The sequence below is a fragment of the Myxocyprinus asiaticus genome, chromosome 42 (genome assembly GCF_019703515.2).
Source record: "Myxocyprinus asiaticus isolate MX2 ecotype Aquarium Trade chromosome 42, UBuf_Myxa_2, whole genome shotgun sequence".
NCBI lineage: Eukaryota > Metazoa > Chordata > Actinopteri > Cypriniformes > Catostomidae > Myxocyprinus > Myxocyprinus asiaticus.
Genome location: NC_059385.1, coordinates 14603996 through 15625000, shown reverse-complemented (window position 1 = coordinate 15625000; position 1021005 = coordinate 14603996). Strand labels below are relative to the sequence as shown.

At 38.4% G+C, this 1021005-nt stretch overlaps 5 protein-coding genes and 1 pseudogene across 12 annotated transcripts in view; 2 read left to right on the top strand and 4 right to left on the bottom strand.

Moving 5' to 3' along the window:
* The window catches only part of LOC127432520 (coxsackievirus and adenovirus receptor homolog), a 77511-nt gene extending 35900 nt beyond the window's left edge, over positions 1-41611 (top strand). Inside the window, exons 2-7 of the mRNA XM_051683718.1 lie at positions 17019-17188; positions 30040-30244; positions 34371-34526; positions 34625-34747; positions 34942-35080; positions 38783-41611. Of these exons, the coding sequence (XP_051539678.1) occupies positions 17019-17188; positions 30040-30244; positions 34371-34526; positions 34625-34747; positions 34942-35080; positions 38783-39056 (1067 nt within the window). The 3' untranslated portion in view covers positions 39057-41611. The remainder of the gene's footprint in view (positions 1-17018; positions 17189-30039; positions 30245-34370; positions 34527-34624; positions 34748-34941; positions 35081-38782) is intronic.
* A 12281-nt stretch (positions 41612-53892) lies between these two features.
* On the bottom strand, positions 53893-525994 carry LOC127432504 (autism susceptibility gene 2 protein homolog). 5 transcript variants are annotated; one of them, XM_051683651.1, is made up of 19 exons: positions 525633-525994; positions 522572-523289; positions 418409-418630; positions 329309-329410; positions 202612-202641; positions 92617-92665; positions 66974-67511; positions 65872-66128; positions 64740-64978; positions 63078-63122; positions 60668-60763; positions 60095-60166; positions 59709-59738; positions 59184-59255; positions 58619-58757; positions 58147-58227; positions 57734-57817; positions 57168-57423; positions 53893-56562 (listed from the first exon to the last, which is right to left on the bottom strand). In XM_051683651.1, the coding sequence occupies exons 2-19, from the start codon at positions 522839-522841 to the stop codon at positions 55347-55349; spliced, it is 3798 nt and encodes a 1265-aa protein (XP_051539611.1). In that variant the 5' UTR covers positions 522842-523289; positions 525633-525994; the 3' UTR covers positions 53893-55346. The 5 variants fall into 5 exon arrangements, with proteins under 5 accessions (XP_051539611.1, XP_051539610.1, XP_051539612.1 ...); XM_051683650.1 differs by having other exon boundaries at positions 58619-58760; positions 65872-66125; XM_051683652.1 differs by having other exon boundaries at positions 65872-66125.
* Positions 525995-708530: 182536 nt separating this feature from the next.
* LOC127432505 (integrator complex subunit 2-like) lies at positions 708531-744501 on the bottom strand. 2 transcript variants are annotated; one of them, XM_051683655.1, is made up of 25 exons: positions 744140-744501; positions 741525-741818; positions 740883-741021; positions 740560-740662; positions 740165-740278; positions 734563-734693; positions 731549-731719; positions 731240-731460; positions 730440-730565; positions 729745-729816; positions 728774-728888; positions 727561-727629; positions 727078-727212; positions 724671-724847; positions 724081-724189; positions 721813-721917; positions 720976-721140; positions 716456-716657; positions 716235-716360; positions 713500-713701; positions 712918-713211; positions 712142-712249; positions 711831-711936; positions 711161-711337; positions 708531-710559 (listed from the first exon to the last, which is right to left on the bottom strand). In XM_051683655.1, the coding sequence occupies exons 2-25, from the start codon at positions 741815-741817 to the stop codon at positions 710387-710389; spliced, it is 3633 nt and encodes a 1210-aa protein (XP_051539615.1). In that variant the 5' UTR covers position 741818; positions 744140-744501; the 3' UTR covers positions 708531-710386. The 2 variants fall into 2 exon arrangements, with proteins under 2 accessions (XP_051539615.1, XP_051539614.1); XM_051683654.1 differs by lacking the exon at positions 744140-744501 and adding an exon at positions 742125-742443.
* Positions 744502-745617: 1116 nt separating this feature from the next.
* On the bottom strand, positions 745618-884468 carry LOC127432502 (mediator of RNA polymerase II transcription subunit 13-like). 3 transcript variants are annotated; one of them, XM_051683644.1, is made up of 30 exons: positions 883883-884468; positions 876126-876360; positions 831863-832031; positions 813291-813436; positions 803148-803345; positions 800781-800975; positions 799580-799742; positions 797873-797986; positions 791381-792106; positions 783913-784129; positions 776459-776489; positions 776065-776186; positions 775670-775760; positions 774641-774852; positions 773943-774142; positions 767745-768658; positions 764148-764315; positions 763811-764034; positions 763448-763637; positions 762926-763331; positions 762383-762602; positions 761454-761645; positions 760073-760296; positions 754767-754909; positions 753285-753443; positions 752491-752676; positions 752080-752234; positions 751646-751810; positions 749563-749663; positions 745618-749418 (listed from the first exon to the last, which is right to left on the bottom strand). In XM_051683644.1, exons 1-30 carry the CDS (start codon positions 883946-883948, stop codon positions 749286-749288), a joined length of 6465 nt encoding a protein of 2154 aa, XP_051539604.1. In that variant the 5' UTR covers positions 883949-884468; the 3' UTR covers positions 745618-749285. The 3 variants fall into 3 exon arrangements, with proteins under 3 accessions (XP_051539604.1, XP_051539605.1, XP_051539606.1); XM_051683645.1 differs by lacking the exon at positions 883883-884468 and adding an exon at positions 880133-880177; XM_051683646.1 differs by lacking the exon at positions 883883-884468 and adding an exon at positions 832375-832408 and having other exon boundaries at positions 876126-876213.
* A 29972-nt stretch (positions 884469-914440) lies between these two features.
* On the top strand, positions 914441-924246 carry LOC127432518 (E3 ubiquitin-protein ligase RNFT1-like). Its single transcript, XM_051683716.1, has 9 exons — positions 914441-914616; positions 915294-915730; positions 915822-915898; positions 918821-918921; positions 919265-919418; positions 919510-919668; positions 921278-921343; positions 921526-921627; positions 922592-924246. The coding sequence occupies exons 1-9, from the start codon at positions 914591-914593 to the stop codon at positions 922724-922726; spliced, it is 1257 nt and encodes a 418-aa protein (XP_051539676.1). The 5' UTR covers positions 914441-914590; the 3' UTR covers positions 922727-924246.
* Positions 924247-925195: 949 nt separating this feature from the next.
* On the bottom strand, positions 925196-937858 carry LOC127432284 (ribosomal protein S6 kinase beta-1-like; annotated as a pseudogene).
* Between the last annotated feature and the right edge of the window lie 83147 nt (positions 937859-1021005).

The following is a 1021005-nucleotide window of genomic DNA, read 5'->3' as shown; positions in this document are numbered from 1 at the left end:
GCCATTTAAAACTGATTGTAAACCCCATAGCAGTTATTCTTTTGTTTACAGGCCCACTTTCTTTTCTCCACACCAAACCATTACTCTCCACTCACTCCACCTCCCCCACTTTTTTTGTTTTCATCGCTCTCTCCTTTCTCTCTTGTTCTGCATTACCTTCCCCCTTTTCTCTCATTCCCTCAAGCATTCTCAGTAGGTTGTGTTGCCAGGAGACAGGATACTCCACCTATTGTGAGCACACAAAGGGGGTCTACAATCACCAGCACTGGGGCTCACAGGACCAACATGAGAGGCAGAGTTTGGTGAGGAAGGGATGGGAGAGCAGGAGATAAAAATGGGGGACAGAGTAGAGAGTGGTGTTGTGGTCTTGTGGCCTCATTCTTGTGGGTCAAACTGCTTTCTCTTAAACCCTGTAGGATTTGGTTGTCATGCTCGGCTGGTGGAGGTCAAGAGCAGCCAGACAGAGAGAGATATTCTTAGAAGTTAAGGCCTCCTTACCACAGACCCACGTGCTGTGCTATCTCTCCTTTTTTCGTTTATTGTGAGGTCCATTACGTTTGAGATACTGTGCAATATCTGGTTGTGACACCTGCATAGGAAGTGATTTTGAATTTCAAACTTCAGTATGACACTTCACATTCCATGATATCCCACATCAGTAACATGATGAAACAGAAAAATCATTAAAAAAGAAACATTAACCTTTTTGTATATTGTTGCTGTCCGATGAAGAGCACGTATCTCCACTTTTGGCAATTTTGACCTTTTACCATAGACGGAATGCGCCGAATGACCTCTTTCTACTGTTTGAATTGTGCATCGATATGACCAATGAAAAGATGTATAATCAGGTTATCTGTTTACCAAGTATCTCCATTGGCCTTGAGAAGTGTCCATCAAAACCGTTCATGTCCCGCCCTTATGTTTTGAAGAGCATCAACTAATTTACCTCACATGTCCGGCTGAAGTGTGGTGAAGAGATTGTCTATATCGCACTGGCTCTGTGAATTCCCTGACAACCAAAGCCATTCATGCACGCACAATGTCAGGTGGCTTTAAAAAGTAGACTATACCAGCCATATACGGTTGCCAGATTTCCATTTTCATGAAACCACGAGTGAAAGTTAATTCTGACATTGGAATTAAATGAATTTATGCATTGGACATGGAAAACGCGTCTCGAGACAGAACTGTCCACTCAACAACCGGATTAGAAACCCTAGTAATAAAACTGAGTTCGATCTTAAATAGTAAGTGAAAGTTCAGATTATATCCAAAAATAAATTCTCAAGCAATCGATAACCTACCAACTAACTCTAGGAACACAAACAGACTCGAGTCTGTAACTGAACATGCGCCATTGGAACCCATGATAAGAAAACCGTGTTTGTCCACGTTCGCTAACAAAAAGTCAAATTAAATTATTGCACAGTTCACTAACAGATGTGTAATGATAACGTTTTATTTATGGTGCTAAAGGTGACTAAATGTTATTTTGGATTCATTTTGTAAGATTGTTTATGAGAGTTTTTCCATGCTCTTGAAAATATATATATATTTTTTGAGATAATAGCTTTTCTTCAAACAGCAGCAGTATGTTTATGTCGAGTAGTATTGCGTACGTTTCTGTGCAGGCAACAGATCCTAGGTTGGGTCTAGATTAACATCCCTTCTCTTTCCATTAATCTTTTTTACATGCTGTGCTGTAATATGAATTTTTGATTTTTACTGTGATTACATATACTCCAGTGTGTACCAATTCTGTTTCGAATTTGGTCTCTTAAAAGGTTTCGAAAATGGAATTTTACCAGCACACTTGTGTTTAAAGTGAGGCCAAATGATTCCATGCTATCTCATTTTCCTTGCTTATAATTCAATGGAGCATTTGTGAAATTTCACTGCTGATGCTGTAATAAGGGGCACTTGCAGGATTTCATCTCAGGGTATGCACAGAAACCTGACCAAGTAATGCGTTCTTGCGGCAAAAAAGCAAGTTATGGCACAACGGTACACTTGAGCAGAACACAGATGTCTTGAGACGCGTTCATAACAATTTAAGTTCTTTTTAACTTGACAATGTTTTAAAAAAAACTACATGCATGTTTTTATAGGAAACAATTGAAAAAGAGTGTGGGTGGTTTAGGGGTGTAACCGTATGAAATGGTACGATAACCTTCACAAAAATACAGCGGTATTACGGTATCATGGTATTAAGGTGCCTTACTAAAATTATTGGCTGTTTAATATTTATTTATGATATACTGTTGATATACTATTTTCTGGAAATAAAGTCACACCTGAATATAAGTCACACCTGGTCAAAATCACGTTGTTCAGAGAAAAAAATCTGATAAGTTGCATCTCTGTATAAGTCGCACTGACAGAGATTGTATACGGCAGGCACTAGGACCCGGGAGCAGCCGCCCGAGTCCCGACGGCCGTGCAGTTCATGCGTGTGGCTTTTAAAATAAAGTGACGGTTGAGTGAAACAGGAGGATGTCGCAAGTTAGAGATTTATTTGATCAAGTTTACATGATGTGTAAATGTAGCCGATTTTGCTTTAATTTAACTGATATTTACAATGGAAACCGTGGTATACCGTGAAACCATGACACCGTTACATCCCTAGGGTGGGCGCAAAAACCCGTTCGATGTGAATGGCTTCTTATTCACATGACACAGCACTAGTTGAAGTTTCCCAAAGTTACCTCTCAAAAGTAGCCTTTTGTTTTAATTGATTGTAGGTAAATATCCACTTCATCCAGCACTCTGTTTTGTCTCTGTGCTCTTAAGTATCCCAATACAGTTTTACTGTGTGAGAAACCACTCCAAATGATTGTCAGTGTGTGCTCCGATCATATCACTAATACGCCATACAGCTGCAGGCACAACTGGCTAAAATGTACGATTATTAAAAACCATCACCTGGTCATTGTTGCCTCTGTTTGATATGCATGAATTCTATTTTGCAAGTGTGCCGTTTGGTGATTACAAATCAGGTGCTGAAATAATGATTATGATACTAATACTATTACACATCTGTCAACTCTATTGAACGTTTGTTGTAATAATGCACATATTTGTTTTGTTAATATTGCAATGAAATTGGGGCCTGGGTAGCTCAGCTCAGTAAAGACGCTGACTACCACCCCTGGAGTCGCGAGTTTGAATCCAGGGCGTGCTGAGTGACTCCAGCCAGGTCTCCTAAGCAACCAAATTTGCCTGGTTGCTAGGGAGGGTAGAGTCACTTGGGGTAACCTCTTCGTGGTCACTATAATGTGGTTCGCTCTCGGTGGGGCGTGTAGTGAGTTGTGCGTGGATGCTGCGGAGAATAGCGTGAAGCCACCACACACACTATGTCTCCGTGGTAACGCACTCAACAAGCCACGTGATAAGATGCTTGGATTGATGGTCTCAGTCACGGAGGCAACTGAGATTTGTCCTCCGCCACCCGGATTGAGGTGAGTTACTGCGCCACCGAGGACCTAGAGCGCACTGGGAATTGGACATTTCAAATTGGGGAGAAAAAAGGGATAAAATCCCCCAAAAAAATATTGCAATGAAATTCACATTGTCCGATATAGCCATGCTTGGTTTGTATTCAGTTCAGCATGCTTGTTCTGGTGCAGAGGACAGCATGGCGTAGAGGGTATTGATTACTGAATTCCATCACACATGCAATCTGCTATGTACCATTTCATTTACATATAGTTGAGAGAAAATGGTGGGTTGAGTCCAGCAAAGCTGTTCCCACATGAACACACAAACTCCACTACTCCTTTGCTCTCTTTCCCAGTAAAAGATGATGTATGTAATTTCTGCGCCACCAAACGGAATTGCAAAAAAATAAAAATACAATTTCAAACAGCTTTCTGAATGATCAAACAGACAGTTAGTCCTGTCCCCCAACTCACAGCATTTTAGAGGAATTTTTATAGCACCACAGAGACACTGTTTTTGAAAAAATTTACCTTACTTATAGTTGTCTCTGCATATTAAGCTGGGATAGGAGAAAGTATGTTAAAGGAGACCTATATTGCCCTTTTTACAAGATAAGTCTCAGTTGTCCCCAGAATGTGTCTGTGAAGTTTCAGCTCAAAATACCCCACGGATCATTTATTATACCATGTTGTAAATGCCTCTTTTTGGGTGGAATCAAAAACACGCTGTTTTCGTGTGTCTCTTTAAATGCAAATGAGCTGCTGCTCCCCGCCCCCTTTCTAGAAGAGGGCTGTGCCTTTAAAGCTCGTGCTTCGGATACTACAGCAACAACAAATCAGAACCACTCATTCCACTTTTAGTACAACTCTTATGTTCACAGAAAACGTACATAGTTTTCAAAAAGACAATCACCTTACTGTATTGTGCAAAATAAAGGTGCGGTTATGAATTATACAGACAGTAAGCATAAAAATAACTAAGCTCTGGTCTCTGTGAATACAATCAGAGACAATGTTAACTTTAGCTGCATTAGCCATAGAATCAGCTAACAAGCACATTCGGAAAGGCGATTTGCAAACATTCACAAAATATAAAGTGCGATACTTACTACTTCAGGATATAAAGCTGGAACACGAACAGTTGGTACTGATCCATGTTTGAGAGTCAAAGTTTTTGAAGATCCTGCTTTATATTGACCCTCATTCACAAAGCAGTCCGGTGTAAAATGATTTGCACAAACATACATGAATTTTGGTATGTTTTGGGGCACATTTCAAAAACAAAACTACGTCTTCAGTGGCTCTGATGCCGAGAGTACATGAAGACTTTTATGTTCACTTTTACAGCCAACAACAGAACACTTATGACGCTTACGAAGCTGAGACATTATTCTTCTCACTGTAGCTGTTCCAGCGCAAAAAATAAATAAGTGGCGGACTGTGTGTAGGTCACTCAGGGGAGGATCTATGATAATAGGGTGGAGTCCGTCACCAGTCGTGGGCGTGGCCTGCTCTAAAGTGACGTCACTTTAGGGCGGATACGAAAACCAATCACTTTGAGACACTGTTTTAGATTAATAGAAATATAAGAAAGAGGAGTGGGTGGACTTTTAACATTGTAGGGTGGTTGTGTATACACACTGCCAACTCACATTTATGTTCAAACACCATGTAAAAGTGAATTTTGCATAATAGGTCCCCTTTAACACCAAAAAACTCTGGAATTGATTCAGAATTTGTTTTGGTAAGAAGTAGAGCAGCACGATTTGGACAAAGTCATATTTAATTTATTTTGAAAAATTTTGCGATTTGAACTGTGATATGAAAAAATAGTAAGTGATTCCTTTTGAACAAAATTTGGTAACGTTTTGCGCATGTTCTACTGCCTGTAAAAGACTTCAATCTGCTGACCTCACACACTCGTTCTTGACGAACACATCAGCTATTGTTGTTTCTACCGTCATCTCCTGAAGTTTAGTGGTGATTACATCTCATATTAGAACTTCTTTGTGACAGCAACTGCTCAACTGTGAGTGTTTCCACCTTGTGGACCCAATATTTAGTGCAAATAATTCCAGATGCTTGTGCATTCTGCACGTTCAGATACACCTGGTTAGAAAAATAGGGCTGCACGTTCAGTGCTCGAGCACTGCTGGTGTGTCTGTGTGTGTGTGTCTGTGTATATAATTTTTTTTTTTTTTTTTTTTTTAGCCACAAAATACAAACAAGTAAATAAAACAGTAAAACAAAGAAAAAACTAGGCTTTCTGCTCAGTGTCATTGTTAACTGAATTTCCCTGTTCGTACTACAATAGCTGTTGCCTAGTTTTTGCAGACAAAAATGCTGTAGGTAAGTTAAATATTAATGAAATAAATGCAAAATAAATTTTTACTATGATTTTTTTTAAATAGACCTAGGCCTTAAAAACAAGGCTTACACAAACAATTTTGTTCTGTATATCAGGATAGATAGCCCTATAAAGGAGGCTTAGTGTCAAACTGAAGTGATTAACTTAACGTGAAAGTTTAATGCGTCACCATTTTATTTAATTATTTGTATTCATTATTTTATTATTTTATTTAAAAATGCATTATAGTATCTAAATATTGAATATTGATTTATTTATCTACGTTCCTTTTAATTTTGTGGATTTTGGTAATACTTTCACTTTGTGGATGTTGGTAATATTTTCACTTGTTCCCGCTGGAGCTTTAATGAGGGGAACATGCTCTTGCGTGAGACAAGGTGCTACTGTTAATGCAGTTTGTTCGGGAGTCATTAAATAAAAATGCTTGAATAATATCTGGTCTTGTATCCTGCGTTATTATTATGATACCTGTGCCCGGTGATCGCTGAGATGCTGCCACTGCAGATGATAATAAAGACCGCTTGTTTCACCTGGGACACGCTGGTTTTCCTTTGTGCAAATAATGCGCTTAGCACAAATAAGAGAACGGAACCGATCTCTGAGAATATCTGTTACTCTGAGCACGAGATGGAGTTGTGGAGCACAGAACCTCTAACACTGTTATAATGCACTAACATAACATCGACAGGACAGAGGAGCACACTTAAACACACTTAAAGCGAGCAGACTGTTTATTTAATTAAATCACAGCCCTTTGCAGTTTAATTATCGCACAAGGTTATATCTCGGTTTTAGTTTTATTTTGATTAATCATGTAGCCCTAGTAAAAAAGTTGAGGTGGGTATTGCTATTTCAGGATATCACGATATTTGACTTCGATACTTTATAAAATTTTTAGTCATTTCACATTCATATTTTTTTGAAAACCCCTCAAAGCATTTGTTTGAGACAGCGGCGTAGCTAGACCCTGGCATATAGGGCTGAAGCCTCGGATCTTTTGTTAATAGCCCCGAATGTTTTTTGTGATGGAAAAAGAAAAGTAGTAAGGCTTAATATTCATTACATCAGGGTACAAGCAACAAGGCAGGCTGCAATTCTGGCTTAAAATGTAAATTAATTCTGATCAGTGAGCCAAACTTGCATTAAGTTACAGTTTGCACTTTGACTTTTACCTGCTGTTCGTGCTCAAGTTCATCAGACACGTAATGTTTTCTCTCATGTGCGTGCAGCTTTTCTGTATCAGAGGCACTGAGGTTTTATTATGCAAGCCTAATTTCTAAATATATAATCTATAAGCCTCATTTCTAATCTAAATTTGTATTTAACAATCCACACAAGTAGATTTTAATGGCGGTTATTCGGGTTTTGTCGGGATTAAAGAGTGTTTATTGTAGTGGAATTTCCTCAAATGCAACTCAAAATAGCAGCACAAAGTTATTAGTGTAAATAGCACAATACATAGGTCTTAAAATTATCAAACTGTCACTGTATATGCACTCTGCCCATGCTGGCTCACATTTCCATGTCATGTGCGTGGAGTTAAACTGCTGCGTTTAAATAACCTCTTTGGGGTGCCTTGTTTTTAATTGGTTTAAAATCAAATGACATTGAACTTATCTAATTATTGTACTTAAGTCTGCACACCAGCGCAAAAGGGAAAAAAACACTGTCTCACCGTTTATCAAGCTTTGAAACTTTGCTTTGTTAAAAACAACCTGGAATCATGTTTAATAGCAGTCATGAAACCCAACGCAGGTGTTTCCAGATGCGTTTATAAAATGAAAGTTTATTCTGTGATCCGACGATGGCATTTTTTTGCCACATTAAATATATTGCAAAAAATTAAGATTTCGATAATAAAGTCTTAATATTTTGCAAATAAAGTAAAACTTGCAAGAATAAAGTTTTAGCATTAAGAGATTAAAGTCGTACTAGTTTGAGAATAAAGTCGTAGTATTATGATATTAAATTTTGTATGAGAATAAAGTCATAGCATTTTGAGATTATAGTCATAATATTTTGAGAATAAAGTAAAAATTATTACAAATAAAGTCGTGAGAATAAAGCAGTAGCCTACATTGTGTGAATAAAATAGAAATAATAGAGAAAAAAATCTCGATATTAGGCTAAACAGAGCATCATTATCACAACAATAGAATGGACGCTGAGCCAGCAGCTTCATTAATGCAAGAGAAGGATGTGGATGATGTAGTTAAATCATACTTTAGGATAAGATTTAGCAATAAAGAAATCCTTGGTCTTTTGGCTCATTAGCGCAGAGTTATTAGTGTCCAGACTCTGCAGCAGTTATGTAAATGTAATTTACTCAGGAGAAAGAACCAGACAGATTTGTGCAGTTCCGATCAGCGTTAGGTTTTCATCTCTAAACAATACTGTAACTGAGGGGATATTACCACATCTTGATATGGACTATACAGAGACTATTTAGCAGAGACGGGCCACTTCTATTTAAATGAATGGAAGAAATTGGAACGGCCAACCAAGAAGCTCTAGCGCCCAACAGTCAGCTGATGTAGAAAGGAAGTCTCACCTTACAAGTAAAAGAGCCAGTCACTGTTTAGAGACAGACATCACATGTCAGTCAACTCGAGAACGTGCATGCGCATTAGCTATACAAGCCTGGAAAATTGCATTTTAGCGCAATGAGGTAAAGAAGCACAATTTATTATTCCAGTATTATAAAATGTTATTGCTGATTTGAAATATGTTCTTTGATCATAATCTTGACCACCTGTTTTTGAGATTCCCGTGTTCCCCCATTCAAGTAGATAGGAGCTGCATTGTCATGACTGGAAATAGCCTCCCGAGAGTGTTCCAAAGATGGCCGGCAGTGGACTGACTTGCTAGAAAGACTTTGGCCAATATCAAATGCCTTTCTTGACAGGGGCCCACATGTTAAACTCCTGTACTAATGCACACCTCATTCATGAACAGCGAGCTCACGAAAACTTCCCACAAATTCAGCTCAGTTGTATAGCCAAGTTATTTCCCTGGTTAGTGGTGTTTTATGTAAAGACCCAGATGCTGCACTTTGCTGTTGTCCACTACATCACTGTGTTACTTTCCTTTTGATTTATTATCAGAATATTACAACTTAATCTCATAATCCTTTGACTCATAATGACTCGTAATTTTTTCTTCATTCTAAAAATATTATGATAAATGACAGCTGCAAATTTAAATTGCCTGACTTTTGCTTTATATAAAGTTCTGAAGTGTTGCGTTTAATGACCACCCTACCTGTCAAATAATAATTATATTATGTAATGGAAGGAATTATTCTTTTTATATTACAGTATGGCCTGTGGGCTAAGCCCCAGATGATACTGAAGTCCAGCGACGCCCCTGGCGTGAGAACTAAAAGTCCTGCGGCATTAGTTGAACCACTTGCACAGCATTTCATTCCAGCTAGTTGGATAAATTCTAGATCCATTAAGTTGCATCTAGTTGTTGGAGCTCAGTGCGCAGGCTTTAGGACCAGATTTATGGATCCAGATGAAGAGTTTGCCTAGGTGATTGAATGAAGTCATGTCCTCCACCCAGCCCTGATCTGTGCTTTAGAGCTGGCTATATTAATTAAAATTAAATGAAATGCAGCCTTCAACCAGGGTCACCAAACGATCCATTTGTTTAAAGAATTACTTTGATCACAGGAAAAAGAACATATATTATTGCTAATGGGGGATTTTTTTTTTTTTTTTGTTTCTTGCCAGCAATATTCATTTGTTGACTGCAGTGCTGCTTTCATTTGAATCAGCATGCCTTGCGCAACGTAGCCTGCATCGTAATATCTTTCATTCCCGCTAATCAAAGTGGCAGTGATGCCCATAAGTAAAACCACACACTCTAAGGTGTGTGACATTTGAAAAAATTATTTCTTATGTAATGCAATGTACTGTACATTAACACACCCCATGGTTTCCCCATGGAAATGCTCTCTAGATGCTGATCTGCAACCATTCCTCTGTTCTTAACTAAGGCATTACTTCTAATCTCACAGGATTGATCTTTTGATTAATATCCAGAGGCATCCTCCACAATATTCTGATCTCTCTGGGAATTGAGCTCCCACCTGCTTGTTTTTTAAAAACTGGACATTGTGGGGCCTGGGTAGCTCGGCGAGTATTGACGCTGACTGCCACCCCTCGAGTCACGAGTTCGAATCCAGGGTGTGCTGAGTGACTCCAGCCAGGTCTCCTGAGCAACCAAATTGGGCCGGTTGCTAGGGAGGGTAGAGTCACATGGGGTAACCTCCTTGTGGTCGCAATTAGGGGTTCTCGCTTTCAATGGGGCGTGTGGTAAATTGTGCATGGATTGTGGAGAGTAGCATGAGTCTCCACATGCTGGGAGTCTCCGCGGTGTCATGCACAATGAGTTACATGATAAGATGTGCGGATTGTTTGTCTCCGAAGCGGAGGCAACTGAAACTTGTGAGTAACCGTGCCACCATGAGGACCTACTAAGTAGTGGGAATTGGGCATTACAAATTGGGAGAAAAGGGGGATAAAAAAACTGGACATTGTGGTTCTGAAGTTTGTTATGCATCATATGAATGTCTGAGGGCTGTCAACTCTCTGAAACTTGCCCACAAAATTTGCACATTTACTGAATACTTGGTTATGAAAACATTTGATTATCTGTGTTAGCAGGCATAGGAATTAGTTTTTTTTTTTTTTTTTTAAGAACTGTTTGTGTATACACACAATGTGTACTGTGCTTTGAGTAACAAGGTAGTGGAGTATTGTATGTCTGATAACCTGTGGACTGTGTTGTACTACACTAGTAATTAAGGGCAGTGGCATAAATAATGTCTGTGTACTCTGGCACCTACACAAACTACAAGTCACAAATTTAACTATGTGTGTGTGGTGTTTGTTTCTTATTTGTATCACTTGTTCAGTAATGGCATAATCAGCCCATCATGCTACTATGGAGCTTTTTTAAGTTATGTTTAAACATTTTTCAGTGTAAAATTCTAATGCTGTCCCTATACTCTATTCCCTTTGAAGAATTTACCATCCACTGTGATTGCTTTGGTGGGCTGAAAGGTGTGGGCTCAAAAATAACGTTTATTTGGAACTCACCTTTTTAGTCATTTTTATTGGAAATTCTCACAGCATTACTATTATGATTGTTCTTCCTTTGACGTGCCCTATGGAGGCTGATTTATCCCTTTTAGAACACAGCTCAAGAAGCGCATTTGGCTGTTCATGCACGCAGCTGCGTTCACCAAGAGACACAAGCGCTCCGACATCCACATGTGAGCATTTGAAAACAGCCGGCTGTTGTCAAACAGCACACGGGAACGGAATCGAGGTAGTACTGTGTACTGCCGGTACTTTTAACATTGAGTATTAAAATTTTGACCTGAGCAGAGATTCCGCAGTACCCCTTAACTAGGGCTGGGCGATATATCGAATATTAACGATAAAATCGAGATAATTTTGCTGACGATTTCAAATTGACCAATATCGTGATGATTTTAATGTGCTTTAATTAGGCCATTAAGTTTCATAAAGACTGCATCAGCAAACTAATTTCACGATCCTTCCAGGCTGCACAATCAAAATAACGTAAAAATGGTGAGTTGGTCGTATGTGATTAATCCACAAAAGGCTGTGATTTAAAGAAAGATAAACATGGTCTGTGTGTGATTCAGAAAAAAAACGGTGACGCGCTGATCTGTGCGCACGCGCATAGCGGTGCTCTCAGATCAGTTCACGTGCATTGTGAAATCAAAGTAAAGCAGATTCAAGCATTCGCGCAGTTCCAAACATTAGTAATCGCAACAAGATATTATACAAATCTACTAACGCAACATTGTATAACAGAAAAGGAGGAGATTATAGCATTTCAGGAAATGCGGAACATTGTAAACTGTCAAATACACGTTGCCTTTTCTGTGTTGAAGTAAATACGACAGCACTTTCGGTATCAAAATAAAAGCCCCAGATGAAGCTGAAGTAAACAGGACAGAAATATATTACTTTTGTATAACGCAAATCTAATAATCATGATGATGATAATTCAGCATTATGTTATAATAATAAAACCTGACGTGTTCCAAAGTAATAATTTAATATTATGCAATGTTCAACTAGGGTTTCAAAAAATAAGTCAGTGAAGTAACTTTGCACTCCTTGTTCATTCACAAAAATGTATTACTAAAAACATTTGAAGGATATTTTAAATAATATTTTAAATATCTAATCAAAATCAAATCCCTTTATTGTCACTCAACCATATACACAAGGGCAACAGTGGGTGAAAGTCTTGGGTGCAGTTCCGAGTAACATAGCATGATGACAATTATAATAAACATCTGATTTACACACAACACAGTTTACACATCTGTTACACAACTACATAACACAATAATGCTTTTTTATTAAGCTACTATGTATAATTTTAAATGAAATATAAATATAAAGTGCATATCAATGAAAATGATTGAATTTCATTCTCCCTTGTGTTTATTTAATGAAAAATGAATTATTTTTAAATAGAATTTAATTTAATTTCTTTAAAATATCGAATCTACTTGGCTACAAAGGGTGTTTGGATGAAATGATGTTTCCTCTAACAACATTAAAAACAACATTTGAGGGGGCCTGGGTAGCTCGGCGAGTATTGATGCTGACTACCACCCCTGGAGTTGCGAGTTCAAATCCAGGGTGTGCTGAGTGACTCTAGCCAGGTCTCCTAAGCAACAAAATTGGCCTGGTTGCTAGGGAGGGTAAAGTCACATGGGGTAACCTCCTCGTGGTCACGATTAGTGGTTCTCACTCACAATGGGGTGCATGGTAAGTTGTGCGTGGATTGCAGAGAGTAGCATGAGCCTCCGCATGCTGTGAGTCTCCGTGGCGTCATGCACAGTGAGCCGCGTGATAAGATGCGTGGATTGACTGTCTCAGAAGCAGAGGCAACTGAGACTTGTCCTCCTCCACCTGGATTGAGGTGAGTAACCGCGCCACCACGAGGACCTAGTAAGCAGTGGGAATTGGGCATGCCAAATTGGGGAAAAAAAAGGGGATATAAAAAAAAATAAACAACAACATTTGAGCCATTTAGAAGTACATAATTATCGAGATATATATCGGATGTCATAAATAGGCTGAAAAATATCGAGATATACATTAAGACATATTGCCCAGCCCTACCCATAACTCTCGTGGCTTCACCGTTTTGGGAACCACTGCTCTAGACCATGAAGCATTAAATTAGCTTTTACAATTAATCATAAATCAGAGTAGCTTAAACTGCTATGGCCTCTATTAAGACATAATGAGGTTTCTGCTAACAGATGTTTTTAAATATTCGTCTTGGTGTCTGTACTTCCTCTTGAGCTCACTGTTGTCTATTGGGCTGTTGTAGATGTCATTTCTAAATTATGTTCATTCCAAGAATAGAAGATCCTAGATGTTTTTATCTTAAGCCCTAATAAGGTCATGCACCATGCATATCTTATCAGACCACTAAAATCAGTCATTGTCTCAGGGATGCTGCATTTCACAGGATAATTCCATCAGTGAAATGAAATTGTAAAAACTGTAAAAGGATCTGAGAATGGCGTGAGTCCACAAAAAACAAAACAAAAAATGCAAATGTGATAAAGCAGATTGTGCCAAGGGAAGGATATGGACTTGTATGCTTGCTCAGATGTGCCCACACATACTAGGGTCCACATTATATACTAGTGTATAATGATATCTAAGCTCATTTGAATTCTCTATGCACCCATTTAAGCCGTCTGCGAGCAACAAGAACTGTTTGAGTCTCAGGCAAAGATTTTAGATTTGCGCTACAAATGCATTTATTAATAGTGAGATTTTCTGCAACAGATGGGTTTAATGCAAAATGTGGTCTTATCAATATGCTGTTATGCTTTGTTTTTCTAAAACCTGTGTTAATGTTAACTAATATTGATTTAAAAATGTATACTACACGAGGCATCTTTATTACTATAGTATTGCAAATAGGGCTGCAACTAATGATTATTTTGTTAATCGATTAATCTAACGATTATTAGAACGATTATTTGACTATTTGGCGGTTATTGCAACGATTAATCATCAGCTCTTAACCGATTATTCAGCTTGTGCCCAACTTAAAAGGTTGTATTAAACATGCTTGCTTACAATAAAGAGGACAAAATCATCTTTTAAAAATACCTCTAAATGACATTCACTGAATTAAAGGGATAAAAAACACTTTAATTCAGTAAAGAAACTCACTGCAAACAATCCTATTTTTATCAAATAATTTAATGGTATAAAAATCATTAAAACAAGATACATTTACTTGAGAAGCAAAATATAAGATATGTAGACTTGCTTTAAGAGAATGTATCTTAAATATAAGTTTTGTCACTTGGTTATACTTCTGCAAGTGCAGTTAAGACAAAATATACTTATATTCAAGATCTATTCTCTAAAAGCAAGTCTAAATATCTTATATGCTGCTTCTCAGGTGAATGCATATTTTTTTTTTAAAGGATTTTTATATATTTTTAAATATTTGTATTATTAATATTATATTCAACATTCTCAGTTAACAATTTTTTCTTCTGCTGTATAGCTGCTAAAGAAAATGTACGTTATTTTAAAGGAGTTTTAGATATTTATATTGGAAAACAAGCCAAAACAAAAACAAATAAAAAACGTAATTTTTGCAGTGTATAATGGGGCGAAGACTACCCCCTCTCACCTTTGTTCACTTCAATCCATCTTTAACTCACGAAAAAAAAAAACTCTTTCTTATTAATAAAGCTGCATATTGCCAATTTTCTGCATGATAAGAAATGCACAGTGACATATTCTGATTCAATAAGTTGCGAGCCATCACGTTATAGTCTAGCTGCATTAAGCGTGCGCGCTCGAGGGATGAGCGTCCCCGCAACAGAGTGTGCCTCAGCCGGGTGCAGTTTCAATCTCTCCACCTTAGCTCGGGATATTCATAGAAGAGGCACTGACCACACAGAGAAATGCCAGTTTTGGAGTTTGAAGTTAACTTGAAGTCAGAAGTTTACATACACCTTAGCCAAATACATTTAAACTCAGTTTTTCACAATTCCTGGCATTTAATCGTAGAAAACATTCCCTGTCTTAGGTCAGTTAGGATCACTACTTTATTTTAAATATATGAAATGTCAGAATAATTGTAGAGAGAACGATTTATTTCAGCTTTTATTTCTTTCATCACATTCCCAGTGGGTCAGAAGTTTACACTTTGTTAGTATTTGGTAGCATTGCCTTTAAATTGTTTAACTTGGGTCAAACATTTTGGGTAGCCTTCCACAAGCTTCTCACAATAAGTTGCTGGAATTTTGGCCCATTCCTCTAGACAGAACTGGTGTAACTGAGTCAGGTTTGTAGGCCTCCTTGTTCACACATGCTTTTTCAGTTCTGCCCACAAATTTTCTATCGGATTGAGGTCAGGGCTTTGTGATGGCCACTCCAAAACCCTGACTATGTTGTCCTTAAGCCATTTTGCCACAACTCTGGAGGTATGCTTGGGGTCATTGTCCATTTGGAAGACCCATTTGCGACCGAGCTTTAACTTCCTGGCTGATGTCTTGAGATATTGCTTCAATATATCCACATAATTTTCCTTCCTCATGATGCCATCTATTTTGTGAAGTGCACCAGTCCCTCCTGCAGCAAAGCACCCCCACAACATGATGCTGCCACCCCCATGCTTCATGGTTGGGATGGTGTTCTTCGGCTTGCAAGCCTCACCCTTTTTCCTCCAAACATAATGATGGTCATTATAGCCAAACGGTTACATTTTTTTTCATTAGACTAGAGGACATTTCTCCAAAAAGTAAGATCTTTGTCCCCATGTGCACTTGCAAACTGTAGTCTGACTTTTTATGGCGGTTTTGGAGCAGTGGCTTCTTTCTTGCGAGCACCCTTTCAGGTTATGTCGATATAGGACCCGTTTTACTGTAGATATAGATACTTGTCTACCTGTTTCCTCCAGCATCTTCACAAGGTCCTTTGCTGTTGTTCTGGGATTGATTTGCACTTTTTGCTCCAAACTACGTTCAACTCTAGGAGACAGAATGCATCTCCTTCCTGAGCGGTACGATGGCTGTGTGGTCCCATGGTGTTTATACTTGCGTACTATTGTTTGTACAGATGAACGTGGTACCTTCAGGTGTTTGGAAATTGCTCCCATGGATGATCCAGACTAGTGGAGGTCCACAATTTTTTCTGAGGTCTTGGCTGATTTCTTTTGATTTTCCCATGATGTCAAGCAAAGAGGCACTGAGTTTGAAGGTAGGCTTTAAAATACATCCATAGGTACACCTCCAACTCCAGAAGCTAATTGGCTAATTGTCTAAAGGCTTGACATCATTTTCTGGATTTTTCCAAGCTGCTTAAAGGCACAGTTAACTTAGTGTATGTAAGCTTCTGACCCACTGGAATTGTGATATAGTCAATTAAAAGTGAAACAATCTGTCTGTAAACAATTGTTGGAAAGATTACTTGTGTCATGCACAAGTAGATGTCCTAAACGACTTGCCAAAACTATAGTTTGCTAATATTAAATCTGTGGAGTGGTTAAAAAATGAGTTTTAATGACTTCAACCTAAGTGTAAGTAAACTTCTGACTTCAACTGTAATTACACGATCTGCTTCCATATTATTTGAACTTTAAAAAGCTATAACGCATTAAATGTACCTGCATTTAAGATGTAACCTAAAGGTGTTTCCTTTAAGATGCTCGACACGCGGAGTGGCAGCTTCAGCTCCACATATTCCACAACGAGAGTGCTTCTGTATTTATGTATTTTGTATTTTTGCATTATAATTCCCTCATACTTTGCGATCTACGACACCTGAAGCTGTATGGAAAGTTTAGAGTGCATCTGGACTGTGAGCTGTGTAATTCTTCCTTTCCTCAGTCAGGCGTGAACTGCAGTGCTGCTCTCGCGCGTCATCATTAGAGTTTAATGTGATCTCATGTTATGTTAAATGAGATCAAACAACTATTCGACAACGAAAATTTTTGTAGACAATTTTTTTACATTTTATTGTCGACGTTGTCGATAACGACGACTAATCGTTTCAGCCCTAATTGCGAACAGTGTTGCGCCTAATAATTTTCACCATGGGTCTGTTAGGAGCATTGTTGTTTGTAGCTTTTGTTTTCTTCAGTCTAAAAGTATCATCTCTGTTTCTCAGGTTCATCCTGTGGGCTCCAGATCACCTCCACTGGTTCTACATCGATTGAGAAAGCCAGCGGGGAGAGTGTGAAGTTGGACTGTGAGTTTACTCTCGCTGCTGTTGATTCGGGCCCTCTGGACATTGAGTGGAGCCTGCAGCCCTCTGACAACCAGAAAGAAGAGCAAGTGGTGAGTATAGACAATGTGTTTGTATATGAAAGAAAATGTCTTTCTATTTGCTTGGGGGGGGGGAAGCATATTTGATATGTCCCTTACTCTAAAGCCTCTGAGAGTTTTAGTTTTGACTTTGGCCCTGTCCTGTGTTGCTCCTCTTCCTGTCACAAATTATTGTTTTCAACAAAAACAAACTCGCAAAGCTAGTTTGACTGCCTCTATAATGTGATGAAAAACAGTTGCATTCCAACTGCACAGTCATCAAGAATGTCACACAGGTTAAAGTGACACCCAAAAATGAAAATTATGTCATGGTTTAGTGTTTACTCAACCTCATGTTGTTCCAAACCCTTATGAATTTGCTCTGTGGAACACAAGAGTAGATATTAGGCAGAATGTTAAAAACATAGCTACAGTCACCATTGACTCGTACTGTATGGAAAAAAAAAAATCATGAACGTTGACCTGCTCCTCTGACAGTTCCTCTGACATTTTTTTTTTTTTTTTTTTTTCCTGCTTTGATCTGCTCTGAGCAGGTGCTAGTTTGTGGATACCACATCTGTCAGCAATGGGGGAGTGGGGGCTTTGTTTCAGTGTTCGGTAAAATTGTTCCCTGGATGGATATTTGTATGGCTCAATGGAAAGGTCTTTATTATGTGATATTAATTTCTGTGTCTTGTGTGTGCAGTCATGGTTTTATTCACATGGATGTGAGCTTGAGTTTTATTGGCTTGCAGCTCTTAGTTAATGCTATGTATTGATGTATGTGTATATGTCCAAATGCTTACACATTCACTTCACCATGAATAAAGGTGAAGATGTGTGATCTGCAAGCACACTGCCAAAAAAAAAAAAAAAAAAATTCTCTGCATCTACACAAACCATAACTTTGTCATATGGACAATCATTAAACCTTTCCCTCACTTCTCTGCAAACAGTTTTGGCTGTTTTTGCACAGAAACAAAGGGCTTGTAGGAATATTGTACACTCATATAGGCCTATATGTGGGCTGTGCTTGTCTGCTATAGCACCTTCATGCAGAGATTACCTCATACTCTTCCTCTCCAGAGATTATGCATTTAGCTGGGGACAGAATTGGGTCAGGAGCCCCTGATGGTCGATCTCTCTTTGGTATCTTTGCACCTTTCTTCTTCTCTCTCTCGCTCGCTCTCTCTCTTTATACTCAATCTTTTTTCTTCTCAAAGCTCTTCTGTTGTTCCACACAATTTTTCATTCTATTTTTATTGTTCTCTCTTTCTCCTTTCATTCCTCCCCTGCTCAGATGCTCAGTTTGCTGCTTGCAGGGTTGTCCTCAAGGGTATAGACCCTGCACTATTCCCCCTGTGTGCTGCCAGGCTTTGCCCCAGCACTTGTGATTTGTCATTGACCCACTTCATTGTTTTTAATGGTTATATGAAGTTGAAGTTTGGACACTTCCATCTTTTTTGTGTTTTGGGAGAAACTCTGATCTAACGTTACTGTGCCCCACTTACTCCAGTGCTTCCTCCAGTACTTTGCAATAAGTTTCAGTTGTTTCATGGTTTTGTACCTAAGCCACAAGGCACGAAAGTCTGCTACATTATAAATATAGTCACGGCTAAAGACTGTTTATAGGTATGATGCGCAGAAGAATGTCTACAACCCCTTCAGCTGCCACTATATTCACAATATAAAATGGCGTCGATTGCCTCATTTCTGTATTTTCTGGAATAGGCCTATAAATTGTATTTTCTGGAATATCATCTGTAAGGTCCTGCTCCTTGTAGTCTGAAGCTATTTATTTACATTGGCTGTAATTTATATATAATTGATGTCAACTGGTCAAACACATTGCACACCAAAACTCATATGCTTACTCACAAACTTAAGAAAACAAAATATTATTAAGTGACTTAAACACAGATGTGACCTATCTGTGTTTTTTTTCTCAACATGATTTTGACCACTTATAGTACAGTACTACATAAAGTTTTAACAACAGTTTTTTACTAAAAATGTGTACTAAGCAATTTTATTCAGTGCCATTTTTCTGCTAGGAGATATAATCAATGACATAACAGAAAATTCCTGTGCAACAGAAAACAAGCCATTGTGGGTGTTGCACAGTGATAAGGTGAAAATGTGTTTCATGTCATTGCTGTAACTATATGTTGTGGATTTTTAGCATGGCTAGAACACTGTATTGTTTAGTCGGCATCCAGGACTAGAACTATAAACTGGCCTTGGCAACTGCTATTACAGTACCTACGGAGTCATTCTTTTTCTGTTTGATTTAAGCAATATGGCTCTTGTATTGGCAATTAAGCCAAGAATATGGTTGTAATTGAGGGAGACTTTCTTGTGTAATTCCCTCATTGTTCTTGAAGGGCACTCCGGTGTCAGCATGTTATTACACCTCTTGATTGCACAGTGGAAGTAATCAGCTGGGGGGTTTGCATTCATTACAACTTTTATAACAAACTATTGTGTTTTTGCAGGGTAACTTTAGTTTTACTCATAAAACTTTTTCAATATTGTTTTTGTTTTTTTTACTGTAGCCCAAACTGGGAACCATTCAATGTATTTTATCAGTAATTCTTTGAAGTAGACCTAAATGTTAATTGTTGCTCTAGGTATCTTGTCAGTGTCAGATTGAATCAGATGTGGTTTGTGGTTTTTCAGTGATTTGTCCATGAAAAAAAAAAAAATCTGCTATTAAATAAGTCAATAAAAAGGGGAGTTATAAACAAAGGCAGCTTACTGCCCAGTGTTTGGTCTACCAGAGTATGCCTTCTATTCATCTCTCATTTTTGATCCAAGATAAAAGAAGATGGCTTGACACTATACAAAAACATGCAACATTTTACAAACATGCCACCTTTTGAAGAAAAATAGCATTTTCTCTGATATCCAACAACAGTCCCTGAACTGAAACAATGAATCAGACTTTGAATGTGGAACTCAATTTTTAAACGATTGCATTCATTGTGAATGTGTGAGTCTTTAGGGAACAGTGAAGCGTGGATGATTCTCTTGTTTGCGGGATGCTGCTGACGAGTTGAAGAATTTCATACAAAACTGCATTGGTCATTAGTATTTGCATTATAATGAAGAATGGATGGGAACTGGGGGTGACATTGTACTTACACTGGCTCCATGATCTCTTATATACAGCACCTGGATTTACACAGTAGCCCTGCTGAGATTGAGCCTGAGTGACAATAAGAAATGCAGAACAAAAGGATCGTTTAGACGTGTAAACTAGGGATGGGCATTTTTGAGTAATTTTGTAGGCGAGTACACTAACCCACAAAAAACAAGTACCTGATTACTTGTAAATTAAAATGCATTTTAAAAAAACCTACGTTAATCTTATATTTTGTTTTATTCACAAACGTTACCAAGAACGGTTTCAAAGCAAGATAGCGTCAACAAACTTTGCATTTCTTTTGGAAAAAAATTAAATGAACAATATGCATTAATTAAAATGAAAAAAAAAATAAAATATTAAACATAACAGTAAAAAACATTTGCACTCACCCAGAGTTTACATAGAAACCAGTACTGACAGCATGAGGGTAATGCACATATATAAATTCTGAGTCTACATAAATACTGTCACATTTTTATTATTTTGCATGTTAATATTCAGAAAAACAAGTGGTGAAAGTTAGCTTTTTATAAAATGCCTTCTGCTACTGTTAAGAGATTTTACACGCACATACTGGTCTGATAAGCTTCAGGGTTCGATTCGCATTTTTTCAACCATAAAAGCAGATCCTCATCTGTTGGTTTTCATGACTCGAACAAGAACCGAATACAAATAGAGTAGAATTCAATAAGGATTAAAATATTAAAAGTATTGCCTTATTATATAACTTGGATTTGCTTTTGAAGCACAGACCCAATGATATCTTCTTCTCTCATCCAACACCTCAACAACACGTACCCACAACGCCTCAAAGTGGACTCAATTGTAACTGCGACATGTTGTAAGGGATTCAGAGGGAAAACAGTGTAATTCAGCACTACTTAACTCAGTGAAATGCGGAAAGGAATTTTAATTTACGATATTCGAGTAGGGTTTTTAATACCGGAGTAGTTGGTGCAGAACATGTACTCCCTTACTCAATTAGTCATGCACAAGTCTAATGTAAATGATTGTGTCATTGTTTAGAGCGTTTTGTTTTACATTCATGGAAACTTTGAATAATGCATATTAATTAAAATCGTATTGGTGAGACAATATGGACATGGAATAAATGCACATGTGTTTGTTATATAATATTGCTATATATTATTACTCTTTGATTAACTAGAAGCCATAGTATGGATGTCAGTCTGTGTTTCCCATTGATATATATAAAGGCCTTGTTGAAGTGGGTGGAGGCATTCCCAGCAGCACGTACTATGAGTCAGGGCTTCATCTAGTGTTGTGTTGTGATTGTAGACGATGATGTAGACCGGCAGGGTTGCAAAAGCTGCCTGGGCAATAGAGCAGACTGATCTCTCAGCACAGGTGACTCAGTCCTGCTTTGCATTTCAAACAGCCTGATGTGGCCCTTGAGGAAAATACATATACCTACAGGCATACAGACCTACACAAACAAGCACAAACAAGACACATGAGTGAACACATGGACACTTTGATTTTAACAAGCCACATGGTGTCCTTAAAGACTTGACTCGAAAACAGTGGTGAAATTGCACACCGCTGCCCACATATTATGGATCGGCTTCTCTTAAAGGCCAAGTTAAAGTTCCACCTCAGTTCTGCTTCATGTCATAAATTTATTTTCATTCCATGAGGGATGTTATCCTAAAGTATGTAAAATAGTAGGCTATTAAACTGTTACTATGAAAACAGTGTTTTTTTTTTTTTTATTTGTTTTTTTTATAGGTATATGATGAGAAAAAAAATTCTATGCTTAGGATTGCAATTTTGGATCCTTTGTTCTCTGCTTTGAGCAGACATTGTTTTGACTCAGGCCATTGTCTGGTGTATGAAATTGAAGTCTGTTAGAGTGCCTGTATGTTTGTTTCAGGCAGTTTACATTTCCTTATCCCTTTTTTATTACAATTTAGTTAAGTTTAGATATGGACTATTTTGCAGATGTTGTTGGATGTTTGGTGAAATCCTGTGGGCAGACTCCAGGTGGCATAGATTAGGTCTGATTACTAAGTGGTAATTTGGACAAGATGCTCTCAGACCCTACAGATGCTGGTTTTTGCAAACACATAGATTGAAAGAGACTGGGAGAGATTCTGCAACTGTACAATCTGTAGAACAGTAGACTAAAGCATGTATTGACATTTGGCTCACTTAAAGGTATAGTTAACCCAAAAATTACAATTCTGTCATCAGAACACGTAGAAAAAGTAGTTTTTACAAATAAACATATTAATATAAACATATTATAACATGACATAAACATGATGTACTCTTATAAAAACACTATTTGTGGAGTCACGTGACACCATGTGAGGATCGGACGTGAATGCGAGCTCCGCGCACTTTGTTAGTTTTAATACTTTTTATGACATAAACTGGTGAGATTCGATACACTCTGTTCCATAACTGTTCTAGGAGGACAATATGTGAAAGAATTCAAAATCCTCAGGCTCTGGAGACATTAAAAGACACTTATTTGCTCAAGCTGACACCCCCGAGCAGGCCGCAGGCCCGGGAGTCGATTTGGTCGGAGAGATGTGGGAAATGCGACGAGAGATGCTGAACATGTCAGCGTTGCTGACTTGGAGGATCTTGCTGTTATACGTCGATCGATCACTGCTTTGGAGGCGAAATTCACTGATATGTTTACAAGAGTGGGGGATGTCGAGAAACGGATAAATTATCTGGAGTCATCGGAGAGGGAATTATCTGCTAATCTGTTATCAACCAAGGTGGATTTGGAGCGTGTCTGGGAGAAGTTGGAGGACATGGAAAACTGTAGCCTGTGGAATAACTTCCGTACCGTGGGAGTTCCGGAGGGAGCAGAGGGACAAGATATGGTGGAATTCCTGGATGGGCTCATACCGAGTCTGCTCGGCATAGCAGGCCATATGCTGGAAATTGAGCAAGCTCACAGGGTTCCGGTTCGGCGATCCGCGGAAGGAGACAGGCACCTATCAATTTTGGCCAAATTGCTGAGATCATCCGATAAAGATCTCGTGTTAGGCGAGGAGTAAAGGAAGGCTTTCTTGGAAGAACCACAGCATTTTCTTGTTCCCAGACTTTGCGAATTTGACGAGAGAAACGTGATCGTTTCAAGGAATGCAAGAAACTTTTAAATCAACGGAAGGTCGCTTTTGCACTGATATTCCCAGCCAAATTGTGAATAGATGCTATGGATGGCTGTAAAACATTCAAATGCCCACAGTAAGTCAATAGAGTAAGTCATCTTGCGGTACTCACGTTGCAGCCGAGTGGACTGGCTCACTGAACATTTGTTTGACTGTTTGAAGATTCTGCGCACTCTTTTTGTGCTGGTTCCGCCTAGCGGCTGGAGTTTATTTTGTAGAGCAACACACTTTCAGGATGGTTTTGTGGATGAATCTACATACTCTTTGTGCTTATTCCGCCTATCGGCTGGAGTTTTAGTGGAGTATTTCTGGCTAAGTCATTGGAGTAAGTCATTTGCTTGCACTCATGTTGCAGCCAAGTGGACCGGCACACTAAACATTCATTTGACTGTCTGAATATCTGCATGCTCTTTTTGTGGAATAACACACCTTCAGGACAGTTTTATGGATGAATCTACACGCTCTGTGTTTATTGGCTGGAGTTTGTTTTATAGATGATCTTTTGCTGTGCATTTTTGGCATGCATGGACTGTTTGAGTTTGGAGGGATGGATGCTAGTTGGCATTGTCAAGCGTGGGGTTAATGCACACGTTTTTCTTCTGTTTTTTCTGTTCTAGGGGATGTTCGGGGTTTGATTGTTGCACTTATGTTGGAATGTGGTCTTTATAATCCTGTTTTTGAGACACAATCTATTTTTTCTTACATGTCAAAATATCAAATGTTAATATGAGTGGATTGTCTCTTCACGTGGAATGTGAATGGGTTGGGGCAAGGAAGGTTATTTCTCTTAAGTGTAAGAAATATTATATTCTTCAAGAAACGCACCTTTCCCCGCCAGAAGCTGAAAAATTTGGAAAGATATGGGGTGGCCATTTTTTTTTTTTGCTGGCTCGAGTAAGAGCGGGGAGTCATTAAGTAAACATATGCAATTCAATTGTCTCAAACAGAGTAAAGACAAATTAGGAAGAGTCATTATTTTAGCTGAAATTCAGGGGCATAGTCTTATTTTGGCTAATATTTATGCACCTAATGTTGATGATCAGGGCTTTTTTATAGATATGGAAGGGATGTTGCAAGTCACTGGCACCCCTCATGACATAATATTGGGAGGAGACTTTAATCTTTTGATGGACTCAGTCCTTGATCATAGTGAAGCAAAAGTGTGCAAGCCCCCTAGAGCAACAGTGATGCTTCACAGGATGTGTAAAATCTTGGTCTTACAGATATTTGGAGACTTTTGAACCCATCTGGTAGGGACTATATATTTTTTTTTTTTATATATCTAAGTCCCTCATTTCATCTGTTGTCGATTGCTCAGTTGGAAACATCTTAGACTCAGATCACGCCCTGATGAGTTTAGAGTTGTTGCCACATACAGAGAAAAAGAAATAATATAGTTGCCGCTTTAATGTATTCCTTTTGCAAAATCCTGATTTCCAACAAATGTTAAAGGCTGAAATCAATGTTTATATGGAGACCAACTGGTCCTCAGTATCCTCTGTGGGCATGGCTTGGGAGGCACTTAAAGCGGTTCTTAGGGACCAGATCATACAGTATGCCTCATTCACCAAAAAATCCAAAGCACAAGAACTGGAAGGGAATATTAAGAGTGCCGAGGCAGAGCTGAAGCACCGAATGTCATCTAATGGCCTCAGAGAATTGACCCGATTGAGATACAGATATAATAGTATTTTGTCGCGGAAAGTGGAGTTTTGGCTATTCAGGGCAAGACAGTCATACTTTGAGTCGGGGGACAAGCAGGGAAGCTTTGGCTAGATATATAAAGAAGAGAGAGTCTTTTCTACATTCCCTCAGTGAAATCTGCTGGTGCCGAAATTTTTACCTCGGCCAATGATATTAATAATGCTTAAAATGAATTCTATCTTGATCTTTATAGTTTCCCGTCTTTGTCTACTGATGAAGATATTAGAAATTTTGTGGAACCTTTTAGAACTCCCTAAATTGACAACTGAGCAAAAAAATTCTCTTGATTCTGAGATAACCTTGGAGGAGCTTGGCGAGGTAATTAAGGCCCTGCCTACAGGCAAGGCTCCGGGGCCAGATGGCTTTGCCGCTTAATTTTTTTAGATCTATGCTACAGAACTGGCTCCAATTTTATTAGAAGTTTATATGGAATCCTTAAAGAATGGAAACTTCCAACCATGACACAAGCCCAGATCAGTCTGATTCTTAAAAAGGACAAAGATCCAAGCGAGTGTAAGAGTTACCGTCCAATTTCCCTGATCCAGCTAGAAGTTCAAATATTGTCAAATTTGGGCTAATTGATTGTTATGATATCTCTTTTATAGATCAGGTGGAGTTTATTCGGGGCCACAGCTCTTCTGATAACATTAGGCGTTTCATCAATGTCATGTGGTCAGTGGCGAATGATCAGACTCTGGTCGCTGCCATCTCACTTGACGCCGAAAAGGCGTTTGATTATGGTAGAATGGGTTTATCTTTTTAAGATTTTGAAAATGAATGGGTTTGGGAGTACGTTTATTGAATGGATTAAGTTGCTTTATAGACACCTGGTAGTGGCGGTACAAACAAATTGATTAATTTCAGATAATTTTACTGTGGATAGGGGCACCTGGCAGGGTTGCCCTCTTTCCCCATTATTGTTCTGTCTTGCCCTGGAACCATTAGCAGCTGTGATAAGGAAGGAGGAGGATTTTCCAGGGGTGATGGCGGGAGGTATGGCGTATAAGCTTCTGCTTTACACATATGATATTTTATTATTCATCTCTGACCCTACTAGATCTATGCCTTGCCTCCACAGAATTATTAATTCCTTTTCTGAGTTCTCAGGATACAGAATCAGTTGGTCTAAATCCAAAGCTTTGGCTCTGACAGCGTACTGCCCAGTAACTGCTTTTCAGCCGGGCACCTTCCAGTGGCCCAAACAGGGCATTTTATTCCCAGCAAATTTGTTTGATTTAGTTAATTAATTTGGACCCTTCAATAAAAGGTTTTCGAGCGATGTGGACAGATGGGCTTCATTACTTTTATCTATGATTGGGAATGTTAATATTATTAAAATGAATTGTATTCCAAAATTCAACTACCTGCTACAATCTCTCCCTATAGATGTCCCCCTCTTTTATTTCAAGCAATTTGATAGCATAGCGAAGTCCTTCATTTGGAATGGTAAATGTCCCAGAGTACATCTCAGTAAGTTGCATAGGCCAATTGACAAAGTTGGGCTAGGCCAACCCAAGATTTCGTTTTATTGTTATGCATTCGGTCACAGACATTTGGCTCATTGGTCACTTCCACCTGAGAGAGCCCCTCCCTGGTTTTGTAGTGAACAGGAAGTTCTTGCCCCTATTTCGCCATTGCAAAGCCTTTCTATCAAACTAACCGGAGAAGTTAAGTCACACCCCGTTATCTCGCATTTGCATGCGGTATGGGCAAAAATGTCCAGAATGTTTAATTCGGACATTTATTTAAATGTTTCGAGCATGTGGCTGAACCCAAAGTTAATAAGTCCCCTTTCTGCTGGTCAGAGTGGATTGTGAGGGAGATTAATACGCTCGGTGACCTACATGAGAGTGGAGTGTTGAGATCCTTTAAAAATTTGGTTCAACATTTTGGGATTCCCAGGTCTCAATTCTTTAGGTATTTACAGCTGCGCCACCTGCTTTGTACTATTTTTGGGAGTAGAGCATACACCCCCCTAAAGCGGCAGATACTCTGGAAGTGGTGATTACTGCTTTTGGAAAAGGCCATGAGGCATCAGTGTGTTATTCCCTGCTAATTCAGAGTCTGGGGGATGGAGCTTTAACTTTCAAGAAATTATGGGAGAAAGATTTATACTTGGTATTGGAGGAGGGAGCGTGGGCTAGGATTCTAAAAACGTCAAGTCTGCATCTAGAGGTGCAAGGGTGCGCCTTATGCAATTCCAGATTTTACATCAATTCTATTGGACCCCCTCTAGATTGTATAAGCTTGGTCTTAAAGACACACCCACCTGCTGGCGATGCCAATCAGAAGATGGGGACACAACCCACGTTTTTTGGTGGTGTGTTAAGATCCAAGAATTCTGGTTGAGGGTTCAGAGTTTTATGTGTGACGTATTGGGCGCTCAAATTTCATTTTGCCCCAGACTCTGTATTTTAGGCGATGGGGCGGTCATTAGTACAGGGGATAAATACATAAGAAATTGGGTCCTAGCTAGTGTCATTATCGGTAGAGAGATAATTCTGGGGGGATGGAAGTCGGCTGGTGCGCCCTCATTTCGGGAGTGGTGCACGGATATGGGCAGGGTGGCGGCATTTGAGATATCAGATAGAAGGCTAGGCAACCTTTGGGTGGGGCAGCTATCTGACCTTTTTGGAAGGCTCTCGGGGAGGGGCAGTGGAGAGGGATTTATAGTTTAAATGTGTTATTTTATTTATATATATATATATATATATATATAATTTAGTTTTTTTTTTTTTTCTTCATCTACAAATGTATAATGCATAAATTGGCCTACGGCACTAAAATAAATTTAGATGGCAATTGATCAAAGTCAAACGATGCAATATTATCATATTGATTAGTTCGGTTGGTGTTTTAGGTAGTTAAAAGTTCAGTTCTATTTAATGCGGGACATAATAGCCTACAGTTAAGATTGTGATGCATTAGATTAGAATGATTATATGATTATTCAAAATATTTAACAGGGGAGAGAGATATAGGCCTATATATGTATTACTGACATTTAAATTTTCTCTCCACGTGTGAACAGATTATCATCTTGTTTTCTGGACACTTCTTTTAGGATTTCACAACGAACTTTTGATCGTGGCAATTACCTCCCCACTCATGTTCTCCTTCGCAGTCCCGTCAATAATTTTCAATATACGTCAGCTGATGTAGGAATAAAGAGACGAGACACGAGCATGTAGTTAACTCCAGCTTTACCCCAAGCTTACCTCAATAATAGGGAGCGTGAATGGATTACAGAGAGTGAAAGCAACCTTCACGCAGGAGGTCGAATATTACCAAGTGCCGCTAGATTTTAAATTTGTGTTTTTTGTTTTTTTTTATCAAATTCTTCATGGTTATATCAGAAATTCCATCTTTCCTTCATGCCAAAAGTGTTTAACACTGCTTAACAAGTGAATTATTGCATTAAAGGCTGTTAACAGGTGTTGTGCTCGTGATGGAGCATTAGTGGAGCTCTCTTGAAGCGAGAGAAAACAATGATGCCCCGATAAAAATATATATATATATATATATATATATATATATATATATATATATATATATATATATATATATATATAAATTTATATTTATCTATTTATTTATTTATTTTTTTAAACCCGTTCCTCGCTCCAGGCAAAATCATGCCGCTCCATTCCTCACTCCGCGCTGCACACATAATCTGGTCTGGACCAATGTTTGAAATGTTTGACTGCAGTCATTAAATTATATAATAATTATTTTGTTTTATCTGAAAAGTTTCATATATGGTTTCTACAATTTAGCTCTAATTATTAAAGTTATATCATAAAAATGCTGATGTTTTTTAAAAGTTCAGTTGATATGCTTTCAAATGATATCATGTATTCATAAAAACATAAAACATTTTCTAAATTATCAAAAATTCTTTAAAACTGTCATATTGTGTAGAGGCTGATGAGAACACCCTGTCTACACCAGGCGCGTCCATTGACACGACACAACGCAATGTCTTGAGGCTGTCTACACTGGACGAGACGACACGAACGTTCTAAACCATTTATTTGTGTTGTTGGCAGTAGTAGCGTTTTGTCCGCACGATGCGCCACAACCGACGCTTCCAGTGTAGACAGCACCATTGATTATAATGGATTCTATTGCTTACGACCGGTGTAGACAGGGTGTTAATATGTGTCGTCCTCCCCACCCCACCCCCCCACCCCAGTTTTCAGATCATTCCTACTCTACTACCTATTGATGTGGTGTTTTGGAGACATCACAACGTGGACTAAGTAGAGAATGAGTTGTTTTGGCAGCTTGGTTTCAACAAATGCTTTTTTTATTTTATTTTTTTTGGCAATAAGGAGGAAGTTTTGAGATCTGAAACACAATGTTTTTAAAGTACAATGACCTCTTATGTCAAAAGATCGAGGAAAATTTGATTCCTCGTGTCATGACCCCCTTTAAAAATGGCCTTTCAATATGCCCCTTTGATCAGTAGAGTTAAATGGGTGGTTATCAATTAACTTTTGTTTTGAAAATAATGTTTCTGTACCTCTGTACCTGTGCTTTGTGATGTGGACTAACAAGAGCATTGTTCAGTTTGCAACTTTGAAAGGGCAAATGTTTCACTTGTGCTGAAGGATGTTTTTGAGATAAGAGGGAGCACTGAGTTTGTCTTTGTCTAACTGACTATCTGAAGCAGAAAAATTAGGTTTTAGTCTATATCTGAACATTAGTCTGACCTTTCACAGATAAGTGTGCATTGCGGTGTTTCACACCCACAGTGTTTAAACAGAAGTGTTGGGTAACATTTCACCAACATATGAGCTTCATTCACTAAAACTTAATTTTCTTTCTGTTTTCAATTCTCCTCCTTGACTCCTTTCATATCTCCTTCTTTCCCTCAGGTAATCGTGTACTCAGGTGACAGGGCCTTTGAACACTACTATGACCCTCTTAAAGGGAGAGTCCACTTCAACTCTCCTGACCCTAAAAATGGTGATGCCTCTATGAACATAATGGGACTGAAGGCCACAGACACGGGCACCTATCAGTGTAAGGTGAAGAAGGTTCCTGGCATCGCCAGCAGGAAGTTCCTTCTTACTGTCATGGGTGAGTGTAATAACAAGCTTTTAAGTTCCTTATAAAGAAAATTCCACTTACAACAAATGCTGTTAATACATACAGTAAATGCCTGACCTGTTTGGTGCGGTAAAAAAAGCACTCTCCCTTTTTTCTCAAGGCCTGAATGGCACTGTATTGATCTCCACTATGAAAGCACAATAAACACGCAGTAAAATTTGATTTCATGGGCCCCACTGGCATGCCTTGTTTCAGGGTTGTCATTGATTGCTGTTAACAGCAAGTGTGACATCAGTGGTGTTTTGTGTGTGGAAAAAGCACCTGTTCTTCTTAGTGTGTCGACACAGAAACACCCAAGGCAAACACACCACTCGCCAAACAAGGCCATCTGAGACAACTCATCAAATACTGTGACAACAGCAGCATCACTTCCCAAAACTCTGTAGTCACATGACCGAGACATTATTAATGTATACAAATATACAAAAAATATACAAATGTATTTGCATTACGGGTGCATGAAGATAAAAACAAAAAAAAAACAAACAGGATTTCATAGTGAGCTGAAACACCTTCCTCAAAATGATCATCTTCCTGGTGAATTGTATGGTGTAATAATGTTATTGACTGTAGTCTGAATGCCCATTTATTTCTTGTTATTAATTTTTTACTCCAAGAGCTTCACAGACACTGGTGCTTTTATGAAAAAGCTTGAAGCTCTCTGAAGACCAAGGCTACATTTAAACATCTTTAGAAATAAAAATAATAAAAGTTATAAATTAAAAATTTTTTTTTTTAGAACTGCTCTGTTAATAAACATTTGATGGATAAACTTGCACCTTATGTGAATTGAGAAGACTTCTTGGTGTTTTGGAAAGCTCCATTTGATATTTAATATTGGCTCCGTCACTGTGGATACAGGCATTATTCACCGCTATTGAGAAAATAGAAAAGTGCTTTTAAGTTAATTAGTTAATGCAGACAGTATTCAAGCCGTTCCTGTAAGCTGTATTATGAATTTACACCTGTTAGTAAATACAGTTGTCAATCCCGAACACTGACTGTGTGAACCAAAGCAATTAGATAATTGTTTGAAGTTTGTTCAAAAGACAAGTGAAAAGGTAGAAATTGTTTAAATTGAGTGTCAGTTTGTGGGTCAGTGATTGGTTAGGCAAAAGACTTGAGTGGATTTTAAGCCCTCTAATTTAAGGTGAAGGACAGTTTGGCGCACACAGTGATTGGAGGTGGACCACAATAAGACAGATGGAAGGACACAGATTGGTACTGCTCTCAGCAGTTGATGAATACAGCTGTTCTCTCTTCGCCTGATACCTTCATTGTCCAACCTCATCCTCTCGCTGGTGACCGTGGGGACCCTACCTGCATTCAGAGCAGATGCTGACTGGCTGTGTGCGTGTGTTCCTTACTAAACATGTCTCCATCACACAGCCGTCCAAGGACATTCACTTGAAGGGCTGTGTATGTGCTACCTGCCTCCTTAAAGAGACACAGCTCTGCTGTAGGTATGCAGAAGCTGAGAAACGCAGTGCTTTTAGTCAGCACAAGCAAGCAATCTGAATGAATTAAAACAAATTTGAAGTTCTTTGTGTTTCACATGAGTGTTTATTTTTATTTTTTTTATTTTTTTTTGTAATCATAAGATCTACAGAAAAGGGTGACTATATCATGCAGATATGTATCATAAAGAGATGTACACAGAATTTCTAAAATTTAAATTAAGATGCATTGTATACACTGTGCAAAAAAGTTTTTGCTGTCCAAAAGGCTGACTTAATATGATCTGTTCTTGTAGATGTATATTTGTTGTTTGGTGTTGTGCTTGTAGTTTAAAAGGTTTGCTGTTTGCAGTCATCTGCACACATCACATATACTGTTTGTTTAATGAAAGCCCCACTGTACTGGAATTCTTTCACTTTTTTTCTGAAGTTCTGGATCCATGTGATGATGATAATTAAATTATGAGGGAGGTGTGTGTTTGTTGCTTTTTTGCTTATGGTGAGGGTTGTGCAGACAAGTGGTTCTCATTTAACATTAAGTGGCGACCCAACACTGAACCAGAAATAATTTATTGTACAACAGAAATGTCATTAAAATCTAATTTTTATTATCATTGAATTTGTTTTTTTTATTAGGTTAACATTGTTTTTGTAGTTGCAAATTTCAATGTTTACATGCTCTTGGCAGTCAATAATTGCTGCACAAAACACATTGTGGTGGGCACAAACCATGTTTTTTCCTTGTCGCAAGTAAACCCTTATTTTCTGCAGTCTTTAGTCTTGCATAGTTTGGTCATATTTGGTTAGCTTCTACCAAGTGACTGATTAAAATATGCTAACTGAGCTGCTCATTACAACATTAATAATGGATAATTTCAACACTTAAAATGAGACGCTTCTTTGCAAGATTGTTAACTTCCAAGGGTGAACTATCAAGGTGAACCCTTGCCAGACAGCAGAAAATAGAAATGTTTGACCTTTTCCTTTTCACGCTGTAATGCATCTGGAAATGTTTGGGGGCAGTTTGACTTTTTCATTTCTGAACGGTGTTTTTTTTTTTTTTTTTTTTACTTTTGTGACAAGACGTGTGATCTCCTTAGGTCACCGAAACTCTTGCCTTGTTCTCACTGCTGAGATATAAAGTATAATGTCTATAAAAATTCTTTGTTAAATGAATTGTCTTCCTAAAAAAGACAGATATAGACAGTTTGTGTGTGTGGATTTGTCTGTCTGTTGGTTTGAACAAATGCATTAGATTGTCAGCCTCCACCTTGATCTCTCCGCCCACCTGTCCATCACCACATTTAATTTCTCTGCTAGAGGAAGCTGCTGTGCCCTGACCTATCATCCTATTAAATTGCTGTTCAGTTCTGCCTGCTGTTAATCCTCAGGTCTCTGTAGCTCTAAGCCTCTGCCCCAGCAGCCCCAGGGATCTGTTTTTACAGCCTCTATTATCAAACAATGATGTCGACAGAGACTCAAACTCTAACACCCTGCCCAAGACTGGGAGTAATCAGAGAGCAGCAATTGACTTTTTTTTTATTTTTATTTTTTTTATTTAACTCACTCTTGCCCTCCATTTCCTTTAGCCCCTCTCATCGTATGGGATCTGTCTTTCATTCTCTCTTTGCCCTTGTTACATGTGGCTCTGCATCTCTCTCCTCCTGGTTTTAATTTGAAGATTTGTTTGTCTTTGAGTTCTCATGTCATCTCCTGCCAAGTAAGGAGAGGGGGTCTGTCTGTTTCTAGGCTTTGAAACTCTTGTGTATATATAGATTTCACCCATTTTTTTTTTCTCTCACACCCACCCACCCTGTTTTTATGGATGTCATGCTCTCTTACTTTTACAATACCAAGACACCAAGGAGGCTCTTCTCATGCTTTTTTATCTTTGAAAGAATGTTGACACCCACTGAGCTCTGATTTTAGTTGATTGTTTTTTAGTTGAAGTTGATTGACTACCTGTAATATGTATCCATTAACCTGATCATGGCTTCCTATGCTGTGATTAGTTATATTTATGGGTGGAGTGTGATAGAAGGGGCTCAGAGAATCGTCCTTTCCATCCATGATGACAGCCTTCAGTCAGTCTGAGCTGGTGGTGGAATGATTATATTTTTCTTTTTCTAGAGATAATTGCCTCCACCTGGGGTCTCGTCATGCATAAAGCTTTGCAGAGTTTACATACTAATAGATTTCATGCATAATCTATTTGCATACACAGAAACACTATGCTCTTTGCTGAGTTCCCTTTATAAATCAATGTATTCAGCTTAAGACCTTGTAAGAGTAAATGATTCGGTAAATGCCTTTTGATCATTCATTATCTTGTATGCATATAAAATGTAGTCCTTTTCAATTTGTCAAAGCTAAAATTAATAGACAATGAATTGGTTTCCCCATGTGCTTGGAGTCATTGTCCATAATATATAAGCTTCGGAATTTACACTGAACTGACCACAATGTGGGGAGAGCCAGTCACCGCAATTAAGTTAACTAAATAGGGCTGTACTCCCTTATGAGTCCAGATATTGTTTATTTTTTCCATTTGATGATGAAGCTTTTATACAAAATATTCCTGGTCCATTAATAGTTTTGTTTGTCTGACCTTCTCCCCTTACTGTTTTCTTGCCTTGTAGTGCGCCCCTCTAAACCCAGATGTTATGTGGAGGGTCCAACTCAGGTGGGAAAGGATATGGTGTTGAGATGTAGCTCTGTAGAGGGCACACAACCTCTAAAGTACATCTGGGAGAAAACCACTGGCAACAAACTACTGCCAGCCATGGCAGTGCTTGGTAAGTTCTTAAACTCACATACACTGAAAGAAGTTTTTGCAGTCATAACTGTCACACGCCACAGTTTGAATGTAGAATCTGTCTCCTGTTGTGCACAGATCCAGTTGGGGGCACAATGAGTCTAAGGAACGCCACCGAGGCTACTTCTGGAACATATCGTTGCATGGCTCAAAACAGAGTTGGAACAGAGGAGTGTATGGTGGAGGTCAATGTCACACCACGTGAGTCTAATTTTATCATATATACTACCAGTGTCCGTCCTAGAGCGCTTTAAACATACTTAAAATAATCTTGAGTTTTGTCAGCCTACCTTTTAAGGTGCTTAATGTCTTTCGCTAATAGTAATTATCTAATAACTATACTGTACTAAACCTGTGCACCTCAATAAATGGTCACACTTTCTGTTCCTCTGCAGCCCCAAACACTGCAGGTATCATTGCTGCCGCAGTGATCTGTGTTCTGCTGGCTCTCATACTCATCGCCCTCATCCTCTTCTGCTGCTGCCGTGCCCGCCACAAGAAGAAGTACGAGAAGGAGATCGCCTATGAGATCAGGTACTACTACTACACACTATTGGTCGTAATGCTATGTAGTAGAATAGGGTTCAAACTGTCATAGGGAACCAATGAAAAAAGATGGAAATATCAGATAAGGCCTGAAAAAGACATGAAAATAAAGTCTTAGTGAATATAAATTTGTCTTATGCTCTGCTCTGCACTAAAATATTTTATTGGCTACATGTTGGTCTTTGAGCAATTCACAATTTTGGTCTCAGTATGTTTATTTTTTGTTTGTTTGTTTTTTGTTTTGTAACTGACATACAAATGGAAAGCTGTCTTGGCAATCACTATAAAATTATTTTTGAAAATCCTCAACCAGTAATGAAGAATGACTGGAGAAGTTATTGGACAAAAGGGGTAGGAAGGTAGTAGCATCCTTAGACAATTACCTTTTGTCTTTTTGGTTTCGGAACCAACAAGCAAGTAACACTCCGATCAATCATAATAATTATTAAGCCTTGAGACCAGAATCAGTTTTAGAGTTTTATTAAAAATGGATAAATAGGTTTTTAGTTGTTCTACCTGTTTTTATGTTTTAACCTGGATTTCACAATGAAAATAGTCATATAAACACTAGCATGGCACTAAAAACAAACAATTAAGCAAACTTGAGAGTAACATCTGTTAGTTTTCGAGGTTTTCAATTTACTCACACTCATGCTACACAAACATTGACTACGTTACATGGACACCAGAAAGCGGGTTATTGCTAGAAAACAGCATTCCCGTTTTCATGCACCGTTTAAGCAGCGTTCTCTTTACTCCAGTATACATGTGGCTCGTTCAGTAAGCAGCTTTCTCCACAGCAACATAATTTCCCCGTGATGCTTGTGTAAATGACAAACATGGGATCTGAGGGAGACTTCATTATTTTATTTTCTGTTGATTTGCTTTAATTCCAGATATTCCAGAGTTGTTGCTGTGTTTTTTTCCTTACTATCGCAACCTGCAGCTGAATTGCGATGCAGTAGTGGGGTTTAACCCAATGTACGAGTGCATATATGCGGACGTTAAGAACAGTCGATGTTTTTCATTCGTGTGTATAAATGGGTATACTTTATAGTGTATTTGATTGTCCCACTGGACTCCCAGAAATGTTGAATTCTTTCCTCTGTGTTGACTTGTTGGGCTCCATCCGATGAGGTTTGTTATCCCGGTCTGTTCCGCACACTCTAAACACCCATCAGAGAGAAACCTAGGTGTGTTAAACTGCTTTCTCTTAGTCCCTTAAACGGTGTAAGGAAATCAGCATTCTTGTTTACATGAAGTTTCAGAATGCCACTTTCTGCTAAAACCCTGGAATAAACCATTTTCTTAAGTGCATTTAAACTTGGTCACTGAATTTTCACTTGCTGGAACACCTGCTTCTCCCAACTGACACACTGACTCAAGCCAAATGTGTCTGTTACTGTGGCCTGATAAAGAGAGGAACAAGACTGAAAGAAAAAGGGAGAGTGTTCTTGACCCAGATGCCATTTCGTACGTGTCACTGTCCCTATGTCTGTATGATTCACTCCGCTTTTCCTCTATTCATCCAATCACAGGCCTCCACCACATTCACTGATGCAAAGCTGGCTAGTGGTGCCATCACCCTTCCCCTCTCACCCCCTCTCTCCAAACGAAAGGCTGGTGTAATCAGTTCTTTGCATTTGTTTGTTCAGTCGATTTCCTGCTCTGTCAATGCCTCCCGCTCTGTCCCTCTCTTACCCCCTGCCTCGTCTCCACCCAGTCTATTGAAATGGCATTCCTCTCTGTGAAGGGGCAGGCTGTGGGTCAGCCCATGTCAGACCCTCATTGGCCCTATTTTAGGCCCCCCTTGGACCCCTGTCCTGGACACTCTGTCTGGAAGCCTTGCGCTTCATGACTCAGGCCATGACAAAGAGGATTATCTAAATAAGCCTGCTTCTCTGAGAGGAGACCCCGCTGTCTTTCTCTCTCTCCCTGTGTTCTGCATTATAATGGATTATTGTTGCTGATTACTTGTTAATTTGGAGGATGGGGGAAGAGCACGGCTTTGGGTAAGATTGGGTGCTTTGGAATTCCCTGCTTAGTCTTAGTCAGCCAATCTGAGATCTCTGCTCTGAGTGCGAAAAACAAGCCAAACAAATCTTGACTCATGCTTGGCCATATTGTTCCCAGTTTCTGCATCTTCTAAGTTTGATTGCAGCCAAGAGGTGCAAAGGAAATCGCTCCGTTTAGCTAAATCTCTACAAATTTGTTACTAGCATTGCCGTGGTGTTTTTGATGCTGCAAGTTTTTGGTGGTTGGACTACCATCTGAGAGTTATTTTTTACTATTATTAGCTAATTTCTTATGCAACTGAGGCAAAAAAGTCATGTCATATCACAATTGAACTTGTTACACATGGACGTGTGTGTTAGAAGTATAAGGACTCTAAAAGCAGCCATATGATATAAAAACTGATAAATACACAAATAAACAGGAGGTATATAAATAAGAGACGCTCCAAAATTAGGCACAACACCACTTATTCTGCATCCCAGGTGGATGCGAATGATGTGCTTCAATGTAACCAGTCACAGTGCGATCCTCGCTGAGCTTTCAAAAGTGCAAAACTGTGAGATTATTGTGGGTGCACAACATGTAGTTCACGGTATCTAATGTTTTTTTTTCTTCTGCAGCAGTTTATTCATGCAATTCATTGTCTGTCAGACACCCCACTATAAAGAATCGGCAACAGACTCCATAAAAATACTGTCTTTTAATCTGTCCATAACACCTCACATATAAACCTGTGGACTATGGATATTATTAACAGAAACATTGCTTACAGGCAATTTACTGTAAAGTCTGATAATGACTACCACGCTCATAGTAACTATACACAAATGCACCGCATGCTGTCAGCATGCTTAAACATTTCAAAAAGTTGCATCTCTCAATTCATCCCGTTAAAAGCACCACAGCTAAAAATATTAAACTCACTAGTTTGTTGTTGGATTAGTGGAACAACCTGTCCCATTGTAGGTTGTGTACCTTTATATGATTTCTGTCTGCATATTTTACATCCGTCATGTTCAGTAACCCTAAGTCATTCAAATGCTCCTAAACAGCCAATTTAAGTCACTTTTTCGGGGGATGTGTGTCTGGTAGATCAAATGCCTCTTATATTTTGGAGTTTGTGTATAGTAGCTCCAGTTTCACGTGAATTGAAAGTTCGTGTTGAGTCCGCGACACATGGCCAAGCAACATATGGACACCGTCTGTAACCACAGTTACAGCTGCACAAACCAGCCAGGCACAAGCACAAGAGATTTTCAGCTTTAAGCTTACACTGAAAAACTTTTATATTATACTATGTTTATGTATTATATATGTACAGTAATTAAGACATGTCCTTGTTTTTAATTATAGATTCTAAATTTTCATGGTTAAATTAACAGTGACATATTTAATCACAGTTATTAGTGAAACCATATAATTGCCACATCCCTATTGGTTCACCATGAACAGGGCAGATCAGTTGTTCTTCTGTGCTTTCAAAACCAACAAGATTTTATATCAGAGATTTTTAGTTCAGATTTTAAATTTGGAAATCCACTTGTATCAGTGTTATGTACTCCTATGAAAAATGTTAACTTTTTAAAGCTTTTTAAAATGAAAAGACTTTCAACACAATCTCTTTAACTCCATCACAAGTTTTGATTGAACACTGTTTTCCTCTCCCTCCTTCAGAGAGGATGTCCCCCCTCCAAAGAGCCGTGTGTCTACTGCACGCAGCTTCACCAGTGTGGGTAGCCAACGCTCTTCTCTGGGCTCCATGTCTCCCTCCAACCTGCACGAGTACGTCAAGCCTCAGTACGACAAGATACCCTCTGACGAATACGAGAGGCCCCCTAGCCACGCCCCTGTTCCCCTGCCCAGCAGAATGGCAGGCCCCAACCTTAGTCGCATGGGTGCCATCCCTGTCATGATCCCTGCCCAGAACAGGGATGGGTCAATTGTGTAGAGCTGAACTGGGATCAGTCTCCGCACTGCCATTTTGACTCACTATTCTATTAATTGTTCTTCGGGAATTTGTGAAGAAGCAAATGAAGGGTCTCTACAGGCTTTGAGATATCTGTGGCATCTGTGATATAATACGATTTGACTTTCAGAACTTTGCCAAACATTTTTCAACAGGATGTGGGAAAATGAATGTTTTATCTGCTCCTGTTTTGTAAATAATGCAATGCATGTTTTATTTTTTGTTTTTTTAAGACCGGAGGCCCAATCTAAAATGAGGTGGCTGTAATGTACTAAGGCAGTTGAATTGTTTGCCTATGAAAAATTCTCCAGAAATTAAATGAAACTAATAGCAATCAAAATCACACTAAATGAAATGTACAGTATGTACAGTAGTACAACCCATAGTTCACTATTTTAGATGACAACTCCCATGCTTTTATGTAATATCTTTTTTTTTTTTTTTTTTTTTATCAGTTTGAAACCTTTTTGGGGTGACAAATCCATTTATTTATGACTATTATCTCTTTGTTATGCTGCAAAAGTCTGGCAAAGATTTGCTCAAAGTTCTGCAAAAAGGATGTGGGTTGGCTTAGATTATGCATGAGATTTTAAAATAACAGGATCTGGATTTTAAGATTATTTACATGTGATGTGTATATATATGAATGTGTACTTTCTGGAAATTGATTTATCTGAAAAAGAGCTAATACTGTGATTATTAACCTGCTTTTCTTTTTATTGACCGTTTGGCCATTTTAAACCTCCTCCGGTGTGCGTCAGAGTGATTAGTGTACAAATAACTGATTGGCTGTTTATTTGCGCTTAGATTGTTTTATGACCCCAAACTACCCTTTGTTTGGTTAGGTGGTAAAATAAGGTTCACTGAGCAATCAGACTTGGGCAAATTTGAAGGCCAACTGAACCATAGCCCCCCATGCCAGAAAGCCGAAAAGCACAGATGTGTCTCATTAAGGAGAGGCGCAGAATTTAACAAAAGATCATAATCCTAAACCTGTATTTGGTTTGGCCATCAACTCAAAAGATGGCCGTCTTAAAAGATGAAGCTTTGTAATCTAATTGTCGGTTTGAAGTGTTGGTTTGCAGTTTATCTGTTAGATGAAGGACATGCAACATACTGAAGGGTTGGTTAATATCTTACTAATTTAAACAACTAGGAGGTCAATTTAAACTGAAGCTCATCCATAAATGTATAATAGACTGTTTTGAATATGATCAATAGTGTATTAATTAGGTTTAGTTTGAGTTGAATTTGATAATTTCTGACGTAATTAACCACAGTCAGTCACCATATTCACCACAGTGACCATTATACGACCCACCTGTCAAGAAGAAACATTACTGATCTTTTTTGTTAATGTTCTCATGGTGTGGATTATATTTTGCCATGTGCAGAGCCACCCCAATATTCAATATATGTGCCTTTTTTAACTTTGGGTGAAATGAATTGGTAGTACACAATGAGTGGGTCCACATCAGTAGTGCAAGTTTAATAGATGACCAGGTAAAAATTACAATTGACAAATGCATTACTAATTACATTACAATTACAAAGTTATCATCAGTTAAAGCATATTTGATTAGTGACAAGTTGTAATAATTGGATATGAACAATTGGACATTTTTTGTTTGCAAAACCTGGCAACAAATATTCCTCAAAAATGTTATTAATAGATATATAATGAATAATTTTAACCTCAAAGATGCAGGTTCTGTCCCGTTTTTAATACTTGTGGGAGAGTGTGTGTATGCTCACATCTGTTCACTGTCTCTATAAATACTGTTCATTCATTCTGTTGTACACAAATAGCAGCCTGATATGCTTTTTGTCTGACCAGGGTTCTTGTTGAATGTGTAAATATATTAACTGTAATTTTAAGTGTGATTCATTGATTGATTGATTGCATGTGTCTTTACAGCTGTAATGTGTAATACTGTCTGTTTGTGCTTGTAGAACTCTAAGGCTGTGAATGTGGTGAAGGATGAGATAATGGTCAGTCAAATCATTCACACTCTGGATAAGGTATTATTAACATATTATACATATGCTGGTGCACCTATGTTGTCATAACCTGAAATGTTATGGAAATGTTTTTCATGGGCTTTTATTTCTTAAGACTCTAAGAATAGGGGTGCTGTTACAGGATCAGTTCAGCTTGTTTGAACATTGTGACTAATGTCAGAACAAATGTGGAAATCTGATCCTTGATCAGCAAACCTTTACTGCTTGCAGTGTAAATCTATTTCCTTGAACTGAATGATCTGTTTTTTGTTTGGATAAGGCCCATTGGTATTTCATTACATAGGTTAGGCTGATTATCTGTACAGTGCCATTTAAAGATATAGTGAAAAACTCTCTTTACTAATTAGAAACAACCAATGATATAAACTGTAGCTGTTATGTTTTAAGTTGTGTACTAATATTACATAACCTTTTTTCCTAATATTTGGTTTGCACAATATGTAAAAACTGTATTTTCTTTATTTTTGTGTTTTTTGTGATTGTATTTTTTAAATAAAAGGAAAACTACCATTCTACACTCCCTTTAAATTATTCACTGTTGCCCCACACCTCGTTCCCTTCTCAGCATCCCGCTCTCCACAGGCTACCGGCAGTGCTGTCGCTTTTCAGAGTGATTAATTTTAATCTCCCGCTGATTTCCACCTCTAGGTGAGGCCATTCTCAACTTCAGGTGAGGCCATTCTCTCACCGCCTAATGATCACGATTAATCAATGACTTGCAAAAGCTCCAGCGGCTTTGCTGACCAAGAGCAATAGAACCTGAAGCAATGGCAGTTTCTATACGAGTAAAAAAAACTCCTGCAGCTCAGTGCGTTTGGAGCGATGCCCTTGAAGTGCTTTATCAAACATGCTCCAGAAATCGGTCAGCCAAGTCATTGCAAATAGCTAATTTGTACTGCGAGCTCAGCCATTGTGCCAGTACAAGAGAGGTGAATCAGAAAGTGTAGAAATGGGTGACAAATTGCATTGCTTAGTCTTGATTAGACTGAGGTCAAATAACTAGCATAGTGACTCAACTGCAGGTCCTACTAATCACCTGAACTCTGCCTGAGCTAAAAAAAAAATAAAAAAAATGTAAATTGAACTCTTTGCAAGTACACTGTGCAAATGGGGCATCATTTGGGTTAATTCACCCTAAAATTAAATGTGTCGCTCTCAGTTCTCACTAAAGGAATATTTCATCCAAATATTTGAATTTTCTCATTTACTCACCTTCATGCCATCCCAGATGTGTGTGACTTTCTTTCTTCAGCAGAACACAAATGAAGATTTTTAAAAGAATAGCTCAGCTCTGTAGGTCCATACACTGCAAGTAAATGGTGACCAAAACATGAAAGCTCCAAAAAAAAAAAACACAAAGGCAGCATAAAAGAATCCATATGACTCCAGTGGCATGCCTTCTTGAGCCATAATCGATTTTAGGTGAGAACAGACCAAAATATAACTCCTTTTTCACTTTACATCTCGCCATTGCAGTTTCTAGGCACAATCATGATTTCAAGCTTGCTTACACTTACTAGTGCTTGACGCATGCACTGAGTTCTAGATGGTGCTAGCAAGTGTAATCGAGCTTGAAATCATGATCACCAAGGAGACTGCTGATGTCAAGATTTATAGTATAAAAAAAAAAAAGTAACATTTTGGTATGTTCTCATCCCAAACCGATTGGAACTCTTCAGAAGACATGGATTAAACCACTGGAGTCTCATGGATAACTTCTATGCTGCATTTATGTGCTTTTTGGAGCTTCAAAGTTTTGGTCACGATTCACTTGTATTGTATGGGCCTACAGTATATTGTATATTCTTTTAAAAATCTTTGTGTTTTGCAAAAGAAAAAGTCATACAACATGAAGTTGAGTAAATGATTACAACAATTAGTTTTGGATGAACCACTCCTATAAGGAGTTAAGGAATTACTGTTGACAGTATTGTGTTGTTAACAAAGCAATGGGGAAAAACATAATTTTCATATTTTAGGTCTCTCATACATTTCATGAAGGCCTAATATTGTCAAGTGGGATGCACAGGGGGAAATATTGTTATATTATGTGAGAGGTAAAAAAAAAAAGCCACAGCCGTTTTTCCCAAGAGCAGTTCTTCAAATTGTGTTAATGGTAGTAATTAACATTTTTTGTATGTAAGTAAACCAATGTTTTAATGATTTTATAGTATCTTGACATAATATTGACTTATTTTGTGTGTGAATGTCTTGAAGTTACTCTGAAATAATCACTATTTAATGTTGCAGGCTTTGAGTGATGGTCAGTGGCATTATTAGTGGCAATGATGTCATTGTCTATAGCAATACTAACTGAATGATCATAATGGTCTGCATTACTTATTGATCGATGAGCATCTGAAACCAATCTCAGACCCCAGTGAGCCATTACTAAAGGCCTTTTAAGTGTCGTGCGTTTGAATAAATGCTGAATGTCAGCGTATTTATTTATTTATTTTTTTCAGGCTAAAATATTTGTATGGTGAAAATGTGGTAATTTCAGAGACAGCATGCACAAGTCATCAAAAGCACATTAGAGTGTAATTATGTTAAAATAAGGAAAATTCCCTGCCTCGAAGCTGCATTTGGACCTCCCTGTGTTCAGAATGAGTAATGTGTGCCATTGTGCATTTTCCTTGCCTTTTACTGCTGTTTTTCTATGGGATTTGATTCTACACACAGCATTAATCTCGCACAAAAAAAAAAAAAAAAAAAAATTAGACCTCCTCTTCCTCTTGTCCTTGGGCTGAAAACTAGAGTCCGTGAGATGAGAACATAGAAAGTCCCACCTGACATTCACTCTTTCTCTTATTCTGTGACTGAAGGTTTTAATTGTTTGCATATCACAAGTGGAGCAGCTTGGAGGGAAGGTGTTGATTGCTGACTGGTTGGAAGCTGGATGTTTCCACGGCAATGTTATCTGGTTGTACACAGTGAATGGAAGCATAAGAAAGAGAGGATTTATCTTGAAAACGTAATGCGCTAGGCTCTAACAACAGAAGTCTTTTAAAGCAGTGGTGGTCTTGCTCAAGCTCTGCTTTCTCCATATCTCCTTGTGTGTTTTGGAGCACATTTGAAGTCTCAGATCCACCTGATTGAGGATTCTTATTAGGGATGAGAACCCAGGATCAGATGATGCTTTTACACTGGTCAAAATTGCACAACTGGTGCTGCTGAAATCTGCCTTTTGGCTTACCGAAATTTGGAACACTGTCCCCAGTGGCCAAAACTGGAATTGTTGTTGAATGTATGGGCACGTGCACTCCAGTTTCTGGGTGAAATGTTAACAGGGTGGCGCTAAAAGCGAGTTGTATTTTTAGTGGTAAATTATGTAATGCAGTCAACAGGAATGCATATTTTATTACCGCTACCCCACCAACCCAAACCCCAACCTTAAACCTAATCATCAATAGAGTAAACATTTAATTTTAGAGCAAACGTGCAACCTCTAAATTGCGTTCACCATTGTTTATGTGAACGTGATTACTTCCTAAATTCTGTGGGACCAGGGGCCGGTTGCACCAGCTATACGTAAGTTGCAACTTAGCCTAGTTGTTGCGTAAATGGGCACCAAGTCACAATTTACGCATTACTAAATATTTCGTTGCACCATTAAATTTAGTTAGGACGTAACCCTACGTATGAACTAAATATTTATGGAAGCCTCCGACCAGGAGTAACGGGTGGAATAAAAAAGCAGACTGATATTTTATGACGTCAATGAGCTCATGTTTTGCGTGACAGGCTTCAATCCTTTCGACACACAGTATGATGTTGACATTTACACTCGTTTACATTTATGGTATGAAACAGTTCTAACGGTGCAGTTTTCAGGGTGCATCACCCAGTGTCAAGTTTCAACACATTCAAAATATATATATAGGATATTAAAATGAATAAATATCTATTTTTCCAGCCTGTTGCATTAGTAATTATTTATCACCCCTTATTTATTCTAGATACAGTTCCTATATATTATTATTTACACATGGCAAATATACTATTTATCAAATCTACTTTTATGACATATATTTTAATGGGGATATAATTTATTACAGCTGACAGTTACATGAGCAAACATGGTTTGAACATAAACTGTAACAAGATCAAAGTAAAATGCATGGCTTTTTAACAATTCTGTGTACAAATTTGAAGGCTGCTTATTGGATCAATGCAGATAAACATCATATGCGACTACGCATTACGGAGAGTTTTCGATCTACTAGCTAAGTCTTGCCTTAAGAACAGGTGGTGCAACCAAATTAAGCACTGACTTAACAAACTAACTAGTAGTTACTAAGCCCTTAGTGTGAACTTTACGCCCCAACTTACATTAGACCTTATGCACAGCTGGTGCAACCCTACCCTGAACTCTGGGTCTCTGAGGTTGTTCACGCAATGCTATCAGTAAAGCCACAGGAAAAGGTAATCACACTTGAATTGATGCAAAAATGTGATGAGAGGTGCCACTTGTCAGTAACTCTACAAAATGGGGTCGATTTCAGGGTACTGTAAGAGTCAGTTCCGGTGGCAACATGTCGAGTTCCTGTGTGATCATGTTGGCCATGTACCTGGGCTGGAGATGTTTCCTGCATGTCATAGATGTGTATAAGGTCAACAAAAGAAACTAACAAACCACTAAGTCAAGCTTCTGTGTTTAGGTTTGTGTTTTTAAAATTGAGCCTTTTCAATTCTCCCCTCGCCTGCGTTCTGAATAACTGACTAATTTAATCAATTAAGGACAAACTCAGTGCTGTCTGGCATGCATCATGTTCAAGCACCAGATAACACGGACACACACAGATACAGGCCTCTGGGGGTTCTGTTTGCTTATTCTCCACCTTCTGATGACGGAATGTGGACGCAGTTGGGCAACCTAAGCATCTGGTTTTGATCAGGTGTGTTAAACTTGTAGAACACAATAATCACTGTACACACTGTGCATTCAACCCAACCAAATTTCCAGGACTATTATCCAATAATGACATTTCAAGACAACATTCTGGGTAGGTTCTAGAGCGCTTCAGGATAGAAGGATAGAAGACAATTTGAGAACAGACACACAGGCTCTCAAGGGTAGAGAGTTTAATATTGCCTCTGCATCATCTTTTCCTCTGATCTCAACCTGGTATAATACACATTCTTTGATGTTGAGTTCATGTCAGCCAGAAAGAGCTTCTGTTCACGTCAGTGGTTTTCAACCTGTGGGTTGCTAAAGTACTGCTGGGGTAGTTGCTTTGAGCATGCTTGGTGCCACAGAAATCTTTAATGATTTTTACCTTGTCAGAGTGCCTAAAATTTCAGAGACTGTGATTTGAATGCATTGGTGGCAGGACCAAAAACAGGGATTAGCTAAATGTCCAACCAGGCCTTTGTTTGCATCTTTCATCTCTTTAACCTGACAAGCAACACTGTCAGTCAGAAAGAGAGACAAATGTGTTAAATGCATGCACTTGGGCCATTTTTCTCCTGATCCAAGTGTATAATTTTGTTACATTAATTGTTGCAATTTTCAACTGCTAAGTCAGACAAGTCTCGCTGTGCACGTAAAGAGACATAAATATGGACATAGTTCATGTTTAAAATTCTATGTAAATAACACCTTAGAAACACTTTAGAAATGTATAACCCAAGTAATCTGATTACTAGAATTTTAAATGCAAGCCTACTTCTGAATTCAAAAGTAATTAGATTCATTACTTTGCAATCAGATTCCCCCAATACTGGTCGCTAGCAAAATCACATATGAGATGAGCTAGTTTCTATCATAAAAAAACTAAATCTTTTACTTCTGTGAGGTTCAGACTATCAATATTATAATTTGACGTAAACTATATTATGTTGGAGTTATTTATAAAATTTCTGGCCAAATGGCAAGTAACTCATTTTATGTACTCACCAAAGCTAAGTTTTATTTTAATTTTGTGCTTGACTAAGGTTCATTTTGTACTATGATGTTCATAGTACAATCAGTTTGGCCATGTCACTGGATTCCATTACAGGCAATCAGCACACAAAGACATGTAGTGATGAGCAGGGCACTTTATGATTAGCAAGGTCCCTGGGGCCAATTTTCTTTTAGGGCCCCACGGGTCCAATTATCTAGTTGAGATCCACACAAAATACATTTGTATTGATTTAATTCCCTTTAAATACCCGTTCTGTCATTTACATTCAGATTTATTCAAACACACAGCATGGATGTGGTAAAGAAACTGGTCAACCGAAATGTTCGCTGAACTGTTCTTAAAGAGACAGTACCATTTTAACGTTTGTTATCCATAATGCAAACTCACAAACTACAAACTATGCATACAGAAAACAAGAATATTTAAAGGGACAATAATACATTATGAAATATTTTAACTTCATCAAACACTTTAAATATTGAAGAATTTAACAAATAGGCACCTACAGCATCTATGCATGGGTTTGGTAAAACTTGGCAAAGAGTTTATACAGCTCTGGATCACGCTGCCATATCTTTTCTAACGCATCTGAATTATGGTGTGTTCCACTTCAATTTAGAAGTGATCATCCCTAAACCCTATTTCCTTCAAAGATTTTACCCTCCATTGTGAAAGCTTCGAAGGGCTGAAAGGTAATTTGGTCATTGTAAATTCCTTTTGGAACGACTTTACAGCTTGGCTACCATTATTATTCTCCTATCAAAAAAACCTTGTGAAGTCATCATTTAAGACAAAATTCCCTAGACTACATTACATTGACAGAATGTTAAAATAAGCTAAAAGTCTGTTTTAGAATGTTCGTGAGCTGTCAAAACTTACACACAAGCCCTTTAATCTGCTGTAAGACGCTCATTTCTTTCTTGCTTTCTTTCTCTTACTGTAACATCTGTAAACATTTCTAACCTGAAGCATTTATTTCACATCAAAAAGATGAGTGCATCACAATATGAAGGTAGCCATTTTGGAAATTATATTACAAGGTCTTCTACTTCCAGAAGAGCATGGAAACTTTCACCAGGAGGCAGTAGACATCTAGTGCACTGCATACAACTGGGTTTTCAGCAAAGTTTTGATCATGTTGATGATGTAGAGGATTTAAAAAGTCATGTATCAAATATGATGCACAATGCATTATAGGGTTAAAGAGTGGCTCAAAAATTAGAAACAATAAGACAAAAGGGTCCTATAAGAGGGCTGGGGACCCTCATAGTCACAGGGCTCTATTGAGGGGTCACTGGCCCCATTGGCCCAGTCCGTAATACACCTGTGGTGATGAGGCTCCCACAAGCAGGCAATGTGTTTCATTGTGGCTGTTAGCAGGTTGATGCGATTTGTTCCTTTTCCTCTCTCATGGCAATATATCTCCCTTCCTACTGTGCTGGTGTCTGCAGTATATTGGGAATATGGCTGTGTGGTATGTACTGAGCGGTGTGAACTCCCAGAGGAGTGCAGAGGTCAGGACCACTGAATTAGCTGTGTATAGTTATTTCTCACTTCTTGCTTTCTCTCCCTCCATCTTGCTTTATGTCTCTTTCCTTCTCCATTTTCCCTCTGGAGATATTTCACACTGGAGGCTAAATCTAGTTAGGCAATTAGAGAGTTCTCTGTATCACTCTCTCTCTGTCTAACAGAGATTGCGTGTTCCCCCAGGGCCCACACATCATGGCCCTCCATAAGTGGGCCTCCAGGGCTCAGTGTTGGTGTGATGGGAGATAACTGTGGTCATGCTCGGGGCTCTGCAGAGCATTTGGATGTGGGGATAATGGCTCTGAGACAAGACAGCTGTCAGTCGCCAGACTCTTCAAGAGACAAAGGCTGATAATTAGCAGGGAGACTCAGTTGCTTTAGTCTAGCTTGCTTGGATGGAATGGAGGTGTGAGGGGCTTTTGCACTTTACATTTTTTAAATCAGCATCTGTGGAAAAAAGGTAATTTTTTACAGTGCTGCAAATACTGTAACTATGAGGACAAGTGTTTTTGAGACCAATTATGATTGAGCTATGGAGATTTTTTAAAGGCATAGTTTATCCAAAAATAAAAATTACATCCTTGTTTCATAGAATTGCTTTACCATGCCTACATTTTTGCCAAAATTATTTTTATGTGACTCATATGTATCGCGACACTTTCCTGGTGAAATGAACAATAGAGGTGCTACAACAACGATGACTTTTATTCTCTTTCATACAAATCAGGCGTAAAATGGCAGATTATCAGTTAATAAACACTTTTTTCCTTGTTCCTCACTCAATGCTAGGTTATAACATCAAAACACTTACTATAGTGCATGACTTGTAAGGTGGTGGGGATATTGATTCAAGTGCTGTCGATGTAATGTGTTAAATTAAAAAATAATGCATTAAAACATTTTACTCAATGAATTATGCCTCCTGACCAGCACATCAATTCCATAATAAACGTATGTATTTTTCTACCATCTGAGCAATTCAAGCTTAAAGTACTCTGCAAGTTCATGTTTTTACGAGCCTCGTCAGTAGAGGGCAGTCAGTGCAACTCAATTAAACTAGCAGTGCTGCCACAGAAAGAGAACTGGTCACACAAGACACATTCTTGACAGTTGGAATAGAATAGAATGCAGGATCTCGAAACGAGATTTTCAAAATTTCAACTACTTTTAGCTGTACACAGCATTCTTAAAATGTGGCGTTTATGATGCTGAAAACCAAAAGCATTCGCCTGACACATATGTACATAGACCGACAGTTACAAATAGCCCAGACAGAATGCAAGAATGCATCCAATGAAAACAGGACAGATTGACCAACTCAGTTGCTAAATGGATTGCTGTCGACATGTGAGCCAAAATGACATTGTTGCTTTGGCAATTGCGATTTTCATGCCACTTTTGCTTTTTATAACTCTGTAGGTTAGGTTAATGTTTAAGGTTTAAGATATGGAGATATACTTTTGTTGATTTTACACAATAGAGCATTAACCTTCAAAATCTCATCTGTTTGGAAGAAAATGTAAGTCTCTTTTAGTGCCACACAGAGACTTTCCTTGTCTTTCCTTGGAACTGCTGCAATGTGTGTAAGTAGCCACAATGTCATTTTCCAAACATTTCTTCACTGTCATGTAATGTGTGTTACAACGATAATGTTCATAGTGCTTTAAATATCGATGAGGGCAGGTGTTTTTTGGGACTAGTTATGGTTGAGGTAAGGTAAGGGATCATCCAAACCTGAATGACCTTCTTTCTTCTGTGGAACACAAATAATGTTTGGCAGAATGTTAGGGACTGACAGCCTCAGTCACCTTTCACTTTCATTGCATCTTTTTCTATCTTTCTGTACAATAAAAGTGAATGATGACTGAGGCTGTCAGTCCATAACATCTCATTTTGTGCTTGAGTCTTCCTGGAAAAAATGAGATGAGTATATCATGACAGAATTTTCATTTTTGGATAAAATATCCCTTTAAAGCAATTACATCTCAGACTGATCCATGAAATTGGTCATAAATTGGCTTTTGACTAAATTCTCTCTCTTATCTTGAGACATCTTGCACTGGTTTTGGTGTGTTTAAATTAGATGAGTTTTACTCTGATAAGCTCAGCACTTATCAATATGAATGTAATGCATAAGTTCACACTTTCGATAGCAAAATCAATAGCATGGGTTTTAAACTGCCAATTGTTTTTGAATTATAAATATTAGATTGGGTTGAGAATGTGGTATTTTTTATGGCTGTTGGGACTGTTGAGTCTCTCTTGTCTGGAGGAGAGGAGCAATGCCAGCTGTTTTTTCCTTATCAGTGCTTTGTGTACCACACAAGAATCTCTGGATTATTTCATTCACAAGAGTCAAGGACATGGGAATAGAATGGTTGATTCCTTTGGAAGAAATTCCTCTAGTGATTTGAAGGAATTCTATCTTCACATCCTTTAACAGTTAATTCCACATTGTTGTTTATTGAAGGCAGTGTTTATTTACATAGTCACCTTGATGATTATATTTCATGATCCTTTTCTAATGTCTGTCTTTCATTTCTCCATGCACAATATCGATTTCACTGGAATATTGAACAATGAGGAGTATATGTAACCAGAAATAGACAAGGATTTTGTGTGCACAATTCTTTTGTTTGAATGTAATTATTATTGTTCTCAGGCTTGAGATTCTCGAGCATGTGTTTACTATCTAATCCCCTCCATGGTTATATTTACTCACTCTAAGCAGATTATTTTGCATCTTAAGATGAAGGAAATGGGAAAAAAGTGAGAAAAGCATGGAATGCCAGAGAGAAGGTTCTAGATAATCTGCTGTGTCTCAAGCATTACAATTGTAAACTTGACTGAAATATAAGCTAATTGGATGTTACACAATTTGTTGTGGAAAGCTGATCAAACATGCACACAGTACTTTATCCGTAATCTGATATCTTCATGTGGTTCACAGAATCTGATGTCATGATAGTTCCTTTACCCTCTCGCTCTCAATTCCTGCTAGGAAAAACCTACATCATGAACAGGTCAATAAACATCTCTTTATTCTGTCTGCTTCCATTAATGAAAATGACCCCCCCCCCCTCTGTTTTCCTGTTTGACAGCATTCATTGTTTGCATGCCTGTGGGTGCCTGTTCATAAACTAGATGGACCGGATCATTAACCTTCTCATATGACAGCAAGAGCACTGATCAGTCGATGTAAGAGGTGTGTACCACACATGGCACCTGTTCCTCATTTCACCTGCTCTGTGTGGTTCTGTAGGCAGAGGTCTAGAATGAAATGTTCGAATTTAGTGAAGGAGCTTTGCTGCCATCTAGTGGTGACAGATGCTCAAGGCGGGCCAGTTGTCAATTCTGCTGTTTTCTAAATGGAGTACCATAGAGCCAATATTTTTCTCAAATACAGACATCTCTCATAAACAGCCAAAACTGTCTTCTGCACCTGTGGGAATTGACAGTCTGCTCTATGTTTCTTATTAACAAAAAACTTGGATAATTACTTGTCATATTCCTGGCTAAACGTCCTTACCAAGGGTATGCTATGTGCTGCTAAGTCTGCTTTTTTGTTGATTTTTGTCTATACTATTGGGGATAAGGGACATGTTCCCTTATCTCTCACTTGTTTGCTACCCTGTTTGATGGCCTGGTAGAAACATTTCTACGTTACTTCTTATTTTCAATATGTAATGACTTTTGTCTTCCCTATCAAACCTTACAGATTGCATTGATTTATCTGATTAAGATGATTAGTACAGTATTTTGAAATGTGGGCCCCATGATGCAGCTCCGCCTCCGGGCTTAGTTGGCCTTGTGGTGCAGCTCCATCTCCAGACTCAGTGGGCCCCATGGTGCAGCTCTACCTCTGGGCTCAGTAAGTACAGTGTATAATGTATTTCTTTACAAATACTTTTGTATTTAATGTTCTTTATATTTTATATAGATTTATTTAATACTAGGCATAACTGTTCTGATTTATTTATTTCCATGAACTAATAAGATTAAAGTGTTTGACATAAATTAATGTCACACATACTGTGTGATTTTAAATGTTTTGGCAAAAGTTAAAAAATAAATAAATATGGAAATCAACTTCTGGATAAAAATATTGCCCCTTAATAATAAACTTAATTCCTGATATTAATGAACTTGTGTGCACAGTATCAAGATGATTCATTGAGGCAAACTGAGCTGAGCTAAAACTGAGGCACTTTTAGTTTAGCGATTGTAACAATACTAATTAAGATTGAGTTTGTTTTCTTTGCAGTTTGGAAAATGTTGTTACATCATGGAAATGAAACTATCTGATATAAAAAGGACTGAATGGACAGGCATTTAAGAGCACAACCCTGACAATACAACCATGTGAGGAATTTTCCCTGTATCAGTCTTGCAAACACTGCAAAGTTCTGTAAAGTTGTGTGTCCTTATCTTTCTTTGTAATGTGGTAAATGTTGTTTTATTTGCACCAACATATAATTTACCACATTGTACACACTTGATCAACACATTTCTGAGAATTGCCAAATGGAACCCTTTAAATCTGTATATTTGTTTGTTACCTGGAAATGTAAAACAGAAGATATTTATTTTGTTCTTAACAACTCAACCAAAAAATCTCTGAAATTTGAATTCCTCTATACGCCAATCAGCCTAACTTCTCTCAAAGGAGTATATTTTCTCTGTTTCCTTAAAATGTTTTCTCAGTGATATACTTGTTGGCTGAAGAAGAGAACACTGTCGCTAGGGTTAGGGTTACATTAGGTTAGGACTAGGGTTGGGGTTACATTAGGTTAGGACTTGGGTTAGGGGTACATAAGGTTAGGACTAGGGTTGGGATTTTTTTTTAGGATTACATAATGTTTGGGCCAGGTTAGGATTAGGTTAGGACTAGGGTTGGGATTAATTTTGGATTTCGTAATTAGGATTACCATAGGTTTGAACTAGGGTTGGGATTATTTTAGATTAGGCCTATGGTTAGGGTTACATTAGGTTAGGACTAGGGTTGGGATTATTTTAGGCGTACATATATTTAGGACTAGGGTTAGGGTTACGTTAGGTTAGGACTTTTGAATTTAGAATTTTGTTCAGAGTCTGGTTAGGATGTTAGGAATCTCTGGATGTAAAAATCTTGACCATCTTCGCACTGCAAAAGAATACCCTAAAGATTTCCGTCTCTTCTGATACTTTGGTTTTAGGATGTGGGTGGATTGGTTGGATGACATGATCATCCTAAATTTTTCCAAGCAGGATAGAGAAAATATATGTGTATAACATTTTTCTTAAATATACAGCTTTTGCCATCTGCTCACAGAATTAGTTTATGACAGCAGGTGTTGAGAAACAGAAACATGAAGACAGGATTAGTTCACATTTTTTAATAACATAGCACAATTTACATAACACAAGTTTAACCGAGGAGCATGCTGAGTCGCCTCACCCTTTTTTGTACATCATCTAGAAAGGACTTAATTTTTTTACGTACATGATAAACAGCAAAAAAGTTCTTTACAATCTCTTTGCAATACGTATTGACTACCCACTACTGCTTCAGTGGACATTTTAATGTTTGATTTTAAGAAAAAAAAAAAATAAAAAATTAAAAGAGAAATTAAAGAAAAAGCACTGCACAACATCTGAATTTCACAGTTCAAAAGCGCACAACTAACCCTCCCATGGACTACTAAAATATATCTCTGCTCATTAAAAACAAACTGCCCATAGCTTAATTTTGTAGATACATCACACTTTAACACACAGACCAATAGTAAATTGTTTTACTTCATTCAGGTTTCACACTGTCTTGTGATAAGATGTCAGGTCTAGTCATGTTTACACGTCTTTCATTGAAATTACCTGACTTTTAATGTAATATTATTTAATTTAGGGAAGCAATATCCATTCTATCTTTGATACTTGTATAGTTAGGTTCTGGAAACCTTGTTATATTTGTAAGGATTGTCCGCAAACACTTTTATATCTTGACAAAAAAAAAAAAGTTTCTAGATCCAGATTTAGGGAATATCATATTAGTGAAGTGCTGCAATCTGTTTGTCAGATTGAGCCTCAGTTTGAGTAATACTTGTCATTGACAAGCCCTGTCTAGGAACAGTCTGATTCATGTGTATGTACTGTTGCTTCAGTCATCAAGAGTGTACAGAGAGTGGGTCAGGAGAATGAGAGGGTTTAGTAGAAAATGGTAGAGAGAGAAAAAGAGTGAAGAGAGAGAGAGAGCCCACGCATGAGTTGCATAGTTGAAAGAAGAGATGTGGCCTCTTGGACAATAGCATCCTTAAAAACCTTAAAACTTAAAACGAGTCTGTGAGAATGTGCACTCTCTGTTTGATCACTGCCCACTATGTACAGCCATTCAAAAGTAAAGCTATCATAACACCCATTTGCATATTTGTACCTTGATTTTTTTTTTTTCATTATGGAAAGAAACACAGACTATGCACATATCTACAAGTTTTGCCTTTTTGCAATGTATTGAGGTACCTGTACATTCCAAAATCATCTTTTTTGGGGTTTCCAAGGTTAGAGATCTAAAGTTTGTCCACTTGCTCGAGATCAGTGTACTGTACATGTTTAAGAATACACACCTAAGCCAGAGCAAATGGGATAAAAGATCATGAAAACTCTCAGTATTTCATGTGTTTGTACAAAAAACAAAACATCAACACAAAAACTCATCAATCTATTCACAGATATGATACAGTCTAAGTCCAGTATCAAGTGCTTGTTTTGAGTTCCACTTAAAGGATGAAGTCTGTCAGACACAAATTAGGGGCACACACGTGTGTGTATGTGTTCAGCCTCACCGTGCCTCGATGTCTTTGTGTGTATGTGAAGGGGGTCTGTCTCTAATATTAGTGCTGAGTGGGGTAGTCCGTCTGGGAGAAGTGGATCGTGCTCCGAGGCTTGGTATAAGAGGGGGTGGGGCACTGAGTGATGCAGTGGGAGGGTTTTTGTTTAGGATTCCATTCTGGGCGGCAGCAGCCATTGCGGAGGAGGGGCTAACGCGAGGGTAGTGCATGTTAGGTAGTCCTGGGGCCATGAGACCAGGGTGAGGGAGGTGTCCGTCCAAAGCAGGGTGATGCATTGGGTGTAGACGCCCCTGCTCATAGTCCTCTCTGAGCAAGTGTAGCCGCTCTCTCTCTTCTAGGTGTGCCCTCTCTTGTTCCCGCCGCTGTTCCAAAGTCAGTCCGTGAGGGTGGTCTCGGTTAAAGTCATGAGGCTCACGGTCCCGGTACGAGCGCTCTGCTTCATAAAGCCGTGGTGCTGCTAACCGGTGTAGAGGATCATTCCTTAGGAGCAGATCCCGAGCTAACGGATCTCTCCGGTGGATGTCTAGTCCCCTGTAAGGGTCCCTCATTGGATCCCAGTGAAAGGCAGGATAAGGGAACCTCTCTGCGCCTGGGATGGGGCTAATGCCCATGAAGGGTGCCACCATACGAGTCCTCTCCAGGCTACTGATACTGTTTATGGGATGCATGCTGGCCATTCCCATTGGTACTGGCATTGAGGAGGGCGGGTGAAGAGCAGGGGCAGGAGGTGCCTGAGGTGTTGATCTTTGCTCTGGGGATCTCTCTCTGGGACCGTCCTGCTCCTCTTTTCTCTCCTCTTTCACTTTCACCTCACTGTTTTTCTTTTCATATGTAATCTCGCCCTTCTTCTCCACAATCTCTCGACTCAGGCCACCATTCACCCGCTCTAGGCCAGCTGGCCGTATGTAGGGTGATGCTGTAACCCGACTGGCTGGCTTGTCTTCTTGAATCCGACCATCATGGATGACAGGAGTGTCTTTGTCACTGTGGTGATTCTCTTTTTCTTTGTGTTCATCTGTGTTGGAGTCTTTCCAGTCCGAGTGCTCGCGTTCTCGCTCCCGATCTTTGGGCTTGTCCTTGTCCCGAGGCTCACTGGAGGGGACGTGGTTCCGGGAAGGTTCAGACGGCCGGGTGTGGCCCAACAGACTGAGGGGGTTAACAGGAATTGGTGATGGGTGATTCTGGTGTCTCTTCTCTGTGGGCTCCCTAAAGACAGAGGGAAAATGGGACATTACTACCCACTGAGGTCAATTTTACAACATTTTCAATATTAATTACTGCAATACCCTTAAAGGAAAAACAGGACCATAACTATTATCAGAACAAACCTCACATTAAGATGAGATTATACATTCTAGCGAGACACTGATTATAAAACAGATAGTTTGACTTTAAATTCTGATTTGAAAAAACCCCATTAGAAGCTGTTGAAAAAGCACCTGTGACTGCACATAGGTTGAGTTCTATTTTCATAGAATAATTAATATGCCACTGTGCCAAGTTGCTAGCAACAGTAAACATTATGCAGTTATGTTAATGAACTACAATAGTTGGTGGAAAATTGTTTATGCTGATAATTATTATTAATACATTTTACAATTTATTGAAAATTGGGGTCTTTTATCTTGTTGCATCTATTTAAAAAATGCAATAAGCCAAAAGAGTCTGTGCATTACAGTGGTTGGGTAAGGAGTAACTGTGCTAAAATCACTGTAATGCACGGTCTTGAGTGGCTTATTGATGTAACATCTACTTTACTATCTTTGATAAATGATATCATGTGCTAATGTCATACACACAGATTTACACACCGCTCCTTATCGTCCTTGTTGACTGAGGAGTCCCTTTTGTCCATGTCACGTTCTCTCTCCCTGTCCCTCTCTCTGTCTCTGTCCCTCTCATGGGAGCTGACTGACGTGCTGCGTTCAGAGTCCCCAGGTTTGAGCCAGGGAGGTGGGGTCGGGAAAGAAGGAGGAGTGCGGTGGAGTCTGTTCCATGGCTCGTGGGGCCCGCTGAAGTGCTGCTGTGCGCTGGATGCGTCTTTATGGCCAAATACAGAGTTGGGTGCTGGGAGACAGAAAGGACAATTTCCCCATGGCATATTAGTACTCACACTGAATCCTCTAGATATTGCATAATTCACCAGAAGTACATACTTTGATTTCAGAATACTACAGTTATGTTTTAACTATTTTTTTAATGTTAAGTTTGGTTGTTAGTGTAGAAGAAAAATATTTAATATGTCCAACGACGTTGGCTACTGTATTTCTGAATGACATGTTTGAAGGTGAAATTTCTGATAAATAGAGTTATAATATATTTGTGATTGAAGGAGACACGTTGTAAGTTGTTATCAGTTTGACTTATTGACACTCACTGAGTGCTGGGTTTCCCAGCCCACCAAAGGCTGCAGTGCTTAATGAGGCTAGACCTCCAAATGAAGGCGGTCTGCTGAAGGGTTCTATCAATGAAAACACGAACAGGAACACAGAATTAGTGAGTGAACAAATGATTGTGTGAATCACCAATTAATTATTACCGGCTTAGATCATAGAACATAATGACAAAATAAATCTGTTCTTTACTTGCACTGAATCTCAACATCACTAATAATCAGCAATATCACCACTTTAATGTTTTGTTATATGTATATCCACTAAGTTCCTAAGAAGTGTCTAATAACCCTTAGCTTAGAACATCCCTTTAAATACAGTAAAAAATTTGTTGACTGCACAGTGACACTTAGTGGAGGAGAGTGAAAGCGCACGTTTAAGAGGTTTGCTTTCTTACCCAAGTGAGGTGCTGGGGTAAGAAAGTTGCTAGGGTGATGTGGAGGGTGTCCGAAAGGTGCAGCTGAGGGGTGCGTGGACCCTGAATAAATAAAATAAAAAAATAAAAAAGACTGATGAACATTGCTCTACACTTAGGAAATGCATAGTGCTTTAGTTTCAGCTTAACCATTACAATAGGTACAAACTGCCTGTATACAGACATTCTGAATAAATGACATAGATTGCATTTCAAATTGCATGCCATCTGTTGATCACAACAGTCTCATATGTGATGCTAAAGCACTTTTTGGATAATGAAATGTCTGCTAAATGACTTAAATGTAAATTTAATGTGGTGCTGAAGACTATATGGTAATTTTGATGTTTGAAATTGTTGTGTGTTAAGAAATAGGGACTAAGTAGATTGAACCAGAAAGATTAATAAATCATATTTGTGATTACTCTCTAAACCATGCTGAGATTCCACTCACCTGCTGCTGTGAAAAGCGTTGCAGGTCGTGCCAAGTCATGAGGGTGATGGATAGCTCCAAACAGAGTTGGACCAGGGGGTCGACATAGGAACTCTGGTTTGAGGCCGAAGTCCAGCTTGTGTGGGTCAACCTGCATCTGCTGCTGAAGAACGCCAAGCACAAGAGAAAAAATATGTAATACCCCTTCTGAAGTCACGGAAAAATTAAGGTTTTGCTCAGGTCTATTTTATTCTGCAGACTGAGTTTATAAGGAAAGTTCACCCAAAAACAAAATTCTATCTGCATTCTGTCAGAAATGAAAATTCTGTCACTTTCATTGCACCTTTATTCCATACAATGACACTGAACAGTTACTGAGGCATATATTCTACTTAAAATTCTCCTTTTGTGTTCCACTGAAGAAAGTCATATAGGTGAGTAAATACATTTCAGTATTTGGGTGAACTATTCCTATAACAATAGCAGGAAAACAAGATGCACAGGGAATGTTTATTTCCATATTTAGTGCTGATTATGATTGTTGGGTGCAGTTTAGTTGTAATCAGGTAAAGTGCACAGATCTCACCTTTACTTTCTGTTGGTGGTGGTATATTTGCCAGGCGATATGGACATGCATAGCACACCACTTTCCTGGTTTCTGGGGAGACAGAAAGACAAGGTTCAATTTTTGTGTTTAGACATGACTAAATTCAGGTTTAGTCATGTGTCATAATTTGTATTGACTTTGTTTTTACATTTTATTCTACTAAACACTTCATTTTAGTCTATTTCAGAAGTATGTGTGCTCTACACATTTAATTTTTTTAACATTTAATGAGTTTCTTTGTTTTTTACATTTTTTGGGCATGACTACAAATTAATTATGCAAAATGTCACTGCAAAGTGCTTTCCGTGATAAGGGAGTCATATAGTGTCTCCAATAGGCTCTGAGATGAGACTGTCGAGTCCCAGCGCACAGCTAATTAAAGAGACAGCAGAGTGGAAGGCAGGTGCTCGGCGCTAGGTGGGATTTAACTGTAATGAGCTTTTACTCTATTTCCTACTTAGTCCTGTGGGGAAACAATCTGAATAACTGATAAAGCAGTCGTACCCTGAGAACTGGCCGGAACGGATCCGTCAGCTGAAGAGAGAGAGAGAGAGAGATTAGGGACACAAAGCTGTCACTCAGGACTTTTAATTAGCATCCGAGCATTACTTCATCACTGACCAAATTAAAATGTTAAATTTCCCTTTCTAATGAAGCATTTCATGGAATAGGCCACAATTCAGAGTATTCCCTTTTCAATCACTGCCTGCATACCAATTTGGACAAGCAGTATAATGTGACTGACAAATATGACAGTTTTTCCCATAATGACATTCACCACTAGTTAAAAATACTGCAATTACAGGCAAATGTTTGTAAGATTCATAGGTATTGTGTCCATTAGCAAAGTGTTTGTGTATGTGTGGAGTGGCATAATATACTGTACATACCCGTGGGTCTTTCTGAAGGAGTGTGTGTGGGACAGCTCCAGGCCTGGCTGCCACGTCTAGAGGGTTTGAGGTCTGAAGCATACACAAAAACACATACAAAGAGATACTGTAAACAAATATGCATTCACAATTTTTTTCTTCCAATCACAACTCATGATTTCACATTTGCATTCATGCACTTGACTGCCACGTATATCCAAAGTAACTTACAGTACATTCAAGGTATATATTGTTCACTGGGAATCAAACCCAAGACCTTGGCACTGCAAGTGCCATCACCTACCAGGCACAAAATACACACTACAGTATTCAATGATTTCTAAACATCACCATCTTTGCATACTCTAGCATTCTCAACAGCTGACTAGGCCTTCAGCAGATTTTTTTTTAAGGTTGATTCTCTGTTAAAACTGTACATATACATAACATCTGAAAAGAAGCAGACTGACAGTCTGTGATGTTTATATTTAGTCAGATCCATTCCATGTGGAGGAGTCAGCTCAGAACAGCATAGGAGGTTAGTTTTGGGAGTAGTCTGGACATTCCGACATTTTGTGTTTGATAATGTGATACCTTGGGCTGGAACGCTCCCTGCAGAGATCCGAAGGGCCCTGTCGGCGGGATGACGGGCGGAATGCCAGACACAGCTGGGGGGTATGAGTGGAACAGCTGAGAAAAGAAAAGGGATACAAGAAACAGAGCGAGAGACACAGTTACTCTGGGAGGTTCTTGTTTGATCGTGTCAGCTGTTTACAGTAATACCTTGAGACCAAAGCCTCAAAGTCCCTGTATAAACTAAACAACTGTTATAGACTGGCTGCTGACATTTAATCAGTCCTTTTCATTACACATTGGCTAAAATAAATAAGTTTAGTACTGATTTTCATATAATGACATATCAATATATAATATGAAAATCAAACTACATAAACATGGTTGATAAGACTCCACAATTTTAGGTTAAATTTGTACAAGTGCTTTAAAAGCAAAATGAAAACCTCTCTTTGAATGAATAAATGACAGAATAAGACTACAACGCATCTATTCTGTGGCATAAAACAATAAAAACTTCCTTCTGACCTGCGACTGTTGTGACATTCAACAAAGATTAACAGCAAGATAAATTTACAATATGGGTCACTCTCGAAACCTGTTCTGAGAGCAATGACTGTTATTATCAAGACTCACTGCATTATGCATGTAATTTCTGCATTGTCTGTGTGTGCATGGGTGGGTGTCATGAATGAATCATTGCTAAATATCATCTGCGTAATTGAAGGGCAGAGATCAAATAAATTAAAGTTGCATTAATGTGTTGGACAGACAGACAGGCTCAAATACAGTTTTATCTCTCAAACAAGCCCTGCAGTTAAGCTTTAAAGACGAGCCAGTGAGGTATCTAATGAAAAACATATCTTGCAGCCACTATGGCTTGATATATAATGCATTATTGCATTTTAGTGGTTTATTAAGGAAACTGACACAACCTGTTAGTTGTGCAGTGCTGTTTAGTTCTGCACAGTTCCCCATAGACATGCATTATAAAACATATATTTCAGGTCCTTGATGCTGATTGGTTAATACAGCATTCTAGCTGTTCTGAATCACATAATATAGTAACAACTATCATGCAAAACACCTGTTTACGTTGCTACTGTATATATCACCCTGCAGCACACATAGAGGCCAAATATTAAACTTAGCACTAGGCACTTACAGAATTTGCTTAATAAAAAAAAATTTGCATGACATTCTGTGTCCTTAATATATAAGGCAGTAACTGTTTTATAAAAGCAATCAAAAAGGCATAGTGTGAATGGTGTAACAGCTGCATGTCGTGCCTAAAGAAGTGTTGGCACTTTAGCTGTAATTATATTCACAATATCGCATGGCCTCTCAAACATTATAGCTTCAATACATTAAGGCTGGGCGATAGAACGATGTAATCAGATATTGACGATATCTGAAAAATATCTCAATGCCGATATCGACGCTCATTGACAGATCATGTTTGACGATATCTGGAAATGAAAAAACCATGGAGCTGGGAAGTTGCCAAATATATTAGTATCCCAGGGTTTGAAATTAGCACTCACGACCCGCCATATGCAGGTTACCTATTTCATGCGCTGGCCGGGTAATTTTGCTCATTTACCCACCAATGTGGCGAGCGACCTCGGAGTGATACATGACAAGAAATGCTGTTAGACACAAAGATACGTGCTTGAAGAAACACACTTTATTATATTTTTAAGAACAACCGAAAGAAAAGTAATCTACGCGTGTGTCTGATTCACTGATTGTTCAGAGGCGTGCAGCGCACACGTCTCACAGAACACCTGCATGTAAAGAGTTCTCACTCTTCCTTTTCTGTTTCAGTCGTCTGAAAACTGTTTGCAAGAAAAGTGTTGTCTATGAGACTGCTGAAACATTCTCAGGAGGTGCTTGGAGTAAAGTTTGTTTTATTTCCATGGAACAGTTTGCGATTAACATGCATTGTGAATGCAATTTTCTTAAGAACTTAATCTGTATAAGAAATGTTGTTGTAGACGGATACTTGCGTGACGGCAAATGAGAGGTGGTTAAAAAAAATTTTATTGACCACTTCATTATTTTAATTGCTTTTTCGTTTTGTTTAAAGTGCAATTTGAATTTAGAAATATCTTTGGTTTAAGTTTTTCATGTTTCAATAAAATTCATTAAATTTTTAAAGCAAAATCCTTAAAGCAACAATATTACACCCTCGGAAGTGGGGGCAGGGGGGTTGACAATGTAATCGGATATTGCGGTATTTTTTTAATAAAAATGTTGTGAACATACTTCTTGAATATTGCCCAATAACACATTCATAATGCCAAAACACATGACTATATTAAAGGTTATTAGCAGAACCAAATGACAATGACCACATTGCTTGGAAAGAAGAAAATAAAAAGTCACCACAGCACTTGACAAAAACATTAAACACATGACGGGTACTCACGCTGTGTCTGTAGAATGGGTCAACTTTAGTAGGGTATTTGTCAAACTGTGGATGAAAGGAGAGACAAAGCTCAGTACACACAAGAATCCTTCAGGGCATAAACACAATATACTCCTGACAAATATCTTGGAGTCATAAGGCTTAAAACAAATATCAAATGGTTTAATGCGCTCTCCAGAAAAATGTGTTTGGTTTGTATGTTGGCAGTAAAATGCCCCCTCTGCTCTCTGCCCTGATTAATGAATGTTAGCACAGATGAATGTTAATGAATATCGCTCAATTATTTCTGCTGGCCTCATCCATGTTGCCATTTCTTTTTATTTCCATGCTGTTTAAGTGAATTACAACAAGGCCCTTCTCTCATTAATGTGTATTACTTAGCAATTCTGAGAGTGGTCAAGTAGAGGCCATTTGGCTGTCTAAAAATAGTGCTATTAATGGCTCATTTAATGTGGTTTGAGTGGACTAATCTGGATCCAGAGAGAATGTTTCCCACTTGTGAGTAAACAATGCGGCTCTCCAACAAGTTTTATACCCTAATTAGCTAACACAGCACCACTCTCAGAGGCCTTTAAATCTGGCATGGTTCAAAAGCCGCTTATAAGCCTCAGCTGGCCCAGTGCAGGCTCGGCGTGGACACTGCGGTAACCCTAAAGCTGTGTGTGGGAGAGTCTGTATGAAGCCATAAGTCACTAATCAGCCCTGCTGCCTGCCAACCAAAAGACCTCAGTCAAAACTCAATCAAACCAAATGATGTCATTAAACTGAGAATTAATAAACTAGTTTTAAGTTCACAAGGCTTGGCTGGAACAAAAATGTATTGCCAGCGGCTCTGACTACCAATTCTAAAATCAGGGCAGAAAGCAGAGGGTGGAGAAGCATGCCAGAGAAAACAGCAGAGAGTTTTTCAACAAATAAAAGCTCCATTGTGGCGAGAGAGAAACACGTGGTTACGATTAAGAGATCTTCAAGTGTTTACTGAATCAGCATACTGTACAAATTTATAATGGCAATTCAAAAATCAAAACAATATACATACATGAAAGCACACCAGTGTCAGAAATTAATGGGGGCTTCGGGCTTAAATGCTACTGAATATGATAAAAATGCCCTTGGAATTTAAAACTGCTGGCAAAAAAAGGCCTGTAGAGATCTGTTCTTATTTGTATCATATGATATATTTCTTAGTATTCTATTCTAGGCCTAGTTATACATATTGCGGCATAAAATATGAGTTGATATATATTGTATTGCAAACTAACAATTAATTTTATAGACAAGTAATCGTATTTTATATTTCATTATAGTTTGTTTATCTCGTTATTCTAGAGTATTTATTTTAATACTCAATTTATTATTGAGGTTATATTGAACATAAAAGGATTAAATGGTAAATTTTTATATAATTAGACAAAATACGCCTTTACAAATGTAACAAAAAATCAATTACAGGGGGCAAAGTTAATTTCTGAGACTGATGCTCACACAAGCACATTAAGTACAATAATCTTACATATGCATTGTTTTTTTTATGTGTATGTCATCCATACCCATTTAACCATACATTCATACAGTCATCCATCCATCCGGTCATTCACCCAGTCTTTTAATCCATCCTTCAGCACAATATTTTTTTCAGAGTTGTGTTACACTTATCCTCACATTTCTGGATGGGGTACGCACCATGGGAGGTGCAGGCGTGGGCATGATGGCGTGGGGGAAAGGGGTGAAGGTGTGCTGGTGTGTGTGTTGGTGTGTGTGCTGGTGCTGATGTTGATGCTGGTGTTGGTGCTGGTGGAACTCAGTCCGCAAGTATGGAGGGGGACCCAGTGATGCCCCACGATCCGCACTCTGAGATGCAAGGAAACGAGTGTTTAATTCCTGCCGGAGAAGGTCTTGTTCTGAAAGAAGAAGAGAAAGAGTTTTAAAAACACATCTAAATGGGGAGTGCCAGAGCCCTTTTTTTAAAAGCTTTTATCTGATTTCAAACACATTGACCTTCTGGATCAAAAATATAGCAGATTTTTTCTAAGTCAAACAGAATAAAATTGTTCTCTGTCATGTTTCAAAAGGACTAAACAAAGCTATATAATCTTTTATAGTGTAGATTTAAATATTTTGAGGCTTGATATCGCTTTAAGTATGTGATTTTACTTTGTGTGAATGGTCTCTGGGAAAATGGTAGAATTTTACAATACTGGCCTTCATGTTGGTTATCAGTATCAACGTAATAATATTTAATGGCTTCTGGTATTGGCACATCCCTGCTCTCAGTGTTTCCCATTAATTACCTAGACTGTGGCCGTATGTAACGTTATATCTAGCTAGTTAACGTTAGCTAATTATCTAATGTTAAAGTTATTATCAGCGGCTCTGACAACGTACCTATTTTTAGCATCTGAGGAACAAGTTAGGCTATTTGTAATGTTAACTAATGAAGTTGAAGTAATGCTACTGTTTATCTTGTTTACCATGCTTTGTGGATGTGACTTTTTTGCCATGTCATCCCCATTCATATCTATACAACCAATGTGTTTATGATTAAATTACTACTAAAGCACAAAATTGTTTACAAGAGCACAAAGTTCTTCATAAATCCAGCCTCTTAATTTTTGCTCTCAAAGTACACCAGATTGATGCATTTAACTTTAAAATGTACAACATTTTCTTACGGGGGAGCACGCCCCCGGACCCCACTAAAGGGTTCAAGGTCCACCCACCACAGTCTCACAAAATCCTGTGGGAAACACCGCTGCTCTGTTTCAATAATATATGTTACATGAGAGATGGGTACCTGAGTAGGCACTCCCAGCTGGGTGTCCGGGGACCGGCAGAGTGTTTGAGGTGAGAGGAGGAGGTGGAGGCAGAGCAGCGGGCGACGCAAACATATTGGTGTGATGAGGAAGAGTGGAGGACGGCAGGGAGGGGGGGAAGGTGTGAGAGGCCGTGGGGGTCGTCGGCAAGGGCAGGGGGAAGGAGGGTTGGTGATGGTGCAGATGAGGGGCTGGAGAGGGGCCCGGTGGCTTCCCTGGAGTGCTGCTTCGACTACTGCTGTGAAGAAAGAAAGAGAGAATAAACTAAGAATACAAAAGGTATGCAGCATACATCAAAAAATTCTGTTTCTGTTAAAAACGTTACTCCCTTCCCAAACTGTGAAATGCCTTTGTTATAAGTCTGGAAAGTCTTAGCTATAAATCTGGTAAGATTCAGGATCCAGTTTCAGAAACCTGGGAAGTGTGTGTATACAGTGCTAAAGAATGTGTTATTTCTGGAGGGATTTCCACGCAAAAGCATTTATCAGAGTCATACACATCTAACAAAGAGCTCATTTACAGGCAAAGTAATCATTTAAATGCTAATTATATTCATAATAAAAGCTGCACACACATACAATATCACAATGTATAATTATCATGAGCGTTCCATTGGCAAGATACTGTGCAGGGTGGACTACATAACAAATATAAAGGATGGCAGAAAAGGGCGAGAGAAGGGAGGGGAAGATCTGCTTCTCTGTGGGATACTGGGGTGTATCTACAAGCTGCCGCCAGCTACAAGGCAGCAGCATCAACGTGGGAGGGGAACGAATCAAACCATCTAATCTCTCAGCTAGGGTTTTCTCTGTGGTGCTGTCAGATGCGCACTCACTCTCTCACATACACACAGGGATTTGTGCCACATGCTTACTGGAGGATTGATACATTTTACATCTGAATGCAGAAATCATGCTGTTCTGCTACAGAATTTAAGAGTTGAGGCTCAGAACAGCTGCTTAGTCAATGTATAACACATCTGGATTCCCCAATGACTGCAACAGAATTCTGTTTACTTCCTGCTGTGCTGAAATATTAAGCTCCATAACAGTCATTTGGTGTCAAATCTGCTTCAATGCTCACCTCAGTCTGTTGAGGCTAATGCTGCTGTTGTAGGCTGGAACCGGGCGTTGGTGGCACCACGAAGGTGGCCTATGCTGTGCAGGTTGGGTGGGGTTCTGCTGGGTTGGTAGTGCTGGTGATGGGGGGTGGTGATAGATGCCCGTAGTTGGGGGTGGCCTAGGGTGCGAAGGCAGCTCAGGTGGTTGCAGAGGCTGGGGTGGGGCTGCCTGAAAGGGCTCGTGGCCCTGGTTGAGAGGCAGAGTGGTGGAGGGCGTCGGCGGTCTAAGTGGGCGCTCTGGGCAAGGGTGCTGGGTTTGGGCTGGGCTCGGGGGCAAGGGTAATGCCCGTTTGGTGGGGGGTGGCTGTAGGTGAAGAGGGGAGGGGAGGGGAGGTTTGGGATGGGAGGTGGGCACCAGTGATGGGGTGGCCGAGGGGAGTTCACTGGAAGTCTCCTGGCTCTTCTCTTGGCTGCGCTCTAGGCCTGACACTTTGGGAATGCCCAGGCCTCGCAGCTCCTGGCTGGCATTGGTGGAGAGTGCATCAACGCTAAAATCTGGAACTGAAGAGACAAAGAGAAAGACAAACTTTTTAGAAGCCACAAACACATACTACTAAACATGTACATTTACTGCTATTATTTGTGAAACTAAACTTAAGCTGGGTCCACATTGTATGATTTTGGCCTCAATTTTGCCATCTGAGAATAATTTTGGGGATTGTAAAAAGATATCTCTTGTCATAAGGGCAAAATCATCAGTCATTGATTGGCTACTTCCACGAAAGTCAATTAATTGCTTTTGCAATGAATCTTAGCCTCCGACGAAGTTCTGGCAGTGTCTGAAATGTTGTGTTGCAGTCGTGCAGTGTGATTGCTCCTATGACCACCAGATGACACAACACTTAGTCAATGCTATCAATCGGGAAGATTGGGACTCAAGTCATGACTATGATGTATAACAAAGTCTGACATAATGTCGTACAGTGTTCCATGGCTATTAGCCAAGATCTCACTGGGATCATATCGTTCAGTCTGACAAAAAACAAAGGACCGTAAAAATTCTACACTGTGCACCCGGCTTTAGCAAGACGGCAAATAAAACCATTGAAAATGTTATCCTACAGAAAAGGTTAGTTCCTAATAGTTTCTAATACAAATACAAACTAATACAAAAAATGTTGTTTAAAATTGGATGGATGAATAGATGGATAGATAGATCCAGCACACCTCAACAAAAAAATAACATGAAGGATTAGTGCCTTAAAGACCTCATTTGAATTTCAGATGAGGAGAAATAAAGACAAGATTAACAGAAAAAAGTATATGCTCTCGGACCAAAGGCTCATGGGGAATCGCAGTGCATACATAACTCTGATTAACTCCTCTTTGTCTAGCTCAGAGGGAACTACACCTCTCTTTCTTCACACCCAGTCAGCCTCTCCATTGCCCCCAACAAGGGCTGTTGATTGAGCGTGAATCCCACAGGCACTGGGGTTCCTGCTGGAACAAAACCACTACGGATTGCTGATCCCTCTCTCATGGGCCTGGAGGCCTCTCAATGTAGCACCCCATGGGGTCCAGCTCAGAGCTGCCACAAGGTCCCGGTGTGCAGCTGAGGGTTAGTGCATTAGCAGCAGTGTGTGTGTGATGCAGTCATTAAGGGTCAGGCCTTCCCTAAAGTGCTCTGGCAGATGAAGATCAATAACCTGGGAGTACAAGACTCCCCTGGGGAAAAGGTTTGTGTCAGACATCTGCCATATGACATGGGGGAAGTCAAAACACACGTGTGCACAAACACTCATATATATGCACACACATGTACACAAAAGAACAAACTAAATGTATGCACATAGCGCTTCACACAAAGGTGGAGATAATTTATAAGTGTGTTCCGCAGACCGAAAAATATCCCCATTAATGTTCTACCTCATTTGACCCGTGGAGGCTCACAATACCCAATGGCTCTGGCACTCTAAGCATACACTTTAACAAACAAGGGCAGTTCAGCCTCCCAGCTCAGAAACAAGCTGTCGAGACGGTGCAATAAGTCACCCTTTATCCTGCCTGAATAACTGGATTTAGGGTCAATAATGCCAATAACACATCACAATTGTATGAGTCAGAATGAGGGCTTTTATAAATGAGTTCCCTTCAGAATATACTGTTCCAGTAGGCTGTCACAGGCTGACATGTGGGTAGGCTATATTCAAGACATGTCTTCCACATATATCACATTAAAATTGGTTTATGAACCATTATATAAATAAATACAAGAGGTCGAGCAATATTGGATTTTGCTGATACAATAATGAGTTGAAAGGCAATAGTTTTTAAAATTGGAAGCCTATATGAAATGTTCTTAGTCTTTTCTTCCTGTGATGGGGAGGGCCAGACAGAGGCTACAAAAGCCCAAATTGAATACCAATAACCAGGGGGGTAAAAAGATTTGATTCATATTGCAGAACTTTTAAGTTTAAAAGCTGAAATACACCGGGGACTCTTATTTTGAAATGTTTGCACTTCACTGCATCCAGCTGCTCACTCAAACAGATAAGTGAAATAAAATGTGCACTCCTACAATATAATCTATAACATATTACAATATAAATAATTAAAAGTAAACATTGTCATATTTCATCAACATTATATCATCACCATCAACAGGTGATCATTAGTTATGATATGGCCTAATGATTGTGAACTGCTCAGCAACAGCTGGAAACACTCACAAGCCCCCCAATGTAGTGTGTGGAGAAAATAATGTATTCACTCTGAAAGATGCAGCGCATGCATTTATTTAATTAAGTATTCTTTTGAAGTTTGATAATCACATTAGGTCACATCACGATTCCCATCATTCCATCCCCAAATTTAAGACCTCTTTAAATGATAATTAAAACTTTTGTTGTATCATTTAAGATATGTAAGACTTTTTATGACCTTGAATTTTGGAAAACTGAATTTAAGACATTTTAAGACTTAAGGATCCGCAGAAACCCTGTGTAAGGACGGACATGCTATCTGTACTAGAGCGTGGGTGTCCATCTCTTGCTCTCTATTTTCTGTACTGTGGCCTTCCTGTAGACTTTTGATGGAAAATATCCAAAGCCCTTCTAAAAGGCTGAACCGCAGAGATCTCCTCTGCTCCTCCCTGGAGCGGCTCTCTCAATGTACAAACATGCCTAAAAAAAAATAGCCGGCGGAGAGTGAAAACACTGCCTATTCTTCCCGTAATTAAGACTCCAGGGCCGTGCAGGGAGCAGAGGAGATGTGTATTTCTTCTCCCTGGGGAGTTAATTTGTCAAGTCTCCTTGATCCCTGTAAACAGATAAATGCAGCTTTCTTTCACCTCACCAAAAAAAGAGTGAAGAGAGGTGATTTTTATTCCAAATGGCAGCCATGGAGGAGGATGATTATTAAGATGGTAGAGCAGACTGAGATGCGGACAAAGTTCTTATCTGATCACACAATATTTGTGTGTGTTTGTTTGAGCAGGATTAAGGTCTACAAGGCTCCTGAAGCTTGGGTGTGCTTAGGTGAGGTCTCGGCGGACAGCAAAACACAGCTCATTATCCTGAGGTGAGACCACTCTGAAAGAACACAGCACATTAACCTCAGCTGCTAAACCAGGACAAACCACAGAGAGAGAGTGAGACAAAGTGTGTGTGTGTGTGTGAGTGAGAGAGAGAGAGAGAGAGAAAGAGAGAGAAAACCTAAAGATCTCAACAACAAAGAGATTATGTCAAGGGCAAAGAGAATTAAATAGCAATTTCCACATTTTATAAAATAACATCTCATTTACATATCACTGCTATACATTATCATCACTTCTGCTTTCATTATTATCTGAATTGTGTTAACAAAAAATTCTGAAGCTGAAAGTGAGAGTGATAAATTAAATAGAAGAGAGATAAAATGGTAAAAAAAAAAAAAAAAAAAACTACAGGAGTATACATGAAAAATCAGGATGTACAGTATTTCAGCCAAAGTCAATTTACAGAGGAGCTTAACAAGTTTGCCTGGCATTAGGCCACACCATTTACTCCTATCACACACATTAATCTGGTTTAATAATGACTAAAACTGGCTCAAACTCACAGATACTGCCATGATACGCCAATGATTTAAACCCAACCACCTTGTTCCAATAAATTTGTGAGTGCTGCGTACAGAGCAGTTTCCATCTGGATTGAGAATGAATAAACAAACCAAATTTCATGGTCAGTCGCACCCAGTCTGCACCAAAAACATACTGCAGAGTGTGAGAGCACTCTAACATTAAGCTTTTACCATTGCAGTTCAGTACAGTAAATATGTAACTGTATACAATTATCCAGACTCAGTTTAAATTCAAAAGCCTTACAAATTAATTCAAAGCAGAACAATAAGTGGTTTGCTTGTATGAGGTAGGTCTTGAATTGGAAAATGTAATGTTAACAAATCTTCCAAAAGTGATTTTATTAGACTGATTGCAATAATATCAATGAGTGCAATAGAGACGAAAGCAAGATGGATGTCATTCACTGATCTTAGGAGCCTCTGTTTGCATAATATCAGAGCAATCTAACCCTCACTGCGATCAAAGGATACTTAAAATTGGATCCAACATTAACTTTACACAACCACAAACCTAAGGACTATTTGAGTATTCTTTAAATGAAACAATGCATCCTAATGGAGCCCTCACACCACAAAAATTCACCCCTGTGATGAAGCAAAAATTCTTTTTTGCAACATTCGATTTTTAGAATTTGCTTAAAAAAACTCATTAAAATTTTAGCAACCAGAATGTGTTTTGCTTATATCTAGGAAACTTTGCTCAGAGGCTGACAAAATTCATGTCGCTTTTTCACGTGTAATCAAAGCACCACATTCCCTTCTATTAAAATCTGCCTCTCTAAAAAAAAAGTTTGTGAGCTGACAACTACAGGTAGTTATACATACAGGGGTCAATTACAGGGCCTATATGGGTGGTATGCGCTGAAAGTTGATCCTTCTGGCAAATGCCAGACATGCTGTTACACTGCGCTTCAGGCATCCCGACACTTCCACACCCCTTCCTCCCTGAAGCATCTCTCTGACATAGCCCAACATACTCCTGTCAGCAAAATATGATGTCTGAGGTTATTGGGCCTTCCTTCAATGCCCCCAGGCCTGTGTTAAACCCATTCCTTCATTCTAACTGACAGCCCTGCACGTCTCCTCCGCCTGACGGCTGTTTTACTGTCAAGTCAGCTGAGCTGAGCCTACAGCCCGCTGGTAACAGCTTAGACAGGGCTATTTGTGATCACTTGGAGCAGAAGAGAGAACGGAGGGCTCTCAAAATGATGATGTAAGTACCTTAGAGGGCAGAGCAGTTTTGGGAGGTTTTTGTCTGCAACTGCCGAGCCAAAGTTAAAACAATGCGGTGCAACATACTAAGAATTCACAAGCTCATATTGGTAACACAACATCAATGTCATGTTTTTACAACAACTGCAACATAGGTATGCAACTTAAAAACAGCACAGACTGGATGATGATGGCAAAAGAGGGGTATTCTTACAGTCTTTGGAGTCTCAAATCTTTCATCAGTGAATTTGAATAGCACTGTTTTGTGATAAAGGCATCATCTTGATTTACAAATACACGTGAATTTCAAAAGCAGAAATTCTAACTGAAAAGGTAGTCATAATGCAAAAAGTTGCTGAACTGAACCGGTGACATGCTCAGACTACAGTAGTGGTGCACCTGTGCTAGATGTTCAGAACAGGTGGTTGGGGAAAATAATCTGACAAGGTATAAAACAAACCTGTTAATGGAGCTATTTAAAAGTACAGCACTTGATTTAATCAACAGTAAAACACTGATTTGAGAGCATGGCTGCAGGTGATGCAACAAAAAGTAACTCTTAGTTCTCACACACAGACACATTAGACCATATTTTCAGAAGCATCAGAGAATGAAAGCTGATATACTGATAGGGCTGCAACTAAAGATTATTTTGAAAATCGATTAATCTAACGATTATTAGAACGATTATTCGACTATTCAGCGATTATTGCACCGATTAATCATTAGCTCTTAACCAATTATTCAGCTTGTGCCCGACTTAAAAGGTTGTATTAAATGTGCTTAATAACAATAAAGAAGACAAAATCATCTTTTAAAAATACCTCCAATTGACATTCACTGAATTAAAGGGAAAAAAAATTACTTTGTTTAATTCAGTAAAGAAACTCACTGCAAAAAATCCTATTGTTATCAAGTGTTTTTGTCTTGTTTTCCATTTTAAATTGTCTAAAAATCCTTAAAACAAGATACATTTACATGAGAAGCAGCATTTAAGATATTTAGACTTGCTTTAAGAGAATGTATCTTATAAGATCTATTCTCTTAAAGCAAGTCTAAATATCTTATATGCTGCTTCTCAGGTGAATGCATCTTTAAAAAAAAAAAAATATATATATATATATTGTTGATATATTCAACATTATCAGATAACAATTTTTTCTTCTGGAGTATAGCTACTAAAGAAAATGTACGTTATTTTAAAGGAGTTCTAGATATTTATATTGGAAAACAAGCCAAAAAAAAAAAGAAAATCAAGAATGTAATTGTTGCAGTGTATAATGAGGCGAAGACTACCTCTCTCACCTTTCTGTACACTTCAATCCATCTTTAACTCACAAAAATCAAACTCTCTCGTTAATAAAGCTGCGTATTGCCAATTTTCTTCACAATAAGAAATGCATAGTGACATATATTATGATTCAATAAGTCGCGAACCATCATGTTATAATCTAGCTGCAGCAAGTGTGCGCGCGTGAGGGATGAGCGTCGCCGCGACAGAGTGTGCTTCAGCCAGGTGCAGTTTCAATCTCTCCCCCTTAGATCGGGAAACTTCGTGCAACTCATAGAAGAGGCGCTGACCGCACAGAGAAATGCCAGTTTCGGAGTTTGTAGTTATTTATATGATATGCTTCCGTATTATTTGTACTTTAAAAAAGCTATAATGCATTAAATATAACTGCATTAAAGATGTAACCTAAAGGTGTTTCTTTAAAAGGCGCTTGACACGCAAGTTTTGCTTCAGTGGAGTGGCAGCGCCAGCTCCATTTATTCCACAACGAGCATGCTTCTGTATTATTTTGTATTTTTGCATTATAATTCCCTCATACTTTGCGATCTACATCACCTGAAGCTGGTTGGACAATTTAGAGTGCATCTGGACTGTGAGCTGTGTAATTCTTCCTTTCCTCAGTCAGGCATGAGCACGTCATCATTAGAGTTTAATGTGATCTCATGTTACGTTAAACGAGATCAAACGACTATTTAACAATGAAAATTTTTGTTGACAATTTTTTATTGTCGACGTTGTTGATAACGTTGACTATTCGTTTCAGCCCTACTTACGGAGTATGAATGAGAGTGGAAAGAGAGAATGTTAGCACTCATAAAAACTCTGTGTGAGTGAGGTGTTGACAGACTAAATCCCAGCTGACAGTGGCCACGTCTCTCACGCACAGAAACAAGAAAACACTCATAAACACGCACACACCAAGGCTAGCCACCATTTTATTCCAAAGATCTAACAGTGTACCCTCTTGCACACAGATATAATTTAGGAAAACCCTGTTATTCGCTCAAGTTCAATCAAATTTCAGGTTTACAACTATGAGTAAACAGCAATTACAAGCAGGCCTGAAAGAGAGAGGGAAAATTACCTAAAATAAAGAACAGAGAGGAGAGTGTGGCGACATATTTTTAGGTTATATATTTATATTCTTTTAAGAAACAAAGCTTAAGAAAATACACTTATCGAACACTTAATTAGGAACACCTGCACACCTACTTATTCATGTGATTATCTAATCAGCCAGTCGTGTGGCAGCACTGCAATGCATAAAATAATTCAGATACGGGTCAGGAGATTTAGTTAATGTTCACATCAACCATCAGAATGGGGAAAAATGTGATCTCAGTGATTTCGAGCGTGGCATGATTTTTGGTGCCAGACGGGCTAGATTAAGTATTTCTGTAACTGCTGATCTCCTGGGATTTTCACGAACAACAATATCTAGAGTTTACTCAGAATGGTGCCAAAAACAAAAAACATCCAGTGTGTGGCAGTTCTGTGGTCAGAATTTGGCACCAACAGCATGAATCCATGGACCCAACCAGCCTCGTGTCAACAGTCCAGGCCAGTGGTGGTGGTGTAATGGTGTGGGGAATGTTTTCTTGGCACACTTTGAGCCCGTTAATGCCAATCAATCATCGCTTGAATGCCACAGCCTATTTGAGTATTGTTGCTGACCATGTGCATCCCTTCATAGACACAATTTACCCATCTTCTAATGGTTACTTCCAGCATGATAATGCACCATGTCACAAAGCAAAAGTCATCTCAAACTGGTTTGATGAACATGACAATGTGTTTACTGTTCTTCAGTGGCCTTCCCAGGCACCGGATCTGAATCCAATAGAACACCTCTGGGATGTGATAGAACGGGAGATTCGCAGCATGAATGTGCAGCTGACAAATCTGCAGAAACAGCATGATGCAATCGTGTCAACATGGACCAGAATCTCACAGAAATGTTTCCAACATCTTGTGGAATCCATGCCATGAAGAATTGAGGCTGTTTTGAGAGCAAAGGGAGGCCCCACCCAGTATTAGTATAGTGTTCCTAACAAAGTGCTCAGTGAGTGCATACATGCGTAAACAGTATATACTCAACTTCTCTGTGCTTGTGCATTTTAGTCTTCTAAATACACATCAATCTACCCATTGAAATCTTTAGTCAACAGTTATTTCCACTCTTGAGACACTTCATTTCTTGTTAATTACTATTAGCTAAAAATGTCTTCAAGGCTGATATCGATGAACCTATCAGGTGAAAAGAGACCAAATTTGAAGCTCCATTTTTGTGAAATGATACTACATGGTTCATTAAACTTATCGTGCCAGTTCTGAGGTGAAATGTCCACTGTGTGGTGCTATAAGCAAGTTAAATGTTCTCCCAAAGAGTTGAGTTTAAGGTTAATGCTCAATCGAGTTTCAAATCAACAAACCCTACCCCCCTACCCTAAACCATTCACAAGTGCAACGCTTTATCAGTTGAACTACCGCACAATTTGATTGAGCTGGAGCAAGCTTGTAGAGGTAGTAGGTTTATGTAATGCAAACATTAAAACATATCGCCTAACAAGTCATGTGCTATAGTAAAAGTGTTTTAATGTCATAAGATAGCATTCCAATTCCAGTCATTTAAAATATATACTAAATAATATATCTTTTATATATTACCTGATCGTGATGTGAGATTAGACATGAGAAGCAAGTGATTGTCTCACACATTTCATGAACACAGCTTATGAAGTTATGAAATGTTAGTTGTGGTTAACAGTGTACCAGCAACATCAGCAACTACAGCATCGGCCAAATATTTTAAAGGCGATATTTATTTACACTTTAGTGGAGGGAGATTTACACCCCTGGTCCCTAATCGAGCCGAGCTCATAGTCATAATCAATCACTCTAATGACAGAGAGACCAATCTGCCTCTTAACCTTTGGGCTGAAATAACATACACTCAGTCATGCTGCTGACCCAGGAGTCTTCATTACACATTCAGTATCAGAGTGAGATCACACTACAAACTCTCTCTCAGCATTTAATGGTTGTTCTCTACTAAAAATCATATTTTAGTCTGAAACTGACTAAGGGCAAACCCTCATGTTCAAAGTTTTGTTTGCAGTTTGTAAGTAGGAGAACCTCATGATGCTCATATGAGATCATGACAGAGATGAATACTTCATGCCAGCGAATCAACCAGCACATCTTAAACACACTCACATAGAACCATGTGAGGAAAATAAGCTTAAAACCTGCTTTACCATTCTGAGCATGCATGGTACAGACTGAGCAAACATAACAGCAGATATACAGTATGTGTGCTTTTGTTGGCCACCCAATCAGAGCCACAACTGACGCTGCACTCAATTCCTTGTGCCCTGTGCTGTGTTTGTTGTTTTTATGGATGTTGATGAAGTGATGTGCAAATTTAAGTGATTGTTCAGCTCATTGTTGTGAATTTGTATGTAAGGGCTTGTCTGAACTTTCTCCCACAGATGGCTAAGGTGGTAACCATTGTTTAAAGCTGGCAAATCTGCTGTAATTACTGTGATTAACACAGAGAACATATTTCTAAGCACTTGTGACAGACAAACTGCGCCCTTGGGCAACAAACACACAATTCTCCCCATCCCACCCTCTAACGAACATATTACCCTTAGCTACTCATTCTCTCACACACCTCATTCACTCTGTCACACTTCATGTTTTCACTGCCTCTGTTCCAAGCTGGCAAGCTCCTGCTGTTATTTCATTTCCTTTCTCTCCTTCAGGCTCTCTTGAACACTCTTTCCTTTGTAGCACCCCTGTGAATGTTTTGAAACATCATGCATTTTACAAATGCTAGTTCTGGTCTGGTATTTCGTACAATAGCATTGGGACACTTTACTGTTTGTTATTACTCCACTTGTCTCCACTTTGCGTTCCAGACAGACTGTCAGTTGCTGTGCCTTCTTTTGTATGTCTTTTCATTGGCTGAGAAAAAATATGCATACTAAAACGTTTCAGCCAAATTGTGCCTGAAACGAAACCTACTCAATAGTAACTACTTGAACAGAATACATTCAAGCTTTCGAACTAGGGCAGCAACTAACGAATATTTTAATAATCGATTAATCTTAGATTATTTCTTTGATTAATCGATTAATTGGATTAAAAAAACGAAAAAATTTTTCTTGTATTTTATTAAAATATGATTTTTTTTTTAAACAGAAATGATAAAATTGGTAAGGATTTGGTTCGATTTACAGTACTGGATTTATGATTCTATACTCTCACAAAACTATGAACAAAGCCTGAATCATGAAAAGTTAAGTTTAAATGTATTATTATTATTATTATTATTATTACTACTTTCAGTACATATGCAAAACATTTCCTTTCATTACTTGTAAAACTTTGTAGAACAAAAATTACTGTTCATTAAACAGTAAAATGATTCATCAGGGATGGAGTGGGACTAAAATTCATCCCAGCAGAGGGCAATGGTGACACCAGAATAAAAATATTAATAATTCTGCCCAGCTGAAAAATAGATAATTATGTTAGATACATGTTTGTACACTGTCACTGATTACTAGGGATGCACCGATCCTATACCTGGATCAGTATCGGCTCCGATACTGAAGCTTTTAATTTTTCTTAATTTGTATTTTTTGTTCTATTATTTTAAATCTATTTCTATTCATTGCTGTTTTTTATTTTTACTTTATTACTGACTGTTTACTAGTCTTGAATAATTACTTAAGAACTTGAAACCATTCTTCCATTATTAACAAATTAGTTAGTTTTATTATTTGTTGTGGTTTTGAAGCTGGTGTTGAGAATCGTCAAATTTTACTAACGACTACTGAAATTCTGGTATTGTGATAATGTACAACCCCAATTCTGAAAAAGTTGGGACAGTAGGAAAAATGCTAATAAAAACAAAATGTGATTTGTAAATTATGTTCACCCTGTGGTATATTGAAATAATCATGATTATGATTTTTGCCATAATCGAGCAGCCCTAGGTCACATCTCTCATTTTTTTCCAACTGGAAATTTGTAGAAAGATGTATTTTTAATGTTTAAACAGATGAACAATCAACATCCCGGTCTACAAAAGTGTGAAATATTGAATGGACCATACTTGTATCCCTCGCAGACTTATCTACTCCAAGGTTTTTAATTTAATAATTTTTTTTTTTTAATTATATTTATTTATCATCACACATTATACATTTGCACATATACAGTGAAATTCTTTTTTTTCACATATCCCAGCTAAGCTGGGGTCAGAGTGCAGGGTCAGCCATGATACGGCACCCCTGGAGCAGATAGGGTCAAGGGCCTTGCTCAAGGGCCCAACGGTGGCATCGTGGCAGTGTTGGGGCTTGAACCCCTGACCATCTAGTCAGTAACCCAGAGCCTTAACCACCAAGCCACCACTGCCCTTACTACATCAAAGTAATCTAACTCAACAAAACTAAACTCGACTGTTTACAAAACTACTGTTGATTGTAACTCTAACCAACTCAATTGTTTGTAAATTAAGATATTTTTTTTAATAAAGCACAACTGTTACATCTGACTATGAAAAGCAAAATATGTTCTTCAAAGAGCATCTGCTGTGATAGTGAATACTGACATAAACATGCCTGAACACAGACAAAACGCAGCACACAATCAGACTCTGAAAGGACTCTCCTTGAAGAACGAGAGACAAAGTGAACTTCTGTCAATCACTACCACACCTTCCTATTTTAGCTGCAAGTCTTCTGTCAATAAGCCAAGCACAACATTAATGTTTTAATGTCCAGATCTCTCACATTCTCTATTCAACAACCCCTCTCTATCTTTCTGAAAAACAGGTAACTAATGTTCCAGTAAAGTCAGGAATTACTGTAAATATCTATTGCTTACGAGCCATGCAAATCTTCGCCAACTGAGATCCAAACCTGAACTGGTAGTCTCCGTGTGACCTTGTAGTCATCAAGGATTTTACTAGAGGACACAAGAGCATTATGTCAAACAGATGCCCACTGTAAAAAGTGAGACAGTTGTGGTAAGATCCTGTTGCAGTCGCAGTGTTCAAAGCACACGCACTTTCATGCAAGCAGATGGCGAGCACAACATAACTGACATGTACACCCTGCTTATTCTACAAAAAGGATTACAAGACAACACCTGTTTGCTGTCAGTAACAGAAAAGGAACGGAAGTCAGAGTCTTTCCACCACCCATGAACTAATAAAGTAGCTTTTTTTTTTCTAACCTCAATAACACAAATGAGCACAAAGCAATACACTAGTATTATAGTCATATGTACACAAACACACACACTTACCCATCTAGCAAATCCACCTGTTTCCTTTGATGGCTGTTTTGTCCACCCATATAACTAGCATACAGTGCAATGGTTGAAAGAAACACATTGCTCCACTCAACCTCAGCAGTGAGTGATTTAAACCCACTGGGTTGCACCATAGTGTTTGAGAAGGTGGAGATCATAGTGTATGTGTGTATGATCTGAGGCCAGCAGCAGAGAGGGAAGGACCTGACACACAGCGAGGAACAGTTAAACTGACATCACCTACAGAGACCAATAATAATCACACTGAGCATGTGAACATACACACAGAGCATCCTGCACAAACACCTATTAACTAGGGATGTTAGCTTCATCTGAATTTGAGTACTGTAAGAGTATTGTTCTGCATTTGATAAGAACATACTTCTCACGATTAAAAATCATAAAGTGTCCCATTTATGCACACTTGCTGGATGTATTAGGTCATCCGGGGGTTTCTCGCCTACTGTTTTATGAATACTGAGGATTCTGAAATACTACACAATTGATATACTAATTCTGGCATACTATATATAGAGTATGGAAGTATGCATATTATTAGAAATGGGGATAGATATAGAAATCTTGGCTGATATGATAGCTGATATTTAATGATGCTTGCTAAGGAGCTATTCCTATTGCTCATACTTAGGTTAGGGATTTCAACAGACCCCTAAATTTAAGTATTAAACTTGTCTCATACCTCGCCCTGCACCGTTTGTGCTCTGGATGTTTTGTGGCTTGTTGAGGAGAGGTGTGGTATTACTTTTCTACATGATCAGATATACGACTTTTGCTTGGTAGATGGTAAAACAGAAAAAAAAAAAAGATATATATATTTTTTTATACAATAATCACATAGACTTTCATTACAGGAGGGACCCAAGCAATGGCGATGGCCTCTTTTGACTTGCGCCTGTAAGCAACGGCCCAGAACACCATAGCAACATACTAACAGCCACTCAAAACACCTTAACAACCCCCTAGTAATAGCTTTGCTTTTTACACTTTGTATTTAAGTTTTGCAAGGACAATCTAGTTATTTATATTATTGCTGATGACCTATGTTTTTAATCTCTATTGTTTTCCCCAATTTAAAAAAAAATATATTTTTTTTTTTGTTGTTGTTGTTGCATATTTATAAGGAGTGGCAGCAATCTCTACTTTAAACATGGACACTGACTGAATTCTGTGTCTTTAAATGACCATTAGTGCTTTGTCCCTCAGGGAACTTCAATCAGTTCTCGTGTTTTTTTCCTTTCACTCAGGTTTCATGTTTTAATCCATGCAAACATGACAGAAATTGCACTCAGTGGCTCTGTCACTCTGTGTGTGACTCTGTGGGCACAGAGTGCTGTCCTTCACTGAGATCTTTGGAAACATAAGCCCTCCAACAGCCCACCAAAACTGGCACTTACCAACTCACACAGCCCCTGTGTGTGTGTGAGTGTGTGGACTGGTTGGGTGGTTTACAAAGGAAATTCTTTAGGTTACAAACTGGTAATTACAAGGGTATTATGCTAGAAATGTGGTTTATGAGGACATTTCTAGTGTCCCCATAATTCATATCGTTTAAAAACACACTAAACAATGTTTTTTTTGAAAATGTAAAAATTCAGAAAGATTTTTGTGAGGGTTAGGTTTAGGGTTAGGGGTAGGTTTAGGGGATAGAATCTATAGTTCATACAGTATAAAAATCATTATGTCTATGAAGAGTCCTCATAAGGATAGCTGCACCAACATGTGTGTGTGTGTGTGTAAAGCTCTCTCATTACCTGTGGCTTATGTTTCAGTAAGATGGGGATTAGCGGCACACATGCTGGGTGTGTTAGGGATGTTAGGACTGAGCAACCTGAAAACGCAGCCTTCCCAGGGCATGGCCGTAAACAAAGCCTTTGGCTCAACCTGTTGCTACAGAAATCCAAAGCAGAGCCTCCCTTCTACCTCATTCACTGTCTGGATCTCTTTCTCCTTCTCTTCCTATATAATTCTGCTACACTTTAACAAGTTCGTTCTTCGAAATCAAAATCAATGGATCATTTTCAGTGTTGGCATTGGTGAACAACAGAAAGTGGGGCTGAAATAAGGGAAGTGAGGCTGGTGAAGTATTCTGCTTGTGTGTTCTACACGTCTTCATTAATTTATTTGAAGTGCTAAGGAGAGGCCAAAACAGCCAGCTGCCTCAGGAGTCCCTCAACACACTCTTTAGTATGACAGAGTTTGGGTGGGTGGGAGAGTTATTGGGCAAAGCAGTACCCACTTTTTAGACCCTGCCGAGACTTGGGTTGGGTTACTGTCAGAACAAAGCCGGCTCTGTGCAGGGCAGCACTCTCAGAGGAGGCTGTGGCCCAGTCACATTGACATACAAACATACACACTTGTGATGGGCAGAGCGCACACACTCATATATCACGTCTGAGGCTGAGAGGAAGCACTAGTCTCCTGTGTGTGTGTGTGTGTGTCAGTAGGCACTAGCCCTCAGAATTCTCTGCATTTGCATGTGTGTGTGTTGAAACTAATCTAAGCAGCAGCCCTCAGCAGGGTAGTTGTTTACTTTTCCAGTGTCCCCTAAGTCCAAGCACATAAGGTCCAGACTGAAATGTCTGGTTTAGGATGTCAATGTTTGTATAAAACTTGATGCACGGGATAAAGACTGCCATTTAAAACCAAAATCAAACAGCGTCTTCTCAGAGCAATGTAATCTGGAACAGATGGTGACAATCCGGCGGATGGCACAGCTCTTCATAGAGCTTCTGAAAGAACAGCCCGGGTCTGGAATCTCCCATAAATGGAAGCAACGGTGATAAAATGGAACATTTCACACTTCATTAGTGCTTATTTATATGCAAGAACACACTGAATTTTCCCTCTAGTGAAGAATTCTCTGGAGCAACCACAAGCTGTCCCGAATTGTCCTGAATACAGCCTCCAGGCAGCCTATCCCTGCAAAATCATCTATTATAAAAGCATTACTGATGACTGAAAAATGTAATTTCATTAGCATGGTGCCAAGTTAATGATGTGACACTCAAAAACATAAAAATACACGGCACACACAAATATGAGGTGGGTGATTTGCACGAAACCTTTCAAAAAAAATGTCCTATTCAATGTCATTTTCAACCCCAAATCAATTAAACATAATTTTAAAAAAAATATTTTGTATATAGAAAATGAAGCCTACATTTCAAACGATTAAGATTTTAAGATGACAACATTTTCAGGTCACTTTGGAACATTTCAATCTTCAATTCTCAATACCATATCACTTCTGAACTTTTTACTTTTACTATTTTCATTTTTTTCCAGTAATGATTATCATTACCATAACATAGTACTTTTTGCTGCAGTATAGTACAATGATTTTTTAAATTAAAATCAGCAAAAATAAAAGGCAGTACCAATGGAGTACTAGTACTGTGATGTATTAATTATGTATTAATACTTTACAATAATGTAACTTTTTTTTCTTACTGCAGTAATGACAATATAGTAATGGCCATCTATTTTTGTACTGCATTAATGAGAATTGGGGGTAAAATGTGCGTAACTGTCATGAAAGTAATGTAACAATAAATTTTTTTTAAAGGTCCTAAAATTAGGCTTAATTTTCTATATGCAAAGTATACTTTCTTGTTTGTTTCTTTTGATTTTGGAGTAAAATGGGACCAGGACACTTTCTTGACAGCTTTCATGAGAATCACCTGGGTAAAATTTTTAAAGAGACTGAATTATTTTCATATTGTTTATTTTGGTATTTTATTAATTGTATTTATTATTGACATTTCTCTTACCTCATCCACCATCTGATGGCTAATTTCAGCTTGGTGCTACAACACAATTTGGTATTGCCTTCTCTGTGAAGGATGCTGCCTTAGAATTTGGTAAAAGAAGGTATCTTAGATAGTACTTAATCTCTGGAACAATCTTTGCCTGCTGCCTAAGGAGGCCTATGTTGTAGCCCATTTTGGCACATATACAGCATGTACGATCATCTGATGGATAGTGATCATGTCAGAGCGCTCTGTGAAACTTAAATCATTGACTAAGCTTTGTATGATCATATGAATGCTTGAATAAGGAGCTCAGATACTTCTTCACAGTTTCACAACATTTCAATGGGTAATTCAGCAGAAGTGATGGAAAGAGAGAGAGACAGATGTGAACAGAGGTCTTCCTAATCCTGCCCTGTAGGACCAAAGGTGTTTATTTTACCCCTGCATGGTTATGAGTGAGTGTCAGCAGAAGATAGGAGATGGAGAGAAGTTTGAAAGACTGAGTCAGTTAGGAAACAATAATTCTTGAGGGAGCAATTAAAGCTCTTCTTTTCCTAGCTACAAGCTCACATTCTGCAGTCAGCCTGTTCACCAGCTGTGCCTCTGCCCTTGTTTTTTCATTCTCCTTTCAAACTGAGTGTTCAGTGTTTACCATTTGAGTGAGGAGCTCTCTACCCCTGAAGGACCACAGGGGTGGCAGAAAGGCAGTCATCCCACCCAGAAGGTGGTCATTCGAAAAACGTCTATCCTCGGCTACCACCGTGGGTGTACAAAAGGCATCTCTCCCCCTATCTTTATGGGTCACAGTTCCTGCTTGGCTTGACCTTACGTCAGTCTGGTGCTCATCTATAGAAATAACATCTAGCAGCTCTGCTGGAGAACTGTTTTACATAGACTTGGTACAGCTGTGCATAGCTTTTTTTCTTTTACACAGTTGTGCTATCTCTAGAGTTGGACAGAGACTCAATCCTGACCTGTGTTCTTCCTTGGTTTATCAGAAAATGATTTGCAAGTAGGAAGACAATCAAGACAGTCTGTATCTGTGCAAGTGAATCTAAGATGTCATTTTACAGTCTGTGGCGACAGAGTGCCCACAGGCAATTAAATCTCTTGTCTTTTTAATAGTAGCTAACAGTCAAGGCCACAAATGTTTTCCCAATGTGATAAGGTTATGCAGAGCCAAGTCTGGGCCTGACAACTTAAGCCACAGATCTAATCCTGCATTAGTTAAACACAAGGGCCAACATTTCAATCAATATTTCAATGGAGTATTGAAAAAGAGATTGAGGGGATTACAGTTATCTTCACATGCACATCCAGGCAAGATGACCCTCTAATACATAAAAACACATCTGCACATGTATAAAAACTGGCCTCAAATTCGGTGGGGTGAAGTGAATGTCTGTGAAGGTAAGGTTCAGTTTATTTAGCCAACAATTCACACAGCTCAATTGGTGCCAGATCAGTTGGAAATGGCAATACAATTAGCGGCACGACCTCTAACCTCTCTGACCGTTGACTTTATCTTGAGGGCAGAGCAAATCTGACATGGTTAAATCAAGAGCAAATACCTACTTCATGACTATTTGGCTCTCTTTATCCCATGATTACTCACCTCTCCTTCTCTCTGTGGCTGAGCACTGGTTGTCCAGAGGCCTAATTACTGCTTCTCTGAGGCTTTTGTTAAAATATACTAAAGCACACACACACAAACACACACCTCAGCTAGATCTCTGCTCACTAATCGTTCTGTTACCACCGAGACCTCAGACTGACATATGCATAATTGTACAAAACGAAGAGAGGCTGGAGGGAAAGACAGAAAATAAGCTTAAATTTTCATCTAGTCCAAACAGAGGGAAGGGGCACTACAAGGTGATGTCATCACAAGTGTATGGCAGGGTTAAGACCTCAGGGAGCCTTTTCACTTTCTGTCTCTCATCCATGTCATTCAACCTCAGTCTGTTGAGTGAGAAACAGGTGATAAGACCCCCAGATATTTTACACACATGCAGTTTTACATTTACAATTGATACAGTTCAGAATGTCAGATACTGTTGTGTGTAGTTTTTTCCCCCCATTATTTATTTAAAAAAGGTATTGTTTAATTACTGTAAACAAACATTGCAATTCTGCTAGGCTGGGTTTCTGAGCATTGGGAACTAATTATTTGTAATTTATTTTGAACAGATTATTTAAATACGCACATACACATATAATATACACCCACCCACCCACACACACCCACCCACCCACCCACACAAAAACACCGGTCAATTATACAAATAACTGAACTCAGCGGCTGTTCCACAAACATACTCTGTTATTAAATAGCACTAGAATGACAGAGCACATTTTTATTTGAACATGTTCACTGAGAAAATTAGAGTGTCTTAGTAAACACTTCAACTTCGCTGAGCTCACTATGGTATCTGTGCAACACATATTAGCATCTGTAGACGTAATCTCCTACATTCACAGAAGTTTCACTGTCAAATGTATAAACGCTGTAGCCTTACATACTGTAGATATCAAATCGCAAAGGTGACTAATGACATAATTAAAAATTTCAGACACTTCACTCAGTTCTTCTCAGATATAAAGAGACAAGACGAAAGGGGAATGGACAGATAAAGAAAAGTCCAAAACATGCTAGCAGTTGGCCCTCAGTAGACTCTACTTTTATCTCTGGAGTGTGGCCCACTCAAATGTTTGTGCTTTACATTCATTTAGCCTGATGGTTTCCAGACTCCCTACATTTAGTGTGGCATGTCGGATATAGTAGTGTTTACACAATGTCTCTTGTCTCCCCGGCTTCTTTTTCTTTCTCCCTCTCCGCACCGTCCTCCAGCCTACCAAGATGGATGGATTTACTTTAGTCTTTCAACCTCTGGGGTTTGGGAACAACCTCAGTATGACCTCTTTGAGAGAGAAAACGAATCAAGAGAGGAACGGATTGAGAGAGAGTGCAGGAGTGTCATCGTGAATGTTATGACTACAGGCAGGATGGACTGAGATGATGGATGGCGTTAAATGAGCGTCTGACTTCCAATTCATCATCAGTTCTCTCCATTCTTGGCGTCTCCACCCCTTGTTCCAGCACCAGCAGTGTGCATCTCTAGTTAAAGCTGTGTTTTAACACACCCTCATTCCCCGCAGCATAACAACCACTTACAAGAAGACTACTGGAAAAAGAATAATCATATGGTTATAAAACATTGCTTACTCACACGTAAGGACACACACACACGCATCACTGGGCAGGCTGTGAGAGAGGGTGGTGCTATTGTTTGCTGGCCTTGGGCAGTAAATCAGGACGTTGCCCATGGTGTGTTAACCTATGTGTGTTTGCGTGTCAGGGGACATCACCCGGACTACAAACATAGCACGCTGTGAATTACAGCCCCTCTCTCATCACACACACTCACAGGGAGCCATAAATTATGGCCTTTCTCTATACAAAAGGAGGAAAAGAATGAGAGGGACAGAGTGCATAGAGACATGCTCAATCGTCTTTGTTCGAGATGCTAAAGAACTTACCGTTCAGATTGAGCTGACTAACAACCAAAAATCAGTTATCTCTCCAAAAATAGACAGACAGATGTACTTAATTGATCCTCCAGGGGAAAGGTTTTGGTTTCATCAATCATTCATTCCAAATAGTTACTCAACACAGAATAAGACAACACAAAGAGACAATCTGTGTGATCACTTAAATTACCTAAGATATCTCCTAAGACTTCTGTGCATTAATAAAGGAAGTCACAAGAGGCCATGCTTTTGACACAAATGAGGGGCATGGCCACTGTGATAAAAGACACCAATTTTCTATAAACTGTTGCATTTATTCATCATAATATTTACAATATTTACAATTCTTCCTCTAAGTAATAAGCCAATAGTTTATTAACCTGTTAATTAACTGAAGGCTGTTTGTGATTGCAAAGCAGCATAGCAACTTGCTATATTAATAAAGAATGTGTGGTCACAGATGTGCATATATCAAGCATTTTACAGCTTAGAATGCAGCTCATAAGAAATCTCTTTTATAATATATAATTCAATTGATGTGTTGTCACAGGTGTGCATATATCGGCTATTTACAACAGCTTCAAATGTGCCCCATCCAATCAGATTTAACCGATAATATTCATTTAATAGCATGCGTAAAGTTAACAATGCAAAAACATTAGCTTAGCAGGTGAGAAGCCTTTGTCAAGCACATGAAAACAGGTATGCAAACATTCATATGAACACAAACATACTTCTCTTGGAGCTCCAGATGTTTGTGAGAGACTACAGCAGTCAAAGAGCGCTCCACTATCTCAAGAGCTCTCTACATCCATCCATCAAGCTCTTTACACCTCTCATCTGCCTCAAACTTCATCTCTCTGCCTCTTTTTTCATTCTCTCATCCTCTCTCCCCCTCTTTTTCAGTCTCTCAACAATGTCATCATTGCTGAAATTACACCTTCCACACAGAGCCTCACCCCGAGTCCAGTATGACAAGACTGCTCTTCAGCTCAACTGTCTGTATTCTTGCTTGTGGATTGAGCATGTCAAAGCTGTAAACAGTGCTCATTCACAGCTGACATTGTGTGACGGATGGTTGTAGCCAGCAATGGATTTTATTCAACTCATACATAAAAAAAAGCACTCATAAAATGGCTACCCTTTGTCTTATTAATTGATGCTACAAATGAAAACAAATTACATTACTGGGAATTATTGCCAAACAAATCAGCTGTAATCTGTTTAGCCGTCTCAGCCTCTGTTGGACTACTGTAGTTGGTCCAAAGTGGAATGCTGGCAGCATATTAAGAGAAAGAATATTTGCTGTTTCTGAGTAAAACATATAAAGGAAAAACTCAAGATAACCTATTAAGAAACACTTTGTGATAACATTTAGAAAAATAAGTTGTGATGTCAGTGTTCAAGATTTCTTTTCAGTTCCATAATGAAAATCAGTGGACATGCAAACTGACTCCAGTTGAAACACTTCCCATTCATTTAGCTCTGGCTAAAGAACTCTCTAGATTTTTAACCCACACATTTCTTAGCGCACATTCTACGTGAATTTTCTTTTGATCTCTATTTAAGCAACATCAGAAGTGTTGATTACAACACTGATTACAATATAGTTACAGAACACATCATATTAACAATCGGTTGTAGATGACACAGATATTGCAATTAATTATTGCAACCTCTGTAGTCACAGAATCCATTATAAAACATACATGAACACATCTTAGTACAGAGTAAATTGGTGACAGTCCATCTGAAGACCCTTCATATTGCTGTTCACACTCTAACTCGGTCCAAAATTGAGCAAAAAGCTGTTTAGAAGAGTGAGACGCAGGCGAAGAATGCACTAATTGAGGCAGGCTGGATGGCAGCCACCTGCAGGCTATGTGAGAGAGACAGTAATTAAGTCGAACATTTAATGATTCTTCTTAATAGGAGTGAGAGACAGGGTAATAAGGAGGAGAAAAAAATAAAACAAGCAACAATTACACAACATCAGGAGGCCGAGGAGAGGAGAGGGTCTCTTTTGGCAAAGCACCGGTGAAGTAGGCATCTATGCAGATGGATCCTTTTCACATATCCAGGTTTGGAATGCATAAGTAAACTGTAACAGGGTAAACTTGTAAAGCGGTGAATGGGAGACCACACAGTAAATATAATTTTTGCTTACCCATTTGCTCTAACAACAAAAGAAAAAATCCACTATTACACTTTCGCCGATTTCCAAAAGAAAAAGAAAATAAAGAGCACTGGATTACAGCAGTTAGAAGAGAGAAAGAGGCCACATTTACTGTCACTTCCTCAGCAGCTGTATGAGAAACCTCATCGCAGATGTAGTAACTCAGTAGCGATGACAAATCTAGAAACAGGATCAACTTAAAATATTTTGTCGGGGCAGTAGCCTAGCAATTAGTGCACATAATCTGACACATCAAGCTTCACCTCTTCTTAACCATTTTTTCTGTCCTCTCAATACTCTTACTATTAAGAAAACTGGCAAAGAGTCAAAACATGCCATTAAAATTGTTAAATCTTCAACTTGTGTAAAATTTACAAGATAACAATGCAGCAATATTTGACTCTCTGCCTTATACGGTGCTAATTTTCTCAGTTTTTTATGTTAGTCATCATTTTTGTCTTTTGATGAAAATGTTCTTTAAATTTAGTCAATATTTAATTTTAGTCATTTAAAATTTTAGTAATTTAATTTTACACCAACTAAAATACATGTAATTTTAGTAGACAATAATATGCAAAATAACAATAACATGTATCAAACTGTAACACACCAGACGTTAACCAAATATTCAAATATTTTGAAAAATGTATAAACTATTTAACTATTAAAATAGTTAACTATTATTAAACATGTACCAAGTATATTAAAGACTATGCATAATGTGTAAGATTAAACAACATGAGAAAACTGCCCTGAAAACCTGAGCTCCTCAAATAATAGCATATAATTAATATACTAAAGTCTTACCTTCTTTTTAGAAGTTACTCTACGGTGTATTCCTCACATTGAGACAGTTTAGGATATTGCATTACATGTAGCTCATTTTTAAGAAAGCTGCATATTCACAACACAAGGTTATGCATACTTACTAGCGTGTAACATAGTTCAAGTTCACCTGTTCATTCGCTTCATGTCTGTGGAGATTGTAATATTACATTTATGTTATGGATATAGCTAATTAATCTCCATATATATACAGAGTGAGGTTTTTAACCCTTCAGTAAAGTTCACTGTACAGGTGTTCAGTTCTTGCAGCTCAAGCACGGAAATACTACCTTCTCCAAAATTCAAAAAGGCCTACAGCCCTATAACTGATCTAAGATCAGTTTTGCTCTGCTCTTGTAGAGTTTGATCTATATTATTCCCTCAAAGTTGACTGTTCTCATCTCATGGTTGAATGCAAAACACTTCATGAGCGCCAACCACCTGAGCGTGAAAAGCACACCAGCGAACCTCTCGTTCTAGGCTCCAGGCAAATATTGACATCTTTTCTATTGACTGTCTCCCTGCTCTTCAGTTATACTTTCTTCTTTTGTTTATAAGGGTTAATATTCTAAGCAACTGGTAATCCTCTGTAACAGAGAGTGCCCTGCGTATACTCACTGTCTTTCATCTCCCTCAAGCTGCCCAATAAAAATACCACAGTGCTTAAGTTCATCTGCACCTGTTCTTTGGAGGACGAGCTTCTTTTCTCCATCCTCCAATGGAAAGATTTGCATATGGCAAGGCGAGTAGAGGACAAGGAGATGTGAAGGAGAGAGAGAAAGACACACATTTAAATGGAAATAGAGTCTGGAGGGAGACGAAGTGGCCTGGCAGTCAGTAAAGAGAAAAAGCATATTTGTGTACTGTTTCCCAAGCACGAGCTTTTCAGGAGCAGAGGAGGCGGGCCTGTGTTGGTTTAAGGCGCACAAAGGGAGTTTAATCCTTTCAGAGGGGTCGTAATGTCCATGGTGAAGCATCTCCAGGAGGGAAAGCCTCTCTGAAAAAAGGGCTGCCATTCAGCACCCCTCTGAACCCCACAAATCAAACCTCTAAATGCCTTCAAAGAGCAGAATGTGGGAAATGTGTCTGGGGTCCTGAGGGTGTGAAGTAAGGGGAAAGAAGGAACAAGGGGCTTGTCGGCATCAATCAGCCCCTCTCTCTCACCTCCTCCCTAGGGTCAGATCTCCTTCCAGCCTCCATCATTCCCCCCGTCAAACTCTCCATCCTGGTAACGCACCATTACAGAGGAATGTGGATTCACGAAGCTGGGCTCCATTATGTTGGCCTGCCCGGGGTTGGTAAATGGGAGAGCTCAAATTCCAAAGGCTTTAAGAGCAAATTAGTGGTGTGCTGATGGGCTTCAGCTGTCTAAAAACACTGATGTTTTAAAAGCCTCAACTGACTCCACTCTCAATGCCCGGATCCTTTTACTAGGACATTCTTACCGCAAACTTCACACAAACGAACTTCCTATACCCATGGCAGGATGTTTACATGCACACAAAGAGCAGGCGGTGCGCGTATCACAACTGCACACTGTATAAACACAAAGCACACTTTTAAAATAGACACCGCAAACAATATCACACACAGAGTATCAAACCAGCGGGGTAGAATTGCTTCATCCACTATCGCCGTTGCAGTCTTTGCCGCAGATCCACCACCTTTATTTAGCATTTCACAACTAATCAATTTCCATAACAGAAGCCAGACGCCACTGCACATGGGACCCAGTGTGTGGCGTTTACACATGCTGTGCGCCTGAAATGGATTTTCTCATTCATCACTCAGCAGCACATTGGGATCTGTTTAACAGAGTGGCTCAGATGGATTTCTCCCAGCCCATATGCAGTGAGAAAGCACGGATACAACACACTGTGTCTGTCAATGGAATCGTAGTCAGTTTCGAGGAAATGTGCCATTTCCCGTGCCACCCAGGATAGCAAAACACATTAAACATAATCTGACTGCCACTCTGGTAAATAAGGTTACCTAGAATAATGTGAAAGAAGTTTGTAAAGCAGTTGCTCATATTCTAGTGTCTATAGAGCATCAGAGCTTGCATGCTGAATCAAATCTACATATAATAAGGATAACTATAAGGACAACTGCAATTATCATCATACCATGATAATAATAATTATAATGTACATTTTAGATTATAATACTATAATTCAGCTATTATGCAATGGCTGATTTTGCATCAGAACAACAACCAGGACTATTGTAATTTTAATAGTGTGAACCATATTGTTTGCATCAATGTGGTTTCACATGAACAATCAGTGTAGATTGGCGAAAACAACACCAACAGCAATTTTACCATTACAGAACTCTGATTTCCACAAGCAGCATATGCATAGGGAAAATTTGATTGAGAGAGCATGTATTGAAAATCAACGACCACCATACCTTTAATTGCAGCTGTGCTGAAGAGTTTCTCTGAGCTGGCATCTGAGCCCTGTGAGATGGAAGAGGAAAAGACAGTCAGTACATCTGCTTCAGAACTAAACAGGTGGGCTTCTTCATCAAAGGCAGCGCAGCACTAATGAGCACGGAAAAGCCTTGACTTCTCACAGTGGCCACTGGATGGCACTGTGGCTCCATGAGGAAAACGCGCTGCACTTGTTACCGGGTTGAACGCTTTAACATCGCTACGTTATTGTGCAATCACCCAGCTTTGCAATTTACACAGCATTGAGGTAATGAAAGCTTATTTAAGTGACAATGTGGTGTCAAAGGGGCATCGGCTAATCCAATTGGCTAAACAGCAACAAAGATTGTGCAATTACAGTCCATTAACATCTAACCTGACTCTACACTCAAAGGATAGTCATTCGAAAGGAAAATAACACAAAAGCTGAGGCTAAGCTCACTTTTAGCCATTTTCAACGATTAACAATCACAATAACGAACTGAACAAAATTTGGGGGAGGTAAACTTGTAATGGGACATTTAGTAAGGATTTTCACTTAATACTATCAACGATTTCTGAGGCAATGTTGGCTTTTGGACAGGTTTAGTAACACTGTATCCATATCCAGTTTGAGGCAAAACTGTACAGGTCAGCCCTCTCAAATACTTCCCAATTTTAAAAACCTTTAAGGACTTCTTAGCTAAAAGTAGACATCTGCGGTTAAATAGAGAGGCGATGAGGTGATGGTAATTTTCAAAAATAAATAAAATAAACCCGGAAATAAATACAAAACAAATAAATCAAAATCATGACCAATAATAATAATACGTATAATGTAACACATTTACTTCCTATATAAAAGTAGTTTATTATTATTATTATTTTCAATGACGTCAAGAGATTTCCATATAACGATGCGTTCACGCGACCGCTTTATTCAAACCTCAACCTACAAACATCAAAGTGGCATGCATTCACTGCAGAGATTTCAACTACACTTTACAACAATCATCAAAAGCCCATAATGACAAAAAACAGCGCTCCAATCCTTCAAAATGCAAAGCCATCGAATAATCCAAAGAAACAGATTTAATCTCCCATAAAACGTCGAATGACACAGTGGTCTGTATCGAAATGTGAACTAAAAGTCGTCCACATACGGTCTTTTGGTCGGAGATGAACGTGCGTGTACCTTTTGATGTGGCGAGGTTGGTACGGAGGAAAATCACTTTGGCGGTTCAGTAAATACGGCTCAGTTTCACATTCTGCTTGTCAAACAATGTAATCCACAAACAAGCGGGGAATTCCTCTCACTCCCTTTGAAACGAATGACAGCCATGCAAAATAAGAAGCCTTTTTTCCCAGGGAAAGAAAAACAAAAACAAAAAAACATCCACCGATAGAAAAGCGCGGAGAGCTCAAAGCGAGTGAGGCTCTCGGACAAAGGATGCCATGTGTTTCGTACCAAGAGGGAAAAATCCTTCAGATTGCCCTTCGTGAGCAGAGAATGATGTATGCGGCGAATTGGCCGTGTGAAATCCTCGCCAACCGTCGCGTAACGGACGCTCCCGTTAATGCGCTTTTGTGTCAGGCGCGCGCTCAGTGAGGAACCATCCGCGCGAGCGCGTACAGACTCGCCTCTCTCCCGCGCGCGGTTCGCTGAGCGCTCGTGCCGAGCTAGAAAATCCAACAAAGCGTCCAGTATTTTCCTCCTATAGCCAGACTGGGTGGAGTAAAAAAAAAAAACAAACAAACAAAAAAAAAAAAAAAAACACTAAACCCCGCCAGGAGCCGAGGCGGGGACGTCGCTTTCTTTCCTCGCTACGTTCGCTGGTTTAAGCTCGTGTCCTGTCAGTATCCGCGCGCTCCGCAGCCCACACAATCTGTCTCTCATTCACCCAGCGGGTCGTCTCTAGCGATCTCCCCTCGCGACCGGGTCCTCCCACTTCCTGATTCTAACCTGACTTCATTCAGCTCCTACCCCCTGCTTCTCTCTGCCTCTCTCTCTCTCTCTCTCTCTCTCTCACACACACACACACACATATATACGCACACTGAGTGTGCTTCCTCTACTGAGTGTCTGGGCTGTGTTTCCCCAGTCCAGTTTTGTCGGTCAGACAGTGCATTAGTGTGTGCGTGTGTTTGTGTGAATGGTGCTCAGTGAGAGCTATTGACAGTGGAGTCCTGAATGAGTGCAAAAAGGAGATGGAGCAACCAGGAGAGAGGAGGGGGAACTGGGATAGAATGATATTCTTTCACTCTCTGGCCAGAGAGAGATGATGTCAATGGCTAATGAATTTCCCAGTTGGGGTTCAACTACTGTGGAAGAGTAGGGAGACAGAGACTCTCTTCATAAGCAGCACACACCTTTCCCTCGGCCACAAGCCTTCCTGCAGGGGAAGTTCACCTCTCTACCATCAGGGCTCACCCAGGCTGACCCAGAACCTCACAGACCTGCTGAACAGCAGCTTTCAGTCTGGTGTGAGACCCTCGCTCTCTCTGCCCCACTGAATAATTTGTGGGGTGCCTCAGTTGTCAAAGTATAGCATTTAAAAAAAAAAGTATTGTATTAGAAATTAATAAGATAGGTCAAAACAGTTGGCTCCACTAAAGTGCTGTCTTTGTGTTTGTTTGTGTATTGTGCATGATACTTAACACCGGGAAAGAGAATTAACAAAGACTAAACTGATCAGCTACGTCTGCGGCGATTATACACTAAGACTGGTCCTAATTGTGTTTCCAAACTATGGTGTAATATTAACCTCCTTCCCCCAGGGTTTGGTGAAAAGCCAGAAGATCTAATTCCACTCAAACCCAAACAATCCAGCAATCTTCAGATAATGCCGGACATTCCTAGAAAATCTCCTTAATCTGACTGATTTGGGGTCCCATGGCTCAGCAAACCAGTATTAACCCTCTGCACTGCAGGTTAATGGATTAACTAGGGACTCGCATTGCAGTGACCTCTGACCTTGACTGCCTCCAACTGAGTACGAGAATGAGTTAGCTTATTGCTGGATGTTTACCTTTCCTTCTCTATATCTCTCAACCCTTATGGTTAGACCCAGGGGGAAAAAGTAGCTCTACGCTCCATCAATATAAGACCACACTCAACCTCCAACATCTGCCTCAACGAAACAACGGACCTGTGTTTATTTTTCTACATGTGTGAAATAAAACAAGGTTTTCCCACAAGTTCAACACTTGCAATGTATCGTGACCAGAAGCTTGCTATAAGAGTACAATATTAAACTATTTCCTTATCTTAACTTAAAAAATATCGGTTGCACTTTATTTTATAGTACATGTACTTTAAGTATACTTATAGTGTACTTACCCAAGAAAGTACTGAGTACTATTATGGGGCTTTTCCACAGCACAGCACGGTACTGCTCGACTCGACTTTTTCCACTGGTTTTCCACTGTGGATAGTACCTGGTACTTTTTTTAGTACCACCTCAGTCGAGGTTCCAAGCGAGCCGAGCTGATACTAAATGTGACGTCAAAACCCTGCAGATCACTGATTGGTCAGAGAGAATCATCACTACCAGTGCCACTGGATTTGCGACATGGGACATCAACCTGCTAGTTTTAAAGTTAGCAACAGCGACAGCAGTATCATTTGTTCACGCGACTTTCGAATTGTAAAAAGAAATGGCTGTGCGCAAAACCACGCCGTGGTCAATAAATGAGGTGCAGATGTTCCTCTCGTTAGTAGCAGAGGAGAGGATCCAACGAGAGCTAGATGGGGTGATGCAACTATGACGATCAGCCTATAATCCCACCCACGTTGAGGCTGCACTAAACTGCAGTGGAAAAGCAAGCTCAGAAAAGTAAAGCGAGCAGAGTCGAGTTTAACCGTAACGTGCAGTGGAAAAGTGCCATTAGGTAACTACATTAAGGTTAAGGTTAGGGATGGGATTAGGTTTATGTTTAGTATCTATAATAATTACTGTAGTTGGTGTAATTATGTAGTATGTAAATGTCAAACAGTACTGTAAAATAAAGTGCTACCAAATAGATTTGAGAAAAACAAAACAAAACAAAACAAAAAACAAAAAAAAAACATTAAATGCAAAAACTGATATCGCCACATTACAAGTTGCCAGGTTATGTGCCAACCTACATTTAGAGTTTACTGTATAAAAAGTCATGGTTTCTGTCTTCCCTTTAGTTCTTCTTCTGGAGATAATTGTCTTTGTTCTAAGTTGCCCATGGATACCCCATGGGAGATGTGCTCTTAAAAAACAGGATTGAGAAGTTGAGGCCACGCAAGGGCGAGGAAAATCGGAAGGAGGGAGGGACTTTCAAAGTACTCTCTCTCACACATTTTTGCCCTCTACTAATTTACTGTGTCACAAGCCTGAGGTAATCTCGGTTCAGCCCAACAGGTTCGGAGAACCCAGAGGCAGCTGAAGCTCATTAGTCCCCTCAGACTGACTAAAACAAGTGCAGATTAGAGCAGTCAGGCTGTGGAGGACAGGTTCAGAGCTGCTTATAGGGGCCCTTTGCTCCAGGTCACAGGATCAGATGGTCAGCAGGGTCTATCAAGCACCCTCTGTGACTTAAGGAAACGCAATTGGTAATTAACCATACAGAGAGCAGTTAGGGATACTTACTGTATACGGACAATGAGTTCAAATGACCCCTTGAAAATGTGGCGGTAACCGTGTGTACAGGCTGAATTAAACCACATGACTTAGGCCCAGATTTGCAGTTAGGCCTAGTCTGCAGATTTTGGGCCAGTCAGAGTTGAAAGATTTCACAGAAATCGCACAGTATTTGATGGACACAAACTCTTTCTTACCCTCAGACTAAGATTCCATCTAGTTTAAGAGCTAACTATCCACGACTATATTGGAAATATTGAAATGTATGATGCTCCATGACTTAAATATTAAGTCATAGGGTGAGCAGTCAGTGGAAAAATCGAGCACGCTGTGCCACGAAGCTCGAGAAATGGAGATAGCGAACAAGCGCTAAAAGTGGAGCTTCACTTTTGAAGCCACTCACCTCCAACTTGCATTGCGGTCTGTCTTTCCACCCAAGATCGCACCCAAATGCGCTTGGCCTGTTTCTTTTGCAACTTTTAACACAGTGGCAGCAAGAACAGCGACAGCTCCTGCACAACTATGTTTGTTTACAGCTGTCATTCGTCATCTGTTTGTGGTCGGATCGGGTTGACTTGAAAGTCAGGTAGTGTGCAAACCTCAGTTGTTTACTGTGTGATGCCAAGTTTTTGTCTGTAGCCATTTGCATAGTCAGTAAGTGTGAGAGTCATGTAGTGTAATTTAGAGGTAGACCGATGTATCGGTGTTGCTTTTTGGAAATATCGTTATTGGCAAAAATCTGTGGCGACAGATGCGATAGTTTTTTCATCATTTCAAATTAAAAGTTCCCAGTGTGTTTCGGGCTTGTATAATTAGTCCCATGTTATGCACCAAATCTTCATTTTTTGTGCTTGCTTTTGGAATTTTGGTTGAACAATAAACTGTATCTGGGATTTTATTCATTTAGGACTCTTTTTTTTTTTTTGTTTAGTTTTTTTTTGTTTTGACTTTCTATAAATCAATTTTTAAAACTATTGGCTAATTAATCAATCATCTGCCTTTCCCACCACCTTAGTTATTGCTATTGACAAAATCCACTATCGGTCAACCTCTAGTGTAATTCGAACTTAACCAATATGCAAGAACAGAGTCATAATACCCTGCTATAACAACATGAAAAATGTGCAATTTTATGTATCATCTCATATTCCACTTTTCAAATTTGTGGTTCAAATTTAGTACGTAATATATTACGTTCTTTTGTTCTTTATAAACCGCATACTGTATTTTTGTTTAGACATAGCCTAACCATAGCAAAGTTGGTTTGGCTATAAAAAAATGATTGGTGCTTTTTCCATTAACATTTGATTAAATAGATATGATTACATTATGATTACATATATGGAGCATGTCGAGGTTTGGATGGGGTGCATCGAAGCAGCCTTCGTCCCCAAAATCAGAGCTCGCTTTCCCAAATGCCTATCATCAGATTTGAGCAAAACCCCAAGCCTGTGATTACCGCTCTCCGCTCCACAATCAATGTCTGGATCTCTCAGTGGAGATTATTTTTAATTCAAATGAAACGCTGACAGACTACAGAAAGCAGGGAGAGAGAGCGAGAAAGAGACAGAAAGAAAGAAATGGAAGGGAAAGGAGAGAGAGAACATGTCGTCGAGCTGCCAAGAAACTAATTTGAAGTGGCAGTGGGGTATGGAAAAGCACTTGGTGAAGCTTGCCAGAAAAGTGGAATAGGAGATCAAACATTAATATCTGGAGTTATGCTATGTATGCCAGTAATTGCTGTCTGTGCCTGTAAAATTCCACCTATAGACCATAAGCCCTTTCTGCCATCATTTTTTCATATTTTATTCCTTTATTTTGGCCTTGATCCACTGCTTCAAAGTAACCAGAGCCGTATTTGCCTTCCCCCTTTATCCCTCTCTCCCTCTCTATTCCCTGCTTTCTTTCCCACTCAAAAAGCATGGTTTAATTTTACAGGAACTCTGTGCTAGATTGCAATCACAGGAGATCAGCGCTCTGTTATGGTCTCTACGGCTATTACGGAAGCAATCTCTCATTCTCTCTCTGTCTCCCCCGCTCTCTTTTAAAATATTACCATGCATAAGTGTAACCTGAGGGGATTTGGTGTAATGTGTTAAACAGGGTAGCTCTGACTGGCCCTTGTCTTTAATCTCCTTTCTTGTTTTCTCTGTGCTCTTTCAGCCAGGGCCTTTGAGAGACAACGAGAGACACACAAAGAGAGGTCCATTTCTAGTGACACTTAAAACTCCGCCAGACAGAAGGGAACACTGACCAGCTCATCAGGGAGGCCTCCAGGATGGTATTAGTGCCATGTACAACACCAGATCTACAATGCCAGTGCAGAGGCGGGGAGAGTTTTTATGAGACAAAAGAGCTGCAGACATCAACGCAGAGACAGAAAGTGATCTGCTGTCTTTGGTTCTCTCCCACAAACAGAATTTCAGAGTGAAGGCTCCTCCGGATCCATCCGTGGCTCCTTTCTGCAATCTACTAGGTGCAGGTCTTGACACTGATCTGTTCGCATTGTAGGGCTTTACTGGTTGTTTAGATCAGTGTTACTATCAGAAATAATTAATAATTATTTCTGTAGTTATTAATCAATATTTAAATTAATTAATTGGATCTAACTCATTAAAACCTCATATAGGACTCCAGTAAATGTAGTGTGCTACGTTTAGGAGCAAGTTTGGTTATTAGCAATAATTAATAATTATCAAAGATAATTATTAATTATTAAAATCAATAGAACATTGATGAGAATCAATGTTAGCTTTTTTTTTAATCCTTTAAAATCAACACTTATCAATTGTTAACATCGATGAAACATTAAAATTAACACTAGCTTATTGATCATTCTAATTCAATCAAAGATAATTATCAATTATCAAAAATCAATAGAATATTAATAAGGATTAACATTGACGGGGCACCACCCTGAAATCAGGGACTAATAACCGAATATTAAAACAGTCTCAATATTAGATTGTTTTCTTAGGAAAATCGACATCCGAAGAATATCGATTTTCGAATAAAAAAACAATGAATGAAGGTTTGAATCCGAGCACTGACATCCTGTCAGCACGACACAGGCGTATGCAAAACAAACCAAAACACTTCTCTTTGTAATATAAACAAAGTTTATTTATGCAGTAATATCAATTAATAATTAATACAATGCAGTCAATAAACTTCCGACTTACAACTACAAACTAAACAGTGATATGATTAGATATGGAAATAAAAATAATCCTATAACACATAAGGTGTGTGTGTGACAGTGTGTGTGTGTGTGTCAGTGTGGTTAGTGAGAGAGAGAGAGAGAGAGAGAGAGAGAGAGAGAGAGAGAGAGAGAGAGAGAGAGATGATTAAGTGACAGCCCGAAAGCTGATTTCGCGATAGCTGGAGATGAAGCAGCCGTGTTCATCACTCAGAGACGCGGTTTTACAAGCGGGGCTCGTAAAAGTCCCTTGTTATTTGACTCTTTAATGGATGAACTCAGTTGCTGTCTCACCCGCGATGGCGAAAATGCACAACAGTCCAATTTGGTTGGACTACAATACAGCAAAACATATTCGTGATAATTAATACCCTGAGTATTAATAATGAGTGGACATGGCGGTCCGTAAACTGTACAAGCAAAAAACCTTGAAACACAAGAATAACACACTATAATATTCTATCTCTGCCCAGACGTAACCTCTTACTTGAATCGCATGAGGACACAGGTAGAATGTGTTTTCCTCCGTCCTTTAACTCTGACCCGGTTTCTTGAGGCTCGTGTGATGACGAGAGCCGTTTCCTCGCGCTGTCGGCGGCCGGTACGGCTGTTGATTCTCAGAGGGCGGTACGGCTGTTGATTCTCGGCAGGCTGGCGGAGAACTCAGAAATGTCGACTTGATTGAAGATGGAAGAGAAATCTTTAATCTCTTCACTTCTGTAGGCCAACGGATGAAGATGCGAATTGCTCGGCGGTCTCCTTCGGATCCGTTAGAGTGTTTGGTTGAACACAGAGTAATCTCAACTCGTCCAGCGAGATGGAAATTGTATGGCTACAGTTTCAAGTCGGACATTACTTCCTTATGCCACGAGGTTACACCGGAGAGCAGCAAAAAGCTACGTCCGTATTCGGTGAACGAAGTCGCCGGAAGCCACTTTGGAAGCATTTCAGAATTATTTGAAGTCCTGATGATGTCATGTTTGAGGGATGTTCTGTGGTGTGCCTCATCCTATAGGAGTTGAGAGCTCGATCCTTTAGAGGGCAAGGCTTCATGGATCTGTAGTCTGTTTTGGACTCCCTTTGTTTGATTTTGGCGCGATTTTTATCAGTACAACATCTGACTTAGAAGGAGGGGGCTTGAGGAATGTTTTTTATTACTGTTAGGCCTGCCTTTGTCTTCTATCTGAATACATGAGGCCCAACAGCATGATGTTTGAAGAGGAATTAATGGGACGATTAATGTTTGTGTTGTCTTGGAATATCAACACCTATTGTTCCAATTGATGGCTTTGGATAGTGCATACATCAACAAGTTTATAGCAAACAATACCGTTTTAATTTGCATGTTGGAGCTGTGGACTATCTGTTAGCGCATATGCTCAGACACAGGTCTGTAAAGTCATGATTGCTATGAAATGGTACATTCAAAACAGGTGAACCAAGAGTGGTAGGCACGCAAAACTCAGCACAAAACTCCAGATAATCTTCCATCTCTCGCTCCCTGTTTTCAGGCAGCAGTACAACAGGTTTGGTTGCTGAGACTTATCTGCGTGAGACTGTTTGATGCAGCTTATGACAGCACCTCTAATCTCCCTTCTCCCCTAACACAGCATGCTGACAGCAGCTCTCTCTTCCTTCCTCAGTTTCCCTACCATACATATATTAATCTGTCATTCACACGGCACATAACAGTACGGGAAAGACGTACGCGCATACAGCCTGCCGTAACGCAAGTAAACATGTAACACACATGTAAACTTTCAATATACTAATTTAGAAAAAACATTTAAGAAAGAGAATGCATAAAGTACAGTATATACGGTATGAGTTACAGAGAGGGAATGGAAAGAAAAGAAATGAAGGGGGGAGACAAGAGTGGGAGATGACCATCAGATACACAGAGACATTAGGAATTTTAAAAGCAAGCCGTCTATTCAGACTAAATTATCTTAAGCTTCCGTGCTTTGTGATATGCACCTCGCATGTATCATTTCACACAGGTCCAGGAAACGCGGGCACTCAGCATACCCAGCGGAAAAAGAGAGAGTGTGTGTAACTGAAGTATTATCAGCTTATCTAGATACTATCTCCCTCAGTCAAAAGGTGGCTTAGAGCAGGCAAATGGTATGCACGGTACAATGTTCAACATTATCTCCATCTGGAAGGCCATAATGACATGGGGAAGAGTCGAGCCAGTTGGCTGATAAGCCCCAGCGCAGGTTTAGTCGCACTCCCTCTCTCCCTTTTAAAACAAACTGGACAGGAAAATTGGTTTATCCCTCCTGTCTCAAATGCTCTGGTTACGCCCTTAATGTTTTTTCAGCGGAAAGAGAAAGAGGAAAAGCAGAGGGCCTTTTGGGTCCAAATTACAGGCATGACTGAGAGCTCAGGTCACCGTGCCAAGAGTCATTTCGGAGCAGTCAGTCATTCTGTGAGCTGCAGTTACACAAAATGCCATAAAAATGAGTGTGAAAGACCATCGCATACACAAGCGCAAAGAAAATAATAGTAAGTTTAAACATTTCCAAGATTCATTCATTCAAATAAACCTGTGCCATATGGAGACTGAATTACATAATGCTTGAAAGTAATAAAGCAAATGTACAAACACAAGTACCCATACTGTAAGCTTTTATGAGAACATTATGTTGCCATTATTTGCACAGTGCAGCAGTGTAAAAAAGACGTACATATAAAAACTAAATCTAATTATTACTAAGTATCATAAAGGTGTAATTGTGTAATTGCTCTGAGTTGAGTGAAACCAAATCTGGTTTTTGTACATTTTGAACCATTATTTGAAAGACTTACCACTTTGCTGCGTGGTGGTTAATTGTGGTGCCGTCGATTTCAGATTTACCCGCCACTAAATGTCACAAACAAAACATCAGCTGTGGTTGTGGGTTTACCTATCAATCAGAGAGACCTTCACGTCTAATTGACAATTTTCTTTTTGACAGAATATGCAGATACTCAAACTCGGGATGCACCGATGTATCGGCCACCGATATTTGTTGGCCAATTATTGACCAAATTAAAACAACTGGCATATCAGTCTTGAACACGTAAGATTTATTTATAATTAATTATGTAAATCAATTAAAAAATTTTATAATTTTTTCCTGTGTATAATAAACAGAAATACATGAAATCTGAAAATGCATGTTGAATATGCATAATATGAATTAATAATGTTTTATTACAATATGTAAAATGTGAGTTCTATTGTATAGAACTGCAAAATCAAGTGTAACAATGTTTTGGTAGTGCAAAATAACCTTTTTTCCCCACATCAATCGTCATATTAATCAAATAACTTTTTTAAAACCTTTTTGTCTTGTATTAATCTTTTATTGTGGCTCTCTTAAAATTATTCCTGTCATGTGTTCAAGAGATCCAATCCATGTTCAATGGAAATTATTTATTTTTAAAACAATAAAACATCTTTTTTCCCCCTCTTTGTACATTTTTAAAGTATTATTCCTAAGCAAAACAGTGATTTGATGACAAAATAGGTTGAGTAAGTGGCAAAATATCGGTATTGGCCTATAATTATTTGTTAAAATCAGTATCATATCGGCTAAATATGTTCATATTGGTGCATCCCTAACTCCAAGTCCAGACTTGGAAAATAAATCAGGCCATTCAGCATTGATTAAAAATATGAAAACTATTAAAAGTTTTTGCTTATATTGTGGTGCACATTTAAAGTCTCAGCTGAGTTTTCTTTCTTTTGCAGACTCTCATTTTTATATTTGTTTTACTAAATAAAAATATTTTTGTTATTAAATCTTATTGTGAAAATAGTATTTGAAACAAATAAATAATTTTCATCTTCCAAATACTTTTCTTTAACAATAATAACCATTAAAAAAAAAGAATGCTTTTATTTGGAAGCGAATACTTCTTGTTTTTAAGTGCGATGTGGTCTTGCCCATACAACACCTCTTTTGGAATGAATAAAAAAAGAAGAAGAGATGTACAGGGAGGGGGATAGAAAGAGAGGGAAAAAAAGCAGGATAAAGGAATTAGACAGACAGACACACACAGATGAAGGGTGACCGAGATAGAGAAACAGCTCACTGTGACTTTAAGGTGAATCACGGCTGGAAAGCGCAAAAAGAAACAACCGGGAAATGCAGCATCAAAATCTGTCTGACCTGCCACAGATCGCTGAAGCCTGGAGCACTCTAAATGGGGGGGGGGGGAAGGGGTCACGTCTCTCAAACACCCTGTCAAGACCTCTCTGTCAGGCCCAGTGCGGAGAAAGACAGCTCGGCCCTCCCTCGGCCAAATCACTCCAGGCCTCACTGGGCTGAAATGCTACAAAGTGGGCATCTGATGACCAGTTCTCTTGGGATCAGAGATGGCCTCAAGACTTCAAACGCCAGCAGGCTGACAGGCAGCAAGGGAGGTCTCTCTCGCTGTCTCCCTCGACCCCCCTCCTTTTCTCTCGCTCTCTAACTGCATCTCACCCCATGCCCCCACTGGCCCTGGAGGGGTTTCTACTTGCGTTTCACAGGGAGAGACAAGCTAAATAAGGTCCTTGTTCTCTCTGTGGCTGCCACCCTGCTGGGGGGCAGAGAGACGGCGAGATTGTGAGGAGGAGGATGGGGCGTACCTCCCCTGTGTGACAGAAAGCTTTAACAATCTTCCGAGTGAGCGAGACGGCGAGGGAGAAAGATAGAGAGGTTAGATTTCCCTTCAGGCAACAGAAGAATCTAGATAGTATCTAGATAGGGTTTGAAGGATGGAATTGTCTTTAAAGCACTCTTAAAGGTACAGTTCACAAAAAACAAAACAAAAAAAAAAAAGAAGAAAATTCTGCCATCATTTACTAACCCATATGTTTTTTCAAACATGTTTGGCAGATCGACAGCCTCAGTCACCTTTCACTTTCATTGTAGAGAAAAAAGATGCAATGAAATGTTCCAGGTACAATACAAGATAACTTCAATTGACAGCATCTGTGGCATAATGCTGATTACCACAAACATTTATTTTTTTTACCACAAAAAAACAACAATTCCTGTAACCCTTTGCCTGACATGAGCACTTGTGCATGTATACGTGTATGTGTGTGTAATACAAGGTGATGAAGATGAAAGTGCAGGCTATGGCTCATGAGGTCTGAGGACATGGCGTGGGGGGGTAGAATGAGGATCTACTTTGAAGCTGTCTGGATTTAAATATTTCATGCTCATCTTGGGCCCCTTCAGTCAGAGAACTCCTGCCATGTTTGTGGCAACCATAGTCTTTCATGATCTCCCCTACAAAGTGGGCTGACGCTCAACGGCGGTGGCAAATCACAGCCCATGTCGCAATCTGCGCTACACTTATCTGTGACAGCATCTCATTAACAGCACACAGCAATTAAAACAATTACTGATAAGAGAGGTGTATCACAGCCTGCAAACACACAACAGATACAAGATGTCTGTGGTGATTAACACACATCGTTATCAGGAAGAGCGCTAATCACAGACTTACAGTATCTCAAGTGTGCTGTGCTTCCTACACAAATAGTCACACACAGATGTGCACACTGACAATCTGACACAACATATCACAGTCTATTAGGAAATGTGGAGTTACCTAATTTGCAAATGCAACTAAAGTTTGAAATAATTTCCAGCATGTTAGCTAAGGCTGGTTATCTCAAGATCTCAGACAATGTACTGTCAGTTCTGGTGCGCATGACGTTTAAAGCAATGTGGCCCAGAATGAAGCTAAAAGTTTGCCGATCTTCAATTCCCATGCTATATGCAAATAAAACTGATTATGCTAATGCAGGGCATCAAATTTAAAAGATGTGATTTATGATTTGATTCCAAGTGAGTTTGCCCCACATGCGTGGGTGTCTGTGTGTGTGCGTGCACTGTATTTTTGCCCTAGGGCCTGTCGTAGGTAAGGAGCATCATGTGCGGCAGCTGCGCTAATTATTAGTGTTTATTGTCAGTGTTTAGTGTCAGTTCCGCTAGCGATCTGCATTAAATAAATTAAGTAAAAAGTTCTGTGTCTCCTACATCGTGCATCCGTTTCTTAATTTGATATTGTTTACTGAGTGGCGCGGGCCTTATGCAAATACTCGATAACAGCTGTTATGTTTCATGTTATCCCCAAACTGTTTGGGAGGAATTCATTTTACAAATGTGGCTTGACCAGCCTGATGCATTTACACTTGACCGAGTTTTGTCTGGAATGCATCTCAAACCACCTCTGTGTATGTTAAAACTGTGCATGTTTACTGTTACTATACTGTTCTGAAAGTTGCCTATGACTCTTAAATAAAATATAGCCTATTGCAACAAATCTACTTGCATGGAAAAGAAATTATAAAGAGAGTGAGCGATTTCCAGCTTAAATTTTTACTCTAACGGTTGAGGTAAGTTGGGTCATGGTCTTGGGTATGGGCCAGGTTCAGGCTTCAAACTTTTGCTTGTGCAGACCTCTAATATCAGTAGCAATATCTTTGTTTTCAAATATTTCATTGGATTTTGAGCAAATATTGTGTAAAAAGTATTCATTTAATAAATGTTGTGTACATCTTGTGTGCTATCATCAAGTTTTAGCCAATATATTGGTATAATAACAGCCATCAGCTATAAAAAAACCCATATTGGTTAACAACTATTTACAATGTCTTTGAAGAAGGTTCATCAAATCAGATTTTAGAGGTGGAACTGTTTTATAAAGTTGTGTTAAATGATTAGTGCCACTATATCATATTAAATATCCTCTAAAGGAGCATTCACTATATATTGGTGTGTTTACACTCAGTCTCCTGTGTGGCTCTGCCATACCGATATGTACAGCAAATTTGTACAGTAGCGGCAATGGATATCTATATGTGGTGTGGTGTTATAAGCGCCATCTGTCTGGCTGTAATAGAGATGCCTTTGAGACGGCCCGCACTGGAGCCGCGTTGAGTCGGTGGTGGAATTCATCTCATTCTCTGTACACTTACAGCCTCTGATGAGCTAAATGTGCACTTTGTGAGGCCTCTGCCCCAAGAGGAGAGCAGAACACATTCACAGCACAGCGGAGTTATTCAACTCTACCCCACACACACATACTGAACGTGTGCACACTTTGAAAAGTGAGTCGAGGGGTGTTGATTTGTTTTTATATAGATTTGTATAGCTTTGAACAGATGTGAACAGCTGTGTGTGATCATGTAAAGAGAGAGTGTTAATATATCTACATGATATGTTTGTGTATGTACAAAAGAGTGCAGTAGGTGAACTTCCTGTCAGGTATTTCTGTGTGAATGAATGTACGTGAAAGCTAGCTTTGTGTGAGTAAACTGGGTTCTGTTTGAGAGAAATGTGTGGATGTGTGTGTGTGTGGTGGCAGTCCTAAGCACAATCGTCAGTGGCCATCTCAGCTTGGCTTAGCGTGACCTCTGTTTAACAACACAACAACACTGAAACACACAAACAGAAAGATTGTAAGTGGATTTACCTACAAACACGGGCTTCCTAAAGTCTCACCACATACAGTGATCTAACCAGAGAGAGCAAAGGATAATCTCTAGAGAAACACAGTAAACCCAGTCTAACACGCTTACACATACCTTAAACCACACTTAAAATGTATGTACTGTATTTGCATTGTATAACAAACTAGGTAGGTAAGAGTAGGCAAGAGAGGTAAAGTTTGACAAGACAAACGTTCATGATGGCCTGACAAAGCCTGACCTGACAGTTGATAATTTTTTGGATATATTGTCAGACAGACTGTCAGATAGTAAGTCAGGATGGACGGACAGACAGACAGACAGACAGACAGACAGACAGACAGACAGACATTAAAACTTCAATACATTTGAAAATTTGGATGGATGGTTGGATGGATGGATGGAATAAAACAGCTTTTATAAGGTTACTGTCTGATATGACTGGAGTATTTCTCTTGTGAGTGTTCATGACTTTTTATATATTTCAAAATTACTATTAATTTCTTTGGGAGTAAAACTTTTTTGAGTAGTATAGTTACCTCTGAGAAAAGATCTAGCATCATTTGCTTGCAGATGCCTCTTGGTTTAATATACACTGCTCAAAAAAATTAAGGGAACACGTAATCATCACAATATAACAACAAGTCAATTAAACTTCAGGGATATCAATCTGTCCAGTTAGAAAGCCTAAGTGATTGTGAATCAGTGTCACCTGTTTTGGTGCAAATGAAAGTGACAACAGGTGCACTGGAGTGGCAAAAGCAAGACAACACCCAAAAAGGGAATGGTATTGCAGGTGGTGGCCACAGACAATTGCACTCTCCTTATCCTTCCTGACTGTTTCTTCTCTAGTTTTGCATTTTGCTAGTGTCCTTGTCACTACTGGTAGCATGAGGCAGTACCTGCAGCCCATTCAGTTTGCACAGGTAGTCCAGCTCCACCAGGATGGCACATCCATACGTGCCGTCGCAAGAAGGTTTGCTGTGTCTCCCAGTACAGTCTCAAGAGCATGGAGGAGATACCAAGAGACCGGCCGTTACACAAGGAGAGCTGGACAGGGCCGTAGAAGGGCATCAACCCAGTAGCAGGACTGGTATCTGCTCCTTTGTTCGAGGAGGAACAGGAGGAGCACTGCCATAGCCCTACAAAATGATATCCAGTGGGCTACTGGTATGCATGTTTCTGAGCAAACTGTCAGAAACAGACTCCATGAGGGTGGAATGAGGGCCCGACGTCCTCTAGTGGGACCTGTGCTCACAGCCCAGCACCATGCAGCTCGATTGGCATTCGCCAGAGAACACCAGAATTGGCAGGTCCACCATTGGCGCCCCGTTCTCTTCACAGATGAGAGCAGGTTCACACTGAGCACACGTGACAGACGTGAAAGGGTCTGGAGATGCTGTGGTGAACGTTATGCTGCCTGCAACATCATCCAGCATGACCGGTTTGGCGGTGGGTCAGTGATGGTCTGGGGAATCTTATCCTTGGAGGGTCGCACAGACCTCCATGTGTTAGCCAATGGTATTCTGACTGATGTTAGGTACCAGATGAAATCCTCAGACCCATCTTCAGAACTTATGCTGGTGCAGTGGGTCCTGGGTTCCTACTGGTGCAGGACAAAGCCCGGCCTCATGTGGCCAGAGTGTGTAGGCAGTTCCTGGATGAGGAAGGCATTGATGCCACTGACTGGCCCTCATGTTCCCCAGACTTGAATCCAATTGAGAACCTTTGGGACGTTATGTATCGGTGCATCCGATGCCGCCAAGTAGCGCCACAGACTGTCCAGGAGCTCACTGATGCCCTGATCCAGGTCTGGGAAGAGATCCCCCAGGACACCATCCGCCATCTCATCAGGAGCATGCCCAGACGTTGTCGGGAGTGCATACAGGCATGTGGGGGCCATACACACTACTGAGTCACATTATGAGTTGCCATGATGAAATTCATGCAAGTTGGAAAAGCCTGTGATTTCAATTGTTTACTTTGATTTTCGGTCTGAGTTTGAATCCAGCCCTCAGTCGGTTGGATATTTTGGTTTCCATTGACCATTGTTACGTCATTTTGTTCTCAGCGAATTACACAATGTACAGTAAAGATTTTGATCTTCAATATATTTCATTCAACGAGATCCGATGTGTGATTTAAGTGTTCCCTTAATTGTTTTGAGCAGTATATTTGATGTCTAATGCAAATAAATTTGCACAATTTATTATCCTGATAAAAAAGCATCCCAAAGCTTTTTAGAAGTCACAAAGTCTGCATGCTACTGGGACACCAAGAAAAAAACATTGCTCTTTTGTATGTTTAAAAGTAAAACCTTATTGTCGAACCACTATCACTACAAACACTTATAACAATGTGTTCTGCCATCAACAGCCAGATGGCAGCTCATAAAGCAAACATAATCTGTGCCAGAATAAAGCGTAGCACTTCTCCAGGTGCTGAGAGAGATCTCTACTGAGAGCTGCAACCAAATGGTACATCAAAACACAGGCCCTGCGGCATTTATAAAAATCACAACGAGTGACATTCACGGTTTGTGAGGTCTCAAAGAGTAAGTCTGTTACCGCTACATCCAAAGAATTCAAAATACCTAGCAACCGCATAGCAACACACTAAAAAACACTCAGAACACCTAAGAATCTGCATAACAATTCCCCGGCCAACACACAACACCCTAGTATTATGGCAGCAAATTTTGCAGGCAAGCAGCACTCATATTTTCTTCAGAAAATGTAAATATCTATTTGATTGCTGGTCAAAAAAAATCACATGGCCTGTATTTGTTGATAAATCCCCAAAACACTGATCAGAATCTGTGAAACGTTTGCAAAGGAGAAGTGTATGGCTACTATTTCCTGCATACTGCGCAGCATGTACTAAATAGAGCCTATAATTTTAAGTGTGAGGAAAAGTATGCAGTATCCAACAATAAAAGTATTAAGCTACATTACTGTCATCTCATTGTGTTTCAGTTATCTTGTCGGAAATAAATACATTTATTTTGCATTGTTAATCAAATTTTTAGGGAACATGCCATGACTTTTGACAGTCTGATCAAATAATGTGATTCCACATAGATTATGGCAATTGTGGTAGGTCATATAGCCATTATGCACACAGAAAAATTGCACACTGTGCACAGTACACATACTGCACACTACCTTAAAAAAAAATATAGGTAGCAGGTAGTATTCCATTCCGACCATATCCAATATTTGATATTTGCTAAAAAAGTTTTTTAAAAACATTTGTCTACCATTACTTAAATGTCATGTTACATATTTTTAAAGTAACATTGCTGTTTTGTTTTTAAAATTGGCTTAATCACAATAAAAGTTTAAATCTTAATAATAGAACAACTCTAGAAAAAACTCTCTGTCTAACACACACACACACACACACACACTCACTCACAAACAAACAAACACACACACACACACACACACACACACTGTCTGATCTTCCCCAGCTCAACCACTGCGTGTCCTCTCGGGGCCCTGCGTTGGGAACTGTGGTGTCAAAACAACATTGTCATTTTTTCCTCACTTTTCCATGGTGTTGCTTTGTTCAGTTGGCCGTGTCTGATTCCCTGCTCTCCTTCCTGATGCATTTTTCAGAAGTTAAGCAGCAAACATTGTGTTCCTCCACATCAAAAAGACTATTCAGAACCCCCAGGATTAACAGCTCTTGTTAAATCGAAGGTTACACTTGGCACGGCCATAAAAAATTGAGCAGCTAACTATATTAACCAGGCTGAGCGGCGTGAACTGCATTTAAAAGATAACACGGTTTCTTTTAGCATTACTAATTCATCCACCAGGCCTGCTGGTGAAAAGCAAAAACACTGGGATACAGGGGCTCACACGAGTAGAGACATGAACTGAACATGCTCTCTCGGTGTCTGTCTCACTCCCAGCCTGAAACATTGATTTCTCCCCAAAGCATCGATACGTCTTCACTCACAAAACCCCCAAAACAAACTGCCACCACGGTGGGTAATTACCCAGTCGCTGCGTCTGAAACTGATGGAACAAATGCTAAACAAGTGTCTCAGGACGCTGGGAGCACACCTTTGATGGATTATATTTGCACACAAATATAGCACAACTGAAAAGAACTATTCCACATTCTGTGCACCTACAAATGAGAAAATATGATTCACGTGTACAAGTTACTAATGAAAATTCTATCTTGCAGTATTATTGGGCTTAGTTCAAGGAAAAATGACAACATTGTCATCATTTATTCACTCTTATTTTGTTCCAAACCTGTATGACTTCCTTAGTTACAGTATGTGGACCACAAAAGGAGATGCTAGGCAGAAACTGAAACTGTCGGGCCCCCTCCTTGGGGGGCCTTAATCGTTTTTCTTGACCCCCGTGGCCATTATTTTGTTTTCTTTTGGTCAGCTGTTGCGGGCCCCCTCACACCCCGGGCCCTAGGGCGTCTACCCACCCTGCCCTCCCTCTAGTTACGCCCCTGCTTGAGACGCATTTTTAAAAGTTGAGAGCTGTTTAAAACACGGCGCTCTGGCGGAATACGCTGAAAAAAATCAAAGGAGAAAACAGACGGGGTGCAATGTTCAAAGACATCAGTATAGGGCATTTTATAGGAGAACAATTGAAAAACAGCATGGATGGATGCAAAATTTTTAACAAACAGTATAATGTCTGATCTGAGGCTTGCAGGCCTGTCTCCCAGTCTTCTGTCTGTCAACTGCATTGTAGTTTGTCATGGGGCCATGCGTTAGAGAAAAGTCAAATGTTAAGATTCAGACTTGACATGGCCAGCTGTTAATACTTCAAGGTTTACTGGCATCTGACTGACCCCTCGTGAAGCAGGGCCAAGTTGGACGCACAGACAGACAGAGGGACACACACACATTCGATTCTTCCCAGTATAAAATTTTTCCCTGATTACTCAAAGCATTCCAGCAAATGGCTGATTACACAATCAGAGGCCTTTGAAGCAGGAATGATTCTCCTGTGGCTTCTGTAATAGAGGCAAAATGAAACCTGTCCAATTGCCTTAGAAGAGCCGTCTGATGAGACCTTTATCGGGGAGAATGAGAGCCAGAGAGGAAAAGAGATGGAGAGAGAGAGGCATGGGGGAAATACCCTACTAACACAGCACATCAATCACTGCACCCGTGGGGAAAGAAATGTGCTCCCTTCTTCCCTTTCTCTCTCAGTGGTCTTATTATTTCTGTAGAGCTTCTGGTGGAGGTGCTCAGAGAAATGTGAAGGTGACTGTAGTACACAGACAAGTGATTGATAGAGCTGAAACAATCAATCAATCAATCTATCTATCTATCTATCCATCTGTCCATCCATCCATCCATCTACTCACTGGAAACCATTTCAACACTTCCATTTCAATTTTTTTTTTTTTTACAGAATTTATATTTAAATAAAACAAACATACCAAATTCAAGGATATAACCAAATTTTCAGGACTGGGTGGGGGACCAAATATAATAATATAAGAATAACCCATTAAAAAAAACATAATTGGCTGACGATCCCTAATCTCTAATTGGGCGGCATTTCAAACTTTAGAGTCAAACGTGTGATGTCATCCTTTTCATGTCACTCATTAATGTCTGATGGGTGGTTCGTGAGCAGAATGTCAATGTGTAATGTGTACAGATTTGTCTGCCGATGAGTTTATGCAAATGAGAGAACACTTGCCGGCCTCAAGAGTGAATTAACATTAGGACATTTAGAGGATTTAACTGCCATTGTAATTGCACATTCAAATACTCACAAGTAAACAGTATAAATTATTATTGTTCGTAGTTCGGGTTTGGGATTTGAACCAAACCCTAAGCCTAAGTATTAAACTTCGGTGCATGTCTCGTCCTGCATTGGATGTTCTACAAACATGAACGATACCTAAAATGCAATCATACTTTCCCCTTGCTGGGGTGATAAAATGGCCATAAAAACTCCAACTGACTTCATTGAAGGAGGGACCCAAGCCATATCTAAGAAACAGAATATCATAGAGACTTGGGGTTGGGCTCTTTTGACTAGGGCCAGTGATCAGCCCCTTAGAAACCACCCAGAACACCTTAGCAACAACACAGCAACACACAAAAAACACTCAGAACACCTTTACATTGTGTTTTGCGTGGCAAGAAAATGTAAACATTTCTTCTACTTATCATGTTTGTTTGGCACTATCTACTCATGTTCCCATCCGTCTATACACACCCACCCCTCCACCTCCCCTTTACTGCTCCTCTGGCTGTCGGGAGGATCAATGCCAGATTGTACTGTCAGGGCTAACAGATGTAGAATTCTCATTTAACACCTGACAAAGATGAACACGCCAGTAAGACGAGCACAGGACAGGGGTCAGAGGTCAGCCTGCAGCATTGTCAGTGCTAATCATCAGGCTTCAGGTCAGTACGACTGAGGCAGGGATAGACAGGGTTTGCACAGAGGGAGTTTATAACCTGACTTGGTCATTCATTGTTTGAGCGGTTATGTAACAATTACAGCAAAATGCAAACAGCAGCTGCAATGCTGAAAATCTCTATTCGTTAGCCATAAATATTTCACTTTGTCCATCTGTCTGTTCATCTTTTATGACCTATGAAAGTCTTTTTTTTATATTTTTTTTTTCTTTTTAGATGCTTGTTAATTTTTTCTCAGTTGTGAAAATAACTGCAGTTACTGAGGGGTCTTGTATCACTCTGAAGGGATTTTTCTTTCTTTTCTGGTAAATATGAACGGGGTGACTGTACATTATCCAACTTATTACACGGCTCCTTACAAAAAAAAAAAATAATAAAAAAAATAAAATAATAAAAAATAGAATATACTTGGATCAAAAATATTAACTTATGGAAAGAAATTTGTACTTTGACATTCAACTGATCACAATGTATAGTCAGGACATTAATAACATGAAAAATGACTATTACAATTTGAATTTGAAACTACTTCAAAAGAGTTCTCATAAAAAATCCTCCATGTGCAGCAATGACAGCTTTGCAGATCCTTGACATTCTAGCTGTCAGATTGTCCAGATACTCAGGTGACATTTCACCCCACGCTTCCTGTAGCACTTGCCATAGATGTGGCTGTCTTGTCGGGCACTTCTCACACACCTTACAGTCTAGCTGATCCCACAAAAGCTCAATGGGGTTAAGATCCATAACACTCTTTTCCAATTATCTGTTGTCCAATCTCTGTGTTTCTTTGCCCACTCTAACCTTTTCTTTTTGATTTTCTGTTTCAGAAGTGGCTTTTTCTTTGCAATTCTTCCCATAAGGTCTGCCTGTGTCTTCTCTTTACTTTTGTACATGAAACTGGTGTTGAGCAGGTAGAATTCAATGAAGCTATCAGCTGAGGACATGTGAGACGTCTATTTCTCAAACTAGAGACTCTGATGTACTTATCCTCTTGTTTAGTTGTACATCTGGCCTTCCACATCTCTTTCTGTCCTTGTTTGAGCCAGTTGTCCTTTGTCTTTGATGACTGTAGTGTACACCTTTGTATGAAATCTTCAATTGTTTTGGCAATTTCAAGCATTGTATAGCCTTCATTCCTCAAAACAATGATTGACTGACGAGTTTCTAGAGTCTATTGCATACTGTGGCAACTCAAAAACAAACACAAAGACAATGTTAAGCTTCATTTAACGAACCAAATAGCTTTCAACTGTGTTGCAATTTAGCATGATTACTCAAGGATAAGGTGTTGGAGTGATGGCTGCTGGAAATGGGGCCTGTCTAGATTTGATCAAAAATGACTTTTTTCAAATAGTGATGGTGCTGTTTTTTACATCAGTAATGTCCTGACTATACTTTGTGATCAGCTGAATGCCACTTTGGTGAATTAAAGTACAATTTCCTTCCGAAACAGCAAAATCTGTACATTATTCCAAACTCTGTACTATATATATATATATATATATATATATATATATATATATATATATATATATATATATATATATATATATATATATGAAATAAATTTTACCATGTGAGAGGAAAGACTGCAAAGTGAGACAAGAGACAAACTTGTACGCCTATGTAGGAAACAGGCAGCCTGGGACAACGGTCAATTATACAGTTTAGAAGTCAATATAAATAACAAATATTTAACAGCAGAATGCCGCATTTAACAAATCAGAATCTAGTATAATAATACGTTATAGGAATAATGCCTCATAACACGATATAACACATGACATTGGGCATTGATCATGTGTTGTATTGTATGAGGCATTATAACCATATAGATATATTGGTAACTGTGGGGGAATGATCCGCCCCTCTGGCTCGTCATCGTCACCCGCCTCTTAAGGCCGCCCTTCAGCCAGGCTCACGACGGGAGTTGGGTGGGAGAGCAAGAAGAGGTGCATAATTAATAAGCCTTGTTTGGTCAGCGTTGAATGAAGCACACCTGATGGGGATAATGCTTCATCACCGCTGTCTTTAAAATGCAGTGTGCACCTCTTCTCGGGGAGCCGGCTTCATATCTCCATGTGTGCACACACTGGCATTCTCGCACACCCAAGACCAGAGCTGGGAGGGATCGGACAAGTGGACGCGCTGCCGGACCCGTTCTTCGGACCCCCGGACACCGTAATGAGTTGCCGGAGGTGAACTGCTCACATTGCCACCGACGGGCTAGATGCCGGGCCACCTTCCCCTCACGCTTGCCTGGGAAGACAGGCCGCCAGTGACTTTGGAGGGGAGCATGAGCGGCCGACTAACCCGGCCGACTAACCAAGACTAACCTAACTATGAACACTACCCCGCCCCTTTCACAGATGCCCCGTTCACCGCGAGGATGCCAGATTCCCCCTTTTATTATGAACGCTATTTTCCCTTGGACACTTTATTACCCCTTTTGGACATTTTTATGTTTATTATTGTTTCCAATAAATGCCTCTCTGAAGCTTGACGCCACACCCATTGTGTCTGTCTCTTGCTCACCCTGCCACAGTGGTGGAGAATGCAGGCACTTTTGTGGGCAAAGACGGCACAGTTGGGCACCAACAGTTACGTCACTCTTCCTCTCATTCGCCGGTTCGATGGAAAGCCTGGAGTGGGACGGAGAGAAAACGACGACGGCCTCCCTGCTGCAGCAAAGGGTAAGTGGCACTTAATAAGCTTTTATCCTGTAGCTGGCTGAGGCTGTCATTAATTCGCGTTCTTTCTCTGTTCCCACCTGGGTGTGAGTGAGAGGAGGAGTTGGCCCGGAGAGGTATAGGGCATGGTTGAGGATGTAGCATTCCAATGTGGGCGACTAAAGAGTGTGCACCTCAGGCTCTGGATTCTATGATTGGATGTGAGTGTGGGAGGAGGTGCCGAAGGGGTGGCGCTTGGGAGGGGGGGGGGGGAATATGCCCCTCTGGCTCGTCATCATCGCCCCGCCTCTTAGGGCCGCCCTTCAGCCAGGATCACCACAGGAGTTGGGCGGGAGAGCGAGAAGAGGTGCATAATTAATAAGCCTTGTTTGGTCAGCGGTGAATTAAGCACACCTGATGGGGATAATGCTTCATCACCGCTGTCTTTAAAATACAGTGCACACCTCTTCTTGGGGAGCTGGCTTCAAATATCCATGTGTGCACACACTGGCATCCTCGCAGAACCAGAGCTGGGAGGGATCAGACAAGTGGACGTGCTGCTGGACCCGTTCTTCGGACCCCCAGATGCCGTAATGAGTCGCCGGGGGTGAACTGCTCACATTGCCACCGACGGGATAGATGCCAGGCAGCCTTCGCCTCACGCTTGCCGCGGACCTGGGAAGACAGGCCACCAGTGACGCCGCCGCCCCACGCACCGTGTACTTTGGAGGGGAGTGTGAGCGGCCGACTGACCCAGCCCGTGCCTGGGCTTTCCTATGAACACTACCCCGCCCCTTTCACGGAGCGAGGATGCCAGATTCCCCCTTTTATTATGAACACTATTTCCCCTTGGACACTTTATTACACCTTTAGGACATTTTTACATTTATTATGGTTTCCAATAAATGCCTCTCTGAGGCTTGACGCCACACCCACTGTGTCTGTCTCTTGCTCACCCTGCCACATTAACACTTCACAATAAGTTTGTTTTAGTTAACATTAGTTAACATGAACTAAACTTTTACAGCACTTACTAATCTTGGTTAATGTTAATTTGAACTTATACTAATGCATTTTTAACATTCAAAGTTGTATACATTGACATTAGATAATGCATTATGAACTAACATTAACCAATTGTATTTATCAATTAACATTAATAAGTGATATAAAAAGATTGTTAGTTCAAAATGTTTATTAAACTGTACCTATTACATGTACTAATTTTAACAAATAGCTAACAACCTTATTCTAAAGTGTTAAAGTATATACCAAAGAAATTATTCACGAGAACATGCATCTGATTAAAAGGTGATTAGAAATACCTTTAACTTACATTATATATACAAGGAGGGAGGGAAGGAAGGAGGGAGGGAGCGAGAGAGAGAGAGAGATGTGCGGCTGTACTCAAGAGGGTGTGCATTCAACAGGCAACACTCAAGGACCATCATACACACTTCACTTCAGCTCACTTCAGGGCCAAGAGCACTATGCACCCCACTGCTGAGCTCTACCAACAAAGGAAAAATAACTGGGGAGGCTGGAATAGGGTAAATGAATGAAACAATTAAAGCTCTCCTTAATTTAGAAGGAGAAAAACTGTGATACCATTTTAAGTTAGATTACTTATTTAGAAAGAGCCCAGAATAGTTACAGAAAAACCTTCTTCTGCTGTTGAAGAAAATGGGAAGACAAAAAGAATATTCATTATCGTCACCCATTCAGCAGATATATTGTAATATTTTAATTGCAGAAAGAGACAAGGAAGACATACATGGAAAGAGAGGGAGACAGAGAGACCCTTATTCTGTTATAAATCACTGTTTGGTGACAATGTGCGAAAGAACACACACCAAAAAAAAAAAAATGTGTTATTTGAAGAGGTGGTGTATATGGTGTGAATATGAGTTTGTGTGTGAGTCAAGGTGTAGAGTTGTGCATTATTAAGACTTTAAATAACGATGTGGAATTGCTTAGCAAAAATTATTTGTTTAGCACGACAGGCTCTTAAAAAAAAAGAGTTGGAAAAGAACCAAATGAGTGCAGAGAGATAAAGTGAGAGAGAGAACGTAAGAGGAGGTGCGATAAGGCCCTTAATTGCTGTAACTGCACCCAGAGACTTGAAGATCTGTCACATCTTCCTCTCCACCATGTGCAAACTCTGCTAACAGTTAATTAAGTGTTGCAGGGATGTTGGGGAGTGATCGCTCATAGTTGGCGCACTCTCTGGATCAGAGAGAATTGTTCTCTTGAGATTAAACTGACTGCATTAAGAGACGGTGAGGGCTGGGGTGTCAGGCTGCTTTCTGAATGCTTTAGGAGCTTGCTGAGTCCCGAACACGACCTTTGTCAAGATGAGAGGGTTGGTGTGCTCTAATATTTCTGCTTGGTAGAATCAAATGGCTTAATTGCTCAACCAAACCAAATTTTCTAGTGTTTTAAAATTAAAGTATTTTTTTTCCCTTTGATTTGATCAAATTTAAAGGGATAGTTCACATTAAAATGTGAATTCTGTCATCATTTAATCACCCTGATGTCAAATATGACACAATACGTCTTCAGGCATCAAGTTGGAATATGCACGAGTGCGAATGAGATTTGAGAGCTACGACAGATGGCAATATTTTCAGTGAATAATGCTAAGATTTTATTCTGTTTCTCACACAAAGCTATCGTATGGCTTCAAAAAGACTTTGAATATAGTATAAAAGGCACTTTTATAGTGCATTTTTGTCCCGTTTTGGAACACTATAAGCTTTTGCTGTGAGCAGTGTTGGATGTAATTTGAGTACAAAGCAACTCTTGTTTTAGTTACTGAAATCTAATTACTTTTGAAGTAAAAAAAGTAATGTAATTCATAACATTTGAAATCCCTGTAATCAGATTACAGTTTCTGACTTACAATTAAGTTAATTAATTTTAAGTACATTACTTCGGTTACACATTTCAGAAAAAATATAATATAAAACATGAATTACGTTCATATGTACGTCTGTTTGTGTTTTCATTGTAAGGTAGAAATGTGTGGTGCTTTATGACTTGAGTGCAACAATGAACAAGGAGAAATTATACAGGCCCTATTTACATCTTGCATTAACATGCATTTTCGGTGATCGGAACGCTTCTTTCTTTTCTCCTTTGATCCCTAGCTGGTGACATGCCGGGGTTGCCTCCGGAGTCTGTATGCTACTGTGGGTGCCGTTGGACTTCGAATCTCATTCATAATGCCTTTCCATGCTTGTGGATCCATGGTGATGGCCTTGGCATCATAGGGGTTGATTCGCTGGTGTTTCAAGTCTTCTTCGATTTGCTTGTACCAGATCTTCTTTGGTGCAGATTTTCAGAGAAGCTGATATGGTATCCGGTTGATGTTCATTCAGCAGACAAGCCGAACCAACTCAGCCGTCTCAACTGATTCGCCTGTTCAATCGTCGGTTGTTTATCACATCCTGTACGGATGGACTCGTTTCGAAGTGAGTCCCGTAGGGAAACTCCCAGGATCTGCCGCAGGCATCGCATTTGGAAGACCTCAAGTTTGTTTAGGTTGAGCAGGGTCCACGTTTCGGAGCCTTATAGAAAAATTGGCAGGATCGGATCGCTACCAGATACCACTTGACCACATTAAATGACAAGTTTATAACAGGAATGTAACTTCAAAACATCTCCTTTTGTGATCCATGGAGTAAAGTATATCAGTTGGGTTCCTAAAGACATATGGGTGAATAATTGATGACAGACTATTTTTGTTTAAATGCGCAGATCAGAATTGTGAGAAACGTGACTTTGCAAAAACTGATTCAAGCCTCTAGGTAATATCCTTGACAAGTCAAAACATGTCAATAAATTGTTTGTGTATGTAACTGGTCCTGCTCGACATGCTCAGAGTGGGATTCGAACCGGCATCAGCCGGCTTGGGAGGCGGATGCACTAACGAGGAGGCTAAAGGCTACAGCCTCTAGCATCTTGAGGCCAGGGGAGTGAGGTTTACACATACAGCACAGCTATCACATACCAGCTGGCTCCCGTTACATGAAGAACTGTAAAAGTATTCTCTCATGTTCATTCATGAATGTGTAAAGATTACTGAAAAAATGTGTTTCTATTTTGCCACACTATAGCACCTTTCTAAAAATACAGTAATGGCAAATATTCGTGTTTTTAAAAACTTGACATATTAATGTGATTTTAAACCATGCAGGTTCAACCATAAGCCATGTGATATGTGCACACTGAATGCAGCATGTTGCGTCAATCCTAAATGGGCAAATTATAAGAGCGTTGCCCTCAGGTGACCAGCCCTGTTTGATGCCCTCAAGCGAGGAACCAGACGCACAACCGTAGCCTCAGAAAATATCAGGAGACAGAGACATCAACTGTCACAGGCTGTCAACCTGTCACACACAGTCAGTGTAACACAGTAGGACAGAGGACACACACACACACACACATCTCCCCCAGCCCTCACTCAAGTCCCCTTCAATAGCCTTTGTTTGCTGGTGGTGTGCCTCTGACTACAAAAAACATCATGGGAAATGTCACTCAGTCAAAACATTGAAGGAGGTCAGCCATTCTGACACCTCTGAGCAGCGCTTGAGTGTATTAGACCAAAGCTTGCGCACACACAAATCTTAGTGTGCCAGCTTTACTGCCTGACTGACGACACACATTTTATTTTGTACACAAAAACAAATGGACACAAATTCACTCTGCTAGTCTTGAATATATCTCTGAAAATGTATCATTCTCAAATAAATTTCACATAAAATGTAGTCAATATTATTTCAGTTTAGCCAATATTTAAGAGACCTAAATGATCTACCTACAGTGTGTGGATGTGAGCCAATAAATACAATTGTATCTTAATTTTTTTTATCTAAAAAGAAGTGTTAAAATGATATAATCTGAACATCTGAAACAAAAAGCCAAATCTTTTAAAGGCTGCATGCCAAAGTGTCTCCGTTTGCTGTAATTGTAAGCAAACGTCTTCCTGATCTTAATGTTAAATTCTATTTACTACTAACACTTCAGCATCAACACGAGAGCAGGCACAGAGACAGGTGTCTCCTCTGTTTGCTGGCATAATCTGTCTGACAGCGCTGTTTCTCTGAGTGTCTGTACACAACGTACACAGGCTGTCTTGCGTGCTGCTTTCTATTCTCAGATGACGCCAACGTTTTTGACGTGAAGATGCTGCCACTCAGCCCATCTGTCATGCGGCTTGATTATATTAGGAAGTTATTTGTTAGGAAACCAATTATAGGACAGCCAATGAAGATGTCTCCCTGCCTGTCTCTGTGTCACTCTGAAGACCTTCTTGCTCTGATAGAGACAAATTAAAGAGCATCAAAGATGAAGTTTTACAACAAGGTTGATGATGCGAGAGGTGTTATCCAAAGTGGAAAATGTTAATCCATGCCGTGAGCTTCGTATTGTGGTCTTTATTGACATTCATTGTGACATGGCAAAGATATGGCCAAGACCAGCTTGATACAATGAAGTGATGATCTGCACTCAGATAATAACTTCTGTTATTTGTTATTACATACATTTTATGGGAATAGACACAGATGTTTCGCCACACAGGCCTTCCTCAGTGAGACCAGCCTGATCACATGAAAGTTTCATGGCTGTGGGTAAATTTTTGCAAAATTATATTACGTGGTTCCTTACACATCAGTGTTGGGAAGTATTTAACTAAAAGTAGCAACGCTACTTACTTAACAACATTTTTCAGTAGTGTGACAGTAGTCCAGCTATTTTCACAATAGTGTAGCTTTTCCCGTACCGAGCTACATTTTCCAAAAACTAGGGCTTAAGTGTCACAGATCGCTACATTTGTCATATTGAATTGCAAACGCAGCAATTGAGCCAAGAGACAAATCAAAGAAACTCACCTAAACCCTCCTCTGTCTATCATATAGCGCTGGGAAAACCAAATCAATTCTTTTAAAATGAAAGAGTCCCTTATATTTAGCATTTGGGAACTTTGATTCATTTTAGTGAGTCGGTTCTTTCGGATGTTTCATGTAAATGAACTAGTTCTCATAAATGATTCTCTGATTCACTTGAGTCCCACGCAGCATTTAAAGGGACTTTGCCTTGCTTTTTGAAGTGAAATTTAGTTTATTGCTGCTGCTTAACACTATCCTTTGATTCAGTTAAATAAAATAGGGTTTATTAGTGTATATTAATTATAACGTAAATTATAGTAACAGTGTTTTAAGTCATATGAAAGCACTGTGTGAGGAACAGGTTAAAAAAGTGTTAATTTTTACTCCTGATTTGTGTGAAGGGGAATTAAAGTCATAAGGAATATCTTAAAGGGATAGTTCACCCAAAAATTTAAATTCTCTCACGATTTACACACCCTCATGCCGTCCCAGATGTGAATGACTTTCTTTCTTCTGCTGAACACAATTGAAGATTTTTAGAAGAATATCTCAGCTCTTTAGATCCTCACAATGCAAGTGAATGGGTGCCAAAATTCACATAAAGGGAGCATAAAAGTAATCCATATGACTCCAGTTGTAAAATTCATGTGTTCAGACATGATTTGATAGGTGTGAGTGAGAAACAGATCAATATTTAAGTCATTTTTTGTCATAAATTCTGCCTGCCCATTAGATATGAAAGAAGAATGAGAAAGTGAAAGTAAGGTGGAAAGAGAGGACAATTTATAGTAAAAAAGGACTTAAATATTGATCTGTTTCTCACCCACACCTACCAAATCGCTTCAGAATATATGGATTTAACCACCAGAGTAGTCTGGAGTACTATTATTTTGGCCTTGTGTGGATTTTAGAGCTTCAAAATTGTTGCACCCATTCACTTACATTGTCTTCGATTGTGTTCAGCATAAGACAGAAAGTCATACACATCTGGGATGGCATGAGGCTGAGTAAATGATGAGAGAATTTTCATTTTTGGGTGAACTATCCCTTTAAAATATCGAAACATCGACCATTGATCGGCATGTTATTTTCTCAACATGTTTTTGAGGCATCGATATATTAACAATAGCCAACCTTTAAATAAGAAGCCTAATGTGTGTGCTTTCCAATTCACTGTCAGTTGGCCTTCCTTTTAGTGTAGACTGGCGTAATAGCTTTGGGAGTCCACAAGGGGATGATATAACATTTACTGTACTTAATCCTGAAGGACACATCGATGCAGTGCAGATGGCAACTGTAAATCTAGTTACCATACACACAAAAGTTATGAAGGTTTTTGTACTTTTTCAAGAATGAACAAAGTGACGTTGATGAGGTTGCAGTGTATATGAAACTGGTGTAAATGCACAAACTGAACGATTAGAAATGGCGACGTTTACAGTATTATGCAATTTCTCTTTAAGTAGCCTTGAATAGGTTTCATTCAAGCTGTCAAGCTGTTACTACAGATTGTACTTTACTGTTTCTGTAGACTGCGTAATCTGCGTACAGAGAGCGGCAGAAATGCAACTCTGTACATATCGTAAATGGGTCATTCCTACAATTCAGTGACATGCCGGCTTTGAAACTTTTGAAATAACAAAACATAATTTTACAAGTTTCTTCATGTTTCATCATTACAGGGACATATTAAATATTTTATTAGTCATACTGGTCAAGATAAATTACAAAAAAATGCAGATGTCCATCCAGTTAAATGGGCAGCATCAGGGTAGACAATAAAAGGGTGGACATTCAGTGGATCAATCAGCCACTACATGGTCTGTGATTGATATCTAGGAAACATATTTGTAAACTAATATTTACAATTTTATTTCTGTTAACATAAATACTGTATATTGAAATGTTAAATTATATTAATTTCCCATATATCTTCCCATAACAAGGTGGACATGTTATGCTTGACCAGATATGAATAACACCACAAAATAAAGGAAAACATAAATAAAACAATAGAGTTATAAATTTCAAATAACTCAAAGTAATTCCAGTGTGTGTGATGTAATTTCCTAACAAACAGAATATCTTCAATGAAAGGTCATGGTATCATGGCATAACAGGGTGCGCAATAAATCAAGGGACACACAAAAAACCTCCACTATTAGTGTAAAAATTACACATTTACCACAAATGAATACATGTTAGTGAGAGAATGTAACACTAAACTCGTAACTGTATGTCAGGGAAAAACAGAAATCCAAAGATTTAGCATTTATTTTTGTCAAATATGCAGTTTTTGGGACATGAGAAAATGACACAGTGCAATAGAAAAGGATTTCAATTATTTAAAATGTAACTTTTAATCCCAGAGAGGTGTGTAACATTATAAAAAGTATTTTTTAATTTTAACAAGCCTATCAAAGTTATAATCAGGTGAAATTAAACAATATAAATACCACACACACTTGTAATGGGGACTTAAATGACACAGAATTGTAGGAATGACCCATATTTACAGGCGTTTAATGGAAAAATATGCGAGTTGCACTCTGTAACACTACAGAATTTTGAGCAGCCTCTGGAGTTGTAGCTGGGCGCCGCCGACAGATGCCCAGCGGAGATGTGCGCACCTCCATAGGAAATAATTGTTTCTAATTTTAGAACGCACCATGCCATCCGCCAGATGCATCCAGTGGCAAGTTACCCTGCCACTCATAATTTACCAAAGTTGTGTTAAGAAATATGTACGAAGAGACAAAAACTATTGTGCAACGATTAGCCCTATCTATATCTAAAAATAAATGCTGATATAGATCGATAATCATTGGGAAACTTTTCTAATTATTGATGCATGAAAAAGGCATCGATCCCAAGCCTAAAATTAATTGTTGTTGTAGCACATCTATAGGGTTTATTTCACAAGGAAAGTGCCTCAATAGGGACAATGAGCCATGTAAAAATTGTTTAGCAAAAATGAAGGTATAGTAACGTGATTCTATGAGACCAGGTGGGGCAAAGACATGGCAAATACAAAGGAAAAGTGTTGGGGAACTAGTTTTCTTGATGCAGATGTTTTTATGCTTATCCAACATACTGCACTTGAGGAAAACAAAGGAAAGGGGAGGGATGCAGATTACAGACTGGTCTTACAAAGTCTTAGGAGTGACTGAAGCAAGCAGGCACTACATTCTTAGAGACACATCTCTTACACCCGCACAAAATCATTTACACACAAAGAATGGCCTATTCATTAAGGTACGCTGCATTTCACTATATTCTATCACATATCCATGGCAACAGGGCTTGGAGCTGTAAGGTTGAAAGACATTCTTGCAATCCGGGAGAAAAAGGGGGGGGGCCTTTTACTCTTTCACATCAAATAAAAAGAACAAATAAATTGCATGGCATTCATCAGAGATCTTCCCTGAGAGGCGCAAAGTTTCGCTGCGGAAAACAAGTCCTAAATCAAAGCAACAGTGCCTGTCTTCAAGCTGCTGGCTTAGAGAGAGATCTATTATTTGGAACGGAACAAGAACGGCAATCCAAACCAAAAAGAAGATGAAGGGGGCGTTTCAAGCTGTTTCTGTTCAAGCAGATCTCTCTCTTTTCCTTCCTCTCTCTCTTACCACCCCCCTGTTTTTCACTTCAGGCATATGTTTGGCCTCTCACCCGTGCCTGCTATGCTGGGTGACCCAGTGTTTGGCTTCTCTGAGTCCCCCATGGTCAGGAGAGTCGCCCAGGGTGCGAGAGGGCACAGCAGTCAGAATGAGAGGCCAATAACACCTGCTGCTCAGCGTGATAGCAGCCTGGTAATTAGACTCTGGCCTGTGGTCACCCACACTATTACTTCTGGTGTGTGGTTTGTCTCTCTCGCTCTCTTTCTTACATTATACAGTATGCCAATGGTGTAAGTCCTAAAATGGGAAAAACACTTTTGTTGTGTTGTTTTTCCAAAGTTGGAGTGCCAATAACTCGATAAAAAGATACAGTTGCAATCAAAATTATTCAACCCCCCCTGACCAGCAAAACATGGTGATGTGAATTATCGAAAAACCTCAGAAAACAGCCCAAGTAAGTTTTTAATACACATCTGAGTGATTTTGAGTACAAAGAGTTCAGATTACTCAAATAAAATAAAAAACAAAATAATAATTCTCTCCACAAATGTCATGTCACAATTATTCAACCCCCAAAGTCAGTCAATTGTCATCTTAACACATTTCTCATGAGCAAAAGCTTCCAGCTCACTGACATTCTTTGGCTTCTGTGCTGCCACTGCTTCCTTCAATTCCCACCAAAGATTTTCAATGGGATTTTAATGCAGGACTGAGAGGGCCATTCAACATCATTCCTGGATCCATCCCTGAACCAGGCCTTGGACAATGTGAATATATCATTGGCATTATTGTCTTGCTGTAAAGTCCAGTGATCACCAAGCTTCAATTTACAAACTGAAGGCATCACATTATGTGCCAAAATTGCCTGATACCCCAAAGAATCCATGGTGCCAGTCACAAAGTCAGTGTCGTCAGTTCCTGCAGTGGCAAAAAAAAAAAAAAAAAAAAAAACCCATAACAGGACTGACCCCCCCTCCATGCTTGACCATAGAGTTGGTGTTCATGTCATAAACCTTTGCTTTCTTACTCCAGACCTACTGCTGACCCATGGGTTTAAAACTTTTGGGCCATCAGAAAAGCTTACCTTTGTAAATCCATACTGCTTACCTTTGTAAATCCTTTACCCATTTTTAATGATTGAAAACAAAATGTGAGTCATTTGGTATGAAGCTTGTCGAACAAAACAAAGATATGAAGTACAAATAATGTTGAAACTAGAAATTTACCTTAATTTATTCAAATAAAACCAATTACATCAAAACCCTATTTTTTTAGTAACAAAATACACTTTTATTAAGAATAAGCAAAACATGTGGCACAATTTTACTGTCTATCATTTTATTCATAAACCTACCTATAGTTTTGTAAAACTAAAATAATGATGCTGCCACTTTTGTATTGTTATTTAATTTACGTGTAGTTTTGCTCCAAAATCATAGGTGAAACTGTCATTTTGTCAATTGTCCCTCTAAAAATTAATGGGTTACTCAGTAAATATTGATCCAAGACAAACTTTTTTTTGCCATTTTTGTTAATCTTTCTTCAGAAAAACTATTAACAAAATCTAAAATTTCATAAAGGAAAGTTTTTGAAATTTGGTTGATTTGACATGGAAAACAAACAAATATTCAGAAAAAAAAACATGTTTTTCTTAAATTAAATATTTCAGTATTAAATTAAATCTAAGTAATTTTTCTAACCTCAATTTTCAAAATTGTCTATATAAGTCTCCAAAAATGTTTTCCCTTTTAATTCTGGAAGACAAATGCCCCCGCATCAAGCCTAAGTTTCTGTGATGTAGCATTAGTATTATATGAGTTTTTTGTTGCTTGTTTTTGATTCAGTGCTTTTTTTTTTTTTTTATAAATTAAATATCTCCAGTGGTCTTTCGGGACCTGAAACCACAAAGCAAAACAGACAGCAAACTTGCAAGACTCTTACAATGCTAGCTGACCAAAAACATCCTTGACAGAAACAAAGCTTGCACCACCACACAGTGGAACTAGTTTGTACAAGCAGAGGTTCCCGACCTAACCACTAACAGGAATGTGACGTGAGATTATTTCCCCTCGAGAGTCTGGCTCAATCAATAAAAGATTCTGAACTCTTGAACTAATCCTCCCCTATGCCACAGTAGAGCTGTGCGATGTAATTGAGAGACAAACTGTGTTTGAAAAAGATGTGCTCGGTGAACTCAGGATGTCTTGCTAACATAGCAGGGCTCTTTTTGTCTGGCACACTAACCGAGCTTTGCTTTGCAATCTTCAAAGTCCTGTTTTATAAGTACCTAATGAGCGAACACCCAAACAGAAAAAAAAAAAAAAAAAAAAACATTTGTTTTCCCCGTGGACCAAAACAGAACCAGCTGGCCCAACTGAGTCCAATTAGATGCAAATTTATGACCGGCTGGCGGTGAACCGAAGAAACCCTGCACGCCCTAGCAGAGCCCGCCTTAATGGTAACACATAAGGAACATGTTCTTTCCAACCCCCATCCTGTTTTTTTTTCTGGTGTGGGTAACGAGAATAACTGCTAATCAAATTACAAACAGCCAATAAAGCCTCAGAGCATGATGCTAAGCTTTAATCACTAACAGCTGGATTTTCAGAGTGCTAAACATACTTTTCTGGAAATTATGGGAGAGAAAGAAAAAAACATTTGGTGGTTTGAGGTTACAGGTAGAACGTAAACACCCTGCCTGTCTCTTTGTTGTATACTCTTATCAAAAACTATAAAACTATCTACTATTTTTTTTTTTTACATTTCGGACTGTTGTGCTTATGTAAAACTCACCGCCACAATGCCAGGATGACGTGTGTGGTCGAATGGTCATTGATAAAGTATGTGGTTGCAAATGTGTTCTGAATGGTTTTAATGTGTTGCTACATGGTTGCTTGGGTGTTGCTTTTCGACTCCATTCTGAAGAGCCTACCCCGAAGCATCATTCACTAAGAATGAACTGCGCCCAGTAAAAGCGCTGCTTATTTGTATGCGCTGTCTGCACTTGTTTAGTGTCCGATTCACTAAAGGAATTATGCAGGTCAGGAAACGGCGCAACAGCGACCACAATATTTGTGCTGAATGCGATTTGCGCGGTACAATTATTATCTTGCGGTCGTATCTGAGCGCTATATTGTGGGAAGATGCAGCAGAACACCACAATCTGGCCTGCTCTGTTGGGACTGTACAGCATTACTCCACTACTGTGCTCCAGACACCTGAATCATCTGTTTAAATTAAGCTGCACTTGACTACACTGCACATTTGAATATATGCCAGGTTATCATTTATCTCCATCATTTGATCATAATTTGATCAATTTCTACCACCATGATCGATAGAAAATTAACAAAAACATCTCTTTTGAATAAACTTCTGTTTACCGCCTGCATTCCTCAGGCGGTAATAGCGTGATGCTAATTGCGCATGGCACATAGCACAGAGTTTTGTGAAAAAAGCCTAATCTATAATGAGCCTAATTTACATAGAAAGAGGCGTGTTGCATGGACAATGATAATGACTTAATTTAAACATTCAAGACGCAGCACTATTACAGCACTGATTGCGCCTGCTTAAACTAAATTCCAGGTGGTTAGTGAATAAGAAACAGGTTTTTGTGGTGTGTAGTAACTGTGTAGTGAATTGTGCCCCTAAGATCTCTAGATATGGCTCGGGTCCCTCCTTTAATGCAAGTCTATGGGTAAAACCAAATTGTAAGTTCGATCACTTAGCGAAGTAATTACACATTTTAACAAGGCACACAAATTATCATTCATGTCAGTAGCACAAACTGAAGTACACCAAAGTTTATTACTGAGTACAAGCAGTATTAAAAGTGACTGTAATACTTGCCTTAGCAAAGGCAAGAGGTTTTGTCTGTGGTCTAAAACGTCAAAGACATTTGACATGCTAAACTATTAGAATTCAAAAACAAAAATCCAAAAAGGACAAAAAATTATTGCATACTCAAGCCGTTTGCATATTAATCTGGAACTAAATATTCTTAAACTTCTGTGTTGCTCTCTTTTGAGCAATAAACCCTTTTGTAAGTCTACAATCCAACAAACCATATGAAAAGCTTAGTCTCTTATTGTACAGAGCAGAGTAAGGATAGCACTCAGCTCCTCAGGCAGTGAGTTTTAAACAGGGATTTACCCTGTTTTTGTAATAAGCCAGTCTCTCCGAGTCTGCACTAAAGGCATTATACGTGCAAGCAAAGCACGTCCTAAGGGCAGTATTCTCTAATCATGTAAAAAAATAATAATAATAATAATAATAATTCCAATTCAGTTCGTTAAAACAGGGTAAAGTCGGATCCAAGATCGGCACTCTTCTACTGTAACCAGAATCAAATACATAGCAATGACCAAAGTAGGAAGATTCAAGAAGCTGATTTTATGAAACTGGAATTGGCTTGGGAATGTAAGGTAATGAGAACAAAAAGAGAGTGTTCCTAACTCAAGGCTATAACCCTGAGCTAATGCCAGTGACTGATAACACCAAAGAAGTGTTAATTGGGGGACTCAACCCTCCCTCTCAGCCAATCACATTTTCACGATGGCTGTGAGGATGCTAATTTACATGCCTCCCATCAAGTCACATTAGTGCAAACTCTGGGGCTATGCTAATACTTGGTTGTCCGTCCAATTGCAGCATTGGCGCTAAAAGCTCAAGCTAATTTGCTGTTTGCTCATTTATCTCAGAGGTGATACTGCAAGGTATGATGGGAGCTCAAGCTATAATGACCCGATCAACCTTTCCTTCCCTCCTCGGGAGATGAGTGTGCCCCTGAGCTATCCATTGTTCTTTTGGAGTAATGAGGTAGGCAGGAACAGCATGACAGAGAGATGGGCGCAGACGAGGCGGGGGAAGAGTAATGATGCCACTACTCTCTGGGCACCTTCACCCACTCTGCGCCAGGCACCAATTACACTGCCATTAATAAACAAGGCTAATCCCTCTAAATGTGGTGTCTTTAGACAGATGTGTGTGGATTGACCTTCAAAGACACACACATACATGCACAGCAGGGAGTGAAGTCAGGCCCAGCTCTAGTCCTCTGTGCCTCCAAACTAAATTCCTACATCGAGCCCCTGAGACAGCCAAGGATATGGACTATCTAATTCATTAGAGCCCGTTTAGAGCGCTGCACAAGCAAAAGAAATATCCATTTTTTTAAAAGTCTCTGGAACAGATGGAGGAAAATTAATTGCACCATTAGGCCCCAATAGAAAATACCAAAGCAGCCTCATTTTCAAACGTGCATGTCAGATACAAAATACTTTGGAGAAAATAAGCCAATTACTGCAACACTTGCTATAAAATAAAGGTTTCTTTAATTGGCAATAAACATAGGATTGAGATTTAGATTGAATTACAGAGCCATAAAGACAGTGTGTGTGCACTTAGTATCTTATGTCCTAGGGACAAAGCATACTCTGCTCTTACGTGAAGGCAAAAGCTTCAAGCTACAGTATGTAAATTCGGCGTGTCGTTGCATTATGAAATGTATGTCAGAGTGCAAATTTTCTGCACTGCCACAAGGGACAATTTTTGCATAAATGGTATACTTCTACGGTCAATTTTCTCTTTCAGGTCAACTACGGGCATGGTGGAGCAACCGTATGAAGAAAATTTTGCTATGCAAGTTAGTTAAAATATCGACATTTTTATAACTAGCTACATGAATAATAAAAATCAAATTTAATGGCAAAGATGTTTGAAGGTAACTTTCTTAAATACAGAGGCTTGTTACTGCCACGGTAACATGTACTTCGAGTTCAATACAATAAGCTTAATTTGTGGCATAATGTTGATTACAACAAAAAATAATTTCGACTTCTAAATCCACTTACAACGGAAGTGAATGGGCCCAATTTGTAAACGTTAAAATACTCACTGTTTAAAAGTATAGCCCCAAGACATACACAATATGCATGTAAACATGATTTTAGTGTGATTAAATCGCATAACTTTTCTGTGTTACGTTATATCCAATTAACTTCGTTGCCATGACGACATAACATAACAACATAAATAATACACAAGTTTAAGTGCCTCACTGTACCCTAGATTTTTGTTTCTTTTTTTTTTTTTTTTTAAGGAAAAGGAGGGACGAGTCAAAACATCTTTTTGTTGTTTTGGTAATCAGCATTATATTGTTTCCTTTATACCAGGGGTCGGCTTTAATCGTTTATTTTACATTACATATGATATTATCAGCATAACAGTTTGAGTGAAAAATTTGGGCAAAATCTGATAATTATGATATAATCATGAATTTTCATTGAAAATTATAAGCATGTGAATTTTCACAGAGCATCATGTGAAAGTGCTTTAATGAAAGAAAACCTGTCCTTTTGTACAAAATGAGTTAACAGTTTGATTACTGATCAAGAAATTGTGTGGAATCTTATTAAATATTTCTTATATTATGTCATACTACATTTTACTAAATCACACAGAGCTGGGTAATCACTAGCACGCAAGCAACAGCGAGAGAGAAGCAGGCTATTTTATTTATACGAAGTTTTTCACACCTGCATTCCAATCTACATCTTGATGTAATCCTTCCTCATGATCACACAGCGTGTTTTCATCAACTGAATGGGAGACTAAACACTATTAAAGTGTGACGAGACTCGCACTGCGCAGGCAAGCCATATTTAGCCCTTTTCGGTGAATTGCACCTGCAAAATCCTAAAACTTTATTTCCAGGTTTAATTTATATTTAAATAGACTCAGATTTTTGAACCCCACGATGTGGGTTTATGTTTTCTCTTTTAATTGTTTAATGTAATTTTAAGTGTGACTATGGATTAAAGAGGGTGTACCTGTATGCTGGGTTGGAAATCTCAAGGATTAATAGTGTTGTTTTTAGTGCCCACCCGATATATCGGTCGGCCGATATTAGCCTTTCACCGATATATCGGTATCGGCAAACATTTTACCGATATGCGCCGATATGAAAACTTTTTTCAGAACATATAATGCAGAAAACAATACTTTAGAATTGGTGTCATAGCGTAGTTTGTCCAGCAGAGCGTGCTCCGTCTCCATTGTTTACAGAGCTGACTCTGAGCTGACGGTGGCTCTGCAGACAGGGCGGAGTTAAACGGTGTGGATATGAGCGATCTCTTCTCATTAAATTGCTAACTAGTTTGTGAAATACATACGGGAAAGTTAATAAAAAATTACCCCATCATTTTATATAACTAATATAACGTTAACCCTGTCCCTGACAACCATGTCACTCATGTTTATCACATCTGTTTGCTGTTAGCCAGCTATAGCTTGTCAGTGCAGTCAGTAATGTAGCAGATTGAAAGGTAAACACCAGAGCATCTTTTTGCAGCTCAGCAGACAATGGTGCAGTGGTGGATTGTGTCTGCTGAGTGTTGATTTCATGCTTCGCTGTTACCTAGTTGGTGAGACACAATGCTGGAAAGTAAATAAAGTCCATCTTTTACTCTCTGTGACAACGAGCTTACAGCAAACTAGCTAATCACGTAGCTACTTTCATTGTTGTCAACTGAGTGGAAGCTAATGAGTAAACATGTATTCACCAAACTGTTTTGTTCAGGATTCACAGTTTGGTGCCCTCTTCATCCGAACAATTCCAGTCATTGCATTTATAAAATGTAATATTTAGAAGTCTGGTTTTCCAGACATTAAAATAGGATATGTAATAAAAGTAGATTTAATAAATAGTATATTTGCCCTGTGTAAATAATAATATATTGGAACTGTATCTAAAATAAATGAGGCTGGAAAATAGACATTTATTCATTTTAATATCCTATATATATATTTTGAATGTGTTGAAACTTGACACCGGGTGACGCACCCTAAAAACGGCACCGTTAGAACGGTTTCATGCTGAAGAGCCACTTAAAAGTATTTTTTTTTTATCCTCTCTCGTAAATGTAAATGAGTGTAAATGCCAACACCATCATATATGTCGAAAGGACTGATGGCTGTCAACCAAAACATGAGCTCATTGATGTCATAAAATATCAGTTTTCTTTTTTATTCCATCAGTTACTCCTGGTCGGAGGCTTCCGTAAATATTTAGTTTATACGTAGGGTTACGTCCTACATAAATTTAATGGTGAAATGTTCAAATATTTAGTAGTGCGTAAATTGTGACTTAGTGCCCATTTACGCCACAACTAGGCTAAGTTGTAACATACGTATAGCTGGTGCAACCGGCCCCTGATATTTATTTAGCTATTTATTTTATTTTAATGTATTATTTATTTAAATAGTCAGCATTTGACTGATACTAAACAGTACAGATGTTTATTTAGCTATTTATTTTATTTTTATTTATTCATTATTTTAATGGTCAGTCATTGACTGATACTAAACAGTATTGATGTTTATTTAGCTATTTATTTTATTTTTATTCTTTATTTAAATGGTCAGCAATTGACATACTAAACATAAAGTACTGATTTTTATTTAGCTATTTATTGTATTTTTATTTATTCTTTATTTAAATGGTCAGCAATTGACTGATACTAAACATACAGTACTGTTTTTATTTTTATTTTATTTATTTTATTCTTTATTTAAATGGTCAGCAATTGACTTATACTAGGAGTACTGATGTTTATTAAGCTATTTATTGTATTTTTATTTATTCTTTATTTTCTCAGTGTTCATTTCTAGAATTTGTTGACAATGTATAATAATAATGTCAAATGTTCTTTGATAAAAGTATTTGTTTAAGAAAGCAGCCTTCTGAGTACCTTTGCATAGTCATATCGGTGCAAAATCGGTGAACAATCCACATAGAAAATGTCTGTTTTCATTCCAGCTCAAAAATTAACTATATCAGCCACCATATCGGTAATCGGTGAATTTTCTCTCTCTAAAATCTGTATCGGTCTCAAAAATCCCATATCGGTCGGGCTCTAGTTGTTTTCCAGTTGTTCTGAAAGCAAAAAGAAACAAATGAAACACGGAATGTAGGCTGTCATCCACGCAGCTTGACCGAAGCAAAGCAGGCGCGTTTACTCGCGCGATTAACCAAAAGTGAAGGGCTGCCAGCTCGTGATGCGTGAATGGCTTGCACGCGTTACACGAGTCTGTCGGGTATACTGCAGTCTCGTCACATTTTAACTTTTTGATTAGCCTCCCATTCAGCTCATGAAAACACGCTGCATGATCATGAAAAAGCATTAAATCAAGATGTAGATTGGAATGCAGTTTCATTAGCATCTGCATACTTAAATAAAAACATTTTTTACCTAAAAACCTCTGTGATCAAAAATAATTGTTTAAGTATATTGATAGATCATAAGTGATGCTGATGATTTTTTATAGATTTTTGATTTTTTTTTAAACTTATGAAATAAAAGGAGAGCTGGACTTCGTCTAGTCTTCTAATGAAGTCCAACTCTTAAATTTATTACATCATTCTTTTAAAAATTCTGTTTAGGTAATACTGCCCAGTGGTTCCCAATCAGAGTTGATTTCACATTTGGGATTTTTGCCATTAATAAAACCACAGCAAGTTGTTTTAGTCACTAAAATTTCTCATAATTTAGAGTTAAAACAGACAAGCATGAGTTTCCGTATGAAAACCCTGATCTCTGAACTCAAACAGGCTCTCACAGATAGAGCTCTTCTATCGCTGGTGTTGAGCTCAGCTTCCGACAGCGAGAGAGAGGGAGACAGCAAATGAGAGAGAAAAGAGCTTTTAAATCAGCTGTAATTTCCCATCAAATATTTGTGCATGTTTGCCTGCGGCTAGTAATTAAAGTGCTTTCATCTGGTGGCTAATTGCTCCTAATGTATCACACAAGAGATGCGGCTCAGAGAGGATCACCGCTCCAAAGAAACGAAGCACACAAGCAGATCAGCCTTAAAGGAGATACGCAAGAAAGAATCATGTTCTTTAGAGGTTCATTGTGTAATCTATATCACTCTGTTTCAAAACCAAGTGAGCTGCCTACGGAAGCAGCATTTTTTTTTCTCCCTTTTCTCCCCAATTTGGAATGCCCAATTCCCAATGCGCTCTAAGTCTTCATGGTGGCGTAGTGACTCGCCTCAATCCAGGTGGCGGAGGACGAATCTCAGTTGCCTCCGCGTCTGAGACTGTCAATCCGCGCATCTTATCACGTGGCTTGTTGAGCGTGTTACCAATTGGTTGCTTAGGAAGCCTGACTGGAGTCACTCAGCATGCCCTGGATTCGAACTTGCGACTCCAGGTGTGGTAGTCAGCGTCTTTATTTGCTGAGCTACCCAGGCCCCCTGGAAGCAGCATTTTAAGACGTCACAGATGTGCTCCTTTAAACACTGTTTCAGACATTAGAGCATGGTATTGTTGTGCAAATCAGAGTCTTCTGATGTCCCATATGCAAAACTGATAACAATCTTACTGTCTGTTATGGCATAAAGAAGGCCCATACTCTGCTAACTGCCATCTAGAAGGACTGGTTTCCATCTTTTTACTCTTCTTCGATCTGTGTTTTTACAGGGAATTCAGAAATTGTCTCTCTCTTTCTTTTCTCTCTCTAGCCATCATCTTCTCTCCCTCTGGCCTCCTCTCATGGCCACCATCCTCTATAGCTGCTCTCTTTTAATGAGTAGCTGCAGATGACAGCTTTAATCACTGCCTGTGGCCGTCAAGAGAGAGAGAAAGATAGAGAAGAGGAGGCTGTTAATGATAGAAAAGAAGAGAGCCATTTGCATTCATCATTTCCAAATCACTCTTTATGATAATGCAGTGGAGCAAAGGAAGAGGACACACACACACACCATGCATGGTGATAGACTGAGGCCCAGTGTTCTTTCATGTGACTTCATTATGATTTTGAAGACTCAAGCACAAGGCCGAACGAAATAAGCCACAGGTGCAACGCATCAAAAGTATTAAATATTGAGAAGGTCAGTATAGTTGCACATATTCGTATTATGTTTAAACGGTATTATGTACCAATGTACACTCATTTCATTAAACATCAGTAAACATGAAATCAAACAACAATTTGCAAAGTACTGTTTGCAATGGTTAAAGGAATCGTAAAATAATCTTTAAGAATTGACACTAAGTAAAACAGATTTAATCCTGGACAATAATGCAATTTCATTAGAAAACAGTGTGTAAATATAAAACAAATGTGGACCCTCGTACTAAATGAAATAAAGTTAGCCAAAGCAAACGTCTTAGGTCTGCAATGCTTTTTTAGCGAAATGATGGAAGATGATTATCCAACCACGAGCTCTTGATTGAAATCCAAGGGATCCACATTCACAAAAAGAAACAGAGGAGATGTCCAAAGGTGTCATCGGATATCAAAACATCCAAAATGTCTGTCAAAGATGCTCCGCAGAATCCTGGGATAGATTAGAGTGACCTTGGTTGTTCAAAGACATTAAGCTGGAAAGACTTCAATCTGCAGGCAGGACAAAACAGCCAGAATCTCAACAAAGGGAACACTGGCAAAAGAAGAATCCTGAGCAACACACACACAGACAAGACAATAGCCCTTCAGGCAAATGCCTCCTTTCTCTCCTCTGAGCCCTTCTCTCCTCCCTCCCTCTTTCTTCTCCCTGCAGATGGCTGAGGAGGGAGAGGGTTTTGCTTCAGTAATCCCCTGCCACACAGATGGAAAAGCTTGTCACAGCGTTGCTGATCACTGCAGAAAGTCAAAGTGGAGCCAGAGAGAGGTCAGTCGGAATTAGGCCACATTTTAACTCCATGGATTTGACTAATTCCCCTATAAGCCTTTTGAAACCCAACCTGTTCTGGTGATGCCCAGGGCTCAGGCACTGAAAATGCTAGAGAAAATCTGCTTGAGCCAAATTTACACTGGCACAAAGAGAGCACACACACACACACCTGTACACAAACACATTAGCACCATTATTTGTATATACACACACAACACACACACACACACACACACACTCTTCCCTGGCAGGCACACTAAGCTTTTCCCAAAGACCAGACTGGAACAATCGACCAAAGAATCATTGATTTTCAATGGGAGTGAGGGGAATTTGAGCAGGCCAAACATGACACCAGACCTCTGGGTCTCAGCTGCTTTAGAGCTCAGAGACTCTTTGAAGCTCTATCATGATAATAGACCAAAGACTCAAGGCCTCTGCACATCAGACTCTGTTGTTGTCAGTCACCCACTTTAAATGGGAAAAGAGCTCAGAGCTGAAAAGAGCCGAACAACCAAAGCAAGAAGTGAAAGATGGAAATTTCTCACTGAAGAAAAAAAAAGAAAAAAGAAAAAAAAAAGATAGATAAATGATAGGTCTCACAGGCATAGGTTACAAGTAAAAAGGTAAAATTGAAAGTCTGTATTTATTTAATTGGAATTTCAAGCAGTTTCAGATTTGTCCTGTGGTTTGACAAAAAAAAAAAAAAAAAAAAAAAAAACATCTGAAAAACAAAAAAGCTAATTTGTTGTAATTATTTTACAAGCATATACACTGTGATGTGCACAGAACAGGGGCAGCAGGGGCTGCATAAATCTGAAGGTGCCCTTCTTGTCGTCCAGAATTTTTTTAAATAATTAAATTAAAATGGTTAAATAAAACAAAATTAAACTCATGTAATAATCTCACAATAACAGTAATAATGTGTTATTACGAGGTTTCTTTGTAAATCGTAGGTGTATTAAAGAAAATGAAGCGTAGGTGCCTTTAACAGCGCACGCTACAGCAGATAGCTTGGAGAATTGGTAATATATACCATTTTTAAAGAAAACATGAGTGAGCAGGCAAAACACATTTCTTTTATTTCTTATGGGATTCATATTCAACTGTAGGTTATAACAGAATGGCACAATCATAAAACAAAACATGGCAACAAAGAAAAAAATGAAATGACCCCTGTTCAAAAGTCTGCATACCATTAGTTCTTAATACTGTGTATTGCCCTCTTTAGCATCAATAACAGCGTGCAGTCTTTTGTAATAGTTGTCTATGAGGCCCCAAATTCTTGCAGGTGGTATAGCTACCCATTCATCTTGGCAAAATGCCTCCAGGTCATGCAAAGTCTTTGGTCGTCTTGCATGAACCGCACGTTTGAGATCTCCCCAGAGTGGCTCGATGATATTAAGGTCAGGAGACTGTGATGGCCACTCCAGAACCTTCACCTTTTTCTGCTGTAACCACTGGAGGGTCAATTGGACTTGTGCTTAGGGTCATTGTCGTGCTGGAAAGTCCAAGAGTGTCCCATGCGCAGCTTTCGTGCAGAAGAATGCAAATAGTCTGCCAGTATTTTCTGATAACATGCTGCAATCATCTTACTATCAATTTTCACAAGATTCCCCATTCCTTTAGAGCTCACACACCCTCAAAACATCAGTGAGCCACCACCATGCTTTACAGTGGGGATGGTATTCTTTTGACTATAGGTCTTGTTGACCCCTCTCCAAACATAGCGCTTATGGTTGTGACCATAAAGCTCTATTATGGTCTCGTCACTCCAAATTACAGTGTGCCAGAAGCTGTGAGGTGTGTCAAGGTGTTGTCGGGCATATTGTAACTGGAATTTTTTTTGTGGCATTGGCGCAGTAAAGGCTTCTTTCTGGCAACTCGACCATGCAGCTCATTTTTGTTCAAGTATCATCGTATTGTGCTCCTTGAAACAACCACACTGTCTTTTTCCAGAGCAGCCTGTATTTCTCCTGAGGTTACCTGTGGGTTTTTCTTTGTATCCCGAGCAATTCTTCTGGCAGTTGTTGCTGAAATCTTTCTTGGTCTACCTGACCTTGGCTTGGTATCAAGAGATCCCTGAATTTTCCACTTCTTAATAAGTGATTGAACAGTACTGACTGGCATTGTGTGTCTGTAACAAGGCCAAACATTCAAGGGTATGTAAACTTTAGATCAGGGCCATTTGGGTGATTTCTGTTATCATTATGATTTAAAAAGGAGCCAAACATCTATGTGATGATAAATGGCTTCATATGATCACTATCCTTAAATAAAAGACAGTTTTTTTGCATGATCAGTCATATTTTCAAAATCAATGCCAAAATTTCACAATTTCTGCCAGGGTATGCAACATTTTGAGCACAACTGTATATGCTTATCAATGTATTAATAATATAGGATCAGTGCTTAATAAATGATGAAATACAGTGCTACACTTGACTTCCCCAATCTATTCATCAGTAGGCCTCAGAAATATTTACAATAAATAATGAAAGTGTGCAGGTCAGAATCTGTAAATCGATGAAACACATTAAAGCTAGAAAAACATATTTGCATGAATACAAAAAGAGAAAGTAGTATTCCCATAAACCTTATTTATGTGTGAATGTTATGTGTTAAGGAAAAAAGTACTGAATGTTGGGGCACAAACTGATAAATTATGTTGAGTTCCTGGAGTATGAAGTGGTGTACGCAGCCCCTGACCCTAAGTGCACTTTTCAGGCAGCATGAAACTGACCTTCAAACAAAATGCCTGCCAAGAGGTTGTTAATGGCAACTGCAGAGGTGACTAGGTCAAGTATTGAGCTTTTCATAGGTTACATGTCGCCTTTAGTGTGGTATACTTTTCCTTTCCTTTTAACTTTTCTATAAATGCTTTACTGTTTGCCTCACAGAATAAAACTTGCATGATGGAAGTCTAATGATGATTGATTTTAAGAGCTGTACTGTATGCGTTTGAAACACGTATTCACGCTATGTTCACAGATCTAAACAGTGGCGAAAACAATCATAAACATAAATGTTAAGCACTTCACATACTGACAATTACCTCCCTTGGGATTCAAATAAAAACTGCATGGCTTGATCATTTCCAAAGAGTTTCTGGATTTTTAACTGCAACATATTCACATAAATCACACAAGCATTGTCTGAATCAGTGATCTGCATTAATAAGCAGCTCTTAATCCCTTCCTGTCTAAATCCGGCTAAAAACAGATCTTTCGAGGATTTGTTATGAACGCCTAATATGCTGGCATATTATTCAAATGAGCCGCTGTCATCCATTCTTGTGTGAATCTGTGCTAGTGTGATCATTTGTAATGGACTGTTTTGGTGCCTGAGGGTTTCTGTCTAGAAAAATATGAAAACATGTGCTTGATCTCTGGGCGACAGGTACACCCATTCCACACTGACAGCTCAAACATCTATCAGAGCAGAATAGAGTAATAATTACCTATCAAACCTGCAAGCTGCCAAGCCACATAACAGCTCAGACACAAGAAAAGCGTACAGATAACTTAAAATTTAAATGAGAAGATGAGTGCAAGGGAGTTGTGTGGACACACACTCAAGTGTACATAAACATATAGACCAACATACAGTACTCAAGCAAACACACATGGACAGGGGTTCATCAGCACATGGATTTAGTGTTAAGTGCAAGGTCTCTTGGTTTCACGCTATAAATGAAGAGATAAAACCAGACGAAATCTGGTTTCAAATCTTGAAAATCTAGACGAAAGGCTACACTTAACACCGTTACCGAAGAGTTTTACTGGGAGAATGCTGTGGTGCACAATAAATTACCCTACATTTTAATAAGTGCATTAAAATATGTATACCAACAATGTAAGACAGAATAAGCTTACCATAAACCATTGGGGCACACAGAGACATTCAAGGATGGGTCTTTTAAAGGAATGTTCCGGTTTAAGTTAGGCCACGTCCACAGTCCACACTAATGCATTTTGTTGGTCTGTGGTTGTTTTGTCATTTTGTCTGCTTAACTGTGTATATTTTGATTGGTTTATTTGTTTTCATCCTTCCTTGTTAGTTTTAGTTCATTCCAGGGGTAGAGCTCATGTGAGTGCAATCTGATTGAGTCAAGGAGTGGAAGTGTATATTTGGAGTAGGGTGGGCACGAGTACTCGAGTACCCGAGTACTCGGCAGTGACAGAAACGATCGATCATGAAAATGATGATCGATAATAAAAATGCTTGACATGACTTTTCAATGAATTCGAAATTCAATGACAAATACTTGACAACTATACACAAACTTGTCAAAGAGGGGCCTTTTTTTAAATTTTGAGATTGATTATGTTACCTTACCTTAATTGTACTGTAGATTGAGCTTACAACATTTATATTGAACCCAGAACATTCACTTAAAGCTGAAGTGTGTAATTTCTGTGCCAATGGTGTCAACAAACCTAATTGCAAAAATACTGACTGTTTTTTAAACAGGTCTCGACAAAGTTCACCCATCCTCCATTAGTCACCAAACAGATAGCCTCTAAAAAAACAAGCCCTAAAAAGTCTTCGAATTAGTCAATGGAGGAATAATCTTGCATGCTTGTTTCTCTATACAGTCCCAGTTATGAACAACAACGATGAAATGCTTCAACACAGTGAGAACAAGTCCAAAAACTAAAGAACTTCTTTGTAGTGTAAAAAGATATTATGTTGTTTATCCATCTGTTTGTCTGCATGCAACTGCGGTTCTTCTGTATGTGTATGAAAGTGTGTGCAAACTTTGGCATGATGGAGTGAATCTGATTGTGTGGTGGTGTGTGGGCACGTATTAGTGTGTGTGTGGCTTTCCACAATCCCCCTCATTAACAGCTCATGCCGATTGGCAAATGAATGCTGTGCTCTTGCCTGTCTCTCTCTCTCTGCTTGGCTCTCATTAGCAGCTGGCAACACCACATGAGAGATGAGTGGACACTGGCACCGAATGGCATTACCCGCTTACACGCTGTCATACTCTCACTCACAAACACACACACATACATAGAAGTCGATGGAGATGGAGGAAGTGATAAAGAGAGCGAAAAAACAAGAAAGAGCACAAGAACACAAAAGAGAGATAGAGAGAGATAGTCCTCATCTCAGTAGATTTAATTAAAACTAGGGTGAGCATATGGGGGGAAAGCAAGGAAGTCCAACAGGAGATGGCTCATCTGTCTGAGCCACACTCGTTTCCCCTCCATCTCTCTCTCTCTATCTTCAGTTCCCCATCCCTTCACCACACATCTTTTTTCTTTCTCTCTTTTTTAATGAATCCTTGGCTTTTTATAACTTCCCATTTTAAAGCATCCACTCTGGATGGATGACAGATGGACAGTCTGGATCAGTGAGAGAATGTGTATGTGTATACAGGATCCAAAATCAACTTTCTTCCACACTAGCCAATGGTGGGTGAATTGAGAAAACTTACTGGCCACAAATATGTTAATATGTAATGTATTTCACATTATTTTCTATTAAAAATGTTTTTTCAATGAGATTATTTCACTGTTTTTTCTTAAAGGTACACTATGTATCTTTTGGCCCTCTAGCGGTTAAAAAATAAAACTGCATGTGTCTTGCGGAAGAACATTGTTTTTAGTAATGACCTAAGTTGTGCTTCGGCTCTGCTCTTCTGCGCGGATGAATGTGGTTCGAGGCATCGTTGTACACATGGATACAGGACATCTTATCAGAGCGAATGGACAAATAAATAACGAAAGAAAGGAAAAGATGGATATCCGAAAACATGTCATCTGAGCAGGTAAGTGCCATATCTTATACTGTTGTTTTGACTTATTGGAAACATTGATGTTTTGAAATAAATGACGTTACAAAAGTTAGGCAACGTTCATTAACATTAGACATAATGATTGCTAGTCTGATAAGGTCAAATGTTGTAAAGTTTTTACAACTACAGGATATTCTGGCCAAATAGACCATGGTAGTAACTAATTTATAGATAGTCATTGTTACCAACCAATGGTCAACATCATTTCAAGACTCACATGTCCTTGGCAAGCCTAGGACTAAAGGATTTATTTATATAAATTATTGCCATAATAAAGAAAAATACACACACGACTCTGTCGCTTTCCCTTTTTGCTTGTAGATTCTGCTCTGTTCGGGGTTTCTTTGTATTTACAACTGGTGATTCCCCGGATGTTTGCCGTTTTGAATGATCCATGGTTAATTTTCTTGTTCATTGTTACAACAAAATTTCAGCTTCAAGCTATTCCCACACCATACACGTGCTACAGTAGCCGGAGCTTATTTTCTCTGTGTATGGATATGATGTCAACATGCACGGGCGAATGACGTATGTATGCAATTTCCCACGAAATCCGTCTTGACAGCTCTAAAATAGTAATCATTATTATAGGTTTATCAAAGTGTATTTGGGTAAAGACATGGTTTGGAAGATGGATTTTTGTTGCACTCTCTCATTAATACCATTTTGTTATTTTTTAACAAAAAAAGTTACATAATGTAGCTTTATTTATGTACAATATACAAATCTGTTATATACAGATGCAAGGGAATGTATGGCAGAAGAGGTAGGGTATGTTGGATAAATATAAATAGACTAAGCTGAGTATTGCACATTAATTATTGCTCAATGGGGCAGTTTTAACTGTTCATGAGATGGATAGCTTGAGGGAAAAAACTGTTCCTGTGCTTGACGGTTGTGGTGCTCAGTGCTCTGTAGCGCCGTCCAGAAGGCAACAGTTCAAAAATGTAGTGGGCTTTTAAGGCATGACACTTGCAGGCTCAACATGACAGTTTTGGCTTATGATTTCATGCCATTTTCGATCTTGTGAGCATTTAAAGCATTTAAGCTTTAAAAATGAAACACAGAGGCTTTAAACAATATGTGTAAACAGGAAACAATGTTTTTCTTGATGTAGTTATATTGAACGACAACAAATAAATAAAAAGTGGAATCTGTTATGTTCTCAAAGCATAATAAAAACTTATGTATTACAAGAAACAATGAAACAAAACAAAAAACACAAGAGGTCAAATAAATGAAAAAATAAACAAACAAACAAATACATTAATGATTTCCACTTTCTAACCTTTTGCTTTTTCTATTCTTTTTGTCTTTCTTCTTCTTCTTTTTTCTTTTTCTTTTTTTTTTGCTTAGCTCAGTTCTCAACTACATTAATCTCATTATCCTTTGAACCTTTTCACTGTTGATGCCAAATGCAATTTGTATTCTGCGGCCCAGCAAAGAGCCCTAAACTGATTATCGCAGCATAAACTGTGGCAGCCCTGGATATTGTAAGGCCTGAAAGGCCCTTCTAGCCTGTGAAAGGGTTTTCCCATATGCCCTCAGAGTTTCATGACACAATGTTGCGTCTGCTTTGCAAGGAAGAAATTAAGCGTGTGAAAGTCTACGCAAAGCCCTCATTTTCCAGTTAATCAAATCTCTGCCTAATCAAATTAGCGCACATAATTCAGCTAGATGCGTGGCACATAAAAGGCATTATCCCCTCTCTCTGGAACTGAAAGGAGGGGAACCAGCATGGTATCTCACCCTGGGCCTCTGCATCAGTCGCAGTCAATAGAAGAGGCTGGGAGAAGAGGGACATGGGGACAGGCTCTCTGGGGGTCAGCTAAGAGGGGGAGAGTGGAGGATTTAAAAGGGAAGGGGAGGTCCAAAAGGGGGAGGGCAGGGGTGTTAAAGTTGGAGCTGCCAGGGTGAGGCGAAACTGCAGGGTGGAGGGAGACTTTGGCAGCGATTAAGTTCCCAGCTTATTAAAAGGCCTGGCTCAGTACGCTCCTCACGGGAGCAACCCTACGGTTGATAATGAGGTACTTGTTTAATTTCCTTTCAAAGGGCCGGACATCTGTGACAAACTCTCTCCCTCTCACCCCTCCCTTCACCTCTCTCTGCCTCCCTGCACACACAAAGCCCATCTATCAATAGACCTACAGCGCCTCTCTGGTTTGATGAAGTGTTTTCCATTGTGTACAGCAGATAATGTGTTCAGAGTGCAGGAGGAGTATCAGTATTACCTCTGATCTCTCATCCCAGTCAAAGCCCATCATGAAAACTCAATAGCGTTTTGAGTTCAATGGCAAAGCAGGCAGAGCATCTCCTCCCTCTATCTAATTGATTTCCCTTTCATGAATGATGTGTGTGTGTATGTCTGCAGTGATGGCGGCCTGAAATATTCTCCTTCACCTTAGCTCCTCCAGTTCAGCTGGATAGAGACTTCTGGGCATGTGCTCATGAGGTATCCCAGAGTTGTGTTTTCATCTCTGTTTTTAGAACTGGATAAATGAAGACATGGCTGGTATCTGTTCTTAGACGTCTGCAGCTGTAGCATTGCTCAGCATTGTAGTTTGCTTAAGTGCCTTGACTGTAATGGTAAACACTTCCTCTGGTTAAGTACGTTAAGATCCAGAATGCACTCTAGTGGAGGCCTGGTGGTCCTAAATTTGGATTGGAAGACAGATTTCCCACAAATTTAGATCTAGAGACGTAAGTCTAAGAAACTTCATCAGAAGTCTTTAAATGTCTGGCATTGGCTATCAAACCTCTTTTCAGAGTCTTCAGTTTTGTAGTTTCAACCTCAGTCAAAAGACTATGAGATGAGTGCAACACCCAAAAATGGCAAGAGCTTTCTCAAAATAGCAAGCTCAAATTCGATTAACTGCCATTACACTTTTTCTAGGTGTCAAGGTGCACAGGTTTTCATCAGTCCAATTGGAGTCCTTTTTACAAAGTACCAGGCAGCTTTTTCAGGGAACAGCTTGCCACTGGTTTGTGGATTATGTGGTTTGTGGCATCAAGTCTTTAAAATTTATTTAAGAATTTTATTTGATACACTTGAAAGCAAGTTAACACTGTATCCATGAGAACATTAGTATATTCAGCTTTGCTCTTAGGGTTATATCCAATTTCAGATTTACCCGCCTCTAAACATAACATAAAAAAGCAAGTGGTGGTTTCATCGAAATTTTACATGCCGGTCAGATGACCTCTTTCTGTCTAAGTGGATGGTTATTGGCCAGAATAAGCAGTATACCAGACTTCATGCCCATAATCAACATTTTGGCCATATGAAACTATATTCCATCTGGCTTGTTGTTGTCTGTCCTTCTCAATTCTTTTCTATTAGCATTTCCAATTAAACCTCAAAGTTCAATAAAAAAATAAAAAATAAATGTTGCATTGTTGATCTGTGCCTATGCATTTTTGTAGGTTGTCTTCAAACAACAAGTTCCCTCTAAAATTCTCCTTTCATGTGTTTGTGAGTCAACACATGACATGTGCATGATCTTGGAACATATTTGCCTTTCAATTTTCTAATAGAAACAAAAGTATTTTTCCAGATTGAAGGACTACTGTACAAGTTGAGAAACATGAAAAAAACAGAAAAACAGAGGTCTTAAACAATTCACTGTTACAATAAAAAGGCAAAACAAGTTGCATGTAAGCAAAGAGAGAAATGTACTCCTCTGTCCTCTTGTTCTTTCCCTCATTTTCTCTCTGGCCGGTAATTGGTATTCAAAGAAGAGCGTGTCATGTCTCTTGTTGTCGGTCACTTCCAGTTATTTTATAATACATTCCCCTCTCTCTCATTACGAGAACTGCCAGTTTCATATTTGCACTTTGACATCCTCCCTAATGTGTGTAGACGCACATGGCATACCAACATGTCCCTCCCCAACCACCTCCACATCCTTTATCAGAGAAAAAAGGTGTGTACTTTCTCGTTACTCCCCCGACCAGCAGACAAATCAAGCACCCAAAAAAGCTTCAGTCTGTTCAAAATAAACAGGCACTAATAATAGTTGAAGGTCAGAGGTCAATCCCATGGATCAGGCCTCAGCTAGAGTGTGTTGCTGGATTCAGAACACGGGGGGAGGGGAGATGGCAGGGACAAAGATGGAGGCGTAGCAGCCCGATGCCCTAAACTCAGATCATACATACAACTAAACTGAATGTTATTATTGCCGTGCCTCTAGAGAAGGCCATCTGTGCTGTCTAATGGGCTTCAGTGAGGTGGTCAGATCTCAAGTTCATTTAGGAAAGAGATGATGATGATGACAATGTCAATGGTGCTACAAGGAAACACGTCTTGCCATGGGCACTGGCAGGAAATCCAACTGAGATACCTGCCATTCACTGCACCCCTCTGTTATATCACGACAAACTTTATAAAACGTTTTTTACAAAGCTTTTTACTGTCGGACAATGATGTACGTTTTTATAGGTTGGCTGGATTTAGTGTTTATTCAACTTGAGAAAGTGATATGAATACAAAACGACTGGTTTGGACTTCTTTCAACTTTCATACGCACACATTATAAATTAGGGCTGGGTATCAGCAACCACCTCACGATATGTAACATGCTACATGTCATGATTGAGTATATCGCGATACATCATGATATCGTAATTGTATCGGGATTGAAAATGCATCAACTGTGTGAGAGAGACATTTCAGCATGTCCACAAGAGAAAGAATGAATCATGCTGGTTCAGGGGTCTAACGTCTACAATATAAAAACAAACCTATATTAATGCAATTTCACGAGGAAATGTATTGTGATGTTTCAATACTTGATTGTATCGACACATCCCTATAATGATTTGCCATTTCTATTTTTTAATACACAACTAAATGAATGTAAATATCGAAACAGGAATCTAAGAATCAATACAAGATTTCACAATATACTGTATGTATGTATATACACTATATGATTGTATCGGCACAACCCTAATATAAATTTCCATCTTTTATTATAAATTGAACTATTTTTAATAACTATCTTTATGCCATTTCTATTGATAAACATAAGGAGACACCACAAGATATGTTGGGAACAATGAGAGTGGAATGGATCTGGAAATGTTGCGAGTCGGACTTAAACTTGTGTTGCCCACACAAGCACCACAGCTAAACGTGTCAAGACGTGAGACAACCTCCAGGCTATTGCTCCCACATTATTGTACAAATTAAAATACAATATAGAGTGTGGATACTTGGTTTATGCATGTCACACTGATATAATATCAGTGCACATAATGTACATACAATGTGCTCACACAACAGTGTTACAAGTGTCTTTTTATCAGACTGTGCACACTAAACATGTCAGAGATTTGTAGTGTGGATATGAAGAGGAGCAGTGATGTAACCATTTGACCTCAGGGTGACATGGCTTAAGTGTGTATTTGCTGTGTGTATGTGTGTTTAAGTGGTGGCCATGCCTTCTTCTAAGGTGATCAATCACATGCTTAAAAGTGGTGGTGTGTGAGAGACAGTGCCTGATAAAGGTACGACAGATAAGGTCAGAGAGACAGGGGTTGACATCAGGTTCACTGGGATCATGGGGGGGGGGGGGGGGGGGGGCCATTTGTAAGCATTTGTGTGTGAGAGTGTAACGTTATTAGAGTGTAGAACTATTTATGTTGGTTTCAAAGGCAAGCACCACTATTATCATTGCTCACACATGGGGTTAGAGATTTGAACAAACCCTGAACACCAAGTATTAAAATCTGGCCCATAACTTGCCCTGCACCATAAATTTTGTGAAGTGGTGTGCTATTATTTTATAAAAGATTATATTTACAGAGCCACTGAAGGAGGGACCAAAGTCATATAGGGACCAGAATGTCATTGAGGCTTGGGGGTGGGCTCTTTTGATATGGACTATTAGAAACCTTCAAACAACCACCCAGAACAGCCTAATAATTGCATTGAAATTATAAATTATATAAAGAACAGTCTGAACACATTAACAAACATATAGCAAAGCCCCAGAGACTACCCAGAACAGCCTAGCAACTGTATAGCAACATGTTACAAAAGAACACTCAGAACATCTTAGCAACCTTATATCAACACCATAGCATCCACCCACAACACACAAAGCAACAAGCTATAAAACAGTCTGAACACCTTAGCAACTGCATAGAAATGCACCGGCCAACCACCCAGAACACCCTGTCAATCACACAGCAACATGCTTAAAAAACATTAAAAATGCTTTAACCACATATTAAAGCCCAAGCAATCACCCACAACACCCTAGCAACCACATAGCAACATGCTATAAAACAACACTCAGAACACCTTATAAACCAAATAGCAATGCCCCAGCAACCACCAACAATGCCCTAGCAACTGCAAAGCAACATGCTAAAAAACACTGAGAACACCTTAGTAACCACATAGCAACATGCTATAAAAAAAGAGTCTGAACACCTTAACAACTGCATAGCAACGCACTAGCCAACCACCCAGAATGCCCAAGCAATCACACAGCAACATGCTAAAAAACACTAAGAACACTGCAACAGCATAGCAACATGTTATAAAAGAACACTCATAACACATTAGCAACCATATATCAATGCCACAGCAACCACCAACAACACCCTAGTAACCACACAGCAACATGCTATAAAAGAACAGTCTGAATACCTTAGCAACTGCATAGAAATGCACTAGCCAACCACCCAGAACACCCTGGTAACACATAGCTACATGCTATAAAAGAACACTTTGAACATGTTAGCAACTGCTAAACTATCAACCACCTACAACACCCTAGTAATCACACAGCAACTGGCTAAAAAAAAAACTATGCTGTCCTAGCCCTAGCAACCACTCAGAATAGCATAGTAACTGCATAGAAACATGTTATTAAACTCAGAACACATTATCAACATAGCAATTCCCTAGCAACCACCCAGAACACCCTGAAAACTTAACAGCAACTTGTTAAAATAAAACAAGTTTTAATAGGAGTGGTGGTGGCGTAGTGGGCTAAAGCACTTAACTGGTAATCAGAAGGTTGCTGGTTCAATCCCCACAGCCATCACCATTGTGTCCTTGAGCAAGGCACTTAATTTCAGGTTGCTCCGGGGGTATTGTCCCTGTAATAAGTGCACTGTAAGTCGCTTTGGATAAAAGTGTCTGCCAAATGCATAAATGTAAAAATGTAAATGTAAAACACTAAGAACACCTTAGAAATCACATAGCTATGCTAAAGCAACCACCCAGGACATCCTAGCAACTGCACAGCAACATGCTAAAAAACACTAAGAATGCCTTAGTAACCACATAGCTATGGCCTAGCAACCCTCCAGAACACTCTAGCAACCAAGTAACCTTTTTTGTGGACTCATTTTACAAATTCCAATAAAAATCAACAAACCAGAAACAACAGAAATGCAACACAGCATTTTCTCACTTCTTTAAAAACATCAGTGAAAAGTGAAAACTAGTTAAAATCAGAAACCCATCAGCAGTAATCAGTTCTGGCGTGCTTTGTCGGGCCTGGGAATCTTTGCTAGCGAGAATAAAAAAAAAATAGAAATGCTTGTGGAGAGGTGTTTCTTTTTTTTTTTCCTATTTTTTTTTTTGCGATTACATTTTTTTTATTGATTCAACCATTAAATATAAATAGCAGAACACACATATTCAGAATCAATATCCAACCCCCACTACACCCCCGCCCCCCCCAATGTGGTCACACAACCATAGACACATAACACAAATAAATAAATAAATAAATACAATTAAAAAAATTAAATAAATAAAACTAATCACACAAATAAAACCCCTACACCTCTCTCTCCACTGTCCCTCCCCGAGAGCCCGTGGAGAGGTGTTTCTTGAAGAGAACCTACCAGCAAAATCTCTTCCCTAGTGAAATGTGATCAAAAAAGCCCTTCAGCAACACCGCTCCCCCAACTTTCCCCTCCTGGTTTTCTTCCACTGTAGCAGATAACAATAGATGATTTTTTATGTTGTGGGCAGAGGTTACGTTAGAAAAAATATTTATCTGTTACTTTGACGGACTGAGTTGTAAAATTTTTGTCATGGTCTATTTTTATCCGTCATACTTGTTTTCATTTTATAACTACTACATTCAGGGGCGTACCGGCGTAGCATCCATTATAATGGCAAATACATGACAGTGGATAGGCTTAATGATATTTTTGACTCCCCAAGCGCAGGTATGGTGAAATCAAGGAATCCATGGGTGAAAGTAACTACTGTACCTGTTAATCAACCACTGCGCTAAAACAAGATTTTTGAACTTTACTGGTACGTGCGGCTTTTAAATGAAATAACCGCCCGATCGGAATGTGCACAGGTTCACGGAACTTCTTCAATGTGCCTGTTCGCCTATAACAATAAAGTCACAGGTGAGAAGCACACTCATCTCTGAAGCTCTAACGCAGGTGCTCCTCTAAAATAACTGACAATTGTGCTCTAATGTTTGCACTTAGAATAAATGCAAGTAATTGGCAGAAACACTGTGCCGCTTTTTCGCGCTTTCATTTTGTCACTATAGTTTTTTTTGTGCTTTATTTATAAAGTGACACACTGATCATGCAGTAACACACTAACGTAATGACTGATATGCAGTCAATTATTCAGACCTCTCCACAAAATCTAAAGAGACGCATACTACCAGGTGTTAATGGTGATGATGCCTGTTAATACGCATTAATACCAGGCAATAAACAGGGGAGCGGGAGTGTGTGTGAGAAAGAGAGTGAAGTCAAAACTGATGCACTAGGTGAAAATGTTTTCTTATTTTTTTATCTGTCAAAATGACAGACAGCATTTTAAATTTTCCCTCAATCTTTCAAAAAAAATAAAATAAATAAAAAAAATAAAATAAATAAAACTGTAAATAACGGAGAATTTTCTGTTAATGCAACCCCTGGTTGTGGGCAAACTTTGCTCTTGGCTACACCTTCTGCCTCACAGTGAATCATTATGCCAAGCCTTGGAGATGGCCTTGAGAAAGCTGAACATGTGCACTGAGAGTTTTAAACAGAGCTGTGAGGGTGGATGTGGTTAGGCTCCAGACAGGCACTGCTGCTGGGAGTTACAAAACATGTTAAATCATGCATGCAGGTGTCAGGGCCTACAAACAGACCGGACCCAGCACTGTCAGTCTGATAGTGAACCACAATGTCCACCACTCATACACTGAAAGACATGGAGGAGAGAAGGTCGGCCAGGGTAACCTCCAGCTGAACCATATTTCATTTCTGCCCAGCTTGAAAAACTTTGGTGCTACATACAGAGACACAAACACACTGATATCCCAATATGACAGTGACTATGTTTACATGGACACCAGAAAGCCATTTATTGCGAGAAAGCTGCTTAAGGCTCAAAATCAGTGTACGGGTGTACATGAGCTGTGGCAGCAGTTTTCTCTTTATATCCGTATAGATGCGGCTCGATCAGTAAGCAGCTTTCTCCACATCAACATAATTTTCCCACTTGTAAATAACAAACATGGGATCTGAAGACTTTTATTAAAGCTTTATTTCCAGATGTTCCAGAATTGTTGCTGTGTTTGTTTCCTTAACTTTCCATTGCAACCTTCAGCTGAATTGCACTGCAATAGTGGGATATCCCTCTTACGTAAAACTCTGGGATTTCCGCAATGTATGAGTGCATACGCAAACGTGAGGGACAGTCGATATTTTACATTGGTGTATATATGGGTATAGTTTATAGTTTATGTGCTTTTCCACTGTACTCCCAGAAATGTTGAATTCTTTCCGCTGTGTTGACATGTTGTTAGGCTTCATCCTATGACGTTTGTTATCTGGTGTGTTCATTCACATGCTCATTCCTGAAAAACCTGTAAAAATGGCGCTTCTGCACTTACATGACCACAATAAGCTGCGTTCTCTGTGAAAAACCTACTGTGTGTGTGTTAAATCACTTTATCCTAATCCATTAAACGGCATAAGGAAACCAGCGTTCTAGTTTAAATGACGTTTCAGAATGCTGCTTTCTGAAAAAACCCTAGAATAAACAATTTTCTTAAGTGCATGCGATTTCTTTTTCTTTTTTTGCATTTAATCTTACATGAGTTCTCTTATGTCTCTAATAAAATATACAGTATATTGTGGCATCATTGCCTTTGTAACACCTTTTTTAATAAATTGTTCAGATCTTAAGTGTTTTTCTTCATCAAACGATATTGATATATCATGATGGCGCCGCAGATGGCCGCCTCGGTGTGGAGCGCTCCTATTGTTTTGTTGTTTTTGTGTGTTCGTCCTGTGTTTAGTAATCTTTTTCCAGTCAGTTTTATCAGAGACGAACTGCTGAAGATTCGACAGCTTATACCAGACAGTCTTTTCCCGGTTTTTGAATATTCAGACGTTTTGCTAGACATTTTAGTTGGAGGCGCGGCTTTGTTGTTCAGGAGATGCAGGCGAGGAAGACGAGCCGGTGCGCTGGTCAAACTCCATCAGCGGGGCTTTCGAACAACGCTGCCGAGCATTCATCTTGCGAATCTCCGCTCTCTTCCTAACAAAACGGACGAACTACATCTCCTCACCTGCACAAACAAGGACTTTTCAACCTCTGCTGCCTTGTGCTTCACAGAAACCTGGCTGAGTGAAGCCATTCCGAACAGCGTGTTACATCTGCCGGGCTTCCAGCTGTTCAGAGCGGATCGCATCGTGGAGTTAACGGGGAAAACGAGAGGTGGTGGAACATGCTTTTGCATCAATGAAAGTTGGTGTACAGATGTAACAACATTAAAGAAGAAGTGCTGTCCTAATTTGGAAGCGCTCTTTATTAACTGTAAGCCTTTCTACTCGCCGCGGAGTTTTCCTCGTTTATTCTGGTGAGTGTGTATATTGCGCCAAACACGTGTTTGAATGTGGCGCTGCAACAGCTGGCTGATCAAATCACAGACAGGGAACAACAATACCCGGACTCAGTTATTATTATTCTTGGGGATTTTAACAAAGCAAATCTCACACATGAACTGCCCAAATACAAACAGCATATTACATGCCCCACCAGAGACAGGAACATACTGGATCATGCTACACAACAATAAAGGATGCATATTACTCTGTTCCTAGAGCAGCTTTGGGACTCTCTGATCACTGTCTGGTTCGTCTTCTTCCAACCTACAGACAGAAATTAAAATCAACCAAGCCAGTATTAAGGACTGTAAAGAGATGGATCAATGAAGCAGAGTGGGAACTACAAGCCTGCTTCGATTGCACAGATTGGAGTGTTTCTGAGGCTGCAGCCACAGACCTGGACGAGCTCACAGATACTGTTACATCATATATCAGTTTCTGTGAGGATATGTGCATTCCTACTAGGACTTATTTAAAGTTCAACAATGACAAACCGTGGTTTACAACAGAGGATGCTTACAGGGGTTGGGATAAAGTATTGTACAATCAGGCCAGGAACACACTGAACAAGGAAATCAGAGTGGCTAAAAGAAGATACTCTGAGAAGCTGAAAAACAAGTTTTCAGCTAACGACCTTGCATCAGTGTGGAGTGGCATGAAACAACTCACAAATTACAGGACTCCTACCCCCAACCCTGTGGTGGACCAACAACTGGCTGAATGTGTTCTACTGCAGATTTGAAAGGCCCAATCTCACGCCCCACACCCACTCAGACCTTCACTTCACACAAACACCAACACCTCCTGCAACCCCCCTCCTCACCCCTCCTGCTACTCAACCTGCACTTAAGATCTGTGAAGATGATGTGAGCTGCGTCTTTTGGAAACAAAAGACGAGGAAAGCTTCAGGCTCAGATGGCGTCTCTCCAGCGTGTCTTCGATCCTGTGCTAACCAGCTGGCCCCCATCTTCACACAGATCTTCAATAGATCACTGGAGCAGTGTGAAGTCCCATGCTGCTTCAAATGCTCAATCATTATTCCTGTCTCAAAGAAACCAAAAATCACAGGACTTAATGACTACAGACCTGTCGCCCTGACGTCTGTGGTTATGAAATCATTTGAGAGACTGGTGTTGGCCCACCTGAAGAACATCACTGGACCCTTTCTTGATCTCCTTCAATTTGCTTATCGAGCAAACAGGTCTGTGGATGATGCAGTCAACATGGGATTGCATCATATCCTACAACATCTGGACAGACATATGCAAGGATCCTTTTTGTGGACTTCAGTTCAGCTTTCAACACCATCATCCTAGCTATACTCCAGAATAAATTACACCAACTCTCTGTTCCCATGTCTATCTGTCAGTGGATTACAAGCTTTCTGACGGACAGGCAGCAGCTTGTGAGACAGGGGAAACTCACTTCCAGCACATGTACAATCAGCACTGGTGCCCCCCAGGGATGTGTGTTTTTTTATATTTATCCAACACATCCAACCTCTTCTGCCATTTCATTCCTCCGAAAAAAAAAAAAAAAACTTTTGCACTGTACATAACAGATAACAGATTTGTATTAGATTGCACTACGTATGTGTGTATGTATGTATGTGTCTGTCTGTGTGTGTGTGTGTATGTATGTGTATAACTAGTTTTTATTTTTTATTATTATCTATGTCTTGCTGCTGTTTTTGTATTGTTTTTGTATTGTTGTACACTGGAAGCTCCTGTCACCAAGACAAATTCCTTGTATGTGTAAGCATCCTTGGCAATAAAGCTGATTCTGATTCTGATAACAAACCACCAACCATGATATTAATACTATTGCTGTGACTCGCCGTGCACTTTGTATATGCTATATGTCTTTGTATCAAAATGCCTTCGTATACCAAAAATGTAGTGATGTCTCCACAAAATTATGTAATCGTTATTACTGTGGTATCACAGCAGCTATGTTTTAAAGTATCTAATAATGGGTCAGAGTAAATATGGGTTTTGTTGGTTGGAATTTTATTTATTATGTGCAGGATATAGACTCTTTGAGCGTTTAGTTAGCGTTAGTAACAAACAGGTGTGTTACGTTTCATCGATCTGGATCGATGCATCGATCCAATAACCAATGATCCAATGTTATTGATACAACGCGTAAATATCGATAAAGCATTTTTTAAGATGTACCTTTATTTTAATATTCTCATATCAGCCATGTCCATACGCACTTCCGTCAGGCGATGAAGCAGTCTTATTACATTCATTTCACTTTATGAGTGCTAAATAGTAACTGTTAACTGTAACAGAATTTTCATTACAACTGTGGAAGTTGTTGCCACAGATAGCACGGATAGTTGGAAACAAGTCATGGGTATGTAAATACTTTGAATTGGACTAAACTGAAAAATTAGCTGTCATCAAACGAGTGATGACCACTTGTGTGTGACATTATTTTTTAAATATTTTTATCTGTATAATTTTTTTCAACATCTGAAGTTCCTTATTGTGTTGTGGATATCCCAATGTGGATAATACATTTGCACTTTTCAGAGAGCTCAATAAAATATTCAAATGATATTTTGGTTGCATTTGAGGACAAAAAAAAAATTACGTGTGTAAAATAGGCACATAATATCGGAATATCAATCGCAGGGCCCTGAATCAAATCAAATCGAAATCGTATCGCTGCAGACTTTGAAGTATTGGCAAATATCAGATCGGAGGCCAAGAGAATTGATATAAGATCGTATTGTGATGAAACATCCGATTTACACCCCTAGTTTTGAGCAAATGTATAACAAGTAAATGTGCATGGCAATAAGATGCAATCAGTATTGTTCCAACAGTATTGACATTTGTTTTAACTGTCATTATATGTGCGCATTACGCAGTGATTTTAATCAAATGTACTTAACACAAGTACTGTATATATGCGTAACAGTGGCATATAATCACTCTTGTTCCAAATGATCACATGTTTTAACCATTAATATTATTTCTTACACTTGAATCTTTCTAATCAGTCAACTTGTCCCGTAGGTGAACTGAAATAGTTTGTGAAAGTATCATGAATGTTTTCTTTCATGTTGAGCAAATCAACAACAAACTCTTCATCACTGCAGCAGCTTGTAGAGAAATACATTTTATTTTTTCTATCTGCCTGCTAGAGAACTCAAACTTGTTTGCTTATCTTGATTGTTGTCAAGTATTTCTTCCCATTGTGATGGGCGGAGGGCAGACCAGCTCAAAGGTGCATTGGGCCACCTACCGTGCAGGGGTACAAATGCTTGTCGAATAGTGCAACCTATTGTAAAGGCACTAATGTGCTAACAGCGGTTATTCGTGTTGATTTCTATGTGAAAGGGCCTTTCGTCTGCGTATCTTAATGTTGCATTGCCTTCGGTGTGAAAAGGCCTTAACTCTGACTAAAGTCTAGTATGTAAGTGATAGTGACCAGAATTACTTGCACATGTATCAGGAAAAAAACACTAAAAGACACTAAATCTGAAAGTAATAAACATATTCATTTTGATCAGCAGTTAAAGATGACATATTAAGAATAAACAACTACAAGGGAGTCAGCGGCGAACAGGATTTAACTGTCATAATAATACAGTTGACACACACCATGGTAATTACAAACTTCCTTAGCTCAATGCATTATACTCCATTAATCCTGACAGAGAGCATAATTCATGCTGAACAGAAGTAGGTGACTCACACATACAAACAAACAAACATACAAACACACACAAAAAAGGTTTTTACTACTACAAATGTGGCATGCACAATGTATTTTTTACACTATGTACTGTGGAAGGATGAGCAAAGACAGACGCAGTGGGTGTGGCAGCCACAGAGGCGTTTTATTTCAAACAAACAAACAAACAAACAAACAAACAAACAAACATATTCAAAAAGAGTGAAGCGTCCAAGGGAATATGTTGCAGGATCGAGAGGGGGCATTGTGGTGCAGAGGTGCCAGCTATGAACACAAATGCAAAGGCAGGCGGTTGCTCCATGACATTGCATTATGACTTTTTCAAGTGTACATTAGATTGGTCAGATTCCAAATCTTGTGAGGATTTTGTGGTGTTAAAATCTAGGGCCACGCTTCACACTAATTTGCTTTAGTTTGAGAACTCTGTTTTAAATTTCCTAACATCAATGTTCTGCAAATAATGCGATAATGAAATGCATTTTCGAAACGCTAAGATTTCAGTGGAGGAAAATGCCGTTCCAGTGTGGATGAGAGACGCAAACATAGAAAAACCAATGCGCTTTCAAAACATAATGTATTAGTGGACGTGGAAAATGAGAAATGAAACAGACTACAACTATACTAATCCATTTTCGTTTTTTTCCTAATGTCATAATTTTCCAAAGTAATGTAGAGTGATTTCGAAATGCTCTGTTTTCGGTAGAGGAAAATGCCCTTGTAGAGTAGATGAGAGGTAAACGTAGCAAAATCAATGTGTTTTCAAACTAAAACATATTAGTGAGGACGTGGCCACAGAACCAAGGGTTTTATAAGCACTGGGATGCTGGCAGTAGTGACCCTTTTTTACTGACCCATGGAGGCCTCGCACTTCAGTGATTTTAGACATTACAACTGAGATTAAACATTCATGTTAAACCTATTTAACATCTCTGCACATATGTTACAGACAGTCCATACTTGGGCCCCAGGTATCAGGTACAGATAGTCCATACCAGGTTCCCAGTCCACAAATTAGACCTTGTCTTTGACTAGATAGTTTAAAGTCTCATCTGTTCATCGTCCCCCTTATTCATACCTCCAAACTGACCAAGAATTTGCATTCTCCCTCTGATTTGCCGGAAATTCAAGTAGGAATGATGATCAAGGATCATTTTATGCTAACCAGTTCTGACAACAATGATTCTAGCCTAATTTTCTCCTAAGGCCTCAAAGCCCTGAGAGCCATGGCTGTAGTATGCTTGAGCGTAGTCCTGCTCGGTGCCTGCCATCTGTGGCTGATGCATTATTTAGCTTGCTCAGCCACTGATTAGCATTAACACTATGGTAATGGCCCTCTGGGCTCCTCCAGGTCTGCCTACCTCCCAGCACACCCTAAGGTCTACTCTTTCTTTCAGTCATATCTTTCTTTCTGCAGCTCTGTCCTCCTAACTGGCCAGAGTCTTTAGAGTGCATGTAGACAGGAGGGATAAAAGTAACCATTTATATTGAGAGCATTGCCTCATTTTTGAATTCCATGCAAGAAAGTAAGTTATACAATATTGGAACAAAATGAGGGTGAACAAATTATGACAGAATTTTGATTTTTGTGTGCACAATCTGTGGAAGACAACTTGCAATGAAACTTCATTGAAGCCCATCCAACAGGTTATTTTGTATGGGCGCCTTTGATATGCTTCATTAATAAACATGCCATACTCTAATACACAGGCAGTGGCATATGGTAAAAGGCAAAAAGAGGAAGGGGGTGATTTGCTGTTTGCTCTGAAAAACAAACAAGCCAACAGGTCCTGCCAGATGGCGGTGAATGCTGTTTGGGAGAGAGAAGGTGGAACAACAAAGAGAATGTGATGAACCAGACAATGGTGACAGAAGCTTTAGGAAGGATGAAGAGGACTCGCCAGTCGCCGTCAGGGTTTCGACTGGTAAACAAATAAAAATGTCCTTCTTCTGAGCTGTTTATACACACCCTGATCCTACCTCATGAATTCGACCAGAAATCAAAGACAAAAAAAGAGAATGGAAAACATACAAAACACGTTTTGGGGCAAATGAAACACTGCCTGAGGCCTGCAATACTTCTGAAACACACACACACACACACACACACACACACACACACACACACACACACACACACACACACACACAAAACATATGAGGCAACTCATCTGATGTTTCTACTCCTTCTGTGTGTATCCAAATTAAGTGCATGCTCAGCTAGGAGTTTGCTCACTTTGAATTACTGCAATTCTCATTAGCATAACTAAAACATTTCACATTGGCTGCCCCAGTAAAAGCATTGCGATTTATTTCCCCTAGTTCAGCCACAACGCAGACATTATCACTGATCAACCTTTCACCCATTTAAAACATTTTATACCCTAACTGGGTATTTGTGGCTAATCATTCGCCTGTAATGGTTTTGTAGATTACTCTGCGGCAGAAATGTGTTCACAGAGCCACAGCAGGCAGTGCAGTACAGTGTTACAGCTCACTCCTAGCAAACTGATATCACATCCTAAACAGTGCTGGGAACTACATAAAGTATTGACGCTATTTAGGCTGTTGATTTAATATGTGAATTCAGTGCGAATAATTATCTACAAATAATTCGTAAAAAAAAATTAACACTACTAATCATAGCCCGGACCGAATAAGGAATGTTCCTACCACCTTAAAGTTTTCTATGAGTCCCAGTCAGCAGGGGGCAGTAAGCTCAACTCCAGCTCTACAGGCAACGTGCAGCTGTATAGACAACAAACCTCAACAAAACACAGCAGACAGATCAACATGAGGAATTGTTTTCAAACACAGCTGGACGGAGCACAGCTTCGAATGCAGGGGTCTCAAGATGTCTTTTTGTAAGTTTCAAACTATGTTTAACTTGACACAGCATCCTAAAAACACTGTTTATGATGCAACGCTTCCAAAGTGGGATGCTCTAAAAGTGTCCATCTGAAGCATGTGTACATAGACACGCACTTAGAAAAGCCATTAAAATAAGTCTATCTTGGACGCATTGACAAATGCAGAAAATGGATTTACGCATTACATCCAAGCAAACTGAAGAAATAATAAAACACACTTTTGTAGGTTGTCTTCCCTCTTATATTTAGTGTTGGAAAGCCTGATTCATTTTAAAGAATTAGTTTGTCAATGAACCACTTAAAAAAGAATGATTTGAGTCCCCTTGAGGCCACGCCCTCCTCCTCGTCATGTCATATATATATATATATATACACACACACACACACACACACACACTGATCAGCCACAACATTGAAACCACTGACAGGTGAAGTGAATAACATTTATTATTTTGTTACAATGGCACCTGTCAAGGGGTGGGATATATTAGGCAGCAAGTCAGTCAGTTCTTGCATTTCATGTGTTGGAAGCAGGAAAAATGAGCAAGCGTAAGGATCTGAGTGACTCTGACAAGGGCCAAATTGTGATGGCTAGACAACTGGGTCAGAGCATCTCCAAAACTGCAGGTCTTGTGGGGGGTTCCCAGTATGCAGTGGTTTGTACCAACCAAAAGTGGTCCAAGGAAGGACAACCGGAGAACCGGCAACAGGGTCATGGGCACCCAAGGCTCATTGATGCACGTGGGGAGTGAAGGCTAGCCCGTCTGGTCCGATCCCACAGAAGAGCTACTGTAGCACAAATTGCTAAAAAATTTAATTCTGGCCATGACAGAAAGGTGTCAGAACACAGTGCATCGCAGCTTGCTGGGTAGTCGCAGACCGATCAGAGTGCCCATGCTGACCCCTGTCCACTGCCGAAAGTACCTACAATGGGCACGTGAGCGTCAGAACTGGACCATGGAGCAATGGAAGAAGGTGGGCTGGTTTGATGAATCACATTTTCTTTTGGATCATGTGGACGGCCGGGTGCGTGTGTGTCGTTTACCTGGGGAAGAGATGGCAGCAGGACACACTATGGGAAGAAGGCTGGCGGAGGCAGTGTGATGCTCTTGGCAATGTTCTGCTGGGAAACCTTGGGTCCTGGCATACATGTGGATGTTACTTTGACACATATCACCTACCTAAAGATTGTTGAAGACCACGTACACCCCTTCATGGCAACGGTATTCCCTGATGGCAGTGGCTTCTTTCAGCAGGATAATGTAACATGCCACACTGCAAAAATTGTTCAGGAATGGTTTGAGGAACATGACAAAGAGTTCAAGGTGTTAACTTGGCCTCCAAATTCCCCAGATCTCAATCTGATTGAGCATCTATGGGATGTGCTGGACCAACAAGTCCGATCCATGGAGGCCCCACCTCGCAACTTACAGGACTTAAAGGATCTGTTGCTAACGTCTTTGTGCCAGATACCACAGGACACCTTCAGAGGTCTTGTGGAGTCCATGCCTCGACAGGTCAGAGCTGTTTTGGCAGCACGAGAGGGACCTCCATGATATATATATATATATAAAACAATTGTAAACAATTGTTGGAAAAATTACTCGTGTCATGCACAAAGTTGATGTCTTAAATGACTTGCCAAAACTATAGTTTGCTAATATTAAATCTGTGGAGTGGTTAAAAAAATGAGTTTTAATGACTTCAACCTAAGTGTATGTAAACTTCTGACTTCAACTGCATATACAATATATCTTCAAGAAAGTTTTGCCACCGTACTTTTTTTCCAACCAGGACTTTTGTAGAGCTTAACAGCAGTGACAATCAGAGAGATGCATTATTAATGCCAAGCCACATAAGTGAGCAGCCGAGGAAATGACATTCAGTCAGGGCTTTACTATGGTTTCCTCTCCTCCTGTCTGTCATCTCTTTCATTTTCGTTTTCATGCAAGAAATGCAATGACATGCAGAGCTGATATCCAAGACCACTGGATATGGTATTGACCATGGTGTATTGACAGTACCAACAAGATATTTATTTATGTACATTTAAAAAAAGCAAGCTTGTCTTATTGGCATATACAGCATGATCAAAAAGCATATGGGAAATATATAATTTGAAATAGAAATACTGTTAAATTAGAAAATTGCAAAAAACTAAGCATTTTCACTAGTGGTCTCAGACATATACACCCCAATGTCTCTAAACTCAAAGCCAACAGTTTGTGTGTCCAAAACAATTCAAAGAGAAGTCAAATAGAAGAGTTCAAATATTAAATCAGAGATCGACCCAATTCTCAACATGACCAATACATTAACAATGCATCTGCTCACTCATTCGCCTTCATTCAGCTTGTCAAGGGACCATTTTAAATAACAGAGAGACAGAAAGAAATGGAGAGCGAGAGGAAATTGGAGGTGAAAGATGCAAGCAAGAATCCCACTCTGTTCAAGATGAATAATCCTTTTGAGGGCTAGCTACGCTGATTTACAATTTTGTTTTAGCTTTCTCCCATAATGCCTGTCTGCTTGCCTGCTGTTAAGAGGTCTGCACGGGCCTTAAAATGAAACATGAACTCGACCCGTACCCGAGACCATGTGGCCCGACCCTACCCGACCCGAACAATACCATCAGATTATAAGCCCGAACCCGACCTGAACCCCAAATCGCTCACTATTTTTATAATTTCTTCTCCTAGCAAGTACTGTTGCGACAGGCTATATTTTATGTAAGCATATAGGCAACATTCGTAACAGTATTGAAACAATAAACATACAGTTTTAACAAAGCACGGCAGCCACTCAGTACACAAGAGCAGAATGGAAAAAAAAGCATTGATTTAACATTTATGCGCTGAAACTTTGCTTGGTGCCAAACAATCTGGAATAATATGAAACAATGCAACAGTCCCCTCTATACAGCTGGAACTTGTTCAGAACGTTGAATCTTTGTGACACCTGCGCTAAAAACAATCTAGACGCAGTGCAAAGAATGAAACAGAGCGCAGGTGTCTCAACATGCGTTTTTGAAAATTTGAAGTTCTTTTTAACGGTGTTTAAACAGTGCCGGTCCTGCACGAAATGCTGAAGAAACAGCGAGACAAGGCGCAACAGTTAAAGACATTCGGCCAGCATGTGTTTACATAGGAAAACAATTGGAAAACAGAACAGACGCAACAAAAACAGACGCCCCTAACTCGTCCATTTGCGCGTGTCTGTGAGTGAGGCCTGTTTTGACCCTCAGGCCATTTTCCTCATGAACAATTAAACTGCCTCAGGACTCCCCCATTAGTGCAATAATGTAAATACATATCTCATGTACATATGTAAATTCACATATTTAATTCAATAACTGCACATAACCCCTATCTTGCACATACATTACCACTTGCACATGTACATACGCCATTCTGTTATATGTCCTATTTTTTTTTTTTGTCTATTTATACTCTTACCTTGTTTTATATTCTGTGTCTCACTGTAATTCTGTTCTGTGTGCACTTGTTTCTCCTATCACAAAAAAAATTCCTTGTGTAGGTGAGAACACTTGACAATAAAGCTCATTCTGATTCTGATTCTGATTATTTTTTCATTAATTACAAACTCGCCCCAAACCCGAAGTCTTACTTGAAAAACTGACCCGAACCCGGCCCAAAACCAGCCGAGTTCTCGGGTCCCATCCAGCCTGCAACCCGTCGGGTTCTCGGGTCGCAGACCTCTACTACTGTTCCAAATGTACAGGAAGTTAAAGTCAAGGCCATGAAGACTGGCCCTCTGCAGGAGAAACCACCAATGATTTGCCACTATTTTGTACAAGCACTGCTGGATCACACTCAGAGATGACCTCAAATAAATATCTAAAACAAACCAGAAAACACAATGGATATTATGAATGGACAATTGCTTTCTTCAGGTCAGATTCTGACAACATTCGAACATGAATGCTTGGCCAATGCATTGCAAACACTGTGCCTTGCTTAACATGGATCCTTGCATTAGGGGCCATTCAGACCGAACAAGTTCTTGTGTTAAAAACAGCTAGATGCAGTGCAATAATGGAACAGAATACAGTTGTCAAGATGCATTTTTAAAAGTGGTAACACTTTATTTTGATGGTCCCTCTACAGATATTCGTCTGACTATAAGTGACTTATCATCTGACTTGCTATAGCTAGTAAACAGTGTTTCAACAAACATTCAGTAGACTTTCAGTAGCCTGTATATAGATCTTTATTAATGACCTACTTACATTTTTTTTTTGCTGCTAGTTTTCTTATTTTACCTTTAGTTACCCAAAGATTTTCTGGAAATGTTCTACTGACTGTTTGTTGCATATTAATTTCCTATCAGTCACTTTACTTTAAGGTAGTACCAACTGTTCATCTATAGTTACCTAGGGACCATCAAAATAATGCGAACATCTAAGTTCGGTTAACAGTTAACTGACTTCTACATGTCTCCTTTTTTGGAACAGACTATCAACAGATGGTAAATACCAATACTGATAATAACACAGGAATAGTACCACACTGCAACCAGCATAGACTGTATGTAAAGAAATATAAATGAACAGAAGTTATAGTGTTGTCCAACAATTTTGGTGAACTGATGTTCTCAACATTAATGTAAGTAGGTCATTAATAAAGATCTATATACAGGCTACTGAAAGTGTACTGAATGTTTGTTTACTAGCTATAGCAAGTCAGTTGATAAGCTGTTATTTTGCTGTTATACAGGCTATTGAAAGTCTACTAAATGTTTGTTGAAACACTGTTTACTAGCTATAGCAAGTCAGTTGTTAAGTCACTTATAGTCAGACGAATATCTGTATGGGGGCCATCAAAATAAAGTGTATGTTTTCAAACAAACTTTGGCAACACCCCTCAGACTCATCACGCCATTTCTCACTCTCTGCTTCCCTTTGAATAAATAGGCAATTCAAAATAAAAGGTGTTAAACATTTAATGTCATAATGACCAAGACCACTATAAATAAAAACACCGGGCAGAAAGCGTGGCAGAGAAATCCGATCATCCGATAACATCACCGGATTGAAAGGCAGCTTGGTGTTCGGTGCACAGGATCGAGCACATGAGGTAAGAATGTTCTGGTAACTAGTAAGCATAACGACAGCGCCATTTCTAATCATTTTGGCGGCCTAGGCGAGATCGCTGTTGTTGCTTTGCGTGACAAATTATTGCCGCTCCCGTTTGCCAGAGCGATCTTATCGTTGGTGGTGTGTGTGCCCTCCACCTTGTGAATGTGATGCCAATGTTAATTCTGTAGACAAAGCTAAATTTTCTCCCGGCTAAACAGCTAGTTCAAGTAGCCACACCCCAAACTCACGCTATAGGCTGAGCTAGAAAGGGATGGGTGGATAAACATCAATGTTTTGATAGTGTACTTGTGTTATAAATTACATTCTTGCTAATTAAAAAAGCTTGCTTATTAGAAACATCCTATAATATATTCGCCTTTCCACTATTAGGCCGAATGGTTCACGTTGCTGAATCACAGCATTCTGTACCAATCCTGGGCTCGTTGACGCAATTACAATTTCTTTTTCACTGTGGTTTTAGAATAGACTGACTGTGCACATAATCAATTGTAAGTTGCACATCACTACCAGCACGGTTCCCTGCGCTGATAACAATTAGCTAAACATGCTGAGAAATCCGAGCGGGGAACGGTGGAGCTGTTACCCACAGTGCTCATAAAATTTCAGCCTGATTATGGAAAACAGCTAATGTTTCGGGCCTTAGCTATGCATAGGCTGCACTTCAACTATAAAATAAACTATGAAAACTAAACTAAAACATCTACGTAAATGTGCTTAGCAAAAGCTTCTTTTCACTAGACAGCATATATTACACGCTCCAGAATTTTTTTTTATTGGAGGCAAAGTCTAATAGAAAGATGCAAATGCAAATTCCCATGTTCTTTATGTGCCTCATTCTTCCGGCTGATGATTCCAGATAGATTGCTTATGTCGGGGTGTTAGATTCCATCATTTGCACTCAAGATTGACAACGATCACCTTCCTCTACATAGCAATTAACATACATGGCTTGCTAATGCTAGTGATTAAGACAGAGGCAGACGCTGATTAAAATATTTGTGAACGGTAAACAACTTCCTGAAGACCAAGGTTGATGAACGCGATGCAGCAATCAAGCTGCGACTGGAAAAAAGGCACAGAGGTGCTAAAAAGAGCAAGGCAGAAATAAAGACTTTAGGTTGGGGGAGTCCAATTTTCTTTTTTCACCCTCAGTGCCTCTCTCTCTTTTTTCTTCCCGAAAGAAAAGAACTCTGACTACTTAATTGGAGGAATCAAATTTAGTCAAGCACCCTGTTGGCTCAGACCTACATCATTAAAGTTTCCAGCTAACAAACATCAAACACCAGGCAGCATTAATGAGGCAGATGTATTAATTTCCCATTTATGAGCAGCTAAGCAACTCTCCTACACCTCTCACTCCCTCTATCTCTCTCTCCTCTCTTTCTCCCTCTTTTCATTCTGACAGAACTATTAATGATCTTTAATGCCCTACAGGCAGTAATAGGCCCCACTGGGAGAACCGAAATACAGCGATTTGTATGGAGAATTTAGACATAACAGGGGAGAGAGAAAGGGAGAGAGGAAAAAAAGAGTGCTGTGCGATTGGCTCTTGGGAGAGAGCGTTTGATCAGGCCGCAGTCTCTTGGAGGAGCTCAGCGCAGCACTGGGACAGAATAAGAAACAACGGGATGCAGATGAAATCAAACCGGCTGTTCGGAGACAGACAGCGAGAGAGAAAGTGAGACAGCTTCTGATTGTCGTTAACAACAGACAGCTTTTAACAAAAGCACCTCTGGGGGTGACACAATCAGACAAATGCAGGAAACACGACTGGAGGGAGGAAAGTGAGAGAATGTGACTGAGTATTGTAATCAAAGGCAAATTAATCTGGTCTAAAACAAATGTTTTAGCATTACAGCAGATAACTTTTAAGCAACAACCAACCACACATTTATGACGACTTACTGCATGTCTATACTGCAAGTAAGCAACAAAGAACATTTTGATTCTAATCAATAAACCTGTCTACACTGCAGACAAGCAACATATACAGAAATATGTAGCTATACAGTGTTGTTGAGTGTTTTAAGCCACATCCACACTAAACTCTGTTTTCAGTTTCCTATCATTGATTAAAAGTATGCAGGTTTAGTGAGCGTTTTCAAAGTTTCCATTTTCAGTAGAGGAAAATGCCATTCCAGTATAGAAAAGAGGCATAAACAGAGCAAAATCAATGCATTTTCAAATGAAAAGTATATTAATTTGGTTGTGTCCTTAATAGCTTGTAAAGCAATATTCCTGGTTCAGTACCCAAAGTATACTTCGATTTTAACCCGAACGCTCAGCGTATGCATACAGTCGAACGCGAGCCCTGTCAAAGTATACCCCATTTGACGGTGCACGCATACACAGGAGGTTGGCGCATGCACGCTACGACTGCTATGAGATGCCAGACAATTTCTCTTCATAAAAGATATCTTTTTTTTTTTTTTAATCCCCTTTTCTCCCCAATTTGGAATGCCCAATGTGCTCTAAGTCCTCATGGTGGCATAGTGACTCGCCTCAATCCGGGTGGCGGAGGATGAATCTCAGTTGCCTCCGTGTCTGAGACCGTCAATCCGCGCATCTTATCACATGGCTTGTTGAGCGTATTATCGTGGAGACGTAGCGCGTGTGGAGGCCCACGCGATCCTCCGCGCCCCACCGAGAGCGAGAACTACCCATTATAGCAACCACGAGGAGGTTACCCCATGTGACTCTACCCTCCCTAGCACCCGGGCCAATTTGGTTGCTTAGGAAACCTGGCTGGAGTCACAGCACGCCCAGAATTCGAACTCGTGACACCAGGGGTGGTAGCCATAAAGATGTCTTTATATTCTTTCCGACTCGAGTTATACAAACACAGGTATCCCCTGACCTCCTCAGACACGTGCTCTTGACGTGTATATCCACTGTTGATGTTTTCACCTTTGTCTCCTGTTATTTCCCAGCGACTTCATATTCTTCTAGCATTTCTTTTGTGACAGCAACAGCTCAAATGTGAGTACTGCCATCTTGTGGATCAACTAATTCATGCAAATAATTCAAGGCGCATGCGGATTCTGCACATTCAAAGACAATCGGGCTGCACGTGTTCAGGGCTCGAGCACTCTGCTGATGACGAGATTTGTGTCATGCGTCCTGTACCATTCGCATCAGACCGAAGTGTACTTTGGGCTTTAAGCTCAGTCGACAGCATTTGTAGCATAATGCTGATAACCACAAAAATTTATTTTGACTCGTCCCTCCTTTTCTTTAAGAGCAAAAATCGTGGTTACAGTGAGGCACTTGCAATGGAAATGAATGAAGCCAATTTTTTTTTAGGGTTTAAAGGCAGAAAATTGGAGCTTATAATTTTATAAAAGCACTTACATTAATTCTTCTGTTAATTTTTTATTATTATTGTTTGAACTTTAAAGTTGTTTAAATAGTCGTTTTAGGGTTTATGTCATCATGGCAACAAAGTTGTAAAATTGTATATAACTTAACACAGAAAAGGTTAGTCAGCAATTTAATCACACTAAAATCATGTTAACACACATATCGTTTACGTCTTGTGGTTATACTTTTGAAACAGTGAGTATTTTAACATTTACAGATCGGTGCCATTCACTTCCATTGTAAGTGCCTCACTGTTAGATTTTTGCTCTTTTAAAGAAAAGGAGGGACAAGTTGAAATAAATGTTTGTGGTGATCAACATTAGGCAACAAATTTGATTGAGCTTAACTTGCATTGAACCCAGAATATTCCTTTAAAGATTCTTAGAATGCTGAGAAATGTCTAATAAACTACAGTATTTATTAAACTGAAGTCAAGTTGTCTTATAATTTGTGCAACAGATAGTTAATTTGCATATTTTAACAATAAATGACCCATTGTTCAATCTGAATTTAACATATGGAAACTGATCAATAATTTGCTTATGAACAGATTTGCTAATATTATAGTTGTGGGAATAACCTTTCCTTTGAAGATAATTACTCCATCAGATAATTTATAAATATTCTGATCATATAAGAGAAATCAAAAGTCTGAAAAAGCATTTACTTTATTATTTTTACAGAAATAAAGAAAGTTCCACAGGCTTTTGCAAAGATATTCTGGAACATTCTTAACACTGCAGCAGAAGGATTCTCAACTCAGTGTTAGCCAGTATGTACCACCGGTAGTATTCCATTTAGATTTCATTTCTCCTAAAAATAGTGTATGCTTGTGTCTGTTTGTGAGCTGAAGCTTTTAACAATTCCCTGAAGTGCAGAGAGAAATGAAACACAAATCTTTCGCTGCCAGAAAACAGCCTTTTCTTTGTTGGTATTCTCATGTTTGCTGTTCTACAATAAACCACACCACAGATTAACCCAGATAAATAAGCTTCCTATCAAATTAACCTACAAATTATCCATGCAACACACATCGTGCTCCACAACCTAAAGCCTTGTTTTAAAGCTCTGTGCTTTAAAATCTTTTTTTTTTTTTTTTTTTTGTTTACATATTTTAGTGTTATTGTGCTAATTTAAGGCTTGCTGTAGGTCTCTGGAGAGAAAGAGAGAGTGCAGATCTAAACGTAGACACTTATTAGCAGGACACTGATACTGCTTTCTTCCACCAACATGGCTTAACACACTCTTTGAGGGGTATAAGCAAATGCTGGGGAGATCACGGCATAGAGAACATACAATCGTTTTGTACATTTTATCAGCAATATACAGGTATTGATATTATCTGAGTTACATATTTAAAGATAATATGTATAATGTTTTATATGCAGAGTAAACTATAAGCAAGATAAGGAACCTATTTGAAAACGATCCTTATTCTTGCAAATCCATTTGCTGCTTCAGTTTGTAGCTTGAGAGGCTACAGTTTCAAAGTAGCTTCCCCAACATTGTACACTTAGTTGTGTATAATCAGCAATGCTGGATGGGTCACATTCTGACAGAATACTCAGCACACACACACAGTCCTGGCAAAACAATATGGCTGCCTATCTAGATAGCGGGCTAATTTCCTGAGTGCATTGTGAATCTCCTGGTTGTCTATGGCTGGGTTGAGCCCAAAGCGATAGTGAGATAGGGCCCACAGCTGCGGCACAGAGATAGCAGCTTTCAGTTTGATAGTCCCGGCCTGCCTGACTGCCTGTATAATGAGGAAAGAGCAAGACTGGGGGAAGGAGGTGTTTTGCCAAATGCTGCTCTCAGATCAGTTTAAGATGGTTGAGATCAGGATTTGGATAGCAGAATCTGATTCAAGATCAGCGCTTCATGGAAATACATATGAAGTGCTGAAAAAGACAAGCCTCATTTCATGAAATCATGACCTGAGTGTGGGCTTAGGACTCAGAGATGAGCATGAGGCATTTAGTTTTAGAAATGATTGTGTGTGTGTGTGTGTCTTTGCGTTTAAAGAGTAGTGACTAATTTCTGTGACACTTGCGTCACCCAAATGGAATTGCAAAAATACTGTTTTCAAACAGGTTTTGTGTTTTCAGGTTTTTAAATTTGTTTATAAATCGTTAATAAACCATTTTTAAGTAAACTGTCACATAGAGTTCAATTTATGCTTGTGCTTCATGAACAAGGCCCATCACCTTTAAAATATGACTCCTCTAGAAAAACAGTAAAAACAATAAAATCTAAAAATTAATTCGGTTTTTCCATCTTTGTCAGCAACAGAATGAAATATTAATCTCTGGTATGTGACAGATTTTTGTCTAGATCTCATTTCAAACATGTTATTCTTTAAAAGCTCCCCTCTCCCTGCTCCCCCCCACACCCAACCATTTCATCACAGTGGTATTAGGACTGATGGCACTGCAGCTAGGGGAGATTAATCAACCCCAGAGCACCCTCCAAAGCGTTCTGTGCTCGGCTGGGGCTGGCTGAGAGAGACGTGAGGGCAAGGACCTGGAACAAGCCTATCATTGGAACTGCTTTTCAAGGGACTAAGATTCATTCTGTCCTCGGGCTCTTGTGATCAAAAGAGCATTCTTCTTCTTTGCCGTTGTCCACCCATCCTCCCCTCATTCGTCGTTGCTCTCTCCCCCCTCCACCAGCTCTACACTCTCTGGGTCTCCTCCAGGACTCGTCTCCAGAATTGATTTCCCAGGGACGGCACCTCGTGCTGCTGTGAGCGGCTGTAAGGGCTCTAACGATCAGGCTGTGGATCATTAGTTTAGAGCACTGTTTTCCACTGCCCAGAACCCTGAGGCCCATACATCTTCCCTCCTGCGCCCGCAGCTCAGCCCTGCTAAAGCACCTCATCACACACACATATACACACACTCACACACCTTCCTCACTATTTGGTGCAGGCACATCATGCCCATCCATCTTTGGTTGACTATGCCACTGCAGTGTTTCCCTATATGCATTCAGGAGCGGTGCACCGCCACTGCTAAATTATGAGCGCCGCTGTTGAAATTTCACATGGTTCATTAATATTGTTTATGTAATGTAACACTTGCTAGGCCCAGTCAGCTGCATGCTTTCTACAGTGCACGCTGTTGAATGGTGATATGAAATGAAAGGAAGTTTGTTGCATATTTACTGAACTTAAGATTCAACATGCGAATGGCGTTGTACCAAGTCTCTGTAAGCAAGCGATGTGATTATCACTCCTGTTTATAATCAGCAAAGTAAAGCTGTTAACATATAAGCGCACTACTTTGGAACTATCTAGTTTTTCCACCATTCAAATCGCTGCATTTTCATATCACTCCCACATATTACAGCACCTTTGACAAGAAAGGCAGAAACAGAAAAAATGCTTTGTGTAAAATGCTACCAGAACTACTCTGGGTGAAGAGAAACACTTAAACACCTTTTACATTTGTCATCTCTATCTCTCTGAAGCTCCAACTGACCTATACTCAATGCATTTTGTCAACATTAAAAGGCAATTTAATGTAACTGGTGAGTATTGACTATTATTCTTAACGTGATAATTTCTGATAAAACATTTATGACTTTCTTCCATGGAACACAAAAGGAGATATTATATGACTTTCTTTCTTCCATGGAACACAAAATGAGTGTTAGTGAATGGTGACTGGAACTAATATTCTTCCTAAAATCATCTTTTGTGTTCCACAGAATAGAGTACAGTGGCTTGAGAGTGAGTAATGAAAGAAATTTCATTTTTTGGGTGAACTGCCCTTTAATGTATTTGTTAAAATGATCTACCAAAAACAACAACATACATGTAATTCAGCACATGTTGCATCAAGTCTTGTTGAGAACGAAGTGACTGAAGAGGACCATAATTAGGCAATATATATTTTAAAAATCATTCCTTCTGAACTAGAGGTAAAAAATTGAGAAAGTATTCCCCTGTGAGATTGATTTAAATTATCAGATGTTTTAATACATTTTAATTTATCACTATTTTATAATGATCATTTTATACTTACATTTTATACTATTTCTCCACAGACGTGCGTAAGTATGGGTCTGGCGTTAATGAATCATGGACGTGCGCACAACAGCACTGCTGCTGAAAAAAATACTATTGTAAACACGGCTACTGCATTCAAGTAGAAATTATTAAGTAAGAATGCTAGAGAGAGAGAGAACAGAGAAAGGACAGAGAAAATAAAACAGAAAGAAAGAGTGAAGGAATGTAAGAAAGATTAATTAGAGTAATGCTTTCAAATTAGGGCCGATTAGGGATGCACAAAACTGTACATACATTTTTTTTTTTTAAATCGACGAGTCGGTGCATTGGAAAAAAAAAACGACAAGTCAACTAATCAGTCATCGGAAGCTCTGTATAAATGGGTATGTTTCAGGTTCACCCCACCCTAATTGGATATGTTTCTTAAGGGGCATTTTCATAAGATTTGTTCTATCAGGAAGACTCACAGACTTAAGTAAAGTTGAAATGACATTTATTTGATGAATTAATAGTGAACACAGGACTGTAATGTCTCTTTTGGCGCAAGCCCCATCTGGCGGTCCGATGAGATTGCCACTCGAACCTGACGGAGATTGGAGGCAGGGGGCAAGGTGCCTACCCTTGTGCAGGATGGGACTCAACTGGTGGTGGTGGAGAGGAGGAGGTTGCTATGTTGGCACACTGAAACAGCAAAGAGGTAGATTGAAAGCAGCCTTTAAAGCAATGGCTGACGCATGATTGGCTAGAAGATAACTAGATAATGGCGTGACAATGTACAGCTGTGAGTCTCCCACTTGAACTACGCTTTTGGTTACATTTAGTGTATTCAAAAACAGCTAGGTGGAACTCAACCGAATGGAACAGAATGTAGGGGTCTTATGATGTATTTTTAAGAATTTTACTATTTTATACTTTACACGCTGACTTAAAAAACGAAATGCTCATGACAGGATGCTCAAAAAACATCAATAGATAAGACGGAATAGACAAAAACATCTGATGAAATATGTATGGCTGTAGTGATTATGCTTTAAAGGGGAGGAAAATACGCTAGATGGATCGCAACAGAATGGAACAGAACTCCTGAGATACATTTTTTTTTAAAACTATACTATCTTTAACTTCACATGCAGATTTAAAAACAAAAAGCTTAGGGCAGGATGCTCAAAAAATAATGTGGCGCAGTGGAAATATTGTAATGTGAATGGCTGTAAAACTATGTTTTAAAGGGGATTAATTTAAAGATGCAACTTTTCCAAAACAAAAGACACTGTTTGGAACGCAACAGAAAGGAACAGAACGCAGGGGTCTTGAGACTTGTTTTTAAATGTTCTACTACTTTAAACTTGACTAAAAAAAAATGTAACGCTCGTGGCGGGATGCTCAAAAAAACAGATCTGTTAGAATGTGTACGGCTATAGCTACTATGCTTTAAAGGAGATGTATTTAAAAAATACCTTTTCCAAGACAAAAGACACCTGCCCAGGGTCCGAAATGAACTTTTTAGCCTACCAGACAAGGTGGCTGATGTACTAAATCTCGACATATGTACTTGTGCGATGTGTGTCGTGTTGTGAAGCAGTTGCCAATTTCCGCCCAACACAGAATATTACAGCAAATATTACAGTAAAAAAAGGAGCACAATAACACTACTAAATCTCCAGATATTGCCATCAACCTCATGTGTCACCTGTCCTTTATGTAAGCTATACGTGGTGCCATTGTTCTTCATTAAATGTCAGAATAAGCAATAATAAGGATCGATATGATCAATCTCTGAGTCACAGCCCCCAAAGAGATGTGTGACTAAAATGTGAATTTGAGAGCTCCACGTAGGGTATGTCATGATGAGGGATTTAAAGAACAGAATTTTCCTAGTGCCAAGGTCCTTATTATCTTAGACTCAAGAACAATGTGTTCTGATTTCACCCTCTTGCAGCCTATCAATGAGCTGAATAGGGAAGCTGATTGGACTTCCTCAGGCACGGAGGGCAGACTAACTCCACTGCCTCTGCTTATGGCGACCGTCCACTGAATCTTTCCTCATCTTTCACTCTGCCTCATTCCCTTGCATTCTGTCCAACTAATTTTCTTTCTCAGTTTTTTGTTCTCTCGCTCCGTAATTCTGTGTAGAACAATAGAGCACCTCTCTGGACTGTGATCCCAAGGGCCATAAACAGCTTTGGTAATGATGATGTGTCACTCGCTAAACACTCTGGCAGAGGAAGTCTGTCTTTAGATGGCCTTCATCAAGCTAACACTAAATCAACACCGCCAACTCTCAAACGCTGAAGTAATCAGTGTTCCTCTGGTTTTAATCACATTTCCATCAATGGAAACAAACCCCATCCAGCTGTAGCACCAATACATCCCTGACCTTAAAATAGAAACATGTTTATAAATGGTGTTAAAAAAGGCACAAAAGAGGTACAAAGCTTAAATTTTTCCCTTAAAGTTGAATTGTGTATAATTTCAGAACCACTAGTGTCACAAATTTTTTTTGTTTTTTTTTGCTGTTTTCAAACAGACTTCCCAAACACTCCGCTCATCTACCATTGGCTCGGAAACAGATAGTCCAACACAGATAGTGTTGCTAATTTGGGCTGGTCAAGATGTTCAAAAAAACAGAGCAATATTTTGAAAGTGGCACTGAGCCACAGTGTATACACTTTTCAGCGGGATTAACGTACAAATGGGTTACTTATAGCTGTCTCTGCACATTAAGATGGGATATATTTACTTAAAAATCTGAAAAATTACGCCTTTAAACAATCAGTGAAAAACAGCAACAAAGACAGGATGACATTGTTAAATAGAGTTAAAATCAAACAGCCCTTTCACAATTTAATTTCTTAGCTGTATTCAGCCCTGCTAACTGACACGTCCTGGCTCGGAACGTTTCTGGAGCGCTGCTGGGTTTGGACCTGACGCTGATTTACAGCTGTGCTTTAGTGGATCTAATAAGCCAGGCAAATGCCTCCCCTCGGCCTGGCACCAGCCAACTGCCTTCGCCCTAATTATTCACATTTTTGGCAGCAGTCTCCTTCCCTCCTTCCTAACTCCCTGATGCTCTGAGGATAGAGAGCAAGACAGACAGACACAAAGCTCTTAATCAGAGTATTTCAGTTAAAATAAATGAGAGCAGAATGAAAAGAACGCTTTGCTGAAATTCCATGGCTCGGGCCAAAACTTGAGTCTGGGCCAAATGGGTGAGATTGGAGTTGGCTGCAGAGAGATATGTGTGTGTGTGTGTGTGTGTGTGCGCGCCCATGTGTATAGCACTGTCACTGGCATGGGGAAATCTCTTACTGAAAATAAAATATTGTTGAATAAATAGTGTACAATAGTACATTATACAATTTAGCGATGCACTGATGTATTGCCGATTAAAGCAATAAAAGCAATAAAAAAAAGTTGTAGGCTAGAAAACACCAGAACCACCAGGCTGTCAGTATCGGCAGATGTTGTTCCAAATAACCGGCACACAAATTTTGTATTGGGCTCATCCCTAGTACGATCAGATTTCGGCAAGTACTTTATGATTGTGATGAAGAGCCTGTGAGACAGTCTCCATCACGGGATTTTAATGTGTTCAATGGACATTAATTGTTTTGTTCATATTTTTCCATATTTATTGGGGGTGTTATTGTGGAAATGTTTTTATCCATCCTATTTACTGTTTTTTATTGGTGTTTTGTTTTTAACTCTCATTTGAACTCATTCTCATTTATTTATTCAGTGGAATTGTGTATAAGTCAGAGTTAAATTTATTTAAACAAAATGGTATGTTCCAATTAGTAAAGGTGGGAAAAATTCTGTATAAAAGCCAGCCGGCACTAGAGGAACAAGAGGGATGGATTGTGTTTGGAGCATGTTGGAACAAGGTTGTTTGCTATAGCGTTGCTTGAGCACAATGGACTCTGGGCTCTACTGTTTAGGGAGGGGATTCGGTACTGCTTTTAGTACCCACAGTTCTAGTTTTTAAAATGACCTAGGTTTTTATTTGCTCTTAAAACAGTATTTACTTGCATACCCGTCTGACCTCCACTCTCTTAAACACCAATCACAGATTGAATCTCAAACGCTGTCTTTCTTTGACAACATGAATAGCAAATTAGCATGTGCTATAATCTAAATGTACAATAAATCTTTTTTAGTTTTTGTACTGAAATTCTGTTTTAGTATTGTCCCTATAAATAAATAAATACATTTGCACATCATACAAACTAAAAAACATCTTTGCTGCTTCCTGGTGTGATCTCTCCTCGTGACTGCCTTGGTCCTTACCACACTGATGCAACAACAAACAAAAATACATTTATAATGATTTACTACACTGTGATGTATCACACTAAAAATGGATCGCAACTGAAACGCTGCAAGTTTCTCTGCAAGAAAAACCTCGTAGAAGCATCTTTGACCCATTTCAGAGTTTCTGCTTATTTAGACGATCTGCTTCTTCACTGACTGAACTATTGGAAACTACATGAATGCACTCATAAATAAATCTTTAAAAAAATAGAGAAAAATTATAGTACTATATACATCTACAGTTGTATCAACACACAGCCGTATACTGAACACAAACCAAAAAAAAAATAAAAATAAAATAAATAAGAGAGACTTTTTTTCTAACACAATGAAATAGCAGAGAAGACAAGAAATTATATAGAGAAAGGAGGGGGAATGGAAATTGCATCTTCAACATGAGCATCATGGTTAAACATTTTAAAAGACATGAACTAACGACTATGCCACAGATAAGACAAAACCCCTAATTATTAAATAGAAATACTCAACTGTTTGTCTGATTGTAACAATGTTGGTAGGGGTCGACCTGGTGGAAAAGTACCACTATGTCTCTCTACAATGTCTTAGGGATGAGATGTTTGAGAGGTTCTTCAAACCTTCTGACCTCTACTGTGGAACTGTGCCATCTGGTCCAAAGCTTTCTCTATCAGATATGGGCCTCTGATAAGGTCCTCTGCAAAGAAACCACCAGGCCATCCGTCTCTCTCAAACACCAATCACAGACGGAATCTCAAATGCTCTTTCTTTGACAACATGAATGGCGCTCTCCTGAACGATGCTGTCAGCGCACAATACAGGAAGATGCTGTGAATTTCAGGAAAAAGAGAAAGAGAAATAGAGAGAGATACAAGAAAGGAACGACACTGGCTTGATGTGCGGAGCAATATCTGGTATCACAGCTTGCCTAAGGGAAGCCTGCCACAAGAATGCCTTAGTCTTACTTGACAGGCCTGAGACTGTTAGTGGAATCTTCTGATGTCACATACTCCCCCGACAGCTTTGACATGCGTATGAGCCACAGGAGGGAGAGGAAGCAGGACTGCTCCTCGCCACTGTATTCTTTAATGTCGGCTCTTTTATCGAGGATTCAAGCTGTCAGCTGTAATCAGAAGACTACTGGTGCGGAGCAGACGAGATAAGACCTGACTGTCAACAACCCATCATACACTCCACACAGATGCTTGTACTCGTCCTACTCATCACACCATCCCCAGAGAGAGAGAGAGAGAGAGAGAAAACACAGGAGACACAGGTAGAAAAAGACAAAATGGACAAATGAAAAAGCAGATAAAACCAGAATGGGAAAAAAGGTCTCTAGGTGGACAATAAGGAAAGGCTGCATCATGGTAGTGTTGGTATTTTGGTTTGTAATTCCGTGATTTATCAGGAATTACATTTTAATTCAAAATTAGAATCAAAATTCATACCGGGCAAATTCTTGAGGGCACGTCTTTTGTTGGGTTCTAGATCATTTTCTACAATATCATTATCTCTATTTCAGTTTTTCCCACACTGCTATTCTACAGCGCCATGGCAAATTAAATTATTAAAATATATAATGGGCATATAATATACTTTGATTCTTAATTGAAGGTGAGAACATAAAAAGACCGGAAATTGCTAAATTTGATGGTAAATAGACAACATGTCTTTCTATTGGAGTTTTTGCTGGCTGCACCATTTGTTCTTGAAAGCGTAACTGTCATGAAAATCATGTAAAAAATCTTAATGGACCTAAAAATAGGCTTCATCTTCTATGTGCATCTTCTGTGTCACAAGCTGAACATGAACTGACAATGCCGACATGAGCATCTTTCTACTGTATTGTATTGCGTTGTGAAAAGAACTCAATAGAACCATCTAATGTAATATTATGCAGTGTCCAGTCTTGTTACCTCAATCACCTTCAATTAAGAAGGTGTTTTGTCTAATTCACAAACAAATGACTCTTATGATCAGGTTCTTTAAATTAATTAATCAAAAAGACTCACTATCTCACAAGTTATTGTTTTCAGATAGTCTAACAAAATCCTCTGAAGGCCCTATTTTAAGAGCGCAGCACTATGCGATACATCATACACGCAAAGTTAGTGGGCATGGCATGACACTTTGATGTTTTTGTGGAAGTATTTGATAAGTCTTGGTGCAAGTGGGTTGGTAAAATCATGTGCACAAAGCGCTAATGGGCTGGGTCAAGTGCAATTTAATTCTAAGGGTTTTCTACGGTTATTGCACCGTCTGCGTCCTATTATTTATTCCATTCCCTGTCAAGCAGCATCGATATAAATGAAGGCAGCCCATTCATAAGAATTTGGCAATGTAAACTGACTGTATGTAATACCGATTTGTGTCTTATGTTCTTTTGTGCAGTAACTATATCCTTGCTGTGAACTCTCTCCTGTTTTGTCTGCCACCATTCCAGTGCTATGTTTTAAGCTGTGAAATACTACACAGTATATTTGTGTTTCCTCCTGCCTCCGGACCACAATGAATGTGTTCTCTATCGGCCTGTATCACCTGTGGTCTTGATGTTATGGGATGCTTGAAACATGCTTTGCTGCTCTCCCATTTTTTATTGTTTTGTACTGTATATTTCTTGTATGTTTCTCTGTTTTCTTTTATGCTTAATTTCTGTACTGCGTCCTTGAGCTTTGGAAAGGCGGTATACAAAAAAATCCAAAAACGTATTATTAATCATCTTGATCTACTGACACACAATTCATGACTAGTATTGAAAGTGATTGATAGCTCTGAGATATCATCTGCTGGTGTAATCCCCAAATTGCAAATGCAGGAACTGATTTTAGACTATAAGCTGAGAATAGACATGGTTCTCAAACGTCTCAGCACAATGACCTATTTCTCAGGAAAATAGCAAATTGCCCTTTATACCACTTCATTAACATACAATACACCCACAGTTTACACACATTCATCCACACTCCCACCTACGGCCATTTGTGCTTCGTGCTGGCACGAAAATTGTGCTAAGAATTAGCGCTCTCACGAAAATTGGAGTGCACGGTCGTTGCACGTAGCTCTGCACCTAGCGTGATCAAGAAAATAGAGCCCATCATCTGTCAGTGAGGTTACTGAATTAAAATATGACTCACTTGTCATGATGTTTATGACAATGTATAGTTAAAGATACATTTTCACGAAAGAGTTTTGCTGTAATAAATTGTATTTTAATTCAAAATCTCCACTACTGCAAAAACAGACTTCATTAGAAACGACTGCTCTATTTCCATTCTAGTGATTGGCTGACACAAAATCGGCCATTTTGTTTGGATTTGTATATGTCCATTATCACCGAAATGGTTAGCATGTTTTAAAATGTACATATTTATTTTGCCCCAGGAAAACAGTGCTACATGCGCTTAATATCTTAGTATGTAGCCTACTATGTCAAATTCTGCATTTAATTCTGCATTCAAATATGCTTTAATGAAGAAAAAAAACACCCATTACACACTGTAGCTATGATGGATTTTACATATTTCATAATTATTTACATATTTACTGTACTCATTACTGCGGTTTTAGGGCACGGCTGTGGCTCTCTCTCTCTCTCTCTCTCTCATACACACACACACACACACACACACACATTTTCAAGAGCAGATGTTGGAGAATAACTAATAACTATTCATGCAAGCACACAGGAGTCAACTGGTGTCTGGTTACCCATCACAGCACAACCTCCTTCACTGTTTACTGCTAAATAATAGAGTTGATTCATAATGCTGAGGTCAGACCTGCTCCCTCAGTGTGTATGTGTTTTTGTGTGACTGATGACTGCTATAGATCACATATGCACTTGTAGCCTCTCCTATCAAATGTGTATGAAAACACTAGGTGACCTGAAATTATGTTCAAAAATTTGAGGATGAGATAGAGAAAGAGAGAGAGAGAGAGAGAGAGGGGGAGAATATTACTCTATGAATAATGTATGTTTTTTGTATAAAATCAGCGACATCAGTGGTTAGCAAAATGTTGCGAGCTGAATTCAAACTCACAATGTCAAAATGAACACCAAGGATCAACATGCCAGAGCACTAGTGTCAACCACTACAACACAACTTTGGCATAATTATTTTATTTGATCAGAGTTCATTCTATTTTCTTAATGGCATATAATTGTTGTTCTGGCACAGTAATCACACAAAATCGAAATTATTGGAACTGGCTTGGAAAACTAGACTGGAGACCAACAGAAAACAGGCATGAGGCTACATGAAACACAAAGAGAGCAAGAGCCTACACAAGAAATTCCAGTCAATTAGACCCAATTAGATATATGAGATAAACCACTGGAGCTCTCCACTGGTTTCCCACACGCAGAAGGATCCCAAACTGTTTAAGAAAATAGAATCAATGAGATTATGTGGAAACACTCGACTGTGGGGCATGTGGAGTTTGTAAGATGAAAGGGGAGAGCAATGTGTGGTCTGGTTTTTAAAAGACAAGTTTGTGCCGCCCCCCCACAAGATGCCACCCTGGGCGGCTGCCCATGTCACCCAGGCCTAAATCCGCCACTAGGTGAACCCAAAACCAGCCTAAATATTCAGTGTTTCCTTGAGACATATTAGCCGACTAGTCGTTCAAGCAACCCACTGACTATTCGATTTTGAAAATATGTAGTTATTCATATCCTTACATCTTCCTAGTCCATTTGTTCCTCTACGTCACACTCACCCACACACACACACACACACATCATCTCCCTCTCCCCCAATTACAAATGAGTCCATTAGTGCGTGCACAGTGCGCCCTGTACTGCCGTCCCATAATGACAGCTGAGATTTCCATCATGATTATAACGGTTCCCTCGGCTGCCATCAGCACAGATGGAAGGTCTCTCTTTAGTAATGAGCCATCTACCCACCAAAGGGCACATCACAGGCTTTGCTATTTAGACCACTGTGTGTGTAATAGCTTGCATGTGCAACCGGATGTGCCACATCTATATGGTGTTTGATGAGCACTGAAAGGTAAATAGGTGATAAAAATCGCATTACATTCATTTCAGATCCATATATTACAGTCATCTCTTCTGGTGCTTTGTTACAGTGAATGGAGGCCATTAATTTGCACAGACACTCAATTTACGTGCTTCATTTGATGCCAAACCAAAGCAGAGTGTTGGTTTCGTTATTCCCATTCATTAATTTAAAAACATACTGTATCAACCAGAGTTGGAGCCGCATCTGTAACATTTACATCAGGGTTGGGTGGTATGACAATACATACTGCACTGTTTTCGGCTGTACCGTATATATATATATATATATATATATATATATATATATATATATATATATATATATATATATATACACACACACACACACACACACACACACACACACATATATATATATATATATATATAAAAAGCATACACACACATATATATATATATACACACACACACACATATATATATATATATATATATATATATATATATATATATATATATACACACACACATATACTGTATATTATACACAAGCCCTTATTTTGCATGAAGGAAGAGCTTTGAGATTCTGTGTGTATTTGAAAATATTTATTTGTTCTATCATCTCCATAGAAATAAAGTAAGTGGATGTTTCCTCCTCTGTGTCACTAACACTGTGTCATTAATGTCATTAACACTGTGTATGAACCAGCAACGACCAAGCACATTTGTCATTATGCTAACGTTAAATTAAAGTGAAACCGAAGCGCATGGTGCTCACTATCAAATTCTCGTTCATATTTTTGTGGGAGTTTGTCACAAACCGCCGCAGACGGGCACATGTCAGAAGCAGTTAATCTTCAGGCGCTCATCAGGAGATGCTCTGATTGCGGTCCGGGTCAGTAAGATGGTTGGAGTTCAATTGGAGTGCTCTCACATAATGCAATAACACTGGAAAATGAGATACAAAAATGCAGCGTTCATGGCATTTCTATATTCACCTAAAATTCACTTATTTGGATAGTAAAATGTTATTGGAATATGAAGTGCACCATAATTGCGGTTATCTAAAAAACAAAACAAATCGCTGTTAGATCAAATAATAGCGATTAGGTGATTAGTTAAAAATCATGACAGGTCTAACGGTGATAAAAATTAATACAGATTTTGGTCATACTTTGACTTGTCTAAAATGACATTTATAGTCTTTTAGAATACAGTTGCACAAAGACAAATCTCAGATTCACCCACAAAAACTTTTATGTGAACAGTCTAATTTAAAGTGGAAAAAGCAAACGTGAGAAACAAGACTGGTGTTTTATATTTGTCTTGCTGTGGAAACACATCAATCTGAGCACTAATTACCTTGTTACAGATAAACACATGCACTCACAGTTCTGCTTTCTTCTGTCAGTAAACACTGCAAATTGCCTTTATCTTTAAACATTTGTTGTCATGTGTCTCAGTAGGGGCCTCAGCTGTGCAGAAAGGATGTTTACTCATGAATCACGCTTGTGAGAATATAAAGATGTGTGTAAAGAAGTGTCTCCCCAGCTCTCAGACCTTTACAAACCAAGAGAGGTTTTTAAAAGCTTGAAGCTTCAGGGGAAGAACAGATTGAAAGGAGGAAAATGCATCCTGAAGGACCACAGCATTGAATAATTAAAAGAAATGGGACTGATATGTTTGTGTAATTGCTCATGGGAAAAAGATTATGAACCTTACCACACTACACCCTAAAGGGATAGTTCACCCAAAAATGAAACTTGTGTCATCCTTTATTAACCCTCATGTTGATCTAAACCTTTTTTCAATGGAACACGTCACCATTCACTTTCATTGTATGGAAATGTAAAAAAGAAAGTCATAAGTTCGAACAACAAGAGAGTGAGTAAACAATGACAGAATTTTTATTTTTACATCTAAAGCACATTTTAATATCAGTCCTCTTTGTTTGAAGTTACTTTTATATTAGCCCCAAATTAGACACTTTTAATTACATGTCTGTAGACACTCCCCATACAAACTGAAAGTAAATAATTTGTTTCTACTGTTTGACTTAACAGAGAACAAACTAACTATCCTCTGAGGTTCATTAATCTCCATTCCTCTCCAGAGGGCCACTTAGTGTCTGTGATCTGTCCTAAGCCAGAGCCAGTTACAACCTCACTTATAGAGACTGGACACAATCAATGCCTGTCCTGCTCTCTGAGCCTCAGGGACCGCCCGATAACAGCAGACAGGCAAAGAGAGAACACCACAGAATTGCATCACATTGTTGTCAGAAACAGAAATGAGCTTCAGTTACAATGCCGGATATCAACAAGGCAGCCTCATTAGACTCAGTCAGTACTGCCTGTCACAAATGGTGTAGGGTGTGGACGAACACACACACACACACGGCTGTAAGCAAAAGTCCTTATGGGCATTATATTTATATATTTGCAGCTTGACACTCTGGACCCTTAAGCCTAGACAATAGTGCTATTTTAATAAGAGCCGAAATGTCTCCCATGAGGCCTCGGTTGCACATCCAGTTGGGGGAATCCATTTAATTTCCCCCAGGCCACCAATGTCTTGTACACATAATTGGAGCCTCGCACACAACAGGCTGATCTTTTTTGTTGATCGTCCTCCTGGGGTTAATCAGGACACAGACGGACATGATTTTCCTGACCTGACCTGTTTTTGCAAAGCTTAACACCCTCCAATTATTCTGCTGTAACAAGCATGTTGGTGAGCGCTGGGTACCGGAGACTAAGAATGTGCATCAACATGAGTTTGTGGTTGTTTACGAGTCCAGTGTGCTCAGCGTATGCGCCGACCCACTTGTCATTAGGGGCATTTTCTTGAATCCATTCAGCAAGTGCTCTGGGGAAACAGTAGATCGAGCAGAACACTGATTTAGTCAATAGGCAGTTTGTACTGACATCACAGATATTATTACTTAATAGAACACATACTGCACATTTATATTGTGCAAATATACTCAAAAAAATATGTGATAAGTAATACTGAGGTGATATCCGGACCGTTGGACGGCATTAGTTATGGACTAATACATCGGTCAATCCCATTAATAGGCTATATTTACTATTTTGAGTTCAGACTTTTTTTTTTTTTTTTTTTACCAGCATTGGCCAATAACTATTCCTGACTGGCCGATTAAAAGAAGTGGACATTCTGTTTAGTGTCCACAATCTACAGACAGTTTTGTCAATGGAAAGTGTACATTTATTTGTTTATGAATATTTTGTAGTGTTAACATATGTATATATATATATATATATGCATTATATCGGCATGTTCTCTAGATGATGCTGTCGGCATCATTAAATCAGCCATTAAATAAAAAAAAAAATGGTCAAGCTACAGTATCTGTACTCCTACATGTATCAATTAGTGGCTAAATTCCACTGCAGTATAACCCTATATTTGGGCCTACAACCTGCTTGCTTGTGTTTATTCTCCTTCAAAATACTTCACATTGATGTTGTGTTTGTAGTATGCAATGCTGATTGAATCAATTTCCATTCTGGTGTGATCTAAAGCTTTGCCACTGTACCATAATTCACATGGGATGTTTTTCCCTTCAATTCGATTTCAAGGACTTTGCAACCTTGCCCTATTCACACAGGTTCATTGTTACCTTTTATTGCTTTGTGCAAATTAACGCTGAGGTTGAGGGCTCTTGGGAAACTCTGATAATTGAAAGTGTAAAATATCTTGTGCCTTGGGTGGAAGTGGACGTGAAACTTAAAATCAAAAAGTCATGAATGATTTCTTCAGGTTAACCTTTATTTTGTCTGTGATTATATTCCATTCAGCCACTCTATGATATGCTGGAAATAATAGTGTTTGTTCAGAGCAAAAAGCAATTCTTGCCTTTTCACTTAGCGGACTGCTGCACAACTAATAAAAAATGAGCTAATGCAGGGCAAAAGATGGAAGCCCTTTCCCTCACTAACTGACTGGCTAGATGCCTGTAAATTCAGACAAGAATAAAGTATGATAGAGAAGGACACAAGACATCATAAACTGGTCTGTAATGCACTACAACACATGCCTACAGTGCATGGGGCCAGTAGGCGGTCATGTTGATAATGCCTCCAGGCAGCTATTGCAGGTCCTATACATGCAAGTATAGGTCCTATCTACTTGAATGTGCCAAGACCGAAACCTCCAAAACTATTAGCCCAGATTATGTTCCAATAACATATTTCAAATCAGGAATTAAAAATGCCAACAATGGTAAATTGTGTTTCTTCAGGTCAATTCACACACACTCAAAAAAATATTTTTCAGACTGGTCTAGCCAATACTTGTATGATGTAGAGTAAACAAACAAGTTAACTGTTCCTTTAAAGGGATAGTTCACCCAAAATGAAAATTATCTAATTATTTGCTCACCCTCAAGATATCCCAGGTGTGTATGACTTTCTTTCTTCACCAGAACACATCTTAGCTCAGTAGGTCCTCAAAATGCAAATAGATGGAGATTTCTCCTTTGAAGCTCTAAAAAGCACAGACAGTCAGCATTTACATCATCGATACAATTCCAGCAGTTAAATTAATGTCTTCTAAAGTGATATGATCACTTTTGGTGCAAAAAAATATCAATATTTAAGTACTTTTTTAACTATAATCCAATGCGAGTGTAAGGTTCACGAGAGGGTGGAGTCCAAGCAGTCTCTCGTGTGACGTATTTGCATTGCCATGATACCGAAGTAATCTCACGTTCTCCACTTGGTTGAGACATCCAGGATAAGCACACAAATGCACCATTGTGAGTAAAGAAACAGATCAATACAGATCTAAACCAAAACCAACCGAACTACTGTACAGCGTTCCTCCTTTTCATTGTAAATGGTGCTGCTCTTCTGGCTGTGACGCACATGCGTCAGTCCTCGTGTGTTTCAAATGCCAATGCGATTTCGTCACAAGCGCATACTGCTCCTGACCTTCAGCATGATTTAGAGTTAAAAAAAGTACTTAAATATTTATCTTTTTCGTGTCGCTTTAGAAGACATTCATTTAACAGCTGGTATCGTATGGATGACGTTTATGCTGATTGTCTGTGATTTTTGGAGCTTCAAAAGAAAAATCTCCATTCACTTGCATTTTAAGGACCTACTGAGCTAAGATATTTTTCTATTTTTCTTCAAATGTGTTCTGGTGAAGAAAGAAAGTCATACACACCTGGGATATCATGGGGGTGAGTAAATCATGAGAGAATTTTCATTTTTGTGTGAACTATCCCTTTAAATGGAACACCCAAACAGATGTGAAGCGATAAAGTGACAAGTGATATCTCTTCCATTTTAAAGGTATCTCTTCCATTTCAGTTAGCTTTTTTCCTAACCAGTTTCGACCAAAAAGAGAGACAAGATATTTTGTTGATCGCTAGGTTTCTATTTCTATGTCCTGTCGCTTGTTGTGGTTTCAGTTGGATAGGATTAAAACTCTAATTATCACAGAGGAGATACCTTTTACCTTGCCAGACATGTTGTTATAATGTCTCTGACATGGCCAAAGAGAAATGTGTGTTCATTGGTGTCCTGCTGGTAGGTTGTGTCCCTTATGGCAAGAGCACACAGCATTAGTCTCAGCCATGGAAACAAACCCCAATCACTCAACCCTTAACACAGTGCTCTCTTCAGGGACAAACAACTGTCAGGGGCTCTCATGTGTGCATATGTGTGTGTGTAAGGATTTTGGAGGCATCAGCAAGGCTCATTGTGGCCTAAGGGAAAATAAAAAGATGCTGATTCCACACTAACAAGTTGATCATTGACCACATGTTAGAAGTGAGCGTTAGTACCCAGATATACACCTTGACAAAATGAGGCTCTGTCTGCTGGGCGAGATGGAGGGAGGAGAGAGAGAGAGAGAGAGAGAGAGAGAGAGAGATGTGTGTGTAAATGTGTGTGAGTGATTGTGTTAGTGTGGAAGGGTCATTACTGGCTGCCTTGGGGCACTCTGATGCATCTCTGCTTACAGTATGCTCAGCACAAACAATAGCTGCAAGTCACCATTTCCACTATAACACATGCACACACACTAGGCTATATTTGATAGATATTTTATAGAAATTTGGCAGATAATGACAGCTAAAAATACAGATTTGCCTTAAAGGGGACAATTATACAAAATACACTTTTCAATTTTTTTGTGTCCCCAGTGTGTGTAGACAACCACAAAATATGGTAAAAGACCATCCCCTCGTTTCTTTCCTTTCCCCATCAATAAAAAACAGTGTCTCCGAACGAGCCGTTCAGGTTTGCAGCCCCTTATGACGTCAAAAGTGGAAAGGTACCGCCCATGGCTGGTGAAGAGATCCGCCCGAGTAGCTTATCTCTGCCCTCATTAAAACCTGAGCGAGCATCGCACAGACCGCCATATTTATCTCCTCGCTAGAGTATTTATCTCCTCGCTAGAGCCGCTTGTGCTAACTCGGACTGCTTCATAAACAAAGGTCAACATAAGGCTGAATTTGCTTCAAAGCTAAGGATCAAGGATGGATCGATACAAACTCTCCATGACCCAACTTCAGATTTGCAAGTCGTAAGTTTCGCACTTTATACTTTTTTTTTGTTTTATGTTTGCAATTTGGCTTTCTGAATTTGCTTGTTTGCACAATGCACGAAAAAACGCTTGTTGTGAAAACATTGTGCTTTGTGTAACTTAGCAACAAGGCCCTAACTACCTTATTCCATAACAATGAAGCTGTAGCTCTGTTTCAGTTCTGATATAAACTGATTGGCATCCGCCACAGTCCCGCTTGAGTGGTCATGCAATGAAGATTTTCCGTGTAATAAAACCGGTCATTATTTCAAAAACTATTATGATATGGTATTTTCGACAACTATAGCTGTTTTTCATGTTTCATAACTCGACCTTTGTTATGCACAATACAGGATTGACTTGGTGTGTTCTCTGTGTTATTTATAATTTTTTAACGGTTTAATTTCTCCTGCATTGTTGTCACAGGGGTATCCATGGCACCAGCAGGAAAGGCACAGCTCACTTCCAGAAAGGGGTGTGGGGAGCAGCAGCTCCTTTGCATTTAAAGCTACAAACTAAAACAGCCCATTTGGAACAGGGCTACAAAACAGGGGTATAAAAGGCATGGTAGAATAAACGATCTGTGAGGTATTTTGAGCTAAAACTTGACAGACACATTCTGGGAACACCTGAGACTTATATTACATTGTGTAAAAAGGGGCATAATATGTCCCCTTAAAAAGAAAATAGCACAATTCACACTAACTTTTCTCATGTTTTTTTTTTATTAAATATTTTGATGTACAGTAGAAAAGTTGGATCATTGTTTGGTACTTTTGAACCTAAAACAAACAAGGACTATACAGGTTATATATATATATATATATATATATATATATATATATATATATATATATATATATATATATATATATACACACACACACACACACACACACACACACACCGATAAGCCACAACATTAAAACCACAGACAGAATAACAATCCTGAACTGAATAACATTTATTATCTCATTACAATAGCATCTATCAAGGGGTGGGATATATTAGGCAGCAAGTGAACAGTCAGTTCTTGAATTTCATGTGTTGGAAGCAGGAAAAATGGACAAGCGTAAGGATCTGAGACAAGGGCCAAATTGTGATGGCTAGACGACTGTTTTAGAGCATCTCCAAAACGGCAGCACTTGTGGGGTGTTCCCGGAATGCAGTGGTTAGTACCTACCAAAAGTGGTCCAAGAAAGGACAATCAGTGAACCAGCAACAGGGTCATGGGTGCCCAAGGCTCACTGATGCATGTGGGGAGCGAAGGCGTATAGGGCTGTGTAGCTGCAGACCGGTCAGAAGGCCCATGCTGACCCCTGTCCACTGCCGAAAGTGCCTACAATGGGCACGTGAGCATCAGAATCGGACCATGGAGCAATGGAAGAAGGTGGCCTGGTCTGATGAATCACATTTTCTTTTAGATAATGTGGATGGCCGTGTGCGTGCGTCGTTGGTCAGAGCTGTTTTGGCAGCACGTGGGGGACCTACACGATATTAGGCAGGTGGTTTTAATGTTGTGGCTGATCAGTATATATATATAGCTATATACAGTATATAAAGATCTGATTTTTACAGTATTGATAATGTACAGTAAACAGACCAAAGCCAATAAGGGAAAAAACAGCAATATTGGCCAATATGGTCACTTACATATTGTACATATAAAGGAATGACCAGGGCTAGTTGTTACAGTGGCTATTCAGGTATCTCAGTAATGATAAGATTTGTCAAAAGATTTTTCATAAGTCAAAAGTCCACTTGCACAAATGTGTTTTCTATGGCAGAGGTTTTGCATGTTAGATTCTATCTAATTGTCATATATTTTTCTATTGCTCTTGGGTAAACAAGCGAGCATCATCAAATCACACTGGCATACATTCAAAAGGAAAGGGGCAACTTTATTTTGAAGGCAGATTTTTTAGGTGTGTTTTTAAGACAAAGGTATTTTTTTGAATGAAAGTCAGGTTGAAAATGTTGTCACATTTTTCTCAGGGCAGGTTATCACATGTTTAAATGTCATAGATTTATACAATTTATAAATTGCAATATTTGTTGGCCTAAATCAATGTTTTGATATTTTTGTATGTTACTGTTTCCATTTTTGTTGTTTCATGAATCATTTTGTGCTTCAAAATTGCTTTACTGTTTTACTTTTTTAAACAAAGCCTATCATAGAATGTTTAAAGCAGGTATAGATTTAAAAAAGAGGAGTAGATTTCGTTTTGATGGTTGTGATGTTGGGGACATGTTATATGCCCTACTATTGGGGAAAGTTGTCACAAAAGGTCAACGTTTGTTCCATGGACTGTATCCTTTTTTCCTGGCCAATAATAGCATAAATGTTCAATAGCTTTTCTGTAGCCAAGACTTTAAGGTTGTGTGGCTATGCAAAAATTGACTCTCAAAATAAACCTAACTTGAGAACTATTCACTGGAGGAAAGAGTGTAACAACTAGCCCTGGTCTCCCCTATAAAGCCTACATAATGTCCACTGGTAAATCAATAGCCTCCAGTGCCCTATAATGCTGCTCTCAAACACAAAGACGTTCTATTTTATTGTGTCAATTAAACAGCACCAGTCTTCCAGCACAATAAGTGAGCCGCACTGTTTCACCCATAATGCACCAGCCTAGCAGTCAGGAATAAAGGGGTGGCAAGGGGTGAGGGGGTGCTGTGTAACTGCATAGCCTGCTGACCTGCCCATCCATCAAGCAGCATGCATCTCTCCCTGCTCTCTCAATCCTTCTGCTGTCTGGCAGTTCTGTAAGGTCGGCACATAATTTTTGCAGTAGGCCCCTATAACGAGCACTGCCTGCTCACCGCCCCCAGGATCCCAGCGATTAGCCTTCCACACAAACATGATCTGTCTCCCACCATTCTAGCATTTAAAATGCTGACCTTGCCTGGAAAAAAAAGGATCAAAACAGCCCCAGAGCATACGAAAGAAATTAAGAAATAAACACGTCATTAGAAATAAAAGCAACTGGGGAGAAAAAGAGCATGCATGCGTAAGAGAGGGGGAGACTGCAGCGCTGTGCAGCTGCGGGCCAACAGCTTTTGCGTTGCCAATGCGGCATCGTGGTGCTGGTGAAGGTCCACGACTCGACCCAGCCTCTTTGAGGGACGCTGGGTCTCCTGAACATCAATCACACTGCCAGCCTGATGCCCCCCTGCTCAGCTTCAGGGATGGCTCAGGGAAAACGCCACTGAACCGTAGGGAATGAGAGAGGGAGGGATGGAAGGAGCGAAGAAAGAAAAGCCAGTAAAAATTTAATGCACTTCGCAGAGCGGTCATGTCATACTTGGTTATGGAAAATAATCCCAGATGCTTGCAGTGGCTGAAATGGAGCTGTTATGTGCATGCCTCCTAACTCTGTCTGACAGCCGTGATGTACGACTACCATTACCGGAAAATATCACTTCAACTAACCCATGATCCAGCTCCACTCAGGGTCACATTATCCACGAGGAACAAATTACAACACCCCCCCCCCCCACCTCTTCCTCCTTCCCCGCGCCCCCAACCCCAAAGTAAATACAAATTTCCTACATGGCCGAGTACAAATGTGGAGCGATACGTTAGCTATGACAACGCTCTGCAGACTGGCGCAGATGATGAAGTACATGACAAATCACGGGCTGACAGGCCACTCTACAGCAATCAGCCTCTGTCCCGGCCTCATGAGCACCCACTCAAGCCTGTAAACAGCACTCTGCAGCTCCCTCCCCTTACTCCCTCCACCCCTCCCTCCTTTGTCAGATACAGGGAGGGCAAAACACATAATCTTTTACCACTGACAACTCGTTTGCAAAGCTTTATTATCCGCCCCGCTTCACCGTGCCGAAGTGTGGCGCGAAGATAAAAAACGTGTTTTATGTGCCGGTGCTCTTGTGGGGTGTTGGAGAAACTAATGTGCATCTCCCTCCTCCTCCTCCTCCTCCTCCTCCAACTGCCTCAGGGCAAACATCATCAGAAGATGAGAGAGGCGGATGAGGAAAAAAGAGCTAAAACAGAAGAAAGCCGAGACATCTTTGCAAAGATATCGGCAATTCTGATCATGGTTTCGTGTCAAGGACCCACGCATTTCCAAAGCAACATTTTAAAGTGCAGGTCTCCAAAGAGAAAGAAATTACAGCACTTCTCCAACGCACAAGCGCTAATAAAACTGCAACTGCTTTTCAAATGGTGTCCTCTGCCCTTGGCCACACACAGATGGGTAAAAAATATGCATGAAGGAATGAAGGGCCCCTGAGAATGCGAGAGAGGGGCGAGAGGTGTTAAAAGAGTTCAGTGATGAAGGTCCTCTTATTTGCGCTTTTAAGGTCTCAATGAGTGCATTAAAACGCACAAGGACGTTCATTTAGAGCCAAAGGTGGTATGCTTTAAAAGTACTTAAGACTAATCTCTCCATGCCTGTGTGATCTGTCATCTCCAGCTACCTCTTAAAGGCAATGGGCTGATAATTGATTAGTACACATAGAACCATTTTTCAGCACGTTTTGCACTCGTTTCAGTGGGGTATTTAATGGTCTTCAGCATTAAACACAAAGACAGCTTTAGGACATTGTGCTAATGCTGTGCCTATAATGTGGTTTACAGTAATTATTTGTATTAGTATGTGTTCATACTGACATAATATATATGACAAATGATGAGAACTGTGGAAAAGAGGCTTTTTTAAAGGGGTCATGAAATGCAATTTTTTTATTATCATTATCTTCACTGAGGTCCACTGATAATGTCAGTAAAGTTTTGTTTTGCACCAAAACTGTCATAGTTTAATGATAAATTATAATTTTCCACCCTGTTTCTCACCCTCTGACTGGAACGCTCTGTTTTGGCACAAGTGTCTCCTTTAAACTTCAATGTAAACCCTTACTGTTCTGATTGGATAACATCATGCAGCTCCTCAAATACAACCATGTTTGAAACTCAATCGGAAGAGAATAAACAAGCTCTCCACAACATTATAAAACTAAATTTCAGGGTTTACACACAATGCACATCCAACACATTGCATCTGAAAATATTAAACTGTTCACTCAAGCACATCAGCACCATAAACTATCAAACAGTCATGACATTTGAAATATTCATGATTGAAACTGTTTACTTACGATTTTGCAGTCAAGTCCAAGTGTTTTTAACCGACCCATTCGTCAGTAACAGTTCTTTGCAAAGCTTGAATCATATTATGACTGGTACACAAGCAGTCCACGGTGATATTTGCACACACACAGTCCATAGCACGGTAAAACATGATGCATACCCATAGTGCACTGAGGTGCAGATCGCCAGAAACACATCCAAACAGTCAAAGACATCTAGCTAGTGCTTGTTTACATACACCAACAAATAAAAATAGCGCAGATGGGCGCAAGAACAGCAAGCAGAGTAGCTGAATGAAACTGAATGGCATCTCCGTTTGAATTGTAACTTGACACCACATCTTTTAATAGTGGCGCGATAAACATGACAATGGTCAAATACGTCTGTACAATACAAGTTATATGCACAAAAAACTTCAAAATAGTCCAGATGGGTCTCGTTTTGTATAGCTTTACTATACAAAATGAACGCCAGTGGGCGGGGCCAAGGGTGCGATGACGCATATTATGGGGCGTGTAAATACAACTGAGCAACGTCTCATGATGTCACGAACACACAGTTTTCAGAACCTGATGTTTCAAACAGGTGGGAACTATAAATCCTCTTTTTAGACTGGGGAGGAAGTTTTGAGTTACCTTATAGTTACCTCTTATATGTCTAAATATAAATGAAAATTGGATTTTCCATTTCATGACCCCTTTAATATTGGTGCTTGATAATGTAAGCATCACTAATATTACTGCTCATATTGTACTTAAAGGAATATTCGGTCAATACACATTAAGCTGAATCCGACAGCCAAAAAATTATTTCGAGTTGTCCCTGCTTTTTTTTTTTAAATTAAATAAAATGGAGTATTTGTACACAGCCCTGGCTCTGTAAATGGGATAAAAGCAAAGTCGATCAGACCGATCCACACAACACTACTCCAGCCAATCAGCAAAAGGGGGTGGTTCTTGCAAATGCACAGCATGGGGAGTGGGGGCAGAGCGAGAGGGAAATTCATTAGAAGAGCGACAGCAAATCTGGCTGATGTGAACTTTCTAATCTCCAAGGAGGACAAATGGCTGAGAAACAGACCAAGAAAAAAAGGTCAGATGAATATAAACTAAAAAAGAAGGATTATGATCAACATCAGCAAGGTTTTTCAGCGGTGGAGAGACCTCCAAGAGATAAAAGGCTTGAAGACGGATGCAGAAGTTGGGGGCGGAGCTTCCAAAGGAGCACTAAAGGAAGGGGTGTGTTTGTTTTGGCAGTTGAGTTTGAATATCAACAGTGTTTCTCAGGAATCGCTGAGTTCAAGTTGTTTAAATTTTTGCGATGGACCACAAAATTACCGGGATTACAGGGTTAATGGCGTTACATCGTAATGGCAACAAAGTTGTAAAATTGGATATAAGTTTACCAAGGAAAAGTTAGTAAGTGACTAAAATCATGTTAACACGCATATTGTTGGTTTACGTTTGGATATACTTTTGAAACAATAAGTATTTTAGAGAGCAGGGACCCTCTCACTTCCATTGTACAGTAAGTGCATCAGTGTAATCCAGATTTTATTTGATTTTTAAAGGAAAGGAGGGACGAGTCAAAACTGTTTTTTGTGGTAATCAACATATTGCATTAAACTTTAGCATGCAACTTGTCCTGCACCATTTCCGCTATGGAAATGAATGATTACTCAAATTGTGTGGATTGTTCAGATAAAGTGTTTCTAAGTAAACAGACATGGCAATTTTCATCTGGCGAAAATATCTATAGGGACAAGAATGTCAGAGATGTAGGGGTGGGTTTTCTTGACTTTGCCCAGTAAGAAACCACCTAGTAACCACCCAGAACACCCTAGTAACAGCATAAAAATTTGCCAAAAAAAACACTCTGAACACCTTAGCAACAGCATAACAAAGCCCTGGCAATGTGAGTTTAACAAGCACCACTCACATTCTTGTCACATAAAGTACAAACCTATTTTTACTTAAAATCTTATTGGCTGTAATTTTCAGATCAGTTAAGAGAGACAGTAAAATAGAAGGACATAGAAGGGGGACGAGATTGGAACATAATGCAGGCCAGATTCGTACCTGCATCCCATTGAGCACAACAGCTTTTCTGTGCCACAAGCACAAGTGCTACTCAATGCACCATGGCTCTAACCAAAATAAAAAAAGGGGTTTTCTGAGGGTAGAGAGGCACTAAGCCTCAGCACATGTGCTGATTTGTTACTGGCTGAAGTCACCACAGATTCACTTGAGCCTCAACGGTCTTTAAATGTTCTCAGAAGGTGCAGACCTGTTAGTGTTAACTGCGCCATGAAAAGGGGACGTTATTGGATCTGGGCAGCCATGGAACATCAAACAGCCCGTCAGGCAGTGGAATCTCTCTCTCCCTCTCTCTCTGCCAGCCACGCCAGACACAATAATCCCCCCTGAGCGCCTGGTAATGAGAAGACAGTGTCCTACCTGCTCTCTCTAATAACAGACACTTCTGTTGCACACAAATCAGGGCAGGGGGGCGGGGGCCTGGGGTTTGGTGGGTGAGCAGGTTATGGTGAGTGGTGAGAACAAGATCCCTGGCAAAGAGACTGAGAAACCAAGGGAGGGAGACAGAGAAAGAAAGTAACAGGACAGCCAGAGACAGAACTAGAACCAAGAGCCTGGAAGGTGGAGGCAAGCCACAGTTGCCAGCCAAACGCTTTCAGAGCATTCTGGGCCCTGCCTGGGCTGCCTGCTGCCAATTCATCCAGCAGCAGGGGAAAGACAGAGAATGGAGGGCGAGCCAGAAAGGGCAGACAGCAGGTCTAGGGCCGAGTTCCAGCTGGAATAGGCCGGCCTGCATGATGAAGAGTGTACAGACTGTACCATTTAATAAATCTCTCGCTCTGCTCCAGCTAACACAAACGAGATGTCAAAAGGCCATTAAACACTCTCGCACTTCATGCACACATCCACACATGCTCTGACACACACACACACACACGTTGGTGCGGCTATCCTTATGAGGACTCTCCATAGACATAATTTTATACTTTACAAATTACAGATTCTATCCCCTAACCCTAACCCTCACAAAAAACTTTCTGCATTTTTACATTTTCAAAAAAACAAACAAAAAAAACATAGTTTAGTATCTTTTTTTAAGTGATTTGAGTTATGGGGACACTAGACATGTCCTCATAAACCATATTATAGCATAACACCCTTGTAATTACCAGTTTGTAACCTAAAAAAAAAGTCCTAGTAAACAACCCAAACCCGCCCCCACACACACACACACACACACACACACACACACACACTTTGCTGCTTTCAAGATTTCCAATCACTAATAAAAGCCATTAACAAAGAAAATCAGCCTGGTCTCATGAAATTTACATAAATATGAAAACATTTTTGCAAATCAAAATTGACATGCTGTATATCACATTTGGCTGCAGGTTTCTAGTGAAATGTCTAGCTGGGGGTGCCAAAAGCAAGTAAAATGGTGTCATATTCACAAGCTGTTTTAAGGTGAATTTTACAAAAAAATTAAAACTTACCTCCCTAACCTAAAACTTTTGCCTGAACCTAACCAATAGGGATTTAAAAAAAATCACATCTTTACCAAATCAACGCCTAAACCATTAGTGTTTTAAAATACATATGAGACGTTAAAAAAAACATCCTTACCTTATCAATGCTTAAATTTAACCATTAGTGTTTTAAAATGCAGAAGCTAAATGAAAAAGCATATTCTCTTAAGCAACCACCTCATTTCGTGCTGCTTCTATGACTTCATATTAGAATAAGTGTATGTATGCAAGTCTGTAATACAAGCATTAAAATGTATTGTTTTTTAAAAGATGTGTTTGAGTAAAAGTGTGTCGATATCATAAAATAGCAGGGTCTGAGTAATAGAGAGAAAAATAAGTATTTATTTAGTATTTATTTATTTAGTATTTAGTCACAATCAGCCATTAAAGTCATGATTTGAGTGAAAGTGAATAAAACGCACAGTTGCTGTAGCACCTCTACTGTTTATTTCTCCTGGAAACTGCAGGGAATTGTACCTGGAGACACGTATAACAAGTTTTGCAAAAATGTATATAGAGTCACGTTTTCACTATGAGACCAGGTTGAAGAAAAACAAGATTGCTTTTCTACAGCATAAACAATTCAGACATTCATAACTGTTTAATTTGAATATAACTTATTCCAGCCTGATCTCATGAAAATTATGCGACTGTTGCAAACTGATTTTACATGGTTAGTCAGATATATCGTGGCAGTTTCAAGATGAAATGTCCACTGAGTGGTGCTAAAAGCGAGTTAAATTCTCTCCAAAACAGATGAGGTTTTTAAGGTTAATGCTCTGTCATGTTTTAAATCAACAAACCCTACCTAAATCTTAAACTTAAACCTAACCGATAGAGTAATCAAATGCAAATGTGAGATGAAAAACGCGATTGCTGAAGCAACCATGTCATTTTGTGGTGCTTCTATGACGCTTTTGGCTCACATGTCGACTCACGTGCTCTTCAGGACTTGTAAAGTTTTATCAGTTGAGCTACCATGCCATTTGATCATGCTCAAACATGCTGGTAAATGTACTTGTTTTATGTAATGCATTATGCAATGCAATCTCAAATAACTGCTGCAATATATAAATAGAGCAAAAAAAAAAAAAAATTTGCAAAAATATAGGTATAGTAATGTGATTCTGTGAGACCATATTGTTTATGCAAGTGGTTCTCAACTTGTTTCACTTCAGGACCCAGATTTTACATTGGACATAAAATGTTGACCACACCCAGTACCAACATTGTTAATCATACAAAAGTAACTAAAATGTCTTTAAAATCACAAATGAAATGTGTTATTATTACAAGTAAATGCAGAGGCCCAACATTGCAAAATTATTAATATGACATAGGCCGAAAAGGAAAACTGACAATTTTGTAAATGCATAAACAACAGCAGGAGTGTGATTTACCAGACTAACTCATGGAAAAAAACACTGGGCAAAATATTGCATTAATAATAGCCCCATTCCCAATTGACAGATGGATTTGGACCAAAATATAGAGTTTGATCGCAACACAACCTTTGATGTAAACAACAAAAGACATAGGAAGCTTTTTTCCCTCCCTTTTAAAAGTTGATCATCTTGCCTAACTATGCACGATTACATGGTTAGTTGCATTTTATTTGCATTTAGCAATCATATTAGAACAGACCTACGACCCACCAGTCAAGAACCACTGTTTTATGTATGCTATCCACCACACCCTTCCTTTTTTAGCTGGCTTCAAAGAAAGTGCAACTCAGAGCCTCTAATTGTAAACAATCTCAGCAATTCTCTCTTTCTTTCACTCTACCTTCTCAGCAATAATAGTGCATTACATGCAGGTTTAATGGAATCGCTCATAGAATGCTGATTGTGAAGATATGCATGTGTTCTGTCTGTCAGAGGAAATGCCATTATGACATAACTTCATGGCAAGGAGTGTGCACATGCCCACTGTCAATTATAGAAGAGATAAGGGGGGGGGGAGGCCTCATTGTTATCACTTTCCTTTCCATTTAATCCATTCTTGTAGTGGGAGTGAAGTGATTTCTCCAGAGAGTCTATTTATCATTTCCTGATTTGAGCTAGAAGAGAATAAAAAGAGACAGTTTGTGCGTGGATAAAAAGAACTGACCCATTAATGTGACAAGCCTCCTCCCCTTAGGCAGCCAAATTTATAGTGTGCTCTAACTACTATTGCAGGGAAAAACAGCTACTGAATTCATTCCCAATTAGCAAAGCGATCGAAAATATCATGGATTGGTATCTTATTAACTCAACACACTCAAGGTTTTGATGCACAAAGAGCAACTGACAGAGAGCGATCTATCTGAAATGTTTGAGAATGTGTGTGTGTTTGAAAGAGAGAGAGCTCTTGTTGCTTTGTTTACCTAATAAACCTTTCCATTGTTTTGACACGTAGTTAATTAAAAGCAGAGTGACTGACATGACATTGTGTAAATCATTAGAGGAATAATAAGAAGCAGGAACACAGCAAGCAAAACAGCGCTTAATGTCTTACACAGCACATCTCTGTCGTGCCACAACAAAAGGGCTCTGAGTGACATGGCTAATTTGAGTTGTTGTCATCAAACAAACAACTGATTTCAAAACAAAAACAAACAATCATAAAAGAAAACAAATGAAGAACTTTCAAAAAGAGCAAAAAAACAAAAAAACAAAATGTGCGTGGAATCACAGATTCTTCGTAGACAATAAATAAGTGGTATGATGTATCTTGGGAAGCTTTGTGGGAGCTTGACAAACTTCGCCTTCAACAGTGTTAAATGAAATTCACACAGTTATATAAAAGCCTAATTTTGTTATAATAATAATAATAATAATATGGGTATGACTGTTTCAGTTCCACATAGCATTTGTAAATCACCATCACCATTCTGTATGTCCTGTGGATCGTACTTTAAATAAATCTGTAGGAAGTATTGTACATTAAGATGTGTAAAATGTAACTTGTGATGCTCATAATGGCTCTTTTCACATTTCACACACCATTTAGTTATTCATAATTAATGCACAGTTAATTAAGGCCTTCTCACAGTCATTAACAAGATGGTACTTCTAATTAAATAGAAACACTTTTAAGTAAAGTCTAATATTGGATTTTCATTGATTCAGGTTTGATTAATAAAAGAATAAAGATGGTTTTAGAAGTCTACATGATGCAGCAAAGTATTAATAATATTAATACTTGCACCACTTCTTCTACTACTACTACTACTATTAATAATAATTAGCATTTGCTGAAGGAAATAGCAGTGCTTTCAATGTGTGATAATGACCAGATACTACAATGACATCATCATCAGCAGTTTAAAAAGTCTTAAACTTCTTAAAAGGTTTATAAAATATGAAAATACATACCACATTTAAGGTTAAAATTATCAACAAGAAAGGTTTTGTACATTAGGTTGAAGCTGAGTTAACTGCACTATTTAAAGGGTTAGTTCACCCAAAAAATGAAAATTCTCTCATGATTTACTCACCCTCATGCCATCCAAGATGTGTATGACTTTCTTTAATCTGCTGAACACAAACAAAGACTTTTAGAAGAATATCTCAGCTCTGTAGGTCCATACAATGGAACTGAATGGGTGCCAAGATTTTGAAGCTCCAAAATCCATATAAAGGTAACAAAAAAGTACTCCAGACGACTCTGGTGTTAAATCCATTTATTCTGAAGGGATATGATAGGTGTGGGTGATAAACAGATAAATATTTAAGTACTTTTTCACTTTCTCCTCCTCCTGTTTTTGGTGATTCACATTCTTCATGCATATCGCCCACTACTGGGCAGGGAGGAGAATTTATTATAAAAAATGACTTAAATATTGATCTGTTTCTCACCCACACCTATCATATCACTTCTGAAGACATGGATTTAACCACTGGAGTCATATGGATTACTTCTATGTGGATATTGGAGCTTCAAAATTTTGGCACCCATTCACTTGCATTGTATGGACCTACAGAGCTGAGAAATTCTTCATTTGAGTTCTGCTGAAGAAAGAAAGTTCTATTCATCTGGGATGCCAGGAGGGTGAGTAAATCCTTTAAGGATTGGGTGAACTAACCCTTTAAGGTGTAAAAATATAATATGACAGATTACATACTTAGATTTTCAGAATATAGTGTCCATCTTGTAAGGTCTGCAAAAATAATAAAATGCATGATCTTACCTTGTCTTCTTGGTCACTCTCACTGTCACACTGAAAGAGAAAGACAAAGGCGACATTAGTTCAGTGCATGCTTCTTAATCACGATGTGACAGAGATAAACAGTGACTTTTTTCGATTTTTAATATAACCCCATTATTATGTGGAAATCTGATTTCAGCAGTCTGGCACTGCACAGCTCATCAGCAAAGTAATAAAAATTGTAGCAGGAAAAAGCTGTTCTTATCTCGCTCAGTGGCCAGGCCTCATTACATCTGCCTATTGCCACCAGCAGGGCTGGGGTTTTTTTTGCCCACACACCAACAAGAGTACAAGTCCAACTATCTTTATGAGGATAGAGAACAACACTGCAGCAGAGATTCTACATGAGGCAAAGAGAAACACTGATTTTGTCTATTTAAGGCGAAGTGTGCAATTTCTGTGCAATTTCTACTAGCATCACCAAATAGAACTGCAAAAATTATTGTTTTCTAACAGGTTTCATGAACACTGCCTCCATTTTTGATTGGACAAACAGACGTTCTCCATGAAAAATGTGCCCATGACACAAAAAGACAAATACAGAATTTATTTTAAAAAGCTGAATTTAAGACTTTCTGCCCAATATCAATTTCAAGCGCCACTTAATTCTTTATCTGCTAATTAGCTAGAGGCGGACAGATGACTTGGCTTGTGGAGATGTGTTTAGGGGTTAAGCTTGGACTCCCTAATGAAGGTCTGATAAGGGGCGGTGCTTAAGGTCTTCAGGGCCAATTACACTCAGTGGAACTTAACCCTGTGGCAACCCTGAATGATTGACAGTCATGGGAGCGATGCCTACCCAAGTCTGTCTGAGCACGAGGGAAAGAAAAGGAGGAAATGAGAAGGAGGGACGAATGGGGAGGTTTTTGTCTGGCACAAGCCGAGTCCATCTGACCCGATAAAGGGCCTGGTGAACAGCATCCAATTTACAGCTCCGGTCCAACGGGACTCCAGGGGACCTGCAGTGAGCTGGCTGACACATACATGGCTCATGTATTATTCATAACCAATAAACACTCAGACACACACACCAAGCACATACGCACCTTAAGTTAATAACTTATTGCTCCTGTAACAGCACTGTATACGTATTAATGTAAAAACACTATGAAACACAATCAGTATCACATCATATTAGGGCTGGTCGGTGTGACGCTACCATGCGACGGTAGAGATTTTTTAATATTGTTTATTCCATGGTAGATATAACTATGTGGCTATCAGTTGGCTGGACTACTTTAGGTCATTCACATGAGAGAGCAGCAAAAACATGGGGTAATGCAAAAATATAGTTTGGGAAATGTCCCAAACAAGCCAAAATGGAAGAACTTGGGTCTAAAATGAGGCCAAGTTTAGTTGTTTAAGACAGCAGAGTAATGTCCCAACTTGCTACATTAATATAGAATCCAAATGTGAGGCCAGAGCTAGGCATATATTAACTATTTTTCAACAGGTTTGTATGTGGCTCTTTTTTTTCCCATCAAATAATATATCCATAATTTTCCATATCATATCACATTGTACCAAATCATATACAATTTAATATATTGTATCATATCATATATTGTAATGTTTCATATCATATCACATTACATCATATATCATTTATCATATCATATATCAAATTGTATCGAATCATATCATATCATATATACTATCGTATCTTGTATTGTATTGTATCCTATAAATATACATGTACACTCACCGGCCACTTTATTAGGTACACCTGTACATCTACTTATTCATGCGATTATCTAATCAGCCAGTTGTGTGGCAGCAGTGTAATGTATAAAATCATGCAGATATGGGTCAGGAGCTTCAGTTAATGTTCACATCAACCATCAAAATGGGGAAAAATGTGATCTCAGTGATTTAGACCATGGCATGATTGTTGGTGCCAGACGGCCAGGTTTGAGTATTTCCGTAACTGCTGATCTCCTGGGATTTTCATGCGCAACAGTCTCTAGAGCAGGGGTGTCAAACTCAGTTCATGGAGGGCCACAGTCCAGCAGAGTTTAGCTCCAACCCTAATTAAACACACCTGAAGCAGCTAATCAAGGTCTTCAGGAGTGCTTGAAGATTACAAGGAGACATTTTGGAGCAGGGCTGGAACTAAACTCTGCAGGGCTGCGGCCCTCCAGGAACTGAATTTGACACCCCTGCTCTAGAGTGTAAAGAGTATGCTGCAAAAAAACAAAAAACATCCAGTGAGCGGCAGTTCTGTGGGCGAAAACAGCTTGTTATTGACAGAGGTCAGAGGAGAATGGCCAGACTGGTCCAAGCTGACAGGAAGGTGACAGTAACCCAAATAAACATGCATTACAACAGTGCTATGCAGAAAAGCATTTCTGAACGTACAACACGTTGAACATTGAGGCGGATGGGCTACAGCAGCAGAAGACCCCTCTGGGTACCACTACTGTCAGCTAAGAACAGGAAACTGAGGCTGCAATGGGCACAGGCTCACCAAAACTGGACAGTATACAATTGGGAAAACATTGCCTGGTCTGACAAATCTGAATTTCTGCTGAGGTACACAAATGGTAGGCCCACTGCAGCCTCAGTTTTCTGTTCTTGGCTAACAGAAGTGGAACCCAAAGTGGTCTTCTGCTGTTATAGCCCATCTGCCTCTAGGTTTGGCATGTTGTGCATTCTGAGATGCTATTCTGCTCAGTACAATTTTACAGATGGTTTATCTGAGTTACCGTAGCCTTTTTGTCAGCTCAAACCAGTCTGGCCATTCTCTGTTGACCTCTGTCATCAACAAGGCTTTTTCGTCCATAGAACTGCCCCTCATTGGTTGTTTTTTGTTTTTTGCATTATTCTCTTTACACTCAAGAGACTGTTATGCGTGAAAATCCCAGGAGATCAGCAGTTACAGAAATACTCAAACCAGCCCATCTGGCACCAACACTCGTCACAGTCTAAATCACTGAGATCATGTTTTTTCCCCATTCTGATGGTTGATGTGAACATTAACTGAAGCTCCTGACCCATATCTTCATGATTTTATACATTACAATGCTGCCACACAATTGGCTGATTAGATAATCGCATGAATAAGTAGATGTAAAGGTGTACTTAATAAAATGGCCGGTGAGTGTATATCATATCGTATTGTATACTGAAGGGTTTGATTTTAGATCCCCACACCGGTCTGAAAAAAGGGGGGAGTGAATGGGTGAATACAATAACAGAGATTATTTATTTAGCCCGGCTCCTGGAGGATATGTATTTATTTTGTACTGCATTTTTTCACAAAAATATATATCTGTTATAATTATTTCATAATCAATCAACTATTCTATAACCATTTGACTCTATGTTAATCCAATCATTAGTAATTGAATGAGAGAGTGAGATTTTAGTTATGATTTTATTATTATCATCCATGTTTTTATATGGTTCGTAAAAGAATCCATGGCATACAATATCTCTACCTCATGTAATTATTTAAACTGGAACTTCAGTTTCTTTATGTGATTTTATTGTCATATTAGGTGACTATGAGCTGCGTTTGGCCTTGTGTGTGTGTTCTCTTGTTTTTCTCCTGGCTCTGTCCTAATTTTCAACAGATAGCGAGAGGCCCTGCATTCCATTAAAAACTAGGGAGAAAGACTCCTGTCCTAGGGAGATAGTGCCTACCTGTTACATTATCTAAATCATTCAGTGTTTGGATTGTTTATGGTGCCCTATTACACGTGACTGCCATAGTCAAAAACCTCAAGGATTTTAATTGCTTTCCTTGGTACTTTCTTGATGAAGAGAAAAATTAGTAGTCATTAATTATCGCTATCCCTTGACATCTGCACATAAGTTCTGTAAAACCAATGATGGGAACCTGATTAATGTTATGGCTACCTAATGACTGTTTGCACGAATGTGGAAACAGACTATATTTGTAAAGTTCTAACATGTTTGAAGTAAGTGACCTATCAGAATCTCAGAAAGTGTTGTACTGTGACTAATTTAATTTGCATATGACTATAGTTGCTTTTGGAAAGTAGGCGGCTTCTTTTTCTGCTGTATTACTGAATTACTGGATTCAACTGACTTGTGATGCAAATATGAAATGCAGAGAACAAACATTAAACACTCTCTCAATTGATTGCAAACCTGAGTCTGAGTTTTTATTCCTCAAAATTCATATTGGGGACATAACTGTTACCCTCAACAATACTATCCTATCCTATCCTATCCTATATTGTATTAATTTGTATCACACTGTATCATATCATACAGTATATCATATCTTGTCATGTTAATGCTTTCAGTAAGCAAATGCTCAAAACATAACACAGTCTTCTACCACCTTTACACGTACTGGACCATAATGGCCGATGTAACATGTACAACTGCATGCAACCTTCCTAAAGGCCTAGGGCTTCCCCTCATTTGGTGCAGTCAGAGCTCATGAAGAGTTAAAATAATGAGCAAAATTTTTCCAGTATGTTGTGATCCATAAAAAACACCACTGGTGTCTCCATTGGCATGTCACTGCTCTCTGTACCCCATGCTGTGCAGCCTATTGCTTTCATTGTGGAGATATGAGAGGAACGAAATGACTCGCCCTTGCCTGTGAAGCAAATGGAACACGCTAATAGAACTCATCGCATTACCCGATGCAAAAGTGCCATAGCTCATTACGTCAGGATAAAAGGATATCATTGTAGACGGTGAGCAGAATTGACTTTCTGTGCTGCGACTTGATGATTTAATCAACTGCTCTCTTTTGCTTCACATCCGTGTGCCTGTCGCTAACACAGGTGCCACTAAACGACACTCTCTTGCAAGCCAGCGAGTAGAGAAAGGGAAGAAATTGCAGACATTATTCGTTCTTTTTTCCCCACTTGCACCTTCTTTCCAAGAATAGAGGTATGCACATTTTCTCACTGGCGCAGAGAGAAGGGTGGGCGAAAAGATTGAGAAGAGGAGAGAGGGAGGTGTGGGTGAATGGTAATTCCTTTATAGTGGGTAAAGTAACAGAAAAGGTAAGATCAGATCTGACAGGTAAGGGCAGGAAGCTTGTGTCTTTAACAGAGAGAAGCAATAATCTTTACATGAACAATGCAGCAAACAAATAACCTACGGACAAGGAAGATATGTTTGATCATGGTTCAAAGTATATTAAAGTGTTAGAGCTGTGGCCTAGTGGTTAGAGCATGTGATGCAACACGTTGAGGGAGCTGCAGGTTCAAGTCTGTTATTTCCAGATCTTGTTCTCTCCTATTCTCCCCATCATTTCTTGTCCTCTCTCAACTTTCCTATCAATAAAAATGGTAAAAATAAAAAAGTATATTAGAGTGCTTCAACCATTTAAAGATCCTATTAAAATTGCATAATGAGTGCAGTTTTATAATATATACAGGATTTATTTTATTGCTATGAACCATGATTTGCAGATTGATAGTCAGTTGCAGGTGGTATTAGTGGGAGTGACATTTTCATTCTAGATAGTATGTGATTGGACAGAAATCTGTGTAGTGCAGGATGTGTCTACAATACTTTTTAGTCTGTTTCCCAGAAGAAGAAAAGATGCATTCTAAATTTTAAAGGTGTATTTTAAGTTTTGAAGGTGAATTTTAAATCTTAAGTTGAATTTAGTGTACATTTAGGAGTACACTAGCATAGAGTATAGATGGCTTCAAAGCTATTAGATATGGAATAAAAGGCACAAAACTAATGGGGTCTTTAAAACAATGTTCTCCAGAAATCTGTACTACAACTTTGTTTACTAAAGTCTGTCAACTGTACAAAATAAAGTAGCGAACTGTCATTCAAATTGACTGAAATAAAGAATGCAACAGTAAATAATGCTGACAAGTGTAGAGATCCCGGAGTCAAAAAGAGTAGAAAAATTATAATGGTCAGCCCAGCATATTTACTTTCTCCAAAACACTGGTAATACACTCATATTGGATGGATTAACTTGGAAATTAATCTCAGCATTTTCATGCATTTTTCTGGTGCACTGTTAATTTCAAAGCCAAACACTTCGCCAATTGATATTGGCTGCAGATCAATATAGCATGTTGAGCTTATTAAAAACAGTCAATGGCCTCAGTGGAACAATAGAGCCATCTGCTTTAGTTAACACTCCTTGACTAGGCACACTACTCAGCTTCAGAAAAAAATGAAGAGTAAGAAACTGATTAAGCCTCAGAATGAGACCAATAGTGTAACAGATCCTTTCTCCCCCTGCTGTGTTCATGCAGTCTGTACTTCAGCAGTGCAGGAGGAATATAGAGCAATGCGCATACTGTAAAATAAAAAAAATGAATTTTGTGGCTTTTAGTCAACGTCTGTTAGAAGTACACACTAGTGTACTTCTAAGGCCAGAAATTGCCAACAGGCAGTCCAGTTGAACATACTAAAGTGCGTTTTTGTGTTACTTTGGTGGTAAAAACCTCTGTACTCAAGGGGGCGATAGAGTTACTTCAAAAGTTTATGCCATAAAACCAGATGTGTTATTTTTCAGGTAAGTTGCTATAAATACACTGACTTTAACTTTCTTGCTCAGTAATATTTCTTCAGACTGTTGCTCTGCCATTACAGAATTTGACTTGAACGATAACTCACCGTAGATGAGGACAGTTCACACTAATGTAGGCTTTAGTGCCTCTTGCGGCAACGTTGAGAATAAAACGCATACTGGCACTGAGTTCGGTCTGACACATTTTGTACACAAGGCACAAAATCAAACTTGTGTTGCTAGAAATATCTGCATTCACATAATTGTAGAGTACTTTTAGAAGATACAGAAGTCAGAAGTCAGAACTTTACATACACCTTTAAACTCAAGTTTTTCACAATTCCTGACATTTAATCATAGAGAACATTCCCTGTCTTAAGTCTGTTAAGTTCACTACTTTATTTTATGTAATGTTTAATATCAGAATAATAGTAGAGAGAACGATTTATTTCAGCTTTTATTTCTTTCATCACATTCCCAGTGGGTCAGAAGTTTACATACACTTTGTTAGTATTTGGTAGCATTGCCTTTAAATTGTTTAACTTGGGTCAAACGTTTTTGGAGCAGTGGCTTCTTCCTTGCTGTGCAGCCTTTCAGGTTATGTCGATATAGGACTTGTTTTACTGTGGATTTAGATACTTGTCTACCTGTTTCCTCCAGCATCTTCACAAGGTCTTTTGCTGTTTTTCTGGGATTGATTTGCACTTTTCACACCAAACTACATTCATCTCTAGGAGACAGAATGTGTCTCCTTCCTGAGCGGTATGATGGCTGCGTGGTCCCATGGTGTTTATATTTGCATACTATTGTTTGTACAGATGAACGTGGTACCTTCAGGTGTTTGGAAATTGCTTTCAAGGATGAACCAGACTTGTGGAGGTCCACAATTTTTTTTCTGAGGTCTTGGCTGATTTCTTTTAATTTTCACATGATGTCAAGCAAAGCCTTAAAATACATCCACAGGTACACCTCCAGTTCAGTACACCTCCTATCAGTAGCTAATGGGCTAATTGTTCCCATTTTCTGGAATTTTCCAAGCTGCTTAAAGGCACAGTTAACTTAGTGTATGTAAACTTCTGACCCATTGGAATTGTGATATAATCAATTAAAAGTGAAACAATCTGTCTGTAAACAACTGTTGGAAAAATGACTCATGTCATGCACAAGTAGATGTCCTAAACGACTTGCCAAAACTATAGTTGGCTAATATTAAATCTGTGGAGTGGTTACATTTTTTTTTTTAATGACTTCAACCTAAGTGTATGTAAACTTCTGACTTCAACTATATATGCATTTTTACACACAGACACACACACGCACACACGTACACCATCAACTATCATTAGGTTTTGAAGATAGGAAATGTATTCATTGCTTTCTTCCATGGTACAAGCTGACAAGTGTGGCTGTAATGGAAAATAAAGGCTATATAAAAAAGGGAAAAGTCCTTTAATATACCCCTAACTTCCAGTTCCAACAGGAAATACAGAAAGAAAATTGTACTTGTCAAACTATTTCATGGAGACTTGAAAGTCTGTTATTGCTTAAAGGGATATTCTGGGTTCAATACAAGTTAAGCTTAATTTCGGCTTGTCTCTCTTTTTCTTATAAATAAATAAATAAATCTAGGTTACAGTGAGGCACTTACCAGTTTTCAAGTGAATGGGAAAAATCTGTAAACGTTAAAATACTCACTGTTTCAAAAGTACAGCTGCAAGATGTGCATGTTTACATGATTTTAGTGTGATAAAATCGCTTACTAACCTTTTCAGTGTGAAGTTATATCCGATATTACAACTTTGTTGCCATGACAATGTAACATTGGTGACAAGTTTTTTTTTTTTTTTTAGAAAAAGAGGGACGAAATAAATTTTTGTGGTAATCAACATTACGCCACAAATGATCAGATTGAGCTTAACTTGCATTGAAGCCAGAATATTCTTTTCAGTGGAATGCAAGTCTGTCTAGTGTTCAATATAATTTGAAATGAGGTTTCTAACCCCACAAACCCACACACTCAAAAACAGCCACAAACGTATTAACAGAAACACAGCATGTACATTAAAACATCTTTAAATACATTTAAGCTCTTTTTATTTCAAGTTCGGCCAAATTAATTCCCAATAAAGGCAATAAAGGGGGTGAAAGCAGTCATTTTCTGAGCTTGTATAATTACGTTTTGCCATTGTTCAAGGCTCTGAGCTTAACCAGACTCCTTGAATGAAAACCTCATAGCCCACATCAAACCTGCATGTGTGCACAGCACTCCAAACCACACTGGTGCAAAGCCAACACAATGAAAAATGGGCGATACAAATCCAGCCCTGCTACGAGCCAAGCACAACAAACGCTACAGGAATACGCTTAAAAAATATGTTCGAAAACAGTGTGTCTGAAGACACATAGAGAGATCTGTTCTGATTTAGCAGTCATTGATGCAAAACCGCAGTCAAATGTCAAGTTAGGACGCAAAGTATTTGACGTTCCATTTCATGGTCTACTTGCCATTGTGTTGTAATTGGCACTGTCAATGAGCGCTGAAATTAATTGAGACTGATCTGTGCTTGATTACAGAGGCAGCGGGGAGACTGAAGGTTGAGGATAGGCTGGTACGCTCCCTCTCCCTATTTCTCATCCTCTTCCCTCTGCTATTTTCACCCTCTGCCTGTCGTTCTCGTGCTCTGCCTGCGGGCTATGGTGGGTGGCGGTGAGGGACAGCTTGAACAATGGCAACCACTGCCAGGGTCACTTCTTACAGTGCCAATTTGATGTGCTGCCACGGAGAGTTGTGTGCCCAACCTCCCCTCCTCCTCCCTTATTCTCTTTCTCCATCGCTTTCCTCCTACCCTCCCACAGAAAAAGCTGTGCGTCCTGATGGTTTTCTGATGCAAACTATGGCGCAGCAAAATGGTTTTTCCTCTCCTGCTGCCTGCTTCTCCATCTGCCACTGGGGCCGCGTCGCCGCCGGCCGCCTGCCTGTCACAGCGTGCAGTGAAATTAGCCAGGGAGGAGGCGCTCGCTAGCACTAATTACGTTTTAATCATTGGAAATGTGTTGGCAAATCAAGGCCTGAAGCTCCCACTCTTTGCTCGGCAGAAACGAGGCGGCGTGTTTGTGTGTGTGTGGAGGGGGGAGATGGGTAGAAAAGGAAAGATGAAGGGAGAGAGAAAGAGAAAGCGAAAGCAGGCCAAGCCAGTGCCGGTTAAGAGTCAGACGCTTTGAGGAGAAAATGGCGACGTGCCTTGTAATTTCTGCTGAGAGTGAGGCTCTGAGTATTGGGCCACAGAGAGAAAGGAAATGTCCTCTGAAGCTGTGTGCTGCGAGCTTGGAATTGCTTACTTTCCCCAGCCAATCACCAAAAGTGAGCTATATCAGTTAGAGGTTGACTGATGGTGGAGTTTGCCGATACCCGATAACTAAGGTGGTGAAGGCCAATAACTGATTAATTGAATTTTAGAATGGCACAGACAAAGAGTCCTAAATGAATAAAATATCAGATGCAGTTTATTGTTCAACCAAAATCCCCAAAATAACCAGAAAAAAATTATATTTGGCGCATAAAGCGAGACATTTAAGTATAAACAAGCCCGAAATACACCAGGGAGTCTTATTTTGAAATGAAGAAATTGTGAAAAATAATATCGGCAACTATCAGCACAGATTTTTACCAATAACGATAGTTCCAAAAAGCAACTATTGGCACCGATAATCGGTAAAACCGAAATATCGGTCTACCTATAATGCCAGTGCCACGCCGAGCAAGCTACTGAGAACCAATATGTACTAAGGCGACTTTGTAACAGGTAAAGCACTGATGAGTCAAAGATTAGTAAAAAATGTAGTCTTGTTCATACACGGCATACTAAACCTTTTCATAAATGCACTTTATTTTGTCCTTCACAGCAAATACTATTCTTAACTGAGTATTCCGAGTTTAATATAAGATAAGTTCAATCGACAGCATGTGTGGCACAGTGTTGAATTCCAAAAAAAAAAAAAAAAAAAAACATTTGACTCATCCGTCATTTCTTTCTTTAAAAAAAAAAAGAAAGAAAAAGAAGCAAAAATTGAGGTTACAGTGAGGCACGTACTATGGAAATGAATGGAGCCAATTTCTGGAGGGTTTAAAGGTAGAAATATCAAGCATATCATTTCATATTAGCACTTACATTAATTCTTTTAAAACTAATGTATTATTTGAGCTGTAAATCTGTTAAATTTTCATTTTTAAAGAAAGGATAGTAAGCAATTTTATCACTCTAAAATCACGTTAACACGCATATTGTTTCTGTCTTGTGGCTATACTTTTGAAACAGTCAGTATTTCAATATTTAAGGATTTGCCCCATTCACTTCCATTGTAAGTGCCTCACTGTAATGTAAATGTAGACAAGTTGAAAAATGTTTTTTTTTTTTGGTAATCAAAAAATTTAATGCTACAAATGCTGTCAATTGAGCTTAACTCATTTAAAATATTGAAACATTCTTAAAACAAGACAAATTATTTTCAGAGAATCTATCTTGAATATCTTATTTAGATTATTATGCTTGACAAAACATGATATTTAAACTTTTTGTCCTGGTGACAATATCATGGTTAAGTGAAAATCAAGAAAACAATCTTGTTTCAAGAACAAGACATACTTGATTCAGGAATTTGGTCAAAAATCTATTGTATTACACTGCAAAAATGCTCCTCTTGAAACAAGAAACAAACTGAAATGTAGCAAAAATTAATTAAAACCAAGCTAAAAGTTCTTTAAATGGGGTAAGCACATATTACTTTTTGACAAATAAGATTTCTTCACACATTAATGTATCTAGCCACTAAAACAATAATGGATCCTAAAACTAGAGAATTAAGAAAATTAAGCAAGTTTTAAGTAAGCTATAAATGTTTTTTATACCACGGGTCTGTTGAATGCTTGATTCTAAGGCTCGTTCTAAGGTGTGTAATTGTTTTTCAAGAAAACGCACTGCTATAAAGTAGATCCAGGTCTTGACTGCATAACTGTTCCATATCACTTCGCCAAATTATTTCAGTTATTTCAAAGAGCCCTACAGGCTACCACAACAAAATAACCAATTAAAACAAAGACATTGGTTAAAGTAAATCGATTAAGAACGTCAAAAACAATGTCTAAAATATCCTACATTTATTTCAATTTTGGTTAAAAAGAGACCATGTGCTCCCTCATCTGCCCCGCATTTACACACACACACACACACACACACACACACACACACACACACACACACACACACCACACACCCGCATGCACTACCCTTTCACTCCTATGCAGCGCATCCTCCATTGCTAGTTCTAACGTGACGTTTTTGAATTAGCAATGAAGGCTTGAGCTGTATCAAAGCTAGATACACTTGATCAATACAACAGTTTCTATTTTATCTGAAATATCTGTGAAAAACCCTCGCACACCCTTTCTCTCTCTCACACACACACACACAACACACACACACACACACACACACACACTCCCAAACTCATGGACACACATTATACTCGTAATGCACACACTTAAGGCCCAAACATACTCGTGAGAGAAAAACAGAGTCGTCATGTCAGTGCACTCCTGCATCTCAGTGGGGATGTAAAACGTTATTAAGGTTTACAACGGGAATATGGCGACACGCATCTTGGAGATTTTGAAGCGATGTTACTTCTGACGAGAGCTGCAACCAAAAAAAAGGTAATCCCAGAAGCGACACACACAAATGCACTAACTTGTTTCTCCAGTAAGTACTCCAGTAAAGCAGCTCAAGCCTTGCAAGCCTCCGTTGCTAGTTCTGAAGTGACATTTTTGAACTAGCAACAAAGGCTCGGACTGTATCAAAGCAAGATACTGAATCTGTGGCGAAAGAAAGTAGTTCCTCTCATAAGAGCATTTCAGGGACAAAAACCAGAAAATGTCTTGAGATAAAACTCAGTGTCGATGTCTTAAGGTGTGGTAACCGTAGTATAAGCAGAATAATTGACTGTGGCCCGTTAAATTGTTTAAAAATGCATTACCACCTCAGGTGTGCATTATTTTTAAACAATTCAACAGTCCGTCATCAATTATTCCTTACATAAGCACTGCATATAAAATAATGTAATATTTTATAAGGGTACAGGTAAAATGTGATCCATCTAACTGATGCACACACATCACAAACACAGACGACAACCATTAACATCAATCTAAATTAACACAACATTACAGGGAGCCACTGACTTATACAGTATTTACGTAATGAGTCCTTATATAAACATTTTAAGCTCACATTTCCAACTAAAACAAAACCTGACAGGGCCTAAAGATGGCAGACTTTGGGTGGGTGACAGAGTCACTGCTAATCATCTGTCCCTGTGACCCCATCACTGTGTTCTCCATAGGCCTTTCACATTAAACCCTTCTGAAATATAACCTCACCGCAGAAAAAACACAGCAGTGCTGCTGTCAGCTGGAGCAGCAGGGAGAAGGAAATGTATCTCGACACCTTTGACTGGGTTAGGCCATTAAGAGCGCTGGTATCTGGGCTATTGACATTCAGGGACTAATTCACACAGCATCTGCATGACGGCCAGCTGTCATCGTAGAGAATGGCAGCATGAGGGAAAGGAGGAACAAATGAGGAGGGAAGCGGGACAGCCAGGAGGGCCAACAATGTCTCCTTCACCAGCCTAGCGGCTCTTGCTCACTCTCTCCCTCACACTTTTCCATTAAAGTATGTCCTGTCAGGAAGCAGTCATCTGTTGCCTGGCCTAATAACCTCCAGTCTAATCGTGCACCCCACCTTCTCACTAAAACACCTCGCCAACATCTGCAGGCAATTTTCTCCCCAATGTGACACTTTCTCTAGACCATATTCATTGTGACCACAAGCTCTGAAATTGAAATGAACCTAAAGGACTGAAGAGAGCACAAATAATGATGCTCTGTTTCCAAACCTAGTAAGTTACCTACAGAGGCAGCATTTTAAGGCATGGTAGGTGCACTCCTGACACAATGTCACATCAATCTTTGAGTGTGTTTTGTACTTTTATGCTTATTTGATATGTTAAGGTCAAACTCTATAGAGCACAACTGTGACCGCCATAATTTTTTTCCATAAGAATTTAATAAAATCCTTCATAAAAGAGTTCTAAGCAATGAAACAAGCCAACCAGCTCCGATGTGAATCGCAACATTACAAAGATTGATTCGATGCAAAAAAGTATCAAAGAAGCAGACAAAAAGACAAAGGGTATAAGACTAGGTAGTTAACATCTTTATATTGTACAACAATTCCAAAAAGCATTGTGAATGATAGAGTTAAAAGCGATGGAAAAATATAAAACTATTGATTTAACATATTAAGTATAAAAAGTATATTTCAAAAGATTCATATGCATACAAATATATACAACCTAGTCTCATAGAATGAACATTACTTTAACTAAATTTTTGCAAACTGAGGTTAACGTGCCATGTTCCACTTTTCACTGAAGTTTGCTGGTATAAAATTAACACTAGAGGCGCTACAACAACAGAGCGTTTTTTTCACTTTCAAACAAATCACAACGATTAAGACTTTATAAACACGTACTGTATTTTTCACTCTATTACTCCCACACCGCTATGTTATGATCCTGAGACACTTTTACTATAACACATTATTGGAAATTGATACATTTTAACACTTGTATTACAGACACACCTACATTTACACACTTATTGCAATGTGATTAACTTGCATTGTAGCTCAACTGATACAGCGCTGGACTTGTGACTTGGAGGCCGAGGCTCAAGCCCAGCCAAGGACTTTCTAAACGAAAGTGAAAGTGAAATGAAAGTGCCAGTGAAACAAAAGTGCCATAGAAGTGGCTGCTTCAGATTTGCATTTTAAAACCCTATCGGTTAGGTTTAGGTGTTGGTTTAGGGTAAGAATGTCTGTTGTGTTCACCTCTCATTTATCTTTTAGGACACTATTGGTTAGGGTTAGATTCAAAAAATCATCTAAAAATCACAGTGCCCCCGCTGGACATTTCACTGGGAAACTGCAGCCAAACGCGTAATACAGCATGCAATTTTAGTTTGCAAAAATGTTGCCATCGTCACGTAAATTTCATGAGACCAGGCAGAATATATAAGTAGTTTGAGAGTGTAGGGAGACTGAATTGATTGCGTCATTCACGGTGAGCCATTAAAGTATGCGGCCGCTGCTGGGCTCTTTTGCCGCATTTTGTTTGCAGCGATTCTCTGATTGGTGGATCTATCTCTGCTGGATCATGGGTAGTGTAGTTCTTCATCAGGAATTCCACAATTAAACAAGATTTTTTTATTTTATTTAGTTGAAATAACGTGCAGTTATGGCTTCAGCAAAAGCGTATCCCATCAATTACCAACCTTGGAGCTAGCTCTGTAGTTAAAGGTTTATACGTTTTCATTAATAATCAATTTCCCTATGGAAAAAAATGAAAGGATTTTTACTTCTGGAACCAGACTGTTACACTCTATAGAAATAATTTACAAGTCCATTCTCTTGAGTGGAGTACTATCTGTATGTCACACAGAATTGCTGCTTATGTAGAGTGCTCCAAATCAATCACTTATGAGGTTCCATGACAGTTGGGATGGTGCCTTAAAAGGTAGCTGCCTATTTAGGCAATATCCAGTGAGGTAGCTCCCTAGGTTCTGGAACAGAGTTTGAATTTGCAAATAATGACACCTATGTAGTTTATGACCTGCAGATGGAGACTGCAGTATTGCTATTGCAATACTTTTAAAATAGCATCTGTGTAAAGAATAACCGATGACGCAGAGCCTTGCAGAGTGTGTCAGGAAAAGCTTTTATATAAGAAAGAGTGATGTACATCAGCCACACATTCTTGTTTGTGTGGTGGCTTGCCGAAGAACAGGCAAGCGTTAGAGAGTACGAGGTGTGTGTGTTATGCCTGTATGCGTGTACTGTATGTAAATGTGTATGTGAGTCTGGAGGGTATGTCTACGTACCTTTAAAATAACTTGTCAGCTAAGCTGCTTGGGTTGACAGATGTGAGATGGCGCCCTGAGGTGGAGCTTGGCACAGACAGATGGTGCCACAGGGCAACGCGCTTAGCTGATCAACCAAGGGTGGCATCGTCACCAAGCCTGCCAGTCACAAGTGAGAGTGGGATGCCAGAGGAAGAATGTGTGTGTGTGTGTGTGTGTGTGTGTTGTGGGAAGGCACCAGCATACACTATATTGCCAAAAGTATTCGCTCATCTGCCTTTAGACGCATATGAATTTAAATGACATCCCATTCTTAATCCATAGGGTTTAATATGACGTCGGCCCATCCTTTGCAGCTATAACAGCTTCAACTCTTCTGGGAAGGCTTTCCACAAGGTTTAGGAGTGTGTTTATGGGAATTTTTGACCATTCTTCCAGAAGCGCATTTGTGAGGTCAGACACTGATCTTGGACGAGAAGGCCTGGCTCGCAGTCTTCACTCTAATTCATCCCAAAGGTGCTCTATCGGGTTGAGGTCAGGACTCTGTGCAGGCCAGTCAAGTTCTTCCACACCAAACTCGCTCATCCATGTCTTTATGGACCTTGCTTTGTGCACTGGTGCACAGTCATGTTGGAACAGGAAGGGGCCATCCCCAAACTGTTCCCACAAAGTTGGGAGCATGGAATTGTCCAAAATCTCTTGGTATGCTGAAGCATTCAGAGTTCCTTTCACTGGAACTAAGAGGCCAAGCCCAGCTCCTGAAAAACAACCCCACACCATAATCCCCCCTCCACCAAACTTCACAGTTGGCACAATGCAGTCAGACAAGTACCACTCTCCTGGCAACCGCCAAACCCAGACCCGTCCACCAGATTGCTAGATGGAGAAGCGTGATTCGTCACTCCAGAGAACACGTCTCCACTGCTCTAGAGTCCAGTGGCGGCGTGCTTTACACCACTGCATCCGACGCTTTGCATTGCACTTGGTGATGTATGGCTTGAATGCAGCTGCTCGGCCATGGAAACCCATTCCATGAAGCTCTCTACGCACTGTTCTTGAGCTAATCTGAAGGCCACATGAACTTTGGAGGTCTGTAGCGATTGACTCTGCAGAAAGTTGGCGACCTCTGCGCACTATGCACCTAAGCATCCACTGACCCCGCTCTGTCATTTTACGTGGCCTACCACTTCATGGCTGAGTTGCTGTCATTCCCAATCGCTTCCACTTTGTTATAATACCACTGACAGTTGACTGTGGAATATTTAGTAGCGAGGAATTTCACGACTGGACTTGTTGCACAGGTGGCATCCTATCACAGTACCACGCTGGAATTCACTGAGCTCCTGAGAGCGGCCCATTCTTTCACAAATGTTTGTAGAAGCAGTCTGCATGCCTAGGTGTTTCATTTTATACACCTGTGGACATGGAAGTGATTGGAACACCTGAATTCAATTATTTGGATGGGTGAGCGAATACTTTTGGCAATATAGTGTATGTGCAATTCAACTTCATAAATCAAGTAACTTCCAACTATGAAAACATGTGATGCGCTCACATTAAATTGGACACCAATGGAAGGAGAGTGTTCAGAAAAAGCTGTATGAAAAGTCATAATTTTTGCAATTCTGTTTGGTGATGCTACTAGCATAGAAATACACACTTAAATTTTTAGGTCCTAAGTCATGTCTACCTTTCATAGCATGTGTTTTCTAGATGTTTTTTGTCCACATGAAATCTTTGAAAAAACATATTTTCAATATTTCTCAGTCTAAACAATTGACACCCTAGTGCACAACAGTACGGCACATTGAACAGACTGTATTGTTTGTGTTTACGTCAATTTATGTATGGCATCTACTCTGACTAAGGTCTGACTAAAACACTTCACATCCCCCCCAACAAACAAACACTCACACAGTCAGCTCTCTCCCACAGGCATTGAACGCCATAGAAGGTTAGGCAGCAAACAGTTGCTAGCTTAATCAAAGATTAATGGAAAGATTTTCAGACAATTAAATACATCAGATTGCATTTTTGGTAACATTACGGCTCTTCTCTGGGGACCAGTCCACTTTGTTTGCATTTTAATTACTGCATACACAGCTGACATTTGCTCTGACGCCAGCTGCCATCTTTGTTATGCTTCTCCATGTACCTTCTGGAAAAGAGCAGTGAAGCTAAACAAGTGTAGATGAATGCATGCAATTATGATATAGCTATATTTTCTGAGAGCATCAATGCATATACAGGTGGGCAACTGGACAATGCAGAAGAATGCAGACTAAATACATTTCATAAAACAGATATTTCTGATAGTATAAGCCGTGTTCGAAGTCATTGTAAAATAGTCTATATATGCATACCTGAGACTACACATCAATTGAATTCAGCCTTTCATTTTTCGACTAAATGTAAGTTTTTTTTTATTTTATTTTTTTATGTATGTACAATTTGAGTTGTATGAGTGCTGATATAAATAAATAAATACAATATTAACAATTAAATATGATATATATATATATATATATATATATATATATATATATATATATATATATATATATAAGTTGCTATATTTCTTGTTGACTGTAAACAAGCTTCAGTCAATGAACAATATCACTACTACTACTAATAATATTAGTAATAAAAAAAATATAAATCACAATAGACTAATGGCTTATTGTGATTATTATTAAAATTGAATGTAAAAATTTGTTAACACTTTAAAACAAGGTTGTATTTGTTACAATGAATAACACCTTTACAGTACTTATCAATCTTGGTTAACATGCACTTTGCTTTTTTAAAATTAAAAGTTGTTAATTTGTTAACATTAACTAATGCATTATGAATTAACATAAACTAACAATGAACAATTGTATTTTTTTTTGCAGTAAATAAACATTAACCATGATTAATGCTGTAAAAACATAATTAATTTTTAATTAATGGTGCCTAATGAATTTACTAATGTTAATGAACAGAACCTTATTGTAAAGTGTAAAATATTATTACATTATATCATATTATTAAATATTGGAGAAGATATTTGATCATATTGCTGTTGCCGTAACTTTACGAAAGCAATTAGCCACTCAAGGCTGTGTGTTTTAGTGATTTCAGCACATTTAAGAAGTTTCAGGTACTCCGTTTTATGCTGTGCTGTTTCATGCCAACAATACCCCTTAACTGTGGTAAAAACACTGTAATGCACATCCTCTGGTGGCTTCTTGCATTAGCAGGAACATTTTTATTACCCTGTTGCTGAGCTTTTCGGTTAGTATATAGCATTGGGTAGTAATGGACTACATGTAATCTGGATTACATAATGCACAAAAAGCAAATTGCTGTTTGATTTCATGTCTACTAATGTTTAATGAAAGGAGTGCAAATTGGTACTTAACACAGTTATAATTGTTCATCAAAAACATGCAGTAAGTAATCCCCAAGTAATCAGATTAGTTAATCTAAAAGTATAATCTAAAAGATTGCAATTCTGTTTTGCGCAGTCTGCAATTAGTACCAGATTACATTTCATAAGAAATCTACCCAACACTGTATGATATTGGGTCAATCACAGTGGCAGGCCGGTTTTATACCTGCCTGTAGTAATATCAGAGACGTGCTCTTAATATTCCGTCTTATTTCCCTCCATTTACTCTTCATCTTTCTCTCCAATTTTCTGTCTAACTCTCTCTCTCGTACACTGTATCTCTCTTTCTCTATATCCATGTCTCTAACTCTCTCTCTCCAGCAGGAAAGGATGTGTGGTTCTAATCACTCTGCTCCCCACACCTGACGGCATACAATTAACTAGAGGTCTCTCCGGTGACCCTGCAGGTCATTGCGCATCACATCAAGTTTTTATTAGGGAATTTTCTTCATCATTAGCTCTGGCCCAGACGTCCACCATTAATATTAATTCTACTGCACACTTCCATCATCTCTGTCTTACCCACCGTCCATCTGACATTCTGCTGCATGCTCACCACCCCAGCTCCATTCACCAGCTCACAGTGTGTGTGCATGCAGTTTGGGAGGACACACACACACACACAATACTCAAAAAACAGATAAAAGTACCATGAAAAGTCATGTTGTTAAAGCACAAGAAAATGGAGTGGTGTAACCGTAAGTTGTCATTTACAGCTGTGTGAATTCCACTTTGTAAATTACTTTGGCTGAATCATTAAAGAGAAGCAGTTCAAAAGAATGACATACATCACTATCACTCATGCATGATTATATGCAGCAACGCAGGACTGTGTAACTGCTGCAGCAAATGCATCAACTACAGGCCTAATCAATGAGCCCTGCAGCTAAAGAACAGACACTCCCACCCACAAACAGAGAGAGGTGATAAGTCTCATACAGCACCTTTGGCGGCCTCTCAATTTGATAACACTCCTGTTCCAGAGGATTCTTTCCTAAACACAGACACACACAGCAGTGCTGGTGAAAAGAGGTCTCTGCTAGACACAGGCACCCCCAGCAATTAATTAACAATTCCCTGACAAGCCAAGATAAACCCCAAGAAGCTTGTTTGATTGTGTTTGTGTGTGTGTGTGTGTGTGTGTGTGTACTATAGGGTGATCCCTCTTTGCAAGACAATATGAAAAAACAATATACAAGATGATATTTTGAAACTGAATAACATTAGAGCCATTATGAATAATAAAAAAAAAGATATGTATATATTGTAGCCCTTATCAGAGCCATTATCATTAGTTATGAATACATTTTCCAGACATGCATGATCCAATTGTTCTCATACAATCAGCACAAACACTCCTCAATGCGCAAACAAGCCTTGGCAAATAAACACCAGTGCAAACGTCTCCCTCTCATCTTGGTGGCCCTGCAGAGCTGCCAAAAGATCTGCTTTGTAAACAACAAAAATATTTAATTTGTGAGAGTGATGCTGAGCAAAATGAAATTAAAAGGAACTCATGCTAACTGTTAAATTGCTCGCAGTGCGCTAAATTACATTTGCTTTTCCATTGGAGAGATCAAACGGGCAAACTCCAGCACTAATTATTTACAGTCATCACCTCCCTCCCTTCCCAGGAGGCTTAATAAACACACTCTATTTCTCCCACTCACATTTTTATACACATTTGTTTATTTCTCTTTTTATCTATATTTTTCCACCACTCCATAAAGTGAGTGCCAAAAATTTAGATTGGGATTGCAATCCCAATGTATGCTGGGGCTTCTTAAAAAATCAGACCAATTAAAGCAGGATGGGCCCTGTGGGAGTGTTGCCATGGCAGCATCACCATGGGAGTGAGGGGTGAGTGACATGGATGGCTGTCACTGGGATTTATTAGCATGCTAAGTGGAGGAAGGGAACACCAGGCAGCGGGTGCAAAGCAGAGCCATCTGACACCCATGCACACACACACACACACACACACCAGACGTGGGGATTTTCACCCAAGGTGGCAGCGGTGTGAATTGTTATCGCACTCCTAAGAAGTGATCTCACACATACACCCCCCTCTAAAAAAAACTGAAACAAAATAAAAACAGAAAAGGTGTTTACCTGATGTGCAGTGTAGAGGGTGAGCTAAAAAATTTTTTACTAATAAAACAGGCATAAAAAAATCCTCCTTTTATTGGTTACCCACTATGATTACCTTTTCATTTTAACAACAGGTTCATGCAGAAAAATTTTAAAGAAAATGAACAATTTTACTTATTTCTTACACTATAGAAAGCTTTGATGGAGCGTATCATGGATAGTCCTGTGAATGGATGTGTTTTGAACGTGTGGACAGAGCTGGGTCACTTTGAAATCAAGTAGGAATGCAACAAATTGGATTTCTGAAAGATCTCTGAAAATCACAGCAAAGTTTACTTGTTGTTAACATTTGATTGCATCACAGAGCATCACTTTCACAAACCTTTGCATTTTTCCTCTACAACCTTGCAATGTACCTCATGCTCACTACTGACTGGTCTGTGGTTAGTTTTCCTGTGGTTCAACTGGTAGGGCATGGCGCTAGCAATGCCAAGGTTGTGGGTTCGATTCGCAGGGAGCACACGTGCTGTAAAAATGCATAACTTGAATGAATTGCAAGTTGCTTTAGATAAAAGTGTCTGCAAAATGCATAGATGTAAAATTCTGAGTTGACATGCAACATTGACACCTCCCATGTAGACATGTCTCAATCTGTCGCAGGAGTGTAGAAATAGTCTAACATGGCTAAACAAAATTCTTGGAAGCTGAAATGTTCTAAAAGTTCAAAGAAGTCTAATTGAGAGTTCTAGGCCACGTCCACACTAATACATTTTCATTTGAAAACACATTGATTTAACTAAGTTCGTGCTTCTCACACTGCAGCAGCATTTTCCTTCCCCGAAAACTGAGACATTCGAAAACACTCTCCATGACCGCATATGTTGGAAAATGAATGATATTAGGAAACTTAAAACTGAGTATTTAAACTGTGGCAGTAGAAATGAAGCTGTGGATTCTAGAAATTCATACAAATCCAACCCCTACGATAGAAATCTCTACAATTAGATGCAGGGCTCTGGCCCCCTGCTCGGCCCTCTGCCATCGTCTGACCTCAAAACAGTAGCTGAAAGGCCATGGCCTATTGCACTTCAAAAAAGATAGAGCTTCCGCCTGGCAACAGCGCTGATCAGATAAGCCTAATTAAGAGATGGAGAGATGAGAGTGGTAGAGCAAAGCCCCTGCCAACATCAGTCTCTGCGCTCAGCCCATTAAAACTACAGAGCAGGAAAAGAAACAAACACAATCAAAGCCCTGTTCCAGTGCATTTCCTGTCGAGAAAATGGCCATGGGCATTATCTCAAGCTCACATTGCACGCACACACTCGACCCCATACAAAACCTACAAGGTCAAACTTTTACCCGCATACAACACCTGCTTGCGATTATCGTATTCTCCAAAATTTGCCTCCCTCTGCACTAATTTGCTTGGCTTTAAAGTTCTGTTTATTAACATGATAATGAAATATGTAAACTGCACGGTAATCATACCAAAGTCAGTCAAAGATTATTTGCTGGATGTTGGCCAGGCAGAGTTGGGTCAGCCCTGTAAGCTCTTATTGAGTAAAACCGCAGTAAGATGTAATGTTCATATCTCTAGACTAACCCCAGGGCTCTTGTTATCAAATCTATCTGCCTGCCAGGCAGTGACCTCTAGTCTCAGAGGTAACATTCTGCTAGTAGGCTAGTATGGAGAACAGACAACAAAGCAGCAGACCAGCAAACACAAAGACACAACAACCAAATCCTGCATCTTGTAGGTCCACAAGGGAAATCACATCTGTCAACGCCACATTTATTAGCCAAATTCCTCTTGAGCTAAGCCCTGCTCAGCTTTTGGAAGGAATCTGTGTGTCATGGCCTTTATGGTGTGCACTTTACAAAGTAAAAAAAGAGAAAGAGCCATTAGTGAAGTTGTTAGGGCAACAACTCTTCAGAGAAACAGTAGCCCTGCCTTTTATAGAGGGCCATGGGATTGTGTTACTACTTCTCATGTGGTTTGGCTATGTTATTTCAGGCCACTGGGTAAAGCCAACCTTGGATGTGTGCACATGTGTGTGCACTTGCTCACTTCCAATAAAGGCTGACCTTGCTTTCCATCCATGCGTTTTCCTGCACATTCAGCACATGGTCCCTTGGAACTCTTTATGACAAGCCTGATCTGGTTTTTCTCAGAATAGAAAATGAGGGGGAAAAAACAAAACAAAACAAAAGACTGAAGTGTTTTGTCAGCCATAATTACTCTCCAATTATGTGGTCCAAACATGGAATTACGGGGCACTTTGTTGTTGCAGTAGATGGTCTTTGATCAGGCCCTGGTGGAATGTGTTTCACATTAGGGGCCCAGTGCTATGATGTATGTGTTCTGTCAAGTCCAGGATAACAGTAACAGGACCGGGGCAGGGCCCTCCAACCTGCTGAGGACCAGGGGGCAGGGGGTTGTGACTGAGCTACAGCTGTTGCCCCTGCCCCTTAACCTTCCACTCTGCTGGTTTTCACCTTCACTGGCCACCTCGGACACCCAAGAGTGGTAATTTTGGCTGTGTGTGTTCCATTTAAGCCAGAAACATTCTAGGCAAGTAAGAAAATGTAGATGCAAACACTTGGCATTGAAAGCATTGTTAACATGCATTAGTATGTACATAATTAGAATGTGTTCTTACGTTACTCAGAGGCCATGCCAAACAGTAAACATTCTTGCATTCTGCTGCACAACTTTTTCATTCTTGGTCTATGTAAACATCCTTAATGAACATTTTTTATCATCTTGATTGTTTTTTCAGCACGTCGTACCTTTTAAAAACACTATGTCAAATAAACAGTAGTTCAACTGCATTTTGCCTACCTGTTTTTGAACTCAAAGATCATGTCCTGTGTGAATGCCCCATAAATGTCCTTTAAACCGGATATGTTATTGTTCAGGTAGCTAGCAATAAACATGTCAACAGTGGTGTTGAATATTCTCTTTAAACTGTGGCTCCGCCATGACAGTAGTTGACCCGAAGAAGATAAGTGACCATTAAAGAAGTGTAGGCTAATGACCACTATTTTCAGCCCCTTGCAGTAGATCAATGCAACACATACTTTCATTGGGTTATGAATTGTGTTTTGCAATGATGCGTATTGCAATGATGCATGAAATCGAGCTTGCATTGGCTAGAAACATTTGCATTCATGTACTTGCGTAGAGTACGTTTTGGGTCTCTCACTTCCTGAGTATATTTTGAGCCATTTGGAGGGCTAGAATGATGAAGAAAGGGTTTTAGGAAGTGTTTCTGTGAGAGATTGAGAAAGAGACTCAGAGTGACAGAAGAAAATAGACTTTTATCAACAATTCAACCCAGGCCAACTTTATGATTAAAAGTCTGGCACTATGTGGTCATAAATTCCACAATATTTCCTTTTTATGAACTCCCAGGTCAGAGGCTTTACCACTATGTATGCCACAACTGTTAGATTTTTTTTACAGCTAAAACGTCAGAACTAATTCTGCATCTGTAAAATTTGTTACACAAACATCCTGTAATGCGTAAGACACACTGTCAGTGGAAATAGAAGAGCATTGAAATTTAAGATGCAAGCCGTTTTCTCTTTGTAAAACAGCTGGTACTCTTTGGAAGATTTATACAAACTCTCAACTGTGGCAGAGACTGACTCGCACTTGCTCTCTTCCTCAGGCCCCATTTTAAATCCCTCCATTCTCAGGAGAAATTGGTGAACACTGGCGGTGGCCCACGCTCCAGCCTGACAGCCATCTGCTGACTCCCATTGGTTCATTGGCGAGTGATACAGAGCAGGCAGACAATTCCTACATGGTGTGTATCTGGGTGTGTGTAAAAGGTGTTGTTCTGTGGTTTCGCTGAGAGCCCCTTGAGTCACCGTTTCAGGCTTGAGGCCCAGGGGAGGAGGGTGGGTGTTTGTTAGGAGAGAGTGAGCCCACTCCAAAGCTACCTCCTCGGGTTGTGGCCCTCTGGAGGGTCCCTGGAACGTCTTGGAGCCATCTGGGGAGAAGTGGAGCGTGGCAGAGTGCAGCTGGACCCTGTGAGAGCCTATTTAAGTACTGGCAGCCCTGAGGCACCATCAGTCACATCACAGAGATAGAGCAAGGGAAAGGCAGAGAGGGGCAAGAGGGAAACAGACACCCTTAAAATATAAATGCATAACAACCTTGAGTCCCACAGGACCTCACGTATTTTATTGCTATTTTTCTCTCTTTCTCTATTTCTGTCTTTGTCTGCCAGTTAGCTACCTTCCTCCCAGTTCAGTGTGCCGTTAATGTAGAGCTGTGGTAATGGGTCCTGCTTGTGTGTAAGGCGTCAGTTGTGGCTTTACGTCTACTTTAGGAAATTACAGCAGAGGGGTAAACAAATCATATGCAGTGTGGCTAATTGAAGAGTTTACTTAAGATCTTTATCTCCAGGTGTAGACAGGCATGAGGAACATATGTATGTGTGTGTTAAGATGAATAGGTGTTGTTTAATCATCTCAGGAAGCACACATCAGTGCAGCAGCTAAACGCAGGAATTAGTCTAGCTTTACATAAACCACCACATGCACTGACAACAAGCCTCGTCGTCTTATCATATCACCTTATCAGGCTTCCAACTGTCAGCATCCGAGCCATGCAATTATCTCAGCCTGTCAGCCCACACCTATTTGTTCTGTTCTTTTGGGGGTTTTTTCAGCACATCGGATGGCAAATTAAGTTTGGGCATAAATCTCACAGCTGGCAACATTCGCCAGATTATTTCCTTGGCCGGAAATGTAAAAGTAACTGCAGAAGGCAAATGATAAAAAAAAATTAAAAAAAATGCGCCGATGAGTGATTCCTTTGTTAGCAATCTCAGTTCTGGCCCAAATGGCTGACAGATGAGCAACCACATGCTAAACCTGTAATAAAATGTTTGAGAAATAATTGGGAAGGTCGTGGTAAGACTCAGCTCTCTGCTCCTGGGGGCCATTTGAATGTGAGCCACTTGCTGAGAACCAAAAGCTCTCTTTCCATCTCGCTCCGTCTCTCTTTCACGTTCACGTAACAACCCCTCCGGTAAAAACACAAACACGGGGCTCTAAAAGACATAAAACTTAATAGGTACCATCCTCTCAGCGGTGTAGTTGTCGATTGCTCGCTAGAGGCAGTGTAGGTGGTTTTCTCCTGCCGTTCGTCTGTCTTGATGCTTTGTGTTCGTCCCAGGAGCCCATATTTATGAGGTTGGGGAGACGGAGATGGTGATGAAGGGAAAGATTGCTGGAGAGTGAAAGAAATGAGATTTCTACTCAGAGAGAAAGAGAGAGAGAGTTCCTTGTCAGGAAGAGCATTAATTAAAGTGTTAAAGCTAAAAGAAGTATTGACTTCCTCTTTGGTTCCACCCACCCTCCCTCCTTGGCTCCCTGCGGTACCATCTTCTACTGCAGGCCTAGAGAGCTGACTGCAGGAAAAAGGCCCACCAAGACCAATTAAAGCCTTCAGCACCAGGCTGAGAGCAAGACAAATGGAGGCAGAGAGGCTCGATTACAAGAAACCTTTGTACCAATGTAAAGCAATTAGAGCACTCTCAGGGGCCAGACAGCACGGTACCTATGTGTCATGGATCCGACATGCCGACTAAACCCCCAACAATCACTCTTTTCTGCTGCCTCGGCCAACTCAAATAGTCGTAGTAGTGTCATATATCAGCTCACAGGCCAGCTATTGGTTTCAGCAGGGGCAAGAGAGCAGAACGAGAGACTCTGGACAACCTTTGAACCACCGTGACAGAAACAATAAGCTGGAATCCACATTTATCCCTGAGGGATCTCCTCTTTAGTCCAGCTAAAGATCACTGTTTGTGTTAGAGGTCAAAGGTCTCATCACAACGTGAAAACATGAAACTTCCCATGTTACTCCTTTCTCTTTTTAACAACTTCTCTTTTTATTAAATTTAAAATTAAAAACAAAATGCATTTGTTAACTCTTTGAGTTAAAAAAATTACGATTTAATTATTTTTAACCCTCAGAGACCAAAGCGTAGTAGAGATTAATGATGTATAATTCTTTTCCACCCTTGAACGTGTTTTTAGGAATCAAGTCTTGATTCCTTGATTTCAAAATCTTGAATTTAAAGCATCGTTTGTTTTGGGGCAAATTTTTGACAATGGCAATCTATGGGAAGATCTTGATTTATAAGCACATATTGCTCTGAGGTGATGATAGTGTGACTTTAGCAAGCTGTGACATTCAGTACCATTTTTAACCATTTTTAATAATAAAAAACGTATTGTTTAATTGCTGTAAAAAATGCTATTCTGCTACGTTGAGTCTCTGAGGGTTAATTCTGTGATAGGTTGGTGACATCAGCATGGCATTTGTTTTAATAACTGGCTGTCAGCACATTGCAAATAAATGTCTCTGAGCTAAAAGTTACTACAGGCTACCAAGATTTATTTGAGAAATTAATTAAATATGATTTTAAAAGTTGTTGTGTATACTTTTTGTGCCACTAGTGGCAACAAATGGAATTGCATAATGTTTTCAAACAGGTTTCTCAAAAGCTCCCACACCAGTCAAACAAACACATATTCCTGCCCCAAACTTATGACATTGACTGAGCCAATGTTGCTCTTTGTGGCTGTACGGGACTCAAACAGAGGAATTTTTTGATAGTGCAAGAGTCACAGTGTTACAATTTTCAGTGGAATCAACCTACGAATGGCTTACAGTCTGCATATTAAGCTGGCATAGGAGAAAGTATTTTAATGAAAATTACAACAGTACAAAAAGGCTATTAATTCATATTCTCAAAGTTGCATCGGCCTGAATAAAAGTGCCATTGAGTGTCAGGAGGAGGTCATAATCACTGGTGGATAACAAATTGATTTTTAATGTAAATTTATGTTCATTAGTTCTATCTACAATTAACGGAGTGAAAATTCTCCCTGTGACCCGAAATTATAAAATAATTTTGACAAATGGCAGCAGATTGATAACAAACTTTTTCCTTTATGGTGAAGCAGTGGAGTCTGGGGTTATTTATTACGCCTTTTCAAGAAGCAGGTAAAAAAAAAGAATAAATGTGACACTGTCATAGTGTGTGTAATTGGCCCAGTAATGGCAGACTGTGGACTGCATAATGATTTTCTTTCTCATGTAAAAGCCCCCCAAAATCTCTTTCTCTTACTCTCACATTAACACCACAACTTACAAAAAAGAAATGACAAACTGCTTCTAAATGCAGCAAGGGTTCATATTTGGTAAAGAGCACCTTGCAATATTTTTATGTTGTTTATTTTTTTAGATGTAGGCTATACTTACTGTGCATGGCTAATTCATGTGAAATACTTTTGGAAATGTGACATGTCCTGCAGTATAACATTATTTGATGATAATTAATTTACATAATACTAATTATATATTATATTAATAATAATTTATTATTATTATATATTGTTAAATCTTTATAAGGGGACCCTTTTCAGCAAATATTGATATATGTGATTAATTGTGAATAATTAATCAACATATCATGTAAATTAATTTGATTAAAAAAATATATCGATTGACAGCCCTAATTATTAAGCATGCAGATTTTATGACCTCATTAATTGAAAGACTACATGGAATACCTGTATATGCACTTTTATTTAAAATGTAAAATTAATGTATCACACCACAGCAGCATTTAAAATTAACTAGCAAAGTCAAACAGGTCATTTAAAACAATAGCAAATGCAATATAATATAATTTAAAAATACTTCAAAGAAATGGTGACCAGATAAGACCTAAACTATGCACATTCCCTTATATATTCATATAAAACACTTAAGTTAATAATAAAAGCTCATCAACTACCTGTATACACAAACCATCTCTCTATGTTGCTGTAAATGCAAAAAAAAATTTTAATGTACAGTATGTGATTAAGGTGATTTCCCACTCTGTCTTTAAAGTATCTAAATTCTCAGGCTGCCATGTTTCAAAAGCTCCCATTTCTTACATCAGTCAAACAAAAAACAATATCTTGAAAGAATCATTTCACAAATAACAAGCCAAATTGTTTTAAAGAACTAAAAGAATTTCCAGGAATCTATGAGCCTGTTGAATATGGCTCTGAATCACGTTTAGGACTTGGCCAAGGCATAAGGCAATGAACTCAACCAAAATTACCCCGCAATCATGGCAAGCTCTCTGAATATTAGCCCACAGTAAATCAACCTAATGACTGAGATTTCCCCTAACTGCAGAAATATGGAAGGCTGTCTCTCGTTTTCTTGTGGTCTCTGTCTTATTCTCTCTTTCTTTACAGTTTGGGTGATACAGAGCCATACTTAATATTTTTGGCAGAACTACGGGCATATGGCAAAAGTTCCCATCAAATGCTTTGCTTCACAGGCGGGGGCTGTCTCAGAATGAAGGACGAACACAAGGCAAAATGTTTTTCTCCTTTTCGCCATTTAAAAAGTACGATTTAATAGAAAGAGATGGAGAGACGTCAAAATATTAGGCTCTTTTGATTGATTTGCTGCGGTGACTGTGTATATGTGTAATTCAGCAGGAGCGCGGCCAACTCCACTCATTTCTCAGATAAACATGGCCACAATAACAGAGAGCACGAAGATAAACATGGTTCTGCTTAAGATCAACTCGCAATCCACAGCTCGGAGGAGACTGCCAAGACTGCACTGCCCTTAGCACTTACTAAACCGAAGACGGCGATCTTAGTGGGAGCACAAGAAAAAAACACAGGCTCTTTTGTCTGCGTCCAAAAGATTAGCTCCGAAGACATTTGTGGAGATTGGATACACATTTAGGATTTAAAGGATCGTTTTCAGGATTCAAAATCAATAAAGACAGATTGTGTACCGCTGGAGCCAAGAGCGAAGGAAAAATCAAATAAGAGGCCCTTTTCCACAGAACATCTCCTGCTGGCAGACACATACGGAGACATGATAATTTTGAGGGTCAGAGAGTTGGTTTCATTTTCACAAATTCAATTAAAAAAATATTTTTTTTTGAACATCTTTAACTACACTTAGAGCAGCAAGTAAGTCATATTTTTATTTATTTTTTATTTTATTATTATTATTATTTTTTTGATAAGCCATAAAATTACTGTTTTGTGCTTCTAAACAAGAACAATACCTTTATAATCCATATATTGTATGGTGTAGCACAAGTGGTCATATTTATATTTGTTCTGATCATGCAATGAAAATACTTATGAGGTTAGAAAGTTTGAAAAAAAAAAAAAAAATTTTCAGATCAGAAAACAACTGGATGGCAATATCATTCTTTTCTTCTATATTGTATCCTCCTATCTAAAAGCTTGGCACAGATGTAGCCAAGAAATGATCCACTGTGAAATATGAAAGAGGGCTCTATCAAGTCCTGATGCAAAGAAATGCTTCACCTTGAAAATAAATTGCAGAAGGAGAGTGAAAGCAGCTAAGATAGCAGAGTGAAAGAAGAAAACACAGATGAACGGAAGACACATCATTTGTGTGGGTGACCTTATGTTTGTTTTGGTCCACTTGGAACTATTTTTGAGACATGCTCCTCTGATTTAACCTCACCTTTAAAACAAAGAAAAAGAAAAACATTGAACAGGAAGATACGGCCGTGAATATGGGTTTATATCGATCATGACAAACTCCAATGCAATAGAAAAGGGGCTTTGTCTTTGAAAAAATTAGATGAAGAACAGTTACATCCCTTGAAAAAGAGAAAATATTGTGTGTGTGTGTCTGTAAGAAAAACTGCACCTACAAAAAAAAAAAAAACCTTGCATGAAGGAGAGGCCAAGGACGTTGTATCCCAAGCGTTAGATGAGTTTCACATCAGATAATTAGCCTCATCCATGCTAATTACACTGAATGGAAACTAATTAGGAGGAACCACTCTTCAGCAAATGAGGATTTGGGGCCTTTCTTAGGACATTATTTAGTGACGCACGCATCCTCCTTTAAGCCAAACCGCAACTAAAAAAGCTTTGAAACCAGTACAATTATTTAGAGACATTTAACATCATACACTGAAAAAAATTGCTGTCAATTTACGGCCAAATTCCTACAACAATCTACTGTGATTCTTAATAACAGTAGTTTGCTGTTAAAAATGTTGCATTCTGGGAGATCAAGAGCAGTCTCACTGTGAAGTGACTAGTTTTACGGTAAATAGCTGTTCTATGCACGGCATTAGGGGAAAATGAACATTTAAAATCATGATATCACCTTGGTGAAAGTTGTAGTGACATTTTGAAATGTATATTTTAAACATTAAAGAAAAATGTTTCTGACCAACTCCTCTGTTCTTTATCATCACACATCAGCCTTAACTTCTCTGTCTAATGAGAAGTCAAATACTAATAAAAAAAAATCAACCTCTGAAGCAATGTACATATTAAATGTACAATTTTGCCAGGATTGAACAGTGTATTTTTAATAATTAAAAAAAACAAAAAAACAACAACAACCTGTACACAGTAAAATAACAGTATTGCACTGCATTGTGGGTTATAATGGTGAAATACCCATAAGCCTTTGCGCTTGAATAAGTATGTATGCTTTGGCAATGCATTGGGGCTACAAAAATTGTAAAAAAATTAAAAAACATACAGATTATTCAAATTTAATAGAAGTATTAGTTTAATTAGTGTTGTTGTTTTGTTATCAATAGTTGTGTTTTGATTGAAGGCACCATTATAGTGATTAGTGATCTCTTGAGGTGGCACCTTGGACCTTCTTTATTATTATATTATGTTCTTCCAGCCAGTCAATTTATGTTTAAGTAAAACACAAGTTGTTGCACTGTGCTACTTGGAAGACAAAACCTAAGGTCAGACCGAATATCTGATCCTACCTTGCAATTGGCACTATATGTGGCAATAGTGATGCATTACACATAAAAGAAAAACAGTAAATGATATTTCAGCAAAATGATATTAGCAAAATGAATGTTTGATGTTTCTGATGAACTTACAGCATAACTCGAGTTGATATCAAGACACACAGATATCAACTCTCGCCATACAAAACGCAACAATGGTGACAATTAACAAACATACTTTTACGTAAAAAAGTAAAAGCTGAACATTAAAATACAAGTAACTTAGACTACAACAAAAACAACGTCAAAATAAACCAGTAAATAGTAAAAAATAGTCATTTCTTCATGCCGCAGTGCATGCTGGGAACATAGCTGTTAATTTCAACAACAGTAGATAGTATGTAATTTGACAGCTATATGCTGCTAAATTACAGTTGTATACTGTAGCTGTAAAAACAGTATCTAGCTGTTAATTTCAGCAACAGCAAGACACCGTTAATTTTACAGTAACATGTTGGCAACACTGCTGCCAGTTCTTTACTGTTTTTTTTACCAGAAACTTTTTAACAGTGTACTAACACAGATATTCTGCTCTTAAAACTAGAGGCAAAATTTTAAAATCATTGATAAAAATTAAGCGCTAGACTAAAAACTGAATTTTAAGGAAAATATTGGTTCTTCTTTAAGAGTTTTATTCAAATCTGCTTGTGTAATTGTATTACTCTCTAAGAGCACTGCTCTTTTAAATAGTGTTAGATATTTTATTTGTTTGTCTAATTGGTGATAATGAATTATGTAAATTATATCACTTTCAATGATCAGAGGTAATTTGAATGAGGTGTTGTTCTTTATAAGACACTCTGAATTACATACCGCATGTCACATTCTCTGTGCAAATAATGAGTCTATAAAAAGAATGTGAAAATTATCTTTAATTGGAACACGTCATACGTCTCCCTTCCAGCACCCATGGCCTGAAATTGGACCTGTGAACAGCAATCAAAGTCCAATGACAATAACCACAGTCCCCATCTGCGGACATGTTTTCCTAACTTCACCGAAGACCATAGCAGAGGTCCACTTATTCTGTCAAAAGTGCCCAGCATCTAAAATCAAAACAACCCAATCAGTACACACACTAGTTCAGCTGTCCTGCTGATTAAACACACACTGTGTGTAGGAAAGAGAGGGAAAGAGTGTGGGGGAGAGTGCAATTTGCTAAATTACAAGTATTCTGAACATGTAAATATAGTTTAATTACAGCAATTAAAGAAGATTACTGGAGATTGGCAGATGGGGGATGTAATGCTCTTTTAATTAAAGTCTGAATATACTGTAACACAAACAGAATGTTAACCCCACTGAATGGAATGGGTAGTTAGACCCTGACAAATTGTATCCCCATGGCTCTCTCCGAAGACTTATAATTACCAGTGTTTAAAGCGAGAGAAGACTGTATGTGTGTGTGTATGTTTCTATCAGGGTGAAAGAGAAAGCAACGGACAATTGAAAGCAGGCCTGTTCTGGCTGCAATTTCGCCGCCTGCTCTAGGAACAGCAGATTAAATTAGGGTGACATCAGGAAAAACATTTTGACAACAGTTAGAATGGCATTAGGACCAATTAATTGGGATTTAGCTTGTGAGATCACTCTCAGTGAATTAGAAACAGTCTTTGGACTTAGAGATGAAAACCTTGGAAATGAGGGCTAACGAAAGCACAAGGCCTTGGCGGGACTTCAAAGCACGAAGAAAGAGAGAAAAGAGCTGACACACACTGAAGGAGTTTTGACCACAAGAAAGAATCTGGGGATGAAAGGGACTCCAGTAAAATGCTCATAGATTACCGAGGTGGTTTTACAAGAGGTACTTTCTTAAGTAAACTTGATAATGCCTCACAATCAGAGCTATTAAAACCACCTGAAACTCCATACAGTCAAAGAGCCATTTGTTCAACATCTAATGTGAAAACCTTTACATGATACGAACAGCTGCTATGCAACTCTATAGGTTGCTACACATGTACCTTACTCTTTAAGGCTGTTCCAGGACAAGTTTCCCACATCTTAATCAAATGTAGCCAACCTAATGATACACTACGGAATTTTGAGCTCTTTATCGACATCTGTAGTTGAAACATAAAATTGCAAGTAACTTGTAGAGGTTTTGTTTTTTTACAATAGTTGTGTTTCGGCACTATTCTTCTGCAAGGATGAATCTGATGATTTGATGTGTATCACAAAATAAACACCAACAGAACTCTGATGCAAACTGGAGGTTGATTCCAGTTTTGATTTAGCGATTTCTTTCTTCTCAAATTACACAATTTCAAAGCAAATCAATATTTTATGTCCATGTATATATTTATTTGGTTAGTAGCCATGTAATAAGCTAAATAAACCCCTTCAAGGGGTATACCCTGTCAGGTTTATTGTGTGATAACATCCGGCTGACTGTACATTATCCCTTACTTATTGTAGACTTACCAGAGTGACTCGGGGTAAGGCAAAAAACATGGTTTTGAAGACCACATTTTTTATATACTGGCTCAATAATGGTATTTTGTTCATATCTAACGGAAAATTTTAAAGAAAATCCTCCAGAGCGTACCTTAAAACATTAAACTGATATTAAAGCAGCATAAGGGGGAAATTCCTACCAGTATTACTTTAAATATACATTCACTGAAACAACAATCATGGGGGACATACATTTCCAGGGGATCTATAGAATAGTGTAGCAACATTTTATAAATTTATGTCAATAGTCAATTAGAAACTAAATAGAAAGATCAATGCCTCTCGCCCAGAGCCGTGCAATAAATATTGCCTTTTGTAAAGCCATTTAAGGGCTTAATCTCTTCATCATATGGTATTTCGAAAACCTAACTTTGTTCTTGTTAGGCAGGTCAATTGCATTAATTTACAAAATGGGGGGAAATGTCACCTTTCATCCTTTAAGTCGACAGCAAGCGAGAGTGCGGCATTAACGAGCGTGACCGCTCCACTCCCTCATATTAGCACAGAGAGATGTCATGGGAGACCTGACCTTCAAATTTTAATTACTACATGAAAAATGCAGGGCCGTCAATGAACAGTGACATCGAAAGAGCCATCTGGGTGAGTTAATGCTCTCTTGTCTGGATTGGAATGAGAGATGGATGCACACTACAAACAAAAATATATAAACATTAGACTAAACACAAGGTCAGGGAAACACAAGATGATATACAAAAAAAATATACAAAAGTTAGTGGATAAATAGGTTTACTTGTCTGTTTATTTCAAAAACAAAGGGACATCTGCCATGCCCCTTTCCTCGAATTCATCCAGTAGGATTAAAGCACTATGTGAGCACCGTGCGAAAAGTGTGCACAGCCACGTGAAACGGATCCTCACAAAGACAAGGCGACAGCCGCGATGACGTCACTTTGTGTGTGCGAACCCTCGTGAACAAGTGGCTGCGTCAAGTGTAAACCAGGCTTCAGCCCACATGAGGGGGCCTTTCGAATATTGCCTTGGACAATGGGGGACCTTGGTTCAAAAATGAGAACCACTGGTTTAGCCAGTGGCCAAATAGTAGGAGCTGTGGCCTAGTGGTTAGCACACATACTGTTGAATGTTGAGCTGTGGTACTCATGCAGCCAATGTGAGTTTCAATCTGGTTTGTGCTGCATTTCATTTCTGTTTCCACCTTTTCTCCCCATCATTTCCTGTCATCTCCCATCTACCGGTGTAAGTTAAAAATGTCAAAAGGCCAACAAAGAAGATGAGTCAAATAAATGTGCTGTCAATGTTACATTGACCGTGCAGACGTGTTTTTCACGACCACGGGAGCAGCTCACAACATAGATCAGCGTTTACTGACAAGCCCTCCCTGTGTTTCACACTGCTCTCCATCTCATGTACATTTTAATGCAGACATAATGGGTTCTCACGGATAACTGATCCAGCATTGTGTGCATCTTGTTACGGTCGTGCATCAGAGAAGCTGGTTATTTCTTTGAGATAATTAAAGCAACGTGAGGAGCACGAGCACGTCACTTCAAGAACCACGCAGATTAATCTAGGGATTGTTCTCGATGGCGAGGCAATTTGCATCAGATAATGTTTAGGTTGTAAAATATAATGGTTAACTGACACAAATAATCTCCCTTGACAATGCCTGACTTCATAATTGTCTCTATGGAAGGAGGACAAGTTTGAGTAATGAATACTTTATTAACAGGGCCTATTTGTTGTAGTAATAAGATGAATTGCTGGTAAAGACAATGAACAAAGGCTGTTTTCTTGCACACGAGGCGATTAGGGTCATATGTCCACAATATAATTTGTCTCTCTTAATGGGGGCACATTTTTTCTGGACTGTAAATGCTGAGAGTGCTACATCTGATAAACAGCAACAGTTGTAAGATAAATAAAAATAAACAAAATGAAACGGAATTCAGCATGATGAAAACATTAAGATCCAATAGGGCATGAAATAGCCAGTAATTGTGATTTGTTCTTAAGTGCGTGTTTACGTTTGGGAGTTAGCAGATGGTTGAGATTAGTGGGTTTGAAGTTTAGCGTGCTGTGAGTTGCAAATAATAGAGCTGAGCTTAACATGGAAACAACAGACACAACATTCCCACACTTGACATAATTCAGAAGGTCCTGCCAGAACAAATGCAGCCATAAAAGACAGAAAAAAGGAAAACAGCAAAATGTTCACAATAGTGTAATCAAGACATTCTTTGTGATAAATCAGTCATGATAGGTAAGCAGATTTTTACACCGCTGCAATGCAAAGGCATCATGGGTAGTTGCCAGTGAAGAAGGTCTAAAAATGAACAGGAGGCCTCAAAAAGCTGGGGTATTGTTCATGTCTGTAGCACAACAGTTGCTTGATAATTTCCACAACAAAGTCTAATAAACAGGGTTAGGGGTATCCCAAACCTTAAGTATGAGCAATAGTAATAGAGTGCAACAGTCTGGATCTGAAAGCAAAAATCCCATTCATATTCTCCAAAAGGAAATAGATGTTTATTGAACGACAACAGAGAGATCCAGGGGCGGACTGCGAAGGGAAATTGGCCTGGGGTTTTACATAGAAACTGGCCCAAAAGTTGTTGAGCAGGGGGGAAGGGCGGGATGTAAATCTGGCCCAAATATTGTTGGGGGTGGGGTCGCTGTCCTTTTCTGCATATCGAGGCGCCGGTTTGTGGCCCGTTCTGCTTAACGCGGCGGCCCATTTCAGCTTATTGCGGCTGGCCCTTTGGGAAAAATCCCAGTTCTCCTGTTGGCCAGTCCGCCTCTGGAGAGACCTACCATGAGCTCTGAGGTTATTAATCAATGGTATATGCTTCTGTTGAAGCCAAAAGTCTGTTATTTCATCTTAATTGAAATAAATAAATAAATAAATAAACAATAAAAAAAAAAACTGGAACGCTCTATACTAGCTTTGTCAAACCAGCACCAAAATCACCCATATCATCATGCCTGCTTCTTGCCCCTTACCTTCCCCCCAATTTCACTTCGTCTGTCTGACTTTTGATTTCGAGCTCACCCCCTGTGGGCTCATCATTCTCTGTACAGTTTTGCCCATCTCTTTCCTTTTCCTGCATTCTTCTTTTTACAATTTTCTTTCCTTTTTTGTTCTATTGTGCGGAGATGATGGACACATAACAGGTTTCCCTCAGTCATCAGTAGGTTAAAGAAACTAATAGCTTAAAGTCTTTAAATTGTCACGTAAGCCAGAGGCTTTTAGACAAATTGAAGAAAATGGCCCCCTTTTCCAAGGCCCCCCTGCGGCAGAATGCGAGGGTGCGCACAAAAGAAGGCCTTTTAGGAGGGGGTGTGAAAGGAGCGGTAATGCAGTGCGTAGGTCTGTAAAGCAGCACGTCCACCATCCCACCAGCTATTAGCTTTCTCACTGCCATTACGGCTGTCATGATAAAAGGCATTGACAACTGGGGAAGAACAGGATGTTGAAGGAGTTTGTAAGTGCAACTTGAAGATTCGGCCCCCTCACCTCCATCTCCTCTATGCACCGTTAACTGATTGTCAGACAACGTGGCAATTTGCTTCATATGGCACAGAGGGTGGGGAAAAAGCTATGTGAGATGCAGTCTGAGAAGCATAAATGACATCTCTTGTCTCTCTCTCTGCTCAGTGCCTTGATCGGTGTCTCATTATTTACATGGCTATGTGGAAAGCCATCGCTAAAGGACAGTGTCTCAGATGTTAAAAAGTTTAAATGCTTATGCATCATAGGCATCAGTCTTCAACTGATGGGCTCTGTTTTAAAACAACTGTCAAACATCAATTGTCAAAAGTGTTCAACATCAAATTAAATGCATGATGTTTTCTGTGGTTAGTGTGTTTGTGTTGCAGAAGTGCATCCGTGCATTCATGTCTACTATGATGTTGCTTGTTGAAAAGTCCAGCTTAGACCAGCATGAACCTCAATTTTTTCTCATCCAGTTGGGCCAGATGCCAAGATATTTACCTGCCCTGCTAATATTTGTATTGGCCCCACCGAAAATGTGATACATACATAGCTATTTTTAACAATATACTCTTATGTCAGAAATAATATATTTAGATTTTTATTAATATTTTATTATTAATTTATATTTCAATTTGTATTTACTTTTATTTTAATTACATTTTATGTGTATATTTTTATTTTCACATGTTATTATTGTTCAGTCTTGCTAGTCAGTGCTGGTTTGGTGCTGGTCTACATATGGTATTAATGGCTAAATATAGTGAACCTGCATAGCTATGCTGTTCACTAGCAAAAATGCTGGTTAGCTAACATGGTTTTTCTGGCAAAGCTGGTTGAAAAAGGACTTCTAGCCTGGTGCGGACCAGCAAACCAGCATCCAACTGCAACATATGCTAGTAACCAGCAGTAGTAACCAGTTTAGGAAAAATAGTGGCAAAATAGTGTTTAAGTGTTAAAAATAGTTTTTTTTGTTTTTTGTCATAAACACAGTACAACATTGTGTCTTAATAGTGAGTTATACTGTACTATTGTTTTTGGAAATACTAAGAAATGAAGGCGTGGAAAAATATTAGGCATGGAGAGCTAATAAAAGTCAAATTTAAGGCAGTTAAATGACCCATGTCCAAAGAAAAGCTGGACCACATGACTTCCAAACCCTCCACATGCATATATTTGGCTACAATAAGTACATTCCATGACCACTCTACTGAAAGATTAAGAGAAAAGTTAAAGAACATTTATATCTTATCATCACGATTGACAAAACAAATCTGCATTAACCATAAAATAAGATCAAAACTGAAATCCTAAGGAAAAGTCTTAAAGGTGAATGGTAAAGCCTCAGTCAACATTCACTTTTATTGCATTCTGCATTTATTCCATGTAATAAAAGTGAATGGCGACTGAGGCTGTCATTCTGCCTTATATCTTATTTTGTAATTCCACGGAAGAAAGTAGTATGGGTTTGGAACAACATGAAGGTGAGTAAATGATGACATAATTTCTTTTTTTGGATGAACTGTCTCTTTAAGAAGAAAATCTTCAGAAACTAAGGTTAAGCTGTCCCTTTAATTTATCCCATACACCATCACATCTTACACTGAGGAATTATGCATTAAAGTTAATGGGAAAGAGATTGAGGCACTGCCTCATTGAACTGTGCTGATTCAGACCTCAAACCAAGGGCTTAATAATGTCTGCAAATGTACATCAAATGTAACCGTTCCTTAGAGAAGCTATATGAAAAGTCTTTGACCTCATCTGTGCAGCTGAATGTAGCCAAGTTCCTCTCTCCTGTGACTGGCCATGAGATCCATGGAATGGCTGCTGCCTCCCAGATTTACAGAAGAGCATTGCTTTAACCTCAAGTACCTTACCATAAGGCCTTTAGAATAATGTATCTGTTTTTAAATTTAATAGGGGACTCTGCTTACGAGCACCTCTGGTGATCTCGCAAACTGCTAATACTGTCTAGAAGTCTTTTATATTCATAAGACGTCAATTGACTCCAGATTCAGCCAGGGAAATCTATTAATATGATAACCAGTCATTAATCACACCACACCATGAATTCAGAGCACACGGCCTATGCTTATAACATCTAAGACTTCATTCCCATGGAGTTTCATTTTTAATGATATCGTTTCTCAGTTGAAAATTCACCCCTTTTTTGAAAGGATACTTAAAAAGGGGAGAATTTTACTGGCTTTTTAATGTAATTATGGCCTAGTGTTTGAGCAGTGTGCAGCAGAGAGACACTTTTACTTTCAACACCCCCCGGTCCTCATCTCTCCCTGCAGACAGCAGCTAATTGAATCGAAAGTTCAATCTTGCTGAATTAGTGGTGTGTGTAAGAGAGACAATTTATCATGTCCAGTTAAGCAAAATGGATTTGAAAAACATTAAGAGGAACTGATTGGCTTCAGCACATCATTAGCGGGCACAAATCTGTCTGCCCGTGTGCATGATGAGAGAGAAAGGGAGAGAAAAAGAGAGATGACGGACCAAAGCCAGCGAGATGGACCTTAACTTAGGTAATTAACATGGGAGAAATGTGCAGTCATGTCTAATCATCAGACACAACTGCAATGCAACACTGCAACAAGACTGATAGTTAAAGCTAAATAGATGTGGAGATGTGAATGAACTTGATGTACTTTGGTTTTCGGCATGCCACTGTTTCGTGCACAGTGCACGAGACATAATGGCATGCAGAAAAATAAAATATCAGACTGATCTCACAGTGAGATTGGAAAGCGTAGGTCGATTTTTCTTTAGCTAAAATCTGTCTTTACTTGCTGAAATTCATAACGTTGCCCCCCGTGGCCAATGCGGTAAGTGTGGTTAGGCATATGGGTACGTGTGAGCTCCATTTCCTGGTGAACTGTCAGCACAGGCGCGCCAAAAGCAAGACGTGAAGCGAGTTGTTTTCGGCTGTACAGGCATTAATACAGTGAAGAGAAATTCCTGTTTTATAAAGTCTACCACCAAACCTAAGCCTAACCCTAACCATTGGTGGAGCAAAAATGTAATTTTAGAGGTGAAAATGCAACATCCGAATTGCGTTCGTCACTGATTATGCGATTGCGATTACTCCCTGGTCTCGCCCGCTGCTGACGCAACATGCTTCCAGATGCGATGCACTTCCGTGTGTGCCACAAGGGTAAGCAATTGAACTTGAACCGATGCAGACATATCTGATAGGAGATGACGGCAGTCCGCGAGTCAGCATAATGTCGCCGATCCTAGTGTACTGGCAGGGCCGTTTCTAGGCATAGGCGAACTAGGCGGTCGCCTAGGGCAACACCTGCTGGGAGGGTGCCAAAGAGGAGGCATCTGCCATACTAAAATTTTAAAACTAAAATGTGATGGTGGCCCATGGAAACTTCACCGCCATGAGGCTAGGGTCCTGTGACTGGTTGCCAGGGTATTGGTATGCAGTAGGTAAGGTGTTCTGTCTCTGAGTGGTTGCTAGGTTGTTGCTTACTGACCTAAGTAAAAAAAAAAAAAAAAACTCCATTCTCTTTACAATAGTCCTTTTAAAGTTTATGAAAGTTTTATGGTCCACCAGAAAAAAAGAAAAGAAAAAAAAAATCATAAGTCTGATAGCTTTGAAAAGGAATAGCACACCTTTACTCTGAAATCACCAACAACAACAAAACCTTACAAACAGACCATTGGCCTAGCATTTAGTGCACATGCTCTATTGTGCTTTTTTGCTCATGCGGGCAGCACATGTTCAACTTGCTCAATTTCCCAATCTTGTTCCCCTCTCTTCTCACCATCATTTACTGTCCTTAATCTACTGTGTCTGTAAAACGAAGTGCGCAAAAGGCTTAAATTACAAAAAAGGAAAATGCAAAGACTTCTAAACGAACTTGAATGGTTAACAAATCCAAAAGCAGCAAAATTTTAAGTAAGAGAGAAGCAAACAAAGGACCTGTAGTAAAACCCTGGCACCAAAAACAGTCCCTTTTTCCACACAAAATAACACACTCTCTCCCAATATGTCTTTACTGTGCCTTTAGCTAGCCGAGCATGTGAGGAAAATAGCACTCTGGGGGTATCCGTGGAAAAGGTAGAGCCCAGACGAGTGTTACTCAACAGCCCTTAAGAGAGGCCGGGGTGGCACGGAGGAGCTGGCCCAGCTCAATCCCCCTGAATAAAACATCTAGCAACAATCCATATTGCCGCCATGGATAAATCTCTCCCTGCTCCCCCTGCCCTTGGTGGGAGATCTGTCTAGATTAGCCTGACACCAGGGCTATGGGGAGAAATAGTGTTTATCTGAACCCTAACAAGGGGACTATGAGCCTTTGAGCACTGTGCTGGGATCACTCAAGACGAAGCAGAGTGCATGAACAGAGAGAATTCTGGGCCAATCTGCAGGCTGCTGGCATATATACTGGCTTCTGTGGTCTTGCTCTACATCTGCTGCATGAATAAGACCCTGTGCATTAATGGAATTGTTCACCCTATCATCATTTATTCACAGTTATGTCATTCCAAACCATTATGACTCTTCTGTAAAACACAAAAAGTTAATTTATGTTATGAAGTATATCCTGGCCTAGCTTTTTCTTACAAAAAAGTACTAAAGTTTATATGTAAGGAATAATGTACAGTCAGATGGTTGTTATTGCAAAATAAACCCCGACATGGGGATCAGGACCATGACACGGAGCGGAAGGGGTCTGCAATCGCCCCGAAAGGGTGTATTTGAGATAAAGAGCAGCTGACTGTACATTATATCACTTGTTACTTGGCTATTTAAAAAATAAATTAATACATGGACATATAATATGGACCTAAGCTGAATAACCTCATTATGTGAAAAAACAGCTAAAATGTTTTGTTGGTGTTTCCATTACAAAAATGACATTCTGACTGCCCGTTATCTTACATATTACACAATTAATTGCCAAATAAATACATAAATGGAGAAGATAAATGGATAAATGTTCATTTAAGCTGAAATTATATTACTAGCTTAGTTGTAGAGATCGCAAACAAGAAGTAGGAAAGATGCCTCGCAAAACCCGGATGACTGGTGAAACCGTCTCAATTACGTATATAACCTTAGTTCCCTGAGGGGAACGAGACACTGCATATGATCGCTATGGGACACCGTCCGAGTGTCACGTGGTCTGACGCCCTTATACAATAACAGCAATTTATTGGCTGATGGCGCTTAAGGGACACCCTCCAGGGAGCTATGTCAGGGGCTCCATAAAGGCTTTCACTTTCATGCCATCAAGTAAGATTTTCTGCAAAGGCAAGAGCCTATGAAAGCTGCTAGAGAGTATGGCCAGCTATGCAGTGTCTTGTTCCCCTCAGGGAACCAATGTTATGTACGTAACTGAGACATTTCCTTACGGAGAAATCAAGCTGCGTATGATCGTTATGGGAACTAATACATTCACGTTATGAGAACAGTAGCTGCCAACTGTCTAAGCCTGTATGGCAAGCATATAGCGGCGCACAAGTGAGCTAAAGAGTCTGAATAAAAAATGAATTATGAATTTACTCCTGTTCCAACAGAGAGAACCTGGGAAACAGGAGTTAATCCCTCATCCAGGTTATAAAATGTAACAAATGTATGCAGAGAGGACCACCCTGCCACCATACAAATGTCCTCCAAGGACACACCTCTAGCCAAAACCCATGAGGATGCAATGCTCCTCATAGAATGGGCTCGAATACCCAAAGACGAAGGCACACTGTGCACTTCGTAAGCACCCAAAATTGCATCAATAAGCCAATGAGACAGTCTTTGCTTGGACACTGAAACACCTCTGTTGCAGCCACCAAAGCACACAAACAACTGTTCTGACTTACACCACTGGCTAGTACGGTCAACATAAACTCGCAGCGCCCAAACTAAGTAAAGCATATGTAACCTTTCATGCTCCTCCTACTCAAATGGGGAAGGAGAGAAAGCCTGAAAATTAATGGTCTGGGAGCGAAACAATGTAGAAATAACCTTGGGCAAATATCCCAAACGAGGTCTTAACACAACCTTTGAATAACCTGGGCAAAATACATACACAAAGTATTGACCGACAGGGCATGCAAATCACTGATTTCGCGCTGTACACCAAGAAGCAAAAAATATGCCACGTAAACATATATAGCCTCCTCATTGATGGAGCTCTAGCATTTAGAATGGTATTAACCACAGCGGGGGATAGCCACACCTATAACTTCCACAAGGCTTGCCGGGGGTGCCAAATGCTGCCCCGTGCCTGAAACAACATGTTCTTTCTGACTTTAATCTCCCAAGGCATCTTTTCCAGGAGAGAGACCAGAGTCAAAAACCATAATTGAGATAACAGAAGCCAAACCCGATCCTCCTGAACCCTCTGCAGAACTGTGTGCATCAGACTGATTGGTGGAAACACGTAAAGACTCTTTGGCTCTTGGTCACTGATGTGCCAGCGCATCAATGCCCAATGGTGCCAGTGGTGAGAGAGAAAACCAGAGGGGACAGTGTGACGTCTTGCTCAAAGCACACAGGTCCACTTCCGCTCTGCCGAACCTGCTCCAGATTTGTTCCATAATCTGAGGATGTAATGTCCACTCTCTGGGCATCAGACCCTGTCTGGACAGGAGATCTGCCCCCAAGTTCAACCAGCCCGGAACATGTATGGCTCATGGAGACAGTACATTGTCCCGTGCCCACAGAAGAATGTGAAGTACCAGCCTCAGTATGGCATGAGAATGCACCCCTCCCTCGCATCTGATGTAGGACACGATCATCCTGTTGTCTGACCGGATGAGGACATGGCTGTCCTGAATCTCCGAAAGGAAAAACCCAACCAGTTTATGTGCCAATATTGCCGCTGGCCCATTCAGACTCCAAATGCTGGACGAGCTTTGTGTACAGCACCCCAGCCCACGGAGGAGGCATCTGTCGTTATCACCCTGCAGCGACACACCTGTCCCGACGGAATGCCCGACATCAGAAGGTGGGTCCGTTTCCATGGCAGCAGAGTTTGATAGCACCCACACGTCACTCTGAAGGAACAAAGTGCATGTGTCAGTCGTTGAAGTACCTTTGTGGAGTTCATCCAGCACTGAAAAGGTCTTGCATGCAACATGCCCAGGGGAATGACAGCGGATGCCGCGATCATGAGCCACAAGAGAGAACACGTCCCACTCTGAACATCGCTAGACACTGGTGTAATGACAGACCGAGCTGGAGACAGGTGCGCCTGCATCGCCTGTGAGTCCAGCTCCATTCCTAGAAACAGAGTCTGTTGCCTTGGCAACAGGACACTCTTGTTTAGGTTTACACGCAGCCCTAGATTGCTCAAATGGCTGAGAACGACATCTCGATATTGTGCAGCCAAAGTCTCTGAGTGAGACCAACAAATCGACAAAATAATTCAAAACGCGGAGCTACATCCATGCATTTTGTGAATGTGCATGGTGCCAGTCCGAACGGAAGGATGCAAAATTGGTATACTTTGACCTGAAAGCGAATCTGATAAAACGCCTGTGCTTTGGTGCAATCTGAATATGGAAATAAGCATCCTTCAAACCTATTGTCATAAACCAGTCCCCCGGCTGTACTTGTGACATTATTTGTTAATGCATCAGCATTCTGAATTGACAGTTCATTAGTGTGAAATTCAAACATCTCAAATCCAGAATGGGATCCACTGTGTTTTTTCAGGACCAGAAAATAACAGCTGTATAAACCGCATTCTATCTGAAAAGGGGGAATCTCCTCTATTGCTATTTCTAAGAGAGAGTGAATTTCCTGAATCAAAAACGGGGCTTCCTGAACAGAAACATCTGTCGGAACAACCCCGCTGAATACTGGCAGAGCCCGCATGAATTGAATGACATAACCATGCTCTATCGCTTGAAGTACCCAGTTCGAAATGCCCTGCAACTGCTGCCAAGCCGCTAGATAGGCAGACAGAGGAATTAATGCATGGCTCTCACCTGTAGTGTGACATGTAACCACTAGATGCCGCGCTTGGCTTACATTTGACAACTGCCCCACAACCAGCGGCACAGTAGAGGGGGGTCTTTTCGCCTCTACTACTGTGGCTGGTTGAATAGGATTTAATAATGTTTCTGCCTTCATTATATTCAGGCATAAATTATGAGTGCCCTGAAATGCATTTACTGCAGGGATGCTGACAGAATAAACCTTTTCCCTGGTATTTTGAATGGGGAAGAATGTGTAAAAAATTGGGAGGAATGTTTATTTGAGAAAACTGGTTCACCACAATGGCCCCAGCATTCCTTATGGGGGGACCACATGTGTGCTTACGTTCACTGTGTGTTTTGTGTACACTTGTGCTTGATGAACATCGAATTCTGTTATGCATGTCTTGAGACCCTTGGTCATGGAGACAGATGCTGAATTTGGGAGGCGTTTTTTTAATGTTCATTCCCCAGAGCAAGCTGCAGGGGGAAACTGAACCATATTCTGGTTGTTGGGCATTCAAGGTGTGTACAACGGTGAACTCATCCCGATACTGACCGAAGGGCAAACAGTGGAGAAACTGATACGTTTATACGGTTCAAATTTTGTTAACTGAAAGGGGGCTCACCCTTCATTACACAGCAAGCCTGTCAGGCTCATGTGTAGACCTATATTTATTGTACATTGAGTTATATTATGCATGCCCCGAGACTCTTGGTCACGGAGGTAAAGGCAAAACACAAGCTGAAAATATTCAATGCTCATTCGCCACCGCAAATTACTGGAGAAAATGGGATAAATTGGTGTACTGAAAAACAGGTTAGACACTAAACCTGTCCCAGCATATAATGGAAGAACAACGTGTAGTACTTGAGACAAAGTGCTTTTGCACACCGGATAGAAAATGTAGTTGAGAATGCTCAATATTATTATTTTTTTTAACGTTATTCACGCAATACATGTGTGTGTGTGGGTGGGGGGGGGCGTTTGCTAACCTCAATTTGTAGAAGGAGGCACAAAGTCCGTTGTCTATCACCCTCGCAAACAAAGCATCGCAGTGACGGAGCCTAAGGCATTCCTTAATGAGATGTGCTTGGTTGGACTGCAAAATCATTGTGTGTAGAGCCAACAGCTGTATGAAAATAGCTACATCCATGCCACCATCGAAAAATCGAGCAGAGATAGCGGTACGCATCCCTTCTCTCGTCAGAATCCCGCGTGATCCACGAAATGGGCGAAAGAATAAACTAGTTAAAATACCTTGCATCTCCTGATAAAATCTCACGAGAATAATGGCATCGACGAAGCACTCCATGCATTGGATCGCCATCACTCAGTTGGGGAATACTCTCTTAATCCAGCCCCCTCGTTCTGTGGCCGGGCTCACCGGTCCATGCATGATCCCCTCTGCCGCAAGCAGTGCTTTGAACGGGGAGGGGAGATAGGCCGAGGCCGCTCCTCCATTGCTTTATTCATGTGCATTCTCCCAGAATGACACAGAAAAAGACAATAGGGACAAAGGCCCATTTAGTTTCCCTACCTTCCAATGATGAATTTTATCATACAGCGTTTTTTAATGGCATTGGCTCATGACGCGCATGGTCTCACGGACGCGTTGTTCATCAGAAAATGGCTGCCAAGCTAGGCCTCAGAGCATGTCTGAAAAGACTCACGCATTCGCTCAGGGGGAGGGCAACAAACACAAGGAGGATTCCAGGGTCCATTCGCACTCCTATCTTCTCAGACACAAAGCTGAAATCCCAAACGTCTCCAGCACACGGAGCTCCAAATCTGGAGGCCGTAGAACTGGAACAAGTGGGGATAATGCCTTGTGGTGAGAAACTGTGAACCTCGACGAAGCACCGTTGTTCTCGTCGGTTCCTTGTAATGTTTGGGAAAAAAAACACATTGAAATTGCTCTGTATGCTGTGTCAACGACGTCCTTATGTGTTTTCCATTCAAAACGGAGAAAAATAATCCTTGCTTCGACATGAGTTGCTAGAAAAAACACGGGCTTAGACAATTCGTGCACTGAAGAACAGAAAATCCGACTCGAAAGCGAGTGCCTTTATGGAGCCCGTGACTTAGCTCCCTGGGGGGCGTTGCTTAAGCGCCATCAGCCAATAAATTGCCGTGATTGTATTAGGGCTTCAGATCACGTGGCACTTGGACGATGTCCAATAGTGATCATATGCAACTCGAGTTCTTCAAAAGGGAAATCACTTTATTCTCTGTTGTGCTGTCATTATCCAGAAATATCGGACAGCTGGATGGTGCAATTAACCAATCCGAATCAAGTATTCCAGAGTGCTGTGTGATAATCACTGATATTCTTCCCCTTCAATAAGCTGTTAAAGGAATAGTTCACCCAAAAAGGAAAATTATCTAAAAAAGTTTTAAATATTGATCTACTTTAATCAATGAAATCGATGAAATATTGATTTCATTTTCATTTTTGGGTGAACTATCCCTTTAATTGTTGCAACCAAATCATTGAGTCAGTGAGTTGAACTGGAGAAATGGATCAGTCCAATTCATATCATTTAGACAAGAACAGTCTCAAAAGAACATTCCTTCACGAATCGGACATCATTACTTTTATCAAGAATATGCTAGGGTGGATGTCAAGACTTTCAGTGAATAACAACTTAAATTTTGGTCTTTTCCACACACAAAGCTATTGTGTGGCTTCAGAAGCCTTGGAATATTGTGCAGAAGTTGTAAGGACCACTTTTATGATACCTTTAACCCTGTGTATTTTATAAATTTTGGAGCTTGACAGCCTAGTTCACATTCACCTTCATTATATGGAAAAAAGTGGCCCAAAATATTCTATACAAAATTTCTGTTGCATGGAAGAAAGAATGTCATACGAGTTTGGAGCGACATGAGGGTGAGTAAAGAGTGACAGAATTTTAATTTCTGAGTGAACTATTCCTTTAAGGTAGCAGTTCCCAGAATGTGCAGCTGTACTCTCTAGGGAGCATGCATTCAGGCTATGAAGAGCTTCTTCTGTCCTTCAACAGGCAATTAACGCTGTCCATTACTGCCCACAGGGGATTATCCCACCAGCCATGCAGAGAAGGGGTGGGGTGTTTAAAAGCTCGAGGATGGAGGGTTGGTGATCTTTTAGGTCATGGCCTGGGGAGGAAGTCTCAAAAGGGAAGAGGAAGAGAGAAAAGAGGGCTGCTGGCTGCAGCAGACCAAATGGAAAGCAGGTGCTATTTGTCACCTCATGGCGATCTACCATAGAGACTATGTTTTTCACAGAACACAAAGCATGGGTTTCAAAGCAAAATACAGCTGGAAAATAAGTGTGTCCTGAGCTGCTCAGCTGTATATGCTCATTTAATATTTGCCTGTCCTTGGCCGATTCCTCAACTGCCCTGGTGATAAGCCCTCTGGTCCTATTTGCGTGTTACAGATGCACAAATGTTTTCCTCTGACCAGATCGGTCACAACTCATAAATGTTTCAATGACGTTCTCATCTTTCTTTGATCCGAGGGTAAGTTGAGAAGCAGTTGTTCACACCATGCAATGCAATCTCCACTTCCTCTATGGGGAGATCCCCTCCAGCTTGACTTCCAAGATCCTTTACTCACTCCATATTTCTCTCTCTCACTCTCTCTCTCTTTAAATGGCTCTTGGAGGTTTCAGCAGGTTTTTTTTTAGCCACCAATTCTCTTTCTAAACTAATTACATGGGATCCTCAGAAAAAAGTTTTAGCACAATGGAATTTGCAAAGCGCAATTTGCTTGAACCTTCAATCACTGTTTCTTCAGAAATGAGATCCGAGATCCCAAAGAGAGTAAACATTGTCTGGCTATAAGCGTGGAATAGACTTTTCTGGATAGTGAAGTCTGCAATATGTCTAATTTAAGTGAAATATAGTAGCAAACGGCTCATTGTGGTGGGAACCTCGGTGGAACCTCCTCAGCTTCTTAGAGCCGAAAAACAAGCTCCCCGGCATGGGAGTCTGATGTGCTAACAAGGAGGCTATAAAGCAATGGCCTCTAGCCTCGGTCGCAAGTGCATCTCTTAAGGCCATGAGAGTAAGGTTTACAAACTGCACAGCGATCGCGGTGGCTCTTGGAGGTTTCAGCAAGTTTTTTTAGCCATCAATTTTCTTTCTAAACTAATTACGTGGGATCCTCAGAAAAATGTTTTAGTACAAGGCAATTTGGAAAACACAATTTGCTTGAACCTCCAACCACTGTTTCTTCAGAAGTGAGATCCGAGATCCCAAAGAGAGCAAACATTGTCTGGTTATAAACGTGGAATAGTCTATCCTTTTCTGGATAGTGAAGTCTGCAATATGTCTAATTTAAGTGAAATGTAGTAGCAAACTGCTCATTGTGGTGTGAACCTCGGTGGAACCTCCTCAGCTTCATAGAGTGGAATAACAAGCATTTTGGGCCAGTTGTGAGGGGGAGGTAGCTAAATGGTAGAGCGCATGCTTTGCATGTAGGTTCAATGCACAGCATCTCCAACTTTATTATCTACCCAATTACCTTTTTTTTTTTTTTTCTGTTTATTTATTTATTTTTAAAGGAATAGTTCTTACCCTCATGTCATTACAAACCCATTTGTCTTTCTTTTTTCTGCAGAACACAAAAGGATATAGTTTAAATAAAATCGTGATCACTGATTTCCACAGAATATCAGTTGTTCGTGATACACTTTGAAGCTAAAAAAGTACCCAAAAGTGCCTAAATAGTAATCCATGTGACTTGCGCATCTGTCACCAGCCCTAGTTGACGATCCCCGGCATGGGAGTCGGATGTGCTAACAAGGAGGCTATAAAGCAATGGCCTCTATCCTTGGTCACTAGTGAATAAGGCGAGGAGAGTAAGGTTTACACATTGTACAGTGATTACGTACCAGTTGGCTACCATTACACTCACCCCCCTAAACCTCACTCCCATCTGGGTCAAGGTACCAGCGTCACAAGTCCTACTAAACCTGCCTCGAGCATGATTCGAACCAGCGATCCCTGGCATGGGAGTCAGACACACTATCAAGGGGGCTATAAAGCCAAGGTCTCTAGCCTCAGTCACTAGTGCATCTCTTAATGCCAGGAGAGTGAGGTTTACACACTGCACAGCTACCACGTACCAGCTGGCTACCGTTTCACATCATATTTCAAGCCTTCTGAAGGCATATGATCACTTTGTATGATGAACAGACTGAAATGTAAGTCATTTTTCACTCTAAAATCAAATTAAATCAAATAATATAAACATAGCACAAATCAAATATTGCGACACGTCATTAACATCAAACATCACTGGTTCCTGTATCATAATGTTAGGTCACAAGACGTGAAAGAAACAATGAGGTTTGATTATATTGATGCATCACCATATTTGATGGTCGTATGACTATATTATGGCACTTTTCTGTGCTTTAAAAAAAAAAAAAAAAGAAATATTTGCTCCCCAATTTGATATGCCCAATTCCCAATGTGTTCTAGATCCACGTGGTAGCGTAGTGACTTGCCTCAATCCAGGTGGCGGAGGACAAATCTCAGTTGCCTCCACGCCTGAGACAGTCAATCCACGCATCTTATCACGTGGCTTGTTGAGCGCGTTGCCACAGAGACATTCCGCATGTGGAGGCTTCACGCCATCCACCGCGGCATCCGTGCTCAACTCACCACGTGCCCCACCGAGAATGAACCACATTATAGCGACCACGAGGAGGTTACCCGATGTGACTCTACCCTCCCTAGCAACCGGGCCAATTTGGTTGCTTAGGAGACCTGGCTGGAGTCACTCAGCATGCCCTGGGATTCGAACTAGCGAACTCCAGGGGTGGTAGCCAGCGTCTTTTACCACTGAGCTACCCAGGCCCCCCTAATTCTGCTTAAATTAACTAAATGTACGAAATGACTTGAATAAAGATTCGTTCGTTTTGCTGAACGAGACTCAAAGATTCAAGTCAGTAAAATGATCCGATCTTCCCATCACTAAGGCATAGGGTTTGGAACGACATGAGGGTGAGTAAACAGTGACATCATTTTAATTTTGGGGTGAACTTAAGTCCTTTAGATCTGTCTTCTCTATTTTTTTATTTTATTTGTAATTTATTTTCAGACAGTTATGTTCACATACAGTATGTTGTGTGTCTGTGTTGTTTGAAAGTATTTCAATGCCCAGTGTACCCTGTTTAAGCTGTGCAATTGACAAATGAAGTAAACTTGCACTGACTTGTGAACGGTGATAAAATACTTTGAGAAACCCTAGGAAAGAGCAAGGGGAGAGTGAGTGAAAGGAAATTAATGTGAATTAAGCAAAGAATCACTTGTGACTTCCGTCACATCCCTCCTTGTTGCTCAATATGTGTGCTGACAATCCAGACATTTAAGACAATATCTCTTAGCCGCTCTGTCTCTCCAGCAGAGATTATTATGCAGTGTCAACCCCCTGTTGACAAGTTTACAAGCTCTCTCTCCCTGCACAGATGCTGTGGCGGCTGCCAGCGGCAAAATTCTGTCATGTCTCAGGAGAGTGTGGTAGAAGTTTTATATCTCAGTTGAAACTCATAAACAGAGCCCCCAGTTAGCTGAAAACATGGCAGCCGCTATATCAATCCAAGAAAAGATGGAGGCCAGGTAGCTAGACATAAAGCTTGGAATCGGCCGTTAAGATGATGGCTTATCCTACGCCACACTCCACTTTTACATCTTATCACCGTTGATGTCAACGCTTTTAGTACATTTGATTCATCCAGCATCAAGGTTATTATAGTTACTACTGGGTGTTTCTTCAACTCTGGATATTTTTAGCTCTGTGGACGTTACTGGAAAGTAAAGTCATGTTAAAATATAGTTTACATTTTTTTAATTTGTCTACTAAAATTTCCAACAGTAAATGAACATGACTCACAGGAGTTTTATGTAATTTTTTGTATTTTATATGTTTTTGTATTTATTTTTTTATTATTATTATTTTTATTTTTTTTCAGAAAATCATGAAAATTCCCACCATGGTGTCCATTTCAGCACGTCAAATTCTGTATTGTGTTTAATAGATCTCCGTGGTGGAAATGATGGTGATGGAAATGACATTTTTAATGTTTTTGAAATAAAATGGCCTACTCATTTGTCTTATTAAGGCTAATTTCATAGCTAACATTTTATGTATCCTAAATACACATAATATTTTCAAAACTTGGCAATATAACAGCATAATTGGAAATTACACCCAATAAAATACTATGCTCCCAAGTAATATTTACCTAGATTTTACTTTGTTTTCACAAAAACAAATATCACTTGTCTCATATTTCACAGACACTTGTCGACTTGGTAACAAGTACACCAACTTAAAAAAACAAACAAAACAGAAGTAAATAAATAAATAAACATTCTTAGGGACAAAATAGTCTAGTGTGTGGAAAGGACGCTGTTGGACTGTGGGACAGCTGTGATAAAAATAATAAAAATAATAAAAATAAGAAAAAATAAATAAATGATAAAAAATACTTTTCACACACAAAAGTAATCGTTTATGTTCTTTCACTCTTTTTTAGATTGTCATACTTTTAAATATGTAGTACATTTCATAGATTAATATTGAAAGTCTGGGTCTGGGATAAGGCTAAAACAGTCAAATCTGCACATAAAAGGCATTTTATAAGAATCAAAAATAAAAGATGAAGGCCTGGTTAAAAGTTTCAATTGAGTCAGTTTCAATTTGGACTTCATATTATAATAAATAAATAAATACAAATCTGAAAAAAATAAAAATAAAAAAGAAGTTAAAATCAGTTTGTTTTAATAAAAATCAACCCCTGGGACATGTAATTGCACAAAGTTGAAGAAACACCCCACTATGAAAACTAGCAGTGAACAAAATATTACCATTAACTAAAGTAAAACTACAAACAAGTGTTTGGGAACAAACAAAACTAAAACAAACTATAAATGTGAAATAAAATGCATACAAAATCACAATAAAATAACAGAGAAAATGAATTTAGTTTTTGTATTTTGAATCAAAGCTGGATGGTTTTCCAAGTCTGACTTTAGACTATCAGTGTATTCTCTCAAAATTATCCACCAAATTAGACAAGAAGTTGCGGCCTGATTTAAATGAAAAAATTACAAACCACAGTTCGCTTGTTGCAATTCCTGATGAAGTGGTTTGTATGAGTCATCATAAGCAAAAGTATGCAAACAGGAAGAAAAAAAAGGCACCAAAACTGGTCATTTCAAAAGATTAACTATCTATGATCAGTTGAAAGTAATTAAAACTGAAAATTGAAATAAAAACTATTAAAACTATACTAACCCTGACCAGCACCATTCAAAAAACTAAAACCATAAACAGAACTTCATTTGACTCCACGTTTTCACTTTCTGCTTATTTTCTTTCTCTCACTCCCTCTTGCTTTGTTTTTAGCTGGTTGAGATGTGAAAAATGGAGCATAAAATAGAATCCATAACCAGTAAAGCATCAGTAAAGCTTTGAATGTGCACAGAATGTGGCAACAGTTCCAATGGCCGAAAACAACTTTTCATTGCTTTTCAACTATTCAGGGCTTAGACTTGGCAACCTCTCCAAGGCTTTCCATTTGAAACGGTTAATGTGTTGCCAATCTGCCATTTAAAACTCCCCCTTGAGGAGACCCAAAGACTGTGAGGGGATCAATGCCACCAAGAGTTGGCACGCATACTGTATAGCTCTCTGCTGCCCAGCTCTTCACAGGGCTGGACCTGGGGAAATGTGGTCGGTGTTGAGATCTGGCCAGATGGGGAGAATTAAAGAGGGTTTTTGTCTTTGGCAAAACTTCTTACTTGCGTGCCTCATACAGACAGAAGCTTTAAACCATTTCGGGTAGGGAAACACTGACAAAAACCGCACAGTACAATTAAACAAATATGGCAGAGTATGCACAACTGATGGTTTTTCGATCAGAGTATTTTGGCTCACTCATGCTAGCATATCATGCAAAAGTCAAATATGAGAAGATCTTATCACATATTCTTTTGATTGTGAATGGCTTAGATTTCCATATAAAGAGAAATGGATGAAGGAAATGTACTTTAAGCAGCAATTTAATAACTGTTGAACAGTTAACAGAGATTATAATAAGCTACTGTACAATAAGGCACAACAGTCTGACGCTGTTTTTTTTACTGCCATCAACTTGGTAGTTGGCACTATTTGGTTTGGCAAAACAATAATGAAACAAGCTAAATTTAAGGGTCAGTATAATTAAAATCATCTTTCTTTGCTCTTTGCCAGCCCATAGTGTCATTTTGTACTAAATCACTTTCAAAATCTTATTAGCATTGTTAGTGGGATTGCATTACAATATGGAAACCAACATCTGCAATAAAAAACAGTATTAAATTAACTTTAGAGAGCGCAAAATACAGACAGTTAAATTTAGGATAAATTTAGTCACAATAAATTGATTTACATTACACTATTAAATAGACATTTATGAGCACCTGACCCCACCTCTAAGCCTAAACCTAACCAATTCTCAATAATATAAAAGACGGAATAAGCAGATAAAAGTACACTAACAATAATTTATTAAAAAAAAAACTATACAAAAGCACTATAATAGCATTCCAAAACATATGATAGCATCGTATGAGGAACAGAGTGAAACTGAATGTTTTAATAGCTGAAAATCTCCCTCTGTGAATGCAGTGACATTCTGATCCTAGCTAGAAGCTCTTTTGGACACATCTCATTCAAAAGATACATCTGAAATTGAGCTCGTCACAATCGATCACGAAACATGTGAGAGCCAGTGGCATTTGAGATCGCTGACGTAAAGACTTTGACATAACGCTTCTCGAGACAGCAAGTTTTTGAAAGTGTTGGAACGAGTCGAGAGAGGGATGTGTTACGGCAGATGCCAGGGGACCATTCTCCGTAAATAAAAACTGAAATTTGGGTCCATTCTTCACACAAAGCAATCGGAAGATATGGAATCCACCCGGAACGAAACAGGTCACTTCAGCAGAGCAGAATGTGTACAGAAAACAACTGACTAAACATTAACTACTGCAAATTAATAAATGTTGCTGATCAAACAATAACCACTGTAGATAAATGTTGCTCAGTTCAAACAAAATGAAAATCATACCTCAACATATTTTGTCACTGTGACAAAATGTTACCCTGACATATAATTTCACGATGATAAAGTTCCGATGCTCTTTGTGTCAGTCTATTGATGCCAAAGGTTTCTAGATGGAAGCAATGCAGTTGTCGGATGCATCTGAAACTGACGCTAGAGGGTGCCTTTGCATGTTAAATTCAGCAATACTTATATATAAGAAAGAACATATATTAGACAGGAGGAAAACTTTGTCCATACCTGTAACTTGTCTATTAGTTTTGGAGGTCCAGACTTTAAATACCTTTATGTACTTGCCCTTATATTTACAGTGCAGTGCCATAAGCATAGGTAAGACCATGGATAGTTCCTAATGTCTGTGGTTATGTCAATGTAGCTAGTCTTTCTAATAATAATAATAATATTAATAATAATAATGATAATAAAACTGTTGAAATAGGTATTAATTCAATTAAGTTTAGTTTGATATCATATAGCAACTTAAAAATATTCTGTTAAATTATAAAGGTTCCATATACTTAAAATAACTCATATCCAATGTAAACATTAACCCTGAGACCCCCACATGACTTCTTGTTTGCATTTTCCATTCCTCTTTTTGATTTGTAACTACTAGCACCTAATAAACAAGCAAAAATAAATCAATAAATATATTCTAGAGCAAATCGTTTTCCTAAAAATGTATGTCCACAGATGTGGACAGCGGGACTCAGTTGTGAAATTTTAAATAATTTCAAGCTACAGAAAGCCAGATTTTTTTTTTACATCAAATAGTTTATTATGTGTCCAAGAGTGTTGGCTATTCATGTTTTTGAGACATTATAGAAATTACAGCTGATATCTATAAAGCTGAATTAATAATTATTTTAAAAGTAATGGCTAATAACTCATCCAATCATTGCCAACAATGTTAAAATAAAATGTTGCATTATAAAAGTCTGAATCTATGTACTGATTTTCATTGTCCCATGTCTGCCAAACATGTTGCGTGGCCCAAACTTCATCTGCAGCCTGAAACTGAACTTTTGGTCAGAATTTAGGAGTGAATGCACTTAGATGCATAGAAAGTTATAGGATGCACCATTGCTCCCTATTTAGTGAATGACAACCTCCAGTGTGCTGTCTGTCTGCACTGGTCTCAGAACAGTTAGAAATGCACCTTCTTTCATCCTATCTCCATATAAAGCCTCTGAAAGCAACATTTTGTTTAGCTTTTGCATGAATAAATGTATTCTCAATGTGAAAATGCATAGTAAATATATAGGAATGCATTTACTAATGTTAATGACAAAACTAGAGACGTTAATCTTTACAACCAACTAGGTTTCAGTAAAAAAACGCAGAGGTTTCAGTGCTTCCTGAAAATCAACGTCATGCTGTTATGTCACGTAATGCTGTGTGGCAGAAGTTTAATGCTTAAATGACAGTGTAGAGTCTTGCGAACAGTATTCAGTCAGTTTTAATTCATTTAAATTATGTGTTGCGTATAGCGAAGCCAAAATACAATGTCCACACATGTGGATGTGGGGTCACACAAGGTTAATGCAATAAAGTAATTATCTATTATTTGAGTGCAATTATGTAATAAACCTAATATGAGCATGTGGATCACCACTGAAGACCATTTTTGGCCCAGGAAAAACCCTGTATGTGCTGCACCTGCTCAGGCTGATAGAGGAAAAGTTGCAAAAAACCACAGTGATTCGAGTTTAAATTCAGTGTTGTCAAGTGAGCAAATATGCACTATTTCTGAACAATTTTGCTATAATATTTGTGGTCTGTCCCCTATCTATTGTAGAACCCTGTGGAGCACTACAGCATTGTAACCAGATATACTTTATCCATCAGGCCTTACATGATCTATTTTTTTGATGCAAAACTTGAGGAGAAGAAAAAAAAACTCCCTCAAAGTAATAATTAACTAATAAATAGTAGAGATGTAGCAGTCTGTTAGATGTTGCCTATGAAGCTGCCTCTTTCACCAAGGGGATAAATTCTGCCCAGCATGATCTTACCACTTTGAAGAACTTCAAAGTCCAAGCTAGCCTCTGGATCCTGCCCACCCCCACCCCACCCCACCCCACACCACACACACCCGGGGTCCCTGAAGCACATATATACCCACACTTGTACAGAGGCCTGGTAACATATCCTTATTTTTGACACCTGGGAAAAAAATTCCTGTCCTCATTATCTGGTCTCCACGGTTACAACTGAGTGACAGGCCATGGGTAACATGGTCAACATGACAAAAATGGGGCCATCCCACGGAGAGTAGACATTATGTCATCATTTTGTCCAATCATTGCCTTCCTGTTCCTCATATCACACAAGCCTCCCTCTCAGACATGACAAATATTCCTTCTTGAGGCTGGCTATAGAGTGAGCAAAAGAAAATCCGGACTAAGATACGATACTCTTACACAATATATTTTGAACATGAAATAAAACGGACCCCATTTACTTTCCAAATGCACAACCTCTTGTATTGCTGTGATGAATTCATTAGTGCATGTTACACCCTGAAATTCAAGGTGTCAAATGCATTTACAGCATTTGTGAGCACATTATATTAAATAATTACCTGACAGTCTTTTCAAGGGGCTTTTAGTAATCAAGCAATGTCTGTAGGCTGAAATCTAATAACCAAGAACTTTTCAGTAAATCATTAATGGTGAGTGAGGGACAGAGATAGAGAGAGACAGGGAAATTAGATGAACTGGCTAGATCCATTTTCAGGGACCTGAGCAAAATCTTTAATCTTCTTTAAAGTCAGCTGACAACAATTTGTTTGCTAATCAATGGTCACCCCCCCAAAAGACATATGAAGGTGCATTGTGAGGTTAGACAGTTACACCAGTGTATTGGACAAGCACCATTATTGAAGAGGGCATGCAGAGTACTTTTATAATATAGAGACAGAGAATAGCTATAAAAGCTTTAAGATTATGCCCTTACTACCTCAATTCATATTTTTCAACAATATGCAAAGCAGCAAGAAAACAATTCTTCCTATGCTTGTTTGGGTTTAAATTTCTATAGATGTGTAAGTGAACAATTGGTAAGTGTTGCCACCTTGTAAACAGGACATGCTGTAATAGTGTCTTTTCGGCAGAAATCCTACATGCAGGTTAAGCTGTTTACATCGCACAGCCATGCTGGTTCACTGTACAATGCATCCAATCCACACTCTTGGCTTGGATAGTGGGCTTCTGGTCCAAGTGTGTACATCCAAAAATATTGATACCAGGGAGAATAAAGGAGAAACCTACATGCACCAATCAGCTGCTCTACACACATGTAAGAAGCTTACTTCAATGTGTCTTTGACAGCAGTACATGGCACAAGCTGTACGCATTCATTTCAGGGTTCATTCAGTCCAAACCAGTTCTTGTGCCATAAAAAAGCTTGACGCAGCTCGTCGAATGGAACAGAATGCAGATGTCTTGAGATGTGTATCTCAAAATCTAAAGTTATTTTGCACTAGACATAGCGGTTAAAAAACATGTTACTCCTGAGCAAGACGCTGGAAGCAACAGCAAGATGTGGCGCATTGGTCAAAGATGTCCATCTAGCGCTTGATTACAGCGCAGACAGATGCAAAAATGCTCCGTGTGAACAGTCCCTTAGTGTGCAATCGTGTATTTGTACAGTATGTCCGGAAGCGCATAATCATGTTAACGCAGATGAGCAATATACACAACAAACAAGCTGTAATGAACATAGGATTCATCTTCTTTTACCCTACATGGCCAGACAGTCTTAATGAAAAATCGAGGTAAACAACATCTCTCTAAAATGAGAGTTAGAAGATGTTTGTGTATGTTGTACCTCCCGGCACATTTTTTGCAAATATATGCGTGCGTCAATTATATGCAGTTGAACATCCGCTGTTTCCGTGCTAAACTAAATTAGGATATAACACAACGCTTCATCTCATTATCCTGCTCACAGCTCAGTGTACACGCTGTGCTTTCTGGCCTAAAATGTCTCATGAAATGTTATTGTGTTAGTTGCAGATAATTTAGCTTATTGGGTAAAATCTTTATTGCCATGCTTGGAGTTTTCAATTAGGTCGTCCAGTTAATTGAGAGACTTTCAGAGACTTTCAACTTTTACATGCGCAGACAGAGTTATAATCAAGCTACAGCGGGGTTTTGTGTAATTGAGCTAAGGTCTTTGCTGTCAGTCCAAGTATACATGACAATGCATAATTGAATATCCGATGAACATATATACAGTACATGTATGACAAAGCCGAGCTACAATCACATTATCGTCTGTTATTACACGACTCTCTTGAATACTCTATTCTGATTGGTCAATGGCGCAATTCATCGGTCAGATATTTCTCTGTAACAACCGCACATCCAGGGATTAAGACAAGACAGACCGCTCATCCGGGTTCTGTGAGCCATCTCTCCTGCTTCTTGGATCACTGTGAGATCTTTCATGTGCATTTACACTGGCTGCCAAAAGTTTGGAATAATGTACTGATTTTGTTGTTTCGGAAGGAAACTGGTACTTTAATTCACTAAAGTGGCATTCAAATGATCACAAAGTATAGTCAGAACATTATTGATGTAATAAACGGCACCATCACTATTTGAAAAAAGCAATTTTTGAGCAAATCTAGACAGGCCCCATTTCCAGCAGCCATCACTCCAACACCTTATCCTTGAGTAATCATGCTAAATTGCTAAATTTGGTACTAGAAAATCATTTGCAATTATATCACAGTTGAAAGCTATTTGGTTTGTTAAATGAAGCTTAACATTGTCTTTGTGTTTGTTTTTGAGTTGCCACAGTCTGCAATAGACTGGCATGTCTTAAGGTCAATATTAGGTCAAAAATGGCACCGAAAAAAAAGAAAAGAAACAGCTTTCTCTAGAAACTCATCAGTCAATCATTATTTTGAGGAATGAAGCCTATACAATGCTTGAAACTGCCAAAAAACTGAAGATTTCATATAAAGGTGTACACTACAGTCATCAAAGACAAAGGACAACTGGCTCTAACAAGCACAGAAAGAGATGTGGAAGGCTAGATGTACAACTAAACAAGAGGATAAGTACATCAGACTCGTTTGAGAAATAGACACCTCACATGTCCTCAGCTGACAGCTTCATTGAATTCTACCCGCTCAACACCAGTTTCATGTACAACAGTAAAGAGAAAACTCAGGAGTGCAGGCGTTATGAGAAGAATTGCAAAGAAAAAGACACTTTTGAAACAGAAAAACAAAAAGAAAAGGTTAGAGTGGGCAAAGAAACACATTGGACAACAGATAATTGGAAAAGAGTGTTATGGATCTTAACCCCATTGTGCTTTTGTGGGATCAGCTAGACTGTAAGGTGCGTGAGAAGTGCCCGACAAGACAGCCACATCTATGGCAAGTGCTACAGGAAGCGTGGTGTGAAATGTCACCTGAGTATCTGGACAAACTGACAGCTAGAATGTCAAGGATCTGCAAAGCTGTCATTGCTGCCCGTTGAGGATTTTTTGATGAGAACTCTTTGAAGTCAATTAAATAATAATAATTGAACAAATAAATTTGGGCAACAGACAGGTTTAGGCCTGTCACCAAGTGTAAAGTGACCCTGGATAGCTCTAATCCACCTGTTACACAATATGATAAAATTAACAGTTTTGTTTGAACTCAAAGAATACACATACAAAAAAGGTTAAATTCTCACTTGTGTATTATTTCAAAAGAACAAAGGCAAACAGATCTCACACAAATGAAAGGCAAAATGATGAATGATACAATAAATCAAAATAAACAATCCCCAAATAAATGTATGCATATGTTTGTGTGTGTAAGCATGTGGGTGCTAAGAGGGAGTTTTTAGGCTTTGGGGGGTACAGGAATGAGAGAGTGCTGGTAAGGAGAGTTCACATGTACCTTGGTGTGGCTTGAGGCTTCAAGGATGCAGAGGGAGAGTCACAAACGAGGTACTGAGTAGGTCAGCAAACCTAGGTGATCACCTGGCACTTCAGACACTTGTATCCAACTTAACTTCAGCACTTCAGCGGGTCAGCAATCCTCTGCTACTCACGCCACTCCGTTTTAAACATGGAGTCGGTGGTTGGAATGCTTGGCCCATTCTTTTTATACAGGTAAACAATGTTGTTACAAAACCTTTTTGTAGTCCATTTTGTTGTTTTCTCACTCCAATGGGTCTCCTCATGTCACACGTACACTGGGAAAACTTTCTCCAAGAACTCCAAACTCTGTTCACCCCACAATTGTCTCACACCTTGTCTCACATTTCTGTCTCACACACCTGGTGCACTCAAATGAGCAGCCATTTTGTACTCTCAGGTTTGGGATTGGTAGCAAATCTTAAAGATTGAGAAGATAACCCTCAGTTGGCAAAAAACATTGAGAATGTCTTACCCCAGGTCTTTGGTTATATTCCCAAGAGTTATTCCCTTTTATCAATTCGGACTCTTTGTAAGATGATTTCTGCCTCAAATAATTTTTCTGGATGAAACGGGTGACAAAGAGTGCATTCTTGTCAGTTTGACATGTCTTACATCCCTTCACCAACCTCCTCACATCAGTCCACATTGTTGGCCAGAATGCAACCTTGCGGAGTCGCTTGTAGGTCCTGTAGATGCCTAAGTGGTCACTCTGGTATGATAGTATTGGAGGACTCTTGGAATGAGGTCGCTGGGGATATGGATGCGATGATGAACCTTTGTTTGGCCTGGTTGGAGGACATCCGTCCGAGCATTGGTCTCCAGAATTGTACGTAGTGGTTTGGTATTATGAGATAAGTGAGCTTCTCTGATGGATTTCACAGCAAGTTTAGGAGGAGGAATGGAACTTAAGAGGGAGGGGCTGATGCTTGAACTTTTCATGCTGGTGGGCACCACCTCTTCTGTAACCGTGGAATGTTGAATTGATGACCGAATAGAAGCAAAGGTGGAAGTAAAGCCAGGACAACGGCCAGGCGGATGATGTCCGTTACACATCCAGCATTGTACTGGCACCTCATAATGGCTCTTTTGGTAATTTATCAGGGTATTTTTGATGTTCCTCTGAATCTCCAACTCAAGCTGCTTCATCACAAAGCACACCTCCCATACCAAGGTAGCCTTCACCTTTTGCAGTTCCTCAGTAGTCATCCATTGTACTTCTGTCATGAGTTGTCCCATCTTTATTTCTAAGGCTGGAAGTTCTCCACTTAGGTTGTAGTATGGAATTAAAGAGAATGCAACCTGGGCTGCAGATGTTCCTGGTGAGGGGGATGAAGTGGTTGACAGGGTAGGGGCATGAAGAAATGTAGGGATGAGAAATGGAGAAACTTCCTGACGAACAGGTGGCGAGCCTTCATCAGGTGCTTCTATTTCCACAACTGTTGATTGGGGAAATTGGCCATGTTCAGTGTTGTGTGTGTTTGTGGATGTAGTGTGCAAAAATGTTGTGTAAAATGTCTGTAAATTCAAAGGCTCACAGGTTCAAAGTATAAAGTGTTCACAAGATTCACCCTTTAATTTCACATACAATACACAATGGTTTTTATTTTTCCACAATTTCAATACACACATTAACAACAATTTTCACACAAAACACAAAAACAAATCACTAGTCATCAACACATAAGTATCACTTTTTTTTATTTGTTTTTTTATTTTGATCACAACCTCAAACATTCAAAACACAATTTCACAACTTTACAATTTCAGGATTCTAATCATTACTTTACAAATTCACAGTTTTACTTTTTCAAACAAATTTCACAAAAACATATTTTTCAAGTGTCAACAAATGACAATTCAAATGTTCAAAGTTAATATATATATATATACAGGTGCATCTCAATAAATTAGAATGTCATGGAAAAGTTCATTTATTTCAGTAATTCAGCTCAAATTGTGAAACTCGTGTATTAAATAAATTCAGTGCACACAGACTGAAGTAATTTAAGTCTTTGGTTCTTTTAATTGTGACGATTTTGGCTCACATTTAACAAAAACCCACCAATTCACTATCTCAAAAAATTAGAATACATCATAAGACCAATAAAAAAAACATTTTTAGTGAATTGTTGGCCTTCCGGAAATTATGTTAATTTACTGTATATGTACTCAATACTTGGTAGGGGCTCCTTTTGCTTTAATTACTGCCTCAATTCGGCGTGGCATGGAGGTGATCAGTTTGTGGCACTGCCAAGGCGGTATGGAAGCCCAGGTTTCTTTGACAGTGGCCTTCAGCTCATCTGCATTTTTTGGTCTCTTGTTTCTCATTTTCCTCTTGACAATACCCCATAGATTCTCTATGGGGTTCAGGTCTGGTGAGTTTGCTGGCCAGTCAAGCACACCAACACCATGGTCATTTAACCAACTTTTGGTGCTTTTGGCAGTGTGGGCAGGTGCCAAATCCTGCTGGAAAATGAAATCAGCATCTTTAAAAAGCTGGTCAGCAGAAGGAAGCATGAAGTGCTCCAAAATTTCTTGGTAAACGGGTGCAGTGACTTTGGTTTTAAAAAAACACAATGGACCAACACCAGCAGATGACATTGCACCCCAAATCATCACAGACTGTGGAAACTTAACACTGGACTTCAAGCAACTTGGGCTATGAGCTTCTCCACCCTTCCTCCAGACTCTAGGACCTTGGTTTCCAAATGAAATACAAAACTTGCTCTCATCTGAAAAGAGGACTTTGGAACACTGGGCAACAGTCCAGTTCTTCTTCTCCTTAGCCCAGGTAAGATGCCTCTGACGTTGTCTGTGGTTCAGGAGTGGCTTAACAAGAGGAATACAACAACTGTAGCCAAACTCCTTGACACGTCTGTGTGTGGTGGCTCTTGATGCCTTGACCCCAGCTTCAGTCCATTCCTTGTGAAGTTCACCCAAATTCTTGAATCGATTTTGCTTGACAATCATAAGGCTGCGGTTCTCTCGGTTGGTTGTGCATCTTTTTCTTCCACACTTTTTCCTTCCACTCAACTTTCTGTTAACATGCTTGGATACAGCACTCTGTGAACAGCCAGCTTCTTTGGCAATGAATGTTTGTGGCTTACCCTCCTTGTGAAGGGTGTCAATGATTGTCTTCTGGACAACTGTCAGATCAGCAGTCTTCCACATGATTGTGTAGCCTAGTGAACCAAACTGAGAGACCATTTTGAAGGCTCAGGAAACCTTTGCAGGTGTTTTGAGTTGATTAGCTGATTGGCATATCACCATATTCTAATTTTTTGAGATAGTGAATTGGTGGGTTTTTGTTAAATGTGAGCCAAAATCATCACAATTAGAAGAACCAAAGACTTAAACTACTTCAGTCTGTGTGCATTGAATTTATTTAATACACGAGTTTCACAATTTGAGTTGAATTACTGAAATAAATGAACTTTTCCACGACATTCTAATTTATTGAGATGCACCTGTATATATATAATTTTTGTTCAAGTGTTCATGTGTTCAAGTGTTCAAGTGTCCATTAAATGTTTGGTTTCCTGTTCTAATAGTTCAATAAAAGTTTTCAGTTGTGTTCAGAGTGTTCAGTACCTGTTCCAATAGTTCACGTCCCTGTTTGGGCACCACTCTGTAACTGTGGCAGCCTCCAGTATAAATTGGTGGAGGGATGCTTTATGATGATGCAGCTTGAGTTGGAGAATCAGCGGGACAGCAAAGAAACCTTGTTGAACTCCCAAAAGGTCCATGGTAAGCTGCCATTACAGTGCTGGAGGTGTAACAAACATCCACCTAGCAACTTTCCTTGCTTCACTTCTGCTTTTCCTCATCCTCAGACATCAGCTGAACATCCCACTGTTACGGAAGAGGTGGCACTCACCAATCTGGAGAATCCAAAGCACTGCTTTTTACTGTCAAGTTCTATTCCTCCTCCTAAACCTGAATTTAAATCTGACAGAGAAGCTTACTTACCTTCTAACACCCAACTGCTACATAAAATACATGAGAATACTGTTCAGACGCATGTCCTCCAACAAGGCCGAACAACGGTTCACCACTGGATCCACATCCCTAGCCACCTAATTCCCAGAGTCCTCCAACACTATCATGCCATCCCAATGAGCGGACATGTAGGAGTGTACAAGACCTACATCAGACTCAAGGAGGTAGCATCCTGGCCAAGAATGAGGACTGATGTGAAGAACTTTGTGAAGAGGTGTGTGAAGTGTCAAGTGGACAAAAGGCAACCAACTAACGGTCACCTGTTCTCAAGAACATGACACTTCAAGGATGAAGTCTACAAGGAGGAAAAGGAAAGGAAGGAACTCCAGGGAAGATGCCCAAACACCTGAGGTGAGACCCCTTCAGGGTTCATTGCCAACCAAGGGTTGTCTTCTCAAGGGGGGGAAGAGTGTGGCAGAGTGAAAATGTGCCCTGCCACTTTCAGGATCCACCCCCAAGCCATAATGAGTGTGAGTGAGAGTATAAAATGTCCGGCCATTAAAGTGCGCCAGGTGTTACACGTGTGAAGTGAAAACAGAGTGGTGCAAAGATGGTCGAGGAGAAAGTTTGCCAATGTGTACTGTCTGTGAGTACATCGGAGGAGGGAGAACAAAACAAAGAAGGGACTTATAATCAGTGCTTCCCTCTTCAAAGTGTAGCCAGGATTATGGACAGAGCTACTATACAGACAACTCAAGTTTTAATGTGGAGGGACGTGAGTACGGAGCATGCCAACCCACTGAAATGCTCTACTACTGAGTTTAAATGGAGCCAAGAGTCAGTGATCATTGATCTTCTGACCTGCCTGGATTCCCTCATCTTTGACTCTCCCTTTGCACTCCTGAAGCTGGTGCCTCACATCAAGGTACATGCGACATACTCCAGACCCAGCACAAATTCATTTAGAGACCCTAGGGTGCCTAAACTATCCTTTACACTTGGACAATATACTTTCTTCTTTATACTATTTTTCCTTTATAATATTTTAACTTAGGGCTGCCACCGTTAAACGCTTCACGTCGGGGTCCTAATCACTCTGTCGGGGTTTATTGTGCGATAACAACCGGCTGACTGTACATTATCCCTTACTTAGCCTGACTTTACAAACATCGGATTGGTATAATTTCAGCTGGGACTAAAGTGTTTGTGGAATTAAAAAAAAACAAAAACAAATACGAATGATTGTTTTAATGTATCTGAAATCAAACTTTTTTAGTGCATGTAAACGTAGAGTACTTGTGTGGTACCCATATAGCATGTGTCTTAAAACCTAGACATCTGCCATCTTGCCAACCCTTATTTTTGGGCATTACAGGCATGTTCGTAAAATGCCCAAATGAGATGCCCAAAAATGCTGTCTAGGTAGGCAACTCACTAGGTTTTGAGACAGCCATGGATTATTTAGAAAATATCGACAACAAAGAACTTTATAAAGAACACATCAACACATATAGTAAATGTAAAAGTAAACAAATGTTAAGCATATTCAAATGAATTAACTCTATTGTGGCTTTTGTTCCTATAGCTCATGATGGCACCACCATGGGCTAGTTCATACAGAAATGAATATCCCTTCCTTTCCCAGGCACATTACAAATGCAATACTTACATTGTGTTTCCTCCTTTCCTACTCAGTTTGCAAAAGTTTATTAGCAGCACTATGCAGCTTCTAACAGGATTCGGTTTATTCCAGGACAGGGGTCGGGGGATTCAAAATAATGATACATATTTCATTGTATCTCAACAGGATTTTGCTTGTTTTCATAAGCACAGCAGTCACATCAAGCCATCGCTCAGAATGCACAGGCAAAAATGACGGCGCTAACAAAATCTTTTCTCTCTCAGCATTCCTCTGTCTACCTGATGACTTGTGAATGTTTTTTGCCAAGCCAATTCTATTTCTTTGCACTGCAACAGCCCCTCCTGCCTCTACCTCTTCCTCTCTCTCTGGAGGGGAGCAGGATCTCATTAGTAGCTGCAGGATAAAACATCGTCCTCTCTACGCAGGTTCAAGGTGATGGAAGATTAGAATGTTTGGCCCTGCCTCATCCTGAATGCATAGCACGTGTCTTTCTGCCCGTGAACACCAAATTACATTGAACCCGGGGAGTCTAACTCCATTAATTTTAAATGGAAGATTAATTTAACAATATGCAGCAGATATTTGTTACAAACCCATCATGTGAAAGTGACGTTTGGTAATAAATTTTCGGGAGGCACATGCTGGCTCTGAAAGCCCCCCTGAAAAATAAATCAGTGGGCATATCTAGCTTCGGCATTTTGTAATGTCAGACACACGCAGTCAAACTAATGCACATTCATGCATGCTCTCACACACACCCATGTGGCCATGCTCACACACACGTATACCAGCACATGGTGCACCTATCTAACTAACACCGTGGAAAACAAAAACACACCTTAAACAGTTCTTATTATTCAGTTTTGACTATCAAAAATGAGTTTATTTCGAGATACGTCTATACACTTTCATCTAATGGTTCTTTGCAGCATCTTGGCTTTATAAAAGCTCCATCCATCTTATTAAGAATCATTTTTCATTTTATAGGGTATTTGACTTGGCTATAAGGTTATTTGGATATGAAAAAAAATAAAATAAAAAATAAAAAAAAGGTATTTATGTTAATAGGTTCTTTCCTTGGTTAATAGATCAGTGTACATAATTGTTTTTGGATTCTTTCAGCATCATTATAAAACGGACAGTTAAGGTCCTGAATGCTGATTGGTCAATGTGGCAAAAATACATGGTACAAATACAATATGGAATTAGCAATGATGCAAAACACCTTTTTGACCAATAAAATTCCATGACCTTTTCCGTCATTTGTGATAAGTGGATTTTTAAAACAAATTCTTAATCAGACCATTTCACTAATGAATCAGTCGTACGATTTGTGAACCATTTTAACCTATTCATTAGACATCACTTTACCTTGTGAGCAGTTTTACTCTAGACAAAAACAAAATCTAGCTGAAGAGATATTTTTACTTCTGAGGAAAAGTAGTAAAAGTGTACATTCACTAAAAACAATTCCTTGACTTTTCCAGGCCTGGAAAACACAATTTTAAAATTCCAGGATATTTCTGTGGGAACCCTGTACTGTGTATATCACAGCAAATCAATCATAAACCTTAGTGTAGGTTTACACATCAAGATCAACCGCCTATCATTTAAAGGATAGAACTTAATGAATTTGCTTAAAAATCTTTAATGAAAAAATGTGTCTATATATATATATCATAAGTTCATATTTCTTTAACGCCACTATTTTTTTAACGCTGTTAACGCATGTCCTTATATGACCCTTTTAATAAACCATGCATTGACCGTCATGAAAGCAGATTGTGGAAGACATTATGCTGAGACCTATGCTCAGCATTTTATCAATGTAGCAAAGCAGGGGAACATTTAGAATGAAGCACAAAAAAAAAAAAAAAACGTTAGCTAGTGCATGTAACATGATGCAGCGCCCATTTAAACACCTGCCTTGCACTGTGCACCAGAGTTTTAGTGCTGACCAACGTGTCCAGGAATGATAATGTTTGCCAGATACATTGGAAAAAATCTGCTCATCTCATCTCATCTCTAAGAACGGGCGTTTGAAGCTCTGTTAATTCAGGTATTACACTAAATTACTTAGAATTCTGCTCGTAATATCATGTTTGTGCTTAGATTAAATGCAAAATAATTAAGAGAAACGCTGCGCATTTTAAGCTCTTTCTTATTCTTCTTGTACTTTTTGTACTATATCATGCAATAATATACTGACATAGGCCTACTGATTAATGTGCCATTATATCAGAGTCTCTCCCGTGAAATTCAAACACAAGTGGTCAAAAAAAGAAGCATAATACGGCTAGTTATAACGGTGATGTGTCTCGCTTGTCCACTTCTGATTGAATCACCCCAAACAGGTACGAGCCATTCTTTTATGTTGTTTGTTTACATGTTATCATGAATTAACTCTCCCGTTGAGTTTGTGCATGAATTTCAGGATCTACTCACCTGTTAATCAACTGATGCGCTAAAGGAAGAGTTTTAACCTGGCACGCGAGATGGGAACAATGCAGGCTGCTTTTGAACTTTGCAAACTGTCGGGAAAGTCCTCCGTGGCAGTGCAGTGCAAATTTGTTTTTTATTTGTCTGACATTTCTAGATAACCAAAACCCTGCTGTGCACAGTCTCCAAGGTTCTGTCACAGTGTCTCTGCATAACAGTGCATTCAAGCCACTGTAGAACAGCAGAAGATGCTGGAACTCTGCGGGAAACATACATTAGCCCATTTAATCCCGCGAACGGGGTGAAAGGGGTCTAAAAGGAGTTGTCAATTGTAAATGACAGTGCAAACTTTTTTTTCGCATGGGTGGTAAATAGTCACATAACCAGAGCTATTTAATTCCACTGTGCTCCTCTAAAATTATGTCTGTTAAAACACCATAAAAGGAAGCAAATATGTCCAATACACATACAACTATATATATATATATATATATATATATATATATATATATATATATATATATATATATATATATATATAGTATATACACACTGGCGGCCAAAAGTTTGGAATAATGTACAGATTTTGCTCTTAAGGAAAGAAATTGGTACTGTTATTCACCAAAGTGGCATTCAACTGATCACAATGTATAGTCAGGACATTAATAACGTGAAAAATTACTATTACAATTTGAAAAAAATGCTCAGAACTTAAACTACTTCAAAGAGTTCTCATCAAAAAATCCTCCACGTGCAGCAATGACAGCTTTGCAGATCCTTGGCATTCTAGCTGTCAGTTTGTCCAGATACTCAGGTGACATTTCACACCACGCTTCCTGTAGCACTTGCCACAGATGTGGCTGTCTTGTCGGGCACTTCTCACACACCTTACAGTCTAGCTGATCCCACAAAAGCTCAATGGGGTTAAGATCCATAACACTCTTTTCCAGTTATCTGTTGTCCAATGTGTTTCTTTGCCCACTCTAACCTTTTCTTTTTGATTTTTCTGTTTCAAAAGTGTCTTTTTCTTTGCAATTCTTCCCATAAGGCCTGCACCCCTGAGTCTTCTCTTTACTGTTGTACATGAAACTGGTGTTGAGCGGGTAGAATTCAATGAAGCTGTCAGCTGAGGACATGTGAGGCATCCATTTCTCAAACTAGAGACTCTGATGTACTTATCCTCTTGTTTAGTTGTACATCTGGCCTTCCACATCTCTTTCTGTCCTTGTTAGAGCCAGTTGTCCTTTGTCTTTGAAGACTGTTGTGTTTTTGGCAATTTCAAGCATTGTATAGCCTTCATTCCTCAAAACAATGATTGACTGATGAGTTTCTAGAGAAAGCTGTTTCTTTTTTGTCATTTTTTACCTAATATTGACCTTGAGACATGCCAGTCTATTGCAACTTAAGAACAAACACAAAGACAATGTTAAGCTTCATTTAACGAACCAAATAGCTTTCAACTCTTTTTGATAATGGCAAGTGCTTTTCTAGTACCAAATTAGCCATTTAGCATGATTACTCAAGGATAAGGTGTTGGAGTGATGGCTGCTGGAAATGGGGCCTGTCTAGATTTGATCAAAAATGACTTATCAAATAGTGATGGTGCTGTTTTTTACATCAGTAATGTCCTGACTATACTTTGTGATCAGCTGAATGCAACTTTGTTGAATTAAAGTACCAATTTCTTTCCGAAACAGCAAAATCTGTACATTATTCCAAACTTTTGGCTGCCAGTGTGTGTATATATATATATATATATATATATATATATATATATATATATATATATATATATATATATATATATATATATATAGGTTGTAGCCCAACCGCCTCAAGGTTCGATGTGTTGTGCATTCTGAGATGCTATTCTGCTCACTACAATTGTACAGAGGGATTTTCTGAGTTACCATAGCCTTTCTGTCAGCTTGAATCAGTCTGGCCATTCTTCGTTGACCTCTCTCATCAACAAGGCATTTCTGTATGCAGAACTGCCACTCACTTGATGTTTTTTTTTTTTTTTTTTGCACTATTCTGAGTCAACTCTACAGAGGGTTGTGTGTGAAAATCCCAGGCGATCAGCAGTTATAGACTATAATGTATAAAATAATTCAGATATAGGTCAGGAGCTTCAGTTAATGTTCACATCAACCATCAGAATGGGAAAAAAAAAATTGATCTCAGTGATTTGGACCGTGGCATGATTGTTGGTGCCAGTTGGGCTGGTTTGAGTATTTCTGTAATTGCTGATCTCCTGGGATTTTCACGCGCAACAGTCTCTAGAGTGTTAATAGAATAGTGCAAAAAACAAAACAAAAAAACAACAAGTGAGCAGCAGTTCTGTGGACGAAAATACCTTGTTGATGAGAGAGGTCAATGGAGAATGGCCAGACTAGTTCGAGCTTTATAGAGATGGCAATAGGATGCACCATGAGAAGGCAGGCAGGCCAGTGGAGGCAGTGTGAATCTCTGGACAATGTTCTGCTGGGAAACTTTGGGTCCTGACATTCATGTGGATGTTACTTTGACACGTACCACCTACCTAAAGATTGTTGCAGACCATGCACACCCCTTCAGTGGTATTCCCTGATGGCAGTGGCCTCTTTCAGGATAATGCGCCCCGCCACACTGCAAAAATTGTTCCGGAATGGTGTGAGGAACATGACGAAGTGTTCAAGGTGTTGATTTGGCCTCCAAATTTCCAGATCTTAATCTGATTGAGCATCTATGGGGTGTGCTGGACCAACAAGTCTGATCCATGGAGGCCCCACCTCGCAACTTACAGGACTTACAGGATCTGCTGTTAACGTCTTGGTGCCAGATACCACAGGACACCTTCAGAGGTCTTGTGGAGTCCATGGCTCGATGGGTCAGAGCTGTTTTGGCGGCACAAGAGGGACCTACATGATATTAGGCAGGTGGTTTTAATGTTGTGGCTGATCTGTGAATATATACAGTATAGATATATGCAGTATCAGTTTTTCTCCAGTGGCATCAGACTTCAAGTTTTGTTTGTTTTGGTTCTAACTGGAACCTTTATTTTTAAGAGTGTAGCTCCATTATAAGCCTCTCTCTGCCATTGCCCTCTGAGGAAAGGAGGGCATACATTTCAGATTAACCCCTGATTGTTCCCAGGTGCCTTGCTGAGCACATCAAAGTGTGCTAAATGGGCTAGATGTGTGCATGCGGTCTGTCAGAGGGATGCCCATCAGTTCCTGTGACAGGAACTCTATGGAGCACACATCCTATTACTGGTTTCCTAACCAACCACCACTCCATACAGACACCACTGCAACTGCTTTCATAAAGCAGAGATCCGGCTGTTTGCTGCCCAGAGGGAGGGAGAGAAAAGAGAAACCAAGGTGATTAGTTAATCCTCACGCACATCCAAAAGCTCACATATGAGCCCGAAAAATGCCCTGTGGCCCACTGCGCTCCTGCTGCCCTTATCCGCCAACGTCAAACGTCTCTGTTCATCTCCCGGTCTTTTTAATGCAAGCTCTCTTATGGGAGCACCCTGCCTAATTAGAGGAATTGATAACCCCTGTGCTTATTAACGAGCCAATATATTTTGAAGTCATTAAAGATAACCAAGGCAATAAGTTTGGCTTTAAGCGGCACTAGCTTTCACTGCCTTCATGTCACCAATTATAAGGATTGAAAGGAGAAAAAAAAAAAACTGAGGGGGTGAGGGAGGTGTAGGGGAGAGAGTAAGACAGAGAAAAAGCAATTCCTGCCTACTGAACTGTAAACGACTGGTTATTGGAATCTTTAAAACAGGCAGTCGAGAGAAAATGACATTAGCAGCTCTCTCTTCTCCCTCCTTCCAGTTAATGAAGAATTAGAGCTCCCATTTGCCGTATTATTGGGGTTCGTGGGGGGTTAGGTCGTTGAGGGGTGTGTTTGACAACAATGTTGATTTAGTGTCGGAGAAGCTCACGGCACCATGGCAGAACATCACTCAATCCTGTCACTTCCACTTATCTCCTTCATTCTCTCTGCAGCAAGAGAATTCAGGTCACCCCCCACCTGACTCACCATCCCTCGCCATATCCTGTCTATGTCTCTGCCACTTCCTTTAAGGTTTTGCCAAAGTTCTGAGGTTTGATGTGATCTCCATTTGGATTTGATCACATTTGGTTTTGACCAGCAAAACACTTCCATTATTTGGTGACTCTAAAGGCCTTAAGAATCCAATAAGTGATTGTTTAAAAGGTAATAATTCAAGCTCAAGAACTGAACAGCATAAAATAGTATTTGCATTTGAATACAACTACAAACAACAGAGCTATCTGGCTGAATATCTGTAGGCTAGTACTTATACTAGTGCCCAGCCTCTTTCAGGAAACTCAGAATTGAAGTTTTAAGCAACAAATGCATAAATGTGCACTTACAAACAACAGTCAATGAAATTCTTATAAAATTGGCCACTAACACAAATGGCTAAAATGGTTTGGTTTGAAAACAGATGGGCTGGGATACCATGGCTTCACTGTCTATCTAGGATGTTTAGGGAAGTACCGTCTGGTATTATGAACCTATGGTGAAGATTTAATAGTAGCTATTTAAGAATTTGGTTTAAATTATGGCCATTATAACCATCAGCCATCAGTTTTTGCTGGAGGAAAATGCCACTGCATTGTGGACTAGAGGCCTAAATTAAATTTATGTGTTTTTAAACAACAACGTGTAAGTGTGGACATGGCTTTTCTTTATTCCTTGCAACACAAAAGAAGGTGTTCAGAAGAATACATTCTCATTGAAAGGGACAAACATGCAATACAAGTAAATGGTCACTGAAACTAACATAATGCCTAACATCTATATTAATGTGTGTGTTTATGCACATACACAAATGTATCTGTTCCAAATAAGAGTGATTTTCATTTAAAATACATTTCCAAATTCACAGGTAATTCCCCTCATGAACTGGTCGTAACCGTGACCTTGACTTGTAAAAACAGTTTCTGTAATAATTCCACCCATATCCTGTTGGCATTCAGTCAATTGCTAATTGTCTTTCTCATTTTACTGTGCTTCAGCCACTGCCAATCTAATAGGCCCTAAGTGTGCCACTCTCTATGTGGTAATTAATTAAGCTAATCAGAGGAACATGGCTATTCTGACCGGATACACACACACTATTTTTTCACCCAGGAGATTGTTAGTGAGTACAACACAGGCCATTGGCATGGCACTCTACAAGGTCAAAGATAAACACGTGTGTACGGTATGTATTGATCGAGGACAGATGCAATTTGAACAGTATGAGACACTTTCTGACATAAGTATAGTGAATTAATTTTAAGTATGTATCAAACTACACATTTTTAAAATGAATTAGTCATGGATTGCCTGAACATCTAGTCGACTAATCAGTCTTAAAAAAGACCTGTATAATAAGACTGCTTTAATTTCACCTGAATGTGATCAGACACGTTTCATAAGGGAGTACATAATACACAATATTTAATTCCAAAACATACAGGGCATTAATGGTGGTGCTTAATTGCTCAAACAACTAAAGCACAGCTTTACCTAGTCAACAAGTCAACCATCATGACCCATCCTTAATTTTAAGCACTGATTAAGCAACAACAGTTTCACAGAATATTCACAGTTGATTTGCAGCTGAACAAGAAGGGTGAAAACAGCCAAACTGATATAAACAGCTATAGATGCACAGTCAGTGATTACCGGAACATATTTTCTTGTTTTTTCACTTTCACACGTTCTCACTACACCTCCACAAGCACCCCTCCTTCCTGTTAAAGCTCTGCCAGCTCCAGAAATAGGTTGTTTCCTGTCACTTTGTGTACCTTACACTGTTTGTCAATACAGCACTGTGCAGCATTACATAGAACAGTTCTCAGAATAGGCAACGGGATGGAAAAATGGCTTCGTACTGGCCCGTAAACCTTTTGGTCTCAAACCAGAAACCAAAAATGTCAGTGGCTGAGGAGTAGGATGAAATCCTCGCCAAGTATGTTTTAAAAAATAACTCTGTCTAGAAAGACTAATGCAAATCAAATTTAGTTCGCTCCATTTAGAATCAGCAAAGTGGCCTAAACTAAAAATGCCCGCATTCAGTTAAAATCTAATTATTTTTATTACTAATGTCATTTGGGTAAATTGATTATTATGAATTTTGTTGATTATAACTTCTGACCATTCATATCAAAAGCAGCTTGTGTTATCATAAATCAAAAATACTTTGGATGTTAAAATATGTTCTATCGGAAGGATTTAAGATTATTGGAATAATACGAATGAAAGGACACTTATATCATTTGGCCTAAGTCCCTTCCTACGGTTCAGCGCTCCGATGCTGCTTGAACCATCAGATCCTGCCAGAGACGATGACGGCAGGGGAGCAGAGATTACCCCCGCCCAGGATGAGACCTAAACTGGTGGAGATGGGGTGAAAACACGAAAGTATTTAAACAATGAGAGGCACCTGGCAGGCTTATAAAGTGGAGGCTGTATTGTGATTGGATGTGATGCCTGATGAATGAATCTCGAGATTTTCCTGATAGAAGTACGCTTATGCTTACATTTCTATCAGAAGGACTTGAGATTATTGGAATAATATGAACGAAAAGATACTTGTATCATTTGGTGTAAGCCCCATCCTATGGTTCAGCACTCTGCTGCTTGTACCGTCAGATACTGCAGGAGGCGATGATGGCAGGGGAGTGGAGCTTACCCCTAAAGGAATTTGGACCTAATTTAACCTAAGCCCCCAAAAGAAAATACAAAAACAAATAATTAGACTCAGGACAATGACCAGGTCTTCAGAGGATGAGGGACAAATCTGAAAGAAAAGAAATATAAATGAATGACACAAACTGTAAGACATGCTACTATTGTGCCATACCCTGCAGAAGGATAGGCTAGCTTATGAGAATTGTAAAGCCCTGTGAATGGGTTAGCCTTGTTTGTGCAATCTCTTTGCAGAAGGGTAAACAATGCTTGTGAATGAACCCTTGCTTGGAATGCCCTTGCAAAAAGGCGGGCATGATTGTGCAATGCCCCTGCAAAAGTATGAAACAAAGTTTTGCATTTGAGCCCTACAATATGGACGACATCATCCGTGCAATACCCCAGCAATAGAACAAACAGAGCCCTACAATAAGGGCGTCATTGTTTGTGCAGTGCCCCTGCTGGAGGACAAATGTTGTTTTGTGTTTGAGCCCTAGATAAGGACAACATTGTTTGTGCAATACCTTTGCAAAAGAATAGCAACATTTTGCATTTGAACACATTTTGCATTTGATGCCATACTACGTTTGAGCCCTACGATGAGGGAGAGCATTATATGTGCAATAATTTAAAATAGGTAAAAAAATGTACCTGCTTTTATATAAACCGCATTTGCGATGTCATAAGACACTTAAAAGCACACCTGAGACATGCCGCAGTTGCAGCGCCTAGACAGTACATTTGCGCTGCTAAGATGTGCTGAGCTAACAGCAGAAAACACATCGCGGTTGCGGTGTCGTGGGACGCTTAGTCGTACAGCAGATGACAAGCCGCAGTTGCAGCTCCTGAATGGCACATTTGCACTGCCAGCACTGATTTTATCCTAATAAAGTCATACAAATACCTTACTTACCTGCTACTACATGTTACTACCCTGACCACGAGCACATGTAGTGAACACATACAGGTGCATCTCAATAAATTAGAATGTCGTGGAAAAGTTCATTTATTTCAGTAATTCAACTCAAATTGTGATACTCGTGTATTACATAAATTCAATGCACACAGACTGAAGTAGTTTAAGTCTTTGGTTCTTTTAATTGTGATGATTTTGGCTCACATTTAACAAAAACCCACCAATTCACTATCTCAAAAAATTAGAATATGGTGACATGCCAATCAGCTAATCAACTCAAAACACCTGCAAAGGTTTCCTGAGCCTTCAAAATGGTCTCTCAGTTTGGTTCACTAGGCTACACAATCATGGGGAAGACTGCTGATCTGACAGTTGTCCAGAAGACAATCATTGACACCCTTCACAAGGAGGGTAAGCCACAAACATTCATTGCCAAAGAAGCTGGCTGTTCACAGAGTGCTGTATCCAAGCATGTAAACAGAAAGTTGAGTGGAAGGAAAAAGTGTGGAAGAAAAAGATGCACAACCAACCGAGAGAACCGCAGCCTTATGAGGATTGTCAAGCAAAATCGATTCAAGAATTTGGGTGAACTTCACAAGGAATGGACTGAGGCTGGGGTCAAGGCATCAACCACACACAGACATGTCAAGGAATTTGGCTACAGTTGTCGTATACCTCTTGTTAAGCCACTCCTGAACCACAGACAACATCAGAGGCATCTTACCTGGGCTAAGGAGAAGAAAAACTGGACTGTTGCCCAGTGGTCCAAAGTCCTCTTTTCAGATGAGAGCAAGTTTTGTATTTCATTTGGAAACCAAGGTCCTAGAGTCTGGAGGAAGGGCGGAGAAGCTCATAGCCCAAGTTGCTTGAAGTCCAGTGTTAAGTTTCCACAGTCTGTGATGATTTGGGGTGCAATGTCATCTGCTGGTGTTGGTCCATTGTGTTTTTTGAAAACCAAAGTCACTGCACCCGTTTACCAAGACATTTTGGAGCACTTCAGGCTTCCTTCTGCTGACCAGCTTTTTAAAGATGCTGATTTCATTTTCCAGCAGGATTTGGCACCTGCCCACACTGCCAAAAGCACCAAAAGTTGGTTAACTGACCATGGTGTTGGTGTGCTTGACTGGCCAGCAAACTCACCAGACCTGAACCCCATAGAGAAATGGGGTATTGTCAAGAGGAAAATGAGAAACAAGAGACCAAAAAATTCAGATGAGCTGTTAAAGAAACCTGGGTTTCCATACCACCTCAGCAGTGCCACAAACTGATCACCTCCATGCCATGCCGAATTGAGGCAGTAATTAAAGCAAAAGGAGCTCCTACCAAGTATTGAGTACATATACAGTAAATTAACATACTTTCCAGAAGGCCAACAATTCACTAAAAATGTTTTTTTTATTGGTCTTATGATGTATTCTAATTTTTTGAGATAGTGAATTGGTGGGTTTTTGTTAAATGTGAGCAAAATCATCACAATTAAAAGAACCAAAGACTTAAACTACTTCAGTCTGTGTGCATTGGATTTATTTAATACACGAGTTTCACAATTTGAGTTGAATTACTGAAATAAATGAACTTTTCCACGACATTCTAATTTATTGAGATGCACCTGTATGTTGATGAACTACTGTAATGTAGAGAGCATGAGTGGGGAGCTTATTTTTTGACCAGTAGATGCAGAAATGAACTGTATGCAGAAACTTGAGTAATGAAGCTTGGAATTCAAACGTTAGTGAAAAAAGCCCCATAGTATAGAGAGGCCCCTTTGTTTAGAAACCTTCATGGTCATATACTATAAAATAATAAATAGTTTCAGTGACCCATGGTAATACAAATCTTTCCACTGTAATGATGACAGATGACTCTCATAAAGTGAAACATGTGACATAGCTAGATATGGAACAAATACCTTGATTTGATCATTTCTTGTATTAGAGCACAATCTGCATTGTACTGTCAATGAAATACAGAAATGAACAATGCGGATATATGAGAAAAGAAAACACAGTGTGATTTGATGTGCGATAAGAGGGAAAACACAGTGCAAGAAGCATCATCTTGACGGATGATCAGACCTTATGCACTGAAGTACTTGTGCGTAAGGACATACATGAATATTGGAACCTGCTTCCCAAATAGGAGAATGCTCAGGCATCCAAACACTGTAGTAACATTTGAGAAGTGTGCACCTGTGCTCAGGTGCCCAAGTGCCGAGGCCGCAGTGCTACGAAACGCACAATCACCTAATATGTTTGGTGAGAACTGAATGCTTTAGAAGAATGAATTTTGCTGCTTGAAGCGATATTGATGCATTATAAAGCTTAAGATGAACAGAGGATTGAGAACACTGGAAGCAGAAAATCTGAAACCCTATCTACCACCAGCTATTTGCAATGACGATTGTTCCCCAAAAGAAGAATAGACTGAGAACTTAGCGTATTTTCCGGATGGAGACCGACTTGTGATGAGTGTGATGGCTGGTGAAGAGCATGAACATCAAGGTGAGTGATCATCCAACCTGAAGCGACTGTTGTTTGGAGGAGCGAGGCATAGTGGATAACATGATCTGTGTTTCACTCACGAACAATGTGAACAATGAGAGGCACCTGGCAGGCTTATAAAGCGGAGGCTGTATTGTGATTGGATGTGATGCCTGATGAATGAATCCTGAGATCTTCCTGCTAGAACTACACTGACACTTACATTTTTCAAAACGTATAAGACACGTAAATGAAGACTGCATGGCTGTTTGGTTTTAGGCAGTTCATGTAGTAACATAGCTATGTCATTGTTCGTCTCTGAAGTCAGTGGCAACGTGGGTTGGTTCTGATAATGGTTCACAATTTCTCAGGCCGAGCACTGGCTCTGGCATGAGAACTTGCACCATTTTGGCAGAAAAAGGGTATAACAGCTATTGGCCTGCTAAAGTCCACCATCATTTTCCTTTTTTTTTTTCAACAAGATAATTTCATCTCCTAAAATAATTCAGTTTAGCCACTCACACCAAAGATGTGTCAGGCCATCAGCCCACAACTGCCCAATAAACCCTTGCTGACACCCCACTGCATCCCTGCCAAATCCCATCACCACCAAATGAGACAGCAAGAAGAACAGTTGAGGGATAAAGTGAAGCTGTGCGATAGAGAGAGAGTTATCAGTTAATATTAAGGAACTGTTTTCTGACATAGTGCTAAATTGAGGCTCAGCTCTGTGGCTTGTCAAGAAGGATTTGAAGTAATTTGTAAGTGAAGTAGGAAATGATGGCAGTTAGAAATGATTAGCAAACAGGGAATATACAAACCAAAGTGTTAACCGCAGTGGTTGAGAAAAAAGGTTAGAGTGTGTCACAGTATTGTCACTCACCAAATTCTCAACATTTTCTGAGGCTATAATTAGATTTAATTTGAAGCAGCTATCAAAGACTGCATCAATGTAATTTTCTAATTAAAATGGCTCCAAGTAACATATTAATTTAGTAAAAATTAAGGACACTAATTGCAGAAACTGCTTTACTGTTGACAGCACATTATGAACTTACTTTTCTCACAATTAAGATCACAGTGCACTATATTTGTTGAACAAAGTCTTAAACATGAGGAATATTCCTTCAAACAAATATCGACCAAAAACTAAACTACATTTTCAGCATTTGAAGACCATCTGGCCTGATTCTCCATATCCATACCTTTTGCCTCCTTTCCCTGCCAATTAAGCCTGTTGCAAAATGCCATAGCATCGTTTTCTCTGTTCAGGGTGAGTATACAGCATGCAGTGCTCAGAGTTTTGCTCTAACCAGGCCCCTCGAGACTCCCTGGATGTGCTCACCCATCCATAACTGCATGACACCTTTGGGAACAGTTTTCTCTTCTTTAACCTCTCAGCTCATTACAGCTAGTCTCAACGGTGCTCCTCTAACCAGGGGCTCATGCATTACAAGCTATGCACTTGCTTCCTCTCTCCAATCTAAGTAGATGTGTTCATGGTGGTTAGATCAGTAGCAGGTAGAGCTTAAGCTGTGGGGAGTTGGAGTTGCTTTGCAGAGTAAGCCACTTTTTAATATATATTTAGCATTACAGCTGGTGCACTTTAGCCACGGAAGTGGAATGGCTGGCCCTATTTTGCAAGGAGGTGTTTGATGAAGCACCGCTGGGCCTTACGCGCTTGCCGCTGCTCACCCGGAGATGCATGTCTGCTACTTGGGGCCTCCATTAAGCCCCACACCTGTGCGCTCATGATCTAGATATGAAATATGCATGATCTGAATCCAGTAAATATAAAGAATCAAGAGATATGCTGAGAGAGGTAAAATGTGATGATGAGTCTCTCTGCGCATTGGTCATGAGGTTTAGCAGTGGATCATGGGCACAAGGCACTGACACCAAGAAGATCAAGAAGAGGAAACCCTGTCTCTGGCATTGAGAACTGAATTCTGTGCATTATACTTGTATCTGTCCACACAATTGTGTTAACATGACAGCATCGTGAGAAATAAAGCACAGTTTGGGGCAAAAATGGCAACGAAAGTTACAAAACTGCAAAAGATATTTAAAAAGTGGGGACAAAAAATGCCCTGGAAATGTATTACACTATTTGATTCATATGACATACTGTAAACGGATGCCATGCTGTGTATTATATAGTTAAAAGAAAATATGTCATATTTTAAGGTATGGTAAAAATAAGGCGTAAACTCTTTAGAATAAGGATATATCTGTTAACATTAGATAATGCAAGGGGGCCTGGGTAGCTCAGCGAGTATTGACGCTGACTACCACTCCCGGAGTCGCGAGTTCGAATCCAGGGCGTGCTGAGTGACTCCAGCCAGGTCTCCTAAGCAACCAAATTGGCCCAGTTGCTAGGGAGGGTAGAGTCACATGGGGTAACCTCCTCGTGGTCACGATGAGGGGTTCTCACTTTCAGTGGGGCACGTGGTAAATTGTGCGTGGATCGTAGAGAGTAGCATGAGCCTCTCGTGCTGTGAAGTCTCCGCAGTGTCATGCACAGCGAGCCACATGATAAGATGCGCGGATTGACGTCTCAGAAGCGGAGGCAACAGAGACTTGTCCTCCGCCACCCGGATTGAGGTGAGAAACTGCGCCAACACGAGGACATACTAAGTAGTGGGAATTGGGCATTCCAAATTGGGAGAAAAGAAAAAAAAATATTAGTTAATGCATTAGGTATCAATGTTTTTTTCCCCCAGCATTTATTAATGTTAATTAGTGTCAACAATATCAAAATACTATTGTTAATTGTTTGTTCATATTAGTTAGGGCATTAAATAATGTTAACACATACAACTTTTCATGTTATAAATGCACTGGTCAATGTAGAAATTAACATTAACCGAGGTTAACAAATGCTGTCAAAGAATTGTTCATTGTTAGTTCATTGCTTATGTTCAAGTATTGTATTGCATTTACTAATGTTAACTAACACAACCTTATTATAAAGTTTTAAAAACAAGATCAAATACCCCAGAAAATCTATTCCAGGGGACAAATACTGCTTATAATATTAATAATAATAATAATAATAATAATAATAACAATAAGAAGAAGAAGAAGAAGAATTTTAATTTAAAACTAGGTATACAGTAGGTGATATATTGGTGACCACATCACAGTCATAATTATCAGTCTGATAAGGCTGACATTGGAAGCAGACGATAGTATTGATTTAAATTCAAACAGTATTATGGTTTCAAGAGTGCTAAACAGAACATTTAATTCAATCCATTATTTTCTACTCTACATCAAAATTGTTTGATGCCTCACTTCACTTGATATGTGATTTCAACTAATGTTATAAGTATAAATTTGTATTTTCTGCATTCACACTGGACATAACATAAAAATGGACCAAGTGGGTGAAAATAAGCATCTCACTGTAAAATAAGCGTGTGCATGGAAGCCTTAATGAAGTTTTACAAAAGGGCAAAAGAATGTCTCAAATCCTGCACACTCATTCCAGTCGAATGCGCTCTCATTGACACTGGAGGTCATAAGAGGAGAGAGAGAGAGAGAGAGAGAGAGAGAAAATGAGACAGTCTGCCTGAAAATGAGTCCATGTTTTCTTCATCACAGGACACATCATTAAAAACGTACTCCTTCACTGTCTGGTACTTTTTTCCCCCAACTGAAGGTGCTACAGGAAATGTTAAGTCAGGCACTGGAAGGTTGCGTCTTTAGTTATGAGGACTGTTTCCTACAATCTGCCTTTTAAAATGAACATTACAGACTTTTCTTGTATCAGACTTTCCCCTGAGATCCAGGGCAGCATCTAACAAGCATTATACTGTATTTCAGTACATTATCTTTCCTCTAGCTCTAAACCTCTGCTGGAGCCTGACTGGAAACCTGCATGTTTTGATAAAAGCACAGTCATTATTTTATAAGACCCAAACACCAAACCCTGACCTAATGGACTTTGATAGAGAACATATTAGTTGTAAGTTAGGGTTAGGTCTGTGCATGTTTGTTTTGTTCAGTTAAAATTTTTGAAAAAGATTTAAAAAATGGAAATTTATATGGGTGTTAATGATTACATCAGGGCTGCATACAATTTTCTGTCCAATAAAATGCTATTAAGAATGAAAATGTTCCTCCCCCTAATACCACCTGCCTCTGACCTCTTGGTCATGGCCTCTTAACAATAGCAAGTAGCAAATCATGGTGCATGGCTGTGTTAAATTAAAGCCTATTGGCTATTTAAAAATAGGAAAAAGCCCATCGATATTTCCCACTCCAACTTACTGTTTCAACAGGAAATATATCAACACAAGAAAGAAAACTATACTTGTCAAGTGATTTTAACAATATCATCGAGACACTACTAATTTTAAGCATTACATTTTGCACAATGTTAAGAGCACAAAATTAGTTGGATAACAAATAACTGAATGCTTGGCAGTCCGTTTTGTTCCCATGTGGAACTAAAATTGGCCTGAAGCTAATGTTTATGAATTACAATCTATGCTAATGCCTTCATTCAGGATTCATTTTATGAAGGGAGCCGTTTTTATGAGCATTTTATAAACACAGAAATGTCTGACTGGTGTAATGGGAGCCAGCTGGTACGTAATAGCTGTGCGGTATGTGTAAAACCTCACTCCCCTGGCCTTAAGAGGTGCATTAGCGACTGACGCTAGGGGCTGTAGCCTTTAGCCTCCTTGTTAGTGCGCCCGCCTCCCATGCCGGAGATTCCGGTTCGAATCTCGCTCGGAGCTGGTTGAGTAGGATCGATTACAGTAGTACCGCGACCCGGATGGGAGTGAGTTTTGGGGGGGTGAGCATAACGGGAGCCAGCTGGTACGTAATAGCTGTGCGGTATGTGTAAAACCTCACTCCCCTGGCCTCAAGAGACACACTAGCGACTGATGCTAGGGGCTGGTAGCCTTTAGCCTCCTTGTTAGCGCACCCGCCTCCCATGTCAGAGACGCCTGTTGGAATCCTGCTTGGAGAGGGTCAGGTAGGACCGGTTACACTGGCAACTGGGTTTTGACCCATTTGAACACTGTCTTATGAATAAATCACTCATTCAGTGATGAAAATCTACAAAAGTTCAGTGATGAAAATCTACATGGCACAAGCTAATAGGTCCTTTCACACGTAAACTGTTAGCCAATCAACTTGCGTTCTCTCTTTTTGTCAAACATTTAAATTGCCTCAGTTGTTTGCTGGTAATCTGGTTTCACTGCAGCACACTACGAGAGTTTCCTCTCTGAAACCCTCCTCCTCCCCAGCACCAAAGGTCTAGATCTGCCGCAAAGGCTTTGTATGGATGTCTAATTGTACAGCAGCAGTAGCTTGTCTTACATGCTCAACACAGCAAGTCTGTGTATATTCTAGCAGTAGCAAGTTTTCATACTTGCTTATCAGCAGCAGCCGCGTAAGCAGATCTATTCCACTAAGACCAAACCTACCAACTTGTCATATCCATAACACCTTAATTTATTCAGAAAGTTGTTATGATTGCAATATGAGTTAACACTTAATGTTGAAATATCTTACAGAACTGCATTTGAAGTAATTATTATTTAGTGAGATGGCTGCGAGCAGAGATGGTTTAGTACAATAAACAAGTAAATAAACTAAGCAGATAAGTGTCTTGCTATACAAAGCATGATTGAAAAGGAAATGAGAAAGATGATGGAAACCTCAGAGGAAAGATCTGCTCTGATTTTTACTCTTTGAGTGCTGTAAATTAAATTCCCTCGTCAAAGCTCTAATCATTCACGGCAGATGGAATCGTGCACTCCCCTTTTACATCCAAGGGAATTCTTATGGTTATTGTTTCTGTTTAAATAGGAGATTATTGCATTTTAATAAGTCCTCTCTGGGATTTGTAACAACAATACAATGCTATGAATTGCATTGCTGTAGAAGGCTTTTAATGTGAGCAGGGGAAAGACTGACTCACCGAATGTGACAAGCTGACTACTACACCCCAGTACTCCTCGACCCCCTTCCCTACCATCCTCCAAGACCCCCTCCATCGCCATGTCTTTCCCCTTTAAATGGGAATGGCTGCATAAATATTTACAACCGAATGAAGGATCCGCCACAGGGATAATAATTTCATCCGCCAGCGGGGAAGGGAGAGGAATCTAACTGTGGATTTTCATTAAAATGACACATCTGTTCAGCAATTTCAGCAAAGTAATTCTGCTGAAAGTTTTATCGCCTAATTTTAATTTTTCACTCCACTGGGCTGAATACAGGATTCATCTTGTCGAATTAACACATGATTTCTTTTTTTTTCTTTTTTTTGTAGCAAAGAGAGGTGGGGGAGGGGAGGAGTAATCAACAAATTGAACTGTCAATACACACACTAGAATTGTTAAAACACTATTTGTTAATTAAAACAGTAGCAAAAGTTTAAAACTGCACAGCATAGAGAACTTAGACTTGAGCATATTACTTGATAAAGCTCAAAGTTTGGTTCATACTGTTCAAAACTGCTGTTTACAGGACTTGGGAGAGTGATTTATGGATAAAAAAAATGGCCTTATTCACAGGACAATCCCCATGAAACACAACAGTCTGAAACCAACTGCTACATCCAATGGGGGAGAAAAAAGCCTTTTAGTCATGAATCTTGATATTTAATATTTACTTAAACAAACTTGCACCTAACAACCTGAAAACTTATACAGTCATGTAAACACCTGAAAACACTTTAAAACCAAATTGCCAAAGCTAGGTATGGCAGTTTATTCAAGGTGAGCATGTGTTCTCCACATTTTTGTTAACGTTTTCATCAAAAAAAAAAAAAAAAAAAAACAGGTGATTTTAACTCTCATGTGTTTTTCTTTCATTGTTGGCTTTTTATAATTAGTTGATTTTTGATAGTTCTAAGTGTTTTGTTGTAAATGTGAAAGCACTTATTGTTATTATTGCCGGTGTAATGGCCTTGAAAATAACCAAAAATGTGCCAGTTATTAAAACTGCTAGTTTTGTCTGAACTACAAAATAATTGTTGCCAGTTAACAGATATGAATAGGATATTCATCACAAAGACCTTTCAGTCCTCTTTTCCTTTCCTCTGATAAATTTCCACGTCAAAGGTCCTCCATCAGTGACCCTGTCTAGCTCCCCCATTCAACCTTCTCCTCATCAGATTATGATGGACTATTCTATGGGCCAGAACCAGGACACCCACAGAGAGAAAAGGTGAATGATGTGAACACATTATTTTATATTTTTGTCCCACCCTCTTACCTGCCTCTTCTGGTAGCCTTCTATAGCAATGTGTCTCCAGAGACGATCACCTTACCACACAGATGTCTAGCGGAGCATGCAACAAATGAGACACTGCCAGTGAAAGAGAAGATTGCAAAATGATACCTTTTCATTTTTCTCTTGCCTCTCTCTCAGCCTCAGTAAATTAGATAAAAGTATACTTGAAACACAATCTGTCATAATCTGTTCATTGAGAGCTTTTACTGAAAAGCCAAAAACGCAACAGCGGCTCTGTTCAAAAACCCTAGTGAGCAACCTAGACAGCATTTTTAGGCATCATAGGAACATTCTCAACGTAGAGGCTGTTCCAACCAATAGTCAGTGATATTACAGTATGCTGCCTTATAAGATACCTTGCTTTGGCCAAAATCTAAATCAGCACTGAATTTATCCTTTGTGGATAAATCAACCCCGAATGCATTGTAATTAAAAAAACTGTAATCCAATATGGCGGATAGAGTTTAAGAAAACATCAAATTTTAGTAGAACTAGAGTTGCCTAGTCATAATCCGAGATGCCTGATGATTTTTAGCGCTTCAATACAGGAAGGGGGTCCCCCTCATGGTTTTTGCCATCCATCCAGGGGTGGGGGTACCCCTAGAGCATTTTAAGCTTAAATATGAGACACAATGCGATTAATACAGGACAATTCACTATCTGACCAACAACATGTGTCCTATACAGTCAAAATACAGGACAGATAGCAACTCTATGTATAACTTTTATTTTGCACTAAGTGGCAACTGAAAAGAGCCTCATCTTATTAACAATGCACAATTTTATGCAATATTTTTACGTGTGCTAAATTCGTGTGCTTATTTGAGTCTTGAGTCATTAGCTTAGTAACATGCTAACATCAGACCCTAATGGTATCAACTGTGAGTCGAAGTATTCGTTTTTTTGTGTGTGGTGTGCGTAAGTGACCATTAATGGGGTTGCTGCTGACTATGTAGAGCACTCACCTATGAGGTTACCTTTCGGTTAGGATGCTGCCTTAGAACTTTGCTGCCTTAAAGACAGTAGACTGTGAGGCAGCTAACTAGGGTTTGGAATGGAGCCAGTAATATTGTTTATAGGAAAAATAAACTCTCACTGCACTCATAAAGTGGCCTCTTGCCTACAATCATCCAGGTGAGAAATGCTCTCTTTTAGCCACAAATTGAGTTAACCATATGCAAGTAGCAAACGTCTCCTTCCACTCGCCAGTATGATTCGGTCTCAGAAAAGTATCCAGGGTCCTTTGTCATGGGAAGACAGCTTGCTTACAGGCACTGAGCATCCAATATATTTTCAGCTCGACTCACCTCAGCTTAAGTGCAAAGATTACAAATTGTTTTCCTCTCCAAAGCTTCTAAAACCGGGTTTAGCAATTTCTGTTGGCAGAGAAATTTGCCTTTAGTGCAGTTACAAAGATTTAAGCCTTCCACCTCTCCACTGAGTTACATATTTCATTTACATTTAGATAACCTTAAACTGCACATGAAAACTTTCAAAATACAGTCTGCGAACAACACGCGATGGAACAAAACAATCTTATTATGGAAGATAACCGAGCTATGATATACTGTATATTGTATCACAAAGGTGCTGTCAGAATAGACTTCAGGCAAAAAAAATAAAAATACTTTAGAAACCGCAACAAATACAGACAAAAGGACATGATGTCACTCTAGGGCTTCTGTTTTTAAATAAATTATATCAAATTGAGATTAGAAGTCAATCTGTGACATTTACATCCTCTATTGTTCAGATGTGTTTTTTTGTCATGCAAGTTTTCTGCTCGAGTTCACCAAACTTATGTGAAAAATGTGCTTGCATTTCCACTCCATCACGTTCACAGCCACATTAACAGAAGTCTAGTGTTACCACACATTAAGAGCATCTAGAAACATCTTTGGAACCACTTATCTGCTGACAGTCGTGAAAGTTACTAAATTGCCCCCAAAAAGCCCCTTCTACTCTCGAGGCCTGAAAACATTTTTGAATTTAATAATCAAAACAGGGGATGTTTGTCTACTTCTGAACTGTCTTCTGTGTGCTTCTTCTTAAATGGAGCATTAGCATTTTCTAGACACCATATTATTCCCCTGGAATTGTACAGCTAGTCTTCTTTGGCTCCAGATGAATGTGATAGGGAAATGCTAGGGAGTGAGTGCTACTTATTCATGAACATCCTAAAAACATTCCAGGTATTAAAATATGACGGCTTAACCACACAAGAGTGTAATTCTTTTTGCTGCTTACAAGTGGCAGTCAATGAGTGAATTTTCTGGGCAAGGTTATGTGTAAACTAATATCTACACATACAAATCTGCTCTCCTTACAATGTAATAACAATAAAACGTTGTAGTAGATTTACCATCATATCTTTCTTGCTGATAATTATGCTTCCATACACAGATAATAGCTTAAAAATATATTTGAATAACTTAAGTTATCATAATAATATTGAAAAAAAAAAAAAAAAAATCAATGTAGAAAATTAACGGAACAAATAGCACAGTGCCATCACAGTAACTATCTCAGCAGTGTTTGCAACCGAAACAAATGATGTTGTGTCATTAGCATATCCATTCTTGTTAGGTCAATTTAGGGATAAGATAAAATACATTAAAATCTTCCTATATATTTGAATTATGCACACTACTGAGAGACTGATATATATATATATATATATATATATATAAAAATGTAATTTTTTTTTTTTTTTTTTTTTTAATAACATTTTAGTACAGTTTACCATTCATTTTATTGCTCCAGCTATTGCATTTGTTTAGGATTCATTTCTGAGTAGGTTGAGACTCCCCTGCCTTCTCTGATGGTCTTCAATGGTGATATAAATATTGGTCAAGTGGCATCAAAATAAAGAAAAAGATTTATTAATCTGGATTCACATGATATTGTTGCACCATTTATGTCGACACACAGACAAGTCAAACTGTGACCTCTGTAACAGGGAGTAAACATCCCCTAAATCAAATATTAAATCAGAGCATTTATTTTATGATGCAACAGTATTAAACAAATGGAACAAGAACTGGAATTAATAGCAGACATCCACAAAAAAAATCCTTCACCGACAAACAGACAATTTATGGAAAGGCTTCGTGCAAGAGAGAAAAAGACTGCAATGGATTCAGGTTTATGTGCGGCAGCTGGAGAATTTAAATAGGCACAGATAAAGAGGGCATTTTCAAAAAATATATATCTAAGAGAAAAAGGGTTGCTAAATGTGAAAATAATGTATGTGATTTGCACGGGGCGAGGATGTTCTCCATCCTCAGTGGAGGGCTTGAAGAGGCTCTATTTCACGGATTACAGAGCGAGTCTATGGAGAGAAGGTCACCAAAGAACGACTCCCCGAGGGGCATGATGTGGACAGAGGGGAGAAAGACAGAATTTTCCATCTCATAAATTTAACGGCAGGCAAATATCCTTTAATGCTTTCAAACATAATGACAGTCTCCCTGTGAGTAGATAAAATTGCAGTGTGTGTCATGATAGTTTAAAAGACTTGCATTTCCCATGAGAACAATTTGTCCAGACAAAATTTTGCTTTCTCTGTGAGTGTGTGTGAGTGACGGATAATAATGTATTCATTTTAATGTTATTTATTGTTAAATAGAGTATATACTGTATACTACTACTACTACTACTACATATATATATATATATAAAAATTTAAAAATAAATCAATGTGATTAATTCAATTAATTAATTATTGTGGCATGTCATGTAATTAATTCAGTTAAAATTTGTAATCGATTGACAGCCCTAATATATATATATATATATTTATATATATATATACATACATATACAGGTACATACACACACATACACTGGCTGCCAGAAGTTTGGAATAATGTACAGATTTTGAACTTATGGAAAGAAATTGGTGCTTAGATACACCAAAGTGGCATTCAACTGATCACAATGTATAGTCAGGACATTAATAACGTGAAAAATTACTATTACAATTTGAATAAAATGTTCAGAACTTCTTAAACTACTTCAGAGTTCTCATCAAAAAATCCTCCACGTGCAGCAATGACAGCTTTGCAGATCCTTGGCATTCTAGCTGTCAGTTTGTCCAGATACTCAGGTGACATTTCACCTCACGCTTCCTGTAGCACTTGCCATAGATGTGGCTGTCTTGTTGGGCACTTCTCACGCACCTTACAGTTTAGCTGATCCCACAAAAGCTCAATGGGGTTAAGATCCATAACACTCTTTTCCAATTATCTGTTGTCCAATGTCTGTTTCTTTGCCCACTCTAACCTTTTCTTTTTGTTTTTCTGTTTTCTGTTTTCTTTTTCTTTGCCATTCTTCCCATAAGGCCTGCACCCCTGAGTCTTCTCTTTACTGTTGTACATGAAACTGGTGTATAGCAGGTAGAATTCAATGAAGCTGTCAGCTGAGGACATGTGAGGCATCTATTTCTCAAACTAGAGACTCTGATGTACTTATCCTCTTGTTTATTTGTACATCTGGCCTTCCACATCTCTTTCTGTCCTTGTTAGAGCCAGTTGTCCTTTGTCTTTAAAGCCTGTAGAGTACACTTTTGTATGAAATCTTCAGTTTTTTGGCAGTTTCAAGCATTGTATAGCCTTCATTCCTCAAAATAATGATTGACTGATGAGTTTCTAGAGAAAGCTGTTTCTTTTTTTTTTTTTTTTTTTGGTGCCATTTTTGAACTAATATTGACCTTAAGACATGCCAGTCTATTGCATACTGTGGCAACTCAAAAACAAACACAAAGGTAATGTTAAGCTTCATTTAACAAACCAAATAGCTTTCAGCTGTGTTTGATATAATGGCAAGTGATTTTCTAGTACCAAATTAGCAATTTAGCATGATTACTCAAGGATAAGTTGTTGGAGTGATGGCTGTTGGAAATGGGGCCTGTCTAGATTTGATCAAAAATGACTTTTTCAAATAGTGATGGTGCTGCTTTTTACATCAGTAATGTCCTGACTATACTTTGTGATCAGTTGAATGCCACTTTGTTGAATTATAGTACCAATTACCTTCAGAAACAGCTAAATCTGTACATTATTCCAAATTTTTGGCCACCAAAAAAGTCCTAAAAATGCTGTGTTTATGGTGCTGAATACCAATGAGATGCTCCAAAGTGTCTGTCTGAGGCACACACATGTACAGAGCGACAATTAAAAACAGCGCAGAAGGAACGCAAGAACACGTACTGTGAGAACTGGACACATTGAGTTCTTAAGCCACTTTTTGTATTGCCTAATCAATGCTTTATTCATCTACCACAATAATGCAATTTATTTCAAATGTAATTTAAATCCATATTATATATTTATTATAGGCCTTACATAATATTTAGTATTTATAAATATTTTAATCATAATGCGATTAAGGGGGGCCTGGGTAGCTCAGCGAGTATTTATGCTGACTACCACCTCTGGAGTTTTGAGTTCGAGTCCAGGGCATGCTGAGTGACTCCATCCAGGTCTCCTAAGCAACCAAATTGGCCCGGTTGCTAGGGAGGGTACAGTCACATGGGGTAACCTCCTCGTGGTCACTATAATGTGGTTCGCTCTCAGTGGAGAGCATGGTGAGTTGTGCGTGGATGCCACGGGGAATAGCGTGAAGCCTCCACATGCGCTATGTTTCAGTGGTAACGCACTCAACAAGCCATGTGATAAGACGCGCGGACTGACTGTCTCAGACGCGGAGGCAAAATTCGTCCTCTGCCACCCGGATTGAGGTGAGTCACTACACCACCACGAGGACTTAGAGTGCATTTGGAATTGGGCATTCCAAATTTGGGAGAAAATAAAAATAAAAAAATGTAAAAATAAATCAATGCGATTAATTCAATTAATTAATTATTGTGGCATGTCATGTAATTAATTCAATTAAAAATTGTAATCGATTGACAGCCCTAATATACACTGTGTGTGTGTATATATATATATATATATATATAGTATATTATATAACTATATTGTCTATATATAACCATATCTTATTTTTAAAATGAGATGTAACGCAGAAGGTTCATCTCTGTCACCATTCATTTTCATTGCATCTTTTTCCTTACATTGCCTAACGTCTTCTTTTGTGTTCCATGTAAGCGAAACAAGGAAGTCTAATACAGGTTTGGAACAACATGACAGTGAGTAAATAAATGACAGATTTTTTGATTTTGTGTGAACTAATCCTACTAAACAGCAATTTTGTGAACAAGGCATTTTGAATTAATTTGTCTTTGAAAACATCTAGCTTTCAAACAGGCAGTACAGAGTGAACTTTTCAGTGAAAAATAATTAAATTGTATGGCTCTAATTGCCTATAATATGTGGCAGGCCGAGAACAGGCCCAGCACTCTTGCTCTTATTGGCAACATAAATAATAGTGCTATGAGCGTCTACGCAAAGCTCTCCATCACAATGACCCGCTGACTTTGCAGAGATGGGGTGTCTGAATTATCTAGGGGAGACAGGTGTCTGACAGGTGGTAAAAGGGCCTGCAAACCTTTCTATAAATCACAAAAAGGCCTTGCTGACACACTGGAGGGTGTGGACAGAAAGCGAGAATGACGTGATGAAAAAGAGGGCAGGAGATGGGCAGAAGACTGCTCTCCAATAGACACTTAACGAACCAGATTTATCTACAGGCTCATCCAAAAGCCTTTAATTACTTCTATTGGATGCATATTTGCGAGGGACGCTGGAGACCTCACCTGATACATGGTAAATTGGGATTGAGCCTCCTAACCTGCAATCCAATCCAGAAGGATAAATGAGCTCATCTTCCAATCCAATCAATTTGTTTAACTGCTTGTAATCCAATCAACCACCCTGTCACACAAACAATATGCACCTGGATTCTCTCTCCACAGTGCATTAAACCTCCTGAGACTCCAACATAACATTGGCAGAAATCCTACAGAACCTACATGGCCTCCTGCTGCAACCATTATGGTCTAATTCCCACCTTAGAGCAAGGCAAGCAAAGGTGTGACAGGATTTGTGCTCAGAAAACCACAGCCAAGCAATTATAGCTGCAGAAAACAGTGTCACAGTCGAGTTTTAATCCCAGCAATCCCAAGAAACAGCAACATGGTCAAACAGGACACATGATGGGATATAAAAGCTTGCTTCACCATACATTTTTATGCAAAGGCAATGATTAAAGGAATAGTTTGCCCTTTGTTCACCCTCCTTTGACAACTACATGGCTTTTTTTATTTCATTGAACACAAAAGAATATATTTTGTAGGAATGTCCAGGTTGCTCTTTTCATTACAATAAAAGTTGACAAACTTCAAAAAATGAAAGTGCCTTAAAAGCACAATAAATATAGTCCATGGAACTTGTGCACTATTTTCCAAATCATTCAAAGCCATTTGATCAGTTCAAGTTTTTTAATTACTAAAATGAATCAGCGGATCAGAGTTATTTTAGTTTGGGAGTCAGGCTGCACTGTCGCGCTGTAGATTCAAAAGAACCTGCTCATAAGAGTCATTTGTTTGGGAATGAGGCTACATTGGTCGTGCTGTATGTTTGGCACTTAAGATTCACGAGAACAGGCATATAAGAGTCATTCGTCTCTAGGAATCGGACAACACTGGCTGTGCTGAACTGTCAGAGTATTTTAGTATGGTGTTCCGTCCGCATCCACTGAAGAATGTCCGTTCAAGAACAGTTAACGGAACCAAAAATCATTAAGTATTTATTTGTATTTGCTTAAATGGAACCCGTTCTGATTTAGAACTGATTTTCGGTTTCCAACCCTAGACATAGGTGTGCGCTCATTATTATATTATATTACATTATAGTATAGTAACCACATTTTGGTTGAAAATAATTTTTCTATAAATTACAATTTGCCATTTAATATGAACAGCAGCTGATGAACTCTGGCTTATAAACATTTAAACAGACATGACATGCACAGATAAGCACACTCCCCTGCTGCTTAAATAGTGCTGATCTTCCACAAAACAGGGAGTTCGGTAATCACTGCTCATTTCTATTCGATTCACGGTGGGGGGTGCTGTATTACATCACTCTGTGGGAACTATCTAATTCAGACCTGCACATAACTCTGCTTAAAAATCAATAGATTACAGTCCAGCAAGAGACAGACAGAGATAGAGCAAAAAAGACAGCGAGAGAAAGAGAGATGGGCTGACTGTAAAAGAGACAGGGGAGAGACAGGCGATAGTCTCTCTGGAACCCAGAAGCTACAATATCCATTATTGGCGGTTCACTTGACATTTACTTGCCTTGCTTTTCTCTGCCTCCTTACTCCCGGCGTTCTGACTCTCGTGGGTCTGTCGACCGGGTGAACAGATAACAAACCTGTCAGAGTGTGTTTAGGGAAGAGGATAAATCTAGAGCTGGGCTGAAGGATGATGGCTTCCAGAGGGCAGCATGGTTATGTGTGTGTGACCATAACAGGGAGAGACTGAGAAAATGTCTGATTTTTAGTATGTTAGAGACCATCACGACATAGGACACTTTGGGAGAAAAGACATAGCAAACAAGCTAGGGACATATCTTCAAAATTGACTAGTCGTGGTCTGTCTGACCGACTAGTCAACTAATTGGTCTTCATGAAGCCCTGTAAAGTAGGGTTCAGCCGACTTTAATCTGACTCTTTTCTTAAAGTAAGCCTTTACATAAGATGTGCTCTCGCATGCAATCCAGCTAGACAAAGTACAATGGAACAGAAAACAGTGGTTTCTAGATTATTTTTAACTTGAAACGTTTTGTTAACGCATTGCTCGTGGCAGGACACTTTAAAAAAACGAATGAAAAAACAATGCGATATGTGACACAATGGCTAACAATGTCTGTCTGCATGTGTTGGTTGTATGAGCGGTGCTTTGAAGAGGATTTAAAAACACAAAATTGCAAGTTTTGGCATGCAAACTCTCTAACAGCTAAGGTCAGAAACATATTTTTCGCAAGTATGCGCACACAGATGCAAGCACTTGGCCAATGCACTGCCAATGTGCGGCCTTACTGAAAACATTTAAAGAGGTCATGACATACTCTTTTTTTTTTTTTTTTTTTTTTTAATAATTTTATTGAAGCGCTCGGTTTTAAGCTCTCTGGCCCTTTAAGTCTTCAATGTAAACAGCTTATGATTAGCTAACATCGTGGAGCCTCTCCAATCCAGCATATTTGAAACTCAATCGTTAGAAAATGAACAACAAGCTCCACAACATTATAAAATGAAATTTCAGGGTTTACACGTGAAGTCCACCCAACATTGCATCTGAATATACTAAACACAGTGGCATCTAAACTCTAAACCAGTCATGACATTTGAAATATTCATGAATGAAACTGTTTACTTACGGTTTTGCATTGGGTCTAATAGAGTTTTTAACTGCCCAATCTTTAATAATGCTCATTCAATAACAGTTCATTTGCGAAGCTTGAATCATATATTAATTGGTTCACAAGCAATCCATGCTTATATCAAACAAAAAATCATAAAATACACCCTGAAATGTTCTGAATACACAAATGTAATACAATCCATGGTGATGTTGGGTGCTTTAACAGGCAAAAGCAGAGACGCTAGTCTTCACATCTCACATCTTCCATGTTGGTTTACACACAGAATGGCATGTTTCTCCCAGTCAGTGGCAGCAGAAGAATGAGATGTGTTTTTAAACGTTGCATTTGTACCACTCTTAAATCACGGCTCACATCGCCAGAAATTCATCGAAACGATCATAGATATCCATCAAGTGCATGTTTACAAAAAACCACCAATTAAAAATAGCACAGATGGGTGCAAAAACTGTCCAGGATGCCTTCAATACAGCAAGAAACTAACCTGACATTACGACTTTTAGAAACAGCACGAAATGCATGATAACGGTCAAAGCCATTCGTCTAGTACATGTTTAAGCAGAATTGTTTTTTAATCCAGACAGGCACATGAAGGTGTCCTGTATAAGTCCCCTTAAAAGTGTAGATAAATCTCCCATGACAGGCCCTCTCTACTCTTCACCTGTGACTGTGAACACCAGTGGGCTGGGCCAAGGGTACAATGACTAAAAATAGCCGTCGATGTCTGAAGAGGCAGTCATATGCAGATGTATTCGGTCCTTGTGACGTCACAAGTTCCTCAAATTCCAAACAGGCTGTTTCTGGAGGTTGCTTTAAATAAATGCTCTTTTTCTATTAAGGAGGAAGTTTTCAGTTCTGAAAATTACAGTATATTTTTAATAGAACAACTCTTATATGTCAAAAGATCAAGGAAAATTGTATTCCTTATGTCATGATCCCTTCAACATGCATTCTTGCATTACTGTGGAGGTAACAAACCTCAGTACTCAAGAGGGTGATATTTATCTTCAAAAGTCTGTGCCATTAAACTGGACATTTTATTATTCAGGTAAGTTGCTATAAACATATTGACTAACTTACTTGCTAAGCAATTTTCTCTTCAAACTCTTGCTCCACCATGTCAGCAATTAAATCAAGTGTGCATAGCTAGAAGCATCTGCGTTCAAGTACTTGCGTAAAATATTTTTCGGCCTTAATGCACAGCATGCTGTCAGCATGTTATTTAAGACAGCACCGCTAAAATTATATAAAAAGTTTAGACTGGACAACTAGACAAACTGTCAACCACGTTGAAAAGCGGTGCTCAGATTTATGCAGTCGTTCCACCTAATCTGATCTCTCTGCAGACTTTTCAAGTCTGGGCTCGCCTCCCACTCTTATCCTTGTGCCTTACAGGAAGAGCTCAAAAAGAGCCTTTCACCAGCCCTGTGGTCAGGTCAGAGCATCAGGGCGGAGGGCTGAAGCGAGGGATGAGAGAAAAAATGAGTTGGAGTGGTGTTGGTATAGAAGACTGGGGGGTGTCTCTTTAAGGGGCTGATAACATTCTCTGTGATGGGCTCCTCAGGGTCTCTGAAATGTCACAGCTCTGAGGCCATGGGCTGTCATACCCGCAAACATTGGGGACTCTGGGATTGAGAGATATGCAAAAGAACTGCCTCAGAGCCAAATTTGAGAATAGAGCATTCCCACTTCTTTCTGACGGTCAAATGTCTATCAAAATCCATGCTTAGAAGAATACCAGTGATGCTGTGTTTATTCATAAAAAGAAATCAAATAACAAGAAATATGCAACTACAGATTTATAACTGACAATTTATGTAAAACCATTTGCTGTAATATTTTTTTGTCCATTCCTAATGAAATAATAGTCTTTTCAGCCTTGAATCAAAAACCATAACTACATAGTTAAATTGCTCACTCAAAATTTGTATTCTGTCATTATTTAATAATTTCATACTGTACTATTATCTTTTACCAGGACAATTAGATAAGAATTCATGTCACATGCTAAGCTAGGCCTCAAAAGCATACAAGTATACATTTCAAAACAAAGATATTTCTGGCCTGAGGTGAGCATTAAAAATCAATTTAACTTATGATGAAAGATACTGTATTCATAATGGTGCATTTTCAATTGTACACCTGTCACAGAGGTACATCTGCTACATTAAGGGAAATGAGCTGTTTACTTCACATCAGATTGCAGGCCATTTATCGGAATGAGCTGTGTTGAGTGATAAATGATTCATGATTTCAACACAATTGACCAATTGTCTAAGGGTGTGTTACATAAACAATTTATTGTGTGCAGAATGCAGCTGAAAGGTGAAGTGTGAGGAAAACAATGAAAAAATAGTGCTATCCTTTAAGTGAATGACACAGGATTGATGACCTTCATTTCAGAAAGAACGCATTTAACAGTTTTAGTATACTGACTCGAATGTCCCTGTTCGACAATGGGAATGATGAAAACGTCCTTTGGAGGTGCTAAAAATTGCACATCAATTACCTGAAGCACTGAGGCCTGTCTTATGTCCCAGCCACCATTTCATAAACCAGAAAATGTCAATACAGAAGTCACATAGTTCTACATCAAGGACATTTACAGGAGAAATAAAGAAAGGGGGGGAAAAAAGGAAAGTATGTAAGGTTAACAGCTGCTATAACTGAAAAACAAAAACAAACCTTAATAACATTTGTTAGCATGCTCCTTTGAAAATAACGATGCTTAAGCTGGGAGACATCTTCAAGTCCTCTTCAAGAGAGCTCGAGCATCCTTTTCTGGGAGACTCTCTCGTTTATTAACGAGCAGCAGCATGATGCAGTTTAATCAACGCATGGAGAATACTCGTACTTCAGAATGGCTACATGCCGTTTACACTCTGTGTGCTTGGTAGGATTCACTAATACAGTAATACAGATTTAATTCAAAGCCTGAATGGAAAAAACAAAGCTAAAATCTTCAATGTAGAAGACAAAGGCCAACAGAGAGAAAAGACAACAAAAACATAAGGAGAACATTTAAAAAAAACAGTCCAAACACTGTCTATTTTTTCAACGCTTTAGTATTAAAAATCCAAGTGATGCTAACAAGGAGGTGGGTGCCAACTAGAAGTAGGCAAGAAAAATCAGCATACAATAGACTGTGTTCTCATTTTCTGTCTGAAAGTCCCACCAGGACCACTAAAACTTGCCTGATTTCCCCAGTCCAATTATATCTGTGCACTCAGTCCTGCCAGAGTAGCAGTGCAGAGCTGAGGGACGGCGTCTGCGTAAGCAGAGGGAGGCTAATAGAGTCCCTGAAGTTGACTTCGTTTCGCTACTCCAGCTAATGGGCTGAGATATTTTCCCAAACTGACTGCTGTTGTGCTCCCTGGAAGCTGATCTAGCCTTGTGCTGTGGTGGCTGTGCCATGCCATGACGTGCCATTCCATGCCATGTCATGCTCACCACACCTCCCCATCCAAATGTCTTCTCCATTGCCCTCAATGTCATGACAGAGCTAGTGAGAGTGGAATCAGATCCCAGAAACCCATCACCACCTCATCATGAGATGCACAAACAATTGCTTGTTAAGGTTTATTTGGTGGGACACTTATAGAGCATGTTTACATGCACGATCTTACACTAATTATGCTCAATAAGTCGACAAAGTGTAAGATCATGAAAACGTCTTAAAGGGTTTGGTATGGTCCTAAACGGTTTAAGGAAACACCGATCTGCATACATTGATTTTTGCACATTACCCTGATTTTGCGTTGAATATAAACACTTTTATCACCGTTAGTACAAGCTTATCTAATGTGCGCAAGTTTTGTGTGCATGACTGTTTATGTTTTAACATTAACAGCAGAGAATCTGATGATTTTAAATTTCTCATATTATCAGGTTTCTTATGTTGTTGGTCTGTATTAAGTTTATTTTGTTTTTGTTTTTTTGTTACAGTTATCAGCATATTGCTGTGAATGCAGCAGAATGTGCTTACAGTTATATAGTTATGCACATAATATTACGTACCCCTTTGCAAGATGTTTATCATAAAAAAAAAAAAAACTGGATCATACATTTTTTTTTTTTTTTTTTTTTTTTTAATTTACTACTGCCCGAATTAAGCTAATTGAAATAACAGATAATTCGGATACAGTAGGTAGTAACTTTGCTTACCAAAATCCAAATCACTGCGCCCCAGTGGCCAGCTTTGAGTGTGGTTGAACGTATGGGCACATGTGAGCTAGAGTTTCCAGGTGAAATGTTCACAGAGTTGTGGCAAAATCGAGTTGTGAAGCGAGTTGTTTGTAGTTTTACATTATATAATACAGGAATGCATATTTTTATTAGCCATATGGCTTAACCCAAACCCCAATCCTAAACCTAACTGTCAGTGGAATAAAAATGTCATTGCACTCATCATTGATTATGTGAACCAGATTACTTCCTGGTTTCCATGGGACCAGAAAGATGTTGATATCCAGTTCTGCCACTCTTGGCAATTGATGGTCTCATACAAAACGATGAAAACAACTATAAGTCCCTACTGGTGCACTGCAATGCCATGCTGCCTTTGGTCATCCAAGGAGACTTTTATTATAGAAGGAGAAAAAGACGATGGGCACGGTTGTTGAAGGACTCCTTTTTAAAACCCATATGGCTCTCCAGTGGCTAAAAGATTTCCAGGATGCTGCAGTGAGCAGAAATGGGCAGACATAAATTCAGCAAAATGGCTCCCTGGTCAGCCAAACACCAGACAGCTTTCCCCATTCCAAATGGTTGCAAGACAGTCCAGTGGAACTACAGTCAGAGTCTGGGACTGATCATTGACTACATATTAGAGACCATCACATTTTTGTAGTCTCAAATACACCATAGTCCATTTAAAAGAAGACACCACGTATTTAAATGCCTGTATAATTGCCACTCATTATATATATGAAATTGATTCAGGGACAATTCTATGTCATGAAATTGCTACTCATCATTCTATAGGGGAGAGTAATGGTAGATGAGAACCTTTGCAATTATGTCTGTGACACACAAGACCCTAAAACCTTCAGAGCTGGTTATAGATACTGTAAAATCATGTTAAGTGCAAAGCAATGTAATTAAATGATGTGAACTGCACTAGCACAAATGCAATTTACATGATGAGATGTACCGCATTCATTACACGCCCTCCTTTCAAGCCTGGCCCAAGTCATCACACATCTGGTTAGTATAGAAACGAGATAAAAAAAAAAAAAAAAAAAAAGTCTACATTTAACAGGCAGATGCAAACGTTAATTATTTTCCTAATTACGCCTCGAAATGTCAAACATTTGTTTTTCTCCATAATTGACAGAGAAAATTGATTGTGAACTGCATTAGCCACTAAGGGTTAATCTTGAATCTGCCACGTAAGGCATACGAGTGCCTCAATGCACAGAAAGTATAACAAGCAATTATAGCCTCACTGTTGGCCTCACTGTTTAAAATCACTTAAAAGCAGCACAGTAAATTCACTGCAGATAAGAGATAGAATTGTAATTATGCCCAGTATCCCGTGGCTCTTCAAGTTGCACTTGAGACCATAAAGACCAATAATTCGACACACATACTACTGGAATGAGCAAAAAGCAATGAGCGGGGAGTACTTCATGCATAAGGGAAAGCGTAACCTCAGTGCTAATCATTATTCATTTCTCTGCCTCTCAAATGACAGGGCCTTTCAGTGTAAAGTCAGTGCAGTTCCAGACACTCTTATGTGGATTCAAGCATGCTGGGCTTGTTCTGCAGGCACCTGTTTGCCCTTGTACCTGAGCTGTTTTGTGGGTGATTATCACACCTCGTCCCCAGGCAGAAGGTCTTCATGCGTCTGAAGCATTGATCTCATTTGTTGAAGGGATAAGGATGTAATTGGATGAAGCTTGGAATCAGATGGACCTCTATGGCTAGGCCAAGGCTAATTCCACTATCCCTGACCTGCCTAAGTAGCTAGGCCATGGCCACAACTACAGAGGGTTAATCCTGTCCAATCCCACCCCCCAGCCAGATCATAACCATCTGGGCTGTCGTCCACCTCTCCTACTGTTGGAGCCAAGCCTCCAAGCCATAGACCCTGGGAACAAGTGTACCCGACCTCTCCTCACAGGAGGGGTTTGCGCCGGAACCCCAATTTTAAATGCATGATCTATTGCACTGTGAAAATGCTTATAGCGTCTGTCTGCCACTACAGTGCTACATAAATATTTAAGGCAGCAGGACATCGCAAAACAACCACACAGTCCACTTCCTTTCTAGGTGATAATTCTTGGAGACATGGTGGTAATGCCATTTCACTGAGAATTTGTGAAAGACCAAAAGGACTGTTTTCTATGCTGGTTTCTTGAATAAGATGGCAACTAGGTAACACAGGTGTATTTTGAGCTGTTCCATTGATCTGCACAAGTCCCAATAATAATTACATTGACACAACCCTCTAAATATCAACAATACTTTTCTAAACAAATACGAATTCTAATATTGGCTATGGAGAGTCCAAATAAGAATACTATACTAAAAAGCTGCCAAAAAAGAGAGCAATTCTGTAATGGAATTCTGTTTTCTACCAACCACATCAAAGAGAATGTCATAAACAAGGGTAGTGAAGACAACCAAATCAAATGGTTTTGTAACACTGGGCTGGTATGCACCAAGTACTTTCATGTTTACTTGCTCTAATCCCCAACATGCTCTGATGCTTCTCTGTTGCCCCCAGTAGCTCTGGATCACCCATGCCATTTTCGTGATGTCACCACAGGTTGACTGGTGCATAATAAGTTGACATCCTCTGAAATATGAATAAAGATTGAGGTACGTTTGTTTGAAGTCTGTTTATTAACTTAACATGGTAGACAGCATGATAGGGGAGCATCCTTATGTAGAATAAAATAACTTTTTATTTTTTTAAACAGAATAATAATAATTACAATTACCAATTTAATTACATAAAATGTATCTAGTGGAAAAGATTACTTAGTGTACCATAATAATAATAATAATAATAATAATAATAACCTTTTTCAATCACTTTTAAGGCTACATATACATTCATCTGGATACATTTTTAAATGGCGTTTCATTTTCGAAATGCTTTCTGTCCACACTGCCGTTTTCAAGCATTTTCAAAAGTTGCATGTCCACACTGAAACGTATGAAAACACCTAAATCCTCTTACTGCGCATGTGAAAAATCGCCGTTGCATGTACGGTCTGAAACGCAATTGTCCTCATGTTCCGCCGCCAGACACCAATTCCTAGTAAACTTCTCGTTGGCTTTGAAGAAATGCTATGTGAATGTAGTACAAAGAAACATTTATCTTCAACAACGCTATCAAAGTGAATATCAGGCACAACAGTGGCACTATAACTCAGGCCGCCATCTTGATTGTTTTGGTTGAATGGATCACATGATTGCGTCACATGACAATAAATACATAATTGTTTTCAGATATATCCGTTTTTCCAGTCTACACTACAACGTGAAGATGGAGTTTTCAAATTTATCCACTTGGGAGAGTGTTTTCAAAAAGCTCCGCTTTCGCTGACAAAAACGCAGTCTCACTTATGTGGGACAATTTCTAAAAAAAAAACATTTCTTTACTATTTCAACCGTCATTTGCCGAACAGATTGCTGTTATTCCATGACATTCGTTTGGCAAACAAAGTGACTTTTAAGTGTATTCATATACATTTTATGAGTATGTGTATTTCCTGAGAATCAAACCCATGATCTTGGTGCTACTAGCGGCATTCTTTACCAATCGACCTACAAGAACCAATTTGTTCCTTTACAGCTGTCTCATGGATTATTCTGTATTTCCTCCTGCCAAAGAAAGCATCATTAAAATACTGAAAACTTTTCATTATTTTATTAAATTTAAAAATGTATTAGTAACACTTTACAATAAGGTTGTTTTTATTAACATTAGTTAACTACATTAGTTAACATGAACTAACAATAAACAATACTTTTACAGCACTTATTCTTGGTTAATATTTCAACAATTCACCACATACTAACATGTTAACAGTTAATGCATTAAGAACTAACATGAACTAACAATAACCAGTTGTATTTTAATAAATTACATTAATAAAGATTAATAAATGCAGTAAAAATTTATTATTTATTGTTTGTTCATGACACAATGCATTTACTAATGTTAACAAATACAACTTTATTGTAAAGTGTTACTATTTTATTAAATTAGGAATTTACTGTCTTAAGTACGGACAAATCGATGATATTTTTAAGTTAAAATTAATGACATATTTTAAGGATATTATCCAATATACCATGTTATATGAACAATTTTAGTGATTCACATAATGCACTGTTTTATTGAGAAGCACATGTTATGGGAGATGTACAGCAACAATAGAACAACAGAAACAAATGAACTGTTTGAATTGTTTTTTATGCAACATATAACTTTGACTGTTTGCCGTGTTTTGAGAGAAGTGAGATGAAGCAATGTATCAGGTGAAAAGCAATAAGCTATGCCCTAATGATGAAAGCTTCACAAATCCTTTGATGACTTTCCTTTGAGTTTGGTGCACAGTGCAGTTTTTGATCAGAATAACTAGAATGTAGGGAGTTTTGGAGAATGCAGTCATTGGTTTGATAAAGTGTTCTGAAAGTCTACAAGTCATAAAAGAAGCATACAGTATTTAAAAATAAATAAAATACAAATTCCCTCTAAACCTTTTGTGCAAACAGCTTTTTAAGTCCACAAACACTGCACCATGTCATTAACAAAATATAAACTCGCACTCAGAGTGAAAATTTTGTGCCACATTTTAGAATGGACAATGACAAGCAAAATCAAAGAAACCTGCAGTGCACCCAGTTCTCGGAATTTAAGAATTAAAAAAAAAAAAAAAGAGAAGAGAAGAGAAAATTCTGATGATAAAAGATGTGTATAAAAATGTAATCGTATTTTTATCCATAGGGCTCTCGCCACCAGTGACAATAACCCGCAAAAAACACTCCTGCTCTCTCTAACACTCAACTCGACAGTATCTGCAGTGTGAGAAGTTAATTCGAGTGGCCAATTTCAACATGGCATGATTGAGCTGGAAAGAACAAATGGACATCAAAGCTCGAATCTGGGAGAAAGAGCGGAATGCTTGTGGGAGGCCAAAAGAGGGACGAGAAACGAGATGGGGGTGGATTCGTGTGTCATTACGACCATACCACTGTGTTGCTATTCTGGATTCCTGGGGTTTGACATCTAGATTGCAGATGGATAAGTGTGCCTTAAAACCACATCCCCCAACAGGGAAAAGAAAATCATTTCTCATAACAGCATCTATTTACTGGCATGGCCTATCTCTCCCACAGGGCCCGAAACAAATGAAAATGTTATTTCTCTCCTCATGAACTCCCACCTTTTCTGTCTGCCTTTTTTCACTGCCAGCAATTTCATTCTCCCTCTAAATTTGAGTCAAGTCCATGACTAAGGGGAAATAATGTCTCCGGAATAATCTTTCTGAAACTATAATTCCAGGGGGTTGTGTTCCTATTTATATATTTATATAATTTCACATTTATTTAGTCTGTTCTTGGGCTTTTGCCTTGCGGTTCGGGGGAAATTGCAGTGACTTCTGATATAGAAGTGATGTGACATTTGGAGGCTCCCTCTGTAATCCCCTCAGCCACAGCGAGGCCCTGACGGGGACTGAACATGGCCCTCTGCCAAACATATAAACAGCCCTGATGCGGACAGACAGCTGCACACAACAGTGGTATTTCAAGCTCCACTCAGAGGTAACACTAAGCACAATATTAGCTCAGCCCTTTGCGATGTTTAGCCTAGAACGACAAGATTTTCGACACTGCAAAACAACGAAATACTTTGCCAATCATTTCCTGTCTTCTCTCTAATATGCATCTATGCCTATATGTAGGCCCACACTAAATCTGTGCTCTGCAGATTTCCCCAGAATTGAAACATGTTAAAAATATATATTTTATCATGTTTAATTCCATTCCATAGATTTCCCCCAAAATAAACATAGTAAATGCAGAAAAAAAGCCAGCATATTCTATTTAGGCCTACCTATACGTAACTACAAAGTCTATCTCTTTGGTGCAAATTGTGAAAAACAACAGAGACTGTTTAGCTGAGACAGACTATTTGTATTAAAATGAATGAGAGAAATTTGAACGCCCAATATGGCAAATGTAGAAAAGGAAGTCCAGGTCAAATGGCTTTTTGATAGAGACATCGCCTGTCAGTTAACTCCAGAACACACATGTGCATTAGCTGGACAAGCATGAAAAATATGTTTTTATTTGCATGATCTGAGCTGAAGTAGCACATTTTATGCTACCATTATTGTCCAGTTTTACTGCTGATTTAAAATATGTAATTTGATTTTAATCTTGACTAAACGTTTTAGAGATTTCGGTCTTTCCCCATTTAAGTAGATGTTGTTTGTATCCATTAAAAATAGCTGCCCGTAAGCATTCCCAGGATGGCTGCTAAGTGGACTGACTTGCCTTGAATGGGACTCTGATGACAGGGAATGGCTATTTACCTATGATGATTGAAATACATCAGATTGAGGTGTCTGCTCTGGATAGGGCTGTGCTAATGCTACTGTACAACAGAGGTTGTGGTAGAAGTTTTAATAGCTTGTTCTTTAAAGTACTCTTTAAAACTTTGTGTGTATTCAGCTTGTTCCACTCAAGCATAAACCTTAACAGAACCATGGCAGATCGTTCTGTAACCTTGGCCTGTTCTAGAACACCCAGCAAGGATTTATGTTTCCCTAAACCACCTGTGTGCCATTAATATGACTACTGGAAGAAAATCAAAACCTAGTAACTGCTTTACTTATTTTGCAAATGAGGAGGAAAACATGTGGCTGTAACACTAAATCACGAAGGTAATAAAACTTAAATCAGTAAATCAGTCTTTTACACAACTAGGCCTAACCGAAATAAGAGATAATGCCTGTGTTATATATTCTTTATTTACTTTTTTTCATCCATTACATCAGCTTTGCCCTTTGAATGAATTCATTTATTAGGAGTAGATGTTTGAAGGCAGTCTCTATACATGCACACTCTCTGATATCTGACCGGCGGTTTTATCATTAGAGTAGATTGTTGTTCATTAACTGAATGTGAATGCATACAATGCGACTGTGAAGTCTGCAGCATTTAAAAGCCCCTTTGAATTCAATCTAGTGGTTCAGACACAGTCCTCCACCGACTCCAGTGATATAACCTGCAGTCCACAACAGATAGAATGACACATTAGAATCCTACGAAGAAAGACTCAGCAAGGAGGCAGGGCATGGAGATAATGGCCATTCAGACACCATCATCTGACTGGTGTTGACAGCCATTCAGTGGAGAAAAGGGGGTTTCAAAAGTTTGTTCTCCATTAACCCAACATTTCAAAACAGCCAACACCAATGACGTCATCATGCTAACTTTGGAGTAATTGGAAAATGGTCAAATTGGTCCAGCACTGTTATGATGACAATATGATGAGAATATAACATAATATGATTGATAATGCCAGCTCTAAAATCTGACTTAATAAGCCACATTTGAAATTGCTGTAAAAAAGGCAATATACAGTATATCCAATTAGAACAATGATATTATATTACTTGGGAGAAGCATAGTTTATGATGATTATTATCAGTAAGAAATTTTATAATTTATTAGTGGTGTTTTAATATTTTTTTAATTTGTTGTTTGAAATGATTGACAGGGCTCCAGACTGACTCAAATGGTCGCAAATGTGCCCCCCCCCCCCCAAAAAAAAAAAAAAAAAAAAAAGTGTGACAATAACCTAGCTTCCATCCACTTCGCCCTGTTTTGTTATCAGCAAAGTGAAAATGCGCAAAAAATGTTTGAGAAATTTGCCGTCTTCTGCCTGTTTCCATTCAAATGGCCTTTTATTGATAAAAATGGTGTGCGCGATGACGTCATGCTTAAAAAAACACTTTGTCGCATAAGTGTTGGTTTATCGCAAAAGAAATCAGCCCTTAAGCCGTTTCCATACAGAAATGTGTGTATGTCATTAATTGTGTACCTTTCGCCTCCCAGATGTCCCTAATTTTTATCCTCCTGAAGTTTTGGTAAAATGAGGAGAGTATTGAGACAATTAATTGAAATTAACCAGCTTAATGTCATTTTAATTTAACAAATAAATGCAATCAGAAGAGGGGAATTGCGATCAAAAGGGAACAGTTGCACTTCTAATAGGACTGTAATATTGGTCCTGATGTTGCGCCTATCGGTTCCGACCCGAAAGCGAATCGTCATGGCCCTGTTCAAGCTGGCAACCTGCACCGAGTATTGGGGAAATTTTCGGTCTTAGTATAAGGACCATCCATCGATGTGTACATGCTGTGTGCACAGCTACTAAAGAAAAACTGATGCAGTGTAATATTATGGTTTATATATATGATACATTCCTGATATTCAATAGGCTATTTTGAATTTTATCATCTAATCTAAAGCATTGCCATCACAACTGCATTATGTCCCGCATATATGTCCAGCAACTTTTAACGACCAACTGAAATTGATTGTCATCTAAAATTAATTTTAGCGTCATAACACAATTTACATTTTCTGAAGAAGCTCAGCAAACGCGATCTGAGGTAAAAAGGGTTAGATTTTAAATATTTAAAAGTTTTAAAATGTTCAAAAGCTAGTTTTCTGAAAGTGAACTCTGCATTGGACAAATAGTTCTGATAGTTTATAGTCTTGAAAAAAGTGAAGAACATTATGAGAATGTCATTCAGCCGACTTTTTTCGTCTACAGAACAGGGTAAGGCTAATTTAAGTTTGTGTAAAGAAAAGGCAAGTATGTAGGCCTAACAATATAATTTTTTCGATTAGGAATTTTTTATTTATTTAATACTTTATTAATTTGGCAATTTATTTCATTTAATACAGGGAATTTTGCAGGCATTTTTTCAAAAGTAAGCTAAACAATAATTTTATAGAATTGAGTGTTCCAAAAAAAGCACACTGATGCTTTTCTCCTAGTATTGTGTAATTATTTTTAATTTAAAACATCTTTGTGTATAGAAATGATATGTTTTTTGTATTGCGAGCTAGTTCCATGACTGCCATCTATTATTTTGAATGGTGTGGAAAAACAACTTTAACAAATAATTGGATGGCTTCCGCAATTAAATTAATCACAAAGAGCGGCCATTCATTTGTTCTCCGTGCACTTGTCGATGGCAAGTGCATGATACAAGATATTTGTGTTGGCACTCCTGGAAGTGTCATGATGCGGATGTGTATGCAGCATAAGATGTATACCTTGTCATGATTAACACAGGCTAACAATTTAGGTAAATTCTGTCATGTGACACTATATTTTTGCGTTAATGGCAATTTTCTCAACAAAAAGTGTTTCCAAACAAGTTTTTCGCAACATTTGAAGTACTGAAAAATATTATGTCGACACTTGAAAGTTTAGCGATAATTTGCATTTCCACCAGCTACGTCGGTAAACTTTTTGATGCGCTACACATTTATTGCAAAAAACCCTTGGATGGAAATGTAGTTAATGATGTAAAATCTAGTCACCATTGGTGACAGTCGGGAATACTTTGTATGCGTTAATAACTGTTCACAACTGACTCCCTCACTGCACTGTGAGTCATTTTTAGTTCTGTCTGATATGAACCAAAAACCGTTACTATGGTGTGTGCTTTAAGTTTGTTAGACTGAACATCAGTCTATTTACTAATTAACTGCTCATATGCCAATGTGTAATTTAAGATGCATATTCACAACTGAGTTTTCTTTCAATTAATTAATACATATTTTTCTAAAATAAATCCAGTATGTTACAAAAACATTACTGAGTACAGTTTAGCATTAAGTGTATAACGACTTGAAGGGAGAACTTTTTTGGGAGATTATTTTTATAACCTTTAATGAATGATGAGTTCATGTAAATTTTGACTGACTATATCGCTAAAGAAAAGGGAAAAAAAAGTCTGTTTTAAGAATACCGAAATACCGGACATTTAATACATGCGATCACTGATGATCTGCTGTTGAATTACTGCTCTTTTTTTTTTTAATAAGAAAATGTTCACTTTGTAGTGTTCATATTGTATAAACACTGTGTGATCTTATCTACATATGTGTGAGAGCTCCTGGGAGCACATACATTTCAAAATAAGAGTCCCTAGTGTATTTCGGGCTCCCTTATAATTAAAAGTCCTGCGTTATGTACCATTTTTTTTTTCTTTTTCTGGTTATTATTGGTATTTTGGTGACACGCTAAACTGAATCATGGATTTCATTCAATTTGGACTCTTGTAGCCTCTGTTTCTGGGCCACCCCAGCAGAGTAAGGAAAGCCTATGAAAATTTTATAAACACATTATTTATATATACGGTATATTAAAAAGTCTTTCTTTTCTTCATCTTTCTATCTTGCTTCTGAACTACCTTATCTTAATTTAGTAATTCTGTAATTTGGCAACTGAAAATAGCCATTTATAAATCCTTTTATTGGTATTTCACAATGTGCTTTCTAACAACCCATAACCATGATAAAACCATACAATGCTTTATTGCTTTATACACAAACCAGCTTAAGAGTTAAATATTTGATTGACAGCACTTGAACAGTTTCATCCATGCTTTTGCTTAGAGAAATGGAGAGTAACCAGGCCTACAACCTCTTCTTTCCAGACCTTTCCAACTTCTCCTCCCACTGTCTCAGTCCTTTTCTCTTCCCTGGAGAACCTCACACAGTCTTTCCGTCAACACCTGGGTCTGCTGGAGATACAGCAGTGCTACTTGGTCTGGGCAAGGCATTCTCTATTCATCATACAGAAGGATCATTAAGGAGTGAAAACACGAGTTGCCTCCGAGGAAGCCAAACAAGCGGGGGAAAAAATGGCAGGAAGGGAAAGAGCTCTGGTATATTTACAACATAGGATTGGGGAATAGAATCGTGGTAGCTCACTTGAACACACACACACACGGAGACAGGTCAGGGTGATTTATAGGCCCAGGAGAAGTGAGCCTATGCTGGTGTTTATGAAAGGGACTGATGCCTGTATCCTGGTGGGCCAGGTTAAGTTTATTTTAGATCATAGCCAAGGCATTTTCTGTAAAGCAATGTATCTGACAACTTCACACAGCTGACTCTTGCTCCACAGAGGGCAAGGGGTACAACTGATGCATTGCATCGGTATGCTGTTAGCTGTGAATGCAGATGTGTGGGAAGTACAAGAATAAGATGAATGTGAATGTGGGCTGCTCAACTACATATATACATATTTATATATACATATATACATATATATATACATTTTAGCAGCAAAAAACATTTATTTTTACAACTAACGTAGTTGACACTGTCAGCCTGAAGTCGTCTAATCACTTACTACATGCTTTAAAAGCAGGTGTGGAGCTGGTGGCTCGCACTGAAAAGAAAAAGTGGCTGAAATGTAGGCTGTTGTTCTGTCAGAATCACAATAAAAGAAGCACACACAGAATGCACACGAGAACTGGTGTTCGTCACTCTGCTCAACAATGCAACGTCTCAACAACAATCTTATGCATTCTCTGTATCATTATATGTGCATGGTATTGTATCAACACTGATATTGTTTAGAACATTACTCAGGCTACTTTGATAAAGAAAATACAAATGCCACAGTAAGCTTCAATATTTGCAAATTTGCCTTCAAATATAACAGAAATACTAGTGTTATGTATAATAATTTAGAAAGATTCATCACTTCAAGTTGGAGTATGACGACATGATGGAATGCATCCCCATTATTCCCTGCATGATAGTTTGTATGGCCGCTCATAACCATCTGAACAAGACAGACCACTTGTGTTCAAATGAATGGGAGAAATTGTAACAACTAATATGGCGGATGTAGAAAAGGAAGTCCCGCCTTGCATGCACAATAAATGGACAAGCCTGAATAATACGTTTTTTTTGTTGTTGTTTTTTTTTACATGATCTGGGCTAAAGAAGCACAATTTATGATTTAAAATATGTTCTTTGATCGTAATCTTGACCTTCCTTTTTGGAGATTTTGGTATTTCCCCATTAAAGTAGATAGGAGCTGTACATTTATGCCACTTGTACCTATAAAAAATAGTTGCCCTGGAGTGTTCCCAAGATGGCCTGCGAGTAGACTGACTTGCCTTGAAAAGGACTTTGGCTACAGGTAGTCCAGACACTTATGTTAACTTATCTACATTAGAGCTCGATGTATGCCTGCCTATTGTTGCACACTTCTAATAATAAGGAGCTTACGAGCAGATCATAATAGTTGATGTTCATTCCATCCAATCCGATCACCTACAACACAATGCTCAGATTGTTGGTCATAATTTTCCCCTCAAGTGTCAAATTACGACGTGCATTTCCATGGCAAACTATAGGACCCCAGGCACAGTCTAATGCCTTATGGCATCAAGCTATGATTTTTTTTTTTTTTTTTTTTTTTTTTTTTAAATCCCCTTTTCTCCCAATTTGGAATGCCCCATTCCCACTGCTTAGTAGGTCCTCGTGGTGGCGGTGGACAAGTCTCAGTTGCCTCCGCTTTTGAGACCGTCAATCCGCACATCTGATCACGTGGCTCGTTGTGCATGACACCGCGAAGACTCCACATGTGGAGGCTCATGCTACTCTCTGCGATCTACGCACAACTTACCATGCACCCCATTGAGAGCGAGAACCACTAATCGCAACCACGAGGAGGTTACCCCATGTGACTCTACCCTCCCTATCAACCAGGCCAATTTGGTTGCTTAGGAGACCTGGCTGGAGTCACTCAGCACACCCTGGATTCGAACTCGCGACTCCAGGCATGGTAGTTTATTAGTTGTTTCATATTATAAAATATATAATATAACATAACATAACATAACATACTATAATATAATATAAGTTATGAATTAATACACACTACATACAATTACATAATGTGTAAAACATTACTGATTTGTAAACCATTACTGATCTCTCCAAAACTATCACAAGTAATTTTTGCAATTTCGACAAATCCTTGTCTATGTTAGCTGGCTAGATAACTTTACCTGGACATATTTAAATCAGCAGAATTCAATGCTCAATACATCACAGAAAACCAAACGTTAAAATGTTGCAAGGCAATAAAAACACAGATATAGTAACAAAACAGTGGCTCGATAGGCCGAGTGACAGTTCCATCAAATGGCCTAAATCTCTCTCACTCTGTCCCTGAACCATCGGACCATACTGAGTGTTAAGTTCTGCTTCCTATAGAGCAGTTTCTGAGCAAAAAATATATATTTTCTCTTCTCTCTCTTTCTCTGCTGCATTCTTGCACATTTTGAATATGGTACCCTCAATGGTCTCTTATTGCTATGGCAACTAGCGATTTCTCTGGCTCCTTGGGGCCTGTGTTGTCATTACCCAATCAGAATGAGACATTTGTTAAGATTCCCTCAGGGTCCACTTATTCAACTCACTATGATGAACTGACCTTAACACTAAAGAGAGACAGAGAGAAAATGACAGCAAGAGAGAGACTCCTCCAAGCTATCTGTCTTTCAGTGCAGTTATAAAAATGAGAGGAAATGACAGGCATTTAAATGGCATTACAATATGCACTCTGATCTGAAAAGAAGACTAAGAAAAAAAAAGACAATCTAGTCCCTGCCAGCACTTTTTGTCTGCCTCTCTCGCACCCCCTTCCTCCATCCATCTCTATTTGAAGAGGAATTTGCAGTAAAGGGAACAGGGTTATGAGGTGAATGACTAGATGAGCTGAACTGCATTGGATTCAAGGGCATTTCACTGGTAACAGGCTCAGTTTCAGCCACTCTGTTCCTGAAATGAAAGAGATATCATTTCTGTTCCATCTCTACTGTCAGTATCAGTTGAGGTGGCAAAAATGAAACAAAAATCATGACAGAAAAAAATAGGCTACTTTGATAAAGATAATATAAATGCTACAGTAAGATGCAATATATGCAAACTGGCCTTCAAATATAACAGAAATTTATTATGTTACTCATAATAATTTTAATCGCTAGGAGTATGATGACATGACGGAATGTATCCCCATTATTGCCTGCATGCTAGTTTCTATGGCTGTTCATAACCATCTGAACAAGATGAATGGGAGGAACTGGAACACCCAATATGGCGGATGTAGAAAATGAAGTTCCGCCTTATAGGTAAAAGAGACAAACACCTTTTAGATGCAGACATCACCTGTCAGTCAACTCAAAAACGTGCATGCGCATTAAATGGACCAGCCTGAATAATAATGTATTTATTTATTTTACATGATCTGAGCTAAAGAAACACAATTTATGATACCATTGTTGTCAGATTTTTCTGGTAATCTTAACCTTCTCTTTTGGAGATTTGGGGTTTTCCCCATTCAAGTAGATAGGAGCTGTACTTTTATGCCACTTGTACCTATAAAACTACAATCATATATCAACATTCAAGAAATACATTTATATTTATGGAATATTGATGGCAAAACATAATTTGTGTGAAAAGAAATGACAACAAAAAGTTGCTTTGAATTAAATGTTTTTTTTTTTTTTTTTTTTTTTTTTAAGGTGGCGAGGGGACCTTTTACCCCACACCAGAGGTAAAAGGCTCCCAGGGAGTTATAGTGATATTGTGTAGATACAGGGGCAATAGTTATAGGGCACAATTTGTCAACTTATGCAAAGATAATAGTTTGAGAGGGCAAGATGCTTTTTTGAGTAACAAATTAAGATAATGTTTATTCAAAATAACCTCTTCAGAAAAGGGCACATAAGTTCTCGTTAGTTTCAATCACATTTGACATTTTATAACATCTCAAGTATTCTATAAAAAAAATTAATCTTCGTTGTGACTGGATCAGTCAATGTGAGTCCATTTGAACACTTTTCATAACAAATCTATTCGCCCCATTAAAAAAAAAAAAAAAGTTTTATGGGGGCCTTTATCATTTAAAACATTTTTAAATATTAGATCAAATTACCTCAAAATCAAACTTTAGACATTACACACAATGACCTCATGGAACAGGAATTTTTCCAGTGTATATAGTGACAAAACAGGTGATTAAGAAATTGCTGTGGTAGTTTTTAAAAGTGCTTTTTTTCCCCGGGGGTCCTTTAGCCCCATTGTACCCTAATATATACTGTGTATATTGTGAAAATTGTGTACCTTGTGTAGACAACAGATCTATGGATATACTGTAAATAAATGTATCTATATATCTTCTGATTACTTGACTCTATCTTCCATCTCAACTCTAGTGGTTAGAGTCTCTACAGCCGCAATCTGACTGTTTTTCATTTGTTGGATCAGTGTTGACTGTATCAAGCATGTTATGATGTGTTCATCTGTCCTGTTTCTGTCCCATCGCTCATGATGGACAGCCAGCTGCTGGATAATGACAGCACAATACAGAAACACCATGATGCAAGCAGACAGAAACACCATGATGCAAGCAGACCACCCTGACACTGTATGTCACAATCTGTTCTCACATTCACATCCTAAAAAACACATGAACACAAACACTCTTGGTTCCATCCCAAATTATTACAATGGATATGCTTAAATTAAAAAGGACAATAAATACAATTACTGAGAAATACCAGATTGAGTGTGAATCACTTAAAGTGTGAACTTCAGTTGAAGAAAAAACAAGTCTAAAGGGAGAGCTGTATCCATGTTATTGTGAGTGTGTGTGAGTGGTTCTGGGCAGTCAAGGCATAACGGCGGGGCAGAGAGGGACGAGTGGCAGGTTTATTGAGGTGCTGTCACCAGCCGTGTTTCAGGTCAGAGTGACTGGCAGCTGATTTAGAGCAGTGCTGTTAAGCTATAAAGCAATCATAACCACTTCTGTTCTTTAGACACATTCTGTATTCCTTCCCACACACATGCGTGCATCAACAGCTATAAGAGCACTGTCATCCAGACAGGTGTATGCAAACAATCAATTCCTCACATACTGGTGCACTAGCACACATACACAAACAAATGCATATTTTACTGCCACACACATACTGAACTCCCTCATTCGAACACTTTATCTCATACCGTGATGGAGGGATAATCAGCTAATTACAGGTGCAGTGCAACTGCTATATCTAAATGCTCATCTCTAATAAGGAATATTTCACATTAGAGAAAGAGTGGGAGGGAGAGAGAACAAGAGTGACAAATGAAGACAGGAAAAGAACTACTAGATAATTGATGCGAGCAATTACAACTTCCATGTTGGAGCAAATTGGCCGGGATTTCTCAGCTTGTGAAGGCCCCTGACCTCATTATAACAACTGTGTGGAGGAATAATCAAAATTAGCATCGAGGTTTGAGGATCTGTGACAAACAGAGAGTGGAAAGTTTGACTCTAATGTAATCTGTTTTGACTTCAGACACCAGAGAGCTATATCCGCAGGTCAAAAGCTTCGGCAGAAACACGACCTATCCGCAAAACACTGTGGACTCTTTCCATGTCCTGGCAAAATCGAATAATAACAGTAATCATTAAGAACAACATGTATATTGTATGACATAAATCTGCTTCATCGGCCATAATTACAGGGTGGAGATTGTTTTACCACAAACCGAAAGAATCCCCAATCACAGGCAGAACTAATAATCAACAGCCACTAACCACTGGGCTAGATTCAAATATGCACGCTGCATAATGGCGAGAGAGTTACAAATCCTCGCAAACCACTCAGAGAGTTTCAGACTGAAGACACAAGCGACCAAGAAAAAGAATGATTTTTCATAACATCCCCTTCAGACATCATTTCAATGAAATACTGGAAACACATACATAAATATTAACCGAGAATTCACAGCTCATTGTGGCCAATACCAATAACCTATATATATATATATTTAGCTTAACTAAATTTCTGAGTAGCGAGACGGTAGCTTCACTAGTTTTTAAATCAAGTGGCTTTTCAGTAGCTAAGCTATATTTTTGACAAATTAGCGGCTTAGCACTGACAAAAGCTACACCGCTACATCATGCCTTGTACCCGGTGTTTACTAATGGCAGTTTTGAATCGGAACTAAAGATGTCCGATCACAAATTAATCATTCATTTGAGTCGGTTCTTTACAATGAATTGGTCACATGTGATAGGGAAGAGGTCTGAATCGGTTCGCAATTTAATCTGAATGACTCAGAAAGCTTGCGCTCACACAGCTGAATCATTTGGCACACACTTTCACTTGTCAACAAACTCATGGAATATTTTATAACACGGCAAATAAAGATAACGCTGGTTGCAGTGGATCTACAATCAATCAATGGAAACCAAACCTGCAAATACATCCTATAAGTTCAATACGTGTGCAGCTTGTGAACGACTTCTGCAGGTAAATACATTTTCCAACCAAAAGAGTATCAAAACACTTATTAGCCTACATGAAAACACTTTAAAAAGTACCATGACATTACAATGTTTTTTGGACATGTACCATTGCCTGGGAGCACCATGTTAATACAATGGTGTATGAATGTGGTAATATAGCGAAGTACCATGGTATTATTTTAATTACCTTAAAGCACCATGTAAATACAATAGTATATGAATATGGTAATCATATATCAAATTACCATGGTAGAAACATGTACTCTTTTAAGTACTTTGAAGCACCATGCAACTACAGAATGGTGTATATCAAAGTAACATGGTATTACCATCTGATACCATCAGAAATCACATTGTTATTGCCCAGATGTGCTCTTTCACACACACAAACACACACACACACACACGCACACGCACACGCACGCAGTACTTGTATACTGTATTGCACTACACTGTAATATACTGTACCATGGCTTTGATAAACGCCATGTGAATACATCTTTTAGGTGCTTTGTGCATGACAGTATGCTCTGTGCATCTGCGGTTAAAAAAATGAAGTAGTTTAAATGTAGCAAGCTATTTTTGGCATGTAGCTTGTAGTGTAACTTGCTACTTTTTCTGAAATGTAGCTTTCAGCTTAGCTTATCTATTTTTTCTGTTGAGTAGTTGGTAGCTTAGCTAGCTACATTTTCTGAGTAGCTTTATTCAGAACAGCACTGCTCACACAGGAATCTGAATTCTGTATCCACATTTTGAATCCGAATTGATTCTGTTCTTTTATATTTAGAATTTGCAGGACTGTCTTATCTATTCTGAATAGTACTACTAACAGCATGAATCTGAATTCTGTTCCTTCACCCTCAGTATCTGCAGGCTTGTCTAATCTACTCTGAATAGCACTACTGAGAGCATTGCTTATGCAGACCTTGAGCATGTGTGAGTGTGTATGTAGAGAGCACATCTTTATACACAACACGCCAACCCCTGTGCATGACAGAAAACTAAACATGCCAAACTGCCACCTGACCCTCAATGTAAATATTTCATTTCTCTACTTCCGTTAAGACAGCACTGAATCATGAATGAGCAATAAAATGCTTTACCCAGAAATCCCAAAGCACTGTCACTATGGCGACCAAAGAGCAGGTAATGTCATAGCTTCCTCAGTCTCACGGCCTCTAGCACTCTCCGTCTAACCGTTTTTCTCTCTCTCTCTCTCTCTCTCTCTCTCTCTCTCTCTCGCTCTGTGTGTGTGTGTGTGTGTGTGTGTGTCAGGCTGTAATGAGAGTAAAGAGCCGCTTTAAGGAAGCTCCCTCTGTAGGAGGGACACTGCAGTGAAGACTATGTTAAATTAACTGTCATATTTTAGCCTTTTAGTTTGAATTCGTTCATGGCTTCAGCTGACCTAATTATCATCTCCCACTTTGTCCCTCATCAGCAAGATGCTGATGGGTGGGCAAAGACACCAAACGCTCAGGGGGGACAACATGCCCCACCCCCATCTATCTCAGCACAACACAGAAAGACACATACACACCAAAAGAAAGGCACTAATGTTCTGTTTACTGGAATTCAGAGTCCTGAAATTGCCAATTTATTTGATAGGCAGTCGGGTAATGATGACATTTCACTCCTGCCGCAGAGACTAAACACATGTGTGTTTGATTCGCCCCCATTCCACCACACACCCCCGTCTCTCCTCTTCCCTTTGCCCTGGCCTCCAGCCACCCTGCCTGGGGAAACCACGCTGCCATGCTGGCTTCAAAAGCGCCTGAAAGGGGACCCAGGGCTTCAGAGCAAATACAGCAAGCCTGCCAATTTATCCAAGGTTTGGGGTTACCGCTGGCAAGAACAAGGCTGATGCACCATTTGTAGCTTAATGAGCTGGCAGCACATGGGGACGGAGGGGGTAAAGAGAGCAGGGAGGACGGAAAGAGGAAGAGAAAAGGGGGAAACGGAGCAAGATGGCCTGCTGTGACCTATTTTGACCCCAGTTTTCTCTCAGCCAAGCGAAGATCAACACTGAGCTCTGTCTTGGCTTTTTTTTTTCATCAGTGCAACGGAGATGAATAAGCGAGAGAAGACATCATTAGCACACTGCCAAAGAGTCTATAACAAGGGCTAGAATAACTCCTTATTGCCCCAAACTCTGTCACTCAAATTTTGTTGCGGAATCCAGTCGTAGAAACTGAATTAATTTAAAACACGGAATGTCACGGAATTTGACATATTTGGGATAAAATAAATGTATGAATGCACAAAAGTAAAATCGTGATATGCCTAAGTATAATGATTAACCCACAAATGGCTGAGATGTAAATAATTAAATATAAAGTCTGAATGTATTGTGTGAAGCCGGTCATTCATTCACTGATACCTCATTGTAAACATCACGCACAGTCTGTGTGTGTAGCACTTGCTTACAGTTAAGAGTGCAGCACATGCAGACTATATATTTACTGTATATAATTAAATCATATACCTTTAGCGGTTTGATAAGCGTATTTATCCATATAGCGAACTGCTTAGCCGGAAGTGGGAAGCTGTTGTCACATATCAAAACATACAAACTAAAAGTCCTTCATTCAGCTTGCTGTCAAAATAAAATCAGTTTAGCCAGAAGTGTGAAATTGAAGAAACTGCAAAATAAATATCTTACTACTGTATAGTGTAATTTGTAATTTACAATGTAGTATTAACAAATAGTACTAATAATAATATATAATTGTAATTACATTATAAGCAATATCTCATAAGCAAGAGTGCTGTTGCACTGAATAAACAAGTTCATTAATGCTTTCATTAATACTGTGATGCTCTGCTGTGCAGTACAGTATTTGTCAAAATAACTAACTAACTAACTAACTAACTAAATAACTAACTAAATAACTAACTAAATAACTCTAATGTTGTGTTTTGGAATGTGCTGTGAGGATCTCCAAGCACTTCACTTGATAAAAATAATGCAATGGTATGTTGAAAAGTTATTGTTTTGTATTTATTTGATTTAAGTTCTATGAATTAATTTTATTAGACAGTTTTTTCTTTTCTAAAATTGAATTAAACTTTAAAACATGGAGTTCAGAAAAAAATAAAATAAAATGGAAAACAGGGAATTTGGGAAAAACAACAAAATGTAATTAAAAAAAAAAAAAAAATTAATAGGGCCCTAAACATATTAAGATTAGTTTTCAGATACTATCTTGAGTAAAGATTTTTTTCCCTCATTGGCAGTTTTTTTTTTCTATTTTTTTAAGCACAAGCCTTACTACATTTAGTTTACATTTATGCTTAAAAAACTTTTTACAAGTGTGCTAAGAAAAGTAAACATAGTTCCAATACGTATTCTCCGAAAACAAGTCTTATCTTATACAATTTTGCTTCTGAAGTAAATTTAATTTGTTTTCAGAATGTTTCGATATTTTTACTGGAAAATAAGACAAAAATACAGAAGCAGAAGCAGAAGAAGAAGAAGAAGAAGAGAAAAATGTTATCTAGTACCTCTATGTGTAGTGGCTTTATTTTATGGTGTAACTGTGAATAACCCGCTTCCTCCTTTGCCCTTAGGACTGGGATGCTCTACTTAAAGTGTGACCCTGAGAAACTGTTCAAGCAAAAAAAAAAAAAAAAAAAAAAAAAACTCCACTAAACACCTTTCAGCACCTCCCGTTCAGAATACTCAAGGGTTTTCAAAACATTCTGTCACAGAGAAATACACTTGCCATAAACCTTAGACGTGTGAATGAAAACGAGGCTGTGCAGGACAGCAATAAACTCTTCAAATACATTTCAATGATTCACAGGCTGAAAATTAGACACCATACTCAACAGTACAACATGTTAAATAGACTTTACTTCCATCCCACACAGCCTCAATTAAAAGTATAATACTTTATATTCACTTCTCACTTATATACACTTATATTCACACACACACACACACACACACACACACACACACACACACACACAAAATAAATCGCTTTATTTGATAAATAACATTCAGATATAGTCATTCTTTCATCAGAAGTAATTCTATTTCTTACATTAAAGTTATAATAAGGATAACATTATTTCTGAGAATTGAAAATTCACCAGAATAGAAATGTAAGATTCAAACTTAAACTTAAATAATACATTCTCAGTGCGTTTCCACCTATCCAATAATCAAACTCTATCTCCTGTTTCATCTTTATCTGTTTCCCTCTTCCACTTGCATTTCTCCTCTTTCTATCTCTTTTTCCTCCTCCTCACCCACTCTCTCGCTTTATCTCTTCGGTCTTCTCTCTCTTCCCTGACGAGGGGCTGCAGGTATCATTTCAATTTCTGATGTCAACATCAAATTACTTACTTCATTTCATGCCTGGCCAAGCATCCTATAGCTACACGCAGGAGCGGTCGCGCTCAACTCGTTCTGCCGTGTCTGTTCCGACGACTCGCCTCGCCCTCCAGCTGACAGCTCTAATTATACCCGAAATCTGATAGTGCCGGCACACACTCCTAGACTCAAAACTCCACCGCAGGTGCCAGTGCTTGAGGTTTGGAGAGGGCCTGCACTAGACAGATTGAGCTTGCACACATGCCTGTGTATAGATCCACAAACAAGAAGAATATGCTGATTTCATAACTTTCAGTCCATGTATTAATTTAATAAAATTAAAATATTACAAAAATAAAAACCATGAGAACTGAAGACAAAATGGTATGGACCATGTATAGACTGAATTCATATAGGTAGATACTGCCTCAAATCGAAGAAAAATCAAAATGTAGGGACTGAATACTTACAGAAACAACAGTTAAAACAATGTCATATTAAAATACTACATCACAAATTTTTGTGTTTTGGAAAATATATACAGACATTTATGCATGTGGTTTGTGTTGTCATGGTTGTCCGTGGATGGTCACTCTTACATTTTTCACTGCAATGCTTCCTGTAATCTTCACATTTATGGAAAAGAAGCACAGTTGCTCTTCAGCCAGAGCTTCCACTGAAGCTTCCAGCTGAGTAAACAGGATGTGCTTATCACCACCAAACACAAACACATATCAGAGCCTGAAGGCCTGAGGGTGCAGACAGCCTCTGCTCCTCTACCTCACACAACACACACACTCAATTTCTCTTAAAAATTCTTCTATTGTTCCTGTTGGCACAGGTCCATGTCAGTTTAGACCAATGAAGTGGATAAGAAAAATGCAAAATACTGTTTAAATATGGAAGCTCTTTGTTCTTAAGAAGGGAGATAAGAAAAGCAGTCAAGGGATTGATAACAATCTGGTTTCGAGACAGTTGACAGTTTTTGTTGTAGACGCTGAATCCAGCAGTGTCAGGCTTACCTTAATTGGGTCATTTTTTTCTGGTTTTGGTCACTAAAACATGTAGACAGTCTGTGATAGTGATAGTAGTGCAAACTTTTCTTTATTAGCAAAAGAATTTCAGCACTGAGCGTGCTAACATGCACAGTATTTTAAAAAATCTGCTTAATAAGCCGATAATGTTACCGTAGACATTGTCAGTTCGAACCAGTCCGGCCATTCTCTGTTGACCTCTCTCATCAACAAGGCATTCCCGTCCACAGAACTGCCGCTCACTGGATGTTTTTTGTTTTTGGCACCATTCTGAGTAAATTCTAGAGACTGTTGTGTGTGAAAATCCCAGGAGATCAGCAGTTACAGAAATACTCAAACCAGCCCATCTGGCACCAACAATCATGCCACGGTCCAAATCATTGAGATCACATTTCTTCCCATACTGATGGTTGATGTGAACATTAACTGAAGCTCCTGACCCATATCTGCTGATTTTTAAACTGCACTGCTGCCACATGATTGGCTGATTAGATAAACACATGGCGTTGCTGCCAGATGGGCTGGTTTGAGTATTTCTGTAACTGCTGATCTCCTGGGATTTTCACACACAACAATCTCTATAATTTACTCCGAATGGTGCCAAAAACAAAATATATCCAGTGAGCAGCAGTTCTGTGGATGGAAACGCCTTGTTGATGACAGAGGTCAACAGAGAATGGTCAGACTGGTTCGATCTGACAAAGTCTACGGTAACTCAGATAACCACTCTGTACAATTGTGGTGAGAAGAATACCATCTCATAATGAGTTGGCACTGTTTTGGCGGCACGAGGGGGACCTAACAATATTAGGCAGGTTGTTTTAATGTTGTGGCTGATCAGTGTATATATATATATATATATATATATATATATATATATATAAGGGGTATAATTAGGGGTGTAACGATCCATCGATCTGGATCGATGCATCACTCCAATGACCAACGATCCAATGTTATCGATACAATGCATAAATATCAATACAGATTTAAAAAAAAGATTTACCTTTATTTTAATACTCTCATGTCAGCCATGTATGTATGAATTTCTGTCAGGTGATGAGGCAAACTTATTACATTCATTTGACGTTATGAGCACTAAATATACTTTTCATGTGGGACAAGGATGTGCGCGGGGTCTTTGAAGCCAAATTGTGGTCTGCTATCCGTGCGGCATGCGCACGCATCAACCAGGGTTCCAGCGAAATGCGAGCTCCATTGACAGGATCTGTGTGAGCGCATCAACTGGGAGCTCCTTAAAATGTAAGATCTCGTGACAAACGCAGAGCTGCCCACATGCACGATTAATTCGGGCTTCCATCGATATTGTTGCGCATGTGACCCATTTGAATTTTACATGAGAATTTGCCATTTAAATGTACCATGGAGAAGTTCAACCATGTGAAACATCTTGACAATGCCACAACAGCACTATAACATTCTGAACAGCACTAATGAGGGAATGAGAAACACCTGCTCAGCTCCAGCATCAGTTATAAGACTTTACACATCTACACATCAACACCCTTACTATCATTCATCCCAATTAACTGTAACAGAATTTTTCATTACAACTGTGGAAGTTGTAGCCAAGAAAACCACAGATAGCATGGATAGTTGGAAACAAGTCATGGGTATGTAAGTATTTTGAATTGGACTAAACTGCAAAATTAGCTGTCATCAAATGAGTGATGACCACTTGTGTGTGACTTTATTTTTTTATATTATTTATCTGTATAATTTTTTTCAACATCTGAAGTACCTTATTTTGTTGTGGATGTCCCAATGTGTATACAGAGAGCTGAATAAAATAATCAAATTATATTTTGGTTGCATTTGAGGGCAAAAAAAATTTACCTGATTGTGTAAAATAGGTGCATAATATCGGAATATCGATCGCAGACCCCTGAATCGTATCGTATCGTGGCAGACTGTGAAGTATCGGCAAATATTTGATCGCAGGCCAAGAGAATCGATTCAAGATCGTATTGTGATGAAATGTCCAATTTACACCCCTAATATATATTTATACACTGGCGGCCAAAAGTTTGGAATAATGTACAGATTTTGCTGTTTCAGAAGGAAATTGGTACTTTTATTCACCAAAGTGGCATTCAACTGATCACAAAGTATAGTCAGGACATTACTGATGTAAAAAACAGCACCATCACTATTTGAAAAAAGTCATGTACTGTTGACACAGTATGCAATAGACTGGCATGTCTTAAGGTCAATATTAGGTCAAAAATGGCAAAAAAGTAACAGCTTTCTCTAGAAACTCATCAGTCAATCATTGTTTTGAGGAATGAAGGCTATACAATGCTTGAAATTGCCAAAAAACTGAAGATTTCATACAAAGGTGTACACTACAATCTTCAAAGACAAAGGACAACTGGCTCTAACAAGGACAGAAAGAGATGTGGAAGGCCAGATGTACAATTAATCAAGAGGATAAGTACATCAGAGTCTCTAGTTTCAGATATAGACGCCTCACATGTCCTCAGCTGACAGCTTCATTGAATTCTACCCGCTCAACACCAGTTTTATGTACAACAGTAAAGAGAAGACTCAGGGGTGCAGGCCTTATGGGAAGAATTGTAAAGAAAAAGCCATTTTTGAAACAGAAAAACAAAAAGAAAAGATTAGAGTGGGCAAAGAAACAAACATTGGACAACAGAAAATTGGAAAAGAGTGTGATGGATCTTAACCCCATTGAGCTTTTGTGGGATCAGCTAGACTGTAAGGTGCGTGAGAAGTGCCCGACAAGACGTGGGGTGAAATGTCACCTGAGTATCTGGACAAAATGACAGCTAGAATTCCAAGGATCTGCAAAGCTGTCATTGCTGCACGTGGAGGATTTTTGGATGAGAACACTTTGAAGTAGTTTTTTTTTCAAATTGTAATAGTAATTTTTCATGTTATTAATGTCATGACTATACATTGTGATCAGTTGAATACCACTTTGGAGAATAAAAGTACCAATTTCTTTCCTTAAGAGCAAAATCTGTAAATTATTCCAAACTTTTGGCGCCAGTGTACACACACACACACACACACACACACACACACACACATATATATATATATATATATATATATATATATATATATATATATATATATATATATATATATATATATATTATATATATATATATTTTTTTTTTTTCAAATGTAAATATGGTTTTCTTTTGTTGTGTGGTTTCTGAATGAGCTGATATTTTATAGTTTTCAGCATATTGTTGTGCATGTAAACAGACTCAATGATCCATTTGACATACTGGTTATGACTGTTGTGAACAGAGTTGTTGACTGAGGGGTGTTTAGTCTGTAATATAATATCTTATGTCATTCATTAATTTGAGTATTGTGCAATTAGCTGGTGTTTGCAGTGATGGATGCAGTGTGGTCAGTATTTGGGCCTGCTGCAGTGTGTTGAGAGTGGATAATATTTAGAGATGTAGAGATTTAATTTGTCACTCACGTCGGTCAATCTGTCTCTGGAGCTGCTACGGATGGAGGGTTTGGACTCTCCACTGACGCTCTCACTATCACTGTCTTTGCAGTTGTTCTGGCCCGGCTTCAGCTAGGAAAACACAGAAATGCAGAACAAAGAAAAAAAATCAAGGCCCACAAAAAGAGAAAAGACTACAAAAGACTTTAAATATACTGTTACTCTATTATAGGCCAGATAAATGCAATGTTGATAGATGCAATACTTTGGATCCTTTTATTTCTTTCTTTTACTACCTACGTATGTGCTAATACATATACTCTATATATACATATATATATATATATATATATATATATATATATATATATATATATACACACACACACACACATATATATATATATATATATATATATATATATATATATATATATATTAGTATATATAATTAACAAATTGTAACATTACTTGTCAACATTGTTGTCAGAGCTATTGCCCAGCAGTTTGTAAACATGTTCCAAACACATATACTGTAGATGATGATGTGTGTTCAGAATTGGCCAGTATTCTGTTTTGAATTGGTTCTCCCCCCTTTTTGCCAGAATTTCTTGTCATTTCTCCACTTTAATGGGGGAAAAAAAAGGTTAATATCATTCATACAGCAAGAATGGGACATCCTAACCCAAAGCCAGTCTTGTATTTCCTTTTGGCAATAAACTAAGGCTTAACAAGACATGAATCCCAAACAAGCAGCCACCTCTACTATGACAGCATCAACCTGTCTGGGCCGACTTCCAATGAAGCTAAAGTGTGCTCTACAGGCCATTGACACCTACACGACTATGTGATTTCATCGAAAGAAGCCTGACCTCATATCAGATCTGTGAATATGAGAAATAAAATATCTCCAAACAACATCAAAAGCAGTTTTCCATTCCATAAGCCATTCTCCCAACACAGGGACCAGAGATTCACAACAGGTGTCCTTCTCCGTCCAGGGATAATAAAGAACAAGAGCACAGCACTGAGGAGGAAGGGAAAATAGTGGAGGACACGGAATCCAAAAACATCTGAGCCCCACTAAAGTCTAGAGAACAATGTCATACTCCCAGGACCCAGCAACCGTCATCAAGGTCTGCGATTTACGTCTTCTGAAGCTTTGCCATTCAGATGGGCTGTTTTCCATAGCCTGCACCCTGCCAAAACTCGCTGCCTTCATCTCTCAGCACATAAAAACCCAGTTTTATGAGTAGGGATGAGAGGTAAATGACTGCAGTGTCACTTAATGGAAAATGCAGAGTAGGCCATGACGCACTGGAGGCTTGTTTACCAAGATGGAGAGATAGATCAGCCACTCATTTCTTTTACTATCTTTCCCTCCCATCCGTTTTCCTTTTCTCTGTCTCTCTTTCTCTCACTCACTGATTCTTGCATACTCCCCCATCACGTAGCAGAATCAAACAGATTCTTTGCGATAGTTCTTGACAAAGGCAGCAGGATGGAGGGTGGGCGATGTGATGAGGGTTGTAGAATATCTCTTTTCACTGGTGCAGACTGTGGGTTGTTAAAGCCGCACAGGCGGGATAAGGGACTTCAGGGAAGAGGGCCCTTGAGTAAAGCACATAATTAAAATGAAACTGTTCCCTTTCTGTAGCCATTAGCTATGTGAAAGGATCTCTCTCAGAGGTAGTGTGCTGAGACTCCAAGCAGAGGCGGTTGGCTCTACCAGCAGGCCACTGTGATAAGAGACCTGCACTGCTTGGAGAGAGAGAGAGAGAGAGAGAGAGAGAGAGAGAGAGATGGCAATGAGAAAAAGTAGGGCAAGCAAAGGCACATAGACACTAGAGAAACTCTGACAGAGTGTTCGACAGATAGGAAAGTGAAAGATTAATTTTGAGGGCATGGAAAGAGCCGTTACATCCTTGTGACGTACCATTCCCCAGATCTGTGCTAGTAACTGAAAGTGTGTACATTTGATCACGCAAGGGACGATGCATAAACTATCACCACATTGCCCTTGAGTCTGACATTTTAACCAAGGCAGTCCCAGGGGGATTGTCCTTGTAATAAGAGAGGTGTGTCACTTTGTACAAAAGCATCTGCTAAATAACTGTTTTCTAACAGGCTTCCACATCTCATTTTCGAAAAACTGGCTCATTAACTTCATCTAAACTTCTACCTCAAGGGAAGCGTTTCATCTAAGCAAGGTCAATTACTGCTCTGTATTCATTTAGATTTCCTAGACCATATCTCCCCACAGCCTGCTGTCAGACAATGTTCTGATCTACACCTGCACTGAGCAAACCTCTGTCACATCACAGACCCAAGAATGCAAAGGTTAAAAAGACTCATTATATGACTTTATCAGCCTGCATTAACTTACAATTTCTGATGTGTGGGCTTAAAAATCAAAGTTCAAAGTCACAGTATTGTGGGAGTTTTAGTGCCTTGTAAATCACTCCATAGACTCTGACAATCTTTTTTTTTTTTTATGTTTACAGTATGATTTGATCTAATATTTTTATATTCTGACATTATCAATGTATGAAAACATACCAGTAACTCTTTCTATAAAACCTGTTTATGTAATGCATTATAAAGGCGTTCTTAACAGCTTAAATGTAGACTGCTCTGTTTGTTCTGAGCAACCCGTTCAGCCCGATGCAGCAACATGGCTCAACCAATTTGGGGGCTTGGGGGGTTCACTTTCATACAAAAATAAGTGTAACACATGGCAGATTATAGTCTTGATTGGTTTTTAATGCTATTATATGCATTTTTCTTTTTCTTATTATTTCTCTTATTGTTTTTATTTTTTTACAGTTTATTTTATTCTATGTATGTGACATTTATGTTTTTTATGTTTTCTATCAAGCACACTGCAAAACTATTTTAAAGGGGCCATGACATGACTTTTTTTATGATTTAAATATGTTCCTTGAGGTTCACTTATAATATTTGTAGTGTCAAAAACAGTCATATATTTGTAAGACATGATCATTTTCCACCCTCATTCTGACCCTCTGTCAGAAACACTGTTTTGGTGCTGCTGCTTCTTTAAGATTTGACAGTAAACGCCCACTGTTATAATTGGCTCTCTGCTCTCTCCTTGCCATCTCACTGCTCACTGCTACTGGGCAGGGCTACGGAGGTAATAAGGTAAAGTAGGCTTTGTGTGGTTTTGGAGGCGGTCAGATGCAAATGTCTAACACAGTGTGACATCACAATGTGGAGGAAGTAGAGAACAAGTCATTTTGGCAGCTTGGTTTCAACAAATGCTCTTATTGCAGTGAGGAGGAAGTTTTGAGTTCTGAAACTTACAGTATGCTTTTATAGTACAATGACCTCTTTTATGTGAAAAAAATCAAGGCAATTTTGATTTCTCATGTCATGACCCCTTTAAAAGGGTCTACATAAATAAAGATATACTTACTTGCTCTGACACAAATCAAACACTGCCTTATCACTACCGGTCAAAAGTTTTGAAACACTTACTCATTCTTTATTTTATATATATATATATATATATATATATATATATATATATATATATATATATATATATATATATTTCACATTTTAGAATAATAGTAAAGTCATTAAAACTATGGAATAACATAAATGAAACTATGGGAATTATGTTGTGATCCAAAATAAATCAAAACTGTGTTATATTTTAGCATCTTCAAAGTAGTCACCCTTTGCCTAGAATTTGCAGACATGTACTCTTGACATTTTCTCAAACAACTTCTTGAGGTATCACCCTGGGATGCTTTTTAAACAGTATTGAAGGAGTTCCCATCTATGTTGGGCACTTATTGGCTGCTTTTCTTTATTATTTGGTCCAAGTTTTTTTTTTTTTTTTTTTTTAATTAAATTCTAGATTTATAATGAAATAAATTATTATGTTGGCACAACTATATTTTTGTCTACAAAACTAATTTTAAACATTTAAGCATACACCTTCAGATCAAAAGATTTTTAAGATCATGGGAAACATTTCGGTCAAGTGTTTCAAAACTTTTGACCGGTAGTGTATATTAAAATTATATTTAGCAGGTAAATCTTTTACCAGATATATAATGTCTACTGCAAGGTTATTTTAGTTATGCCTCTTAAAAAGCATGTTTTTCCTTGGAGACATTTAGGTCTTTTTCTTATGAGGTCTTATAATGTTTTAGAGATTTCCTTAATAGTGATGTAAAACAAAGAGAGCAATTCTGGTGGTCACAATAAATTACAATCATCAAAAAGTTCTATAGCAATCACGTCTCCAACCACAGTCGATAAATCAGAGAGCTAAAGCAGTCGTGACTATAAAAACCTTTATGTCGGCACACATAATGGTCGTTCATTAGTTGGGAATATTTTTATGGTGCCACATTTCCTTAACTGGGTATCTCACTAACTCTTAAACTCATCTTGAGTCCATGCACATTAAATATGATTACTTTTGAGTGCATACTTATTGGCTCCATGATCTTCTAGGCACTTTCCCCTTAGTTTTGGCACTTGATCATTATCTACTGCTACTTGCTACAGTGGATTATTTGTTATAACAAACTTAATGCACTTTCTATACATATAATGCTGGTAATAAATGTTGTTTATGAGTGTGTATTTGTATGCATGTTTGTAAGCGTGTACACGTGTGTGTGTTTTCACAGTTTTGCTTGTGCAATCATAATGACGTTAATGAAGACTGGCAGCTCCGCCAGGTTGCACCATAAGGATAAACTCCTTTAACAACCCAGAGAGCGGAGCCTGGGTAAAGATTCCCCCTCCAGGAAGATAACAAACAGATGGTTTTCATATTCCAGCGACTAATTCCTCAACAATTAAAAACACAGTAAGACATTAGCATCTAATGAAACATTTAAACTACCAGTAAGTGCATCTGCCATTTATTTCAACACAGTAAGTTCTTGGTTTGCCTCAATCTGTTCCCTGTTAGAGCTGATTTCTCCCTCCCTCTGTCTGAGTTTACTGAAGTATAGAATTAACAACTGTTTTCAATAAGCAGTCAGCATGATTCCCTGGCACGGAGACGCTCAAAAGACTCCACGCTATTAAAGATTAATTTATGCTGCCAAGGCTTTGAAGAGAGGCGGTAATGGAAAGAGCTATTCGCTTCGCCTTTCCCATAAAAAGGTCAAAGTGACCTGTACCCGTTAACCCTGTTCTTGTGATTGCCCACAAAAAATAAAATAAAGTCATCAATGGACATTTAGATAGCATGGTTTTATGGTGCTGTAATCACACTGCACTTGGCGAGTCCGTCGGTGTTCGTTTCCAATGGTGTTGATGGGGGCTAAGCATAATGACAACATTTGACTGTTTATCAAATGTTTTTTTCAACCTGATAGTTGATTATAAAATCCAGATTCATTCTGATAGCAAAGACTTTGAGTGCCACATTAAGTCACAAGGCAGATTACTTCGGCATTGGATATACAACCTGACTTTTTTATTTGAATTTACTGCAATTCCGGCTGGGCGTCTGCACTAAAGTTATACGTCTATTACGACCGTTGGTACAACAGTTCATAAGCCTAATGTATTTTATAGGGACCGTCTTAAAGACAGAGCACAATAGCTTCGGGTTCCACATAACAGACCGTTTTAATGGCCCCTTAAATGTGAAAGTAGGAACCGCTGTTTTCAATGGCACTCTAAGAGAATGGTACCTTAATCTGAAATAACACTGAAATACATTAAGATCTCGGCTATAAAAACCATATTGGTTTATACTGAGATGGGAGCACTTGTAAAGATGAGAATGGTGCAGCTTAAGGCAAGAGCTTAGTTGAACATCCATTCAAAGATATCAACTTGTGAATGCACTGCACAGTGCAAGTGACTGTTTAAGGGGATAGTGTGCTTTGATTTAAAGGAATAGTTCGACAAAAATGAAAAAATAAAAAAATAAATCCATTATTTTCTTGCCCTCATGTTGCTCCAAACCTGTATGCAGGCGCGTGACCAGGCAATTACTTTTGGGTGGGCCTCAACAAAAATGGATGGGCAAAGTTTTAGCCCCAATTTTTTTTTTTTTTTTTTTTTTACCATATTTTCATTAACAACAGAGAAGCGGCATATTCAAAATGTTCTTTCACATTTTTAAAAATCAGAATTTATGCATTTTTTATACTATTTTATAAATATATATTTTAACTCAAAGAATAATCTCTAATATTGGTATGACTTTCTTTCTTCTGTGAAATACAAAAGGTAATGTTTTTACAAAGTCTTCTCAGGGTTTATTAGCTGTATAATGATGTGAAAAGTGACTAATGTCTGTCAAGCTCAAAGAAGGCCAAAAAACAAAAAAGCCCCAAAAAGCCCCCCCCCAAAAAAAAATAAAAAAAAACACAACAACAACAACAACAAAACATAGGTCTTAATTTACCTACGTAAAAGTAATCGATACGACTCATGCTCTGTATCACGAGGTTTGATGTTGTAAACAAAGCTGCCATCTTTGGTTTAAGTGCTTTACTATTATTAAATTTGATTTGTGAGCGAATAACAACTTAAATTTTTTGTTCTGTTCTTCAAACAAAGTGATCATATGGCTTCAGAAGACTTGGAATATAGTGCATGAGTCATATTGATTGATTTAACTATAATTTACTGGGGAAAAAAGAAAGGCAGAAAGAAAGTCAAACAGGTTTGGAATAACATGAGTGTGAGTAAAATATGACAGATTTTTTTTTTTTTTTTTTTTTTTTTGTGAGAGAGTAAAGAACCCAGTCAAAGGACAAACAGTTTTAGTAGAAATACATGTAAATGGGTAAACATCCGTCAAAAAAAAAAAAAAAAAAAATGCTCTCAGTTGGTTACTGACTGGCACCAGGAAAAGGGAACATATTACTCCCATCTTGTCTTCCCTTCAATGGTTGCCAGTTAAGTACAGAGTCGTCTTTAAATGTTATTGTTTGTTTTTAAAGCACTACATGGCCAGTCTCCACAGTACATCAATGACCTTCTTAGGCCCTATAATCCCTCTAGGCTATTGTGTTGTAAAGGTATGTCTCTGATGTACTGTTGTTTTCTTCCATTTTATTGTTGTTCCACAAAAACTGTGAAGCACTTTTGATAATGTAAACCTTTAAAAAGTGCTATATAAATAAAAATGAGTTGAGTTGACTAGACTCTTAAAATGGGTTTTGAAGCTTATATGGGATTATCGTTAGCACATGTAGTCAATTATTTCCTTTGCACACTTACTGAAAAGTGCTTGTCCAAGTTATGATACAATTTTACAAGTCTATTGAACTACTCACAGAGGATTGACCCACAACCCAATGCAGCCAAACAAAAAGACAGACTCCACTGCACTGGCCTTTTAAACGTCCCCTGTCTCAAACCCCAATACCCTTTTCATCCAAAACCCTGCTTTGAAGTACAAGCCTGACCCTTTGCTTCAAGTGGAAGCCCCAGGGATTCTGTTGCTATCGGCTTCTGTTCTTCCTTAGTTACGCACTCCAGCAGCTGTGCAGCTCGACAGTAATAAAACCTGGAACAATTTACCAGCTTTTATTGTTCTTCTGTGGCGTTTCAGCTCAGCTAACCTGTCCTCCAAGGAGCTGACAGTGAGAGTGAGAATCCCATAAGAGCACCAATGAAAGAGGATCTCATTTACCTAAAAGTGCTTATAAATTTTTCATTTGCTTTAACAAGTAAATTAACAAGTCCCTCATTTGGGAAGTTTTATGGCTGCCTGCCACCAGGGGACAGCCATGAAAGTTTTATAGATAATCCACTAGTGTGCTAGGCTGCTTATAATAAATTGACTATTTCCTGCTGCACAGAGAAATCCCCTCAGTTTCCAATGACTACACTTGAAATATCTCCCTCTCTGCTTTCTTCATTGTGCTATATAAAGGCCATTTTAACACTGGGGCAGACAGCAGTCTGCAGAGGGGGAACTATCCTGTTACTTGTGTAAGTAAGGAGGGTCTGGTCTGTATGAGTCAAAGCTGGCTTACATTTAAACACTGAGGTTAAGGAGGAGCTAACACCAAATCATGTGGCTGCCATATTTAAGCGAGTATCTGAATGAAAAAAATGTGTTTAAATATTCTAAAACTGGAAGTTGGAATTGAAGTTGGGCATTCTGGATCCAAGGCCACATCCACACTGAAGGTTCGGGTATACATTTTTTTCCACGTTCTGGATCTCCTCGAACATGGTTGAGCTCTCAGACATTCATAGAATACTTTTTGGACCGCGAGCGTATACGAACGCATTTAATGCATGTGCTTCACGACTGTGCTTTTGTGATGCTCTATTACACTGCAGTCGCATGCACCGACAATGCGCACAGACGCGGACTGTCTGCATATCGAGAAAATCTGAGCCACGTACACTGTTCCGATCAGCGATACAGACAACCAAAGTATACTTTCGTCTTAATATGTTTCTGTTTGAAAATGTCTTGATTTTGTTACTTTTACGCCTCTGATCCACACTGAAATGGCATTTTCCTATGGAAAACAATGGTGTTAGGGAATTGTTGTTCAAATGAAAACAGATTAGTGTGAATGTAGACATTTCGAATTTAAAAAAGCATCGAGTAGTGGTCGACCAAAATGTTTTTTTTTTTTTTTTTTTTGTGCTGATGCCGATATCTTAAGAGCAGGTTGGCAAATGGCTAATGAAATGTCAATATACAGTATATTATATAATTTAATTACAGCAAATGAGATGTAAATACAATTTCTGAATTTAACTGAACACTTCTGTTATACAATACTTAATTCAATAAAAACATAAGATTTTGGTACTAAAATACATTGGCCGATCACTAGCAATGAAAATCAAAGTTTGTTTATAAAACAGATAGTTCCAGATCTAAAATCTGATTGGATAAGCAACATTCGAAGTCACTGACATTAACGTAGAAAAAACAATGTGTTTTTAAACATAAACATATTGGCCATAGTATAATACAGTAGCTAATAAACACATTTATTTGAATCTGTATTTGTTTATTATAATTTATGAATACTTTGCAGTTATAATAATAATAATTATTATTATTATTATTATTATTATTATTATTATTATTATTAAATATTTGTTTTGTATTACATTGATGTTTCTGCCACAACACCCCATAACACTGTAAAGTCACTGTAACGCACAACCTCACGAGGCTTCCTGCTTTAATATACTGTGGGTCTGTATATAGGTCAGAGAAAACAGAGCTCTTGACTCTGTTCCCAATTAGTCCAATAAAAGGCAATGCATGAGCTCCCTGGCCTCCATCTGAGTGTTCTGATTTTCTGGCAGCCAGCAGTAGTTGGATACCACTGTGAGCGGTTCACCGGAGTGAGCTTACCCCAGTGACAACAGCGCCTGACAGAAGGATGCAGGGGCCTAGTGCGGCATGGCTGCAAATGTTCCGTCATTGCTTGGACAGCCCCTGTGTCACCCGCTATGACCTCCTCAGCTCTGAGGGCTGGGGCTCTTAACTGCCACAGACAAGCTGTCCGTATCGCATCCGATCTAAAGTAGCAGCCTGTCAGCAGGGATCAGCTCTCGGGTCAGGCTAAACGGCCTGCGTGGCTGTATATTTAGGCTAACGTTACACCAGAGTACGTGCTTCTGCTCGCACATTGTCATGTTTAAACTCAATGACCGCCTCCTCACGAAGACTCAAGGTTATATTCGCCACATTTTTCCATCAACGCTCCTCCCGACATCTACATTCCCCCAAAGCGTTACTTTTGTAGGTGACATCACATCCTAAATGTCAGCAGAAACAATTTTGTGGGAATATTGCTGCTTTCATCAGTGTCTCCTGCTCCCCAAGGTGTGATCGCCATGGAAAAGCTCCGAGCCCCCATCTTTGCGGTCGCTAAGCTCAAGTGACATGTGGCGACCTTCGGTGACCTTGTCAGATGCTGCAGTCATGATGGCAGATAGAATCTTAACTGACGATTAGCATTAGCTTTAACCTGCTTTTTATTCCACCTGTGTGGGATTGTGCTGCTTTTAAAACACTGAACAGAGTCAGGCAGCTGTCAACACAGGCCTGAGGGCAAATGAACCTTGAAGGAAGAAAAGAGAGAAAGATGGATCGAGAAAAGGGGAGGAGGTGGATGGGGAGTTAAAAACACAGTGCATCACTCACACAAAGAGCAGCGTTTACTCACATCAGCCGTTGCCTCGAGGACAAACCTGAGGATGCATTTATATGGATATAAAACTTAGTGATGAACAATGACATTATAGACAAATCAATATGCTTTTAACATCCATCCTCTGCTTGTGCTCAGCGGCACTGCCCAAGTTCCACTCCTACAAATGGCTCTATAATGTGCTGCTCCTGCATACTGATGTATGGGGACAATTCCCAGATTTAATAATGAAGTGAAGAGCAGAGAGCGGATGTGCGATGTTACGAGCGACCCGAGACTTCAATTCTCTCAGATCATATCTGAACAGCTAGTTATGGTGCACAGGATGACAATAAAAGATGAGGTCGTCACGCTCTGAGCACCACACAAAAACATTACACATATATAAGGTAGACAGATACACCTATACTATCCCTCTAGTCTAGAGCTATGAGATATAAATGGAAAATAGACAATACATTAATGATAATTTTGTTGGCGATTTAAAATATGCAAGATTGTGTCTATTGTGATGATATTAATGCACTTTTTATTTAGCCATGAAATTTCCTAAAGAGTGTGTCATAAACTAGTTTTGCGATCCTTCCTTGCTCGCAACTCACAAGTATGAGAAGTTTTGGTAACACTTTCTATGAAGCCCATATTTATAATGCATTATAAAGTCATTATAATGCACCTTATAATATGTTATAACTTCTCATAAGTAATTGTAACCAACATTATAATACTTACCTATTCATAGTTATACAATAGAGGATAAAGCATTATAACACCAGCAACATCCAATTTTATCTGCAGAAGTTATAATCAGGGGTTAAAGTGGGCCGGTATGGTCCGGAACGGCATTCCGGCACTTTCGATTAAAAATGCTTGTTTGTCAATCCATCCCATGTATTATATTCTCCGATGCGGTTTTCTTTGATTCCCTTGACACATTCCGTCTCCATTTAGCGAGTGTACTTGTTCAAAAATATTTCAAACTCATTATGCTTCACTCTAGTCAGTTGCGGACACTGGTAGAGGCAGTATATTTGAGAGTGGCACCAGACCACATGTCTATGCGTTCCGTTTCTGTACCGCACCGAGGTCTGATCTCTGATTCATAGAAATTGAGTAAAATGGAATCAACTGCTCACCCATTCCTTAGCTCCACTGATATGCAGTAGCGATCTGTTGCGAGTTCCCACACCCCCGAAATCCCAATTTAACCCCTGGTTATAATGTATTATATATATTTATATATTTGTAATATATATAATAGGTATGCTTTAAGTAAAGTGACAAAAGCAATGTTTTCTTATAAACATCCATAAGATATTTTTTAAGTGGTTATAAGACATTACAACTCACGATGGAAATTATATTCATTACACCTACACAAAATACAAAATAACACCCATTCAATGTAAATTTTGAGATATTATGAAAAACACTTGTACATCTACAAGGTTAAAATACATCAGAAACTCTCCCTAGAGAAACAAATATGTATGTTGACCACACATGTAGCCAATCTTCTTGGGTGTAAACACAAACAAGAATATTAAAAAATAAAATACAAAATAAAACTGATTCTATAGTGGACTCAAACTTTAATGTTTGTGAATATTTTTTGGAGACTTATTTTTTAAATAACTTCCATTGTAAAAGTTTGACTTGTATTGTATGTTACAAGTTTATGTTATGGCTGTTTATAAGAAGATATTGCTTTTGTAACTTTACTTAAAGCAGGCAAAGACCACTTTTAAAATGGTCATGTCATAAAGCCTTTTGACTGTTTACACTATGCTGCTTTTGCATGACAGCACTTTTACGATCAACTTTATTCACTTCTACTGCGTTAAAATTGGATGTTGCTTGTGTTATAATGCTTTATACTCTTAAGTATAACTATGAATACGGGAAGTCTTATAATGTATTATAACTGTTGTTATCATTATTTATGAGAAGTTATAACTTATTATAAGGTGTATTATGAGACATTGTGTATGCAGTATAATGCATGTATAATGCCTTTACAATGCATTATAAATATGGGCTTCATAGAAAGTGTTACCAAAGTTGTTTTTAACAATGTTTTAATATAAGGAAAAACATAAAAAAAAAAAAAAAAAAAAGTTGGGATCTTTTATTTTCTTGAAATGTCTGTTTCAATTAAACAAAAACTTTCTTTTTGGTATTTTAATTTTTTGTGAAATGTCCGTTTCAATGAATTGATTCAAAATTCTGATTCAAAAATTCTTGTGGTTTTCAATCTTCAATCTTCTTATGGTTTACAATCTTCACAAATGTCTTAGTGGCATTTTGTAAAAATATACAGGTGCATCTCAATAAATTAGAATGTCGTGGAAAAGTTCATTTATTTCAGTAATTCAACTCAAATTGTGAAACTCGTGTATTAAATAAATTCAATGCACACAGACTGAAGTAGTTTAAGTCTTTGGTTCTTTTAATTGTGATGATTTTGGCTCACATTTAACAAAAACCCACCAATTCACTATCTCAAAAAATTAGAATATGGTGACATGCCAATCAGCTAATCAACTCAAAACACCTGCAAAGGTTTCCTGAGCCTTCAAAATGGTCTCTCAGTTTGGTTCACTAGGCTACACAATCATGGGGAAGACTGCTGATCTGACAGTTGTCCAGAAGACAATCATTGACACCCTTCACAAGGAGGGTAAGCCACAAACATTCATTGCCAAAAAGCTGGCTGTTCACAGAGTGCTATATCCAAGCATGTTAACAGAAAGTTGAGTGGAAGGAAAAAGTGTGGAAGAAAAAGATGCACAACCAACCGAGAGAACCGCAGCCTTATGAGGATTGTCAAGCAAAATCGATTCAAGAATTTGGGTGAACTTCACAAGGAATGGACTGAGGCTGGGGTCAAGGCATCAAGAGCCACCACACACAGACATGTCAAGGAATTTGGCTACAGTTGTTGTATTCCTCTTGTTAAGCCACTCCTGAACCACAGACAACATCAGAGGCATCTTACCTGGGCTAAGGAGAAGAAGAACTGGACTGTTGCCCAGTGGTCCAAAGTCCTCTTTTCAGATGAGAGCAAGTTTTGTATTTCATTTGGAAACCAAGGTCCTAGAGTCTGGAGGAAGGGTGGAGAAGCTCATAGCCCAAGTTGCTTGAAGTCCAGTGTTAAGTTTCCACAGTCTGTGATGATTTGGGGTGCAATGTCATCTGCTGGTGTTGGTCCATTGTGTTTTTTGAAAACCAAAGTCACTGCACCCGTTTACCAAGAAATTTTGGAGCACTTCAGGCTTCCTTCTGCTGACCAGCTTTTTAAAGATGCTGATTTCATTTTCCAGCAGGATTTGGCACCTGCCCACACTGCCAAAAGCACCAAAATTTGGTTAAATGACCATGGTGTTGGTGTGCTTGACTGGCCAGCAAACTCACCAGACCTGAACCCCATAGAGAATCTATGGGGTATTGTCAAGAGGAAAATGAGAAACAAGAGACCAAAAAATGCAGATGAGCTGAAGGCCACTGTCAAAGAAACCTGGGCTTCCATACCACCTCAGCAGTGCCACAAACTGATCACCTCCATGCCACGCTGAATTGAGGCAGTAATTAAAGCAAAAGGAGCCCCTACCAAGTATTGAGTACATATACAGTAAATGAACATACTTTCTAGAAGGCCAACAATTCACTAAAAATGTTTTTTTTATTGGTCTTATGATGTATTCTAATTTTTTGAGATAGTGAATTGGTGGGTTTTTGTTAAATGTGAGCGAAAATCATCACAATTAAAAGAACCAAAGACTTAAACTACTTCAGTCTGTGTGTACTGAATTTATTTAATACACGAGTTTCACAATTTGAGTTGAATTACTGAAATAAATGAACTTTTCCACGACATTCTAATTTATTGAGATGCACCTGTATATATATATATATTTTTATATATATATATATATATATATATATATATATATATATATATATATATATATATATATATATATATATATATATTTTTAGTATGAAAGTAAATATTGCTGTTTATTATCCTGTATGCATTGTTATTTTGGTGCATATACTAAAATTAGGAGTAAATATCATTCTTACAGTGTGGGAAACATGCCTTGGCTAATTTTAACTAGATTAAATTGAGTGTCTTAGTTCTTTCTTTAAACATTGAAAACAGCCACAGCCATTTGCCCATTTCAGAGTGTGTATATATATATATATATATATATATATATATATATATATATATATATATATATATATATATATATATATATATATATAATTGCCTAGTCAAAGTTTTGACAAACCCGATTGAGATGCTGTGGCAGAACCTTAAACGGGCAGTTCATGCTCGAAAAACCTCCAACATGACTGAAAACAGTTCTGCAAGAAGAGTGGGCCAAAATTCAACCACAGCGTTGTGGAAGACTGATCTCCAGTTATCGGAAGCGTTTGTTGCAGTTGTTACTGCTAAAGATGACAAAACCAGCTATTAAGTTTAAGGGGCAGTTAGTTTTTCACATGGGTGATGTAGGTGTTGGATAACTTTTTTGATTCAATAATACATATATATATATATATATATATATATATATATATACACACACATACACACACACTGTTGTTTAAAAATTTGGGGTCACTTGACTGAAATGTTTCTCATGATCTTAAAAATCTTTTGATCTGAAGGCGTATTCTTAAATGTTTCAAATTAGTTTTGTAGACAAAAATATAATTGTGCCAACATATTATTTGATTTCATTACAAAACTAAAATTGTATTTAAAAATATATATATATATATTTTGTTTTTTAAATGGAAGATATATATATATTTTGTTTTTTAAATGGAAGACTTTGAATGAATAATAATGAAAAGCAGCCAGTAAGTGCCAGGCATAGATGGGAACTCCTTTAATACTGTTTAAAAAGCATCTCAGGGCGATACCTCAAGAAGCTGGTTGAGAAAATGCCAAGAATAAATTTCTGCAAATTCTAGGCAAAGGGTGACTATTTTGAAGATGCTAAAATATAACACAGTTTTGATTTATTTTGGATTTTTATAGTCACGACATCATTCCCATAGTTCCATTTATGTTATTACATTGTTTAGATGACTTTCCTATTATTCTAAAATGTGAAAAAAAGAAAAAAAAAAAAAAGAAGTAAGTGACCCTAAACTTTTGACCGGTAGTGTGTGGGTGTGTGTGTGTATGTATATATATATATATATATATATACACACATACATACAATCAGTTGCTGGAATTTTGGCCCATTCCTCCAGACAGAACTGGTGTAACTGAGTCAGGTTTGTAGGCCTCCTTGCTCACACATGCCTTTTCAGTTCTGCCCACAGATTTTCTATCGGACTGAGGTCACGGCTTTGTGATAGCCACTCCAATACCTTGACTTTGTTGTCCTTAAGCCATTTTGCCACAAATTTGGAGGTATGCTTGAGGTCATTGCCCATTTAGAAGACCCATTTGCGACTGAGCTTTAACTTCCTGGCTGAAGTCTTGAGATGTTGCTTCAATATATCCACATAATTTTCCTTCCTCACGATGCCATATATTTTGTGAAGTGCACCAGTCCCTCCTGCAGCAAAGCACCCCCACAACATGATACTGCCACCCTCATGCTTCACGGTTGGGATGGTGTTCTTCGGCTTGCAAGCCTCACCCTTTTTCCTCCAAACATAACGATGGTCATTATGGCCAAAAAGTTACATTATTGTTTCATCAGACCAGAGGAAACATGAGGTCAAAAAGATCTTTGTCCTCATGTGCACTTGCAAATTGTAGTCTGGCTTTTTATGGTGGTTTTGGAGCATTAGCTTCTTCCTTGCTGAGCAACCTTTCAGCTTATATCGATATAGGACTCGTTTTACTGTGGATTTAGGTACTTGTCTACCTGTTTCCTCCAGCATCTTCACAAGGTGCTTTGCTGTTGTTCTGGGATTGATCTGCACTTTTCGCACCAAACTACGTTCATCTCTAGGAGACAGAATGTGTCTCCTTCCTGAGTGGTACAATGGCTGCGTGGTCCCATGGTGTTTATACTTGCTTACTATTGTTTGTACAGATAAACGTGGTACCTTCAGGCATTTGGAAATTGTTCCCAAGGATGAACCAGACTTGTGGAGTTCCACAATTTTTGTTTCTGAGGTCTTTGCTGATTTCTTTTGGTTTTCCCATAATGTCAAGAAAAGAGGCACTGAGTTTGAAGGTAGGCCTTAAAATACATCCACAGGTACACCTCCAATTGACTCCAATTAGCCAATTAGCCTATCAGAAGCTAATTGGCTAATTGCCTAAAGGCTTGACATCATTTTCTAGAATTTTCCAAGCTGCTTAAAGGCACAGTTAACTTAGTGTATGTAAACTTCTGACCCACTGGAATTGTGATATATTCAGTTGAAAGTGAAACAATCTGTCTTTAAACAATTGTTGGAAAAATTACTTGTGTCATGCAAGTAGATGTGTTAAACGACTTGCCAATATATATATATATATATATATATATATATATATATATATATATATATATATATATATATATATATATACACACACACACATATACAGGTGCATCTCAATAAATTAGAATGTCGTGGAAAAGTTCATTTATTTCAGTAATTCAACTCAAATTGTGAAACTCGTGTATTAAATAAATTCATTGCACACAGACTGAAGTAGTTTAAGTCTTTGGTTCTTTTAATTGTGATGATTTTGGCTCACATTTAACAAAAACCCACCAATTCACTATCTCAAAAAATTAGAATATGGTGACATGCCAATCAGCTAATCAACTCAAAACACCTGCAAAGGTTTCCTGAGCCTTCAAAATGGTCTCTCAGTTTGGTTCACTAGGCTACACAATCATGGGGAAGACTGCTGATCTGACAGTTGTCCGGAAGACAATCATTGACACCCTTCACAAGGAGGGTAAGCCACAAACATTCATTGCCAAAGAAGCTGGCTGTTCACAGAGTGCTGTATCCAAGCATGTTAACAGAAAGTTGAGTGGAAGGAAAAAGTGTGGAAGAAAAAGATGCACAACCAACAAAGAGAACCGCAGCCTTATGATTGTCAAGCAAAATCGATTCAAGAATTTGGGTGAACTTCACAAGGAATGGACTGAGGCTGAGGTCAAGGCATCAAGAGCCACCACACACAGACATGTCAAGGAATTTGGCTACAGTTGTCGTATTCCTCTTGTTAAGCCACTCCTGAACCACAGACAACGTCAGAGGTGTCTTACCTGGGCTAAGGAGAAGAAGAACTGGACTGTTGCCCAGTGTTCCAAAGTCCTCTTTTCAGATGAGAGCAAGTTTTGTATTTCATTTGGAAACCAAGGTCCTAGAGTCTGGAGGAAGGGTGGAGAAGCTCATAGCCCAAGTTGCTTGAAGTCCAGTGTTAAGTTTCCACAGTCTGTGATGATTTGAGGTGCAATGTCATCTGCTGGTGTTGGTCCATTGTGTTTTTTGAAAACCAAAGTCACTGCACCCGTTTACCAAGAAATTTTGGAGCACTTCATGCTTCCTTCTGCTGACCAGCTTTTTAAAGATGCTGATTTCATTTTCCAGCAGGATTTGGCACCTGCCCACACTGCCAAAAGCACCAAAAGTTGGTTAAATGACCATGGTGTTGGTGTGCTTGACTGGCCAGCAAACTCACCAGACCTGAACCCCATAAAGAATCTATGGTGTATTGTCAAGAGGAAAATGAGAAACAAGAGACCAAAAAATGCAGATGAGCTGAAGGCTACTGTCAAAGAAACCTGGGCTTCCATACCACCTCAGCAGTGCCACAAACTGATCACCTCCATGCCACGCCGAATTGAGGCAGTAATTAAAGCAAAAGGAGCCCCTACCAAGTATTGAGTACATATACAGTAAATGAACATACTTTCCAGAAGGCCAACAATTCACTAAAAATGTTTTTTTTATTGGTCTTATGATGTATTCTAATTTTTTGAGATAGTGAATTGGTGGGTTTTTGTTAAATGTGAGCCAAAATCATCACAATTAAAAGAACCAAAGACTTAAACTACTTCAGTCTGTGTGCATTGAATTTATTTAATACACGAGTTTCACAATTTGAGTTGAATTACTGAAATAAATGAACTTTTCCACGACATTCTAATTTATTGAGATGCACCTGTATATATATATATATATATATATATATATATATATATATATATATATATATACACACACATATATATATACATACACATACACTATATTGCCAAAAGTATTCGCTCACCCATCCAAATAATTGAATTCAGGTGTTCCAATCACTTCCATGGCCACAGGTGTATAAAATGAAGCACCTAGGCATGCAGACTGCTTCTACAAACATTTGTGAAAGAATGGGCCATCTCAGGAGCTCAGTGAATTCCTGCATGGTACTGTGATAGGATGCCACCTGTGCAACAAGTCCAGTCGTGAAATTTCCTCGCTACTAAATATTCCACAGTCAACTGTCAGTGGTATTATAACAAAGTGGAAGCGATTGGGAATGACAGCAACTCAGCCACGGAGTGGTAGGCCATGTAAAATGACAGAGCGGGGTCAGCGGATGCTGTGGTGCATAGTGCGCAGAGGTCGCCAACTTTCTGCAGAGTCAATCGCTACAGACCTCCAAAGTTCATGTGGCCTTCAGATTAGCTCAAGAACAGTGCGTAGAGAGCTTCATGGAATGGGTTTCCATGGCCGAGCAGCTGCATCCAAGCCATACATCACCAAGTGCAATGCAAAGCGTCGGATGCAGTGGTGTAAAGCACGCCGCCACTGGACTCTAGAGGAGTGGAGACGCGTTCTCTGGAGTGACGAATCACGCTTCTCCATCTGGCAATCTGATGGAGGAGTCTGGGTTTGGCGGTTGCCAGGAGAATGGTACTTGTCTGACTGCATTGTGCCAACTGTGAAGTTTGGTGGAGGGGGATTATGGTGTGGGGTTGTTTTTCAGGAGCTGGACTTGGCCCCTTAGTTCCAGTGAAAGGAACTCTGAATGCTTCAGCATACCAAGAGATTTTGGACAATTCCATGCTCCCAACATTGTGGGAACAGTTTGGGGATGGCCCCTTCCTGTTCCAACATGACTGCGCACCAGTGCACAAAGCAAGGTCCATAAAGACATGGATGAGCGAGTTTGGTGTGGAAGAACTTGACTGGCCTGCACAGAGTCCTGACCTCAACCCGATAGAGCACCTTTGGGATGAATTAGAGTGAAGACTGCGAGCCAGGCCTTCTCGTCCAACATCAGTGTCTGACCTCACAAATGCGCTTCTGGAAGAATGGTCAAAAATTCCCATAAACACACTCCTAAACCTTGTGGAAAGCCTTTCCAGAAGAGTTGAAGCTGTTATAGCTGCAAAGGGTGGGCTGACGTCATATTAAACCCTATGGATTAAGAATGGGATGTCACTTAAGTTCATATGCGTCTAAAGGCAGATGAGCGAATACTTTTGGCAATATAGTGTATATATATATATACACACACACACATACACTGTATATACAGTATATTGAATATTGTAAAAAAAGGCTAGAATATAAACTTAAAGATATTACTTTTTAGCTATATCACCCAGCCTTATGTCCCACATAAAAACAGACAAGCACACAAAAGACTAAGACAAATGGATAGAGAGTCGGTTTATGGAAGCCAAGTATATTTCCCAAAATGCTGCAGATGTGTAGAGGGAAGGTTGTCACAGAGAAGCCAAAGAATTTAAGCTACCAGGCCAAGTGCTTATCACTACATAACATTTCATCAAATAAATTTGTATACAATTAATTACATTCCCAGGCCTCTGCGATCCGGCCATAGCTGTTACTCGGCTATCAGCTTTCAGAGCTCGCCATCTCACTAAGCCTTGCTCTCTGTGCCAAGTCACATCCCCCCAGCACCAGCCAGCCTCAATAAAAGAGAGAGAGAAAAATCCCCTCTCTTCTCAGCTTGCAGGGGCTCTCATTTCTCTTTTTTATTGCCATTTATTTTCCTCTAGGAATTCACTGCCAGTATATTGGCAAGCCTTCCAGTAGATGGAAGCAATGAAATTTAGTGCGGATACTTAACACCGGGTCAAGCCATGTATGCGGCTCATGTGTGGCGGTAATATGATAAAAAGGAATATCTAGTGTGGAAGAGATGCTTTTATTTTTTTCCCCTTCTGAATATGATGGAAGTGACATGGTGAATTTGTGGTGGTGCTGCAGAATGCTTTTTATTTCTTAGTTTCTATATGTTATTTATTGAAATGCCGAAACATCTGAGTGAACCTTTCATGCCTCTGGATGAAAATACAGTAGGTCTGGACTGGAGCATCCCCTAACAGCCCATGTATGAGGCATGCAAAAATCACAATCCAAGCATTAATATGTTAAACAACCCAGCAGAAATGGCTAATGAAGACTTCAAGTGTTTTCACTATATTATTGCACGTATAACAAAGAGAGCACAACATGGCGTGAGACAAAACGGCAAACAGTGACATGGTCAAAGTCACATGGTATCAGAGCATTTTGCTTGCTTCATAATACACAAAACTCTCCAAGCTGTCAGAGCCATGGCCTAGTGATTTGTGCACATGGTCTGAAAAAATAAAATAAAAAAAGTTCTGCTCATAAGGGACATATGATTTCCAATCCAGCTTGAGACATTCTCCAATCTTTTATTTCATCTGTGTGTGTGTGTGTGTATGTGTGTGTGGGCAGGTTTAAGTGGTTTACGAGGACTTTTTTTTAAGTTACAAACTGGTAATTACAAGGGTATTATGCTATAAATGTGGTTTATGAGGACATTACTAGTTTTTTGAGGGTTAGGTTTAGGGGTAGGGTTAGGGTTAGAGGGATAGAATCTATAGTTTGTACAGTATAAAAATCATTATGTCTGTGGAGAGTCCTCATAATGATAGCTGCACCAACATGAGTGTGTGTGTGTGTGTGTGTGTGTGTGTGTGTGAGAGAGAGAGAGGTGTGTGTGGATGATCATGTCTAAAGATCGCCTGATGATAGGTTTTAACAATGTTTTTAACTGATTTTTACACTTTTTTGCTTAATTGGCTTTAGCCTTTTATTTTATTTTATTTTTTTTTTGCCAACTGGTGGCTCTGTAAAGAATAGGCATAAATAAAGCAATTATTTATTTTCGGTTCTCTGACACGTTAACAAAAAAAAAACAAAAAACAAAAAAAAAGAAATTGTAAAATAAATAAATGAATATCAGTCAATCTTGTCTGGCAGGTATTTCCTTTCCTGAGAATGACACTTTACAGATATCTCAAAACTCCATTCACCTCACCCCTTTAACTGGGAGAATTATGTAAATTGGAGGGGGAAAAAAACAGTTTTGTGTGCCCTGGCTATTAAATAGCTTGTCAGTTTGCCAGGCCTAAAACCTCTCTCTATAATACTTACTGTAAACTCCCACATTAAGCTTATGGAAGCCCAGGAGTGCCATTTACAGAAGAATGAAGGAATAAATTATCAATCTATTAATTAAAAAATAAAAATGTAAATAAATAAACCAATTTATAAATGGACAAATAAATAGACACATTTAAATGTGTTTATTTAATTCATGTTTTAAAATGTACATTATACATTGTACATTAATAAGTCATTTTTAAATGCAAGCTTTAAATGGCATTTTAAAAAGCATTTGGCAATTGCTTTTCTTCATCCATTTGCCAGCTGCTTTTCTTTATTGTTAGAGTTTTCCTTTTCTTTTACCATTTGTCAATCCAATTGCTTTTCTTAAGTCATTTGCCAATTGCTTTTCTTTTTCTTTTTGCTTTTCCTTTTCTTTCTCTTTAACCAATTGAGAATCGAGTTAAAAAAAATGCCATTGGGCTGTTGACTCGTGAGAGCAACCAATGAACTTTCGATTCAGTTATAAGACACTCCCCCTCTCCCACATGCCACTCGGAGAGGATGTAAGACGGCCTGTCATTGGACGACGGTACGAGCAGTTTACACGATATTATTGGATATGCGTATAAGAAACACATGCGAAACGTATTCAGGAGTTAATGGTGGCTCGTTCACTGTTGCTGTGAAATACTAAACGCGGCCCTGTCATGGCTCCAGCATTTGCCGGTTCATTCTGTTGTTTGTTTTCTTTCTCCCTCGTGTTTTACAGGTGGAGTCGGTGAGTTTAATCGGCATTTCCATGGGAACGCTGATTGCTCCCAGGGAGGCGTTGATTACGGTAATGGGTTACTCACACACTCGACCTGTCTTCCTCTGATTGCATGCCCTACTTTATCCCTTATGTGTTCCCTGTATGTTTGCTTGTTTATTGTTTGCTGTACCTTAACTTTGTTCCCCTGTGAAGTTCCATTCTGTTGGCTGCTTTGTCTCTAGTGGTGTTTGCCCATCATTTCGCCGTTGCCTGGTGATCACGCTCAAGTAGGATTCCTTGGTTTCTGCCCGTGTGTCGGGAGACTTGTTTTAGGCTCTGCTTCGCACCACACCACAATTCAATGGACTGTTCCGCACCTCCACAGCACACACACTGACGAACACACTATCCTCGCCCCAGTGGATTCCTTTTGAGCTCAACCGAGCTGTCGCTGTAGCACTTTTGTACAGACTATTTCATTAAAGACTTGTGAGCTTTACCTCTGCTTTTGGGTCCTGTCTTTCCCCAGTGTGACAGGCCCTACCTGAGCGTGCACAGTGATATGTGCCCGGATCGGAGCTGGTAATCGTGATGCTGTGAACAGAACTAGCCTCCCGACCTGTGCTCCGAACTGAAACACGCGACGGAGGTGAGAAAGGGCAACAGCTCGAGTCGCTGGAAAAAGCCAATGGACTTTCCAGAATTTATACTGAAGAAAATACACATCCCCTTTCAGTTATATCACATTCATTAAAAAAATAAATAAACTGTATGATCATCTTTAAATATTTTCTTTTTATTAAAATAATTGCCTGCGTATGATCGAGAAAAGGTGGACTGTTGGAATGACAGTCAGCTGAGGATACAGAGAAGGCAAGCGAACACACTTTTGTGGAACAAATGGTAGTTTAAACAAATGTTGTGTATTATGAAAGTGTCTCTTTCAAATGAAAGTTAATATTATATATATATATATATATATATATATATATATATATATATATATATATATATATATATATAGATATTCCACACCGACCTGCTGTGTATATCTGTTTATAATGTCACAAATCAAGTTTGCTGTGCTCATCTTCATAGAGATGTTTATTGACTGACAGTAGCTATACACACAGTAAATACACAATGTACACACTGTTTTATCATATTCCTCTTTTACAATTGTAGTCTGGGTCTCATGGATTTAACAATTTGAATTAGAATTTTGAATGAATTTACATTTTAACTGTACCTGAATCGATTATGTTATAGGCAAAATGTCACAGATAATGGCAATTAACATGTCAAAGATGTTTGAGGTAAAAAAAAAAAAAAAAAAGAAAAGGCAATAACCAACAAGTGTTTTACATCTTCACTGCTAGTATTGTATGAAATGAAACTGTCACTTAACATAAATTTTACTGGAAAAAGAAAAAGACCTTCTGGTTGTGAAATGAAAGATAACACTTTATTAAGCTTTATAAACAGAAACAGTTTAACAAAGTTTCATCATGTCCCAGTGCTTATGATCGATGATCTCACAGTGCACAGAAGGTACAGTATCTTATACGCAGATCCAATCATATCAATGTAAACTGCTCGTACCGTCTTCTAAAGACAGGCCGTCTTACATCCTCTTCGAGTGGCACGTGGGAGAGGGGGTGTGTCTTATAACTGAATCGAAAGTTCATTGGTTGCTCTCACGAGTCAACAGTCCAGTGACATTTATTTTTAACGTGATTCTCAATTGGTTAAAGAAAAGGAAAAGAAAAAGGAAAAAGAAAAGGAAACGCAAATTGAAAAAGAAAAGGCATTGGTAAATGGATGAGGAAAAGCAAATCGGCAAATACCTTTTTAAAATGCAATTTAAAAGGTGCTTTTAAAGTGCATTTAAAGACTCATTAACTGCTACATTTAATGACATTTTAAAGATGAAATAAATATGATTTATTAATGCACAATTTTATTGTTAAATATAATGACATTTTTAAACATGAATTAAATAACACATTTAAATGTGCCTTTTTATTTGTCCATTTATAAATGTATTTATTTATTAAATTAATCAATTGATAATTTATTCCTTCATTCTTTTTTAACTGGCACTCCTGGGCTTCAGCTGGTATGGATTGACAAATGGTAAAAGAAAAGACAAAAAGAAAAGCAATTGGCAAATGGTTGAAGAAAAGCAACTGGAAAATGGATGAAGAAAAGCAACTGCCAAATGCTTTTTAAAACGCCAGTTAAAGCTTGCATTTAAAAATGACTTATTAATGTGCTATTTTATTGCTAAATATAAGTACATTTTAAAACATTAATTAAATAAACACATTTAAATGTGTCTATTTATTTGTTCATTTTTAAATTGGTTTATTTATTCCAATTTAAATGTATATTTATTTGTCTATTTATAAATTAAGTTTATTTATACAAATTTTTATTTTCAAATTAATAGATTGATCATTTATTCCTTCATTCTTTTGTAAATGGCACTCCTGGGCTTCCATATAAGCTGCCACACTGACATTCACATATACAATCACAGTACTATAAAACAAGATAAGACCAACTTAGTCAGAGAGCATAATGTGGGTGTGCAATGTTTACAAGTAAAGGTTAAGAGTAAAAAACAATGATCATAAAACATTCATACTGCCTGTAGAAACTATGACACTATGACACCTGGCAAAATAAAACCATTCTCCATCTATCTTTGGGAATAAAGACAACATGATACAGAATTCACCACGCATTTGACCTCTGTAAAGTGACATCACAGAAAGAAGGTGAAAGAATAGTTCAGTGTGATATAAGGGCAAGGTAGAATTTTATTCACTGGAATTTGATTGGATAGTGAAAAGTGTGCAGTGGAATATTATTTGTTAATGTTACATCAGAAACATTTTTTTTGGAGGCAGAGGCAGTTGTGATGATGTGCTCTGATGAATCGTGCACAATAGGACCAGGGACATTTATTATGAAAGTAAATAGAGTCAATTTATATTCCATGGGGTTAAAAAGAACATGTGGTTATCTCAAAGCTATAGAAAACATTGACCCTTCAAGCCACAGGTCACAAAACTGTGCCTTCCTTCTAGCAACCCATGACCTTTCAGTTGTGACCTCTGTATTAAAGTCACTAATCTCCTTATAGAAAGATAAAGTTCTTTCCCCTACGTGTGTGTATGTGTGTGTGTGTGTGTGTGTGTGTGTGTGTGTTGGGGTTGTATAATGTTTAAATCACACTGCTGGAGCCAATGCCTTCAGCATCAGCTAAAAAGGTGAGCAGGTCACAAAACAAGATACTCAAGACCTAAAATACACACACTGCAAAGTACATAAAAACCATACTGAAGACATAGGTACAAAGACATACTGTAGGTATACTGTATTATAAAATCACAAAGACCATGACAGTAAACCATATCCTTTATGCTACAGGCAAAACCTAAAAAAAATATCTGTTTATACTGGGGCTAAGTATTTGTTGTGTAACTGTTGCATATGCACAAAATGATAAAAATGGTGGATGCCATTTTCTATAATAAAAGTTGTGATTTCTAAAAATAAATAAATAAACAAATAATTGTTTAGTTTGGAATGCACATTATGCACAGCCTTTGGGATTTCTGACTGTTTTGCACATCTTATTGACAGCTTGTAAAATGTTTTTGTATTGCCAGTTTGTGTATTGCCAGTATAACGGTAGCCAGCTGGTACATGATAGCTGTGCGTGGTATGTGTAAACCTGACTCCCCTGGCGCTTTAGTGACTGACACTAGGGGCTGTAGCCTTTAACCTCCTCATTAGCGCACCCGCCTCCCATGCTGGAGACGGCGGTTCGAATCCCATGCGGTGCGGGTCGAGCAGGACCAGTTACACCAACATTTCATCGATCAACATATTTAGAATCAGACCATGTTTGTAAATAACTGTCAGATATTCTGAGGTAGCTACAGTGACAGCTGATTTAACATGTACAAATACATGTAAATTTTCTCTTATATATATATATATATATATATATATATATATATATATATATATATATATATATTTCATCTACTTTAAGTACCCGCAGAGAGATTTCCCCAAACGTCTACTTCAAAAGTTCCCTTTTAGCTCTTTTCCTTTATTTTCCAGTCTTTAATCAAACAAATTAATTGAGAAACAAGTTTAAAATAACAATACAATTTATAATCTTTGTGCATGCACAAAATTTGCGGTTTTGTGCTTGCAGACTTCACAAAAGGAAAAAGTTTGTTTTTGTTTTTTTTGTTTTTGTATGAGGCCCTGATCTGTTTAGATGAAAAATACTATCTATGTGTTCTGCACAACATTACTCTCTTTACATTTTGGCCTTTATTTGTTTTAAAGGGTGCTTAAAAATAAGGTCTATTTTAAGCACTCTTCACAATGCACATGAGGCTCTGGGTGGGATGTTACGGCCTGGAATGGCTACCTGCCCTCATAGACCTGTCACCACCTACATCACAGAGAGAGACAGAGGTCAAGGGACAAACTGTCCCACCTGTGTCAGCCACAATATACATATACGGTATACAAGATATACATAACTATCTTCAGATAAATGTTTTTGTGGTTTTGCACAGTACTGTGTGTGTGTATATATTATATATACACTGTATATACAGTATATATAATGGTGGGTGGGTGGGTGGGTGCCATTGTCTGGCTAATTGAACAAGAATACAAATTTGCTAGTTTACGTTTCCTTTCTTAAAATAAAGTGCTGTGTAGGAGGCTAATTAAACTTTGATATCTGTACTGAATCGATATGAAATGCGGTTTGTTGATTGGTTGGTCTCTATGGGAATAAAAGTCATTTTTGTACGAGCCAAATCATACAATATTTTACGATTTTGCTTATGAATTTGAGGTACAAATTATTATGAGATGCCATAAGACTATGTTGTCAATTTTGAAAATATGTAGTTTTGCACATCCCTATTTAGTAGTTTTGTCTATTTTCCACACAAACCGTCTTTTCCTTCCTAACCAATGGCAACCTGTCTGGTTGTGATGGGCTTTTCTTTTTTCTCTTTGCAGGCTCTTAGAGCCACAAATGTCAACCACAGGAAGGCAATTATGAGACAAAAATGACTTCCTTACTGTTATCAATCCAATCGGTGGGCCGAGGGGCTAATTAAAAGCCACCATGTAATGGGCCTCAGTTAGACTTTCCTCCTGGGCCTCCGCCAAGGATACTAACCTTGCTATTAAAGGCCTTGACAAGCTTTGTCAATGCAATCTGCTGAATGTTTTGAGTGACAAGCGATCGATACTCTCCACTCTCTGGGGTCATCGGCAGTGACAGAACCCTAAGTAATAACACAACCCTGGCTGCCTCCTCCGACTCAAACACTTCCCCTGACACAATATTTATTTTTTGTCTCAGAGCTTGCGAGCTAAATTTCTGTGCCATTCGAAAAAGGGAGGATGGGAGGGAGGAGGTGGAGGAGAGAGATGGAAGGAGGGTCTGACAAATGGCTGTATGTGTGTATGTGTGTGTGTGTGGACTGATGCCGGCCGGGGCAAGAGCGAGGCACGGGGGAGGGAGGTGGGGGCGCGGAGAGCTCAGATAAATCGAAAATGACTGGCTGGCGAGTTGTAATCTGCCAGCGCCGAGCCCCCTGTAGCAACAAGCCAAATGAAAAAGCATGCTGACAGACCACAGAGATGGAGGGCCTGCGGTAGACTGTAGGAGGGAGGGAGAGAGGGAAAGGAGGGAGGGAAAGCCAAGCAAGAGATATTGCAAGGAGAAACGCTTGCTCTCGTGCTCAACAGAGTCAGAGAGAACAGAGATTAAATGTACTGTCATATATGGTAAACAGCATCTAAATTGATACGTGGACATGCATGCTTATGCATGCACATTTCTATATTAACGTGCAAAGCAAACGATGCTTGCAAAGCATGCCTATTCAGGGTAGTTACATTGATGCTCCATTGAGTCAACTACATTGCTCCAAATGTTAACACTTCAATGCAAATTAATTAATCTTATAAAACGTGTTACTAGTGTTTTAATTGGGGTTACACGCTCCAAATGTATTCGCCGACTAAAAAAACACTTATATGCTCATTTCTCACCTGCTGTCTCTGAGAAGCACACAATTTAACACACTCACACACATGCACACCCACATCCACACAAAGGCAGCTGTCCTGTCCTCTAGAGCAGGTGGAAAATACTGACATCGAACTCCGACACAAGAGCTCCACCTACAGCAAATTCTGCTCCACCCATGCTCCATATTAATCCTTCTTTGTCTGAATACAGAGATCCACCCATCTAGAGGGTGGACAATCTGTATTTAATGCACAGAGGGATGGTGAATCTGGGTTTGACCATTAATTGTAGATTGTTCCTTAGGAGTTGGATAACAGAGAATCTCCTAATCTTTAGATTAGAATTTTACAGCCGCTTCATAGCACTGGAGAGCCAGTAGATAACAAGAGAATAATTCATGTTTATTAATATTGATAATGTCAGAGCTGTGGCATTGTGGTTAAAGCGTGCTCTGACACGGGTTAATATGGATGAAGCAAATTTGAATCTGTATGAATCTGTATTATATATATATATATTCAGAATATACTGTAGAATGTAAAAAAGAAAACAAATTGCATAAAATTATGCACACAAGATGCTCTTTGGAACATTCTCAAATCTTGCTGGATAACATGGATCATCAGGTATTGCACAAGTTTGTAAAAAACAGTTCATGCCAAAAACAGAAGCATTGTCTCAGACATTTGGCACAAAAAAAATAAAAAATAAATAATAAAAAATATATAATAATAATATAACATTACTTTAATTCTTCGCAGAGATTTGAACCAAACCACTGTGCAAGGCAGTTGGATTATTTTTGTGTCATGCAAATTTCACATTCTGAGCTCATGCAGAGTGAGAACACAATGAATGTTTTTTAATCCCAAAAACAAGCTACAGAGGGACTGTGGGATGTGTTGACCACTAGCCTGCCAGCCTGCATATCCTCAGCTCACACTGCAAGGTCAGACTGTCTAACTGGCCTCTGAGACTCTCAGTCTTATCACTGACTTAATAACCTTGCCTGTAAAACAATACGAGACAGGCTTGAACACATCCCACACAAACACAGGCGCACAAGACACACAGACATAAACATACCCCAGGAGAAAGGAACTCAAGGCTGTGGGTAATACTCTAGACTAATACTGTTTTTATAAACATTTCCAAACTCACTGACGAACTGACGAGCACAGTTCCCTTTGTATTCTGACACATTTCTGATTGAAACCGGAAGCTTGGGCGAAACATATTGAAGGGCTTGCCCCTTTTTAAAAAATGGCCAATTGGCTTCAGTTGTGTCACAACCATGAACCATGATTTGCTAAATATTAGTCAGTTGCTGGTGGTATTAGGTGAAGGGTCATTCTCATTCTAGAGAGCATTTGATTGGATTGGTTTACTGTCCCGGAAGAAAGTGTACATTTTAATGAGTATATCTGCTAAAAGTGAATTTTATCGACATTATACTAGCACATGGCCACAAAGCTAACAAACATGGACTAAAAATCCCAAAGCTCTAATTTTGATTTTAACCTGAGGGGAAGAAGGTTTATTTTGTCATTCAGGACCACCCTTCACCATGGAAATTAAAGAGATAGCAGGAGGGATGTAAGTGAGATAGGGCAAATTCAAAGAAGGCAATGCCGCCTCCTGTTTCTTCCCCATTTTTTAGGACCCCACAGCTTTCCAGTGGATTGTGTCAGAGAAAGCCATCTCCTTATCAGCAGGCCGTCTCTGTTCCCCTGCCTTGGTGCAACTTCCCCTCCTGCCGGCCCACTTCCTGGCTTCCCCCACCTTGCTATCTAGGAAATCACCGCCAATGGCAAATCATTTGACTCTGCAGTATGTACGCTAAGCATTCGCTGCCCTGCAGAGGGACAGGGCAGGACGCGAGCACATTTCCTCTCGGTAAACAAATCAAATGAGTTTTGCAACCCTGCGAGCAGCAATTTGCTAAAGAAATATGAAGATGGGAAGCGTGCCAATCAAAACGGCTTCGGAGTCTGCATGAGAAAATTAGGTTTTTACTGTTATTTGAGATGCCCGGATAACTCGACTTTGTCAAAAGAGCATACAAAGTCGTTCCTTGTTACATAACAACACATTACTTTGGATGCACAAGCTCCATTACAAAATCTCGCTGCCTACTGCATACCAAAACAGCTTTCTCGTAAAGCACAATCAGAACCTCATTAGTAACTGATTTAGAACGCTCTATATAGACAGCAAATCCACACAAATACGCATACCACACAAACTGCACTCGGCACAGGAGACGTGACTCGCAATTGACTTCAGTTGAGACATGACACTCTGAAGACGTGATACTTTATAGGAATGTTCAGGGTTTAATACAAGTGAAGCTCAAATGGTAGAATTTTGGCGTAATGTTGATTACCACAAAAAATTATTTTGACTCGCCCCTCGTTTATAAAATAGAAAATAAGCAAAAATAGTAGTAACAACTGAAGTAAATGGTACCAGTCCATAAATGTTAAAATACCATTTCAAAAGTATAGCAATAAGACGTAAACATGATATGGGTAAAAATGGTTTTAGTGGAATAAAATCACGGATTTACCGGCATTACAGCCTTTTACCAGATTACATGGTTTACCAGTGTAACATTGTCATGACAAGAAGTTGTATAATTGGAAATAATTTTACACTGATAAGGTTAGTAAGCATTTTTGTTACACAAACATCATGTTAACACGTACAGTATAATGTTTATGTCTTGTGGATTTACCTTGGAAAAAGTGTGCATTTTTACATTTATGGACTGGTCCCATTCACAAATTCTGTTGACTGATGGTGCGTCCCAAACCGCACACTTCTGCACTATTCTACACCATACTGTAGTGTAGGCTAAGTAGCGCGAGTAGTATGTTAACACTGAAAATGCAGCAAAAAGAAGTGTACTTCAAGTACCCGGATGATGAACTTTCTCAACCGTCAAAACGGAGTGTGGAATGTTGGACACTTCATGCACTCAGCGCACACGGCTTGCCGTACATAGCGGAAGGTGTGGAGTTACCTGGCTGCGCTGCTGGTCTGACAAAACAGTTGTAAATAATGAAGAATGTAGCAGCTAGCAAAACTTCAGTGGATACAGCACCTTACAAATGTGAGTTGAATGCATTACCATCACCCCACGCTGTGTGAATATGTACTATGTTTAAGACACAAGTGTTGAACTGAGGTTGGCTAAAGTGCTAAAGCTAGCGGCAACACATCACGTGCGTTTGAAACGTCACTTCCGTCAGCTGTTAAACGGTGAATGCTTCCATGTAGTAAAAAAACGTTATGTGTTCCATTTATACAATACTACACTTTTGAAAATTCATACACTACATGACAGATTGCATAGTATATTTTGTAAATGCACAGCATGTATAGTGTGTCGTTTGGGACACAGCTTGAGTTTAACTTGTATTGAACCTGGAACTTCCTTTCAATTAACATAAAAATACTATATATAGCACACATAAATTTGGGTATGTGCACACCATCTTGGATTTATTTATCACTGAGCTCATCACAATGCGTTATTGGACTGCCTTTTTTGTGGAGGATCCATGCAATGCTGCCTTAGAATTCGGCTTTACCGATGTATCTTCGGAGGTGTAGATATAGCGTGATCACATTTTTCTTTTGTCAGTTAAAATAAACTGTTTGTTTGACCTCTGTAAGTCTCTTTGGCAATGTGATTCCAGGATGAGTCTTGTACAAACATCCTCCACAGAGGCAGTCAAGTAGTTATCAGAGTTGAAATATTATTACCATCAAACACACACGCACAAATTTTCCGGCTCCATCAATGGCAGGGCAATGTATGCATGCCTGAAAGATAATTAAGGCTTAATTAAGCTTTGTTACATCTAATGAGGGGTGAAAACAAACACATCATGCATGTCTCTGGACCTTGACAGAGGCTGATAAGATTGACTGCCCTGCTAGAGACTGATAACAGCATGACACGCTGTGTAAACATCAGGGGAGAGGTTATACAGTGTATGGGTGTGTGTGTCTTTAAGAGTTATGCTGAGCCTCTTATCGCATATCATCTTTGCACACTTTAAGAGGTGTCTGTGATAAGCTGCAGTTTGCTGTAGTAAAACAGTGATTTACTGCTTCTCATGATACCTCTGTACTACATTTACTGCTACTGACTGATTTGAACCTCTTTAAAAATATACACTACCATTCACTGCAGAGAGAACCATTGATGCAGCATAAAAGATGCTGGCAATCGTAATCCTGATTTGAACATGTCATGTTGGTCAGGCTGAGACATTTTTGGCCAATTTTTGACAATTTTGAAATGATCTGAAAACAATTATTTCGCCTTGTGTCAAATTCAAAATCTACAGTACTACCAGCCTTTTCTATGGATAGTGCACTTTTTTTTTGCTATACAATATTATTAGCACATTTTTTGTAAAAAAAAAAAAAAAAATAAAAAAATAAAATAAAAACCTTTTATGTGTGACATAGGTGTTCATTTAAAAACCAACATCTGTCGACCACTAATTATAACACACTTTTATCCGTTAATGCAACCATTATAACTTCATTATGACATCATAATGTGCCCTTGCATTGCATAGCATAAAATCTAATCAACTACTTTTACTGGAAAAGAAACAGGAAGGAAAAATGGGCTTGACCATTTTTACAATAAAAAGGTCAAACATACACAAAAGTAATGGCAAGACACAGATGTGAGTTGTACACACCACAGCCCCTGCCCTGGGTTTGACACTGGGGGAATATGAAAGCCAATTGTTCTAGTATGAATAATGCAGAAGTGTGCAGAATGCAAATGTGGGATACACAAGGTTTATTTTAAAGCCTAGAGCCACAAAGCAGAATTAAGAAAAAAGGAAAAAGAAGCAAATGAAAGAAATATGAGCTTAAAGCTGCATGTGAGCTTTGGAGAGGGTGTGACATTTTACTTGATGAACAAAACCTTTGAGACAGCAAAACGGTCTGAACAGTGATCTAGTATAATAATGCTCTACTTCTCAAGCTCTCATCCCTGTGATTTAATATTTATGCAGATTTGCTCTTAGTGCAAAAAAAAATGCAAACACACAGCATCTATCATGTAGACCAGTCAAAATTACTTGCAAAATAGGACTATATTGTATATTGAGCATGTATTGTGTATGAGGACACTGAGCACCTGCGAAGAGGGTGTAACCTCCCTGTTGACCTGCAGGTGGTGCTACATGATCACTGATGAGATCAGGGTGAGGCAGACGAGGATGATTCAGGGGAGAAACAGAGGCATGGTGGAGAAGAATACTGAAATGACGTGATGCAGAAAGAAAAACGTAAAATATGAGCTGAAATGGGAACAAATCCAGTTGTCAGCCATGATAGTCTCATGGATTACTTTGTTTGTAGGTGCATATGTAGGCCTATATTTTAGAATCCACATAATTTTTAGGGGAGTGTGTGTGTGTGGGTGTCTCTGTGTGATCATACTTAATGGTATTTTAGGGACAAATCTCTTACCAGAAGTGAGCACAATCTGACAAAATTGTCTTTTAGGAGCATTCTGGATGTTTTGAAAGTGTAACAATGTACATTTAAGTAAATGATGTTAAAAACAAATAAAAAATAACCTTGGCACTTCTATTACATTTAAAAGCCTTTATTTTCACATGGCTGTATACAAAACCTTTTTGAACCCTTGACCATATACTCCCTTAACTTTATACCCCACTTTTGCAGCACTCTTCACTGTTGGGTTTTTTTATTTTTTTAAGAAAATACTGTTTTGAAAAATGCATTACAGTAAATGAAAAAGTTTTAGGATTCGAGTTACAGAGACATCGATAGAAGATACTCCTCAGGGTGTATCAGTGCATTCAAACCTGTCTCCTCCAGGATGGTAATTATGTTTTCAAATGGGTTAAAATGTAAGAATGAAAAAACGCTGAGAAAAAAGAAAGAGGGGGACAAAGAGATTGATGGTATCTCATAACCATACACATACACTGTAAAAAATATCTGTAATTTTAATGGTAAAAGAAAAATGTTCATATAATAAAAAGACAATACAGTAGTTTTTACAATAAAATGTTGCAAAAATTACATTTTTTAGATGTAAAAAGTATGGCTTTCCTGAATAATTAATGGTAAAAATGTACATTGTTTAACAAGAGAGTATATGTACTTTTTACAGTAAATTATTTCTAAAATTACAGTAAAAAACAATAATCAGGCATTCCCACAATTCCCTGAATGACCCAACATATTTCATTATATTTTATGGGAATAGTTATGTTTCTTCAGTTACATACATTGGGGTGTTCTTTTTTATATTTAATGTAGTTTAGTTAATGTTTATTACATTATTTTAATTTCACATGTGTTACCCTGATGGTGTTTAGTGTTTGTGTGAGTAACACTGAGCACTGTCTCTACATGTTTATGGGTCATTGCTCCTGGAAGAGCCACTATTGGAGAACTTCATGTCATCATGTGCTCTTCTGTAATTTTTACGGTGATTACGGTGATTTATAAAATAAAAAGCAGATTTTTACAGTTTCAGAAGGTTATTATCAAAGTTTAAAACATTTTTTATTTTATTTTTTTTATTTATTTTTTTACTGTAAATTTAACAGATTTATTTATTTTTTAACAGCGACAGCATGATCATGTAAATTACAACAGTTTTAAACTTTTAAACTAAATATTTTGACATAATTAATCTGGCAACCACAGCTGGATAATTTTTTTTTTAATTTATTTATTTATTTTTTTTACAGTGTACCTAACATACTCCTACCCCTAAACCTGACCCTTGGAAAAAAAAAAAAAAACATTTTTAGATTTTCATCTAGACATTATTTAGTTTTACCATCCTTGTGGGGACAAAAGTTCAATAAATAAATAAATAAATACCTGAAATAAATACCTGGGGGGGGGGGGTAGCCTTACATTGAATTTCTGAGGTATCTTCAAGTTCTTGCAAGTATCCTTTCTCTCTGGCGCTTTGAAATTGTGTTTGTTTAGAGCGACCCGCTTAGACCTGCCCCAACAACGTTGCTCAACCAGTGGCGTGAGTTGGGGGTGGGAGTATCTCTTTGTTTGACTAACGGCAGATGGGGGGCCAATTCAGAAAGCTGTTTTGAAAACAACGTTTATTTTTGCAATTCTGTTTGGTGGCACTAGTGGAACAGAAATGACATACTTCAGCTTTAAACCACAACACAACTAAATTAAGCCACAACACAAACAAATTAAGCAACAACACATAAATTAAGCAACGACACAACGAAATTAAAGGAATGTTCCGGGTTCAATACAAGTTATGCTCAACCGACAGCATTTGTGGCATAATACTGATTACCACAAAAAATAATTTCGATGTCCGTCCTTTTCTTTAAAAAAAAGCACAAATCTGGGTTACAGTGAGGCACTTACAATGGAAGTGAATGGGGCCAATTTTTTTGTTAAAAATAAAATACGGTTTCAAAAGTTTAGCCACAAGATGTAAACAATATGCATGCAAACATGATTTTAGTGATCAAATCACTTAGTAACCTTTTCTGTGTACAGTTATAGCCAATTTTACATCTTCGTTTTCATGGCGATGTCAACAAACCCTTAAATCCTAAAACGACTGTAAAAACGGTGAATTAAACAATTTTACAGCTCAGATAATACATGATACTTAAGCGCTTTTATAAAATTCTTTTTTTTTTTTTTTTAAGAAAAGAAGGGATGAGCACAAATGCTGTCGACTGAGCTTAACTTGTATTGAACCTGGAACATTCCTTTAAGCCACAACTCTCAATGTTTCATTATAGAATTTCAATTTTAAAATGGCAAAAAGTTCCATTCAAGGCTCATTAGTGATATTGATGAATAGCTGAATACAGTAGTGGCCAAAAATATTGGCACCCTTGGTAAATATGATCAAATAAGGCTGTGAAAAAAAAAACAAATCTGCATTGTTTATCCTTTTGATCTTTCATTCAAAAAAAACCTTTAACTGAAGCAAAACAATGGAAAGAGGGGAAATATCTCAGTATTACATAAATATTTTTCTAGAAAACACGTTGGCCACAATTATTGGCACTCCTAGAAGTTCTTATGAGTAAAATATATCTGTAGTATATTCTCATTCATATTTTACATTTTTTAGTGCACCTGGGTGACTAGGAACATGAAATTGTTCAGCCATGACTTCCTGTTTCACAGGGGTATAAATATGAGGTAACACACAGGCCAAATTCCCTTTATCATCAATCACAGTGGGTTAGACTAAAGAATATAGTTCTGATGTGCGGCAAAAGGTTGTTGAGCTTCACAAAATGGGAAGTGGCTATGAGAAAATAGCCAAAGCACTGAAAATGCCCATTTCCATCATCAGGGCAATAATTAACAAGTTCCAATCAACTGGAGATGTTAACAATTGGCCTGGAAAAGGACGATTGTCTATATTGTCTCCACGCACAGTGAGGAGGATGGTTCAAGTGGCCAAAGAATCTCCAAGGATCACAGCTGGAGAATTGCAGAAATTAGTTGGGTCTTAGGGTCAGAAAGTCTCAAAAAAAATATCAGACATCACCTACATCACCACAAGTTGTTTGGGAGGGTTTCAAGAAAAATAAAAAAAGTCTCTGCTCTCATCCAACAGCAAACTCAAGCATCTTCAGTTTGCCATAGACTACTGGAACTTCAAATGCAACTGGGTTCTATGGTCAGACGAAACAATAAAAGAGATTTTTGGCAGCAAACACCAGAGATGGGTTTGGCGCACAAAGAGATGAAGAAGTCCCCAATGCCCACGGTTAAATGTGGTGCTGCATCTTGAATGTTGTGGGGCTGTTTTTCTGCCAGAGGTCCTGGACATCTTGTTCGGATACATGGCATTATGGACTCTATCAAATACCAACAGTTAAAAAATTAAAACCTTTCTGCCTCTGCCAGAAAGCTTAAATTGGGCCCTGGTTGGATCTTCCAGCAGGACAATGACCCAAAACAAACATCAAAATCAACACAAAAATGGTTCATTGACCATGGCCATCCCAGTCCATGACCTACAATAGAAAATTTGTGGGGTGAACTGAAGAGGAGAGTCCACCAACATGGACCTCTGAATTTGAAGGATCTGGAGAGATTCTGTATGGAGGAATGATCTCAGATCCCTTGCAATGTGTTCTCCAACCTCATTAGGCATTATAAGAGAAGACTCAGAGCTGTTATCTTTGTAAAGGGAGGTTGCAAAAGGTATTGAATAAAAGGGTGCCAGTAATTACGGCCAATGCATTTTGGAGAAAAATCTTTATTTAATAATGAGATTTTTCCCCCATTTCAATTGTTTTACTTCATTAAAGGTTAGATTATTTTGCATTTTTTTTAAATTAAAGATCAAAAGGCTAAACAATGCAGATTTTCTTTTTCAAGGCCTCCTTTGTGCATATTTACAAAGGGTGCCAATATTTTTGGCCACTACTGTATGAATAGCCTATACAGTTCAGCTAGTCCTAGAGGACAGCAGACCTTACAGAGCTCATTTCCTCCTTTATCCTCCTTCTCTGCTTCCTTTGCTCTCCCGCCCTCTACTTCCTCCCCATGCTCTCTCATCTTCTTGTATAGCTGCAGGCTAATTTGTGCGATTTTAGATAACTATTATTAAAACCAGAGCAGTGTAGGCGCTTTGGCAGATAATTCCCTGGGGGGGTGGGGCCCGCATAAACAGAGAGCGCCAATCAAGGCCTGGCATCATGCAAAGCATTTCCTTTGTTTTGCTCTGTGTTGCTGGAGCGTGTTATGAGAGAGAGAGAGAGAGAGAAGGAGACAGGCACACACACGCACCATCACACTTCAAAACAAACATGGAAGGATGCAATATACACACAGTCAGGCGCACACCACCACACACACTGTACGTATATCATAGACAGACGTTTGGGCGTCTGTTCGACTGTAATACAGATCAGCTCTCCAGGTTCCTTAGTGTCCAAAACTTCAAAGCTGCATTTGAATGACCACACAGACAGCTACTAAAGAGACTTTTTTTCTCTTGCACACATATTCTCTCGGATACGCCCATAAATATGTACTTCACTGGTGACTGGAAAGTACATACAGTGAAAGTGTATGCCAGTATTGGGATATATTGTATCAAAATAATGACATACGATTTGCACTTGCATGCAAGAACTGCAATTTATTAGCTTAAAATGCATTATTACTTAAATAATTTTTTCATTAAATAATAAAAAATAAAAAATAAAAACCCGTCTGACCATCTCTGTTGCATGCTTTTGATCACCATAGAAAATAATTTTGACTTGGTCCTCCACTTGTAAAATCAAACTAAAAATAAGTTGACAGTTAAGCACTTACAACAGAAGTCAATTGTCATACATTTGCCGCATAAACATTCATAGTAGATAACGTTTGTTTTTTCTAAATTTTTACAGTCAAAAAGAAAATTCTTGGCTACAGATGCTATCGATACAGTTTAAGTTGTATGTATAACACAGAACATTCCTTCTTTAAACATTTATGTTTTTACAATTTTATGATTTATCAAGCTTTCTCCTTTCTATTTTGTCTAACTGGATAAGTAAAAAGAGAACCATCCCAAACTCCATATATTTATATTTGCTGCAACCTAGTCTTACATGAACGTTACTATAACTACATTTTTGCAAACTGACTTTTACGTGCAGCATTCTACGTTTTGTCACAGTTTCCTGGTGAAATTAACACTAGAAGTGATACAACAACTGTGCGTTTTATTCACTTTCACACAAATCACGACAACAATGGCTGATTATGACTTTATAAACACTTTTTATTATAAACTTTTTTCTCTCTATTACTCACACTCTGCTAGGTTATGACAATGAAACACTTTTACTATTTACTATGCATCATAAAAAAATAAATTAAATAAAAAACTGATAGAGTTTTGGACTCTGAACTCGAAAGTTCATGGTTCGAGCCCAGCCAAACACAGAAGCCAACACGTGAGACAAAAGTGTCATGGAAGCAACACGTGCTTGCTTCAGAAAATTAGCTTTCGATGTTGCATTTCCTTTTTCCACGTTTTCGGTTAGGTTTAGATGTTGGTTTAGCGTAAGGATGTCTGATTTGTTAAACCTTGATTTGCGTTTAGGACACTATCGGTCAGGTTTAGGTCTGTTTTGTTCACCTCTCATTTGCTTTTAAAACACTATTGCTTACATTTAAGTTAAAGTTTTAGGTTAGGGAGGTATGTTTTACTCGTTAAAACCTTCATCTATTATTCCCCTTAAAAAAGCTAGTCTGATTATGACACCATATCACTCAATTTTGGCGCCCCCCGCTGAACATTTCACTGGGAAACTGCAGCCAAATGAGTAATGAAGCATGTATTTTCAAAAACGTTGCCACTGTCACGTAATGTCCATCAGGTTGTAACATTATCCCAAAAAGCATGCGCAAATGCATGCTTTAAAAATATACTGGAAATAGCATACCTAGCAATCTATTTAACATGCAAACGTGCTATGATTAGAATGCAGCCACATACCGTACAGACATTCCAAGGTGGAATAATGACCCTCCATGAGCTGAACAGCACTTCTGTTTAAAACTGCTTGAATAAATAAACCGTAACCAAATCAATCCTAATTAGTCATTTGAGGGGTTACAGCACACTGTTGCCAAACTGGAGAAAGCCCTGTTACGGCAGACTCAAGAATTAGAGAGAGAGCAGATAAAGATTTTTTAAAGCAAAAATAAAGCATAAAGTTTCATGTAAAGTCAATGAAGATTTTTTAAATTAATTAACTGAATTACTTTTGTATAGTCTTACAGTCCCCGTAACAGCTCATCTATTCACATCACACCCTGGTAAAATTATTTCAGCTGAATTTTTTTGAGAATTATCTTATGAAACTTTCCACATGGGAAGGCACTTCATCTAGCTGATTCAGATGTTTGGAAACAAAAAAAAAATTTAAAAAGTACAGTTTTTTTTTTTTTTTTTTTTTGTCATGTCAAAGAAGCACACTAAAATTGCAACAGAAATGTAATTAAAGATAGGGGCAGGGCCTTATACTGTAGGTGAAAAATAGGGCACATACTCCTAGAGTAATTGTGAACATAAATCCAGATTTTCCTGTAAATGCTCTGCTTGGTGTAAATATAATATGAATACTGATACTCGGCAACAACACAGTTTCAACTAAAACATGAAATCGGCCAGCACAGCATTATAACAGGTACTGTTCTCACACACATACTGTATTCACACACACACACACACACACACACACACACACACACACTGAACAAGAGCCTTTGGGTTGAGGGTCCTAATCTTCCTCTCTGGACATGAATAATTCATGAGAACATGTAAATACGTTATCTAGTGCATGCATTAATGATCACAGGGAGACAGAGGGTCTTGCAGCTCCCATAATTAATAAAACATGTAGGGTATGAAGACTGACACCCTTTAGTTTCTTCAAAGCGCATACACACTTAAGAGTTTGTGTAAATTGAGATGTTAATGTATTTTGTACTAGCGGGATGTACTGTATATACTGTACAACACAACACTTTATGGTGAGATGTAGTGGCCCCAAAACGCATTTGGAGTACACTTTAAAATGATGAATGATATTGCATTAGATATCAAATATCAAACCAAGTGGCATCTGCAAACACATGATGCTAGACCTTTTCTCTGAACTAATTTCACATAACTTCGAGAATGTTTTTCCAATTACTTAAGTGCGACTGAAGTGTCTAAATACATTTTGGGGCCACTGTATGTGAACTTATCCAATATTTATACTGCAGGGCTGTGGCCTAACAGGTAGTGCACATGAATTTGAGCCTCAAAATGCTCTACTTCTATCTATCCCATATAATTTTCCTCTTACATAGTTCCCTCGTGCACACACACACATTACAGACTCTGTGGGCCGAGTAAAGTGACAGCTCTGTCTTGCCAGGCCTTTTCTCCACAGAGTTTAAATCACCTAGGCAGCCTGTCAATCAAAAAACAAGGGAGATGACAGCTTCTCCCATTCGCTATCGTGTCGCCGCGACAACAGGGTGACATTTCATTGCCTCAGCAGCTGCCAGGCATCTTTCTCTCATCACGTCGAGAGAGGGAGAGGAGGAAAAAAGAGATGAAGGGAAAGAGGAGGAGGAAGGGAAGAGAGAATGGAAAAGAAAAAAACTGCAGCGCTGCCAAAGGAGGACGGCTTTCTGAAATGGTCAAAGTAAGACCAAACTGTATTTCAAAACCCAGTGAGCAGCCTGTCTGGAGAGCATTTTTGTGCATTAGTTGCAGAGGGCACCTGTGATTCCCAATAATTCTGGCTAGGTAGTTGGCTCACTAGGATTTGGAAACATAGCCAGAATGTCTATATAAAACTAAAGCCCTGTAAAGTACACACATGCAGCTACTTTATTGCTGGATGTCACTAGTCTCTGTCCTGCCAAGTCACTAGTGGGCATTCCTACTGCTGTCGCTCTAAAGTTATTGAAGGACTGAACGTCTCGCCATATCTTTAAAAATCTGATCGCTCCTCATTTGCACGATATGTAATGCAGTATGCAACTACAACATTTGTCACTACAAACAGGTCTTCCACACCTTTTAACCAATTAATTTCCATGACTTTTCTATGACTTTTCCAATCTTTCATGATTTTAAATAATGATTTCAAAAATGATTTAATAACGATTACACTAACAAAGATCCAAGGAACAAAATCTAGGAGCCTGGGTAGTTCAGTGGTAAAAGACGCTGGCTACCACCCCTGGAGTTCGCTAGTCTGAATCCCAGGGCATGCTGAGTGACTCCAGCCAGGTCTCCTTAGCAACCAAATTGGCCCAGAGAGGGTAGAGTCACATGGGGTAACCTCCTCGTGGTCGCTATAATGTGGTTCGTTCTCTGTGGGGCGTGTGGTGAGTTGAGCGCGGATGCCGCGGTGGATGGCGTGAAGCCTCCACACACGCTATGTCTCCATGGCAACGTGCTCAACAAGCCACGTGATAAGATGTGCGGGTTGATGGTCTCAGACGCTGAGGCAGCTGGGATTCATCCTCCACCACCTGGATTGAGGCGAATCACTACGCGACCACGAGGATTTAAAAGCGCACTGGGAATTGGGCATTCCAAATTGGGTGAAAAAGGGGAAAAAAATACCCCCCCCCCCACCACACCCCCCCAAAAAGGAACAAAATCTAGCCAATTAAATATTTTAGAGCTTAGCATAACTACAAAAAAATGATCTTGACTATACAAATTTCCATGCCTTTTTAAGATTTTCAAGATAACTTTTTAAAGGACAGTTTGGAGTGTTGACTCAAATGAATCAAATCACTGACTGACTGAAATGAATTAGACTGATTGCTATTCCTGGGTCAGTTTGATTCTCTTCAGAGCCAGACAGATATGTGCAGAAATCTGAAACTAAGCGGGTCTTTATTTTCTGGTTCTGGTAAACAGCTTTATTGCAGAAAGTCCATGTGAAAAGAACATCTGCACAGCAGAAAGTGCAAAACAGGCTCATATTCTCAAGACATAAACATGAAAACTGATGATAAACTATGTAAATGAGTGTGTGTTGGGTGGGTGCAAGTGTGTAATGTTTCTGTGACACACACACACACTGGAGGACAGCAACATCTGGAGGCTGGGGAGGCATCACAGCACACGGGCTGCCCGCTCGCCTTGCTCACAGTGGGAAAAAACGAGAGGAAATCTGTTTCCTGTCATCGCCCATCTTGTCAGTCTCTGTACAGACATCTTGCATCCTCTCGAGCAGCTGTTTGCAACTCACTCACACAGATGGCTGCTTTTCTTTAATACAATCTCACACTTTCTCTCTCTCTCTCTCTCTCTCTCTCTCTCTCTCTTTTCATCTCTTCATCACACTCTAACTTTCCTAAAAAGTTACAGAATGCTAAAAGAAAGCACATTACTATAAAGATTATTGAATGAACAGCTATTAATCTCATATATTTTTTATGTTTGTTAACAATCTCAAATTTTACATTTCCTAAACTTGCCTCTAAATATATATAGATTTTTTCTCTTTTCAAAAAGTGCATTCAGATTAAATGCATTCAGATCCTCTTAAAATGAAAGAAAACAAAATCATACGTAACAGATTTGTTTCAGCAGTCAGCGACCTTCTCAATATCATTGCATTTGGTTGTAGGCAACATTTCATATTTATTAAGCTTTGATGATCATCGAATTCAGCCACACAAATGATGCAAATTGTATTTTTGTTAAACATTCCATCTGGATTTAAAAATAATATATTGATTCATTAAAGGTGCTGTAAGTGTATAGCATTCTGAAGCTTCCAAGTGACTGTGACATTGAATTAGCCATGCCCCTTCATTCCAAAACCCCACCCTCCAAAGTTAATTTTGAGACCAGAACCGAGCAAAAGAGCAGCATTGTTTGTTCCTGTAGCTGTCAAATTCAACAGTGGCACAATAGAGACCTCAACTGACAAACATTATGAATCATAGTCTCAATGATCTGCTTCAAATACAACACTATGAGAATGAGCAAAATGATTGACAGGTGAAAAGCATCAATGTCCGTGGTTAGGGGACACATTTTATTTGCCGTTTACAAAGTCTACAGCTGTCACAGAGACCGTTGAGATATCTCAGGACACTTATCTCATTAATATCTTTAAGGGAGTAGGAACATTTTTTCATACTTTTCCATGACAAAATCACTTATAGCACCTTTAATTTACAAATGATTGATTTATAAATTATCAGTTAAAAGGTCTTCATTTACTGAAAAACTATGTTTTGAACACATATACTTGTGTTCATACTCTTATGTTGACAACACAGAACAGAATGAATGCTGTAAAGTCAAATTAGAAAAATACATTTAAAGGCATTTAACATTTAACCGTCACAAAAGTTAATGTAAATGTTAACTTTAGCAGCCTAATAAAATACATCACATTTACATTACATTTGAATGATTGGCTAATGCTTTCATAAACAATCAACTTAGAAAAGAAAGAAAGAAAAAAGAAAAAAAAGAAAAAAATCTGAGAATTTACATGATTAAACCAGCTTGCCATTTGACTGAGCCTTTACATATGTATTGAGGGGTTTCATTTCATTCTGTCATGTGAAAAGGTGCAAGAAACACAAGTTTAATGGTGACAACTAAACGTTTCTTCACTGTTCCTAGATCTTCTCAGAATACAAGTCCTCATTAATCACCCAAAATCCACAATTCTACAGGGCAATTTGTTGGTTCTTACATTGCAGCTTGCAGTCTTAAAGCATTTGATCCACATAGAGATTATTCTGTTTCTTTTTATATAATTTTCCAGTGGTAGTGAAAGTCAGTGCTGAATTTGTCCAGAAAAGGTACAGTTGATCAACCGCATAAAATGAGTGTGGAAAGACATTACAGAGGGATACTGTAGAAACCTTTGCCGCAACGACATTCCTGTGAGTACATCGATAGAAGTAGACTATACTACCATCTTTCTCTCTGTCCTAATTGCAGGTGGTATTTGCTTAATATTAGACTGTTCGATCAGATAGTTGGGTGGCCTTGAATGAATGAGGATATTTTCTCAAACCAGGCAGACAGAGCATGTGCACATACGCACACACACTCACACTCCCAATATTTGAACCCAGTGCTGGTACAGCACATACAAATCATCATAGAATGATCAAAATTTATCATAAATGATATAAAACAAATACCTATGAGAACATGAAATAATGTGAACAATCAAACCTGCTTTTAATTGATAAGCTTTTTACCCCAGTTGTTCCAGATATTTGTTTGACAGAAAGATGTACAGTGTTTAAAAGCACTGAAACATCTGGAGTTTTGTGGATTTTCCATTTATCCCCTTGCAATGACCCAAACAGAGTTGATGAATTAATCACAATGACACTGTTAGAGCCACAAAGCCTCTGTGTATCCTTTTTCAAAAGAAGGTTTAGTAAGTCTGTAAGCCACATTTTACCACTTCATTGTCTAATAATAAATAAATTTGGACTCTCCAAGTCTGTGGCATTTGCAGATTGATACAAATCTATATGACTCTTCAGTAGAACACAAAGGGTGTGGTTTAATGTTTTCAACATAGCTGCCCAATTTAATTAAAAGAGTTTATTCATGGTTTGATTTGAGAGTGAATAACGACTTAAAGTTCAATCTGTTCTTAACAAAAAGTGATCGTATCACTAGAAATAAAGTGCACAAACTCTTTTGATTACTATGGTTATATATTGATTTTTTGACAGACAGGTGTCACTATTCACTTTCATTATATGTCAAATAAACGCAGTGAATACTTTTTAAAAATTCACCTTTTGTGTTTCACAAAAGAAAAAGAAAAATAGTCATGGGTTTGGAGCAACATTAATTATGACTTAACAATTACAGAATTTCCATTTTTGAGAGAATTATTCAATTAATACTTTTGAAGTCTTTTTTTTTATTATTTTGGGTTGAAAAACACCTGGAATGTAAGAGGAAAATGTAAAACAAATCGCATGTGAAATAAATCTACAAAATGCAACTTTGTTCATGGTGCCTATGTTAATTTAAGAGTTTAAAAAAACTGACCAATTGAAATCACTTTTTCCTCCATCCTAACTATTATCGTCTTCAGCAAAACCCATTATTGTTCGACTTCTGTTAAAGACTCACTATTTTGGCTTTTTAGAAGGCCACAGGATATTGACCCATATGAATGACTACACAAATTGTTTACAAACAAAAACGCAATCTCAAAATGCAATCCAGCAACTACAAAAGAAACTGTCAGAGAATAAAGACTCCCTTTTCCCAATCCTGCTAATTAAACATCCACGGTAGGAATGAGAGAGACTGAAATTCATACCACAAAAAGGCAAGCACAGATTCTACTTTTTGTAAAACAAACAAATGCATTCGCACAAACATGCTATTACACATGCATGCCAACACACCCATAGACACACAGAGTGTGGCCTTCAAATCAAAGCTACCACCCGGACAGAAAGCACCTTTATTAGAAGCAGACCACCCAACATGATTAAACCAGCCCAACACTGCTTCTATCAGCAGCAGAGCAATGAGCTGTTCATAGAGCTGGGGTAGAATACAAGGCCATAATCACTAAAATTATCTCTGCATGTTTCTCTGTGAGCGCCGTTTACAATTCACTATTTTCCAGCCCACAACTAAATCAGCAAAATCATTTTGTTTTTCCATTTGTTTAAAGGAAAGGAAATAGTTCTACTATGTCTTCTCTTTTGCATATACAGCAGAGCCTGTCTTTCACCTATGCATGACAGAAGGGGGGACATTAGTGGCCCTCAGGTTAAAAGGTCTAAGCCTGCAGCTGTATAGTTTCTCTGTTTTCAGAACAGAGCCTGAAGGACTGCCATCAGTCAAACAATTTTGATCTGAACATTCTGAAGCAATGAGAGTTTGATGTATACAAAGGGCACAACTACAAAAATAATGGAGAAAAATTCACAGTATAGATGAAACATGAATATATTTCAGAGTCAGTTTCTAAAAATTAATTTAATTAATTAATTTTCTTTATTTATCACACATTATACATTTGCACATATACAGTGAAATTCTTCTTTTTTCACATATCCCAGCTAGGCTGGGGTCAGAGTGCAGGGTCAGCCATGATATGGCGCCCCTGGAGCAGATAGGGTCAAGGGCCTTGCTCAAGGGCCCAACAGTGGCATCTTGGCGGTGCTGGGGCTTGAACCCCTGACCTTCTGATCAGTAACCCAGAGCCTTAACTGCTGAGCTACCACTGCCCCCTGTAAAATGAATGAATCAGAATCAGCCTTATTGCCAAGTACGATAACACATACAAGGAATTTGTCTTGGTGACAGGAGCTTCAAAGTGCACAACAATACAAAACAGCAACAAGACATAGATAATAATAAAAAAAATAAAGAAAAAAATTTGAATAGAAAATAGAGTATATATTGAATACACAATAAGACAACATATATATATATATATATATATATATATATATATATATATATATATATATATATATATACACATACATACATACATACACACACACACACACACACACACACACACACACACATATATACACATATACACACACAGACACACACATACATACATACACACATGCGTAGTGCAAAACTAAATACAAAGCTGTTATATACAGTGCAAGGGAATGTAATGGCAGAAGAGGTTGGATGTGTTGGATAAGTATAAAAATACTAGGCTGTGAATTGCACATAATTATTGCTCAGTGGGGCAGTTTTAAATGTTCATGAGATGGATAGCCTAAGGGAAAAAACTGTTCCTGCGCCTGACGGTTCTGGTGCTCAGAGCCCTGAAGCGTCGGCCAGAAGGCAACAGTTCAAAAATGTAGTGGGCAGGATGAGTGGGGTCCAGAGTGATTTTTCCAGCCTTTTTCCTCAGCCGTTTTGACCATTTTGAGCCATTTTCCTCAGCCGTTTTGAGCGTGTTCAGCTCCAGGTTGTTTTGACTGCACCAGACAGCCAGCTGTTTAACCTCCCTTCTATATGCAGAATCATCATCATCTTCGATGAGGCCGATGACAGTGGTGTCGTCTGCAAACTTCAGGAGCTTGACAGAGGGGTCCTTGGCAATGCAGTCATTGGTGTAGAGGGAGAAGAGTAGTGGGGAGAGCACACATTCCTGGGGGGCACCGGTGTTGATTGTACAGGTGCTGGAAGTGAATTTTCCCTGTCTCACAAGCTGCAGCCTGTCTGTCAGAAAGCTGGTAATCCACTGACAGATAGACGTGGGAACAGAGAGCTGGTGTAGTTTAGTCTGGAGAATAGCTGGGATGATGGTGTTGAAAGCCGAACTGAAGTCCACAAAAAGGATCCTTGCATATGTCCCTGGTCTGTCCAGATGTTGCAGGATATGATGCAATCCCATGTTGACTGCATCCTCCACAAACCTGTTTGCTCGATAAGCAAATTGAAGGGGATCTAGAAAGGGTCCAGTGATGTCCTTCAGGTGGGCCAAAACCTGTCTCTCAAATTATTTCATGACCACAGACGTCAGGGCGACAGGTCTGTAGTCATTAAGTCCTGTGATTTTTGGTTTATTTGGGACAGGAATGATGACTGAGCTTTTGAAGCAGCATGGGACTTCACACTGCTCCAGTGATCTATTGAAAATCAGTGTGAAGATGGCCAGCTAGTCAGCACAGGATCTAAGACACGCGGGTGAAACCCCATCTGGGTCCTGTGCTTTCCTTGTCTTTTGTTTCTGGAAGACATGGCACACCTCCTCTTCACAGATCTTAAGTGCAGGTTGAGTAGCAGGAGGAGGGAGGAGGGGGGTTGCAGGAGGTGTTGGTGTTTGTGTGAAGTGAAGGTCAAAGTGGGTGTGGGGTGTGAGATTGGGCCTTTCAAATCTATGGTAGAACACATTCAGGTCGTCAGCCAGTTGTTGGTCCACCACAGGGTTGGGGGCAGGAGTCCTGTGATTCGTAAGTTGTTTCATGCCACTCCACACTGATGCAGGGTCGTTAGCATGCGTTTGGCACGATATAAACACTCACCAGAATAAACGAATAAAACTCCCATGGCACGTAGAAAGGCTTACAGTTAATAAAGAGCGCTTCCAAATTAGGACAGCACATCTTATTTAACGTTGTTACATCTGTACACCAACTTTCATTGATGTAAAAGCATGTTCCACTGCCTCTTGTTTTCCCCGTTAAATCCACGATGTGATCCGCTCTGAACAGCTGAAAACCCGGCAGGTGTACTGCGCTGTCCGGAATTGCTTCACTAAGCCAGGTTTCTGTGAAGCACAAGGCAGCAGAGGTTTAAAAGTCCTTGTTTGTACAGGTGAGGAGATGTAGTTCATCCGTTTTGTTTGGAAGAGAGCGGAGATTCACTAGATGAATGGTCGGCAGCGCTCTTCGAAAGCCATGCCGATGAAGCTTGACCAGCGCACCTGCTCGTCTCCCTCGCCTGCGTCTCTTGAACAGCATAGCTGCGACTCCGACTAAAATGTCCAGCAAAATGTCAGAATATTCAAAAACTGGGAAAAGATTATCTGGTATATGCTGCCAAATATTCAGCAGTTCGTCCCTGGTAAAACTGACTGGAAAAAGATTACTAAACACAGGACGAACACACAAAAACAACAAAAGAATAGGAGCGCTCCACACTGAGGTGGCCATCCGTGGCGCCATCATGATGTATCATGAACAAACTCCTGAGCTTCAAAAATGAAAAACCATAAACAAAACATATGTTAATACAATTTAATATTTCAAATCTGATGCTTTTCAGATCCAGGTTTGACATTAATGATGCAAAATTGCATTGGTCCATGTGTGTCATAACAGAACACAGCACAGCATGTTTAAATATGCTGAGATACCAATGAGATTTGAGAGTGACAGAGGAGGACAACAGTGAAAAAAATAAAATAATAATTCATCCTGTTCAACAAAAAACTATTGTTTGGCTTCAGATGTCTTGGAAAACATAATGCAAATAAATAAATAAATAAATAAATACTTAGTCAGTATTTTTGTCTTATTTCCCATGCAGTACCATTTCTAAACATCCTTAAAAACTAAATAAATTTATACTTGATGAGCAAAACTGTGCAAGATAAAAATACTTATTTGCAGACAATTTTTATTTAAGTTAAAAATGAAGAACATTTTTCTTAATCCATTGGCATATAACTAACTAAATTCTGTTAAACGTATGCTAAAAAACCCCCATAAAAACATATAATGGGGTTACAAAAATAAATGTAATTAAAAATAATAAATATTAAACGATTAAATATTATAATTCAAAACCACTTTACAATAAGGGAATACAGTTGAAGTCAGATGTTTACATACACCTTAGCCAAATAAATTTAAACTCAGTTTTTCTCAAGTCCTGACATTTAATCATAGAAAACATTGCCTGTCTTTGGTCACTACTTTATTTTAAGAATGTGAAATGCCAGGATAATAGTAGAGAGAATTATTTATTTCAGCTTTTATTTCTTTCATCACATTCCCAGTTGGTAAGAAGTTTACATACACTTTGTTAGTATTTGGTAGCATTTCCTTTAAATTGTTTAACTTGGGTCAAACCTTTTGAGTAGCCTTCCACAAGCTTTTCACAATAAGTTGCTGGAATTTTGGCCCATTCCTCCAGACAGAACTGGTGTAACTGAGTCAGGTTTGTAGGCCTCCTTTCTCGCACATGCTTTTTCAGTTCCGCCCACAAATTTTCTTTTGGATTGTGGTCAAGGCTTTATGATCACTCCAATACCTTGACTTTGTTGTCCTTAAGCCATTTACCTGTGGGTTTTTCTTTGTATCCCGAGCAATTCTTCTGGCAGTTGTGGCTGAAATCTTTTTTGGTCTACCTGACCTTGGCTTGGTATCAAGAGATCCCCGAATTTTCCACTTCTTAATAAGTGATTGAACAGTACTGACTGCCATTTTCAATGCTTTGGATATCTTTTTATATCCTTTTGCATCTTTATTAAGTTCCATTATCTTGTTACGCAGGTCTTTTGACAGTTCTTTTCTGTTCCCCATGGCTCAGTATCAAGCCTGCTCAGTGCATCCATGTGAGATCTAACAAACTCATTGACTATTTATACACAGACACTAATTGCAATTTAAAAAGCCACAGGTGTGGGAAATTAACCTTTAATTGCCATTTAAACCTGTGTGTGTCACCTTGTGTGTCTGTAACAAGGCCAAACATTCAAGGGTATGTAAACTTTTGATCAAGGCCATTTGGGTGATTTCTGTTATCATTATGATTTAAAATAATTATGTGATGATAAATGGCTTCATATGATCACTATCCTTAAATAAAAGACAGTTTTTTTTGCATGATCAGTCATATTTTCAAAATCAATGCCAAAATTTCACAATTTAGCCAGGGTATGCAAACATTTTGCTCCCAAGGATGATCCAGACTTTTTTTTTTTTTTTTTTTTTTTTTTTTTGAGGTTTTGTTTGATTTCTTTTGAAAGAGGCACTGAGTTTGAAGGCAGGGCGTAAAATACATTCACAGATACACCTCCAATTGACTCCAATTAGCCTATCAGAGGCTAATTGTCTAAAGAATTTTCCAAGCTGCTTAAAGGCACAGTTAACTTTGTGTATGTAAAATTCTGACCCACTGGAATTGTGATATAGTCAATTAAAAGTGAAACAGTCTGTCTGTAAACAATTGTTGGAAAAATTACTTGTGTCATGCACAAAGTAGATGTCTTAAACGACTTGCCAAAACTATAGTTAGCTAATATGAAATCTGTGGAGTGGTTCAAAAGTTTTAATGACTTCAGCCTAAGTGTATGTAAACTTCTGACTTCAACTGTATCTGTTAACATTAGCTAATGCAATAGGCACCATGAACTCACAATGAAAAATATATTTTTACAGTATTTATTTATTTAATGTAAATTAACAAGTTCATAATATTACGTTCATAGTGCACTGACTAACATATAAAAAAAAATATTTTTAAAAATGTATTATTAAAATGTTAAAATAAACCTTAATCAAGCTTAATACGTGCTGAAAAAAGTATTGTTCATTGTAAGTTCATTAATGTAGTTAACTATCATTAACGAATACAACCTTAGTGTATAGTGTTATCAAAATATTACATCAAAATAAAATATTTACTTTTTGATTAAGTAAATTTATCTTATTTGTAGAAAACAAGACAACATTGATTAAGAAATAATTATGCAGTGCAGTGCACATGCCATATGGACTTACTTTATTGGTGCTTATTTGTCATTTTTGGAGCTTGACCACATCTATGAAATTAGTCTATTATTGGAAATCTAGCAAAAGAAAAGATACTCGGACAAAATTCCCACACCGGATAGCATCCAGCAACTCTGAACACACTGAAACCTCACATCTCTGACTCATTCAAAGCTCAATTATTCATTCACTAGTCTGTATTGCTGCTCAAATATTTCAGTTCCTCTGTCTCCTCATCCATTGCTCTGTTAATCAACTGTGAAGTGAATATTTTTACACTTCACCCTCTCGCACTCATTTCATGGTCTGAATCAAAAGTGCTCTCCCCACTAGGGAGCTGAGCAGTCAGGTGGTTGTCATGGTTCCCTTCCCTCATCTGTTCTCCTGTCCAGAGTATGAACCCCATGTCTCTTTCATTTCAAACTCTTTCCCTCTCTCTGTCAGTCTAACACTCACATATTGAGTTATGAGCACTGTTAGGTGCCGTGTTAAATTGTATCACTTCACAAGTCACAAGAGCACACTTGAGCATTGGGCTGAGAGGAGGAGAGAGAAAGATGTAGAGAAAGCAGCAGGGAGAGGGAGAGAGAGCGATGCAGGTCTCACAAAAAGGAAGGCCAAAGTGAATGACAATGTCTTAAGCACAGCTATTTGGGATTGACACTGTCATGGAAAATGGACAGCACATAACTCTCTCTGACAGTCACTGAGGTTTGATATTCCCCAATTCACTGATGTTTGACAGATATATCCAGCTCTCAATGATCACACCTATTTTGGTGATGAGCAATAAGTTTTCATACAAGACATCAACTGAACAACCTTGAAACTGTCTCCTTGAAACCAGTGTTTTATATGAATGTACTAGAGGTTGACCGATATATCGGTTTTACTGATTTATCGGTGCTGATATTTGCTTTTTGGATCTATCGTTTTTCTGAAAAATTCAAAGCCTATAGTTACAGATAGTTTTATTATTATTATTATTATTATTATTATTATTATTATTATCATTCCTTTTTATAAGGTTCTAAAAATGAACAGCCCAAAGAGGTTTTGTTGTTAAAGTTGTTTGTGTCTTCTATGAATGTACTAGAGGTCGACCGATATATCAGTTTTACTGATTTAACGGTGCTGATAGTTGCTTTTTGGGTCTATCTTTTATCTGAAAAATTCAAAGCCTATAGCTACCAATAGTTTTATTATTATAATTATTCCTTTTTATAAGGTTCTAAAAATGAATGGCCCAAAGAGGTTTTGTTGTTAAAGCTGTTCAAGTGTTTTCTATGAATGTACTAGAGGTCGACCGATATATCAGTTTTACTGATTTATCAGTGCTGATAGCTGCTTTTTGGGTCTATCGTTTATCTGAAACATTTAAAGCCTATAGCTACCAATGGTTTTATTATTATTATTATTATTATTATTATTTCTTTTTTTAAGGTTCTAAAAATTAACAGCCCAAAGAGGTTTTGTTGTTGAAGTTGTTCAAGTGTTTTCTATGAATGTACTAGAGGTTGACCGATATATCGGTTTTACCGATTTATCGGTACTGATAGTTGCTTTTTGGGTCTATCGTTTATCTGAAAAATTTAAAGCCTATAGCTACCAATAGTTTTATTATTATTATTATTCATTTTTATAAAGCTCTAAAAATGAACGGCCCAAAGAGGTTCTGTTGTTAAAGTTGTTCAAGTGTTTTCTATGAATGTACTAGAGGTCGACCGATATATCAGTTTTACTGATTTATCGGTGCTGATAGTTGCTTTTTGGATTTATCGTTTTTCTGATAAATTCAAAGCCTATAGTTACAGATAATTTTACTATTATTATTATTATTATTATTGTTATTATTATCATTCCTTTTTATAAGGTTCTAAACATGAACAGCCCAAAGAGGTTTTGTTGTTAAAGTTGTTTGTGTCTTCTATGAATGTACTAGAGGTTGACCGATATATCGGTTTTACCGATTTAACGGTGCTGATAGTTGCTTTTTGGGTCTATCTTTTATCTGAAAAATTCAAAGCCTATAGCTACCAATAGTTTTATTATTATAATTATTCCTTTTTATAAGGTTCTAAAAATGAACAGCCCAAAGAGGTTTTGTTGTTAAAGTTGTTCAAGTGTTTTCTATGAATGTACTAGAGGTCGACCGATATATCAGTTTTACCGATTTATCGGTGCTGAAAGTTGCTTTTTGGATCTATTGTTTATTTGCAAAATCCAAAACCTTTAGTTACAGATAGTTGTATCTCTGCTGATGTATGTACTGGCGTGAGGACTGGGCACTAAGTTTGACCAATAGCCAAATGAGTTTCAACCCCTCCAGCCATCTGTCATTCACACGAAACGATCGAAGCAATTAGAAAACAACAAGGAGATAAGGTGTGTTATACCTTGCTTTCCTCCCCACACCCTCTTCACTTAACCCAAACTCAAAGGAGGAGGAATATTGGAAAATTAGCTTTTGTGTGGCTGGAGTTTATTTATATTTTTTTGTGTAGCCAGTGATTTCTTGAGATGTACAGTTCGAGTAGGTGTTCTTTATTCATTATGTTTTGTGTACTGTGATTAAAAAAATGTATATATTGTTTTTTACTCACTTTTTCTCATTCATCTGTATTGGAAGAACGGCTCCCGCCTCATCGTAAGCAAAGACCGCGATATGCTGTGCGCGTTAGTGGGTTGGTTATGTAGTAACATTGACAGTTAGATCATCATTCCGACAGATTCGGATCATCATTATTGAGATTGCTTCTCAAGTTTCCCCGGTAAGCGGTGCTACCATGTGCAGTGGGGTGGAATGGGGTGTGTGAGAAAAGGGAAAAAGTCTGTTTTTATTACCAGCTCGCTGATGATCTACTATTGATGAATAACTGCTAATCCGATATTTATTATCCTATATTACAATGTTTACTTTGTAGTGGTTATAATGTAATACAATGAAGATTAACATGAGAGAGAATGTTTTGTTACCCTTATCTGTTTGTGTAAGTTGGTAGCACAAACCTTTCAAAATAAGAGTCCTGGTGTATTTCAGGCTTGTTTGCAGTTAAAAGTACTGCATTACTGACCAAGTCTTATATTTTTGTTTTATGGTTATTGTTGGGATTTTGGTTGCACAATAAACAGCAACTGGGATTTTATTTATTTAGGACTTTATGTAAAGTGTTCTATGTGTGATACCCGTGCTTTGTCCTACGTGTGATGCGATGCAGCGTGGTGCTTCTCATCCGGTGTGCAATCCACTTTACAGTTTTTTATTAAAAGTTTCCACACCTCTGAACAACAGATAATCCACATCGTATCATTTAATAAAGTTTTATCCAAAGATGAACTTAATTAGTGGTCAGTCAATATGGATGGATCAGGATGGTTGACTAGTTTTTATTTTTTATTCTTACTTCTTGGAGGCAATTTTTGCACTATAGGTCTCTGAAGAGTATGATAGTTTTGTGCAATATAATTATTTAGCCCATTTATTTGTTGTATTTCAGTCAGTTACCCTATTAAAGAGCTGCACAACACTAATTTTTTTTTTATTTTTTATAATTGGTAACAAATTACCATCAAACTGAACTGCTTTACATCTTAGTAAACAAAATATACAAGCACTACACAATACATTATGGTAAATGGCAAAGCAATTTAGTTTGAATTTAACTGAACTGATTCTATACTTAGCAATATTAGGAATATTTAAATAAATTTACTTTCTTTAAAATGTAAACTTTTTCCAGCAATACATTTTTTTGAAAACATGTTGTGCACATATCTATTGTTGTCATTTAGAGAGCAAGGTAGCCGATATTATGCCAATTTTTGCAAGATTTAATCAATGAAATGATAGCAAAATCAAAACCAATCAATGGCTGATGCTTATAATCTCAAAATTGTAAAAAAAAATTATGATGAGTCTACAGCTAATATTTACAGCATATAAAAGTCCAGAAACAGTCATCGTAGAACAATCAGCAGGAGTGGGATTTTCTGCATTAGTTATCCAGTTCCTAGGTTGCCCCTACACAGGAATTAACCCTGCAACCTTTGTGTAGACAACTGAACTCTTTAGCCATTAGGGTACGATCATCCCTCTTTGACCTTCAGTACAGCGTAATACATCAGGTCTGTGGGTAACATGATCAGTTTATATTTCACAGTGCAGATCATGAAGACACATTACCCTTCAAAAGGTTTTGCAATCTATGCAATTTTATATGCTAAACACCAATTTAAAAAATGAATGGACGGTTGTCTTCCACAATGACCACTTAATTACTGTATAACCGATGACTAAAGTGTGTTCCCTTTAGACAAAACATCCAAACTGGGCTCATGTTTTATTTTTCACAGGGTAATAACATCTCTCGCTGTCTCTCGCTCACCGTGACTCTCAAGAATAGAATAACAGCATCCATTAAACTTTAACGCAGTGGACAGGACAGGACAGGGGCATGACCGTATTCTGGCAAACACACACACAAAGATACATCAAATCAGCATTATCATTACCATCTAGATCAGTCTCAGCAGATATCTCTCTAATAACACAAATATCTACAATAATGAAGTTGCAGAAGCTCTTTCATATTCCTGTGAACATACAGTGCATAAAGGCAGCACTTACACATGCAAAACTATGTTTAAATGAAAACTTAAAACCTCAGTAGCAAAGTCAAGCTCTGATTAAAAATTCAATGCATCAAAACGCCTGAATTACTATTTCAAAATGCATGATAGAGATTTCAAACCGGCACACACACGCAGACACATCCTCAGCTATCAATACACTGCCATCACTGCTATCAACAGATCAGTAGTCGGTATAAAATTACATACCAGGAGTGTCTCAGAACAGATATAGGGTTATGAACCTGGTTAAACACTACACCAAAGAAAAAGGAGAGTGTTAAGATTTCAGTAAAAAATAAAGACAACATCAAACACTGTATAGACTCACCTTCTCGTTATATTTGAACTTGACATAGAACCAGCTGGACTTAATCATTGTGTCCGCTATTGGCCCAGAGCGTGTAGTGTGCCTGGGGCGAGCGGTGCGGATCAGATGGGATGAGTGGTCCAGGATTACTTTAGAAAGTCCGAGAATGGAGGTCTGAACAAATGCTGCGGCAGCCGGTCTGCTGTACCACAGCTCATTCGCTGATGTCTGTTCGGGCTTCTTTCTGTACGGCTCGCTAGCTTGCTCACTCTCTCTCTCTCACTTTGCTTTCTGCTTCTCTCTCTCTCTCTCTCTCTCTCTCTTTCTGTTGGCAGGATGTCAGCCCAGTTTTTCAAATAAGCTTCAGCTGTGTTCATCGGCGATGGCACATGCCAGAGAGCTGGAGGACATGCAGCCTCTTTTTTCAGTCTCTCGTTCCCCGCTCTATTCGTCCCACAGTCTGTTTTCTGTCCTTTACGTTTTTTTGACAGCTTGACAAACCTCTTAAAAAAAAAAATAAAATAGGCTTGAACATCTCTGAATGATTCATTGGGTTACTTTGCTGCTGCATTCTGCAACCATACTTTTGTGATTGTTTCCATTTATTTATTTTTTTCTGGTCCTCCAATATAATTCATAGCAATATCACACTCTCCTGCACCCTTTATCTTCTGCCATGTTCTGCCCATCTGTCTCTCTCTCTGATGTATAACATAGTGTCCTGTCTCAGCAGTCAATCTCCCAGTCCAACTAAAAACATCTTTCTCACACAAATGTGTTTGTCTAACATGCTCAAAAAACACCTTAAAACAGTCTACGCTGGTTTGCTGGTCAGTTGGTTAATTTTAGAGGGGATTTGGGCATTTCTCAGGAAGGGCTTCACTTCACTTGAACAATACTGTCATTGATTCTTAAAATCGTAAAATGGATCTTTTATTTCTAATTTAAAGTTTACTTCAGTTTTGGTTGTGTTAATTATTATATCTGTTAAATGAATAGCAAGTGAACTGCATAGTTTGGCCCCCCATTTTAAAATTAATATTTAAGGTTCCCTTTATATTTTACAGCAGTAGCTGAGAGAGATTTTTTTTCATTTGTCAGCAAAATGGACATTGCAACTGAAATACACCCAAGTGAACCAGAATCAAATCAAATCCCATCAAAAGTGAATCGATAAGAGAGTGTGTGAAACAGAACAAATTAAATCAAGAAATCTGTATCGATTCGATACATGTTGGGAGAACATCTTAAACCAGCTGAGACCAGCCAAAACCAGCTTAGACCAGAAAACCAGGAAAATAAAAGCATTACATTACTTTGTGCACAATTATGTGGTGAACGATGAAAGCGAAAAAATATGCAATACGTGTATCTATCTATCTATCTATCATATGGTTTTTTTTTTGGCCTAAAAACCATTAATCCAATGATTCCATTTTATGTGTGATTTTAAAAACCGAAATAAAGCAAGCAGTATCCACTGAAATATTTCATAAGCACATATTGTTCACACATCCTACGTATATTTTAAAAAGAACAATTTGAATCTAAAACTTAAAATGTAGTGAGTGCCCCCACACACAAACACATACACAAATACAAACACAGTGTAATAACTATGTCAAAAGTAAATCTGGATCCAAACACATGCCATCTATCAACAGAATGAGCTAAAATTGGCAGATAACCATATCAATCTCAGACATGCTGCCAAATCCACTATTACTGCATATTAAACAAACCAACAAGCCAAACAAACACGACTGATGTTTATTTCCAACTATAACTATTACAGTTAATGAAACAGCGCAAAAGAGAAAACCTCCAAATGAAACCGAATTCACACAAAACACACACAAACACTCAGGTCATATTGGAGAGCTCAGAGTTCAGTATTAGAGGGAAAGCCTCCTAAACACTCCTAGTCACTAAATCAATTCTCATTCTCTATGTATGGCAAACCATTTTCTGAAAAAAACATGTGTACTTTTTTTTGTGTCCTGTCTATTTCCAGAATGCTGAAATAAATAACAGAAAGGTGGTCTGGGGTCAACATCCGCAAATGTAGCAACAAACGGGAAGAAATTAAGCAGATTTAGGACACAAACTTTCCTCAGGGCTGTTTTGGCTGTTGATCTGCCCCATGTTGTGCACTGAGAGTCATCGCTATGGTAATAATTAGTGACAGGGCGTCTGCATGCTCACATCCCACACACACACAAGCTCCACTACACTGTGCACCCCGTGGACAAAACCCAAAAAGACAGAGAAAAACAGTACATAAATAACATTATAGAGATGCTCTGGTCCCCATTAGACAGAGACACACAAGGAGAGAAATGGAGACAAATAAACAGAGCGAGGAAACAAAATGCTGAGAAAATTACACAATCCGTGCCTGTTTTGTACTACAATTCTGGAACCACTCATCTTGTTAACATGTTTATAATATTATTGTCTTTTATTTAGTAAGAATCCCTACTCTGATTTCTTCCTGTCAACAGCTTTTGTCATCCAGTTAAACAGCACAAGCTGTATAAAAAGATAAAATGCAACAAACTAATGTTTGAAAACGGATGCAGCAACCTGAGCGTTACAGCGATAGAGCGTTGCACTTGCAATGCAAAGTCCAGCCGAGCATGCAAATCAAAACGTGAGGCGAAAGTGTCAGAGGCACCATAAACCATGACGTGGTTACTTCAGCAATTGCATTTTTTGTCACATTTGCTTTTATGACACTATCAGTTAGGTTTGGGTTTAAGGTTTAGGGTAGGGAGGTCGGTTTTGTTCATTTAAAACTCCATTGAGTATTAACCTTAAAATCCTCATCTGTTTGGAAGAACATTTAACTCGCTTTTAATGCCACACAGTGGACATTTCACCTCGGATCTGCCTCGATACCTGTAAGCCTCTGAACATGATTTATGAACGCACACACTGTGCATAATCACTTAGCATCACTTGGCTATTTTTGAGCAAAGAGATTACCCACCCAAGATTTATTATCATCCGACAATGTTAGTTAGCTGCTATAACAGTTATGGACAAGGAGGAGGCGGGAACCGGCTGAACAGTCAACAAAAAGTTTCATGTAAAACTCAACATAAAACAAACATAAACAAACAAACACACATGCAGCACGGCCACGTGCGTCTCTCTCTCTCTCTCTCTCGAACTGGCGTCTCTGGCTACCCTTTATCTTGCTCTCCCGCTGATCAGCTGATTTAGTGCCGGCCATGCACCCTCCTCCTCGTCACAGTTGCGGTTGACAGAATTGCTGTGTTATGTTCATGTGCATCTACGTGGCTGCTATTAAACAGCGCGCACGCTCTGGACTGTAATGTACGGGTTACCCCGAGAACACAGGGCTGATGAGAGAAACAACAGGGAGAAAGAGACTTGAATATATAAAATAAATAATGACACATACCTCTGTTTGTTGATTTGCACCAGGAGAAGACAGACACATCTCACATGTGCAACTGATCACGTCATTAACAACTAGTTGTTCAGTGCCGTTCTGTACAAACTGCACAAATTTATAAAAATGCGGTTGTCACCGCCTGAATTTTGGGGAGTTAACTGACAACTGTATTTAGCTGCAGTGTGTACATGGCCACTGATACATCTTCACATACACAGACAAATACACACATCCAGAGTCTCTTATGTGCTGAAGGGTAAGCGGCTCAGGCTCGGTGGCCAGCAGCAAGTCACATTCTCAGCTGTGAACTCACTGCTGCAGCTCCAGGAGTCAACAGTTCAGTGTACCTGTGAGAGACAGCCTGCCAGACACTAAAGGCCCTGCCCGGGGCACGCTAACAGGATGACAGGCCAAACTGCGGCTGATCCCCTGAGCTACACTCTACAGCCCCTCCAAATCTCTCAAATTATCTACTTAACTAGCTGCCAGCCACTTTATAAAAAAAAAAAAAAAAAAAAACAACCTCCCAAAATCACCTCTGTCAGCATAAAACTGATCCATAAGACTCCAGTGGTTAAATCAATAGCAATATGATAGGTGTGGGTGAGAAACAGATCACTTTCACATTCTTCTTCTTGTGTTTTTGGGGGTTCACATTCTTTATGCATATCGCCTCCTACTGGGCAGAGAGACGAATTTCAAGCAAAAAAGACAATAAGAATATTTATCTGTTTCTCACCCACACCTATCATATTACTTCTGAAAATATGTATTAAAACACTGGAGTCGTATGGATTACTTTTATGATGTCTTCATGGGTTTTCTGGAGCGTCAAAATTTTGGCACCCATTCACTTGCATTGTATGGACCTACAGAGCAGAAATATTCTTCTAAAAATCATAATTTATGTTCTGCAGAACAAAGAAAGTCATACACATCTGGGATGGCATGAGGGTGAGTAAATGATGAGAGAATTAAAATTTTTGGGTGAACTATCCCTTTAACTCGCTAGTATTTATATTACTTAAAAAACATACAGTATTTTCCGGAAATAAAGTCGCACCTGAATATTGCATTGGGTCTAAACTGTGTTGTGAGAAGAAAAAAAACAGATAGGTCGCATCTGTGAATAAGTCACACTGACAGAGGTTGCATGCGGCAGGCACTAGGACAACGGAGCAGCCACCCGACTTCCTTTTAGCCGTTCAGCAGCATGTCAGACCCGCTCCAGCGTGAAGATTACCTCAGCATCTACGTATCGTATCATGCCGTATTTTAATCGGGAGTATTTGCTCCAAGTAATCATGTGTAACAGTTTTCCATATTCTGTTTATGTTTCATGAAAATAAAGAATGCAACAAATAAGCCACATCTGTTGTAACTCTATGCTGTGCTCAAATAGACAGCTTTTAGTCTGTTAGTAAAACAATATGCCTGTTGTACTCTATTTATTAATTAATGTTAGCAACTGTCTATCTGTGGATCTTTCTTATATTTGCAATCTTCTTTGCTACAGTATTCACTATCCTGTTCACTGACTGAATGTTTTTACTACGAGTGTGATGAAACGTCATATTATGGGCATGTGAGGGGTTGCGTTTGACAGCGGTCTAGAGTTTGTCAGAACAATACTGTTATGATGGACAGAATATTTAAACTGATTACATAAAGCACTTTGTAAAGAAATAATACTCTGAATATGCTACTTTAAAACGCTACTACTATCTCTATGACTATTGTTTTCATCTGTTTGTAAGCATACGTAAAACACGTGTCTTTAACCGGCCAGTAATATCGGCAAAAAGTCGCAGGAACGTTCAGATGATGAAAAAAACTAGAATTATATTCCAAAAAATACGGTACTGTATAAAACTAGTTTTAAAGAAAATGTGAGTGATGCTTGCCCACACAAACCTCATTGCCACAATGCCAGGGTGTTGCTATGCAATTGCTAACATGTTCTACGTGTTTTTTTGTTTTGTTTTGTTTGTTTCTTTTTTACAAGTACTACGTGGTTGGTAGGGTGTTCTGAGTGGTTGCTACTGGGTTGCTTGGGTCATTGCTAGGTGGTTGTTTACCGGTCCACATCAAGAGTTCACCCTCAAATCTCTATAGCCACTTTTTCACCAACGGGTCGAATGGTTCTGAGTGGTATGGATCAGTTACAGTAGCATTTCCACTTAAGCACGGTTTGGCACGGCACGATAATAAACCATTCTCAACTCACAATTCTCAGCATGGTTAGTTAACCATGCTCAGCCGTGCTGGTGACTCACGACTGTCAGTTTGCCAATGCCAAGGTAACTTTTAGCGCTTTTAATTGCTTCTAGCTTGCCAAGTTCACTGATATTTGGCTGAAGTTAACAGAAGTTAATGCAAAAAGTGTATGTTTAGTGTATCTTCATGATTTTATGATGATGGTTTAACTAGTATTGTAGCCTACATTAATTATCTACACTCATTTTTTGTCAGGGAAGTAGATTACTAGCTCTTTAAAACTCAAAATTTATCAATATATTCTCAGATACTATTTTTTATATGATACTTATATAATGTTTTGTCAGTAAATATCCTTCTTAGCTAGTCTGGGAACTTTTACCTTTCTGCATGTTCATGTCCGGTGGCATACACAAGCCCTCAGTACATGATGGTAAACCTTTCTCTTTGCTTTCCTTTTTGCGACATGAGCCGTGTCTTTTCTGTGTATTAGCAGAGTAAAACCAAGGAAATAACGCGGAAAAGCATGGATCACACGATCATACTCAATAGCGCAATCGCTCCAATGTTTACCTCTCACGCCGTCGCCAAAAGATGGATTTGTTAAGTACACCACAGTGGAAAAAGAAAGCGTAACCACACCAACAGGGCCGGAACGGCACAGAACGGTATGGTGTTGCGACGAGAACTGTTTGGCCCGATGGTGGAAAAGCGGCCTATGAAATTCTTGTCCCAAGAAATGACTTTTCAATGCAAGTCTATGGAAATGTTTTGACTGTTTTAGCGTCTACCAGTTGAAAACCATAATTCCGATCACTTAAAGTAGTAGCACACCTTTTCTCAACACTCCACATGCTTATCTTTCATGTCTGTAGCACAAATGGTGTGAAACAAGTTATGTAAAATGACAATAATAGTGATAACGTTTGCTTTTCCATGTGTGTAAACATGTATGTGCCACTCTAGTAAGCTTTCTAACGTTAGAAGAGTTTTAATGAGTTTAAGAAGGATGGTGAGAGTAAACCGCAAAGAAAACAAGTCAGACATGTCCAGAAATTACCTTTCAGAAGTACTGTACCAGCTATTAGTCTGTTAATGATATTATGCAGAGATGGTATGCAGTACAAGTGTGTGAATACATTCTATTCCAAGAGCTTCTGCAAGCCTTTTATTAGATATGCCATATTTACTGTGAGGAACAGAAATACGGTTCAATATGTCATATTGTTTTAAGGTCCTAGGTAGGGAGGGATATGCAAAACTACACTTGTTTTTCAATATAAAAACAATATACTGAAATGCATTTATTTAAGATACAATCTTGTATTTAAAAACAGCTAGATGGTAAAACAATTTGAAACTAAAAACATAAGAAAAAATATATTAATAATCTAGATATGGTACACAACAGTCCGGTGTACTGTACGAACTGTATTTCTGACCCTCACAGCCTCTTTTTTTCTTGACATCAAATTAAACATGGTGTCTGCTCTGACTGAAGTCTAAAAGACAAAAAAACATCCAAGTGTTCACAGCTTGGGGAAACATGGTGCCATAATCAACATGGGGTATGTTATGTACACCTCTTAGAGAGGTTAGGCAAATGTTAGGCGCATGTTACCAAACTTTAGAGCCACATAAGGGGTTTTAATGTACTGAAGGTTTATGAACAGAGAAAGGCCTGCGTGTGGAGCTCATTTCTGCTCTCCAGGCAGCGGGAGACTTGGATGGAGATAAGACCGCCCGAGAGACAAAGGGAACAATTCCACCATCCAATGACTTTCAGACGTAGGGTCCACTGCCAAACCCTTTCCACAGATCGCGCTACTCATTTCTTCTAACACGAAACGGGGCTCCACAGCCCAGGCTTTGCACGCACACCTCCCGCCCTGCGCTGCAGCCCAGCTGGTGAGTCTTTAGTGAGCGAGGAATCAGATGAAAGAGAGGAAAGGGAGATAAACGAGCGTAATTGCTGGCAGATGACGAAAAGAACAATGGAGCACATCGTAAAGCAGTAAGGACCTGAACCAGAAAAGGCAAGAGGATTGCGTATTTGCCACAGGTCCCAAAAAACACACACACAAACACCAAACATAGACAAGTATCCTGTAGGTCACAAACACACAGATAAACAAATTACAGACATTTCTGTACAATGAAAAATAGATTGAATACCACTTAAACCTTCTCTGTCAGATGTTAGTATGTTTATCATTCAAACTGTATGTGAATCCACTCTTTTTATGGCATCTAACAGATGACTGTATACAAACATCACACTTAAAATCGAATGAGATGCTTTCCAGATGATGAACTGTTTCACAGAGTGGTAGATATACAGTTTTTGTGTCGCTATTAGTGGGTATGGCTGCTATGGTATTTACACGTGAAAGTGACACATGAGCTCTGTTCCAAAACCTAGCGAGCTGCCTCTGGAGGCAGCATTTTAAGGCACCATAGGTGCACTCCCGACGCAAAGGCTGTTCCAAAATCTTAATTTTGCTGCCTCCTAAGATACCTCATTCTGGGCAAATTCTAAGGTAGCATCATGTGTACAGTTTCTTTTCCCAGGAAGGCGATCCCAGAAAGCACTGTGATGAGCTCGGTGGAAAAATTAATTCAAGACGGCAGACATAGCGAGCTCCATTTTGATTATAAATACACTTATAATCAATTTAATACTGAAAAGTATCGATAAAAAAATAGTTTAAAATAATAGTAAACTGACTATTGTATCCAAAATGTGTGTGTGTTATGTATATTTATGCAGATTAGAATATAATTCCTGTCACGTCACGTGTCTTGAAATCAGTTGCGGGTTGAGTCTCCCATGCGCTGCGAGAGAGGAGCGCTATTTGAATGATGCACGGAGTTGCCGACTGTGTACAGCGTTCCAAATTGCTTTCTTATAGGCCTTTATCACACTTCCGCGTTTGAACATCGGAAGCTTCGCTTTGTAGCGTAAAACAACTTCCGCTGCAGTCTGTTTCAATGTTAGTGCCCATAGTGCAGAATTATGGTCTTATGCACAATTCATCTCAAATACTTCATCTAAACAGACCTCCCTCACCTTTCAATCATTACTCATGGATGATAAAAACAAAAGAAAGAACGGTGTTATGTTATTTGATGCATTTTATGATTTTAAAGGAGAGTAGGTATGTGCGCAGGGAGCATTTCACAAGTTGTTTTTGCTGCAAAAAAAGGCCTATGAGGCTAGATCAGCTGCCTAAATTTTAGAACAGACCTATGGAGCAATGTGAAATTAAAATAGCAATGTGGCAACTTACCACTTTAATATAGATTTCACTTGACGTGTGATCACAGGTATGCGTATATCGGCTATTTTACAACAGCTTTAAATGTGACTCATCCAATCAGATTTGGATCTGTTTTATAATATTAGGTTTACTTTTTGGAGTTTTTCTTTTAACTCAAACGCAACAATGTAAAAGTTATTTTTGAATTAGCAAAAATAACTAGTGTGATATCGATACGACATAAAAAAAAAATGTGATATAAGATTCTTCATTATACTGCCCACTGTGCTACCTTCTGATGTCAGTTATTTCATCACAAGAGATATGATACTCTGACTAGTTTGTTACACACGCTCTCACTCACAGACATGTGCGAACGGATGAGTTAGGGGCTGTTCACCCACGCGTGCATCTGTTCTGTTTTCCCAATGTTTTCCTATGTAAACACGTGCTGGACGAATGTCATTTACACCACGTCACGCTTTTTCTTCAGCGTTTCGCGCAGGACCGGCACATTTAAACGCCTTGTCAAGTTACAAAGAATTTAAAAAGCATGTTGAGACATCTGCGCTCTGTTTCATTCTTTGTGCTGAGTGTTTTTAGCGCAGTTGTCACAAAGATTCAACAATCTGAACAAGTTCAGGCTGCATAGAGAAGACTGTTGCATTGTTTCATATTATTCCAGATTGTTCTGCACCAAGTGAAGTTTCAGCAAATAAACGATAAGTCAATGCTTTTTTCCCTTCTGCTCTAGTGTACTAAGGGGCTGCCGTGCTTTGTTAAAACTGTGTATGATTATTGTTTCAATAATGTTCCGAATGTTGCCTATAAACTTTCATAAAAACAGCCTACTGCAACAGTACTTGTGAGGAGAAGAAATTAGATAGTGAGCGATAACGGGTTCTGGTCGGTATCAGGCTTAAAATCTGATGGTATCATTCGGGCCGGGCAGGGTCGAGCCACACGGCCTCAGGTACGGGTCAGGTTCAGGTTTCATTTTAAGGCCCGTGCAAACCTCTAGGTGTGTGTGTGTGTGTGTGTGTGTGTGTGTGTGTGTGTGTCAAAATGAGCCAGGGTCACAACAAATCTGCTTTGTTATGAAAGTTATACGTAGGATTTCCTTGGACCTCTGACCCCATTAAAACATTTATCAGAGGTCAACAGAGGTCAACTGGCAGCTAACTGGGCTTCAAGCAAATGGGTAAAAGCTTGAAAAGCGTGACCCCGAGTGACTGATCAAAAGCTAATGCGTCAAGCCACAGGCGGGCTTTGAAAACGATAACCACATGTGCTGCCTTACAAGTTTTAATGGTATCTTGTGCGTGTATGTGTGAGTGACTCTGAAGTGGACGAACTTGGTTATGATGACAAACCAGGACATAAGCAAACATTCTCTTGGCATTTGCAATTATGATGTAAATAACAACAATCTAAACTGATAACAGCAATCTACAGACATCTTCCACACTGAATAAGAAATTCTGTATTGAAAAGTTGTTCTGTATTGAGACTTTGTTGTTATATTTTACATAAACCACTTAAACTTCAATTAATTAAATTGAGGTGGCATGGGTTATATTGTAAAAAAACAAAAAAAAAAAAAAACTAATATTTATAAAACCGAAAAACAAAAACACATTTGTCTAACAATTGGCTTCTACATGTGAATCATCGAAATAACTACCATATTTCCTGGATAAAAATATCCCCAGAGTTAAGGAATTAATTTCCAGGCTGTAGATCTGAAGGACAGCTGTGAAAATTAAAACTAAAGAGCATTCCAAAATTACACAAAGTGAAAAAAAAAACAACAACAAATAAAACATAATAGGAACATTTTTATTAAAGTACAAATCATTATTCAAGTGTTTGGAGATCCCAATGGACAATGTTAGCACTGTAGTCAGGTAATGGAAGCTGTATCAAACTCCCCGACACTACCAAGAAAGGTTTTTTGGCATCAAAATAGAAGGAAGAATGGTTACAAAAATAAATGGAAATACAGCAATGTTTCAACCAACACACTTGTTCCAGCCGACTATAAAAATAACAATAAAAATAAATAAATAAACTTACTGCTAAGGAATAATCACAAATATAATGCCAAATTACTATGGAGTGGCTTAAGAACAAAAAGGTTGAAAATGGTGTTGAAGAAGCAAAATTTGACTAACCTGAAAGACCTAATGCCAATTTGACTGGAAGAATGGGCCAAAATCACACCTCAATAGTATGCAAAGCTGGTACAAAATATAAAAATGTAATGTGAAATGTCTAGTGCAAGAAGCATTTTCATTATTTCACTTATGTTAAGAGCATTTTCAAACATTAATATATTGTCACAATTAAAATGCATTCAAGTTCACTGACACCACCGACAACTAAACTATAAAGAATGATTTATGATTCAGTAAGATGAGAGAATGGGCTCAAAACATTTTCAGGGCCCGTAGTTGCTGATCATGATGTGTGTTTAATGAAAAGATAAAGAACGATAACAAGGTTCAGTACTAATAACTCAACCATTAAAATAGTTCTTCAAAGAAAGTAAATACCAAGAGATAATGTATGCCAACCTGAGATGATGAAAACAGCGATACAACAAAAAGAAAATGTGTTAACCCTGAGGTGAAGTCCTACACAACATGGCAGTTTGCCTGTTCAGTCTAAACAGTTTGAGCTAAAAGAGCTGGCCACTTGTCAAGCCAGCTGTACAGCAAGGGCCGACGATCTCGGATCAAATCCAGGGTCTGATGGGCCAAGTAAATTACATGTACAGTAACCAATCCGCCAAGCAAATTGTCAGTCAAAGGAGCCCAAAGACCAAAATGTATAACAGTAATAATCACAGCTGCCATGAGAGCCAAAGGCAAAGAAAATTCCAGTCAGCTTAGTTCAAAACCACAAAAGCTCTTAAGGCATACCAACCCAGACCACAATTCTGGCCTGCCCACATATTATGGGATTTTGTTGCCAGGGCCAAGCGCAAAGCAATATGTCTACTGTCCAAAACAAGCTGAGGGAAGAAAATGGGACTTGCTGTGCAGAGTGGCCAAACCTAAGACAATATTAATAGTTTCTGCAAAGAAACACTGCAGAATGAAGGGGTCAATTTTATTGAACAGCATTCATAAATGCTGCACATTTCAATTATTTATACAGTACACAGGGTTGGGCAGGGTTACTTTTGAAATATTTTCCACTACAGATTACAGAATACATGCTGTAAAATGTAATTTGTAACGTATTCCGTTAGATTACTCAAGGTCAGTAACGTATTCTAAATACTTTGGATTACTTCTTCAGCACTGGTAGATTTTTTCACTTGTTTTGACTATAAAAACTCTGCCAGTACAGCAAGACAAAATACACATGTTAAAAATACATTCTCTGAAAAACCTAAATATCTTATGCAGTGTTGTTTCTAAAACAAGATAAATCAAACTGATCTTGTTTTAAGGATTTTTAGATATTTTTACAGGAAACAATACAAACATTATTATCAAGAAAATGATTTTTGCCCTAATATCAAAGGTCTTACTAGAAAAAAAAAGAAATTATGATCCAACGTGAATTTTCTTGATAAAAAATATGATCATGCCTGGTAACATGTGCATGTAAAATGGCTAGAAATAGCATTTTAGCTTAGCGTAAAGATGACAATTTACACAAGGTTTATTTCTATTTCTTCTGCTCCAAACTTACTTCAAACTTACTTCTCTGTCTGCTCGTATGAATGTAACACATCATAAGAAAGTGTTTCACTGCTGTTCAAATGCACTTTGGATCGCATCATTTATATGGATAAATGTTTTCCATCTGAAAGGACTAAATATTAAATGAAACAAATGACAATAAAATGCAAAGTAATCTCTTCAGTAATCAAAATACTTTTTGAATGTAACTGTATTCTAATTACCAATGATTTACATTGTAACTGTAGTGGAATACATATATTTTAAATACCAGTTACTCCCCAACCCTGACAGTACAAGATAGTGAACTACAAATCTACACAGAGCACTTATCTTTGTCTAGTGATATTAGTTAAAAACATAAATAAATAAATAAATAAAGTCATCCCTACCCCTACATATGATGCAGTGATGATGATACTTGCCTTAGCAATAATAAACCAAAGCAATCATTCACTCTGCTAAATAACATCTCACACTGAAAGCTCTCTCCTTATCAAAATGGACACAAATTCATTTTGCAGGAAGCAACCTCTACTGCTGCATTACAAACATAAGCCTTTTGAGAAACAGAGTGCATGTCATTACAAGAGACCTCAGCAACTGCCATCACTGCAAAACAGCCTGAGCATGGCTGGCCTCTATCACAGAACGATCGATCCGGACCTGTGAACTACATGTGCAGCATCGACAGGGTGAATGCATCAGGGAAACTGAATGGTGCAGAAATGAAGGTGGGAAGGAGCTGGGAGGGACGCCACAGGACATGTGGTGGAGAGGGGAGCTGAAAAGGTGGAGAAAGGAGGTACAGAGCATTGCTCTCTTATACTTGCCAGATCACTCCAATATAAACACCCTCAATGAACTTCACATACACACTCACACACACACACTGTACTTGCTGCTGTCAGGCTGCCTGTTTTTTGTACATGTGCATTTTTTGGTGCAGGGAAGAGCCTGTCTCTCAGGGAAGAGAAAGACAAAAGCCGCTTTTCCACCATCGGGCTGAACAGTTTTCGACGCAAAACTGTACCGTTCCGTGCCGTGCCTGCTGGCGTGGTTATGGTTTCTTTTCCCAATTTGGTACGAAACAGATCCATCTTTTGCCGACGCTGTCTTTTGGCGATGCCACGAGTGCGGTGTGCTATGGAGCATGACCGCATATTCCACTTTTTAGGACTGCTTTTTCCCTTGTTTTACTCTTTTAACAAACAGCAAAGACCCGGACCATATCGTAAAATGGAAAGTAAAGAGAAAAAGTTGCAAGGTTTACCATAATTCGCTGAGGGCTTGTGTTTACCACTGGACACAAACATGCAGAAAGGTAAAAGTTCTCAAACTAGCTAAAAAGGATATTTATTGAAAAAATACTATATAGGTATTATATGATAATAATATATGATAATATATTGATGCATTTTTAGTTTAAATGAGCTAGTCACCTATTCCCTGATGAAAAATAAAAGTAGTCTACAATACTAAACCATCACAATAAAATCATGAAGATACACTAAACGAGTCGCCACGTACTAAAGCCATCCCACCAGCACGGGTGAGAACGGTTGAGTACGGTTAGCCAACCGTGCCGAGAATTCAGGGCCAAGAACGGTTTATAATCATGCCGTGCGGAACTGAGTGGAAATGCTAAAGTGGAAATGCTAGAGTAACCGTTCTGTACCGTGCTCAGAACCGTTTGGCCCAATGGTGGAAAAGCGGCTAAAGTGTCTAAAGCAAGTGAGCATACAATGCTTTCCACACTCAAGCAACAGTGGAAGTGACAAAAAGACTCACCAGTCAATCTGCAGCTCGCTAATGCCAATCATGTAAAATGTATCATTTCAATGATTCCATGATACACTCACACAACTAAATAAAAACTGCCATCGAACTTGCTGAAAATGAGTCATTACTACATGTATTGTATGAAAATTAACTAACTTTACAACTGCTGTTCATTCAGAAGCAAAAAAGTAACCGAGCTCAGGTAACTCCTGCCCTCTGGGTGAACATCAGTGAAGCAGCAATTGCAGTCTGAGATCTATAGCCAAGAGCTGGTTAATTGAGAGAACTTATTTAAAGGGAGGAAATCGTTACTGACAAAGACTATAGCTGCACCTTGGCATCAAAGACCTTGAACACTGAAAAGAGTGAAAAAAGTAAATGGAGAGGAAAGAAAGCAATAAAGCAGTAGAAAACGAACAAATGATTGGTAGAAGGAATGAAGAAACAGAGGAATGAAAGAAATAAGGAAGAATGGAGGAAAGGAAGCAAAGGAATTAAGAAACAAGGGACAAGACAAGGAAGGAAGTTAAGAAGGAAGTGACAAAAGAAGGATACGAGGAAGGAGGGAAGGAAATTAAGAAGGAACACACAAAAGAGGTGGGGGTGGAAGGAAGGAAGGAAGGAAATGAAGGAACCAATAAAGGAAGAAAGGAAAGAAGTTAAGAAGGAATGGACAAAAGAAGAAGAAAGAAATAAAGATCACTTACAAACTGTTGTGTTTAATACAAACAGAAGATACAGGTAAGGTACAGTCTCACAGCACCATGTTATCAGTACACTGGTTCCCTTCTCAAAAATTATACAAAAAAACTTGACTAGGATATTCTTCTATCAAGACACCAGAGGGTGCCAAAGCATCACCTTTCAGTTTTATCACACATCTGTCGACTCAATAAACTCGCTGTTCTAATTCAGATCAGTAGGAGGTCAAAGTGAAGGTACTAAACATCTGTTTGGAGCTGTTGCTGTCCTTTCTGTCAACAAAATACTCAAGATAATGAAGATATTTACACCTCTATGTCTGTCTCTCCAGTCTAGTGTTTATGTGTCCCTGCATGCTTAAGAGTGTTGCTGCCCTTGTGTTTATGAGCAAATTTCTTGGATACCACCTGCTGAATTGTCTGTATTCTCAGTTTTGGCAGTAAAAAGAACAATCCCCCCAACATGCCAGAAACAGCTGAGAGTGAGACAGTATCATTAACACAATATGAGAGTTACTGACCGGCAGGAGAAAACAAACAGAAATAAATCAGAATTGATAGTGAGTGGCCAACAGCTCTCAGACCGCCCAAGGGTGGCTTTAGGCTGTAGTGTACAGAGGGAGATCTACATATCGTCCTCTCAAACCATCTTTAAGAACTCTCTCCCACTGACAAAGTTGGAGCCTTTGTTCTCTTAAATTAAACATCTATATGTATCTGTATATTCATAATGATGGTCCACAGTGAGGAAGTCCAATGCGGTATTATAAAGTAATTTTTTGTAATGAATGATTTTTAAATGTGAATGTATAATGAATGTTAAACACTTGTAACCTCTTCCTTAAGATGTGTGCCAGTGACTTCTGGGTGGCAGAGTCAAAAAGGCCAATCTCCTATTTGCCCAATGTTTTACTAGCGTGTGCATAAAGAGTTATGAAATATAATGCTTTGCTTTTAACAGAAAACTCAGCAGTTTGCGGTTAAATGTTTGGAACTCACAATATTTAACTGGGATTTTATTTTAGGTGCAATCTAAAAATAAGCAAAGCTGAGAAGGTCGAACTTTGCCCATACACTGTAGTACACAATATAGTGCTCCTATAAAATCTTACTTCAGGGCAATTCAATGACAATTAAGATATAATTCATAAGACTGCTGGTGACATTATTACATTATATAATGTTTAACAGTTTGTTAATGAACATCGAAATTCATAGTTTAATGTGCATGATCTGATCTGTTACATAATATGCATATACATACTATGTGTGCTAATTACTTACTAAGTTATTATACAGTGTAAACCACATGTTTGATTCTATGTTTAAAAAAAAGTAGCCACCTAATCTTCATCAAATGTCAGGAAAGAAATCCTCTTTTTAAGTACCAACATATATAAATATAGAACGTTTAAAGTGAAATATGCTATTATGTGTATTCTACTGAACATAAGCCCTGGAGCTGTAATGAAGAGTAGTAACAACAAAATAAATTATACTTCTCCCACAGGGTTATTTACGATATTCACCCATTCTGTTAGTCACCTATGACATCTGTGTCTCTGCTACACTTCTGATAAACAGTTTACTCACTTTCATTGCTGATGAATTGTTGCAGCAGGGTAGGGGAAGGCTGCTGACATATATAGGTGGCAGTCAGACAAGTGGTTATTGACCGTTATCAAACAGTTTACCACAGGGCTTTGTCAAAGACTGTTTAGCCCAAGACCACTTGTTTTAAAATGAATGGGAGAAGTTTTCCCACCCAATATGGTGGATGTAGAAAAGAAAATCCCACTTTACAGGTAAAAGAGCCAATCACCTTTTAAATACAGACATCGCCTATCAGTCAACTTATGATGCATGCACATTAGCTGGTCTAGGCAGAACATTTTTGTATTTTTTGCATGATCTGAGCTAAAGCAGCACAATTTATGATCCCACTGTTGTCAGATTTAACTGCTTATTTGAAATATGTTCTTTGAGCGTAATCTTGACCCAGCCGTTTTGGAGATTTAAGTCTTTCTCCATTCAAGTAGATAGGAGCTGTATATTTACAGTAAGCCACTTGTATCCATAGAAAATAGCTGCCTGGGAGCATTTCAAAGATGGCCACCGAGTGGACTGACTTGCTTTGGAAAGGACTTTGGCTTTGTCTGGGCTTGGCAGGCATGTGTTACTGTCATTTGAGCCCTCCGATATAAGTACAAGTGATACACAAACTAAGAGAGGATGTCTTCAGAATATTCAAGTCACTTTAGCATTTTTACTACCCCATAACAAATCTATGCTAGCCTGAATCTCCACTACTAACAGAGGGGGGAAAGAAATGAAAAAAACCGAGGACAAATTACACCTACCAATTCATCCTTTCACAAAGTAGTATTTTGGGCCATTTTCTTAAGTCAACCAATTGTTTTTCCCCTAATATATTGCAGCATCCACTCATGTGTACTAAGAAACTCTCATTTGATAAACTACGACCCACCATTGCAAATCTATAATTACATACATACTGAATTCTGATTATTTTATCACAAATCAATCAAACGGAAACTTGAACTTGATTGGTTAGAACAGGGTACCTCAATAGGCGGCCCGTGGGAGAGATAAATGTTTGGCCTGCGCTAAAGCCCAAAGTAAACTTTGGTCAGACACTGAGCGTCCATGTACAGGGCCCGTGACAAAAATGTTGTCATCAGCAGAGTGCGCGAGCACTGAATGCACGCAGCTCGATTTTTCTAACAACGTGTCGTTGAACACACAGAATGGGTAGGTGTCTGGAATAATTTGCACTAAATAGAGGGTCCACAAGGCAGTAACACTCACCGTTGAGTCGTTGCTTTCATGAAGAAACGCTAGATGCAGCAATCGCCGGTAAAAAACAGGAGACAAAGTTGGAAACAACAACAGTTGATGTGCATGTGCGAGCAGGTCAGGACATCCTTGCATTTGAATAATGAGTCTGAAAGAATATAAAAGACATCTTTGAGTCTAAACTCCTGAAGAGAAATAGTCCAGTATCTCAGTTGTAGCGTGTATGTGCCAAATGCCTGTCTATGCGCACAGTCAGATGAAGTTGTAGGCTACTATGAAAGGTGAGCGTTCAGCTGTACGCAGACACTTGATGTTCGTGTCAAAACTGGAGTATACTTTGGGCTTTAAGCTGTAGCAAATGCTAATAGGTATAATAATTGTATCTGCAATTAGTGAAAGTGCAGGGAGGAGATCCCGTTTGGAGATGAGTAGCAACAGTTGACTCGCATGGAGGTCATGGAGATCCAGTTTTTTTTTTTTTACTGTCAAAGTTGTGTAGTTTTGTGTATCTGCATACAAGCAAAATGTTCATATTTGTTTGAATTATAAAAAATAAAAAAAACAGGCTACTAATACTGAAAAAAAGAACTGATACAAAATCTGAATATTTATGTTGTCACTCTTTTATCAACAAAAATAAAAACAACAACAACAATAATAATAGCAGCACAAACTATTTGTCATAACATCATGAGTGGTGGCCCTATAGGGGGCCTGGGTAGCTCAGCAAGTAATGATGCTGACTACCACACCTGGAGACGCAAGTTCGAATCCAGGGCGTGCTGAGTGACTCCAGTCAGGCTTCCTAAGCAACCAATTGGCCCGGTTGCTAGGGTGGGTAGTGTCACTTTGGGTTAACCTCCTCCTGGTCTCTATAATGTGGTTCTCGCTCTCGGTGGGGTGCGTGGTGAGTTGTGCGTGGATGCTGCGGAGAATAGCGTGAGCCTTCACACGTATTAGGTCTCCGCGGTAACACGCTCAACAAGCCACGTGATAAGATGCACGCTCAGTTGCCACAGACGCGGAGGCAACTGAGATTCATCCTCCGCCACCTGGATTGAGGCGAGTCACTACGCCACCATGAGGACCTAGAGTGCATTGGGAATTGGGCATGCCAAAATTAGGGAGAAAAGGGGAGAAATTCAAAATAAAAAAATAAAATAAAAAAAGAGAGTGGTGGCCCTTGGCTTTGTGTTGTTGACAGAATTTGGCCCTTGGTGAAAACTAATTGGGGAACCTTGTGTTAGAATGTAAGCACTCAAATTCAGTTTAGGAATGTGCTATAAAAAATAACTTCACTGCTGAGTAATTAATCAAGGGAGCAACATATGTAACCTGCCCTAAGTTTAACAAAGACAGAATTATGTGATTGGGTTCAATGATGGTCATGTGGCTACATTGATTTATTCATTTTAATTAAGTTTAATTCGATTCAATGTACTTTATGGGCAATTTCTTGAGCAAAATCAGACAAGATAATTAATTTAAACTCTATTCCTTTCACACAGAGAGGCTAAGAACCTACACCTCTATTGTGTAAACCCAGTATGGCAAGGGCGTGGTTGAGCGTCCGTCCAGAGAGAGGAGAAGTGATAATGATTCATCCCTGGGTGATAATTAAGTCTAACAGCTGATTCTTGTTGCAGTATTTCGGGACGAGCAATAAGAGAAGCCCACGCCAGAGCACTGGGGGGAGAGAGAGCTACACAGCAGTGCCCATGATAGTGTGTTGATACCAGTCCTTTGAGTGTTTATTGTACTGAATAAAGAGTTTAACATTACCTGAACCCCGCTTCCTCATTCCAACAATGTCCAGTCCTGTTACACCCAGTCTGCTCTTTTTACTACCCATTTACTCAGATCATGAAGCTTCTATCCATTCCTGCAGGTCAGATCGTATATACACACACAACAATACCTTCAAATTAAACAAGACTGACACTGAAGTAAATATGCTGATCTGTCTGCCGAGTGCAGGGAAAATGGATGGAGGGCTGCCACTTACCGTGTGGAAGTCGGGTGTTAGAGGATTTATGGGAAGATCAATGCAGCATCTATTGAAAGACACTGGTATCATTGGATCAGCGTTGAAGAAGTTCCAGAAGGAAATGGCAGAGGAAGCTGAGAAAAGGGAGCTTCTGGCTATGATTAAGAAGGAAGGATAAAAAGTGGGGTGCGAAAATAGGAGAAAAGGGGAGGAAATAGGAATGGGGAACATATGTGATATGTGGTAAGGTAGTTTGTGGGAGAGCAAAAGGGGTGGAGAGCAATTATTTCCACTGTCCTAACCTGGGGGTTTCTGGAGAGGGATTGAGTGGGGGAGCGAAACCATGCCAAGCTAGGCATTGGAAAGGCGATGGATACAGTCTCGCGGCTCGCCTCTCACATCACTCTCCTACTTAATCTGTTGGGAGATTGGTTTAAGGATAGGCACTGGACGGAAGGTAGGCGTAGTCTGATAGCTTGTCTTTTCTAACAGAGAAGACGTAGGGTAGAACTCCTCATGGGGGGAGGAAGTACCGAACCCTGGCTGCATGGTATGACCTATAAAGGAGAAATGTCTTGAAGGAGATGCAAGAACTAGAAGCAATGGAAAGGATCCGGTGTCCAGCTGAGAGGGGTGGCTACCCCACCACCAGGAGATGTTCCAGGATTAATGGGGCGAAACATCTGTGGTGGGTAGCTCCCGGCTGATGACCCTGTAGCTGGATGACTGAAGGCACTGGTGGAGGTGCGGCAGGCAATAATGCCCAGCAGGTTTAGACAGCTAATCGGTGCATCTGATTACTAACAGTAAGTAGGCCATGGTGAGGGCTTGCTGTTCCATTCAGTTTAGAATCAGTAAAAGTTGCTCTTAACTACTCTGTGGAAAGTGGAAACCAGTTTTTCTTGTCATAGTCCAGTTGCTCTTGTGTGAAGTCAGGATGCCAGTGTTGAGAGCTGCTCCTTGATCATCGCTAGAAGATAATCTCTCCTGGGAGCTATTCAAAATGCGCAGAGAAAGGGCTTGAACCTCAGAACAGCTTCCCTGCAGGAGGCTCTATCTTCAATACAGGCTGGAATTTATGTTTCTCTGTGTGCTGTGTGTACTGGACATGAAATATCACCCCATCTGTTCTTACCATAAAGCTCTCTTTTCTCCACCTCCTCCTTCCTCTTTCAATTCTATTTTGCTCAGCATGCTTCTCAATCTCCTCTCTCCGCTCAAAGCCTCTCTCACTACACATTACCTCGAAGAACCCCTGAAAGTTTACCTGATCAATAGCGTGTTTTTACAAGTCAACTTGGAACCCAACACCTCCTGGTGCTTTCACATGTAAGAGCCTAAAGAAAGTGCCTGCGTGCCTAAACTATTCTTTTCAAAACTATGTGTGTTTATCCAGTAAAATAATGTTTGCCATGGTATAAATTTACTGGTGAAATCAGACATTACATTTGGCATTATCAGGAGGACTATTAAATATCAGGACCCTTATAATTATTATACATCACATTTAACATTATACACAGCTTAATATAGTACAATTATCTGTAAATGCAGTGCAAATTCTCCCTCGCGCTGATATTAGCATTGTTGCTCATTGTATTATGCGCTTGCATGAGGAGGAGAAACCATCTAAAACACTTTAAAATCCGGAACACTTTGACCTCTGAGAGATCGGTGTGATAGGCATGAGAGCTGCACAATTGATTATAGAATCTGAAGTCGACGTATGATGTTGCACAAGTTTAATCAAAATGATTGCACTCCCTTTCTCCATTGCGAACGGTTTGATTAACGTGGATATGCATGCACACTTGCTCAATGCTCAGTGAAGTTTAACGGAGACTTGCATGTGGCAAAAACAAACAGTTTAGCTTAGCAAAATATGCGGAAATATGCGCCTAATTTTTAATTCATAACATGTATACATTATAAAACATAAAAATAGCAGTAAAATGTAAGATATGCGCTGGAGAGAAACAACTCTTAAGCACATCAAACAGCACAATCACTCTGTCAATGCACCTGAAGCAGCAACCGCTCCACATTAAACTATACTTATTATGATCTTCTTTGAAGTGTTTATTAAGTGCTCTCGTGCACTGAACAACTTGGGTCACGTTTTTTGACTAATTAAATTTTTTGTCGATTATTTCCATTATCAATAATTATCGATTTTATCGATTAGTTATTGCTTCCCAAGAAATAGTATTAAAATATTTTTTTCCTCATTTGAAGCCAACATAAACAATAAAGTTTTTTTGTTGTTGTTGTTTGTTTTTGTTTTTAAAGATTGCAGAATGTAACAGTCAAGTTCTAGCTTTGTTAACTCTTATGGCAATAGGTAAGAGCAGTCCACCCCCTTGTTGGATATATGCATAGGATTATGGTAATATCCTACCTTTTATGCTACACATGCTCACATTACAAATACTTTGAGAGATTCCTCCAATCTAAAATCTAAAGATAATACAGTATACTCTAGTAAAATCCCTCCTCTGCTAAAAATATTGTTAAAGCACACTGCTCTATATTCTTTGGTTTTGATGACCAATCACAGACATTAATGGCACACTGTGTGTTTCCTACACACAGATAACAAGATCCATGTTTTTCTCTCTCAGCAGCTAAACTCACATTCAACATGTTACACCCAACAGCATGATCAGTCTCAGGGCTAGTGCCGTCAAACTGCAATTTAGCAACCAGCAAGCATTCAAAATGTAGAAGGCATCTTTAGACCACCAAGACAGGTATTGTATGCAGCAACATACTAGAATAAAGCAACAACTTATTTAACTTGAAACAAATTAATTAGACAGTGTGGATTAAAGCAAGCATTCAAAATATTAAGAATCGTCGAGATTATGCCATCTGGTCGTCCTTATGATTAAGCATCTAGACCAGCTTGGACCACCTTAGACTAGCTTTGACAATAAATGACCCAGCTTGAACCAGTTACAGTAGATAAAATGTAACAGCAGCTACCATCCGATGATGATTTTTGGAGGGGGCAAACTCAGGGTTATACACCACTTTCCAAATAACCACAGGGAGCTATTTACATTTGCTAAGAATCTTTTTAATGGGTAAGTGTCATTTCACCTGTCTACAACATGGTCTGGGATAAAGCAAAATGGGAACAACATTACATTGTTGCACTTAAGGGGGTATGATTTGTGTGTGTGTGAGTATCTCTGCCTGGAGGCTTTTACCTTTTGATGTTTGTTAAGTGGGTTGGTTTGATTGACATATACTTTTAGTAACTGTAGCACAGTTCAATGGAAAGGAGGCGATGAGAACTGGCTTAAAATTATAAATAATAGTTTAATAATAAACTTAACCTAAAAAGACACAAACATAAACAGGTGTCGGACAGCTATCCGTAACTCTCTCTCTGTCGCACTTCCATCTCCGGTCGGCCTTATCCCTTTCGGGCTTAATCAGCCTTACTAGGGGTCGGGTGAGCGGAATCATGACCTGGCCCTGCCCTCCGCCCTGCCACAGTAACGCTGTCATTTAAGTGCTGTATTAATGAGTGTGTGCAGAATTAACGCTTGCTGCACAGCTGTTTTGACAGACAGAAACTGTCCGAGGTATTACAATCCAAACGTGTAAAATGCTGTTTCTTAATTTCAGCAGATGGACTGCCCACCCTCAACATGACTGATGGGTGGCAGGCGGGGTGTCTATTATCCTGTCTTTAGCCCAGTCACCAGCGCAACAATGCTTAACAAGCTTGTCTGTGAGGTTAACGCTTCACCCAATCCTGTCAAGCCGAGACGTTGTAATACATGGCGAGTCGAGTAGGAGCTAATTCCATCCCTTCTAAACACAGATAGGGAGAGAGACAGGAAAGACAGGAAAAGGAGGGGGAAATTAAAACTGCACTGTGATGGGGCACATCATGGCCTAGTCTTGTCAAACAGCATTCAGACTCAGAGGAAAAGGGAAAGCTGGGGGCTGACAAGAAGTTGCATTAACATTACATAGCCCCATTATCACTGGCTGTGTGTATGCATAGGTGTCACATAAAGACAGCGTTAGGGCAAATTTCATTTCTTGAAAAAAATAAAATACAGTTGTTCTCATAAGTTTGCATGATCGGTCATATTTTCAAAATCAATACCAAAATGTCACAATTTCTGCCAGGGTATGCAAACTTTTGAGCACAACTGTATATAATAATAATAATAATAATAAGTGAGTAAGTAGGCTCCTATAAAAGTCCCACAAAAATCTCTGAATTATAATTATAATGGGCATTGTTCACATTCCCCCTGTGTGTTATTTATTTATATATAGGCCTATACCAGTGGCAGCTGGTGCTTTTCAAAAGTGGGGAAGCACATAATATTTTTGGTGTCTGCAATGTTGCTCTCAAAGCTGCTCAGAGATTTGCAACAAAGTGGGCAAAATATCCAATTATGAAAGCGGAAATAAATGTGCTATGTCTAGGGCTGTCAATAGATTAAAATTGTTAATCGAATTATTTACACGATATTCTGATTATTTAATCAAATTAGTTGCATATATAAATATTTGCTGAGAAAAGCCCTCAAATAACAATAATTCAATTGATAATGATTAAATAATTATAAATAGTTATACATAAAATAATTATAAATATAATATTGATCATAAATCTAATAATTCAGGTAATTAAAATGCATTACATTATTGTGGCAGAGTATCTAGTAAAGCATTGATAAGACAATCCATAAAGAGGCTTTAAAAGGTAAATTGTTTATTTCCATATTATTGCACATTGGCCTACAGTCTACAGCAATCCATTTTGCAACTGAATTTGTCAATCTGTCCGAAATAGATTTATTATAAGGGCAATTTTATGGATGCGTCAATGTACACAGGTGTCAGACGAACGCTTTTGGAGTGTCTCACTTTGGTTGTGTCGTGTCATGAACACAGCATTTTAAGATCGCTGTGTCAAGGTAAAACTAGTTGGAAACTCAGAAAAACACTTCTCGAAATCCCTGCATTCTGAATTGCACTTCATCCAGCTATGTTTAAAACGCATGAACAGGTTCTCATCTTGTGCTGTCGCTATTGTCAAATAAACCTGAGTGTAATCGCACCCAATTAAATCGACAGCCCAAGTTATGTTAGATTGATTAAATAACTGTGCGTATATCTCCGAGCCACCGAATACTACACTCGACAACTATGTTTTTACGTTTCATAAGCTTTCTAATGATTGACCGTTTGTTGCGAAGTCCCGCTCAAGCACACAGTCCAGGCAGGACCCAAAATGACATGTTTAGAGTCTCTTGTCCCATCAACATTGATCTTTTGCATCATTGATTTGAATGGTACAGGTATCGGCCATAGCCGTGCTTCCACTGTACTCTATTGACATATTCATCTAGGGTTACTTGAAAAAACAGTGCGATAGTGATCTGTGATATTTCTCTTTTATTCACTAAAATACTGAAATGCACAAATAGTTATATGCAATTTATACTGATTAATTGTAAACAGTCAATATTAAACTCGTAATTTCCGCATTTTTAATGAAATTCTCTGGGAAACCGTGCTTCCCATGAAGTCTTTAAACAATCGTCAAAGGAATATAAATAATACTCTGTGAATTTATTTGAGTATCAACACATTTTATCTTATTTAAATGTATTACGCTGAAGATTTCAGTAGAAAATGTGGAAAAAGTCACTCAATATATACTGTATAACACAATATAGTATATATTCTTTAGGCATGATACATATATTATGTTATTATTAGCAGTGAAAACACTGATTTTGTAACACTATATAATAGCTTTCATTGATAACATTCAAAATAATAAATACCACAGACCAATAGTTACATGCAAATGGTCAACCAACTCCACAATTCACATTTATAACCTGAGTATTAAAGGAGGGCAAGCCCCCCTAACTGTCTGTTGAGGTTACGGTCCCCATCACCACTGACCATTATGCCCAATTCTTCTGCTGCTCTCTTTCTAACACAAAGCACCCAGTAACAAACAGACACAAGGCTGAAGCTAGCATTTATCTGGTATGTGTGAATGTACATCTCTGACTTTCAGTGCATGTGTGCTCATCCACATGGGTGTGTATGACCCCGTTTACACTTGGTATTAAGATGCATTTCGGGTGACGCAATCACAAGAAGTCTGCGTTAAATACAGGTGTAAACAGGGTGCAAAAAGTTTTGTTGTCAGATCAGAAAAACCTTTATGACTTTTTCGTGGTTTATTATCATGCAGTAACATGCTGAAACAGTAATTGATGTATGACGTCATGAAATCGAAAAACCTCCCTTTGAAATCCAAACACAAGTGGTCACAGAAGACGCATTTAAGTGACCAGGTCTAAACAGCCATGTGTTTCACCTGACCACATGTAACTGGATCACCTGAGACGCATCTTAATACCAGGTGTAAACAGGGCCTTTGTGTCTGTTCTTTGATGGAGGCATAAGTGAACCCTCTGTATGTGAACTGTGTAAACCTTTAGAGTGCAGGACAAAGAGAGAGTGAGAGGGAGCATCTATCATTCTCTTATTGTCTCATGTCTCTTACAGCTTTCTGCTAGGTTTGTTCTGGCAACACTAAGATGTTTCCCGTGAAAGCTGGAGCGAGAGTGTTGTGTGCCTTTAAAATGTTTTTGGGTTTGAGTGGGCACTAGAAGTGACATGAGCAACTAAGTGTACAAGCCTCTTCTAGACACTTACGACTCGGAGAGAGGCACTGACCCCACACACACACACACACACACACACACACACACACACACACACACACACACACACACACACACACACACACACACACACACACATACATATGCCAGCAGGGTTGTGTGTAAATAAGGGGACATACTGATCAAAACAATACCACCCTCTGTCCTCTTCGGCAGTGTCAAACTGTGTATGTATCTCCACAGAAACAACTGAACGGAGCTCCCAGGGGCAAGGCCAGAGAGAGAGAGAGTACATGAGTGTGTCTGGCCAGAGAGAGTACATGAGTGTGTCTGGCCAGATGGGCCTCACAGTTTGCACTGCTGTCAGACACACACACACGTGTGCATATTCTGACGCAAAAAAAAAAAAAAAAAAAAAAACACTTTTCATTTACACACACATACTTAATGCAACACACACATACACAACAGTACACATGCACAGATATATTCACAGCCGCATGACAACTATGCTAACCTCATCAGAATCTTGGTCAAGTGGTAAGTGCGCATGCTCTAACATATTGAGCTGTGGTGCTCAGTTGGGCAATATGAGTTCGAATCTGTGTCGCAACAAATCCTGGTCCCATTTCCTCATATTCTCCCCATTTTTTCCAGTCCTCTATTCACTATTTGCATTATTAAATGTAGTTACTCTTATAAAAATGTACTGTGGTGGTACCATGGTACAATGATATAGGTCTCAGAAGGTAATAAATCATTGTGGTCCGATATAAAACACATATCACCACTTTTGGAAATTTTGACTTTTTACCATTGATGGAACACACCAAATGACCTATTCCTAAGGTTTGAACTGTTCATTGAAATGACCAATGAAAAGATGTTTATTCAGGCTATCTGTTTAACAATGTATCTCCACTGGCTTTGAGAAGTGTCCATGAAAACCGTGTATGTCCCGCCCTTATGTTTTGAAGAGCGTCAACTTATTTACCTCAGCTGTCCGGCTAAAGTGTAGTGAAGAGATTGTCTACGTCATGCTGGTTCAGTGACAACCAAAGCCATTCATGCATGAACAACTGCCAGATTTCCATCTTCGCGAAACTGCGAGTGAAAGCTAATTCTGACCCGGAAAACATGCCTCGAAACGGAACAGTCCACTCAACAACCAGACAAGATAACCTAGTCATAAAACTGATTTCGATCTAAAATAGTAAGTGAAAGCTCAGATTTTATCCAAAAATAAATTCTCTAGCAATCGATAACCTACCAACTGAGTTCTGGGAACATGAACCGTGTATGTCAACGTTCGCTAACAAAAATCCAACTAAAATTTTGAACAGTTCACTTCTATTTATGGTGCTAAAATTGATTAATTATGTTATTTTCAATTCATTTTGTAAGATTGTTTACAAGAAAAAGAGTTTTTCCATGCTCTTGATAGATACATTTTTTGGAGATATGTTCTTTTCATCAGACAGTGATGAAATACTATATTATTATGACAAATACCATGGTACAGAATGATTACCATTTTCAAATACCATGCAAATTACATGGTACTCCAATGTACTTGAAAGAATACCATGGTAGTACATGGTACAAAAACCATAACAGTATCATGTTACTTTTCATTTTTTATAGTGAAAAAATCCAAAACCTACAATAACCTACAAGAATCCTCTGCTTTGTCACTTTCTCAGCAAAATCGATATCACACTAAAATGTGTTTCGTTATTAAATCCAGACAACAAACACCTTTAAAAATCATGACACTTTGACATCAACCGTACACAACTGTCATAACGGTTGTGGCAGCTGTCTTAATGAATATTTCTAAACACGCCACCTTCCTGCAGCCTCTAATTACAGCCTGGTTAAGAGAGACGCCCGGTCATATGTCTCTGTCATAACCGGCTGTAAGAACTTGGTAGTAGAGATGGTAGTGTCGAACATCGCACAGTGTTTTCTTTTTCCAGACTGTTTTCCAGGTGTTATCAGAGGGAGGTAACATGTCAGGCATCTGAACTCACTGCGGTTTTATATGTATATTTACAAATGTCTGCTGTTTGTGAATCTGTGATTAAATTTACAGAGAGGGGAGAGTCTAGACAGCCACTGCCAGTCTGGCTAGGTGTCTACTACTACCAGTAGGCTAAAAGTTATGTCCTAAAAGGGGCAATCAAAATATAGAATGTGTGGATGGGTGCCCTCGAGGTGTTGGGTGTGAAAAGGTGATATCATGCCATCTTTGTTGTGTGCTTTCAACAAGTGTGGCAATACTTGAAATATTTTGATTCGTATTGAATTCTACTCAATTGGTATTCAATGTTAGAGTCATATTTACCAGCAGCCTAGGATCTGTTTTTTATGGTGGTAAGTAAATGTGAAGTGGTACAAGAAAGTCAGAGGCTTATCAGACAGGTATGTGAGTAAGTGCATTAAATCTCCAAACAGGGGCAGAGGACATTTTACAAAAAGCTAACATTCATCAGTTGTTTTTCTGAATAATAACATGAAATAATAAACATGTGAAAGCCTTTATGTAGACTCAAGAGTTTATATACATGCGTTGCCCTATGCAGTCAGTATTGGAAAGATAAAAAGAGTCTGTTTATTAGAAACACTATGGTCCTAATAAAGTGTCCGACTGTTGTAGCCCATCCGCCTCAAGTTTTGACGTGTTGTGCATTCTGAGATGCTATTCTGCTCACAACAATTGTACAGATGGGTTATCTGAGTAACTGTAGCCTTTCTGTCAGCTCAAACCAGTCTGGACATTCTCTGTTGACCTCTCTCATAAACAAGGCATTTTCGTCCGCAGAATTGCCACTTACTAGACGTTTTTTTTGTTTTTTTGCACCATTCTGAGTAAACTCTAGGGATTGTTGTGCTTGGAAATCCCAGGAGATCAGCAGTTACAGAAATACTCAAACCAGCCCATCTGGCACCAACAATTATGCCACGGTCCAAATCACTGAGATCACATTTTTTCACCATTCTGATGGTTGATGTGAACATTAACTAAAGCTCCTGACCCGTATCTGCAAGATTTCAAGCATTGCACTGTTGCCACATGATTGGCTGATTAGACAATCGTATGAATAAGTAGGTGTGCAGGTGTTCCTAATAAAGTGCTCGGTGAGTGTATGCTCCAGGTGTGTTCAAATATTTTTTACTCTCATCTTTCAATGTTTTATTTGTATTTTTATTAATGCACATTGTTTTGTGCATTGATTTTCTTTTTTTTTTTTCTTTTTTTTAAATAAAAGCATAGTTTGTTGAAGTTAGCTTATTTTGAAACCAATCTTTGTGATGTATGTATTATACTTGTTAATTTTATCTTACATTTCAATTTATGAGTAACTGATTACTCGTTTTTGGTCAGTTAGTGTCCTCAACTACAAAATTACTACAAAATGGCCATCTCTAGTAAATAGTCATGTTTTCAATACCATACAGTACATGGAATGTGTGCTCCTCTGGATCATATGTGCCATATGTGAGAGATAAAGGTGAGTCAAGCTGTCAACTGAGTTGCACTCAGCAGGAAACAGTGAGACCCATCTGCTGGAACTTCAAACCCATGTACAGACACAAACACACATTTGAACAGACCCCCTCATTCACACACAAACAAGCAAGCAAAAAATGCAAGGTGTATGAAAAAAAGACTGTCGCTTTACTATGCAAAAAACTGCTTAATTATAACTGCACATGTAAACGTACTGACTGTAACGCAGATCCTCAAGCGGCTTGTTGATCCTCAACTTTGTGATGGAAACTAATTGTATGTAGCCATGAAACACTTATATCTGCAGGACTGCATGTTGACACACGCCTTTCAGATGTCATTCTAACACCTGTGCTTGAAAAAGGACAAAATAAAGAAGCAGCAGGATTTAATTCCCCACCATCCAGCGTAACTCAAGTTTATGGCCATTGCTTTGGTGTTTGATAAAAACTTAAAGTGTCCTAGCCATCACCTCCCCCAGACTATTCCATAAGAAATGGATTTGTCTGCCTTTAATTCAGCCACGGGTGGAATACACATGATGAACGAGAGAGACTCTCTTTCTAAAAAGAACAAATTATGTCTGTACCCTTCCTGTCTTCAGTTTCCATATATGGGGAAAGTGTGTGTACTTTCTAAGTGTATGTGTGCATGCCTCTGAACGTGTTTAAGTCTACAGCTCTGTATGTGGGTGTGTGTGCAATGTAGTGTGTGGCCATCTGATTACTTGCTCAATAGTGGCAATTCCTCTGTGTAAACATGCCATAAATACTCATTAGTAATAACAAGGGGATGTCACAAAGACACACACACAAAGAGCAAGAGAGCAACACCTTGCAGCAACAATAACAAGAGTGGCTAATTTAATTAGCACTATAGAACACATCCAAAAAAGGCAAAGCCGTCCTCTTTTCGATCGTCCTTAATGACAGAATTAATCAAGAGCGTCTTTACACATCTAATCTTAGAGGACACAGTCTCTGTTATTCCCTGTGGCACTTTTGTAAATCAGTCCACACCTTTTTTATCACACTGAAAGACCCAATGAACCATCAGGCTTTCTCTAAAACCTGATGTCATATTAATTAACTCCTCTGATTAGATCAGAAATAAGTCTTAGGGGCCGTTTACATGACAACATTTTCAACTAAAAACGGAAAGTTTTTTATGCGTTTTGGCTGTTCGTTTACACGACAATGGCGTTTTGGGGCCTGAAATGCAAACTTTTGAAAACGGGTTTCAAAGTGCAAGTTTTTGAAAATGATGCCATTATAATCTCTGTGTAAACGATGACGTCATGCGCCTGCATATTACGTGTTCAGTCTATAGGCATGCGCGCGAGTACTTCAAAACAACGTGTGAGACATTCAAAACTACAATGCGGACAACAGGACTGTGTTTGTGCTGCTCAAGATTTTGAGTTTATTGACGCTTCTCCAGCAAAGTGTAGATTTACCGCATCACTACTACGACCAGTGATCGCCATCTTCATAGTTTGTATTCACCGCTCTTTGGAAGAATGCTTATGTGCGCAGGCGCATAGTGTTTCTTTACAAAGTGACATCGCCAACTACTGGCCTGGCATGCATAATACAGTGTTTTTAGCCATTTTCACGGATCCGTGTGAACGGGGATCGTTTTGACAACGTTGTCGTCTGTACGTGAAACTTTTCAAAAACGCAAAGGAAAAACGTTTCCGTTTTTAGTACATCGCTGTCGTGTAAATGTACCCTTACACTGTCACAGAGATGGCTAACAATCATTGACAATTACTTGATTCAAACGAGCTCCGCCTTAATTGAGTTTGATTGGTGTTCTTTTCTGTTGTTAAGACAGACTGGCAATATACACAGCTTTTGAGACTATTCAAGCTAATCATGATTTAATTTTGTAAAGGAAATGTATAAAAAAATACTGAAACAACACAGCATCTTGTTGAGATGAATCACTTAGGTTATTGGACTCACCGGTCTGTGTTTCTTCTGCAATTTTTTCTTCTTCTTGCCGTGTGTGTGGGCCAGACGAGGGTTGTTCTCCTGGTCAGAGTGATGGTGCTGGTGGTTGTTGTGGTTGAGCCGGTCCTTGTGCAGGTCGCAGTTCAGACCATTCAGACCTCTACTGGGCTTCTTCTTGCGCAGCGGTCCTGCCTGGTTCTGTCTCCGTTCATGGGGCTTCAGAGTCATGTCCTTCTGCAAGGGGAAACATTTTTAAAAATTCAATTCTGGATTCTGGATAACTTGTAAAAACTTGATAAAAGACAACAATAAATCATGATTTATCAGTGCACATTATCCCAAAGAATTTTTTTAATTTATTTATTTTTTTACATTTTTTCATAAGAACTTAATCACTTATTTTTTTGTCTCCGACATGATTTTCTGATTTACAACCTGAATCAGATGGGTGGATACAATAATATTATAGTCTACTTTTTTCAAGGTTCCAGTTTTGTGGATCGTAGTCCATATCTATTAGCTTTGAAGCCATATTTATGCTATATGCTATTTATGCTTTGTATAGTAATTAAAATATATAGATTTCTCTTCCAGGAACACTGTGCAATGATTTTTTTTATTTATTTAAACTATGTAACCATTTAATAATGTAATAACATGCTCAGTTTCCGGCATGCCAGAAAAACGGAGCAAAAATAATGACTTATCTTACTCCAAAATTTAATCAATTGAATTGAGTAATTTTCAATAAAAAAAATATAAATATATATTTTACGTTTTATTATTTATTTATTATTTTATTTGTTATGAAACTGAAACGTGTAACTCTTAAAAATAGGCTAAAATATTTCAACATTTCATGTTGACTTAAAAAAAAACAAAATTTTTTCAAAGGACCAACATTACAACCAAACACCTTAGTAGTTAATTAGATTCAAAATGTTTAATGCAAGCCATTAGACTATTTATCAGGTTGATAAACAAATGTTTTTATGTGCTGTTTTTATGTATGCTGACTTTTAAATTACATTTATAATTTTTTTAATGCTATTTGTTTTTATTTATTGTCTTCTGCTTTAATTCAGCTTCCTGTAAACTGTAACGCAAAGATGGAAATAAACTCACACACTCACAAAGATGTTAGAGTAAAAATCAACTTCTATACGAAAAATAATCAAGGATTATTTCCCACAATTTAACAAAATATTTTTGGATATACTGTATGTATATATATATAAATTCCAAAGAGTTGTGATGCAAAACAAATTATTGAATCAGAGTTTTGAATTGATTTATTAAAACCGACAGTTTGAACTGCTTCACAAAAATGAATAAAACCTTCCAACTCTAATGCCAACTCTATTTTGCCACTGTAGTCAATCAGAAACACCCTTAAAATAGCACTGTCCTTCTGCCCTCATGCTGTATTCCCAAGTCACAAGAAAAAGAAAAATCTGAAAATTAATCTAAAGACACAGAAAGTTAGTAGCAAAAAAAAAAAAAAGGCGAATTAAATCATTAAACTACTTCTGTTAAAAAAACACAAGAGGTAGCAGACCAGCTACAAAATGACGGACAGCAAAGTACTGTTTCTAATGTGAAAGTAATGACCATATGACATTCTACAGTGCCAATGCTTTCATATCTAACTTCAGAGATGTAGAAGAATTTTATCTTATTTTCAAGAGCTAGCCATTTTTCTTAAATGACAGCTCCTCTTAGTCTCTCTTCATTTTAAGCTGTGTGCATGTGTATGTGTGTGCATGTGTGTGTGTGAATAATGATGGTGTGTGATAAATGTGATGGCTCTTATGAATGGCCTCTCTAATTCAGACAGCAGCATAAAAAGCCATCAGTTTAACAGACAGCAGATATGCGTGACTAGTCCGGTAAAATGAACAAACCCTTACACATACACTTGTGTGTTTATTCTGTGTCAAGCCTCCAGGTGATTAAAACTGTTACCAAATGTAAAGTCATACATGTGTTTCATGTATCTGATGCAAACCTAATGTAGAACGCTTCTTCTGTGTATGTTTTTGTGTGTAACTCTACTGTCAGCCCTCATCAGCCTTTTGGGCATATCCATCATGTTAAAATTATGTACTAAATCAGATTACATGCTTCAGAGACATTACATGTTTAATAGCCTTTTTCATGTTCTTGAAGTCAGAGACATCAAAAGAACTCTCGGGTGAGCAGACAGAGCATGTCAGGACTGGAAGATAAGACAGGCTGATAACCAGCCATCAAGTCTTCAGCTCTGATAGAGCACTCTGGGTATTTCTGCAGAAGAACAATCTCCATTCATGTTGTATCTCTCTGTTCAAGGATCACAATCATTCCAACTCAAAAATAAAGGTGTAGTTGATGTGTTTGAACTGCTCAGGAGGACAACCTGCTCTTAAAGGTGAAGTGTGTAATTTACATGCCAGTGTCATCGAATGGAATTGCAAAAATAATAACTGTTTTCAAAAAGGTTTCCTGAAAACTCCCCCCATAATGGATAACTACGCCCTAAACTCATGTGAATTGTTGAGTCAACATTGCTATTTTGATAGCCAGCCAAAATGTATAACATAGTATACTATACTGTATGAACAGTACTGTGCAGTATGCAGTAAGCTATGTGCTAGTATTCCATTGTGGCTTTCCAAAAAAAGATTTCCAAAGATACATTTAAAAGAGCCACAAGAATGTACTATAAGCAATGACAGGACACTTTAGAGACTGGTTCAGGGTTGCTCCCCACCCTATACCTAAGCACTGCAGTTGGTTCACATATTCCAAGGTATATTCCAATGGTTTTAATTGCCTTTATAATCACAAGCCTTCACATAAAAGAGTATTATTAAGCTTTGTACAGTTAAATAGGTCAAATAAAATAAAAAGTGCAAGATATTATTGAGGGTATGGAAAGTGAGTTAATAAAGTATTCTGAGCATGACCTTGAATGCCTTTACACTGCAATCACTTCCATGATCACTAGAAACGTTCTGGAATCGAGTGCTCTGTTGAGCATATGCTGAACTACAGCCAAGGTTGGTCTGGGACACAAATCAACGGATGGACTTAATTTTGTGGGATTTTCTTCTGCGGGAACTACAATGATCTTTCGACAACTTGGCAAACTTCATTTATCCATATGAAGGCACATCTGGCCCTAATGTGAATGTTTCAGAATGAATTAAATATAACAACATGTGATGCTTCAAAGCTGGCAGGGGGGAAACTAGAAATCTTAGACCGCAGTTTAAAAAACTGCACTGCTCACTCTGGGAAAACAGCTGACGGTATGTTTAATTATGTCTGCTCATCTGAGTCTAGCATTGGAAAAAACATTAAGCCCTTTTTGTAAAGGCTTCTCTACTCTATAAGTAGGAAAACAGTAGTTTTCTGTCTTAAAGATGACACAAACACTCTATTTTGTTTCATGCTCTCTCTTCCTTTGCAAGTAGGAGTCTTATCGTATGGCAAATACTGATGGCTTTGACATTCTGTACAGGGTCCCTTTTTCTCTTCTGGTAGATTGGATAACTTTTGCTTACAGGAGTGAAAGAAAACCTCAAATCCCAGCAGTGAAAAACCAGAACAAAAAGCTGCTTAAACCAGCACTAGCTGGGTTAAAACCTAAACTGATTTGGTTATCATAGCTGGTGTCACAACTTGGTCAGGCTAACCTGTTTGTTGGTTTTAAAGGGGTTTGGGGCCAACAAGCTAATCTATCTTAAAAATAGCTTAGAAAGTTGAGAGACAAACCAGCTAAAGACCAAATTATGCTTTTTGTTGAGACCAAGGGTGAAAACAAAAAGGTTTCCATTTTTTAAAAAGTTTTACTTTTATTTGTATATTTTTGTCCCATTTCCCAAAGGAATTTCAGAGGTAAACTCTGGATACCAGAACAGCCCATCCACCTACCCACAAAATCACACTCGCACATACACTCACAGATATCTCCCTGGAGTTCACTTTGCTGCCTTGCTTTCAAGAAGTTTATCTTTTGCTGTGGGAAATATGTATTTAGAGAGCAGACAGACAGATTAAAATAACAGTCAGAAATAGACTAGCAGACAAACAAAAGAAACAGAGAGACAAACAACATTAAACAGTACAGCTTTGTTCTCAACCTTGTAGAACACAAACAGAGAAGCAGACTGACCATTCACTTTAATTGTATGAAGAAGAAAAAAAAGATGCAGCAATGAAAGTCAATCGTGGCTGAGGCTTCCAAATGCTATAACATCTCTTTTTGTTTGCAAAAAAACAACAACTTTGAAATTTGGAACAGAGCATTTATGAGACTCTTTCTTCTATAATGTGTAGGCCTAGCCAAGCCTACTTTTTCCTCTGCACCACACTCATGAACAACCTGGTCTCATAGTGAAAACGTGACTAACTTTTTGCAAAACTTGTTATACGTGTCTCCAGGTACAATTCCTTGCTGTTTCCAGGAGAAATGAACACTAGAGGTGTTAGAACAACTGTGTGTTTTATTCACTTTCACTCAAATCATGACTTAAATGGCTGATTATGACTTTAGAAATACTTATTTTCAGAGGTGGAAAGTAACAAATTACAACTACTCAAGTTACAGTACTTGAGTACATTTTTCAAATGTTTCAATTTTAAGTATAAATAAATAATAGTACTTTTACTTTTACTTGAGTTGATTAAAAATTATGTATTCAACTTTGCTACAATTATTTTCCACCACAATTACAAAGTACAAAATAATACATAATATTTCTGAATTTTTTGGGAAGTTTTTTGGGAAGAAATAATCAGCAAGATATAAGTGCTATATCAGTTTATAAACTAAAACATGCTGTGCGCGGCACGACGGAAGCCTGCAGGGCACAGCATCATGAGCACAGCAGCTTGCATAAACTGCTGCCGGTGTCCTCTCTTCTCTAGTTTATCCAAGACTTTCTGCCCTGTCACAATTCAATAACTGTAATACTGTGAATTTCTGCATATTTCATTTTATTCTGGAAAGGAGCCATTCATTCAGGTACGAGGGAGCCATCTGAATACGTTTAACCACTGATCAAACTTGTTTTTAAAGGTAGGCAATGCTTTAACTGAACATTAACACAATGTAGTTTAACATATATGTGGGGATATCTTGTTTACTTGCTACTATATATGTCTAAAAAAAAACTTTTTCAATACCTTAGAAAGATACAATGCCAATAGTGTCAGAAATCAAAAGGGACTCGGGGGCAAAAATGCCACCAAAACTGACAAAAATATCCTCAGAATTCAAAATATGGGGGCAAAAAATGCCCACGCAACGAGTTCCCGTGTTTTATTAATAATATCTGATATAGTTACAATTACATACATTGCAATCTTATTTTGACTTTTCACTTAACATAATTTTTTTCCCCTGCTGTCCGGTTCCTCACACCATCGCGTGCACAGATTCTGCTTCTATCAATCCACATCAGTTGACTTGGGAATCCCGTGATAAATTCCGTAACCGTTTGCCCCTCTTGTTCAAAATAAACTGTCCTAGCAGGTAACACTCTCGCTCATGGTGCTGTACTGTAATTCCCTGCCCTATGGTGCTGTTTATCTGTCTGAAAAGCCTCACCCACTAGAGGCCAAAAGTGCACAAGGGATGCATGTTATATGAACAAGGTATGAGAAATCACGAAACATAACGTAACCAAATGCTACAACTTACTTAATAATAATCTCTCAATATGTTAAATAATCATAATGTTAATTAATACTTTATTATTACAACTGTAATACAATAATACATATACAGAACAACCACTTTTAGTGTTTGAATCAATAATTTCTCTCACTAAAAACTGTGTGAAATGTTTATTTTTGCCTTATTTTATTCAGTTGGCATGTAGGACTTGATAACAATTTGCTTAATCTCATTCCGTATCTGGATAATTGCTGCAATATCATAGAGGATAAATTACACTAGTTTTGTACAGTATGTTAACTTAATAGCCAAAATACTTGGACATACATGAATGAGAATAAACTTGTGTTTCAGTCAAAATGCACATTATGTTGCTTAGAGACAAATGGCTATTTCTATTTAAATAAATGTTGTATTCTTAAAATGTTATGTTTGTCCAAGAATCCTCTTGCAGCAATGTAGGTCTTTGGCATTTAGAAGTTGCTAGTTTAGGACCTGTGAGGAGTCTGTTTCTCAAACTATTGACTGTGATTTACTTGTCTTTTTGTTGTGCATCTGGGCCATCCACTTCCCTCACTAGAGATTCTTTTTTCAAAACAGTAATGCATGGAACAGCCTTCATCTCTCTAAAACAATAGACTTTAGGAGAATATAGAATTTCAGGAGAAATGTGTTTCTTTTTGCCTATTTTTATAACCAAAATTTTACTTGCAAGTGTAAAGCAACTTGTAAGAACTCAATACCTCAGCAATTAGGGAAAAACCCCACTGTATTGTGATTTCTGCATGGTAGCGCAACCATTTTGTTTTTTTTATTTTTGCGCAACCATTTTCGTATTTTCATTTTTGTTCTAATAATAAGAAAATGTTCTTCAGTACCAAATTAGCAATTTAGAATGCTTTTGTAAAGAATAAAAAATAAAACAATTATTATCTAAAATTCACCTTAAAACCATGTCTGAATGAGACACCATTTTACTTGCTTTTGGTGCCCCCAGCTGGACATTTAACTGAAAACCTGCAGCCAAACGTGATATACAGCACGAACATTTTTAATTGCAAAAATGTTGTCATGTTCACGTAAATGATTCATTAATGACACATGCGAGGGCTGCATACACTGTCCTGCAGATGCAGTGTATGCTGACTAGGCAAACAGGAAAACTTGCACTGCCATTACCCAGCAGTAAATGAGAGAGAAAGAGAGCAGCATGGGAGACCTGCACTTCGATCCCATTCCCTGATTACAGCCCTGTTCTACAGCAGAGATACTCCAAGGATCTTTTCCCCTGCCAAGCATAACTACATGGGCTTTTGTGAGATAGAGAGAGATTACGTTCATGGCCTCTCTGTTTTATTATCTCTGACCCTAAGGAAAGATATTACTTCTTTGACAAAAAAATAAAAAATACATAAATAAAAACTACATTAACTGGAAAGCACACTATATAAAGTGTTGCTCTGAGACTGCGCAAAAAGCAATAGGCTTTCATGACCAAGCATCAACTTGGAGAGAACACAGTAATTTATTTCCAATGAAACAAGGAATGGAGGGGTTTAGAGGAGCATTGGGAGAGTCAGGTTGGGTCACAGTAGGTTAGTCTCGATAGATACTCCTAATATTGGTTTAATTTAAAACCACACTGAAGACAAAGAGCATTTGGTGTGTCTAAAGGGAAGGGGGGGGGGGTACATCAGCTCTGTTACAACAAAGGTCAAGCATCCCTCCATGAACCAGCACTCATAAAAGAGAATGTTTCATTAGCTCAACTCAATACGCAGCACTAAGAATGATAAGAGCTGGTTCAAAGATGTATTTAATTAAAGGCTAGGCCTATCAAAGAGTGTGAATCTTTAGAGGGAAGGGGAAATGAAGACCCCATATGGACCGGAGAGGTCATGCATGCACGGCATGAAAGGCAAACATCTTGTCCTGAAATCAATCACCATGATAGGAAGGAAGTGGGGCTCGTGCTTTGAAGCCCACTAGCTCCTTCCGCCAAAGTAATGGAGCTCAATCGCTGACAGATGGAGGGAGTGGCGGGGTGAGGCGAGGCGAGGGAACGAATAAACAAATGAACGAATGAAGCAGTCAGCGACTGTCGGGGGGAAGTAGGCCATTCAATCTTGGGAAGTTGTTGCAGACTCATTGTAACAAACGTTTCTTTATCCGCATGTGCTTACTCTTCAGAGATCTGGGCAGTACTGTATTTTTTTTCATAGGATTGATCAAGAAACATTCTACAACTTTGTAAAACCAAAAGCAACAGTTCCAGACACTGGGCTAGAGAGCTCCTGTAATAGCATGCTGTCGCTCCTCAGAAATCTAGGTGATCAACAAATCTACACATTTTCTCAACAAGACTGATAGAGAATCATTTTAGAATCCTGAAAAACTAAAAGCAACAGTTCAAGACACTGAGTTTGAGCATTTTTAAACAGAATGTGGTTACTCCGAGACCTGGGCATTACCATATTTTCTCCACAAGGATGATAGAGAATCATTCTAGAACATTCTAGAATCAACAGCTAGAGTCACAGAAATTGGACTGGAGGGTTCCTGTAATAGTATGCAGGATTTTGATAGTGAACGCGTAACTTGGAGGAGATGAGGCAGAGAAACTTACACTGTTACTGTGGAGATGATACAATGGCAGCTGTGCATTTGGATATGTTTTGACTGCTTCAGGCTTTTCAAGCATTTGTTTTGCCACAGTCAAACATGAAAGAAAATGATGGGATTTCCTCAGATTTTCTTTTTTGTGGAAAATTTGCAGAAATAATAAAAAATTACAAGCTACCGCAAATAATGTGGAGATTGGTTGCATTTGCAAGAATTCTTGCGATCGCAAAATCCTGGAGGACGGACATTCTAGAATATTCTAGAATAAATAAAAAAATGGTTCCAGACATTGGACTGAAGCATAAAAACATACCATTGCTCCAAAGACATCTGGGCGGTAACATATTTACTCCACAAGACTGATAGAGAGCCCACACTCTAGAAAATTCTAGAACCAAAAAACTATGGTTCCAGAGTTTGTAATGAAGTTCCAGAGAACAGCATGTAATTGCTTCAAAGAGATCTGGGCGGTACCACATTTTCTCCACAAGACTGTGAGAATCCACATTCTAGAAAGTTCAGGAACCAAAAATAATGGTTCCAGAGATTATACAGAGATTGCAGATCATACAAGTGTTTCCTTATTACACTTCAGTATAATATTATGCCATGGCTCCAAAGAGATCCACGCTGTACCATATTTTCTGATAAAGACTGACAAAGAATCCACATTCTAGAAAAATTCTAGAACCAAAACAGAGATTCTACTGAAGTTTTCCTTTAACAGCATGCCATGGCTCCAAAGAGATCTGGGCGGTACCTCAGTTTCTTCACAAACCTGAGAGAGAACCCACATTCTAGAAAATTCTAGAACATTCTGGAACCCAAAACCATGATTACAAAGATTGTACTGATTCTGAAGTATTCCCTTAATAGCATTATGTTGCTTTTCAGACATCTGGGAGGTACTGTACTTTCCCCACAAGACTGACTTTATAGAACCCCAGGACAATCTAGAACCAACAGCACTGCACAAGAAATCTACATTCTAGAAACTCATCAAGAACATTCTAGAACCAACAACAAATGTTTCGGACATTCTTGCTTGTAATTTTTCAGAAATGTTCTTTGGATCTCTTTAGCAGATGATTATAAAACCACAAATTGTTCAGATTGGTGTTTTATGTACTAAATGATAACCCAAGCACTCTACTGTCATTGTAAGCAATAAGATCACACCGCAAGATGAGAAGCATCAAAGACCAACTCAAGAGCACATCAAAGCCCGCACAACAGGTTGCTTCAAGAGAGTTGCCTTTTATGTTATGAGAGGGCAAAGCATTTTAATTAAATTCACACAAGAAAAAAAAAAGTTGGTCAGAGAGCAATGTCTGAATTTAGCTCAAGATAATTCAATTAACATGATTATCAAAGTCATTTAATTCAACGGGATAAAACACTTCTTCAACAGCTGGCTGCAGACAGTTTTTCAACATCAGAATGAAAAATAAGGAAAAACTGAAAAATGGCTCTTGGGGTAATAATAATTAAAAAAAAATGTAATAGCTTTTTTACTGATGAGTAAAATATGATCTGAATAATTATTCACAGCTTTCATGTTTGTGCCCCACTCTATCCCTATGCACTGCAGTGGGTTCACATCAGGTATATTCCAATGGTTGTAATTGCCTTTATAATCACAAGCCTTCACATAAAAGAGCATTATTGAGCTTTGTACAATTAAATTGGTCAAATAAAATAAAACTCAGATTCGCAGTCCATTACCATCACAACTGCATTTTAACAGTGATAAATCCACTGTGTGCTTTAATACAAACTTCATACAACATTAACTTTAGGCATCCAAGATAACTTATAATGGTACATTTTCTATGGAGGCAAAAGTTGCAATGTTGTATTCTAGTGCTGAGTAAGGCTTAAATATGAACAATGTTCTCAGTGAGGGCTTGTCCATTTACTCTGACACATGACCTGATTCTTCGTCCACGGGCTAGTACACCCTCTCTCTCACACACACACACACAGTGTTACAAAAGCTTCTGAAGAGGAGCTCTGCTCCCCACTTATCAGAATCAGAATAAGCTTTATTGCCATGAGTTCTCTCGTACACAAGGACATTTTTTTAGTGATAGGAGAAACAAGTGCACACAGAACATTACAGTGAGACACAGAATATAAAACAAGGTAAGAGTATAAAGGTCAAACATGAAAGCTGTGAAAGCTGTTATTACACACTCTCTATCAGTATACCCTTTTAACCTACTGCTCTCTCTCTCTCTCTCTCTCATGGGATGGACAGTAATCCACAGCCCCTCAGGAGTGCTATAGTTCATTACACATTCAAATACTACACTAAACACACTAGATTAGTTTTTAAGTTTGTGTGCTGATGTCGAATCAATAGCTCCTTCTTTTTCTAAAAAGCAGCCCATCAGAAATGTGTTCGATACTCTCCATCTTTCCTTTATGTTGTGGTCATTGTTTTACACTGTCTATGTGTCTCCAGAGAAGTCTCAGTTATTGTCTGCAGTGAATTGTCTGGGAGGGTGTGAGAAATGAGAAATGTAGAAATATTTCAGACCTCATACCAAACATGTCTTTGGTGTGTTTCTAAACCTCCTGAGCTACTCTCAAAATAAATTAAAAAACATTGCATTTGATCAAGTCTTGTTTTACGAACTTACATTTATTTAGTCACATATACTAGAAAAAAGATTTTCAAAGTCATCATATTAATTATGTTGAGGCAACTTAATGTGTACCACTGCGTTTTTGTTTTGCTTTGTTTTTTGTCAAACATTTGTTGTTGTAAATGTAACAAATTGTGAGCTTATAGTATCAGCAACAGAGAATTACATCTTGCCGATGAGTTTTAAATCAAGTTTCAAAGCAGGCATGCAAGGTCCTAAATATCCACAAACCACAATGACAATGAAACTCAACAATAATATTTTTGGAAATGTAGGCCTATGCTTTCACATGACACAAAACCCAAGGGGACAGCAAACACAGCACCACCAGTGCAAATACTGCAAAAAAAGAGAGCAAATATTAAGACATTAATTCGTAGTTTTTACTCATGCCACGGTGCATATTGGGACATCACATTTACATTTGGTTATGGCCAATGAAAATTATTTAAGTTGTCCCAACGCAAATGGATTAAGTGAACTTCCATTTTCCAAATACAAGCTCAGAATTGTGTTCCTTAATTATTGCAGTTATATTGTTATACTCTAATGGAAGCGTTCTTGTTTTGTCGCACCATTACTTATATTCGTATGTACTCGACGAAAATGTCTGTGATTGGTTACAATGCTCAACCACTAAAAAAATATAAATACAAAATGTTAATTCAACAGCAGCAGATCTACACTGGTGGTCAAAAGTTTGGAATAATGTACAGATTTTGCTCTTATGGAAAGAAATTGGTACTTTTATTCTCCAAAGTGGCATTCAACTTTGTATAGTTGAATTTACATTCACAATGTATAGTCAGGACATTAATAATGTATTTACAAAATGTTTTCAGAACTTCTTAAACTACTTCAAAGTGTTCTCATGTGCAGCAATGACAGCTTTGCAGATCCTTGGCATTCTAGCTGTCAGTTTGTCCAGATACTCAGGTGACATTTCACCCCACACTTCCTGTAGCACTTCCCATAGATGTGGCTGTCTTGTCGGACACTTCTCATGCACCTTACAGTCTAGCTGATCCCACAAAAGCTCAATGGGGTTAAGATCCATAACACTCTTTTCCAATTATCTGTTGTCCAATGTCTGTTTCTTTGCCCACTCTAACCTTTTCTTTTTGTTTTTCTGTTTCAAAAGTGTCTTTTTCTTTGCAATTCTTCCCATAAGGCCTGCACCCCTGAGTCTTCTCTTTACTGTTGTACATGAAAGTGGTGTTGAGCGGGTAGAATTCAATGAAGCTGTCAGCTGAGGACATGTGAGGTGTCTATTTCTCAAACTAGAGACTCTGATGTACTTATCCTCTTGTTTAGTTGTACATCTGGCCTTCCACATCTCTTTCTGTCCTTGTTATAGCCAGTTGTTCTTTGTCTTTGAAGACTGTAGTGTACACCTTTGTATGAAATCTTCAGTTTTTTTGGCAATTTCAAGCACTGTATAGCCTTCATTCCTCAAAATAATGATTGACTGATGAGTTTCTAGAGAAAGCTGCTTCTTTTTTGCCATTTTTGACCTAATATTGACTTTAAGACATCTAAGACAACTCAAAAACAAACACAAAGACAATGTTAAGCTTCATTTAACAAACCAAATAGCTTTCAACTGTGTTTGATATAATAGCAAGTGATTTTCTAGTACCAAATTAGCAATTTAGCATGATTACTCAAGGATAAGGTGTTGGAGTGATGGCTGCTGGAAATGGGGCCTGTCTAGATTTGATCAAAAATGACTTTTTTCAAATAGTGATGGTGCCGTTTTTTACATCAGTAATGTCCTGACTATACTTTGTGATCAGTTGAATGCCACTTTGGTGAATTAAAGTACCAATTTCCTTCCAAACCAGCACAATCTGTACATTATTCCAAACTTTTGGCTGCCAGTATAAATGTTATTCAGTAGTTGACACTTTCCACGATTAGTTAATTGTAGAAGCCGTGATTGTAATCTCTATTATTTTTTCGATTAATTGCGCAGCCCTTATTCATATATTGAGTGCCTCATCACTCAAAAATGTTTATGGAAGTCTCTGCGTGGAATTTTTCATATATTAAAATATTGTAGTGAAATACAATGAGGTAAATATTGTTGCTCACTAATCACTACAATGTACTGATATACTGGTGCATATAAATATAAATAATATGATATTCTTCCGTGTTCATTTAGTGAAAACTACTGAAAACAATTTAAATTAGATTTAAACTTTTTTACTACATTTTAGTTCTTACATATTAAATATTTTGAATCTACATGGCTACAACATGAGCCTAATATCATAAAACATTATATTACATGGCTCCTTACATATATTGTGGCAGTTCTGAGGAGAAATGTCCATTGTGTGGTGTGAAAAAGAGTTATATGCCCTAAACAGATAAGGTTATTAAGGTTAATCTTCTATTGAGTTCTAAATACACCAAATCAACCTCCCTACCATAAACCTTAAAACTAAACCTAATCAATAGTTTCATAAATTGCAAATGTGAGAAGAAAAGCACAGTTGCTGATGCAACCATGTCATTTTGTGGTGCTATATGACACTTTCGACTTTCGTCGGCTCTTCATGACTCATACCTGCAAATGTTAAAATGTATCGACTTACAAGTCAAGCACTATAGTAACAGTGTATGTCATAAGATAACATTGTGTGAGGAAAAGCAAAAAGTGTTTATGAACTGATAGTCTGCCCTTTAAATTGTTATTTAGCACCCCTAGTATCCATTTCACCTGGAAACTGCCACGATACATACAACGAGCCACATAAACATAATTTCTTTTTCCAATATGTAGGCATAGTAGAGTTTCTATGAGACCAGGTTGTACAAACTAAATATAATTTTGTCAAAAGGCTGACAAATATAGAGAGATACTTTGTTTGGTTATTTTCCAAGACCTATGGTGCTAAAGAATGCTGTCTAGGTAGGCAGCTCACTAACCCTGTGTCTCAATCAGCTCCCTAGCTCCCTATGTCGTGAATCAGTATATCGTGAACACAAATTTGGGCACTGGCAAGGGATTCATCCACTGAACATTTATTATCACCTGCGACACGTTAACGAGCTTGTGCATTGAAGCGCAGCTGTTATTAATCAGCACCACCGCTGTATAAATGACACTATCATTCATTTTCGTTGAAGATATTCAAACGTACAGTGTTATTGTAACAGATAAATGGCATAAAAAAGAAATAAAAATATATAAGAGTGTATTTTAAACCTTTTAAATATTTAAGTTGTTAAAAGACTGTTTCACTATCATGGTAATTATGAATGAAAGACACAACAAACAGCATCTCTTAAAGAGAAAATAAGGCTTGGACTTCATATTTTTACACTTGTACTCGTCATCTAACAACTTGAGAGACTTCAGAAGAAATGATGACGTTTCCAGTAAGGGAACATAGTGAGCAACGATGCTCCCTAGTTTTCACGGTGCTTTTTGAGATTTTTTTAGGGAGCGAATGTTTCAGTGCACTGGAACGATTTTGCGATTGAGACAGCCCTAAAAATGTCCGACTCCCTGATCAGTGCCCTGACTACTGAACTAGGGAGCTGACTGAGACACACCCTAAGTTTCACAGCCCTCATCTTAGTCAAAGTCACCTGCTATCTCTTAGAAGCTCAATCTTTATCTTCCACACTCTGTATATCTTGCTGCTTGTCTCTATTTCTCACTCACTCTCCTGGCTTTTTCTCTCTGGCAGTCTAGAGTCTAATTGCTGCAGTGCTGTGCTCTTCTTTGCTATTTGAGTTTGCCTGATAACATCTGAACAAGAACCTTTTCTCACTCCAACAGAGGAGCAGTTAGTGCTAACATTACCTCAGTGTCCTAACACACAATGTTCCTCTGCATGGTACAACAGAAACCTCTTATATCTCAATAATGGGTTGCAACAAGCTTTCACTGACACAAAGAATCTAACCAAGATACTGTGAAAAGAAAGAAATCTCACATGGACACCCAGGTTGGCCATGATTTTTATGTACATTCCACTATGTGTAAAGCAATTTGCCATTTCACATAAAATACATCACACACACTTATACACCTTTTTGATGACCTCATGCCAGCCCTCTTGTGGGATTCCATGGCTTGAGCCCCATGTGCTGAACAACCAATGTTGCCTAGCAACAAGGTAGAGGAAGCAGATCATTAAATTTTGCTGATGAAGTCTAGCCAACAGCAGCCACAGAAAGAGACAAAGACCTCATAGTCCTTATATTATCTTGCCCTGTATCTGGACCCCTTAATGTATCCATACTCTACTTTTTTTAGTTTGGTTCCACTAACAATAATTTGTATGCTTTTTTTTATTTTCTTTTTTACTATGTATTTATGTTCTATACCTGTGCTACACTTTGTATGCTTTTGCAATATTGTAATTTTTAAAGTCATACAACAAAAGGTTTTATCTGTCTCGGAAACTAGAACTAGAACCAATTTCAAGGTTAGTTTGTATAGCACTTCTCAGTCTATCCTATAACAGAAGATAGTAGAGTTGGCTGAAATATTATTATTGTTATTTATTTATTTTTACATAAAAATACTTGCAATGGTATGAACTGTTACATATTAACTCTCACTTGTTGTCGAATAATTCAAAAAATAAAATGTAACACACATAGTGACTTACAGGCAACAGATTTACATTTGTATTTACAATAAATACTGTTTGCATTATGAATAACAGATGTACCACTCAAAGTTCAAACACACCAAATGGGTTTATTTACCAAATGTGCACGATAATTCATGTTCTGAACTGTGGCACCAAAATCAAATTATCATTGTGATGTCACAGAGTTTAACATGTCACAAAGTATTTATTTCCATCGTTTTGAAACAAAACATTCTGCCACTGACTGCAAGGCTGTTCCCAACAGACAGCTGGATCAAATCTTATCTCGGGCCAACTCAACGTCTGCAACCATCAGCAAAACATATACAGTTCCAATTCTATGATTCCAGAACACCCACACACTGATATGCTACTAATTCCAGAACTGTATTAAGTTGCCATTCCATCATTATGACTATACAGCACAAAGGTGTTCCATTCCCACTGTATGCACCAGTGTTGTGGAAGCTACTTTGACACTGTACTTTGCCAAGTTAAAGTGGTTAAACAATGGCTGACAACACCCAAACAAAACCCGTTTGGGGAAAAAAAGTGGGGAAAAAGTGGTTTGCTCCATTATAAGTTACTGATAAAAAGTTTTGAAATACATTGAAATAACGGGGGCCTGGGTAGCTCAGTGGTAAAATACGCTGGCTACCACCCCTGGAGTTCGCTAGCTCGCTAGTTCGAATCCCATGGCGTGCTGAGTGGTCGCTATAATGTGGTTAGTTCTCGGTGGGGCGCGTGGTGAGTTGAGCGTGGTTGTCGCAGTGAATGGCCTCCACACGCGCTATGTCTCTGTGGCAACGCGCTCAACAAGCCAGTGAAAAGATGCGCGGGTTGGCGGTCTCAGATGCGGAGGCAACTGGGATTCGTCCTGCACCACCCGGACAGAGGTGAATCACTACGTGACCACGAGGACTTAAAAGCACATTGGGATTTGGGCATTCCAAATTGAAAAAAAAAAAAAAAAAAAAAGAAATACATTGAAATAAATTGTTACCCACTATTTAAAAAGGCAATAATGTAAGCGCAATCAGAACAATTGCCTACTGTATTTATGGCAATGGACCCTATTTAGTGCCATATTTAATTTCTGACAGGATTGAAAACAGGGCTGTAAAGGAAAGACGTACAGTCTCTTCAATGGATTATTTAAAGGGGTCATGACACGAGGAATCAAATTTTCCTTGATCTTTTGACAAAAGAGGTTATTGTACTATTAAAACATACTGTAAGTTTCAGAGCTCAAAACTTTCTTCTCACCGCAAAATAAAAAATAAAAAATAAAATAAAAAGCATTTGTTGAAACCAAGCTGCCAAAATACTTCATCCACAGTTGCTATGTTTTCATCCAATTGTATTCCATCCGAATTTCATTTATGCGAAAAACCATTATAACGCAAAAACAACATGTGGATAAAGCCACGTTTCCATCCCATGTGTTAAAAAGAAAAGAAAGTTCAAAAGATGTCTGGGAGCTACAGCAAATCACACAGCTCTGGGAGCACTGTGTGTGTGCATTCCTCCTTTCTTACGTCTTTACCATGCAGATCTATAAGATATTTTTCAAAAGTGTCAATAAACCTGCTCTCCGGCACAGTTCAAGTTTGTATTCAACTTATTTTTCTCTGAAAACTCAATAAACGCTTTGAAATGTTTTAGCACCGATGATTTCAGGATGACCAGAGCAACATTTCAGACACGGTGATTGGTCCGCAGCTTAATCCAGTTATGAACGAGTTATTCAATCACATGACTTTTTTGATGCGCATCTTGTATTCCTAATAAACTATATAAATTAAATAAACTCTGTAAATGTACAGAAAGAATGCACTTCTTCTTTTTGAATAAAAAAATGTATCCACCTCAAGCGAACGTATACGTTTTTGATGCGCATTTTGGATATTTTATTCACATTTTGGTGTTTCCATCCAGTGGTTTTTATGCGATTTCCCAAAATGTGCATCAAAATATGGGGATAGAAACCCAGCCATTGTGGTATCACACTGTGGAAGACATTTGCATCTGACCGCTCCACAACAACACATCAACAACTACTTTACCTTATCACTTCCATAGCCCCACCCAGTGGATGTGAGCAGTCAGATGGCGATGAGAGAGAGCAGGTCACTCAAGAGCAGAGAGCCAATCATAACAGTGGGCGTTTACAATCAAGTCTTAAAGGAGAAGCAGCACCGAAACCGAGCGTTTCTGACAGAAGGTCAGAATGAGGGTGGAAAATGATCATGTTTTACAAATATATATATATATATATAAAATTCACTAATATTATTAGTGAACCTCAAGAAACATATTAAAATAATAATAAAAAAGGCATGTCATGACCCCTTTAAACTGATTTTGATCATTCTGCGGACAAAACAATAAAGAAGCATCTTTCAAAATTCAGTAGACAACAAACACCTGAAAGCACAAGCTGTAAAACTAGATGTGACCTAGGACCTTTATACAGCTTTATACAGTGCATAACATTAAAGACATTAAGTCCATCCCTCACAGTTTTCATTGCCGTCAAAATATTTCTTTCTAAATAAGGTATATTCTTGCACAAAAACAATGAGGATTTTCATTGAGGTGATAGCAATAAACTGAACAAATAAATGTACCCAAAAATACAACTTTTAAAACTAGAAAATACCCTGATTTATCTAATTGAGTCAAAGATGTATAAGGATTGTGTAGGAACCAAAATTTATTAGTGAATCATTTATTTGAATCAGTTTCATTTTGATGAACTGTCTGAACAAACCAATTCACTATAGTTCCCAACGCTACATATGAGATAGAGGGGACATTTTAGAAGTGAAGTTTTAATTTCTGTATTAACCTATTTGGCTGTGAAGCATCATATGCAATAAAACATGACTAAGAAAAAAAAAAAAACAGGGATTTATGTAACATTTTGTTGCGCTACACCATTACTTGTTGGGAAAATTAGCTTAATACTGGAAAAACTATTTAAGCTAGTTTAAAAAAGCTGAACTACTGTCAGGCTACTGAAAAATTTAGCCAAGTAAATAGTGTTGCTACTGTAGTTAGTTACTCCCCAACACTGGTAGGCACACAAACAACCACACACACACACAAACACACACACACACACACTCTCCAACCTTCCTGTTGGCTGTGTGACAGGCCACCTGCTCCAGCGTATTCCTGTGGGGCTTTAAGCTAACAGTGTTACGTGAAGCCTCTCACTCTCCCTCTGTGCTAATTAGAGCTGAATTGAGAGAATCCCACACAAGTGAGAGGCGGCACATAAACGAGAACATTCTCTGGAAATGGACCGTCATCTTAAGTGAGTGACTAAAGTGCTCTGAATGCACACAGAGTCTCCATGAAAACCCGGCATGACTGTAGTAATCACTGTAGTTGGCATGAGCCAACTTCTATAAAAACAATGAAGCAAAACATGTACAACAGCTCAGAACACACAGATTAGACATACAAAAAGTGAAAACTTTTCCCTAATGTATTAAACATACTGACAAGCATAACAGTCTCTTCCAAAACTTTACATTAAAGTGACTTGAAAGTCTGAATTCCTTTTCAAACATCCATCTGCAGTCTCCTCTGTTTTGCCTACAGACAGGCTCTTTGGCCACGTACACAATGCAAAGTCGTTCCAAATCTGTACGGCTTTGTTTCTTATGGAGATCATAAAAAGCAGATGTTTTAATGAATATAGTGGTATGTCTTTTGGCAGTGGCATTGTGCTAATGGCAGCGGATAGTGCCTAAATTTATGGCTTAAAAAGGGACCCAAATTTTCATAAAAGTAGTTAATGTGGCTCGTGCATCATACTCCAAGTCTTCTGAAGACATATGATAGATTTTAATGAGAAACAGCACAAAATGTAAGTAATTTTCTGGGAAAATTTTGAAATTAGTTGTGCGTTAATGTATCACAAGCCCTTTCGACATTTAATCAGGTGCAGGATATGATTTATAAATATCTATAATTAAATTTTTATTATATTAGCAATGGAATTAATACTAGTGAAAAAATTTTTTTTGCTGTCAGTAATTAGGTTTTCACTTGTAAAATGTAACTTTTTTTTTTTATATAAAACATTATGCCATTACTTGTGGGAAATACCCATTCTTGATATATATATATTTTTAATTTCAACTAGTAAAAAACAATAATAACAAAGATAAAATAATAATAATAATAATAATAATTATTATTATTATTATTATTATTATAAATAATTCTGGTACTGCATTTTCACTAGTAGAATTTTAAAATGATCTGATCATTCACTTTAATTAATTTCTTACTAGTTGAAATTCCAAATAAACATATCAGCCATGTCCTTACTAATAATTAAAATGATTATTTTAATATATATAAATATTAATTACTATAAAAATGTATTTCAGCATGTAAGATTTTTTATTTCAGATTTTTGGAAGTGGATTTCAGATATACAATAATGGAAGAGTAATAAAAAATATCAAAAAAGTCTTTCTTGTTAAAATAACATTAAAGATTAAAGACCATTAAAGAAAAAAAAAAATATCAACAAATCCATTGTTGATATCGGAATGGGCATTTGCACTAATAACAATGTTATTGATATTAAGAATTATAATTTTTACTAGTAAGACGTACATAGCTGATGTGTATTTAGAATTTCAACTAGTAAGAAATTAATTATAGATATCTGAAACTGTGTTTTAAACCGGTCTGAATGACAGATCATAGTGAAATTCTACTAGTGAAAATGCAGTTACAGATATCAGTAATTGTTTTGTATGGTTTTTTTTTTATTAGTTGAAATACCTTTTTTTTTTTTTTAAATCAAGAATTAACAATTTTACTAATGAAAACCTAATTACTGACATCAAAAATGAGCATTTTCACTAGTAGTAATTTCATTACTGATATCAAGAATTAGCATTTTAACTAGTGAAAATATATATAATTCATATCCAGCATGATTAAATGTCGAAAGGGCTTGCGATATTAATGAGCGCTATGGATGAAGCTTGTTCCCAGTGGCTTGCACATTCATGCAAGAACGTGATGACCCTAGCAGAACTGACCTGTAACACACTTGCATTTAAAGGACTTTGCTAAAATTCCTCAGAGTTCCTCTGAATATCATCTGCAATAAATCTCAGTCCATCCAAATCCATTCATATCTTGTGCGTATTCCCAGACACATCTCTCACACCATCTAAAGTTCAAAAGCAATGACGTAGCGGATTTCTCAACAGAACTATACTGGAATCCAAGAGGACGGACAGCTGGTATGTTTGGACAGGTGTCAAACCCACATCTGCAGCTACTGACAAGTCAATAACTGCTAATGAGAGGTTTGGAGAGACTGTGAGTGTATAAACACACACACACACACACACACACACACACACACACAGAGTCAATTACATTAAAGGGTTATTATTTGGATAATTAGTGTTCTCGTTATTGTTTGATTAGATTTCAGTCACACAATTAACACTCAGGTACGCGGCTCTAAACACACTCCACTTCCAGCCATAATGTGTAAGTAAATAAACAAATGGCATGTTTTTCATACATGTCACGGCTGACAGATCATTCTGAAGCACGTAAGACAGAAACAACCAGTTGTTATGCTGTGAATTCTGCCTTCCATTACAAAAACAAACCCGTTTAACCTTTCCCTCACTCCCCGAAGAGCGTCGTCTGATTAAAACATTTCCCGACAACTCTCTCTCTCTCTCTCTCTCTCTTTTGTCTCTCTTTCTGTCTATCTCTGTCTCTCTTCCACCAGAGCAATTATGGCTCTTAACAACACTAGATGAACTTCACAATGAAGTGATCTGTAAGCGGCTAATTGGCTCCCCTCTAGTGGAGAGTGGCCTTCTTCTGTTGAAGCTGCTCCTTTAGATGGTTGTAATAGACCATCTGTCTGTTGCTCCATTAGAAGCGTGGGCCTGCATGTTTGTTTAAGTGTGAAACTGCCATTATGAGTCATTAAAAAGCGACACCTTAAAGGAATAGTTCACCCAAAAATGAACATTTGCTGATAATTTACTCACCCTCAGGCCATCCAAGATGTATCTGAGTTTCTTTCTTCATCAAAACAGAATTTAAGACTTTTAAGATTTCATTTCAGGCCTCCTCCTCTAAACAATGCAAGTGAATGTCCTCCATTTTTTGACGGTCCAAAATGCATATTTAGGGTGCATCAAAATAATCCACACGGCTCCAGTTGACAAATAAAGTTTATTTTTAGAAACAAAACAATATTTATATACTTTTTAAATACAAATATTCGCTTCCGTACATCTCTGTGACTTACGCTCATGAGAGGGATGACGTAAGCTTGTTGGTAAGGTCACGCGTCACGTGGAGGAGTCAGGAAGTGCGTCACTGTTTACATTGTATGTGTCTTGTTTGGAAGGCTGCATGCTAGGTAGGACGCGTCCTTTGAACAAGTCTCGTTTAAACGAGACGGTCTTCGTTGGACAAACGGAAACGGAATGTATAATGGTTGATATGACAGCACACCACTCTTTAACAAGCGGGAGCGCTTTGAGTGAGAAGGGGACAAAGTTCCTTTAGAAGGGAATGTATGAGGTAAAATTAAGGAGAGTTATTATATGTAATGAGAAAAGAAAATAGATTTTACAGGTGTACTTTTAGTCTAATACTTTATTTTAATTATATATTAATATATTTATACATATGATATACTCTGCATCCATCTACTGAGGTACTCCACCTTGGGAATTAACTTTACTTGCGTCTGAACATCATATTTACGGGCAAATTGGCGTTATTTTTTTTAGACATTTCCGTTGAAGCAAAGAATTGTGGGTTATGAGTGCCCACGAAGGATACACCTCATGCATCCTCCGAATTCCTGTAAAAGAAGGTCGCATTCGAAGTGTCCTACTCGCTTTTATGAAATGAGACAGCCTCGATGACGTATGCGGCCGACAAATGCGACCTCCGGAGGACACATCCTTCCAAACGAGACACAGCCATCGTTTTTTGTTTTGTTTTTTTATTATTATTTTTATTTTATTTTATATTGTTTTGAAATTTGGACTGTTTTGGTTTGTGAACGGCGCTTGGTCTGTGCAAGTTTCTATTGTAAACAATGACGCACTTCCTGACGACTCCTCCACATGACGCGACATTACCAAGAGTTTACGTCATCCCTCTCATGAGCGCGAGTTACAGAGATGTACGGAAGCGAACATTTGTAGTTAAAAGTATATAAATATTGTTTTGTTTCTAAAAATAATCAATCGTTTGGGTTCAGAAGAACTTTATTTGTCGCCTGGAGTCGTGTGGATTATTTAGTCAGTTATCAGCAAATTTTCATTTTTGGGTGAACTATTCCTTTAAGTTCAAAACACAATTTTACACTGTTGTTTTATGGATAACCTGTTCTGTTCTCAAAGCTAATCATAACAAATCCGGCACTGTTTGAACACATTTTAAAAAAAATATACTGGCCACTTTTTTATGTTTATTGTGGAAATTTAACAAATCAGATGCAAATATGGGAACTTTTGATTCTTAGAATAAACTCCTAAAACATACTCACTAGTTTAATTTGTCTGAAATGTCACTTCAGTCACATCTCAAATTATATATTGAAGCACACTGTTAAAACAAGAAAATCTATACATAAAATCTGTTCATTTTATAAAAATAAAAACAGGCGCATGTGATTTACTTGCATTGAGGGTTGCGCAAAAATATTAGGATTTTAAGAAATGATATCGGATTGTTCGCATTTAATCAGAAAAAAATTATTTTGAATGTGTATTACCCATGTATGACTGAAGTGCATTCACCAAAATTTTGCTTTTAAGAAGTAGTTTAATACTAAAGAAGGAATTCTGCAAGGTAGTGGCAGTGTGCAGGATTTTGAAACCTAAAAAACGCAGTCCAAGTTTAGTCTGTGAGAGACTATGAATGCTCCTAAAATGGATAGCAAGGTAACCGAAAAACAAATCTTGATAAAATAGAAATGTGCTATACAGTAATACAGTATGTAGCTATAGGGTACCTTGTTCTGCACTAGCTGTCAAACCAACTGAGTGACAGACTGCCATGCCACTGGGAATCAATTATAAACCAGTGAAGCAGAGGTTTGGACACTTTAATGTTGACAAGCTTTACATTTTAACGGCCACGCATACACACTCAGACAAACTGTTTCTCTCACTTTCTCTCATGCACAGTTCTTCACATAATTGTATATTTTTAAGAGATTCTATGCAGGCACCTGATAAAGTTATTACACGCCACACCACGTGCATCATTTTATACCCTGACATTGGACTGGAGCGTTTGGACTAGATCACATTTCATGTCATTAGAAACATAATACAGTCATGTAAGATATCGTATGAAAGGGCCTCTCAGCAGAGAACGAGTCTGCCTGGGATATCTAGGCCACAGGTGAGCAGCTAATGGTTGTAATAATGGCAACTTAACCCCTGTCTTGAGGATGTGCCCAAACATTATTATGTCTCTATGTTAGTTATAGTGTGTAGTAAGGCAGGTGTCATCTCTCTATGTCATGTATTAGTGGAGCTTGTTAAGGCAACCTTCCCTTTTCATATTGCTCATAGTTAGGGTTAGGGATTTGAACAAACCCCTCAAAATAAGCTATTCAATCACATTAATGCCAATAAACTAGGACCAACCCAGCTAAAAGGCCAAAGCGCTGCTATGAGAATAAACATAACAGCCTGAAAACTAACACTTTAACTGCCGACATTAGAGCAATAAATTAATCTTTAATTGACTGAATAAATTCCTCAAAACACGACTCGCTTCAGCTGTCTACAAGCAGCTCGTTTTGAAGCACTTCTACAGTTGAAGATGTTTACATACACCTTAGCCAAATACATTTAAACTCAGTTTTTCACAAGTCTTGTCATTTAATCGTAGAAAACATTGCCTGTCTTAGGTCAGTTAGGATCACTATTTTAAGAATGTGAAATGTCAGGATAATAGTACAGAGAATGATTTATTTCAGCTTTTATTTCTTTCATCACATTCCCAGAGGGTAAGAAGTTTACATACACTTTGTTAGTATTTGGTAGTATTGCCTTTAAATTGTTTAACCTGGGTCAAACGCTTTGGGTAACTTCTCACAATAAGTTGCTGGAATTTTGGCCCATTCCTCCAGACAGAACTGGTGTAACCGAGTCAGGTTTGTAGGCCTCCTTGTTTGCACACATTTTTCAGTTCTGCCCACACATTTTCTATCGGATTATGGTCAGGGCTTTGTGATGGCCACTCCAATACCTTGACTTTGTTGTCCTCAAGTAATTTTGCCACAACTTTGGAGGTCATTGTCCATTTGGAAGACCCATTTCTGACCAAGCTTTAACTTCCTGGCTGAAGTCTTGAGATGTTGCTTTAATATATCCACATCATTTTCCTTCCTCATGATGCCATTTATTTTTTGAAGTGCACCAGTCCCTCCAGCAGCAAAGCACCCCCACAACATGATGCTGCCACCCCCATACTTCACGGTTGGGATGGTGTTCTTCAGCTTGCAAGCCTCACCCATTTTCCTCCAAACATAACGATGGTCATTATGGCCAAACAGTTACATTATTGTTTCATTAGACTAGAGGACATTTCTCCAAAAGTAAGATCTTTGTCCCCATGTGCACTTGCAAACTGTAGTCTGGCTTTTTTATGGTGGTTTTGGAACAGTGGCTTCTTCCTTGCTGTGCAGCCTTTCAGGTTATGTCAATATAGGACTTGTTTTACTGTGGATATAGATACTTGTCTACCTGTTTCCAGTATCTTCACAAGGTCCTTTGCTGTTGTTCTGGGATTGATTTGCACTTTTCGCCCCAAACTACTTTCATCTCTAGGAGACATAATGCATCTCCTTCCTGAGCGGTATGATGGCTGCGTGGTCCCATGGTGTTTATACTTGCGTACTATTGTTTGTACAGATGAACATGGTACCTTCAGGTGTTTGGAAATTGCTCCCATGGATGAACCAGATTTGTGGAGGTCCACAATTTTTTTCTGAGGTATTGGCTAATTTCTTTTGATTTTCCCATGATGTCAAGCAAAGAGGCACTGAGTTTGAAGGTTGGCCTTAAAATACATCCACAGGTACACATCCAGTTCAGTACACCTCCTATCAGAAGCTAATTGGCTAAAGGCTTGACATAATTTTCTGGAATTTTCCAAGCTGCTTAAAGGCACAGTTAACTTAGTGTGCATAAACTTCTGACCCACTGGAATTGTGATGAAGTCAATTAAAAATGAAACAATCTGTCTGTAAACAATTGTTGGAAAAATTACTCGTGTCATGCACAAAGTAGATGTCCTAAACGACTTGCCAAAACTATAGTTTGCTAATATTAAATCTGTGGAGTGGTTAAAAAATGAGTTTTAATGACTTCAAGCTAAGTGTATGTAAACTTCTGACTTCAACTGTAATTATGCTAATTATGTTTTTTTTAATTTTTTTTAATGACTTAAAAAAGCCTTTGAGTGCAACACAAGCAATTAAAACAATGATTATCCAGCCCTGATCCTCAGACTTGGATCGACTCCAGTCTCTCGGAGACCGGCCTGCTATTTCTGCGGCTGTTAAAATAAAATGGAGAATAATTAGGAGAATTGGAATGGGATGGGACAGGATGGCAGTAGGTGTCATTAGACCAGACAAACTCTTAGAACAATGATAAAGGAGTGAATGGAAGTCCTCTTCACCTAACTAGAGCAGACAGATCCAGAACACTTACAAAATGAACTGATTTCATTTATTTATTTATACTGTAGTCTAATGTATCCTATGAAAATGTAAATGGAGGAAAAAAAACCAACAGCTCTTTTGGTATTTGGTATATGATCTAATGTAATGACTTTATATTATTGGCATACAAATATGAATTTTTTTTTAACTGAAATGCAAATGATAGCTTGCCAATGTTCAACTGGGAAAAACCTAAAGTATGGTATATTTACACAGACATGCACACATTTACACAACACACTGTAGTTTTGAATCCCAGTAAATGGTGTTTCTTTTCAATTAGCAACACTAATGTAGAAAAATATCATTAATGACAGATGAAAGCGCTCTCATTCTTCATTATGTGGAACAGTTTCCCTCTCTCAGGACTTTTAATAAACCAAATCAATTATTCTGACAGATAACGCGGACTCAGATGTCTGTAGAACGCACACGCACATGCACACACACACACACACACACACACACACACACACTGCAAATGCTTAAATCCAAGCCAAGCCAGGAAGAATTCCAGGAATGTACAGGAAATGGTGAAAGAGAGGGAGAGGGGGAAAGAGACATATAAAGACAGGTGGACAGGAAACAGATGTCGAGGAAGACTGAGTAACCTGCCATGCTCATTCTCTCAACTTAAAGCTGATGTGTGTGATTTATTTATTAATGTAAAATTACTTTCTCCCCTCCCAGCTTAACATGCAGAGACAACTTTGAGTAAGTAAATGCAAATAGAAAAAGATAAGGGTTTAATTAAAAGAACAGCATATAGTCTTGCAGTTGCAAATTTTGCATTTTCCATTTAAATTTTCTGGATTCCATGTTTTAAGTTTTGATTAAATGTCATAAATCAAAACAGTGTTTAATCAAATGAATACATAAAGCTTTAACCCAAAAATATATTATGAATACATTCACTTGCATTGTATGGACCTAAAGAGCTGAAATATTTTTCTAAAAATGTTTGTTTGTGTTCTGTAGAAGACAGAAAGTCATGCACATCTGGGATGGCATGAGGGTGAGTAAATGATAAGAGAATTTTAATTTTTGGGCAAACTATCCCTTCAAGTACAGTAAATGTTATATCACCCCCTTGTGGTCTCCCAAAGCTATTACGCCATACTACATTAAACAGAAGGCTAACTGACAGTAAGTTGGAAAGAACACAATATAGGCTTCTAATTTAAAATTTGGATAATGTTAATATATCAATGCCCTAAAAACATATCAAGGAAATAATGTGTCGATCAAAAATCGATGCATCAACATTTTATGAAATACCTACTAAATTACAAACACCTTTGGCTTGCTCACTGGAGTCATTCATGCACTATTTTCTGTAAAACTGCTTATAAACAGTATGTGTTGTGAAAAGTGCAAAAACAAATTAAACTGACTTGACTTAACACTTCAGACACAGCCTACACAGACAAATCCCCTGAAAACACACAGAAAGCACTATTTATCAGCATTCTTTTATTCTGTGATCTCACTTTTGCGAGATCAAAGTGAGAGACACTACATTAAAAATACAGCTTTAAAAATTCACACTCTTGTTCCCTGATACTAGTAAACTAGTATCTAGTATACTAGTCTTACAATTGTTTTAACACTTAACCCCTGAGTGTCTTAACTTGGTGATAATTACAAGGGGCAACAATTCATATATCTTATTCATACAGTTTGGGGCCGTAGCGCAACTGTTAGCACATGTTCACCTGACACATTGAGCCGTGGCGCTCTTATATAATAATGTATTCAGATCCCTGCAGATTCCCACCCTTAGTATCCTAGCAATCAAAACCCAACACACAAGTTCCTACCCACACAAACTTACATTTTATTGGAAACATAAACACACAATACAATTTTCAGCCTGAGAGAAATCAATACAGAAATCATGTTTAACTTCTCTGCTGGAATATGTCCCGCCCACACTCAGCGTAGATCAACATGCAGCACGACTCCTTGGCAACCAGAGCAGATGTTGTCTGTCAGCAGATGATCAGAGAGAATCCTGCTGGATGTGTTTGTGTGAGGAAAATAGCCAAGGGCCGTACACACCATACTGACAAGTGCAGAGTTTATGAGACTGCTCAAAATAAACAAAGAGTGAGATGGACACCTGCTTTAGACTGTTACATGCCTTTGACTGGCAAAAGGGCTGAAAACATGGCCCTTGAATATTACCTTGAAGGTACGTTTGAATATTTATTTGATTCATGCATAGGATAGATCCACAAACATGCATGTATACAACACAAAACCCAGGAGTGGAATTATAAACACTTAATCATGCTAAATACATACCATATTTAATTGATTTGCTATGCTCATATGAAAACATTAAAGATGTGAAAGGTTCAAATTATTTAAAAAGAAAAGGAAATGGACGGAAAGTGATGGAAAGGGATGGAAAAGAAAAGGATGGAAAGGGACGGGACGGAAAGGGACAGAAAGGAAAGGGAAGGAAAGGAAAGGGATGGAAAGGGACAGAAAGCAATGTATTTAAATGGATGGAAAGGGACAGAAAGGAAAGGAAAGGAAAGGAAAGGGACGGAAATTAAAGGAAAGGAAAGGGACAGAAATTAAAGGGACATGGCGGGATGGAAAGGAAATGAAAGGAAAGGGAAGGGAAGGAAACTGGTTTGAATTCTGTGAAAACCTGTGGGCGGAGCTGCCTGAAATAAAAAAAATTTCAGTAACTCTCTCATCACTATTAAAAACACAAGCTCTAACAACTTGAGCTATGCTGCTAATGTGGGCAGCACTAGCTCGGTTCCAGCTTGCAAAATTCTCCACATAGTTTCCTGACATTCCTATCTCTACAGTAGATATGAATAAAAGAAAAAAGGAAGTACAGTGGCTAGAAATAAGAGCCAACAATTGTGTTCCTGAAAAGCCCTCGGCCTGTGTCAGACTCTCTGTCTACATACAGATGGTAAGCAGAGTTTAACAGGGACTTTGTTAGCCGCTCTCATCTGCAGTCTCGCACAACAGCAAAGCACAGAAGCTCAATACGATCAAAGCCAGCAATCAGAACAGCCCAAACAGAGCCACTCTCACTCTCACTGTCAGAAAACTGTAAGCTCTCTCTCACTTTCTCCCTCATATTCCCTCGGCTCCATCTCTCTCCATCTCTCTCTCTCTCTCTCTCTCTCTCTCTCTCTCTCTCTCCTTTTAAACAGCTCTTAAAGTCTCACTGCCCTCCACAAGCCTCCCTGAGTCCCAACTCAGCAGTTTAGCTGAGCCACTCTTTCAAAGTGCATGCGTGTGAGTGTACAGTATAGTGTGTGTTTAATGTGTGTTGTTCATGCTGTAAACCACACAGCTCTGACACAGGCAGCTGATGAGAGTGACATGAGCATACACATCCACACAAACACACACATATCAAATGTGCATATATATATATATATATATATATATATATATATATATATATATATATATATATATATATAAAATTAGGTAAATACAACCTCAAATGAACAACAACGCATGACATACTACAACGTGTCATGATTTATTTAACAAAAATAAAGCCAAAATGGAAAAGCCATGTGTGAAAAACTAAGTACACCTTATGATTCAGTAGCTTGTAGAATGACATTTAACAGCAATAACTTCAAGTAATAATTTTCTGTATGACTTTATCAGTCTCTCACACCGTTGTGGAGGAATTTTGGCCCACTCTTCTTTACAACGTTGCTTCAGTTCATTGAGGTTTGTGGGCATTTGTTTATGCACAGCTTTCTAAAGTTCCCACCACAGCATTTCAATCGGGTTGAGGACTGGACTTTGACTGGGCCATTGCAACACCTTGATTCTTTTCTTTTTCAGCCATTCTGTTGCAGATTTGCTGGTTTGCTGTGTTTGGCAGTTGGTATGAGGTGTTTGTGCTAATATGCTGTGTTTGGTTTTCGCCAAACGTGGCGCTGTGCATTATGGCCAAACTTCTCCACTTTGGTCTCGTCTGTCCAAAGGACATTGTTCCAGAAGTCTTGTGGTTTGTTCAGATGCAACTTTGCAAACCTAAGCCATGCTGCCATGTTCTTTTTAGAGAGAAGAGGCTTTCTCCTGGCAATCCTTCCAAACAAACCATACTTGTTCAGTCTTTTTCTAATTGTACTGTCATGAACTTTAACATTTAATATGCTAACTGAGGCCTGTAGAGTCTGAGATGTACAGTAACTCTTGGGTTTTTTGCAATTTCTCTGAGCATTGCATGGTCTGACCTTGTGGTGAACATTAGGGACGTCCAATCCTGGGAAGACTGGCAACTGTCTTGAATGTTTTCCACTTGTGAATAATCTTTCTCACTGTAGAATGATGGACTTGAAATTGTTTGGAAATGGCCTTATAACCCTTCCCAGATTGATGGGCAGCAACAATGGCTTCTCTAAGATCATTGCTGATGTCTTTCCTCCTTGGCATTGTGTTAACACACACCTGAATGCTCCAGACCAGCAAACTGCTAAAACTTCAGCTTTTATAGAGGAGATCACACTTGCTGATGATCAATTAATCAAGGGCATTTGATTAGCAGCACCTGGCTACTACTTAGCCACTTAGTTCCTATGGAAGTAGTAAGGGTGTACTTAGTTTTTCACACATGGCTTCTCCATTTTGGCTTTATTTTTGTTAAATAAATAATGACACGGTGTAATATGTCATGTGTTGTTGTTCATCTGAGGTTGTATTTACCTAATTTTAAGACCTGCTGAGGACCAGATTATTTGTATTATGTCCTGATACGTAAAGCTATAGAATTCAAGGAGGGTGTACTTTCTTTTTCCCATAACTATATATATATATATATATATATATATATAAGACCTGTTTGCACCTGCTTTCTAATGTGAATAAACTTCAAAAAAGTGATCTGCAGTATATTTTGTCAAACACTTAGGAAAATGTACAAGTCACACCCCAACAATAATACTCGTCTCTTATTTCTCCCTCATCACTTCACACACATGCACGCGCACGCACACACACACACGCACGCACGCACGCACACACACACACACACACACACACACACACACACACACACACACACACACACACACACACACACAGACAGACAAGCTCTCTACAGCATCTTGAGCTAATGAGCTGAACTAAAAATTTTGATATTCTTCATATGACTCATGAGAACTCAGATGTACTGTATATTAAACACTGAATACTCAAATTTTAATAAACTCAGCTCACAGTTTCATCTGCTCTGCTTTTGTTAATGTATTAATTAAGCATAACAATCCAAAAATAAATAGCTCCAGTATCTATGTTGTTTAATAGCAGCTTATCATTTCTCTGAGAAAGGCTCTTAAATCCTTAAACAGCACACAGTGAAGAGCTCAAGCTCCTCTGAAGGGAATTTAACACATTTATGGGCTGACGAGAGACACGTTCAGCTCCACTGACAGGCAAATAGAAAGCTTAACGCTGAAGGAAATCAATCTGTACTGCTGGAAGCTTCACAATACATCAGAGAGAGAGAGAGAAAGAGAGAGAGAGAGAGAGAGAGAGAGAGAGAGAGAGAGAGAGAGAGAGAGGAGCAGCAAAGAAAGCACATCACAAGAGAGAAGACTAAGACAAGAAAGATCAAATGTAAAAGTCAAGAAAAAAATCTTAAAGTGACTGAGTGATAGAGATAAGGAGAAGAAAAGATGAACAGATCAAAGGAAAGACAGGTAAAATAGAGCAACAGAATGCTTGCAATACAGCTACCAGGTTATCGCCAAAATCTGATCACAGCTCAGTCAGAACACGAGTTTGAAAAATGTATGAAAACATTCATCGTCATCCACTCCACACTCAACAGCCTCAATACTTTTAATCTTTTCCCTGAAACCTCATTCCCTAAACTGCATCATGAAACCATCCCTCATGCAGCCTAGAAGCCTAAAACCTCATTCCATAAATCACATCCCGAAAATGTACCTGCACAAAGACCACGTCTACACTAATACATAAGCGAAGGGTCAATTACCTCACTCAAATGCATCCTATTTATTCATGAGATAAATCACAATATCCACAACATGTATGTAATATTACAATTTGCATCTGCACAGACAATGAAGCAAAAAAACAGGCAAACTTGAACTAAGTTACGTGCTAATCGGAATGCATTACTTGAGTTGTGAAAAAGCTGTATCCACAGAAATGCACTAATCAAGTCATTTTTATTTGTACAGTATAGCGCTTTTCACAACACGCATCATCTCAAAGCTTTCCAGAAAATAATGCTATAACAGAACATGATGCTGTAATGTCTGTAATGTTTAGGCAATAAAAGTAAATTATATTTGTACCCACAATACAACATCCTCAACTTGCTGATAAGCAAGTCTTTAGTGGATAATCAATAAAAAGAAATGATAAAAAATGTAACCTCAAGTATCACAAGCACATACAAAAACAAGCTCATGTGAACTTGTGAACTACTATAGCACATTCAATCATCACAATCATGTGTAGAGCTCCACAGAGCTGCTTTTTATTGTGTTGTAAATCCAGATGAACCGACTGAGTGGAGAGCTTTCATCAATGGTGTCTTTTAATCCTCTCCTAAGCTTATGACAATGTACACCGATCAGCCACAACATTAAAGCCACCTGCCTAATATCGTGTAGGTCCCCTGCATGCCGCCAAAACAGCGCCAACCCGCATGTCAGAATAGCACTCTGAGATGCTATTCTTCTCACCACAATTGTACAGAGCGGTTATCTGAGTTACCATAGACTTTGTCAGTTCGAACCAGTCTGGCCATTCTCTGTTGACCTCTCTCATCAACAAGGCGTTTCCATCCGCAGAACTGCCCCTCACTGGATGTTTTTTGTTTTTGGCACCATTCTGAGTAAATTCTAAAGACTGTTGTGTGTGAAAATCCCAGGAGATCAGCAGTTACAGAAATACTCAAACCAGCCCATCTGGCACCAACAATCATCCATGCGATTATCTAATCAGCCAATCGTGTGGCAGCAGTGCAGTTCAAAAAATCATGCAAATACGGGTCAGGAGCCTCAGTTAATGTTCACATCAACCATCAGAATGGGGAAAAAAATGTGATCTCAATGATTTGGACCGTGGCATGATTGTTAGTGCCAGATGGGCTGGTTTGAGTATTTCTGTAACTGCTGATCTCCTGGGATTTTCACACACAACAGTCTCTAGAATTTACTCTGAATCGTGCCAAAAACAAAAAACATCCAGTGAGCAGCAGTTCTGTGGATGGAAATGTCTTGTTGATGAGAGAGGTCAACAGAGAATGGCCAGATTGGTTTGAACTGACAAAGTCAGATAACCGCTCTGTACAATTGTGGTGAGAAGAATAATATCCCAGAATGCTATTCTGAGATGCGGGTTGACGCTGTTTTGGGACATACACAATGTTAGGCAGGTGGTTTTAATGTTGTGGCAGATCAGTATATGTGATACAAACCCATACACAAACACAAGATGGAAAGGTGAATTACATTAAAGGGTTAGTTCACCCAAAAATTTAAATTCTCTCATCATGTACTCACCCTCATGCCATCCCAGATGTGCATGACTTTCTTTTTTCAGCAGAACAAAAACAAAGATTTTAGGTCTGATCACCACTTACTTGCATTGTGATGACATACAGAGCTGAAATATTGTTCTAAAAATCTGTTTGTGTTCTGCTGAAGAAATAAAAGTCATAAACATCTGGGATGGCATGAGGGTGAGTAAATGATGAGAGAATTTTCATTTTTGGGTGAACTATCCCTTTAAGGAGCAACTTGTCATCCGGAATGTTTTCTCTCTTGCCTGTGTGTACATGTGTGTGTGTTTCAATATACTGTAGTACCCTATATTGCACATAAAGGAGCAATGTATGTATTTATGTTCTACTCTGTTTCCATGGCCATGCCAACAGCTCATTATTCATCCTATGCATGGTCGCCCTTAACCCCTCCATCCCCCCTCCATTTCTCCCACACTTCTAAAAGACATATGAGGACAGATGGAGAGAAGCAGGTCATAATGTAATGTCACAGAAATTTACACCATGATATAGTTACCAATATCATGATTTGAAATGACATGGGACTAACCATCACGTCTAGACACTTTATCTGAACTATACAAACTATTTGTTCTCCATGTTATATTAGTTTTCCAGGAAAAAAATAATAACATATGTACAAGATAAATGTATGAAAGTTTTTTTTTTGTTTTTCTCCAATGCAACACTGGCCTCATAGAGTAAACGAAAGTTCTGTTGTAAAAAAAAAAAAAAAATTGTAATGTTTTGCATTGTATGTCATTATTTTCCATCAAAAGTGTTTATGAATTTATTTAGCTGTCACAATTATACATTATAGCTGTATAAATTTCAGTGATAGGCCGATATATCGGCCAGGCCGATATATCGGTAGGCATTTGACCCATAACCATGTTCGCTTGGCCATTAAACACAAGTGTTAACTTTCCCTTGCATCAGTTACAAAATCTACCAATAGATTTGTCAATGGATAGTAAACAATATCTCTTTTTAAAAAACATTTTTTTTTTTTTTTTTTTTTTTTAAGTTTAATCAAATTTGAGTAACTATTGTACAGGGTTTGTTTCAATTAAGACCTTTTGTGTACATCTGATTTACTTCTGTTAAACTGCATTATGTATACCGGCATTTCAATCTTCCATCCTGCTCTATAGATATCGGTATCGGCCATTAAAAAACCCATATCGGTCAACCACTGACTTTTCAGCTATTTTTGCAAGTTAGTAGCCTAGTAGTAGTTTGTTTTATAAAGGCGACATAACATTTTGCATGTAATAAAAAACAGCCTTTGAAAGTGTTGGCAGAGCAAGAAAAACCGGGCCAGCAGAAAAAAAAAAAAATCCTTAGTTGAGCCCAGCACTGCCCTTCGATTGTAGGTTCAGGGTTTTAATTAGGTGTTAGAAAAGAAAAAACAAAGGATGCTGATTCAGAAACATGGCCCACTTGTGTAAATCACACTGTTACAGAAGGGTGCATTTGAAATGATTGTGTTTGATCTCCAGTCTTTACCAAGAGTCACTAATGTAAAAAGGTGATACATGATAAACAGCCTGTGGTGGCACGGACAGATCACATGGGCCACCACGCAAAAAGAAACAGAAGAAAGGAGGATGGGAGAGCCGAATGAGTAATTACTACAGGGTAAAGAAGGTAATTTGAGGAGGAAGAAGACAGGAGAGGTAGAGAATTGAAAAACAGAGGACGGAAACAGAGCAATGGATTGAAAGAATGAGGCAAAGGGACAGAGGAATGAGAGATGGAAGACTGGGGGGAAAAAGGCAAGATGGTGAAAGAGAAAAAGTGAGTAGAAGATGTTTCCCTCCACCCTTTTGTTATCTAAAGGTAGAGGGGAAAACAATATTTAAAAAAAATCAGTATTTTACAGCAAGATACTGTATTGCTATTTTAACGCCAAAGGTCATCGTTTTTAGTTACATTTTTATTTTTTTACAAAATATATTTTGGGGGAAAAAAAGAGATGCAAACTCAGAACTCAGACCACCATTTCTCTGCTATTCCCACTGTTGCCTGTCTCCATTTGAGCAAGGGATTGTACTAAAAGAGGAAGAGATGGAAAAGAGGGATGAGAGAAGACACTAACAGAGAGAGCGATGAGGCCTCGAGTGAAATTGAGGAGAAAGAGGGACAGGGAGAGTGAATCAATCCTCTATCCCTTGAGATCGGTCCAACCACTCACGGGGTTATCATGTTTATCTGCCCTAGATTGCTGCCTCCACCTGTTTTGTAAATAAGAACTTGCACATTCCCGAACATGTTTCCCTGAAAAGGCTTAAGCAAAGTGTCCAACCGCGTCCAACCAGCCAGGTGTCTTTAGAGACAGGACATGTCCCTTCAATTACTATTCTACATATTAAAAGTAAAACACTGCAGCTGTTTTAAACCCTTTTGTAATCAAAGATGTTGCTAAAGGAACACTAAAAATAAACCAAGAAATGAAATCTCACAGCACGTCCTAACCAGAAGAGTCTTGGGGGGGGGGGGTATTTTTCCCCTTTTTCTCCCAATTTGGAATGCCCAATTCCCAATGTGCTCTAAGTCCTCGTGTTCGCATAGTGATTCGCCTCAGTCCGGGTGGCGGAGGACGAATCCCAGTTGCCTCCGCGTCTGAGACAGTCAACTTATCATGTTGCTTGTTGAGCGCGTTGCCACGGAGACATAGCGCGTGTGGAGGCTTCACGCCATCCACCGCGACAACCACGCTCAATTCACCACGCGCCCCACCGAGAACAAACCACATTATAGCGACCACGAGGAGGTTACCCCATGTGACTCTACCCTCCCTAGCAACCGGGCCAATTTGGTTGCTTAGGAGACCTGGCTGGAGTCACTCAGCACGGCCTGGGATTCGAACTAGTGAAGTCCAGGGGTGGTAGCCAGTGTATTTTACCACTGAGCTACCCAGGCCCCGAAGAGTCTTGATCTTGTGGTCATGGTCTTGGTCTTGGAAACCACATAAACTTGCATTGGCCTGAGTCTTGGCTTATGGTTTCAGACAAGACTGTGGCCTAATTTTCAAGGTGATAATCATCTTAACCACTGGTTACACTGTATTTTTTTCATGTCCCTTAACCTCAGATGTAACAATGTTTCAATGTTTCCCTTGTTTAAAGGGATCAGTTAAGATCAATCAGCATTTGTGGCATAATGTTGATAACTACAAATTAATTTGCATAGTCCTTTCTAAATAAATAATTAAAAAAGAATCGAAATGGTCCAAAATCCCACTTCCTATAACTGTATATTAAACAGTTATATTCTTCTGATTGGCTGTGATTTTGTCAATTTGCAGGGCATTATTTGAGGCCAGAACAATTACCTGATGTTCGAAAGTTGTTGTGCTGAGCCAGGTTATTATAAGGTGTAAGACTAAACCCCTTAAAGCTCTATAAATGTTCTTGAAATATTACTGTGCATATGAGAATGTTGTATGCCAACACGTTAGTGTGTCAGCCTTAGCACACTACACATATGACACCCTAGTTAGAGAAAAGGGCATGTACTGAATCTCTTAGCACACTCGTAAAGCACAGCCACATGAAATACTCACACTCAACAGGTGCCATACATCATGCAAAGAAAAATGTGGAATGTCTCTATAAAAAATTCTGTTTATGAGAAACCCTTTTCACAGATCTAAATGCATTTGTTTGGTCTTCATAACAAAGATGCCTTTAAAGAAATAGTTCAACAAACTCGTATGACTTTCTTTTTTCCGTGAACACAAAGATATTTTAATGGAGATATAATATCTGTTTGTCCATACAATTCAAGTGAATGGTGACCAAAATTTTGAAGCTCAAAAAACCACATAGGCAGCATAAAAGTAATCCATAACACTCCAGCTGTTTAATCAATGTCTTCTCAAACGATCCAATGATCCAGTGAGTGAGAACAGACCACAATATAACACATTTCTTCACATGAAGAATGTTCTTGGCAATCATGATTTTAAGCTTGATTACACTTCCTAGTGCCTCTTGCACTCTCCATATGTGTCAAGCACTAGGAAGTGTAATCGAGCTTGAAATCATAACCATGCCTAGAGACTGCAACGGCAAGGTGTACAATGAAAAAGGAGTTATATTTTGGTTTGTTCTCACCCAAAACCGATTGGATCACTTCAGAAGACATTGATTAAACCACTGGAGTCATATATATTACTTTTATGCTGACTTTATGTGCTTTTTGGAGCATCAAAGTTTGGTCACCATTCACTTGCATTGTATGGACAAACATACATCATATCTCCATGAAAATGTATTTGTTTGTGTTCTGTGGAAGAAAACAAATGTCATACCAGTTTGAGACGACATAAGACTGAGTAAATGATGAGAGATCATTTCAATTTTGATCATATTTGGGAGAACTATTATAGGACAAAACATTTCTAAATAGCTGTTTAATGACACCCTCAACATTTTTGAGAGCTCAGGATTGTCTGTGCAAAATTGTTTGTGCACATGACTTGAGACGGATATAATGGGACTACATGGATCTGTTCAGATGAGTCTAGTATTGTTCTCAACAAGTTACAAAATATTTGTTCTTTGGCTTGACCTTGTAAGGCGAAAACAATAAGACAGCAAAAAAGGGAAGATTTTCAGTGAATAATGACTCAAATATTGGTCTATTGCTTACACAAAGATAGCATATGGCTTCAGATGACGTGAAATATTGTGGAATATTTTTATGATACTTTCATAATAAGGCTGACTGATAATGGATTTTGTTGATACTGTTAGCTAAGGTGGTGGAAAAGACTGATAACCGATTAATCGGCCGGTAGTTTTTAAAATCCATTTACAGAATGTTAAAAAACAAACAATTCTTAATCTTTCCATAATGACAGACACAGACACAAAAGTCCAACATTAAAAAAAAAATCCTAGATGCAGTTTATTGTTCAACCAAAATCCCAATAATAACCAGAAAAAAAGATTTGGTGCATAATGCAGACTTTTAAATATAAACAAGCCAGAAACACACTAAGGGCTCTTATTTTGAAATGACTTTGGCTCCGTTACCGTGCTCTATACATGGTGTTTGAACATAAATGTGAGTCGGCAGTGTATGTACACAACCACCCTACAATGTTAAAAGTCCACCCACAGTGAAACAAAAAAAACAGTGTCTCAAAGTGATTGGTTTTCGTAACCGCCCTAAAGTGACGTCACTTTAGAGCAGGCCACGCCCACGACTGGTGACGGACTCCACCCTATTATCATAGATCCTCCCCTGAGTGATCGACATACAGTCCGCCATTTTTTTTTGCGCTGGAACAGCTACAGTGAGAAGAATAATGTCTCAGCTTCGTAAGCGTCATAAGTGTTCTGTTGTTGGCTATAAAAGTGAACATAAGAGTCTTCATGTACTCTCGGCATCAGAGCCACTGAAGACGCAGTTTTGTTTTTGAAATGTGCCCCAAAACATACCAAAATTCATGTATGTTTGTGCAAATCATTTTACACCGGACTGCTTTGTGAATGAGGGTCAATATAAAGCAGGATTTTCAAAAAATTTGACTCTCAAACATGGATCAGTACCAACTGTTCGTGTTCCAGCTTTATATCCTGAAGATGTATCACATTTTATATTTCGTGAATGTTTGCAAATCGCCTTTCCGAATGTGCATGTTAGCTGATTCCACGGCTAATGCAGCTAAAGTTACCATTGTCTCTGATTGTATTCACAGAGACCAGAGCTATGTCGTTATAGCTTGTTTGCACATGACGTCACGTCACTGCGTTGCTGTGGCGTGAAATGCAGATGGAGGGCAGGAAGTGATTTTCTACATAAGAAACACTATCACAAACTCAAAATGCCTATGTTTTGCGTTGTTTATGGTTGCTCATACATATATGGCTGAACTCCGGTATTTATGGTGTCAGTCATATTGGTTCTGATTTGTTGTTGCTATAGTATCCGAAGCACGAGCTGTAAAGGCACAGCCCTCATCCGGAAAGGGGGCGGGGAGCAGCAGCTCATTTGCATTTAAAGAGACACACACGAAAACAGCGTGTTTTTGATTCCACCCAAAGAGGCATTTACAACATGGTATAATAAATGATCCGTGGGGTATTTTGAGCTGAAACTTCACAGACACATTCTGGGGACACCTGAGACTTATATTACATCTCGTAAAAAGGGGCATAATAGGTCTCCTTTAAGTGGGCTATTTACCACATTAGGTTTATTGTAGCCTATATATTCACCAAATGAAGGGTTTTGAATATATATATTTCACCAAATGAGGTTTAATGTGGAATAAGGGTTATTATTATTTAAAAGATATAAAGTTGTAGACACAATGTACAGTATGTGCTGACGAAGTACGTTTCTATTTAGTCACAATTTTCTTTGCATACCCTCACTTCAATTTAGAACACTTGTTTATTTATTCAAAATAACAAAATATACATTGATGGATAAAAAATATGGATAAATGTTGTCAATGATGAGAGATTTAGATGAAGCAAATCCCCATAAGGTGTCAGTGATTATTTTAGTTTCACTTCTAGAGGCTGCTTTTATACTGTAGAACTAAGCCGTTCTAACTTGGCCACAGAGGAACACAGAGGAAAAAAATAAAAATATCGGCAACTATCGGCATAGATTTATGCCGATAACCAATAGTTTTAAAAAGCAACTATCGGCACTGATCAATTGGTAAAACCGATATATCAGTCTACCTATGCTTTCATTGTGCTTTTTTGGCTTACTGTAAGAACAGCTAGAGAAAGAGATCAAGTGTCTGAGTGTATGTGCTTCTGTGTGTGTGTGTGTGTGTGTGTCCAGACGGCTGGTGACGAGACAAGAAAACAAGGTCCTTGAGAGTGTGTGAAGTGAATATTGAGAAGGCCATGGATGGCGGATGACTAGATTCTCTCTCTCTGCTTCTAAATTGAGATAAAGTGAAAACAGGTTATATGAACAAAGACACTATACCGGGCAGAGTTAAAGGGTGATTTAATCATGAAAACACACATATATGAGGATCACATTCAAAGGGCCACAGCACACACAGCAGATGTGTCACCTCTCCAAGGGGCCTCTGGGAACTCTGAGTGTTTGCTACAAGACACAGTCTAACAGCAAGGTTATACTCACAACAGCTTGGAGTACACTTTATAGTTAGGTTTAGGTTTGGGTTAGGGGTTAAACTTTGGAGAAATCATAACATTGTTTATTTTTCTCAATTGGACTAAAAGTCATAAGTCTTTGTATGAGCCAACTCGTACGATTCCTTATTACTTTTTTGTGTAGTTGAGCTGTAGTCTTCATCTGTTTCTCAAAGTATACATGACAATGTGTTGTCGAATATTTGAAAAGAGGAAAACAAAAAACAATGGATTATTTGTGTATACATGCTGGACGAAGCTGACAAATCACAATAACTAGGTCTGTTAGTCCAACTTTGCAAAAATTGAACTGATGCGATTTCAGTCAGACATAAAATGTATAATTATAGTCTGACTGAAATTGAACTTTTAAAAGTGCATGTAAACGTCCTGACTGACCTTGCCCCCACTTTTATTTCCATAATCAAGCCTTGCCAACCATATTTAATTCTTCACTTCTTCTGTCTACATAACTAGTCAGCAGTCTGAACAAGACCAAGGGACTTAAATCACTGTCACAGGCACTACACCAGCCCCCTAATAAGACAGCAAGTTCCTTATTCCTAAGTGACATCGCAATGACAAATCGTCTGCCGTGGTGATGGATATCGATGCAAAGCGGCCATTCATTACAAGATTTTTGGATGCTCTCCATCTTGGCAAGGACTGAGTCCTGATGCAAGCCAAAAGGGATAGAGAGAGGGGGAGAAAGAGAGCTGACAGTAACAAGATGGTAGTAATGGGTTTATGACCCAAATCTGTACAGTCAGTATCTGTGTCAGACACTAATGATTGTCATTTATTTACGCTTCTGCCATTTATGTCTCAGTGGACTAACATATCAACAGAAATCTATTTTGTAACTTAAGTATAGTGCTTGTGTTTTTATGGGCATTTATGGTGCTTTTTGTGCCCTTTTGTTCAAAGTAAGCTTATGTTGTATGGAAAAGAGCAGTGTGAACAGTCTTAAAATGTTCTTGATTCACAGTGTTACATGTAAGAGAGTCAGTCATACAGGTTTTTAACAACCTGAGGGTAAATGATGACAGAATTTTTTCTCTATGGCTGAACAGTTCATGTAGGCAAGGCCACAACGTACAATGCAATTATATAATATATTAGAAAATATATTATTATGGTGCCATACGCCCAATTCAACAAAATGAATTACAATATAAATAAACTGCAAATTACATTTTAAATTACATTGTGCCTGCTATCAGGAGGACACTTAAAAAAGGATTTAAGTGAATATTCACATAAGCAGTAAAGGCAGTGTAAGCAGATCAGAGTGTGAGATATACACGACACAGGAGAGGGGAAAAGCAAACATAATCACCATCCACAGTCATTATCTGTTTATTACATGTTGCTAGTATGCTGCACTTATGATCCCATAGGGATCCATTTAGGATTTACACTTTACACCACTTATTGTCTAAACACGCACACAAACATACACTCCCAAACCTCCTTGCATCAGCGTTTTAACACAATTTTGCAAGAGCCACTTTAAGAACTAGTTTGTTCCAACAAATCCTTCTACAAGCTACGTCACAACTAAAGATAGGCGATATTACTAAAAGGTTATTACACATATATATATATATATATATATATATATATATATATCACACACACACACACACACACACACACACACACACACACACACCTTAAATACTGCCTAATAACAGCGCCAACCCTATTCTTCTCACCACAATTGTACAGAACGGTTATCTGAGTTACCGTAGACTTTGTCAGTTTGACCCAGTCTGGCCATTCTCTGTTGACCTCATCAACAAGGCATTTCTGTCCACAGAACTGCCGTTTTTTTTTTTGTGTTTGGCACCATTCGGAGTAAATTCTAGAGACTGTTGTGTGTGAAAATCCCAGGAGATCAGCAGTTACAGAAATACTCAAACCAGCCCATCTGGCACCAACAATCATCCATGCGATTATCTAATCAGCCAATCGTGTGGCAGCAGTGCAGTGCAGTGCACAAAATCAGGCAGATACGGGTCAGGAGCTTCAGTTAATGTTCACATCAACCATCAGAATGGAGAAAAAATGTGATCTCAGTGATTTGGACCATGGCATGATTGTTGGTGCCAGATGGGCTGGTTTGAGTATTTCTGTAACTGCTGATCTCTTGGGATTTTCACGCACAACAGTCTCTAGAATTTACTCTGAATGGTGCCAAAAACAAAAATCATCCAGTGAGGGGCAGTTCTATGGATGGAAATGCCTTTTTTGATGAGAGAGGTCAACAGAGAATGGCCAGATTGGTTCGAACTGACAAAGTCTAAGGTAACTCAGATAACCACTCTGTACAATTGTGGTGAGAAGAATATCATCTCAGAATGCTATCAGTAAAGGGTTAAACTTTTGATGCACAGAGTCATGTTACAACAATATGGCGACGATCATAGCGGAGTTTGTCTTCGAACTACCGTTTTGAGCGAACGCTGACCTGTCTGACTGCTGCTGCTCCCCGGTTTCTTTGATGTTAATTTAAGGGAGATTTTATGCTTCCAGTTTGAAGTGACCTTTCGTTAAGTTTTATGGACTATTGACTTCTCATCTGTCCGTGAACTATGCAATGCCCCCACTGCATCACCAAGCTCAGATTTGACCAGCCTACCCAAGTGTGCTGGGCTGCGTGGAAATTAAATTCTGCTCGTGTAGATAGGTCACCAATAATGTCTTGTTTTCTACTGATCGCTCTGGCTTGCTGGAGCTTTACTGGTGACTTTCATCAGTCCAAGCGGGGAACTTGGTGCTTATTTGCCGACCAATGTTTCGATTGTTTTCCCAACATGGTGCTTTATTAATCTCCCGTGGATTTACAGTGACTGAACTCCTCGTTCCATCTTCCCATTGGAGTCTACAATCATTGTGCTGCCCTGGGAATCACACATAGCCCCCCGTATGTCCACTGGGGATCTCGCCATGACCTCTGCTCAAGGATGCTGTCCATCTCCCCTGACTATTACCACATTTCGGTCATCTGGTCTACACATCGCCGTTTCTCCGCCGTTTCAAGTGATGAGAGTCGGAGAGTCAATTTCAAAAATCTCAGTTTGCTGAGGCACTCATCTCTCAGCTCTCCTATGAGTACAAACTCTGTCACAGTCAAGATGGCCTTAGTGAATGCAAGGTCAATATCGAATACATCTTTTATTCTAAATGACTTTTTTTATTTCTCATTTACTGAACTTTTGATATGTGACTGAGATGTGGCTCAACCCCGGGGATTTAACGTCTCTTAGCGATCTCGCCCCCTGGATTGTGCTTTCTTCAGTACTCCACGGACTTCTGGACATGGTGGTGGAGTTGCCACTATTTTCAGAAACCGTTTTAAATGCAGAAACTTGCCTATGGACATGTTTTCAGCTTTGAGGTCCAGGTATTAAAGTTTGATATCATAGGCCCCGTTCTATGTGCAATGGTATACAGACCTCCTAACTTTAATAAGAACTTTATCCATCAATTCTCGATTTTCCTCTCAGATCTGGTGACTCGTGGTGACAGACTGTTGATTCTTGGGGATTTTAACATTCACCTCTGTTGTCCATCCAAACCTTTGGTAAAATAATTTGTATCCCTTATAGAGTCCTTGAATTTTGTACAATCAGTCTATGGTCCAATGCATAATTTGGGTCATACATTAGATCATGTGCTGTCTAATGGTTTTTCTGCTTCAAATTTGGAGGTTTCTGATGCTGCTTAAGCCAAGGAGAGTAAAGGGTGCCTCCTAGCCTTGGCTAAATAATGTCACCCGCACTCTCAGACAAAAGTGTAGAAAAGCGGAGCGAAAGTGGAAAAGGGACAAGCTTCAGGTCACATATGATATTCTAAAGACATGCTTAATTAATTATCAAACATCATTAAAGGAGGCAAAATCAAAGTTCTTTCTAAATTAATTGCTGATAATGCAAATAGACCCAAAGCTTTAAGACAATTGATTCTGTTTTAAACCCTATTACTAATGTCTTTCCCAATGCTTCCACAGAGACCTGTGAAAATGTTTTTTTTATATAATTTTATTCACCAAATAAAAAATATAAATTCTACTATTGTACCTTCTAAGTTGGCATTTCCACAACTATTTCCACCTGCCAGCTGTCTGTCTCACTTTCAACCAGTCTCCTCATCCCAGCTAGCTGATGTAATTTCAATGATGAAATGTTTAGGTTGCAAGTTTGATGTTCTTCCTGCACATCTTTTCAAAGATGTTTTTAAGACAATTAGTCCAAGTGTGACAGCTATAATTAATAGCTCTCTAGCTAATGGACTAGTTCCAGCTAGTTTTAAACATGCAGTTGTGCAACCTTTGTTAAAAAAAACAAACAAAAAAAAACATCTTGATTCGGCAATACAAAGTAATTACTGGGCAATTTCTAAATTGCCCTTTATTTCCAAGCTTTTGGAGAGAGTCGTTTATTCATAGCTTCACTCTGACCTGAACACTTTTAACATTTTAGACACGTTTCAGTCTGGTTTCAGATCCTTACACAGTACTGAGTCTGCTTTGTTCAAGGGCACTAATGATATCTTACTTGCTCTGGACTCAGGCTCATACGCTGTTTTAGTTCTGTTGGATCTCAGCGCTGTGTTTGACACTATTGACCACAACATCCTAACACCTTGAGTGTATTGTTGGCATCGAGGGTCTGGCCTTGTAGTGGGTTGCTTCCTATCTGAAAGACAGGACCTTTTCTGTACATTTAGGTACTTTTTCCTCTTCATCAGCTCCCTTATCTTGTGGTGTCCCTCAAGGATCCATTTAGGTCGGTTATTGTTTTCACTTTATATGCATCCTTTGGGTTACATTTTTCAGAAATATAATATTGCTTATCACTGCTATGCTGAGGACTCCCACTTTCACCTTCCAGTTGGACCAGATACTAACTGCTGTTTGAGAATCTGCTGAAGTGCCTTGGGTTTATGACATCAATAGTTGGATGGCGAATAATGTTTTGCAGTTAAATGAAGGTAAAATTGAAGTGTTGATTTTAGGCTGTCCCATGTCTTCCTCTCCTGTCCTGGAAGCCCAGATTGGTCCACTTTCTTCCAATGTACAAAAGCAAGTTAAGAATCTTGGAATAATTTTTGACTCATTGCTTCTTTTTGATAAAAAGATTAGTGCTGTCATTAAGGGAAGCTTCTTTCATCTCAGATCTATTGCAAAGCTAAACATTTCCTTTCTATTAAAGATCTGGAAATTGTGATCCATGCTCTTATTACATTGCGGCTGGACTATTGTAATTCGCTGTACATTGGCCTTTCTCAGTCTGCTTTATCTTACTTAAAAATTGTTCAAAATATAGCAGCCAGGTTTTTAACAGGGTCAAAAAAGAGGGATCATATTTCCCCCATATTAGCATCTCTTCACTGGCTTCCTGTTATGTTCAGGGTTTTAAATTCCTTCTTTTTGTGTATAAAACATTGTTTGGTCTAGTACCAAAATACATTAGTGACCTTCTCCACCCTTACTCTCCAACCAGAGCGCTCAGATCTTCCAATCAATTATTTTTGTCTGTCCCCCATTGTCGATGTAATTCCAAGGGTGATCGGGCCTTTTCTATGGCTGGACCAAACTTTGGAATAGTCTCCCCGTTCACGTGAGGTCTGCTTCATCGTTAGCTATTTTTAAATCTTCCCTTAAATAATATTTGTATTCTTTAGCTTTAGAAAATGTTTAAATGTTGGGTGTTTATTGTTTGTGATTTTTATGTATATACTGTTTTGTTTTTATTCTTAATATTTTTTCTCTATTTTACAGCACTTTGGAACAACTTGTGTTTAAACATGCTTTATAAATAAATGTTGACTGATTGATTTATTTGGGAGAAATGCCAAAAAAACAACAACTTTACTATCAATTTTCACATTGAGAATCAATGGGTGTACTGAAAAGATGGAAAATGTTGCTTTCAGAGGATTTATATGGAGCTAGGATGAAAGTTAGGTGCATTTTGAACTGTTCTGAGAACAGTGCAGACAGACAGCACACTGAAGGTTTAGTCATTCACTAAATAGGAAGCATCCTATAGCTTTCCTATGCAGTACATTCACTCCTAACATCTGACCAAAAGTTCAGTTTCAGGCTGCAGATTATGTTTGGACCACTCAACAAGGTTGGCAGACCTGGGACAATGAAAATCAGTACATAGATTCAGAATTTATAATAAATTATTTTATTTTAACATGGTTGCCAGTGATTGGATGATGCTGGCCATTACTTGTTTCAGAATTACTTATTTGGTAAAATACTTCAGCACTGGCTATCACTTGTTTGTTTGACAGTGCACAGGGAGAACATTGAGATTGTGTTGCCAAAGTAGAAAAAAAAAATATTGTAACCTAAAAAACACAAAAACAAAACAATCATGTCAAAAAAAAAAAAATTTATAGTTTTTTTTTTATATGTACTTTTCCCAACACACAAAGCAGCTTTACAGAAAATCAGCTGTAATGTCTGTAACATCTCAAAAACACATGAATAACCAACACTCCTGGAAACATAATAGATTTTTTATGTCAAACTGTTTTTCTATAGATTGGTATTATTTAAAATTTCACAACTTAGTCCCGCTGTCCCCATAGTAGAATTTTTTTTTTTAGGAAAACTATTTGCTAAAAAAAATAATAATAATAATTACATTTTATATATATGTATATATATATATATATATATATATATATATATATATATATATATATATATATATATATATATATATATATATATATATATATATATATATATATATATATATATATATATATATATATATATATATATATATATATATATATATATATATATTAAAATTATTTTATATTATATTATATATATATATATATATATATATATATATATATATATATATATATATATATATATATATATTTTTATTTTTTTTATTTTTTTGTATTATTTTTTTATTTATTTATTTTTTTATATATATATATACAGGTGCATCTCAATAAATTAGAATGTCGTGGAAAAGTTCATTTATTTCAGTAATTCAACTCAAATTGTGAAACTCGTGTATTAAATAAATTCAATGCACACAGACTGAAGTAGTTTAAGTCTTTGGTTCTTTTAATTGTGATGATTTTGGCTCACATTTAACAAAAACCCACCAATTCACTATCTCAAAAAATTAGAATACATCATAAGACCAATAAAAAAAACATTTTTAGTGAATTGTTGGCCTTCTGGAAAGTATGTTCATGTACTGTATATGTACTCAATACTTGGTAGGGGCTCCTTTTGCTTTAATTACTGCCTCAATTTGGCGTGGCATGGAGGTGATCAGTTTGTGGCACTGCTGAGGTGGTATGGAAGCCCAGGTTTCTTTGACAGTGGCCTTCAGCTCATCTGCATTTTTTGGTCTCTTGTTTCTCATTTTCCTCTTGACAATACCCCATAGATTCTCTATGGGGTTCAGGTCTGGTGAGTTTGCTGGCCAGTCAAGCACACCAACACCATGGTCATTTAACCAACTTTTGGTGCTTTTGGCAGTGTGGGCAGGTGCCAAATCCTGCTGGAAAATGAAATCAGCATCTTTAAAAAGCTGGTCAGCAGAAGGAAGCATGAAGTGCTCCAGAATTTCTTGGTAAACGGGTGCAGTGACTTTGGTTTTCAAAAAACACAATGGACCAACACCAGCAGATGACATTGCCCCCCAAATCATCACAGACTGTGGAAACTTAACACTGGACTTCAAGCAACTTGGGCTATGAGCTTCTCCACCCTTCCTCCAGACTCTAGGACCTTGGTTTCCAAATGAAATACAAAACTTGCTCTCATCTGAAAAGAGGACTTTGGAACACTGGGCAACAGTCCAGTTCTTCTTCTCCTTAGCCCAGGTAAGACGCCTCTGATGTTGTCTGTGGTTCAGGAGTGGCTTAACAAGAGGAATACGACAACTGTAGCCAAATTCCTTGACATGTCTGTGTGTGGTGGCTCTTGATGCCTTGACCCCAGCCTCAGTCCATTCCTTGTGAAGTTCACCCAAATTCTTGAATCGATTTTGCTGGACAATCCTCATAAGGCTGCGGTTCTCTCGGTTGGTTGTGCATCTTTTTCTTCCACACTTTTTCCTTCCACTCAACTTTCTGTTAACATGCTTGGATACAGCACTCTGTGAACAGCCAGCTTCTTTGGCAATGAATGTTTGTGGCTTACCCTCCTTGTGAAGGGTGTCAATGATTGTCTTCTGGACAACTGTCAGATCAGCAGTCTTCCCCATGATTGTGTAGCCTAGTGAACCAAACTGAGAGACCATTTTGAAGGCTCAGGAAACCTTTGCAGGTGTTTTGAGTTGATTAGCTGATTGGCATGTCACCATATTCTAATTTTTTGAGATAGTGAATTGGTGGGTTTTTGTTAAATGTGAGCCAAAATCATCACAATTAAAAGAACCAAAGACTTAAACTACTTCAGTCTGTGTGCACTGAATTTATTTAATACACGAGTTTCACAATTTGAGTTGAATTACTGAAATAAATGAACTTTTCCACGACATTCTAATTTATTGAGATGCACCTGTATATATACACTACCGGTCAAAAGTTTTGAAACACTTACTCATTCTTTATTATAATTTTTATTTATTTATTTATTTATTTATTTTCACATTTTAGAATAATAGTAAAGTCATCAAAACTATGGAATAACATAAATGGAACTATGGGAATTATGTTGTGAATAAAACAAAATCCAAAATAAATCAAAACTGTGTTATATTTTAGCATCTTCAAAGTAGTCACCCTTTGCCTAGAATTTGCAGACATGTACTCTTGACATTTTCTCAACCAACTTCTTGAGGTATCACCCTTGGATGCTTTTTAAACAGTACTGAAGGAGTTTCCATCTATGTTGGGCACTTATTGGCTGCTTTTCTTTATTATTTGGTCCATGTCATCAATTTCAAAAAGTTTTTTTTATTTTTTATTTTTATTAAATTTTAGTTTTATAATGAAATAAATTAATATGGTGGCACAATTATATTTTTGTCTACAAAACTAATTTCAAACATTTAAGCATACGCCTAAAGATCAAAAGATTTTTAAGATCATGAGAAACATTTCAGTCAAGTGTTTCAAAACTTTTGACCGGTAGTGTGTGTGTGTGTATGTATGTATGTATGTATGTATGTATGTATATATATATATATATATATATATATATATATATATATATATATATATATATATATATATATATATATATATAGAGAGAGAGAGAGAGAGAGAGAGAGAGAGAGAGAGAGAGAGAGAGAGAGAGAGAGAGAGAGATTGAATAGACACTGAGCACACTGAAAAAAAAAAACATGTTTATCTTAATGCTACAATGATTAATAGATAAATATAGAAAGCTATATTTGTGCAAAGTTCCACATTTTCTCACTGCCATCAAAGCACTTTTTGTTCACTGTTGGACGTCAAAATCCTCTGCTGTGATCAATGTTCCTTTTATTATGCATAATCCAAAAGTTTATTTGAGATGTTGTGGAGAGTATTTGTCAAGAGTCATTCTGCAGATTCTGTCTGACACTGCTTTAAAAAATAGTTTAGCTGTAAAAAGGCTTATCAAACTGTTGGATGCCGTAAACTACATGTCGCGTCTCCACAGTATTTATAATCTAACAGCCAGGGTATTTATGCACAGTGGTGGGAAATTTCGCACATTTACCCGCCACTGTTGAAAAGAAATGCCCCTAGACACAAAGACACGTGCTTGAAGAGACACACTGGAATATATTTTGAAGAACAGATCAAAGAAATCCCGGCGATGTGCGTCTGATTTGCTTTTTTGTTCAGAAGTTCATTTGCACTTTGGCGCCAATGTGCACAGCGCTATCGTGTTTCGCAGAACACGTGCAAATTGTGAGTTCTCACTTTTTTCTCTCTGTCATTTATTTGGCAGCAGTTTGTAAGAATATTGTTGTCTATGAGAACACTGCCTATGAGCTAAGACCTCAGGATGCATATGCAAATAATATGCAACGACATTGGGACTACAGGTGAATTGTCATGTGTATCAAAAGTCATTACAGCCCCAGCAATGGTTATTGAACAAGTTTACTCTTAGCCTCCATTTGTATGTTGCAAAATTATCATTATGATAACAGTATTAGCCTATGGTAATAAATGTTATATTTTATTTTCTAAAATAAAATTTGTTTGATAAGCTAAAATGATATATAGTAGGCCTATATTTTTATTTGTTGAATACAAATAGACATAATACAGCCTTAGCTCAGACAACACACTGACTGGTCCATTGGTAGTTTTGCACATCCCTACCTTTTAGCTGCAAATGATATATTACAGAGTAAAAGCAATTATAATTTCAGACACAACTGTTTTTCAATAGACATTTCTTTCTAAGAAAAAGGACTTAAAGTTGTTTTGTTTTATTTATCTTTTTATGATGGTTTAATATCAAAACATCAAATTTTTGCTATTCATAGTGGATGCGAGACACTGTGGCTTGAAGGCCTCTCCAGATCTCTGTCTAACAATTAGATGACCAGGTGGAGGATCGGTGATGATCTGGGGGTGCTTCAGCAAGGCTGGAATTGGGCAGATTCGTCTTTGTGAAGGACGCATGAATCAAGCTACAAAATCATGCAAACGCAATTACATGAGACTTATTGTTCTCCGATTTTGACGTTGAAATATAAACGGGTATGAGCACAACACTTGCGCACATGTTATAAGCAGGTAATAATGGCAGTAAAGTTTACATGCCAAGTGAAACGGGAAGAGGCCAAAAAAAAAAAAAGATCGGTTTTTGCTCAAGCCGCTAAATAATATTGGATTATGTACATATATTGTAAAACCAGAGGTCAGGTTCCTCTCTAAAAAAATTTCACCACTAAATAACATTGAAATAAGTTTTTTCCTTGCTACAGTCACTTCAGCTTGATCACTGAGGGCTTTAAGACATTAAGGCATTATTTTCTATAAAGCTGCTTTGAAACGGCAGATACTGTTGTGTCATTTATGATTTAAAAGACATTTATGTTGAATCCTTGAATAAGTTTGAGAGAAACATTTGGGGGCGCTGTTTTTTATTTATTTTATTTTTTAATCATATCTTATCGTAAGGATTTGTATCGTATCGCATCGTGAAATTTGTGTATCGTTACATGCCTATTCCCCTCATAGACTTTACCATCCACTGTCAGATGTTTGAAAGCTGTTATTAAAAGGTCATTCTGAACTCACTTTTTAAGTAAATTTTTATTGAAAATTCTCTTGTAATGATCCAACAGCATGGCCATCATTATTGTTTTCCCTTCTAAGTGCCCTGTGAAGGCATCATTTATGCCATTTGGAATGCAGTATGTGTCTTCTCGTCACAACACCTGATGAAACAACCCGTCATGCACAGTGAATATCTGATAATCTGATTTTAATCGGATTCCAAACCACCTACGAATGTGCCTTGGATCAGGATTGTTCAAATCAGATTTTTTGTGTTTTTGTCCCGTTCAGACTACAGAAACAGATTTATGTCAGATCAGATTTTTTCTGCCTGTGTGAACATAGCCTTAATGCCCATATATAAAGTGCATTTAATTTATCGTGATACAGTACTTGCAATAAATGCAACATTCGCGATGTTGCCCAACTTCATATTACCACCAAAATCTTCATGACTTGATCATGAATATTTGATATATCGCCCAACCCTGGTCCCAACGCAAAAACAGCCCCCTCCCCATTCCTGCATACCTTCACCCACTCCCATCTCATGTATTTTCCATTTCCTGTTCCCCTCTGACTCTTTTTTTTTTTTTTTCTCTTTTTGGTAATACAGGGAGAGGAGGGAGAAAGATAGTAAAAGGGCCACTCTTTTACTTCTGACAATGTTTCATTTATCTTATGACGAATGGCTTCTCTGCTGAGCCTGTTTCCTCCGTGGCGCTCAGTTTGTGGAAAAGAAAATCTAAAATCGGAGGGGGAAAAAAATACGCAGAGAGAATAATAAACGTAAAGGATGAAAAAAAAGTGATGTAATGAGAAGGTGGGGAAAGGGGCTCAATAGAATTCCAGATGGGCATCTGAGAGGACTTCATACACACATGCAGTGTGTAGACAGGCATGGCAGCATCAGATTCCATTGTGCGTCATGATCTGAGCTAGAAAACTACAAAAGCCAGGAAGCACAACCTACTTCATTATCTTAGAGAGGAACAATGGGTCTGTAAAACTGGACAACATAAAAGAAACAGGACTTTAGTTCTGAGACTATGTCTGTGAAAATTCTGCTGCAAAAATGTTTTTTTGAATTGCAGCATATATCCCTCCAAGAGAGTGAAATTTAATAAACTAGAAAATAATACTAGTGTATAGCCACAAGTGCATACTGTCCTTACCTAGTTTTCATTCTTTGGGCCTTAAGTTTTATCCTCTAGTTAACTGTTTCTTTCAAGAAGCCACCTAAATACAGTGCATTCAGAAAGTATTCAGACCCTTTCATTTTTATTTTATTTTTTCACATTTTGTTATGTTGCAGCCTAATGCTAAAATGCTTTATAATTCTTTTCACATCAATCTACAAATTAATTAAAAAGAAAAATCTGAAATATCACACTGACATAAGTTTTCAGACCCTTAACTCAGTACTTAGTTGAAGCACCTTTAGCAGTGATTACAGCCTCAAGTATTATTGGGTATGATGCGACAAGCTTTGCACACCTGGATTTGGGGATTTGCTGCCATTCTTCTCTGCAGATCCTCTCAAGATCTGTCAGGTTGGATGGGGACTGTCGGTGGACAGCCATTTTCAGGTCTCTCCAGAGATGTTTGATTGGGTTCAAGTCCAGGCTCTGGCTGGGCCACTCAAGGACATTCATAGAGTTGTCTTGGCTGTGTGCTTAGGGTCATTTTTCTGTTGGAAGGTGAACCTCCGGTCCAGTCTGAGGTTCTGAGCGCTCTGGACCAGGTTTTCATTAAGGATATTGCTGTTTTTTGCTGCATTCAGCTTTCCTTCAACCCTGACCAGTTCCCTACTCCCTGCCTCTGAAAAATACCCCCACAGCATGATGCTACCACCAACATGCTTCACCGTTAGGATGGTCTTGCGCATTTGATGAGCGGTGCCTGGTTTCCTCCAGACATGACATTTGGAATTGAGGCCAAACAGTTCAATCTTTGTTTCATCAGACCAGAGAATCTTGTTTCTTACAGCCTGAGAGTCCTTTAGGTGCTTTTTTGTGTCTTGCATTGAGGAGAGGCTTCCATCTGGCCACTCTGCAATAAAGCCCAGATCGGTGGAGTGTTGCAGTGATGGTTGTCCTTCTGCAAGTTTCTCCCATCTCCACACATGATCTCTGGAGCTCAATCAGAGTGACCATCGGGTTCTTCGTCACCTCTCTTACCAAGGCCCTTCTCCCCGATTGCTCAGTTTGGCTGGGCGGTCAGCTCTAGGAAGAGTCCTGGTTGTTCCAAACTTCTTCCATTTAAGAATTATGGAGGCCACTGTGCTCTTGGGAACATTCAATGCAGCCGAAATTTTTTGCAGCCTTCCCCAGATCTGTGCCTCGACACAATCCTGTCTCTGAGCTCTGCAGGCAGTTCCTCATGGCTTGGTTTTTGCTCTGATATGCATTTTCAGCTGTGAGACCTTAGATAGTCAGGTGTGTGCCTTTCCAAATAATGTCCAGTCAATTAAATTTGCCACCAGTGGACTCCAATGAAAGTGTAGAAACATCTCAACGATGATCCAGAGAAATGGGATGCACCTGAGCTAACTTTCAAGTGTCACAACAAAGGGTCTGAATACTTATGTCAATGTAATATTTCAGTTTTGTCTTTTTAATACATTTGCAAAGTTATCAAAAATTTGTTTATTGCTTTGTCATTATGGAGTGTAGATTAATGTGAAGAAAAAAATCATTTAAAAGCATTTTAGCATAAGGCTGCAACATAACAAAATGTGAAAAAAATGAAGGGGTCTGAATACTTTTTGAATGCACAGTACTTAACGATAAAGCCACCATCAAGCCTTTTTGGGTATGGTTAACTCTAGTGACACTATAATCATATATTTCTTGATTCACTTATCAATTACTTATGAGATTAGTATGTTAGATGTCATATATTTGTAAAGCATGATCATTTTTCACCCTCATTCTGACCTTCTGTGGCATTAATAATTTGGCGTTAATGTGTTGTTGTGTAGGCGGTCAGATGAAAATGTCTACTACAGTGTGACATCACAATGAGGAGGAAGTAGAGTATGAGTCATTTTGACAGCTTGGTTTCAACAAATGCTTTTTTGCAGTGAGGAGGAAGTTTTGAGTTCTGTTTTTGTAGTACAATGACCTCATATGTCAAAAACCAAAGAAAATTTGATTCCTTATGTCATGACCCCTTTAAGAGATATCAAATCACTGGCTATGAAAGATACTGTTTTACATTTCAAACAACAAAGTGCTCTAGAATGTCAACCTAGATGCCCTTGTGTCCTCACATGTGGTGCTTGAACTAACTGGTTACCCTCCACATTCCCCCTCCAGCAAGCCCAAGTCAGCTGAACCCAGCACAATAAAAGCCCTCAGTGACTGTAAACCACACCGCTTGCCTCTCAGGCTAAAACAGCCCGGGAAGTAACACGAGCATGCGGCACATGGAGGCAGAGTAACAGAGCTCCATCTGTGAGAGTGGCTCTGGGCAGAGGGTGCCCTTTATAAGATCACATTCTCATTTGAAAATTTTGACCTTAAAAGATTACAAGGGAATGCGCAAAACTGATTTTAGGCCTGCATCAAAGGGCCAACATTAGTTAGAATGAAAAAGGTGCTCTTAAAAAACTTATCTTTTAATCAGTTTGGCAGAGCAGGGGAAATATACACTTGAAATCTCATGAAATCAGTAATGAAGTGGCTTTTAGTCTATATCGGTTAGCATTGAGGCCATGTGCGAATGTACCTAAAAAAAATGTATTGTAGGTTTACACATTTTAAATCTGCGGTCTTTCGATTCTGGGAAAATTGACCAAAAGCAATGAAAATGTTTGCATTCACGTTCTAGCACTAATAATTGTTAAAGGGATAGTTCACCCAGAAATAAAAATTCTCTCATCATTCACTCATGCCATCACAGATGTGTATGACTTTCTTTCTTCAGCAGAACACAAACAAAGATTTTTCAAAAAATATCTCAGCTCTGTAGGTCCATACAATGCAAGTGTTTGCAGCATTTCAAAAATAACATGAAGGAAACATAAAAGTAATCCATATGACACGAGTGGTTAAATCCTTATCTTCAGAAGCAATATAATAGGTGTGGATGAGAAACAGAACAATATTTAAGTCCTTTTTTACTCTAAAGTAAGTGGGTGTGTTCACACTTGTAGTTCGGTTCTCTTGGTTCAGACCAAAAAAAAAAGAAAAAAATGATACATTGTCCTGGTACGTTTAGCATTCACACTGCCATTTTTAACACTGAACCTAAAGATACAAAACAAAAGGCATAAGGATAAGGTCACAACCTGATTGGACAGATTTTATGACGTATATTTTGCGACAGAACTTGCCGAACATCCAAAACAATGCTGGCTGCTGGGCGAAATGTGCTCGTTGGACCCACTTTCCCTTAACCTATCACTGAACATTTTGAACACTTGAGCATTTTTGTGCATTTTTTCCAGTATACTGGAAATACGCTCATTGGACCAAATGTAAATAAGGAACTTTACCTCCTCATTGCTCCATGTTTGCCCTCTGCTCATTTTGTTTTGCGTACACCAGTTTTACCGCTCTTTCTATGTTATCAATCATGTGATTTTTAGGGTCGCATCTTGTGACATCACATCCTGTTGTTGGTCCGTTTAGACGTCTTTGGTCCATGCTGTTCATATATCAGTTGAACCGCACCAGAGTTTGTTTGCAAGTGGACCGAGACCCACTATTCAGGGGGTCTCGGTCCGCTTGTTTGGTGCGCAACAAGGTTAGGATAGCAGCGTTCACACTTGTTCAAATGAACCGCACTAACAGAGCAATCGCACCAGAGCTCGTTTTAATCAAACCAAACCTGCCAAGTGTGAACACACCCTTAATCTCCACTTTAACATAACTCCACTGAAACTAAACAGGCACCACGTGTGACTTTCAGATGTGAAAGTGACAGTGAAGATTTAGAGAAGATATGGATTTAACCACTGGAGTCTTATGAATTGCTTCTATGTTTCCTTTATGTGATTTTTGGAGCTATAAAGGTCTGATCACCATTCTGATCAGTATTGTATGGACCTACAGAACTGAGATATTCTTCTAAAGATCGTTGCGTTCTGCAGAAGAAAGTCATACACATCTGGGATGGCATGAGGGTGAGTAAATGATGAGAGATTTTTCACTTTTGGGTGAAAATTCTATCCCTTTAATAAGCAGACAATGTGTAAGGTCATGCAAACAACTTCAACGGTGCTCTTTTAGAAGATAAGTTCATAAACGGTGAAAGCAAAAACCTTTTTTAGGAAGCAAAAAAAATATTTTTAAACATCACCCCAATTTTAAATTGCATGTCAGCACTTTTATCAAAGTTTTTGCCAACTTATCCAATGTGCACAAGTGTTGTTTGCATGCCTGTTTAAGTTCTGAGGTGAAATCCCCTGAGTAATCTGATGATTAAAATCTTACGTAAACTTGTTTTTGTCTTTTTGAATGGGCTGAATTTATAAAGTTATCAACATATTGCTGAGCATGTAAACACAGTAACTGATGACTTAATGTTTCCCCACAGGATTTTGTGAGACTGTGGTGGGTGTACCTCGGACCCTCTAGGGGGTCAGGGGGCATGTTCCCCCATAAGAAGAGGGTGGGAGTGAGAGATGCCTTGCCGAATCAATGCCGCAAAACACAATGTTTGAGATCTTATGTTATTATAAGCAGGCCCGGTTCAAGATCAAAATCACTGAGGGTGCTTCTGGAAATAGTGGGGGTGTTCTGTATAAAGTGGAAACATATTGTATTACACACTTTTTTAAAGATAAAATTACTAAATCAATGTAAAGAAAATATTTTTAAATGTACAAACATTTATTGCTTTGTTTTTTCTGTGCATGATCTGTCGCTGACAGCAAAATGCTGCACCTGCAAATTAGTACATACTGATTTGCAAAATCACACATTTAATAGTTTTGATGCAGGGATTTTGTGTGTTCGCTGGGATTCAAGGAAATCTGCTTTGCCAATATACAGGCTTACATAGCCTATTCAACTGAGCAGGGGAAACTGTGGCGGACAAATTAGACTGTGGCGTGACACCAACTAGCAATACCAAGTGGCAAATTGTAAACTAAAGGTTGTTGGACATTTCAAAATAGGAAAAAAGTAATTCGATATATTCAGCCCCAGCTTCCTGAAATTCAGTACATCAACATAGGAAAGTAAATTGCATTCATCGAGGAATTTCATTGGGTCTTTAAAGGGCCCTTGTCTGGCTAAGATATTATTTTTTGCTAACTAGACCATGATTCCGACTAAGATATACTTATAAAAACAGTAAGGCCAGTTTTCATTTAGATGTGCAGCATCTTTGCTGACAGTCAGTCACCAGTTTGTTTGAAATAGCGGAAAATTATTTCTTGCTGGTGAATGAGAGTTCCCTGCAATATAGGTAATTCAGCAGGGGCTCACCAGCACATGTTATGACACAATAAGCCTGTGTCAACCATGGCAATTCCATTTAAAAAAGGAGGCCACACTAACACACATACACACACCCATAGAGGCTAATGGAGACAAACAGCAGTGCTCTCCTCATCTCTGCTCGGAATGTCCCATAGGGCTCATCTGACAGGGCAAATAAAGTCATGTGTCTTCCTTTGCTCTCTGTGTCTTTTACAGTCACTCAAACACTGACATATACACTCACCCATGCTCGATTACCTTTATCACACTCCAGAAAGTTTTTCAACCACTACTTATAAAAGTACTGTTCCCCAACAAATGTTTTTAGTTTTTTTGTCTAATGTACTCCCAAAGCCCCACCAGGGATCAAATACCCCTTCATCACCACCAAATCAGAAATGTGTTCCTATATACAGGGCTGCAGTTAGAAATCCTTGGCCCGGTACAAAATATATTCAGCGGGCCCCCCTCCAGTTAGTTGTACGATTGGGGGTGGGGGGGACGTGGACAGTTCTTCCATCAACGCGCGCTGCCCAGCTGCTTTCGCTATTGAGCACAGTCTCCATGTTTATATCTGCGTCTCCCGCTGAACGCGCTTACACTACACTGGATGCGCTATACAATATGGAACAGCCTTTCTGTGGCGCATTCATCTTTACTTTTAAAGTATACTATATGGTTTTGAGCATCATAATGAAAACAAATTAATTTAAAATAAAATCAGCATTTCCTCCCCTCCTTCCGTCGCACATCACCCCAGGCAGAGATTCAGTCTTGGGCCAGTCTGGAATAAGCATAGAGCTCCAGAGAAGCGTTTCCTCAATGTTTTATAGCAATCCTTTCAATTAAGTGCACATTATTACCTGGAGGTGATTAAAAGGTGACTCGATTAACCCAGCCCCCATTAAATGAGGATAAGGGGTGTGCCCTGCATATGGTTTCTATTCTGCCATGGGCTTAATATGATCTTGTTTCACCCTACTAAGTGATGCCCATGAGGTCTGTGCACTTACTGAGGGGTCATGTCTAAATATGGCACATTCTCCCTGGCCCATCAGGCTGAATCCCAATTCGCCTACTGTCTTTCCTATATAGAATGCCAGATTAGGATTAGTGTGCCACAAAACACAGTACCTTGAAAACTGGATGTCAAATTACTGTATGTACTTTTGAGCATGTAAAATAGTACATCAATATTGGGACATACTATTACTTATGCTGTCTCACAGTGAAAAGCCACCAGTCATAAAAACATGAAGGCCAATTGTTATTTTGTTCCTTGTGTTTTTGTTTTGGTGGATTCAGTTGAGGAATATTCCATGTCTTGATGACACACATACATGTATCACTGTCTGTCTCACACAAGTCATAATTACTGATCTTTTATAGCGCAGTTTAAGCAGATGTAACATTTGTATGACTTGAATTGCTCATGTCAGATAAAACAACAGCAACTTATTTTGCAGTTCTTCGGCCAAATGGTTAGTATCTCATTTTCAATAGCATTTGATGCTTGGTGAGTCTTCATTTTGGACCCTGCCTCCACCGAGGCATACTGTCCTATTATAGTATACTTATAACATTCCAATCATCAATGAAGTATGTACGTACACTCCATACTTTTTAGAAGTCTGCAAACTGGGATTTGTCCAAAAAAGAACACATGGGTTGGGTGATGTGGGCTGCAAGATCATGACTTAATTACACACACTCCACAATCAGACACATTCTTGCTAAATCATTGGCACGATTTGTCATATCAGCAGGCAAAATTTGAGAACACAGTGCTTAATATGAATTTGGCATGTTGACAGTCTTTCAGTCCGAGCTGAGCTCATATTATTAACCGCTAATGAAGTAGAAAAGCAAGAAAGTCGATATTGACTTCCAACTGAGCACATAAATTAATTTGCCTTTTTGTTCATTTCCACTGGGGGATTTGGATGAGACGGAGTGTTGTTAAACAAGAGCTTATGGCAATCCAAAAATGTGGTTGCATTACTGCAGCAGTAGCACCAGGAGGGCTCTTGCAAGAGGTGTGGGCTTGAATAATTTTCAGGAATTGTAAACACCCAAACAGTGAATTGACAATGGAAAGTGTGGTTTTGGCGGTTTTCCTGGATCCAAAAACTAAACATGACTCTCTTTTCACGCAAACTTCCAGTGATGCATGATTTAATTAAAAATTTATTGCAAGCCAAGTTTTCTAAAAAAAAGTTTTTTAGTTCACTCCAAATTTAAAATAAATATCTATTTGCGAATCTGGCCAAAAGAAAATTACAGGTATTACTGTGAAGACAGAACTGTTTATTATGTTGGATTGGTTTGATACTCTATTTAAGCTGATTATTATTATGTTGGACACTCTAGCAACTGTTTAGCAACATCCAAGCAACCAGCCAGAACACTAGAGCAACCACTGTATCAAGCCAGAAAACACTAGTAACCACGTAGCAACCAGTCAGAACACACTAGCAGCAACCTAGCAACACCCTTACAGCCAGCCAGAACACTGTAGCAACCTCCTAGCAACACCCTTGCAACTAGCCAGACTGTAGCAAGCTTCTAGCAATGTCTTTGTATCCATCCAGATCACTTTAGCCACCACATAGCAACCAACCAGAACACTCTAGAAACCACCTAGCAACACCTTAACAACCACCCAAATCAAGATAGCAATCACATAGCAATGCCTGAATACCCTGGCTACCATTAAGTATCTCTTAGCAAATGCCTAGCAACACAATCCATCTATCCATCCATCCATCCATCTATCCATCAATCAGCATTGTAAAGTTAACATCAAAGGTTGTCTCGACACACTTTCCTTTTCTAGGCAGCACAGAGACTGCAACACTAGCTGTTGAAGGATATTCCCCTTGACTTGTTCAACACTGCCTGAGCTTACGGATCCCAAAGGCTGCCTCTTCAAGCCCCTGAAGGTACGGCATGCTTGTGATTATGCAGAGATTAGAGGCACGAGTCGGCTTGCACATGGCGAGCTGTGGCTGCACTTCAGACGCACAGGATAACTCCATTCATCAGGGCTGTCGCAGCAGGCTAGCACGGTGCGCTCCGTAAACAGCACGTCATTAAAGCCGACAGCCACTAACTCATACATAACTCAGCCGTTAGCCTAGCCTAGCGCCTCCCGCCTCTCAAATAGTGATTTAGGAGCTTGCTCAATCCACACATCAATATCAATTACAGATGCTAAGGAGATGTGTTTAGTGGAGCCCTGAGGTACACCGGGTGAAGGCAGAGTAATTGTGCGAGAACTTTATTATGGTTAAAGCTAACTACATGCCATTCTGAGCAGCAAACAGGCATGGAGAGACAGTATACATACAGTATATACAGTATACATATACATTGGGGCCGCTTTAAAATACAATACATGGGAAATTAACCAACTGTTTAATTATTAAATTAGCCTTTTTCACACAGTACTCCTAAAGACTAAAAGTATATGCATGCACACAAATATACACCATTACACTGTACACACAAACACATCCACTCACACAGCAGCACAAAGCATGAAACACCTCTCTACTGATCTAACACAGGCATAGTGGAATTCCTGGCATTCGTACTTGTAATCCATTCTCCATTACCTAACTTTGTAGAAAACCTCTTTCCCCACATACACGACTATTCTAGTGTCTCACTGTCAGGCACCACTGCTGAAACTACATTTTCTCAGAAAAGGAAAAAATAGAACCATAATCAGAATTCTCAGCACAGCGGCACAGAGCCATTTCAGTGTGAGTAAACTGCAAGACAAGTCAATCTGGTAGATGCACTCAATCTTTTTTAAGATGCCTCAACTAAATGCACTTCACTAAAACTCATAAATCAGTTGCAGGCATAGAGCCATGAGTGGGCAATTCAATGCCTGCAGGGTGAAGGTGTAATCAGGCCCCTAGAAAAAAAAAAAAAAGAAAAAAAAATATTCTCTGGCATGGGCACAAGTGATTCTCATCCCAAAACACATGTTATGTGAATCGATAAGGCAAAAAGAAAAACACACATGTACTGATTAGTGCTCAGAAGCAATGAACTAAAAGTAGCAATAATATTAACTTAATTAAATTAGTTCTATATTTTAAAAGAATTTCTTCTTTAAGTAGCTTCAGTGTAGTCAATCTCAATATTTTAGGGCATTTTGATCATATACGATAATCTTCATATTTATGTATTTGCTTTGAAATTACTCAAAATTGCTGTTCCAATCGCTGTTTTTCACTAAATTAATACAAGGAAGAATTATATTTAAACATATGCTCCAACATAACGATGTAGAGTAATAAACAACATTTACTAAAAGATTTTAATACAAACAATTTGCAAAGGAATCTTTGAATAAGGTTTTTGAATTTGAATTTGAAGAAGGACGACACTGGCCATTGCATCTTGCACCATGAATGTTAAGACGGCTTGTCATATTAAAAATAGTTTAAAAAACATGTGACCCCTGAATTCTGTTCCAATCCATTGTGCTCCATTCAGCTGAACACAAGAATGTGTGCTATTTGAATGCCCCCTAAGAAACTTGTCCAATTGAGGTTAGGTGAGCCAAAACCAACCAAACTATTCAGGGCTTCCTTAAGACAGATTAGTCGACAAGTCCTTCAGGCAACCCACACGATTAGTTGATTTTGAAAATATGTACATGTCGCTTTGCACATCTCTAATGCACACACTTCCAAACTGCCAGCATGCCATGATGCAACACAGAAATATTTATGATAGTGACAGTGCACAGCGTTTCTCTTGCCAGGCTGCATGCAATCTAACAAGCCTCAGCAGTCGGCACCCTGATTAGGAAGTACAGATCTGTCTGCCAAGCCCAGATGCATTTCCCTTGCAAAGCAGCTCAACGCAGGCCAGATGAAAGAGCGAAGGATGACAAGAAGCACATTCAACATTTCTTGCTTTCAGGCTCTGGCTTTGAAAGCTTTAACATTCCCAATGTCAACTTTAAAGACGCACAAGTACGAAAACAGAGCAAAGCATACTTGAAAGACAGAGTGCAAGCACACAAACACACACTGACTACTAAGAAGACCACAGGGCTCAACAATAAGGATGGCTCCGGTTCAGTGCAAGAGAGTTGGCCCGTTGAAAGAACTGTCAATTGTCCTATTGAGATAGTACTGCATTATGACTATGTTACGCTCATTGATTATCTACATGCGTGCATGCATTTATGATGAATTGTAATAGTCTTTCAAGCATCGATTAGAATGGGGAAAACATGAACAAATCAGTAAAAACGTGTTTTTAGTTTATAACTGTGAACTGTAATTTTTATCTAGTTTTATAAAGGTTTAGATGTTTTTCTGGAAAACAAGATAAAAAAATAAAAATAAGAACATTATTTTTGCAGTGTAACCAAATCAAATTTAAGGGAGGATGAAAATAACAGGCCTACGATATGAAAAATCAAATGTGTTATAAAGTCCAAACATTGCTTTCTTTCTTGTCAAGTCCCACCAACCCATCAGATCAATGACAATTTTCAGACACCATTACAATGTAACTTAGTCACGAGACTCATGTCAAATCTGGTACACCCAAAAACTAACAGTTAAAGAAACATTTCCACAGTTTAAAAAGCATGCCCAAAACATTTAGTTCATAAAACAGTTTCTTACTCACTCCCAAATCATTTATCTGAGCTTAGCTGAGAGCTAATTGCCAGAGGGAGACCTGAGAGGAGTCTTTAACCTAATTGAAGTTGAGACCTGGGATTAGCAGTTTATTTCTGAATACTGAACAGTGCCATCATCCAAATGACTCTGTGACAGCAATTTAGCGTTCCGTAATCCACATTATTTATCTTTGCCCTCGTCGTCTTTTTCCTGCTGCTTTGTCATTTATGTGCTGCCTGATATACTGTATTTGTTGTTTTCCTATTTTTCAGGCAAATAAAATTCAAATACACAAGCACACACACACAAGCACACAAGACAGACAGTGTTGCCCAATCTACAGTAAATATTTTGTGCTTGTGTGAATGTTTCCAGCAGCATTGAATTTTGTTAATTAGCAGCAATGACTGATCCAGACACAAAGAATTGAGATGATGTGAGAGGCAGTCTGCAGTTTGGCTAAGAGCCAGAACATAACCAACCTGTTCTCAATCCCAAGGCGTCAAATACTGTCGCTTGTGCAAGAGCCCAGCACGTCAACATGTAGACGCCAAAAGCAGCCTTTGGCGTCAGTTTCCGACACACAAGCGCACTTTTTTCAATGAGAAATATTTGGCATCAAAGACTGACGCAAATGGCATCAGATTTTAATCAAAGTGAAATTATATGTTGGGGTACAATTCTGTCATTCTGACATAAACTATATTGCCAAAAGTATTCGCTCACCCATCCAAATAATTGAATTCAGGTGTTCCAATCACTTCCATGGCCACAGGTGTATAAAATGAAGCACCTAGGCATGCAGACTGCTTCTACAAACATTTGTGAAAGAATGGGCCGCTCTCAGGAGCTCAGTGAATTCCAGCGTGGTACTGTGATAGGATGCCACCTGTGCAACAAGTCCAGTCGTGAAATTTCCTCGCTACTAAATATTCCACAGTCAGCTGTCAGTGGTATTATAACAAAGTGGAAGTGATTGGGAATGACAGCAACTCAGCCACGAAGTGGTAGGCCACGTAAAATGACAGAGCGGGATCAGCGGATGCTGTGGCGCATAGTGCGCAGAGGTCGCCAACTTTCTGCAGTCAGTCGCTACAGACCTCCAAAGTTCATGTGGCCTTCAGATTAGCTCAAGAACAGTGCGTAGAGAGCTTCATGGAATGGGTTTCCATGGCCGAGCAGCTGCATCCAAGCCATACATCACCAAGTGCAATGCAAAGCGTCGGATGCAGTGGTGTAAAGCACGCCGCCACTGGACACTAGAGCAGTGGAGACGCGCTCTCTGGAGTGACGAATCATGCTTCTCCATCTGGCAATCTGATGGATGAGTCTGGGTTTGGCGGTTGCCAGGAGAACGGTACTTGTCTGACTGCATTGTGCCAACTGTGAAGTTTGGTGGAGGGGGGATTATGGTGTGGGGTTGTTTTTCAGGAGCTGGGCTTGGCCCCTTAGTTCCAGTGAAAGGAACTCTGAATGCTTCAGCATACCAAGAGATTTTGGACAATTCCATGCTCCCAACTTTGTGGGAACAGTTTGGGGATGGCCCCTTCCTGTTCCAACATGACTGTGCACCAGTGCACAAAGCAAGGTCCATAAAGACATGGATGAGCGAGTTTGGTGTGGAAGAACTTGACTGGCCTGCACAGAGTCCTGACCTCAACCTGATAGAGCACCTTTGGGATGAATTAGAGCGAAGACTGCGAGCCAGGCCTTCTCGTCCAACATCAGTGTCTGACCTCACAAATGCGCTTCTGGAAGAATGGTCAGAAATTCCCATAAACACACTCCTAAACCTTGTGGAAAGCCTTCCCAGAAGAGTTGAAGCTGTTATAGCTGCAAAGGGTGGGCCGACGTCATATTAAACCCTATGGATTAAGAATGGGATGTCACTTAAGTTCATATGCGTCTAAAGGCAGATGAGCGAATACTTTTGACAATATAGTGTATGTTGGGGTGTGATTTTCATTATGTTTCAGATCAGCAACGTTTATTCACAATGGTAATATTTAATCAGCAACATTTGATTTGCAGTAGTTAATGTTTAGTCTGTTGTTTTCTGTACACATTCTGCTCTGCTGAAGTGACCTGTTCGTTTCCAGGTGTCTTCCGATAGCTTTATGTGACGAACAGACCCACAATTAAGCTTTTATTCCACAATCTCAGTCCTCTGGCATCCGCCATAACACATCCCGCAATCGAATCTAACAGATTCAAAAATCGCCGCCTCGAGAAGGCATCAGCAACGTCAGATGTCACTGGCTCTCGCATGTCTTGTTGACCAATTACAATGAGCTCAAGTTCGGATGAATCTTTTGAATGAGACGTGTGACCGGTGTAGTGCAGAATTTTGACACCCTAGTATCCTTATGTAGGTGTAGGGATGGGCTTTAGAGGTAAGGACCAATGAGGTTAGGGTTAGGGGTGGGTGTAGTGTTGGGCTTTAGGGATAAGGGCCAATCAGGTAACGGGTAGTCTGAATCTGGCGGGTAGTCAGACTTCGGTATAACACCGGTATTGGATGATGCTGCCTTCACAGAGGGGGAAGATTTTCAGCGATTTCACTTTGTTCCTCACATAATGCTATTGTATGGTTTGGAATATTATTATAGTGCATTTGTGGAATTTTTATTTTAAATAAATTATTGTGTCTTTATCTGTTTGTTATGTCTTTAATATTGTTGACAGTTGGTAATGTTTAGGCATAACAGTGGGGTCAGGTGCTTAAAAATATCTGAAATAGTGTAATGTAAATTTAAATTATTGTTACTAAATTTACCCAAACCCATTCCTAAACCTAACCAGTTATCAATTATGTAAACCTCATTCATGTTTTATTTTTTTATTAGGGGTTCAAGCCCGAAGGGCTGAAACCCTATTGTAATTGTAAGGATTTAAATTTTTATTACTATTCTGCCCTACAACTGCTCATGCAGACCAAACCGTAAGTCGTAGAGAGCTGAAACTTTTAGGGAAGGTAGTCCCCTAGAGTACTACAGCGTATCAAAGTTTCGGCCCGATCGGCCTCAAGGTGGCACTATAGTGGTCATATTTACATTTTGGCCCATAACTCCTAAACTGTTTGTCGCACACTCAAGTGTCTTACATCATTGGACGAACAAAACGTATATCTATTCTTTTTTTTTTTTTTTTTGCATTCAAAAAACCGACTTTTTCAAACTCCTCCTAGGCCGTATGTCCGATTCGCACAAAAATTGGGGTGTGTCTACTATGAACCCTCCTGACAAAATTTATCAAAGGAATTTTGATTCGAAGCGTTCGAAGATATAAGCCAACAAATTGGTCAGGCGTCGTCGTATTGACAAATATGTACCAAATGAACAGGCCAAATGTTACGAAACTTGATACACATAGACAACAGGACATTCTGAGGATGCACGAAGAAATATTTCGCCTATAGGGGGCGCTACAAAAACAAAAAATGCTCATAACTCCACAACCGTATGATCAATGAAGTTGAAAACAAGTATTGCATCTTGTAGGGGCCGAAGGCTAACATATCCTGCAATATCAGTTGGACAAATAAAAAAAACATGGCCGCCAGCAGCCAATCAAATTTCAGCAGCTAATAACATCAAATCTGAATGGCCGACCATTACGAAACTTGAAATATTTGTAGACAGTGTCAGAATGAGGCTGTGTACCAAGTTTTATGAAAATCAGCCACAAGGTGGCACTATAAAAAGGACATTTACGTTTTCACCAATAACTCCGCAACCAAGTTTAATAATCTCAAAATTCCTCTAATTCCTTGCACCAAGACCTACAAAATGTATATCTTTGTTTTAATGCATTTTATAAAATGTTTCCGCTATTCTAATTTTCTAAAAAAGCAACTTTTTCGAACTCCTCCTAGGCCGTATATCCGATTCTCACAAAAATTGGTGTGTGTCTATTATGAACCCTCCTGACAAAAAGTAATCAAAGGAATTTTGATTCGAAGCATTGCGAAGATACAAGCCAACAAATTGGTCAGGCGTCATCCATTTTGTACGTATTGACCAATATCTACCAAACAAAAAGGTGAAATGTTACGAAACTTGATACACATATACAACAGCATATTTTGAATCTGCATGCAAACTCGCAAACTCGCAAACTAAAAAAATAGGTGGTGCTACAACTAAAAAAATGCTCATAACTCCGCAACTGTATTATCAATGAAGTTGAAAATTGGTATGCTTCTTGTAGGGGCCAAATGCTAACATATTCTACAATATGACTCAGACAAATAAAAAAACATGGCTGCCAGCAGCTAATCAAATTTCAGCAAAATGGCTGTATAAATGGTGTATAAATTATTGTATATTATCCAATGTTACCTGCTATTGTGAACTACATCTAGGACTCCCTAGGTCAATAATTATCAAAGAAAAATTTAACTTTAGTTATTTATTTACTTATTTAGGGGTTGCATTTATCATGTGCATTTGACCAAGTGTATCCAAAAGCCTATAATTCCTAAAATAAATATTCACATTTCTAAAACCTTTTTTGGAGACTGGGTGCTTTGTGGCTTTATAACAGTTAAAAATAAAAAATTACCACCATAACAATTATCCTGTTTCAGGATCGTTGAACACAAGACATCAGAGTCATATTTAACACTAGTTTGCAAATTCAGCAACTTACAAAGTACATATACATATCATACATGAAAGTTTGAAAAGGCTTGAACCCCAACAATTGCTGCTTGCAGCTATATTTTTATATATTTTTTTTATTTTATCCCCTTTTTCTCCCCAATTTGGAATGCCCAATTCCCAATGCACTCTAAGTCCTTGTGGTAGCGTAGGACTCGCATCAATCCGGGTGGCGGAGGACGAATCTCAGTTGCCTCTACGTCCGAGACCGTCAACCCATGCATCTTATCACATGGCTTGTTGAGCACATTACCACGGAGACATAGCACGTGTGGAGGCTTCACGCCATCCACAGCGGCATCCACGCACAACTCATCACACACCCACAGAGAGCAAACCACATTATAGCGACCACGAGGAGGTTACCCCATGTGACTCTACCCTCCCTAGCAACCGGGCCAATTTGGTTGCTTAGGAGACCTGGCTGGAGTCACTCAGAACACCCTGGGATTCGAACTCACGAACTCCAGGGGTAGTAGTCAGCGTCTTTACTCACTGAGCTACCCAGGCCCCCCATTTATGTTTTATATAATTGTAAATTGGTTAGGTTTTGGAATGGGGTTGGGTTAGAGGATCTAAAATAATCTATATAATTTTGTAATGTGACCACACTAATCCAAGTATAATAAAACATATTGCGGTTAAACACGCAATACTATCCGAAGACTGACACTGACACCTCCCTTTTAGACTGGACTGCTGCGTGTGTTGGAAACAGATGCCAGAGGGTGCTTTTTGGGTGCACAGGCTGTTGTGCATGAAAATCCCAGGAGATCAGCAGTTACAGAAATACTTAAACCAGCCTGTCTGGCACCCAAAAATCATGCCACGGTCAAAATCACTGAGATCATATTTTTTTCCCCATTCTGATGGTTGATGTGAAAATTAACTGAAGCTCCTCACCCGTATTTACATAGTTTTATGCATTGCACTGCTGCCACATGATTGGCTGATTAGATAATCGCATGAATAAGCAGGTGTACAGGTGTACCTAATAAAGTGCTTGGTGAGTGTATATTCAGCTGTGAAACACAAAAAGAGATGTTAGGTAAAATGATAACCTTAGTCACCATTCACTTTCATTGCATCTTTTATACAACATAAGGGTAAGTAAATGATGACAGAATTTTCATTTTTGGGAGAACTATCCCTTTGAGTTAAAATTTTATTAATATTTTTGTAATGCTTTGTGATCCATCTTTTCACTCCGATTCTGCCAGTCTTGTGCTTACAGCGAGAGTGAGCAAAAGGTGACATTAGCCATATCCCTTCTGAACCCCCTAAACATTCTTAATAAAATGTATCTTTAATGTTGGGATTAAAGTTACACTCAGGGATCAAGCTAAGGTTTAATTTAAGATGAAGGCTGAGTTTTTAATCACACAACTCCATTAAGTAAAGCTCGATAGAAATTGTTTTGTATAGCAAACAGTGTGTAAAGAACATCTCAGATCCTTAACACTTTATCAACTATTTTGCAAATGTACTGCTTTGCACTCTCACGTCATAGCATCTCTCCCTAATACAGCCCTTCAGAAATAACCATAGTAAATTAATAAAAAAAAATAAAAAATAAAAATGCAAGCCCCATCAGGCATAAAACTTCATTTGTAACCTAAAAGAGGCAAAAGGTTTGTCTTTAATCCATCTGAAACAATACATCAAAGTCATGTCAAATACTTCCCTAGGTCTCCCGCTTCACAGAGGTTAAAATTACACCTGGAAATGGAGATGTTCAATTATTCAGCAGCGGCAGGGACAGCTTTCAACTCTCTAATCCCAACTGGGCCTGAACCTGCAAAGCAGGCCTTACCCAGCACACAGAGACTGTCATTTCCTCTCCTCCTCTTTCTCCTCTCATCCAGAGTGCACATTCAGGAGAGAGGTATTAAAAGAGTGCAGTAATATTATGCATTGCCCCATGCAGACGGTGATGCAATCAATGTTCTTTTTCATATGAATCCCTCTGGGTGAGAAACGATGGGGGAAGGAGAGATGGTAAGAAAGACAGAGAGACTGAGAGGTTTGGCAGAAAGATCCACACAAAGACTATAGAGACTGTTTCTTACTTTTGTTTCGATAATTTGGGTGATTTTGCTTTAATTAGCGGGCTGAGGTGCTGACTGCTTAAAAAAGCTGTTAGACAGCTTGCACGATAAATCCCTCTTGAAATTAATTTCCTTTTGAAGCACCACCACAACAGCCATACACATTCAGATTGTTGTAAGATGCTGAATACACAGCAAGATGCAGCACAACGGTCAAAGACATCCATCTAGTGCATGTCTACACAGTAAAACAACTGATGAAAAAAAAATGTGCAGATGGATGCAAAAACGTGTTCAGTCCAAATATTCGGGGGACAAGTGAACTTGAAACCAGCCTAATTATACAGGTCTTTCTAAAAACTGATTAGTCAACTAGTCGCTCAAACAAACCACAGACTAGCTGAATGTGAAAATATGTACTTTTGCAAATCGCAAACAAAGACACAGCAAGCGCAACTGAACCAACATTATTCCTCAGCATGTGTTATGTGTAAAAGAGAGAATCTCCATGCTCTGGTCACAGGCTCATGAGAGCAGAACGGAGCAGGCTTGCAGCTGATGGGCCGCTGACAGCAAGGCATTTTCCCTTTCTGTTTACACCAGCTGCCAAAGCACTGTTGTATAAAACCACAATGTGCACTCCAATAAAGAGTCGCTCGCTGATTTGGGAGCATTCTCCATACTGATCTTTTAATTACATTGCACTTTATAGCCAAAGTGACCAAGAAACAACATTTTCCTGTGTAAAATCAGGGTGCTGTTGTAGGAAACACAGTAATGGCCAGGCTTACAGGGCTAACATTGAAATTGACTCGACAAATTAATTTATCACACCACAAAGTCTATTTTTAATGTAATGTCATTTTTGGTTATTATGATCCCTATCCCAGCTCTACATCATTCATACAGCAATATCAATAGACACAGCAAAATTGGCTTAACCAATAGCGTGAGTTTGGGGCAATATTTTCTATTTGTTCAAACCAATGCAGATAGTGAAAACTATCACATTTGCAGTTCCGTTTGGTCATGCAAGTGGCACAAGAATTACTAGGGGTGAGTAAAAATATTTATTTCCCGACGCATTGCGATGCTTATTTGAACTATCTTGATATCGATTCTTAAATCCCAAGATCGATCTTGTACTCTATGCGCATCCCTCTACTACAATGAGAGGAAATCACTCTCATTTGCAACCAAATTTTGTGCTATGCAGCTAAAATGTATATATTTGGCAACTGGCTGGTGAATATTTAGATTTCACTCACCAAGTGATTGTGTAGTATAGTGGTGGAATTTTCAGCAGTGAAATCCTTTCACTGTGTGTTGAAGTAAATGTTTTTCCGTGTAATGCATGTCCAAAGACGAGATCCACATGACCCATTTGTCATTTAATAATGTCACTGTTAATGATGTCCCTTTCTGTTCTCTACAGTCAGTTGTTGATCAAAAACAATAAAAAATTAACATTTAATTCTAACCATGCATAGCACAGATTAGATAAAGCCATTCAAGTCCTCTCTTAATTTACAGATGCTCTTTACAGAAATGCTGGTTTTGTTAGAGACAGTACCGGTTTTAGCACGTGTTCAACAAATCAATGTAAATAGTACATATGACGTAATTAAAGAATTAAATTTAACAACAAATATTATATGAAATATAATGTGTTATTTATTGACTGAATACGTTTTTAAAAAGCCAAAATGTGACCAAAATAATGAAAAACTATTAAAATGTAATTGATAAAAATATTTTCATAATGTACCTAGTTAGAAGGTCCCCTGTATAATTAACAGAATTATCTGGAAAATAATTTCCTTCATATGTAAGCAAAAGGGACAATAAAACTGTAATACAGTACTGATCAAAAGTTTTAGGCATTTGTGAAAAACTTTCAAAGTGAGAATTTCTTAAATAAATAATGGCATAAATAGTTTTCATTAATTAATTAACATCATACAAAGTCCAGTAAACAGAAAAAGAGCTAAATCAATATTTGGTGTGAACACTTTTGCCTTCAAAACAGCACCAAATCTCCTACTTAAACCTGGACACAGGTTTAAGTATTTTTATTTTTATTTTATTTAGTCTCAATTGCTTCGGTCTTATCGTGTAATCCCAGACTGATCCGATGTTCAGTGGGGGGCTCTGTGAGGGCCATGCCATCTGTTGCAGGGCTCCCTGTTCTTCTGTTCTATTCTATTCTATTCTCTGTGCAAAAGAAATGTTTGGGAGTATAACATTTATATTTCCTATTGACACACTAAAGTAGCAGATATAAATAACCATCTTAAGACAAATGTTTTTGTAAAACATCTTATGTGCCTAAGACGTTTGCACAGTACTCTATATCATATGAATCGATATCAAATCGAAGGCTTGTGAATCAGAATAAAAAATCTGTATCGATACCCAGCTCTAAAAATTACAGTACAATTAATTAAAATACTGTATTAGAAAAATGTATGCAATTAAACATGTCCCTGGATCGTAATGAGGAATATTCCTACCATCTGAGGAAATTCAAGCTTGAAGTATCACCTGTTTTCAGCAGGGGGCAGTAAGTGAAACTCCAGATGTATTGACAACACGCAGCTGTGAAGACAACAAACTACTCTCAGGCTAGTTTTACACCAGCGCCAGTATAAGATGAGAATGCATTCAAACATAGCTGGATGGAGCACAACTTGGGATGCAGGGATCTCGAGAAGTGTTTTTCTAAGTTTAAACAATGTTTAACTCGACACAGTAACCTAAAAATGCTGTTTTTATGATTCAAGGCAACCAAAGTGACAACTGACTCTGTAAGCGTGAGTGTGGTGAAACCAAGTAGTTCTCGCATGGGTGAAAGTTCTACCTGTCAATCAACCGCTGCGCTAAAACAAGATTTTTAAACTTTACCTGTTGTGAGCCTCTTTAAACGGATATAAACATCCGATCCAAATATTTGAAAAGTTTTGCATACATACATGCACCAGTTCACAGAACTTTTTCGGTGTGCCTGATATACAGTAACAATAAAGTGTCACAGATGAGAACCACACACATCCTCACACATTACAGGTACTCTTCAAAAATATCTGAAAATTCTGCTCAATGTTTTGTTTTGCTTAGACTAAATACAAGTAATTGGCAGAAACGATGTGCCGCTTTTCCGCACTTTATCTTAATACTACTGGTAATAAGCAGGGCACACACACACACACACACAGCAGTAGTGAGTGGGAGAGACAGTGAAGTCAAAACTGATGCACTAGGTAAAAAAAAAAACAAAAAAAAAACTTAAATTCATATGTCTAAAGTAGATGAGTAATACTGGCAATATGATGTGTGTATATATATATATATATACACACACACCATATTGCCAAAAGTATTTGCTCATCTGCCTTTAGACGCATATGAACTTAAGTGACATCCCATTCTTAATCCATAGGGTTTAATATGACGTCGGCCCACCCTTTGCAGCTATAACAGCTTCAACTCTTCTGGGAAGGCTTTCCACAAGGTTTAGGAGTGTGTTTATGGGAATTTCTGACCATTCTTCCAGTAGCGCATTTGTGAGGTCAGACACTGATGTTGGACGAGAAGGCCTGGCTCACAGCCTTCGCTCTAATTCATCCCAAAGGTGCTCTATCGGGTTGAGGTCAGGACTCTGTGCAGGCCAGTCAAGTTCTTCCACACCAAACTCGCTCATCCATGTCTTTATGGACCTTGCTTTGTGCACTGGTGTGCAGTCATGTTGGAACAGGAAGGCGCCATCCCCAAACTGTTCCCACAAAGTTAGGAGCGTGGAATTGTCCAAAATCTCTTGGTATGCTGAAGCATTCAGAGTTCCTTTCACTGGAACTAAGGGGCCAAGCCCAGCTCCTGAAAAACAACCCCACACCATAATCCCCCTCCACCAAACTTCACAGTTGGCACAATGCAGTCAGACAAGTACCGTTCTCCTGGCAACCGCCAAACCCAGACTCGTCCATCAGATTACCAGATGGAGAAGCGTGATTCGTCACTCCAGAGAACGCGTCTCCACTGCTCTAGAGTCCAGTGGCGGCATGCTTTACACCACTGCATCCGACGCTTTGCATTGCACTTGGTGATGTATGGCTTGGATGCAGCTGCTCGGCCATGGAAACCCATTCCATGAAGCTCTCTACGCACTGTTCTTGAGCTAATCTGAAGGCCACATGAACTTTGGAGGTCTGTAGCGACTGACTGCAGAAAGTTGGCGACCTCTGCGCACTATGCGCCTCAGCATCCGCTGACCCCGCTCTGTCATTTTACGTGGCCTACCACTTCGTGGCTGAGTTGCTGTCATTCCCAATCACTTCCACTTTGTTATAATACCACTGACAGTTGACTGTGGAATATTTAGTAGCGAGGAAATTTCACGACTGGACTTGTTGCACAGGTGGCATCCTATCACAGTACCACGCTGGAATTCACTGAGCTCCTGAGAGCGGCCCATTCTTTCACAAATGTTTGTAGAAGCAGTCTGCATGCCTAGGTGCTTCATTTTATACACCTGTGGCCATGGAAGTGATTGGAACACCTGAATTGAATTATTTGGATGGGTGAGCGAATACTTCGGCAATATAGTGTATATATTATTATATTATTATTTTTTTTTTATCTGTCAAAATGTCAGACAGCATATAAAATTATCTGTCAATGTTTTGAAAAAAAAAAAAAATAATAAATCAGTAATTGACGGATAATTTTCGGTTAACGCAACCCCTGTATACACCCCACAGAAATAAGCAGAAAGCTCTCCAGATTTCTGTACACTTCCGTGGGTCATTCACAAAGTTCATCACATATTCACATATTAAATATGTGCTAATTTGTCTAATTTGATCCTGCATTCAGCTACCAATAATTAAAAAAAAAAAATGCAGATTCCATGAAGATCTAATCTCATCAAAGCTTTCTGTCCCTCAAAACAATGATGCCTCATATCAGCTCAGACTGAGACCTGATCCTAGATCAGCACTTCCTCTCTGTGACATGACAGGCATCAATAACTCAGGTAAAAAGATACAGTCACAAACACAAGCACTGCTTGTTCTACTAACAAGTCAAATAAAACATTTATACAACAGCATGAGAAACACAAAGAAATGAGAACAAACAGTCTTTTCATATTTCATGCCTCAAGAGACGTCAGCATTAGGAACCACCCTGCAAACCGCAGTGCCACTCTCATTTGCGGCAGCCCGGCATGATGAGCAAAAGCTATTCCAAGGACACAGATGCCAGAGGCTGAACCATCTCTCATGCACAGGCCACTGTGTCTGGGATTCACTACTTCAATTGGCTCACGTTTATAAGAGTGTTTGGTTTGGGGAGGCCAGCAGAGATCCATGGCACGAGATATACTATTTCTATTAACACGTGTCATAAAGATGTCACGGGATAGACCTCAGATTGATTGCACTGGTTGTCGAGAGAGAGCAAGAGAAATGTTTTTGTGTTATCGCTCTAGACACAAACCATTAAATTAGAAATGCAAACTCACACCTACGTACACAGTCCTTCTACACTCACTCTAGTCAAACAAAACAGAGTGGGTGTATCTATTGGCTCGGAAAGATGAATGTGAGCCAAAGAAGGCCTTATTATAAATCATGTTGATGGCTTATTGTTTTTTGGCTTGTTGCACATTTCTAGAGTCTTCTAAAGGACGAAAAATGAGTGTTAAATCACTATCATTCCAACTAAAATAAATTGAACCAAACATGTCTACAAAAAATGGTTTTGTTTGCTTTTTGCTGTGGAATAGTGGCTTAAAAATCAATCATTCTGCATTCAAGTGTGACAGCAAAGAGTATTTGGGATATTTCTTCACAAAGCTGATAGATAAAGTCTGAAGGGTATGATTTAAAGGAAAAGATGTAGCTCTGAATGTTTGACTTTCTTCTGCATAACACAAAGAATACATTTTGAATAATGTACTGGTCACTTTTTTTTTTAACATGCAATTACAATGAATGGGACTGGAGCTTACAAGCTTCAAAACGGATATAAAAGCCCCATTAATATTTCATAGACTCATGTGTCAAGTCTTCTGAAGCTGATATCTGTAGCTGAAATTTAAGTAATTGTTCGTCCAAAAATAAAAATTCTCTCATCATTTACTCAAACTCATGCCATCACAGATGTGTATGACTTTCTTTCTTCTGCAGAACACAAACATAGCTTTTTGAAGAATATCTCAGCTCTGTTGGTTCATTCGATGCAAGTGAATGATGGCCAGAACTTTGAAACTCCAAAAAGCACATAAAGGCAGTGTAAAAGTAATCCATCGAACTCCAGTGTTTAAATCTAAATCTTCAGAAGCGATGTGATCATTGTGGGTGAGAAACAGATCCATATTGAAGTCCTTTTTTAACTAAAATTCTCCTCCCTGCCCAGTAGGGGGCGATATGCACAAAGAATGAAAATTACCAGAAACAAAGGAAGAAGAATGAGGAAGTGAAAATGTTTAGTAAAAAAGCACTTAAATATCTGTTTCTCACCCACACCTATCATATCTTTGCAGAAGATGGATTTAACCACTGGAGTCTTATAGATTACTTTTATGCTGCCTTTATAAGCTTTTTTTTAACTTCAAAGTTTTGGTCACCATTCACTTGCATTGTATGGACCTAAAGAGCTGAGATATTCACATGCAGGAACATTTTGTTTGTGTTCTGTAGAAGAAAATTACATCTGGGATGGCATGAGGGTGAGTAAATGATGAGAGAATTTTCATTTTGGGCGAACTACTCCTTTAAGCTGTAATCTTGACAAACACCCTAGCTCTACTTGGTGCATTCATGAGCATTCATGAGACAAGAAGTAATGTTTGATTCATGAACAAATAATTTCTTTGAGTCAGACCTTTTCAATAAATCAGTTCAAAAAAGATCTGAATTATTTATTCACAAATCAGACTGATCTGTTTAACTCAGTGACTCAATTACCTAACCATAGTGTTCCGCGAGATAACAGCTCACTGGAGGCGAGGATTATCAGTGAATATTGACTTACATTTTTAACTATTTTTACACCTAATCGTTTAGCTTCAGACTTTATATGGACCGTATTTACGATACAGTATGCTTATGGTGCTTTTGCGTCCTTTTTGAATTTGGAATGTTTCAGTCTCCATTTATTGTAATTGTACGGAAAATAGAGACCAGTACATTCCTGAAAACATCTTTTGTGTACCATCTAAGAAAGAAATACTGGTTTGGAACAACATGAGGGTGAGTAAATAATGCCAGAATTTCCCCTTTTTCAGTGACATAATCCTTTAAGTTCTCCTGCATGATTAATTTGTTATAGATTTCAAAATCCATTTAAAATTGGGTCATATTTTTGTCATTTATAATATTAAGCACTTTGAAATAAGACTTGTACTGTATATTTCCTTACCTGATCTCCTTCGGGTTGGGTTCCATATTTCATCTGAGATTTCTACAACAGTTCATTTCTCATGAATACCAAAGCCGCAGCTGACACTTTAAATCAACACAACATCTCTTTTGAATCTCGTCAGAGTGGATTTTAGGTGTTGGTTAATGTGGTTTGTGTGTGTGTTTGTGACTCTCAGGTTCCCCTGAACGCGTTTGTCAGCGGCGGCTGATCCTCCTCTCACACTGCAAAAGACTTTTATGCTCGATACTTAATAACAGCTTGTGCTGTCATCTCTACAGTTAGTATGTGATCTCAGCACAGCTGCAGGCTCTCTCGCACGCTCTCTCCACCTGCCAACACCTCACACGCTTACAGTACAATCCTCACGTCACGCCTCCCAGGAAGCACGATTTTGTGACAGTGTTCGCTGAACCCACTTAAGTAGCGTTTAACTACAGCATTAAGCCATGAGAGGCTGTGCTTTACAGTGATTTTATCACACTTAAGAGGTGCTGTTAGGAATCAAAGTGTGTCTAAATCGCACTTCACCCTGATAAAATCACTATAACGCACAGCGTCCAGTGTCTTGTTTCTTTTATAAAACGGCAGCAACAGCAATATGATAAGGGACATGTTCCATACAATTTAAACAATAGATGTTAAGCTCTTGACAGCATATGTGGAATTTTGTGGAACTCGTCTCTCTGTTTGTAAAAAAGCTTCCATTTATAGTAATACACTTACAATGTTAAAGTGCTAATATTAAATGTTCCGTACTGTTTGACTGATATAATTACGCTATTTAGTCAATTGAAAAGTGGGTGCATTTCATAAAGTGTGTGTTATTTTAGTGGTAAAGATAGCAGAAATATCCTTATTGTGGTACTACAGTTCTTGGTGGATACATTTCTTATTGTGTGTTACCGGCATAATTCCTATGGGCAGAGTTTTAAACTTTGAAAAAGTGCAAAGAGCTACGAAAATAGTACTTTGTAGATAGATGTCCCTTTGTTATATTTGCACATACAGTAAATTAAAAGTCACCAGATTTACGGGCTTTACATGGATATGACCGGTGTTACTGTTTACATACTTTTAGTCTTCTGACGAATGTCCTTAAAAATGTGTCAATATTTCAACCTGTAATATTAATTCATTTTAATCCGTTTGACTGACTAAAATGGAATTTAGTTTTAGTCAACGAAAAATATATCTTTGAGTTGATAGTAATGTGCAAAATGACAAAAACTTTTGTCAAACTGTAACAGAATAAACTTTAATCAAATAACCGAACATTTAGAAAAATTCTTAATTTAAACATGTCTCAAACATATAAAAGATAGGCTACATACAAAATACTGTTCAACTGTCTTTGTTGTGAAAACCTGAGCTCCTGAAATAATAGCATATAATGAATATACTGAAGTATAGCTATTTTTTAGATGTTAGCCTACTGTATTCTGAATTCTTCATGCATTAAATTATTTATTTGGCAACTAAACTTTGGAATAGTCTCCCTAAAACTTTTCTGGATGCAGACACACTGTCTGAGTTCAGGTCTAAACTAAATACTCATCTATTTAGCCAGGCATACACCTAATTTACCTAATTCACTTAATTAATCCATCAACTCACAATTAGACTGCTTTAGTTAGGTCTGCCGGAACCAGAAACATTTATCATGATCTATAACTCTTTTGAATGGCGATCTACGCTAATTTAGCTCTATTTGTTTCCCTGTCTCAACCTCAGGATTCATATTCAGCTCCGTTCCTGTTTGGTGTAGGATTCCACTGCGATGTGTCTCTGAGTGATGATGACTAAATGCAGTCGGTGCCAGCCAGACATCACTTCAGTCTATTACGATGGACTTCAGAGGATGTACTGATGCCAACTCCATCCATAAGACATGGGATACTTCATATGCCAATGCCTGAGCCTTGGACTTAGGATAGACCTCACCGAAATGACCTGCTGGTTGAACTGTGAAGCACCTCACTGATCTCTGCCAGCATCACCCTTGTCTAATGATGGACTACACTCTTAAAATGGAATACATAGACAATCAATTAATTGCCAACAAAAGCCTTCATCAGCCAACTAACAAAGGACAATGCATCTATTAACCCTTTTCCACTGACATGGCTCAGGTGCGGGTTCCTGGGCCGGTGCGAATTCTCAAAATGTTCCGCGCATTTCCACCACAGAAAAGGCCGTTCCGGGCTGAAAACCTGGTTCCGCACTGCCCCAAAAGCTTGCTGGTTTCTAAGCAGGAACCGATTACGTCAGGGGGCGGAGGGCGGGATAATGTTTCGTCACCATGGTAAAGTAGCTACCGTCTGCAGCAAGGAGTACTTCTTAAGCTTGGAGAGATTGCAAAGGAAAAAAATACTCTACGAGAATGAAGATACAGCACGGAATGATGCACGTTGCCTTCAATCGGACAATTGACCAAATCATAAAGAAATTGAAAAACACTTAAGGGAGTACAGAGACCATAAGGAGGACATAAGCAAAAGCGACAGTGGACGGAGCAACGATGTTTTGGACTCAGACACCGACCAGCCTGCTAACTAACCGGGGCATTGAATTCAGCCAGTAATGCTTGTGATAAACAGTGAATCGCCAGTATTCTCTGCAGCTGATCTCAGTAAGCTGTTATATTTGCCATCTTTGTTAGCTTTTCTTACACTGTTTTCATCTTATTTTGTGCATTGTTTTGTTCTGTAAGGGGATTTTTGACCAGCCACTCACTAAGTTTGGAAGATCACGGCTATCTGTTAAGTAAAACCAGCGGAGCACATGCTCGGAACGAGAACCATCGCATTTTCGGTGGAAAAGGGCTATTAGTGAACTTCTGCAGTTAGTCCAGGATGAACTTCGAAGACATTAGTCATTAATCTTACAGTTCATACAAAATCTTTGTTTAAACACTGTCCCTTAACACTTACTTAGTTTACTAATTTTAAACCATGACTTGCACTGCACACAAATAACTAATATTGGCATTATATTCATGCTGTTTAGCTAGAGGGGAACTGGCCCCCACAGTGAGCCTGGTTTCTCCGAAGGTTATTTTTCTCCATTAACCAACATCTTATGGGGTTTTGTCTTCCTTGCCACAGTCGCCTTCGGCTTGCTCACTGGGGTTCTAAATACAATTATTATTATTTTTGTTTATTATTTATTTTATACACAATTTACAATCATATATAACCAAACTACACAATGATGACTAAGACTTTACAGATATTACAGTTTCATTTTCTGTTAATGCATGATTTTCTGTAAAGCTGTTTTAAAATGATGCGTGTTGTGAAAAGCACAAAACAAATAAAAATGACTTTGACTTGACTTGAATTAAAGACTGTTATTAATTTTCTATGTTTAGCCAGTTTAGGATATTGCATTGCGTGTAGATTGTTTTTTGAAAGAAACAACATATTCACAACACAAGTTAAGCAAGTTTGTCCAAAGTCCATCTGATTATTCACTTCATTGTCGATTCAGATGTAAGTTGTAATATTACATATATGTTGTGGATATAGTGATTAAACTCTTCTATATAAAGGATGAGCTTGAGTAAAAGCGGTTAATTTTGTCGCCGTTCAGTGCGTTCAACTCACACAATTTAAACGGGGAAATCCTCAACATACTTGATTATTGGACTACATGAATCTACTTAATATCTTCTATAAACAGATGTTTCTCTAGATGTTTATTCTTCTGTTTAAATCTTGCACTATAAATATCTCATAGTATTATTTTTTCTCGTCATGTTTTAGTCAACAGTATGCTTTAATCAAATCCTTTAATTATCGCCATGATGTGTGTTTTTCGTCTCGTAATCATTATCATTGGTAAAAAATTTAAAAAAAATAAAACCTTCGTCAACAAACAATTCCGGCAGTGATTTCGCTGGCGAGATTAACACTGGTCATGACAGGAATTGTAAGATTGGATATAACTTTTATAAAGACTATCAAGTAATTGCATTTCACTGGTCTCACTCTAACATAAACTTCAACTCAATAAGTTGAAGTATTGCGGTTAAACTTTCAAAATAGTGTGCATTTTACAATTACAGTAATTCTGGTGTTTCCTTAGTGCATAACTGTAAACACAGTTTGTGTCTGTTTTTGCTAACTGAGGGATGATTCAAAATTATTGTTTGTGGTAATCGACAGCATGCCTCGAATGCTGTCAGTAGAGCTTAACTTGTATTGAACCAAGAACATTCTTTTAAAACAATGGCACAACAGGTAAGAGATAGTTCAACTTAGCCTATGTCAGGAGGTGTAGGCTTAAAACATATTACCTAGTGTTTAAGCAATGAGGAGTTAAGACGAACATCAGGTGGAAAAAAAAAACATTAGACTCTATCTCAAGTCAATAAACGCCTAATTCAAGAGTCTGAACACAATCCAACCTAACGCCACCACAAAGAAATCAATAAGACATGTCAAAGTCATGTTTAACGCAGCATGACAAAAATGCACAGGAAGAGAGAGTGAGCATAGAATAGGTATTATCTATGCTTTGCCTGAAGGACAATTTCATTAAATAGAGGGATAAGACTATCACAAGTTTACATCATAATGGCAGTACTAGACTGATGAGTGCAAGCAACAAAAGTATGAATTCAATCAGGTTGAATAAGTGTTCAGTAATTGCAGTGACCGGCAAACCATTAAAAGCTTTCGCACAATAACACAGCTGTTATTTACTTGTAAAGAGCTTCTTTTCATTAGTTTGCAAACAAAGCTGAGAGAAGTAGCCTGCACTGTTTCGGCAATTACAGATCATTTCAGTGACTTTAATGAGTCTATTCATAAGTCATATAAAGGTGTATTGATTAATGATACAAACGAGGTTGAAATGATCTGGGAACTATATGCAGATGTCAAATCAGAGAGGCAACATGCCAAGCGGCTCTGATTCATAATCACTATCATGAATCATGCTTGAAATCGTACACTGACTAGAGATAAATCAAAATGGGAGAGGCGTCTGAGATGGTCAGACCTTTATTAAATAAACATTAAAAGAGGGAATATGTCGTCTTCAGAATGGAGCACTTAGCTACACTGTGTGTGTGTCATTTAAACATGACGGATACAAAATATTAAAAGCTGGAATAAAATGTCATTTTGGATGCAGTGTTTTGAGTGGGAAAGATAGTGTGTTTTCCCATCGTAAATTAATTCTCCATCAGTTCCAACCTTGAAAACGTAGAGTCATGCTATTTATATGGTGCACACTTAGAAATATGACCTAAACATGTTAAGAACGGGCTTTAATTCATAAATTTTAAACGTGGCTTAAATGCTATATATATATATACTTTTTAGGTCCAATGGATCTATCCATCTAAAGCATGCAAAAAAAAATTCATGAAGCTGTACTTATGCATGGTGGTAGGACACAGTTGAGACTAATTTATTTTAATTAAGAATAATGATAAATATATTTACCACACATCAATATACTAGTTTGATCTGCCCGTGTGGCAGATTTGATTCTGACTGGTCTGTTGTTTATCTTTTTCTCATCTCCCCTAGAGGCCTCCTTCATGTGTCTCCCTCCATTATGTATCAGCCTGTTAACACCTCTCACTGAATCCATCACTGTCACACTGGAGATGGAGAGAGTGTTTTACAATGCGAGCAAACTTCATTACGGCCTTCTGTGAAAACATTTTGCTGAAGTCTGCTTAGTAAATGCTCTCAGGCATCTGCGGGCACACTTGGGGATATACAAAACAGATTAATTTAATGCAAGGGTGTCAATAAAACAAGGAAATGTAGAAATATAGCCTACAACCCCTGCACATAAAATTCAGGCCCACAGACAGAAAACTCTAAGAGAAAATTGGAAACTTCACATAGATATGATTGGATAAGCAGCTTTCCATATTATATAAAGACCCTTTTAAATTACTTGACGTAGTTTTCACTTTGTGTGTTGGCACAGATGAGATTTATTAATGAGATTATCCTTTTTATTTTTAAATTGTCAAAAATCTTAAGTTACGCCACAGTTATGAACCATAATTTGCTAGTCGGTTGCAGGTGGTATAGAGTGCAACAGTGCCCGCCTGCTTTTTCAGCCGTCTTCATTAAGGAATTATCTTTCTCATAATTTTTTTCCATATGCTTTTCATAAAAACCATCATAAAAGATTTCTAAGCCATGAACCAAACCAACCAGCTCTGAGGTAAATCACAACACTACAACCTTTAAATAGAAGCAAAACAGAATTTGGAAATCAGACAAAAGTACAAGACTGTGTAATTAACATCTTTCTTAGTACTTCACTTCTTTCATGAGAGAATGAACTACAATTCCATGAAGCATTACGAATAATATAATCAAATTATAAAAATTATGGAAAAATATAATCCTATTGATTTAAAGTTATTGACTATATATATATAGAAACAATATGTTTTGAGTTTATTGCAAAATATTCAGATGTATACATATTAAGTACTAATTTGAGAGTGTAGAGAGACTCAATGGCATCATATGCAGTGTATCCTGGAAGTGGGTGGTCGCTTCAGGGCTCGTTTGGCTTTTTTTGTCATTACACTTTATTTGCTGTGATTCTCTGATTGGTGGCTCTTTCTTTGCTGGATCAAGGAAAGTGTAGTTATTCACCAAAAATTCTACTATCAGACAGAAGCATATACCATTGATTAGCAGCCTTGGAGCTCTTTGGAGGTTTAGAAGTTATTGTTAAAAATCTATTCCCCTGTGGAGAAAATGAATGGGATTTTTACTTGTGAAAGCAGACTGCTGTGCTCTATTAGAGGGAGGGACATTCTCATTATAGAGCATCTGTGTAGTGCAGGATGAGTCGTCAATATTTTTGGTCCACTTTCCTGGATGACAAAAACTGTACATTTTAAATGTGTATATAACTGCTATCCAGAACAGGGCTGCTCTAAAAGCAAAAGCCATATGTTAGCTATCTTCATAAGGCACATAATTGTCTGGATTGCTGTAAAAGAACCGGCTGCACTCCTTATGATCAGTGAAGGCCTTAACCTCAGCTAAATACATCTGACCTCACACCACAATCTCCTCTTCTTACAGAGTGCCGAACTCAAGCCGGAGAGGAAAAAACAGATCCACGGGAACAAATAAGGCTGCCTGTGAGGAGCCATCCAGATGAGACAGAGAGAGAGAGAGAGAGAGAGAGAGAGTGTGTCAGTGAAACAGAGTAAGTCTGTGTGTCTCTGAATGACAGTGGATTTCATCTCTTGAGCTCTCTGAAGGCAGTAGTTTCAAATGTCCCCATGAAGAAAAAAAAAAAAACGACACATCCCTATTCCAGCCCCTGGAAATATGACTTATATACACCAACTGTCCAAATACACATCACCCTGTACCCGCACAAGGATATTCCCATCACACGAATCCACAAAAGTTACTGAGAAACAGCTCTCTCCGTAACTAGAGTCAGACTAGGGATGACAAAAGCACTGGTAAGTCTGTATTTCCAGTCTTTCTACAGTAATGGTAATACAGAGTAAACTTAATTCACTCATACTGACTGACAGGTTGCTGCTTTAGAACGTTCACGTGCATATTTGCGCAAGTAAAGAGTGCTTGTACTGATGCAGCTGTGCCACAGATATTTATATACAACTTGCATTGTTTTAGCGCTAAACAAATTGAGAATGCAAACCCCTGTGAACAAACTTCTCGAATGCAATCCTGAACGCACAATGGACGTCAAGATTTTCAGCGAAAAGTTACTTACATTTCAGGTTGTTTCTCACCAAACACTACATCGTACGCATTCAGAACACTAAGAATGTGATGCACAAAGCACATTAAAGGAATAGTTCACCCAAAAATGAAAATTCTCTCATCATTTTCAAAACGTTAAGATTTTTAAAAAGAAAATCTCAGCTCTGCAGGTCCATACTATGCAAGTGAATGGTGAACAGACCTTTAACGAACCAAATATCACATAAAGACAGCATAAAAGTAATCCATATGGTAACCATTTTGGTATTGTGACAAACCCAGATCCTTCCATATCCCATCTGATCTACATCACTCTGGAGTTAAAACACAGCTGAGGGCCAGCAGCAGGGCAGTGCGGAGCTCCAGAGCTAAGGTTCTGCTGTCAGACAGACAGCCTGCAGGCAAGCGTGGCATGTTGTGACATGGAAGAGAAAAATCACTTAAGAGATCTGAGTGGAGCAAACACCCAAATAATGGAGAAGGAAACTGGTGTGCAGCAAAACAAACAAATACAGGGGAAAGCCGTGACAAGCGACTTGGAGAAAGCAGCATTTTGATGAACAGGACAACACAACTAAAATACAGCTGTTGTTGTTTACCCATGTTTACAAGCGTTTAACATTAGATTTCATCTTCTACTATGAGCTCTAGTTGGAAATGGACAAACCATAAGAGAGGAAAGAAAATCATAGGGGTTTGAAACACAGTTAGGGTTAGTAAATGATTTTTGATTTGATATTTGTATTTTTAGGTGAACTGACCCTTTAAATACAATATATTATTTCACAGGTTCCAAAGTGGCGCTTCATAAATCTCTCAGTCACACACACACACTCACACATCCGCATATCTGTAGTCACAACACTACATCATTCCTGTCATATCCAATGACTCCAAAATGTTCTTCAGTTCTGCAATTCAATTAGCACATAAAACATCTTGCAGAGCAAAATCCAGCCATTAGAAAAAAGGCTTCCTTATTACTCTCCCACCAAGCACAAACTCGCTGGGTCTCTAAACTGCTCCTCATGTATAATTCAACAGTCACAAATATGGCATTTAGGGAAGATGGCTGCTAAGCATTGATATAAACAGCAAGGGTCGGGTACAAACAGGAGGCTAAATGCTAAATGCTAATTCAGAAATGAAACAGAGAAAATAGACACAGAAACAGCAGCTAATGTTTTCACAGCAGTTGGTTTCAGAGAAAGTTTTTTTTTTTTTGCGGTCTCAGGGACAATCCAGGGAGACTGGCATTGCAAACGGCATTGCAAAATAATGGCCGTTTTCAAAAAGGGTTCCCAAAAACTCCTCCCATCTGCCACTGGTTGAACAAAAACAGTCATGCCAACCCAATCTCATGAAAAGTTGTACATCATTTACGAGTTGGCTATTTCGTATGGTCTCACACGATGTTGTTCGCATATACTCGTATGACTTCATCACATGCAAATTCCCGGATGTCTAATGCGGAAGTGCGAGTTCTGCGCACGAGGCATTAAGGACATACTTATTAATATTATGCCCTTACCCAAACCCCTTACCTAAACTTAACCAATCAGTAGAGTGTGTAAACATGATAGGAAGCTGTTGTGTGTGAGAGAAGCAAGTAATTGATGTGTATTAGATGGAAACGATGTCCAGCAACGTCATTGACTGTAGTGAATGTCATAGGAATTCAAACTAGTGCAGTCGCACAATATCATACGAATTAGCCAAATTTAGAAAAGTCGTATGAATCCTGATGATTTCGCCGTGAGAGTGTATTGGTCATGCTACTAATAGTTGTCTCTGCACGTTAATTTGGGATAGGATAACACCATTCACAAACAATAGTAACTGTCCAAGTTTTACTTTATAAACAATCACAGCACAACGATTCCACCGTTATCTGCAAATTAACTACCAGAGCCCTGTCTATGAATACATGCCCTTGTATTGTCCTCCCGTGTCTGCAGACATAGCAATGACCCACACTTGACCCAAAACACTTCCGCTGACTAGCAAACTGTTCCACATACAGCTAATCATTCACTTCAGGGGAAACGGAAGATGCCTGGAAGCCTCAATAACAAATATGCTCCTAATGGCACCAACAGCAATAACCTGGGTATCTGATTTCAGCCTTTCAGATCTGTATGCATCCCCTACCACACAGCACTCCTGTCTTTAGCATTTAAACCTTAGTCTCCGTTTACACCTGGTATTAAGATGTGTTTTGGGTGATCCATTTGAAAAGGGACTGTGCTAAAGACAGGTGTAAGCAGGGTCCAAAAAGTTTTGAGATTTTGCCACTTCAACCACGTTTGGAGGTAGTCAAAAAGCGGTCGACAATGCATGCGACCATATTAGACTTTCAGTGTAAACGTTCATTCAAATGCGTTCAAACTTCCGGGAAGCAATTAGGGAACTGAAGCATAGGGAAAATATGAAACATAACCGCTGCTACAGAGTATTTGCGCAGGGCTCCCATAGCACAATAAGTAATACCAAATTAAGAAACAGATGCACATTGTAGGAGAGAAAGAAGTTTTTTCTTCATTTATTTGTTGCAGATCGCTAACAAAACTTAAACTATACACTTACAACAAACACAGCTGACGCGCATGGACACATCTTACCTACGACAAGCCAGAGGCGAAAAATACACAGCATGCACACACATAGACACATGCACATACGGGGCAAAGTCACTTGGAATCAAATAATAAATTGCATCTGTTAATTTCACTGCCCAGCATTAGCTTATTTGCAGAAGTAAATTCTGTTTTATTTTCAAAAAGCATGGGAATTGAAGATCGGATATGTATTCGTTTGGCAGAGACACATTTATGTGGCCAGGTGTAAACGGAATGTGCTTATTCAATTGGACAGCAATCCGTTCAGTAAAAATGCATGAAGTGACCAAGTACCCCCAAAACTGAAAGGATATAACCTTCTGATTAGAACATTTGAAAAAGCGCATACATTTACATGCACAAGAAACCACAATTTTTTTTTTAATGTATATATATATATATTTACAGTGAGCAAACAGAACAATCTACATCTACAGGTTGCTTACATGACAGCAACAGTGTTCCCTCTTAGATAGGGTCATAACCACTACAGGCACTGAGGGGTACAAGCCACTCAAATTTGGATTAGCAATCAGCATGGGCTTTCAATGAACGATTTTTACAATTTTACTCCCTTCCAATTTTTAACATTTAGTTACATCTTTGTTCTTAGCAGTGCACATTCAGTGCAAGTCCTATGTTACAGTCACTCTGTGCCATTGTATTTGTAGTGTATATAGGCACAAACATATAGATGCATCTACACATACAGTATCTGCTTATTGTAGTCCTATTTCTATGAGTACATACTGTAGCTACAGTTCAATGCACGCATCATTTAAAGCACACTGAATGAAGCCAATAGAAATAAAAAAGTAACTAAATCTGGGTTTGTACCTCTAACTCCAAAGTGGAAACTGTCAAAGTTATGCAGCACATTAAAAAGACACATTCTGGGATATTTTGGACATTATCATGATTTATCGAAGATATGTGAACACTCTTCTTTATTAAGAAGTTTTTCCACAAGACAGTCCATCTCTCTTTGAAGTAGCCCTTTTACTTTTATGTATTCAGGCACACACATACACCTAGAAATGAGATTCATGGTGTAATGCCACTTTGAGGACTAAAATCTCTGCGGTTTGAAGTAAGATCTTGATAAATAGCTACAGGATATAACACAAAGCCAAACGGCCTGTGTGCATATGGGTGTGGGGGGGGTGGGGAGAACAGCTCTTTTCCCAGCCAACAACAACATACGATCCAACAGGAGGAAATTACAGTGTGGGACATTACTACATAAACATTTAATACTCAGAGCAGGGTTCAATGAGCAGGGTCTGAAAATTACAGGGGCTTTGGGCAAAAATGCCACCATAAGTGACAAAAGTGCCCCAGAAACAGAACAAAAATAAAAACAATTACAGGCCATACTGTGCCTTAAAATTGAGTTTCGTATTATCGCACAAGCAAAAGGGCTATTCTCTATTGCACTCTATATTTTATTGTGTTTAATTGGTACTTTTTCCAATGAACTGATTAAACTGAACTGTTTCGTCATAAATGGATGCCCCTGTAAATCCACTACCCTGACTAAGACTGACAAAAGAGGAGAGGGGGACAAAGGAGAAAAAGAGAGAGCGAGAGAGCACCCTTCACCTCCTCTTGTCCTGTCTTAACCTGACTTTGTCTTTTCTACAGGCAGATCCAGTTGCATTTGGGTGAGTTCATGTAAGGCAGAGGAAGACAAGAAGAAACGTGTGAAAGGAAGGCGATGAACAGAGGATGAATGCATGTGATCACCGGCTGCCAGGTGCTGGCATGTGGAGAGCCAGAACTTTCAACTTCATCACGGTCTATGTGAGCCTTCAAGCCCTCACAACCCTCCTGTTAACAACCAAAGACAAGAATGGGGAAATGAATGGAAGGGTGCTCTTGGTAGATGTTGTGCAGTGATGGCATTTTCAGTTTTGCCTTGACAAACATTTGTCTTCCTTTTCTGTTCCTCAACACATGAGAGAACTGAGATAATGAAAAATGAGTGGTGCCCTAAAAGATAGTAACTCACAGACACGCCAGATGTATTATTAAAAACCTACTCAGGCACGCCAATTATATTTGAATAAAAATCTCATTTGCCCAAGCATTAGCGCTGCAAGTCCAGGCAGCATATCTCTCCTTTGCAAACTAGTGTTTTTCAGCTAAACTTAGTTTGGGCTAGACTTTGGGCTCAGCTTACACTGCAGTTTGGTACATTATTTACATTTACAAAAGAGAGTTGTGTGTTTTTTCATAGCACAAAGTCTCTGCTAAAGCAAGCATTATTATTGCTCATACTTATGGTTAGGGATCTGAACAAACCCCTTATCCCAAGTATTAACCTTTGATGCCTGACTTGTGTTATGGATGTAAATGATACTTGAAATCATGTGGCTTGTTGAGGAGAGGTATACCATTACTAATCAATCTGACTTAAAATGTCTGGATTAGTGCCCGACCAATATATCGGTCGGTCGATATTAGCCTTTCGCCGATATATCGGTATCGGCATATATTTTACAGATATGCACCGATATGAAAACTTTTTCTCAGAAAATATAATGCAGAAAACAATGCTTTAGAATTGGTGTCATAGCGTAGTTTGTCCAGCAGAGTGCGCTCCGACTCCATTGTTTACAGAGCTGAGTTGAGCTGTGTGTCGGTAAATTAACTAGTTTGTGAAATACATACTGGAAACTTAATAAACAATGACCCCATCATTTTCCCTTTTCAATATAACTAATATAACATTAACCTTGTCCCTGACAACCATGTCACTCATGTCTGTTTGCTGTTAGCCAGCTATAGCTTGTCAGTGCAGTCAGTAATGTAGCAGATTGAAAGGTAAACATCACAGCATCTTTTTGCAGCTCAGCAGACAACGGTGCGGTGGTGGATTGTGTCTGCCGAGTGTTGATTTCATGCTACGCCGTTACGTAGTTGGTGAGACACAATGCTGGAAAGTAAATAAAGTCCAGCTTTTACTCTCCATGACAACAAGCTTATAGCTAACTAGCTAACCACATAGCTACTTTTATTGTTTTCAGCTGAGTGGAAGCTAACGTGTAAACATGTATTCACCAAACTGTTTTGTTCAGGATTCGCAGTTTGGTACACCCTTCGACCGAACAATTCCAGTCGTTGCATTTATAAAATGTAATATTTAGAAGTCTGGTTTTCCACTGTTGAAAGTTTCCCCTGAACTTGTATAGCAGAATACGGTGTAACACCGCTGCCGCTGTTTATCTTGACTCGGCAGTATTAATATAGTCAGCATTTGACTGATACTAAACAGTATTGATGTTTATTTAGCTATTTATTGTATTTTTATTTATTCTTTATTTTAATGGTCAGCATTTGACTGATACTAAACAGTAATGATGTTTATTAAGCTATTTATTGTATTTTTATTTATTCTTTATTTTAATGGTCAGCATTTGACTGATCCTAAACAGTAATGATGTTTATTAAGCTATTTATTGTATTTTTATTTATTCTTTATTTTAATGGTCAGCATTTGACTTATACTAAACAGTACTGATGTTTATTTAGCTATTTGTTTTATTTTTATTTATTCTTTATTTAAATGGTCAGCAACTGACATACTAACAGTACTGATGTTTATTAAGCTATTTATTATATTTCTCAAAAATCCCATATCGGTCGGGCTCTAGTCTGGATGGCGATAAAACAGGTGCAAAAAGCCATATCTAGGGACCAGAATATCCAAGAGACCTGGGACACTGGAGAAATGGAAAAACAAATGTGGTTAACTCTAACATTGTGGTGGCCAAGTTTTGCACTGTCAAGCACCACTCACATTTTCTTAAGAAAATTTAAAAATGTAGTTTCTAACTATGACTACAGAGCAGCTTGTCAAACAAATCTGTTTTCACTACTTAATTCAGGAAAGTCATGAACATCTTCAAATGTAAAATATATATATATATATATCTTGAAACTAAATGAAACATGTCAAATCTTCATCAACAAGAAAAACAAAGTAGAGAATGTGTGGATCTGTTTTCCACTCTGGGTTGTCAACTGAAAAATCTCACATATGAAGTAGAGTTTTACAGATAGTAAATTTTTCTGATACCGATAATTATGATGATGGAAAAAGCCTATAACTGATTAATCGGTCGATATTTTTCTCTTTTTTATCGATTTATAGAATAATAAAAATTTTTGTAGTTTCTAATAAGGGCACAGATATCGAGGCTCCAAAATGAATAAAATCCCAAAAGCACTTTATTGTGCAACCAAAATCCCAATAATAACCAGAAAAATTAAGCTTTGGTGTATAAAACTGGGGTTTAAACTATAAACAAGCCTGAAATACACCGGGGACACCTTTTTTGAAATGACTGAGTCTTGGCTCCATTACAATGCTTTATATGCAAGTATTTACCAAATTAAGCTTATATATATATATATATATATATATATATTTTTCACAGTATATATACACACACATATTACATGTATAAATATGTATGCATGTATATGCAACAGTTAGTTCCGGTCCTCGAATCTGATTGGACGAGAGACGGTCCATGATCACTGATGGTCTGACACCATCAGAACTCGGACGCTTCACTGTGTGTATCACTCTGCTTGTGTTCATGCCATTCTAAACTAAAGTGTAGAGCAGTGCAGATGTGTTAAGAGCTACTGTTTGTCTTTTTTTTACATTACATATGTTAGTCAGCAGGTGGTGGCAAAAGATCATTTTTGTGTGTAATATATAAGCCAGTTGGTGTGAACTAGTGTAAAGTGAATCCGTGTCAGCCACTGTTTACATACAACAGCACTTCGTGATCGCTTGTATTACTACACTACTAAAGCTAGGAAATAGCTTTAAATGAACAACTTCAGCATTACGGCTCATCACAGCTGAGAGACACAACAGACTGATTGATTACAGAACTCAAGGTGCTTACCTCTTACCGGAGTTTCCACATTGGATACATACTGTTTAAAATGGCGGCGGACATTGCGGTTTCTATAGTGATCGACTCTTGCGCACCGGCTACCGCGAAATAGAGAGGAATACCCCTGCTTGGATGGCTATTTTACCACTGAGAAAGCTGATCTTCAGAAAGCTGACAGCATCTCTGCTTAGGAGTGGCAACAGGTGATCGCACATGCTCTCTCTCTCTCTCTCTCTCTCTCTCTCTCTCTCTCTCTCTCTCTCTCTCTCTCTCTCTCTCTCTCTCTCTCTCTCTCTCTCTCTCTCTCTCTCTCTCTCTCTCTCTCACACACACACACACCCCCATCCATCCATCCATCCATCCATCCATCCTTGTTTATCCAATAACTTATTAGAAACAGCACAAGCTGTGATACTATTTCTGAAGTGAAATTTTTGAATAACTAACGGAGGCTTGGACGCATCATTTGGTTTGAACCAGCAACGGCAGATTCTGATCCGTCGTGTAAGAAAGTAGTTCCATTCACAAATACGTTTTTATGACCGTACTCAGTTTTTCCTAATTTTTTTAAATTTACTTGTTCATTGAACTGTTGTATATAAGCAATATCGCACTCTTGCTCATGTGATATTGCTTAAATATACATATTACCAGATGAGGTTTATTGATGAGGAATAAAAAAATATATCACAATTATCGGCATAGATTTTTGCAGATAACCAGTAGTTCCAAAAAGCAACTATCGGCACCGATATCCATCTTCCACTAGTATGAAGACCATTTAATGATTTATTCAAATGGAATAAGAGGTTATGTGAGATTGTCTCCAATAGACCCTGAGTCACATGTAACCATGAAGAGCAATAACCCATCTGCGACCATCTGATGATTCTGGGAAAAAAAATCAAATACAACCCAAAAAAGTATCCTTCATTCACAAAGCACCTGGTACTCCAATAAAACAACATTCCTTCACTCCCCCAATGGTACAACATGACCGAAGACAAGTTTGCACAGAAACTATTTTTGTACTTTAGACTCTTGCGGACCAAGAGCACAGGTAAGGGGTCTTCAACCTTTTTTCAAGCCAAGGACCCTTTGGTAGATCCAGAGACGATGCAGGAAGGACACCCCGTTTTCACAAATTAGTCTGAAAGCAAACCAATTAATGGTGGACCCCTGCTGGTGGTCTCTACATGGACCCATAACACACCATTTAATTTCAAAACTTTTAACATCTTAACCGTTTTTGTCATTTTTAATTAAAGGCTACAAAGGCATCAGTGCATATCAGTGAACAGATGTTTGGAGAGATTGGAGTGAATGCTGACTCTCTCTCTCAAACACAGTGCACTATCCCCTCTGCACACCCTCTTAGGGTCATTAATGAGATTCTTGCCACACCATTTAAACATGTGAGCAAACATTTACTGTGGTTAACAGCCCTCCTGTTCCATGCTGGCAATTACCACAGCTGCTGCTGCTTTACAGTGCGTACGTATGTGTGTGGGTGTGGGTGTGGGTGTGTGTGTGAGAGATGGCACCTGGATATGACCATAAAAGTATGATTTATATATATTTGTCTGCAAGTCTGAAACATGTGGTTCACTGTATGCTAGTGTGTGCATAAGGTGTCCCACCTGAATATGTCAATGGCACTGTTACAAGTGCAGGAGTCATACTGATTCTTGTGCCAGTAGTTAATCAAAGCTAATAAAACAATTAACCCTCATAGCACCTGTAATTATTTCACCTTTTAACAAATAAGCTTTCACAGCTCTGTTAAAAAGAATACACAAGACAAACACATTTATTTTTTTTAACAAGCACACAGTGTTATTTTCATTTGAAATGCCTCTAAAGATGAAACAAATGCCAGGTCACCGCCTCACGGGTAATATCTTCAGTGATTGGATGATTGCTTTTAATGGAGCCAAAACATGTGCGACCACCGTAGCTAATTAATGAGGCATTTCAGACCATTTGTATTGTGCAGTACGCAGACTGCAGAAAGCAGTTTCTGGGTTAACAAACAACATGCAAACATTTAAGCATTTTTAAAGTCGTAATACAGACTCGCACTTAACATAATTCGAAATTTACCTTGCGTCCAAATTTGCAAACTATCCATCCTGAATAGTAAGCGAGATAAAAAATGTGTGTGTACCAAATCAACACATACATTGCAATGAAATAGATTTTCTGGTGGATTTTTCAAAGTGTGTATCTGTGCGTCCTTTTTGGCTAATATTTTCCACAACCCCTTGCGTAACGGAAGAGTTTGTGACAGTTCTTTTTCAGTTTTTTTTTCTCAACTGTAGTAAAACCGAGAGGAATACAAGGCAAACTCTGCCAAAGTGGCAAAAAAAAAAACTATTTGAGGTTAAGATGATTTTAGCAAGATGCCAACACTTACATGCAAACCAAGGGTTCTGTGGTATCAAGATGCAATTTTATGACCACAATGTACACGCTGATAAATATCTAAAATCAGTTTATTAAAAAAAAAATCCAGCAACACAAGAAAACCATGTTTACATGAGACTTGAATTCGTCAGATTATTCTCTGCTTTTGACGTCAGAACATAAACATGCTCACAACACTTACGCACATTCGATAAGCTGGTACGAACATTGTGTTTACTTGCAATGTGAAATCTGGACATGTGCCGTTTGGTTACTTCGGCTGTTTATGACCTAACCACAATGAAGGAACATTGTTTAAGTTATTTATATGACCACGCACGTTTATTAAGCATAAAAAGTATAAGATTGTGCATGTAGAAGCGCTCAGGACGTGCAAATACAGGCATTCTTTTTTTGCTCCACACTCAAAAGTATGTTCTTTTCCAACACCAGCAAAGTAAATACATTTAGTACATAGTATTAGAAGGCAAATTGGGTCACAGCCTTCTAATCCTACTAGGCAGAGTATAAGAAGGTGAAATGGACCTATATTCAACATACATACATAAGTTGCTCTCAGCATGTTTTTTTTTTCTTCAGTAAATGATCCAACTTTTTTTTTTTTTCATCTATTGGGTTTCAATTGTAATTGGCATCATAAATTGATAATCCAACAAACTGCAGAAGAATAGCTATTAGATACAACTGTAGGCCACATGTGAGCCAAAGCAAAATCCACCGCAAGGAATGCCGTCTAAAGAGGCATCTAAAAGAATGTAAAAACCGTAACTAAAGCACAATTCATTGGCAGCATTTAACATCCTTTGAAGTGACAGGGCGCTACATTTGATGTGTCAGTCATTTCTACTACAGCACTGTATTAATGCACATCACACATCAGATTCTGACAGTTTTAAATGAAGTATAAATTAACATCGGCTGTCACTGCCATAAACGCATGTATAAGCACTGTTTAGGAGGAAATTAATTGAAAGCTTAAAAAAAAAAAAAGACATTTGGCAAACACCGAAGTATTCGTAGATGCTACTTAGATCAGGGCCAGTCAGGAATGGAATCTCCAGAGATATTTGTTATGAAAAGATGTTTTTTTAGTTTTTTGTCTGCATTTTATACTTTACTGTCTTTGTAAGCATGTGTTTTAACTAGGCAGACAGGCAATGTCGATAGATTCAGTGCAACAATATTCTACTCAATGAAGAGTGTAATCAATTCTCCACCCTTTCACTCTCTTTCCCTCCATCTTTCGATTCTTCTGTTAAACAGCACAGAGACATCCACGGCTTGGAAAATCTATAGCCTGTCTCAGAATTCTGCCAAGAAGGCATTTTCGTCATAGCGCATTTGACACAATTACATCACAACAGACAAAGAAATGAACACTCCTTCATTTGCCTTATAATACTCGACAATTTACATGAACAGACTCGGAGAGAACTGTATTAAAATATGTTTAGAAGTGTTTAGAGATGGAGTAAAGGATTTAATGGTGAACTGTGTAATTTTTTTATGTTAAAATACTTTCTTCTGTCCCAGCCGAATATGCAGAGACAACTATACAGTCCCACATATCCAAACTACGCCAACACTAAAACTGACACAAATGGCTTCCAAGTCATGTGTGCTTTTATTTTAACCCTTCATATCACTTACCATTTTGTGAATTGAGGGTTCAAATCAAAATCAAAATCACATTTATTGTCACACAGTCATATACACAAGTGCAATGGTGTGTGAAATTCTTGGGTGCAGTTCCGATCAACATAGCAGTCGTGACAGTGATGAGACATATACCAATTTACAATAACATCAAATTAACACAACACAATTTAAAGTCTAATATACACATAATTACACACAACACAATATACAAATAATAACATACACTGTACAGTATACAATATAGATACACATTATTCAATAAAAAAAAAAGTATATATAGTAGTATATATAGAATGTACAGTAGGTTGTATTGTACTGTATTGACATTCAGGCTGTCGGTTGATAGTAGGTTGTTAAGAGAGAATGTAATATAATAATAATATAATTTATGACAGTCCGGTGTGAGATATAGAGTAAGAGTAATAAAGTGCAGTGCTGATGTATTTTGATCGTGGGAGATCAAGAGTTCAAAAGTCTGATTGCTTGGGGGAAGAAGCTATCATGGAGTCAGCTGGTGCGGGTCCTGATGCTGCGATACCGCCTGCCTGATGGTAGCAGTGAGAACAGCCTATGGCTCGGGTGGCTGGAGTCTCTGATGATCCTTTTTCACACACCGCCTTGTATATATTTCCTGGAGGGAGGGAAGCTCACCTCCGATGATGTGTCTGGCAATTCGCACCACCCTTTGCAGTGCTTTGCGGTTGTGGGCTGTGCTATTGCCGTACCAGGTGGAGATGCAGCCAGTCAGGATGCTCTCTACAGTGCAGGTGTAGAACTGTGTAAGGATGTGGCGGTTCATTTCAAACTTCCTCAGCCGTCTCAGGAAGAAGAGGTGCTGATGAGCCTTCTTCACGACGACTTCAGTGTGGATGGACCATATGAGTTCCTCAGTGATGTGGACACCCAGGAACTTGAAGCTGCTGACTCTCTCCACTGGTGCTCCATTGATGGTGATGGGACTGTGTTCTCTGTCTTTTCTTCTGAAGTCCACCACAAGCTCCTTTGTCTTACTGACGTTGAGGGAGAGGTTGTGCTCCTGACACAGTGTGTCAGAGTGTGCACCTCCTCTCTGTAGGCTGTTTCATCATTGTCAGTGATCAGACCTACCACTGTCGTGTCATCAGCAAACTTAATGATGGCATTGGAGCTATGTGTTGCCACACAGTCATGTGTGTACAAGGAATATAAGAGTGGGCTGAGAACACTGCCCTGTGGGGCTCCAGTGTTGAGGGTCAGTGATGAGGAGATGTTGCTGCCTATTCTAACCACCTGGCGTCTGCTTAACAGGAAGTCCAGGATCCAGCTGCACAGTGAGCTGTTTAAGCCCAGAGCCCGGAGTTTCTCATCTAGCTTGGAGGGCACTATAGTGTTGAATGCTGAGCTGTAGTCTACAAACAGCATTCTCAAATAAGTGTTCTTTTTTTCCAGGTGGGAGAGAGCAGTGTGTAGTGTAGATGCAATGGCATCATCAGTGGAGCGGCTGTTGCGGTAAGTAAACTGCAATGGTCAAGAGAGAGAGGCAGCACAGAGCAGATATAATCTCTGATTAGTCTCTCAAAGCATTTGCTGATGATGGGGGTCAGAACAACAGGACACCAGTCATTTAAGCAAGTTATTTTTGATTGCTTTGGAACAGGCACAATGGTGGATGTTTTAAAGCATGTGGGGACTACAGACAAAGAGAGGGAAAGGTTGAAAATGTCTGTAAAAACACCAGCCAGCTGGTTCGTGCACGCTCTGATGACGCCACCTGGAATGCCGTCTGGGCCCGCGGCTTTGCGGATATTCACCCGTCGGAAGGATCGGGTTACATTCGCTACAGAGACGGAGAGTAAACCAACCTCTGTAGCTTCGGCCGCGAGAGCTCTCTCCACGAGGGCGGTGTTATTTCACTCAAAACGAGCATAAAAAGTATTTAGCTCGTCCGGGAGAGAGGCAGCGGTGTTCATGGCGGAGTTTTTATTCCCTTTAAAGTCCGGGTTTGTTCACATATCAACGGAATAAGTTGTCAGGGTGCTTTTTGTCTCACATTAGGCGAATAGAGACGAAAGATGTGCCCCTCTGGGCCCCATGCCAACCCCTCCTCCGGCCATGACCTAATTTCCTCTTTCAACCATCTACTGCCCAGCTTGATGGGCAGCTCATCTTTTTCTGTCTCTTTCTGAAATGCTAATCTGACATCAAAACTAACAAAGATCTTCATTTCAGTTATGGTAGCTAATATAAAAATGTATAAAAGATAAAAGTTTAGTCTGAAATCATTAACGCACCAGTTGGAGTCATCAATTCAGCAAAAGCAGAAAACACAATGGTGTAGAAAACAGAAAAAGAAACATTCGATTTGTCCGCATTAGGATCAGAACATCCTTTTGATTGTCAGACGAAAGACAAAAGCCATTATAACGAACAAACATTTTGCGAGAGGCAAGAGCGAGAACATTAGTATTATTTACATCGACTTAACTATTTTCTAATGTGTGAATCAATGGAGAGGGGAACGCGAGCGCGTTAACTGCTGTTCTCAATCAAACAAGCCTGGAGCTTTACAACACAATGATCACATAAAGTGGTTTAAGGGCACCAGTGGTGCAGGCATTAAGTAATATTGAATTGGGGATGCAGGGGCGGGCAGGGCTGAAATGATTACGTGGCAACTATTTTGTGCTCAGGGACTGAAGGGGAGGGTGTTTGTTGAGGCAGCCCAGGCTCGATGATTTAGTAATTTCTCAAAGTGGTGTAACATGCTGCCTCTCAGGCCTGTCGTTCCGGCACTAAGCAGCATTAATAAACACCCGGCGCTGGTGGCTCACTCCTATATGAGCAAGTCTTCCCACTGGAGTGGAATGAGTTTGATTTCAATGTGTCATGCGGGAATACCTGTAAGAATTCTTCGAGTACCTCCTGGCAAATTGAGGACAAATTCCTTTTGGATTGTTGTACAAGAAGGACAAGAGAGGTATAGGAAAATAGAGAGAGAGAGACCATTTAAATGTAATGGGATAAAGAGAGAAAAAGTTTAATTGGATGTAAAGCAGGGTGGCTATGACATAATGTAAGTGTGGTGGCCTCTTAAGATCCTCTCGGACAAATGATTGCTTTTGCATTTATGGAAAGTGAAACACTTGGTTGGTGCAAAACTGATATGAACTAAAAAACAAAACAAAAAAATGATACGGTTGGAGTTGTGGCCAAGCAGGTTGTACACATGTTCTGACACATTGAGCTATGTTGCTCGCGTTGGAAAACACAAGTCCATTGTGTAATTTCCGAAATGTCGTTCCTTTCTCTTCCCAGTCATTTCCTGTCCTGGCTCTACTATCACTATGAATATAAATGGCAAAAAGGCCAAATATAAATATATAGCCTGATCACATGAAAAATATGTGACTGTGATGACATTTTTGCAAAAATTATTTAATGTGGTTCATTACAAGTATTGTGGAAGTTCCTAGGTGGAATGTCCACTGAGTGGCGCTAAAGGTGAGTAACATTTTCTCCCGGTCAGATGAGGCTATGGTTAATGCTCAATCAAGTTTTAAATCAACAAAACCTACCTACCTCCCTACCCTAAACCTTAAACCTAAACCCAACCAATAGAATCATAAAATGCAAATGTGAGAGGAAAAAACGCAACAGCTGCTGCATGCACGTCATTTTGTGGTGCTTCTATGACATTTTCGACTCACGCATCGACTCGCATGCTCTTCAATACTCGTACGCCAGTCCTTTGCATTGCAAGTGCAACACTCTATCAAGCTTGTAAATATAGTTGTAAATAATGTTAAAATGTTTCTCCATGTGCTATAGTAAAAGTGTTTTGATGTCATAAGATAGCATTGTGTGAGGAACAGGGTGTTTATGAACTGATAATCTGTAGTTTACTCTGCATTTACTTCTGTCCATAATCTACTTATAAGCTTGCAATTCAGAGCTCGCCAAGATTGTTTAGGTTTGCTGGCTAGCCACTTTGGCTTATAAACAATCACAATCATCTGAATGCATGAATGAGAAAGGAGCTGAACCCTGGCTTCCTGCAGGATCAGGATCTCCGCGAGTTTCTAAATGGAGCAAGATGAGAGAGCATGAGTCACAGATCCCAGAACAGTAAAGAGCAGTGAATGGGATGTCACCCCTGGAGAACTGCATCTGTGGTTCACAGTGCTAGCGTGACTAGTGTAAGCTGCTAACGGGCTCCTTTCACAGATTACTGTAGTGAACATCCAACACAATGGAACAACATCTGTAGGGGATGTGAGGGTAAAGCGTGCAAAGCTTTGTCGTGTCACACTGTTGGGCTTTTAACAGCAAGGGCAACACTTAAAAGTCAGGATGACACCCTACAGATGTCCTGTGAAAACTGACAAATGAAACAGTAGCAAGAGCAAAGCTTAAGTCAGTACATTTACACGCGCAGTTACAATCAAGCAACAGCTGGATTTTGCAAAGTCCAGATACAGTATTCATCCATCTGTCCAAGTATACATGACACAATACGTAATCGCATCAACCCGTTTAAATATCTCACCTCTATATTTTGAAGCATATACACAATGCCAGTTTTGGTCCAATTAACATGCATACATGCTGGAGAAAGTCAAGCCAAGGTTGCATTATCTAACAGGAATTGGGAAGTTTAATAGGAATTGTCTCCCTAACGAAAGACTTAGCTCTATTAAAGAATAAGAAAAAGCAATGAACATAATAACAATAAACATTTGCATAGTACCCATATGACAGTATGAATGCAGTGATAGAAAAATGGTTCCAAATTATCTAATGATAATCTTAAAATGATCTAATCTTTAGCTAACTTGGTTATTTAGCTTACTTAGCTGGTGCATCAAACTCAGCTAAGTAGTTCCTGTAGCTCAACTGGTAAAACATGGAACTAGATATGCTGAGGTCATGGGTTTGATTACCATGAAACTTATTTTTTTTATCTTAAATGCACTGTTGCTATGGATAAAAGTGAATAAATGTAATAAATGTAGGGCCCTATAAAGTTTTATTTTTTCCCAGACTCAGTTTCATAGAACTTAAATCAAATGACAATAAAATAATTACTTTTCAATATACCTTTACATTATATTTAGCAAATTAAGTACTTGCAGATCCTCACAGCACATTCCAAAACACAACATTGGAGTTTTTGTTGTTTGACAAATACAGTGCTGCACAATGAAATCACAGTATTAATGTAAACATTGGTGAACGTGTTTATTCAGTACAACAGCATTCTTGCTTGTGGGATATTGCTTATATATAATGTAAACACTATTGATATATTATTATTATTACTACATTATATTTTACATTGTACTATACAGTAGTAGGCTAATATATGTATTTTTTTCACGCTTCTGGTTAAGTTGAGCTTGAATTTTGTATGTTGTGTTGTGACAACAACAGCTTTACACTTCCGGCTAAGCAGTTTGTTATATGGCTTAATGTGCTTATCAAACCACTAAAGGCAGCGATATAATAATCATTTAAATATATAGTCTGCATGTGCTGCGCGCTTAACAGTAAACGAGTGCTCTGCTGTTTGTCATCTATTACTCACACAGAGCGTGCGTGATGATTATGATAAGATATCAGTGAAACAACGGCCGGCTTCACACACTCATTTTGAAGCGTGCACCATATGCAGGCTGTATATTTATTTTTTACATCTCAGCCTTTTGTGGTTTAATCATTATACTTGGGCATATCACAATTTTACTTTCATTAATTGTGCATTCATTAATTTTATCCCAATTATGTCAATTCTGTGACATTCAGCGTTTTATAGTTAAATACGTTTTTTATGACTGGATTCCGTCCGTGTTTTCCACATCGTGGAAATTATAGAGCCCTACCCTTATTTCAAACATCTGAAGTTCAGATTTCACTTAGAGGCAGACAGGAGGAATACATTTCTAGACGTTATACCAACTCATTTCTATATTAAGAAGTAAAAGTACAGTTATATTCGATTCTTCAAGCTTAATGCACAAAGGAACCAACATTTCCAAAACCGCAACTTACAGCAGTATACCACATTATATCAGAAATCCACAATTAGCCTACATATTTGGCAGGAGAACCACTTATAAAGCCACATCTGCTTGAATCCCACACTTTAAAAAACACACTCACAGAGTAACAACAGCAAAATTCAACACTGTGCAAACAGAACCACGCAAGTAGAGAAGTCCCAAATGAAGCAGTCTACAGACAACAATAAACTAGTCATTAAACTGCCACAGAGCAATTCACAGAGCCAAACCAAACAAGCACTTCCAAAAAACAGCAGTTAAAAACACATTCATGTGAAGGCAACAGCACTACCAAGTAATTCCCAAGTGCTTACCTCAAGAGCTTCCAATGTTATAAATCCTGATATTGAGAATCCATCAATGATGTCCTCCTCGGCTGACATAGACACCTTCCTCTTCCTCCTCGGTGGCCTGGGACGAGAGGAAGATGGGTTGATACTGTTTTCCCTCTCAGAATCTGAGGAGAATCGATGCACGGAGCCACGGACATGGTTATTCCTCATCCCATTAGATATGCGTTCCCGGTCTCGCACAGACCGAGACTTCCGCTTTTTCCGGATCCCGCTGCGACGTGGACCATCCATTTCACCGGATGACAAACTCAACCAAACACTTCCTGCTGGGAGGCTCTCAGTCCTTGCTTAGTGTTGGTTGCAGGTTTGAGAGTGCTTTAACTCCTACAATTCCCAAAAAATACCTGTAAGAGAAAGCTCAATAACTGTACTCCAGTGAAAGAAGTGCGATTATCCAAATCCAAATATCTGGTGATGCTATGCGACTGTGTTTGACATGCAATATGCACATATGATTCCAAAGGGATAAACGCATATATCCACAAGCACAGAAATCCAAATCCTGCTGGTGGTTACCAAACTGGAAAGTATCCGATAAGCATCAATTTCAGCCCAAGTTTAGGTGAAATAAACAAGCAGATCACTTGAAGTGTCTTCTAACAGAGCTCTACCAGGTCTCCACATGGTTGTCCTCACTGACCCAACACTCTGTTTAAGTGCAGTCTGACACCTTCCCATCCTATAAGTCAAAGAGATAAAGAACAAACATTTTAAATGTTCTCTCAGAGAGTTAAGGAGAACACATTAAACCCTTCCAAGAATTCCCAGCCTTAACTATATAGTGCCTACGAAAATATCATGCTGGCACTGCTATTATGAATCACTACACATTTCTATGAATCTCAGATCAATTCTCTTTGATCTAATTCCACAATGACTACAGTCCCTTTTGAAATTTCACTTTCCACTTTTAGATCTTACAGTTTTGTGAGAGAAAGCATATCTTATTTAGTAACTTATTCATAATGTGTTCTTACACATCAAGTTAAAATACATCATAAGTATAATGTGCTATTTAGAGAGCTATGTCTAGATCTCCAGCATTAAGAGCTATTGTTTCTCCTGCTCATTGTCATTATTTTCAGACTGCTATAATCGGAGACAGGATGAGTTAAATTATTCATATATCTTAGTTGCAGATCAAGAAAACATCAGCATTATATTACAGCAAATTCTTGTTTAGCTGATTACACTGGCATAAAATACATGGCTGATTTTCAGTCATCTCCACCAAGTTCATGTAGTCAACTTAAAACACCAACAACCAAGAATCATATTCTTTAAGCCTAAAACATCTTCTCCAAAGGGTCCTCTGTTTATTCCTTAATGTCACAGTTAAAATTCTAGTTAAAAGCCTTCCACTCTGAAAATCTTGAATCTCTAAAAAGTGAATCTGCCATTTAATGTCATTGAAGTCAATGAGATTTCTGCAGCATAAGTGTTTTTCCTTGAATCAGCTCTTTTTCTGCAAGACTATTACTAAACCTAAGCCCACACATCGGCTAAAATCATTCGTTCTGTGCATTTTTTTTTTTTAAACAGACGAGTCTTGGCTCAAATTAATAAAGTGTTCACATATAATGCATTGTCATTGCCACACAGTTTTGTTCTAGCTCTGATTCTGACTATCGAAGCTTTTCAGAAGAATCGTTTTCACCATTTTGTTTTTCTACCAAAGGACGGCGGTCACTGAAATCTAATCTTTTTTCAATCCATAAGAAAACTAAATACATCAAATGTTGCCTCCTAAGGTCTGTACACCTAACATCAACAGATTAAACATCCAACTATCATTCTCCTTAAGGTATTCAACTTCTGGGCATGACAATAAAAATGTCACCCTCCTTTCGGAATCCCAATTTCAGTGTCTCCATTATGACATCATAATCAGCTGTGAACTTTAACTTCCCAAAATGGCATGGATACCTACAGCTGCACCATTATGACATCATAGGCGGCCATCAAATTAAACTGGAACACTATTCCTGTTAACGTGATTTTAGTGTGATAAAATCACTTACTAGCCTTATCTAAGTTATATCCAATTTTACAACTTTGTTGCCATGACGACGAAGCGGTGTAAACCCTGTAATCCCACAAAAACGACCATTTAAACAACATAATACAAGGGTTTTGACAAGAATTCATTTAAGTACCTTTATAAAATATAATTTTTACATTTCTGCCTTTGGGCCCTTTCACCCAATCCAATTGAGCTTAACTTGTATTGAACACAGAATATTCCTTTAAACTTCACCTAATGACATGAACACCTCCAGCAACTGCATTATGCCATAGTAATTCAACTGCAATTCACCAAATGGCATGAATACCTACAGTTGCTCCTTTATGACAACATAGACAGCTATCAAATTAAACTTTTCCAATGGAGTGAAGACATAGAGTAACTACAGTACATTATGACATTATCATTATCAGCAATCAACTTAAAATTCCTCAAACCACGGCCAAACATCATAATCAGCAATCAACGTAAACTTTTCTAAGTGACATGAACACTTGCAGCAGCCGCATTATGACATAATATACAACAATCAAGCTACTATTAATTTACCAAATGGCATGAACACCAACAGCAGCTATCATACAGTATGACATCACAATCTGCAATCAATTTACATTTCACCAGATGATATGAATACCTACAGTAGCACCATTATGACATAATTGACAGCCATCAACTTCATATAACATGAATACCACATTATGACATCATAGACTTAAACTTCACTTGGCACAAACCAACCTTTATCTGCCTCCAAAATCCAGTAATGCGATGTGAACTTGACTTTTTCAAATGACTTTACCATTCCAGTAACATTTTCCCAACAGCAATCACAGCCTGATCAATATCACAGGTGAGCTATTATTACAAAGCCATTTACAATCACATTTCCCTTTAACCTGATGATGCCCTGTGCTGGCACCCGTCATACACACACATCAAATATCTCCGCAAATGGTATTAATCTATTTACACTCACTGCAAGCCCTCCCTTACCTCCGTCCCTGCTGGATATCATGCTCGCTTGCTGTCTTCCATGAGTCCTTTTTATCTGCCTCTCTTTCTCTCTCTGTCTCCGTCAGTGAATCTCTCGCACCGTGGCCGGTTCAGCCCACAGCAGCAACAGCAACAGCAGCAGCAGCAGCAGCGCCTGGCACTGCCTCCTTCTCCAGCTCTAGATCCACCAAAACACAAAGCCTGCCTTTTCTCCTGCAGGACAAAACCAACACAGGCAAACCCTGGCGAGTGGAGGAGGAGGGTCGTCCGATCAAGTCGTCTGCATTCGGAAAGCGATCTTCTTTGGAAAGGAAAACAAAAGCGATTTTTTTTTCTTCCCAGAAACAATTAAAACCTGCAAGGAAGCGACGCTGCTACACTCCGCGAGTCCGTGCTTCAGGATCCCGGCGCAAGCGGAGACCGGGCGCATTGACACAGCAGTGCCGCAGTACCGCTTTGTAGGCGAGCCGCTTCCTCAGCGCATATAGTTCTGCGCTCTCAATCCATGAAATATTGCTTTAAATGAATGTTCCGGGTTCAATAACAACACATTGAGCACAGTCGACAGCATTTGTGTCATAATGTTGATTACCACAAAAATTATTTCGACTCATCCCTTGTTTATTAAAAAATAAAAAGCACAAATCATGGTCACACTTGGGCACTAATGGAAGTCCATAAACATTCAAATACTCACCGTTTCAAAAGTATAGCCACAAGATATGGGTTAACATGATTTTGGTGTTATAAAATCACTTAGGCTACCTTATCTGTATAAAGTTATATCCAATAATATATAGTACACCCCTGATTTTATCACACTAAAATCATGTTTAACCCTTGTGCGTCAATAAAAAAAAGTTGCTCAGAGGTCTTTAGAGGACAAAAATGTCTGCGTCAAAAAAATGTCTGCCATAATATTATTATATATTAATATTATTTTCCACTTTCAATGTGTTAATTTTTTAACCAACATCAGCCCTGATCATAACTAGCAAATATTCTTTCATTTTCAGGAATTTAAACCTTTAAATGCCAGTTTGTTTACATAATGCCACTGTTGTTTTTACACACACACACACACACACACACACACACATTTCTCAATACACACATACAAAACACACTCTGACATCTATACCACACAGACACAATTTTAGCTGCATCATTTATTCAGTTGGCCTGCAGTACTCTATAACAGTGTTTCCCAACCTTTTTTCTGCCACTGCATACTTTTTACAACTAAAAAATTCTATGGCACACCACTATCCCACATAGGCTAACCATCGTCAATATTTTTCCTTTTCAAGAACTTGTCCATGTTTTCTGTACGTCTTAGTAGCGTTTACTTGTAATGTTTGAAATTCGGCTATGCAAAAAAAAAAAAAAAAAAAAAAAAAAAAAAAAAAAACAAGTCACATAGGTAGGCTATGCTGTGTGAGGTCACAGGTGGCAAGAGGGCTAAATGGGTAATGCAAAAACAGCATATTTGCTACGTTGCTAATTTGTAGATATGTTCTTGCAATGCCACAACAAATTCCAGGGATGCGAACGTATGAGGAGCGAAAAAGGTAAGACAATCACTGGTCCACGAAAACTTTTTCTGGGGATATTTTTTCTTTTAAAGAATAAGCTAAAAGCACCAATTCCAGCTATTTTAGTGATTCAAGTTTATTCAAGTTTACAATTGTGCAGAATTAGCTGCAAAATAAAGAGTATTTTGGTGAGGCTTGCTTCTGTTTCACAAATGTGTTTAATATTATTAACTGATTAGTTCAGTGACCCCTTCTGGAACTGTCACTAGGTGGCGACAAATGAGTGTCTTCTGTGCTATGAGTGAGTCAGTGAATCATTTTGAGTCGTTCATGACCTAAATCTACCAAGAGACTTTATAGTGTTTAAGCATTAAAAGAACAAAGCAGATCTATGGTCTTCCTTCAGTCTGAGCATTATTCTTCATCCAAAAAGACAACAATAATAGTCTAATAATTGTGAGTTTCAATACCATCCTTACCTTCTCCTATATTAAAACTTGCATGGCTACAAGTCTACTGACTTCAGTATAAGAATAAAAAACATAAAGCAGATCTACGGTATCATTTTCCTACAGTAGTCTATTTAAACTACTGAGCATGGCTTTTATCAGAAAAGCTTAATTGTAAAGCGCATTTCACATGAGTTGAGTCGAGGCGTAAACGCTCCATTCAACGCCAGCGTCAAGCTGCCTTCCACATGATGAGCATTGCAAAAAGCGTCACAGAGAGGCGATTTTACGAGTTTGCCACGTAAAAAAGCAGGAGGTGTGCACAATAAATATTGAAAACATGTATTTGGAAGAGAGAAAAAAGCTTGCAGTTGCTTTGATAGCAGAAAGAAATAAAAGGACTTATGTTTAGGTCTAAGCGTTTCTTGGTGAATTTAAATTAGTTCAATAACTGGGGTCTCTGATATTCGTAAACGATAAGATAAAATTTAATTAAAATAAATTATGAGACATTCAATGTGTCCACAAATTTGGACAGTTTTTAAATATTTCTTGTTGCTTAGTTCTCTCAAAGACATTATTGGTGAAGCAAAAACGTGTGTGTGAAAAACACTTTGGGGTAAAGTGGCATCACTTCAAAGACCTCAGTGTATTCTGCAGCGCTGACACGAGTCATGTGAAAACCCTTAATGCGTATAAATATCAGTCACTTTTGCACATTAATCATTGCTCCTCACAATCACAAAAGTGACCGATTATGGTTTCAAAATGGCGAATTTCTCTGATAGGTGATGAGTTTGGATCCCTGAATTTTTTTTTCATGCATGTATTTATTTTGTGGAATTTGATAATTTTCCACGGCACACCTAACAATCTTTCACGGCAGTGTGCCACAGCACAGTGGTTGGGAAACACTGCTATATAATACATCTAACAGAAAATAGGAAAAAAGCATGTATTTGCTCCATAGGCTAAACATGAGAAAAATGGCTCCATCTTATATATGGAGTTATATATTACAAATGTAAATTTTGAAGTCAGAGCTCCGGAATGAAAGCATAATATCATAGAATTCATGATTTTATGCTTTAATAGCACTGGGATCAAATGCAAAGTTAAAGTTTTAATGGGTTTCAATGGGGACATATTTGTCCTGAAGTTTCTGAGTGTAACTATTTTGTGTACACAGTGTATTATAGATGTATTATAGGAACTGAGGTTGAAATATCAAAATTCCCCCAACAATACAATCTTCATTGGTTTTCTTTTAACATGCCAATGCGCTTATGTCACGCGAGAGGCAGCGTGCCGTGAACTGATTCCCCTCATGGAAGCGCACTGGAGAGTGACCGGAAGTAAACAATTATAGTGAAAAGGACTTAAATAATGATCTGTTTCTCACCCAAAGCGATTGTATCGCTTAGAACACATTAATTTACCAACTGGAGTCTACTACAATTGTCTGTGCTTTTTGGAGCTTTAAAGTGTTGATCACCATGCATTGTATGGACCTACAGAGCTCGGTATTGTTCTAAAAATCTTCATTTGTGTTCTGCTGAAGAAAAAGTCACACATCTGGGATGGCATGAGGGTGAGTAAATAAAGAGAGAATGTTCATTTTTGGGTGAACTATTCCTTTAAATAGTTTTGAACCTGGAACATGGCAATGAGAGAGCTTCTCTTAAGACACACTCTAAAATAGCCTAGAACATCATTCATTTCTATTATATTGCCTTCTGCACTGATTATGATAATAAAGAAAATCATTGTAAATTGTATTGCATTGATTTCTTGATTGATGCACTTAATGGTCCGCAGTAAAGTGTTTGGTTTGATGCTATCTTTAAAACATGCAGCCGGGATCCTTCTTTCTAATTAGGGTGGCCAGATGTCCCGTTTTTTCCTGGGACACTCCCGTATTCCGACTGTGTCCCGAAAAAATTGTGTTTTGTCCCGAATTTCCCCTCTCCTAAAATTTTTCTATCGCCTTTGTGGCTTTCTCAGTCACGTGAGTATTCTAATCAAAGGTAGCCAAGGAAACGGCTTGTAAAACCAATAAAATCACACTGTGTTATTTGAAATACATGATTAGATTAAACTATCCAATCACAATCCCCTATCAATAGACGTCCAGTTAGTGAACTGATTGAAGAGTCAGTTTGAAAGAGCACACAGATGAAATTGCAGCTGGAAAAATGTCAAGGAAGCATGCTTGTACATTTAATGAGGATCTTCAAAAATGTTTCTAAAATGTTTCTAAAAAAAGGAGTCAAAGACAGATCTTAGAAAGTGAGGTGTGAGATTTGTGGAGCTTGTTTTTCCATCGCCCATGGAGGTGAAGGACAAGCGCACACTGAGAAAACTTGTAGCCAGTGAAAAGTACAATTTGACAACAATTACAGATGCGGATGCACCCTCTAATTCGCATTGATCTGCTCCTAGGTAAGGATACGTCAGTTTAATTTTTGCTGGGAGGGGCTGTCCCGTTTTCCACAAGCAGGTGTCTGGTCACCCTATTTATAATAGCATTTCAGCAATTCCACATTACTGTACCAAAGAACACTTGCTCCTAACAGACACCAATGTGGCTTTACAACACTATGACAAACCATTCATTGTACTTTTGTATATTGAAGCAAAGCAATAGTTTCTAAATAGACAAGTTTAAAAGGAAATAACATAGCATATTAAAAGAAGGTATCACATCTGTCCAGTCACATTGTGTTGATTGATCAGTGCTTATGAATCAGTGAAAACTATCATGAAATTTGCTGCCTAAAATCACTGGCTGATGATCAGACATATGATACAAGCTATTAAATCTTTGGGTTTTCTACCAGTTCATTAATTCAGCTGAAATGTAGCATACATTTATTTTAAATTAAAACATGCCTGATTCAAGCATGATATGTTGCTAAAGCATCTTTTACTACAATATGCATACAATAAGTCATTGTCTAATCGAGCATGTGTTTCTCCTTAATATTTTAACTGTGTTCATCTATTACTGTATTGCCCTCAGGCTGTGCATGACTTCACTTCTATGTCTGTTATATTTGGTAATTAGAGATTGCAATCAGGCAAAAATATACAATCAATTAAGATTTCAAACACATCGTTCAGTTTCACGTATGACATGGTTTGAGCTTTCTGAACAGCCTGAAATAGCAACATTGGTGCAATCAATGGCATGAGTTTGGGGCAGGACTATCTGTCCAACCATTGGTTGCCATTCCATTTGGTGACAGTAGTGGTGCAGAAATTACACACTTCACCTTTAATTACTGTTTTTATTTCTTTGGTCATAAATAACATGAATTGTTTTTCCCTTTAGGCCAGCCCATGGGTGACTTAATGCATCCTTGCATCTATCACACCACACTGAAAATGGAGCCCTCTCAAGCCAAGTGAAACTTACTTTACTTATTCAGAATGTTTGTCCGGTCAAGAGTGGCATAGCATAAGCACTGATGCTGGATAGGTAAAAACACAATGCTAAAAAGCAACTCATATGATAGCTACTGTAAGTCGAAATGGCTGAAAAATCAGCTTTTGAAATCCGATCCATCACTAAAGAAAGATTTACAGAGGTTTTGTTAAACAAACAATATGAAATACTCTGCCTAAAAAGTGATCTGCTCAGCTTAGATAAGCTCAATATTTAGAGGGCAACAACATGTTTTTTTCACCCACTTTCATTAATTGTTGCATCTCTTATGCATGAATCTCAATAGAAAAAACAGAACAATTTTTTTTCCACCCTGCATTTTTTTTTCATGCCTCATTAAAATGGATACAATGCAATGCTTCAAGGAAGTACAGATTCTGCAACACTTCCACCCATTTGAACTGTTACAGACCAGCATATGGATTTCCTTGAGCTACCTGCAGTCATTTATTTTGCAAATACTGTACATTGTGTTCTAAAGAATAGAATATTTATATACTGTACATCTATAACGGTGTGCTCCTCTGTTTGTGATTAATAGGCCAATAGACTCAATCATAATAATGGGTCAATTAGTGTCTATGTGTGGGAAAAAGGAAGAAAGAGAAAGTGAGAAGATTCCTCCTTAAAATCCCACTATTCTGCATTTCATTGAAATTGATTATTAAAGCAGTAATTGCCTAAGAGCATAACACGCATTACTTAATTCATTCTCCTGCAATCAGGCCAATATTGTCCTCACCCCATCATTAACCAAATGCCTCATTTGCACTTTCATTAGCAATAAAGATTTTTCATTCTTTCTGGCATCAGATCACAAGTTACTGTAACGATTTGCATGCAGTGTATCCGAAGTGTTTTTATCGATGTTGTCTGAAATAACAGAGAGAGCTCTTCTGTCTGCTCCCTGGGAGAGCAGGGATGTAACAGCTGTCTCTATTACAGCAGAAGGGCGGGACTGAATTTGTCATCTGTTTGAGGGCTTTTAATTGCTCAGTAAAACACTCTAAATGGACTGATGAGATAAGCACATGATCATAGGAAACGGTTTTGTCATATACTCAAATATTTATCATTTTTTGTAGGTTTGTATGCATGCTTTTCATTGTGTTAGCTGTCACAAAATGAATGAATTAGACAACAATAATACAGTACATGTCTTTAAAAAGATGACGTCATTTTCTCACTCTTATATTGTTCCAAATCCATATGATTTTTTTCTCCTGTGGAACCCAAAAGGAGAAGTTAAGCAAAATGTCTGAGCTGTTCTCTGCCATACTATGAAAGTGGATAGTAACCATGGGCTGTGAAACTCCAAAAAAGACAATAAAGCACCATAAAAGCATCATTAAATTAGTTTAAATGACTCATGCATTATATTCCAAGTCTTCTGAAGCCATTTGACAGTTTTGTGAGATCAAAGATGGAAATTTAAGTCATTATTCGCTGAAAATCTTGCCTTAAAAGATTAACTTTCACTGTATATAGAAAAGGGCAGTCTGGACATTCTGCTATATCTAACTGTGTAATTAGGTTTGTTCCACCAAAGTAAGAGTCATACAGGTTTTCAAAACACCTGAGGGTGAATAAATGATGACAGAATTTTCATTTTTGGGTAAATTATCCCTTCAAACTTACATCAACATGTCTGATACATAATTCAGTAACCACTACAGAAGAGTTATTTTATCAAATGTAACTAAACTATTTTATGTTTTTCAGCCATTTCATAAAACATATTTCTGCAAACGAAAACTCATTCTTGACCATCTGTTTTTTCCAAGAAAAGAGCTCCTTGAGTGTTTATCGACTCTGAAAGCAAATATGTCTTGTCAGCACATTTTACTTTCGGCACATCCAGATTCATGTCAGCCACAATCTTTTTCTACCTCTTGAGATGTCGTCATCTTGAAAATACACAAGCTTATCTCTTCAAACTTATAACACACTCTTAACTGATCTAGATACAAACATACTGTAGATAGAAGATCACACATACATACAGTACACACTGTGTCAATATGTGTGCATATATGATGAAGGGCTTGTGCTTTTCTTTGGAAAGCCTGTTTATTTTTAGCCTTAATGCATAACAGCTGCTTCATAAGAAATGTAGACTTTTACTTAAGCCTCCTGCTTTTCAGATTTTTCTTCAGAGACAAAGACCACAGTAATCTCACATGCGTCTCCTCTAGACTTTCAGAGGAGATCTCAACAATGTCTCAAACTGTGCCTGGATTTTCCAACACGCCAATGTCTGCAATCAAAAGTCAGAAATTTTAATATTGAACTCAAACATCTCTTATTAAATTCTTCCAAGTCCAAACTGTCTGAGCTAGGCTATGCACATTAATTGTATAGCTCATTAGTCTATCTATCATTAATGGTCTCATTTGCACCTATTTTTACTTCTAAGAATTTTAGGAGATGAACTTGGTGTATGAATGTGAACTAAAATTCCTTTATTCCCAAGCTTCTGCTGACAAAGTGATTATCAGTGTTAGAGACACTCTCAAATCTCAAAGCAGCAGTAATGTTTCAGCAAATGTTAGCATTTCCTGATATTTGAAACAGGCAGCTGAGTACGGTTTACAAAGCAGTACTTTTGTCTGATGGACCATTGACACTCATATACCATGCTTCAAGACCTGACCTGACCTGCCTCTCTCTAACAGATGATGAACTGTCTGCCTTTTCAGACTTAAAAATATCTGATCCAAGCAGCTAGATAAACAATCTGAACCTTAAATGCAGAATTGACTCACTGTCATAATCACTGACGTTGCTTCTGTAGGGACAACTGAAGTCTGAGGACTATAGAACATAGGCTACAGAAACCGAGGCCACTCAACTTTGTTAGCCATCTGTAATGCTGAAACAGCATTGAGTAATACAAGAAAGAGGACTGAATAGGGAAGACTACTGGAAGGAAATAAAATGGAAACCAGGACCATCAGAGGGTGCAAAGAGTGAACAAATGTCATAATTCAAGTAAAAAACAAAAACAAAAAACAAAAACTCATTACTCATAATGTAAGTAAACAACTTTTTTAAATGGATTGTTAACGTACAACATGTTTGAGAAGTTGACATGTTTCTATGACAGTTTCTCTCTGAAACCCTCCTGGGAGGGAGGAGGGATATGCTGTCGTGGAGTCTTTGCCGCTGCCATCCGCCAGGGGAAGGAGTCGTCACTGCCAGCCGCCAGGAGTCAGAGTAACCGCTGCCATCTGCCAGGAAGAGGAGGAGCTATTCCGTCTGCCAGGTGTCGGAGGACTCGCTGCCATCCGCCAAGGGAGGAGCCATTCCGTCCGCCAGGGGTCGGAGGACTCGCTGCCGTCCGCCAGAGGGTGGAGGAGTGGCTGAGGACCAGGTGACGGCGTGTCCGGGGACCGGCAAGCAAGTTTTTCTCACTTTCTACTTTCTCTCCCGCTCGCCCTTTCCCTCTCCTCTCTTCCTTCCCTCATCTCGCCTTAATTGGGCAGGGGAGGAGTGGCTAGGCCGTGAGGGTGCATGGCCGGCACTGAGTCAACTAATCAGCAGGAGAGAGAGATAAAGGGGAGCCCGAGATGCCAGTTCGGGAGAGAAAGAGACACACGTGGCCGCTGTGTGAGTTTATTTCTGTCATTCAAGTTTACGTTGACTGTTCTGCCAGTTCCCGCCTCCTCCTTGCCCATCCTTTACCTGTTACAATCGCATTTCAGACAGTTAAAGATTTACCACATACACACACACACACACACACACACACACACACACACACACACACACAAACCAGCCCTGACCAAAATCATTTTAAAAGACCCAGTTCTTGTAAAACCTTTGCAGTCTGTCATTATGGTTTAAATGGAACTCAGACTTCTTGTTCTGATTCAAGCCTGAGCTGACAGTTAAATTGTAACATATGGAACTCTGCCAGCATATTATTATCAACTTTAACAGCCATCTGTATGTAAGAGAGATGAGGTAAATAAATCCCCCGTCATTATTTGGCATTCTCTTCATGGTGACAAATATGTGCATAAATGCATGTACAGACATCTGGGTAAAAGCTATCATTAGTATGTTCACATTCACACTGCTATTGGTTTCCTAAGTTGTTTTGATGTTTATTCTTATAGCAGCCTGTTTTCAGTGTGTTGACAACAAAATTGCTATTGATATGTATGTAGATCATACCACTTCTATGCATTCGCTTAAATGATATGTTACATCGGTATAAAATCTCCCAATGCATGAATTTGTATGACATTAAACATTTAATTGGAAAAGGAAGATATATCAAAGGAGATGCTGTCTGTAAGACCACTTTCCTCATATAAACACATCAGATATCTTTGCTAATGTTATTCTTGTGAAAATCAGCCACGGGCCGTGCATTTTAAGTCTAGGCCTTCAGTGTGATTCATGCCATTAAAAAAACACAGTTTCACAATGAATAAGATGCCGTATGCATCATATATGACGTGGCAGTCAACTAGTAATACCAACTGACATTTTAAAAACACATCCACGCATGAAAGCCAGAACTTGAAATGACACTTAATTCTCAAGCAAGCCTAATTTTAACTGCAGCATGACTGTTTTGTGAAATGAACGTCAAAAATCATAATTTTTCATATGAATCTACCAAGGAGGTCAATAATATCTGGAAAAATCTAATAATATTTGCAATTTAAATGTTGCTTCCAATAAATTTCTTTTCATCAGGGTACATGGTTATGCTGCGTTCCATTCAAGTTGGATGTGGGATATTCCTACTTGATATCTCCAACCATAAATGCATTCCATTCCTTGATATTCGGAACTGCAACGCTCACTTAGCTTAGCAGGGGTTTGACTCTGATTAGAGATGTCTCCTAGCAACCCAACTGATAAACAATGCTGCAGCGCTAGCATTTGTGCTTCAGGTGTACGATTATCAAAAGAGATTATAATGTTTTATACACCTGTTTCTGCAAGCGTTTGTTAAACAAGCTTTAATATCATGTAATGTGGAAACGAACTTATTTATCGATAGTAATTAATAAAGTGAATGTTTATCACTTACTTTGTGTGTCGACACTTTTGTGTGACATCATACCCCTGCATCTCGGCGAAATTATAGTTGAGAATTTCTGCATGAGCCTACAAACTGTAATTCTGGCTTCAAGATGCATTCCATTGCACTTTTCCTAGTTGGAAGTTGCAAAATCCGACTTTCCGAGTTGAATGGAACGCAGCACTACTTTTCAAAACTTGGTCGGACACTGAATGCTCAAGCAGCCTAATTTACACTTAGAAAACTCCTGATGTTGCTATAACAATGCAAAAAAAAAAAAAAAAAAAAGACCAATTTACTTGAAGTGAAAATCAATCCTCCTTTCCTGTTAATAAATTAAGCAATCACACGGTCATGCAGAACATCTCATGTTTTTAAATCCATAAGGATATCTTTCTCAATGGCAATAGCGGCAGTGATTACGATCTCGCACTCTTCGCTTTCAAATTATCACTTAAAGCGTGATTGTGTCACTCAAGGCCAGCTAGAAGGCCTCGACTGGGACATTTCCTAAAGATCACACCCACCAAGAACAAATAAATCAATCTGATTGGCTGATGAATCTGACTTTGGATGCCTATTCACTTACACTGTTGAGGGATTCTGTGGAAATGTGGAGGTAACCGCCCAACCAATAATCAAAACAAGCAATAATACAATACCCATTATTTAAACCATAATCAGTGGAAACATGCAAAGGCTTCACACAAAATACCATGACAAATTTAGCTTGATTAATGTCAATTTTACTAGATGTTACCAGAGAAGAAAATGTGAGTGGTGCTTCCTAGTGCAAGAGACCGGAGCGAATCAGGTGGAGGCCCGGAAGACCAGGGAGACCAGAGCAGATCAGGCGGACGGCCGAGAGACCAAGGAGACCAGAGCAGATCAGGCGGACGGCCAGGATACCAAGGAGACCAGGGCAGATCAGGCGGACAGCCATGAGACCAGGGAGACCAGAGCAGATCAGGCGGATGGCCAAGAGACCAAGGGGTCCAGGGCAGATCAGGCAAACAGCCTTGAGACCAAGGAGACAAGGGCAGATCAGGTGGACAGCCATGACACCAGGGAGACCAGAGCAGATCAGGTGGATGGCCATGAAACCAGGGAGACCACCTCAGGGTAGGGACTGGATCAGGAGGCCTGGTTGGCAGCCACAGAGCTGAAAAAGGGTCAGGAGGCCTGGATGGCAACCACAGGGTAGAGACTGGAGCTGTGGAAGACTCTGAGGGTGGAGCCATGCTAGGTGGAGCCATAGGAGGCTCGAGGGACGAAGCCGTAGAAGGCGGAGCCGTGGCAGGCTCGAAGCTAAGAGTCCAGGATGACTGAGAAATTACCTCAGTGGTCGTGAACATGAGCAGAGTCTCGAGAGCGACTTCTGTGGTCGTGGGCATGGACAGAGACTCGGGAACGACCTCCGTGGTCGTGGGCATGGACAGAGACTCGGGAACGACCTCCGTGGTCATGGGCATGGACAGCGACTCGGGAACAACCTCCGTGGTTGTGGGCATGGACAGAGACTCGGGAACGACCTCCGTGGTCATGGGCATGGACAGAGACTCGGAGATGACCTCCGTGGTCGTGAACATGGGTTGAGACTTGGTAATGGAAGCCTTTTTTCTCCTCCTCCTCCTCCAGTAGGCTGAAGTTGGCAACGCTGGCTCTGGGATGGACGAGGCTGGCAACGCTGGCTCTGGGACAGACGAGGCTGGCAACGCTGGCTCTGGGACAGGCGTGGGCATCGGCTCGTTGGCCGTGGCAGGCAGGAGTACTGACAAGCTGTGAGGAAGGGTCTTCATGACCCTACGCACCGACATCAGGGGTGGAAAATTCAATTTGGAGACAAGGGCCGATAAGGGCTTCAAGCAGGGAGTCGTGGAAGGTAAGGTTATGACATGGCATGGAACCAACTCAGACTTGACTGGGACATGGAGTGGAGCGGGCTGAGGCGTTGCTGTGACGTGGCATGGAGCGGGCTGAGGCGTTGCTGTGACGTGGCATGGAGCGGGCTGAGGCGTTGCTGTGACGCGGCATGGAGCGGGCTGATGCATGGCCTTGACAGGGCGTGGCCCAGACTCAGGCGTGGAAGACTCGGAAGCTGGAACCGGGATTGAGAGAGGTGGATCCTCTGCAGCAAGTGTCTCTAAAATTAGCCTCACATACTCCTCCCACGTGCAATCTCCGGTCTCCGGCAATTCCCTCCTGACTTGCTGGCATGTTGGTAGTCCGATTCGGTAGATGGATTTCAGGGTCTCATCATCAAAACCAGTGTGGACGGTAACAGTGGAGAAGAAATGGGGGAACTCTCTGATTGATAAGTCCACCTGGCTTAGTTGAACAAAATACGGTGCTAGATCCATTTGCAGTCAGTTGTTCTGTAACGTGAGGAAGGAGGTCACGGGAGGCTGGATCTAGGGGCAGCGAAACATTCTTTAATAAAATAAACAAAGTACAGGATAACGGGTAAAACACAGGAACAAAGAAAACATCCACGGTGGGAAAACACAGGAAATACATGGGAGGTCAAAACACATAACAACTGCCAAGGAATGAGCAAACAACAGGGCATTAAACAGACAAAGACTAATGAGTGAATGGAACACAGGTGAGAACAATGGGGAACAGCTGGAAATGATCAGAGCAGGGGATTATGGGAAGTGTAGTCCGGGTGGAACAGATGACAGAGGCAAAACACAGGGCAGACAGTGAATCACAGTAACACTAGGATGTTCTGTTGCCAAGGTGTTGCTATGTGGGTGCTAGGGTGTTCTGGGTGGTTGCTAGGTGGTTGCTTTCTGACCCAAGTCAGAAAAAGCCCAACCCTTTCTCTATTTTATTCTGGCCTCTAAATATGTCTTGAATCCTTCTTTCAGTGGAAGTCTATAGGATTTTATAATTATTATTATTATTGCCTATTTTTTCCCCGTCTGCCTGGTGAAGATTCCCTTAGAAACATAATAGCACACCTCTCCTCAACAACCCATGCAATTTGTGGTAGGATTTCTGTCTGTAGCATAGACAGGGTTTTATTAGATTATTGTTTCTTCATATTTTTCTATAGTAATAGAAATGCTTGCTTTAAAAAGCCTCAATGAATAATAAAAAAAAAAGTCACATTCAGTTTGCACAGTTTTAAAATATGATATAGACTTAAAAAAAAAGAAAAAAAAAAAAACATTAAAAACCACAAGCTTTACATTAGTGTTCACAAGCTACTCATAACTTAAAGTAGCTAAACTTAGGCAAGCTACTCTTTTAAAAAAAGTAGTAATTTGCTGCACCATAAGTTAATGAAAAACAAATAGCTAACTACATTGAAGCTATATAAAAATGTATTATATTTATTTATTAATATATAAATATTTACTTATTCCAATCGGCATCAAGGGTGAAAATGAAACATTTTGTGACCCTACTGTGAGGCTGTCATTCACTGCATCAACACAGCGCAATTTCCTCCCGCATACTCTTGTCAAGATTCCAAAAAGCTTTCACTTTAAATGCATGTTAAAGTGCTTCCCTTGCAGGGGTTTGGGAGGTGCCAGAGTGGATGGATAAATGGAAGACTAAAAAAAAAAAAAAGTGAGAATGAGAGAAGAGGAGGGAGAAAAGAGGATGGATTGTGGAAAATAGGTGTTTTTCTTTCTCTGTTTTATGGCATGGCAGGAAGTTCACAACACTCAGCTTCCTGTCTTACATGCCGCACTGGGTCTGTTGAATGTCCAATAACAGAAGGGCCATTAGCTCAAAGCATGTGTTGGGGGTGTGTGCATGCACACAAGTTAAAAGAGGCACAGATGAGCTGCTGAAAGTATTCCTCTTCCCTGGCACTGCGAATTCAAGCCATCTGAATACACGATTTACAGAGGGATATGTAAATACAGCATATCCTTTCAGCTCCAATTTTGAAAACGCATGCACACACACATATTCCAACCAGGCTAATTGTTCCTTTTAAGAGGCAAAATGAGAACAGTATCTCATTGTGCAGGCAGAAGATGGAGAGAGGGAGAGTCACAAAGCGAGAGATAAATAGAGGGATCTCGCTGGAATTGAAGGCAAGGATATTTTCCAATTATTCAGCCTCTTTCTCTGCTATACCAGAGGGCAAGCTCTGGAACGTGAGAGAGGCAAAGAGAACATTGCATTCGTTTATTAGTATTACGGGCCTCTTCTGTTTTTCCACCCAGGCCTGTGGTCCCTAACAGTGTGGCAGAACACACACACATACAGATTGAAAAACTTAGAGAAGTCGCAAGTCTGTTCTGATTGGTTCACAGACAGCACAAAAAAACAAAACATTACTTAATGTAAATGATAAAATACAACTAACCATATAATAATGGATAGCAAAAGAAGAAATATGGCAACAACAACAACAAGTCTCTGGCTTTCTTTAAAAGGGAGTAGAAAACGTTTCAAGGGTCAAAGGCTGTGCGTCCACAGTCTACGGTATTTTGGCACAAATTGAAGTCACTTGTTAGAAGCTAACAAAGTTAGGCAACATGAACAAGTTATGTGACATGCCCCCATCCTTAAAAACCTAGGACAAAACTATCACTGAACAAGCCAGACTAATCTCACTGTCAATTCGACAACAGTACGTCGAAAGTTCTGCTGCCGAAATCAGTCTGTGCACTCCAAAATTTGAACCACTGCCCCCCATTGGCCAAAGATGGAAGTGTTGTTAAATATATAGGCACATATGAGTTTTAGTTTCTGACTGAAATGTCCACAGAGTGGTGCCAAAATCGAGTTGTATTGTTAGTTGTACAGTATATGATGTAATACAGTCAACAGGAATGCATATTTTATTAACTCTACCCCTAAAACAAACCCAACCCTAAACCTAACCCTCAGTGGAGTAAAAGTTAAATTTGAGAACGAAAATGCAACCTTTAGAGCGAAAATTCAACCTTCGAATCACACTCGCCATTGTTTATGTGAATACGATTACTTTCTGGTTCCCATTGGACCAGAACCCGTGTTTCAGAGGTTGTTCATGCACAATGAGCTCTCAGTAGCACTCGAAGGAAAGATAATTATGTTTAAATTGATGCAGAAATGTCTGATGGGAGAAGGCGCTTGTCATTAATTTGGCAAAATGGGGTCGATTTCAGGGTAGGTATTGGCTAACCACAGTGGGTTTTGGTTTGTGAATTATTGACTACCAAGAGCATAATCACAGCTTCAGTTGTGTTCACCACTGGTTGCCTAATGTAAAATAGAAACCAACTGACAAGGTGAAACCAATGGAGAATCACTGAAGGAGAAAGATCTAAGTAATAAAATGTGACAACAGCTTCATAAAGCATCTGCAATGTTATTTATGGTTTGGCAATGTGCAACCTGCTCATTACTGTGTAGCATTAACACTCATGTTAGGAGCCAATTGTCTGAATATACCAAGGACACTGTTCAAATTCACATTAGCAAATGCAATGAGTACACAAGCTACTCACATGCTACTGATGTTCACAGTTTGTTTTACCATCAGTTCATCCTGCCATCTATATTAGGGCGTACTCACACTAGGCCCAGTTGCCTTGTACCGTGCCCAAGCACAATTGTCCCCCCTCCCCACTCCCCCACTGGCCTGCACTCACATTGCACTTAACGTTCCGGGCCTGAGCATGCTTACGTCATTATGATGCAACTTTTAGTTTTGAAGAAAACAGGAAGAAAAGCACTCTTGCAGAGCACAATGGAGTCCATCATTGTAACGTTACTTTGTTGCTTATTTTGAGTCCTTTGGGGCGTGGTGACACACAGCCCTCTAACATGCCTAATTGTCAACAGCATCGTACCACTGGAATTTATCCTTTTCATCTGACGAGCTGCCAGATTTACGGAGTGCATTCCGTACCTTCAGATACTGAACCCGCAGTTATTTTTAGCTTGTCACGTCATTGCTCAATGGTTCTTTGGTATCCACTGGCACGAAGACAGTTGCGAATTTTATCAAATATCTCGGAGTTCTTTTGTGTTCTTGTGTGTAGTATCCAGCTGTTCCTGTATACTCTCATCTGCGCAAATTTCCAGTAAACACTGCACCTATGCCCGGGTACGGTACGGAGCAATCACATTAGTCGAATGAACTGGACTTTGGGGGTCAAACGTGCTCAGGCATGGTACAGATTGCCTAGTGTGAGTACACCCTTAGTTTTCATGCTTTATGGAAAGCTGTTGCATCCAGCGGTGTATTAAATGTGTCCTGACTATGATAAGCATAAGAAATTAATGGGAATGAATGGGAATTATTCCTTTATGCATGAAAAAACTATTCAAATTATTATTATTTTTTTGTTTTCTCCCCTTTTTCTCCCCTGTTTGGAATGCCCAATTCCCAATGCACTCTAAGTCCTCGTGGTGGCGAACTGACTCGCCTCAATCCGGGTGCGCGGAGGACGAATCTCAGTTGCCTCCATGTCTGAGACCGTCAACCCGCGCACCTTATCACGTGGCTTGTTGAGCGCATTACCGCAGAGACATAGCGCATGTGGAGGCTTCATGCCATCCACCGCGGCATCCACGCACAACTCACCACACGCCCCACCGAGAGCGAACCACATTATAGCAACCACGAGGAGGTTACCCCATGTGACTCTACCTTCCCTATCAGCTGGGCCAATTTGGTTGCTTAGGAGACCTGGCTGGAGTCACTCAGCACGCCCTGGGATTTGAACTCGTGAACTCCAGGGGTGGTAGTCAGCAAACTATTCAAATTATTAACTTTATCAAAACGCTTCAAGATACCAGGTTTGTATTACATAATTTACTACATTAGATAAAAACAACTTTACAAGTCGCTTGGCATGTATGGCAATTTGTATGGCAAACATGCACAGGTTGCAAGACATGCAGGGTTGTCAACTGACTGATATTAGCCAAGACGTCTCGTATTTTGGGGTGAATTACAGTGTGCGGGATGTCCATTGTCCAGTATTTTAGCAACTGGATTGTTATTGTTTTTAAAATAACCTAAAATTCTCTGACTAAACTCGAAAAAAGAAGCATCCAGTCAAATTAACAAGTTGGAAAGATTATGCATAGGTAAATGTAAGGTAAAGGCAGTAAATGTCAGCATGTCTTTATCGTATAATTACCATGTTTTAAACCATGTATTGTTTTATACCATGTGTTTTTTCCCCGGCAATAAAAGGCCAGAAAGATTGAAGAGGATTTGTTTTTGTATTTCATCCAAAAAAAAATACAATTCTGTCATAATTTACTGACCCTCATGTTTTTCTTATGCAGAACACCAAAGAAAATGTATGAATGTATATCTTGGTCCATCTTTTCAATACAATAGCAATGGATAGAGCCACACTTGAAAGCGAAAGAAAACAACCCAAAAGAATCATAAATGTATTCAATGTGACTAGTGTGACAAATTGCAAGTCTTCTGAAGACATAGGCTACAATAGGATTTGGTGAGAAACAATTTAGGTCATTTAAGAATTTAAATAATTTTTCAGTTAAATCTTGATGTCTGTTGTGTGTTCGTGAGTGCTATGAGAGAAACATGTTCACAGTGGTTTGCATGTTCATGCAAGAACTTGAGTTGTTCAGCACTAAAGATGGTCTGTAATATTAATTAAAACTCCTCCTTTTGTCTTCCTTTTATGAAAGTATGACTTTCTTGCTTATGCTGAAAGAAAGGTGTTTGGGTGCCCACATACTATGGAGGGTCAAATTACTCAAAATTAAATATTTAAATATTTAAATAAATCATTAAATACATAATGAAATTGTTAAAAAACTAAAATAACTAAATCAATCATAAAATCACCAAATAAGTCAATAATCAATAATAATCTTTGTTTTTCATTTTAGCACTTGTTTGCATCAGTTTTCATTTTCGCATTATATTTGCATGCGAAAAAACAAATGTACCTAAGCTCACTAACCAGAAAGTCCAAAGACATCGATTTTGAAATATGATGGCCACTGTTGTGGAGTGACATGCTAATAACCGTAACCCTGAAAATGAAAAAACACAAAGTTTTATTCAAATTAAAAGTGTGTGGGTGCCTCATGCCGCCCAAATCCGCCACTGCCCTGAGAAATTTTTTTCACTGTCACTGGCTTGTCAGGGCTATTGTCCTTGAGCAATGATGCTTCCTGCAAGCATATTTGTGGGAAAAAAAATACCCATATCACAATAAGAAGAAAATTGCACTGTCAGTCTGAATGAATTGAGTGGACAGAAATCACAGGTTTCCTCCATTAAACCTCTAAGTGAGCTTCGCCTGTGAATCGCTCTAGTACATGCTGTAAATCCATGAGTGGGATGGGTTTTGCAAGCGGTAAAAATGGCGAGAAGACCCAGCACATTTCTGCAGTGGTTTCTATGTGAGAGAGCACTCAATGTGTGCGTGCCGAGGAGGAGTACAGGAAGAGTCGGAGAATTACAGGCTATCATAGCCAAGTGGGTGTCAAATTACCCTTTCAGCACATTTACACCGTCACATGTTCCTCAGAGTGTGTGACAGTGTGTGAGAGTGTGTATGCCCCTGACCCATCTGCATCTCCACTATAATGAGCTTCACTGAAGATGGACAGAAAGAGGGTGAGAGAGAGAGAGAGAGAGTAACACTTGATTGTGACCACATTAACATCTTTGTGCTCACTGTTGGCCTCCCTTGCATCATGCGTCAGGGCTGCATTGTATGTGTGAGCATCTCCTGAAGTCCTGTTAAACACATAGAAAGGTTTTGCTGGAATGGGAAGATGAGCCTTCCTCAATCTAACCCAATAAAGAAAACTATCAGTCAGAAGAAAGACCAGAAAATTTGTTGTAGATTCTTTCAGTGAATATTGTATGCTTGTTAAAATTTGAGAGGATTTTAGTGTGTTGTTTAAAAAAAATGACATTTAATTTTTTGGCATACTGTATATATAATATAAAATGGTATGTATAATAATTAGCATATGGCATAGATTTTTCAAATCTGCTCTGAACATGCAAATGAAGACAAAATAAGCCAGAAAAAAGCTGTTAAATGCATTGAGTGTACTGTACTGAGTTGTACTGTATAGTACAACATCATGATGATTTTTTGACAATAAGGTGTGAAGCCACTGCTTCTAACATTCTTTGGTTTTCTATTAACGTGTGAATTTAACTTGTATAAATAAATTAAATTAAATAAATTAGTGATGCACCAATATATAGGCCAATAAGCGCCATTGGCAGAACAGAGCAATTATCTGCGCTATCAGACATTAGCCAATTGTATAAAAACAGCTGATGAATGATCAGGACTTTTTAGTTTTTGTTAATTAAAAAGGAGAGTGGTACAAACAACAACAACAACAATATGTCAGACAGTTAGCCAACAACTCGTGCTGTGAATGAAAGAAAATGTCTCTTGTATGGAATTACCTTGAATTGGGTGACAGTGACAGCAGAGTTGCAATTTGTAACTTTGCACTGCTTGAATTTCTTGTTAGAAATTTTAGCAGTTGTTAAAAGTAAACTTTTAACTTTAAGAAAACCTTAAGTTATTATTTCAGTTTCTTTCGAAGTTGTGTACTTAACCATCAGTGATTTGAAACAAGGTACAGTTACATAAAAAATCAGAACAACCAAACTATCAGTATCGGCATCGAAAGACGTTTATTCTAAATTATCGGATATCATATTAACAAACAAATTTTGTATTGGTGCATCCCTAAAAAAATTATATTTTGACTTTATAGAATGAGCCGTGGACAGCATGTTAACCTTGTGTGTAAAAAGTGCAGAAGTGTGAGCTCCATTTTCCAGGTGAAATATTCACGGAGGGACGGCAAAAGCGAGTTGTGAAACGAGTTGTTTTCCGTTGTACAGGCAGTAATACAGTGAAGAGGAATGCATATTTTATAAACTATACCCCCCAACAGTGCTGGGTAACATTACTTTTAAAAGTAACTTGTTAGAATATTGTGTTACTCCTTAAAAAAATTAAGTAAATTAATTAAAAAGTTACTTTTTATGGAAAGTAAAGCGTTACGTTACTTTTGTGTGTGTTTTTCTCACCGCCATTCTCTCTTCTGCTGTGCATTTAATACAAGAGATATGTAGAGACATTACAGGTCATGCTAGCTACTGTTCAATACTCATGTCAAAACAACATAATAAACAAACAGATATTTAGAAAGTCTACAATCAGTAGATCTTCACGTCATATTTATAATAAAGACTCAATAACTGGAATATGCATGATTTTTTTCCATCGACGTGGCAGCCAACATGAATAATGAAGAATAACCACTGCCTTACCTAAAGCAGCAAAGTCCAACACTTGAACCTGCATCATATATGTCATCATGTGCTGTCACTGTGCCCATCGACAATGCCAGAGTCAACTTGAGATGTTTTTCAGAAGTCAGGATAAAATTCAGTGGGGAATGCCAACCTAACATGTTCAAGGAATAAGTCTGATGAATAAATGAATATTTCTCACTTAAGTCATCTCAGTGCACGCTTGCTTTAAGCTGATCCACGGTGCATACAGATGCCACTGGTTGATCGACTGCAAACACGCATGTTGATACAACTTGAATGGAATAGTTTTTAATGCTACCAAAATGTCTTCAAAACTTTATGTTTTACGAATCAAATCAATTGTTTATTATGAACAAAAATGTTGAATATTTTAAGAAATTAAGACATTTTGTCTGCGTACACAAACCATGTACTACGTTGCTCACAGCTGCTGATTCAGAGTCAGCTTTTCTCATCCCATTCTCCCAGTTACGGGGAGAACATGAGCAGTTCAGCTGCATAAGCCAGTGAATTGAGCAAGTATTTCACCCTGTATATAATGCCGTGGCCAGTATAAGACTAATCTTATAATCCCTCTGCCTAAACACGTTTACTGATTAAAAAAAAAAAGAAATGTAATGCAGCGTGTATTTGCACATGAACCAATCGCGTTTCACTTAACCAAATGTTGAATGTTAAATGCTTTAACACAGAGCAGTTTGGATGCAAACTGATCCTAGAGAAGTAGTTATGGGCAGCTTTAAAACAAAGCAATTCGGATGCACAAACAGTCAGCGATCATTCCACATTGTATGTATCTATATATCATGCCGTGGCGACGGGAAGACTTCTCCGGCGTATGCCTATGCTATATTATACCACGGAAATGTGTGTTTACACACTTTTAAATGCAGCCTACATGAATCAATACCGAGAATCAAAGTATCACTTCCGAATGTTACATTTTTGACAAAATGTTGCCTTATGAGAACACATTTCTTAACTCTTGCTGTAATTGTCATGACAATGGCAAAGTTTATGATGGCTGCTCATTTAAGCTCCAGTGCACACAAAAAAATCCACCGCTGCAAATTATAAGTACAACTGGATTCCACTGAAGCGTTCAGATTTACATTGCTTTACCAGCAATATTTTGCCATTTTTAAAACATAAATCTCAGGGTTAAAAGAAGACTTGTTGTGCTTTGCCCATTGCTGATAAGCATGGTTCATACTCTCTAGAACTACAGTACCCATCATGTGCACACTACAATGCCCATCATGCACACACATACTACAACATCATTGAACATCTCTAGTAAGCCTCCCACTCTCTAGAACTACAAAGCCCATCATGCCCCTTCTCGAAGTTTGCACACTTTTACTCCTGATTTACCACAATACGGGGAAAGGAGAGGTGTACAAAAGCAACGTGTTACTTATTTAAAAAAATAACTCAGATATTATGGTCTAAAATAACAAAAATTGCCGTTACTTTATTCGTTACTTGAAAAAAGTAATCTGATTACGTAACACACTTTACTTTTATCGCGTTACCCCCAACACTGCCCCCCAACCCAAACCCCAAAACTAAACCTAACCATCAGTGGAGTAAAAATGTCATGTTAAGCTTACTCTACACTAAAAGACTCAGAACAACTCGAATTGGGTGGGTAATGTCACACTTAATGACTGTTTTTGCTAATCTTGCCCTCCTAGTCAGTGAGCCTGTCACATTTAATGATTAAAAACAGAGGGAAGGTTTCACACTTAACGACTGCCTTTAACTTTGTTCTGTGCCTTATCACTGCAGCAGTAGTATAAATATAAATTATAACCTGGCTACTCATAATCGTTATTGTACATTTAAATGGATTCTTACCATGTAAATTGAGTTCGGCAGTGATCTCCGACCACTTTGTTTTCTTTTCTTTTAATGGTCTGTCATGGTATATGATGTATGATATATGTTATACACATGTGGTATATGTTATTCAAATACATCATAGCTTGTTTAAATGCAGGGTTGGGGAGTCATGGAATACATGTAACTGGAATTGGTAATTAGAATACAGTTACATTCAAAAAGTATTTAGATTACTGAAGAGATTACTTTGCATTTTATTGTCATTTGTTTCATTTAATATTTAGTCCTTTCAGATGGAAAACATTTATACATATAAATGATGCGATCCAAAGTGCATTTGAACAGCGGTGAAACACTTTCTAATGATGTGCAAGGTTTATTTCTATTTCTTCTGCTCCAAACTTACTTCAAACTTACTTCTCTGTCTGTTCATATGAATGTAACACATCATAAGAAAGTGTTTCACCGCTGTTCAAATGCTCTTTGGATCACATCATTTATATGAATAAATGTTTTCCATCTGAAAGGACTAAATATTAAATGAAACAAATGACAATAAAATGCAAAGTAATCTCTTCAGTAATCAAAATACTTTTTTGAATGTAACTGTATTCTAAATACCAATGATTTAAATTGTAACTGTAGTGGAATACAGTTACTTATATTTTGTATTTTAAATATGTATTCCCGTTACATGTATACCGTTACTCCCCAACCCTGCATTTAAAAAAGGTATGATGTATATGAATAATTACCAGCGCTCATGAAAATGTCCAACAATATTTATTTTTATATTTTATGAAGATGTGAATGGTCTTTGCCTAAGCAAAACTAGTTTACTGGTGGTTACTAAAGTGTTATATTTGATTTGTAGCACATTTATGCTACAGTATGCGGTAACTAGGGTATTCTGGATGGTTGCTAGGGCATACTATGCAGTTGTCAAGGTGATCTCTGCTGTGTGTTTTGGCGCATTGCTACAGTATGTGGTTGCCAGGATGTTACTATGCTGTTGCTAAGTTGTTTTCTGTGTTTTTTGCTCATTGCTCTGCAGCTGACAGGGTGTTCTTTGTGGTTGTCAGGTTGTTGCTATGCTGTTGTTAAGTTGTTTTAACTGGGTTTCAGCACATTACAATGCAGTTGCCAGGGTGATCTAGGTGGTTGCTGTGTAGTTGCTTATTGGCCCAAATGAAAAGAGCCCACCCCCACAAGTCTCTGTTCTGGTCACTAATATGACTCAACTCCCTCCTTCAATGTTCCAATTTTTATAGACTGTGGTGTTCATTTGTACTTATCCCATAAATATGATCATTCTGATGTGACTTGATTGTGCCATTAAAGGGATAGATCATTTAAAAATGAAAATTCTCTCAGAATTTTCTCACCCTCATTCGATCCAAGATGTGTATGACTTTAATTTTTTACACACACACACACACACACACACACACACACACACACACACACACACAAAGATTTTCAGAAGAATATCGCTGTTATGTAGGACAAGTCAATGTAAGTGAATGGTGGCCAGACCTTAGAAGCTCCAAAAAGCACATAAATGCAGCACAGGAGTAATCCATAAGACTCCAGTGGTTTCACCAATGTCTTCTGAACGGATCCAATTGGTTTTGGGTGAGAATAGACCAAAATATAACTCCTTTATCCACTATAAATCTTGACATTAGCAGTCTATTTGGCAATCAGATTTCAAGCTGATTACACTTCCTATAGCACCAGCTAGGGCTCTGCACATGCGTCAAGCACTAGAAAGTGAAATAAAGCTCGAAATCATGATCGTGCCTAGAGATTGCAATGGCAAGATATACAGTGAAAATGAGTTACAATTTGGTTTGTTCTCACCCAAAACCAACTGAATCACTTCAGAGGACATGGATTTAACAACTGTAGTAGTATGGATAACTTTATGCTCCCTTAATTTGCTTTTTGTAGCTTGAAATGTCTGGCCACCATTCACTTGCATTGAATTGATGAGTAAATGATGAGCCCCACCAATCAAATAATTTGCCATGAGTTTAATGAATTGTTCTGTCATTTATGCAATGTATTTGCACTTTTGATACTTAAGTACATTTAATATCAGTTACTAATTTGGAATGCCCAATTCCCAATGTGCTCTAAGTCCTCGTGGTGGCATAGTGGCTTGCCACAATCTGGGTGGCGGAGGATGAAACTCAGATGCCTCCGCGTCTGAGACCATCATTCCACGCATCTTATCAAGTGGCTTGTTGAGTGCATTACTGCGGAGACATAGCGCATGTGGAGGCTTCACGCTATTCTCCGCGGCATCCATGCACAACTCAACATGCGCCCCACTGAGAGCCTGAACCACACATTATAGTGACCATGAGGAGGTTAACCCAATGTGACTCTACCCACCCTAGCATCCGGGCCAGTTGGTTGTTTTGGAAGCCTGACTGGAGTCACTCAAATCAAGTGGATTTGAACTTGCGACTCCAGGTGTGGTAATCAGCATCTTTACTTGCTGAGCTACCCAGGCCCCCCTAATATCAGTTACTTTAATACTTTTACTTAAGTTGTTTTCTCATGAGCTACTTTAATTTTTACTTGAGTCAATTTCCATGAAGGTATCTTTACTTTTACTTAAGTATGACAAATGGATACTTTATACAACACTGGTTTCAAGGCATTAACTCTGGCTGGGATTCCAGACAGTCAAGTGATTAACAACTCCTGCTAATGCCTGCTTGGTCTCCCTCTGCCTGGCCAGTGACTATGTTAATGAAGCTAACACCTGAAAATCATTGGAAAATTCAGCTAGTGTAGAGCCTGCTTTAGAAGGCAAAATGCATCCTCCAAATCACACTCATCACTGATTATGCAAGCACGAATACTTCTGGGTTTCAGTGTGGGATCTGAACCCAGGTCTCTCATGCTGCTGATACAACATGCTTCCCGTTGTGCAACAGGGGAAGATAAACAAGCTGGAGCCGATGAATAGGAGATGCCGCTTGTTGGTGAGTCGGCATATTGTGACCAATCCTAGGGTACCTGAACTCTCAGAAACAACAAGTTGACTTCCTATGTGATCATGTTGAAATCTCAACCTTGTGCTGATATTTAGATGTTATTTGATTCTGAAACAAATGCTCTTTTCTGTGATTCAAGACCAAAAAACAAAAACACTAGGCAAATGCTGCAACCATGACTGTGCAAAAGAAATTACAAGTCGTTTGCATCTTATGTGTCATCTTCACTAATATTTGTTTAACTAAAATTACATAGATGTCTTTTACCATAAGTAGGCCTACAGGAAGCAATTTCACCTAAAAATGTCCTGTTGATGACATAATATTCCAATCACTGCTGATTGTCTAAAAACGTATTTTTCCTTTTCTCAGCAACCTTGATGAAAAACATTTAAAAAATGCTTTAGCAATATGACCACGATAGCCAACAAGGCCATCCAATTCACACTGAGGTAATGAACTGAAAAATTTATACAATTTTCGTAATGGTTTTCAATGACCCTACAAAAGAATCTAACTTCTCTGTTATATAGCTTCATATTAAACAGTTCAGCTTCTTTTAATGCTGACCTTACATGGCTCTGAATGAATCATTGAAGATGATGGCCTCACATAATGGAGAGCAAACTATATAAAATCCAAAAACTGAAACATATGGTTATTCAAAGTTTAATGTGCCTTTATAAGTTAAATGTAGCAGCGTATTTAACCAGGAACATGGCCTTTTAGGATAATGGAAGGATACTGGTCATAAAGTTTTAAAGGTTTGGCATTTGAAATTAAATGCCCCTTGAAGTGCAGGTTAGACCAACCGTTTTTAGGAAAAGTTTTAATTGGGTGATAATATTTTGGTTAAAAGGAGGGGAAGGGGTATGGTTTAAATTTCACTGCAAGTCTTTCACTTGAGAAAAAAAAAAAAAAAAAAAAAAAAAATTATTTACCAATATTTTTGTCTTGTAGTCCAGTAAAAATATCTCAAGATTCTTGTGAAAAATTATAAAACGTGTTTTCAGATAATATAATATATTTATATAAATATAATATTTATAAGATATAAATGTCATAGAAATATAAGATCATTAAAATTATAATGAATATAACAACTTATCATTAAGAATATAATTATTTTGACAGTGTAATTAAGTTTTACATTTTTGTTTTATTTAAATTTTTCTTAACCCACTGGCAAAAATGTTGTTTGTTTAGCATAAATCTGACAAATCTGTGTTAATTTTACACCGATCAGCCACAACATTAAAACCACCTGCCTAATATTGCGTAGGTCCCCTTCGTGCCACCAAAACAGTACCAACCCGCATCTCAGAATAGCATTCTGAGATGATATTTTTCTCACCACAATTGTACAGAGTGGTTATCTGAGTTACCATAGACTTTGTCAGTTCAAACCAATCTGGCCATGCTCTGTTGACCTCTCTCATCAACAAGGCGTTTCTGTCTGCAGAACTGCCACTCACTGGATGTTTTTTTTGTTTTTGGCACCATTCTGAGTAAATTCTAGAGACTGCTGTGTGTGAAAATTCCGGGAGATCAGCAGTTACAGAAATACTCAAACCAGCCCATCTGGCACCAAAAATCATCCATGCGATTATCTAATCAGCCAATTGTGTGGCAGCAGTGCAGTGCATAAAATCATGCAGATACGGGTCAGGAGCTTCAGCTTCAGTTCACATCAACCATCAGAATGGGGAAAAAATAGATCTCAGTGATTTGGAGCGTGGCATGATAGTAAGTGCCAGATGGGCTAGTTTGAGTATTTCTGGAACTGCTGATCTCCTGGGATTTTCACACACAACAGTTTATTATTTACATTGTATTGTTTGTTTTATAAAAGCTTAGGGTAAGAAACGTAACCTTTTGCCTGTGTGTCTGTATAAAAGATGGCCTTAAAAGGAGGCAGTCACATTTCTGTCGGCTCTCATTTGAAGCATGGGACACATCTGAAGGCTTTTATTGTTATCTTTTAAAAGACCATTGTCCTCTCTCACTAGACTGCCACCAGCACCATAAAAATGACAGCAAGTCGACGTTACAGAGATTTGGGGCAGACGCAGTGGGCTCCGTTTGCCTTCTCCTCCCCTCTAATGAGTACAGTTTGTAGTCTCAGAGCTGCAGGCACATGAAGGCTCTGATAATGAGCGAGTCAGCCTCTGGAGAAAGACTGCCTCACTCAGTGCCATTCAGGTTTTTGCGTGGAGATGCTCATTGCCAGGGTTGGGGAGTAATGGAATACATGTAACAGGATTACGTATTTAAAATATAAGTAACTGTATTCCACTACAGTTACAGTTTAAATCATTGGTAATTAGAATACAGTTACATTCAAAAAGTATTTTGATTACTGAAGAGATTACTTTGCATTTTATTGTCATTTGTTTCATTTCATATTTAGTCCTTTCAGATGGAAAACATTTATACATATAAATGATGTGATCCAAAGTGCATTTGAACAGCAGTGAAACACTTTCTTATGATGTGTTACATTCATACGAGCAGACAGAGAAGAACGTTTGAAGTAAGTTTGGAGCAGAAGAAATAGAAATAAACATTGTGTAAATTGTCAGCTTTATGCTAAGCTAAAATGCTATTTCTAGCCATTTTACATGCACATGTTACCAGGCACGATCATATTCACATTCACGTTGGATCATAATTTATTTTTTCTAGTAAGACCTTTGATATTTGGGCAAAAATCATATTCTTGATAATAATTTTTGTATTGTTTTCCTGTAAAAATATCTAAAAATCCTTAAAACAAGATCAGTTTGATTTATCTTGTTTTAGAAACAACACTGCATAAGATATTTAGGTTTTTCAGAGAATGTATTTTTAACGCGTATTTTGTCTTACTGTTCTGGCAGAGTTTTTATAGTTAAAACAAGTGAAAAAATCTACCAGTGCTGAAGAAGTAATCCAAAGTATTTAGAATACATTACTGACCTTGAGTAATCTAACGGAATACGTTACAAATTACATTTTACAGCATGTATTCTGTAATCTGTAGTGGAAAATATTTCAAAAGTAACCCTCCCAACCCTGCCCATTGCTTAGTCTAATCTCTGATGGTGCACTTCATATTACTGCATTAATTTATGTATTTATTTTTTACTTTAATTCTTTCAGTCACAGATATTTACCTACATCTGTATGATTGTTCATGTAGAGACATTTTCTAAGAACATGTCATGCGATATTTTGGTTTATTTAGTCTACAAATGAATCAAATCTACTCAAATACTCAAATAAGTGCTCTTTCTCTCGGTTGTTTGATATGCTGCTTCACTTATGTGCCATCTGCAATGAAAGCCATTTACAAAGTGAGATATGCAACTCTTAACATCATTCTACTGTGTGTATTCTGACCATTAACACTCTTTTATACACTCATCTTTGCAGTAGTACCATTGTCTTCATAAATTTCAATAACAGAGTGTAGAAGAATCAGCAAATAAGGAAGCGGGAAGTGGGGTGGCAGTCCAGGTAAATCAAGCTTTAATGGTTTCCCAGTCTAACAAACAGTCTTTGGCTTTTCAGCTTCACAGCAGTGCATTTACTCTTCAGCTTCACAACAAGGTATCTACTCTAGCTTTAGTCGTAAGAGACAACATAAGCTCATAAATAATTTAGGTTAACAGCTTTGCAGCGTTTAGCTTCATGATCTGGCAGGTCTGTGTGACTGGGACTCTCTCTGTCTCACTGGCATTCTCGGCGGCCTTTTCAAGCCCATCTCCGTCATCACTGTAACGAGACACATGTGTTACGCATCATTAATCACCAGGGTAGGGTTGCACCAGCTATGCTTTAAGTTCTCACGTAAGTTGGGACGTAAAGTTCACACTAAGGGCTTAGTAACTACTAGTTAGTTTGTAACTAAGTCAGTGCTTAATTTGGTTGCACCACCTGTTCTTAAGGCAAGACTTAACTAGTAGGTTGTAAAGTAATGCGTAGTCGCATAATATGCCGATTTGCCCTGTGTAAATATCAATATATAGGAACTGTATCTAAAATAAATAAGGGGTGATAAATAAATACTAATACAACAGGCTGGAAAATTGGACATTTATTCATTTTAATAGCCTATATATATATTTTGAATGTGTTGAAACTTGACACCGGGCGACGCACCCTGAAAACTGCACCGTTAGAATGCTTTCATGCTGAAGAGCCTCTTAAAAGTAAGTTTTTTTCTCTCTCGTAAATGTAAACGAGTGTAAATGCCAACACCATAATGTAGCAAATTTGGTAGTATAAATGTACACGGGATGGGTTAAAGTGCCCGCGTACCTCCACCATTATATGTAGGGAAACAGTATGTGTGAGCTAGGATTTAAATTAAACTGTCCTTATTCAACATTATTATGTAAGGAAATTTATAATGGAATTAGTCACGTTCGACAACCATTATAAATTAGATAAATGACAAATAACTAGATTATTTGTCTGAATAAAATTCTCCACCATTAAAACCGTAATACAACGTCTCGTTGTATCCGCTCACAATTTCTATTGTAAGGAATTAGCTTTAATAAGGGAATTATGATTAATTCTCTTATTGGAGTAATATTATTCTCATGGCTTATTGAAAATAATATTACACATATTTAGGTACAGCTTTGAAGCGAAATCTTTTAAAAACAGGGATGAGATTGTTTATCAGAATATACCACCGTCAAATTATCTTTAAATGGGAAATATGAATAATTAATCATAACTCTCTATAATTAATTATAAATATTTGGATCAGTTAATAGAATTAACTTGATGTAGCTGAATTAATATTACAATCAATTAATCTGTTCGTCCAGCGAACACTCAGTACTGATCGTCTATCAACTCTCAAAAAGGATATTTTTCATGGCCACAGAAAAATAACTCTTTCTTAGCATGTAGCTGTGATCAAATCGTTAAATTGACATTGATTTACAAGCAGACCAGAATCAACTCGCAGGAATGTATGCAAAAGCTTTATTTAACTAAATCACGAACACATAACTAATCTAAACAAACACATACACACAAATCACGCATACATGGGAAATGGAAAAGAGAAAGTGAATGAAACCGGAACAGAACAGGGAAATGAAGCTATGAAAAGAGTCATTTAACCATCTGAAAGAACCATCAGTTTCTTACTTCAAAGCACCTTTGTTAACAAAGGGGTTCACAGCTTATACTAAACCTCTGTTTAGTTAGTTAACTGTGCGATACTTGCAATGCCTTGGCTGTTGAGAGAGCGCCCGGATGCAGTCTCAGGAGAAAGTCTTGATGGTTCCTTGAGTCGATGGTGTTGAAGTTGCAATAAATTTCCTCCATGTTGAATGAAGAAATGATGATGAACTTGCGTTGTTAGTTTGACTCCGTTATGGTCGAGGAAGTTACACATGGCTTGATGAGTTTGAGGCCTGCCGGCCCGCGACCTCATGGTCGGACTGGGTGTTTCCGGTCCCATATGAACACCAACCAGGAGAAGAAGGGAGAGAGAGAGAAGGAAGAGAAGAGAGAGAGGAAGGTCACTCCGACAGTGCCCTTTAACACCTGAGGGAGGTCACTCCTCTCAAGTTTGGTTTGACCAATGTGAAAGGTGCAATTTTCCAGTGGGAAAAGTTCCTTTGTTTGAAAGCTGACTCATTTGCATGATTGGAGTAAGCTAGCAGTTTGTGCCCCTTTATGCTCTGATTAATATAACAAGCATACAATAGATGCTATAAGGAGGTGCTATACACCAATGTGCGGGGTGTCACACAAGGATTAATTTGACAGGAAGCATGATACCAATAATTTTACATTATCTAGTGGTTCTGTCATAAAGCATGCATAAAACGGTATACAGTACAAAAGACACTATACGAGAGAGTAATAATCATACACACAATGTCTTGGGGATATGCATGTTCATTTATAGAACTGTTTGTCTATAAATTAATGAAGAAAAGTCTGCTTTATGGGCTTTATGTGTCTTTCCTATGGGGGAATGGAGGGAATTACTTCTCCCCACATTCCTTTGCTTTTGCATGTGGCTACTGTCCCCCACCTGGAATGTCTCTGAGGTCCACTAGTTGCTGGACCAATGTCAGCAAAGGGGGAGTAAAAGCTGATAATGATCAGTGGGAAAGCAGACATCTCGGAGTCTGTTTTAGCCTACTTGGACCTTTGCTTGTTACGGTCTTGAGACATCTGTTGGATTATTCATTAAATAATGAATACTTGTGTGTCTGATTGGTCCAGATGCTACAATAATATATGTCGAAAGAACTGAAGCCTGTCACGCAAAACATGAGCTCATTGATGTCATTAAATATCAGTCTGCTTTTTTATTCAAACCATTACTCCTAGTCGGAGTCTGCCGTAAATATTTAGTTTATACATAGGGTTACAACCTATTTAAGTTTAATGGTGCAACGCTCAAATATTTAGTAGTGCATAACTTGTGACTTAGTGCCCATTTATGCCACAACTTTGCTTCCAGAAAAAGCAAGTTTTGAAGCAAGTTTTTTTTAGCTTTACAGGCAGTAAAACAGTGAAGATGAATGCATGTTGTATACAAACTGAGACCCCCTAAACAAAACCCCAAATCTAAACCCAACCATCAGTGGAGTAAAAATGTAATGTTAGAAGGGAAAATGCAACCTCCAAATAGCGCTCATCTCTGATTATGCGAACACGATTACTTCCTGGTTTCAACGCAGTATCCAAACCCGGGTCTCCCATGCTACTGATGCTATGTGTTTTCACGCCAAAGGGGAAGGAAAACATAATGGAGCCGATGCAAACATGTCTGATAGGAGAAATGGCACTTGTCAGTGAGTCGGCATAATGTGGCCGATTCAAGGGTAATGGAACTATAGGAAACAACATGCCTACCTACCGTGTGATCATGTTACTGATGCTTACCTGTAAATTACATTTTATTTAGCTCAATTGAAGAGCTTTCTTTGGTCCTCTTTGCTTACATCTTGAGAAATAATCTCCCATAGAGCCTTGTTTATGGGCTGATGTCACCAAAGTGTCAACACCAATCTCTGTCTGACTCATCATCTGAGTCACAGTGGGCACCTTCTCAGCTTCTCAGAGCTACACCGTGCCTCCAGAGGCCTGTAATCCATAATAAAAAAAAAATATATAATACTATAATAAAACTATAATATATGACACTACTCTCCACAGTAATAGAATAAGTGGGCACCTCCTTCTCTATATCACTGCTTGACATTAACACTGCGTGTTTGAACCAAATGACCAAGAACATTTGCCATTACGTGCCTGTTAAAGTGAAAGCAGAGAGCTTTGTGTTCACTATCAAAATCCAATTGTTACCCTACGATGCTTTTTCTACTTGATCTAACCTTTAAATTAGTTGGTATTACCTCATGTATTCAGGTCGGTTCAGTGATGTTAAATAATATTTTTGAGTTGAAATAAACCTGTTAATTTAGATGTTACCACATTTTTAGGTTAACATTTTTTTCAGTGTACACACGTTGGTGGCTGATGCTGGTTTCATTGAAAGTTGACTGTCCTCACAAGATCAAACTAGACATTTGAATAGTTTACTGTAATATGAATGAAAGACGCATGAATTATGTGTTAAATAATTATGAATTTACATATGGTTAAGTTGACCCTGTGGTGTGACATGCTATAGTCTATCTAAAAGTATTATAAACAACATTTTGCTAATTCTTGAGTAATTACTATGCATGCAGTTTTATGAGCTCATATTAGAGATAACATGGAAAATTTGTACTGACAAAATTAATGGGTAAAAATTTAATTTAAAACTGTGGAATGGTAACCAATTTTCAAATGGTCGAGTGACCACTGCCCTTAAAATGTCTTTGGTTCAGACTAAGAGATAGCTCTGTAAGAAATTTCTTCTCAATATAACACCAATGGACAAACACAAGGTGGTGAGGCAACACCGTTTCCAAAATTAAAATCTTCCTAAAGTCTCTCATCAAAAAATTTAATGCATATGCAGTCTCAAAATCTTGTTGGACACAAGATTCGATGCAGTTTTACGCTGACAAATGGACAAGCTGATCAGATTTGGTGACACGTATTTTTCCTCCCCTCAGTAGCTTTGATTTCATTTCACAGTGCTGAATGAAATGTGAGTCAGGCGCTTGAACATCATCTATCACAATTCAGTATGGCAATGGCGGCCTGACACAAATTCTCATTTGTTTGATGGCCACGAGCAAATGCATTCAATTAGTCGCAATGAATGGTGGGGCTGACGCTCTGTCGCTCATACGCTAGACCTTCTGAGCGACATTCTCTCATAATGTTTATCACACAGTCTTCCTTCCTACCCTTTTTATGTCAGGCTTTGAATTAGACCAATTCTTTTAAGACTATTTAGTTGGGGTTGGGGTTCGATATGAGACTGCACATATTGCTCAGTAAACTCTGGGTGACCTGCAAGAAGTCTCTGTGGAACACAGGCATCATATATTATTTATGACATGGTTGTGTCAGAATGTTATTACAGGATTTATGGATTAAAATACACGGTTGTATGTGGTGTATTGTTCAGCTCAAATGTGGTATAAATGTGTTAAAGGGATAGTTCACCCAAAAATGAAAATTCTGTCATCACTGACCACATTTACCTGAACTTGTTTATTCCAGGGTTTTTTCAGAAAGCAGCAATCTGAAATTTCATATAAACGAGAACACTGTTTTCCTACGCTGTTTAAGGGATTAAGAGAAAGCGGTTTAACACACCCAAGTGTCTCCCAGAAAACATTGCTTATTTAGTCATGTAAACCCATAAGCTGCATTCCTTCAGGTTTTTGAGGAATGTGCATGTGCATCAACAGACTGGAAAACAAACGTCATAGGATGGAACCCAACAAGTCAACACAGAGGAAAGAAAATAGTCAAATAGTCAAAATATTGACTACTGCCTGTTAAGTCTGCATATATGCACTCAAGTACATTGGTGGAATCCCAGAGTTTCACGTGAGAGGGAACACCTTGTATTGCAGTGCACTTCTGCTGCAGGTCGTGATGGAAAGTTAAGAAAACAAATATAGCAACAACTCTGAAATATCAGGAAATAAAGCAAACCAACAGAGAAAAGAATAGTGAAGTCTTCCTCGGATGCCATATTTGTTGTTTACACAAGCGTTGCGGGGAAATCACGTTGCCGTGGAGAAAGCTACTAATTGGCCAAGCCGCATTACACCAGAATAAAGAGAAAGACGCATTATACAGAAATAAAGAGAAAGTCGCATTTTACTGGAATAAAGAGAAAGCCAATAACACAGTGCATTTAAACATATACGGCAATTTAGAGTCTTAAGCAGATTTTTCACAGTAAATGGCTTTCTGGTGTCCATGTAAACAAGCTCGTTTACATTCCCTCATGTTGTTCCAACCTGTATCACTTTATTTCTTCAGTGGAACACAAAAGGAGATGTTTAGCAGAGATGTCTAAACTGCTCTTTTCCATAAAATGTATTAAAGTGGATGTGCTAAATTCTGCTAAATATATCCTTTTGCGTTCCACATAAGAATAAAAAAAGAAAAAAGAAAAAAAAGAAATATGGGTTTGGAATTATACAAGGATGCGGAAATTATGGCAGAATTTTAATCTTTAAGTGACTTACCCCTCTAAATCCCCTACTTTTTAATATTAGTTTCCTTCATCATTTCATTCTTAGTCACTCTATCGAAGATATCAGTTATAAAATCACTCAGGTATTTGATTTGAAGTAGCTTTATGAACCAGTGTCCTGAGAGATCAGTAAAAAAAAAAAGCTCATTCCATTCAGTCATGGCACCAAGAGAGCAACAGCCTCTTTTATTCTACCCAAAACCTTTTAACTACAGGACAAAGTGGAAATGTAGTCTCGAGGGGGCAACCGTAATCTTGAAAGAGTGATTAAGAATGTTGTGCATCGGCAGTACTCAATGAAAAGGTTCCTTGGTGAGTGATGCTTGGCCGGGCTCTACACGGGCCCCTAATCACACTCATCCATCTGGCCTTTCATAATTCCCTGATTTATCACAATATTGCAATAAGGTTCTTAAGCTCTCATTTACCAGCCAAACCAAGAGCCATAATTTAATTTCTCCTCCGCAAGGAGTTCATTTATTGTGTGTGGACCAAATGTTAATCCTGTTGTTATGGGGAGGGGCGGTGCAGAAATACGAAAATACGCTCACTTTACTCTTACCTTTAGCAGGTGCTGTTGTGTGCGTGTTTCCAGTCAAGAGATGTGGCTGTGAGTAGATTTTTACAAAACAAGCCGGATTAGAGCTTGTATCTGATTGTGCTAACATATGTAGAGATACAAAGCGTTATGTAGGGGACAACATATGTCTACATGCAGTATTTAATGACATCAGCGTGCAATCTGCTGTGTTAAACATCACTGTTATCTAACTCTAAACTCTTCAGATTCTAAAAAGCAGGGCTTAATTTGGGCTAGAACAAGCTGGATCTGGATCTGACACCTCCAAACTGGACCCGGCGCCTATTTGAATGGATCTCCCACCTCACACACTTTTAATCCACAGAAAATTAAATCTTCCTTTCTAGAAAAATAGCAAAATAAATAATCACATTTACACCTTTATTTACCTTATTGCAAGTTACTGGGAAACTCACCGCCACTATAAAACTATGGCAACGCACCTTTTATACTCAATTATTTACATTGCTTACATTATTTACAAGTGATGCAACAAAATTATGCTGTACCCACATAATCAGAGAACAGTTTTTTTCTACACTGCAAAAGTTCAACATCACAGTGCTTGTAACATAGTCATTTTTGTTTATTTGAACATCAGTGATGTAACTCTGTTGCTTTGCACAGCCTGCTTGCAGATTCCATCGGGTATTAAACATACTATTTTTCATTTATATTCCACATTTGTCTAGTGTAATTCTAGTTCTTGGACCTTTTTTGTAATTAAATTTTTTTTTTCATAGGTCATTTTTCAGAGTGTATGAGCAAACAATACGTCCTGGTTACTTTCGTAACCTCCGTTCCCTGATGGAGGGAACGAGACGTTGTGTCAATGTAGTGACACTAGGGGTCACTTTTGGGAGCCCCAAACACAACAACATATCTTGGCAGAACAATATCATACAGACATGGGGGTGGCCTCTTCACTTTGGACAGGGAGACAACTTTAGTGACACCCTAGAAACCAACTAGCAATGCCCTAGCAACCACCCAGAATACCATATCTAAGCACCAGCATATAGTATAGACATGGGGATGGGCATTTTTTGACTTGGTGCTGTGTACTAAAGCTATTGGTGGAACATTTTGGTGTTTTTTACAAAGCAATGCCATACAGTAGACCTGTAGGTCTTTGTTCCCTATCTGTCACTCACTCGACATTGTGTCAATGTAGTGACACTAGGGGTCACTCTTGGGAGCCCCAAGCACCTCTGCTTTTTGTAAAAAGGCCAATGGGAATTGGCGAGTGGAATTTGCATGCACTCCCCCAGACATACGGGTATAAAAGGAGCTGGTATGCAACCACTCATTCAGGTTTTGTGCTGAGGAGCCGAGACAAGGTCCCGGCCATTTCAGCGGGTAGTTCAGTGTTGTGGCAAGAGGGACACAACGTCTTGTTCCCTCCATCAGGGAACGGAGGTTACGAAAGTAACCAGGACATTCACTATCTGTCACTCACTTGATCTTGTGTCGATGTAGTGGCACTAAGGGTCCCTATACAAAATGCCACAACTAGCTGGACTGTGTTATGTGGACTGGCGGTGCGAGACAGGCAGACCGCTGTGTGCCTCGTAGCCAGCGCACCAGGCCATCATATAACCTCCCCCAATGCTCTTATGAGTGCCGAACAGTCCTTCGGGAACAAGTCGACTGCCCAACAAATAGGGACAGGCTAGCCCAGCCGTGGCCTCTTTTCCTCTTTTTTCTCCCCAAAAAGAGTGGAATTTGTTAATCGACTGGGGGCCATAAATGTCTACGTCGGGGGGTGTCACTCCCAAGGGGAAGACACCGTGGAGACCACACCTCACCCAGAGAAGGGGGGGGGGGGGTGGTATTTTGAGTGGAAATACATCAAATGGTCTTACCGAGTCTTGTTGGAAGTATGTCATGTGGAGAAGTCGCATGGTAGGTCCTACCCGAGGGGGGAGGTATTTCTACAAACATGGTAACCAGGGGCAGAGGGGTCTCTGCCCAAGGAAGATGCAGTTTACCAACAGGGAAACGATTTGGCGTAAGATATCACATGGGGTCACCTACGGGGAACCAGCACATGTGGAGCACCTACCCTAGTACAGGGCCTAATTATCACACGTACTGGTCTGGCAGCGAGTTTCTCTGCAAACTCGTCTGCCACAGGGCTAAGGAGGAAATTCATCCAGGGATCACAGCTTGTGAACACGACTGGGAGTCAAAAGCGCACATCTTCACCTCAAGGGAGGGGAAAGGCGCTATGCGCAAGCGGTACACCCGGCCAGCTGTCCCGGAACTTACCTGCTCGTACCTGACAATATACGGGATGAAACCGGCTCAACCCGGAGATTGTAGAACCTCACAAAGGTGTTGGGTGTTGACCAGCCCGCTGTTCTGCAGATGTCTGCCAAAGAGGCGCCACAGGTCAGGGCCCAGGAGGCTGCTACACTCCTAGTAGTGTGGGCTCGTAACCCCATGGGGGGCGGCACGTCCTGAGCATGATATGCCATCATGATGGCGTCAACGACCCAGTGGGCGATCCTCTATTTGGAGACAGCGCTTCCTTTCCGACGTCCACCAAAGCAGACAAAGAGCTGCTCGGAGCTTCTAAAGCTCTGCATGCAATCCAAATAGATGCGTAAAGCACGCACCGGACACAGCAATGCCAAGGCTGGGTCTGCCTCCTCCTGGGGCAGCGCTTGCAGGTTCACCACCCAATCCCTAAAAGGGGTCGTGGGAACCTTGGGCACATAGCCCGGTCGGGGTCTCAGGATCACGTGAGAGTAACCTGGACCAAACTCCAGGCACGATTCACTGACAGAGAACGCCTGCAGGTCCCCTACCCTCTTGATGGAAGTGAGAGCAGTCAGGAGGGCAGTCTTCAAAGAGAGTGCCTTAAGCTCAACTGACTCCAGGGGCTCAAAGGGAGCTCCCCGTAGACCCCGAAGGACTACAGAGAGGTCCCATGAGGGGATGAGGTGCAGTCTGGAGGGATTCAACCTCCTAGCACCTCTCAGGAACCTGATTATCAAGCCGTGCTTCCCCAAATACTTACCATCCACTGCATCGTGATGTGCCAAAATGGCAGCTACATACACCTTTAAGATGGAGCCACCCGTCCAGCATCTCCTGCAGGAAGGAAAGCACCGATCCGACTGCGCATCTCTGGGGGTCTTCGCGTCAGGAAGAACACCACTTAGTGAACAGATGCCACTTCAAGGCATACAGGCGCCTTGTAGAGGGAGCCCTAGCCTGATTGATCATGTCCACCACCACGGGTGGTAGGCCACTTAGGTCTTCTACGTCCCGTCCAAGGGCTAGACGTGGAGATTCCAGAGGTCTGGTCACAGGTGCCAGATGGTGTCCCGTCCCTGAGAAAGAAGGTCCTTCCTCTGGGGAATTCACCAGGGGGGCTGTCGCGAGAAGCGTGAGGTCCGAGAACCACATCTGGGTGGGCCAGTAGGGTGCTACTAGGACGACCTGCTCCTCGTCCTTCCTGACCTTGCACAGGTGAAGCGGACGCCGCTGAACCTGGGCGGGCGCCTGGCGAACTGAATCGCGTAGCCGAGTCGGACGGTCCGGGTCAGCCATCGCGACGGGTTGGAAAGTGTGAGCCACTCGTCCAAACTCCAGGCGAGGGGGACCAAGGGGACAATTGCGTTGGACATACAGGCGGGTGGGGCCTCACGATGGGGCGGAGCCTGAGGTGCCACGTCGAGGGGGCTTGAACCCCGTGGCCGTGCTGAGTCCAGAGACATCGAAGCACATACCTGGCTCCTGACGCCCACCATAAGATTGGTCGAGGAGGGGGGAGGAGGAATATTGTCCCCACAGTCTGTCAGAACCAACCCGGTGTGGGCATGTTTGTGCCACAGCTGGAGTGCCAAACCTGCAAAAATGGGACGGTGGACAGCGGTCATGACGACGGCCGTGCGCACCTGACATGTGACCCAGGGAACAAGAAAACCACTCTTTTGTTGAAGTTTTGGGTACCGCAGCCTCTTGGGCATGCAGCGAAAAATTAAACAAATGATTCTCCTTCCGGCCCTCCACTGGGGAATGGAGTGGTCTGTCTTCCAGCTCCATAGAAGCGGGCCTCATACCCGTAGGTAGAAGGACCGAGGCGGGGAGCCGCTGGGGTGGCTTGCTTTCTTACGAAGGCAAGCCGCGACCGCAACGTTGCCATGGTCATGTTCTTGCAATGAGGACAAGACCCATCCATGTACGATGTCTCCACGTGGGCAGCGCCCAGGCACGTAAGACAGAGATTGTGGCCGTCAGAAGCGGAGAGATAACGACCGCAACCAGGAATAACACACAAACGGAAAGGCATCTTTGAAAAGACATTCCGTGTGTGCCGCTCTTTTAGAATTGAAAATATACTCTTTTAGAATATACTCTTTTGTTTTGCTCTGCCGAAGCTCCCAAAGTGCGTTCTCTGCACTCCAGGGTGCAGAGGGGGAAAAGCCGCTGAAATGTGCCGTAAATCCAGCATTTCACCAATGGCTTTAGTACACAGCACCAAGTCAAAAAACACCCATCCCCATGTCTATACTATATTCTGGTGCTTAGATATGGTATTCTAGGTGGTTGCTAGGGCATTGCTAGTTGGTTTCTAGGGTGTCTCCCTGTCCAAAGTGAAAAGAGGCCACCCCCATGTCTGTACGATATTGTGGTGCCAAGATATGTTGTTCTGGGTGGTTACTGTGGCATTGCTAGTTGGTTACTAGGGTGTTTTGGGTGGTTGCTAGGGTGTCACTAAACGTGCCTTATGTGGCCACCTGGTGCCGAGATATGGTGTTCTGTGTGGTTGCTAGGGCATTGCTCAGTGGTTACTAGGGTATTGTGGTTGGTTCTTAGAATGTCACTAAACTTGCCTTTCTGCCCTAAGTGAAAAGAGCCCACACCCATGTCACTATGATTTTCTGCTCCGGAGATACAAACCCAATGCTGCCTTTTTAATTTTATGTCTATGGGTTTTTTCACTCGCTAGGCAAAAAGTTACATGCCAAAGATTTGGCGGAAGAGCAAGAATTGGGTTAGTGATTTAGGAAAATCCCTAAATGAAGGTCAGCAATAGTAGTGGGACCTTGCTAAAGCAAGCATCACTAATGAGAGAATTAAACAGATGAATCCGGTTGATGATAATGACACAATAGTGAGAATTAAAAGAGGATAAGAATATACAATCCTATGTTTGCAGTCTACCCATTTATTTCATTCTTTTTTTGTGTGCTATTTCCTAGTCTGTCTAAATTGGTCAGGGTCGTGGTTCTGGGACCTCATAACATACACTTAAGCACTGATAAAAATGCACAGGTTTACCAGACACACACTCCATACTGTCCATCATCGATACACTCAGATTGACCCTGTGTAGAGGCATTTCACCCCCAGCACGTACTTGGCATCCTTAAGCAGGTCTAATCTTGACCTCCAGATAGCCCTCTATAGGGGATTAAATCTTAACTATAATAATCCCATCCACCAACCCCAAAGCAATCACCCCTAATCTGGTGTATGCACACTACCCCTCGCCACTCATGTTGTCATTAATGTTTTCTTACTCCAAACTTTGTTTCTCTGTTTTCCAGGAAATCCTGTATAAGCCTCTTGACAAAAAAGACTCAGCGGGATGTAAGACTATGAACACACACATACACACTCACACATGCTCAGCTTTAAGCCTGAGTGGGAGAAATAAGAGCATATTCTGTGGAAAGATATCTCCAGATAACGCATCTCAATTAGAAAGTAATCTCGCCCTATCCTATTACATTTTGATGGTCAGCTTTTTGTGCTGATATGGATTGAGGGATTGCACAGCATGGTTTATTTTTCTCTATATAAACTGAGAGGGAGGCTGGTACTAACAAGCACATTACAAACCAGGCTAATTGTTCCTTGATGATGCCAAATGAGAACAGTACATCACTGGGAAGACGGAAGGTGCCAATACGGAGAGAAAGGGGTGAAAAAGAGAGATAGAGATGACGATTTTATATATCAAAAATATCACATGTGTATTGCTTGTAACACCTGTGCTGTGTGTCAAGCCCTCTTTTTGTTTGTAATGACTTTTATAATAACTTTAATGTTTCATGTCCAAAATAACAGCTGAATATCAAAAACTTCAGACTCCTTTTTGTTGACATAAAATATTAGTCTTTCCAAAGAATGTTGCTGAGATCCAAAAATTTGCTCCTTTTAAAAGTTGCCGCTGGATCATTTTCATCTCAAGTTCTCCACCATATAACCTGTACTACACTACAGATCTTACAACTTGGAACTCCCAACTTTATTAGATATCACAATTCTTCTGTGTAGTTAGAACAGCTTGTAATCCACAGCAAGAATATTCCACAAGTTCTTCTGAAATTCAAAAGACCAAAATCAAGTGCAAAACCCTGTTGAAAATATCTGGAAAATATAATATGACAAATAATATGGTAAAGTTTATAGACTAAAATTTTTGACAATTTTCAAACACTGCTAAAAGATTGCACTCAACTTTTAAAGGCATTTCTTTAAGCAAGATGTTTGGATGGAAATTGATAACTTTAGTTGGAAGAACCATGCAGCAGAGGTATCCATCTTGGCTGAGAAACATGAGAAGTATCTGTTTTTGATTTAAACAAACATAACTCTTCTACGACTCAGTCTGTATTATCCAACGTAAAACATCTGACTGGAAGACAGAGTGGAGCCAATTGTGTTTTCCAGTCACGTTGGGAGGGTCACGTTGGGTCAACTGGCTGAGAGATGAGTGCTATGAGAGGGTCAAGTGGGAGTGGAGTCTGTGGCAAAACCAGGAAGTCTTGCTGTCTGTGTCTTGACCTGTAGACTATCATAGGTGAGCCATCAAAGCCCTGCAGGGTAAACCTTACATCTGATCCACGGAGAGTTTCCATTTAAAAATCTTGAACATGTGTATGAATGTAAACAGGCGAGATTACTGATAAACTTTAATTATTTTACTGTGCTGCACAACAGAAGTGGCAAAGCTAAACATATACTGTTGAGCGGGGTTCAAAAGTCAAGAACTGGGATGATTTTCTTTTTTACTTGCAAATAAACAGGAAAGTGCTAGGATTGGAAAAAAAAATTAAACAAAGAGAAGTTTTGCTGTCTGCACTAAAAATTCTGCACTATTTCTGTCACTAATCAAATGTGAGCAAATCTATGACAGTGAACACGTTAACTGAAAAGGTACCAAAGGTCAGATTATTTGCTTTCATTGAGGCACACAAGATGCACTTTGGAACATTTTGAAATCATCAGGCTTTGAAAATGCAAATGCATGCAGTCATTAAAGCAAAGGGGGACATAACTGTACCAAAAAAATCTTAAATTCATAAAAACATTTCAGTTAAACCTTTCACTCAACATGTTATGCTGATAATATCATTTGTAATCTAAGAAATATATTAAATCAGAAAACAATGCAAACAAGCTGACTATTAGCCATCTCAAATTACCAACTTGTAGTTAAAATTTGGGAATCATTTGTAATAATCTAGAATGTTTACAAGGATAGCTCTTAAAATGTCATATGATCTTCTTTTAAATCACAGAAATAGAGTAAAAAATGTGTTGTATTGCAATATCTTTGTTGAATAAATGGTTTAAACATTACAATAATTTTCACAAAAGGGTCGCTAAAGTTTTTCTTAGATCATCTGTTAAAGTCAAGCATCAGTAATTAATACATGTAAGCACAGCAGGAAACGAATAACCTATTGTAACATTGGCAGTACAGACTAAATATCCATGTCTTTCTAAAAATATGAGATAGAACCCCTTATTAAGGTAATTATGTGGTGTCTAATATTCTCTGATTGTTAAAGAGCAGAAAAGGCTCTGGCACTTATGCAAGGTTAATTAAACTGTCTAAATAAGCAGGAACTGTCAGGTTGTAATTTAAACACACACACACATTCATACATACACACAAATCTACAGTAGTTAAATAGAGCTCATAAATGCTTCTTAAGTCATGGCCGACAGATAACTGATGGCCATTAATGGAGTTCTCAGCAGGGGGTTTAACCTTTAGTTGTTTTACACTAGTCAGACCACACACATAGCAGACGAAGTGGAATGGTGGGGTCAAAGCCCTAATCTATAAAACACAAAGAAATGCCAATTAATAGTACTGAAGAGCAAAAGCAGGAAGGAAACAGAAGGGCTTACAGCTCAATTATATTAAAAGGAAGGCTTGAAGGTATTTTCCCTTCAGCTTTTTCAAGCATCGGCATGAATCTGTGTTAATTATTCACTATGACTGTACATTTATCTCTCTCACTCTCTTTAAAACACATGTCATTCACATGCTGTCTGCAGCCACTAAAACAGGCGGTTAGAACCAGTAGCTCAGATTTATGCAGCTGAGTGAGTTTGACAACCAAATTACTCTGACATCTGACATAGATGACCCTCATTCCGCATAGAGAGATAGATTAGAGAGAAAGAAAGGAAGGCAGGCAGGCAGGCAGACAAACAGACAGTACATGAAGGAAGAAGGACAAATAGATAGACAGGAAGGAAGACAGGAAGGATGAACAGATTGAAAGGAAGGAAGATAGGACAGATGGACAGAAAGGAAGACAGTATGGATGGACAGAAAGGAAGGAAGCAAGCAAGGAAGACAGGAAGCTAGTGAGTAAGAAAGGAAGCCAGGATGGAAGAAAGACATGATGGTTGGACAGACAGGAAGGAAGCCATGAAGGAAGGAAGGATCCCTGTCTGGAAGGAAGGAAGGAAAGAAAATAATTGAAAGGAAAGAAAGAAAGAAAGAAAGAAAGGGAAGGAAGAAAGAAAGAAAGAAAACCATTTAACAAAAACCAGAGGCTTCACCTGAACAAAGACACTGTTTAGCAAAACATTGGTTAAAATATCTCTAAAATAGTAAAAAAAAAAAAAAAAAAAAAAAGAAGCTCTGAATGCATCTGAGAATTCCGTAGAAATACAGTAGGCTAAGTGGGCGTGAGCAGTGCATTGCTATTTCAAAGCAAAACTACACTCTTCCATTCAGTACAAGCTCAGGAGCAATTAAATCTTTTGTCCATTGTACTATAGCGCTGATCCTTCAGACAGCCTTGCAGTGATGGCTGCTCAATATGCTTGTCTGATGGGGCATGAGTCACATCTGATGTGATTCATGCACAGCTCTTGAGTATGCAGCAGTATGCTGAAAAGATCTCTGGATGACGGGGGAGGCGGCAGGGATTTTCAAATGAGCTGGACGAGAAAGAAAGAGAGAGAAAATAGGATTGACAGAGCTCTTTAAACTCTGAACTGGTATGTTAAGTGTGTCTGGTAAAAGGCAATGTATGTATTGGAGAGATGCACACACTGTATAACAACACACTAATATTTAATCAAAAGATACCTTCTGGGGGGAAAAAACACTGTACTAGCTTAGGTTGTTTGCTGGTCTAGTTGGTCTCCCCATCTGACCAAGTTGGTTTTTAGCAAGTTTAGCTGGTTGGCCAGCATGACAAGAAGTGCCTAAAACCCCTTTAAAACAATTAACACGGCAAATCTAGCCAGCCTGGCCAGGCCTTAGACTTCACACAGGAATAGGACAACCATAGTTAACAAATAGGCTACCAATACAACAATACAGATATTATTCTGAATTCACAACTGAAAAATTCAACTTGAACATTTACCAGACATTTTTTGACCTCCACAAATGGGAAAATAATGTGGCCCATTATATTTAGCAGACTACAATCAAATAAACCCTGCAAGGACATTCAGTTTCTCTATATTGGCAAAATTACTTTTAGCCTTTGTAATTTCACAAGGCCCTACTTTTGACCCTGAACAACCTGCAACCAGACACTGCTTGTGATAGTGTGGAGATTCTGTGTACATCTGTAACAGAGACAAAACAAAAGAGCAGTCTCATAGAATGAACGTTACTATAACGGAATTTTTGCAAATTCCCACGTGAATAGCTTCAGCGGTAGCTCACCTGAAGAGCAAGCGTGCAAGCTGACACTTGAGACGCAAGTGTCATAGAAGTGACACAAAATGACGTGGAATTTGCTTTTCATTTCCCATTTTGTTTTTGGACTCTGTCGGTTAGGTTTAGTTAAGGGTAAGGATGTTTGTTTATGTTTACCTCTCATTTTTGTTTAGGAAACTATTTGTTAGGTTTAGGTTAAAGTTTTACTTTAGGGAGGTACGTTTTACTCATTAAAACCTCTATCTAATATTCACCTTAAAAATCTTGTCTGATTACAACACTATTTCACTTGCCTTTGGGTGCCCCCCGCTGGACATTTCACTAGGAAACTGCAGCGACACATGTAATAAGGCATGTCATTTTGTTTTGCAAAAATTTTGGCATAGTCACGTAATGTTCATGAGATCAGGCTAGAAAAGAGATATTTGTTGTCGAGAACTGCCACATTTGACAGTAGCATGCAAACAGCCTGTCATCAAATTAAACTCTCCATGTGTCAAGAGTCCTTTTGTTTGGAAAAAGCAATTTCCAAAGCCTCAACCTAAATGTGGGCAACCAGGCACGAGTCACAAATGCAGACTGGTCACTTATTCAGCTCTCTCTCAGTCTCTCTCTTTCTCTCTTTCTCTTTCTCTCTCACTCTCTTTACTTTGGGGAAAATAAGCTTATTGAATTTATTGCCTTGTAATTCAGTGAGGAAAGAAAATATAAGGAAGTCTTCATAACTATGCCCTCGGGGGTAATTAATATACGTTTGGGAAAATTACCTTCTCACTCGGGTGAGGTCATGTATAATATAGACAAGTGTTTCAACCAGAACACAATGAGTGCCTGTATTTTACAGTAGATTAATCCACAGACATAATCTGCAGTTTTTCTCAGTTTGGTCTCATAGAATCACGTAACTATAGAGGTGCAACAAATATAATTACTTTTGTTCACTTTCACACAAATCACAACTAAATCGTGAACACTTACTTCTCAACCTGTTCCTTACACAATGCTATCTTATGACATTACACACTTTCACGATATTGCATGATTTGTGATGCTATACGTTTTAACATTTGCATTGCCTATTCAACAACATTTATAAGCTTGTTCAAACATAATCAAATTGTGTAGTAGCTCAACTGATAGAGCATTGCACTTACAATGCAAAAGACCGGGGTACGAGTCCTGACAAGCACACAAGTTGACAGTGAGTAAAAAGTGAAATAGAAGCACCATAAAAAGATGTGGTAGCTGCAGCAATTTCATTTTGTCTCACACTTTTGCTTTTAATGACACTATTGGTAAGGTTTAGGGTAGGGACTGGTAGCTAGGTTTTGTTGATTTAAAATGCAATAGAGCATTAACCTTAAAACCATAATCTGTTTAAGAGAATATTTAACTCGCTTTAAGTGCCACACAGTGGAAATTTGACCTCGAAAATGCCACAATATGTGTAATGAACCACGTTATATCATTTTCCGAAAATATTGCCACCGTCTCAACCAGAGTATTCAACCAGAGAAAAATACAGAAACTTCACCATTACAGACACACACGTTTGTTTTTCTGTCATGGTAGATATTTCCTACCATGGCTTATCTTGTTTGTTTTGTTTTTCTACCCCCTAACCCTCACTCAAATCTTTTTGCATTTTTAGATGTTCATTTAATATTATTTAGTTTGCTTATTAGGCCATTTTCCATTCTCTGGTCCCCACAATGTAGGCACACCTGACCAGAACACACACGCAGTTTGTTCTGTGTATAGTCTCTGTTTCTTGTGTTCAAAAACCCATAGCACATTATCTCTAAAATTATATTTGTGTTTTATGCTTGTCAGGGTGAAGTCTCAGTTTATCAAAAACAACCTATCAGTTTACAGGCCAGACCATAATAAAACTCACTTAGATAAAATCCTACAGGGAATACAGGGTTTTAGAGCAACACACACACACACACACACACACACACAGAGAGAGCACATTCACTGTAGGGACCATAAAGCAAGCTGCCCTCAAAGAGCCAGAGCACAAAGCACAAGATGAAATAGTCCAGTGCTCTCTCAAAAGGCTGAACATCAGAGCTGTACAACACACAAATTCAGATTCAAACACAAGTTTGCTGTGTAGTTCACACTGAACAGAGCACCACTGGAGGGTCTGTGTGATGCGACTTCTGTGTTATTATATTGAGGTCTTTGTAGTTTGACCCATAGGTGAATTACGGACCGGGCCAATGGGGCCAATGCCCAGGGGCCCTTGACTACTGGGGGGTGGTGTCTCACGGGTTTGCAAGGTCTCATGGCCCATCAACTTTGAAAACAAATGTTTATATATGCTTAAATATGTGGGCCCCACAGCTTATTCAAGGCCCCCTAAACATGTGACTAAGAGGGCCCCTAGCCCTCTTTTATAGGACCCTTTTGCCTTCCAGTTTTGAATAAAAAATTTTGAGCAACTGTTTAACCTTATAACGCCATGCATTTCATATTGGATACATGACTTTCTAAAGCCTCTACATCATCATCACAATGTGTATGAGATGTCTGTCTCCTGGTGAAAGTTTTCATGCTGTACTGGAAATAGAAAACCTTGTTATATGATTTTCCAAAAAAGCAACCATCATGTTTTGATGCACTCATCTTTTTTATGTGAAATCAACAATAACTTTATTTTGCTACTGATATTTCAAAATGAGTATTTATTTAATTCAAGCAACATGTGTTTAAAATGTCATTATTTTTAGAAAAATAGGTTTAAACAGGTTTACAAAATATAATTTTCTGACTATTATTTCATGTTATGGTTAAGCTTTATTCTTTGTATAAAAGGGCTGTTGAACAAAAAGTTTTTTTATACTGTTCATTGCTATAACTGCATGTTCGCCCTACATTACAAAAAATAACTTGGCTTAGGTGGTTGGGGAAAAGAAAATATTGAAATTGTACTTTGTGTGGTTCAAAAGTACTGATTAAACTAGATTTAAACTTGTCTGAAAGTTTAAAATAGTTTTAAATGCTTGAAGTTTTTACAGGTTTTACAGGAAGAAAGAAAGAAAGAAAAACAAATAAAGAAAGAAAGAAAGAGAAGAGAGCATCTTAAAGCCAATTAAAGGGCTTGAGTGTAAGTTTTGACAGCTGAAGTTTGAAATGACAAACATTCCAAAACAGACTCATAGCTCATTTTAACATTCTGTCAATGTAATGTAGTCTAGGGAATTTCTGAACACTTTGAAAAGGCATAAATGATGCCTTTGCTAGGCTTTTCGATGGAAGAATAATAATGGTAGCCAAGCTGTAGGGTCGTTTCAAACAGAATTTCCCCCCAAAAATGACCAAATGACGACTATTTTTGAGCCCCACACCTTTCAGCCATTCAAAGCTCTCACAATGGAGGGTAAAGACTTTGAAGGAAACGGTGTGCAGGGATGATCACTTCTGAATGGAACCCAACCCATCATTTAGATGAGTTGAAAAGATAGCTGTTTCTCACCCACACCTATTATTTCTTTCTTTCTTCTGTGGCATGAAATAAAGAGATGGACAGTCACAGAATTTTAAGGACTGTCAGAGAAGCGTAAACATTCTTCAAAATTCCTCTCCTGTACCACGGAAGGAAGTAAGTCATAAAGGTTTTAGACTTAAGGGTAGGCAAATGACGACATCTTAATTTCTGTGTAAACTAACTCTTTAAATTGTAAAGCTATAATAACTTACAGTAGTGCTGTGCTTGTACTGTATATTTGTAAAAGTGAGAATGAAAAAAGAGAGTGAAAGACAGAGAGAGAGAGGGAGAGAAATCCATCTCAGTGTCTATTCTCATTTCTCAGGGGCTGGAGCGAGGGCATTCTGTAATCTTCTAAGTCACCACAAGATGCATTTTGCAACCCAGCACCATAAACCAGGCAGCCGGCAAAGAGAGAAAAACAGGCATTGTACAAATCTAATTAGACATGCTGCATACTCAAAGCTTCAATGTCATGTTTAATGTGAGCCGTGGCAGGGCCTGGAGGTTAGCACATGAAACAATTATTTTCTAAAGACAGAGATTTTTCTTCTTTTCCTTCCTTCAATTGGCCCCAAATGGTGATTAAATATCTGATACCCACAGAGAGTCTTGCCTCCATCCCACTTTCTTTCTCCATAACCCTCATTCTTTGTTTGGGAGCTCACAGCAAGAGAAGAATAGGGAAGAATAAGAGAAGAATAAGAGAGAGATGGAAGTCAACACCAGGCATTTGGTAAGTTCTCCATGTCCGGGCCATTTCCCATTTGTGTTCGGACAAACTCAGTGGGACAATTAATTTAATGCTTTGGCTCTTCACCTTTCCTCATTCCCGAGGGAGTCTGAGAGAGGACATCCAGGCCTGCTGTCGAACTGCCAGATGGTTGGGACAAAAATATGTTAATGATGCTTGCAAGAATGTATGAATGAATTAAGGAATACATAGTACATTCCATCTCTGAATTATTGGGCAGTAAGTTCAGGTTTACTGAGATCAAAAATGTAATAATTACAGGGGGTATGTCATCCTTTTTTTCTTTTTTCTTTTTTATAATTTAGTTTTTTTTTATGACCATTTTGCACTCACTGACATGGCCAGTTTATTTATTAATTTATTTATTTTTTGGCTGCTTTGCCTTTAAGTCTTCTCTGAAAATGTCCTTTTCACATGTGACATGAGAAACCATGCTTTGCTGCACTTACTCACAAGCTGTGGGTTTATGTTGGATCCAATTTCGCTTTTAATAACTCGACCTTTCAGTAACAGCCTCTTTGCAAAGCCAACATTACATTAAGGCAGGTTCACAAAACAATCCGTGCTGAAATAAAGCAAAAATTTCAGTCACTCATTTTAACATTGGGATCTCTCAGAAGGATGTGTAGAGTTGCAGGTGCTACATACAGCCTGGAACAGTATAAGGTTTGACAGACTTTCACAAATTTTACTCTTATTGTTAGTTCTTCTGTTGTTAGGAATAATATTACCAGATCTCAAATAATCATGTTTCTATACCTACATTTCAGCCATGACTACTCTCTGAAAGATTAGCATGTTAATGTGTGTATGACATATTTATAGGATATTGGTCTTGGCAGACTTTGTTGATTTAAAACTTGATAGAGCATTACATTTAAAAACTTAAATTTAACTCGCTTTTAGCCCGACATTTCACTTTAGAACTTCCGCGATACATGTGAGGAGCCAAATAAATTGCAATTTTGCAAAAAATATCTGTGGAGAGCTAGGAGGACCGAGTGGCAAGTGTGGCAAGGAGGGGGGCAGGTTAATCAAGCCCACGAGAGGGATAAAGGCGGCCGGAGGCAGCAGTTCGGGAGAGAGAGATTTACAGGCAGCTGCCATGTATGTGTTTATGTTTGTGTGTTTTTGTTTAATTAAATATTACTTTGATGCTTCGTCCGGTTCTTGCCTCCTCCTTTCCCTTTTCCCTTTTTACCTTGGTGCCAAAACACGGGAAATTTGGAGGAAGATCACGTTGTCCTGGAGTCCTTGCTGCTGGCTCAAGAACGCAGTGCCAAGGATACACAATCTGGTGAGACGCAACGGGTTTGTCAGCAGGCTACCGAAAGGGACAACTGAGCGAGATCAGTGCCTCCACCGGGCATCGCGGACAGAGGTGGACCAGCTGGCTGAGGATCGAATGGGCGGCGTGTGCGGGAGCCGACAAGTTTTTTTTTTCCCCTCTCTCTCTCTCGCTCCTCCCTCCCCCTCTCCTTTTGCTAGAGCTGTTCCGGATTCACGGAGGCGGGGAAAACCATCCGGCGCTGGGTCGGCCGAAAGGGCAGCGGCTCCTCTCCAGAAATGGGGGGGCAGTAAGCATCAGGCCAGAGAGGTCCCTGGCCTGAGTTGGGCGATTGGGGTATGTGGAGAGTGGGGCGGGCCGAGCGGCGACTGTGTGGAGTGAGGCCGCCCCGCTCTCCACAATGTTTTCACAGTCAATATTTTTCAAGGTCAGGCTCGAATAATAATTTCTACCCAACTTCCTTCTAATTACCTCACCATGACTAGGCGGGTCAACCTTCGGAATACTAAATAGGCATTGTCCATTTTTTTTCTCCCAATTTGGAATGCCCAATTCCCAATGTGCTTTTTTTTTTAAGTCCTTGTGGTCGCGTAGTGATTCGCCTCAGTCCGGGTGGCAGAGGACAAATCCCAGTTACCTCCGCGTCTGAGATCGTCAACCCGCACATCTTATCACATGGCTTGAGACATAGTGCGTGAGGAGGCTTCACACCATCCACCGCGGCAACCACGCTCAACTCACCACACGCCCCACTGAGAATGAAGCACATTATAGTGATCACGAGGAGGTTACCCCATGTGACTCTACCCTCCCTAGCAACCGGGCCAATTTGGTTGCTTAGGAGGCCTGGCTGGAGTCACTCAGCATGCCCTGGGATTCAAACTAGCGAACTCCAGGGGTGGTAGCCAGCGTCTTTACCACTGAGCTACCCAGGCCCCCCCCCCCAAATAGGCAGTGTTGATGTAAATGTGGACATTCACATGTTCAAATATATTCATCTTTCTGACGTCAGAAAGTAGTGGAAGTGTGGAATGACTTAGTTTCAATAAATAGTGCATTTTCACTGAAGAGGAAGTTATCATGTCTAAAATTAACAGTGTGGTTTCATAGCACAATGAACTCTTTCTTAGGTCAAGGGCAATTCAATTCATCATGAAATTACTCCTTTAATGTAAAAAAAAAAAAGAAAAAAAAAGAAAAAAGCAGTGAAATGCTTTTCTTTTTCATCTATCCCCTTTCCTTATCATGTTTCACTCTCCCTGTCTCCCTGGGTAACAAGATATAAAGACGTAAGACTCCTGTGACATACAGCATCTCTGGCTTCTAGTAACTTTTTATGCATGTGAGGCATAGTGAAGTGAATGATTATATGCAGACACCTGAAAAGCATCTTCCCTAATCAGACAGATGGAAGAAACCAGAGCCAGATTCAGAGTAGAGAGACAGTGCTTTGAGCAAAGGGCATTAAAGTGAACTTTGTGGACAGCTCTGACAAACTGCCTACACTGATAAACTGTGTTCTCTGCAGTGTTATCCTCAAGTGAGCTTCCAAGCCTTTTATGATTGTGAAAAATGTACCATGCAATAATTCTACCTCTGCCTCTCTGTCCCCATCCCCCTCTCCTGACATACACACATACATAAACATACATACACTAAGCCTCACATACATTTGGTTGGGCCAGATTAAGGAAGGATCCTGCGGGGATTATTCACAGATTATGATTTCATTACTGTCAGATTCACAGATTATGTTGTCATTATAATATCAACTGCCATGTTCATTCAATATGAAATTCTGAGTGGTTCTAAAAAGGAACAAGTTAATTCCATAATGCTGTTCATTCCTTTCATGGCTATCTGCACATTGTACAATGTAAATTGCTAGTCCACACCAAACCAGTTACAGGGGGAAATCAATATATTACAGTGTAAAGATCATTTTAATCTTAACTCTTGGTATTTTATCAAAAGAAATTTACATTTGGGATTTGACAGTAGTAGTCTCACCCATAACTGACCTCAGGTAATCTGATTATTCCTTTTATCAGTGACTAAGCTGCACAACAGTGCTTTTTCTATGAAAAGCATAGTTAGGTTTAGGGTTGGGTAAAGGGTTAGACTTTATGGTTAGTTTTAGGTTTGGGTTAGAGGTTAAACGTAAGAAAAATCCAAATAACATAATCTGTTGTACAAGCCAACTCATATGATTTCTAATGATTTCGCCATCTTGTACTGTTATCACAACTTGTCATTTGAAATTCGGTCAAATACCTGTTTGTTTTTGTGTTCCAAATGCAATAAATGTAGTCCAGTCAATCTGCAAACGCTGACTCTCTCTTTCACAACCTAATGTACAATAAATAAACCCCTAAATATGCTTCAACCAACTGTTATGTGGTGCGTAATTCTAACCTTTTACCTTATTTTTATTATTTTCAGGTTAGGTAAATTAAGTCAAATCTGGCCTAAATTATAACAAAAATCTAAAAAGTTTTTCAGTCAAAGGCAATATCAGCTTGGCATCTAGACATCGGAGATACTGTTCAAGATGAAGCAGCATCTCCGACGCCTAGATGCCAAGCTGATATTGCCTTTGACTGAAAAACTTTTTAGATTTTTGTACTTTGTTTTTCTTTACTTTGTATTTACCTAGAAACTTTTTGACTGCTAGAAAAGAAATTGTAACCAGTAAATTGAATTCTGTTGATTACAAGTAATTTGCCTATTGAGGTTTTGATTTTTGATGTTTTAAGTTCGTGAGCCAGAACAAACTACGAAGGAGTCTTCTGTCCAGGTTGTAAGTATAATTTATGCTTATAATTTAGGCCAGATTCGACTTACTTTACCTAACCTGAGCATAATAAAAATAAGGTAGAAGGTGTTAGTTTATGCACCGCATAACACAACACATGTCCAGTCTCCCTGATATACTCCCATACACCACACAAATGTCTACTTCAGATGTTATGGTACAAGTTGGCAGTAGTATGCAGTATGTGCTGAACATACAGACAGAGAAAGAGAGGGGTCATTTGCAACACATGCTACTGTAATTAAAACACCAATGAGAACAGAATGTGCAGCTTCACCTTTAAGTGGAACAGAACATGAGCGGTTTATTATCAGCCAATTAATAAAGCCACTGGTTAGCATGTTCACGTCCCACAGAGGAGTTCAAACTGCGTCACATCCAGTTTATTTTCCAATAAGAAACAGGAGACCACAAATGAAATAAATTAACATACATACACACCTGTATTTCACACAGACACAGCATACTTTTACTCTGCCACTCCTCTGATTTTAGCCAAAAGCCTCTCAGTACTGTTAATCTATAAAATCCAAAGACATTTCCTCCACGATGGGGATAAGTTTTATTCTTCATTATTTCAGCTCAAGGCCTGTCTGCTTTGATTTATTGCCTGTCATTACTGAGCCTGTACACATGTTCGGCAGTTTAAATAAACTCTTCAGTCAGAGGGCTGATTGCACTGAGCATATGGACCCTGTCACCACCTACCATTTACTAAAATGCCAATCCTTACGTACACACACTCAATACAACTCGAGTGTATTGTCGACGTGTGAGGTTTGAGGTCTGTTGTTTTAGTAATTGTAAATGGCAGTGTGTTAGCACTATGTGTTCAGCAAACCATGGCAAAATAGACAGACTGATAAAAGAGTGAATGAATGAGGGAATGAACAAATGAACAAATAAACAAGGACGAATGAACATCTTATAAATCTTGTGAATATCTTGTCAATTGAAATAACATATGGATGATATTCTATTGCACCCCTGCTAAAAAAACTAGATCTAGCCTACATCTCAAACATATGACAAAAGGTTTTGTTTAAAGCAATTTCATGCTACCAAATTGGTGCAAGCTGCTTTTTCAACAGGCACTACTCTATAAATCTATTTCATATTTGTGTGGCCTTGTCTTTGTTGCTCAACTGTGACCTATGTCATTAATATTAGTGATTCTGTCTTCCTGTTTTTATTTCCCTTCAGAAGACACAGGGTGTTCTGTTATTCACTGACAACCGGTTGAAAGATAAAGAAAGAAAAAGGCGGAGAGAAAAATGCAGTTTAAACAGCCAGTAATCCTTTAATTGAATGCAGATTTATTCTGAGCCTCTGGTTGGACTGGATTAAAGGCTGGTACAGGGGGGATGGCTTTTCTGAATGTGGGTCAGAACAGCTTTCAGCTTGTTGCAAAAATTGATTTTACACCCTTTTTAGGAAATTGCTGTTATGTTAATTGTCTGGGTTTTAACACCACCTGACTTGCTTCAACAGCTTTTTGCCAGCAATAGATCTCTATTTCTTTTTCTATTTTCTCACTGCATCAAAACATTTATTTGTGATCTTCACTATGGCCAAATAAAGTTTTCATACAATATACACAAAACATGCATTTACATGCATGTCCTTACACCTTATTGTGCTAAATAAGCTAACAACGTGTGTGGTCATGTAAACGCATGTGGTCATGTAAACGGCATTCCATTATCGTGTAAGTTCATTAACGGCTTAAGAATAAACTGATCAACATGCATACATTTTTGCCCATAATGCTAATTTAATGTTGCATGCAAACACCTTAACCGGCATTCTTACTGGCTAATTCAATGTGTTCTTCCCTCTTCACGGTTTGACTTCAAAAGCGGAGAATAACACAATTATTTCAAATGTATGTTAACATTTCTTTCGTTGTCAGATTTTTTAAATAATCTGATTTTTGGGAATAATCAACTTATTGGTGTGTATGTAAACAGGCTCACTGTCATAGATGGATGTATTATAGGCAGAGAAGAGGTTACACTTTTAGAGGTCTGTGACCTGACAAACTGTCGGGTTTGGGGCCAGGTTCGGGTTGGTTTTTCCAAGAACTGTCCTGGGACCCAACAAAGGCTGTTCACACTGTGAATGATGAGGTTGAAAATTCTGCAGCTGAATTCAGTATGTGCTTACTGAAATTTGAACCACTGCCCCCAGTGGCCAAAGCTGGAAGTGTTGTTGATGTGAAATGACCACAGGGTGGCGCCAAAAGCGAGTTGCATGTTTAGTTATAAATTATGTAATACGGTCAACAGAAAGGCAAAATTGTTTAACCCTACTCTAATTTTAGAGCAAAAATGCAACCTATGAGTCAGATTACTCCGACTACTTCCTGGTTCTCATGGGACTAAAACCCATGTCTCTGATATTGCTCACTCAACATGCTGTCAGTAGTGCTACAGTGAAAGGGGAATAGGCCAGATTTGACACAAAAATGTTTGGAAGTAGCATGATGATTACCTTTGTGATCATGTTGCCCAAAAATGGTAGCAGGTCACACCAGCTGTCCAACATCATATGTTATATCATGTGTTATCATGTGCTATATCATATGCATTATGCTTCTTAAAAGTGTACCCATAAACAGTTATATACATATTTATTTTAGTTATGTAGGATAAATATTAAAATGTCATAATATTTAATATTATAGTGTGTAGTAACCTTTGGTTACCATTATTCATTAAAAGGTATAATGCATTAAAATGTGTATCATTAAGGATTAGGAATACTATTATAATGTATTAGGATATATACAGACTTCTAGTGCTACAGTGTTACCAAGTTTCAAAGGTGAATCATCTGAGTAGATCAAGGCTTGCTTATCTGGGATCAGTTATCCTTGTGTCCATAACCAGCAGGCTTACCATTTAACCAATCTGAGCTCTGATGCTGTACTCATAAAGCCACAGAAAAGAGATTTGACATTTCCACATCAGTGCAGCTTTTCAGAATTGAGAGAGTAATATCAGCACTGATGGCTGTACAGACTCATCTCTGCTGCTTGAAAAACACAGAGCTTGTCTCTCTCTGGGGCATGTCAGGCCTCCTCTGGATGCACAGAGCTGCAGCAGTGTCCTTCTTTCTCCGGTAAGCTGTCAGTCTACTGTGACATTAGAAACCTCTCTTTCCATTACTCCAGCAGAACGCACAGCATGCCAACAGGAGCTGCCGAGAGTGATGACAGCGGGAGCTCTGTGTGTCAGGTAGACTGACACCAGCACAAAGAGGAAACTGCAGGCACAAGGGCTGTAGCCTCGACAGACAGACAGAGGACTCTGGAGATAGGCTACTGTACACATTGTGTACACAGTGGGGTTCACATTGAAATTCTGGGATTCAACGTCTGATTTAAACCTAGAAATAGGATTTAGTAAAAGGTAAAAAAAAAAAAAATTTAGGATGTAAAGTAATATAGAAATGTTTTTTTTTTTTTTTTTTTTTTTTTTTAAGATTTTTAGATTTAAGCCACTTGTCAAATGTAAGCACATTTGTGACAATTTCTGGGTTTCCATCCAACAATTCTTATGCAAATTTAAAATTTTTGCTTCAGAATGTAAAAGCTTGATATGCACAAACTCTCCAAATTCACTTAAAAGTTTATGAGCTAGGCAGAGGTTGATTTTCTAAAGTGGTGAAAAACAACAAGAAATGTAAGTCATTTTGAAATAAGTGAAAATCTTGATGTCAAACAGCCCCTTGAGTTTACCGCAAACCTCCAGGAAAAGGTAGTTTCTTCAGCAGTTCATTAAAATGACTTTAAAAGTGTGTTTGAGGTGGCTGAGGCCTCAAAAAATACTTCCTCTTGTGCTGTCAGGAAGTGATAGGGTGTTTCGGCAATGACCTCGTCTCGCTGTTACACCAGCACAGCGCATTAGTATTCCAGCAAGCCCCGGGAAGAAATACAACCTCAGTCGCTGTTATCGAAGCTCAATTATTAAAAGTGCTCTCATCAGCAAGATGCACACAGGGGATCTTGAAGTCATTAAAATAAGCAGTAGTGTATTATTTCCTTCAGGTAATCAAACCGAATTATTGAGTGTGCCTGAACACTAAAGGCGACAAGTCTTTTTAATAAAATGGAGACAGAGGACTTCACAATGACAACAGATGTGCCTCTTACCCTTCCGTCAAAGGAGCACTGCAATGACATTGGGCGCCTTGACACAACCCAGAGTGATTAAACTTGACAAATAAAATAAGTGTCATTTACAGAGCCAGGGGATGTCTATATGTTAGCAACTGGTGAGCACTGTGCCTTTTATTCTATGGGATAATAAGAAATCTTTTAGGTCATCATAGTTCTACTAATCCATTTCTATTATCATATCTTGTTCAGACTAATGTTTGCTGTCAGCTGTAAATTATGTTGCAATATCACTCCCTCAAAAAAAAAAAAAAAAAAAAAAAAAAACAATTGAGAGAGGTGGTTTATGAAAATCAGAAAAGAGAAAGATGCCAAATTTATTGTCACTTACTGTTTTTACTGAATTTACTATACTATACTATTTAGCTGTCCTTGAAACCTCTTTACAGCATAAAAAGGGGGACATTTTAATAATACAATTAAAATAATTAAGTAAAACAAAATTAAAAGCTCTTAATAATCTCACAATAACAGCAATAAAGTGTGATTATGAGATTTCTTAATCGCAGAAGCATTAAAAAAAACAATTAGGTGGAGGTTCCTTTAACACGCACACTACAGCAGATCGGGGGTGGGTTCCAGTCGCAAGTGATCATCCCTATTCCCCATTCATTCTGATGTGCTGAAATAGAGACTCTGAAGGGAACATGGCATTACTGTATGAATGTACCATTCGCTAACAGTCTAGTGAAAGGGCCCTTCGAGAAAAGATTAATTTTCTCACTTTCGTTGGAACAAGCTTTCAAGTGGCATCCCCTCCCGCAGCAGTGCCCTTTCAAGGGAGCCAAAATGCAGATCGGAATTCAACCCGGAACATCAAAGTGGCATTGCCTCATATGAGTAAAAGGTCAGATAAAAAAATCAGCTCTATGTTTTGCATTTAAAGTTCATCAAAAGAATAATCGGCTACTTGATTGAATCCACATTTTCTGACATCGCACACTAACAGTGGAGTTTTATTAATTATGAATGATTAAACTAAGTAAGCGTTAAGGGTCAGTGTTTAAACAAAGATTTTGTAAGAACTGTAAGATTAATGACTAATGTTTCTGAAGTTCATCCTGGATTAACTGCAGAAGTTCACAAAGATGCATTGTCCTTTGTTAGTTGGCTGATGAAGGGTTTTGTTGGCAATTAACTGATGTATTCTATGTACTCAATTTCAAGGGTGAAGTCCATCAATAAACAAAGATGATGCAGGCAGAGATCAATGAGGTGCATCGCAGTTCAACCGGCAGGTCATTTCGTTGAGGTTTGGTGGGGTCCATCCTAAGTCCAAGGTTCAGGCAGTGGCATATGAAGTATCCGATGTCTTACAATTGGAGTTGGCATCAGTTCATCCTCTGAAGTCCATCGTAAAAGACTGAAGTGATGTCTGGCTAGCACTGGCTGTAGTTTGTCAGAATAGGCTTTTAATTGTGATAAAGGAAACAATGGAAAGATTTTAATATGTATATAATAAAAGAAAAAAGCTTAAATACACTAAAAGCAAAGAAATTAGTCAAGTATATAAGTATTATTCTGTCACGACTTCAGTGAGTTTATCGGTTTGTTCTGTATGTTTTGTCATTTTCTCTCCCTCATGTCTCGCAGACGTGGCAGCCATGCATGATCGGCATTTCCATGGGAACACTGATTGTTCCCGGGGGAATGCTGATCATGCCACTGATTAGCGTGCTGAGCAACACCTGTTCTCCTCTAATTCGCTCCCTTCTTAAGCCCATCATGTTCTCAGTATCTTGGCTAGATTGTTGTTTGATGTTGAGTACTAACTTCACTTTCTCTGCCTAGTTGGTCCTGTCTCATGTATCTGTTGGTTGCCTGCGTGACGGGTGGGTGGTTGCCTTCCAGTATTGCTGCGTGTCAGCTGGTCTTCCACGGAGGATACTTCGTCTCTGCCCGCGTGTTGGGAGTTAAGTTCACTCATCTCTGCTGGCCGTTATTCTGCATCTCACTAGCTTCAACGAAGGATTCTATGAATCTGTTCCTGACTTCCTGAATGCACATACTCATCCTACGAACACACTCTTCACGGATTGCCCCTTGCGCGAATACGACGCGCACGCCATTGGAGATCGCTTCCCGCTGCTGCAGCTGGTGTCGGGATTTTCTACATTCCTCAACCCAGTGACTGCTCATTATTACTGTTAATAAATCCTTTGAACTGTTCCTCTGCTCTTGGGTCTGTTTGTCTCACTATCATTCGTTACATATTCCTTACATAAAGTGCCCTTTTTTATCCTTCTGCCCCTGTCCCTGCTGAGGTCTGTGCACACCACTGCCTCTGTCCCTCCACAATAAAACAAGAGGTAAAGCTTGTCTTCTTGGCGTGTGTGAGTGAAGTGCCTGATGGCCCGTGGAACTGCTATCTGCCACTCACGCTGATTTGGCATGTCATGTTGTATCTAACAAGGAGATTTGAACACATGGAGAAGTGACACCCTTAAAAACTGCTGTTCCACTGATCCTCCGAAAAGAGAGGGAAGAGGGTGAAGTGAAAAAATAATAAGTGAAAACCGATATTTCCACGTCTTTTGATAAAGTGTGCTCTTTTAAAAAAAAACTCAGTACACATTTAACAATATGAAGCAAATAAACTGAATTTACATGTACAGCTCAGGCAGAGTATTTTTAAAGGTCACTTGTGTAATTTCTTTGTTAAAATAATATCTTGCTGATAATTTACTCGATAAGCCAGAGCTTCAATCGCTCATGATCATGTATAGGCAATCGATGAAAAGTTAATATTTTTTCCGGCGTGTATTTTCTTTGGGGTTTCTGAAGGTTGAAGCATCCAGGATACACACACCAAATGACCATTTTGAACAATACACTTATACAAATACAAATCTACAGCAAAGACAATTAAACTTTTGTACAGCGCTCCTTCTCTTGTAAACAATGACGTGCTTCCTGACTCCTCCTCCACATGACGCGTGACCTTACCAACAAGCTTACGTCATCCCTCTCATGAGCGCGAGTCACAGATATGTATGGAAGCGAACATTTGTAGTTAAAAAGGTGTATTAATATTGTTTTCTTTCTAAAAATAATCAATCGTTTGGGTTCAGAAGAACTTTATTTGTCGACTGGAGTCGTGTGGATTATTTTGATGCACCCTAAATATGCATTTTGGACCATCAAAAAAATGGAGGACATTCACTTGCATTGTTTAGAGGAGGAGGCATGAAATGAAATCCTAAAAGTCTTAAATTCTGTTTTGATGAAGAAATAAACTCAGATACATCTTAGAAGGCCTGAGGGTGAGTAAATTATCAGCAAATTTTCATTTTTGGGTGAACTATTCCTTTAAAGGCACAGCATTGTCTCAAGCCTTCAATTTCGAGCCATTTTAATTCAAGCAACCTCCAATTACACACCTCTTCAGTGACCTTCCCGCCTTATTAGACCTTTGTAAACTGTCCTTTAAAGTGTAATTAGCATCAGGGATGCAGCTCTGTATGAACCCTGGCATTAAGCAGCTTGCTGGGTTTGATCTACAGAGAAGAGCGCTATCTGATCAGAGGTTAATCTAATTTCAGACCCACAGAGTGGCAGATCACACAATCTTTGAAGAGAGGGAGAAGATTAAAAATAAGAGAGGGTGGGATAAATGAATCTGGTGTTAGAGAGCAGGATGGGTCGTGACCTGACATTGGAGGTCAGTATGAAAGACAGAGAGGGAAAGGAAAATAAGTGCTTTAGTGCCTTTTTGATATGATGCTGGATAAAACTGACATCAACCCCAGTAAAGGGAGACATTCATCCTTGAGAATGCAGGAGATTTACATTCCATTCGTAAACAAGCATGGGTGACAAAGGTCGATTTCCAATCAAATGGAAAACATAATCTCAAATGCTTTTTCCTTTCTAAAAACCTCCCAGCATTTAGCTCACTGAAGAGAGAAGAAATAAAGTTCAAGAAAAAAAAAAAAAAAAAAGAAACAGATTTGCAGTGCTGGCAATGCACTAAGACCCATTTTACACCTGGTATTAAGATACGTTCCTGGTGATCTGATTACATGTGGTCAGTGCTAAATTCAGGTCTAAATGGGGTCTAAATCGTTTTGTGATTGGATCACAAAAACTACATACCAAGGTAGTCAAAAACGCATGTGACCACATCACATTTGATGTGTAAACATTAATCCGTCCTACATGCGTCGCAGACAGCAGCAAAGTGCCAAATCAGTAAAGTATTCTGATTACAATTTTACAGAAGAAACTAGTAATTTGTAGTGGATTTTATTTTTATTTTTATTAACTTACCCAACAATGATAATAATGAACTGCACCCAATGATGGTGCTGTTTATTTGCACTCGACGTTTGCGTTGTTTTAGCGGCAATTCATCAAAGACAAAACATAAACAAATGTGTTTTTTATTCAAATTCAGTTTACCACCAACTTTCCGGGGGCAGTAATAGCACAGTGTTAAGTGCGTTAAACAAATATAATAAGTCAATCTATAATAAGCCAAAATTACATAGAAAGAGGTGTGTTTGCACTAAAAAGAATGACAATAAATTTTTAAAACTAAAATATTTCAGTGCATTTTGCATTTTAAACTGGATTGTGCATTGTTAGTGAATAAGGCGCAGGATGCTCAGAAGTAGCGCAACTGCTTAGTGAGTTTGCTCCTTAGTCTAGTTATGAGTGTGTTCTTTAACAAAAGCACTTTTAGGCTGATAATAGTTGTTTTGTCAGCCTCTGATATAGAAGAAAGCCCTTTGTGAATTATGCATTGTTAATAAAAGAGAAATCATCTTCATCACACAAGCGCTCCTCATATTAGCCTCTTTTGTCATGCCCTAGTCATTTCCCCACTTTACCTTGCAAACATCACCCATCAAAACATAAATCCTCTGAGAAACAGGTTGCCTAAGGCAAAGAGAGAGCAAAGGAGGAAATGACAAAAAGGTTGAGATTGAGAAACAAAACTAATGAGTTTACAAAGAAAGAAAATATGGGAAAGTAAAAAGTCAAATTGAGTCAAGTGTGGAACACAATTATGGAACAAAGAACTAATTAATTTTGACTAGCTTAACTGGTATTGTCAATATTGTTGGCAAAAACAGACTCCCTCAGCTAAAAGTAGAAGACACACAAGAGATACAAATGATTAAAACCTGAAAAGAACAAGTAAGAAAATTGCAATAGAAACAAATAGAATAGAAACTAATAGAGACAGAACAAAATAGAATAGAATAATGCTGTCACATAACTGGGGCAATGGGAAGAGCAGGACATTTCGTCAGTTACTTGGTTCTTATTTCTGAAGTGTCATGGTGGATAACGCCGCCCACAGTAAAATCTCAGTAGTCCAAAATCACACTCCACATAACTACAGTGAATGTTAAACATCAATTGTGTTATACAACGGTTAGTTCCGGTCCTCGAATCTGATTGGACAAGAAACATACCATGAGTACTGGTGTCTCAGAATATCAGCACTCGGATGCTTCACTGTTTGTATCACTCCGCTTGTGTTCGTGGCGCAGCTACATATGTGTCTTTTTTAATTTATTCCTGTGACATTAAAGGTTTTAGCCAGCAGGTGGCGACAAAATACCATTTTATGTAATGAGCCAGTTAAGTTTGACATGCATTGAGCGGTTTCTTTGAAGCCATCTGCATTATCTCTCACTACAACTGGGAAATACAGTTAAACTAACAGCTTCAACATTAAGGCATATCACAGTAGAGAAACAAAACTGACTCTGAGTAATTGCACATATGCCTATTGGAGCATCCGCGCTAGGAAATGTAAACATTCATTATGGTGGAGGAGAGTACGCACCAGCTACTGCCAAATACTCAGGGGGGACCCACCGCTCGGACAGCTGTTTTTACACAGAGAAAATAGGATGCAATTAACCTAAATTTAATTATCTTCAGCAAGCTAACGCTACACTACAGATGTGGAATAAAGTTAAACAGCTTTACTTTTCATCACTGCTTGGGAGTCGCACCAGATGAAGGTAATCGCAACCTCTCTCTCTCTCTCTCAAACACACACCCTTGTTTCTCCAGTGACATGTTAGAAGCAGCCCAAGCCGTCAGGTCTAGTCCTAAAGTGACGTTTTTGAATTAGTAATGAGAGCTCATGCGCATCTTTTGAATTAGCAAGGGTAGATCCTGATCCATGGAGTAAGAAAGTAGTTCCTTGCACAAGTGCTTTTTTTTTTTTTTTTTTTTTTTTTTTTTGTGACAGTCCTTAGTTTTTCCTCATTTTTTCATTTACTTGTTCGTTGAACTGTTGTATAAATGCAATATCACACTTGCAATTATGCTGTATGGCCCTAAATCAGCACAGCTGTGATTACTTGTGGCCTTGGCCCGAATCACAACCGTGCTGATGTAGGGCCATAAAGCACTCTTGCTCTTGTGATATTGCTTTATTATAATTGCCAATGATTGTATCCCGTTGTGCAGCATTTTTGGGTTTAGTGTGGACAGGCAAATTGCTTGTCACTGGAAACTTTATAAGACAGTTTTAGGACATTATAGGACATATATAGGAATATACAGTACATATTTAGTCATATATAGGCATTTACAGCCAAAAGACCAATGAAATATGTAAGCACAAATTATATCATTGAACAGCTTTTGTGAAAAGACTGGAATATTGTTTTTTTTTTTTTTTTACTCTATAAAGAATAGCACCTTATTTTAGAAAATGTTCTTTATAAAATATGACATTCAACACAGTAAATGAAAATCACATTGAGACCCCGTGGGGCTTAAAGGTAAAAAGACAAATGAGTGGCCTCGAGAGTGATCCATTGGTGAGCTGGTCTACGAGCCCTGCTCGCCATTTTAATTTACAGCTTGAATAATGTACCTCCTAAAAACAAACCACCGAGACTCATACTTCATTCCCAGAAGACTCCATAAAAGGACTGTTCTGTTCATTTTTCACCATTTCATCTGTAGGGAGATTTACTCTAGGCGTTCAGAGTTTCAATGTTGTGAGATTACAGCAGTAGACTGTAGAGTCAATGCTCCAACTGGACCAAATCGGTCAAATCAGATTGACTGTAAATGTAGCAGGGCTCAACAACAATAAGGATTTTTCTGCAGAAGTTCAGTGGGTTTGGTGGGATGTGAGTTGCAAGGCAGGTGCGAAAGTTGTGCGGGGCGAGTGCGAAATGATAATCTGTGTTCCGCGACTGCTGCCGGGTTCTTGAAAAACATATAGGCCTAATGTGCGAGTAAGGGCAGCTGGTGGAGTTTCTGGTGCCCCCCTAGGGTAAGATGGTTACCCCCTAGGGAGTTGGTGCCCTATGCAGCCTGCATAATATGCATATAGGGAGTGGCGGTACTGACTTGTGATTAGCTTCTGCAGTAGCTCACCTGATAGTGTGTTGGACTGGGAAGACTGCGGTGCGAGTCCAGCCAAACACGCAAGCTGACACGTGAGATGAAAGTGTCAATGAAGCAACATGAAATTACCTGGTTGCCTCAAAAAACTTGCTTTTCATGCTTTCTGGTTAAGGTTAAAGGTTTAAGTAGGGAGGAACGTTTTACTCATTAAAACCTCCATCTAATATTCACATTAAAAACCTTGTCTGATTACAACTTTATTTCACTCACTTTTGGGGCCCCCGCTAGACATTTCCCTGGGAATCTGCACCGAAACGTTTAATGAAGCATGTAATTTAATTTAGCAAAAATTTGCCACAGCCATGTAATGTTCATGAGATCAGGCTGAATATATAACAGAAAAACCATATGTTTAAGTTTGCAAGGCATAATAACACATGTACATGATCAACAAACACAAGATGCAGTGACCATGCAGCAATGGCCATACTCTCTCATACTGGCCCTGGGCCATCCTAATTGTTGAGCCCTGACTTGTAGCATATAAAATCAAAAGAAACTTCACTTTAGCAGTTATCCAAATGATGACATTAGAGCAACATCTGTGCAGGGTCGGCTCCACGGGGTCGGCTTCACTAGTTTGTTGTTGGGAGGACTTGTGGAACATCCTGTCCCTTTTGTAGGATGTGTACCTTTAAGTCCGAAACATACTTCACGCAAATACGCAAACGCAGACACAAGCGCTTGGCCAGTACGTTGCCCCATTGTACATACATTATGTGCGCTCTTGCGTTGCTCTGGCGGTTACAAACCTTAGAAACAAGAGGACAATCGATTTTTTAGGGGTGAACATGAAACCGGTGCTGTGTCCGAAACCAGTATTTTATAGATCCATGACCGAAACCATGAAAACTGCCTTCAGAGGCAGGATGAAAATAAGGTGCTTTTGAAACTGTTTGGAGACCAGTTCCTTTAAGAGTTCCATTCATTCAAAACAGCTGTCAGTTAAGCCATTAACTGATTAGGCAGCAAGTCAGCTGCCTACATTTTCGGATGCAGCCCGGATGTGGCATATGAGTCAATATTTGAGGAGAGGAGAGAAACACGGAGCAAAAACAAGATAATTTGAATGGACTGGGGACAAAAAGTCATATATATTTTTTAGAAAAGATTCAACTCAAATTGCTGCCTGAGTCCGCCATGACAGTTGTTGAATGAAAGAAGAAAATCTGCTCTAGCGCCCCTTGCGGCAACGCTGAGAATGCAGCATGTACTTGTGTTGGGTTATGAATTGAGCACTGACACATTTCACAACGCAACAACGCGTGAAATTGAGCTTGCGTAGCAAGGTGCGTCTGCGTTCAGGTACTTGCATAGAGTATGTTTGGGCCTTTATACAGGCCCGGTTCTATGGTGCAAAGCACCCTCAAATCAACGTTAGTGCACCCTCAATTGCAGACCAGGGCAAATTTATCCTGAACAATTTTTTTTTAATTATTTTTTATTAGATCTCTGGGACCTAACGTGCCTCCACAAGCGTTTAATATGCTCAGGGTTGCCAGATAATAGATTTGACCCCTCAATCAGAGCTTTAGACTTGCACAAATGGGAAATATTCTGCCTAATGTTATACTTAATTTGTGCAATCTGGTAACCATGCATTTGAGTGTACACCCTCTCTCCTTAGTAAACTTCAGTAACTATCGGTAGTGCGATATTCTGCTCAACGAAATGTGTGATACAGCCACTCCATGTCCATTCATGAGGCTCCGTGTGTGGTTTAGTGCTACTAAGTCTGCGAGGAAACCTTTTCAGTGATGAACTTTATTAAAATCCAAATAGATCTTCGCATCATTCGCATGCGGAGGGGTAATCAATGACACGCGAGCAAAAGCAAGCGAGAGAGAAATATGTTTTTTATTTGTGTAAAATTAGTAAAATGTTGAAGTCCCTCACACCTACATGCGAATGTTACTCTGGCAATAATCATTATGCAGCCTGTTTTATTGAGTTGTGTGCTGAATTGGATGCCAAACCATTTGCTGACAAACCATTGACGAGACCTGCATCATGATCCACTGAGCGTGTAAATGGGTAGGTAATGTTTTGAGATTAAAACAAGTTTGGCTTTGCGTCAAACATTGAAAGAAGCTTTTAGAATCTATCATTTCCGAATATTTTATTTTACTATTAAAACAGACCCCTGATGTAGAGAGTGTTAAATTGAACAATATATTACCAATGCATTGAAGTATAGCCTATAGATGGTAAAATAAACAATTATTAATTATACCCGCATTTAATCAGTTTTTCTAACACCTGATAGAAAATAGTAGTATTATTTTTAGAGAAAAACGTCAGGCAATTGCAGAATAGTCCCAAAACTCATGTACTATAAAAACATTATATACTGTACACACAAATTGTGCACTACTATTTCTTGGCTTAAACAATGCAAGAACTGTGCAGAACTTTTTATCTTCTATCTTCCATGTTCTACTTAAAGGCTGATGTGGCCCCTGGCCTGTACCAAAATAAATGCACACCCCTGCTCATTTGAATAGGCTATGTAAGTCTGTATATTGGCAAAGCAGATTTCCTTGAATCCCAGCGAACACACAAAATCCCTGCATCAAAACTATTAAACATGTGATTTTGGCGCAGCATTTTGCTGTCATTTTCAGTGACAGATCATGCACAGAAAAAACGAAGCAATAAATGTTTTAAAAATCTTTTCTATTAAGATTTAGTAGCATTTAAAGATTTCATCTTTTTTTAAAAATGTGTAATACGATGTGTCTCCACTTTATACAGAACACCCCACTATTTTCAGAAGCACCCTGAGTGATTATGATGTGGAAACTTTATAGGACTTCTGTGACTGTCTGTATTAAATCCGATCGTCTTCAGTCAGTTATTCAAATGCTCCCAAACAGATGATTTAAGTCCCTTTTTATGGTTATGAGACTGGTAGATCGAATTCATTTCTTATATTTTGGAGTTTGTGTGTTTAATGCGCAGTTTCACGTGAACTGAAATTGCACGTTCAGTCTGCGACACGCAGCCTCCTTCAGTAACTATAACAGCCAGTAACCAGCCAGGCATAAGCGCAAGAGATCTTCACTTTTAGTCTCACAATGAAAAACTCCTTTATATTATGAATTTATATATTACATATATAGTATTTTTGCCACATGTAAATAAAAAATTTATTGTCTTAAATTAACCATGCCATTTTTAATCACTATTAATGGTGAAACCATATAATGACGACATCCCTAAACACCACCAGTCATTTAGTCGCGTTACAGTAGCTACAGTTGTGGTAAAGTGAATGTGTGCCCCCCTAGAAATTGCAAATGCACCCCTAAGTAATTCATCCTGGCGCCAACACTGCATCTGTGCCCCTGGCACACACCACCTGTTATCATGGGAGCAAAATCACAGCCAATCAAAAGCACCCCTCCAGATCGAGCTCTCATACTGAGTAGCTGTGCAAATTAACCTGAGCTCAGGCTCAGAATCAGGGTGCAGTGAGCTGTTCCATCCCAGCCATTTCTATTCCATTCCATTCTATTTCTTGGCATTTCATTCTGATCCATTTCATTCCATTCCTTTCCATTCAATTTATCCCATCTGATTACATTCCACTCAATTTCATTCCATTTCATTAGTCTTGGCAACACCAAATCCAGCCGGGGCCAGGAGAGGTTTGGCACGCCTATGATGCTAGATCAGTCTACCATTCTTTTTGCAATCCTTATGTACCGTTCCATAGCTGCAATAAACAGCTATAACCATAGTGACCGATATTTACTGTATATCCTCTGGATTGAGAGCTGGGACAGGTTGAAGAGGCAGACTGGAGTTGATAATCTCTCAAATCAGCATAGGTTGAAGTATGTTTCCTCTCACTCAACTCTCCAACATGCTAAATTTTAGGATAAAATAGCTATGGCTAATCGCATTAGCTTAATCACACTGACCACTTGAGGTTGCACAGCTTTGAGTGGATTTCTGAAAGCAGCCACTACAGAATGCAGCATTACACCCTGTAATCTTCTACAGCCCAGAGTGACATAAACACACTGTCAGCAAGAGGTCTAAATATTTTAATGTGTTGTTCTGTACATGCCAGTGAATTCTAGAACTTAAACTGAGGGTAGATTCATCTGACACGCTGGCAGAAGTGTGATTGTGCTTCAGCACGCAGGAGACACTTCATCTTCTGAGTAAAGAAGCCCTTTGTAATGACAGGATAGATGGTAAACCAGCAGGGGGTCTTGTGGAACAGGCTGTGCACACTCAAGCCTTGATACACAACACACTCATACACACTCATACACACTCATACACACACATGCGCAAATAGCAAAAACCCCTCTCTGTGAGGCCTAAGGCAGACAGGCGGTGTGTATCATGCTCAAACAAAAAGATGATTTTGATGATACAAGAGAATATGTGTGTATAACAGTGAGGGAAAGAGAGTACGAGATAGATGTGGTCACATTATGGGCTTGCTGTTTATAATATTTCACAAGCTATAAATGGGATGGAAAAGGCAGCACATAATTGACTTGCTGTCTGCAATGGAGAATATTGAGCATGACTTGAGCTTAATATTTCCCCTCTGGACCTGACTATGGAAAGAAAAGGTATGCGAGATATGTGGATGTTAAAATACTTGTACTGGAGTGATTACACAAAACCTTCATAACAAATCCAAACACTGCCATAGCATGCCATCTCAGTTATACAGTAAATTGTTGATTCTTCTGTGTATTTATTTGCTTGCATGGTTGTTTTATGCAACCTGATCTCATAAAATCACGTTACTGTACCTTATTTTTTTTCTAAATGATTTTTACATGGCTTATTGTATGTATTGCGGCAGTTTCCTGGTGAACGAAACACCAGAGGTGCTAAAACAACAGCGACGTTTATTTACTTTCAAACACATCACAAGTAAAATGGGAAATTATCAGTTCATAAACACATACTTTCTGCCCTGTTCCGCATAGCGCATGACCTTAAGGCGATACATTTGTATGTTTGTGCTACATAACCAACTACATTTAAAAGCTTGTACAAGTGTGATCTAATTGCGTGGTAACTGATAGAGCATTAAACTTGCAATGCAAAGGACCGGCATGCGAGCATCACGCGAATCTTGAACAGCATGCGAGTCAACACGTGAGAAGGAAGTATCATAGAAGCACCCAAAATGAAGTGGTTGCTTCAGCAATTAAGTTTAAAGCAATTAATTCCATGTCGCATTTGCTTTATTGGTAAGGTTTAGATTTAAGGTTTAGTGTAGGGAGGTAGGTTTTGTTGATTTAAAACTCAATATAGAGCATTAATAATTAAAACCTCACCAGTTTTTCCTTTCACATTTGCTTTTTATGACACTATCGCTTAGGTTTAAGGTATAGGATAGGGAGGTAGGTTTTATTGACTTAAAACTCGATTGAGCATTAACCTAAAAAAAAATGTACTCGTTTTTAGTGCCACTCAGTGGACATTTCACCTCAGAACTGCCATGATATATGGCAGCCACAGCCCGTGCATTTTAAATCTAAGCCTTCAGTGTGATTCAAGCCATTAAGAAAACACAGTTTCACAATGAATAAGACACTGTGTGCCTATCATACATTATGTGGCAGTCAACTAATAATACCAACTGACATTTTAAAAACACGTCCACGCACGAAAGCCAGAACCAAGGAGGTCTATTACCAAGAAAAAGCTCTGTAATAATATTGCTTGCAATAAATTATGTTTTGTCAGGGTACACGGTTATTTTCAAAGCTTGATCTGACACTGAATGCACAAGCAGCCTAATTTACACTTAGAAAACTCCTGATGTTGCTATAACAATGCAAAAAAGCACTTACCAATTAGTTTGAAGTGAAAATCAGTCCTCTTTTCCTGTTTAATTAATCAATCGCATGATCATGCAGAACATCTCAGGTTTTTAAATCCATAAGGATCTCTTTCTCAATGATGATGTGGCAGTGGCAGCCGTCTCGTCAGCAAGATCTCGTGTACTTCGCTTTCAAATTACGTTCATCACTTAAAGCGTGACTGCATCACTAAAGGCCAGCTAGAAGGCCTGGACTGGGACATATCCTAAAGACACACCCACCAAGAACAAATAAATCAATCTGATAGGCTGATGAATCTGACAAGTTGAAGATGCCTATTCACTTACACTGTTGAGGGATTCTGTGGAAATTCTGAAGGCCTGACGGGGTGGAGCTCAGACTCACGTGCTGCTTCGGCTAAGGAGCATGGCTTCGGGCATGTGATTTGGGAAACAGTTGTCACACTTTGCTTGTAAGCATCGAGGAATAAATTCTGATTGGATAAACTTTTTGTTTTTTGCTATTCTTTTGTAGATGAATTAGGAGTGGAAAGCAATTGAAAATACATAGGCAAAAAGGTCAATGAGAATGAAAGGATGAAAACATATTTATTTATTAGGCATGTTACGCCAGTAGAGAAGGCTTTGCTGGCCCTGAGAAATCGCCACTGGTAATGAACCATGTAATATAATTTTGCAAAAATGTCACCACAGTCATGTAATTTCCATGAGATCAAGCTAGTTTCATTGTTGTGGATGTTTAAAAAGTTAACACCACACTGCCATTTTATCCACTTTGAAAACTATCCAAAAATATGAAAGAACACATAAATAAAGGAGGAAAGTCAGCCTTTTTGATTTAATATCTAATCATATGTATTTAGTAAACTGAGTGCTTTATGATCTTTTGGCACACCAAAAGCAAAACAGTTATTTGATTTCTGAGATTCAGTACTTTCTTTTTAAATCAGTATAAATAAACTAAAAGAGGCTCAGAATCTTCTATCTCCAATCATTATTCACAAGCTCTAAAATTTCAGCTACTGCCTGGCTAAATTAAATTACAAAAGCAGAGAGACAAACATGTTTAGATGAAGCTAATCATATCACGGCTATATTTGATTTTAAAAAGTGCGCGCTATGAAGTGGAACACAAGTTAAGCATAATGGCGCCTGAACATCAGAAACTATTCTGGTCATTTGCAATATTCGCCTTGAGAATTTTGATGATTGATACTGTATAATCTCTATTCATTTAAACACTTTTCATTCATATGTTGGACTATTTAGCTACAGTGCATTTAAAAGACATCTGCAAATCCCAATAAGGTCTTCATGTATCATTATATAAAAAGCAGATTGACTTACCACTAATGAGAGTTTGATTCTTAATGTTTTTTATATAGCACTGGTAGTAGTGTTTCTCTTTTATAATAAACTAAATTGATGGATGACTCTGTTGCCGGGGAAAATCCATCATGTGACTGACATCACTGCTGCTGCTTATTTAGACTGTGACAGTGAATAACTGGCCTATCCCACACGATTCTGTGACGTGAGATGGTTCTGGATCACAGAGCACACAGCTGTCAAGTTTCAGTGATTAGAGACACTAATTTGTACATAATTTAAAGACACAGAGAGGATCTAAAGACCTAACTGAATTAGACAACTGCAGAAATAAAGAGAACAGTATTATTCACTCTAAAATGTATTGTAGCAACATGGGAAATACCTTATAAAAGGCAAGAAAAATCGCCGATCCCCAACATGGGAACCGGACGCACTATCAAGGAGGCTATAATAGCCATAGCCTATAGCCTCGGTTGCTAGTGCGTCTCTTAAGGCCAGGAGAGTGAGGTTAACACACTGCACAGCTATCACATACCAGCCGGCTACTGCTACAGTCAACCCCCTAAACCTCACTCCCATCTGGGCCACGGCACCAGTGTCACTGGTCCTACTTGACCTGCCCCAAGCGGGATTCAAACTGGAGATACCCGGCATGGGAGCCAGACCTGCAAGCAAGGAGGCTATAAAAGCCATGGCCTCTAGCCTCAGTGCGTCTCTTATAGGCCAGGAGAGTGAGGTTAACACACTGCATAGCTATCATGTACCAGCTGGCTACCATTACATTCAACCCCCTAAACCTCACTCCCATTCGGGTCACAGCACCAGTGTTACCGGTCCTACTCGTCCCGCTCCGAGCGGGATTCGAACCGGCGATCTCCGGCATGGGAGCCAGATGCGCTAGCAAGGAGGCTATAAAAGCCATGGCCTCTAGCCTCAGTTGCTAGTGTGTCTCTTAACACCATGAGAGTGAGGTTTACACACTGCACAGCTATCATGTACCAGCTGGCTACCATTACAGTTACATGCACACCAATACTGATAATTACTAAAAATGTGCTTATTCAAAAAATGTGCACGTAAACGTGCTCAAATGACCCATGTGGACATACACCTTCCCTCTCACTCTCTCTTCTCTCTCTCTCTCTTGCACACACACACACACACGCACACGTACACGTACATGCATAAACACACCTTAGTGCCCCGTTCTGTCTCTGTCTATGGGAGATAATTAAATCTAGGCAGGAGGTTGATAAATGTATCAGCAGGTAGTGACAGGCTCCACGGTTAATGTGTTCCAGGTGAACATCTGCCTGAAGCCAGCAGGGGGCACCAGGGGGCATGCCCTCCACCGCCCTCAGAGGACAAACCTACAGCACCCATCACCACAGCAACAGTACAACTCCTGCCACACTAACCTCACTGTGAGAGATGGAGGACTACAGCTGTGGAGAATTACATCTGTACACCCATTTCCTTATGGCAATCTAAAGCTCCTGTGAGTTATCATTTAAAGTGATTGTATAATCAGGCTCAAGAGCCCAAGTTTGTCTAAAGAGTTGCGTGTTACATTATAAAAAGCCTAAATTACACATGTAAGGCATATATGTTCTTCTGATTTAAGATATAAGGTGATATGGAGCCACCTAGAATAGATACATGTAGATATCATGATATTTAGTGCATTTTGGAGAGATGGATGATATAGTTGTTGAATTTTCAGTGATTGTTGTCTTACTCAAGGAAAAACACATGTTCAACAAGTGGCATGTAATAGTATGCTACAAGAGAAATAACATAAAAGGTGCTAGTCATAAAATATAGCATGCGTCCCAAGAGATGCGTGCAACATTCTGGAAATTTTGATTTATTTACATTGAAACTCAATGGAAACTGATAAATGTTATGAGATGTTTAGCCAACCGTATGCCTGCTGGGATTTTTAAATAACATTCTTTTAACCTTGGCAGAACGTTTCCTTCCCACTGCCATTTTTCGAATAAGAAATGGACTGCAGATGGTAGGTCCTCAGGTGGTTGTTGAAAGGCATAGAAAAATAAATGTGATCTGCTGTTGTTGTTGTCACCCATGGTCTTCTGATCTGTATAAGCTCACCTACTCAAGCACACTTGAGTAGTCATGCTGACGCACACTCACACAGAAACACGTACAAATCATTAGCAGGAGGAAGGCTCCAGTGGTTATGCCACAAGCCATGTGAACAAAAATAGGCTATCATAAGTTGTTAGGATATTTTTTCTTAAGGAACTATATCAGGGGGCCCGATATAAACATAAGCAATTAGCTTACTTCCAACTTGGTCTAATAGTTACTATACCTACATTTTTGCAAACATTTTGTTTTTGCCATTTTTGTTTTAAAAATGTTATTTTTACATGTTTCGTTGTACGTAAAACTTACCTGGTAAAAAGGCACTAAAACAACAACAAATTTTACACAAACACTTTCTTTTTTTCCTTTCGGCAAAAACACTTTGCAGTACGTAACCAACTACTGACAAGCTTGTTAAAGTGCAATCGAATTGCGCAGTAGCTTAACTAATAGTTGCATTGACGATGCAAAGGACCGCAGTACGAGTCCTGAAGAGCACGAGTCGACAAGTGTCACTGAGGCACCACAAAGCGACGTGGTACCTTCAACTATTGCCTTTTTCATCTCACATTTGCTTTTTATGACACTATCAGTTAGGTTTAGTTTTAAGATGTAGGCTAAGGAGTTAGGATTTGTTGATTTATAGCTCGATGGAGCATTAAACTTAAAAACATCATCTGTTTGGGAGAAACTTGACTCGCTTTTAAGCGGCACACAGTGGACAGTTCATGAAGTAAGTAACATAAACTAACAATGAACAACACTTTTACAGTATTTATGAAGTTTTATGTTAACATTCATGCCCTATGAACTACTATGAACTAATAATGAACAACTGCAATTTTATTAACTAACATTAACAAAGCTTAATAAATGGTGTATAAAATATTTTGTTCATTGTTAGGCTTCGTTCCATTCAACTCGGAAAGTTGGAATTTCCAACTTTCTACTAGGAAATGTGCAACGGAATGCCTCTCAAAGTCAAACTTTCAACTTAGAAACTCATGCGGAAATCTTAAAAATATTGTGTCATTGACAAACATTCACTTTTTAAATAAGTAATGAGTCAAAGTTAATACATTACATGGTAATAAAATTTGTTGAGCAAACGTTTGCAGAGACAGGTGTTCAAAACATAGTAAATTATACTCTCTTTTGATAATTGTACACCTGAAGAAAAAACACTAGCGTTGCAGCATTGTTAATCAGTTTGGTTGCTAGGAAACATCTCTTTTTGCTACCTGCTAAAGCTAACGGGAGCATTGCAGTTTTATTTCCTTGTACGTCATCTTCCGAACCTCAGGCAGTGGAATATGGAATGCCTTTATCCACAGTTTTCCTGAGCAACCACTGAGCGGCACCATGATGATTCTGATTGCCTGTTTTTTGTTTCAGGTCTCGTGACGCAATGAAAAAACTACCAAAATGAGCAATCAAGATGGAGAACAACAATGTTTTTTGTTTTTTTGAGTGAAAATTTATTTCAGGCTCAACTTGTGCTGTTGAACTCATAGTAGTTAATGATATCAACATAACTAAGCTCAGACCATCGCTTCATGACATCTACACATTCAGTTGTTGAGGCACTGTCAATAAAAAACTTCGACTCTGTGAACTATACAACCACATGTATTTTTTTTTTGTTTTTTTTACCATTTTTACAAATATAATACCTTAAACATCACATTACATGCTATAAGAATATACAATGATGTGAGTGAAAACACTGGAGACCAGAAATTGAAAACAGTCAAATTGTGGAAGATTTCTGCGTTCAGGAAAAGGTGGATATTCGGATATCACAGATATCAAGTAGGAATATTCCACATCAAACTTTTAATGGAACACCGCATTATTTCATGATACCTTTTGCATTAACTAATGTTAAGGAATGGAACCTTATTGTAAAGTGTTACAATACTATTTAGTAGAATATTTTTAGTTAGTTCTGATTTAAAAAAAAAAAAAAATATATATATATATATATATATATATATATATATATATATATAGTGCTTGGCGGATTACTTGTGAATTATAATCCGGTACTGATTACAAATTACATGACAAAAAAATTCAATCAGTAACATAATCCTGTATATTAAATATTTTGGGTAATCTAATCAGATTACTTTTGGATTATTTTTAACCTAATTTTATTTTATTTTATGTCACATGCATTTGAGTAGGATAATCATTTTAACATGGAAGGAAATGTATTCCATTCTGTATTACTAACAAAAAGAGCCTCACAAAAAGATCTCCTTATAACATTTAAAAAAAATCCATTAAACATTACATTAAATAAAATTTTTATTTAACAGCAATGACAGTGCATGGCCCAAGTTTATAATTCAAAACACTGAGACATTTTAAGCGCATAAAACAATAGCAACTACGAACATTAATGACCACAAAATCAACAGCAATGACGTTGCTAGGTCAAAGCTTTCATCTAAAAAAAAATGAAACACTTTTAACCTTTACTGCTTACTGATAGACCATCACTTATTCCAAAGCTGAGGTGCAAGATATTATCTTTTGTACAGCAAGAATATTCTAAAAGAATAGGATAAGAAGTCACACAAGGAACAATTTTGTCAAGTTTTCTGCCAAGTTTAATGCAGTGGATTCCACTGCATCAGCAGCAACAGCAGAGCGATGGGCTTTGTTTCATATTTCTGCACATTTTGCAGTTGAATTATTGTGTATTCGGTGGGCAGGACCCTTAGAGATGGCATCTACTAGATCCTTTGAAACAATTAAGTTCAATGTGTGAGCTGCACACCGTTGGTGTAATTTCATTCTTAAAAATGAAATTATCACTATAGATCCAGTGGTTAAATGCTGAGATAGACCGCTCCATCTTCACCTGGCAGGCTAGCGAGTATCAATTCTGAGTGTAATACACACAACCCTCCCCCTCTCTTCTGAAAAAACACTCAAAGATTTACTGAACGAATATCAGCAGTGTGCTGATTTAGAATGAAAAATGTAAAAGATTAAAAAAAGAGAATGATTAGGATGATCAATAAATTAACAATTTACTGCTGTTGCCTTGTTTATATGTAATCATGTTATCTATAAAAAAAAAGTAACTGTAGTCCGATTATGAGTATTTTAATCCAATTACAAGTAATTTATTTTGTAATCCGATTACATAATCCTGATTACATGTAATCTGTTACTGCCCAGCACTGTATGTGTGTGTGTGTGTGTGTGTATATATATATATATATATATATATATATATATACACACACTACCGGTCAAAAGTTTAGGGTCACTTATTCTTTATTATAATTTTTTTTTTCTTCACATTTTAGAATAATAGTAAAGTCATCAAAACTATGGAATAACATAAATGGAACTATGGGAATTATGTTGTGACTGAACAAAATCCAAAATAAATCAAAACTGTGTTATATTTTAGCATCTTCTAAGTAGTCACCCTTTGCCTAGAATTTGCAGACATGTACTCTTGACATTTTCTCAACCAACTTCTTGAGGTATCACCCTGGGATGATTTTTAAACAGTATTGAAGGAGTTCCCATCTATGTTATGGCACTTATTGGCTGCTTTTCTTTATTATTTGGTCCAAGTCATCAATTTCAAAAACTTTTTTTTTATATTACATTTTAGTTTTATAATGAAATAAATTTATATGGTGGCACAATTATATTTTTGTCTACAAAACTAACTTCAAACATTTAAGCATACACCTTCAGATCAAAAGATTTTTAAGATCATGAGAAACATTCAGTCAAGTGTTTCAAAACTTTTGACCAGTAGTGTATCTGCATACTAATATCTCATGTGTGTGTGTGTGTAACTCATACAGTATTCATACAGATTGTTTTCATACAGATAAAAAAAATAAAATAAAAAAAAGAGCTTGCTCATTAAATAAAGTGGTAAAATGACTTCCACCCCTGGAGTCACGAGTTCGAATCCAGGGCGTGCTGAGTGACTCCAGCCAGGTCTCCTAAGCAACCAAATTGGCCCGGTTGCTAGGGAGGGTAGAGTCACATGGGGTATCCTCGTCGTGGTCGCTATAATGTGTGGTTCTTGCTCTCGGTGGGGCGCGTGGTGAGTTGTGCGTGGATACCGCAGAGAATAGCGTGAGCCTCCACACGCACTATGTCTCCACGGTAACGCGCTCAACAAGCCACGTGATAAGATGTGCGGACTGACTGTCTCAGGCGTGGAGGCAACTGAGTTTCATCCTCCGCCACCCGGATTGAGGCGAGTCACTGCGCCACCACAAGGACATAGAGCACATTGGGAATTGGGCATTCCAAATTGGGGAGAAAAGGGGAGAAAAAATAAATAAAAATAAAGTGGTAAAAAATGGTGCACTTGAAAATATCCAAGGTGACAAAACAAGGAAGATGGATGAACAGTGCTGAGACAAAGGGCAGAAAAAGAACAGTTAGTCTGGATGATATTCCCCGTGTCCACCCTCTGATTTGATTATAAATTGTGTCTTTGATTAAAGAGTGCTGAGGGGGGTATGGCAGCCATTGATTTCCAATCTGCCCAACAGAACAACTCTGTCAGTGGGAAGCCGGCAGACAATTTGGATTCAACGGCAGTTTCACATCTCGCCGAGTGTCTGTGATTGTGCCCAAGATCCTTAATTATACTCTAAGTGAAGAAAATCACTGTAAATCTTTAGAACAGCACTTAGCCAACAGACAAGTGAAGACTAAAAAAGCCTCCATTATATTTCACCATCTATTTGAAAAGCTAAACTAGCTAATCTGCACACTTGTCTTTACTAAGCAGCAGTCAATGACTGTCTGGATGATTAAAATCACCCTTTCAACTGTGATTAGATAGATATACACTTCATTTCAGTTCAAGTCAAACAAGAGGATTATAGTATGAGTCAGGCTTGCCACACACACAAGCATACACACATTTAAGCAAGTAGCAGTACTATTTAACCTCTTTTCTGCTAATTTTTAAAGGAGGCAGACAGGATTAGGGGTTATTGCTCAGTTAACTTTAGAGCTTAAAGAACATCTGTCACTAAGGAGTGTGTATATACTAGGGCTGAAATGATTATTTGACATTATCGACAACATCGACAATAAAAAATTGTCGACAACAATTTTCGCTGTCGAATAGTCCTTTGATCTCATTTAACGTAAAACGAGATCACATTAAACTCTAGTGATGCCGCGCAAGAGCAGCACTGCAGTTCACGCCTGACTGAGGAGAGGAAGAAAACAGCTCACAGATGCACTCCAAACTTTCCAACCAGCTTCAGGTGATGTAGATCTCCTAGTATGAGGGAATAATACAAAAATACAAAATAAGTAAATACAGAAGCACTCTTGATGTGGAATAGGCGGAGCCAGAGCTGCCGTTCCGCTGAAGCAAAACTTGCGTGTCGAGCATCTTTAAAGGAAACACCCCGGTGTTTATAATACAGTTATATTTAACGCATTATAGCTTTTTTAAAGTTCAAATAATAAGAAAGCTGGTCATGCAAATAACTACAAACTCCGAAACTGGCATTTCTCTGTGCGGTCGGCGCCTCTTCTATGAGTTGCGTGAAGTGTCCCGATCTAAGGGGGAGTGATTGAAACTGCACCCGGCTGAGGCACACTCTGTCGCGGCGACGCTCATCCCTCACGCGTGCACACTTGCTGCAGCTAGATTATCACATGATGGCTCCCGACTTATTGAATCAGAATATACACTATATTGCCAAAAGTATTCGCTCACCTGCCTTTAGACGCATATGAACTTAAGTGACATCCCGTTCTTAATCTATAGGGTTTAATATGACGTTGGCCCACCCTTTGCTGCTATAACAGCTTCAACTCTTCTGGGAAGGCTTTCCACAAGGTTTAGGAGTGTGTTTATGGGAATTTTTGACCATTCTTCCAGAAGCGCATTTGTGAGGTCAGACAATGATGTTGGACGAGAAGGCCTGGCTCGCAGTCTTCGCTCTAATTTATCCCAAAGGTGCTCTATCGGGTTGAGGTCAGGACTCTGTGCAGGCCAGTCAAGTTCTTCCACACCAAACTCGCTCATCCATGTCTTTATGGACCCTGCTTTGTGCACTGGTGTGCAGTCATGTTGGAACAGGAAGGGGCCGTCCCCAAACTGTTCCCACAAAGTTGGGAGCATGGAATTGTCCAAAATCTCTTGGTATGCTGAAGCATTCAGAGTTCCTTTCACTGGAACTAAGGGGCCAAGCCCAGCTCCTGAAAAACAACCCCACACCATAATCCCTCCTCCACCAAACTTCACAGTTGGCACAATGCAGTCAGACAAGTACCGTTCTCCTGGCAACCACCAAACCCAGACTCATCCATCAGATTGCCAGATGGAGAAGCGTGATTCGTCACTCCAGAGAACGCGTCTCCACTGCTCTAGTGTCCAGTGGCGGCGTGCTTTACACCACTGCATCCGACACTTTGCATTGCACTTGGTGATGTATGGCTTGGATGCAGCTGCTCGGCCATGGAAACCCATTCCATGAAGCTCTCTACGCACTGTTCTTGAGCTAATCTGAAGGCCACATGAACTTTGGAGGTCTGTAGCGATTGACTCTGCAGAAAGTTGGCGACCTCTGCGCACTATGCGCCTCAGCATCCGCTGACCCCGCTCTGTCATTTTACGTGGCCTACCACTTCGTGGCTGAGTTGCTGTCATTCCCAATCGCTTCCACTTTGTTATAATACCACTGACAGTTGACTGTGGAATATTTAGTAGCGAGGAAATTTCATGACTGGACTTGTTGCACAGGTGGCATCCTATCACAGTACCAGGCTGGAATTCACTGAGCTCCTGAGAGCGGCCCATTCTTTCACAAATGTTTGTAGAAGCAGTCTGCATGCCTAGGTGCTTCATTTTATACACCTGTGGCCATGGAAGTGATTGGAACACCTGAATTCAATTATTTGGATGGGTGAGCGAATACTTTTGGCAATATAATGTATGTCACTATGCATTTCTTATCGTGAAGAAAATTGGCAAAACGCAGCTTTTATTTATTTGTTTTTTTGTGAGTTAAAGATGGATTGAAGTGAACAAAAATGTGAGAGAGGGTAGTCTTCCCACCATTATACACTGCAGCAAAATACGTTTTTGAATAATTTTGGCTTGTTTTCCAATATAAATATCTAAAACTCCTTTAAAACAACGTGCATACTGCAGAAGAAAACATTTTTAGCTGATAATGTTGAATATATTAAAAATACAAATATTTTTAAATATCTAAAAATACTTTTAAAAAAAATATGCATTCAACTGAGAAGCAGCATACAAGATATTTAGACTTGCTTTTAGAGGACAGATCTTGAATATAAGTATATTTTATCTTTACTGCACTTGCAGAAGTATAACCAAGTGACAAAACTTATATTTAAGATACATTCTCTTAAAGCAAGTCTAAGTATCTTATATGTTGCTTCTCAAGTAAATGTATCTTGTTTGAAAATTTTAAATGGAAAACAAGACAAAAACACTTGATAACAATAGGATTTTTTGCAGTATTTGTTTTTACTGAATTAAACTTAATAAAAAATATTTTTTTTCCTGTAATTCAGTGAATGTCATTTAGAGATATTTTTAAAAGATGATTTTGTCCTCTTTATTGTTAGCAAGCACGTTTAATACAAACTTTTAAGGCAGGCACAAGCTGAATAGTCTGTTAAGAGCTAATGATTAATCGTTGCAATAATTGCAGAATAGTCAAATAATTGTTCTAATAATCGTTAGATTAATTGATTGTCAAAATAATAGTTAGTTGCAGCCTTAGTATATACAGTATGTTTTGTACAGGTATGTGCATCTTGCACTGTAGTGCTTATATGAGTTCTCCAGCTAAGAATACTAAATTATACTCCAAAATACACAGACGCAGGTATCCACAACCCAAGTACCTGGCTTGTTCCTTTGTGCCAGCAATGCATACTGGGACGTTTCTGCATTCAGCACATTGGACTAATTACTGTAGTTGTGTTAAACCCACCCAATTTATCACTCCTCTGAACATTTAATTAGCTGCAAAGCTCTCTACAATTAAGCCCGGAATAAGGACAAATTGAACTGCAAGCTGAGCAACTTGAGGGGGACACCATGGCGGAAAGTGTAGATGATTGTTGTTATGGGAAAGCTGCAAGCTAAAGATTTAATTCACAAGATTGTTTTCATAATTTTCCATCTTGAGCTCAGTACCGGCATTGTATTGAACCTACAGGCTTCACTGAAAACATCTTCAACAAACAAAGAACAACCAAAATGTTTTAAATGTTTTGGCAATGTTATTCAGGAATCTGATCAGAGTGGACTTTACTAAATATATAGGGAAAACACCTGTCTGTGGAAATGCTTGAAGTTAATTGGAAAATTGCACCATAAGAAATGTTACTTCACAGCCTGATCTCATGAAAATTCCATGATTGTGGCAAAATCTTTGCATTATTATATTACGTGGTTCATAACACGTATGCTGGCAGTGCAGGGTTGGGGAGTAACGGAATACATGTAACGGGATTACGTATTTAAAATACAAAGTATAAGTAACTGTATTCCACTACAGTTACAATTTAAATCATTGGCAATTAGAATACAGTTACATTCAAAAAGTATTTTGATTACTGAAGAGATTACTTTGCATTTTATTGTCATTTGTTTCATTTCATATTTAGTCCTTTCAGATGGAAAACATTTATTCATATAAATGATGCGATCCAAAATGCATTTGAACAGCGGTGAAACACTTTCTTATGATGTGTTACATTCATACGAGCAGACAGAGAAGTAAGTTTGAAGTAAGTTTGGAGCAGAAGAAATAGAAATAAACATTGTGTAAATTGTCAGCTTTACGCTAAGCTAAAATGCTATTTCTAGCCATTTTACATGTGCATGTTACCAGGCACGATCATATTTTTTTTTAGCAAGAAAATTCACGTTGGATCATAATTTATTTTTTCCAGAAAGACCTTTGATATTAGGGCAAAAATCGTATTCTTGATAATAATTTTTGTATTGTTTTCCTGTAAAAATATCTAAAAATCCTTAAAACAAGATCAGTTTGATTTTTCTTGTTTTAGAAACAACACTGCATAAGATATTTAGTTTTTTCAGAGAATGTATTTTTAACGTGTATTTTGTCTTGCTGTACTGGCAGAGTTTTTATAGTCAAAACAAGTGAAAAAATCTACCAGTGCTGAAGAAGTAATCCAAAGTATTTAGAATACTTTTAAATTACTGACCTTAAGTAATCTAACAGAATACGTTGTCAACTGAGTGGTGCTAAAAGCAAGTTACATTTTCTCCCAAACAGATGAGATTTGTCAGATTAATTCACTGTTTAGTTTTAAAACAACAAATACTACATCCTTACCATGAACCTTAAATGTAAACTTAAGTGACAGTGTCATAAAAGTAAATGTGAGATGAAAAACTTTTTTAGAGTTAATGCTCTGAGTTTTAAATCAACAAAACTGATCTACCTACCCTAGACCTTGCACCTAAACCTCACCAATAGTGTCATGAAAGCTAATATAAGTCAAAAACACAATTGATGAAGCAGTCATGACACTTTCGGCTTACGTGTCAACTTATACCCCGGCCCTTTGAATTGCAAGTAGGACGCTCAATTGGTTGAGCTACCATACAATTAGATCGCACTCGAACAATCTTGTAAATGACTAAGTTCACTCTGTAAATGACATTCACTCTGAATGGCACAAGCTAAAAGATTCTTTGAACTTGTTACTCTGTTAGCCAATCAGCTCACTTACATGTGATACATCAAGCCATTTGGCTCACATGGTGTAAGCTCATATGGTGCAAGTATGTGCTAAGTCTAGTCACTAGTGGGTTGGCAAAATTGAGCACGCAAAGTGCTAATTGAGTGGGTCAAGCGCAATTTTATTCGGAGGTTCTTCTCCGGTTATTGCACCATCATCATCCTATTATAAACTTCATGTCCTGCGAAGCACCGTGAATAAACTGAAGACAGCCCATTCATAAGAATTTGGTAGTGTAAATGGGCTGTACACAATGGATCCCCTGCTCTGTGATTGAATTGTTGCCTACGCTGCTCTAGACTGCAATGTATGCGTTGTATATACCGTATTCTCTATTGGCCTCTCTGGGACTGTTGGCTCTCGTTCTGCTAGCCGGTGTCTCGCCTGCTTGAAATATGCTTTGCTTCTCTCTCATTGTTCATAGTTTCGTAATTGTATATTTGTTAGGCCTGTATGTTTCTCTGAGTCCTTGAACTATGGAAAGGTACAATACAAAATAAAACTTGTTATTGTTATTATTTTTATTATTATTATGAATCATACTGATCCACTGACAAACAAATCATGGCTAGTTTTAAAAGTGATTGATAGCTCTTAGATATCATCTGCTGGTGAAATTTCCAAACTGCAAATGCAGGAACTGATTTTAGACTTTGCGTCAAGATTAGAAGTGGTTCTCAAATGTCTCAGCGCAGTGACCTATTTCTCAGGAAAATAGTAAATGGCGCTTTGCGCCACTTCATTAACATACACAGTTTGCGAGCATACGGCCAAAGATAACGCAACACTCCCATCTACTCCCACTTGTGCTGGAATGACCATTTCGCTTAGAATTAGCACTCTCAGGAAGATTGGATAAGATGTAGCGCACGATAATTGCTCTTAGCACGGTCACGAAAACAGCCCTTCGTGTTTATTTAAAGGTAAGGTAAGTGTGGTGAGCAGGGCGGAGCTGAGCGGCGTCTCGCGTTCCAGTGAGGGGAGGTGGGAGTATTTAAGGAGAAGAGAGAGCAGCAGACAGGAGAGAGATGTACGAAGCATGTCCGCGTGTTTGAATGTTTTTATGATTTGACGCAGCTGGCTAAAAAGCGGTGTGTGTTTTTGATTCTTTGTATGCTGAAAAGTGTCATTAAATGTCTATGTTTTTGTCAAGCCAGTCCCCGCTTCCTCCTTACCTTCTTAAGTGTTACAGTAAGGTAAAAACTTTATTAATCCCATAGGGATTTCTGTGCCAGACATTGCTCTCATTAAACACGGATCCACATCAGCACAAACATAATGACTCCAGCAAATAAGCAAGAATAAATAGATATAAACCAATATAAACAATGTAGAATAATTTAAGAAATGTAACAAGGAATCGAGCTATATATTGCACATCTAAGTATGGTATTGCAATTAGATGTACAATATATAACTCGATTCCTTGTTACATTACATTACTATATTCCTTAAATTATTTCGGCAATAAACTGCTGCAAAACATAAAACGAGCCACATAAAAATAATTTTGCAAAAATGCAGGCATAGTAATGGGATTCTGTGAGACCAGGTTGTCAAGTTAATATTTAGTTATGATGAGTATTTTCAGTTAAGTGTGTGTAATTTGTAGGATTATCCACAAACGAAGCCATCAAATGAACACAACACCAAATTCCACAAATCAGAGAGAGCCCCCACCAAGCCATTAGAGAGTCATAAAACAAATCCATGGCACCTAAATTGCTGAAGGAGACCGTCTCTACCATTCCTGCTTATTCTCAAACTAGGGTTTGTAATGACAGAGCTAACCCATATGGACAACCCTTCTTTGTTCCACAAACTTAAACCCTCTGTAAGACCAAATGGCCAAGTAAGACCTTGTGACCTTAAATGCATAAATCCGCGGCCATATCAGGAAACGGAGACTCGTGAAGGAATCCATGAATGTTGTACTTTCACTGAGTCAGCCCTGTAAAATGTACAGAATGCATTTAGATCCACAATGTGCACAATACCTAGCCTTGCTAGATAATTCTGAAAATTACTTTGACCTGTGATTACTTTTATAACTGACAAATTAATGATTATAGCCGATGTACCTTTTAAAATGTGTAGTGATTTGTAATCACTTCTAACTAACAAATCAATGATTATAATCTTTAAATCTTGTACTATTTAAGGCTTCACCTGCTAAAATACCCCGACAATCAGGTTTGTCATAACGTGTAATGTATTATCCATGTTGTAAACCCAAAGAATTAACCGGTATGATTGGTAATCAGGGATTTTCATGTTTTGTTACTTACACGTGTAATATTTATGAAAGTATGTCACATTTAGTATGTAAATGCTTGCTTGTTTACGTAGAGAATGTTGATGACAACGAATGTCATGTCTCTTGCAATACTTTCAAGATATAAAAGTTCATGATTAAACATTCACTATTTCTGAGTGGGAATTTTGCACACAAAGGATTGTAAATCAACTCTGAAAGGACAGATCAGTTGACCATGTGACTCTGAAAAGTAATTTCTGATTGGCTCAGGATGCCTTTTGGGGTGCGGCCAATTTAAGTTCAAATGTTTCCAAAACAGGAAGAACGTGCCTCTTTCTCTCTTGCTTTGCTCTCTTGGAATTCTCTATTGGAACCGTCGCTTTGTCTCCTCTCTTCAGCTCTCTTGCTTCTTCCTAATCCTCCGTGCCATGTAGAGTCCAAGGAAAACTCGGGACACAAAAGTCCCAAGGAAGCCTCTCACTCTCTGCTCTACGGTTCAGACATCCAACGGGAGTCACGAGTCCTTCTTGCAGAAGTCCTTGCTTCATCCAGACAATAACTATCCAATCATAACAGAAGTCCAAAACATCGACGGAACGAACTTTCTACAAAGAGCCAAAGAACCAAGCAACACAAAGGACGCAACGCAAGGAAACGCAACGACACGCAAGTACATCTCCGGACTTTTGCTCAAAGTGCTGGTGTATTAATTAAATACTTTGGGTAATCCGATTGCAAATCGATGTAGATACAAAGAAGGATAAATGGTTCTTAAGGCATTGTCACCAGTCTCCATAAAGTTCATTTTCACTGTATTGATCATTTATTTCACATTCTGTCACTACTCACCAACCTGTTTCATGTTTTATGTGTTAGATTAGTTTATGTTTAGAATAGCAATAAAGTTTGTCTGTATTCAAAGATAATTTGACTGTGGTATAATTTGATAAATAATCTCATCCCTGTTTTTAAAAGATTTCGCTTCAAAGCTGTACCTAAATATGTGTAATATTATTTTCAATAAGCCATGAGAATAATATTACTCCAATAAGTGAATTAATCATAATTCCCTTATTAAAGCTAATTCCTTACAATAGAAATTGTGAGCAGATACAAGACGTTGTATTACGATTTTAATGGTGGAGAATTTTATAAAGACAAATAATCTAGTTATTTGTCATTAATCTCATTTATAATGGTTGGCGAACGCGACTAATTCCATTATAAATTTCCTTACATAATAATGTAGAATAGGGACAGTTTAATTTAATTCCTAGCTCACACATACTGTTTCCCTACATATAATGGTGGGGGTATGTGGGCACTTTAACCCATACCATGTACATTTATACTACCAAATTTCCAACATATATTGGTGGTCGAATGCGGCCAAGATTCGTAAACAAATTAATTTATTATTTACATATAAATTTGCTACAAATTTCTGCACCATTAGCATCTCAAATGGAATTGCAAAAATAATGTTATTAAACATTTCCTGAACACTCCCCCCTTCTGACACTGGTCGGAAAACAGATAGTCCCACCTAAAACTTGTGGCATTGGTTGGGTCAGTGTTGATGTGTCGGTCTGGGTTGTTTCCCAAAAGCATCGCAAGCTTAAAGGAATAGTTCACCCAAAATGAAAATTCTCTCATCATTTACTCACCTTTATACCATCCCAGATGTGTATGACTTTCTTTCTTCAGCAGAACACAAATTTTGTTATTAACAATTTTTATTGATTCCATTCATAAAATAAACATAACATAAAATACAGAATCAAATTATATACATTAAGCCCCTACCCCCGAACACCCCCATGAAATGAGGGTGCTCCAGCCGACTTCCATTCCCTGAGAATGATCCATCTGCCAATCATAACTCCAGCTAGGACCCAACTTTTTAAATGTCTATCCCCTATATTAATAACCGCCCCATCACCTAAGATGCAAAGTCTTGGGCAAAATGAAAATTGAGTGTCCAATACATCACAAATAAAGCTCTGAACCCTCAACCAAAATTCTTGGATCTTGTCACACCACCAAAAAACATGGGTTGTGGGCATTGCTAGCAGGTGTGTGTGTCTTTAAGACCAAGCCTATACAATCTAGAGGGGGTCCAATAGAATTGATGTAAAATCTTAAATTGCATCAGACGCACTCTTGCATCTCTAGATGTAGACTTGACGTTTTTAAGAATCCTAGCCCACACTCCCTCCTCCAATACCAAGTTTAAATCTGTCTCTCATAATCTCTTGAGAGAAGTTGAAGCTCTGTCCCCCAGACTCTGAATTAACAAGGAGTAATGACCTTTTCCAAAAGCAGTAATCACCACTCCCAGAGTATCTGCCGCTTTAGGGGGGTGCATGCTACACCCAAAAATAGTACAGAGCAGGTGGCGCACCTGTAAATACCTAAAGAACTAAAATCTGGGAATCTTAAAATATTGAACCATATTTTCAAAGGATCTCAACACTCCACTCTCATATAGGTCACCGAGCGTATTAACATCCCACACAATCCACTCTGACCAGCAGAAAGGGGACTTATTAATACATAATTTTGGGTTCAGCCATATGCTCGAGGGAACATTTAAATAAATGTCCGAATTAAACACTCTGGACACTTTTGTCCATACTGAGTGCAGATGCGAGATAATGGGGTCTAACTTAATTTTTGTATTGCTTTGCAATGGTGAAATATGGGCAAGAACTTCCTGTTCAATACAAAACCAGGGAGGGGCTCTCTCAGGTGGAAGCAACCAATGAACCAAATGCCTGAGACCGAATGCATAATAATAAAACAAAATCTTGGGTAGGCCTAGCCCACCTTTGTCAATCGGCCTATGTAACTTATTGAAATGTAATCTGGGACGCTTACCATTTCAAATGAAGGACTTTGCTATGCTATCAAATTGCTTGAAATAAGAGAGGGGGACATCTACAGGGAGAGATTGTAGCAGGTAGTTGAATTCATTTTAATAACATTAACCTTCCCAATCATAGATAAATGTAATGAAGCCCACCTGTGTACATCGCTCGAAAACCTTTTTATTAAGGGGTCAAAATTAACTAACTAAATCACACAAATTTGCTGGGAATAAAATGCCAAAATACTTAATGCCCTGTTTGGGCCACTGGAAGGCGCCAAGCTGAAAAGCTGTTACTGGGCAGTATGCTGTCTGAGCCAAAGCTTCAGATTTAGACCAATTGACTCTGTATCCTGAGAACTCAGAGAAGGAATTAATAATTCTGTGGAGGCAAGGCATGGATCTAGTGGGGCCTGAGATGAATAATAAAATATCATCTGCGTAAAGCAAAAGCTTATGCGCCATACCTCCCGCCACCACCCCTAGAAAATAATCTTCCTTTCTTATCGTGGCTGCTAATGGTTCCAGGGCAAGACATAACAATCATGGGGAAAGAGGGCAACCCTGCCGGGTGCCCCTATCCAGAGTAAAATGATCTGAAATTAATCCATTTGTTTGTACCGCCACTACCGGGTGTCTATAAAGTAACTTAATCCATCCAATAAAAGTATTCCCGAACCTGTGTATTTTTCCAAAATTTTAAAAAGAGAATCCCATTCTACCATATCAAATGCCTTTTCAGCGTCAAGTGAGATGGCAGCGACCAGAGTCTGATCATTCGCCACTGACCACATGATATTGATGAAACGCCTAATGTTATCAGAAGAGCTGCGGCCCGAATAAACCCCACCTGATCTATATGTATAAGAGATGTCATAACTTAATCAGTTAGTCAAAATTTTTGACAATATTTTTACATCTAGCTGGATCAGGGAAATTGGACAGTAACTCTTACACTCGCTTGGATCTTTGTCCTTTTTAAGAATCAGAGTGATCCGGGCTTGTGTCATGGTTGGCGGAAGCTTTCCATTCTTTAATGATTCTACATAAACTTCTAACAAATGTGGAGCCAGTTCTAAGATCTAAACAATTCAGCAGCAAATCCATCTGGCCCCAGAGCCTTGCCTGTAGGCAAGGCCTTAATTACCTCGCCAAGCTCCTCCAAGTTTATCTCAGAATAAGATAATTTTTTTGCTCAGTCGTCAGTTTAGGGAGTTCTAATCGTTACACAAAGTTCTAATATCTTCATCATTAGACGAAGATGTGGAAATATAGAGATCAAGATAGAATTCTTTAAAAGCATTAATGGCCAAGGTAAATATTTCACCACCAGCTTTATATATCTAGCCAAAAGCTTCCCTGCTTTGTCCCCTGACTCAAAGTATGACTGTCTTTCCCTGAATAGCCAAAATTCCACCGTCTGTGACAAAATAGTATTATATCTGTATTTCAATCGGGTCAATTCTCTGAGGCCATCAGACAACATTCGGTGCATCAGCTCTGCCTCGGCACTTTTAATATTCCCTTACAACTCCACGAGATCTCGTGCTTTGGATTTTTTGGTGAATGAGGCATATTATATGATCCGACCCCTAAGAACCACATTAAGTGCCTCCCAAGCCACGCCCACAGATGATACTGAGGACAAGACGGTCTCCATATAAACATTGATTTCAGCCTTTAACATTTGTTGGAATTCAGGATTTTGCAAAAGGGATACATTAAAGCGCCAACTATATGATTTCTTTTTCTCTGTATGTGACAACACCTCTAAACTCACCAGGGCGTGATCTGAGACTAAGATGTTTCCAATTGAGCAGTCAACAACAGATGAATTTAGGGACTTAGATATAAAAAAAACAATTATTCTAGAAAACATCTTATAGACTGATGAAAAAAATGTATAGTCCCTACCAGATGGGTTCAAAATTCTCCAAATATCTGTAAGACCAGGATTCTTACAGATCCTGTGAAGCGTCAATGTTGCTCTAGGGGGCTTACACACTTCTGTTTCACTATGATCAAGGACTGAGTCCATAGATCAATAGATTAAAGTCTCCTCCCAATATTATATCATGAGGGGTGCCAGCGGCTTGCAATATCTCTTTAAGATCTATAAAAAAGCCCTGATCATCAGCGTTAGGTGCGTAAATATTAGCCAAAATAAAACTTTGCCCCTAAATTTCTGCTAAAACAATAATGACTCTTCCTAATTTATCTTTAATCAGTTTGAGACATTTGAATTGTAGATGCTTACTTACCAGTGTAATGACTCCCCTGCTTTTACTTGAGCCAGCACTAAAGAAAACATGTCCATCCATCTTCCCAAATTTTTCAGCTTCCTGCGGTGAAAGATGCATTTCTTGAAAAACACTATATCATATTTCTTACGTTTAAGAAGAGAAATAACCTTCCTTCTTTTTATGGGGTGCCCCAACCCATTCACATTCCACGTAGAGAGAGACAATCCACTCATATTAACATTTGACATTTTGACATATTAGAAAAAAAAGATTGTGTGCAAAAACAAAATTATAAAGACCACATTCTAACATTAGTGCAACAATCAAACCCCAAACTTCCCCCAAACCAAACAAACAGAAAAAAGAAAAAGGTGCGCATTAACCCCACGCACGACAGTGCCAACTGGAGTCCATACCTCTAAACTCAAACAGTCCATGTACGCCTACGAGAGCCCCCGCGACAACTTTGCCATCGGATTGCTCAAGTCTGGTGTATCTATACAAATTTTGTGAGACAGAATTACACAACAGAAGATAATCTATAAACAAACTCCAGCCAATAGGTGGAATAAACAAAAAGAATGTGTAGCTTCATCCACATAACTGTCCCAAAGGTGTGTTCCTCCACAAAACAAACTCCAGCCGCTAGCGGAGCCAGCACAAAAAGAAACAAATAGGCACTCAGTTTCCTTGAATGGTCAAGTGAATGTTCAGTGAGTCAGTCCACTTGGCTGCAATGTGAGTACCACAAAAATAACGTACTCAATCCATTGAATTTATGAAGGACATCGCTTGCTGGGGACATGTAAATATTTTATGGCCATCCTTAGCATCTATTCTCAATTTGGCCAGGAACATCAGTGCAAAAGCGACCTTCCATTGATTGTAAGAGTTTCTTGCATTCCTTGAATCGATCACGTTTCTCTCTTGTCGAATTCGCAAAGTCTGGGAACAAGAAAATGCTGTGGTTCTTCCAAGAAAGCCTTCCTTTACTCCTCGACTCGCATAACATGAGATATGATAGGTGTGGGTGAGAAACAGATCAATATATAAATCCAATTTTACTATAAATTCTCCTCCCCACTCAGTCAGCCTCCACTTTAACTTTCACATTCTTCATGCATACACCCCCTACTGGGCAGGAAGAAGTATTTCTATCAAAAATAGAATAAAATATTGATCTGTTTCTCACCCACACCTTTCATATTGCTTTAGAAAATATGTATTTAACCACTAGAGTCGTATGGATTACTTTTATACTGCCTTTATGTGATTTTTGGAAATTCAAAATTTTGGCACCCATTCACTTGCATTGTATGGACCAAAAGAGCTGAGACATTCTTCTAAAAATCTTCATTTGATCGTAGAAATTATTGGTGCCAATGGTTTCTACAATCTACTTGGCTTACTATGCTTTTGGGAAACACAGCCCAGGTCGATATGCCCAAACAACTGCAACGCTTTGATAGCACAACACATACAAATGGCCTGCTTACAGTTTTCTCTGCAAATTAAGCTGGAATAAGAGAAAACATTTTAACACACTTCAGATTTAAGGATAAAGCCAAGGTGTAATGAATGCTGCCTAAAGTAGCCAATAACTAAAATGGTGAACAGGCATTTAAAATGAGAAAACATGAGTAAAGATTATAAAATAAATGAGCCTCAAACTGCACTTAACTGTGCTGTCTTGTTTTTGTTTGTTTGTATTTTGCAGATGTCAGGTATATAATAGAGCTAAAAGAGCTGTTAACATTGTCATCCCTCAAATCTGAGTGATTTTTTTCACTGGAGCTAAATGAAATCAGCAATTTCTCACACATTACTAGACTCGCTGTTTGTTTGGTTAACCAGTCAGTCAGTAGTGTGAGTGCAACTACTTCAACAGCAGGGCTTTAACAGGAACACCTGACACTGGTTTATGAGAATACAATGAATAAACAGCCACAAAAAACTATTTTCCACTCTTTAAACATAAACAAATTTTTAGTAGGTGGTAAAAAAGCAATGTCCGAAAACCACTTTAAAGTTTAACTACAACACCTGCAATCTGCATCAAAATGTTCCCACTGGGATTCATATCTAGCCTGAAGAGAAATGACATCAAATACAACCCTATAATGTGTTTATAAGATGTGTTTAAGCTCCATTTGGTTGGAGTTATATCCTTTACTTATCCTGTTCAATGGGCCATTAAAAGTGGGTACAAACAACAGCCACAGAACAAAAGCAAGGTAATTCATTTCTGAGCCAAGTCTCATCAGCCAATCGATTTACAGCGGCTTGGGTATATGCATGCAAATCCTGAGTTTATGTGAAGGGAAAAAAACAGCCAGCTGCCATGGAAATAAAAAATGGTAGCAGAGGAAAATACAGATATCCCCCCCCCTCCCCCACAGCTCTACAGCTTGCAAAGGCTCTTGTGAAGGCATCTGATATAGTTCTCCACCATCAATTTCAATAACACGGGTCTTTTGTTTTGTGGATTTGACATTAACGGTGCAGTTTGAATTCCACTCACGTCGAGCTCCCAGCTGCCGCACATCGCCTCATGCTCTCTCACACTGATACACATCATTCAATCCATCTATTCCCCAAGACTTCAACCAAATCATGCTGTCATTACCATCAAAAGTCAACCGAGTGGAAGCAAATCACAGATCAAACCTGTACTAGCAGATATGAGTTGGCAGTTGTGCCATTCGCCTAAGCTGGCACTGAAATAGCATTAGGCAAAGCCTTGAGATGCAACCAGGCAAGTCTACCGTAATGATACATTTCCTCTCAGGTTAAACGCTAGTTAGCCTCGGGCGAACCACACCGAGGTAACCTAGAGGTGTTTTAACTGAATACATGGAAGTTGCCTGCAAGGGGATAAAGAGAGAGAGTGAGAGAAAAAAAAAAAACGTTTTATTTGGGCCAATATATCTACAATCTAGAAGTTACCCGAAAGATTTTTGTGTTTTTATTGTTTTTTGTTTTTGGCCCTCTGGTTTTCCCCAGATTGAGTTGCAGCAACAACAGAAGAACACACTGACACCCATCCATGCATTGCAAGCCAAGGTTTGTAGACAAAAAGGTAAGATGCAGAACAAATATTTTCATCCATGCACCAACCATAAACATTGTGCAGCTTCTTTTTGGAACACATTCTTAAAACTCTTACAGGGCAATTTACTAAGAATAAATTGAGCCTGCTGATAGCGTTGTTTATTCACACACATTGTGTTGGCTCCCGATTCACCAATTTTTCAAATCAAGTAATGTCGCACAAACGGACAGATATTTTGTGTTAATCTTCCTGGTCGGTTCTGAGTGCTAGGTTGTGTTGAGTATGCAGTAGGCTACAGGTCTGCAACCTGACACCTTTGGGTTTCGGGTTGGGTTCGGGTCAGTTTTGAGTATGACTTAGGGTTAAGATCGGGTTTGGGTTTGTAATTAATGAAAAAATAAATAGGCCTATTTAACTTTTTTTGCACATACAGCAGAGAAGAACAGAAAAGTTAGATGCTGTTACCACCGAACATGTTTTTGCATTGTTTTTCACTTGGTTTCCAATGTAAACACATGCTGGACAGATGCTTTTGACCGCTGCGGAGCGTCACGCTTTTTTTAAAGCGTATTGCGCAGGATCGCCTTATTTTTAGACACAGTTTCAAGTTAAAAATACCTTTAAAAATATATTTTTTTAAATTGAATGTCAAGACGCGATGCGCTGCGTCGAGGTTTTTTTTTTTAGCTCAGGTGTCACAAAGTATTGATGTTCTGAATAAGTTTAGGCTGCAAAAAGGGCTTCACGTGACTGTTACACATGATTCAAGATTGTATTGCATCCAGCAAAGTTTCTGCGTTTCATAAACAGTCTTCTTTTTGGGGTTTTTCCCCTTCTGCTTTGGTGTACTGAGAGGCCACCATGCTTTGTTAAAACTATGTAAGTTTACTATTACTATACAGTTACGAATGTTGCCTACAATGCTTACATAAAATACAGACTCTTACAACAAATGTACCTGCTTGGAAATAAAATGAAGTGAGCGATTTCAGGTTCGGGTCGGGTTCGGGCTTAAAAGCTGATGGTACATGTTGGGTCACATTGTCTTGGGTACCAGTCGGGTTCAGGCTTCATTTTAAGGCATGTGCAGGTTGCATTTATAAAAATACATGTAAATATCTGTCCCCACATTAAATATATATTTATGTATATCTTTAAATACAGTATATCTATTGTGGTGGTAATGAATGGAATGTCATGATGATTGAGAGTTATATCTCAAAAGTCTGTTGTATCATATTTGATGCATTTCAATGGGATTTTTCTATAAAATAATGTATGAAATTTTAACCAAGCACAAGTTGCTTCAATTCAGTAATAACTCAACACAACATCAGTAACAATATAAACGTTATTATTACTTTTGCTTTATCAAAATTAGCAAAGATTTCACAGCAAAGAGAAACGTGCATCAAAATACGAAAGCGGCCATTTTGGAAATAATATTACAAGGTCTTCTACTTCCAGAAGAGCACAGAATTTTCACCAGGAGGCAGTAGACATCTAGTACATTGCATACAACAGGGTTTTCAGTGAAGTATTTATTATGTTGATGATGCAGAGGCTTTACAGCTCAAAGCTCCATTTCCAAACCCACTCTATAGCCTGAAAATATCAAAAAACAAACAAACAAAAAAACAAAAAAACTAACACTCCAGTTTCTGGTGCCAAGGCCACCCTGACTGCCTAAGATGTGGCACTGTCTGGCTGTCTGCCTCTCAATCTGCTCTGCTGTTATTGAACTTCCAGGTGGAATTCAGAGATGAAAACAGAAGCCAGAAGTGAGAGTGAGGTAAACAAGAAACAGCCTGCTGGAGACAGTGATGGAGCAGAAGGGGTTCTGCAAATACTACCCCAGTCCATCATTATGTGAGGGATTAAAAGGCAAATCAATGTCTGTTGGGCAGCAGCCAACATCCAGGGCAGTGCTTTTATGCTGCTAAACCTTCTTTTCATCCTTCACTGTCAATATGTCGTTAAGAATGAAAAGATTTCAAATCAGGCTGCTGATAGAGATGGCAGTTTTGATAGCAGCATTATAGAGACTTCAAAGCGTGTTAAAAGCACAAGCTTGGAGGATTAATTAGATGCAAACTGAAAAATAATGACATTAAATCAAAAATCACCCTGTAAACACTCAAGCTCAGGGCCCTGTTCTTAGATTAAATAATGTCTAATCATGCAAGAATTTTGTTTTTTAAGCCAAGAGGTTTCTGCTGGAAAATTTTCATTTTCAGCCCTGCAGTTGACCTTGATTGTTCCTTTCTTGTAACCTTCAATTTCTTTCCAATATTTCTGGCCTCATTCAAGGGCCAAGGTCTCTGTTGAAAGACCTAAAAGAGGGTGAAAAGAGGTTTTGATTAGTTTTCATGGGTTCCTGTAGATTTAGTTGATTTCATCTGGTCCTCCTTTAAATTCATAGAACATTCCAATAGTTAAAGAACATTCCGGAAGTTATGGAACAATTGTGCATTGCCCTGCTCACCATCACAGTAAATGATGAGAGACTCTGCAAGCACAGAAAGAAAAAAAATGTCTGACTCATGGGGCTGTTTTTTGATTAAAAACAAAACATGTTTTGTGAGAAAAACACTTTTCTCTGTGCAGGGCTCCTCTAAAAAAAAAAAAAAAAAGAGAGAGAGAAAGAGAGAGAGAGAGAGAGAGAGAGAAGATAAAAAAGCGAGAAATCTAACATTGTTTTTTTGTTTTTTTTTCTCACAGAAGCAGCAGCACTTTATCAAGAACATGTTTAGTGGGAGCCGAGCTGAAATTGATCACTGCAGACAGACCGTCCAGGTCGTAGATAAGTTCGGAGTTCGGAGCCCCTAGTCAAAAGAGATCTCTTCTTATCTGGAGGGGGGAAAGAGCCCATTGAATCTGATGGCACCTGGCAGAAAATCAGTGCCTATTGAACACTAAATCGTCTCTCTGCCGCCTAAAATAATAGACAGCATAAGCCTCTAAATAATACAAGAATTGGACCAATTTTTGTCTCCCTTCAATTTTTGTAAGCTTACCAGCTGGATCGGCGCAGCAGGAAAGCTGTGTGTGAATGGAGTAGCATCATCAGGTGAAGGGAAGAACATAAAAACAAATTGCTTTTGCCTTTTTGGTGAAAGGGGAAACAGGTTCACAAAGCATAAAACATAAGCGATCTGTGTTGCATGGCTAAAAGAGAGAATGAATAAAGAAAGAAAAATGCTAATCTAGGCCAATCTTCCCATTCTATAAGCATGTCTTTATCCATTGCAATTGCTTTGTTCCGAAACCTAGTGAGCTGCCTACTGAGGCAGCATTTTAACGCATCAAGACATGTTTCAAAAGGTAGGCAAATTAGTTATGCTGCCCCCTAATTTTAGCAGAATCCTAAGGCAGCATCACATGTATCCTTTGCAGAGAAAGCAATCCCAGAATACGCTGTGATGAGCTCATTAAAAAATGCATCCAAGACAGCAGCCAAAGTGAGATAAATACTGATTATAAATATATTTTATTCAATAATGAAAAGGATCAATAAAAATACTTTAGTTAAATTTTCAAAGTTCAATTTCGTCCAATATGTGTATGTGCTATTTATTTTCAAACTTATTACAGAATCTTGCGTGTCTAGCAACATACTTATATCAAACTCTACTAAAATCATTTGATCAAGTCTCCTGTTTTTATTGCTATTTGTATGCCGCATGGAATTGCTGCCTATATAGATAGGGTGACCATATTCCTGCTTGTGGAAAACGGGAGAGCCCCCTCAAAATGAAACTGACGTATTTTTACCTAGGCACAGATCAATGCAAAGTAGAGGGTGCATCTGCATCTGTAACTGTTGCCACCTTGTAATTTTCGCTGGCAGCAATTTTTCTCAGTGTGCGCTTGTCTTTCAAAAGTTTATCGTAAAATGCAGAGCAGTCCAGTCCAAAATTAAGACGTACAAAAAGCATTGCCTTCATGACTGTTACACTGAGTCGAGATTTATCCGGTGTCCATGCTGCATTTATTTATGAGAACACACGCTCCACAGATGCAGATGTCCCAGGCAGGCATAAAACAAACTCCACGACCTTGGCTAAGACTCTGAAGTTGATGGTCTTGCTCTCCAGCTCACGAAAAACATCTGTTCATCTCTCAGACACGGCCATCTTGTTCATTTTACACTCAGTGATGCGAACAGTGACAATGTTTTTTGCGCAAGCCCACTCATTGATGAGCGTGGTTCGTCAATCAAACTGAGAGTGGGGATTCTAGAGTAGAAGTGTTTGAGGCTGCTCTGAATGTCTTTCCACTCTGGGATGTCTCTCAGTAGGGCCCACTCAAGTTTTGAAATCTGTGTTCTCCAATGAGCAGCTCCAGTTTTGGAGGTCATCCACCGATACTGAATAAAAGTTTCTGACTGCACAAAAGAAATCATCCGCTCGCATGTCACCAGCTTCAACCAGGGCATCCAATTGCTTTTTAATGTCAGAGGGTATGAATGATTCCTCCAGCCTGGTCTGCAAGATTTTTCTCAGGTCATGAATGTGCAAAGCCACTTCTGTGGCTGATTTGTGGTCTTGCTCTACTATCTCCACTGCATGGTTAAAGTGGCTGTTTGCTTGAGTGCAAAGCCAATCCAAAGTTTAGGGCAAGGATCGCTGAAAATGTCTCTTAGAAACTTTGGGCATATTTCTTGAGAAAGAAAGTATGCACGCAGACCACTGAATATGTGTAGTATTCTTTCAAGAGCTGGACCAAGAGAGAGGAAACGTGTGTTGCCATGCTGCTGTAATTTCTGATAGTCAAGCTGCACAAAAGTGAGTACGTTGTATATGACAGATTCAGATTTGGTGCAGGCAGAAGAAAATTTCATATCATATAATTTCTTGATCGATTTTGCAGTGCAGTCAGCCAACTGAAAACTATGACCATGCACAACAGAATGATAAGCAAAAAGTCCTTCACTTTCGTGCATCTTGTCAGATCCGGAACTTTGCTTCACATAAAAATCGCTAACACTTGGTGTGGCACACTTACTTTTGGCAGTATCCACATGCTTTTTTGTATGAACATGCTGCACGATGTTAGTGACACGACGCCATGGGCGATGGAAAAGCGAGCTCCACAAATCTCACACCTCACTTTACTAGGCTCTGTCTGTGACTCCTTTTATTACAAATTTAAACTCTTTTTGAAGATCCTCATTAAATGTACATGCATGCTTCCTTGACATTTTTCCAGCTGCAATTTCATCTGTGTGCTCATTCAAACTGATTCTTCAATCAGTTCACTAACTGGACGTCTACTGATAGGGGATTGTGATTGGATAGTTTAATCCAATCATGTACTTCAAATAACATGGTGCAATTTTATTGGCCGTTTCCTTGGCTACCTTTGATTAGTATACTCATGTGACTGAGAAAGCCGCATAGGCAATAGATACAGTTTAGGAGAGGGGAAATACGGGACAAAACACAATGTTTTCAGAATAAGTCAGGATACTAGAAAAAGTGCTTAAATACGGGACTGTCCAAGGAAAAATGGAATGTCTGACCACCCTATATATAGAGCCCATCATATCACTTATGATGTTCTATGATGGATAGGATTGTGCCTTAGAAGGCAGCTGCCTATGTACTGTAGGCAATGAGGCAGCTCACTGGATTTTGGAACAGGTCTTAAAGGAATATTCCGGGTTCAATTCAAGTTGAGCTCAATTGACAGCATTTGTGGCATAATGTTGATTACCACAAACATTAATTTAGACTTGTCCCTCTTTTTCTTAAAAAAAAAAAAAAGTCTGGATTACAGTGAGTCACTTACAATGGAAGTGAATGGGGCCAATCCGTAAACATTTAAAAACTCACTGTTTCAAAAGTATAGACACAAGACATGAACAAAATGCTTGTTAACATGATTTCAGTGTAATAAAATCACTTACTAACCTTTTCTGTGTAAAGTTACTGTATTTCCAATTTAATAACAGTGATTTTCATGTTGGGTTAGATGTTAAATTATGAAAACTCTTACAATGTTTATTGATTTCTCTCAGTTTTGCCAGCTAGTACTATACGACAACGTATCATGAGGCCAGGTTGGAGAGTATAAAGAGGACATTTTTATTAAACATAACGCTCTTAAAAGCCTTCAGTTTTTTTGGCAGTGGGACATCATAGTGATACACTTACTAACACAGTTATGTCTTTTAACTGGATGTGTTCATTCTCATGTAAAACAGCAAATCACCCTCCACTTGTCTACGTCCACTGAATATAAAACGTCCAATTAAAGCTTTGATTTAATCTAGCCGAGCGTGTGTTGAATAAGAGAGTAAAAAAAATTACATTTTAACAGAAACTTGGGGAATTTTTAATAGCTCTGTTGATAAAGGTTAATTGAACCAAAGGCTGCTGCTGTGTCTTAGGTTTTTTAATTCAACGCAAGGTGCCGAAAACAGCAAAAATTTGATTAAGGCCGTTTAACCCGGAGCTTGACTCAGGATCAATGCATGAAGAGACCCCGAGTGTGCAGTGTTTGAAAAGCTTCAGCGGGACAATGGGGTTAAGGCCTTCTTTAATAATGGTGGTGTCTAAATGTCAGTGAATAAGTGCACAGAGCTAGAAAGGTAATATTAATATAAAGTCAGAGATGGCTTTTGCAAATCGTAGGAGAGAAGTCCACCAGCTTTCTTTATGGCTGTTAACACAGTCAGATTTATAATTAAAACTGGTTTGATTGATATCCCTGCAAGCAATGCGTACTTAGCATTTGGTCAAAATACATTTGTTTTTTTTTTGTTTTTTTTAGGAGACAGCACAATTAAGATATCTATCTTTTGGAACAGCCTTTGCGTCTGGAGCTTGCCTATGATGCCTTAAAATGTTGCCTCCTTAGGCAGTTCACTAGGTTTGAAAGGAGTATTTGTGGCAAAATTCAGCTGATTCTAATCTGTTTTGGCACATTTGAATCTTTTTGAGAAGACCAATTTTCCATGATTTCACTGAACATTCCAGACTGATTCTGAAAGTATACTGGCATGCTGTACGATGATGTATTTGATTTTCCAGGAATAACTGATCTACATCAATGGTGGGTGCAAAAATGGCCAATCCAATGCACTGAGATGTTGCTTGGTTCTACATGAGGTTTTATTTGGTTGGACTGGTGTCTGAACAGCCCCAGCATTTTATTTCTTTACCAAACACTGAATGTGTAGAAAAATGAAATACACAAAGACATTGGTAGTATATTAGCTTTCGAAATAGACTGACTTAGCAGAGATTATTTAGAAAGGGCAGGCAGTGCAACATTTTGTGCCCATCAGGAAAAATATACAAAAAGCAGAGAGAGAGAGAGAGAGAGAGAGAGAGAGAGAGAGAGAGAGAGAGAGAGAGAGAGAGATGTAGGCAGCTATATTCTTTAAGAATCACTAGGCCATTGTGTCTTGCACATGATTATTTAGAAACACACATCTGGCTCTCCTCAGGTTTGATATTTACACCTCCAAACAATATAATTACACTATGTAGGGCTTTACTGGTTGTTTAGATCAGTGTTACTATCAGAAATAATTAATTATTTCTTTAGTTATTAATTAATATTTAAATTAATTAATTGAATCTAACTCATTAAAACCTCATATGGGGCTCCAGTAAATGTAGTGTGCTACGTTTAGGAGCAAGTTTGGTTATTAGCAATAATTAATAATTATCAAAGATAATTATTAATTATTAAAATCAATAGAACATTGATGAGAATTAATGTTAGCTTTTTTTAATCCTTTAAATCAACAATTATCAAAGATAATCATTAATTGTTAACATCGATGAAACATTAATTAAAATTAACACTAGCTTATTGATCATTCAAATTCAACAATCATCAAAGATAATTATCAATTATCAAAAATCAATAGAATATTAATAAGGATTAACATTGTTGGGGCATCACCCTGAAATCAGGGACTAATAACCAGATAGTATAACAGTCTCAATATTAGATTGTTTTCTTAGGAAAATCAACATCCGAAGAATTTTCGGGGGGAAAAAAACAATGAATGAAGGTTTGAATCCGAGCACTGACATCCCGTCAGCATGACACAGGTGTATGCAAAACAAACCAAAACACCTCTCTTTGTAATATAAACAAAGTTTATTTATGCAGTAATATCAATTAATAATTAATACAATGCAGTCAATAAACTTCCGACTTACAACTACAAACTAAACAGTGATATGATTAGATATGGAAATAAATATAATCCTATAACACATAAGGTGTGTGTGTGTGTGTGTGTGTGTGTGTGTGTGTGTGTGTATGTGTGGTTAGTACGAGAGAGAGAGAGAGAGAGAGAGAGAGATGACAGCCCTAAAGCCGATTTCGTGATAGTGGGAGAGAAAGCAGCTCTTAGTTTATCACTCAGAGACGCGGTGGACGGCTCCTAAAAGTCCCGTGTTATTTGACTCTTTCATGGATGAACTCAGTTGCTGTCTCACCCACGATGGCGAAATTGCACAATCCAATTTGGTTGGACCACAATACAGCAAAACAAACTTGTGATAATTAATACCCTGAGTATTAATAATGAGCGGACATGGTGGTCCGTAAACTGTACAAGCAAAAAAAACCTTGAAACACAAGAATAACACACTATAATATTCTATCTCTGCCCAGACGTAAACCTCTTACTTGAATCGCGTGAGGACACAGGTAGAATGTGTTTTCCTCCGTCATTTAACTTTGACCCGGTTCCTTGAGGCTCGGGTGATGACGGGAGGCCGTTTCCTCGCTCTGTCGGCGGGCGGTACGGCTGTTGATTCTCGGCGGGCTGGCGGAGAACTCAGAAATGTCGACTTGATTGAAGATGGAAGAGAAATCTTTAATCTCTTCACTTCTGTAGGCAAACGGATGAAGATTCGAATTGCTCGGCGGTCTCCTTCGGATCCGTTAGAGTGTTCGGTTGAACACAGAGTAATCTCAACTCGTCCAGCGAGATGGAGATTGTATGGCCACAGTTTCAAGTCGGACGTTACTTCCTTGTGCCACGAGGTTGCACCTGAGAGCAGCGATAAACTACGTCTATATTCGGTGAACAAAGTCGCTGGAAGCAAATCCTGAAAGCATTTTAGAGGTATTTCAACTCCTGATGATGTCATGTTTGAGGGACGTTCTGTTGTGTGCCTCATCCAATAGGAGTTGAGAGTTCGATCCATTAGTGAGCAAGGCTTCATGGGATTTGTAGTCTGTTTTGGACTCCCTTTGTTTGATTTTGGCGCGATTTTTATCAGTAAGATTTACAAATTAAAATGTGGGGGCTTGAGTTAGGTTTTTACGACTGTGTTAGGCCTGCCTTTGTCTTCTATCTGAATACATGAGGCCCAACAACTACTTGAGTTAAGCACTGCTGTTCATATGATTATGGACTTCTTTGAGGTAGTTTACCAAAGCAACATTACTAATTTAACTAAAGCATCTGAAATATCGTAATTACGAGTTACATGCACATGAATGATCAAGTGAAGTTGTATTTACCCAGACTAATTTCACAGTGAAATCAGAAACAGTAGGTCGACTTTTCTTTAGCTGAAAATTGGTCTTTGCTGACTGAAATGCGAAACACTGCTCCCAGTGGCCAAAGCGGTAAGTGTTGTTGGATGTATTGGCACACGTGAGCTCCATTTTCTGGGTTTAATGTCCAGGGAGGGACACCAAAAGAGAGATGTAAAGCGAGTTGTTTTCAGCTGCACAGGCTGTAATACAGTGAAGAGAAATGCATAATTTATATACTGACCCCATCAACCCAAAACCCAAAACCCAAACCTAAACCTAACCATAAGTGGAGTAAAATTGTAATGTTAGAGGGAATAATGCAACCTTCGAATCGCGCTCGCCACTGTTGCTCATTGTTTATTTGTTTTAGTTTGGCTACTTCCATTTTTTGTTTCCAACTTTAAGGCAGGATGAAATGTATTAACGACAGATTATCTCATAAATAGAAGCTTCCCAAGTGTACTTGAAGGCAGCAGCAAGCACCACACAAAACAAAGGCCTTCGCTATTCTTGTCCAGACAATAAAGGCATATTACAGGGGCTTTCTAGCACAGTCAACAAATCAGTGGTCAAATTTCTTTAACATGTGCTTGGATGCCCGCTGTTGCTCTGAATAAACCTTCCTGTCAACCAACACTGAGAAGATCGAAGAAGGGGCAGCTTCTCAAGGGTTGAATCTGAAGCTGAACACAGCTTGCATCAGGGAAATATATGACAGAAACCTCCAGCTCTCTGCCCATAACGCCAGATCAGTGTGGCAGCAATATGCACCGCCTCCACATATCTTAAGTTTGCACACAACACTGCCAAAGCATTTATGAAAAACTCTGTGTGATGGTGCCCTTAGGAGGAAACTGTCATTTTATGTTGATCTGGGAGCATCTTACCCAGCCTGGGCAGTCAGGATGAACCTTTAAAGAGTTACAATCTAACTAAAGTCTTTGTGCAGTGTTGTATACAGCAATTCTTCAAAATAGGCTTAACAATCGTCAGAAACAGTCATACCTGAGGACACTTGGAGAACACCAAGGAAGGAGGAGTTTAATAAGGAACTCTTATTCTTAAGCAGCAACACTAATAAATAACTGCAAATAAAATACGATAAAATGGATATTCCAGACAAATGAATAGCCATGGGCTGGTTTTGTGACTCACAGATAATTTTGCAATGCACTGAGTGCTTGCTATGTTGCTACAGGTTCCATTTTAAGCACCACAGACACCATTAACTAATACAGTAATAATAAAGAATAATTTGGCTGTTCAGAAACTTTAACAGGAGAACATCACTTGGTATCAAATGTCCCTGTCAATTGCAAGTAACATTTTCATGACAGTTAAGAACACATTCTCATTACTGTAATTCGTTTTAAGGTTTTTGTTTTTATTTTTTATTTTTTATTCCCATTATTTCCAAAGGTGATTCTCATTTAATTTTCTCATTATTGTAACACAATATTTTCTTTTTATTTAAATCAGTTTAATTCCCAAATTCTCAGTACCATAATGTGTTCTAACATTTTGCTTTTTTAAATTCACATTATTCTCAGTGTTGATTCTCATTACAGTTCTTATTACTGTAACACATATTTTATTATTAAAATCAGCCTAATTCGCACATTCTTATTACCGTAATGTGTTCTAACATTTAACTGTATTTTATAATTCACATTATTCTCAAAGTTGATTCTCATTACATTTATTATTATTGTAACACAATTTTATATTATTTTAATAAGCACAGTTAGTTAATAAGGTTGTAAACTTATAGTTTATAAATTCTCATTACTGTAATGCATTCTAACATTTTACTATTTTTATTTTTGTAATTCCCTTTATTCTCAAAGGTGATTACATTTCTTATTACAGTAACACAATGCTTTTTTATTTAAATATTTAAAATATTTAGTTATTTAAAACTTAAGGCAGTACAACAATTAATACCATTATGTATAACTGCATTGCATTTAAAATAATATATAATAATTTTTTGTCACATAACAGTAATGAGAATGAGGTGTTTTTGCATTACGTCAATGAGAAATGGGGGAGGGGCTTAATTGAAATGTGCTTAGTTGTCATAAAAATAAATCAGCAGCACAAAATCTTAATGGTGCAAAAAAGCCTTTAAGGAAGTTTCTTTAAGGAAAATGTCATTTCTTATTTCTTTATTTTGACTTTGTGAAATTTGATGCCGACATGTTTTTGACAAGTTTAATCATATTTACCCATTAGTTGTCATCACTCAGGACACACAGAATAACAAAATACTCAATAGGACAGAGAGAGCAAGTGGGCAGATCCTGCTTAGTTGCCTAAGAAAAACTTTCCCTACAAGTGACATCAATTCCCCTGACTGCCACTGCTATGGCGATCACTAATCATTGTTAATAAGAGCACTCAAATGTGCTTGAGAATTTAAAACAATGCTTACAATAATGAGCAGCGTAACAGAGAGAATGCATTTAACAACAAAATTATCTTCTCACTTACTTCTAAAGCGAGTTGAAGCCGCATAATTAGGAGACAATTGATGTTTCGCACCTACTTTTAAAATTACAATGAATGTCTATGATAAAATGGAAATAATTATCAGTCTGGGACGAAGGGGATTAAAAATCAAGATAAACTCTTTCAAACAAACAACTGTGCTGTAAAATCCCTCTAAATAGGATAAACATTCAGGAATAACATGCTAATTTCCACAGAGACCATATTTTAATTAAAAGTGTTAGTTCACTCAAAAATGAAAATTCTGTCATCTTTTTTAAAAAGCATTTATCTTATGTCATTCCAAGACTTTCTTCAGTGGAACACAAATAAATGTTAGGCAGAATGCAGAATCAGTCACCATTTTACAACAAAAAAGATGCAAAAAAAATAAAACATTTATTTGTGTTCATACAGCTTTTGAACAACATGAGGGTTAGTAAATTATGAAAGAATTGTAATTTTGTCATGAACTATTCTGTTAGAGTTTAACTTCATTTGCTTTTATATAGTCAGACTATTCTCATGAAAATGTCCTTGTCTAATTTTCTACCAAATCAAAAGAAACGATTAAGAAATTGGATTTTGCATTAAAAACAAATTATGCCTATTTTTAGGGACATGTTATTTTCATGACGCACATTTTACCCACCAATTCTCAAAACCACAATACAAAAAAAAAATACAAAAAAAAACGTCATTATGATATTCTCACCACCACAACATGAAAAAATTATCTAATTTATTTAAATTGAAATGTATTTACACAACATAGAAATGCAACACAACATAGCAATGCTCCCTTGGTACTGCCTTTCATTTAAAAAAAAAAAAAAAAAAAAAACCTGTTATACAGTAAAAAATGACTGTGTTAAGATAATGAGAATCATCACTGAAAAACTGGGAATAGTAAAAGTAAGAGCCATTACAGTAATGATAAAGGGGATGGGGGTGGGGAGGATGTGCTTAAGTGTCCTTTTTAAATTGCAATAAATCATAATGGTCCTAAATGCTTCATTTTTATTATTCAAAATGCTGTATAATTTTATTTTATTTTTTTTACTGATTTGGCCTTAAATGTGACCAGCAGTTTTTTGACCTCTCACTTTCTTTCAATAAAATTTGGATTCCTCAACATACATGCACAAATACTAATAAACTCTCAAAAGGTTGTCTAATATCATTTCGATGGAGAGTCTCGATACCTGTGGAAATCTGTTTCACAGCAGTTTACAGGCAGAGCTAATTGCTAATTGAACTTGTTGTTGTATTTATAGAATTAGAGAGGAATTAATTGGCCCAGAACAAATGGAGCAAATGTAACAGAAGCAGATGTTACAGAGAGAGGAAGCAGGCCACATGGGGCAGGTAATACAAACATGTTTTATCGGCTTTTACAGCCGCTCCGCTCTTCAGTTCACTTGGAGGATGTGCCAATAGAGATAATGACATTCGCTAATCTAAAACATCACTGGAAGTGATACAGCTCTATACAGAAAAAGAAAGACATGAAGACAGATAAATAATGAATGTTTACATGCACGGTTATAATCAAGCTACAGCAGGCTTTTGCGTAGTTAATCTACAGTCTTCATCTGCCTGTCAAAGTATACAAAGTATACACAAAATGCATAAAGAAATATTTGAAGGACGGACGTCAAATACAGCTGCTTAAATACACGTCAGAGTATGCACAAAAACAGTCCAACTGTGGTCTGATTAACGTGTAAACATGCTGGACGAAGCCGAGCTACAATTGCATCATCTAGGTCATTTAGTCTATCTTTACAAAGATAGCATGATTTCAGTCGGACTAAAGCATTTAGATGACACTTAAAAAGACAAATGTTTCTTTTATTCTGACTAAAATCAAACTTTTAAAGTGTATGTAAACATAGTATTTACGCTTTTTGGGGAAAATCAACTTATAGCTGTCTCTGCACATTAAGCTGGAGTACGAGTAAGCATTTAATCGAAACAATTACACACTTCAGCTTTAAATCACTTTCTCAGCATAAGACAACGTGGTACATTTTACAGGTCAGTTTTTGCAGCAGCAGCCAAGGTAGATTCAGCCATTTTACAGAAATGCAAACATATTAAAGGCTCCTCATGTGTGAAATTAATTCAGTGCCCACAAAAGCCCCAAAAAGCGGTAATTACTTAACTGCACGCTGTGAACCGAGTGGATTGTGCATTTTCACACAGCGGGTGTGTTTGTTTGAAGAGCAAAATGCTGCTGCTTTTACGAGCAGTACTACTACAGTCTTGGGCAGTTTATGTCTTCAGGAAGTTATAGGCCGATAGACAATAGAGCTTTAACTGTACCTGTCTGGCTCAGAGCACATTTCTAAAAGCTGGCACTAGTGTCTATTCTGTACCAGGAGGTAGTATATTCATTCCTCTGCCTCACACGAGAGCCCTGCCTGTTTTATCAACTGCTGCGCTGGAGTGACAGTTCTGTCAGTATCGGAGATAAAGTTACTTATTATGCGTGTGTCATCAGTCCACAATTTAAATAAAGAGCGCCAATGGCATGAAGAAAGAAAGGAAGACGAGAGGGGTATAACAGAAGGGAGATAAGCAATGAAGAAGGTGATGTAAAGACAAAAAGGAAAGCACGTAGCATTTGAAGAGTGGTTTACACATCACAACAAAGGTCAGGATGAAAGAGAAATAATGCTGCCCTGTAGAATGGGTGAGCTTTATTTGGTTTGGTCAGGTGGTGTATGCGATTAAGCTGTCAGATGAATGGGGACACTATCGATTCACAGAGTGCGGGTGAGCCCTAGTCATTTCTGTAATTTATTATTGCAAAAATCTGATGCAGTAGGGGGGAGAGGCAGACATGCTGTACTGCAAGAAGTTTGTGTCCAGCATGAACTAATGGCAACATTATGTATAGACAGATCTCAGACCGACACGCTCTCTGCCTTTCCCTTTTTCGAATTCGAAGAGTATGTTTCACAGAATACTGTATACATAATTTTTAAAGCTGAAATGTCAAATTTTTCTTGATGAATAGTGTGACGAGGAGGGGGGTGGAGCCGGGCCGTGAGGACACACGCCCGGCCCTGAATCAGGCTAATCAGCCGAGAGGGGGATAAAGACGAGCCGGAGGCACCAGTTCAGGAGAGAGAGAGCCACATGCGGCTGTTGTGTGTGTGTGTGTCTGTCTATGTGTTTGTGTTTAAGTTCATTTATGTTATCAAAACTTACGTTGACTGTTCAGCTGGTTCCTGTCTCCTCCTTGCCCATCTTACTGGTGCCGAAACCCAGGAAGGAGGAGGGATGCGCTGTCGCGGAGTCCTCGCCGCTGCCATCCTGACAGGGGAGTAGCCGCGGCCATCTGCCTGGGGACGGAGGGGTCGCTGCTGGCCGCCGAGGGTCGGAGGAACCGCTGTCGTCCGCCGAGAAAGGGGAGGAGCCATTCTGTCCGCCAGGGGTCAGAGGACTCGCTACCGTCCACCAGGGGAGGAGCGAGCTGTCGTCCACCAGAGGTCGGAGGAGTGACTGAGGACTAGGTGACGGCGTGTCCAGGGACCAGCGAGCCAGTTTTCTCTCTCTCTTCTCTCTCTCTCTCTCTGTCATCCGCCTCGCTCATTCCTTCTCCCTTTTCCCTCCCCTCATCTCTCCCAGGGCTCCAGAAAGGCGGGGAAGAACTGCTGGCAGGCACGGCCAGAAGAACAACACCCCACCTCCAGGAAGAGAGGGGAGGGGAGTACGTCATGCCGGGGCTTTCAAAATTACGTTTACATATACGTTTCAAAATTACAATTAATTTCTTTAGAAGTAAAACTTTTTTTAATGGGAAAAAAATTACCAAGTGCAACTTTAATATGCAGAGACAATTATAAGTAAGCCATCCAACCTGACACAGTAACATTTACTCAACAAACGGCAAGAGTTTGGGTTGGGACTATTTGTTTGTTCCTACTTGGTCTCATAGAAACATGTTACTATTAGGGTGACCATATGTCCTCTTTTTCACAGACATGTCCTCTTTATCGGACCTTAAAAAAGCATCCGGCCGGGATTTCTAAATTTGTGAAAATGTCCGGGATCCGGCTTTAGTTGCATTATGATGTGCATCTGGTCTGATACTTCACTGTGTGTGCGCACATATTTGCATTGCTTTAACCCCTCTTTGTAAGTCCCACCTTCTCGCACACCAATTGGTCGATTATAAGAGGCTTGCAGCAACTATTGGCCAAATTCCTGCCTGTCAATCTTTCCGCGAACGCGCGTCAAACAGGCATCCATCAGTTGCTTGACAGTAGCAGCAAATGACTGCTGAGTGGAAACAATGCCCAAACAAAAGTGCAAATTTACAGAAGATTTGCACAAAAAATTCCCATGTTTTCGTCCAGGTCGAGATCCGTGGGAAGCAGAATATATGACATGTAAAGCTGGCACTTATGTGTCAGTTGCTAATAAAGGTGCAAGTGATTTAGAAGCACACATTAGCTCTCCAAAGCATAAAGGGTCAGCAAAAGGTGAAAGTTCATCAGGTAAATTAACGGACTACTTTTTGCGACCAGGTAAAATTATCATCACATTGCTTCATTTTCCATGGCCATTCAAAATATTAGTAATAGTAAATGAAGATACACTCATGGCATCAAATATTTTATTTTAGTACATGGACATTCAAAAGAATGTTGGACATTTTTATTTATTTATATATATTTATGTTATGCTAATAGAGTGTCTTTTTCACTGTATTAAAGTTTGCATTCATAGTAACACTGTTCTGAACCCTATTAATCCCGCCCGGTGAGAAAAAAAAAAAAAAAAGGTGTCCTCTTTTTGGAAAACCAGAATATGGTCACCCTAGTTACTATACCAAATATTTAGCTAAATGATTTTTATGTGGCTCATTGTGTGTGAAATGAACACTACAACAATGACTTTTATCTTCTTTTACACATATCATGAGTAAAAGTGCAGATAATCAGTTCTAAAACATTTGCTTTTCACAGTGTTCCTTGTAAGGCGATATATTTTAATGTTTGCATTACATGGGCAACATTTACAAACTTGTTTGCTTGCAATCAGCTAGGATTGCTAAGTCCCGCGGTACGAGTCTTAAAGAGAATACGAGTCAACATGTGAGCCAAAAGTGTCATAGAAGCTCGATAAAAGTCGCATCGTTGCAAAAGCAATTGCGTTTTTCATGACACATTTCCTTTTTATGACACTATTGGTTAGGTTTAGGTTTATTGTTTGAGGTAGGAAGGTAAGTTTGCTTCATTTAAAACTCGATAAGAGCATTAACTTGTGTTGGAGACAATTGAACTCACTTTAGGCGCCAGTCAGTGGACACTTTAATTTGAAAATGCCGCAATGCATGCAAGGAGCCATGTTATATCCTTTTGAGAATAAAAATTATATTTTTCGCAGAACATTTCTTTTTTTGGAATTGCAAAAATAATGAACAAACCTGAGTGGTAGATTATAATACAACATTATGTAAATCATTCAAATACTAACTGTTGTTTTCACACCTAAACCCTCTGTACTAACTTGTACTTTTCAAGCCGCTTAAATGAATAAATGTAATTTTATTTAAATCTTAATTAACAATTAATCAAGCTAGTTTTTCTCCAGTCCCGAAATAGCCTTTAGGCGGGATTTAAACATTCCATTTGAACTGGCAAAACCAACCTAACCTACACTAAACATTGTGTGCTGCATAACCAGCGATTTAAGCAGCATGATAACATTGTCCATTGGCTCTAATAAACTCCATCTGGATCAGACCCCAAAAAAATGATCTGCCCTTTGTTTGCAGAGAAGCCTTTCTAATGTGTTAGCTACAACAGACTGAGCAGAAGTTCAAAACTCTCCACACACTGCCACGCACTCATAAACTCAATAATAAACTCAGCTTATTATTGCATCTTGATAAGGTCAACCAAGCCACCGAAACTGTACAATAGCCATTCAGCCATGTAAATAGAGCAAGAGAGGAGGGAAACAGTCAGAGGAGGTAAAGGAGAGAGAGTTGAGAGCAAACAAATGCCTGCATACATACATGCTATCCATATTGCACAACGTTTAACCCTTGCTGTTGCATTAAATGTTGCATTCATCCCATGAGGCACATCAGAACCACTGACATTTAAACAGGCCACTAAACAGACTCCATAAGATAACATTAACATTACTTTGCTACTTCAGATATATATTGCACTGGCCAATACGGTGGTCGTTTTAGATTTACACTGACAAAGCAATTTCTTTTTTGCCATTGGAAAAAAATTACTATTTGCTGTCACCACTAATGATTTATTCTCTGAGCATAAGTGTCAGATAATAGAAAGTTTATTAAGATAAAAAAGTGGTCATCAGCTGGTCATGTGATCTCAACATGGCGGCCCACACGAGGAACCGCCTGAACCGCCCCTTGGGCCACTAATAAGACTATTGATATCATTGTGATTTCCAATAAAATGAAGTTCTGTGCAACTTCGAATACATAATGATCTTGACGTCCAGTAAAAAAGTGGAGACTGTGGTTGGCAGAGACTATTTTTCTTTGCTACTTATCTGGAGTGTCTAAACGGAGCATCATGTAAGGGGATTCAAGGTTAAGCTGCCCTCTTGCGGGCTCTATGTCCCTAGGCACAGACTTTTTCGGGGAATCTTTTCAGTTCTTTTCCCTGAGCCCACGACACGGTCACTGGCGGTACAGAAACAGTGTGTAGATGAGCAGGGCTTTAACCTGGCCTTTGACTCCGCAGCAGTAGATTTCCCAAGTGTGTCTGCCCTTGATTTGTTCACTTGGCTCTTCGTACATCTTCACTTGCATGATATATTGCTGGTGTTGGCTTACAGATACAGAGGGAGAAGCTTGTTATGTCACTTTTATCACAAAGGCAGTATATTCTCCATGGCTCGACTTGTTCTCTTCCTCTCTCGTTTTCTCTGAGTATCTCATCTTGTTTCATTTTAGGGCAATATCAGACATGAATATTTCTGTTTTATAGCTATTTTGTGCAGCATTTATAATCCCTATCCATTCGGTTTATGATGTCTAAGAAATACCTTTAGTTTTAAGGCCAGGAAGGTTCCATCTCCAGGTAAATGGCAGCAGTAAGGCTGATAAAAAAGAAATTACATTTAGCAGGTCAAGTCTCCAATCAGATCTATGTCTCAACTATAATGAAGCATATTTATTTTCTTGCATATTAATCTAAGGATTAATTTTAGGGATTAATTTCACTGAGCCATATATAGACATTTTTAACTTTTCCTATTATTTATTGCAAAACAACACATATAGCCACTGCAAATGCTGACACAATCAAGAGAAAGTTGTAACTGGCACACCTACCTGAAATCATAGAATTAAATGTGAAAATATAATTAAAATTTCAAATAGAAATAACTAAAATAGAAAAATTAGGGTTATTTTTGTAAATATAATATATATATATATATATATATATATATATATATATATATATATATATATATATATTATTTTTTTTTTTTTTTTTTCATGAAATCAAAGACCAAAGGGTTTATCACAGTAAATTTTCAGAATTACACCACTTCCTGTTGCCTGAAAAAAAAGAGGCTTCTCTCTTTTTAGTAAAACATAAGCAGGTGCTTTGATTCTAAAGGACACCACAAGTTTAAAAAAACATATTTACAGTAAAATAAACAAACAAACAAACAAACATTCGGCCAGCAAAAGGTGACGTTTAATCCAAACACGACCATGCAGTGGATGCGTGCATTCAGGAGAGGGAGAGAGATTTAGGCTATTCAATTATTTTAGGTGGCCAAATGAATGTTTAAAATAGTTTTGGGGATATATTACATATTAAGAATACATTTATTGATAAGACATTGCTTTATATATGCTACTGTATCCTGTGCTTATTATTACTGTCAAAAAAATTCCCCTACATGGGGGAAACATACTGTTTTTGCTCAGAAAAAACAAAATGAAAAACGTTTCATGATTAGTCCCTAATAAGATTTTTTTTTTTTTTTTTTTTTTTTACACCACCTGTACTGTATAAACTTTCCTTCCTTAGTCCAGCACAGAACCCTCAAGTACTGTAAAATACATATATTAAAGAATACACCATGCTGTGCCATGTGTTCCACTCATTCTCTATTCCAAAGACAAAGAAATAGAGCACTTTGCTTTGATATTCCAGACATTAATGTGTGCTTCTGGCTCAGATAAGACTTATTGGTTATGTCAAAGTGTTACAATGCATTGTACAAACTCTGTGCAAATGACTAATATGGTTTCTTCCTCTTCTTTTCTATCCTTTAAACTGTTCAAAGAGACAGCAGAGAAATGCTCGGCCTGTCTCCATTGTAACTGAAGACTATAGCCAAATCTCTTTCTCTCTCTCATCAGTAGGGGAGGACAGGCACTGTTAAAGGCCACATCTTTAATTACACTCTGCCAACAGCAGTTAAATGTCAGGCTTTTTGCATTACATACAGAGTGTACTGGCATTCAGCGGGCATTAGCCTATGCCGGTGCTATCGGTCACAGTTCAGTGAAGGCTCTAGCCAACCAACCTCTACTACAGTAAAACTGCCAACTTCAATCAACACATCCTGGGTGGGTGCCATGCCATCTGAACATGATGAATTAAACAAAAAATAAGCCGTAGGCCCAATAAGAGTATAATTTATTGGTTTGGTTGTTTAGTTATAAAAGATAGGTCTGAATGATTGTAATAGATAGGTCCATTTTTGCTGTAGACATGCATTAGTCCCAAAATGTATTTAAAGAACACTAAAAATTCATGAATTTCAGTGCATTAGATGCTTACTACCTTCCCTTTTATAGACATTTTTTCAATTACTTTCAACCAACTATTGTCAATGTCATTTACCCTCACGATCACACAGGTGTCCTAGAGAAATAACCACAGGTGTTCTCCTTAAGTGTGTAGGATTATCCACGAACAAAGCCATCAAATGAACACAACACCAAATTCCACAGATCTGAGAGAGACCCCACCAAGCCATTAGAGAGTCATAAAAACGAATCCATGGCGCCTAAATTGCTGAAGTAGACCGTCTCTACCATTCCTGCTTAATCTCAAACTAGGGTTTTTAATGTCAGAGCTGACCCACATGGACAACCTTTCTTTGTTCCATAAACTTAAACCCTCTGTAAGACCAAATGGCCAAGTAAGACCTTGTGACCTTAAATGCATAAATCCACGGCCATATCAGGAAACGAAGACAGTCCCAAGGCCCAAAATCATCATAGACCTAAAGACAGGGACACCTCCTCTTCCCATCTGCACATTCCAAAGACATTCTCTCTTAGCTCAGCAGAGACCGCATGAGATCCGCATGAATTACAATGAACAAAACAATTTTTGTTCTCTTTATTCTAGACAATAATTAGTCATGAGATCTTCATGAGATTCTCATTATTCTGCAAAAAGCATCTAAAAGGAATCCATGAATGTTGTACTTTGCTGAAGTTAACCCTCTAAAATGTACAGAATGCATTTAGATCCACAATGTACACAATACCTAGCCTTGCTAGATAATTCTGAAAATTACTTTGACCTGTGATTACTTTTATAACTGACAAATTAATGATTATAGCTGATGTACCTTTTAAAATATGTGCAGTGATTTGTAATCACTTCTAACTAACAAATCAATGATTATAATCTTTAAATCTTGTACTATTTAAGGCTTCACCTGTTAAAATACCCCGACAATCAGGTTTCATATAACGTGTAATGTATTATCCATGTTGTAAACCCAAAAAAATAACCAGTATGATTGGTAATCAGGGATTTTCATGTTTTGTTACTTACACGTGTAATATTTATGAAAGTATGTCACATTTAGTTTATAAATGCTTGCTTGTTTACGTAGAGAATGTTGACAAAAACGAATGTCATGTCTCGTGCAACGTTTTCAAGATATAAAAGTTCATGATTAAACATTCACTATTTTTGAGTGGGAATTTTGCACACAAAGGATTGTAAATCAACTCTGAAAAGGACAGATCAGTCGACCATGTGACTCTGAAAAGTCACTTCTGATTGGCTCAGGATGCCTTTGGGGTGCGGCCAATTTCAGTTAAAATGTTTCCAAAACAGGAAGAACACTTTTTCTGCTCTCTTGGAATCCTCTCTTGGAACCGTCGCCTGGTCACCTCTCTTCGGCTCTCTTGCTTATTTCTAATCTTCCATGCCATGTAGAGTCCAAGGAAAACTCAGGATACAAAAGTCCCGAGGAAGCCTCTCACTCTCTGCTCTATGGTTCAGACATCCAACGGGAGTCACGAGTTCCGATTATAACAGAAGTCCAAAACACTGACAGAACGAACTTTCTACAAAGAGCCAAAGAACCAAGCAACACAAAGAACGCAACGCAAGGAAATGCAACGACACGCAAGTACATCTCCAGACTTTTGCTCAAAGTGGTGGTGTATTAATTAAATACTTTGGGTAATCCGATTGCAAATCGATGTAGATACAGAGAAGGATAAATGGTTCTTAAGGCATTGTCACCAGTCTCCATAAAGTTCATTTTCACTGTATTGATCATTTATTTCACATTCTGTCACTACTCACCAACCTGTTTCATGTTTTATGTGTTAGATTAGTTTATGTTTAGAATAGCAATAAAGTTTGTCTGTATTCAAAGATAATTTGACTGTGGTATAATTTGATAAATAATCTCATCCCTGTTTTTAAAAGATTTCGCTTCAAAGCTGTACCTAAATATGTGTCATATTATTTTCAATAAGCCATGAATGCAATGACATCCATACATTTTTAATTGAGCCTTAATTGTTCAAATACTTTTTGGGACCAATATATAAATGGATATTCAGATTTACGTATACAACAGTTAGTTCTGGTCTTTGAATCTGATTAGAAGAGCAGCGTTCCAAGAGTGCTGATATACAGTCCAACAGCACTGGGGTGCTTTACCATTTATATCACTCCACTTACGCGTGTCTGTGGCTTTCCAAATAGTGGTGGGGATTTTAATTTAATTTCTTTCCAATTCGCTCACTGAGATCTTCCTTTAATTTTATATTTAAGCCAGTAGGTTGTGACACATGAGCGTCTTTTATGTTATGAGTGAGTTATTCATTCACTGACTCAAAGTCATCAAGTTGATTCATTAAGTCAATCAACACCAAAATAATAAAAGTGAGCAAGAATGAGGTTCGCTTAAAAGATTTGATCAAAACCACCAATTCATTTACAAACGAAAAACCACTAGAGTAGCACAGAGAGCAGAGTTGTGTTTGTTGCTTTGGCTTCTTTTGGAACTATTTTCACAGGCAGATGAGAAATGCACAAATGAACTGGGCAATTTTTGTCAAAAACGGTAATATTATTAACTTGTTTGTTGAGCTGTTGTATAAAAGCAATATCACACTCACAACTGTGCTGTTTATTTGAATTTAGGCACAGCTGTGATTCTAGAGTAGGCACAAGTCTGCAGGCAAATACTAATATATGGAACAACAGCCCTCTTGATCGTGTATGTTGCTTAAATAAAAATTGCATTTGTATATTTTTTTATGAATTTATGAATTTTTATAACTCTGCAAATCTGGAACTTGCTTTCACAATCCTTATATACATATATTCCAGAATAATTTTCAACAATACAGTATATATTATTGATATATTAATATTTATAAACATATGTAAATAAAAAACAAAAACAAAATCTATTTAGAATATTCTGTTATTTGGAATATTATCCCCAACTAAACATGTGCAGAGCATAGGATCACAAAGACTTGGTGCCAAAAGACACAACAGCATATGGCACGAACAGTGCCTCAGAAATCCCAAAGATGAAATCTCAACAGAGAACCTGCCACCAGCCACCCAGTGCCCTCTCCATGCACTACAATAAGGGCAGGAAAAAAGAGATTAAGGAGTCACAGTGGACTGACAGCGCTGTCGTTCAGGCTTGTTCTTGAGCAGAGACGAGCGGGTGCAAGAATGTGCATGAACTCTATCACCACCCAGGGTCTCCTCATCCTCTTCCATTACAGACCCCACAGGGCTGTCGATTTAGCCTGTTTCTTCTCTCATTTCCTTTATATTCCCCATACTAATTAAAACCTTGATTGCAAAGGCCTTTTAGAGCTTTATTGAGCAGGCATGGAAGCGGCTGGAGGAAGAGGAGAGGGATGGATCAGTACAGAGGGAAGGAGAAGAGGAGAAAATTGTTATTGGAAACCACAGGTGCTGTGCTTCCAAGAGTCTGCCACATCCGAGCAATCAACACATGCTTTTAGCACATGGGGAAAACAGAGGAGTGAAGCAAGGCAGACAAAAGAGAAATAAAGGAGGCCTAGAGAGCGCTGATCTAAAAGGCTTCTATTTAACATACGATATCTTACGAATCGCTGAAAACACTGCGTATAGTGGATTTTGAATGCAACCTCCAAAAGACATATATATATTTCAGTCATGACAACTCTCTAAATAAATGTAAGGTGTTATAATATGTGACAACTTGGTAAGTGTGGTCTTGGTGGACTAGATCTGCTTAGGCTGCTGCTGTAAAGCAAGTATGAAGACATGCTACTGCCAGAAAATACTGTACACATACATTATATTAGACATACATAAGACATGATGCATCAAGCATGTAGAACTTGTAGTTGCTGCACAATAAGACATACATTCCCACTGAAGCACATCTAGACAAGTGGTGCTGGGGAGGAGGAGGGTTTTGGAGAGAACTTTCGTAGCACGCTGCATTGAAACTGGCTTACCTGCGATCAAGTGAAGCACTTTAAATGTTAGACAAAGAAAGAGTATGCAAGTTATTGACTAACAGGTTACATGTCAAAGGAACTATCAGAAATAACCCATTCATATTTCTAATCGAGTCCAATCAAGATAATCTGCTGTAAACTAAATTTACTTTCACATCATTAAACTTTCTCTGATTCAAACATGAAAGGATGTTATCAAAATGTAAAATTTCCTAGGTTAATTTAAAAAAAACTGTGCCACTAATCTTTTTCTAAATAAACATGCGCTAGACAGACGTCTTTGCCCGTCTCACAGTTTTTTCAGCATCTCACACACGAGCGAAATACCATGTCAAATTAAAAAGAACTGAAACTTTGAAAATGAGACATCTGCGTTCTGTTCTTTTTGTTGCGCTGAGTCTTGTTTATAGCCTTGAATGGCCCTTACACTTATGTGAAGAACTACCAAGTAGTTTAAAAAGTGCCCCTTCAAATGTATATGTACAGTACATGCCACCCCTGACTGCTCCAATACAATTTTCGGTCTAAAAGCTACAAGCAGGTATCCCATGTAGCCTTTTTCCTCCTCAACCTCAAAATTTCTGGCCAAATCACAGTAATTATATACAGTGTGAAGTTTAGAAAAATATCTCAAATTAAGGGGAACAAGGGCCTATCACATCTGCTGTACATTTCAGCAACAGGCTGAGCTATGAGATATGCTGCCCTATCACCCTGTAACCAGGTACCTCCAATCCCCATTGCCCTTTTTTTAAAACCTCTTATGGTGCACCTGGCAGAGAGGGTAAAAGATTGTATTGGAAGGAAAACAGGTGTTTTTCTTTACATACTTTTTAAAGCATCACCATTGACCACGAGTCAAATGCACTCAGATCAATCAAGTTCTCACCCTTTCGCAACCTCACTCTCTCTTGCATCCTCTTTCTTTGTTCCATTTCACTCTCAAACACTATTGGAGTGCATGCCTAATCGTGAATAAGCCTCGCTACATTGTACCGCACTGGCTTTTAAAGGTGATCCAGAATGAAAAACAAGAAAAGCAGACAAAATGTCAAAATAGCTGAAATCGCACTGACGCCCTCATGCAGTTTTGTCCATTGTGTGTGATACAATAGTGCAACTACAGCATTCAGTCAGCCCCACAGCAGCGTGGACATTGTTCAGTTTGCTATTCACATGACAGCCTATATTCTGGCAGCACTATTCATCCTGTCTGCCTGCAACTCCTGATTTATTTCACAAGGTTAATGCTCTGATGGATTTTTTGCTCGGGCAAGGACGAAGATGCCAGCTGCACATCTTCAATCACAGCGGAAGGCCCCCTCCCCTCACTCCATTAAAGCAGCCCATGCGTTCTGAGACAGAGAGATGGGGAACAGGGTGTGATGCCACATGACTCTGTCTTGTATTTAAGATGACACGGAGAGAAAGAGGGGCGCACATCATGTCTGGTGGGATATACAGTTCTCATCTACATGCAGGCATAACATGTACATTACATGTAGAGGTGGGAGCACCTGTTTGTGGGTTGTGAATAATATAATAACTGTAGGGTTGGTTGGCAGCACTGACTGCAGACCTTTTTTGGCAAAACATATGCCGAGTCCTACCATTCTGGTCTTATCAGCAGGTTAACCCTGTAATAAGTGCATAATATGTCACTTTGGAGAAAAGTGTCTGCTAAATGACTTCTTACTGTACATCATTCACAAAAGTGTACTGTATACACATACATGAACATTTGCACACATAGCCTACATCTGTGGGTGTTAAATACCACCTGATTCATGACAGTAATGGGCACCATATTCATTCCTTTTGACATTTCTCATAATATAATCCATACTGAACATTTCTTCAGTTCCATGTAAGACTGAAACTCCACTAATATGCAGTGAGTGTTGTATGAGCAATTAGAGGTAATCTCCATATTAGCATAAAACACATGCTTAAAACAGACATCATTCAACCGTAACCACACTGAAATTACAGACACTTTACTCCACATAATGTTATTTTCCACAAGGTTAGTCTCCCTGCTGTGTTCTCCTCTGAGATATTAAGAAAGAGAGAGAGAGAGGCAGAGTTTACGGAGGAGGTGAGCATTTTAGTGGGACAAATGTTCTCGATCCATACTTTTCAACCAGGGGTCCATGAAGGAACTGCAATGGTCATCAGAGAAGATATACAAAAGAAAAAAGAAAAAAACATCGAACTATTTAAATGAATATTTGGGTCAGTGATGTGATGCTCGTTTTTATAAAACCTGTTAAGTTATTCAAAAATACATTAAAAATGCAATTCACATAAAACAATTACTTGAATATGCATCTGCGTAATATTGTAGATGGTGGTTGTAAAGAAACAACACAGGATACAAAAATATCTTTTTTGGGGTTTTATTCTGACAGCTGTTTAAAAATAAATAAATAAAAAGTAAACAAAAAAAACTGGTATTGTATTTAAAAAGGACAAAATTCAGAAACTGAATTACAAAAATGAGATACAAAAATGAAATATGGTTCAACAAAATATGGTAGAGGCTAATGTCAAAATAAAACACAAACAAAGCATTAGCCCACCCATATGCTTCAGCATACATCACAGCATTTTATACATTTAACACATGCTTAAATCACTCACAGTATTTTACTTATTTTTAACCAGGCTTTAAGGACATGTATTGCAGTTTAAAACAATAGAACTCTCATTACACATGTCCTCACATATAACACCTATTACACTTATTCACCAAACTGGAAAACACTCTGGGCTATAAATCATTAAATAAGATCTGATTAATACTAAATTTGCATACCCAGTCCTCACATGTGTGCACCAAACATGGTCAAACTCCACATATGCAATCAATATGCATCCTTCAAAAATAATCCATAACAAACACTCAGTTTTAACATGTGACCACATATTTAATGCAATTTAACAACATTCTGTGTAGAACTTGATATTTACCCAAAGAATTCTAAACCGATGAACAAAACTGTGAGCTCTCATGAACAATGCATATTTTCACATCTTTAACACCAGAGAGTGCTGGAAAGCAGGTGTCCCAACACTCCTGTCTTAAAGGGGCCACGTCCAATTTATGTTAAATTACATGAAATTTCTCCACTTTGCCACAATATGATGAACATGTTGCCAATTTCTGAGTTCAAAGTCATTTTGATATTAAATTGATTATGATAAAAAAATTGGTGGAACCGCTCAGAGACATTTAAAAGTTTATTTAAAAATAAACATTTAATAGAAAGTCTCAGTAAAAGCTAAAAAGTCTTGGAAAAAACAATGTAGAAAATATAGTTTGGAGTATATTTTAATTTCTTTTGGAAAATCTTTTTTATTATTTCTATAAAAATAAGCAGTGAACCGATTTTGTTTTAAAATATTAATTCAAACATTTAAAAACTTTTGTCCACCAAATCATGGTCAGGTGGTGTAACCAACATGCAAGCAGCCACTCTGTTGTCATGTGACAAGAAAACCATAAAACAGAGAAGACCTCTTTAGATCCTCATGACTGGGAATTTTCATTTTTTTAAACCCAATGTTTTGACATTTGTATGAAAAGGCACTTTTTTTTTTTTTTTTTTTTTTTTTTTTTGGTAACACTTTACAATAAGGTTCCATTTGTTAACATTAGTTAACAACATTAGTTAACATGAACTAACAATGAACAATAATTATTAAGCATTTATTAATCTAAGTTAATGTTATTTTCAACATATACCAATACAATTTTTAAATCAATAGTTGTATTTGTTAACATTAGTTAATGCACCATTAACTAACATGAACTAACAATGAACAATTGAATTTAATTAACTAACATTAACAAAGATTAGTAAATTGTTTAACAAATATATTGTTAATTGTTAGTTCATGAAACCTAATGCATCAACAAATGATTACAAATGGAACCTTATTGTAAAGTGTTACATTGAAAATCCAGCTTTTTGCATTGGGGGTCCCTGGGTTGTCTAAGACTCTGTAAAGGTTGAAAACCATTGTTCTATATCATACAATTTCCAAACATTGTAAAAATCCAGACCTCTTTTTGTGACCAACTGCCAAAACTAATGCATTCTTGAGGATGAAGTTTCTTTTCAGCCAGTTTAGAACTTAGCAGGCCATGCAAACTCTGTTCATGAGACTTTTTTCCTTGCTTGTTGAATCAGCAATGAGTGGAGACCTTTTTTGGCAAATCTCTGAATGAAGTCATTGACACCCTCCCTCCCTACAAGCACAATAAACAAGACTGTTTGGTGTTTTGAGACCCTGGCAAAGGTATAAAATGGATTTTACATTTAGTTTATTTCTTTTTCTTTTTTAAGAGCACTGGAACAGATGCCAGATTTCTCTAGAAAGTCATTTGGTGGAGGGACAATGAAGAAAACATTGGACTGAGTTTTCATTTAAAGCAGTTTTGCTCTATAACTCTACTGTGAGATGAAAAGAGAGCCGAGGAACCGCTGGAGAAGATGAATGCAGACTTGAGCTTTGAAAAAGGCCTGATCCATATGGTAGTGGGGTTTATGCCTACAGCACTTAAAGAAACATTCAGCATTTCAGATGCAATGAAAGTGAATGTTGACTATGGCTAACATTCCGCCATTCTCTTTTTCTGTTCAATGGAAGAAAGAGAATAGTTTGCAACAACATGAAGGTGAGAACATGATGAGAGAACGTTCATTTTTGGGTGAAATATCCCTTAAAACAACAAAAAAAGAAGGAGCTTTCCATATGCATTCAATACAAACCTAAAGTATATCTTTAAAGCATCAGGCTGTTGCAGGGTTAAATCCATTACAATGATGGCAAAGATGCACTTGATAGCATGATATATATTTGAAATATATTTCCCCCTAATCCAAACATTAAATCCCCTCTCACAGACTCTGCCTGTTAACAGAGATATTTTCCCTACCCTCCCCTGTCTTGCCCAGACAGGAGTTTCTAGCCTCTCTCTCTCTCGGGATGTGGGTGAGAGGATTGTGAATCCCTTGAAGTGTCAGCTGGTGAAAGATTTTCTCCCCGCAGAGAGTGAGAGACCCCACAGGAGAGCTTTGCCCCTCACCTACATCTTATCTAACAAACCACCGGAGAGACACAGCTAAAGCATGGCAGACTCTGGGGGACGGAGAAACAGAAGCAGCACAGTCACAGAGCTAAAAAAAAAAAAAATCAAATGATTAATCCTGTTTGCGCAAAAATGACAATCGTGAACAAAAATGAATTCATTTTTGAGAGAAATGGGGAAAAAGTGTCAACACTGTGACACTCAAACAATTTTGAGAGTTTGGGGTGGGACTATCTGCCTGGCCGATCAATTGAAGATGTGGGGAGTGTTCAGGAAAACCTGTTTGAAAATCATTACGGTATTTTTGCAATTGTGTTTGGTGAGGCTAATGTTGAGATCACATGAGCAGCCGAACATTACTCACTTTATCTCGATAATCCCCTGTAACTAGATTTTCTTAATTTTTTCAAGTCATTATTTGTACCGTACATCAGACATGCACTTTGACACTTACTTGTGATTTGTGCGAAAGGGAGTAAAAGTTGTTGTAGCACTTCTAGTGTTTATTTGTATAGCGAGATGGGAAAACTTATTTTGATGAGAAAAATAATTCATATTGCCAACCCTGGTGGTATGACATATACCCTTTTGTGTATTTAATGTGCACACATGAAAGAAAAGATGTCTTTTCACTTCAGACTGACTGGTTTGTTATCACACCCTGTGCTGATGCAATGTGGGGTAATGTGTCTGTCAGACAAGAGAATCCAGCACTGTTGAAATAGGAAGTAACAATGAAGAGATGCTTAAACTCAGAATGGTAAACCACCCCATAAACCAAAGCAACAGGATGGTGAACCACAAAAGAATTGAAAGGGAGAACACATGGAGCTGAATGTCTTATGGTGATGATCCATAGGGCAACTTTTTGGGCAAGGTTGCTAGGCAACACAAAAGAATGGGAAACTGGGATAGATATCAAGATTTTGCAGTACTCTGCCTGCTACTGCCCTTGCTCAGTGTAAAAAAAAATAAATTAAAAAAAAATTTAAAAAAAAAAAAAATCACACGTTTTGGCCAATGTAATTCCATGACTTTTTATGTTTGTTATTACTGGAGAAGATTTATAAAAATGATTAAAATTCAGGTCAATTTGCTAAGGAATTATTAAGAGCAATGTGCAAATAAATTCAGCCGATTCATGAAAGGAATGTTCCAGGTTCAGTACAAGTTGAGCTCAATCGACAGCATTTGTGGCAAAATGTTGATTACCACTCTTTTTCTTTAAAATAAGCAAAAATCTAGGATAGGAGGCACTTATAATGGAAGTGAATGGGGGCCAATTTTTTTATGATAAAATACTCACTATTTCAAAAGTATAGCCACAAGACATAAAGGACATGCGTGTAAACATGATTTTAGTGTGAAAAAATCACTTACTAATCTTTTCTGTGTAAAATTATAGCCAATTTTACAACTTCGTTACCAGGGTTGGGAGGGTTACTTTTGAGATGTATTACAGATTACAGAATACATGCTGTAAGATTTGCAACGTATTCCGTTAGATTACTCAAGGTCAGTAACGTATTCTAATTACTTTGTAACACATCTTAAGAAAGTGTTTCACTGCTGTTCAAATGCACTTTGGATCGCATCATTTATATGAATAAATGTTTTCCATCTGAAAGGACAAAATATTAAATGAAACAAATGACAATAAAATGTAAAGTAATCTCTTCAGTAATCAAAATACTTTTTGAATGTAACTGTATTCTAATTACCAATTATTTAAATTGTAACTGTAGTGGAATACAGTTACTTATACTTTGTATTTTAAATATGTAATCCCGTTATATTTATTCCGTTACTCCCCAACCCTGTTCGTTACCATGACGATGTAATGTCAACAAACCTTAAAACCCTAAAATAATTGAAATTAATTTGTGTAGAAATCAACATTATGCCACAAATGCTGTCAACTGAGCTTAACTTGTACTGAACCCGAAATATTCCTTTAAGAACCGCTGACTGAAAAGAAGGATTTGTGCACAAATTGCAAATCACTATGGTTTGTGAGCAAGTTTCACTCGACAAAAGAGCAATGTATAGCCAATTCAATATTTTAGAGCTGAGCATAACTAGAAAAAAAAAAAAAATGTCCACTTGAGAAATTTCCATGACTTTTCCTATATTTTTAATACTTAATTAACTTCCAATACTTTTCCAGGCCTCTCTGATATTTTCATGTTTTCCATGACTGGGGGACCCCTTGACCTTTGTTTCATTTTATAGCCCATTTTTTGCAACTGTCTCCAAAAAAAAAAAAAAAAAAAAAAAAAAAAAATTCCTATGTTACAGCAGCTTATTTAGGATATGGGTCTGTGTGCTCCATGTGCATTTGTTAATTGAACACAACATTCACTGGTTCAAATATAGTCATTACCCGTGGCACTCTAAACAGACACACAAACACACACACAAAGTCTAAAGGCTAAAAAGATTTGTTTAAGATATTACTCATGGGTATTAGACCACCCACAAATCCAGTAAATGGAACAGATATTGTTGATTTACTACCACACATAGCACCAAATACTGGCCTCTTTTTACAGAGAGAGGAGAGTGTGAGGAGGACCAGAAGGGATGTTAGTACCCCAGCATCATCCATTAACACATAAGGGACAACAAAAACCCCCCAGGTTCGTGCACAGATGCTGGCAAGTACAACAACCCCCCCCCCCACACACACACACACAATATTTATAACATGATCAATGGAAACATAGGTAAATGCTTCAAGCTGCAACCCCCCCCATTGTTCAAGCCAAATCTATGCCCTTGGGAAAGACACAGAGACAACGTTATAATGATGCAGAGTAAAGGTCCGGGTTTGTTTTCAGTCGTTCCGGATCATATTGCTCCCGGACGACCGAGTTGTCTTTCAAAGTATAGCGTACTCTTTTGACTGCGAGCCAATATGAACACGTGTGCACACTACAAATGCATGTGTCAACGATGTGCACAGATAAGGAATGAAAATCTAGGACACATGTGGATGGGGCGGGGGGTCTATGTTAGTCAGAGATATTGGACCCACTTTATAGTAGGTGGCCTTAACTACTATGAACTTAACCATTTGATACAATGTACTTATTATGTACATACATGTTGTTGCATTGTAATTACATTTAAAGTACTTGCATTTAATTACATTTGTAGTTACATTATTAACTTTACCCCTAACCCAACCCTTACCCTAAAACCTAACTCTAACCCCTAATTCTAACCATAACCTTACCCTTACTCCTAAACCTACCTGTACCTCATCCTCAACAGCAGCCAATGTTGGCATTTTGCAGAACAACATGCAGTTACACAGTAAATACATAGTTTTGTATGTATTTAATGTTAGTACATAGTAGTTAAGGCCACCTAATATAAAGTGTGACTGAGATATTAGCTTATATTAGATACTAGGTTATCTCAGGATTCGGTTCGATGTACGATATGAGGTTCACGATTCAATATAATATCGATTTGATTAAACAACACTTAAATGACAAAGTATGAAAGAAAATTGTGTTAAATTTATAGAAAAATGTTTGAGCAAAATGCACATTATAATTCAGAATCAGAATAAAGTTCTCTAATACACCATATAAATGCTCAAAGTTCAAATAAAAAGAGTTTCTAATCTACCTTTCTCTATAAGAAAATATCACAATCAAATAAACCTACAAAAATCGTTGGCTACATTCAGAATGATCAGGTGCAAGATCAGGTGCAATATAAATGAACAGGACAGAACATGTCCTGAAAAATATGACAAAACTCCTCTATAATATGAAAGGGACAGCTGTACTTTATCTATCCCAAGCCTAGCTGAGGGACATTTTTTTGCAAGGAATATACTGTATGATGAGGTGCCTCGATATGGTTTGAAATTCAATATCTTGTCCCATCCCTATAGTGCACAAGCCTCCTGTAAATTAGGCTTATTATAGATTGTTCTTTATTCACAAAACTCAGTAGGCTACTATTTGCCTGGTGCAGTTATTGCCACCCTGTTAGCACCCACAGAAAGCAGGCGGTAAGCAGGATTTTATATAAAGAGATGTTTGTGTGCATTTTCTGTTGACCACAGCAGCATCAATTCATCAAATGATGGCAAAATCTTTATAACTGGGCATACTGTATATCCAGGCTGTAGTCAAGCACACTTAGGCATTTAAAGCAGCCAACTGAGATGTCTGGATTCCATTAGAGTGATGTTGTACAGTCCCAGGATAGTATGCCAGATCGAGGTAGTCTGTTGTACCCTCCACAACCCAGCATAGACAAAATCAGGAATAGCGGCAGCAAACTGCATTCAGCACTAAAGTTTTTTTTTTTTTTTTTTAGATTTTTCTGGTATCCCTCATTTATATGCAAAAGGAATTTCAAAAATACAGCAAAATAATCAAGTTACCTCTGAGATGCAACAGCGTATTTTGTCTCCTCTCCTGCATAATTTTTTTTGTTGTTGTTGATTTCTCATCTCGCCTGCTGTCAGTCTTCCCATGCCATTTAACAGCAGAACAGTCATTAAGCAAGCAGCAGGGTTGCTATGGGAACATCACACTGCCACTCATGACCAGCTGGCTGAGATGAAATACAGTAAATATGGAAGCCAACTGGGTTACAGAACTGTGTACCTGCAACTATTTATAAAAGTAGCTGTACAAACAGAGGGTCCAATATTTTTGGTGTGAAACACACTCATGTTTCATACACAAACACTCCCATGTCTCTCTCCCAGTCATCTTCTTTTTATTCATCTCAGTTTAAGTTATGGCATTATTCGTATTCTGTGAAGTGAATCCAAATTTTTTTAGCATGTCTGACAGAAGCAGTGACTTCAAATGACATAAACTGTCTGTGGTGAGAAGCTGAACGGTTCTTGATTAAAACTAAAAGTTCCAACTAACTTTTGTCTCAGCCTCAGAGATTCTTAAATTATATTGCTGAAACTGCATGCTTTTTACACTATGTACGTTTAAATGCGATTAAAAAAACCCCACTATTCTTCCCCTTTCGCCTTTCTGTAGTTCAACGCACATAGTGTACAATTGATAATTTTATTGACTTTTATTGATTCGTAAGGTGCTTTAAGTTAGTTTAGAAGATAGCAGGCTGTAAACAGGCACTTTTTTTTTTTTTTTTGTGGATTTTTCCCCTTTTATTCCCAATTTGGAACGTCCAAATCCCAGTTGCCTCCTCGTCTGAGACTGTCAACCCACGCATCTTATCACGTGGCTAGTTGAGCGCACTGCCACGGAGACATAGCACATGTGGAGGCTTCACGCCATCCACCGCAGCAACCACGCTCAACTCACCACACGCCCCACTGAGAATAAACCACATTATAGCGACCAAGAGGAGGTTACCCATGTGACTCTACCCTCCCTAGCAACCGGGCCAATTTGGTTGCTTATGAGACCTGGCTGGAGTCACTCAGCACACCCTGGGATTCGAACTAGCAAACTCCAGGGGTGGTAGCAAGCGTATTTTACCACAGAGCTACCCAGGCCCCTAAAAATGTGCTTTTGAGGAAAAAATTGTTGCTAGTTTTGCCAAAGTTTGCTAGATTCATGGTATCGTCTCTTAATAAAAAGTTTGTCAAAACGCAAATGTCCTGGCTCGTGATTTATTCTTTGCAAATTCCTCAAGCACATCTATATATTACTCTTTGTTTTCAGGGTTATACACCTAAATATTTGGTTCTTACTGCATCTGGATGGAAGAGCTCAACACTGTTTCCCGTATCTCACCAATACAAGACATTTTCACTGTTCAAACACAGCCGCAAGCACGAGTTATGGGCTCTCTTCTTGCATGCGATCATATACACTGCAGCCGTCAACAGCGCGTGGGTACAGAATTACTGAGTTTGGTATTATTGATACTGTAGAAAAAACACTCTTGTTAATTATACATATATTACATAATATTAAAATATATTTATATTTTTGTATCAACTTGTTACGAAGCACTGGTACTCACTTTGACATCACTACATGATGATGAAAACATTTGTGGCTTAAGCCCCTGTAGCCCACAACAAGCACCGCCAATGCCCAACAGTAAGGCTTAAGTTACCATTCATTGACAACAAATGTAGGCGGACAGAAAAGTGTTCCTTTTAACTGATATTATACTGGATATCATTGGGATTAATCATAATATTAATAAAATGTCCATTATTAAAATGATTTACCTTTAAACTAAAAATATTTGCTATTCGCTATTGATATTGGGTGCAAAACAGACCAAGTAGATTCCACTCTCTTCAACGAGACAACTGAGCTTGTTTATCTTTGCCAAGTTTTCCACAAGTTTCTGCTTTATACAGTATGTTTAACAAAGAAAAGTTGAAATCTTTCCAAGTAACCTCTGGAACCTGATTACACAAATGTTTTAAACATGTACAGTATCCCTGGTTAGGAATCACTGCTTTGAACTATGACAATTACAAACCAGCTCAAAAGTCGAATATTAAAATTAGGGCAAGGTAAAAAGAAAAAAAGAAGAGTAATCATGATCTTCATTTGAACGATCCCGATATCGATTCTTAAAATCACAATGTTTACTTGTATACTTGATACCGCTGTTAAAAGCTAGGAGCATTGTTTTCTTAATTTATATCTTTATTCAATTGCTTTTAATTGTTGATTTGCTTGCAGTTTGTTTCTTTGTTCTTTATTACTAAATGTTTCCTCGTCTTGAATAACTTGATATCTTGTTTACTCAAATCGGTTAGTATTTTGTTGTGGTATCGAAATTGGTATCAAGAATCATCAAATCGCTTGAAGTGACGTCATCATTACTAATCCACAAATACTTACCATCTGACAGCCGGCCCAACAAGCCAAACAACCCATTATTACCCCCAAGGATGAAAGGGGCTTAAAAACACTATTTACCAATATGCAGAAAGATTCAGCTGATAAACATGCTGAAACAATGGCCTAGGACCCTCTCCAGTGAAGAGAGACGGAAAACAATCCCTCACAATCCCCTTGGGCAGGCTCCTAAGGCAGCGTGCAATCATGTGGCAAACTGAACAGTGGGGCGAGAATGAAGGCATATTTTATAATGGAACCCCACTGGTTCCTATGATGAACCCTGAGCTTGGGGCCATATCTAACAGCTGGGCTTAATATTTAAATTGTAAAATGTTACAGATGAAATACTGGCAGCCCACTTCAGAATGACAGAGAGAGACAGTGAAAAAGCACTTGTGCACTTCAGGAATAAACAAACGGTTTAAAGCAAGGAACATGGCAGCTAAGACACATTTCATGCAAGTACATTGTAGAGTTTTCAACAACGCTAAAGGAGTTATTTGCCACCATGAGGACTGTATTGATCGCTTAAAGCTGAAAACACAAGTCACTAGCTCTTTATCACCTGGAGAGAATCCACTAAAAGACGTTAAACACCACTCGTGAAGTATAGACTATGTTAATTCATATCAAGAGCACACAAAGTAATTACACTGTTGAAACACGGCTGTTGATGCAGAGCTGCATAGATGCTGAATATGGCTTATGGTTTGCTACAACGGTGATTCGCCCACTGCTTTTCTGCCTTCATTTTCTGTATGGGGGATCAAGCTTATCAAAACAAATTTATTTAACCTACAGTATATTTACACCTTCAAATTTGCTCCACGTTGTTAAATAGGGCAAAGGGAAATAACGATTGAGAAAATGCATTAGTTTGTTGAAATGAGCCATGCTCAAGAGAGACATTGTTTTCCACCTCTAGGCTTCTTCTTAACCAGTTGCATCAATCCAAGAAAATGGAAAGAATGTGACAGTTATATGTCCTCATTCCACCAGCATTTCACCAAATTAATGGCAGACAGGATCTCAAGCTAGAGCAAATAGTGTTCCAAAAATAATTCTGAAACTAAAAGTTCTACAGCCAACGGATTTGAATAAGGTCAAGAACAATGTTCTCAATTAAAACAAGTGGAGAACTAATTCTTTGAATTCATTCTGAGTTGCATATTATCATGAGAATCAAACCATGCAGACACTAAGAGTGTTTCACACTAGAGTTTTTGGTGCAGACCCAATGTCGCTGGACGAGTTCAAATTGTTTGGCTGGTGTTAAAGGTGCACTCAGTAATTTATCCCTCATTAAAAAAGTTTTACTCCTGATGAAATTAATTGTAATTTCGAAACATATGGATAAAAACATGACCATTCATATGAGATGAAGACTCCAGTCATATCAGTAACCTTATAAAAGCTGTTTTATTCTACGTGGATTGGGTCTCCACATGGGGGCTGCCATGTTAGGATCACATGACCAGCTGAGTACTACTCATGTAATCTCAGTAAACGGCTTATTATTGGACACTTTCACTCTTGGATTAAATCAATCATGGCGAACAGTGAATGGTGCATTTCAATAATAGCATTGGTATCTGAAAACTATTGCATATAAAAGATGCTGAATCCACACCACTAGGTATCAGTATAAGTCCTAGATTACATAAACCTTTAATTTAATGCAATTTCTCAGTCTGCTTGAAAAGGTGGTCTGGGGTAAATCTGGGGTTTTCAAACTTTTTGATGCCAAGGACTTGCAAATATGATGATCCCCAGTGAGGGACCCCCTTCCTAAAATGTAAAAGCAGCTACATAGTTGACTATTATAGCTACTTTTACATTATAGATATACACTGTAGCTACAAGACCCATTTATATCATAAGAAACATTTGAAACATAATATAATAGACAACATTTTGTTTGTAAAATTAAATAAATGGCTTTTATATTGTCATTGTACTACAGCAAAAAAATAAATAAAAAAAATAAAAATATATATATATATATATATATATATATATATATATATATATATATATATATTATAATAATAATAAAATATATATAATAATAATAATATAATCTGGAAAATGTACTTTGTACTAAGTTGACTGTGTGTCTGTTTTTTTAAGTAATAATATCAAATTTGGTAAATGGTTTACTTTTTTCTTTTACCTTTTTTTTTTTGCTCCTACATTTTCTGCAGACCCCCAAATTTCCCTTGCGGCCATTCCATGCCAGTTCATGCAAACTTTGGTATGGTTCACAATGAGTACAATTCCAGAAATGAAAAAGGAATCAAACTCTGGTTTCAACTGATGTCTAAAACAGCCTAAAACAGAAAAACGAATCTGTACAGCATATAAATTCATTATGTCCTGTATACAGTGTACTATGGATTTTTAGCCATTCTAAAATGAAACACATTTTTGCCCAAATCTTGAAGTGAACTGCCACACTGTGGTTGTCCCATGTTGCCAAAATCGTTCTTCAAACTCCACAGCATTGACCCAAAGTGAAACCATGTCAAGTACACAAAGACATTCTCTTTGACTGTAATCAGTGGCAGTGGGCTTGATTTTTTTTTTTTTTACAAAAGCACACTGCTGCCAAAAAATACCCCTCCTTTAAGCCAGACAAAACCCTGCACAAACAAAGCCTACTCTCCATTCAAATGAATCTTTATGCCCACACAAAATGGAGGTCATTCTTTTTGTCGTATTGAATTGTAAATGTAGGTAGTCTTGCATACCTGTGATCTCTCCTTTCAGAGGTACAAATACCTTCTAATAATGCCTCAAGGACAATTCCACTGGGGTAAGGACCTCAAGCCAAACAGACATCCACTGAACCTTGATTGAACCAACAATGACTCAAACGGTGCGTGTTTGATCCGGGGATCAAAAGGAAGCTGGTCGAATTACATGGCCTCTGGTGCACATAACGATGTCCATGTGTGTTTTTCTGGAGTGCATTTTCCACAGGGGCAGCAGAAGGAAATAGGAGCCAGGAGTGACTTCTCACTACAGGAATGTAAGGAGACCCCAGGGGATGAATTGAGAGCTTCTGAGAGGGGAAGAGTGAACCAGAGGGGGCTGCTGGGAGAAGAGCAAGGAAATGAGGGGAAAAAGGTGTGGAGAGCCAAGTCACAGAATGACAGAAGTACCACTTAACTTTCATTTTCACTTCTTACTTTTCTTTCAGACTATGGACTCAACAACAAAAAGAAGCATCGTACCCAATGGTTGGTGCACCAAAAAATTCAGGACAAGATAACAGAGTGCAACAGTAACCGCTCACTTTTCTACTGAGCCTGTTAGAGGACAAAGGGGAAATTTATTTTTAGAAATAAGTGTGTGATCTCTCGCAATAACTTTTGGAAAGTTGTTACTATGGATTTACTACAAATACCATAGTTTAAATATGGTTACTGTAGTAAAACCATGGTTAATTTTAATAAGGGATGGATAAAGCTATTGCAAACCCAAAATAATTGCAAGGGAACGCACACTTATTGTGAGGATGTGCAAACTATTGTAAGGGAACAAAAAACCTTTTGTGAGAAAATGCTAAACTATTTCGAGGGAACACATAACTTGTTCAGAAAATAAATTCCCTCCCTGTCCTCTTAGGAATGGAATTTTTCAGTGGCCTTGGTTCCAGAAGTTTTTTCCTCATTCATTGTCTTCATAGGGATTTCAAAATATTCTCCAATAAAGAGTTCTAAGCCATGAACCAAACCAACCAGCTCAGAGATGAATCACAACACTACAAATGCTGATCTTAAAAGGATGGTTTACTCAAAAATGAAGTTTCTTTAATCATTTACTCACCTTTATGCCATTCTAGATGTGTATGACTTTTCTTTCTTCTGGTGAACACAAAGATTTTTAGAAAAATATCTCAGCTCTGTTGGTACATTAAATGCAAGTGAATGGTGACCAAAACTTTGAAGCTCCAAAATAACATAATAGCAGCAAAAAAAGTAGTCATGACTCCAGTGGTTTAATTCATGTCTTCTGAAGCGATATGATAGATGTGGGTGATAAACAGATCCCTTTTTACTATAAATTCTCCTCCCTGCCTAGTAGGTAGCGATATGCACAAAGAATGCAACAAAAAATGAAGAATGTGAAAGTGAAAGTGGTAATTTATACAAAAAAAAAGAAAAAAAAAAGACTTAAATATTGATCTGTTTCTCACCCACACCTATCATTTTGCTTCTGAAGACATGGATTAAACCACTAAAGTCATATGGATTACTTTTATGCTGTCTTGATATGCTTTTTGGACCTATAAAGTTCTGGCCACCATTTCCTTTTATTGAATGGACTTACAGAGCAGAGATATTTTCCTAAAAATCTTTGTATGTGTTCTGCAGATGAAAGAAATTCATACACATCTGGTATGGCATGAGGGTGAGTAAATGATGAAATAATTTTCAGTTTTGGGCAAACTATACCTTTAAATAAACAGTATTTGAAAATCGTACACAAAGAAAAAGAAACTAAATATGTACTTTAATGAGTGAACTACTCATCCCATGAAGCATTACGAATGGACGAGTCTAACTAGCATGATTGTGTCGCTCAATGTGGTCACAGCTGGTAAGGATTAACATGGAAAAACAGGCTTTTACTGTATGTCTGGGGAGCCCTTTCACCACTATTTCAATTGTAACAGTGACTTTCTCTGATTGGTGGATCGCTCTGCAGGATTATGGGTAGTGTAGTTCTTCACCAGAAATTCGGCAATTAAACATTATTATTTTTATTTTTTTTATCTTCTACAAAAGCATATATCATCGATTAACACTTCTGAGTTCATGGAAAGTCTGTCTGAAAAGATTTATACGTAACCTTAAAAACTTAAAAATGGAAGGAGATTTTTACTCCTGGATCCCTACTAATTTCCCCAATATCAGAAAGGAGTTGTTTAATGAGGCTAGATGTTGTTGATTGAGCGATTTCAGAGGTGTATGTTTAAAAAATTCTCAGATTAAGCCTTCCTACACCTGACAGTTACCGTCAAAACACTATTTTTTGACAGACAACATCTACACACATTTCAGTTACCACACAAGTTGACAGCAAAGATATGTCAAACACCTTATCAGCAGAACCAACACAAAGCATAGATACTGAATATGAGAAAGTGCACCTTCAGTTTGAGAAAGGGTGTTAAATACCACCGAATGGATGGTGTAAGGACATTAAAGATTAATACGACTTTATCAAACTTGAAATAAATGTAATATTCAGTTTAATCATGCAGGGTTTTTTCTTCAGTGAGGCTGAACCCCATCTCTTCTCCTCTCAGGGGAAGGTTGAACAGCTGTCTGCATCCTTAAGAAACATCCTCAGGCTGCAAGCTCACTTTTAATCAGAACGATAGCCACACCACCTTCCCCAGAGACTCGCTGTAACACTGCAGACTGCTTTTTCTTTTACAATCTTTTCATCCTAAGCAAACACAGAATGAGTTAGCAAAAACACAGCTTTACTAGATCAATTTTACTGACTGGTTCACTGAGGTTTTGAGAGAACTGAGGCCCATAAGAGCATGTAAAGAAGGGGGAAATCAATGGTTCTGCAGTCAACAGGAAGTACTACACTGCAAAAAAACAAAAAAACAATCCTAATATTTTTTGCCTTGTTTTCCAATAAAATGGCTGAACATCCTTAAAGAGATAGTTCACCCAAAAATGAAAATTCTATAATTTACACTCATGTTGTCTGAAACTGACAGCCTGAGTCACCATTCCATTCAATGGAAAAAAGATATAATGAAAGTAAATGGTGTGTCCGTTCCTAATATTTTATTTTGTGTGCCACGGTTGAAAGAAATTCATACAGGTTTAGAATGGCATGAGGGTGATTAAATGATGATAGAATTTCATTTTTGGGCGAACTATCCCTTTAAAACAAGAAACCTTTACTTGAGAAGTCAAACTGTGGAAGATTCGTCTTATTTTCAGAGAATGCTGATATGTAAGTATTTTCTTATCTCATCAGCAAAGTGTTTTTTCTTTTCTTAAGCACAAAACCTCAGTAACTTTTGTTAGATTAATTCTTAAAACAAGGGGAAAAAACTTGCCAATGGAGTAAGAAAAATAAACTTAATTGTTACAGTCTCTGAAAACGAGTCTCATTATGTTTCTCAAGTACATTTCTTCTTTTAATGATGTTCAGATATTTTTACTTGAAAACAGGACTAAAATAAACTGATGAAAAATATAGATTTTTTTTTTTAAAGTGTACAAATAATATGAAGGGCATCTGAATGAGTGGAGGAAAAACATGTGAGTTGCTCTGAGGAAACCGGTGTTTAGTGAAGTGTGATTGCCAGGTGTGTGGGATGACCACACAGGTGGGGTGAGTGATCCAGACAGAAACACACCCTTTCTAATGAGTGAGGGGTATGAGATTATCAACACTCCTATAAATAGAAAGAAAGAGATCCACATTTCAGATTCACACTTTGAAATGATGGTGTGCCACAGAGGTTGAAAAAATAGGAGAAAGCATATGGGGAGAAATCCTCTGCCCTCTTACGGATTAACAGCGCCCTCCACTGTAAGGATGGAAGAGAAGATGCCATTGAGACCTTGAGTAGAAATATTTAATGTAATATAAACACAGCCTTAACATACAAGCAATAAATCATGTAGAATTCCCATGCCATATTTTTGTAAACTAATACTGCAACTGCATAAAAATGCAATATCAGTATGTAAATATGTGTTACTATGCAAACAACATTATTTCACATAAATACAATATTAGCATATAAAAACAAAATTATGGTAAGGTGCATTATTGCAAATCTTAGTTTTTTCTTTTTTCTTTTAGGAAAAATGCAGACATCTGACTATTTGTCTGACGGCCTGAAGGTGTGCAGTGAATTTTCACAGAGGAGTTGTGATTGCATTTCCACCCTGAAATGAATGTGAGCGTTGAGACTTCTCAATGAATTATTGAGAGTAAAAAATATGTTTTTGAAAACCCTTCTTATTCTGTGGAATACGGCTTGAGTTTAGTGATTTACAGCTGTCCACATCTGCTTAGAGAGTAAAGCTAACAGTAGTGTGCACTTAACCTGCTGTGCCTGTGCTGTGGGGACTGGGACCTGCTATCTGTTTTAACTACCCACTGAGGCAAATGGAGGCATGGGGCAAGACAGTGCGGTGGGGGTGTGATCTCCCAGCTTCCTTTTAGTAGATGAGATCAGACTCTCAGTATGGCTCTTGAAATCTTGCTAATGCTTAGTGAGCTCCTGCCAAAGCCAAGAGCGGCACACATTTGATCTGATCCAGGCATGTATGAGTTAGTAGTCTCTACATTGTACTATAAGATGCATAAACATTAGAAAAAATATGATAAAACAAGGACTTTTTTCTGTACACTCTTCTATACACCAGCACAGAAGATTAAGCAAAGACATATTTTTTACACTGTAAAAGGTTCTGCAGTTGGCTGTTTGGTTCTTTGGAGAAAAGTTCTTGATGTTACAGTAAACTGTAGGCTGTTCAAACTTAACAAAATGCTCTCCCATGACATTCAATTAACTTAGAAAGTTCTCCTATAACATGATAGGAACTTAAAAAGCTGTTCTTTGTCAGTTGACTTCATACGAAAATATTCTCTGATGACGTCATTGGAATTTAAAAATGTCATAAGAACTTAAAAGAATTCTCCTATGGCATCATAGAAATTTGAAAACATCAAAGGAACCTGCAAAGATATTCCTATGACAACACAGGAGCTTTAAAAGATTCTCCAATGACATCATAGTCACTTGAAAAGATTCCCTTGTGACATCATAGACATTTAAAAACATCATAGGAACTTGAAAAGATTTTTCTTTGACATCATTTAAACTTTAAAAGATTTTCCTTGTACACCATAGGAACTAAAACATTTCTCCTTTGGTATCAGGCGTAAAACAATTCTTGGATCCTTTATCTTTAAAAGTGTCTTTCTACCTATAACAAAAATACAGAGATAAATAGACAACGTGGTAAATAATCACTTCAAGACAGACATGACTCATAACTATTCTAATGCACTGAACACATGAGTCAAATGTTTGCAATGTTTTTAATGCTATTCTGAGATCACTGACCTTTCATCTGACATGTTTGGGTGCCATTTTGAAAAGGGCAGACATGACAGTGAGATCTTTGTGCATACACAAAAACTGAGGGATTCACAAGCAGTTCTTTCAATTTTCACCCTCTTAACACTGCAAGATGTCTAAGAGAAGATTGGACAGGTCTTTCAAGACTAGTAAAACAAGAACACATGAGAAGTATGATGGCTTGACGCAGACACAGGCATCTGAGCAAGACTGCTAAGTGGATAGGTTCATTCCAGGTATGCGAAAATATGATTTGCAGAATAACGTTGAGACACTGCTAGATGTGTTTGACAAAGTAATCAAACAGCGGAAATAATTCAACATTTCAACAGCAACAACTCAACTTATTTACACAAGCGTCGTGGGGAAATTACGTCCCATGGAGAAAACTACTTATTGACCGAGCCACATGTATATGGGAGTAAAGAGTTGCTACACCGCTTATATAGTGCACAAAAACGGGAACGCCTCTTTCTCACAATAAGCCGCTTTTTGTTGTCCATGTAAATGTAGTCAATGGCAGTAAGACAGCTAAAGGCACAAATGAATATGTTTCTATAGTCTAATAAAATAAAGAGGCTTCTATATTAGCTTATAATGCAAAATAAATCAATTTAGGAATCAAAACACAGTCACAGTGCATCGGATAAGAAAAAAAGTTCAGGTTAAACGCAGGAAATGTAGACATTTATGGAGGAATAAACAGTGGAACGAGAGAGGAAATCATAGGGAGCCAGACACACACACATATAAAGCTTGAGTTGGTGTGGAGTGACCAAGTTCATGCATCCCCAGGGAACCATTCTAAACAATTTCCAGGCAACATCAAGGAAAACACAATCTCCCAGAGTAGCGTGGCACAGATCAGTCTTCCTGACAGTGGTGAAAAGACAAGCTCTGACCCCATCACAGACACAGCAAAACAGCATGAAGCAAACTGCTGTAACTAACTGCTCTAAAAGCCACCTTTCCAAATCACACTGCCAGACGTGTGACCATCAGAAGGTCATGGTCTGAATAAAGCAGCACAGGAAAAGGGTTCACTGTTTCATCAATACCAAATCATAGAACATTCCAGCATCCATGACAGCATCTAAAACGCCTTTTAATGGTCAGATGAATGGATATATATCACACACAGACCGTGGCGGCTTTCAATTAGAGCTATTCCAGGGCAGCAAGGATCAATATGGTGTCTGGCATGAAGGACAGGGACAGAGAAAGGCTAAATCTGGATTTCACATCTACTTCACAGAGTCTTCAGTTCAAGGAGAGACCTACTACCACTAAGGGACCTTCAGGAAGACATGAAAATGCAAATAAGCTTCAAATGTCTGCCTTTATACCCTCCAAAAATTGGCCCCATTCACTTCCACTGTAAGTGCCTTACTTTAACCTCCATTTTTGCTTTTATTTTTTTATTTTATTTTTTTTTTAAGAAAAGAGGGATTAGGACCTGGGTAGCTCAGTGAGTAAAGACGCTGACTACCACCCCTGGAGTCACAAGTTCGAATCCAGGGCGTGATGAGTGACTCGAGCCAGGTCTCCTAAGCAACCAAATTGGCCCGGTAGTAGAGTCACATGTGGTAACCTCCTCGTGGTCTCTATAATGTGTGGTTCTCTCTCTCGGTGGGGCGCGTGGTGAGTTGTGCGTGGATGCCGCGGAGAATAGCGTGAAGCCTCCACATGTGCTAGGTCTCCACTGTAATGTGCTCAACAAGCCACATGATAAGATGCGCGGATTGACTGTCTCAGATGCGGAGGCAACTGAGATTCGTCCTCAGCCACCAGGAATGAGGCGAGTCACTACACCACCACGAGGACTTAGAGCGCATTGGGAAATGGGCATTCCAAATTGGGGAGAAAATCAAGAAAAAAGTAGTAATCTTTTAGTAGTAGACTTTTTGTAGTAATCAATATTATGCCACAAATGCTGTCGATTGAGCTTAACTTGTATTGAACCCCGAATATTACATTAAACTTGAGAAAAACTTGAAATCAACATCTAACTAAAACATGGTTTATTGTGTTGTTGGTAAACTGGTAAATACATGTAAACAATTGGAAGAGGTTTCTGCAATGACAGCTGAAGACAATATTATGTCTTGTCACAGATCTCATATCAAAGGTAAATAAAAAAAAAATCAAGCACTAAAAAACAATAATGAAGGAATGTGAAACTGACTTAAGGAATGGATTTCAACGAACAAAAGAAAGTGTTTTTGACAAACAGCCATGCCAAGACAAGGAAGTAGCCAAAATCATGCCTTTTCTTTCACCAACCTGCGAGACTTCCTTAAACATGTCGCTAAGAAACAAAAGAGGAAAGAAAATAGCCTCGTTTAGCAATAAAGGCAATCTCCTCCCTGGTTGCTAAATTAGCTTTGGGTGAAATAGAGCCAGAGCTATTAATCTCATGTAGAATTAATCATTTCTGATGAGTAATTTGCACGCTGCACCCTGTTGGCAGGCTAATAGAAAGCAGGGTGGGGAATTAAAACAGAAAGGTGAATATTAGCTGGCACACTCTAACGTGCATGCCATTTGAAAGGTGGGACTAACTAGGTGGTCATTAGTTTACGCCTTTAAAACAAACAAAGACAGGCATTAGAGAGTCAACACTAATTCCACAATGAATATGAAAAGGGTGCATTCACTAAGACTATACGTGGATCCTCAGAGGAAAATTTACAGTGTTCACAACAAATTCAGGCCATATCCACATTAATCCATTTTTAGTTTCCAAGCGTCATAATTTTTCAAAGTATGCAGTAACGGAGAGTGTTTGCTAAACTCTCCGTTTTCGGTGGAGGAAAACATAGTTCTAGTGTGAATGCGAGGCGTAAACATAGCGAAATTAATGCGTTTTCAAACAAAAACATTAGTGTGGATTTGGCCTCAGACTGTTCAGACAAATGGATGAACAGCAATTGGAAAAACTGAGTAAAAAATTTATCTTTCCAGTGTTACTGTGAATTTACACAACCAATGGAGGTTACTTACTGTACCCTATGTAAGACCTATAATATTTGTCCTGTTTAGTCCCCAAACTCTCTCTCTTTCATTCTCACTCCACCCCCAACTTACTGACCTAGATTAGTTCTCTCTTAAGGCCTTAGAAATTCATTATGCAATTACGCCCAATTCGCCCAAGCAAATCACCTCTACATCATTCTTAAACAGGACCACAAGCTTAAAACATGATCTCCTTAAATTTCTCTGAGTATGCATTTTGCTGTGTGTGTGTGAATGTGTATACTGTGTGTATATATATATATATATATATATATATATATATATATATATATATATATATATATATATATATATATATATTTACAGTATACAGTATATACGATGTTTAGTGGGGGGTTTGTGGGGGCCATGCTATCTGTTGTAGGGCTCCCTGTTCTTCTATTCTATTTACAAAATTAATGTTTGGGAGTCTTAAATGTATTTTTCCTATTGACACACTAAAGCTGAAGTTCCATAACTATCTTAAGATAAATGTTTTTGTGGAACATCTTATGTACCTAAGACTTTTGCACAGTACTGTATGTATATATGTATATATATGATATATATATATATATATATATATATATATATATATATATATATATATATATATAATTAAATAAGACAGAGATTTGTAAAACTTATTTAAAAAAATATATACTGTATATAAGATTCTAGAAATACAGCATTTCTATACCTTAGAAAGTGATTTACACATTACAGCTTCCTCCTTAATGTTCAATGTAATAACAAAAATGTAAATTCAAATGTGTCAATTATGTATAGAGATCTGTAAGTATAGTCAATAACTAAGATTTGTTGTTGGAAAACAGCTTTTAATTTGCTAAGTTTGGGATATGGCAGTATGGAGGCAGTAAAGAAAGAGAGAAAAGGCAAATCACTTCAGATCATTGAGGGCAAAACCACACTGTCAGCCTGTCCTGCAAATCATACCAGTGTAAACACAGACACAGTGGCTCTGAGTGAAGCAGAAATGCTTCTCTGTAATAAGGGATCAGAAGAAACATTTGTCTCATCTTGTGATTTAAGAAAGCCTACAGTTACACTCGTTATAGTTGAGAAGTTTACCAGCCCGGACAACTTCTGTTTTACAAGGTTTTATTTTTAACAAGTTTTACAAACCCGGTGTTATTTTTACTTTCGCACTGATGAGAACAAGAGGCAAGGAGTCACATTCAACTAGCAGAGGAGTTTAAAACCCTTGTTTGTCGTGATGTATATGAGTACAAAACACAAAGCCTGCAACATCTCTTCGATTAAGACAATATCGGACAGGCCATTACATATGTCTTGCTGTGGATAAAGTAATATGACCATACAAAAATAGATCCTGCCTTTTATTATGGTCAGATGTAAGAGCAAGCAAAGCAAAACATTTACAATCTCAATGAGGTATTAGAAGTCAAGATACCAAGTAATGTAAGCAATTATATATTATCTTAGGGGTTCCTTAGGAGGAAGAGAGGAGACGCAGGAGTAGATTATAATCTTTTAATAATAATCGCTGGAATATATTTATATTTATGCATTTGGCAGACGCTTTTATCCAAAGTGACTTACAGTGCACTCATTACAGGGACAATTCCCCTGGAGCAACCTGGAGTTAAGTGCCTTGCTCAAGGACACAGTGGTGGTGGCTGTGGGGATTGAACCAGCAACCTGTTATGTGCTTTAGCCCACTACGCCACCACCACTGTTTGAACAGAAGATTCGCTGGAGTGGAAACAAACGCTGGAGTGGAAACAAACTATTAAACGTAACACAACGTTAACTCAACGTAACACTTCATTATCACAGTGTAGCACTTCATTAACTCAACGTGACACTTCAAGGACTGACAAAGGAGTGGGCAAAACTAGAGGATATTTATACAAAAGGAACTAATGAGGGAATGGTATACAGGTGAGGATAATAAGAAACAGATGGAAGTGATGAGGGCAGTGCACTACGGGAAATGAAGTCCGGGGGAAAACTTCAAAATAAGAGTCCTTGAAAAGAATGAGGGAGACAGATTGTGACAGTTAGAGGATTGTGTTTCTTTACATTTAAAAGAGTACCAGTTTAAGTGTTTATAAAGTCATTCAGCCATTGTAGTCGCGATTTGTGTAAAAGTGAATAAAACGCACAGTTGTTGTAGCGCCTCTAGTGTTAATTTCATCAGGAAACTGTGACTGAACTTAGACTTCGGCACGTAAAAGTCAGTTTGCAAACATTTAGTTACAGTAACAAACTAAAACAAAATTAGTTACAGATTTTGCAAACAAACCCAGTCTAAATGCATCCACCAGCATTAAGTATTTGAAAGACTTCACTAGCAGTGTGTACTCTCTCTCGCTCGCTCTCCATCTTTTTCACTCCCTGATGAGAAGCGGAGAGAATGTGAACAGAGGTAGAGAAGACAGAGGGCAGGAAACACCACTCACCCATTTCTTCAGACTTCTCTGTGAGTCAAGGGCTTCACAGAATGTGCCAGAAGATCACTCTCAGCTGAAGAGCAGCCTGAGTCTGCTAGAGAAAGTCTTGCTTCTCCCATGGAAACAGAGTTGATCTAGACTCCACGGAATGCTGGAACTCTCTAGAATTCTAATGGAAAACAATGGAGTAGAATGTGAATGAGAAGGGATAGGCAGAAGAATTAGAAAGGAATGCCACTGATGGAATGGAACAGAAATAAATATTTCACACACCAGTTCTCTGCTGAGAACAAATATTGATGAGGAAACTCTGAAGCCATTAATAGCTACTTTCCCCCAACACAGTCATTTAGATTGACCCCGGGAATCTAAGCCATTTCATCTTCCGTAATAACAAGATTATGTCTCAAAGCACAAACACTATGATCTAATCTTTTCCATGAATTTTAAGAGCGTGAGACAGATAAGAGGTATGATTTGGTTTGAGATTGTTTGTTGAAATCTGGCACTCTTGGCAGAACCATTACATGGAAAATAATCATGGTCAGGTCTGACCTCTTATTCTTTCAAAGCTCCGACAGGAAAAACATCATTACTGCCACCTTCAAGGCCAATTGATGTCTCGCTCCTCAGCCAACATTATACGCCTCACAAGAGCTTCGAATTGAATTCTCACTGTCAAGCTACACGATTCTCATTTAAAGCAGCCAAGATGAATCAACTCTCTACTGCATTTTATAATGGCACTATCTATTTACGTTAGGATTAATTATGTAAATTGTTCATAAACCTGGTGATTTCCTTCATTGAAACTCAGTCAGCACTAATAGCTCGATGAAGGAAGCGTGGGGCATGTACACACTGCTAATAAATTAAGCACAATTCCTCTGCCACTTCACATTTGTATCCATTTGCTTCAGATTGTGTTTGTTTACGTTCCATCTGCTTGAAAAGGAGTATGTGGAAAACGGAGGAAACCCCCACCCCGTGTGTCCCCTTCCACCTCTTCTTTTTTTCTGAAATACAGTTTGCCTGCAGAGAATGATACAGCTTTTCAGATTCCACTGACAGTAACGAGTGGTGATACAGCATTAGAGACATTATACTGACAAACGCGGCTGTCTGGCATAAGTGAAAACTTTACCATTTTCAGATGCCCACAGTACGCAGCTCATTTACACCCACGCACAGGCACACACAAACATATGTATACACGCACAATATGCTCATGCACCATTCTCAGATTATTCACATGTTAAACAAACAAACACCATGGGCAGAAACAGCACTCATGCACACTTACACACACACACAATCAGTAAAAACAACCATAATTAGCTTTCAGAAGCAGCTGATTAGAGTCATGATACTGTAAAGGCTTGGAGAAGAAAAAGCAATCTCTTTAAACACTTTAAAGGAATGGATTACCCAAAAATGAAAATTCTGTCATCATTTACTCCAAATCATTTGACATTTTCTTCTTCTGTGGAACACAAAAGGAGAAATTTTGAACAAATGAACTGGTTGCTCTTTTCTGTACAATTACATTGAATGGGTACTGGGGATTTCAAGCTTCAAAAGAATGCAAAAGCACCATAAAAGTGATCCATACCATTCGTGGGCTATTTTCCAAGTGAGAAACAGACAAAAAGTTAATTTAAGTGGAACATTTTTCCCTCAAGTTAAGCCGACGTCACAATAGCAGACTCAAAACAACTCTATTTTGGCTGGGGTGTTGCACTTGCCGTCTGTTTTGCTGAGATCTCGCTCTCTGCAGTCAGAAGTATGACATGCTTGCCGATTAATAATAGCGGAGGGGTGACAAATAAACCAACTCACCGCAACACTTTCTCTCTGATTCCCTGTTACATGGAGCTTGCCGAAATAACAACAGGAACTCAGCGTGAGCATAAACATTTGTAAAAGAGTGATTTAGGATATGATTCACGGAGTAACTTAACCTTGAGAAAGTGCGTGATTGTGTATTTATCCACCCGAGGCTTGCCCTAGATCACATATATCCCTATGCAGCTTTCAGTGAGTAACTGTAGTGTCACCGCTTTCTGATTTAATTAGTCATTTTAGTGTAAGAGAAAAATGCAAAAAAAATGCTTGGTGACAGAATCACTATGGATTACAATCAGCGTTTGTGATGATATGCAGCTGAGTGTGATCGCAAATGATCAGACCAGCTTGACGTCTTGTCAGTTATTCAGTAAAAGAAGTTCACTTGAAGAGAACACAAGAGCCCGCTCCAGCAACAGAATGATTTTTTCTGTCATGTTGGATAATTTTTTTCATTACTGGAACCATTAACTCAGCAGGGAGTCCCGATGGTCAAGTGATTAATGACCTCCCACTGGCAGACGCTAACACCCTGTCTACACCGGACGTGAGTGTCACTACAACACAAATTAAATGGTTTAGAACATTCTTGTTGATGTGTCCAGTGTAGACAGCCTCAAGCCGTTGTGTCGTGTCACGTCAACGGATGCCCCCAGTGTAGAAAGTTTGTAATGCACGCTCCGTCTCGTCTCCCTCTGTCTGGCCAGCGATTATGTTAATAAAGCTCACACCTGAAAATCACTGGAAAAATCTGCTAGTGTGGCACTGGCTTTAGTTGCAACTGGACCATTGAATCAATAAGTTGAACTCAAGAACTGGATCAGTCCGATTCATAAATGAATCACTGAGCGTGTTTACATGCACATTCTTCCACCGATTATGCTTAATAAGCCGACAACATGTGTGGTCATGTGAACGCATTAAACAGCTTTCCTTTAATGGTGTAATGTCATAATCAGTTTAAGTATAAAACAGTCGACACAGGTAGATTTTTGCCCATTACTCCGATTTTGTGTTGCATGTAAACACCTTTAGCTGCGTTCTTACCGGCTTATATGTGTGTGCATATGTTGTGCGCGTGCCTCTTCACGGTTTGATGTAAAAAGCAGAGAATAACTTGATTATTTCAAATCTATGCAGTTTTCTTGCTTTGTCAGATTTTTTAAAGAAGCTTATTTTTGGGAGTTATTAGCGTATTGCTGTGCATGTAAATGGGCTCAAACAGACTGGTTCTGTGACTTGAATCAAGCAATGAATTGAAAAGATCTGAATATAAAAAATAACTTGTTCCTGAATCGGAATGCGCATGTTAAGAATTTCAACGAATAACTACTTACATTTCTGTCTGTTCTTCACATAAAGTTATAGTGGAATGGGAATCTAGCACACATGTTGCTTGGACCATTTATATGATACTTGGTCGGTCATTTTCTTTTTACTTAGTATGGTGCTTTTTTATTATTCATTTATTATACAATATATGGAAAAGAATGGCCAGGATAATTCTCAACAATTCACCCTAAAGTATAAAAGAAAGTCTGGATTGGAGAGTGAGTAAATGATGACAGAAATTTCAGTAACACTTTACAGTAAGGTTCTATTTCTTAACATTTCTAAATGCATTAGGCAACATAAACTAACAATGAACAATATTTTTTCACAGCATTTATTAATCTTGATAATTGTTAATTTTTACATTTACAATTGTTCATTGTTAGTTCATGCAAGTTCATAATGCATTAACTAAAGTTAATATGTTGAAATTTTAATGTTACAAATGTATTAGCTTAGTAAATGTTGAAACTAACAGTAAACAAGATCAAGAAGTGCTGTAAAGGTATTGTCCACTGTTAGTTCATGTTAAATAATGTATTTAACTAACGTACATGAACAAATACAACCTTATTGTAAAGTGTTACCAAATTTTCATATTTGGACAAACTACTAAGCTTATTAAATTTTGCAGACCCAGGAAAACGGCTTACTCCATCTGAACAGCAGAATCTTGTCAGGTGAGCCAAACACTTAAGTTGTCAATATGAGTTTCCAAGAAGCTGACATAACAGTATTGATTGGTAATGACAACGCATATGAGCAGCTTGCACATTTTAACCCAGACAGACAGCCCTTAAACAAAAGCATTAAAGTGTAAAGAGTTCACAGGAAGGTCAAAACCGAGTCCGACTGGAAAGGAAAAGGAAAGAGGAGAAAAGGGAGGGCAATAAATTAAACACAAAGATTTTTTGACAGGGCTAATCAGCAACAAGCCAAGAGTTCACATTTGTCATGAAGGTCAACTCCTCAGACTACTTTACACAGGAAACACAGGAGCAGTGTAGAGCTTTCTAGGATGTAGATGGCTCAAAATCTTTCAGCACTTTTACTTTGGCCAAGAACGAAATCTAATCCTCCGCTTCCTGCCATGGAAACATTGTGACTTGGGATGTCTGTGTACTAGTAGAATTACAATTACAGTCAGGCTAGCAGACAAAAGCTCTAGTCCAAAACCTAGTGAGCTGCTCTGCTGCCTATTTTCTACTTAGGCAGCTACCTTATAAGGCATGTTGTCATGAGCGTGCAGCGAGGTACAGATCATCACACACACATAGGCACAATCATAACCAAATACACATATCTGAGAACACAGCAGGGCCTACACTTTAATTCAAAGTCAATGTACAGCCAGACTGAATCCTATATATAATTTATCACAGGACCGCAAGGTGGAACAGAGATAGAGAGAGAGAGAGATAGCTTGCTATGCTGCCCATGTCTACAGCTCCATCATTACCTGATACCCGTCAGGACATTTGTTGCTGCTGAAGCACTCCAGAAGCATCAAAGCATCACTAGACCCAGCCATCATTCAAACAACCTCTTACACAGGGGTGATGTTGGATTTTGTATGTTTTATATTTTTAACACTTATATATGTGCTAAGTTCAAATATAGAATATGTATATACTGTTTTTTTTTTTTTGTTTTTTTTTTAAGGGAACTGGATTGCTGTTGTCGTGCCGAAATCTGACTGCCTGACCTTATCTCTAAAGCCCACCCCAACACCCACCCCGAACCCTAACCTCATTTGTCCCTAACCCTAAAGCCCATCCCTACACCTATCCCTAAACATAAGAATATTAGGGAGTCAAAATTCAGCACTACACCTTGTATTCTTTTTAGTTTTTTTTTCTTCCAATTTGGAATGCCCAATTCCCACTACTTAGTAGGTCCTCGTGGTGGCTCACCCCAATCCGGGTGGCAGAGGACAATTCTCAGTTGCCTCCGCTTCTGAGACCGTCAATCCGTACATCACATGGCTCGTCGTGCATGACACTGTGGAGACTCTGCATGTGGAGGCTCATGCTACTCTCCGCGATCCACACACAACTTACCACATGCCCCATTAAGAGCGAGAACCACTAATCGCGACCAGGAGGAGGTTACCCCAACCGGGCCAATTTGGTTGCTGGAGTCACTCAGCACACCCTGGATTGGAACTCGCGACTCTAGGGGTGGTAGTCAGCGTCAATTCTCGCTGAGCTACCCAGGCCCACTATACCTGTTATTTTTAGAGAGATGCCCAGCCCTGCATGAAATTGCAGAAATTAATATTTATTTCAGTAAATTTTGTAGGTGGCACAAGAGAATGCTAAAACTTCTGTTAATCAGCTGATAATCTCAACACGGCCAAGTATCGGCCAATAAATTGGTCTACCATTTACTAAGTAACTTACTAAGAATTCTAAGGTTTCATTGACAAGTGGTTATCAAGTTGAGTTGGAATCTGGTGTGCAGCACTTCCTTGCCAAAGCTTGCCTGCTTCAGAAAGATGCACTGCTTTCAACACAAGTTCTCTTCAGAGAAAATCACAGGCAAAAACAAACAACCAACATTTGGCTTCTATCCTAGACATACTGAGAGAGAGAGTAACGTTCAATAGAAGATGAGGACACAGGCACTCTAAATACAAACAGCCCCTCAGAGCAAGAGAGCGTCTTTATACAGCAGTGTCACCACAAGTTAAAAGAAGAAACAGGAGAGAGACACTGACAGAGAGCTGCAAACAGAGGGAAGAGAGATGAAGGGAAGTGCATAAATGTGCTGTAATAATGAGATGGTGGAAGACAGAGAAAGGGAGCTGAAGGACAAACACACCTCCATCTTTCTGTCTCCTGGCTTGTTCGTCCGTGTGGGTTTCAGAAAAAGCTCTGGGAAAGCTCAATGAAGAGGAGTTGTGGCCCTGCTGGATGGAATTTAAACAACACGTTGTAATACAAAATTTAATTGAATCTTTCCACAACAGCAGAGGAAATCTGAAGCTGACTATTTCATTCTATCCTTTCCTACTGTGAGGATCAAAACTTGATTTATCAATAGGCTACTTGTTATTAAAGATTGTGTATTATAGATAATAAAGCAATATACCATGAATAAGTTTTCCATCAGTCTCTAATGTTTTTCTAGGTAAACTTGGGCTAAACGGACGACTGTTGGACCGTGTCTTGATTTGTTCTGCGTGTCGTGCAGTAGTGTCACGTTTTTAGATGGGTGATTCCATGATTGCGTGCCATGACCTTTCACCTCCTGAAAATTTAACACCTTTCTGTCAATTATCAACATTTAATCTAAGAAAACATGCTTTTAACTATTCTAAAGTACATATTTTATTTGATTATATTTTAAGTTTTTTTTTTTTTTTTTTTTTTTGTGGACAATGGCTGCATGTTTCTCAACCTTGTTTCTAAAATTTGTTCAGTTATTTAAATATATATTTTTTAAATGTATTTAAAATAAAGTACATGTTTTCAACCCCATGGTTACATGAATGGTTACCATTAAATGAATGGTTACATGTCAAAATAATTTGTTAAAAAAATAATTACCATATTCATGCAATTTGTATTTCACTTAAATACCAGCCATTTTTTTCCTTTTCATGGAGCCCACAAGACCAATTCTGTCTAGTTTTTATATCATTTTATTATAGTAAAAAAAAAAAAAAAAAAAAAAAAAAAAATTGGTCAAATGTGATTGAAAACAGGAGTGATTTATTTTTCGTTTTGTGATGAAACAATAAAGTAACAGGGTTGAATGTCACGTAACAGGATTGAATATTGGGTAACAGGGTTGAACAGAGTAAAACTTGGTCTCAATTCACACAATTTACTGTTTGTGTTCTCTGACTTTGCTCCTCTTTTTCACACTCTCCATCTTCTTGGGGCCAAACTAGAAATTCTTATGAAGTTTTTTTATACTGTTACTCAACCCTGTTATTCTTGAATGAGTAACAGGGTTGAAAGTAACAGGGTTGAGTTTTTAGCATATAATTTGCAATATGAGACACAACTAAAAAAAATTTTTTTTTTCTCACTAATAATAAATTACTCCTGACCAAATGTGTTTTCAGCATAATGTAAATGATAAATCTTAAAAAAAAAAAAAAAAAAAAAAATCCAAAATGTTATTGAACCTCAAACCTGAATGTTTAAAAAAGGAAAAGTGAGTTTTGTCTTTCTCAGGGGATATACTATAAGTGTGCACAATTATTAGGCAACTAAACTACAAAAATTATTTCTCCCAACTCAATTGTCTATTCTCAATTTTAAAGTAAGTGCAACAAATAAGTAACAATTAAATAACATTTTTGGCCTTTCAAAAATATTCAGTGACCAATATAGCCACCCTTCTTTTCAGTAACTACCATGAGCCTTCCATCCAATGGAGTCTGTCAGTTTCTTGATCTGTTCACGATCAACTTTCGCTGAAGCAGCAACCACATCCTCCCAAATGCTGTTCAAAGAGGTGTATTGTCTTCCCTCACTGTAAATCTCACGTTTGAGAAGGGCCCACAAGTTCTCAGTAGGATTTAAGTCAGGTGAGGAAGGGGGCCAAGTGGGCATCTTTGAGGCCCTTGCTGGCTAGCCAAGCAGTGGATTACTTGGATGCATGTGATGGAGCATTGTCCTGCATAAAAATCATGGCCTTCATGAATGATGAGGACTTCTTCCTGTACCACTGCTTGAAGAAAGTACTTTCCAGAAACTGGCAGTAGGCTTGGGAGTTGAGTTTCAGGACATCTTCAACTCAAAATGGTCCAACTACCTCATCCTTAATGATAGCAGCCCACACCAGTACCCCTCCTCCACCTTGCTGGTGCCTGACTCGAAGTGGTGCCCTGTGTCCATTAGTGATCCAGCCATGGGCCCATCCATCTGGTCTATCAAGAGTCACTCTCATTTCATCTGTCCATAAAACCTTTGAAAAACCTGTCTTCATGTATTTCTTTGCCCAATCTTGAAGCTTCAACTTGTGAATATATTCAGTGGTGGTCGTGTTTCAGCCTTCTTGACCTTGGCCATGTCTCTGAGCACTTGACACCTTGTACTTCTGGTCACTCCAGGTAGGTTGCAGTTCTGGAATATGGTGGCACTGGAGGATAATGGGTTCCTGGTCGCTTCACGTTTAATTCTTTAATAAGTAATATGTCTTTTGCGGTTAATTTGCACCTTTTCTTCTCCATGCATTTTTTTTGAACACCAGTTGACTATTCGCAACAAAACGTTTGATTGTCTGGCAGAAAGGCATTTTACAATTTTTGACATTTCAGTGTCAGTTAAATCTCTTTTTTGGCCCATTTTACCTGAGTTAATGAAGCTGCCTAATAATTATACACATCTTGATATAAGGTGTTAGTCACTTTCGCCACACCCTCCCTCATTACACAAATACATATCACCTGAAAATTATTGAATCCAATAAGCATTCAAGTTCATATGGTTTGGAGTTGGAAAATGTGCATGGAAATAATGATAAGATCAGAATACTCACTTGCCTAATAATTATGCATGCAGTGTATGTTGTCATGAAGGCCATTTACCTTAATTCTAAAATGGAGTTTAAATTTAATTAAGATGCATAATGGCAAATGTAAAATCAGTGGGACGCAAATGGCACTGAAATTGTGGAATCACCCAGATGCCGTGCCAAGTTATAATCAATTTTGTTTCTTGAATAAAACGGTATACTTCATCTGAGTGGCTCGATGTTTGGTTACTTTCCCTACATTTGCCATCTGAAGACACAAGAAAATTGGATTGAATTTGATGAGTTTAGGCCATGTGAAAAAAAAAAAAAAGGACACTTGTATTGTTCGCGGTCAGATTTGACCGACCATAGGAAATAAATAGGCAAGACTATAAACACAGAACATTTTTTTTTATTTGTCAAAAAAATCAATAATTCAGCCACAATACAGAACACATGCACTTACACACACACACACACACACAAATCATTAATCAATAATCAGTATAATGATCATTAATCAATTTATTAGTCAACATAGTCGACTTAGATGTTTAATCTTTGTAAAACAGAACACCATGCCCAAATAACAGAACACATGGGGTGATTGAAGAGGATCCACAGATTGCTGGGATTCACACTGAACTGAATTTGCTTGTTTAATTTTATCTACTAAACTGCAAACCATTTCAATGTGAAGTAAAAAATGTTTGTTGGAGGCTGAATGTATGTGTACATAAGGAGATGAGAGAGAGAGAAGAGGACCACAAAATCTTTCACTGATCCCCATTAAAAGTCTGTGTGTGATTATGGAAATGAATACCACTCATAGATTGCAGTACGGTTCATTGATTTTCTCATGGTCATCTCCCCAATCCAAGACAAACTCAGTCTTTGCCAAGAAAAGCAGGCTAGCAGAAACCCTGCATTCAGCTCTAAACCCCAAAGCTACTGCACTCCAGAGTGCCAATAAAGCGCTGTTCTAATTCCATTCATGTTCAGAGATATTTGTGCCATACTGTTTAATCCAATCATACAGCCTAATCACATTTGCATTCAATTTCTTGGCAGACAATTACCAGAGCAACTTGTATATGTTATATACTGAAGTAAATCTATAATTACAGCAGGTAGGTAAGGATATAAATACATATAGAGTATAAGTGCCAGTGGCAGGGAAAAAAAATGCCTATGAGAACAAAGAACCAATAAAGATACTTTTTTATGTGCAGTGTATAAGTTTTTAATGATGGAGAAATGCTTTGTTACAACTCCAGCTTGTAGGTTTTACTGTTTTGTAGGTACATTGAATAAACGTACATTTATATTCTTACAATAGCTACACAGAAGTAAAACTCTAGTCTATTGTATTCCATGCACATTTATCTCTAGTGTTTGTATTAGGAAAATACAGTATTCTGGTTATTAAGTGAGGGTCAAACATGTCTTTGTAAGGCCAGTGACAAAAGATTCAAATGAGTTCTGGCATCTAAAATGGTGCTTTCAGTTCTATGGCCTTGAACACAAATATTCACAGGTAAACAGCGCCACCCAGTGGCCGCATGTCTAACTGCACCCAGAAAGTAGGTTCTGCTCATCTGGTGGATCCAGATCAAAAATTCATATCGAATCTGTTTCTTAAACCCCACAGCTCATCTTTAATTCAAACCCCACCTGCTTGGTTTTTATATTACACTCGTGTCTGAGGTGCTCAGACAAATCTTCAGGAGTGCTACTGCAGGTAATCTAAATACTGAAATATTAAGGAGCAGAGCTGCAGACGCATGCTGTACAGTCAGAGCTTTCTGCTTAACATTGAACCTATTAAGAGTCTTATGTGTTTTGGGATAGTACTATATTATATATATATATATATATATATATATAGATTCTTATAGTACTTATAGTACTCTTATAGTACTATATATAGATTCTTGTACACTTCATTTTTGACTCACATTGTAGGCCACTTAAGAGCATGACCGGGGGAATCCCCCCATCCGACTGAGGGGCACAAGGAATTCAAGTGGGGCACATTATAATATCATATTTGCTCGTCTAAACTGCCTGTATACGATGATGGACAGCTATTTAGGTCTGATTGATTTGGGCTTAATGAGGAAAGGTGATTAATGTTTTGTGATTTAAACACGTAATTTTACCTACTGGGTCTTTATGATGGTCTACAGCATCTGAGGGCGGAAAATTCACAGCAAAGAAACAGGAATTGAAGGCCCTGAACAGCAATTGGATCCTCCCTTCATTACCTGGGTTCAGCTATACGCTATAACTGCCCATTTGCTCTAATGAGGTTAATAAAGAATAATTTTGACAGGGTTTATTGATATGGTTGGGAATTAAATGATTAACTATCTCATTAAGATTAAGAACCTTGAAGTGCAATTACTTGTGAAATGAATTGACCTTCACGAGGGAAAAAAAATGTATGTCCAGCAGACATGAAGAATCAAGACCTATATGTAAAGTTTGCAATGTCTGCATTTAAACTGGTGTGTCCATGCACAGAAACTCTAAAAGTCCTTGTTTTATAAGGGTGATCTTTAGTGGATGACTATATAGGCGGTCATTATGATCTTCACGCAGAAATGAAAATCATGTCATCATTCATCCTCATTTAGTTTCAACCTGTATGAGTTTTTTTCTTCGATGGAACACAAAAGTTAGGCAGAATTTTAGCCTTAGTTCCCGTTCAATTTCATTGCTTTACATACAATGAAATTACATTTTGATCTCTTTAAAATTTTGAAAACATTGATGTCTTTTTGTGTCCCATGTAAAAAAGAAAGTCATCCAGATTTGGAAAAACTTGAGGTTAATAACAGAATTTGTATTCATCTATTTAACACTGATGTCATCCAGCTGTAATGGCATGTTCTAAAATGCATGTCTAATACAATACAACTAATAATATGAGGTTTTTGATCTGACAAGTGATCTCATAATAGGACTTCCCCAGAGGAGTTGTGCACATTATCTCACTGCTGTAAGAACTGCTACAAGTATCATTTAAAAACATAATGGTATTCAACATTATGCCACAAATGCTGTCGATTGAGCTTAACTGGTATTGAACCCGGAATATTCCTTTAACTGACTGCCTACTGTCAGTTAAAGGAATAACTGACTACAGGAGTAGTAAACAGAAAACTGTAGTAGCTATGTTTTTGATTAGCAAAATTAACAACTCGTTCATTTGAATCCGATCTTTTCAATCTTTCCATTTACAAAACTGGTCTGAATGATTTATTTTGAAATCAGGCATCAAAACTTAAATTTCAGTCTGTTTCTCACTTAAAGCTATCGTATGACTTGGAATATAGCACAGAAGTTGTATTGACCATTTTTATGACTCTTTTGCATCCTTTTTTTTAAGCTTAAAAGCTCCAGTCCCCATTCATTGTAATTATATGGAAAAAGTGACTAGTACATTCTTTATAATTCCTCCTTTTGTGGTCCACAGATGTCATACAAGTTTGGAATGACATGAGGGTGAGTATATAACGACAGAATTTTCATTTTTGAACTATTTCTGTAAACAATTTCTAGCTTCAAAACCTCAGCCTGAAACTGAAACATCAGATGTTACACAAGGCCTTTTTTCATTTTATCATTAAATTAATTTTGAGGAGATACATTGTGGGGACACTTCCTCTAATGGCCCAAACAGCAATTCTGATTTAAACTGATAAGACATGGACGGTTTTGCTGTGAACCCACGAGCATGACTGATAATAGCGTCACTGATGAACAGGCCTCTGTTAAATTGGTCTGGACCGTTTGCCACTTAATTCAAAAACAGCAGCGCAACCCATTAGTTTCCCATTTCACAGGCTCCTATTTGTGTCGACAAGCATCTTGTGTGCAGGCTGTAATTTCCTGCAAAATGTCTGCCTGCTTTTTACATCATTTCAAATAATGACAGCTGCACGATGCATGAAAAAGGCGAGAGTTAATACACAGAGCTTTTGAAATGTCAAGCACTGTACTGTTCAAACACACACACACACATAATATTTAGTTCACAGAATAAAAATTTGACTAAGGCGTCTAATGCAAATCCTATAGATAGTAAATCCTGTTAATTTTTAAGAGCATCCAGGGGAGATGTCTTAAATACATATAATACTACCTTCTCAAATATTTATTTTTATGGAATGGAGCAATTATGGATGGTGTTCCTTACAGTTCTTTGTACTGTTAGATCTCTTTTTCTTTCTTTTACAATGTGACTGACTTTTTAACAAGCTTCACTTCTTTGTAATGCATCCTCTACATTTACAATTGATAGATCCTGAACTCATGGCTCAAAAACTTGACTTTCTTTTTAATAGACCCAGTTCAAATGTTGTTGCTTCAATTACAGCAGAGCAGCAGACTGACCTTTCTTAAGAGAACTTCATTAATGAAAGCTGATAATGGATGTGGAGCAATCTTAACATCAGCACTCTTTAAATAAAGAAGGGCCTGTAAATGGGCCCTTTAAACCGAGGAATTGTTTTAAGACTTCATTTGACACAGAGTTCACAGTTCACTGGCACTCTTGGCAGCCTGTTGTCATTCCTCATTTGTACATGTAATGAATTTATTCACATAAGAGATGCTACAACATTGTTAGTTAGTGGAGTGAGTTGTGCAACTGATAAAGTACTTATGAGGAAAACACTACAAGCTTTTCATTGCATTTACATAATTATTTTTGTATAACTATATAACTTTCTAAAGAGATAGTTTACCCAAAAATGACAATGACATTATTTACACTCTCGTTATCCCAAACCTGTATGTTGTCCGTTACGCTTCAAAAAGAAAAAAACACTATAAAATACATACAACTTGTGCACTATATTCCAAGTCTTCTGAAGTCATATGATAGCGTTGTGTGAGGAACAAACCAATATTTAAGTCATTATTCACTGATAATCTTCCCTTCCAGTCAGTTGAGAACCACATCAGTTCAATTCATGAATAATTTGCCATTTTAAGGTGCTTTTATCCTTTTTTTAAACATGACAGACTGATCACACTGAACTCGGCAACAGTAGGTCGAAATTTTTGCTCCTGAAATTGAAATTTCAAGAGTGGCATCATAAGCAAGTTGGGTTTTTTTTGTAAATTAGTACAGTGTACAGTCAACAAGCATGCTTATTTTATGAACTTTACACCCTAACCCAAACCCCAGACCTAAACCTAATCATCAGTGTAGCAAAAATGTAATTTTAGAGCAGAAATTCAACCTATGGATCACACCCACCTTTGTTTGTGTGAATGCGATTACTTCCTGGATCCCACGGGACTAGAACCCGTGTCTCATAGGTTGATCGAACAACGTGCTAACATTGGCACTAGAGGAAAATTTGTCCACACCTGAATCGATTTAAAAATGTCTGATAGGTATTGCGCTCATCAGTAAATCGGTGTCATGAGGCTGATTTCTGGGTACATTAACTTTCGAAAGCAACTTGATTTCACGTGTGATCATGTTGTGATAGATGTGGTCTTTAATAGAAAAGAGCTGAGTGGAGATTCTTTAATAGTTCCTCTTTTTGTGTTTCATATATATATAGCTAGCTAATTATGCTCATTATAGCTGCATAGAATTAAATGATAAATAGAAGAGGAACATAAAATGAAGGTTCATGTCAGCAGGCAACAACCTTAATGATAAAGAATGTACAGAATGGAGATCTCACACTATTGCACTTCTGCATGTAGTACCTAACAATAATTACATATTTCAAGTAATGCAATTACAATATAGCCTATAGTTATGTTGTTTTATGTTATTAAAAATTTACATAAAGGCATACAGTCAAGAGGACAGAATGCAGAATTACAGAACAGTGTTTAAGTATACTAACACCTTTTCATAAGACCAAAAAGACACCAAACATTACAAAATTGTTTTGTTTTGTGAGTCTTTATGAATTTGTGTACCACAAATGCAAACTATTCAATGTGTGTGTTTACATGCCTGATCTTACACGATTATGCTTAATAAGCTGACAATGTAGGCATGTAAAAGCCTTAAGCGTCTTTTCTTAATGCCGTAAGGTCATAAACCGTTAAATATAAACCAACTGGCACGCATAGATTTTGCAGATGTTTTATCCATCGTTCTCAGCTCATCCAATGTGTGCAAGTGTTGTGTGCATGCCTGTTTACATTTATTTATTTATTTTTATTTTTTACAGCAAAAGCACAGAATAACCAGATGAGTTCAAGTCTCGTGTTTTTCTTGCATTGTCTTATTTTTTGTTTAATAAGTTCATTTTTGGTAGTTATCAGCGTATTTGTGTGCATGTAAACGTAAATGCAAAAATGTGGACTTTTTATATAGGCCGACTATGCATGACAGCAGATATGTAACATATTTGAAAATATGGATCAGTCATATTTCCTCCAGAGGTGATGGACTTGTGGGCGTTCTCTTATAATGGAGGAAACAAGTCTGATTATTGAGTGATGATTTAGCTTATCTGGCCAGCTAACGTCAGATTGATCCAATAATAAAGACTGTGAGATTAAAAGAGAGTGTTCACACACCCACACACAGCCACAGGCGCACAAAAAAGATAAAGCGAGACACTAAAAATCAATAGAATGAAATTTATGTTTAGCTGTATTTTTTAAAAGCGTGTTAAAAACTCAGGACAGCAGAAAGAGCACTTAGCACACTCCGAATGACCCACAGATTTAAGCCTGGTTTAATGGGGTGTCTGGGAAAGCCATTAAAAGTGCCCAGCCATCATTAATGGTGATCTTGTATTGTGTCAAATGGGCTTGTTCAGGCATCAATTCTCACATTGTAGCTGTTACAGCTAAATTCAATCAAAATCCCAATAACCCTCTTTCAGCTGCACCTAAAGCATGATCTGAATAGGAATGATCTGAGTGGGAAATCAACAAATGTATCATAACTTCTACAAATAGCATTTAATCCTTGGTTGGGAAGCATTGTCTAATAGGAAAAATTTGGATTGTTTTACTGTTGTTGCAGCTCTTCTAGAGTGATTGAGTGTTAATGGAAATGAAGTCTAAGTTGAAGCGGTTTCTAACAGCACAGAAATGTTTTGGCCCGTGTTTGTACCCAAGCAGTTTTTCCTGTACTTAGCTTATCTTGCAATTAACAGTGTTAAATGTAAATTCAATGTTGGTTTTAGGCTTGGTACTGCTGGTATTGGCTACTAATTGTGAGATGCGTCACCTGTTGATAACCACAAAAAATAATTTCAACTCATCCCTCCTTTTCTTTAAAAAAGAAAAAAAAGCAAAATTCTGGGTTACAGTGAGGAACTCACAATGGAAGTGAATGGGGCCAATCCGCAAACGTTAAAATACTCACTGTTTCAAAAGTATGGCAACAAGACCAGGGACGTGGCTATCATTTCAAAAATGAGGGGGACAGAATGTGTAGCACAATATTAACGTAAGTATATAAGATTTACAGTACATTCAAAAAGTATTCAGACCCCTTCATTTTTTTCACATTTTGTTATGTTGCAGCCTTATGCTAAAATTCTTTAAATTATTTATGTATATTTTCACATCAATCTACACTCCATACCCCATAATGACAAAGCAAAAACCAGTTTTTGTTAACTTTGCAAATTAATTAAGAAGAAAAATCTGAAATATCACACTGACATAAGTATTCAGACCCTTAACTCAGTCCTTAGTTGACGCACTTTTGGCAGTGATTACAACTAAGTAATACCCAAAAAAACAGAGTTTTTTTGGGTATGATGTGACAAGCTTTGCACACCTGGTTTTGGGGATTTGCTGCCATTCTTCTCTGCAGATCCTCTCAAGATCTGTCAGGTTGGATGGGGACTGTCGGTGGACAGCCATTTTCAGGTCTCTCCAGAGATGTTTGATTGGGTTCAAGTCCAGGCTCTGGCTGGGCCACTCAAGAACATTCACAGAGTTGTCCCTAAGCCACACTTTGTTGTCTTGGCTGTGTGCTTAAGGTCATTGTTCTGTTGGAAGGTGAACCTTCGGCCCAGTCTGAGGTCCTGAGTGCTCTGGACCAGGTTTTCATTAAGGATATCTCTGTATTTTGCTGCATTCAGCTTTCCTTCAACCCTGACCAGTGCCCCAGTCCCTGCCACTGAAAAACACACCCACAGCATGATGCTACCACCACCATGCTTCAACGTTGGGATGTTACTGCGCAGGTGATGAGCGGTGCCTGGAATTGAGCCCAAACAGTTCAATCTTTGTTTCATCAGACCAGAGAATCTTGTTTTTCACAGTCTGAGAGTCCATAAGGTGCTTTTTTGCAAATTCCAAGTGGGCTTTCATGTGTCTTGCACTGAGGAGAGGCTTCTGTCTGGCCACTCCGCCATAAAGCCCAGATCAGTGGAGTGTTGCAGTGATGGTTGTCCTTCACACATGATCTCTGGAGCTCAACCAAAGTGACCATTGGGTTCTTGGTCACCTCTCTTACCAAGGCCCTTCTCCCCCGATTGCTCAGTTTGGCCGGGCGGCCAGCTCAAGGAAGAGTTCTGGTTGTTCAGAACTTCTTCCACTTAAGAATTATGGAGGCCACTGTGCTCTTGGGAACATTCAATGCAGCCGAAATGTTTTTGTAGCTTTGGCCAGATCTGTGGCTCGACACAATCCTGTCTCTGAGCTCTGCAGGCAGTTCCTTTGACCTCATAGCTTGGTTTTTGCTCTGATATACATTTTCAGCTGTGAGACCTTATATAGACAAGTGCGTGCCTTTCCAAATCAAGTCCAATCAATTTAATTTGCCACAGGTGGACTCCAATCAAAGTGAAGAAACATCTCAAAGATGATCCAGAGAAATGGGATGCACCTGAGATAAATTTCAAGTGTCACAGGGCCTGAATACTTCTGCCAATGTGATATTTTAGTTTTTTTCTTTTTAATAAATTTGCAAAGTTATCAAAAATCCATTTTTTGCTTTGTCATTATGGGGTATGGAGTGTAGATTGATGTGGAAAATAGTAATAATTTAAAGCATTTTAGCATAAGGCTGCAAAAAAAAAAAAAAAAAAAAAAAAAAAATCAAGGGTTCTGAACTTTATGAATGCATTGTATATTTTTATATTAAGTACAGAATTGACTTTATGCTGCTTTAATAACCAATAATGGGTAAAATTTAAAGGAAGCACATGCAATTTACTAATTTAATTTACCAGAAAGCTTTAGATTTAATACTGCCTACACTGTAAAAGGGGTAGCTTTTTACATTAAGGATCTATTTCTACCTGATCTAACCTTTAACAATTAATATTGTTGGTATAACTACAGGTAATCAGGTTGATTCAGTCATTATATTACATGGTATTTTCCATTACAAAAAGCAGTTAATTAAGATGTTTCCACAAGCACATTTTTACCTAACACAAGCTATCTGACAAAAGATTTTTACATATGCAGTGTATATGAAATTATAATAATAATAATAAAATAAAATATTAAAAACAATACTGCCTCAAAGGCAGAACACCAGTTGTTGAATTGGGTCTCTTTAGAGTTTTTTTTTTTTTTTCAAGTGCTTCATGTAGTAACATCTAAATTACTAGTAACTAAAAAAAAATCATGCTCAGTAATGCTCTGACAGCAAAGAATCAGTACTACTGAAATGATCATTCAGTGGAGACTTGGAAGCATTGGGAAACTAAATTTTTTATGTCTTATTCCTCGCACCTGTCATTATTGCCATGAGCGACTCACACAGTCGTCAAAGTGGGCAAATTAACTTGTATGCTCTGGCAAAGTTGAGTCATCCACTGTGATCCAGTGTTGGATGGAATGTGCGAATTAATTTGCGTACAAGCGCGAGTGCCGAATGCGCGCATAATTAAAAGAAAGCTTCTTTCGCTCTCAGATGCGAGCTATAATGCCATAATGATATCATAGATCATCATCAAAAACATCAAGAGAAGCCACAGGACAACTTACATTGCTTGATGTGACAGTAAAAACATGAGTGGAGAGAATTTTGCCACGTTGAGTACGTGACCAGTGACCAGTGGCTGAGATAGCTGGGGCGAGTGACCTGGTCACCATGGAAATGACTACATGACGAGCTTATGAAGCACATGGTCGAGCACTTGTCATCTCTTAAAAAATTGACCAGTGAATTTTAACATCTTCATTTACACATTTTCTGTATGAAGCACACAACCTCAACACATTTGCCCAGTGAAATATCGCGGGGGACGAACTTTGCTTTTTTTGAAAGTGAGGAGGAAATGTTCCCTGTGTATTCTACGCCCCTGCACAAAACGTAAATAATATGCATGTTAACATGATTTTAGTGTGATGAAATTGCTTACTAACCTTTTCTGTGTAAAGTTATATCCATTTTACAACTTTGTTGCCATAAAATGTAATGCAGTACACACTAAAACAATCTTAACAACAGTGATTTAAACAACTTAACAGCTCAAATACTACACTAGTTTTAACAGAAGAATTAATGTACGTTTTATTTTTTATTATTAATTATAAGACACACATTTCTGCCTTCAAACACTGTGTCTCACTGTAACCCAGATTTCTTTCTTTCTTTCTTTTTTTCTATTTTTTATAAAAGGAGGGACGAGTCCAAATACATTTTTGTGGTAATCAAACATTATGCCACAAATGCAGCTGACTGAGCTCAACTTATTTTGAACCCAAAATTTTCCTTTAATCCAAATAACAATGTTCCCACCCTCATCAACCAATTTATTTTCATGATATTTCCTTCAAATTACTGGAAAAGTTTTTTTTTTTTTCTTCATTTAATAGAGATTGCACTCATGAAAAGCAATTTTTAGCCAATTAAATATATTAGAGCAGGGGCCTGGGTAGCTCAGCAAGTAAAGACGCTGACTACCATCCCTGGAGTCACGAGTTCGAATCCAGGGCATGCTGAGTGACTCCAGCACAGGTCTCCTAAGCAACCAAATTGGCCCAGTTGCTTGGGAGGTTAGAGTCACATGGGGTAACCTCCTCGTAGTCGCAATAATGTGTGGTTCTCGCTCTCGGTGGGGCACGTGGCGAGATGTGCGTGGATGCCGCAGAGAATAGCGTGAAGCCTCCACGCACTACATATCCATGGTAATGCGCTCAACGAGCCACGTGATAAGATGCACAGATTGATGTATCAGACGCGGAGGCAACTGAGATTCGTGAAGATTCCTCTGCCACCCGGATTACGCCATCACGAGGACTTAGAGCGCACTGGGAATTGGGCATTCCAAATTGGGGAGGAAATTTTTATATATATATATATATATGAGAGCAGGGCATAACTACAAAAATGTAAATTCACTCTAAAAATTTCCATAACTTTTCCAGGCCTGTAAATCCCTATTTCACAATTCCCAAATATTTCCAGGTTTTCCATGGACGTGGGAACCCTGGATTTAATACCTTTTTAATTCAAATGTAAACTTATTTTAAAACTTATCTTAGTCTATGATATTTATTCATACTTCATTTGACTTTGCCTGCAGTATTGTGGTGTGTTCATTAGGTAACTGTCATCTTGCCCCAAACCCATACCCAAACCAAATGCCCACTAGTTCAAAATTTTCTGGAGACAACACTGCATCAGATATACATACTCCATTCCCCCAAAGTCTGTTTAAAGAGCTTTTACAGATGCACACACACATTTATCCACTGCCACTAAATCTTTGCATCAACTCTAAATCCTCCTGTTGAGCCAACACAGAGACAACAGTACTCTGTTCCAGCTCTGTACACACACAACTCTGCTCAGGTCATTCCTCAATATGCCAAACAACAGTGTGATCACAGACCACAGAGTGAGAGGCACTACAGCAAACTAATGAGCCTCCATTTATTCTGCCTGCCAAAACCCAAGATAAAAATACACCGTTATACAGAATAGAGGATAATAGAGAAGCAGTATCTGACGCTTGACCTGATATAGACCTGATATTTCTGTGTAAACGATACGTAAGGAGATGTATTATGAGGAATAGACAGCATTATTCAGAGATTGTGATGAGATGAGGTTCATTGCAAGGTTGTGTTACAGTTATGTGATGTTTTTTTCATCTTAATCAGAGCATACGTCACAAACTGTTTAGAGGTTTTTGTAATATGCTATAGATATACATTAAACAGGACCAAAGCCACCACCACAGACCACTGTTATTAAAGTTTTCTAATATTCTTTTGTGCACATGTCGAAAAGTACTCTTTTATACACTTTCTCTCTATATCTCACTTTCCTGCACTGATCTGCCAAAACACGTCAAACTGAACGATTTTGAGATTACAGGTAAAAACCTGGCAGAGCTACAACATATAGAACGTTTTATATACCTTCTGTCATCCGGCTTCTATCATGTAAATTCTAGCAAGAAGAAGGTGACTTAAATCGCTCTCTCTCTTTCTCTTCTAGGTCTATTTCAGCAGGGTGCTTGATAGAGCTGTTCAGACTGCATATCTTTCTCAGTCACCTTCAGTGTGAGCACTCGTCCAGGTTATGACAGCTGTCGGCTTGATCTACAGCCTTAGGCAGCCGCGGTAATGTAGACCAAATGGCCTGAGTCGCCCGCGATAATGCAGCAATTCTGGAGGAAATTGGAAATCAATTCTTGTCATCATTAAAGATAATTCTTCCTTTTTTTCTGCCTTCTTGTTTATCTGACATCAGACCCGAAAAGGGGCACACAAGGATGAGTGTAGTTTTATGTGAAAGGATAGCTCTCAGGTGTATATGTTCAAACATTTTATGTATTATTATATAAAATGCATATCAATCTATTTCAAAATAAAAAGACAAACAAGAGCAATTAACAAAAGAGGCTTTAAAAGGTGAAGTGTGTTATTTCTGGGCCACTGGAATCACCAAACACAATCACAAAATTAACACGTCTCCCATGTCTAAACTCTAATTACCTGCGATTGGCCAAACAAACAGATAGTCCCACCCCAAACATCCACCATTAGTTGAGCTAATGCTGGTTGGGGTGCTCAAACTAACAGGGCAATGTTTTAAAAATGCCACAAAGTGATGTTAACATTTTTTTAGGGAAATCAACCTACAGCTGGCTTACTAATAGTTGTTTTCGCATTTTAAGCTAAGATTTTAACAGCGAGAAAATTAAACACTTCAACTTTAAATTATAGTACAACACAAATATACACATTTGCATGCACGCACACGTGATGAATCACTCTGCCATTTACCACAATTATCATCCTGATGTACAGCTGTGGAAACAGATGTCCTTGGGGCTGAATTTGACCCTTGCAAAATTAATTTATAAATATAGACTGACAAAAAGCACACCTCAATTCTGTCCTCAGGGCACGTTCCTAATAATGAGTTTCTCAGCATAATTATGAAGCACTTGAATTCTTGAGGTCTTCAGAGTCTTTTAAATACATAGATTAAAATGTCATCATAGAGTGTGTCACTATACACCAGTTTGGTAAAGAGAAAATTTTTGTTGTTGTTGTTGCAAAGAAGCATTATGTGTTGTTCTCATCATGTTCATAGTTCATCCATAAAATAAAAATCATGTAGTCACCAACATGTTCCAAAGCAGTATGACTTTCTTTGTATGACACAAAAGGAGTTATTTAGCAGAATGTCCAAGCTGCTCTTTTCCATTCAATGAAATTAAATGGTGACCATCAGTGTCAGGATACAAGGGGGGCTTGGGGATAAAATACCACCAAAAAACAAAAACAAAAAATGCCTCCAAAATTCAAAATGTCGGGGGAAAAATGCTCTCGTAATGAATTCCTGTTTTATATTAGTAACATCTGATACACTTCTTAATATTCTATTATTGTCCTACACTGTAAAAAATTGCTGTCAATTTACGGCCAAATTCCTACAGCAATCTACTGTGATTCTTAAATACAGTAGTTTGCTGTTAAAAATGTTGCATTCTGGGAGATCAAGAGCAGTCTCACTGTGAAGTGACTAGTTTTACGGTAAATAGCTGTTCTATGCACGGCATTAGGGGAAAATGAACATTTAAAATCATGATATCACCTTGGTGAAAGTTGTAGTGACATTTTGAAATGTATATTTTAAACATTAAAGAAAAATGTTTCTGACCAACTCCTCTGTTCTTTACCATCACACATCAGCCTTAACTTCTCTGTCTAATGAGAAGTCAAATAATAATAAAAAAAAATCAACCTCTGAAGCAATGTACATATTAAATGTACAATTTTGCCAGGATTGAACAGTGTATTTTTAATAATTAAAAAAAAAAAAAAAAAAAAAAACAACAACAACAACCTGTACACAGTAAAATAACAGTATTGCACTGCATTGTGGGTTATAATGGTGAAATACCCATAAGCCTTTGCGCTTGAATAAGTATGTATGCTTTGGCAATGCATTGGGGCTACAAAAATTGTAAAAAAATTCAGATTTAATAGAAGTATTAGTTTAATTAGTGTTGTTGTTTTGTTATCAATAGTTGTGTTTTGATTGAAGGCACCATTATAGTGATTAGTGATCTCTTGAGGTGGCACCTTGGACCTTCTTTATTATTATATTATGTTCTTCCAGCCAGTCAATTTATGTTTAAGTAAAACACAAGTTGTTGCACTGTGCTACTTGGAAGACAAAACCTAAGGTCAGACCGAATATCTGATCCTACCTTGCAATTGGCACTATATGTGGCAATAGTGATGCATTACACATAAAAGAAAAACAGTAAATGATATTTCAGTGAAATGATATTAGCAAAATGAGTGTTTGATGTTTCTGATGAACTTACAGCATAACTCAAGTTTGATGTACTTACAGCATAACTCGAGTTGATATCAAGACACACAGATATCAACTCGCAACATACAAAACGCAACAATGGTGACAATTAACAAACATACTTTTACATAAAAAAGTAAAAGCTGAACATTAAAATACAAGTAACTTAGACTACAACAAAAACAACGTCAAAATAAACCAGTAAATAGTAAAAAATAGTCATTTCTTCATGCCGCAGTGCATGCTGGGAACATAGCTGTTAATTTCAACAACAGTAGATAGTATGTAATTTGACAGCTATATGCTGCTAAATTACAGTTGTATACTGTAGCTGTAAAAACAGTATCTAGCTGTTAATTTCAGCAACAGCAAGACACCGTTAATTTTACAGTAACATGTTGGCAACACTGCTGCCAGTTCTTTACTGTTTTTTTTACCAGAAACTTTTTAACAGTGTAGTTATAAACATTATGGTATACAATATGATCAGATGTTGATTTCATTCCTAGGGTATAAAGTGATAAATTCTCAATCTTGAGAATCTGTACTAATGAATTCATTAAATTGATGAATTTGACAAACAGATGAGACACAGTTTTTAAAAAGGTAAGCCCTCACCAAAGGTAAATATGCTTATGAAAATCAAATATTTTTTGTATGAACTACCCCTTTAACATAGGTTTGACATAAACTGGACACTGTATGCTTCACTTAAGTGTTTTGTAGCAAGATATGCAAGAATTTGCTCACAGACGAGAGGTCAAAAAGTATATGCAGGGGTTAACGAGACAGAGCTATGTTTCATATCAAATTCTGCTGGAATAAGATGAAATAGAACAACTGTGCTTTTCATTTGTCATGCAGATTGGCTGTGATTGGAGCATCCTGTTTGGGTTAGTGGCTAGAAAAGGAAGGATGTGAAAGGATCCTCTGGGAAAAGAGAAATCATCACTGCACGTCTCAGCTCTATCCCACAAAAGGCTTTGCTCAATATTAAATGCACACACACACACACACACACACTTCCATCTCTGGCTCATCACCACACCCACTTCTGCAATTCATTGTCGATCTGTCCTACAAGCACTCTCCCTAAAATAGCACGCCGTTGTCAGATATGATGAAAAACAGCAGATACACAGTGAGACAGGAAGAATGAAAAATTGCTGTCTGTTTGTTTGTAACATAACTGGACTTTTACATTCACAACCTCATGGGACACAATGGCAGGCAGGAACCATCCGTCATGCTAATTGGGATTGGTCATAAAGCAACACTACATTGACAAATCTCTTTTTTTCTTTTCTCTTTGGATGGAAAAGACCATGTGAATGTAAGCCGTCATGGATATGTCTATTGGACTTTTTTTTCTCAAATCAAGTCTGTGGGAGAGCAGATTAGAGTAATTAAAATTGATTTAAAGGAATAGTTCACCCAAAAATATACATTCTCTCATTATTTACTCTCCCTCATATTGTTCCAAACTCATATGCTGTTTTGTTTCTTCTGTTGAATACAAAATAAGAATTTTTGAAGAATGTCCATACAGCTTTATTTTCCCATACAATGACAGAGACTATGGCTATAAAGCTCTAAAATGTACAAAAAACCAAAACCAAAAAACAGTACGAACCAATGGCATTTGGCGTAAGGTCCATGTATAAATTGAACACAAACATGAATGAGATTTGTAAGGATTATCAGTTAATTATGACTTATATTTTGGTATCTTCCTCACACAAAGCTATCGAAGACTTTGAATCTTGAAATGCATGAGCCATATGAACTACTTACTGTATTATACTTTTATTGTCCTGTGAGCTTGACAGTAAGGTTGCCAAATGAAATTTGAAACTGTGTATTCGTCGAATTTAAGATAAAAATGCACATTTCAATACCAAAACTGTGCATTTAAATTTTAGATGTATGGCAAGCATTAACGATGACTTACGTGGAGATCTTTGGTAGTTGCGTCTTGGTCTCTTATTAGCATCTTGCAACACAAGGGTGTTCACAAGAAGTGGTTCTTGAGTAAGTCTGAACTCTTTTCCCATTGCTTTTTTACGTAAAAATGCGTTAGACTGATGTCATTTAATGTTGCACCATGTCCAGCTGTTTTTTAAGCGACTCGCGCAGGAGGGGCACTGTTGTAGACGTTATGTAAGGAAAAATCACATTTTGAGACACATGCGTTCTATGCGTTGTACTGCGTCTAGCTTTTTTTGCGCAAGAACGCAGTCATTTTGAACAGCCCTTAAGCAGTGCGTTTTAAAACACTATGTCAAGTTGAAAGGATCCTATTGCAACACTGGGCTCAGACACGTGCCATTCCAGCAGTGAGGCAGAGTCTGAGCAGCAAAGGTTTAAACGAATACCACAACAACCTGGGAATATTACTTCTGTACTGAAGCTTGAGTACTGCGGTAGTACCATGGCACCGGTATACCGTGAAACACTAAGTTAACACAGAACTGTCTACTGAAGCGGGGGTTCTCTTTTTACTTAAGATTTGACACTACGAACTGGCTAAAAATCTTTTGATTTTAATCATTTCATGCACTTTAGTTTAAAATGGAATGCATTTTTGTCAAGTATGTTCTTTGGAATAATATTATATAGTGCCACCTGGTTTATATGTATTTGCAGCGCCCTCTTGTGGACAGCGTTGATCTGATGATCACTGATGTCTAGAAGCTTTTTTCCCCTGAACTTAAACAGTGTCTTTGAATATAATTCAAAATTTGGTTAAGTTAATTTCTGACACGATTCTTCTAAATAACGACATAATTTTCATTTTTGGGTGAACTATCTCTATAAAAGAACAAAATAAGAGAGAAACAATGCTTCAGACATTATACACCATGTCCTATTAACACAATTAACAATGAAAACCAGAGATTATTTATATTGCTCTCTTTTACAGCTGTTTCACTAGCATTCTCTCACCATCCTAAGCTCCGGCTGTGTTTAATATTTCACGCTTTGAGTCGCCCATCTTATTGAAGACACTGAACTTGAACCAACAAAGCCTGAGGAGGGACTCCAGGACCCTGAGGTCTCTCCCTGCAGTGTCTGGAAACTGAATCAAGCTGGTTTTAAAACAGAGCGATCTTGTTAAACTTCATGAACAGGGCTCCAAGAAAAAGTTAAGGGTCCCAAGAGGCAGTTAATAAACAGTGAAAGCACACGGTAGTGTTTGCCAAAGGAAACAGACTGCTTAGAGGGGGAAAAAGTCAAACTACACACAAGCTCCCTTTGCCAGCTCGATGGAGCCTGCGATGAAGAAAAAGAGTTGCTTGAACAAGGTAAGGACTGATAGGATATCCTTGGGTCACTAAAATAATTTGGATGAAAATGATCTTGCCAGCCAGGAGTTCCACACATGAGAGGAATACAAACGGCTTTCTGTGGAGGAATGTATAATGTCAGCAGAGGGAAAACTGAGGTCAATTGCAATGTAATCAAAATCTCCACTCAGATAATGTCTTGTAGCATTGTAGCCAGGACTGAGACTTTCCTGTAAACACCTACATAAATAGTGCCTGCTGGTTGGTATAATAGTGATGTAGATGCAAATTTGAAAAGATTCTCAGTTGCAGGCATAAAAATCTCAATAATCACATTTGTGAGTGTTATTTATTGATTGTTAAATAAAGCCTGCCCTGATACCTTTTGAAAGGTGATTTTACACTTGTCTCTGGGAATGTCTCTGTTACTCCACATCTCACCAGAAGAGAAAATCATGCAAAGGCTGGTGAAAATTACCTGTGGGGCACCACAACAGTACACCCACACACACACACACACACACACACACACTCGTACACACACAAATATTCACGTAGTGCATGTGTCAAAAGAGCAATTACATGGCAGCTTGCTTCATGAAGACAAATGTAGAGCATTTTCAGAAGCTGATTAACAGACTTATTATCACACTAAAACCCTGGAATTTCATTTGTAGGTCTTAAAAAGTGTGCATAATTTTCCTCCAAGGAAACAACCTCTTAACTCCTTAATAGCAGCATTTCCTGTCTGTACTGGATAATAGAAGTCGAGTAATATTTAGTGTAAGGCGATGATTTTTAGCACTAGATGATTTGCAATGAAATTAAAGAAAATAATTCAGGAAATGAATAAAAAAAAAAAAAAAAAGAGGCAGTTTGAAAGCCCATCGTCAGCTAAATCTGTGCTGCCTATACAGTTATACCTGCAGCATTTTTAGCTGGGGATCTTAAACTAATGATGCTTTTACGTATTCACATAACACTCTATCGGTCTCATTTAAATGCTGTTAAAAATGTTTTCACTCATCTGACTGGTTGAGGATTCTTCACCTCAGCATGGGAATGATTTAGATATATAATCTCATTAGCAATTCAAATGAGCTGAGGAGCAATTAGGCCTGTTTCATTTGTTATGTGTGCCACTTATAGCGGTTATTTAAAGGACCATTTCAAGCAAACTGGCATGGAAATAAAAACTTTAATAACTGTTTTTGTTCTTTCTCTTTGTTTAGACCAGGGTGTGATTCTCTTGAATAGTACATAATAGAACATTTGTCCTTATTATTTCTCAATGTTTGAAAATGCTGTTGGTCAGCATGTATATTTTCATCTGCAGCTAAATAAGTCACCTGAAGAGGTAACAATAGCAAAAAAAAAAAAAAAAAAAAAAAGCAGTTTAGATGGAATATTAAAAGTACTGTCATAATATATCACTTATTATTATGATATCAAAATATGTTTGTAATTATTTAAAACATTTGTTAAGACATTTTGGCTAATTGTACTTGGGATGCCAAAAAAGACAATTTGGGTTGTGCAAGACAAACCTCAACAGATTGTGTAATGAAAATTAGACCTACTCATTGAAATTACTTAAAAGGGATAGTTCACCCAAAAAAAATTACAATTCTCTCAATATTTAGAACACACAAAGAAAAGATGTTTAGAAGAATATCTGAGCTCTGTAGGTCCATACAATGCAAGTGGATGGTGATCGGCACTTTAAAGCTCCAAAAAAAGCACAGACAGTCGTAGTTAAAGTAATCCATACGACTCCAGTGGTTAAATTAATGTCTTCTAAAACGATACAATCACTTTGGGTGAGAAACAGATCAATATTCTGCGATACGATCGCTTTGGAGAGCGTTTCTCTCCCAATGCATGTTCATGAGAGGGCCGAGTATACACAGCCTCTCGCATGACATAGGCGCCTTGGCATGTTCACATGAGAACTGACGCGATACAACCATAAGTGCAGCACGGTTTAATGACAACAGAACACACGCTCATTGGTATTGCTTTCATTTAAACATGCCAACATGCTTACGTCAATTATAACAATTATAGTGAAAAGAAATTAAAAGGACTTAAATATTGATCTGTTTCTAACCCAAAGCGATCATATGGCTTTAGAAGACATTTATTTAACCACTGGAGTCGCATGGATTACTTTTACTACGATCTTCATTTGTGTTCTGCTGAAGAAAGAAAGTCATACACTTCTGGGATGGCATGAGGGTGAGTAAATGAGAGAATTTTCATTTTTGGGTGAACTATCCCTTTAAAAAGTCGACCCACTCTGAAATATCATTGCATAACTTGCACATTATTTCAGATAGTACGTTCATGTACTTCATAAATGATTGGAAGCATCATAAAAAAACCCATTCTTTGTGTTTATGAGCTTGGAGGGAAAAAACTGAATTGTCTCATCACTCCCAAAGCAACAATAAATGGTGGTAAAAGGTGCTAATAAAGGTGACGACATCTGCAAGATGTTCAAATCACAACAAAGTGCTGCCAATATCCACAGAGTTTCACCAGCCATCAGCCCTTCATCCACCCTTTACCTTCCTGTCCACCTACACTCTCTTTCCATCAACTAAAAAACTACCAATTTCATATTCCATTATCCCCAGTGTGAAGCAGCCTTTTAAATGTAATTTGGAGTTAATCACCACACTGGTTCTGCACAAAATGAAATCATCCTTGCAGTAAAAATCTGATTAGCTTTCATGGTTCATTTTATAAAGCTGTGTCTGGCATTCCAAATCCCGTCATGGAAACGATTAGCTGTCATTGCATGCACTAGATGCTTACCCCGTATTTTGCTGTGCACCTTTTACAGGAACACCTTAGTGGACATTTCCATACTTATTAAACTATTTATGTCATTATGCCCAGAATTCATACATTCATACATCCATACATATAATATAATATAATATAATATATATATATATATATACACACACACACACACACACACACCACAGACAGACGGAGAAGATGGATGGATGGATGGATTGTTTGGAAGGACAGACGGATGGACGGATGAATGATTGGATGAACGGATGGACTGTTTGGATGGACAGACGAATGGATAAACGGACGGATGGATGGACGGATAAGAAGAGGGTTGAATGGGTGGGTGGGTAGATGGAAAGAGGCTTGACTGGGAGGGTGGGTGGATGGACAGACGGATGGAAAGAGGGTGGACTGGGTGGATGGATGGATGGATGTATGGATGGAAAGAGGGATGACTAGGTGAGTAAGTGTGTGGGTGGGTTAACAGATAGTTTGGATGGATGGATGATCTTCAGACAGACTATTCATCAACCGCTGTAAGTTTTCCAATGGTCGATTCCAATATCTACACACCAAACATTGAGTAAATATTGTAAAAAAAAATAAATTAAAATAAAATATTTGCATACATGAAATTTGCTGTCATTACATTGTATGGGGAGCAACAGATCAGCGTTCTCCTCGCGTTCACTGTCAGCTCTGGTCCGGTCTACCGGAACATGGAGCTGTGAATGATCCTACCAGCAGATCGAATTCTACAATGAATCCCGGTCACATGCCATAACAAAAAGAAGGCTTCGACGTGCCAATATACAGTGACTTTCAAGCCATTAGACCGGCTCTTAAGAGTTCTGCAACTCAAAGTTGAGAGTCTAACAGCAGCCAAACAATCTCTCATTGCATTGTATTATGTATAAAATGGCATTATACCAGTCATTGCCATTTGAAAACAAAAAGTTTATCCACTGACAAATCGAACTTCAAAATGGTCAAATATCAGCCAATATATTGGTTTATGACTGAGAAATATATTATGATAGTTCTTTATCTGCCCTTGTTATTTACATATACATCATCTGCACTTAGGGTTTTACCTCTTCATATTCTTACACTCAGACTTTTCAAAAAGCAGTTTTGGCAGCACAGGCCACCTCGGTGAGTCTTTTAACCCCACCGCTCGTATCTACAGTGACTGGAATGTTCCAAGGACATACACATAGTGGTGCTGGTTGAGAATTACTCAACTGTGGAATACAATAGCAAGGCCATCAGTGAGAGATACTTATGGATTTTAAATAGCCGTTACTCTGGACTACCACTTATTTTTCGCTGTCTTTGTTCTCTCATCTTTTGTTCCTTCTCTCTCACATACACACTCTTTCACAAAGACACACACACACACACACACACACACACTACTCCCATCTCTCAGATGCTCTCAAGAGGTAGAACAGATATAATTTCACAGCTGAGCTGCTAAAACCACTGAGCTGTGGGGTGTATGCGATTTCACACCTGAGGTTACAATAGCGTTACAGATTGGATCTGTGACTTTACAAAGTGAAGCTATGCACACTCCCACAGGGCACACCCATCCCCTCCCTAAAAGTATCGCACTTTTGCCAAACAAAATGTACAAAATACTGTATATCCTCAACAGATATACTGCAATTGTTAGGAATAAATTCAGCCTGATCTGTTAATGCAAAAAAAATTAACAAGAATCTAAGGAATTCTAGCTAGTTTTTGCTGGTGAAGCAAACACACTGATTTGTTTATTAGTCAGAGTGCTAAGTTAACAAACCATCTCTGGATCAGAATTGCATTTTAACACAAAATAGCTGGGGTCAGGGTTTGGCTGATTAGCAAACTTCCTTGAATTTCTGTGCCAGCCGAGCAAATGACATTGAGATGAATGGGAATGCAAACGGATAGCTAGTTTTATCTGGGTATCATAGATCTCTTTGGATCAGGATTATCAGACACATTCCCAAGCTGATCCCAGATCTTCCCTTCCACACTGCCACTATGAACACAGTTCTAACAATCTCTCCAAAGCCATCTGAGGAGCTGATTATGCAAATGCAAGGCTAGCTAATTAATTGGCAGGCAAAGAGGAGCTCTCATCTCCTAAACTCTGCACCATGGAGATCAGTTTCTTGACAGTGAATTGGGGATCGTGCCCAGAGGCAACAACAAAATAACAGATTTACAGTGGCTGATGATAATCAAGAACCATAATTGCTTTTTCAGTCACAACGATAATGACACAATCTTGATGTAGAGCCTTGTAATTATGCTATTAATATGTATACTCTCCCAGCACTGCAGCCATCAGTTAGAAAGAGAAAGAGAGGTGCTCAGAGGCTCTTCAGCACTTTAAGAGGACGTGTTACGCAGCTTACTACTGTCGAAACGAGGTCAAATGTGTATATAATGAGGGCGTTAAATGGCTGGTTGGATGGTTAAGGCAATTTATTCTCTAAGGGGAAACATTGAAAAGTAATATGCCATGTCAGCACAGTCACAGAGCTTGTAATTAAAGATTACAATATATCTTTGAGCTTTGGAGTCACCAGAGATGGTATCTTATACTAAATGACAACAACAGCACATAATGTTTTTTATAAAGCAAAAAGCTACAAAAGGTCAGTGATTTTACCACAATTAAAAGTTGTTTTAATGGCTTGGTCACATTTACCTTTGCACGGCCAATTGCTTTTCCAGTGATATAGTCATATTGATGGGATACCACACAATCAGGAATTTCAGCTGAAGGACTTTGAAGAAGAAATTTCCCTTTGCGAATTTCACATGGGGTTCAAGTTTGGTGAACTTTGACACACAAATTCACAGTGTTAACCAATAGGAAGATGCTTGGTTTGGCAGTGACCTCTGTGTAGGCGGTACTTCGTACATAGTAACACTGAGTATTCGCGATGGCCGAGGAAATAATTTTAGCACTTTTATTTATTTAATCTTCAATCTCCCTAAGTATAAAATGCAGCAAATCAAAAAGGCCAATGAGGCACTTACAAATGGAAGTGAATGGGGCCAATCTGTAAATAAAAACGATAACTCACTGTTTAAAAAGTATAGCCACAAGCTGTAAACAACATGCGTGTTAACAAGATTGTGCACGAAAATCACATAACCTTATCTGTGTAATGTTATATCCAATTTTCCAACTTCGCTGCCATGACAACATAACGCTGTAAACACTAAAACCCTAAAGTGACCATAGACATGACTTAAACAACTTAAGTTTTAACAGAGGAATTATTTGAAGTGCTTTTATGAAATGATGAGCTTCACATTTCTGCGTTTAAACCCTCCAAAAATTGGCCCCATTCACTTTTTTTTTTTTTCAAGAAATAGAGGGACGAGTCGAAATGATTTTTTGTGGTAATCAACTTAATACCATAAATGTTTTTCATCGATTAACTTGTATTGACCCCTGAATATTCATTTAACACAAAATGTGTAATCAGAGGTGCATGTTTTGTAGTAATTATACAACAGCTTTGAACAAGGCTCATTCAAACAGAATTGAGATGGAACTTTCCATTTTACAAGGCAGTTTTTGTTAAGTCTTTAATACATTTGGTTCACATTCTTTTGAAAAGCTGAAAAGGCCACTCATCGTGACTTCATGCAACACAGATCCAACTTTTATGAACATTTAGAACTCTTCTTTAAACACCCAATGAAATTGCTTGATTACTACATTTCTTTCCTGTATTGACATATTTCTTATTGAAACAGGGAGTTGGGGCGGGGCATATTGAAGGTTTTTTTAAACAGCCAATAGCCTTTATTTACTACCGCTACTCAGAAGTTAGTGGTATTGTGGGGAGGGACAGCCTCATTCTAGAGGGCATTTGATTGGACAAAATGAGTGAGTGCAAGATGAGTCATCAATATTTTTGGTTTGTTTTCCAAGAAAAGAGCACATTTTAAAGGGTATTTCAGTATATATATGTCATTTGTTTGGAGTACACTAGCATGTACAATAGATGACCCCAAAGCTAACAGACATGGTCTAAAAAACTCCAATTTGATATCATGGGGTCTTCAAGTGAACAAATAAACCATTCAGGCCTTTAAGATTAATTAAACTTATATAGTTCACAGTGCTGTTACAAGCTTACATCCAACAAGCTCTTCTACTGGATTAACACATGTAACACAGTTCTAACCTCAGGCAATCTATCTAATAGCTTTATTGCCTTTACTAATGTAGTCACCCAGAGTGACTCATGAAGTCAACATGGGCCCAGAGCAACTGGCTACAAATGATTTATGCTTCAGACTAGAAGCTAATCACACATTCACCAGGTGTGGGATGTAATATACTCCTCTTGTCTCTCCCGATGGTAAGGCATTAAAGGACCCTTAAGGTTTCTCTGCAACCAATTCTCCCCGCAACGTCGATTCTAGTGCACAGAGGTTACATACCGGGACTGCTCAGCTCTGCCGTAATAGTGAGGGTAATTAGATCGCACACACGCAAATTGCAAACCGGCATATGGTACCTCTCAGCCCTGAGCCTACAGCTAACAATGGGAAGAGTATTATACGTGGAGCAATCTCTTATCTCATAAACAATACTAAAGACATGATGTAAGGCTCCGGGGTGCCATGAACGCAGAGGCATATTGCATTTAGATGGAGCCCATGGGGTAGGAGCTGAAATATGGTGATTTGATTGCAAGCGTCTGTAAATAGCTTTTGCCAGTTCAGTCAGCCTACATTAACAGCACGATCTGCAGCACAGCTTGCTTTGATTCAGCAAGAAATAAACCACACAAACTTACGACAATTCTTCGCATTCTGATGCAAGATGTTTTGAATTTCACCAAAGGCTTTGGTCCCTGAGATCACAGACTTGATATAACTATCTGGGTAAGAGACAAATTCGCTCAGTTGCGCTCGTGCTTTCCAACTGGCAGACTTTACAGAGATCTTGACGTCGCCATCTGAAAAATCGGGTCTATGTTTGAGTGCCTGTAGATGCAAAGATTGGCCAAAACCAAGAATCTTGACGTTTACTGTAAAGATATTAATCTGATTTTCTACGGCACACATACCCGTCAGCCATTACCAGATGTGAAGCTGGTACTCGTCACAGCAAATTTTACAAATGGATGCTGTGCAGCAAGCAGCAAAACATGAAACAGATGTCAATTATCGAATCAAAGCGTGAGTTACATTATAAGTGCTTTCAGATTTCAGCAGAACTTTGCTGGGGACTGCTAAAAGGCAAGTGTTACTGGGTTACTGGGCGTCTTAAAGCAAAAAGACTCACTCTAAGATATCTAGATGGCAAATTTCCCACTTGAGTTGGTCAGAAGTGAGGATGTCCAGGAAAATAACTCAATATCTGGTCAAATGAGCATTTAGTCTCAGATGGCACTGAGCTGTTCACTGACCATCTGATGCATATTGCACACCAAACTGAAAAGCACTTTCTCGCTCTTGTAAGCTCTAATTTGATTGGCTGGTTTTACACAACTTCCAAAAGTAAGAGCACACAGGGTGAAAACAAAATGATAAACTCAGCAAAAAAGAAATGTCCACTCACTTTCAACTGCTTTTATTTACAACAAACTTAACGTGTAAATATTTGTATGAACATAAAAAGACTCAACAACTAAGACATAAACTGAACAAGTTTCACAGACATGTGACTAACAGAAATGGAATAATGTGTCCCTGAACAAAGGGGGGGTCAAAATCAAAAGTAACAGTCAGTATCTTGTGTGGCCACCAGCTGCATTAAGTACTGCAGTGCATCTCCTCCTTATGGACTGCACCAGATTTGCCAGTTCTTGCTGTGAGATGTTACCCCACTCTTCCACCAAGACACTTGCAAGTTCCTGGACATTTCTGGGGGAATGGCCCTAGCTCTCACCCTCCGATCCAACAGGTCCCAGACGTGCTCAATGGGACTGAGATCCATGCCCTTCGCTGGCCACGGCAGAACACTGACATTCCTGTCTTGCAGGAAATCACACACAGAATGAGCGGTATTGCTGGTGGCATTGTCATGCTGGAGGGTCATGTCAGGATGAGCCTGCAGGAAGGATACCACATGAGGGTGGAGGATGTCTTCCCTGTAACGCACAGCGTTGAGATTGCCTGCAGTGACAACAAGCTCAGTCCAATGATGCTGTGACACACCGCCCCAGACCATGACGGACCCTCCACCTACAAATCGATCTCGCTCCAGAGTACAGGCCTCAGTGTAATGCTCATTCCTTCGACGAGAAACGCAAGTCCGACCATCATCCCTGGTGAGACAAAACCTCGACTCGTCAGTGAAGAGCACTTTTTGCCAGTCCTGTCTGGTCCAGCGAAGGTGCGTTTGTGCCCATAGGCGACATTGTTGCCGGTGATGTCTGGTATGGACCTGCCTTACAACAGGCCTACAAGCCCTCAGTCCAGCCTCTCTCAGACTATTGTGGACAGACTGAGCACTGATGGAGGGATTGAGCGTTCCTGGAGTAACTCAGGCAGTTGTTGTTACCATCCTTTACCTGTCCCGCAGGTGTGATATTTGGATGTACCGATCCTGTGCAGGTGTTGTTACACGTGGTCTGCCACTTCGAGGATGATCAGCTGTCCTTCCTGTTTCCCTGTAGCGCTGTCTTAGGCATCTCACAGTACGGACATGGCAATTTATTGCCCTGGCCACATCTGCAGTCCTCATGCCTCCATGCAGCATGCCTAAGGCACATTCACGCAGATGAGCGAGGACCCTGGACATCTTTCTTTTGGTGTTTTTCAGAGTCAGTAGAAAGGTCTCTTTAGTGTCCTAAGTTTTTATAACTGTGACCTTAATTGCCTACCGTCTGTAAGCTGTTAGTGTCTTAATGACCGTTCCACAGGTGCATGTTCATTAATTGTTTATGGTTCATTGAACAAGCATGGAAAACATGTCTAAAACATTTTACAATAAAGATCTGTAAAGTTATTTGGATTTTTACAAAATTATCTTTAAAATACAGTGTCCTGAAAAAGGGACGTTTATATTTTTGCTGTTTATTTACATGGAACCAGAATTTGAGGATGAACTGTAATGCATGTAAACTACAGATATCAACATGCAGAATTGTATATTCTACTTTGTTTTCTTAGTTATATCTGTGTAACAGTCTGCACTTATTTTCTGAACTTATTCTAAACATATTGCAAAATTTGTGTGTTTTTTGTACTATTATTCACATAGGAAGCCGTGCAACTTTTTAATGATCTTTTTCCATGCCTGTCTATTATTGTGGTATAATCCATATGAGATAACTCCTGCCCCTAATCAGCATGTAAAAAAAGAAATAAACTGTGACTGATCACTTTACATGTCAATCAAATGGCTCTTCCTGGAGGTTCCTGGACAGAATAAGGTGCAATTCTGACCTTTTGCCATATAATCTAAGATCTGGCTATGCAGAACTAATGAGCAAATAACAAGAAATGACACTGGAAAGAGACAGTGACGTCTACACAACTGCTAAGGGAGGTGATAAACATTTTCATTATGTACAGTGAGGCTTCCGCATGCACTCATAAAAGAATAGAGGTGCAAGGAAAGGTGAAAGAGAAAAAAAGAGCAGAGAAGTTTTTGTGCGAAAAAGGTGTTTAAACTCGACGGTGCCTTAAAGGAGAAAAAAAAGGAGCTGTGATTTCTCCTTTGCTAGCCTGAGGCTGTGTTCATTGCAGAGTCATCTATACTGTAGAAGCAAAAGAGCTGCACTGAGAACCATTTGCACCATTGGACAGAACACTTCGGATGCAAATTTTGTGCCTCATTTCTTACCGAACAAAACACCACCTCCAATCACCCTGTAGGCAGATGTGCCCTTAGAAGTGAAGGATGTGCTGCAAGTTTTTATATACTCTTTATAAAGAAGCATAAACAGCAAAACAGACAAGAGAAAACAAACTAGCTTAGAGTTGTCTCACCATTTATTTCAAGCATGAAATATATACTAAGTGTGAGTTAGGGCAGATAAAAAAAGATAGATATGCTAATGTTTAGTTATCCTATTTTACACAGGCACATGTAGATGATACAGGTTTGAGTCCTATCTGCAACACTTTCTGATTGCATTTCACATCTCCATGGTGTATGCCTAAGAGGCAAACCCCCTTAAACAAAGCTAATGTGGGTAATTTTTATAATATCACAAAGTGGAGACCAGCTGAAGGGTCTAATTTGGCTCTAGAAAACGAACATTTCTGTATTTACAAGACTCCTCACCTATTTAAAACTTAGCATGACCTGGTCTTATTGCAAATGAAATCAGACTATTTTCTAAAGCTTTCGCACCAGACAACCATTGTACTGGAGTAAAAAGAGCATGTAAGTTAAGAGTTATTTTCATGCCAGTCATTGATCATGTAATTGAAAATACATAAGTGTTTCCATCTGGACAGCAGGCTCTGTTACAGCTTGGCCTGAATATGATCTTTACCATGTGACAAGGGCGCCCCCACATGGATTTTAATAAAACAAATAATCAGATGTGTTGTTGGTGCTTTTTGTTACTTATAGATTTGCTCTGGCAACCTAAAATCTGTTTTTATTAACCAGCTACTGTATATTGACTGCTCACTTCATTAGTTATTTGTATGGCTATACTGAAGAAAATATTTTGTCTTGTAATCAAAAGTGAGAAAAAGACGTTCCAAAAAAATGTTTTAATACAAATGTTCAAAATGTAAGACTAACATGTATACAAAACCAAGATGTTCAAACAAAATCGAGCCAACACATTTGTAAATTGGAGCTAAGAAAATACTCTTAAATGTTGGTCTAGAAAACAGACCGATAATATCACTGCTAAGTGTCCTGGACACACACGTCGCATACTCAAATACACACTTAACTAGCAAGCTAACACACGATTTAGAAAATGTCTACATTTACAACAACCTGCCTTTTGACCTGAATTAAGCCAACCCTTAAGGACTGGCCAGAGACTGACTGGCCCAATTCACTTTACACAAAAAAAAAAAAAAAACGTCAAAGGACATTTTGAGTCAAATATAGAGAACAGAGACATGGTGATTTTCATTGAGTCCAGTCTGCGTCCTCACAAAATCACTGCAATCTATTGTTTAATCCTTCGGTCCATCTTGTCCTGTGTCTTTATAAATGGTTGTCCATGATTTTGAACATTAAAAAGACAAGTGGAGTACAATTTTTGACAAAAAAAAAAAAGCATCAAAAGAGCTCTTGTGGTATTGGGTTGGAGATGTTGGAGAATATATATATGTAAAAATGCATAAGTAGACTAACTTTATATTGAATTGGCCCCACCGCTAACAGCTCCAATGCCTTTCCAATCAATGCAATGCTTTGTTGGTTCATAACTATAATTCTACGACCCAGACTCCTGTAACATGAGACTTAAAGCAATAGTTGACCCAAAAATAAAAATTCAGTTCCAAATCCCATGACTTACTTTCTTTTGTGAATTACAAATGTATATTAGACAGAATGTTAGGGACTGACATTCTGTCACCATTCACTCTCATTGTTTGGAAAAAGGATGCTATAAAAGTGAATGGTGAGTGAGGCTGTCAGTCCCTAACATTTTCCACAGAATAAAGACAAGTCATACAGGTTTGGAACAACATGAGGGTGAGTAAATAAAGACAGAATTTTCATTTTTGTGTGAACTACCCTTTCATTTTTATAAGGGAATAATACTTCAAGCCCCTTTAAACCTAACCCTACCCGTTCAGACCTGTCCATAGTCCCACCAGGACATACGTCTTATTTTTCTATTTGTCTGTTTTTGGTTTCACAGTGCCTGTGTGCTGGAGCTGATGATCTCCATGAAGGTGGCCTCTATCTGATAGCACAGCTGCACATCAGGGTCGGCTCCACCCAGCTCCTCTGCAGACCTCTTAGGCAAAGAGAGTTTGGATTCTAATAGTGGTATTTCCTGCGGCTTCTCTCTCAAATACTGGAGACCTAAATACAAGAGCACAGACGATTAGATCTTCCTTTTCACTATTGCAACTCTATTTAAGGAGAGTCGACGCATAACATAAAAAACTGAAAGATAGTTCATGGACATGGACAAGATTTTAAAAAAAGTATTAAAAAAGTTTTTAGACACATAAGTCACAATTAAAAATGTCTGCAGTACATACAATATATAAAACATTGTGGGACTATTTTATATATTTGAATGCATTAGGGAAAGAGTATCTTAGGTCCTGTTACACCATTTCTTACAAAGTTTTCAGAATTTGTAATCACCTTTTTGCCCCCACTAGTTCATTTTGAAAGGTTCTGCGATGTGACAAATACATTCTTATAAACAGAAATATGCACGAATAATAATTTTCTAAGGAAAAACTTTTAACAGTTTTAAATGAAGTACATCATCACACTGCAGGACAGCTGAAGCTGCTTGAAATCTCAACTCCCCACAAAACTACTAAAAAACTTTCAGCAATTTTTATCATCTTGTGTTGCATAAAAATACCTCACTTATAAACATAAGCAATTAGCAATGCAATATTACAATTAACAAATACAGTATGTCAATAGAAAAAGATCCACTCACGGGTGATGAGAGGGTCAATGTCTCTGGCCTTGGTGGTGACATCAGCAGCAGACACCTGACCCAGCTGCACCAGCAGGGACATGACATCATCGAAGAGGGGTGGGAAAGCCTTGCAGAAGGAAACCAGGCACGGCAGCGTCGGCATGAAAAATGCAAAACGCTTGGCACGGGTCAATACTGTGCAAGACAAAATAAAGTTAATAATCTTAATATATAACACAGAATCAGATGAAATTAAGGAAGATGCTTTTGTGAACAGGTGTACTGGGCAATATTATACCAAAAAGTGAGCCCATGTAACTGCACAGGAAATTGCAGGATTTAACCACACTCAAGACTCCATTCAATAAAACATAATAAATGGACGGTTAGTGCATAATTTATAAACACTGCAGATGAAGTTTATTTGTCGAAAGCACAAAAATGGCCAGCAGAGGGCAGTGTGCACAAAGATAATGGGGAAGTTGTATCTATATATATATATAGAGAGAGAGAGAGAGAGAGAGAGAGAGAGTAAATGTAAAGGTCTGAGTTCTCCAATAATCTGTTATTTTTAAACATTTTTCATAAAATGCCACCTGTAATAAATGAATAAGGAAAGAAACCAAGATGAAGAGAGAATGGAAGAGAGATAACGAGATAAAGCAACAGATGAAAGAGTTTATTCAACCTGTGAGGAGAGTACCCATCACACTAATGGCAAGACGTGCCACACTCAGGGATTTGGGCAGTGCGTACTGGGTGCACAGATGGGACAACAGCTGTATGGCAAAGATCTGTGGCAGGCAAAACAAAATTGCAATTAGCATCATAGCCAGGGCTTGCTTGTTGATTATATCTATTATATATATATATATATATATATATATATATATATATATATATTATTTTTAACTGTTATTGTGGATTTAGGTTGGAACTCTATTTAGAGTCCCAACTGCGTAAGTAATAATGTGGATGGACTCTTGAATGGTGGCTTACCTGTTTCTCCAGCTGCGGCTGGGCTAAGAGTTCTGGGATAAAGTCTAGACAGATGTGCATGGAAGGAATTCCTGCGACTGTCAGAGGGAGCAGAGCCTGAGGATAACCCTGAAGAAACATTCAAGGAACTCTTTTAAATCTCTTTTTGTGCATATAGAACACTTTGATCTCTCTAAGAATTCTATTAGAGGGAGATTAGGTATTCCATTAAAATTCTTAAGATGATAATTAAGAATTCCATTAGAAGAACAAATTGTGTCAGAACTATGAGTCTGTGTGTCAGAGACTATGAATCTCAAAGATTCTTTTTTTTTTTTTTTTTTATCGTTTCACACAAACCTATAGACTGATTGTTGTATTCTTAAAGCATGCAAAATATTTCCTTTAAGCTCACTTAATTGAAAAACTATTTTCAAGTTAAAATGATTCAAAATGGACCCTATTTACTTTCTAAATACAATAAACTTGTCTTATTATGAATGATTCATTCATGCACTGTATACCAAAGAAATGTCTTCATATTTTTCATAATTTAATAACTTGCTCCTACTCTAAAACTACTTTTCTTTTCAGCTGACGTCACAAAGCCCTCAGTGTTGAATACCTCCCATCCAACCACCTTTTATATTGATATAGATCATAATGGAAGTAAAAATGGGTTGTGAACGCCGTTACATGTCCATATCATGTTCAAGTTGTTCGCAAAATTGTGCATGTAGTGTGACTATCACTGTAACTGTGATGACTTCTTTAACAAAGAGACATACTGTAATTACCTGGAAATGCACTAGTTTGGCGATGTTGGGGTCTGCGATGAACATTTGGTGCAGCAGACAGCAGATGAGACACTGCACCTCCCTCAGGTCACTGAGCAGTCCGCCCTCTGTCTCACGCTCCCCCTGGGCACCCCGCCCAGCCCCTGCGTCTCCCACCTGCTTCCGCATGGGAATACCTGGAGCCGACTGAACGCTCCTCAGCAGGCTGTCTGCTCCTCCACCTACTCCCAGCTGCAGTTCCTCCTGTGGGGACGGTAAACAGACCTCGAGCAGGATCTGTACCGCTGCACTGTCCTGAAGACGCAAAGACAATACATGTCTCAAATAATGAATTACCTCGAGGGTCTGAGGACTGTGTTTTCTTAATGATTCTGATAAATCTAATTCATTTACTTTACTGTAGAAATGACAATTAAGTAAACGCACACCTTAGATTCAGAGGTGCAAGTTAGATGAGCATCATGTGCAACAACGTTTGCAAGGTATAAAACATATGCACATAATCAACAAACACAAGACGTAAGGCAACACAGCTGGCAAGTGACAGTTCACACTGGCCATCGGCAGTCTTGCTTGATCTACCTGAGCAGCCAGTAGAGCATTCTTCAGCTCCTCTCTGGTGACCTCAGGTGCATCAGGTTGGCCACTGAGCCCAAGGTTTGAGACGGTCTGACCCTGTCGCTCAAATTCAGCTGTCTCCTTCAGGTGAGCATTAAGATAGGCCTTAGATGCCAGCAAATATCCATTCAGCATGTGAATAGTGATGTCCATGAGAGGAGGACACCTGGAGAACAAAAAACATACACATTCATTCAGTAGAACTAACAGATACCATACACATCATAGACTGCATACTGTACGTGTGAGCAGAATGTATGACAATAGAACATATGTGCTTTTCTGGCATTTTTGACACTTTTATTGATAGGGACAGTGAGAGAAAGGACAAATTATGGGGAATGAGATCATGAAATGATGTAAGATTCAAACTTGTCTCTCCCACAAATGCACCACAGCTCCGATTTATTTATGTGCTTTATAGCAAAAATATATAACTTCAAAGAGTATTTGCATACATAAGCCACACTTTAGAAATGTATGCATGTCAATGCATTAGAATATCAAACCAAGGGGAGAGACAAGCTCAGTGGTGAAGACGCTGGCTATCACCCCTGGAGTTCGCTAGTTCGAATCCCAGGGCGTGCTGAGTGACTCAGCCAGGTCTACTAAGCAACCAAATTGGCCCGGTTGCTGGGGAGGGTAGAGTCACATGGGGTAACCACCTCGTGATCACTATAATGTGGTTCGATCTCGGTGGGGCGCGTGGTGAGTTGAGCGTGGTTGCCGTGGTGGACGGTGTGAAGCCTCCACACGCGCTATGTCTCCGTGGCAACGCGCTCAACAAGCCACGTGATAAGATGCATGGGTTGACGGTCTCAGACGCAGAGGCAACTGGGATTCATCCTCCGCCACCCGGACTGAGGCGAATCACTACGCGAGCACGAGGACTTAAAAGCACATTTGGAATTGGGCATTCCAAATTGGGAGGAAAAGGGGAAAAAATCCCCCCAAAAATGATATCAAACCAAGAGGCATTTACAGTCACTGGCCACTTTATTAGGTACACCTGTACATCTACTGTACGACTACTCATGCAGTTATCTAACCAGCCAATCGTGTGGCAGCAGTGTAATGTATAAAATCATGCAGATATTGGTCAGGAGCTTCAGTTAATGTTCACATCAACCATCAGAACGGGGAAAAAAATGTGATCTCAGTGATTTTGACCATGGCATGATTGATGGTGCCAGATGGGCTGGTTCGAGTATTTCTGTAACTGCTGATCTCCTGGGATTTTCACGTGCAACAGTCTCTAAAGTGTATAGAGAATGGTACAGAAAACAAAAAACAACCAATGAGCGGCAGTTCTGTGGACAATAACACCTTGTTGATTGTAGCATTGTATAGCCTTCATTCCTCAAAACAATGATTCACTGATGAGTTTCTAGAGAAAGCTCTTTCTTTTTTTTCAAATAGTGATGGTGCTGTTTTTTACATCAGTAATGTCCTGACTATACTTTGTGATCAGTTGAATGCCACTTTGGTGAATTAAAGTACCAATTTCCTTCCGAAACAGCAAAATCTGTACATTATTCCAAACTTTTGGCCGCCAGTGTATGCTTTAAAATTAAGACAAAATATCTGGACGCTTCTGGCTGTCAAACTTGGTGGCACAGAGTCATTATGATGTCCATAGATAATGTGATGGACTACACGATGTGGTTACTCTAGTGGAACTGACTTCATACATCTACTAAAAATAACCTTGAGACCTTGTTATATACTGATTTCATTCATTTTTATGCGTGTCTAAATATTTTCGGTGTCTATTTGCACACCGGTGTAAATAGCATCTACCACACAGTGCAGCTATTTGAACCCCAATAGTCTGGTGAAATACTCCGCTGCAGTGGCGTGGGGTAGAAAGACAGTATGAATGTGTAGTGTTGTCCTAGCAACCACGAATCCGCCTTTTGTCACACTCTTTTTCCCCATCTTATTTCCTGTTTCCACTCTTAATATTTCCTTTAATGCTACTTAAAATAATAGATGAAAATAAATATTAATGTAGATTTCATCACAGTGATTTTGTCACGGTGAATGTCGAGGAGTGCAGAGAAGGGTTTGATCCGGAGGCGGGGTCTTTCGGTCGCACTCGTTCCCGCGGCTCGGCATTGCTTGTGTGTACATTACATCACAGTATTACTAATATTGTAGTAACCATGTTTTTTTGGCAGAAACTATAGTTTTAATGCAATTAACCATGGTGTTACTACAGTAATATGGTGGTAATATAATAACCATGGTAAGTTTTGTGGTTACTGTAAATTTACAACAAAATACCATGGTGAAACTATGGTTACTGTAGTAAAACCAAGGTAGGGGTTAATGTAGTGTCTTGTGGGACACAATAAATCACAATAAACACACTGCAGTGATGCCCATACTGTATGTTAGTAAATAAAGGTGCAAATAGTATCTGACACTATTTGCATCAGAGTGCAATTAGTATCTACCATTATTTGCACCAGGGTTGGGGTGCAAATAATATCTGCCACTATTTGCACTGGGGTGTAAGTTGCACATACCATTATTTGCACCAGGGTGCAAATAGCATCTGCCAAATATTTTTGGGGGTCACTGTTCATGTGTGTTGTACAGCGTAAAAAAAAACAAAACAAAAAAATGTTGAGAGAAAATAACTGAGGGACAAATCTGCAGCGGTAAACAGTAGATAATCCTAAAGCGGATAATACCTGAAGACTCTGGGTTCACAGCGCAGAACAATGAGAGGATCCACCATCAGATCATTCTGAGTGTACCTCTGCTGCCGGAGGAGCTTTACTGAGGGCTGCAGAGCATTTACTGTCATCACCCACAGCCTGATGGGGGGGGGGGGGCGGGGTAAGAGAGACTTGGTTTGTGTGGGTGCTTAAGGAGATTTTTCACATTTACTGAAAGGCTGAGGGAGTTTCACCTGCGTGGCATGACTGTATTAAGTACCATCCAGAGTTTGTTGACTGTCTGCAGGATCCTTCGAGAGACGCCATCCTCTAAGAGCAAGCCCATGCTGGCGGTGAGAGCCTCTGCGTACGGGATCAGATCGCCTGCAGAAAACAGTGTCAGGTGCTCCAGGATACGCAGCAGCCTGGGACCACCGGAGAGAACATTCTGGAATGCTGGTATAAAATAAGACCAAAGAAAAAAAGGATTAAAAAAAGAAATCAATAAACTGTTTGCATAAGGTGTCCCCTCAAATTGCCAGTAGTTTTTTTTTTTTTTTACTTAATTATTAAGTACAACTATCTTGATATCTGGAATTTCAAAAAATGTTTTGTGTTCAGAATATTATATTTATATATATTATATTTTATTAAATATTAATACAAAATGTTCTGGCTTTTGCTCTAAAATTATATGAGATATTAAAGGATTTAAACATTCAAGTAAGATTATTTTCACTACTTTTGGAAACAATTGTGAAAATAATTGCTCCAAAAATCATAAATGTACAGTATACAGAGAAATCCCTGAAGATTATTAATATGAGATTTGATATGGACTCCTCAGAAGCAGCAAGAGATGGAGGGTCGTTTAACAGACAGGCCCGTGTGAATGTGAATACAGAAACACCTTCAGGATCATTCCTCCACAGGTTCTAAACTGAGTTGCACAATAAAGGTCAGACTACAACAACAAACTAGTCATATCATAGACCATAATAAACACTTGTGATCTCCTCCAGTGCCAGAGGGTCTTTAGGAGTCTCTCTAAGTAGAGTTCAGTAGTCCAGTTAACCGTAGTGTGAAATTTCATACAGCAGAGGTGTGCTAATTGCTTGGCAGAACCCACCTGAACTACATTTTGATTTTCAGATCTAGAGTGAGAGGACATACACAGCAGTATTTTGTCTTGTTGTCCATCTTAAGATGAACATACAGTATAGCCTACTTAAAAAGCTTAAAAAATAAAGTATACATACTGTATTATATATATATATATATATATATATACATATACACACACACACACACACACACACACACACACACACACACACATACAGTGGATCTGGAAAGTATTCACAGCGCTTCACTTTTTCCACATTTTGTTATGTTATTTTACAGCCTTATTCCAAAATAGATTAAATTCATTATTTTCTTCAAAATTCTACAAACAATACCCCATAATGACAACGTGAAAGAAGTTTGTTTGAAATCTTTGCAAATTTATAAAAATAAATAAATAAATAAATAAAAAAAAATCACATGTACATAAGTATTCACAGCCTTTGCCATGACACTCAAAATTGAGCTCAGGTGCATCCTGTTTCCACTGATCATCCTTGAGATGTTTCTACAACTTGACTGGAGTCCACCTGTGGTAAATTCAGTTGATTGGACATGATTTGGAAAGGCACATACACTATATTGCCAAAAGTATTCGCTCACCTGCCTTTAGACGCATATGAACTTAAGTGACATCCCATTCTTAATCCATAGGGTTTAATATGACGTCGGCCCACCCTTTGCAGCTATAACAGCTTCAACTATTCTGGGAAGGCTTTCCACAAGGTTTAGGAGTGTGTTTATGGGAATTTTTGAACATTCTTCCAGAAGCGCATTTGTGAGGTCAGACACTGATGTTGGACGAGAAGGCCTGGCTCACAGTCTTCGCTCAAATTCATCCCAAAGGTGCTCTATCGGGTTGAGGTCAGGACTCTGTGCAGGCCAGTCAAGTTCTTCCACACCAAACTCGCTCATCCATGTCTTTATGGACCTTGCTTTGTGCACTGGTGCACAGTCATGTTGGAACAGGAAGGGGCCATCCCCAAACTGTTCCCACAAAGTTGGGAGCATGGAATTGTCCAAAATCTCTTGGTATGCTGAAGCATTCTGAGTTCCTTTCACTGGAACTAAGGGGCCAAGCCCAGCTCCTGAAAAACAACCCCACACCATAATCCCTCCTCCACCAAACTTCACAGTTGGCACAATGCAGTCAGACAAGTACCGTTCTCCTGGCAACCGCCAAACCCAGACTCGTCCATCAGATTGCCAGATGGAGAAGCGTGATTCGTCACTCCAGAGAACGCGTCTCCACTGCTCTAGAGTCCAGTGGCGGCGTGCTTTACACCACTGCATCCGACGCTTTGCATTGCACTTGGTGATGTATGGCTTGGATGCAGCTGCTCGGCCATGGAAACCCATTCCATGAAGCTCTCTACGCACTGTTCTTGAGCTAATCTGAAGGCCACATGAACTTTGGAGGTCTGTAGCGATTGACTCTGCAGAAATTTGGTGACCTCTGCACACTATGCACCTCAGCATCCGCTGACCCCGCTCTGTCATTTTACTTGGCCTACCACTTCGTGGCTGAGTTGCTGTCATTCCCAATCGCTTCCACTTTGTTATAATACCACTGACAGCTGACTGTGGAATATTTAGTAGCGAGGAAATTTCACGACTGGACTTGTTGCACAGGTGGCATCCTATCACAGTACCACGCTGGAATTCACTGAGCTCCTGAGAGTGGCCCATTCTTTCACAAATGTTTGTAGAAGCAGTCTGCATGCCTAGGTGCTTCATTTTATACACCTGTGGCCATGGAAGTGATTGGAACACCTGAATTCAATTATTTGGATGGGTGAGCGAATACTTTTGGCAATATAGTGTACCTGTCTATATAAGGTCCCACAGTTAACAGTGCATGTCAGAGCACAAACCAAGCCATGAAGTCCAAGGAATTGTCTGTAGACCTCCGAGACAGGATTGTTTCGAGGCACAGATCTGGGGAAGGGTACAGAAACATTTCTGCAGCATTGAAGGTCCCAATGAGCACAGTGGCCTCCATCATCCGTAAATGGAAGAAGTTTGGAACCACCAGGACTCTTCCTAGAGCTGGCCGCCTGGCCAAACTGAGCAATCGGGGGAGAAGGGCCTTAGTCAGGGAGGTGACCAAGAACCCGATGGTCACTCTGATAGAGCTCCAGCATTTCTCTGTGGAGAGAGGAGAAACTTCCAGAAGAACAACCATCTCTGCAGCACTCCACCAATCAGGCCTTTATGGTAGAGTGGCCAGACGGAAGCCACTCCTCAGTAAAAGGCACATGACAGCCCGCCTGGAGTTTGCCCAAAGGCACCTGAAGGATTCTCAGACCATGAGAAACAAAGATTGAACTCTTTGGCCTGAATGGCAAGCGTCATGTCTGGAGGAAACCAGGCACCGCTCATCACCTGGCCAATACCATCCCTACAGTGAAGCATAGTGGTGGCAGCATCATGCTGTGGGGATGTTTTTCAGCGGCAGCAACTGGGAGACTAGTCAGGATCGAGGGAAAGATGAATGCAGCAATGTACAGAGACATCCTTGATGAAAACCTGCTCCAGAGTGCTCTGGACCTCAGACTGGGGTGAAGGTTTATCTTCCAACAGGACAACGACCCTAAGCACACAGCCAAGATAACAAAGGAGTGGCACCGGGACAACTCTGTGAATGTCCTTGAGTGGCCCAGCCAGAGCCCAGACTTGAACCCGATTGAACATCTCTGGAGAGATCTGAAAATGGCTGTGCACCGACGCTCCCCATCCAACCTGATGGAGCTTGAGAGGTCCTGCAAAGAAGAATGGGAGAAACTGCCCAAAAATTGGTGTGCCAAGCTTGCAGCATCATACTCAAGACTTGAGGCTGTAATTGGTGCCAAAGGTGCTTCAACAAAGTATTGAGCAAAGGCTGTGAATACTTATGTACATGTGATTATTTTATTTTCGTTTTTTTATTTTTAATAAATTTGCAAAGATTTCAAACAAACTTCTTTCACGTTGTCATTATGGGGTATTGTTTGTAGAATTTTGAGGAAAATAATGAATTTAATCCATTTTGGAATAAGGCTGTAACATAACAAAATGTGGAAAAAGTGAAGCGCTGTGAACAGATCAAGAAAAGCACACTTGTTATTTTATTTGCTCCCTTGGCAAATAGTTTTTTTACTTGCTTTAAGATTAATTTTGTCAAAATTAATTTGATAACAAGACTTCTTACGAACATCATAATGTCAATTCATCTTGTTTTAATTGTTTCAATTTTATACTAGGAAAAAAAAAATAGAGTGAGAAAAGTTTTTGCAGATTATGCCTAAATTCTGAAGTCAGGAATTCGTTTTTTTGTTTTTTTTACAATTTTCTCATTTAAATAAGCAAGAGAGAGAGAGAGAGAGAGAGAGTGTGTATGCTTACATAGCTATAGTTTGGGGACAATTTGCACCTAAAAGTGAAAATAATCCTCCCTTTGGTGTCATTTTGGGATGTCCTCATTTGAAAAAACAATCTATGCTAATTAAAATTTTATTTGTAAAATTCTAACAATGCAAAACATCTTCTGCAAGGGTTAGGGTGTGTGTTAGTTTATAGTAATTATAGTTAGCTTTACATAAAAACAATAAATGTCTTTGATGTGTCCCTATTTAAATAGCTGAGCAAATGTGTGTGTGCATGCTCATACCCTCTCGTAACTGTGTCTGTGAGTATTTGCAGGATGAGGAGGTCAGCAGCATCTTCCTCAGTAAGGGCAGAGTGCCAGTCACTTCTTCTTCACTGATCCAGTCCTCCACCATGCATAGGTGAGGGTAGTTTGTGGCCAGCAGCCGTAGCAGAGCAGAGTGAAGGCCTGAGAATGGAGGAAAAGAGAAGAAGAGTATTAGGGAAGGAATATGACTAACAATCTTTTTAGGTCAAAACGTATTTTTTTGCACCCTAAATAAAGATAGAATTTTTTTTAACTTGATTATTTTATTAGAATAATAATTTCCTCAACCAATTATTTACTCATAATGAAGATCGACATTAATCACAATCTACGGTGAAAAACTACTGTGCTGAAAATCAGAGAATCAGACAGGAAAACAGTTTGATGTGCTATGCAAACTTACTCGACTATTAACAATGCAAAGCTCAGTCTATAGTTTATAAAAACTAATATGCAAAACATGGGTCATTCAGAAATGGTTACGGTAATAACAGCAGACATGCATAATCAGTATTCATCAACTTGGCCTGACCTGATGAACAACAAACTGAACTACCCTGGTAAGTTTCAAATGCAAAGAAGTTGGCACTTCATAACAGAGGTTATTTACAAAGTGTTTAAGGTTCAGTCACAACAACAGCCTGTTTAATCCTACAGGTCACAGAGAGAGGATGGAAAATGGTCATGTAAAAACTAAATTATGATCATTTTGGTGCAAGAAAGCATGACACATTATAAGTGGACTTTTGGGAACAAAAATAAAAACACAACAAAAGTGCATAACATGGTCTCTTTAAAACAGGTGTCCTTTACCTCCCAACTCCTGCTGTAGTCCCTGTGCCTGATGGATGAGGTGTTTGATGGGGATCTGGTCCATGAGGGCCGGTGAGTATGATTTTGGCTTCTTCTGCATCAGTGCTGTGAGGAAGGAATGCTCAGTTATAAAAATAGGCCTCTATGGTGCGGCTCATGTACAAGGGATTTTTCATTGTATTCAGTTCATTAGCACAGCCAGAGGGCATCATTACTCCAGAATGATAGAGGAGAAAAGAGGGAGAGAGATTAAATAAGCACAGCACTCTGGGAAGGGCAGTATGCATAAACAGTGAAGAGTAACTGCTGTAATAACTGATGAGCGGCTTCCAAAGCAAAGTCAAACCACAGGTGATTGGTGCGAGTCTGAAAATGTAATATGCCGGCGAGGGAAGAAAAGCTGCATCGCTCTCATCCCAATATTACAGCTGCACTCTCAGTGGAGAGACATAAACTTGTGTATGCTTGCATGTCCCAGATTAGCTGTAGTTGAAGTGATTATGGTAGGTTTTGCTTAGAAAGTATCATTTTATAAATGCACTGATTAAATACAAATAAAGAATGGAATAAGGGGGGCCGCTATATCACGAAAAAGTTGAACTTTTCTTCCTTTTTTTTCCTCCCCTTTTCGGAATGCCCAATTCCCAATGCGCTCTAAGTCCTCGTGGTGGCGTAGTGACTCGCCTCAATCCGGGTGGCGGACGATGAATCTCAGTTGCCTCCGCGTCTGAGACCGTCAATCCACGCATCTTATCACGTGGCATGTTGAGCGCTTTACCGCGGAGACGTAGCATGCGTGTGGAGGCCCACGCTATTCTCCGCGGCATCCACGCACAACTCACCACACGCCCCACTGAGAGCGAGAGCCTCATTATAGCGACCACGAGGAGGTTAACCCAACGTGACTCTACCCTGCATAACAACCGGGCCAATTTGGTTGCTTAGGAGACCTGACTGGAGTCACTCAGCACGCCCTGGATTCGAACTTGCGACTCCAGGTGTGGTAGTCAGCGTCAATACTCGTTGAGCTACCCAGGCCCCTAATCTGAACTTTTCTAATATAACTAACACTTTGCATTTATGTTATTATGTTATTTATGCGTTATAGTGCCACCTACATTTCAGATCTGTCTTTTGAGATGGAATGTGAGAAAAAACATTTTCTAGTGCTTGCTGCATCTAGTGGAATGAAATAAGACTTTTCAAAGTAAGCTAGTGTGAACAGTACAAGAATTAAATGTTTACAAAGTTGGGGGGGGCGGGGAATTTTTTTTTTTTTTTTCAAATCTTTCGGTTTATCATAAGATTATAGACACATTCAACACTATTTATGATTAATTGGAGTCTTTTTTTTTATTTAGGGGGATTTCTGAACAAATCTGACACATTATTTTGCCTTTAGTCCACAGTATGTGTGAATGGAAAGCTTTTTAATTTGAGTGTGAAAAACGGCAAACGACGAAATGTATCAGAGTTTAACAGGTTAAGGGGCAATATTTGCACCCACAAACATTTTTTTACCTTTAAGAGTGCATATATTTTCCTAACCATTTGAAAACACACAGCATGTTGACCATTTATGCCACTTTCATAGAATAAATTAAACAATTATAGCTTACCTATGATAAAATAAAAAAATAAATAAAAACATCATCGTAGCTGTAAGTAATGCCAAAAATATTTTACCACTATATACATTCTGTAAGGATACACTTTAAATAATTGGCCGGTCCCAATTAATAATTGCAAATCTCAGTCTACCGTCATGGTAGATTTTGATGTAACTACTGTTTCAAGTTTTTAAGTAATTAGGAGTGTTTGCTACACATTCACCATTTCAGAGCTAATTTTAGTTTTTTTTTTTTTTCATCAAAAAGCACTTCATATTAGCTCCACATTCAACGACACTCACCACTGAGACAGCAAATACAGATATCTGACAGCTAAAGGTCACAACAATATCTGCAGAGGCACCAAGCCCACACTAAACCCTTAACTATCTAGGCAGGATATATTTTGAACTATGTATTATGAACTAAATCAAATGTAACAGATACAAAAAATAAAAAAACCACACACATCACAAGGATGATTTTTTTGCATTAAAAAAATAGGCATTTTTGCACCGAACCCTGGTTAATGTCTGATCCTGCAGGGCAAAAATCACACACACAAAGGACGTATGATCAATAAGTTTATGATTTACTAAAACATAAACCTGATTTGAATGTGTTAGGAGAGTGTGTTATATCAGTGTGCTATACTGACCCAATGTCTTTGTATTAGTGAGAAGAGCTTCCTCATAGGACAAGATATAGTAGAGAATCAGCAATTGAGTGGTGATGGTATACTGTGACCGAACCTTCCCTCCATCTCCCTGACAGAGAGAGAGAGAGAGTGAGAGAGAGAGAGAGAGAGAGAGAGAGTCAAACATAGGTTAAAAGAAACAGAAGGCACAGGAATAAATGGCTTTGATCTGTTTTGGACAGTCCTAAAAACTGAATGTATGAATTTATAGCAAAGCTTTAATACAAAATCATTAAACATCATACGTTTTAAAGTGTTTTTTCATAGATGCATCAATTAAATGGATTCAAAGTCTATTCTCTGAATTTTGAAATGCATGGTTTTGTACATACAGGAACATGCGTATGCTTTTGTCTAAAAATATCTTTTAATAATCTCTTTCCTCCTGATCTGAGTAGGCTCATTTTTGTGACTGCAGGGAAGTCATTTATCATAGTTAAAAAAAAACTTATATCACACCGCAGTAACTTTCCAAATGATTTGCCATTTTTAGATGATTTTGCAATTCATGCAAGTCTTGTGATCAAAATGATGCTCTTAGCTCCACTTACCCCTGCCAAGCCTTGGAACACATTAAGGATCTCCTGCTCTGTGATTGGCTGGTTGGTGGCCTCAGGGTTGGTCTTGGAAGCAGGGGTCAGTATAGAGTTAATGTAAACATCAATTAATGGAAGCAGCTGAGTGTGGAGCGGAGTGGTCGTCTCACACAGCTGTCTGAAGATCCAATCCTAAAAACAGAGGAAAAAAAAAACATTTCAAACACGAATAATATATGAATCAAAGGGTTGGATGGACGAAGGGAAGGAAGTAAAGGAAAGAAAGAAAAATAAAGAAGACACAATTGCACAGAATAAGTGAATTATCCAATCATCTACCTTGGGCACTTAGGTGATTAAATCATCTTTCCAGCTGAACAGATCAATAGCTATAACATGCCGTACTGACTAGTGGAGGCAGATTCCAGTCTTTAAGGCTGACGATGTAATTGTGAGGAAACATTCTGGCAATGCACTACCACATTCAAAAACCAAGTCCTTAATTAAATCAATGGAATGTCTTTTCATGATTCAGGAGAGGAGGGAGCCAGTCAAACAGATAATAGAAACCAAAGGATTAAATCAATACTTGCACTGAGCAGAGTCAAGAGTAATGTAGTGTAGTCAGTATGGTGAGGTTTTCCCAGACACAAGAGGACAGAACAGGGCAGAATAGAGTAGAATAGAATAGAACACGAAGGAATAGATCGTACAGAAAAGAACAGAACACAAAGGAATAGAATAGTACAGAACAAAAGAGAATAGAATAGGACAATACAGGGAAAAAAAAGAGAACACAAAAGGAGATTAAAAAAAAAACAATTTTATAGAACAAACCAAGTGAGCCTGGGTAGCTCAGTGAGTAAAGACGCTGACTACCACCCCTGGTGTCGCAAGTTCGAATCCAGGGCGTGCTGAGTGACTCCAGCCAGGTCTCCTAAGCAACCAATTTGGCCCGGTTGCTAGGGAGGGTAGAGTCACATGGGGTAACCTCATCGTGGTCGCTATAATGTGGTTCTCGCTCTCAGTGGGGTGCGTGGTGAGTTGGGCGTGGATGCTACGGAGAATAACGTATCCTCCACGCATGCTACGTCTCCGCGGTAACGCACTCAACAAGCCATGTGATAAGATGCGTGGATTGACTGTCTCAGACGTGGAGGAAAATGAGATTCATCCTCCGCCACCCGGATTGAGGCGAGTCATTACGCCACCACGAGGACTTAGAGCGCATTGGGAACTGGGCATTCCAAATTAGAAGAAAAAAAAAAGAAAAGAAAAAAATGTAATGGAACAGAACAAAACAGAATGGAATAGAAAAAAAGATAAAACAAAAAAATGGAATAGAACAAAGTAAACACAAAAGAAAACAACAGAAAATAACAGGACACAATAGAATAGAATACTACAGAACAAAGTAGAATTGAATCAGAAAAAATGAAAAAAATTAAACAAGCTGTGGCGGAATGATCCACCCATCTGGCTCGTCATCGTCGCCCCGCCTCTTAGAGCTGCCCTTCAGCCAGGCTCACGACGGGAGTTGGGCGGGAGAGCGAGAAGAGGTGCATAATTAATAAGCCTCGTTTGGTCAGCGTTGAATGAAGCACACCTGATGGGGATAATGCTTCATCACCGCTGGCTTTAAAACACAGTGCGCACCTCTTCTTGGGGAGCCGGCTTCAAATCTCCATGTGTGCACACACTGGCATCCTCGCATGCCCAGGACCAGAGCTGGGAGGGATCGGACAAGTGGAAGCGCTGCCGGACCCATTCTTCGGACCCCCGGACGCTGTAATGAGCCGCCGGGGGTGAACTGCTCACATTGCCGCCGACGGGCTAGATGCCGGGCCGCCTTCCCCTCACGCTTGCTGCGGGCCTGAGAAGACAGGCCGCCAGTGACGCCGCCGCCCCACACGCCGTGGACCTTGGAGGGGAGTGTGAGCGGCCGATTGACCCAGCCCGTGCCTGGGCTTTCCTATGGACACTTCCCCACCCCTTTCACGGAGCCCCGTTCACCGCGAGGATGCCAGATTCCCCCTTTTATTATGAACACTATTTCCCCTTGGACACTTTATTACCCCTTTTGGACATTTTTACTTTTATTATTGTTTCCAATAAATGCCTCTCCGAGGCTTGACGCCACACCCACTGTGTCTGTCTCTTGCTCACCCTGCCACAAAGCCAAAACAAGGCATAACAAAACAACAAAAAAACAAAACAGAATAGAACAAACAAACAAAAAAGGAACAAAACAAAATATAATCAAACAAAGTAACAATATAAAAAACAAAAGTACACATTTGAATACATTAAATGTAAAATAAAAAAAATGTCAAGGAAATACAACAAGATAAAGGGACAGAATATAATCGAACACCACAGAAGGGCAAAAAATTCAACTCCATGGGGAGGTCCTCAGCACTACCTTTATAGACACTTTGTGTTTGGTGAAGGCTCTGCTCCTCAGAAGCTGGTATATGCAGTGGATGGGGAGGAATCCTGTGATGTTGGCACTGAGGTTGTTAGTAACAGCCACTCTCACCGCATGCGCCGTGACCACCTGCAACACAGCACAAAAGTCCACTCAATACTATATCAGTCTTGAAACAAGGAGCAACATTTACATTTCAGGCATTCAGGAGACGTCAAAAAGTGCTTTAGCTTCCATTTGTTCAGACTACCATGTTTAACAGATGGCAGGCATGCAATTCTAAGTTCTCTGCTAATAGGATATCTATAACAGTGCTTCTAATAATATGGCAAGCTGTTACTAATTAAGATGATTTCTCCAGTGCCTACACAGTTCCTGCAATATGTCAAGTACTGTATATATTGCAAACTCAGAGATGTTAAACACACACTGTACCAAACATTAAAAGAATTAAATCAACTTTGAGGAAAAAGGCACCTGTTCCGTGAAGATTTCCTGGGTGAAAATGGTCTTCATTTTGCTCAGTGAGCTGGGTTTGATGGCGATCTGTGGAAAAATAAGCTGTTAAAGTAAGCAAAATATGTGTTTCTTGAATAGTGGAAACTCCATGCAAGTTTTAAGAGTTTCATCCACTTTTAAAGACAAATTCTAGATTTCTAAAACCATATGAAGGTTTATAAAGCAGAAAGTGACTCATTCTGGCTAAACTAACCTGTAGGAAAACCAGTGCTTGTACCCTACATGAGTCATCTATCTGTACCACATCAATAATGCACAACTTAGCTAAGGGCAATTATATATCACACAGTCAAGCTTTAGCCTTCTCTGGGAGGCACATGTTCTCCACTGGCTTTTCAGACACTAAAAATCAATAAATCCACCAATTAACATCTTCCTTCAGAGATGGGTACAGGGCAGCCAAGTATAGTAGATGTTTTCACTTAGAGGAGTAATTCTGGAGTTGAACAAATGCTGGCATTTAAGCCCAAAAGTAATCAGCACTAAGTACATCCTCTGTTATGTACTAAATTAGAATGTTTTTTTTACTTAAAAAAACAAAATCCTCAATATTATGCATCTACTACTGATGCATAAACCTGACCTTTTACTGCAGGCACTAGTATTAAAGACAGAGTATTCGAGTCTGATGCCATTTACTCATTCTCATGTCATTCTAAGCCCATAAGACTTACTTTTTTGCGTGGAACAAAAAAGGAGTTGTCTAGAAGAATGCTCAGGCCAATTTGTCCTTGGCCACCATTCACTTTCATTGTACAGAAAAGAATGACAATTTATAAAATAGGATGAAAAAAAAAGCATAAATTCTGATTTCTAAAAGTGTGAGAGAACAGTCTGAATGTGCCGCTTCTCTGCTGTCAAGGAAAATTTGGTTAAAAAAAAAAGATTTGAGCAAAAATGTGGCCCATCCATTTTTGTTGAGGCCCACCCAAAAGTAATTTCCTAGCTACACCATTGTTTCAAAAGTTGGTGAGCTGCCTATCTAAGAAGCATTTTACTCTTAGGTGCATTTGAAAGTTCAAAACAAACATTGACCCATGATGTCCAAAACTGGTAGGTAGCCAGCTCACTAGGTTTTGAAGCACAACCAAAGTGATGTCTTCATTGTCTTTCAGGGTTAAAAATGTGTTGTTTAGTTAACAGGTTGCATGGGTTGATGGTTTGCACTCACCTTCATCCCCAGGGTAGAGCAAACCAGCTCGATGATGGCACTGAGCTGGTTGCTATGGAAATACATGGCAACCAGTAACAGCATCTCTCCAAAAGAGGCTGAGACACCGGCGGCACTGGAGAGAACAAGAAAGGGGAGGAGAGGAGGAGAAAGAGAGGGAGACGTTGGGAGCAAGAGAAAAAGACAAGAAATAGATTTAAAAGGAGGCAATGTCATTTTAACACTCTTATTATACTGGGGAAATAAATATACACACACAGCACCAACCCCCAGCCTCACAGTAACTCAAACATAAATGATAACACTAAGCACAAACACACACATGGCTGTGCACTGACGGCCCTTTGTCTCTAAATTTATAGAGTGCAGATAAACGCTCCAATCACAGGGGGTCAGGAGAGAGGCATGCCGGAGAGATGACTTATATTCCATCAGCTGCTTATTAGTTATTAAATTGAAAAAGGCTGCCACTGCCTAACCTCTGAGTAACCCCATCCATTTCCATTTCAGTATTTATGCTCTTCCCCCCCGTTTACAAGAATAAAATTGTCTAACGGATCAAAAATTGAGCGCATGCGTTACAGCACAGTGTTTTCTGTTTGAGTTTTTCCATCAACTCTTAAAGCAGCCTTTTAGTTGGAAAATGCCAGGTTGTTCATATCTCAAAAATGTATATCCCCTCTTCGCCTTCCCATTAGCAACTTTCATGCCCTTATACTGCCTGTTTCTAGAAGAGAAGTGCAGCTGAGTACCTCATACGACAGACGGGCAGATCTCAAGGACCAATTATTACAAGAGCAGGACATAAAAAATGAGAAAATAAACATAAACATGGTTCCATATATTGGCCCTCTTTGAATTCAAACTAAATGGATTAATGGATTAATTTATTATTGTAACTGGTGTTTTAAAAAGTGCAGTTATTAGTTTTTAATGGCTATGAAGAGCTTGTCCATGCAGGCTTACCGTACCTCTCGAAATACTCCTCCTCTTTAATCATCCAGCTGAGCCACATTACCATCAGCTGCTCCTGTTCTGGAGTACTGCAGGGAGAATAAACAACAGCAATGATGATGCACTTGGGTTTTACTCTAGACTTTATAGGTGAAGTGCGTCATTTCTGAGGCACTTGTGCCACCAAATTGAATTGCAAAAATAATGATCGTTTCCAAAAAGGTTTTCCAAATGCTCCCGCTGTATGTCTTTGGTCAGACAAAATAGATAGTCCTACCCCAAACTCTCGCCATTGGTTAAGCCAATGTGGTTGTGTCGGGATTGTTGGAATGCTCAAACAAACAGGAATGTTTTGATAGCCCCATAGAGCAACAGTGTTTACACTTTTCAGGTGAATCAACCTACAAATGGTTTATTTCTAGTTGTCTCATCACATTAAACTGGGATAGGAGAAAATATTATGACATGGAAAAAATTACACACTTCATCTTTCAGTAAATTGAATTAAACGGTATTGAACTCTTATAGCCAAGTTGAAGTAAATAGAAACGAACAGCTTAACATGGAACGGAACTGATAAACTAGAAGTTATAAAGCTGATGCTGAAGTTGGGGAAAACAGGGAGAGAAACACTTCGTATTGTTAAATATTTAATCATTAATTCGCCATTTATCTTGATGGATTGGGTTTAATATTAATGTGAAGGGTGTACCTGACGAGTGTGGGGAAAGCCAGCAGTTTGCAGAAGGACAAAGAGACAAAGCGCACACCTGCAGGCGTGGCTGGCGGACGGCTGGTCATCAACTGTAACAGTTGTTCCGCCTCTTCATCTGTGGGTCTGCAGAGAGAAAATCTATGCCATAACCACCCTTAATTCTATGAGATACTTTGAAGCGATGTTCTCTGTCATCAGGAAATGACAGTAATCAACAAAAATCTCAAAATATATTTTTTATCACCACACAAACCAGAATTTATTTCCATGACTTCCGCCTGGCTTTGCCATGGTTTCAAAATCTTCTTGCAGGATTAACCCCAGGCTTTAAAATCAACTTAATGGTATGATTAACACAAAACATTAAAATTCAGTCATACTTCGCTTACATTTGTGTTGCTATCTCTCTAGGTGGGGAAGATTATCAGTGAATAACAACTTACATTTCAGACTAATTTCACTGTATGGCTTCAGAACATTTAAAATATAGCACATGGACCATTTTATGACAGTTTTAAGGTGCTTGTTAGAGCTTAATAATCGCAGTTCCTATATATTTTCATTATATGAAAAAAGAGTGGTCAAAATACTCTTCAAAATGTCACCTTTTGCATTCCATGTGACTATGTTAAGTGGGGTTAAGTGCCTTGCACAAGGGCACAACAGTGATGACTCGTGGCTCATTCATGGCGGGACTGAACCGGCATCCTTCTGGTTACCAGCCTGAACCACTACTTCACACCTCTACCACCAAACATTTTACTGTGAACACAAGGATGGCATCACTTGCACTGTACCTGAGCCCAGCGATGCCCATGAGCGCGCAATAGAGTCGTAGTAGCGCACTGGCCTTCACCACATGCTCCTCCCGCAGGCCAGAATACCCTGAGCTGCTCTCTGTGTCCATGTCACTGTCATTGGGAACGTGAGTACTGCGAGAGCGAGGTAAGATGGCCACTAGCTCCAATAGTAGCTGCCTTCGCATTTGCCATAGTACAGAGCTGCTTTCTCTTTTCCTCTGAAAGAGAGTATTGCAGGACGATGAAACGATGTATAGATTTCAGGTTAACAAGAGCAGACAATCACATGCCACTGTTGCTCCTTACCTGCTGACCGTTGCGAATGAACATACTGAACCAGGTGCGCACTTTTCCATTGGTGCCCAGGAGTAGACCGCTAACATAAGACACCAGAGGACTGACTGCCTCATCTGCAGTGTCTGGCTTATAGTCTAGTGTGAGAGCCACACCCAGACCTGGCAGGTGACACTCCTCTACCTGTGAAAAGACCAAGGGCTCTATTTCAATCATACATACTAAACAGAGTTAAAATGTGACCTGCTTTATCATTTTGATGAAGAAACACATTTCATGCAGTAAAGTAAAAAGGAAAGTTTCAGTCAACATATAAATTAGTATATGCCTGAAACTTGTATGTGTTTCTGGATTAAAATGTCTCAAAATGATTGAGCAAGTCACAAATTTCAGCCATGAAAAAAAATGCACATCAAGTTCTTAAAACAGCATGTTTCCATGAATTTGTACAGAGTCTGAAAATACTTCGAAAATTCTCTCATTTACTCACCCTCATGTCATCACAGATGCTCTTCAGCAGAACACAAACAAAGAGTTTTAGAAGAATATCTTGACTCCAGTGGGTAAATCCATGATTTAGAAGTGATATGATAGCTTTGGGTGAGGAACAGATCAATATTTAAGTCCTTTTTTCCTATAATTGTCCAAATTCACTTTCACTTATTCTACATCCATATCGCCACCTACTGGTCGGTGCTGGTCAAATATGGAGATTTATGGTAAAAAAGTACTTAAATATTGACCCATTTCTCACCTACACTTATCATATCAATTCTAAATCATGGATTTACCCACTGGAGTCATAGGAATTATTTTTATGCTGACTTTGTGATTTTTGGAGTTTCAAAGTTCTGATCACCATTCACTTAAATTTTATGGACCAACAGAACTGAGATGTTCTTCAAAAAATCTTAATTTGTGTTCTGCAAAAGTAAGAAAGTCATACACATCTGGGATGGCATGAGTGTGAGTAAATAATGAGAGAAATTAAATTTTTGGGTGAACTATCCCTTTAAAAGCTAGGTTGACTTTTTACAAGCCTGAAATTCAAAATTCAAAAACGTTTTATTCTAGGCCTAGGTACACTCTTTACAAGATTTACATATTTCAATTTTAGGGTTGCTGCAGAGTTTTTGCAGTCAAATTTAAGATTTTTAAGACCTTTCAAAGACATGAACAAATAAAATTAATACAGTATCCCCATACCAAAACAAACCCACACAATATCAAAATAAATCATGTATCACAGACTCTTACTTAGAGAAAAACAGGGTAGGCTATATGCAAGTTTAAAATACTCAAGACATGTTTTCCACATATATATTACATTAAAATTGGTTTATGTACCATTATATAAATAAATACAAATTAGAGGTAGACCGATATTGGATTGTGCTGATTCGATGTGTTGTAAGAAAGCCAGTTAGTCTGCCAAAAGATTTTTAAAATTGGTAGCCTATATACTTTTAAAGGCACTTTAACTTTGAAATACACCGGGGACTTTTATTTTGAAATGTTTGCGCTTCATTGCTTCCAGCTGCTCATTCAAACAAATAAGGGAAATAAAATGTGTACTCCAACAATAATCTACAACATATTACAATATAAAAAAAGTCATATTTCATCAACATTATATAATCATCATCAACAGGTGATCATTAGTTATCGTTTGTCATAAATTTCCGATATGGCCTAATGATTGTGAACTGCTCAGCAACAACTGGAAACACTCACAAGCCCCCCAACGTAGTGTGTGGAGAAAATACTGTGCCACGTAAGATGCAGCGCACGCATTTATTTAAGTATTCTTTTGAAGTTTTATACTCACATTAGGTCATATCAAGATTCCCATCTCTCCACCTCCAAATTTAAGTCCTCTTTAAATGATAATGTTTTTTTGGGGGGGATTTTTCCCCTTTTTCTCCCAATTTGGAATGGCCAATTCCCAATGCGCTTTTAAGTCCTCGTGGTCGTGTAGTGATTCGCCTCAGTCCGGGTGGTGGAGGACAAATCCCAGCTGCCTCCGCATCTGAGATCGTCAACCCGCGCATCTTATCAAGTTGCTTGTTGAGCGTGTTGCCGCAGAGGCATAGCGCGTGTGGAGGCTTCACGCCACCCACTGCGGCATCCGCGCTCAACTCACCACGCGTCCCACTGAGAATGAACCACATTATAGTGATCACGAGGAGTTTACCCCATGTGACTCTACCCTCCCTAGCAACCGGGCCAATTTGGTTGCTAAGAAGACCTGGCTGGAGTCACTCAGCACGCCCTGGTATTCGAATTAGCGAACTCCAGGGGTGGTAGCCAGCGTCTTTTACCACTGAGCTACCCAGGCCCCCTTCTTTAAATGATAATTAAGACTTTTGTTAAATAATTTAAGATATTTAAGGCTTTTTATGACCTTAAATTTTGGAAAACAGAATTTAAGACATTTTAGGACTTTAAGGATCCACAGAAACCCTGAATTTCATAACAAATTTCTACCAGATTGAATTGTGGAATCTTTAACAAAATTAAATGCATATAATTTAAATATCTAAGTTATTTATTTAATTATTTAAAGATTACTCGATTCAATTTGCTGGATATTTCTTATAAAATTGAAATACGTAAATCTCAAAAACAGGTTTAAATGTTTTTTGAGTGTACCTAGGCCTAGAATAAAAAGTTGTTGTATCTTGAATTTGGGGAGTATTTTTGCCACTTTCAACTGCATTTATGCCCCGAGCCTCCAAAAAATTTACTAAGAAATTAAAATGCATAAATCTTTAAAGTGTATTTGAGTGTATACACATTATTGCATAAAATATAAGATTGCATTATTAATCAGACTTAACATTTTTGTTAATAAATTGATTAAATTTAAGTATTCGACATAAAAGGTTGACACAATATTTTTTTTTATAGGATTAGAATAAATATGCCCTCATAAAGGTAATAAATGCCCATGAAAACTAAATCCAGGGGGCAAATATTTCCCCTTAATGGAAAAGTTAATTTCTGACAATGTATTGAAGACTCACCACCATGGCCCTGATGTTCAGAGCCTGAGAGGGGTTCATCTGACACAGCTGCCTGAGAGCTTCTGTCCTGCGTCTGCCCCCTACGCTCTCCTCATCCTGCCGTTCTCCATTCTTTATCAAACCCCTGCACACTGGAGGCACAAAAATCAAACACACACAGCTTTGATGTAATACAGTGCCTAAACATGTGAAAAATGCTAACACTAGGCCCCCGTACAATTGCACAGCTGAAGACCTGCAGAGGAAAAAATTCCACTTGCTACACTTAAACTTGTGTCTTCAGTGCCCAAACGCTTAATAAGTGTTATTAGAAGAAATGGTGATGTTACACAGTGGTAAATCTCGACTGTCCCAACATTTTTGGAGCATGTTGCTGTTTTTAAATGAGTGTATTTATACTGTATCCACCTATTTCCTATGTCCCATGATGCTTAGCGTGAAATGTGGGTGTTACTTCCGTTGTCTAAGCACAGCTGTTGTTGCGTCCATTCATTCTTTCACTGCCCTATTGTGATTTTGAGGAGAGCGTGTATGATTTCATGAGGACATACATCAATCACTATATCAGTGTGTTACTGAACGATAATAAACTGCAAAAAAAGTCATAAAGACAAAGAAAGCGCAAACAAAACCGGCAATTGAGATTTAATCTAAGCACAAACGCAACATTTCGAGCAAAATAACACATGGTTTTAGTGGAGTACCTGTATTAGTTCAGCTTCAGATGGGTGTGCTTGTCATCTTGTCACACTGTGTGTTCAAATCAGACAGACACACCGAGGAAGAGCCGTGATGTTCTCATCCTTGGGTATGTAATCGCTTTTTAAAGTTTTCCGACGGTTATTTCCTTTTAAATCCACACGTAAATGTAAACTTTTATTCGGCGGGTGATTGACTGGTGAGAGGTGGTGCTTCGCTGCCATCCGGGACGCATCAGGACGGCGTTTTAAACCTCAAATGCGATGTGGTTTTTTAGTGATCCAATCACAAAACATTTTGCACCCCGTTTACAACTATATTTAGCGCTGACCATTTGCGATTGGATCATCCGAAACGCGTCTTATTACCAGCTGTAAAAAAAACAGGGTCTAAAATGACTGCAGCCAGAGCTAGGGAATGCTATAGAAAGGCTTCCGGCAGAAGTCCCACCTACATTCGTCTCTCCAGTAAGAACCCCAGGAAAAAAGTGGATATAAAACAATTAAATTCACATGGTAAAACATCAAGAAATGTGTTAAATGCTTTCAATAAAGCACAGAATGAATAGAATTTACAAATCACTACGTTTTATTTTTATTGGCAATTTGCATACTGTCACAACTTTTTTTGTAAAGTATAGCCACAAGACATAAACAATATACAGTATGTGTTAACATGATTTTAGTGTACAATCACTTACTAACCTTTTCTGTGTAAAGTTATATCCAATTTTACAACTTCATTGCCATGTCGGCGTAACAACATAAACCCTAAAACAACCGTAAAAACGATCATTTAAATAACTACGGATTAATTAACACACAAGTTTTAACAGATGAATTAATGCAAGTGCATTTATAAAATTTTAAGCTTCACATTTCTAGTCTCCTAAGCAACCAAATTAGCCCAGTTGCTAGGTAGGGTAGAGTCACATGGGTCAACCTCCTTGTGGTCACTATAATGTGGTTCTCACTCTCGGTGGGGCGTGTGGTGAGATGTGCGTGGATGCCGCAAAGAATAGCGTGAAGCCTCCACACGCGCTATGTCCCCACAGTAACGCGCTCAACAAGCCACTTAATAAGATGCACGAATTGATGGTCTCAGACGCTGAGGCAACTGAGACTCGTCCTCCACCACCCGGATTGAGGCAAGTCACTACGCCACCACGAGGACTTAGAGCGCATTGGGAATTGGACATTCCAAATTGGAGAGAAAAAAACAAGCTTCACATTTCTGCTTTCAAACCCTCAAAAAATTGGCCCAATTTACTTCCATTGTAAGTGCCTCACTGTAACCTCGATTTTTGCTTTATTTTTTTAAAAAGGAGAGACAAGTAAAAATTATTTTCTGTGGTAATCAACACTATTCCACAAATGCTGTAGACTGAGCTTAATCAGGGCCCGAGCACCAATGGTGTGAGGACCCTATTGTTCTTCTAGGTGTTTATTATTTTTTTCCCAAATGAATAGCATTTTTGAGGGCCTATACATACTCGAAAACTTGCAAAACTTTGGACACGCGTCAGAAGTGCCGAAAATGTACATCTGATATGGGTTTCAGAATGAGGTGTGGCATTTTTGAGGGCTTAAACATACTCGAAAACTCACGAAACTTTGGACACGCGTCAGAAGTGGCGAAAATTTACATCTGATATGGGTTTCAGAATGAGGTGTGGCAAAATGGCTCGATAGCGCCACCTACAAACATTAAACATTGTGCGCCTCGCACTACGTTTCACCTACATGTACGAAAATCGGGACACATGTGTAACATGCCAAGACCTACAAATAAGTCTCTAGGACCCATGCCCTAAACTCAACAGGAAGTAAGCCATTTTAATTTTTTTCTCCAATTTTTGCCATTTCCAGGCCTCGTACTTTAACAAACTCCTCCTAGAGATTTCATCGGATCGACATCATATTCAGTCAGTCTAATCTAAAGGCCTTGGCGATTCTAAATTGCTAAGATTTAGAGTTTTCACTCGGCCTGACAATGTTCGATGTTTCGCCATGAAACAGGAAGATGTTATAACTCATACATACAATGTCCAATCTGCACCAAATGTCACATGTTTGATAATAGTCCCGGCCTTAACACATCTACGTGCAATTATTCAGTTATAGTCATAGTGCCACCTACTGAAAACAGCTAACTTCAGGTCTTGTACTTTAAAAATCTCCTCTCAGAGATTTAATCAGATCAACATCATATTCGGTCAGTCTAATCCAATGGTCTTGGTAATGTTAAATTGTGAAGCTTTTGAGTTTTCATTGAGTGTTCAGGGCATGTCCATGGCGGCCTGACAAAGTTCGATGTGAATGAATCATATTTCTGAGGCCTAAACATGCTCGAAAGATCATGAAACTTTGCACACACCTCAAAAGTGGCGAAAATGTACATCTGATACGGGTTTTAGAATTAAGTGTTGCAAAAGGGCTCCATAGCGCCACCTACAAAATTTCAACGAAGCAGCCCTCGCGCCACATTTCACCTACACGTAAGAAAAGTGGTAGGCATATGTAACATGTCAACACGTAAAAAAAGTCTCTTAGAGCCATATTTTAAACCCAACAGGAAGTCAGCCATTTTTATTTTTCTCTTCAATTTTTGCTCTTCCATTTCCAGGCCTCGTACTTTAACGAACTCCTCCTAGAGATTAAATCAGATCAACATCATATTTGGTCAGTCTAATCTAAAGGCCTTTGCGATGCTAAATTGCGAAGCTTTTGAGTTTTCTTTGAACAGCGTGTCCGTGGCGGCCTGGCATAGTTCGATATTTCACCATGAAAAAGGAAGTTGTTGTAACTCCAACATACAATGTCCAATCTGCCCCAGACTTCACATGTTTTATAACAGTAACGGCCTGAATACATCTACATGCCAATATTAAGTTATAGTCATAGCACCACCTACTGGCACCAGGAAGTGACATGTTTTGATGTATAGTTATAAAATGACTGATATTTGATGTCATTTATTTTCTCTAGCTTCAGTAATACATTTAAAAATCACAGATTAGGTGCAAGTGTTTTAAATGTTGAGTTATGAACAAATATATGCCATAAAAATCATGGTCACCACAGGGAGTTGGCCCCAACGTGCACCAGGGTGTGAGGGCCTGTTCATCGCTGCTTGCAGCTTTAATTTGTATTGAACCCGGAATATTCCTTTAATCAACAGTTTTCCTGAGCATTCTAAGAGTTCAGGCTCAAGTTTTGCAGCTGTTGGCTGTCATATTAACAACTTGAAGTAGTTAAATCTGATGTATTTAATTTCTGCGCCACTAGTGCCACTAAACGGAATTGCAAAAATAAACATTGTTTTCAAAACCGCTTTCTGAATGCGCCCCCCGTCTGCAGTTGATCAAAGAGTCCCAACTCACAATTGGTCGAGTCAATTTTATTGTCTCCCTTGAGACAGGTCGCTCAAAACAAACAGAGGAATTTTCAGAGTGCCAGAGACACAGTTGTGTTTTACAGTTTAAGAAATAAACCTATGAATGGCTTACTTAGAGTTGTCTCTGCATATTAAAAGTATAGTTCACACAATTTGAACTGCGTAATCTTTAAATAATTAAATAATTAAAATGCTTGATTTGTTAAAAAAGTCAGCTTAGCTTTTAAAGGGATAGTTCACCCAAAAATTTAAATTCTCTCATCATCCACTTGCATTGTGAGGACCTACAGAGCTGAAATATTCTTTTAAAAATCTTTGTTTGTGTTTTTCATCTGATTTTCATCTGGGATGGCATGAGGGTGAGTAAATGAGTAAATTTTCATTTTTAGGTGACCTATCCTTTTAAGTTGGGCTTGGAGAAAGTATTTTAACACCAAAAAAGTTACATCATTCAGCTTTAATGATATCAACGTAACTCATTTTGGTTCATAGCTTCCCATCATCAACCGACTCTTTAAACTTTGACGAGTGAGGACCAGGTATGTGCACGGATAGTTGACATTCAGTTACCCACTCGATGCTCCACTATTCGAATACCAAAATCACTATCCGGTTATTCTACACGTGCTATAAAGGTTTTCAACCTGACATGAACTCAACGAGTTCTGCAAACCATCGGGTTTGGGTCAGTTTTTCAAGTATAGGTTGAGTTAGGGACTGTTTATACATGCTTTTCTATGCGTCTGCTGTTTTTCTATGTACTGTTAACATGAACTGGATGGGCGTCTTTGACAGTTGCGCTGAATCCAGCCTGATCTCATGAAATTCACATGAACATGACACATTTTTTGCAATTCAAAATTTACGTGCTATATAACATGTTAGGCTGCAGTTTTGCAGTGAAATGTCTAGCTGGGGGCCCCAAAAGCAAGTAAAATAGTGTCATGTTCAGACGAGGTTTTATGGTGAATTTTAGATAGATGTTTTTAAAACATACTTCCCTAACGTTTTAAAATGTAAATGAGACGTTTAAAAAAAGACATCCTTTCCAAATCAACATCTAAACCCAACCATTGGTGTTTTAAAATGCAGAAGCGAAATGAAAAATCACATTTTGTGAAGCAACCACCTCATTTCATGTCACTTCTATGACTCTGTTGTGTCACGTGTCAGCTTGAGTTCATGGCTGGACTTGCCTGGACTTTGGTATGCCTACCAAAAATGGTCGTTGCGACTCTCTAAAGAATCGGCACTGTGCAGCCATATGTAAGTTTTATTTATTTATTTTTTGACATTTTGTACAAACATAATACACTAAACATCACATTATCAGCTAAGAACATACACTGATGTGAGTGAAAACACTGGAGAGCAGAAAACAATAACAGGCTTCCGTTATGAATCATGGAACCCTTCCGAGTTCAGAAAAAGGGTGGATATGGTTGTGTATTTATCAGCATTTATAACAGCTTCAAACAAGTAAATGGACATCAGGTGATGGACATACCTTCATTAAAGCTGTCCGGGACATTTGCCACCAGTAGACACAAGAACCACTCCCCATTCCTCACGTGAAGCAGCGCCTCAGCAACATCAATGATGGGCAGCAAAGACGGCAGCTCTGTTCGAAGCAGACAATCTTACAATGAGAACTGTTTTTTTTTTTTTTTTAAGGGCTTTACAGTTTAATCTTCAAACACAGTAAATAAAAAACAAAAATATGAAGGTAAAATATTAATCAAATACATAGTATGGGCACAGTTGAAGTCTTCTATTTTGATATGCAGAAAAAGACATTTATTGTTTCAGACAATTATGCCATGGAAAAACTGCCTGGTGGATTAGTTTCTCACTCACTTGTCAAGAACAGGTTTGACCGAGTTTTATTACATATGTATTTACCTGCTTGTAGGATGCAGAGAACATCCGCCACCTCCTCCAGGTACACGGGACTTTCAAACAGCTCAGAGGACTTTAGGAAAAACTCCCCATTAGAATCAGCCACCTTTGGAAAAGAGGCAAATATCTCAAAAACTCTATTTCATGTCTGAAAGAATGAATGTCAGCTATTGAATGACTTCCAAACATCTATGGAATCTGAAATTAGATGTCCTGAAATTATAAAGTGGCTTATAACAAAACCTTAAATCAAAGTTGAATAAGTCTTAAATAAGTGTGTAAAAGGACTAGATCGTTATGCAGGAGAGTGAAAACAGACACAAAACCTTGTTCATGATGGCCAGCAGCTCACTGAGTGCTAGTCTGAGTCTCCTGAGAGGATCACTGTGCTCAAACTCCAAAGTCAAGCCATGCTGCAGCTGAGAGACCAGGATGCTCTCACCGTTAGAGCCTCCAGCCTTATGCCTGCATGGAGAGGAGGATAAAAAAAAGCTATGTTTCAATAGGAAAAGTGTATTGTACATTCAACTGGATCACTATAAGTAACATTATTATACAGCATAATGCTCCTAAACCTAATGAGCCACCTATCTAAACAGCATTTTGGGCATCATAGACACATTATTCAGCGCTTTTGCGCATCAAATGCATGCTATTCTGAATACGGCGTTTAGGTAGTCAGCCCACTAGGGTTTGAAAAAAAAAAATCACAGACTTCTATTTATTAACATTCAAAAGACTACTAAAATGCATTAATAAAGAAACCTTTAAGGGACATTTCACCCAAAAATGATCATTTGCTCACCCTCATGTTGTTCCAAATGTGTACGACTTTAGTTCTTCCGTGGAATAGCAAAGGTAGAATTTAGCCTCAGTCACCATTCACTTTCATTGCATCTTTTTTTTTTCCCACAGAAGAAAGATATATGGGTTTGGAACAACATTAAAAAGTTTTTTAGTGAATTCACCTTAGCTGCTGCTCTTTTCTAGCATCCTGTTCCAGCGCATGGAAGTCCACAGACAGCAGCGCTACAATGGAGTTCACTGCCTCCACCCCTGACAGCAGTCGCAGGATGAGTTTCTTGTCCTGTGCCCAGGCATTGCTCTGATCCGCAGGGGCACAGAGAGCCATCCTCACCAGACAGGGCAGCAGGAGTCTCAGCTCTGGGTCACTCAATGCTGCCAGCCTGGCCACATCTACCTTCTGCATGGCCTCAAAGGCAAACGGGCTAACAAACTGAAGACTGGCACTGTCTGCCATTCTGTTGGGAAGCATGGAAAAGCGGAGGCCAAGAACAGAAAGAAAAGTATATCTTATTGCACCTGTAGGTTTACATAAGCACACCGATTAAACCCTAACAAAAATTATTAACCAGATTTCACACTAAAATACCAGTTACTGCAGTTACTGTCATTACAGTAAAGTCATAATGGATAAATGAAATGTATTTCATAGAGTGTATGAAGCTTTCAGAATCTATCTTTTTTTTTTTATCCCCTTTTCTCCCAATTTTGGAATGCCCAATTCCCACTACTTAGTAGATCCTTGTGGTGGCGCAGTTACTCACCTCAATCCAGATGGCGGAGGACAAGTCTCAGTTGCCTCCGCTTCCGAGAAAGTCAATCCGCGCATCTTATGTGGCTCACTGTGCATGACACCGCGGAGACTCCCAGCATGTGGAGGCTCATGCTACTCTCCGCGATCCACGCACAGCTTACCATGCACCCCACTGAGAGCGAGAACCACTAATCACGACCACGAGGAGGTTACACCATGTGATTCTACCCTCCCTAGCAACCGGGCCAATTCAGTTGCTTAGAAGACCTGGCTGGAGTCACCAGAATCTATCTTTTTTATTCTATTTATTCTTTTATGATAACAGAGGAGGCTAATACCAACACAGACAAAAATCACCATAGTATTACCATGTATTTCTGGGCATAGCACCATAATACTATGTTTTATTGACACACTGGTGGCCAAAAGTTTGGAATAATGTACAGATTTCACTCTCATGGAAAGAAATTGGTACTTTTATTCACCAAAGTGGCATTCAGCTGATCACAATGTATAGTCAGGACATTAATAATGTGAAAAATGACTATTACAATTTTAAATAAATGTTCAGAACTTAAACTACTTCAAACAGTTCTCATCAAAAAATCCTCCATGTGCAGCAATGACAGCTTTGCAGATCCTTGACATTCTAGCTGTCAGTTTGTCCAGATACTCAGGTGACATTTCACCCCACGCTTCCTGTTGCACTTGCCACAGATGTGGCTGTCTTGTCGGGCACTTCTCACACACCTTACAGTCTAGCTGATCCCACAAAAGCTCAATGGGGTTATGATCCATAACACTCTTTTCCAATTATCTGTTGTCCAATGTGTTTCTTTGCCCACTCTAACCTTTTCTTTTTGTTTCAAAAGTGGCTTTTTCTTTGCAATTCTTCCCATAAGACCTGCACCCCTGAGTATTCTCTTTACTGTTGTACATGAAACTGGTGTTGAGCAGGTAGAATTCAATGAAGCTGTCAGCTGAGGACATGTGAGGTGTCTATTTCTCAAACTAGAGACACTGATGTACTTATCCTCTTGTTTATTTGTACATCTGGCCTTCCACATCTCTTTCTGTCCTTGTTAGAGCCAGTTGTCCTTTGTCTTTGAAGACTGTAGTGTACAGCTTTGTATGAAATCTTCAGTTTTTTTTTTTGGTCAATTTATATATTTAATTTTAATATTGAAATACTGACCTTAAGACATGCCAGTCTATTGCATACTGTGGCAACTCAAAAACAAACACAAAGACAATGTTAAGCTTCATTTAACGAACCAAATAGCTATCAACTGTGTTTGATATAATAGCAAGTGATTTTCTAGTACCAAATTAGCAATTTAGCATGATTACTCAAGGATAAGGTGTTGGAGTGATGGCTGAAATGGGGCCTGTCTAGATTTGATCAAAAATGACTTTTTTCAAATAGTGATGGTGCTGTTTTTTACATCAGTAATGTCCTGACTATACTTTGTGATCATTTGAATGCCACTTTGGTGAATTAAAGTACCAATTTCCTTCTGAAACAGCAAAATCTGTACATTATTCCAAACTTTTGGCCGCCAGTGTACACTATGGTGATATTATTTTAAGTACCTTGTAAATACAATGGTATATGAATATGATAATCAGTAACACGGGCAAAACTCCTTCCTAAATGTATTGTTTACGTATTATACACTTTCAAAATTCAGAATTCAGATGTCACACCGCTATTAGTGGTTAAACGTTGCTTTGCTCTTTAGTTATGTTAATGATAATTCAGATTTAGATTTTAACATTAATTGCTTTAAAACTTGTGAAACTAATATATGAAATTTTTTTTAAAGCATTTTGTATGCATCGTTTGAACAGAATCGTTCGCATATTCACACCACTACTAGCTATCTAGCTAGATAGATGTAACTTTTGCTTAATGTCGCAAACTGCTGTTGACTTGCAAGTTAATGTAATTAAGTCTAATTAATATATAAATATATATGTGTGAGTGTTTTACAGGGGGCCGTGGGACGGTGGTAACCACCTTACCTGCAGTTTACCAGTGCAGCTAGTTACAACAGAAACACAAGCCTCCGATGACGCCCGCAAGACCGCGGTCTGTCGTGATTCTCACGCCTAAAGGAAGTTACGCTTCGTCGGTCAAGGTAGTTGAGCTCACCGAAAGGCTAACAGGCTAGCTACTGGAGCTATCCTGCTAGCTTAGAGATCCAGTCATAAAGTTGTATCAATTTTAAGCACTATAATTAAAATGTATGTGCTTCGATAAGTAATTTATTAAACCAGTACCCGCCAGTCTGTTTACAGATAACAGGCTAAAGTGAAGATTGATTAATAAATTCAGCACAGGCGCTCATCCTCCCTGCAGTGTACATGCGGGACTCGTACATGGTTGCGTCTCAAAGCCCAACGAGCTGCCTACCTAGAGAGCATTTTAGGGCATCATGTGGGGCATGTTCGAACCACAAGTATGGTAACTGAATAAACTATGTTCAAATTAATGTAACAAATAATGCTCGCATATGACGTGAAAACATTCGAATGTGCCTATGTGGACCAAAAATGCTGTCTATATGGGCAGCTCACATGGTTTTGGAACACAACCAGAGGGGCCAGGAGGAGAGCCGGAGAGCCGAACAGCCTACGAGTGAAGAGGTGCATTTACCCTGTATGCAACATTTATTTTTCCATGAGGTTGTCTAAGTAATAGATTCGAGGAATTTATGTTTTCATAATTTTCATTTGATAACACTATTTTACACTTATGGATAAAACTTACCATAGCTCTTGGATAATAACTGTAGTAAACTGTTGGATTTTGTAGCAAGTCCATAATGTCCAAAAGTAAAACCACGAAGATCCTCACTAACCTTATCGAAATGTACCATAGTTCTGTCATACTAAATGTTCTATAAGGTATATAGTGAGACCATAGCCACAGGTAAAACCATGGTTCCTCAATATAACTATGGTTTCTATCAAACAAAATATTTTATTATGTAATGCAATATAGTATCTTAAAGGCATACTTCACCTACAAATTTAAATACATCATTTATTCCCCCTTATGCCATCCCAGATGTGTATGACTTTCTTTCTTCTGCAGAACACAAATGAAGATTTTCAGAAGAATATTTCAGCTCTTTAGGTCCATACAGTGCAAGTGAATGGTGGCCAAAACTTTGAAGCTTAAAAAAACACAAAGGCAGCATAAAAGAAATCAATAAGTCTCCAGTGGTAAAATCCATGTCTTCAGAAGAGATTTGATAGGTGTTGGATCAGTGTTTAAAGGGTTAGTACACCCAAAAATGAAAATTCTCTAATTTACTCACCTTCATGATATCTCAGATGTGTATGACTTTCTTTCTTCAGCAGAACACATTTGAAGAAAAATAGAAAAATATCTTAACTCAGTAGATCCTTAAAATGCAAATGGATGGTGATCTGACTTTTGAAGCTCCAAAAAGAACAGATAGTCAGCATAAACATAATCCATACAGCTCCAGCTGTTAAATTAGGCAAGGCAAGTTTATTTATATAGCACATTTCATACACAATGGCAATTCAAAGTGCTTTACATATAAATTTGAAAGAAAATACAAGAAACATAAAAAACAATTAAGAACATGAAATAAGAATAAAAAGTAATAAAATTAATTTGAAAACAATTAAAATGATTAAAGTGAATAAGAAAAAGAATATTAAATTGTTAACACCATCCTTAACTGTTGTTAACCTTCCCTGATTAAACAGAGGATAACCAAAAATTGTAAACACACACTGAGAAAAAGTTATATCAAAATAAAATAAAAAGAATAAAATAGAATAATTAAAATAAAAGACTAAATCAAAATGATTCAGTGCACAATGGCAATTCAAAGTGCTTTACATATACATTTTAAAGAAAATACAAGATAAATTAAAAAATAAAAAACAATTAAGAACATGAAATAAGAATAAAGTAATAAATTAAATTTGAAAAATTCAAATGACAAAAAAAGTTATATCAAAATAAAATAAAAAAATAAAATAAAATAGAATAATTAAAATGAAAGACAAAAGCAAAATGATTCAGTGAAATCAATAAGTGCAGCACAATGCTCAGCCAGAAAATGCACAGCTAAACAGATTAACAGTCTGATTTTAAATGTGGCTACTGTTGGGGCACATCTAACCTCTTCTGGAATTTGGTTCCAGTTGCGGGTGGCATAATAGCTAAATGCTGTCTCACCTGGTTTTGAGTGAACCCTGTTTGATGAACTGACTTGATTCTAATGATCCGAGAGGTCTGTTAGGTTTATATTCAACAAGCATATCTGAAATGTATTTAGGCATTTAAATGAATGTCTTCTAAAGTGTCACAATTGCTTTGGTGCGAAAAGATCAGTTACGTAATTTTTAACTCTAAATCATCGCTTCTGGTCAGCAGCAGTATGTGCGTGCCGTAATCGCGTTGGCACGCGAGAATAATTAATAATTATAATTTTTAATAATAACTGACGCACGTGCGACACACACGGGAGAGCAGCGCTGTTTACAACTGAGTAGGAGGAACCCTGTACAGAAGCTTTGTTGGTTTTGGTTTAGATCTCTACTTTTTTTTTTTTTTTACCTGTTTCTTTACTTACAATGGTGCATTTGTGTGCCTATCCTGGATGTCTCAACCAAGAGAACACGAGATTATGTCCGTATCACGCGAAGGTGAATACGTCACACGAGAGACCGCTAACACCACCCTTTTGTGAAGCTTACCTGAAGCAATGGTTTATAGTTAGAAAGTAATTAAATATTGATATTTTTTCACACCAAAAGCGGTTGTATCGCTTTAAGACATTAATTTAACAGCTGGTGTCGTATGGATGACGTTTATGCTGACTGTCTGTGATTTTTTTTGATCACCATTCACTTGCATTTTAAGGACCTACTGAGCTGAGATGTTATTTTTCTTCAAATGTGTTCTGGTGAAGAAAGAAAGTCATACACACCAGGGATATCATGAAGGTGAGTAAATGATGATAGAATTGTCATTTTTGGGTGAACAATCCCTTTAAGTCCTTTTTTGCTGTATATCTCCACCTTTGACCACCCCCGGCCAGTGGGTGGCGATATGCACAAGCAATGTGAATTGCAAAAAAACAAAAGAAGAATGTGGAAATGAAAGTGGTGATTTATAGTAAAAGAGAAATATTGATCTGTTTCTCATCCACACCTATCATATCACTACGGATTTAACCACTGGAGTAGTAAGAATTACTTTAATGCTGTCTTTGTGGTTTTTGGAGCTTCAAAGTTCTGGTCACCATTCACTTGGTGTGGACCTACAGAGCTAAGATATTTTTCTAAAAGTCTTCATTTGTGTTCTGCAGATGAAAGTCATACACATCTGGGACAACATCAGGTTGAGGAAATGAGAGAATTTTCATTTTGGGGTGAACTATCCCTTTAAACACACTTAGAAATGGAAGTTTCCAAATAGCCTCGTAAATGATAGTAACATTAATAAGATGGACATTAACAACGTATTAGAATATGGATGTTTGCACTGAAATAGACACTACTGTAATTGTTACTCAAATAAAACCTCTGTAAACTTTCAAATGGGTAGTTTTTGAAACTGGTCACATGTGCAATGCAAACTAAGAACTGGTGTGGCAGGTAAGAGAAATCCCAGGGTCTTTGAATATCAGCATACAGTTTATTCTGAACAGAGTAAGATACAGGAGACAGATCTTTCTCTGTGCACAAACACTGCATTTTCAACAGGCACCCAGATCCGGTTTAAAAGTCCATTTACACCACACATTTCTTTGTCACACTCAAAGAAAAGTGATTTCGGTCTAAAAGTGTCCATCATAACTAAGAAATAGTCAAACAGGAGAGCCAATCAAGGAGGGTCAAGGTGAGGTGAAAAAGACAAACTCCTAAAGTTGCACTTTAAGCATATTATGTGTCTTCATTATCTTCATAAAAGTGCCAAATCATTTTCCATTTGCATGAAACAAAGCCGCAAGTCTCCATCACTATGATCAGATTTCACATCACAGTCCCTCCCCCCAAAAAACACAAGCACAGGAAAAAAATTAAGTTGACTCTTTTTATTCCTAAAACAGAAGCAGTGCCACCCAAGGCTGGTGTGGCATTCATATATAATTATTTATATATTGCAGTTTTTCGTTTTTGTGTCTAAATGTGTGGTATAAAATACAATATACGACAATGTACCTCTTTATTTTTAAACACAGTGAACTTCATTGCTGTACAAGTCCCGTGCAGCTAAAGCTTAGCTGTAATTGAGTCCACACGCAAAGGCATGGACAGAAATCCCCCGATCTCCTCTGTACATCGTGACAATACAAATAATCTGTCTCCCTTACAAAAAATAATACTCTAAAAGCAACCTACTGCAACTTTATTCATCTTTTTAGTGGGTATTTTGTTTGCTTGTTTTTGAAATTAAGATGATTACATATATTTTTGACCAATTGCTTTAAAGCAGGAAGGCAATACAAACCTTCTAGAAATATATATATATATATATATATATATATATATATATATATATATAAAAAAGAGGTTAAGAAATCAGACAAATTATACATTTAAAAACTTACAATAAATAAGACAGATGCAGGCATTTCATTTGGATATAATTTCCTCCAAAAGAAACAGGGAAATAGAGGTCTTAAAACCCAGAATTCATTCTCTCATTTTCATAGAGCATAAAAGTCCCTTTCCATCAAGATTCTATACAGATTACTTCTCCATACACATTGATGAAAAAACTGGCCGAATCCATGGTAACCACAGAACCATATGTTACCGGCAGGGTAACAGTGGAACCAGAAGCTTAGAACATCAGTCAGCACTTTCTTCTTCCTTCTGCCTCTTCTTTGGCCTCCACACTTCTAAAAATAATAAATCCAAGGCCTCATGTATCCTCTCTCTTTATCTCTCTTTGAGAGAGTGAGTGTTATAAACACCAGAAGCCTGGTTCTCCTCCACAGTGCTGGGTCTCAGGTGTAGTGACTGCCAACCCAGATCATCTCCATAGTAATTCACGTACATATAAAGTCCAGCACTGTAGTTATGTGTTTTTACATCCTTTTCATCTCTCTCCTCTTTCTGTGTCTCTTCCAATCCCTGATAAGGTCCTGCTCTCAGTTCTGCTCAGTGATTGTTACAACATGGTCATGATAAAGTTGTACATTTGATTGAGCACCACAAAATGTATGGGCAGGCATGAGCGGCGGTCCTGGGTCGCAGGGTCACAGGTCAACCAGGAAAGGGCATTGTACTGCTCCAACACAAATCTGCAAAGGAGAGACAGGTTTCAATGACAAAGACTTTGACAAATGAGAGTGTCAAATCTTTTGTAGAGAAGATATTTGCTCAAAATAAACTTCAGGAAATAAGCAAGTCCCAAAACTCATTGTGAGTGACAGAGTGGACATTACCTGAGAACATCAGAGGTCTGATTTGAGTCTAGAGGGTGAGAGTGTTTGCTGTGCAAAAGCTCATCCGATTGCACTGAAGACACATGGAGGTGTAGCGAGGCCTGAGATAAGAAAGAGATTTTTAGTCTACTGAACATCAATGCACCCCCACCCTAAACAAGATCCAAAGCTGATTGTTCCTTCTCATTGTCAGGGTATGTTGTAAATTAGAATAAGCCTATGAGCAACTAAAACATGAGATGCCAAAAAAATGTATTCCCCCATTTACGATCTCTATTAATGGAGAACAGTTTGTGCCAAACTTTTTTAATTGTTCACAAGCTAGAAGTAAACAAACAGCTGCTTAACAAATTAGATCCTTTCCCTTAATAATTCATATTAACCAGTTTTGCTAGCTCAGTTCTCTCCATATATCAGTCTGTTCTCTCTCCTGCTATGTTTTTACGCACATCAACAGCAGTCTGGCCCAATCCCTGAGCAATGAAATATAAAAAAAAATTCCCATTGCAGGACTCTCTAAAAATGCTGAATGAGAAGGAAACAAGGTCATGTAACTTGGACCAAGTATAACAGGTAGATGGAAGCAGTATCATAAGGAATTTGTGAGAATCTGCTTTCTGTAGCCAATAAAAGACCACCAAAATGACATTCCAGACAGTTTTATTGTACAAATCACTCTGCATAGATTCTAATTTGAGGTCGATCGATATATATGTTTTAACAATTAATCAGTGCCAATAGTTGCCTTTTTCGGTTATCGTCAAAAACAGATGCCGATAGTTGCAGACAGTTTTTTTTTTTTTATTCTTCTGTGGCCAAAACCCTTCATCTGGTGAATATATAGGCCACATAAATTAGCTTTATTTGGTGAAAACTTACATTAGGGATGGGCATTATCAAGTAATTTTGTAGTTGAGTACTCAAACCACAAAAAAACAAGAAATCGATGACTCGTAAATTAATGTGAAATTTATATATTTTTTTATTCACAGAAGTTACCAAGACCTACCAAGATGTTTCAAAATGAGCTGACTTCAACATATTATGCTTTTGGGAAAAAATTAAATGAACAATATGCATTAATAAAAATGAAAAAATGAAAAAAAAAAAAAAAAATAACAGTAAAAATGTTTGCACTCACCGGAGCTTACACAGAAACCAGTACTGACGGCATTACAATAATGCACACATATAAACTCTGAGTCCACATACAGGTTATTATATTTGTATTGTCTCACATGTTCTTATTCATAAAAACAAGTAGTGACAGTTTGCTTTTTAGAAAATGCGCTCTGCTGTCACAGATTCAGAGGGAAAGTACAGTATAATTCAGCGTTATTATTCAGTCAAATGTGCAAAGGAAAGTCAATTTGCGGTATTCAAGTAGTGTTTTTATTAGTTGAATAGCTGGTGCAGAACAAGTACTCGATTAATCGCCTGCTCGTGCGCATACCTAATTTACATACAAAGCACTGTAATGGAGCCAAGACTCCATCACCATCACTGTTTATGGACTAGTTCAAGATTATTGATGTGAAATGTTATAAAAAGGAAAAATATGACAATTGACAAATTGATTCTATTGTAATACATTGTAGATGATTGTAAGAGTGCATGTTTTGCTTCCCTTGTTTGTTGGTCTGAGCTGAAAGCACAGACATTTCAAAATAAGAGTCCCTGGTGTATTTTGGGCTTGTTTATAATTAAAAGTCCAGTGTCATGCATCTAATCTTCATTTTTTTTCTGGTTATTCTTAGGATTTTTGTTGCACAACAAACACGCATTTAGAATTTTACTCATTTTGGACTCTTGCCGCCTCTATATCTGTGCCTGTCACAGTAAGAAAAGGCTAAGAAAGTTTAAGGTTCAATTAATTTATTTTAATTAAAATATCGGCCGATTAATCAGTTATCTACCTTTTCTACCACCTCAGTTGTCAGTATCAGCAAAATAAACTATCGGTCGACCTCTAATTCTAATACTGTTAAAAACAGCATGTTTAGCAAATAGATGAGGTGCAAAAACCATTTACACATTATCAGATCAGATTACTGTCTGTCTTTAGCCATGGTAGAGCAGTTACCTTTAAGAAAAGGGGACACTGGTTCTGTGCCTGAGGACATGCGGACCAGAACCAGTCAGGCAGTGGACCTGCTTTAGCTGTGGACACAAAATAACCCAGAGCTAATGGCTGCTGCAGGATATTGGGAGCTTCTTCATGAGGCTCCATGCGGTCTGTACTTTGACCCTGAAAAAGACAAAAAAGTGAGGAGATGAGCTCAGAGCAACAACAAAGACTAGATTAAAATAATAATCTGTTATATATGTGTGGTCCAAGAAGGTAAGCAACAATTACAAACAGTAAAAATGTAATGCATACTTGAATTTTAATATTATCGGACTTGAAAGCTAGTACATTTTATCTTTCATAGCAGATGTTGTTTTATCATAAAATGAAAATGCTGATAATCTGTTGCCTATTAGTGTTAAAAGGATTAGTCTCGGAGCTCTTTGTACCTTGCTCCCATCTCCTCCATGGGGGTACTGGGATCCAGGTGAATGGACCGGGGACGTGGTGGGCGAGGCAGGTAGGATATTTATGATGTCAGGATCAACCAGGTCATTCTCCTGCTCCAGTAGGTCAAAGATGCCTCCGATTGCATCTGAACCATCTAGTGGTTAAACAAGGTCAAAAATCAGAACCATATATTTGTGTTTTCCATGACTCTGAAGTGTCTCTAGGGGATATGGATTTTTTGTTTTAATAAGATGACGAACAAACAGGTCTGATTTTTAAATACAACAAACTCTCCATTTCTTCTGAACATTTAGAATCTGTTACTTCTAAGCAAGCTAAGCCTAAATAGATCTTAAAGAGTCATTGACATGAAAAGAACTAGCGAATGCCATACTTCAGTTATCCTTTACCATTGCCAGGGTTGAAGTTAATGTCGATGTTCTCGTGTGTGTAGTTGGAGCTGTTGACTTGCACAAAGGCAGAGGTGGGGAACACCAGGATGTGTGTGCAAGACGTGTCCTGAGGGGTGCTCAGCTGCGACGTCTGCATGTTAAGAGTTGTACTGCGACCAAACACAGAACCTGTTGATACAGAGTCTGGACAAAGAAAATGAGAGATTAAAAGACTGAAAATTATTCAGAACTTATAAATGGAAAGGACAGCTAATAATGGCTTATACTTCTATCAACGAATGGAGTTTGACTGTTGTTTTTAAAATGAACTATTTGGCATGAAGTTAATACAGTTCTTCTTTAAATGTCTTGATTTTGAGTATGTTCCATGCGAAGGCATCCCTCTTAAACTCTGAGTGATGGGCAAAATCAATCTGATCCAACACATCTTGATATTATGACAGAATGAAAAGCTTTTGTCAAATAAAGCCATTGATCTTCAGTATCATCAAACCAGCTCAGGAATCAATACAAAGGTATGAGATCAACATACACAGGAGTGTATATCAGACTGGGTCAGCAGAGACTTGCGTTATGAAACATTGATGTTATCAATCACATACCCGGCAAAGAGAGGCATGACTAGCGGTGTGAGGGTGTATTTTATACATTCGTAAATTTTGTACACAACACATAGAAATGCAAACTTATGGCAGCTAATGCAACAAACAGGCCATAAAAATAAGAAGGGCCCAGCATGTGATTGAGACACATGCACAACATATGGAGAGTAACAGGAAGTTTGATCTTACCTGGCATGATGACAAATGAGCCCTGGGGTTCCATGGCAACCAGGCAGGCGCTAAGGATGCTGGGAGTGTCAGATGCTGAGATTCCGCACATCCTGCACATCTCCTTTAGTCTCCGAGACACTGACTGCAGATTCCGCCTGCTCAGTAAAATACTCCAGTCTGAGAAAAAGAGAGAATCATAAATTAATGATTTTCATGGATGAAAAATGTTTGCCTCTACAACGTTAACCAATGCTGTTACTTTAAAAATGTATTCCAAAACAGAGAGTTTTGTTCCTGGAGGCTGATTGGTCAATACACAGGGCTCCAGACTAAAAAATGACTATGGCGCCATTGGCTCCTAAACTCAAACATAAAGGAGCCAAATGACTGTTTTTAGTTTTAGTTCTTCTAAAGCAAAATCCCAATAATAACCAGAAAAAAAAATAAAAACAAGATTCAGTGCATAACGTGGGACTTTTAATTATAAACTAGCCTGAAATACAAAGGGAGACTCCTATTTTTAAATGTCTGCACTCTAAGGTGCTCGTAATTGTGTCCTCACGGACAGCTGATTCGCTGTATGATAAAGTGGCTAATTCAAACTGCTAACCTGAGCTCCTGAGTTCAACCCCATTTTGTGAATCTTTTCATCTGATTCATTAAAAAGGCCAGGTTCAAAAGAGTAATTTGTTTGTGAATCAGACATCATGGCTCACGCTGTGTTTGTTATTGCGTGCAGCAACCTCATCTCAACAGAAAGGGTGAAAAGAGACATATGACACATTAAATACTGTATGTAATTTATTAACTCAAAGTATGGTATCTGACAAAATCGTATATGAAAACACAAAGTGTTCCTGACTATCGCCAATGGCGAATAGAATTTTAGTTATTGTCTTTTTTGTGACCATTTTTGTTCAAATAGATTTTATTTTTTTTAACAATGACTTTTTTTGCTTGAACAGGACATGTTTTCAGTGAGCACGCACACTCTGAGCGAGAGCAGAGGGATTTCATAAAGCACCAGCACACGTATAGGAAGCGGAGAGATTCACGCTCATGCAACTGGTACATGGATGCACTCTCAACATTTAATAGTATTATAAAGCAATAGAGCTACGGTCTATTAAGCTGGAATATGGTCTGTAAAGCTATTCATTTTCATTTTTCTTCACAATATATTTTTATGGTGTTTATTTATCTTTTCATTTTACTTGGTGAATTTATCATCATTCTCTGCGCCTCCCCTGACGCCTCCCAGTTTGAAAACCATGGCTATAGAGAATGGATGGTACTTACATTTCTTAATAAAATAACTTAAATGTGCATTCTTTTTTAAAGCAATAAGGCACTAATAGACATGCTATATTGTGAATATAGACAGTTTTGAGTTGTTCACTGCTTGTCTTGCATAATACCCTTTAGCCATGAGTCATGACTACATTCACAATATAGCACGGCTTCTCATACCTTATTTCTTAATTTATTTTAATGATTTACCTCGCAATTCTCCATGCCCTATTCGTCCAAGTCGTCCAAGTACCACTCTCCATGGCAATGATGTCATCTGCACCAAACCCAGGCACCACTCCCAGAGCTTCTGTAGGCCCAGCCTCCGTGCTGAACCTTTTTTCCTTCGTGCTCTGTTACAATAAACAGAGAATATTTTGTGTTCATTAGTTAACTTATGGACACAAATACCTAATTTTAAATATTTTTAATGTCCACAACAATTAATGATAGAGTATCTCTTCCAACCGTGTTTAAATTAATTAGTGTTACACTTACACTACCAGTCAAAAGTTTGGACACTCAACCCTCTCTGGACACGTTGGAGAAAGAATCAGCACTGGTTAGTACATTTTTTGTTTTTACTTGCCAACATACAGTTGTGCTCAAAAGTTTGCATACCCTGGCAGAAATCGTGAAATTTTGGCATTGATTTTGAAAATCTTTTATTTAAGGATAGTGATCATATGAAGCCATTTATTATCACATAGTTATTTGGCTCCTTTTTAAATCATAATGATAACAGAAATCACCCAAATGGCCCTGATCAAAAGTTTGCATACCCTTGAATGTTTGGCCTTGTTACAGACACACAAGGTGACACACACAGGTTTATATGGCAATTAAAGGTTAATTTCCCACACATGTGGCTTTTTAAATTGCAATTAGTGTCTGTGTTTAAATAGTCAATGAGTTTGTTAGCTCTCACGTGGATGCACTGAGCAGGCTTGATACTGAGCCATGGGAAGCAGAAAAGAACTGTCAAAAGACCTGCGTAACAAGGTAATGGAACTTTATAAAGATGGAAAAGGATATAAAAAGATATTCACAGCCTTTAAAATGCCAGTAAGTACTGTTCAATCACTTATTAAGAAGTGGAAAATTCAGGGATCTCTTGATACCAAGCCAAGTTCAGGTAGACCAAGAAAGATTTCAGCCACAACTGCCAGAAGAATTGTTCGGGATACAAAGAAAAACCCACAGGTAACCTCAGGAGAAATACAGGCTGCTCTGGAAAAAGACGGTGTGGTTGTTTCAAGAAGCAAAATACGACGATACTTGAACAAAAATGAGCTGCATGGTCAAGTTGCCAGATTGAAGCCAATGCCACAAAAAAAGCCCGGTTACAATATGCCCGACAACACCTTGAAACGCCTCACAGCTTCTGGCACACTGTAATTTGAAGTGACGAGACCAAAATAGAGCTTTATGGTCACAACCATAAGCACTATGTTTGGAGAGGGGTCAACAAGTATTGTGCTCCTTGAAACAACCACTTCTTAAAGGAATTTAAGAGATATGAAATTAAAATGGGGTGGCTAGGTCTCCTCTTTGGATACAAAACACACGGAACGAAGCAAAAGGAAACTTTTACTTGTATAATGTGTATGACTTGCTTAAATTCAAATCTACAAGCTCTCGAGTTTTGCAACACTTTTACCTTCTAACAGAAGTCAAACAGGCACTTTACTGGTCTGTATCACTGATTTATAATTTAGTACTGGATTGCTGATGACGTCATCAGTGAAGCCACTGCGCCGCCATATTGCTATGCCCAAACATTCCAATGTGCCAGTTGACTTGACAGAAAATCTTCTATTTTCAGTGAGCATACATTAGTCATTCAATCACAAATTTTATGTCTGAAATCTGCCTGTACACATCCCTACAATGCAAACGTCCCACACATGTAAATATTTAAAGTCAGAATTTTTCCTGTTTCTTGAAAGCCCAAGCGAGCGAGTTGTGTATCTACCAAACATTATACCTCTAAATAACTACATCGGCAAACAGATCAGCTGAATGTAAACAAGTTCACTGAAACTGAGGTAAGAGGATAGAAGCAGAGATTGTGACATTTTTTTTGTGAACATCTGTGTTCGTTCAGAGTTACTTATTTTATGTTTTCATCAAAAAGTGCCTTTTTCTCGAAGTCACATGAATTAGAGCATGCACTCTCTCCCTCACTCTGTCACACATATGCAGCGGGCGCGCAGAGAGGGAGGGAGACATGCGAGGCATAGATGGGTCAAATTAAACTGATACGCTAGGTTTAAATGGCAAACGGACACGTAATTTATTACATGTATTCATGTATGACTACAAAAAGTGCTTCAATATGAAAACAGGCAAATCACTGGCATTTTAGGCGATTCAAAAATAATTAAGGACCCCCCGGGGGAAGGACGTGTTATCACTCTAAAACAAGCAGATATTACAGCCTTTTCTACTTGCATTAAAACTTGTGGACAGTTTTGCTGCTTCCTTTGAGCGTTGCACTGCACTGATAAGCTGCAGGTGAATGCACTGACATCGCAATCCACGAATATCTTCTCCCTCATAACAAATATTATCCATAACGAGCAAATTAAACATTAAACATGATTGTCACTAGAGGCGAAATGCAACCGTTGTATCCAGAGGTCGGAGACAGTAAAACGTCCTTTAGAGGTGAAATAAAAATAATAGCTTGCTCATGAGTTTGTTGTGCCATGACTTCTATCATTGAAAACTACTATGAATGTTTACTTTATAGTGTTTCTATTGTAATAAATTGTAGATGATTGTAAGAGAGCAGATTGTGTGAGTACAGACTTTTCAAAATAAGAGTCTTCAGTGTATTGTGTGCCTCTTCATAGCTAAAGGTCCTGCATGCAACAAATCGTATTTTTTAATTACAATTATCTTGTTTTTAATTGGAATTTTGGTTGCACAATAAACTGCATCTGGGATTTTTTTAACTGTAGCCTCTATGTCTGTGCCTCTCACAGTAAGGATTAAAAAAAAAAAAAAAGGTAACATTCAAATAAATAAATAAATAAATAAATATAAATAATCATCCGATTAATCGTTTTTTGGCCTTTTCCACCAGTTTATTTATCGTTGGCAAACCCACTGTCGGCCGACCTCTATAGGACACACATACTCATTCGTTATTATTTTCCATTGTGGAGTCAGGGGTGTGGCCGAGCGCTGTGCTGTGGGGAGTGAGGCCGGGGGAGATGAGTGGTGAATAATTTCTACCTGTCTTGTGTTTCAGTGAAGAGTGACAGGGGCATTTAAGGAGAGGAGACAGCGGCAGACGAGGAGAGAGAGCCCAGCTGACAAGCCGTCTGTGTGTTGGCCATGGCCCAAGACGCAGTGGGCAGTCTGCCTTCTGACGCTCTTTTCTGGGGAGGCCCAGCTCACAGCCCAACAATTACCTGTGGCTAACCTGCTTGAGTACTCGGACCTGATGTGGGCTATCCTGCAGCGGGTTGGCAGAAATCCAGAGTAACACAGTCAGCGCTTCCGGGGAATTCGGTCGGCCGTTTGCGTTTGCCCAACAGCTCCGGGATGCCTGTTGGAGGTGGTTACTAGCTGAGGACCGCGACGCTGGTGTGATTGTCAACCTGGTGGTGCTGGAGCAGTTCATCTACCGGCTGCCAAAAAAAACAGCGGACCGCCCAACGTCGCTGGATGATGCAGTCCGCCTGGCTGAGGACCACTTGATGGTGTATCCGGGAGACGGCCAAGCTTCTTTTCTCTCTCTCCCTCTGTCTCTTCCCCCTCCTGTCCCCCGGAGACGGGGGTTAATTTCCCTGAAACCCACTCCGCGGACCCAGGGGGTTCCGGTCGGTCCTACCCCCAAACGGACGCCTTGGTTGAATGATTTAATCAGACCCTAAATAACATGATTTGTAAGTTCATGAACAAAGACGCTCAAAATTGGGACAAATGGCTCGACCCCTTATTATTTGCAGTATGAGAGGTCCCGCAAGTCTCCACGGGGTCTTCCCCATTTTAATTATTGCATTGCCGTCGACCGCGTGGCGTGCTCGACATCCTATGGGAAAATTGGGAGGAGGGACCTTCAAACAGTAAAAGCGAAATTCAAAACATTCTTGACCTGAGAGCAATGTATAGGCGGCTGTATAATAGGGGTACCTGGCTACGGGAATTTACACTGGGAGATAAAGTTCTTGTATTGCTCCCCACATCGAGCTCTAAATTACTCGCCAAGTGGCAAGGACCCTTTGAGGCCACACGGCGAGTTGGGGAAATTGAATATGAGGTGAAACGAACAGATAGAGGCGGAGCACATCAGATTTACCACCTCAACCTCTTAAAACCGTGGAGAGAGGCGGTCCCCGTGACTTTGCCGACGGTGGTTCCAGAAAGTGAGGAGTTCGGACCGGAGGTAAACTTAAAAGCCATCGATCGAGTCACCCCGGTCACTTGTGGAGACGACCACTCACCATCCCAAGTCACGGAGGTTGCCATGTTAAACGGAGAATTATCCAATGTGCTCTCGCCTCTTCCCGGTTGGATGAATCTCATAGAGCACCATATCGAAACGACCCCAGGGGTAGTGGTACGAGTCGGCGGCAGGCTGGACAGCTCCTCGGCCTGATTCGGGTGGTGGGGGTATGTGGAGGTGGGGGTGTGGCTGAGGGCCGTGCTGTGGGGAGTGAGGCCGGGGAGATGAGTGGTGAATGATTTTCACCTGTGCTTAACACCTGTCTTGTGTTTCAGTGAGGAGTGATAGGGGCATTTAAGGAGAGGAGAGAGTGGCAGAGGAGAGAAAGAGCCTAGCTGACGAGCTGTCTGTGTGTTGGCCATTCACTGTCTGCTGAAAAGCTGTGCTTATTTGTTTGCCACCTTTGATTTATTGGAAGTTGAGTCCATTCTCATTATTTTTGTTATCGCTGCTAAGCGAACAGTTTTTGTTTAAAGTGTTTTTCCTGTGTTGGAATCGCCGTCTCCCGCTTCCTCATGCCCTGGAGCTAAGGGATTTGTTACATCCACATTTATCAAAACTATGAAATAACATATTATGGGAATTATGAAGTAAACATAACATACACCTTTATCCACCTGGAATGCTTTTTAAACAGTATTGGAGTTCCCATGTATGCTGGCCAATTGGCTTCTTCAATCATATTACTTTTTTTGTTAATTAAAACTTTAGCTTTGTAAAGAAATTCACACATAGGCACAATTTATATTTGTCTGCAAAACAATAATTTTAAGCATTTACGCATCAGACTTAAAAGCTCACAAGAAACAAATTCTGCCAAAAGTGCCCAAACCTGTTGACTGGAAGTGTGTGTAACTCATGGAGTTGACAGGCAAAGGTGTAATACAGCAGTGTCAGGTCTCTCACTTGTCATGATTACAATGGTGATGAAGGTTATAGGTATGCTTTATTGCTGAAGTGACTGTGAATATTTAATCCTGCATAGTTAATGCTCCAACTGTATGTTCGACTTTGCTACGGAAGGCATATAAAGCTATTGTTCAGGTAAATGACTCACCTGTTGGGTACATCTATGCTGATGATGCAGGTCTCAAGCAGCTCTCCGTACAGGTCTGTGCAGGTGGCCAACAGCCATCTCTGGTCATGTGACAGGCAGTAGCCCACAAACAGGACGTTGTACTTCTGTGACGCCTCTCCAAAAGTCTCGCCAAGCTCAGTTTGCTTGTCTTTTGTTGGGGCCAGAATGAAGGGAGGCGTGTACAAACGCAAACACTCTGGTCTCTGTCAAAAAGGTCAAATGTCAGAGATACATAGTAAGACAGAATTTAGGTGAGACAGTTCCTAAATTGTTAGGCAAAAGGCAGGAAGGCTGGTGTCACTTATTTGCTATAAAGACAAAAGTTCGATAAAAGTGACCAGCTAAGGTCGAACCATCAACCTACACTAATGATGGGCACAACCAGGCACACATCAACGTAACCTTTTCCTCTCTTATGAAATCAATAAACCCCACCAAGTAGTCACATCTCTTTTGTGAATGGGGAAGGAAGTGGGGTGGGGAAAAAGTGCTAGCGAGCAGAGCGAGAAAATTGGATTCTACAAATAGCTCCGCAAAGAAAGGAGAGCAAGTGGAGCTTTCAAATTCCTCTGCCAAAACATGCAAGCCAGATCCCATTAGGGAGGTCTCACAGAGCTGCCGAAGCAGATAATGGAAAGAGAACTGTTGGGTTGTGCGAGTCCCCTTTGGTTTTGTTCCAGGACAGGGAGGTCAGTGTAACAGTCTCCACACGTCACCGCATTCTCATACAGCACCGAGAGTGGTTAAAGAGCCTGACTGGGCTGCCAGTTTGAAAGATCTGTGAAGGAGGTCAGAGTAACGGGCTCTGGGAGACCCACATCAGGGTTGGATTCTTTTTAGATGGAACTAAGACAAAAAGCAACTGAAACAAAAAGGACAGTGTACAACAAGAAGTGTTTTTTCTTGTTGTCCTTTCCTTGCTATCTCTCTTGAAGAGCAGAAATGCCTCATTATACAGGGTTCACACACCTTTTGACAAATTAAATTGACTTTTCCAGTCTGTTGTGACAAAATAGCAATTTCTGACCAATGAAATATTATAGAGCCAAGCATAACTAGTAAAATGTATACTATAGAAATTACGAATGGTTAAGATTTGATTAATTTACATGATTTTTCTAGGCCTGGAGACCACAATTTAAAAATTCTGACATTTTCAGGTCTTCCATGACTGAGGGAACCCTGAATATAACGCTGCTTGGGCAAACTCAATTCCACCACTTCTAATGTTTCTGCTCCAATACGTTTTTAGCAAGGGGGAAATCAACATTCTCCTTTACCGAACTGCTTCTGGATTTAAGAATGACATAATGAAACACTGTGCAACCTTCTGTCCACCACATTTTGAACCCTCGCTCACCTCTGGGTTCCTGAGGGCGGTGTCGAGGGCGAGGCCGGGGCCAAAACCCGTCAGTGACTTGACGTTGGTTGAGATCGGGAGGGGTCTTCTGCACTGGGTGAAGACCGAGAAGGCCAAAGACTTGAGGTGCTGGGCGTACAGGTGCCTCTCTTCACTCCTCACAGGCTGGAGCAGGTACTGACAAGGGACAATCTAAGAACACAAGATGCACTGGATTAAGAAACTGTGAACTAATTGCATCCAACATGTCCTCTGATGTCAAATTAAGAAACACAAAAGAGAAGTCAGACATCATTATACAATAAGGAAAATACTCCAAAATGTGTTTGTGTCTCTCACAAACACATTTTCACACACACTCAATTTCTCTGTTCATGGTCGCTGGTCCATACGTTTTACAACACAAACAATGTCGAGATTGACCCAACTCAGTTATTATAAACCAGCTCGAGTAAAGTACACAGAGTAGGCTTCAATTTGCTCATTAACATAATCAGAAACAGATTGATTAGCAATATAAAATGGCACCAAACCTACTTGGACACATAAGGCAATTTAAAAAGGTAAAAGTAAAAAAGTAAAGTTGCATCTGCAAACAAATGATGCTAGTCCTTTAGCTTCTTTAGTCTTTTCTAAGCCATTTTTGTGTTTACTTTTAAATGACTGGTCCCAAGGTAATTTTAAGTGGATGCATCAAGTCAGTTCCCTTCAAGTTCAAACAGGTGTCCTTGCAGATTAACAACAGGTGTAATTCGTCACATTAACTATGGATATGCTGAACTATCATTTGACAACCAGAAAGTGTCATAATCCTATGTGAGTGCTATATCTATATTATTTAAAACCTAACAAACTTTATTCACTTGAATAAAGGATTTTTTTTAAGAGTCCAAATACTTTTCGGGGCCACTATGAGTTGTGTCACCTACCTGTACAAAGACAGAGTTGCGGATGTGAGCTGGAAGGCCCTGCAGCATCTCCAGGTAGCAGCGGAGTAGTCCTAGCGTCCACACGCTTGACTGTGATGTCCCTGGCTCCGCCTCCTCATATGAGAAGGGGTCCACGATGTAGATCATGATGGCAGGTGGGTACATGATGGCGTGGGAGTCCCCGTCTGTGGGAATACCAACCTTTTCTCTCTCCAAAGTGCTGATGAAAGAGATGAGAAGAAAGTATCAGTTAGGGTTCATCTATGTGCTGGTGGAGTTGAGGCATACAAGTTAAACTTCTGGCACATAAATTACACATTTTACTTTAAAAGTAGAGCTAGATTTTTTTGTGATTTTTTATGTGTCCGAGAATTCAAATGTTAAGTTACATATCTAAACAAATTACAGATAAGTTACATGGTCACTCACTAGTTACTTTTGTGGTCTGTTACAAATTTAATAAAACATAAACAAGGATAAATGGAGATATAATGCTTCTGTTAAGACATGAAAAAGCAACCAGTCCATGCCCATTCTGTGTACCTCTCTGGTGGTTCGGATGGCCCCTGAGTCTGGCTGTTGACGGCTGAATTGTCTCCAGAGAGGCTTGAGCTCTGGGTGACAGCCTGCTGGCCCAAAGCCCCAGACTGGGAGCTGTTACCTTGTACTCCCATACTTCCAAAGGGAGGGAATGAGCTGGGCTTGGCAGACTGGATACTGCTGCCCTGAGGGCCTGAAGAGGAGGGGGTGTTATTGGTGCTGCCTGGCAAGCCTGAGCTACTGTTACTGGCAGAACTGCTGTTGCTGAGAGCAGGGCCTCCGGAGGCCACTGAGGTTTGGGAGTTGGAGGAGGTGAAGCCTGAGGATTGTGAGGAAGATGTTTGGGTGGAAGAGGGGCTTGGCTGAATGAGGAGGGAGCTGTCCAATGACTGTGCAGCGAGGTATGGAGCTGAAAAAAGGGACAGAGAAAACAAGAAATTATAAAAAAGCCAACTACCACAAGTTTACTGCAACTGTTTATTAATTTCTTGAGAGAGAGATCTGGGAGAAAGAGTTTGATCTCACCGAGGTCATGTCTGCAGACTTGCGCAAACAGCTTGAGCTTGGCAAATGCATCACTGCTGCCACAAGCCGCTTTAAGGAACCAATCATTGACTGGCTGTTCTGCGAGCTTCTTGGCAGCAGCTCCGCCCACCCTTACAATGCCATCAGTATGCACTTTGGAGATTGGTCGATGCTGACCGAGCTTACAAGACTGTTGGGCAGAAAGACAGAGAATGGGAAACCAATCAGAAAGCAGCCCAGGTAAGACAGGCATTGAATATGATACAGTAAATGTCAAAACCTATTTTTTCGAGGTGTACGTTATAGTCCAGTGTGTCCAGAGTAGTAGGGGACATTGGAAACCACAACATAAACCTCTCTCACCTCATAGACGGCTGTCAACTCTCTGAAGAAGCTCTTGGCTCCACTTAGGAGGGAATCACTGTCCGGGCAGAGAACCAGATATCCCACGTCTCTCTGAGAGCCAAAAGGATCCAGCAGTAGCTTCTCCCAGTATGGTAGGCCAAAAGGAGAAAGAACCACAAAGTCATACTCATATCCAACCAGGAAGGTAGGAATGGGCAGAGGCTCTGGAGACTCATCAGTGCCTGGAAGGTAAAAAACAAGGTGAGCATGGGGTGAGAGAGAAGGTCTACAAAAGCAGAGTCTGAAACCCTGAAACCTTGAGAGGCTTCACAGCCTTTTGAGTGCACTTGCTCACCATAAGACCCTCTTCCAGCCATCTTGTGAAACTGCTGCCATGTGAGGGGCCCTTGAACGCCCCAGGAGCGAACTGTCCTTTTCTTCTGGATGGCATCTTGGAGGACAGGCTGGAGAGATAGGAGAACTCTCAACACATCCTGAGAGCACAGTCCACTCACATCAACCGCTGCAGAAAGAGAGGGAGGAGACTTTAGCACAGAACATAAATGTATTGTAAAAAGCACTATACAAATAAAACTGAATTGAATTGAACAGCAATTTTGCACATCCAAAAAAAGCCTGTGGAGGCAACAGCACAAAAGTTGCCCTCTTATATTTCTACAGTAAGAGTGCTTGCACACTAACACTTTTGGTGCACACTTGGGTTCGAATGACATCAAAGTTTGGTTCAGTTGGATGATGCGAAGGTGTTTTTGATATCGGGTGCTAGAAAAGGTGGTCTGGGGTACGTTTCATGAGAAATCTGGTATCGTTTGCTGCTGATTATGAACGCAATCCTATCAAATTACAGAAGTGAACAGCTTGTGATGACATATAATTTGTATCTTTGCAGTCTCCCGATCACAATTATTATGGTATAATGCAGTGGTTTCCAAACTTTTTCAGTCAAGCCCCCCTTTACTAATCGAAAAAATTTCAGCCGCCCCCCTAAAGTTCAAGTACTTTTGTTCAAATGTAATTGTAACTAATTACTAATAACTAATTTTCAAATAGTAAAAAATATGCTGCACATTAATAACCCTTCTCCTGGGCATTTACTGGGTCAAAAATGGTCTTCGGAGGTGGCTGATGTACACGATCATCACGTGCGATACAGCTTTTAGTTGTTTTTTTACGTAACTGCAGTTAATATTTAAGATATGTAGTTGCATTTCATGTTTGTAATGAATGATTTATTTGATCATCTGAGCATCTAGAAACCTCTGAATTCAACTGAGTTTCTGTACTTCAAGGTGCTGTGGAAAGTCAAATTAACTTAACACCTTATTTCTATAGGCCTAGTTTTAATATTCATGAGTAAACCACTTTACTGATTTGGGAACTGTGCTTTTATAGAGGAAATGTTTGTTTCCTACAGATTTTGTTTTCCTTTTATCAGACTCTTAATGATTTGGGAATCATTTTGATGATAGGAACATCTGACGCCAAACCAGGCCAGTTTGTTTCCTGATCTCAAACATAATCAGAACAGGAAATGTATTAAAATAGTACACATGAGTTTGTTAATTTATAAAGGTCCAGACTTTTATTCTACATTGTACATGCCCTTTTGTTTACCATAGTTCTTTCATTGTTTAATAGTTGCATTTGTAATGCCATAATCACAAGAAAGACCATGGATGGCTCCTCATTACAGTGGTTAGTTAGGTAGTTAGTCTTTCTTAAAAAATTTTATGTGTTAAAAATAATAGCCTAAACACATTTAACACCATTTTTTTTATACAACATCCACAGTTGTAATGTAAAATTCTGTTTACTGTGATAAATGTTAGTAAGGGTGTTGTTGATGTGAAAAGTCTTGTAATTAATGCTGGTGAAGAACAGGTGTTTTCTCTTTCCCTTGTCAGAGCTGTTCAAAATGTCAGTGCTGTTGCCATTTGAAATGGTTGAATTGCTCCATATCGAATTAAAATAGAAAATTCTCCTGTAAAATTCAAACGGATTGCATAGTTTTGTCGTCTGCACCACGATATTGATAAAAGCCCAGTTTGAGACAGTCATGTGGTCTGTCACCGGAGCTCACATATCGAGGGAAGCCTGGTTGACACACGCCGCGCATACACCTGTACCTGCGTGCTCCAAAGATACAGGATAGAGGAGAGGATATAGCAGAGCATGTCTCACGTGTGATGCACGGTGGATCGCACAACACTCATGCAAAACCAGTTTTTAAGCACCCCGCGCTCATCCATGTTCCACAGAAGCATATTTAGCGCTTACAAAATGGCAAAAGCAAGATGAATTTGAATATCATATAATTTGCTTTGGATTTTCAATGGAGGAAAAACCCAGTTCTCACAAAGCAGAGGATTTAACAGTGGATGTAATACTTTAAAATGTACAGCAAGAAAGCAAACTGGCATGGCAGCCATCTATCTTCACTGAGTCTCTGTCCTCTACAGACTCAACAGTCACACTGAAATATATCAAGTGACACTCAACTGGATTGGAAGCATGCTTCAAAAGTTTACGCTTAATAATAATGATAATAATAATTATACAGCTAGTTTTTTTTTTGTTTTTTGTTTTTTTAATGGACTCCAATTCCACCAACTCCCTGTGCCTCCCCTGCAGTGGGAGCCACTGGTATAATGCATTTCTCATACCTGCTTGTCTCCAAATAAATCCCCTTCAAAGAGCAGTTCACATTCTTTACATCACTTGCAGCGCATTCACGGGCTCGCAGCTGACAAACGCTAACATTCTTCACATCTCTGCGCATTCAATGATCAGTGGCAGACAAACACGTGTTGTTCAAAAAAGTGTTGTTCCGTGCATGTAATATTTTGGTGGTAAATCCAAAGAGATTAACCCTTCAATAACACATTGAAGCTGATGTCTTCTCGAGTTGATACCTAGTTACAGTGGTAAACAGCTGCCGCTTGTACTCACATTGATGACACAGTCGGGCTGAGGTTTGGACCCAAATATGATGTGAACAGGTCTGGTACTCCGGTTCGGTCAAAGCAATCGAACCAAGTGTGAAAGCACCCTAAGTCTGTTTCTGTATTTTTTTTTTTTTTTTTTTTACAAGAAAACTACGTTTAAAGTCTGAAATGCCCATTTTCTCTTTCAGTTAAGCATGTGAGTGTCTTCCTCCATTTTTATGCTTAAAAGGTTAGTTCACCCAAAAAAGAAAATTCTCTCATCATTTACTCGTCCTCATGCTATCCAAGATGTGTATGAATTTCTTCAATCTGCTGAACATAAAAGAAGATTTTTAGAAGAATATCTCAGCTCTGTAGGTCCATACAATGCAAGTGAAAGGGTGCAAAATTTTGAAGCTCCAAAATCCACATAAGGGCAACATTAAAGTACTCCAGATGACTCTGGTGGTTAAATCCATATCTTCTGAAGCAATATGATAGATGTGGGTGAGAAACAGATCAATATTTATTTTCAATATTTTCCTTCCCATTCACTTTCTCCTGTTTTTGGTGATTCAAATTCTTCATGCATAACGCCCCCCTACTGAGCAGGAAGGACATTTTATAATAAAAAAATGACTTAAATATTGATCTGTTTCTCACCTACACCTATCATATCATGTCTGAACACATAGATTTAACCACTGGAGTCACTGGGTTACTTTTATGCTCCCTTTATGTGGATTTTGGAGCTTCAAAATTTTGGCACCCATTCACATGCATTGTGAGGATCCACAGAGCTGAAATATTCTTCTAAAAAAAATTTCATTTTGTGTTCTGCAGAAGAAAGTCATACACATCTGGGATGCCAAGAGGGTGAGTAAATCATGAGAGAATTTTCATTTTTGGGTGAACTATCCCTTTAAGTAATATACCAGCTCAATGATGGGTGACGGTGAACATGGAAATGATGTATAACAAACGCCATATATGTTTTAATCACTCACCGCTGCGTTTGGCCCAATGGTGCAAACACGTGCTCTTCACCAGCGTCTCGTCCACCTTCCCACCAGACATGTTGTCCATGAACTGTCGCCCATGTTCTAGAGCCAAGTAGCAGTCGTTGTGGAAGTCCCTTTCCTCCACACGCACACAGGGTGGTACAGTGGTACCCCCTGGCCCTTGAGAAGACAGACTCTCGAGGTCCAACGGCAGGATCGGGCAGAATGGATTAGTGCACTGATCCTGGAGGAGCGCGATAAGCTCGTCCGGAACTCGATCCTTGCCTCCGCCCCCAGTCTTTTCCAGCGACATGCTCCGTAACATCTCAAAGCGTTTTTCTGCTTCCTGGCTCACGACCGAACCCCGGCCGATGATATCCAGCTCGTCCTCCAGGAAGAGGCCGGAGCCATTGCCGTAGCGACGGTTGACAACAGCACTGAAACCACACCCACAAGGATACTGGGCTTCCATGTTGGGGTCGTTGATGTAGACACCCACGTCTGCACCTTTGATGTTCATGTTGCAGACGCAGATACAGCAACTGTCAAAGTTGCAGTCTTTGAATAGGTTCATGACAGATTCCGACAGGATCAGGTTGACGTACAGGCTGTGGGCTTCGGGGATAGAGGGGACCGTCGCAGGCTCCACTGAGTTGAGAGGCCTACAGGTGGAGGGTGTCGAGGCTGGTGAGTACAGGTCTGAGTTCTCATATTTCAGGGAGCCTTGGACGCTGGCGGGGCCTCTGGGTGTTCGGGGTGTCCGTGGGGTACGAGGGGTAGGAGCTGAGAAACGGGGCGTGGCAGGGGATGGGAGGACACTAGTGCCGCCATTGCTGGGCGGTGCGCTGTTTGATAAGAACGGCGTGTGGGTTTGAGGGGTGTACGTCTGAATATAATCTTGTTCCATAGCACTGTTTTCACTAGAGTGTAGAAAATAAAAAAAGAGACAGAAAGGCAGGTTAATTATTGAGTCGTTCGATAAACTTAAAAAAAAATTGCGATATTCAAAGACCCCATAAAATCAGAACTGGAGCTTTGTGGCTTTTAATCCACGACATCTTTTAGCATTGAGGCCATCTATTAGCAAGAGTTCTCCTAAACACTGACAAAATTAATTTTTTCTACTTTTCTCTTTTTTTAATTTTTTTTTTTATGGTAGAACACATCAATATGTCCTGTCCGAACTTCAATAGTGTTAGAAAACTGTGCTCATCAAGCCAATTCACAGGGAAATGTCTCTCTTGTGATTACTATTCTCACAAACATAAATTATTAGTGGATATATTATTGAACGGGTTAGCCTATTATGAGATGCAGCACAGCACTATTATCCTAAGAAAACCTCCAGGAGGGAGGGCTGGAATTTGTTTTTAGACAGATGGTAAAACAGGCAGCTGTGCAAGAAATGAAAGCACAGCTTGTGCCACATGGACTGTGTGTATGTGTTGGAGTGTGAGAATGCTGAGTGTGGCTCCCGGTGGCCTTTGAAAAGCAGGTAGGCGTGTGAAGGTCCCCTGTTTGAAGGCATGGCCCTCTCCGCCAGATGCTGTGGGTTAGAAAGAACCAGCTCATTCAGAGCTTTAAGACTGACTTTAACAAACATAGACTTTACGACCACACTTATCACCCTGTCATCGACCAATCCCCGCACCACCCCTCCTCCCTAAATTTCACAGATCTCCTCACATCAAACATCATCCAAGAATACACTGTTCTTTTTGCTGCACCACACAGCCCTGAGATAAGAGTAAGAACAGTAATAATACATTCTATTTGATTATTTTTTCATCTGCTTTGATATCATTGTGGTATAAAGAGGCAATAAATTTCAACAGCACGACTCGTACACTTCAAACAAACAAAATTAAAGAGTGTAGCTGAAAGTTTACCCTGACACAGGTACATCACATCACACGAAAAGCAATCCAGAAGACGAGATTAGTGGTGCACCGATCAGGAAATTTGACGTCGATACCAATCTCCGATTTTTTAACACTAAGATCGGCCGATAATTTTTTCTTAAATTGCCCTTTGCCACACTTTTGCAAGTTATATTCTGCAGTTGTAAGTTTATGCCACACACAGTAAAATTACAGTAACACTTTACAAAATGGTTCCATTTGTTAGCATTATTTAACAACATTGCTGTAGTTAACACAAACTAATGAAATTAATGTTAGTTACAACATATACTAATACATTTTTTAAATAAAAAGTTGTATTAGTTAATGCACTATGAACTAACAATGAACAATTGTATTTTTATTAACTAACATTATGATTCATAAATGCTGTAAAAATATATTGTTCCTTGTTCATGACACCTAATGCATTAACTAATGTTAAAGAAATGAAACCTTTTCATTAAGTGTAACCAAAATGACATTAAAATGACATTAATTGTGAATTGCTAACATTTATTTGTACTGAAAACAGTTATTAATAGTTCTGTTGCCAATATCAAACGGTCACTGTGACATACTGGCAACCAAAAAACACGAGAGCATCACACACAGCAGAGATACTTTCAAAAATAAGAAAAATATATCCATTACAAGTTCTAAAACTGCTCCAGTGAGAAATCATGAATATCTATGATTTGCTTACAGTCTTTTGCATCTTGTAACACAAATCACTAATTATTAATCAAATGCGTGAAGACGCAATGCCGTTATTGAAGGTTAAACAATTACATCTGTTATTAGTAGTATTGTGACCAACATTAATCTGATTTAATTTGGGATCCTAACAGAATAGCGCTGAGATGAGTGACTGATGATGAGATATTGAGAGCACCTGGAGAGCCGCATGTTTGATTGACACCGAGCGCGCTCATGTTCAAGAGATTAAAGCTAAAAGCACTCATGATCGCTCAGAGTTTCTATCGCTCAACAAACATCTGATAGTCACGACTCACGATACATCACATATACTCAGATTTTTATGTGTATTTGTTGTTATTTAGTTTTTATGCCCATTAGCAGTCTCTTTATCCTCTTCCTGCTCACAGTACAGCGAGTCAGAATAACTACCGCAATGACTCTAGAAAATGGGCAACTTAATATTCATACATGTGTAATTCTTACACATTTTTAAAAACAAAACGGCATATTCATGTGAATTACATCATGTCTGAAAGTTTAAATTCGTGAATGCTTAGAATTGCCAACAACTCACCCTCCAAAGGCCACTCTGTCATGCTTCAAGGGCTGAGAAAGCACTCATTCATTAGAGGAGCAGTGTGTATGTGTGATTCCTTGCGTGCTGCAAAAAAGATCGGCCCTGATTCTAGGCACGATCGGCCGATCACGGATTTAAGACGAATATCGGCCGATTTCGATCGGTGGCCGATCGATCGGTGCACCCCTAGACGAGATTATGAAAAACACTGTGTGAATAGCAATCAGATGCGCCTGTCTGAGCAAACACCAGCTATTCAAATAAACTGGTCGATGAGAAACAGAGAGAGAGCAGGTTCAGTTTAGACAGTGAAGAAACTTTGTGATAAATGTCTCTAAATATAAGGAAATAGAGGGACTGCAGTGGAAACAGATGGATTTGACAGTCTAATTACCAGAGCATTAACACCTGTTCTGCGCTTTTATTCTCTATCTTCCATTACTAATAACAAGAGGTGTGTAGGTGTAAATAACTGCATAGAACATGTGAATTGGCATTTACATGTGCAAATACAAAAATGTGCATATAGAAAAGTTTTATTTTTAGGTCCTATTTGGGACCATTAAAATTAGCATTGTGACATTTTCATGACAATTAAGCTCATTCCCGAACACCACCCTCCCCCATATTGTAAGTAGACCACTGCAATGCAAAATAAATTCAGATATATTTACATTGTAAAGTAGTATTGTAATTATACATGGTGCACTTGGTATTATGGTAGTACTTGTTGTATTGAGTTTAATTTATGCTAATTTTAATTAAGTAAATCATTGTGTTTGCACATGATGACTTTCATTTCTGTATTACAGTAATGAGAATGAGATTTTCACACATTAAAGAATTGAGAAATTGTGGGGTAAATGTGCTTGATTTTGAGGTGAAATAAGATCTGGGCATTTCTTTGTGAGATTCACCCTCTTAGTGCATGCAAAAAAAAAAAAAATTGTGCATTTGTGTGTGTTGATATACATAATGGCTGAGGTTGCTGGCTCACTGTGTTTCTCTTTCTGTCAACTCACCCGCCGCAACGATTAAGTACGGTTGAAAACAGAAATTTACATTCACTTAGGTTGAAGTCATTAAAACTCATTTTTTAATCACTCCACAGATTTAATATTAGCAAACTATAGTTTTGGCAAGTCGTTTAGGACATCTACTTTGTGCATGACATGAGTAATTTTTCCAACAATTGTTTACAGACAGATTGCTTCACTTTTAATTGTGAAACAATCTGTAATAATTGTGATTAATTTAATTGTATTAATCACAATTCCAGTGGGTCAGAAGTTTACATACACTAAGTTAACTGTGCCTTTAAGCAGCTTGGAAAATTCCAGAAAATGATGTCAAGCCTTTAGACAATTAGTCAGTTAGCTTCTGATAGGAGGTGTACTGAATTGGAGGTGTACCTCTGGATGTATTTTAAGGCCTACCTTCAAACTCAGTGCCTCTTTGCTTGACATCATGGGAAAATCAAAAGAAATTTCTGAAGACCTCAGAAAAAAAAACAATTGTGGATCTCCACAAGTCTGGTTCATCCTTGGGAGCAATTTTCAAATGCCTGAAGGTACCACGTTCATCTGTACAAACAATAGTACACAAGTATAAATACCATGGGACCACGCAGCCATCATACCGCTCAGGAAGGAGACGCATTCTGTCTCCTAGAGTTGAACGTAGTTTGGTGCGAAAAGTGCAAATCAATCCCAGAACAACAGCAGGACCATGTGAAGATGCTGGAGGAAACAGGTAGACAAGTATCTATATCCACAGTAAAACTAGTCCTATATCGATATAACCTGAAAGGCTGCTCAGCAAGGAAGAATCCACTGCTCCAAAACCGCCATTAAAAAAAGCCAGACTACAGTTTGCAAGTGCACATGGGGAAAAAGATCTTACTTTTTGGAGAAACTTCCTCTAATCTGATGAAAGAAAAATGGAACCGTTTGGCCATAATGACCATCATTATGTTTGGAGGAAAAAGGGTGAGGCTTGCAAGCCGAAGAACACCATCCCAACCGTGAAGCATGGGGGTGGCAGCATCATGTTGTGGGGGTGCTTTGCTGCAGAAGGGACTGATGCACTTCACAAAATAGATGGCATCATGAGGAAGGAAAATTATGTGGATATATTGAAGCAACATCTCAAGACATCAGCCATGAAGTTAAAGCTCGGTCACAAATGGGTCTTCCAAATGGACAATGACCCCAAGCATACTTTCAAATATGTGGCAAAATGGCTTAAGGACAACAAAGTCAACGTATTGGGAGTGGCCATCACAAAGCCCTGACCTCAATCTGATAGAAAATTTGTGGGCAGAACTGAAAAAGCGTGTGTGAGCAAGGAGGCCTACAAACCTGACTCAGTTACACCAGTTCTGTCTGGAGGAATGGGCAAAAATTCCAGCAACTTATTGTGAGAAGCTTGTGGAAGGCTACCCAAAACGTTTGAACCAAGTTAAATAATTTAAAGGCAATGCTACCAAATACTAACAAAGTGTATGTAAACTTCTTACCCTGTGGGAATGTGATGAAAGTAATAAAAGCTGAAATAAATCATTCTCTCTACTATTATTCTGACATTTCACATTCTTAAAATAAAGTAGTGATCCTAACTGACCTAAGACAGGGAATGTTTTCTACGATAAAATGACAGGAATTGTGAAAAACTGAGTTTAAATGTATTTGGCTAAGGTGTATGTAAACTTTTCAACTGTATGTTTTGGAGGATAGGGACTATGCAAATGACACTACACTGTGAAGTCACAATGTAACCGATTTTAAAACGAGTCTTTTTGCAGGATGGAAACAATAAATGCTGAGGAAGCTTTGAGTTCTAAATCTTAGGCTACAGTATTAAAATGAGTGCTTGCAAAAAATTGTCTGTGCATTTGTGTGTGTTGATATACATAATGGCTGAGGTTGTTGGCTCTGGTGTGTTGGTCATACAGCTAAACCACAAGGATTAAGTTTATTTGTGTCATCCTAGGAGTTTGTTTTTTGATGCATGTTAGAAACTCACCCGTCCTTGCTGAAGATGGTCATAGGAGGTACAGAACTGAGTAGCTCCAGTTTTCCCACCGTCCAGCTGGGCCTGTACGCACACTCATCGGGCAGTTTGATAGGAGGCAGGCACTGACTGGGCAGAGATTTTAAGGGGGCAAACATGGAACAGCCCACGAATGGCTGACACAACTCCGGCTTGTATACAAATGAGAAGTCCTGAACACAGACAAAAAGAGTGTGAAAGAGAAACACATTCATTTGCTAGGGTGTCGGTCCATATTTAACATCAAGGTGGCATGATGATTCACAGTGGAAGCACTTAAATGAATCAATACACACTTTAATTGCAACACAATAGATCTTTGATTATCTATTTCCCCACAAAAAAATCCTTTAGTGAGGTGAGCCAAGACAAACGTATGACACACTAACACTGTGTACTAGATTTATTTATTTAGCGGGTACTTTTATGTGAAGCAACTTACAAATAAAGAACACAACAACATCACAATGACATTTTGTCAGTGAATATAATTCTTTGTGCTGCACTGCATAGCCCCGCTCACAATTATAATCTTACTCCCCACAGCTATAATTTAAACATTAAATTAATTCTGATTGACTGAAATTGTTGCATTCTGTACCATTTCCTTTTCGGAACCTTGTTGGATTATGCATGTTAAGGGCATGGTGTAGCAGTTGAACTAGTCTCACCTTGATTTCAGAAGGTCTGGGGCTGCAGAAGCTCTCCTCTACCTCGATCTTAAACTGGCCACCCAGTGCAGAGGTGCCATCTAGGGTGTTGAGGCCTGAGCCCGGCTCCATGCAGCCATACTCTTTACTGCCCATGTTCATGGGGGAGTAACCCATGATGTGCTGCTCCAGAGAGGGAGGCGTAGGGAACATCTGGTGCAGATCGGCCGTGCCTGAGGGAAGGACGGGGAGAGGAAAAGATGATATGGAAGTTGAAGGATGAAGGGAGGAAGTAGTGACAGTGATAGAGTACTAAACAACCTCAAACCTTCAAAATATTTGAATCTGAACTCTTGAATTATATACTCATTCCTAACATTGGGATCATTTAGAAGGCTATGTAGAGATACAGTATTTCCACAACAAGGAACACAACAACTTCTGGGGAACTAACTTTACTCTTTTCGCAGGTTAAAAGCAAACTAGTTACAACAGTACCAATTTCAGTGTTGCAGCACCCCAGTCGCTTTCTCTTTCTGTCAAATCACCCACCGCAATGATCATGCATGTTGTGGAGGAGAGGGACTATGCAAATGACACTACACTGTGAAGTCACAATGTAGCCGATTTCAAAACGAGTCTCTTTTGCAGGGTGGAATCAATAAATGCTCTTTTTGGACTGGAGGGGAAGCTTTGAGTTCTAAAACTTAGGCTACATTATGTTTTAATAGTACAATGACCTCTTATATGTCAAAATACCAAGGAAAATTGTATTCATTATGTCATGACCCCTTTAAAGTACAAATATTGCATGTTGTCTCACAAAAGCTACATGCATATAAGAATAAGCATTATACTATTTAAAACTTAAACACCACAGGACATGTCAACTTCTGATGTCAACTACCCATTTAGTAAATCTGGACTGAGCACAACGTGCTTGAATGTGAGCATTGTAGCGTTTATCGGAGTGGCCAGCAGAGGTCAGTACAACGGGTAAATTGACTGACAGTAAATGTTGTATTTTTCTAGATGGGAGACTGTGCTCACTTATACAGGAGACAGGGTCCAGTGTGGCTGGCTTTGATTCCTTGCTGCCAAACTTCTCATCTACTCCATTTACAGCTCTTCGTGATCCAGGCTGTGAAGAAATAAACTAAATTAGAAAAAAACTAAAATATGACTTAATAAAAATTTTATTTTCCTACAGAAATAAATTTCCATTGCAACCTACACTTAAAGGTAATTTTACCAGTAATTATTTTAATGATATATTGATTGCATTAATCATTATCTCTTTACTGTGTGTGGTGATACTCTCCGAGCCAACACGTCAAACCATATGAATATAAACTCAGCTTATTTGGCAAATTGCCACAGTGAAATAAAGCCATTGGAGGAAGATGGAGACAGAGAAAAGAAAGAAAAAAAAGCTTGATACTGACTGCTTGCTCATCCTCGTCCGAGTTGAAGAGGTTGTCCAGGTCTTTGATGGAGACTGCCAGGTCTGAATCATGTATGAGACTGGTGGAAGCAGCCCGATTATGAGCTGCAGCATGCTGAGCATCTGAGTGAGAGTGAGAGAGTGAGAGAGAGAGAGAGAGAGAGAGAGAGAGAGAGAGAGAGAGAGAACTTAACACACTGGGCCTATAGTGAGACCACATCAGGATGAGCCCTTTCCCTCAACACATTTAACCTTTATGGGCAACAATACACTAAACTGACCCAGGCTGTCAAGGGGAAACAAATTCAAATAAAACAAACAGACTCAGGGTTTCAGACGGTTTCACAGGAGAGTCACTGATATTACTGGAGTGGAAAAAGAGGTACAATTCTTACCATCTGACAGAGTAGCACTGCCGTCTTCTCCCTGTGAGAGAGTGAAAGAAAACAGGAAATTGTGTAAAGGACTGACAGATCCATCATACAATTTACAGATATGCACAGATCATGTAATAGATATGCAGTACAGAGTACAAAATTTACTTCTATGGCAGATGAATTCTCTGGCCATTAATATTTCTTACTGGTCATCAAACTGTATTTTACATTCTTATTAAAATATATATGGGTGTTTCTTCAACTTTGGTCACTTTTAGCACAATGGATTTCTATAAAGTTAAGTCTCATTAAAACCTTTTTCTCACTCTCACGATTTATTTTCCATTTACCGTATTTTCCGAAAATAAAGTTGCACTGGGTCAAAATCGCGCTATTGAGAGAAAACAAAAAGTCTGTGTAAGTAACACTGACAGAGGTTGCATTCAGCAAGCAACAGGACCCAGGAGCAGCCTCCAGACTTCCCTTAACCAGTTCAGATGCCAAACAAACACACTCTGTAAAGATTACAGTACCTCAGAATCTACACATTGTATCACAGTGTTTTTGGACTTGTTTTAAATGGGAGAATTTGCTTTAAGTAACAGTGTGTAACAGTTTATCATATACTTTTTATGTCTCATGTAAGAAACGCAACAATTAAGCCACATCTGTTTATAACATCTGTAACTCTATGCTGTGCACAAATAAACAGCTTTTAGTCTGAGAGTAAAATAGTGTGCCTGTTGTATTCTATTCATTCATTAACATTAGCGACTGTGGATATTTCTGATATTTGCAACACTCATTGCAATGTATTAATTATCCGGTTCACAGTGTTTTTTCTACGAGTGTGATGAAACATCATTTTGTGTGCATGTGAGTAGCGTTTGACAGTGGTTTAGGGTTTGTTAAAACAATAATGTTTATGATGGACAAAATATTTATAAAGTACTTTTGAAAGGCAAAATACTCTGAATTGGCAACTTTAAAATGCTTCTACAATCTCTATGACTGATGTTTTCATCTGTTTTGGTGTGCATGTGTTTGACCAGCTGACATAAGTTAATTATAAATTATGTATACAAGTCACTTTGAACTATAAGTCGCAGGGCCTTTCAGATGAAAAACAACGTGACTTATATTCCGGAAAATACATTAGTTTTTGTCTACTAACAATGTCCAACATATACACGCATCACAGGAGATTTTCTATGGTGGAAAGGTGATGGAAATAAAAAAGTTCTACTCCTTTGTCTTACTAAGGCTAACTGCACAGCTAAAATTTCATGTATCCTAAATACACAATTAAAAATTTTTTTCACACATTTTGCATAATTTGGCCAAATTACAGCTTGATGGAAAATGAAACTGCCCTAAGATGAAGAAACACCCATTTATTTTGTTGTTCCTGTAACAAAGGAAATATTTAGCATCATCATCATATATTATCATGTCTCTTTCTGAAACGCCACCTGTCATAAAAATGTCAAGATCTACTGTGATTTTGTTTCTCAAATGTTGGTTGCTTAACACCAGGAATGTGTCATCACTTGGAGTTTTTTTTACGACATCATTCATGCTATATAAACTTAACTATATATTCCAACTGGCCAGTAAATTCCATTTTGTTTAGCCTACTCACCAAAGCAATATTTTACTTGCATTTGGCAGATTGCAGAGTGTTTTGGACTTTGTAGTAATGCATTGAAGACCATGTTGGATTAAAAATCTTCTGTGATTACATTATGCTTACCGGGAAAACCAAAACATGAACTCCTCAACATTTAAGAAATGCACACACACACACACTGGTTAACTTCTCAACATGCCCAGTCCCCAAAAACACTAAATGCAAACAGCCGCGAGTGTGTTGGTCGCAATCACATGTTCGTATTGGTTAACGATCACTCAGAAGGTGCCAACCAATTAGAAAGAGAGTTAAATAAGAAAGGGAGAGTAAAAGCTAAGAGAAACACCAGAGGGAGGGAAGGAGTGGGGAGTGAAACATGTTTATATTTTGCCACCAAATTATATCTTCCACGCAGAGCATAATAAATAGCATTGCAATATAAGATAACAGCACTGACTAATGGGACTGAAGACTGTGGCTTTCCCCTCTGTGCCTCAGAAGCCCACCCCAGACCCTTAGCCTGCACCTCTTGCAATCTCGGCATCCTAAAGCCACCATTACGATGCAAGCCACATGCTATGCAGGGATTCATTACATCGTGCATAATTTCATTACGCCGTAGGCCGTCTCTCTGCATAAAGGGTGTAATCTGTTCCTCCGTACACACACTCCACATCCTAATGACCAACACCATAATAAAAGCTTGTACATGCAAATCACTCCGGCCCGTAATCGATAGCAGAACCCTGGGGTGGAGTACAGGAGTTGAGGCGGCAATTTTCTATGTAGACCATGTATTTTTTCGCACAAATGAATGCTGCATGTTATGGGGTTGTGTTGCACCATATGGCCCATATTACTAAACAAACCTCTCCAGTGACTGCAAAAGAGTTGGAGGCTGTAAGCTTACTAAGACGCAGATAAATTAAGTGTAATTCTGAGAGTGGGCACGGGGAAAAAGCTCGCTTTCAAAGCATTGGAGAAACAGTACAGAGACAGGAGTACAGAAGGAAAATTGACTGAAAAACAAGCTGATTTTTGTTTGCGTGTTATAACCAATGGCCACCGCAGCTGCCAGACAAAGAAGCAAAAAGTGTGCGAGACACCAACAGAAATAGGAGAGCCTGTCCTCACCCCCTCTATTCCTCCGCTTTCCACCATGTTTGGGGGTGTCAGTTTGAGATCTTAGACGGGAATATCCTATGAGCTGAAGAGCGATCTTGATGCCAGCATACTACACGCTACACACTGCCAAGGGAGAAACTGTGCCTACAAAATTTCCTTTTTGCATTGGGAACGGGAGGTTTACTAAAGATTCTTTTCCATAGAGACTTAAATAATTGATCCTTAAAGTCAACATAAAACTGCATTCGTAACCCATTTTACTTCTGTAATAGCGTTGTCAAAAGTACCTGTACTTCAGTACCAAGTCAATACTAAAATAAAAAAGATGTAACGATACCAGTGTTCCTGCAGTACCGAGCACCGACTCAATCTGGTACCAGCGTGCAGTATGACTGACACACGACTGCTTTAAAATGCTCATTTTGAGCACGTGCTCTGTTACTCCTTATACTGAAATGGACAATTAATCTAATTAAAAATGTGACGTCCTAGTGTAACTTATTAAACCGTTAAAGTAGGGCTGCACGATTAATAAAAAAACTAATCGCGATTATGATTATGGCTGTCATAATTATGTAATAGTGAAAACTGACGATTATTCAATTCAAGTCTACTCCTGTTGCGTTAATGGTTTCTATTTAGAACGTGCTTTTACAGCGGTTGAGTTTCTAACCAATCCCGTGTGCGTTGAGCAATGAAATGACAATGGGCAATCAGAGATGCAGTGCGTCTACAGTCCAATCAGTCATGACAACCAATCCTTATGTGCAAGTTTTAAATAGTCTGACGTCCAGATGCTTGCTTACAATACGTTTCATCTCTGTTTGCGATGGCACACAAATTAGTGCTAAAGAAACATAATCTGACACTTGAAAAGAAGCTGTAGAACAAAGGTGAGCAATTTTTTATTATTTTCAATTCGTTGCATGTTGTGCCATTTTATTTACCGAAGGAGGAAGGTAAACAAACCGCAAACAAGCAATGCAATAAATAACTGATTTATTGTGTTGTTTAAACAGCTATATTTATTATGAGAGCATTTGTGAGTGCAGAACTCTGTGTCAGTGAGCTCGAGCTGAACTGGGATCTGAACATGGCAGAGTTTGCATATTGTTGCATTGCTCGATTTTTGCATAAAGTTTATTAAAAAAGAATAACAGTATTTATGTATTAAACAACTACAGGTGCATCTCAATAAATTAGAATGTCGTGGAGAAGTTCATTTATTTCAGTAATTCAACTCAAATTGTGAAACTCGTGTATTAAATAAATTCAATGCACACAGACTGAAGTAGTTTAAGTCTTTGGTTCTTTTAATTGTGATGATTTTGGCTCACATTTAACAAAAACCTACCAATTCACTATCTCAACAAATTAGAATACATCATAAGAAAACATTTTTAGTGAATTGTTGGCCTTCTGGAAAGTATGTTCATTTACTGTATATGTACTCAATACTTGGTAGGGGCTCCTTTTGCTTTAATTACTGCCTCAATTCGGCGTGGCATGGAGGTGATCAGTTTGTGGCACTGCTGAGGTGGTATGGAAGCCCAGGTTTCTTTGACAGTGGCCTTCAGCTCATCTGCATTTTTTGGTCTTTTGTTTCTCATTTTCCTCTTGACAATACCCCATAGATTCTCTATGGGCTTCAGGTCTGGTGAGTTTGCTGGCCAGTCAAGCACACCAACACCATGGTCATTTAACCAACTTTTGGTGCTTTTGGCAGTGTGGGCAGGTGCCAAATCCTGCTGGAAAATGAAATCAGCATCTTTAAAAAGCTGGTCAGCAGAAGGAAGCATGAAGTGCTCCAAAATGTCTTGGTAAACGGGTGCAGTGACTTTGGTTTTCAAAAAACACAATGGACCAACACCAGCAGATGACATTGCACCCCAGATCATCACAGACTGTGGAAACTTAACACTGGACTTCAAGCAACTTGGGCTATGAGCTTCTCCACCCTTCCTCCAGACTCTAGGACCTTGGTTTCCAAATGAAATACAAAACTTGCTCTCATATGAAAAGAGGACTTTGGACCACTGGGCAACAGTTCAGTTCTTCTTCTCCTTAGCCCAGGTAAGACGCCTCTGACGTTGTCTGTGGTTCAGGAGTGGCTTAACAAGAGGAATACGACAACTGTAGCCAAATTCCTTGACATGTCTGTGTGTGGTGGCTCTTGATGCCTTGACCCCAGCCTCAGTCCATTCCTTGTGAAGTTCACCCAAATTCTTGAATCGATTTTGCTTGACAATCATAAGGCTGCGGTTCTCTTGGTTGGTTGTGCATCTTTTTCTTCCACACTTTTTCCTTCCACTCAACTTTCTGTTAACATGCTTGGATACAGCACTCTGTGAACAGCCAGCTTTTTGGCAATGAATGTTTGTGGCTTACCCTCCTTGTGAAGGGTGTCAATGATTGTCTTCTGGACAACTGTCAGATCAGCAGTCTTCCCCATGATTGTGTAGCCTAGTGAACCAAACTGAGAGACCATTTTGAAGGCTCAGGAAACCTTTGCAGGTGTTTTGAGTTGATTAGCTGATTGGCATGTCACCATATTCTAATTTTTTGAGATAGTGAATTGGTGGGTTTTTGTTAAATGTGAGCCAAAATTATCACAATTAAAAGAACCAAAGACTTAAACTACTTCAGTCTGTGTGCATTGAATTTATTTAATACACGAGTTTCACAATTTGAGTTGAATTACTGAAATAAATGAACTTTTCCACGACATTCTAATTTATTGAGATGCACTTGTATAAAGTGGCTTGTTTTGAAGTCAGCCTGTTTTGGATGTTTTGGACATTGAAAAAGTCTTGAACGTCATATTCATGGACCATCTTCTTTATCGCATCTGCTCAAATAAATACCTATTTGACCCATAATGGCTGTTGGTGGATTTATATTTTAACGAATCACACGAACTCGCAAACCGTTATGTGAACAAGATCACAGTATGGGATGTTAAATAAGGAAGTTCAATCTAAATTGGCTGTTTAGTTTGACTATTGAATATGACAAATATTATTATTTACTGTATGTGGGCCAATAATTTAAGCAGTTAAGACACATATTGCATGTCTGATGGTAGTTTTTGATTTTTATGCCACATTTTTCAAGTTTTGGAAGTGTGTTAAATGTGTGAGGATGTGAATATATCAACATGATACATGACACACAGGCATACTGACTGAAATTAAAACTGTTTTTGTCAATAGTTCAAAAAGAACCTACATATATTTCTTCACTTTAAACCATATATATATATATATATATATATATATATATACACACACCTTTATAATAACCTTTAGTAACATTAACAAACATTATTACAGTATGTAATGCTTAAAAGAAACTGGAGCGCCGCCCATAAACTGCTGTTCTGAAGAATCCGAAAGCATGTTTGCCTGCTTAGTGACGTCACAGTAATTTCATCAAATAATCATCATTAATAATCACAATTACAATATCAAGGGTAATAATCAACAATGTTTTTTGTCATAATCGTGCAGCACTATGCTAAAGGCTGCAATCTTAGTGTGGAAGAGATACGTACTTTGAATGAATGTATAAATCAGATCGCTCAAACATATTGAGAATCATTCACGACATGTTGTATCAGATGACAGAGCAGAGCACTAATCTCCTGTGAACCACAGCACATGTAAACTATATATTTATATAATTAAATCACAGCATTTGTGCTTTAATCTCAACTCAACTTTATAAAGTATTTAAAACAACAGAGTTGACCAAAGAGCTTTAGAGTAATACAATTTAAAACATAACATTTAAAAATTACCACATGCACAAACACCAGTAACCTAAAACAAAATACAAACACTCCAAAATGGTGTCCTACATTTCATTTGTCAGACTCAAATGCAAGTGTAAAGAGATAAGATTTCAGACGTGACTTAAAAGTCTCTGTGTCGCAAACTGTTTATCCGGAAAGTGAAGATTCAGGCAAAAAATACACATCATAATAAAAGCACATTTCAAAATATAAGCTAGAGCCCTGAAATTCAAGAAACTGAAATATATAGTAAAATGTAAGATTCACTGTAATGATAATAATAAATAATAATAATAATTATTCAATATATCACAAGCAAGATTGCTGTTGATTAAAAGTTTGTGGAAAAAACAAACACTTAAGCAATGCATCCTTGATTGAAAAACACTTGAAGGAAACATGCATTTCTTTTAATTTATAATTTACAATGAAATGTAACTTTTTAAATAGGGTGTGTTCAATAGCACATTGTAATATTAGCATGTTTATGCTGTTACACAGATATTGGTATCGAGGACCATGAAATTTCACTGGTATTGGTACAGACTACTGAAATGTTGGTACCGTGACACACTATTCTGTAATGTGACTTATTTGTGAGTGAAACATGATTGACTGATTTTATCAATCAGGAATTGATTGGATTAAGAAAATGGATGTTCAATACCAAAATGGAACCCTCTACTTTCAAGGAGGTTTGAAAGGAAAGACACCCGAAAGCAACAAGGCCAAAAACATCAGGCTCTGACACAGTGAAGTGAGGCCTCTGCCCATTTGTTATTTCTTTATCCTTTTTTCCACCAATGCCAGAAAAACCATCCAACACACTCTTGCGTGTCTACAAACAACTCTCACACTGAGCCTCAAAGAAAGAACTGTGCATTGTGGAATCCCTAGCAAGATGTGCCCCAGAGAGTTTCTCACCTTGTGTTTCTTTCCTGGTTCTCGATCTCCCCCGGCTTTGTCCTTCTTATCTGAGAAGGTGAACTTAACATCCCCATCGACGAAGGCATAGGGGTCGACCTCAGGCTCGTGGTCGCCGTCTGTGATGGCTGCAGCCAGGTGCTGGTTCTGTCGCTGCAGGTACATTTGGATTCGCTCATCTGAGACCTTCAGAGGCCTTTTGGAGGCAGCCATTAACCTATGCAAGACAAATGCAAAACAGGTAAAATACAGCACTTTATGATGATTAAACTAAAGGAATCATACTACATATATAATTAGCATGATAAGACAATTGTAAAATTACTATATAAGACACAAGATTTCTAGTCTTTGAATACAGTCACAGCTAAAGGGCATTAACAGGCAAGTCGTGCAGTAGACATTCCCTGGGGATGTTACTATACTCGCTCAACCACTGACAATTGTAAATACAGTATTTTGATGCAATGGGAATAGATCTAAATGGAATGCTGTAATTGACAATTTTCACAATTAGTTAATTGCAGCAGCTGTAATTGTAATCTTATTTCTGACTAACAGCACCCTAAGGCTGGGTGATATGTAAAAAATATTTTATCTATAATCAGCTCGAAAAATATCACAATATACGATTATATCGTCAACCTCCCTGATGAGGGTCGGTAAATATTTCTGCTTTATTGATTTTGCTTTAAAAATTTATCTCATTTAAACACAAAACACATACACAAAATACATTTCTTAATTCAAATTGCACTTTAAACGAAAAAAAAAAATCAATTAAATAAACAGAGAAAAAAAAAAGAGTAAAAACTCTTTACATGTGCTTTTTCCACGAGACAGGCTCGCCCTGCACACCGACATGCGTGCTTCATGCCTCTGAACAAACAGTGAATCAGACACAAGCATTGACAGCTTTTCTTTTGTCCATTCTTAAAAATATAATATAGTGTGTTTCTTCAAGCGCGTGTTTGTGACTAACAGCATTTCTTGTCATGTGTCACTCCAAGATATCTTACAGGCCGCCCACTTGTTTTGGGCAGATGAGCAGAATTACTCGCGCATGAAATACATTTGGACGAGGAACTTGCAAACTGGATTCAGCCTCGTCGCATTTGACGGACGCTAGTTTCACACCCTGGACACTGTTAATAAATTTAGCAAATTCCCAGATCCATGGTTTTGCCATTTCTCGATTTTGTCGATCATCGTCTATCAATTGAGTGTTGCAGTCACATCTTTTGGATGGAGACACCGGTAAACAAAGCATTGCGTTTCTCCAGTACCAAAGAGATAAAGAAATTTGAAGCAATGTTACCGTGAAAAACATCTAAGTGTATATAAATACGTTGGATAAAATAAATATGAAGATAAAGTTCAGAGGTCGATTGTAAGAAAAAAACTTCTCATTTTACCCATGTGCATCAATATCTTCACTCGATGGACACTGTTAATTAAATATGCCAGGAAATAAAGACATTCAAGTCTCTAGAATCATGTCATTATTTCTTCTGTGGATTGGTGCTGAACATTAAACATTTACTGGTGGAAAAGAACAATCAAAAAGATGACCACATTACTGCCACCGCAAAGGTATGTTAAAAACAACAACAACACACTATAACACACGCTAAATGATACAGCTTCTTAAAGATGTAGGTAAACTTTATATACACAAATGCTACTCTGTACAAATACATAAAAGATGTTAATACTGTGTCATTGAACTATGTATTGCATTTGTAAACCAGAAATCATTGAGCTCAAAATAATGGTAGAATATAACTCTGAAATTTGGCTTTTTTTTTTTATTGTCTTCTCAGGTTCAACACTGTGGGATTCCCCTCCATTGTAAATGTGCTGTAAACTGTTTTTATTATAGATTTAGTTCTGCTGTTCGTTGTCTTATCTTACTTAACTAAGTATCCCTTTTCACTAAGAGTGCTGATTTGCACTACTTTGTTTCTTCACCCATTGGTCAGATTACAGCATCTATACAACACAACTGGTTACCATTTAAAATTAAAACAACTGTCCAGTTTATATATAGTATAAACTTTTAGTTTATACCAAACTTGAAAAACTACACTAAACGTGATATTTTGCATTACTCTTTCTCCCACTGCACTGAAGAACTGTTTTGATCGGTGCCTCCCCACAACATGGCGCTGCCGTGACGTCAACAGTATACTATCTATTCTAGAAGAATGGACACACGGGGAGAACATCCAAGTGCATCTTAGAATTGCAATGTATACCATTACATTTCACTGTGGCCAACAGTGATTGCAGTCTAAATCAAAACACTCCCTCTCCATGCCTGCTCAATGGCAATTCCAGGCAAACAGCAATCATTCCATGGAAGAATAAAGAACAAAACAGCAAGAAACTGCTTTTGAATTGTTCACTTAAGTCTAAATTTTACTGCATTTATCTCCTCTGAGCAACTGTTGAAGGAAACTGCACTGTTTAATCGTTAGATATGTGGGAAGCACCCACACTAAAACCACATTTTCAACCAGCCATTTCTCTGTGCTTCTAGAGAGGGATCAAGGGACACATATTTTAACTTAACACTATCAACAAGCATTCTTCCAGGAAGACAACGACACGACTGAGTGATGTGTACACTTATTTTGCCATAACAGTGCTGCTTCATGAATTTATTAGGGTCATAAAGTCACTGCTTTCCACAGCTCTCATCCATAACGTTTTCATAAATGTGTCCATACATTATGCACAAAGCCAACTACTATCAGCATTGAGAACGCCCAAACAAATGTTCTCCATTCATTAAAACAGACATCATTAAAAGGACTATATGGAATTCAATACTTTTTTTAATTTTTGCGATACATAGTAATGCCACAAAACCAATCAATGTGCATATCTGTAATCATAACGGTGTATTTTTGCAGCTTTCAACTTCCAGTCATCATTCATTTTACCACAAATACAGAGTAAACTTCAGTAAAACAAAAAAACTGCATGTTCTTTATGAGCAATAAATTAATAGGGTTTAGTTAATAGTTTTCTGATTTATGTTTCTGGATTAAGCAGATGCACGCTGTAACACTCTGAAACTTCTCCCGTATGCTTTGCTGTCAATCACTCATGTAAACTTGTCATGGCTTTGTTGGAGACTGTCATCAAACAGCACTGGCACCAGTGTAACATGACTGCCCTGTCTCTCAATCAGCTCCCTAGCTCCCTATGTCGTGAATCAGTATTTCGTGAACACGAATTCTGGCACTGGCAAGGGGTTCATCCACTAAACATTGGGACACTTATGACTCAGTCACCTGCGACACGTTAATGAGCTCGCGCACTGAAGCGCAGCTGTTATTAATCAGCACCACCGCTGTATAAATGACACTATCATTCATTTTCGTTTAAGATATTCAAACGTACAGTGTTATTGTAACAGATAAATGGCATAAAAAAGAAATAAAAATATATAAGAGTGTATTTTAAACCTTTTAAATATTTAAGTTGTTAAAAGACTGTTTCACTATCATGGTAATTATGAATGAAAGACACAACAAACAGCATCTCTTAAAGAGAAAATAAGGCTTGGACTTCAAAGTTTTATACTTGTGCTCGTCATCTAACAACTTGAGAGACTTCAGAAGACATGACAACGTTTCCGGTATGCGAACATACAAAGATCCCTGTTTTTTTTGTTTTTTTTGGTTCATTGTGGGATTTTTTTAGCGAGTGAATATTTCAGTGCACTAGAAGGATTTTAGTCAAGCGTTTCTATGCTGCTCTTCCTAGAAGTCTGGAAGGTGCATGCATGTCATGAGGGTGTCGGGGATAAGGCCAGGGTGAATCTGAGTGCATCCTTATTCCACCTTTTGTTTATCATTAATTACTACTTCAACTGTTTCATATAAATATTGACAATAAATATTGACAATGCAAACATGCTATTTTAGTCGGCTGTGAAAGTCTATTTCCTCATTAAATGATTGAAGCAAAAATATTTTGAAAACTATCCTACATATTATAGCAAATTTTCTGCATTTAATTGTAAAAAAAATAAATAATAATAATAATAATATATTATATACATATATATATATACACACATATATATATATACACACACATATATATATACACACACACACATATATATATATATATATATATATATATATATATATATATATATATATATATATATAAAGGGATGTGCGCTTCGACTAATTTGACTGTCATTTAAACGGAAGTTTTGTAACCGACTAGTCGACTAGTCTAATGCGACCCATTTAAAATACTTAATCTATTCCAAATCCGATGCTAAATTCCACTGAAAAGGGGCATTTATCTGCGACGTCCTCGCCTTGAATTATGATCATTGTACTTTAAATATAGAACATGACACGCATTCACTGAATCAACGTTAGCGAATATTTAACAGACATATTTATTGAAAACAACTGAATGAATAGTGCAGGACCAATGGAACAACCATTAAAAGCCTGTTCTAAATGGAAATCATCATGTAAAAGTTACTTAACATATTAAAACAGTCAGGACATTGTTGAAAATAATTAACAGCTAGACTAAGCCAAATCTATGAGAGAGAAAAAAATGCGCTGAAAAGTTGCGCGTATTTCACGACGTGCAGTCGTGTATTAGCCATTGATCTAATATGACAGCTGTTCGGTAAAGAATGTTAACCAATAACGGTTACGATGTAAAAAAAAAAAAAAAAAGTTATTTTCTAGGCTACTTACTCAAAAGCATACATTTTTGGATGAGCAAAATTAACCCGTCGACATGGTCCAGTGAAAGACGGGACTTGACTCACCTGAGGCGTCTTTCTTGCGCTTGAAAAAGCCCGCTCAGTGGAAAAATAACGTACAAGCATGCACAGATTTAAAGAAGACTCAAATGTGAAAACATCCATAGGGACTTTCAAATGTTTGGAAAGCCGATTCCCGCACCACCGAAGTGATTTCATTACTACTTTGCTGAGTTTGCTTGTCTAGCGAGAGGACATTTTCCTGCGCGCGCCGCGAGTGAGAGAGGGAAGCAGCACGCGCAGCCTGAGGTGAAATTAAACTCTGTATCTGCTCCAGATATCCTCTTTTTTAAATAATATTTGTATTATTAATTCTATTTAAAATATGTAACATTAATATGACAGTAATTTAAGTGCAGCCTCTGTAAAAAATATAAAGTCAAACGTAAATGTGTAAAAATTATGATCAGTTTAATGGGGGGAAATATTAACCGACTAGTAATTCCAGTGTCGACTAGCAGCATCAGAACCGTTTAGTCAACTAGTCTCCCAAAAACATGTCCCTTCAGAACAAGATGTTATGCAAAGTGTCTACTGAAAACTAAGGACAGAAGCAATGTCTATACAAGCATGCAAATGCTTGGCTAATAGCCATTGCAAGTGTGCAGTCCCATAAATACATAAAATGCGTTCTTGTAATGTGGGGGTAACAAACATACATCACAAATATTTCAAAACACATACTTCACAAACAAACGAGGAAGTTTGGGATTCAGTATTGGGGGCTCCTGCTAACAAACTCTGGCCACTGGCAATAACAGGGCTGTGAGTGGAGGGATTAAGGGGCTCTGCTGACAGAGAGAGGGTCTGCTAAGGGGTTCTCGCTCTCACTTTAGAAACAGACTTGCTTAAGCCATTATTACACAACACAAATGCAGAATACAGTGAAAAGAGCCAGGACTGGGATCTGGCCAACACTGCACAATCCTACTGGCTGTTTACAGGTTATGGAGAGCTTTAAATCCTGAAAATATGTACTATCAGTTCTCATTCTTTGAGACGTCAGGGTGGTTTTAAAAGAGAATGCAAACAGTTTAAGCATACGTATTATGGACTACACAGTCCATCCAGCATATTTATCAAAACTAATCTGCAAAAATGGGTCATTCAGATATCTACATGGCTATGACATCACAACCATGAGCTCATTAACATGTACATGCATACGTTTAACATAATGCTTTAGTATTCAGGAACATGGGCCGACAAGGGTCATGAAACCCCAAAACACAATTTCTGAGATGCTAACGATATACAGGTTGCACATCATTGAAAACTTAGCACTCATTATGTTTTTAAGTGTAAAGTGTTTAATTTATTTTTCGCCATTTTGTGTAACTTGAAGCAATGTCATAAAATATGTGGTATATGCATAAACTCTGAGTTGTGGTTGGCATTAGAGTACACTATCAAGTCATTAGATTCTGAGTGTTTCTCCAGATTAATCATAAGAAGGAACGCTTCCATCCAATCACTGCGCTGCAGTACAGCTGAGATTTCAAAATCACACACGGACGTGACAGCAGTTCCTGGCGGGCACGAGTTCAACATCACTCGCAGAACAGATATGAGAGAGGCTCCGTGGTCAGAGCGAATAACAGCAGAGAATTCAAATACACACAAGGACATGACAGCAGTTCCTGGCCCAGATATGAGTGCGGACTTTTACACAGAACACCATGGTGAGTTCACAGTAGATTGCTGCCCATTACAGCAATTTCGCGTTGCATGCAAGCACCTTTACCAGCGTTCTTACGGGCTAATCTGATGTGTGCACGTGTTGTGCGCATGCCTCTTCACATTTGAAGTCAAAAGCAGAGAATAAGCGATTATTTCAAATGTTATATAAACACGGTTTTCTTGCTTTGTCTGATTATTATTATTATTTTTTTAAGCTATTTTTTGGGAGTAATCAGTGTACTGGTGTGTATGTAAACCGGCTCAGTGAAATCTCAAGTCATGTCTACTCTTTTTGGTTTCTTTCACATTGTGCGAAAGTTACTGGGATTTTGGCTACAGGGTTTACTGGCACTCCATTTTCAAGACAACGAAGATAGAAATATTGGACAATTGTACACAGACAAGATTAGTAAACGATTTTATCAAACTAAAGTCATGTTAACATGCATTATGTTTAAGTACTGCAGCTGTACTTTTAAAACAGTGTGTAGTCAACGTTTTGTTTATTGGACCCGTTTACTTAAATTATTTGTCTTGCTGAACACGATTTTTTTCTTTAAAAAAAGGTGGATGAGATTAACTTGAATTAAACCAGAAACATTCCTTGTAAGAATAAATATTTATACATATATATTAGGCTTCTAAGCAGTCCTGGTTTTGGCAGCAATGTCTGCTTTCACTTCATTCTTAAAAGTCTGAACAAAATATTCATATCTTTGATTTTCACTCTGTTCTATCATCTTCACTCTTCTCACGTTCATACTTTTGTCCCATGATTTATATACGGCAAAGTGCCCCAAAACTCTTTCGTTTCCTCTCACGTTTTGATGTTCAGCCATTTCTATCATGAGTGAGAGTGAATTGTTGTGCTATTTCTGAATAAAATAAAAAATGGGCAAAAGGGGAAAACTGTTACAGAAGTGTAGAATAGGCAGCTTTACATTTTGTGATGGTTGTAAAGAATCTATTACTTACTCTGTAACAGACATAATCCCTTCAGCTCCGATTAATGTCTCTTCTCTGAGTTTGTCTCCTGGTAACGATGGTGTGGGAAACTCTGAATCTTTCCTACGCGGTAAGTTAAAGAATCTCCATGGCGTGTGACTTCCGTCGTCTTCCAGGTGAACTGCGGCACTGATATACGGGGTGGGCTCCAAGGTCTCAGTGTATGCAGGGGGGAAAGTTTGAGTGAGTGGCTCCAAATGGGTGTCATCTGGGCCCTTCTGGGGCAAGAGGCAAGGCTCCACAGAGGGAGGGGAAAATTGTTGACTATGGGGGGTTGAGGGGTTCTTGACGTCGGAGGATTCCTCACCCCGTTCGCAGGGGTGAGGGCTCAGCGGTGGTGGTCGAGGGGAGCCTACCATCTCTGTCGGTCCACTGGCGCCCACGGTAGCTCCACTCCCACTGTGTAGCTGTGGAGGTTTAGAGCCAGTGCTCACATCAGATGGACGGAGCCCGGGAAATCGCCCACCCTCCTGACCTCTAAGGGCCAAGCGCTGGCCTGAAGAGGCATCAGTTTCCATGGAAACATCTTCACAGACAGAGTTGCGGTGGTGGAAAGGTGTTTGCGGGCGTTTCTGTTGTTTGTCGCCTTTTTCTGGCTTCTCCCCGGCTTTGTGCTTGATAGGCGGCTGCTGGGTCTGACCAGCGGTGGGCAGCTGGCCGGGCGTACTGCCTGCTCTCTGCTTCAGTGATTTGTGCCTGATAAGAAAGAGATAGCTTTTAATACACCACATCACAGAGTTGGGGCATGAGACTGAGTTATGAGTTAAGAATTGATGATATCATTAATAAGAAAGCTTATTACCACAAATCAGAATTTTCTTTTATTCATTCAGGGTTTCTAAAAAATATTCAGGTTTAATAGACCTTTAAGTCATGTAACTGAAAAATTTAAAAGTTTCTTAATTAGGTCATTATTGGATATTTTTAAATTATTATTGGATCCTTAAAAAAAAAAAAAAAAAAAAAAGACTATTTGAATAAAGATTTTCCACTTGTCGAGTCCAAGGACAGGCTTGAGAAACAGCTACAATATGCTTTTAACAACAAGCACTCCACTGCTATCAGAGTCTGTCTGACCTGATAACGTGTGTCCACACTTTTTTGGCGATATGTAAAGCAACACAGCTGCCAGACTTTCCCTGTGGGTTCAGTCTTTCTCGTTTATAATGGTGTGCTTGAGTGTCAGTTACCATTCTCAACCTCCAAACTCTTTTAATACACTGCTTTCTTCCCTCCCTTACAAACGCCCAGCGCAAGCCTTTCACAACAATCATTCATGTTACAAAGCCAGGAAACTTCAGCTCGGCACAGATATTAAACGGTTTGGTGTGTGTGTGCACGATTGTATTTGAGAGAAAGGCTAGAGTGTGCAGTTCATATGTAGTGTGTGGGAGATTGGGGGTCGAGGACCTAAATTTAGCCCAAATATGTAAACAAAGAAACCACAGGCTACTTTGCAGTCAGAACCCAGAGGGTGTGAGTAGGGGTGCACCGATTGATCGGCCACCGATCTAAATCGGCCAATCTTCGTCTTAAGTCTGTGATCGGCGACTGTGCCTAAAAACAGGACTGATCATTTTTGCAGCACGCAGGGAATCAAACATACACTGCTACTCTAATGAATAAGTGCTTTCGCAGCCCTTGATGCATGACAGTGTGGCCTCTGGAGGGTGAATTGTTGGCAATTCTAAGTATTCATAAATTTTAACTTTCAGACATGCTGCTATTCAGATGAATTTGCAGGTTTGTTTTTAAAAATGTGTAAGAATTACATGTGTTTGAATATTAAGTTGCCCATTTTCTAGAGTCATTATGGTAGTTATTCTGACTCGCTGCACTGTGAGCATGGAGAGGATAATGAGACTGCAAACGGGTATAAAAATGAATTAAACAACAAATAAACACGCGTATACAAATCTGAGTATATGTGATGTAACGTGAGTCGTGACAATCAGATGTTGTGTTGAGGGATAGAGGCTGTTTGAGTGATCATGAGCACTTTCAGCTTCACTCCCTTCAATATGCTCACTCGCAGAGTCAATCAAACTTGCGTGCTCTCCAGGTGCTCTAAATATCTCAGTCACTCATCTCAGTGCTATTCTGTAAGGATCCCAATTTAAACCAGAGTAATGTTGGTCACATTACTACTAATAACAGCAATTACATTTGAATCATAACGGCACAGCATCTTCACACATTTTCCTTAATAATTAGTGATTTGTGTTACAGAAAAATGCCAAAGACAGTAAACAAATCATAGATATTAATGATTTCTCACTGGAGCAGTTTTAGAGCTTGTAATTGATATATTTTTCTTTTTTTTCCCTTTTCTCCCCAATTTGGAATGCCCAATTCCCAATGCGCTCTAAGTCCTTGTGGTGGCATAGTGACTTGCCTCAATCCGGGTGGCGGAAGACAAATCTCAGTTGCCTCCGTGTCTGAGACCGTCAATCCGTGCAGTTTATCACGTGGCTTGTTGAGCGCGATACCGCAGAGACGTAGCGTGTGTGGAGGCTCACGTTATTCTCAGCGGCATCCACGCACAACTCACCACATGCCCCACCGAGATTGAGAACCACACATTATAGCGACCATGAGGAGGTTACCCCATGTGACTCTACCCCCCCTAGCAACCGGGCTAATTAAGTTGCTTAGGAGACCTGGCTGGAGTCACTCAGCACACCCTGAATTTGAACTCGCAACTCCAGGGGTGGTAGTCAGCATCAATACTCACTGAGCTGCCCAGGCCCCCAGATATTTTTTTCTTATTTTAGAAAGTATCTCCTCTGTGTGTGATGCTCTCATGGTTTTTGTTTGCCAGTATGTCACAATGACCGTTTGATATTGGCAGCAGAACTATTAATAACGGTTTTCAATACAAATAAATTTTAGCAATTCACAATTAATGTAATTTTAATGTCATTTTGGTTACACTTAATTAAAAGGTTTCATTTCTTTAAAATTAGTCAGTGCATTAGGTGTCATGAACAAATAATGAACAATATATTTTTACAGCATTTATGAATCATAATGTTAGTTAATAAAAATACAATTATTCATTGTTAGTTCATAGTGCATTAACTAATGTTAACTAATACAACTTTTGATTTTAAAAATGTAATAGTATATGTTGTAACTAACATTAAGTTCATTAGTTTGTGTTAACTACAGTAATGTTGTTAAATGATGTTAACAAATGGAACCTTTCTGTAAAGTGTTACCATAATTTAACTGTGTGGGACATAAACATTTAACTGCACAATATAACTTGTAAAAAGTGTGGCAAAGGGCACTTTTAAATCAGTATCGGTTAAAAAAAAAAACAGAGATCAGTATCGCTTCAAAATTCCTGATCGGTGCACCACTGGGTGTGAATACAGTCTGAATAGGTGTGTTTGCAGTCTGAATGAGTGCATAACTGTTTAGAGACCCCTCTGAAAAGCATTACCACATCTACCTTCACACACAAACAAACATAAGTCAGGGATAATGTACAGTCGGTAATTTTTGCAAAATAATGCATAGTAGACGGGTCTTGAATCACCCTGAAGGGGTTAAATAATACATGGCTATTACACGGCTACTTAACCAAATAAATGCATAAAAGGACATGAAATATTGAAATTATTTTTGAGTTGAAATTATTTTATTATGTGAGAAGACTGCAAAAGAATAAGAGAGCCTTGAAACTAGCACAGTTATGTGGGAAATCAGTTGCCTGGTATGACGATCAACTACATAGTTAAGTGGCCAATATACAAAAATATCTGACCAAAAAAATTTGAGAAAAACCAACCACAATCAAGTATTCCAGAGAGTCGTGTAATAGAGCCCAACAGTGCCTGCCCACTTTTTCAGTCATCTGGGTTCCGGAAGTATTTTTCCCCATTCGTTTTTTCCCATAGGGTTAGCATAAAATCCTTCATCAAAGAGTTCTAAGCCATGAACCAAACCAACCAGCTCTGAGATGAATCACCAAACTACAAACTCTGATTTGAAGCAAAAAAGAATTTGAAAGTCAGACAAAAGGTACAAGACTGTGACCTTACGTCTTAAATGAGGGAATAAACTACAATTCCATGAAGCATAGTGAATTATGTTTTTAAATAAAAAATCTATGAAAAAATATAAAACTACTGATTTTAAATGATTTGTTGATTATAAGTATATTAAACAATATTTTAATTATGTTGCAAAATATTTAAATATATGCAAATATATACATATTGTAAGAGTGTAGGGAGAACTACTCAATTGCGTCATTCACAAACTCGTTTGACATGCTTGGTTAGCTGCAATTACAGCTGAAGTCAAAAGTTCACATACACTTAGGCTGAAGTCATTAAACCTCATTTTTTAACCACTCCACAGATTTCATATTAGTAAACTACAGTTTTATAGTTTAGGACATCTGCTTAAGTAATTAAGTCATTTTTCCAACAACTGTTAACAGACAGATTGTTTCACTTTTAATTGACTATCACAATTGCAGTGGGTCAGAAGTTTACATACACTAAGTTAACTGTACCTTTAAGCAGCTTGGAAAACTCCAGAAAATGATGTCAAGCCTTTAGGCAATTAGCCAATTAGCTTCTTTTAGGCTAATTGGAGTCAATTGGAGGTGTACCTCTGGGTGTTTTTTAAGGCCTACCTTCAAACTCAGTGCCTCTTTGCTTGACATCATGTGAAAATCAAAAGAAATCAGCGAAGACCTCAGAAAAAAATAAAATAAATTGTGGACCTCCACAAGTCTGGTTCATCCTTAGGAGCAATTTTCAAATGCCTGAAGGTACCACGTTCATCTGTACAAACAATAGTACACAAGTATAAACACCATGGGACCGCGCAGCCATCATACCGCTCAGGAAGGAGACGCATTCTGTCTCCTAGAGATGAATGTAGTTTGGTGCGAAAAGTGAAAATCAATCCCAGAACAACAGCAAAGGACCTTGTGAAGATGCTGGAGGAAACAGGTACACAAGTATCTATATCCACAGTAAAATGAGTCCAATATCAATATAACCTGAAAGGCTGCTCAGCAAGGAAAATGCCACTGCTCCAAAACTGCCATAAAAAAGCCAGACTACAGTTTGCAAGTGCACATTTTACTTTTTTGAGAAATATCCTCTAGTCTGATGAAACAAAAATGTAACTGTTTGGTCATAATGACCATCATTGTGTTTGAAGGAAAAAGGGTGAGGTTTGCAAGCCGAAGAACACCATCCCAACCGTTAAGCATGGGGGTGGCAGCATCATGTTGTGGGGGTGCTTTGCTGCAGGAGGGACTGATGCACTTCACAAAATAGCTGGCATCATGAGGAAGGAAAATTATGTGGATATATTGAAGCAACATCTCAAGACATCAGCCATGAAGTTAAAGCTCAGTCGCAAATGGGTCTTCCAATTGGACAATAACCTCAAGCATACCTCCAAAGTTGTGGCAAAATGGCTTAAGGACAACAAAGTCAAGGTATTGGAGTGGCTATCACAAAGCCCTGACCTCAATCCGATAGAAAATTTGTAGGCAGAACTGAAAAAGTGTGTGCGAGCAAGGAGGCCTACAAACCTGACTCAGTTACACCAGTTCTGTCTGGAGGAATGGGCCAAAATCCCAGCAACTTATTGTAAGAAGCTTGTGGAAGGCTACCCAAAACGTTTGACCCAAGTTAAACAATGTAAAGGCAATGCTACCAAATACTGACAAATTGTATGTAAACTTCTGACCCACTGGGAATATGATGAAAGAAATAAAAGCTGAAATAAATCATTTTCTCTGCTATTATTCTGACATTTCACATTCTTAAAATAGTGATCCTAACTAACCTAAGACAGGGAACGTTTTCTACTATTAAAAATCAGGAATTGTGAAGAACTTAAATGTATTTGGCTAAGATGTATGTAAACTTCTGACTTCAACTGTATCTGGTGGATGTTTTCTCTTCAGGATCATGGGAATTTGTAGTTCTTCACCAGGAATTCCGTTATTAAACACTATTTAAAAAAAATATGAAGCTGAAATAACGTGGAACAATGGCTTCAACAGAAGCACAAACAACTGATTAACAACCTCGGAGCTCATGGTAGGTCTGTTTAAGGGTTTATAAGTCATCGCTAAAAATCAATTAGTCTATGGAGAAAATGACTAGGACTTTTTCTTCTGGAACCTGACTGTTGTACTAAATCCCTTTAAGTTAATTCCTTCTCTACATCAAAGCGAAGCAAATAAGAATCTGTTCATGACTTATGATGACATCACAATGAGCGGCATCACTCAGAAACTAGTTTTGCATGTCTTCACAAAGAGCTTCTTTATTACTCCATGGCAAACATAATGCCTGCCATTTCATAGTGACAAATGAGATTGTAAGAGCTGAAAAGTGATTAGTAGCAGCAGCAACGTGGGACAGTTAAATAAGGAGAGCTTTTGAGAGTAAAGCAGTGAGTGTGTGTGAGCATCTGTACCTTGAACAGTTACAATTTGATCTCTGTGTGGATTCAACAAAGTCCCAGGCGCCCACTTTTGTCAGTGTCTCCTCCTCGTTGGTCCCGTTGGAGGCTGTGGCGGAGAATTTGCGTCTGTGGAGACACAAGGATAAAAGATCTGAATCAAACTCCCTGCATCTACTGCAAAGTCTCTATAGCTACTTTTACTAAGTCAGTGTTTGGGAGTGACAACCATACTTACTATAAGCATGACTCTCAAATTATTCTGTTCATACAACAATTTACAGCGTGGCTTGAATAGACTTGCCACGATACCATAATTTTCACACCGGTGCGATGTTCACGTTCAAACCGACTAACACCGGTATTACCACTGGTTGGATGCCAAGTGGTACTATGGGGGTAATTTTCGTTAAGCAATTGTCTAAACAATAACTCAAAGCAGCTTGATTTCAAACGTTGAACTTTATTTATTTTAACTAAAAATTCAAATGAAAATGAATTAGAATTAAAATGTGTGTTCAACTTTATGAAAGATGGCTTTTCAACAGTTGTGAAGGGCAACATCTCTTTGGTAACGAACCTGCATTCTCTCCATCATGGGCTACCGGTCGGGTTTTTCGTTGTCTGGCAAATACATCACTTATTGTGGGTTGTTACGGGTTTAATGTTGGCGTTTTATGACCTTTTATCCCAGGTCCCAGTTTAGCTGCTTCGGAAGGGTATTGACTTTGAATGTGTGTGAATACATTCGTTTTGTTCCCTCCTAGTGCTGGGCAATATGCAAGAAATATGTTCACGATATTTTTATATGAAATAAAAATATCACAATACCCAATTACATTGTCAACCCCCAGCTGAGGGATCAGTGAATATTCTTGCTTTAGTGATTTTGCATTGAAAATAAAATGTATTTAAAAAACTAAAAACTAAAACCAAAGACATTTCTAAATTCAAATTGCACTTCAAACGAAACGAAAAAGCAATTAAAATAACGAAGTGGTAAAAAAAACAAACAAACATATATAACCCACCTTTTAATTTCCTGTGATGCATGTATCCGTCTATAACATCAGGCGGAAGATTACTAATACAAATTAAGATCTAAAACAATTATAAATGTAAACATAATAATTATAATGATGACAATAACCACTGAAATATAAATCATGGTTCGAGGTGAACGTGTTTTAGTATTATTTTATGATTTAATCACAGATGTATAGGCTATATATAAAGTGACCCTGCAGAGTTGAGCTCACAACGAACTGCTCTGTGGAAATAAAGCGAACTGAACTCTTCATTAGGCAACTATTCTTTATTTAAGGCTATTCTATTCGTTAGGCTATTGTATTGATATTGGAAGTTCCATTCATAATGTTTCCCCTTTTTACCTGGTATAAAATTACACCGGTGTTGTCCCTTGTACCGAGTAGAACCAGTAACACCGTACACCGTGAAAACCCTAGGCTCGAATACTGCGTCAAGTCCCCCTATTCTTGTAATTGTTAACTTTGCCTAAATTACAAAAATACATAATACTTCGCAGAAATTGTTAATTTTTTTCTTTAATAAACAATAATAAATATAAGACATTCTGTGGCTCGGAGGTGTTTGTCTGATTGTGCATTGTTGCTCTGTGTTTGATTAAGCATGACTGTGAAATGGGATTATCAGATCCAAGATATGCTTTGAGCTCATCTGAGCATGTCTGAGCACACTCACTTGTTCTGAGTTTGGTTGATGTTGCACTCCTGCCAGACAGTTTCTACCACCTGATTGGCCATCCTGCGTGGAATTTTGCCACCGTGGTGACTAGTGCTGTCAACAGTGAATCCATCCATCGCCATTGGCAACCGCATCCACTTTTGCTCAGAATGAGAGTGGACTGGAAAGGGAAAGAAAGAGAGAAAGTGGGAGAGCGTAGTAGACAATAAAATATGCAAATAAAAACATGACAATAACTTGTCTAACTATATCCTAAGTATTTGGCTGCCACATTATTGGACTTCAGAATGGATAGTTCTGACACAAAATTCTGATTGGTGAGACGTATTTGAAGTTGTTGTAAGCTGTTGTTTGTGCTGTGTGGCAAATCATGATTTTGACTTCCATCACACAGGGTTCGTACAGATGCTTCAAAGTGAAATTCATGGGACTTTTAAGGACTTTCAAGCATATTTTTATTTGTTTTCAAGGACTATGCTCGAGATGTCATTAAAACAAATTCAGATGAATTGACAATTTCAACTATATTTTCTAAAAAATTAGCAAAACAGAGTCAAGCCATTTCATTTCATTAAAGGTTAGGTTATAGAATGATACCTTAATTATTTTTTTATTTTTTCACTATTTGAAAGCTTTTTCATGACTAAAAAAGTCAAGGGACATGTTTGTCAACATATTTTGATACTGAACCAAATGTTGTCAGAAATAACCTATTTTGTGAGACACAAAGCTTTCTTTACACAAGGGGGTGCTACACGGCTCACAAAACTGAATCCTCCATTGATCTGCATTCAAATCTCAGAAAGTTTTACATCTCATCTAATTTTTTCACTCTGGAGAGTAATTTTTAATTAAAACTGCCACAGCAGTATCTATAAAATATCTTTTTTAAATCCTGAACAGCATTGCCAAAAGTAACAGGTGCTGTCTATGCACTGCCTGCTTCAGCAGTGGTCTAGTGGTCTGTCGTCGTGTTTTTCTGAAAATAAATACATTTCATTTATTAAATGACTTAAGCAACGTGTTTTACGATTTTCTGTAATTCAAGAACTTTAAGCACCTCTTGGTAAAAATGGCTATTTTCAAGGGTTTTCCAGGACTTAAATTTGAAAAAGCCAAATTCAAGTACTTCAAGCACCTTGAACGAACCACGATCACATTGTTGTATGGGCCTGAGTCAGGGTCGAGGCGTGTTTACCTGTCTGGGCCTCCTCAGGTGAGGTGGGAGGGGTCAGGGTCACAGAGGAGATGGCGGGGTCCCGGTTTAAAGCAGTCACATGTAGGCCATTAGAATAGACAGCACTGCAGTTTGAGGACCCCGCAGGTGTTACAGTGGGGATGTCTGACTGTGGGACCAACACCAGGCATGCGGGATACACCATGCGCACACCACCTGGAGGAAACAACCACACATTTACACAATAAGCAACTAAAGATGACCAATGACCAATATATCTGTGACCATATTGTTATCAGTTAATCAATAGAAGTGAGGCTGGTTTAATTATTGGCATGCCAGTAATAAAATAAGGGCCAACTATCTGAATTCAAACAATCTTTATATCAGGTTTTAAAAGATATTACGTTACCCATCTTTCATTCTGTTTATTATATTGTTCTTATAAGATCATTTATAGCATGTAAAACATAAGTTACAGCATGTTTTTATTTTATTTATTTATTTTTATTTATTTTTTTTTTACAGATAGTAGTGATGTAATCAGTTTTGAGGTTTCCCTAACACAGTGGTTCTCAACGGGGGTGGTACCGACCCCCCAGTGGCCGTTCAAAGGATGCCAGGGGGCACTGGGAGCAAATTAGTACAGAGGGGGGCGTTAGGTTACAAATGAGGGACGTTTATCATTCATGTTAATCAAATATATCCAGGGTTGGGAGGGTTACTTTTGAAATTTATTCCACTACAGATTACAGAATACATGCTGTAAAATGTCATTTGTAACGTATTTCGTTAGATTACTCAAGGTCAGTAACGTATTCTAAATACTTTGGATTACTTCTTCAGCACTGGTAGATTTTTTCACTTGTTTTGACTATAAAAACTCTGCCAGTACAGCAAGACAAAATACACGTTAAAAATACATTCTCTGAAAAACCTAAGTATCTTATGCAGTGTTGTTTCTAAAACAAGATAAATCAAACTGATCTTGTTTTAAGGATTTTTAGATATTTTGTACAGGAAAACAATACAAAAATTATTATCAAGAATATGATTTTTGCCCTAATATCAAAGGTCTTACTAGAAAAAATAAATTATGATCCAACTTGAATTTTCTTGATAAAAAAATTTGATCGTGCCTTAAAATAGCATTTTAGCTTAGCGTAAAGATGACAATTTACACAAGGTTTATTTCTTTCTTCTGCTCCAAACTTACTTCAAACTTACTTCTCTGTCTGCTCGTATGAATGTAACACATCATAAGAAAGTGTTTCACTGCTGTTCAAATGCACTTTGGATCACATCATTTATATGTATAAATATTTTCCATCTGAAAGGACTAAATATGAAATGAAACAAATGACAATAAAATGCAAAGTAATCTCTTCAGTAATCAAAATACTTTTTTAATGCAACTGTATTCTAATTACCAATGATTTAAATTGTAACTGTAGTGGAATACAGTTACTAATATTTTGTATTTTAAATACGTAATCCTGTTACATGTATTCTGTTACTCCCCAACCCTGAATCTATCGTCAAATTCCTGTTTCCCATTTGTTGGTAAACATTTGTACCGTGGTTCATCTGATTCTACAGTCTAGCGACACATCTGAAGTATCTAGTTTAGCAGCATCAAATAGACAGGCAAAGTCACAACCTCTGTTAATGCACCTGTACGGCTCAACGAACAGAGAAGTGTGAGCGCAAAGCAGGTGTGTTTTTACTCACAGACCAGTCTCAAGGTCTAAAACTCACAACTTCTGATCATTGCAGTACCACGAGAACCAGTGAGAAGCATGGCACGAGACGTGGAAACCATTTAAATTCGGCACAGAATTCTACATGACCACACTTTAATTTACTTTAGCAACACTAACTGTACTTTAGGCAGAAATAGATTCATAATACATATTATCCTATCACTAATTCAGCTCTATTAAATTTGTCATAGGCTACATTAAGGAAGTGAGGGAATATAATACATTTTTGTTGCAACTTTTAAATGTTTATATTTTGCATTTATTGTTTTTACATGTGTTTAGAGTAGGCCTACAGTTTGTAATGACAAAAATGCCATAATTTGTTTTATAGACATCATGTTACATCTAACCACAGTAGTGAAGATGTGCTGGGGTAGGGGAACGAATTAGGGGTGTTCATCAAAATATTTTGAGAATCACTGCCCTAACATGTACACATACTTTAAACATTAGAGTCAAATTTTCTTTTGTCTAATTATACACTCTTAATTATTATTTTTTAATTTATGCAATATGAAAGTTTGGCATTAATGACAAAAGGCTTTATTTTTACTGTCGGCAAAAAAAGCAATTTTTCCATTTAACAGCCATTTAAGTGAAAAATTCATATTTAGGTTCAACTCACCAACAAGCACCTCTACTGCTGCCAGTGAGTCATCCTCCCAGTCGATGTCCTCCATTTTGTCATCTGCACTCTCCTTGGAGGTGGGGCTGATGGGATAGAACTGGTTCCATTCTTCGATAAGCTTCTGTGTTGGGGGGTCAGAGAGCTTGAAGGACTGGCCGGTCAACATCCCGTTCAGTCCAAATGGACTCAGAATCACTGCGGAGACAATAAGAGATGGGATTTAGTGAGAGACACTATATATAGTCCAACGCCCAAGAAACATTGAGCAGTATTTCTGTAAATGTCAAATATCTGGGATGCACATACGCCAATTGATCACAATTATTTGAACTAATCACGATTATTTGAGATAACCACAATTATTTTTTTTATCCCCTTTTCTCTCAATTTGGAATGCCCAATTCCCACTACTTAGTAGGTCCTCGTGGTGGCACGGTTACCCACCTCAATCCGGGTGGCGGAGGACAAGTCTCAGTTGCCTCCGCTTCTGAGACAGTCAATCCGCGCATCTTATCACGTGGCTTGTTGTGCATGACACCGGGGAGACTCGGCATGTGGAGGCTTATGCTACCCTCTGCGATCCACGCACAACTTACCATGTGCCCCATTGAGAGCGAGAACCACTAATTGCGACAACGAGGAGGTTACCCCATGTAACTCTACCCTCCCTAGCAACCGGGCCAATTTGGTTGCTTAGGAGACCTGGCTGGAGTCACTCAGCACATCCTGGATTCGAACTCACGACTCCAGGGGAGGTAGTCAGCATCAATACTTGTTGAGCTACCCAGGCCCCATTATTGTGCACTTTTAATTCCAAATCACATACTGCCTCTAAATATCTATGTAAATAGTAGAAATACAATGAAATTCACAATTTAATTCTCCCTGTAAAGTGATGTTTGCAAGCTCTAAAAATTAACTCGTAATATTTTAAGAGTGTGGAAATCCACTTCCCTTAAAGTATGTGTTGTGAATGTAAAGTGCTCAGGGCTTTACTGTCACATTCACAAAACATAATAATAATGCTAGTAATAAGGATTATTAAAATCAATACTAATTATAATAATAAATATAAATATTAAATTACAATGATACTAAATTAAAGTGCAATGGGTTCCAAATAATAGTTTGAATGGAAAATGGACTGAGATCCTATAACAAAATAGATATTTAACAGAACTGTAAATACCTGAATATTTAAAGTACTATTCAACATATCGGAATAATTAAAATAATATTAATTGTTAATTATTAATAAATAATTATTAAATTATTAATAGTTATTAAGTCCAACGTCTGCAATATTTTTACAAAGCCATAAAGGATATCATATATTTTATTTATGTTTGTCAAGCAATTATTTGCATGCCAATTAATCGGCAGCTATATGCAAAAAAGAGCTTCTAACATCATGAATATTCATCATAGGATTTTGTTTGGCCTGCGAGCAAAACACCTAACCCAAGAACATTTAAATCAGATTGTACTTTGGTATAAGAACCTCTGCTAAAATGTAAAAATCGAATTACAAGTAATAGTGTCATTTATACAGTGTTGTCCTTGGAAATTGAGTCATCTGTCCCAAACTGGCTCTTATATAGTAAGAAACCCTACCATATGCAGCAGAAACACATGAAGAGTGAGAAGTGTGTAATCAGAAAAGAGCCAAAGCAAATGAGTCTATGAAGCAAGAAAGACTGTACAAACACTCCCGCCTGGCTTTCTCTCAACCGCTCCTTCCACTTCTGTTCCTCATTAACTGTGCTTTTAAATGACTTCCACTGCACCCGGGTCTCTCTTTCCTTCCCGCCTTCTCTCAGACACTTTCCGAAACCCTTTCATATCAACACAGCATCATGTTACTGCCAAGCAGTGCTCATTGAGAGCCCATAAACCAACTTAAATAAACAGGTCACTCAGAGGGAGAGAGACAAAAACAAGGTGAAAGCAAGAGACAAAAGAGAGCACGAAAAGGTCAAAGGGATAGTTCACCCAGAAGAGAAGAGATGTTAGGCAGATTGTCAGCCTCAATTACAATACATGTTGGGTGCAATTTGACTTAAGAAATAAATTACTGTAATCCAATTACTTTTTAAAACTACTTTAAATTTAATCTTGTAATCAGATTACCATAAGTCTTTCAATGAAGTTCATTACTTTTAAGTACATTACTTGGGTTGCACATTAGGACTGAGCGATAGGACAATGTAATCAGATATTGACGATATCTGACAAATATCTTGTGGCCGACTGCGACAGTCACTGACAAACCATGATCAACAATATCGGCAAATGACAAAACCACAGAGCTGGGAAGTCAGCAAATACATTAAATGGTAGCCCAGGGTATGAAATTAGCACCCACCACCTGCCAAATGCAGGTATTTCACTGTGGCCATCAACCTGTAAGATGTCTCAAGAGTGACACACACTCCACACACTTTCGTGTTGAAGAAACTCAAACTCATTGTTTGTTCAGAGGCGTGCAGTGTGAGCCTGTATCAGGGAACACGAGCATGTAAAGAGTTCACACTTTGGGGCAGATTCACTAAACAGTTGCGTCACTTTTGCATGTGGTATTTCAGCCCAAAAACACGCGTCTTATTCACTAACACCCCGCAATCTATTTTTGCAGGCGCAATCAGCACTGAAATTGTGCTGCGTCTCGAGTATTTAAATGAAGTAATTAGGGGTGCCACAAGATCTCGCGATATTAAAACGGGACGATATTTCTCATTGAGGTGAAAAGCTGTCTCACAATATCAGCAATATCAGAGTGTGAGGGTGAAATTAGCATAGAAGATGCCCCCACCACTTTTAAATAGTTTGTGTGGCAGCATTTTAGGTACCCGGTGGAAACAATAAATGGCGACAGAGTGACAGACAAGACACGAACAAAGGCTGTGTCTCGTTTGGAAGGCTGTGTCCTCCGGAGGTCGCATTTATCGGCCGCATACGTCAGAGGCTGTCTCGTTTCATTTTTTTTTCGATGATGTATGTGGCCGACACATGCGACCTCCGGAGGACGCAGCCGTCCAAACGAGACACAGCCAATATGCAAGCACTGTAAGAAAATAGTGCCGTACACCGCGGCTAACACAAGCACTATGCAAAGACACCTACAGATCTCAACTAAAATCAACCAGGTCTGAAGAGACTCATACATACAGAAGAGAAGCCAGTCAGTTGACTTTGTGGCAAAACCTTTTACAGTGCTTGCATATTGTTCTGTCTTTTACTGCATCTGACAATTCATACTCAGAAAGTAGAACTGAAGTGACATTTATTACAAGATGATTAGTTAAAACATTTCAAAATGCACCTGCATTGTTTTGCATTTTGTGACTTTCAGTTGAATAAAATACTTTTTCCAGTCATATGCACTACTGGTCAAAAGTTTTGAAACACTTGACTGAAATGTTTCTCATGATCTTAAAAATCTTTTGATCTGAAGGCGTATGCTTAAATGTTTGAAATTAGTTTTGTACACAAAAATATAAGTGTGCCACCATATTAATTTATTTCATTATAAAAATGAAAACTTATTTAAAAAAGTTTTTGAAATGGATGACTAGGACCAAATAATAAAGAAAAGCAGCCAATAAGTGTCCAACATAGATGGGAACTCCTTCAATACTGTTTAAAAAGCATCCCAGGGTGATACCTCAAGAAGTTGGTTGAGAAAATGTCAAGAGTACAGTTTTGATTTATTTTGGATTTTGTTCAGTCACAACATAATTCCCATAGTTCCATTTGTTATTCCATAGTTTTGATGACTTTACTATTATTCTAAAATGTGAAGAAAAAATTTATAAGAATAAGTGTTTCAAAACTTTTGACCAGTAGTGTATATAGTGTTAAAATATCGTCTCGTCTCGTGAACCCAGTATTGTGTACCATCTCGTGAGCTAAGTGTATCGTCACACACATAGAAATAATTGTCATTCTTTTCCAAGCAAAACACCTCAATTCTACACTTCATTCACAAAAGTTGCCTCACGATATTTAGATTGCGCTATTACCACCAAATGAAAGTAGGCAGTAAACTTTATTTTATTTAAGAGACGTTTGTGAACATTTTGAACCGATCATATCAGCAGTAAATAATCAAATCATCATCAAATGATGGAGAAGAGCATTATAACCTTTCATATATCCAGATGCGTGGTGTCATCAAGCGCACATTCGGCCTGTTTAAGAGATAATCCAGGTATCTGGATCAAAGTGATGCTGTACAGTCCCGGCAGGGTGCGACAAATATGGTGGTCAGTGGCATCCTCCGCTATACTGCGCTCAGAATCAGGCCGCGAGATCAGAATTGCACGTGCAAATTGCGGTCAGCAGCAATTTTGTGGGAATGTTTGCGCCGTTGCCTGATCTGCATAATTTATTTTGTGAATCAGGCACTAAACCAGCGCAGAGTGCACATGCAAAATACTAGTGCAATTACCGGCCGCAATTCATTCTTAGTGAATCTGCCCCTTTGTTTTCCGTTTCAGAAAGAAGAGCCCCTATAAATAATTATTGTAAGGAAGAAACATGTAATTGTATGACTTGTAGGTAGGTAGGAAGGAAGGAAGGAAGGAAGGAAGGAAAGTAGGAAGGAAGGCAGACAGACAGACCAGAAGAAAACGTAGCAGCAGCATTGGTTTTTATCGTGTTGGTGTCTCACCAAAAAATATTCTGGTGTTACAGTTTTCATTCTTTAAAAATAAAAAATAAAAACACAGAGGTAGGGATGTAACGGTTTCAATGTTTCACTATATACCTCGGTTTTAAAACGGACAGTTATCATACTGTTGAAATCTTCTCATTGATGGTAAACAAAGAACTTTTCTAAAATACAAATCAGTTTAATTAAGAGATATTTACACAGCATCATATAAACTTGGTGAGATCAAATGAATCTTTAAATTGCGCCTTCCTCATGTTACATACGACTGTCACTCAATTTTAAGGGTGACATGCAGTTGTCGCGAGCGCAGCACATCACGAGCATATCAGAAGTGCGGCACGAGCGGAGAGCAACATATAGACATGTCCGAGCCTGAAACTTTATTTCCGTCGACAACGCGGTTGAAGTCCACTGTCTGGGATTACTGTGGGTATGTTAATGACCCACAAGACACCATCAATGCTGATGGTTACCAAGTCTGTAAAGTTGGTCGCAAAACAAACGGATCAGGTGGCAAACACTTCAAACATCAAGCACCTTCTCCGTGAGCACCATTCCGCAGAATTTGAGGAGATGAATGTAAGTGGAATGTCAGTTAGGATCACTACTTTATTTTAAGAATAATAGTAGAGAGAATGATTTATTTCAGCTTTTATTTCTTTCATCACATTCCCAGTGGGTCAGAAGTTTACATACACTTTGTTAGTATTTGGTAGCATTGCCTTTAACTTGTTTAACTTGGGTCAAATGTTTTTGGGCATCCTTCCACAAGCTTCTCACAATAAGTTGCTGGAATTGTGGCCCATTCCTCCTGACAGAACTGGTGTTACTGAGTCAAGTTTGTAGGTCTCCTTGCTTGCACACGCTTTTTCAGTTCTGCCTACAAATGTTCTATCAGACTGAGGTCTTGGCTTTGTGATGGCCACACCACTACCTTGACTTTGTTGTCCTTAAGCCATTTTGTCACAACTTTGGAGGTATGCTTGGGGTCATTGTCCATTTGGAAGACCCATTTGCGACCAAGCTTTAATTTCCTGGCTGATGTCTTGAGATGTTGCTTCAATACATCCACATAATTTTCCTTCCTCAGGATGCCAGCTATTTTGTGAAGTGCACCAGTCCCTCCTGCAGCAAAGCACCCCCACAACATGATGCTGCCACCCCTATGCTTCACGGTTAGGATGGTGTTCTTCGGTTTGCAAGCCTCACCCTTTTTCCTCCAAACATAACGATGGTCATTATGGCCAAACAGTTACATTTTTGTTTCATTAGACCAGAGAACATTTCTCCAAAAAGTAAGATTTTTGTCCCCATGTGCACTTGCAAACTGTAGTCTGGATTTTTTTTTAATGCCGGTTTTGGAGCAGTGGCATCCTCCTTGCTGAGCAGCCTTTCAGGTTATGTCGATATAGGGCTCGTTTGACTGTGGATATAGATACTTGTCTACCTGTTTCCTCCAGCATCTTCACAAGGTCCTTTGCTGTTGTTCTGGGATTGATTTACACTTTTCGCACCAAACTACATTCATCTCTAGGAGACAGAATGTGCCTCCTCTTTCTGAGTGGTATGATGGCTGCGTGGTCCCATGGTGTTTATATTTGCGTACTATTATTTGTACAGATGAATGTGGTACCTTTAGGCATTTGGAAATTGCTCCAAATGATGAACCAGAATTGTGGAGGTCCAAAAAAATTCTGAGGTCTTGGCAGATTTCTTTTGATTTTCCTATGATGTCAAGCAAAGAGGCACTGATTTTAAGTTAGACCTTAAAATTCATCCACAGGTACACCTCCAATTCAATACACCTCCTATTAGAAGCTAATTAGCTAATTGTCTAAAGACTTGACATCATTTTCTGGAATTTTCCAAGCTGCTTAAAGGCACAGTTAACTTAGTGTGCATAAACTTCTGACCCACTGGAATTGTGATATAGTCAATTAAAAGTGAAACATTCATCTGTAAAAAAAATTGCTGAAAAAATGTCTCGTGTCATGCACAAAGTAGATGTCCTAAACGACTTGCCAAAACTATAGTTTGCTAATATTAAATCTGTGGAGTGGTTAAAAAAATTAGTTTTAATGACTTCAACCTAAGTGTATGTAAACATCTGGCTTCAACTGTATGCAATGACTAGGTAGGCTAAAATTATGTTTATGCTTTGTCACATTCACAAATGCAGCAAACTGTTTTAAGCACTCGTTCAACATTACGAAGTGCCAACTGTTTTTTCATTTGCCTAAGTGCAGCGCAACAGTAGGCCATCAATGTGTTTGAAACTAATAATAATATGTTTTATTTATAAAACATAGCACTAAATAGTGTTTACAAAGTGCATGGCTTTTGGTGTGCAGGAAACTGACATTGACAGTATGCATGCTGGAAATTTACAGTGAAAATAGACAGTATTGGACAAAATACAATAAATAAACTGCAAATAAATAGCATATTTTCAGTAGGCATTGTTTAGAATTAAACTGAATCACAAATTCAATAAATTAATGAATGCATACAAATGCATACCTGAAGTGTTTACCTGGGCAATAATCATTACAAATTATTACAATTCAATTTCATAAATCATAAAATAACAAAAAATAAAAAAATGTATATATATATTCATCTGACTACTATACCTGTTGCATTTTTTGTTGTTGCTGTTGTGTGATATTTTTTCTTTTATTTGTTTTACCATGTCGGATTAAGAGAGTGTCCTCATGTTCAAGATGAAAAGTTAAAGGATTAAAGTTGAAGACATCCAAAATAAAGTTCAAGAATTGGTTATAACTGAAATATTTCTTTGTGTGTTTATCAGACAAATTTCATAACCAAATATTAAACTGCAAAAATATTATCAATGCACCTCAATACCGTGATACCGTAGTACCTTGGTATTTTTTGCTTGGTTATCATACTGTGAAAAAGTCATACCGTTACACACCTAGTAGGTAGTCACAAATTTTCCCATGGAGCTAGGAAATTTTATTCCGTACGTGCATGTTTCTTTACTTCCTTGATCAAGCTCCACCTGGCTCCCATGATATATTGATCCACAGATGGCAAGGGGAAAAAATGCAGCTACCAGGGAGAAAGGGGGGAGAAAAGGGTGGATGAATCCATCCTGTGTCCTTCCATTAGCCGGCTCATTCCATGGTATTAATCACACAAATCTATAAAAGCCGCAATGACAGAGGACACCTCCGTCCATCCGGAAGAGGTATTGGAAGAGGAAAAGGGGAGGAGGAAGCGCAATACAAATGGAAAGGTGGTACGATTCATCTTTAATGGGTTACGGCAGCTTAAACCTATGTGCTGTATTTGAGATCATTATCCTTTATCAAAACAGGCTTTAAGAAAACTGTCTCTAAAATGCATTATTTCAAAGAAAACCCAGGGCTTAGTTTAACAGGAGGCTTTACAAACACGCACACACATACACAGCAGGACAAGCAGGTCAGACGAAACAAAACAAACAAGGCTCGTTCACAGAATGTCTCTCCAGGCAAAAATGGCTCTTTTAATATCCTTTAATAAGCTCCCTGATCAAACCAAGGTGACGTGGCCTGAATTCGTTTGGCCTCTGGACTGCCGGCCAAAAATTTGCATTGTAGGGTAGCTTGAAGCATTGAATCCACTGAAGAGGTATCCACACGTCACAGGTTGGCCATCATTAAGAAAGGTCTGCTGTTGTGGTCCGCATTTGATTGAGGGCATCACACAGATATAAACCAATTTTCAGACAAATGGGTAAACATATGTATTCTAATATCACACTGTTCACCTCGCATTTATTCTGTCAAGCAATCTGCGCACTAGCCGTCTCTCTCTCCTCTGCTTGGTTAAGTGAGCTATGAGTTCATTACAACCCTCTCACTGCTCTTTATGAGGCCACAACACTCGCACGCTCACTAATCCGAGACTGTCAGAAGCGGTGAAAAGCAGACCAAAGGAGAGAGAGGGAGAGAGAGAGAGACCGAGAGAGAGAAAAAGGTCAGCTGGTTCCAATTGAATCACAAATTCCTGATTCACTGCAAAGGTTATTTTACCATCAGAAGAATGAATTATATTTTTAAAACTCAAATTTCACTGGAAACATTCTCAAATATGTAATAAAACTACAGGTGTGGTCTAATGAATATCATAAATAGGAAATTTCTGGATACTGATTGGTCAGTTCAGCGTCCCCCCTATGCTAAAATACACTATAGTAACAGCTATGACACGAAACACTTGTTCACCTAGCAACTGTGTGTATAAATAATTGTTATTACAATTACAGCTGCCACAATTAACTAATCGTGACAAGTGTCTATTATAGCAGTCCATGTAGGTTTACTCATGTTGTCAAATTCTTTGTGTGGTTTTGCAGCGATGGAGCATGAACCAATCACAGACAAGTCTGTTGCTCGCTTGTGAATTATTTATTCAAATTTTCAATAACAGTTTTGTTTTTTTATGCTTCTAAGACGGACAATGAGAAGTTGACCATTTAGGCAACTAGCCTAGATTTTACTGATTTTTAAAACAACAATAAATTAATTAAGTTCTTAGCTTGTTTTGGATGTGTATCTTGAGGTAAATTGTTTTAATCAAAATTAAATCACAATTACAATATCAAGGGAAATAATGATTTTTGTCATAACTGTTTGGCACCACTGCACAGCACCCATAGAGGCCACTATTAACCTTAGCATTAGGTCAGAGACTAGCCTATATCTTCTAGTAAATGGATAGCATTTAGGGAATTAGCTTAATAAAATAACATTATTTAAAACACAAAAATGTTTCTCCGTAATAATTCTATTATGTAGTAACCATTTTATTAAAGCTGTGTGTCAAGCCAAACAGTGCCCTTTAGCCCTAAGCATATTCTCAATATAGGGCAATCCCTTAAGTGCATAACTGCATTATAACAACATTCTATACAGTTTGAGAGCTGAGGATTTAAAGATGGAAGTCACTTTCACTGATCTTGTTACCAGTAATGAAGTACACCTTCTTCTTCCCAGTGTTCCCACAATAGAAATAAGTTCACCATTTCTGTATTTTTTTATTAGATAAGGAGGGGTCACTCTATACAGGATGCCACTGGGATTTACTCATTATAAACCATATTTCTGATCAAAGAGGAAACGGCACAGAGAGGAAATTGAGAAACAAAAGGGCACAGAGGAAAACAGAGGATAAGGACAGACAAGAGAGATAAAAAAAAGGGCCTACATACACAATCCAATCATGTCCAAATGGAGAAAATCAGGTTCCGCCCCCTGGATTATATCCAGAGGAAATATTCAATTTTAATTTTAAAAAAAATGCGTCACACTAGGAAAGTTAAATGTGTTGTAAATGCGGTTTCATTTTGTCTTTAAGAGGTCAAACTGAGCAAAGGGAAGGATGAAGGGAAAGATAGAGGAGAGTGAACTTCTCATCCGTGCAGCGTTTAGGCACGTGTCCAGATGTTCTCTCACCTTGGAAGGGGCTGGAGGCCTGCTGGGCCAGTGTCAGGTGCTCCTCACTCAGGTGGTACACAGGCTGGTGTTGATTGATCTCCACGCTGGTGCACACGTTACTGTCTCCATGCAGGAAAAACATGAAGGAGCAAGACAGGTGTTCTCTGTGAAAGGGAGAGACACACGTGTTCAAATTTTTGTTTTAGGCATAGTTTTTGTATTTTACCGAAAATGTCCTATTGATTAATTTGTCAATTTTTGTTCTGACTGAAACGGCATCAAACAAAATACAACGTGAAAAGTGAAGACGGACCTTGTGAAGACCTGAAAAAAAATTGCATATGAGTGGAAAAGTATTAGCAACTTTCTAGAAGTTACTGTGTTATGAATTCTCCATGAGACTTATTAATTTGCTGTGCATTAGAGAGTGATTAGGATACAGAATTACAAGCAGCACAATGTTAGGGCAACTGTGTATAACACGTTATAGCACATAAGGAGACAACAACTTATGAAATTGTGGAAGTATTCCTTAAAATAAATCTGAATGGATACGTAGCAAAGTATCTTACACAATGAATCACATTAATAGCGTCACTGAATACTTGTGAATCATTCAGTTACCATCTGAGAAGTGATTATTACATCCATAAGACTGAATCAGATGCAGTTTAACACTCTAAAAATAGTGGCAGTATCTTCATCTCAAACATGTGAGAAACATCACACGTTTTGAGATGCAGGTGTCTGCTCTTTGACCCCAAGGATTACACTGTGTTTGACCTTCTTGTGAATATGCACGAGGATCTTTAATATAAGTACAAGGACAATAGCACTTTTTATGCATTAGTCACACTCTGAGCTCTGTGAAAAACAGTCCGACTAGGTCACCTTCTTAATAAGTTCTTAAAATCCTCCGTTCACATTAAGCATTATAGCTGCTCTGCTGATTTGGAATCATCGTAGGCATTAAAGCATCTTAAAGAAATTGTAGGTCATTGGCAAAACTACTTGCATGTAAAAATCAAAATGTTTTACTGCAGCCAACAATTACTTAGTTATTCTGAATATAAAAACAAGGCCCCGCTGAGTTCTTTCTGGACACATCTCTGGCCTGGCTGTTTCCCAGTACAGTGGAAGTGCGGGGAGCTTTATAACACTGGTCATAAACCCGTAGAAACTCTCTTTAGAAAAACACAGTACAGGCACAGAGCCATCGGTGTGGACAGCTTCCAAACCTCTGCATGTAGACAGAGAGAGAGAGACTCAATGAAGAGGGCTGTACAGGCAAACACTAACCCCACAGAGAAACAAACACTGCTTTGCAACTACGTCACACCTAAACAAAGTAAACACACCACACAAGCCCCACACACTACTACGGCATGTTTTACTGCAGGCTGCCCCCTGTAGAGATAGTAGTGCAGATGCAATTTGTATCTACTGCTCTGTGGGGTCAGATGTGCCTTATTTCTGTCACATAGACCTTTCAAAGTTCTTAAACCTTCTAAACAACACAAACACACAGAGAGACAAAAGGAGGCTCTGTGCGAGCTCAATACTGCTGGACCATCACATTTGATCACATGGTGTATACGCACAGTGTGCTCAATAACAGCATGTTCATGAAGTTCGCTTTTCAGCTGCAGACAGAGTGATCAGTGTGCGCATCACAGACCCACCCCAAAACAAAAACATGACCTGTAGCCACTGCCCGAGTTAACACCAGCCAAGGTTCCAAACTCGGTAAGCAACAAATGAGAGTGAAAACTGCCTATGGCGAGTAAATGAAACAGTTGCTTGCCAGGTGGCTGATAAATATTAAAAACTGCATGGCACTCCATTTACATGGTTTTACTGAAACTGCATTCTGGCTATAGCTGATGTCGTGAGCAAATCAAATTGAAGACCACAAACATATAGCCCAACTAAAAAAAACAAAAAACACCTGTCGCACATCAGACAGCTTTTCTAGGATGACTGAATGATTTTCTTCCTCCAAGACAAAATGTGGTGACACGTATGTGGATTATTCCTTATACCAACCAAATAAGATCACCAAAATAATTTTTTTTTAAAAGAAACAATGGGTCTTCGTCTGATTTATCTCTTTTAAATGATGTTGTGAGTACCAATGACCTATGCTATTTATCACAAATAAATAATACAAAAACAATATATATATGTTTTTCATGGTTATACTTTTTCCTCAATGAAAGAAACTGATGTGAAAAGAGCATGAAGGCATTAAGGGATGGTTAACCCAAAAATTATAATTCTCATCATTTACTCACCCTCATGCCATTTCAAACGCGTATAACTTTATGCAGAACACAAAACAAGATGTTTTGAAGAATGTATGATGTATTTTTGTCCATGCAATGTAAATCAATGGGGTCCAAATTTTTTTGACTTCAAAAAGGACATAAAGGCAGCATATAAGTAGGCCTAATCCATTCTAGGGATGCGAACAAGTAATAGAGTAATCGTTCTGCACCAGCAATTTGAGAATTAAAAACACTACTCGAATATTACAAATTAACTTTCCTTTCCGCATTTGCCTGCCGTGAGCAGCGCTAAATTACACAGTATTTTGCTTCGCACCTAATCTCACAGTTACAATTAAGTCCACTGGAGGATGCTGTGGATGTGTCGTCAAGATGTTGGACGAGAGACTGTAAAAGTTCAGAGAAAAATCAGTAGCTGGCAGCAAGTAGTAACTGTCGATGGCAGCTAGAGGTACAGTATCCGCCAAAATAACCGTAAGTGGGAGGGGCTTGTCAAATATTATATGTGGATATGCCACTCATTTGTGTAGTTTTTAATACAACTCAAATGCACAAATATGTTTGACAGTTATTGGTAAACATACCAATAATTTACTTTACTGCCCTACAAAGCCAAATTAACACTAAGTATTAAGTATTTACACTGGATATTTTCCCTGAATCTGAACATTCATCTTTTACATGACAGATAGAGTCCCAACTTTGGTAATAATTTTGGTCAAATTTAGCTTAATTAAGCTTTTATCACTTTTATAAGCTTCTATCAATTAAGCTTTCTCAGACCATAACATACATATATATATATATATACATATATATATATATATATATATATATATACATATATATATATATACAGGGCAGAAATATAAATCATACAAAATAGGAATAGCATAATATACCTGTCTATATGACTGATGACAGTACTTTGTTGTCCATAGACATTCATTTAACCTTATAATATTTTATTACTGAATGCGAAAATTTCAAGTTTGGTTCCACAATGTTTAGTGCAGTTGTAATTTCAAATGATCTAATTCAGAATAAAATACTTAATACTAATAATAATGACGACGCTAAAAAAAAAAAAGTCATCTTTATTTATACGATTAAAGAAATATAATTATTTCATATTACAAAACAATAGCGAACACTGGGAAATGCTTCTGTTTGCTGTTGTCATTCAGTACTCTGGGAGTTTAGTGATTGGTTTCAGTCTCTGTTTGGATGCTAATGATTGGCAAATGCCAGCAGCAGGTTCCTCCTCCTCTTCCAAGAGACATTGGCAGGCACTTCCTGCAGACAGCTGATGTTTTTTCATTGAACCCCCTCTCATGAGAGAAGATATCATGGCGTCTGTACTTCTGAAATGTGGAAATACTTGTAATGTTTTGATTCTTATTGAATTCCACTCTATTTGTATTCAGTTCTTGGACTCATGAAAACCAACGGACAAGGATCTGCTTCTATAGTGCAAAGATACAAGGAACTCGGAAGCTGATCAGATCTGTGTGTGTGTGTTAAATCTCTGAACACCAGCAGAACGCCAACTTTCACCACTTGTTTTTCAGAATATTAACAAGTGAAATTATATAAAATGTGACAGCCTTTATGTGGACTCATTTATATATGTGCATCACCCTCAAGCCATCAGTATTGGTTTATGTAAGCTCGTGAGTGCAAATGCTTTTTACTGTTATTTTTAAATATTTTTTTTGGTTTCCATTTTCATCAATGCATGTTGTTCATTACATTTTTCCCAAAAGCAAAGCATAGTTTGTTGAAGTTACCTTACATTGAAACCGCTCTTTTGTGAATAAACGTGCTTTTTAATTTACGAGTAATCAGTTACTTGTTTTTTGTGGGTTAGAGTAGAGGTCGACCAATATATCGGTTTTGCCAATTAATTGGCACCGATAACGGATTTCTGGAACCATCGATTATCGGTAAAAATCCACACTGATAGTTTTTCCCCATTGCGTCCGGTGCTGGAGCGGCTGGGATGGTCTGCTGTCGTAATACAGTATGAGAGCGGCCTATAGAGGCGAAATAAAAACTCACTTCACTGATGCCTTTTGGTGTTTGTTTTGACACGTGAGACTACACTCTGCATGGAGCGGAACACTTCAGATGCGGATTTAAAACATCAACAATGAAAAAGTATGTACTGTATAAAGTACACTACAGTACACACGTTATTATATCATTATAAAGTAATTCATTTGTTGACTACATGCTGCAATAGTAGAGAACAGCAGTATGCTTGCCGACAAGGTTGAGAGGATGCTAACATTAAAGCTAACCTCAGCAGTTAGAACAATGTGACAAAAATGCACACAAGTCCTACCCAAATGTTTAAATATCATGATTGTTACTATCTATTTGCATTAGTTTATATCCAGCTGGTCACGTTTATGCATTCGTTAGCCAGCTAAGTTGCATATTTAAAGCTAGTGACGTGAGAAAGCCAATTAATATCTTCATGCAGCTATGAGAAATGTATAAACAAATCAGAAACGCATCTAATTTCAATGTAAAAAAAAATTTCTCACCGTAATACGATGACTTCAGATCGATCACATTCTTGTGCTAAAAAAGGCTAGACACAGCGCAAGAAATACAGTAACAGAAAGCAGGTGTCTCAGTATGCTTTTAAAGTTCTTTTTAATTAGACACATCATCTAGAAAACAGCACTCCTGCACGAGATGCTGAATAAACAAAAACAAAGGGAAACAAAGACGTTCGTCTAGCACGCGTTTACATACAAAAACAAATGGATGGTTGCAAAAGCATTCAGTGTGAACAGCTCCTTACAGTTGGTGGAGGTCTTTGGCCATTGCGTCTTGCTCTCTTATAAGCATTTCTTAGATTAAGCAATGAATTGTTTAAATGCTTTGTCAAGAAAGATGTTCAACTTGGAAATGTGTGTCTCGGGATCCTCGCGTTCGGTTTCAGTCAGTTGTGTTCCATCGTTTTGAACAGCCCCTGGCCTGGGCTCACAGTCTGAGCCGCTTCACCACTGAGTTCAGCCGAATATCTTACTGATAAGATCTGCTATCTGTGAATATTACTACTCTACATAAAATTGTACTGAATAAAAAAAAACAATGTGGTATTTCGCTGTTATTATGAAGCTTGAGTCTGTAGTAGTAGGAATCAGTGCAAGCGTAACAATGTGAACTGTCTATTGAAACATTTTCCCCCCTCATTTTACTTTTGACTTAACATTTGAGAATATGCCTGACTAAAAAGTTTTATTTATTGATTTTATGCACATTAGTTGAAAATGTAATGCTCTTTTTTAACCGCCAGGATAGGAATGTTCTATGCAATAATATAACGGTGCTGAATGGTTTGTGTATTTATTGAGCCCTCTTGTGGACTAAGGAAACAACGTCAATTTAAAAATCAGCTGACTCTAAAATTCAAATATTAGTTCATATGTATTCATATTTATACATTTATTTCATTTAAAAAAGTTTATTTTTGTAATAAGTTTCAGCACTATTTTACTTTGAGTGTTATTTTTCCATTCAGTATCAATTTAAAAAACTATCGGTTGATTAATCGGTTATCGGCAGGTACTGCCCAACTTATTTAGCGTATCAGTAAAATCCACTATCGGTCGACCTCTTGGTTAGAGTACTCGACTACAAAATTACTCGAAAATGCCCATCCCTAATCTCTAGACCTGAATGATTTAATCCATGTCTTCTGAAGCGATACAAACTTTGGTTGAGAAACAGACCAAAGTTTAAGTCCTTATTCACTAAAAATCTTGACATCTGCCATGAGTTTTTTGGCATAATTTTAACAAGTACCATGGTCGCCAAAAGGTTGATGGTAAACACCAGAAAATAAAAATGCAACGTCTTACTGATTCTGAGAGTGAGTCCCTGTCTTGAAGCCTGCACTGTGTACCAATCAGGTTGGATGTCAGGATTTATAGTGACTAAGGGCTTCAATTTTGTTATGATCTCTTTGGATGAGCTACACATCACACTAGCAGGGTGGATTAAACCACTCAATTCTTTTGATGCCTTTATGCACTTTTTGGAGCTTTGCCTGGACAAAAACACATCACACATCCTTCCAAATATCTTTGTTTGTAACATACGAGTTTGAAACGGCATGAGGGTGAGTAAATGATGAGAATTATAATTTTTGGGTGAACTACCCCTTTAAAAACAGCTAGTGAAGAGTAAAGTTGTGTGTGAGAGAAAGAGAAAAAGAGAGGTAACATTTCAGAGTTACTTGTTGTATTGAGCTGTTACTGACTTGCTGTAAACAGCGCCTCTGGTCAGGGTGTAGCAAACCCCTACTACAAAAGCAACAAACACACTTCACATATCAACTCAACAGCTTTTAACAATTCAGGCACACACAAACCCACACATACTCACACAGGTGGTGTCCATCGCCCAAGTTGTCTGAAGAACCCCTCTCAGTCTGCTGCTAACTTACTATAAAATCTGTCTTGATCCTCTTTCTGTAATTAACTCTCTTTTCCTAAAACACATCAGCACTCTCACTGCAAGTGTGGGAATCCCATTCCAGAGTGAGTGAAGTGAGTAAGTGAGTTCAGTAGATGCTAATCAAGACAGAAGACAAGGTGAAAACAAGAAGGCGTAAACAGAACGCAAAAAAATCATGTCAAATATGTGGTTCTAAACTGGTTTTGCTTCAGCACCTAGATTTTACATTGAACACCAAGTGGAGTCCCAAACAAAAACCAAATTGGTTATCAGACAAATATAATGAAACAGGTCCTTAAAATAAAACAAAAGACATTTATTAAAATTACCTGCAAAATTATTTACATGACATAGGCTGAATTGGAAAGTTGACAATTTTGCCAAAACATAAACAACAGCAAGTGTGATTTAGCCGTTCGAGTTTGATTGGCTGCAATCTCTAGCGTCAACAACAAAAGACATGGGAAGAATTTTCTCCTCCCTTTTCAATGTTGATAAGCCCATTTATTTTGCTATTCTAGCGAAACACTATTATATGGTTAGTCGCATACTATTGTTCGCATTTAGCATTGTTTTTTTCCTTGCTGTGCGCAAACAGACCGACCTGCAACCCATGAGAAACACTGGTCTAAACCACATGACAGTCTGTCTCAGGATTCCATCACCTGAACAATCACAGTGTCTAGATCAGGTGATCAACACCAGAGCATGCCGTTAGGCACACGCACACACACACACACACACACACTCTCTCTCTCTCTCTAAATGAAAACCCCTGGAAGACGTCAGCCACTGTACTGAAGTGTGTTACTAAGCAGCAGCGTGTTTACCACAAATGGAGAACTGAGAATCTCTGAACTGCCTTCAGATTAAAGCAGTCGACCACAGAGAAACGGCAGTTAACACACACAAACATGCACAGTCTACTGCATCCATCAAAGATCCTACAAACAAAGCCTTTACACACAGAGGACATCCTCTCTCTCTCTCTCATTCATAAAGTGTGGCCTTTAAACGAAAAGCTTGCAGTCAATAATATAACTTAAAAACCCTTTAGACTTGACGACATGCATTCAGCTCCACTCGCTTCAACTGTTCACCAAAACAGCTGAACAAACCCGGCGAGACTGTTCGCAAACAAAACGTTTGTTAGTCAACAGTCACTTATGCTAATTAAATGTTTATTGATCTTATGTAACAAGCTTTCACTAAATTCAAAGCCAATGTTCAAACTAAAGAGGATATGATTAGCTGATCTCAATCTAGACAAAGATTATCACAATAACCACACATGGACAGGTCTTATTGTGTTAGTCTTTGATGTAAAATTTGTAATAAAACAAATACACAAGGTGTACTACAGGTTTTCCCTGGATACTGAAATATCATTTATTGGCACAAATACAGACTGCAGTAGAGTGGCAATTCACCCAAAAAAAGTCATCATTTACTCACAATCATGCTGTTTCTAACTTGTATGACTTCCATGAAACACAAAAGGAGATGGTAGGCAGAATGTTAAGGACTGATAGCCTCAGTCACCATTCACTTTCACTGCATCTTTTTAAAATACAATGAAAGAGAATTGTGACTGAAACTGAATATTCTGCCTAAAATCTCCTTCTGTGTTCCACAGTAAAAAGTAAGTCATATGGGCATCTTTCTGTTCTAAATTAACACTTAACCTTGTATTAGAGTAGGATACAAGAAGGAGGGTCTATTTTCTTTGTGCGTATTTGCATGCAAGCTAATTTAGCTCTCCTTTGTGACGGTCCCTTTAAAGTGGCCCATTCCAACCTCACTTTCTTAATTAATTGGTCATAATTTCCAAACCACAAAATTAAACAGAAGGGGGAAAAAAGTGCTTTTTGAAAATGAGGCGGGAGAGACCAGACTGGAGACCTTGGAACATACCACAGACCGTAAATCTATCCACAACTGATACACTGCACACACACTCCTTAAAGCAGAGAAGACAGGAACTTCTGAAGAAGACTATCTACAAGAGTCAGGGCCAGAGTGTAACAAGCATCTGGAGAGGAGAGATGTATGAAGATGGGGAGGAGAGGAAAAACAGGAATAAATATTGGGGTGGAGAGAAAGCAAAGAGTTGACATTTCGACATTCACCACTGATATCTGTGACCAACGTATAGTGTCAGCATGTGAAAGTGTGAGAGAAGCTGGAGGGTGAACAGGAATTGAGAAGTGAGAGAGCGGGAGCTTTGGAATGTCAGGAATCCCACATCAGTCACACCGGAATTGGGCTCAGAAGGCAGCAGAGAGACTCTGGATGAGGTGGAGCTGTAGTCTGGGCAGAATCCTAGATTTACAGAGGTGCTTTGAGTCTGGAGCAACCCTGACCAGTCCCGATTTAGTGTGTTTATTTGAACCCATCCAGGAGCAGAGGGTAGAAGAAGGGTTACCTTTGATAATCTGGACATGCCTTTGAATTTTCAGCATGGGAACAATAATGAAACTTCAATGTGAGGGGGGTGTCAGGGTTACAAGTGTGAAAACAGTACAGGTGCATCTCAATAAATTAGAATGTCGTGGAAAAGTTCATTTATTTCAGTAATTCAACTCAAATTGTGAAACTCGTGTATTAAATAAGTTCAATGCACACAGACTGAAGTAGTTTAAGTCTTTGGTTCTTTTAATTGTGATGATTTTGGCTCACATTTAACAAAAACCCACCAATTCACTATCTCAAAAAATTAGAATACATCATAAGATCAATAAATAAAAACATTTTTAGTGAATTGTTGGCCTTCAGGAAAGTATGTTCATTTACTGTATATGTACTCAATACTTGGTAGGGGCTCCTTTTGCTTTAATTACTGCCTCAATTCGGCGTGGCATGGAGGTGATCAGTTTGTGGCACTGCTGAGGTGGTATGGAAGCCCAGGTTTCTTTGACAGTGGCCTTCAGCTCATCTGCATTTTTTGGTCTCTTGTTTCTCATTTTCCTCTTGACAATACCCCATAGATTCTCTATGGGGTTCAGGTCTGGTGAGTTTGCTGGCCAGTCAAGCACACCAACACCATGGTCATTTAACCAACTTTTGGTGCTTTTGGCAGTGTGGGCAGGTGCCAAATCCTGCTGGAAAATGAAATCAGCATCTTTAAAAAGCTGGTCAGCAGAAGGAAGCATGAAGTGCTCCAAAATTTCTTGGTAAACGGGTGCAGTGACTTTGGTTTTCAAAAAACACAATGGACCAACACCAGCAGATGACACTGCACCCCAAATCATCACAGATTGTGGAAACTTAACATTGGACTTCAAGCAACTTGGGCTATGAGCTTCTCCACCCTTCCTCCAGACTCTAGGACCTTGGTTTCCAAATGAAATACAAAACTTGCTCTCATCTGAAAAGAGGACTTTGGACCACTGGGCAACAGTCCAGTTCTTCTTCTCCTTAGCCCAGGTAAGACGCCTCTGACGTTGTCTGTGGTTCAGGAGTGGCTTAACAAGAGGAATACGACAACTGTAGCCAAATTCCTTGACATGTCTGTGTGTGGTGGCTCTTGATGCCTTGACCCCAGCCTCAGTCCATTCCTTGTGAAGTTCACCCAAATTCTTGAATCGATTTTGCTTGACAATCATAAGGCTGCGGTTCTCTTGGTTGGTTGTGCATCTTTTTCTTCCACACTTTTTCCTTCCACTCAACTTTCTGTTAACATGCTTGGATACAGCACTCTGTGAACAGCCAGCTTCTTTGGCAATGAATGTTTGTGGCTTATCCTCCTTGTGAAGGGTGTCAATGATTGTCTTCTGGACAACTGTCAGATCAGCAGTCTTCCCCATGTTTGTGTAGCCTAGTGAACCAAACTGAGAGACCATTTTGAAGGCTCAGGAAACCTTTGCAGGTGTTTTGAGCTGATTAGCTGATTGGCATGTCACCATATTCAAATTTTTTGAGATAGTGAATTGGTGGGTTTTTGTTAAATGTGAGCCAAAATCATCACAATTAAAAGAACCAAAGACTTAAACTACTTCAGTCTGTGTGCATTTAATTTATTTAATACACGAGTTTCACAATTTGAGTTGAATTACTGAAATAAATGAACTTTTCCACGACATTCTAATTTATTGAGATGCACCTGTAGATCCTATCTGTACTACTTCAATTGACACCTGTAATTCCACTTGCATCTTGCAATCAATATATTAGTAAATCAAGAGTAATGTTGCTAAAATGCCCAGATGCAATCAACCAACTTTTTATTGCACTTTCTGCACCGATTTTGGGGGGATATCTGCATAATTCTAGAGAATACATTTAAACATGGTAACGTGTTAAAGTAACGCTGAGTAAAAATATAGATTTTTACTATAGATCAATCTTAAGATCAATTCTTTTTTATTTAAAGTTTCCTTGAGTTTTATTTTTTGTATTAAATCTGCTAAATAAATAGCAATTGAACTCTTTCAGCTCTGTTTTTGATTTGATTTTTAAATTAGTATTTTTCGCAAAGTACCAGTTAAAATCGGGAAATCTGCATCGATGTGGAAATCCTTAAACAGAGCTGAGAGAACTACACTCTTGTTAGCACCTGAAAGTCAAATCAAATTAAGGTCCTTTCCCACTGGCGGTACTAAAACCCGTTTTAGGTACTTCTCCCCAGGATTATTACTTCTCGTCGCTTTTGCACCTGAGAAACTATAGTTCCTTGAAGCCGTTTTAGGGGACATTTTATTTCCTACTCCGGGGTAGGTCCTTTTGGAGCATATATTGACTGTGGGAGGTTCTGTAGCTTGTGATTGGTCAAATAACATATGACGCACAAAGAATTGAGAAAGGAGGAGTCCACAGCTGCCATTAGTAAACATACTAGCAGCTAGCCTGCTATTCAGAGGATTGCGCTAATTTTTAAATTCCCTTAACAGAAATAACATATAACAAAGTATCCAAAGAGAATCACCCATTTCACATGTGTGTGTGACTTCATAGGGAGACACGCTTTGAGTTTTCATCACATCTGTACTTTTTGTACTGTGCCAAAACAGAAAATAAAGTGATTTCTGGATTATAACATTTAATTTTTCCTGGGATGATGGATATAAATAATCATATGCTTATCGAGAGTGGGTAATTGAACTTTATTATACACTAAACTGTCACGATATCTACTTTACATAATAGAAGTATTGTGTGCCTGTTACTGCATTATTAACTTGCATCAAGATGACATCTTTAAGTCAATGAGGGAGTATTTCATTACAGTAATTTATATTGTCATAAAATCCTTTACCGTAAAAGATTGTGTTAATAAATGTTTATAGTGAATTTTCAACAAGTTGTCCGCTGCGTTCAATGTGTGCTCCATGGTTAAACAGCACTTTCGCCGCCTTGTCTCTCCTCTTACTCCGGCTGTAGCACGGAGCACTGCACGCACGGCACACGAGCCCAGTAACCTGAAGACACAGGCTGTGGCCAAAAACTGGAAAATGCTGCCTTGAGGCTGTATAAGGATGGATGAAGGTAGGATGAATAAGGTGCTTTTTAAGCTGTTCAGAGAGCTCTGTTCATCCAAAATCACTGTTGTTTAAACCATTAACTGATTAGGCAGCTGCCTATGCTTTCCGACGCAGCCAAAGTTTGTATAAAACAGCCCTTACAAATGTGTAACTCCAATATTTATGTCCTCCTTCGGTGTTGTTGATTTCATTGTTGTTGTTGCTGCTAAGGAATCGCGCTTGCAAATAAAGTCACAAGAAAAATGGTCGATACTACAAATGGTTACTTTGATGAGTGCGAATGCAACAGGGGAAATGTCTCCACTGGTGTCCGGTTCCTCTTAAGAGTTCTCATCTAGAAAGTTGCTAAGGGAAAAGTACCAGGACTGTAGGTGGGAAAGGGCCTTTAGTGTTGTCAAAAGTACAGGTACTTCAGTACCAAGTCGGTTCTAAAATAAAAAAAGATGTCATGATACCAGTATTTGGGCAGTACCAAGCATAGACTTACTCCGATACCCACATGCTGTCTGACAGATACATGACTGCTTTCAAATGCTCAAGCTTATTTGACGGAGTGCTCTGTTACTCCTTTTAATCTGAAATGCACAATTTATCAAATTGAAATCGTGATATGTCCTAGTGTGATTATTAAACCGTGAAAGGCTGCAATCTTAGTCTACATCAGGGGTCCCCAAATTACGGCCCACAGGCCGAATACTGCCCTCCGAAATGTTTTGACCGGCAGCAGAACCATGCCTGTCACACATTTTGACCGGCCCGCACTGAAAGTGCGAGACTACTTTGTTGGCTTTTCATGCCTGTAAGACTGACTATAACGTGAGCCAATAGCATTTGAGTGCAGGCTGTTAAGCAGCATATAATTGGTTTCACCCACTGAACAAACACACCCCTTCACTGAAGATCGAGTCGGACGTTTGAGTCTGAATGAGATAAGACGTCTCATTTATGAAGGAACTGAATGTACTGGTACACTTGTTCGCAAACAAAATGCATGAATGAGTCATTAATGAGGATCTGCTGAACAACTAAACAAGAGGAGGCAGCAAGTCCTTTGTTCAATTAGGCAATCTCATTCAACAAGAAAATGGGCAGGGGGGCCTGGGTAGCTCAGTGGTAAAAGACGCTGGCTTCCACCCCTAGAGTTCGCTTGTTCGAATCCCAGGGCATGCTGAGTAACTCCAGCCAGGTCTCCTAAGCAACCAAATTGGCCCGGTTGCTAGGGAGGGTAGAGTCACATGGGGTAACCTCCTCGTGGTCGCTATAATGTGGTTCGTTCTTGGTGGGGCGCGTGGGGAGTTGAGTGTGGATGCCGCGGTGGATGGCTTGAAGCCTCCACATGCGCTATGTCTCCGTGGCAACGCGCTCAACAAGCCACATGATAAGATGCATGGGTTGATGGTCTCAGACGCAGAGGCAACTGGGATTCGTCCTCCGCCACCCGGATTGAAGCGAATCACTACGCGACCACTAGGACTTAAAAAGCGCACTGGGAATTGGGCATTCCAAATTGGGTGAAAAAGGGGAAAAATCCCCCTTCATAATTTTAAAAGTTCATAATTTTAAAAGTATTGCTCACATAACTGGTTTCCTGATATATAAACCAACAAGATGACATGATATTCCGTTCTCTGCGAAATTGTCACTGGAAAGACTTGCACCTGTGTGGATGTGTTTGTGACAGTTTTATGAAAACCCCCATAACTGCATCCTAGGCTGTAGCGTTATATGTGGGCATCTCGAGGGAGACTTTGCATTTGTCTGTATGCGTAACAGTGCATGCATTTCTGAAGATAAATGCTTTTTCTGCCTCCTTGAGTGCATGATTTCATTACATGAGATTTCTGTGGGTGTGTACAGATGCCCAAAAATGTGCGCAGTTTTACCCAGGTAGGTGGATATATTTAGCTACGCTTTGTCTGTCTAGCCTGATCCTTCGCTGCCCTTCTAACAGCACTCTTACGAACACTGAATCATCTGACTGATTGATGAAATCCATCTTTGATACTATTTACACTATAACTGCGACATTACTGTACTATAGGTGTTGAGTAATCAGCAGTGATGTTCAGGGAATGCATTATGTTCTGCACCAGCTCACACGTCACCCAGCTCCCCTGTGAATACACTGCCCATAAAAATAAAACCCACACTGGATCTGTGGATTAGCCATGGAAACAGATCTACTGCTCCCACCTACCATGAGAGAGTAAGAGAGAGAGAGGGAGAGAGAGAGAGAGAGAGAGAGAGAGAGAGAGAGAGAGAAATAGATCAGTGCTCTGACCTGTATGAAGGGATGATGTAAGCAGCTAAAACACATCAGGGTTTGGTTACAGTGCAGCACGTGTGACAGCCAGCCAATGAGAGTGTGTGTAGTTTGAGTGTGTTAACTATTTAAAATAAAATAAAATTTCTCTGGCATTCCTCTGGGCCAGGCTTCCGAGCAGCTTCCCCACAGCTCCTCTAATTATAGAGGATATATATACACCGATCAGCCACAACATTAAAATCACCTGCCTAATATTGTGTAGGTCTCCCTCGTGCCGCCAAAACAGTGCCAACCTGCATCTCAGAATAGCATTCTGAGATGCTATTCTTCTCACCACAATTGTACAGAGCGGTTATCCAAGTTACCGTAGACTTTGTCAGTTCAAATCAGTCTGGCCATTCTCTGTTGACCTCTCTCATCAACAAGGCGTTTCCATTTGCAGAACTGCTGCTCACTGGATGTTTTTTTGTTTTTGGCACCATTCTGAGTCAATTCTAGAGAATGTTCTGTGTGAAAATCCCAGGAGATCAGCAGTTACAGAAATACTCAAACCAGCCCATCTGGCACCAACAAACATCCATCCGATTATCTAATCAGCCAATCGTGTGGCAGCAGTGCAGTGCATAAAATAACTCAGATACCGGTCAGGAGCTTCCGTTAATGTTCACATCAACCATCAGAATGGGGGGAAATGTGATCTCAGTGATTTGATTTCTGGCATGATTGTTGGTGCCAGATGGGCTGGTTTAAGTATTTCTGTAACTGCTGATCTCCTGTGATTTTCACTGATCTAATATAAAATATAAAATATCATTTTTGAAGGGGTGTTCCTTTCTTCATGATACTCCTCCAATAAGACCTGTAGCATTTTTTTAAGAAAGCAAATCTAGTCAATTTTGATTACATGTTATCTTTAATAAAAAGTGAAACAGAGATAGGAAAATGTACTGTACAGTTGCCGTGTCCTGTTTCAGATGAGTTAAGTCGTCCCCAAACTGTTTTGGTTCAGCTCCTGCCAGTTCTCAGTTCATGAATGAAAGCCTGTGAGATGGGAATACGAGGTGTTTGTAGTTTCTATGGCATGCTGGAACCCACAACCATATATGCAACGGGAGATATCCTCTAAGGAACACGTGTGTTCTGATGCGATGGCTCTTCAGGGACAAAATTAAACAATCTATCACTGAGGGACTTGGCACTAAAAGAGAAGAAAGCAAGTTGTGGGATTCAGTGTAGCAGGCAGTAATGCTAATCACAACCCAGACCATTACAACACACTTCTTTGCCTCTGAGCCTGATTTTTCAAAGGCTCAATGAGCACTGATTGAGTTCATATAATCTTGTTTTAGGGATGTAGCAGGGAGAGAAAACTCATCCAAGATGACCACTTACATTCGAAGATGTTACACCACAAGGTCTATGTTTAAAAGCTCTAGGTTTGGAAGCAATGATCTGGAAGCAGAATTTGTCAATCTTAGGCATGACGTTTTGATATTAAAAAAAAAAGACCATACAGTATATCAGTGGTCAGATAATAAAAACAGATGCTAAACTGCAAAGGGGTTCTGCAGACACCCTCGACAAGGACAGATTATGCTCTGTGTTGACATTGAGATCTGGGCCTCACGTATATGAGAGTTAGGTCCATCACAAGCTCCACACTAAATTCCTGCCATGCCTTTACTTCTAACACCTAATGAATGAAGTTATATGAATTTTATCAGTTTATGATATGTGTGAGAGAGAGAGAGAGAGAAATACAAAAATTTGAATGTAGTAAATACGCAAGATAGCAATTCTTAATTAATGATTCTGTACATATGCACATGTTGAGCAACAGTGCTCTTACAGGAGGCACTGTTCAAAAGTGGCAAAAAAGTCTAAACGGAAGTTCACTGTCCAAAAGTAAGTAAATATAGAGAGAAAGAAAGAGAGAGGGGGAAGGAAAGTGTGTAAGTGAAAGATGGTTAGCTGGAGGAGGAAACGCTTTTGTTCCTTTTATCCTCACATCACAGTGATTTGCAGACAGCCAAAGTTACAAAACACACAAACACGTTAATTATCTACAGCCAATTAGAAATATTAGACTAATCCTGTTAGAACAATTTTAAGAATAAAAAAAAACTAACATTTGCTTTATGGTTTATTCTTTTTTCCAAATTAGGACTTCCCCAAATGTTCCCAAAGGGAGGTTTTGTCAGATTTAGCTAACTTCTGAGGGAGTGAGCTAAATTTGTCTGAAAACTATAGCCAAGCACACACACTTAGTTGCTGCCTTCTCCACAAATATCAGATGAATGGTTATGTGATGTAACCATTACATCAAATTGATTTCAAACATCATCATCTGATCTTTCATAATTCAAGGACTCCTGGTATAACTGCCTCAAAAATACATCTTGTTTGCACTTGAAGTCGTTCAACCTTCCCTTTTTGCTGTTTATATAATTCATTGAAAACTATGCAGATTGCAGTTTGAAAAAAACAACAAAAAACAAAACTATATTTTCAACCTGTTTGAAAGCTGTTTGCCTGTGCTAATAGTGTGAGAAAATGACCTTGAAGATGATAAGGAAAGAAAGCAAATAAATGACGCTGTGAGGAGAGAACTGTGGCAGAGGGAAGAGAAAAGCCAAGATGCTCTTTTTTTTCCACCTCTACACACGTCGTCTCAGTTTCTTATCAAAGAGCACAGATGCTGACAGGGAAAAATCCAGTGCTGGAGACAGAGCACTAGTACAGCTGCAGGAACATGGTAGGAAGCTAATAGACACAAACACACGGTCCTGCAGCCTGAGATCTTTATTTAAACCTGATCAAATTGGATTTCCAATAATAAAGCATCACAGCTGAAACCAAAACTATATCTTAATACCCACCTAGGTTAAATGTACCAGGAGTTCCGAGTACACACTCAATTCGGTAGAAGATAGGACGAAAATCTCCAAAAATATTTGTTCGTTGTAAATGCAGCCTCAAAGACCTTAACATTAATCAGACAACAATAGCTATAGACAAGAAAAAAGGAGAATAGCACTCTATCTGCTGGATAACTCAAATAGCTGTAAGCCCAATAAATTCACTGGCAGGTCTGCTTCTCAGTCAAACTGATTGTCAAAATGATTGTCAATAATTTAATATTTGCATTTTAATTTTATTTTTTACATTTTTGTAACGTTTAATTGCTGCGGTTACTGAAAAAGCACTATTTACCCTCTTTTTTATGGCTCTTAAATGTAAAAGCTTGAAGCATTGTTTACTTAACTTGGGCTACATTAATTTGTAAATATTAACATAAATGTATATATACTGTAATAAAAAGCGTTATTAATATTAATGTTTTTAGTGATTTCAATTGCACCAGTGGTTGGGGTGCCATGGGAAAAACACTAAAGGGGTGACATAGTTTAATAAAGTTTGGGAACCACTGCTGTAGAGTAAGAAAACCTTGCCACCAGTGGCTTCTGGATAAGCACTTGGGTCTGTATTCATATCCCCAGTGAGATAGTGTGTAAATCTGGTTTGACTACACTGATATTCAGGTACTGGTGTCAGCGTGGTTGATTTGAGGCCACCTGGTCTAGATCATATGACCGCACACTATCTAGAAACCCGAGCTTTATAAACAAGTATGTTTACCCTGCAAGGCCACACTGGAGGATGCCAACTAAAAACATGGAAGCACACTGTGCAAGATAAGTTATTTATTAAAATCACCTCATCAGAGTTGTAATCAAAAAATTAAGCTATGCATAATTTCTTAAAGAAAACATGAAAATAAAATTCACCCCATTTACTGTAAGAAATGATCCTGTTCTTGCTTTGCATGATTCATCAGTGTGTGTGTTTTCTAGTAACAGAAAAACCGCTCTGATGGGAAATAAATATCATCACCAATTAAATCCCAAACTTTGGAATCAGGTCTGGCCTACATTATTTTGCTTCACTTGGAAATTCACCATTTAATGCAGTGTGAATGCTATTTTATGTTGTCTTTTAACAGTTACAAATTAACCAATAATCAAGATTTGGGGGTCAGTTTTGAAAGCAGAAAAAGTGCAAACATAGTATTCATCTTACCTCTTGTTTATGGGCTTCTCATCCTTTTCGTAGGGTTTGACGAACCATTTGCCAATGCGTACAAAACTGCGGTTCATGAGACAGCGCTCCAACAGGTTGTGAATGGCCTTGAAGAGAAGAGTACGGCATTCGTAGGACAGACCATTTTCCCACACGCCATCGTCCTCGCCTGAAGACAGGACACACATACAGAGACCTGGTCACCAACCTGCAGCTGTTTATTCTTGTATAAATGATATGGCATACATAAAGTAAAAGCAAGTTACAATCAAGTCAGCAGAGCTGCAATGAGAGTGACAAAACCAAAAATGAACAAAAAATATCATTTTCAAGTAAAGATTTTCACTGCACTTTGATAATGCAGACTAATATCTGTATTCTCTGACCCTTTAACTGACCAAAACATCAACATGCTCTTTCTCCAATGCCAGCACATTATGAGGCAAATCACATGTTGAAATCCACCAATTAAAGAGATAGTTCATCCAAAAATTCTGTCATCATTTACTTACCCTAATGTTGTTCCAAACATGTTTAACTTTCCTTCTGTGGAACACAAAAGCAGATTCTCAATAATTTTGCCATTTCATTATTGGTTTAAAGCAACATGACGGTGAGTAAATGACAGAATTTTCATTTTGGGGTGACCTATCCCTTTAACACACATTTACATAATAATTTAATGCGTTCATTCATACACCATAATGTCTGAGCACAGAAGCAATATTCTAATGCGTTTGACAATAAAAGAATGAAAGGATTAACATTTGTGTTACACAAAATGCTTGTTTTTCAGCAGTTCCTCTCCATTCAGAGCATGCCAGCTCATACCGGGTCATTTCTTTAGTCTAAAGAATCTGCTGTCAGGTACTGTACGTACACTTCGCAAGTGCATTCTCCAATTTCACTTAAACATCACAGCATCCGAGCCTCAAATTTAAAAACAAGGATTCCAGAGTTCCTGCTGAATATAAATCAATTAAAAGTCTGGGACATTAACTGAATTTAACCCTTGTGCGACCTTCGGGACATTTTTGTCTTTTCGATCATTTTGGCTGTGTTAATGCCAATGGCATAAATTTTGCCAAAGGTGTGTACTTTTGGGGGAATTTTGATATTTCAACCTCAGGTCCTATAATACATCTATAATACACTGTGTACACAAAATAGTTACACTCAAAACCTTCTGGACAAAAAAGTCCCCATTGAAACCAATCAGAACTGCAATATTTGATACCAGTGCCATTAAAGTATAAAATCATGAATTTTATGACATTATGCTTTCATTCCAGAGCCCAGGCTTCCAAAAAAAATTTTTTTTTTAAATATTTTCCACCAGATGGTGCCATTTTTTCTCATGTTTAGCCTATGGAGCAAATACATGCTTTTTTCCTATTTTCTGTTTGCTGTATTATAGAGCACTGCTGGCCAACTGAATAAATGATGCAGCTAAAATTGTGTGGGTGTGTTGGTATGGATGACAGAGTGTGTTTTGTATATGTGTATTGAGAAAGGTGTGTGTGTGTGTGTGTGTGTGTGTGTAAAAACAACAGTGGCATTATGTAAACAAACTGGCATTTAAAGGGTTAAAATCCTGAAAATGAATGAATATTTGGTAGTTATGATAAGGACTGTTGTTGGTTAAAAAAATCTAAGTCAGTGAAAGTGGAAAATAATATTAATATATAATATTTTTATGGCAATTTTCACACTGACATTTTTGTCCTCTAAGGTCCTGAGTGTAAGGTTTTTTTTTTTTAATCTGACATGGCACAAAAAATAATAATGCATCAAAATCAATGTTGCTGCTAATCACTGACATATCCCAGACTGTGAAAAATTTATTATTTGTGTTTTTTTCATAAAAAACAAGTGGCATTATTTAAACAAACTGGCATTTAAAGGGTTAAAATTCTGAAAATGAAAGAAAACCGAATAAAGAACTGTAGTTCCCATTTTGATTTCACTAGAGTCTTACTCATGGACTGATTCTACCACGACAACATCTCGTTTCACATTGGCTAGTCTTGCAGGAACGGTGTCCAACAGGGCCGTAAATCCGAGCGCTGGTTTGTTTCTGGATCACGTTCGGCTGTGGCCTCCATGCTTCAGTAATCTCATTAGGAGTCACTGCTTAAACCTGGCAGCTCTTAAGCTCCTTTCAAACATGTCTCTGTGCAGCACAGCTCCCTTGAGCACCCAGGGGTTGCATGCATTACACCAACCACCCACCCACGTCCACCGGTCTGCAGATGGATACAGTGCAAATCCACTTGATGGAATGGTAACAAACAGCACAAAAAGGATTCCCTGACACTGCAGTCATCTGAAACAACATATTTGCCACAGTGTCACAAAACAGAAGTGCATTTCTTTTAGGTGACAACACAAATGCACGGGACCATTTGAATGCAAATGTAAAAAAAAGCTTAATTTTTCAAAAAATATTTCACAACAGGGTGGCTCTCAAGTAACAGATTTACTTGTAACGGCACCTATTGTAATCGTTAGTGTTCTTTTTATACTTCTTCCACCATTGAGTCTATGGCAGCCCATAGAACCGTATGCGGGAAAGTTGTGAGATAGAGGACAGTCTGAACATTAACTGGAGCAAATTTGGAGTCTCTAACTCAAACGCTCTAGCGCCATCAACTGCCCAAAGTTTCACACATTTATGCTTATCACTTTTGAACCGTAAGTGCTATCAAAAAGTGAATCAAAATTCATTTTTTCTGATTCCTCGGCTCAAGATGAATCGATTGCACCCTATGTCGTCATTTTCCATCTTGAAAATTTTCCCGCCATTTTTAATTTTTTGAAAAACCTACTTTTTCTAATTCCTCCGTTTGTCCGATTTGCACGAAAATTTAATCAGATCAACTTCAGACCAGGCTGACAAAAATTCAAGTCGATTAGTCTAACGGTTCTCAAATAATGCGCAAACAAATTTGACATAGAACACGCCAAACTGGACGCGAGGCTATATCTCCGCAACGCTTTAACGTATTCACACCAAACTTGGTGTGTGTTATGACAACCATGACCTGAGGGTACCTGCACAGTTACAGCACAGCACAACCTAGTGGTCACAAGATATGAAAAATGCATATTTTTGCTTATAACTTCTTAACGGTTTCACCTAAAATCACAAATCTGGTCTTGTTAGATTCTGTGCGGGACTGCGAGTCGAATGGTACCAAATTTTCCTATGTCAGCCATTTTGGCCGTCGACCATTTTGAATTTTCTTGTAAAGTTGTGCTCAGAAGTTTGCATAACCTTGGAGAATTGGTAATATATGTACCATTCTTAAAGAAAACATGAGTAAGCAGGCAAAACACATTTCTTTTATTTCTTATGGGATTCATATTCAACTGTAGGTTATAACAGAATTGCACAATCATAAAACATGGCAACAAAGAAAAAAATGAAATGACCCCTGTTCAAAAGTCTGCATACCCTTAGTTCTTAATACTGTGTATTGCCCCCTTTAGCATCAATGACAGCATGCAGTCTTAATAGTTGTCTATGAGGCCCCAAATTCTTGCAAGTGGTTTAGCTGCCCATTCATCTTGGCAAAATGCCTCCAGGTCATGCAAAGTCTTTGGTCGTCTTGCATGAACCGCAAGTTTGGGATCTCCCCAGAGTGGCTCGATGATATTATGGTCAGGAGACTGTGATGGCCACTCCAGAACCTTCACCTTTTTCTGCTGTAACCGCTGGAGGGTCAACTTGGCCTTGTGCTTAGGGTCATTGTCCTGCTGGAATGTCCAAGAGCGTCCCATCCGCAGCTTTCGTGCAGAAGAATGCAAATTGTCTGCCAGTATTTTCTGATAACATGCTTCATTCATCTTGCCATCAATTTTCACAAGATTCCCCGTGCCCTTAGAACTCACACACCCCCAAAACATCAGTGAGCCACCACCATGTTTCACAGTGGGGATGGTATTCTTTTCACTTTAGGTCTTGTTAACCCCTCTCCAAACATAGAACTTATGGTTGTGACCATAAAGCTCTATTTTGGTCTCGTCACTCCAAATTACAGTGTGCCAGAAGCTGTAAGGCATGTTAAGGTGTTGTCGGGCATATTGTAAACGGGCTTTTTTGTGGCACTGGCGCAGTAAAGGCTTCTTTCTGGCAACTCGATCATGCAACTCATTTTTGTTCAAGTATCGTCGTATTGTGCTCCTTGAAACAACCACACCATCTTTTTCCAGAGCAGCCTGCATTTCTCCTGAGGTTACCTGAGGGTTTTTCTTTGTATCCTGAACAATTCTCCTGGCAGTTGTGGCTGAAATCTTTCTTGGTCTACCTGACCTTGGCTTGGTATCAAGAGTTCCCCGAATTTTCCACTTCTTAAGTGATTGAACAGTACTGACTGGCATTTTCAAGGCTTTGGATATATCTTTATAACCTTTTCCATCTAAGTACCATTACCTTGTTACGCAGGACTTTTGACAGTTCTTTTCTGCTCCCCATGGCTCAGTATCTAGCCTGCTAAGTGCATCCACGTGAGAGCTAAAAAACTCATTGACTATTTATACACAGACACTAACTGCAATTTAAAAAGCCACAGGTGTGGGAAATTAGCCTTTAATTGCCATTTGAACCTGTGTGTGTCACCTTGTGTGTCTGTAACAGGGCCAAACACTCAAGGGTATGTAAACTTTTGATCAGGGCCATTTGGGTGATTTCTGTTACCATTATGATTTAAAAAGGAGCCAAACAACTATGTGATAATAAATGGCTTTATATGATCACTATCCTTAAATAAAAGAGTATTTTTGCATGATCAGTCATATTTTCAAAATCAATGCCAAAATTTCACAATTTCTGCCAGGGTATGCAAACTTTTGAACACAACTGTAAAATGCTTTATTTTACAAATGCACTGACATATCATTACAAAACTTGTTATGTGTCATTGGCACAATGTCCTGAAGGTACTCAAAGTTTTGGGACAGCGCCACCTTCTGGTCAAAATAACTTTTGATTACCTTGTGCTATTGTCATGAGATCAGTCTTGGTAGATTCCGTGGGTCATGCCGAGAACGTGGATACCAATTATGCCATGATCGATCGAACTTCCTGTCATTTTGAAATCCTTTAAAAACCTACTTTTTCAAACTCCTCCTCGAGCGTTTGTCAAATTTTAACCAAAATCGAATCACACCACCTTCAGACCATGCTGACAAAACGTCTCTCGGCAACGCATTGGCGTATTGACATGAAACTTTGTGTCATCATGACCGCATCTTGACCACAACATATCAATTTGGTGTCAGCACCACCTGTTGTTCAAAAGTAATATGCTTTTTAGGTCCCATTGCAATTGATAATATTCATGGTTCTTTACATTTTTTGCCTAAAATCATGACCAGATTGCTTTAATTACTTATTTTTTGCCACTGTTGTGCCTAATAATGGTTTATGTGCTTGGCCCCTTAATTGCTGCTTGTTACAGCTTGTGGACTTTTTGCTGGCCAACATGCGAGTTAATTTTCGGCTATTTCTCACTACACAAACAATTCTGTAATACATCTCACTTGAGTACGAATGTCTGTTACATTGAATAACATTTAATAATTTATTCAAACAATAAATAATTACATAAGCCAGTTACTTTACCTTTGAACACCCTTGTCTCCGTCTCCCATTGCAGGCAGTGCTGTAATGACGATCTTGCGCGCTGTTCACGAGAGATCCACAAGATGGCGCCATTGATCCATGAAACCGATATTACAAAACCGATAACCAATTATGTAATAAAGTGTGAATATCTGTAAAAAAATATCTGTAAAAATGGTAATCGGTCGATCTCTACTACAAAGTTCCGCTGAAAGCCCTTCAGATTTCCACAGAATTCAAACTCCTATCATGCAGAATATTCTACACTTCCCCTACCCCGCTGCATGTGTACTTGTTTTTGTCATAGAGCGTGACAGTGCCCACCACTTCTTAGTTCCAGAAATATTTTTCCCATTCATTTTTTCCATTGGGATTTTATAAAATATCTCAAAAGAGTTCTAAGCCATGAACCAAATCAACCAGCTTTGAAACCAAAATGTGACTCCTATTTCACTATAAATCTTGACATTAGCAGTGTCTTTGGTAACCATGATTTCAAGCTTGACTAGGGCTGGGCGATATATCGAATATTCACGATATAATCGCAAAGATTTTGCTGACAATATCGTAAATATTGCGTTGATTTTAATGTGCCATTATTTGGCCAATAAGTTTCATAAAGAGCGCATCTGTAGACTAATTTCATGATCCTCCAGGATCAAAATAACGAAATGGTCATATGTGACAATTCAACTGCAAAAGACTGTGATTAAAAACAGGTAAATGTGGTCTGTGTGCACTTCGGAATCATCGGGTGAAGCGCTGACTGTGCACGCCTGGGCTCATGGACTTGAGTTTTTAGCGCTTTTAGAGCAGTTAACGTGCAATGTGGGGAAAAAAGAATGTTCAAGCACTCGCACATTTCCAAACATTAGTAACCACTATAAGTTATTCTTCAAATCTACAAAGGTGGCACAGTATAACAGAAAAGGAGGAGATGACTGCATTCACCAGATGCGGAACATTGTAAACTGTCAAAAACACACAGCACTTTGTGACAAAATAGCCGCAAGTGAAGGTTAAGTAAATAAGTCAGAAATATTATATATAAAATATATGCATATTAATGAAAATGATTAGATTTCATTCAGTTGTGTTAATTTAGTGAAAAACTGTGGGGAAACATGCCATCGGTATTTTTAAATAGATTTTTATTCAATGCATTTAAAATATTGAATCTATTTGGCTACAATGGCTGTTTGGATGAAATGATGGTTCCTCTGATTTAAAAAAACAAAACACTTCTGAGCCAGTTCGAAGCAAATACATAATTATCGAGATATACAGTATATTGAATATTGTCAATGGGCTAAAAAATATTCAGATATAATTTGTTGTTGCAATATCGCCCAGCCGTAAGCTTGATTACACTTCGTAGCGCCATCTAGCACTCTGCGCATGTTTCAAGCGCTAAGAACGGTAATCAAGCTTGAAATCATGATCGTGCCTAGAGACTGCAATAGCAAGATGTACAGTGAAAAAGGGGATTGGATCCAAAACCGATTGGATCTCTTCAGAAGACATGTATTATAGGGCTGGGTATCGGCACAGATGCCCCGATTAGATTTAATTTCGATTCACACGATCTCGATTCGATTCGATTCTCAATTTGATTAAAATCGATTGATTAGACACTGAAAATTCAGTACTACTAACTGGAGAGATGTTTCTAAAGATGTACATGGAACAACAATTTAAAAATAAATAAGAGTTCAGTGTTTCCTACATGATTCTGAGCAGCAGGGGGAGGCCTGTAGACCACCCCCTCAAATTTTATATATATGTATATATACATATTCTCGTTTCCTTGTTATTGTTGTTTTATTATTATAAATGACATGCTAGACAGCAACAGAGCTGGAATTACACATTTATAATTTAAATACTTTGATTCTCTGTGTTTACATACATACAAGTCACCAGATGGGTATTTTGACAGACTTTTTAAGGGTTTTTGAGCATTCTTGCGTGAATCCACATCACGAGCACTCTTGGAACACACACACACACACACACAAAACTTCTGGCTACAGAGTCGAGGAATAGTTGTACACTGTCAACATGAGCTACACAGACGGATTTAGCTGTTGCACACCATCTCCATGTTTACATTCTCTTCTCCCGCTGTACATGTTAGATGCACTCCACTTGCAAACGCCTGGGAGTCGTGGACCCCTAAGCTGCAGGATTCACGTTAATCAGACCCAGTACACAAAGATCGGTCTCTACTTTACAGAACCAGAACTTTACACTTAGGCTAATTATAACTATATTTTAAGAGTTTTGAATAAATGTAAAAAAAAAAAAAAAAAAAGGGGAAATGTAAATGTTAGACTAATTTTATAATGTTTTCAGCAATCAATTAAAATGAAATACTGTTGTCAGTTTAACCCTTTTACCATATTTAAATCCATTCCATAGAACTCAACAGATTTTTCTCCACAATTAGGGCCAAAAAGTGTGCCGATTCAGTTCAGTAAGTCATGAGGTCCTTCAGTCACAGAGTGTCTGCATGAAATAAGCATAGCATGAAAGCGCCTGAAGAACTGGAATCAGGCCAGAAGGCAAATCTATAATTTGTTGATGTCTTCTGAAAAGCCAGCAAGTAGCACAATTTACTTTTAAAGAAGGTCATTTATTTGACTAACAGTTTGGAAACAATGAAACAGAGAAAGAGAAAGAGAGAGAGAAATGAGGTGGTTTTGGCTGCCTCATGCATCTTTTAAAACCCTAAGATCTTTTAAAATCATCTTTTAAATCAGGGCCTGCTAATTTTCACCTGTACCACAGATAAACACTCTTGACAGAATCATTCATGGTGATAAACTTTACCTTAAGAGTCCATGAAACACTCCCATTTATGCATTGTAAAACCTAACAGTGTTAATTTCACTCATATATTACTAAAAGTACATTTCACTCAATAGAAAAAAAGTTGTTTTAAGTCAATAACTGATTATGAAAATGGCTGATTATGAATAAGCAGAAAAAAATGTTGTTAATTTCAACTCAAATGATTCTCCTGTATTGAAATGTTTTTTGGCAGCCACAGAAGCGAAATATCGGGCCACCAAAGCAAATTTTTTGATATCTTGCTTTCAGCACTTTATAAGCGCTAAATATGCTTCTCATGTGGTATGCAGATGTGCGCAGGGTGATTGAAGGCTGGTATAGTGTGTCACGCGATCCACCAAGAATCACTTGCACTATGTCAACCGGGCTTCCCTTGATATGCAAGCTCCAGTAACAGAATAATGCAGAGCGGATCATTAGGGCTGGGCGATATGTAAAAAATATTTTAGCCATAATTGCCGTAAAAAATATCACGATATCAGATTACATCGTCAACCCCCCTGCTGAGGGTCGGTGACTTTTTTGCTTTATTGATTTTGGTTTAAAAATTTAACTCATTTATTGAAACATGAAAAACTTAAGACATTTCTAAATTCAAATTGCACTTTAAACGAAAAAAGCAATAAAAATAACGAAGTGATAAAAAAAATCTTATTTAACCACCTCCCCAAATCCAAACATTTACTGTCTCCAACAACTCCATTTGCCATCACGCAAGCATTCGTCAACGACAACAGGTGGAAAATTACTAATAGCCTATAGATTAAGAACTAAAGACAATTATAAATGTAAAGACAATGATAATAAAATTAAATTATCCTAATAAAGTCCCTTGTGTTCCCAAAATAATGATGCCAAATGTGTTCTTAACGAGTGTTTGTATTGCGTTTTGGAAATAGTTAATGCTGCCTAATGAAAAGAAAACTCAATTTTAGGTTCAAGGTGAACGTGCCTTGCATTACTTTATGATTTAATCACTTTCATTTTTGTTTATTTAATACAAAGGTATATATTACTGAACCTGCAGAGTTGCATTCACAATGCATGCTAACCATGTGGAAATAAAGTGAACTGAAGTCACAGCACCGCCCATCCCGTGATGATCAGAGATAATTTATAGCATTCTCACAGACAATATTATTCTTGCAAACAGAAACCAAGAAAAAAAAGAAAAAGTGAAAACTCTGCATACCTCTGAACAAACAGCGAATCAGGTGAATTTTTTGCTTTATTGATTTTGCTTAAATATAATTCATTTATTGAAACACGAAAAACACAAAAAGACATTTCTAAATCCAAATTGCACTTTAAACTAAATGAAAAAAAGCAATTAAAATAAAGTGATCAAAAAATCTTATTTAACCACCTCCCCAAATCCAAACATTTACTGTCTCCAACGGCTCCATTTACATCACGGAATCCACTATGCATGTCAACCGTGAGTAAATAAAGCACATTAAACTCACAGCTCCTCCCAATATGATCAGAGATAATTTGCAGCATTCTCACAGAAGACATTATTCTTGCAAACAGTTTTCAGATGAATGAAATAGAGAAAGAAAAAAAAAGTGAAAACTCTTTACATGCGCTTGTTCCAAGAGACAGGCTTGCGCTGCATGCCTCTGAACAAACTGTAAATCAGACACAAGCATTGATGGCCTTTCTGTAGTTTGTTCTTAAAATATAATAAAGTGTGTTTTTTCAAGCGCATGTCTTTGTGACTAACAGCATTTCTTGTCATGTGACACTCCGAGAAGTCTTACAAGTCATCCGCCTGTTTAGGGTAGATGAGCAAAATTACCCGCGCATGAAATACATTTGGACGAGGAGCTTGTGAACTGGATTCAGACTCGTCGTATTTTGCAGGTGCTAGTTTCACACCCTGGCCACTGTTTAATATATTTGGTGACTTCCCAGATCCATGGTTTTGCCATTTCCCGATATTGTCGATCATCATCTGTTCGCAATCGGCATCAGGATGTTTGTAAGACATCGTCAATATCCAATTACATCGTCACATCGCCCAGCCCTACATGCGCGATTAAACTGGGCTTCCCTCGATATCACGCCACATTACAAACCTCATGCAACCTATTTGAATTTTCTATTTTAAAGCATTACAACCATTTCAAATGGCAAGACAGCACTGACATTCTGAACAGCACTGACAAGGAAAAGAGAAAACCCCTGCCCTGCACCAGCATCAATTACAAGACTTTTTACATCTACCAACCCTCTACGGACAAGTATTTCACAATGTATTATTGTGCCCTTTAAATTATGTATTTACACATTTATTACACTTACTACATTACTACGTTTTGTAACATGTTAGTTTATATGCACTTGTGCAATTTAAGTTGAGTTAACAAGCGCAAAATTGGTACTGTCTCTTTAAGGGATGAGCTCTGCGGACAAGTGTTTACGGTTGAATAAGCGCAGCACACATTAACAAGAGAGAAGTTGCAGTTTAAAAATATTTTAGGTTCATTATGAAACTGTGGCGGGACAAATTAGACTGTGGTGGGCTGCTACAGTCTAGGTAATTAATGGAAACACTGCAAGACAACCTGTTAGAGGCGGTCTGAGCTAGGTTTCATTGGAACTGTGGAGCCAACGGAGTCCCGCACCTTTGCCTAAAACTGATAGTTAGTAGTAGCTGTTAATATGGTGCACTTGCACCATAATTTTCTCATGGGAATTATTGCAAAAATATATGCAAAAAATACTCATGGGAATTAATGCAAAAATCTTTGTTTGTGTCCCGCAGAAAACAGTCAAATGAGTTTGTCACAGGGTGAGAAAGGGTAAGTAAATAAAGAGAAAATGATCATATTTGGGTGAATTAAAAGGATACCACAAGGATACTCCCTGTTATCAACATGTGTAAGTTGGTTTGGATAGAAGTATGGCATAACTTAAATAGATAATAAATATAAATAAGTGTTGCAAGGTGTAACAGGGTTTGTGGTGGTTGACAATTCTGTCATGAATGTATCATGTCGTTTCCAAATATTACTAATTTTGTCTTTTATCTTACAGGTCAAGAATGACATACATTTTTAAACTACTATGTTAAAATACTTTGTCCTATCCCAGGTTAATTATGCGCTCTATGACACTTTAATACCAAACCACAGCTATAGATTCGACGTCCCATCCTTTCTCAGATTGTGAGACTTTGCATCAGACATGCTGGCATCTGTACAGTAAGTATAATGGAATCCCCATGAAGGTATTACTGGTAAACCACAAACAAGATAACACCAAATCATCCGCCCCACTTTTTTGTATGAACAGCTGCTGTAAAATCTGCTTTGGAGTGTGTTAAAAGTAATTTATTTATTCTTTAATCCAAAGCATCGTGTTCACAATTTCAGCTGTTGAGGAAGAGGCGCCTGGTTTCTATCAAGCGTTCCTTATGACGTTGTCTCTCGTGGTCCAACCACTGCCCACAGAGAGAGAGGCACAAAGAGAGGATGAGCGCTGACTTACACAAAAGGCTGTAACACATGCAAATCACAACAATAAAACATTCTTAAAATATAAACACATTTAGCTTAAATTACATCAAGTACTACTTGATGTCCGAAGAATCTCTAAAGATTAATTTACTCTAAATTTACATGCAGTAAGAGGCAACATCAAATCTTAAAACTCTACATTGGCAGTTAAATTATTATTATTTTTTTTTTTTGTGAGGTTAAGACACTGACATCCTTTAAGTACAGTTACCGGGAGGAAATGACAATGGACTTTAGGACAACAACCGTAACATTGTAATACAGGAGTTACACAGAAACTCAGGTTCCCACAGTCTAGTCAGGATAATTGTGAGTGGATATACACTCACTGAGCACTTTATTAGAAACACTATGGTCCTAATAAAGTTCCCGACGTGGTCTTCTGCTGCTGTAGCCCATCCGCCTCAAGGTTCGACGTGTTGTGTATTCTGAGATTCTATTCTGCTCACTACAATTGTACAGATGGGTTATCTGAGTAAACAGAGACTTTCTGTCAGCTCGAACCAGTCTGGACATTCTCTGTTGACCTCTCTCATCGACAAGGCATTTTCGTCCGCAGAACTGCCGCACACTATATGTTTTTTGTACCATTCTGAGTACACTCTAGAGACTGTTGTGCGTTAATTTAGCGCAACTAATTATATTAAAAAATAATGTGTTAAAAAAAAGTAACAATCATGCCGCCTGAGCGTACGTAAATTCCACAATAAGGAATTTTCCTACCAATGGAGCAGGTCAAGCTTTAAGTGTAACCTTCATGTTTGTGACTCACAGTCAGCAGGGGGCAGTAAACGCAGCTCCAGCTGTACAGGCAACTTAGGGTCCGTTTACACGACAATGATGTACTAAAAGCGGAAAAGTTTTTCCTTTGCATTTTTGAAAAGTTTCATGTACAGACGACAACGTTGTCAAAATGATCCCCGTTCACACGGATCCGCGAAAATGACAAAGCGCTGTATTATGCATGCCAGGCCAGTAGTTGGCGACGTTACTTTGTAAAGAAACACTACACGCCTGCGCACATAAGCATTCTTCCACAGAGTGGTGATTACAAACAATGAAGATGGCGAAAGCATCGAGCAGTTTTGTCTGGACGGACGATGAGGTTGCTTTATTACTACAATTACTTTGCTGGGGAAGCGTCAATAAACTCAAAAACTTGACCAGCACAAACACAGTCCTGTAGTCCGCCATTGTAGTTTTGAATGCACGTTGTTTTGAAGTACTTGCGTGCATGCCTACAGGCTGAACTCTCAAGATTATTCAATAAACTCATTTTTACCATCACTTCGTCTCTTGCCTTCTTCTGTATTCCCCCTGCTGACTCTTGTGCTGGTAGGAGAATGAGTTAATATAAGCTGTTGATGTTGACTGGTTTTGGATATCAGACAGAACTCTGATATATGGTTATCTTTTGACAGAGAGAGATCTCTTGTGTACACTGGATCTAACATGCATTTTCACTGCCTCATGTTTCATATTCTAAGCATATCATTGAATACTGTACATGGCATCACTTCTCTGTCTATAGGCTTTATACATAAGCGGTGGGTGAACGAATTGCAGGGTAAAGGTATATCAAATAAAATTAAGTAAATAAATAAATAACATTTCAAATACAAATACATTTTTCCCATCTGAATCCATACATTCATTTCAAGATTTTCAAATTGCAAGTTCTGCCTACTCTACAATGTTCACACTCCATACAAAACACTCCAAATGAATAAATTGTTGATTGTTATTTGCACAGACACCAGTATCCATATTGATAATTATACATCTCAAATTGATGCCTATCAATCCATCATTCTTTATATAACACGTAATACACGTGCGCATGACGTCATCGTTTTCACAAATTCGCGTTTTTGTATGTTTACACAGAGACGATAACAGCATTGTTTTGAAAAACTTGCACTTTGAGGGGGCCTGGGTAGCTCAGAGGTAAAATACTAAAATAGGTCTCCTAAGCAACCAAATTGGCCCGGTTGCTAGGGAGGGTAGACTCACATGGGGTAAACTCCTCGTGGTCACTATAATGTGGTTTGTTCTCGGTGGGCCGCGTGGCGAGTTGAGCGTGGTTGCCGCGGTGGATGGCGTGAAGCCTCCACACACGCTGCATCTCCGTGGCAACGCGCTCAACAAGCCATGTGATAAGATGCGCGGGTTGATGGTCTCAAACACGGAGGCAACTGGGATTCGTCCTCCACCACCCGGACAGAGGTGAATTACTACGCGACCACCAGGACTTGGAAGCACATTGGGAATTGGGCATTCCAAATTGGGAGAAGAAAAAAAAAAGAAAAGAAAAAGTTTCAAAAGTTTGCGTTTTCAGGCCCCAAAACGTCGTTGTCGTGTAAAGTTTTCCATTTTTAGTTGAAAACGTTGTCGTGTAAACGGCCCCATAGACCTACACAGGCAACAAACCGATACCTAATCAAAGACAGCTGAACAGAGTTTCAATCTAAATTTAACTTGACACAGCATCCTAAAAACGACTAAAAGACACGCTAAAAACCGGTCAAACATGATGTAACCACAGTGAGATGATCCAAAAGCACTCGCCGGACACACGTGTACATAGACGGACAGCAAGAATGCGCCTGGTAAGAACAGCTCAAATCTACCCAAGACAGATTAATTAAATCAGAGGTGCCCAAACTAGGGCCCAAACCAATTATGCATGATTGATCGAACTTCCTGTCATTTTGAAATCCTTTAAAAACCTACTTTTTCAAACTCTTCCTTGAGCGTTTGTCAGATTTTAACCAAAATCGAATCACACCACCTTCAGACCATGCTGACAAAACGTTATGGATTCATGTTGATAGACCAAACCATTTCCTTTAACACAACAATGAATTTGATGGCACGGTGCCAGAATGGTTTTCAGGCCATCTCGGCAACGCTTTGGCGTATTGACATGAAACTTTGTGTCATCATGACCGCACCTTGACCACACCATATCAATTTGGTCCCCAAACTAGGGCCCAAAGTTGGCCCGTGATGACCTTTGATTTGGCCCGCCTTGTCATAGATGACAAGGGGGGGGGGATAGAAAGAAAACATATGGCATTGATGCAGCTCTTCATTATTAATGAATCTTTTTGTTTTAAAATTTTTTGTTTTATTTTTTCATTACAAAAACTATAGCTTATTTTAAAAGTAGAGAGTATAAATGATTTAATTTTTTAAAATGTATATGCGTACTTCAATGATCTTTAAATAAGTGCTGTCTGAAATTTCGCTCCATTGGCCATCCCAGGTGCCACCCCAAAATCTTCACTATGACTGGAGGTGGGCATTCAATAACGCCAGACAGAACCTAGTTGATTTAAAACGGAACGGGAACTGAAGCAGTGTCAAGAAATGACAGGTAATTAGATGGACACGCGGAACAGTGCGTACAGTCATCCGAAATGAAATATGGCTTGAACGAGCACTATACGTTGTGCAGCATTTCATTCCGCGTAAACGTGACCACTGAAGTGCGCCTGTGAAGCGGGCTTGATAAAATCAGGTGAGGGAGCATTTCACTATAAACAACAGTTCCATTCACTCCAAACACCACACAACATTACGACAAGCACTATAAGTGAACAGACCAGTACTCTCAAAAATCCCTTTTCTGCCCTGCCAGCTAGACAAAAACGGTAATGCAGTAAACTAATTCTTCATATTTCATCTTCTTATTCTGACTAAAACCCGTTTTGGGGAGCGTACAACATCTGTGTGCTTCATACTGTAATTCGTTTGTCAGACATGAGGTTATCTCATTTACTTGCAACTATCTGCTTAAAAACAGACAGCTGCTAGTTTTTTAATAACCATAAGATACAATGCCATATTTCGGCAGGTTCTTAATCATAATCATATTTGAGTCAACTAAATTAATAGGTTTCTCAATTTTTAATTTGCAGAAATGTGCTTCGTAGCTATTATTTCCTTTCATAATGTAATGCATTCAGCCTTAATCCATCGCCTCTTAAGAAAAGAGGCAAAAGTACAATTCAAGTTTTTGATATCACAACAGGAAAACATTTTTAATGTCAAATAAAATTAAGTAGGCTAAATGCATTAACTACGCAAAATCATTCTACAGCATTGTTTAATTAAATAATCCTATTACATTTGGCAGTCCCAATTAATGGTAATACTGAGTGAAATCCAGGACAATGTGTAGCCTAGGTCTATGATAAGAAATATCTTTGTTACAAAACAAAACTATATCCTACTTGATAGTATTATGTTATGCCATTGTATCTTCATCTCTCCAAAACTCCACAGAACTACCATGTGTTCAATGTGAGGAAATGCGCTGTTCTTAATGAGACAGTAACCATGTTTTAAGAGACGCTTACATTTAGTCGTTTAGCACACATTTTATCCAAAGTGACTCACAAATGAGACACACAACATACATAAAAATGATATTGAAATCAATAATGTGCATTGTGCAAGTATAGGATACTTCATGATTTTAATTTTAGAGTTCTGTGTGTTTTACAGTATTAATATTTAATTTTAAAATAATACCGTTTGATATATGCAACGTTTTCTTTTGGCCCATTGCTCTCAATAAAGTTTGAAGTTTGGGCACTTCTGTATTAAATCAATTGCCAAAAGGATTGCAGTGGACTGTAGGCCAGTGAAAAGCTTATATTCTATAATATGGAAATAAAACAAACAATATATTGACTTCTAAAGCCACTTTTTGTAATCACAAAACAATGACTTATTCGTCTGCCACAATAATGTAATGTATTTTAATTAGCTGAATTAAATTTATTATATATAATGTCTTTTTGGCAAATATTGATGAGTGATTCATTTGTTTATCATTTTATTAAATTAAAAAAACTTGATCGACTGACAACCCTAATAACAACACACTTGCATTGTAAAATATGCATGTATAATATTGTTTAGATAAACAATATTTAAGAAATTAAAAAATAGTATATTGATTAAAAAAAATCAATATAAAGTCTATATTGTATATCGAGTCTACACCCTAGCCTGACCAGAGGTTCAGAGCAGGCAGAGCATACTGATCTTTTCGAGAGCAGTTCCCCGTTTTATTCACTGAAGTATGCCAGCTGCTAGCACCATATTATCTTCCCTGAGACACACAGGCTCATAACAGCAGGACAGAGAAAGGGGTGGTGCAGAGCTACTCCCTACAGCCACAGGTTCATATGCAGGAGCCATTAGATCAGTTGTAGGGTCATTAAACAGAGAGATTAATGTCTCCTCAACCATTGGCCCCGAAGGGATTGAGCCAGACCAGGGAAGAGCCAGAGCTGTTGCCATTCAGAAGCCACTGTTCTTTATTTCTGCTTATTTCCCATCTTTCTTTATTTCTCTGTACCTCATCTTCATCACCTTCCATAATCCATCTTCCTCTTTCTCTCTCTCTCTCCATATGCACCTCCATCCCCTTCTCTTCTTGCCGTGCCCTTGGCTTTTCCTTTCTTCCTCTCACTTGTTCTCTTTACTCTGGATTTAAGTGCAAAGCCTTACAAGGGCTGGAGAGCTTCAATTACTAATTAATGAATATTTCCTAAGATGACAGGAGAGTGCAGTAAGAGAGAGAGAGAGAGAGAGAGAGAGAGAGAGAGAGAGAGAGAGAGAGAGAGAGAGACGCAAAGGAAAGGGATGCACGGACATAAAGAAAGGAGAAGGCAAGGCTCCCCCTGGTCTCTGGTTGCAGGAATTAAGTACAAAAGCCAATGAATCATTGGAATGGGGAGGACAAGTCTGACCACACAAGAGTTAAAGCAGCATAGACACAACACAAGCAGCAAGCAATACTGTCTGAAAATGCTTCTCATAAACAGTCTAAAACCACCATGAGCAGGTTTAAACCTACAAGCTGAGAAGGATAGATAATCATTGATTGAATTCACATGTCAGCAGGTCTTAACCACTAAGCCAAACACAAGCTACTTTTATGCACAATGTAAACTGATGCTTGCAAACATTACCGATAAGAGCATAAAATAGAATGTTATTGACTGGTGAAATTGCACATTTTGACAGAAATGAACAAAAGCCTGCATTACAGAAATAACACATGGTCTTGCAACAAAGCCCTTAACCTGTCAAACGGCACAATAAGATTAACAGGGGAAAAAAAAAATTCAGACCCCACACATGCGGTGAGAAGAACAAAAAGCAGCTTTGCGTGTTAGGCTGAACAGCAAACCTCCAGCAGTGTAAGTCAACCTAAATCTTTCTCTTTCAATAAAACAAATGAAATAACACCAATTTCAGGTGACCCAGAAATGTCTTTTTAACACTAAACAGAATGCGTTGTACAAGACCCTTGCTGTTTTCTGGAAGGCATCTGGCACAATATGTGATTGTCTGATCCCCTTGCTTGACTGTTTTGGTTTCTGAGGTCTGTTTAAATCTCGGGAAGTGTTGCGGAAAAGCCGGAAGGATCTGGCAAATTAAGAATGACAACAACGCATCTTATGAAGCAACTTGTTTTTTTTCCTTTCATATCTGATGTCATTTCCTGTTGGAGACATAGCACTTCAGACCTGGGTCAAAGGTCAAAGCAAGCCAAGGGTTTACAAATAACCCTCCTGGGATGATCTCACTCACAACCACCCCACGGTCTTCAGACAGTCAGTGATGTCAGAGAAAGGCAACAGCAGACACCAGCTCCTCCAGCGCACTCTGTTCTCTTTCTGTAGATGGGATCCAACATGTTTTCAAAGAACCTTTTCTCTGAGCGGCTCAGCTCTGAGGCCCGAGGGTTCACACTACACACAGCTTGCCAACAGAAGATTCCTGCTCTTAAATGCCTGGCTCATGTGTCTGACAAACTGTTCCAGTCAAACCATCAGCATGCCACCAGTGTGCCTGAGAATCACGTCCTACGTGAAATTCAGACAAATGATAAGTGCTCATCACAACTTGTCTGTGACTCCAGGGGTGATGTGTAATTAATGAAAGTGACAGTGAACACTCTACTTGGCTTACTTCTACAATTAACACGTAAAAACTTTAAAAGGTCCATTGTGTAATTTCAGCACAACTAGTGGCACCAATTGGAATTGCAATCTGTTTCAGTGGGCTGAAAATGCAACACTGAGCATTTATATGCACAATCTTACAATGATTATAGTGAATAAGCTGACATTTTGGAATGCCAAATACATTTTTAAAGCCAATACAATTACCAATTTTTTGTCATTTGATCAACCTATTCCATTTCCCGACCATTTACTAAGAGCTTTGTCATTACTGGTTGCCACTGCTCTTACCTAGTTTTTGCTGACAAAAAAATAAATACGTAAATAAAATAAAACTTTAAGTTGGTTACTTGATAAACACAAAAATATTCTTAAAGACATGTAGGCTTACACAAAATACACCCTATATTAGAATAGAAAACATTATAAAGTACTAGGCTTGTCAAGTGTCAAACTAAAGTCGAACTGAACCCATGTGTGTTTAAACTTAATGTAACAGTTTTAGTTATGTAGGCGGGCATTCATGGTGCGATTTTCGCCTGTTGCGTGAGCTCTCAATCTTTTTTCCATCGGGAGAAATCGCATAGAAATCATTCGTGCTTATTAAGTCGTGATTCGCATTATGTGAGAGGAATTATGAGTGCAGCCAAGCAGCTTACGAGTGGCTTACGACCTCCCAATCATTTTTTTAACACCTGAAAAAATTCGGGCACTGTCGGCTTGAATTCGTGAGGTGTGCGGTTGAGCAATTTGGCAATCTACCTGAAGTTGACCAATCAGGAGATGATGTTACAACTCACACAATCTATGAAAACTCAGAGTTGGAGTCTTGATCTTGTGATCTTGAAAAGTGGTCTTGGTCTGGGTCTCAACATTTAAAGTCCTGGTCTGGATCTGGGTCTCGGCTTATGGTCTTAGTCAAGACCGAAGTGTATTACCAGTGTGTTAATTGCAATAATTATTTCAACCACTAGTTGGCGTGGCATCTTCAAGAACTATGGTCTAACAACACAAAGCAAACATTAGTGATTTATGGTTATAACTGCCATTTAGAGACTATGACTTTATTTGTGGTAGCTGCAGGACCAAAATGTTACGTTGCAGTTGTAGGCCGGTATTCTTAAGAGTTGTTGGCGGGAGTAGGGCTGCACGATTATGACTAAAATCATAATTGAAGATTATTTCTCTTGATATTGTAATCGCTATTAATAATATTGATTTATATAAATGTATTTATGTAGCTACACATCCCAAACAAGCTGAGAACTGTGTTCCTGAATTAGTTCATTGCTGTTCTATATGCATCAGTAAATCAAGACTTCACATTGTTCCTCTTAGCAGCATGAAAAAACAACTCTTATTCAAGATGTGATAAAATTATATACAAAGCGAGAAAAGAGAATTCCCTTAACACTCACCGAAGCTGTCAATCGCTTCAGTTTAGCATGACTGAGTACTGCACTTTTGCCAAAACTCCCATTATAATCAATGAAGCTGTCTACACTGCACGATAGCCTAATTATCTTATTTACATAGTTTCTACACCTTGTTGTTTATAATAACATAATTCGCGAGAGTGCAGCAGCAGAACAGTCTGTGACCATGCGCTAAGCGGATTTCGTCTGCGCCGGTGACTAACTGTACGTTTCCACTGGTGCTTGTGGAAGCAAAAAAGTGTAATAAATCAACAATATTGTATTTCCACAATGAATGCGTGCAATCATCATTTGAAGTCTGTTCACAATGCACAAGCATTGTGGGCATTCAAAAACTAAGCTTGCATCTTTCCAACTGTAATCGTGTATATATAAGATGATATTATTGATCGTACTCTGAAAACAATGATAGACAAAATGCACTGGCTTTGCACATTACAAACACGCCCCGCTGTTGAGCGGGGAAAGCAGACTTTTTCCGCGCCAGTGGAAACTTAAATGCCTCTGATTGACAGTTGGATTCATGCTCTCAAGGTCTGTGATTTTGAAAAATAAATCTTGTTATTTTGTTATATTAATAGCGCATATGAAACAATTATTTGATCAAGTTTATTTACTTTACTTTTTTTTTATTTACACTTTTCTTTTATTCATTTTCTATAGGAAAACCTGAAACGAAAAGGTGGTAAAGTTTGATTGTTGACTTGTTCCATGTTCAATTAAGTAAAATAAATGAAAAGGTGTTAAATCATAACTGTTGAATATCATAAATAATTGCTGCAATAAATTCTGCATTTTGGTTCATTAAAATTTACTGCCTGGTTCTTGGACCGACAGGACTTGGTCTGGGTCATGAGGGGTCTAGGCTTGGTCTGGGTCTTAGGGGGGTCTAGTCTTGGTCTGGGAGGGTCTAATCTTGACTACACCTCTGGTGTTCATGCAGCTTTTACACATTTGGAGAAAATGGGTGTTACAACTGTGTTTTCCCCATATTACTCATGACCACATCACTGTGAAGGATTCCACAGAAAGGCCAGGCTGTTCTCTGCTCTTCAAACATATCCTTTGCCATATCTAAAGGTTGCACTTGAAAAAAAAAAAAAACCTTTAAATCACTCTAACGGACTGGGTTATAAATTTTCCATAATTTTTATCTGTCATACTTGTAATCATTTCAGTTCAAGGGCTACATGTAGCATCTGTAATAATGGTATATACACACAATAGTAAATATATACCGATCAGCCACAAAACTTTTTTTTTTCTTTTTCACCCAATTTGGAATGCCCAATTCCCAGTGCGCTTTTAAGTCCTCATGGTTGTGTAGTGATTCGCCTCAATCCAGGTGGCGGAGGATGAATCCCAGTTGCCTCCGCGTCTGAGACAATCAACCCGCGCATCTTATCACGTGGCTTGTTGAGCGCATTGCCACGGAGACATAGCGCGTGTGGAGGCTTCACGCCATCCACCGCAGCATCCGCGCTCAACTCACCACGCGCCCCACCGAGAACGAACCACATTATGGAGAACGAACCACATTATGGTGACCACGAAGAGGTTACCCCATGTGACTCTAACCTCCCTAGCAACCAGGCCAATTTGGTTGCTTAGGAGACCTGGTTGTAGTCACTCAGCATGCCCTGAGATTCGAACTAGCGAACTCCAGGTGTAGTAGCCAGCGTCTTTTACCACTGAGCTACCCAGGTCCCTATCAGCCACAACATTAAAACCACTGACAGGTGAAGTGAATAACATCGATTATCTTGTTACAATGGCACCTGTCAAGGGGTGGGATATATTAGGCAGCAAGTGAACAGTCAGTTCTTGAATTTCATGTGTTGGAAGCAGGAAAAATGGGCAAGCGTAAGGATCTGAGCGACTTTGACAAGGGCCAAACTGTGATGGCTAGACGACAGGAACAGAGCATCTCCAAAACGGCAGGTCTTGTGGGGTGTTCCTGGTAGGCAGTGGTTAGTACCTACAAAAAGTGGTCCAAGGAAGGACAACCGGTAAACCGGCAACATGGTCATGGGTGCCCAAGGCTCACTGATGGCTAGCACATCTGGTCCGATCCCACAGAAGAGCTACTGTAGCACAAATTGCGGAAATCGTAATGCTGGCCATGATAGAAAGGTGTCAGAACACAGTGCATCACAGCTTGCTGCATATGGGGCTGCATAGACGCAGACTGGTCAGAGTGCTCATGCTAACCCCTGTCCACCGCCGAAAACGTCTACAATGGGCACGTGTGCATCAGAACTGGACCATGGTGCAATGGATGAAGATGGCCTGGTCTGATGAATCACATTTTCTTTTAGATCATGAGGACGGCCGGGTGCATCATACCTGGGGAAGAGATGGCAGCTGGATGCACCATGGGAAGAAGGCAGGCCGGCAGAGGCAGTGTGATGCTCTAGGCAATGTTCTGTTGGGAAACCTTGGGTCCTGGCATTCATGTGGATGCTACTTTGATACGTACCACCTACCTAAAGATTGTTGCAGACCACGTACACCCCTTCATGGCAACAGTATTCCCTGATTACAGTGGCCTCTTTCAGCAGGATAATGCGCCCTGCCACACTGCAAAAATTGGTCAGGAATGGTTTGAGAAACATGACAAAGGAGTTCAAGGTGTTGACTTGGCCTCCAAATTCCCCAGATCTCAATCCGATTGAGCATCTATGGGATGTGCTGGACCAACAAGTCCGATCCATGGAGGCCCCACCTCGCAACTTACAGGACTTAAAGGATCTGCTGCTACGTCTTGGTGCCAGATACCACAGGACACCTTCAGAGGTCTTGTGGCGTCCATGCCTCGACGGGTCAGAGCTGTTTTGGTGGCACAAGGGGGACCTACACGATATCAGGCAGGTGGGTTTAATGTTATGGCTGATCGTGTATGATAGATTTTGTCGACTCCCCAAGCATGAGTCTGGTGAACCAAGGACTTCTAGGGTTAAAGTTCTACCTGTCTATCAACTGCTGCGCTAAAAAAAGTGTTTTAAACTTTGCCGGCTACGTGCGGCTTTAAAGTGCATTCACATGGACAAGACAACTTCTTCAGTATGTCTGATATCAACATGCAGTAATACAGATGAGTAGCAAGTACAGTACTGTGCAAAAGTTTTAGGCACTTGTGAAAAATGTTGCATAGTGAGGATGTCTTCAAAAATAATGCCATAAATAGTTTTCATTTATCAATTAACATCATACAAAGTCCAGTAAACATAAAAAGCTAAATCAATATTTGGTGGCCACCTTTGCCTTTAAAACAGCCCCAATTCTCCTAGGTACACCTGGACACAGTTTTTCTTGGTTGTTGGCAGATAGGATGTACCAAGCTTCTTGGAGAATTCACCACAGTTCTATCAATCTATTTAGGCTGTCTCAATTGCTTCTGTCTCTTCATGTATTCCCAGACTGGCACGATGTTCAGTGGGGGGCTCTGTGGGGGCAATGCCATCTCTTGCAGAGCACCCTGTTCATCTATTCTAATCTTTTCTATTTTCAAAAGTGATGTTTGGGAGTCTCAAATGTATTTTTCCTATTGACACACTAAAGCTGAAGATATAAATTACCATCTTAAGACAAATGTTTTTGTGAAACAACTTAAGTGCCTAAAACTTTTGCACAGTACTGTGCATCTGAAGCACAATTATACAGATTCCACAACAATAACTCAGAATTCTGCTCTAAACATTATGTTTGCTCTTAGAATAAATCCAAGTATAACTGGCAGAACTGGTGCGCCGATTTCGCACTCACTTTTTAATCTTGTACTTTTTGTGTGCTTATCATCATGCAGTAACTAGCTGGAACGCACTAGCATAATGATTGATGTATGCAGTCATGAAATCAGATAGCCTCCTCTCGAAATCCGAATAGGTCAAATACTGGACAGAATTTGGAACAATTATCCGTTAATGTCTAAAAATAATTGGTAAATGGAGAGTTTTCAATTAATGCAGCCCCTGGCCATGCCAGTACTCTTATTTTATTTCTAAATTGTAAGCTGTTGCTGCCATAAGGAATTAAAATCATCTTGTCTGGTTTTATAATGATAAAATGCAAGAAAATTCATGCGATTGCTTCGGAATTCACCAGATCATAAAGTCATTAGGGAAACGCTCTCTTGCGAACAGGGTTTGAAATTTACACCCGATAACCTGCCAAATGAGGGTTAAAATGGGCGTGGCGGGTAACTCTGTCACTCATACTAGCCACTTTGGTGGGTTACCTATTTTACGTTTTTTCCTGCATTGAAAATTCTGCGAATGTCAGGTAACTGTCGGAGCTGCTGCCGAAGGAAATGTAATGGTATTCATGCCTCACATAACTTGAGCACGCATCCATGCAGGACAATGAAGTGTGCTTTCGCGTGAACCGCCACAGTGCACACCAGCGAGATCCAGAGATAAGATCACCGGAGCTCTGGAACAGAGCAGAGCGAAACATGCATGATTCAACTGCACTTCACTCAGTATTGCAGCGGCCCGTGGAAAACAAAACTTATGTGACCCATTTGAATTCTACAGAGAACATTCTAGTATAAAGCGCTATATGGAGGAAGTCAAACCTTTCAAACTGCTAGACATACATTATAAACAGCACTGACGAGACGAGGAGACAAATACATAATCAGTTTTTTGAGTTACCGTAGACTTTGTCAGTTCAAACCAGTCTGGCCATTCTCTGTTGACCTCTCTCAACAACAAGGCATTTCCGTCCACAGAACTGCCACTCACTGAATGTTTTTTGCTTTTGGCATCATTCTGAGTAAATTCTAGAAAATTCATGAAAATCCCAGGAGATCAGCAGTTACAGAAATACTCAAACCAGCCCATCTGGCACCAACAACCATGCCATGCTCCAAATCACTGATATCAAATTTTTTCTCCATTCTGATGGTTGATGTGAACATTAACTGAAGCACCTGACCCATATCTGCATGATTTTATGCACTGCTGCCACACGATTGGCTGATTAGATAATCACATGGATGATTGTTGGTGCCAGACGGGCTGGTTTGCGTGTTCCTGTAACTGCTGATCTCCTGGGATTTTCACACACAACAGTCTCTCGAATTTACTCCGAATGGTGCCAAAAACCAAAAACAGCCAGTGAGCGACAGTTCTGTGGACAGAAGCTTTTCATAATTAAAAGACTGTCAAATTCGCAATACCTCTCACACTGCATTGTTTTTAACTGCTATCCTTCAACATACCTGGCCAATGTTCCCCTCACATAGACATGGTGATGCCGAAGTCTTAAAAGAACCATGCGACTTTTGTGACTTGGTTGATCAGTTTATGCAATCTGCCAAATTATGAGACCACTGACAGATTCATAGGAAGTGAAAAATCGTCCGATAACGATCGGTGGCCGATCGATAGGATCATCCCTACCAACAATGTGTAAGATCATGAAAACACCTTAAACAGTTTCTTTATTGAGGTAAGGTCATAAACGGTTTAAGCAAAAAACAATAAACATGCATATATTTTTGCCCATTAGCCCGATTGTGCGTTGTAGCAGACCAACCAGCAGACCAAATTAATCACATAGCATCACAAATGTTGCTCTGGTCATTCTAAAATGCCAGAGCCAAAGCCTGCACAGTGTTTGCAGAGCAACTAAGTCAAATACAAACTTAACCTGAGCCAAAGAGCATATTTATTTACAATTTTCAGGGATCGACTGTAACGCTTGCCCGCAAAAGACAAGTGAAAGAGAATTTTACTTGCTGGGCCAGACAAGTAGACTGATTAAAAGTCAATAATGAAAAAAAATAACCAGCTATATTTGTGATATATTCTAGGCCTGTGTCACTTTTTTAAAAATTTAATATTGTGCTGTTAAGAATAATCTACAGGGCCTGAAATTCTGTGCAGGTTTGCAAAATTTGCAAGGAATTTTAATCATGTTCAACGTTCAAAATGCGGGGAATTCCAGCACACTTTTATTCGCTAAAACATTAAGTTGGGAATCTGAAAACCAATCCAGAAAGATGAACAATAATATTGTCAACTTGTCAAACTGTAATTCTAGAATCTGTGTGAATACATCAGTTCTTTCCCTCTCCCTCTCTCGTGCTGCAGCTCATTGAACTCTTGTTGAGTTTGAAAAAGTTTGTTGAGTGAAAAAAATATATATATTTTGCCGCATGCAGTATGCTCTCTTTTTTTCTCGTCAGTGCTGTATCATGTCGGGGCTGTCCAGCAGTTTGAGAGATTTGACTTCCTCTTAGCGCTTTAAGCTAGAAATATTTAGAATTTACATGGGTCTTCAGTTTTGAAGTCTGCACCACAATATCAAGGTGAGCCTTGTGATCATCAAGGGAAGCAGTCACGATATCAAGCGATCAGCTCTGCACATCTCTGGAGCGCTGATTACGAGGGAAGCCTGGTTGAAGCGCTCGCTCCAAAATTACACAAGAACAGAGCAGAGCGCATCACTTGCGCAAGATTGCACAAGAGAGCACTTGATGTCTCACATGAAAACCAGGCTTCAACTGCACCGTGCTATTGCACTTATATCATATCAAGGTCCAGACACCAGCTTCTGTGGCCCAAAAGCACAGAATTTATGCCTATATATCACACAGTTTTATATAGTAAATACCTTAAACATAAAACTGAAAAGAAAAAAAAAAAAAAAGAAAAAAAAAAACTTTAGTACTATATTTACTCAACTTCACACAAAACTAAAAAAAATTATATTGTATTTTAAATGGTAGATAGCAGTTTCTTCAGATTTCTGTTTAGTCATCAAATTTTTGTAATTTATTGCATCTGAAAACGTAGGCAGCTGACTTGCTACCTTGCTGCCTAATCAGTTAATGGATAGAACTCTTAAGGAAACTGGTCTCCGAACAGTTTGAAAAGCACCTTATTTTCATCCTACCTCTGTATACAGCCTCCGGAGGCAGCATTTTCCTGGTTTCGGATGCAGCCTTGAAGTTGCACTCAAGCGCAGAATAGAAAAGTCAGAATATCTGCCAATTTATCGGCCTCTGCGATATATCAGTCGACCACTAACCAAGATCTTTGAAAAAAGGATTGTGATGCATCGTAAAATCTATATTTTTACCCACCCCATTTGACAAGTTGCAGCAAAAATTTGAGAATTACTCAGCTGCTGGGTGAACACTTACACACCTATTACATCTCTCATCTCCATCTTTCTGAAGCTCAATCTGACATTCTGAAACAAGTATTTTCTCAGCCATGTATTTAATAAATATGTAATAACATACATGCACAATAATAATAATAAATATAGCCGCAAGCGTCTATTGTAGGGGGTCAAGCACATATGGCATAATGACCAAAACAAACAAATTTGACAGAAAATATACTGTGGATGCTGTGGACAGCTATTTTGGTGTGACATTTCAACTGCTTTGAGCAAAGTTGCAAAAATAGGATTATCTTAAGTTATAGCACCCCCTAGCATAAAAAAATTAACGAAACTCGTTATGTTCTCTTGTCCATGTTTACAAATTGTTGCATTTGAAAATTGCACTCACAAGATAGGCTAATTAGTCATTATAGGCAACACCCAAAACATATTTGCTTACATCTTTAGAACGATTTGATGCATAAAAATTATTTTGATAACTTTTTGTCAGGAGGGTCAGTAGATGATATATACCAAGTTTTGTGAGAATCGGGCAAACGGCCTAGAAAGAGTTCGAAAAAGTAGGATTTTCGAATGAACCAAAACTGTAAAAAAGTTTCTTGCAGAAATGGAAATCCAAGTGACCGTATCATTGTGGGGCACTGGTGGATTCAGAGAAGCTACAAATTTTTATTTTAGCCTATACGGTTCCGGAGTTATGAGCAAAAACGCGAATTAGCCAATTATACTGCCACCGTGTGGCCGATTGTCACATAATTTGATATCCGGCTTCGCGTTGACACCCTGCTTGTGTATAGTAATTTCCATAACCCTCTACCATTCCCAATACAAGTTATAAGGTGCTGAAATTTGATTGGCCGTTGGCAGCCATTTTTGTTAATTTATCGAATCGATTTTTTTAAGAATATGATAGCATTTGAACCAAATATATTTAATTTTAACTTTGTCGCTCAAACAGCTGTAAAGTTATGAAAGTTTTTTTTGTTGTAGTGCCCCCTAGGGGTGAAATTGTATGAAACTTTGCTGATGTCTTCTAAACTTCCTGTTGACTATGTGTACCGAGTTTGGTTACTTTTGGAGTTTGCATTGAGTAGATATTGATCAATTAATCAAATTGCGTTAAACCAAAGGAATTGTCGTTAATATATTCAGAACGATTTCACATATCTAAATTCTTTTAATAACTTTTTGTCAGGGGGGTCTGTAGATGATGTATAACAAATTATGTGCTGATCGGACAAACGCTCAAGGAATCAGAGGGGAACATTTTTATTCTAGCCCTTACGGTTGTAGAGATATGAGTCAAAAAGTAAAAGTGTTTATTATTGTGCCACCTAGGATCAGATGGGTGTATGTTTGTGCGCCTGAGTAGTGGGGGGATTTGGAATCATCCTGCCAAGTTTGGTGTCTCAACGACTTATGGTCTCTGATGCCCAGACACTTTTAGGGCAGAAAAAAAAGAATAAGAAGAAAAGAAAATCCGTACAATTACAATAGGGTTTCAGCAGCTTCGCTGCTTGGCCCCTAATAATATAGCAGCCCTCTACACTGCGAGTAAAACACTCGCAGATGTAACTAAATTTCGCACTATGCAACTAAAATATGTCTGTTATTAGCAACTAGCTGGTAAATACTTAGATTTTACTCACCAGAGACTGAGTTGTGTAGTCGTTAAAAACTCAAGCACTGCAATCCTTTTAGTGAATAAGAAGCTGGTGATTAAGAAGCTGGATTCAGCCTCGTCTTTCCCTGCTTGTGTTTTGTGAGCGAGCACTCTGAAGGAAATTTACCTTTTTGGCTGCAGTGGGTCCAGAGTTGTCGTGTATCGCGCTGTCATCATCGCTTTAGTTGAGCCATGAAATGTCATTGAAATTGCATTTAACGACGTCAACTCTGACTTTGATTAATCTTTTCCAAGGACTGTTTTCACAACATTCTCCGTTATCAAGCATGGCCAGAGACCAGCAACGCGCCTGTTGGACATCTGTTAGAAGGTAAATGTGTTGCAAAACTCGAGAGAACAGAAGTGCCGATTTTGTTCTCTAGAACACATGGAATGGAAACACTGCTCTATTCACAAACTGTTTTTACAATATGATTTTTTTTTTCCTGTATAGTTTTACGATGACTTCGCAAAACTCTTCCTCTAGAGCAGGGGTTGGGAACCTGTGGCTCTTTGTTAAAAATCAAGTGGCTCATGGGGTGTCTCACCATTCACCACATGATCGTTTAAAACTTTCTAGAGATAATTTTCCTGCAGAAACTGTGGGTGCGATTGCAAAGCTTGAAGTCAATGACACTGTTTTGATTACCTTTCTCTCGAATTTGTCGTACAGCCTACTCCTGGTGAACAAGATTTGTGACGAACACCTGCCAAATGCAGATTTTTCATGCAGAGTACTTAGCTGATGTACCAGCCACTGTGGAAGGCGACCTGTAAGACTTCTCGAAGTGATAAATTACAAGAAATTAGACACAAAGACGCACGTTTGACAAAACATGTGTGATTATATTTTGAAGAACACATGAACGAAACGCCGCCGATGCGTGTCTGAGTTGATATGTGTGTGCAGTGAGCTCTGCTGTTCACGAGTGCAATGAAAGCGCCTCTCCAAGACACGCACATGCATAGGCCTCGTTTCCCAATAACTATTGATCTTAGCTGTTAAGAGCATTTTCTACGAGCGATTTTACAAATGTTTGTTATTTTTTATGTGCGCCCAGGGTGTGAAATAGCACACGCTACCCTCTAAAGGCGAGGCTCAATCCTGTTCGCGAGCTCCTCATTCAAATGTATTTCATGCGTGAGTAACTTTGCTCATCTACCCGCAACAGGTGGGTGACCTATAAGACGTCTCGGAGTGACACATGACAAGAAATGCTGTTAGTCAAAAAGACATGCGCTTGAAGAAACACTTTATTATATTTTTAAGAACAGACAAAAGAAAAGCCATCTGCTCGTGTCTGATTCTGTTTGTTCAGAGGCGTGCAACAGGACCCTGTCTCGTGGAACAAGAGTTATCGCTCCTTTTTTTCTGTTTCATTCGACTGAAAACTGTTTGCAAGAATAATGTAGTCTATGAGAATGCTGCAAATGATCTCCGATCATCTCGTGAGGTGCTGTGAGTTTAGTTTGCTTTATTTCCATAGAGCATTTCGCTCTTATGCACTGTGAACGCAACTCAGCAGGTTCTGTAATATATACAGATGTCTTTGTATTAAAGAAACAAAGATGAAAGTGATTAAATCAAAGTAATACAAGAAACGTTCACCATGAACCTAAAATTGAGTTCTATTTTATTTTCTTTAGGCAGCATTAACTGTATTACCAAGCGCAATACAAACACATTTGATAACACCCATTTGGCAGCATTTTTTGGGAACACAAGGGAATTTATTAGGCTTATTTATTATGATGATTATTATAATTCTCTTTACATTTATAATTGTCTTTAGTTCTTAATTTGTAGGCTATTAGTCATTTTCCACCTGGTGTCGTTTACGGATGCTTGCCTGATGGCATATGGGGCCATTGGAGATAGTAAATAGAATTTAGATTTGGGGAAGTGGTTATAAGATTTTTTTAATCATTTCATTATTTTAATTGCTTTTTTCGTTTCGTTTAAAGTGCAATTTGAATTTAGAAATGTCTAAGTTTTTCGTGTTTCAAATTAATTTAATTTTTAAAGCAAAATCAATAAAGCAAAAATATTCACCGACCCTTGGCAGGGGGGTTGATCATATAATCGATTATTTTTTACACATCGCCCAGCCCAAAAGGGAAGTTACATTTTTCATGAACAATTGTAAAATTAAGTAATTTTATGGATACCCGAACAAACACGTGTGCTCAATTCCATATTGCAACATGTTACCTATTCATTTTTGCAGGTTTGTTTTTGTGTTTTTGAGTAGTCTATGGGCAATATAAACATTTTATTTTATTGAAAAACTGTTTATGAAAATAGTAAATTATTCGTTTGTGCTATGGCTCTTTTGAAAAAATACATCAACTGAAAATGTAAAAATTAACTCCTTAGTGAAAAAAGGTTCCAGACCCCTGCTCTAGAATCTTCCAACCATAAATGTAACTGTAAAGTGTTTAAAAAAAAAACTTTGGTGTAAACCTAAAATCCGTAGCCTGAAAGCTGCAAGCCCATCAGCCTTCAGCATAATAGGTATCACCAGCAGCTGTCTTTGAGCTATGCGGTAAACAGGTAGCCTTCGTGAAAAAACCCAGTGGAGAGAACAGGGAAGAGACGGGGGAGAAAAGAGAGCAAGAAGCTGCCAGCACAACTCGCACCACAGGGAAACTGGCTGATGGGGGAGGGTGCGAGAGAGAGAAGTAGACGAGTGTCAGAGGAGGAAAATTAGGAAGAAACGAGCCCTAAAGCAATTACCCTTACAGACAGACTACAGCTTCTTAATTTCTATGCAAAAAAGATCAGAGAGTGGAAAAGAGACAGGAGGCAAAAAGGGAGAGAGAGAGACAGGAAAAACAGAGGGGAGGGAGAAAGAGAGACAGGAAAGACGGGGGAAAAAAAGACCTTATTCATGTCTCGTTCTGTGGATGCCCGTGGATAGAAGTTAGAACCAGCATCAGCAAGTGCAACTGTCGGAAAAATGTGAGGAGGAGGGGGAGGGGAGGGGAGGTGATCGGACATTTGCATAAAAATAGAGGGCCGTGGTCTACCGAGGAGATGCTCATTTACTCCAATGGCAGTTAAGTTATTCAAAATCATTCCATCACATAGCCAGCAGAGTGCTGGGATTGGTTCTTTCCAGTGTTCCATTCAGAGCAGGGAAAAGTTGCCTCCCAAACATCAGCCAAATGGCTTCCTGTCTCATTACATCTCCAAAACAGCTCTCCATGTTGTCCCCGTCTCGCATAGTGATTAAGCACAAGGCTTCAGAAGATCCTTCAAATTCTTCCTTCACTTGTTCTTCCCTTGGGATGTGAAACTGCATTTGCCAAGTGTGTAATTTTTTAGATGTTTAACTTCTCATATCCAAGCTTAATATGCACAGACAATTGTAAATAAGCGATTTGTAGGTTGATTTCCCCAAAAAGTGCAAACACTGGCTGTTGTAGAAATTACACACTTTAGCTCTAAAAACCCCAGACAAAGACTCTTGATGACTATGTTTACATGGACACCAGAAAGATGGTTATTGTGAGAAAGCAGCATTCCTGTTTACATGCAATGTGTTAGCGACTTTCCCTTTACGCCTGTACACAAGCGGCTCGGCCTGTGTCACTAAGTCCAATCCAAATCTTCAGATCTCAAAGTTGCTTTGAGTCTCCTGTGTGGTATTTGTTATACATGGCTGAAGGCAGGAGACATGAATTTCGGTCTGACACTGTTCACTTGGATCATGAAATCTTCTGAGACACATGTTCAAGTTGAGTGTACAAAAGATGTGATAATGCCATCTTTCATTCCGTCTCTATCCCCTTTAAAGTCTCACTGGAACTGCTGTTCACTGGTTCACACTACCATTGCCAGGGGGCCAGTAGGTATCTAACTCAGGTTTCTGTGGTCCTGTGAGGGCGAATATATTTACACGTGTGTGAAATTGTGTGGCAGGACAGAACGTTAGTTAGCCTAAGTTTAGGGGTGGGTAAAAATATCGAGTTTCTGATACATCGCAATCTTTATTTGAATGATCTTGATACAGATTCTTAAATCCCAACATCAATCCTTTATGCGCAACTCCACTACAATACAAGGAAAAAACTCGCATTTGCAACCAAATTTTGCAGCCAAAATGTATATTTGGCATCTGGCTGGTAAATGTTCAGATTTCACTCACCAATATTTGTGTAGTATAGTGGAGGAGAATTCAGAAGCGAGATCCTTTCACTGTGTGTTGAGTAAAAGTTGTTCCGTGTAATGCGTGTCCAAAGACTAGATGCACGTGACTTATTTGTCACTGAATAATGTCATTTTGTTTTCTATAGTCAGTTGTTGATCAATAACCACAAAAAACAAACAAACATGTATTTCTAATAATGCATAGCACAGATGACAAATCCATTTGAGTCCTCTCTCGTTAACATGAGCGTTAGTCTCGTTAGTCTGAATTTACAGACGCTCTTTACAGAAATATAGTTTTTGTAAAAGAGACAGTCCCGGTTTTTAGCACTTGTTCAACAAATCAATGTAAATACTTGCAAATAGTTCAAATTATGCAATTAAACAAACATGTAACAAAAAAAAAAAAATTTAATATGATGAATGTTATAAATATGTTATTTATTGATTGAATACGTGGATTTGATTTTTAAAAAGCCAAAATGTGTGACCAAAATGATAAATAAAATACAATATAATTAGTAAAATTAATATTTGCGGAATGTACCTAGTTAGATGGTCTCCTGTATAATTACAGCATTAGATGGAAAATAATTTCTCATGCAAGCAAAATGGACATTAAAACTTAAACATGCCCATATGAATCGATATCAAATTGAATCGAAAGCTTTTGAATCAGAATCGAATTGGGAAATCTGAATCAACACCCAGCCCTAAGTTAGCATTAATTTTTTTTAATGCATGGAAAAAAGATGCAAAGAAAGCGAATGGTGACTGAAACCAACATTCTGCCTAACATCTCTTTCTAAGTTCCACTGAATACAGAAAGTCATTCTGATTGGAATGACATGATGGTAAGAAAATGTCAGAATTTTCAAATTTCAGTTAATTATCCCTTTAAGACATTCAACTTTTATAAAATCCTGTAGATCCAGGCTTGATTTGTACGAGTGGCTGTCGAAAGATGACTGCAAAATGTGTGTATGTTAGTGAGGAAGACATCAAGTGTGTGTCAAGAGACTATTGTGAGAAAAGAGGTCAAGTGGTCATGACCCTTGTGTGTTCAAGACGACCACAAGCATAACATTGGCTGTTTGACACTATTTGATTCTGAATTACTCAAACAATACCACAGATGCCAACAAAGTACAATACAAACAAATTAAAAGAACAAAGCTTAATGTGATATTTGATAAACACTCTGATTAGCACTCTGACGCAACATTTGATCAAATCTGCAAAGAAATTAACGCTAGATTATAGTTCTTCTGAAAACCAACAGGTGAAGAAAGAATCCAGGTGTCCAAGAGGAAAAGAAAATGTCTATCTTCTCCTCAGAGTTGTGAAGCACAATGGGGATCAGGCCATTATAACAAATCTTTCAAAAACAAATGAAAAATACAGCAATAACTCACTGCAATTCTTGTGGAGGGGCATATTACGGGATAGGTGAATTGGTCATTGTTTTGGCCATAAGACACCATTTCTGTCCCACCTCAAGCACAATGCACAGTAATGAGGAAGGGTCAATAGACATAAGAATGCCTCTTCCCATTTTTCTATACCATAGCATTTTTCTTTCCACCTGTTTCTCACTGTAATAGTAGCATGAATAAAGATGAGGCAGGTCCATCTTCTTTGTCCATAAAGGAAAGATGAAAAACAGATCAGAAAAGAAACATGGAAAGCTCTTCCAAAGACATCCATGATGCTTTCTGCTCGTTTATGCTTCGATGCTCTTCATTCTTCCATTCTTCAAAGGGTTTAAGAAATAAAAATGAAGCAAAAATATTTCCAATTGCTTCCTTTTGTCTTGTCCAGTCTCTTGTCAAATAAGGATTTGGGCTCACACAAACTGGATGAGATGCAGGGTTCCCAGAGCCTTTTGACCAAGGAATTTCCATGATTTTTCCAGACACTTTTTATTACAGGATTTTCTAGGATTGTTTAATAATTTTACAGAGATTCCACTTACAAAGAACAATTTCTTGCCAATGAAATACATTCGAGCTGGGCAAAAATACAAGAATTTAGAATCACTATAGAAATTTTGGTTGCACTTAAAAGGGACAGTTCAGCTAAAAATGAAAAATCTCTCATTATTTACTCACCCTCATGCCATCCCAGATGTGTATGACTTTCTTCTGCAGAACACAAACTATGATTTTTAGAAGAATATTTCAGCTCTGTAGGTCCATACAATGCAAATGAATGGGTGCCAATATTATGAGGCTCCAAAAAGCACATAAAAGCATCAATCCATATTTTCAGAAGTGATATGATAGGTGTGGGTGAGAAACAGATCAATATTTAAGTCCTTTACTGCTTGAAATTCTTCTCCCTGCCCACTACGGGGTGATATGCATGAAGAATGTGAATCACCAAAAACACAAGAAGAATGTAAAAGTGATCTTTTTCTCACCCACACTTATTTCGCTTCTGAAGATATTGATTTAACCATTGGAGTCTTATGGATTACTTTTATGCTGCCTGTATGTGCTTTTTGGACCTTCAGAGTTCTGTCCATCATTCACTTGCATTGAATGGACCAACAGATCTGAAATATTCTTCTAAAAATCTTCATTTGAGTTCAGCAAATTAAAAAGTCATACACCACAGGGATGGCATAAGGGTAAGTAAATGGTGAGAGAATTTTCATTTTGGATGAACTATTCCTTTAATTTACTGCACGTGTACTTTCAGTATACTTAGTGTACTTACGAGTAGAGTTGCCACGATATCATAATTTTCACACCAGTGCGGTGTTGACGTTCAAACTGACTAACTGACTAATAGCGGTATTACCGCTAGTTGGACGCTAAGTGGTACTATGGGGTAATTTTCGTTAAGCAATAGCCTACACAATAACACAAGGCAGCTTGATTTCAAACGTTGAACTTCATTTGTATTTATTTTAAATAAAATTCAAATGAAACTGAAAAATATTAAGTGCAATTAAAATGTGTGTTGTTCCAACTTTTTGAAAGAAGGCTTTTCTCTTTGGCAACGAACCTACTTCATCTTTGCATTTTCTCCATCATGGGCTACCGGTCGGGTATTTTGTTGTCTGGCAAATACATCACTTATTGTGGGTTGTTACGGGTTTAATGTTGGTGTTTTATTACCTTTCAATCCAGGACCCAGTTTAGCTGCTTCGGAAGGTTATTGACTTTGAATGTGTGTGAATAAATTAGTTTTGTTCCCTCCTAGGGCTGGGCGAAATACAAGAAATATGCTCATAATATTTTTATTTAAAAAAAAATTTTTTTAGCACAATATCCAATTACATCATCAACCCCCCCGGCTGAGTGATCGGTAAATATTCTTGCTTTAGTGATTTTGCATTGACAATTAAATTCATTTATAAAAAAAAAAAAAAAAAAAAAAAAAAAAAAAAAAACTAAAACCAAAAACATTTCTAAATTCAAATTGCATTTCAAATGAAACGTAAAAGCAATTAAAGTAACGAAGTGGTCAAAAAAAAAAAACAACATAACCACCTTTCAACTTACCCGTCTATCGCAACAAGCGGAAAATTGCTAATAAAAATTAAGATCTAAAAACAATTATAAATGTAAACATAATTATTATGATGATAATAATCAATTAAATATAAATCATGGTTCGAAGTGAATGTGTTTTTGTATTATTTTATGATTTAATCACAGATGTATAGGCTATATATAAATTGGCGCTGCAGAGTTGTGGTCACAATGAACTGCTCTGTGGAAATAAAGCGAACTGAACTCAGAGCACATCCTGAGCTGAGATAGTCTGAGGTTATTTGCAGCATTCTCATAGACTATACTATTCTTGCTAAATTAATTTCAGAAGATTCTGAAAACTGAAACATTAAGGAGCCAAATGGCTGTTTTTAGTCGCCAAATCACAGAATTGCTCGATTTAGATTGCTGTTCAGAAACAAGATAGAAAGCCGAAGAAAAGGAAGACAGCTGATAACACATTAATCTGAGGTTTAATAAACGGTATATATAGTTGAGAAGTTTGCATTACCTTTTGTCTCATAAATGTTCACACCCCTTTCATTATTTATATAAATATAAGAGATACAAATTGTTTTAGTACTGCTCTTCAGAATCTACACTACAGATATTTACATAAAGTATAGTATGCATATAATGCCAGACCGATTTATTAGCCTTTCACAAATATATCGGTAACGGCATATGGCCAAAAACATGTATCACGCTAAAAAATTTCATATCAGTCGATATCGATAATTACCATGATAAATGTCAAATCATTATTTCTTTCAAGTTTCAAGGCAGATTTTTGCTCCTGAGTGCAAGTTGAAGAAACCTGATGGTTAATTGTGGTTTTAAACTACTCTTTATTGTCAGAACATGACAAACACTTCATTTCACAAATCTGAGGTAGAATATTCAAAGCATTAATAAATGATAAAATCTTTTTTCTACATCAAAATATACACGATAACAAAATAAATATCTTAATAGAAAAATTAAGTACTGCAGTGTGAATCTGAACAGACATGTGAACTATCATATTAAATATTTAAATCAGCATGTATTTCAGTTTCAAATATTGCTTCATCATGCTTGTTATCACTAACCTTTAAGCACAAAAGATTAATACAATAAAGTAAAGGGGCTTTTCCACTGCACGGTACAGCTCGACTCGACTCTGCTCGCTTTTTGGAGGTTCTCCACTGTGGATTGTACCTGGTACCTAATACTTTTTTTTTAGTACCACCTCGGTTGAGGTTCCAAGCAAGTCGAGCCGATACTAAATGTGACGTCAAAACCCTGCAGATCACTGACTGGTCAGAGAGAATAGTCACTACCAGCGTCACTGGATTTGCGACACGGGACATCAACCCGCTAGTTTTAAAGTTAGCAACAGCGATATCATTTGTTCACGCAACTTTCAAATTGTAAAAAGAAATGGCTGTGCGCAAAACCACGCCGTGGTCAATAAACAAGGTGCAGACGTTCCTCTCTTTAGCGACGAACGGAACGACGCAAAACGAAAAAGTCCTTCAGGAAGTTTCTCAGCTGTTGGCCGCACACGGCTACCACCGGACCAACCAACAGTGTAGGGAAAAGTTAAAAAAAAAATTAAAATTGACTACAGAACCATCAAGGACCACAACAGCCGGAGCGGTTCAAACAGAAGAATGTGGAAGTGGTTCGACCAAATGGACGCTATCTATGGCAATAGATCAACGAGCAACGGGAGGGAGAGTGCCCTGGACTCGCCGTTGTTGGAGTCCACGATGGAGGAAGGTATGTTTTGTTACGTTAACTCAATATTCTGCTTGAAAGCTTCACTTTATTTAGTTGACCAGCTACTGGAAAGCTTGCTTCTAAAACAACCAGGCCAATTTAACTGTTACATTTGTGTAAAATCACCATGCAACAACTGCTTTATGCAGCACAAAGAGCTAGTAGCTAACAGCTGTCAGTAATGTTTGTGTCTCGTTTAAGATGATATCACAGCAGTAGAGGCGGCGCAACTATGACGATCAGCCTATAATTCCACCCACGTTGAGGCGGCACTAAACTGCAGTGGAAAAGCAAACTCAGAAAAGTAAAGCAAGCAGAGTCTATTCGAGTCGAACCGTAACGTGCAGTGGAAAAGTGCCATAATTGATTTGATTCTTTAAAGTCTTTTCTTTTTATTATCATCATCATTATTGTTATTACAGCTTTGGCAACGCAGTGTGGGACTTTATGCTAATAAAGCTATGGAAGTAAAGAATGGAATTGCATTGATTTAACGATACAAAGGTGGCCAAATTGGCGTAATCTAACCAGCAATTACTTTTTACAGACATTTGACGCTCATGCTCCTCCCCTCAAGAATGCAGGCTAAAACTTACCAATAGCCGCGTGTAGTCAATGTCCAAAACACTGAAGCTGTGTCCATTTGTTACGTGAAGTGGCTTTTACCATGTTTGAACCTCTATCAGTTGTGATGCATACTTGGTCTTCACTCAACCCCCAGGAGGCGAGTGCTTCAATAATTTCTGGGGCAATAACTTCACCTGTATGGTCTTCAGGAAAGTAAGCCGTTTGAAGGCATTTGCTCTGAAGATTCCAGTCTTTGTCTATAAAGTGAATAGTGAGGCTCATATAAGGCTCAGATGTGTGACTAGACCACATATCAGAAGTAGAGGCAAAGAATGGCACAGTTTGCAGCTGCTGCTCTACCATCTCCCTACACTCCGTATACAGCCGGGGAAGTGCAGTCAGTGAAAAATGTTTCCGGCCAGGTAGCTCGTATCTGGGGTCAAGGACTCTGATAAGCTTCTTGAATCCCTCATTTTCAACAGTGCTAATAAGAAAGCATGTCTTTTGCAATGCAATATGTAACTGCATTTGTGATGTCTTTGTGTCTTTTAGTTTTTTTGTCTTAAGGTAAGGTGCTGGAAAATGATGATACGATAGTTTGCTGCTGTGTAGTCGCACTGAGTACTGGCCTGGTGCTTGAAGATGGTCCACGTCCACTAACAACAGTCATTTGGGACTGTAATTTCTTACTTTCTGCATATTCTAATGGGTGATATTGTTTTAAATGATGAAAAAGGTTTGTGGTGTTGCCTGTACACCGTTCAACCGAACAATTCCGGTCACTGCATTTACAAAATGTAAATTTGAAAGTTTCCCCTGAACTTGTATTGCAATATATGGGGTAACACCACTGCCGCTGTTTATCTCTGGACTCGTCAGGTGTAAATGCTCCTTGTTTTACAAACTGCCTCTAATTAACTGGTAGTATCAAAATAGTCAGCATTTGACAGATACTAAACAGTACTACTGATGTTTATTTAGCTATTTATTTTATTTGAATTTATTCTTTATTTAAATGGTCAGCCATTGACTGATACTAAACATACTGATTTTTATTTAGCTATAATTTTAATTTATTCTTTATTTAAATGGTCAGCAACTGACTGATACTGAACATACAGTACTGATGTTTATTTAGCTATTTATTTTATTATTTATTATTTATTTTCTGTTCATTTCTAGAATTTGTTGACAATGTATAATAATAATGTCAAATAGACCTTTGCATAGTCATACTGGTGCAAAATCAGTGTACAATCCACATAGAAAAGGTCTGTTTTCATTCCAGCTCAAAAATTAACTATATCGTCCACCATATCGGTAATCTGTGAATTTCCCCCTCTGAAATCAGTATCGTCTCAAAAATCCCATATCAGTCGGGCTCTAATGCATATAGAAGTGTGTTGTCTTCTTGAGCATCAATGAATGTTTTCACCTTGTGTAATAGTTGTGTACAAGTCCCTCAATAGACCTTTTTCACACTCCGGGCTTTGGAACGCAGAAGTAAACGACTGTAGGGTAAACTTCAACAGTGGTGAATGGGAGCCCAGAGCAAATATTATTTTCACTTACCCATTTGCTCCAAGAACAAAAGAAAACATCCACCATTACATTTAAATGACTTTCCAGAAGAAAGAAATAGAGAGCAGTGGATTAAGACAGTCAGATGGGAGAAGATGCCAAATTTAATGTCACTCTCGCAGCAGCTGTAATCGAAACACTTTCTCAGCTGTGGTAATTCATGTTTAAAACTAATTCCAGGGTAATATAACAGAAAGCATAATGTTATAAAACTACACTCAATATTTGAAAAAAATCATCATATAAAAAGTTTGCTAGAATTACGCTGCTAAATAAGGCGGAAACGTGTACTCACAGTCTGTGAAAAAGGTCTATTGTCCTAAGTGTCAAAAGTTTGATTATATATATATATATATATATTTAAATTGTTTTAAATATTGCCTTAGTCTTTCTTTACTGTTACCGGATAGCCCAGACACAGAGACTACAAGAGTGCAAATTGAATGAAATCCCAGATGCAGTTTATTGTGCTACTCCAATCCCAACCAACAATTACCAGAAGAAAAAAAAGTTGTATACAATATGGGACTTTTAATTATAAAGAAGCCCCAAATACACATGGGACTCTTATTTTGAAATGTCTGCGCTCCCAGTTGTGAACTGATGGGTGATTCGCTGAGAAAGTGAATCTGATTCAAACGGCTAACCTGAGCTGCTGAGTTCAAACTCTCAGTTCTTTTTGGGTAATTCATGAAAAAGTTCCGATTGAAGAGTCATTTGTTCACGACTCTCGCACGCTGGGTTTTTGTTGCGTGCAGTGCAGCGAGCTCGTCAGAAACAGAATGGGTGAAAAGCGGCGCAAGACACACTGGTTGTGCTCACTCTAAAGATATATTCAATAACTCACAAGATGATATCTGATGAAACCACATATGAACGCACACAACCCAACTGTCGCCAATGGCGACTAGATTTTAAATTATTGTCGCAATCAATTATTTTTGGTAATTTTCAACATTTTAGTCACGGTCTGGAGTCCTGAGACTGAAACAAAGAGAGTGAGAACCTTTTACATACGGTGTTCCACGAGATTGCACGCCTCCGAACAAACAGCGAGTCAGACATGCGCATAGACGGCTTTTCTGTCATCTGATCTTAAAAATATAATAAATTGTGTTTCTTCAAGTGCGTGTCTGTGTGTCTAACAGCATTCCTTGTGTCATTCCGTATCCGAGACGTATTACAGTTACCCATCATGCACATTATATTCGCTACCTACAATTAAACGTCTTCTGTCAGTGCCCGTACTTTGCTGCATGTGTAATTTGATACGTTGGTAAAAAACATCTGTCTTTCAATGCTTTATTTAGGTTCACTTATCATGGGTCGCAAACTCTTCATTAGGCAACTATTCTTTATTTAAGCCTATTCTATTCGTTAGGCTATTGTATTGATATTGGAAGTTCCATTCATAATGTTTCCCCTTTTTACCCGGTATGAACTTTCACACCGGTGTTGTCCCTTGTACCGAGTAAAACCGGTAACACCGTACACCGTGGCAACCCTACTTACTAGGGCTGGGTATTGCCTGCCACCTCACGATATGATACGCATCACGATACATATGTCACAATACAATATATTGCGATACATCACAATATCATGGTTCGATTTCCTTATGATTCAGATGCTCTCAATTTTATTCCAGTAAATATTGGTATATTTCAGTTATGTCCATTTTGCTTTCAAATGAAAGAAATTCTCTCAGTTAATGTTTTTCATCGCTATGGACACATGTTAGCTTTTAAAAATATAAAAATGTCATGCAGTCCATCAATAAATATGATGTCAGAAAATTGCATGTGTGTGTTTGTTTAAATGCCTAATTTGTCCTATTTACAAGTATTTACATAAATATGTAGAACAAGCTAAAACCCGGTACTGTCTCTTTAAGGACAGGGACTTTAACGCAAATGGAGTCGAATAGCTTGTTTACAGTATTAGTACCATGTCTGATTAGAATTAAATATTTTTGTTGTTTTTTTTTTATCATCAACATCTATCTGTAATGACCAAAGATGGAATTATAAGAGACATTATCCATGACAAATGATTGCATGGATCTCATCTTTGGACATATTACAAGGCAAACCAAATTTTTACTCTCAACACGCAGTGAAAGGATGCTGAACTCAGTGCTGAACTGGTGAGTAAAATTTTAAATATTATCAGGCAATGGCTAATTACAGACATTTTAGGTCGCTTGTGCAGGTGCTATATTCTCATTGTAAAGTGCTGCACATAGAGTTAAAGTTCGCTTTTGGGATTTTAAGAATCAATATCGATATAATCAAATGAAGATCGCGGTTAGTCGGAAAATCAATATTTTTGCAGGCGTGAGAGGACTAGCGTGTCCACAAGAGAAACAGGCTCTCTCGCGCATCATAGAAGCGTCTCTGACTGCACTAAGAAACGCCGCTCTGAGTTTGCACTTATTTAGACGACCTGCTTCCTCTTTATTGAACTGTTGAACATGATGCGAATACACAAAAAGTTGAATAAAAATATCGATACAGGGATCTAAAGTATCGATACAATATCATGAGGAAAAGTAATGAGATATAACGATATTTGATAGTACTTTCTTGGGTAAGTAATAGGGCTGTCCCAATACTGAGTAATATTAGGTAACTACATGTACTTAATATGGGTTAAGGTTAGGGTTGGGGTTAGGTTTAGGATTAGTACCAAGTAATTACTGTAGTTGTTGTAATTATATAGTAAGTAAATATAGAACAGTACAGCAAAATAAAGTGCAGCTGAAATATCCATGGCTTAAAGATTTTACTAATTTCCATAGCTTGATCACAATATTCAAATTCACTGATATTTGTAGGATTTCAATGACCGTGGACAGCATTACACAAACTCACTACACTTGTTTCTCACGATGCAAAACAAAGATCTCAAAGCCAAAGCAACAATAACTCTCTAGGGGTCAGGTGTGTTTGTGTGGGTTTGCATACAGAGAACTGATCTTAAAAGAAAATACAATCACAAAAGTATCCTTACACAAAGTTTTCACATCAATCCTAGAGAAATGCACGACCAGCCGCACCGATCAACAGGTGCTCGCTTCAAATAAGACGAATAAAACACCTTTACACCAGTTTGTTCAAACACAAGCAGAAGGCTCTTTTAAGACCTTCTATGATTTTTATGAAAGGGTTCTTTTAAACATTAAAAATATGATACCGTGCATAAACTTAATAGCATACTCTTCAGGTTTATCCGCAAGTGACCGACACCGGCTGTTAAAACTAGGACTGAAGCAACAATAACTGAACATCTTTACTGGGGCCTACAGCACATTTTGATGACTAACTAAAATGCACACACAAAGAGTGTGTAGGTGTGAGAGAGGAAAAAAAATTACAAAGCCCAGAGTTGATAGAGACAGAAAAACAGAGTGGGTGGAACAGGAAAAAACAAACTAAAAAAATGCTTGATGCTCAAATGCTTACCTATGAGCTCGTGGTGGATGAGCTCAGAGAAGTTAGGATCATCGCCCCACCAGAAGAGCCAGAGCTCCCGGCGTCCCTGCCTCTGGCTCCGCCTCCACACACTCAGCACATCCGCCTTTAGACAGCGGCTGAAGCTGCTGAGGATGGGGTCCTCCTCGGTGACAGGGAACAGCATGGGCGCTGAAGTGGGACCGTGCCAAACGTACCTCTTCCATTTTATCCCCGTCAAATCAGCCTGCGAGAGAAAGAAACACCCGTGTAAGCTTTTGCAATAAATTCACTCACTACCTGTGAAAAAACAAAAAAAAAAAAAAAAAAAAAAAAACATATATTCAGCAGCACTTGAAGAGCAACTAAAAGTCTTCTGGTCTATTATGTGATTTTATGACTACAGAACACTATAAATGTGGTGACCAACAGCACTAGAGCTATGAAATACTTAATGGATCCAAGCCCAGGAGTTAAATCTTATCTTAATGACACACTGTAAGATCAGCCACACAGAGAGAGATACAGAGAAGCGAGAGCAGGAAAAAGGAGAGTGAAAAATAGAAATACAAAAGAAACAAATGTCTTGTTTGTTTTTAAAGCCATCCTGGGATCTATGACAATTCTCATGTTTAGGGCCGTCACAATTATGAAATTTGGCTGACGATTAATTGTCAAACAAATAATTGTGATTATGATGATTAATTGTCTCTTTGAGGGCTTTCACGATTGTCATATAAATTGTCATATTTCTTAAGGTGTGCTTTTTTTTTTCTTAACATGTGTTTCATACACCTTAAGAAGTCATTTTTATCCTTTAAGTTCTCAGGATACAGGGTCAATTGGTCTAAATCCGAAGCTTTGGCTCTGACAGCGTACTGCCCAGTAACGGCTTTTCAGCCAGGCGCCTTCCAGTGGCCCAAACAGGGGATTGAGTATTTGGGCATTTTATTTCCAGTAAATTTGTGTGATTTAATTAGAATTAATTTTGACCCTTTAATAAAAAGGTTTTCGAGCGATGTGGGCAGGTGGGCTTCATTACATTTATCTATGATTTTATCTATGATATGATTAATTATATTCCAAAATTCAACTACCTGGTACAATCTCTCCCAGATGTTCCCCTCTCTTATTTCAAGCAATTTGATAGCATAGCAAAGTCCTTCATTTGGAATGGGTAACGTCTCAGATCACATCTCAGTAATTTGCATAGGCCGACTGACAAAGGTGGGCTAGGCCAACCCAAGATTTTGTTTTATTATTATGCATTCGGTCTCAGACATTTAGCTCATTGGTCGCTTCCACCTGAGAGAGACCCTCCATGGTTTTGTATTGAACAGGAAGTTCTTGCCCCTATTTTGCCATTACAAAGCCTATCAAATTAACCGGAGAAGTTAAGTCACACCTCTTTATCTCGCATTTGCATGCGGTATGGGCAAAAGTGTCCAGAATGTTTAATTCGGACATTTATTTAAATGTTGCTTCGAGCATATGGCTGAACCCAAAGTTATGTATTAAGTCCCCTTTCTGTTGGACAGTGGATTGTGAGGGAGATTAATACGCTCGGTGGCCTATATAAGATTGGAGTGTTGAGATCCTTTGAAAATTTGGTTCAACATTTTAGGATTCCCAGATCTCAATTCTTTAGGTATTTACAGCTGCAACACCTGCATTGTACTATTTTTGGGAGTAGCATACACCCCCCTAAAGCAGCAGATACTCTGGAAGTGGTGATTACTGCTTTTGGAAAAGGTCATGAGGCATCAGTGTTTTACTCCCTGCTAATTCAGAGTCTGGGGGATGGAGCTTCAACTTCTCTCAAGAGTTTACGGGAGACAGATTTAAACTTGGTATTGGAGGAGGGAGTGTGGGCTAGGATTCTAAAAAACATCAAATCTACATCTAGAGATGCAAGGGTGCGCCTTATGCAATTCAAGATTTTACATCGATTCTATTGGACCCCCTCTAGATTGTATAGGCTTGGTCTTAAAGACACATCCACCTGCTGGTGATGCCAATCAGAAGATGGGGACACAACCCATGTTTTTGGTGGTGTGTTAAGATCCAAGAATTTTGGTTGAGGGTTCAGAGTTTTATGTGTGACGTATTGGGCATTCAAATTTCATTTTGCCACAGACTCTGTATTTTAGGTGATGGGGCGGTCATTAATATAGAGAATAAGCACATAAAAAATTGGGTCCTAGCCGGTGTTATGATTGGCAGACAGGTCATCCTTAGGGGATGGAAGTCAGCTGGTGCACCCTCATTTCAGGAGTGGTGCACAGAGATGAGCAGGGTGGCGGCATTTGAGGAGGCGTCGCAAAAAAGGCTAGGCAACCGGGAGTTGTTTGAAAAAAAGTGGGGCAGTTACTTAGTATTTTTGGAGGGCTCTCGGGGAGGGGCTTTGGAGAGGGACTTATAGTTTTAAATGTATTATATATATTATATTTATATATATACACACACGTATTTATTTATTTTATCTGCATGTGTACTCGGGCTTGGCCACAGGGATGTTTGTTGGGGGTTGGGGTGGGGAAGGGAAATAATGGGGTTTGAGGGGGATAAAGTTTGACTCTGTACATTAATGTTTTGTTGTGTTATGTGTCATGCTGAAGGAGCAGCCAATAAAAATGTTAACCTGAAAAAGAAGTCATTTTTATACATTTAAATGTATAAATCAAATAATAAAATGGGGATATATGATTTCCTTTTACGGCTTTAAAAACTTTTGAATGACATGAAAAATTATGTTTTAAATATTAAAACATTTCTAAATACTTAAAATATGTCTCTCTTTTTGGTCAACTTTAGTTTTGGTCAATTTTTCATTTATAATGTTGTTGTTTTTTTAACTCATTTTATATTATATATTTTTTTATTAAAAAATAACCATTTATATACACTGATCAGCCACAACATTAAAACCACCTGCCAAATATTGTGTAGGTCCCCCTCGTGCCACCAAAACAGTGCCAACCTGCATCTCAGAATAGCATTCTGAGATGATATTCTTCTCACCACAATTGTACAGAGCGGTTATATGAGTTACCGTAGACTTTGTTAGTTCGAACCAGTCTGGCCATTCTCTGTTGACCTCTCTAATCAACAAGGCGTTTCTGTTTACAGAACTGCTGCTCACTGGATGTTTTTTGTTTTTGGCACCATACGGAGTAAATTCTAGAGACTGTTGTGCGTGAAATCCCAGGAGATCAGCAGTTACAGAAATACTCAAACCGGCCCGTCTGGCACCAACAATCATCCATGTGATTATCTAATCAGCCAATCGTGTGGCAGCAGTGAAGTGCATAAAATCATGCAGATACGGGTCAGGTGCTTCAGTTAATGTTCACATCAACCATCAGAATGAGAAAAAAAATTTGATCTCAATGATTTGGACCGTGGCATGATTGTGCCATCCAGTGAGCGGCAGTTCTGTGGATGGAAATGCCTTGTTGATGAAAGAGGTCAACAGAGAATGGCCAGACTAGTTTGAACTGACAAAGTCTACGGTAACTCAGATACCTTCTCTGTACAATTGTGTTGAGAAGTATAGCATCTCAGAATGCTGTTTTGAGATACGGGTTGGCGCTGTTTTGGTGGCATGAGGAGGACCTACACAATATTAGGCAGGTGGTTTTAATGTTGTGGCTGATCGGTGTGTGTGTGTATATTATATATATATTTATTATTATATTATGCAATAGTAAAATAATTCTGTCCTAGTTTCTTCACTTTCACATGTTATTTTAATGCTCTGATTAAACCCATGAGCCCTTATTTGTCATGAAGCAAAACCTTTGAGATTTCGTTTCCTCACTTCATCACTCCAAAGAAATAGAGTGAGCATGCGTCTCCACATCTGTGTCACTGTGTGTCATTAAAACTGCGTGTATGAACCCGCTATGGCCAGGATAATTTGTCATTACAAGATCATTTAAAGTGAAGCCTTGAGCGCTTTGCATTCTCTATCAAAGTTGTTTGTTTATATTTTCGTGGGAGTTTGGTGCTCCCTTCACCTGCTCTTCTGGACAGGAGCTGGTTGACATCCACGGTGCAGCTTAGTGACGGTCGGACTCGGAGTTCAACTGAATGATACACAAACGCACCGTTCATGGCATTTATACAGTATATTCGCTTAAAATTTCCTTATTTGGGCATTCAAATGTGATTGGAATTTGCATGCCCACTAATCGTGGTTATCTCAAATAACCGTGATCAGACTACCTGAGCTAACATTAATTGTTCAAACATGCAGAGACATTGTGCACATCCTGATCAGCTTAATTGACTTTGGTAGTGCAGGTCACAAGGACCTCAGTTTTTAAAACAGAACAAGACAAAAACAAAAAAACAGCTATATATCAAAGACTGCACATATTTACTGTTACAAACCAAAAACATTGTGCAGCCTTGACCATCAGCAAGCCTAACAACTGTCCTTCTCACTCTTGCATGCCCATTTAACAAATTGAAAGTTCAGTTGTTTATCATTATGTTCTTCATAACTATCATTTGTTGCAAAGTGAAACTTCTTGCAGCTGCTGTTCCAGCTATGGAAAATATTTCCTTTTCACTTTAAGAGCAGATACCAAACACCTGCAAAATATGCAAAAGTGAACATCTGTGCAGAGGATTGCAGACAAATACAGTAGCAAAAATTGGTGGCACATTCGTTACTGAAACAAAAAATTTACCAAACACTTGCAGTCAGAAAGTAGACCATTGACAGCTGATGGGAAAAAGTCCAAATGGCTTTAAAAGCAAAGAAAAGATTAGCAGAACCTACAACTTAGAAACAAGTAAACAACCTCATGAAGAAAACACTGATGTATTCCACTTTTCCAGCATTAGTGGATTCTTGATGAAATTCAGTATGCTCTCATTTGTAATAACCACAATATGTACAAAAAAAAAATAAAAAAAATACCAATGGAAAGTGTGTGTGTGTTTTAAGGGCCAAAGTCCAAGGAGCCAGAGTCATGTTCAGCTTATGAAGAATTTGGTTCCTTTGACTTTCCACTTAAACTTGAGTGGTCTGTTGGGTCATGGCCTTCCACATTACTTCCTCCTCTTTCACAGCCTCCATCCATCCCCTCTCGTTTTTTTAACTAGAGCTTTACAAAAACTCCCCTGAGCATTGCCAAGAATGACAGCAGATGTTACTCATCATGAGAATCAAAGAAAGCAGCTCAGCTACAGGTGGAATGACACCAATAACCTCCTTTGGAATCCCCACACACATACATCCTTCCTTCTCTCTACTCCATCTAACAGCCCAAAATGGAGAAAACTATTGGTTGCTCTCACTCCCAAGAGATGCTTATCGATAGCATCTGTCTCACATAGCTTCAGACACTTACAAAAGTCAATCAGTGCCCAAAAAATCCCAATAGGCCCCAGAGAATTGACCAGTGACAGAAATATAGCTTCACATGCACCCCCAAAAATTTCAAACCACTTGAAATGTCAAACTCAGGTAATGAACAAGCTATCTGCAACGTGTTGCTTAAAGGGATAGTTCCCCTAAAAATGAAAATTCTCTCATCATTTACTCACTCATTCCATCCCAGATGTGTATGACTTTCTTTCTTCTGCATAACACAAACGAAGATTTCTAGAAGAATATTTCAGCTCTGTAGGTCCATATAATACAAGTGAATGGGTACCAAAACTTTGCAGCTCAAAAAGATTATAAAGGCAGCATAAAAGTAATCCATTGGTTAAATCCATATCTTCACAAGCGATATGATAGGTGCGGGTTAGAAACAGATCCATATTCAAGTCCTTTTTTACTATTATAGCCAATTTTACAACTTTCAAAAATTGCAATGACGATGTAATGTCAACAAACCTTAAAACCCTAAAATGACTGTAACAATGATGATTTAAACAACTTTACAGCTCAAATAACACGAGTTTTGACAGAAGAATTAATGTAAGTGCTTTTATAAAATTATAAGCTTCAAATTTGTGTTTAAAAACTCCAAAAACTGACCACATTCACTTTCATTGTCCCCATTCACTTCCATTGTAAGTGCCTCACTGTATCATTGATTGAGCTTTTTTTTAAAGAAAAGTTTTTTTTTTGTGGTTATCAACATTATGCCACAAATGCTGTTGATTGAGCATAACTTGTACTGAACCCGGAACATTCCTTTAAAGCGCACATCAGCAAACTATCAACCAGCACTAATGTGGAAAACATTAAAGTTAAAATCTGTTACAAACAGATCAGGCTAAAATCAAACTATTTGCACTGTAACAATGCAAGTAAATAAACTGAAAAAGAAAACTTTTGGGATGAAATCTTCATTAGATGCAACAAATGTTGTTGGCTGATAATAATTTGGGATTTTTGAAGACTCTTGCACTCAAACTTATTTAATAAGCATATTTACTCCACCTGGGTAGCTAATTGAAATACTGAAACTTGGATGGGTGTGTGTGTGTGTGTGTGTGTGTTATGAAAAAGCAAATGTTGTGTGCACTGAGGTGAGACCGAGTTTCCCATGAGCAGAGCCTTACAGTCCTGTGCTAAAATTACACCAAGCAAAACAAAACGGGGTCAAACACTTTAAGAGCTTACATGTACTGACAAATATGAAGATGAGCTGCTCTTCGTGATCATATTGTGTCCGTTTAATTAAATGAAAGTTGAAAACACAAGTCCTTGACACTGGGGAGAAAACTTAAAGGGTTATAATAAAGGGTTGGCACACCTGTAACTACATGAAAGTTTCTGGACAACTGCAATTATTCATATTCAAATCATCGAGCAATACAGTCAAACAAAGTGTGCAAACAAACTCTGAGTCAAGCTATCCATCTTCAGATAATATCAGAGATTGTGCTGTAGAAGTAATAAAACACAGCAGGCATTAAACTGGATAAGATGAAGTTATATAATTCACAACCTTGACTCTGTCAGTGTCTGTGTACTTGTGAGAGGCAGATTTCTAAATATGTCAAACATAACAATCTTTAAAAAAACTGTCCTCTCTAGTAAAGAAGCTTCATTAAAATTGCACACGTTTAGGAATGGCATTAGACTCAGTCTATAGTAATGCTAATGAGCTTAATCTAAGAACAATAGAAGTGTGAGTACAAGTTTGAGTGTGTGTTTAGGGAGCTGAAAAAGTCCTTTAAACATCCCTGCAGGCTCCAGGAACACCCCATCCATTTCCACCCTCATGAGATTGGGTAAAGCCAACCCCAGTACTAGTTATTTAGGGCACACACACACAAAGAACATTTTGTATCCAAAACTGTGTCAAATGTAATAGGTAAAATGCGCCCGTGCCTGTAGAGCGCCGTGTAAACACTCATGTAAACACCCCCCAAAATGAAAACACGAAGTTTGAACACGAGCCCAAAAGGGCTGGGTTTACTCCTTCGCACACAATTACTAAAATAGTACTTTTAAAAATTAGTTCAGTCATTTATACTTGCAAAAGAAAAATTGCTGCTAATATGAAACTTCAAACTTTCACTCTACCAACTCTCCTTGATACGTGCAATCTGCAAACCTGTTAAAGAAAAACACACACCCCGTATGCGTTAAGCCTTCTGGTGTAAAACACTATAGACATGTTTGATCTCTTTAACATAACTTACAAATACACACATAAAGGCAAAACATGAATCATGTGTTTGAATCACATACATAGGGCCCCGATCGCTCTCTCTCTCTCTCCACTGGGGCTGATGTTAGCACGCTAGGTGGCTAAAAATGGCTGCTTTTTCCTTTTAGTTTTTAAATCTCTTACCAGATAGAATAGATTGGAATGGCAGTCCTCCAAGCTGGCCCCGTTCGCTACGAAACAAGTACTCATCCTTTCACTGCTCGCTCGAACATCCCATCACCGGGGTTTCCATGGAAAATGAAAAAGAACGTTTCTCCGAATTCGAGTCGAATGTGAACGGAATTATTTTTAAACAATCGGTGGGGGAATGGAATTCAACAGCTCCATTCGATCGCTCGCGCCTCCCGCGTTCAGCCCAAAAATTCGTATAAAAAAAAACGGCCTCAACCGGCGTCGACGAGGCTGTGAGGGAGTAAATTACATGTAAAAACGGAGGAGGGGTACGTTATTAAAACAGAAAAAGAAAAGGGAGAGCAAAAAGAGGCAACTCTCCCCCCTCCCCCTTGGCTTGAAAACGGTTTTAGCTTAAAAACGGCTTTCTTATACCTCCATCCCCACCGAAAGCGGCTTAAAAACGAAACGCATTCCGCGGTAAAATTCGTCGAAAGGCGACGAGAAACTACATTTAATGGGTCATTTTTGTAAAAGCGTATTCTCGGTCTCTGTTCCTGCTGGTTTCCATTTGAATTCATGGATTCCTTTCTCTAATGGCGGCCACAGGGAGAACTCTGCCTCCTGGAGCCCATTGGCTGCTCGGCGGTCATGAGGGGCGTAACAACACTGCAAGTGGCCGTCACTGCCGCTGGGGGAGCCAGCGAGCAGACAAACGTCTTTACTGCTGATCAGAACGTAAGAGCTCGCGGACTTTAGCTTTGCGCCACCTAGTGGTGATGTCAAGCAACTGCATAGTACAGTTATTGAGGGAGTTCAGCATCACTTAGCATCTTTCCCTGAACGTGCCCTTGCATTTGTATGCAGCTCCACGACAACAGCGGCGTTTTATGTCTTAGAAGAGGACTATCAAAAAGAAATGTAATACACAGTGGAGTGTTAAACATAGTTAGACGCGCAGTTGGCTGAATGAGATAACATTCACTCGAGAGTTTAAGTACGTTGTATTCCGATGGACGTCATAATCAGATGGCAGCTTCATTCAGTGTTATTTCCTGAAGTAGTTAGGAGTAGTCTGATATATCTAACAGCCGCATCACTGTTTTTGAATGATTTGCCTTTTATCTGTAGATTTGTACAACGATTCAAGCAATACAGCCAACAGATGTCCACTGGATTAATCACACCCAGTAGAGAAAATGCACAGATAATGCATATTTGTCTGTAAAATTATAAGAGCTTTTGATTTGAAGAGTGAGGATGCGTGAAGGATCCAAAGGAAATTAGTTGGATTTGATGAGTGCTTTGATTTACAAGGTCATGTCTACACACACACAATAGATCTGTCAAAATTGGACATGCACGTCCCTCTCTCTTCCACTCACACACGCATAAACAAACTCTACACATAAATATTCCCACCACCCTGCTTTTTATATCTTTAAAATGGGGGGGGGGGGGATAGTACAATTAACTGTTATTACATTCTTACCTTTATGTACTGTGTATATATATATATATATATACAGTACTGTGCAAAAGTCTTAGGCACATAAGATGCTTCACAAAAGCATTTGTCTTAAGATGGTTATTTATATCTTCAGCTTTAGTGTGTCAATAGGACATGTACATTTTAGACTCCCAAACATTTCTTTTGCAAATAGAATAGAAGAAAAGAGAAGAACAGGGAGCCCTGCAACAGATGTGATGGTCCCCACAAAACCCCCCGCTGAATATTGAGTCAGTCTGAGATTACATGAAGAGACAGAAGCAATTGAGACATCCAAAATAGATAGAAGAACTGTGGTGAATTCTCCAAGAAGCTTAGAACATCCTATCTGCCAACAACCAAGAAAAACTGTGTCCAGGTGTACATAGGAGAATCGGTTTTGAAGGCAAAGGTGGTCACACCAAATACTGATTTAACTTTTTTTTATGTTTACTCAACTTTGTATGACGTTATTTTTACTCGACAATTTATGGCATTATCTTTGAAGACATCCTCACAGTGCAACATTTTTCACAAGTGCCTAAAACATTTGCACATTACTGTGTATATATATGCATTTATACAGTATAATGATTATTCTTCACCCTGTCAGTGTCCTTTTTAAGTCTGCCTGCTTGCCACACACACACACACTTTCACAAATTGTCACACAGGGCATATAAGATACACGTTTAGCAGACTTGGGACTCATCAGTGGTCAGTGGAATGTGTGTTAGTAGGAGATGCAGGGCCACAGTTTAACAGCTGACCTGTTGTTTGCACAGGCTAAGTGCTGATATCCTTCCTGCTCCTTTCAGCAAAAGTGGTGTCAATGAGGGATTCAGAGGTTCAAAAAGGCTAATGTGTGTTTAAATACAGGTGCTGACTCACTGCTTCATGGTATACAGTATATGCATACACACAAACTTTCTCTCAAACACACGCACACACTGAGACACACAAACACATTTAGCTTCTTAGCTATCACAAAAGGGACATATCATACAACATTTTTTTTTTTTTTTTTTAATTTACTAACAAAAAAATTCATTTAAATTTGCAGTTAAAATACCAACAGCTGTGGTTTCCTGAAAAGAAAAAGAAAAAACAGTGACCATGTTACAGGCTTTACAGGATGTAATTTTGATGCCTGTATATTTTACGACTCACTATGTTATATAATTAAATTATTTAAACTTGATATGTAAACCTTCTGGAACTATAAAAATCAGCTTTTTCAGTTTAAAATGTGTTTTGAATTACTGTGGTAACTACAAAAGGCCACATGATGACTAAATGTTCATCAAGAGTGACCTTTCCAGGAGTAACGACCAGTATGCACATAGAGAAACACAAAACACTATCAGGGTAACCCTTGTGACACTAATATGATGCAATAAACATTAACTAAACTGCATAAAATATGACATAGAACACCAAAATGTCCATCACTGATTTTAAAAATAAGAAGAAACATAAATATTTCCATAAAATATAATGAAATGTGATAGGTCACAGTCACGCAAGAACGCTCGATTATTGGTTTTCACCGTACGTTTAACAAGAGTTTACTTTAAAAGTAAATGCATTGTCTTGTTGAAAATAAATTAAGTATATTTTTAATAATATAGAAAATAGTATTCAATTTTTATTGCCAATTTTACAATACATTTTAACATTAAATCAATTATTAAATAACTCTAAAATATAAATGTTATAGCTCTAGTTGTACTGAATACTATGCATACTGCTTAGCAACTCAATCTAAGTAAATTGTGTGAATATAATTATTATTTTTTTTTGATAAATCATTAATTATTATATACATGATTTTTTAAATAGTGCACAATATTAATCTTTGTATTTCTCTCTAATTTAAAAAAAAAAAAAAAAAATTTGTCATCATTATTTGTTGTGTGCACTGCTCCTATTGTACCATAATTACTTGATTTATGGATCAATAAAGTAACTAACTTTCTACTTACTTAAAGAAATTGCTTTATTTATGAATTTATTTTTCCAATTTAAGACGTCCCCAACATTGTTGGATTTAGCTCACTTTTGTGCATAATTTTTTTTTAAGATACATTTTAACAACCTCCTTCATCTTGTCAAATGCTTCTGCAAAATTACTTTGCACATACTAAACTCATCATGAAAGTGCTTAAAGCATAAATGAGATGCTCACTGAGATTTTGGATCCAATTCTCAGCTGCACTTTCTCCCCTCATCAGGTGGGTGGATCACCCGCCAAGAGACACGCTGAATGAGGAGACACTGCTCTTCCCACCACTACAAACAGCCTGATACCCTGTTAACACTTCAAAGCGGACCAGAGTACACAGTAAGGGTTCACGGTTATCTTGTTAAGAGCTCCAAACCACTGAATGGGTCATTTAGGGGTTAATTGTGGCCCTGGCTGAGTTCTCGGCTGAATGTCCTTGTTTAGAAACGCTGAAGGAATGAACAAGCATCTATGCCCCTCTCATCTCCTGAAAATGCCCAGGAGTTGTTTCTGTTTGCAGAGAGGACCTGCTGATCACAGACGGAGGCTGTCTCTGACCATAAATCTGCTCTGAACCTTGTCAGATTATGTCAGTCATACTCAACACCCTTTCAGCTGAACTCTGGGAAAGCCTTCTCTTTTGTTGCATTAAAAAAAACAAAAAAACACGTAGCACAGTCTCACTCACACACAGTGAGTTTTAAGCAAGTGGAATGTTGGTCACCATTTAATGGTGGCTGAAACCTGAACAAATGCTGCCCTTCTAGTAAATGGAGGGAGGAAGGCAGTGTTCAAATTTAATGTTTGTGTACCAACCTGTCTATTTCATTTGGTCAGTTTTTAAAGGTAGTATACTGTAGATGTATCCTTTACGAGAAAAATCCAAAATGTTTGGAGTACTCCTTGACCACTGGGGTACACTGCCTTAGGAGGTGCCTTCATTTACAAAATGCTGCCTGTAAAGTTACTGACTAGGAAGTGAGGCTGCAAGACAGCTGTCTTAGTTTTCAGACACAGCCAATCTGTCACCCAGCTAACACATTTATATGTTCTTAGAATGTTTCCCAAGCGTAACATTTCATAACATTAGAGTACAAGAGGGCTACCCTGCCACAAAGACCAGCATAACCAGCATGAAATTCCCATTCTGGTCTAGTCTGGTTTATTATAGTAAGTGCAGGTTTGTTGCTGGTCTAATCAGTATGGTCTTTCTGATGAAGCTGGTTAAGATTTAAAAGCCTGGTGCAGTTACCAGCACACCAGTATCCCATGCTGGAGGACCAGCACCCAAAATACAACAGAAGCATGGTGATCAGCGATGCTGGTCTTTTCAGCAGGGTAAAATCACCCTTTTTTTTTCTGGTGGCAAAGTGTATCAATATTGAAAAAATAAATGTGTTTGGAGCAACATAATTTGTGGGGGAAAACAATAATGACAGAAGGTTGTTAATATATATATATATATATATATATATATATATATATATATATATATATATATAAAGGTGCACAATTTCTTGTTCATTTCAATCACATTTGCCATTTCATATCTCAGGTGTTCTATAAACAAATGAACATACATTGAGAATGGATCAGCCCCTTTGAGTGTTCTTTTTATTTATTTAAAGAATACATTTTCCCTTTTCCCTTTTCCCAAGATTTTTTTTAAAGTGTAATTTTATTTATTTTTTAACCCGAAATACCATCCATTCCTTTGTTAAAAAATCTTGCATGAACAATGTACAAACAATGTTACACTAAGAAATTATTTCCCTAACATTGTGAACTTTATATGGATACTAATAGCATCATAAAGATGTTCCATTAAAGTTATTATAACAACAATGTTTGTTTCTAACCTTTACAGCTTTTGCCAAAGTTTTTGGAATGTTCCCTGTTTGGAGGAGTGTCAGCATTATAGCATTGAGATTGCTTGTGTGGTACTGCTGTTAGTACCAGGCAGAGGCCATGACTGTTTGAATGGAGTAAACTATTGAACACACTGGAGATTAACAGGAACATTCCCCTGTACACAAATGCAAACATGACAGATGCTTTTGCTGTGCACCTGACGCAGGCAGAGGTGTTCTTCAGGGCTGCTACCTCTTCCAGCGACACACACAATGACAACAGAACATCCCTGTCGCTAAATAATCTGACACACTTTCCCTCTCGCCACAGTCTTTTCCTGTATCAGCACTGCTAGAAATCATGTTGCTCTGTTCCTCTCTCTCTCACACCCTCTCCTGTTCCTCCTGTCTCTCTCTCCACGAGTAGATAGATGAAAAGTGGCGGTATCACAGCTTCTTTTAGTTAAGCTGTAGAAACAGCATGAGATTAATAAATTTAATATGAATAGAGAGTTAATGAAAGGAGCCCCCTCCTCTTCAGTGTTTTCTGCCATCTGAGGAGGCTGAAAGTAACACCACTGAAAAGCAGGAGTCAGCAGAAACAGTCCCTGGATCGCAGACAGACTTTGACCTCTGCAAATTCCTCTGTGGCAGCTCACTCTGTCATTCCCTCGCAGTTCTTGCCAATAAACACATCAACACTTAGATTTGACACAACATGGGCAAATGGCATAAATATGTATTCTTTTGGTACATGGACAATAATTTGAATATGAAATAGCCTAAACTGTATAACTTGCATGAAATTAATTATGTTTTTATATAGTCTATACAGTTAATATTATGGGACTACATTATTAAATGCAGTATCTGTACAGCAGTGTCAAAAATATGTATTTATTTATAAGGTTACCATTTGCCCCATGGAATGGAATCAGGTGCATTTTTTCAGTTTTTAATGCAGAAATCTGACTGCTACAGGTCACTAGTGTCTGAAGAGGCTAATTAGATAGAATATTACTAAATATTTTCATCATATATTTTTCATAGTTGGGTAACACTTTACAATAAGGTTGTATTTGTTAACATTAGTTAACTACATTAGTTAACTAACAATGAACGACAATATTTCAGCACGTATTAATCTTGGTTAATGTTATGTTTAACAATGATATATTTGTTAATGTTAAAGGGATAGTTCACCCAAAAATGAAAATTCTCTCATAATTTACTCAACCTCATGCCATCCCAGATTTGTATGACTTTCTTTCTTCTGCAGAATGCAAATGAAGATATTTAGAAGAATATTTCAGCTTTGTAGGTCCATACTATGCAAGAGAATGGGTGCCAAAGTTTTTACACTCCAAAAAGTAAATAAATGCAACATAAAAGTAATCCATATGACTCCAGTGTTTTAATCCATGTCTTCAGAAGCGATATGACAAGTGTGGGTGAGAAACAGATCAATATTTAAATTCTGTTTTGCAAGAAATTCTTCCTCCTGCCCAGTAGGGGGCGTATGAATGAAGAATGTGAATCACATAAAACACAAGAGTAATTTAAAGTGGAGGCTGACTGAGAAAGGAGGAGAATTTATAGTAAAAAAGGACTTAAATATTTATCTGTTTCTCACCCACACATTTCATATAGCTTCTGAAGACATTGATTTAACCGCTGAAGTTTTATGGATTATGTTTATGATTACTTTTGTGATTTTTGGAGCTTCAAAATGTTGGCACCCATTCACTTGCATTGTATGGACCTACAGAGCTGAGAAATTCTTCTAAAAATCTTCATTTGAGTTCAGCAGATGAAAGAAAGTCACACAAATCTGGGATGACATAAGGGTGAGTAAATGATGAGAGAATTTTCCTTTATGGGCGAATTATTCCTTTAACAAATAGAACCTTATTGCAAAGTGTTACTCATATTTAAATGCGTAACAGAATTATATATAATATTATATATAATATATAATATTATGAATGTTAGAAAACAATTAAAATAGAGGAATTCAGTGTGCTCCCACATTTTAAATATTTGGGACATTTTTATAACTTTTGGTGGCATTTTTGCCCCATGCCCTGGTTAATGTCTCTGCTATACAAACTTTACATTACAGACTGAATATGTCTAATAAAATAGATTTAAAAAGCACATCCTCATTAGAGGTTTTATTATTATTATTATTATTATTATTATTATTATTATTATTATTTACTTTTGACAACTTTCTCTCTGGGGCTGTGAATATCTGATTTGTACTGTAGATATGCATCAAGATTTCTCTCTAAAACTATATGGAATCCAGAAATAACACCCGTGAGCATCACCTCAGCAAGTCCGCAGAAGTCCAAACATGCTGAGACGTCCACAACGAACAAGACACTGAGAAATCAGCCACCCACACAATTTGGCCCTGCTTTTCCCTCCACTAGTCTCAAAGGACAGAATCAATGACAAATGAAAACCACGGTCCTCTCTTAAATCAAAGCGTGCACACACTGCACTTCCACTGTGTGTCTGGGTTTAGGGACTGCCAATTAGACATGAAACAGTGGGTAGTGGTGTCCTTGCCAGGTTATTCTCAAGGACAGGCATCAGAGAGGCAGGCCTGCATGCCAGAAGGGGTTTGGCGGGGGTGGGGGCACTATACACACGGATGCTGTCACAGAGGACATGGCCACAGGTTGGCCGTCTGACCATAATTTTATAGTAGTTCAACATGAGATACATGCTGAATGGTAATGCAGGCATTCAGTCATACTGGCAATAACACATATATAGTACCCAACATTTAGTTTCCACATAAATTTACTCTTGGGAAGTACTTTTGGGCCCCATTGTGTATCTTACAGTCAAAGAAGACAGAAATACAGGGTTGGACTGAAGCACTATAATTTGAGTTTTTACAATATTTATAGAGTTGTAACTGGGGCAGTTTGCTGTGGGTGTGAGAGACTGGCTCTAATCAGAACGGCCAGCGTACACACATGTAATCAGCCAAACACTTCCTATGCACCAAGCCGCAGGAAAGAGTGAAACTACAACAGCAAATGGCCCAATTTAACAGGTGTTAACACAAAGAACTATAAAGTGCGACAAGTGTGTGATAAACTCTGATGATAAATTGTAATATGCTCTGTGGAGGATTGGCCAATGTCTAATCTGATGCTGTGTGTGTGTGTGTGTGTGTGTGTGTGTAAAATTGAAAATGGCTGAAATCAATATGGGTATTATAGCATTAGCCATGGAGAGATATACCATAAACTGTTTCAACATCCACCCTGGCAAAGCAGTTTACACACTTGCTCAGTGCTTATGAATAATGCATGCTCATATCAGTGCTACAGCAGAGCACTGTACTGTAAGCTGCTTTAATAAGTGTATGAGTAAAGTCACCTTTGATACTAATTCATACCTATTTGATAGATATATGGAAGTCTATGTGTGCGTGTGTGCGTTGATTATCTGGGTTTTTCTTTACGATATTACATGCTTGATTTTATCGTTTTACTTTATCTATTCTGCATATATAAACAAATGATACTTATAATACTACTACTACTGTACTACTACTACTACTACTACTACTACTACAAATACTACTACTAATAATAGTAATAATAATTAAAGTATTATTATTATTATTATTACTGTAATTATTCATACAAATCTACATTACTATTAATTATTATGATGATTATTATTAACTTGTCTTTCTGCATCATAGAGGCAGAATATTGTATCATTTTACCAGCCTTTCCAGACATCAACATATGTAGACATAATTGAACACAGTTATGGTAGATGAACAGTTTGCTTCATTTAAATAGAATAAATATTCCATTGATTATGAGGGGGCCTCATTTACTGCTGTTTTACTTCTCTGTGTTACTAAAACAGAATAAATCTCACTTTATTGGCTGTCAGCCATGATGTTCAAGAAAGCTGATGCTAACCAAAGTCTCTGCTCAATCTATTTATAAGGAGCATCAAGTCTTTTGAAATATCTATTCTGTAAGATTTGTACTGCAGTTGAACAATTCAACAAACAGTTACAAAAAAACAGTAAACATCTGAGCTATCCTTTCAGCTTGTTTTCCTTCATTTTCTTTGTGCAAGTTAAAATCTTTCAGTCCCATCTGTAGCATTAGGATATTGTAAAAACAGTTCATCAGGTGTTTTATGGAGTGTGAAAGTGTGCCTGTTTGTGTGTTCAGGCTCACATAAAGAATACACTGAATTTCCACCCAAAGGATACAACTCATAAAATTGAGCTCTGAATTTTTTTAATCTGAGGGCCCTCAAGCAAAACACTTCTGAGCTGATTTTATCTTTTTTTTTTTTTTTTTTTTTATTTTATTTTTTTTTACTGCAAGTTTTTCTAGAGCTTGTTTAAACCAAGATGGGTCTGGATATTTCAATCACACTGGCTGATTACACAACAATACTTTTGGTTGGGGGCTCTTCCACTCACACATTCCAATATAAAAAGAAGCTTAGAGATACAGGAACAGCAGGAAACCCATATTTCAGCTCCGGACAGCACAATATACACAGGCTTCCTTGGAAACGATAACCTCTAATAACCTCTAAGCAAATGGCTCTAATAATGTCAGAGATGTGATGAAACACGTCCTCCGTGGTCAGAATTCATTTTCTCAGCATTTTTTTATTTATTCATTTTTCCAGTTAGTTGGCACACTGAGGTTTAAAATGTCTTTTACAGGGTGGATCTGCATTTCACAACTCAGTCATGTGAACTTGAATATGTTTTTTTTTTTTTTTTTTTTTTTATGCTGAAAGGATATTGTTTCATTATTGCACTGTAAATTTGTTGTTTTCATATTGCTGTATTTGTGCATTATGTTGCTGTCAATTTGTGTTATATTCCTTAAAAAAATATAGTAATGTGGGTACACTTACATATACAGAATAATAGTAATCACCATTTTACTGTTAAAGTGAATCCAGACATATTGACTGAATTTGAACAGACTTATCACAGAAAATGTATTTGATTAAATATTTGTTGATTGCTCTATACTCAGTGTAAGCACTCTGTAATTTAATGGACGCCATTTAAACAACCACCACAATTAAATTTATGAGTAACACTTTCAATTAATGTTCCCTTTTTTAAGGGTTTATAAAGGGTTTCATTAATGACTAATTCATCATTTACAAATGCATTATAAATCATATACAGTATATGCAATTATATCAACATGCATAGAAAAGGCTTTCATCCAATACTCGCCAAATAGCACTTTAACTTACATGTCATAAATACTTAATTAATACACTTATTCATGCTTCTATTATTCAAAAACGTAAAATGCCCTGCTTCATGATTTATGTCACAATGTAGCACAATAGACTATTAAAGCGAGATTAAAAACAATATTTTATGACATTTTGATGAAGCCCACTTTGTGTTTACATGAATTACTAGAATGTCTTGACCACATGTGTTGTCACTTACCTTGTCACGTTGATGTAAAAAAAAAAAGAAAAAGTTATCTAGTTATCTAAAGTCATCTGCAAAAAAAAATTTCTTCAGAACTTCACAACTGCTGTATGCTCTGGGTTTCTAATGTTGGCAACTCCTTAATATATGCTTCACAGGTGTCAACTTTACAAAAAGGTACGTTTTCTTAGGTTACTAATGTTGAATAAGTGTTATTAAGCATTTATAACATTTGAGGTAAAATGGTAAATCATTTGGCAGATATTGCATAAAAATCACCCTTTTTATTCTTGTTGTTATAACCACAGATCAATGATTTATAATACATTTGTAAATTAATTATAAGTCATTAATAAATTCCTCAACAATCCCTTAACAAAGGGAACATTAATGTAAAGTGTCATCATTTTACATTAGGCTATGGTACACTAAATCACAAGTAACTATGCACTACTTTAGCTAGTTTGACAGTAATTTTACCATGATATGAAATATGGCAACTTATTGGCTAATTTGTTGCCAGTAAGTTGCTGGTCATTTATGATAAACATTTTACTGTGTCATCATTATGGCATTACTGTGACATGTCATTTTTCCATTTAAAATTATGCAAGTATATAAAAGTCAAAGTATTCTGACCCTGCTGATCCTTTTTTTCCTTCTTTTCTTTCCTTTTATGGCTACAGGAAGCCAGCTTAGTGCTAGGTGTCTGAGTGAGTTTGCCAGGCGTTCTATGGGAGAAATACATAATTAATGAAGAGTGTGCTATTTCTCTGAACACACAGGGAATCACTCCTTTCAACTTTGTCTCAGATCCCCACCGGGCAGCGTCTGCAGGGTTCTCATAACACACAAACACACACACATACATATACACATGCACACACACAACCACGACCCCCGGTGCCCTCTCCCCCCATCTCAAGCTGAACAGACACAAAGGCAGCAACTCTCTCTCCCTCCTTTTCATTATCTTCCTTTCTCTCGCTCTCTCCCTCCTTTTCCCATATTTCTCCTCCCATCGAGACACAAAGTCTTACTCTTTCCTGAGTGCTGTGGCAGCATGCTGAGGCTAAATTAATTTGGCGGCACTGCTTTCTTTCTTTATTTTCTTTTGTTGCTTTTCAGCTTGTGATTAGTCTGTGGCCCTAGTTTCATGGTAGACTTGGCAATTCTGTTCGGCAGACAGTGAGCTTATCCTCCAGTCAAATATTGTAAGTACATGTTCCTAGTGGGAATCTGTGCAATGAGAGAGAGAGAGAGAGAGAGAGAGATAGAGAGAGAGTTTTTAACCACCATGCACTTTATTAAATCTGTCAGTTTACAGAAACTCTCACACATTGTATCCAGACATTTTAACAACTACAAATAAATAAATAAATACCATTAACCAATAACAGGTCTCAAACCAACATCATAACACTGTAAGTCGGCATATTGTTTCTGACAGTTCCAGTACCCTTGGATTGACCACGTCATGCCGACTCACTGACAAATAGTATTTCCATCAGACATTTCTGCATCGGCTCCAGTGTGTTTACCTTCCTCTGTGGCGCAACCGGAAGCACGTTGTGTCAGCATCGTGGGAGACTCGAGTCCGGATCCACTTTGAAACCAGGAAGTAATCACATTTACATAAAATTGACGTTCGTGATTCAGAGGTTACATTTTTCCCTCTAACAGTACATTTTTACTCCACTGATGGTTACGTTTAGTTTTGGGGTTTGGATTGAGTTCCGTTTATAAAACTTCCATTCCTCTTCATTGTATTAAAGCCTATACAGCTTAAAACAACTCGCTTCACAACTCGCTTTTGGCGCCCCTCTGTGGACAGTCCACCCGTAAAATGGAGCTCACCAGTGCCCAACAACACTTACCGTTTTGGCCACCGGGGGCAGTGTTTTGCATAACGGTAAGCACAGACAGATTTCCGCTTAAGAAGCCAAGAGCTTAAGCTTTTAGCTAAAGAGAAATTACATCTTTAACCTCATTGTCTCAAGTAACCTTCATAATCTAACCTCATTTTGAAAAATTAAAATGAATTAAAATTCTATTTTTACCCATACAGCCCTTCAAACAACACCAACATATTTGATCCTGCATTACCTTTCAGCTTAATAATTCCTATTAATATCAATAGCTAATTTAGCATGGCCTATTAAGAAATTAAGATACAATTTCTTAATCACTACTTTCTTAGTCCACTCAGCACTCTTACTTAATTTCAATTATTTTTATTTAATTTTACTTAAAAATTATTATTATTTTTTTTTTTCAGTTTTGCACAACTGATATTTCATTTTATTTGTCAGCATTTCATTGTTGTTGTTGTTATTATGTTACTTTAAATTTCTTATAGATCAGGACGCAATACAAATTTAGGCCAGTTTTGTCGGTCCAAAAGTGCACTAAACTGAAATTTAATTTAATTTAATTGAGAGAGTAGAACTGAAGAACACAACAAAGAAGATCACAGAATGGCAAAAACTCCTAAAGCAAAATGATTCTCCGATGTACAGGCATCCATTACAATTTCTCAATGAATCTGTACAAAAGCTAGACTCATCCCTTTAATCCAACTCTTTACTGCTTGAACAAACCTTCACCCTGTAACATGCATCTTTACTTACAACAGTAAGAGTAAAGGCCATTTACCAGGAACTTCTTCGCTTTTAAAAAGACATAAAGGCATCTGAAGAATACAGACAGTGAAATGACAAGAAACAAATGGAACACTGGCTTCCACTTGTGCAGCTCGTAAATAAAGCATACAGCTGAGTGAATATACTGTATGTGCTCAGATTGGTTCTGTCACTAACCTTGGAAAAATGCAGGCCACATGTGGGTTGATGGAGAAAACAGTGGATCTCTTTTTTATTGCATAGGGCATCCAGAGGAATGTCTGTGCAAGGATGCTTTTTAGTTAAATATATTGGGATAAATATATGCCCTTTGGATATACAGTAAGTGTCTGTGAAATGACTACTTAAATGACTTCTACATATTTTTTTTTATTTTTTAATGAAATTATGTAAATGTTTTAGTAATATATAATTTAAACATTATACAATAACTCAGCAATGCCATTTAATTTTTTTGGTATGAATAATTATAACAACAACAACAACAACAACAATAATAGTAACTATTATTATAATTATTATTATTATTAAATGAAATAAAGTGCTACCAATCTAATTATTGAATATTGAAAAGATGTAGAGGAAGAAGAATTTAGTCTACAGTTATCTAAATTATAGGGATATGTCAGCATGCTATGCAGCAAATACAGCATCCATTGATTGCATCACTATTTTGCACACAACAAATTTCACAAGCCATAGCAAAGTCACTGGGGCGTGTTTAGTATCAAGTGTAAAAGCAGGTTTACAAGCATCTCAAGTTTGGCTAGATCATTTTCCATCAGAGTCCTGCCATGTTAAAGGATGACATCTGTAATCTTTTATGACAGCCAGTTAAGATATTATAGCATCTTATCAGTATATTTAAGATTGATAAATCATCATCTTTCATGGGAATGATTCTCTTTGTTTGATGTAGCTTTAAAAAAGCTGGAATATCGATCAATGTAAATCATTGTTCGTTCTGAACAGCGCTCCAGATATAGATCTCTTTCCCATTTATATAAAACCTTTCTGCATTTAAATGCATTTAAAAGGGATAAATGATGACAGAATTTACATTTTTGGGTGAGCTGTCCTTATAAGTGCCTGAAATATGACAGTACAATTATTACTGAAATCAAAATAATGTTGTTGCTCTTTGAGTTTAGCAGCCATCTGCTCAGTACATTACACTGAATAGGTGTAAAAGAACATTTATGAATCATTCCCATAATTAAGGACAGTTAGTTGACTGTAACTTCAGCATGTTGAATTCTTAGAATTGTTGTGGCCTTGCAAATCATTGGCAACATTCTAGGGATTCTATTTATGTGTTGTGTCCTCGTTTTGAATCTCTCTCAGTGTTTGCCGATGGCCTGCCTGACTGTTTTTCACTCTATACTGTGTTTGAGGACATGTTTCCCTAATGCCACCCGACAGCCAGAGAGTCTGGCACAGGAATGATTACCTGTCTGTATGATCAATTACCTGATTACTCTCTGGATACACACTCGTGGTATGTCTCTGGAGTCAGGCTCACATACGTACACTCCAACACACACACACACACACACACACACACACACACACACACACACACACACACACACATACACACACAGTGGGAGAAATGGAAATGCCAGGGCACTTTCTGACAGAAATGGGTTAGAGAGAGAGAGATGGAGAGAGAGAGAGAGAGTTGCTCCCTTAAAGCAGTTTGCTCTGGGTGTTGAGGCTTGTGGTAGGAAACACTCTTTTGTATCGTGCATCAAAACAAGTCTCTTTCCTCATCACTTCTCTAATGTGTGACTCTGCTCAGATATGACACCAACTCAGGGTAGTGATATAACACAAGAAGACTGAATATTAAATATCAGTATATGAATATAAAAGATCTAACTTCATAGGCAAGGTCTAACCATAATGATCAGTGCAAATAACAGTGGATTAAAGGTGAAGTGTCTAATTTTCTGGCCACTAGCAGCACCAAATTGAATTGCATAAATAACTGTTTTCAACCAAACAAGCTCTATAATACCTGGAGGAAGATGTCCATTCCATTCATCTCAATGATAGTTGCCTGGTTGGCCCATGACCCCCATTTTGTGGCAAAAGCTGCAGACAAGGAAAAATGTAAGTCCATTTCATGCTTGTTACACCCCTGTAAAAAACAGTCACTGGTACAACATGATCACAAGGGAAATCGATACATTGCTGCTGAATGGTTATGTACCCTGAAATCAACCCCATACTGCCAAATTACTGACAAGCGCCGTACCTGATCAGAAATATTTGAATCATTTCAACTATGGTCAACTTTTTCTCTAGCGCTACTGTTAGCATATTGCACAAGCAGCGTCGGAGACACAGGTTCTGGTCCCGTGGGAAGTTAATATAATAGGCATCGCTGTTGACTGCATTTCATAATTTAAAAATAAATAAAATAAAACTCACTTTTGGCGCCACCCGGTGGATATTTCACCTGGAAACTGAAACTCATACATGTCGATGCATTCAACAACACATCCAGCTTCGGCCACTGGAGGCAGTGATTTAAATTTTGGTAAGCACAGAATGATTTTAGCAGCAGAACTTTCGACCTACTGTCGCCGAATTTAGTGTGATCAGGATAGAAAATATTTTAACATAGAAAAATTACCCCCCGTAACCTTTAAAGGAATTTTCTGGGTTCAATACAAGTTAAGCTCAATTTACAGTATTTGTGGCATAATGTTTATTACCACAAAAATTAATTTAAACTTATTCCTCCATTTCTTTAAAACAGAAGCAACAATTAAGGTTACAGTGAGGCACTAACAATGGAAGTGAATGGAGCCAATTTTTTGGAGGGTTTAAAGGCAGAAATGTGAAGCTTATAATTTTATAAAATCACTTACATTAATTCTTCTGTTAAAACTTGTGTATTATTTGAGCTGTAAAGTTGTTTAAATTGTTGTTTTTACTGTTGTTCTAGGGTTTTAGGGTTTACGGCATTACGACAAGAGCGAGGACTCTTTGTTGTGTCAATCTCACTTTGACCTGTTTTGTGACATCTCAGACACACACAGGTGCACACAAACAAACAGACCCCTTGAATAGCAACATGACAGTTCATGGCAGCTGGGAGCTGGTTTACAGTTTCAGAGGAACATCCTAACCTTCCTGAACCCTCAATATTACACACACATCATCATCCCATCAAATCCCTTACAAGAGAAACACATTAGGGTCTCCTAAATCACACATACACATATACTGACCACACATCCCATATGAGCACAACATATGACCATGAGAGTAAAGCTGTTGATTATACAAGCTACTGGGCAGATGGATTTATGAGTAAAGATGGTGCATCTGAGAGCCTGAGAGATTACACAACACACAGACAGCTGTCAAGTCATACATTTCCCCATGTGCACACACTGCCGCTTACATCACATACACTATTATAAGATCTACAAGTGAGGCCATTTTACGTTAGAAAAAGACTGTTTTTTTTTTCTCAGTTTAAATTACTTATAAAACAGTTAAATATAAAAAAGTTATCTCATTGTAAAGTCTTTGGAAAGCACTGTTTAAAGAAATATTCCAGGTTCAATACAAGTTAAGCTCAGCTGACAGCAATTGTGGCATAATGTTGATTACCACAAAAATGTATCTTGACTCGTTTCTCCTTTTCTTTAAAAAAAAAAAAAAAAAAAAAAAAAAAAATGGGTTGGGCATGGGTAGCTCAGTGGTAAAGATGCTGGCTACCTCCCCTGGAGTTTGCTAGCTTGCCAGTTCAAATCCAGGGCCTGCTGAGTGACTCCAGCCAGGTCTCCTAAGCAACCAAATTGGCCCGGTTGCTAGGGAGGGTAGAGTCACATGGGGTAACCTCCTCATGGTCGCTATAATGTGGTTCGTAATCGGTGGGGCGTGTGGTGAGTTAAGCGCGGATGCCGCGGCGGATGGCGTGAAGCCTCCACACGTGCTATGTCTCAGTGGCAACGCGCTCAACAAGCCACGTAATAAGATGCGCGGGTTGATGGTCTCAGATGCGGAGGCAACTGGGATTCATCCTCCCCCACCCGGACTGAGGCGAATCACTACGCCACCACGAGGACTGCTCAAAAGCACATTGGGAATAGGGCATTGCAAATTGGGAGAAAAAAAAAGAGGCAAAAATCAAAGTAACAGTGAGGCACTTACAATGGAAGTCAATAGGCCAATTTTTCACATTTATAAAAGCACTTACATTAATGCATCTTTTAAAACTTTTATATTATTTGAGCTGTAAAGTTGTTTAGATCATCATTAACCGGGATTACAGGGTTTACAGTGTTGTGTCGTCATGGCAATGGAGTTGTAAAATTGGATATAACGTTACACAGAAAAGTTTAGTAAACGATTTTATCACCTTAACACATATATTGTTAACATCTTGTGGCTATACTTTTAAAAATTGTGAGTAGTTTAACATTTACTGATTGGCCACATTCACTTCCATTGTTTGTGTCACACTGTAACCTCGATTTTTGCTTCTTTTTTTTAAGAAAAGGAGGGACAAGTCTAAACTTATTCTTGTGGTAATCAACATTATGCCACAAATTCTGTTGATTGAGCTGCACTTGTATTGAACCAGGATTATTCCTTAAGCAATATCACACTCACTGTCAGCAAGGCTGTGATTACATGGCCAAGAAACGCAGGTATTCAAAATCGTAATGATATTCAGTACAAAAGCAAGATTGTGAGAGTGATTTTTCTTTTATACAAGAGTAGAACAATATACACATATTTACCTTTGAGAAAGGAAAGATAAACTTAACAGAGTAAAATAAAAAGAGTACTGGTATTTTCTATGGCAGTACATTGTCTAAGCCAGTCTTGTAGAGGAATCACACCTATTAGCCTGTAGGAGGCAGGATTGACTGCACACACACACACACACACACACACACACACACACAATGTATTGTAAGTGTTCTGAAATGAGAAGTCTTCACAATGATATGGTTTAAATGAGATTATCTTCCCTACACAGCCGTAGCACAAACACAGACTGAGAGAGAGCAGCTCTGTGTGACAGCAAACGCTTGATCTCGGGGTTCCGGATTTCAATCCGTGCTGATAGAGCAAAACCAGATGGATTCTTTTAAATTCATAAGATTCATAAGCGTTATGCTTCCAAAGAGCTCATCTGCATTATCAGCAGGTGCCATAGAAATGAGTGAAGACAGCAATATTGTCATCAGTATATTTGAATTATTCATATGTAATTAACCAGTGACAAATATCATATCACAATGAGTTACTGCTCATTATAGAGTGAGATAATAAATGCTGTTCAAAATAAATAAATAGCCCTACTGTGTAGTTTATGTCTGATGTATCGAGACTGTTTGTCACTTTAAAGATGTAGTTGGGCTGTTACTAAAGTAAGATGCTGTGAGTCAACTCATGATTGAAAAGTGCTTTATAACACAGACATTACACACAGGATGTCATCCTAACTAATCACAGAGAGCAAAGCAAATCCCCAGCCAGACTGTTGATCCCTTGATACACTGTGTTGCAACACTTGAGATAATTCGGCAACACTTCTCTTAATATTCCCTTTGTTAAGGGTTTATGAATGTATTCATAAATGAACAAAATCAAATTACAGATGCATTATAATAAATCATTGAAATGCAATTATAACAACATAAATAAAAAGAGCAACTCTCAGTGCAATACTTGCAAAATAACTAGAGATGTTGTCTCACGTTATAAATGCTTAATAACACTTATTCAAAGTAAACTATGAAAATGTACCTTAATGTAAAAAATGATATCATTGATTTATAATGGATTTGTAAATTACTTACTAGTCATTAATGAGCTCATTTATAAACCATTAACAAAGTATTGTTAGAAAAATACCAATTTGGCTTGTTTAGAGAAAAATAGGTTTAATAGGTTTATTTATAGCTTGAAACCTAGCAATTATTTTTGGAGGTGATACAATTTTTAAAGTTAATAATAACAATATGTGTTGGCCAAAACAATGATTTTATATTTTTGTATGTAACTTGCATAATTTTCAGTATATTTTATGATAAATGCATTTCAATTGAATGACAAATTGGCATCAAATTAAACTGAGTAATCTTGAAATAGAGAACATATTATGAATTTTAAATAAATGTGTTCGTAAAATTATTTAAAGGTGCAGTATGTAATGTATATGATTCAGAAACCCTTGTTATTAATGACACCTGTGGCCGTTAAATGAACTGCAGCCAGCTACCTGTTGCTCGTGCTCGCGCGCACACACGCTCCATACGGACATGAGCGAACGAGCATCGGCCAAAACAATGACGTAACGTTCAAAGAGACTGAACGTGATCCACTGGCATCATGCTGACAGATGAGGTAGCATAATTAAAATTACACAGTTATGATTGTTTTTTACATACTTTTAGACTAAACTAAAACTACTTATCAGCTAACATAGCATACTGATACACACATACAGCTACATACTACTGAACTATACCAGACAGTTTACTGTTGCACAGCAATGTTATGTTGCACTATTGTATGTTTTGTATGTCATATGTTGTACTACGATCAAGAAACCAGCGTATTTGCTTAAATTTAACCTGTATACCTGACTTTTAGTATAAAGAGAAGATTGTTTAAATTATTTGAAAGTTACGAAGCAAGGTAGCTTGCAGTTCGTCAGCATAAGCAGGCAAGATCAAGTTAGCTAAAATTACACAATCCTTATGGCACTATATTTCACATGCTTTGCAGTTATGTAAGCTTACCTGTCCAATAAGAAGAACGCCAATTCAGGGTCGGTGAAGGTCCCTCCAGGAATCAAATGCCCTGCCGATGTTCACTCTAGTTTTCGCTCGACCACGATCACGTTCCCGCTTAGCCAGACGGGATTCAGTAGACAAATGTGTTTTTTTTGTTTGTTTGTTTTTTAGCTTACTCAGAGTTTGTGTAGGAGTCGGTGTTGTGCTGGGAGCCGGCCGTTTGCTGGATTCCATCTCTAAGATAATGTTACCTAGTGTTGCAGTTTGTTGTTGCTGTTGAATAGCGGAAGAGAAGCTATTACTGAGGCAAGGCTCTTGGGAGAGCGCATAAACATCACATCCTTTGGATTTTCCCAGCAAAACCAACCCGCTCCCTTCGCATGTAAATCAGTCTAACCTTGGAAGTCAAGGAAGGGCTCATTTTTTTAAGTTGCATTACAAGCCCACAACACAAACAACATATTGGCAAAAAAAAAAAAAAAAAAAAAATCATTTTTTGAACTTTAAAATCTTTTTGTAATTTTTTTTTTTTTTACTTTTGCCAGAAGAGCAAGAATTATTTTGTGTTTCATTACAACTTAACTGACATATGATGTGACAACATGCCCTGCTAGGTCAATGTGTGTTCAATTAAATGTACATTTTTTTTTTTCAGTATTCAGTGTGGTTAAGACTTATTCTTTATATTTTAATACTTATAATTTAAAAATATTTACAGGATTAAAATGAGTGATTAGCCCTAGTCTTCCCTAATATTTAGGAAAATGTTCAATCCCAACTTAACTGAATTTAGCAGATCCTACTGTGTTTGACAACAGTGCAAATTATTCTATAATACAAAACCTGTTGAAACCATAAGCAATTCTTATGGATATACAAACATCTAATTGCAAATTCCAGACATGAGAATGCTCATATTTCATGGTGGAATATTGGATCTGTGTTGTCAAAATCCAAAGGTAAACCAGCAGCTTTACATGCTGCCCTCTTCCTTTTCATCAAAGAATCCTTTTGGAGTGGAGTCAGTCAATGGCAGGCAATAGCAGTCGACCTTGTGCAGTAGGCCCAGCATGTGTGATATATGCTAATGTATGTACATTTAAAGTACAGGAAGCTGACATTAATTAACGCATAATGATGTGCACACAGAGGTGTTCTGCCGTGTCGTGTATCTCTGAGAGATGTGTTGACAACACACTGTACGATAATTGAGGGTGTAGCTTAATAACTGCAGTGTGAAGGTGAAGCCATTGACCAAGCACTCAAGAGTAATGGCTGTGTGAGTAAGAAAGTCCCTGAGGACAAAATAAAAAATAAAAATAAAACACATGCAAACAAACAAGACAGAGGATAGAGACATCTGTCCATATATCTCAAGGACATCTAGTTTTTGCTATATGTCAAACAATTTTAATCAGTAGCAGTACAAGAAGAACCTACAGTCATTTTTAGAAGCAGATCTGTAATTAAAATAAATAATTAAAATAAAATAATTAAGGATTTATCTATCTATCTATCTATCTATCATCCATCCATCCATCCATCCATCCGTCTATCTGTCTGTCTGTCTGTCTGTCTGTCCGTCCATCCATCCATCCATCCATCCAACCATCTGAATCTGTCAATCAAATATGGAGATGAATGTGAAGTAATGTATGATGTGTGATATGGTAGAGACATGGTATTTATGTATGCGTATTTTCAGACTGCTAAAAGCCATTTGTTGAACTCATCGAAGGATAGATGTACATAATCTCCATTTCAGATGAGAGAAAATCATAAATGTGAAAAGAGGGGTTGTCGGTAGGGGTCTGGGAAAAATTTAACCACACACACTCACACACACACACACACACACCTGAGGGCAGGTGATCATCTCCCTCTCCATGAAGCACCACATCCACGAGAGATCAGGTTGTCATGGTAACTGACCAACAAGCTGATTAAGGGAGCTCTGATAGAGAGTGAGTACACTAGTGAAAATGAGACATTACACTCAGACAAAGAAGCACATCAAACACATCTACTTTTTAAATGGCTGAAAATTGCAGCAGAATTTCAATCTCAGATCACTAGTTCTCACCTAGAACGGCTGAGCAGCAACCCTGATGAGATATTTAAGAAAATAAAATCTTATTCAGTATCTAACTGGAGGTCACAGGCACTTCAGCTGGAATGGTCTGAATTGTTTTTTTCTGTGCCAGCTGAACAGGTCATATAAGAGTGTTGTGTTAGCTTGTGCCAAGCATAAATTAATGAATTTAATTGTTTACACTCAAGTATTGTATAGCCTGATGTTTATTTTTTCTGCATGGTCTGAATAAATAAAAAAATACCAATTTAAATATGAATTAATGAAAACGTATGTAAAAAAATGTGGGAAAAGGTGACGTGACAATGTTTTGTAGTGCCTCAACTTAAAAAGCAGATACAAACCAGGTATACCCTTTCAGTACCAGCTTTGGTTAAAACCTGATAAACACACACAAAATCACACATATGTACATATATGTAACCCCTCTGAATCTTCTTTTATTAACAATACAGATTTAGATTCTTAATTCATGGTCGATCCTTTGTTTACACCAAGTCCTGGCTATGAGGCGCCATCTGCTGTTTGTAGATGGAACATTTATGAGTACTGCTACACTGCCTGGCCAAAAAAAAAAAAAAAAAAGTCACAATGTGGATTTAAATAAGCAGATACATAAGAGCCTATAATTGGATCATTATTGCAGTGATGAATATGTTTCAGCTAGCAACAATTCTTTTAACCTTAACTGATGCAGTGTGTAGCTTCTCATTTCTTAAACAACCGTCCATGTCGGAAGAGGTATCCTGTGGTGGTGTAAAAGATGTTACTGTGTTTCAGAAGGAGAAAATTATTGGCCTGAGTCAAGCAAAGTAAACAACTAAGGAGATTGCTGAAATCACTGGAATTGGATTAAGAACTGTCCAACTCATTATAAAAACCTGGAAGGATAGTGGTGAACTGTCAGCTTCGCAGAAGAAATGTGTTCGGAAAAAAATATCGAATGATCATGTTCGGAGATCACTAAAACGCTTAGTGGATTCACATCGTAAAAAATCGACAGTAGAACTCACAGCTATGTTTAATAGTGAAAGTAAGAGCATTTCCACACATGTGATGAGAACTTACAGGACTGGGACTAAACAGCTGTGTGGCCACAAGAAAGCCACTTGTTAGTGAGGCTTATCGGAAAAAACGACTCCAGTTTGCTAAGGAACATAAAGATTGGACTGTGGAGCAATGGAAAATGATCATGTGGTCAGATGAGTCCAGATTTACCCTATTCCAAAGTGATGGGCGTGTCAGTGTAAGAAGGGAAGCGCATGAAGCAACTATACAAGACTCTGGAGGCTGTGTTATGATCTGGGGTTGCTGCAGTTGGTCAGGTCTAGGCTCAGCAACATTATGCGGCAATAAAATGAAGTCAGCTGACTACATGAATGTACTGAATGACCAGGTTATTCCATCAACTGATAACACAGGCATATGCTAGGACGACAATGCCAAGATTCATTGGGCTCAAATTGTGAAAGAGTGGTTCAGAGAGCATGAGGGATAATTTTCGCATATGAATTGGCCACCACAGAGTTCTGACCTTATGGACGTTACGGAGTGGTTTGACTCTCTCGGCCAAAAATTTATGCAATTCTGAATGGAAATAAATGTTGTGACATTGCATAAGGTTGTTGAAACAATGCCACGACGAATGTGCGCCGTAATCAAAGCTAAAGGCAGTCCAACAAAATTTTAGATTATGCAACTTTTTTTTGGGCCAGGCAGTGTATAACACTTTTGGCTACACTGCACAAATAGGCCATTTTATTCACATGAGAAGCCTTTATCTGTCTACCAACAAAATAAACATCAAACACCTACATACAGTTGTGCTCAAAAGTTTGCATACCCTTGAAGAATTGGTAATATATGTACCATTTTTAAAGAAAACATGAGTGAGCAGGCAAATTATTTTATTTCTTATGGGATTCATATTCAACTGTAGGTTATAACAGAATGGCACAATCATAAAACAAAACATGGCAACAAAGAAAAAAATTAAATGACTCCTGTTCAAAAGTCTGCATACCCTTAGTTCTTAATTCTGTGTATTGCCCCCTTTAGCATCAATGACAGCGTGCAGTCTTTTGTAATAGTTGTCTATGAGGCCCCAAATTCTTGCAGGTGGTATAGCTGCCCATTCATCTTGGCAAAATGCCTCCAGGTCATGCAAAGTCTTTGGTTGTCTTGCATGAACTGCACGTTTGAGATCTCCCCAGAGTGGCTCGATGATATTAAGGTCAGGAGACTGTGATGGCCACTCCAGAACCTTCACCTTTTTCTGCTGTAACCACTGGAGGGTCAACTTGGCCTTGTGCTTAGGGTCATTGTCGTGCTGGAAAGTCCAAGAGCGTCCCATGCACAGCTTTCGTGCAGAAGAATGCAAATTGTCTGCCAGTATTTTCTGATAACATGCTGTATTCATCTTGCCATCAATTTTCACAAGATTCCTCGTGCCTTTAGAGCTCACACACCCCCAAAACATCAGTGAGCCACCACCATGCTTCACAGTGGGGATGGTATTCTTTTCACTATAGGCCTTGTTGACCCCTCTCCAAACATAGCGCTTATGGTTGTGACCATAAAGCTCTATTTTGGTCTCGTCACTCCAAATTACAGTGTGCCAGAAGCTGTGAGGCGTGTCAAGGCTTTTTTGTGGCATTGGTGCAGTAAAGGCTTCTTTCTGGCAACTCGATCATGCAACTCATTTTTGTTCAAGTATCGTTGTATTGTGCTCCTTGAAACAACCACACCATCTTTTTCCAGAGCAGCCTGTATTTCTCCTGAGGTTACCTGTGGGTTTTTCTTTGTATCCCGAACAATTCTTCTGGCAGCTGTTGCTGAAATCTTTCTTGGTCTACCTGACCTTGGCTTGGTATCAAGAGATCCCCGAATTTTCCACTTCTTAATAAGTGATTGAACAGTACTGACTGGCATTTTCAAGGCTTTGGATATCTTTTTATATCCTTTTCCATCTTTATTAAGTTCCATTACCTTGTTACGCAGGTCTTTTGACAGTTCTTTTCTGTTCCCCATGACTCAGTATCTAGCCTGCTCAGTGCATCCACGTGAGAGCTAACAAACTCATTGACTATTTATACACAGACACTAATTGCAATTTAAAAAGCCACAGGTGTGGGAAATTAAACTTTAATTGCCATTTAAACCTGTGTGTTTCACCTTGTGTGTCTGTAACAAGGCCAAACATTCAAGGGTATGTAAACTTTTGATCAGGGCCATTTGGGTGATTTCTGTTATCATTATGATTTAAAAAGGAGCCAAATAACTATGTGATGATAAATGGCTTCATATGATCACTATCCTTAAATAAAAGACAGTCATAACCAGCTGTCACCAAGACAAATTCCTTGTATGTGTAAGCATATTTGGCAATAAAGCTGATTCTGATTCTGATTCTGATTCTGATTCTGATATTTTCAAAATCAATGCCAAAATGTCACAATTTCTGCCAGGGTATGCAAACTTTTGAGCACAACTGTACATAGTTTTCCTAACCCTGGTACAAAGCATCCTGACATGTACACACATGCGAAAACCGAAAGAAAAAAAAAATAATAATAATAAATTTTTTTTTTTTCCAGAACTTAACCGAAACAGGAACAAAGACCTTTTCAATTGTACAAGAGTGAAAACTTTATTTATAAATACTGGTAATCGGTTAATAACTGGTTAATTTCTTTTCTTTTTTTTTTTCAAATTTTTTTTTTCATGAAAGTAAAGAAGAAAGGATTTATCAAGTACATTTTACACCACTTCCTGTTGCCCCAAAAATGAGGCTTCTCTCTTTTAAGTAGAACATGATAGGCATGTGCTTTGATCCTGAAGGAAACCGCTGCATCACACATTTCTTTGCCTAATTGCACGTTGAGGATGTAGCCTTCTGTGACATGCTGAAGACCTTTTTGGCAACTATATATAATTACTACTTATGCATGCATGATTAGTCCAGATACAAGGAAAAATATTGAGGTAAAAAGTAAATTTCTTCAATTAATTATTATTAAATATGATACAGATTTGATGCTGCCAGGGTTTGACTGAAAATGATATGGTATGGTTTTGATCTGTAATAAAAACAAATAATTAAAATAAAATATTTGAGCTATTATTAAATTATTAAAAAAATTCAAGCATGCCATTGCAGTGTGTGCGTGTATGCAGGAGAGAGATACATTTTGGCTATTAATTGATTACAGATGTATATTTTAAATATTTTAAATGTCTATTAAATAATCTATCCATCCATCCAACCATCCATCCATCCATAGACCCACCCAGGGCCGTAGCTAGTGCGGTGAAAGGTGGTAAAGATTCAAGCGGCCGAAAGGTCCAGGGGGGCCCACGACAAATTCAAATCTGTATTATTTTAATAGGTAAGGGGCCCAGAGCATTATAGTCAGGGGGCCTAGAATTACTTGCTACGGCCCTCACCCACCCATCCAACCAACCAAGTGCGTAGATTTGGTTCGAACATTGGGGGCGTTGAAGTGAAGCTTGGGAGCTTCTTCTACATATCTTTGTATAAATATGGTATAAATATACGGGGTTTGTACTTACTTGTCTTGATTACTGGAATCTATGCCCCTGCAACCAACCATCCACCTACCTATATCCATCTATCCATCGATCTATCTATTAATCCATAGACTAAATCTACTTAGCAAAATTATTTACACTGCATAATGATCTAGCTACAGAGACAATGCTAATGTGATTGTGCAGTATTCACAGTTATTGCATTAAAGAAATTTGTTACGAGAGACATGGATGAAAAAGGCTGAATGAGATAACGCAAGGGATTCTGTCTGTCACTGTTCACCATATCCACTTCCTCGTCTTGATATGGCCATTCATAGCTGACAGGTAGCAATTTATGTGTCAAGTTATATAAGCTACGCTTACTGTCTTCACTTGGCCATCTACTTTACTTCCAGCCTCCCCATTGAGTAACATGATTATATGGTAGTGAAGGAGAGGGGAGTAGATCTTACACTGACCTCATTAACCTTGTATTAAGTTTGACTCCGTGATGAGAGAGAGAGTATCCCCAACTAAACGTATTAAATCTTATTGTCATACTGTATATATATATAATTTTTTGTTTATTTAGCTTTTTATTTTATTTTTTTTTTTTTTTATGTGGAGGGCAGTCAACACAATCCACTTTGAACTTGTCGACTTTTATATTAGCTATCAATGGACAAGTTATATTTTACATTTTTTGATAAAAGTAAAACACTTTTTATATCACAGATAAATACTTTCCTGAAGACCTATTTGTACCAGTCAGAGTTTATGATTGGTATACATCCCCTGCAATGCAAGAGACAGTACCAGTTGTTATGTGCCACATTATCATCCTCTAAATGTATAACAAGGTACTTAAACCCACCCCTTCACCAATTAAGCAGCATTAAGCATGATTTAAATAGCTCGGTTACGCGGAATGACCCATAAATGTGAAGTAATGGTCTGATCACATCTGGACACGGAGGTCTTTCTGTGAGAGCACAGTCTGGGAATGTGTGGCTGTGTAAGTGATCAATAATCTATGTGTCTGCAGATGGGAATGTCTATACTACCAAGCCAGGGAAGGTTCACAATGCATTTCTGGGCAATTGAACACACACTGATATTTGCATCCTGAAATGCAGAAGCTTTGCTCAATGTTGCCTAATTTTCAGTTTTCAGACTAAAGCCTTTCACAATAAGTGAATGTGTCAATACATTTGTACATAGCAATATACTGTATGTCTGAATAAAAATTCAGTATGGGGACTAAACTGATATTCAACTCTTCTGTAACACTAAGGTCATGTCTGCTGTTTGAGAACTTAAGTTTGTTGGATTTAACATGCTTTTTTTTTCAGTTCAGTTTTCAGATTTATTTGTATAGTACTTTCAATACTAGAAATGATTGCAAAGCAGCTTTAGTTTTAGGCCTAGTACCCCTTTAAGAAAGTGAAAGGTGACAGTTCCTAGAAACCCTGAATGAGAGTAAGAAATACACCTCATGATGTCAGAGGTCCATTTTGAAGGTTACTGTAGGATAGCACCAAAACTGCATGTTAACATCCAGAGCAGGCAGGCAGTTTAGTTGTTGGGGGGTCAAGTGAGGACAATGTGAGTGAGTGGGGATGAAGGGCTGTACTTTGAGATAATGTATGGACATATCTGCAGTGGCCAAGGGACTAAAGGAAATGAGAGACAAACAGCAACCATGGACAACCCGGAAGCATTTTCAACCATCATCATCAAACGAGAATGCCAGTGAGTGGAGGCTTGCCCACACACATATATGCAATACATCATAGGAATAACCATGTTCAACACAAGATAAACTCAATCAACAACATTTGTGACATAATTTTGAATACTACAAAAATAATTTCTACTCATCCCTCTTTTTGTTTAAAAAAATCGAGGTTACAGTGAGACACTTACAATGGAAGTGAATGGGGCCAATTTTTGAAGGGTTTAAAGGCAGAAATGTGAAGCTTATAATTTTATAAGAGCACTCACGTGATTTCTTCTGTTAAAACTTGTGTATTATTTAAGCTGTAAAATTGTTTAAATCGTTGTAAATGCGGGATTATAGGATTAAGGGCATCATGCAACGAAGATGTAAAATTGGATATAACTTTACACAGACAAGGTTAGTTAGCAATTTGATCACATTAAATTCGTGTTATCATGCATATTGTTTATGTCTTTTGGCTATACTTTTGAAACAGATTACAGATTGGCCCCATTCACTTCCATTGGAAGTGCCTCACTGTAACCCCAGTCTTTTCTTTTTTTGAGAAAAAGAGGGACAAGTCGAAATTCATTTTTGTGTTAACTAAAGTTGTCACAAATGCTGCCGATAGAGCTTAACTTGTATTAAACCTGGAATATTCCTTTAATTGACAAAATCTCTCTCTCTCTTCACCTGCAGTAAATATAGGCTTCTATACACCGGAAACAATGATTGCAGTCAATTTCTGTTTAATCAATGCCTTTCAATTGTATGACAAATTTCCATCAAATTGAATTGAGTAATCTTGATATAGGGTGTGTTTCATTCAGAAGTGATCATCCCTAAGCCCTATTCCCTTCGAAGACTTTACCATCCACAGTGAGAGCTTTGGAGTGCTGAAAAAAGTAGGGATCAAATATTAAGCATCATTCGGAACTGAGTTTTAGAGTCATTTTTAATAGACATTCTGTTTGGAGTGACCTTAAACCATGGTGATAATGACTGTAAATAATCCCTCAGAAGTGCCCACCGAAGGCATCATTTAGGCCATTTTTGACGCAAGGATAGTGTGCATATTTTGAATTCAGAATAAATGTGACGTATGCAATTACAATAGGAAGTATGAACTTTTAAACATTTGTAAACAAAATTCCCAAGTTTTAAAGGTAATTGGCTTTCATTTTGCCACAGACTCTGTATTTTGGGCGATGGGGCAGTCATCGATGTAGAGAATAGACACATAAAGAGCTGGGTCCTAACCAGTGTCATGATCGCCAGACAGATAGTTTTAAGGGGATGGAAGTCGGCTGGAGCGCCCTCATTTCAGGAGTGGTGCTTGGAGATGGGGAGGGTGGCGGCCTTTGAAGAAGGGTCATTTAGAAGACTGGGTAATTGAACTTGTTTGTGGGTAAATGGGGTGGATATCTGGCATTTCTGGATGTGAGGTTATTATTATTTATTTTTTTATTTATTTTTTGTGTGTGTCTATAATCATGTATGACCACTGGATGTTGTTGGGGGCCAGGGTGGGGTTGGGGACTGGGAGGAGTAATAGTGGGGGTTAATTGTTGATCCTGTGTATATACAGTATGTTTTGTTTTTCTGTGTTCAATACGTGAATCAATAAAATATTGTTAATAAGAAAAAAGGCAAATGGCAAAGCAACAACATTTGCTTTGGCAATAAATGAAGAGTTACCCATAATTATTTGATAACTTTAATTTAAAACATTTGTTTATTCAGTTTTTTGTTGTGGACTGGAATTAAGGTGTAATGGCTACAATTATGCAGCAATTGTCAACAACAAAAAATATATATAATCTATAAGCCTCTTAAAAGCTTGTTTTCTATATATTGCACAAAACAAGTATGTCTTGTGCGCAATAAACACATTTCCTCCGTGTACCTCAAATTGTGTTAGAAGAGGACCTTTATTTTGAAAAGCCTCAGAGCGGCCATGTTGAGGACTTTTCTTGTGTTTCCTGTTGTCGAGTCACAGGTTCCTGTGGGTCTGATGGCTCCCGGAACAACGTAAAGCTGAAACTAAACTCCTCTAACCGATGAGCTGTTTTCATTATTATCTCTTTATTTTTGATTGTTCAAAGACCGCCATAGCATGTAGGATGGGGATCGGTGCTTTATCATGAAACTCCGCGCGAAGTATGACAGGTATGTTTTAATAGGCAACTAACGCACAAATACTTAACCTTATAAAAGTGATTATGGCTGGCAAACATATCCTGCTTACTTTGATTGTTCATTACAGTTATCCATGTATGTAAGTTTCATGAATAAGCGTTTAAACAGACTTATACTACTGTAATGTGTACTATACAAACAATACTTTAAAGGGGGCACTCATTAATCATTAAGGAGTTTTACTCCTAAAGATATTTATAGTAATTTTGCAACATTTGTATAAAATCATGAGCACTCACATGAGATGAGGACTCTAGTCATATCAGTAATCTAATAAAAGCTGTTTTATTCTACATGGGGTAGGGGTGCCCTCATGGGGGCTGCCATTTTAGCATCACATGACCAGCTGAGTACTACTCACATAATCTCATTAACCATCTTGTTATTGGACACTTTCACTCTTGGATTAAATTAATCATGGCTGATCGTGAATAGTGAATTTCTATAATGTCAGCTGTAACTGAAAACTATTGATTTTGAAGGATACTGCATCCACACCACTAGGTGTCACTGTAAGTCCAATATGACACAAACAAAAAGTTACTGAGTGCACCTTTAAGATGTGCACAAGGTGTTGTTCTTTCATCAAAGTGTCAATATGAATGGTAGTTCTCATCATCTTTGGTTTTGTTTATTTCCCAACACAGAAAAGCATATAGCGAGTACAGAAGAGTTCTTAAACTGACAGATTTGTCTGATCCGATGCAGCCCAAACCTAGCCCACAAGAGGGGAATGGGCTGTCATTAAACCTGCAGCCAGAGCTGCTTGACCGGATGCCCAGGGCTGGAATGTCCAGTGGCCCGAAAACCGGCGAGGACGTCCGGGTTCCCATGACCAGCACATCGGGGCCGACAGGTGGAAGAGGCGCGACCTCCAGGAGGGCGAGAGCAGCCAGCCACTCTCATTCTCACGTGCACGGGGGCACACACGGCAATTACGAGTCTGACAGCAGCGAGTCTGACCTGGAATCCGGAGAATCCAGCAACTCATTATCAGAACTGCATTACATCCTGCGCTGGGTGAAGAAAAGTCTTCCCTTCATCATTATTCTGTGCGCAAAACTAGTAATTCAGCATGCCCTGGGTACGTGCAGGAACAGGTGTTGATGATGTTAGTCCTCATGTGTGAAGTTTACAACCCCTGTCATAGTTTAGTTGTTGTCCTCTTTCTTCAGGTCTGGCTGTTGCAGTTGGTCTGTTTACCACTTTTATGTATGTCAACAAAAGCATTCAAACGCAAGTATTTCTCCACGTAAGTCGCACTTATTAATATGAATAATTAAATATGTTTAACATTAGTTAACTACAATTAGGGTTAAAGATCTGGGCTGGTAACTGAAAGGTTTTAGGTTCAAAGGTTTTTTTGTCCGGATGTATTAAATTATTCAAAAATGCATTAGAAATGCAATTCACACAAAACAATACTACTTGAATGCACCTCTTCTATGATAAACTTGTTTTCAGTTACTGAGTTCAGAGTCATTTCAATATTTTTTTGGGGGCTTAAAGTAAAAAAATGTCATGTGGTGTAACTGTCTGGAGAATTCCTGAGAGAGAGAGAGAGAGAGAACGAAAGACAGACATGTTAGCATGAGTAGTGCAGAAATATATTTTATTATTATTTTTTACTAATTATAAGTTAGCAGTAAAACAATTGTATTTTTAAATATGATTAATATTTGAAAATAATTTTCGTCAGGTAACCGACATGTCTGTAGCCATTTTGTTGTCATGTGACCAAAACAAAACAGAGACCCATTTAGTTTGAATATACACTACCGTTCAAAAGTTTAGGGTCACTTATTCTTTATTTATTTTATTTTTCTTTCACATTTTAGAATAATAGTAAAGTCATCACAACTATGGAATAACATAAATGGAACTATGGGAATTATGTTGTGACTGAACAAACTCCAAAATAAATCAAAACTGTGTTATATTTTAGCATCTTCAAAGTAGTCACCCTTTGCCTAGAATTTGCAGACATGTACTCTTGACATTTTCTCAAACAACTTCTTGAGGTATCACCCTGGGATGATTTTTAAACAGTAATGAAGGAGTTCCCATCTATGTTGGGCACTTATTGGCTGCTTTTCTTTATTATTTGGTCCAAGTCATCAATTTCAAAACCTTTTTTTTTTAATTAAATTTTAGTTTTATAATGAAATAAATTAATATGGTGGCACAATTATATTTTTGTCTACAAAACTAATTTCAAACATTTAAGCATATGCCTTCAGATCAAAAGATTTTTAAGATCATGAGAAACATTTCAGTCAAGTGTTTCAAAACTTTTGACCAGTAGTGTAGATATATATACACTGGCAGCCAAAAGTTTGGAATACTGTACAGATTTTGCTGTTTCAGAAGGAAATTGGTACTTTAATTCACCAAAGTGGCATTCAAATGATCACAAAGTATAGTCAGGACATTACTGATGTAAAAAACAGCACCATCACTATTTGAAAAAAGTCATTTTTGATCAAATCTAGACAGGCCCCATTTCAGCCATCACTCCAACACCTTATCCTTGAGTAATCATGCTAAATTGCTAATTTGGTACTAGAAAATCATTTGCTATTATATCAAACACAGTTGAAAGCTATTTGGTTTGTTAAATTAAGCTCAACATTGTCTTTGTGTTTGTTTTTGAGTTGCCACAGTATGCAATAGACTGGCATGTCTTAAGGTCAATATTAGGTCAAAAATGGCAAAAAAGAAACAGCTTTCTCTAGAAACTCATCAGTCAATCATTGTTTTGAGGAATGAAGGCTATACAATGCTTGAAATTGCCAAAAAACTGAAGATTTCATACAAAGCTGTACACTACAGTGTTCAAAGACAAAGGACAACTGGCTCTAACAAGGACAGAAAGAGATGTGGAAGGCCAGATGTACAACTAAACAAGAGGATAAGTACATCAGACTCTCGTGTTTGAGAAATAGACACCTCACATGTCCTCAGCTGACAGCTTCATTGAATTCTACCCGCTCAACACCAGTTTCATGTACAACAGTAAAGAGAAGACTCAGGGGTGCAGGCCTTATGGGAAGAATTGCAAAGAAAAAGCCACTTTTGAAACAGAAAAACAAAAAGAAAAGGTTAGAGTGGGCAAAGAAACAGACATTGGACAACAGATAATTGGAAAAGAGTGTTATGGATCTTAACCCCATTGTGCTTTTGTGGGATCAGCTAGACTGTAAGGTGCGTGAGAAGTGCCCAACAAGACAGCCACATCTATGGCAAGTGCTACAGGAAGCGTGGGGTGAAATGTCACCTGAGTATCTGGACAAACTGACAGCTAGAATGTCAAGGATCTGCAAAGCTGTCATTGCTGCACGTGGAGGATTTTTTGATGAGAACTCTGAAGTAGTTTAAGAAATTCTGTTTTTTTTTTCTTCAAATTATAATAGTGATTTTTCACATTATTAATGTCCTGACTATACATTGTGATCAGTTGAATGCCACTTTGGTGAATAAAAGCACCAATTTCTTTCCATAAGAGCAAAATCTGTACATTATTCTGCCAGTATGTGTGTAATATATATATATATATATATGTCATATCATTAAATATCAATAATTTAAAAAATGTATGAAACCCCTGAGAAAACAAACATTAAAAATATATTTAAAAATTATTTTGAAATTAATGATTAATTTGTGTACACTTCAAGGTGCAAGAAAAGTATTTTAATATATTTTAATTTGTGGTTACATCACATGATATTTTTGAAGTAATTTAATAAATATTTTTTGTTGAAAATGCAATAAATGTTTTTCAGAAATTTGCAAAAACTAATATGGACACAAAGATTACATTTCTACGAACTTGACGTGTCTTTCAAACTTAAAGATTTCTCACTTTTATCACCTCCGACAGCTTTATTTGTCAATGACTTCAATACAGGTTTCTCAACTTTTTTGTGAAACAAATGAAAAATCATCCTCCAGGACAAAAGAACCTTGCTTTGTTGTTGGACAAATTTCGTTTCCTGGGTAAATAGGTCGATTGGAAACAGTTTCGATTCAGACAGTTACAGTTAGTTTGCAGCTTACATGCTCTTGGTGGGAATCGTCTTTAATATTGTACTGTAAAGTGTTTGTTTAATCACTGTTTACTTCAGTTAATGATCTTCTGAAGCCTCTTCTGTTTTGTGTCTCATGTCTGTAGGACCGAAGGACAAAGTTGCTCTGTGCCTGGCTCGTGCTGTTCCTCGTGTCCTCCAGTCTCCTTGTGTTTTACACTTTTTACACTCAGTCACTTTATCGTTGGTTAGTATTTTAGTTTACACTATATATTGCATTATCTGTAACTCTTCTGTAACCTGTTACAACACAGTCTGTTTGTTTGGTATAGCCTAGTGATTAAACAACTAGGATGGTAACCACAAGGTTGCTGGTTCAAACCCAACAATTAGTCATCCATGAATTTTCAGAATTGTACCTTTGAGGAAGGCCCTAAGTTTCCCTGTATTACTGTACTCTGAGTTACAAATATTAGCATCAAATAAATGTAAAAGCAGTTAAGTACCACATGGACTTGATTAAATTTTTACCTGCTCTTTATAATCTGTGTAATTCAATGGCTCTCTCTTTCTTTCTTTTTGTCCCTCAGCCTCATCATTGCCAACCCAACAATAGATTCCCAAAATTTCTGGGAGGTTTTGTGGTGTGTTGGTGTGACTAATTTCATTGTGAAGTTTGTCTTCATGGGGCTCAAGTGTCTTATTCTCCTCGTCCCCTCCCCCCTCATGGCGTACCAGCGTAGGGTGAGTATAATGTGTCACTTTGTGACATTATTTAGTTTGCAATGAATTGAACTGAAAGGCAGCATGACTGGATCTATCCTACATTTCACAGGGTCAGTGGTATATGCTTATTGAGGAGGTGGGGCAGGTGTATCAAGTGATTGCTCCGGTCCCACTCTGGTTCCGCTACCTGGTCAGCTACGATGAGATGGACACCTCAGTTGGACTTACTTTGGGAATCTTGCTGGCTTTGCTCTACCTCATAATGAAGGTGTGCACAAGGAACCCTAGGAAACTTGGGCTGAGTAATAATACTGACTTTCCAATTAATCGTGTTCTGAACGATCCCGATATCAATTCTTAAAATTTACTCCATGTGCAACCCTCTACAATTCGAGTGCATCACTTACACATGAGACCATATTTTGCGCTATGTGACTAAAAATGTCTGTGATTAGCCACTGGCTGATAAATGTTCAGATTTCACTCACCAGTGATTGAGTTGTATAGTGGTGAAGATGTGTGATCCAAGCAGTCCATTTGTTATTGAATAATGTCTCTTTTGAAAGCATTTCTGCTCTTTATAGACAGTTGTGGATCAAAAACTTAAAAAAAGAAACATTTAATTCTAATCACACATAGCATGGATGCGGTAATGAAGCTGTAAGACTGCACTCTCGTTAATGTGCACTCAACTGAAACACTATTGTCAGACACTCACTGAACCACAGCTATTCTTAAAGAGACAGTACCATTTTGGCACTTGTTTTACATATCAATGTAAATACTTGTAAATATTACAAATTAAGCATGTAAACAAACATGTAACATACATACGTGTGTGTGTGTGTATATATATATATATATATATATATATATATATATATATATATATATATATATATATATATTAAAAATATAAAATATGCAATTTCAAGACATCATATTATCGATGGAATAAATGGAATTTGTACATTTTTAAAAAACTAAAATGTGACCAAAATGACTAATTAATTGAAATAAAATGTAAAAAATTTTTATAATGTACTAAGTAGGAGATAATGTACAGTCAGCCGGTTGTATCACAAAATAAACCCCAACAAGGTGATCCGGATGCCGACGCAAAGCGGAGAGGTCTTTGTGATGAGGAGGAGGGTGGGGCCGTGCCGTGACTACACACGCCCGGCCCCGCCCTCCTCCTCATCACAGTCTTGTATCAGCCTGAAGGGGAAAATATTGATTTGTGTTGAAATTATGTGAATAGAAATAAATCTCTGAACAGCTGAAATCCACCTCCGGGTTGCATCAGGGTTCTGTTGGTGTTTATTTTGTGAAAATGATCGCGTCACTCCTCATTATAATAAATAAATAATTAGCTTACTAAATAATTAGCTTACTTGTAGAGATCGCACACTGATCCGAGAAGCAGGAAAGATAACTTGTAATACCCGGATGAGCGGTCTGATACGTAGATGTGCGGTTGTTACTGAGCAATATCAGACCGCTAGATGGCGCCATTGACAAATCAGAATCGAGTATTCCAGAGAGCTGTGTAATAAGTCAAAAGATCCACTTGCAAATTAACAGCATTAGCTGAGAGAGAATTACTGGACATAACTGAAATATACACAAATGAATTGGAATCAGTGAAACTTGGTTGTGAGCTGAGATATTGATTTTCTGTCTTTAAGTTTCCACTTAGTCTCTGTATAGAAACAGATCTAAAACACTGAGTGTAAATCATTGGAGAGGTTCTTCATCATTACAGGCCACTTCAGTCTGATTTTTCAAGGTTATAAGCTTGTAGATGTATGAAAATAATTATGTTTTGGCATGAACATTCATTATTCTGCTGTAATTACTGTGCTATTTCCCTTCAGCTTTTAGGACTGTACGGACAATGGGGATCTTTGCAGAAAACTTTCCAGTCATTTTTCAGTTATGAGGTACAAAAGATTGACAGCATTTGAATAATGCTAGCCATTCACACAGATTATTTACCTCTGCTTCTCTCATTATTTGGAAATATTTGATGGGTTATCAGGAAGCTAAAGAGTCAAATTATACAGAAATGTCTTAGTTTTTTATTTGTCCTTGATTCGTTTGCATGTTTTCTCTCTATTTGAAGTTGAATGGAGCCCCAGCCAGTCTGGCTCAGTGCAGGGAGGCAGGAGACATTTGTCCGATCTGTCAGGCTGATTTTAAGCAGCCTCGGGTCCTCGTGTGTCAGGTGAGAATGAGATCCACCTTGAGTTTGAACTCTAATGTTAACCTCTTAAAGGTAGAGTAAGCAATTCCTGAGAAAGACTGTTGATATTTGAACTCAACAGCCAAACAAATACATCCCTCCCTTCAGTGCTCCTTCAGAAGCACCGCCCCCCCAAATTCATGCACGCGCAATAGTGTTGTGTGGATCGATCCGATCCACTTTGTTTATTTTCCCATTTAAAGAGCCAGGGCTGTGTACAAACACCAGATTTATTTTCAGCATACACATACACAAAAAGGACAGCTAGCGGACTGTGAAGAGGTATCTGCAGAATTTGACAAAAAGTGTATTGGATTAAAATGACTTCCTCCACCTTTAACCCCTTCACATTTCAAGGTCAAGTTTGGGAATTTGTACCTCAACTCTATAAACAGTTTATTTTACCAATTAAAGAAATACTCCACATTTAATACAAGTTAAGCTCAATCATCAGCATTTGTGGCATAATGTTGATGTCTTTAAAAGTAGCAAAAGTCTGGGTTACAGTGAGGCATTTACAATGGAAGTGAATGTGGCCAATCTGTAAAAGTGTTTCAAAAGTATAGCCACAAGACATAAACAGTATGCATGTTAACATGATTTTAGTATGATAAAATCGCTTACTAACATTTCTGTGTAAAGTTATATCCAGTTTTCCAACTTTGTTGGCATGATGCCGTTATGCTGTAAATCCTGTAATCCCAGTTAATATCTATGTAATGTATACATAGATATATTTACAGCTCAAATAATACACAAGTTTTAACAGAAGAATTAATGAAAGTGCTTTTATATAATAAGCGTCACACTTCTGCCTTTAAACCATCCACAAATTGGCCCAATTTACTTCCATTGTATGTGCCTCAAAGTAACCTTGATTTCTGTTTAAAAGAAATACAGCTGCCAAGAACATAAATGCTAATATAAACTGTTTTATTCCCCCCAGCATATCTTCTGTGAGGAATGCATAGCGCAGTGGTTTAACCAGGAAAAGACCTGTCCCCTCTGCCGCACTGTTATCACAGACAAGGTGTACAAGTGGAAAGATGGTGCAACTTCAGCTTATTTACAAATCTACTGAACACGCTGCTCACTGCGAGGACGAAGAAACAGTGTTCTGACATGTTGAGACAGACGTGTTCTGACCAGCAGAGGATTTGCACAGTGCAATAGTGGCTCATATCAAACATATCCACGTCTTGGTTGTGAGATCACAAAGATGAGCATGCAGCACTTGTTAAAGGGCTGTAGTCACTGTAGTAATGACAGCTATCTCTAGGTTGAAAGATGCATTTTTGTTTGTATAGATAAATCTTGTCAGAAAAACAAGTGTGCTCACCAGCTCTTTGTATTATTATTATTATTGCATGTGGAGCTCCCTTATCTTTTATTAGCCATGATAATTTATATTCTTCATTGTGGTTTTGCATGCCATCTTTGGTTTGACTAATTTCTTGAGTTTTTACAGCATATTTGGCTATAAGTGGAAAAACGTAATTATTTATTTATTTTTTTAAGGTGGGGACAAATGGGTTTCTTTTGTATGAAAGATATTCTTTGTAGTTACAGTTTTGTCACAAAACATTTATTAATCCTTATCACAAGGAGTTTGAAAGAATGCTGATAGCATTTCAAACTTTGTTTTTCCCTTTTAAAGTATTTAGATTTATTCAGTAATAACTTAAATTAAAAGGCATGTTTAAGTTTTCCAGGCTGTAATTCCATATGCCCACAACTGATTTATTAAGGATGTAGCATTAGAATTGTATGACTGTGATTTTAGTATCAAGACCAGTGACTGAAGAGAAGATGTTTGTCAATTTTTCATCAAAACAATGTTATTGTACATGCAAAATGCATTTGTAATTCAGGCTCTACACAGATTCATATACATATATATATATATTTCAGTACCATGATACAGTAGTTACAATAGTATTTTTATTGCACATCAAGTATATTTTGTAACAAGGAAGAGAGCTGACCAAATACATTTTTTTAACTCTTCAACTGTGTCACTGAAATATTTTGTCCAGTAAAATACATACCAGAGTTCCAGGGTTGCTTGTCAAATGCACTAATTCAACTTTATTGATCTGGTCAAATTCACCACAGATCTGAGTAAAAAAATTAAAACAAGTTTTAAAATAAACATTAGCAATCACAGACAACACCAAATTAATTATAAACAATCTCATGTGATTCAGTACTTTATATTCACTTTTTAATTTATTTATTCCATTTTCTCCCCAATTTGGAATGCCCAATTCCCACTACTTAGTAGGTCCTCGTGGTGGCACGGTTACTAACCTGAGTCCGGGTGGCGGAGGAGAAGTCTCAGTTGCCTTCACCACTATGGAGCAGTGGTGGCTCAGTGGTTAAGGATCTGGGTTACTGATCAGAAGGTCAGGGGTTCAAGCCGTCAAGATGCCACTGTTGGGCCCTTGAGCAAGGCCCTTGACCCTATCTTCCCCAGGGGTGCCGTATCATGGCTGACCCCAGCTTAGCTGGGATATGTGAAAAAAAAAAAGAATTTCACTGTATATGTGCAAATGTATAATGTGTGATAAATAATTAAAATTATAATTCTGAGACAGTCAATCCACACAGCTTATCATGTGGTGCAATGTAGCATGACACCAGAGACTCACAGCATGTGGAGGCTCATGCTACTCTCCGCAATCCACGCACGATTTACCACGCCCAACTGAGAGCGAGAACAACTAATCGTGACCACAAGGAGGTTACCCCATGTGACTCTACCCTCCCTAGCAACCAGGCCAATTTGGTTGCTTAGGAGACCTGGCTGGAGTCACTCAGCACACCCTGGATTCAAACTCACAACTCCAGGGGTGGTAGTCAGCGTCAATACTCGCTGAGCTACCCAGGCTCCTATATTCACATTTTTAAATCAAAGGTGCCACTGTCAATTAAACAAAGCACTTCAAGCATTTAGAGTGCATTCTCAATAGCAACTTTATTTACAAATGTAAATATATATATATATATATATATATATATATATATATATATATATATTTCTTTATTTATTTATTATCTCAGATGGAATTGTTCTAAACCCGTTTAAACAAAGTTAAATCAACCTAACCTGACCATGAATTTCTGAAATCAGGTTTTATCTATAAGTAAAACTCTTTCTGGGACTCCAATTACACACCACACAGCATTTGCTTTTCTAAGGAACATAAAGTAGCTTCAATTCCTAACTAAGATTATAGAAAAAAGCCCATTAACACTTAGCACCAAGTTATGTGTTCATATTCCATCATGACTGCAAGAATCAGTGCGAGACCATTTTTGTTCAAAAAAGGTTTTAAACCAAGGCCTTAAGTCTTGTGATTATAGAAACTGGACTCACTGTCACACTATCTAACTTGTTAGTCAAATGTGATACATGAAAAGAGTTTCACCTTATTAGTGAAACTATTTATGCCAAATTATGGACCTCTTTCTCACAGCCAGTGTTGCATAGTTTGAGTAAACGGTCAATATTTCTGTACGCAAAGGCAAAATATGATGCTTCAATAGTCTAAGTACCAGTTAGGAGGCATTGTAAATTAATGAAGCTGCTGGTCTTGCAGATTTCAAAATCAAAGGGCTTCCACAGGGCTGTTAACTGCCACGGCACAGCAGGCTGTTGTTCATCAGTAGGCTCTGTAGCTGACAATATACAAGCAAACAGCTAGAGATATTTACAATCAGCATGCTTCCTGGTGTGTAGCGAGTACTGCCAATTATTGGCTTGATGCAAACTGCGGTAAAGCCCAGACAATTAAATCAAAGCAATGGCAACCTCTGAATGTTCAACCACAATTACACTTTACACAATGTAAATGAGAGAAAACAAGGTTAATATCACATTCAGTCAGTGAATTACAATGTCTTCACGTAGAAAACAAGTCCAGGCTGTTTTACATTCCCATTGGAAAAAACTACAAGAACTGTAATACAAGGGAAAATAGCACCAACAATGAGGAATTAAGTACAGCAACGGAACAAATACTGATTTTTAAAGGATTTACCACTCTGTTACACTTTCACCATTGTTGAATCATCTGGATTAGAGATCTAGGGTTTTCAAAACCCTCTGCCATTTTAGATACACCCGAGCTTAAGTTTTAGTGGCATTCGTGTTTGTGGATTTTACTTTGTGTTTGTATATTAGAATAATAGGACCTATTTAAGTGTTGTCTAGTAATTTTGTATTTTTAATATTCTTTGGTCAAAATAATGTCTGCATTCTAGAAGCAAATCTATATATAAAGACAGTTGGGTTGAAAAATAATTTTTTACTATTATATACTAGAATATCAGTGTTTAAATGCACAGAATGCAGAGCGATTTCTGATTTATGACTTTTAAATGTAATCCAGAACAAACCAAAAGGGAAGGATGTCTCATCCAAAAGTCTCAAAACAAAAACAAATCAATACAAAAAACAATCAAAACAAAGGAAGGATGTCTTGGCATCATCCAACAGTCGAAAAAAAAAAGAGCCATACCCAACAGTATAGAGATTACAGTCGAACAAAACAGTAACAAGTGGGTCTCTTCTAAAAGTTCACTACATGCTTGCCTTTAATCTGCATGAGACACCTAAGTCTAAACACATTTCAAACATTGACCTGAAGATATGATGTTACATTTAAAAGATGGTGAAATTCATGCTCAGATTCATCTGAAGTGCAAGATGTTCTCTTTCACATTAGGAAGCATTTGGATCAACTCACTATGATGCAAGTCGAGAGAGGCCCTAGAATAGGTAAATGGGTTCATTCTGGTTAAGCTCTCCGTGATCATATGCAGTATTCAAGTGACTGGGTGCAAAAGGCCTTCTGTGTAATCTGATAAATTCCTCAAGTCATGTCGTCATGATGTCTTGCGGTATGGATGGAATCAATCTGGGGTCAGGACTCGGACCACGGTGACCGGCGTAGCCTAATCTAACAAGGCAGTTAACGTTAGCAACTTCATACAGTCTGAGAAAGCTGAGCTGCTTGCATTTTTAGAGACACACACCTGATCATCTATAGATGTAGAACATAGGCTAAATATAAAAAATTACTCAAAAGCTTGTCGTCTATATTGTGGATTTATTTTATCACGATAAATATAGAGATTGTTTTATCGCCCAGCCCTAGGTCCAAGTATAGGTGTTAGTCTAAGTCCAAGATGAAATAAACAAGAGCACCTTTTAAACTAAAATGAAAAGACACATAAAATAGCTTTAAAAATCATTCAAATTCCAAAACTATGACCTTTTGCCCCACCCAGGCAAAATGGTGACAATTATAAATCAAATCAATTTTCTTTGCTACAAGATCACAAAACCTTCTGGGCATCTCCACTTAATAAACTCCACAAACTGTATCAACCTCAGTGGAGTGAGAAAAACATGTTACCTCACTGGTGTTCTTGGGCTTCCCAGAAGCTTGCGAGGCGAGCGGGATTTTGGCTCAAAAGTGATCTTTTCGAGCACAGATGGGGCAATGTACGTAAAGCCCTAGGGAGAGACGGCATGCGAGATGATATTTGAAGAAAAAAAAGAAAGAAAAAAAAACAACAGTTCGGGGAGACAGAATAAAGGAAAAGGGGAAAAAACAGATAAGTGTGGAGGATGTGCAATTATGATGAAGCAAAACCAAAGTAGTATCACGCTATGAGCTGGAAGAAACAGTTAAACAGTAATAATGAAGTCCAGATGAGAGACATTATCCTTTTCTCGTAAGTTTGTCTACAAAACAGGCCTAATTCACCACACACACAATGTTGATACGCACTCATAATGTAGGACGGGAGTTGGAAAAGAATAACAATACACATTCTTTAGAGGCCCACTGCTCTACATAGCAAGCTGACAACAATTAAACAGATGGTGGATAAACAACTTTGAGTCAGGTTCCCGTTGGGTTCGTGTCACGTTTTAGTTACTGTGTCACATCCAACATGGCCATGGTGGTGAGTAATATTACTCTGTTTGACTGAAGAATACATCTTTATGTTTAGCATAACAATCTGTATGTTCATGTCATAAAACTAGTGTATGCTTCTATATAAGTACAGTTCAAAAAAACATTTAGCCTAGAAAGAAACAAACTGAGCAGGAAGACTTGGTTGGCACTTTCACTGAGTGTCGAGTCACTGGGACTGTCCACGGGAGTTTGACTAGTGAATTTGGAGTCTAACTGGCTAACATCATCTGCTGATTGCTGTAGAAACAGATATCTGTCAGGAGCTATTGCTGAATTCCACACAATGAGATATACAAAATTATAAAGGTCCAACAATAGAGAGACAAGACAATCTAGTCATTGACAGATAGACCATCACTATCACTATTACCAAAATACAGGTGCATCTCAATAAATTAGAATGTCGTGGAAAAGTTCATTTATTTCAGTAATTCAACTCAAATTGTGAAACTCGTGTATTAAATAAATTCAGTGCACACAGACTGAAGTAGTTTAAGTCTTTGGTTCTTTTAATTGTGATGATTTTGGCTCACATTTAACAAAAACCCACCAATTCACTATCTCAAAAAATTAGAATACATCATAAGACCAATAAAAAAAAAACATTTTTAGTGAATTGTTGGCCTTCTGGAAAGTATGTTCATTTACTGTATATGTACTCAATACTTGGTAGGGGCTCGTTTTGCTTTAATTACTGCCTCAATTCGGCGTGGCATGGAGGTGATCAGTTTGTGGCACTGCTGAGGTGGTATGGAAGCCCAGGTTTCTTTGACAGTGGCCTTCAGCTCATCTGCATTTTTTGGTCTCTTGTTTCTCATTTTTATCTTGACAATACCCCATAGATTCTCTATGGGGTTCAGGTCTGGTGAGTTTGCTGGCCAGTCAAGCACACCAACACCATGGTCATTTAACCAACTTTTGGTGCTTTTGGCAGTGTGGGCAGAAATCCTGCTGGAAAATGAAATCAGCATCTTTAAAAAGCTGGTCAGCAGAAGGAAGCATGAAGTGCTCCAAAATTTCTTGGTAAACGGGTGCAGTGACTTTGGTTTTCAAAAAACACAATGACCCAACACCAGCAGATGACATTGTACCCCAAATCATCACAGACTGTAGAAACTTAACACTGGACTTCAAGCAACTTGGGCTATGAGCTTCTCCACCCTTCCTCCAGACTCTAGGACCTTGGTTTCCAAATGAAATACAAAACTTGCTCTCATCTGAAAAGAGGACTTTGGACCACTGGGCAACAGTCCAGTTCTTCTTCTCCTTAGCCCAGGTAAGACGCCTCTGACGTTGTCTGTGGTTCAGGAGTGGCTTAACAAGAGGAATACGACAACTGTAGTCAAATTCCTTGACATGTCTTTGTGTGGTGGCTCTTGATGCCTTGACCCCAGCCTCAGTCCATTCCTTGTGAAGTTCACCCAAATTCTTGAATCGATTTTGCTTGACAATCCTCATAAGGCTGCGGTTCTCTCGGTTGGTTGTGCATCTTTTTCTTCCACACTTTTTCCTTCCACTCAACTTTCTGTTAACATGCTTGGATACAGCACTCTGTGAACAGCTAGCTTCTTTGGCAATGAATGTTTGTGGCTTACCCTCCTTGTGAAGGGTGTCAATGATTGTCTTCTGGACAACTGTCAGATCAGCAGTCTTCCCCATGATTGTGTAGCCTTGTGAACCAAACTGAGAGACCATTTTGAAGGCTCAGGAAACCTTTGCAGGTGTTTTGAGCTGATTAGCTGATTGGCATGTCACCATATTCTAATTTTTTGAGATAGTGAATTGGTGGGTTTTTGTTAAATGTGAGCCAAAATCATCACAATTAAAAGAACCAAAGACTTAAACTACTTCAGTCTGTGTGCACTGAATTTATTTAATACACGAGTTTCACAATTTGAGTTGAATTACTGAAATAAATGAACTTTTCCACGACATTCTAATTTATTGAGATGCACCTGTAGGCTTGAAGGAGGTTCAACTTTACAAGCCAGCAGATCATCCTAATTGACATGTCTGAAGAAGGAGTGGGCCTGAAACAAAGACACTAGGACACTAAAAATACCCTATTACATTTTCATCTTCTCTGCTTATTAAGATGGGTTAGGAGATTGCATTTTAACATCAAAAATTAAACATTTTACCTTTCAAATATGTATTTTATTGTAAACACTGCTTATACGACTGGGTTTGTTGCATTAGTGGGGCAGATACCTGGACATCTAAACCATCTCTTGGGCCTGCTCCAATCCTCACTGATGCGTTTCTCTTTAGCAGTTGGGTGTGGAACATAGAAGCACATTAGTTGAGCAATGAGAAGAGCTGATTCCACACAGGAGTGGAACCTGACTGACCCCTGTACCTTTTTGAGAAGGTCCTGGTTTCTTGAGTGAGGTAGGGCGGAAAGTTCAGTTATCACCTCAGGATTTTATCGATGGTCTTTTTACGGTTCTCAGCAGTGAAAGGTGGCTGGGGGAAACAAGGTTGAGAGGTTAAGAGTGCCGTCTGTCACACTCTGTACAAACTTAGTCACCTTTTGCACAAAGTAGGGCTGCACGATTATGAAAAAATAGTAATTGTTAATTATTTCCCTTGATATTGTAATTGGGATTAATTACGATTAATTCAATTTACACTAAATTCTTTACTTTGGGTGAATTAACTGCATTTCCTATTATGTCGACAACACATCCAAAACAAGCCAAGAACTGTTTCGAAATTAACTTATTGCCATTTTATCTGTAAATAAAGACAGTGTCTAAATGGAAAACTTCACATTGGCCCTCTTATAAGCATGAAATACAAAACAGCAATTCAAATTTTGAATAAATATACTGTGCACAGAAGCAAGCACGTTGAATAGAAAATTAAATAGAGAATTTTGATGCAACATGAGAAGACCTACACGGGCTGCTTTCTTTGACACTTTTTACGATTAGTTAATTGTGGCAGTAAATAATCTTGATTATTTATTTGATTAATTGTGCAGCCCTTGTACAAATTCAGATTTTTCCTTTTAAATCAGTAAATCTGTCAAGTTCAATCTATACTGATTTACATTACCAATTTCAACAAGGTCCCAGTAATAAACTAATACTTTTACTAGAAATTTGTAACTTTTTTTTTTTACTAATGTTTATTTGAGTTACAATATACGTATATACGGTAACTTATGGTGGCCAAAAAGGAAATATATTTGGAATTTATAATTATAATTCAGAATGTATAATTTTAAAATATATTAATTTATAATTTAACTCCTCTTTATATCTTTATTTCCTGTTTGGCCCCATATTCATATATATGCATACTGTATGTATATATGTATATGTATATATGCTGTATATAATATGCTGTATATAATTCACCTATTTGATTAGTGACCTAGAAATAGTGCAAAATGTGTAATATTTTTACTCTCCTAAAGCTTTCTAAGTACTATGTATTCAGAATTTATAAGTATATTGTTGGAATTACAAATATATAAATTTAAAACAAATATATTCAGATTTACAAGTATATATTCAGCTTTATATTTATTTTATAACTACATTATAAATCTATATACAGATTTATATATATATATATATATATATATATATATATATATATATATATACCGTATTATTTATATATATTATATATTACTGTATATATATGCTGATTTGAAGTGCAGAATTTAAAATATTTCTTAACATTTCTTTCCAGGTTTAAATTACATTCTAAATTCTAGATTTTCATTGTGGACTCCCCGCTGTATCAGTGTCTTATCAATGATCGGGCTAATCACTTTGTTTAATTATATGTTCTATTAATGTTATTTTCAGGTTTGCACAGTTGAAACATTGTCAGTCTGTTAAAGAGGTTATGCTTATTGGCAACAGAATAACTGGCAAAATGTAGGTCAACTGATCACCTCACCAGACATTATCTCTTCACAAGTCTCTTTATCACATGTTTAAGTGATATATCCCAGACTGGTGAGACCCATCTTTGGTGTAATTAACTGAAAACTATTGAGTTGATGATGAATAGAAGGTAAGGTGTGAGATTATGCCAGATTTTCTCTGTCAGTCAAAATGAATAGTTATAAACTAAACAATAGTTTGTTGCAATATCTTTAAAAGCCTCAGGGCAAACTTGTGATTTTCTGTTGGAGGTGTGGAGGACAATCTTCTAATGTACACAAGACAGTTACAACTGCACCAAGTAATTTTTGGAAACAATATGGTATGTATGAAAAATACATACATTTTGACTTTTTACAACACTGAATATGTTCCCATCTTTTTGTAAAACATTAAAGGGACAGTTCACCCAAAAATGAAAATTCTGTCATCATTTGCTCACCCTCATGTTGTTCCAAACCTAATTGGCAAAATGGACTTTCTTGCTTTCATGAAAAACAAAAGAGATGCTAGAAAGTGAGATGCATTTTTAGCCTTAGTCACTATTTAGAATGAAAGTGAACAGTAACTGAGGCTAACATACTGCCAAACATCTCCTTTTTTGTTCCACAAGAGAATGAAAGTCACATGGGTTTGGAACAACATGAGGGTGAGTAAATGATAACAGAATTTTCATTTTTGGATGAACTAGCCCTTTGACGTAGAGGCAACACCAGAGAGAACAAGGGATGAGACCCTGCGCTCACAGCTCCTGTTAACATGTCATTCATCAGGGCCCCCGGACTCCACCAGTCCACAGCTCTGTTGTGGCCACTTCTCATGAGGACCTCTGGTACCCTAAAAGAGCGAGAGAACAAGAGGAACAAATGCTGAGATAGAACGAATGAGTGAAGAGAGAAAAGGCCAGCACACAAGCCATTTTTTTGTGGTGCTGTCTTTTTTACTTTGACCTAACTGACACGAGAGGCCTCAAATAAGCCTTTGGTGGACATGATTGATAGAGGCTCTGAACTCAATGAACTGCACCGAATGGAGTTTTGAAGGGGCCATATAAAAAATAAAAAATAAATATCTTGCTCTTTAAAAATGAAGTGCAATGTAATATGTAGACATATTCTAACTTTCACAATGCAAAACTCCTTTTCCAGTCCACCACGGCCATTTATTGAAACTAAGATACTTGTGGTTGTGTTGACATCATATTTTAAACATCAACACCTCTTCAGTATTCAGCAACTTGGCCCACTCTCTTGTGAATAACAGTGTGAACTATGTTGGTATGAAGAAGTCAATCATGACATACTGTAGCTCTATTACATAAAGAAGTCTGAAAGACACAGTAGCAAAAACAGCATGTTTAATAATAGAAATGTTTTAAAAGTGCCACAGAGTTAAACTTTTGGGGCAAATCAACCAACGAAGGGCTTACTTCCAGTTCTTTTCTGGCAAAGCAGAAAGTATTTCAAAATTACACATATCACCAAAAGCTTTGAATAAAGTGGATCCAGATCTTTGGAGTCTCTATAGAGACTCGGGTTTCTATAAATAAAAAAAAAAAACTGAGTGAACATGAAATGGGAGGGGAAACAAACACGGATAAAACAGTCTAATGTACATCTGAACTTACATGTATTCTATGGTTCCACATAAGGTGTGTGTGGCGGTGCCATCATGTATCGACTCCTTGCAGTCCGAAATCTGTCAACTTCACATGACCTGGAATGAGGATGAAATGAGGACTCCCAGAGGTGAGAACAGTCTTTATTGAACAGTCTGATGTGGCAAGCATGAGGACATTTTTGGATAAATTGGCCGAGGTGAGTGTATGTGTTTTTTCTGCAATACCATTGTTATTGTGCATGATGTTCTCTGGCTTCAGATCTCTGTAGATGATACCATTTTGATGGTGACCCAAGGCCATGGAAATCCCTGCCAGATAAAAGCTAATGGAGGAGATTGTGCACAAAACAAAACAAACACAAATCAAAAAACAAAACAAAACCAATAAATTAGACAACAAAAACACAACACAATCAATAGATTTGAACTTTTGTTAAAGGGTTCCTTCACTAAAAAAATTACAATTATGTTATCATTTACTCTGGAACATGTTGTTCCAAACCTGTATGACTTTCTTTCTTCTGGGGAACATAAAATTAGATATAATGCAGCATATTAGCCTCAGTCACCATTCCATTCACTTGTTTTTTTTTTGTTTTTTTTAAAGATGAAATAGAAATGAATGGTGACTGAGGCTAACATTCTGCCTAACATCTCATTTCGTGTTCCATGAATGAAAGTAATGGCCGGGGTATACTTCGTTTTTCTGCATTCCGCATCGGATCGCACCCGTTCGACCGCATTGCATTTCAAAGTATTCTCTTTTGACTGCGAACGAATACAAATTTTGTGCCAACTATCTCTTTTATAATTCAGAATTTTCTCCAAAGCATCACAATTCTCAAATTGTAAAAATGATACGATCTACTACATATGTCCCGAAAAAGAACTAAACATTAGCTAGACACTCTTAAGCTGTCTTTGCAATGTAAATGCAGCACAAATACAGTGGGTTCCACACTGAAAATCTGGGATAAAAATAATCTAAATTAAACCTGGAAGTAAACAGAAAGTTTTATGATTTTGACATTTAAAACAAAGAAATGCAACAGTGTAAAATGATTTAGAAATATTCAAAGATTCTGCACTATTTTTTAGGTCAAATAAGCACATTTATGATATTGAGCATGTTAACTACTTTGAATGAAAGGTCAGATTTACTTGCCTTCATTCTGAAATTAATTAATTCAATTTGGCTTTTCACTCAAACTGTTATGCTGATAATATAATTTTTTTAAATTCTACTACATTTAAAAAACAAAAAAACAACAAGCATTTTCACAGGAGACTTTTGACTTTTACTGAAAAACTGTGCTGATCCGTTCTGATGTTAGAATGGCAAAAGCATGTCACGCACCCTGTTAACCAGCACCTGTGTCTAACTCACCACTAAAGTACTCGAGAATGAGGTAAAGTTTGCCTCTCGTCTGGAAGGTGTTTATGAGGTCCACAATAAAAGTATGTTGAACTTCCTCCAGGATGCTCCTCTCTGCTTTAATGTGAGCTGTGCCCTTTGCATTGCGCACGATCATGGCCTGTTGAAACACAATCAAAAGCAGCATGCTGAGTTAAGGAGTACTGTGTTTCTCTCAATTCTTTAGCATGTCCAAGTAGTCATGAAAGCTCAAATAATGGCACACATTAGTTCCTGTTGCATGTCCATGCATTTTCTTTAATCTCTGTTTTTGTGCTTGGCTCATGGAGCAAGTTTGCTGCCTGAAGCATCACAGTGGTGTTGTAAATGTTTTTATGGTTGTGTTGCAATCAATGAATGTGTACAAATCTAATTCAGCCAATGAATCAGAGACATTTCAATCATCCAAACCCCAAAGAAAAATGCAACATCATCTCGGAACGATTAAGCCTCAATACAAAGTCACTGATTGCTCTTCTTCTGTCCTATCATGGTGAAGAGGTCATAATAATTAGCTATAATGGCAATAAAGTAAAACTAGTAAAACTCCACTAGTACTCATTTAATTATCAGAACCGGACATGACAGAATACAGAAAGGAACAATAAAGCTAAGGACTTCCAAAAACAGATGAACTACATGGATTTTGATACATGTATGGGGGGTTGTACTTTTTTTCAGCACCTTCATCACAAATATATGTCCATCTATAATGAATTACTGAAGTACATTAGGTGTAGCTTGCAAATGAAGAAAGACACTAAAATGAACTGAGCATCAGAGATTTCAGTGTAAAACAACTGTGTGCATTTTATATAAACCCTGACCATATCATGTGTTCAAAACATACCACTTGCAGGTAAACATCATGCTCACCTTTCCATAGCCTCCTCTAACCAAAACACGGAAAACTTGAAGCACTCCGGACGAATCTGCTCCGTGCCTTGACTGACATCTCAAACTTCTCACAATCTTCCATAAAGTTTACAAAACACAATCACATTCAGATTTTACATAAAGGGGTCAGTTTGCTGAAAAATGCAAGTTCTGTCAACATTCTCTCATGTTGTTTCGAACCCCTGACTTTTATTCTTTCCGTGGAACACTAAAGTACATGTTAGGCAGAATGCTTCAGTCACCATTCACTTTCATTGTAAGGAAAAATAATGGCGACTGAGGCTAACATTCTGCCTAAAATCTCATTTTGTGTTACACAGAAGACACAAAGTCATATGGGCTTTGAACAACAAGAGGATAAGTAAATAACAACAGAATTTTCATTTTTGGGTGAACTATCCCTTTAAGGAGAGAGCTTAAGGAAAAAACATCTTATTGTTTTCAAGGATTGTATTCAAAATAGCTTAAATTACTATATTAGAATAAATGTGTTCAATGTGTACAGCAGCACATTAAACATGCAAACACATGCAATCGCAAATACAGACTTACAGTTCAAAGCCACTGCACTGGTCCATGCACTGGGCCTGCGGACAAAAAGCTAAAATAATCACCATGGCATGCTCAAACATATTTGACTTTAAAAGGGATATTTTTTGGTGGGTTTACTGAGAGTTTTTAGGTGTTGGAATGCTTAAAACTAACATCTTCCAACAGCAGTTTTTTTGTCGCTGCAGTTTTCCCACCAAATGCCAAGTGTGCAGATCTGACATGCCCATTAAAGCTCAATCTATACCAATGACTGATGTGCACTGGCTCTATTACTGCTTGCTGTTATCACATAATAAGTCCTAGTATAAGTGGAATGCCCAATTCCCACTACTTAGTAGATCCTCATGGTGGCGTGGTTACTCACCTCAGTCCGGGTGGCGGAGGACAAGTCTTAGCTGCCTCTGCTTCTGAGATGTCAATCCACACATTTTAACACATGGATTGTTGTGCATGACACCACAGAGACTCACAGCATGTGGAGGTTCATGCTACTCTCCGTGATCCACAAACAACTTACCATGCACCCCATTGAGAGCGAGAGCCACTAATTGTGACCACGAGGAGGTTACCCCATGTGACTCTACCCTCCCTAGCAACTGGGCCAATTTGGTTGCTTAGGAGACCTGGCTGGAGTCACTCAGCACACCCTGGATTCGAACTCACAACTCCAGGGGTGGTAGTCAGCATCAATACTCGCTGAGCTACCCAGGCCCCTCATAGACAGACAATTAAAGGCAACTTAAGGCAAGGACAGATTGATGAACTCAATTGTAAAATGGATTGCCATCGACTGTAGGCTTATGATCAGTGATATAAGAATAAAACAAACAATATACTGACTTTTAAAGCCACTTTGTGTGTGGTCTAATCAATGCTTTACTCATCTGCCAACAAATGCAATTTATTTTAATCTGAATAATTATATTTATTATATATTATATTTATAATTATTTAATTGTATTGAATTATCTTTATTTCTTTCTCAGCAAATATCAATATGTGATTAATTGCGATTAATTACCCCGCATGCCATGTAATTAATTCGATTAAACATTTTAATCGATTGACAACCCTAAAAAACGTGTTTAGTAATACAAAATTTGTCTAAACAGTCCAAAATGACCTACATACTGCTGAAGTGATGTCAGGCGGAGACCATAGAGAGATATTAAAATATTATTTATTATAAGTGAAAAATACGTTGTGTGTGGTCTGTAAAAACATTTTCTACATTTACTGTGGGGCTTGATATGATACAAACTTACCATACCAGTTAACCCATGGTTTATGAATATGGTAATCTTTAAGTACCATGGTACTGCCACTTTTCCCACTTCTGGTCGTTTCAGGTGTTTGACAGGCGTCTCTAAACACTATTTGAATACTACATCTTTACCATTGTTGATGAATAAATTAACCTACAGCGTTTTGTTTTTGCCCTCTTTCTTTCTCTCTTTTTGCCCATCTTTCCATCCTTTCATTTACCTAGTCACTCATCTGGTCTCCGTTGTAAACCATATGTACAGTGACAGTTTCACTGTTTATGCTGGCTGTTATTGATTTGTTCTGTTCTATGTTTACAATAAAAAACATCTCCACAGTATAAAGATTATTATATTTACACTTCACGTGCATCGTTATAGTTTTGGCGCGTGTAGTAGACTGAACTGTTGACACGGAGTAACAAGAAGCGGTTGTGTGTGTTTTATCGAACCGCAGGCCGATCCAGGCGATGCGGTAGATCTGAAAGCGAGCCGGTGTCACCGGTTACATGCCCCGTCAACGAGCTCCTCGTCCGGCTGGTCCAAGTCGACATCAAACACACCGGCCATGTCTCCCTCTTTACACACTCCAATGCCTCAAGAACCTACACATCCAACCACTGCAATAACCAGCTACGGTACACCTCCCCACCGAACTACCTGGTTCTGTGAAACAATTTGCAACAAATGTATGAGCGTTTGTGTTTATTTAATAACACGAACATCGTTAATTTAATATCGGCATAAGTGATGTAGCTGATGAGGTTTAATTAGTTTAATATATGTAAATAAACGTCTTTCTAGTTGTGTGTAGAAAGCTGCTTTGATATATAGTAACCCTTTACTGACAGTAGGGGTCGGTAAAAGACCGTCCAATTTTTAGGTTCTAACAATGGCTTCTAGGTTTGGAGTGCTCATCTGAGAAAATAATAAAAAAAATTCTCACGGGATACACTACTGCTTGATTCATTTTATGACATTCCAAGGTCTTTTGTCTAGGTTAGGGACACAATTAATTGTATTCTATGGCATGATATAGTATAGTATAGTATAGTATAGTATAGTATAGTAGGCATATATTATAGTAATAGTAGGTTTATGGAATAGTGTAGAATAGTAGGAATATATTGTTGTACAGTCTAGTGTAGTAGACATACAGTATATTATAGTAGGCCTGTGGTATAGTACAGTAGGAATATATTATAGTATAGTAGGTCTGTTAGTAGCTACAGGTATATAGTAGGTCTAGAAGTAAATTAAGTGTATAGTATGGCAGGTATATAGTATAGCATAATAGGGCTATAGTACAATATGATATAGTAGACCTATAGTATATTAAAGTAGGCCTATATACAATATGATACATTAGGCTTATAGTTTAGTATATTAGGCCAATAGAATATTATAGTAGGCCTGTATAGTATAGTAGGCATATAGTATATTATAGTACAGTATAGTGTTTAAGACCTATAGTATTTTATAGTAGGCCTGTAGTATAGTATATTAGGCCTATAATATATAATATATATTTGGTGGGTCTATAGTATAGTATAGTATGCCTATAGTATAGTATGCTATTAGTATATTATAGGAAGCCAGTGGTATATTATAGTAGGCATATACTGTATTATATAGTAGGTATATTGTATAGTACAGTATAGAAGGCATATATTATAGTACAGTATAGTGTAGTAGACGTATAGTATTTTATAGTAGACCTATAGTACAGTATGATATTGTACACCTGTAGTATAGTGTAGTATAGTAGGCCAATTGTATATTATAGGAGGCCAGTGGTATATTAGGCATATATACTGGATAGTAGAAGGCATATATTATAGTACAGTATAGTGTAGAAAAACAATAGAATATTATAGTATGCCTATAATAATGTACAGTACTATATAGTATATTATATTATACAGTGAAGTATGTTAGGTCTATATAGTATAGTAGGCCTATAGTATAGTAGGCCTTAAGTAAAGTATAGTAAGTCTATAGTATACAGTAGGCCTGTATTATAGTAGGCATACTTTATAGTATATTAGTTCTATAAATACTATAGGTCTATAGTGTAGTATAGTATAGTACAGTGTATGATATATAATTCTACAGCACTTATTCATAGTGCTGGCTTGAGCACTGTAAAAATAACATTTTACAGACAGATCTATTAACGTTAATGATCAGGTTTGGGAAGAAAATAATGTGATACAGAAAAGTATTCTTTTGACAGTATTGGATTATTTAGGAATATAAGGGTGATGTCATGATGGGTAATGCTATTGGAAACTTTGATCCTATTCTAAACTACTTAAAAAATTGACAGAAGTTACCAAACATGCTAGAAGGGATGTCTGTAAGACAGATGCAAGTTCACACACTTTACATTGTTACAAAATGCTGGATAGCAACAATTCTCTGTTCCCCACTTTATAAAAGCACATGAATGGATCACAATGGGGACTTTGTGTGTCACTTATGCTCCAAGCTGAACAAAAAAAATCACTATGCAAATTACACTTACAGGGACTTTCCTAAGTTGTATTTCAAAAAGGGGTATAATAGCTCATTCATAAGGTGCACAACATTACTCCAAAACAATACCATAATGAATGGTTGTTGTTGTAACTGATATACATTTGATAAAGCTATTTTGAGCTGAATGTAGATCATTTGGTTAAAAAATAACCCCCGGTTGTAAATTGCAGGTTTTTTTTTTTTTTTTTTTTTTTTTTTGCCCTAGTAGAAGTGGCTGCTTAGAATAAAAGAAGCTGACAGTTTCTAAACTGTCCATTCTTCTCTGCTATTTTTAATATTACATACCTGTGGGTGGCTGTTGCTTGTGCAGATATGCAAAGCTAATGTTCGCGTAAGTGTTTTGCTGGGTAAAGTCTTTAATCTCAAATACTCAGGATCTGTGTCAGATAGGGTGACATTTACACCTGGTTCTGATTCAACCAAGGTGTGCCAGTGTTCTTCTGTTCAGTGACAGTACATTATTGATTTGCATGACAGGTAAAACCCCTGACTCACCTGGACTTCAGTCAACTTTTTAATTAATGCACCTCCATAACTGTTTCAGATATCTCAAGTTTCACCGTGACCCAGAAACTGCCATGTCTTCAGGGAAGATCCACCCTTTCAGGATACCTCGGATTACTATTAACATGCACATATGTAAAACTGTTATCATGTCATGAAAGCTTTTAATTATTTATTTCAGTGGTATTGGTGCCATGTGAGATTTTAATTGACAAAACTGTTAATATGCATGTTTAACAATATATTTATTATATAACCTATATATTATACATTATAAAATTATATACTTTTTTGAATTTGGATGAATCTGATATGACATTTCCTAGTCATTAATTTCATTATTGCGTATTGTTTACACATGAATGAACACCAAAAGTTCTAAGTGTTGGTCACTCTAAAGAACTGTATTTTTTTATTTTATTTTCTTTTAGATAGTAGCCTATAACTATGCTAAAAATAAAGATTGTGCAATTGTTGTGACTTTCCCATCATGTCATTTTCCCACAATACATTTTAAAGTGGTTTATGTTTATTTCAATCTTTTTAATAATTAGTATTTGTAAAATGGCTTTTCATAGTTTAATATTAAAAGTCTGGGACTAGACAAATACAATAAAGTCTATACATAAAAGGCATTTGAAGAGTACTAAAATTAAATGATAAAGGTCAGGTAAAAAGTTACCAAGTCAGTTTTTAATGTGATCTTATGCATATTGCTAGCTTTTAAATAATTATACAGTATTCCTACCAGTACTTCATTTATGATCCTAACTGTTGATTTTGTTTGTGTTTGGAAACCTAATACACACACTAAAATGAAACCCTGAAAACAGTGGTATTGGTCACCTGACCTTATTGTGCAGTTTATTCACAAAAGAGTGATTTTGGCAGGGAGGGTTATTAAAAACTACATCTGAACATGCCAAGCCTTATTTGAATATTAAAACCTGTCTGAACAAGTGTGATTTGAATAATGGCAAACCCTGAGGCAAAGCCCATAACTGTAGTGGGTGTGACTGTTCCTGTGTCAGTTTCAAAGTGTTAATCACATCACTGAGAGAGGAGCATACTAAACAAATTCATCCTGACAAGATGAATATGATGGAATATGAAAAAAAAAAAAAAAAAACATCTAATAAGAGACAAGAAGACAGTCTGAGACTTCATTTATTAAACTTTATTCCTTTTCTTTTTTTTTTTTTTGCGCCAGCGCGCACACACAAGATACATACACAGTCATACATTCAAGACAGATAGGGGGTTCCCTAAAGTACATGATGTTCTGAACAGTTCTAAGGAAATGATCTGACTCGAATGTGAAAGCCGAACAGCTCACCCCGTGGTTTCACAATGGAGACAAACTGCACAATGAACATCATTCTAATATAAACAAATACAACTTGCGCGTGTTAGATAAACAGTTATAGAGAGAAAGTACAAACGAAGAAGGGGTCGCCACACAAACAAAATAATATCTGTCATAACAGAGTGTGTGTTGAAATAAGGTGTGTTCTTTCTGGATTCTCACGAAATTCAAGTGGACAAAAACAATGTGCCGGAAAAGCACACACAGACACGCGCGTGCATTCACGCGCGCACACGCCCTTTTAACGGGCTGGGAACATCGTATGAATAGTGCGTGCATAGGACAGGCAGAAACACGTCAATCAACACACAAAATATAACACCTAGCGTAAATGTTCCTCTTTCATAACGAACCCGATTCAATTAGACAACAATACCAGGTCAAAAACACAAACAGGCTGTGGAAAATCCATGGTTACATAAATGACAAAAACAATAATAACATCTTTAGCGATAGAATGGGTTTTGAGGTTGATGTAATTGCCCAAAATGTCAGACAGCCTACAGACTGTTGTCGCCGGGCGAATGTAACAGCCAACACCAGTCTGATAAGCTATCTGACACACCGGGAGAGACACCCCACACCCTCCACACCAATAACGACATGCACTAAATAATTAACTCACTTACCGATGACGAGGTGAGAGGGTGGGGCTGACAGAGGGGCGTGGCCATCAATTGTGCCTAACAATGTAAAAGAGCGCAATAAAACCCACTATGGAAGAGCCGAAAAATGCCTTTTTCCATTCAAACGAACGCAACCTACTCTTCTCTTTCGCTAGCAACCCGGACTGTGTCTTGCAACCTAACGAGCTGCAGCATTTACTGACATCAAAAGCGCGATAAAACGTTCGAAAGTCTGTCTAGGTAGGCAGCGCACTACATTATGAGGCGCAGCCTCCCTCTCGCGCGCGCTCTACTTCTGTCGCGCGCTCTCTCATCCTCTTTGCCAGCAGCCAGCGAACAGTGCACTGAGTTCAGACGAGGGTTCATTTAAGGTAACGGCAAAAGAAACTCCACACTGTTTAGTTTTTTTATACGCCTGCAGCTTCCAGACTTACACACATGGGCAGCGTTACAAAAAGGCACTGAAAAAAAAAAAAAAAAAAAAAATCACAAGCAATTAAAAGAAAAGAGAAAAAAAGACACGATGGACGAGACTTTTAACGTTATGCCACACGTGGATTAAATCGCTAAGTATGAAATGCATTGTGACATAATGCGTTCGTTTTAAGCTAGATACCCGCATATTAATGCACCTCTTAAACGCGGTTGAAAAGGAACGATACTTAGGCAGTCCACAGGCGGAGACTGTTTGCAAACCAGTCCACCAGAGCTCTCATAGCAGCGTGCATCCTCCAGACTGACCGGATGCTCTTCAGATGTAAAGAATATGACCGATAAGAGGCTGCGCGCGAAACGTGGCGGCAGCCGACACACACACACACACACACACACACACACACACACACACACACACACACACACACACACACACACACACACACACACACACACGTACACGTACACGTACGTTGGCACTCCTATCATTATGAGGACTCTCCATAGACATGGTGTTTTTTATACTGTACAAACTATATATTCTATCCCCTAATCCTAACCCTCATAGAAACCTTTTGGCATTTTTACATTTTCAAAAAAACATTCTTTTCTTTTTAGTATGTTTTTAAGCCGTTTGAATTACAGGGACACTAGGGGTGTCCTCATAAACCACATTTATAGCATAAAACCCTTGTAAACTAGTGTATAATCTAAAAAAATTGTCCCAATAAACCACAAAAAATACCTCTCTCTCTCACACACACACACACACACACACACACACTCTTAATCTGATTGAATATGTTATTGCATCTGGTGGAGCGGCCCTTAGTGAGTCATGTGGTTATAAACACACACACAGACACACACTTCTCTCCCTCTCTCACTCCCTCTCTTCTTCTGTCTACGGGTCTCTGGAAACAAAACAATAACTCTAGACAAAAGGAACATTATGATTCAACAAGCTTTTGGAACATAAGATTTGAAAAAGGAATGCAATATAAACATCCACTAATTATGCAATAATTACCTTAATACAACATCAAGTCCTTCAGTAAATTAGAGTCAGTTGAATTTACAAAAGCACTTGGCAAAGCTTAACTTCACATTATCTCACCATTAAGCCATAAAGGAACATTCTGGGTTCAATACAAGTTAAGCTCAATCGACAGCATTTGTGGCATAATGTTGATTACCAATAAATAAATAAATAAATAAATAAATAAATAAATAATAATAATAATAATAATAATTTTGACTTCTCCCTACTTTTCTTTAAAAGAAAAGCAAAAACCGAGGTTACAGTGGGGTACTTACAATGGAGGTCAATGGGGCCAATTTTTGGAGGGTTCAAAGGCAGGAATGTGAAGCTTATTCATTTATAAAAATACTTACATCAATTCTTCTGTTAAAACCTGTGTATTATTTGAGCTGTTAAATTAAATTGTTATTTTTGCAGGATTACAGGGTTTACAGCGTTATGACATCATGGCAACGAAGTTGTAAAGTTGCACATAACTTTACACAGAAAAGGTTAGTAAGCAATTTTATCACAGTAAAATCACATTAACATGCATATTGTTTACATCTTGTGGCTATACTTTTGAAAAAGTGAGTATTTTAATGTTTACGGATTGGCCCCCATTCACTCCCAATGTAAGTGTCTCACTGTAACCCAGAATTTTTTTTTTTTAAGAAAAGGAGGTACGAGTCAAAATACATTTTTGTGGTTATCAACATTATGCCACAAATGCTGTTGATTGAGCTTAACTTGTACTGAACCCGGAACATTCCTTTAATTAAACTGAGTTCTGAATCTAGAATTAGAAAATCAAATTCAATGCCTTACAGTACTTACTCAAGACTGAGGCTTATTTTATTCTGGAAAATGATACAAAGTGAAGAACAGCAAACTAAAGTCCAAGCAACTGAAAAGTAATTGATGCAGTTAGTCCCGTATGACAACTTAAGTGTAATAGACAACACACAACATCAACTATGGTGCATCTTAACATCCTTACAACTGGGAGCAGATAACCTGTGTAAGACGCAGAACTAATAACATGAGTATCTCCACACAAACCACCAGCTAAGCAAGCACATTAAAAAGTAAAAATGTTAACTGATAACCATGTTACAAAAGAAACCTAAATAAAAATGGGTAAAATAAACCCAAAACCTAATTAAAATTAAGAATGATTCTGGACTGGAATGGAATAGTTGACTCTTATCCGATTGACCTATCTGAAACAATGTAGAATGCTATTATGCTATTAGTTTTAGTCTCAGAGTGCTTTTGCTGCTGGCATAGCCATGAGCCATAGAGTTCATGATGAACCCAAAAAACCCAAACCATGATGATCACCACCTTCTGAAACACCCAGGAGAGCCAGTCTTCAACCTGTAATTGAAAGAAAACAAGAAAGACAAGCTGTCAATTATACATGGCCTTCAAGCAATAAATCATCACAAATATCACATAATAAAACATTAAGTTATTGCTTATCTCTAAAGCATTTCCCTCCAAATCTCTAAACTATCTCTCTTAAATCAAGATGTACGTTAGTGACAAACTGTGGCATCATCTTTTCCTGCCCCTTTCCTCAAGTAACTGCAAGAGGTTCAAGTTACAAGAAAAAAGGAACACTGTTCCAGAAACATCCGTAATCTCTCATTGTGCAACTTCACCTCCCTCCTCCCACACGCATACACATGAGCTGGAAAAGTGTTTAGATGAAAAGAATGATTCAGACATGGGCCGATGTAAAAGCTCTGAAGGTAAAAAGGTGTAGCTCTTTGTTTCCGTGCGCACTTGTGAGGAATTGTCAGCAGCAGGGATCGAGAGTACAGTCACAGCCACCCCCCTCCCCTTCTCAAGCCCCCCCTCTTCCTACTCCCAGGGGCCCCTCCCGTCTCCGGCAGCCCGCACTGGGTTCAACAGGGTTCGGCTGCCGAGGGGGGAGGAGGGGAGTGTGACGCGGGGGAGTGTCCGGTACACTCAAAAAGCTCCAACTGCTGAATATGACTCAGCATCCCTCCTCAGCCAGACCCCGAGCAGGCCCCTGTGATCAGCCAAAGCGGAGCCCCCCACCTCACGGCCCTGAACTGCTCTGCTACGGTCTCCCACATGCAAACAATAACACCTCACGGAATCACACGCTTGACAAAAACCAGCATAGAGGAGAGACTTGAAGCAATAATTAGGAAAGGGAGGTAATTAGTATGTGGAACAAAGAGAAAGGGATGAAAGTAATACATTAAAGGAGTGAAGTCCATAAATAAGGTGAATTGAAAGGCAGAGGATGGAAAAGGGTGTGCTGAGACGCAGTACTTACGCCTCTCCCACCCGGTGGTGTAATTTGGCCCCATGGGCCTCAAGGTACTCACTGAAAGGCTTCTGTAGAGAGGCGCCATACAGGGGAAGACAGAAAAGGAGAAGGGGAGGAGGGAACCAGAGAGACAGAGAAAGAGAGAGAGGTCACATAAATTTCACTTACCAACTCGAAAGGTCAGTGAGTTTCCTTTGCCCTGCGATAGCACTGCCTCTCCTCCCTGCTCGCAGAGAGAGGGAGCGAGACAGAGAGGGAGACAGAGACTGAGCTCTGTTGTGCAGTTTATCCCAAAAGACAGAAACTCAAATAAGAAAAAAACTGTAAAAGTACAGCTTGTTCTGGGAACTACATATCCTAAGCACTTAAAAAATGATGGAGGGAAAAAAAAACATGGAGGGATGTGAGAAAGAAAAAAGCTTGTCCTGAAGGCATGCTCGCGCCGAGAGCCATCCACACTCCCCTGTAGTGTCCCTCAGCCAGGCTGAAGGAAGAAATGAATGATTTCTCAGAACTCTCACATTTATCAGCGACAGTTTCTGTAAGAACTGGTTTCAGCCAATTAATGAGGAAGTCAGCCCCATGCTGTGTCATTACTGGTTGAGAGAGAGAGAAAGCCCCGCCTACTTGAAGTAGCAAGGCGGGACCCTCGGAGAGACAGCCCATATTAGGAAACCCTTTTATGAGATTTAGTGACTAGCTGCCCCCCCACCCCACTGACACACACACACACACACACACACACAATCACATGGAAAGAAAAGAGAAGGAGATTGTCTTGGCATGGCACATGTCCCCTCCCAAGCAAGTCAAGCAAATTCATTTAATATAATGTATACATGTTTTTAAACTAAAAGCGAGATACTGTTGATAAAATGATACACTTTCATGACAAAAGAGGCATATGAACATCTGCTCTCGTATGGCCATACACATTTGAACCTTCGTTTTATCACTTTACACAAAGTCATTTGAGAGTACGGCCGATAACAACTCTTTGAACTCTTGCTTTTACATTTCACAGACAAGCCCACTCACTTTCTGAAATTGCAACTTCACAGAGAAACAATAGATGAGCTCATACCGGTTATTTAGTTAAATCATTAACCAAACACATTATCATCACTCACCCGTGATATGGTTAACTAAATGCAAAAACAATCAAGGCCGAAAAACAAAGACCAGAGCAAAGAAGAACAGAAAGGATGTAGGCACGCTGTAGTTCATAAAGCCGTTAAGATCCACCATCAAAACCAACACCCACGCACCTCATGAAGAACATACCCAAATTCAAGCAACTGTAAACACCCAGAGAAGCTAACCTTAGCACATTTGAAGCTTAATCTCTAAATCAAAACCTTCATTTGTTTTTGTCAGCAGGGATTTGAGTACAGGTATAGTGAAACATTCTCACGCCAGAACAAAGAGTCAGATCAGAAACTTGCGCCTTTGTGTTTGAGAATTGGCGGGCTCCGATCGAGCCTTGTCCGATGAGCAATGGTGAGTCAGTGCCTGTTTGAGTCAGACATTAAACTCCTACCAACCGTCAGAAGCTTACCACTAAAACATGAGGACTATCTCCATGTCTACCACGTCCATAAAACAAGGATTTTCACCTTAGTTTTGGAACATTCTGGCTCAAGGATCTCTTTGGAAAAACACTCTGGACTAAATTATACATGCTCACTGTGTCAACATTCCATGATCTGGTCATATTTACATGTTGTGATGACAAAATGTGTTGCTTGGTTTGAGTATATTTTGTTCACGGTGGAACTCGTGTGATATGTACAATGGGGGCAATAAAAGTGAGTACTTGAAATATTTCCAAAAAAAATATCTGGCATGGTTTTGAAGTGAAAACAATCTTTTGTAATGGGAAAGTGGTATTTCTGGTGAGCAAAAGTTCTAGATGTATATGATAAAGGATATGAGAACAGAAATCCCTTCTGTTGCATGTATGAGTTGGAGGGAAAATCTGTTCAGAGATGTTTCAACATGTAATGAATGTAATGCACAGAGTTGAAATGTGTTCATTCACAAGAATTTATTGTGTAGTAGCATTTGTTTGGAAACAAATAACAACTAAAATGTGTTGTTTTTAAAAAATGTATATCAATGCTAATTTTAAGAATATAACTGAATAGATATCACGAAACCCCAGACAGACATTCCATTACTATACAGTAGCTGGACCAGAAAATGTGTATTTCGGCTTTCATATTAAAATTTATAAAATTTAAATTGGCACCACAGCTAATGCTAAAGTGTGTTTATGCCCTCTATATGTTAGCAAAATGTAAAACTATTGTTGTAGGTTCAACTGTGTGTAAAGCACCTGAAAAAATACATAAAGGTTACAAATGAAAATACAGAAGTGTTTGACTTTTGGAAAGAAAAAAAAAAAAGAAAGAAAAAGAAACATGCATTTCTAAGATACCAAATTATCTTTATATATATATAAATATATTTTATTTCCATATATATAAACAAATGTATATTTTGAAAAAAAAAAAAAAAATAAAAAAAAAAAAAAATAAGTTACAAGCTTCTTTGTGGAAACTGTTAAAATGTGTGTATTAATTTGTCCAAGGAGACAAACTGAGAACAAGGTGTGATTTGTTTTTCACTGTATGAAAATTCCTTCATATCAAAGAAAACACTTAAATAACAAAAAACATGCACACACTGATATACATGTATGACAAACATGGTATAATTATGTGATGATAAGACATCTAGTCTAATGTTTCACAGGAGGAATAACTGTTCTATAATTACTCGTTGTCACTCAATCACTAAATCTATATTATATTATTAATTAAACAAATGACTGCAGGCTTGGTTATGCATCACTGAATAAACAAAATATAATTCCTTTGTATTATTTGAGTTAATTCACAATTTACAGGAAAGCCATGTGTCATTGTTTGTCAAATCCACTCGCCTAACGGCTGTCTTACAATGAGTAACAGGCAAAAGTCAAGTTGAATTTATGGATATATCCAGTATATATATTAAATTTGTTTTACCTTTTTTATAAAACAATAAAATACTAGTATTTTTATTTCAACAAAAATAATTTACTAATGTGCTCTGTAAAAAATGTACATTTTACTTTTATAACAAGTATTGTACACTGTACTTACATATTTTTTAAAGTCAAGCACTAATTATATATTATCTCAATATAGTTTATTTTAACTATCTATTAACTTCATTAAATGAATTACATTTAAAAAACACAAAACTATCAAGACACTGAATCCAATTGTTATACGTCAGTGTGCAAATACACAAGCTGAGCAGTCATACGCCAACAGATCAAACACAGGTCACTTTTCCCACACTGATACACCTGTTTAACTCACAAATAGGATGGGTGTAGCCGTAACCATGCTTTCGGTTAAGTTTTACCACATTGATTAGTATTGATTAGTCACATGTAAGTGATGCTGCACAGTCCGGCATTAAAGCGTAGGTGAGACGACATGGGTCTCTGAGGTCATTTAATTACACTCCTGCCTCCCAAGTGTCTGTCCATGTCCCTGCTGAGTGACATCAGCAACAGGAAATGGGATATGATTCAAACACATGCAGGGACAGATGATGATCCTGAAGAGCAGGATGATGAGGATGGCGGTTATTGCTGATGTGAAATCTAGGCTCCCTCTCCTTAGGCCTGTTTCACCACCTAAGCTTCTGACTCGCGCGTGCTAAGTCTCTGCTAACGTCAACAAGATCCAGAGAGAAAATAAAGACACAAAGGGAGAAAAACATGCTCTCCAGATAAGGACAGATGATAGGCTGACACACTTTAGTGAGGAGTAACACAGTGCTTGTCAACTGGACCCAAGTGGCGACCCAACACAGTACCAAAATTGTTGATTGCACAAAAGTAAATAAACATGTCCTTCAAAGTCAGTCCAAAAAAAAAAAAAAAAAATTTAACTATCCATTTAATATTGCCACAAAATGCATATGCCCAACAATATGTACAATTATTTGGCAGACTAAAAAAGGAAAACGGACAATTCTGTAAAAGCATAAACAGCAGCAGAAGTGAGATTTACCAGGAACATGGAATAAACACTGGGCCAAATATTCAATTAGTATTTATCAAATTACAGTGTGACAGATTATTATGTATTTTTTTTTAATTTTTTTTTTGTGCTAAAATACCAAAGCAACAAAATAAGGAAAGCATTTTCTCATCTCTTTTAAAAGTTGATAAACCTATTTATTTTGGTATCCTAACTATGCAAGATTACATGTATATGGTTATTTGCATTTTATTTGTTTGCATTTAGCATTGTTTTTTCCCCTTGTTTGACTTTTGGGTCATGTTGACCCATCAGTTCAGAACCATTTGAGAAGGTGGTATGATTAAATAAACAGATGTGTACATATGTGAGTATTGTACTTGGATTGGTATATGGATGCAAAGAACAGAATGAGGCCTTGTTGCACCGTTAGCCGAATTACCTGTCAACACATTGTGTTTTACAAACTGTAATCTTTGGAAGGGTGACTAAACTTTACCCAGAAGGAAGATCAAGCAAGCAAGCAGAACCATTGGATCAGCAGAACGTGCAGAATTCAGACAAAAAAATATGTGGGAAAAGCTAGAAATTTGGCATGGAATGGATGGCATTTCATCTGGTGTCCATCCACATTTCCATTGATTTTCCGTATGGAACTGAAGCTGTGAGAAATCTACCACACAAATATGCAGTACTGGCTAATTTGCAAGATATAGGACTGCACTGTAAAAATGTTTTGTAAGCCTAAAAATGTGTTTCATGTGTCAACAGACACATGAAACTAATTAGTTTAACTAGTTAACTAGTTGATTTAACTAATTAACTAGTTTTATTCAAGTCAAAAAATATTATTTAACATGACTTAATCAACCTGGCTATAATAGGTTACACCAACGGAAGTAATCTTTAAAGGTAGAAATAGCAGAAATAGTTGACATAGATCCTTAAGGTGCATACTAGAACAGTATTTTATAAATAATGGCACATAGGGAAGCCTATGAAAGCCATGTAATATTATTTTTCCATCTAGTTTTGTGATTTATCAACAAAAAACAAAAAAGTTATCTTGAGTTTTTCTCTTAATGGATGGCCAACAAGAAAACAAATGTATGGCCTCAAGATTAGTTTATTTATTATTAATTATATATTATAATGTACAATCATTATTTTTTATTAATTACATTTTTGAATAATAATGAAAATTAATTTATTAAAATAAAAAACATATTTATTATAAAATCTATTATTTTTTAAACAAATAAAATATAATAAATAATTAAAATAATATACAGTATAATATATCATTTAGTAATTATTTTAATATATATATACTGTATATTTTTCTGCTCAGGTGGCCGAAGGGGCTGCCCAATTTAAAGTTTTGCTCAGCAAGAACAGAAATTAGAGTGAACATTGCTGCCTTCTGATGAGAATGGCCATCTTGAAATAAAAGAGGGAGGCCCACACACCAGTGTATATTAAGCGCAGACGTTTACAACTTCTCACACACACAAACACACAGAGACACCTATACACACTAATGACACGACGAGCATTAGAAAAGGCTTTGCTCATCCCATTCTCTGTTTTACTGCACTCTGTGTGCTTTCTATTTAGTGTAGGGCAATTAAACCATTAGGCCCTAATCACTTGCAGCAGTTATTTTAAAACAAGTAAGTGTAAATGTAGGTAATGGTCTTTGGAGGAACTAACAACTGCACTGCTGTTCACTTCTGGTCTGATTCTCAGTGTCAGTATAAACTGGCTCCATGTTACTTTAGGATCTTTCCAAATGACCTCATAAGCAAACCATGAAGACTCATCCTGAATGGAGATCCCCGAACTCAGGGTATCATTCATACACACACACACACACACACACACACACACACACACACACACACACACACACACACAGTCTTACATGCTCACAATCATTCCAGCTGTGCCAGTCCCATGTTTAAACAGCGAGAAAGAGTAAAAAAAAAAAAAAAAAAAAAAAAGCAGACTAAACAAAGGACAGCTCAAAAGGAAAGCACAAAGAGAAGGGTGAGATCACTCCTATTTTGGAAAAGACTTATCAGCACGGGACTGGAAGACTGGGAATACTGATCTCTTCCCCTCTAGGCCTCCATGCTGGTTCAGAAGAGGAAAACATTGACTAATTATAGCAGACTCATACAAGTGTCACTTCCCATCTACACAGCACACTGACTAGACAACCAGCACTTCTTATACACAATTGGCCTGGAATAAAATTTTGATGGATGGACCCCTCTCCCCTCCAAAATAATTGGAGCAAAGATCCAAGCTATGTTCCAAAACCTAGCAAGCTACCTCACTGCCTACTGTTTACATAGGCAGCTGCCTTCTAAGAAAGCATTCTAACCATCATGAAACATCATAAGTGACTGATTTGGAATGCTCTACATAGGCGTGCCACACAAATACTCAATTTGCAATTATTGTATATACTCAAAACAATTTTTAGGCCTTGAAATGCTTCCATCTCCATAGGCAGCTCACTAGGTTTTGGAACTGAGCATGTGAAATCTTTAAATTTGTGATTTGCTGAAAAGTAATTTCAGCTGACATAAACAAATCAGCTCTCTGCACTCATGCAACAAGCTTAGGCATGAGAGAACAGTCAGACATCAGCCATCCTCAAAGCAAGCTTTGATTACACAGGAACACAGTTCACATCCCTCGCTATGGGTGGACTGCCTACTGACTCACTGGAGGACCAAACATGCCCAGGATGAGTGTGCGGGCAAGGCCAGGCAGGGTTGCTCATGGCTGGGCCAGAATAGGAAGGAAAGCTGGGGTGTCTGGTTCAGGATGGCTGGTTTTGCCACAATCCACCCTGTAATGCCCTTCCCTTCCTCTTAATCATTTAACACTGGCACTTTCGGAAAGAATTCGAGACACACTGCAATGTCTCTTCCAGCTGACCACAGAGTCAACAGCAGAGAAAATGCCACCAACTGCAACCATCAAAGGAGGCCACAGACCATATTGTTTTGACCAATAATTAAAACATAAGATGACTGATTACGATCAAGATCAATTTCCTGATAAGGGAAAGTGCACAAACAAGTAAACAGGATATTTAAACGTCAGAACAACACTCAGCATGGCATCCAATATTGACGCATTTGCGGCTGCACAGTCGATGTATGTAACTAACAGACGCAAGATATAGTTCCATGCAATGAGACTGGTATTTGACGGGACATTGTTTGATGATTAAGAACAAGAGTTTTGAAACGGAAACGCATACATATTTTGCAGCAACACTGATGCATTCAAGTACATGTATAAACATCAAAATATGCCTTCATCATTTATAACCATTGCAAAACGTCTGAATAGAATTATAGAGATTTGTGAGAGGAAACAAAAATTTGCTGTAAAAAATTTGTCATTATTTAGTCTGCCATAACAATAAAATACTTTTTTTTTCACTTGCACACAAAAACAAACAATGTGATTTTGTAATAATACATGCAGCAGTTATTGAAATACATTCACACACCTCCAGAGCTGTAAACCGCACAGGAACGGTGCTCTCTGTACAGTCATACAGTGAGGCAGCTGTAAGTTGAGTTATCCAGTAAACTCTACATATGTGGGTAAACCGTGCTCACCTTCAGCAGGATGCTGTCTAACCAACCAACCATGACCCAAAGAGTTCATTGCCGAGCAGCCAAACAGCAATCAAAGCTAATAGCTATTAACATTTGAAATGGTTTCAAATAACAACTCACAAAAGATCACAGCATTAATACATCTTAGTACATTTTAAGCACATTTTAAAGATTTAGATTACATTATTATTTATACATTACAAAATATGACTATTGATTTCAAGTGATGTGAGAAAGAAGATCCTTGACAATGATCAGTGTATTTTATTTTATGTATTATGGATTTTTTCATTTCAGTTGTGCCACACTTCCTTAGAGTTAAACTGGTGGTGACAGTAACTAACACAGTCTTGCATAGACAGAGGACAGAAACTAAAACAAACATGGACTTTAGCATTTTAATTACAATATTTATATGAATTAATATACTTAAAAGAATGTCCTGGTTTTAATACAAGTCAAGCTCAATCGACAGCATTTGTGGCATAATGTTGATTACCACAAAAAAAATAATCAAGACTCGTCCCATGTTTATTTAAAAAAAAAAAAAAATATATATATATATATATATATATATATATATATATATATATATATGTGTGTGTGTTATGGGCACTTACAATGGAAGTGAATAGGGCCAGTCCAAAAACATTAAAATACAAATCGTATTTTACCGTATAGCCTCAAGACGTAAACATTATATATGTAAACATGATTTTACTGTGATAAAATAGCTTACTAACCTTATTTGTGTGAAGTTATTTCTAATATTACAACTTTGTTGTCATGGCGATGTAACATCACATTTTATCACAATAAAGTCATATAGAACAGGGATTTTGTCATACTAAAATCATGTTAATATAAATAATTATCTTGTGGCTAGACTTTTGAATTTTGAGTGTACATTTTAATGTTTATGAACTGACCCCATTCACTTCTATTGTAAGTGTCTCACTGTATCTGCAATTTTTGCTTTTTGTTTTTTAAATCGAGGGACCATTCAAAATTATTTTTGTGCTAACCAGAGTTATGCTACAAATGCTGTCGACTGAGCTTGACTTGTTGTGAACCTGTAACATTCCTTTAATCTACTTACATTAATATACTAGAATTTCCATATTGGTTCACAGGCCAGATTCACAAAGTTTGCTAACACGCTCCAACAATGCACCCCCAAAAAGATACTGCCACACTATGGTAACAATCAAGACATAAAATAATATAAAATAATGTAAATATCCCTGTAAGTTATGGTAAAATAATTTGCCACTAGCTTGGGCACATAAGAACATATACATACAGTAAGAAATCAGATGTAAAGGTCTCTCTTAAATAAGAGTTTAAATAAAGGATCTTTAAGCTACAAAACTCAACAATATGACCTTTTCTCCTTAAACGAATAGTTCACCAAAAATGAAAGTTCTCTCAGCATTTACTCACCCTCATGCCATTCCAGATGTGTATGACTTTCTTTCTTCAACAGAACACAAACAAAGATATTTAGAAGAATATCTCAGCTCTGTAGGTCCATACAATGCAAGTGAATGGTGACCAAAACTTTGAAGCTCCACAAACATATTAAGCCAGCATCAAGGCATTTTGGTCACCATTCACTTGCATTGTTTCTCACTGGCATTGACCAAATTGGTTGTAGTGGCCCACTGTGCAGTATTAACACGATGTGATAAGTTCAAGTTCGGGGGCAATGGAGGAGTCAGGAGGCAGTGTACTGTCAGCGTGAGTCTTTTATTTCTTGCTTTCACTCTTTTGTGTACAACGTAGTTACTTTCTGTTATTTTTTCACTCAGGCAATAATCCACTTTCAACATAAACATAAAAGGCTTTGAAAACACTCATTAGATTTTTTTAAACACTCTAAAGAACACACCACTGCTGTACACTCGGTCTCTCTCTACTGTTTCTCTCCCACACTGACGCTCTGGCATGTCTTATCAGGTCTCCCTCCACCATCACTATAATGAGAGACAGGTGTTAGAGTAATCACAACCCAGGTGACGAGCCGTACCACTCTCCCTCTCCCGCAGACAGACACATGATCACGCCCCCCATGCCACACACGTCTACCTGAAACAGGCCGGTAAAACAGGCCTATGACTCAGAATTCCTGGATGGATTGGTCTGCAATGACTTGCATAGCTAAACCGTACAATAACAAGAGGCCTTGAGCAGGTCAAGGAAATAGCATCCACAGATAAAGCTGTCACCTCACTTGCTTCTAATGAAATAAGTCATTGATCGATCCAGTTCATTGTCTCTTCTTTTCTATCTTGCTCCACCACCATTTTATATTGCACTCTGTGCTAAAAGCTTCAGTGGGTCGGAAAAGACAATTAAAGGCCTTTGCACGTTGATTAACACTTTCTTGTCTTGCAAGTCATAGGTTTTATAAATAACTTTATACAACCATTAGTTCTGGTCCACAAATCTGATTGGATAAGAGCTGTTCCAAGAGTTTGTATCATTCCGCGTGTCTGTGTTCGTTTTCTTGTGTGTTGCTTGGCGGCACGTAAAGGTTGATCCTTCTTTGGCTTCGTATGGAGCTACTTTTGTTGGCAGAGTAAAATAACCAAAATAATTTACTGGATGATTTCATGTTTGCAGTGCCATTCAGGCCTTGCACCAGACTGATCTCACAGTGAAACTGGAAACAGAAGTTTGATGTTTCTTCTAGCTAAAACAGTCTATGCTAACTGTAATTCGAAATACTGTCCCCAGTGGCCAAAGTGGTATGTGATGTTAGGCATATGTGCATGTGTGAGCTCCATTTTCCAGGTGTAATGTCCATGGAAGGGTGACAAAAGCAGGCTGTGAAGTGAGCTGTATTCAGCTGCACAGGCAGTAATACAGTGAAGAGGAATGCATATTTTATAACTGAACCCCCCAACCCAAACCTAAACTTAACCATCAGTGAAGTAAAAATGTAACGTTAGAAGGAAAAATGCAACATCTGAATTGCCCTCGTCACTGATTGTGCAAACACTATTACTTCCTGGTTTCAGTGAGGGATCTGTATGAAGGTAAAATAGTGCCTAAATGATTTGCATGCGTAGAGTGAGATTTGTGAATGTGTACATCAAATTGCAAGCAAAATTTGTTTTGCATGCGCACAGAATATTTTGTTAAGGTGTAAATCAAGTTGCAGGCATTGGAAAAAAATGTATTAGCAATACTTTAATGCTTTGCATAAGTGTAATTTGTGTGTCGCGAATCTGTAATTTCATATGAACACGAAGTAAATGTGATCTGTATTCTTCTGACTTTTTCTTGCTTACACTTTTGACACTTTTGCCCAAACATTGCCAAAAACATTGCAAACCTGCAATCAGCGATATGCAAGCAAAGAAAGGGTGTAATGAACAGCAAAACAGATTGACCGCGTAGAATCAGTCTGTATGTGTAAAATAAATGACTGCAAACGTGTAAATGACTTGTGTTCAGCCGTGTCTCTACGTTAGGGGCAAGTGGGGCTAAGCCCCACCAGAGGTGGGTCTGTTGTGCAAATTGCATGGCATCATCATAAATGTATTTTAAGAAATAATATATTTTCCACAACTTTTTTATGTCCATTATAAAAGAAATAAGTATACTGTATATGCTTTTTAGAAATTCTATTATTATTATGAAGGTATGTTGCGTAAAAGCCATTTAATAGTTCTCATTTGCTATGCGTGGGGCTAGCCCTTCATCCTCAATGTTAATCAACGGAGATCTGGAGAACGTCATGCGCATGTGCAACGAACATTCAACGATGGCCTGAGGGGCTCGTTTGCCTTTGCCCCTTTGTATAAATATGCTTTGATCATATTTACAGTATGTCAAGCTGTTGACATGAGCATCGGAAGTTACCGCTCTTGACTGCAGACCTGCATAGTGAACTTCATTGATAAGTTTAAACGCTAATGTGCTATTGGTTGGATTAGTTAAAGTGCACCATTCATCATTTCATTGAATTGTATGCCATTAAGTTGAGGTGTTGTGATGTTGATGCATTGGTTTGTATTAGATATCAATGACTGCTAAATATTGGGAGTCTGTCATTTTGATTAGTTTTGTTATGCTGTTCATTCGAGTTAATGAGATAATATGCACACCCTTTGACGATTTGCCTATTTGTGGTATACTTTTACGATCACTTGAGCTTTTTGACATGGATGTGCATGTCTTAGTGGTGTTTTGTGCTGAGATTTAATTATTAGGGATGTTTGTGTGGCATCATGTTCAGATGTTGCTAAAAAAAAAATATTTATTCGTCACTCTCTGTAAAATTTCTGTCATGGTCTATTTTAATTAGTCTTGTTTTCAAGTTATAAGTACTAGGGCATTGAGGGATGTAGTATCTATTATAATGGCACATACATGACAGTAGATAGACTTTTATGATAGATTTTTTGACTCCCATTGTTTGAGTCCAGTGAAACAAATGAGTTCTAGTGTGAAACCTCTACCTGTCAATCAAACTCTGCGCTAAAACGAGGTTTTTAAACATTGCTGGTTAAAGTGCATACACACATGCACAAGTCATAGTCCCTGATGTGAACATAAATTGTAACATAAGAAGCACATCTGTGAAGATCAGTTAACAGTTACTCAACTAAAATAACGGACAGTTCTGCTCTAAACGTGATGTTTGCGCTTATATTAAATGCATGCATAATTGTTTGAAATGATGTGCTGCTTTTTTTGTGTTTTCTTTTTGTTAATATGCAGTTTGCACTTTATTATCATACATTAACACACTGAAGTAATGATTGATGTGTGCAGTCATGAAATCAGATTCCCTCTACTCAAAATCTAAACACAAAAGAGACACTCAATACCAGGTGTAAATGATGATGGTGCCTGTTAATACGCATCTAATACGCATATTAATACCAGGGAATAAACAGGGCACATGCACAGTGGGAATGTGAGGGACAAAGAGTGAAGTCAAAACTTATGCACTAGGTTAAAATGTTTTTCTTGCTTCTTTTTTATCTGTCAAAATGAATTATTCATCAATGTTACAAATATCAATCAAATAACTGATTGTTAAGTGAGTGTTTGTGCCCCACACTAAATAATGACCCTGAGACGCCACTGCTTGTGTTTGTGGCATAGGCCTAAATGTTTTCTTGAAATAATCCGATAAACACTGTTCCGTCGTCCCTTTTGTGTAAGTATTTGTGTAGAAGATAGTGTATGTATTAATATTTAAGTTTAATATTTAAGAAAGGAGAGATACACAGAGGAATGACGCTGAACCTTATGAAGAAGAAGCTGTCTGTCACGTTATTAAACCAATCAGGTCAGAGTAAACTGGTCAAGGAAAACCTAATTTGATTGGTTACTAGAAGCACGTAGACCCACCTTCCTCCTCGCACTTGCAAAACTCTTTTCAGTGAGAAATTCGTGCCGAAAGTGTGAGCGCAACAAAAGGGAAGATGGAACAGTTTATATCGGATTATTTCAGGAAAACATTTAGGCCTATGCCACAAACACAAGTCGTTTACATGTTTGCAGTAGTTTATTTTACACATACAGTCTGATTCTACGTGGTCAATCCGTTTTGCTGTTCATTTCACCATTTCTTTGCTTGCATATTGCTGATTGTAGGTTTGCAATGTTTTTGGCCATGTTTGGGCGCAAAAAAAGTGCCAAACGTGTAAGCACGTCAGAAGAATACAGACCACATTTACTGTGTTAATATCAAATTATAGACTCACAACACGAATTACACTTATACAAAGCATTAAAGTATTGCTAATATTTGTCTCTTACGCTTGCAATTTAATTTACGCATTCACAAATCTTACTTTGCGCATGCAAATTTCCCTATCACGCTTGTAACTTCATTTACGCTTTTACAAATCTCACCCTGCACATGCAAATCATTTAGGCACTATTTTACCTTCATAGATCTGAACCCAGTTCTCCCACGCTGCTGACGCAACACGCTACCGGTCGCACAACAGTGGAAGGTAAACATGCTGGAGTCGGCATAATGTGGCCGAACCTAGGGTACTGGAACTCTCGGAAACAACATGCAGACGTCCTGTGTGATCATGTTGTTTGCACTTACTAAAAATTAATTTAACTTTCTGTCAGTTATCAACATTTAATCTAAGAAAACATGCAAATGACCACATGAAGTACTGTAATGTTTATATTTCAAGGTAAAGTGAAGTCCCAGAGTGGAGGGACAAGTGAAAATGTTGTTTTTTCAGCTTTGTAGATAGTGTATTTAAACATTTTATTTAATACATTTTTTTAAACTTACATGTATGCTGTCATGAAGGTTATTTATATTAATTCTAAAACCTGATTTAAATTCACTTGAAGATGTACAGCATATTGGCAAATGTAGAGTCAATGTGATGCAAAAGGCATAGCAATTGTGGAATCACCCAGCTATGACAAAAATGTAAAATACTTTATGTTGCTTTTGTAATTGTACAAAAGCAAACTCACACTTGCATTCATGCTGTTGTATTGAACATTTAGAAATAATGGCTGAAACACCACTGTGTTGTGTATTATTGCTTAAGTCAGTGGCTTTCTGCGTAACTCTGCCTAACTTACAATTAGATTAGCAAAATCAATAGGTTTATTCACCTCCTTGTGACTCTGATCCAGTATATGTCTACTTACAAATACTAAAACAAAGAATTAAGAGCTGATCATTTTCCTGTACATTATTACGGTCAGTATTATTAAGAAGACTCTTACTAATATTTCAGTGAAAAGCTTGGTCACCACACAGTCACCATCCATGGAGACTCAATCCTGCATTTCTGAGCTGGAAATAACACCATAAACTCAACACTGTCTTTGTTTAATGATGCAGGTGACATTGCACTTCCTTCTTTAACAAAAAAGCAAGAATTTAACTCTATGCTAGGAAATCAACACCAAGTTAGTCATGTTCACAATATACTATAATGGTCAGTTGTACAGTAATGTACCCTAAAAAAAAGTCGGCCAATCAGATTAGTCGACATCTGCTTTGATTTGATTTCTTCTTCCTCGCTCTCCAAACTTTCTTATCCATCTACCACTTTGTCTGCTTCTCTTATCTATCTTGAACTGTCACCATCAGTCACATTTTGTGCCTTTCTTCTGTCCTGAAAGTACATTATTAAACAACAGGGTTATCTGCAAATGCTTTGTTCAGATGATCAGTGACAGTGACCATTCACTGTTCTTAAGAACAGCGGGAGACGCTGTCATATGGAAATGTAGGCTGGTGCATGGAGAAAAGACACATCCTCTGTTCATCAGTTACTTTTACACTAAGCTGTATTAGAATAGGCACAAAATGAGCCACACGCAAAAAGGAGCTTTTTTTGAATGAAAACAACAGCCTGGCTTCACCAATCAATAGTATTGATGTAATATCATCGAGGGGAGGGGTTAACTGAGGTGAGACCACAGAAAGTTTCGGTATGATTTAACTAACAAGGCAATACACAAATTAATGTTAAGCCAACATTTCAATCAGCCTTCTTATTAAAGGGACAGTTCACCCAAAAACTCACCATCTGGGTTGTTCCAAACCTGTATGACTTCCTCCGTGTAAGTCAAATGGAGATGTTAGGCAGAACCTTAGCCTGAGTCACCATTCACTTTGATTGAATGGAGAAAAGATATGTCAACATTCCTTCATTCTTCAATGAAAAAAAAAGAAAGTCATATGGGTTTAGAATGACTTGAGGGTCAGTAAATTACTGAATTGTAATTTTTGGGTGAACACAACCTGAAAGAAACCCTATATCGAAGGAGCTGTTTAATATCTACAAGCATGTCTGCCCTTGGCAAAGCGTTAGTTCAAAGATCTCGCTCACGATTAGCGTGCAAATCAGGAAATAACAACAATAAACAGCTTTAATATAAGACAGAACAATGTTCAACACTTCATCTGAGACAAAGCAAAATCCTTAAACAGGAAATCAAAGCCTGTCAGGGCTGCTGGACTACAACCCTGTCAAATCATGCGTAGTCTGAAGGTAATTTGCAAACAAGGACACGGTTTCATTCCAGTAATTGCTTGTTTTCACATGTTTTTGTTCAGACTCTTAGATTCTTTTTTTCTCACATCCCGTAAAAATCTGCTTCAGGACCATGATATCTATGCACCACAGTTAATTTGATTAAAAGTAGTTCTACAAAATAAATTGAGACCTGGACTTCACAGTGTCACAGAGTCACAGTTATTTGCCTTTAGTTGTACAAGGTACTCAGTTAAACCTTTTAATTCCATCAAAATGCCAAAGATTTTGTATTGTTGTAGAGATCCCACTTTAAAAATGGACAATTCATACATGAATTCCAAACCTGTAAATGTACAGAACACACACTGACCAGACAGGAAAACAGACATCCATTATACAGTAATAGCATTTGTTTGTTATTAATATAAACAGTTTTTTAGGGCCACCCAGTGCAAAACCATTGACCTGGTCATGAAATACAATACATACAGGCAATGTCGCCTACAGTATATGTATATTTTAAATTCTTGGCAGAGGAAGCAAAAATGCATTTCACTGGTATTAATCTTAAAATGGAAATGGTCTGTCTCTCAACTATGTCCCACAGCTAGAATGCATCAAAATGGAGATGCTTTACTTTTTCCAAATATTTAATGCTATTTTTTGGGGACTTAACCGTTCTATTCTATTCTATTCCCTATACTGAACCAATTTCCTTTAAAGTGTCTAAATACTAAATGATTAGACATATTAACTGCATCTTTGCATTCCTGACAGAGTCTATTAAATGTAATGTGCATTTATCATTGCCGTTAAATGCAATATAAGCTTCTGAAACAGTAAACTATGAGTAAAAAAAGAAATAACCAATAACCTAGCAAAGAAAACCCTATATTCTTAATGCTTTTCACCGGATAATAAAATTCTTGAATTATACATACACTGACTGGCATTTAGATAAAAAAATGAAAGAAAAAATTAAGAAAAAAGAAAGCATTGTGCTGTGATATAATGATTATTCTATTATTTTTGCTGTTCTTTAATTGAAAAAAAGGTATACATAATCTATTGTTCACACATTGTTTTTCATGTGCTTTCAAGCTAAAATGTTTTTCTCACTATACAGGGTCAATATCCAGTCCGTTACAAATTTACACTTAAATTAATGTTTAGCCATGTGTCACATGAGTGAATAAAACCACATTTTTCCTGCCAAAACTGCTACCTCACATAAAAGTAATGAAGAATTTACAGAGTTTCGCTTTGAAGGAGAGAGAACTGAAAGTAGTCCCCATATTTGCATCAGCCCTAAAGTCCAGCTAACTCAAAATGCACCAGACAGTCATCTTAGATTTCACACATAAAAAGACATCAGGTCTAAATATTTAGTTCCTTTTCAATGACAACAAATTGTTTCAAAATATGTGATTCTATGGCCATTGTGGCACTTAATGATCCACATACCAAGTTTTTTCATTAATGGCCATAGCATCATATAACATAAATGATAAAACTGAGATACAATAAGCATTTAAAATACAAACTATTTGCATTAAAAGCAACACCGTATTTCGACGGAACAATCTTTCTGGAACAATCTCAGGGATTTCCATTCTGCTAACAGGCCAGACACGCATTTAAGGAGTAATTTGGGTAACATGCTCCCACACTAGCAATAACAAGATACCTTAACACTATAGAAAGAAAGACAATAAAACTATTTAAATAACCCAGTTATCATAGAGTTTCATAGAGTATCATAGGGTTTCTAGTGCAAACACATTTCCATGTGAGCAAAGAGACACATAACACTCACACACCGTGCCTGATGCCGTAACAACACATCATTTTGAAATCAAATGTAAGGGTTTCAACTGGTTAGAACACTTTGCTTGTTATGTACTGCATACAAAAGGAACACAAATACAAATACGTGCATGTGTCTGCAAGATTCCTAATTCCCCTTAATGTACAAAATATACAGTTTCTGCTTTTTAATCTCAGATAATTCAAGATACACCCTGAACCTGTGCGTAATTATACAAAATTTTCAATCATGCGTAATTAATCTCATCATGCTTCTCTTTTCCCTGAATTGTTGGTCTCAGGTAAGGTGCCTTTCCATCAATCAAATATCATGCTAAGACTCTCAAAATCACATGACTGAATAATGAAATAACACTGTACAACCACTGACTGTGCTAACATAATTAAGGTCTGCAGAGTCGGTAGGCACCTGAGCAAATGTAATTGATTATTGATGGTTCTTTTCACACCAGAATAACATGACCACACACCTACTATAAAATCAGGGGGTTATAACGGGAGCAAGTCAGGACCATAAACATACAAGAGGAAGAGTTCATAAGTGGAAGGTAGTAAAATTGGGAAACATTAACATTTGAGTAATAAAGCACAAGATATTCTGTAACACACAATCCAAGCCAGCAGGAGAAACTGCATGACTTTTTTACTGGGTTATGACTAAAGACTTAAAATGTATTGCTTCAGAGACTTTACAGCGAATATTCCAGAAATAACAACAATTTATTTCTCTTTGAATGCATGATGTTTGGAACATTGTAGCATAAATCGAAATGTTTTCTTTGGAATATTTATGAGCTGAGAGTTAAAACTAGAACACGTAAACGTATATCTTGGGATGTTCTGCCAAAAATCTGACAGCTGGAGCAGGGAGGACAGAGAAAAACAATTTTACTTGTATCAATGACAGTGAAAATGTCCTTAAAGTAACGATGAGGGATTGAGGTAAGGCTTTTGATGGGGAGATTGAATGAATTCTAGGTACAATTCTAAGCACGTACTTATTCAGAAAGGACGACTTTAGCAGGGTTTAAAAGGCTTTTGAGCATTGTTAAAAAAGGAAATTTTTCAAATGAAAAATGAGAGTGTTTCTGAGAAACATACATATTCATCACAAAAAATCCACTTTGTTCTCAAGGCTTCAGTTTCATTATTGTTATCTTCATATCTACTCACTTTCACATATACCCACAGGTTTACGTTAGCACAAGACAACTCATACACATTTACTTTGCTATCTAAATGTGGACATAGATGTCGTTTATTTTAAATTAAGCTAATTATAATGATTATAGACTTAGCCAAACCCTACCTCTAAAAGAAAAACTTTTTGCATTTTTAGAATAATTAAAAACAGCACTTGCTTTATTTATGAATCAATTTTCCAATTGAGGACATCCCCAAATGTCCCTAAAGGGAGGTTAAGTATGATTTAGCTCACATTTAGGGACTATTTTGTCCCCAAACTATAGTTAAATACTGCACGTACACACACCTACAAAAGGTTTGAACAAAAGGCTGAACACTCTTTGTCAAAACTCTACACTAAGCTTTACCCTAAACTTTCTCTTACAAATCCAAACACACACTCACACCGAGCACCAAATGTACCATTACACACACACTCTGATGGATATAAGTTGCATCATATCTTCGCCTGTACTTGGTAAAACTACAAAAGGACTCTGAGAGATAAATAGCAATGACACATTGAAACCAATTCTACAATCACAATCATCATTTCTCTGTACTGCGTCTTGAGAAAAACAAGTCCATAAATAACCCAAATCTGCTGATATTCCCTCGACTTCATTTTGGGTAAAAAACATCATGGGGACAAAAAGTAAGGAAAATAAAGTTGTTGTTGTTGTTGTTTTCACTGGAAACAGATTTGTAAAAATTCCCTATAGCATCAGCATTTATATATATATATATATATATATATATATATATATATAAAAGGGCAACGTGCAGTTGACGAAGGAGCTGATGCAATCTCAGTGTGGTGTTGCAGTTATGGCTGATTGGGTGATTGACGCTTCTCAATGTCAGACGGGGCTGCCCCTGGAGACAGGTGTTCACAAGCCAAAACAGCCTACCTATAGCATACTATTACCCCCACTGAACACTATACTGCCCACTGCCACAGAACAGGTGCTTAAAAACGTCTAGTGTTTAAGACAATATAACATGTGTGTGTTTTTTCAACACAACGTAGAGCAGATGGTATCAATGTAGTCCATTAAAGCACAACAGCCCAGTTTATTACTGCACTACAGCTCCACTTCCTGTCACTCTGGGGAGTGTCTTTATACAAAGAAACCGCACAACATACTGTAGTAGTATTGCATTATAGTGCAAAGGTACTGTACAGTAGGTGTGCAAGTACAGTGGCCCCATAAGGTTCAACCCCAATTCCGAAAAATTTGGGACAGTATGAAAAATGCTAATAAAAACAAAAAGTAGTAATTTGTAAATTATATTCACCCTTTGCTATATTGAAATCAATACAACTACACATTATATGATGTTTTACCTTGTGCATTTCATTTTTTTTTTACATTATTTTTTTATGTACAGTAATTTCAGATCAGATGATTGCAACATGCTCAGTTGAGTGTTTACCATTGTTAAGTTTAGAAAGTGGAATTTTCCCCGATTCATCCATTATGCAGGTCTTCAGCTGCACAATTGTACGGGGTCTTCATTGCCATATGGTGTGCTTCATAATGCACTACACATTCTCAATTGGAGACAGGTCAGGGCTGCAGGCAGGCCAATCTAGCACCCGCACTCTCTGCTTATGCAGCCATGCACTTGTTATCCAGGCAGTATGTGGTTTGGTGTTGTCCTGCTGGAAATGCAGGGACGAATTTGTACATTTCTGTCTGCATTAATGGTGCCCTCACAGACACTGACTTTTGGACCTGACTCTGATTACAGCTTGGATGGTCCTTTTCCTCTTTGGCCCGGAGAACATGACGGCTGTGTTTTTCAAAAACTATTTGAAATGTGTACTCGTTGGACCAAAAAACACAGTTCCACTGTTCTACTTTCCATCTAAGATGAGAACGAGCCCAGAGAAGACGGCAGGGCTTCTGGACAGTGTTGATGTATGGCTTCTGCTTTGCATGGTAAAGTCTTAACTTGCATCTGTGTATGCAGCGGCGAATGGTGTTGACTAACAAAGGTTTACTAAAATAATCCCAAGTCCATGTTCATGAAATCTATTACAGATGAATGATGTTTTTAAGACAGTGATCGGGGATCACGCACATTCAGAATTGGTTTTCGTCTTGATCTTTACACACCGAGATTTGACCAGATTCCATGAATCTTTTAACTATATTGTGCACTGAATTGCTAGATTATTTGCTGTAGCATCTGTTGGCAAATTGATAAGTCTCGAATGATCCTTGCTCTTAAAGGCCTAGGCTGTTTTTGGAGGCTCCTTATACAGTATACAGTATTATGACCCAATTGCCTCACCTGTTTAACATCTCCTGTCTCACATTGCCTTTTTATTTCAACTCATCAAATTGTTATTAGTCTTAAATTGCCCCTGTCTCAACTTTGTTTGAGCGTGTTGCAATCATCTGATTTGAAATTACTGTACATTTTCATATTATGTGTAGTTGTAGTGCTTTCAATATAGCAAAGGTTGAGTATAATTTACAAATCACTCCTTTTTGTTTTTATTAGCATTTTTCATACTGTCCCAACATTTTTGGAATTGGGGTTGTATTTGGACACTTAAGCCACACTTAATGTATGAATTCAATTGATAACAAAATATCAAACCAAGTGGCATCTGTAAACAAATGATGCTAGAGCTTTCTCCGAACTAATTTCACTTTTCTTGCCATTTTTGTAAGTACTTTCAACCAGCTGGTCCACAAGTTAATTTTTGTGGATCTATTAAGTCAGTTCACACAGGTGTCCTAGCAGACTAACTACAGGTGTAATTCATCACATTTACTAATCACATGAGGGTACATAACTGTCCAAATACTTTTAAACATCTTAATTTTAACAGTTTATACATTTTATAACTTAAGACCGAAAAAACATGCTTTTGTGCAACAATTTGCTTGATAAGCGTGCTCGTTGTATCCCTTTGATTTAAAACTTTTTACATACTTCTGTTTTTTCCCCTATACTATATATTTAGATTTAATTCAACAGCCTTGAGGACTACAAAAATAGTGTTGTAACTGTACAATGACAATAAAGAGCTTCAATTATTTCTTTAAAATACATGCCACTTGCTTTGATATTTTGTTATTTCATGCAATGTCATTCATACATTTATAAGTGTGGCTTAAAGAAATACTCTGGGTTCAATACAAGTTAAGCTCAATTGACAGCATTTGTGGCATAATGTTGATAACTACAAAAATGTATTTAGACTCGCCCCTCCTTATAGCCACAAGACATAAACAATATGCATGTTAACATGATTTTAGTGTGATAAAATCACTTACTAAACTTTTCTGTGTAAAGGTATATCCAAATTTACAACTTCATTGCCATGAAGACGTAACGCTGTAAACCTTTAAACCCTTAAACCCTAAAAAAGACAATTCAAACACCTTTACAGCTCAAATAACACACAATATCTAACAGAATAATTAAAGTGCTTTTATGAAATTATAAGCTTCACATTTCTGCCTTTAAACCCTCCAAAAATCCATTCACTTCCATTGTAAGTGCCTCACTATAACCCAGATTTTTGCTTTTTTTTTTAAAGAAAAGGAGGAAATTAATTGTTGTGGTAATCAAAATTATGCCACAAATGCTGTTGATTGAGCTTAACTTGCATTGAAGCCGGAATATTCCTTTAAGTATCCAAATACTTTTTTACGGTCGCTGTAGGTGCTCTAGACGTGTGTAGAACTTCTCATAATTGAGGACAGAGATTTTCTGCCTGGTTGCATCTCTCTGTCTCCTTTTCACTTTTATTCTTTCTCACACACACCCACTCACAGTATTCCAAACAGTCCCTGTTACCATTACGGGATCTGTATGTGAAGTGGTGGTTCGTATGAAACCCTCTGGGTGGGCGTCATATCTGCAGATTAGAAGGACCACAGGCCACAGACCAATGACAGAGACGACGTCAGATCTAAAGCCATCACATGACTGAACATAATCACCCTTCTGCACCATCAACAAAACTAGTAACAGACCGATATATTGGCCAGGGCAATTAATCGGCCAATATTTGGCCATTTTGTGTTTATCAGCATCAGCTAATAACCATGTTTGCTTGGCCGTTTAACAGAAGTGTTAACTTTCCCTTGTGTCATTTCCTAAATCTACCAATAGATTTGTCAGTGGATAATCAACACATGTTTTCAAAGATTTTCTTCTCAGTTTATGCATATTTAAGTAACTATTGCATAAAATAAGTGTCTTTTCACTTTAGAAATTTTGGTAACACTTTACAATAATGTTCCATTTATTAACATTAGTTTATGCTTTAGGTTTCACGAACAAACAATGAACAATATATATATATATATATATATATATATATATATATATATATATATATATATATATATATATATATATATAAATCTTTGTTTATATTAATGAATAAAAAACAATTGTTCATTGCTAGTTCATTGTGCATTAACTAATGTTAACAAATACAACTTTTGTTTTAAAAAGTGATTTGTATATGTTGAAATTAACATTAAATAAGATTAATAAATGCTGTAAAAGTATTGTTTATTGTTAGTTTATGTTAACTAATGTTGTTAACTATTGTTAACAAATGGAACCTCATAGTAAAGTTTTACCGAAACGTTTTAGTATATCTGATTTGAACTAAAACTGTATTACCAGTATGTTTATCGGCATTTATATTGGCCATCGGCCATCCTGCTCTCTAGATATCGGTATCGGCATTGGCCATTGAAAAACCCATACTGATCGACCACTAAACAAAACCCAATTTAAGAATCCATCCCCCAATCAACTAGCAGAACTGGTGACATAACTCCAGAATCTCTAAAGAACATTATAGTTCCGACTCTAAGTTATAACTGGACGAGCTGCGCTTGAAGCCGTTGTAAAATGCTGATAAATGCACACATGTAACTGCACATTCTACAGTATATTAATGTTGCAAGTGGCAGTTAGGACAATGAACTATATTACTTGGCAGAAGAACGGTTTACTCAGATAAACATTATTAATAAATGTAACTATGTATTGAACATTGCTGTCTTTTATTATATGGCTGTTGCTGCCATTTTATAATTGCAATGCAAGTCACTTGAGGCCGTGCCTTACTGTGATTTTACCACAGTAAAAGGAATGTTCTGGTCAAAAGTCAAGCTTAATCGACAGCATCTGTGGCATAATATTGATTACCACAAATATATTTTCAACTCGTCTCTCATTTATAAAAAATCGCAGTTACAGTAAGACACTTACAATGGAAGTGAATGGGGCCAGTCCATAAACATTGAAATACACATTGTTTCAAAAGATTAGCCACATGACATAAACATTATATGTGTTAACATGTGTTTATTGTGACAAAATCTCTGTTCAACATGATTTTAGTCTGATAGATCTGCTCATTCAGTTTACAGCATTGTGTCGTCATGGCAACTGAGTTGTAATAATGGATTTAACTTAGTAAGTGATTTTATCACACTAAAATTATGTAAACACATAAGTATTTTAATGTTTATGTATTGGCCCTATTTAACTTCCATTGTAAGTACCTAATCAATATTATGACACAAATGCTATCAGTTGAGCTTAACTTGTATTGAACTCTGAACATTCCTAAAGGGGGTTTTAGGAACTCCCCTTTAAAGGAATAGTTCACCCAAAAAGTAAAATTCTCATTTACTCAAGCTCATGCTGTTACAAACCCCATAAAAATGACTTTCTTTCTTTCATGGAACACAAAAGGAGATGTTAGACATGTTAGCCTCAGTCACCATTCACTGTCATTGCATTTTTTTCAATACTATGAATGTGAATGGTGACTGAGGCTAACATTCCACCTAAGAATGAAAGTCATACAGGTTCGGAACGACAAGGTTGAATAAAAGATTAATTATAGAGTAACCAATCTCTGACAATCTCTCTGAGACACTGTCAATAAGAGTCAATATGTGAAACATCTACATGTGGGCCTATAGCATCACCATGTCCCTTCTATGCAGGCCAAGGACCTGGAAACAAGACGATAGGTATTTTAGAGTAACGGATGAAGTCTAGAACCTATTATCTACTTTTGACCTGTAATCTAACAATGGCACTGTTTGTTTTTAAGTACCAATTTCAACAGTCAAACTGTCAATTTGATGCTTTATGGGAACTGTAGGTAGATAACTTACAGACCATGTAAAGGGTTTTCCCAGTCAGAGACCAGAGAACAGAACAAAGGAGCTTATTGGTACATTTGTCAGATTTTCTCTCCTCATTTTCATTCAGCTCTTTCATTTTCTGCTATACATCTAAGTATAGCATCTAAGTATATAGCTATACATCCGCCCACCCTTTCTGACACACCGAAACCACACACACTCACACATATACAGTATGAACACCATTTTGCCTTTCCATTTGCTCATGAGCCCCCAGATATAAGTCAATGTCTTGAATTACTCACCCAATGAGGGCCACCATCTGCTCCACTATGAGCTTGCTAAAGGTAATGATCACATAGACTTTCTGTATGAGAGAGAGGCACCGAGAGAAAGAAACAGAGAGAGACAGAGCCACTCCATCAGTTTCCATCTAGCCATGTGCTCATTGGGGAGTGGTTCTGGGTGACACACTCATAATCACATCAGTTACCCCCCTATGGACCTTCCAGCAAATGAGCAGGCGATGGTCAGCAGAACCATTGTAATCAGAGGTAAAAAACAACATGACACATCTCAGAGCCGACAGACATGGGAGAGGAAATATACAGATGCCGTGAGTCTAAAAAGGCCCTGGGTTATGGCTAATACACTAAACGGGAGGGGGGTGGGGGGCAGGGGGAAGTGTGAAAAGAGAAAAACAAAAACATTTTTTAAAAACCAGACTGGAATAAACCAGGATCAAAGATGGCTCCTGTCCAGTCTAGATCCTGCTGACTCACAAGCCCTGATCAGGGTGATAAAAGACAGGATGGGTGGTGTGGGTGTGGGGTGAGTCGGGATTTGTTGGCTGGTGGCGGGTGCAACTCAATCAGTTTGAACTTATTATGTTTTCTTTTTTTTCTGCAGTGGTGGTTTTTTTTTTACCAGTCGTGTCTGAGCGCATAAACACTTTTTATAAAGTCTAGGGCCTATCTGATCACATCTGGATGCCCTGTGCATGAGCTTTATAGTTACAGAGCAGTGTCATGATTTGTGCAGTTAAATTTAGTATGCTCATACATTTTTTTTAGCATCCATAACTTATATTTTAAGAAAGTTGTGTCTATAGCATCCACAGGCCAATCTTTTTTGTTTTGTTTGTCCCAATTACTTGAGGGGTTTGTGGGAAATGTATATGGTACATTATTAAGTATTTAATTCAAACAGAACTTTTTCTAATAGACTAGAATTGCTTACTTTATTTTGCAATAAGATTTTTAACAGTCGATAATTACTGTTTTTTTAACTGTCTACAATTACAGTTGATATAATTATTAAGTGTATATAATTTTATTTCATTATGTCTGTAATTAAAGATATTTTTGTAATTTGCTTGTCAATGATATTCATTAACATCGATGATAATATTAATGAATTTTAATGTAAACAGGGAGAAACAACTCATTTCAGTTTTTTCCCCTGATATTTTTTTCTTCTTTTTTTCAGTTTAAAATTTTGACTGAAAAGGTGACATTAGCTGGGTTTCCATCCAAGTAAGTTGATGCACATTTTGGGATATCGCATAAAAACTGCTGGATTGAAACACTAAGATGCGAATAAAATGCGCTTAAAAAACGTATACGCTCGCTTGAGGTGGATACATATTTTATTCGATAAATAGAAATGCGCATAAACCATGATGGAAACACAATTACAGAATAATCATCAAAAATGTGACTGAATAATTCATTCACAACTGGACAACCAGCGGACCAATCATTGCATTTGAAATATTGCTCTGGTCATCCTGAAATAACGGTGCCCTGAAAATCCAAAGCCTGCACAGAGTTTGTAGAGTAAATAGGTTGAATACAAAGTTGAACTGTGCCGAAGAGCAGGTTCATTGACACTTTTGACAAATATATTATAGATCCACACGGCAAAGGCATAAGGAAGGAGGAACGCACACACATTGTGCGCCCAGATCTGTTTGGCGTGCTGTGGCTCCCAGACATGAGACAAGTTCTTTAGAGTGTTTTGTCTGTGTGCTCTAAAAGCCAAGAATATTTTATAAATAAAAGCGTCATAGTGGCTACAATGTCTCCGGAAGTATTGTCTTTGTTCTTTCAAACACACGGGATGGAAATGCGGCTTTATTGCTCATTGTTTGTGCGATATTATGTTTTTTTTGCATAAATTAAATTCGCAACTTGGATGGAAACAGCTAATGTCTAACTCTGTCAGTGCGTAAATGGTTATGTTTTAATATCCCAACATTAATGACACCATTTCTTTTTTCTTATATCCAAACCCAATACATACTAAAACATAATTTACAACATAGACTAAAGGTAAAGCACCAGTATGAATGAATGAACTCAGTTACAGTAAAAGCTTGTCAGAATAGGTGAGGGTTAATCACTGTGACATTTGAGACCTTTGTGTCACTAAGTGAACAAAAACATATTGTGTATCTGAATACACCTGATCCACAGGTGAGGTATGACACTGAAAAAGACCATTCATTTTAGATGTATGACTAATACTGATACTTTCACACATGCATTTTCTCTATCTCACCCTTTCACACACTTTGTCTATCTCACACACAAACTCAAATTCACAATCTCAACCCCTCTTCATCAACTCACACATGAGTGCACACACTCCCTGTTCCCTCTGTCTCTCTCTATGTCTCTCTCTTACACACGCACGTACAACATTAATGTAACAGTCAACAGAGTTCACATCTATTTTGATCACTTCTTTTTTTTAAGTCGAGCATATAAATCCTAACATTAGAAGATTTATTTATAACTTAAAATATTCAGAAGGCTTGAAAAAGACAAACTCTGTGTTAAAGACATAAACTTTTGTACCCTATAAGGGAAATAGTGAGTAAGTCTCCTACAACAAGCATTCAATCATGACAAAGAAAAAAACATTAATGTTGCCTACTTCTACACATTTTCACTGTTTAATTTTGTTTGTGCAAGTGTGAAAGCACGTTTAGCTATTTGAACGTAAGGACTGATTGAAACAAAAGCGATATGTTTTCATTTTCACTTCGAATGTACAGTATTGTCAGCTGTCATAACAGTTAAGAGACTGTGCGTAAACTCTACTGAACTCATGAGAAGAAAGATTTCTGTTAATATCTTTTTTTTTTAGCTCCAGTTCATAATGATAAATATAAAGAGACCAAATTGCTATAATACTTCACATTATGATCCCTTTCTCTTTTTTTATTTGTTTAATTTTTTTTTATTTTTTTTTTATTTGAGCCATTTACTAATCAGGATGTTTAATTAAACTGAAAAAGAATATATAGATGATATGCATATAAATGAATTGGTGCGAGAAGTATATTGAAGTCATAAAAGTAAAAGCTGGATAACCACGGCACCTTTATTATCACAGAGCTGTTTTAACTTTGGTATTAAGCCATGTGATAATAAAAGCGTTTTAATTAATAAGAGTGCCATGGTTATCCAGCTTTTTGTTTTTGGACTATTATGAACCCTTGACCATAGAGCACCTTAAGTTTATACTTCACCCTGGAAGCACTTTCTTTCATTGGACATTGTTTAAGGATATATTGAAGTCATATTGAAGTTTAATTTGATTTCCTAAACCTGAATTACATCCAGTCTTCCAAAGACATGACAAAATTACTTTAAGTGTGTTTTCAACAGATTTAATTAATTTTCACTTTACTTAAATACATCTGAGTATGGAATAAATGTAAGGCCGTCTCAAATGAACCACTTTCACAGCTGCAACTTTCACAAAATGGAGGTGGATAAAACACAAAATGGCCGCCTTTCATTGTACTTTACAGTTTCAGTTGATCTAAATGGTCTTTCTGGCATCTTAACTACACACCTTTCAAGTACGATAAAGATAAATGTACAGTACCTCATATTTAGGGTAATATACAGTATGTAACCCCAAATATTAACTGTATGTATGTATGCATATAACATAAGGACATATAGGGATGTTTATTGAATTCTCATTTGTTTGTACATATGCATCTCCTATAGATTTATGTATTATTTATTTCTCTTATTTGTATGAAACCACTACAGAACTTCTTTCCCATTCTTATTTTCTAAATTAATGTCTGCCCTTAATCAGCACTGCCAAGTACATTTCCTCGTAAGACTAATCTTACCTGGTCACTAAAAAATGATTTTGATTTGTGGATACACATACCGAAGCATGCATGAATAAAAGCATTTGTTTTCTGTCAGGGCATCAGCATCTTTTTTGTATGTTTTTCTATCTACAGGTATGTGTATGTCTTGACTCACCTGAATGTGCATTGTTTCGACTGTCTGCCTTGACACGCTGAAAATAAAGTCCAGAAATGTTTTGGGAAATGTCCAAAGGTGATCCCTGACAGATGAAATGAGGGATTTTGGGATCTGAAATATACAGAAAGATCATGAAGCTGTAGGAAAGCATAGTGAAAACACTACAAATTGTTTTGTTCTAAAAAGGAATTTGGAATAAATGTAATGCAGCGTTATTGTAATAAATGCAATGGTGGTAAAACAGATCACACGTTTAATTATATTCAGGAAAATTAAGAACAAGTGCATGAGGCAGGAACATCATCCTGCCCCTTTCCACAAAAATGTAGCTCTGAGTAAAACTATGTTTCATTGCCAAACAGAGACATATTCATGTGATTACTAATAACCTGAAGAAAGAGACACAGGACAGGATTCCAAAGAATGTATGGACAATTGTTTATATTGCGAACTTCGATCTTTGGTTAAGTTCTACAGGGAGTAAAAAAAGAGCTGAAAAAAAGAAAATTGTGAGAGCTTTCAGAAAAATAAGACAGACATTATTTCATAAATCTAAATGTGGAATGAGTGTCAGAAAATGAAGAGTCAGACACTGAATAAACCAACACACCCTGTTGCTCTGTGTAACACAACAGAATATTTAAACCATAACTTTTATGCAGATTAATGAAGACATAACACAGATGTATTAATTACAGTAGCATAATTGTATTTTTAAAAATGTAAATGTTAATCATTTGATGGTTTTAATATGCTCTAATATTTAAAGATTTAATGTGAGCTGACTAAACCACAAAAGAGATGAAAAGGGAAAAACAAATTAGAAACTGAGCTTTTAACATAAAATAAAACAATAATTAGAGGACATCAATATAATTTTTTCTCAATTTTCAAGAGACATTTGAAGAGTGGGACATGAAAAGCCTGCCCTTTATAATTATTTTTAAATAAATGACCTCACACACACTTCGATCTTTGCAGAGTGAAACGAATTAGCACCTTTTCAAGGTTTTAGAGATCTTTCAAAATGTTTTAACATCTAGTAAAAAAAACATTTATTTACTCTGCCAAAAGGCCATTAGAAATTGTGTTAATTATGTAATTACTACGATAAATATGACAGTTACGAAGACCTTCCAATACATTAAAATACACTGCTTTCAGTTCAACATATGAACTATTTGATTAAGAGTTTAGGTCAATGGTTTTATATATTTCATTAAATATATTTTCGTTTTATATATATATATATATATATATATATATATATATATATATATATATATTTATATAAATTAAACTCCTGTCACATTTGATCTTGTAATAAATATTTATTCAATTAACCTCTTTTGCCTAAACCCTTGATAAAAGCGAGACAAATTTACAATACACACTAAAATAAGAAAAAGAAAACTGCTAGACTGTTTGCTAACGAAATGTTTCTAATAGTTCAAGATTTCATGCTTCTGTTTTTAAAACCAGACAGCTAATAAACATATCTGAGTGATGCATATCATTTTTGATGAAATAAAAAAACACATCTGTGCCTAAATCATAGTGCAGGGACATTTTGACACTGAGTTGTATTTCAGTATTTATTCATCTTAGTATTATATTTATATATTTTAAATATTTTTTAAATAATTTACTGTTTAAAATCACTCAAACAATTCTGCTTTTTCTGTGCTTGATTTTAAAACACTTTGAATTGTTTAATCACAGTAATTATTTAAGTCTTTCACTAATCTCATGCTGTATCTGAGAAGTCACAATGCATTTAATTTATTTGACTGATTAATAAATCTAATTTGGCAATTTCTAATCATAAAACTTGATTTGGGGTGGATTCTGTTAACTTATGTTTGACAAAGAGATGCCACATTTTCTGTGAAGATTTTAAATAACCATTTGGTTTGAAAAACATACAATGTCTTTTTTTGTAAAAAAAAAAAAACAATTAATTTTTTTTTTTTTTTTTTTTTTTTGTGTGTGCAATACAGACAAAATGATGTCAGAATTACTTGCCCTTGACAAAATTAGAACAAATCAAAATATCTAAAGAATTAGGAATCAAAGGAGAACTCTGACTTCAAGGAAAGATGTGGGTTGATTTTAGAATTCAAACTGATAAAGCATTTAAAGCTTTGAGGAGAATGGATGACACTTCTTGTTTGCACAGGCATGTTCTTAGCATGCCAAAGGTTTGCAATATTTTTTGTTATCTTTATGTATTTTTTTTGCATGATTACTCCCCAGTAATTAGAAGGGATTTCTGCATGATTAGAAGAAAATCAGAGAGAGAGAAAGTGTGTGTGTGTGTGTGTGAGAGAGAGAGAGAGAGAGAGAGAGTCTGTGTTCACTTAACAACAAGTAGTTAAACTACATTAATTATATTAACTTCAGTGTCAGAAGGGTTAGAGAAGGAACTTAATGGCAAAATCATTTTTAAATAAGTTGGTTCTAAGAACAACAGAGTTTATTTAGCAAAATACTAAATTTTTTGCAGGATTATTTTTTTCCCCAAGGCATAAGATACAGTAGAATGTGTATGTATCTTACCTTTAAATTCCCTTCTAGTGTTCTACGCTACAGAAGAATATTCTGTTATAATGTTAAACCCTTACCAGAAAGATCCATGAACCTTGGAATGACACTTTATAAATTCCATTTGAATTGGAAGAGAGGGGGGCAAGACCAGGCGTCAAGGTAATTCCTGTGAGTCACAGAATCCTTGAAGTATCTGAAGGTTTAATTCTGACTATCTGACAAAAGGCTCTTTTATTGAAATGACAGGAATTTTCCTGCTTATTCCTGTGCTGGGAAGGGGTGGTAAAGAAGCAATATAGAATGAAAAAAAAAAAAAAAGACAAATGGCAGATTCTAATGAAAACATTTTGAATGCTTGCAAGAAAGTCTTAATGGCAGATATATAGGTGGAGTATTTTTAACAGTTTTTTTTTTTTTTCAAGTAGCAAACTGACAAATATGCACGATTTTTTTACCATTTTATTTTAGTATTTATTTTTCAACAGCATAAATGGACCAAACACCTTAATTGTTGGTTTGATGAGGAATTTACATGAGCAGACTGATGCAAAGTAAGTGGTTTTAAGTTAGGGGAATTTGTAGTATTTGACTTGTTAATACTTTTTTAATAGCATATACATTATCTTAGCTTTTATTAAACAAAGGAAAAGGTTTAAATAATTATCAGGGTATTAAATAGATGTTTTCATTAATAACTAAATGGCAACACATTTTATCATTATTATTTAACCTCTTTATGCAATTTACAGTCATCTGAAATACACTCTAGAATTGCCTGATTTGGAAATGCATGTAATAAATATTCTTTAAATATTAAGCATCCATCAATATTTCATTATCAATGCATACTTGCTTTTGAATCCATTTTTTTTTTTTTTTTTTTGCAGTTTATTGCATACAAATGTATTGCTGTAGTTACACTGTATGATCAAAAATAAATGTTTAATGCTAACCAATCATGAAGAGGAGCAGGGTTACTGGTGGAGTTGCTGGCAGGTGGCAAATATAATTAATATATTGATGGCATGGTCCAATGAGATCATATTTAATTCATTTACTGTACATAGCCTGAAAATGCTTTTTGCTGCCAGAGATAAAAGTACATTAGCACTCAATATAATAGTTGAGGGGCATGGGAGGGGATTTTACTGAATCAAGCCTAATATGGACATCAAATCAGTCCAAGAAAAGCTGGAAGGGGAGAGAAGGGAGGGGAGATGGGGACCAGCCAGAACAGCTGTGTTATGATTGGACAACCTTGAAAATTCCAAATTTGTTCTGTCCAATCACAAAGACTGTTTGGACACATAGCAACAGCACATTTTCCCCTCAGCATCTTAAGTGCTTTTTTCTCCATAGATTCTTCTGTTCATTTTTGAAAGCGGACATAAAAATGTCTGCTCAAAATGTCAGGTTGGTAAGAGAGGAATGTCTTTTGTTCAGAGCTTGAGCATTTTGGATCAGCTTTAAACCACAAGATGAAAGCATTAGATTAAAGAGTGACACGGAGACATTCGTGCCCATCCCTGTTACAAACACATCATTCTGCTTGAAGCTGTGAGTCAGTTTCAAATGGTCACAAGAAACTGCTGAGTAATGTCAAGACTAAATCACTGCATTCAAGTCCAGTCACATGCTCTCTCATCTGTCTTCAAAGGTATCTTTTAGTTCCAGACATCTGTATACAGGATTCACTCATCACCCATCTACCACACACACACAGAATAGACACATTTGAAATATTAGCATCTACAGGCAATGGACTCCCAACAATCACTCGTTTATAGTGAATGAATGTTATTTTCGGAATATTGTACTCGTGTGTAGCTGACTAATTCATCCAACTAGTCATTTATGTGGCAGAACAGGCTAACTTTATCCAAGACGACAGCACAGAATACTGATGAGAGCTAAATCGAGCAGCTATTTCAGAGTTTTATATAGTGCAACACATGTAATCATGACTTTGTGACGTATTCATTAACTGTAGTGGGAAGTTTGACATGACGAATGAATAACCAGGCTAGGTTTTTTTTTTTTTTTTTTTGCTTGATCTATTTCTTTCTTTTTTTTTTTTTTTCACACACACATGGAAAATTACCATTTGGCACAACGTTCAGTCACCACAGTCTCCCACATTTACCAGCTCCGACCCTGCGGTCCCTTGGGGCAGGGCTTACCAGCAATTACATTTAAGAGGTCTCGTCAAAGGTGCGCCTTCAGTTAAACCATGGGAGACAGTCTCAGCTCTCTCTGATATGTCTCCAAAGCTCTTCAGCACTTTTCTTTTTTTTTTTTGTCTTTTGATGTCTGTCATGATCACGTTTTATAGTTTTTCTTTGGGGGCGGGTGGTACGTTTTTCAGTAGAGAATTTTAGAGGGCATATCATTTTACAGAAGCCATTTTTGACATTCTAATTTACATTTAGCTTATTTTAGGATATGGACTTACAGGAAAAGCCCAAAACCTCATACATTTGCCATTCCTCTGTCCAGTGTTTTAAATAAAAAAAATTTTACCCAAAAATGGTGTTCCAAGTAATATATTTAGTGTGGGTCATGATCGACTTTTGTTACCAAAGAGATGACGAAGACTGACGCACATTAGACGCATTTAAGGCTTCCCTAATTCACAATCACACCTAATAATATTCTTCTTCCCACACCACATTTTAAAGTTACTTCTTACACACACCTTCTTCCCCAGAGCCCCCTTACGTCAATACCACCTTAGTAACAATAGCAACATTCCTATACACAAACCATCAACATGTACCTGAAACCAGCTAATGGCACAACTTAATTACCATATTGCTCTTTTTTCCTTAATATATATATATATATAGTTGTGAATTCCTCTGAAAATAGATGTAGATGAAGTAGCTGGGAACTTATTGTTGCATTTTGTCAGTTTGTGGAGCAAGTGAGTTTGCAAAAGCAAATATTGCTGATAATCCAACTCGATCTGGAAAATCAGTTTGCTGACTGGGAGGAAGACCGTAATCAGTTCAAAAATTAAATTGTACAGTGATTTTGTTTTTTTTTCCTTCCTGGATGATTATGGCTTTCTTTTTTTCTGAATGAAACCATTTCACACAGGCACCAAGACAAATGCCTTTGGCACACATGCCGGCAAATATCAAAGTCCATTATGTGAAATGCTCACAGATACGCTCTCTCTCTCTCTCTCTCTCTCTCTCTACAATGTAGCACAGGAAGTGATTATGGGTGCCTGACGTAATCGGGCCCAGAAACCGTTTAAGGGAGGGGAAAAAAATCAAATCTATCTATCACAAGAAGGGGAAAAAAAATGCGCGCCCTGGAGTCCACGTTGACAAATTCTTTAACAAGCTGTGGTCAAAGAGAAGCTGGTTGAAGACTGACTCAGCCCCTCCTTTCAAGCAGTTTACTGGAAACATGAGGGGAGGCAGGGGGAGGAGGGAGTTTCAGAGAAGTCACGTGACCTGTAAGGGCTGGGCTAACCACAGCTCCGGGAGGAGGAGAGGAATCAGGGCGAGGGGGCGGCAGATACACGCCCTTCCCCAGCACAGATGCCTCCAAATCGGGTTACTTACTTGACTGCCTGGGAGTTGGCAATGGAGAATTCACAGACTATCTAACCCTTTCAGTGCTGGAAAAAATTTGAATACTTTTTTTTTTTTTTTTTTACCGCTAGTGTACAAAAACAAGGAAGCAAATGTTTTATCCTATTTTATTTTTTTATTTTTTTGCATTTGTTATTAAGACAAGATTTTTTTTTTTGCTTTGCAATTAATGCTTGTTTTAAAAAAAGAAAATCCAGCTACACTTACAGTGTTCATTTTATTGTAATACTAATGAACTGCAGCACATGCATTTACTGTGCAAATATTTTGTGACGCTGCTTGTACTTACATATTGTTATTGCTACTTCTGTAGTAATTTACAATAGTTCCACGTAATATGTGTACAGACTATATGTAAAATAAAGTGTTGCTGATAATTTACACAAGAATGTCAATATGTACTGGAACAAGGAGAAAAAATTAAGAATGATTCCATTTTAGTGACTAAAACGGATGCAGCTGATGATGCCAGTCTGGCTGTGTGCAGTTACACACGTGTGATGTGTCTGGTGCTCTGAAGAAACCAACATGACGACACAGACACACTGACATACAATCCCGTGCCCTTGACCTTTTGGGTAAGCAAAGTCTGAAAAACAGTCTTTAAAAGAGTGCTTCTTATGCTACCACAGACATCATACACAGACACATGTAAAGACACACATACACACAAATAACCATTTAACAGCTTCCTGTACTCCAAATCTGGGAAAACATTCCCAACACTGCAACACTATTTTGGATATTGTCTTGGACAAATATAGTAGCCTGTACAAAAAAAGTACAAAAATAACTCAAATCAGCTTTTCAAATCTGCATTGGAGAAAAGGATCGTGTCGGATCACTTCATCTTCTCTTCGCTCGCAACGATAGCAGGATGATTTCTGAGAGCCAAATGGATTCAGAGCGGCCGATCACAAATTAGAGAATTCTTCAGCAGATTTAAAATGCCACAGGAGTGGAAAGGATGCCGTCTTCAGTCTCAGTTTGCATTACTGAGAAGACAGGAGTAAGGCTAGAACATTTTGTGGAAATCGATCTTCAGTCTGCACAGTGAGATGCTGTGGTCCAGGCGCGAATGTCAGAATGACCAAATAGCGACAGAGAGGGAGAAAGGGCAAGAGAGAAAGAGAGAGAGAGAAGTCTGTGATAGGAGAGTAGGAGACGGTAACAGAGAGTGAGAAAAAGAGCAAGCAAGAGCAAACAGCAAAAAGAGAGACACATCACATCTCGAAACCCTTAGGCAGACTGCTTTAAGGCTGGCTTTGATCCTTCAAGTCCTCTGATTTCAGCTCTCACTCCATTTAATTTTGCTATCCCCCCTGTATCTCTCTCTCTGCTCTCTCTCTTTGCTTTGCAAGTATAGTGAAGAAATGTGAGGAGCGGATGGACACAAATAGTTACATATACAAACACACACATAAACACTCATATACAAAACATTCCCACATTTATGGGTCGTTGGTGGATAACATGTCCATGGACTTCTTTAAAACATCAAGATTTTAGGTTCAAATTTGTACGAATAAGGGAAAGTGTACATTACTGGTCACCATCTTTTTAAAGTTTTTCACCATTCTAAACACATTTTTGCCTTTACTAGTTTCATATTAAGTATTATATACTGTATTTAGGTCTAAGTATTTTTAGTCTCTCAATAAAAGTTGCATGTGTAATAATTATTATACAAGAATGAGTAAAATGCTGTTTAAAATGTTTTTAAATAGAGTTTTACATAGTCATGTCAGCTTCCCTAAAAAAATTTTGTATCAACTAAACTTTATATATGACTAAATACACTAAAAAACTAAATGCACAACATTATATAGTATAAGCTACTGTACATTAAAGGGTAGACTTACAGTATATGTGTTTTGGGTGGCTAAACAGTACCCAGGCCTGTCTTGGTGTAAAAATATCAGGACCAGTGATGTAAAAATCCCACCAAAGCAAACATTGTGTTTATAGACACATAAATGTATTTGTACACTTGGTGGAAACTGTATAGTTGTTCCAATTTAAATTTGAGCACTAAAGCTGATGTAATCACAGAGAGCTTCTCTGTAAGTGAAATGATTGGCTGTCAGGCTGCAGAGTAATTCAGAAACAAAATGACCACATGACAAATGAGTCACAATGCATATTTCCATCAGCGATGGTTTAAGGTCAACAACCGAGATAAAGGTTCCCTGTAACTCTGACATGACTAGAAACATCTCATTCACGAGAAACGCCGCTTGAGAAAGACCTAAATCTGTCATAACACTTTTCTGAAGACACACACACACATACACACACGCACGCATGCACGCACGCAATGTGCTTACAGCATCTTATTGGTTGCATCAAGGGAACTTTTAGGGTGGCTGGTATACATTTTAAATGAAAAATAAAAAAATAAACGAGGAGTAACTTTAAGTGAATGCTATTTGTCAGAGTGGTTAAAGCCATTATATAGCATGAAAATGCAGGTTTAGACCATTTCAGACAATCTATTAATAAAGTTGAATAGGTGTTTTACCATATTAGTGAACAATAATGAAATGAAAAGATGTCTGAGCCTGAGTTTGTTTGACACCAGACTCCAGAGCAGTTGGTTGTATGAGTGGATGACGCTATTATGGTCAAACTACTCTTCCTGTTATTATTACAGTTCCCATGACCATGTGGCAGCAATTGGTTGCACACTAAAGAACAAAGCATGTGATAAGTTTCCTTACAGTAATGCATATAAATGATAGGTATAAATCTACTTATTGTTCTCCTGGTGTATTATGGGCTTGTGACCTACTATAGTGAAGACTGCTTGTGTAAATTGTAAAATGTACGATAAAGAATAAAAATACAATTAAAATATGATAAAACAGGTTTTGAGTTATATTGAGGGAGACGAGAAAGAGAAAGTAGATACATTTTCTGAAGAAAAAAAAACTCATGCAAAAGTCATTGCCACAATGTTAGGGTGTTGTGAGTGATTGACAGGGTATTGCTATGTGGATGCCAGGTTATTCTAGGCAGTTGATTGGTGGGCCCAAGTCAAAAGGGTCCATCCCCAAGTGTCTATGATATTCTGGTCCCTAAATATGGCTAGGGTACCTCTCTACATGCAAGCCTAAGAGAAGAAATTCACAAGTTTGATTGCTTTGAAAAGCAATAGAGCACCTCTCCTCAACAATTTGCATGATTTGAGGTTTCATTCATGTCCATAGCACAAAAGGTGTTGCAGTTTAACACTTTAGGTTAGGAGTTTGTTCAAATTCCGGAACCTACATATAAGCAAGAATACTCGTGATGCATGCCTTAGCAGGCACCACTTATAATATTCAGAAAGAGTTTTTGAGAAAACGGGGACAAGAAAGAATACGTTGAGGGATCTTGTGAAAAGTGGGGGTGTGGTTTTGTGTTTGTTTTACAGACTGAATGCAAGGACAGAATAGAGGAGTAAAGAATGCTAAAACAAAATAAAGAGAATAGAGAATAGATAGGTGAAATGGAGAGGTGAGAGTGAGGAAAAGGTAAATCAGAGCAAAACAATAAGAATAGCCCAATGTGAGAGAGTTTCGGGCCAATTGATGGAACTGTCACTTAATTTGCTGATCTTGCGCATGTGTTTTTAAGCCTTAAACTTTAAATTTGATTTTCTGGGCTGTATTGAATGTTGTTGTTGCAAATTGTGCTGATTTAACTGGCTTATGTAGATGAGGTTTTGACATTTTTAAAATTGTGATAATTGTGGGGTCTTGGTAGCTCCGCGCATATTGACACTGACTACCACCCCTGGGGTCGTGAGTTTGAATCCATGGTGTGCTGAGTGACTCCAGCCAGGTCTCCTAAGCAACCAAATTGGCCTGGTTGCTAGGGAGGGTAGAGTCACATGGGGTAACCTCCTTGTGGTCGCAATTTAGTGGTTCTCACTCTCAATGTAACCCACTCTCGTGGTAAGTTGTGCATGGATCGCGGAGAGTAGCATGAGCCTCCATATGCTGTGAGTCTCCGCGGTGTCATGTACAGCGAGCCACGTGCTAAGATGCGCAGATTGACTGTCTCAGAAGCGGAGGCAACTGAGACTTGTCCTCCACCACCAGGATTGAGGCGAGTAACCGCGCCACCACAAGGACCTACTAAGTAGTGGGAATTGGGCAAACATTTTTTTTGATAATTGCTTTTGATTGTTTTGGAAGCATCTTTAAAAATAGGCAAAAATGTTTAAACCAATCAGAATTTTTTGCATTGTTTCCAGCAAAAGAGAAATGTCCAGCTAGTTTAGCTAAATTAAAACTTTGTAAACTGGTTCAAAATTATTATTATTATTTTTTTATTTTTTTTGTGAAGATAACTTAATATTAAATGAAAAAAGTTTATTTAACTTTTTACCCAACCAGGCCAGAAAAATATCCCTATTGTTGATCCCTGTAAACAAATGAGAAATGGCCAACATTTACTGTCTTACCATTGTTCTGTAGAATTTCTCCGCAAACACCTAATATTCTTCATCATCAGTGTTGTCCACCTCAACTTTGCAACTATGGCCATAAAGCATGCTGGTAGCTTCAATGTTGCTGTTCCTGCATCCTGTGAACACACACACCAAACTGACAAAATGACATAAAATGAGTGTATATATGTCTGTGCATAACCCTACATAAACGAGGCATGAACATGAGAGACTCTCACAGAAAAGAAAAGTGATTGCTGTTTATCCTTTTGATTCCATACCAAAGAGATGACAAACACAATTGCTCTGAAGGTTTATACAGTGAAATTACTAAGGGGCTGTTCACAAAGGACATACTATTGTATAAAAAAAAAAAAAAAAAAAAAAAGAAAGAAAAGAAAAATAGATAGAATGCAACAGAATGGAAAATAATACAGTTTTGTTTTTTTATGTGTTGCGTAGCAACAGTCAAAAACATCCATCTTGTGGATGTTTACATAGAAAAACAATAAAAAAAATGTGAACAGCCCTTTACACGCTCAAATCTCCAGTGCTTTTTAAAAAAAGCAGATACAGTATAAAAAGTGATTTATGATACAAAATAATTCACATCAGACCTTTTTTTTTTTTTTGTGCAAAATCCATTCATCGCTCAACTAACACTTTCCTTTTCCGTTTCATCTGAGCCAAATAATTTTGGATCAATTTAGCTGTCCACTCCACCACGTAAGAGCATTGCTCTGTGAAATATCAGGTTATTACAGCAAAAAAACTGGCAAAAGTTTGGAGGAGTTTCTCCTATCTCTCGTTGTTGTCAGGCTGACATTAATAGGTCTGTTATTTAATCTGGACATCCTGTCTCACATCCTGTCTCTTCAAAACAACTGGCTTTGATGGTGGCCGACACTGCATTACTCACAAAACAGTTGGCCCTAATCTCCTGGGCAGCTGTCCCATTCAATGCCACTTGGTAGGAGGTGTTTGGTTAGTGTGAGTGTGTGTCATTCGGTGTGTGTGAATGTGTTCCACCTGCCCCTTGGGTGGGGAGTGTGGAAAGCCCAATAATGTCTACAGGGGGTTAGCAGGGTGGCACAGGAACAGATGAGCTCAGCAGGATAGAGTTCTACTCTCCTTGATACACAGCCGCAAAATGGATGGGTGTACCCATGATTGTGTGTGGCACACTCTAAAGTAAGCTATCACTAACTGTTCAGGGGCAACCTAACTTTCACATATTTGAACAGATAAGAGCACATGAGTTTGTGTACATTATGTGCTATGAGTGTTTCAGCTTGTTAAAGTCCCCTCCCCTATAATAGCCCCTGCCAATGATTATGCCATTGCCAATCTCATGGGACTGGGCGTAGCTTGGCAGACAGTCTGGCACTGCCAGGTGTTTTGATTAAGACCCTGATTGCTTGCTTTACTGAAATGAAAGCAGCAAAGGTTTGGCAAAACCTCAGAATGCAAAGGAACTGATAACCATGGTTTAGGAAAATCAATAAAACCACTTATATATATATATATATATATATATATATATATATATTATTATAATTTTTTTTTTATTTATTTTTTTTTTACTTAATCCAGATGGAACAAAATTCCTTGACTTTGTTCACATATGGTATCTAAAAAGTTATTTTCTTAACATTTTGTTTTAATTCACTTTGTTACGCTTGTGTTCCCAGTCAAAAATGATTGGCCATTGGAAATTAATGAATTAGAATACAAAATACAGAAATATTAAGTGTTCAGGAACATCCCAGTCGTTTAGATGAGCATATACGTATATGGATGTGTTTTTGCACACACAAAGTCCTCTGACATGTGCACACACACACACACACACATGATGGTGTGGCTATCCTTATGAGGACTCTCCATAGACACAATGATTTTTATACTGTACGAACTATAGATTCTATCCCATAACTCTAACCCTACCCCTAAACCTAACCCTCACAACATTTTTACATTTTCAAAAAAAAAAAAACATCGTTTAGTACGTTTTTATAAGTGATTTGAATTATGGGGACACTAGAAATGTCCTCATAAACCACATTTATAGCATAATACCCTTGTAATTACCAGTTTGAAACCTAAAAAATTGTCCTCGTAAACCACCCAAACCCACCCACACACACACACACACACACACACACACAATGTGTGATGAGTGCCCTTTTGTGCATCGTCTTTCCATGTACACTCTTTTAGGAATATTTAAAGATCTACTTATCATATTATGTTGTGTTTGGGCTCATTTGAATTGGGATAGTCTGCTGTAAGTTATGATATGTCATTATCTATGTTATATGTATGTTTCAGGAATAAGGAAAAACATAACAAAAAGACACTCCTGTTTATTATATTAATGTGTGTCAGTGGGAATTTCATACACTAATACTCACTGCAGTTTGGCCTCTGAGTGAAACAAATTTGCTCATTGCATTCTACAAATTGAGATCTTTCCAACAATATAACACATGACTTTCTCATCTTCTTATGGATTTACCAACTCTGAATATATATGTTGTGATAACAAATTTACAAATGATGAGAATGAAACAGTTATTCTTTGTCAACAAATTAAAAAGTATTACTTAATAATTGGTAGGATCAGCTATATGCATTGTAAAGTCGAGATTCTAAGATCCTATTTTGACCTGTTCAGATCAAGCAAATGGTTATTAATTTATTTTGTAATTATTATTATTATTATTATTATTATTATTATTTACCACAGGGAGTACCCCCACTGACCACCATAACCTCCATAAGCTCAGTTCAATTAATCATTCTATCAATATAAATATATTTTTTTAAAGAATGTGTTCAAAAACGGAATACAAAACCTGTCATAATTACTAAAAAAGAAGTTGATAAAAATATCTAATGCAATATCTTGTGATAATAAATGCAATATGAGAGATTTATAAACAATCTTAGTGGGGCTTTCATTTTTGACCAGGAACACAAAATGTGTTAAAACAAAACAAACACAACACAAGGGTTAAAAGAGATGTTGGTGTATATTTTCAATCAATCATGGCGGCAGTAATTCATCAAATAATGACCAAAAGAGCACTTTAACCTGGCATATATCTAAATGTACGGTGCACTATCGTCATGTTAAAAAGGTAATTCATTTGTCTGGATCACAGTAGTGGAGTGTTGCTGTTCAGTTCAGTTCCGGCAGATTGAGCCAGATCGTGGTGGTCTGCTGCATGATCCGATATATACAACCCGTTCTCACTCCCTAAGTGTCCAGTTTTGACACATGTGCAGAAGCCATCCGCGTCTGCATGATGACGCCAAAGGTGCCCCCTGGCGTCCTCTCATTGACGCGGTAAGAAACCCCATTGTTTTCAACAAGAAAACGTTTTCGTCAGTTATCAGTCTTTGAATATTATTTTGTGTGCTTAACCTCAATGTTTTATAATACTTATAAATACATTAGTGTGATATTACATTATACAATCATATATAATATTTTAGATCCCCTAACCCAACCCCATTTCTAAACCTAACCAATAATCAACAATATAAAACATGAAAGAGACATATAGATATTCATAATGTGATATATATTACACTATTTATGGATATTTTTAAGCACCCAACCGCACATTTATGCCTAAACTCAACCAGTGCTCAACAATAGAAAAAAAACGTAACAAGGAGATAAAGTAGAGTCACGATCATTTATTTTTAAAAATGCACTATAATAATGTTCCAAATCATACTATGGCATTGTGTTAGTAGCAGAGTGAAACTGAAGGTTTTCATCGGTAAAAATATCCCCCTCCGTGAAGGCATCCTGATCCTGTGTACCAGCAGGTTTCATTCAAAAAATACATGTAAATCCGAACTTGAGGTCATTGTAATCGGTCACAAGACACGCGAGAGCCAATGATACCTGAGCTCAGAACCAGCCTGTGAGATTGAAATTGCGGCATGCAAATTGTGTTCAGCACAGATTTTGTGGCCGTATTTGTGTCGTTGCCTGATCTGCATAATTCCTTTAGTGAATCAAGCGCTAAACAAGCACAAACAGTGGTTACAAATACACAGCACTTTTACCTTTTTACTTATTCTTACTGAAAGTTCCCTCAAAGTGTGAAAAACCTTCATTTTATGGGCATTTTGGCTTTTTTTTTTTTTTTTTTTGACAAGGGAGCATAGAACGTAAGGAAAGTGCAAGGACATGATGCATGCTGGACTTGAACCTCAGTCACGTGAGCACCACAGCTCCAACACATTGCGAGAACGTGTTCCAGCCGCAGTGCCATAGCTCTGACAAAAATGATATCTTCAAGGAAAATATGCTGTACTGTATGTAACATTTAAAATAAGTATACTACTAACTCGTAAAAATCTAATCCTGCAAAACATATTTACTGCGCAACAAAGAGGGTCCCCGAAGATCAATTTCTGCATTTGGCAGTTATGTCTCAAAATCCCTGCTTTTATATGGTGGGTCTGCCTTCCTGGATACAACAGAATTTAGACTTGAAGTCTTAAATAAATACTTTTTAAGGCTAATAAAAAGTGATGACATCTCAGTGATTTATCACCACCAGTGTGGTGAATTTCTGTGTGTAAGAAAGTTCTGGAGAAACTCTATTTTGCACATATCATGTTTAGAGACATGAGGTGACAATGACATCACAGATACTCAAAAGCACTTCACATTTCTGATGAATGTAACATGAAAAATAGCTCAAGAGCATCATTTACTGGAGGCTACAAACACATGTTCACGTTTCTCAGATTTGCAGGCCAATGTACTGTTTTTCTCGGTAATCAGCCTTTCCTAGAACTTTCTAAGAAAAATTCATGATGATTCTCCTAAAATGGCTAATATTTTTTTCGTAAACCCTTCAGCAGCAAATAAATAATCTGTTTGTCCTGCATCATGCACTGCATCAGTGTTTTGCATCAACCGGACAATCATACAGTCTACTTGTTTAAGATTCAGTTGTAGATTTGCACTGAAGAATGAGCTGTGTGACTTCAAAATGCAAGAATCAGTGAAAGTCTGGAGAGATACACGCAGACTGGGTGTGCTACTTGCACAATAACGCAAGGTTGCAAACTGCCTTTTCCAGGTACTCTAACAGAAGATACTTATCTTGCTCCTGCTGTGAAGATGATATTTTCTTCAAAATAGTTCAGATCAAAGGTGATGTATTTTTACTCCTTTTCAACCATAATGTACAGATATAACTTTTCAGAGACAAACTATTTGTATAGCGTGAGCTTTGGGTGGAGCTACCCGTTTGTCTGGCCAATGAAAGACTAGGGGAGTATTCTGCATATGCACATAAAAACTAGGTAAATGGCAGGAAGGACAGTAAGAACAAATCTAGTTCAGTCTGTACCATCTTTGCCCTGTCAACAGAATCACTTCCTCATTGGGTCATGCGTATATGTGTGTGTTTTAATGAGCGTGTGTTCTAAAGAACAGGCTGTACTACCCATTTAAAAAAAAAAAATGGCTAAACCACATGTCTGATGTGTGAAGTGTGAAACCGCTGGTAAGCATCAGTGGGGAAATACACGAACACTGACAGGTTCTTTCCCCACAGCACAGTTATCATTCAGAAAAAAATAGATCTCAATGAAATCACATGTCAGTATAAATCACATAAAACTGAGCCATGAATTATAATGCTGTTGCACCATAAACATCCTCTTTAAAATACCTTTTTGACCCAAAGACTCTTTGTAATACTCATAAATGTTAATACTTACAGACCCCATAAACTGAAGGGACTCTAATGTCTTTTGCAGTGTGTCTTAGCCCTACTCACTCATAGATGTGCATTCAGATGACTTAGAGATGACTGCCAAAGGAGAGATGCCTCCATCCATTTTCCCTTCTGCTCCTCTGCAGTGCCCACTTGGGGGTAGAAGATGAGGTCAGGGTATAGTGGTTCAGGGAAGTCCAGAAGAAGTCCATTCAAGAGCAGGTAGTGTCATGAGTCAGGGCCATGTGAGAACCCTGCAAAAGAAAATCAAAGGATAATTAGTACTGTGATAGATATGCTCAAGTACTCTACATGTGTATTTTACTATGTATTTTAACATTTATGAACTGGCCCCATCCACTTCCATTAAATGCCTTACTGTAACTACAATTTTTGCTTTTTTAATGAACGAGGGATGAGCCGAAATAATTTTTAGGTAATAAATATTATGCCACAAATGCTGTCGATGGAGTGACATAATGTGATCTGCAATTGCTTGTAACAAATGAGTGGGAGGCAGAAATGGTGGGGGGTGATAATTGGAAACCCAGGGGGCAGAAAGAGCGCTTGATCAAAGGAGGAAAAGAAACTCTGGGGAAGAAAAGACTGTTACTAAGGGTGAGTCCTGCACCTGTGCCAAACACACTCTGACATAAAGGCAAAGAAGCATGAATGAGAACTTTCCATTATACAGTACACTGACACACACTACACACAAAAGCACAGGAACACACACTTATTGCTTCTCTGCAATCCATTCATATCACAAATACAGAAATGATGTGTCACCAGCCAACTGTTGCTCCATATAGGGAGGTATGCACGGCGAGAGTGGGAGGGGACATGAGACAGAGTGACCCTGTGACCTCAATCAGCCTCATAAAACGAATTTAAAGGAATAGTTCACCCAAAAATGAGAATTCTGTAATTTACTGACCCTCATATCTGACTTTCTTACTTATGTGGGGATCAAAATGAGATTTTAGGCAGAAGGACAGCCTTAGTCACCTTGTATGGAAATACAATGAAAGTGAATGGTTGACTGAAGCTGTCAGTCCTTAACATCTAATTTTGTGCTCCATACAGGTTTAGAACAACATGAGGGTGAGTAAAAGATGTCATGGTACAGTGATGTATTAGATGGAAATTCCATGGTACTTTGATATATATAACATGGTACTGAACGAGTTACATATATATGCACCACAAAATACCTTGTTATTACCATGGCACGTGTCCAATAAAAAAAAACTATTTTCTTTTTGTATTACAATGGTACCAAGTCCAGGAAACTATAGTAACACCATGATACTTTTTTGTCTAAGTTTACAATATTTCTATAATGATTTTAGCCATAAGAATGTTATTTTGTTTAGGTTTTATTTATGTGACTCATACAATTTTCTCAATTTTTACTCAGTTTCAAAGCTCTTTGGAATACTTGGGTAACATTTTTGACATTGGTCAAATATTTTTGTATTACGACCGCTAAACTGTATATTTGACTGTTGTTGCTAGCAATCAAGCTCCTACACTGTGCTAGTTTCATGACTATCACTCTGGGCTTTTTTCTTCTCAAATAATAAAATAGTGTCAACTGAGATCAATATTTCCTGTCAATTTATTCATTTACAGCATTTGACATGCAGCCATGTAAAACTCACCTATATGAAGCAAGAACAAGTGCAGGGTTCGGAATGACTTAGCACATCAAGGAAAGAATGAAATTCTGATGCTAAATTCTGAACTTGTTTCAACACATCTTACACACACACACACACACACACAGCTGATGACCAACATTAAGCTTGTCCCAACAAATCGGGAATAGTACAAAGTTTGAATTGACGATGGGATGCTCCAACACAGAATTCACATGCTTCTACTTGTACACACATACACACACTGGGCCTTTCACTCTGTAAACAGACGTGGTCCTTTCAGGTGTCATTTGTTTATGGCTGAATGATTGTTTAACAGGGTGTAAGAGAGGAGTGCTCTCTGACACACGTTCTACAAACAAGCAAGTGTAGAATGATGCAATTCAACACTGAAAAAGCCTTTTGCAATAGGGCAGGGCCCTGACTTCCGGTACAAAGTAGGGCAAAACCAGCAGAACTAAACCAGGCCAGCAAAGTACCAGAGGAGCTCCCCTTATCATTGCATTAATCACCGGCAGGTATGTTCATCTCCAATCAGGAATGCATCAGGGAGTCTGAATCATCAAAGTTATCATATCAAACTGTCATTCATGTTCTAAGGTTTTCATATAGGGCTTAATAAGTCAGAGCATTCCTGATATTGAGCAACGGCCAGAACTTCCTCAAATCTATTGTGTTTGTGATGATTACACAACCATGCAAGCGATTCTGGTGAGGTACGGTTTCTACCTAAGAGAGGATTTGTCGCAACAGCCTGTTGAGATGTTGTAATTCAGTGATTAAGATTTCAATTTTAAACTTTTTTTAAGAGTGAGAAAGGCAGAAAGATGTAGGCTCCCCCTGCCTATCCACCACATCTCAAAAGAACTTACTATCTGTATCGTGAGCTGTTGCATGCATTAGAGTGATATTAACACTTGAGCTTTTAAAATGTATTTTTCAGGTATCCCATTGTCTTGAAAGGCACTTCATTTTTTGGGCACTAAGAAGTAAAAAGAGAATGTATGACTGTTCTCAAAAATCAATGCATAAACCCAAGTTTTACTTATTCTGTAAACATCTCCTTAACTTAGATTTTGTAGTGGACAGCACAGTAGGGTGTTTCAGGCACTTTTAGTACTGTAGACTTAGCAAAGTAAAGTCTCAGTAAAACATATTTCACACTCTCACTAGTTTTACATTTGTCTACTAAAAATGTCATACAGTGTGTACATGCATAACAGCAGATTTATGTCTTAAATGTATAATCATTTATGTAATTGTTTTTCTGAAATCATGAAAAATCCCACCACAGTTTCATTTCCATCACATCTCAAATTCTGTCTTTTGTTTAATAGAATTCTGTGATGGAAATGATGGTGATAGAGATGACATTATTAATGGTTTCTAAATTAAATGGCGACTCCTTGTTAAGGCTAATTTCATTGCTAACATTTTATGTCACCTAAATGCACACTGTTACATAGTATTTTCACACTTTTTGCATAATTTGGCAAAATTACAGCTTGATTGAAAAATATTCAGCTGATGTGACATTTAGCAAGTGATATGTATCTTGATTTTCCTTTGTTTTCTTCAAACATCCTTTTGTCTCATATTTCATCTCAAACATGCTCTTCACTGACACATTTGTCGACTTGGTTTAAAAAAAAAAATATATATATATATATATATATATATATATATATATATATATATATATATACATACACACAATGTATTAGGGGCAATACATTGAGGAGAGTCCCCTGTTCACTCTGTAAAGTGCTTTGAGTGTAGTGTCAGAAAAGTTCTATATAAATGTAACATTCATTCAAAATGGTTTGGTGTAGTGAAAATGATGCACAACTATGGACAGTAATTTTGAATAAATGGATAGAAACCATTTTAACACACTATATATAAAATGGATTGAATTTATTTCACTCTTTGCTTTGGTTATCATAGTTCTAATCATGTAATCATTTTTATTTTTATAATAGATTTCCATAGTTTAATATTGGATGTCCGGGTCTGGGACAAGGCTAAATCAGTAAAAATCTACACTTTTACATTTATGCATCTGGCAGAAGCTTTTATCCAAAGCAACTTACAGTGCACTTATTACAGGGGAAAATCCCCCTGGAGCAACCTGGAGTTAAGTGCCTTGCTCAAGGACACAATGGTGATGGGGAACTGAACTAGCAACCTTCTGATTACCAGTTATGTGCTTTAGCCCACTACGCCACCACCACTCCTAAACAGAAAAGACATTTAAAAAGTACCAAAAATAAATGATGAAGGCCTGCTAAAAAGTTTCCAAGTCAGTTTTTAATGTGACCTTCATATAACAAAAAGAAAAAAGTTCAGTTTTTTTCCAATCAAAATCAACCCTTGGGACATGAAAGTGTCTGAAGTTGAAAAAACACCTGAATGTATCATTTCTCTATACTTTAAAGCAACCTACAGAAACAAAACAGGTCTATGAGAACAATTAGACATTTTCACGTAGCTGACAAAGATTTAAGATTTTAGGTTAAAAAATAAAAATGTTTAAGCAAATGTTTTTATACATAGTTTATATTTATATTTCAGGTGCAGTAACTCATCAGTAACTCATTTTTTTATTTTACTATTTTCTATCATATTTTAGCTTGCTCACATTTATTCATGGGGTGTAACAATTTTTTATGTAGTCTCACTCATTTAAAATAATAAAAGCTGCATTTATAATAGTTATACAAAACATAGAAATATAAATGTTTAAAATAGTTTTAGATATTGTATAGCAAGTTTCGCAGCTGCTGTATGGAGTTTAAGAGCAGATTCATAGGTGGCAGATTAAATTAATCACCAACACACTAAGAAACTGAGAATCAGATTTGACTCTTAAACTGAGTGGGAGTCCATAACTAACCAGCATTAACAAGACTAAAGGAGGGGAAGAGGAGGAAATCAGTGAAGAAAAGGGGAGTGAATGAGAGAAGAATGGGAGGAAAAAGAGTGGTGGTGGAATAACGGCTTCTACACAGGGAGCCGTTTACCCTCCTGATGTTCCACGATGAAAAAAAAAAAGTTCAATTATGTCAGCAGCTGTGCAGTCTATAAAATGGCCTAATACTTGTCTTTTTTTTTCTCCACAATAGCTGTCTGCACCAAACAGAGGCTCAGAGGCCTAAGCCATGGGATAATGGAAAGAAAATAGCGGACATTCTTGTGGCAGCCCGCAGAAACCGGGGGCCGTGCAATAAAGAAAGGCGAGATGAATGTGTGTAAAATGTACACACATTCAAACAGAAGATGCAGCCAACTCTGCCACATGGGAGGGAAAGAGCTGGTGTCTGGCAACCCTCAGTAATGTTCTCTGAACTGGCAACCGACTGTTTTCAAACTGCTGGGCTCCTGCTACAACTGTTGTGTAATGAAAAATGAAAGTGATCTGATGAATTATTACTGCTCTGAGAGTACTTTTCTCATAGGTCTGATTGTTTGTTTGTGTAATTGCAATAAAAAAATAAATGTCCTAAAAATACACTGCATGCAAAAATAACAGGAAGCACAAACATATGTTGGAAAGGTAGATTAACTTTATAATAACTATAATCAGTCATTCAAACATTATATAACTGTTAACAGATTAGTAATATAAATCTATCTAAAAATATATACATTTTCACATTTATATATGTTTTTTTTCATATATATATATATATATATATATATATATATATATATATATATATATATATATATATATAAAGGTAAAAAAAAATAATTTAACTTAAAAATACTGAATCAACCTACATCATTTTACGCCAACAAAAGTAAGGTCAGATCAACTTCACAGTTTGACTTTTTACAGCGTAAAAATGCCTGTAAAAGTAATTAATTAAAGTTACAATAAAGTGTTACCAAAAGCAGAATTTTGATTTAGGTTTAAGAAGAGAAGTTTAGATGTACAGTTGAAGTCAGAAGTTTACATACACTTAGGTTGACATCATTAAAACTCATTTTTAACCACTCCACAGATTTAATATTAGAAAATTATAATTTTGGCAAGTCGTTTAGGACATCTGCTTTGTGCATGATACAAGTAATTTTTCCAAGAATTGTTTACAGACAGATTGTTTCACTTTTAATTGACTATATCACAATTCTGTGGGTCAGAAGTTTACATACACTAAGTTAACTGTGCCTTTAAGCAGCTTGGAAAATTCCAGAAAATGATGTCAAGCCTTTAGACAATTAGCCAATTAGCTTCTGACAGGAGGTGTACTGAATTGGAGGTGTACCTGTGGATGTATTTTAAGGCCTACCTTCAAACTCAGTGCCTCTTTGCTTGATATCATGGGAAAATCAAAAGAAATCAGCCAAGACCACAGAAAAAAAATTGTGGACCTCCACAAGTCTGGTTTATCCTTGGGAGCAATTTCCAAACCTGAAGGTACCACATTCATCTGTACAAACAATAGTTTCAAGCATAAACACCATAGGACCATGCAGCCATCATACTACTTAGGAAGGAGACGCATTCTGTCCCTAGAGATGAACGTAGTTTGCAAATCAATCCCAGAACAACAGCAAAGGACCTTGTGAAGATGCTGGAGGAAACAGGTAGACAAGTATCAATATCCACAGTAAAACAAGTCCTATATCGACATAACCTGAAAGGCTGCTCAGCAAGGAAGAAGCCACTGCTCCAAAACTGCCATAAAAAAGACAGACTACAGTTTGCAAGTGCACATGTGGACATAGATCTTACTTTTTGGAGAAATTTCCTCTGGTCTGATGAAACAAAAATGGAACTTTATTTTGGCCATAATGACTGTCGTTATGTTTGGAGGAAAAAGGGTGAGGCTTGCAAGCCGAAGAACACCATCCCAACCGTGAAGCATGGGGGTGGCAGCATCATGTTGTGGGGGTGCTTTGCTGCAGGAGGGACTGGTGATCTTCACAAAATAGATGGCATCATGAGGAAGGAAAATGATGTGGACATATTGAAGCAACATCTCAAGACATCAGCCAGGAATTAAAGCTCTGTCGCAATTGGGTCTTCCAAATGAACAATGACCCCAAGTATACCTCCAAAGTTGTGGCAAAATGGCTTAAGGACAACAAAGTCAAGGTGTTGGAGTGGCCATCACAAAGCCCTGACCTCAATCTGATAGAAAATTTGTATGCAGAACTGAAAAAGTGTGTGCGAGCAAGGAGACCTACAAACCTGACTCAATTACACCAGTTCTGTCTGGAGGAATGGGCCAAAATTCCAGCAACTTATTGTGAGAAGCTGGTGGAAGGCTGCCCAAAACGTTTGACCCAAGTTAAACAATTTAAAGGCAATGATACCAAATACTAACAAAGTGTATGTAAACTTCTGACCCACTGGGAATGTGATGAAAGAAATAAAAGCTGAAATAAATCATTTTCTCTACTATTATTCTGACATTTCACATTCTTAAAATAAAGTAGTGATCCTAAGTGACCTAAGACAGGGAATGTTTTCTACAATTGAATGTCAGGAATTGTGAAAAACTGAGTTTAAATGTATTTGGCTAAGGTATGTAAACTTCTGACTTCAGCTGTAATTACTTGATGTAATTTGTCAAATTGAATCAACAAACAATTTCATGATTTCAAACAGGTTTCCCGAACACTCCACCCATTTGCCATTGGTCGGGCAAACAGCTAGTACCGCCTCAAACTCATGCCATTGGTTGAGCCAATGTTGCTCTGTCTGGTTGGTTGGAATAAACAAACAAACAGAGCAATGTTTTGATAGCACCCAGAGCAAAACTGTTTAAACTTTTCAGGGGATATCAACCAATGAATGGCTTATTTACAACCCATAAATTGTCTTTACTGTATATACTGTATTAAGCTGGATAGGAGAACAATTTTTAGATGAAAAAAAAAACAATACTTTGTCAATCAGTGAGCTCATGGTTTTTATCATTTTGTTATTTTAACTCATTTTTGCATGATGTGAGCAAGTCATCCGGAGACGGAGGATAAACAATCCCTGAAGACGTGGGATGTTCAATTTGTGTGACAGACAGTGTGTATTTGTCTGTGTTTGGGGAGGTGACTATGAGACAGCATCCCCTGGGTTGAAATAATGTGTGGTTGGGTGTGGGGGCTCGGTGACTGTGTGTATGTGTGTATATGTGGGGTTAGTCCATGATTTATCAATGTAGGAATTTAAACCACATTAGCTCATTCTGGTTCCTCCACCCTCTCCAATGCCACCGGAACACACATGCACGTGGCCCAAAGACAAAGAGGTGAAGTTATTAAAGGAAAAAGGTCATAAACTGAATGTAATTGTGATTCTATTACTGACAAAACATGAAAAACAAATAAACACAAAGTGCACTGATCGACTGGCAAAAGAGATGTGAAACTTACACATATGGGCCATTCCTGCATTATGTATTACACTTTGAGCTCTGTAACTTATGCCTGTGTTGAACTTTAAGGAAGTTTGTTTATTAAAGGTTATACAAGACTTTCAGAAATACGCTCAAAAAATTGCTAATACTTGCTCATGTTTGTGCTGTTGTTTTCCTACCAAAAATGATGTTACTTCCTGGAGGATGATGTCGTTAAGGAACTGGCTTTGATATGACAAAAGACTAACAGGATGTAAAGTGATATTGACGACAAAGGAAAAACCTACAAATGATAACCAATGAAAACAATATTTCCAAGAAAACGTGCTTTGTTTAAAACATTTTGATTGGAGAAAGGAAAAAATTAAAATTAAAATAAAAATAAGAAACACCTGGAATATTTCTTAATAAATTGGCAGGTTTATTTATGTTAGTGCATAGCACACAGGGACATGGAAAAAATTGCAACAATATCTCAAACCAAAGTAGAATTGACTTAATTGTGATATTGTGAGAAAATAAAGCTAAATTGATGTCTAACTTTTTAAACTGTTAGTATAAAATTGTATTGAATATATTAAAGATTTGATGGGGACATGAAAATGTACTACATAACAGGAATGACCCATGTAGTCTTACATTCTGATTCTGGTTTTTTATATAAAATCTTGCATGGTTTAGCTCCTTCTCCTCTTACAGATTTTATAACACAAAGAATAACAGGTAGATCCACCAGATCTATTGTTAGAGCGGACTGTGAAGTACCTATGCGAAGATAAGCTTTTGGACAGTCCAGTTTAGCTGTAAGAGCAAGTCAGACATTAAATATTTTACCAATTCATTTAAGGACTTGTAAAACCTATCACTCATTCATATGCACTTTAAAATCACGGTTAAAAGAAAATGAACAGTGTAATCATACTCCATTAATGCCATCAATTGTGAATCAAATATGCTTTCAAAATATTGCCATCTTTTGTGAATATACAGTATACTGTATATGATACTATTTTGTGCTGTTTAATTTCACTTGGGTTTTAAGGATTGTATCAGGGTTTTTTATTATTATTTTTTTTTTTTTTTAAATGTAATATTTGCCCTTTTAAACTGTTATCTCTGTGCCTTTTTTTATGGAATACCTGCCCATGGACAAAAAATAGAAAATTAGCTGTGATAGCTAAACTGGCGCACATACAGAAATGTTTATTGATGTGCACTGTCCCTGTAAATCTACATTGAATAAATAAATATAAAAATAAAAAACATAAGGAAAACTGATGTCATGGGCTAATCTATAGTTTCAGGACAATTAAAGGCCTAGTAATTTAGGACTGCATTTGTTTTGTTCTGTCAGGTGAGTAGGGAGTGTCCTATTCTAAAGACGTCAAACAGCAGAGACACCAGTGTCTCTATAATTCATAATCTATTGGCTTCACATTAACAAAACTGCCGACTGCAAATATCCAAATTATCTAGGCAGTGGTTACATTGTTCCGTCTCCAAACAAATATTTTGGGACAACTGTCAATTTGCAGGTGACGTCAGAAATAAATATATACCCTGCAGAAAGAAGACAAAAAGTATTGACAAAGAATGATGAGGCATTCATAGGATTGGATATTTCAACTAAACATCATACAAATAAAAAACATATTATTTTATGAGCAAATAATTCTGTTGATTTCAACAAGCTTCACATTAAACTTGAGTGTGTGTGTGATTGTTGCTGTATGAGATATGGCTAACATTGGCAAAATCCAAGAACTGATTATGTATTTTCATGACTAATTGCTGCCAAAAAACATCCGCAACTCGTATACAACAGACATACACATGCACAAAGACACACATACAAGCACAAACAGGCTATTTACAAATTCCTCTTTGATTGAGTTTTTCGGCAACAAGTCAGTCACGGGATGCTTGTTGTGTCATCGACCTTCTGGTGAATGAGTTGGAAAAATGAATCAATGAAAATAATGTTCCATTGATAACTTCTCCCAGAAAATGAAAAGAGCTTTTGTGCACAAACATGGACAGAGGTGTCTTGTGAAAAACAAGCTATTTAAACATCAAGAGTTATTTTCTCTTCATCGGTACTGTAAATAAAATCAAGGAGGGTATGAAAGGATGAACTGAAACTCAAAGAAAATGATGACAGGATCAGAGATCAGTTGCAAGAACCCCTTAAGTTAAGAAAACCCTTAGTTAGAATTGTAAGACTATTGTTAGTAAGGGTTTTCCAAACTTCAGGTGTTTCTGTAACCGGCTGTAGGTATGAAGACACATCTTGGTGCCTCACATCATTACAGCTGTCACTTTTAGCACTGAAGAAACATGTTTGCACGCAACCTCACACCTGTCACATCACTTGTATGAATTGGCTGTTTCCTTTCGTGTGTCTTGAATGTGGTTTCAGGGCCCCGAGCAGGTACAGATCTGACTCACAACTCAAACCCGCCCACAACCCAAAATGACACACATGATTAGAGGGCCATTGTGTGGAGAGTTAAGGGACAGGGAGGGGAGAGGAGAATGACTGTGTATTTGTGTGCACCTGGCCAATGGGCTTCAAGTTTAGGGTTGCAGGTGGTATAGTATTGCTTAATAGAATAGAGTATAATATAGAATAATAGAGTATAGTATAGTATGGCACGGTGAGGAATGGTGTTGGGGAGAGAAGCCCAAGTAACGTGTGTGTGTGTGTGTGTGTGTGTGCGTGTGTGTGTGTGTGTGTGTGTGTGTGATGTTCCCAAAAGAGAAAGGTAGTTTGAGAATGTAATTATTATTTAGTTTTATTCTAAAAATGCATCACGTTTTCCTTCAGTGGTATGGTTTGGGTTAGGATTTGTAGTAATTTGAAAACAATCATATTTACCCAACCTGTGTATTTTTGCCTAAATGTTTTTGTCATTGTGAGAGAATAGTTTTCTTACAATTAATACAAAGTGACAAATATCTGAAATCGAAAAATATTTATTACGTAAACAAATCTCAGAGAATGAGAATGAACTTAAAGACGGTGGAACAACAATGTGCCAAAGGTACTGAACCTTTTTCTGTATGACAATATTCCAAGACACTATATAAATAGAAACTTCTATATAAAAGTATTTGAAGGTTTCAAAAGCCCATAACATGTTCTCACAACATATTCTGAGTGAGATTCACTTCTCTGAGACATACAAAATTCAAATCCAATTTAAAATCATAATATCATGGTACGCTGGCCCAACCATGACATTTATATAGTCATAGTTGGTGACAGTTTCAGAGTGCTCAAGGGTATAATTTCAATTTTATTTCAGGAGCTTTGGTGCATTTGGCATAATTTGTGTGAACTTCACAAACTCTTAAACTAAATTTGCCATTTCTAAGGCCGATGGAAGGCTTTATATACAGAAATGCGGTATGATTCCTTTATTGATGGAAGCCAGGTGCGTTATTTCAGAAACACAAGAGGCTTTAAATCACACTGATTAAATAGACTAACAGCCTTTTTCCCTCACATCATTCACAAACGTGATTCAAAGCTGATTATGGCAAAATTACATCGCAGAAATACTCTGAATACTCTGTAAATAGTTGGAGGAAAACTGTCTCACAGACACACACACACACACACACACACATGCACACTTGTATAGGGAATATTCTAAATGTTCTAAATATTCATTCAAGTGCAAACACTGGAATACAACGCCTTCATAATGTTTGTATTCTGAGTTTTGTTGATTTATAGTAAAGTGCTGCAATTTCCAGGGTAACAGGGTGATGACAACTACTACTGACAGAAATATATTTAACTCACAGCTGTTGGCAGAATCTCCGTCTCATTCAACAAGGTTCATGAAAATCACTCCTAAAGCAACAAAAAGTAACATGGTGCGTTTTTTTTTTTTTTTTTTTGACAAAGTAAAATGGGAATGCAATTTTCTTTTAAATGAACAATGGTAATACTATATTTATATGGACATTATTTTGCACCATGGTATACAGTGGGGTTCAAGTCCAGTCTACTTTGAAAATATGCAATTCAAAATGTAATTAAACCTGGAAATTAATAAAGAATTGAGAAACAAAGAAACGTTATGATGTAAGATGAATAAGAAATATTTAAGAGCAAATTTTAATTTCAAGAGCAAATGTGTGACAATGACCACGTTAACTCCTTAAAAGGTCAGATTTCCTTGCTTCCTTTCAAGCACACAAGATGATGTTAAGATAACATGGATCATCAAGTTTAGCAAAAATTTGCGTTTCAGTTCAGCTCAAGTGCATGCGGTTGTCAAAGCAAAAGGGAGGCATAACAAATACTAAGAAAATTAGAAAAAAAAAATTATTCAATTTTTCATTCAAATTTTTATGCTGATAATATAATTTGTCATTAAAAATAAGGTATCAAATTTTAAAAAACAATTACAAAACAGAAGCATTTTCACAAGTGAACTCACTTGGACTTTTGAACCCGACTGCGTAACATAGTACCGTGCCATCTACAGTAATACGCCACAGTACTTTTTTATAAGTGTGATTAACATCACTGTCATCTAACTGCAACATAAATGAATTAATGCTTTTAAAATGTAAAGCAAAGGGACAAAGTGAGAGTACGATATTTACAACTTGACTAAAATAATGGCCTGTAGAGCCAGTTCAAAGGTCTGTAAGAGTGCTCAATGGTTGAAGATATAACAACTGTCTTTCCTGCGAGGGGGGTAGAGTACATGTCGTCCTGCCTCCCACTGAGAGAGACAAAGGGAGATGCTGGGGTCAAACTGTGACTCATGTGAGCAGTCACTTTGAAGCTAATATACCAGACAAAACAGCCATCAGAATGAACTCACGAGAGCTTTGTAAAGACCTTTATCAGACGCCTTACGCTGTGAGTAATGGTGCTGTTTTCCTCCAACTGGACTGGTGATAGGGTCACCTGTCATTCATTAGAGGCCCATAAAAACTTACAACACCATAAATTTATATACAATTTTGATAGCACAAGTTGGAAAAAATGACTTCACAAGGAAGAGATTAAATTAACATCAAGTCCTCTTTACATAATTATACCCATCACCCTTTAAAGGATTGACCTCAATCAAATAATGATCAAAACACTATGGATCAAACAGTCTTGTTTGTTCCAGAAAATAGATTAAAGTGGTTATGAAAATAAATTGAATGCCATTAAATAAGCTCTTCTAACGAAGAAATTCCATGAAGTTCAGGTCATATTCCACCCCAGAATAAAAAATAATAATCATAAATTTAAATCATATTTTGCTAAAAATATTTATTGCTATTTTTAGGACAATAAGAATTATTTACATTGTGACATTTTTTATTTTTTTATTTTTTTTCCGTGACAATTAAGCACATTTCCTTCAAATTTCCCTTACTGTGATGCAGAAATGAAAATCATCCTGTTTGGAGAATTATTTTCTTATAATTAAAATCAGCATAAATTAAATTCAGTAAAACAAATAATGCCATGATGTATGACTTCAGAATTTTCATAACATACTTTTTTCACATTACAGTAATGAAAACGTGATTTTATTTATTTTTAACATTACATTTGTAGGCTACAGAGAATTGGGGGATGGGGATAAAATGTGCTTCATTTTCATAAAAATAACAGAAAAAATCTTACAACTGGTTCTAGCAACAGGAACATTTTCTTTATGCAAAATACAACTTTTTTTCTGATTCAGGGGTGAATAAAAAAATTACAATAAAATTATACCTATAAAATAAAAAAAATTATAAAAAATGATATCTAAATTACACAGACAAAATATATAATATACACACAGCTTATATAAGCAAAGACGTGAAGACCTCACACAACACAAAAAATGTGTTCTTTGTCAGGAAAGGTTCAAAACATGTCCATCATATGAAATCACAGCAAGCATCCTTTTATAGTTTCAAGCCACTACAGGAACCTATTAATGTCTTAAACTCAATGCAGGGCCCTTTCTAGAAACGAACCTTTTGGCTATAAGATAACATCTATAGGCTCTTTAATGACAGCAGCAGCACCAAGAATTCACATTGGTCTATGGCTCCATCTGCTGGACATCGTGTGCAGTTGAAGGAAAAAAATAGTATAGGAAAGGGCAGAAACAACTAAACTGTAGTCAGTTAATAAAATTCTGTGTAATGACCCTGAGCTATGTATGATGTACGTATAAATCAGCATTTTTACATTTTTTATGGATTATTTGTTTACATATTAATCAGGCAAAGGCAGTAAATTATCATTTATTTATTGATAAATGAATTCACAAATATACTGTAACTAGTCTGATCCGTTTCCACACATGGAAAGGGTTTATAAGGTCAAAATTGCAGGAGTAAAGTGCCTTTTTAAATGCCTTTTTATTTCACTCAAAAACATACAACTAGCAAGTAAAACAAATACAAAATAAAAATCATATCAATGGTCATATTTTAATCCAATGCTTATATTTTGTCAAAAATATTGCACACGCTTATCCAGCTCAAATGCATATGACAATAAATAAACAAGAAATGTCAGAAGTAATCCAAAAGTAATCCAAAAGCAATCAGGTTAGATTACCTTAAATTGTAATACATTAGATTGTTACAGACTGCAACTTTAGTCCTATAATTTGTAAGCAGTACCAGATTACAATTCAGAAGTAATCTACCGACTGAAATTGCAGACTGTAACCATATAAGTCTTTAAATCACTGTTAATGAACGCCTGTGACGTAATGCAAGACCACCGCAGAGTTCCGCTTAATTGATCATTTCCAGGTAAACCTCAGTACATTGGAGAGGTCATTGGGTTTAATTGCGATATGATCACATCTAACCACTAGATGGCGCCACAGCTCTAACAAGATAACAAGCGACTTGTAACAACATGCCAAACATTTGAAAAAATAAATAAAAATAAAAAAAACTGGTCACAAAACCTCCTCAGATTACATTTATGGCAGGAAAGTTCTCTTTCCAAAGGAAGTTTCTAGAACATTCTTTCTCTACTGCAGTCCAGTGACAGTGCCAACTACAACATAGCAACTGCGTAGTGAGTGTGTGTGACGCACAGAGATATTCAGAGCTTGGTTAGCCCTCCCAGAAACTACCAGATGTTTTGAAGCTTCTATCTGTGGCCGTGCCAGCACCTGTGTGTAACAACAGAAGCTTTAAGTAACACATGTGTGACAGGCTGAAAAAGTGAAAGGATGAGAGCAGAGACTATCAAGATCTCTGAAAGAGACCTATATATTTGTAAAAATTAACAAATAAAAGGTGGATTCATCAACAAAAACAGTAAAAACACAACTGATGTACATTAAATACATGTGAGAACGAGAGGATGGAAGCTATAGAGTGAGACAAGAGGGAAAAGAGAGAAAAACAAGACTGAAAAGAGGATGGAAGGGGTGAGGGTGGGGGGCACACAGAGAGAGAGAGAGAGAGAGAGAGAGAGAGAGAGAGAGAGAGAGAGAGAGAGAGAGAGAGAGAGAGAGAGGACCTGCGTGCAGAAGGGAGGGGTGTGTCCTCAGCTAAACTGCAGGTCAATGGGTTTGTTCATTCCAATTGCCTCGTGAAATGACAACCGATCCCAAACACAGTGTGCAGTTCTGACACACAGCATGGAACCAAACACCATCCGTTATCAACACACACACACCTGCGAATCTCAAACACTGCTATGTAACCATCTCACAGCAGACACAACATGCATCCTCTTATAGGTGCAAGCACGTGGATTCACTTTCAGTCTCAACAACCTACATTGTTTACATATGCATAGGCAACAAGAAAGCAACATTTGAGTTATACAACCACTTACACAAGAACACACTGGATTGTTACACAAGCTTTTACAGCTATGTGTTATGCTCCATCAGAAAGATGCATCACAGAGCACACATGCAGCACCAGCTCCCTAGTCACACTTGCTTATAAAAGCACACACACTGGTTCTTACCAGACAGATGAATAAGGTGTGCATTCCAGTTCCCAGTCCAACAGGACAGAATACCAACCAGGAAACAGACCATAAACACTTCTTCTCCACGAACAGAACATACGCGAGTACAGCAATGCATCAGAAGCTTGGCATAGAGAGGAAGAGAGAGAAACACATGTGGCTGAAAGTGAAAGACGAATGAGAGAAGGAGCTGAGAGGTACAGCTTAAGGGAAGAGAAAGAGAGGTGTAACACAGCAGGGAAGGGGAGAAGGAAATAGACAGAGAGAGAGAGAGAGAGAGAGAGAGAGAGAGAGAGAGAGAGAGAGAGAGAGAGGGGGGGGGTCTTGCTGTTGCAGAGAGCGCTGGTCGGAGCTGGATAGGGTACCAGAGTTCAAAGCACTGAGAGAATAAGAGTGTTATTCTGCTACAGCCAGCCAAGTCTTACACAACACCAACCAGGGGCATCAAGTTCTTCCTGCCTCTCTATCTTTCCCTCTCTCCCTCTCTATCTCTCTCTCTCATTCACTCCCTGTCTCATTCTGTTAATCACAGATTCTTGATTCTTTCCTGTTCTCTCTATTTATTTCACTTAATTACTGGGTCTTTTATTTCATTACTTTTTTCTCCTCATCACACTCTATAGGAAAGAACAATGACAAGTTAGAGTCTCAATTGCTTCTCACAACAATGAGATTAACTGGAGAGCAAATGGAGACTCTTGTTTATATGATGTAAGACCTTAGTGATCTCTCACATATCTCTTCTGGAGTTTCAGTGGAGATCATTCTCAACAATGTCTCAGAATATGCTCAGATCCCAATGATTGCCAGAATCCCAATGTTTCTGAACCTGAGCTTTCAATATGAACATTTCTCATCAATTATTTCAAGCACAAATGAGATGTCTTTCATATCTCATTTGTTTCTCCTAGACAGCACTAAGAGTAAATAGAGAACAAAAATGAGACTCATGCTTATGTCTCCTGTTCCTCAGATTTTTCTCTTGAGAAAATCTCCCTAATAATACCTGAACGCATCTCCTCTAGTCTTGTGATCTTACATGTCTTCAATGGAGTTTCATTGGCGATCTCAACAATGTCTCACACTGTGCTCAGATCCCAAAGATTGCCAGAATCCCAAGACTTCAATATCAACATTTCTCATCAAAATCTTCTAAGCACAAATTATATCTCCATTGCTTCTCCTACAGAGCAATGCAATTAAATGGAAAGCAAATGGAGACTTTTTTTAATATAATAATAATTATATATCACATATTTGCACCTATACAGGGAAATTTTTCTTTTTTTTTCCATATGCCAGCCAAGCAGGGGTCAGAGTGCAGGGTAAGCCATGATACAACACCCCTGGAGCAGATAGGATCAAGGGCCTTGCTCAAGGGAGCAACAGTGGCATCTTGGCAGTGCTAGGGCTTGAACCCCTGACCTTCTGATCAGTAACCCAGAGCCTTAACCACTGAGCCACCACTGCCCCAATTCTTGCTTATGTCTCCTGTTTCTCTGATTTTTCTCTAGAGAAGAGATTGCCAGAGTCCTTAAGTTTTCAATTAAAACGTGAGATTTCTCATCAAATTATTTCAAGCACAAAAGAGATCTCTTTAATATATTAATTGTTTCTCCTAGACAGCGATGAGATTAAATTGAGACCAAATGGAGACTCAAACATTATTTCCTGTTTCTCAGATTGTTCTTCTGAGAAGAACTCCCTAGTAATCTGTCTACACTAGGGTTTTAGAAGAGATCTTCCAATCAGTGTCTCAAAGTGTGTTTAGATTTGCCAAGATCCTAAAGTCTGCAACCAAATGTCAGAGATTTAAATATAAATTCAAATATTTCTCCTCAAATTCTTCCTAAACCAAATTATCTCAGCTATGCTACCTAAATCAGTTTTATAGCGCTATACTTTTCCTATATGTCAACAATTGTCTCAATTGTTTATGGTCATTTCTCCAAAGAAATTTTAGGAGAAACTGCTGAGACAAAGTGTACACTTACATGAAACATAAATAAGGACTCAATTAAATGAAAGTATTATGAAAGAGCAAATTTAAGAATTCAATTTTTCCGATCCGGCTAATCTCTCCCTTCCTTCTGTTGGTGAAGGGGGCAGGTTTTTGTGCAGTCATACTCAAACTTGTGTGTTCCAATCATAATGGAAGCATTGGAGGGTTTCTGGAGAAGGGCTAGAGAGCTGCATCACTGGAATTCCAGGGAAACAGAAGGATAAATAAAGTTCCTCTGCTCTCTTTGCCTACTGGGTTTCAGACCTCTCATTACCATCATTAAAGTGACAGTTCACCTTTCATCCGTGGAACACAAAAGGACATGTAAAGTAATATGTGAATCTCAGTCATCATACACTTTCATTGCATCTTTTTTCCATACAATGAAAGTGAATGGTGACTGAGGCTGCCTTTCAGCCTAAAGGCCCCAGCATACTCATGGAGAAGTTCTTCACTCAGAGCCAAAACATTTTTCCAAAACAGCTAAGCAATGGTATACTATTTGCGAACATTCAGACACAGGCCACGCCGCTGTGGGAGGCGTTCAGAGGAGCATTTAAAAATGAGGACGCATGAGACTACATGTAAAACCTTACCTAATGTGACATTAAAATATGTTATCAATGACTTCATGCCTCATTCTGAGTAGAATTCATGCGACACCAGTAAAAGATGCTTTTTTTAACCACTCGATGATGATGTAAAGTAATATATATGAAGTACACTAGATAATGTGTAATTTGTCATGTTTACATTCTGCATTCATGGCACTAATACACTAACACGCTATATGCGGCCATCATGTGTGCTGGTCACCATTTGTTATTGTATTTTATGATGGCACTGATAGAAAATTGGGTGTAAAAAAGATTGTTAATGTGTAGAACACAGACAAAAGAATGATGATAAGGGTGGCATATCTCACTTTGGGCAGATGTGTGAATGGCTTTCAGCTGCAGACATCACATGAGTGAAAAAGCATATCAAACAACAGAGTGAATGAGCACTTAGAGTATTTAATTCGATTTGATACATTTGTAGACTAATTAAACAAAACAAAAAGTCGCATTACATGTTCTTGGAAAATGTCTCTACTCGAACAATCGTACAGATGTAGGTAAGTTTGCACCAGCTTGCTAAGAACTTTGCAAGCCAGTGTGTTCATGTTGACTGATCTTGACTGACTGAAGAACGTAAATGGAATTAGTTGTCGGCCTCAAAGTAGGTGGAGCTAAAGGTCACACCTACCGATGACGTGGACCAATGGCAGTAAGGTGTTTAGCAGCCGGTAAGTAGTTTTCCTGAAAGTTAGCGCTGGCGAGCTGTATCGAACCACCAGAAATAACTCAAAAACACCTTTGTTTTGGACAGATTTAGTTCTAAACGACATCACACCCATTCGTCAACAAAATGAGGGCAAGTAAATGATGACAGAATTTTCATTTTTTGGGTGAACTATCCCTTTAAGGCAATGTTCCACAGAATAAAGAAAATCATACAGGTTTGAAAATGATGACATTATTTGCAGGGTGAACTATTCCTGAAAGGTTACGGTTGAATTTAGGTGTTTGTTAACTGTGTAGTTTGTATTGAAGGATTTGATCAAATCTAGGGTTTGAATGCACAATTAAACATGTTCTTACATGTCTACATGTTTGTTTGCTCTCACTAAATTTATGCTGGCAAACATAAAATCACTTTTGTTCATTTGTTTTATATGCCCCAAAGGCATATGTAATGTTTCTAAAGGATGCAGGTAGAAATTGTTTATACAAGGTATAAAATGTGCAGATTCATCTGTCATCCATCACTGGGGTCAAAATTGCTTAAGTAATAATGAAAGGAGTTTGTTCTGAAGAGGCAGAGATATGTCAAGGCATGTTTTATACAGAGCTAGAGGGGACATTACGCAACCACTTTCAAAAAATTACAATAAATCTTGGAAATAAGAATAAAAATATATAACATTCAATAGCATAAATTATGGTTTTATAAAAGTCAGTGCAAGACTATCTTCATGTACGAAGTGATCTGACTGTTCCATTACCAGTTAAAGAGTTCAATCTTGGAGTCTAAAAAGAGCTAGAAAGATTTCATAACTGTTACATAACAGACTCAGCTTCACCTTCTGATGTGCCGACTCAATGAAGACGTCAATAAAGAGGAACAAGGAAAACAGCAACAGTGAGAAGACCATTCCTCACCACAAAGCAAGGAGATGGAAGAAATATATGAAGAGTGTGCAAAGGTCTTAACATGCAGACAAAACAATATAATTGGCCTTTTAGCCGTCTGCTTTTGGCTTTGCTTCTACTTTGGGGTTTTGTGATTAAATAAACTGATTATTTGCAAAGAAGCAACAGCACAATAACAGCAAGGTAAAGCTACATTGATATATAGTATACTGTAATACAAAAATACATACAAAAGATTTTCCTTTAAAAATCAGGGTTAGGTTTAGGGTTTGTGTAAGGGAATAGACTTTATGGTTAGGTTTAGGTTGGGTTAGGGGATAAACTAAGGAAAAATCGTAATAAAATTGTTTATTGGTTCATTTATTTTTCTCTATGGGAGTAAACCTTGTACGATTCCGCTGTTTCTTACTGATTATTATGACTTGTCATGAGAACAGGTTGGTTCTAACTTAATCCACAACATTTAACACATCTTCTAAATTACTGTAGCCTAATCTTTTAATGTTGCTCTGTCACACCTACTTTTCTGTACTAGCTTTTATTTTTCAGGACAGCTTTGAAACTTTGATCTTCTAATGTTACTGTCCCCTTAGGTTAAATAGCTTATGCAGTAGTATTCCTCTTGTAAGTCGCTTAAGATAAAAGCATCTGCTACATGAATAAATGTAAAAGTAAACTTTCATTTAACACATCTCTGTATTAACAAGGCATAATACACACACACTCCTGTGACAGAGTAAATATCACTATCCGTTTGATATTAAAAATAAGCTGTCATCAAATGAGATCCTGCTCAGGACAGTGGCTTTTTTTTTTTTTATAGAAGTCATGTGCGTCAACTGAAAGCTGTAGTGTAGGAAAAGCCAAAGTCAGACGCCTGGTCCGGGAATGTCAGACTTAGTCATTATAAAATAATTTCCACGTAAGTCTTACGAGTTAGAGCAGCTCGCCTGATTAAACGCTCCCACACATGCTGAGAGGCGACTCAAGTTTCTTGCATAAAAGATGGGGTTTTCCATGCAAACTTGCCAGTTCAAGTGCAATTAAAGCTGCACATTATCATCCCCTGAGTGAAAAATAGACAGTCAGTAAGAAGATAGTGGGCAGAACAAAGTGAGTTTTTGCATTATGTGTGTAGTTAGGGTGATTATACAGTAATTACAACGTTGTTGTGTGCATTACACCATGCAAACATTAAAGTGGGCTACTTGAACAGAACATGCTCTTGAAGTGCACGTAGAGCACACACTCACATTCAGATGTGTGGGAGGAAACCACGCTGAGGCCCCTGGCTCTAAGTGTTTAACTACTGGTAATACATACCCAAGGCTGTTTCGCAAGAACAGTCTTATTCACCTAAGCCTGTTCAAGCCTTTTCAACAGAATGCAAATAAGATCTATTACAATAATCTCAGGGGATTTTAATAAACACAGAGCACACTTGGCAAAGACTCTTACTTGCAGTTAGCTGTCATTCTTAAATTGTGAGAAATGCTGTAGGATATTTAACAAGATTGAGATGAGGCTTTGACATGCTCTACATTGCTCTGTTAATAGTCATTCTAAAAAGACAATCATTTTCATAGTGAGAGAATCATTTTGTTTTTCTTTTAATTATTTCTAAGGGGTGATTTTGTAACTTTGGCACACTACAGTCCCAATAGAGTGCAACAGTGCCCACACATTTTTCAGCCAACTTGGTTCCAGAATTATTTTTCCCATTAATTTCTCCCATAGGGATATCATTAAATCCTTCATAAAAGTTTCTAAGCCATGAACCACCCCAAACTGATCCGTGCAGAATCACAACATTACAAACTTTGATTTGAAGCAAAACAATATGTAAATATCAGACAAAAGTACTTAACAGGCTCTATTCTTGTGAATGCGCAATGCGTAGAGCTACACGCAATGACCATGTTGTACGTCTTATCCAATGTTCATGAGAGCGCTCATTCTATGAGCAATTGTTGAGTGCCGTGCCAGCGCAAAGCGCAAGTGGGCGTAGGTGGAAGTGTTTGCGCTTCTGTGGGTGTATGCACACAAACTGTGGGTGTATTTTATGTTAATGAATTGGCAGAAAGCGCAATTTGCTATTTTCCTGAGAAATAGGTAATTGCGCTAAGATGTTTCAGAACCATGTCCGTTTTCACCACAAAGTCAATTAAGTTCCTATATTTGCAATTTGGAGATTCCACAAGCAGGTGGAAGTGAAGGGCATGCCGATACAATCACTGTTAATACTAGCCATGATCTGTGTGTAATCAGATAAAAATTAGTAATAATACTTACATGCTCTATAATTTAACGGAGCGTACATCCAAATCCTAACGAGAATCACATTTTCTTTCCATATAAAAGGAGCATGTCACCATAATAGAAATATATCATTCAATACGGGTGCAGTTAATGCACAAAACAAGAATGTAAGTCCATATTTCTATTCTCCTAATTCATTGCATACAGCTTACAGTTCCATACAGATACAGTTCCATCAACAGACCTGTTATATTAAAGGGATAGTTCACCCAAAAATGAAAATTCTCCCATAATTTACTCACCCTCATGATATCCCAGGTGTGTATGACTTTCTTTCTTCACCAGAACACATTTGAAGAAAAACAGGAAAATATCTTAGCTCAGTAGGTCCTTAAAATGCAAGTGAATGGTGATTTCTCTTTTGAAGCTCCAAAACTCATAGGCAGTCAGCATAAACGTCATCCATACGACTCCAGCTGTTAAATTAATGTCTTCTTAAGTGATATCATCACTTTTGGTGTGAAAAAGATACATATTTAAGTACTTATCATCCTCTGAGTGAAAAAGAGACAGTCAGTAAGAAGAAAGTGGGCAGTAATAGTAATCTTTATTATTAATAAGTGTACTGTTTACAGTTGCGCTCAAAAGTTTGCATACCCTGGCAGAAATTGTGAAATTTTGGCATTGATTTTGAAAATATGACTGATCATCCAAAAAAACTGTCTTTTATTTAAGGATAGTGATCATATGAAGCCATTTATCATCACATAGATGTTTGGCTCCTTTTTAAATCATAATGATAACAGAAATCACCCAAATGGCCCTGATCAAAAGTTTACATACCCTTGAATGTTTGGCCTTGTTACAGACACACAAGGTGACACACACAGGTTTAAATGGCAATTAAAGATTAATTTCCCACACCTGTGGCTTTTTAAATTGCAATTAGTGCCTGTGTATAAATAGTCAATGAGTTTGTTAGCTCTCACGTGGATGCACTGAGCAGGCTAGATTCTGAGTCATGGGGAACAGAAAAGAACTGTCAAAAGACCTGCGTAACAAGGTAATGGAACTTTATAAAGATGGAAAAGGATATAAAAAGATATCCAGAGCCTTGAAAATGCCAGTCAGTACTGTTCAATCACTTATTAAGAAGTGGAAAATTCGGGGATCTCTTGATACCAAGCCAAGTTCAGGTAGACCAAGAAATATTTCAGCCACAACTGCCAGAAGAATTGTTCAGGATACAAAGAAAAACCCACAGGTAACCTCAGGAGAAATACAGGCTGCTCTGGAAAAAGACAGTGTGGTTGTTTCAAGGAGCACAATACGACGATACTTGAACAAAAATGAGCTGCATGGTTGAGTTGCCAGAAAGAAGCCAATGCCACAAAAAAGCCCGGTTACAATATGCCCGACAACACCTTGACATGCCTCGCAGCTTCTGGCACACTGTAATTTGTAATATGGTCACAACCATAAGCGCTATGTTTGGAGAGGGGTCAACAAGGCCTATACTGAAAAGAATACCATCCCCACTGTGAAGCATGGTGGTGGCTCACTGATGTTTTGGGGGTGTGTGAGCTCTAAAGGCACGGGGAATCTTGTGAAAATTGATGGCAAGATGAATGCAGCATGTTATCAGAAATTACTGGCAGACAATTTGCATTCTTCTGCATGAAAGCTGCGCATGGGACGCTCTTGGACTTTCCAGCACGACGATGACCCTAAGCACAAGGCCAAGTTGACCCTCCAGTGGTTACAGCAGAAAAAGGTGAAGGTTCTGGAGTGGCCATCACAGTCTCCTGACCTTAATATCATCGAGCCACTCTGGGGAGATCTCAAATGTGCGGTTCATGCAAGACGACCAAAGACTTTGCATGACCTGGAGGCATTTTGCCAAGACAAATGGGCAGCTATACCATCTGTAAGAATTTGGGGCCTCATAGACAACTATTACAAAAGACTGCACGCTGTCATTGATGCTAAAGGGGGCAATACACAGTATTAAGAACTAAGGGTATGCAGACTTTTGAACAGGGTCATTTAATTTTTTTCTTTGTTGCCATGTTTTGTTTTATGATTGTGCCATTCTGTTATAACCTACAGTTGAATATGAATCCCATAAGAAATAAAAGAAATGTGTGTTTTTTATTTGTTTTTAATGGTACGAACTGTATATTCGTGTCGTATGGATGAAGTTATTGCTGACTGTCTGTGATGAGCTTCAAAAGAGAAATCACCATCCACTTGCATTTTAAGGACTTACTAAGCTAAGATATTTTTCTATTTTTCTTCAAATGTGTTCTAGTGAAGAAAGAAAGTCGTACACACTTGGGATATCATGAAGGTAAGTAAATAATGAGAGAATTTTCATTTTTGTGTGAACTATCCCTTTAAGTATTTCAGATACTGTAAGTCAGTGAGTACATTCAAAGAAAGCCTGCAGGGCTGACCTGTCTTTCTAGAGTTCTGATTGTGCCGGTCCCACAGTCCCACTGTTCTTCAAGGAACCTTTACTCTGTCCCATTTTTAGCCATCTCATTATAGACATTCTAGCACCTGAGGGACAGACAGAGAGAGAAAATCATAAATGTTTAAAATGTCTTTTGACTCACACAAAGTAAGAGGGAGAGAAGAGGAAAGAAGACAAAGAGAGAGTCTGCATTCAAATTTGTTTCTGTCCTCAGTCTTCTCTGCTCCTGATCACTCTGGCGGCTGCAGTTCTCTGCTGTGTTTTGCAGATTACTGTAACCCAATCAGACCTGTGCATGACCCTCTGCACTTCCAGTGGCATCGTAGATGCCAAGGCAACAGTGCCAGCCACATTGTGTAAAGCTAAATCCAACAAATCTGCTTGTGCATTTCAATCATTTTCCAGTGTGGAAACTAAACGTGTAACCGTTGTCATTAAAGAGATAGTTGCCCCAAAATGATCATATACTACTCACCCTCATGTCTTTCCAACTCTGTATGATTTTCTTTCTTCTGTGGAAGCAGAATGTTCACACTGAATTTTCACAGTGAAAGTGGATAGTGACCAAGGGCTTACAAGCTTCAGAAAAAAAAAAATCTCATAAAAAAACACCATAAAGTAGTCCATATGACTTGTGTGTTCGACAGACATTCATGAGCTTTGTGTGGCAGTAACCAAAATTTAAACTGTTATTCGCTGAAAATCTTCCCCTCCACCCAAGCTCTCAAATCTCATTTGCATATGCTCAAATTCAAATATATTTTGTCATGATATGGTCACATGACACACAGTAACCAATGTGTCTGGGATCACTGATGTCACATATGACACATTCACACACCATATTGTGATATGCATATGCATTAGTAAGATTTGAAAGCAACGGTGGAGGGGAAGATTTATAGTGAATAGTTGAATATCTTCAGAAGACATGGAATATGATGCATGTATCGTATGGACTACTTACAGTATATGGTGCTTTTTTGTCATTGTATGAAAAAGAGCACCTCTGAGATTCTGCTAAACTTATCCTGCATCCTACAGAAAAGAAAAAAAATCTGAGTAAATTATTGCAGAATTTTAATTGTTAGGGGATCTGTTACTTGTTATAGATACACTTCACTTGCAGTGCTGATAAGTTTTTTTTTTTTTTTTTCAGGAAAACGTACAATTGTGTATGTATGTGGACAATCCACAAGCAGAACGAGTGTCTGTGCGCTTAACGATCCTCTGGTGAGATCTCACACACACACACACACTTAATAGGCCAACAGCATGACAGTCTATATAAAGACTCTCATTCCAGTTACCTACCACACAAAAACCCTGAGGCCCACCACAAACTCATCGAAAATAGCCCGGGTAAGCACTGTAGAGTTTTGAAAACAGAGGAACAAAAACGTTTTGATGGCAGTACCATCTACAGTAAGTGGAAGGTACATTTCTGTGCAAATGCTTTGATGGCAGGCTGTTTAATCTTGTACCTAATCTTTAATCACCTCTCTCTTTTTCTTTTTCTTTTGTTTACTGAAACAAAACACTGGTAAAACTTTCTATGAAGCCCATATTTATAATGCATTTTAAATGCATTTTTATGCATTTGTTATGCCTCATAATAGACCTTATAATATACAGTATATTATAACTTTCAATAATTATTTGTAACAACACATACAAACATTATAATACTTACTTACCTATTCATGCTTATATCTTAGAGAATAATGCATTATAACATGACCAATATAAAATGTTATCTTCATAAGTTGTAATGTATTATATACAGTATATGTATTATATATTAGGTATGCTTTAAGAAAAGTGACAAAAGTAATGTCTTATAAACATCTATAAGATATTTTAAGTGGTTATAAGATATTGCAAGTCAAGATATACAAATTCAGAAAATACAAAAGAACAGACATTTACAGTAATTTAAATTTTGAAACATTAAGAAAAACACTTGTCAAGCTACAAGGTTTAAACATATCAGTGGCTCTCAAGTGAGGAAAAAGCATGCATGTTGATCACATACTGTATGGAGCCACATCTTTGTTACTTCTTATACAAAACACACCCAAGAATAACAAAAATAAAAGTCAAACTGATTCTACAATTGATTTCATTCAATAAACTGTAATGTTTATGCATATTATTTGGAGGTATAAACACTACATAACTGCTGATGTCCTTAAGTGCACAAATGCATTTAAATATATACATTTACTGTATATATGGTACTGTTCAGTCCAATTAAGACAATAACCCAGACATATAGTAAAATCACTTTCCTCAAGTGACTAAACATTTTTAGGGAAATTCGACAAGGAAAGCTTTATACATCTCAGTACTCCTCTTAATTTATGATAAATTTGATAATTTATTATATGTTCTAATTAATGTTCCACTTAAATTACAACTAGTTAGGCAAAATTACATGGCAAAGTTCTCAAAAAGTGTCTTTTATTTATTTTTTTATTCTCTGCATTTGTATATAACTTCCCTCATATACAGTAAGCTTTAATTGTAAAGTTTTGTACATTACAAGTTTATGTTATGACTGTTTATAAGAAAACATTGCTTTTGTAATTTCACTTAAAGCAGGCCAAGACCCATTATAATGGTAAATGATCGCTTAATAAAGTCTTACGACAGTTTACACTATACTGCTTTTACATGACAGCACTTACAAAATTACAGCTGCGTATAAAATTGGATGTTGATTGTGTTATAATGCTTTATACTCTTTATGGTGTAACTTTGAATAGGTTAGGTATTATGTATTATAACTGTAGTTATCATGAGCATCAAGCAGGTAAAATCATCTTGTATGTCACAATGAAGGACATAATATCAGTTTGTTGACCGAGTGTTTCAGTCTTACACAATCCAGAGTACACCTGCTCTCTCAGGGGTACACAGAGGGTGTAAAACCACAAGAGCTCAGTCTGAAAAACAGTGTCTGGTTTCAAAGCTTCTTTACACTCTTAAATTAGGCTAGGCCTCTAGGGTTCAAAACAGTATAGAATTAAAAGTGCCTAGACAAGAGATTGGGCCCTAATTGTTTGAGAATGGACTGCAGTTAGTGCTACATGCACCTGAACTATTAAAAGTCTATGGCACGGTCTTAAAAACCTAGTGAGCTTCCTACCTAGAGTATGATGCTCCTAAAAAGCTGTCTAGGTAGTCAGCTCACTAGACAGCCTATATGTAGTAAAGCACATGTGATGTCTTCAGTGTGACAATTTAAAACAATTTCACAATAAAACAAATGTAATATAAAGCCTCTGAAACAGGGGTGTCTATGGTGCTTAGAACTTTTACAGAAATAAACAGGAATAATTATAATTTTCAAAGTATTTTGATAATAGGTTCATTCTAGATATACAGTACATCGATCAGCCACAACATTAAAACCACCTGCCTAATATTGTGTAGGTCTCCCTCAAAACAGTGCCAACCTGCATCTCAGAATAGCCAGTACAGAGTGGTTATCTGAGTTACCGTAGACTTTGTCAGTTCAAACCAGTCTGGACATTCTCTGTTGACCTCTCTCATCAACAAGGCATTTCCGTCCACAGAACTGCCACTCACTGTATGTTTTTTGTTTCTGGCACCATTCGGAGTAAATTCTAGAGACTGTTGTGTGTGAAAATCCCAGAAGATCAGCAGTTACTCAAATACTCAAACCAGCCCATCTGGCACCAACAAAGTCTACAGTGACTCAGATAACCACTCTGTTTAACTGTGGTGAGAAAAATAGCATCTCAGAATGCTAGTCTGAGATGCGGGTTGGCGCTGTTTTGGTGGCACGTGGGGAACCTACACAATATTAGGCAGGTGGTTTTAATGTTGTGGCTTATCGGTGTCAAACTCCACAGAGAAAACAACCTGATCTATCGAACCTTTTTCCTGAATAAGGAAGTGTTCTGATTCATAACGGACGCCTGTTTTCACTTTCCAGTCTCCTGTGTTTTCACTCCCATCAGCTAACAACCCTGCATCAGTGTGGAGAGGCCTGAAAGACATTACTAACTACAAGATACCATCCCCCAACACTGTAGGGAATCAACAACTGGCTGACGACCTGAATGTGTTTTACTGTAGATTTGAAAAGCCCAGTCTCATACCCCACACCAGCTCTGAACTTCACTTCACACAAACATCAACACCTGCAACCCCCCTCCTCCCCCCTCCTGCTACTCAACCTACACTTAAAATCTATGAAGAGGATGTGTGCTGGGTCTTCCAGAAACAAAAGACAAGGAAAGCACAGGGCCCAGATGGTGTTTCACACACTTGTCTAAAATCCTGTGCTGACCAGCTGGCCCCCACAGATCTTCAATAGATCACTGAAGCACTGTGAAGTTCCCTGCCGCTTCAAACGCTCCACCATCACCCCGTCCCAAAGAAACTCAAAATCATAGGACTTAATGACTACAGACTCGTCGCTCTAATGTCTGTGGTCATGAAGTAATTTGAGAGACCGGTGTTGGCCCA

Coding starts and splice junctions, on each gene's coding strand:
- LOC127432502 (XM_051683644.1), bottom strand. CDS start 883,948: ATGAGTACTTGTTTCGTAGCGAACGGGGCCAGCTTGGAGGACTGCCAT. Junction 776,490..783,912: donor AACCAGGAAAGAAACACAAG/GTGAGAAACTCT, acceptor ACTCTCTCACAG/GGAGAAGACGGCAGTGCTAC. Junction 749,664..751,645: donor AGTGTCCCCTTTTCTTAAAG/GTAACTGCTCTA, acceptor TTCTTATCTCAG/GCCTCGCTACACCTCCATGT.
- LOC127432505 (XM_051683654.1), bottom strand. CDS start 742,210: ATGCACAGTGAGCCACATAAGATGCGCGGATTGACTTTCTCGGAAGCG. Junction 734,694..740,164: donor CCCGGACAGCTTTAATGAAG/GTATGTCCATCA, acceptor TTGTGCCTCCAG/TGTGCAGGGGTTTGATAAAG. Junction 713,212..713,499: donor ATGCTCTACTGGCTGCTCAG/GTAGATCAAGCA, acceptor TTGCGTCTTCAG/GACAGTGCAGCGGTACAGAT.
- LOC127432518 (XM_051683716.1), top strand. CDS start 914,591: ATGAAACTCCGCGCGAAGTATGACAG. Junction 914,617..915,293: donor CTCCGCGCGAAGTATGACAG/GTATGTTTTAAT, acceptor TTCCCAACACAG/AAAAGCATATAGCGAGTACA. Junction 918,922..919,264: donor ACTCAGTCACTTTATCGTTG/GTTAGTATTTTA, acceptor TTTGTCCCTCAG/CCTCATCATTGCCAACCCAA.
- LOC127432504 (XM_051683649.1), bottom strand. CDS start 522,841: ATGGATGGTCCACGTCGCAGCGGGATCCGGAAAAAGCGGAAGTCTCGG. Junction 66,129..66,973: donor ATTAGCCTCAACAGACTGAG/GTGAGCATTGAA, acceptor CTTTCTTCACAG/CAGTAGTCGAAGCAGCACTC. Junction 60,167..60,667: donor AGGGAGCGTTCCAGCCCAAG/GTATCACATTAT, acceptor TGTATGCTTCAG/ACCTCAAACCCTCTAGACGT.